A 1,153,433-nucleotide genomic window follows, 5' to 3' on the forward strand; every position below is an offset into this window, starting at 1 on the left:
CCCAAAGAGGGAATCACTGCTCTGGGTATCTTTTAGCCTGTAATGGAGTCCCTTGTGTGGCTGATACTCTATGCAGGGGTGTTCAACTTGTGGTCCAGAGGCTGCACACATCCCAGGGTGGCTATGGATGCAGCCCAACACAAAATCATAAATTTACTTAGAACACTATGAGATTTTTGTTGTGATTATGTGTCACAATGTATTTAATGTGTGGCCCAAGGCAACTCTTCTTCTAGCGTGGCCCAGACGCCAAAAGGTTGGAAACCCCTGCAAATCACTCTGGATGTTAACACATTCTTTCTCTTTTGACTTAAATTGTGCTTTCTTGAAAATTCTATTCCTTGTCCCTACTGAATAAACCCAAAATATAGGTCTACTTTGTCTTCTTTTCAACTATTTTTCAAATCTTTGAGGACAGCAGTGTTTAATGTTTTCATTTTCAACCTTAACACATTGAGTTTTTTCAACTTCTTCCCATGGCATGGATTCTGCTTGTGTTTTTGCATCAGACAGTCTTGAGTTTGAAAACCTTGGGCACATTACCAATCTCTCTGAGCCCATATTTCCTGCTTGGTAAAATGAGGAGAGAAATATTGTATTTATTATATATTATTCCAAATATCACAGGTTAAAAATATTTATTTAAGCTCATGATTCTTCTGGATGGTTCTTCTAGGTTAGGCTGGGTTAGCTAATCTCAGCTTGCACGTGTGTGAGGTTAGTTGACTGGTTGGCTGCATGCTGGCAGGTGCAGGGTGGCAGTCAGACCTGACAGTAAGACTGGGCCACATGTCTCCCAGGTTGGCCTTGTTAATATAGTGAGAATATTCTAAGAAGATGCAATAAACACACCTTTGTAAAGGCCCTGCTTGCATCCCATTTGCTAACATTCCATTCACCAATTAGGTGATATGATCAGCCAGGTTCAACGAGTGGAGAAGTGGACTCAGCTTCTTTACAAGAAGGGTGGAGAATTGTGGGGGTCTTTTAAAAAAATTAATTATTTTTTCAGTTATAGTTGACATTCAATATTACATTGTATTAATTTCAGGTGTACAGCTCAGTGGTTAGACAATCATATAATTTACAAAGTGTCCCCCCTGATATTTCCAGTACCCACCTTGCACCATACACACTTATTACAATATTATTGACTATATTCCCCATGCTGTACTTTACATCCCCATGACTATTTTGTAACTGCCAATTTGTACTTTTTTATCCCCTCACCTTTTTCACCCAGTTCCTCAAACCCCCTACGCTCTGGCAATGATCAAAATTCTCTCTTTATCTAACTTTGAACCTGTTTCTGTTTTGTTTGTTCATTTACCTGTAAGTGAGATCACCTGTAAGTGAGATCATACGGTATTTGTCTTTTTCTGACTGACTTATTTCACTTAGCATAATACCTTCTAGATCCATCCATGCTATTGTAAGTGGAAAGGTTTTGTTCTTTTTTATGTCCTAGTAATACTCATTGCATATATGTACTACTATTTACTTGTCTATTGATGCCACTCAGGTTGCTTCCATAGCTTGTTTTTGTAAATAATGCTGCAATGAATACAGGGATGCATATATTCTTTTGAATTAGTGTTTGGATTTCTTTGGATATATATTTAGAAGTAGAACCACTGGGTAATAAGGTAGTTCCATTTTGAAAATTTTGAGGAACCTCCATACTTCTTTCCATAGTGGTTATGCCAATCTGCATTCCCACCAACAGTACGCAAGTTTCCCTTTTCTCCGAGTCCTCATCAACACTTGTTGTTTGTTGATTTATTGATGACAGCAATTCTGACATGTGTGAGGTGAAATTTCTATGGTTTTTCCCTGGCCAGCTATCGCAGTGGTTAGACTGATATGCCAAGGTTGCAGGTTTGATCTTCAGCCAGGGCACATGCAAGAAGCAATGAATGAATGCATAAACCAGTGGAACAACAGATTGATGTTTCTCTCTCTTTCTAAAAATCAATAAAAAATTAAAACCTTTTACCTCACTGCAGTTTTAATTTGCATTTCTCTGATGATTTGTGACATTGAGTATTTTTTCCATAGGTCTCTTGGCCATCTATATTTTCTCTTTGGAGAATTGTCCATTTAGGTCATTTGCCCATTTTTTAAATTGGATTGTCTGGTTTTTCTTGGTTTGGGGTTGTATGAGTTCTTTTTTCCTATTTTCTTGTTTAGTTTAATCATGTTAAGTCTTATAAAGATGCTTGAAGAAATGTGAACACCTGTTTCTGCTATACTTAAGCAGAGAGTACAAAGCCTGTTTGAGTGAAACAAAACAAAAAAAGAGGATCTATTCAAGAACACTAAGACTGAAAGCGAACTGTCAAGTATTTGGAAGACAGATGTCCAGACGTGTTCTGAAGGCATTCTGCCTAGGTAGAATGCTCATCCCAATAAACACCTACGTCACTCCGGATACTCTGCAGCTTACTCTTGTGTGGCAATATGACAGCTGGTAAAGGAAGTATGGACAGTCCACATTCTAGATAAAGTTCCTTGTACAGAAGATCCACAGAAGCAAGTGCTGTCAGTCCACAGAAGCAAGCAAACCTCCCCCACTCCCCTCAATGATCACTACCAAGTTCCTTCTTAGGAAGACTTCATAGAATCTCAGGGGATTTCTAGGACATACTAAGATCAGATTGAGAGACTGGTTTACCTACTCAATCTGAATAATTTAGGCAGGAAAGACAACTTTTCTCAAGGGTTGAACTGATGTTTGTCTTCAGACATTGACTGTACCTTTCCTACATTGCCATCAATTAACACCGAAAGACTTTTGAAGAGAAAATTCCATTAATCGTTTTCTTTCTTGAGAGCTATTTTTTCTTTCCCTCCTTGTTTGGAAGGTTTCCAGTATTTTGCTTCCATCTGAGCCAGAAAAATTGTCTATTTCCTTTGGCCAATCCTTTTTTCTGTTCTGAATGACTGACTGAATTTATTTATCAGTTCTAATAGTTTTTTTTTAGTGGAATCTTTAAGGTTCTTTATGTACAGTATCACGTCATCTGCAAATAATGACAGTTTTACTTCTTCCTATCCAGTTTGGATGCTTTTTATTTCTTTGTCCCATCTGATCACTGTGGCTAGAACTTCTAGTACTATGTTGAATGTAGTGCTAGAAAGCGACATCTCTGTCTTGTTCCTGATCTTAAGGAAAATGCTTTTTCTCCATTAGTTTTTCTCCATTGAGTATGATGTTAGCTGTGGGTTTGTCATATATAACCTTTATTATGTTAAAGTATGTTTCCTCTATTCCTGCTTTTCTTTGCTGAGTGTTTTTATGATAAGTAGATGCTGGATTTAGTCAAGTGCTTTTTCTGCATCTATTGATATGACCATATGATTTTTATCCTTTATTTTTTTATGTGGCATATCATACCAATTGATTTGCAGATTTTACCAATCTTGCATCCCAGCAATAAATCCCATGTGATCATGATGTATGATATTTTTTAATGTATTGTCAAATTTGATTTGTTAATATTTTGTGAAAGATTTTTATATCTATGTTTGTCAGGGATATTGGCCTATGATTTTCTTTCTTTGCAGTGTCTTTATCTGGTTTTGGAATTAGGATAATTCTGACCTTGTAAATGAGCTTGGGAATCTTCCCTCCTCTTGAATTTTTGGGAATAATTTGAGGATAGTTGTTAATTCTTGTTAGAATGTTTGGTAAAATTTACCTGTGAAGTCATCTAGTCCAAAACTTTCGTTTGTTGGGAGGTTTTTTTTTTTTTATTACTGCTTTAATTTCATTAGTTGTAATGGATCTGTTCAGATTTCTGTTCTTGATTGAGTTCTAGGAGACTATGTTTCTAGTAATTTATTCATTTGTGGCTGTCTTTACAATCTATCCAAATCTCAACCATATAGAGATGGCACAATAATTAAATATGGGAAAAATGCAAAGGGCTGAGCAGAGAGCTTGGCACACAGTAGGTATGCAATAAGTCTTGGCCTTCCTCATCCATTACATTTTGTCACCTGATAAGTGGAGGACCCTGCTGACCCCAACTCCACAGGATCTTCCAGTCAGGGATGATGATGGGATTAGATTGAAAATTGCCTGGTAAAACTCTGTTAGTTTTAAAGAGATATGCAGGATATAAATTTAAGGTGTTGTGACATTATTATAGTTTCACAATTTTAGCTGGGACTACAAAATTAAAACTATCAAATATTATAGAGCCTTCATTGTGTTTTTCTTATTAAAGTACTGGATAGTACCTTAAATGGGAGATTTAAATTTACATGGGAGAGTCTGAAAGTAAGACGACCTGTACCAGTTGAGAATTCAGGTCTAAACTCTGAGAACTTTGTATCTTTTTGACAGGGAAAATGACTTAGCAGTTCAGATTCATGCATAAGGGTTTTTGCAATGGTGTTAAAAATAGTTTGTGGAAGTGATCCCTTCTTGGGAAACTTTATTGAATGAAATTTAATGGAGACCAGTCTTAGCTGAAATAGAATTGTTTTCCCTGCCTTTTTCCATTGTGTCTAAGTCTATATCTTTCTTTTTCTCATTTATTTTAGAACACGATTTTAAAATATTAAAGTAATATTTCCCTTTCCCTTTAAAGATACTTGTACCAAGAGGAGAATCTAAGTTTTTTTCCACCCAGCATTTAATCTGTAATTTTGTAGGTTATACTCATTTGTAGATTTTAGAAAGTGCCTTTTATTCTTCCCTAAGTGTTAAAGCAATTTAGATTAATGGGCCTTGGACTCTTTGATATCCATTTTTAAGGCATTTCAAAATGTGTGGAAGACAATACCCTTTCATATGTGAGAAGTAAAAATCTTGGCAGATGAAAGACTTTTTTCTTTTTGTTTTTGCACAAAAGAAATCTTTGGAGTTGCAGAAAAACTGCAAAACAGAGAGGAAAGACCTTCCTTATTATAATTTTCTCTCCCCTGCCCCCCTCTTGAGAACTGAGCTGCTCACAGGAAATGGGGAAGGGGGCAGTGTGCGGCTGGCTGGTTCCATGGAAAGCTGGACAAGAGGAGGGCTAGGCTGGTATTTCATCATGAGCTACCCCCAAGCTCTGAACCTTATGCTCATCACTTGTTCCTGAAACAACATGTTTGCAGAAGCTAATATTCCATGCATGCTCCTTATATCAGTGCATGACAACTCTATGAGGATCGATGTTCTCTAATAAAGACCATGGCCTAGGTCCCTGGAGGGTAAGCTGGTTGTTAGAATCCCTTAGTGGTGCTGATAGACTGAGGTGCAGGGCCTTGTCCCGCTGATCCATGCAGGGCAGAAGTGGTGCCAGCAGTTGTCAGTCACTCCCTTTTGAATAAAGACAGTTAGGCCCCAGGTTTCCACTGTACTTGAAGGGGGGTTTACAGAAGTCCTGATTGGATTGCTGGCACAGTGTGGGCCTGCTCTGCGTCTGAGTCCCTGTGCATGCATTTCTGTCCAGGTGACTGTCTGCTGGAAAGGACAGTTCAGGGTGAGGAGAAAAAGGCAAAGGAATCACACAATTGTTTACTGCACTTGTTCATAGACTCAACCTTTTTCTTTTCTTCAATGGAGAAAAATGCCAGAATGTAATGAGCTACAGTTTGGTGACTAGAAGCAGAAACACCCCACCCAAACCCCCAGGGAGGGCTGTAATCAGCAGAGCCTGGGGGTTGGGAGGGGAGGGCATCTAAGGGGATTTGCTTGCTCCCCTTAGTTCAGGGCCTGTGATATCCTTCACCAGCTTCACTGGGGTGTGATAAGAGTCATGGGGTTTTAGGCTCAGGAAAAGTCACTCTAGAGGTTCCTGATAGGAAAACCACCAGGGATACAGCTTACTGTTTTTCACTGCAAGGACATCACATTTTGAAAGATTGTGTTTATCAAAATGCAAAGAATTATTTCCAGCCAAGATGGAGGCATAGGTAGATATACTTTCCCTCCTCACATAACCAAAAGAAGGACAACAAATTTAAAAATAAAACATAACCAGAACTGCCAGAAAATTGAACTGTATGGAAGTCTGACAAGCAAGGAATTAAATGAGAAACATTCATCCTGACTGGTAGGAAGGGCAGAGATGGGAACCTGGGGTGGAAAGAACTCATGGCAAGGTGTCAGCTGGTAGACTGGGGTGCGCAAGGTGGTGGCTGGCAGAGCAAGTTGTTCCACATTTGCTTGCAGATAAACTGGGAGGAACAACTGGGGAGTGAGACAGAACACCCAACCCAGGGTTCCAGAGTGGGGAAATAAAGCCTCAAAACCTCAGGCTATAAAAACCTGTGGGGGTTGGGGCAACTCCCAATCTCACAGGAGAGTTTGTTGGTGAGACCCACAGAGTCCTAGAACATACACAAACCCACCCGCCTAGGAATAAGCACCAGAAGAGCCCAATTTGCTTGTGAGTAGTGGAGGAAGTAACTGAAAGCTGGCAGAAAGTCGAGTAAGCTTCATTGTTCCCTCTCTGATTCCTCCCCAACATACCATGCCACAACACAGTGACATCAGTTGCTGCCCTGGTGAGTACCTAAGGCTCTGCCTCTTACAAGGAACAGGCACTCCAAGACAAATAAATATTTCAGGAAAGAACAGATCAAAGCTCCAAAAATAGAACTAAATGATGAAGAGATGGCCAACCCAATGCAGAGTTCAAAACACTGGTAATCCAGATGCTCACAGAAATGGTTGAGTATGGTTTCAAAATGGAGGAAAAAGCGAAGGCTATGCAAGGTAAAATAAAGAAAAACACACAGGGAACCAACAGTGACAGGAAGGAAACTGGAATTCAAATCAATGGTTTGGAGAAGAAGGAAGAAATAAATTTTCAATCAGAACAGAATGAAGAAACAAGAATTCAAAAAAATGAGGAGAGGCTTAGGAACCTCTGGGGCAACATTAAATTCCTTAACATCTAAATCATTGGGGTACCAGAAGGAGCAGAGAAAGAGCAAGAAATTGAAAACTTATTTGAAAAACTAATGAAGGAAAAGTTTCTCAATCTGGTAAAGGAAATAGATATGCAAGTCCAGGAAGCTCAGAGAGTCCCAAAGATGTTGGACCCAAGGAGAAACACACCAAGGCACATCATAATCAAGTTACCCAAGATTAGTTATACAGAGAGAATCTTTAAAGCAGCAAAAGAAAAGAAGACAGTTGCCTACAAAGGAGTTCCCATAAGACAATCAGCTGATTTCTCTAAAGAAACTTTATAGGCAAGAAGGGGCTGGAAAAAAGTATTTGAAGTCATGAAAGGCAAGGACCTACATCCAAGATTACTGTATCCAGCAAAGCTATCATTTAGAAGGGAAGGGCAGATAAAGTGCTTCCCAGATAAGGTCAAGTTAAAGGAGTTTATCATCACCAAGCCCTTACTATATAAAATGTTAAAGGGACTTATTGAAGAAAAAGAAGGTGATCATAACTATGAACAGTAAAATGACAACAAACTCACAACTATCAACTGAACCTAAAAACCAAAACCAAAACCAAAACACACAAAGCAAACAACTATAACAGGAACAGAATCACAGAAATCAAGATCACATAGAGGGTTATCAGTGGGGAGGGGGGAGGGTGAGAATTGGGGAAAAGGTACAGGGAATAAGAAGCAATTGGTAGGTACAAAATAGACAGGGAGAGATTAAGAATGGTATAGGAAATGGAGAAGCCAAAGAACTTACCTGTATGACCCATGGACATGAACTGAGGCGGGTAATGGTGGAGTGAATGAGGGTACCTTGCACAAGGGGTTAAAGGAGTGAAAATGGGACAACTGTAATAGCATAATCAATAAAATATATTGAAAAAATCTAAAAAATAAAAAATATGTGATTTTTAAAAAATTCCCACAAGTGAGACAATAAAACCTGGAACTGTGAAAAGACCAGAGTTGGACCCAAAGAGGAGGCATCCCAACAGTTGAGGCAGTGAGACAAATTTCACTTTGCTACTCCAGAGAACTTGCAAGTTATTGTATATTTGTATTATTATTTTTCATTATTCTTACATCTTTTATTTTATTAGTATTTTTGTTTTCTCTTTTTTTCTGTTTAGTATTCTTCACCTGGCTGGTTAAATTGTATTGTTTGATTGATTTCCCTTGTTATTTCTTTCATAGTGTATTGTTAACTTACTGTTTTTCACTTCACTTGTGTTCATTAGCACACTGCTCAAGGTCCTATACTTCCTATTCTTGTTATCCAGGCCACATAGATTCTGTCATATGATTGTTGCTCTACTATTATTGTAAATAATAGCTGTTCCATACAATTGTAAATACTACACAGCACCTTTCCCAGATCTTAGCCCACTTCCTGCATTTTATTACTGTTGTGGTTAACTCTATTCTCTCACACACTACACCTATTTTATATACTTTTCTCTCACTTTACCTCAGAATCTGACCTCTCACGAACTCACTGCTTTCTAGATGCAACTCACAATCCTTCCCCCCGCAACAAGAGTCTTATCTTCTTTACATCCTTTCTAAAAAGTGGCTGGTTGGGTGAAATATCATGGTTAACACTATACATGTCTGAAGGATTTCCTATCTCTTCTCTATGGTGTGGTACTATAAATATCATAGAATACACTTCTGCTGTCTTAAACCATTTTGTTTTCACCCTCTAGTTGATCACAAAAAAGGGTATGTAGAAGCTGTGAACACCAGGATACCTGCTGGAAGAGGAAATGTACCAACAAAGGAACCACTAAAAGATAACAACAGAAGAAGGTGAAGGAGGGAGTGGAAGCCACAGTAACTCAACCCAGGACCTATCTGGAAATACAACTAAACAGTGGAGAAATTACTCAGAACAAACAACCGAACAAGAGCAAGAGCGAATCCTCAAAACCTTGTACACATGGAAGAATGATCTTCAACACAATCTGCGCACACCTACACAACAGAATACAAAAGGTGGTGGACAGAGTGACTCTCAGTTAACCAGCTAGTGGGAAGGACCCACCAAAGAAAGACCCAACAACAATCAAAACCCAAAGGCATACACAGAGCCAACATAAACGACAGCCCAAGATCAGTGAGCTTGGGAGATCAAGGAGATGGCACCACTGAATCTCACAGGTATGCTACTATAGAGGTTCACACCAGAAACCCAGGGAGTCAGAATATATCAATTTAAGAAGCAGAGGCTAACAAGAAGAGTCTCACAAACAAGGGGAAGACAAAGAAACAATCCCCAAATGAAAAGAAAAGAGGAAGTCTCAGAAAGAATGCTAAATGAAATAGAGGCAAGTCACCTATCAGGTATTGAGTTCAAAGCAATGGTTGTAAGGAAGCTCAATGAGCTCACAAAGAATTACCAAAAACTACAGGGACACTACAATGAACTCACTGAAAATTATATCATTATGAGAAAGGAAGTAGAAACTATTAACAAGGGCCAAGAGGAAATGAAAAATACAATTTCTGAACTGGAGAGACCACTAGAAGGAATCAAAAGCAGGCTCGATGAAGCAGAGGATCAGATCAGTGAGCTGGAGGACAAGGTATAAAAAAACACCCAGAATGAGCAAGAAAAGGAAAAGAGGCTCAGAAAGAATGAAGAAGGGTTAAGGGAAATGCAGGACAACATGAAACATAATAATATCTGTATAATAGGGATACCAGAAGGAGAATAGCAAAGGATAGAAAACCTGTTTGAAAAAGTAATGACGGAAAACTTCCCTAATTTGATGAGAGAAAAAGTCACACAAATCCAGGAAACACAGAGAGTCCCAATCAAGAGGAACCCAAAGAGGCCCACCTCAAGACACATCATAATTAAAATGGTAAAATTTCAAGACAAAGAGAGAATATTAAAGGCAGCAAAGGAGAAACAGGAAGTAACATACAAGAGAGCCCCAATAAGGGTAACAGCTGACTTCTCAATGGAAACACTCCAAGCCAGAAGAGAATGGCAAGAAATATTCCAAGTAATGAGAACTAGAGGTCTGCAACCAAGGCTACTTTATCCAGCAAGGCTCTTGATTAAAACAGAAGGCCAAATAAGGAGCTTCCTGGACAAAAGAAGCCTCAAAGAATATACCTCATCCAAACAAGCTCTGCAGGAGATGTTAAAGGGTTTGCTTTAAGAACAGAAAGAAAACAGTGAAAGAGAGGGGAACATAGGCATGAAAAATGGCAATGAATAAGTACCTATTAATAATAACCTTAAACATAAATGGATTAAATGCCCCAATCAAAAGACACAGAATACCAGAATGGATAAGAAAATGCCCCACACATATGCTGCATACAGGAGACCTACCTCAGGATAAAAGACCTACAGAGACTGAAAGTGAAGGGCTGGAAACAAATATTCCAAGCAAATGGACAGAAAAAAAAGCCAGGGCAGCAATACTGATATAGGACAAAATAGACTTCAAAAAAAGAGCCATAAAAAGAGACTCATTAGGTCACTTCAGAATACTCAAGGAAAGAATCCATCAAGAAGACATTAACATAGTAATTATATATGCACCCAACATAGGAGCACCCAAATACATAAAGAAAATCTTGGAGGACTTCAAGAAAGATATTGATAGCAACAAAATTATAGTAGAAGATTTTAACACCCCACTGTCAAAAATGGACAGATCCTCCAAACAAAATATCAACAAAGATATTGTGACATTGAACAATGCCCTGGATGAAATGGACTTAACTGATATATATAGAGCCTTTCATCCCAAAGAAGCTAAATACACATTATTTTCAAATGCACACAAAACATTTTCATAGATAGACCACATGATAGGACACAAAGCAAACCTCAAGAAATTCAAGAAAATTGAAATTATATCAAGCATTTTCTCAGACCACAAGAGACTGAAACTAGAAACCAACCGCAAGGAAAAAAACCCCAAACACTCAAAATCATGGAGATTGAATAGCATGCTATTAAACAATGAATGGGTCAAGAATGAGATTAGGGAAGAAATAAAAAATTTTCTGGAAATAAACAAAAATGAACTCACAACAAACCAAAACTTATGGAACACAGCCAAGGCAGTCCTAAGAGGGAAGTTCATAGTGATATAGGCCTACTTAAAAAAGAGAAACATTTCAAATAAACAACCTATGCCTACAAGACCTTGAGGAACAACAACAAAGATGGCCCAGAGCAAGTAGAAGGAAGGAAATAACCATGATCAAAAAAGAATTAAATGGCATAGAGAGTAAAAGCACAATTCTAAGGATTGGTGAATCCAGGAGCTAGCTCTTTGAAAAGATAAACAAAATCGACAAGCCTTTAAGCAGGCTCATCAAGAAAAAAGGAGAGAGGACCCAAATAAATATAATAAAAAATGAAAGAGGAGAGATTACAACTGATACCACAGAAATACAAAGGATTGTAAGAAATTACTATGAGAAGCTACATGCCAAGAAATTTGAAAACCTAGATGAAATGGACAAATTCCTAGAAAAATATAATCTTCCAAAACTCAATGAAGTAGAAGCAGAAAGCCTGAACAGACCAATAACACATGATGAAATTGAAACAGTATCAGCTCTTCTGACACACAAAAGCTCTGGATCAGACAGTTTCACAGGAGAATTTTACAAAGCATTTAAGGAAGAGCTAATCCCCATCCTCCACAGATTATTTCAAAAAATTAAAGAAGATGGAAGACTCTCAAACTCTTTTATGAAGCCAATATCACCCTAATCCCAAAAACAAATAAAGACATAACAAAGAAACAAGACTTCAGGCCATATTGCTGATGAACATAGATGCTAAAATCCTCAACAAAAGATGGGCAAACTCTATCCAGCAATACGTTAAAAAAAATCATTCACCATGACCAAGTGGGATTCATCCCAGGGATGCACGGATGGTACAATATTTGCAAATCAATAAACATAATACACCACATAAACAAAACAAAAGACAAAAATCATATGATCATATCAATAGATGTGGGAAAAGCATTTGATAAGGTACAGCACCCATTTATAATAAAAACCACTTGGCAAAGTGGGAGTAGAGGGAGCATTCCTCAACATAATAAAGGCCATATATGAGAAACCTACAGCCAACATCATACTCAATGGGCAAAAACTCAGAGTTTTCCCACTAAGATCAGGAACAAGAAAAGGATGCCCACTTTCACCACTCCTGTTCAACATAGCACTGGAAGTCCTAGCCACAGCAATCAGATAAGAAAAAGAAATAAAAGGCATCCAAATTGGAAAGGAGGAAACAAAACTGTCATTGTTTGCAGATGACATGATAGTGTACATAGAAAATCCTATAGACTCCACCAAAAAACTACTCAATCTAATAAATGAATTTGGTAAAACAGCTGGATACAAAGTCAATACTCAGAAATCAAAGGCATTTTTGTACACCAACAATGAAACATCAGAAACTGAAATCAGGAAAAAAAATCCCATTTGATATAGCAACAAAAAAAAATAAAGTACCTAGGAATAAACCTAACCAAGGAGGTAAAAGACCTATATTCAGAAAATTATACAACACTGAAGAAAGAAATTAAGGAAGACACAAACAAATGGAAGCATGTACCATGCTCATGGATTGGAAGAATTAACATCATCAAAATGGCCATACTACCCAAAGCAATTTACAGATTCAATGCAATTCTTATTCAAGTACCCATGACATATTTCACAGATATAGAACAAACATTTCAGAAATTTATATGGAACCATAAATGACCCTGAATAGTTGCAGCAATTTTGAGAAAGAAGAGCAAAGCAGGAGGGATCACAATACCTGATATCAAATTGTACTACAAGGCCACTGTAATCAAAACAGCCTGGTACTGCATAAAAACAGATACATAGACCAATGGAACAGAACAGAGAGCCCAGAAATAAACCCAGGTCTCTATGGTCAATTAATATTTGACAAAGGGTAAAGAAGCAAATATAGCCTCTTCAACAAATGGTGTTGGGACATCTGGACAGGTACATGCAAAAAAATGAATCTTGACCACAAACTTACACCATACGAAAAAATAAACTCAAGGTGAATAAAAGACAAATATAAGTCCTGACACCATAAAAGTACTACAGGAGAACATAGGCAGGAAAATCTCAGATATTCCATGCAGCAATATTTTCACCAATATGTCCCCTAGAGTAAGGGATATAACAGAAAGAATAAACAAATGGGATCTCATCAAAATGAAAAGCTTCTGCACAGCTAAAAAAAACATCAGCAAAATGAAAACAGAACCAACCATATGGGAACACATATTTGCCAATGATACCTCAGACAAGGGTTTAATCTCCAAAATATATAAAGAACTCACATGACTCTACTCCAGGAAGACAAAAAACCCAGTTAAAAAATGGGCAAAAGACTTGAACAGATACTTCTCCAAGGAGGACATACAGAGGGCCCCAGAGAGACATGAAAAAATGTTCAGCATCACTAGCCATCAGAGAGATGCAAAAAAACCCACAACGAGATACCACCTCACACCAGTCAGAATTGCCAACATAAATAAATCAACAAACAAGTGTTGGAGAAGATGTGGCGAAAAGGGAACCCTAGTGCACTGTTGGTGGGAATGCAGACTGGTGCAGCCACTATGGAAAACAGTATGGAATTTCCTCAGAAAACTAAAAATGGAACTGCCTTTTGACCTGGCAATTCCACCGCTAGGATTATATCCTAAGGACCCTGAAACACCAATCCAAGAGAACCTATGCACCCCAATGTTCATAGCAGCACATTTTACAATAGCCAAGTGCTGGAAGCAACCTAAGTGCCCATCAGCAAATGAGTGGATCAAAAAACTATGGTACATTTATACAATGGAATACTACTCAGCAGAAAGAAAGAAGGAGCTCCTACCCTTTGCAAAAGCATGGATGGAACTGGAGAGCATTATACTAAGTGAAATAAGCCAGGTGGTGAGGGACAAATACCATATGATCTCACCTTTGAACATAATCAGCAAAAGAAAAAAGCAAACAAAATATACCCAGAGTCATTGAAATTACAAACAATCTAATAATACCTAGAGGGGAGGAGAGAGGGGACTGTAGGGAGAATTTTCAGGAACTACTATAAAGGATACATGGACAAAACCAAGGGGGAGGGTGGAAGCAAGGGAGGGAAGTAGGTTTGGAGGGGGTGGGGAGAAAATGCAGACCAATGTAATTGAACAAAGATAAAAAAATTTAAATAAAAAAAAGAACCCCCCCCACCCCCCAAATAAAACAGAAAGAAATATCCTGGTTTTTTCTTTCTCTGTCAGCTTTGAGTATGAGCATTAATTGGCTTGCCAATGGACAACTGCCTTTAGATCACTGGACTTTTGTCAACAAATTTCACAAACACTTGGTGTTCCCTTTTCTATGAAACCTTGAGTTTACAATCTTTCACAAAACATGACTCATACTAAGTGGTCTTCTATTTTTCTTAAAGGACAAAAAAAAAAGAAAAATAATTGCATAGAATTGTTACAGAACAAACAAGGGGGGGGTGCCTCGGACAATATACTATTATTGAAAGAAGGCCCTGGGTCCGTTATGTCTGCCGCCAGAGGAAAGACGTCTCTCAATGCCAGAGATTCGTGAAAAGGAAAGGAAATGTTTATTTAATGCTATACTAACTTAAAGTAGTGACCTAATGTCTTTATCAAAAGATCCCCAAGTCCCCCAAAACACCCACAAACACACACAGTCCTTCCTTCCTTTCCCCCCTTTGCCCAGTCCAGAGTACCGTATCTCAGGAAAGGAAATAGAAGTCCATGGCTCAGGCAGTCCTCTGGTTCTTCCCAGTTAATACTCCATCTTGACTGGGAGACCTCCCTGGGTTCCCGGCACCCTCAGCTGAGTCGCCGGGATATCTGCTAAAACCAGGTGGTGGTTCCCCTTCTAAAGCTGTGGGGTCCCCGCTCTGTCCAGGCCTCGTGGTTCTCCCTCTCAGGGCTGCGGGAGTCTCCACTCTGTCAAGGCCGTGTGGTTCTCTCTCCTAAAGCAGCACGGTTCTGCCCCTCAGGGCTGCGCATGGCTCTCTTCCTCCTAAAGCAGCATGGTTCTCCCTCCTAAAGCAGCATGGTTCTCTCTCAATGGCCGCCAAGTCTGGGTTTTAAATCCCCGCGGCCAATCTTCCTCTGCAGCCTCATTTCCGACTCCTCCCACACTCGGCTTCACATGCCAGAACTCGTATCCTTCCAGGTTTACTGGGCTGCCTTCATGAGTCTGGGCAGGTGTGACCTCATGTCCTGGAGCCAATCTTCTCCAAGCTCCCAGGCAGGTGCTGTAGCTTGGGGGATCTGCCCCCAGTCATGTCTTGGTGGGGAAGTTACTTCCATTCCCCTGGCTCAGGGCATGGCCACAGCTATTTAACATATCTAAGCGACCAGCCAAAGGCTATAGATATGTTAAATGACCACACCAGAGGGTAGCTGCAAGGCTGTTGCTATGCAAAACAGCTCTCAATGGCCCTGCTCCATTTGTCCCTTCCCCCAACCCACACCGTGGGGGAGGGTGGAGACATCTTAAAATCTCCTGGACACCTTAAGTTCTGGACCCTATTTCAAATGCCCATTTGGGGTCCCCCCTCTTGGATGCACCTTGTAACAGAATTAGGTTAGAACTGAAGATATTCTCCAGAACCCCCTAAATTTGAAATTTATTATAATGCATCTCATTTTGCTGTTAGGTCTTTGAAATTTAAAAAATATCAAGTAAATGTGTTTCCTTTATGTAATCAAAACATATCAGTAACTCTCAGTAGATTAAACAATGACAGCTGCATAAATCTGGATCTCCCAACACATACTCCAAAGCTCAATGAAAACAACAGAAAGAACTAGTGCAATCACGCGTAGCCCCATCTCAGCAGTGCAGGAAGACAGAGAACCCTGAGCCTAAACCGCCAGCCAGCAGAAAAATAAATGCCAAACCTCAACAGGCTGTTTTTCATGTTCCCACGTCAAGATGGTGCAAAGAAGGGAAGCCTGGGAAAAACGGAATGAAAAAGAAGCAATAACGTTGTGGTAGGACTACAGTTGAGCTAAAAACCACTTAGAGGAAATCATGCCGATTGAGGGGGCATAACTGGAGCGGGCAGTCTTCAGTAGACATCACTTTGGGGGTGAGAAGCTATAAAGGAAGGAAGATGCACTCTCTTTGGAGATTGGGTATATGGAGGAAAGAAGCCGAAGAGAGAAGCTGTAGGGCTCTGTAGGGCAAGAGAAAAGCAAAAACATCATCCATGCTCCCTCTCCCTGCTCCCAATTCCAGCCATTATAGAAACCACACTTCCCTACAGTGAGGGAAGAGGTGCCCTGCAGGAGGCATCTTTAAGCCATTCAGTAAAATGAATGGGGAAACTACTAAAGATATACAAAACTCCTGTAACAAAGAGAACCCTTGAGCTGATAAAAATCTACTTTCCCCAATCACAAAGCAGAGCTAACTGTAACATAACACTCAGAACTGAAGCAAGCATTTTTTAAAAATTTTATTTTAATTGTTCATGTATAGTTTTCTGTCTTTTACTCCCATCCCAGCCCACCCCCCAGCCCACCCACATCCCTTCTGATAGGGGACTCAAGACTTGGAAAATTTTAGCTTAAGGTAAAAAGCTACAAGTCTAGCAAGTAGTGTGTATGTTAAGCTTTTGTTTCAGAAACTACAGATAAGGCCATCCTGGCTCCTGGGAAAAGCAGCCAACCTCCTGGGGCACTGGCTAGAGATTACTGCCTGGGGACAAGTTGGAGGTATCAGGGCCTTTTGTGTGACTCCCCGCACCTTGGGAACAGCTAACTGCTGAGAACAGGAATGCTGCAGCTCTGCTCACCTAATCCTCCCTGAATTTCAAAGCCCTCACTGCACCCTGTTTGCCCTCCCCCACCCCCTTATAACTGATCTGGCCCGGAAAGAGAAGGGAAGATGGTTTGTGAGGGTATGAACCCGCCATCTTCTCAGATCACCAGCCATCTGAATAAAGTGCCTATAAAAGATTCAATCACTGTCATTGCTTGTTGGATTTGGTAGTGACAGGCAGCCCAAACACCCATGTCTTTTCCGGTTACACTCCCATTTCCACCTCTCTAGTTTTTGTTCGTGTGTCCTTTATACCTGTTCCTGTAAACCCTTCCCCTTTTCCTCTGAAATTGAAGCAAGCATTTTAGGTTACAAAAATCCCACCTTGACTCAGAAATTCAAAAGTTAAACCTGTGACAGACAGAAAGGAGCACTGAAAAAAGGTAGGAAGATAGCTAAAAACTTAAGTGATATAAAGAAAGAATTTAAAAAATGGCTCAAAGAGAAAGTAATTGAAATGCATGAGAGGTCTTTTTCCTGTATGCAGGATGCTTTAAAGGTTCTGATTTAACAATTTATCACAAACTAATGCCAAACAAACAAAGATGTTTGTGACCTTCAAAAAAATGAAGGGAAAATTTCTTCAACATAAAAAACATATATGATTGTAAATCCATTACTATAATAAGTCAGAACTAGGGTGAAAGAATAATATTTTTTATGCTATATGTCATATGTTTTATATATTTTCACAAAAGAGAAATCAACCAACAGTGGGAGGAGAAGGGAACAGAAAAGAAGCAGAATAATCACACTGATTGTTTTATGTGTGATTAATAGGAGACATGGTAAAAGATAATGTTGGGAACAAGGAAATTAAGAACTAAATTTTAACCTTAATAGACAAGAACCACATTGTAGCTAAAAAGAAATGATAAAAGAGACAAAGTACAGTCAAAGCAAACATCCTGTGTCTAGCAGACGCTCTCCCCTGGGTAGGCTAGATAAGCAGTGCTTTGTAGTTTTTAATGAGAAAATAGAAAACTAGCTAGCTAGAGCCAGGAGATTACTAGGTTAATGAACAAACAGCCTGCCTTCCCGCCTTATGAAAGAATGCTTGGTTTGAAATTCCCGCGCGCAGTCTTTGTAAGCGAATTACTAACTGCCACGTCTGCTTCTGTATAACGCTTGCTTGCCCGCCCATATATAAGAGAACGTAGTTGTAAGTGCTCCGCGCGGCTCTCGTTTGCAGCTCCTTGTGGGCACTGTGTCGCTGGACACTATAAGAGTTCGCCCCTGCGCAGGTTAAACTTGGCCAATAAAGTAATATCTTTGATACTCTGAAAGTCTCCGATATTTGTCCTCGCGTTTGCTGAATGCTACAGATAACAGTAAAATAACTATAGACTAGTGACAGTTACCAGTAAAAGGTATGAGTATAAAGTTAATCACTACAATAAACTTTAATATTTATTGTATTTTTCCATTACCGTTTAGTCCCCTATATACCCCCCAAGCAGTTACCACATTGTTGTCCATGTCCATGAATCCTTTTTCCTTTTTACTCAATCCCTCCACCTCTTAAACTCCTTCCCCCAAATAGCTGTCATCCTGTTCTTTATGAGTCTGTCCCCATTTTTCTTGTTAGTTCAGTTTGTTCAATAGATTCCACATATGAGTGAAATCATATGGTGTCTGTCTTTCCCTCCCTGGCTTATTTCATTTAGCATAGTGTTCTCCAGGTCTATCCATACTGTTGCAAAGGGAAAAATTGTCTTCTTTTTACTGGCCAAGTAGTATTCCAGTGTGTAAATGTCCCATAGTTGTTTTATCCACTCATCTATTCTTGGACTGTTGAGCTGCTTCCATATATTGGTGACTGTAAATAATGCTGCAATGAACATAGGGGTGCTTATGTTCATTGCTGCAATGTTCATAGGGGTGCTAGTATTTTGGGTTCCATCAGATATATTCCCAGAAGTGGGATTGCTGAATCAAAATGCAGAACCATTTTTAATTTTTTGATTTAACTCCATACTCTTTATATAGTGGCTATACTAGTCTGCATTCCCAACAATAGTGCAAAAGGGTTCCCCTTTCTCCACATCCTCATCAGCATTTGTTTGCTGATTTATTGATGGTAGCTATTCTGACAGGTGTGAAATGGTATGTCACTGTGGTTTTAAACTTGCATTTCTCTAATGATTAGTGACATTGAGCATCTTTTCATGTCTGTTGATCAACTGTATGTCCTCTTTGGAGAAGTGGCTATTCAGGTCTTTTGCCCATTTTTAATTGGGTTGTTTGTTTTTTTGGTGTTGAGTTTTGTAAGTACTTTATAAATTTTGGATGTTAACTCCTTATAAGACGTATTGGTGAATATGTTCTCCAATTTTGTGGGTGGTCTTTTTATTTTATTACTGATTTCCTTTGCTGTGCAAACACTTTTTAGTTTGATATAGTCCCATTTGTTTATTTTTTTCCTTGCTTGAGGAGATAATATTCAATAAAAAATTGCTACAAGCAAGGTCTAAGATTTTTCTGCCTATGTTTTCTTCTAGGATTTTTATGGTTTTGAGTCTAACATTTAAGTCTTTGATCCATTTTGAATTTATTCTTGTGTGTGGTTTAAGAAGGTGGTGTAATTTTTCTTCATGTATTTGCCCAACTTTCCTAACACCATTTATTGAATAAATTATCTTTAGCCCATAGTATGTGCTTGCTTCTTCAGTAAAAATTAATTGACTATAAAAGTGTGGATTTATTTCTGGGCTCTCTATTATGTTCCATTAATTAATGTGTGTGTTTTCATGCCAATACCATACTGTTTCTACTACTATGGCCTTATAATATAGTTTTATATTAGGTGTGATTCCTTCAACTTTGTTCTTCTTTCTCAGGATCACTGTTGCTATGTGAGGCCTTTTGTGGTTCCATATAAACTTTTGAAATATTCTACTTCTGTGAAATACATCATTCGAATCTTGATAGGAATTGTGTTGAATCTATAGATTATTTTGGGTAGTATGGACATTTGGATAGTATTGGTAGTATGATGTTAAATATTCCTATTCATGAACACAATATGTATATCCACTTATTTATATCTTCTTCAATTTCTTTCTACAGTGTCTTATAATTTCCAGAGTATAGGTCTTTTACATTCTTGGTTAGGTTTATTCTTAGGTACTTTATTCTTTTTGTAGAAATAGTGAATGGGATTGTTTTCTTAATTTCCCTTTCTGTTAGCTCATTATTGGCATATAAAAATAAAACTGATTTTTGGGTATTGATTTTGTATCCTGCTACTTTGCTGAATTCATTTATCAGTTCCAGTAGTTTCTTGGTAAAATCTTTGGGTTTCCCAATGTACAGAATCATACCATCTGTGAATAAAGACAGATTTACTACTTCCTTTCCAATTTGGATGGCTTTTATTTCTTCTTCATGTCTGATTGCTGTGGCTAGGACTTCCAGTATTATGTTGAATAAGAGAGGTGAAAGCAGACATCCCTGTCTTGTTCCCAATGTTAAGGGGAACACTTGTAGTGTTTGCCCATTGAGTATGATGCTAACAGTGGGTTTGTCATATATGGCCTTGATTACACTGAGATATGTTCTCTCTACTCCCATTTTGATGAGAGTTTTTATCATAAATGGGTGATGGATTTTATCAAATGTTTCTTCTGCATCTATTGATATGATCAAGTGGTTTTCGTTCTTCCTTTTGTTTATGTGGTGAATCACATTTACTGATTTGAGAATGTTGTAGCAACCTTGCATTCCTGGGGTAAATCCCACTTGATCATGGTGTATGATCTTTCTATGAATTTCTGTACTTGGTTTGCGGACATTTTGTTGAAGATTTTAGCATCTTTGTTCATCAGGAATATTGGCCTATAATTTTTTCTTTGTAGTATCTTTGTCTGGTTTTGGAATTAGGATAATGCTGGCCTCATAAAATAAGTTTGGAGGCTTTCCTTCCCTTGAATTTTATGAAATAGTTTGAGGAGAGGGGTTAGCTTAGCTCTTCTCAGAATGTTTGGTAAAATTCACCTGTGAAGCCATCCAGTTCAGGGCTTTTATTTGTTTGGAGTTTTTGATTACTGCTTCAATTTCATTAGGTATAATCTGTCTATTCAGATTCTCTGATTCTTCTTGATTTATTTTTAGATAATTATATTTTTCCCAGAATTTATCCATTTCATGTAGGTTTTCAGTTAGTTGGCATATAGTTGTTCATAATATTTTCTTACAATCCTTTGCATTTCTTTGGGGTCAGTTATTTCTCCTCTTTCATTTCTGATTTTATTTATTTCGGTCTTTGACTTTTTCCTTGATGAGTTAGGTTAAAGTTTTGTCAAACTAGTTTATCTTTTCAAAGAATTGGCTCTTGTACTCATTGATCTTTTGTATAATTTTTGGACACTATTTCATTTATTTCTGCTTTGATCTTTACTTCCTTCCATCTACTCACTTTGGACTATTTTGTTGTTCTTTTTCAAGTTTCTTTAAGTGTAAAATTAGATTGTTTATTTGAACTTTTCCTTGTTTTTTGAGATAGGCCTGTAATGCTATGAATTTCCTTTTAAGGATTGCTTTCCCAGTGTTCCATAGATTTTTGGATTGTTATGTCCTCATTTTCACTGTATGAAGGTATCTTTCGATTCTTCCTTGATCTCACTGTTGACCCATTTATTGTTTAATAACATGTTATTTAACTTCCAAGTTTTTGTGTGTTCTTCTTGTGATTGATTTCTAGTTTCATAGCACTGTGGTCAGAGAAGATGCTTGAAATGACTTCAATCTTATTAAATTTACTGAGACTTGTTTTGTTTCTTAACATGTAGCCTATCCTAGAAAATGTTCTGCATGCACTTGAAAAGTATGTCTATTATTTTGCTTTGGGGTGAAATGGTCTGAAGATATCAATTAAATCCATTTTATCTAATGTGTCAATTAAGGCAGCTATCTCTTTGTTGATTTTCTCCCTGGAATATCTATCCATTGAAGTCAATGGAGTGTTAAAAATCCCTGACTATGACTGTATTTCTGTTGATATCTCCTTTTATGTCCATCAGGATTTGCTTTACATATTTAGGTGCTCCTATATTGGGTGTGTAAATGTTTATGCGGTAATATCCTCTTGTTGGATTGTTCCTTTTATCATTATGTAGTGTTCTTCTTTTTCTTTTACTATAGCCTTGGTTTGTCATATATAAGTTTGCTACATAGATGTGTATGTAGTGTCATTTTATTGTTAGATTGTTTTCTTCTGTTCTCCTCCTCCAACTAGTTCTTCTTCTTCTTCTTCTTCTTCTTCTTCTTCTCCTTCTCCTTCTCCTCCTCCTCCTCCTCCTTCTCCTTCTCCTTCTCCTTCTCCTCCTTCTCCTTCTCCTTCAAGCAAGCTCTTTAACATTTCTTGCAGTACTGGCTTAGTGTTAACAAACTCCTTTAGCTTTTTCTTGTCTGGGAAGCTCCTCATTTCTCCTTCAATTTTAAATGATAACTTTGTTGGGTAAAGTAGCCTTGGTTGTATGTCCTTGCTTTTCATAATATTGAATATTTCATGCCACCACCTCCTGGTCTGACCTGTTTCTGTTGAGTGATCAGATAGTCTAACTGATGCTCCCTTGTAGGTAAACTACCTTCTTTTCTATTGCAGCTTGTAGGATTCTCTCCTTGTCTTTAAGCCTTGTCATTTGAATTTTTATGTGACTTGGTATAGGCCTCTTTTAGTCCTAATTGTTTGGGACTTTGTGAGCTTCCTGGACTTGTGTTTTTTTTTTTCTTGACCAGACTAGGGAAGTTTCCAGTTATTATTTCTTTAAATAGGTTCTTGATCCCTTACTCATTCTCTTCTCCTTCTGGTATTCCCATGATGGTGATGTTATTACACTTCATGTTGTCCAATATGTTTCTTAAGCTCTCCTCATTTTTTAAGATTCCTTTTTCTTTTTGCTGATTTACTTGGGTGTTTTTTTTCTACTTTATTTTCCAAATGACTGATGTGATCCTCTGTGTCATCTAGCTTACTGTTTATCCCTTCTAGTATATTTATTTCAGATATTACATTCTTTGTTTCTAACTGGTCTTTTTTTATGGTTATTATGTCTTTTTTCACACTGTTCAGTATCTTTATAATCATTATTCTAAACTCTCTATCTGATAAATAGTTTGCCTCCTTTTCATCTAGTTCTACTCTTGGAGAATTCTCTTGTTCTTTTATGTGGAGTCTGTTTCTTTATCTTCCCATTTGGGCTGCTTCTTTGTGTGTTCCCTCTTAGCTGATAAAGTAATGAGCCATTAGACCACAGGTGGCAAACACAAGGCCCATGGCCCGAATCCAGTTTTATCTGGCCTGGCACCTTGTTTCTACCCAGCAGCAGCACCAAGCTCTTGCTTAACTGTTAAGAAGTAGTTACATTTATACAGTTCTAAAATTACATTTGGCCCTTTGAAGGCAACCATGAGGTTGATGTGACCCTTGGTAAAAATGAGTTTGCCACCCTTGTATTAGACAGATCAGTTGTTAAACTAATCAGTCTGTAATAAGCAGCCTGTCTTAAGTACCACAGGGTGGAGGAGAGTAATTCCTGTGGATGGGGCTCTTGCTTCCTCTCAGGCTGAGACCACTTGGAGAGGAGTGCTCTTCCTGAGGAAGATGGCTCCTGCATTATGGGAAATGACTCAGCACATGGATCCTGGTAGCTGTTCACTCAGATCTCTCCCCAGAGGCACCAACTCCAGACTCTCCTCAAGCACCTCTAGTTCATTCTGCCGTCTCTCTGCTGAAGTCCAGGGTAAGAAACTACAAATGAAATTTTGTGCCTTGGCCCTTTAAGAGTCTCTCTGAATATCCAGCAGACTGTGTTGCTTTTCACAAATGGATATTATCTGGGTTACTTCCTGTCTCTGATTCTGTAGTCTGAGGAGCCAAGCTTGGGGTTTAGATACCACACTTCTCAGGGGAACCCCACAGCCTCGGAAATACCCATCTTCCACTTCAGCTGCTGCCCTTGGGAACCCAGCCAGCCCTCTGGTGTCTCCACACTCCCTACCATTCATGTTGTGGTGAAGTGATTTTTTTCTGTCTGTCCATGGTTATAAGGCTTCTCTCCAGCTAGGTTCAGTTGGTTATTCAGGATGATCACTCTACAATTCAGTTTTAATTCCAGATTGGTCCTGGGAAGATGTTAGTGCAGGTTCCACTTCTTCCTCTGTCATCTCAGACCCTGATCTAGAATAATCTTTAAACTTTCCTAAAAACCAAAAGAAAATTAAAAACTAAAAGAACAAAGAAAACATCTTTTTTAAAAGTATATTTTATTGATTATGCTATTATAGTTGTTCCATTTTTTTCTCCCCTTTATCCCCCTCCACCCTGCATCCCCCCTCCCTCCAACCTTCCCCCTCCCTTAGTTCATGTCCATGGGTTGTGTAGGGAACTACTCTGCCTGGTTTCAGAAGCTGTAACCCCCCCCCCAAGGCTAAGGCTGAGTAAAAAGACCTTGGGACCATAAGCCACTAAGGAGAGAAAACTTATCCTCCTGTCAGGGGCACAGACTCTGCTCCACTTACTTCACCCTGTTTGGCCCCTGGAGGATGGCTGGATAGTCAACAATGGGTAAGGTTCCTCTAAGACAGGCACTGTCACAAAAGGGCCATCAGGGAAGGACTTAGGGGACTATAGAAAAAGGGGTGTTGGACCCTCACCTCTCAGCTTTGTCATAGCCTGAGTCTTCATTCTATCTGTGAAAAGTCTCCTAATCTCTTGGCTGCCCACATCCCCCACCTGATTCAGGCCTGAAACAATGCCAGAGGGTGGTGCAACACTGTGCTGGAATGGGCGGTTCCCAGAGGGGTGGAAGGGGGCGCTGATTAGGCCTAAGAAAGAATGCATAAAATCCTGTGAAACCTGCTTTGCTAAGAATACCCTCAATTTAAATGCTAAGGGTCCCAGCATAAAATGAGTTTGTTTCCCAAAATTTTATGGCCCTTTGGAGTCACTCTATATATCTGACCTGAACTCAGAAAAGGCCCGCATAGTTCTTTGAATGTTATTTATTATTTGATCATTGCTGCAGATAATGATTGATGAGCTTTGTGTATAAGCCCTGTATTCCTATGCAAACTAAACTAGATAAAAAGCCATTGAGAAACAGGTTCAAGGCCTTTCTCCTCTGAGAGACTGGTCAGTCTTTTCTCCCCAAGCAGATTATGTCTTGGTAGACTTATTCTGATCCACAATGGCCAGGGGAGTTTTGCTGAATGAAGCTCCCCCACAGGGTTGTATATATAAGTTCTTTGGCTTCTACATTTCCTATAATATTCTTAACTTCCCCATCTATTTTGTACCTACCATTTATGCTTTGCATTCTCTGAAGCTCCCCCTGCCATTCACCTCCCTGCCTCTCCTCACTGATAACCTTCCATGTGAACTCCATTTCTGTGATTCTCTTCTTATTCTAGTTGTTTATTTGGTTTGTTTTTGTTTTTATTTTTTATGTTCAGTTGTTGATAGTCGTGAGTTTGTTGTCATTTTACTGTTCATAGTTTGGATCTTCTTCTTTTTCTTCAGTAAGTCCCTTTAACATTTCATGTAATAAGGGCTTGGTGATGATAAACTCCTTTAACTTGACCTTATCTGAGAAGCACTTCATCTGCCCTTCCATTCTAAATTATAGCTTTGCTGGATAGAGTAATCTTGGATAGAGTATATCCTTGCCTTTCATGACTTGGAATACTTCTTTCCAGCCTCTTCTTGCCTGTAAGGTTTCTTTTGGCAGATAGTCTGATGGGAACTCCTTTGTAGGTAACTGTCTTCTTTTCTCTTGTTGCTTTTAAGATTCTCTCCCTAGCTTTAATCTTGAGTAATCGAATTATGATGTGCCTTGGTGTGTTTCTCCTTGGGTCCAACATCTTTGGGACTCTCTAAGGTTCCTGGACTTACATGTCTATTTCCTTTACTAAATTGGGAAAGTTTTCCTTCATTATTTTTTCAAATACATTTTCAATTTCTTGCTCTTTCTCTGTTTGTTCTGGTAGCCCAATGATTTGGACGTTGAAGAATTTAATGTTGCCCCAGAGGTTCCTAAGCCTCTCTTCATTTTTTTTTTTTTGAATTCTCATTTCTTCATTCTGTTCTGGTTGAATGTTTATTTCTTCCTTCTGTTCCAAACCATTGATTTGAGTCCTGGTTTCCTTCTCTTCACTGTTGGCTTCCTGTATATATATATATATATATATATATTTTATTTCACTTTGCATAGCCTTCATGTTTTCCTCTATTTTGCATTCATACTCAATCATTTTTGTGAGCAGCCTAATTACCAGTGTTTTGAATTCTGCATCAGATAGGTTGGCTATCTCCTCATCACTTAGTTCTTTTTCTGTAGTTTTAATCTGTTCTTTCATTTGGGCCATATTTCTTTGTCTCAGTGCTCCTGTTATGTTGTAAGTGGTGGAACCTTATGTATTCACCAGGGCAGGGCAACCCAGGTCACTTTGTTGTGGCGCTGTATGTGGGGGAAAGGTACGAGAGGGAACCATGCTTCTTGCTTGGCTCTCACTCTACTTTCAGTCACTTCCCCTGCTACCCCAAACAAATTGAGCCCTTCTGGTGCTTATTCCAGGGTGGGTGGGCTTGTATACATTCTAGACCCTGTGGGTCTCTTCAATGGACTCTTCTGTGAGGCTGGGAGTTTCTCCCACTGTCTCAACCCCCACAGGATTTTCCAGCCAGAGGTTTTGAGGCTTTATTTCCTGATGCTGGAAACCTGGGTTTCATGGTCTGTCTTGCTCCCCAGTTGTTCCTGGTTTATCCACTCACAAATGTAGGAACACTTGGTCCCCCAACCACCGCCTCACCTGCCCAGTCCACCAGCCACCACCTTTCTGCATGTCCCCTCCAACCCAGCTATCTGTCTCTGCCCTTCATACCAGTTTGGATAAATGTTTCTTCTTTAACTTCTTGGTTGTCAGACTTCCATAAAGTTCAATTTTTTTGAAAGTTCTTTTTTTGTTTGTTTGTTTTAATTGACTGTTGTCCTTCTTTTGGTTGTGTGATGAAGCAAGAGCATATCTACCTATGCCTCCATCTTGACCAGAAATCAGAAAACATATCTTAATATACAAAGAAATATAGTACCTTCAGCATAATGGGCTAATTTAAACATAAAAGACCTTGAAATACTTGAGACCAATCACAGACATTTAGCATCCAGAACAAAATTAAGACATCCTTGTTTTTGGATAGGACTACTCAGCAAGATAAAGATGTCAGTTATTTCTATTTTAATTTGTAAATTTAATGCAATATTAATAAAAATACCAGCAAACTTGTAAAACCCAGACAAGTTGATACTAAAATTTATATGGAAAAATAAGGAAGTTATGTAGCAATTACATTTTTAAAAATAAAAAGAACTAACCATTCAGACATTAAGACATGCTGTAAAACTTCTCTAATGAGAGCTGTTACACTGGTATATGAATAGACAAAAAATGCTGTGGAGTAGATGAGAAAGATCCGAAGTAGACTCAATGACATATGAAATTTTAGTATGTGATAAAGGTGGCATTTTAAATGGACTTCTTAGTAAGTAGTGGTTAACCATTTGGGAAAAGCTAAAAATTAGATCCACATCCACACCATACAAAAAAGGAATCTGTGTTGGGGACCCAATTGTAAAAATATTAAACTACACAATAACAATAAGAAACATAGATTAATTTGTCTATAAGCTATAACCTGGGTATAGAGGAAAGCTGTCTGTCACTCAAAATCTAAATGAAATAAAAGACGAATAAGTTTGACTGCATAAAAAAATAATTTTGCATATCAAAAGAAAATGGAGATCTGGGAGAAAATATTTGCAATATATATGAGTAACACACATCTAAATATATAAACATATATAAAAATAAAAAATAAAATATATATACAAAATGTACAAAAATGTTTCTTAAACATATGAAAAAATTTCAATATCACTCTTAATAAGAGGAACGCAAAGTGAAACTAAAATATACTGTTTTTCACCCATCAGATTGGCAACTTAAAAAGTGTATGCTATGATCTGAATGTGTTTCTCCAAAATTCACATGTTGAAACCTAATTTTCAAGGTGATAACCTTGGTGGGGGGAGGGGTTGCTTTGGGACGTGATTAAGCCATGAGAACAGAGCATTCTTGGATGAGATTAGTGCCTTTGTAAAAAAGACCTGAGAGACCCAAATAAATAACATCAGAAATGAAATAAAAGAAATAACAACCATAACGCCAAAAAAAAACACAAAACAAAACCAAAGGACTGTAAGAAAATATTATGAACAACTATATGCCAACAGATTGGACAATCCTGATGAAATGGATGAATTTGTAGAAACATACAACCTTCTAAAACTAAATCAGGAAGAGTCAGATAATTTGAATAGATTACACCTCGTGAAACTGAAGCAGTAATCAGAAAAAATCCCAACAAACAAAAGCACTTCACCTGATGGCTTTAGAGGTGAATTTTACCAAATGTTCCAAGAAGAACTAATAATGCCTATCCTTCTCAAAATTTTCCAAAAACTTCAAGAGGAGGGAAGACTCCTAAGCTCACTTTATGAGACTAGCACTATCATAATTCCAAAACCAGACACTACAAAGAAATACAATTATGGGCCAATATCCCTGATGAACATAGGTGCTAAAATCCTCAACCAAATATTAGCAAACTGAATCCATCATCACATTAAAAAAATCATACACCATGATCAAATGAGATTTATTCTGGGGATGCAGGGTGAGTACAATACATGCAAATCAATAAACGTGATACAACACATAAAAAATGAAAGATAAAAATCACATGATCATATCAATAGATGCAAAAAAAAGCATTTGATAAAATCCAGCACTGATTTATGATAAAAATTTTCAGTAAAGTGGGAATAGAGGAAACATACCTCAATGTAAAAAGAGCTGTACATGGCAAACTCACTGGCAACATCATACTCAATAGGCAAAAACTACAAGTGTTCCCCTTAAGGGGGGAACAAAACAGTGATTTCCGCTTTTACCACTCTTACTCAACATGGTACTGGAAGTCTTAGCCACAGCAATCAGACAAGAAGAAGAAATAAAGGCATCCAAATTGGAAAGGAAGAAGCAAAACTGTCTCATTTACAGATGACATGATACTCTATAGGAAACCATAAATATTCCACCAAAAAACTACTGGAACTGATAAATAAATTCAGTAAAATAAGAGGATACAAAATACATATCCAAAAATCAGTTGCATTTTTATACACCAATTATGAACTATCAGAAAAGGAAACTAAGAAAACAATCCCATTCATAATTACTTCAAAATGGATAAAATATTTAGGATAAATTTAACCAAAAAAGTAAAAGACCTGTGCTAGGAAAATTAGAAGACACAGAAGAAAGAAATTGAAAAAGATACAAATAAATGGAAACTTATGCCATGTTTATAGTTCAGAAGAATTAACATCATTAAAATGTTCATACTACCCAAAGCAATCTACACATTGAATACAATTCCTATTGAAACACCAATGGCAGATTTCACAGAAGTAGAACAAATATTCCAAAAATTTATATGGAACCACAAAAGACCCCAAGAAACAAGAACAAAGCTGGGAAATAAGAACAAAGTTGGAGGAACATGCTACTTGATATCAAACTATACCGCAAGGCTCTAATAATCAAAACAGCATGGTACTGGCATAAAAACAGATATATAGATCAATGGAACAGAATAGAGAGCCCAGAAATAAACACATTTTATAATAAATTAATATTTGACAAAGGAGGCAAAAACATACAATGGGAGAAAGACTGTTTACTCAATAATTGGTATTTGGAAAATTGGATAGATAAGTTCAAAAAATAAAACTTGACTACTTCTTATATCACACACAAGAATAAACTCAAAATGCCTTAAAGAATTAAATGCTAGACTGGAAACCATAAAAATCCTAGAAAACATGGTAATTAAATTTTCAGAGATTTCTCTTAGCAGTATTTTTTCTGATATATCTTTATGCATAAGGGAAACAAAAGTAAAAATAAACAAATGGGACTACATCAAACTAGAAAGTTTTTGCACAGCAAAATAAACCATCAACAAAATGAAAAGACTACCCACTGAATGGCAGACCATATTTGTTAATATATTTGATAAGGGGTTAATATCCAAAATTTATAAAGAACTTATAGAACTCAACACCACACACAAAAAAAATCTCCAAACAACCCAAAGAAAATTGGACAAAGGACCTGAATAGACATTTTTCCAAAGAGGACATACAGATGGCCAATAGACATATCAAAATATGCTCAATATCACTAATCATTAGAGAAATGCAAATTAAAACCACAATGAGACATCACCTCACACCTGTCAGAATGGTTACTATTAATAAATCAACAAACAAGTGCTGGCAATGATGTGGGGAAAGGGAAACCCTTGTGTAATGTCAGTGTGAATGCAGACTGGTACAGCCACTGTGGAAAGCAGTATGGAGTTAAATCAAAAAATTAAAAATAGAATTGCCTCAGAACCCAGCAATTCTACCTCTGGGAATTTATCTGAAGAAACCCAAAACACTAATTTGAAAGAACATAAGTACCCCTATGTTCATTGCAGTGTTAGTTACAATCACCAAGATATGGAAGGAGTCCAAGTGTCCATCAATGGATGAGTGGATAAAACAGGTTGCATGTTTACATAATGGAATACTATTTGGCTGTAAAAAACAAGAAAATTTTACCCTTTTTGACATTCTGGATGGACCTGGAAAGCATTATGTTAAGTGAAATAAGCCAGTCAGAGAAAGACAAATACCATATGATTTCATTCATAAGTGGAATGTAATGAACAAACTGAACTAGCAAGCAAAATATAGACTCACAGATAGGGAGCAGGCTGATAACTCTGGGGGCAATGCTGGGGAGTGGATGGATGGAACAAAAAAGAAAAAAAAGGAGAAAGAAAGCATGGACAATAGTCTGGCAATTGTGGGGAGGAGTGGGGTGGGTAGAATGGGGTTATGGAGAAAAATCAAATAAACAAATAAATATTTAGAAAATGGAGCCCTGGCTGGCAAAGCTTAGTGGATTGAGCATGGGCTGCGAACCAAAGTGTCGCAGGTTCGATTCCCAGTCAGGCCACATACCTGGGTTGCAGGCCACAGCTCCCAGCAAACACACATTGATGTTTCTATCTCTCTCTTTCTCCCTCTCTTCCCTCTCTAAAAATAAATAAATAAAATCTAAAAAAGAAAGAAAGAAAGAAAGAAAATGGCCTGAGAGAGCTCCCTCCCCTTCAACCCTGTAAGGATATGCCAAGAAATCTGCAACCTGAAAGAGCTTCACCTAGCCAGGCTGGTACCCTGATCTCAGACATCCTCCAGAATGCTGAGAAATCAATTTCTGTTGTTTATAAGCCATCCAGTCTGTGATGTTTTGTTATAACACTTCAAGTGGATTAAACAGTGTAATGACACATTCTGTTGGTAAGACCATGGGGTTGAAGGATTCGCTTCCTTTCTTCATGTGGCTGTCAGCAGACTTCTGTTCTGAGAAGCTACTAAACTAAGGTATATGAGACTTCTTTATTCTATTGTTGCAACTTTCCAGGAAGTGTGAAATTGTGTCAAAAAGGGTTTTTTTTTATTTAAAAAAATCATTACAGAGCTACACAAAATCTACCAAAGTACCAGTGAAAGCCTTCGATCCCTATTGATAAGCAGAGTGGCCACACGGGCTTCGTGTGTATCAGCACCCTGCTGACTTACTGCTCCTAAATGCATGGTTTCCTTATACCATGTTAAGATATTGAACAGTGGCTGATTTCAGGAGAGCTAGGGATCTCAGACTGTGAGCCATGATTAACCCCTTTGCTTTGCAGATGAAGACATCGAGCGGGTTTGCTGCTGTCCTAGAGACATAGGAGCAATAGCTTCCTGAGATATTGACAAACTGGCTAACACCACTGGGGTGGGAAGAGAGGTCGGTGCCAGGCTGGTGGGCACTGCTTTCACCACCTCCCCAGGAAGAAGCTCCCCTGCCATGTCTTCCCGTACCCCCACCTGCCCACTCTCAGTTTTACTGACATTTACAGCTTGAGGGGTTAAAATATAAGGTTTATCCTTTCCTATCCTGTGGTGGTCTCACCTTTTATTGGCCTAATTCTAATGTGTTGCATGAGGTCAAGGCTGCTATCAGATGCATAGCTTTCCTGAATGAAAAAAAAAACAATCGATTACAGTTGTTTCGTGGAGCTGCTTGACAGCACTGCCATGTCATTAGGGAGCACGCACAAATTTCTAATATCAGCAGTGATGGTCAGTATTCATGCATTCGTTTGTCTCTTGCTCTGAAGTTTCTCTCCTGGTCCCATGATATTTTACTCATCATCTTCTTTATATTTTCTTCTTTCTCCCTGAACTCTCTGCACAACAGAGGTGAAAAAAGAGTTGTTTACATCCATTTACCAAGAACCGGCAAAAAGCTCAATGAATGTGTTTGGATTAATCTCTTGCAAATATAACAGGCATTTTTATATTCAGAGTCTGGACTTTTCCCAGCTCCTTCTTCATCCTCCCACTGCTCCCCACAGGGAACTTCGAAGGTGCTGGAAAAGAGCCGAATCTTAAAGCTGCCTGGCCTGGTGCCCCTGTGGGCAGCCTGAGATCGGAATGCTCCTATACTAAGACAATCGTTCTGGAAAATAAGCCAGGGAAACCCAAAGCACCACCTTCCCCATTTTTAGAGAGCTGGTTCTGACATTTTTCCAGTTTGCAGAGATGGTGTTTGGAGAATGTTCATCAGTCACACAGGATTTGGAGTAGACTACCAGGGTCCAAATCTCAGTTTGCTGGGGAACTTGAGAACTTATGCAACTTTAGCTTGTTTATCTGTAAATAGGGCTAATTACATCTACTAGGGTAGTAGGGTTCCCCTAGTAGGGCTAGGGTAAATAGGGTAAGTAGGTAAATAGGGCTACTCACATCTGACTCAGAGTGGCAGTAGGATTAACTGAAGTAATGAATTCAGACAGTTCAGGGCCATAGCACATAAGGCAGCTTCTCCTCTCCTCACTCAAAATGTGTTTGGACCAGGCCCAGCCCACCACATGGGGAGCTGGGCTCCAGGAGCCTCCCTGCTGTGCTCCTTTTTTTTATACAACCTTTGCAGGGTGAGAGCACCAGACCTAGCCAGGATAGTGAGGGTCTTTGTGGCAATGAGGGTGCCCTTGTTGGAAGAGATGTTAGCTGTCTAAGGGAGCTATTGCCTGTCCTGACGGCCTCCAGAGACCCTGTGCTTGTGGAAAGTAGGGACCTCGTGCAGCCCCACCTGTCTTCTGTGGGGAGAGTGAGCCCTCACTCTCAGGTTAGTCTCCTCCCTACCAGGTGAAGTCAGCAGAATTCTAAAGAGGTCTCCCCAGGATTCCCATCCGTGATTAACCAACTGAACACTAATCTAGATACAGCTCTAACGAGGCTTTGCAGTTGTAATTAAATCAGCTGTCTTTAAAACAGGAAGGTTATCCAGGATTTTTCACTGGGTCCAATGTGATCACTTGGGCCCCTAAAAGCAGAGAAATTTCTCTGGCTGGAGTCCATGAGACACGGTGAAACAGGACAGGAGGAGAGATGAGGTGAGTGGGGAGGTCAATGAGATTCCAAGCTTCAAGAGACTCATTTGCCATTGCTGGCTTGAAAGGGGTCAGGAGCCAGGGAATGTGGTGGCCTCTGGAATCTGAGCATCAAGGCTGCAAGCATGGAAATGCCCCATGCCAGTGAAGAAACAGTCCTACATTACACAGAATAGAGTTCTGCCAACAGACTAAATGACCTTGGAAGCATGTCTTCCTCTAGCCCCTCTAGGAAAGGATCCCTGCCAGCCGACACCTTCACTTTGGCCTTCTGAGAGCATTGGGGCACCTACACCATGCCTGGCATGTGGTAGACAGTCAAAGGTCATCCTGAATGGCCTCACAGCCAGTCCATCTCTATTGTGGGTGGGGAACCCAGTTTTGGAGCTGGAGCTGGAGCTGGAACTGAAGCTGGAGCTGGGTGGAGACATCCAGCTCAGCCAAGTGGGAGAGTGACCACATGAGGTTTTGCTCACTGAAAGACCCCGTAAAGGCCCTGCTCCAGTCCCACAATCTGTGCTTACCTTCTATTCCACCCATCGCCCTACTGTGAGTGCACAAGCCAGATCAAGTTCGACCAGCCCTTTAGGAAGTAATAGCTCTGGGATTGAGTGTCCAGGTAAGATCACCAGGAAAGACAAAACAAGTGGAAGGAAAATCAGTGAAGAACAGCTGTCAATGTCAGAAAGGACAACAAGGAAAGAGTGAGAAGTAACAGAATGAGAGGAGATGAGGCGATAAGGAAGGGAGAGATGGGAGACCCGACAGGCAGCCAAGACAGCCTGAGCGGGGGAAAGAGACAGGGAGAACAGCAGAAGTCCGGAGCCCACATGTGGGACTGTGTGTTTTATCTCATTAGGAGCTGCCATCAGGCCCAGTTCTGTCCTGGGGGATGGGCCAAGTCTGTCCATTTTTCTTTGTTTCCTAGCTGGCAATGGTCGCTTCAGGGAGTTGTCGTTGGTCGTGGGCTCTGCCGCACCAGGGAGTGAGGTGTCTGTCTGTGCCTGCACTTGGGGAACCTGAAGCTCTGCTTTCCCTACTGAGCAGCATTTGGGAGAAAAAGGCTGGAAACAGGTTCTGGCCTTGTTTATGACACTTGGGACCGTGCGTGAAAAAGTATTTTCCTTGCCTCCTTCTTTCTTTTGTGCCCTTGAGATTATAATAAGAGAAAACGTGTAATGCCAGCCAAGGCTCCAAACTCGCTACACATGTTAGTACATTTAATCCTCTGCACAACCCTGTGAGGCAGCATGAGGCTATCCCCCTTCCGCAGAGGGGAAATGGGGGCCCAACGAGATGAAGCAACTGGTTAAGGTCACTCAGAAAGGGGCAGAGCTAGACTTCAAGCCTGCCACTGCCTCCTGTGCCTGGCCTACCTGGCACTCTGCTTGGAGGCATGGCACCTTCGGCTTGGTTATTGTTGTTCCGTTTACATTGTGTTAGCAGCTCATTTATTTTACACCATAATAAAGTGTGGCTACTTGATGAAGGAAGTGGAGTTTCTGTGCCTCTGCTGTTTGGGATGTTTACTAGTTTGATTGAGATTTAATGAGTAGAAATAAAAAATGCTTTCAGTCTATATACATTATCAGGTAATATATATTCAAAGCAGGATATTCAAAAATTAAACATCTGCTAAGACACATTAATTTGTGTGGGAATGTTAATGCCTCATTCTGATATACATTTCTTAAAAAAATCCATCAGTCTGTACTTTCAAATTTGCTTTCAAGTTCTGAGCAGGAGCCTCCCCCTGGATCAATGAAGTGTGTTACGTGGCGTCGGTAACCTAACATGCCGTTAACAACAAGGAAGATAGGAATTACAGCTGAGCCCTGGGAACAATGATAAGTTATGGGCGTGTTTTGTGATTGTTGATGGAAGAATTTATATAAGGCAATCCCGCCTTCATGGTTGCTCTAGTCAGTCAGGCTCCAGCTGTTGCTAGCTGAAGGTCCCACTCCACTGACTTCCCCCACCTTGAGGAATTGGATTTCAAGTCACACCAGTGACACTGTGACAAGTGGTGAACAGAGTGTACTGCTGTAATTCATCAAAACAGGCAATTTCATGACTGGGAAGGGGGCTACCCGTACATCACCCCAGTACAGGAGGCTGGGCCAGGAGGTGCCAGCTCCTGCCTTGGGAATGCTCCCCACACTCTGATTGGGGCCAGAGCACTCTGCTGCTGCAGCTTGGTTCAGCCTCCAAGAAGGGGGCATTAGCAGCCTGTGGGGAGTGAAAAGAAGAAGCTGAGGGCTCTTCCCTCTGTCTGCCAGGCCAGGCAGGGGCAGCTAGGTAAGTAGGTCCTGAACCTCCTGCTTGCCAGTGAGCATTCTTCCCTAGGAAGACAGACTTAAATTCTTCTGTTCTAGAACACCAACGCCAGGTGCCTGCTCAAGCAGCAAATGTGCAGGGTGTCCAGTTTTGAGTCTGTGAGGAGCCCTGGTGCCCTGGACTTTTGTGGAGGAGCAGAGAACTCCCTATTTCCTACATTTAATTCAGGGGAGAAACAAGGTTTGGAGTCAATTTTTTTATATTACTATCATATTACAACTTTGCCTCATTTAATGAGACACAATCAATTAGCGAAAAGATGCTGGGTGCTCATTATGTGCCTAGCATTCTGCAGGGCTTTATGGGAAATTGAAAATGAAGTCAATATGCCTCCAACTTTAAGGAGCCCCAAGACACACACATATGAACATTGAAGAAACAATGCCAGTGACGCACAGGAAACACACAGGGAAATATGGAAATATCTGCCCAGTGGCCAGTGGTGTAACTTGACAGGAGCAAGAAGTGATGGCCTGAGTGAGCTGAAGGACCTCCTGGAGGAGGTGGAACATAGCATGCCTTGCCTTGAGAGGTGGGCAGGCTCTGTGTTGGGGGGAGATCACTGCACAGGCCTTTTTTTCCTTCACCCCAATCTCATAGGAAAAGGGTTTGACTAAGTGACTGACTTTGAATGTGGAGATGAAGTGTTCTGGTTGGTGGAGTGGAGGCTAAGGGTTCCAGGCAGAATCCCAGAGCAGGGCACAGAGCCTTGTATGTTGCAACAGAACAGAAGGTGACTTTGAGTGACAGACATGTTGCTCCAGAAGAGTTAGGAGGGCAAAAGAGAGGGGTGGAGGACAGGATTTACGTGATCTATTTAATGTACAGGTTTTATATGATCTCATTTACATGCTTTTTTTAAAACACGTGAGTCGATAAGAGTAGCTACCATTTATTAAGTGCTTGTTAGGTGCTTCTCATACTAAATCAGAATGTTTTTGGTTGTAAGTGATGGAAAACACACTTGAAATTTTTAAGTAAAAGCAATTTTATGGGTCACATACTAAAATAGTGCAGTGACCAGATGTGGTTTGTTTGGGCTCTGGCTCAGTTTCTCTCAACTCTCTCCCCTCTGCCCTATTCCACAGCCAGCCCGCTCTTCAGCCTGGCTTCCTTGGTGGCCAACGGCTCACAGGGCACAGGAGCAAAATTTCTCCTCCCCAAATCTTCTAAGTCCTGAACTTCACTCTGAATGGACCAACTCAGATCACATGTCCTAGGTCACATGATTAAGATTAAGCCAGTCAAGCACTGATCTGGTCAGTCTCATTCAAACCCCAGGGCTGCCACATTTGGAAAGGATGCCAGGAAGGCAACTCTCATTGACAGGGTCTACAACATACATATTATTTCATTTAATTTTCCTAACAACCCCATGATACGGTCAATAGACTTTTATAGATGATGAGACTAAGGCTGACAGACAAAGTGATGTGCAAGATCACTTCTCTTATTAGTGAAGAGCTTGACTTGAATCCCTGTCTGCAACTTGCCAGCTCATACTTGAATCATTGTATCTCACTGCCTCCCACTTTAGAGATGGTTAAGGGCATGGATTGGAAACAGGCTATAATTATGCAGAAAAAGGCACTTACAAAAGGAAAAGTGGTAGAAGCAAGAATGAGGGCTTACCTCTGGGCACGGTAGCTGTAAGACCCTGCTGAGGAGGGGTGAGGTGAGAAGGGCCTGCGAGCAGAGGCTGACTTCGGGGGATCTCTGTGAACAGGAAAGGCCTGGGGAGAGGGTGCCTTTTGGAGTCCAGACGGGAACCACGGTATTGGAGTCCCAGTGGCTGTGCAATGGGCAGGTCAAACCCGAGAGCTAGGTGTTCATCCCTGGTAACAAAGTATCCTATTTCATGGAAATGAGGAAACCATTGACTCTAAGATGCACCCATTTTGTGAATCACTGAGTAAAAAAATTACTGCTAATAAGACTGTGCTTTTTAGCACTGCAAACTTTTCTTTATATTTTTGAATGAGCACTTTTGGATTTTATAGGCATGCATTTTTATCATATGTCACTCTTATGCTCACTTAAAAATTAAACAAATCTGTGAAACACATCAGCTAGGGCCTTTAAAAGAACTTCTCCCCATTCAGCACCTACATGAAACTATTAGGAATCTCCTTTGGGCTCGGGGCATGGGCCTGTGTTTCCCATGGTGCTGGGCCATGAAAAACTGCAGAGATGTGACATTTCCTATAAAGGCATTTGGGGTTTGGGAATTTTTTTTTGTCCTTTGGTGGCATTTCTAACAGGGACAGGCAGTTCTTCCTCACATATCACACTTAGAGGGGATCTGCTCTGTTAGATCACTTAGCTGTTGCTTTGCAAGAAAACATGAAGTTACAGCAAGAAGTATTTGCTTTGCTCACACCAAATTTGTGCCCTGTGGCTTTGTGTCCACCCTTATCCCAAACACAATATTTTTCATTTTAAGGCCTAATCATAGTGTAAAATTTTTGAGGATATTTTTAATTAGCAATTGTCCTGGCTGGGTGGCTCAGTTAGTTGGAGCATCATCCTGTACACGAAAAGGTTTGAGGTTCAATTCCTGGTTGGGGCACATGTAGGAGGCAACCAAGCAATGTTTCTCTCCCACATCGATGTTTCCCTCTCTCCTTTCCTCCCTCTCTAAAATCCATAAACGTATCCTCGGGTGAGGATTAAAAATAAATAAATAAATAAATAAATAAATAAATAACAATTAAACTCACTGAGTACAGTCAATAATGCCCACAACTGGATTAAAGTGATGACAACTATATGAAGTACTTTAATGGGGTAAGCACATGCACAGTTAATGACAGCCACAGCAGGCTGTCATACCTGTCACCTGCCTGGCAGTATTGTAAGAAGTGTCCCTATCTGATTCTTAAAATGTGCATCTTAGAATCTACTCAGCGTGACAGTTACTTAAGCGTGTAGGACCGGAGGCAGGAAAGGGCTCCACGGAGGTGGAAGTGGAAGAGCTGGGCGGTGAGTCCAGCCTGTACATTCAAATCACTGGGGCCTTTGACAATGACCCATGCGCAGACCACATTTCCAGAGATGTTTATGCAATCATGGGTCTGGAATGGGGGTTCCTGTGTCCAAATGGTGTAGAAGCTCTCCAGGTGATTTTAATACGTCAGTTTGCCATGAGGTTCCAAGGTTTCTAGGAACGGAGGAGAGTGGCTCCTACCAGGGCTGTCCCTGCTGTCTAGGTCCCCAAGAGCTGACTGAGTCCCTGCTCCAGTGCTGCCAAAGCATAGACCCTTTAGGGGCAGGTGTGGCTGTGGCCCCTCCGGATGGCCTGGTGTAGGGAGAAGACCGATAGTCCTTTTTTCTCGCTCTGAGGAGAGCAACAGGTGTGCCAGGACAAGATGTCTTTAGGTTTTGTTTTGTAGCCCTGCCTTCCATGGGGAACCAGACAGGAGACATTCTGAGGTTCTCATCTGTTCCCCCTTCCCATTTCTGTGTTAAGTTCAGTCAGACCTCATATTTCCTGCCCGGATGTGGCAGGTTTGCTGCAGACACTCCCCTCCTCGTTAGACAATGATACTGGCTGATCACAGTGCTCTACAGTGAAGCCACATAAGACCAGCAGCCAGGCCATCTGCGGGTACCGCCCAGCCCCACTGAAGCCCCTGTTGAGGTGGGGAGTGCTGATTCATGTGGGGCTAAGTTGGAAACCAGGCTCTCCAGCTCCCTAAGTGATTCCCTGGCCTGAGCAATTATTGATACTTAACAGGGTGTAGGGGTGAACCTGAGGCCAGAGCTTCCAGTGATCGGAAGGGAAGGAGGAGGCATGGGAAAGAGTGAAGAGTGTCTGCCTCTTGCCCTGGCAAGCTTTCCTCTCCGCCCCTTTCCCCTCTATTCCTTTTGTCTCGATCCCTTCTGCATCTGGGGCTCTTTCACGTCTCAGATGGGAACTGCGTGTTCTGCTCCTGACCTCCCAGATCCTCAACGCCCCAGGTTGTCTTCCTGCGCCTGCGTTCCATGCTGGGAAAGTTCCAGTCCAGACACTCAGCTTCCTATAATTGTCAAACCAGAGCATTTACCTGCTTTACTCATGTATTTCCACCATGTTTTATTTGGAAACCTTTCATTTACCGCTTTTGGGGAAGAAATTAATTATGTAGAGAAGAGATAACCCTAAGGACTAGAGATCGGCTTCAGGGTGTCCATGGAAACGGAAAGTGTAATGCTTGTGGGAGTGCACACATTTTTTTAAATGGGAGAGAGTTTGAACCTTTTTTAGATTCTCTAATGGGTTGGTGGTCCAAAAATGGCTAAGACCCCTTTTGTATTTGGAATTTTATGTTTCATGTTGATGTTAGAACTCATCATGTTGCTTTGGAAGTTTACCAGAATTTACTGAGGAGCCACGATGGAATTTAGTGTCAGTCACAGGGAGGCATGGATCAGCAGTGGATGAGGAAGAAAAAGGAAAACATGGGGACTGAAACATTAAGAGCCTTGAGGCTCTTGAGGCCAACATCAGCATTGTTTTCAATGGCCGAGAGGTGGAAACAACCCAAGTGTCCATCAATAGATGAACAAATAAATAAAATGTAGTAAATACATTCAATGGAATATCATTCAGCCTTAAAAGGGAAGGAAATTCTGACATAAGCCACAAATGAACGTTGAAGACAAAAATACTAAGTGAAATAAGCCATATACAGAAGGATAAATACTACAGGAGTCCACTTACGTGAGGCGCCTGGAGTGGGAGAGCCACAGAGACGAAAGGCAGATGTGGTCTCCGTGGGCCAGGGGCGGGGGCGGGGGTGGGGAAGTTAGTGTTTAATGGGCGCAGAGCTTCAGTTTGGGAAGAAGAAAACGTTCTGGAGATGGTGGTGGTGGTGGTGGTTGCTCAACAGTGTGAATGTGTTTAATGCCACTGAACTGTACACTTAAAAGGACTACAATGATAAATTTTATGTTATGTATATTTTACCACAATTAAAAAATGGAAAAACAATACAAAGACTTTTGAGGCCAGGGTCAAAATAGTAGCATCCTACATACCTGTTACCAGTGGATTACAAATTTGGCTCCAAGTGTTTCTGTAGCCGAGTCTCAAGCATTTTTCCTTGGAGAGTCAGGGGCTTACCTGACTTATGAAGCAAAACACTTTGTTATAATGGCCACTTAAGCACTGACAATTAAAACCAATACCTATTACACGGTCATTTAAACGTGTGACAATTTGCTAATGCTTTTATAAGCTAATGGGATAGGAAAAAGAAGGTGAATTATGTTTAAGCTGATCTATATAATTTAAAATGAGGGTAATATCCAACAAATTGGTGCTTTACAAAATAGATGGAGACACTGAGATGGTGTGAGGAAGAGGGGGAGACTTGGCCGCATGGACACAGACCCTTCATTAGCTCAGCAGGTTTGCTGGAAACCAAGCATACCGCCTTGGGTTGGGAGGGAGAGCTGGTCCTTGGGTCACACACACCCAAATCCAATACGTTTCCAGCACCAGGAAAATCTCCCTTCAGCCCGGTGAGGATGCCACTAGCTTCCCCCTTTAGTTAGCCATCCAGGAGCTATTAGGCTGATGCCCAGGATCTAACGATCCTGGAAGGATGCAAAAGCCCTAAGGCACAGCCCCTGAGCCTCACACTCTCTGCCAGGCTGCTGTAGATTCCCAGGCACCCACAGCTGCCCTTGCTGGCCTAAGCTGTCTGTGGCCTGGCCCCAGCACTGGGGTGCCTGGAGTGTGGGGTCCCCTGGGAGTCAGTAGTCCTATTGTCCTGGTCCCTGCTGACAGAGTTCTAGGTTTGTTTCTCCTGTTGCCAGCTCACAATCCTTAGAGGTGGCAAGTGGGCCCAAAAAGCCATCCTGAAGCAGTGGTCACCTGCTGTCCCAGCAAGGCCAGGGGGCTCCCTCCTGCCAGCTGCACTCTGGGCCTGGACTCTCAGGAAAGGACCCCCTGCATCTCTTCCAAGAGATCGCTCCCCACTCCCCATCTCTGTGCTGGGCACACTCTGGTTCAGTGCATGCTGGGGACCACTCTGTCACATAACCTATCTTCAGGTGCTGTGACCAAGGCCACAGGGCTGGGTTTCCCTGACTCACAGGTGCTGCATTCTGCTGGCCTGTGGATAGGGGAGCTCTTCCCTGGGTTTCCTCCTAGGGAAAAGGATGCACCCCAATGCCTTGACTCAGCAGTGGGGTAGGTGAGGGAGGAGGCCTTAGCCCCAGCACTCTCCACAGACCCCCACTTCTCCATCCTTCTGCAAGGTTAGTGGGGTGAGAGGATGTTGGGATGGCGGGGTGGGAGCTGAGGGTAGCTGGCCAGTGGGTATAGGAGTGGAGGTTGCCACTCAGCCTTCCAAGCCCAGGAGACCTCTGTATGCTGCAGTGCTGTGTCATAAGAGGACAGAGCTGGTGGCTCAGTGAAGCCTCCACGTTTCAATGCTCATTCCAGGTGGCCAGGGGCCCCGGGCAGAGAGGCTCAGGAGCATGTGGGGCCCAGTTGTGTGTCTGTCGTGTGTGTTGGGGACTGAGTTGGCCCTGAGAAGTCCAGAGCAGACATTGGCTCAGTGCCTACTCTGGGTGCCTCAGAGTCGTTGCATCAGGGGTGTTGGGATCCCATCGGGGAACCCCAGTCCTCTCAGCAGTTTTTGTCCAGCCTGTTTTCCAAGGCCACTCCGAGTGATGCTACAGCAAAGTGGTCTTCTGGCCTGCATCATGTGTTCACAGGCTCACTGACTGTCTGTGTTTCTTTTCATGCTATGAATTGTCCGAAAACCTTCTGTCTCCTGTGTGGGAGTGAGTGAAAGGAGACTCCTCAGTGGAACTGCCCCAGAGTAGGACTGCCAAGTCCAGACTAGTCAGAAGACAGAGGTTCATTTTCAGATTTTATCTACTTTTTTTTAGAGAGAGGGGAAAGAAGAGAGAAGGAGAGGGAGAGAAACATTGCAGTGTGAGAGAAACATCCATCAGAAACCACAGCCTAGGCATGTGCCCTGACGGAGAATTGAATCAGCAAACGTTTGGTTTGCAGGACGATGCCCCAGTCCACTGAGCCACACACCATTCAGGGCTTAGACAGCGGTTCATTTTCAATAAGGGAGAACAAAGAAAGGAAGAAAAGGACCCATGTATTTTCCAGAACTATGCCTGTTGTCAAAACGCACCTGACTGAGTTGTCCCTGCACAAAAATTAGGACAGGATTAGACAAATTGCCCAATATCCAACGGTGAGGGAACTGGTGGCTGTGGCGTGCACCCAGGAGGTTGGCTTCGAAGCCTGGATCCTCTAGCAAGGGCCTGAGGGGTTGTGGGCACAGATAGTTCTGAGGTCAAGTCCTGCAGACGCCTCTCTTCTCTGGTGCTTCCTCTGGGAAGCCACACCCCTACTAACCCCACCCCCATCAGTTTCTTTGCCTGAAAACTGGGGTTAATTAAACAGCCTCCTGGGATGGCTTTTTTGGAGGGGGGAAATGGTGCAGCTGGGGAGGACAAATGACTCCAAATTGTCTTTTCTACATCAGGAGGAAGGGGCAGCTGTCAGAATTGTTCTTAATTAAGTTAGCTGTGGTAATTACATTCTCACTTTATTATTTTTATTAACATACAGGGAAAAAGGGGCATCTTAATGTTGCTTTAATGAAACAAGAGACAGCCTCCACGGACTGCCAAGCTGAGCATCTGTGCCGGGTGGCGGCGTTATCTCTGTGTACGGCCCAGCGGGCTGCTCTCCAGGCTTGGAGCCTGGGGCCCATCTCGTTCATGAAAACAGCTGGAGGAGCCCGGAGTCCACACTGGCACTGCTGCCCAGACACAGCAGTGAAGAGTAGTTTCTTCCTATGTCTGCCCATTATAGTTATTTATACCAGTTAACATTTTATTTACCACAATTTTTACTTTATCCATGTGAAATCTATTTTGATAGATAGGATTCCTTATGGCTAAAACCCACAGTGGCTGCATTCTACATTTGTGTGGCTCTTAATGTCCACCATGCCTTTCTATTTCTTTTTGTCTTATCACATCTTTGTGGGAAACAGAGGGCAACCCCTGCCTGGTCAGCCGGTGAGGGAAGCAAGGACAGCAGGGGCTGGCCAGGCAGACCCCCTCACTGCTGTGGCTAGTTCAATTTTGCTTCCATCTGACAGGGGCACCAGGGCTTTGGAATGGTCTCTGCTCTGAAATGGAAAGAGAAAGTGGAGCGAATCTCTGTCCTGTTCTTTTTCCAAACACACTTGATGAACGTCCAATGCGGCCAAATTTGTCAGATCACCTGGGACTTGGAAGGTGCATTGAGACTTTCATAAGCAGAGAGGCCTGAGGGGCTGCACCAGTCCTCTCTCAGGAAAAAATGAGAGGGTTAGATGGCGGTGCTCCCCCGCCCCCATCACCAGCACATGATTAGGCAAAAAAGTGGCTCTGAAAAACTGTATCTTTACTGAGTGGGTTCCAACTCAGCACTAGCACAGAAAAAAGGAACAGGACGTTCAAGGTGGGGTCAGAGGCAGCGATCTGGTCCAGCCGTTGCCTTGCAGAAACTCCCTCAACCTTCCTAAAGAGAGGAGGCGTGAGACAGAAGGCCCCACAGAGATGGGAAGGGTTTTTCATAAGACCTATTACCCAGTCTACTCTGAGCTGACACTGCCATATACTGCCTGACATGTATGTTTCCTGAAGGACGAGATCCCACCGAGAGAGAGACGCAGTGAGGGGTGGGGGCGTGGGCAGAGGGTTGGGGGCTCTGTGCGCTGCATTGAGCTGGACGCATCCAGAGCTGGTCAGCATGGCTTTGAGGTTCACAAGCAAATGTTCTGTCATTGTTCTATGAGTCATCTGCCTTTGTCATTTCACGCTGCCAAGAAAAAATAAATACTCTGATTCCCACTTGAAATCTTACGAAGGTAAACCTGAAACCCGCAAGAGTTGCCTGTAGGGAAGGAATCCAAGGCCAGGGTTTTCTTCATTTCTTCCGTTCTTCCTCTCTAACTTTCTTTCTGGGCCAGGGTTTTCAAAGTGTTCTCCCAGCACACTCAGGTCCCTGCAGAGGCAAAGGCTGAGCCTGGCTCGGGGCTGGGGGACAGAGCAGAGGGCGAGGCTCGCCCTGTGCAGGAGGCCCCGTGCGCAGGTGCAGGCTCTGGTGGCTGGAAGATTTCTTCTTTATGCTGAGCCGTCTACTTCCCCTGAAAGGGAAGGAGAACAGTTTTTTGTTTTGTTTTGTATTATTGTGTTAAAATCTACATGACAAAAATTTACCATTTTAACCATTTTTTGCTTGGCTGATTTTTTTGGGCTTTTTAAAATTCAAATTTAAACCAATTTTAAAATGACACATAATGTGATATTAGTGTAGGTGTACAGACCATGGTACCATGTATGATGTGCTGCTATAGGGCCACCGTGGCATTTCTAGTCAATATTCCTCAACACACAAAGTTCCAAAAACTTTTTTCTTGTGTTGACAACTTTTATGATCTACTCTCTTAACAACTTTCAAATACGCAGCACAGTATAAACCTTATTCACCAGGCTATATTACATCCCCAGGACTTACTTATTTTGTAATGGGAGTTGGTACCTTTGACCCCCTTCCCTGACCCCATCCCTCCCCACAACTCCCCCATGGTGGTGATGGTTGCACAATGATGTGAATGTCCTAAATGCTGCTGAACCACATTTAAACATGATTAAAATGGTAGCTTTTATGTTATGTGTATCTTACCACCACCAAAAAAAAAAAAAGAGAACTGGTAAGCAATATGCACAAGGAAGCGAACCTTTCCTGGGTGCAGGGGAGGCAGTGGCATTAGAAATGATAAAGATAAATGAAAGCAAAGCTGTTGTGGAGCATGGTCCCTAGGGGGCCACATTCACTTCCTGGTAACTCCCTTACTCACGGGGGCCCAAGGTAACTCCCTGGAACAAAGTCAAGAAATCTCTGGATTAGCCCAACCTTCCCATTTTATAGTTGAGGAAATTTAAGTTAGCAATAAGGCTATTCTCGTTTCTTCCAAACTCCACTCCCACATTTAATTCTGATCAACCCACCATTCTTCTGGTTGAGATTCTGCCCTGATGACCAAAAGCAGAAAGCAGGTTTGAGGTCTGTGTGGTGATCCCGGGGCTATAAGGGACCAGACACCCTTTACATTTGGAGTGTTCCTGCCTCCAGCCTCCCACAGCCTCTGTTCTCAGTCACCTTGAGTGAAAGGCCAGGCTACAATGTCCATCAGGTCATGGCTAAGCTATGCTTCCTGGCAGGCCTATTGTTAGGGTGTCTTCTGGAACATATGGTTGAGCTGGGATCCCCAGGACCTGTGAATGTGGCCTTATTTAGAAATAGGGTCATTGCAGTTGTGATTAGCCAAGATGATGTCATACTGGAGTAGGGTGGCTCTTTAACCTAATATGAGTGGTGCCCCCATAGGAGAAGAGTCACAAAGACACATAGACACATTAGAGAAGACAGCCATGCAGTGACACATGCAGTAATTGAAGTCCTACAACTGCAAGCAAAGGACCCCAAAGGATGGTCTGCTACTGCCAGAAGCTGGAGGAGCCTGGATCCTTCCCTGTGGGTTAGTGAAGGAGCATGGCCCTGCCAACAACTTGATTTTGTACTTTGAGCTTCTGACACTGAGGTAATACGTTTCCGTTGCTTTAAGCCTCCCAGTCTATGGTGTTTTGTTTCAATGGGGCCAGGAACCTAATTCCCCTGTGGAGTTAGGGCAGCCTCACAGGTGGGCAGGCCAGTGGGCAAACTCAGAGGTTCACTCATTCACAGTCCACACTCAAGGTGTTTGCCATATCCCAGAACTGTAACTAACAATGTATTTTTAAATTGCCTCATTTTTAAATGTTAAATAAATATATTTTCAGAGGCAGCTGTGTGTCCCTGTAATACATCAACACTGGAGAGACAGTCATGTTGATGTGTAATACTTTTCTCTGATTAAGAGAAAAAGACAAAATTGGGGATTGAATGCATATTTTGGAGCAAGAAAAGAATGTCAGGATGGGTAATATGAAGAATAAAATAATAGAGTTATTCAAAGACAGGGTGGATTTAATAGACTTTCTCTCATCCTTGTTATTTGTGATAAAAGTGTTATATCTATGTTGTCTATGGACATCATGTCTCTTTGGTAAGCACTTACAGATACAGACCAGCGTAAGCAGGAAGGAGTGACTTGAAACTGGCAAGTCAGCTAAAACAAAAGAAACAGTTTAAAAAGAAATTGTGCCGTGAGTGAGACAGCGTAGATGGCCAGTGCACAGTGAAGCAGCCATCAGTGAATTTCAGTGGTGTCACACAGAAACCAATTAAGGGCAATCCGAACGTTTGTTCCCCAATAACAAATCAGTCAGATATCCTGAGAAGAAGACAGAGGAACTCCCAGACTAACTCCCTCTTTTCTCAAAATGAAACCCCTGAATGGCTCCACCCATGATAATGACATACTAATAAGACATATGTCCATGAGCTTCTGATATGCTTATAGACCAGACTAACCAATCATCAATATTGTTCAATAAGCAGAGGCCATATACAAATTCAGAAACCACTTTATTCCTGGAAAAGACTCCAACTCTCAGTCTACAACACTAAAGATAAGAACCTAAAATCCCATAATATAACAACTGCAGCTTCCTTGTGATAAAAAGAAACTCACTCTGATGACCATTGGCTCTGGTTTGAATCACCTTGGTCTGTCCAGCTATGTCCTGACCAAGAAGCAACGGAACCCAAGGCCTACCATCTCCCAGTGAGATCAAGGCAAATATTCTCTTACTTTGGAATCTAGTAAAATTCCTAAAATTCTAGAAAGGTGTAAAATATCAGTTATTTTATACATCTGAAATGCTATGACCATGTAAAATATGTGACAAGGGAAATGTGCAAGAATAAGAGTGAATATAAAAAATGAAAACACATTAAAGCCATAGTATCATTATCATTGTTACTTCACTTGGTATAAGGGCATTAATCAATTTTGTAGTTTTTATATTTTTGGTGTGACCATTTTGCATTTAAAGGATCTTAAAACATTGAAGGAAATTAGTAAGTTAGATCTGAGATTTTAATTAAATGCCTAAAAGTTCCTGGGATAAGTTTGTAATCTAGGTTTTTCATTGATTGGTAACATGTTTTGTTAAATCCATAATTTTTAATTTAGTAGTTGTAAGTATTTATAAATATTTAGAGCAGCATTGATTGCTCAACATCCAAAAGAATGCTACTTGTCAAATAGATCCTTAACCAAGGACACTGCCTAAACGGCAGCCAGCAGTGCGCATTGCTCTCCATGCACAGGTGCCCCTCAGACGCTGAAAAGTCTGTCAATACCAAAAGTGGAAAACCAGCACATTTCTTTTTTTAAAGTAATTTTTATTTTTTCAGTTATAGTTGACATGCAATACTATATTAGTTTCAGATGTAAAACCCAGTGATTAAACATTGTGTAACTCACTAAGCAATGATCCCTAAATCCCATACCCACCTGACACCATACATAGTTATTACAATATTATTGACTCTATCGCCTATGCTGTAACTTACATCCCCATGACTGTTCTTTAACTACCAATTTGTACCTCTTATTCCCTTCACCTTTTTTATCCATCCCCCAAGCCCTTCTTATCTGGCAACTGTCAAAATGTTCTCTGTGACTTCCAGCCAAGATGGAGGCATAGGTAGACACACTGTGCCTCCTGGCACAACCAAGATAGGGACAACAACAATTTAGAAACAGAATAACAACCAGAACTGATAGAAAACTGAACTGTATGGAAGTTGGACAACCAAGGAGTTAAAATAGACACATTCATCTAGACAGGAGTTGGGCAGCTGGGTGGAGAGGGGTCACAACACAAAAAGCATTGGGACCAGGTGCATAAGGAACCCCAAGCATGCAAGATCACAGTGGGCGGACCCTGGGCACATAGGCGGAGGCTGGCAGACCCTGAGCTCAGAGTGGCAACCAGCAGACCCAGCAAGGCGGCGATTGTGAGGCAAGGCACTGTGCGCAACTCAGGGTCCCAGCGCTGGGAAATAGAGCCTCAGGGCACTGATTGAAAACACCTGTGGGAGTTGAAGCACGGAGAGAGACTCCTAGTGTCACAGGAGAGTTCGCTGGAGAGACCCATGGGGTCCTAGAATGTGCACAAGCCCACCCACATGGGAATTAGCACCAGAAAGGCCCAGTTTGCTTGGGGGAAGCGGCAGAAAGGAATGAAGTCCAACAGAGAGTGGAGCAAGCGCCACTGTTCCCTCTAGGACCCCGCCCCCACATACAGCATCACAACCTAGCAACTGGGTTGCCCTGCCCTGGTGAACACCGAAGGCTCCACCCCTCATACATAACAGGGGCACAAAGAAAAAAAAAAGGCCCAAACAGAAGAACAGATCAAAGCTCCAAAGCAAATACAACTAAGCAACCAAGAGATAGCCAACCTATCAGATGCACAGTTCAAAGCACTGGTGATCAGGATGCTCACAGAATTGGTTGATTTTGGTAAAAAATTAGATGAAAAAATGAAGGCTATGCTAAGTAAAATGAAGGAAAATGCAAAGGGAACCAATAGTGATAGGAAGAAAACTGGGACTCAAATCAATGGAGTCGACAAGAAGGAAGAAAGAAACAATCAAACAGAAAAGAATGAAGAAATAAGAATTAAAAAAAATGAGGAGAGGCTTAGGAACCTCCAGGACATCTTTAAACATTCCAACATCTGAATTATAGGGGTACCAGAAGGGGAAGAGGAAGAGCAACAAGTGGAAAAGTTATTTGAACAAATAGTAAAGGAGAACTTCCCTAATCTGGCAAAGGAAATAGACTTCTAGGATGTCCAAGAAGCTCAGAGAGTCCCAAAGAAGTTGGACCCAAGGAGGAACACACCAAGGCACATCATAATTACATTAGCCAAGATAAAAATGAAAGAGAGAATCCTAGAAGCAGCAAGGGATAAGGAGATAGTCACCTACAAAGGAGTTCCCATTAGACTGTCAGCTGATTTCTCAAAAGAGATCTTACAGGCAAGAAGGGGCTGAAAAGAAATATTCCAAGTCATGAAAGGCAATGACCTACATCCCAGATTGCTCTATCTAGCAAAGCTTTTATTTAGAATGGAAGAGCAGATAAAGTGCTTCTCAGATAAGGTCAAGTTAAAGAAGTTCATCATCACCAAGCCCTTATATTATGAAATGTTAAAGGGACTTATCTAAGAAAATGAAGATAAAAAAAACATGTATAGTAAAATGACAGCAAACTCACAATTATTAACAACCACACCTAAAACAAAAACAAAAACAAACTGAGCAAAGAACTAGAATAGGAACAGAACCACAGAAATGGAGATCACATGGAGGATTAGCAACAGGGGAGTGGGAGGAGGAGAGAGGGGGAAAAGGTACAGAGAATAAGTAGCATAGATGGTTGGTAGAAAATAGACAGGGGGAATGCAAGAATAGTATGAGAAATGTAGAAACTAAAGAACTTATGACACATGGACATTAACTAAAGGGGGGTATTTGGGTGGGAGAGGGTGTGCAGGGTGGAGGGGAGTGAAGGGGATAATGGGACAAATGTAATAGCATAATTAATAAAATATATTTGAAAATAAAAAAATGTTCTCTGTATCTATGAGTTTGTTTTTGTTTTTCTTGTTTATTTTTTTAGATTCAGTTATTAATAGATATGTATTTTTTCCTGCTTTATTATTCATATTTTGACTTTTTTTCCTTTTTCTTAAAGAATACCCTTTAAGATTTTATGTAATACTGGTTTGATGAATGATGAACTCTTTTAGCTTCTCCTTATCTGGGAAACTATTTATATATCCTTTGATTCTAAATGATATCTTTGTTGGGTAGAGTTATTTTGGTTGTACGTCCCTGCTTTTCATGACTTTGGATATTTCTTGCCAATCCCTTATGTACTGCAAAGTTTCTGTTGAGAAATCAGCTGACAGTCTTATGGGAAGCTCCTTATAGGTAACTAAGTGCCTTTCTTTTGCTGCTTTTAAGATTCTATTTAACCTTTGGCATTTTAATTACGATGTGTCTTGGTGTGGTCCTCTTCACATCCATTTTGTTTGAGGCTCTCTGCACTTCTTGGACTTGTATGTCTCTTTCCTTCACCAGGTTAGGGAAGTTTTTTTGTCATATTTTTCAAATAGGTTTTCAATTTCTTGCTCTCTCTTCTCCTTCTAGCACTCCCATGATGCAAATGTTGGTACACTTGAAGTTGTCCAAGAGACTCCTTATAACATCCTCATTTTTTGAATTCTTTTTCTTTTTGCTTTTCTGTTAAGTGTGGTACCAGCTCATTCCACATCTCCATCCCTCCTACTAGTCTCCATGTTGCTTTTTTATATCCTTAGTTGTAGGACTTCTGTTCAGCTAAACTTCAGGCAGTTCTGAATGGTGGTTGTTCTGTAGTTTAGTTGTATTTTGATGTGTTTATGGAATCTAGTACCATATTTACCTATGCCATCATTTTGACTGGAAGCCAGCCCTTTTCTAATATATAGTAAAACAAATTAAAAAATGTTATACAAAATAAATGCTCATCTTTTACCAGTTGTAATAATTTTATGAATCATCTGTGGAATGCATGTAAACATTGGGAAATCACTCCTGGACAGAAGATTCCTGAACCTGAGGCATAATAAAAAGAATTGAACTATATCTTTACTATTATTATTATTATTATTATTATTATTATTATTATTATTTTATCCTCACTCAAGGACATGCTTATTGATTTTAGAAAGAGGAGAAGGGAGGGAGAGAGGGAGAGAAACATCAACATGAGAGACAATTGGTGATCTCTTATGTGGCCCAATGAGGATCAAACCTGCAACCTAGGTACATGCCCTGACTGGGAATTGAAGCCATGACCTTTCAGTTTCCAGGATGATGCAATCAACTGAGCCACACTGGCCAGGGCATTGACCTCTACCTTTAAATTTCTAGGCTTGCCCTGCCAGTGTGGCTCATTTGGTTAGTACATTATCCTGTAACCAAAAGGTTGTTGGTTTGATTCCCAGTCAGGGCACATCCCTAGGTTGTGGATTCAATCCCTGGCCTGAGTGCATATGGGAGGCAGCCAATTGATGTTTCTCTCTCACATTGATGTTTCTTTCTCTCCCTTCCTCTCTCTCTCTAAAAGCAATGAAAAAATGCCCTTGGGTAAGGATAAAAAATTTCTAGGCTAGAAGTTCCTTTTCTGGAAGTTCCTATATAAGGTACCATAAATAGAACCTAAGTCAGAAATGCAGGATTATTTTTAAAACCTAGCAGCTCAAAATAAATATTTATTATCTCCCATTGTTTCCAGAGGTCAGAAATCTGAGAGAAGTTTAGGCAGGTTGTTACAGCTTAGTTTCTCTCATGAAGTCAGAGTCAAGGTGTAGGCTGTGGTTTAGTCACTTGAAGGCTTACTTAGGGCCAGAAAATTCTCTTTCCAGCTTAGTCTAGTGACTGTTGGCTGAGGACTGAGTTCCTCACTGGCTGTTGGTCAGAGGCCTCAGATTTTTATCAGTTGGGCCTTTTCAAAGGGGTGTTCATCATGGCATCCGACTTACACCCAAATGAGTGGTCCATGAGAGAATGAGGCCCCCATGGTACCTTTTCATACATGACTTTACTTCTCCTCCATCCCATTTGTAAGAGGCAAGCCACTAATTGTAGCCTCTCTCAAGAACAGAAGAATTATCTTCCACTTCTTGCATGGAGACATATCAGAGAATCTGTGGACCTATTTTTAAAACTACCCTGGCATCCTCTAGGCATGAGCACTGGGGATGAAGGTAGGGTTGTTGTTCTGAATGTGGAACCCAATTGCCTGTGCAGATGTTGCTCCTACACCTAAGATTTCCTTTTAGAGTGTGTGTTACACAGAGCTGAGACATTCTGAATCAGCACAGTCATTTAAATACTGTTAGTTGGAAAAAACACAGAGTGAAATGATGGATTGTCTGCTAATTATCTGCACTTTTAACTTCTACTCCTTTAGAGCAGGTCCACTGATGTTGCTTTCTTTGTTTTGTTTTTTTTTTCTGTCTTTTAGGACCAAGGTCCTTTCCCAATTCCTTTCCTTCTAACACAGATGAGCTAGGCTTCCTAGCAGTTTCTCAAGTAAGAGCAAAAAGGTTTTTGGATGTTTCAGAATTTGTCAAGGCCAGAACAGAATATCCAAGTATGTGTGACTTACCTGTGCATCCCCCAGGTCATAACTAGTCATTTCTAGTCTTCAGGGCCAGGGAAGCTCTTTTAGAATGAGCAGAATATGTTTATGAGTTGGGGTTTCCTTCTGGTAGGTGACCATTTCCCTTTCCCCAATGGAAGCAGAAATGGAGGCTCCACTCACTGGCCTTGGAGGATCTTCATGGATGGGAAGAAGTTGCCTGAGACCCTTCCATTGAAACCATTATTTGTGCCCTGGGGTGGGGTGTAGGGTGTGCAGAGTATCTGAGAGAAGCAGCACAGAAGGAACAATGTCTCAGGACTGGGTGGGCAGAAATAGCTGTGGAATGTCGAAGAGAGAGTGGGGGAGCAGTGCACCACTCCATGGTTGCACCCCAAGGAGGTGGCAAGACTCCAGAGGAGATGGCTCTGCGGTGCCCCTGGAGCACAGGGCCCTCATCGCCTGGCTGCCTAGCCCTCCCATGTCCTGTGGTTCAGGCACGTGAGTGTGGTCTGTCCACCACGCGGGCTGGACAATATTTCCTGGCTATCACAGGGGCAGATGGTGGGGGTCTCCTAACTGCTTAAGATGTGGGATTCTACACAGTTTTAGGGGTGGGGTAGAGAAAAGCTTCCAGAAAGTTTGAGATCTAATTTCCTTCTAACCTGGCATGATAGGGTCTGGAGTCAGAGGTAAATTGATTTGAAGAAAATAGGATGAAGCTTCTTGCATGTCCTGAGTTTTTAGTCTGAGTTATTCTGCTTTATGGAGTGGAGACATTTAAAACAAAGCTGAGAGCTGAAGGACGGGCCCAGGAGGAGTCACAGGCTGTAGGAAGAGCACGTGACAGTGTTTTGACTTGAGATGTGGAAGTTGACTGTGGCCTAGATGACCAGAGAGGTTGGAGGGGAACGAGGTGACCAGGTCACAGGAGGCTGATTGAACAGCCAGGGCTTTGCCTGGAAAGCAATGTAATTGGGAGGCAGAAAGAATGAGATTGGGGTGGGGAGGAGGTGATAAGGTTACCTTTGGCTTTCTAAAAGATCGCTCTGGATGCAGCCTGGAGAGTGGGGGCAGGAACGTGATGGAACAGAGGAGAGCAGTTTGTGGTAGACAGCAGAGAAATGGCTTTTGGAAGAGTGTTGTTTTGGTAGGGGTGAAGAGACAAAAACGGATCTGAGAGATTTTTAAGAGACTGTCTGAAAATGCTCAGGTTTCCTGATTAAGCAACTGGGGAAATAGGATGTTGAATAAAGAAGCAATGAGAAAGATATGCAAGAAAAGAGAGAAAGCAAACCCACCTGTTTATTCCCTGATAAGGTCCTAAACCCCAGCCTCAGCCTCAGCAGTGGTTCCTGCCCTCAGGACTGGTCTCACGAAGTAGAATTTCTCTGAATTTAGTGAAAGCGAGGTGAGGATGGATGTGGAGATGAGGGTGTGTGAAATAGGAAATAGAACCATTGTTGCAGCATAGGTAGCTTGAATGTGAAAAGTCTTGGATTATTTGCCAGGACAAGTTGGAAATGTAAGGTGTTTCTCATGAATTTAGAGAAGCAATAATATGCTCACTTGTGTAATTTTTTTTCTAGCAGGTCTCAGCAGCTTAGGTGCATAAAAGAAAGCAGATGAATAGGATTATTTACTTGTTTATGTTCAGAGTAGTTTTCTTGTAAGCAATATATAGTTGGGTTTTATTTTTTATCCGGTCCAACAATCTCTGACTTTTAATTAGGACACTTAGCCTAATTACATTGTAATGTAATTATTGGTATAGTTGTGTTTAAATCTAACATCTTGCTCTTTGTTTTCTATTTTTCCCATCTGTTCTTGTTTTTTTCTCTTTATCTTCTTTTGGACTAATTGAGTCTTTTTTATTATTTCATTTTCATTTCCTTTATTGGCTCAGTAGCCATAACTCGTTGCTGTGTCATTTTGTACTTGCTGTGGTGGTTTACAGTATACATCTTTCGCTTTTTACTGTTTACCTTCAAGACTCTGCCTCTTCATGTGTACTAGAAGACTCTTACAGTAGTATACTTGCATCATCCCCCTGTGAATTTGTTATTGTTGTCATAGCTTTTCCTTCCACCCACATTATTTTAACTTTAAACAATCAATTATCTTTTACAGACATTTAAATATGAAGAAAAAGTCTTATATTAATCAGAGCAGTTACACTTTCCAGTGCTCTTCCTTCCTGTGCACAGATGCAGGTTTCCACTGGTTTCCAGACATCTCCTTTATTTCTTGTATTCAGGGCTCTTTTGGTGAGGAATTTTTCCAGCTTCTGCATGTCAAAAGTGGTTCTATTTTTATTTTAGTAAATGATCTTGGTAGGTACAGAATTCTAGCTTGACAGTTTCAATTTCATTCAGTACTTTATTTTTATTATTTACTATTTTTGTAATTATTTTATTGAGAGTGTAATTAACATATAATATTGTATTAGTTAACAGTGATTTGATATATGTATATATTGGGAAATAATTCAGAGTATGTTTAGTTAATATCCCTACCCACACATCATTAGAGTTATTTTCTTGTGATAAGAACTTTTAAGAACTACTTTCTTAGCATTCAACTATAGAGTATAGTATTGTTAAGAATACTCACCATACTGTGTATTACATCTCTAGGACTTATTAATCTTATAAATGGGAGTTTGTACCTTTTGACCACCTTTAGCAATTTTGCTCATCCCCCACTCCTCAGTTCTGGCAACCCCCAATCTATTCTTTGTATCTATGAGGGTTTTTTTTTTTTTGATACCACACATAATTGTCATATTTGTCTTTTTTTTTTTACAATTTATTGCACTTAGCATAAAGCCCACAAATTCCATCCATGCTGTTATAAATGGCAGAATTTCATTTGTTCATTTTATGACTGAATAATATTTCATTGTATATATCCACATGACATTTTCTTTTTTTTTTATTGTTCAAGTACAGTTGTCTCCATTTTCACCCCACCATGTCCCCTGCCCCCCCCATTCCCACCTCCCACCCTGGAACCTACCCCTTTTGGCTTTGTTCTTGTGTCCTTTATACATGTTCCTTGATGACCCTTTCCTATTTTCCCCTGTTACCTCTTCTCTGGCCACTGTCAGTTTGTTCTTAATTTCAGTGTCTCTGGTTGTATTCTGCTTGCTTGTTTGCTTTGTTGATTAGGTTCCAGTTAAAGGTGAGATCATATGGTATTTGTCCCTCACCACATGGCTTATTTCACTTAGCATAATGCTCTCCAGTTCCATCCATGCTGTCGCAAATGGTAGGAGCTCCTCCTTTCTCTCTGCTGCATAGTGTTCTGTTGTGCAAATGTACCACAGTTTTTTGATCCACTCATTTTCTGATGGGCACTTAGGTTGCTTTCAGTACTTGGCTATTGTAAACTGTGCTGCTATGAACATTGGGGTGCATAGGTTCTTTTGGATTGGTGTTTCAGGGTTCTTAGGATATAATCCTAGCAGTGGAATTGCTGGGTGAAAAGGCAGTTCCATTTTTAGTTTTCTCAGGAAATTCCATATTCTTTTCTACAGTGGATGCATCAGTCTGCATTCCCACCAACAGTGCACTAGGGTTCTCTTTTCTCTACAACCTTGCCAGCACTTGTTGGTTGATTTGTTTATGATGGCCATTTTCACCAGTGTGAAGTGGTATCTCATTGTAGTTTTAATTTGCATCTTTCTGATGGCTAGTGATACTGAGCATCTTTTCATATGTCTCTGGACCTTCTGTATGTCCTCCCTGGAGAAGTGTCTGCTCAAGTCCTTTGCCCATTTTTTAATTGGAGTTTCTGTCTTCCTGGAGTGGAGTCATGTGAGTTCTTCATAGATTTTGGAGATCAAACCCTTGTCTGTGGTATCATTTGCAAATATGTTTTCCCATAGAGTTGGTTCCCTTTTCATTTTAATGCTGTTTTCTTTAGCTGTGCAGAAGCTTTTTATTTTGATGAGGTCCCATTTGTTTATTCTTTCCTTTATGTCCCTTGCTCTGGGGGATGTATCAGTAAAAATATTGCTGCATGGAATATCTGAGATTTTCCTGCCTATGTTCTCCTCTAGGACTTTTATGGTTCACAGGACATTTTCTTTATCCATTCATCTGTCAATGGACAATTAGTTTACTTCTATGTCTTGACCATTGTAAATACAGTTCTGCAGTGAACATGGCAGTGCAAATATCTTTTGGAGATACTGCTTTCATTTCTTTCAGGTAAATACTCAGAAGGAGAATTGCTGTATCATAAACTAGTTCTATTTAAAAATTTTTGAGGAACCTCCATGCTGATTATGCAACTGAGGGGTTTACAGTTTATTTTATTTATTTATTTTAAAAATTTGAACAATGATTAAAATAAAATAAAATAAAAAAAGAACCAGAAATAAAAAAAATTAAATTACAGTTTATTTTTAATATTATTTTGTATTGGTTTCAGATTAATAGCATAGTAGTTAGACAATCATATACTTTACAAAGTGTTCCCCCTAATATATTCAGTACCCACCTGACACCTATATCGTTATCAGAATATTACTGACTATATACCCTATGCTGTACTTTACACCCCATGACTATTCTGTAACTACCAGTTTGTACTTCTTTGTCTTTCACATAGTCCCCCAACCTGCCTCCCCACTGGCAAACACATTTGCTCTCTGTGTCTATGAGTCTGTTTCAATTGTTTTTGTTCCTTAGATTCCACATATAAGTGAAATCATATGGTATTTGTCTTTCTCTGACTGATTTTATTTCACTTAGTATAATACCCTCTAGGTCCAGCTGTGCAGTGGCAAATGGTAAGACTTCATTCTTTTTTGTGGCCAAGTAATACTCACTGTGTATATGTACCACCACTTTTTATTAACTTATCTATTGATGGGAACTTGGGCTGCTTCCATATCTTGGCTATTGTAAATGGCTGCAATGAACATAGGGGTGCATATATTCTTTTGAATTGGTGTTATAGGTTTCTTCAGATAAATACCCAGAAGTGGAATCACTGGGTCATTTAGGAAGTTCCATTTTGAATTTTTAAGGAAACTCCATACTGTTTTCCACAATGTCTGCACCAATCTTCATTCTCACCAGCACTGCAAAACTGTTCCCCTTTCTCCACATCTTCACCAGCACTCATTATTTGTTGATTTATTGATGATAAGCCACTCTGAAGGTATAGATGGTATCTCATTTTGATTTTAATTTTGCATTTCTCTGATGACTAGTGATGTTAAGCATGTTTTCATATGTCTATTGGCCATCTGAATGTCCTCTTTGGAAAAGTGTCTATTCAGGTCCTCTGCCCATTTTTTTTAATTGGATTGTTTGTTGTTTTCATGTTGAGTAGCATGAGTTCTTCATAAATTTTAGATATTAATGCTTGATCAGATATATCTTTGGTGAATATGTTCTCCCATTTAGTAGGTTGTTTTAAATTCCATTTTTTAAAAAAATGGAATTTATCAAGTTGACATTGGCTAATAAAATTATATAGGTTTCAGGTGTGCCATCCTATAATGCATCATCTGTTTATTGTATTGTGTGTTCACTACCAGAAGTCAAATCTTTCGTTACCGTTGGGCTCCTCCATAGGGCATGAGCTCAACAATGTGGGTTGACAGGGGCTTGGGAGGGTGGGGCTAATGCTGTCTTATAGACTGATGCAGTTTGGAGGAGAGTGCTTGATCTAGAAAAGATGGTGTCTGTGAGTGGTGTGGGAGAAGGACTCAGCATAGGTACCCTGGTGGCTGTCCCTTCAGTGTGCTCCTTGGAGCTACACAACTCAATCTGTCCCTGCATGTCTCCAGTCCACTTCATTTGCATTCCCTCTGCTGTAGCCCAGGGTGAGTGGCTGGGAATGAGATTTTGTGTGCTGGCTTTTTAAAAGGGCACCTGGGTTTCTAGCAGACTTCCATCTCTCCATGGTAGAGAGAATCTCACTGATACAGCTAGATGTCATGTGGTTGCCTCTTCCCACTTCTGATTTTTTGGGCTGGGGATCCCAGCATGGAGTTGAGACCTCAAGTTTCTCAGGGGGGACATTTGGAGCTGGGATATCTGTTTGATTCTTAGCCACCCTTTCTGCATCTCTGTATTGATGTGGCTTCTTTTGTAAATCTTTGTTTATAAGACTTCTGTTCACCTAGTCTTTAGGTGGTTATGCAAATGGGTTGTTCTATAATTTAGCTGTAATACCCATCTGGACCTGGGAGGAGGTGAGTATAATGCCTCCTTCTTTGCCATCATCTTCTTTGAGTTGTCATTCAGTACTTTAAATTGTGGCTCTACCATCTTTTAGCTTGCATTGTGTTAAAAAAAGTCTGCTGTAATTCTTATATTTCTCTGCACACATGTGATTTTTCCTCTGCCTGCTTTTAAGATTCCCATGTGTTATTGGTTTTTAAGCAGTTCAGTTATGATGTATCTTGATGTAGTTTTCTTCATGATTCTGGTGCTTGAGGTTTATTTAGCTTCTTGAATCTGTAGATTTATAATTATAACAAGTTTCAAATATTTTTTTCCATCATTCCCCCCCCCCCTTTGGGGAGTCTTTAAAAGTTCATGGATGCTACATTCATTTTTGTTCAATCTTTTCTCTCTGTGTTATTTTTTAATGACTTCTATTAGTGTCTTCAAGTTCACTAATTTTTTTCTTCTGCAGTCTAATCTGCTGTTAACCCCATCGTGTGTGTGTGTGTGTGTGTGTGTGTGTGTGTGTCCGTGCATGCGTGTACCAAGCTTTGTAGTCTTCATCTCTTGAAGTTCTATTTGGGTATTTTAAAATATCTTTCATGTCTTTACTTAAAAATGCTAAATCTTTTCTGTAGCTTCTTTATCATTTGGCATACAGTTATAAAATAACTGTTTTAATGTGTTTGTGTACTGATTCTACCATCCATGTTATTTCAGGGTCAAATTCAATTGATTTATTTTTCTCCTTACTCTCTGTCATATTTCCTGCTTCTGTGTGTGAATTGGATGACAGACATTGTTAATTTTACTCTGTTGGGTGGCTGGTTATTTTTGTTATCCTATAAATGTTGAGTTTTGTTCTGTGATGCAAATTACTTGGAATTGGTTTGATTTTTTCAGTTACTGCTTTGTAAGGCCAAACCACAGCTGTATCTAGTTTAGAGATAATTTTGCCACTTACAGAGGCAAAATTTTTCAGGTTTCTCTATCCACTGAGAACAGGAACCGTTCTAGCCCCAGGTGAACTCCAAGTGCTGTTACCCTTAATCTTTTGGGGGGTTCTTTGGCATTGGGTAGTTAATCCTGATCGGCACTTAGCTGAAGACTTGAGTGGGACACTGCAGATCTTCAGAACTCCTTCTCTATGCAGCTCTCTGGTGTCTGCTACTCAGCTCTGCAAACCCCAGCCACCTTGGCTTTTTCAAATTCTCAGCTCAAAAAAAGGAACAGTCATTTCAAATCAGGAAGACCACTGAGCCTCAGCCGAATTTCCCCTCCCTGCACCCATGATCTAGAAGTCTCTACAGGCTGTAAAGCTGAGGCAGTTCTAGGGTTCACCTAATTTGTTTCCTGTTTCCTTCATTACTTGATGTTCAGTTTCTTTAAAATCATTTTAAAAATATTTCCCCCAGTTTTTTAGTTGATTCAGTTAGGAGGATAAATATGGTATTTATTAGTCTAGCTTGTCTGGGATTGTAACTCACTCAGAGAATGGACCAGACATTTTCATACATTTAAAGAACAAGGAAGGCAGGAATAAGGCATAGAGAATGCTAGCAGTTGAAGAGGCTGAGGTCAGAATTTGGCATATTTTTAAAAAAATATTTCAGAGGTGAAGGAGTTCAAGGTGATAGCTATAGGGTGTGATTATCAGTTAGCTCGAGTGGAATATGAAAGGCACTCGTTGGAATTGAGGAAGTATTTGGAATGTGAAAGAAGTAGTTTTCTCTGCTTGAGGGAATTTCAGAGGGGGCCATTTCCTTGGGTGTGGAGTAAAAAAAGCCTCATGTTAATCAAGGCTGTGGGGAAAGTTTATTTACAACTGATAAAGTTTCCTTAGGGCATAGTAAAAATGACTGGGGGTAATGTCAGCAGAAGCTGCTAGGACAAGAATCAATAGCAGTATGGAGAGGACAGCATAGGAGAGGAGTGAGCCTTGACTGACAGGTTGTTTCAGCTAACCAGTACCAGTCAATGTGGGAGGGCTGAAGCAAGATGGCAGGTGTAGCGAACCTCCCAAATGGCCTCCAGTGATCTTCCCACATGGGGATTTGTGCCCTCGTGTATTCTGTCACACATTGAATAGGAAAGACTTTTGTAGCCAATAAGATATTGTAGAAATGACAGAGTATGACCATGGCTAGGTCCTAAAAGAAATGATGGCTTCTGACTTGTTTCTTCTTGAGTCACTGGGAGAACCAGGTCATCATGCAGTGAGGACACTTGAACCCCCATGGCAAGCCCTCCTCAAGCTCTCAGATGACTGTACCCTGACCTAACATTTTGAGTCATTTTCAGTGACCTTCAACTCAGAATCATTTAGCTGAGCTGCTCCTGAATTTCTGACCCATAGTAACTACATGAGATAATAAATGTTTATTGGTGTTTTTAGCATTTAACTTTTGGGGCAATTTGCTATTCAGCAGTGAATAACTAATGCTGACTTGGCACGAGGAACTGGATGTCTCAACAAAACCTAAAACATGTCATAGATTTGCATCTAGACAGTGAGCAGAAGTTAGAAAGACTTTGAGGAGAGCACTGGTGGGCAGCTCATGCACATTGTTACTTACCTGCTGGTTCGCCTTGTTGGCATGGGAACAGCTGGGACTGTAGCTGCCCACCTCCTGAGTGGGAACACAATACAGCTGCCACTTTGCTCACCCTGTATATTTTCCATAAAATGACCACTGGGGCCTGATTAACTGGAAATAAATATCTGTAGAATGAAATTCTGGAAAATGTAGCTCAGTGACCCTAAATTGACATAATGCAAAGCCACCACTGCACCCAAATGGAATACTGTTAAGAAGTTATCCTTGTTCAAATGATGTTGGGAGATCTGGACAGCTACATGCAAAAAAATGAAATTCAATCACCAACTTGCACCATACACCAAAATAAATTCAAGGTGGATAAAAGACTTAAATATAAGTTGTGACACCATAAAAGTCCTAGAGAAAAACATTGGCAAGAAAACCTCAGACATTCTGCATAGCAATATTTTCACTGATATTCCCCTAAACCAAGGGACATAAAGGAAAGACTAAACAAATGGGACCTCATCGAAGTAAAAAGCTTCTGCACAGCTAAAGAAAACAGCATTAAAGTGAAAAGAAGACCAACTATTTGGGAAAACATATTTGCAAATGATACCTCAGACAAGGGTTTGATCTCCAAAATCTATGAAGAACTCACATGACTCTACTCCAGGGAAGACAAAAACCCAAGTTAAAAAATGGGCAAAGGACTTGAGCAGACACTTCTCCAGGGAGGACATACAGAAGGTCCAGAGACATATGAAAAGATGCTCAGTATCACTAGCCATCAGAAAGATGCAAATTAAAACTACAATGAGATACCACTTCACACTGGTGAGAATGGCCATCATAAACAAATCAACAAACAAGTGTTGGAGAGGTTGTGGAGAAAAGGGAACCCTAGTGCACTGTTGGTGGGAATGCAGACTGGTGCGGCCACTGTAGAAAAGAATATGGAATTTCCTGAGAAAACTAAAAATGGAACTGCCTTTTCACCCAGCAATTCCACTGCTGGGACTATATCGTAAGAACTCTGAAACACCAATCCAAAAGAACCTATGCACCCCAATGTTCATAGCAGCACAGTTTACAATAGCCAAGTACTGAAAGCAACCTAAGTGCCCATCAGGAAATGAGTGGATCAAAAAACTGTGGTACATTTGCACAACAGAATACTATGCAGCAGAGAGAAAGGAGGAGCTCCTACCATTTGCGACAGCATGGATGGAACTGGAGAGCATTATGCTAAGTGAAATAAGCCATGTGGTGAGGGACAAATACCATATGATCTCACCTTTTACTGGAACCTAATCAACAAAAGAAAAAAGCAAACAAAATATTCTCAGAGACACTGAAATTAAGAACAATCTGACAGTAACCAGAGGGGAGGTAGGAGGGGATAATAGGGTAAAGGGTTTTCAGGAACTACTATAAAGGACAAGTGGACAAAACCAAAGGGGAGGGTGGAAGCAAGGGAGGGAGGTGGGTTTGGCTGGGGTGGGGGGGAATGGAGGGGAGGAAATGCAGACCAATGTAATTGAACAACAATAAAATAATTTAAAAAATTATCATAAAAGTAAAAAAAAACCTTTTGATGGCTCTGATATGTGCACATATGCTTCAAACTCATTAACATAAAAAATGTTATCCTTGTTCAGGGCCATGTTGAAAAGTAGGGGCAGGATTATCTGGTTTTCACAGCAGTCACAGACATGGAAGTGTCTGGGAAGTTGAGGATGCCACAATGGAGAGGAGTTCAAAGTATGGAGAGAATACAGAGAAGGGACACTTAGGTGAGAGTTTAGCTTTTTTTGTTTGCAAGGGGTAGTAACTTACTCTGTGTATTGAAAGTAATGAGAATCTCACCCATGCTGCAAGGACTCATGGGAAATCCCCAAAAGCCACACAATGTCCCTTCTCTTCTATCATTATTTCTTCTAAGAAGTGGGACCAAGTGAAACAAAGAAAAAACCCCAAGCAATCCAAGTATAGAGGAAACTATTGGCTTCAATGTGAGCCGAGGTGGGGGCAGTGCGTTGGTTACAAGGGGGCGGCATTGACTAGAAATGGGTTGCACTGTCTGATTCAAAGCTGCTATGACAGTGTGCTAAAGTGGCTTCTCTTTCACCCCAGCTAAAGGAATGAAGACCAGAGCCATCTATGACCATGTAAGGCGAACTGAGGGCCACCACCCTTCCCTCATGTCAAGGCCCAGCTGGCATACAGTTTGTATGGCTTTCCATCCCTATGATGAGGTTCACAATAGCAGTTTTGAATCTTTTAGGAGCTTATCAGAGAGAACATGGTAAGAAGCCATTGTCCTAGATAAGCTTGAGCAGTGAGGCATTTAGCCCAGATTCAGCTCAGCAGCAGGCAACTCTTCCTGAGCACGTGTGGAGCTCCACCCACCTGGGGTCAGAGTGCGGGGCAGGGCAGCTGGGAAATTGACATCAGTCAGGGCGGTATGGACTCAGTGCAGTGAAGCTGTGCAGGCCTAAGATGCAGACGTTAGTTTCAGTCTCCTTGGTGGCCAACCTCTGCCCTTGGCATCTCTGCTCACCAAGATCCCCAGAGCAGGCTGGAACATCACCCTCAGGCCTCCACTTTCGAGAGTGAGGGGCTCATCTCCCTGTCACAGCAGGAGTGGGCTTTCCTACACCAGGTGCTGTAACAAGGGTGCCTGTGCCACTGCTGCTGTGCCTCTGCCTCCTCCCGCACTGGAGGCACCTGGCACCCATCACTCGGGATGACTTCGGACAGGTTGTTTGCTCTGCTGACTCGAGTTCCTCCAGCTGTGAGACTGCTCCGTGGCTGTACCCACATCATCCTGTGGCAGGGAGATCAGCTGCCACTTGGGGTAGCACTCTGCATAGTTTCAAGCACAGAACTGGCATTCAATAAAGATTTGACCCCATCATCTACCAGGCATCACTTATCATAGCCTGGAACTGTTTCAACTCATGTTGTAAATACACGGCGTAGTTTCTCCCTCCTTCGGAGTCAAGGCAGGGCCTTCCAGGAGAGCAGAGCAGGCTGCCCTGCAGGGGTTTCCCTCCCCAGGGTCTGCTTAGCTCTGTGTTCTGCCTAAATGCACTCTGATCCCAGACCCTTTAAAAAGTGTTCTCTCAGCAAGTTTTGAATGAGGCTTGGATAGGACAGATATTATCCCAGTTAATTGAGCTGAAACAGAGAAAGGAGAGAGGTGGCTTCCGGTCACAAAGTCACTGCCCTGGCGTCTGGCCCAATGCCCTCTGTCATTGCCTGTCCACCAGGTGAGTTCAGTGCCTGGGCAGACTCTGTGGCTCGTGTTTTGTCAGCACCAGGAGAGGCTCCCAGGACGGGCCTAGGCTTCTCACTGACAAAAGTTCTATCTCAAAAATTTCAACTCGGCTTGCTCTGGGCCAACAATTCCCAGGTAGTGACCAGGAGAGACTGGAGCTGCTTCCTCTGCCTGGGCGCTGGGACACTAGGAATACACCACAACTGGTCACCGGTCTTTATTTATTGAGTTGAGAATTCACACAAGTTAACATTACACAGTAAACCATTTCCTGGGCTTAATAAAAATGATTGTCACTCACTGTGCTTCACAAAAATTTCTTTTAATGAATAAATAATTTGATGAAATCAAAAATATTTACAATATAAACAGAAGGAACAGCTTTTGATCCATGGATCTCATCATTGAGATTTGCATTTTTGAACTGAACTCCTCCCAAGCTTTCCCCTTGGAAACAACAATACAAATCTGATAGAAACGACGACTCCTGCAACATATCTTTGTTCGTTATATGTTTGTCTGTTAGTCTTGGAAAGCTACATAAACTTATATTATGCAACATGTTAAAATACAAATATTAACTAAAATAATATATTATCATAATGCCAGGTAGCATTCTCCACAGAACAAAAATGTACACTCAGTTGTAACAATAACAAAGGTTCACGGGCCACAAAATAATACCCCAAAGGTACAAATTCCTTCATAAGAATATAATTGTGCTCTTGAGTCACCCAGGTGTCTCCGCTGCTCTGACCAGTCGATGCCGGAGCACAGCGCTGGACCACTGTGTGCCACGGCGTTTCTGTCGGGGAGCAGCATTGCTGGGAACTGGGCAGTGCAAGCAGTTTTATACATACTTTCCTGGGCTCTTAAAAAGAGCCAATTATGCAAAGCAAAATAAGCATATTGAGAAGTCTTGATCTCATCTACACAAACCCAGGGAACATCTTGACTTTGCGGGATGAAAGGGCTTGTTTGCGGAGAGTGGTGTCGTCAGCCAGAACTCAAGTATTCCAGGGCCACCTCGTAGCAGAACTTGTACTGATCCTGGAAAACAGAAGGGAGAAAATGTAAGCTCCACAATGTCTAGGCTGTTTCTAGTAAAGCAGTTATGCCTGATTGGGGGTTTAATTGGGAGAAATCAAACGGAGGAGAATTTGAATCAGAGATAAATAGAAAGTCATGGCTCTGAACTGTAAATGTTCATGGATATTCCCACAAAGCCCGATGGAAGGTGTTCTGATATCTCTGCTCACTAGAATTCCTGAAAGGTTCCTGACAACTGAAACACACGTATATGTTTGTCCTCACATACACGTTCACCTGCATATCAACACGCTGTGCACAAAGCATGGGCAAACCATGAGGCAGAAGGAAAGATAATGAATGCTGGAGGAAATGCCTTCCTGACTTGCTCATTGAGGGCCCTCAGTAAATATATGTGGCTTCACTCCTGGCCCAGCTTTACCTTCGATGTATGGTCATCAGGGCTCTTCCATTTTATGAGAATTTTTTAAAGCCTCTTTGACCTGGGCTCTGACTTTGAGAAGGCCATAGTCCAATGAGGAGGATGAGACAAGTGACCCATGACAATCCACAGGGCAGTGATAAACAGGGCCCATGGAGGGTCCTCCAACATGGGTGTGGTGGAAGAGACAGGGGGACTTCTTAGGGAAGGTCTGGAAAGAGGCAGGTAGGTAACAGGAGGGAGAGAATGAAGGCGTGGGGCTGGGGTGGGTGCTGTGTGCCGTGGTTTGCCCAGGACAGAACTGGTTTATGCTTGTCCCGGCATAAGCATCAGCAGCCTCTTCTTTACCCTCAAAAGTGCCCCAGTTTGAATGGTTGAGTATAGGGCCACCCTAACTGGCAGTAAAACAGGCACTTCAGGTAGAGGCTGCAGGACAAAGAGAGGCACAGAGAGGCAGTGTCTGACATGAGCTTCTGCTCAGGCAGTGGCTTCATTTACTTTGAGCACAGCTTTTTCGGATCTCAGACCTTGGTCTGATCAATCTCCGTGGGAGGTCCTGGGCCACACACCTAGGCTCTCAGGTGACAGGGGAGGGCATTCTGCCCCTGTGCTTGTGCACTGGGCTGGTGGATGCTCGTGGGTGTGGCCTCTGAACCAAGCAGAAGGACCCAGGGCCTGGGGATGCAGCAGCCCAGGGTCTGGGGCAGAGGGGCTCCAGCTCAGTAAGAGACGCACTTCTGTGAGTTGTGTGAGTCAGCACTGCCATCACCTCACCAATGCAATGGTCACAACCAAGCAACTGGGTCTTTTCTTTTTGGGTTTTCCAGATTAATTAGAAATAAATTTCTACTTTTTTTTTGATATGTCCCCTCTAATTAGTCACGGCAGTTTCCTTTTCTTCACCTGTTATCCATTCTCTAAATGCTCTGCTAGTCTAATCCATTTGTTTTCAGACCAAGGCCACAGCTTACCTGTCTGTGTATAACACACCTGTCTTTGCTGCAGAACCTGACCTACAGAGAGTCAAATGTTGGTCATATATGTAAGTGATGGCAAAAGGTTTAGCAGCATTTGATTCAACCCAACCAACATTAAAGGCTAGAGACTGGGATTTCAAGGGACAGTCACAGTCCTCAGGGAGACTGCAATCTATGGGTGAAGACGGAAGGTAGACAGTTCATTTCCATGCAGTGAAGGTGTCACAAGATCACACACCGGTGACAGTAACACCTACCAGGATGGCTAAAATAAAAAGAGACAGTAACAAGCGCTGGTGCAGATGTGGCAAAACCAGAGCCCTCACGCAATGCTGGTGGGCGTGTAAAAGCAGCAGGCACTTTGGAAAACAGCCAGGCAGCTCCCCAAAAGGTTAGACACAGACTTACTCTACAGTGTAGCACTTTCATTCCCAGGTATGTACCCAAGAGAACTGAAAATAATGTCCACACAAATACTTTGTGATTCACATTCCAGTATTTTTTATTTTAGGATTTGGTACTTGTATTTTCAGAAATCACTTGAGTTTCATGGAGCTGACCTGTTGGCTATGAAGCACTCCACTCATTTCTCCTGTTTTTATTATTATTATTTTTGTGTATCAGAGACAACAGTTTTTTTTTTTTAAATGGAAGCCTAAGAAATCTAATTCCTTATTGGATAAACATGACTGTACAAACCTAATTGTGCAACTAATCTCAGTGCCTGCTATGAGCCTGTCCCTTTGACGTATGAAGATGCTAAGATTTCATTTAGTGGGAGACGTGGCTGCTGGCCCCGGGCCCCAGTGCTGGGGGGAAGGGGTCCTGGCTTTGCTGAAGGGGCTGCTGTGCTGGTCACTGAGGTTGCCCTGTCATGGATGTGACTGTCATTTCCAAAATGAGTTCTCTCTCTCTCATCTCATCCCTCCTAAGTAAGCTGTCAGTCCCCACAGATTCTGATGACTGGTTTCTGAATCAGAAAAATAAAAGGAATAAGAAGGATGATAAGAAATTGTCATGTCCCCTCCCCCAAGCAACTCAGGAGATGCCCAGAATCTTCCTGCGTTGGAAACTGACGACATGGGATCACCTCACTTGTTTTTGCACTGAATAACGAAACCATGTGAGCTATCGCTGTGCTTCATGGAAAAAGATGTTTTTGTCTTGGTCCCAAACTCTCGCCATTCGGGCAGCATTAGCTGGCTTAGGGCATGAAGAAGTGAGGGGACCAGGGCCTCATCCTTGTGTAAGACGGTAACCAGGGGGACCAGCTAATCCTCTCCAAGACCTGACCCCCTTTCACTCTGGACCACACTTTCTGTTCCCACAAAGAGGGAGACAGTGAAATCTGAAAGGGCACCTAAAAGTGAGGTTACATTTCAAAAGCCCTCGCTTGCTCTGTGAGGTGGCTTTGGGAGCCTCCGGAAGGGCTCCCACTGAGCTTCTCAGCGCATACTGCCTGTGTCTGAGGGGCAGGGCCTCCCGGAAGCCTGGCACTTCAAACCCTAAGTCCCCACTGGAGATGATTCAAAGAGCAGAGTCTGCTGGCTCACCTGTGGCAAAGCTGCCCTCCCTGGTGCACCTGCTTTGTGAAACTAAGGCAAGGACACAGTTTCAGTTGGGTCCTGTGCTGACAGACTCTTCAGTGTGGGGAAGTTCCTGACTGATACCGCTGCCAGGAGGTTGAAGTGGTCCCCGCACTGGGTTCATGGTTTCCGGCCAGGTCAACTGGGCAATCAGTGCTGTGCCAGGAGACCCTTCGATAAGACAGCTGTGTGCCTCTGACAAGGAACAGATGGGTCATTACTCCTACCTATACCTTTAAAAACACAGCAAACCTTCTTCCCTCAAAGACCATGCAGTCTGTGCCCAGTTCCTGCTCATCCCTGTCAGCTGTAGACACAGCCTCCCCCAGGTTCCAGAGGGAAGCCAGGGGCAGCTCAGTAAAGACATGGGTCTCGGTGTAGAGAGGCAATGTCCAGTCGCTCAGCAAATATCTACTGGGCACCTCCTTGGAGCCAGAAGTTGGTGCTGAGTGGTTTTACCATCCCCTGCCTCAAGGAGATCAGAGTCTGGGGCAGAGAGAGGGCACTGGGCACAAACAGAGATCACCCCATTTGCTGCCCTGATATGTGGGAGGACCAACTGCAGGGGTCTTAATGGGAGTGTGTGGCTGGGGCTGCTCCTCTAGGGCTGTGAGCCCCAGGGGCCTGGTGGCAGTGGCAGGGCCAGGCCCAAGAGAAGTGGAATGCCACCTCAGATTGCCAGCCGCAGCTGGTGGGGCACAGCTCAGGGACCTGAGAGCACATCTCCGACTCCCCACTTGAGTCCTGTGCCCTCCACTTCAACATGCACGCCCATACCTACACACACACACACACCTACACACACACACATACACTCACACACACCTATACACACCCCATAGCCACACCCACTACTCACACCTACACATACACCTATATACACCCACATATATACCTACACATACACCTAAATGCACACTCACACCTAGATACGTATACCTACACACACACCTATATTTACACATACCCACACCTACACACACAGGCACACACCCATATCCTTACACACACATACCCCACATGGGGGGGGGCTGTAGCCCCACAGCATGTGCCATTTTGCACAGCTCATTGTATGTGTGACATGAGAGGAAAGTGGTGCTGAGTCTGGGTGGCCGGCTCTGCCTTATGGTGAGGAGATGCTGGCAGAGATCGGAGCACAGGGCCGGGAAGGTGGAGAGGTGGGCTTGGCAGGAAGGGGCGGCCTGTTGACCCTGCTGAGCCCTGATTCTTGCCTGCAGCCCTTTAGAATCACCGGGCCCAGGTCAACTAGATCAGGGTCTCTGCAGTGGGCCAAGGGATTGGAATTGTTTAAGGCTCCCATTAAAAAAAAACAAGAAACCACTACTGTCACAGAAACACAGACTAGAATGGTGATTGCCAGAAGCTGAGGGGAGGGCCAAATGGGGCAATGTTAGTCAAGCGTATACATTTCAGTTGTAAGAAGTGCGAGAATGTGACGAACAGCGTGGTGACCACGGTTAACAATGAAGGCTTACACACTCGAAATCGCTGGACTAGGTAGGTCTTCAGTCTTTTCACCTCACATGCGTGCACACACATCGACTATGTGTTAATGGCCTTGATCTTGGCCGACTTTGGCCAAAGTCCCCACCACATCCCAGGGGATAACACGTATCTCTAGGCAAGACCTGTCCCTGAAGACTGCCTCTCTGCTGAAACAGAGCACTTGAAACTTCAGAAGCCAAGTGCGGAGGACCAAGGTGAGAGGGGAGCTGTTGGTCGAGGCACCCGGTTTTCCCTTTTCCCACGACTCTCCCAGTTTCAAAGGTGCTCAGGCTCTCAGACTGCGGGTCCCGCCTGCCCCTGGGACCCGACCCTTTGATAAGGGCTTCAGGCTGGCTGAGGAGATGGATCACTTAGAAGCTGGGCTAAAACAGGTAAGGAAAAAGTACCCTGCCCCTGCTGGCTTAAAAACAAAAATCTAGTTTTGTGTTATAAATTATTTTGTTTCCTAGCAATCAAGAAATTGATTTGGCTTTTCTCCAGAGCCCCCAAAACTAAAAATTTGAAGAAATAAATCTGTTAGGGCTCTCTAGATCAGTCTTGAAAGTGCCATGCTTCAAAACGGATGGATGGATTTTCAAACTCAGAAGTCATTTAGAAATATCAGAGCCTGCAAGGGAGACAGAGATGGACCGCTCCCTGCACACTCATCCCACTGTGGCCGGGAGGGGCGGGGGTAGGCTTTTCCCATTCTGAATGGAGAGGACCACTGAGTGATTCAGCCTCTGCATGTGATACGTGGGCAGGTCCAGTGGGGCCGAAGCCAGGGCTCTCCCCACTGCATCCCACCTGGCTCCCCAGGCCAGCACAGAAGTGGACTCCACAGCTTTCTGGCACACACTTCAGTGTTCTGTGAAGATGCAGCTGAGAAGACTCAACACTCTGCACGTTTCAGCTGCTGGCACATCTTGTGCTCAGGAGGAATTCCAGCCTCAGATGGCCTTTTATGCCCCATAGAATTGCACCAGATTTTGTCACCCTGACTTGAACTAACCCCCTTTGGCAATATACACACATATGAGTACATGAGTACCAACTAAACAGAAACTGCACTTGAAGGCAAAAACCAAACAAGTGACAAGAATCCTTATTTAATTCAGGAAGCTTGGAGCTCACTGCAAAGGGCAGTGTGACATTTTTTTCTCTGGTCATCAGGTATTATCTCGCCAATATTCACTGTGACGAATTTACCAGACATTTTTCTCAGGAAATTGCAAAACTCTCCTACATTTATCAGCCCCTGACCTTACCCTAAAACTGGGGCTGACCCTCCGAGTTCTGGGCACCCAAGGATCCTGTTTTCTTTGGTTGAATTACACATAATGACAGAAGCTTCTAAGTACTGAGGTGGGATCAGAATCTCCCTTCTGGTCCAGCCAGCCAGGTCTCCATTCAGTTCACGGAGACTCATCCGGCCCACTGTTGGCGCCACTGACTGGGAAAGGCCACGTGGTTTCTGTCCACAAAAACTTGTGGAAGATGAAAGGTGCAGCTGGAACCCAAGAGGAAAGGGCTGCAAGGGTCTCTCCTAATTAATGATCTGTTTAATTTAGGCTGTGCTGAGAGGGAAATGACTTTTTTTTTTTTGGCAAGGTCAGCTTTGCTCAGGTACCAGCTGAAGTTTGGAAGCTACACCTCTGTCTGTGAATCAGGGAAACACCAAATGAAGTCACCGAATATTTTAATCTGCAAGTGTGCATTTGTTTTCATCCTCTGCCAGCCTTCTTCTCAGTCTTACTCTTGGGCCGCCGCTGACTGCCCTTTTATCAACAGCTCCCAGTCCCGGAGATGGAGAACACTTTAAAATTCATGGTGGGTCCTACTTCTGGGAGGGCTGGCTCCAGTGACCACAGACACTCTCATCAGCCTCTTGGCCATCCACGTGAGATCGGGGACATGTGAAGGCACTTGGAGCGGTGTCTGGCACACACTGAGCATCACGGACCTGCTGGCTGCTAGCTGCCACCCCCTGCTATAGGCCAGTGCTCGTGTATAACTACCTCACACGGGCTGCTGGCTGCCCGGTGCCCTGTGGACACCTACACTGTCAAGAACCAGCTTTCTCACCTTGGCAGTTTCCAAAACACCTTCACAGACATCATCACATGGGGTCACTACAATAAGCCAACACTACCCCTAGTTTACACAACTCAGACCCCCAGAGAGGTAAGTCCCTTGCCCAAGGAGACCTAAATTGACAAGTTAACTTGTCTGAGGCCACACTTGAGGTAGTAGCAGAGCTGACACTAGACTTTGGGTTTTCACCAGCTTCCCCCAGGGCAGGATGAGAGCAGAGCTGTCTGGGGAGCACAGTCCTTTCTCCGCAGAAGCTGATGTGGTAAGTGCTGATGGCTTCGAGAGTCCACACCTGGTGAAACAGGTGCCCCGGTACCATGCTCCCGGGCCAGCAACAAACTTCTTGGAATAGAGCAGCTCATCAGACACGAGGCACCCATCTTGGGAAAGCAGATGCTTCTGCGGAGTGACCTGGGTGTGCCCCAGAGTCAGTGTCGTCGGTCGCTGTCATCACTCAGCCCTGAGTACCACTGTAATAATGACTGGGGACCATGGCTACTTCCTCAACTGCTTCTTATAGCTCAACCCTCCTTACGATATTTTAAGCTGACCGCATGGCTGCAGTGTTGCGGCCCCGGAACAGGTTCTCCAACCTTGTTGGCGGTGCGACCTTCCTCACTCTCTGCCAGCCATTCTTCCCATTTGGAATTCCTCCCGTTTCCTTCAGATCCTTCATCCACTGACAGAGAAGTATGGAAACCTAATCTAAAAGCTTCCTCCTTTAAACCATTTGGCCATTCTTGAGTCAGTAGCTGGCATTTCAACAGCTCCACACACACAGAGAAGAGAGTTCATGAAACACTCTACGAAAATAACTGCAGAGAGTCCTTTGTTTCTCAACTGCTCTAATCCTTTTCTCAGCGGTGGCCACCATAATTAAGTGCAGTATTCTGGATGTCAAACTAAATTCACAGATTTTATAAATATTAGGTGATTAAGCTATTTATAAGATACGTAATTTGAAAATCTGGCATTGCGTGTGCTATGATTATTTCTTCTCTGTGAAGACTAAGTGCTTAGTCACGTGCAACAGAAACCAGTGAGATGTTCACTGTGAGTTTGGACTATTTCCACACTTTGAAGGCGCTGAGACAAAGTTTCCTTGTGACAGAGCAAAGGGTCGAAGACGGAGAGAAACCCTCAGCAGTGAAGTGATTACATTACCTTTTTGAAAATGAGCTTCTTCCTCTGTGAATCAGTTTCCCTGCCCAACTGCCATGTGGGGTCTTCCGAAAACTGGGACAAAGTCCGGTTCACGGGTTGGGGTAGGGGTCTGGGTGCGGGGGGCACCTACCAGCAGGTCCACCATGTTGGGCTTGTTGTTCCGCAGCGTCTTCACCGCGTGGAAGACGTCCACCGTCCGCTGGTGTCGCAGCATCTCGCACACGATGCTGAGGGCGCAGAAGGTCCCGCTGCGCCCGCCCCCGTTCCTGCCAGGAGAGGAGTCAGACGGTTGGACTGTGTCTGTCCTTACACTGCACACAACCTGCGGCTCCCGCCACCTAACCCTGAGGAGCCAGGCTGGCGAAGCCTCCCAGGCCAGGGGCCTGTCCGGGACCGCCACTGGGGCCTGTCCTTGTCATGAAGCAGATGGAGCGCATGAGCCTCAGTGCCGGCCCTGCGGTTCACCTGGCCGGAGGTGCGATCTGGCACATCTTGTGCCCCCAGCTTCACCCCAGCCCTAGATTATGTTAACTTAATACAGCACCTTATCAACTTTTACTGAGAGATCCTGCCTAGGAAAATTTTCAAGGACAAACACCTCATTTAGTATCTGCTAGGAAAACTGGTGGTAGGTGTGAGCTGTTCAAAGATGAACTTGGCCTTGAAAATATCCAAGTTTAGATATACAGAATCCTTGCAAAAATAGCACAGAGTTACCTTGCATCCATGCCCACCTTGCCCTGATGCGCACATCTTCCATCACCACAGTACGTCATCAAAGCCAGGAAGTTAGCACTACTGCAAAACTATCACCTACACCATGACCTTAGCCAATGTCAACAGTGTCCTTTTTCTGGCCCAGGATCCATTCCAGGATCCCACCTTGCACTCAGTTGTCTTCGTCTCCTTCACCTCCTCCAGTCGGTGCCAGGTCCTCAGTCTTTCTTTCTTTTTTGACCTTGACACTTTTGAAGAGTACTGGTCAGTTATCTTTTGGAATACAAAGTAGAATATAGATGTGGAAAGTAGCTATGATCCCTATCCATACTTCAAGAAATCATTACAAAATACAAATTGTAGAATGCCTCTTCAGTTGGGTCTGTCTGACATTTTCTCATGATGGGAAATGGGGTTCCACACTGGGGCACAGAAACCACAGGAGGGCTGTTGCATCCCTCAAGGGGTTCACGAGCTGTCTGTTGCTGGCAACGGTGATGTGAGTCACTTGTTTAGATGGTGGGTGCCTGCAGACGTTTTTCGCTGTGTAGATATTATGTTTCTCTTTGTAGTTAATAAACACCTTGAGATAGATACTTTGGGATTATGCAAATATCTTATTTCTCCTCAAAGTCTTACCTTCTAATTTTAGCATACATTGGTGGCACCCTAACCATCACTGTGGTTTTTGCCTAATTGACTTTCTACCTCCCTTTCTCCTTCAGCATTCTACTTTAAGAGAGAGCTGTCTCTTCTCCCCCATTTAAAATTTGTATTATTTATTTTTATATCACTTATGTCAGTTTAGACTTATATATATTTTATTTTATGAGCTGAAATCCAGGAGTGTAGATATTTATTTTGTTGCTGAGATTGTTCCAGCTCAGGCCACGAGGCACTCCACAGGCTGGTTCCTGTGTTCTTTGGAGAAGTCTCCCTCCTTTTCAGAGCATGCCCTTACTTTGTAGAACCACAAGATGTTCCAGGCCCATTCTGTATTGTCCCTATACCAGCTCTAGATTGAACGAATCTGATGATGTATATACTATCTGATGATATTATATATTCTAATGACAGAATATCATCAGCACACCTAAAATACATAAACATTACTGTTTAAGTACTTCTCTAGACAGTGTTCAAATTTCCCAGGTTGGTTCTTACATTTTCTTATGGTTGTCTATTTCCAATCCATATCCAAGCAAAGCCCATACATTGTATTTGGTTGAGATGCCTTGCAAGTTTATTTTAATCTGTAAATTCCTCTTTGCGCGCTCTCTCTCTTTTTCCCTTTTGGCAATTTATTTCTTGAGGAAATGAGGTCATTTTTCCTGTCAAGAGCTCCATATCGTTGTGTCTCTGAATAATTTAACATGTTGCTCTCTAAATCCTGTACTTCCTGAAAATTGGGAGTTAGCTCCAGAGCTTCATAAGATTTTTTTTTTTTTGGACAGGGATACCTTATAATCATACTGTCATTACAAAGCAGGTACAGATTTTGTGTGATGTTAAGGTTAATCATTGTGACCTTATTTCCTCAAGAAATCAAATGTCGGCTTGATCAGTTCCATTGTTAAATTCCAAATCAGTATTTTAAACAAAGTATAATATACCTACAATTAAGTCCACAAATGAAAAGTATATATCTCAGTTGTTACAAATGCATATGCCATGTAACTACCACTCAGATAAAAATACAGAGCCCTAGACCCCCTTCCTTGTCAGCACCATTGATACCCTGAAGATAATCTCTGTTCTCATGTCCAGCATTGCAAATTTCTTTTGTCTGTTTTGAGTTTTGTGTAAGTGGAATCATACACTACATGCTCCTCTGAGTCTTGCTTATTTCACTTAATATTATATGTGTGAGAATCATCCATTGTATCAATATTCTTTTATCTTGCTGAAAGTAATTCCATTGAATGGATATCTTACTGTATAATTTATTTCTCTAACAGATGATGAATGTTTGGGCTGTTTCTAGCTTTTGACATTAGGAGCAAATCTGCTATAAACACGTCTCGTGGTACATGAATGATTCATGTCTGTAGTCATATGCCTAGGAGTGGAAGAGCTCAGAGAATGGATTTACTTTTGGCTTTAGTAGATGCTGTTAACAGTTCCAAAGTGGCTGTAGGGTATTTACCTCCTGCCAGCAGTGTGTGGGAGTTCCAGGCACTCCACAGCTTCACCAGCACTTGGTATTACTACCATTTGCTTGTCTTGTACATTTCAGCCATTCTGGTGAGTACCACTGACATTGGATCCTGATTTCAATGTGTATCTTCCTGAAAACAAACTAATGGTACTGAGGACCTTTTCTAAGCTTATTAGCTACTTGGATATTCTTTCTTTCTTTTTTTTTAAATGAAGTTCTTGTCGAGTGTTATGCCCAAACATTTTGGCTGTCTATCTTTTTCCTAATGACTTGCAGTAATGCCTAGGTATTCTGGAGATGAGTCCTTTGTCAGATGTATGCATTGCAAAACTCTTCACGAGCTCTGTGTTTTGCTCTTTCACTCTGGTGTCTTTTGATGAACTGAAATACAGTTAACTTTAATTGGGTTTAATTTATCAATGTTTCCTTCATGGCTAGTGTTCTTTGTCCTGGGTATCAAACACATCCTTGGTTACTTCATGGCCATAAAGATTTTCTCCTAGAAACGTCATTGTTTTCTTTCTCACATTCTGGCCTCCAGTCCATCTAGAATGATTTCTGTGTGTAGTCTGAGAACGGACACCAGGCATGCGGGTGGTCTTTTCCCGCTGCCCTGCAGTAGGCGTGTTGCTGTGAGATCTTTGTTGTGAGCAGGTGGCCCTGAGGTGTGCTGAGTTCCTGGATTTTCTTTTCTGCCCCATCAGTCTATTTTCTGTCTTTGCACTGACACCCCACTGCTTTTCCTCCTTTAGCTTTTCACCGCATGCTTTCAGCAGCTGTCAGAGACCATTGTCTACATCCATCACTTCCATCAAGGATCACAAAAATGGTGATATCTTACATTTATTCTGGTTTTATTGGCTGAAAGATATGTATAAAAAAAATCCCGTTTGCTTATTGTGAGCTTATGTGGCTCAAGGAACCATTCGATTCACAGCACCTGGAGGTGTCTTGGGCCAGGACACTCTGCCCACAGCCATTAGGTGGTGCTACACTATGCTGAATAGATGTCCTTGCCTGAGATGACCAGCTGGGAGCTGCTGTGGTTCAATGCATTCCTTGCTGGCCTATACTGGAGGACACTGATTTTATCTAACTTGGTTCCCACAATTAAAAATCTTAGATTTAGATTTATAAACCTAAACAACAATAAACACTCTCACCAGGCCTGGGTCTCGTTGCCACTTGGATATCGAGAGAGCAAGAGGCAGCCGCATAGGGACCACAAGGACTTCATAATGGGAAAGAATGATTCTCAGAGAAAATCAATGTTTTCTCACCATAAGAAGGGGTGGAAACAACCGATGCCCACAACTTTCCACTACAGTTAAATCACAGCCCTCTGTTTGAAGTGGTGCCTTTGGGAAGGTGATGTGATTGTTTACTTCTAGGGCCACAGCTGTGTCCTGGAAGATTGTAGTTGGTGGTTGTCTATGAGGTAACATGATGTTAGGCATCCTTGTATATTCCCCTGAGGCTTGTCCTGGTGCCTCAGCTTCCTCCACTGTGACTTAGTCCTTTGGGTCACACCACTGGCCCCTGTAAGGAACCTATTAATCAAATGGGGTTCTATGCCTTATGCTTCTGGCTCTAGATGCTGGCGGACTCCAGATGTAGAAATGGGTATCTGCAAACCACTTTTAGTTTTTCAAAAAAACTTAGTAGATATACTACAAACTCTAACTAAAATGTTAATTTTCTTTGCTAGGATTGTATCAGCTCCCACTGGTGACCCTCTGATCTTATTCTGATCAGAGTTTACATCTGGACTTAAAATAAATAAAAATGGGGATGTCAGCTGTTAATCATTCCTTTCTGGCATCTTCTTGCTAGAGATGTTTTTAATGAACTGGGTCCAAGAAAAGGAAGGGGAAAGCAGTAAAGGGGGAGGGGTTTATAAACCAGCTTTTCAGGGGACAAAAATCTAGGACTTCTGGGGGAGGGTTAAATCTAGTAGGTTCATGAGATTCTTTCCAAGGGAATATCAGTTCCCTGCAGGATGACACGCCACGTTTTGACTTGTTGAGAGGCAGGGCAGGGTTCGAAGCTGCCAGGAAGGTCCCCCAGGGCCCCGAGTGGGGGTGGCACTGGTGAGATGCTGGCACTGGGTGGAGAGTAGCCCAGGCCCTCACCCAACTTGTCTTTTTAAGTAGGGTTAGTAGTCTCAGACTAAAACTTTATTTTCCCCTCAATTTGGGAGAGATCTCATTGTATACTTCTAATCACACTCCACTGAAAAGAGCCATAAGCTTAATACTTTAAGTTTCCACAAATTCTCTAAACATCTTCCCTAATTGCCATGACTTTCTAATTGCCTGCTCCATTAAGCCAATTCCAGCTGGCTGATTAGCTACATATCATCACCAATGAGGAAATGCAGGTGAAAGTGCTTTGAAAAACCTGGAAGTCTCTTTTCAGTGGCTCTTCATCTAGGCTGAATGTTGAAATTCCGTGGGAGTTTTAAAAAGCATTGACCTGAGGGCCCTATCCCTGGCAATTTTGATTTAATTGGGCTTGTGTGTGGCCAGGGCATAGATATTTTTGTTTTTAAACTTCCTGAATGACTCTCAGTGAGCAGCTAAGGCTGGGAGTCGCTGCTCCATAGCAGAGCCCCTCCCACTTTAGCTCCTGCTAAAACTGGTGGCTGGGAGGATACCTCCGGAGACAAAGGCTCAAAGTAAATCTTCCCAATATGTACATTTCCAGGCCCCAAACATAACAGAACAACAGAAAACTCTCTTTAATACCACAAAGGAAAAAGAGATAGTTCCTTTGAAGTTTCTGACACGATTTCCAATAGAATCACCCACTGTCGTGACGGTAAGCTAGCTTTGCTGGGTGGGAGGCAGCCCTGGTTTGTGGTGGTGGCTGATTTCTGTGATGTGAATACCCTTACTATGGATGGTTTCTGAAGCTACCAACAGTTTAGAAAGTTCAACCAGCTCAGAAAATTCCCCATGTTAACAACTGGCCTTCCAGAGCTGTTAGGAGCCCATGGAGCCCATGCGGGTGTTTCCTTTGGGAGGGAAAGGGTTCCTAATCACAAGGTCAGGGCTTGTTTTTATAGCAGTGACAGCCCATCCAAATGCAAAATGTGCCTATCTTGCTTTCTGCAAAGCGAATCCAACCCTCATCAAGTAGACTGACCACCTCCTTTCACTCACACCTACTTATTTCTTTCCCATTTATAGTGAAATGAGATAGTGAATGAGGAGGTAAGGAGGGGTGGCTGCTGCTTCTGTGACACAGAGCTCTCTCACACTTACAAGCAGTGCACGACCGTGCGGCCTTCCCCACCGTTGTACTCCTCCTGCCACTTGTCCACCTGGCGAATGAGCTTCAAGAAGGAGCGCTTGGACACCGGTGTGTCCCTGTACATCGGCCAGCCCAGGAACTGGAACTGCTGCACCATCCGGTATCCGTCCTGGGGCTGGGGAGAGTCAGGTGATAATCAGGGAGTGAAAGAAAATAGGCATTATTTACTGCACTGAATTCCCAAGGGCGGACCCCACCCGCTGGGTCCTCTCACTGGCAGAACGTTACTTCAGGGGAGGCTTGCCCATAAACAACAAAGGGCACTCCTGCTGGCCTGAGAGTTACAAGTTTTAATATTGAGCTGTTATAAAAAACCAGGTGTTTTAAATGACAGACTGGACAAATAAAAGTAAAGCACAGGTCTTACAATTTTGCGAAAGCCAAGCAAAAAATAACACACAATGCGAACACGGACCACATCGTGCAGTAACTGGTAACCTGTCTTTAGTCTAATTACAGGTAAATTAAAGACAATGGCTAAATTATAATCAGGAGATGTTTGTGAGCTTAGGGTGTTACAGACTGCACTTTTCCTGTGAGAATAATATGGTTTTTCTTATTGGGGTGCATCTTGCTAAGATATCAATAGTTAATTTATCTTTAGTCCCAGTTAAATGGAATTGCAGTATTCAAGAAAGTGTTAAAAAAGCAACAGGTTTAACCCTGCTCTGACTAAACCCTCTGCACAGGTGATCATGCTTTTCTTGTTGACACACTTTTTTTTTCTTATAAATAGACTTTATTTTTTTAAAATAGATTTTAGATTTACAGAAAAATTAAGAAAGTACAGAGAGTTCCTAGATGCAGTTTCTCCTTTCTTTTATTTTTTTATTATTTTTTAAAATTTTATTTTAATCATTGTTCAAGTACGGTTTTCTCCCATTTACTCCCATTCCAGCCCACCCACCCAACCCTCCCTACTTCCCTCCCTTTACCCCTCACCCCTAGTTTTTGTCCATGTGTCCTTTAAATTTGTTCCTGTAAACCCTACCCATTCCCCCCTGAAATTCCCTCTTCTCTTCCCTCTGGTCACTGTCAGTCTGTCCCCTATCTTGTTGACACACTTTCTTCACTGGCTGTTCCTTCTCCCTCTCCACTTTCTCCCCAACCTTGGCCTCCCCTTCTCCTAGACCTCTTGCTGATGGAAGCCCCAGGCTTAGTCCTTGGGTCTCTTTCTCTTTTGTCTCTCATTTGATGATTTCATGACTTTAAATATTCCAGTAAGTAATATTCACCAATTTATATTTCAGATCAGACCTCTGTCCTGAATTTCACCTTCATGGATTCAAATGCCGACTCAATATTTCCACGTAGGCATCTAATAGTCATGTCAAACCTAGTATGTTTCAAACACAACTCTTGACCCTCCTTCCATGTGTGACTGTCCTGCCATTGCCGTTTCTCCCCTGGAATGTTGTAGCAGCCTCCTGATGGGCCTCTCTTACAGTCTATTCTCAACGCAGAAGCCAGAGTGCTCCTTTTAAAAGGTAAATTATAACATGTGATTCTTCTACTCAAACACTGTACTGGCTCCTTATTTCCTCTGAGCAAAAGCCCAAATCCTTGCAGTGGCCTTGCAAGGCCCTGCATGATCTCTGCCACCCCCACCCCCTTTCCCTCTAGGTGACCTTAGCTCACTGTGTTCCAATCACATCAGCCTCTCCACTGTTGCCGGAACCCCACCCCCGGGCCTTTGCACTGGCCACTACTTCTGCCTTGAGATCTGACTCCACAGAACAGTGGACGGCTGTTCCCTCACTTCCATCAGGTCTCTGCTCACAATGCACACATACTTAAGGACAGCTTTGCTCTCCCTCCTGTCCATGCCCTAGCATGTTCTACCTCCCCACTTTTTTCCTATATCATTTATCAATTTTGAACATATCCCATTTTACCTGTTATATCTATTATTTATTGTCTGTCATCTCCCATTAGAATGCAAGTTCTATAAAATCAGGGAGCTTTGTTTTCTTTGCTGCTATATTCCATACTCCCAGAGTAGTGACTGACACCAAGTGAGAACACTAAACACTCAATGAATGACGAAATAGTGAAATGGCAATTTAAGTGTGATTGGCTGTAATTCTTACTCTGGATGCATTATAAATACGGAATATCCGGCTGATGATGTCTTCTTCCAAATCAGCAGAAACAAATTCTACTTGGATGGGGCCATGTCTGTGAACTCCATTCTCTGGCCAATACTGTGGACACAACTGAATTCAAAATGAAGAAACACGAGGTTATTTATAAGAATAAGTTTACTCTGAACAGTTTGGATAAGGTCACTATTGACATTCAGTACTTCTTACTACTTCCTTGATTGGCTTAGTTTTCTTTCCTTTCTCTTTTTTCTTTCAAGAAAGTAGACCTGAGGACTTTCTTATGGGCTAATTCCTCAGCTCCACCTGTTCTTCTAATACCCTTCCCTTCATTTTCTCAGAAAGCATTGTTAAGCCGTGAACAGGTCTGCTTTCCGAGGAGGTCACATGGATGCTGTTTTACACACCTATTGTGAGATCCCTTTTGCTGCTGGCAGGAACTCCTACCAGGCCCTGGGGAGATGTCAGTAGCTGCCATTACAAGAGCTAAGATACTTAAGATGGCACACGTACCTGCTAACACCCAAACCTCCCCCCTCCCCTGGGCTTGCACTGGCATGGTAATCCCTGTGGGGAACAGGGCTACTCTGTGACAAGATGCTGATAAGTGCTGGGTTGCATTTTCACGCTCTAGTCCAAATGCCCCCAGCTGTGATCTAGAAAACCTGCTGTAATAAGAGTAAATGCTTTACCTGAAGGTGGTTTTAATAAAAAACACAATTTCCTAGAGTCTTGCACTCCAAGTATTGGTGCTACTAGGTAATTAGAACTTTTGCACAAATGTAATTTGAAGCACAACCCGATGTGCAGTGGGGCAACGTGACTTATGATGCAGGCACTTTCATTTGCACCACCCCACTGACATACTGAATTCACAGACAGGTGAGAGAATGCCCCAGATCTTTTCTTCTCACCAATCTGTCCTAAACCCTAAGACCCAAAAAGGCATTTAAAGTTAGAAATTAAACTTCTTTTGGACTTGATATTCCAGGGACACCTTGGGGAGTATTGTTCACCTTTTTTTTTTAAATTTTATTTTAATCATTCTTCAAGTGCAGTTTTCTGTCCTTTACTCCCATCCCAGCCCACCCACCCATTCCTCCCCACCTCCCTCCCATTTTCAACCCCCACTAGTTTTTGACCATGTGTCCTTTAAATTTGTTCCTGTAAACCCTTCCCATTCTCCCCTGAAATTCCCTCCCCTCTCCCCTCTGGTCACTGTCAGCCTGTCCTCTATTTCAGTGTCTTTGACTATATTTTGCTTGTTTCTTTGTTTTGTTGTTTAGGTTCCTGTTAAAGGTGAGATCATATGGTATTTGTCTTTCACTGCCTGGCTCATTTCACTTAGCATAATGCACCTTTTATCTTTCTGATTTACCTGAGGGACAAATAGCTGAGCTGAGGAAAACAAGAAACTACTTCATTACTTTATAACTAGTTTCTGTTGGGCAAGAGCAGATGGAAAACATATCACCTCGTTTTAAGCACAATGATGAACCACAACAGAGTCCACTAACTGAATTTCCTTTTCTTGATGACTTTTATTTTTCAAAGGATCTAAAATCTCATTGGCAAAGGTGGATTTATATGCAAGACTGCAAGACAGTTTTCAGTTACCAGTAGGTCAACCTAAAAAGCAATCTTCCTCTTTCTATTATAAAGAAGTCGGAGACTTGGACTTTATGATCAAGAATGAAAGTAGGATAACTAAGGGTACTTTTTAAAAATAGTAGTTTAGAAATGACATTTATGTATTAAAAATTATATTAGTTTCAGGTGCACACCCCAATTAATTAGACATTTTATAACACACCAACTAATCATTGTGATAAACCATGTACCCATCTGATGCCATACATAGTTATTAGAATATTTTAAACAATATTCCCTAAGTGGTAATTTACATTCCTGTGACTATTCTGTCACTACAAATTTGTACTTCTTAAGACCTTCACCTTTTTTTCACCAAACCTTGCAACCCCCCTTTCACCTGGCAACCATCAAAATGTTCTCTTTATTTATGAGTCTGTTTCTGTTCTGTTTTTTAATTTATTTTTTAGATTCAATTATCAATATATATGTTTTTGTTGCCATTCTATTGTTCACGTCCCTAACCCTGGTTTTTTTCTTTCTCCTTTTCCTCCTCCTCCTTCTTCTTCCTCTTCTCTTTTTCTCTTCAACCTTTTTCTTCCTCTTCTTTCTTAAAGAAGACCCTTTAACATTTCATATGATACTGGTTTGGTAGTGATAAACTTCTTTAACTTTTTCTTGTCTGGGAAGTTCTGTGTCTGTCCTTCGATTCTAAATGACAGCTTTGCTGGGAAGAGTAATCTTGTTTGTAGGTTCTTGTTGTTCATCACTTTGAATATTTTTTGCCAGTCCTTTCTTGCCTGCAAAGTTTCTGTGGAGAAATCAGCTGACAGTCTTATGGGAGCTCCCTTGTAGGTAACCAATTGACCTTCTCTTGCTGCTTTTAAGAGTCTCTTTGTCTTTAACCTTTGGTATTTTAGTTATGATGTGTCTTGGAATGGGCCTTTTTGTATCCATCTTGTTTGGGACTCTGTGCTTCCTGGACTTGTATGTCTATTTCCTTCACCAGGCCAGGGAAGCTTTCTGTCATTCTTTTTAAAAATAGGTTTTCAATTTCTTGCTCTCTCTCTCTTCTCCTTCTGGCACCCTCATGATGTGAATGTCAGTATGCTTGAAGTTCCAGAGTCTCCTTATACTCTCCTCATTTTTTTTAAAATTCTTTTTTCTTTTTGCTGTTCCGATTGGGTGTTTCTTGCTTCCTTATATTTCGAAATTGCTGTTTTGATTCTCAGCTTCATGTACTCTACTGTTGATACCCTGTAAATTATTCATTTCAGTTAGTGTATCCTTCATTTCTGACTGGTTCTTTTTTTATAGTTTCCATGGTCTTTTTAATGCTGTTGCAGTTCTCTCTGAAGTTCATCTATTCTCTTAAGTTCCTTGAGCATCCTTAGAACCAGTGTTTTGAACTCTGTGTCCAGTAGATTGCTTCTCTCCATTTTGTTTAGTTTTTTTTTTTCCTGGAGTTTGTTCTGTTCTTTCACTTGAGACATGAATTTTTTTAATCCTCACCAGAGGACATGCTTATTGATTTTATAGACAGGGGAAAGGAGGGAGAGACAGAGGGAGAAACAATGATGAGAGAGAGAAACATTGATTGGGTGCCTCTCAGAAATGCCTTGACCAGGGACTGAACCCACAACCCAGGCATGTGCCCTGACTGGGAACTGAACCTGTGATCTTTTGGTTCACAGGACTAAACTCCAATGAACTGAGCCTCACTGGCCAGGGCAGGGGACATGCTTCTTTGTCTCCTCATTTTAGCTGCCTGCCTGTGTTTGTTTCTATGTACCAGGCAGAGCTGCCTTGTCTCCTGGTTTTGGAAGAGTGTCTTTATGTAGTAGTGTCTGGTAGGATCCAGAGGCACAGCCTTCCCATTCACCCAAGCTGGACACTCCAGGTATGCCCCCATCTCCCCTGTGGGTTGTGTACCCCTTTCTGTTGTAGTTGAGCTTTGATTGTTGGCATGTCAATGGGAGGGATTTACCCCTAGGACCACCGGTTGCAAGGACAGCTATGGCCACTGTGGAGGATCAGCTGTGTAGGGGCTCGCCCATGGAGCATAACGTACTTCAGTGGGGCTCTGGTGCCTGCTGAGTCTTCCCCTTGAGTGTTTCTCTTGTGGAGGTTACTAGGTGGTGCTTTATCATAGTCTGACACTGTCCACCCAGTTTTGCTGGCTCTGGGGCTCCCAGGCAGTGCTGGCCAAGGTCAGCAACTGCCTGTGTTCTGCCTAGGGCCACCCATCATGAGCTACAAAGTGATTTGCAGATGGTTGCTACTTGTGTTGGGCTTGGAGGTGCCCAGGAGAGGCCACACTGAGAACCAAGGCTAGCTTCAGCTAATGCCAGGCCTGGGGATACTCAGCGAGAGGTATGGGGCATGCTGAAGCCATATGACACTTGTTTGAGAGATTTTAGGAAAGCGTGAAGCATGAGCCAAGACAAACTGTATGAAAAAGCCACTGGAATCAGCTTGGGTGGACCCACAGGTTGGTGGGGCAAGACATCATAGAATCACTAGGGTGGGTCAAACAGTGTGTTCCAGGCTGATGGAGTCTCGTATATGTTGCCTGCCTGCTAACGCTGTTGTGGGAGGGCTAAGAAAAAGAGGTGGCATCTGCCATCACTTCTGTATGTGAAGAAGCTGCCTCTCTAGCACTTTCCCTGATGCCAGCCACTTCAGTTCCTCCCTGTATGTCTTTGGTGCTTTCAAGCTGCTGCCCCAGTCAGTGCTGGAGCTCAGAGTGACTGAGTCTGAGTAGGCCCATGCATGGGCCCTTTAAGAGAAACTGCCTGGGCTCTGGCTGGATGGCTCAGTTGTTTAGGGTGTTGTTCTGTACACCAAAAAGTTGTGGATTTGATCCACTGTTGGGGTCTGTATGGGCGGCAACTGATAGATGTGTCTCACTCACCTCTATGTTTCTCTCTCCCTTCCTCTCTCACTAAAATCAATAAAAATATATTCTCAAGTGAGGATTAAAAAAAAAAGAGGAACTTCCTAGGACTCCAGTAGCCCTTGGTCTCACTCAGCCACAATTCCCGCTGGTTTTTACAGCCAGAAGTCATGGGGACTTCTCTTCACAGCACTGGAACCCTGGGCTGGGTGGCCTTGTGTGGGGCTGGGACCCCTCGCTCCTCAGAAGGGACCTCTGCAGTTGAGGTATCCCTCCCAATTTTTATCTATAACATGTGGATTTGGGGCCAGCCAGTTCTGGTGTCTCTGCCCCCTTCCTACCAGTCTCCACGTATCTTCTTTATATCCTTAGTTGTATCTTTATATCCTTGCGTTGAGTTAAGGTGGTTGTGAATGAGGATTCTTCTGTAGTTTAGTTGTACTTTTGATGTGGTTGTGGGAGGAATCAAGTACTGTGTTTGCCCATGCCACTATCTTGACCAAACACTTATTTATTCTTAAATAACACTTTCATTAATTTTTTCCTTCCTCATCAGCACTTGCTGGTGACAAGTTATAAAACCAGCTTATCAAAACTATAGCATGCTAATGTTTATTTTCTTTTTGATATCCAAGTGTACCTACTGTTAAAATTAGGCATTGGGATGGGAAGCTGAGAAGGTAATAAAAGCCCTAACATGCACATTTGAACTTTTCTGCCCATTTGACTCCTGACTGAGCTAGCTTTGCTTTTTGCTTGCTCTCTCAGTTCAAGCACTGATCAAAAGCTTGTCACTTACACCAAAGAAATATGAATGGGCTTGGCTGGTGTTGGCTGTTGGCACAGTGCATTCTGCACTCTGCCCAAGTAAACCATGTAGAAAATGGCTTAAATGGTGCATAACACATCCATGAACTGGGCCTATAAATACTTAAAATAGTTGAGTGCTATTCTTGTACAATTGCAAAGCCTTTAAGTTCAAACGCTCAGTTTAATGTTCTCTAAAAGACTGACTCCCAGGAGCCTCTTTTCTCTCACTCTGAAAATCACTTTCACTGCTGAATGGAATTGCAGTTTCTTTGTTTCTCCTACCACTGGCCAGGCAAGGCTTGGTTTGAGTCCAGACAGTTTTGGTTTAGAATGCAGCTTTAGAATTCAAACACTGGTGTTCAAAAAGAACACACAGAAATCACGAACCTCTGTCTCACTCATATGAACAAAAGAGTATTATTATCAGTACATTTCAGAATTCACATTAGGGGAAAAAGAATGATTCTGAAGAGGCAACAAGTTCCTTATTCTGTAACTGTCTTTGACTAAGGAATCTTGAATTAGTGAAATTTAACTCAGGACATTGCAAGTTAGAAAACCAGGATTCTTGGTTTTATTTCAAGTTGTATCTTTGAAGCTCTCCGAGGTGTGGTATCTGCCTGTCTAGACATGGCTACAATCTATCCTCCAGAGAAGTTCAATGGGGAAGACTTCTAAAACATTTAAGCTTATTAAACAAAAAGGACTAGATAAGGACAAGGATTATCATTAATATTTCAATAACTTTCAGGCTAGAGCCTTAACAACATAATGTAGATGTCAAACATAATTAAAAACATTACAGAGTTGAAGTGAATGTTCACGTCATTTATGGTAGATTGATGGCAATACAGTAAATTTTAGGAAGAAAAAAATCTTATTCAGTTTGAAACTAAAATACACCAGACCTTTTTTTTAAAAAAAACCCCTAAGAACTTATTTTAATGAAAATTTAAAATGACATGTGTTTATAATTTTAGAAAAGTATTTTTAAAAAGTGGTAGCACTTAACACTGAAAAATTAAACTCATTTTTTAAATTAAAAATTAAAACTATAAGTGAATGAAGTAAAATAAAGCCATTTATATATTTTTTAGAACTTACTTAAAAATAATTTGTGTTTCTAGCAGATAGGAAATGAATTCCGCTCCTGAACAAGTTCATCTTAGCGTGTGCTGGGTTCAGAAGCAGCACAGTTGTCAAGACAGTTAAGCCTCTGACTGTACGGCGGAGCCCAAGAGCAGGAGGCTGAGCTCCTAAAGGGCCACATGCTAATGCTCACCTGACAAGTCTCTTTAAGAAAATGTTTTTTAACCCCATTACTAATATTGGGTCATTACCATCCACTCTATCTCTTCTGATGTTTAAGAAGAAGAGCTATGAAAAAACCCCATTTATCATTCTGAGCTTCTATTATCTTCAAGTCCCAGTTTTATTTCTTTTTAATATCTTTATGAGAGGGTCGACAAAACTAATTGCTGTCCCTTAAAATCGCCTTAGGCCTCCACTGTCGCTTCAGCAGGAGAATCTCCCTGATGGCACCAAGGGCTGGGTTATCTGCTGACGTCCTTCCTGTCTCTCTGGTTTGCTGGTCAGTGACTTTGACTTTGTGACGATGTCCATGTTTCTGTTCAGCTCCGACTCGGCCCATTACCTGTGTCTCCCTGCAGTCAGTATTTCCATCCTTTCTGACCCTGTCTTGCCCTCTTACTTCCACCATTTAAAACTCCAGCTTGTCATTATGGTTTCAGAAGATTTTCTGCCCCAATCCCTAGTTCCATCTGATTTTTAACATTTGTGTTTCTCTAGTTCTCCATCCTCGCCTGGCTTTTGTGACCTGGTATAGAAGGCCACACTTCTCAATGTGTAAGCAAACACAGATTTAACCCTGGGCAAGAGCTCTGGCTGTAATAACTCATGAGTCTCACCTGGGCTGGATCTACGTCATTTAGCATAACTACAGATGTGCAGTGGTAATCCAGGACCAGTCTCCAGAAGTCTTTCACTGTGTTGGGCAAAGGATGCTGCGTGACTATAAAAGCTGAAGGCTGTTTATAGCTCTGCAAACACACAAGAAAGATCCAAATATACCAGGAAATGTGACGGAAAGAAGCTAAGGTTATTCTGTATACATACAAATTTGTGACATAAAACACTGAACACATTTAACAATTGTTTAATGCTATCACCATTGTCAATGCCAAAATAGACTAAATATAAACTTCTCTGCAGAATGCTAACGATTTCACTCTGACACTAAGAAAACAACAGCATCTTATAAAATTTTTGCTATATCTGCTAGGAAAGCAACATTGGCCTTATACATAATTATTTTAAGAAAATTTAACTTTAATTTAAAAATGTGTACAATTAAAACGGTTTTGCTTTTCCTAACAATCTTCCCTACTCATTTATATGTGTGATGGTGTTACTTATTTTTGCATTAAAAGGATACACATGCTTTTTATAGCTCTGGAGGGCTTCAAACAAGTTTAAGTGCCCTGTTACTGATACCGCACCAATAGAATAAAATTTCCATATTAGCACTAAAAATATCCATTCACTTTTCCCATCAATTGAATAGCAAATGTTCATTCAATTAGGAGTAAATTGACTGACAGGAAGTAATGAGTTGTGTTCTATCTGTACTGACAGGCAATTTCCCCCCATGGTAATTACTGCCTAAATTAAGAGGAAAGGGGACTCAAGTAATGCTGCCAACCATATTACCCCACTTTACTGCCTTAGTGACCTAATAGCTGTCTCTTGCTCTCTGGCCAGCAGGTTAAAAATTTAAGTGTTCAGAGAGTAAACGGAACGTTATTCACTTTTCAGTACTTTGGGACTGGTGGTTTCCAAGAGACCAAACATGTTGGTGCTGGCACAAAAACACATGTGGAATATGAAATGCACTTTGCTGAAAAAATAGTTTCTGTCTTAAAAAAAATACAACCCCAAACCAAGGGCAGATGAGTCAATGAAGACCCAGGACACATTTGATCATCTTCCCAGTTGTTAACTCCTGAGAAAAATCTCCCCGTCTCCTTCCAAGGGAAGGTCAGTGGGCTTACGTCCATGAGGGCAGCATTGATGTAGTTGCTGCTCTCCCCGTCGATGGTGATGAGGAAAGGCAGGCAGCGGTCTGGGGGCAGAATGTCCATGCAGCGGTTTTTCTCATGGTTCCGGGGCAGGAGTGCAATGCTACAGTCTTCCACACGCAGTGTCGGCGTTACCATGTTCAGGGTCTATGTGACAGAGCACAGGCACATGGGGAAGGGAATGCTGGGTAGCGTGTTGTCTCAATTCAGGCTTCACATCCAAGTTTCTCGCAGTCTGAGTACAAAATGGTCCCTTCCCCCACCTTCCCCATAGCCGCACTCACACAGTTACATATTAATTTCCCTTTTCTCTCTTTGGATTTTGTCTACAGACAGTGCCCACTAGGGCTAGACACCTGGGCACTCAGGAGAAGGAGGTTGAGTAGGGTTTGGTCTAGGGCCAGGTACATTTAGACTGAATGTGAATATAAGGAACTCTTGCCGAGCAAGTGCTCTGAGTGTACCTTGCTTGGTTTGGCTACACCCACCTGGCATTGTGGGACTGCCTGGTGTCTGCTTTGAAAGTGGGGAAATAGCATTGCTAGAGCAGCAGTTCCCAACCAGGCAACTGACCCCGTGGGGCACTGGCAATGTCCACACACATTTTTGGTGGTAACAACTGATGTGGTGGAGGTCTTCTGGTGCCCAGTTGGTAGAGGCCAGGGATGCTGTGAGACATCCTGAAGGACAGTCCCCACAGTAAAGAATTATCAAGCCCCAAATATCAGTATTGCTGAGGTCGAGAAACCCTGCATTGCCTCAATGGTTTAAGATCTGCCTTAGATACATTTCTTGAGGAGCAAAGTCACAGGCACTTGCCTCTTCCGTTAGCATGACTTACCCGAAATTCCTCTTTAATCTGGCTTGAATTTGTCTGTGGATCCAGTTTGTTCATGTCATAATACAGAGACCTAACTTGGGAGGCAGGGATGGAGGTGTCTCCACAAAGACAGGCTTCTAGGATGGCATCATGGATAAACACATATTGTTCCTAGGGACACAGATGGGACAAGGTGGTCATAGAGAAGCCAAGGTAACTGAGAGATCCAGAGGAGGGAAGACAGCTCCTCATGGTCAAGGACATGGAGCAGTGCTCCGACAGAGAAATCAATTATGAGGGCCTGGCTGCTGGGAGGTGGTGCTCCCCACAAGGCACAGCCAGCATGCTACTGAGTGGGCATGTGTGACAGCTTAATGGAGGAAGAGACAAAAGGCATCCCCGCACAAGCACTGTGTGGGCTGGCTGAAACCGATTGGACACTGACAGATACTAGAGCAAGCACTGCAGTGCTAGAGCAACTGTGGCCAAAATGCTTTTGGAATTCGATCCCATGAGTTGAAAACTCAATATTTTAGATGAGGAGATGAGCAGAATCTTATCTATAATAATAAGAGAGTTGACCAACCAAATTAATAATGCAAAGAAGGTCCAGGCAAACTTGACATCACTGTAAAAAAACAGTCCTGAGCACTTAGAACTACTTATTTCGAAACATTAATTAATGTGATAATTACAAAAGTCCTTACAAGTCCAGAGAAGAGCTCTTGTTTGTACACACAGTAAGCCCACAGTTTAAAAGTGGGTCCTCTGATTTAGAAATGGCACTGATTTTCCCTACAATTAATTACTGAGGTTTTACCATAGGTATTAACTTTTAATTATGTGAGATGTGAAAGAGCCTCATTACTTTTTACTTTAATTTCTATAAATAACCAGGACTCTTCTCAAAAACATACCACTGCTATTAAACATCACCTCAAAGAAGGGGAGCAAGTGAGAAAGTGGATGAGGCAATGCTTGATTAACTGCAAAGTATATTAAAAATACATTAATATCATTATTATACTTAAAACAAAGAATTCCTATTCTAAAGCAAAAACCTCCCATGAAAGCAGCATTTATAGTTTCTGCTGTTTTCTTTATGTTAGCTAAAAAAAAAAAAAAGAAATTAGGTTTCTCAGTGGCTTGTGTGTACTGTATGCATAATCAAAATGCAATGGTTTCTTTCTGTTCTTCTACTTCATGAATCATACTTAAAACAATCAAATATTTGTAAGAACATGAATCTCCTAGGAGGAGGATGTAATACTTTTCCTCAAAAACTTAAATTCCTGATACACCTTGAATTCTAGATGATGGAAGTATTATATTAGCTGGCATACAGCGCTTCTACAAAGTGGGCGAGTTCACACGATGCTGGCCACTGGGTAGAGCTTCCAGGGGCCAGGAGAACAACAAACTGTATGGAGATTACCCTTTGGCCACTTGGCAAATGCCTGGCTATTCTCAGGAGTCGTCTTGCTCTGGTTACCTGCTAGTTTAAAGACATAATAAGAAGAAAGGGCATTGGACACTCAAAGCCTAAATATAGAGACTCCACTGGGCTCCTTGACACAGAAACATAGCAGATTGAGGCTCATGGCTGCAGATTCTGTTACTTGGGAGACTCATGGCCTTTCTGTTTGTTTAGGAAAAGAAAACAAAAGGAAGAAGGGAGGAAGGAAAGAGAGGCTGCCAGGAATATCACTTCTAGGCAATTCTGGAGAGAGAACCTCTAGTGTTCCTTTCCCCCTTGGCTCTGGGTCGCAGGGCGATGCAGAAGCCCCGTGGACCAGTCCAAGGACTGACGGGGGCTGGCGGGGAGCACAGTACCTCTGTCTGCACCATGTTCACTCTCCGTGACCGCAGCTCCCTGACACAGTTGTAGATGTCCACCACCCCTTCCCGTTCCGCCATGTCCAACATGATGTCAATAACGATGAAGCAGCCAGTCCTCCCGGCACCAGCACTAAATGGAGAGAGCTATTTGTTAGAGGAGGGAAAAGGACCCTTGTGCCACTGCTTAAAAAAAAAGTCTTATGATGGTGAAATCACACCACATAAAGCGAACCATTTCAAGTGTACAATTCAGTGGCATTTCACACATTCAGTGTTGTGCAATCATCACCTCTACTGGATTCCAAAACATTTTCACCACCCAAAGGAGACCTACACCCATTGCCCACTGTACTTCCCTTCAGAAGCCCTGGGTGCGCTACCTACCTGCAGTGCACCACCAATGGGCCTGCGTTGGGCGGGCTCTTGGATTTGACCTGCCGGACGAATCCCAGCAGTCCTGTGGCATGGTAAGGGACCCCATGATCCGGCCAGCCAGTGAAGTGAAACTGTCTGATCTCTCGGATTTCATGAACGCCCCTCTGCCATTATCGGTCAGCACGATGCAGGAAGAGAACAAAGGAAAATACGTGATGAGCAACCAGGAGAGCATCAAGTCCCCTCAGCAGTCAGTAAGCCTAGGGTTAGAACCCCAGTTGCTGGGAACAAGGTCATTCTTAGATTTCACACACACTTTGAAAGCCTTACAGTAGGCAGGAAGATATTTATGGGGCAATAGGGAAGGTGATATTTGGGGAAATGCTAATTGACAAGCATAATTCCAGCAAATGGATGGATCTCTTTGATTCTTTGAAATTCCTTCCAAAAAGTAGATTCAGTTAACAGTTTATGTATCACTTCGATCCTACTGAGTGAGGTGTGAGCTCACAGAGAAGGAGGCACAGACCAGGGACCTGAGGAATTAAATAGTATCTATGTGCTCAACAGATCAGCTCCTAAAACACAAGACCCTTGTTCCCTCCCTTCCACAGCCCGCTCCCTTCGGCCCAGGCCCATGAGCGGTGCGTGCCGTGGGCATGAAGATAATGCCGCCAGAAGAACGGACGAAGGCTACTTCCAACTGCGTATGTCAGAGAACTAATTTTCATTTGCAACTTGTTTTGTCAGATTTCTCTCTTTATTTATTTTTATTTTATTTTTACCAGTTCATTTTAATTATATTTTTTCTATAACCATTTATGCTCCTATATCCCCTTCCACCTCCACCCACCCTCTCCTCCCCACAACCACCATACTGTTGTCCGTGCCCAGGAGTTCTTTCTCTTTTTTTTCCACTCTATCCCTCCAACCCCCACATCTGCTCCCCAGAGCTGTCAGCCTGCTCTCTATCTGTGAATCTGTCTCTACTTTGCTTGTAAGTTCAGTCTGTTCATTAGATTCCACATGTGAGTGAACTCATATGGTACTTGTCTTCCTCTGACTTGCTTATTTCACTCAGCATAATGCTCTCCAGGTCCATCCATGTTGTCACAAAGGGTAAAATTTTTCTTCTTTTTTTAGTGCTGAGTAGTAGTCCATTGTGTAAATGTACCACACTGTTTTTCCTATGCATCTACTGATGGACATTTGGGCTGCTTCCAGATCTTGGCTATTGTAAATAATGTTGCAATGAACATAGGGGTGCATATAGTCTTTCAAATTAGTGTTTCAGATTTCTTCAGATAAATTCTAAGAAGTGGAATTATTAAATGTCCATACTACCCAAAGCAATCTATAGATTCAGTACAATTTCTATCAGAATACCAATGGTATATTTCAAAGAACTAGAACAAATATCCCCAAAATTTATATGGATAAAAGACCCTTGAATAACCACAGCAATTTTGAGAAAGAAGAACAAATTTGGAGGGATCATGCTACCTGATATCAAACTATACTACAAAGCCAAAGTAATCAAAATCACATGGTACTGGTGTAAAAACAGACACATAGACCAACGGAACAGGATACAGAGCCCAGAAGTAAACCCAGATCTCTATGGTCAATTAATATTTGATGGAGGAGGCAAAAACATACAGTGAGCTAAAGATAGTTTAGTCAATAAATGGTGTTGGAAAAATTGGACAGATACGTGCAGAAAAATAAAACTAGACCACCTTCTTATCACATACAAGAATAAATTCAAGATGGATTAAAGACGGAAGTGTTAGACTCAAAATCATAAAAACCCTAGAAGAAAACATAGGCAGTAAAATCTTGGACATTGCTTGTAGCAATATTTTTTCCGATATATCTCCTCAGGCAAACTGAAAAGGAAAAGGAAATAAGAAGAACTACATCAAACTGAAAAGCTTTTGCACAGCGAAGGAAACCACCAACAAAACAAAAAAAAGAACCCACTGAATGGAAGAACGTATTGGCCAATGATACATCTGGTAAGGCGGCGGTCCCCAACCTTTTTAACACAAGGGACTGGTTACATGGAACCCCCATGAACTGGGGTTGGGGGCAGAGGGGTGCTGGAGACAGGAGCGTGGAGCTCAGACGGTACAGTGAGTGAAGCTTCACCTGCTTGCCCACTGCTCACTTCCTGTTGTGCGGCCTGGTTCCTAACAGGCCATAGAACAGTACCAGTCCTTAGCCTGGGGTGGGGGACCCCTGTGATAAGGTGTTAATATCCAAAATTTAAAAATAACTTATAACTCAATACCAAAAAATCCAGTTAAAAAATGGGCAAAGGACCTGAATAGACACTTCTCCACAGAGGACATACGGGTGGCCAGAGACTTATGAAAAGATGCTCAATGTCACTGATCATCAGAGAGATGCGAATGAAAACCACAGTGAGATACCATCTCACACCTGTCTGAATGGCTATCATCAATAAGTCAACAAACAGAAAGGGGAGCCCTTCTGCACTCTTGGTGGGAATGTGGATTGATGCAGCCACTGTGGAAAGCAGTACGGAGTCACCTAAAAAAAACAGATTTCTCTTTTTAAATCAGGTAAACATTTAATCCATTGGCCAACCATCTAAGTGAGTGCGATGCTTCCTTCAAGTATGATGCCAGGTGCTAGGGCCACAGAAACAGTCAGACAGGGCCTCCAGTCTTCAAGAGGTTGTTGCAGCTGGCTTGTGGGGAACAGGCATGCAGACAAATGTACCGTATTTTCCAGACTAGAAGACACACTTCCCCCGACCCCCCAAATTTGGGAGGAATAATGGTGGTTAATGCTGCTGTTGAGTTCTGTTTACATTTACGTTGGTGAAATATTATGTTATTTATATTATTAAATATTTTACCACATTTTTTCCTTCAAAATTTTTTCCCCTATTTTCCTCCCCTAAAACCTAGGTGTGTCTTATGGTCCAAAAAATATGGTATAGCATGGAAATCAGATTTGGCTGGGATTCTATGGTGGATCAGTAGGTTGAAGTGGGAGAGCTGTCTGCCACTGAAGTGAAGGGGAGGCAGAGGAAAAAAGACTTTAAATTTTGTTTTTAAAAAATTTACTTTTTTTGAGAATAATGAAGTTGATTTATTTCCATCATTTTTTTTCTAGCTATAAGCCTATCTAATAAGACTGAGGCTTAAAGCCAAAGTCTGTTTTGAAAATAAAAATTACTTCCAGAATCAAGGCTGGATATAAATTTGAGACCAAATTAAATTTTCTCCCTTCTCTCATTTGATGAACATCATTTCTCTGTTAGGGCCTGGGTTTGGTTTTAGTTATTTTGACATTAAATATGCACTAACCTTATCACCTTTACCATCAGTCATTGTTCACACATACTTAGTGATCAGAGAAGAATTCAGAATGTTATGTGCTTTGAAAGACTGGGAGAGGCCAACAGTTACAGATGTTAAGACAAGGCTTGATTGCTGTTAAGTGTATTAATATATCTTAGTTTAATAAACCACAAGTGTGGAAGCTTTATTAGTCTTTGAAAATCACACACTTCTTTTTTTTTTAATCCTCACCAGAGGACATGCCCATTAGTTTCAGAGAGTGGGGAAGGGAGGGAGAAAGAGGGGGAGAGAAACATCGATGTGAGAAGGGAACATCAATCAGTTGCCTTTTATAGTCTGTATGTGGGATGATGCCCAAACAACTAAGCCACACCTGCTAGGGCAAAAACCATGCTATTCTTTAATAGAGTTTAAGCATTAAGGAATTAAGCCATCAAGTAGTCACAAATGAAAATCAACTGTTATCTGCTAAATATGTCCTGTGACCCCTGGGTAACATCGCAGGTAACATCGCAAAGTGGTTAGGAGCTCACATTTCTCTTTTTAAGTATATTTTATTGATTATGCTATTATAGTTGTCCCATTTTTTCTCCCCTTTATCCCCTTCTACCCTGCATCCCCTCTTCCTCCAGCATTTCCCCAACCTTAGTTCATGTCCATGGTTTGTACTTTTAAGTTCTTTGGCTTCTCCATTTCCTATACTGTTCTTAGCCTCCCCCTGTCTATTTTGTACCTACCAATAATGCTTCTTATTCCCTGTACCTTTCCCCCATTCTCCCCTCTCCTGCTCCCTGCTGATAACCCTCCATGTGATCCCCATTTCTGTGATTCTGTTTCTGTTCTAGTTGTTTGTGTAGTTTTTTGTTTTAGGTTCAGTAACCATGGCCACAATTGTCAATCCCAAAGTCTCCATCAGCAGACAAAGGGTTGAACTGAGTCATCCTCCTAATCCCTAGAGAGCTTCCTTGGTTTTATGTCTGATCACTGGGCCAATGGTGGTCCCACACAACCGGGAAGCCTATACATGCATCTTTATTCCAAAGACCACTAGTGGGCATTTCCCTGTCCCCCATACTGTTTGTTTTTTATTTTTATTTTTTTGAGAACTTTCTGTTCTAGCATTGCTAGATTTCAGTTCCAGCATCCTCAAGTCCCAAACTCCATCCATCATGAGATGGGCCCCCAAACAATCTCTTTAAGACTCACTTTCTGAGCAAGTTAAATGTCAGTTTCTGGGATATAGAAAACTTTTTCCCAAAATAAACCTTCACCCTCTTATATGTTCAAGATTAGCAAAGGAAATTGCTTCTGTGATTTGTGATCACAGCATAAATACTTCCCAATTTGGTATCATTATAGTTTTTATTTATTTTTCATTATACTAAGTATTAATGCAATATAAAAAGTTATATTCACTTCATCTTCCCATGTAATTTAATTGGAAAAAAGAATGGAAGACATACAATAGTGCGTAGCCAAAAGTGTGTACTTAGTAAAACCTGCAGAAAGAATGAATCACTAAGCGCACACATTATCTTTGAGACAGCAGGTTCATATTCCCACTGCCTTCTCTGAGTCCCAAACACCTTCTAGCTAGAGAGAATTCAGTAGCCATTGACAAACTTCCTTTCTTCCAGGATAGAAAGGGACAGATTCAGCAGACAGCCTAGATCCATGGTGGCTTTTGAGCTGTCTCCCCCTGACACAATGGACGCCATACCTTATTTAATATCTGGTTAACTTTGAGCCATCAGCAACGAGAAAGGAAGGATGAGAATCCAATGCAAAACAGGGCTTTGTGAGTTTCAAATTGCAACATGTCTGCTTGTTTTGCAGAGTGGAGCCCAATACATTTTTCACCGTAAGTCCCCTGATGCAACATACTCTCAAAACAGTCCATTGCAGAACTCTTAAAGTTTATGTTCAACTACTTTTCCCCCATTCTAATGAGAAAGTTTTGAATCTACAAGAAGTGCTCCATGGAAGTGCTAATGATTTGTTTTCCTTAAAGATTCTATTGCCCAGTTAGAAAATCACTAACTTGTCATTTTGATTTTCCCAAATGCCAGAAAAAGCTCCTTGTCCTTCCCCTTCACCACCTCTTCACTATTAGTCTGATGACTAAAATAACTGGGTATTTCTAAAACATTTCTGTGCAACTGGCAAGGTAAGAGAGTACAATAAGAAGTTAATAAAAACCCCAAAGAAACAAACAAACCCTTCCTTTAGCATCAGAGATGCATTTTCACCTTATTAGAAAACAGCTGACTACTGTTCAAAGAACTCCATGTTTAAGTGATGGCTTTGGATGATTTTTTTAAAAAGAAAAAATACCGAGGGTCTTTTATCACTCTCTGTTTTAATGCAGCTATTCATAAGTGCTCTTGCCAAGAGCCATACAGAAATCCTCCATATTTCCCCTTGCCCCAATCCTGCCTATAAAGGAAAAAACCTGACATCAAAGTGTGAGGTTCAGAACTTGAAGGATTGAGGCAACTAGAACTCCACATTCTTTGAAGTCCCCATGCCTCCTGCCTGCTTATTAAAAATGACAGGCTAAGAAAAAAAATAGTAGGAGAAACAGATTAAAATAAAGTCTTTTCAGCCTTGTGATTGTGTGACAAATATGGATTTGAAACCCAAGATAGGTAATTCAAAACATAAAGATAAATTAGCCAATAAGCAGATGCAATTACCTTGATTCCCTAAACTGGCCTTGCTCATCCAAAAAGTGCACTTCACTGCAGCGTGAATACAGAGTACAGGAGGTGGCCAAGAGCCAAGTGCCCAGCAGTCCCCTGAAACCCAAGTCCTCAAGGGAACCTGCTACAGTTAAATGAGTACAAGCTTTCATTGAACAAATTTGCAACAAAATTGCTATGTCAAGTGTAACAGTGCTGGCTCTTGTCTGGAGAATCAGCTCTTGATAGAAAAGTCTGTGGACCTCAGACACAAAATCATGTGTCCCCTTCACTGAAGGCAGGATGAGGACTGAAAGGCAGAGTTTCTTGGCCACATCACCTCCACTTTCCCCACAGCCTACCTGTGACACTTCTCTGGCTGGACTGCAGTTTGCTTCACTTCCGGCCCCTCCCTATGTCAGCAGAAAGAGGGGGAATAAGGAAATTCCCTGTTATGCCCTACAGTGCTTCCCAGAGAAGAAGCCCCATCCATGCACATGGGATGAGGCAGAGGAGAGCCAAAGCAGAGCATTCACGACCCGACACCAGCAAGTACAAAAGGCTGAAACCAGCATGGGAGTGAGTATGAATGAAGGCGCTGGTTCATGCAAGAGTATCTTATATTTCCAGATAAGTCAGTGCTACCTGGAAAACCCACCAGTTCATATGAAGCCAGAGGCCTGAAAAGCCTTAGAAGTAGAGGGATTCCAGGAGGAGTTAGGGCCTCAGTCTTAATACTGATACTAACTCACTGCTGGGAAACCCATAAGGACATACAACATGAAGACATTTATCAAACTGTGGACGAAGAGAGAGAGACGGCTGAACAATACCAACCAGGTTAAAAAGAAAAAGGAAATAGATAGGCATTATCTTTTGGTTTAGTTGCAAAATATAAACTCTTATGAAATGGGAATGATTTGTTTCAAAGATGAAACTGAGCTGTTATAGAATCACAGAGTGAGATGCAATCTTGAGAGTTACTGACAGAGCCTACCTGAATTCAGGTGTGACCATATACAAATTATCCTCGTAAGTTAATGAGGCTAGTACCACTGTCTGACCATGGCTTTTCAAAGTATGTAGTGTGAACACTTACCTTTTCAACAGCAAATGTTCTTATCACATATTCTGCCAGTAGTTCTGTTTCTATTAGGGTAACTTTAATGTCTTTATATATCTCTGTGTCGTCTGGCCAGTATTTGCAGCATTTGACCTTTAGAAAACACAAAGGAAATAAAGGGTTTAGGGTGTTTTTTTAGTTCCCCAGATGATGGGTCACAGTATGATTTACATGACAAAATTTGCACACAAAAACAGAATTTAAGCTGTATACCACAGAGCAAGGTTTATTTTTTTAGATCATGTATGCTTTTCTTCTCTCCCCAGAAAAAAACAAAATTTGAGTTATAGGAGGAGTAAAGCCTAGGAAAATAGTCTAAAGTTAACAAGTTGTATTTATACTGCAAATATCCCAGTTATAGTAACCATTCATTTCCTGTTTATCTCTACTCAGGGAATGGCCTGGAAAAATAAACTATGAAAGGTAGCTTGCAATATTTTATCTCCTTAGAATTTTAAGTTCCTTCTCATTTCAGGAATCGATTGAACATTTTTGAGAAGTGAGCAGGAAATCACAACCAACAGTAAGATTAGATTTTTTTTTCCTGAAAAAGGAAGGAGCTCTGTGGTTTTCCCAAGTTAGAATTACTGATCCATTTTAATCTAAGTAAAGTCAATATACAAAATTTGGTAAAAGATGAACACAGTCTTCCCATATTACTGGAAACCTCTAATCTAAGGAGTTTTCAGGTGGAAGAAATTTGTTAGACTCGGCCCCTCCTTGTATTTTTTTCCTTTTAGAGCAGCAGGAGGCCGGGCAGGGCCGTGGAGCTGTCCCAGGGTTCTGCCCTTAGCTTCTGCTGGTCTGTCTTGAATTCCTGCCACCGCTTCTCCATGGATTAACTTTTGTACCTCTGGCCCCATTTTTCCAAGTGCTGAGTTAGATTCTCACTTCTTTTGTGGGCATCGCCCTTGCAGGTCCTGCTAATTCTCTGTCCCACATCAACTGCTCTCCTTCTAATTCCCTGTGTTAATAATCCACCCCACGCCCCCCATTACCCAGGCACAAAATCAGTGGTTCTGTCTCCAAATCCTAACTAATTGCTAAGTGTAAGACATTTCTGAAATATCTCAAATATGCTTTCCAACTTTTCATTCCCTTTGCCACAATCTTAGCTCAGGCTCTGCATTTACATTCTATGCATGAGTACCAGAAAAACCCTTCCAAGGGGTAATGCCAATGGCATTTATTTGCTCTGTGCCATAAGCTTCTATTTCCACCTACTACTCATGAAATTAAATAGAAATTACACTTGGCCCAGCATGTAAGGATTTTTTTACTTCTCTAACTACCATTTTTACCCTTATCTTTTACTACTCTTGTTTCTATCCACTTATGTTCAAAGACAAGTGGTTTGCATGATCCCCAAACAGACCTCACGACCCAGGTTCCTACTCATGCCCTTCCTTCTGATTAGAATGTTCTCACACCCACACATTCACAGATGAAAATTTTACCCATTCATCAAAGTATATTTCAAAAGCCACACCCCTTCAAAGTCTTTCTTTTATAGATGGGAGCCATCTCTCTTTTTGATCCTTGGTGAAATGTGTATGTTCTGCTTGGATGCTTGATACCTGCCTATTACCTGCCAGTACGTAAGGGTCATTGCATTGCTTATTTCTGCATACCCGGCAACATCCACCATTGTGTCCCAGACACACTAGATGTGCAATAGTTACACGTAGAACTGAATTTCATGGAGAAAATCATAGGGTCAGTGTAGGAAGGAAAATCCCAGATTGGGAAAGTTTACAAAAAGAAATACCGACTGAAGTGACCTTTCTCAGAATGCTAAGTACCTTAGGACTCTAATGCTTCCAGTGTGGTACTGTCTGACCATCATCTTAGCTGCTTCTTTATGAATGTTTCTGGCAGCTGATTCAGCCAGGTTTTAGATCGGCCTCACTACCTCAACTAGGCAAGACGGATAAAAGCCAGACACAGAGGAGTTGCAGATACAGTGCAGCATAAGACAGAGATGGTGCCTAACCTCATTACATTTTTAGTTTCCGCTGGGAATCTTTTTTCCTTCTCATGAGAATAGTATCTGTGACTTTACAAAGTATAAATACTTATACATATTATGGTTCATCCATAATATTTCAAAGATTTACATCATGGATCTAAAAATATTCCAGAATAAGAGAGAGCTCTAATTTCTTCACTTCCTTTCCTATATGTGACGTGAATCTGAGAAAAGCATGCATATTTGTGGAGATATATAATTTTATAACAACCCTAATCTCATCTATAAAATGTCTAATTATTTTCACAATACTAATTAACAAAGATGCTTCTGTGGTCCTCTTTATTGGGGGACTTGTTTTTACCTTTTTGTGACTTCAATTATGGAAGCAAAAGATAGTGGATAGATATAAAAATTACAAATAGAGCATATATGTGCACTTCTAAAATTAATTCTCCATGGAATGAATATACAATTCAAAAACCTATATATTTCCCCCCAAATTCCGAGAACAAAACACACACAAACACACCTATGTTATACTAGGTGTGTCTTATATAATAGAAGTACCTTAGCAGGATGCAACTGATATAGGACATAAACAACTTCCTAATTTATCTCCTTTCCTCCCCACCCCCAATTCTCAATAAATATGCATGTGTGTGTGTAGGGGTACTTCAACATATTGGAGTCCAGGGAAAGCAAAAGCCCCTGTAATTCATCTAGGACTGAGTTCTTTTTGAGACCCTTCTTCCAATTCCCTTTGGCTAGAGCTCGGGTTCCCAGGGAAATCTGATATTACCACACCCTCCCCAGCCGGATGCGGCCAGATGCCCCCTCTCGTCAACAGCTGAAGTGGCCACGAGATCCAGAGGTTGCTAAAGGGCCAGCCAGGAACCTGTGGGGCAGGTGCCACACCGCTCTTTCAACGAAGCAGATGAACTATGAAAAGAACCTGGTCTGCTCTGAAATGCTAGGTCTAACTCCGCGCCACCCAGTTGCCTAAAATGAGCAGTAATTAAGCAAAAGGAAGCCTTGGGTTTACTTCCTTCCAGAACGTATTTATGGACAGAGACTTCTCCTGTGCAGAGCACCTGTGTAGGCGGGCCCAGAAGAGGCGGCGGAGCCATTTCCAATCCCGCCCTCCCCATCTCATCTCCCAGAATATCCTGAAATGGTTTGCCACATCTGTTTTCAGCTTACTAAAAACCTTTCTAAATTGGGTTCCTTTTAGTATCTTTTTAACTGCTTGGATTTGTGTCAAGTTATTATTTTACTTAAAAAAAAGAGAGAGAGAAATGAGCAGAAGGAGGAATGCATGATTCTGGATGCAGACATTCCATGCCCGGGGGTTTCAGGCTTGAGTTTCCTCCCCGATTCTAAGGTCTACATACAAAGATGTTAAGACCAGTGGTTTCATGGCACCTCTGATGGTGGCCAGGCTTGGCTGCCCTTCTGCAGCCCTGCACTACCTGTGCTACCTGCGCAACATCTAGGAGAGGCCGTGCCTCCCAACACATCCTGATCCTAAGGCAGCAGCCTTCAGCCCAGAAAGGGAGGCCCTAATCAGGTTCACTACCTGGGTGCCCCAGCACTGGTTCCATCGGGCCATCAACCAGGCAGCTGCTACTGAGCCTGTGTGCCACAACAGTGGAAGGCTGCAGGGTAGCATGATGTGGCCCCTGGCTCCAAAGGGGGATCATTGTTGGTTTTAAATTCATAAACATGAAACACCACGGAAAGCAGAATAACCCCAGGATTTCTAACTGCCTGAAAAATTCTTTGAGGTGGGCCATTTTGAACTGTAGCCCAGGTGACCCCCAGGTACTATAAAGTCAGAGGAGGGCTGGCTGGCTGGGGCTGCGGCTCCCAGGTTGGCAGCACATCACTGTGACTTGCAGAGAGGGCATCCCAGCATCCCTAGAGCTGTGGCTGTCAAATTCCAGCAGGCAGCAGGATCCCCTGCAGGGCTTGTTACAACAGCCCAGTGCCCCGCTCCAGGAGTTTCTGATGGGGTAGGTCTGAAGGTGCAGGGCCCCAGAGTCTGCACTTCAATCCAGCTGCCAGGCGATGCCGCTGGCCTGCGTGGCACACTTGCAGTAGCAGGGACTTAGCACGCCTGACTGCAGTCTGGTTCTCGTTAGGGCTGATGTGAGCTTGGCTAAGTGTCTCAAGTTTGCTTAAGGTTCTTCACCTGTAAAGAGGGAATGATTTTAGTTCCTATTTCAAAGTGATCTAAGATTAAGTTAGGGGTTACCAAATTTGCCCTTCAGAATCATTTTTGGGGGGTGGGGTATTAAATTCCAAAGCCCAGGACACACTCCAGGCCAAATGAATTATAATTTCTGGGGTGAGACACAGGTATTTGTAGTTTCTCATAGCTGCCCAGGTGACGCCCAATGACAGATGAGTTTGGGAACTACTGGATTAAGTGATATAATGCAGTGAAAACATCTGCCCCAGTGTGGGCTCATTGTAAGTGCTCACAAATTGGATGTTTTTATCTCTATTAAGTGATAATTTTGTGATCTGGACTGTAGGCAACCACAGAAATGTAGAGGGCAAGGGGGCCATTAAGGAGGGGGAGAGTTGAAGCAGAGTTTTCTGGAGAAGGAAGAAGGTAAACTGAGCATCACCAACTATGTGTGGTTTACGGTGGAGAAAAACACTGGCGAAAACAAAACAAAGGAAAACTCCAGCGCTTCCTTTAGTCCTCTTTCCTACAAACCTTATTCCAGGGACTGAGGAGACTTGAGAGAGCGGTCAGCAGTGTGCTCTCCCACTAGGGTGGTTTGATGAACACCCAGCAGAAATTAGGAAATGGTGTCTGTGATTTGTGGGGAGCAGATTAATATCAAATGAAGCTGTGAGGCATCACAGAGACTGCCAATTTCCAAACACTCATTTTCAAGATCATTACAGCTGCCGTACATAAGCCTTTCATGCCTGGATTTCTGTCTGGAATCGCTGCCTTCTCACATCTGGGCCTCATTTGGTGGCTTAGGGAGGGCAAGTGACTGGCCTGAGAGGAAAGCCAGCTCTGGCCAGGGCTGCTCACCATCCTCTCCATTCCTTTCACTTCCTCGCATCCACAAACGAAGAAACAAAAGACAGGCCCAGGGAGGACAAGTGACTTGCTTCAGGGAATAAGCTAGATGGTGTCGAAGGGGAGGCTGCTGATCTAGGCTTGGCTCCAAGCACAGGGCATTTTGGGAGGATGGAACTCAGGCCGTATCATCCTTTCTTCAGTCTTGCCAAGTCTGGCTTCAGGAACATGCCAAGTAGAAAGCCTTAAAATGACTTGAGCTTTTTTGCCTTTGTGTGGGTGAGAGACAGTATGTGGGATGGATGGGCAAGAAGAACAGAAGCACCCTCTGAGACCATCACTCATTTTTGTCACCGATCAGGAATTGCTGGTCCTGCTGGTGCCTCCCGCATCAACTGCACCAGTTGCAGGGAAGAGCTTGGGGCAGAACATGAAGGTCTGTTTATGTGCAGGGGTCCAAAGATTAAGAAACCCATGATTAAGAAGGATTAAGGAACTGCATATTAGCTCTTCAGTTGGGGCCACTATGGTGTGATCTAACAAACGCACTTTAAAGGGGCAGAGGGGAGAAAGAGGGGAATAAAAAGCGCTGGTAGGAATTTTGATACCCAGAGAAGGTTTCACAAATCTCAATCTCTCTCTCCTAAAAAGAGACATCCAAATGAGTGACTGCAGTTCTATTAATAGCTGTGTTCAGGGCCAGCTGAGTACAGCTTTGACAGCGATGGGGGATAGCAAGAGCAAAAAGCTGCTTGCTAGGAAGTGAAGTTACCAAAAGGAACCCCAGCCAAGAGCAGCTGCCAGAGGGGTTTCCAAGAGAACAGATTTATTGTATCCAAATTCCTTTTTTATTTACAGAGCTCTCACAGCAATAAAAACGTTCACTCATTTAAATATCCTGAAAATACAGATTACTTTGGTCTCTGTGTGATGAAGAAGATGGAAGTGTATTTGCTCTTTTATTTTATTTGCTAGCTGGTGACTTATACCCCTGAGCCTCACTTTTGCCATGTGTGGTAGGGGGTGATACCACTGAGTTATTTGGGAGGTTGCAGAGATTAAGTGAGACAGTATGTGAAAAGACTTGGTGTTAGTACCTGGCTTAGAACAGGTTTTCCACCATGTTCCTTCCAAACCTGTTTCATTTGGCCCTCCCGTGTCTCTTGGGCACCAACCTTCAAGCCAATTTCAAAACTGGTACAAAATCAAGAGCCTCCCTTTGGCTTAAAGAAAAAGAGTGACATGCAAAACAGTGTTTTCTGGGTAGTTTACAAACACACACAAAAAATCAAGAGCTTCTGAAAGTGTGGATGGCTTGAATTTGGGAAAATCACTGCATGGCCTGAGTAGGTCCAGCTTCCACACCATCGGGCTCCTGCCTGAAGTTCCTCCCCATGGTTTCCAGTTTCCTATCTGGTCTTCCAATTGCATCTATTAATTAATATTATTAATTGATGGACATATAATACTTGCAGTACACACAAAGTAACACCCATATCTATAATATTTGTTTTATCAGCTGTGAAGAACCATGTGGCCTGATGCCTCTTGTGGAATATTTTTTTAATTTTTAAAAATCTGTTTATTGATTTGAGAGAGAGAGAAAGAGGGAGAAGGAGAGAGAAACAGAAACATCCATTGGTTGCCTCCCATATGCACCCAACTGGGAACTGGGCCTGCAACCTGGGTTTGTGACCAGACATGGGTTGAACCCACAACATTTCGGTGAATGGGGTGACACTTCACCAACTGAGCCAGGCAATCCTGTGACATCCTGGGCAGTTAACTCATGTCGTTACTATGCTCATTGTTAGCTGTGTGACCAGTTCACTTCTGTAACCCAGCAGTACCCCCACCATTTTCTAATCATGTTACCCAAATGCTATTCCCTGATCCTCACTTTTACAGGATAAGGAAGCAATTTATGTGACATCTGCTTATCAGGTGTGAAGGGGGTTCTTTAACTGGATTTTTCATCAAAGAAGTATCCTGAGTTGCCCCACATTCTCATCATTAGAAACTTGGTCCCAGAGAAATGGGGCAGTGGCTTAAGCTATAAAATTCTGTCCTACTCTGGTCTTCAACATATGGCAGATGTTCAGAGAAAACATTCTGTGGCACTGAATTCTGTTGGTGTGTTAGCCTACTGCATTAAATTCTTTACTTAAATCCCTTGATTAACTAAACTAAAGTAGGGACACTGATGTCTTGCCGCTTGGCTAATCTGAACGGACGCGTATACAGACTACAAAACCACTCTGTGGATTACTTTGCCCCTATGGCCCTCTTCTCATGGGAAGCCCCCAGCATTTTCTCACATATTTATTTAACCAGATAACCTCAAGCCTTCAGGGAGAGGCAGAAGATGTAGTTAGCAGATTTGGAAAGTAGAGAAGGGAAAATAGAATTCTGCATTCAAGATAGGACAATATTTACTCTTTTCCAACAAATTATTCAAGAATAGGATATACCTGTAGTGTGCAAAGTGAAGGGAGAAAAACCCCAATCTTCAAGAGCTCATGTGAGCAGAACAAAGGAGGAGGGCTCCTGCAGCTTTCAACCATCCCTGGTGCATCCAGTCACACTTCAAGAAACTACAGACGTACACTGCCGGGCAGGTGCGAGTGTGACTGGGGCTGCGCTGTAAAAACTCTCAGCCTATTGCACATTTGTCCCAGGTGTGCTTGTCCATCTGCTACACATTCAGGCTCCCTACCCTCTTAAGCGCTTTAAAGTGTAGGGCAGGTGACCACCTCCATGCATCCCAAAGACAGTGGCAGGTAAAGCTAGAGGTGACGAGACAGCCAAGGATCCAAGCTCAGGCCAGTAAAATCGTGAATACATAGGAAGGCCACACACTGATGAACAAGAGAATTTTTCCAGAGCCAGACAACTGCAGCACAGTAGCAAGAGAGTCTGCTGAGGGCAAGCACCAGGGCTTGACAGTGGTGACCACACTATGGTGACCACAAGAGGGGGCACCCCAAAACAATCATCTCCCTGGGTTTAACTACAGAATGTTAAAGAGCTGAGCTGCATGCAGCTTGTAGTTACCTGGGACGCCAGGAGAGCGTGTTCCGAGAAACACCTGTTACTCAGACCTGCAGATGTGCTTCAACCCTGCACCACCCTGCCCCTGTGGCACTATTAGGGGTGGCTGGTGCGAAAGCATCAGATGACTTGTAGCACACAAAGAATGGTCTCCAAGCCTATTTAATAAGTCATAAATATCTGGTAAAAATGACGGCTTTTAAAGAAGGGACCTAGTGAAATGCCAAGAATGTAATACAAAAGAATGTGAACTGCCAAGAATGTAATAGCCTAGTGAACTGCCAGGCTAAATACAGAGAGATCCCTGTGACATCAAAGGAAGCTGCGGTGAACTTCACTCACAGCACAGTGACTGTGTTATGCATGCATGTGCACCCTTAGATCACAGTCTGTTCACCCAGTGCATGAGAGACCAGGGGCAGGCGAGTGGCGAACAGAAATGTCCTTGGTATGAAATAAGTCATTTTCCATAGCTTATATGTTCCTTTGTTATCATTCTCTAACTCCTCAAAAAACATTCACTGAATACTCTCTAATACTTTCTATGTGTCCCGCCATCTGGGACTCACAGATGAAATAACCTAGTCTTTACTCATAGAGGCCTATGGTGGGGGAAGGCAAAAAGGTACCCTCAAATGATTTTTTTGTTTTTTCTTTTTTTAAAATATATTTTATTGATTATGCTATTACAGCTGTCCCATTTCTCCCCTCTTTATTCCCCTCTGCCCTGTACCCTCCTCCCACCTACATTCCTCCCCCCCTCCATTTAGTTCATGTCCATGAGTCATACATATAGTTCTTTGGCTTCTACATTTCCCATACTATTCTGAACCTCCCCCTGTCTATTTTGTGCCTACCATTTATGCTACTTATTCCCTGTACCTTTTCCCCCATTCTCCCCACTTCTTCTCCCTGTTGATAACCCTCCACGTGATCTCCATTTCTGTGAATCTGTTCCTATTCTAGTTGTTTGCTTAGTTTGTGTTTTTTGTTTTTTTTTTTTTAGGTTTGGTTGTTGATAGTTGTGAGTTTGCTGCCATTCTACTGTTCATATTTTTTATCTTCTTTTTCTTAGATAAGTCCCTTTAACAGTTCATATAATAAGGGCTTGGCGATGATGAACTCCTTTAACTTGACTTTATCTGGGAAATACTTTCTCTGCCCTTCCATTCTAAATGAAAGCTTTGCTGGATAGAGTAATCTTGCATGTAGGTCCTTGTCTTTCACGACTTTGAATACTTCTTTCCAGACCCTTCTTGCCTGCAAGGTTTTCTTTTGAGAAATCAGTTGATAGTCCTATGGGAACTCCTTTGTAGGTAACTCTTTCCTTTTCTCTTGCTGCTTTTCAGATTCTCTGCTTATCTTTAACCTTGGCTAATGTAATTATGATATACCTTGGTGTGTGCTTCCTTTGGTCCAACTTCTTTGGGACTCTGAGTTTCCTGGACTTCTTGGGGAAGCTTCCCCAAAAAGCTTCCTTTGCCAGATTAGGGAAGTTCTCCTTCATTATTTGTTCAAATAAGTTTTCAATTTCTTGCCCTTCCTCTTCTCCTCTGGCACCCCTATGATTCAGATGTTGAAATGTTTAAAGTTGTTCCAGAGGTTCCTAAGCCTCTCTTCATTTTTTTGAATTCCTGTTTCTTCATTCTGTTCTGGCTGAATGTTTACTTCTTCCTTCTGCTCCAGATCATTGATTTGAATTCCGGTTTCCTTCCTTTCACTGTAGGTTCCCTGTATATTCTTCTTTATGTCACTGTACATAGCCTTCAATTTCCTCTATTTTGTGAACATACTCAACCATATCTGTGAGCATCCTGACTACCAGTGTTTTGAACTGTGCATCTGATAAGTTGACTATCTCTTCATCACTTAGTTGTATTTTTTTTCTGTAGCTTTCATCTGTTCTTTTATTTGGGCCATATTTTTTGTCTCAGCATGCCTGTTACTTGTAAGGGGCAGCCTTAGGTATTCATGGGGAAGGCAACTCACATCGCTGTGTTGTTGAGGAGGGGTAAGAGAAGGAACAATGGTACTTGCTCAGCTCTCAGTTGGCTTTCAGTTACCTCCCCTGCTACCCAAAAGCAAATTGGGCCCTTGTGGTGCTGATTCCCAGGTGGGTGAGCTTGTGTGTATTCTAGGACCCTGTGGGTCTCTCCAATGAACTCTCCTGTGAGGCTGGGAGTATCTCTTGCCACCAAAACCCCACAGGTTTTTCCAGTCAGAAGTTTTGAGGTGTTATTTCCCCACACTGGAATGCTGGGTTGCACAGTCTGTCTCACTCCCCAGTTGTTCTTCCTGGTTTTTCTGCACATAAATGTGGGGCCTCGCAGTCCACCAGCCACTGCCTTGCCAGGTCTTGTCCTCCAGCTTCTGCCTTGTCACTGGTCCTCTCCATCCCAGCTGCCCATCTCCACCCCTCCTACCAGTCTGGATGGATGTTTCTTTTTTAACTCGTTGGTTGTTGGACTTCCATGCAGTTCAACAGAACCATGGCAGTTCTGGTTGTTTTTGTTTTTAAATTTGTTGTTGTTCTTCTTTTGGTTGTGCAAGGAGGCAGAGTATATCTACCTATGCCTCCATCTTCCCCAAAAATGTTTTGATCCTTCTTGTACACAACTGTATGTCATATCTCTACATTTGGATTGTAAATATCTCAAAATCAGGGATCCTGGTTTCTGTTTTTCTGGCCTTCACTGATAAGAGGCCAAGAGGTCCTTTGGTAACTAGGTAACTAGCTTCATGAACCAGAAAATCCATAAGAGAGAAAACAGACTCCAAGGAGTTAAGGTCTCTGACACTGAAACAAGCAGAGAACAGGAGGAGTGAACAAAAGATATGAGGCTGACCCTGTCTCCCCCCAGGAGATTCTTTAATTCACTCTGACAACTTATGCAGAATTCAGAAGAGACAATGGTCTTCACTCAGAAAAAAATAGCAGTTTGCTGTTCCCAAAAAGGCAAAGAACATTTCTAAAACTGTGCAAGGATGTGTGAGCAAGGGAGTATGAGTGTGCATGTGTGTGATACATACATTTGGGAAGAACCTTTTTTCAGGTACAGGGGATGTGGATGTTGAAAGGGATCTAGTCAGGTTACCCATGTAAATAAATGTGAGCAAGGGGAATAACTAGCCTTAAAAATGCATGTATGTACACGTGCGCACACGCCACATTTATCTGCAGGGACAGTATTGGAATAAAGTTTACAGAAGTTGGGATTAGTATTAAAGGTACGAAATTTTATATTAGCAGCCTCATTATCTTAAGCTTTAAAGTAGAGTACATATTTACTAATTTGAAATACTTAATAAGCCTTCAGTAAGACTGAAGAACAAAGTTAGGTGGTTTTCTCCTTGCTTTATTCTGCGAGTATTTGTTTTCCTTTAGTTTCGCATTATTCAAAATTGGCACCCAACCAATCTGGCAGTCAGCAAAGTGTTTTCTAGTTAAATCAATTTGTTTCACAATTGTATTTGTTTTTCCATGTCCTTTTTACCACAGTTTACCTTTCAATTAGATTTGCTATCCAAATTGGATTGAGGGACAGTAAGTGATAATGAAGACTATTGATTTTTTGGGGGGGGAGTGGTAAAAGAACTATTTCTGTGCACAGCAGATCTTCTTCTAGAAGCAAAAGTCCCACGTGCCAAGTCCCATGTCCATGCCCACATGGACATGGGGGGTGTGCACAGACATCTTTATTAAACGACTGTAGGAGTTCTGCAGAGGAGCCGTGTCCTCCCTAAGGCCCCTCCCTGTGCTGGGAGGAAACAGCTGCGGCACTGCTGCTGATCATTGCTTTCAGAAACAGCATGTGCTTGGAAGGTAAGATTGCTTGATTGTGCTAGCTGCTAAACCAGTAAGCTGTCATGAGCAATTTTGAGAAATTTTGAAGAGAAGATATTTTCTCAAAATCATAATTTACTGTAGTCAGATTAGCTCATTTTCAAAGGAAGGTCTGTAAATTATAGACTGAGCATCTTTTACAGTCTGTATAAATTGAATATAGATAGCATACTCAATGAATTCATCCCATTGGTACCTAATCACACACTGCAATATTCTGTTCTAGATTTTCTACAAAATAGCACAGAAGAAATACAAATGGATGGCTCTCTCCCCAGGAAGGGGTAAAATGTCCTTTTTCTGACTCATTCCCTTTCAAAAATCCAGACTCCATACTCGTTTCCTCGGGTTGGTGTTCCGAGCAGACACAGTGAGAGCGGGAAGGGTCCGGCAGCCACGTGCAGGAAGACATGTCTGCGCTGCAGGTGCGCCTGTGACTTAAATGGATCTCTGAGCCAAAATGGAAATGATGAATAGAAAAATTCTTTGTATAAACATGGAATTTTAGGTTTCATTCACCCAATTTTGCTTCATTCTAGGGATGTCTAAACGAAGGCCGAGAGGTGAGAGTTCATCTAGAAATGCCACACTCGGCCCTAGTTGTGGTTACTTGTCCTATCAGTCAGTTCTGTGCGGACTCTGGCTACTGGTGGTCCCAGCACCCCCTGCACCCATGTCCTGCTGCCATCGACTGAGTGTCAATTACACCTTTCCCCAGTCTTCTCTTCTCTCTGAGAGTGGAGCAGACCAGCTCCTGCTCTGGGCTGACCCCTTCTCCTGTGTCCCTGACACCTCCCAGCTAGTGCCATTCCCCCAGGTCTCTCAGCCCTGACCTGGTTTTATCTTCACCAGGAAAACTGAGGTTGTAGGAGAGGGTGCCAGTGCACCTTTGTTGTGCATGGTTTGGTGACATTTATTTAACTGAACCCTCATCTGTCTCTGTTCTCCAGGCTCAGGAGAGAGGTCCCTCACAAGGCTGAGTTGCAGACCTGCACCCTGGATCCCTGCCCTGCTGCGTCCCTGGGACGCATGCCCCCTCAGCGGTCTGCTTTCTAATGCTATAATCCCTTCCTTGCTCCTGCTTCTTTCCATAACACATACAGCTTCTGAAGGTCTTCCACCTTTGAAATAGCCTTTGATTGCAAATGCTCCTGTTTATTCCTTTCTCAGCTAAGCTTCTGTTAAGTTTAAGCTCAGTCTATACATCCATGTTTTCTGCCCTTGCCTTGACCCTACAGACTGCCTTTAGTCCTCACCATTTATAGAGAATGTATGTTGTTTTTTGGTCACTCAACATTACTTCATTCATTCATCCTTCCTAGCATATACTTGACTTCCTTTCGGGGAATTACTTTTCCCCCACGGCGTGTGGCTTGTCAATTAGGGGCTCTGGACAGCAAGGGATGAGCACATGAACCGAGCTGGGGGAGTCAGATGCTCTGTCCTTGTTCTCTGAATCCTGAGCACAGTGAAAAGGCTTGAAAATTGTTGGTACTCAGCACCAGCACCAGCGCCAGTGCCAGGACCAGACTGTCTGGCCGTGAGGCCCCTCCACTCCCTGGCACTCTGGAGTCGGTGCCTTTTCCCCAGTCTGTTTCCGAGCCTTATTCTTCACATCAACACTCTGAGCTCCTAATTTCCTTCTAATAAATCTCCCTTTGGCTTAAATTAGCCCAAGTCAATTTCTGTTGCACACAAAGAACCCGGATAGGTCATTCCTCTCAAACTGCTCAGGCAAAAGCTTACCAATGACATTTTCCGAGTAAAATCCAATGACTGTTAAGATTAGACCAGATCTGCTGTTAGATTACAGACCCTCTCTCTGCACCATCTCCCCTGTGTCCCTTTTCCACGTCACTCCTCCACTCGGTCCTTCTGGGCCTCTCTGCTACAAGACGAAGCCCAATTCCTCACATGCCCATCTAGCCCTCCGTGACAAAGCCACAGTTTTCGCCACACTTCCTCCTCTCTCCATGTCCATTTTGAGCACATGCCCCTTTCTCTGCGGGTCCTGTGGTTGCCTCTGCCTGGAACAAACACCCTTTCCTCCCTTCCATGCTGATTAAATCCTATTTGTTCCTCCACACTGAGCCCATGCCTCACTCTCTCTGGGATGCATTCACTGACAAATGCCTCCAACCTCAACTCCCTTCTTTCATGAATCCATAGCACTCCATGAAACCTGATAAATTCTACTTATCATACAATTTAATCACCTGGTTTGATTTTCCATTCCTGTGGCAGAGATGTACTTAATTTTTCTCTGTGCCCCAGACCTTTGCACCTACACTCACTGACTTGTGCACTGACTTCTGTGTAGCATGTTCCTTAACTGAAGGAATGCCCTCCTGCCTTAGTGGTGATGTTCCTCTGTTACTTTCCCCCCTTCTCTTCTGTACTTTCCATCTCTGCTTCCAACTGCATCTTCTTTTCAGATTCCCAATTACGCTCACGTGTTCCCTAACAACACACACGTGCATGCACACATTGACCTCTATAATCACATCTTTGACCCTGCTTCCCTTCTGGGGCTGCTCCATCTCCTTCCTTTGACTCACTTCTCCAAGAACAAGCTACATCACTGTCTTTACCACACATGCAGCCCCTCAGGTTTGTTGTTCTATCACATCACTGAAACCTAGTATGTACCGAAGGCCTCTTGGTTGTCAGCAGGGAGGCACTGTGGGATTCTGGAGAGAGCACGGGCTTCGGAACTAGCCAGACCAAGATTTAAATTCTAGCTCTGTGCCCTTGGCCCAATTATTTAACCTCACTGACTGAGCCTTGCTTTCTTAATTTTTGAAAATAGGAATCTTTCTCTGTATCTTATTGGATAGCTGCGATAAGAGAAATATGGTTTGTTCAACCATTTATCAGAATGCCCGGCACAGAGCAGGGGCCCAGTGTATTTCCCCCGATCTTTCTCTCCTAAGTCCCGTGTGCCAGCCTCCGTGCAGCTGTTGTCACATTGCTTCCCTTCTGTTTCTAGTGGAGACTGTCTCCTCTTCTCACGGTCCTGGCACCTCACCCTATTTCTCATGCTCTTCTTTTTCACACTCCATTCCTAGCTGTGCCCTTACCTGCCCCTAGACATGTTGGGTTGGCCAAAAATCTGTATGTTCTTTTTCCATAAAATAAAAGATACCTTTTTCATTTTCACCAATAAATTTATGATTTGGATATTCTGAGCATGTCAGCTACCTCCTCTGTGGCATAACATTGATTGTTCTCAATTAACGTCTCTATTTGATTGCCATCAACCTCAACTGGTCTACCAGACCATGGAGCACCACCCAGTGAAAAGTCTCTAGCATGAAAGTTTGCAAAACACTTTTGACACATTTGATCAGTCATAGCACCTTCTGCATACACTGCACAAATATTTTTTGTGTTTCAGTTGCATTTTTACCTTTCTTGAATAATAAAGCATGACACACTGAAAATGTTGCATATTTTCTTCTATCTTCAATATTAAAATGACTATACAAAAATTCACCAATTTTGATAAGTTTTTTTAAATGCATGTTGATGTGACAGCTGTCAGAATACAATCTAATAAAATTGTTTTGAATGAAGTTAAAGACAACTAAGTGCTACTAGAACCACCTTATGGAAAAAACCAAATGAACTTTTTGGCCAACCCAGGAGATTCTCCCGTGCTCTGTCTTCAGTTCTCTCTGCCATGCTCCAGCTACTGTGATTATCACTGGTATAATGCATGTTTGTTTGCCTATCTTTCTGTGTCTTAGAATGTGCCAGGTCTTTTCACATTGCTATCTCCAGTCTAGTCCAAAGCCTAGCACACAGTAGGTGCTCAGTAAACAAAGGGATAATCTCAGATTTCGTAGTTTGTTCTTATGTCTTTACCTCATTATTCTTCCCAAGCTTTTTGGAAAGCTGCACATTATTGTTCATTCAGCATCTCATACTCAGCATGTCAAAAATTAATCATGTTGCCTTTTTCTGATGCCTGCTCTTCTTTTTGGGGGAGGTGGGGTGTGAGGGAAAGGATACTCATTCTTGGTTAATAGCCTTTACATCAATCCAAGTCACAGTGTAGAAACCTTGGTTCATGTTCAAGTTTTTTCCCCTTATCAGCCTCTTGCAATGACACCCAAATTATGTAGCCCCATAAGCCCCCAGAGTCACTGTACAAGTGTAGCCCACACCATCTCTCACCTAGAGTCTTGCTCTAACCTAACTTATCTCCATGTGCTCTGTAACTTTTATAGGTATATAAAAGTTAGTGGCCACTAGAAGAAAGGTATATAACTTTTAGCCACACTAATTAGAAAATATGATTCACTAGCTCAATGCCTTCTGTTACAGCAAACACGCACACCGTCTACTCCCTGCTTCTACCTTTGCTTACTCTGAGAAAGACTCCCACTGATAAGGTCTCAACATGCTTTGAGACACAGAGTACACTATGCTTCCCCATCAACTCTCCAACAGTCATGCCAGGCCACTCGCTCTTTCCCTGTCTTGCCATTTACTCGCTTTGCTCTGTTTTGTTTTTTTTTCCCTGAAGTGATTACTGTTGCATTCTTGCCGTTTAAAGCTTTCTCTTTTTAAGGTCCAGCTCCTCACCACATTCCCTGTGAGGTCCTCTGAGAGTCCCTCAAGCAGAGCTGGTCTCTTCCCTAGTGCTGCCATCATTCTGAGCTACACACACTGTAGTTAACTGTTTAAATGGCTACAGCCCATGTTCTTTAAGGGCAAGTGAATTATAAATATCTTTATAGTTCTTAGTGCCAGGGATATGGTAAGTACATCATTAAATGTTGGGTACATTGCACTAAAAAGGTATCAGAAAGCCTCCTTTGAGTTAATTTGTGAACGAGACAAATCAGGCTCTTTGGTTGATTTACTGACTTTTTACACAGGGAAACTGAGATCTTTGGGCAGGGAGAACCTCAAGGGTTGTCTCTTCTGGGAGAAGAGGCTGCAGTGGAGGGCTCTGTAGAGGGACCCTCTTCTGCCTATGACAGTGTGGTGAGTGCCTTGTTTCTTGGGTGAAACACTGTGGGGAGGTGACCTGAAGGGTGGCAGGGCCTGGGAGGGGGTTGCAGAGGGAGGCGAGGCTTGGGTCAGCTACATTACTATGCTCGCTGAAATGGTTGACAATAGATTGAAATGGAGAGGAATGTTTGTTGAACAAATATAAATTAATCAAATTTAGGACTATAATTAGTCAGATCACAAAATATACATCTGAAATACACAGTTCATTAAAAAAGATCAAGAAAGAAGAATTTCAGCAATGTGTATGAGAAGAATTTGTCTCTTCCCATTCATGGATGGGTTTGATATCTTGGAGCAACTTGAGAGATTTTGCAGCAAATATTATTATTATTTTGTACTGTTAGGCATTGCCTACATTATTCTTAAAGTTAAGCAGTACTTCCGCATTTTATAAAGGGGCAACCTTGCTTCTTTCTTGCTTCTTCCATTGATCCTGCATCCAGTGGCTTCTGCGGAAAAGCAGACATTCTTTGTGGTGTGCGAAAGGGGCACTGGAATCTGAAGATACTTCCCTTGCATGTGAATTAGCAAGTTAATTCTGATGTCTACTGTTCAACTTAAACTTTTCTTCCATTACTTTTAGTGATGAATGTTGTGAAAGTAATTATAGGTCGACCTCTGGGTGGGTGGTAATCTTTAGAGCATCCGCTCAGGTGGCTGCCTCCCATCCTCTGCATTGAGAGAGGTGCACCTTTGGGTCCCTACTTCTTTTAGTTCCCTAATCCTTTCTCACCTGTAATAAGGACTACTCAGAGCAACTCCACGATAATTTTTCTGTGTGACTATGAGGTCTCATTTGGATTTTTAATACACAGTCACATTCTAATGAGGTCTTCATAAAACTGACTAAATATGTTTAGATATCATTAGCTTAAATTACCAGTGCAAAATCTCCATTGGGAGTCCCACTGATTTTGTTATAAGACTTTTGACAGATGGATTAGTACAGCAACAGAACAGAGTTTGCAAATCTCCACACAAACGGTGTAAATGAGAATGCCTGGGAAACGGGCGACTGGATGTAAACTTAAATGTCCCTCAGGTGGGTTCATTAAAGAGGGAAAACAGTCACAACACATTCCAATGCAATTTAAATGCCAGGTGTGCAGCCGTCGGGCAGGTGCCAGGAAAACTGACAAGGGTCCCTTCCCAGAACACTCAGCTGAAAGAGGATGCTCAGTGGTGACAAGGAAGTCTTAGATAATGACAGGTCCTGGCAGATGTACCGGGGACCCCGCTGGAGGGAAGTGCAGCGTCTGTGTCTTTTGCACCAGGTGCTGCGGCAGGGAAGGGCTCCCAGTGGCTCCAACACTGGCAATTACAGCAGCCTGATGCAGAGTGCTTCGGGGCAAAAATCAGGGGAAAGCGGTTCCCAGCTCTGACTTAATGAATCGGCAGCCAGTCTGTGTAAACAAACCAGCATCCAGCTTGCTCATGCCTAATTCATGAAGGACACACCATGTGCAGCAAACATGTAAGTAGGTAGTTGTTGCCCTGAAAAACCGTGTCATTTTGATTTTTTCGGTGGTTCGTTGTTGCTGTTTTTAAGCACGGAAAATGGGGAAGTCATCTCTAGAAAAATGTGCAGCATTAATAATGGGAAACAGCCTGGAATAAGGTCACCACCTTGTCCTGAAGGGAATGTGACCTCTTGTCAAATGCCCCAAATCACACCAGACATTTCAAGGACAGATGCCATTAAACTCATTACTAATTGAAGACAGGCTCATCCAAGGGGCTGACGGTAACACCGTGAGAACTCTTCAGAGCTTACTATCATCCCCACAAACCTGGTAAGGATTTAGAATGATTAAAAAAAAAGCTTACCAGACCTAAAATTGTTGAGTTACTTTAAGCCTATGGGCTTCCATTCACAGGTAAACACAAAACCTAGTCACCCTCTGCCCTTCGCTGCACACTTTTAGCTGGAGTCTCCATGGTTATTGTCAGAAGGAATAGTTTCCATCCAAAAGTCAATAGTGACCACCCTGTGTGGGTCAGGGCCAAGTGCCTGATGGGAGGAATAGAGACCACCTCTGCGTGGCCTTCGTAGTTTTTACGTTTCTAAACCCAGAAATGAACTTGAAATGAAACCTGGCTCTCTGCAGAATGTGCTGTGCCCATGAGACAGTGAGGTTTAGTGTAGGAGGTTTTTAATTTTTATTTGTTTTATTGCACAATCTTCTTTTTACTTTTTAGCCAAGTAGTCTAGGCCGGACTACTATGCTGTCCTCATCTTTCCTTAAAGAAAAAAGGTTTATCATATAAAGATAGCTTCCCTCCTAAGACACTGATTCTGGAGATTGTATACTTTAGAATTTCAACTAAGCAATGAAAATACGTGTTTTTTTAAAAATCCAGTGGTTATTTTAAATGACTTTTTGCTTTGTAAAATAATTTACCTTGGGATTATTTTAAGTGAGCTCTCAGGCAAATATGTAACATGTTGAGTTGATTTTGAGTTGGTGACTAACTTTTGAGGAACGCAGTTATTCTGAAAGTGCAGTACTGAGGGAGCAGTCTCCAGGTGTCTTTTTCACCTTATCATACATGGGCAGTCAATAAATATTTGTGAAATGAATGACAGATTCGGAATTAATCATACATATCAGGGGAAGAAAGCCAAGAACATGAAAACAGATAAACTATTGAGCCTAGCTATTTCATAGCAAACTTAGCTTATGCTCTCCGACACAAAGTGGGATGAATTCTCATTCATTCATTTCCTTGGGCATTTACTGAGTGCCAAGAGGGAGACACCAAAAATTCATGAGCCTGTCTCTTTCCTTAAAGGAGCTTGCTTTTTGGTGGGGTTGATAATTTTTACTGCTGTCGTAGCCAAAGAAGGTGGATTTGGACTGGGAAAAAAATGATCAACACCACTGTAGGTCTCAGGTTTGTTGGGGGAAAGATGAGGGTTACATTAATACCTTATCAATACTATATTTATCAAGTCTTCAGAATGGGGCAGGAACTTTTCTAACCACCCAATATATGGAAATCACTTAGTTTTTACAAGAACGTTATAAAGCAGGTGCTGAGGTGACAGGTGGGTGGTAAAGAGGCTCGGCGACCTGCTGGGCCGCTGGCCGCCCTGCTCTCACTGTCTCCCAGCAGAGAGAGGGCTGACAGACATGAATGGTTTTTACACTTTTAGTACATAAAATATTGTTTTGTAAGTTTTTATACATTACATAATGGTCTCATAGAATCACCTCTCTTGTCACTTTATTTAAATCCTTTATCAAAGAGAGAATTTTATATTTTAACACAGTCAGATTTCCCCATCCTTTTTTTCCTTTTTATTAAATTTACGGGGGGGTGACATTGATTAATAGGATTATACAGGTTTCAAGTATAGATTAATACTTTGGTATTGTTGAGCCATTCTTAGAAAATTCATAAATATTTTTCCCCCCATATTTTTTCCTAAAATCTTTAAAGCTTGGTTATATTTTGGGTTTTATCTAGTATTCACTTTTGGGTGTTCTACGGAGATGGGTTTTTTTTTGTCCACGTGGATAACCAAATTGATTGAAAGGCTCATCCTGTACCAGTAATTACCTATTTTCCCACATTTGCCTGAAGTCAACACCCAGGCTCTCCGCTTTCCCTGTCGTCCCAGCAATCTCTCCCCAGTGTGCACTGCCCTTTCTTATGTCCTTGTCTGGTTTTCATATTGGGGTTGCATTAGCCTCTTAAAATAACATGGGGGAACAGTCTTTCTCTCCTCTATTGGAATAATTTTTATGAGATTTGAATTGTTCATTCCTTGAATATTTAGTAGAACATACATGTAAATATATTTGGGACTGGTGTTTTTCTGTGGGTTAATTTTTAACCATAATTCACTTTTAAAATAATTTTTTGTCTATTCAGAATTTCTGTTTCTTTTTGAGTCAGTTTTGGAAAATCATGTTTGTCAAGAAAACTGCCTAATGTATCTAAATTTTCAAATTTATTGTTAGTTATCCATATTACCTATTATGATAAAAAGTCTGAGCCCTGGCTGGCGTAGCTCAGTGGATTGAGCGTGGGCTGCGACCCAAAATGTCGCAGGGTTGATTCCCAGTCAGGGCACACGCCTGGGTTGCAGGCCATGACCCCCAGCAACTGCACATTGATGTTTCTCTCTCTCTCTCTACCTCCCTCCCCTCCTTCTCTAAAAAAAAAGGTCTTTGCCCTATTCATAATATTGGTTGTTTTTGGTTTTCTTTCTCTTCTGATTGACAGATGTTTGTTTACTTTATCAGTGTTTTCACAAAGCCTTTTGATTTTGTTGATTTTTATTATTTTTTGCTTGCTTTTTATTTAGTAATTTATGCTCTTCTGTTTATTTCCTCTTTTCCTTCTTTACTTGACTCTGTTCTTCATGTGTTTTCTTGAATTAGATGCTTAGTCTTCTAACAACAGCATCTAAGAACATATATATATCCTTTTAGGTACCACTTTATTTGCATCCTCCAAGTTTACTACATGGTACTTTATGATTTGCAGTTCTAAATATTTTCTGATTTATGTTACAGTGCTTTACTTTGGCCCATTAGTTAGTGGAAGTGCTTTCTCACTCAGATCCTAAGTGATGATCAGTTTGCCTCCTTGTTATTTCCTTGTTCTGGTGCCTGCTGCCTTCCTGTTTCTGCACTTGCTCCCCCATCCTGTCTGCCCTTTCTTTGCAGGCTTAGGTTTTATGTGGCAGCGTCAGTTCTAATTCTTAGCACTCCACAGCTCCAAGACAGTATCTCCCATTGAACATCAACTCCGAATCCCCCCTCTTCCCAGCTCTTGGCAATCACTACTGTGTCCTCTGCTTCTATGAATCTGACTACTCTAGGTAACTCACATAGGTGGAATCATGCAGTATTTGTCCTTCTGTGGCTAGCTTTTTTCATTTCGTATAATGTCCTTCAGGTTCATCCATGTTGTTGTAAATGGCAAGATTTTCTTCTTTTTTAAGGCTGATTAAGAATCTTAAGAAACAACACCTTTATGTTTTTTGCCCCAATATGTCAATTCTAAGCTGAATTCTAGGCTGCCTTTGCTGAGTGTAAATCTTACAACATCAACTTCTCTAAGAAGTAATGGGTTTTTGAGCTGGGCAGAACCACGGAATTGACCGTACTATAAAACAAAGGAAATGCCCTCTGTGCATTTTCTCATTGTTAAATTTCACTTTGAGAATAATCCTACAGCATGCCAGTCCCAGGATAAGAACCACTTAGTTTTCTGGTTAAACAAAAACAGCACTCATCAACAGTTGATTCCTTGGGGCAGATATGATCTCCATTTCCCAGGCTGGAAAGTGGAGGTGCAGGGAAGTAAAATCTAAGCAAGCAATGCTGGAATTCTAACCTAAGGATTGAATCCAGTGCTGCACACCATTATTTCTAGGGTCCATTTTCCTGAATTAGGGAATGCAGTTATGTGTAATGCGGCACCCATTGAGTTTTGACACCTGACAAACAGCATTCATGCTTAGAAGTGTTTTTATTTGCTCAATACAGCCAGCTGACAATGGCTTTTAAATCTTGAATGCCTTTCCTGTCTGTTGCTATCGCAACAAATGAAAGCAATTCAGACAATGTTTACTGATAATTTATAAGCAAGTGCAGCAAGCAGTAGGAGGAGCTGTAGTAATTAATGTTTTCTGGAGTACACAAAATACTACTTCAAAAGCTTGCTCTTGCCTTGCTTCGTGTTACCAGCTAAGCAAAGAACAGACAAACATGCAGGTGTCTTACTTACCCTCCCCACTTCCACAAGGTTGGTCACCATTACTATGCTTGCGGTGTTTTCGTGCCACACCATCCTCCAGAAGTCATAGATGGTCTCTTGCATTGGTCCTAGAGCAAAACAGAACAGAGACTTTTTTCCTTTGCAAATTTGCAACCGGAAAATGTCGGCTTGCAAACAAATCCCATGCAGTTCTCTCAATTTTATAGATGGACTTAGCTCTCCTTTCTAGTGTTGATGCAACAGGGTACTCTTTCTGAAAGAGCTCCTGCAGAATTACTGAATTTTTCACTTATAGCTGAATTTTCTCATGTTATCAAACATATCTGCATTTGAGCTCTTTCTACCCCTTTTAAACTACTGCCATTAAAGAAAGTTACTTTTTTCTCATTTAGCTATTTACTTCCATAATACACGGGAGTGAAATTTTAAAACATGGAAAACATTTCTCTTCCTGCTAACAATTGGCAGATATCCTAGGGAAATGGTATGTATATGAATGAAATAAGCCTCTATAGGTAAAATGTCCTTTTCTTGTTTCTAATATTTTTTTATTCTGTCAATCCAGTTTTTGGGGGGCCTGACTCCCTAAAGTGAGAGAGAAGTTAGAGTTTTAAGCAGTTGTACTTTCTGTCACTGAACATGATCAGCATCTCTTTTCTTAGCTGTTGGAAAACCTGAAAATTAAAAACTCCTTCTAATGGACTTGGATAAAAAAGTGAGAAAATATGTATTATGAAATACCTATGCTATATAGACTAGCAGGTATAGAAAGTTGAAATTTAAAATTTCTTTTAACCCATATTTTAGAAAACACCAAAATTCTATTTGATGATCACAAACATTTGTGGGCTTAAATGCACAATGTAAATCTTTATAAGAAAAGCAGAAATGCAAGGAAATGAGAGGAATCCACTTCGAGGCATGGAGGATCACATGCTACATGTGGCATCAGGGAAATATCCAGGCACAGGATGGGACTAGGACTCATTGAGCTGTAGCGTCTTGACATTACCGGCTCCTAGATTTGGAACTCAATATTTAAATTTGAGATTTGCCTCTGCCTTTTTAACTGACTGCATGATTTTGGCAAGTCACTTAGCCACTATGAACTTTAGATCTCCGTCTTTATCTACAGACTGATTTCAATAACACTTGTCAGGATTATTTTGAGAATTCATGGACTTAATTCACACTCAAGAATTTTATAAATAGCAAAGCACTAGAACTAAAACCAAGGTGCATTGAAAGATATTTATTAATGGTTATTCCTTAGCTGAGGCTTGGATATTGGGCAACAGTGGCACAATTAAGGGGTCTCTTCAGTCACCTTCCATTTCTCTTGATCAATTGTCAATTGGTTCTTGTGTAATTTCTTTCTTCTTCCTCACTGTCAAAGCCTCCTTTCTTTCCACAATACAAAACATTCCTCCTCGTGCTTCTGGCTACGCACTCTTACCCTGCCCAAACTGACACTACTTCCTGATATTGCTGTGTCTACTCCCTGTATGGATCCTTACGTACCACCTCCCAGGCAGCTGCACCTGCCATTTCTGCCCTGTTCCCTTGGCACGTGTATGCCATTCTCCTGATGTATTTAGGCTGAAGATTTCCGTGACTTAAATCTAAGGTCACAGAGGAGACAAGTAAATAATGGACCCATCAATCACTATATTTCTAGTTTGAAGAGAGGTACATCTATTGTGTACTTAACAGTTTGTTAGTTATCATGATATAAAATGCCCCAAGTCCATCTTTGGGCAGATAGTCTTCCCAATGTGACCCATGAAATAAAGGAGTGGCTCAGATACTTTCTGACCCATTCATTAGATACATGGGCCAATGCCACCTACTCTGAAACTTCCAGGAATAGTTTTGATGACAATGGCTACAGTGGATGCATCAGATGTTCCAGCATCATGGATGACAGTGTTGTGCTGTCAGGAAGAAAAGTTATGCCTCCCGTCAATGCTCAACAGGAGTCTTCCCAGAGACATTCTAGGCTATAGGGCCCAGAGTGCCCTGTAAGTGCAATTCACTTGCTCTTTCTTGGGTTTAGACTCCCTTGTGATTACTTTCAAGTTTCCCCCGGAGGGGAACATGGCTGTTGTTACTGCAGTTTTCTTATGGCACACCTGGCCCATAGCAGGAGCTCAATGAAAAAATTAATGAATGGATATGTTTGTGTGCATATACCTAAACTGTATTATTTTTATTAGAATGTTACACTAAATATATTTAAGAGTTAAATAATAGTATTAGTATATAATATTTGCATGGTTCCCTTTCTTGACTTATACTTCAGAGATTATCTGTAGAAGCTTAAAAGCATATCACCTTTATTCCTTTCCAACCCTTAAGAGGGAGGAGGGTATCTTCTGTAAGATCTAAGTGTCCCTGCCCTGAGGCTTTGCCTCCCAACTTAACTCAGTCCATTCCCTTAGGTCCCCAGAGTGCCATCCTAGCCTCCCAGTAACTGTTCTCCGCTGGGGGCAGTGGATCTCAATCCTGGCTGTATATGACAGTGACTGTGGAGCTTTTGAGAAATTCTGATGTCCTAATCCAAGAGACTCTAATTTAGTTGGCCTGGGTGTGCTTTCAAATCTCCCCTGGTGGAGAACCGCAGATCTGCAGCATTAGGGCATGTGACTCCACCTTCTGACTCAACCACCTGGCGGTCTCCTGGGAGGCATAACTGTGGAACACCAAGGATTCGTTTGTTTTGAATCTACTGAATAGCCAAACCCTAATACGAGGTCTTTGAATTTAGGAATCCCATTTCTTTCTGAATTAGAAGGAACTTCACTCCTAAAATGTCATCTAGGAACACAGCCGTACCACCTTGCTATTGGGCTGAGCATCAGGTAAGGTGATACAGGTTTTTTTTTTTTATACTTACAAAGCTAAATTTGGGTTAGCTTTAAGATAAAGGCTATTTATAAGCATTAGTGGCTCCTATAAGTGAAGACATATACCATAGTCTTTATGATTTTTACCCACTGACCTGGACTAAAAATATGATTAGGCTAGAAAAACGAATTAGGTTCTTTTCAATGCTAAAGTTAGGCACAGGTATCCAGAAAAACTACAATAGCTCAGGGTTAAAAATCTGACTATGAATTCAAACACAAAGCTTCTTCTTCTTTTTTTTTTCAAAGATTTTATTTATTTATTTTTAGAGAGGGAAGGGAGGGAGAAAGAGAGAGAGAGAGAAACATCAATGTGCGGTTGCTGGGGGTCATGGCCTGTAACCCAGGCATGTGCCCAGACTGGGAATCGAACCTGTAACACTTTGGTTCACAGCGTGCGCTCAATCCACTGAGCTACGCCAGCCAGGGCACAAAGCTTATTCTAAATTGATCCCAGAAAGGCAAGATAAGTGCCAGGAAAGGGGTCCCCCTATCCCCTGGTGCAGTTTGGCCTTTTTCTCCCCTGTCTCTCCTCTCCTTCACCCGTGGGGCCTGGTGTGCTGTCAACCTGTGAGAGGGCCCCCTTCTCCACACACAGGGCCTCGCCCTGACCGGCCACCGTGGCACTTCAGCAACAAAACTGCTCAGGCCTGGGCCTGATTTCTTTTCTCTTTGACATATTTCACATTATTTCCTGAGATCTGAATAAATTATATCTCAGAGATACATGTCTTCTGGCATCAAAAAGCACAATGCAGGTTGAGCAGGCAGACTTGACTGACATCAAGGCTTGCTGCATTTGATTTTAGCAACTCCCAGTGGGTCAGTCTGTGAGACTGGCCATGGGAGCCAACATGAGTTTGCTGCCGCATGCCTGGCACACAAGCTGGTTCCTGCCTGCACCCACGCCCTTGTGGGGCTGAGACTGGGGAGGCAGACCACAAGAGGGCCAGCTCTCCTCTGCCCCAATGTCCGTCTCCTAGGGATGATGTGGCAGGCACCCTCACTATGAGGAGAACAATCAATAGAGAGATCACAGGGGACTGCTCACAGAAAACAGACAACTAAACTCCCAAGACAAGGAATCCAAAACAGCAGGCAAAGGACTGAATGATCTCCCTCCCCCCAGGTGTGAACAGTTGCCATCCGCAGCCCCAGTATTTGATTTCTGCAGTTTCTGGCTGGGTGGGAGCCGCCACAATTGCTATGCCTGTGCGTTTACAGATGTTTGCACAGTAGGCAGGAAGGTTATTCTCAGCAGTCATTCCCCTATGGGACGGAAGCATTTCAAAGGTAAGGTCTTGAAATTTCAATAGTATCAGGCCAGTAATACATTCCATTTCCTTCACAATAGTTGGCACACACAGACCTCTGCTGAGAAGGAAATGTGTGGAGCGGCCGTTCTCACCGCCACCAAGGCCTGAAGGAACAAGAGCAGAAAAGGGCAGACAGAACCAGAGCACAATAAAGAAAAATTTAAAGGAATGAAAAGCATAAGTGAGAGATATTCAAGGATGGGCTCTATTGTGTAAGATGAATTCTCTAGTTCATGAGGAATGACATGTATTAAAAATTGTAATTTCAAACCTTGAACAGTTGACTTGTACCCCTTCTTTTCACATTCTGGTTTCTATGCAGTATGTTTTGTGTGTTAACTAGAGCCTCAGGGAAGTCAAGGTCCTTTAAGCTCACAGTGGCATATTAGAGATTTTTTAAAGGCAAGAAAGATAGCACAAATATGAACTGGTATTCAATCATAAATAGAATGGTTCCTAATTCCTTTTGTGCACTTATTATTTCCCAGATTCTGTTTGAAGCTCTTTCAATTTAAACACCATAGTCTTACGTAATAGGTGCTATTGTTTCCCCTATTTACCGAAAAGTCAGGGAAGTTATCCAAGGTCACAGGGCTGGTGAGCACGGAGCAGGGCCCTGAGGTCTGACCCCAGTGTCACCCTGCTTCTGTACTTGACAGGCCTGTGAGTATAGTCGTCATGTTCCCAGCAAGGATAAAATAAAAGAAAACCCATGTTAACCACTGAAAACAACCTCCTTAAAGGTGTTTTAGGATCATGACAGTTCCTTCCTTTAAACCTCTCAAGGTTCCACAGCTACAGAATAAAATGCACCTTCATGACCACAGCTGGCTCCCTGGTCCCCTCCTCTGCCCACTCTGCAGCCTCTCCACTCATCCAGAACACCGCGTGTTGAGCTGTCTCCAGAGGCCTAGCCCAAGCCACATAATCTCCTGCATTCCAGACGAGCCTCACAACCTGCCAGAGCTCATCTCTGAAAAACATTATTTTGCCACTTAAAGGTCTTCCAAGAGGTCCCCACTGCTCATAGAGTAAAACCTGCTTTCTTCACAAGGGTAAATGTGGCCCCACATGCTCTGTGCCTGGATTGGGTCTCCAGTCTTGGCTGTACCGTCCCATGGGCCACCCCTCCCTGGCCACTTTCCTGAGACCTCCTCCTACTTATGCTTTGGTTCAAGCCCACGTGTCCTGCTGGCCTCAGCTCTGCAGACTAAATGTCACTCCCTCAGGCAAGTTTTTCCAAGACCCAAGTTGTGACCCCTGTTTCTTCATAACATCTGATGCCTGTGTGTTTTTAATGCATGTTATCCTCGGTGGTCTATGAACGTGGATTTGTCCATCTGGTCACACAATTTCCCTGTGCCCTCTGGTCTCACACCTACCTGACTTTGCTCATTCAAATTCCCTTCTTTGGGCAGTAGGGATTCGAGTGTGCAGCCCATATTTACAGGTAAGCACTTGGCCTGCTCTGTGCCAGGATTCTGTGATGTATGGTGAGGGATACAAAGGTGAGTAATAGGAAAATAGTCCCTACTCTCAAGAAGCTTGTAGTTGTATAAAGTAGAGATAATAAAGGACATAACACACTCATATAAAGTGCAGTAAGATAAGCCTCTTAGGACACTTGAACTTCAAACTGAGACATGCACACCTCTAGAGACACATAGAGATTTTCCAAGGAGTACGAGTAGTTTTAAAAGTTTTCATTTTCAGATATGTCTACATAGATTCTGCCAAAATGGACCTCCCTGAGGAGCCCCCATGTACAGTGATCTTGCACTTGACAAAACCCATCTCAAATATTAACATGGGGTATGACCCAGGTGAAAAGAACCCACAATTCTGAAACTAAGAGATGGGTTGAAATATTGACTCCAGAAACTCAGAGCTCCCTGCATTTTCTGTTGAAACATATTTCTGTTAAGGGTAAAACCTGGGTGTTAGGAATGGGGTATTTGGTTCAGGATGGGATGCTCTGAATTCAGAACACTCAAAGTGGTGTAGGCTGGTAATGCTTCTGCTTTTAAATGGAATTGGAATTTTTTGCAGGATGCCAAATTTTATTGGATGAAACCCAGGGACATGGTTTCATGTATTTTATTTCATGCTTGATATACTTTAATCTGTAAGGTAGTTAAAATACATTTATCAAATGTTATAAAATATTTATTCTAAATATATCCATCCTCATTTTATCTCAGAAACATTTAGTATAGTCTATCTCCTATTAACAAATAAACTTATATAAACATATGATAAAAATTTTAGATAGCAACTTAAAAGTTTCAGTACATAATTTTTTCAAGCTTCTTTTGGGGATACACAAGCAAAACCTTTTGAAGAACACTGTCAGTAAGCAAGGTTTGAGTATACCTATGGTGGTCAAAGTCAGGGAGAGACTGTGTTTTGCTGGTGAGGAGGCAGGAGGAAAAGCATTGTTGAGGATGGGAACGTGCAATGGGCTCCAACGAGTGCATCTGACTGACAGGTAGGAACGAGGGTGGGAGGTGGGTTGGCAGGTCCTCCAGGCAGAATATCCAGCAGGAGTGACTCAGTGCTACCTGAGAAGGGAAGGGGACACATGTGGAGCCATCTTGTGAGAAAACGTGACATTTAAAAAAAATTGCGCGTTTGTATTTTATGAGTAGAAGAAAGTGATTAAGAACATAGCTAGGAAGAAATCTTTTCGATTGAGAGCTTGGGCAAGTCAGAGGAAGAAGGCAGAGGAAGAAGCATTTGGTGGTCTTCACAGGTGTGGGCTCATGTTTTACAGGTGTGCTGAGGTGTCTGCAGCCACAAGGAAGGAAGGAAGGAAGGAAGGACAGACGGGAGGAGGAGAAGAAGGAAAGGAGGGAGGGAAGGAGGCGAGGGAGAGGGAACTGGGCCCAGTATGCAGGAACGCTGAGCCCAGCTATCAAAAGGCCAAGTCAGAGGGAGACTGGGCTCTCCTGTAGGATGCAGATAGATATCAGTCTCCACAGTGGAAGGATCTACTCTAGTCATTGAACAAAAACTCCCAAGAAATAGAAATATGTTGAAAATGACAGTAAAGCGATCATGCTATATATTGATTGAGAGGTAAAAGTTTTACATATTTTACCCCAGATATATTTAAAAATGTTAAAATAGCCTATTCTGAGGATGGCTCCCCAGGCATCCAAATGGCCAGTGGAGACTAGCAGTGAAAATGTCCAGGCTGAGATGTCAGGAATCCCAACTGCAGTGGCTGTGGGCGCCCGAGTAGTGGGTCTGTTTGAGAGGCACAGGCAGCCTGGGGGTAGGCACTGGGCAGGGTGACAGGTCCCAGCTGGCCTCACACAGATGGCACACCCAAGGCTCCCCGAGGACAGGGATGAGGTTTAGGTGGGTCATGGACAGACTCACACTGAGTCTGACTGGGTAAGGAGCTGTCCTTGGCAGGCAGTTTTGAATGAAACCAAGCAGGATTCTTGCTGTCCCTAGTGTAAGACTGCTGCTTTATCAGCCAAGGCTCTGGGCTGGAAAGTAAGCGGGGCCCGAGAGGAGGAGTAACAAGGATGGTGGACAAATAAGGCACAATGTTGCTAAGTCCTACAGGCCAGATGTGTTTTACATGTATGGCCTCATTTACTCACCACTGTGTATGTTTCCATCTTCAGATGAGAAAGGTTTAGGAGACTAAGAAACTTTAATGCTGGGATTCCAACCCAGGTGCCTTTTTAAATTTCAGAATGACCTGAACAGACTGGGGGCCTTGTTTGTGCACATTGGTCCTCTAACACCAGATGTGACTGACTAGTCCTGTGAGTAGGGGGCATGACTGTACGCTGTGGGGTGCACGCTGAGTGCCGAAGTGCAGAGGGAAGGGGCCATGACCCTGTGGGTAAAGTAGCTGTGGAAAACTTCAAAGTCCTTGCGATGGGCACTGGCCTGCCTTGGGCTTGGTCAGGTCCTTTGGTATCCAGTTCACTCCATCAGCACTGAAGACCACTGAAGGTAGAATATGGATGTGGAAAAAGATGAGCCTAAGATTTATGAGTTTATTTTAAAGTTCTTGCTCATAAATAAAAATGACCTGGTGTATTTGATCTATTATTGTTGCTGTTGCTGCCGGCGATAATCTGGAACGAGTATTATGAAGTCAGTTACTCAGTATTCAGAGCATTAGATGTCTCTTCAGTGGTTTCTGAATAAGTTTTTATTAAAAAACTTTATGTGATTTATCAATATGATGCTTCCATAACACCTACGTCTATAATTTCACATTAAGTGGCTTTTCATTTTTGCAGGAGTGAAATCTACAAGGTAAAATAACGCCACCTTGCTTTACGGACTGAATCTGCCTGTGTGTCACAAAAGTGATAATGGTGACACAGAAAACAGTTGGCTTCTGCATTAATAATCCTTAACAACACGTACTTGATAGGAGTGTCTGCTCTCCCCTGAGGCTACTGATGTTAAAGTCATGGAATTTTTATGAATAATTTTTGGTTTCAGCTGCAGAAAAAGAAAAAACCCAAGTTGAGACTAGTGGGTACAGATGATGTGATTTGTTCATTTTCCTGAATTGCTAAGAATACCCCCCACTTTCCCCATTAAAGAAACAATAAAAATCAACTAATGAGTTAGATGCAAACACTGAGAATTGTTCTATGATGGAAAAAACTGTACTTAATACTAGGAATACTGTATTTAACCTAAATTCAGAAATACAACAGGCAGCATGTTAAAACAGCATTTTTCAAGATCTGCTCTCACGTGAAGCACCCTCCACATCTGGACTTCCTGGGTTAGAAATGTTCACCAGTCCACTGGAATTTTAATTTAGTGACAGTAAAATAGGAGAGAATAGGCAATGGAGGTATAATAAAATACATCATTTTAGAAGCAGTGTCAAAACGTGACTTAAATAATAATGTAAATAGTGTTTTCAGTTAATAAATTTCAGTGGTTCCCACACTGAATGATACCTCTATTCTTACTCTGGAGTCAGTTTTGCCACTGCATGAGCCTTCTCCCTTCACCTGGCTCGCTCCGGTGAGCAGCTCGTTGCTGATTACCCTGTTGCTCTCCTTACTGATTACCCTGTTTCGTCTAAATTGGCTCACAGTAGTGTGCTCTTCTTATAACCTAAAACTAGGCATACGCTTTCTGTTCTGTCCATGAATAGCATTTCCTCTCAAACACATAATCTGTGTGCCGATGTATATATTTCACTCATATAATTTCCTAAAATCCCCCTTTCAGGCTAAAATAAAAAGTGTCAATGTTAACTGCAAATATTCATGGCCTTCTCTAGGTAATAAGTTACATGGACTGTTGGTTTCCAGGTGCATTAAAGAACATATGAAATGCTGACTGGACATCAAAAGGTCATGTCAGTTTTAGTTAAAAGAAAATTGGGGCCCTGGCTGGCGTAGCTCAGTGGATTGAGCTCGGGCTGCGAACCAAAGCATCGCAGGTTCGATTCCCAGTCAGGGCACATGCCTGGGTTGTAGGCCGTGGCCCCCAGCAACCGCACATTGATGTTTCTCTCTCTCTTTCTCCCTCCCTTCCTTCTCTAAAAATAAATAAATAAAATCTTAAAAAAATAAAGCAGAAGTGATGCATGCTAAATTACATCCTTAAAAAAAAAAAAAAGAAAATTGGTATAAACCAAACACTAATGGACAGGGTGTATACAAATTCTAAAACAGCTTCAACAAATAAGTGTTGATGAGGATTTAGAGAAAATGAACTCTAGTACACTCTTGGTAAGAATGCAGACTGGTGCAGCCACTGTGGAAAGCAGTATGGAGTTACCTAAAAAAAATTGAAAATAGATCTGCCTTATGACCCAGTGATTCCACTTCTGGGAATATATTTAAAGAAATCAGAAACACGAATTCACTGCAGCATTATTCACAATAGCCAAGATTTGGAAGCAGCCCAAATGTCCATCAGTAGATGAGTGGATAAAAATTACACAGTGGAATACTATCTGGCCGTAAAAAAGAAGACATCTTACCCATTTCGACAGCATGGATAGACCTGGAGAGCATTATTCTAAGGGAAATAAGCCAGTCAGAGAAAGACAAGTACCATATGATTTCACTCATATGTGGAATCTAATGAACAAAATAAAATAACAAAGTAGAAACAGATTCAGAAAAAGAGCAGACTGACAGCTGTCAGAGGGGAGGCAGTTGTGGGGCTGGGTGAGAAAGATAAAGGGATTAAGCACAAAAAGAAAACCCCTCATAGACAACAGTATTGTGATTATCAGAGGGAAAGAGGGTTGGGGGAGGTTTAAGAGGGTATGGGGGGATAAATGGTTATGGAAGGACACTTGACTTGGGGTGGTGAACACCATATAATATACACATGATATATTATAGAATGTACACTTGAAACTTGTATAATTTTACTAATCAGTGTAACTCTAATAAATCCAATAAAAAAAAGAATAGCTCAGAAAACCACTTTCTATAGTATGTCATAACTCTTCATCCATTATATCTTTTTTGTTAATAATCTGATTTTCATCTTATTCACTTATTCACTTAAAATAATTATGAAATACTTAAAAACAAAAAATAAAGACTAACATAGTAGATATTATTTAATATGTCTTAATAAAGAAAAATTTAATCAGTAGCCATTTTCTTCCTAGGAAATACAAGAAACTTAGTATCTTTCAATTCTAATCTTCACTTTTCCAATTTTCATATCCATACTGTCTAGTATCTTAGTTCCAATGTGAGTCCATCCTATCTTGATTCTTTTCTGTTATAAATTTTATATACCTTCATAGTTTTGTGGTTTTTCTTTTTTAATTTTTAATTCTTTAACTTTAAATAATTTTTAATTTTTAAATTACAGTTGACATACATTGTATGTTAGTTTCAGGCATACAACCCAGTGATCAGACATTACATAACATACTAAGTGTACATCCTGATAAATCTCACACCCATCTGATACCATACACAGTTATTAGAATATTATTGACTATATTTCCTAAACTTTACTTTATATCCAAATGACTATTCTGTAACTACCAATCTGTACTTCTTATTTCTTCACCTCTTTCTCCCATACCCCTGACCCTCCTCCCACCTGGCAACATATTCTCTGTATCTATGAGTCTGTTTTCTGTCCTGCTTGTTCATTTGTTTTTTAGATTCAATTGCTGATAGGTATATATTTATTGCCATTTTGTTATCCATATTTCTGACCTTCTCCTTCTTTTTCTTCAAGACCCTTTAACATTTCATATAATACTGATGTGGTAGTGATGAACTCCTTTAGCTTTTTCTTTTCTGGGAAGTTCTTTATCTGTCCTTTGGTTCTACATACCAGTAATAGCTTTCCTGGGTAGTGTAGTTTTGGCTGTAGGTTCTTGGTTTTCATCACTTTTAATATTTGGTGCCAATACCTTCTGGCCTGTAAGTTTCTGTTGAGAAATCAGCTGACAGTCTTATGGGAGCTCCTTTGTAGGAGCTCCCACTGCTTTTCTCCTGCTGCTTTTAAGATTTTCTCTGTCTTTAACCTTTGGCATTTTAATTATGATGTGTCTTGGTGTGGGCCTCTCTGGGTTCAGCTTGTTTGGGACTCTCTGCAATTCCTAAATATGCATGTTCATTTCCTTCACCAAGTTAGGGGAGTTTTCTGTCATTTTTTTCACACACATTTTTAATAACTTGATTTCTCTCTTCTCCTTCTGGCATCCTCATAATGTAAATGTTGTATGCTTGAGGCTGTCACAGAGGCTCCTTACATTATCCTCATTTTTTTGTATTCTTTTTTCCTTTTTGTTCAGATTGGGTGTTTTCTGCTTCCTTTTCTTCCAAATCTTGACTTGATCCTCTGCTTCATCTACTCCTCTGTTGATTCCCTGTGATGTACCCTTCATTTCAGTCAGTGTATTCTTCATTTCTGACTGGGCTCTTTTATGTTTTCTATCTCCGTTTTTATGTTTCCTATCTCTTTGTTGAAGTTCTCACTAAGTTCATCTACTCTTCCCCTAGGTTTATTGAGCATCCTTAAGACCAGTGTTTTGAATTCTGAATTTAGGAGATTTGTTGTCTCCATTTTGTTTAGTTATTTTTCTGAAGTTTTGTTGTTCTTTCATTTGGGACATGTTTCTTTGTCTCCTCATTTTGGCAGCCTCCCTGTGTTTGTTCCTATGTATTAGGTAGAGCTGCTACATCTGCTGGGCTTGGTAAAGCAGCCCTATGTAGTAGGTGTCCTGTAGGGTCCAACGGCAGAGTCTTTACAACCACCCAAGCTGCACACTTGATGTGTGCCCTCCATATGGGCTGTGTATGCCCTCTACTTGTAGTTGAACCTTGACTGTTTTTGGCACATCAATGGGAGGGATTTACCCCCAGGCCAATTAGCTGCAAGGACTGGCTTTGACTATCGTGGAGGATCAGTTGTTCAGGATACAGCCCCCCCCAGAGCAGAACTTACTTCAGCAGAGCTCTGGTGTGTTCTGTCCCTTGGGTGTGTCCCTTGTGGAGGTGATTCAATGTGCTAAGTTTCTTCAATGTGGTCTAAAGCTCTCCACCAGATGTACTGGCTCTGGGGTCTCCTGGGAGGGGCAGGCTAAGGTTGGTTGCCATCTGTTCCCTCTTTGGGGACGTCTGACATGAGCTACAAAGTGATCTGTAGATAGCTGCTACTTGTGTTGGCTTTGGAGGTGACCAGGAGAGGCCAAGTTATGAAGCAAGTCTGGCTGCCACTAGTGCTGGGCCTGGGGCCACTTATGAGAGTTATGTGGCATGCCAAAGTCAGATGTTGTTTGAGAGATTTTAGGAAGTCTAAAGCATGATCCTAGACAGGCTGTCTGTATGGAGAAACCACCAGAAATGGCTTGGGTTGGGCCCACAAATTGGGTGGGGCCTCATGGAATCACCAGGGCTGGGCCTATTCAGGTTGACAGAGTCTCAAATATGATGCCCACCTGCTGGCTCTATAGGGGGAGGCTCAGAAAAGAAATAATGGCCTCTGTGAGCATTCCATCTGGGAGAAAACTGCCCTCCAGCTCTTGCTCTGATGCCAGACCACTCAGTTCCTCCCTGTATGTCCCTGGTGCCCCAGCACTGGAACTCCGAGCAAGTGAGTTATGATGACTTCTTTTCCTGCAATTGGAACCCTAAGCTTGAGGTCTGATGTGAGAACAGGACTCCTTGCTCCTCAGGGAGGATGTCTGTAGCCAAGATATCCCTCCTGATTTTTATGTTCCACATGTGGGCATGGGACTAGCTCATTCCATCTCTACCTCTCCTGCCAGACTCGATGTGGCTTCTTCTTTATAACCTTATGTAAGTTCAGCTAGACTTCAGGCAGTTCTGAATAATGGTTGTACTGTAGTTTAGTTATAATTTTGATGTAGTTGTGGGAGGGTTTACTTATGCTTTGACTGGAATCTTGTGGTTTTTCTTAATTTACTTTTTCTAGAATAAAGTTTATGCACTTCTACACCATTCTTAATTATGTCTCAAATCACAGCAAAAATGGATAAAGAAGCACATTAAAAAAATAAACTGAAAATAAAATAATCCAAGTATTCTGAGTGCTTTCTTACTTTCCCATACCTGGAGTTTTAAGATCTTTAAACAAGGAAATAAATGAAAATAGTGGCTTTGAGACATAAATTTCTCAAAATATTGTTATAACTTTTCTTTTTCTTAAACAGAAGTTACATGTGTTAAAATTAATTCAATTAAGCATTTCAAAATAAAGACCTACCCTTATCAAAATAAAAGATTACTCTTGGGAGACTTAAAGTATTTCTTATACACAAACAGATACATACTCCTAACCATTTAGATACACTTGTATATTAATAAAATCCCAAATGAAAAAATTTAAGAAGTCATTTAAAGGATAACTTTGGTTGCTGTCACACCACATATGCCATATGATGACTTAAATCACAATCATGGGTTTTGTAAAAAAAAAAACAACATATTTTTATCTATAAAAACACAGGCATACAGACTCAAAACTGTTTCTTGAAAGTGATGAAAATATTCTAAGTGATAAGAAAACTTAGAAAAAAATCTTCCTATTTGTAAAATAGAAGTAGAGTAAGATCGGTTTGATTGTATTGCTAGAAGATTTGTTTTGGAAATTTGTTAATAAATTATTGGTTATAATTCTTAATATACTTTTTACTTTCCCTCGTGTGAGTACTGAGGCTTTGGGAGTGGATCAAGGCGGGGGGGGTCATCTGAAAATATTTGAAGCCATGGGCATGATTACTCACAGTGCAGTGTATACGTTTTATCACCCGCATGTAAATACTTCACTGGGTATCTATTTTTAAGGACATAACCATGATGTTGTTATATCACTTTAAAAAGAATAATAATTGTTTGAAATCATTGTACACCCATCAATTATTATACTGTTGTCTTTTTCCTAAGCTGACATGCAGTGACTGGGGGACATCTGTATTTTCTGGGACTCCATTGTGTGAAACTGATCTCAGAAGTGGTCTGTATGAATTTCTTTCAAGTTACATGCACTCTATCTACTACCTCCTTGATACAGATCATGATCAGCAACTTTTAGGCATCTGGTCAACCACTAGCCAAGCAGAAGACCATGCCTGCCTAAGCAGCCTCGCCCAACACAAATTAGTTGCAGAAAAAGGCCAAGAGCAAACATCTTTCTCTTTACTTCCCTCTCTGCTCCTGTCATTATTATCCTCTTTTCCATAAAATAATTTCTCAGCCCCATTTAGTTCTCCAGTGGTTTCTTAGCCTTCCAAAGTTCCTCTCTAAAATGTCCTTCTGTGATTCTTATAAATTGATTACCAAGCCTCTTGGGAAGGACCTGTCTGGTCAGTGGAATTAAGCTGTTTCCATTTATGTGTAATCCAACTTTGTGCATTAGGAAAGCTCCAGACACATGCAAAGGCTGGTGTCCTGGGCTGCTATCATAGGTTCTCGATTTCTACAAGACTCTCAAAACTGAAGGAAAATATGCTTCTTCCAGTTTATAATATAGTTTATTGTCTTTCTAACCTATGTTTGATTTTTGTTGGAAAGTTTAGAACAATGATGACAATCTTTGTACTTTGGAGAAAGATGAAGTTTGTTGATAAAAACACAGTGGTTCCCTTTGATACATTTTTCTGGAAGGAAGCATAAACCTGTATAGAATGTATTAGCTTTTATGAAAGCTATAAGTATATACTATACTTAGGTTAAAGCCTGAACTGCCTATGTACTTTTGAAAGATGGGCCTTTTTTTTTTCCCTTTCCAGCCCCTTCTTGCTTCCAAGATTTCTTTTGAGAAATCAGCTGATAGTCTTATGGGAACTCCTTTGGGATAACTCTCTCCTTTTGTCTTGCTGCTTTTAGGATTCTCTCCTTATCTTTAATCTTGGGAAATGTAATTATGATATGCCTTGGTGTGTTCCTCCTTGGGTCCAACTTTTTTGGGACTCTCTGAGCTTCCTGGACTTCCTGGAAATCTATTTCCTTTGCCAGATTGGGGAAGTTCTCCTTCATTATTTGTTAAAATAAGTTTCCAATTTCTTGCTCTTCCTCTTCTTCTTCAGGTACCCCTATGATTTGGATGTTGAATGTTTAAAGTTGTCCCAGAGGTTCCTAAGCCTCTCCTCATTTTTTTTGAATTCTTGTTTCTTCATTCTGTTCTGGTTGAATGCTTACTTCTTCCTTCTGCTCCAGATCATTGATTTGAATCCCAGTTTCCTTCCCTTCACTGTTGGTTTCCTGTACATTTTCCTTTATTTCACTTTATATAGCCTTCATTTTTTCCTCAATTTTGTGACCATACTCAACCAGTGTTTTGAACTGTGCTTCTGATAGGTTGGCCATCTCTTTGTCATTTACTTGTGTTTTTTCTGGAGCTTTTATCTTTCCTTTCATTTGGTTATTTTATTTTGTCATGGCATGCCTGACAAAGTAGTAAGGGGTGGAGCCTTAGGTGTTCACCAGGGAAGGCAACCCACCTTACTGTGTTGTGGCACTGTATGTGGGAGAGGGGTCCAAGAGGGAACAGCACCTCTTGATCTGCTCTCTGCCAGCTTTCAGTTACTCCCACTGCTATCCACAAGCAAATTGGGCCCTTCTGGCACTGATTCCTGGGTGAGTAGACTTGTGTATGTTCTAGGACTCTGTGGGTCTTTCCAATGAACTCTTCTGTGAGGCTGGGTGTTTCTCCTGCCACCAGAACCCTCACATATTTTTTCAGTCAGAGGTTTGGCGGCTTTATTTCCCCATGCTAGAACTTCAGGTTGCGCAGTCTGTCTCGCCCCCCAGTTGTTTCTTCTGGTTTATCTGCACTGAAATATGGGACCAGAGAGATGGGCCTTTTGGAACCCATATAATCATAATGATAATAAAAATATAGCTAATATTTATTGAGAGGGTATTCAGAGCTGGTATATGAGCCTAGCCAGTCTAACTCTAGAGTGTACATTCCAATTAACCACACTGCTTTATTGCTTCTTGGAGGGAAAACATCTTATCATAGTTACTGACATAAAACATGTTTGTATATGGAAGGAAATTTTAGGGCCAAGTTTCAAAGAGTTTATTGTGACCATGTTGCATAAGCAAAGAAATATTTGTATATAAAAAACAATTATTGGGTGACTGACTCCTAGCAGGACTTGAAACTGAATGTCCCAAAGCATTTCTGGAAACACCATCTATCTGCAAGAACCATTATGTGGATTGCATTCTTTTTGGACTATATTCAGCCCTCCCTGGCAGTTAATAAACATTTCCTCCTTGCAGTGGTACCACTGTGAACAGCAATGCAAAAGCTGCTATTATGCCTGACTTGGAAAGCAGAATAATAAAGGCAGATAGATCAGACTGAGCTAGAGATTAGGCCTCTGAAGAGAAATCCTTACATAGTAAACAATGAAAGGGTTAGTAGGCATGTGTGGCAATAATCTGCTGTATGATGCAGACATAGAGACACCACTACCACAGGGACCTTTGGTACTCGATCCCTGAGATGGGTTGTACAGCAATATTGCATGAAGAGCTAGGAAGAGGCACACACGAAAGTGTTTGTAGCTTCGGAAGGGAGGAACATGACAGATGTTCACACCACAAGAGCCTCCTGCCGGCTGGGTCACAGAGCATTTATCAGGTCTGTCTCCAAAGAAAACCCTTATAAACCCATCCTGTGTACTTGTTGGTGCTGTAAAGAGGGGAACAGAGACAAGGCAACCAAGGAGAAAAAAAGTGGCAACCTTCAGAGTGGAGGGGTTTGCTTACCCAAAGGATCTGGTTGCCTTCTGTCAAGGAAAAGGAAAGCGAAGGGAAAAGCCTATATTCACATGCCTTGGGGACCACTGTCAGAGAAATAGAAGCTTTCATTAATCTCCATCTTCTTTAATTAAGATTTTCTCACTATACAAGTGGGATTGCTTTTATTTAAGAAAAGAGAGAATAAATCTAATAAATGAATAAAATAGAGATATGTTGACTCCCTAGATATAGCTCAGTGCATGCAACCTCCAATTTTTAATAGCAGTGAGGGGCATTACATCAGGAAACTTTCAGAAGCATCCTTTTGAGTGAGAAGGCAAGAAACAGAAGTAACTGCCTTGAAAACTTGTTCAAAACTGTGTCCACATGTCTTGAGATACGGGAAGAGTGGTTCTAGGTCTCATTAGGTTTCACTTTCTCACTTGCTAAATAGGGTAGGGATGGGGAGAGAAATGGCCTAAAGTAATTCCCAAAGATGGTGTTGAAGCAAAATCACACATTAATAAGAGCTGGGCTGAGAGCCTAGTAAGTGCCATTGTTCCCTCTCTGACCCCTCTCTCACATACAGTGCCACAACACAGCAAGGTGGGTTGCCCTGCCATGGCAAATACCTAAGGCTCTACCCTTTGCAATGTAACAAGCATGCTGAAACAAAAAAATATGGCCCAGATGAAAGAACAGATCAAGGCTACAAAAATAGAACTAAGCAATGAAGAGATAGCCAACCTATCAGATGCAGAGTTCAAAACACTGATAATCAGGATGCTCACAGAAATGGGTAAGTATACACAAACTAGAGGAAAAAGTGAAGGCAATATAAAGTGAAATAAAGGAAAATATACAGGAAACCAACAGTGAAGGGAAGGAAACCAGGATTCAAATCAATGATTTGGAGCAGAAGGAAGAAATAAACATTCAACCAGAACAGAATAAAGAAACAAGAATTCAAAAAAAAATGAGGGGAGGCTTAGGAACCTCTGGGACAACTTTAAACATTCAACATCCAAATCATAGGGGTACCTGAAGAAGAAGAGGAAGAGCAAGAAATTGAAAATTTATTTGAACAAATAATGAAGGAGAACTTCCCCGATCTGGCAAAGGAAATAGGCTTCCAGGAAGTCCAGGAAACCCAGAGAGTTCCAAAAACGTTGGACCCAAGGAAGCACACACCAAGGCATATCATAATTACATTTCCCAAGATTAAAGATAAGGAGAGAATCCTAAAAGCAGCAAGACAAAAGGAGAGAGTTATCCCAAAGGAGTTCCCATAAGACTATCAGCTGATTTCTCAAAAGAAATCTTGGAAGCAAGAAGGGGCTGGAAAGAGGTATTTGAAGTCATGAAAGGCAAGGACTTTCATCCAAGATTACTCTATCCAGAAAAGCTATCATTTAGAATGGAAGGACAGATAGAGTGCTTCCCAGGTAAGGTCAAGTTAAAGGAGTTCATCATCACCAAGCCCTTAGTGTATGAAATGTTAAAGGGACATATTGAAGAAAAAGAAGAAGATCAAAAATAGGGACAGTAAAATGACAACAAACTCACAACTATTAACAACCAAACATGAAAATAAAACAAACTAAGCAAACAACTAGAACAAGAACAGAATCACAGAAATGGAGATTGCATGGAGGGTTATCAGTGGCGGGGGGGAGGAAAATGGGGGAAAAGGTACAGAGAATAAGCATAATTGGTAACCACAAAATAGACAGGGGGAGGCTAAGAATAGTATAGGAAATGGAGATGCCAAAGAACTTATATGTACGACCCATGGACATGAAGGAAGAGGAGGCAATGCTGGTGGGAGAGGGGATGCAGGGTGGAGGGGAACAAAGGGGAGAAAGAAATAGGACAACTGAAATAGCATAATCAATAAAATATATTTAAAAGAAAGAGAGTTGGTTGTTCACATAGGCACCAGCACTGTGTAATTCATGAAGTCACTGCTGTATTCTCAGCCCCATACTGAGCCAGTCACTTGGTAGGTGCCTAGAAATGTTTGATTAATTTTGGATGAAGTAGGCCTAAAAGAAATGGCTTGCTTTGCAAGGGTCTGATGCAGGAGGCCTGGGAAGCCAGCACCAGGGAAACTACATGGGTACTTAGCTACAGCTCTATCCTTTCAAAGGGCTGAACCTGGAAGAAAGAAAGATGTGACCTCCTATATTTCCTCGCTCTTTAACAAAGGGCCCCCAAGGACACCAGAAACATGATGTTTCTCCTAAGTTGAACACTGCATACACTCTATTAAAATATAAATGTTAGTCCATACAGCTTACAAATACTTTTGTCTACATGACTCATCTGAACTTACATGAATGAAGATCACTTAAATAAATTTGTGCTTTGAATTTCTACTGTTTCAATTACAAAAGAGAAGAGTTGGGCTTTTGATTTTTGAAGTTTCTACCAGCACAAAAAGATTTTATACTTTTCTACTTCAAATGAGAAACACCTCTAAAATACTCTTAAAGATGTAAAAAGTATTTGTTTTAAGACAGTCTACAACCACGTAACCTCTTAACAGCAGGGCATCGTTCGTCTTCAAATTATTCTGCATTAGGTTACCTCCCAGGACACTGTGGACACGCATTCCTGCTACGGCGTCTATCACAACATATGTGGATGTTACTAATGTCATCTTTTTTTGGTTATATCTTTTGATTTGCAACCTGACTTTAAACATTCTCACTACTAATAAGCAAGTTTATTAAGAACACAGGGATGAGAGATGTCTATGATATGACCTTTTAGCAAATCAGCCAGTATCTTTTAAATTTAATTTGGTGAAAAGCAACTATTCTTTGAAAAGAAGTTTGTAGATAAGCTGTTGATTGCAATTGTTGATTTTTCCTTGGAAAAATAGAGATGGAGAGTGAAGTATGGGCTGGCCCTGCAGGGAGATCTTGGCCCCGTAATTTGGAATACTTAAGACCTCATGAGGGTCATTCTTTGCCTATGTATAAATCATACTCCCTCACAGCCTCCCTGTTTAAATTTGGACCCTAGAGAATACTCTACAAGTCAATACTTTTAAATCAATCTCAAATAGGATTGAGTAAGTAAATCCAAACATTCTCCACCACTCCTGACAATGTGGGGACAACTTAGCCAGAAAGAGCGAGTTCAGCTGACACAGAATTTGTACTTTCGGAGCGAGCTGCACTGGAGCTGGGAGGAGTAAAAACAAAAGGTGTTTATGGAAGGCTTAGCTTTTGATTTAAAACACTTTTTTCTTTCAATTCTACTGAGATATAATTTCAAGTGTTCACCCCTATTTGGAGACCAGAATGCAGGAGACAAAAGCTTCTTTATAGAATGTGGAAAACTTGCAGAGATGCTCTGAGGAGTCTTGGCTAGAGGCATGACTTGCTGAGGAAAGTTGTGTCTTATTCTAAGCACTGTTATTTATTGCTTCAGAGGCCTGAAGGGATTTTTGTGCTTCAAAAATATAAACCATATTTATCTTTCTGAAAATCCTCATTAAAAATGTTCATACCACAGAGATTATGTGGAAGAAGTGTGGAAGAAAAACAGATGAACAGCAAACAGAAGGAAATCACTGTAGGAAAGTTTCAACTCTTGTGTGGAGTTGAGGTTCTGGAGGTATTTCCACTATAAATCTTCACTCTCTGCATTTTTATTAGCTTCATATAAAAGTTTGCTCCTAGGTGAAGTTCTCTGGAGGAAATTTCTTTTAGGTTTTTCTTTTGCAGATTATCATTATGAACACATAGCACTGCTTATATGAGGTGTGTATGGGGTTAGGGTTTATGCACAAAGAGGTTGGTCAGTGTGGAGATAAGCATTTAGTTTAACAAGATGGAGTATCTTCAAAAACAGTGCCTTGATTACTGACTTGTCTAAAGAAAAGGTGTTAGTAAGAATAGGAGATGATTAACTCTTAATTTAGAAAAGAAATAGTCACAGGTACTTGAGATAACAATCCTCAAATTCACCCAGGTAAGTAGATGCTTTGTTGGGCCAACATGAGATATTCTTTTTGCCTAGTTGGACTACTCTATTGCTTAATTGGTGTCTGGCACACAGTAACTCATGATTCATTCATTCATTCTCTCTCTAATTCTTGTGTTCTCAGGGAGCATTTGCTCCTAGCTAGCTATCTACCAGGCAGTTGGTAGCTACTGGTTGAATCAATGGATGCGCTCTGGTGTTCTTCTGACATCAGGTTATGAGGCAACATGCTGCTGAGGGCAGTTCTCTCTGATGGACAGTGACATTTCTCATTGTAAATAACCATCTCGTATCTGGTTTTCTATATAGTTCCTGTGGTCAATGTTAGTGTGACTTGAAGTCCTGAAACATGACACTGAGTATCCAGAGGCTCTGAGCATCACAGTTGTAATTTTCACTGTACATTGTTAAAATTCACACGTTTTACTCTTCTTGAGTATAGGTGCTTCAGTGCCCACTTCATTTCTTTTGTCTGAACTGTGCTAACGTGACAGAGTTGGCTGCTGGACTGGAATTCTAAACTTAGCCTTGATCTCGCCAAATAGGGTCTCATTTTGTCACCATTAATGCTAGCTCTGTGCAGCACCCTTGTGGAGCCCTGGACTAGTGGGTGCCCACACAGGTGCTCGGATGCCTGTGTTAAGAACAAGGAGACTCTGGGTGCTTAGTGTCATGTTTGAGGACATCTAAGACAATTGTAATTAAGAGGTATTTTCAGATATGACTGTATCATTGAAGATTTGCCTTTTTCAAGAAGCATCATAACTTAGAAAGAAGGGGTTGCACCCTAGATTTCATGTTATCAAAGATTAACCATGTGATTTTGAGGGGTGTGCTTTGCAAAGCCCGTGAAAGAGGCAGCATGCAACACATGGACAGCAACGCAAGCCCGAGCCTCTTCTTTAGGGCAAGAATCACACGTTCTCATGCATTATGAGAGTCACCGTCCGCACACTGCAGGCACACAGATACACATCACTGCTGTTTTGAACCCTTGTTTCTCTCCTCAGGGGTCTCAATTCTTCTCCTTATGAAATAAGAGGAGTAAATACCAAAACAGCCAGAGGACAGAAAATTCATTAAATTGGTTATAGCACCAAGCCTAGTACATAATAGGCACATACTATTTACTGAATGAATAGACAAATAAAAATGTTGAGTTTCGGAAAGAAAAGTGTTACATCAACCCAAATTACTAATATGGAAAGAAAATATATATGTCACTTTTTATTAAATGAGAAGGAAGATTACTTAAAAATCAACATTTGGGGCACTATATTTAATATTAGAAAACATATTTTAGTCATATGTAACCTAGATTATTGAATAAAATAAAACCTACAACTGGCCCACTGCCATTATTGTTGTCTGCATTATTCATTTCTATCCCAGATTTTTCTGTGTTTACTCTCTATTATGTTTGTTAGTTTTCTCTCCAAGATAATTCCATGCTAATTAATCTACTTAAAGCACTGTTTTCACCACTATGTGGCTTAGAAACAGCCTTTCTCTCTCCCTGCCTTTCTGACTTTCTTTAAATAACACCCCTTATTCAAAGCCTTTGAACAAGTGTCCTCACTTTACCTCTCAGTTCTCTGTTCTCAGCCCCTCTAACACAGGGTTTTAACCTGGGTGTAGAGTTTTCTAGGCTGGGCTTTATGAAGTCTGTAAATGCCTGAACATCTATGTAAAAGATGTATGTGTGCATGTGAATTTCTTGAGAGAAGATCCATTTCAAGAAGTGATTAAGAAGACTCAAAATGCCACAGAGGTGAAGACCTTTCCCACCTCACACCCTCTGCAGGGGAGCGTGATCCTCCCCACCTTGGCAGTCCTCCCACTGGCCTGGCCTCTGACCAGGGAGCCCATGCTTCAAGGCTGGCTGAAGACATGCCCTGATTTCCTCACCTCCACCCCCCAGCCCCATGCCTTCTACCTCCTCCTCGCCTCCTGGAAATCCCAGCCAAGTGCTGGGTCTCTGCCACCTGACTGGGATGTGTCCTCCAGATTTCATGGGGCATGGCTGCTCCCCCTGAAGGAATTATAGGCAAGTTTCTCTGGCAGGATCTTCCAATATTTCTTTGTGCTCAACCCACAGATGAACTTGGAAGTGAGGAAGAGGGACTTGGTGCAGGGCAGGCCATGCTCATCACAGACTTACACAACAACCTGTCCTTCCACAATGAAGTTTCATCAACTTTCTTGAGTTCTCTAAAGAGGAAGTCAGTTTAAAAGATGAAACTAAGCAATAATAAAAAGAACACTTTTCCAGGGCCGCCTCATTTGCACACCATGTGGCTGGCAGGTGTTCTCCCAAGTCATTCTGGATGAGTGGTTCTAAATGTGTGTCTCCAGTTCGGGGCCCACACAGTCCCTGTGGGGTGTCTGGGTATCTTGCCATTGTGAAATAGGGTAAATTCTGGGCAATCCTACTGACCTGGGTACTCACTTGCCCTTCCCTGTGAACCATGCTTTTGAAATCCCAGCTCTGCCCTGGCTCTGAGAGTGGACATGGAGTAACAGACGTGCTTTCTCCCTTTTGATCCCTACTACACCAAATCATAAATCCTGAATGTTACAGTTGTATTAATGGCTGGCTAGGCAGATGTGATGAAGTGAATACTGGGTCATCAATGTATTAGCTGGCAGATGGAACACGATTCAATGGAAGGGACACAGGAAGAAAAAGCCACAGATCTGGCTTCAATGTAGTACCCTCAATTTGCAGAAACATTACCATCATTATCAAAGATAAAATCAATTCCTGCTAGAAAAATCAATAAAGTCGAGGGAAGGGGAGAGATTGAATAGATAAATTCATGACATGCCCTCTGTTCTGAAGGAACTTGGTGAAAATCTATGTATTTGAGGTCTTGGGAATGTAAGTGGCTGTCAGTAAATTGGACCATTCATATAGTATGGGTTTCTGCTGTGAATAGATTTTAAAGAATTATATCAGTGCAAAACAAAGGGAGAAGAAAGCAGAGATTTAAAAACCGCATTTATCTATTAGTTTTATCACCCACTTTGTTGGACTCTTACAATCAGGTGTTTGCATTTTTACTTTAATGAAGGCAATCCATGCCAATTACTGCAAAGGATCGGAAATCTTTACTTCTGGCAATCTGAGACCATCCGTTGTGTTAGGCTTGGAGCATGCCGTACCGGTACACCTCATTGTATTGTGCTTTGCTTTATCGTACTTTGCAGGTGGTGTGTTTCTTACACACTGAAAGTTTGTGGCAAGCCTTCATCAAGCAAGTCTGGTGGCCTCATTTTTCCAATGGCATTTACTCACTTTGTGTCTATGTCACATTTTGGTAATTTTCCCAATATTTTAAGCTTTTTCATTATTATATTCTTATGGTGAACTGTGATCAGTGATCTTTGATGTTACTATTTTAGTTGTTTTAGGGAGTTGTTATTATCATCATCATCACTATCATCAGTATCATCATCAGTGGAGCCTGAAGATGAGACTGAATTGCTTCAATCTCATGAAGACTTTAAAGAGTGAGGGGTTGCTTCTTATGATTAAGCCAAAAAAGTGTGTGTTTTTTTTAGATGAATCTACTGGTGAACATGCCATAAAGACTGTTAATATGACATCAAGGGATTTAGAATTTTACATGAATTTAGTTGATAAATCACAGCAGGGTTGTGAGTGATTCCAATTTTGAAAGAATTTCTACCATGGGTAAAATGCTATCTAACAGCATTGCATGCTACAGAGAAATTGTTCATGAAGGAAGAGTCAATCGATCTGGCAAACTTCATTGCTGTCTTATTTTAAGAAATTGCCACAGACTCCTCAGCCTTTAGCAACTAGCACCCTGATCTGTCAGCAGTCATCAACATCAAAGCAAAACCCTCCATCAGCAAAAAGATGACTCCCCGTAGGCTCAGATATTGGTTAGCATTTTTTAGTATGGATGTAAAAAACTAACAAAGGGTTTCTCCAAAGGCATCAATTGATTCAGTTTGGAGGTAGCAGAATATAAGAGAAGGCACCAGTGCTGGATTAGGCACATGTCTTTGTTGCATCTCAGATGTAAGAGCTTGAACCAGAAAAGCTTGTGACCCAAAGACCTCAGCAACTGCTATGAAAGGACCTGTTTCAAACTGGGTACTCTGCATGCCGCATTTCTTCAGGCTAGCAAAGCTACCTTGGAAGGAGCCATCGCTGACTTCATTTCAGAGGAGGAAATGCCTGGAGGTCAAGCAGGTTACCTAGATGCAGTTGTAGAGCCCATCAGTGGTGGCGTGTGACTGTGGACTCTACACTTGGTGTAGAGGGGTGTCCAACCTTTTGGTGCCTCTGGGCCACACTGGAAGAAGAGCTGTCTTGGGCCACACATTAAATACAAACACTAATGAAAACTGATGACCAAAAAAAAAAAAGGGTTTAAGTAAATGATAATTTTGTGTTACCTGCACTCATAGCCGTCCTGGGCCGCGGGTTGGACACCCTTGCTAGACTCTACACATGGTGCCACATGGGTGCTGGCTGAGGCTGTCAGGCTTAGGAGGATAAGGCTCCACAGTGGCCTTGTTTTAGCCACACTGAGAGTTTTCCACCCCATAGCTTTGCTGTACAGCATTACCAGTAGGGAATAGCCAAATGCATCTACTTAAATCAATATTAAAATTTACAATTCAGTTCCTCATTCATAGTAGATACTTTATGACTATCAGTAGCCACATATGACTAGTGGCTACCATATTGGGCAGCACAGAAAGAGACAATTTCTACCACTGCAGGAAGTTCTACTGGAATTCTGCTCTCTGGCTACAACTACCTCTTCTCCTATCTATGACTCTTTAACCGAACCTGGCCTCCTTCCCCTTCCTTGTGGTCCATCAGATACCTCTGACCCCTCTCCCACCAAACCTAGACATGCTGACCACAATTTTCTTGGTATCCTTGACTCCCTTGTTTCTTGACTTTCTGTGTACAGCCCCCTACTAATCCCTAGCCATCAGCAGGTCACATCCTTTTTATTTTCCTGCTCTGGTTTCTAAGATATAATGTATTACTGGAAACAGTGATAAAATAATAAAATGGAGAGAATGGGTGCCCTTTAACCCTAACTGGGTCCTCTCTGCTCCTCAGCACTTCTTTAATTCATCTTACATTGATTCACTAACTCCTCCTTTATGATGCCTTGTTCCTGAAAACCTCAGAATTCCCATGATCTTTATTCTCCATAGATGACTCACCTCATAGTTGGTGGGGAAGATGATACAAAAATAAGGCCATGAACTTCCTCAACATGTTCCTATAGCTTTATTTTGGTTTTCCTTTAGCCAAAGTGGTCCACCATCTGCTTTTCACTCAGGAGTAAATTTCCTGAACTCAGATCTTTGCTCATGGTGTCCCTGCCATTTAGAAGTTCTTCCAGTTTCACCTCTGCCACAAAGCTATTTTTGGATCATTGCATCTGATCCAAAATATATTTTCATCTCTAAGTTCCTCTAACATTTTCTCTGTACCTCTCACACAAGTGTTTAATTGGTATCATCCTTTCTAGTATATAGGTCATCTCACAACTTCCCCACTAAACCACAACGGGTGTGAGAAAGGCAGCTTGCTGATTCAGCTGCATCTCTGGCAGCAACCGATACTGGGCTTTGCATATAGGGTATTCAGTATGTATTTACTTAATAAATATATTTGTATATATTTTTGCAAATGTTAGATTAATTCCTAAGGTAGATAGATTTAATTCAATAATGAACTGATGAACACAATTCTTCTAACGATCTCAACATGAAGTTCTAGCTAAACCATTACATTACCAGAACTTCTGCTGATGAAACAGGGTGTATGTGATGGTGGCTAGAACTGCAATGAATGGTGCTATCACAGTATGCGGATGTCGTTCTGAGGGAGGGTGGAGATGATAGAGACCAGGCAGATAACCAAAGAAAGACATCAAAGCTGAAACAAACTTACCTTGGGTAGCAATATAATGATTGGGTCGATGATAGCCCTAAAAATAAATGAGAAAAAATATTTGACAAAATTAAAATCAATAAACAGCACAGAAGTCACATGCTAGGTTTGTCAAAATGAATGCACTCACAAACACTAACATTTGCATCACTTGAAAGTTAAATGATCAGACCAAGTACTACTGAGTTCCTCTTAAATAAGCGAAGGTGCATCAAATGTAACAGTTTTGATGCTTGCAGAGGGGGTGTGGGTAACTGAACTGCACACTGGCTGTGGGGTAATAGATGAGCAGTGAACACCAACAACTTATGGATTCTCCAAAGTAACATGACCATGACTATTATTAGAGTATAAACAGGCGAGGAATGTACAATAGAATTTCATTTATGTTTGTGTGTTACTGGTAATGTGCCAAGGTTTTAACACATATTCTGTTACATTGGTATAGGCAGTTCTATCAATAGTAATACTAAACATCATTCTTAAACACTGCTAATGCCACAACATGATGTTGTAGCAGTGGCCAGAAATTTAAAGAGGCAGAAATTCTATAAGACCCCTTCCTTTTATCATGACCCTATAAGAAGAGGGAAGATGAAAACCGAGACCACATAAAAAGGGCACAATGAACACTAGAATCAGCATCTGGGAAAGGGAGAGTCAATTTAGAGAGAATTACACACAGGTAACATATAATATCATCACGGACCTTAGTACTTTCCATTTCTGTCCCCTGAGATGACCCAAAACACTGTGCCCAAAGCCACATGGAAAACAGAATAAGGAAACTTAAAGAGGAAATAAAAATTTTTTAAAAGACAATTTAAATGCATATCTGTTAGACTTTTTTACTCTTAAAAACAATTTGAGAATAATGAACAAAAGCAAACATGTTCTTTAGTGCAACTGACTTGCTATAGGTCTCAAATACAGAATCATGATACATATGAAATAGGATAATTTAGATGATCCCTCATTTCTTGCTACAGCTGATAATATCCACACAGCAAGACCCTGGTTGACTCATTCACTCTCTATGTCAGTGCTAGCAAGGTGCTAGGGGATAGGGGGAACTCATTTGTTAAACTGAAATAATCCACACAGTCCATGAATGACCTATATTGTGAAACACAATGGCCATTTTGCAGTCCTCTCTACTTGACCCATCAGCAGCATGAACTCATTAATCCTCATGAAATACTCTTTTCATGGGCTTCCCGGATATAACACTCTCCTGGTCTTCTTTCTGCCTACTTCCCTGGCTACACTTGCTCGATCCTTTGTTGGTTCCTCCCCTTCACCTTGATGTTGATGTTGGAGCTCCCAGTTCTTGGACTCTTTCCTCTGTCTACACTTGATCTCATCTAGTCTCATGGCCTTCAATACTATCTGTACATGGGTGAGTCTGCATTCTTACTTCCAGTCTGGGCTTTTCCCCTTGAATCTTGAGGTGATATCAGTTGCCTACTTAACACCTCCACTTGGATGTCTAACATTTATTTAAAGCTTAACACATCTAAAACTGAACTCATTTCCTTCCTACCTTTCACCTGGATCAGCTCTCCTCCCTCAAGTCCTCTCAGATAATTGTAACTCCTTCTCTTGAAGGCATCCTGACCCTGCCCTTCCTCCTGCACTCCATGGCCAATCTGCCAGCAAATCCACTGTCTCTATTTTCAGCATAAATTCAGGGCCCCACCATTTCTCACCTGCCAGTGCCACCACTCAGCCAGGCCACCGTCATCTCTCTCTGCTTGCTTCCACAGCCACCTAGCAGGCCTCCTTGCTTCAACTCTCGCCCATTTACAGTTCATTCTCCTCTCAGCTGCCAGATCATGTCACTCCTCTGCTCAAATCCCTCTTATGCCTGCCCATCTCGCAGTAAAATCCAAAATCCTTAGGACTGTTTCCATTACCTGGCCCCACAGTGTCTCGCATCTAATCACCTATAACTCTCTCCCCCTTCACACTACTCCACCAACACTCGCCAGCTTGTCTTTCTTTAAATTCACCAGACACCCTCCACTCCAAGGCCTTTTCACAGCTGCCTCTCAGTCTGGAATGCTCTTCTCCCAGGTGTCTACATGGCTCAATCCTTCATCTTCTTTGCTCCAATGTACCTTCTCAGTGGAGCTGACTCCAGCCACTCTTCATGGCTTTTGTTTTTGACACAGCTCATACTCCTGTCAATATACCTTATAAAATTAACTGACTTATTTCATTTATTGTCTCTTTCTCTCGATTGGCTCATCAGCTCCATTAGGTCAGGGGCTTATTTTTTTGTTTTAACTATGAACTGTTCACAGTTATAACTCTAGGACTTAAAACAGTAACTGTCATATAATAGGTGCTCAATAAAATCATATTAACTAATAAACTAATTAACTTAATAAAGGCACCCTGAATATTGACTCTTTTTTGTTAAAATTAAAACTAATTAATCTGGTATTTTCATTACTTTCATGTCTTTCTTCCTCTGTTTTGCTACCCACTCATTTTTTTAAAGCTTAGTTCCAATTACTTTACTCTAATGCTTAATCTAATTACATATGCTTCTTCAGTCAGATTCATCAAACACTTCCTAAGTGCTTACAATATTTCGAGCATGTACCATGTGCAGGGAAATGAAGATGAGCAGGATATTGTCCCTGTGCTCAAAGGCCCAGTAGGGGTTGCAGGAGCTGACACTGGTGCATGAGGAAGATTCCCCTGGAATGTCCCAAAGCAGGGGTGCTATTACAAAGATGTTTCTTCATCTCTGAATTGTGAGGCCTTGGGGACAAGGTAACATGTCTTGCACACCTCTTAGTACTCATGTAAGATACTCACTAAACACTTACTGAATAAAAGAATAAGTGCAATGCACTTTACTCAAAAAATGTAACTTGCATTGAGTATGTTTTCGGTCATTATCAAAATGGTAGAGAGATCTTCATTTCAGGAATGAAATATGAATTATTCTGCAAATAATCTTCCAGGCCCCATACTCAAATCTAAAACCAAACTGTCAACCTCTTCCAAGTAACAGTAAAAATAAAAATCTTATTGCTATTTTTAGGTGAATCCTAGAGATTGTGATGCAAGGGCTTTTAGTGGCATCTGAGTAATACCCAACCAAGAAAAGAAAAGAAAAAAAAACATGTCCATGAAAGTATTGGTGGGTGAGGAAGTAGTGTGATGGCCAAGCAGACAATGGTTTGGGAACTGTAAGGAGGCTGAAATCTGTTTAATGTAAACACTTGGGCCATACAGTTAATAGCAACTTTCCCTTGATTTTTAGTCTACTTTTGATTTCATTTGTTCTTTCAACTGAAAACATGCTGTCTCCTCAAGAATTTATTCTAATGTAAGACATTAAGTTAAGATGATGCAGAATGAACAAAGAAGCAGTCTTCAATAATTAAACTGCCTGCATATTTAATGGCGTGTCTTGCGTGCATTAGAAGTCCTGGTTAACAGCTGCAGACTACTTTGAAGGCAACTTGAAAGTGCGGTGATGACAAGAGATGTCAAATCATTGAATTAGGAATTAGAGAGTTTTGTCCTATTAATATGCAAACAGATTTTTTAACATGTCGAATAATCAAAGTTGTTGACAAAAAATGGAAATAGCATTTTCTGAGTCCACATAGAAAGGGATGGCTAAAACGGCACTGAATGTTAGAGGAGTTACCAGTCAACAGGCTGGCGTGAGAAGAGTCACCATATCCTCCCCCTAAAGTTCCATGTGGTGTGTATGGGGCAATGTTAATGTGTTTGCTTCTGGTGCTAGACCGACATGTGTCCACCAGTCTTGTGGCAGACACACCATGTGGTAGGTGTCAGAACAGTGGGGCTTGCTGACAGTTTCTAGGTACATACATCGATATAATTTCCATTGATGTAGTCTGAGTTGGTGTCTCCTTCTATGGTCTGCAGCCTCACACGGGAATGGTCATCTGAAAAAGAAAACAAAAACGATGAACAAAAGCAACCTGTTGAGATGCTCAGAGTCCCAGAATATAAGCACATTACATGGAAATCATCCACATCCATTCTGCTTTAAAGATAAAGAATTAAATATTACACAGTTTCCACACTTCCTATTTTTCTATTAAGACTGAAGAAATATAATTCTTTTCATTTCACAGCAAATCTCATTCACTTATTCTTTGATCATCTACAGATGTATAAAGTTGGCAGAGGTTTGAAACTTCTACATAAGAGTCCTGTGAATCACAACAGAATTATTTCTTGGATTGAAAGTTTAGTACCTTCACTAAATCACATACAAGCCCTTAGATTTTGAAGGTTGCCTATGACATCCACCTTGACAAATGATGGTTATAAACCACAGGCCAGCCTTCTGGGAGGTGTGGATGTGGTTCTAACCTCAGTCATCATCTGTGATTTCTCTGAGCCCTCTCTCTGCACCTGAGGCCATAGGCAGGTAGAGCAAGGCTGTCTCTCATCAGTCATGGGAATACCTGCCACTCAATTATGCCAGCAAGCCTGAGCAACACATCTGGAGGAGGGACTGACCACACGTGCTGTTTTAAGGATGAAATGAAACACAGATTGTCAGGCACGCTGTCTGGCAGGCAGCAAGGACTGCACAGGGCTGCATCTGAAGTATTAGCTACCTTTACATTTTTTTCTGAGTGAAAAATTTTCTCCATAAATACCACTGAGATAGCTCAACTATTTCCTTGAAAATATATATTTAAAAACAAAAGTTCAGAAAATTCTATGAAGGCAGGGATTTTCCTGTTTTCTCATTGCTCTACTCCTGACCTCCTGGAATATAGTTGGTCCCTTTCCCCACCCCCAAAATTTTTGAAATGAATGAAAAAGTGAACCTTTAGGTTTTTGAAAAAATTATGTGATTTAAAAATTATTTTCCTAAATTAATGCTGTTTTTTAGCAGAGGAACACTTCCTTCCAATTAAAGCTTACACCCAAACTCAATATTTAGAAGAGATAAAAGCTAGCTGCTCTGAAAGGGGAGCACTTCAGGCTTCTGAGGAGCGGCATGAAAGAAAGTCTGCCAATCTCCACTTCCAGTGGTGCTGGGCCAGAGGAAGGCCCTGCCTCTCAGTCATTAACCCTTCTCAACAATTCACTTGGGTTATTGGGTGAGAAATTATACCCCAGCTGGAGGCAAGGGCCAGGAGGTTTGCAGGTGACAGACCATTTTATCCACAACCATTGGAGTAAAGGGTTGATTTGGACCTGTTCCTGGGCTTGAAATGTTAATGGGTACAAGGCAACATTTCATATTGGCCCCTCAAGTTCAACCCCTGTGGATGAATGTTCTGTTTGTTTTCAAGGAGGAAATTATGTGAAGTTTCTAACCTTTCCTCGTTGATGGAACTTTTCACTTCAGTTCATGATCGATAGTCATATTATGTCATGTCATTGCCTAATAATTAGTCAGGGCTCAATAAATTTACCTGGAATGTGGTGACAAAGTGGGTCAGACAAGGAGAAAAACCTGAAAGAAGCTATGTCTTCCTGCTCTGCTCAAAGGATAATATCAGGAGTGGTTACATGCATGAGCTCTGGGGTTGTTGTGCAGGCTAGAACCCCTCACTTGTGATTCTGCACGATTTCTTTAATCTCTGTCTTTCTGTGTGTTAGTTTCCTTATCTATAAAGCAAAGGTGAAAACTGCCTATCTCATGGGGTTATCGTGAGCATTGAAGTAAAACACAGACAGAGATTAGATAAAAGCCCGACATGTAGTAAGTGATGGATAAAGGTCAGTTGCTATTTTCATGTGCTGCAAAAGAAACACCACATTTTTCTTCTATCTTTATGGTTGGTGCCCAAACAGACAACAGTAATTCAGGAATGGACACATATGAGGTCAGAATTTTTCTCCTGTGACCTGCTTTAAGAACTAGTTTCCTAGAATATATTTTGCTTGAAACCTTAGGCTCCCTGTCCATATATTGCTTGAGTTGTGGGGGAGGTGAGTCACTGAGGCACAGGGTGAGTGTGGATTGTTATGGCTTTTGTATTTGTTAGGAGAGCCAGTGTGCACACACAGCTATTTCAGAGTGGAGCTATAAGCAATTCCACTGTTAAGGCCACTTGAGCTTCCTGCATGAAGGATGCTACAATAGAACTGAATCATGGCCATTCTACACAGACGAGGCTTTTAGTCAGCTCCTCTGGAGGGAGATTAGGTTTACCTCCCTGTACTCCTTGACTTTCCCTGGGCAGTTTTTTAAAAGGCAGGTGCCGCATTAGAGCCTCCCAATCTTTAGAAGCAGGGCTGTGTTAGGATCTATTGCACCTCCTTGTCAGAATCCCCTGTCACAGTTTATTTCTCTTAGACCTTCGGGATAAATGTTACCTATTCCCCATGATTTACCATCCTTGGGCTTCTCAAATTGTTCAGGAATGTTCTCATCAGGGACTTCAATCTCTCACAAGGCTGCTCTCTCATCTCCCATAAACAGCACTTTTGAAATAGAGTTTCCCCATCATCTCCTACCATTCATTCAGTTAACCCCTCAATTTTTTAAAACTCGGCTGCTACTTCTCCAGATTTAATTGCTCTACTCCCTTGATGATAGAGCCAGACACACATACAGCATATTTCTTGAGCAGACTAAGATTGTTTTTATTTTTCTTTATATGAAGAGCAGTATATTCTCTTTCTTTAAAGTTGATTCTACTAGCTTATAACCTATTGTGGTGAGAGACCACAGAGTGCCCATTCTCAGTTTCTGCAAGAGCACCTTTCACCAGGCCATAGAGCCCGATCCCAGCACAGCCCGCACTGCTATTCACAGGGGTCCTGCCTAACACACAGCGAATGAGCACAAAGTATGTTCCTCTTCCCGTGCTCTGAATAGGGCGTCCTGACAGCCACCAATCCAGCGTTAGAAGGGGCAAGTAGGGATCAGGTGAGTTTCACTGGGGCTTTCTAGGGTGTTGGCAAGGGTCCTGCTATGGACTTGATTAGTGGTTTTATGAGTGTTGCTTTACAACAATCTCTTAAACTGTATATGGTTGTTATGTACCCCTCTCTGTACCAATATTTCACTATTTAAAGATAAAAGAGCTCACACTGAGGACATTAGGCTAAATGAAGTAAGGGAGTCACAAAGGACAAGTATGGTAATATCCTTCAGATGAGATATCTAGAATAATGAGACAGGAAGCAGAATGGTGGGTGCCAAGCCTGGGAGGAGGGGGAACAGTGACTTGTTTAATGGGTGCAGAGTTTTAGTTTGGGGAGACAAAAAAGTTATGGAGATGGTGGTGGTGGTGGTTGTCCAACAATGCAGATGAACTTATAACACTGTACACCTAAAAATACTTACGATGGTTAAGTTTTATGTGTCATATATTTTATCACATTTTAAAAACATTAGGAGTCCACTCTCTCCCTTGAAGAACACCTCTTTGTGTTCCCCTCTAGCCTCAGATATCCTAGGAAAAGCCTCTTTTAAAGGTGGGAAGGGTGTCTCACAGACTTGCAGACTGAGAGCATCCCAGAGTTCCTCTGCTGGGCCGGTCCCCATTCCCTGATGAAATAAAGGCATAGGTGGCAATGGTCCTACAGTTGCTACAAGAGGACAACTGTCCTACATTATTCATGTGTACTTAGTAGATGTGTTTAAGAATTACTGAAATGAGGTTTATGGGGTATTTTTTCTTTCAGTGATAAAATTGTGGTGCTCGGTAAGAATTAAGTGAAAGTGAGCTGTCGCTTGTATCATTATTGCCAATGACTTCATTCAAGACCTGATAAAGTCTCAGGTCTCACCTGGACTGTTTCAGTCTTGCCTCTAGACACCTCCCTCTCTAGTGAATCTGTGCTGAGATCTTCTTTTCTGAAACAAAATGTATTCCATCCCCACCTTGTTTAAAGCATTCAATGATATCAACAGAGCACTGATCATCAGTGGTTTTACAAAACAAGGGTATGATATGGTCATTAAAAAGGATTACAAAGAATTACTCTGTAATTCTTTTTTTTTACCTGGAAGGATCCCAGTGACATATTGCAGAGTGAAGCAGGGCAGGTTACGGAGCAGCATGTCTCATGAGAATCTGTCCTGTGAAATGCCCTATGTATTTGTGTGTGTGTGTAGGAGTGTATTGTGGGTAACTGAAAGGGTAGGGTTTCTGCTGGTGGTAAGGTTTGCAGTGATATCTAACTTTTGTCCTTGTGATTATGTGTGCTACTTCCATTGTCTACACAGCTTATGCTAACTTTATAATCAGCAAGAAAACAAAAGACCTATCTTTATTAAAAAAATAAAGCCATCAACTTCAAAGCATAGAACAAAAAAGGGATTTGAAGGAAACAAAAGGAATTAGCAGGGTTTGAACTTGGTTGGTGAGGTTCTGGGCACTTTTTCATTAGTACACATTTTTCTTTAATGTGCATGAATTGCTTTTATAATTGTGAAAAAAGAAACCTATTTAGCCACGGATGAGTGGAATGTGATAAAAATCTGTGTTGCCATTCCTCACATTTCTTCCAATAATGCCTTTACAGCATGAAATAGGGCAAGATCATATTTTGGGGGGTAAGGAACAGGCACATAAAAACATGTTACAAAGCATAACCAACCACTACTCACTGTTGAAAAATTATAATCTGCCGGTGCTTCCCCCATGCATGTTTGCATCCATGTGTGCATGTGTTTATGATGCATGAGCGCATGCATGTTTGTATTTATGAGTGCATGCATGCATGTATTTTTGTGTATGCATGATTGTATGCTTGCTTCATACAATAGAAGTGGGGTAATTTGAGATTTAAAACAGGTCTCTATGCACTAAGCCCCTTTATTAAGCACATGTTACCTATGCCCTTTTCTTCAAGTAACATTATCTCTGAAATATCGTTAAGTAGCTTCAAATATTTTAAGATTTCCATATTAAACATAGCAGACATGGGTAACGGGCTGGCTTGCATGTGATTCAATGTTACTACAGCAGCAGAAGCGCGGTGTGTCATGGATAATCTTTCACCTCCTACCTATGCACTCTTTCTGTTACATGTAGATGACATATTTAAAGTAAATTGGAATCACAGTGATCTAAGTAACATTTGCCCACTAAGACAAGATTCAAAATTAATTTTCATTACAAACAATCTTCAAATAATGGTTTTGCTTTTCCTGTGGTTACATTCTTGCTGCTACACAGGTTTTGTTGTACAAGATGCAGAAAAACTGAGTGACCTTTGGGAGTGCCAGGTTTCTTACCCCTTGTTGACCCCTATGCCAGCCTGACATCCCTGTTTGTGCCCACCTGGTGCTCAGGCCATGAATGTTCTGAGTGTGAAGCAAATAAGGAACCTTTGAGTATAGTGGTGGGTAGTTCGTGGTAAGTGTTATTTTTGCTGTCAGGTTTAGGTGTTCCTAATTTAGTCTTGCCTTGTGTCTGCTTTTCACCTGATGCTCTATCAAAGATTCTTACTCATCATTCTTCAGAATCCTGGCAGAAACCCTGACTTTTGTTTTGCCTGGTTTTTCTAGATTTACTTTTTGCCTTTCTAAATGTTGTGTATCAATTTGTTTCTCCCTTACTCTCATGTGAATTTTAATGCCAAAAGCTCTCCCTGATGGTCTGTTCTTATGTAACTAAACTCTGGTCACCCTCCTTCCTGTCACCTGCCTTTATACCTAAGCTGGGTCATAATAGAAGTAGATTCCTGAAAAGCGAAACTGTAGGAGTCACTCAATTAGCAGAGAGAAGCATGCTGCTATTAAAACAAACTCCTGGAAATGTGTCTTCAGCAGGGGCTTCAAGGCTGGGTTATTGATTAAAAGTATCGGGTGGGGCTGAGCTTTCACTCTCCTCTTAGCTACCTCACAATTAGCCAAGGAGATGGAGTAGGAGGGCAGGAGGGACCCAATCAAGATGAAAACCAAAACTCAGAAGGTCCCTCTCTTCCCCTTAACAAAGCTGTCTATCCTCACTGTCTTCACTTGTTTGTCTTCTCACTCCTCACCTACTCCATTCAAAGCAGCTCTTGCTAAGTTTGTGAATGAGCCTCAGGTTGCTACATCATAGTCTTCTCTGCCCTAGTCTCCCAGGAGGGCAGTGACATGCCCTGTGCTCCATGGTGCAGTGCTCCTTTGTATGTGTTGGGTAGTTTTGTTTCAGTATTTCTCTCACTAAAGCCCCTCTAGACTCTTGATGCCCTCTACGTTCCCTGCACAGATAATCTCACCATGCCACTGGCTTCAACCACATCTAAATGCCCCAAATTCACTAATCTATATTTGGGTCCAGACTTTTCTCTTTTAGGTTCCAGAGCAGTCTATGTAACTGCCTGCTTGACATCTGATTTGCATGTTTCAAAGGCATCTCAGTGTCCTCAGATTCCCCTTAGAAGTCTTCCCTGCTACCACCAACCTCCTACCTACCTGTGAGCTCCCCTCCAAATATGGCTCCCTTCCAGGGTTACCCATCTGAGTAAACAGTCTGTCCATCCATCCATCTGTCCATCTAACCACCCACCCATCCATCCTCCTGCAAGTCAGAAACACCTTTGACTCTTGACTTCTTTACCCCACATCCTATCCATTCAGTTTGGCCAGTCTTGTCTCTTGAATCCATCTACTTCTTTTCTTTCTAGTCTGCATTATCATTGCTTCTCACCTGGGCTTCTGAATCTCTTAGCTAGTATCCCCTTCCAATTAGTATGTTTTACTTTATAGCTGGACTCAGTTTTCCAAAGGCAAATTTAATTAACAACCCTCATTTCTTCTCCTCAAAAATCCCTTTAATGAGGTTTTCCTTGTTCTTCTAATAAAGACTCAAATCCTTAATCCTCCCTAGAAGGCTCTGCAGGTCTGGCTTGGACTTTCTCCCTCTCTGGCCAATTGCCCTCGCCCACCCCTCCCAGCTCCAGCCTGGGTTTTCCTTCAGTTCTTCAAACTCAAGGGTTCCCTCATGTGAAAAGTGTGTTCACAGTGGACATGGTCCTCCATTTCATGTCCTCAGGGAAGCCTTCACACCCCCTGAATAAGTCAACTGCCGTTATGGGGTTTCACAGTCCCATGTACCTCTTTCTTTGTGGCTCTTAACTTTACTTCACTTATTTGTTTGGCCATTTAGTCCAATACAATCACTTAATTTTCGCCTTCCATCCACAGGGAATGTCAGTTTCCTGAGGGCAGGGAGTGTGTTTTGACTCACTGTGGTCACCTCAGCATCTGCACATTTCTCACCTCTCCCTTTGGTCACACTCATTCTGCTCCAGTGACATGGCTCCTTGGGACACCCCGCTGAGACAGGGCCATCCCTCAGGGCCTCTGCCTTCACCCAGCTCTCTTTCTCACTTGCATCAGGTACTGCTTGGATCTTATGCTCTCAGGGAGACCCACCTTGACCACAAATTTGAAAGCTGCAACCTTTGTGCCACCATTTCCCTTCCCTGCTGTGTTTTTGTTACACATGTCACTTCCTATTGTACACATTATACAGTTTACTTAGTGGTAGTTTCACTGTTGGCCCCACATGTATGTTCAGTGCTATGTGGGCCAAGAATTCTGTTTTGTGTCCTGCTTTGTCTTTGACACCTAGGATAGTGCCTGGCATGTAACAGGCACTCAATAAATATCTGTTGAAAGACTTCCTTCAACTTGGCATGGAGCCTGGCACATGTCAGACCCATATGTCTTTGCTGACTGGACCACAGAAAGGGGCAAGGGAGCCTGGGAAAGGCCTGCAGGTTCTGGCTATTATCTCTAATCATCTGCTCCTGGAGAAGAGGTCTCCCAATTTAAGGGGCTGCTGTTAGCTGGGAGATTTGGTGTATGTCTTAAGCTCCGAATTAATTATAATTAGAAACTGCTGAGAGTATCAGGAGGGCTATGTTTGTGTGTGTGGTGTGCTAATGGTGGACTGGGTATTAGTTTATACTTGGAAAGGGCTAGCTCAGCAAATTTATAGTATAAATAAGACGAAAGTTTAACTTACTTAAGAGCAAAAGCCAATGAACAGTTTTTAAGCACCACTGAAAGCATTTTATACTCAAACACTGTTGTAAAACAGTGAATGTGATCATTACTAGTTTCTCTTATGTTCTCTGAAAGCACTATCACGAATCTCTAAGATGTTGACTGAATCCCCCCATTGCTCATCCTAGTTAGTGATGTTATTCCCAAGGCCCAGATGCTATGGAGCTGGGCCTTGGGGATAAGGCCCAGTCAGTGAAATCTTCTTTCTATAATTGCATACTTTTTTAGGGGGCAGGGGAGATGGTGAGAGCACTCTTCTTCCCTATGACTTAAACAGCTGATGTGGGTATATACATAAGCATGATTAAGATAAGTACTTTCATTTTTAATTCCTCAACTCCTTCCACAACTCTAACAATACTGAGGATGTTTTTTCCACTGCCATAACTAAAAACACATAGACAATCTCAAAGGAACCAGTCCAAATGACGGTTCTCAGAGCAGTTCCAAGCACAGGAGGGGCTTCACCAGGGTCACCTGGGAAGCTCACACTGGACTGGGACCACTCTGTAGTGAAGTAACGCTCAGCCTGAGTGGTCTGATGTGAAGACTAGGCAAGGGAAGGCACCAGAGAGCTCTGGTATTAAGCCAACAGTAGTGGTATTTCTGCTACCCGTTTGTGGTATTAAACTCATCCTAGTTAGCTGGGGTGGATCAACAGTAATATCTAAGGATACCCTCTTTTAAAAGCAGAAATAATGGCTTGGGAGGTAGTCTGAGTGATACTTCAGTTTATGCCAGCATAGAGACTTACACAGATTCACATTAATAACCACAGGCAGCTCTAAAGGGACTCTGGAAAACAAACTAGAGGGAAAGAACCATTTGCAACAACATGAATAAACCTAGAAGGACTTATGCTAAGTGAAAGAAGACAGCCATAGGAAGGTAAAAGCGCACGATCTCACTTACATGTGGAATCTAAAAACAATAAAATATATAGAAGCAGAGAGTAGAACAATGGTTTTGCCAGGGGCTGGGGTATGGGAAATGGGAGATGCTGGTCACAGGGTACAAAGTTGCAGTTACATGGGGTGAATAAACCTCGAGATCTAATGTGCAGCTTGATGACTGTGGTGAATAAACCTGGAAATAGGCTGAGAGAGTAGATTTCAGGCACTCTCACCACACACACGGCAATTGCAACTACTGGTATGTGCAGAGAAGATATATTAATTAGCTCGACTGCAGTAATCATTTCACTATGCAAATTAAATCATCATGTTATGTGCCTTAAGATATACAGCTTTTATTTTTAAAATATGTGGAGAAAGAAAAGCACACATGTGCACAGGGAAAGGCATCAGGAGGCTATGGGAGTGGAGAGGTCTGATTGAGAGAATGGAAAGTGCAACAGGTAGAGAAGTCTGCCTCTACCTCCCTCTTTCGGGACATTATCCCCATAGAGGCACTGAAATGATGTGACCTGGTGGAGAAACACGGACTGAGCCCAGGAGGGTAGAAGGGAGAGCAGGTGAGAGCTGGAAAATCAGCCCCAGAGATCAGGAGCAGAGGCGACAGCCGGGCAAACCCCCCGGAAATGGAGCCTAGAGTCACAGCTACGAGGGGTCTGCCCTCCCCCTGTGAGCTCAAACCAGCCATTTGCTTGATGTGAAAATAAAGACTTATTGGAATGTAGAAAGTCCATTCATTCATGTACTACTGATGGAGGCTTTCGAAAGCAGGGCCGAGGAGCTGACCTGAGAGTGGGAGGTATGCGATGCCCACACTATTTATTATTCGGCCCTTCACAGAATGAGTGTGCCAGTGCTGCGCTTGGGTGTGCTGATAGGAGGGGTGCCCGATTGTATTCAGTCATCTTTCTGTCATGGTGCCTAGCATCACGTCTGGCAAACAGTAAGTGATCAATAGATATTTGTGGGATGAGGGGATGAATTATTGGATCTACTCTTGGTCCAGCTGTGAGGAGAAATAGGTAGAACAATGAGATTAAACATTTCCGTGGAAAACAGCTGTATGACCAGTCCCCAGAAGGCCCAGGTGGAGGGCAGGTGGGCAGAAGGTCTGGAGGCTGAACGGAACTTTGCAGCAGAGACCTGCCTGGAATGCCTCGGCGAGCTGGCAGACTCTCCGCAGAAAGGAAGCAATCCCTCTTTGCCTGGAGGGTGATGGCTCTACTTGAGTCTATAAAAACAAGCTTCTCTAAATAATTAAACCAGAAAATCATTTTCCAAGTCACAAAAGGACTCCTACCTATTCATGTGATCACAGGCAAGTCACGTCATCGCTCCATGCCTCAACTTGAAAATGAGGACAACACTTAGAGAGTTGAAGTAGTTTATATTTATATGGAATTTGTGGGTTTTAAATGTCTTCATGAGAAAAATACAGTATAAATTTTTATTACAATAGTGTTGGAGGTAGGTCAGGCCATGCATATGGCCTGGGCTCCCCTTCCTACCCAGCACTCCGGTGTGCTGGCTGTGCCCGCCGCCATCCCACAGAACCAGACCACCAGGCTGCAGGCCGTGCTGTCCTGTCGCTGCTGCCTTTCCCACACCTGGCCCGTTCCTAATGTCCTCTGACATCCTGGTCCCCTGAGCACCCATTCTGAGCTAGGTAACAATGAGTGATGATAGATGAACAATTATTACAGATTAGACACCGACCTCATTACCTTTCTTAGACAACAGACATCAAGGAAGAACTGTAGAAGGTTCCCCTGTAGCTATCAAATTTCTGTACAGGGGACATGAGGGTCAGTCTGGGGCTAGAGGGCTTAGCTTGAAGCTACCTTTTAACAGCGAGTGCAGTTTTTACCTCAGTTTGTATATTTATTTGGGTTAGTCTGGGGAGATGAAGGAAGGGAAGAGAGGGTGCTAAAGTTTCAAGTCATCTCTCATCACTGCCGCTGGCCTGTGAAGACGACCGCGGTGATGGCAAAAAGTTCAGGCAGTGTGGCAAGCTGGTGGGGACCAACTGTTAGTGGTTATAAAAGCTTCTCTTGGGTTCAAATCTTGTCTCTGTATCTTAACTGTGTAATCCTTTTACTTTCTTTATGCCTTAATTTCCTTGACTGTAAAATAGATACAATATCTCTTTCACAGTATTGTTATAGGGAGCAAGTAAGTTAATATGTGTAAAGTGCTTAGAGTGGTATCTAGCATATAGGAAATGCTCAGCAAATGGTAGCTTTTATTGTTTTCATTAATCATTCAAAAGTATTTCTCAAGTGTCTACCAAGTGCAGGCATTAAACTATGCCTCGGGAAGGAGCAGACTCAAAGCTATATTGGACGAGGCCAGCTGGATCTCTGAGCACACCTCAAATCACACCCCTCTGACACTGCCTCACGCTCAGCCTCAGGCTCACATCCAGGATATAGCAACCTCAGGGCAAAGGCTCATCCACATCCCCTTCCACCTGGAGTGTGAGCGGGGCCAGGGGCTGCTGTGAATTCCCCACTTCACCTCCATGAATCCCTTTAGAGTTTGTCACAGAACTGAGGGAACTCCTGGGAAAGCATTCTCTAAGCCACAGGTGGCAAACACAAGGCCCACGGGCCGTATCTGGCCCTCCACTGTGTTTTATCCAGCTAGGCACCTGTTTCTACTTGGTGGCAGCACCAAGCTCCTTGCCCCTAGTTAAGGAGTAGTTACATTTATACAGTCCTAGAATTGCATTCAGCCCTTTGAAGGCAACAGTGAGGCTGATGTGGCCCCTGGAGAAAATGAGTTTGATGTCCCTGCTCTAAGCCGTTACATCAAATCTGGATTTTTTTACCAGTGGAAACCTTCAGTGGGCTCCCAGAGAATATGAAGGAACTTGGAATATCTATACTGGTCAACTAATTCCTCCCATGATCACTCTTTGGCAAGAAATAACATTTTCCTTCACTGAGCCTTGGGAGCACTGTACACACAGTTCCAGCACAGAGCTGTGCTCTTCGAGTTGAACTAGAGTCACAGCATTCTTACAGCACAGTCTGCTCTGTCTTGGGAGCAGGGACTTCATCTCTATCACCTTGGAATCCTCAGTGTGGGCCAGTGTCTGGTGCTCCACAGTGTTGATTGAATTCACGGAGAGGTATTTAAGCCTTAGCTCTCAGGGAAGCATCTTCTATCTAAAAAGGATTCTCACATGACTAAATGAAGCATTCAGCTAACAAACAAAATACTCAAAGTTACACTTGTCATCTGCAAAACCAGTGGTCTGGATTTATGAATGGCCAAAGGGTATGCTCATGCTCAACTAGGATGGTTCACAAATATTGTGTGTAGACCCTGCTCCCTTTTTTTAAAAATAAAATATACAGATACACTGCAGATTTTCACTGTCCAATTTGGGAGTCACTAGACTCATGCACTGTTTAAATGCAAAATGACTAAATCAAACACAATTTAAAGCTCAGTTCCTAACTGGAAAAACTATAGATAGACCTACTACATGACCCAGCAATTCCAATCTGGGTATCTATCTGAAAAAAAAAATGAAAACAATAATTCGTAAAGATACCTGTACTCCTACATTCATTGCAGCATTATTCACAATGGACAAGACATGAAAGCAACATAGGCGTCATCAATAGACAAACGGATAAAGATGTGGTGCATGTTTGTATACACATGTATATACATATATATACACACACAATGGAATATTAGCCATGAAAAGAACAAAATCCTGTCATCTGCAACAATATGATGCACCTAGAGTGTTATTGTGCCAAGTGAAACAAGTGAGACAGAGGACAAATATCATATGATTTCACTTGTATGTGGAATCTGAAGAACAAAAGAAATTGAACAAAACAAAAAAGAAACAGACTCACAGATACAGAGAACAAAGCGATGGTTGCCAGATGGAAGGGGGTGGGGGGAGAGGTGAGCAAGGTGAAGGGGAGTAAGAGGTACAAACTTCCAGTTATAAAATCAGGAAGTCGTGGGGATGTAAGGTACAGCATAAGGAATACAGTCAGTAGTATAATAATTATGGAGTGATGGATGATTACTATATTTATCAGGGTGATCACTCTGTAAGGTAAAATGTTGAATAACTCTGTTGTGCACTTGCAAGTCACATAATATTGTATGTCAACTATACTTGAGTAAAAAAATAATAAACAGTACAGCTATGACAGGAATATTATTCAGTAGTAAAAAAGGAATGAATATGTGCAACAACCTGGATACATCTTTAGAGAATTTTGCTGAGTGAAAACTAGCCAATTCCAGAAGGCTACATAGTGTACAATTTATATAGCATGCTTGAAATGACAAATTTATAAGAATGAGGAAGAGATTAATGGTTTCTAGGGATTAAGGCAATGTGTGTGGTTATAAAAGAGCAGTATCAGGGATTCTTGGGATGGGAATGCACTGTACCTTGACTGTTATCAGTATTAGTACCCCAATTATTAACTACATGTTTTTTGCTATATATATAGTGTTACAAGGTGTTTTCATTGGGAGAAAGTGGGTAATGCATATACATTGTCTCTGTATTATTTTTACAACTACATATAGCTCTGCAGTTATCTCAAAATAAAAACCTTAATTAAAAATAAAAACCAAAACTCAGTTCCTTAGTTCCTCAGCCACACTCGAGTGCTCACCTGGTGAGTGGCTACTGTACTGGAGAGCACGGACACAGGCTGTCCCCCGCCACAGCGTCACCGTGCTGTGCTGCCACAGAATCCCCACAGCCCTCCTAGAAAATGTTACTCAGGCAAATAAAATTTAATTGCACTTTCACCATCCATAAAGCTAATACATTGCTCCCTTGGACTATCCAAACCTTTCAAGTTTGTTCTTTTGTAAGTAAGAAGACATGATAAGCTAGATCCTTTCTGTGCCCATTTCCACATTTTTTTTGTTTTAATTTACATATATTTAGAAATAGTATTAATTCTGTTAGTACCTTGTGAGTACTTGGTGCAGACCATGTGACTTAGAGCAATTTACCGCAGGGGATGGATGACTTCAGCCCTGGGAGCAGGAGGCTCATCAATCTACCACGTGTCTCAGTATCGTTATGGAACATTAATGAGGTTGGGCTCAATTTAAAAACCGTCCAAGGCATTATGGATTGGTAACATTCAGTTCCACAGGAACTGGGAATTTCTGAGATATAATCCTAGCTCTTTTGCTAATGAGTGTTGTGATGTGGGGACTATCATTTAACTTCTGCGTTCCAGTTTCCTGTCCTTAAAATGGGGCTATTACTGACCTACCTAACCCAAGTGTCTGGAGGATTAATGAGTTAATGTGTGCAGAGAACTCTGAGCTCCTTGCAGTAGGGCGTGCTGCATATCATTATTTCTATTTATTCCCATGTAGCAGCTGGGTAACTTTAGGATTGTTATGTTTACTCCTACAGTGCATTTTCTTTCTCAGCATTTTAACATTACCCATGTTAACCAAACCTTAAATCTACAAGTAAAACTAGCCCTAAAGAAGACACACTGACATAGTGGGGGTATTCAGGTAGTTTTTCCTTTCTTTAATATGAACATGACACCAGCTTTTCCAGCAGAACGAAGGCAGTAATTGCACTGTAAATTCTCACTGTGTGAAGCTGGTGGTCAATCTTAGCAGATGCGAAATAAAGCTATACCACAGCACAATTATACTGTCAATACTTACACGCAATGATATTCCCATATCTGTTCTTCATTCTGTTCTCATCTTTCTTAGCAGAGTCCCATGGTGCAGACTGCCCTTCAAAGAAGCTCTGGGAGAAGGAGAAAAGTGACAGGAAGAATTACAATTTGGTGCAGTAAACATAGACCTTAACAGTGGAGGATGGTCTTAAAAAATGTGCAGGGGTCATGAAGGAAAAAGAATGTTCACAAAATGATACTGATTGATTATTCAAGTATTTTATATTTTAAATATTTCATTCAGCTTTGTTTACTTTCAGGTAAATGCTGCAAATACACACGGGGCTGAAGAGTGGCCCCACAATTCATCGGCACAGTCCGTTAATATGGTCCATTAAAAATGGTGTGTGGCTCATTCCTACCCTACTTTAATACTTAACACAGAAAATGGAATATTTTTTCAATTTATGAATTATATTACCATTTTTCAATATTCTCCTAAGAGATATAAAAATATCATTTTTCTTTCCAATTGCTAAATGAAAGAAGGTTATTTTTGGTTAAAACTGTGAAAATAGGTAAGCTAAGACTTTATAACTTCAAGGCTAAAATATTTTAATAAATTCTGCTAGAGTTTTCTCTTCATTTTTAATGGAGCTTAGATGCCCATTTATTTAAGGATTTGGCATTATTATACCCTGGGCCTTTAATCTTCATGTTATTAGACAGATACGTATTTTTTTCTGTTGAAGTTATAATGAAAATGTCCCTCTGCTGGGACTTTTATTTCCACTTTAGTCCACAATCCATTTTACCTTCCTGTGGTCAACTACATAAGAAGGTAATGAGAAGAAGGATGGTACAAGAAGCATTTATTATGAAACTGATTTCTTGTCTTTGCCACAGCTACTCTCATACTTGTTGGCACCAAATGGGAAAGGAGAGAAGAGGAGGAAGGAGACATACAGATGCAGCAGATAAATGAGCACCATTCAGAAATGCTTAAAGGGCCAGGAACCCACATCCTCAAACATCCCCAGATGGCTTTCCAAATACTCGCTTTAGAAATGGAACTTTTTTTATCCCCCTAATCTCCATTCTGCCTATGGTGTTTGGCCATTGAGGTCATTTCCACCAATTACCAAAATTCGGTGATTAGTCTCTGGTTATTATTCCTTTTTTATGGGTCCCGTTATGCCTTATTAGTTAACTGCTCTCTGGTGCTGCTGCAGTAGGGAGGACTCACCTGTTCATGGACCCCTCGGGGAGCCCTGCCCACCCACACGTCACACAGACGTGACCAAACACACCCTGCTGTCTCCACACTCGACCGTGGCCTCCCTGAGCACAGCGACTGCATGTCGTTATTCTGTTCACACAAAGCCCATGCTTCACAGTAGGAATCGATCATTAGTTATTAAATGAATGAGCAACTTTGGTGTTTGGTGACAGTTTGCGTGGCTTTGATCTCAAAACAAAACCTTCCTTCTGTGGCTTAAGTGTGAGAGGGGTCTGAGTACTTGGAAAACCTATATATGCACAGTTTTCAGATTTCATTGCACCACAGTTTCAGCAGAGCCCAGCTGGAAAGGAGCAGTCCCACTGGAACCAGCACTTCCACCCAACAAAGCTGCAGGAGGACACGCCGTTTTATAATAACGCTGGAGTGAAAAAGCTAATACCACTCTTGGCTCAACATGACAGTTAGAGTTTTAAACTGTACATCTTAAAGTAAGGCACCTTGGTCATAATCACCATCACCATCTTATCAGAATAATGGTTTTTACATTGTATTTATCATTTAGAAAAAAGCATGGGGGCAGAATAGGATCCCACATACTATACACCTACAGCTATATTAATAGATCCACACCACACATTGCTAACTGAAGGGTAAAACACTACACAGGACAAATGCAAGTTAAAACATTTTCACATTATTAATACATTAAGTAAATAGAAATACTAGCATTAAAACACTAGTTAATTCCATCTAGAACAAGACCATTATATCATCAGGGGATTTATTGAAACATGTAACTTTGATTCTGCTATACAATATGCATTTAAAAATAGCTTTAGGGATTTAAAAATTATACTCTTTTTCTGAATAGTGTCTTTGTTATTCTATGAGTGACTATTTTATAGTTGAGTAATAACTATTATTTGACTTTCCTTATAACAATTTAATTCTACTTTGAGTTTGTCATGATGTAATTACCAATTTCATTTCCCTCAGTCTTTTCTATCCATCTAAAAATTTTTGAATTTGGTTTTTTGGTAGAAAGATGAAGAAGGTGAAAAGGAGACCAGTGTTAAACCTTCTTAAATACACATGGCTAACAATTGCTTTCCACACCTTGATCACATATCTCCTTGCTTCTATTCTTTTTTTTAATTTTTAGAAAAGATTTTGTTTATTTACTTTTAGGTAGAGAGGAAGGGTGGGAGAAAGAAAGGGAGAGAAACACTGATGTGAGAGATACATCGATCAGTTGCCCCTGGAATGCCCTGGGGCCCCCACCCAGGCCTGTGCCCTGACTGGGAATGGAACTAACTGGCGACCTGTCGGTTTGCAGGCTGGTAGTCAATCTGCTGACCAATGTCAGTGAGGGCTTCTCCTTGTTTCTAAATGAAGCTGTACAACAAAAGAATGTAAAAGATGTCAAGTAAACTTTGTTTAGCTGTTGCTTACTTCTACAAAATAGGAAAATTTCTTATCTCCTAAGATAACGTGCTCCTTAAGGGAAGCGACGGCAGGAGGTCCGGCAGAGGAGGAAGTTGTCACCACGTGCCTCTCTATCTTCCCACGCAGTTGTCATGTGAGTCACTTAAGTGGAAAGATGCATTTTTTTCTTAAACAAAAGCAAAACAAACCAACAGAAAGAGCTGCTCCAAGAAAAAGATCAGACGACTAGTGCTGTCATAGTCTCCTGGCCCCCTGTGGACATGGTGGCCGGGACTTCCACGTTCTGGAACAGCTCTGCTTCCAATTATACAGCCAGTCTCCCCAGAAACACGTTTGCATGATCAAGACCATATGCCTTTATTCTTGGCTTGGAAAATAAGTAAGATGCCCATGGGGAGCCCAAAAAGAGAAAAAATGAACTTCTGGATTGAGTAATTTGGCCTTTATTTCCTTTTGATATGGAGATTTAGACATTTTTTATTTTTAAGATGGACCCAGTTTTAAATGTTACTGATTTCTGTTAGCATATTGTAAAAATATCTAGCAAAATACCTTAGACTTTAGATTCCTTCTTGTGCCTGAAACAGTACAAAAGTTAACAGTGTGTATTTCTAGTCAGAAAACAAAACTTCATTTGCAGCTGTGGGGCCACTATGCATACAGAGAAGCTGTAACACGACATGTGGGTCTTTCACATTATGAGCCCCTGGTTGCTTTCCTGGCTTGGGAATTCTAAGCAAGAATAACAATCAGGGCAGGAACTCGGGTCATCAGTGCTATAGAACACGACTTCCTGTCTGGTCCCCTGTGAGGCCTGGGCAGGTGTGCCATGTCAGAGCGGCAGGGGTACGTCCACGCTTTGTCCTCCTGGGAGGCGGAAGAGACTGAGCCTTCTCTAACTACCCTGTGACCTACCTCCTTTCTTTTTTTGGCAGACCATAAGATAAACAGATAGTCACTAATAAACCTACAAGCAAAATATGCCTGAAAGAAAATTAGGTAATTTTGCTAAGCAATCATCCTACTATGTCCTATTTCACATCCTTTTTAGCTTTTAAATATCTTTTAATAAATTAAACAAATCAACACACATTTAAACAATTTTATCCTGGGCATCTTTTCTCTAGAAAAGAACAAAAGGTTCTTTAGCTATTCTTATTCTTTTCCTTTTTTAATTGAATTTATTGGTTAATAAAATTATATAGGTTTCAGGTGTACAATTCTGGAATACCTCATCTGTATATTATATTGTGTGTTCACCACCCAAGTCATGTCTCCTTCTGTCAGCATTCACCCCCGCTTTACTACCTCCTGCCTCCCCCTACTCCCCTTTCCCTCTGTTAATGACTTTGCTGTTATCTATGATGAATTTTTTTGCTTAATTCCTTCACATTTTTCACCCAGTCCCCCTACCCTCTTCCTTCTGACAGCTATGAGTCTATTTCTATTTTGTTAGTTTATTTTGTACATTAAATTCCACATAGAAGTGAGATCATAAGGTTTTTTTCCCTCTAATTGGCCTATTTCACTGAGCATAATACTCTCAGGTCCATCTATACTGTTGCAAAGAGTAAGATTTCCTTCTTTTTATGGCTGAATAGTATTCCATTGTGTGAACGTACCACAGGTTTTTTATCCATTCATCTACTGATGGTCACTTGGGCTGTTTAGCTATTTTATCTTCAAGAAAACTTAAAGTTGTATGTGTTCCTTTAAAACTATGTACATTGAATTTCTTAATGCTCTCCTTTTTGAAAACATTTCTCATCCAAGTATACATTCTTACTGATTTTAGAGAGAAAGAGACATTGATAGGTTGCCTCTCATGGGAGCCCCAAGTGGGGCTTGATCCTGAAACCTAGGTATGTGCCCTGGCCCCTAACCGGGAATCAAACCCACAACCTTTTGGTGTATGGGATGACACTTCAACTAAGCCACCTGGCCAGAGAGAATTTATGAATGCATTAAGAATTTTACTAAGAACCAATTTTCTTCAGAAACAAGCTAACTGCCACATATTTTATAAAGTATCTAGAGAAGAGCCGGTCCTATCACATTTGTTAGAAGTAAAGCCAATCAGGTTTTGAGTCCTTCTAGTGCTGGGAAGGAAAGAACTCTCTTCCTGGAAGGAGTCAGAAGACTGAGCCCCGAGCATGTGCCAATGACTGACTTCTGGCCACTGGGGATACTCTGCTCATCTGCTCCTTACCATCCCCCATGCCCGAAACAAACTTTTATGTTCAAGTTCAAGAACAATCTCTAACTCCTTAATTTTTCAGTTTTTGCTTGACAAAAGTATGACCAAGTTTACTAAAATCAAATTCAACCAGTGCACAGGTGTGGCTTTGAAAAAGAGGCCCCTGAAAGAGGAGACATGATGGAGAGAGGCACGGCTAACTGCACCATGCAGCAGCTGGTGGCTTCTCATCCTCGGGCCACACAGGGACAAGCTTGGGAGACAGACCATGGTGTCCCACACTCCCAGTGCACTTTTTATAGGAGGGGTTTTAAACATAATATGCACATTTAGTCAATATTTAGTGTTTAGGGCATATTTTTAATATGTAGATACAATTTAACACACCAACTATGGACTTTTTATTATTAAAAAACACTTAATGTATTTGGGGGATTTGAGTTAATGGTCTCACTGTACCTTCTGCTAGAATTTTCATAAATATACTTATGTTTGATTCTACTTAAAATGTAATTAAAGTGTTTCCTCTCACTACCTTAGCTCATACATACTGAGAAAAGGCTGCAAACCTGGGAACAACTCTGAAGGAGTAATAAGTCTCTGAAACAATAAAAATGAAACCAGGCAAGCTCCAGTGAATACCAATGACTCCTTCACTTGAGGAAGCTGCAGTCTCCATGGGCACAGAACAGAAGGAAATCGAACATCCTGCACACTGTCATTTTTTTCTGAATAGGAAACATGTTTCTGTGATTCAATAACCTCCTTCCCCACCCCTCATGCCACCGTCATTTTCCACAGCATATAATTATACATCTCAGTTCCCTGCCTCAAGAGAACCTTATTCCAAAATGATGTAGTCTATTAAAAATGCCACAGCTCTCAAATATTAAAATAGGAGGAAAAAATTCTATTCAACAGAAAAGCTGCCAGGAAGGAAAGGCTGCAGGTCAAGCCTCTACAACATGTGCCGTGTGCTTTGAGGCAGTGCAGGGTCAAGTTTTTCAGAAGCTTCTGAAATGGAATTTTTCCTCCCTTTCTCATATGACTAAAACTGTGCACACAAAACGACTAAAATCTTTATCCTGAAAGAAGGAAGATGAACTCACTGGGGCATGCAAAGCCTCTGAACTGTCTGTGTTTTGCTCATCCTTCTCTTCTGGTTCTTCTGAGCACTGCATTTTATTACGTCCATATAAACTATTTATTGCTGTTGTACTAAACAACTGAAGACACCTAAAATGGCCTGATGGGCCACAGAGTGGAGCGCCAAAGAGAAGGTGGTCCCAGAAGCTCAGGGCCAGTGGCAGTGGTGGTCACCAGTCACTGACGTCAGCCAGTGTCCAGGAAGGAAGCAGCCGACGACAGTGTGTGATGCTTCAAGGGTAAAAGAAGCAAAGACTGGGTGAAAACAAGACTCTAGATACACAAACCGTGTGCTGCTATAAAAATTAAAATCTAGCCCTGGCTGGCATAGCTCAGTGGATTGAGCGCGGGCTGCGAACCAAAGTGTTGCAGGTTCGATTCCCAGTCAGGCCACATACCTGGGTTGCAGGCCATGGCCCCCAGCAACCGCACATTGATGTTTCTCTCTCTCTCTTTCTCTCTCCCTTCCCTCTCTAAAAATAAATAAATAAAATCTTAAAAAAAATTAAAATCTAAATGTGAACATTCTGACATTTTTATATTTCTAAATCCTCACCTGAGGCTATTTAGAGAGGAAGGGAGGGGGGTGAGGGGGGAGAGAGAGAGGGGGAGAGAGAGAGAGAGAGAGACAGAGAGAGAGACAGAGAAACAGTGACTGATTGGCTGCTTCCTGTATGCACCCTGACCAGGGCTCAAACCTGCAACCTAGGTAAGTACCCTCCCTGACTGGGAATTGAACCCACAACCCTTTGGTGTATGGGATGACATTCCAACCAACAATGCAACCCAGCCAGGGCATGAACATTGTGATAGTTTTTAAAAGTTGCTATCCACCTCAGCACTTCAAATGGCCATGTTTTATTACAACTTAATCCAACTCCAAAGTGTGCAGAATTTTTCTATGTTGCAGGATCCAGGCAGGTGATGGCCTTGGCAGTAGTTGTCACACTGCCTTCCTTTACCTGACATCTCTTGCTCTTTTGATGACTGAACTGAGGTTTGCAGCCTAAAAAATTACCTGGTATTTTCATGCCCAGAAACATTACACCCCCCTTGATGTTTTGGCTAAGCTTTAGAACATGTTTTTTTTATTCTATTGACTATTACTGAGAATGAATGACTTTTCGCAGCAATATCATATTCTTCCTATTGAGTCATATATGCTTATGGGGTTTATGATGCTCTACCAAGTCAGGCTTTTTATTCCTATTACACAGATAAGGAACTTCAGGATCAAAGGCATACAGTGGCTTGCCTGAGATCATGCCAGCCATAAGCAGAGGAGCTGAGACCCTGAACCAAGGCCATCCAGTTCTCAACTTAGTGCTCCTCGAGCTGGGCCACAAAACTGGCCAAGGACACAAGGTTCTGTGTCCACTGTACTGCACTGTGCACATGTGGCATTCTGAAGTCACCCTTGCCATGGGTCACAGGCCATCAAGCATTTCTGGTTGCCAAATTTTATAGAATAAGCCTGCTCAATGACTGTCTGCACAGTGGTTTTCCAGGGAATGTGAAGCCATGTGCACTCTGGAGGGACCCTCCGTCCACCTGCTTTTCTTCAAGTTTGCCCAATTTCAAAGCCCCCCTTTTTTCTGCAGTGATAAAAAATGTATCGCTGCAGCAGTAAGCTCTGCTTATGATGTGACATGTCCCGTAAGTGCATCAAAGCAGACAATGTCTGCAAACCACTGATCAAGCGGCCAGAGAGAAAGAAGCCCTCCTTAACTGAGTGACAGAGGGAAAAGTGATGAGGACGGTCACTGAGGAGCACTGGCTATTGCTGCGCTTTCCCTGGACAAGGCCAATGTCCTGTTGAATTGTTGAGATGGATGTACAGCAAGTGGCTTTAAGAAGAGGGCTACTTTGACATAATTGGGGTGAGAGCTGGTCAAGCAGAGTAACTGTTCAGGGACAGTCAGCCCTTTCTGGCCGGCATTCCTCTTCCCTTTGTTCCCTGAAGAGAGCTTAATGATGAAGGGCCCCAGTTCCAGCAGTGCCAGCCTCCTTGTGTTTTGGATGCCTTCTCCGGGCCAGATACCTCTGTCTCCCTACACATGGTAAAGTTCCCACCCCCTGATGCTGCAGAGGCAGCTGAGAGTTTTGGGGAGTCCCTGGCTCCCTGGCACTTGCCCCTGAAGGGTGATTTCGAAGGGTGATCCATCACGAGAAGGATATTTCTCAGTTTGAAACTCAAAGGCTGCATTTGCAAACTCCTTCTTCTAGAAGATACTGATAGAGTCTCTGCTGCTTATTATGCATGAAGACTGGGGTAGTAAAGGGGCTGGATTGCAAAGATTTACAGCCACGTTAACATTCATTGTGTGAAACTTGGTCTAAGTTTACTTTTGGGTGTGGATGCTGCCTATCTCATGATCACGGTGTGTGTCACGAGATTAACCAGCTGTGTAAAGATGCAGGAATTTGGACTCGCCCTTCAACCTTGCATTACCCTGAAACTCCAAGGAGGCCACAGTAATTGGATGGGATATCAAAATAGTGATGTCAATAAGCAGCTTGTCACAAATGGTACCAAAAGAGAGCTGCTCTATTTAAAAGGTGGGTGAAAATATCTGAAATATTTCACTGCTTTGCAGTTTCTGTAAATCACTCTGGGTTGAGTCCTACCTCCAGGATTGCCACCCACATTTGAGAGAGAACGATTTTCATTTCCCCTCAGATACAGATATTGCCAGGGTTTGAGATGTTAATACCACTCAAGGACTGTAATTTCCTCCACCTCTGCACCTGCTTTGGAAGAGTGATTTGTCAGGGAGCTTGTGCTAAATGTGCCCAGATCTTTAGAGATGAACAAGAGCTTCTCCTTGGTAAAAAGCTTCCCTAAAACACCTACGGAACAAATGGGTGTTTTTGCAGACATGTTGCTGCTCCTTTCCTTCTGAGAGTGGCCAGAAAAGTTGGGTTCCTATTTATCATTATTGCAGTAGCTTCCTACCTGGTTGCTTTATCTCCCTCCAGTTTACAAACTTCTCCTGGAGTGAGCTTTTAAAAATATACCTGGGTACCTGGCACTTCCCTATTTGAAAACTTAGCAAGTGTCCTTGCTGACAACATGGCTGTCACAAGGACTGGGGGACTCAACTTGTGCAACATACCCCGTGCACACACAGTAAGTGTTCATCAGGACCAGCAATTACCATTCTTGTTCCAACACTGAAGCATGAGACTTTGATGACAGGAAATCCTATTGACTGGCTTGCCATTTTTGTTACTGTTTCCTTGACAATAGTCCTTTTCAATTTTTTCCTCTGTGGCTCTATATTTTTCCTCCACTGATTCTATACAATATTGAGAAGTGGGGTTATTGTTGTTTTGTTCTTGCCCCTCTCTTAAAAAAATCAAGCATTCTTTCAAAAGTATTTTTTGGAGAGCTGTAGTTTTAAAATGTCCTCACCTCAGAAATCACAGCCCATCAAATGTGACGGAAGAGCCAATGATACTTTTTTAGACATTACAGACTTAGAAATGAGTAAGTGTAGCAGAAAAAGATTTTAATGAGAGATTTGTGACTCTCTTTTTTGACACCGATTAATTTATAAAACCTATCAGCATAACTACCAAGCTTTTTCTACAGAATTAAGTCATGATGATTAAAGATAAAAATTTAGAAGGAATAAGTATTTTAACAGTTTAGTGAAGAATAATTGCATCTCAATTTATGGTGTCAGAAAGTTCAATTTCTACTCTTAAAAGCAAACATTTTTATTGAAAATTAGAACCAACAACAAAATTAGAGTCACAGCTGCTCTCCTTTATTGACTTATGTTTAGCCAAACATGTCTTATTGAAGGTTTTGGACACTGTCACTTTAGACCAGGGGTGTCAAACTCATTTTTACCAGGGGCCACATCAGCCTTGCAGCTGCCTTCAAAGGGCCAACTGTAATTTTAGGACTGTGTAAATGTAACTACTCCTTAACTAGGGGAGCTTGGCACTGCTGTTGGGTAGAAACAAGGTCCTGGGCCAGATAAAACAAGGTGGAGAGCTAGATTCAGCCAGTAGGCCTTCTGTTTGCCACCTGTGCTTTAGAGGTCCATAGGCTAATTCTTGTGAGGAAAGTCTTAGCTCTTAGCCTCAGCCTGTGGGCATGAGGAGGAGATTCTGAACAAAGTCAAAACCATGAGCCTGCACCAGGCACAGAGCAGAAACCCTGGCGTGGTGGAAGTTTGTAAGAGTTGCCAATCGCCCCTCCAGAGAGACAGAGCAACTCACAGCCTTTGTGCTGAGTCTTGAAAGAACTAATTTACCTCCCAAAACAGATCAAACATTAATGGTTAAAATCATCTTACGACAGACCTTGGGTGAAATGCCTTATTCACCCGAGGTGCTCCCTATAAACTGTCATCACCTTATTAAGATAACTTGAGACTGGGAAGTTGCAAGGAGGTGCAGGAAAAGACGAAACAAGAATCCCAAAGGCAGGTGATAAAGACTGAGGCCTCATCAGCCACACGTAAGTTCTTTCCAAATTTTATCACTTGTATACCATCTTCACCATTTTCCACAGGCCATTACTGTTTCTCTCTAATTTATCTAAGGATTTAAACTTAATTATTGTATATTTAAATACATTTAATTAGAAGACATTTCATATCATTGTAGTAAATTGAAAGCCAAAACACTTACCACAGGTAATGACAATAGAAAAGGTAAATAAAAACCAAAATAAAACAATGGGCTGTACTATTTATGTTCTGAGCCCGAGGCCTCTTCTGCTGGGTGAGCGAGCCAAACCAAGGCTCACTGATGAATGAAAAGACTGAAAGAACTAATTGGACAGGCAATCACTTTCTTGTGCCTGTAATTCAGTGCTGTTTATTATTCCTTGAGAGTGGACCTCCTAAAAAAATCACTTTGTACATGGTGAGTTGTTTACTTAGCACATGTGGGAAGAACTACGAATTCATCATCAGTCTTGGCTCACAACACAGGGTGTAGAAGCGGGAAGAAGAGCATGGGGGTATTAAGGACCAGAAGACTTGGGTTTAAATCCCAGCTCTGACTGATTCCCAGGTGAGTGGCCTCTGGTCAGTTACTGAATTTGTTTTTTAATGTATTCAATAGAAACATATAATAACTTAAATTATTTAATAGAATGGCCTTCAGTATTAAAAGCAATGGATGTCAGAAAAGAACATGTAAGGAAGTTACACATATAAAGTGCCACCCAACTGGTATGTTACCGGTATGATGCATAAAACCTGTAGAACCTCTATGGGAGCGCACACACATTCCAGCAGGAATGCCTGTCTCCTCCCCAACCACAAACAAGTCCTGCAGGGGAGGGGCGGAGCTTCCAGGCCTTCCCCGCCCCCCAGCATCTACCTGTCAGGTAGGGGGAGCTCTGTAAGTATTAGTGAATAAATTGATGACAATTATAAATCAGACGATCCTTAAATCATAAATGTACTTGAATTTTTGAGGTCTGGTTCTTAAAAAGGTTTCTAAAATTATATGATTATATATAGTTTTTAAATAAATTGCTGTCATGATTGAGAGAGTAATAACAAAAAGGCACATTTTACATGGAGTGCACTGTACTTAGAATTTAAAAAATGTCTCTAATGTTCTATAGTATAGTTTTTGTTTTTCACAGTCACAATTTGAAGGAAAGGATAACAATTAGTTTAAGTGAACTAAGGTCAGATGCTAAAAGGAAATGGCCAAAAGTTGTATCTAGAATCTGCTGATGCTTTAAAAAATGAAGAGTTGGCCCTAATTCAAGGAATCAGATATTAGATTAAAACTATGGGGGCACATAGTTCAATTTTTTATTTAGAATTACAAGGTTTGGGACTAAACTAAGATAAGATACTTCATGCTATTAGAAGCACTGCCTTAAAACATTTTAGACCAGGCAAGAGAGCTGAAATCAAACTTCAGGGTCAATTTTGAAATGCAAACAACAAAGCTCCAAGGCCCTGGGAGGCTCTTTGTCTCCATCTCCATCATAAACCAGAATGAACTTTGGCACACTATCCTGAGACCGTTGGTTCAGCAAAGAAGGTTCCTGAAAGAAGATTTGAATTTTTGCCAAGAAATGTAATAAGGAAAAAACTTTGGCTCAAAAGATTTTGGTTACCTAAGATTTATTTTTGTGAAATCACAATAAGCTATCAGTTCAGTAGTATTAATAAGAACAGATGATATTAATAATAGATGACATTATTAATAGCAGCAGGTAAGTGCAGCATACTTGCTTTTTTCTAAATATTACTCTATATACAGATTCCAAATAATATTCCAACTATACTAAATACAAATGCTAAATACTATTATACAGGGTTGTATATCTATTATTTATAACACTGATTGCATTGATGTTATAACAGACATGAATTCTTCAACTTTTTCTTTGTCATAGTTGTAACTTATGCCCATAAGTGATTCCAGCATATTTAAAGTATAGGTTAACCATATGATTATCATTATCATCATATAATCATCATTACCACATTGAGTTGAGAAATCATTATGTTGGTAAGCAATACATTTGAAATAAATTTTGAATTATGCCAAAGAATACCTAAAAAAACCTTGTTATTTGGAAACATTATAGGTTCACAGGAAGTTGCAAAGGCAGTGCAGAGAGATCCCAAGTACTCCTCAGTCTCCCCCAATGGCTACCAATGGTTACTACATAACTGTAGCACAGTATCAAAACCAGGAGACAGAAACTGGTCCAATGTGTTTAAGCAGTTCTATGCTCTTCTGTGGGAGGAGGGGTGGGCATTTTCATTTCTCTGGCATAAAAGTTGGGGGGTGGGATTGCTGTGGTGTATGGTAAGTACATATTTAGTTTTTTGAGAAACTGCCAACTATTTTTCAGAATGGCTCTACATTTTACCTTCTTACCAGCAACTTATGAGCGACCCAGTGTCCCCACATTCTCACCAGAACTTACTGCTGTCCCTGTGTTTTATTTTAGATGCTCAAATATTTGTGCAGTGAAATCTCATTTTGGTCTTAGTTTGCACTTTCTTAATGGTTAATCATGCTGAATATCTTTTCATGTGTTTATTTCCCCTCCCTACACCCTATCCTTTGTGGTGAAATGTCTTCCATGTCTTTATCCATTTTCTAATTCAATTATTTGTATTTTTACTGTTGTGTTTTAAGAGTTTTCATATTTTCTAGATATAAATCCTTTGTCAGATATGTGGGTTGCAAATATTTTTTCCCAGTTTAGAGCTTGTTTTTCTTCATCTTCTTAACACAATATTTTATAGAACACACATTTTTAATTTGATGAAGTCCAATTTCTTGATTTTTTTTTTATGGATCATGCTTTGGTGAGATGTCCAGAAAGTCTTCACTAAGCATTAGGTTCCCCCAAAGTAACTTTAACTTAAAACACTGTAAAAGTCTTCAGTGTCTTATAGTTAAATTAATAAATTGGAGAGTAATTCTAATTAAGTAATCAACACTGAATCAGTGACTGCAGTGTTACCATCAATATTTAACCCATTAGGAGACACATTCATAAACACATCTGTGGACCCCCATCAGACCAGCTTTCCAAGATGACTCTTAGGTGCTCTTCTTCCCTTACTCCACTTTTACCTTGGAATGAATTGGGAGATCACCCCAATTTCTAGGGTTACTGAATGTGTCATGTATCCTTGAGGGAAAGGATGGGGTTGCTGAAAAGGATGAGGCAAAAGAAGCTACTGACTCAGTTCATGGCTCATTCAAGCCCCCTAAGCTCCCTTGAGGTTTCATGGGGTTCCAGGCTGGATGCTCTCTTCCTCTCTCACCTCAGTCATAGTGAAAGTGCTCAGTGGCATATGTGGCTAGTGGCCATAGTATTAAATAGTGCAGACTGCTATCCTTAGAGGGGGGACCATGCTCAGTGGATCTGGCAGTCATGACAATAGTTCCTGCAGCGAGCATCCTACCCTAGGTTGAGGAACATAGAGCAGGAACCAAACAGTTTAGAGGCAGACAGTAGGATGAAGGAAATCTTTGTGGATCTTCCAGGATGCACAAGAGCCCAAGGTTGTACCAATGAGTGAATAAGAAAGGCTGAGTGAAAAAGGAGCATTTTCTTCTTCACTAAGAAGTAAAATGGAGAGAATGAAAGCATCAGTGTTAAGGTAAGTTCAAGATAAAGGTCATAATGACAGTTTTCTTCTGTGACTTTCTATGTCCAATGTTTGTGGGATGTGATGTTGCTCTAGCGGGATGGATGGCCCTTCCTTCCCTGGCATTGGTTTGCAAATTGATCTAACTATTGTAACTCAGCTCAAACCTATTTCTTTCATGTATTTTCTTCTCCAGTTTCCAATGATCATTTTTTTCCTTCAAAATTCTATTGTAGGTATATGTACATGCCACTTACATTTTCTTTACAGATTGGATATGTAACATTTTGTTATTTTTATGACCACAATTAAATTACATGCACTTGAAGAGAGGCCCACGTTCCCACATTACACCCATGCAGCAGAGAGCTGGGTACAAAGTGGGCGGCTACAGGATGCTCGTTTCAGGAACTACCTTAATGAGACAAAGCGGTTGAGCATGACCCTTCTAGAACATGAACACTAATGGCAATTCTATGATGATGGGCATGTTCTGCATCTGCACTATCCAGTACAATGGCCACTAGCCACTTGTGGCTACTGAGCACTTGAAATGAGGCTAGGTGGATGAACTGAATTTTTTCAAACTTTAAATTAAAATAATTTAGATTTAGATAGCTACATGTGGTTAGTAGCTGCCATACTGGACAGCTCAGGTTACGATTTACAGGGGACACACCCATGGGGATGATGGACAGGAGATGCTGGAGGGTTTGCCTAGCCTAACCCCACAGGGAAATCTTCTTGGTTGAGTCTCAAAGTGGAAGATCTCTCAGTCTTCTTAAATAAGAAATATTTTTTTCTCAGTGTTAGGGGCTGAATTCTCTCCCCTAACTGGGTAGGTTCATCCTCCCAGTCCCCACCCGCTGCCAAGTTCATATGTTGAAGCCTTAACCCCCAGCATCTCAGAATGTGGTCTGTGACTGTATTTGGAGACAGGGCTGTTGAAGGGTTAATTAAGTTAAATGAGATCATATGTGTTGGCCCTAATCCAACATGACTGGTGTCCTTCTATGAGGAGAATTGCCCAAAGGGATGACCATATGTAGCGGCATAAAGTGGGTGGCCATCTGCAAGCCAAGAAAAGAGTCCTCATGGGAAACCTACCCTCTGTGAGAAAATGTCTGTTATTAAAGCCATCTAGTCTGTGGTGTTTTGTCATGGCAGTCCTAGCAAACTAATACACTTAGCGCACACAGAGATGAACAGTTTCTGGTCATGAATGCACAAATATTAAACTGAAGTGACTGATGAGTAACTTCAGATACTAATACACTAATTTAAAATGGGGATATTTTCTTTCCAAGTGTTCACTATGCCCGTGGTGCAGTGTGCAGGGGCACTGCCAGAAAGCCAAGGCATTATGCTGATGCTAGCTGGTGGACACTGGGTTGTAGTAAGCTGAGGGGAATGTTTTGTGGGAGTGAGTCACCTAAGTGTGGAAACAGAAAACCAGGCTCTGGCAGACCCAGCTCTCCCTCTGCGGGCTGACACTCCGTGTTGGATGTACACATACAGTGCGTGCTCCTCTAAACACCTTTTCCATAGTGAACATTCATAGCCTTCATTTCTTGAGGTGTTATTAGGACTGAATTCTTAGTCCAGCCACAGTTCATGTAAGCAGGGAGACTTTCTGTCTCAATGCTGTAGTGCTGTGATGTGGTGATAAAAGACCCACTCACAGAGGCAGACAACCCCACTGCCAAAGCCTTCAAGACACAGCATCAGATGAAAGAAAATGTGGTTCCCAGGGCTTACTGTGGCCATTAACACACTCCTCAGGTAGGACTTATTTTGTAATGATTTAGTGTGGGCAACCCCAGCAGCCAGAATTAATTAAGAACTATACAGGGACGCTGAAGAGCCAGCAGCAATCTGCAGAGTCTTGGTAGTTAATTAAGGGTCAGAAAAGGGTCTTCTACTTTCTGCAGCTCTGCCTGCTCTGCTGGGCCTCAGAGCTATGAAGTCTTATGCACATACCGACTTCATGCCTTTTCCATTTCACATTCCTAGTGGTAGAAAACGACCTCCAGAGAGGTCATTATTGCATTGCCATCCTTCCCAAATGCTCATATTTAGATCATCCTTGACAGAAGAGAATATTTTCCAGGATATAAGGCCTTTGAAAAGAGGGATTTCACAAGGATCCTAGAGAGTCTGTCTATTTAGGCTTGCTTTTAAAGCAAGTTACAAAACCACTTTGCCTTTAAACCAGTTACAAAAACCACTGAAAAAAAGTAAAAGGTGCATGTTACCTAAATGAATATGTATCTGGGTGGAAAACCAGGTCAAGAAAAAGAGCGAACATTTCAATGGGCAGGAGAGTTTCAGGCTACGCAACACATGCAGAGTTAGACATCAGCCACAACGACGAATATACTCCTTCTCTCCTACCCCTCTCACACCTGAGGGTGATGTTCAGAGTTCACAAGGATGCCATTTGGCATGGCCCCTTTCTTAATTTTAGTAGCTACATGCAATTTTGCACATACCCAAGGACTTTAAGGAAACTGATAGGCAATTACATTTCCACTGAAGTGTATAATGTGATCAGGTCTTTCATTTATTTATTTTTTCATTTTGCCTCTGCTCTCACTTGACTACAGCAGCAATCCCTCAATCAGAAGTGAAGGTTGAGGTTTAATGACTTTATGTATAATTTAGTTTCTTACAGTATGCCTCTTCACTTTCTGTTTTACATAAGCTTAGGAAAGTATGCTAGTTTATCAGATCTACAAAAACACCAAAGATATATATTTCAGCTCTACCTTGTTATCCTACAACTTCATTTTTTAAAGTATATTTTATTATTATGCTATTACAGTTGTACCATTTTCTTCTCCCCTTTGTCACCCTCTGACCTGCACTGTCCCATCCTTCCAGCATTTCCACCCCCCAGCCCCACCCTTAGTTCATGTCCATGGCTCATACATACAAGTTCTTTGGTTTCTCCATTTCCCATACTATTCTTAACCTCTCCCTGTCTATTTTGTACCTACCATTTATGCTTCTTACTCCCTGTACCATTTCCCCCATTCTTCCTCCCTCCCCCTCCCTGTGATCTTTATTTTTGTGATTCTGTTCATGTTTTAGTAGTTTGCTTAGTTTTTTTTTTAGATTAAGTTGTTGATAGTTGTGAGTTTGTTGTCATTTTACTATTCATGGTTTTGATGTTCTTTTTCTTAGGCAAGTCCCTTTAACATCTCACATAATAAAGGCTTGTGATGATAAACTACTTTACCTTGACCTTACCTGGGATGCACTTTATCTGCCCTTCCATTCTAAATAATAGCTTTGCTGGATAGAGTAATCTTGGATGTAGGTCCTTGCCTTTCATGACTTTGAATACCTCTTTCCAGCCCCTTCTTGCCTACAAAATTTCTTTTGAGAAATCAGCTGATGGTCTTATGGGAACTTCTTTGCAGGCAACTGTCTCTTTTTTTCTTGCTGCTTTTAAGTTCTCTCCTTATCTTTAATATTGGGTAATGTAATTATGATGTGTCTCAGTGTGCTCCTCCTTCAGTCCAATTTCTTTGAGACTTGGTGAGCTTCCTGGACTTCCTGGAAGTCTATTTCCTTTGCCAGATTGGGTCCTGTACTGCTTATCTCTGTCCCCCACTACCAGCCCTGATGAATGTTTCTTCTTTAATTCCTTGGTTGTTGAACTTCCATACAGTTCAATTTTCTGGCAGTTCTGGTTGTTTTTTGTTTTTAAATTTGTTGTTGTCCTTCATTTGGTTGTGCAAGGAGGCAAAGTGTGTCTGCCTACGCCTCCATCTTGGCTGGCAGTGTTATTCTACAACTTCTTTCATCAGAACTATGCAATCAAGTTAAATTAGGTGCTGTAAAATATTACAAAAACTCAGACCAGGAGATAGCAGATGCTTTTGTGTTTTGTATTTCTCCCCAAATAAATTTTTTTTAGGAAACTTTGTCTGCTATAGAAATAATATCTTCACAAGGACTAGATCCATTATATTTTTCATTGGATCCATTATATTCAATACATTGATTTAGGTAATTTCTTAGTTTTATTGGGTGTTTTTATGGGGTATTAGGCAAAAAAAAAGAGACAAGGTAACAGTGTGTGCCACCCATTCAGAATACTAAAATAAAATATTATACATTAGGAAACCAAAATCCTACTGTGCAGACATGCTCATGTTTTTCCATAATTCCTTCTTCTATCCTACTTTGCTCTTACTTACATGAAGTTACAGACACACAGAATATATTGGCTCTTCCATTCAAATCATTATTATCTGAAGTCTTTAATAGCAGCTACCATCCTAGTAACAGAATTTGAAAGTGTGCTGCTCTTCTGGTAGCACACCTGTGAGAGTCAGTGGACTACTCTCTGGCTCACCATGCCTTACAGACACAAGGACATGTACACATAGAGACAGACACACAAAAAACAAGAAGCTTTTAAAAACCTGGATCATGTTAAGCTTTGTCTTTCCTATGGGGGATTTTAATTAGTTGGATTCTGAAAGTTTGTATAATTGGGAGACTGACTTTTTGAAACATGTTTATTTCTACATATTGAATACTGACAAATGATTTGTGTCTCTTTTCTACTGCTCCTTTACTTGACCACATGTACTGCACTTATTGTAAAAAAATTACATGTTTTAAGTGCAATATGGCATCCCATTGGTGCCAGCACCAAAGGACTATTGCATTTTGCTTTCTCTACCTCCTCCCACCATGCCTGTCCAGTGCTCTCTGCAACACATCTGCACTGACAACTGATTTGACACTTTGAAATAAAGTGGCAACTGTACACACAAAACACATAAAGTTTGTAAGATTAAAGTTCTTACATTAAAACAACATAATTATGTTATCCATAAACTTAATTTCCAACACTACTACCATTTCTTATTATTTTGGAAAATTGTGATCCATCATTCACAGTTAGAATTTGTCAAGCTTTTGGGGTATCTGATATACACGGAATCCCTTTTCTGATCATCTCATCTTTTCCAGTCCTTCAGATTTCATAGGGTCAAAGCACAGGGTAATGATGGGAAATATTCTCCTTCCTCCTTATACTCAGAAGGTGGCATGGGCCCTGGAGTCAAATGTCCTGGGTTCAAATCGCGGCACCCTTCATAAACTTTTTGACATGTGTAAGAGATTGAATTCTCTAAGCCTCAGTTTCCTCCTGCATATAATGGGGCGGGTGTGGTGAGCTTCAAAATGAGGTGACACGTGGAATTGTTTAGCCCAGTGCCTAGCCCATTGCCGAGGATCAACCAATTATTACTACCACCATGAAGAGGTCTGCCAGGTGGTTCTACTAATTTTCAAAACCATAAAATTATATTAATTGGTTGTTGAACTTCAGTGTCACTGTCCTTTGCTGACATATCATAAGACATCCAATAAAGAGTTTTGTGCCCAAAACAATCAACCACTATTCCTTCTAGTTGCTAAGCATAGTGCTGGACATTGTGGAGACTATAACAAAAAATAGAAGGCCTCTTTCTTGGAGGAGATACAATCCAGCTGTAACACTCACGAATCAGAAAGCAAACAGTAAAGAGCAGCACATAGAGGCTAAATCATGCAGCATGGACTCTCATGCGCTATAAAGGTTTGGAGAAAGGAGAGACCAGTGAGGGCTGAATGGGCAAATGGGGGAAGGCTTCATGGAGACAGGACTTGACCTGGTCCTTGAAGAACCAACTAAGAAAACCTGGAAAGGGAGTGGGAGACAGAAATGGGCTCCCAGCATAGGCAAATGATAACTGCCACAAAGACAAGGTGTGGAAACGAGGGGAGGGAAGGGGAGGAGGTGATTTGACCTGAGTGAAAACATTTTATGACAAAAGAAGGGGCCATAAGGAGAGGTGAGATGGAGCTCACCAATGTGGGTGGTGGTCATAACCACCCAGTGTTTTAGACACAGGGTTTGTTAACAAGGGAGTGAATAAGATTTCAGTGTGACTCAAAAAAGCCAAGCCTGGGGGTGGTAATAATAACTGATTTGATCAGAGATGTTGGCTTGATGTCTCTGGCAGTGATCCAGTAATAGAGAGACCAGTTCTGTAACAAAGTGAAAACATCTATTTATATATTTACACGTAGACATAGATATATATGCAGACTATCAGTCTCACAACAATCCTATGAAGCAGATACCAACCCCCTTTTCTAAAGGAGTTGGAGGGTCTCAGAGGTGCATCAGAAGGGGCATCCATAGCCAAGTACACCCTTATGTCAGGCAGTGCAAGGACACGGGAGATACCTCTTTTTAAATGTGTATGCCTCCTATTTCGTAACCACCATAGCAAAGTTGATTGAATGGGAAACTTGGATGACAAGGGGCCTGAAAAGAAGCAACAGGGGTCTTCTTTCAAATGTTTTGAGATTTTAAGACTTTCTGCCCACATTCATTTCATATAAACAACAGAACAATTCCTTTCCTTATCTGCTTTTATATTTGTTTTTCTGCAAAGGTCTAAATACAAGACAGTCTCCTGGAACCACTAAAGTTTTTACCTTTTCATTATCAGTCTTCTCATAAATCAAATAGACATATTTGAAAGAGGATGCTTTGCTTTTTATTATCCATTTAATCACAATTTTAAAATCTTGTACTAATTTTTTATGCAGTCACTTTCTGACAGCACCTACCAGTTGCAGGTTGCAGAGAAACATGTTTTCCACAATGACTACAGGCTGAAGGATAATCACATATGTCCCCAAAATTAAGGGAAGATCTCACTAGTGATCCTTCAACTTGCAATGCTGGAATGGTGTCTAATGTTAATCAAAATCCCAGTGAGCTTTCCTTGATTAATTATGTATGCAAGCTCTTGAGAATGACATGGCAGGAATATTCCTGTGGACAAATAACTCTGATTCTTATTTGCTTTTGCTCAAAATTTTCTTTCCTTAGAGGGTGCTCTGGCACTCACAGTGATGAACAGGATTTGTCCGTAAGGCTCTGAATGTCCAACAATACTTTTAGAGACCTTGTGGGAAAGTGTGTATAGGTCTAATTATTTAATAAATGCTTACAGGGATGGCATTCTGAAAAATGATCTTCCCAGAGCAATGCTAGCACAGCTCTAGCACTGATTAAATTGTTTTGACATAATTGCCAGTTCACAAGAATCATGACAGCCACAACTCAAACATTTTGGAGGCAGAAGTATTAGAAAGAGTCATATGGGACAAGCACTGAAAAAGCAATTATGAAGAGTCATTTATTTTACGGGAACACTGATGTCACCTATTGGCATTAAAAAAAAAGCATTAAAGTTATCTGACCAAAGCAGTAATCATGGCTGGAACTCAAACAAATAAATTAAAAACTTTATTTAGGGAAAAATATATCAGATTCCATGTTCTGCAGCCCACTCAATGTTCTTTAAAATGGGTTAGGGGTCAATAATATTAATGAGATCTGTGCCAAGCTATAAACAAAAAGTTGGACAAATTGGACATCAACATCCTCAACAAAGCCTAAGCCATGAAGACTTCATGACAGATTTACTCCCTACCAGCAAAGCCTGGAGCAGGACAACAATGAGCAATGCCAGCCAGCTCATCTACCAGAGCCACCCGGTGCTCTGAGCACAGTGCCATGGTTTCAAGTACACTGGGAGCTATAGGACTAGAAGGGAAACATTACAGGCCTGCACGCTCACAGTCAAAATTAACATTCAGAGGAATTATAAAAGGGCAGAGGAAAATGGGCTAACTATATGAGGTTTCTCAGCAAAGTACTTTTCTATCAGTTTTAAACTGCTTATCCAGCTCCATTTTCTCTTTCTTTCTGTTCATCAGACTTACAGGACAAGTTGCACTGTTTCTAAATACAGGCAGCCTTGAGCTACAAATATACTTATCAAAGACCCATATATATCAATTATTACCATTGTACCTGCTGATTCCCCCTACCACTGACACTGGAGATGATGTTCCCACTGGGACAATCTTATTTAAAAAATTAGAGCTTTTAGACAAAGATTCAAAGGCTCACCAGTGGAAGGAAGGGGAGAAGAAATGGGAGCTGCAATGAGAGATGTGTGGACCTATCTGAAGTCCAGGCTTTGAGGGAGTGACAAGAATGAGGAAGATGAGTGATGAGCCCAGAGAAGAATGAAAGAAGAGGGAAATGAGCACTGGAATATGGAATCCAATTTTTCAAAACCATTACAATTCATTGAAGAAAATCAAATTAGCAAGGGGCTCACATCAATGATCAAGACTAGAGAGATCCATGTAGTAAGGGAAATTAGACAGGAATGTCCATTCCATTTTATATGTATATCCTATGTGGAAATGCAAAAAGGCAAAAAACTGGAAGGCAAAGAAAGAAGTGAGTGGTCTGCTATTGGATTAGAGAAATGCAATGACTGGCTGCTGCAGAAAGCATCTCCAATAATGGAAGGATGGTGGCTGAGCATGACAACCGTGGTGGGTATCAAGAGCAAAGGGTAGCAGAGATCCATGTCACAACCATTGGGACTATGTGACAACCAGGTTGAAAGCATGGTTTTAGGATATAAGGAAGAGATGGAGACTTTGGTGGATTCCTAATTACTCCTGGAGGAGAAAATAAATAGAGGTGGCCTTAAGGACAGAAACCAAGTGCCCATAAACAAATTAATGGATCAAAAAACTATGGGACATTTATACAATGGAATACTATGCAGCAGAAAAAAGGAAGGAGCTCCTACCCTTTGCGACAGCATGGATAGAACTGGAGAGCATTATGCTAAGTGAAGTAAGCCAGGAGGTGAGGGACAAATACCATATGATCTCACCTATAAGAGGAACCTAATCACCAAAACAAACAAGCCAGCAAAATATAACCAGAGACGCTGAAATTAAGAATAATCTGACAGTAACCAGGGGTGGAAGCGGATAATGTAGGGGAAGGGGGGAAGGGTTTTCAGGAACAACTATAAAGGACACATGGACAAAGCCAAGGAGGGTGGAATCAGGGGAGGAAGGTGGGGATGGCTGGGGTGGAGGGTAAATGCATACAATTGTACTTGAACAACAATAAAACAATAATAAAAAAATAAATCCTAGAACCTACCACTGAGAGTCCTCAGTAAACATCTGCTGAATTGCATGAATGAGCAAATGAAATAAATACTACCTTGTAGATGCTATAAATTCTAGGGAAACTTTGTTATAAGGGAATCCCTTATGAGATATTTAGACAGGAAGAAAGATACTTACACAAAGAAGGTTATGTAATTAAATTATTTCTAGATTTTAAAATATGTGTGCTTATATTTCTATATTGACTAGTAAATCAGAGTGTCTAATTTCCTAATTAGTAGAGGAAAAATAGAATGAGACAAATAAAAATTCAATTAGTTAAAAATAGGCAAGAAAAGGTGGGTTTGGGAAAGAAGCATAAGAAAAAGTGAAACAGACAACTCACAAAATAAAGTTACATAAAAGAATTCAAATATACAAGTAAAAAAAAATTACAAATATACTAAGTACAGATTTAAAGGTAAAGGCTCTAAGACTTGATCGAAATAATAAAATCCAGCTACAAGTTTATTTACAAGAGACATAATTAAAATGAGGGGTTGAAAATACATTTCAGGAAAATATTAATAATTAGAAGCAATTTGGCATCGATAAATTAAAAGAAGACAAAATAAACTGTAAAGCAAAAATATTGCTAAAGCCAATGGTATCACTGCCTAATGATGAACTGTTCAATCCACTTGGAAGAGACGACAGTTCTAAACTTGTATCGCCTTAATAGCTCAACTTCAAAATATATGACCTCTTTTAACCTATCTCTTTCGGTAACTGATAGACAGACAAAAAGCTAGTAAGTATACAGAAAATCCGAACAACAAATTTTTTAAAAGTTTGATATAAAGAATACATAGAACAGTTCACTTGATGTTAAGAATATGTAAAATATTTAAGAAAATTGACCACATGTAACACTCTGAATAGTGCCTAGAAATTTCAATGAATTTTTTTTATCACAATGCAATTAAGTTAGAAATCATTAATAAAGGCCAACAAAAAATATTCCTGTGCACTGATAAATAAAACCAACACTCATGTGCTCATGTGCTCTAAACAGTTTATGGGTCAAAGAATAAACTGTAGTGAAAATTTAAAAATAATAGTGAATGATATTAGTGCTCAACTGTTAGAGGCAAAATTAATAGTTCAAAATAAATATTTATATTAAAAAGAAAGATAAAAAATTAATGTGTCTAACACCTACCCACTTAAGAATTAGAACAGAATAAGCTAAAAGAAAGTAGAAAGAAATTAATAAGGAACAGAAGTAGAAAAACTTTAAATGTAATATGAAAGATAAACAGTCAAAAGTTATTTTGTTGAAACAACTAATAAAACCAACAAACTGCTGGCAAGAATATTCAAGAAAAAAGAAAGCAGGCACAGGTAAATAATACTGATGATAAGGAAAAAACATGAGTACAAATTAAAAAGATAATATGCTTCTAAATTAAAAAATTCCTATGACTATATTAACTAAAAATTAACTTAAGAAAAACTAAATGTTCAGAATAGTCCTGTATCTATTAAAAATTAGTAATTAAAAATTTTATGAGGGAACTGCCCAACCTAGCCAGTTTTACAGGCAAGTTCCAAAGATAATTTAAGTTGTACATGAACTCTTTTGAGAGGTTAGAAAAACTACAAATGCTATTCATTCATTTTAAAAAGCAGATATACTTTTTGTTCTAAAATGAGAAAATGGAAATGTGAAGATAATTAAGGGACTAGTCACTCACACTCATAGGTGCAAAAATCATTAGTGAGCAGTATTCAGCAACATTTGATGTAGCATATCTATGTTAGGCTTATCTCAGGAATGAAGGGTTGGTTCAATATTATAATATTGATTACATTAATTAACTCACTATGCTAACATATTAAGAAGAGAAATCAAATCGTTAACTTGTATAACAATAAATACTGAAAAGTTACTCTATCACATTTATTATCTACCCATGGTAAATAATATTAATAACCTAGGAGTGAAAGAGAATATCCTTAACCTAACAAGTAATTGTTAATCATTAAAGCCCTTTCTCTAAAAATCAAGACCAAAACAATGATGCTTGCCACCCTAAGGTTTATTCAGTGTTGTCCTGAAGGTTCCAGTCAGCTTTATAAACAAGAAAAAATAAATTACATAAAGATTAAAAAGAAACAAAATAGTCATTAATGAGAATTGACATTATTGCTCCAGAGCAAATTCCAGAAAAATCTACAGAAAAATGGTTGAGCTAAAGACTGCCAAAACATGGTTCTGGACAGAGGGGCAATACATAAAAAATAATAGCGAGCATGTGAGTATACGTACTCTGTGCACTGCAATAAAAAGAAAATGTAACTTTAAAAGATACTATTGCCATAACAAAAAGGTACACATAACTAAAGGGTGTACAGGATTTTATGAGAACATTTTGAAACTTTATTGAAAAATATAAAAGTAGATGCAAATAAATGGAAGCAGAAACCATGAACAAATAGGAAGATCCAATATTACCAAGAAGTAATTCTCCCAAGTTTTATTAATGGATCCCATGCAATTCCAAACAAAATTAAACAGTTTTTCATGGACCTGACTGTATGGAATGTGCTCATTTTCTGTGTAAAAGGTGATTCTAAATTATGGAAGCAGAGAGCCTGAGGACAGTCAACATATTTCTAAAGAAAAGCAGGGCAGGCCTCAGAAGAGGTCATACAAGTCTACAAGAGACATTAATAACTAGTTAAAAAAAAAGAGGCAAAGCACATGAACAATTCAGAAAAGAAAATTTTCCCATGGTCAGTAAACATATGGAAACATGTCTAGTTTCAACTGAGATACTCTTTTTTCACCTATTAAACTAGCAAAGATTAAAAAAAAATAATGCTAATTTTAGTACGAGTGTGTTGAGATAAGCATTCTCAGGGAGGGAGTTGATGGCGAATGTGAATTGGTATCTTTCCGGAAAGCAACTGCTCAATATGCATAAAGAACCTTAGGCATCTTATACATTTTGAACCAGTAATTCCACCTCTTGAAATCCATCCATACAAAATAATGAATGTAAATTCAAAGAATTATTCTTAGCAGTGTCCACAGCAAAGACATAGAAAACACTTTGATATAATATTATGAAGATTCTAGTGCATTAATATACTGGATGGAAACTTACTGAAAATTGATAATAATCTGGATAGTAAAAATCACCCAAATCAATATGGGTGATTTTATCTTTCTTTATAGTTTGCTTAAAATTTTCAAATTTCTTTCAAAAATTATGTATTGCTTTTAAAGTAAAAAAAATAAATCAGGACTTGCAAACTTTAAAAAGAATATTTCATTATTCTCTATCCTTACAACTGTTTCTCATTATTAAAATGGAGAAAAAATAAAAGCAAGCATTCTCATTATGCAGATAAATTGTGTTAATTGCATTTATAGCATATTCTCTTCATGTTTTAAGAAGTAAGCTTAAAATATACTTAGTAATCAGCCAAGTAAAATATTTAGGACATAAAATTGGCAAAGAACTCAAATGCATAATTACCTAAAGCTTATAAATACAATACATATAAAAATATATGCTATGTATTTATAATTAACAATGAATACATTGCAATTATTCAATATCTCTTGTATAATTTCCCTGAAGTAAACAGATAAAAGGTTTTCCATGTGTCCCTAAAGGGTGACAATAGAAGATAAAAGGGATGAAGAAGTTTTTTAAATTGTTAAGATATTGAATAATACAGATGAATTCCACTATGGATATAAAACCACTTTTATTTCAGAAGATTCAATAGAAGAAACTGGAAAAGTCAGCATATTCTCTTTCTTTTCAATGACATGACAGGTCAAAAAGATTATGGGCTCAGATTCAATATTATTTTGGTCTGAATAATACATGTGACAATAATGTGAATTTATACCCTATAAAATATTAAATAAAGTAATTTGAAACATTTAACCCATATATTTCCTTATTATTCATGGTCTGTAAAAACTGGGATAGTGGGGACTAGAGAGGTAATAGAACTATGATCATAAACACACTTCAGACACTTGAGGGCTTGAAACAAATATGTATTAATTTCATTACCACATCTTCTCAACTCAGAGTCCCCAGTGTTTGGAGATGGGGTGTGGGTTAGAAGGGAGAGAGGGAATGGGCTGAAATGGGGAAGAGAGAGGAGGAAAAGATAAAAAGGATGACAAATGCTGAACAAACTCAAAACTGCAAGAGGAAGCCGGAGAACTGCCTGTTGGTCTCTCAGTGATGGTCACTACGTAGCAGTGATTGCCACCCACTGGAATGCATCCCATACAGGGAACCAGGTCAGCTAAACAGGGAGGCTGGCATCGCTGAGGTGACAGCACCACCAGTAGCAGAGACATTTAGTGAGCATGTGGTCTTCACGACTGATTGAGTTGCTTCAGTGAAGCTGAGTGATTTGCTCAAGGTCCAGTGTTAGGGTCTCAGCAGGGACTCTTCGGTGACATGACAGGTCAAAGACTTGGGATCCAAGTCTTCTGATTCGTCTGCTGTCCTTTCCACTATACAACACTATTGTTTGGGGAAAATAATCGACTTTTCAATTGGTTATTTTTTGTATCAGTTATTTGAAGTTTAAAGATATTACCTTGGCTTTGCCTGGAGGCCAGAAATCTAGTTAATGTGATACAATTAACAGAGGATATCCTGTTATCATAGGTAACAGAGATCCAGGTAACATAACAGTCACCATTCCAGAGTGATCTTTTAGAAAACCTGGGCCTTCACCCACAACTCAAACTTACACATTCATGTTTCTCCTCTCTCCTCCTTCTCTCCCTCTAGTGGGTTGGTTGACAGTAATAATCCAGGGAGGTGGCATGTAGAATCTATGCTCTCAAGAGCTGTAGCTTGATTTTAGCTTATAACTGGTCCTGGGGGGTTTTGACAAGCCAGGCTGGTGGATATCTGCAGAATGATTTTCCTCCATTTCTCAACAATGCAAAACCAGAGCTAGAGAGAAGCGATGTTGGAAAGACCTCGCTTTCGGAGCTGGGGACTGAGCGAGGTTAATGGACAGCATCTTCTGTGGCTGAGATGTTAAAACACACCAGAGCTGCCACTGTCAACGGGGCCACAAGGGCTGGGTGGGGCTTCTGCCAAAGGAGAGAACAATTCAAAGCCAACAAAACCACACTGAGGAAAAATAACACTCTCGCCATGAAATCACAAGTTAAATCAATAAAACATAAGATCAATTTCCATAGGTCTATATCCCTGTGGTGTTGTATAGGAAGTGACATGTGTTGGAAAGAACATGGACTTTAGAGTCAATATATTGTGAAATAAATTCTACTACTCTGTACAGGATGGCCTTGGACAAGTTACTTAAATTTGGAGTCATTTCCTCATGTGTAAAATGAATACAATGATAACGCAATAGCCTGTGGTTAGAAATACACCTCTGTGTGTGTGTGTCCCCTTGTCTAGTGCTGACAGGTTAGGTGTCAGACGAAGGAAGATGCCATCTATATAATCATTCTAGAAGCCAAGCAGGACTATGAAAAGTCTATTCCTCAACACCTTGCTTCCCACTAAAATATGTCTGTGATAACACAAATTCCTTTTCTGAGCCTTGAAACTGTACAATGATATACAGTCTCTCCTTTGGAATGATCAATCATGTTATGAACCACACTGAGTTTCACCTAAATAATTTTCTATTATTTTTATTAGCAGTTTCATAACAAATTTAAAGCAAACATGGATAACAAATATTTATCCTGAAATTTTTAAACATATGGTTGGCATTCAATGGGTAAAATGATCAGACAGAACCACATCCATTCTTGCTATTTTTAAATGATCAGTATCGGTGAGGTTCAAGTTGGTCAGCAGGGTTTTTTTCCTGCTTAGGTGCCACTAACTCACTTGAGCTCTCCTGATCATCTGTACCATTCCGAACATATATATATTTACTAGTTCTATCTATCTTTAACCTCATTTCCATTTCTAGGGGGTACATGTGTTTAAATACACAGAGATCAATTCAGGAAATATAAAGTAATTTAACAGTGTTTGTCCAATATCTATTGAGTCAGTTAATCAATATATATAGCCTACTATATTATCAGTTAATGTACTGCCTACTGTATTATAAATTAATACATTGCCCATTGTATTGTCAATTAATATATTGTCATTAATTGTTTTCTCAATTAATGTACTGTCCACTGTATCATCAATTAACATGTCTATAATATTATCATTAATATATTTATTGTCTACTATGTTGTCAATTAATATATTGCCTACTATGCTATTCAAACACAGAGCTATAAAACTGTGAAGGGAATGGTGGTTCCTAACTGGGAGATCAGGGAAGGCTTCAGGAGGTGGTGATATGTGAGTTGGATCTGAATGGACTTGGCAAGTGAAGGAGGAGCCAGAAGTCACCCTAGGCAGAGCCATAACATGAAGCACAGCTCACAGACAATAGGTGTTTGGAGTGTGAGAGATGGAGAGTAATTTAGAAGAGCTAGACCATAAGGCGCATGGTGGAAAGTAGCTGTAATTAAAACAAAAGCCCAGAATATAGGCTGAGCTCATGTCATGGAGGACTGAGTATGCCATGAATAAGAGTTTCTTATTTTTGGAAGGATCCACAGTAGGTATTTGAGCATGAGTCAAATGTGATAACATCTGAGCTTTACAGAGAAAATTGGTTGCAGAGTGGAGGACAGATTTGAAGAGGGAAACTAAATGGCGAGAGATCAGTTAGTCGAGGACTCTTACAATGGTACAGGCCAGAGACGAGGGTCAGGCGAGTGGGATCTGAGAGGAAGGGATGGAACTAAAAATGGAGGGTAGAGAAAGTGGTCAGGATTTGTGACCTGCTGATGTAGAGGTGAGGAAGAGGGAGGGGGAAATGCAACTGGGCCAAAACTTGCCAGACCACATTTGCGGGAGGTGACACCATCCAAGCGACCCCAGATACATATGAGGTTAGCAGGTGCTAGGACATCGGCACATGTACAGTCCCTTCTGGGCTGGGCCCTATGGCAGATGACATCTGACACTAAAAGCATGTGAACAAATGCAAAAAGTGCTTAACCCCCCAGCACAGGGAAAAATTCAAATACCCAGCTACAAAATAAAAACGAGACAGTTGACTGACTAGAAGTGTCTCGAACAAATTGGAAAATGTCTACCTCATCAGAACTATCATCATGAACTATCATCAGAATGAGGATGGAGAGTCATAGGAAATAGTAGTTTTTGATAAAATTTTCTGAAGTTTTGAGCTTATACATGATATTATCAGGGTCATGGGCAAAAGGAAATTGGATTTAAAAAAACCAGCTAACACTGAAGAGGTCCTGAAAGCTACCATGACAAAATGGAGCAAGTAACAAATTAAACAGACTCTCATATTTGTAGTTTAGAAAAATAATAAACCAAGCATTCATGGTATAATCAACCCTCTCTATTTCACTGTTTAAAAACATGCAGAAACTTTTATTTACAAGAAGGTATCACATACACTTGACTTGTCCCAAATAGCTTGAAGAAGCCTCAAAATATCAGGAGTTTTTATCATTTTGTTATGGACCTGGCTCTGCATCACCATAATAATTATAGGAAAAAACATGTCAAAACTCACTTGGCTGCTACAGCCATTGGAGGTGCAGCTGTTGTGATTCTTAATGCATTTACAGTGCTTGCCAGTGCTCCCCCCAACTCCCCATCTTTAGCTTCAGTGGTTTTGTTTTGTATCCTGTGGGACAGAAAATAACCTGCACTGATTGTGGCAATCGATTGACTCAGCTGGTGCCTGAGAATGTGAACTGGGAACCGAAAAGCACATCTGAAAAGTGTGTGGGCTGCAGGTGAGCTGAAGGGGGTCCCTCCGTCCCGGCTGTGTCAGGCAGGGTTCTGTCAGATATGAACCACAAAGTAACCTTCATTCTACATGCCCTGCCCTTCTTTCAAAACTCAACAAAGGAGCTGATGTGCTCTGCTTTTAAAACTTTTCCAAAAGTACATGCAATTCTCCCTCTGCCCACTAAACCCCCACAGAAGAGAGACAGGCGCCTAGGTCCTCTTCTTTGTGCTCTGCTGCCAGCGCCGCTAAGATTGGGCCCTATGTTCCCAGCCAAGACCTGTCCTGTCTGAGGGCATCTGAAAGGGGACTTGTTAAGTGCACCCTCCACAGAGAAGAGGTGGTTTTCAGGGAGTGGTTTTTTTTTTTTTAACGTTTCATTGGCTTCCTTGGAGTGGGAGGCAAGTAAATAAAAAACAGATTTTAGTGGCCAAGTGAGATGTTTTAGTGATAATTCCTTCTTAATTTCACACAACTTTGTCAAAAATATAGTAGTCCCTCCCTTATCCTCGGTTTACTTTCCACAGTTTCAGTTACCTGCGGTCAACCATGGTCCAAAAATATGAAATGGAAAATTATAGAAATAAACAATTCATAAGTTTTAAGCTGCACGCTGTTCTGAGTAGTGTGCTGAAATCACGCACATCCCGCCCCATCCCACCTGGGCGTGAATCACTCCTTCGTGCAGTGTCTCCACGCTGTGCATGCCCCTGCACACTAGTCGCTTGGTAGCTGTCCTGGTGATCACACGCAGTGCTGCAGCGCTGGTGTTCAAGTAACCCTTATTTTATTTCACAGTGGCCCCACAGACATTCATACAACTTTTATTACAGTATATTGTTATAACTGTTCTACTCTATTATTAGTTATTGTTGCTAATCCCTTACTGTGCCTAATTTATAAATTAAACTTTATCATGGGTATGATGTATAGGAAAAAAACATAGTATATAAAGTCTTTGGTACTATCCACAGTATCAGGCATCCACTGGGGTCTTGGAATGCATCCCTTGTGGAAGAGGAGGGGCTCCTGTAGACGAAGGCACTGTACTTGCATTTAACAAATCAGCTGTTTTACTTAGAAAACGGGGGAAAGGATGAGAAGGCAAAATATACGTACATCTCATACATTACAAAAAAGATCTACAAGGAGCTATGAGACATGTTTAAGAAAATCAGATTCCTTAGAAAAAATGCATAGTTGTACTTAAGCCTGAAGATTTTGGCATAATGTCTTCGATTCCTCAGCTTAACTAAGGAGTGAAAAAACAATCTCCACATTCAATTGCAAAGTTAATCACCACTGTGTGTACCCTGGAGATATACATAGGATAAAAATAGGTGGGGTAAAAAGATGATATTTTTCTAAATATACTTGTGTTATTTAGATAAACACATACATACTTTTTGAGAGTAGGATGCCAAAAGTTACTTAGGTTTATAAGTTTCAGCTCTAGTAATTGGAAAATGAATTTTTGTGCCCCAGAGCATTATTGATTATTAGCTAATGAAACAGTTACATCTGTGTTTTTCTGGATCCCTACCTGAGAGTAGTTTTAAATTGTTGTCCTTCCTTTACCTTAATTTTACGATAGCAAATGTATTCTTTCAGAATCATATGGCTATTTTTTGTGCTGAAGGTTAATCTCTTTCTGCTTGGATCCCTAGAAATGTAGGATGAATTAAAAAAGAAAAAAATCCAACAAAACCCAAAACTGAGGACCAACGAAGGCCTGAGGGGGACTACACAGGGTGAAAAACTCTCTCACCAACCCTGCAGGGTCACCAGGGAGGTGGGCCCCGTCCTGTCTCATCACCCACGGCAGCGTGGGGCATGCCAGCTCTAATGCTGCAGGAGCAGCGAGAAGTGCAGGCTCAGGACCCCCAGGACGGGCCTTGTGGGTTCAGGGCAGAGCTATAGCATCATGGCAATCTCCCTTTTCGATGTAGTCCCAGAAGTCTGTAGGGGAGGACGACTCAGTCGTGTGCAGTTCCTCTTGAGTGTAGCTGCCCCCTTTTTCATGTTGGTAAACCCACAGACTTCCCCCAAGGAGCTGGCACAGACCACTCAGCTTGCTGGGAGAAAGAACCAGCTCCTCTCATGCAGCAGACTTGCCCTTTCTGCTTGGTCTTTCTCCAGAGATCCCTGATCCACTCTCCACAGATGACATGCCATTTTCTATTCAACTCAGCATGTTTACTTTTTTATTGTGATTCATGTCTGAGTTTCTTTTGAATCAAATTACTGCATTTCCCTGGTGAGATGTGCCATATGACGATCTTGTTAGAACAAAATCAAATACAAAATATGCACTGAGTGCTGCTCTGTCTCATCCCCACCACATGTTTTCCCTTTTGTTTGGACACACTTCTGTCATCTACTTGAGCAGTAATAAATCCTCCCAGTGTTTAAGCCAACTTTCAGACATTTTTTCTTGAAAAAGATAAAGATGAATTGGTTGAAACACTGTCAACAGAGAAAAAGTCACTGTTTCAAAACTATTTTACAATTAGATGGCTGGTTTCCCCAGCATACCTGGATTGAAGAAAACCAGGGAGACCGATGGGATGATTACACTGAGTCACAGCAGTGACTGCAGACTTTCTCGACATGCAACCCCAGATAAGGTTCAGTCTTCAACCAGTGTCTAAGCCACGCACACCGTAGCTTTTTGAACAAGGACAGCGCAATGCAGTTCACAGTATACTTCCTCGGTAATACATTTTCCCTCTGCCCATTTATTGGGGGTATTGATAATTTTTTTCAATCAGTTAATTTCTATGTATCTTGTACAAATAATGTTTAAAAACTAAGCAGTTTGCACTAAACAGATCTGCATCCAAGTATAGGTACAAGACTCATGTTATCTGTGTCTTTCTTCCCTCCCTGTGGCTTCCAGAATGGCGTCCTAGCTCCTTGGTAAGACACACAGGACCCTTCGTGATGGAGTCCTGACATCTGCACCTGCCAGCCCCTCTTTAGGATTCAGGCTAATCTCCCAGTGCAACCTGTTCTCTTTTGTATCCACAAGAAATCTGCCCTCTTTCACACTCTGGTCAACTCCTGCTCATCCTTCAAGGAAAAAGTCATCCTTGCCCACTATTGCACCCCAGGCGGGCTCAGGTACCCTCAGAGGCCTTAATGGCACCACTGCAAAGTTCTCTTGTGGGGTTTAACCCGCTTCAGGCACTATGTGGCTGCTTCCTCCTTCAGAGTGAGCTTCCCGAGGGCAGGGCACCCAGCAGTGTCAGAGGCACAGCATGTGGTTAATGGTCTCTGGTGGTTAAGTACAACTTATTAAACTTTCCCCTAAAGCCTGCCTTGCTGAAAACACTAGTAGAACCTTTTCTTAAAAGAGTATTGTGTGGTCTCCAGTTATACCACTCCTTAGGACTTTTCTAACAGATATGAAAATAGTGTTAGCAATGAAAGGTAATAGCATGTATTTAAAAATACTTATTTTCTAAGATCTTAAACTTCACCCACAGAATCAAACCTATCTACTTACATAAGTTACTTTTTAGTGGGGACTTCTGATGACATATGATACGCAGTAAGAAAATTACCTAGCCCTAGAGCTAAAGTAAAAATGTACTTAGCCCCTTCCTCGGAGTGCTGAACACAAGAAACGAGAGATGTACTGAACCGCAGTGTGACAGTTTCCCTCTACAGAACACCCTGTGAACTTCTGTTCTCAGATCTTATACAGGTTGAGGCAAACACAGGTTTACAATTGTGAGTAGATAAAACACAGCTTATTATTGTATTAGTATTTATTGTTGTATTATTTTCCATACAAACAACTGTAAACCTACTTTTGTCCCACTCTGTTTTAGTATTTTTCTCTTTTACTAGTTAACATTTCAGCGGAATGTCAGATACAAGTCTAACACTTATCATGCATTAAGTGGGTTAATCCTCACAGGTTGATATCATAGTTATTCCATTTTACTGATGGCCCAGAGAGGTTAGATAACTTGCGCAAGGTCACACAGCTAGTGATAGGAAGCAGAGTTGAGATGCAACACAGGCAGTCTGGTGCCAGGGCCTGTGTCCACGCCACAGCTTCTCAGCATTTGCCCTGAGAGATTTGCACTGCTCCAGGGAGCATAGCACTCCTGACTCTCAGTGCAGGTTAGAGAGACAGACACATACCTTGTGATTCAAAGACGTACCTTTGGGTAGAATTCTAAAAGCCAAGTAGACTTAAAACAACTGTGTTATGGCTTCCCAGATTCACACCAGAATAAATATTCCCTGTGGTTAGAGAACATAGAGCACAGTAAATATAGCCAGGGATCTCTCAGTGCTCCTGTAATGCCCATCAGCTTGCTGTGCCTCTGCAAAAGATCTGGGCATGTAGTTCAGCGACACATGCAGGCAAGGATGCCGAAGGTATGGCCCAGGCTCGAGGCAACTCACAGCTTAATAGGCTCCCCTCCTCCCTGCAGCCACTGGGTGGTTTACCCACGTACCAGCGTCACTCCTCAGTACCATTCACTAGGTCCCATCATGGTCTTCCTGCCAACATCAGCACCCTACCCCCCAGGGAGCGGCATTTCATAATCTGAAAATTATTTAGTGCTATGATCATTATGAAGAAAATTTTCTATTTCATATTTCTTCCCATAGCACCTTCTTATTTGTTCGTACTTTCCTCTCTAGTATATGTTCTTTTTTTCATTCCTTCTTTTTCTTTTTTAAAAACTGATAAACAGCTTTGGTGTTTAAAAGTATTAACTTTTCCCCCAGCTTTATGAAGATATAATTGGTATATAACATGTAAGTTTAAGGTGTATAATATGATGATTTGATACACTTATATATATTTCTTTTAAGCAATCCTTTCTAATCCACTGAGCAGCTAGATGAGAAAAAGAGCATTTTGAAATGTAATTAACATTTTATTTCAGAGTATAACAACTCATTGAATCATCAATTATAATATGCTTAAAATGAATATAAATTGTTTCATTTTGCAACTACAAATCATATTTCTGCAGGATACCGTGAATAGGAAATATTTTTATGCACACTTTCAAATATGTATCATTTAGAGTGTGTTACAAGAAGTTCCAAGGTAGGTATTTTTAAATAATCCATGGAAAATTAGAATCAAGTTATTTTATGAATTGTTATTTAAGCCTATAACTAATCTTTCTGACATTAATATCTTTAATGAACATTTGAGCAATACCTGCATTCAGAATATTGGATAGAACTCAGACATCACCTCTCTTCACTAGGCTTATATTTTCTCAGTAACCTAATTTTGTCTTTCATAAGATATTAATGCTTTTGGAAGTCTTACTCTTAATCCTATTAATTCCTATGCTAGTTTTTACAAGTGCATGAGGAAATATGCAAAGGCAGTCAATTTGTGACTAAAGTGCTAAAGGTAAATCTAAAATAACTGCTACATAAGAATTTCAGGGTTGCTAAAATGCAGAACTTCATCTGAAAATATTTCCATGGACTTAAATCAAATCCTTGGGGGCTGGTAGGAGTTAGTTTCCTTGGCTTTGCTTTTCTGAAGAGAGGTCCATTGGCAACACAGGAGAATGCATATGTCGGAGAAGTGTGTGTAGTTGTCTGTGTTGGACCAAAGATCTAGTCCTACGAGAAGACTGGCCACTGCAGTGCGTGTCTCTTACTGCTGTACTGAATCTGGCCATTAAGCTCAGAAATGGAACTAAACCTAAGACAATGCAGCATCTGGGACCTAAAATGAAGTATTATGAGTATCCCCTAGGAAGAGAAAGAAGCAGTTTGAAAGTTGTAGGCTATGTAGATGGTAGGAACTAATTTCAAAAATACTCTCATCACAGACAAGATGTTTTCCAACTGTGAGCTAGTCAGGTGGATACACGACCAGAAATACATTCTAAGATTTTAAAAAACCCACATATCTATATAATCCTACTTTTACTATAGTCATACTACTTTATCTTCAGCAATGAATATAAACTAATTTTGATAAGGTAAAAAGAGATACCTACTCCTCCCACTCATACACTCAAGTCATACAAGCTTCTTTGAATCAGACTTCTTCAAATCAATTCATTCTTTTCAGTTCTTGAATGACTTTCCAGAAGAATTAGCTAATGACAGGAAGTGAAAGAGATGAGCCCTACATTTTGCAGAGGGTAAGAGAATATTGCTGTTCCTGGGATGCCCTGAAAGCTGTCCGCACGAGATCCCAGGATGCTGACATGCTCTCTGGTTCCGCAGGACACAGCAGCTGTCACATCTATGACACTAGCCGGTCCCTCTGATCTCCACCACATGGCATCACTGGTTGGGATATAATTGTTTTAAGTAGATAGTCTCTTCCTGAGAAAGCTACTACAAAATTATTAGGATTTAACATCATACTTAATCACAGGAAAAGCCAACAAAGTGATCAACAATGAGGAAGAGAGCCTGGTAGGGCTCTGTTTTCATTGCGTAGCATGCAGAATAAGGGAACAAGTGAAGTGGCTCTCCTTTTTCCGTTTAATATACATTAGCTTCCTGGTAATGGGTCTTACCTCCCAATGAAAATGGAGCCATGACTGAAATGCCTGGTCTCTTTCTGGTGGCCCCCGTGGGGCCCCACTGGCTGGCAGGGTCAGTTGTGAGTACAGTTCCTGGCATGATGCACAGGAAGGCCGAGAGGGGGCCCCGGCGCCAAGCCCACGCTCACCTCATACTCCTCCTTGAAGCCGTAGCCCTCAGCACACTTCATCTGCGTGATGTGTTGAAGCAGGTCTGCTACTCGGATGGCGGGGTGAAGCTGCCCAGTCTGGTAGGGCACGTCGGCTGGCTCACGTTTCTTGTACGTGTGGGACTGCACCAGGCTGCTGGTGTCGCTGGCCATCGTGTGGGTTTCGTCTAGGAAAAGAAGGCATGGAGAAAGTGAGGGCCAAACAGCAGGCTGTGTCGAGGTCACTGAGAATGCTAACACGTTGCTGCTGACATCCTCTCAACCTACAGCTGCAATAATCCCTATGATGGCTTAGCGAAAAAGAAGTTAAATGCTTAGAAATTTACATGGGATTGGCAATACTGATAGGAATGAGGCAGGAATCTTGGTTTTTACAAAGCAGTCCAAACGATATATTGCTTTCACAAAGTTGGTTGATAAGAATTCTTTAGCCTTTGGGTGCTAAAGTTCATAGAAGTTTCCGTTTGAAACTTCATCAAGGCCTGGTAGAAAACCAGTCTTGTATTTCTTCCAAAGATTAGTTAGCTAATTTTTATGATGAAGTGAAGAAACTGTACAAATGTTCTGTGAGCAAAATAAAAATGCACAAAATGGGTTGGCTTATATAGTTAGCAATGGGAATGTGGACTTGATACATGAAATCCAAGAAAAGCGGAAGAAGAAAAGGAAACTTGGTTTGATGAGTCACTTTGCATGCTCCAGTATCAGAAAGCTTGACAAAATATTGTGGACCAACACATCACGTATGGAATGTTCTACAGGAGCTAACATGCAGGCCAACACATAGCAGAGCCAGCTGGCTTCGTCGGGATCTACAGGTGAGACACACACTCCCACTCCCTCCACACCTTCTCCATGGGGTAATGGGGGAACTTACCATTTATTGGCACTTTTAAGAAGATACATATCAGGAGAAAAGAGGAGAAAAAGGAAACAGGGCATAAGCAATAATACTGTGTGAATAATTACAGGTAGTTTTTATTTTGTGCTTTAATTTTACGGTTAACTTTTCCATACAAAGGTGGTCAGAGGGCAAAGCCTCAATTTTCCCATCAGGTTAGGATGGAGGTGTTAAGTGCTCTATAACAAAAAGGAGGTTAAAATAGTATCATAGTTGTTTTTCACCCCTCATGAACCAAGTAATGACCAAATAAGTCTTATTTGTATTCGACACATCTTATTTGAATTTCTTGAACAAGTCAACCAAATTGTACTATAAAATTAATGTTAAAATTTGGTTCAATAAGCCTAAAGAGGCTGCCTTTTAATGGAAGACTACTAGTAAATTAGATTAATGAACTGCAGAAACTGTAGCTATTAAAAATGTCTTATGGAAGAAAGTGCTATTAGATTAAGAGTTCCACATTCTACAGCTTAACTCATTATAACGCTGAATCCCTTTAGCTGTTTTATGATTGAGGATGTGTCTCATCAGAATATAATTCAAAGTCACTTAAAATGAGGATATTAAATCAAAACTGATTTCAGGTATAAAGGATTAAAACCCATAAGGAAGGATTTGTTCAATTTTTTAAAAAAATTACCAGGTTGTTTATCAACAGGGGACTCAGCTCTGGGGTTTGTCTTTAAACTAAGAAGTTCAAGTCCAGAGGGAATTTAGCTCAAGGGCGCTTGGTTAGCTGTGCCTGGTTCTGAAACCTCACTTGTATCTGCATCGCAAAGCGCCTGGGGATGCATGGTATGAAAGGTGGTACACGAGTGTGTAGCTATGTTGCTGTTGCTGAAATGGCACCTGGATCACTACAAGGTGGCTAAAGACACAAAGACAAAATAAAAAGGGTGGTAAGTTGATTTTATGTTTTGTTTTTGTTTTTTCATTTGGAATTGCTTTGAAATTTAGAAATCCTTTGCTCCCGCTTTATTATAACAGTCACAAAGAAACTAGGGAATTTTCACATCAGCTGTGCTTGCTTGCAACTGCCACGCTCAGAAAGTGGGACACAGGATCGCCAGTGAAGAACTGAGTCTGGCGAGCTTGTGTCTACTACAGTAGGAAGTTCTGCTCTTTGTACTAAGATAAATGGAACATCAATTAGTTTCCCCCCTGTGCCTCTCTCGTTCCCTTAGTTCTGTACTGTTTGGGATGAACATAAGTAAATGCCCTCTATTGTGGACTGACTTTCTAAACTTCCCCTAAATGAAACATCTGGGCCTGTTACGTGGACATACTGGCACCCGAGCACACCCCAATACAGGGCTATGCATTCTTGGAAGTTTTAACAATGTGGAAGCTGCAACCACTGTCACCATTGTATGTATCATCGTCTGCTGCATGTGACACCTTGGCCTCATTACTAGTGTGGACGTGTCTTAAAGTATTCAAACACTACTTAGACTAAGAAAAGAGTACTATTATCCAGTACTTAGGTTATCAGACAGGGAATAGAAAGTTTCTTGTGCAGTATCTGTTATGAAATTGGGTCACCTTACTAGTAGAAATTCTTGATTCTATCCAAATTAGTAATTAGTTTTTTCTAATTTCTTAAAAAAGAATTATTACTGATAAAACATATTATTGTCATTAATTTCCTATATTTGTTAAAAATTACCCACCAACATTTTTGAATTAAAATTATGCATCAGAGGAAATCAGAAATAATGCTTCTCACTAAAAGTTCTGATAGTTTTCTAAGAACTGAAAATGAATTCTACCTATACTCTTTAATAAACTATCTTGACTTTTCAACAAGCCAACTAGAAACTCTTCAATTGAAATAAATGCCATGTTTCTAAGGCCAGGGAAGATCCATCCATCCATATATCTATATATCTATTTTTTGCAAGAATATAATGTAAAGCCATACTACAGCTTTGTACACTAGCACCTTAGCCTATGAGGATAGAGGTGGAGGGATTAGAGGATTTAATTGTGCCAAGCTCTGAGTCATACCAAACATTTCTTTTGTCTATAATTATAATAGCACTATTTTCAAAAAGTGCCAGAGTAGATGTACAGCTTATTTTCTTTCCAGGTTCAAGTAAACCTCACTAATCCTTAGTATACAATATATAGATTCACATTTGCACCAAATAATGTGGAAGGAACAGTTTCCAATCACTACCATTTGCTATGTTGGTACACGTATAATAAGACGTGATAACAGTTATTTGTTTATCTGGCTGACTTATTTTTCACGATGTACATCATTTTTGCTCCTTGAATTGTCTGTTCAAATGATTCTCTCTCAGTAAGGAAACCTAACCAACTTTAAAAGATGTCATTAGTGTTCATAATAACCAAGCAGCAACTTTAAAAAAAGGTATTTGTTTAATAAGCTTATCTAAATCCTGCTGTGAAACCTGAACATTTTGTTCCCTCTGACAATGCATGTCTTGGCCCTCTCCACTCATAGCTTCCCCAAGGTCAGAACATCTACTAGAGGAACCCGGGAATGAATGCCACCACACACAAAGAAACTGCAAATCCTTGCCTAGCAAGAGATTTTGCAAATGTCATCTGCATGTAGATTGCATTATTCAGGAGCCCAAAATTAGCCTGAGCCCCTCACTTATGAAAATAATAAAAATGCAGCCTTTTCTCCTTATAGTTAATATTAAAAGGAGAGCTTTAGTGGGTTTTGTTTGTTAGCCATCAAAATGGCACAAATTCAAAAACTTTGACTTATATCCATTCTTAAATTTCTGAGTTCATTTTTTCCTCAAGCAATGAATTTTCTTAAGCTCAGAAAATACAATAAGAAAAAAAATCACCCTCTACAACAATTGTAACAACTTAGAGAAAAGAGAAGCACAGGGGGAAAAATTATTTTGTGAAGATATAAACCCTTGTAAAGAGAATTAGAAGGCAGAAGTCATACAGCTGAGGATGGAGCTCTGGCTACAAGGAATTGTTATAGACCTAGAAGTCCTCTGTGTGAGGCTCCCTGTCAGTAAGGTTAGCGGCAGAAAGAGAACACAGCTGTGACACACTCAGGTCATATGTGCGTCTCAAATGCAACAGCAGCTCATGCTTGTTTGGTAATGCCATTCCTCCTCACCTTCTTATACTGGACAAACAGGATTTTTTTCTTTCACTCCCCACTGGGAACATTTAATACTTTCAATGCGTTCTGCCCCACATTTTATTTCTAACTTTTTATTTCATTTCTTGTGACATCTGACATATAATTCACCATGTTATTATAACGTGCCATCTTGTCATTTTGCTGTTGGAAACATCAGCTCCTTTGAGATTCTTCTGTGTCAATAGGCACTTTGGAATGTGGGGGGTGCCCTGAGTGTCTCCGAGGAGGGGTTAGGAGGCCAAAACTCCATTGTTATCATTTTTCTGCATAACATTAGGCATAATTAGAAAAATGCTATTTTTGAAAGTGAAGTTTTTAGTGCTTAGCAGTAAGTGAAAATAACAAGCTATTTTCACTTTTACTACTGACACATTGGACAAAATTCAGCTCTTGGAAGCACACAGCTGAGTGATTATATACTGTATTTTTTCCAGGGATGAGACCTGCCTTTAAATTTGGAACATAGAAAGGGAGAACACTGGAGCTGAGACTGTTCATTTGAACCTTTTGGTATCATTCCTGACATGCATGAGGCGAATCCTCCTATCAATGGAGACTGTTTGGAGAGAGTCTTTTTATTATCCATGCCCCCAATTTCTAATCCCCGTCCCAGGCCACCCACTCCCTCCACCCCATGTCCTGCTTGTAATCACTGAATCATACAAAATTAAAACCTCAGTCTCCTGCAGAGTGGCTACTGACTCTCTAAATTACTCCTGCAATAAACTATGATAAAGGGAAATGTTCTCACCTAAAATTGCAGTTGGCACAAATGGGTCTGTCATACATCATAAGCAGGTCAGTGCAGAGAAAGTAAAAAGAGAAAGAACAGTAAATGATTGATGAAAGCCCCCCAGTAGTCCCATAGAAAGCCATTGAAAGCATTGGGTTATAAGACGTCAAACACATTAAGCTCCTAAAGCATCATGGACAGCAAAGTGAGCACTGATTGAATCAGATTGCTAAGGCTTATAAAAAGGTGAAACAATGGAAAAACCTGTTACCTGGGTAATAGGAATTAGGCACTGACGTACTCAGTGTATTTGTTTTCATTGTAAAGGACGATGGCGAAGACACAGCTGCAAATGAGAGAAAGGCTAGTCAGTGGTTGTAGAGAGGCAACAGCACCTGCAGACACAGCACTCTGAGATCACTCCTAGGGACCCCATGCTGGGTAGACTTGACTGAAAAAACATCAGAGGTTTCCTGAAGTCTGCATGGTAAATAGTACCGTACCCACTGTCTCTGGGGAGCTACTGACCCTTTTGAAAATAAGCACTTTTTTATCAATTAAAAGATTTTCTTACCCCACAAATGAAGAAAAAAAACAATAATCACAGCTTCCATTTTGAATAAAGAAATTCATTAGACTCTATTTTGACTTCTAGCCTTTACTTGTGCATTCTAGTATCACATTGAACTGATTTTTCACAACCAAGAGTATGATAATGTGTCTACACATGCTTTCTGTAGTTTGCAAAATCCTCTTCTTCCTTATATTTTGGATATTCAGAGAATTTCCCACAATGCTATGACCTGGTTTATGAAAAATAAAGGTGATATTTCATGTATACTATATTAAGATGAAATCTGCATGTCTACATATTATTCTATTGTCTTTTCAATCCTTATCAACTGCTTTTTATTTGAACTATTCCTCTGAAAGACTCAAGATTTAACTATCACATCCTCTCTTCCTCTCTGTTATTTAGAAGAAAGTTAATCCCATTCAATTTATACAATTCCACTGCAAGTGGGTCTTTCCAATTTTTAAAGTAGTCTGTTGACTCTCTTCAACAGCTTAATTGATTAGTACTTTAAAAACACTTTAATTTCATTAAAGTGTACGAATAAATAATTTAAACATGCTCAGGCAGGTTTAATGTAAGCCTACATTTTAACTCCTATGGTGTAGGTACATGATTTATTAGATGTTGAGTTCCTGGCCCAGTTACATCACTGTATTATGGGAACCACTACCAAATCCCAATGGATATTGTATGTTCTCTTTATTCCGATGACATGTTAATATATTTAGCTCTCCTGGAGAAGTTCCTTTAGGACAGTGTTTTACCTGGGTTTATGTTTTTAGAGTGTAGAGTTAGTGAATAATAGAGCAAGAAACACAACCCAGGCTGCCTATTATTTATAAGCTGTTTTTCTAAAATACAAAAGTATCACATTTATAATACATATTTATGGTAAGCTGCCAGGAAAAAAGAGAGCAATTGATGAAAATAAGAACAAAAAACCTGAGTACCTATAAAATATGCCAAGATCAGCAAGAATACTACCCATTACCTGCAGACGTTTTTATGTGGTTGGTAAAAACGTGCAAAGCAGATACAAAATAACTATGTTTATTTTCACCTTTTAAAAAAAGGTATTTTAAATACTTGTTTTTTAGTATAAAAATTAAACCCATTCCCACTATTGATACCTATTTTCCCCTATTTTATGTACAACTCCCATTTGCTTTGATGAATAGATTCTACAGGCTTGTGCTTATATTTAAATTCTTTGACCTCATTTTTTGCTCTCTCATTTCTAAAACCTACTCACCTCCCAACTGCTAGCACTTTCTCCCAAACCTAAAAGGTCTCAAACATTCTCAGATTTGTAATAGTGTTGGGGCTGGAAGCTCGGTGGTCTAATGAACATTTTTCCTCCCTCAGGAATTGCTCTCTTATTTCAGAGGCATTAAGAAAGCATTATGATAAAGTTTACCACTGGGGCCACTGCTGATAGATGGGATTTGATGAGACCTCGTTGTTCAAAGAGTGGGAAGAAAAAGGAATGCCCAGTGTCTCCTGCACTGGCTGCACTGACGGGAGGCAGAAAGGAATGTCTAGTAGCAGAAGAGTCCGCTGGAAGCTGGCGCTGGCTGTGGCAGCAGTACACTCATTTTTAAAAAAAGTAACTGTCAAATGAAGCTTCCTGTCCAGAGGCAAGTATCTCCCTGTTGTTCAAACTTCAAAAGCCCAGATACTACTAATGTAGGTCTCTGCCCTTTGGGCAGGTAATTCCAAGCAAATTTATTTGTGAGGAATTTTATCATGAAATAGAAAATTTGGGACATTAGTGGGTTATCCTACAAAGTGAGAACATATCTGCATGGTCCTTTACATACTGCCTTTCAAGAAATAACTGCAACTACAAAAATTCTAACCTTGAGCGGGGTGGGAAGGACTTCTCCTATCCCAGCCCACAACGAATGCATCCTGAAGTAAAAAATATAATATGTAGTTTGTGGTGTCCTGAGGCACCACAGATTCTGTCACCTACACTGAAAGTGACAGGAAAGGGCTAAGAACAATGATCAAGGACGATGTGTGCTGGGCTGCCCACTGGGGCTGCGGCCGTGTCTGCTGAACTGCTGCTCCACCCGGCTAGTTATGCATGTGGAATAAATAGATGTAGCACTTCTAGTAGGAACAGGTGGACAACTGTAGACTTTATAAGCAGGAAGAAGTAGATAACTGAACTCTACGAAGCTTTGTGGAATGTAGGAGAAAGGCAAGGCACAGGAGAAGGCACGTGCAGTGACTACGTGGCAGCTGGAGAGAGGAGGAGTGGATGGGGAGAACCGCAGAACAGGCCAAAGGGGTGGTCAGGACACAAGCACACACTGTCCTCTCTGGTATCTGCCCTCTCCCCACAGAGATCAGATTTCTGTACTTCTCAGTCATGAGGTTCCTAGCCTTTACACTTTTTAAAAATCCTCACTTGAGGATATAGTTTATCGATTTTAGAGAGAGGAAAGGAGAGAGAAAGAGAAAGAAACATCAATGTGAGAGAGGAATATCAATCAGTTACCTCCAATCCATACACCAACCAGGGATCGAACCTCCAACCTAGGTATGTGCCTAGTGGGAATCGAACCCATGACTTTTGGTGTATGGGATGACACTCTAACCAGGGCACTCACATTTTCTATTGGTAACGGTGAGCATGAGCTTTTATGCCATCCCCATGCTGTCCTACATCCTCATTATGCAGCCAGGGTGGGCAGCCACCTGTGGCATGGATTTCACATGATAAAGAAACCTCTGACCTTGAACCCAGCTGGGCTGTGAACCACAGAGTCAGGCATACAGCATGGGATTTACTTCTGGTTTCTGGGAAGATCACCAGGGACAGAACAACTGCTCTTTTTGTATTTCATATAATCAGTGTAATTGTTAGCTTCCTAAAATTATGCCTTGTACCTGAATCACAGGTGGTAGTATGGGAAGGTATCAGCTGAACTCGGTTTACCCACATGGTGTGAAATATAAGACTTGTGAAGTGGAAGTACAGCTTAACTTATTAATTGCCATGGATAGCCCTGTAATAAAGGCAGAACCTGTCAGCTAAACAAATAAACAATTAGCTTGTTACTGCCATTTAGTGAACTGTTTTATAACAGGCTTCCTTGTGTAATTCCACACCTGGCTAGCTTACAAACAGGATCTAAACAACAAAGAGGATGATGAGAGGCAGGTGCCTTCTTGGAGAGGACAGAAGCCTTTGTGTCATTGCTAAGTGGTTCAGAAATGTAACTGCAGCTTCCTGTCTTCTCTGATCTGGCCCTATCACCTTCACAACATCATCTCATGGAAAAAACCCGTGGCATGTGCAGAAGTTTCCAGGACTGTATGAAGGGGCTGGAGAAACCAATGAGATGTAAGAATTCCTTAGGGAGTATTTTTGTTTTCACTCCCCCAGTACTATCTGGAATTCTGGAAAACCAGAGATGTATTAGCATCCAAGAAAACATGCACTTACATCTGCCATTCAGATTGTGTGTGTCCATGAATGAGAACGCCTCATCGCAGTTTGTGCCTTGCTCGGCATAGCTCTTGTCCATGGAGTTCACCATCACAGTCATCTCCTGCCGGGTGCTGCTCATTGTCTCCTTCCGCTTCTTGGCTAGTTTCCTTGGGACAAAGAGTTCATTATGTGGGCATGCATGTGCATAGAAAATTGGGCGTTGACATGTGTATTGACAAATAATCAGGAATAACTTCTAATGAATTAATCGTATTCATCCATAACATTGATTTAATGTGCCTTCTAGATATCAGCTGCAGAGAGACAGAGATGAAAATGATCCGCTGCCTATCCTCAAATATATCCACAGTGACACTAGGAATGTACAGCCTAAAACATTAGTTTCTGTTCTTGCTAGTATAAGCTAAATTAAAAAGGACAATGATCATTTTAATTTAATACAAATAGAATCATTTTCTATTTACTGATATGCTTCTAGTAACTAACCTTTTACTAAATTATTTTTATATCTCCATAATCAGTGGCAAAGAGTAGATCCCCCTAGTAAATATTTGCCAGACAAAACTTTCATACTCTAACGAAGAACCTAAGAGACACAGGCAGAACTAAAGAGCAAAGCGAGGTGAGCGGTGCATGAAGAGAGCAGGCTGTGAAACGGAGCCTGCGCGGGACAGGGGAGCTCTGGCCTCGGGAGCACGGGGTGGGGTGTGTCCTGAATTCTTCGACGGCTATGACATGGGACCAAATCCCAAATGAACCCAAATTAGTTCCCCATCAAGGTCTGTCCACAGAGCAGAAGATGAAAAAGAAACCTCAAGCAACTGGTTACTCTCGAAAGTTTAGAGAGGAGTAGGTCCCCTCGTTGGTCCCCTCAGTAGAAGAGGATGCAAAAGGCTGAGAAAGGCAGAGATTTCCAGTTCTTTTGGAGACATAGTCTAACACTGGCATCTGCATCCTTCTCACTGACCACCAAAAGCTCATAAATCAAAGTTACAGATACCTAGGCAAAAGCGATAAACCTAAGGGAAACTGACATTCAAATAAACAGATAAAACACATTTTTTATAGCTGTTGCTATGGAAGGTAGTTTTATGCATGCAAGACAGACAAGAATAGAATTAGAGATGCTTAAGTAGAAGGTATAAAGTAAGAAGGTTTAAGAGAACCATGACACCATAATGCCTAAAATACTTTGTCCTAAAATTCTAATTCTGCCTATTCACCTAGCAATATTTACAAAAGAAAATGGCAGGTATTTCAGATAAATCATCTTGGACACAGCAGAATTTAAAATAAACCACATAATCAAAATCACCCCCATATTAGGTGATAGCTAATGCAATGTAAGGCATTGACCATATTAGACCATATGGATAATCTTTATTATCATTTTCAAATGGCACATAATCCAAATGCTTACTTGCCTATAATTATAATACTCTTTTAATATCATGCTTTGAAGGCAGAGCTATTTTATTAATAAGTTGCCTTTTGTATTGCTGAAAGTTCCTGGAAAAAAGATACATTTTTTTAAATGGAACCACTTTGTTTATTTATCATTTTAAAAAATATTTTATTTATTTGTTTTTAGAGAGGGAAGAGAGGGAGAAAGAGAGAGAGAGAAAGAGAGAAACATCAATGTGGGGTTGCTGGGGGCCATGGCCTGCAACCCAGGCATGTGCCCTGACTGGGAATCGAACCTGCACATGCCTGGGTCGCAGCCCATGCTCAATCCACTGAGCTACGTCAGCCAGGGCAAAAAAAAAAAGATACATTTTTAAACAGAAAAATGAAAAGCATCTATAACTCCTATGACAGTGTTAAAGTTATAAAGATTTTGAAAAGTGAGCCAGTGTGACTGCTCTGGGTGCTGGCATTCTTCTCTCTCCAGTGTGCAGACCAAGGTCCTCTTCCCCAGAGCACCCCCTCTCATCTAGCCAACCATGCTAAGCTGAGAGGCTTAGATGTTCTCAACAGGTGTTCTGCACCAGGAAGCTGCACCAGGCTCAGGCTCTACAGCTGTGGTTACAATAACACATCCTCTCTCCACTCATGAATCTGCCAGCTCATTGGAAAAGCAGTCTTAGGCCAGGTCTCCCCAGGAACACTGAAGTGGAGGACTGAGATAATTAGCTCTATAATTCAGGCAAAATATCTTCATTTGCCTGGAATTTCTTTGATTTGCATTAGACTGATTTATGCTGATAATTGCCTCAATATTTTCTTTTGTTCTGCCTATAAAGAAAGGCATAGACAAGTTCATCTGACTTCCCTTTTGTCTTCTTGCTTGTATTCCTCTGATATTCACAGGTTAGGAAATAGCAGTGAACCTACCGGTGGTGGTGTTGGTGGGAGGTGGTAGTGGATAGGGGGATGTGTGCACCAAATAAGAGCTAAGCCTGTACTGGTAAAGCACTTTCTCCTTTTACATCCTCCATGTATGTGAACTAAATTCTGTGATGTCATACCACACACTTCATTGGTGAACCCCTTTTAAGGACAAAAGGAGCCTCTTAATGACTCAAGAGAAACCGTTCAAACAGAGGTGCAGTCTGAGACCTACAGCTTTTTCTCATGTCGATTAGGCACATGCTCTATGTCCACAAACCTTCTTTAAAGCCCAGCTCACAACGTGCTCAGCAAGCCTTCCCATGCTAATCTTACCGTCTCCCCATAGCTTTATTTGCATCAGATGTCACAAACACAGATATCTCACCAGGGCCAGGAAGGTCACATAAGTGAGTGAAGTACACGTAAGACAATAAAGGGCAGTGGAGACTGGAGAAATGGAAGGGGGAGAGAGCCACTCAGCTCCAAAAGACTGATGGCCCATGGGGGTCCCAGACATTGGAAGTTTCAGGAGAAACCAGAAATCCAGATTTTATGTGAACTTTCAAAAGTTCTAAGTGTTGTCAAATAATTCAAATAAAAAAAAATACTATGTGGTCCAAGCACAGCATGTTTGTGAATACTTCTGCTCGCTATTAGTAATGGCAGTTAGAAAATTGTATTGGAATGAAAGGCAGTGGAAATTAACCTATAGTGCACAACTACTGCATGATAGCACCCTATAAATGCTATCTCATTTAACCTTGGTAACCTGATAAGAGCTATTCTTACTTCCTGCTTACAGATGAAGGAACTGAGTCTCAGAGAGTTAGGTAACTTGTCGATATGGTGGAGCTAGAATTGCACCCCAGATCTCTCTGACCTCAAAGTATTCATTCTAGAACAATGTGCTCTATCTCTAGTAAAGTATTTCATTAATTTACATTTCCTTTCAAATTACATATAATTATCACCAAATTGCTTTCAAATATAAATACTCCATATCTAAATAATCCAATATCACTCCAAAATTACATACTAGGTTTTGAGAGGTTAGGATGAATTCACTAGCACCTAGCCAATACTTTATACAAAGCACGTGGTATCCAATATGCTTGTTAATTGAAGTAATTATTGTCATAACAAACCATTAGTAAGGAGAGTTGTTCTATTACCTACTTATCAAATGTACCTTGTCTGGTTGTGAAGGCTTGAAGTTATTGCTTCGGATTTCTGTATGTTCTTATACACAGCCATATGCATTAGTCCATAATTACAGGTGTCTGAGAAAGGATAGATTTGGAATTGGGGCTTGTGAATGACTCTGGATAAATTGAACTTTTTCTCTTTTGATCTGTTTCTCTTAGAGGCTTTCTGTTCCAGAGCTATGAAAAATTTTCATGTGAAAACTTTGAAAATTGTTAAGAAAACTTTGTGAACCTAATGAAATAAAGTATTTTGTGCAGGGAAACTCATAAAATGAAAGCAGTTTTCTTTACAATCTTATCTAAAAACACAAATAAATTTATTTTCCCTTTGATTTTTGCCAAATGGTTTGCCTGAAATATTTTAACCTCAAATCTTCAAACTTGAAGGGCATGAATCTCAAAAGCCCTTAGTAACAATAAGAAAAGTTCCTACTAATATTAAAAATGAATCATAAAGAATCAGAGAGAGAACTTTCAGTTTACAGTCAAGCATGCAAGAATCTTGGAAGTCATCAGTCCATCCTCACAACAAGTAAAAAGCTAAACAAACCAAAAATCAACAATTCTTATGAGAAGATTCATCAGATAATTGAGGTCACAAAACAAACCACTACCATCTAAATTACAGAGACAAACAGGTGGATCCAGAGTATCACAACTCACCACTTCAGAAATTCATGAGCAAAAATCTCTGTGAGAACCAGCAATGGGGTAGGAAACCTAAACAGTACTTGAAAAATTTCTGGAGATTTAGTGTGGACAAGTCTGAGACTTATAAATTCAAGAGGGGATCTCCATACTTTTGTTGGTCTTACTTCTGGGAGCCCTAACAGGAAAGACCAAAGAAAAAAATCCCCTAAAGCTTCTAGCAGAAGTAGGAAAATAATCCATTTTGAAATACAGGTCACCAAAAGATAGATTATGCTAGCAATAATCAAAAGAAATCAGGAGTACCTATATTATTTTCAGATGGAGCAGATGTCAGAACAAGAAAAGTTAGCACGGCAAACAAAGGCATTCCATAACGATAAGGGGGTCATTTCTCCAAGAATACTTAACAATCTTAAACATGTATGTGTACAACAATACAGCATCAAACTATTCAGTATGTGAGGCAAAAGCTGATAGTACTGCAAGGAGAAATAGATGAATCTGGTATAATACCTGGAGACTTCAACACTCCTCTATCAGTAATAGACAGATCCATAAGGCAGAAAAATCAGTAAGAACACAGTTGAACTCAACAACATCATCAATCAATTTGATATAACTGACAACTATGGAACACTTCATCTGACAATACTAGAATACACATTTTTCTCAAGTTTACAGAGAACATTCACAAAGATAGGCCACATTCTGGGCCATAAAACACAGTTTAAAATAAAAATAAGAACAGAAATCATGCAATGTATGCTGTCAGACCGGAATAGAATTAAACTACAAATTAGTAAGAAAAACATAGCAGGAAAACACCACAGTATTTGGAAATTAAACCATGTACTTCTTAACCCATGAGTCAAAAATAAATCTCAAGAGAAATTAAAAAACTTTTAAATTACTGGTACATGAAAATAAAAATATGACTTATTAAAATTTCAGAGATGCAGTAAAAACAGTGCTTAGAGGGAAATTTACAGTATTGAGTGCAAGTTTTAAAAAGGAATACATAACTAAAATGAAGCCCTGGCTGGTGTAGCTCAGTGGATTGAGTGTGGGCTGCCAACCAAAGGGTCACTGGTTTGATTCCCAGTCAGGGCACATGCCTGGGTTGTGGTCCCCATCCCTGGTAATGGGCACATGAAAGGCAACTACATATTGATATTTCTTTCCCTCTCTTTCTCCTTCCCTTCCCCTCTCTCTAAAAATAAATGGATAAAATCTTTTAAAAAAAGGAATACATAACTAAAATGAATAATAATTTCATATTATGTAGCATGGTTCCTCCAACTTTGTTAGTAATCAAAACAGCCTGGTACTGGCATAAAACAGACACAAAGATCAATGGAACAGAACAGAGAGCCCAGAAATAAACCCACACCTTAATATTCAATTAATATTTGAGCAAGGAAGCAAGCACATATAATGGGCTAATGACAGATTATTCAATACATGGTGTTGGAGAAATTGGACAGATACATGCAAAAGAAATGAAACCAGACCATCTTCTTATACCACACACAAGAACACATTCAAAATGGATCAAAAACTTAAACGTTACACCTGAAACCATAAAAATTCTTGAAGAAAACATAGGCAACAAAACCTCAGACATTTCTTACAGCAATATTTTTTTGGATATATTTCCCCAAGCAAAGGAAATAACAGAAAAAATAAACAAATGGGACCACATCAAACTAAAAAGATTTTGCACAGCAAAGGAAACCATGAATAAAATAAAAAGACAACCCACAGAATGAGAGAACATATTTGCGATACATCTGATAAGGGGTTAATATCCAAAATGTATAAAGAACTTAAAAACTCAACACCAAAAAAATGAACAACCAAATTAAAAAAAGGGCAAAAGACCTGAATAGACATTTCTCCAAACAGGACATTCAGATGGCCAATAGACATATAAAAAGGTGCTTGATGTCACTAATTGTCAGGGAAATGCCAATGGAAAGCACAATGAGATACCATCTAATACCTGTCAGAATGGCTATCATCAATAAATAAACAACAAGTGCTGGTGAGGATGTGGAGAAAGGGGAACCCTTTTGCACTGTTGGTAGGAATACAGGCTGGACCAGCCACTGTGGAAAGCAGTATGGAGATACCTCAAAAAAGTAAAAATGGATCTGCCTTTTGATCCAGTGATCCCACTTCTGGGAATATATCCAAAGGAACCCAAAACACTAATTTGAAAGAACATAAGCACCCCTATGTTCACTGTAGTGTTATTTATATCTCCAAGATATGGAAGCAGCTAAGCACCCATCAGTCGATGAGTGGCTAAAACAACTATGGGATATTTACACAATAGAATACTACTCTGCTGTAAAAGAGAAAATTTTACCCTTTGTGACAGTATGGATGGACCTAGAGAACATTGTGCTAAGTGAAATAAGCCAGTCAGAGAAAAAACAAATATATGAAAGACTGAGCAAGAAGTAAAAAGGATGCATGGACATAGACAAATAGTGTGGTGGGAGTTACAAGGGGGCTAAATGATAATGGAAAAAATATAATAAAAATTAAGTTAAAAAATAAAATCAATAATCTAAGTGTCCATCTAACAAAAAAGAGCAAACTAGATCCAAATTATACAGAATAAAAGAAATAAAAACATCAATGAAATTAAAAACAGGAAATCAACAAAGAAAATCAATGAAACCAAAAGCTGGTTCTTTAAAAAGATCAATAAAATTGATAAGCCTCTAGCCAGACTAAGAAAAGAGGGGAGAATACAAACATTACTAAAATCAGATATGGGAGAGAGGATATCACTACAGATCCCCTAGGCATCAAAAGAATAATAAAGAAATGTTATAGTGGAAGTCCTAACCACAACAATCAGACACGAAGAAGAAATAAAAGGCGACTAATGAGAAAGGAAGAAGTAGAACTGTCATTATTTGCAGATGACATGGTACTGTATACAGAGATCCTTAATGATTCCACCAAAAAACTACTAGAAGTGATAAATGAATTCAGCAAAGTAGCAGGAAGGAAAATAAATATCCAGAAATCAGTGGCATTCTTATACAACAATAATGAACTATCAGAAAGGGAAACTAAGAAAGCAATCCCATTCATAATTGCTTCAAAAACAATAAACTATCCAAGAATAAATTTAACTAAGAATGTAAAAGACCTGTACTCAGAAAATTATAAGACACCGAAGAAAGAAACTGAAAAAGATACAAATAAGTGGATGCATATACCATGTTCATGGAGAGGAAGAATTAACATCATTAAAATGTCCATACTACTCAAAGCAATCTACAGATTTAACGCAATTACTCTCAAGATACCAATGACATGCATTTCATAGAACTGCAACAAATATTTCAAAAATTTATATGGAACCACAAGAGACCCCAAATAGCAACAGCTATCTTGAGAAAGAAGAACAAAATTGAAGGAATCATGTTACCTAATATCAAACTATACTGCATGGTCATAGTAATCAAAATAGCATGGTACTGGCATAAAAACAGACATATAGATCAATGGAACAGAATAGAGAGCCTAGAAATAAACCCACACCATTATAGTCAATTAATATTTGACAAAGGAGATAAAAACATACAACAGGGTAAAGATAGTCTCTTCAGTAAATGGCATTGGGAAGATTGGACAGATCTGGATAGTGCAGGAAAAAAAAAAAAAAAAGGACCTAGACTACCTTCTTACACCACACACCAGAATAAACTAAAAAATGTATTAAAGACAAATTAGTCTTGAAAACACATTAATCCTAGAAGAAAAGTTAGGCAGTAAATCTTGGACATTTCTCTTTGCAACATTTTTTCCCTGACATATCTCCTTGGACAAAGGAAATAAAAGATAAATTAAACAAATGGAACAAGGCAGAGATGTCTCCTCTCACTATTTCTTTTCAACATTATACTGAAAGTCTTAGCTAACACAAGAAGACAAGAAAAGGAAATAAAAGGTGTATTGTTTGGGAAGAAAGAAAGAAAATTGTCTTCATAGATGACATGATTACCTATTAGTAAAATATGAAAGAACTGACAAAAAAGCTCCTCAAATTGACAGGTGATTAAAGCAAGGTTGCATAATTAAGAGTGCATAGGAAGGCTAATTTAAAAGTTAATCATTTTCCTATATACAAGCAATGATATGTAGGAGTAGAATTTTAAATAATAAACACAATACCATTTACATTAGTGCCCCAAAAGAACTACTCTGGTATAAATTTAACAAATACAGTGTGGGGCAATAGTAGGTTTACAGTTGTGAGTATGCAAGACAGAGCCTGTTCTTGTATTATTCCTTGCTATTTTCCTTAGGAACAACAGTAAACCTACTTTTGCCCTGCCATGTATATACAGGTCAATGTGAGGAAAATTACAAAACTCTGATGAAGAAAATCAAAGGAGAACTATAATGGAGAGATAATCAGTGTACATGGGTTGGAAGCCAATATTATCAGGATGTTAGTTCTTCCTAACTTGATCTATTGATTCAGTGCAATCTAAGTAAAAACTTCAGTGAGTTACTTTGTGCACATCAACAAACTTACTCTAAAGTTTATATGGAGAGACAAAGGACCCAGACTAGCCAACACAATTTTAATGGAGGAAAATATGGTTGGAGGCTCCATGAAGAACTGTGAATCTGACCACCAGACCTTACACCCTTTATAGAAAATAATTAAAAAAGAATAATATACCTAAATGTAAATCATGTTAAGTAGAAGATAACAAAGAAAAATATCTAGATGACCTGGTATTTGGCAATGACTAATTAGATAAAACATCAGTGCCATAAGTGAAATAATAAGTTATATTTTATTAAAATTTAAAAAATTCTGTTCTGCTTTTGTGAAAGACACAAAATAATGAGACTGTAAGTCACAGACTGAGTAAAAATACTGGCAAAAGACATACTTGATAAAGATTTGCTATCAAAAATATTTAAAAAATCCTTAAAACTCAACAATAAGAAAACAACCTGAATGAAAAATGTTATAGCTTTAAATTTCTAAACTAGAATACAAGTGGGAAAGGAGAGAAATGTGGAATAAATTCAAATTAAAGTATTGTCTTTCGTGTTTATTACACTCTAGTATTTCCCTTATATTTCTTTCCTAGTCTAGAAATTTTTAAAAAGCAGAAGTTGGGATGAGAAAAAGGAAGAAAGCTTTTTGTTAAGTTACCTAAGTGACAGATAGGAATTAGAATGGGTAAAGAAATAATGGTGAAGAAGAAGCTCTTCAGGAATGTGTCGTACAGGAGAGGGAGCTGCAGGACAAATGGCTGTCATTCGAGTGCAGTGTGGCTGGAAGGAAAATGAAGATAACTCCTCTCCTGCTTTTCCCTCTGAAACTAGAGTGGGTGGCAACCGTGTGAAGATCAGAGTAAAAGGGCCTGTTTGCTATGGGTACTGAGCAGATTCAAGGGGAAGGAATCTGAGGGTCAACCTCAGCACGGACCCCAGTCTTGACTCCTAGAATGAATGTGCCTGTTAAGGACTCCCGGTGGCTAACTGGGCTCAAATTTATAGACAGAGTTTAGTAGTCATTGTTAAACTTCTCATGCTTTCTGTGCTTGATGGTGAAGCGGCACTGAGCTAGCTGCATATTGTTCTGTGTTCCTGCCATCTAAGCTGACCCTTACAAAGGAGCTGCTAGGTGGCTTGGCTGGTGTGGCTCAGTTGGCTGGAGTATTGTCCCATAAATTCAAAGGTCAGAGGTTTGATTCTCAGTAAGGGCACATGGCTAGGTTGCAGGTTTTGTCCCCAGTTGGGGTATACACAAGAGGCAATAGATTGATGTTTCTCTCCCTCTTTTTCCCTCCCTCTAAAATCAATAAGCATATCCTCAGGTGAGGATTTTTTTTTTTTTAAAGGAGCTGCTAGTCTCATAAATCAACCAATGGGCTGAAGACTAGCTTGGGCCAATAGGTGTGGTGCAGCTATATCCTCATTTGCATCTTCACCAAGCAATCAGAGCAGCTCCATTCCAACGAATTAGGATGATGCTATTTGGACCAACTGAACTGTGAGGATTTTGAGTCCTCATTTGTATAGACATGGGCCAATCAGGGACTGGGGGACCAGGGACAGGTACTCTTCTCTGTATAAGCCAGCTTCATTTCTGCCTCCATGCAGTGCACTTCTAGTATCCTGTGAAGACTGAGTTTTCCTGGCTGGAGCTGTTAACTCCTGAACTGAGCTGCCTTGCCCCAGCCACTTTAGCTGAGCTGTCTCACAGTTGAGCTGTTCCACAGCCAAGCAGCTCCACAGTTGAGCTGTATCACAATTGAGCTGTTTTCAGCCTAGCTGTTCCACAGCCTAGCTGTTTGACCATTGTACTGTCTCCACTGAAGAAAGTCTGTCCCCACCTCACCACACCCCTAACTGGTTACTCCTGTTGGTGTTGAATTTGCAATGATGATCTTTGATTGACACTAATCACATTCCTGGTTTATCTGCACTCAGGGTTGTAGAATATGGTTCACCACAAAGCATTACTGCCCCCCCCCACCCCTATCAGAGTCCCTGCCACATTGGGTTATGTCAACAAAGGTTGTGTCTGAAAAATGACTTAATTGCACTGAACTAAAGGTCGGTTGTTGATCTCAGAAAAGGTGTCTTCATTTTTAAGTATGTCATTTAAAATTCTGCAGAGAGGGCAACACTTGAGGATTTGTGAATCACTTGTAGACATAAGTATAAAAAGGAAAATGGCTTTCTGGTCTTGGGTTCTAAAATTAAGTGTGTGATAAAGCTTAATTAAAGGACTGGAACAGATGCTGGAACCAGGAAAAGTATTTAATTTTTCTCACAGTAGGGGTAAAATAGATACTGGTTGTGTGGAAGAATTCATACATTATACCACATTGCCAAGATCCAACAGAATAAACCTGAAAGAATAAAGAAGGGGCTGTCACCTTAAAGATGGATCTGTGAGAATTACCAGGTAATGTTTTTTTTTCTTTTTCTTTTTTTTGGTAATGTTGTTTTTAAAGGTGGAATTTTAAAGGAAAAAACTCCCAGTGGTCTGACATTTAATTATTTCAATTCAAAAGAACTAGCACTATGAGTTGATAGAAAAACAATGACAATAATAATTACAAAAACTTATGTAGGCAGATTAGCCAGATACTATGTTCATGAACTCTCTTAATTCTTATGACAGCCCAGTGAGGAAATTACTATTATTTCCCCTGTCTTACAGAGAGAGAAACTGAGGCACAGTGGCATTAAGTTGCCTAAGGCCATGTGGCTAAAGAACTCTTGACATCTGGTGTTATTTCCCTGTGTTGAGATAAAAACATCTCCATGAAATGGTCACTGGCTTAACTGACCAAACTTTGGTTGCTTAAGTCTAGACACTGAAAATAAAGGCTACTCTGCTTTGTTGGCTCGGACTTTAGAGTTGCTGGCAGAGGCAAGAGTATTTTTCTAACATTGCTGGTAACTGTATCACCACTTAAGTAATCAATTCAACTAGCCTCTTACAGACACAGCACTACAGAGCATACTCATTACCTACCCAGCTGCTTTCTGGTTTTCACCGATTAGAAAACATTGACTAGTAAACACGGCATATGTTGATCACAAAGAATACAGTTTCATGTTAAGACATAAGGATTTTGATCTTTGTTGGTGTGATCTTTCTTAGCCACATGATGAGATAAAATGATAGGCTGATGTGGCCACAGGAAGACTGGGAGGAGGGCAACTGAGAGGTGGGGACAGATTTTATTAACATATAACTTCAGGTACAGCTTTATGTTGGTGACCTAGTGGCAAAGGTGCCCTTGAATATGCTTCATTGGTGACCTGGGTCTTTGCAAATGAACACACACCAGGGCAGAAGAAGTAAAGAACCATGTGGACCTCTTAGGCAATTAGCTGTTAGGCCGTCTCTGTACACATGTGCCCTCACATATGACTATGCACATTTCATGTTGAAAAGGCTAAAATAACAGTTATATTATGCAAATTTAATTGAAAAATAGTCTTTCTCAAGCCTAGAATATGAAAATAAGATCTTATTTTTGGGAAAAGGCTGACCTTCCTATAAAACAAGTTGAAACTATCTGTATTAGCACACAGAACCACTTCAACACCATGACATACGTCTTTTGTATAACCTCGATGGTACTTATTATTATTATGAGTTTCAATAAGTAAGGGGGTTGGAATTCTTATGTTATTTATTGCAACAAAGGTCATGGACTCATAGATTAAATGAACATGTGAGAAAAAAATACTTTCAATGTCCTTATATATTAAAACATATTTATTTTTTAAATTAAAATTAAAAATAGAGTCTGCATTTTTCTGAAGGGATCCCAATTATTTAAAGCCTTTTTTTAAAAAATATTTTATTTATTTATTTTTAGGGAGGGAAGGGAGGGAGTAGGAGAGAGAAAGAGAGAGAGAGAGAGAGAGAGAGAGAGAGAGAGAGATCAATGTGCGGTTGCTGGGGGTTATGGCCTGCAACCCAGGAATGTACCCTGGCTGGGAATCGAACCTGGGACACTTTGGTTCCCAGCCCACGCTCAATCCACTGAGCTACGCCAGCCAGGGCTGCATTTAAAGCTTTTTAATAGTACAATGTTAGATGAATTAAAAGGAAACTATTCCTCACTCTTGAATTTCAAAGGGGCTTTTGACTAGAATACCCACGTATGGTTTGAGAACCTCTGTTTATATTCTCAGCCAACAGGTATTGACTGTGCTGGGCAAGTGCTAGCATCTGCAGGACGAGGGCTGGGCCTCAGCCTCTCGTTTGACATGTGCCTTGTCCTAGAACTGTGTCAGGGGTGTAGTAGGCACTTAAATATTTCTATTTTTCCATTATTCTGATTAATCATAACACCCCTATTTCTGGTCACAGAAAATACTCAATGGACATTATTGTGTGAGAGAGACAGACAGACAGTGGCTCTGATGCACATCTACTGATTCTGAAGGTTGCTGAGTCTGTGCTTGGAGGAGAGGCACACTTCTCATGGCTTCATCCCATGGTATAAACTTCTCAATTTGTAGAAAGATTGAAAAAGATCCTGGCCATTGAAAACACATAACCTGTTCATGGGTATAGATATTCTGTCTCTGAATTTTTCTAATGGATGAAGAATTAAAAAAAAAGCCCACATAACTTTTTTTGTGTGTGTGTGTGACTTGAATTTAACATCATTCATGCAACAGCCCTGGAGAAAGCACTTTGGGATCAATCCTGAAATGCAGTTAGTTATATCATGCTCCTTCATTTCCACCCATGTGCTTGGGCACCTTCCCCACTTCCTTGGGTTACCTTTCCTACCAAGGAGAAATTCCTTGTGAGTCCCCCTTTTCCCATTCCCCCCCATTCCACATTTTGCCCATGTGCCCCAAGGGTGGGAGCCATGTCTTACAACATGTTTTAAGCTGCGCTCCTGCAAACACGTGCTGCAGAAAAAAACAAAGAAATGTACACACAGCCTGTTCTCCAAGATCCAGCTGCAGACAGAGCTGTCCCGACAAACACATCTTCCACTCAGGAATAACACACAGCTCACATTAGCTCCTAAGGTAATTTCCCAAACCAGCCAAAGATTTTTAAACACTAAAAAAAGTCAGCAGTAAAAATAATAGATGCAATATCTGTCATCCTTAGTGATATTTTGTTTAGTTTTATTTCTCACATCAGGGCAATATGAACCCAGAGGGACTGGAACCAGAGACTGCAGAAAAAATACAAAATGGATGTAATCCACAACTGAGCAAAATGGGAATAAAGTGACATTAGTGATAGCGGTTTCCCGCTCACAGTCAGCTTATGTTGCTGAATGCCGTGTGTGCACATTATCTTGAAATTTAATGGTTTCAAAAATGTCACTCTGCAGCAAGACTAAATCAGAGGTATACTGTTGATCCTCTATCAGACCATAAATACAAGTGAGAAAGGGAGGGCTTTTTAATGCATGTCATATTGAAGTAATATCTCCAGTTAAAAACTGGACTTTCTCCACCTAATCAAAACCCACTGGTGCAAATACACAGGCAGCACAATAAACCAGAAAACTGCATGTTCTGAATCCTAAGTTAAGCAGTGACATTATCATAAAATCCAGGTGACCCCTTGGATATGTAGAGCTGATTATCCAAAAATCTCATAAACATATAATATGAAAGTTAAAAAAATAATTCTATTCCAAGTTTAAAATATATCTGCTGATTAATTTATTCAGGAACAAATACAATCCATTTCTTTAGGGGCTCTAGCAACCTGCATGGAAACAGCAACCAAAAGAGATCGCTCTCCAAGCACTAGGGTTCTCCCAGGAAGGGATGCCCCTCTGTGCCTGGATGCAGATCTCATTCCCTAGGCAGAATGTCTGCCTGCTAATCTCAGATACTGAGAATATATGTTAGGTTACATGGCAAAGGGAATTAAGGCTACAGATGGAATGGATGCTGCTAATAAACTGATCTTAAAATAGGGAGATTATCCTAAATTATCAGGGTGGTCCAATGTAACCACTGGATATCTTAAATGGTAGAAGTGTAGGTCAGAAAAGGACTCAATCCACCCTTGCTGGCCTTGAAGGTGGAGGAGGGGGCTACATGCCAAAGTTTTAGGGCAGCCTCTAGAAGCTGAAAAAGTGAGAAAACAGATTCTCTACCAGACTCTCCAGAACGCAACGCAGCTCTCCCGACACCTTGATTTGAGCCCAGTGAGTCCTGTGCTGGACTTCAGGGTGTAAGAAAGTAACTTGCGGTATTTTAGTCACTAAACTTATAGAACTTGTTACAGCAGCAATAGGAAACTAATACAACTGCATTTAATCAGTGTCCAGAATTTTAATATTATAGCACTTAACAGGCATTCTTAATGTAATTTGATTGATCTTTCTAAAACAACTATTTATCTATCAACCATTCTCCCCAACAGAGGACTGACCATATTTTCTCATTAATTTATCCTAAATGTTTGTTACTTCATTGTCAAAAACAGCATTTTCTGTGGAAAAATGTAAAAATCACATTTTAAAAGACTTGACCTCTGATTTTGAATTTGTAAGTTTCCCTTTTTTCAGGTAAAGGTATCAAAACAAATGAGATTTATTTTAGTTCTTTGGTACACAGGCAGTAAAAGCATCTAACTTCTTAATAAAAATGTGAAAAGTGAGTAATTTGGCATTTACATGGTATTTATTTACTTGTTATATATGCGTGTGTGAGGGAGGATGATGGTAAACAGAGGGACCTTTTTTTCAAAAATCAAGTGAAATCTCAAAAATATCACCAAAGTTGTACTAAGCAAGTGTATTTAATCGGTGTGTTTTCCCACACACTCACCAACACTTGGGATTAGTCACAGAAATATTCGCCAATCTGCTGGGTGAAAGGTGGCATCTCACACTGTGTTGATTTGTATATACTTGATTATGTGTGAGGTTCAACAGCTTTTTAAATGTTACTTAGCCATACATTGCTATCTTATAAATTGCTTAGGTATATTTTATATCAACTTCTTGAGTTAGATTATTTATCTTGTTGCTGTCTAGATAATTTTTATATTTAGGCCACTGATACTTTGGCATATAAGTATTAGAAACATTTTAAGCTAATCTATAGCTTGTTTTAAAATTCTCTCTATGGTGTCTTTAGGTATACCAAAGTTTATAATTCTGATATGTTCAAATTTATCAGTTATATGTATTAAGATTTTAGGGAGTTGTCTACCTTGAGGCCATAAAAATATTTTCTTATATTGTTTATTATTATATAACAATGGCCTTTCTCTTCCCAGTGACAGAGGCAAAGGGGATGAGTTAGATGCTGGCTTGTCAGAAATGGCAGGAAGATAAGCAGACAATGGCGCTAAACACAGTGGTGAAGATAGTTGGGAAGGTCCAGACGCAGTGGCTGAGCTGGCTCAGCGATGACCCCTTGCAGCTACAATGTGATCTCTACATGCCATTTTCTCCTAAAAGAAACCAGAATTTCTTAGAGAAATGGTTAATTCTAGTCAAGGGGGAGACAGTGCATAAACTGAGCTGAGATAGCCTGTTGTATAAAAAATAGAAGAAATTTTCAGAGTTTTGCTAATTTATCCTGAAATTGTAAAGTACAGAAATAAAAATAAAAATAAAAATAAACCAAATGTTTATCTCTAGGTTCCAATATAAACTGTTTCAGGGTAACTGAACATTTGAGAAGAAAAGGGCATTTACTAAATACAGAAGAATGACGTCACCACTTTGAAACCCCCAATAAAATAACATATCTAGGCTATCATCATCAGTAGCTTAAAAAAGCCATTAAGTGACAGGCTGATGTGGAACATTATAATGGATGGATTGGGTTGGCAAAACGACCACCCACTGATCAGTGTGAGCATTATGTGCTTCCTGACACAAAGTAATAGGGAATACAAAGCATCACCTATGAATTATTCTTACCAAAGTAAGAAACCTAAATTTGATTAAGCTTCCAGTTCTTGTCCTAGTTCATGGGAAATACAGATAATGAAGGACACGGTAAATGACATTATAAGAATGCATCACCCAAGTTCAGAATGTGGGAAATTCTGTAGGATGTTTTACTCAATAAATAAATAAAATGTGGATAGAATTAATTATTCCATATTACGAATGAGGAATCATTTATGAAAGGTTAGGTTGTCACAGAATCAGAACAAAAACCCAGGTTTCCATGACTTTAATTCATTTTTTCCAGGACATTTTGACCAAACACTCTAGCTTGAGAAGCTGATAGGAAGAACTAACTTTCGCATGGGCAAGTTGGTTTTCCACATTCCGATGCAAACTCATGGCAAAATGAATTGAGATGCACATGCCCTATGAAGCCATTGAGAAGGCTATTCCAAATGCGTAGTTCAAAAAGCAACAATAGGGTAGATTTTCAAAATAAAAAATAATACCTTTCTTTTTAATTGAGCATTTCATACTAGAAAGGTTTTCTTTTCTTCATTGACTGTCTTTACCCTTTTCTTGTGATTAAAGAGTCACGTTATTTAATTTTTTATTTATTGATTGATTGTAGAGAGGGAGGGAGGGAGGGAGGAAGAGAGAGGGAGAGAGAGAGAGAGAGATTGATTTGTTGTTCCACTTATTGATGCATTCATTGGTTGATCTGTGTATGTGCCCTGACCAGGGATGGAGCTGCAACCTTCGTGTATCAGGATGATGCTCTAACCAGCTGAGCACCTTGCCAGGGCAAAGAGTCACATGATTTATGTTAAAAGAGAGAAACTGAGTCTGCTCAGCTGATAGGCCTGTGATTCTTAGGAGCAAATAACAGACATGAAAGACATTTCCTACAATGTATGACAGATTTTCAAATTACCTTTCTCAAACTAATTAGCATTTTAGAAGAGTTAGGTTTAGTCATTAAAGAAGCCACCTGCCTATCTGGGAGCTGTCTGGTGAACCGTGCTGGCAAATTTCAGGGGATATGCACCCAGCAGGTACTATATTTTCTTTTGATTTCTGGAGCAAAGAGACAGACACTACTATCCCCCTGCATACCGCCAACTAATTCAAACATAATGACCCATTTGTGTCATGCTATGGTGTCCTTCACTCACATCAAAGAGTTAAGGGGGAACAGACACTGGGTAGAAGGTACGTGAAAGCTCCCCATTTGCTGCATACAGTCATTTCTCAGTATCCAGGGAGGGTTAGTCTCAAGAATGCACACGGATACTGAAATGCCCAGATGCTCAGGCCCCTCATATAAAATGATGTAGTGTTTGCATATAACCTATGCACATCCTTCCATATACTTTAACTCATCTCTAGATTACTTTTAATACCTACTACAATGTGAATACTACAAAAATAGTTGTTACGCTATTTTGTTTAAGAAATAATAATAAGAACAAGATGTACAAACCTGTCTGTACAGGTTTAGTACAGACACAACTAATGTAGATATAACTACACAGTACATGGCAGCAACAGTAACAGTTATTTCCTGAACGTTTTTGATCTAAGGGTGCTCAAAACTGGGATGTGGGTCCCACAGATATCAGAGGACTGTATATACAGAGAAGATGCTTATGGCTTTGTTTAATTTCTAAAAAACTGTCTTTCTCCCCCACATTAAATGGCATGACAGCAGACATATATTGACATTTAACATAAACCACAACCTCTAGATTGTGTGAGGTGTTGCCTTGAGCAGCCTGAACAGTGAAGACTCCTGGGAGGCAAGGGGAACAGCAAAAGCAGGCCCAAATAATCCTCAATCACACGGAGATTTTTTTTCAATTCTGTAACTTTGGATTACTTTGGTGGCTGGGTGAGGGGATGTTCTACCGTGAAGGGTCTGTTCCCTGAATCACAAGGAGAATGCTCAGCACATCATTCCACTAATGACGTTTAGAACAAAAAAAAAATCATGTAAGAAATGTCTAATATGTGAGACTGTCTTATATTAAGATTAATAGAGTTGCAAGTCTTTCATTAAACTATGCATTGGGAAATAGGCTGACTTTCTATCTACCCACTCTAGGCCACTGACTTGAAGCCCACTTAACTTTCTATTCTGACTAGGTACAATAGTCAATTCTTACAATTACTATTATATGGCTATGCATTTCAGAGTTTGTTTATAATTAGTTAACCAACTTTTAGAAAAGCACATAAGGTATGAGCTGCCTATAGGGAAGCCCTGGTGTCTTTCTGTGGAAGGCTTTGGAGGTAAAACTGAAAAGTTTGGATGTAATGCTTAGATAAGAAGAGTTACACTGAGCAGTAAATAATATGATAGGGATTACATTTTAGGAAAACAAATTTTCCATTTTCTCTTATCTCCTTTTACTTCCATCAGCCCCTCCCTCCCTCTCCTCTGTTAGATGAATACTTCTTAGTTCAGGAGTAGGGAGCAGCAAGCAGAGTCCCCCCCCCCCCCCCACCCCAGTCAGCTCTTGCTTTGCATATGAAAGACAAAGAAACTCTCCTAAGTCTTGGTTTGCTATATATATAAAGTGGAGAGCAAATCACCAACTTCGTAGGATGATATGAGGATTAAATGAGATACAGGTAAAGCACACTTCCTGATATTTCATAATGACTCACTAGATAGGAGGGAAAAGTGAGACAGAACCCTTCTCTACTAGCTGAATGTTGCTTTAAACGACAGTGCTGCTTCATATTGGATATTTGGGCATCCATAAAATACGTCTTTTACTCTTTCAGTATTCGTTCTTTCAGCATTTCTTGAGTGCCCTCTGTGAGCCCAGCAACGTGCTAGAAGCTAGGGATCCAGATGAAGATGACACCCTTGCTTCTAAGAAACTCAGAGCTACTAGGATGGATGGGTGTGTAAAAGCAACTACAGCAGTAACAACAGAGTGTGTCATTACACAGGCTCTGTAAAGTACCAGGGAACATAGGCAAATGAGAAACGAAACTCGATTATCATTTGGATAATGCTTTTCTTCTTGTCTGTTTCTATCTTACACCTCTAATTATAGTTTGCAAAATAAACTCTCTCTCAAATCAGCTGGGGGAGGGGGATAAACAGAAGAGAAAGAATTCACGTTCAAGTTAAGCAAATTGCTTCTATTTTTCAAGGGCAATCACTTGACTATTATTTCACCTGATTATTATCACATTGTTCATTGGGATGTTATCTCCTAATGATTTTATGAAGTATTTAATGAGTAAATTGCCCTCACTCCATGGTTCTCACTAATAATTATAAAGGAGATGTGTTTAATAACATCCATCAGCACATAAAGGCTTACATTTAGTCCAAAGTAAAATCAGATATTAAAAAAAAATCAGTGATCTTTGGATAGGTAATTCAAGGGATGCGCAAAGAAAATACTCCTGTTATAAAGTCAATCAACAATTATAGTCATAAGTGTAGGAGGGTGCAGCCAGGAGTCACAGGTGGGCACAGGTAACCAGGTTCTTAGTGATCGGGACAAAGAATTGAACCGAACACCCAGAGTTCATAGAAGAGAACATGGGAGCAGGCCAACTCAAAGCAGAGATTGACCTCATGGGCTGGAGGGACTCGATTCTTATAGGGAGGATCCTTTCTGGCTAGCTTTGTTGGACTTTACTGAGTATATACAAGTAGTTGCATTACTTTAAAGCTACTACGCATGTGGTTTCCCATGATCCTCCCCGATTGGCCACCAGGGAAGAGGGTCCCACAACGCTATGGAATTAATCCCCGTTTCTCCTGGGGTCCCCCCTGTACTAGGTTCACCTTTCCCTAAGCCAGAGAATTATAGCTCTCCATGTTAGAGATTGGTGAAAAAGAAAAGAGTTATTTATTCAAGTTATACAGACTAAAAGTAATGACGTAATGTCTTTGTCAAAATCCCAAAGTCCCTTGAAACACCCACAAACACACACAGTCCTTCCTTCCCGCCTTTGCCCAGTCTGGGGTACTGTATCTCAGGAAAAGAAATAGAAGTCCGTGGCTTAGGCAGCTCTTGGTTTTTCCTAGTAATTTGTGCTCAGCTGGCAGGCTTTCCTTAGTTCCCAGCACCATTGGTTGTGTTGCCAGGATCTCCAGTGCCTTGTGGTGATTCTTCTCATGGCTGCGGGAGGGGGTGGGGGTGGGATGATCCCTCTTTCTGGGAGAGCAACGGCAGCAGCAGCAGCAGCACCAAGAGGTGCTGCTCGGAGCTCGTTGTGTCCTGGCCAGAGCAGGTGGCTGCAAGGCTGGCTGAGCCCGAGTGGTGAGAGCGCAGGAGCAGTGTGCGAGGCCTGGCGGTAGCTGTAGAGGCTTGGCGGTGACCCGGTTCTCCTGAGTCACTTACTGGTGGCCCCTTCTCAGCAGGGATCCGGCTGGGGCTCGGAGCCGGGCGGTAAAGAAGCCATAGGCAGCTGCATCATAGACAGTGTCTGCACGGCTGCAGGAGTCCCCACTCTGCTAAAGCCGCATGGCTCTCTCCTCAGTGGCTGTGGTCCTCCCTGCACTGCCACAGCTGCATGGTTCTCTCTCTTCAGTGACTGCAGTCCTCCCCACTCTGCTAAAGCCGCATGGTTCTCTCTTCAATGGCCACCAAGTCTGGGTTTAAATCCCCGTGCCAATCTTCCTCGGCAGCCCCATTTCTGACTCCTCCCACACTCGGCCTCACGTGTCAGAACTTATATCCTTCCAGCTTTACTGGGCTGCCATCCTGAGTCTGGGCAGGCAAGGCCCCCTGTCATAGAGCCAATCTTCTCTGAGCTCCCACGCAGGCGCTGTAACTTGGGGGACCTGCCCCCCAGTTACATCTTGGTGGGGAAGTTACTTCCATTCCCTGGCTCAGAGCTGGTCACAGCTATGCGAAACAGCTCTCAATGGCCCTGCTCCATGTGTCCCTTCCCCCAACCCACACCTGGAGTGGAGGGTGAGGACATCCTATATATTTTTCTAATATTTCCTGGACACCTTGAGTTCTGAACTCCATTATAAATCCTTCTTTTGGGGACCCTTTGGCTGCACCCTCCTACACAGGGGGCCCCCGAAAGAAGGATTTGTAATGGGGTCCAGAACTCAAGGTGTCCAGGAAATATTAGAAAGATATATAGGATGTCCTCACCCTCCACCATAGGTGTGAGTTGGAGGAAGGGACACATGGAGCAGGGCCACTGAGAGCTGTTTTGCATAGCAACTAATCTTTGCAGCTAACCTCTGGCATGGTCATTTAACACATCTACAACCTTTAACTGGTTGAATAAATATGTTAAATAGCTGTGGCCATGCTCTGAGCCAGGGGGATGGAAGGAACTTCCTCTCAAGATGTAACTGGGAGGCAACTCCCCCTAGTTACAGCACCTGCATGAGAGCTTGGAGATGATTAGCTCCATGTCCCTGCGCAGATTCACGGATGGCAGCCCAGTAAAACTGGAAGGATATTTAAACCCAGACTTGGAGGCCATTGAAGAGAGAACCATGCGGTTTTGGCTGAGTGGAGATTCCTACAGCTATGTAAGGAGAGGAACCATGTGGTTGTGGCAGTGAGGAGAACCACATGCTTTGGCCAGAGTGGTTCCAGCCATGAGAAGAATCACCACGCGGCTTTAGCAAGGAACCACCATGCGGCTTTAGCTGGAGATCCCAAGGGAGGCCTACCAGCTGAGCATGGATTACTGGGAAGAACCGGAAGCTGCCTGAGCCACAGACTTCTATTTATTTTCCTGAGATATGGTACCCTAGACTGGGCAAAAGGGGGAAGGAAGGACTGTGTGTATTTGTGGGTGTTTTAAGGGACTTTGGGATTTTGATGAAGACATTAAGTCATTACTCTTAAGTCTGTATAACTTGAATAAATAATTCCTTTCCTCTTTACCAATCTCTAACATGGAGAGCTATAATTCTCTGGCTTAGGGAAAGATGAACCTAGTACAGGGGGACCCCAGGAGAAACGGAGGTCAATTCAGTAGCATTGTGGGACTCTCTTCCCTGGCGGCCAATCAGGGAAAATCATGGGAGACCACATGTGTAGTAGCTTTAAAGTAATACAACTACTTGTACATGCGTGGTAAAAGACCACCAAAACTAGCCAGGAAGGATCTGCCCTATAACAATAAAGTCCCATGCCCATGGGGTCAATCTCTGCTTGGAGTTGGCTTGCTCCTATGTTCTCTGCTATAAACTCTGGGTGTTTGGTTCAATTCTTTGTCCCGATCACTAAGAACCTGGTTACCTGTGCCCACCTGTGACACAAGTGTTAAAAGAGATACCCAGATGCTTTATTAAGACTTGGCTCTTTTCCCCAGGGTCTCATTAAGAAGAAACTATAGCTTTCCCAACTCAAAATGATAATATGGATTTAGTGGATCCATCCATTACCCATTGTGGTTTTTCCTGATTCTCTCTTGACAATTGCTTCTAGTAAGGCAGGTTGACATGGGAAATGGTCCAGCCTGGCCAAAGAGAGCACTGAGCATAAATTTCTTAGCTTTTCTAAATGAGAGGAAAAAAAAAGAATCATTTTGTGTGTGTGGTGTGTAATGAAAAGCAGTATGCAATATTTTATGATTGCTTTGTGCTACCTAAAGGGATTCTGATAAATGGCTTGCACTATATAATGTCTGCATGTAACAGGGTACAGCCAGGACCCCCCAAAGAGGGGCTTGTAACGGGGTCCAGAACTTGGGATGCCCAGGATATATAAAAATATAAGATATCCCTACCCCCACAAATCTGCACTGGGGGATGGGACACATGGAGAAGGGCCATTGAGTTATTTTGCATATCAACAGTTGGCCAGCTTCACAACTGATATGCAAAAATGGTTATTTTACATATCTATAACAGCTGGCTAGCTTCATAGATACATTTAGTAGCTGAGGCCATACTTTAAGCCAGGGAGATGGGCGTGACTTTAACCCATTCTGTAACTGGGAGACAGTTCCCCCTGGTTATAGGATCTGCTTGAGAGCTTGGAGATGGGTCGCTCCACACCATGGGGCCACGCCTGCCCAGACTTACTATGGCAGCCCAGAAAGGCTGAAAACTGTGGGAATGCTGGCAGGTGTAGCCGATTGTGGAAAGAGTCAGAAATGGGGTTGCAGGGGAAGATTCATGCTGGGATTTAAACCCAGGTGTGGCAGCCATGTGGGTTTGAACCGCATAGTTTTGGGGGTTCAAACCACATGGCTTGGTAAGCAGGAAAGCAAGATGTACCAGCCAGGCAGAGCTTTCTCTTAGTGGTTTGGAGGAACTCAGGAGAGATATTGCAGAAAGGAAAGGGGTGAAAGGACTCTTGCTGGTGGGCCATGAGAAAATGCCATGTGGTTTCAGATTAAGAACTGGAGATTGTGGTGGCGACACAACTGATGGTGCTGGGAACTGCATGAGGCCTGCCAGCCAAGCTGGGATTATTGGGAAGAACCAGGAGCTGAGCCATAGACTTCTATTTTTTTTCCCCTTGAGAAATGGTACCTCTGACTTTCCTGACTGGGCAAAGGGTGGAAGAAAGGACTGTATGTGTTTGTGGGTGTTTTAAGGGACTTTGAGATTTTAAACAGTGATATTCCACCATTACTCTAAATCTGTATGACTTTATTTTTTTCAAAAGATTTTATTTATTTATTTTTAGAGAGGGAAGGGAGGGAGAAGGAGAGAGAGAGAAAGAAACATCAATGTGTGGTTGCTGGGGTTCATGGCCTGCAACCCAGGCATGTACCCTGACTGGGAATTGAACCTGCGACACTTTGGTTCACAGCCCGTGCTCAATCCACTGAGCTACGCCAGCCAGTAAATCTGTATAACTTAAATAAATAGTTCCTTTTCTTTTTACCAAACTCTGACATTGAGAGCCACAATACCTAAGGGTGATGGGCAAGGCAAACCCAGTACAGAGGGACCCCGGGAGAGGGGTGTCCATTTGGTAACAGTATTTTGTCTCCACCATGGGCCCGTTCTGTAACACGCATGCTCCTCAAAAAAGCAACTTGGTATGCATATTTGAAGGACATAAGTTCTGAACCACTAGAAATACTTGAAAGTTACAAAAATCATCACTCACAATTTCTACATTGTCTTGGTCTTGTTTTTCCCTGCCTCTCTAAAGTTTAATCTCCTGCTTCTATTTTTTTTTTAATATTTATTTTTTAAAGACTTTTATTTATTTACTTTTAAAGAGAGGGGAAGGGAGGGACAAAGAGAGGGAGAGGAATATCAATGTGTGGTTGCCTCTCACATGCCCCCTACGGAGGATGTGGCCTGCAATTCAGGCCTTGCCCTGACTAGGAATCAATCCAGCGACCCTGTGGTTTGTAGGCTGGTACTCAATCCATTCAGCCACACCAGCCAGGGCTCCCGCTTTTTCTTTAATTCTCAATATTTCTTTAATAATTTCATACTAAATTTAGCAGTTCTATTTGATAATAATCTAGTCATCTTTCTATGCAAGGCTTCCTCAATGCAGTACATGGTGAACATCAGAAGAGCAGAATTTGCATAAAAACTGAAATGAAAAATAATGCCTTCACTGGAAGAAAGAGTGACTTCAAAACTCCTTGTGAGGTTAATATTGCTGCCAATGAGGGAAGACACTCCACCACTCAGGACCCTTTCCATACTCTCAACAAAGGAAATCCTGGCTTTGATCATTTATGGAAAGTTTTTCTCTTCCTGAATCTTAAGAACCAAAAGTCAATTCTCTTCCCAAGGACAGATTCATGGTGATCTGAATTCTACTTATTCTGTTTAGAGCAGCACACCACTATTCCACCCAAGAACCGCCGGGAGAAATGCCAGGCTGTGTGCCACTCCTCGATGCTTTCCTTTACAGAAGGCTGATAACCATTAGCATTTCTTCAAGTACAAAATGTGAAAGTGGAAGATAGAAATGAGAATCAGAAAAATTTTCTTTCAATTCAGTGGCACACTGCCCCATTGCCATGGGCTTCCCACATCCCCCACCAAACCACAACAGTTAATCTGTTGTTTATTCAAAACCACCTACAGAAGTTAATAGACAGTTATAAACTAATTGAGTGTGGCTGTGATGGAGACTCCTCATTCATCTTGCTTATTCAATTTAACTCCCTTAGTCTTCCATAAGGCACAGAGTTCCTGCTGCTCAATCAAAACAGTTGCTTGCTACAAGAAAGGCCCTGGAACAACAGGAAACTAATAGTTTAACTGTTCCTCTAAATTTGTTTGACAAAACTGACATTTAGTGCATTATGTCACGTTGTCGGTAATCTGCAATTTACCCCTGGGCGTGCAGTGGATGTTCATTTTATTTACCTCTCATAGTTAAAAGCGTAATTAATATTCCACTCTGTAACAAAGATTAGAGATTTGACAAACATTGTAATTTAAATTCTCCATTATAGCAAACATTAAAATCAAACATCTTACACACGCCCCATTGCATAAAGGACACGTGAAGCTATAATTTAACTTTTTAGTTTTTAAAACCACAAACTAATTTCTGCTGTCAGTTTAATGAGCTGGAAAACACAAATCTTGCTGCTCTCTGTGTGGGCATGGTCTGTAAGAGATGAACCAAAGGGAGAGAGCACCAATTTTTTTTCAAAACATATTTCTGAATGCATGAAACAAACTGTATATGCATAATCTAGTAAATGCAACATGATACTACGGATCCCTGAAAACAATTAAAAGCTTTAAATACACAGCTGCAAAAATAAAACATTTCAAGAGAGAAACAAAAAAAATTACTCTGGTATTTTTTGAGGTAACAGTGTGTATGCATAAGGAATATATGAAATTATATGCAGATACTGACCACAAACAAAACAAGCCAACAACGAAACCACATTCCTGAATATTGAGCTGAGCAAGCGTTGTTTAGTGTTCCAGAACACTAAAGGCATAACAAGGTGGTCAGGACTGCTGAAGAAGTTCTCAAAGAAGCATTATCATTATTTTAATACATGCTAATTTTCACTAGAATCTCAGGTTCATAAATTTTATGTGACTGATTAAAATTATTGCATGTAGAATACCTTCAGGCAGCTAAAATGGCTCATTAAACAAGGAAGCTAGCTGGGAATTATCAGTAATGTAACCAATTTGTATACTAAGAATGTGATGTCTTTAGAAAGAACATAGGAGGAATATTTAAGTCTCCCTCCTCCACTGGAGCTGGGCTCAGGAGGGATGGGAAGAAACACCTTGATCTCAGAGCTGCTGGCTACTTCCGCTCTGCTCTTCCTGATATGCAGAAATCCACCAACTGGTAGACTTCTGTATGAGACTTCATTAGTCACTGTCAACTTCAATCTGTTTCAGTTATTTTACGTTCATATCCCAGGAGGAAACATGCTCTCTGCTGCAATTTTGGGTTAAACTAAAGATAAACTGATTCACTTTAGAAAACAACAAAGCAGCAAGTTACAACTTATGCTAATATCACACAACACAGAAAAGTGTGTGTAAATATCATTATCCTTGCCACAGTATGGAATGAAAAAGAAATATACATATTATCAAGGCAGAGGTTTCCAAAGACCCAAGAGTCAAGCATATATAAAGCTGTGTCCATAACCAACATAACTCTAGAGTTAAGCATATCCATTCCCTTTCACCTGGGTATATTAAAGAGCCGCTCAAGATCCATTTTCCAGAGAGAAGTCAGTTATTCTTCCAAGCAACCTGTCTCAGCAACACTGGAGGAGTTACCTGATGATCCTTGATGAACATCAATACTAAATTGGTTTCTAACATTAATTTATTTTTAAAATTTAATCTTTATTGTATTTTTCCAGTATCCGTTATCCCCTTATACTGGTCCCCCCCACCAGCAATCACACTGTTGACCACGTCCAAGAGTCCTTTTCTACTTTTCATCAGTCCCTCCACCCGTAACCTCCCACACCCCCACTAGCTGTCCTCTGCTCTCCATCTATGAGTCTGCCTTTGTTTTGCTTGTTAGTTCAATTTTTCATTAGGTTCCACATATGAGTGAAATCACATGGTATTTGTCTTTCTCTGGCTGGCTTATTTCACTTAGCATAACGTTATTCAGGTCCATCTGTACTGTTAAAAGGGTAAAGTTTTCTTCTTTTTTACAGCACAGTAGAATTCCATTGTGTAAATGTCCCATAGTTTTATGCACTCATCTACTGATGTACACTTGGGCTGCTTCCACATGTAAGTGATTGTAAATAATGCTGCAATGAACATAGGGGCACTTATGTTCTTTTGAATTAGTGTTTTGGGTTCCTTTGGATATATTTCCAGAAGTGGGGTCACTGAGTCAACAAGCAGATCCATTTTTAATCTTTTGAGGTATCTCCATACTGCTTTCTACCAACAGTGCAAAAGGGTTCCCCTTTCTCCACATCCTCACTGGCACTTGTTGTTTATTTATTGATGATAAGTATTCTGACAGGTGTGAGATGGTATCTCATTGTGGTTTTCATTTGCACTTCTCCAAAGATTAGTGACTCGAAGCATCTTTTTATATGTCTATTGGCCATTTGAATGTCCTGTTTGGAGAAGTGTCTATTCAGGTCCTTTGCCCATTTTTTAATTGGGTTGCTTTTTTTTGATTTGTTTGTTTTTTTTTAGTGGTGTTTTTAAGTTCTTTATAAATTTTGAATATTAACCCCTTATCAGATTATTGGCAAATATGTTCTCCCATTTCGTAGGCTGTCTTCTTATTTTGTTGATGTTTCTTTTGCTGTGCAAAAACATTTAAGTCTTTGATGCATTTTGAATTTATTCCTGTGTGTGGTGTAAGAAGGTGGTTTAATTTCATTTTTCTGCATGTATCTGTCTAATTCTCTCAACACCATTTATTGAACTGTCTTTAGCTCATTGTATGTGTTTGCTTCCTCAGTCAAATATTAATTGACTATAAAGGTATGGTTTATTTCTGGTCTCTCTATTCTGTTCTATTGATGTAGGTGTCTGTCTTAATGCCAGCACCATACTTTGATTACCACAGCTTTTTAGTATAGTTTGATATTAGGTAGCATGATTCATGCAACTTTGTTTTTCTTTCTCAGTATTGCTGTTGCAATGTGGGGTCTTTTCTGGTTTATATAATTTTTTGAAATTTTTGTTCTAGTTCTGTGAAATACATCATAGGAAACTTGATAGGAATTGCATTGAATCTATAGATTACTTTGGGTAGCATGGATATTTTAATGAAGTTATCTTTGTACCCATGAACATGGTATGTGCTTCCCCTTATTTGTTTCTTTAACTTTTTCTTGTTTTTTGAGATAGGCCTGTAATGCTATGAATTTTCTTCTTAGGATTGCTTTTCCAGTGTCCCACATACAATGCCTTGATCTTGTTGTTGACCCATTCATTGTTTAATAACATATTATTTAGCTTCCATGCCTTTGTGTGTTTTAAATGCTCTTTTTGTGATTGATTTCTAGTTTCATAGCATTATGGCCAGAGAGATGCTTGATATGATTTCCATCTTAAATTTATTACGACTTGTTTTATGTCCTAACATGTGGTCTATCCTAGGAAATGTTCCATGTGCACTTGAAAATTATGTAAATTCGCCCTGGTTGGTATAGCTCAGTGGACTGGGCACTGGCCTATGACTGAAATGTCGCTGGTTCAATTCCTGGTCAGGGCACATGCCTGGGTTAAGGGCCTGGTGGGTGCAAAGAGCAACCAATAGATGTCTCTCCCCTACATTGATGTTTGTCTCACTCTCTTTCCTGTTCCCTTCCCCTTTATCTAAAAATAATAAATAAAATCTTAAAAAAGAAAAGTATGTATATTCTGAGGCTTTGGGGTGAAATGCTTTGAAGATACCAATTAAATCCATTTGATCTAGTGTGCTGATTAAGGCAGCTCTCTCCTTGTTGATTTTCTCCCTGGATGATCTATCCAGTGAAGTCAATGGGGTGTTGAAGTCCCTGACTATGACTGCATTTCTGTTGACCTCTCCCTTTATGTCCATCAAGATTTGCTTTATATAGTTAGGTGCCTATGTTGGATGTATAAATGTTTACTAGGGTTATATCCTCTTGTTGGATTGTCCCATTTATTATTATGTAGTGTCCTTCTTTGTCTCTTACTATAGACTTGGTTATAAAGTCTGTTTTGCTTGATATAAGTACTGCTACCCCAGCTTTTTTCCTTTCCATTTGCATGAAATATCTTTTTCCATCCCTTTACTTTTAATCTGAATGTGTCTTTCAATCTGAGATGGGTCTCTTAGAGGAAACAAATATATGGGTCTTGTTATCTTATCCATTAAGCTACTCAATGTCTTTTTGTCAGAGTATTTAAACTATTTACATTTAAGGTGATTATTTATAGATGTATATGTAGTGCCATTTTATTGTTAAGACTCTTTCCCTCTGTTTTTTCTTTTCTTTCTTTTTTTCTTCTTCTGATTAAAGCAAGACCTCTAACATTTGTTGCAGTGCTGGTTTGGTGTAAACAAACTCCTTTAGCCTCTTCTTGTCTGGGAAGCTCCTTATTTCTCCTTCTATTTTAAATGATAGCCTTGCTAGGTAAAGTAGCCTTGGTTGTAGGTCCTTGCTCTTCATCACCTTGAATATTCCATGACATTCCTGAAAAGTTTCCATGACTTCTAGCCTGAAAAGTTTCTTTTGAGTAATCAGATGTCAGTCTAATTGGTGCTCCTTTGTAGGTTACTACCTGCTTTTCTCTTGCAGCTTTTAGGATTCTCTCCTTATCTTTAAGTCTTGTCATTTTAATTGTGATGTGTCTTGGTGTAGATTTCTTTGGGTCCAACTTGTTTGGTACTCTCTGAGCTTCTTGGGCTTGTTTGACTTTTTCCTTCACCAGATTAGGGAAGTTTTCAGTCATTATTTCTTCAAATACGTGCTTGATCCCTTGCTCACTCTCTTTTCCTGCTGGTATTCCCATGATACAGATGTTGTTACACTTCATATTGTTCAAAATGTTTCTTAAGCTCTCCTCATTTTTTAAAATTCTTTTTCTGCTGCTCTGCCTGTTTATTTACACCTTGTCTTCCAAAACACCAATTTGATCCTCTGCTTCATCTAACCTTCTGTTTTTTCCTTCCAGTGTATTATTTACCTCAGATCATGCATTGTTTATTTCTGACTGGTCCGTTTTTATGGTTTCTATGTCTTTTTTCATGCTGTTCAGTATCCTTATAATCATTGCTCTAAACTCTCTATATGATAAATTGCTTGCCTCCATTTCCTCTAGTCCTTCTTGAGAATTCTCTTGTTCTTTCATTTATTGTCTGTTTACTCTTCTTCCCATTTTGGTGCTTTGTATTTTCTGCCTAGCAGCTAAACTAATTAGCCATTAAACAGATCAGCTGTTAATCTAAGCAAGCTGTAATCAGCAGCTTGGTTTAAACACCACAGGGTGGGGCAGAGTAATTCCTCTGAGTGGGGCTCTTGCTTCCCCTCAGGCTGTTGCCACTGGAGAGGAGTTCTCTGACTGACAAAGATGGCTCCTGCAGTATAGGGAATGACTCAGTACATGGATCCTGGTGGCTCTTTCTTCAGATCTTTCCCCAGAGCCACCAACCTCAGACTCATCTCAAGCATCTCTAGTCTACTCCTTCCTCCCTCTGCCGGAGCCTAGGGTAAGTGGTTGCAAACGAAATTTTGTGCATTGGCCCATTTTTAAAGGCTCTCTGTGTCTATAGCTGTTTCTCCCTGGCATATAGAAACCCTGCTGCTTTTCACAGCTGGATGTTATCTGGGTTCCTTTCCAGCTCTGGTGCTGTAGGCTGGGGAGCCCAGCTTGGGGTTTAGATCCCACACTTCTTAGGGTAAATCCCCTGGCTGCTGACACATCCCTCCAGAACTACAAGTGCCACCCATGGAAGCCAGGCAGCCCTCTTGTGCCACCTTTGCACTGCCTACCAGTCTTGTGGTAAAGTGGTTTCTCCTGTCTGTCCTTGTTTATAAGGCTTCTCTCCAGCTAGTGTTCACTTGGTTATTCAGGATGATTTATCTACAATTTAGTTGTTAAGTCCAGGCTGGTCCTTGGGAGGAGGTTAGTGTAGCTTCCGCTTCCTCCTCCACCATCTTGGATCTCCTGTTTTTTAGCATTTAAAATAAAAATCTTTACCAGCTCTTTGTACAGAAGGCCATTCATTTCTTGAAATGCCTGTCATTTTCCACAGAATACTTAGGTATACTCCATAGAAATTCTATGTTACCATGTGACTCACAAATGTTTTGTTGGGCAGAAACTAGTTGGGCAAAAAGTTAAATCAAAACATATCTATAATTAAAAAGAAAATATCTGGAAAAGAGTGACCAAATTAGAGTTTTGGCCTTTCATAAAACATCCTTCCAAACTGCTCCCTCCCAAAAAAACAACAGGAAAAATTATTATAAGCATTAATAACAGGTTTTAGAAATCTGAACTGTTATTACTATAATTAGGATATGACTGTGGTTCTAGAAATAGCTTATTTATATATTGAAATCAATTGAAACAGGATATAATGGTCTCTTTTAATCACTAGTTCTGTTTATTCAAAATTTTAATGTACATGAATTTATATCTCCAAATATTCAAAGTCATCAGGAGAATTTCAGATACAGAAGATATGAATCACAGATAATCCTATTGGAAATAAGTAAAAAGAAAGAGACATGGGGTCTGAAATAGAAAACCAAAAGCTAAAAATGAAGCAGAAAAAGAGGTTTTTGCAATAAAACTTATCAACAGGAAGGAATAGCAGGGCCATAGAAATGCACTCTTAAGCACGAAGGCCTCTAGGCATGTGCTTTAGCTGAGGCTAAGTAAATGGCTATTGGGAGAGGGGAAGCAGTTATGTGAAATATGTTATGTTGGTCAAATAAAGGTAACTCCAAGCTTTTTAAATTCCAATCAGCCAAGTTTCTCTGTATCTCAGAGAAGTAGATAAAGAGGAAAGCTTAAGGAAAGTATGAAAGAGGAGAATAATTGAGTCTTAAAATCTGAAAGACTTTGAAGAATTGTCTGTAATGCCAGACACATGGGAAAATGCAAAATCTTAATATGTGTATTTCTAAGAATAAGGGGAAATGCATTTACAATACAAGCTATCTTCCTGAAATTTGGGGAATGGCAGGTCTTGAAAAGTTTTTACCAAGCAAAGATGGTAAATGACAATTATTGCATAATAATGGTTATTACTATTTTAAAATATATTTATGCAATTGACGGCCCATTTGTGTGGTGCTTCATCTTTACTGTGTTAGAGAACAGAGATAGAACTATTTTAGGGATGCCATAGTTCTTTTCTTCCCATTGCTTCACAATCTGTTCCTCAACCATGAATTTTCCTAAAACATGATTTTTCAGAAACTCAGTTCTGGAGGTAGGGAAGTTACTTTTAAAGAGTGTGACTTTCAAATTTCATCCTATTTGCTGGGTTTAACGAGGTGGTCAAAATGGTGCTAGCCAAAGAAAATCAAGCTTGATTTCACTGAAAATGTATCTATGTCATTAACAAGGATGTTCTGAATTTTATATGAAAAACACAAACCAACCACTGAAAACCCAATTAAAGTCTGGATTTAAAATGGAAAGAGACAGAGTCACTGTGGTTATGAATACATCTACTGATAAAGAAAATAGAGAATGCTAAAAAATATAAAATTATCACTTAATGCTGCCTGAATTTTGTTTGCCATCATGGGTAATAACCAAACTTCTCCATAACAGTTTAATAAATGAAATTGGAAACAATCACTGCTCAAATTTTTAAAGCTGTGGTTCAGAAACAGCTTCAGAAAATTATTGCTGACTAATGTCAGTGTCGTTACAAATATACCAAACCAAACAGAAGCACCCCCGTTATTATAGGTAACAAGGGTCATAATTTCATCTAGTGACATAGTAAGACCTGCTGCCTGCATTACTGAGAGTTTCTGTATGCCTTCACAAAGCTGTGCTCATAGTATCCTGGCTCTTGGTGTACCAACTGCCACGGCCGGAAGCCCTCTATTGGTGGTGCTGATATTCCAAATATGGCAGAATCCCAGGGGCTTTGGGGATTGTTTCAGTATCCAATATTTTTTTGGGTCTCAACTTATAGTATGATATGAGTAATTTTCACCTCAAATTTTAACCCAATTTAAAATTATATCAATTAATATCAATTAAAGTAATATCAATTAAAGTAATATCAATTTGGGTGAAAATATCTGAATCATAGAACTCTTTTGTTGATGACCTCTACCATCCATGCAGTATCAAAAGAATGATGAAATGAATCCATTTACTGATATCTCCTGCTGAAGGCCTGCCATAAAATGTGTGCTTTGTGAATACTAGGTGAATGTGAAACTGACTGTCCTGAATGTTTCATGTTGAAACAGCCTCATAGATATTAAGGCTTTTTTGAGGCCAAGAGTAATCAGCGAACACTCTCTATCCCATTAAAATTTTCTGCATAGCTACCTTATATTTCTTTTATACACTCATTTCTTTTAAGTTGTCTTCCCTTCATAGAAATGCAAATTTTCTATCTTGTTCGTTACTGTAGTCCTGGTCACTACAACAATGGAGGCATTCAATAAATAGTAGTTGAACAAATGAATGAATGAAAAACGTGTCACTTTGACAACCCTCTTCCAGTGTTTAATCTTGTCATATCCTTTACCACGGTCTTATCAATAGAGTCCTTCACACAATGGCTTAAAACATACCGCTATTGGAGAAAGTGCTCCAGTAGAGCACCTGCTCTCTTTGCTACTTCTCCTCCCACAAAATGCTTCTGCCCCAGTGACGTGTATGTGTTCGGCCTCCAGTTCCAATAAACCTTCTCTGGTCCATAGGACTTTTGTAAGTGGAGTTTCTTTAGGTTGGTAATTAGTGAGGACAACTGCTAACTGGGTACAGTATCTTTCCCATCCTGGCTGTGAGCACTGCAACCAGCATGCTGTGGGGTCATTGGAATTTGATTACATTCTGCAGCTGACTGAGTTTTACCATGCTGAAGTGCCACCATATTAAGTCATGTTATCACTGCTTAAGCATTTAAGAAAAATGTGTTTGAACTATCCTCACAGAAGATACCTGGCATAAGTGACCTCTGTTATCCTTGTGATTAAACAATCTACAACAAAACGCTTTAAGCCCCAGTTGAAATGTTTATGACTCACAGCCAAGGATGTCAAGTCCTATTAAGCTCTGTCATTGTTTTTAATATTGGTGTGTGTTATTTGCTGGGAACCCAAACAAAGCACACTAGAGCCTGAGTTTTGTATTTCAAATTGACCTTCTGGGATATTGACAGAGTAGCATGAAGACTAGAAATAAGGGGATTGGCCTAAAAGTGACTAGGAAGAATGTTCAGGACAGAGAAAGAAATTTAGAATAAAGGGGGCTGATGGGAACAGGGGAAAGTGAAGCAAGGTATTTTGTGTTATATTTACCAGATGTACATGTTAGTTAAAAATCTTATATACATTTTTATGTTACATAAAAAATATATAAACACACATACAAGTATACACGTACATATTGGTGAGTGACAAAGAAGCATTAAGTTTATAATTAAGAAATATGATAATTACTATTCATAATCCTAGATAGTGAAGATGGTAGTTTTTAGGTCTGTTAATAAAAACATTAAGTTGAGACCACACAGTCATTGTCATCCCTGAGGTTCACATTTCCATATGATGCTCTCTCTTCTCTTTGTATCTGCCCATTCCTTACATTCCCATCTGTCAACTTTCCATTCATTCTTCATAACTTTTTCTCTGAAGTCCCTGCCCCTGGATAGGCGACGCTTCCTTCTCTGGGAAGCCTCCTTCTGTCTCTTCTGCAGTCTTCTGTTGTAGTCCCGATCACTTTGCTTTTATGACTCTTTTCTTTGCTATACTGTGAATTGTGAAATGTTTCAGATGATAGTTTCTTTGTTTTTAATCTTTTCTGATTCACTTAATAAGATCTTTATATCTTCTCATGTACTCAGTTTTCTTCCTACCCAATGCCCACCCCATGGCCAGTCTTGACAATCACTCCTGTATAAAACAATCAACTCCCAAGCTCCTCTACCACAGCACAAAAACTTGCATTCAGTCCATTCACCACCTCTCTGGTTTGCATGCACACTGGTGGACATGACCCAAAAAGCATGCACAGCGATTCTGATGAGTTTGGTATTGCTAACCTCCAGCTAGCTCTTAAGGCCACTTGTCAATCACAGTGTGTCTCCCTGGACTGTTTGCTTTCTCTCTGTGCTATAAAACAATTTCTACCTCAGCCTTTCTCCTTGAATCTTCATCTTTCCATTTGTATTCTCTGCTGATGACTTTGCTTCCTAGTTCACTGAGAACAGTGAGGCAACCAAAAGAAACCTACGCCATGCACCTGTTCCTTTAATTTCTACCTTCCATCCTGTTTATAGAGGGATAAAATGTGCCTCTGAGGTGAACACTCCCTCTTGTGCATCATGTCCCATCCTTTCCTATTACTCAAGGACATTGCCTTGGCAATTCCCCCCTCTTCCTCTGCATGCCCGTATTCCTTCTGTCATTCATCTCATCTTTACTTTGCATCCCACTCCAGCTGCATCCTATTGCTCCACCTCCATTACAGTAAGGACTGTGCTCCTACGAGAAGCCATTAGTCAGTATTTTTGTAACCACCATGTTGCTAAATCGAATGGTCTTTTTTTTCAGTCCTCATCTTATATAACCTATCAGCAACTTTTGATCAAGATGATCAGTCCTTTCCCCTTGTTTACTTGGGAACTATCTTTTTCTGGTTTTCCTCCTAAAATATATAGAGAAAACACTTTCTATATATAGAAATTAGAATGTCACTCCTTTCCTCAAAATTAATAAAAGCCAGAGTCCTTATGACAGCTACTGGGCCCTACAGGATTTCTTTAGCTTTCCCACTGACTCTCAGACCTTGATTCCCAACATCCACCCTCTTGCTCATTCTGTTCCAGACACATGGGATTCTCCTTGTTCCTTCGCACACCAGGTGTGTTTTCTTACAAGTTCTACATTTGCTGTTCTCTTTGCCTGAAGTCTCTTTGTCCACCCCCCACCCCCATCAGGGCTCACTTCCTCTCTTCCTTTGATCATAAACTCAAAATTAAGGTCTTCACTGCCCACTCTATTTACAAGCCTAACTTCTTCCAAATTCTATCCCCTTTCCTTCATTCTCTATTTACTTCCACAGCTTGTTTCTTGATAGTACAAGTAAATTCCTAATTTCTTTATGGTCTATCTCATTGCATCAGAAAGCAGGCTCCACAGGAAAAGAAATTTTGTCAATTTTGCTCTCCAGGAAAAAAAAATTTTGTTCTCTGGAGCTCAGAACACTGGTTGGCTCCTAACAGCTGCTCATCTGGTATTTCTTAAGTGAATGAAGAAACATATTCAGCATCTCCATATGTACTAGCTTATGGGAGGGTGTTTGTTACAGGATTAAAACAACTCACCACTGTAAATGTATGAAGTAGCTGCACAATGGGCACACATGAGGCCCAGCCCAGTGTGAGTTCGAACAGCCCTTTGCCTGGGATGACGGTTGTTGACAGTGCCTATCATTTGTTGTTCCTGTAAGGTTTTAACTCTTCTCATTTCCTCTGGACTTGATACTTTCTGTTTTTCTTCCTATAGCTAGTGCTTGTGGATTTTAGGCATATTACCAAATATCTGACTGTTGGTCAAATATATTTCTCTCAAATTGCCAAATATTTTTAAAAAGGTTATTATATTCTCTATTATGGATTTCATTATTTGTTGTGAAAGCTTGCAAACCAAACAATGATACAGATATTAGAATTCCATTCTGCTATTCATTATTTTATTATTTATAAATATTTGCTAGAGCAAAATTATAAGGTGTATCCTAAAGTTATTACTTTTCTTTAGCTTTTATCTATCTGAGAGGTTTAAATTGTGTTTACACAGTTGATAACATTCACAGTAATCATTAATTAGGATCATTTTTTACTCCTTTATTATAAACATGCAGGTTTATTTAAAGTAACTGGCAGAATTTCAAACAAAAGAGCCCCCAAAGAGATTTTCACTCATCTAGGATTTTGCCAATGTTTGATAGTGCCTATTTAGAAGCAATCAATGTCTGAAACATAGCACAGATCTCTTTACTAGTCAGTGATGTTGTTACACTGATGAGAGGTGGTGCTGACATGTTCACAACTGGGCAGGTCAGGCCAAATATGGGGAGGCCACATCAACCCTGAAAAGGATACTTAGTTCTTAGGATTTACATTTATTTGAGAGTATTTTGTTTCTTATTATAATTCCTACCCTTACTTCACAAAATGGGTACCATTATACACCTTGCTATTCTATATTATGTTTTAGTTATTTTAAACAATGCTGGTTCTTGCTAATGGTGTATATTGATGCCCAGACTATTCTGACCCCGCACTAACATTTTTGGCCCAGGTGTGTAAGGGTGTCTCTTTAGCCCCAGACTGTGGGCAAATCCCAGGCTTTTCCCAACATAGGCTCCATTCAAACATTTTCCTTAGCCTTACGACATACCAGCATGCATGTGCATGCACACACATGCACATACCTTTTATTAAGCAACTTCATTTCATTAGCTGATCTGGGAAAAACACTGGCATTTATTGATTTATAAAACCTTCTCTTTGAGACTATTCCCTATCTTATTTGTCCTATTTCAATAAACTTTGTTAAAATAAATAAAAAGTTAATATATTTCTAAAAAAGAATTTATCTTCATTAAAGAAAATCTAAAAAATAGAAAGATAAAATAACTACTCATAATTTTACCACTTGGAATAATAATTGCCAACAGTTCACACTATTTTAATCCAGTCTTTTTCTTAACATACACATATTTTAAATAACATTTGGACTTTATGGTATCACTTATTTCCATGACTTCCACATGTCACTAAAACTTTATGAAAACATAGGTTTTTAATGACTAAACAATATTAATAAAATTATTATCTAATTTATTTAATTATTAGAATTATGGCACTATTGGCAATTTGAGTAACTTCCAGACTTTTTACTGTCATATGTAATCCCGTGATGACCATCCTCATGTGTAAATCTGAAAATTCCCCTAGAAGATATTCTAATCAGTATTGGATTAAGTGACATGTCCATTTAAATTAGCAATGTCCTAGCCAGGCAGCTCAACTGGTTGGAGCATTGTCCTGTACACCAAAGGTTGCAGATTTGATTCCTGGTCAGGGAACATTATGGTAAGCAATGGATCAATGTTTCTTTCTCTCTTTCCCTCCCTGTTTCTCTAATATCAATAAACATCCTTAGATGAGGGCTGGAGAAAAAAGGAGTTAGCAGTTTAAATAGAAGAAGACTAAATATAAAAACAAATTTAAATAAACACTAAAGAGAGTTAAACCAATACCAAACCAAAATAAATGTAGCTAAAATAGTAGGGATGCAAATTATAAATTGCTTTTATTTATTTTTTAGTTATCTTTTTATTTTTGCTAAGTGAAATAAGCCAATCACAGAAAGATAAGTACCATATAATTTCATTCATATGTGGAATCTAATGAACAAACTGAACTAACAAGCAAAATACAGACAGGTTCATAGACAGAGAATAGGCTGACAGCTCTAGGGGGAGGGACTGAGAGGGTGCAGGGACTGAGCAAAAAAGAAAACAAGAGAAAGTACTCATGGATATGAACAACAATGTGGTGATTGTGAGGGGTGGAGGGGTGAGTGGAGGTGAAAGAGGCTATGGGGGTATAAAGGATGATGGAAACAAATAAAAAAAAGTGGATGAAATGAATAAATTTGTAGAAACATACAATCTTCCAAAACTAAATTAGGAGGAATCAGACAATCTGAACAGATTACAACTAGTAAAATTGAAGTAGTAATCAAGAAACTCCAACAAATAAAAGCCCTGGATCTGATAGTTTCATAGGTGAATTTTACCAAACACTCAGAGATGAACTAATACCTCTCCTTCTCAAACTATTCCAAAAAGTTCAAGAGGAGGGAAGACTCCCAAGTTTATTTTATGAGGCAAGCATTACCCTAATTCTAAAACCGGGTAAGAGCATTACAAAGAAAGAAAATTATTGGCCAATATCCCTGATGAACACAGATGCTAAAGTTCTCAACAAAACATTAGGAAACTGAATCCAGTAATATTCAAAAGATCATATGGGATGATCAAGTGGGACTTATTCTGGGGATGAAAGGTTGGTAAAATATCTGTACATCAATAAATATGATTTACCACATCATTTTACCATTTACAAATGGTATCATTTTACCACAAACAAAATGAAGGATAAAAACCACATGATCATATCAATAGATCCAGAAAAAGCATTTGATAAAGTATTGCACTTGTTTATGATAAAAACTCTCAGCAAAGCAGGAACAGAGATAACACACCTCAATGTAATAAAAGCCACATATGATAAGCCCACAGCCAACATCATACTCAATGGGCAAAAACTAAACACGTTCCCCTTAAAATCAGGAACAAGATGGGGATGTCTGCTTTTACCACTCTTATTCAACACAGTACTGGGAATCCTAGTCACAGCAATCAGACAAGAAGAAGAAATAAAAGGTACCCAAAGTAGAAAGAAAGAAGTAAAACTGTCTTTGCAGATGACATGATACTGTATATAGAGAATCCTAAAGATTCCACCAAAACACTACTAGAACTGATTGATGAATTTGGTAAAGTAGCAGGATACAAAATAACTATACAGAAATGTTTCATTTTTATAGGTTTATAAACTGCTTTTAAAAATTTTGTTACCAATTTCTACTCTCATCAGAAAGTGCATGGGGATACCCTTCTCATTATACCCTAATGGATTTTAAAAGTAGTTGTTAATTTGATGTGAAAAATTAAGGGTATTTTACTTTTTAAATTTGCATTTCATTGCTTATTAATGAAATTGAAGAGCTTTTAATATACAATATTGATCATTTGCATTTCCCCTTCTATAAATTATCTGTTCATATCCTTTGTCCATTTTTCTACTAAAATCTTAGTGTGTCATTCATGGATTTGAATGGATTAAATTAAGAATATCAGCATAACATTTGTTACAAAATGTCAAACTTGGATATAAGCTTCTTGTTGCCTCTACTGTTCTCTCTCCATTATCTCATCCTGCCTTTGCCATTTTTTTCCCACCACAGCTACATCTTTTCCATCTTTCAAGGCTCAGTTCCTTGCTATATCCAACATTTTGGTCAACGGTTACCTCACTTTTCTCTGTACTCCAAAGCAATCATTATTCTCACCTAAGCCTGTCTTATTTAATTGTCTCTCAATACCTACAATGTCTTATGAGATCCAGGAGGTAGTAAACCATTTCTCACACTTTCTAGCCTTAGCATGCTGCCACAAAACAACAGTGATCCTAATCACGGGACACTCCAGATATACTGGAATGCCAAAAAAATTAGCAAGGATTTTAAAAATGTTTACAGTTTTCTTTTCACTGAAATGTATTTTCCTGAAGAAGAAAAGTGTCATGAAATATAAACAACTCTTAGATAACAGAAATTCATTATGTACCTAGACAAGATTATGTTATATTACATAGTACAAGCTGACAGTATGTCCTAAGATGAGTAAGTAATTATGTATGAAAACTAGTAGTGTTCAAATGGAAGTATTTTTGGCAGACATGCTATCCTCCGACCATAGTGAATGTGTCAAATTATTTTTATAACTCAAGCATATCATATTCCAAATATAACTATATATGAATCACAGCAACACAACATATTGCTATATTTTAAAATGCCAAAATATTGGAAGTTATAAAGTACATGACAAATTAAACATACAATAAATAATAAAGAAAGCAAATCCAAAGAACTTAGACTAGTCTATTCTTAGTAATGGAAACCATACGGATGTTGGGTAAACACTTCTAAAAATGATGTCACATAAACACAAGCTAAGGCTATACATGCATGTAAGAATAATAGGGGTATTTGAAGAACCCACAAGGCAGCCAATTGGAAATTTTTTTTTTAGCATTAAATCATTAAACTCGCTATGCAGGGTAGGGCAAAAGTAGGTTTAAAGTTCTGAGTATGCAAAATAAAGAATTTATTCTGGTACTACTATTTATTAATTATTGTATTATTTTCTATATGGACAAACGTAAACCTCCTTTTGTCCCACCCTGTATTTTCCTTCTGTAAATAAAATCAGTGAGAAATTATGGTTTCTTTGCATATTAAGTGCATTGTTCTTAAAACTTTCTACTACCTAAATGGTATAATACTTCATCTTTGAACTTTAGATCACATCCTTAATTTTTTATGATGAACATATTTTGTTCCCAATGCTAGAATGGTTGTCTAATTGTCAAGCAAATTATATAAATTGAAATCATTTAGCCATACAATATTTTTGCTAATGACAATGTAAGGGCAACTCTAAAAAAAACTAAGCACTTAGAAGCAAAGTGAAGTATCATTTTAAGTTTGCAAATGCATATAAAACAAATAGGATATGGTGCATGCTGATAAAGCAAAACTTTTCTGACCAGAAAAATAAAAAACTGATACATTTGAGAAATATTTTTTTCAAAAACTTCTCATTTTATAATAGGAAATATTTGGTATTGATTTCTCATTTTGCTTTGTTTTTAGTTCCCATATAAAGAAAATTGTGAAGAAGTGTTCTCAGTCCAGTCATTTTCTGTATCAAGTCCAAATGCAGCTTTGGACAACTGCCAAGTAAAGCAAAGTACAGGCAAAGTGGTCACACTACTTTCACGCTGGCACAGGGATGCTGCCCAGCCATGGAGGCTGTGGGGCATTTCCCTCACTTCCTCCCCAAAGCTGTCACTGCCATGAAGGCATAGGTTTCATACTTTTTTCCTTTCCTTTTTTTTGTATTTTCTACAATGGCATTGTGTTTTCAAAACCAATCTTCCTTCTATTTATGTATCAATAATAATAAAAAACCCAAAGTATTTCACTAACTACTAGAGGGGTTTAAAAATGAAAAGAAGCGTATTTTATTTCAAAATGTCAAGACTCAGTTCACGTCCCCACACAGTTCAACACACACATAAAGAAGAGGGTCAAATACATCTCTCAACCCCCACCCCCCAAAGTGGATAAATAAAAACTGTCACGTTTGGGCCTGGGGATGTTCTATTGTTGAAAGTGCAGGAAAAGAAGTGTACAACAATGACTGTGGTTTACCCCTCCCCCACCCCATTCTTCTCCCAAGAAAATCACATGCAAAATTTAGTAATCCTTTTGAGCTCATTTGACATCAAATGATTTAAATTTCTTGGGTTCATTCTTTCAAGAAATTCCCAAGAAAACCTCCTACAGTTAGCAGGTAGTTTGGTTCAATCCTGCATATACGAGCAGATGACTCCACAGAGAATACTCTTAGGGTGTGTCTTCCACCCCACACCCTGAAAGAAAAGGTCTCGGCTGTTCTGGCCTCTCCCCCTGCCCACATTCTTCAGTTTGCCTCACTGAGTATGAAGAAACATCTGTGATTACCAGTAGGAAGGTTAATGTAGTAGCTTTTACTCAGAAGAAATAAAGAGTGGAAAGAATGGATCTTTGCAACTTATATTTCTCTGTGTAAAGGTCTGTGTGCGAAGCATTTTGCTGAACCATTGGAAAGTTGGTTGAAGACATTATGACAATTTATCCTTAGCACCTATCACCTAAGAACAAGGAATTCTATATAACCCAGTAATAACATTATTATTACTACTAATTTACTTAAGAAATCTCATAAAAATACAAAAGTATAATCTAATATAATATATGCATATGCAAGTCTTCCAAGTTGTTCTAGTAATGTTCTCCACAGGATTTTGTTTGGTTCTGCTGAAGAATCAGTCATGGATGATACACCACATTTACTTATCAGGCTTCTTTAGTCTTTTTAACGTAGAACAGCGCTCTGAATTTTTTCCTTTCATGATATTGATCTTTTTGAGGAATACAGGCCAATTGTTTCATACAAACTTCCTGAAACCTATGTGTATTTTTTGAATACGACCTATACTGAGGAATTCACTTTGCAGTCATTTGTACCATGCTTCTCTGAGTTCCAGTTATTTTAAAGTACACAGGAATTCTATGAATATTAATATATATAATATCAGTTACATCATGTTACCTTCAAAACCTAAATGGTGCAGCACTAGGGGCTGTACCAAAAATTAAATTCAGATAGGAGTGCGGTCCTGCATTTCCCAAGAAGAGTATGAACTAGCATTACACAGATGCGCATTCAGTTTAGTTCACTGTATACAAATACATGTATTTTCTACTTGCAAATTAAAGTGCAAACTCACTTTTAGGGGTGATGACTGGGAAAGCAATCACAGCTGCGTGCTGTGTGAGCTGAGCAGAACAGGCCCTTCCCCCAGGAAGAGGAGTCCTGCAGTGGACTTGTGTCCAGGGAAGGAGATAAGCTGCTGAGCTACACCGGGAGGCTTTTTAGGTCTAGAGGAAGGCCTACTGGAATTATGTGCTGCCTTAATTTTATTTTATTAAGATAAGGCAATTGCCTAGAAGCAGTAGGAAAAGAAGGAGAATTGAGACAGAGTCAGGAAAAGTACTTAACAGAATAGCCGGATGGCCTTGATCTGTGAAGAAGTAAAACACTGTGACAGGACAAGGAAGTGAAATAGTAGGCATGGGTACAGGAAGCACAAGCAGCATGCTAATGGCAGGGAGCTTGGTGAAAAGCCTGCTGATTTATCATTTCCAAAAAATTATGAGGAGAACAAATAAAAGATGGAAGGAAGAATTATAAACTTGACTGAAGCCAGATATAGACATCTTAAAGGACAGGGTTATTCTAGATATATATAGATCTGTGTTTTTTTTTTCATACAAATTCTAGATATAAGCCAAAAAGTAGGCAAAAAAAAAGGGAGAGCAAGTAGAGGTGTTTAATTACTAAATGCACATTATTCAGTTTTCTTTGGGGCCAAATAGAATACAGAAAAAAACAGAATATGCTAAATATAATATAGCATGGAGAGGCACCTGCTCGTTCTAGGGTCACTTTAAAATGTGGCTATTTACTGTAAAATAGGACCACTCAGTATTACCATGGGAGGGTTGGGAAAATGAAATTACTGTTATTGTTAATTTTTCAAAGATTTTATTTACTTATTTTTAAAGAAGGGAAGGGAGAGAGAAAGAAAGGGAGAGAAACACCAATGTGTGGTTGTCTTTCACATGCTGCCTACTGGACCTGGCCTGCAACCCAGGCATGTGTCCTGACTAGGAATCGAACTGGTGACCCTTTGCTTCACAGTCCAGCACTCAATCCACTGAGCCACACCAGCCAGGGCAAATTACTCTTATTATTACATTAAAAAAATCAGAAGAGGATGGAGGTGGGTGTGGGAGATGAGGTGGCTGGGACTGGAGCAGGCGTGATTTGATCTTTACCTTGACACAGCCATACATCTGAAGAGGGTGGGGCTAGCATCTTATTCCTCCAGGTAGGCTCAGAGCCTCTGCTGCTGCCATCACTACACACCTCAATGGTATCAGTGATTTGGACAAGTCTACTCAACCAGCCCAGTCAAATACATCATTTAATGATCTGGAATCCAGCATTTTTAGGGAGTGTCAGCATTTCAACCTATCCAGCTGGGCAGATTTATGTTCAACAGAGATGATGAAAAGACTGTCTAAGTGGTTACAGCCCCAAGGGCCAGGCGGAAAACTGTTGTTTCACTATGCAGGACAACAGGTATAACACGTCAGACTACTTTATATTTAAATTGTTCCTCTCACCACTACTGAAGAAGCACTGAGCAGAGTGCCCGGCAAAAGCTGGTTGCTTAGTAAATACCTGTTGAAGGAATGATTATTGCAGCTGATTTGCTATAAACCTGGGGCATGTCTTTAAGAAGACATGAGTTCAATTTAAAATTATAATGCTGTTCCTAACAATCAATGGCAAAGTTTCACTTTAGTGAAATGCATGCACCTATCTGCCTAACTCAATCTAGCCAAAGGAACTGACCTCCCAACAGATAACCAGTCACAACAAATTCCATAAGCACAGGGTACATGTAGGAAAATGTGGCCAAAGAGTAGGGATGACCTTTTTCTACCCATCAGATTTGGAATGTTCTCATTCTAACAGGCTTCTTAGTGATTCCTTAGGGGTTGGAATTCCTGGAATGAGCTTCCAGCAATTGGTGAAGTCCTGCATGAAGTTTCAATGAGAATGTGTTTGGCAGCCAAATGCTGTGGCTTCCACTATTTTCCTACTGTACAGTTCAAGAACATTATCTTGTTCACCAACCATAACAGAAAAGCTAAACTTCATCTTTAATTATATCCGAACATTTGCCTGTTAGGACAGCTTACATACTGCTCTGTAAGGCCTTTTGTACGTGGTGTGGAAGAGAAAATGCTGATGTAACTGAGAACCGTATTAGTGAAACCACAGGACAGCATGTGGCCTGATTAATCATATGAACTCAGCATTAACATATTGCTGGAACATAATGCAGATTATAAATTTATGAATGTACAATACCAACTCCCAATAAACAGAAAAGCTCACTCCTAAGCAACTTCCTAATTCTATTTCTCTTAACCTTGTCATGAGAACAGAAACTAAAGTGCCAAGGTAGAGACTCATGAAATGACACAAAGTGATTGAAAGTAGCTTTTTTTAGTTTCCCCATTCTTTCATTGTAAATACATCTTTTCAACAATTTAAGTATTGATGGCTACATTATACATAATAGTCAATTGAATGACTATCAGTGATGCTCCATGGATGGTAGCCTATTAGTGACACAGCTTCTGTGTAACTTATTTTCCATGAGAACATACACTGGGTAAATAGAAACACAGTCACCTAAAATAATTCATGGTAAGAGCCTTGAAGGATTTGCCTCCTTACATAGATCACTGGCCTAAAGCTCATAAAGAAGACCACGACTGCAACATTATCCAATGCCTTGAAATTTACTCAAATATTCAACAGTTTTGAGCACTTACTACGTATACAAACTATTCTAGTTTCTCAAACCAGAATGGAATATTGTCCTTGCCTCAAAGTGCTTCAAATGTGTACTTATTTCACTTTCTACATAATATACTCCTTAATTAACCACTTCGAGATGATCAAAATTTAGAATTACTAATGACCCTTCAGTTTGCCTTTTTCCACACCCTCAGGTCAGACACTTGCCCAGGGTCTGATCCAGATACACAGAGTATTTTCATCCCACCAAGTACCTCATGCAATTCTGAATTTGTGAGTGCCCAGAGAATTCCCTGAGAGTTCGTTTAGTGGCATCATGGTTCAGAACAGTGGCTTTTAACCCAAGCTCATGGCGGGGAAGGCCAGGGCCAGTGGGAACATGGCCACATGGCATACCACTTGGGACATCAGTGCTGGGGTCCCCCCAACTGACAGATGTTTCTCCAAACTGCTTTTCAATGTTCATCTAAGTTCTCTCTTAACATAGCTTCTGTCAAATGTGAAAAATAGTATGAAAGCCAAGTACAGCAAGAACTTTCCTATCAACTCCCATACTGAGCACTAACCCTGAAGAGCTGAACGGTGCAGGCCAAGGCTGAAGCACACAAGATCATCTCTGGGGACTGCAGAACCAGGTGCCGATGCATGGTCTACCTGAACAACTCTCCCTGTGCAATACAGCACTGTCTTCTCGGAATCAAGCACTGCTTATCTTGTTCCTACTCCCGTCTCTCTACAGTGATAGCACCAAGGAGCAGAGGTATAAGACTTCATCGAAAAAAAGAAGATGGTATTTGACAGCTTTTATTGCCTTTGTCGCAAAAACCTTGACTGACCTAAGGTATCGTAAGGCAGGCTTACCTCCACACTGTAGAAAAGACTAATGGGAAAGACCATACCAGAGTTCTTGAGAGGTGCAAGGCAATCCTATCAGCCTCCCTGACCACCAGGTATATCCAACCCCAATTATGGCTCAAACTCTAGAAGGCAGCTATTGGAAGCAGAGACTCAGTAATTTTAGCTCTTAAAAACCTTCCTGGCATCTGCCACCAGCTGGTCAAGCTGCTTAACTGAAAGGGAATATTAACCTGTAATAAGAAATTATTCAAGTCTAGGTGAGGATTCAAATGGACACTTATTTTCTTCTTGTACATGTCAGATTGATTTTATATTTCTTTTTTACTGTCCCTTTGCCCACTCAAAATAGATAGTCTAGCCCTGACGGGTGTGAATCAGTTGGACGGACTGCTGTCCTGTAGACTGAAGGGTTAAGTGTTTGATACCCAGTCAGGGTACAAGCCAGGGTTGCGGGTTCAGTATCTAGTCATGGCACGTGTGAGAGGCAACTGGTCAGTGTTTCTCTCCTTCTCTCCCTAAAATTGGTAAGTATGTCTTCGGGTGAGCATAAAGAAATGGATGGTCTGGGGCAGTACTGGAAGTTCCAACTGCTGAGCTTTGTTAAAAGGTACTTATCACTTTACAACCTTATGCTGACTTCATGTGTGTTGGAACCACAAAGCAGATACATACTGAGTGAGGGAGCAGAATCTGCCAGTGGAGGCCATGTGAAAGGCCCCTGCTTTGGCTTTCTTGGAACATACAAAACGTTGAATTCGAAGAGTTCAGAATTTGACTCATTTCCACCCTGGCAATGTCTCAATACCCCTGGCCGATGTATGTGTAACAATTCTGCAGCTTCCGAGAGGTTTTTGTGCAGAAGGGTCAGTCAAGATGGACTATGTTCACAGGCTGAGTCCTGCCCTGGGGCGGCTGTGGTCTCAGGTGCCTGAAGGGCAGGTCCCAGGAGATCTCCGACTCCCAGAGGAAGGCTCAGTATGCCTGGTATTTCCAGTAATAAAAAGGACTCTGGCAGCTCTGATCTAACAGACCAGAGAAAGTAACCCACATCTTGGGCTGACTGACACTATTTCACTCTAAGTATGTGCATTCCAAACAGGAATGAACTTCAAAAGCAAGAAAAATAAAAAGGCAGCACAAAAATGTCATTGAGAAGTGGGTTTCTCCATTTCCTTTGGACAGACAGACTATGTTGGACGAATGCAGCTGTGGCTGCACTGGTTCCAGAGGCCCACACCACAGTCACTCTCATGCTGCAATCACAATAGTAAGGACCAATGAAGGCACACCCAGTGCTGCCACAGGTGAGTCCATCAAGGGACTGGTTTCTTTCTAATCTGGAGGCCAGTGTGCTCAGCTGTTGCTCATACAGGGCCTTGAGCAGTGTTCCTCTATGGATAACTTACCACAGAAGAACTTTCTAGAGACAGAACCTTGTTTTAATTTTTCTTATTTTTCATGTGATCTCTTTGTTTTGAACAACTTTCTCATGCTTCATCTTTCATTGATCTCAAAACTCTGCAGCTAAAACGACCTGGACACTTGGTTACCATAGGATATCACATGGACTATGCAACTGTTATGGATGCAACATGCTTTTAAATAGTAGAAACACATGTTTGGAAACATCTATTTTTGTTTGGTTTCAAAAAAGGCCTTTCATAATAAGGATTTTTATAGGACTATGACATTACAGAGAGTCATTAAAATATTCAATGTTACCACAAACCATTTGTACCATATCAATATAACCTGATGCTTTTCTAAATATGGCATGCATCTGACAATTCAAAATTTAAGACCCACGGTGTCTGAAACAATTTAAAAAACCCCACAGCACATTCATAAGATAGGCCAAGGTACAGAGAGTGGGCCACAGGCCAAAAGCCTTGTCCTTATGGCCTCTGATCTTGGAACAGTCACAGCTCAGTGCTTTCCCTTTAAACCTTGGCTGATGTGCAGCCCTGGTCTTTGACCTCCCTGCCATTCTGCATCTTAATCAAAGCAGAGGTGCTGCTCTCTGCCTCCCAGCTCCCCACATGCTGAGCCCTCCTGACAAGAACACCCTGAGTCTGCAGAAGAAGATGCTCTGGGGAGGGCGCCTGGCCGCAGGCTGCAGGATGGTAGCCTGGGCCGCTTACACTGCTCACAGCTGACCATTAACTCACTGGGGGCAGGAAACCCTTATCCTGTCATCTAATCATATTTTTTTAAAGAGCTTTGGGTGTTGCGAACATTTTGTTGATGCAACTTTTATACTGGAAAGTATAAAACTGGAAGGAAGAGTAAAAATAACATGAAATCCATTTATAAGCATCTGGAAGAGAAAATGCAGCTGTGTTACTGTGCTACTTAATAGCTTTCTTTCCCAACTTTTTGTCTTGAACTTCTCAAGTCTGCAGTAAAGGCAAAAGAATAGAACAATATACATCCAAATATCCTTCCCTTAGATTCAACGCTTGTGAGCATTTGTTTTTTCTTGCTCTCTTTTTCGGTGCCTTATAGATATCTATCTTACATGGTTTTTTCCCAGAAGAATATGATTGATTGTGAGTTTTAGATACTATTTTTATCCCTAAATACTACTTCAGCATGCATCTCCAACAATACTATTATCACAACTGAGAAAAATGATGATTCTATAATGTCACTGGGCGTGCACTCCACATTCACTCAATATTGCCAATACCCCCAATTGTTTGTTTCTTTGTTTGTTTACTCTGCATTCAGGTTCAAACATTGCTTCTGGTTATGTCGTATGTGTTTTTAGTCTCTTACAATCTACAATAGTCTACCTGCTTTTTGTTTTTAAACAACACTGACTTTTTGAAGAGCCCAGGCTAGCTGCATTGCAGAACGTCTCACATGCTACGTAGGTATCCAACTGTTCCTTAAATGCTTATTGTCACAACTACTACAGGCTGATTCTGTATCCTTCTAATTGGGCACATTAGGAGGCACATAGTGTTAACTTGTGAACTATTGGCTTTGCTAAAGTTGATGAGTAAGGCTTTTGACCACCAGATTCTTCCATTGTAAAGTCTCAGGGTGTGGTGGCAATTTCAGATCAAGTGAATATTCTGACTCTCAGACTAACTCTCACCCTGTCTTTTAACAAACATGGATGATTCTTATCTAAATCAATTATTACATTGGGTTTTGCAAATGGTGATTTTTCTAATCCTCTCAGTTCTACAGTTACTCATTGGGATTACTCTGTAAGGAAAAAATACCCTTCGTCCCCTTCTCTTTATTTCTTTAGAATTTTTTGATTTTTAAAATGTTACCACAGATGCATAAATTTAAAAAATTCAATGTGTTATAATCAATTACTGCCATTGGTCTTTTGGTTGATCAAATTGTCCCAAATTTGGCCTCTGACAGCCCCTTCAGGCTGGCTCCTGTGTCCTTTGATATTATCCCATTTGATGCTGGTAACGACCTCGCTTTCTGGCATAAGATGCCACAGGCTCACCTGGATTTCTTCCCTTGACTTAAATGTTCAATTAGTTATTTCTTCAAGAAGTTGCTAGTTTTTTTAATTGGGGAATAGCATTTGGGAAACAAAATCTTGGTGTTATGTATCTCACTGCAACTACAGTTTCATTAATTCTAGCTCATTTAAGTAAACAAAGCTTAGGAAATTTTATATGTATTATATATTATATAGAGGTGGGCAAAAGTAGGTTTACAGTTGTTTGGAGAGTAATACAATAATTAATAAATAATAATACAAGAATAAACTTTGAATAAACAAGAATAAATTTCACATTCTCACAACTGTAAACCTACTTTTGCTCACACCTGTACATATTTAAATCATGATTTACTTCATACTGATAGTTCCAATTCAAATTTAACATTACAAAAATATTCCTTTTTAAAAAATTATTTGCATTTATTCACTTAGAGTGAAAATTTTTGTCCCTATATTAATATATTGACTAATTTGCTTTATCCCACTATATATATTATATAAAATAAATTTATAATTATATGTATAATTTTAGAGTACCAATATTACTATAAAAATAAATCTACTAATAAAGTTTAAGTGTCATGTTAGTTCTTTTTGTCCTTAGAATATCTCCGACTAAGAATATGTAGTCAGAAACTTGTGTTCAAAAGTTACTTGAATTATTATTTTTTCTCTAGGTGGCAAGATTTTTAATTTGATAGATACTTAGATTAATTTGTTTCCACCTATATTCAACATTGGGATTAGCTTGCTTCATATTTTTAATTAATTTAATTCTTTGAATATGCAAAACATTTACAGGATCCCCTCCAAAATGGAATTATCTTCTGGAGGGCAGGCCCCTTGTAGCATAGACTTCCCCAGCTAGGTGAGTGTTCCAGGAACCCATCTGTATCAGTGTACCAGCTGGCATTGTTGTAAGAGGCTGTGTTAGGCTTCAGTGATTTTTTAAAGATTCTTCAGCCTGTTTGCCCATTTCATGATGGGCGATTTATGAATGCACCTGCCCACACCACACTGAGTGTTCAGCAGTTTTTGACAGAAAACAGCATGGCCCTCATGCCCCACCCTCCCTATTCACCCAATCTTGCCCAGAGCAACTTTTTTGTTTGTTTGTTTCCCTGGATGAAAAATGTCCTCAAAAGGAAAATTTTGCTGTTGTGGAAGCAGTGAAACAAAAAATGGCAGAAGCACTAAAAGGCATCAAAATCGATGAGTTCAAAAACTGCTTTGAGCAGTGGAAAAAGTCTCCAGAGGTGTACTGAATCACATGGAGAGTGCTTTGAAGGTGCCTGAAGTTTAAATATGCAAGAATAAATACACAATTTTTATAAAAAATATTTTGTGTCCCCCCTCATATAAAAGCTGCAAAATTATACTCAGATAAATCTTTTGCTCATCATCCTTTATTTCTTACCCCATTCCTACTTACCTATCCAGAAAGGTAACCATTTTCAGGTATTTTGGACTTGTCCTTTCTGGGTTCTTTTTGTAAAAATGTGTATGTGTGTGGTAACAGACAAACAAGCACATATATTTACTTAGTTCCCTTTCTATCTTACTCAAAAGTTATCACTACATTTATAATTATTTGCATATTTTATTGGCCTTTTCAAAATGGTGGCATTCTAACTCTACCACTCATTCCATATTTACTAGCTAGCATTCTTCCCTGAAGAAGAGATTTTCTTCTGCCTGTCTCCTCTGGAAACCACCCTACTCTGTTCAGAGGTGTCTCTGCCATCTCTTTTATAGCTGGGCAGTGCTCTGGCATGTGTTCCACAGTTTCTCATGGCTTTTTGATGGGCCATTCAGACGTGTCTCCTGTATTCTACCAACCTCTACCTTAACTCAGCCTCCAGACCCACTGGTTAAGTATCAAGTGACACAGCCTACAGTAACAGTAACAACCTGAACAGCCCTCTACCAAAGCTGAGATCACAGATGAACTCCAGGTGGCTACCTTCGCTGGCCAGGCGAAGCTATAAGCAGGCTTAGTCTCACTGTGGACTCACTTTCACCAATCCTGCAACTTCCCTGCAGGATTCTGCAGTAAGTACTGCAGAATTACTTCCCTGCAATAATTCTTTCCACAACAGATGCAGCCTTCTCCAGAGGCCTGCCCACTTTCCTACTTGTGCTCTTAGAAGGTTTCCACCTAATAAAATATTAAGTTATCTTTGCTATGCCAGCCTGTAGCAGTTAAGGTGTGACTTATCCCATGTAACATCTCCACCAACACAATTATTTTCATTAAGAGGAAATTTAGTTAAGTTATCTTGTCAGAAAAAATCTGTCATGACTAAGTAGTTTCCAATTTTTCCACATATATTCTCTGGAATTACAACTATCTGCACTTAATAAAGCAATCATCTTCTCTATTAGTTTTAACTCCTATGTATTTGAAAACTAATTTATCTGGTAGGTTAGCTTTGTATGAAACTACTACAATGAAATGGTAGAACATGAATTTATTATTTTCAAATAGGGTAGACTAAAATATAAGATATTCAAATAAAATGTATTTAGTTACTACTTCTTAAACACAATTATATTAGCTCTGCCTTTTTAAAAGCCAAAGAACTAGAACAACCACTAGAAAAAGCATGTTAGCAGCTGTAACTGGGCAACTGTGCATTCATTTCAGAAAAATGAGATAAAATAAACCCTGTCTTAGAGTTTTACTGTGTGTTGAAAATATGGCATTATTAACTTTAATTTTTAAGTAAATAATTAAAAGTAAAAAAGCATCTTCAAAGATAGGCATATTCCTAACAATTTATAACACAACCAATTTATATGCCAATAAAATAAACTTACTAACAATATCTTGTTGCATCTTAAAAGGTAATTCTTTAAAGTATTGGGGTGATGGGCAATACCCTGGTCACTCTGGGGTCAGGTCTCCAGGATGAAAATTTCCTCTTGACGTGCCCGGCCAGCTGAGGAGGTGACCTGCCGGTAGTGGCAAGCCCAAACTCTTCATGTAGTGGGTTATTGGTCCTTCCATCCCACACCAACAAAGATGCAAGTGAAGACCTCACATATTAGCTCTGAAGAATGCCAATCTCGGACAGATAAATAGCTCTCCAAAATCTGTTTGTCATTACCTCACTTTGGGCTGAGGATACATTAAGGAAATCAGCTTAGTTAGTAGCAGGAATGCTTTAGCTTTTATAAGGAGAAATGGGCTGACAAGTTACTGTCCATAGTGATGTCCTGCAGAGAAGGGTCACTGTGTCCTTGCCTTGACCACTTAGAAGTCACAGTGACCACCCGAGCTGATCTCTCTCGAAAACAGGGAATGCTTTCTCTATTTACCTTTCAACCCTGAGACCTCTGAATGAATTAAACAAAAATAATTTATACCTAGCAATCTTCAGAAAGGTGTTTTCTGAAAAATTGGTTGAATGTGGCTACTACTCTTACTTTATTAATCCAATGGCCTTTAGCTGGAAGTAGTGTAACTTTTTTTTTTTGTAATGTTATATACTTTTAAAGCAAACATATTTGTACCTCACCATTGGAGATACTTAATAGGTTTGAGGTGAAGTCTGAATCTCTGTATTAAAAAATAAAAAACGTCTCTAGGTTCTTATAATAGATACCTCTACATTTTAAGAAAATTATACTTTGTCCATTAAATTAGTTATAGTGAAACTAAGAAAATTTCATGGTAAAGACAATCAACTAAATGATCTTCACTGTTATGTCATTTGTTGCTTACCAAATTTAAACAAGTAGAGTCTTGCTTAGTGTCCTTTAAGGGCTGAACATAAACGATACATGTAAACCGTGATGGCCTGAGGATCCTTAAGAGACACTCTCTTTAACATTGTGGTAATGCACTGCCTGTTACATGCAGCAAGCATTTGGCACTCACTTCATTAGACAACAGCATTATTTACTTAAATCTTTCCTACAGTTTGCTGCAAAATTATGAATCGTTTCAGTGTTATAGCATGCAGAAAAATGTTGGCTGCCGCTATAATGAAGAACTGTAAAAATTCCAGCTGTGCATATCCTTTGTATAAGGATACACAGGCGGAACCTTGCTCTGACTACACAGTATTCAAATTTTATGCACAACTGTGGCTAGCTTTATGCTGAACTGCATGCCTTCTGGACTTATTTTTGTTTTGTTTTACCTCTTAAAAATGACACTCTGCTCAACATTTCCTTTCCACCTCTCCATCAATACCTGAACAATAATTAGTGTTAGCCGGTTTTATTTATTTTTTGGATTTAAGAACTTACACTTTCTGACAGAGTTTCTCCTATTAATGAAATGGAATATATTTTCAGCCCATGGGATGAAAATCTTGTATGTCTTTAAGAATGGATGAAAAGAAACCAAAAATATAATCTCAAATATAAGCCTCTAAAATTGCCATTTGCATGTAAATCTCCAAAAGGCAAATGGAGGAAAGCACGATGTGTTGTTCAGTGCACATGGGAGAGCTGCTTTTCAACGGTAAAGCAGTTCTCAGAGAAACACGTGAATATTACGACAGCGGCCTGAGTCCGCCACTCTCCCAATGGGCGCAGACTGCACACCTGGTGTTCCACTTCAGCACTGTATGTTGGCCAACTTGGGGAAGAGCGCCACCATGCCTCCGGCACATCTGCCTTGCCCTAACCCCCTAATATCCAAGCCCTGCTAATTTTACCTCATAAATCTGTCCACTTTTCTCCGTCTACTTATTGCCAACTGGTCTAGGCTTCCATTTTCTCTTGCAATTGCCTCCCTGCAGGTCTCTGGAAGCCAGGCTGGCCCCATTCCAAGCAGCTTTCCATATTCCCATCACATCATGCTCTTATTTAAAATATAATAATGGTTTCTAGTTCTCTTCCAATGAGATGAAAACTCTTTTCCTGACCGAGAAGGCACCCTGTGGTCTGGTTCTAGCTGTTTCTCCAGCCTCCTTGCTCACCAGGCTTTGCTTCCCAGCCTTCCTCTAGTCGCTCGCTCATACTGACTACATTCCCTCCTGCCACAAGGCCCCCTGCAGCTGTTGCTTCCACCACTCAGAATGCTCTACCTTCAACTTCATCTCATTAATGGAACTTCACCTCGTTAACTCCTTTCAACCTGTAGATCTCACTAGAGTCTCTTCCTAAGGGAAGCCTTTCTTGGACCATGCTGAGTTATTCGCTTATTACAGGTTTGTAGGTAGAACACCTTGTGCCCCACCTTCTGTTACACCTGCCACACAGCATTTGCATAGTCACCTTGTGATTATTTTATTAGTACTTATGAAAGGCCCATGAGGGCAGGCACAAAGCTGCCTTAGGGTTTTACTGTATTTCACCTAGTGCTGTGCTTGGCCCATTAAGTGTAACATGGTGGCTAAACAGACATTCTGGCTTCAGTGCAAATCTCAGCACCACCATTTGTTAAATGTGTGACTTTGGGAAGTTAATTAACGTCCTTGCACTGAAGTTTCTCCATTTATGAAGTGGAAAAAAAAAGAGTTGTCGTGAGGGTTAAATAGAGGGTTCAATGAAATAATTGCATGAAGGACCTAGAACGGTGCCTGCTCCATAGTCTTATATGTTTTGTTGTTACTGTTGCAGCTACCACTGCTCTACCACAGTTACTACTATTAAAGGCACTACAAATATTGAATGAATAAATTATTTTTTAGGGAATTCTGAAATACCACAGAATATATGTTGGTCCATATGCCTGCAGAGAGGGACAAACGTAACTGCTGTGGAGGTGGAGGGCAGAACTGACCCCAGAGAGCAGGTCTGAGGGCAGTTGTTGGCGTGCAAGCAGAGAGAAAGCAAACAGACATGCTAGAAGTCACCCGTGTTTACACTAACAAAGGAATGCTAAAATACTGAGCAACGGTTTAAAAGAATAATGTAGATCAATGTATCCTGCTTGATAAGAAGAGCCCTAAGACATATTAAACTAAATAAGAAGTCATATACTGTAAGCATGAGGTGGTTCAATTTATGATGAGTATAAAATAGTATACTACATTTTTCATGTTTAGGAACAAGATTCCTTTTCTGGGGAATAGGTCCGTGTATGCAGGGACAAAGAAGTAACTGAGGAGATGCTTTCTATTTTTTTACTTCATGCTTGTACTTGCTAATTACTTTAATTAAAATTGATTTAAATTATTATTATTACTACTTTAGAAATGAGCTCATATTTATAAATTAGCTATAATTTAGCTATTTTTTCATGTTAGTGTGATCTCAAGTAATTCTGTGCCTCATTTTCCTCAGCTAAGGAAAACCAAACCAAACCAAAAAACCAACAATCATTGAACTTCTTTAAAATGAATGAGATTCTTTAATATATTTACTAAATATAAATATATTCACACCCTTGTTCAATTTTGCCGTACAGTGAACGGCGTAAGGACTTTCCTTCTATGATGCAACCATGGTACATAAAAATAACTAAATTAGAATGAGAACTTAAAAATATCAAACGCAGCTCATAACGTGAGCCAGAGACCCAGTAAAATTAAAGCCCCAAACTAATGCTACTCATCTTTGTCCTAAAATTGAACCAAACAATTAAAGGAACAGACTCCCTTTGATCCCCAGTGTTTCTTTTTTAGATGTATTAAAAGGCTGAACTACTTTTAGGATGACCAACAACAGAGAAATTGCAGGTGGTGATGAAAGAAAATGGGTTCTAAATTATTAATCTGGGCAAAGCCTAACACAGGTTCACATTCCCTGAGAGGCCCTCAGTTTGTCTGATTCAACTGGATGTCAGGAGAAGCAGACAATGGAGCTATTTCATAGTAGAATTTGAGTCTTCAAAGACACACAGTGGCAGAAAGGAACATTAAGTCAGACATAAGTCCAGCTGCCCAGGGCAGTCACTTTTCTCGTATCAGGCTACTTGCCTTCTCCACTTAGCCAGGTTCAGCCTCATTTCCTTTCACTGCCCCAGTGCAGGCTTTCGTGCACTTGGGGAGGGCAAACGTGTTCCAATGGACAGCTCCTATCCTTTGTGAGGCCCCACGCCTCTCTGAGGCTCCAGGTCACACTGAGCCTATGTCTTGTCCACAGAGGTTGCTGCCTTCTTGCTTGGGCTGTGGAGGTGGACAAGCAGCACTGCTGGGAGGACCTGATGCTCCTTGCTTCCCCCCATTCCTGGGCTCCTTCTCAGGCCCACAGAAGCTCTGATGCATATTTGTCTCTAGCAACTTCACTTCCATGTCTCTTCTGGGCTAGTTTTAGCAGGCTGGTCATTTACTCACCATTAACAAAATGAAGAAGAATGGGGTACACTAGACCAAAGACACCAAAGAAAGCATGCCAGCTCTCACTTTTCCTCCTTGATTTCTGCTCACAGAGTAAAATTGCTGAGGTAATTTTTGCATGTCCAGAAAGGTCAAGATTTGTTTATTTTGTTCATTTGTATATTCACAATATCTAGAACAGGGTCTGGCGTGTGACAGGGGCTTAAAAACTTGTTGCATAAGTATATAAAGAGGCACAGAAAAATCTGTAAAAAATTACTAAAGAAACTACTTATTTTGTTGGGTGGATGATGAGCTGAGAAAGTATACACTGTGTAAGTCTAAGAAAAAGCTTCTCATACTTTCAAAAAGGCAAAACAGAACAGAGCAAACACTTAAAATCATGTAGCTTCTTCCAAAGACTATCAGTATTTGAGTGAGTAGGAACAAAACACAACTCCTTGGAAAGGCAGGAGAAAATGGAGTTGCTAGAAAAAATGTAAAAAGAAGGAAGTGAAAAATAATTAAGAAATGAGTGTATATACAAACAGAAGGCAAAAAAATGGAGGAGGAGAGAGGAAGGGCAAAAGCACAGAAAAGAAACAGATGCATTTCTGTTCAACCTGATCCACAAATAATTAGAAATGAAACTGTCAACGGGGCTGTCATGCCACAGTGAAGGGTATTATTAATCAATTCTGCCTGGGTTCGGAATGCTGATAGAGAGTGGCAGCCTTTGTTTATTATCGAGGTTGACTTCCCTTTCAGAAGGTTACTGGTCTTGATCTTTTCTCCCTGACTGGCTGTTGGTGTCTTGCTAATCAGAGCAAAACCCGTCTTAGGGAACAACTGGGTATCTTTGGAGCTAGTCTTCAGGATGACCTTTGCCTCAGCCTTTCATGCAACATTCATTTGGACGTTCCAAAGACATCACAAATTACCATCCTGTTGGTTGTGATGTGCACTTTGGTTCCCTTTATTAACAGAGATAGAACTTTGGGGTTAAGCTGAATAATTGACAACAATGTTCTTTAATGGGAGTTCTGAATTCTAGTTCTTTTTTTACAATGAAAATTGGAAGAAAGAAAATCACGTTGTCTGTATTTATATTTGTGTAAATAATCATGGGAATTACAAAGGTGGAAGGGACTTAAGAAGTCGCCAGTTCCAACTCCCTGCCTCCAGGCACATCACTATGAAATCTCTGAAGACAGATGGTTATCGGGCCTATTTTTAGAGACTGCAATGGATGGAGATTACATAGCCTCCCTTGTTAGCTAGTTTCCAAAAAGAACTTCTAGATTATGTCTAACTGTACTCTTTCTATTATACTGCCATACAATAAGCAATTCATTAGTAGCTCAAAATACTGGATGAATTTGCCCTCAGGAAACTATTAACCAAATAAGCTCATAAATTTTTTAATTTCCCAACTTGACCCTGGATGGACTAAATCTTTAATTTTTAATACTTCATGAATATTGCTTCTCTTAATTACCATGCAAAGTCCTTAACTCTTAAAAATGCTGCTTCCTCCATTTTTAGTCATAAGAAGAACACGTGCTTGTCCATTAGCATCACAGAAATGAGAAACAAGAAAACTTGGAGCAATAAGGGACAGAGAGCCCACAAATAAATCTGTGTGTGTGTGTGTTTTTTTTCAGGGAGAAAATGTAATTCTCTGCCTGTGAAACAATCTTCATGCTAAAGCATTTCAAAGTAGAAATCTCTGGAATTGTAATTCTAAACTATGTGCAATCAACAAAATTATCTTAAAGATACCTATTTGGCTCAGCATGCCTTTCCAGGCCACCCTTGCTTAAAACTATTGTTCACAAAAGCTGAATATATATATGAGCAGTCACAGGTCACTGGCTTTAAACGTTTGACTTAAGGTATTAATAGATGCAGACCTTAAAACAAGAAAATTACATACTGTCTAATTAAACTCCCAGTTGCAAAAGATGCAAGTTGATATGGGAAATGGGTATTTATAGATTGCTAGTGTGGTTATGCTCTAACACTGGCATAGTAAGAAAAACAGCACCTTCTGCAAAGCGAACAAAAATAAAAACAAAGGAAATATACATTAAAGCTTTTATAGGATTTTAAAGCCTTTTTTTGTCTAAAATTTCAAATGTATAGCTTTTATCTCTAATTTCCTCATGGGGAATATTTATTAACTCCAGTGTAGAAATCTGTCTTGAGCACAAACCATTTCTTCCCTACATTAAATTTTTGGAAGTCACTGGAATGTTAAAAATATTATAAATTAATTTTTCTTGATTATGGTATAAAAACCAAAACTAGCAGCAAATCCTTTTGCCCTATTTGCATGTGCTGAATTTTCCTTAATTGCCCCACAGTCTAATTATGAAGTTCCATCCAGAGAAGAACTTACAAAAGCCAGGGCTGCAGAGAGCAGAAGACCACTCAGTCCACCTTACGGATTTACTGCTTTGGAATCTGAGAGCAAACAGGTTGGAACAGACTCTATTTGTGAGGGCATTAACTTGTAAATAGCATCAGAGAGAAGACGCATGGCACCAACTGGCCATGCTAATGGAAAGTGATATTGAGTTTACTAATTCAGATAAGGGCGCACAGATTGCCTTTTTTCCAAAGCACAGGGGCTGTCAGAGAAACAAATGCGTGGCCCTTGTTGCAATTAATTTGATTCTTGTTCTTTTAAGGCTCTACTTGTAGATTTAATTAAAGCTTTCACACACTGGGCACATTCAGGAAGTACGTTGAGTTTAAGGCTTCTTTTGAATGAAAGCAGCAGTGAAAGTAATGACTCAAACAGTAGCAGGCAATCATAAGATATTTCTAATGAGAAAGTATGCTCATTTTTACTCATGCAGCAATTCACTTTTTATTTTAATAAGAGACAACAAATTGCACTTTTTCCATAGGTATTTTCCCCTAGCTTCTTACTGCTTTACTATTTTTGAGCTAACTATTTTTCTGTACTTCCTCAGTACTAGACTTCCACATTAGGATGATAATTTCTTTAATTAATCAAATTAACTATAGTATATTACCAATTCTTATGTTGTGAAGCTTCAAACTCATCTGTCTTTGCTTTGAATCTTAAGATTGCTTCCAAAATCACACTTATTTGGTTTGCTTTGTAAACAGACCAATATTCTTTGTTGAAAAGCAGTCTTTTTCTGAGCTGACCTATTTCTACGATTCAGGGCATACTGACATGAAATAAGTGAGCTAGGTGCTCTGTTAGAGCAAATGCCATGAAATATTATGAAAACAATAAATATCAATAATGATGATACTTCCTCCAAGACATATGCCAGCTGTTTTACCTTTTTTATATATCTGAAAATTTCAACATCATTGCCACCTCCTCCTTGAAGTTTTCCTGATTCCTCCAGCTGAAAGCAAGTTTTCCCTCTCAACTTGCATAGCCTTTACCCACACATCCTATGGTATTTTATCATTTTCAACTTAATATTGTCTTTATGAGCATGGCTTCTGTTTCCTACTAGATTATAATGCTCTTGAGATCCTTGGGCTAATCTACTATGTGTTGTTCCATGACACCTAGCTCAGTGCTGTGAATAAGCAGGCACTCAAGCAGTCACTGAACGAATCAATGTGTCACTGAGCCTCCTAACCCTTGAACTGAACATGATACTTTACTGAGAGTGATGGAATAAATACTTCATAAATTAAGGAAGAAGTATGTGTTTGTGTGTATACAGACATGCATGTACACACATACACAGAGCTTTGTTTTGTCTACCATTCCACTCTGGGAGCCGTTCAGGACTAGTTGATGCCAGACCCAAAGGTGCTAGCTATAGCATGGCCGGTCACACAGGACCAGCAGAAGCAGGACCACAGAATGTGGTTCCCATGAAATGTCCCTTTGTTCCAGTGGGTTATCCTGAGGTTAAGCATCTGGTTCTTGTGGTAATTAAGCCACCATTCTAAAGTTGAGAACATTCCTCACAATTAGGGTCCTGTCATATAGGAAGAATGTCAGTAGCTGGCCCAACCCTCTAGGGCAGTGGTTCTGAAAGTCAGCAAGGTTCACTCTATCACCTAAAAACTTGTTATACACATTCTCCCCCCACCACTATGCCTTGGGGTATGATTCACAAGCATTCACTATCATAAGCACCCAACGTGATTCTGAGGTAGCAGGTCCTTGGACTAAACATTGAGGAACACATTTCAGTGTTTTGAAGCAGCTCTGACCACACAACAATAAATTGCTCAGTGAGCTGAAGACTGAGCTACTAATTGGCTACACATAGCAGCAAGACTGTGAAACAAAGCTGGGGTGGTCTACACGTTGTGTTTAGTGTTGTGGGGAGTGGGTTTGTGTATAAAGAAAGGGTCGAACTTGAACTGTTACATAGAACAGCCAGGTTTATTTATACTGCTTGCTGTCTTTCGTCCAACATAAGAATCTGAGTGACATGAGTGAAAAAATCTGAAAGCATACTTGTAACCGTTTTTTATTTATTAATTCATGTTTCCCCTTTAAGCCAATGAAGTGATGTGTATGATGCTGGGCAACACCAAGTTCTCAAATGGAGTGGTTGAGGGTAAGATCATGTGCAGGGCAGAATACAATTAGTAAGTTTAAAATTTTATTTGTATTCATCACATGGAATAAATATAATAGGAAACAAGTTTCCCTATTTCAGGCTATAGGTCTGACAGAGGAGAGTGACTGTCACAGAAATAAATAAATCTAATAATTGGACAAGAGTTCTCACAGAAGCAATCTGGTTTTTAGTTTAGCCAATTTGTTTCTTTGTTGTAAAGCTCAGGCTGGTAATATCAGAATCAGATATCAGTGGTGCTAAGGAACCTTATGCATTATCTGGCAGTTCTTGAAATGATCAAACAAGTGGGGCCTGGAGAGGTCCCCGGACTGGCCCAAGGTCACAGACAGACTGAGTAGCCCTGCTGGGGCTATTATACAGGTTCCTGGACACAGCCAATGCCTCCTCTTCCAAACCAGAATAAGCTTAATCTTTTTCAGAATCATCTAAACATTTTTACTCTGCTAGGATTCCCCTGAATGGACTGCAAGAAGTAACGACGGTACTATAAAATGGGTACAGATCAATATGTACAGAGTCATCATGGTTTTCATAGGGAACTTGGCAAGAAGAGGTGTCTTCTTTCCTTTAGTTTTCAATCTCTTTTCTAGGATCAGTGACTAAGGATTGGCCTAGGACCAGACAGAATTACATAAGCAAGGATTCCAACTGAGCTGTCCACTTCTACCCAGAAGTATTTACAGAAAACTGATGACTTTCAGTTGTACACTGTTAAAAGCTAATCCAGGTTACACCAGACAGACATCTAGTTATTCAGACAGGGAATGTCTCCATGGACATGAATCTTTATGGACTTGACTATTTATCTTTAAATCCACATTTTTTTGCTTTATTGGCAAGCACATTTGCATGTTAGACATAGAACCAAGCAGGACACTTCTCATCAGATGCGGCCCTCTGCTGAGTGCTCTTAGGCACTGGTTTAGGCTGGACCATGCAGAAACAAGAAGGCTCTCTAAAGTAAGACAACTAGAAGTACATTTTAAATGCCAACTTTCAAAATCTTAAGCAAAATAAACAGGATGATGCAAAAAAATTTGTTTGAAGTTGAAGTAACTGCTTATAGAGAAGAGAAAATCTCTCTCAAATAATACTTGCCTTTTTTAAAGATAAAAGTCAAACTCTGAACTCACAAGTTGAATACTTTTTCTTTTTAACTGGAGGAATGACTTCTTGTCCTGAGGTTGGTAATAAACAAAGGGAATAGTTCTAAAATGTTAGGGAAAGTCTAATTGCCAGGACTCTCAAAATGACATATAAGAATTTCATTCTGAAGAGACTGTTTTCTTTGCAAAAAATCTTCTAGTTCAATGCTGATGTCAATTATCTAATCATATTGTTGAAACTAGAAGTACAGCAAAAGCGTGTCTGGTGGAATTATAGGGATGTTCAGAGGGTTAACACAGGACAACAATAATGACACAGAAAAAAACTCTGTCCCATTACTTACCTCCAGATTTAGACAATTTTGCTGATAATCAAAAGGACCTGGAGCTAGACAGAACCTCTTACTCTAAATGAGCACAGGACATCGATGCAAACACATTTAAACGAAACCTGCCAACGCTTCCTCCTGGCTGTGAGTCTCTGTCACCACGGCCCCACCGGTTTCCCCTCACAGAGGTCTGAGCTGTTTACCAAGCAACATTTCCTCATTTCTCACAGTCCCACGTCCATGCAGACCAGTGGCATCTGGTTCAATATTTCATTAAATCCTCCTGAAAACTAACAGTTCAATCTGTTAGAAAACTACGGTCCCTAAGCAACATAAATTACCCAGTGGGCTGTGGCCGTAGCACACCACATAGCCCATTTGCTGCAGACACTTGCAGCCGTAGACGTCCTGCACATTCTGGATGCAAGAAGCATAACCTTTCTACGCCTCCCTCAGATGGTAAACACTGAAACTTAAAAAAAAATTTTAGCAAGAAAAGTCTGTATAGGTCTAGAATGAATGATTTTTGTGTTTTGCCTTAATTATCCAAGAATTTAGTATGCAGTCTTTTCTTGGGAATATGATCCCCCCCCTCCCCACTTCTGTGGCATGAGAATTTTCCACTCCTTTTATTACCCTTAGCAAATGACTGGAAAGCATTCACGTGACGGCCCCATCGGAGGGCTTTGCTTAACAAAATTCAGAGCTAATTTATTTTGGCTGCAGGGCATCTACAAGTTATGTGACTCAGAAGTATGGATGAACAGTTTCATTCGGGACTAGTTTTGACAATCAATGGTCAATCCACACAAGCTTCAAATGCAGTTGTCACTTTAAAAGTGCCAGAAACTTGGGCACCTTTGATGGCTATCGGCGGGGATGGAAAGGTCTCCTTCAGTTACAATAATAATGCCAGAGGAGACAGAAGGTGCCTGGACTGGCCCAGAGATCGATTCTTTAGGAAAATTCCTGTAATTTGCTCCTTAACGAGTTTCTTCTCCTATCCCAGGCCATGAATCTAAACTTTTATTTGTAATAATCAACAGAAAAGTGGGCAAATCTTTCTACATTACTTTTAAGCCCTCTACCCCCCCAAAACTAGTTATAGATCAAAGGCTGCCTATATTTCATTTTCAGAACTGCTTTTTTTTCTTGAGTTTAATGTTAAATGTTTGTTGCATAGAGAAAACACTAAAATGAAGTTTTAATAACAACAAATGCTCAGCTCATTTACGGATTTACTGCTTGGTAGTTGGGGGAGCAAAGACTGTAACTGACTGTAATTGGGTGGCTGGCACAGCAATCAATCACACTGCACTGGGGCCTCTTCGGGCTGAGCACTTTTTCCAAGCATCTGGGAACTGTCATGGATTAAGACTTCTTGCTTAGTGGAGCTCACCTAGCTGTACTAGAAAAATACAGACGTTCTCAGATTAATCATGTGGTTCTTGCATTGTCAGTGACATGCTATGAAATTAGTATAGCTGACATCATTCAGTTAAGCAGTCACCAGAAAAGTCACATTAAAGCAATCTGTGCAGAAATCACAAATTGGGATTTGCAGCTGTGGGCTCCTCCTCCCGCCACCAAAGCATTTAACTTATCTGGGCTTCTGTTTTTTTTTTTTTTATCTATAAAATGAGAGGTTAGGACTAGATGAACTCCAAGGCTCCTTGCAGATCTTGAAATTCTATGCATCATTTAGTCTGAAGAATCTTATACATTAAATGCATTCCAAATGATAAGGGTGTAAAGTGAATACTTGCATACTAAAGCATCTTTCCAAATTACTTAGAATGTTGTTTCAGAAATATGTACCTACAGAAAACAAAAAAATGGACCCAACATAAAAAAATCACATTTCAAGGAAATTTTATCCATTTAATCTATTGAATATATACATGTTTTGCAGAATGAAAGAAGCCACGTTAGTAATTAACATGTGATTTCTCAAGACTAAATAGAAGCACACACACATACCACACTAAGTTCCTTCCTTGGGTAAAATTCTTACTAATCCTATCACATGGAATCTCATGATAGTTATAGATTAGACAGTTGTTTTCTTCTCAGCTATTGATAATGTTTTTATGTCTAAATCACGGCTATCTGAAAAAGCTGCATGGAGGTACACTTTATAAAGTGTTGAGAGAGTGCACTCATTGGTGGGGGAAGTACTTTTAAATAAATCTATTATTTTCACCTTTCCTTCACTCTCCCAAAAAAACAAGCAAAAAGTTTTTGTCTTATTAGTTTGATAAACAATATTTGCCTTATCCAACATGATATATTTGGAGATGTAACTTTTGGGGTAGCCATTGCTAACATGTATCTGTCATACATTGCAATCAGACTTTCTAAATTAACTCTTTTGGGGGGATGGGAAAGAAAATAATGAACATAAAATGTTAGGAGAAAATTGACATCTTGTCTTGTGTTCCTCACTGTGGCACATCAGTGACATTTATCCTTTCAGTCTTCATTTTCCTTCCATATATTCACAATAGTTCTTTAAGGAAATGACTTCTAATGGGGTTGACATAATATTTATAAAGAAATTTAATTCACAAGTCGAACAGGGATGCAATATACTTTATCTTCTTCCACTGAGTCTGGGCAGAACTTACATGTGCGTTAGAATGAATCTGGATTATGGAGCAGCAAATGCTCCCATTGATAACCAGTCTGTGGTGACAGGGCTCTGTGCTATAGTGAGGTTGTATGCAGAGCTGTAAGACCTACTGAGGGGATTCCAGTGTGATGATGTCTGTTGTTATGGAGATGTGCATTGGTTACATCCTGCTCCACGAAAGTTAATGTGAGGAGTAAGTGGTTCATGAACCAGCTTTGTTCCACAAAACTCAGCACTTTCCCCGATATAAACACTGTGATTACCTATTGTTTTATCTGGATTGTTCCTCTCTTCCATTAATACAAATAACTGATTGTTGATTCTTCTTATTAAAGGGAACTTTAGAAAACAGTTAATTTAAGAAAAATGAATATGAAACTAACTTATTTTTCTCACTGATAAAGAAAAAAAGTGTGCAAATTACCAAATTTAGCAAAATCGCTAGTGAGAAAAAAAAATGAAACAACAGTATGGTAGGTATTAAGTGTAGTCCATGCATTATTTCTGCTAAGTTTAATTTAATATATTTATGATGATATTTGTTTTGTAAGAATTACAGAAGATGTTATAAAGACCTTACCATAGTTTCCAATGACTTAGTCTTAGCCATAAAGTGGTCTGGGGCTGTCAGGTTTAATGTAAAAACCAAACCATTTGGCATAAAATTGAGATTAGGTGTGATCATAAATGAAACATATCTTTTGTCAGATTCATTTGAAAATATTTAATAGTTCTCAGGAACTACCTTCCAGATTAAGGCTAAAGATTAATACTGTAAAATAATGGTACAATGGATGAAAAAAGCATACAGATGCCACCAAACATTTTTAGCTGAGTGCTAGAAACATCCTCAGTGCTGTCTACAGCTGAGAGTGGAGACCATTTCTATGTAGCAGAAAATAATATGAATGGGAAATGCTTACAACTGGGAATGAGCCAGGAAGGGTGGAAAGCTGGTATGAAAAGCAGTCTACGGGCATAATGCCAGCCAGAATGGCAAGGTATAAGTCAGCTCATTTACTATTTAGTTATTTGTTTTTAGAGAGAGGGAAGGAAGAGAGAGAAAAACATGGATTTGCTTCATTGGTTTATCCATTCACTGGTTGATTCTCTGACCGGGGATCAAATCCACAACTTTGGCACATGGGGATGATGCTCCAAACAACTGAGCTACCCAGCCAGGGCCTGTATATCACTCTAAAGGCTTCATGTCCATTTCCCTACATTACTGGAAGGTAATATTTACCTCACTATAAGATGCCATACTATGTCAGCAAAGACAAAAGGAAACGACAGCTGCTGACCCACATTTCTTTCCCCCCAATCTTCCAGATACCACAACCACATGCCAAACCCTGTGCGTTTCTGAAGGAAGGGTTTGCAGGTCCCCCATTCAGAGCCTGTATCTTGTTGCTGAAGTCCAAATCACACACTGCATGGCATCTTTTCACTTTAGGCACTAGACTTCTCGCCTTTGAACCACACATGCTCACCCCAAAACAAGCAATCTCCACCTCCTCCTTCTTAGTCCCACTAAGGAGCAGCAACAATGAAACGCAGGGCATATGTTCCCATGCAAAGACTGGCAGGCTTACATTCTCCTCTTAGACTCTGACAAGTGAGTGTGGAAGAAATGAGAACACAGCTGGAGTTTCAAATTCTAGTCTTTTCTGTGTGTTGGAAACAGGGTATTAATTATGGACTTCTGAGTCACAAAGGTGAGCCCAGCTGATCAGGGCAATGTTGCGAAGCAGCAAGCCTGGCTTTGCAATAACAGGCTCTGTCTGTTGGAGTCAAGGGCCTAATACCATATGGTGTTAGGAGAGGAATGAAAATCAGGCATTCATTGCATTCTGGGTAAGAGAGGCTGCCAAACTAACTTGGTTTTTACAATGTGTGTACATACCATAGGGCTTGAAAATTATTTATGCATAAAGGTGGCCATTCATTAGAGATGCATGGTTTGTCAGACTTCTAAGGAGCCAAGTTGCCCTGGGGCCCTCTCTGTTTCCTGCCCTTGAGGGAGCAGAGCTGGTGTCCGGCAGCAGTGTGCAGACCGCCTGCCTGGTATGGCCGGGTTCCTCTTTCACACAGGGTACACTTTTTCTTCTTTCGTAAAATGTGTGAGGTGAAGTCTATGGGAATGCTGGTTACAATATAGGTCTTGGGGTTTTCTCGTGACTTCTTTCCAGCCAACGGGTAGATATTGTGTCTGTCTTTTTTCCCTATTTCTATTACATTTTAACTAAAGAACCATAATGGTCCAGAGTGGTAGCTCTGGAGGTAAGCTGGTTCACCTTGGTTGTCGCTTACTGACTGTGTTTTTTAAACAATTTACTTTTCTCTGTCTCAGATGCCTTGACTGTAAAAACAGGGTCTTAGTACATATGTCATAAAGTTGTTATAAGGCCTAACTGTGATAATACTTGTAAAAAATCTACAGCAGTCCCTAGTATGAGGCAAATGCTTATATACAGCTTATCATCATCATCATCGTCATCACTATTAAAAAATAAACAATACAAATGGAAAGACATTAGAAGACTCAATTCACATTCATTCATGGATGTTTAATTAGTCATTTATATTATTCAAGGTAAGTCTTGCTTTATTCTTTTTTAGTCATTATCATCCCTTTTGGTTAATAACCTTGTTTGGAGGAAAGATGGGCTCCGTAAGCTTCTTACAGATGCTATACATAATATATATAAACACACAATGCCTCAAATAGGATAGTGCAGCAAAGTTCTATTCATAGGATACTGTCCTCCACATGGTGACTCCAATTACAAGAAGCCTGCAGTTCAGGTGAAGAGGTTTGGCAAGAAGAGAAGGAAGCAAGAACAGGACTTGGTCCTTGCCTCAGTAATGACACGAAGCCAACTAGTCTGGGGTCAGCCAAGCCTCTCTCAGCAACTAAGGGGAAGAGCACAGGGACTCACATGTGGTAAGATGGGCTGTTTACTCATTCATTTACTCAATGATCCACAAACAGCCATCTAGTTTGGGTTAGAAATGTGAGGGACAAAGATGATTAAGCCATGGTTCCTGCCCTCAAAGACTTTCCAGTCAGCTCAGAGCCACCAAGTCTGCTCTGTATAGAAAGGCCACTCCAAAACAGGTAGCCCAGAGAATAACTCAGAATCCACTAATTGAAGCTGGGGTTTCTCTCATGTTGAAGCTCGTGTTCTCTCATGAGCTTCATGTTGAAGCTCAACATGAGAGAAACCCCGGCCCCAAGTTTTAGGGGACATATGCTGAATTCACTTTTTTTATTAAACAAACAAAAAAAATAAACCCATAAGACTGCAGCTGCATACCCTCTGAGGCCTGCATGTGGGAACATGTGGATTTCATTTGAAGCCTTGTGATGCTGGACACATTTGTGCTCCGTTTGCAGATGATCTGTGCCACAGTTACTGTTACTGGTAAAGAAAAGAAGAAACTAACAGCTGGGAAAGCCACTGGCTGCACACTACCTATGTTTCACTCACTGATGTGTAAAAAGAATACAGCAGAACACACTGTTTTCTTCACTTGAAGTGCATGCATCACTAGTAACCGTGAGCACACGTGCTTCACTGGTTCCTGGCAGATGGCCATCCTGCCTTGTTTCAGGGTATTATGGTAACGATTAAGAAGGAGCTTTTCGGAGTCAGTTTGGTTTTCCCACTGTCACCATTGTAGGTAACAATGCTGGAATACTTCAGACTGCAAGCTTTAAATGTGGCTTGATGTATGTGTTGGCCAAAAAGTTAGTTTGGTCTTTAAGTAAAAATAAAAGATATTTTTCATTTTCACCAATAACTTGATTGAAGTACATATTTGCTGTTTTGTTCCACTAACTTCTGCCATCTTTCAGACAACTTCATAATTCCATCTTCCCAAAACTTTTTATGCTTTAGAGCAAAGAACTGTTCCAGGTGCCTTTTGCAGTTTCCAGGGAATTGAAATATTTTCCAATGAGAGAATTTTGTAATAACTGATATAAATGGCAATCTGAAGGTGTGATGTCTGGTGAATACGGTGGATGAAACAGAACTTCCTGGCCAAGCTGTGAGGTTTTGCCTGGTCATCAAAGAAACATGTAGTCTTGCATTATCCTGATGGAAGATTATGCATTTTCTGTTGACTAATTCCCGACACTTTTTATCAAGTGCTGCTTTCAGTTGGTCTAATTGGGACAGTACTTATTGGAATTAATTGTTTGGTTTTCTGGAAGGAGCTCATAATGGAGGACTCCCTTCCAACCCCCCATATACACAACATCACCTTCTTTGGATGAAGAGCAGCATTTGCTGGGGTTGGTGGTAGTTCATTTTACTTGTCCCACAACCTCCTCAAAGCCACAATTTGCGAAGTATCCACTTTTTAATTTATCACCGGTCATAATTTATTTTAATAATGGAATGTTTTCACTATGTTTAAGAAGAGAAGTGCATGCAGAAATATGTTCAAGAAGGCTTTTTTTACCTAACTTATGTGGAACCCAAACATCAAAATGATGAACATGACCAGGCTGGTGCAAATGATTTTCAATGCCTGATTTGGATATTTTGAGTATATTAGCTACTCCTGCATGGTGTGATGTTGATAGTTCTCAATTAATGTCTCAGTGAGATTGGTATCAACTTTAACTGTCTACCAGACTGTGGAGCATCACCCAGCAAGAAATCTTCAGCATGAAACTTCTCAAACCACTTCTGACACATTTGAGCACTCACAGAACTTTCTTCATATACTGTACAAATCTTTCTTCTGTGTTTCAGATGTGTTTTGACCTTTCTTGAAATAATAGAGTACAATGCCAAAAGTGTTGCATCTTCCATCTTCAATATTAAAATGGCTACGCAAAAATTCACCAATTTCAATAAGTTTTTAAAAATGCACACTGATATGACAGCTGTCACAATACAACCTAACAAAATTGTTTTGAATGAAACTAAAGACAATTAAATGCTACTAGAGCCATTTTATGGACAAAATCAAATGAACCTTTAGGCCAACCCATATTTCTGTAGCCCTCAGAGCCTCAGCTAATGTCCCAATCTCATTAGCATTCCTTTGCTGTGAATTGGACAGAGTCACTCTCCCAGCCAGCCCAGGCCTAACGGTCTGAAAGACAGACACTCCGCTTTGAGGCAAGCCTACAATTATCACAGGCTGGTCCAGCGCTCTGGGGCTGACCACTGATTAGAATGATGAGGGTAGTAAGTGTTCACAACTTGTCTAAACATCATTCAGCCCACCAATATTAACACTTTTTAAAAAACTGTAACATATACATGATGAAATTTATTAACAACCATTTTTAGGTGTACGGTTCAGTGACAATGATTGCTACCATCCATCTCCAGAATCTGTCACGTTCCCAAACTCTGCCCATATTAAAAACTCCCATTCCAACAGTCCCCAGCATCTGGTGTTCACCATTCTACTTTCTGTATCGATGAATTTGACTACTCTAGGTCCCTTATACATAGTATTTGTCGTTTTGTGACCAGCTTATTTCCCATAGTATAATGTCCTCAAGGTTCATCCACGTTGTAGCATGTGTCAGAATTTCCTTCATTTTTAAGGCTAAATAGTGTTCCATTGCATATATAAACCCCATTTTGTTGATCCATTTTGTTGCCCCCAACTTTTGGTTATTGTGAGTGATGCTGCTATGAACACTGGTATATACAATATCTCTCCAAGACCCTGCTTTCGGTTCATTTGGGTAGATACTGAGAAAGACATTTATGTAAATAAAGACAGTAGTGCTGCATTTCTGGGTCCCAGTTTCACATGTTTTTCACTTCATAAACACCTAAGAAAGGTATTGCATGCTGCTGGAGAAATAAGTTAAACATATTGTGTTTGTCAAATCAGAAAAATTAACTAAGTAGGAGACTTCTGGACTAACTAAACCTCCTCTAGTGGGCTCCTTAAGATGTCACAATAAACAACAGTTTAAAAACCAAAAATCTACTTAATTAGTTTTCCTGTATTCTACTTAGTTTCTCTCTTAATTTATAGATCTTCCATGTGGTTATTTCAATTACCTTAGCTTAGCTTGTTTGTAATTTGTTCGGAACTCCAGTTTAATTGTTGTAACTTCTTTACTTATTATCACTAAAATTAGCAGTATAACATCTAAAAGAGAAATGACTGCTGAGTGCCTTCAATTTGAACTAAAAAATCACAAAGCTAATGTAGTGGACAGAATAGTAATTAAAACATATTTTGAGGACTCAAAATATTATAAGTCAGAACACACAGTGTTAAAATAATTATTGGTAATGTCCTTTAACTTTCTGGGTTAGGAAGAGGACGTGAACGTCCATAAAGAGTATTGCATTATACATAATCAGATCTACAATTTTGACCTTTGAAACTATGAACTTGTTAATGGTGCTCATTAATCAACAACATTTTTCCTAGAGTTGGTTTCTTCCCCACATAATGAATTACCATTTTACTTAATGACTTTTTAACTTCAGTTCAGTTGTGTTGCTGTTGTTCTTTACATCAGTGTCAATCATAAAAGTAATTAACCCCTTATCAGATATATTGGCAAATACATTCTCCCATTCTGTGAGCTATCTTTTTACTTTGTCAATGGTTTTCCTTTGCTGTGCAAACACTTTTCAGTTTGAGGTAGTCCCATGTGTTTATTTTTCTTTTGTTTCCCTTGCCTGAGGAGATGTATCAAATAAAATGTCCAAGCAATGCCTGAGATTTTACTACCTATGTTTTCTTCTAGGATCGTTATGGTTTTCAGGTTTAACATTTAAGTCTTAATCCATTTTGAATTTATTCTTCTGTGTAGTGTGAGAAGGTGGTATAATTTAACTTTTCTGCACGTATCCATCCAATTTCCCCAACCCCATTTACTGAATAAACTGTCTTTAGCCTGTTGTATGTGCTTGCTTCCTTGGTAGAATATTAACTGACTATAAAGATGTGGGTTTATTTCTGGGCTGTCTATTCTGTTCCACTGATCTATGTGTCTGTTTTTATGCCAGTACAATGTTATTTTGATTAATATGGCCTTACAGTATAGTTTCATATTAGGTTGTGTGATCCCTCCAACTTTGTTTTTCTTTCTCAGGATCACTGTTGCTATGTGGGGCCTTTTGTGGTTTTCAGATAAATTTTTCAAATATTTGTTCTAGTTTTGTGAAAATGCCATTGGTGTCTTGATGGAATTGCATTAAATCTAGAGATTGCTTTGGGTAGTATGGATATTTTAATGATGTTAATTCTTCCTATCCACGAACACAGTATGTGCTTTCACTTATTTGTATCTTATTCAATTTATTTCTTCAATGTCTTGTAATTTTATGAGTACAGGTCTTTTAAATCCTTGGTTAGATTTATTCCTAGGTATTTTATTCTTTTTGTAGCAATTATGAATGGGACTGTTTTCCTAATTTCCCTTTCTGATAGTTCATGATTGGCATATGAAAATGCAACTGATTTCTTGATATTAATTTTGTATCCTGCTACTTTGCTGAGTTCATTAATCAATTGTAGTAGTTTCTTGATGGAATCTTTAGGGATCTCTATATACAGTATTATGTAATCAGCAAATAAAGACAGTTTTACTTCTTCCTTTCCAATTTGGATGCCTTTTATTTCTTCTTCTTGTCTGACTGCTGTGTCTAGGACTTCCAGTACTATTGTTTCCAATCTTAAGGGATAAAGAACTTACAAAACTCAACACTAAAAAAACAAACAACCCAATTAAAAAATGGGTAAAGGACCTGAAGAGACACTTCCCCAGAGGACATACAGATGGCCAATAGATACATGAAAAGATGTTCAACATCACTAATCATCAGAAATGTAAATGAAAACCACAATGAGATACCATCTCACACCTGTCAGACTGGCTATCATCAGTAATTTAACAAACAACAAGTGCTGGCCAGAATGTGGAGAAAGGGGAACCTTTTGCATTGTTGATGGGAATGCAGACTGGTGCAGCCACTGTGGAAAGCAGTATGGAGATAACTCAAATGATTAAAAATGGATCTGTCTTTTGACTCAGCAATCTCACTCCTGAGAATATATCCAAAGGAATCAAAAACTCTGATTTGAAAGAATCGCCCCTATGTTCACTGCAGCATTATTTATAATCCCCAAAATATGGAAGCAGCCCAAATGTCCAGCAGTACATGAGTGGATAAGACAACTATGGGGCATTTACACGATGGAATACAACTCAACTATAAAAAGAAGAAATTTACCTTTTGTGACAGCATGGATAGACCTGGAGAACATTATGCTAAGTGAAATAAGTAAGTCAGAGAAAGAAAAATACCATATGATTTCACGCATATGTGGAATCTAATGAAAAACTGAACTAACAAGCAAATGTGAGACAGACTCATAGGCAGAGAGCAGGATGATAGCTACAGGGGGTTATCAGGGGGTGGAGGGTTTGAGCAAAAAGGACAAAGGACTCGTGGACATGGACAACAGTGTGGTGACTGCAGGGACAAGGGGGCAAAAGGGGGATAAATGGTAATGGAAAAAATAAAATTAAAAAAAGTAAAAAGGTACACAGAATAAAAGCCATTTACTTATGTTCTGTTCCTGGGCTCTGTGTTTGGCAGGTTTCCCTTGGGAGAATCACTAACACCCTGGGTATCAGCTCTGGACAGCAGAGGGGCACTCAGACTAAATATGGGGTGACAGTGCCTGGACCTTGCCATTGCAACACGGACGAGTGCGTAGCTACTTGAGGGAACATTCACTATGCTAGGCTGACTCTAGAGTTAGGCAAGGTGTAGAGAATCAGGCTAGCACCTCAAAGTTCTGGGTTATAGAAATATCCCACAATTTTAGAATTTAGGATGAGTTTTGGGACAAGAGTTACAAGCTATTTGAAGATCCAAATGGGTGTGTCATTTAAGTCTAGGCACCAGCCCAGCAACTAGGACAGCAGAAAATTAAATTGCTCTTGAAGGGAAGCCTGTGAAGCTCATGCACCTGAGCAATTTCCTGCCAAGGAATGTAAGTAGGTTGGCCTGGCCCTGGGGAGTGGGCTGCAGGGAGGCTTGGCAGTGGCTCCTGGGCTTCTGTGGGCCCCTAAGAAGATGCTAGATGTTGCTGAGAGGGTGGCAAGGCTGTGGTGTCTGGTCTGTTAGATGTGCTGATAGGGCTCCAGTATTCACTTCAGCAAAAGGGGCAGAACATTTTCATAACTGCCACTGATGTCAAGACCAAGTGAGGCCATCAGACCATGGATTAGACCCTGGGGCACTTCAGGAGATTGCTTAAATTTGAATTCTCATAAAGGTTTTGTGTATGTGTATGTGTGTGTGTATGTGTGTGTATGTGTATGTTAGAGCAGAGACTAAAGGATATATAGGGAAATATACTATCTGGTTATTCTCAGGTTACAGCAGATTGGTAAATTTTTCTCCTCAAAGCCAGCATACAGAAATCAACAGTTACTGTGTTAGCAAAGAGCCTGTTCTCACACTACCTCCGGGTTTCCTGGTTTTATGTCCTGTGCTGCATTAAGCAGCAGGAAAACCTGCAGTGCTCAGGGTTGTGACTTGGTCAACAGGGCAGCACCCATCAGCAAGTCACCTCAGGAAGGCTGGCCACACTGGTGTGGGCCAGCGTCCACCTAGAGCCCACCCCCAAAGATGAACATTGCCAGGGGGCAGACTAGTGCTCTCTCCTACAGTAGGGGAACTGTCTTAAAAGACTAGAAATATGATTAATGTGAATGGAATTTAAAAAATCTAATGTTAATCTTATGAGAAAAGCACTCTTATAGATGTCCTTACTATCTGAGGCTCATCTGGAGTTCAGAGATTCCAACTTGGATTAGGGAGAGATTCAGGAGTCAATAGTGATCATTGGCGTAGAAAGCAGGGATGGTCTCTACTTGCAGACGGGAGGAACACATAACCCAAACCACCTGGCAACACCAATACCAGGATAAGTGAAGCTTGGGTCGCCATGTATTTCCAAGTAGGAACTACCTATGCTTAAAATAACCTAAAGGCCAGTTTTGCTGGTTGATAGCATCATAGTACCAAGAACACCTGGGTATGAAGGAAGATTAGGCAAAGAAAGTCTATTGTCTTTTCTGGTATGAGACAATATTTATAGCCAGAAACATGTAGGTGATAAAAGAGTTTTAAACTGTCATAATTTACATGTCTTCTGCTTGGTTTATTTTAAACTAGAATCAGGAATCACAAATTGGTCACTAGATACCCATTTTGTGTGGCCAACACACCATTTAAAAACTGAGTAGTTGCCAATGATAAAAACTAGACAATTTAATAAAACAAATCAAGGTTCCTTGCTTTCCTGTGTGGGTGGGGACAGGGAGGACAGCGATGTTAGAGTATACCTGACTGAACCGGAACAACACATTTGGCTTCTCAAGACAGACTCTTCACCAGGGCTTCCCTTTGCTCAGCCGGATCATCTTTACTGGGATAGTAAAGAGTTCTGATTATGGCTCTTACGATGGCTTTTAGGGACAGAATTCTGAGTCAACCCTAGCCTGACAAATCAGGAAAGAAAAATTTTGACAATTGGGGCAACAAAACTATGCAATCCACAGACATAATTATGATAAAGCAATTCTCAGTAAGATACCCTCAGGCACTCTCAAGTTGCCCTAAGTGGGCAATACTGTTTCCCGATGACAGCCATTGATTTAAGAATTTCAGTTAACACTATGTCACTACTTCATTTTTAAGATCATGACATATTTCTGATATTTCCCCCCTCCCTTTGGTAAAGGGTAACGCTGTACCTGACGAGTAGGCACTAATAGCTGACCATTCTCTTTGAGGAATTGCCAATTTCTTCAGACTTACTGCTGACTCCAAACCCACAACCTGAAGGCTTTTTGACAAAGCAGGTAGAAAGACAAAGGATATTTCTGATAGCTCCCAATAACTATACACTTACACTAGGCTGTTCAGCATATAGCTTTTCCTGATTTTGTTTCTATTAATATTTTCTTTCTGACGAAAGAACAATGAACTAATGTTTATCATAAATTCTTATCGAACACACACACTCAACAGAAGAATTTCATGCGAGGAGGCAGGGAGAGACCTATTAGCGGTCTGGCCCAGAAATGAGAAGACCTGGATGAATTACAAAGAGCCCTGGAGCAGCCAGGCATCAGCCTGAACATTTCCACTGTAAAGCACCTGAATGCAAGAGCTGAAAAACTGGATGTTTTAATTTATTTAGGACCAATGCTCACAGCATAAAGAAAATTTCATTCTGAGCTATTCATTTTTTGAATATAACAATTTTATCGAAATTGATGTTGCTTGTGAAAAACACACAACAGAGTATATAAAAAAGATTCAAAGGAGTTTTAAAAATAAATGATAATTGAAGTTAATGATAGTTATAAGCATATTTTTCTTCTAACTAAGCTGTATCTGAATTTAACTCATTTAAGCTACTCTAATATTTCAACTCAAAAACCTAAGGAATACAAACTTTCAAAAATTATACTATTTGAAATAGAGAATCTGTCCACCAGAATTCCTGCACTTCAAAAAAATTAATATGATATCCTACAATATTATAAAATTCATATCTCAAAATAAACAGCCAAAGTAATTTGAAATGCAGTGGTCTAATGTTGCACTGAATGGCTTGTTTAAAGAAGTATCTTTTGTCTTTAGTTATTAAATATATTACACATCTACTCCCGGTAAAGCACTGTATTAGGTGTGGGAAGTTGGGAGTGAAAGATGATTAAAAAGAATCATGTTGCAGCCCTTAACATGCTATAATGTAACAGAAAATACAGGTGGTAGCCAGATAATTCAAGAGCCCGAATGCAAGGAGAGTGTACTGTGAGCTCTGCAATCAGGGGGTAAGTAAGGAAATACCGAATTTCTGGGTCCAAATTGGAATTCTGCTATTTAGACAGGTGCTGATTCATGTCACTTAAGAACATAATTAACTTCAAAAATGACATCCAGTAGGTCTGGTGAAGCATTATTGACTTTTGAAGGTACGCCCTGGGAGGACACTGGGCAAAAATGAGCCCTTCCTGTTCAGGTCAGTAAGTGATTTAATACAGTATTGCATCTTGTAATGCGGAGATCTACCAAAACAAAGTATTCCTCCCTTAGTTAACACAGTAGCTCCTGTCCCTTATTTTTAAAATTAATTTTATGTGATTTTCTATAAATGAACCTAAGTTAAAGATTGCCCATACAATTCCTTGTCTTGTTAAACAGAAATGTAGATTTGCTAGAAGGAAGATCATGATCCTTGCCTAGGGAAGTCAGGTACAAATTTGCACATACAGGGTCTGGCACATATAAGGCCCCCTATTTATCACAAAATCTTTTATTACAGAATCATGAGCATGTAATTCTGTAAATATCTCACTCAAGCACACCATCTGACATTTTATGTGAAATGTTCAAATTAAAACTAAATTATTACACCCATATTACTACCCTACCAATCACGCTCAAGCAGGTGTTACTTCTGCCGGAAACTATATTTTCCCCCTATAATCTATGTATTTTTCATTAATGTTTTACTCATAATACAAAGCAAAAGTAGTAAGAATTGAAGAAATTATACTGTTACATTTGAATTCCTGGATTCACCAAGTAAGATGACAGGTTTAGACAATGATCCCAAGTAAAACAACATTGCTAATTTTCAGGCCCTGGGCATTTCCCAGTCTACAAACTACAGGTGGGGCAAAAGGAGGTTTACAGTTGTTTGGATGGAAAAATAATACAATAATTAATAAATAATAATACAAGAATAGCCCTGGCTGGTGTTGCTGAGTGGACTGAGTGCTGACCTACAACCCAAAAGGTCACCAGTTTGATTCCCAGCCAGGGCACATCCCTGGGTTATGGGCCAGGTTCCCAGTAGGGGGCACGCTACAGGCAACCACACATTGATGTTTCACTCCTCTCTCTTTCTCCTTCCCTTCCCCTATCTAAAAATAAATAACTAAATAACTAAATAAATAATCTTTAAAATGTAAGTAATAGTACAAGAATAAACTCTGTTTTGTGTACTCACAACTGTAGGCTGACTGTGCCCTACCCTGTAGCACATAAAGCCATGTGAACATGAATAGAGATTTACCCCCTTTAGAGAACAGGAACAGTCCGGGTGGGGCTAAGCTGAGAATGTCGACACACACTATCCGCAGATGTCAAGTGTGGAGAACCACTGATTTCAGTGGTAGATATGCAACCCCCTTAACACCTTTGTACGTACTGTTAGACTCAAACTTCAGAGGTAAGAAACACCGAAAGAACATTTTAATAAATTATGCTAACAGATATAGGATAAAAATTAGCTGTGTTGGAAAGTTAAAGGGCATTAAAAACAGCAATCAGTAGGACAATTGTACTTTGAGTTGGCTGGTGACAGCCCAGCATATTCAGGGCTGGTGCCTGGTCATATGGCAATAGGGTCCATACTCCAGAGGCTCTGGAGGCCTCCTGGAGTTGGGATAGTTGGTGGAGCACAATCTCAGACAGGCTCAGGGAGTCCGTATAAATGCATGAGACTATTAAGCGCTCTGAAGAGAGGAATGCTGTCTTTTTGTTCTGACCCAGGAGTCAGACCACTTGCCCCTTACTGGCCTGGGTCTAATGGGTTTTGATACACTGAAGTATATATTTGAGGTGAATGCCAAGGCCATGCTCACTCAGAAAAATGGGGGCTTAGAGGAAGTCCCCAGGAATGGTAGAGGACTTTGGTTTACTTCTCCGCAGAGAATATTTTTCCATATTCCAGCCATCCCTGGCCTGAGGAGGAGCCGCTGCATCAGGAGCACTGCAGGGTGAGCGTGGCCAAAGAGCAGTTCTCCTTCATGCTTTCAGCTTTAGCACCTTCTCAAGGTATGGCTGCAAGTGATGGGGACAGTGAACTGTCTGACTCCAGGCACCTGTTCCTAGCTGATCTCATAATTACAGACCTCTGGTCTCCATGGGCAAGGAGAGGTGTACTCACTCTAGAGAAGAAGTTCCTTGTGCTTGCTCCTCTGAGTGTGGAAACAAAGATACTGAGGCATGCATGCAATGGCCACTGAAACTGCAGTCAGCTACAGATCATATATTAAAGTAACATATTATGGATATTAATAACAGAGTTAATATCTGTCAGGGTCAGCATTTCAATGGTAATAACTTGTTTTCATCTCCTAACACTTTTATAGGGTAAATACTATCATTATGCCCAGTACACTTGGGGAAAATGAGGGACACAAAACTAAGTACCTTGCCCAAAGTCACACAGCTAGTAAGTTACAGAGCCAGGGTGTGCATGCCAGCACTGGTCTCCAGGGTCCCCTCTCCTACCTCCATGGCTCCCAGACTATAGCATTTGTCTCTGAGGAGGAAGGGAGAGAGCAAAGCCTCCCTTGCCTTATAGTTCACTAGGAAATTTCACAAAGTTCTCTCATTCACTAAACCAGAGAAGAATAGAGTATCTTCACCACTGTAAATGATCAGAAATAAACTTATGAATCCAAACAATGCACAAAATATACATATTTGAAAGGGTTTTAAAAATACCTTTGTAAAGAAGGAAGTGGAAAAACTTTTATTTAGTTAATTCTCCAATGAAAGATCAAAAAGAAGATCAAAACATGCTGGCAGAGTTTCAAGTATTTGCAGACCTACAGCAATAGTAAACTGAGACAAGCTGATGACTACCTGGTGTTTCCTGCTAACGATTACACAGCACTTGAATGTTATGGAGCAACAGGCACCTCTGGGTTTTAAGGAGCGACTAGTGTAGCAAGGTGGTTAACAATCGGACATACGTGGATTTATCCTGGACTCTGCATATACTACCTCTGTCATCTTGAACTTCCCAACCCTCAATAATGCCCTTAAGCTATTATTTATCTAAGCACCCACTACGTATATGAGTTATCGCATTTAATTTTCCTGCTCCCCTCAGGAAGGACATATAATCATAACATTTCACATTTGCAAACTGAGTTCAGAGGGGTTAAGTAACTCATGTAGTGTAGAAGCTGGCATTCTAACCTGGATTGTAGAATTTCAAAGGCCAAGGGGCTTCCCCTTAGCATTCTCTAATATTTTTCTTCTATAAAATGAAAAAATTGAGGCCTATAGTCCACACTCTCCTTTTTTTTTAAGATAAAATCTTTCTTATAAAGAGTTTCCAAAAAACCCTTCATAAAACATAAATAACCCATTAGGTTGAATGCAGAAATGGTGGCTCATGCAGGAGCTAACAGGGTAGCCATATGAAGTCACAGGGGGCCTTAAAGAGGTCAGTTTGTTTCACTTACTGCTGTACAACAAACCCATCTTATCATCATCTAGGAAACTGAAAGGCATGAGCTGGTTCATAGATTAGGATGACATATCCACATCCATTTGTGTGTACAGATTTCCTGTCTCATTCATGGGTGCCAAAGCCTGAGCTAGACTAGAAAAGTCTCAGCATCTGGCTAATATGGACGCATAGTAAGTATACACAGTCTAAATGGTAAGGGGACTACAGTGAATGTCAACTTGCCTCCAGCCACATACTGCAGGCATCTCTTTGAAAACAGGGATTTCATCAGATTTTCTCTTTTATCCTTTTTGTTTCATGATGTCTTCAGAAATACTTCCTGTTTTCATTGAGATTTTTTTCTTGGAGGTATTAGTATTGTTTAAATATAATTGAATATTTAATGACATATGCTGCACTTGCATTTAATGACAAATGCACATCTGTTAAAATATCTTATAGAAAGGAGGTAGAGGTATAGTACTTCAGGACTGAAATAGTTATATTTACCTATAACAAGTGTTCATGCAGTCGAATAGCTAACATTTCTATTTTGATTAAGAATGTATATCTCTTTAATTATTTCCATATAGCTGTAACTTCTGTAATTCTGTTTAGCACAATGGCTGAGACAGGAATTTTTACTGTAATTAGTATAAATTTTCTCAAACTTCTAAAAGATCTATACAAATTTTAGAAACAATAGTAAATATAATTAATCAGGATAAAATTGATGGTGTTTGTATGTTAAAATCTGTCAAACAGATTATTGAGATAAATTATTATGAAAAATGTTGAAAATGCAGGTATTTTAAATTATACAATATATTTAACATTGTATAAAATATGTTAATTATACATGGATGAAACATGATAAATAGGTATCTCCCATTCAGTTTACATTAGTTTTGAGAAGATCTTGTCATGTCTGGAACTTCTCTTTTATAGTTCTCTCATCCCCTTTCTTTTTTTAAGAAATATATATTTTTAAGATTTTATTTATTTTAGAGAGATGGGGAAGGGAGGGAGAAAGAGAGGGAGTGAAACATCAATGTATGTTTGCCTCTAGCACACCCCATACTGGGGATATGGCCTGCAACCCAGGCGTGTGCCCTGACTGGGAATCAAACCGGTGACCCTTTCTTAACACTTGTGGCATCAAAACACTGCACCCTCAAAACAACGCATGTTTTCAGGAAAGAGAAAAATAATGAGAAATTGCTTTAATTAGAGAATAAAATAATGAATATAAAGGTTTTTAATAATTTTTAAGGAAAAGAAGATTTCAAATTAGCCCAGACAAGGCTCAAATCGATTAATGTTCATAAATAAATTGACAACTAGTCATTAACTTGTGACAGGTTTATAAAACATTCTAGCCAAATATAACTGATGGTCATTTCATTTTTTAGTCATTATTGCCTAGATGTAGAAGAATTCCATGAGTTAGTATGAGTTGAACAGATTTGCCATGTTCCACTACAGGTCTACATTCAGCAACTGTTTCCCACAGAAGACAATACAATCTTAGTTAAGCTGATAACTGAAAATGCCTCCCAATAAAATTTGCTGTTCCTCTTCCCAAGGTCTCAGTCCTGCCTGGCCTGCTGAGAAACACAGACAGTAACTACTGACTTTTCCTCAGCAGTACAGACTTCTGATTGTATTTCAAGAAATATTAATGAATTTGTTTCACCCACACTTTCTCTCGGGCCCAGTCTGTCTTTAAGACCAATGGCATATATTTGCACTGGCTGACTCCATGTTGTGGGAAGAAGAAATGAGCCCTTATAGAACAGGAATTAGAAGCTGGATTAGCATTAGGCTCTAACCAGCAAAATGACTAATACTGTTCTGAACCCACACCTGAGGTAAGTCTTTTCCTTCCCTCTATTTCTTTCCCTTTTTTCATTTCCCCATTGCTCCCCACTTTTAACTGAGTGCCTGCTATGTGGCAGTGGGAGAAGTGGCTAAGAGATAAACCACTCATCAACTGACATTCTAAACTTGAACTGACTGAACAAAGAAAGCTTTTGGAAGAGACACTGGGTATGCTTACATAATGAAATACAGAAATACACTGTACTTCTAGAATAGCAAATGTACAGTACTGTCACCATACCCTGCTACGTAATATTTTAAAACTGGGAGGAACTTCAGAGATCATCTAGTGCAAATCTCTCAGTTTGCAAATAAGAGAGATTTCAGAGATCACATAGTACAAATCTCTTGATTTACAAATAGGGAAACTGAGGCCCAGAGAAATTCAGAATCACAAAGCTAGTTAAAATACAGATCTAGGGATTCCCAGCCTCAATTCAGTGTTCTACTTGGGGGTTAGGGGGCAGCTAAAATGGGTGAAGGAGGTCAAAAGGTATAATCTTCTGGCTATGATAAGTCATGGGGATGAGATGTACAGCATGGCGACTTGGGGGAATAATATTGCACTGCATACCTGAAAATTGCTACAAGAATAGATCTTAGAAGTTCTCATGACCAGAAGAAATATTTTTGTAACTATGTAATTGGTGACATATTAACTAGATAATCATTTCCCACTGTATGCTTTATACCTGAAACTACAGAATGTTATGTCAATTATACCTCAATAATTATATATTCCATGTTCCTTGTAACCAAACAACATAGCTTGTTACATATCAAAAACACTCCAGAAACTTGTCCATGATTAGTATCATGTTTTAACTATTCTGTTTAAAAATAAAACTTTAAAATATATATTTAAATTTGGGGGGAAAACCCTGAAAAATTTTAAGTTTTAAGAATTTCCATTAAATACGACAGTTATACCACATTACTGTTCAGGTCTGAATCAAAAGTTTTTGTATTTATAGGCATAGTATATTGGCAAATTTGCCTTACGGACAGCATATTCTATATTCTGAAAAAACTAAATACGGAAGTGGCACATGCTGTGAGATTATTATCTAGTAAATAATCATGTAAATTTTATGAGTTATTGGTATTTAGTCTAAAGTTGTATTAAGGCCATATGGTACCGTAAACAATATCTTCAAATACATACTTTATCACATAGCCTCCATGGCTGCCTGAGAGACCCAGGTAGAACAACGAATTAACCCGGCAGAACAGACCCTTGGAGGATGAGGTAATGTTTAGCTGAGGTCACAGGGTAACTGACTGCCCGGTAACACAAAACTCCATTTATTCCCACAGCTTCAAGTAAATGTCTCCAAAATGTTCAGTTTTAGTATGCAGGCATGGGAGGGTCCAGTGATGCTTAGAATTTATATAGAATCGTACTAAAGAACAACCACAACAGTACAGACCACTGCTACTAAAGATATCTATATAAACATCAAGGTGGGAAGAGATGAAGTACATCCAGGAGAAAAATATATGAGAGGTGAGACAGAAGTAAAAATAGAAAATGAAAAACAAAGCTACATGGAGGGAGAAGGAAATAGAGATAAATAGCTAAAAAAGAAGAAAAAAGGGTAAAGAGGTATGGAGAAGTGAAACGGAAAGCAACAAAATTAAAAACAATAGCAATCAAATGATGGGTGATAGAGAGAGAGAAAGGAATAGAGGATGTACAACAAGTGGACAGGAGCACCTTCATTATCTTTGTTATCATGAGAAGGACGGCTTCTGTCTCGGATCACCAAGAACACCAAATGTATTAGCATGTCAGTAATAAGTCCTAAAAGTGTCCTGGTGAATAAAATGTTTTTAAAGATTCTGCAGAACTTTATGCACCGACTTGTGGAAAAACACCCAATTTTTGTTATCCTGGATGATTTGCTCTACATTTCATACAAAACAACAACCATTTACTCTTTTATCCCAAAACCTTGAGTGCCATATGATGAGAAAATGCCAACAGAGTCACAGATGTGTCCTGATCATCAAAGCCACTTCAATGATTGAATATTTTCACACACATGAAGCAACTTGGCAACAATGGGTAGAACCGCATCTTTGGCAATAGTGAGGAGCTCACCTTTTCTTCATTACCAACACAACTCCAAGAAATATGATAACGAACAGCAAGATGCCAGCAAGGACTCCAGCAATTTTAACTGTATGGTCTGTTTGTTTCTCAGGTTCTGGGACAGGTTTTGGAGTAGCAGCTCCTAAAGGTGAAAGAAAATGAAAAAGAAAATGGGTAAGAGAGAATAAAGATGTTACATTAAAATTTTTTTTGCTGCATGTAAGAGAGTAATAAGACTTATCAGAGCCCACAGACAGACAAGCTTTGACTCTTTCTACAGCTTTCATATGCACTGAAAGGAGTCTAATTGTTCACATTGTTCTTCAATATTTCACTAAATTATAACATGAGTTGGATAGCACACACATAACTGACCCTTTTATACGAGACTCTTTATTATCTCTATTGGCTCCCTGCTCTTCCTGCCATTTTAAAACTTGCTAACACAATAGCTATCCTAAGCTTTTATCCAAATTTGATTTGCTGGAACATTTTCCTCAATTATTTTTCATAAATGAAGCAGTAATTCCATAACATATTAACCCAAACACCTGGAAAAGTGAGATAAGCTCATTTACCATGCATTTTACCAGCAACTGTTTTTTAACACAAGAGATTTTTTTTCCCCCTGCCTTTGGAAATCTAAATCTAGGTCACATCTGGTAGGCAAAAAGACTCCTTGTAAGCAATTTATACAAAGTAGGAAGCAGCTGATGATCACACTACTGGCACCACATTTAATATCTGTTTAAATGAGATAACCAGAGCCTTAGAGGGGCTGCCGTCTCAGGTCTCTGGCTTTCCCGTTTCCAAAGCGCCGTTTGTCCTGTTTATGGTATAATGTGATGGAATGTCACATCAACGTCTGATGAAATATCCATTTCCTCTGCTAAATGAGCTCAAGATGAAAAATATTAGGAAGGTAGTGTTCAATTCACTAAGCAGAATCAATTTTTTAAAAGGTCTTCTACCTTTTTAATCAGAGTGAGATAGTGCTCAGCATCTGAGCCACCACGTCACTTAAAAGGAGGAAAACTGTATGTTTAAATTTCTCACTTTAAAATTTTCCTCTTGTTTTTTGTTGGCAAAAACATAATTAAAACTGAGTGTTGGTACCACCCCTTTCTACCCTTTCACGCTTCATCTGGTTCTTGAAAAGCTTCACCACCATCGTGTCTACAGGTTTATTCTACGATGAGCCATCTCAGAGAAACAGGGAGCATCAAGCTCTTAACTTTCATCTGTTTCCATTGGGAACAAACTAACAGTTTCTTTCCAAAGGCATTCATACTAAGACTGCACAGGTGACTCTGCAGCCTGGACACAGCTGTGGCCATCACACTGGAGAAGGAGGTCCCACAGAGGGCCTTGATCTCCTGCATGTTTCCTCTGTGTGCACATTCCAATCAAAGGGACAATTGCAATGGAAGCCATGACGTAAAAACCATACCTTATTAACACAAACCCTTTGGGATGACCCTTCACAGGTCATTTTTATTTCCGACAACTTCAGGAGGATGTGCTGCTATTTTGTTTGAATGAATATCCCTCACATCAGTGATATTGTCTAGATAAATCTTGAAAATGTTAATGTTTACTACTTTTATTGTAATGACATCTTAAGTATACTATTCCAATATGCCACTGGAACATACAACCAAGCGGTAGATTTGGAGGACATTGTCACATTAAATAAATTGCTAGGAAAATTTTAAAGATAAAGTGTATATGTTATAAAAAATGAATGAAAAGTTAAAAAAAGCAATCTATGTAAAAATAACATATTTCAAATTCACAAAACTGAAGAAAGGCCCAATGTTTCTAATTTTGATTTTTCTAATTAAAAAAATCTTGACTTCAAAAATAAAAATAAAATTGGCTTTATTTTTCTAAGTGTTGGCATATTGGGAGCAATTCCATATATTTCACTAGTTATAGGTTATAAATTCTCCAAATACATAAATGACACTAAGTTTTTCATAACTAAATTATGCCAGTAAATACAATACTTGGGAAAAAATTTTCGAAAACCTAGTTTAGCTTTAAAAACTTGAATATAAAACAAGAGCCCTGGCTGGCGGAGCTCAGTGGATTGAGTGCAGGCTGCGAACCAAAGCATCGCAGGTTCGATTCCCAGTCAGGGCACATGCCTGGGTTGCAGGCCACAGCCCCCAGCAACCGCACATTGATGCCTCTCTCCCTCTCTCTCTCTCTCTCTCTCTCTCTCTCTCTCCCTTGCTTTCTCCCTCCCTTCCCTGTCTAAAAATAAATAAATAAAATCTTAAAAAAAAAAAAAAAGAACATGGTCCGAACCCATGTACTGTAGACACCCAGTCAGAGTACGTCCTGATCATGGTCACATGACCAGCGTTTGCTTCTGTGTGTCAGACACCTAGTGATGCATTCCCTCAACCTTCCCTGTGCCGTGTGAGGACCAGTGAATGGCTCCGCACCTCTCTGGGTTAGGAAAAGGGATCACTCTCTCGGCCTTTCATTTCCCTTAGGAAGCAGGCAAGCACATTGCTATGCAGCCAATGTAACATCAGTATTATATTCTCTAGTACTTAACTTTTAACTCATTTCACATTGCAGGTCAAGAAAATGAAATGTTCTATCTCTGCAGGACACAGCTGCAATGTAATTAGGGTAGCAATCATACAAGATGGGGGGTCTCAAAAAGGGCTAGAAGGGCTGCTTGGCACTGTCTGTGAGCCACCCCACACTTGGCCTGCAACAGGGCCTGAAGAAGGGACTGATTCAGATGTCTGGGTTGAGTGCTACTCTGGGGAAGCATGAACCTGCAGGTACACGTGGGATGAAACAAATCATGGCCCTGAGATAACCTCAGGGAGGTGTGTGCCATTTATTTCAGGTTCACTCTAGACAAACATCATTCCTGTTCTTTGCCTGTTCTGCCCTCCGGCCCTTCCTGACATGGGTATCTTCATGTTCTCTTTCCATAGGATGCTCTTTTTTCCACTTTGTTTCTGTGGAAACATGTGCTTGTGAGCTGTCAGCCAGCCTCAGACAGAGGACGATCTAGTGACAGAATATGGTTGCAAGTGATAGTTTGTTCCCGACCCCTCCAAAAAAAAATCTCTCTAAATTTCACAGTATAATTTACAAATTGCTTGGCAAAAGAGTTGTTTTCATAATATTTCCCCCTCTGTCTTCTCATTTTCTTGCCAGGTTTCTAATGGCATGACTTTAATTCTTTTTTGGGGGATTATATATTGTAATTTCTCATGGAAAGGCATTTTTTCCTCTTCTGCTGTGCATTCTGTTTAGAGTTTTCTGCATATTAAGTCCATTTAAAGAAAATAAATTCAAATGTATACATTTAACAACAGGCATTATCTAGGTTTAAACATATTTATTAAAGTGATGAATAAACTAAATATCTCCACAAGATTGAGGATGCGTGGCTGCTAGAATTATGGAACATTATCTTCACAGATACCCACTCTACTCACTCATAGTAAAGCTCTGGGTTTTTTGTTTTGTTTTATTTTGATGCTAAGAAAATAAAAAAAAAAGAGTGGTATTCCAGTGAACCTGAATTATTTAAGGTTTCAAATATAACATCTACTGTGAAGAATCTCAAAAAAATCTGGTTATCCCATAAATATTTGGTTGGTTTTCAATTTGGCAGGAAACAGTCAGTCTTGGCCTTTTGTTCGATGTTAAATTAAATAACAGCAGCATGCCAGGCTGAGAACATGACAGGCTCAGCCAGTGGCTTGAGGTTTGAGTCCAATCTTGACTACTGAACTGTCTGCCCAAAATTTCCCAGAAGATGTAAGGGTGCAAGCCCAGAAGGCCATGAAGCCATCAGTGCAGCCTGGAGCTAGTGACCCTCCCGCCCACAGCATCAGGACAGTCTCACCTTGAGGAGACGGGAAACCTTCCTAAAGGGAAGGAAGAGGAAGATGAGGAAACATCAAGAAGACAGCTTGGGTGCTCAGACTCTCTGCTTAAGGGTGACTAGTGCAATGCTGTCCTTGGATATAGGGGAAAATCAGCAATATTCTTCATTTATTCAACAAGTGTTTATTGAATACCCAAGTATGTTCCATGAACTCTTTTAGCAATATGGCTAAAGTGTTGAACTCATGGGCAAAACAAAAACCTCCATCCTCACAGAAGTTACATTCTTGTGGGGAAAGACAGACTCAGATGTGAACAAATACTCTAGGCAGGATGCAAATGCGTGGTGGGTGCTACAGGGAAACGGATGCTAGGCGGTGGGGACTGTGAGGGCAGGCAGCTGCTACTATGATCTGAGATGGGGATCATTGAGACAACAGACTTGAGCAGAGACCTGAAAGAGGAGCGCGAGTGAAACACACTGATACTCAGGAAGGAGCACTCTAGACAGCAGGAAGAAAAAGTCAAAGGTATAAGATGAGACTGTGGAATACTGAGGTGCGACTGGAGTGGAGTAAGCTGGGGAAAGTGGTGGGAGAAGCGTCAGAGTGAGGGGTGCCTCCACAGATCACTAGAAAGACTTTGCTTTTTCTCTGTAGGAGATGGGAGCTGTGGGAAGACTCTGAGTGGAGGAGTGTGTGATCCAGCTTATGTTTTAACAGGATTGCACTGGCAGCAGTGTTCAGAACAGACTGGGTGCGGGGGTCAATAGCAGAAACAGGAATATCAGTTGTGAGGCTATTGCAATAATCCACACAAGAGATGAGGTGCTTTGGGATGAGACGGTGGCAGTGGAGGGGATAAGACACAAGATAGACCTGAGATACATTTGCCCATGAACTGGATATAGATATAATATCCAGGTTTCTAGCATGAATAACTAGAAAGATGGAGTTGCCTTTTACTGAAATGTAGAGAACTGAGAAGTAGGTAGGGAAATCAGGAATTTGGTTTGGGACAAGTTATTTTTGAGATATTAGACATTCACAGGAGATAGCAAATAGGCAGTTGGAAATAAAAGGGAAATATCAAAGTCCAAAGCATATGTTTTGGGGTTGTCAGCAAGAAGATGATATTTAAAGCCATGAGACTGCATGAGGGCCCTTTGGAAGTGAACAGAGAGAGAGAGAAAGAGAGAGAGAGACAGAGAGAGAGACAGAGAGAGAGACTGAGACTGACCTTCATGAGGAGGAGCCAGCAGATGAAAGAAGCTGCCAAATGAGGGAAATCAGCAAGGAGGAAGTCAGTGTGAAAACAAAGAGCATCAATATGGAGGCTCCAGAGAAGAATGTGGGGGTAAAAGAACTTCCTTCCTTCCCTCCTTTCTTCTTAAAGATGGAAGAAATTAGGGCATCTCTGAATGCTAATGCTTATGATTCAATAGAGGAGACAGCTGATGATGCAGGAAAGAAAGGAGATAACTGCTGGAACAATGTTCTTGAAGGGGCAGACAGGAATGGGCCCCGGCACAAAAGGATGGGGCTGGCTTCAGTCACAGGACAGATATTTTACCCAGAGGAACAGGAAGGACAAGCACATGGGCACAAAGGCTTGAGAGTGAGTAAATGTGGTGGTCTGGCAGAGGAACATTTGAATGATCTCTTTTGATTGATCCATTTTCCAGGAGATAAAGCGATCAAGATGTTTAGGTGTGACTGTGGATGAGGGAGGAAGTGTAGGAAACTTGGGGATCCACCCACTGCCCTTGCTCCATTGCTTCTTTGAGTGTTAATCACCACCCCCCAATATGCCCCGAACATGAGAGACACACTGCATGGTGCCTAGTGAGCTGTGGGTCTGCCTCGACTTAGATCTGACTTTTGCTTTTGTAAAGGATCTCAGATGTTATTTACTGTTCTTCAGAGTATAGCACATTCTCTGTTGGTCTATGCAAGGCCTCTCCTTTTCTTATTCTTTTCACTTTAATTTTCTTCCCTTTGTTCTTCAATCCTGCTGCCTGCACCCTTTCCACTCCCCAGTCTTTGTCCTGGGCCTGCACTCTATATTGGATATAGGTTCTGGAATATGTATGCATGCAGCCTTGTAAAATAAGTTTTGTATGCTTGTGTTTTTTAAATTACATAGATGACATTCTGTAATAAAGAAAAGAGGAGAAGTTTTGAAATAGCTGCTTAGGACAGTTGGAAAGTGAACCAATGAGGCTGCTGATGAATGGGATGTGCTGGTGACTGATCTTGAGTCCTAGAGGACGCATAAGAAGGGCTTTGAGAGGTGGAGAGAGGAAGGAGATAGGACTGTTCAGAGTGGTAGTGGGTCAAGGTCTAGGGGAAGAAGGAGAAAGGGGGCACAATGAGATGAACCCTAATGATCTCAAAGCAGATAGTGATGGTTAGATGTAAAGGACGGGGTAGGGACTGTGGGTCTATCCAGGAACATAGGGCTCTAGGGCCCTTTCCTCACTCCTCACAACCAGGCTGAAGAAGGAGAAGAGGAGGAAAAAAGGTGTAAAGAGATATTGCTCAGAGTTACAGCCTAAAGGTGAGTGGGGAGTGATCAGTGGTCAAATCAGTGATAGGAGCTTTCCTAGGAAGGACATCAGCTCCAGCAATCCTATTCACATGACACGGCTGGTCTTGGTTTTCAGCAGTCTTCAAATTAACAGCTTGTTACTGAGTAGTTTTTATGCTCAGGGCACTGTAACTAGGTTCCCCAAGAAAATATAAGGCAAGTGAGAAGACTTTACACCTCATTCTTCAGTACACAAGACAAGAAGCCACATGAAGTGCATGGAAGAGCTACAGAACCCAACTGGGAAGAGGGGAGAGTGAGACTAGGAAAGGCTCCTTGTCAGAGGTCACAACATGAATGCACTTAAAGGATGGTGAGGACTCCAATAGATGGGTGGGAAGGACGCTTCATGAGCCAAGAGAGGGTGGTAGGAAGCACGAAGAGATCTTTGTGATAATGTTCTCGTTTAGACTGGGGCAGGTGGGGAAGTAGTGGAGAGAGCTCGGGAAACTGAAGCTTTATGGGGTGATGGGCATTGCTTGCCAGTTAGAACAGCCTGTAGTAGATTTAAGAAATGAGATGCCACAGAAGATAATGGAACAGTGCCTCGAGAATAAATGGGAATACAAGCCAGGCTCACTGAAGAAAGGAAAGAAGGGACATTCAGAGAGCTATGGGAAGGCTACTGCTTCTTCTAGGCCAGGAGCCTCCAATGTCTCATCTAAGGGTGTGACAGGAACTGAAAGGACAAAAAGGACTCACAGAAGGCACCCCACTGGCTGCACAAAGGTGTGCTCAGGTCTCAGTGTGAGGGGCTGGGTGGATGTTGGTGCCATTTATGGAAATACATGGCCGCCTTCCTGCTGGGGGCAACGTGTTTTGGTTCAATGCTTGAACTGAATCAAAGCAACAAAATACTTCATATCACTGTGTGCAAAACACTTCAGGGGCAAAACAAATACCAAAATATCACTCCTGGTACATGGAGGGAAAGAGAGAAAAAAGTTGGGGACAGCAACCACGGGTCCTGCTGAAAAGAGAAACTGGGAGGTTCAAGAAAATGCAATGAGACATAAGAGTAAAGTCGAAAATTGGAAGCTGTGGAAATATATGAAAACGTTGTTCTTCCAAGTATGCCTCAAAGAGTACTATTCCCAAAAGAAACTGTAAAATTTGATTTAAGGAAGTCTTAGACACAGTGTGAATCTTAATGCAGTGGCGGGTCAAGGGGCGACTCTGAAGGTGAGAAAGGGGAGCCAGGGAAGCAGGGGACAGACAAAAAAACCGAGGCTTAGACACTCTGTAATAGCATTTTTATGACTTTATAGAATAGGGAATTTATTTTCATAGGTTTTTATTTTTATCTTTTCCAGAGGAAGATTTTTCTTTTTCTTAACAATAGAAACGCCCTGGTTTTAAACATTGCTGTGAGACAGTTCGTTCACGTCTTGATGCTTGGAGAATTTGAATTCTTTGCAGTCTGTTTAGGTTTTTCACTTGGACCTTAACATTATACATAATTGTGAAACATCTCCGAAATTTTTCATTTAAATTATGTATCATTGTTTTTCTTCCTGAGAATGCAAGTCAATCACTACTGCTGGAATAATCTACATTCACCCTTTGTATATTATTTGTAACCTGATTATGCTTTTGAATTTATAATTTTCCTTTGTCCCTAATTTCCACTGTAGGACACACATGACTTATAAGTAATAATCAGAAACATAATTTTTCACATAAAACTGAGGTACTGGATTGTTTGATATATATCATCTCTAAAAAATTAGTCTACTTTTTACTTTTTGTTCTAATTTCATGACACTTACTGCTCTCCTTTATGGATGTGGCCAACACCCTGTGGGGAAAAGTGATCTGTCCAAGCCTTATCACTAACTATCTGGGTGCTAAAAGTTTCAAGAGAATTACTAGTGCTGTTACTGTTCTGATGAAATAGCTTTATTTTTTCCATTTGCATTTCTTAAGTCATGGTCAAGTAATAGCATGAAGGAATAACTTGTCGGTAATAGGGTATCAACTGTGTTCACCTTTCATAGAAAGTGAATAATCGATAAAGGGAATGGGAGTACGTGCTTTTGAGGATGCACCAGTTAACAGTGGACATTTCTAACAGTTTGTCTGGACCTAAGTTGGAAGGCATTAAAATAAAAACTATTGCCCCTCAATTTTTCTTTCAAATTTTGTGCCTTTGGATCATAGTCTAGCTTATGTTTAGATCTTAAAAATCCTTCCTGTGGGAGAAAGAATCACCACAGCTTCCTGAACATAGTAGTAGCTGTTTGTAAAAAACCCTGGTGGCTTTGTCTGCAGCCTGAAATTTGTCATTCACTATCTTATCAAAAAGTAAGTACATATACCTAGTAAATTTTGTGCTTGCTAGAAGAATCAGTATTTCTGAGTTTCAAAAAAGTGTATTGTAGTCTAGCAAAATGCATGCAGAAGTGTGACGTGTCTCCCAGGCCAATGAGCTACATGCATAGAAGGTGGTCCTTGGAAATGTATAGAGGATTCCCAGGGTCTTAGGAGAGAGTGGGGCCATATGACCCACTGACTCTCACTTAGTAAACATATAATTTTTCTTCAATGAAATTCTTTAATAAACAAGACTTATGTTGATTGTGTCATTCTGTTCAATATATTCTAGAACAGAGGTTCTCCAATGAAAGAGACTTTAAGAATCATTTGGAGAGTTTTTGAAATAGCAGAGAGCTGGGTTTCCCACTGACCTCAGATCCAGGGTCTGAGGGAAGACCCAGGAATCTATGTATGACACCTTAGGTGATTCCCTATACATTGCAAAGAAAAATCCAACTCAAGAATGATTGCTCATATCAAAATTACAACTAAAATACAGAACCACCATCATTTAGAACTGCCTGAAATCGAACTGAATAGAAGTTCTACAATTAGGAAATTAAAAAAGAAGCCCCACTGATCCCTGGGTGAGTGGCTCAGCTGGTTGGAGTGTCATCCTGTACATCAGAAAGTAGCATATTTTATATCCAGTTATAGATAACCTGGCATATACCTAGGTTATGGATTTGATCCCCAGTTGGGGCACATACATTAAGCAACAAATTAATGTTTTTCTTTCACATTAATGTTTCTCTCTATCTTTCTCCCCCTTTCTCTCTCTTTAAAATAAAAAATTTAAAAATAAATAAATAAAAAAGAAGCCACATTGAGACTGGTAGGAGGGGTGGAGATGCTGAATGGTTCGGTCCCATATCCACATGATGTGGATAAAGATTGGGAGGGACGTCTTGGCTGCAGAGGTCACCCCTGAGGAGAGAAGGGTCCCAGGCCCGCCAGCCCAGGTCCAGTGCCATGTAGAGAAGTCCTCATAAGTTCTGGGTAAAACCCAGCAGGGATTGTGGCTGAATGAGACCTGGGGCTGCTAGAGACCCAGGCAGTTCCTCTTATAGGGCCTGAGCACTGACTTACTCAGACTCACTCCCTCTGAGTTCCAGCACTGGGACAGCAGCTTGAAAGGCACCTGAGACATATATGGAAGAACTGAATCATCTGGCACTAAGGTGAGAGCTTGGGGTGGGGCAGCTTTCTCCCAGACAGAAGTGCTGACAGAGGCCATTGTTTCTTTGATGAGCCCTCACCCAAAGAGCCAGAGCTAGAAGGCACCCATATCTGAGACTTCATCAACCTAGTTCATACTGTCTGCCCTGCCCTGATGATTCCCTGAGGCTCTGGCCTCACTCAGCTTCTGGGCCCATCCAAGCTGTTTTCAGTGGTTTTTCCATACTAATGGCCCATCTTGGATCATTTCTTAGATTTTCCTAAAATCTCTCACACAAGCAGTACCTATACCATGCCCTGTACCTCCCACTATGTGGCCACAGGCTCAGCACTAGCAGCAGCTGGCCTTGGTTCACAGCTTGGCCTCACCTGGGCACCTCTAAGCCCAGCACAAGTACCAGCCATCTGCAGATCACTTTGTAGCGCATGCCAGGTGGGCCTGGGCAGAGCACAGGTGATGGCTGACCTTGGCATGTACCTCCCAGAAGGCCCCAGAGCCAGCACTGGGCATCTTCCATGTCCAGCACCATCACCCAACCACCTCCACAAGCAATACACTCAAGGGGCAGACTCAGCAGGCACTATAGCCTTGTTGAAATAGATCCTGCTCTGTGGGGTAGGCCCCTGCACAGATGATCCTCCACAGTGGTTGGTGGTTGCAGCCAGTTGTTGCCACTGATAGGCTTGAGGGTAAATCCCTCCAACTGACACACCAACAGCAATCAGGGCTCAACTACAAGAGAAGGGTGTACATAGCCCATATGGGGTGGGTGCACCTCAAGTGTCCAGCTTGGGTCATAGGGGAGGATGTACCACTGGAGGCTTTAGGATATCTACTATATTAGGCCACTCTACCAAGCCTGAGAGACATAGCAACTGTACCTAATAGGGGAAAAAAAACACACACACACACAGAGGCTGCCAAAAGGTGAAAACAAACAAATATGGCCCAAATGAAAGAACAGAACAAATCCAAAGTAAGAACTAAATAAAATGGAGTCAAGCAATCTACTAGATGCAGAGTTCAAAAGCCTGGTTATAAGGATCTTAAGTGAACTTAGTAAGAACTTCAACAGCATAAAGAAGGACCAGTCAGAAATGAAGATATACTAACTGAAATAAAGAATGATTCCCATGGCATCAATAGTAGAGGAGATGAAGCTGAGAATCAAGTGAGCAATTTGGAATATAAGGAAGCAAAAACACTCAATCAAAACAGCAAAAAGAATAAAGAATCCAAAAGCAGCTTGGGCAATGGGCATGAGCAGTTTGACTCATGAAGATAGTATGAAAAGCCTCTGGAACAACTTCAAGTGTACCAACATTTGTGTCTTGAGGCTGCTGGAAGAAGAGAGACAGCAGGAAATTGAAAACCTATTTAAAAAATAATGACAGAAAACATCCTTAACTTGGTGAAGAAAACAGACATACAAGACCAGGAAGCACCGAGACTCAAACAAGATGAACCCAACAAGGCCCACACCAATACATATCGTAATTAAAATGCCAAGATTAAAGACAAAGAGAGAACTGTAAAAGTAGCAAGAGAAAAAGCAGTTAGTTATCTACAAGGGAGCCAACCATCAGCTGATTTCTCAACAGAAACTTTGCAGGTTAGAAGGGATTGGCAAGAAATATTCAAAGTGAGAAAAAGCAAGGACCTACAACCAAGATCACAGATAAAGAGATTCCCAGACAAGAAAAGCTAAAGGAATCGATCACCACCAAGCCAATAGTATATGAAATGTTAAAGTGTCCTCTTTAAGAAGAGGAAGAAAAAGGTAACGAATATGACCAATAAATGGCAATAAATACATATCTATCAACAATTAAACCTAAAAAACAAAATAAATGAACAAGTAGAACAGAAACAGACTCATAGACATAGAGAATGTTTTGATGGTTGCCAGATGGAAGGGGGTTTGTGAGGATGGGTGAAAAAGGTGAGGGGATTAAGAAGTACAAATTGGTTGTTATAGAGTAGTCCTGAGGATGTAAATTACAGAGTAGGGAATACAGTCAACAATATTCTAATAATAATGTATGGTGTCAGATGGGTATGAGATGATCACTTATTAAGTTACATAATGTCCATAATCACAGGGGTGTACACCTGGAACTAACATAACAATGTATGCCAACTGTAATTGAAAATTTAAAATGATTTAAAAAAGAACCATTGCTCCTAAAAATCTGTGAGAATTTTCTTTCCAGACGATGGCAAATGGAAAAATAATATTTAATTGGGTTCTTGTTTTTAAAACACATTTTGATATATTATTAGTTAGCTAATTTCTTTCACTGCACTATTTTAAAATATCCTTTTACACAAGTGGGAGGCAAACCTGGTAGAATAAAACCCTTGTTTTATAATCATCCACAATATGTAAAGATTGGAAGATTTATTTAATTGTAAAGGAATTTAAAGCATATTGACCCATTGCCCAGATACCACTAAGTTATATAATAACAAGGCCGACATTTTGAAAGACCTACTTTAGAAGACAGATATCTTACACAACTTTTTTATTTAACACCATTTTACAGATGAGGAGACTGAGGAAGCAGAAGCAGTCAGGATAAGCAGGTTCCCTTCTTGGTCAGTGAGAAGGAAAGTGAGGGACTTTTTGCACTCTGGGACTAGGAGTGTCTGTGAAGGCCACTCTTGTTTCAGTGTATCACAACTTTCTCCAGTACTTGGGTGATTACTGTTAAGACTTTGGAAGACCAGGCTCAAGTTTAAAATCATCTTGAACAGCTATAAAGAGGAGATCCTAACCAATCAACCAAACAGAAGTACAGAACAATGCAATATGGAAATTAAAATCCTGAAAGAAAAATAAGATAGGCATATGAAGACAAAGGACTTCCCGGGCCTAAGTGCAGAAAAGAAAGGCCCGGTGATACAGTCAATGTGATTTGGAAATGTACGAGAGGAATGACATGCATATAATAATCCTTCCAGCATATAAAAGGCTGCTCAAAGTAGAAATGCTAAAGGGAGTCAAAGAAAAGAAATACAAATGATCTAAGGGCAGAAAAAAAGAGCTATGGAAATAAAAAAGAAATTGAGGTCATTTATCTATCTAAGGAAAAGGCCAGCAGGTGCCCTGATACTGTTCCACTGGAGCTTTTCAAGAGTAAGGACTATTTCTTGTCCACCTTTGACATCTTGCAATTAACACAATGCTTTGACATAGTGGTGGCTCAGTAAATCTTTACTGAATGAATGTCTTAAGACATGTAGGAGGCATTTATAAAGAGGACAATTATCACGAGTGATCTGTGTATGAACTTGGAATATTTTTGAACATACTTAAATGAACAGGAGTTCAAGTTCTTATTGAGAAAAGCTGCATCTTTTCCCTGTCTCCATAGTACTCAGAATACATTAGGTATGCAATAAGAGCCAGAGCATTTAAATAAATTTTCTTGTACATAAAGGACATTTTGACCCTGAGCACATGAAAATGAAATATACTACAAAGGAGGTTTGCTTATTCTATCCTTGGGGTAAAGAGTAGTCACCTGACATTAGACAGATCAGTTCTCACCTCCCTGCCCAAACTCAAAAGTCAAAAAATGCTAGTCTTTCTTCATCCTTTCTCCATTCCCACTGCTGAGAGCCCGTTTATTTCTCTTCAGGACTTTTGTACTTGACTCTCAAGTAGACATCACATCCAGTCTCTTTTACATATTGCAGCCAGGCTGATCTTAAAGAATAGCTCTAATCAGGTCACTCTTTCACTTAAAACAAACAAACGACAGTTTTCTAATGCTTATTTCAAAAGGCCATGGAAGTCTTCCATGAGCTGGCTCCACCCCCTTTCCTCACTTTATGCTTGTCCTCTTTCTACTTTCCTTCATCTGCTATGTTTCAACCCAAGGGAAACGGTCAATTTTCCTCATATATCCAACAGTTCCCCGTCTCATGGCCTTTGCTCTCCCACTGCTCCTTCAGCATGGAAGTACTCCCCTACTCACTTTTTTTTGCAGATTTAAATACCACTCACTCTTCAAAGCGCACCTAGCTCAAACACTGTTCCTGATTGTTTTTTAGAAGCATTCTCTTTCCTTCTGGAGTGCTACAGCACCTTGTTTCACCCCTCTTGCACAGAACTTACTGTTTTCAGTCTTGAGTTCAGTCATTTTGGTAAATTCCTGATACCATATACTAACATAAGTCCCCCGGGAAAAAGCTGGCTTTACTTTTGACACTCACATGACCAACTTTGTATCTGATAATGTGTCCACAGGGTGTGCAGAAACATGTTTGCTGAATCAGATTTCTCACAATAAATCCCATTTAAGTTTTTCTGTCTTTCTCGTTTGCTTGCTTTACAGAGCCTAACTATTCATTGTCCATTGATGTTAAAGCTCTCAGACAGGGAAATGGGTATAAAGGGAAAGAAAAAGGAGAAGTGGAAAGTAAAGACAACAGGTTCTGTTTTGTGGTCTTTCCTCCACTGACCCCCAGTATACAGCAAGGGGGTTATTGAGAAGAGAGGCCCCTGTAGCTGTTTTTGAGTGACCTCACATGGGTAGCAAGACAACATGCTGAGGAAGGAGGACAACGTCTGAGCGCTGGCCCCACTGAACGCGGCATGAGACAGTGTACACAGGAGGGTTTTTCTCAGTACATTGAGGACACATAAAAGTCTTCCCCAACAAATTTACTGACCAAGCTTTCATCAATGGTAAAATGAGATTAATAGAAAGTAGGAACAAGGAAATAAATACTAGTGGTGAAATGTTGTTATATTTTCAGCACCAAGGCAGTGTAATACATATCTATCGATGACAGGAAAGTTACCTGGGCACGTATCAGAGAGACAGGAAATGAGTATCCATCAAGAATAAAGTGTTATGAACTCAATACCTATAATGATTAAGTGGCTAGAGACCAGCTTTCATGATCATATGTGGAATTTGCTTTAGAAGTCTCTAAACTAGCTAGAGTTTTTGCTGCAGAGTAATTACAGTGATCTGGGGCTTTTTAGAAAGCAAAAAGGAGAAACTTCTACTAAGATTATGCTAACAGGATTCAAATTATTTAGAATGATTTCATTTAATAAAATAATTACATCATTTCCAGGACCTGCTTAGAAATTATTCTCTAACTTCCTTGTTACTAACAGAATAAATAAGGTAGAAATCTGAAAAAGACCTTTATTAGCCCCTAAAGTAGCTAAAAGGGACATGTAACTCGCTCTGATGTGATCTTTACTCATGTGCATGCACATTTATACATAAATGTACACCATAGGTAAAGGAATTTTTCAAAAACATAGAAGAACCCACCACACTGGTTAATAATCTTGAGTAAATAAAATAGTGCCTAGGCAAATTCTCAAAAACTGGTCTGCTGAAATGTGTTTTTACTAGAGCTCCAACATGAAGAATACATTGTTATAATCAATAATAAACCATAATTAATAGTTGCATCATTAGCAATACCAATAAGTAAATTATACATATTAAACTGAACATCAATTACATGGCTGAAGTGATGAATTGCTTGGATCTTTACTAGAGTAGATGGGAAAGCTCATCCGAGATACTGATAGATGGGCCGAGCAGATGCCATTTATTTGGCCTGGCAGGTGCCAGGCTCATTTTCGAAGATTGTTTCTCAGAGATAGTTTTTACTCTTCCAAATGAAAACAACACGTTGAAGAAAACATGTGATGCTTCTCATTCTCTCACAAACCGCTCTGTATTTTCCAACTTTATAACTGGTGTCTGAAAAAGTTATTTAATGAGATAATGTATAATCTTTCTTAAAAGAGTTCTATTAAAGTGCATCCTCTTCAGTCCCCTTGTAAGTGATGTTACTGAAGGACCAACACAAAGAATGGTGTCCACATTTAAACCAGAGACAGCGAGGAACAAAGGAACCCCAAAGAGCCAGGACAACAAAGGGAGCCAGGCCTTTTATTCTGTGTCCTAGGCTACAGGAGGCACAGAATAGGTTATACACTGCTTCGAATAAGTAGTTGTCTTTGAAAATGCAGTAACTTTTTTCATCATTATCATCATCACCATCACTGCCAGTAGCAAGATAATAGCCTGGGTCATGCTGCTGCTGTTTATGTCCCAAAGACTGGCAAATGGAAAGTATTACCCGTGGGGGCCTCATTACAGGCTCTGACATATGATAGAATAACAATATTCCTCCAGGCTCCTGTGCTCCTGGAGACCATGCCCTCCACATTGTGTTCATGTAAATAACACCCTCTGTAGCTACCAGAAATCTATTCATTCTCCCAGAAGTTCAACACTGCACCTCTCTGGAGGGCTGTGGCATTCAAACTTGGGACTGGCGGTGGCCCACTATAAAGCAATCCTCCATTAGAATAACAACAACAAAACCACAAGAAAGTTACCAGCAACTGCCATTTCCAATTTCTGTCTTTACCCTGGGCTAGTTTTGTGTGAGTTCTCTCTCTCTCTCTCTCTCTCTCTCTCTCTCTCTCTCTCTCTCTCTCTCTCTATATATATATATATATATATATATATATATATTGCTGTATTCATTCTCCCACTGCCCACTATGACATTAATAAATACTATTTTCCCTATTTTATAGATATGGAAGCTGAACTTGAGAGTTGAAGACATTTTCCCAAGAGTCTGGACTTGAACTCATTACCTTCTATCTACAGTAAATGCTTTCTAAATTATGTGCACTGGGATCCAACATCCATGTAAACCACCCTATTAAAATTTAGTGCAGAGAATCCCTAGGCCCAGATTCCTGTCTGACATATTTGAAAATTGCCCTAGGAAGTGTGCCATGTGGTTCAGAAAATGATCTGGAGTATAAACTTTGCTTCCCCTAAGAGCTGGTCATGTGTCCCTCTAAGGGCAGAAGAGAGGCCACACCAATCTGATGTTTATCCCAAGTGGCCTACCACTAGATTGAAATTTCTTTTAAGTCTTTTGTTTGAGCTTTTAAAATAAAGCAGGCAAATGCTGTATTTTATTCCATATATATTGATTTTTAATAAAAATAATGTTTTCAACGATTTTCATCAAGGAAAGGGATACTCCCTTCTTGAAGGCCTGGATTCCAGTCTGACAAGCATAGGGATCGGGACAGCAGGGAAGACAAGCACAGAACAGGAAAGGCAGGGAGGAGCTGCAGTTTCACAACAAAGAGCCACCTCTCTCTTCCACTGGCCCTTAGGACCGCCCTCCCAGGGAGACAGAGGTCACTTGATGGAGAACAGGTAGCTGAGCTAGAAATGGCATGGCTTGTGAATGAAGCAGACATCAAAAGCCAAATCCCAAATATGCTCACATTAAAACCAGTGGTAATTCTTAAAGTATGTCTGTGAAGAAGCAGTGTGGCAAGGAAAGAGGTTATGTAATTTGAACAGGCTAGAATTTTAGTAGTCAGTCTTTTAAAAATCTTTGGGCCCTCCTCTCAGCACACTGGAGACACTGATGAAAAAGTCTGGACTCTGATACTGTCAGAAGGGCAAATAAAATGAGGTATTTTCATCAAAACGACTGTTTTTTCTCTTTTCACTCACTGGTCCCGACTTCCCCTTGATTCATTTATACTGTTAATAATGTATTTGAGATAAGAATTCTTTTTTTTCTAGGGGCGGGTGGAAATGGGAGGGAGGAGGGGAGGGCTGGCTGGGTGGGTTGGGATGGGAGTAAAAGATAGAAAATTGTACTGCAACAACAATTAAAATAAAATAAAAAATAAAAATAAATAAATAAAAAATAATTTTTTTTCAAAAAGGAATTTCGTTTACTTTAGATCTATCCTCGATATTTTCTTGATCTGCTCCTCTTCAACATCTGGCTGAGTTAAGATAATGAAGAAAATTCTGACTTCCTTTCCGTTTTGATTAAACATACTAGATCATGCCCATAAATACTTAAAAATAATTCTCACAAATACTAAGTATTTTGTAGTATTCTAAAAATACTTATTTACAAGGGAGACTAGTTCAGACTCAACCAAGTGTCACAAAGTACAACAGGGCCCTTTGCTTAAAAATTCACCTTATATCCTAAATTGTAGTAACAGTTTTTTAAAGCAAGTAAAGGGATAAAAACTAAAATATCATAATAGGTTGTCTATCAACAGTAGGGTAGAGTTTGAAACTAGCCACTGGGGTAAAGAGAAAGACCTAGTGAAATGATATTGTCACTCAGTTTTAATAAATATTTAAAAAATATCCATGTCTTTTCCATGCTTACTAATATTGAAAATGCAAAAATTTAATTTCATTATAATATTGAAATAATATATTGCCTTATAGAAAAGTTAGAGTGAGTAAACTCATTAGTATAAATTCTTTCATACAAAAATCTTAAGCTATTTTTTAGACTATAGTTACTTTCTTTTCCCAGTATTTTTCATCTTTTACTGAAATCTTGGTCTATTTTGAGCTCAGAACTTTAGCTTGAGCATTATTTTTGGATATGCACCAGATTATTAACAAAAAAGTTGGATTTCCTATAATATGAAATTTCAATCTATGCTTTGCAAGCCACAAAGCTCTATGCTTAGACACATCGTTTCATTTTCCTTTACCAAACTGCTGATAGAGAAAACACAAAAGAACATTGAAAAATCAAACTGTTGTCTTATACTGAAAATTGTTTACACAGAAATCCTAAAGTTTATGTATTAAAAATGGAAAACAATACCTTTTCAGTAGGTACACATCTTTTAAAATACATTATTTCTGAAACCAAATGCTTGACATTTGACTCAGTATTTCCTTCCAAAAAGTGACAACGAAAAAGGGACAGAATCTCCTGTGGCAGTCCTGTGTCCTCTCACCATTTTCTTGTAACTATACTGTTTTATAGATGAAACTGCCATAGCAAAATGACAAATATAACACATAAAAGAACAAAAAAGGGCAATAAATCACCAGTGACAGTACAGCCCATTAAAATGCATTCAGCTGGTGTTGCAGGAAGAATAAAAAATTCCCCTCACTTTACATTCTTTCTAGCTGAGAAGGAAACGTTAGAATCCTCAAGCAACCTTTATAAGAAATTACACCAAATTCTCCTCACACTAGCTTTCTATCAGGCCTACATGACCAAAATACATAGCGCTGATACCTTCCTGTTTACCACATAATAAGAAATGCCCATGTTGGGGCACAAGAATCATTAATTCTGTCTATATATAATACTGCATTTGAAAACACCAGGATACTTAGTTGGAAAATGGTAGTTCCAATTCAGCCACTATTTCCAATAAACTGATTATCAGCTTAAATGAAGAGTTGGCCATTATTACTTATAAGGAAGACTGAAGGAGGGATTTTCTTTCCTTATTTTTTACATAAAATTCTCTCAAAAAGTCAAATCAAAGCCCCTGACACTGAAAATGACTCTGGTGTTATATGGATGTGACATTTTAGGGTTCAGCTACATTCTTGGTAACTTCATTATGCACTTACTACAAATAGTTCAAGATACCAGTACATCTGAGAAGTAAAATATTTATTGAATTGTTCGTGTTGGTCTTAACAAAGATGACAGATATGCGTTCCTTGACAGCAAAGAGCACGAGTTATATTTCTTTGGATTTTTATCTCTTAACACAGCTGATAATTACAGACAGAGGTCTTCGAGGACACCAGAAAGTCTTCACACACAGGATGGCCAAGTGAACCCTGAACACTTCCCACCTACAGCAGGGACAACGAATCCTCGTGGAGCACTGTGGAGCATAGCTCCCTACAGCTAAATATTTCAAAGATTGGAAGGTAACTTGTATTTCTGTCAGAACTTGTCTTTCTGCTTCCCACCATAGGACCGCTGCACTTCCTAATGGTGTCCGATGGGTGGCGGATACCAGAGCTGGTGACACTGGGTCCTGCTGCGCCACCTGCAGTTCCACTCTTCTTGAAGGCTGTCACACTGGGAGCTCCTATGTGTTATTTTTTTAAAAAGTGGTGTGGAAATTAGTCCATACCTTTAAGGCAATTTTATCTTTTTACAAATGAATTCATTCTATTGGAAAATTATAGCTGGCCTCTGAGTACCTTTCAAGCACTAAGGGCTGAATGGCAGGTTGTAAAAGGTATAAAGACATGAAAAATATGACCCCTGTACTAGTAGATAAAATATTTCTACACTTATTTCATAGTAGACACAATTAACAATCTCTAATGCAAAACCTTATAGGTCTAGTAACTGAACTACTGAAAGGGCAAAATATAACTGCAGTTGAAGTGGTGAGATTTTATCTCAGTGCCCATATATTTAAGCAATATGGCTGAATTTTACCATTTATGTTCTTTGTCATTTTTGATTCATATGTCCATTCCAGGAAATAGCTTTCAAAATAAATGAAGTAGATATCTTAGGCAAGAAGTTTGAATGAAGTCATTTCATCTCTAAGATACTCAAAGTAGCCTTTGATATGCTGAACCTGTACCTTAAACTCCCTATCATGTGCTCTTCCATGCTGATTGTACATTATTGATAACCCAGGGCCAGTACTTCAACTGTATTAATTTCCTAGCATTCAGCCCTTCTATTCTTATCCATTCACTCTGGGGGACCATCCTCCATTTCTTAATTTTACTTCAGTCTTTTGGCCTCTTTCACCTCCCCTCCAATGCTTCTGGTACATCTGGAGTACACAGTGTATACGTGAACCTGTCTGCCACTCTTGAAAACCCCTCAACTGCTACCTGTTGCTCTTGGGATCAAGACTGATGTCCTTAATGTCAGACTCTTTCTGCTTGCACACCCTGACTGCTCCCCTCCATCCTTCTCGCCACAATGGCGTTCGTGTGGTTCTTTATTCTTGGGCATACTACTTCCCACTGCAGAATCTCTGCATTTGCTGTTCCCGCTACCAACTGAGCTAAAGTCCAGTGAACAATCCTACCATCTGCAAACTATATCCAGTTGTTTGAGCTAGTCATTGTGGCTAAGACCTGATTTAAGTTACGTGTTCATCTTACAAAGAGAGAGCCTGAGGCCCACAGAAGGACAAATATCACCTATCTGCATTTAGTCCTGTCACAGCTTGCTCACAGGGAGTCCCAAGGATCTGCTGACTGGGTTTGACAGGTGTAGGACGAGGGGTGGGCAGATACAGTCGGGAGTGGGAGCAGAACACAGATAAAGTTGGTGTAGGTGGGTAGGCCACTGTCTGGAACAATTACATTAAAATTAATCTCATCATAGCGATAAAAGCTATAAAATATCTAAGAATAAATTTAGCAAGAAAGATAATCAAATATTCATTATTCAGTAAACAATGCTGACTACCTGTTTGGTACCCAAGGGGCTACATTGGGAATAAGATAGACAACGCCCCGTTCCAACCACATTTGGGGTGGGACACATAAAGTCATCAGGGAACTTCAAAAAGAGGCAGAGTGGTGGGCTAGACAGTGGCTGGTGGGCTAAGTAGGCCTCTCTGAGAACATGACCTCTGTGCGAAATCCTGACTCTTGGGAAGGAGCAGGTCATGTGGAGTCTGGGGGAAGGAGGTTTTGGTCGGAGGAAACGGCAAAGGCAAGCATCTGGCACACAAGTTGGTGTGGTGATTTGGAGAGACAGTGAGATCAGCATTGAGAGTGAGAGAGTGATATGGGCTGAGGACTGAGTGCGAGAACAGGGGTGGTGCAGGCCCTTTCTGCTGTGATTGGAACTTTGGAATTCTAAGTGCAGTAGGAAGCTATGTGGGGGCATTAAGAAGAGGAGTGAGGGAACCAGACTTCAGTTTCAGAAAGTTCAATCCAGCTGCTCTTTGGCAAATGAATTAGTAGGGAGCTGTAAGAGTAAATGAGAAACCAGTTAAACTTTTTCTGCAGGGGTCTAGGCTGGGGTGGTGGCTGTGAGAGAGTGAGACATCATTGAACCTAGAATATGTTTTGAAGGGAGACCTGACAAGAGAGGCTTATATAAAAACTCTAACTTTGTATTAGAAGTCTTATGACAAGATAGGAATAAATGGAGAAATTTATCATGTTTTACACGGTTATGATAATGTATACATTTTATTATCTCAGGGGCATTTTTGGGACTTGACTGCCTACTGTACACCGACTGGGCTACCTTCTTGATGCCTAAACATATCATAACACAGCAGATGAAGATTTCTGCCCTCAGGAGGCATCTATTCTAGGAGGAGGAGAAAGACAGTAGCAAACATAACAAGTAAGCACAGAGGGTAAAAGTGCTATCAAAAGGGGGAAAGCAGCAGCGTAAGCGGACAGACTGTGTGGAAGGGACAGTGAGGTGTTGTGGCAGACTGCACGGCTGAGAAGGGTGAGTTCTCAAGGCAGACTTCACTAAGGAGGGAGATCTGAGCACAGACTGTGGGAGGAAGTCAGTCAAGTGCATGCCTTAGTTTGGAAGACGATTCCAAACTAAGCAAAAACAGGAGCCAAAGCTTGAGGTAGAAGCCTGGCAAATGTGTCTGAAGAACAGGGAGGTCAGGGCGACGGGTGTGGAATGAGGCAGAGGGAGAGGAGAGGACTTAAAAAGGTAATAGGGGTCCAGTCATTTAAGGCCACTATGAGGACTGATTAGGAGACCTGAAAACAGAAGTGGTGAGGAATTTTTGACAAACAATTAGGAGAGAATTCTAGTCTTATCATGCAAATCAGTGTAATCAGATTATGGTAATAGCCTAGGAATAGACAAAGAGGGCCATTCAGATTTAAATGTGAGAACTCAAATGTGATAATATGGCATTTTAATTGTATGAGAAAATAATTGTTTACTTAATAATTAGAGTGGCCTAACTTGTTTATCTGGAAGAAAGCTAGACCTCTCCTGGCAACACTCCATTTCATATCATTGGTAACTTTAGAAGGATTTAAGAGTGACAAACCAGGGTAATGGCTGAATAACCTGAAATATGTGAAGTACTTGTCCAATTAAAAACCTTGGAAAAAGAGAGGAAAGTGGGAACATATTTGATTATTTAAAAATGAAAATATCTTTATGTTAAAAGATAATGAAGTCAAGCCCTGGCTGGCGTAGCTCAGTGGATTGAGTGCGGGCTTCGAACCAAAGTGTCACAGGTTCGATTCCCAGTCAGGGTACATGCCTGGGTTGCAGGCCATGACCCCCAGCAACCGCACATTGATGTTTCTCTCTTTCTCTCTCTTTCTCCCTCCTTTCCCTCTCTAAAAATAAATAAATAAAAATCTTTAAAATAATAATAAAAAAGAAATTATAATAAGAATAAAAATAAATAAAAATAAATAAAAAAGATAAGGAAGTCAAAAGAATGGTGATTGGCAGGTATACCTATGAAAAGCTATAGAAGAAGAAATGTAAGTAGCTAATAAACACAGGCAAAGATCCTCACCTTCAGTAAAGGTCATTAGAGTACCCTTGTCACCCCTACAGGACACATCAGGCTGTAAACATCCTGGGCCGGCAGAGTTGTGGGAGAGGGACACTGAACAGACACCAGTGGGAGGGTGGACTGCTGCAGTTTCCCAGGAAGGTAATCTGCTCAGTTCCATAAACACACAAACTTGCCCTTTGACTCATATTTGGGAATAATTTAGAAATAAAAGTTATAATAGAAACAACACATACAGAAGGCTGTTTATTCCAGTCTGTATTGTTAGCAGGAAAAAAAAAACTGATGAAAACCTGAATGCCCATTAACAAAAGTCTGGGTAAACAGATCCTAATATGTATCCATACTTTACAGAGAAATAATAGTCAAGTATTACAATGAATACCTTAGAGTGGTATGTGTTGGTTTGAAGGAGAGTTCATGGCACGGTAAGTGAAAAATGTAAGTTGCATAGGTATATAAATGGTAGTGAAAAAATTGTATAAGTATATGTTTGTATATTTTTACATACAGCAAGAGAAAGCTGTGGCAGGTTCAGAACATGGATTAGGTTAGTGTGGATACAGGGTGAACGTTTTCAGTATTTCTGAGATGCTCCAAGAGCTGAGCACAGTGTCTAGCATACAGCAGGCACTCAGGTGGTATGTGCTTAGTCAATCAATGAAGAAACAAAAGAGTCTGCATTCTTCCCATAATTAAAAAATTATTAAGGTAAGAAACAATAATATCTAACATTTATTGAGGGCTTACTAGGTACTTTATTTGTTCATTTTATATTAACAACTTTTTGAGTGTGAAAATATAGTTCCCATTTCATAGATGAACAGACTGAGGTGTGGAGAGGCAAAATAACTTGCCTAAAGGCATTCTGCTGGTCAGTGGCACGGCTGGGATTTGAGTGAAAAATAGTTCCTGAGGCTTTTCCATGGAACCCCAGAGCACTGTTTGAGACCCACTGGACCAGTCACTGCATAGGATTTCCACTTCTGGTGGTCTGTATGACATGGCAACTGATGAATGAGCATTTGTGGAATGAAGGGTTTAGAGCTCTTGCCTTCCCAAATACTACCACCTCCTGCCCCACAGGGCTGAGACAGTACCTGGAGTGAGGGTGGGAGACAAAGCATGTCCTCAGTAGAATGAATCTGCCTGTTTCTGCCATTTCTCCAGAAGTGACTGGAAGTCTGGCAACAGGAGCTCAGAAAGCAGGTGATGGAGTTTTGTCAGGGCTGAGGATCAGCAGGATGTGTGGTGGAGGGCAAGGGGGCAGGAGCCAAGGGGTCCAGGTATTAGTGAGAATCTACCTGAAAGGGCAGCATAGGGTGTCAGGGCCAAGTGGGCCTGGACAGCCCAGGAGGAGGGAGGAGACACTGAGGGCAAAAAGGGGGATGGATGCTCACAGACACTGAGGTGGAAGGACTCTGGAGCTCAAGTAGCAAAGCCTGGAATCAAATTTCTATCTGTCGCTGAACTGAATACCAGACTTCTGGGCCTGTGGAGGTGTCGGTTCCTTTTCTCAGGGCAAGTGTCTCTCTCCAGTGGCTGATGTGAAGAGTGTGCGAGAGAACACACGTGGAAGTCTCTAGCATGGCACCTGGAACATGGAAGGGTTCTGCAAATACCGCAGTTGCTTGTTTTCCTCCTCAGTGGGATTTACTGCCGTGGCCTCTGTGTTTTATATTTTACACTAAAAAGCTCTATTATTTGCTTTAAGGGTCACATTAAAAAGAAAAAGACATTCCTTGGGATTTTTTTTCATAATAGCTTTTTTTCATGCTGACAAAGCTTCTTTTTGTGACCAAACTAGTCAGGCTCTTTGGAGCTCTTTCTGACACAAAAGAAAATGTGTGTCCTGAGGACAATGACAAGAAGTCGATCAAATATCCTCACTTCCTTTTTCAAATGTCATCAATCCAACAACTCACTGCTCTTCACAGGGGAAGGAGTGAGAAGTGGTGAAAATTCTCTCCTTGACCAAACTCTAGCCAGGTTCCTCTAAGCCTTCTCAAGTAGACCCCAACCTTGATCAGTGCAGACTTGAACAAACATTAACATCATTTCTAACAGCTCAATGTCTCATCCCTAGGTGACCCCAGTTTCCCTTACACTGTCTGCCTGAGAAAAGCCCTTGCTGCTCCAAGAACTGCCTGTTCCACGAAAAGGTCCCCTGTCTCCCAGCCTCTGTGGGAGGTGGGAGCCTGTCTTCAGTAAGGGCCAGTTCACAAACTCTGATGGATTTTACACACATCAACACACCCTTTTAGCGCTCTGTATATTTCACTTCCCTGACTCCATGCAGTCCCTATTTGCCACCCCTCTTCTCCATTCCCTAGTGAAAATGCCCAGTCACCTCTCTACAACTCAGACTGAAGCTCAGCGCCATCACCTACTGTCAGCAGTTAATGAATAAAATCTCTTTTTGCCACTTTAACCAACGTCCGGCTGTGTTTATCTCTGATGGTACAGACATGTGCTACTTGTATCTTTCTCCAAACTTGAAACTTTATATGGGAATAATAATTGGTTATTTATTCATTTTTTAAGTACTAATTATATCTAGCAAGTAATTCTACATGCTTTGATATATCTGATTTGTACTTGAATCCCAGGAATAACTTTGTTTATAAATACTCTGGGATACAGATTTTATCAGATTAGATGTATAGGTTAACCAAAACAGATGATAAGTTTGTTTAGGAAATCATTCTGCACAGCATCTCTGAGCTGGCTAAGTTATCAGATCATAAATAGAAATATCTTAATATAAAATAAATAGCCCAGACACATTTATAAAATTAACTAGAAATCTTAAAGAGAAATTTCTAGCATGTACACATTTTAATTTTCTTCCCAACACAGTTGTATATTATATGCAATTAATTACAAATAAAAGGAATGAAGTAGAAACCAGAGCATTTCCAGTTCCCAGAATTTTTGCTGTGTGCTCTTGAGTGAGATTTTTGAGGTAGACAGGACTTTTATGCCAATTATATATTTTGTTCCCCTTCATCATCCTCTAAATCTAGTGGTTTAGTAAGGCATTTTTTTTAAAACCTGGGTTATAACCGATTAGTGAGGAATGAATCAATTTAGTTGGTTGCTAGAATTTTTCTAAAGATGGATTAGAAAAAGATGTAACAAGACAGAACAAATCGGAGTTCATCTATTCAGCAAGTAGGTAGTATAGTATCTAAAGATTCTTCTTCAGCTAAATTTACCTGTGTGTATGTGTGAATTGGGTGCTGATGTGTTCTTACCATTGACTGAAGACAAAATAGTTTAAGTGGTCTTGTCATTACATTGCCTTCCCCAATGCAATGACAAGACCACTTAATCAAACATCCTAGCCTTCTGCAGTCTGAGCTGCATTCATTCAGTGAATTCGGCCGATATTTAGAACAATATATTTTTGTTGTGTCCAGCACAGTCCTGTGCTGGGGTCAGCTTACCAGGGTGCTTACTTTTGTTTGGCATTAGACAAGAAAGGGAGGTCCCATCTATAGCAAGGAGAATCTAACCAGCAGGCACCACAGCATTGTGAGACAAAGAAACTACAGAGGAGTCACTATCTTATCAAAGTTTCCTAGTTAAATAAGTATAGCCCCAAATAGCATTTGTCAGAGCGTGATGTCAGTACAATTTAAAAAATAAACAAACAAATTGCCAAAGGCACTTCTGAATATCTCATGTACCTCTCTTACTTGCTTCGGGAAGGGACACAAGTGTTCGATAGGTTATAGGTGTCAATACTCAGACCTGTCCCACTGACCATTTTTAAGCTGCTTGACACAATGAGAAAGGTTTTGAAATATATCCTTTTCCCCCATTAGCTGCATAACTGTTGTCTTTTCTTAATTGCTGAATGACAAGTATTATAAAAATTTTTCATTCATATGAGCATGTGTACGTGTAGGTTTTGATGTTTACAGACACAAATATGCTTGATGGCAAGAGTCTGGGCAACCACAAAGTGAAACTCTTTATCAGAGTTAGAAGACCTATACCAGGCACACAGAAGGTGCTCAATAAATGTCAAATCAGTGATTGAATGAATGAATTCTCAAGCTTGCAGTATGCCTCATAAATAAATCTATTAAAAAAGGCAGTGTTACTACTATCAAAGTTGATGGCTGATGCAAATGGAAAATGCAAAAGAAATATTACTTGAGTTTGAATTTATCTTGGTAAGATTAAACACCATTAAAACCAGTAGTAAATACCGAGAAAAGAACAAAAATAGTTTTTCCTTGGTTTTTGAGGCTTTTTCTGACACTTGATCATTTTAATTCCTAATAAACCAAAGTAAATGATGGAGCTCATCTGCAACCTTTAAAGGAATGACAGCCATCTACTTCAGCTATGTCCTTTATAGACTAGTTCCAAAATCACAACACACACTGAATCTGAAAGCCTTATGTAGGAGGCTAATTTATGAGGCATCTTCCTGACCATGCAAGTTTTAGAGAGCAAGCTATATTCAGAAGTTTCACTTACTTCATGTCTTATAAACAGCACGCTTAATCTGAAGGTAACAGATTAGAGGTAAGGCCTGAGAAAGGGGCTATTTAACTATATTTCCCACACATACTCATTTTATGATAGTGAGGGCAATCCATTTTTTAATGATTGCCTGGCAAAACTGGTGCTAGCTCAGACATATATGGGCTCAGACTTGCTGGAGGGTCACAGATTATCTTCAAGGTCGACACCTAACTCTACACAGTGCCAGGGGCCAGTCCTGAAATATAAAGGTTTTAAAGGGGAGGATTTATGTAAGAAAGACACTGTCCCTTAAGTACCTCTGTTGGGAAAAACATGTCAGAAGTTCCGGATAAGAAAGGACCTGTAACAAGCAGAACTTCAATCAGTAAAAGAAATATGCCTAAAAAAACTTGAAAGCTAGGGAATCAAAACTGTTAATAATACGTTTATAGCTTGTAGGCCTGAAACAGAGCTCTGGAAATATGTAGAGAACTGCAGCAGAGAAAGAAGTGGAATTAGCCTACATTTCTTTACCTTATAAAGATTAGTCTATAATTTTTCTGAGTCTCAGTTGCATTACTTTCCAAAATAAGCTCATGGAACAACCTAAACACTTATGAAATTTTGGTGTGAGTTAAGCTTTATTTTTTCCACCAAAATGTTGGAAAAAGGGTATGTTCCTTAACTTCATACATACAAAACAACTGGAGTAGTAGAAGTTTTATGGAAAGCAGTTCTGTGTTTATTACCTAGCTTTAATCATGCTTATACTACATGCAACAAAACTATGACATCAACGATCCTTTGGAAACCTGAATTTCCGTCATGCCCTTGTAATTATGTTAGAAATCTTGACAATGGCTTGCTTTTGTTGCAGGACAAAAGTTTGTCTTCTGGAGTTTTCTGACCACTCACCTTCAATCTGGAGTAATTTACTGGACTCTTTTCCTAGATGAGTTTATACAGATGGCCTTTAAGGGGAGTATGGACAAGCTACTTTCTCTTGGTATAAAGAAGCACACAGCTCAACTCCATGACTCTAAGACATTTGGATTTTTAAAAACTTCCCTAAATTATTCAGTGCATTTGACTTGCAGATGTGCCACTGCTTCGTATAAATACTTTGCTTTGAAACAAGGATCTAAAGGAATGCAATCAGCCCTGCTCCAGTTGTATGCACACAAAAAGCTATTAGAACAGCATCCCCCCAAACAGTGTTCAGTGGTTTCAATTTATAACATTGGCAGACAAACTCGTGTATTGCTAACTGTCCGCAAACTAGATCCTACAAGGTGAAAAATAAACCTCTCTCACCGTCAAGTCACAACACCTTTTTAGCTTAATTTGGATTACTGTGAATCCATCTTTATGGATTTTGTTGGAAATTCTGTTTGATGTCATTGCCATGGCAAATCCAGCAAATTTCATTTCTATATAACATTAGGCTAGAAAAGAGCACACCAACAGACAAACACACAATGGAAACATGCAGTGGAGTTGTGCTTATGCATGGGTATAAATGTGCAGAGAGAAGAGGCCAAGCACATCACTTCATTTAATGTGGGCACAGGTCTGTACCAAGAATCTGAAACATTTTAAACAAGTCTTAAGCAAAGGAGGAAATGTAGAGGGGAAAGGAAAAGCTGAGAAAAAATGAGCAGGAAATGGGCAAGATGACTCATCTATACTTGAACATCTGACCTGTCAGTTGGTCGTCGCCTGCGGCAGGGGCGATGCGAATGTAAGGTGTTGTAAGCTGAGTCACGATTATCGCAGCTATGGCAAAGGAAGATTCCCAGGTCAGCATGCATGAGGGAAGAAAAAGCCAGACTGAAGCTAGGCTAGCAAGAAGAATCTCGGTCAGTATATCACATTGTCTCAACTTTGTTCCAACAACAACAAAAAGAGAAGGAAAAAAAAAACCATAGCAAGGTGTTGAATTTTCTGAATTCTTTTTCCTTAAACAAGCTTTAGTCAGGCAGTTAGATTTCTAACTATGACACAGTTGTAAGCTTTAGCTGATTCTGGCTGGATCAACTGAAGAAAAAAGTGAAAACAAACACATTAGTCCTAGATAAGGCTCTAGACTGAACAATGTTTCCAGTAGCTATTGAGTATGATGTATAAAGATTCACTGCTAATTCTGATGATCAAAACTATAGGCTTTTAAAATTTATTCGGTTAGTTCAAATTCTGCTGCTCAAGTCACAATATTTTCTCTTCTTGCTAAAATTGTCTTTGTGAAGAACATTATCTTTTTTCACTAAAAATTTTTTATGTAGAGAAACCTCTCTGATAACTAAATTTCATGTAGAACATTTCTATTAGGAACCTCATTTTGTCTCATTAAGGGAATGAAAAAATGCATCTCAAAGCGTTGGTGAGAAAAATAAAAACTAACCACTGCCTTTGCTACAGTTGTCATGGTTAACATGTGGTGACAGACATAATTTAGATTCCTGAAGTGGACCAGCAGGGCTTCTCGTTTGCCTGTAGAGCTCAGTGGTTGTGTTTAAATGGTTAACATTTATGACACACAGATATTTAAAAAAATAGAAAATTAAAACATCAGTTCTAACATGATACAGCTGGGAAATGATGCAAAGAAAAATACTGAAAAATTAAGGACAGGCTTACATGAAAGATTACTAATTTACATGGAACAGCCTGGGTGCTATTAGAAATGTGGCAGCGAGTAAGGAAAATAGATCATCTACCATCTGCAGACAATTAAACCCAAAACTGCTGCTGCATAATATTTTGAAATATCCCCCTGTACCGTTCAAACAGTGCTGCTCCTTGTAACTAGACAACTGCAACAACTGTGTTTAAAAGTGGTATAATTGTCTTTCCCACATTATTAATGAAAACTTCCTAGTCTTGCTAAGTGAGATAAATAAGCTAACAGTTGGGTCAGAAAACAGAGAACTCCCAGAGTATTACAAAGATAATTTTCTTGATATGATATGGTATACAATTTTGCATGCTGATATAATAAATTGTGAACAGTAAAATGCTATTTCTCAGACTCATTACAAAGTTGGTACCAATTTCAAGTTTATACATGCATACAACGTTTGCTTGGTCATAGACTATTCAGCCAACATTCCTGTATGTTTTTTGTTTTAGGAAAATTGTATCTATCCTACTTTTAAAAACATTATATTGTCTTACACAAAAACAGAGCAACTATACAATACTGAAAAATGTAAAACAATATGAACAAAATGCTACTTGAAAATGGCTAAGATGGGCAGACGTGTATTCACAACTAAAAGGGAGGCTAACTGAAATCTGAGGCTCAAAACTCCCATGAATAAAAGCACAGTACAGATATCAGGAAGGGTTTCCATATGATGTTTATATTTTGCATTGTAAGGTGTTCAATTGTGATTACTATTTGTAGTTACAAGGAAAAAATGTGATTATGTTACAGATTACTTAAAAATAGCAGTCAGGTAGTCTATTGCCTGCTTTTGCAAATAAAGTTTTATTGGAACAGTTGTGCTTGTTTGTTTACACAGTGTCGATGGCTACTGCCACACAGCAATAGCAGAGCTGAGTAGTCATGAAAGAGACCATCTGGCTCACAAAGTCTAAAATATTTACAATGTTTACAATGTGCCTTTTACATAAAAATTATTTGCTGTCCTCTGCCTTAAAATATCAGTAGAAATGCATTAAAGAGAAATCACTAAATTTGGTAAAATAAAGTAAAAAATTCCAATCCTATGCTTTATCAACTTCGGGTCTCCCTTAGGAACAAAGGTATGCGTGGAAGAGTAATAAATGCATTCTGTGTACCAGACTTCCCAGGTGCCACCTGAGTTGCATGGAGTGGGATCTTCCAGAATTTGATGAACTAGTATTTGTTCAACTAAGTTTTACATGTGGTGTTCTTTTAAAAATGAATTTGGGTCAAATACATTTGGGCAATATGTAGGGCTGAAAAAGTTAAAAAAGGTCTTTTTTTTTTTTTTTTTTTTACTTAGGAGCTTCCCAGGGGCCCTAATGCACTATGACATACATTATAAAGACTATTTCAGATCAAGTAAAGAAAATATTGTTGCTATAAAATGCTGAATGACAAATCTATATCATAGGTGTTTCCATTTCTAAATCCATAGCTCAATGATGGCAGAGTAGCATATGTGAGTGGTCTCACTATATAATTTGTTTTGTCCTGCATTGAACATGAAAAACTAAAAGGAATCCTTAGTTAGTTTTATGTCAAGACATTCTTTTCAGTTGTTTTGTCAGAGTACTTTCATTCTGTAGCATTGTATCCTAGAAAGGATGTTATTTTTTAAAAAAACAAAATGGTGAACAGAAAAGAAGTTAGAGAAATTTCTCATAGAGCATGGTGATTAAAAAAAGAAACACTAAAATTTCTGAATATAGTTAGAAACTGTATCAGAGCAATGGGAATCCTTCAAAGTTTCCTGAAAATCTTCCAGTAAAGCATATGCACGTTCCGGTGCAAATGTAAGTTAAATAAAATACTAAATGTAAAAACGGTGAAATTTTGTACAGAAAATTCACCTTAAATATGCTGTTAGAATAATTAATTGTTTTTTGTTTAAGGTTTATGGTCTAACTACTATAACCCATTCAAAATGAATTTAGTTCATTTTGAACTAAAAATACAGTTTTCGTTTTGATTTCTAGCTACAATGATATGAGCCAAATTTTAGCAAGGAAAGGAACAGATTATATGATTCTAATCCCCATACATTAAAAACAAGTAAACAAACAAAACCCCCAAAAATCCTGAAAATCTTTATGGCCTAAAAACCTCCAAATTTAAAAGGTGATATATTTATGTATCTGTACTTGGAAATTTTATAGAACACACTGTGACTAACATTAATTTTTAAAGTAAATGTATAATAAGAAAACTCCCAAATGGCTATATTGTCAAGGAGAAACACAGCTGGCATCATGGTACAGAAAATATTATGATTATTGAAAAGTAAACATTTTAAACTGATTGTTATATTATTTAGAATGAATATATCTCATTTAATAAACAACATGGATTTTTAAGTGGACCCTGTCAGTTTAGAACTGATCAACAACAAGGTACTCCAAAACTAGCATAAAAAGCATTTCAACCCTACCAGTTACCATAAGGCAGCCCTGTCAGAGTTAAAGAAAACACATGTACTAATTGCCAAGACACAGTCGGACCAAATGTCTTGAAAAGAATCCAACTATAAAAATGTGAATGTAATTAAAAATAAAAAAAATTAGGAGAATTTAAGAATAGCTAGAAGTTACTATTTACTCTACTGTAGAGATAACAAAGAACCCTATGATTGGGAGGGTGACAGCCGAACATCACATCTGTGGCTATTGAATGGTGTCTTCATCTTTTACCTCAGGAGACAGAATTCTGTCCTGAGCTTGCCTACGTAAACAATAAAAATACTGCGACATACATCTATGAGGAAACTAGGTGTATAAAGTAAGGAGGACACATAAAAATACAGGTGATCCCCCACACTAACGATATGAAATGACATACCTTAGTTTTTTTCTGTGTCTATTTTTATGAGGCTTTATATTTGAGATGATTAGTGTCAAAATATACCCTTGGAATATGATTAAATAAGCAAAACATTAAATTTATAAATAATATGAAGTATATCTTTAAGAGACATACTTGGAATTACAAATTACTTCCTCATGAACAAAAATACCCACCTCCAAACATTTTATATAAAGATACTTGTCCACAGTTGTTTCATGAGAACATTGAAATCTTTATAAATTCAAAACACTGCTTAGGAAAATGGTTCAGTATCTGGAAATTCAATTAAGCCACTGCACTGTCAGCAATATGTGGCAAAAAAGTCAGGATGTTTGAACTCCTTTAAATTTCAGACCTCTGTACTATATGGCACCAATCAAGTTATCAGACCTGACTATTTCTCTGTTAAGATTAAGTAGTCAAGACAGAAACATTTCCCCCACTGCAGAAAGAAAGCTTAGTGTGAGTGAGGAAAAGTGTCGAGATTCTAAAGGTGGTAAAACATCCAACTGTGCTGCGAAGGGCGGTCGCTGCTTCTACACATGCAGAAACTAACAAAACAAAATAGTACGGAACAGTGTAGTTTCCTCCTGTATTAGGATTTTATGAATAGAAATTACCATGCCATGTAATGAATATTAAAATTTGTTCCCCTCTTATCCCTAAAGAGGTTATTTGGATAGAGTTTGTTGCTGTGTAAATGTTTGCAAATGACTCAGAAAATATGAGTGGGGAATAGTCAATCAGGTCATCTGATTGCTTAATCATCCTTTGGTGAATTAAAAAACAAATTACAATATTGATTAAATCTAGCTGCTGGAAGAAAATGATCCAAATCACTATCTAATTCATTCTATTGTGAAAACAGCAAACGTCAGATTTCCATATTTACTAGTGTGTTATTTATATTGTATAATTATTTGAGTATGTAAATGAACATGCTGACAGATATTTCACTGTTTTCAGAATAAACTGGGCAGTGACTTAATTCTAATGAAGAGGAAAACAGACACCTACACTGTGCAGTACTGTAACTGGAGAGAGCTTCCGCTGGGTGACAGCCATGAGTGACATACCCCAGGGAGGAATCTGAGCGCTCGAGGTCAAGCCTGGGCTCGCTGATTAGTAGCTGAGGGATCTTGGTAAGCCAGTCTGTCTCCTAAAATATGATTTTCCTCATCTTAAGAATAACAATAGCAATACCTGTCTCCTTTCTCACAGTAATGTCAAAGAAATAAATGAGAACACATGTATGAAAGTGATTTTCAGCTGTGATGTTAAACATAAGGCATTATAAATTAGGCACTCGGAACTGGATTTGCTTTTGAGACTTCAACAATATGCAGAATTCAATAAAGCAATCTGAGCAGGGGTGATGACCTGGAGGTCTAAGGACATCAATATCTCATTCAAGGGCCTCATAATACTGTAGTAATTAATAGTTGATAGCATATTACAGTTTACAAAACTCATCAATATCTTTAATTTCATTTATTATTAATTTATCCCTATAGATAAAAGCACTAATCAAGTATAATATATGAAAACTGAGTGTTTTAAAATCAACATAAGTTGATTCTTGGAAATAAAATTATGAGCCCATGAGAACAAAATACAAATGAGGTGAGTACCTCACACAATGACTGGCACATAACATGAAACCAAGAAATATTTGTCAAGCAATTTGAATACAAAGTTCATGTATCTTCATAAATAAGAATTCAATGAGAATTTTGAAAATGCAGATGGTCATCCATGATATATTCAAATCTTGTTGCCTGACAGTTAAATAATGAAAGCAAGGTATTTTTATTCAACAGATCCCATCAAGAGACTATTGCCTCTGACCTGATCAAATCTAGTGCCACAGACCCCATGATGCCTTTTTACCATAGCATCTAAATTAAATCACACAGAACTTGCTCAGTGTGCACACATGGTTACTCCCGTGTTTGAAGGAGGGTATTTAACTACAAGTGTTAATTTATAATGCCTTGTTTCAGTGCGGTATTTTACACTTCTGAAGACTTTCTCTCACACACTTCCACACGTGAGGATTGGAATCACACTGCAAGGCTGACAGGATGACATGACAGCTCGGCATGTACAGCGCACTTTCTTGTTTAGGGGCCACTGTGTGGTGAGCCGAAGGTGGTTTGCCCAGCCATTTCTACAGCTCACTCTCGAGCACATATTTTCGGGATTTGAACCAGGCCTGGGAAACAGGTTCCACAACAACATCACCTGATTACTGGGTTCAGAGACACACACACTGTCAGTTAAAAAACAAAACAAAACATGTGGACCATAGAACTACTTTGTATGTGAACACTCACTAGATACAGTAGTGCTGTGTGGTGCTATGGTTTAAAAAAATCTGTACTGAGATCACATAAAGTTTTATTTTAAAAGAATTTTAAAAAAGATAACCATTGAAAACTGCTTGGAACAGAGTAATATGACTTATTTTTAAAAGTATGTCAATGTTAATGTTAACTGCTGTTAGCTGCCATTAGATCCTGAGGCACATACATGCACACACATACACACTCACATCAACAAAGTTAATATTTCAACAAGTTTAAAATACCCTCTAAAGTCTTAAAGGACAAATTAGGAGAACATCCCACAGTTTCAACCTACCTTTTGTGGCCACTCGAACACAGTCTATTTTGGTTTCCTGTGTCAAATAAAGAGGGGGAAAATCACTATTCATGTTTTATTTAAAACAAAAGTATCTGCAGTTCTGTTTAAATACTGATAAGGGAAGGTCGCATTGCTCCAAATGTGGCATTAATCACAGGATGGCTACTCCTTGAACTAAGCTCAGATGCACCTTCCGGCTCCCGTACCGGTGGTGGTGGGCATTTCTGGAGCAGATTAGGAGTGAGGAGCTAAACAGAGAATGTGCCTGCACAGGTAGCAAGTAAGGGTCGGTAGAAGGAGGCCAGGGGCCACTTGGCAGACACATTTTGTTCCAGATTTCCTCCCTTTTCACTGGGAAAAGTTAAGTTACTGATGACACTCAGACCCATGCCATGAAGGAGGCAAACCACTGCTGTACCCAGAAAACCTGCCCTTCTAAGGATATGATGCTATCTTAGAGTTCTGGTTGGTCTGAACAGAAGAGGGGAAAAAAAATTTAGGAATGACTCAATAGTTTTTATTTTGTTACTATCTCATCTTTCTAAAGCTGTTTTCTCTTTGAAAAAAAAAAAGACAGCTAATTTAGCCACAGTTATAGGAAGCATAAACTCTGTGGAAACAAAGAAATGGGACAGAATATGCTGAAAAGACAGATGTTGTGAATCTCGCAGTATTTTAAATGAGCTGAATGTATGTGTTGTTGCTATACTGTTTTCCTGTAAAACGGTAAGCTAAGCAGAATAAGTAGCCAACTTTTGGTAACAATTAAAAACTGAAAATAAAAACCATCATATTAACAATATATTCTTTCTACCAAAACAAATATGAATATATTAGTTTCTTTCCATAAATTCCTCTAGGTGTATATAATTTTAAAAAGAGAAAAAAATACCACACTGTTTCAAGTAAAAAACACACAAAAGCATGACTGTTTCTTACTACTTTCTCATTTAATCTATATTCCCATTAATAACTCTAAATAGCCCAAGTACATAGCCATCTATATGACTTACCCCATTGGCTCTACTAGCAGCTTGAAAGTAAATTCTGTAGCTTTTATGAGGGAGAAGGGGAGAGTTCCAGTATCCACTGTATGTCTTGTTATCACCGATAGTAAAAGGCTGAGCAGCTTGAAGGCTGTTTGCTGGGAATTCGGCAGCAAAGTAGTACTGTGAGTTCAGGATGGAAGCATTCTGGAAATGTATTGGCACTGGGTAGCACTTCAAGATTTCTGTTGTCTTTTTTGTTCTTCGAGGACTTTCTTCCTCAACAACTATTTGGTAGACACTAGAAAAAAAGAATTACCAGTGATATTTTATGGTAACTGAGCTGATGCCCTTTGCCTCTAATTGCATGGACACAAAGGATATCCAAAACAAAGAATACACTGGATTAGTCAATAATAAGTGTTTAGTGACTCATGCGACACTTGCTCAATGAGAAAGGAACCTGTCACAGATCTCTCTCATCCCCCCAAAAACAATTTTTTGAGGAAATAATATTCACATAATTACAAAAGTTTTATATAACAATCTCTGCTGTTTATGGGAGCAAGACACTAAAATAATATTTTTCTCAAATGAAATTAAAGATGAATTTGTAGACAACAGTTTACCTAATAAATAAAATTATACTAATTATAAGGTTATTTTTAAAAGGCAATGTATTATTTTCTTCTATGACATTTGTATGAATGTATATAAAGCTTTAACAAGTCACAAAATACAATGAGTAATGACTCATGTTAACTAAGACTTGACTTCAATTTTTTTGATAAAATGAATTTTATTTTATTTTTTATTATTGTTTATGCTGTTACAGTTGTCCCATTTTTTTTTCTCCCTTTGCCCCCTTCCACCCAGTCCTCTTCTCTTCCATAGTCAATCCCCACACTATTGTCAATGTCCATGGGTCATTCTTACATGTTCTTTGACTATTATTCTCTTCATCCTCTTTCAAACAGTTCTCAATTCCCTCCTCCCCTCTTACCACTGTCAGTCTGTTCCATGATTCTATGCCTCTCGATTGATTTTGCTCATTTTTTTGTTTTGTTGATTAAGTTCCCCTTATAGGTGGGATCATATGGTATTTTTCTTTCACCAACTGCCTTATTTCACTTAGCATAATAGTCTCCAGTTTCAACCATGCTGTTGCAAAAGGTAGGAATTCCTTCTTTTTCCTGCCATGTAGTACTCCATAACTATAGCAGAGAGAAGGAAGGAGCTTATACCCTTTTGTGACAGCATGGATGGAACTGGAGAGCATTATGCTAAGTAAAAGAAGCTAGACGGTGAGGGACAAATACCATAAGATCTCACCTTTAACTGGAACATAATCAACAGAAGAAAAAAGCAAACAAAATATAACCAGAGTCATTGAAATTAAGAACAATCAAACAATAGCCAGAAGGAAGGAGGGAGGGGACAGTGGGGAGAAGGATTTTCAGGAACTACTATAAAGGATACATGGGCAAAACCAAGGGGGAGGGTGGAAGCAAGGGAGGGAGGTGGGTTTGGAGGGAGTAGGGGGAAGGGGGGGAGAAAATACAAACAACTGTAATTGAACAAGAATAAAATAATTTCAATTTAGAATAATTTAGAATTCCATTGTGTAAATGTATCACAGTTTTTTGACCCACTCATTTGCTGATGGGCACTTAAGTTGCTTCCAGCACTTGGCTATAGTAAATTGTGCTGCTCTGAACATTGGGGTGCATTGGTTCTTTTGGATTGGTGTTTCAGGGTTCTTAGGGTATAATTCCAGCAATGGAATTGCTGGGTCAAAAGGCAAATCCATTTTTAGTTTTCTGAGGAAATTCCATACTGTTTTCCATAGTGGTTGTACTAGTCTGCAATCCCACCAACAGTGTACTAGGGTTCCCTTTTCTCCACATCCTCTCAAACACTTGTTTGTTGATTTTTTATGATGGCCATTCTGACTGGTGTGAGGTGGTATCTCACTGTAGTTTTAATTTGCACCTCTCTGATGGCTAGTGATGCTGAGCATCTTTTCATATGTCTCTGGGCCCTCTGTATGTCCTCCTTGGAGAAGTGTCTGTTCAAGTCTTTTGCCCATTTTTTAATTGGGTTTTTTGTCTTCCTGGAGTGAAGTCATGTCATATATTTTGGAGATCAAACCCTTGTCTGAGGTATCATTGGAAAATATGTTTTCCCAAGTAGTTGGTTCTCTTTTCATTTTAATGCTGTTTTCTTTAGCCATGCAGAAGCTTTTTGATTTGATGAGGTCCCATTTGTTTATTCTTTCCTTTATGCCCCTTGCTTTACAGGACATTTCCATAAAGATGTTGCTGTGTGGAATGTCTGAGATTTTCCTGCCGATGTTTTCCTCTAGGACTTTTATGGCGTTACAACTTATATTTAAGTCTTTTATCCACCTTGAATTTATTTTTGTGTATGGCATAAGTTGGTGATAGAGTTTCATTTTCTTGTATGTAGCTGTCCATATCTCCCAACACCATTTGTTGAAGAGGCTATTTTTACTCCATTTTATGCTTCTTCCCCCTCTGTCAAATATTAATTGACTATAGAGACTTGGGTTTATTTGTGGGCTCTCTGTTCTGTTCCATTGGTCTGTCTGTATGTTTTTAGGCCAGTACCAGGCTGTTTTGATTACAGTGGTCTTGTAATACAATTTGATATTGGGTAATGTGATCCCTCCTGCTTTGTTCTTGTTTCTTAAAACTGCTGCAGCTATTGGGCATCGTATATGGTTCCATATAAATTTCTGAAATGTTTGTTCTATATCTGTGAAATATGTCATGAGTACTTTAATAGGGATTGCATTGAATCTATAAATTGCTTTGGGTAGTATGGACATTTTGATGATGTTAATTCTTCCAATCCATGAACATGGTACATACATCCATTGGTTTGTGTCTTCCTTGATTTCTTTATTCAGCTTTGTATAGTTTTCTGAGTATAGGTCTCTTACTTCCTTGGTTAGGTTTATTCCTAGGTACTGTCTTTTTCTTGTTGCTATATCAAATGGGATTTTTTTTTCCTGATTCTTGTTTCTGATGTTTCATTGTTGGTGTACAAAAATGCCTTTGATTTCTGGGTACTTACTTTGTATCCAGTTGTTTTGCCAAATTCATTTATTAGATTGAGTAGTTTTTTGGTAGAATCTATAGGATTTTATATGTATACTATCATGTCATCTGCAAACAATGACAGTTTTGTTTCCTCCTTTCAATTTGGATGCCTTTTATTTCTTTTTCTTGTCCGATTGCTGTGCTTTGCCCATTATTTAATTGGATTGTTTGTCTTCCTGGTGTTGTTTGAGTTCTTTATATATTTTGGAGATCAAACCCTTGTCCCATCTATCATTTGCAAATATGTTTTGCCACACACTTGGTTATCTTTTCATTTTGATAATGCTTTCTTTAGCCATGCAGAAGCTTTTTAATTTGATGTATTCCCATTTGTTTACTTCTTTCCTTTATTTTCCTTGTCCTAGGAGATATATCTCTAAAAATATTGCTATGTGGGATATCTGAAATTTTAGTGCCTATGTTTTCTGCTAAGACTTTTATAGTATTATGACTTATATTTAAGTCTTTTATCCACTTTGAGTTTCTTCTGGTGTATGGTATAAGTGGATGTTTTAGTTTCATTGTTTTGCATGTGCCAGTGCAGTTCTACCAACACCATTTATTGAAAAGGCTATTTTTACTCCATTGTATGCTCATTCCCCTTTTGTTAAATATTAATTGACCTTAGAGACATGGATTTATTTCTGGGCTCTCTATTCTGTCCCATTGATCTATGAGTCTGTTCTTATGCCAGTATCAAACTGTTTTGATTACAGTGACCCCATAGTATAGTTTGATATCATGAATTCGTTCTTCTTTCTCAAGATTGCTGAAGCTATTTGGGGTCTTTTTTGGTTCCATATAAATTTTTTGCAGTATTTGTTTTAGATCTGTGATATCTACCATTAGTATTTTAATAGGAATTACATTTAATTCATAGATTGCTTTGGGTAGTATGGACATTTTATTGATATTAATTCTCCCAATACATGAACATGGTATATTTGATATTTTCTTATACTCCTTTCCACTTCACCATATTCAGGCAGTGGAAAGAGATAGCATAAGAAAAGCAGAGAAACAAGGTTGGAATTTTGTTCAAAAGCTAAGGCCTTGAAGCTATTGAAAATTTCTAGGAGTAAATCTGGAACAATTCTAATTAAATTACATATAAAGGTAAGACTGGGAAATGATCATCCTTCAAAGATGCTGCAGGGAATGATGTCCCTATAGAGTGGATCTCCCACCTTCCCTCCCGCTCCTCCAATGTCTTTGAATTCTGAAGTAACCTGAGGAGAGTAAAAGGAACGTTAAAGGGACAGACTTTTTTTTTATTAAGATATATGCATTTGCTAGTGTGGTGACTATTTGTGTAGTTTTGTTAAAAAAATAGTTTCTAATATTGAGAAAAACTAAACCTTGATGACAGCTTTCAAAAACTGAATCCAGATTAGATTGAAAGTCCTGGCAAGGAAATGTATCTTTTTCTTACCATGTCAAAAAAGCACTGTTTCTCCTCTGAACAATGCTGTAATTCTAGAGTTGCTCAGTATTAAGTATTATGCCTGCCAGCCTGGGGAAGGCCTGGAGAAGTCCCTCTTAGGGCTTCCATCCATGTGTACTCTGAATTTGCACTCAGTGAAATCAGCTATTTCTAAAACTACAACCACTTAGTGCATTAGTGTAATGTAATACAGCTGCTGTTCAGTTTGTATTGATAATTCTGTCTAAACAAAAATCAATTGTTGTAGAACACTGAAATGACTGCTCAGCAGACAGGTAGTTCAGCAGGTTTATGGTGTAATGATAAAGAGAGCTCTGAGCAGTGATGTAAACTTAAAAAAAAAAAAGAAATACAACCTTACTTCCTAACACCAGAGATTTATGGTTATGTGAAAGGCTCTACCAAATCTGGTAGAGTTCTTAGTGTATGATAGAGCCAACATGAAAGGAAGATGATGGAGTAACATGGACATTGATTTCTAGCTCCCTTCTTCCTGACTTCTTACAGTGACAGTCAGGTGTAGCTATTTTAAAATATATCTGCAATATTCTTTGAAATTTCTCCCCTTAAGGATGAGGTTGGCCTACCTTAATAACTACATTCAGCCAACAAAATGTAATGGAGGAACAATGTGTAAATCTCAAGGGTTTGGTCACAGAAGGCCATGCATCTTCAGCCTGGTTCCCCAGGGAAGCTAGCTAGGGAAAAAAAAGCCTGAACCGGCCATGCTAGAGAGCCCACATGCATACATTCTTCTTGGTAGTCCTGAATAGCTCCCAGCCAACAGCCAACATCACTGACCAGGCATGCACAGGTGCCATCTTGGAAGGCTACACAGCTGAGCCTTCAGGTGATGGCAGCCATTGAAGACGCCAGGCAGAAACTTCCCAGCCAATCCTTTGCTGGCCCACAAAATCACGACAAAATAGAAAGGTTGTTTTAAGCTGCTAAATTATGGATATGCAGTAAATATTAACAAAGTATTGGGTCATAGAAGAGCATGAATACAGGGTCATGGTCAAAGCAAAAGACCATAGTACTACCACAGATGAGAGTTGACCCATGAAGACTTTTAATCAGTATGCCAGTGAACACAAACAACACTGAAGAAGTGTGACTGTTCTCTTGAAATGCCTTTAATTGGCGTGGGAGGCAGTGGGCGTGTACATCAATCTAGGCTCTAATCCTAATCCTTCAAAAAACAGAGGTTCTAAATGAATTTCTTTATTTTTTTCCTTTGAAATGAGAGAATTAGATAGATCTCTTCAGCACATTTTATATTTTTATTCATAGTTTTATTTAGCATGTAAGAACTACTATCACAAAAGAGATACAGCAAAGGAATAAACTGCCTTGCAAAGGGACTCTCCATTAAATGAAATAATTTTTAACATTAGCTTCCTCCTATCAGTCAGCTTTTTAAATTTATTTGCTATATGACATGATTTATGAAATTTCACTTTAAAAACAACATTTAGAAAATCCATAAACTAGACAAAGTGGAAATACATGGGAAAAATTGCAGGAATTACTATATATAGGAAAGCTAGGCCAGGTGCACATGCAGGTTTTATTTTTCCATTTTGCTGATGAGAAAACTGAGGTTCAGAGGTGATATGCTCATTCTATCTGGGGGACAAAGTTAATTAAGTAGCAGATGGCATCTCGACCATTAGCAAGACAGCACTATCATCACACGTTAAAAATTCCTGGTTAAGACATTCACGTGAAATGTCTGCACCATAGGCATCTTTACTTGCTAATGCAAATACAACCAACACACGAACAGGTCTCCATCTACTTCCCCATAATCAATTTATTTTGAGTATTGTGTAAAGATTCTTTCTCATTTATTGCATCGCAAGAGCTACAAATGGTAATTATATCTTTGACTTAAATTCTTTCTCCCATCTGTATTCATGTGCCATTAATGATTTCCAGTTAGGAAACTCCTGGATTCTGCTGTGACATTAGAAACTGGCTAGTGTCCTCTCCAACTCCTGATCCCTCCCAGAAGCCTCCTTACCAGTGGCATGGAGGACCCTGATCACCCACTTCTCAACCTGAAGGTGCTCCCTCTTGATTCTAACTCTGCTAGATAAAAGGTTAGTACAGCCACTTCTGGACTGTCCAACTACCAAGATCTTGGATTCGCTTACTAAAAACATCTTTTCCTTTATTACTTCACCTTGGCCTGGACTCTAGCTTGTTATTTAAATGCTGTCTCCCCAACACACCAAAATCTTTTGTCACTCTCAGCAGAAGACCTTACCTCATAAAAAAGGCTGAGACCCTCTCTCGGGGGCTTACAATCTGTTACCCACTTTTGATGTACTTTTGTTCTGCTCCAAACTCACAAAAATATGTGTTCTGTAAAGAGGAGGGCTATGATTTAGTAATTTCTTATGTTATGACACTTAGAATGAAGTGGCCATGAAGTACATATTTTTGAAAGCATAATATAATCCAGAAGTAATTTCTATTCTCTACATATTATATGTAGTAGTGGGGAGGAAATATACTAGTATTCACAAGTATATTTTGCTTTACTAAAATTTAACACTAAGTTTATTTCATATTCATTTCCTGAATACCTAATAACTAACAGAGGAAGAAATTACCATGAAAAAAGTTTTTGTGGTAAGAGGATGCTGGCATAGTTGTAAATTTATCCTAGATAACCTACAATTAGATAATGAACCTTGAGACCAATTAAAGCTGTGTATCTGCATTCTCCACTCTCTTTGCTCAACTCCATCTCTTACTTTCCATCCTGCTTTCCCCAGCTTCGCTGTTATGTGTGTCATGTTGTGTGTCCATTTACTAATTTATTACCTAAATATTTTTTGCGTACCTGTTATGTGCCAGGCACTGTCCTACTTTAACTAGAGCAATATGATATTTGACATTCTCTAATGAGAGAAAATTTTGTTTTGTAATTTAAATACCATTTGACTATGGATGAAAAATTAATTTTTCTAAACACCAGTTTCATGAGGATTAGATGAATATTTGAGAATTAAATGATCCTGCAGTGGGCCTCCATTTTAGCCAGCTGATATGTTATACTATATACTCTATTCCAGATACATTACTTTTTAAATGGCCACCATCTACTCATCCTCAGATATATTAAAGGAAAATCTAAGCTGACTAGAGCAATTTCAAACTCAAAATGTCTTTTCATCTTTGCTCCATGAGACAAATTAGATTTGCAAGCATCCAGACCTCAAATCTATTTGCTCTTTAATAATTTAAGCACTGAAAGGTCAAGCAGTTCTTTTCTATTCCCCTTTATCAAAGTCCAAGGTGCTAATGAAAAATAGCTAAATTCTACCTGCTGACCAATTGCTATACACTGCTGTCTTCTCAATGGAAATTAACACATTATTGGCACCTAGGTCAATGGTACCTTACCAGAACTATTATAGACATGTTTTTCATTTGTTCAAATAACATCATTTCACTAATGAATTTCATATTATCTTCCCAACCACAACTGTCATCTCAAAAGTAGCTTTGAAAATCTCACTGTTGGAATATTTTTTCTTAAAAATGATTTTTAAAAATCCTCAAGAATGGAAAATCAAGCAGACATTTCTACATTAGTGAGCTGAATTAAAATTCTATTATACTTTTAATGTATTATTTATTCTTCCATTGTTTATTAAAGTCACACCATTCTGAGCCTCGTTCCACTGTTCTGGAATTTAGAGCAACATAAAATCTTCCCAGGGCATTTGCAATAAGAAGGCACACTCCATAGTGAAGATGAATCTGCCAAAAATGTGACATCACTACATCATAACTTTCTTATGAAATGAAATTTAATTTAAAGTTTAATTTATGCCATGCTTTTCTCCAAAAATACTCTCAGGCTTTTTACATGGAGAAAAAGAAGCCTGCATTTATACAGAATAGCACATGAAGTATAACCTAGAAAAGAACGTCTTTCATGTACTTTGTTAAACTTGAAAGTTCAAATGTGATAAAATGTTTTGGTCTTTTCAAAGTTCGAAGACTTTGAGGTAAAGCCTGTGGCAGATTTGAAGCTAACTTTAACATTTTTGTCCTAGTTCATTTCCAAATTAAACCCTTAGTTGTACGTCCATTTTTTCTTATCTATTTATTCCACTTCTTATCAGCATAAACTATTGGATGGTTTCCCAACTGGATAGCAGAACAAGGAGAGGAATGAAAGAAAAGAATAATGATCATTTCACTGTTGCTTTTGCTAATCCTTTAACACTGGCACTTCTAATTATTTCAAATGCTTGGAATATTGTTTATTTCATGGTACTGAATAGTGACCATTATCTTGATTTGCAATTTTTGGTAGAAACCATGTATTCTAAATGTATAAAAACAGAGGTTAGTGTCAATATCTTAATTCTTGAAGATTAATATTCAGGGGCAAGAGAAAATGAAAGTATAAATTACATGAAAGCATGTAAAATACATATGCAATTAAAGTTTATTGCCATGGAACAATACAGAATTTATTTTCTTCTTGTTCTGTGTTCAGTCACATCCTTTTCCTAAACCTGTCAGCATTTACTGAAATGCCACCCTATTAGTACATAAAACCTGGACAACTGAACTAATTTTTAAAAGTTTTGTCACCAGTTTATAATTAGAAGAACAACAGTGTGGTGATTGTGTCATGGGGGAGGGAGTATAAGGGGACTAAACGGTAATGGAAAAATACAATAAAATTTTTGAAAAGGTTAGTTCAATATGTTCACACACTTCTCATTGCAACTAGGATTCCTTGGATCCTTCATGTAACACTGGCACTGACAGTTGCTGACCTAACACAGTCCTGCTCATTGAGTCATACACAAGGACTGATGACTAGTTTTAAACAGACCATGGGCACTGCACAGCATGCCCAGTATAAACAGGTCTGTGGGACTGCATATCCTATGTTTGCAACTGTAATTTCTCTTTGTCCTGCTTTGTTCTAACTAAGATTAGCCATTGATTGCTGAGGAATATTTGTAGGGCACCCCAAATATATTTTATGTTCTCTCAGCAATAATACATCACAAGGAGCTTGCCTAGCATCTGTAAATTACTACTGTTCTGTGTGTGTGTGTGCACATGCATGTGTGCATGTGAAGCATGCCTGAGAATGCAGGCCAACATCCTGCTGCTAGGCTAGTTGGTGTTAAAATCTGATACAATAAAGTATTAATTACAGCTGAAAGATTGGGTGAGAAATATGAATTCAATTACAGCTCTATTTTGTGAACAAAGGGCAGGAAGAAACAATCATTTACTTATGGAGGTTTGTGATAATAAAAGAACAAGGACATTAGACACAGGCTGAGAAACTCTGTAAAAGTCCACCTGCTATTAATCTTCACAACATGGACCAAATTTCTAGTAAATTAGTCCTAGATGAAACATCTTTAAGAGTGATTTCTTGACTTCCGGCCAAGATGGAGGCATAGGTAGACACACTGTGCCTCCTCGCACAACCAAATTAAGGACAACAAAATTTTAGAAATAAAAAAACCCCACCAGAACTGACAGAAAATTGAACTGTAGGGAAGTCTGACAACCAAGGAGTTAGACATATTTATCCAGTCTGGTAGGAGGGGTGGAGTTGGGCGACTGGGTGGAGTCAGGTGCTGGGTGAGAGGGAACGCAGCAAAAAAACAAACAAACAAACAAACAAACAAACAAACAAACAAACAAACAAACAAAATGGTGGCTTGCCCACCCTGCCCCGCAAGGCAGCGGCTGACAGACCCCGGGCGCAGGCGGCAGCTGTCAGACCCAGTGAGGCATGCAGGGCAGCTGGCTGACTGAGCGGTCCCACATTTGCACACAGACAAACCAGGCAAAACTGGGGAGGGAGACAAACCGCATAACCCAGGGCTCCAGTGCAGGGAAATAAAACCTGAAAACACCGATTGAAAACACCTGTGAGTGTTGAGGTGCTGGGCGAGACTCCCAGCCTCCCAGGAGAGTTCACTGGAGAGACCCACAGGGTCCCAGAACTTACACAAGCCCATCCACACGGGAATCAGCACCAGAAGGGCCCAATTTGCTTTTGGGAAGTGGCACAAGGAACTGAAATATGAGAGTGCAGAGCACGTGCCATTGTTGCCTCTCAGACCCCTCCCCCACAAACAGTATCACGGCCAAGTGACTGGGTTGCCCCACCCTGGTGAGAAACTAAGGCTCCACCCCTCATACAAAACAGGCATAACAGGACCAAAAAAAAATGGCTCAAATGGAAGAACAGATCAAAGCCCAAAAGCAAATACTTTTAAGCAATGAAGAGACAGCCAACCTATCAGACGCACAGTTCAAAGCACTGGTGATCAGGATGTTCACAGAATTAGTTGATTTTGGTCACAAATTAGATGAAAAAATGAAGGCTACACTAAGTGAAATGAAGGAAAATGCAAAGTGAACCAATAGTGATGGAAAGAAAACTGGGACTCAAATCAATGGAGTGGACCAGAAGGAAGAAAGAAACAACCAAATAGAAAAGAATGAAGAAATAAGAATTCAAAAAAATGAGGAGAGGTTTAGGAACCTCCAGGACACCCTTAAATGTTCCAACATCCAAATTATAGGGGTACCAGAAGGGAAAGAGGGAGAGCAACAAGTTATCTGAACAAATAATAAAGGAGAACTTCCTTAATCTGGCAAAGGAAATAGACTTCCAGGAAGTCCAGGGAGCTCAGAGAGTCCCAAAGAAGTTGGACCCAAGGAGGAACACACCAAAGCACATCATAATTACATTAGTCAAGATTAAAATGGAGAGAGTTCAAGAAGCAGCAAGAGATAAGGGGACAGTCACCTACAAAGGTATTCCCAGAAGACTGTCAGCTGATTTCTCAAGAGACCTTACAGGTAAGAAGGGGCTGGAAAGAAATATTCCATGTCATGAAAGGCAAACACCTACATCTAAGATTGCTCTATCCAGCAAAGTTTTCATTTAGAATGGAAGGGCAGATAAAGTGCTTCTCAGGTAAGGCCAAGTTAAAGGAGTTCATCATCACCAAGCCCTTATTTTATGAAATGTTACAGGGACTTATCTAAGAAAAAGAAGATAAAAAATATGAACAGTAAAATGACAGCAAACTCACAATTATTAACAACCACACCTAAAACAAAAACAAAAACAAACTAAGCAAACAACTAGAACAGGAGCAGAACCACAGAAATGGAGATCACATGGAGGGTTATCAACAGGGGAGTGGGAGGAGGAGAGAAGGGGAAAAGGTATGGAGAATAAATAGCATAGATGGTAGGTTGAAAATAGACAGGGGGACAGGAAGAATAGTATGGGAAATGTAGAAGCCAAAGAACTTATGACACATGGACATGAACTAAAGGCAGGGAATGTGGGTGGGAGGGGGTGTGCAGGGTGGAGGGGTATGAAGGGGGAAAAATAGGACAACTGTAATAGCATAATCAAGAAAATAAATAAAATAAAATAAATAAAATAAAAAATAAATAAAAAAGAAAAAAGAGTGATTTCTCCCCTTCTTAACAAATGAAGACATTTTTCTCTGCATATTTTATTTTACTCATTTATCATAACTTATTCATCACAATTTCATAACAAGCATGATTATAAAATTATAATTCAAGGTCAGCTACTATTATTAAAATATTTTCTGTTAAATAGCTCTTGTTATTGAAATAAAAAGAGAAATTGAATACTATGAAAGCCACATTAAGTATCTTAATTATTATATGTTTGTGTTATATTCAATTCAGAATCTTTCAGTTCCTACAGGTAGTGGTACTGCAGACAGGGTGAGCTAAAATACAAACGCCACCAACAAAGAGGCAGGTGCACCAGAGCAGGTGCCATGGACAGAACGCTGACCCAGGAGTCATGCACCACCGGCAACTGGTTCCAGCTTTGCCTCCAAATCATCAACTGACCTCTAAGGCCCTTTTCAGATCTAGTACTTTATAACCACTGGTATGAGATTAGGCAAGCTGTAAGATCAACAGATGAAAATTATTTCATTCATGTTTTCTCTATTATTCTATTCTACAGTAAGTATTTATCAGGTGTCAAGCCCTGTGCCAGTCTCAGGAGGAGAGTAAAAAGAAGAGTTAGGCCTAGATTATCCTTGTCCTTGAGGAGCCCAGCCTAAGGGAGTTAGAAACAGGTCATTCAAACAGAGAACTTCAATGATGGAGATCTGGTAAGGGATTGTACAAAGTGTAAGGGAACACAGGGGAGGAATGTCAATGTCTACTCAAAATCTCTTGTAGCATCTGCTTCTTTGAGGACATCTGTCCTGAACTTAGTGTCCATAGGACATTCCTCTGGCCAGTAACATCTGAAGGATGCTCCTGCACTGCCTACAGCCACCAATTGTCTCCTTAAATTAAAGACGTCTTTAGATTCCCAATGCAGCCTCTGCTGACTCCAATCAGTTGTGCAAACAAAACTCCACCCTAGTTCCCGCAAGTTTTTCCAGAGGACTCACTAAAATAGCTGAGCTTCTAAGAAGCCAGGAGGATACTTCATCAATAGAGAAGACTGAAGGTCATGGGCGGGGCCTCAGCTCAGGTACCTGAGGAAGTCTTGGCAGGTGGGCCAAGAGTCCACTCAGTGACTCTGAGAGGAACCCTAGACTTGCAAGGTTTTCCTCATGATTTCCCTACTGCCCCGCCCCTGGCAGAACTACAATGGAGGGCATGACAATGAGGGTGAGTTGTCTTGACTCCCACCACCGCCTATGAGCCTGAGGTGAGGAGCAAGAACAGAGGCCTTGATGTAGAGTCCTGGTCTCCATCCCCCTCTGTCTCTCGCCAAATCTGTCAGGTAAATTGAGAGCTATTCTTTCTACCTTCTGTGATCACTTCTCCATACAAAGATCCATAATTTCTCAATTGTAGCATTTCATTTGATACCCATTGTAATTATTAAGGTCAATTCAAAATATTGTAGATGTGTTTTGTTATTTTTTGGAAGTGGTGGAGGTGGTAGTGGTAGAATTTAGCCATTTCCTGCCTCCCCCACCCATGGGCAGCCTGGCTGCTCAGCTTTCTCCACAGACAGCTTGGCTGGCATCCCAAGTAGGGGTTTGTGCTCTCTGTGAACCTGCCCCGGAGGCCCTGGGAATGAACTGACACTCCAACCTTACGCATCGAATCCTTCAGAGGACACTAAGTTGAAAAAAACCTGTTGTTTTTTTTTTTTTTGAAAAATCAGGGCAGAAAAGATATGCACCATATTCTCATGCACAAAAGCAAGTTTGAAATAGAGTTTGAGGAATAGTTAAATTAAGTTTCATTGTATAAAAGCTCAAGTACATCTACCCTATTATTATTATCTTCCCCTGCCATTTTTAAAGCTTCTTTTGAAGGGTCTTGAAGAACAAACTTAGTTTCCAAAATGAAATTTCAAAGAGATGACTGACATTATCATCCTGGAAGTGACATTAATAAAAATGATCTTTGTTTCCTGGCAGTAAAGGAATCAGAGTATTATTTTTTAATGCAATAAAATTCACCTAAAATCAGGTGGGGGAAGAGTGGTAGTGGTGGTAATAAGAAATTGAGCACCGTTTGTTAATACACATTGCAGCAATTCAGCTACAATAAGTAATAAAAAACCCAAATCAATGTAGTAATGTAAAATTGAAGTCTCATGATGGAATGACATTTTGGTTTTTGTGATTATGTATACCCCAATAAAAAAGGAAAAATTTTAGGTTGGAAGTCAGATATTCAGAAATCCTTTCCTTAAACAATTTTAATCATGGGTTGAACCTTTCCTAATTGTCAAAGAACTGTGACAAAGGAATATTTAGCCTAAAAGATTTAAGAGGTTCCTACAGTTTGCATTCCTTCAAAAAGAGGGGAAAATTAAAAAGCTATTAAAAAGCATTTTAAAACAACTTGTTTTATCTTTCTTGACTGTCTGGAGACTGTTAAAAAGGGTGAAGCAAAACAGAACGTACATATAAAAAACAACAACAAAAAGACTGACTAATTTTAAAAACAATCCAATACACTAAAACAACTTTGTTTAATCCAAGTTCTTCAAGTACTCAAAATTTCACTCCTAAACATTAAGCAGACTCTGTAATGGAGTTGGACTACCAAAGAAAGTCTTAGTTTAAAAGTATTAATGAAGAAATAAGAAATAAACAATAACAAGAAAAAAATCTTCTCTAACTTCTAAGAACTAAGTAACGGGAATAAATCCCAATAATCTAAAAACAAAGGTGTAAACTGTTTTCCCAACACTAGAAGAGGCAATAAAGAAAGGATACTGATTTTCAGAATGGCCTATACCTGCAAAGAAAGGTGTAACTACCTTGGTTCCAAAGGGTCTGCAGCAGAGACATCTAAGGGCTGGGGGAGTGCGGGGGTGCCCCAGGAGGGCACCACCTAGTGTTGCACAGGAGAGCACAGTGGAGGGGTCAGAGCAGGTGTGTCTGTTTACTTACCAGACCTCAGCTCACTCCTCTGTGCACAGGGATCCTGGCATCTGACTAGGGGTCAAGTCTGCATGGCTACAAACCATTTCATAAAAAAACAAGCATGGGCCTGCCGGGCACATTATAGCTACTCAATCTAAGAAACAACAATTATTTTTTTTTATTATCATAGTTATTATTCCTCTGCACAAACTGCTCAGAAGATCATAACTGAGGTTCAGAAATACTGTAGTAGGATGTGGAAAATTTCTGCAGACATGGATGGAAGAAAAGAAACACCATGATATTACGTGTCATTGCCATCACCACAGGTCGGGATAATGTCAACAATAAATAAGAAAGGTTTTCCTACACTGGGTAGATAATGCCTGTGTTGGATGCTGTCCTGAGAGAGAGCTTTGCTTATACCTCATTGATTCTCCTGGCCACGCTCTGAGGTCGACATTAGTGTTACGCACATCTAATTGATTAGGAGAATGAGACTCAAAGAGTTACAAAACTTGTACAAGGTTACAGAGCGAGTAAGGGCCAGGATTTAAACCCAAGATTAACAAACTCCACATTGTGGCTGGTTGCATTTTTATGGCCTTAATATCTCTGTACCTTTCCAGAATAGAGCTATTATTTGTAATTACCCCAACCAACAATGGCTTCTCACCTCCAAGCTCTTCTGATGGAACAAAAGATCTTCTAAAACTTTGATGGTTTTACAGAATAAATATACAATATTAGTACCAAACACACCTTTCTTATAGCTTCCACAAAATTATTGTGAAAATGAGTTACTACTTAAGTGATGATCACAGCATATTGGCATAAGTTCAAGGGCAGTAATGATTAGACATTTTAAGCACATTACAAAAAGTGAGGAACAAAGGGAACAAAGACTGAATAGCAATCTGGTCAACATGTTTTGTTAAGCAAATTCCAGTATTAGTTTTGCCCTTTTTTTTTAAACACTTTAGTTTACAAAGAAATTTCACTTGCGCCAGTCTTCCTGACAGCACTGTGAGGCATGTGGACCGCACTCAGAACTCCCATTACAGAAATGAGGAAAGACTCAGAGTCCTCAGTGTGGCCCCATGTCACATAAGAGTCAACAACAGAGCCTAGATGCCCACCTGAGGCTTCTGGTCCATGCTCTGTGTTCTTTTAATCTGTGACACCAAAAAAGACTAAGTCTTGTGAATTATTTACATCATGGAGGTAAGATTCCACTCACTGGAAGTAAATTTCAGTCATTTGGAGAGAACTCAGAGAGAGCACCATAGAACTAACTACCTGTAAGCCCCTTCCCCATGAGGACCTGAGGGTTTTTGTGGGGCGCAGCCTCACAGTCCCCCCTTAATGACCCATTAACCTTCCATCTGGAAGCCACATGGGCCCATTCACTTCTTTCTTGTCCCTGTCCCAATGACTGACCTAAGATAAAAATCCATTCACTTCTTTGTCCCATTAAAAATCCTTTACCATCCAATTATTTCTTTAAAAACAAAGCGAAACATGAATCGATGGCTGTGCCCAGGACAGAACCAGGGTTGGAATATAGAGGTTCGAACACAGAGGGCAGTCCTTGCCCTAAAGGGGTTGGCAGTTTAGTGGGACAAGCCATTAGCACACAGAGAGGTGAGTAAGTCTGAGGTAGGCCAGAGGAGCAGCAAGGCCGGAGAAGGCTCTCCAAGGAATCTGGGCTACGCCTGGGAGGGTGACAATAAGTGAGAGAAGAGTGCATGTGTGTGTGTGTGTGTTGTGTGTGTTGGGGTGGGAGACAGGAAGAAAAGAGAAGACTGCATGCTAAGAAAACATTGAATGCAACCGGGTGTGTTCTCAGTACTCGGTATATATTTGCATGACCACAGCTGGCAGACGGCTTGGAGAGGCTGACCCAGGAAGTAACTAGACAGTGGACACCTCCATTACAGAGGAAACAGCCTGGATTTACCCTGAGGGCAAGAGTAAAACTGATAAATTATTAAGTAGAATGAAAGATCCTTGCTGCCCCAGTGTGGAACATGGACTGGAGTGCTCATACGGCAAAAGCATGAACTAAGGCTGCAATGGAGGTGAAGAGAATTAAAGGACAAAAAGGGGGGGTGGTTAGTGACCCACAGAGGTGAGGAGTGAGGCCCGTCTTCAAAGTAGTCAGTATAGGTGTGCCAAGTTCTAGTCACTTTCCTGGCGGAATCTGCATTTGTAGCAATGGCTTATTTGAAGAAGTCTTTCTGAATTTATCTTCTCACTTAACAAAACAGACAAAGGCAGGGTATCTTTTACACATATGCATTATATGGAAGGGTCAATGAATTTAACTTTTATTTAGGAATGAAAATATAAATTTAAAATCCTTCTTGTTCCTGATATTCTGACTAGTTAAAAGGCACTTACAGACCTTTAGCTTTTTATCTGTTAAAGTTTCCGTGATAATTATGTCGGCTAAGAAAATGAATAGGCTCAATTTAATAAACATGTATTGCACACTCAATTAGGTTTGAGGTACTGAGTGATAATCAGAGACTGAATTATAAAAATCATTTTGCTTTTACTATATTTATACACTTTACAAAATTATTAACCCAGAAAAAGCCTCAGTTTCAGCATTAAATGCATAAATCTAATTAACATTCTTGAGTGCTGGTCAAAACTCATTTATTACATATATGTTTTTTAATTATATTTACTAGGAGGACCACTGTTTACCTCTTCACTTTATTATCCTAGGCTTTTCTGTAGGTTGCTGCTTTCCTTGGTGGACCTACTCTGTCTTCCGGCTCCTTAGTGGCTACTTTCTACTTCTTTGGATTCCAGCTTAAATAGCACACCCTGATGCCCTTGTTGAGATTTCGCCCTTGTGTTGTATTCTGTTAGAGTACCTGGACTTTTCTACGTAGCACTGATCACCATCCTAGCACAGTGACTTGAACATAAAAACATTCAATAGATGTTAGGTGAATGAATGAAGAAGAATGAGTAATAGCCAAATGTCAACCCTAAAATTTCCTATAACATTTTTCAGTATTATAAAGGAAAGAATTTTAATGAGATGCTCATAACTGCATAGAGCTCTTACCACTTCTCATTGAGCAGGAAAACCACTGACTCTGGAGAGGAAAACACCTTTAGGTAAAAGTGGAGAAGTGAAAGAATTGGGACATAGAGAACAACTCAAAAGGGTTATGGTTACATGAAAAAAGCTGACATCCCCTCCTAACCTGTTTACTACTTACAGGTTGAAAGATAGAGTATTAATATAATTAAACAACTGAAAACTAGTACAGGTAACCTTCACATGGGTAATATAATAATCTATATTTATAATATAAACATAAATATATATAACACTTAATTTCTAATGAAACTTAAGGCCAATCAGCATTTCTGTGTTCTCATCATAAATAATTACATTGTACAAGGTCTGTCTGGAAAAAGTCTGGCCATTGTTAATATAAGGAGAATGGTTTGTGTGACATTGATGTAACCTGGCAGCCGAGGAGAGTGGACTAGAATGTCCATGCATGAACAATGACAACTTCACTGTACTAGTCAGTGGGGGCAGTAGATGCCATTGAAGGAGCATGTGTACTGTGTGGCCATTGCATTCAAAGTGACTGAGTGTGCAGAGTAATGAATCTGCATCAAATTTTGCAGTAAGCTTGAACATTCCTCCACAGAAACTATTTGGATGATTCAGACGGCTGCAGCTATGGGCAACTGGTGACTGGCAGCTTCATCATGACAATACGCCCGTTCATGCATCATGTCTCATGCAGAGATTTTTTTGGCAAAACATCCAGTCACCCAGATGACTCAGTCCCCATAGAGCCCAAATTTGGTGCCCTGCAACTTCTGACTTCCTGAAACTAAAACCACCTTTGAAAGGGAACAGTCAGACAGTTGATGAGATTCAGGAAAATATGACAGGGCAGCTGATGACAATCGAGAAAACTGTGAGGTCCCAAGGTGCCTATTTTGAAGGGAACTGAGGCGTTGATAAATGACTATTTTCATATTACATGGCTGGACCCTTTTGGACAAATCTCGAATGTATTTGTAAGTGCTGATTGAGAAAATGTTCTGCTGAAGAGAATGACATAAAACAAAGTTCATTATATGACTGTGCCCTCCACCCTAAACAGGATCAAGAAGCAGTGTAACCTGAGGCAAGTGGTCAGATCCTCTCCGAGTTGTTCCTTGGCTCTAAAAAGCTGTGCCTCTAAGCAGCACAGTAGGTTAGCTTTCACCACCTTCCCATAGGTGATTTCATTGGTCTCTTAGAATTTTTAATCTTTTCTTGTGTATATATGTGATTTTAACACTTTAAAAAAGTAAAATGATGTATCTATATAGTCAAACCAGTTAGTCTTTGTCAAAATTTCCAAGATCCTCTCTCCCAAAGGCTATCTAGAAACTAATCCCTTGAAGTCTCTGGAATTAATAATTGTGATTAGGAAGACCCAGCAGTTCCTGAGAGAAAATGGCAGAGCAGCTTTGAGAGTCATGAGGCCATACGTTGTTCAGTTCAAGGCATTTGCAACTTTTCGGTGCTCTGGGTTTAAAATGGAAACTACTTTGAAAGTATTCCACTATTAACTTTTACAGAGATACAGGGGTGGGGGCGGGAAGAGACAGCTTGTAACTTCCTCTGTTTTCAATGGGAAATTAAATCAACTTGTGCGCCACCCTCCCTGATGGGTGGCGTCTGGGCTGCTGGTCAGTGTGATGTGGGAATGCACAGCTCTACCTGCTTGACCTCTAGGGAGGCAGTTGTGCAGAATGGATGGCCACTACTGTAAATGACACTTCAGTGTCATTTTAGACATTTCTCTTTTCAGCAACAAGCATGGATTCCTTTGGGCATGGCAGGAATGAGAAATAGTATGACCAAAAATTTGGTTCTTCCCTGTTCCCAGTGAAGAATTAACCACAATCCTTCACTGAGTGTACTGTTGGCATTCCTTAAGGAGCTGAGAGAAGGATTTGCACTCTGGCCTTCAGTAAGTAAACACCCTGCCACATCCACTCAATAGGCATTGCTTACATACCCCAACACACAGATAATCATGACAAAAGTGACTGGCACAGGATCAAGGCAAAGCAGTGAGGGTAATGCAGTAAAAGAAAGATAGAGAGAAACAGAAAGAGAAAGATCCAGATGGTTCTTTTGAGCAAGAGGGACTAATAATGCCACATATTTACTGCAAATATTCATATAATATATGATTTTAAATAAATTATCAGAGCCATTGATAAGTAGATTTTCAATTTCTAGTGTTCTAGTATTTACTTTAACAGTACTTTACACAGTTAATATTGTCAGTCACTTTGATTAGTAAATACATCCTCTTTTTGTCTTCTAAAAAGAGTAAATGGTTTTGATTTCTCTAAATCCTGCTTCTAATGAAAATTAGCATTTGGAATTTATAAGGCCCTTCCCTTCAAGCCCTAAGAGTTAGCTATATCCTGACTGGGCCCAATGGAAAGGAAAGGAAGGAAGGAAACCTGCATGCTGTGCCTCCATTACCCTCCACCCCATGCCCTGCCCGCTCTGATCCATCCTTCACTGCTGCTACTGTGCTGAGCTTCCTCACATTGTTCCCTTACCTAGATCTTTGAAATGGCTTATTCACTGCCATAACAAGCTCCTCTGTATCCTCAGTGCTTAGACAGCACTTGGACCCTATTGAGTATCTAGTAAATGTAATCCCAGGAACTTCATTGCCATAATATGGTATTTTCCCTGCTTTGGAAAGATGAGGAACCTAAGGCACAGAGATCTTAGGAAATCTGAACCAGTCATCGGTCACACAGCAAATGGTTGAGAGAGCTGGAATTTGAAATAAGGTTTAACTTCAAAGAGAATGTTTCATTACTATATCATGAGGCTCATTTTAAAGTTAAGTCCGTGGGAGAGTCTGGATAAAAGAAGGTGGAGATATTAGCTAAAGAACATATACGCATGGCCCATGGACACAGACAACAATGGGGTAATGGGTGGTGGGGGGCAGGATGGAGGTGGGAAAAGGGGGACAATGGGGAACATCTTTACTAGTGTCAACAATAAAAATAAAATTAATCAATTAAAAAAATAAAGTTAGATTCACAAATTATGTTGCTTATTTTAATATTAAGTTTCCTCCTTAGAATATGCCAAATAGTGATTCTGCCTATCTAAAAGGTTACACGTGACACCTGACACTATCTCTTAATTTAGACCATAATGATCTTGGTTATTAATTATTGATAGATTCAGGAGTTTCTAATTAATTTAGAGAAGAGTACTGTTTAGATCTGGAAATTATACATCAGTTCTAATATATTTCATTTGGGACCTATTTCTTTGTCTCTGCATTTTGGCTGCCTCTGTGTTTCTATATATTAGATTAGAGCTGCTATGTCTCCAAGACTTGGTAGAGTGGCCTTGTGTAGTAGGTGTCCTGTAAGGCCCAGTGGTGCAACCTCACCAGTCACCTGAACTGGGTGTTCCAGGTGTAGCCCTCTGTGGGCAGTGCACACTGTCCAGTTGTTATTGAGCCTTGATTGCTATTGGTGTCACTAGGAGGGATTAACCCCTAAACCAATTAGCTGAGGGTGCCAGCTACAACTACAGCATAGGAGTGGCTGTGCTGGATTTGACCCTATAGAGCAGGACTTGCTTTGGTAGGGCTTTGGTGCTCACTGAGCCTGCCCCTGAGTGTGTGGCTTATGGTGGTGGTAGGGCTGTAATCTGGTGTGGTCTGAAGCTGTCCACCAGGTGCACTAGCCTGGGTCTCTGGAGATGCAAGGAGAGCTACTGTCTGTGTCCTGCCTGGGGCCACCTGACACCAGCTACAGAGAGATATGAAGATAACTGCTGTATCTGCTGGGCTTGAAGGTGTCCAAGAGAGGACAAGCTGCAAAACAAGGATGGCTACTGCTAGTGCAGGTCTGGGGCCACTTAGCAGGTGGTACGGGTTATGCAGAGACCAGATACTGATTGTCTGAAAGATTTTAGGAAAAGCCCTGAGAGATTTTAAAAAAGTCTGAAGCTTAAGCCGAGGCAGGCCTTTAGTAAGGAAAAGCCACTGGAAACACCTTGGGTGGGACTACAAGTTTGGTGGGGAGGGGTCTCAGAAAATCACCAGGGTGTAAACAATAATAGCCAGGTTGATGGAGACTCAGATATAATGCTTGCCTGCTGTTGGGGGAGGGCTCAGCAAAAGAACAATGGACTTTGCCAGCACTTCTGCCTAGGAGAAAGCTGCCTCCCCAGCTCTTGCCAATGCTAGACAATTCAGTTGCCCCCTGTGTGTCCTTGGTGCCTTTGGAGTTGCTATCTCAGTGCTGGAACTCATAGGAAGTGAATCAGAGTAAGTCCACATGTGGGTCCTTTAAGAGGAACTGCCTGGGGACTCCAGAAGCCCTCTATCTCACTCATCTTCAATTTCTCATGGTTTTTACAGCCAGAAGTCATGGGGACTTTTCTTCCCAGCACTGGAACCCTGGGCATGGGGGCCCCAGTGGGGCTGGGACCCCTTGATCCTTAGGAGGACTTCTGCAGCAGTGATAGCCCTCCTGATTCTCATCTGATACCCTCAGGCATGACACCAGCCCATTTTGTGTCTCTGCCCCTCCTACCAGCATCAACATGGCTTGCTTTTTATTGTTGTAATTCCCTAGGTGTAGGACTTCCATGCAGCCAGATTTCAGGAGATTCTGAATGATGGTTGTTCTGTAGTTTAGCTGTAATTCTGACAAGGTTGTGGGAGGATGCAAGTGCCATGTTTACCTATACTGCCATCTTGACCAGAGTCTACAACTAACTTTTTCAAAGAGTGTTTTACAGAATTGACGTATTGAGAAAGTTCATTACCTACTTATAATATCAGTTCCTAAAACCTTGAAAATGCATAAGTAAATGTACCCACATGAAATCAAAAATTAAAATGCACTGAAGATATCAGAATTTACAGGAATTCTGTTTATGATTTTATTGATAGAAAAAAATTTAAATAATTAATTTATTTTTCACAATATTTGATCTGAATAAAATAATAAAATGAAACACACAAAAGGGAAAAGTTAGGGGACCAGAGCTGGTCCTTTGAAAAGAAATGACATAAACCTACTGACATGGTCTGAAGAATGCTACAAAAGAAGAAACACTCATATAGTACTTAGTATGTGTGGAATGTGATTTAAAGTGTTTTTAAAAATATGATCTCATAAAATTTTCACAAGAACCCTATAATGATGACATAATCAGAGGCTTCTTGCACAAAACAGAAGAGAATGGGATGTTCAAGAAGGTGGTATTAATGGAGTGAACATGTTTTTCCTTGATCTTACAGGTGGTAGACCATATTAAAGATTGTTGCTGATTTAAGAAAAAAAATTGGTCCATACTTTATAACGTCAAACTTCCAAAACATATTCAATGATATGCCAAAAATTATAATTCCTAATATAGGAAGCTTCTTAAACCAAAATGTATGATTATCTCTACCTTTCATTAACAATAATGATCTCTTTCCTTGCTTTTATTGCAAAAGATTTGTTTCACTGTCCCATCTCAGGTGCAATACTTCACAGACACCCTGGTTCCCAGTCTCAAGCTGAGTCCTTTTAACAAAAACTGCGGTGTGAGAACCAGGTAGGTACATGAGTGCAGGCTGATGGCCCACAAGAAGGAAAAGTTTTACTTCCCATATAGCTCCAGGATCAAACAGTTTTAGGAAGTATAACAAATCATCTTAAAGTAAATACAATTTCTTTCCTTTTTTTAAAGATTTTATTTATCTATTTTTAAAGAGAGGGGAAAGGAGGAGGAAAGAGAGGGAGAGAAACATCAATGTGTGGTTGCCTCTCACACTCCCCCAACTGGGGACCTGGCCTGCAACCCAGGCACATGCCTTGACTGGGAATTGAACAGGCGACCATTTGCTTTGCAGGCTGGCACTCAGTCCACTAAGCCACACCACCCAGGGCTAAATACAATTTCTTTACTGCCTATTTATCTTAAGTGGAATGAAAATTTGTTCTTCACCTTGTTTTAAGAACACAACATTGGATTTTTCCAAGCACAAAGCACCTGATAATGAGAAAAAAACAGCATCCTTTAACTCACTTCTAATTTTCTAATTTGTTACAAAAATATTTGAGTAGTACTTTGAGTAAATCAGGTATTAGAATTTAACAATGAGGCTTTAATATGTGCTGACATTTTCCTAGTTAACTACACAAGGCAAAGCAGAATAAGGAAAAAAATGATATAGAAGGGTAAATGAAAATAGCAGACATTTGCAAAGTCTATCATGATAATGAATTTAAGGCAAAATCCATTTAATAAAATTCTGGACATACTATATAAAAATAATTCTTAATTTGTATATAAAACTGAATTTATTATAGGAGACAAGTCTTTTTTAAAATCAGAAGTGTTTTAGATGAATAAAATATTTTTGCTTGACATAATAGTAAATACCTCATCTGAAATCTTACTTAACTAGAACACAACCTTATAAAAGGTGAAATATTTCTTCCATACTTTATGTCCTCATTTCTTCCCTATTCATAATGTAGTAAGGTTCCTATTTGCTGTCCTGATTCTCAGCTACAAAACTATTCATAAATTGTTTTTGAAATATAACCACTAAGGGAGCAAGCATTCGGTTGTAAGGACAACCATAGTATAATAAGTTATCAATGACAATATAAGCACAATATTAAAATAATTGGGGCTACCGTTATCAGAAAAACAACAAAGTAGCTACCATAAATTAAGGTTATATTCCTGTGTTCAGCCATTGGTTTTAAAGTCTAGCTTGTTGATGTGACTGCTGCTCACATTCCATCCCCGGGGACAGACAACTGTAATAGATGCTTTCCCCATTTAATAATATCTCCTGAATGAATAAATCAAAAAAATAAGAACTTAATCTTTTAACATTTCACTGAAATAAATATCAGAATGTTTAATTAATCAACATATTCAAGCACTGAGTTTTAATTAAGAAGACATGTAGCTACAAAATATTTATGACCAAATTGAAGCAACAATGTTGGTAGATCTAAAATGAGAGTCATTTGAAAACACCATCACCTAAGGCTCAAAAATGTGATTAAGTCTCAAGCTTATAAACCAATAGAAGGTATAATACATTATTAATGAGATGTTGCAGACAGTAGAAAAAAATATATATACACCAAGAATAAATTCACAGAGAGAATTTTTGTTGGATAAAGTTTATGTAAAACTCATTCTTTATTTAAAGTTGCTCTTTTACTGGCAAATTACAAGGGTTTCACTGCTGTGTTGTGTCTGCATGTAATGAATAGTGGAAAGAAGAGAGAGAAAAGAGGTGATTCTAAGTGAGTAAAATAAAATTAAGCTTTTACCTGTCTTATTAAAGAAAAAAACTGATCCTATGAACACATATTAAAATTCTGTCCTAGGTGCTAGTTTACCAGCAGGGATGATGAAATTTGTGTTCTCTATGGCCATCTTAGAATTTAAATAATTTTATGTGACAGAGCTGATGTGTTGATCAATAAAAAGACAACCATCATTTATACTGTGAGTTTAGTATGATTTCAAGAATCTGCATTAACCAAGCTTTGAGCTTGTAGTGGAATCAATACACAACCACATTAGTGAAGTGCATACATGAAGTCTGACTGCATTTTCAACACCAATGAATATGTATTAAAGAAAAATAAAATCATTTGAAAGAATGGGTTTTGGAAATCACATGACGATATTTTTGAACATAAAAAACTGTAAAAGGAAAAGAATCCAAGAAAGCAAACAGATGTTCACTTCCATTTCCATTCTTTCTTCTAGCATTTATCTTATCATTCGGGAAAAGCTTTCTTGTATTGCAGTTTGATTACATGTGCATTTTGCAATCTTCCAGATGCATTCAAATGCTTTAATATACATTATGGCTTTATATTTTAGGTATCTATGATTCCCTAATCAGTGTTCTTATTTCTCTAAGCACCAAATGAAATAGAAAATTTTCATACATCTTATTTAGTTTGAGAGTATTATGAACTTTCTTTCCCCAAACTAGTCTTTCTAGATATATTGGTCTTCCATATACTCAACAGATAATCAGTCCCATTATGTTGTACTATAATCATTAATTCATTGAGGAGAATACAGGGTTGCAAAAGTAGGTTCACAGTTGTGAGTACATGGAACACAGAGTTATTAAAGCTACTGTAATAATCATAACCTATGTCTTTTTCCATACAAACAATTGTAAACCTACTTTTGCCCTACCCTGTATTTACTTTTCTGTAAAAAAAACATCTTTTGATAGATGAGATTGAAATAATTTACTCTCTCAAATTTGTGCACTAAAATTTACGTATTTAAAATAAACATCCTCGCCTTGGCTGGTGTGGCTAAGTGGACTAAGTGCTGGTATGTGAAGTAAATGGTCACTGGTTCAATTACCAGTCAGGGCACATGCTGGGTTGTGGGCCAGGTCCCCAGTAGGGGGTGTGTGAGAGGCAACCACACATTGATGTTTCTCTCCCTTTCTCCCTCCCTATGCCTCTAAAAATAAATAAATAAAATCTTTGAAAAAAAGACAAGCATCCTTCCAGTAAAGGTAGTGTTCATAGTGGATTTCCCTGTAATGCTTAGTGAATAGTGTCCCACAAGAAATGAAATTGATTCTAGTATTATGTATTTAGACAATGAACATAAATAGTCAATTTATTAACTTCAAGATGCAAACTTTGTGGATGAAAATATAAAGAGAGACAGACTGCAAAGTGACCCTGTCAAATTCAAGGAATGTTTAGCTAATAACACAATGATGTTTCATCAAAGCAGATCAGTGCTAACTTGAAACAGAGGGCACTATGATGACTGTGAAAGAAGACTTGACAACCTAAACTGAAATCTTAGCAGAGGTAGAGTATTGGGCTTGATTAAATGATGTAAGACCTGTGGTGAATGCTATGTAGTTTGGATACTCTGACAAGTGTCTGAATCTGTATTTTTATAGACATAATAGTAAGAAGTCTGAGAATACCTATAATTAATGAACTAGTAAGGCTTCAAAGTCACTGAAAACAGCTAGAAAGGTTTAAATAAAAACAGCAATAAAACCATGCTTTAGCAACACCTGTGGCAGAAAATATGAACAGTAGTTTGAAATGCAAGGGACAGTTTTAAGAAGACAAGGGAAAGAGGATTGGGGAGAGAGCTAATGTGGATTGTCCAAAGGAATATTATTAAAAAACGTAGACTTGGAATGATCTAAACAAAGACATTGATGGAAACGGACAGAAAAGCTTTGAAGAAACAATGCAACAAAAAGAGAAAAATGTGTAAAATGATTTTATGTAAGAATAAAGTAGAACAGGGAATAACTGTCCACTTGGAGGAACAGTTAGGATTTTGGCGTCTGTCACGGTGGAGGCACCGAACATTGAGCCACCTCTGCCTGTCATTCATCCTGGTGCTTCTACTGTAGAAAACTGACTCCTGTCCTAATGGCCCATTACTGCTGAGTCTGGGCAACTGTTAAATTGGTCAGAAAAGAATGATGTTTTTTCCCAAGGCCATGGTCAGAGCTTCAATTTTCATTTAACAATAACTGAGCCTTCTGGAGTAAGAAAAGAATGATCCACAGCTAGGCACACTTGGGCCTCGAATAGTCCTCTCTCTAGTGAGTGTCATTCGGAGCAGTGCAGCCACCCAACAGCACACACATCAGCCCAAGGTTCTGGGTGGTTTTCATAGCACCACTCTTCAAAAGAAGTAATATCTGAAACCTGGAACAGAGCTCTTACACGTTTCATTGTGTTTTCACAAACTGCACTCACAAATGGCAATCCTGAATCCTTTACATTGAGCGATCACATTCAGGAGTCAATGGAGTAAATTAAAAATTGTTTCATGTAATTTTGTAGATTTTTCAAGTATAAATTTCTGTGATTCCACCCTAATTTGACTTCACTGTCAACTAGTGCTATTCTGTTTTCACCCTGTGGACTAAACTTTGTGTACATCTTATCAGAGATACAGAAGTCTGGCTGAGGGCTGCAGGATATTGTAGTGAAAACATGATAAAAAAGAGCCAGGGTTCAAAAGGTTAATGAAACAAAAATCCACAAAAGAAATATGGAAACAAACCCTATATAGCCTTAATTGTGAATGTAAATGGTTCCCTTGAGTATGTTATTGAAAGTAATACATTATTTTGAAGGGAATCAATTCTGATGGCACACAATATCTAAGTCCCTCTGAAACAAGTAGAACTTTCATTTATATAGATTAATGAGCTTATGACAAGTTCATATTCAAGAGTTATTCAGGCATTCCTTTGCTCCTTCCTAGGAAGAATAAATTTATTTTATTCATTCACTGTAAAAGTTATACTTTGTAATTTCTTAGCTATATAAATCATCACAGAATAGGAAATGAGGCCTACATGCTAGCAATAAACTTAAATCTGTTCAAATAAAGACTTCACAATGCTCTTTCCAATCGTATATTGCAGTGATTTCAACCTTTTTTATCTCATGGCACTCATAAACTAATTACTAAAATTCTACAGCACATCAAGAAATTATATATTTTTGCCAATCTGACAAGAAATAGGTATAATTTTGATTCATTCACACTATGATGGCTACTGTTGTGTTGGCTGTTGTCATTTTTTAAAATGTGACAACCTAAGGGAAAAGAGGTCAGTGCCCCTGATGAAATAATAGTCATATACTGCAAGTTCTAAAAATTTTTGTGGCACAGCAGTTAAAAATCACTGGTCTATTTCTTTTTAAAAAAATATGCACCACATACTCAACTGAGAAATTAGGCAATTTACGAAAGTTAACCAAATTGAAACCCAAGGCACACAAACAAATGAACACAAGGCCCACTTAAAGAAGAGAGCTCAGGATACAAATATAAGGTGCCCCTGGGTAACTGAATTGTAGCAAGCCATTACCATGGAGAAGTAAAGCCACCTCAACACACTGGGGCTTTTGTTCCTTATCTTCAAAGATCAACCCACTTACATTCAGAATCAAACTCTACACAAAACTTGATCACCCCACATCAAAGCACTTTCCTTTTCCTTAATCTCTTCTTTTAATTAGAACTAATAAAGATATGGATTTACATGCTGACTGAGGTTTGTAGCAAATCCCTAGAAAACATAGTCAAGAAATTAACCAATTTGATTTTAGCTTTCATCTCTGTTGAGCCAGCCCACCCCGTCCCTGCTCAGTACCTGACAGGTGCGCCTCGGCTGTGTGCAGGCTTCAGCATGACTGTCACTGTATTGTCAGTTTGATTCAAAGGGGTCTCAAGTTCATAAGTCGGCATAGAGGGTGCTGGGGAAAAATGCATGAGATTGGAGACTCATTATTTCTGGTTTATCGTTTCAGTTTTCTGTCTACTTTCTTTTATAAAGAACATTAGGAACACAGTGCACTTCAATTAAATTGCAGATATCACCTGACCATGAACATCCTTTATGTACATACCCTACACAAAATATCAGAGACAACTGCTAAAACGAGTATATTTTGTCTTCTTTGATCTCAGAGATCAAAGTTGGGAGAGAGCAGGAGCAAATCTTGTGAGGTGTTAGTAATATTCAGTTTTTTGAGTTTTCTGTTTGGATTCTTGCTAAAGGGATGTAGTGAGCTTGTGAAAACTATTGAGTTGTACACTTATAATTTGTGTTCTTTTCCTCAAAAATATACTTTAAACATATATTTAAGAAATAATTAGCCAGATCAGAAAACTGAACTTTACAGTTCTTCTATCTAGGTCAGTGTTTGTGTGTGTGTGTAGCAAAGATCTGTTGGGGGATTTGAAGAGGATGCTGGAGCCAGAGAGGCTTATTGAAATCAGTGACCACTGGTGGGCTGTCATGAAAAGCACGGAGTGGGAAAGATATAGGAACTGAAATAAGAAAGTCATGGGTTTGACTTTTTGTTGTGCTGTGTTTCAACCAGCCTAAGAGCTTCAGCACATATCTGAGGAACTTTACTCATCTTTAAAATAGGAGAAATTATCCTCTATGGCTATTATAAAAATTCCAAACAATATATAAGGAGAGCCCAGCAAATATAATTCTATAAAGTGTTAGTTTTCTTTCCAGTGTGAATCCTATTTTCAAGGCCATTTCATGGCATTACTTGCTTTCTAGATTGTTAGCTCTTACTCTGAGAAGACAACAACAGAGCTCTCTGGTAATTCTGTCACCACCATGGATAAGAGAAATCATTTAATAAAGGCTGGGATATGAGAGGGCACATGGTCTCTTTATGACCCACAGGTTATAAGCACCTGATGAGAACACTAGAGATCTTTTTACAAATATAGTGTTTAAAAGTTCTGATATATAAAAAGATTTTATGTAAAAGACATGGGTTAGTTCTCAGTTCCACTTACTGGATTTTCTCAGTACTAAAAATTAACTCCAGTTCTATTAAAAATTAACAAATTCACAATACAGAATTACATTTTGTATAGAGAGTAGTTATCTGAGATCCATGAACATAGACAGTAGGGGCCCATTAATTGTAATTTTTTTTGAAAATTACACATTTATTCTTGATAAGCCTGTGTAGGCTAATTAAAATGTCAACTATCTTTGCTTTTGGATAGAGTTGTATACACTTGGTGGGCTCACAGTGCTCAGGCCTATATGAACCAGGATTTTTATTTAATAAAAATGGTAAAAATGAATTGTTTTTCTGAAAGAACACATCCTTTAAGATAGTAATATTTTGAAATATGGTAATCATAGGGGAAAATGACAAATAAAAGGGGGCTTGGAGGAGTAGACATTGATACACATTTCCTCTTTAAATCTCCACGATAAATCCTTGCACCAGATACTATCATCTTAATACATATTGGGGAGTAAATTTACCTGATCAAAGTCAGAGAGGAAGTACACAGGAAAACAGTAACTAGAACCTGTAGTTTCAGATTACAAGTCCAGTAGTGTCTCTAGCCACTCACTTGTACCCTCTGTCATTTTTCTAACCTCCCAAGGCCTTCTTCCTCTTTTCCAGCTCTCCATATTGTTCTTATAACCTAACACTGCATATTAAGTATCAGGTGTATATTAAACTTCAAGTCAAGTTTATGCTCATAAATCAAATCTTACACAATGAAAAAATTTCCTTTAAGTTATAATTGCTTAAAAACAAAATTCCAAGCCTTCCTAGTAGAGCAGCACTACTAGGAAGTAGTAGAGCACTTACATTACTTTAGTTTTATTTCCTTTCCTTCATTTCCAAACAAAACTTGTAAAACTAGGAATGAGGGACAATATATATAAAATCAGGCTAAATATTACATAGCTACCCCTGACTAAGTTACCTCCCTCATCTGCCTTCTGCTCATCTGCCCCCAACCAAAACAATTAAGTCCAAATTCAAGTACTTCCCCCACTCATACCCATGGGGGGACAAATGGAAAAAGAAAATGTCCATGGAATGTGTTTAGTGCTGTTACATATCCCATACCAGATGGCAACTCCATTTCCTCTAGTCTAAAGCACAAAGAAATTTTCTGCACAGTTGCATATGCCCAGAAATATTTCTCAAATTATATCTTTTGTTGGATGGTGTAATTGAGTCTGTACAAGCAAAAAGCTAGAGGCTGTAAGTGCCTGGTACAACTCTTCTATAGTCGCCTTTCTCTTTAGAACAGGAAACTACTAATGGTGAAGGTCCCAAAGAAGGCTGGCTGATCCTTCTGGCACTGAACTCTATATAATGCTGTCTTTCTGTTGTGCACTCACTCATTTATGAATCATTACAGAGATTTTTTTCAATAGCATTGCTCTGGTCATTGGGACTGTGAAGGGCATAACACTGAGCAGAACAGAACCTTCTGCTCATGTCCAAGTGCTCCAATGCAAACTGCTGAAATAGTGGCTACTTCTTAATGCGGAAGGGCCTTAAGCTCCCGAGTTATAAATATTTGTAATATTTCATTTAATTCTATAGTTCTTATATTCAGACATCCAAAAGTATTCATCTGAACATAACATATAAATTTGAGTGAGCTTTGCACACTTGACAATGGGAATGAAAAAGTACAAAATGCCACATCTGGGAAAAGACATAACTCTGATGAAATACCTGATATTTTGGTGGTGAACTGATTTGTTGCTGGCGGTCCAAACCCCTTCGCTGTGCTAGCTCGGATGGTAAAGGAGTATGTTGTCCCCGGGTACAGTCCAAAAAACAAAAAGTGGGTTTCATTTCCCAGTTTTGAAACTCTTCCACTTTGATTAGATAAGTCTATTTCTGGGTCAAAAGAACTGACTGCTTTGTAGGTGATCTGCAAGAGAATAAGAATGTGATTAAGTATCTGGAGCAGGTAGTTCAAGATTGCATCTTTATCCAATAAACCCTTCTGATGTATGCACTGTTACACACTTTATGGTAAGCTGTCATATTCACTTAGACTCTTCAAATCCTAGATCCAGTGAAGGGGCACAGGAACTCAGCCAAAACTGTTATGAGTTATTACTTTTACAGACAGAGAAACTTAAAGCCAGTAGATTAGAACCTAAAGGATGAGTTCAGGTTTAAGCTAATACCCTGAAGTTGTGTTTTTAAAATGTCATTTTGGAAAACCACATTACAGTTGGTTTCAAATAAAATAATAAAATATACAACAGACTCAAACAGATAAGAACTTGACAAGGGTAAGGCCTCACTTTTCATGTAGTGGCCACAGTTTGATTTAGCACTGAACAGATTACTGTCTCCTGGAAATGAGTGTACTTTTAACTGTTTTTACCAATGTGGCAAAGATATCTGCTCCAAAAATAAATCCTGGACAAGTATCAGTAGTTCTTGATGCTATGACTAGTCCTCATGTTGGGTCATATTTATATCTTTTATTTATAACTGTCCAATAGAACTTTTTGTCATGATAAATATGATCTGTTCTGCACTATTGAATATGGTAGCCACTAGCCACAAGTGGCTTGGTAGCATTCAAAATGTAGTTAGTGAGACTGAGGAACTTAAAATGTAATTTAATATAATTTAAATTAACTGAAATTTAAATTGCCACCTGTGAGTAGGAGCTGCCACTTTGAACAGCGAGACTCCAGAAACTTTCCTGGTATTTGCCACATGACAGGCGTTCAGAGCACGCTGAAGGGGTCTGGAATGTGTGAACATAAATATGATGTAGGTGCCTTTCAATTTTGCCCCTTCAAATAAATTTTAAAAGAATTTTACTATAAGTAGTTCATCAACTATTCAAGAGCATACAATTTTAGAAGTGATTACTAACTTCTACCAATTGTAATGACATAATTTTTAAATGTAGAATATTCAAAAGTTTTAAATTACAAAACTGAACACTTCCCTTGCTTTTAAATAGGCAAACTTACATATAATTTACATGCATGAGCACTAACACTGTTATATGAAGTGATAATTGAGATTCTTTCTTCTTTATTTATACCATATTATTATAATTAAGGAGACCTCTCTGAAAGAATATTTAAATTGAGTCAACTAAGCTTTGGCAAGAAAAGGTTTGCTATATATATTAATCCCTGCGATGACTGGCACTCTCAGAGCCAGGCAGTGTATCTGTTGTTAACCCTCTGGCATATTTCCCTCACGAGGTTACTCTGAGTCAAGAGACAAGACCACATCTACCACGCAGCTGCTGTGGCTGGAGCTTGAGTACTGTCCCTGCTGTGTGCTCAGTTCATTTACTCATTCGCTAACTGCATGCTTCCTATGCCCCAGGCACTGTGCTCTGAGCTGGGGTCTCATATGGTGATTCAGACATGATACCTGCCCTGGAGGAGGTAACAGTCTTGGAGGAAGGAGAGAAGCAATTCAACAATTATGGTACAGTGTAATTCAAATAAGGACTGGCACTGCCCACCAGGGCTAGGTTAATCTTCTTGCTCATTTTACTGCCTTGTTAAACACTTTAATAAGACACAAATGCACTTGTATTTCAGACAAAGTCCAAACTCCCCAACTTTGTGCTTAAGACCTGTCTACCTCTTCTCCAAATTTATTTCCGAATACTTGATATAATGACATTATATTACCTTCTGTCCTGGTTCCTCTGCTACAAACATGTACTGGGCTTTTCTGACTGCTTTGCTCATTAACTTTCGCCTGCCTGCTACACTTACAGGGTTATCTCTGTCCTGTTTCCTGCCACAGATCCATTCACTCCATTCACATATTGACTCACTCAGCACACATTCTGGGAGTGCTGTGGTCAGCAGGTGGACACAGGCCCTGCCCTCAGGTAACTAAGAATCTGGACTGGGGTGGGTGCAGATGGGTAGAAAGACAATAAGTAAATTAATAATTTTAAAACACCAAGTTCTATGGAAGAAACAGACAGAGGTGCTAAGCTAAAGAATATTGGGAGAGGCAGGTAACAGAAGAGTTTTTCTTCCTGCAGTTTCATTACCCAGGGTCAAGCATAGTCTGAAAATATTAAATAGAAAAATCCAGAAATAAAAAATTCATAAGTTTTAAATTACGTGCTGTTCTTAGGAGCATGGTGAAACATAAACTGTCCTGCTTCATCCCGCCTGGGGACATGAATCACCCCTTCGTGCAGGGTCTCCCCACTGTGCACACTCCCTACCGCTCAGTCCCTTAGCCATCCCGGTTATTGGATTGACTGTTGAGGGACTACAGTGCTTGTGTTCAAGGAACCCTTACAGAGCAAGAGTAGAGATACTGGCAATCAGGAGTGCCGGAGACGCCGTAAGGTGCTTCCTTTATGTGAAAAGGTGTGGATGTATAGGAAAAGGCACAGTATACGTAGGGTTTGGTGCTATCCATGCTTTCAGGCATCCACTGGGTGGGGGAGGGTTCGAAATGTATTCCTTGTAGATAAGGGGGGATTGCTGTATAAGTAAAAGCAGGATGCTGTGATAATTCTGAAGGCTTTTGGAGAAAAAAAAATCCCATAGACATGCTTATTAAATTCCAGGAGAAAAATAAGGGGAGCTGCAGTAATAAATATAAATTGGCATTAGATCACAGAAGGCCTTGAATACTACAATGAAACTTCTTAACACGGCCCCTAAATTGTACTTCTTTCCATGCTACTATCTATCTCAGTCAACAGTGATTAACTGAGCCCAGTTCCCCATGTGCTGGATCTTGAAGTGCCTTTCTTCAACTCTGGATCCATCAGCGCCCCACTCAGCTAAGTCCAGACAGACCTTTCCACTTTACTCTGCGCTCAGGCAACACTCCACTCTATACTCCACTCTATACTCTATACTATATTAGATTGATTTGCATTTAGCGCTAATTTCATTCTCTGTATAGTTGGTTGCTGTTAGAACTGTTACTTTTAGTAGAAAAGGGCAGTACTTTCTGTACTTTTATCTTCTTCCAACACCTTACACACACTAAATTAAAAAACAAACAAACTGGTTGATGTATTACTCCCATGACCAGGAGTTTGGCGTTTTCTCCCTAGTCAACCAAGAGCTGTGTAAATTTAATGAATTATAATGAAAATGGTTAGATATATATCCCTGTACATTTGGGAGTATTACTGACTGGTAAACTTCTAGGAATAGGCTTGATATGATATGCAATGTTCAAATTTTGATAAGATACTATATAAGAGGTTGCAAAATGTTATGTTCCCATTAACAGTTTATACAGACATACATTTCTCCAAGTCACTGCCTAATATTCGGTCTTTACAATTTAAACTTTTTGTAACACTTGTTTTATTTCATTTCTCAATCATTAGTAAGGTTGAGTAGATATATTTTCATATGCTTACATGACATTTGGATTTTTTCCTATGAGTTTCCTCCTCTTACTCTTTATTTTTTCTAATGAAATGTTTTGTCTATGGTTTCATTAATCTACATCAGGTGCATATATGATAGCCATTAGCCTGTTGTTAACTGCTATTAATGTTGAAAATAATTTCCCCAAGTCTTCTGTTTGTGTTTAGACTTTCTTCATGCTATCTTTCATTATTCAGAAGTTTAAATTCTTATGTAAACAAGTTTGTCAATCTTTTTTAAAGACTTAATGGGCTTTATGTCAAATGTAGGAAGATAGACAGTTGACCCTTGATAATGGGTTTGAACTGCATGGGTTCCTTACATGTGGATTTTTGTCAATAAATATATAGTTGGCCCACTGTATATCCAGGTTCCTCATCCATGGATTCAGTCAACCAAAGATTAAAAACAGTATTTTTGATCTGAGGTAGACTGAATCCACAGATGTAGAGGGCTAACTGTATATATTGTTTTACATCACTTTATATAAGGGACTTGAGCATCTGGGGATTTTGGTGTCCACAATGGTGCTAGAACCAATCCCCTGTGGCTACCAAGGGAACTTAAGTTTTGGGAGAGTCAAAACTTACATGTGGATTTCTGACTGTGTGGGGGTTAGTGCCTCAACCCTATACTGTTCAAGGTTCGAACAAATAGGGATGACAAAACTGTCATCCCTATTTTCTTACAGTTTAATTTTTGTGTTTAGATCATGAATCTATTTGACATTTATTTTTGTATGATGTGAGGTGGGGTTCTTATATAGCATATTATTCTTGTAATGAAATGCTGGTTTACTAACATTCATTAAATTTTATCCATCTGTATTTATAAATGAAAACTTGCACTATAATTTCTACCTTGTATAATTTTGTAAGAGCATACACTTGTTAACAGTAGTTACCTCTGAAAAGGGAAATTGGGAAGCAAGGATAATTTATTTGGAGTATCCTTTCAGAGAGCAATATTACACTTGTAATTTCACAGAAATAATTTTTTTGATAGCTATTGAGGAAGAATGTAATTATCAGTCCAGGTTTTAGAAAGATGACTGATAAAATTAAGTGGGGGATCAGGATGTAAAGTATGAGAGGGGTTGGAGGTAGAGGAAAGGCAAGGAGAAGGGAAAGGAAAGCCTAGTTTGAGATGCTGAAGGTAGACATCAGAGGAATGTAAAGGAGAGGACAAAGAATAAGACCAGAAGAATGCTTTAGTGCTGTTAATTGCTGTAACTCCTGGCAAAAATGACAATGCTAGCATTTTCCACTTACTAATGACTGGTAAGTAAAGACAGAACCTGAGAATAACCTAAATTTATAGCATATTCATTTATAACATCTATACCATTCAATCTGTTTTTCTTCTCCCCTTCAAACACCAAGTGGGCTCCCTGCCAAAGAAACACCTGTACCATTTATTGCTAAGTTTTTTTCCAACTACGATCATTTAGCTCTCCTTCCAGTTTTTACCTGTAGTCAAATGTGTTTCTATGACATAATACACTGTTCCTAAGTTCCCTGCTTCCCTTTGGGCAACTGTTCTATTTCCTTAACATGATGTCTGTCTCAGGGCACTGTAGCCATCCAGAGAGGGAACTGAGTCTGGTTCCACATCAGTGCTTGACTCCAGGAGGAAGGTATGTCTATCGCTGACTCTGGCACAGGCTGGGTGAATCACGGTAAGCAGGGCTTCTTTGCTAAAGAACAGCTCCCTCCTGAGACCCCATCTAAGGCCTACCTTGAGAAACCTGGAACTCCTTCCTACTTCTAAAAAACATGGGCAAAAGGGAGGGAAAAATGTGGTGGTCAGAAAACTTATATTTAATTACTTAAGCCTGGTACACATATTTGAAATTTTCTCTTTGGAGTCTAGAAAAATGAAACAACCTGCTTTACTAGCCTACATCTGATTTTGAAAACTCTGATTGATGACATTTCCTCACATCCCTCAATGCATTGAGGGAGCATTTAGATCAGTATTTAACTGGGAGATCCTGGTTGCTGAAGCCAGAGAAGTTAACAGGGTCTTCTTTTGAATTATTATTCCTATTGTTTCCACATTAAAGTTACTTTATTACACAAAGATATATTTCAGTGGGATCAGAAAGAAAGAATCTGGACATTACTTTCTGTCTGTCTAGATATCAACATGAGGCCCTTGGATAAATGAATTTATTTTTTGGAACTTCAGCTGATTTCAAAGACTATCTTTTCTGATAAAAAAAAATCTGTTATTCTTGATGGCAAGACTCCCCCAAACTGAGGCCAAAAAATGGCCATGGGCCAAAAATGTTAACTAAAAGATTCCGTTCACTGAGAAAAAAAGTACGAACTTGTTTAATTATAAAACTTAACTATATATAGTTAAGCCATGAATTTCCTAAACACTTGATTCTTTTAACATGACAGTTCTTTTATCTCTTACCTTACTTTGTTTAGCTTTCAATTAGCAATTTTTTTTGCATTTCAATACCAATTTTCAAAAGGTATGAGGCAACCTCAATGGGAGGCTATCTGGGTCAGGAAAGGGGGTTAGCAGTGATTACTGTCTGACAGCTAATCTGCTTTGGCTTTTGTCAGTAGTTCTGAAAGGTATTCAAGCAGAGATGCCATAGACATAGCAGTCATGAGTTTTAGAAACCTAACAACATATAATTTGTTGAATTTGCATTCAGATAAATTGTTGCTTTAAAAAATGCACCTGCTTGTTTCTATGACAATAGGCACTGTAAAATGATGCTCATACAGATGTGAGGATGACTGTCACCTAGTTATTGCTATTATTTTCTTCCTTGAACAATTCATCAAATTCTTCTGTTATCTATCATTCAATCATTTGATATGCCTTAGTAGACAAACTATGTCACAGATGTGTAACATATGTTTTCCTAATACTAAGAAACCAAAAGACATTATTCTATTGTTACTTCTGAGACAACATCTATTGACTTTGCTAATTGAATAATCAGCATTCTTCTATAATTCAGTAGTAAACTATTTTATACTCAGCAAGAATAGGATTCTACGGTTGCCTCCTAATCAATGTATACTTCAAAATACTTGTTGTTTTTAATACAGTTGATTCAAAAATATATTATCTTGTATCTTTATGTATAATATCTTTATATGTAATCTGTAAACATCCAAATCATTATAAATATACATCCTGAAAATATACACAATTCAAAAGCTCATTTTTATTTTTTTCTCCTATATAGTAACCATTATATCTGTTCAAAGCATTGCACTTCTTTTTTTTTTTAAGATTTTATTTATTTATTTTTAGGGAGGGAAGGGAGCGGGGGGGAGAGAGAGAGAGAGAGACAGAGAGAGAGGGAGAGAGACACAGAGAGAGAGAGAGAGAGAGGGAAAGAAACATCAATGTGTGGTTGCTGGGGGTTATGGCCTGCAACCCAGGAATATACCCTAGCTGGGAAAGCATTACACTTCCTAAAAGACATGATGCTATTATGAATTTTTAAGTATTAGATAGTCTAGCTGTCATAGAAATTATAACAAAAATTAAATGACTAACAAATGCATATACTACCTCATATAAAGTGATGACACCGTATGTTTGAATTGGTTCCCGCCACTGAAGAAATATCTTCTCTTCAAAGGTGCTTCCTTGAATGGATTCAGTAGGAACAGCACCTGGCACTAGAAGGGGAAAAAAGAAATCAATACGTGTTTAAGAAACAAAGCAAAAAAAAGATATATCTAGACTTGATAGGTTTTTAACTCTTTATTGAAGTAATTTTAATAATCCATAGATACACTCAATTTTCTTTTAAAAATCTAAAATTCAGAACCATTTTGACTACACTTTCCCTATAAAGAAACAAAATTTCTCTCATTTTTTCTTTAAAATTTGAATCAATTAGATGAAACTCAGTAATCAACTTTTAAATGAACTTTTTCATTCTTCAAAAAAACAAAGAAGGCTATAGAGCAATGAGAATTCCCACACATGCTAGTGAGAGCATAAATTGGTACAGCCATTTTAGAAAATAAGAGTTGTATTTAAGTATTTTTAAAGAAGCATGTATCATACAATCCAATAACTCAACCTCCAGGAATATTCTCTAGTAATATTCTTGTACATATGTTCCAGGAAACATATACTACTATGATGTCATCATAGCAGCATTTTAAAATAAAACTAATAAACTTGAGATAAACCAGTTTAATGAATTATTTCCTTTTCATGTTCACATAGTAAAATACAAAAATGATTGATGATAAATAACAACTGTAACAGTGAGTGACAAAAGCATGTCAAAGAATATAGATGAACTACTGTACTTATATGAATGTATCTATTAAATATACATTAACTAGAAGTTTTATAAATATTTGATATGGATATTTAAACTATTTATTTATTTTATTTATAATATAAGAGATATGGGAAAGTTTGATGTCATTTCTTTAAAACCTAACATTATAACACCTCTTATGTCTTATTATTTTGTAAGAAAATCTAATAGACATAAAGGCAAGATAGAAATTTACTTGCCAAGTTTCTAAAATATAACATTAATATTATTTAAAAATACTGTTTATGTCATCTTTATGACTTAATTCAGTTTTAAGTATGCTTTAATTATACACAATTCAGTATATTAGTGTTTTTACCCTATTTATAAACCAGTATAAAAGTACTACTTACAAATGTACATATATTTGGGGATCATGGTCAAAATTGTTTGTGATGGTGAGAGTAATGAAAAGTAGTTAGGGAATACTAACACTTCTGAATTTCAAAAGTTACTATAAAGCTACAGTATCAAGACATTGTGTTATTAGCCTAAGGACTGACTTATAGATCAGTGGAGTAGAATTGAAGGTACATAAATAAAACCCCACTTTGCAGTCAATTGATTTTTATCAAGGATGCCAGGAAAATTCAATGGGGAGAGAATAATGTTTCAACAAGTGGTTTTAACAATTGGATATCCACATGCACAAGCATGAAGTTGGATTCTTAACACATACCATGCATAAAAAACATACCAAAATTAAAGAGCTAAATGAAAGAGTTAAAACTACAAAACTCTTAGGAGAAAAACATAGGTATAAATCTTCATGATCTTGGATTATGCAATAGCTCATAAAGAGAATATGGTACCTTACAAGAATTTATAGGTCTATTACCTGTTTTAGAAATTCAAGGAATTCAGGATTTGGGATATTTGGTCTTACGATCTAAGTTTGTGGAATTGAGCCTTATTCTGCCTAGTGATACCCTAAATAGTAATAAAAATAAACTTATTCCATTAACTTTCTCATGAAATAAATACTACTTCAATAAAAATACTATACTACAATACAATTCACAATTTTGGATACTTCTGGCCAAGATGGAGGCATAGGTAGGTACACTTTTCCTCCTTGTACAACCAAAAGTAAGTCACCTACAAACTTAAAAACACAAAATAACCAGAACTGCCAGAAAATTGATCTGTATGGCAGTCCAACAATCAAGGAGTTAAAAAAGACACATTCATCCAGATTGGTAGGAGGGGTGGAGACAGGCAGCTGGGCCAGAGAGGACTCCCAGCAAGGTGGTAGCTGGCAGACCAGGTGAAGCAGTGGCTGGTGGACCAGAAGGTCCCACATTTGCATGCAGATAAACTAGGAGGAACAACTGGGGAGCAAGATGGATTGTGCAACTCAGGATTCCAGCACAGGGAAATAAAACCTCAAAACTTTTGACTGCAAAAAACTGTTGGGGTTGTGGTGGTGGGAGAAACCCCTAGACTCACAGGAGAGTTCACTGAAGAGACCCACAGGTTAGAGGTCTACATGGTTATAAGGTACACAAGCCCATCCACTCAGGAATCAGCACCAGAAGGGCCCAATTTGCGTGTGGGCAGTAGAGGAAGTGACTGAAGCCAGTTGAGAGCCCAGTAAGTGGCACTGTTCCCTCTCTGACCCCTCCCCCACATAAATCACCACAAAACAGCCAAGTGGGTTGCCCCGCTGTAGCGAATACCTAAGGCTCTGACCCTTATAACCTATCAGCTGTGCCAAGACAAAAAAAATATGGCCCAAAATGAAAGAATAGATCAAAGCTCCAAAAATAGAAATAAGCAATAAAGAGATAGTTAATCTATCAGATGTGGAGATCAAAACACTGGTAATCAGGATGCTCACAGAAATGGTTGAATATGGTTGCAAAATAGAGGAAGAAGTTAAGGCTATGCAAAGTGAAATAAAAGAAAATGTACAGGGAACCAACAGTGATGGGAAGGAAACCGGAACTCAAATCAACAATTTGAAGCAGAAGGAAGGAAGAAACAACCAAACAAAACAGAATGAAGAAATAAGAATTCAAAAAAAATGAGGAGAGGCTTAGGAACCATTGGGATAACTTTAAACATTCCAACATGTGAATGTCAGGGGTGTCAGGAGGAGAAAAGGAAGAGCAAGAAATTAAAAACTTATTTGATAACATAATGAAGGATAACTTCCCCAATCTGGTGAAGGAAATAGACTTCCAGGAAGTCCAGGAAGCTCAGAGTTCCAAAGAAGTTGGACCCAAGGAGGAACACACCAACGCACATCATAATTACATTAGCCAGGATTAAAATGGAGAGAATCTTGAAAGGGCAAAAGAAAAGGAGTTTCCTACAAAGAAATTCCCATAAGACTATTTGCTGACTTCTCAATAGAAATCTTATAGGCAACAAGGGGCTGGAAAGAAGTATTCAAAGTCATGAAAGGCCAGGACCTACATCCAAGATGACTCTATCCAGCAAAGCTCTCGTTTAGAATGGAAGGGCAGAAAAACTGCTTCCCAGATAAGTTCAAGTTAAAGGAGTTCATCATCACCTAACCCTTATTATATAAATGTTAAAGGGATTTATCTAAGAATAAGAAGAAGATCAAAAATAAGAACAGTAAAATGACAACAAACTCAGAACTATTAACAACTGAAGCTAAAACAAAAACAAAAAGAAAAATAAACTAAGCAAACAACTAGAACAGGAACATATTCACAGAAATGGAGATCACATGGAGGGTTATCTGCAGGGAGGGGGGGAGAATGGGAGAAAAGGTACAGGTAATAGGTAGCATAAATGGTAGGTAGAAAATAGACAGGAGGAGATTAAGAATAGTATGGGAAATGGAGAAGCCAAAGAACTTATATGTACAACCCATGGAAATGAACTAAGGTGGGGGAATGCTGGTGGGGGGAGTGCAGGGTATAAGGGAATAAAGGGGGGGAAATGGGACAATTGTAGTAGCATAATCAATAAAATGTATTAAAAATAAAAACAAAGAAAATAAAATTCAAAAATTCACAATGTTGGTAGACAAGTATTGACTCCACCATTCTTTTCTCTTCAGATATAGTATCATTGATAATTATTCTATTTACATTTTTCTTTTCTCTATATTTCTTGAAGTATTTTTGTTGTGGTTGTTGTTAGGAAACATAATTTGAAATAAAAGTTTTTCTATAGCCAGAGACACTGAAATAAAGAACAAACTGAGTGGAGTACTATGCAGCAGAAAGAAAGAAGGAGTTCCTACCTTTTCTGACAGCATGGAGAAAGCATTATGCTTTATGCTTTATGCTAAGCATTATGCTAAGTGAAATAAGCCAGGCTGAGAAAGCAAAACACCATATGATCTCATCTATAAGTGAAACCTAATCAACAAAATAAGCAAGCAAACATAACCAGAGAGACATTAAAATAAAGAACAAACTGACAGTAACCAGAGGGGAGGGGGGAGTGGATAGTGGGAGGGAGGAGAGAGGATGTGTCATCAAGGAACATGTATAAAGGACACATAGACAAAGCCAACGGGGTGGGAGATGGGGATGGCTGGGGTAGGGGGGAATGGTGGTGGGAAAATGGAGACAAGTGTATTTGAACAGCAATAAAAAAAGACAAAAGGGAGAAAAGAAAACAAAAGAACAAACACAGTAACCAGAGGGAGCGGGGAGGGAGATAACAGGGAATGAAAGAGAAGGGTAGTCAAGGAACATGTATAAAGGACACATGGACAAAGCCAATGGGGGTTGGGATTGATGGTGGGAGGTGGGGATGGGTGGAGTGGGGAGGAGTGGTGGGAGGAAGAACAACAATAAAAAAACTAAAAATAAAAAGTTTTTCTAATTAACAGGATGCCAATGTGCTATAACAATAATATATTTTTATTTGGCAAATAATACATGTCCTAACTTCAGAGACTAGCAAGATCATTTAAACAAACAAAAAATTAAGCCATTCGATTTCTAGCTCATGTCTCTTCTCAATTTGAAACCTAAACTTATTGAGTGGTTTCATGCTCCAGAAAGACATATCTCCTCATCTCTAGAAATGACTGCATATATAACCCTCATTCATTAAAACATTACTGTTGATTAAAATATAAATTAAATGATTATAAACAAACTTTATTGTTTTATTTAAAGACTAATAAAATAGTTTTGAGTGTTTATTACCTACTCAAAGTTATATATATTGTTATGAAAGAAAAACAGATGGCTTCTTCTCTTAGGTAGTTTATAGTTAAGGGAAAAATATTGTATATAACAAGGAGAGAACAAGGAAGGGATACGATTAGTTGCTTTGAATTACTACAACAATAAGTGTACTCACCTACTAACGAACCCTATCTGGCAGCTACAAATGGCTGTTTATGTAATTTCTTCCAACCCTAATATGCCTGATTATTTTAGTTATTGTCAACCTTCCAGATGAGGAAATTAAGGCTCAGAGATTTAAAGATCGAATCAAATGCAAAAAAGATCTGAAGGATGAGAGAAAAGTGGGGCTGGAAGAGTTGGAGACAGCTTTATGAAGGACTTGAAACTTGAGATCATTCAAGGGTAGTGGAGGAGATGGAACTGAAAGCCAGGCAGGTAGAAGGGCAGGTGGTGGATGACAACAGGAGATGAGGAAGAGCCAGGGATATAACAAGTGTGGCATAAAGGACAGATGCTGAGGTGACATTTTTGCAGAATGAGCTGCAATGAGAAAGTTATTAGTTTTAGAGTATAAGTCGAGAACACAGAAGACCTTTGAAGTCAAGAACTGGATAAAGAGTCATTGAAGATTCTTGTGGAGAGAGTGACATGATGCACATATGTTTTGGTGATTAGTTTAGTGAGTGAGCAAGGTGACATTAGAATGGGGAAAAGCTGGAACTGCAAAGAAAGGGTAGGAACTACTACAGAAATTTCTGTTTAAAATAATGAGAATCTGAGTATATGTTGTGGAAGTTGAGAGAAAAGAACAGTCTAATATGGAAGTAGCTATAACAAGAATCAGGATCAAATTAAACATTGAAACGCAAGGGAGAAAGGGTCGAGGGATAACCTGTTGACAATGCTGACACCTTCATTCTTATTTCCTGCAAGATGAGGAAGAGTTGGAAGAAATAGAAATAGGGCTTCCAGTCTCAGCCCTAACTACTACAAAACTAATACTCGTAACAAAAATAATTATAGTACAACAACTATTTGGCAGCAAACAACTATTTTAAGTATGGAAGGACTTTAAAGGGATATAAGGGATGGGAAGATGGCGGCTTTACTCTAGGCAGCATTTTTCTCGGCTTATGTGAAGAGGAGGGAAACTCGTGGATTGGTGGAGAAACAGAGCAAGTGGACTAGGTTACCGAATCACTTTTGAAAGCAGGACATCAAAAAATATTGTGATCAAGGAAAAGCCACACAGTAAGGAGACTTCTTCAGGATAAAAGGGGCCCAGGGATCGGCACGGGGACTAGGGGTGTGCAGTCCCCAGGTCCGGTGCCCGGGGCTCCCGGGAGATGGGAGTCGCTGTTCCCTCCCCCGAATACGGGGGTGAGCAACTCCAGGGGAGAACGTGTTGCTAGAAGGAACAGATTGGTCAGTTGGACTGGGAAAAAATCGCCCAGGGACTATGAACACCTGCCCAGAGACTTGGGAGAAGTGAGGGCCTGTAGCCGACAGGACCAGGGGCAGCCTGGAAGAGCGCCTGCACCCCTAGCTTGCACCCCTAGCCCGGAGGAAGTGCAGATCAGTGGAGAGCACAAAGTCGGAATGCACTCGGTTCTCGCCCCATAGGGAGGCCTGAATTGCGTACCATCGGAAAGACTGTCTCGCGCTTGCTGTGAACCCGGAACGGGCGCAGCGAGGCACTTAGGGTGATCCTAGACCCCGAATTTCAAAAGTTTGGGGGAAGGGCGTGCCCTTTTACGATTCCCAGGGAGGGCGCAGTGAATCCCAAAAAGTTGCGGGTGCCTCCTGAGATCATAGAGCTGGAATCCTGCAGGACCCTGGAGTCTGGAAAAACATGGAAGTGAGATCCAGAGAGCCAGTGTGCTCGAGAGCACCCAGGGTACAGCTAGTCTGTATTCTGACAGACTTGCTGAGATTTGGGCTGGGAGAGAGAGAAGCATTTCAAAGGTCCCTCAGCCAGCTGAAGCCAGCAAGATCAGAAAAACTGGTCTGGCCAGTTAGAAACAACAAGAGGTTTTTTTTTGTTTTGTTTTGTATTTTTTGTCTGTTTGTTTGTTTCTTTTTTTCCTTTTCTTTCTTTCTTTTTTACTTTTCTCTTTTTTTTTGTTTGATTTTGTTTGGTTTGGTTTTTGTGGCTGTTGTTAGTTGATTGATTTTATCTTGTGTTTTATGTGACATTTTACTTTTCAATTCTTATTATTTTTATCTCGCAATCCCTTATGTTTCTCTTCCATTCATCCTAATATTATTCTTTCCACTCCAAATTTATCTCTACTACACTACATCTTCTGCTTTTCTTTCCTTTTTCTTTTTTTTTATCTTGCAAGTTACTGAAAATTTGTATTATCTTTTTCTCACTTTTCCGACATTTTTTATTTTAATATTATTTTGGTATTCTTTTTCTTTCTGTATAATCTTCTTTGCTTGGCTGGTTATACTGTCATTTGATAGGTTCCCCCTGGTATCTCAGTTACAAGGTGTTGATAAGTTACTATCCCTCATCTGTGTTCCATTAATACACCTCTCAAGGTTCTATACTCTTTATTCTTGTCATCTAGACCTCATTGATTCTGCCACAAGACTGTCACTTTACTATTACTGTTAGTAAGACCTAGTCTATACAATTGTAAATACTTCTCAATACCCCTACCTGATCTCAGCCCACTTTGCAATTTTCTGAATTATACAATTGTGGGGGTTGTCTCTATTCTTTTACACACTACTCCTATTTACTAATCTTTATTCCAACCCTACTTTAGAATCAGACCTCCCACAGCCTCACAGCTTTCTAGATCCAACTAACAATCCTCTCGTCCCCAATAAGAGTCTTACCTTCTTTCCACCCTTTCTAAAATGTGGATAGTGGGGTGGAGGATCACGGTTAACACTATAAGGAGCCAAAGGATAACCCATCTCTTCTCTACTGGCTGCTAATGTAAATATCATAGTATACTGTCTTGCTGTCTTAAATCATTTTGCCTTATTCCTCCAACTGATCCCAAAAAAGAGTAGGGGGAAGCTGTGAACACCAGGATACACGAAGGAGACTGCACCACTGAATCCCACAAGTATTCTACCACAGAAGTTCACACCATAATTACAGGGAACCAGAACAGATCAATTTAAGAAACAGAGGCTAACAAGAAGAAACCCACGAACAATGAGAAAACAAAGAAAAAACCCCCAACTGAAGGGAAACGAGGAAGTTTCAGGAAAAATGCTAAATGAAATAGAGGCAACTCAACTATCAGACAGTGAGTTCAAAACAATGATTATCAGGAAGTTCAATGAACTCACAATGAGCTATCAGAAATTAGAGGGAAACTACATCAATCTCACTGCAAACTATATAAACATGAAAAAGGAAATAGAAACTCTCAACAAAGGTCAAGAGGAAATGAAGAATACAATTTCTGAACTGAAGAACTCAGTAGAAGGAATGAAAAGCAGGATCAATAAAGCAGAAGATTGGATTAGCGAGCTGGAGTACAAAGTAGAAAACAACATCCAGAAAGAGCAAGAAAAGGAAAAGAGGTTCAGAAAGAATGAAGAGGGATTAAGAGAAATGCAAGACAATATGAAACGTAGTAATATCCGTATAATAGGGATACCAGAAGGAGAAGAGCAAGGGATCAAAAACCTAGTTGAACAAGTAATGAAAGAGAACTTTCCTAATTTGATGAGAGAAAAAGTCACACAAATCCAGGAAATGCAGAGAGTCCCAATCAAGAGGAACCCAAAGAGGCCCACCTCAAGACACATCATAATTAAAATGGCAAAATTTCAAGACAAAGAGAGAATCTTAAAGGCAGCAAGGGAGAAAAAGGAAGTAACATACAAGGGAGCCCCAATAAGGCTAACAGCTGACTTCTCAATGGAAACACTTCAAGCCAGAAGAGAATGGCAAGAAATACTCCAGGTAATGAGAACCAGAGGTCTGCAACCAAGGCTGCTATATCCAGCAAGGCTCTCGATCAAGATGGAAGGCCAAATAAGAAGCTTCCCAGACAAAAGAAGTCTAAAAGAATACGCCTCGACCAAACCAGCTCTGCAAGAGATCCTAAAGGGACTGCTTTAAGGAAGGGAAGGAAAAGAGAGAGAGAGAGAGAGAGAGAGAGAGAGAGAGAGAGGGAGGGAGGGAGGAACACACGTACATAAAAGAAAATGAATAAATACCTATCAATAATAGCCTTAAACGTAAATGGATTAAATGCTCCAATCAAAAGAAATAGAATAGCTGAATGGATAAGAAAACATGACCCACATATCTGCTGACTACAAGAGACCCACCTCAGGATAAAAGACCTACACTGGCTGAAAGTGAAGGGCTGGAAACAAATCTTCGAAGCAAATGGACAGGAAAAAAAAAGCCGGGGTAGCAATACTCATATCAGACAAAATAGACTTCAAAAAAGGGTCCATAAAGAGAGACCCAGAAGGTCACTTCATAATACTCAAGGGAAGAATCCACCAATAAGACATAAATATTGTAAATATATATGCACCCAATATAGGAGCACCCAAATACATAAAGAAAATCTTAGAGGACTTCAAGAAAGATATGGACAGCAACACAATTATAGTGGGAGATTTTAACACCCCACTATCAAAAATGGACAGATCTTCCAAACAAAATATCAACAAAGATATTGTGGCATTGAACAATACCCTTGATGAAATGGGCTTTACTGATATATACAGAGCCCTCCATCCAAAAGAAGCTAAATATACATTCTTTTCAAATGTACACGAAACATTTTCAAAGATAGACCACATGATAGGACACAAAACAGCCTCCAGAATTTCAAGAAAATTGAAATCATACCAAGCATTTTCTCAGACCACAAGGGACTGAAGGTAGAAACCAACCCTAAGGAAAAAAAAACAAAAACACTCAAAATCATGGAGATTAAATAGCATGCTATTAAACAATGAATGGGTCAAGAATGATATTAGGGAAGAAATCAAAAGGTTTCTGGAAACAAATGAAAACGAACTCACAACAACCCAAAACTTATGGGACACAGCCAAGGCAGTCCTGAGAGGGAAGTTCATAGTGATACAGGCCCACCTAAAAAGGTTAGAAACATTCCAAACAAACAACCTAACCCTACGTCTACAAGAACTTGAGGAACAACAACAAAGACAGCCCAGAGCAAGCAGAAGGAAGGAAATAACCAAGATCAGAGCAGAATTAAATGACATAGAGACTAAAAGCACAATTCTAAGGATCAATGAATCCAAGAGCTGGTTCTTTGAAAAGATAAACAAAATCGACAAGCCCTTAAGCAGACTCATCAAGAAAAAAAAGAGAAGACCCAAATAAACACAATCAGAAATGAAAGAGGAGAGATTACAACAGATACCACAGAAATACAAAGGATTGTAAGAAATTACTACAAAGAACTGTATGCCAAGAAATTTGAAAACCTAGGTGAAATGGACAAATTTCTAGAAAAATATAATCTTCCAAAACTCAATGAAAAAGAAGCAGAAAGCCTGAACAGACCAATAACAACAAAAGAAATTGAAGCAGTAACCAAAAAACTCCCAACACACAAAAGCCCTGGACCAGATGGTTTCACAGGAGAATTCTACAAAGCATTTAAGGAAGAGCTAAACCCTATCCTTCACAGACTATTCCAAAACATTCAAAAAGATGGGAGTCTCCCAAACTCTTTTTATGAGGCCAATATCATCCTAATTCCAAAACCAGATAAAGACACAACAAAGAAAGAAAACTTCAGGCTAATATCCCTGATGAACATTGACGCTAAAATCCTCAACAAAATACTGGTAAACTGCATCCAACAATACATTAAAAAGATCATACACCATGACCAGGTGGGATTCATTCCAGGGATGCAAGGATGGTACAATATTCGCAAGTCAGTAAATGTAATACATCACATAAACAAAAGCAAAGACAAAAACCGCATGGTTATATCAATTGATGCAGAAAAAGCATTTGATAAGGTACAGCACCCATTCACAATAAAAACACTCGGCAAAGTGGGAATAGAGGGAACATTCCTCAACATAATAAAGGCCATATATGAGAGACCTACAGCCAGCATCATACTCAATGGGCAAAAATTAAAATCTTTTCCACTAAGATCAGGAACAAGGCAAGGCTGTCCACTTTCACCACTTCTGTTCAATATAGTACTGGAAGTTTTAGCCACAGCAATCAGACAAGAAAAAAAATAAAAGGCATCCAAATCGGAAAGGAGGAAACAAAACTGTCACTGTTTGCAGATGACATGATAGTATAGATAGAAAATCCTATAGATTCTACAAAAAAACTGCTTGACCTAATCAACGAATTTGGCAAAACAGCAGGATACAAAGTCAATATCCAGAAATCAAAGGCATTTCTGTATACCAACAATGAAACAGCAGAAGCAGAGATCAAGGAAAAAAAATCCCATTTGAAATAGCAAAAAGAAAAAATAAAATATCTAGGAATAAACCTAACCAAAGAGGTAAAAGACCTGTATTCAGAAAACTATATAACACTCAGGAAAGAAATCAAGGAAGACAAAATCAAATGGAAAATATACCGTGTTCATGGATTGGAAGAATTAATATCATCAAAATGTCCATACTACCCAAAGCAATTTACACATTCAATGCAATTCCTATTAAGGTACCAATGGCATATTTCAAAGACATAGAACAAACACTTCAAAAATTTATATGGAATTATAAACAACCCTGAATAGCTGCTGCAATTTTGAGAAAGAAGAGTAAAGTAGGAGGGATCACAATACCCGACACTAAACTATACTACAAGGCCACTGTAATCAAAATAGCCTGGTACTGGCATAAAAACAGGCACATAGAGCAATGAAACAGAACAGAGAGCCCAGAAGTAAACTCAAGTCTCTATGGTCAATTAATATTTGACAAAGGAGGCAGCAACATAAAATGGAGTAAAAATAGCCTCTTCAACAAATGGTGTTGGGAGAACTGGACAGCCACATGCAAAAAAATGAAACTGGAGCGCCAACTTACACCATATACAAAAATAAATTCAAGGTGGATAAAAGACTTAAATATAAAACGTGACACCATTAAAGTCCTAGAGGAGAAGGTAGGTAGGAAAATCTCAGATATTTCACGAAGAAACTTTTTTACTGACTTGTCCCCTAGGGCAAGGGACATAAAGGAAAGAATAAACAAATGGAATCTCATCAAAATAAAAAGCTTCTGCACAGCTAAAGAAAACAGTATCAAAATTAAAAAGAGAACCAACAGTATGGGAAAACATATTTGCCAATGATACCTCAGACAAGGGTTTAATCTCCAAAATATATAAAGAACTTACACAACTGCACTCTAAGAAGACAAGGAATCCAATTAAAAAAAGTGGGCAAAGGACTTGAACAGACACTTCTCCAAGGAGGACATACAGAAAATCCAAAGACACATGAAACGATGTTCAATATCGCTAGCTATCAGAGAGATGCAAATTAAAACCACAATGAGATACCACTTCACACCAGTCAGAATGCCCATCATAAACAAAGCAACAAACAAGTGTTGGAGAGGTTGTGGAGAAAAGGGATCCCTGGTGCACTGCTGGTGGGACTGCAGACTGGTACAACCACTATGGAAAGCAGTATGGAACTTCCTCAGAAAACTAAAAATGGATCTGCCTTTTGACCCAGCAATTCCACTGCTGGGACTCTATCCTAAGAATACTAAAACACCAATCCAAAAAGAACCTATGCATCCCAATGTTCATAGCAGCACAATTTACAATAGCTAGATGCTGGAAGCAACCAAGATGCCCATCAGTAAATGAATGGATCAAAAGAACTATGGTACATTTACACAATGGAATTCTATGCAGCAGAAAGAAAGAAGGAGCTCCTACCCTATGCAACAGCGTGGATGGAGCTGGAAGACATTATGCTAAGCGAAACAAGCCAGGCAGTGAAAGACAAATACCATATAATCTCACCTTTAACAGGAACCTAAATAACAAAACCAAGAAACAAACAAAATGTAACCAAAGACACTGAAATAGAGGCCAGGCTGACAGTGACCACAGGGGAGAGTAGAGGGAATTTAAGGGGACAGTGGGAAGGGTTCACACAACAAACTAAAAGGACACAGGGTCATAAACTAAGGGGAGGGTGGTAATGGGAGGGAAGTAGGGAGGGGTGGGAAGGGGCAATGGATTGGGAGTAAAAAGAGAAAACTGTATTTGAACAATGATGAAAAATAAATAAATAAATTTAAAAAAAATGGATATAAGAAAAACAAAAGAGAAGGATGTGGGGTGAGTCCCTCATTTACTTTGGCTATTTCCATGTTTTTCTTCTACAGCAATTACATGGTATTATATAGGCAATACAACAAATACTTAAAATAATTTGTTAGCTCTTTAAATGAAATAATAAAGTATTAGAAATATTTAGTTTGTTATAATAAATGATCCAATATCATAATCAGCTACATGAAGAAACAAAAAATTAAACATGTACATTTTTTCCCTAAGAATAAGTAAGTACATTTATTTTATGAGCTTTCCAAGTTCATTTGAGACTTACTCTGATGCCTGACAAATGAATTTTAGGTCAAATATATGATATACTACCACTGCATTTTACATGCTCTTAGAGCACATGATTGTACATCCCCTGTATAATCCATGTAAAAGTACATTTATATCCATGTTATTGGATTTGAGATTTAATTTCACTTTTTAAAATTATTTTAGAGATGAATTGCAATTGAGTATTTACTTTTATCAATGAGTCATGGTAACATATGTACTTTATTTGCTAAATTCTTGTCTATTAAGGTAATACCCAATTATAACACTGTTCCTATGGGAAAATATGGTCTATTTCGCAACTGCAAACCTAATGAAGTAATTTCTCAGCACTGCACTGAAAAGTAAGGGCAGCCTATATTTTCAGTTGAATTTTATCTGAACTATGAAAAATGTTTCAGATACTACTTTAAATATATTTAAAGAAGCATTTCATATAAATGATCTAGTACCCAAAATAGTAAGTCTTCAGTCCAACATGATAATAAAACTTGGACAAAAAACTATTTAGAGCAATATAGAATTGTTATACACAGAAAAGTAACTATATGACTCATAATATGAATTCAAATAAACTTCTACATCTTTATTCTCCATACTATTTTTAATCAGTGTCTACAAAAGCACAGACACATATTTCTATTTTATTAATCAATATACTAAACAGTTCTTCCTTCCAGTTTCATTATAAAGATCTCAACTTAAAAAGCTGCTTTTTTGAAAGGATATAGATTTCACATGAACATGTTTTCAGGGGGGAGGGAGCATAAGAGGATTAAATGGTAATGGAAAAAATACAATAAATTAAATAAAAAAGACATACAATCTGAAAATAACTTTTAAAAAAAGTACTCACGATCTTCATCCGTCTGTACTATGAGTTCTTGACTTTCCTTCCTCCCCTCAGGATTCATGAGGATAAGTTTCACACTAACGTTGGTATATGGTGAGAGGTTAGTGATCGTATGTTGAGGGTGTGAATTATCTGTATCCCAGCTTACTTCTTCTCGCACCTGTTCCTGTCCTCCAACTTGGTAACAGTAGTGGACTGTGAGATTGTAACTATGGCAACGAGTCACATTATAGCCAAATGGCTCCCAGCGGATAGTGATTTGTCGAGATTTGACTTCTACTACTTCCAGTTTTCTTGGCCCCCGCATGGGATCTATTTACAAAAGAAAAGAAGAAGAATGGAAACTTAAGAGAAAAGAATTTTAAAAGTGCTGGTAAAGCCCAGATATCACATTGTTTCCTACTTGTCCTTCATATCTAATATCCTCATCTTCTGGAATAATAAAATCTGTAAATTTTACCAGGACATAAGGCTACCCAGAATAAAGACTAAATAAAATTTGCAGGCTCTTCTGCAATGAACTGTGGCCATGTGCCTAAGTTCTGGTGAAGGACAGAAAAGGTGAGAAGTCAAGAACAGGTTCTGGGAGGTGTCCTTATAAAGAAGGGGTTCACCATCTTTGTTCTGTCTTCCTTCCTATCAGCTAAATTGAGGATAGGATATCTGTTGCTCGTGCAGTCATGATGAAACATGAGACTCTGACCATTAAGAATTCAAGGCAAAAATGAAGGAGCTATAGTTTCTGATATCTGAGTTGCCATACCAGCTTTGAATTGCTCACTTCTAAATTTTTCATTAGAGAGAAATAAAATGCTTTTATTTAAGCCTCTTTTCCTCTGGGTCCCTGATATAAGAAACTAATCTTTTTTTAAAATTAAATGTATTGGGGTGACATTGGTTAATCAAATTATATAGGTTTCAAGTATACAATTCTATGACACATCATCTGTATATTGCTTTGTGTGCCCACCACCCAATGCATATATTTGAACCCCTTTATCCTTTACTGTCTTCCACCCTTCTCCCCTCTTGTAACCACCATACTGTTATGTGTCTGTATATTTTTATTTGTTTCTTTTTATTATTTGTTCATTTGCTACTTTCAGTTTTACATCCCACATATGAGTGAGAAAACCAATTTTAGTGAGAAGATATATATCTTCTAAAATTAATTTATAATTATACTGTTGGAAAACATAAGAGTAAAAGCTTGAGAATCTGCCATGAAATAATATAGTGCATAAACTTCTGATGAAGAAGCATAAACTTTTGAGCAGAACTCCAGGTCTTTTGAGACTTCATTTGTATACAATTCCATACAATCAATGCTAAAATATTTCTTTTCTATCCCTCACAATGTCTTAGTATTATTATCCCTTAGCCTGAGCCCTAGATACAGAGTTTCAAGCTTAGAAACTTAATGACATTCAGGAAATATAAACATTTTGAATGGTTTAAAAGAAAGAACATATACAGAGAAAATTTAAACTTACTTATGCAATGATGATGAAAATATAATAATACTAAATACATAATATTTATTGAGCACTATATGCTACATACTTTTCTCAAAAGTTCACTTTTCCTGGGTTTTGGGAGAACCTAATCTAAAATGATCTGCTTTGGTACATTCATAAATACATTTGATCTATGCATTTTGGTTTTTCTTTCCCTGTACTGTGGTCATCATATATGAACTGGTAAGAGAAAATAAGCATGAAAACTTGAGAAATAATAACTACCATTTATTGTATGTGCACTTACAGAATATGTAAGTCCCTTTATATATATTCTCTATTCCTCAAAACAATCCTGAGGATTAAGTACTATTTTTCCCAATGTACAGATAAAAAAAGTTGTGGCCAACATTAGGTCAATAATTTGATGAGGATCAAGATTGGACTGTGGCACTGGAATTCATATCCGTCTGACAAGTAAACACATGCGGCCTCAACTCTACTGCACAGTATCTACCAAAAATGAACAACATAAGGTAAAAAAGAATTAGGATGTTAAAGACACCTAAAACATGATCACAGAATGTACTAAATATCCCCTGTATATTACTCTTGGGTCAAAAATGCTGGAAACAATCCTTCTCCTTTCTCCAAATTCCACAGAAGAGGGGTCCCCGGCCATGTTTCCCAGCTCAGGTTTCTCAGACAACCCTACCTATCTACATTTGGCAGTGACTGGAAATTTGTCCAGGCAATTATTGAAGTTCATTTCTTGATTTGCATTTGTGTACTATACATTACCTATTATCTCATCATTTAGGACCTAGAGAGAACTTAGAACCCTCCACTTTCCTTGTTTTCCAAAAAACGAAAACGTTCAAAGTGAAATAATGTTTTGGTGTTTTATATGCTAGTTGGGATTAATCAGTCAGATATGTGCTAAGAGCATAAAATGCAGTTAATAATGATTATTCATGCTACTCAATCTTGTAATAATTCTAGAAACCAAGGATGAGAGAGAGGAAAACATCCCTAGAGAAACTTGAGTGGCATTCTCATGGAATATTCCTTTTTATAAAATTAATTTTTTATACTTAAGTTACTAGTGTTAGGGAACATATCATAAATAAGTTATTTATAAATAGCATTGAAAGTTTTTTCCCCAGTCTATAGACTTCACACTGTAGAGGAAATGTCTAATTTTATATAATGCTTCATTAGTTTGTAAAAACTTTTAATAAGCTCCAGATCCCTAATACACAAACAGATTAGCATGCATCTCTTTGCCCCTTTCCTTATTAATCACAAATCCCCACAAGGACTGTTCTTAAGCATTTCCACAAGCTTTTCATCAATTTTACTTACTAATAAAGTGACAAAGTGCTTCAAATATTAGTTTAAACAAGCAATGCAGTTCTAACTTAATTTCAATAGAAAACTACTTTTCATTGTATAAATAAGCCTATATTATTGCAGTATTCCTTAGCCAAGAGAATATACACATGAATCAACCCCCGGATTTTTTAAAAAACAAAGGTTTTATCTGTCTACTTATTGTTTTCTTGAAAAGCCTATTCTCTTCTTCTCTATTATTACCTGTTGGAATTCCATCATGGTGAAATTATGTTTCAAACTTCCCATAAATTTGCTGAGTATAACATCTAAACTTAGCAAAAAACAACCATCTCTGTGACCAAGGCTCCAGAGTCCCTATTGCCATGAGTGGTAATTAACAGATTGAGGCAAAGGCTGTGTATATGAGGTTTACATCTCAGATGAAAAGAGGCTTGTGCTCACTGGCTTCTACTTTCTAAACAAAATAAACCATCTTACTGAAGCTTTCCCAAACAGAGTATTTCCTTTGTGGCCTTCATGGGCCTTTGTCTACAATATAGTTCTGTTCTATCTCCTGATATGTCAATATCAACATGGCAGGGGCAAATAAGCTCTACATTGACTCAGATTCCTAAACACTTCACCCATTAGTCAAATGCTTGACAGAGAACCAAGTACCTGTGATAACATCCATCTTTGGTGACAGCATTGACAGGTTAAGTCCAATGACTAAGGGAATGCAACAATCCTTTCAACTCATCCTTAGCAAATGGCCTGATTTCATTGCTTCTTTTTTTCCTTTCTTCTGTCATTGTACAAAATTGAGCTCTGATCCAGCAATGGTTTATAATAGTTACATCCTCAGTTAGTGTTGTACAGTACTTGTATCTTTAGTGTTTCTGCAAGAACCATTTCTATTAGTATGCTGCTAAATGTGAATGAGGCGTTCCACAGGGACATTTACTCTAGTGAGTTATACCATGATCACTGAAAACTTTGAGGGACATTGTTGTGGAAGTATATTGTACTACAGGAAATGAATGGCAACTTCATAATGAGAAATGGGTAATTTCAGTAGGCTGATTACAGCTCATACTGCATTTCTGGGAGTAGAATACATACTGCCAGGAAGATGGCAGCGATATAGGTGGGAGAGGAGTCCACTTCCCCCTGTGCATGGGTGAAACACCTAGCAGATCTTCTGAAGAGTAGAGTGAACAGCCAAAGGTATCCCAGCATATACGAAGATTGGAGATCAAAAATTATAGAAAACATTGAAAAATCAGACAGTCAGGAGAGTGCTTAAGGACAATAAGGTCCCTGGGACCAAGGCAGGGGACCAGGGTGGCTGCAACCCCAGACCCGGTGCACAGTGGGTCTCCTGCAAGATTCTTGGGAGAGAGCCAGACTGGGCTGTGTGAGAGGCCAGGTGCTTGTTTGGACTGGTGGGCTTGAATAGGAGGAATTTTTCAAAAAGAAAAAGAGAAAAAAGAGGCACTCGGTGGCTGTTAGGGGAATTCTCCGCAAGAGCTGCCCACCTCGTGTGTTCCTACCCTGCAGCCCCCAGGGACTGCACGCATCCCATCGGGGGCCAGCAGCTGCCCACCTGTGCCCACACCTGAAGCACCAGGGAAGGAGCACCCCCCACCCAGTCCCTGTGCCCAGAGCCCTGCAGGGCCCACTGGCTCTCTAGGAGGAAGGTGGAAATGCCCTGCAGAGGGCAGCTGCAGGGCTAGGGGAGTCAGCAGTCTTTGGAAAGATTTGACTCAGTGTGGGTGCTAAGCTACCCTGAAGGGGCACTGAGAGTCCCTAGCATCTAGGATAGCAAAGAGCAAGAAGGTGGTATGCAAGTTGCCCTTAATTGGTGCACCTCAAGGACAGCGCAGCTGGTGGAATCTTTATTTCCATGCCAGGCACTGGGGGCCTGGCAATGAACTGAGGGATTAGGCTGGAGGCTGGACAACAGCAAAGAGTATGGCTCAGGAAGGGAAAAAGAGAAACCAATTCCTACTCAGCCTGATGCAGCCAGAAAGACCAGCAGAACTGGCTTGACCAGTTTAAAGCAAGCAGAAGGCTTTATTTTTTTTTTCAAATTCATTCTTCCTTTCTTTCCTTCTTTCTTTTTTTATTCCTTTTGCCTTTCTTCATTCCTTCCCTTTTTTATTCCTTCTCCCTCCCTTCTTTTGTAATTTTAATTTTTTAAACTTCCTTCTTCCTTTCTTTCATTTTTATTCCTTCTTCCTTCCTTTCCCTTTTTATTCCTTCTTCCTTCTTTCTTTTTTTAATTTTAATTTTTTAAAAATTCCTTCTTCCATTCTTTCCTTCTAATTTTTTTATTCCTTCTTTCTTCCTTTCTTTTTTTTATTCTTTCTTCCTTTCTTTTTTAAAAATATCTTCTCCCTTTCTTTACTCCTTCTAAAGCCCTGGGCTGGATGGTTCACAGGAGAATTCTACAAAGCATTTAAGGGAGAGCTAACCCCCATCCTCCACAGATTATTCCAAGTAATTCAAAATGATGGAAGACTGCCAAACTGTTTTTATGAAGCCAGCACCATCCTAATCCCAAAACCAGATAAAGACACAACAAAGAAAGAAAACTTCAGGCCAATATCACTGATGAATATAGACGCTACAATTCTCAACAAAATATTGACAAACTTCATCCAGCAATACATTAAAAAGATCATACACCATGACCAAGTGGGATTCATCCAGGGATGCAAGGATGGTACAATATTTGCAAACCAATAAATGTAATACATCACATAAACAAAAGCAAAGACAAAAATCACATGATCATATCAATAGATACGGAAAAAGCATTTGATAAGGTCCAGAACTCCTTTATGATAAAAACACTCAGCAAAGTGGGAATAGAGAGAGCATTCCTCAACATAATAAAGGCCTTTTATGAGAGACCTACAGCCAACATCATACTCAATGGGCAAAAACTAAAATCTTTCCAACTAAGATCAGGAACAAGACAAGGTCGTCCACTTTCACCACTTGTATTCCACATAGTATTGGAAGTTTTAGCCACAATAATCAGACAAGAAGAAGAAATAAAAGGCATCCAGATCAGAAAGGAAGAAACAAAACTGTCATTGTTTGCAAATGACATGATAGTGTACATAGAAAATCCTATAGACTCCGCCAAAAACCTACTCGACCTAATAAATGAATTTGGCAAAACAGTGGGACACAGAATAAAAATGTCCAGAAATCAAAGACATTTTATATGCCAACAATGAAACATCAGAAGCAGAAATCAGAAAAAAAATTCCATTTGATATAGAATTAGAAAAATAAAATACCTAGGAATAAACCTAACAAAGGAGATAAAAGACCTATACTCAGAAAACTATCCAACAGTGAAGAAAGAAATCAAAGAAGAAACAAACAAATGGAAATATATACCGTGTTCATGGATCGGAAGAATTAACATCATCAAAATGTCCATACTACCCAAAGTGATTTATAGATTCAATGCAATACCTATTAAAGTACCAATAGCATATTTCACAGACATAGAACACTTCAAAAATGTATATGGAATCATAAATGACCCCGAATAGCTGCTGCAATTTTGAGAAAGAAGAGCAAAGTAGGAATCAGAATACCTGATACCAAACTTTGTTACAAGGCCACTATAATCAAAACAGCCTGGTACTGGCATAAAAACAGGCACATAGACCAATGGAACAGAACAGAGAGCTCGGAAATAAACCCAAGTCTCTACAGTCAACCAATTTTTGATAAAGGGGGAAGAAACATAAAATAGAGTGAAAAATAGCCTCTTCAACAAATGGTGCTACGAGAGCTGGACAGCTACATGCAAAAAAATGAAACTCAAGCACTAACTTACACCACACACAAAAATAAATTTAAGGTGGATAAAAGATTTAAATATAAGTTGTGATGCCATTTTCTCCTCTCCTAGAGGAGAAAATAGGCAGGAAAATCTCAGATATTTCATGTAGCAATATTTTCACTAACATGTCTCCTAGAGCAAGGGACATAAAGGAAAGAATAAACAAATGGGGTCTTATCAAAATAAAAAGCTTCTGCATGGCTAAAGAAAACAGTATTAAAATAAAAAGAGAACCAACCATACAGGAAAACATATTTGCCAATGATACCTCAGACAAGGGTTTAGTCTCCAAAATATATAAAGAACTCACATGATTCCATTCTAAGAAGACAAGCAACCCAATTAAAAAATGGACAAAGGACTTGAACAGACACTTCTCCAAGGAGGACATACAGAGGGCCCAGAGACATATGAAAAGATGCTCAGTATCACTAGCTATCAGACAGATGCAAATTAAAACCACAATGAGAAACCACTTTACACTGGTCAGAATGGCCACCATAAACAAAGCAACAAACAACAAGTTTTGGAAAGGTTGTTGGGGAAAGGGAACCCTAGTGCACTGTTGGTGGGAATGTAGACTGGTGCAGCCACTGTGGAAAACAGTATGGAATTTCCTCAGAAAAATAAAAATGGATTTGCCTTTTGACCCGGCAATTCCACTGCTAGGATTCCCTAAGAACCCTGAAACACCAATCCAAAAAACCTATGCACCCCAATGTTTATAGCAGCACAATTTATAATAGCCAAGTGCTGGAAGCAACCTAAGCACACCCATTAGTAAATAAATGGATCAAAAAACTATGGTACATTTACACAATGGAATTCCATGCAGCATAAGAAAGAAGGAGTTCCTACCCTTTGTGACAGCATGGATGGAACTGGAAAATATTATACTAAGCAAAATAAGCCAGGCAGTGAAAGAAAAATACCATATGATCTCACCTTTAACAGGAACCTAATCAACAAAACAAAGAAACAAGCAAATATAACCAAAGACACTGAAATTGAGAACAGGCTGATAGTGACCAGAGTGGAGAGGGGAAGGAATTTCAGAGGAAAAGGGTGAAGGGTTTGCAGGAACAAGTATAAAGGACACATGGACAATAAAGGGGGGTGGAAACAGGGGAGGAAGGTAGGGAGGCCTGGGGTGTTCTTCTAGGGTCAGGGGAAAAGGCAGAAAACTGTACTTGAACAATCAAAACAAAGAATATGTAGTGCCAAAAACCAACCAACCAAACAAACAAACAGCTTGGTATATTGTTACTACTATTCTGTGTGTGCAAAATAAATCTGTTTTGAGTTAGATAATAGGGTAATAAGTTATATTTACAGGACCACTACTTGTAGAATATTTGCTTCTCTTTCTTCACAATAGTAAACACGCTAAAAGGATGTGAGTCACACAATATTAAAGATGCTAAAAGGACCTGAGTTGATTCCAAGTTCATGTCTGTTCACACTCACACCCTGGGCCCACAGTGGAATGGGCATAGTGACAGGCCCCACCCGCTGGGCCCAATGATTCAGGATAAGAGACTAGAACATCCTTTCAAAGGAATACAAGGGCTGTTGCTCCCAAAGCTTCATCAGGGACTTCTTACTGATTCCCCTGCTGGCTGGCAGCATTTTTCATTCTATTCTCTTCCTGCCAGTTTGAGCCAGGTTTCAAGCAAAGAAATCTGACAGCTGCAGTCCTGACCTGAGGGACCAGCAAGCCGGGTTCTAGTCTCCAGCCCTTTAGCATCCTTTTAAATCAGTGATCCTGGCTCCTTCTACATTCACTCCTGTTTTTCTATGAATCCGAGAAGAAATTGACTGATAGGATCAATTTCCATTGCAGGTTCAATTCACAGCTCATTTCTCCGGAACTCTGAACCTTTACCTTCTATTACTACTAGAGTGCTTTTTTTCAGAAACTCAATTTTAGAACCTGTGAGATATTTGGGTATAATTTTAGGATCCTGTCATTGATAATCAAAAACACAGATTACAACCAATGCTTCTGCTAAGAGTTTTCTCTTTTCTCCATCTTCATGAATTATCTGGAGGTCTATTACAATAATAGGAATACCCACCAGAATGGTGAACCCCCTTTGGCACCTGCAGCTACTATATTTTTGCTTTTCCAGGTATGCAAAAGAAGGTGACAAAATAATAAAGTAATAGCTTAGTTTACTTCACAATTCCTTTAATTCAAAGCGAAGACCTGATTAACTATATTATATTAGCCTACCCAATAGTTCAATGTTCCTAAGCATCAAGGAATTAAATTCTAGGTACATGATGGCACTATTTTTAAGTAGTGCCGAAAAAAGTATAGTTTTTGAGTTAGTGAATTTATTCCAGGGTTTAAAAAGTGCCCTTTGTCAGTGAAGTTGAAAATTCTGAATATACCAATTCTTAATTTATGCTACCTTATAGGTATCTATATACCTGTGATATAATTGAATATATTAAAACTTGTCATAAAAATTATAGGAATTTGAATAGTCCCTTACACCAAAATACTTTGCACAGATACTGCATTAATAGTTTTTATATTGTATCATAATTAGAATAAAAAAGTACTTGAAGTCTCTTATCTCTTAATTATATCACACAATCCTATACCAAAGAATAATTTCTTCCTAAACAACAAACTGAATTTCAAAAGTAGTACTAGTTTAAAAGATGGAAAATGAAACTGAAGCAATGCCAAGCCTTATAGAGAATCAGACATTCTACATTATTTTCTTGAGTTAGGATAGACATATCCTTCACAATGTCTTTCATGTTTTACAAAAGGTGGTTTGAACTTGGTATAAGTTCAACTTGGTGTAGTAGGTAAATAACCTACTACCTCATGATTTTGGGAAATGGAATATACATAGGTCAATACTGACCTATTCAAATGAATAGGTCATCATTTGAATTTGATCACAGGAGAAGCTAGAATTCCTATTCACATTTTATGGGAAATGTAAAAGATTATTTTACATACCAAAATGTCTAAGATACACACTGTGGTGAGAACCGAGACCCTCTCAGGACAGAGGCTAAGGCTGCCTGTGCACTCTGAACCGGAGCAGCCAGTGACACCCTGCAGGAAGCAATCTGCAGCAGTGTTAGGTGACCCTGAAAGAGCAGTGTGTACAAAAGCTTTGTTTACTTTGGTCTGTACATTTTAAAAATATAACAAAAGAATACATTTTAGGCCTCAGGGTAGTCATCCAAGTTGCCTGGTTTCAGGATAAAGTCACCAAATCTTTTTTTTTTTTTTTAGATTCCACTGCTAGGTGAGGTCATATGGTATTTGTGTTTTACCACCTGGCTTATTTCACTTAGCAGAATGCTCTCCAGTTCCATCCCTGCTGTGGCAAAGGGTAGGAGCTCCTTTCTGCTGCATAGTATTCCATTGTGTAAATGTACCATAGTTTTTTGATCTACTCATTTGCTGATGGGCACTTAGGTTGCTTCCAGCACTTGGCTATTATAAATTGTGCTGCTATGAACATTGGGGTGCATGGGTTCTTTTGGATTGGTGTTTCAGGATTCTTAGGGTATAATCCCAGCAGTGGAATTGCCAGGTCAAAAGGCAGTTTCATTTTTATTTTTCTGAGGAAATTCCATACTGTTTTCCACAGTGGCTGTACCAGTCTGCATTCCCACCAACAATGCACTAGGGTTCCCTTTTCTCTGCATCCTCTCCAACACTTGTTTGTTGATTTGTTTATGATGGCCATTCTGACTGGTGTGAAGTAGTGTTTCATTGTGGTTTTAATTTGCATCTTTCTGATAGCTAGTGATGCTGAGCATTTTAATGCATATCTGGGCCCTCTGTATGTCCTCCTTGGAGAAGTGTCTGTTCAGGTCCTTTGTCCAATATTTAATTGGATTGTTTGTCTTGCTGGTGTGGAGTCATGTGAGTTCTTCATGTATTTCAGGATCAAACCCTTGTCTGAGATATCATTGGCATGTATGTTTTCCTATACAGTTGGTTCCCTTTTCATTTGGTTGATGTTTTCTCTAGCTATGGAGAAGCTTTTTTATTTGATGTAGTTCCATTTGTTTATTCTTTCTTTTATATTTCTTACCCTAGGGGAGGTATTGGTAAAAATATTGCTGTGTGGAATATGTGAAATTTTCCTGCCAATGTTCTCCTCTAGGATTTTTATGGTATCATGACTTACATTTAAGTCTTGTATTAACCTTGAGTTTATTTTTGTGTATGGTGTAAGATGGTGGTTGAGTTTCATTTTTTTTTGCATGTAGCTGTCCAGATCTCCATTTATTGAAGAGATGATGTGTACTCCATTTTATGTTCCTGCCCCCTTTGTCAAATATTAATTGACCATGGTGACATGGGTTTATTTCTGGGCTCTGTATTCTGTTCCATCTAGTTTAGATCAAGAGGGAGAGCATATCATTTTAACTGGTATATAGAATGCCATTAATAAATGAACCATAATTTACTTTTTCATTCCACTACTGAGAAAAAGATAGGGTGAGTCTACTTTTTCTCTATTAAAAATAGTATACAATGAGCATCTTTGTATACATCCTCTTTGCTACAGTTTCCCTTGGGTAAATACCAAAAGTAAGACTGCTGGCTTTTACAGTCTGTACATCTTTACGTGCTTTAGATAATAGTAGATTGCTCTCCAAAAAGAAAACAATGTTCAGGTGTTCCTTTTTCCCCAAAGAGATTTTATTTTGAGACTCTCAGCTAATATCAGTTTTTGAGAGCAGATCTCTTATTTTGGTAGTGGTTTCAGCAAAATGTAAATAAGCAAAGTCTACTGTGGTATCACTTTATGAATTGCATCATTTATTTGACATAACTTTTGAAGTAAAAATGTACTATGTACAAATCTATTTCTTTCCTCAGCCATAGCAACTCTATTTAACAAGTGTTTATGTTAACAATCTGCCCTGGCTGGTGTGGCTCAGTGGACTGAACGCCAGCCTATGAACCAAAGGGTCACTGGTTCACTTCCCAGTCAAGGGCAAATGGCTGGCTGTAGGCCAAGTCCCTAGTTGGGGGAGTGTGAGAGGCAACCACACATCAATGTTTGTCTCCCTCTTTTTCTCCCTCCCTTCCCCTAAAAAATAAATAAATAAAATCTTAAATAAAAAACAATCTCTGCCAGTAACCACTCATCATATTACATTATTACACATCATTATCAAAGCAAAATAAAATAGAAAATTCACTTATCAAAAAGAATTAGATAAATTAAGAAATTGATGGTTAATATATTTCTAGAATAATCATTAAGATTTCTGGTTACAACAAAATAGCATACATATCATTTACCATGAAGGACTGACTCTCCACTTCAAAAGAGCTAGCTTTGCCTACAATAATTGTTTTATCACACAAGATGGATATCTTCCCAGTGGGACCTTACACCTTATTCCTTGTCGAAAACAAAGTACAAGTTCAACTGACAGCTTTCCAGTTCAAACACTGACCTTTGAGTCAGGGGCAGCATGGGCAAGCTAACCTGATGTTCCCAGGTTAATACCAGATGTTGTACTTGATGTGTCTAAATATCCATAGTTAGTACTGTCCTTTTTCCTAGATGTCAGCAGACAAAAACACAAACCTCAAACAAAATCATTCCTAATTTAAGAGACCTGCTTTTAAAAATAAAGACCAACAAAATATAAACTCATTAGCAGAGATCACCCAAACCACCAGAAAACAAATTACCATGAATAAGAGTAAGCAGAAATATGAAAGAGCAGATTTAGATACTCAAATCATCAGCTGCAGAATATATAATTTAAAAATGTATCACAAAATGGTATATGCCAGTATGAAAAATAACCAGGTCTATTAAAAACTGAATTTAACCCGTAGAATTAAAAATTTTTAATGTAAAAAAACCATAATGGATGGATAAAGATGGCAAAATTAGACACAGCTTAGGAGAGAATGAATAAACTAGAAGATAGAATAGAGGAAATTATCTAGAATGCAGCACAGAGAACTAGAAAGAGCAAAGCAAAAAAGAAAAGAAAAGAAAAGAGAGTAGAGGATAGAATGTGAGGATCTAACTCATTTCTAATTGGCATTCCAGGAGTAGCACAAAGATAACAGAGGTGAGGCACTATCTGAAGACATAATGTCTGAGAAATTTCCAGAAGTGACAAAAGATATCAATTAATGATACAAAGGGTATAACATATACAAAAAAGGATAAGTAAAATTAAAGCCATACTTGGATATAGTGTGGCTAACAAGAGATAACAAAACCAAAGAGATATTATTAAAAGCATCTGGACAGAAAAGATGCATCACTGACAAAGTGATGGCAATTAGGTTAAAAGAAGGTTTCTCAGTAGCAACCATAGAATGCAGAAAACAGGGGAACGACATATTAAAAGTGCTGAGAAAAAACATGTATAATAAATAAGAATTGTATATCCAGAAAAACAATCTTTCAATAAATAAAGGTGAAAGAAAGTTGGTTTCAAGGAATTAAAACTGAGTGAGTTAACTATTAATAACCTACAGTAAAGGAGAAACTTCATAAAGAAAAAAGATATTTGAAGGAAGATCTCAGATACTAGGAGAAATGATAAGCAAAAAATATTTGTAAAATATTAATAATGTATAAATTGAGAGGTTTTTAAAATAATACAAAATTAAACTATGGACAATAAAAGCAATATAGGCAAAGTAGGCTATCCATGGAAAGTTGAAAGTAAAAGAATATAAAGAGAATAGACAAAAATTAACTAGAAGAAAAACAGAGTAGTTACATGAAGGAACACAGAATCATTAAATGATGATAAAATTTTCAATTTATCAAGAAGTTACAATAATTGTAAATTTTTATGCACCATTAACTTAGTGTTAGAAAAATAAAGCAATTTATATCTTAATACAAAGTAAAACAAAAATAATGTGTAAACAACATATTTCATTCACAAGCATTGATGAGTAAATTCCAAATAAAATAGTCAAATCCAGCCATGTATATACAAAAGTGATACCACTGCATGACCTAGTTAACTTAATTAGGATGGTTTAACATTAAAAAATATATAAATGTAATTCACATTAATAAATTAAAAAAGAAAAACATGATTGTTTCAATAGATGCAGAAAGAGCATTTGTTAAAATGTCCGTTCCTGATATAAAAACTTCTGGGAAATGAAGACTAGCATGAAATTTCACATACCTTATTGGCAAACACTGTTTTAATGGTGACACATTAAGAAGCAATACAAGCATGAGAACTATCACTGCATCTCCTAAGTATTTTCCTAGGGGTTCTAGCTAGTGTAGCAGGATATAAAACTTATAAGAAGCAAAAAGGAAGACAAAAACTCTAATTATACACAGACATTGTGAATGTCTTTGCGTACCTTCAGGATCTACAAATGATAAGAGGTGGTAAATGTTTAGCAAGGTGGTTGAGTATGAGATTGATATTAAAACCTTTGTATTTCTATACATATGAGTAACAAAGTAAAACACTAATTTCAAAAATACTGTTCACAACATGACCAAATGTATAAGGTTCTTAGGAATAAACCTTACAAGAGAATAAAAATTAAAATTCAAAAATTTGTTGAAAAGCATGAGTGAGGATGGATATAACTGGAGAGCTATACCATGGTCATGAATAGGAAGATTCAATATTGTGAAGGTATCAGTTCTCCCCAAGGTAATCTAGGGAATCAACACAATGTCAATCAAATCTAATTAAAATTTTGAAAAACATGGTAATTTGATTCTAAAATAAATAAAGAACAGAGGCTAGTTATGACACTCCTAAAGGACCCATGGACAAAGACAATGGGGTAGGGAGAGGACTGAATGTGGAAGGTGGGGGTGGGTAGGGGTGGGTAGGGCAGGGGAGGGTAACTGGGGGAAAATGGGGACAACTGTAATTGAACAACAATAAAAATATAAATATAAAAAAAGAAAAATGGAGTGCAGAAACTTGTCCTATCAGAAAGCAAGAGTTATCAAAAAACTATAGTAACTAAACTGCACAGTACTGTTGAAAAGAATAAACACAGAGCAGAAGAGAAAGCTAATATGTGACCAAAGTGGGAATTCTGATTCTGACTCCTAGGGAAAACACAAACGGTGAGGGGGCACTGTGCATTCAGATGGGAAAAGGAAAGGCAGGTGGATTTCGACTCTGTGCCTCACACAAAAATCAATTCCTATGGAATTAAAAATATAAACATGTAAAAACAAATTCAAAACTTTTACCAAAGCTTGTGGGGGATTATCTTTCTGATTTTAGGGTGAGGAAATATTTAAAAAATAAGAAACAAAAAGCACCAAGTATCAATGAAAAGCTTGATGATTTATACTACATTAAAATTAAGAATATACATTTATTAAGTTGTACCAGAAATAAAGTGAAAAGCTAAGACATAAGGTTATTTTTGGAAGGAAAAGCAAAGTAACCAAGTTGAATAAGGATACAGGATATAAATTGACATTTATTGAAAAGTAAAAAGGCAAGTGACAGGGCATGAGACACTAGCAACCATTTAACAAAGGAGAGGTATCTAGAATATACAAGAGGTCTGTCCTGGAAAAGTCCAGCCATTATTAATATAATGAGAACAGTTTTTGCGATCTTAATATAACTTGGCAGCCAAGGTAAGTGGACTGGGATGCACATGTGCGCACAATGACTTCACTGTACTAGTCAGAGTGGGTGGTAGATGCCATTGAGTGAGCATGTGCACTGTGTGGCCATCTCATTCAAAATGACTGAGCGAGAAGAGCAACAAATCTGCATCAAATTTTGCATTAAGCTTGAACATTACTCTGAATGTTCAGAGGAACTGGAAATTATTCAAATGATGGAGAAGCCTACATCTATGGGTAACTGATGATAGGCAGTTTCATCAGGACACACACCCGCTTATGCATCACGTCTCGTGCAGAGTTTTTGTTTGGAAACATCAAAGTGCTCAGGTGACTCAGCCCCCTTACAGCTCAGATTTGGTACCCTGTGATTCTGGCTTTTCCAAAACTAAAAATCTCTTCACCTTTGAAAGGGAAGTAATTTTGGACTGTCAATGAGATTTCAGGAAAATATGACACAGCAGCTGATGGTGATTGAGAGAACTGTGCGAGGTCCCACAGTGCCTACTTTGAAGGGGATTGAGGTGTCCTTGTCCTATGTACAATGTTTCTTGTATCTTGCATCTTCTTCAATAAGTGTCTCTTTTTCATAGTACATGGCTGGATGCCTTCTGGACAGACCTTGTATATACACTGTCTACAAATCACAAGAAAAAGATGAGAATTCAAAAGAAAAATGGGTGAAATCTAAGAACAGGCATTTCACAGAAGAGAAGAAATAGACACTAAATATATGAAAACATGCTTATGGTTAACATTAATGTTGGAAATGCAACTTAAGGTCACAGTTGGCTCCATTTTATACAAATAAAATTAGCAAAGTTAAGTAGTCTGATATACTATCTGTTGGCAAGATGTAGGTGAATGCAAAGTATTACATATATACTTCTCTGATGAGAGTATGAACTGGTACAGCCCCAAAAGGAAACATTTTGGTATCATCTTGTAAGGTAAACATTTGAATGCTCTACAACCCAGCAGTTATATATATCCTCGAACAGTACTTTCAAACTTTAATGATAACAGTAATCTGGAAGACTTTCTAAATATTAAGCTCCCTGGGCCTTTTCTGAAGAGATTTTGACTTGTTGGTTCTCTATTGATGCTACAGAATTGGCATTTTTAAGAAGCAATGCAAGTGATTCTTGCCACCAGAGAAGTCTGGGAGAGAAAGCCTAAAACCTGCTACTCAAAGCAAGGTTCTCTCTCACACCAGCAGCAGGGGCACTGCCTGGAAGCTCATTAGAAATGCAGAATTCCAGGTCCCATCTCTGATCTCCAATCAGATCTGCTTCAGCAGAATCTGCATTTGCATGCTAATGTTTGAGAAAATGACTCAGAGGAGTGTTTTTCCCCCCAGGGTGCAGACTGGGTCTTAGACTAGCATTGTTTCAAAGAAAAAGAATAGAAAGAAAATACTAGATGGCAATTTTAGGTCAAAAATGTGAAAATTATGTTGTGTTTTTTTTTTGTTTTAGGATACATAAATAGTCATAATTATGTCACAATATAAAATGTATTTCCTGCTGCAGTATAAGAGTTTGAAAACACCTTCCTAGAGAAATCTTCCCTGGGGACACATGGACATACAGAAGTGTTGTTAGCAGCACTGCTGACAAAAGAATAAGAAAGAAATGTGTGGAACCTACCCAAATATCTGCTGACCAGAAAATACAGTACAAAAATTATTCTATAATAATGAATGAATTATTCTATAATAATGAATGAATAAAAATGAATAAAGCAATAATGAATCTTAGAATCACAGAATTAAATGAAAAACTCAAGTCAAAGACTACTATGACACAATTTTAAAAACTGAGAACAAGCAAAAGGAAACTGTTTAAGAATATATACATATGTGATAAAACTATTTCAAGAACAAACTGAGAGAAGAGCAAAAGAAAAATTTAGATGAAAACTCAGGACACTGGTTACCTGTCCTAGAGAGAGAGGATTATAGGGTAAGAAGCATGTAGTTAGATGCAAAATTTTTAAGAATGTTCTATTTTTAAGCTGAGGAGTCAATTATTGTCATGCTGCACAATTTATGTATAATATATATAACCATATATTCTTGTTTAATGTAAATATTACACAATAACTTCAAAAAAGATTATTACAGGAAAGGCATGACTGTCCCAGAAACACTGTTGGTACTTTGCAATTTCCATCCTGAAGAACAGTGTACTTTCAGTTCCTATGAAAAACAATGTTCACTACCATCCAGACTTAAGGGAAACAAATAATATCTCATTAAAGACTTAATTGCCTGGATCTACACCCCTAGATGGGACCTCTAAAAGCATTAGATGGGACTTTAAAAAGCATTAGAAAGCCCTCTTTTCACCAGGTGTAATAGGCTTTACACCAGCAATGTTCTCATTCCTCAAACAGGAATCCACTGGGATCCTGAGGGCTGAGTCAGGGCTTGGTGCTCAGCCTGGCTCTGACACTCAGATACAGTTATTGCTCCCCCACCACAGCCCAAACTTCTGAACCTCATTTTCTTCCATTCTTGCATACCTACAGCAAGGTCCAAAATGGAACTCAGGGTAGTCATGCCAGGAGGGGAAGGGCATAAGCAAGACAATTGCCAAGGCCATGTCAAGCCCATGTGGTATCTTTATAATGTGGTTAGAAAGAGTGCCCCTTATTGTCTTTTGGAAAATGCCACAATACTAGTGAAAATCTTTGAGGCTTATTCTATGAATGGGCACTGTGGCACTATATGTGTCCACAATGCATGACCCAGGTAGATCAGGTAGAAAGTATATCATACACACACACACACACACACACACACACCAGGAATATACATAAGAGGGGACACAAAAAACCCCGGAATAGTTACAAAAAGTGGTGTATTTATTCTTACATGTTTAAACTTTAGTCACCTTCCAAGTACTCTCCATTTGATGCAATACACCTATCGAGGCATTTTTTTTCCTCTACTCAAAGCAGTTTTTGAACTCATCGATTTTGATACCTTATTGTGCTTCTGTCATTTTTTTGTTTCACCTCTTCCACATTGGCAAAACTTTTCTCTTTGAGGATTTTTTTCATCCATAGAAACAAAAAAAGTTGTTTGGGGTGAGATCAGGTGAATGGGGATGTAGGGCATGGGGGTCATGCCATTTTGGTCATAAACTGCTGAACACTTAGTGCAATGTGAGCAGGTGTGCTTGTAAATCACCCATCATGAAATAGGCAAATGTGTTGGAAGGCTCTTCCAAAAAATTTTACTGAAGCCAAATGAAACCTCTCACAACAATGCCAGCTGGGACACTGATACAGATGGGTTCCCAGAACACTCAGCTACTAGAGGGAGCCTGTACTACAAGGAGCCCACCTTCCAGAAGATAATTCTGCTTCTTGGGGCCCCTTCTCATATACATATCAGGTGGAAAGCTATATATATATTACATATAACATATAATAATTATATAATAACATAATGTATATATAATAATATATATGTTTACACACACTAAAAATTCTTAGGGAAGACATTTTTAATGAACAATTTCAAAACTTTGGATACATCAGTACAGAAGTAAATGTGCTGTGAGGTAAGCATGATGACAGAAGTAGACGGATTTTTTTAGCAACCTAATGCCGTTTACTCATTTACCAGACTTCAATATTCACACATACACGTAAAGTACTTAAACTGCATTTTCATGAAGGTGCTAATTCTAGTTACTCCTCCCTAATCTTATGAGTCCCTCATGCTGCTGCCAGAATGACTTTCTTATGTGACATTCATTTGAATCAAAGGACTTTTCATTGTTGCCTTTTTTTTAAAATTGTTGTCTCCTTATACAAACCAAATAAAAAATATTTCCATTAGTAAATCACAACTATCAAGCAGATCACAATCATTCTTACTTTCTGCCCCAGTCAGGTGACTCTATCTGCTGTGTTCCAAATATAGCTGGCCCTCCAAAATTAATCTCTCTGCTCTCACTAATCCATACACATGCAGAAATAGTCACCTTTCATCTGCCCAAAAGTACCCTTTAATTTCTGTTCATATGGGTTCAAAATCAATCTCTCTTATGAGTGTTTCTTCATAGTTAAAATGAAAACTCAGAGAGATTTCAATAGACCCACATGGTCAAAATTCTGATGCTCACATTTTGATTATGTTTCTATATGATTTATTGTGTCAGTAACAAGTTTTTTGAACAGCGATACCATACCTAATATGAATGCTTTAGAAGATGTCTACATCTGCTAATCAACACATTTACTAAAAGGATAGTAACACAGAATAATAAATATCAAGCATATAGCTCAATTCCTTTGTTCTCCTAAGTCAACTCAGGAAATACCTCATATTCTGCAGTGTTTACCCATTTTCTATGGAAAACATTTCCAAATTTTGTGTTGTGACTTGAATCTCTCTTACCTATCTCTTTAAAGAAGTCATACTATCAATGTGGCTTCCACTAACCACTGGAATGGTCCATTTTTGCTTGAGTTCCTTGGTGACATTTCCAAAGTGTAAAGGTCATCACTGTAGAAGGAACACTGCTACTATACAGCAAAATTAAAACCTTCAATTGTTTCAATGCACTGGGACGAACAAATTGCAATTCATCCTATATATGAACTTTACAAGAAAACTGTTGCATGAAATGAAAATGATTCTGTAGTAAAAGACTTCCTTGGTATTTATTTCAGATATAACATGGGAAGAGGCAAAACAATTTCCACAGAGTCATTCAGAAGTGTCAGAAATTGGATTGGAATGGGTTTTGACCTTTTCTAACCCTCATAGAGCTGTGATAGCCACACAAACCTTGGAAGTTTGGATCTGATATTTTACCCGGAGCAAGAGAGCATTCAAACCATTTACTCTTTGTTAGAGAAATCATGTGATCAGTGTTGGATAAAAGCAAACCAAATACAATTTAGTTTTACCTAGAGTAACCATTCTCTCTAATTAACAGTAAACAGAAAATCTTATTTAATATTTTTAGCTGTTTAGAGACTCCTATTTTGATATTTACAATCATCTTATTATTGCATAGTTTCTGTCTGAAGTTGACTACGAGTTTGGGCAAATGGTTTCATGTAAGATCACACTGAACTATGTTAGATTGATCACTACACTATAATTACTCTTCTGTGTTTTCATTAACAATTTGTTTTAAAAAGAGCTTTCCTTAATTTAAAATTGCACCTGATTGATAAGTTTGTATTTAAAAACCCACGTTTTCCATCTTTCATGTCTTCCAGGCAAGTGGAAGAATGAAAGGTTAGAAAATGCAGTTCTAGAAGGACAGAAAGCATGTTGCTAGAATCCCAGTGAGAATTTTAATATCAGGCGACAAATGGCTATTTTGAGCCAGTTTCTTAAATTTCAAAAAGATAAGGAAAAAAAGGTACTAACTAGATATTTTTTGTGTCCCCAAACAATAAGCAATTAAAAAAGAAAAGCTTGCTCTTTTGTCAAGAGTAGTTTACCTCACTATTGAATTATCTCCATGTTTTGCTATTAAATTAGTACTGGTTTAGAGTCAATTTACCCTAAAAATAGCTTTGTGTGGGATTAACTCCATTTTTACACCTTTCTGATTTTGCTATGTTACTTTTCTAACCTTCTCAAATATTAAGCCTAAGGTAATATGAGAATGCTCAATTTTCTGATTTAAAAAATGAAAGGGCAATATGAATTTTTTATTGTTTTCCTAGGCTCCAGAAAATCAACCAATTATTTACTGAAGATATACTGATTCACAGTCATTTTTATTTCCACAGTCTTGGAGGCCTATCATCTATCTGCTCCACACCCCTTGAAGAGTAGTTTATTATATTTATTTATGAATAACTACCCCAATCTTCTCTTTCAAATGAACTTTTATCTCCAGATTTCATATCATTCAATTGGCAAAAGTTCTAGACATCCTCATCTCTGCAGCCCACAAACATGTGGAGAGGGTGGGGCTACAAGCCCCCCAGGGAAACCCTGGCCATTTCATGCACTGACCTCATTGCTCCCACCTCTTTGGATCCTGACTATCAGCTATCTGTGGGGAAGGTGAGGGTTAGGGATCAGGGCAAAAAAGTTTTATAAAGCTCCCCAAGTGATCTGGAGACCACGCTCCTCCCAACTAGTAAAGATTCCTTGAATTACAAACATGTGCACAAACAGGCTATTAATTTACCACCTGGAAAAGTGCACTAAGTGATTAATATAATACAGCACACTTTTGTTTTTGGACATTTGGTACCAACTTTTGTTTTCAAACTTGCTATATTTTTCAAATATCACTTTCTTGAATAAAATAAGAGGACTATCACAAATAAGGATTATTATAACAGCTAACTACTTATTCAACTTATGAAAATAAATTGCAGTTCATTGATATACATTTCTTTCATTTTTCATTCTGTTTATTTGGCATAGAAACTTAAAAAAATTATTAACAACAACAAAAGGTGGTGGCTTTACTCTAGGCAGAGTGTTTCTCGGCTTCTGTGAAGAGGAGGGAAACTCGCGGATCAGTGGAGAAACAGAGCAAGTGGCCTAGGTTACCAAATCATTTTTGAAAGCAGGACATCAAAAATTATCACGATCATTGAAAAACCAGACGGTAAGGAGACTGCTTCAAGACAAAAGGGACGCAGGGATCAGCTCGGGGACCAGGGGGGTTGCAGTCCCCAGGCCCGGTGCTCCAGGCCTGCCTCAGGGCTCTCAGGAGAGGGGAGTTGCTGTTCCCTCCCCTGAATACGGGGGTTGAGCAACACCAGGGGAGAACTTGTTGCTTGAAGGCACAGAGAGGTCAGTTGGACTGGGGGGAAAAAATCACCCAGGGTCTGTGAACATCCACCCAGAGCTGTGGGAGAAGTGCAGGCCTTCAGCCCGCACGACCAGGGGCAGCCTGGAAGAGCGCCTGCACCCCTAGCCCAGTGGGAGTGTGGATCGGTGGAAAACCCAGAGAGAGCAGCCCCGATCCAGGAAAGGGCACGGGCGTTCTCAGGTTTCTGGAGCCTGCGGTGCTGAACTGTGGAAGTGTGCACCCCACTTGGGAATCCTGACTCTCGCGCTGTGAACCCGGAAGGGACGCGGTGCTTAGGGCATTCCTAGAGCCCAAAACTCAAAAATTTGGTGGAGGGGCGTGTCCTTTTATGATTCCCAGAGAGGGCACAGTGAATCTCAAAACGTTGTGGGTGCCTCCTGAGATCATAGAGCTGGAACCCTGCAGGGACCCCAGAGCCTGGAAGAACTCGGCAGTGAGCTCCAGAGAACGAGTGTGCTCAGGACCACCCAGGGTATCTGAGAGACTTACTAAGATCTGGCTGGGAAGAGTGATAAGCATTTCAAAGGTCCCTCAGCCAGCTGAAGCCAACAAGATCAGAAAAACTGGTCTGGCCAGTTACAAACCAACAAGAGGTTTCTTTTTTGTTTTGTTTTGTTTTGTTTTTGTGGCTGTTGTTTGTTGATTGATTTTATCTTGTGTTTTAAGTGACATTTTACTTTTCAATTCTTATTATTTTTATATCTCTTAATCCCTTATGTTTCTCTTCCATTCATCCTAGTATCATTCCTTCCACTCCAAATTTATCTCTCTTGCACTCCATCTTCTGCTTTTTTTTTTTGATCTTACAAGTTACTGTAAATTTGTATTATCTTTTTCTCACTTTTGTGACATTTTTTATTTTAATAGTATTTTGGTATTCTTTTTCTTTCTGTATAATCTTCTTTGCTTGGCTGGTTATACTGTCATTTGATAGGTTCCCCCTGGTATCTCAGGCACAGTGTGTTGATAATTTACTATCCTTCATCTGTGTTCCATTAATATACCCCTCAAGGTCCTATACTCTTTATTCTTGTTATCTAGATCTCATCGATTCTGCCACAAGACTGTCGCTTTACTATTACTGTTAATAAGACCTAGTTCATATAATTGTAAACACTACTCAATACCCCTACCTGATCTCAGCCCACTTTGCAATTTCCTGAACTATACTATTGTGGGGGTTGTCTCTATTCTTTTACACACTACTCCTATTTACTAATCTTTATTCCAACCCTATTTTAGAATCAGACCTCCCACAGCCTCACAGCTTTCTAGATCCAACTAACAATCCTCTCGTCCCCAATAAGAGTCTTACCTTCTTTCCACCCTTTCTAAAATGTGGATAGTGGGGTGGAGGATCACGGTTAACACTATAAGGAGCCAAAGGATAACCCATCTCTTCTCTACTGGCTGCTAATGTAAATATCATAGTATACTGTCTTGCTGTCTTAAATCATTTTGCCTTACTCCTCCAAATGATTACAAAAAAAGAGTAGGGGGAAGTTGTGAACACCAGGATACACGAAGGAGACTGCACCACTGAATCCCACAAGTATTCTACCACAGAAGTTCACACCATAATTACAGGGAACCAGAACAGATCAATTTAAGAAACAGAGGCTAACAAGAAGAAACCCACGAACAATGAGAAAACAAAGAAACAATCCCCAATTGAAGGGAAACGAGGAAGTTTCAGGAAAAATGCTAAATGAAATAGAGGCAAATCAACTATCAGACAGTGAGTTCAAAACAATGATTATCAGGAAGTTCAATGAACTCACAATGAGCTATCAGAAACTAGAGGGAAACTACAACAATCTCACTGCAAACTACATAAACATGAAAAAGGAAATAGAAACTCTCAACAAGGGCCAAGAGGAAATGAAGAATACAATTTCTGAACTGAAGAACTCAGTAGAAGGAATGAAAAACAGGATGGATGAAGCAGAAGATTGGATTAGCGAGCTAGAGGACAAAGTAGAAAACAACATCCAGAAAGAGCAAGAAAAGGAAAAGAGGTTCAGAAAGAATGAAGAGGGATTAAGAGAAATGCAAGACAAAATGAAATGTAGTAATATCCGTATAATAGGGATACCAGAAGGAGAAGAGCAAGGGATCAAAAACCTAGTTGAACAAGTAATGAAAGAGAACTTTCCTAATTTGATGAGAGAAAAAGTCACACAAATCCAGGATTGCAGAGAGTCCCAAAGAGGAACCCAAAGAGGCCCACCTCAAGACACATCATAATTAAAATGGCAAAATTTCAAGACAAAGAGAGAATCTTAAAGGCAGAAAGGGAGAAACAGGAAGTAACATACAAGGGAGCCCCAATAAGGCTAACAGCTGACTTCTCAATGGAAACACTTCAAACCAGAAGAGAATGGCAAGAAATACTCCAGGTAATGAGAACCAGAGGTCTGCAACAAAGGCTGCTACATCCAGCAAGGCTCTCAATCAAGATAGAAGGCCAAATAAGAAGCTTCCCAGACAAAAGAAGTCTAAAAGAATACACCTCCACCAAACCAGCTCTGCAAGAGATCCTAAAGGGACTACTTTAAGGAAGGGAAGGGAAAGAGAGAGAGAGGGAGGAACACATGTACATAAAAGACAATGAATAAGTACCTACCAATGATAACCTTAAACGTAAATGGATTAAATGCTCCATTCAAAAGACAGAGAGTAGCTGAATGGATAAGAAAAAATGACCCACATATATGCTGCTTACAAGAGACCCACCTCAGGATAAAAGACCTGCACAGGCTGAAAGTGAAGGGCTGGAAACAAATCTTCCAAGCAAATGGACAGGAAAAAAAAGCTGGGGTAGCAATACTTATATCAGACAAAATAGACTTCCAAAAAAGGTCCATAAAGAGAGACCCAGAAGGTCACTTCATAATACTCAAGGGAAGAATCCACCAAGAAGATATAAATATTGTAAATATATATGCAACCAACATAGGAGCACCCAAATACATAAAGAAAATCTTAAAGGACTTCAAGAAAGATATGGACAGCAACACAATTATAGTGGGGGATTTTAACACCCCACTATCAAAAATGGACAGATCTTCCAAACAAAATATCAACAAAGATATTGTGGCAATGAACAATACACTTGATGAAATGGCCTTTACTGATATATACAGAGCCCTCCATCCAAAAGAAGCTAAATATACATTCTTTTCAAATGTACACGGAACATTTTCAAAGATAGACCACATGATAGGACACAAAACAAGCCTCAAGAATTTCAAGAAAATTGAAATCATACCAAACATTTTCTCAGACCACAAGGGACTGAAGCTTGAAACCAACCCTAAGGAAAAAAACCCAAAACACTCAAAATCATGGAGATTAAATAGCATGCTATTAAACAATGAATGGGTCAAGAATGATATTAGGGAAGAAATCAAAAGGTTTCTGGAAACAAATGAAAACGAACTCACAACAACCCAAAACTTATGGGACACAGCCAAGGCAGTCCTGAGAGGGAAGTTCATAGTGATACAGGCCCACCTAAAAAGGTTAGAAACATTCCAAACAAACAACCTAACCCTACGTCTACAAGAACTTGAGGAACAACAACAAAGACAGCCCAGAGCAAGCAGAAGGAAGGAAATAACCAAGATCAGAGCAGAATTAAATGACATAGAGACTAAAAGCACAATTCTAAGGACCAATGAATCCAAGAGCTGGTTCTTTGAAAAGATAAACAAAATCGACAAGCCCTTAAGCAGACTCATCAAGAAAAAAAAGAGAAGACCCAAATAAACACAATCAGAAATGAAAGAGGAGAGATTACAACAGATACCACAGAAATACAAAGGATTGTAAGAAATTACTACAAAGAACTGTATGCCAAGAAATTTGAAAACCTAGGTGAAATGGACAAATTTCTAGAAAAACATAATCTTCCAAAACTCAATGAAAAAGCAGAAAGCCTGAACAGACCAATAACAACAAAAGAAATTGAAGCAGTAACCAAAAAACTCCCAACACACAAAAGCCCTGGACCAGATGGTTTCACAGGAGAATTCTACAAAGCATTTAAGGAACAGCTAACCCCTATCCTTCACAGACTATTCCAAAACATCCAAAAAGATGGGAGACTCCCAAACTCTTTTTGTGAGGCCAACATCATCCTAATTCCAAAACCAGATGAAGACACAACAAAGAAAGAAAACTTCAGGCTAATATCACTGATGAACATTGATGCTAAAATCCTCAACAAAATACTGGCAAACTGCATCCAACAATACATTAAAAAGATCACACACCATGACCAAGTGGGATTCATTCCAGGAATGCAAGGATGGTACAATATTCGCAAATCAGTAAATGTAATACATCACATAAACAAAAGGAAAGACAAAAATCACATGATCATATCAATAGATGCAGAAAAAGCATTTGATAAGGTACAGCACCCATTCATGATAAAAACACTTGGCAAAGTGGGAATAGAGGGAGCATTCCTCAACATAATAAAGGCCATATATGAGAGACCTACCGCCAACATCATACTCAATGGGCAAAAAGTAAAATCTTTTCCACCTAGATCAGGAACAAGGCAAGGCTGTCCACTTTTACCACTTCTATTCAATATAGTACTGGAAGTTTTAGCCACAGCAATCAGACAAGAATAAGAAATAAAAGGCATCCAAATCGGAAAGGAGGAAACAAAACTGTCACTGTTTGCAGATGACATGATAGTATACATAGAAAATCCTATAGACTCCACCAAAAAACTGCTTGACCTAATCAATGAATTTGGCAAAACAGCGGGATACAAAGTCAATATCCAGAAATCAAAGGCATTTCTGTACACCAACAATGAAACAGCAGAAGCAGAGATCAAGGAAAAAATCCCATTTGAAATAGCAAAAAGAAAAATAAAATATCGAGAAATAAACCTAACCAAAGAGGTAAAAGACCTGTGTTTAGAAAACTACATAACACTCAGGAAACAAATCAAGGAAGGCACAAACAAGTGGAAAATATACTGTGTTCATGGATTGGAAGAATTAATATCATCAAAATGTCCATACTACCCAAAGCAATTTACACATTCAATGCAATTCCTATTAAAGTACCAATGGCATATTTCACAGACATAGAACAAACACTTCAAAAATTTATATGGAGTCATAAACGACTCTGAATAGCTGCTGCAATTTTGAGAAAGAAGAGTAAAGTAGGAGGGATCACAATACCCAACACTAAACTATACTACAAGGCCACTGTAATCAAAATAGCCTGGTACTGGCATAAAAACAGGCACATAGAGCAATGAAACAGAACAGAGAGCCCAGAAATAAACTCAAGTCTCTATGGTCAATTAATATTTGACAAAAGAGACAGCAACATAAAATGGAGTAAAAATAGCCTCTTCAACAAATGGTGTTGGGAGAACTGGACAGCCACGTGCAAAAAAATGAAACTTGAGCACCAACTTACACCATATACAAAAATAAATTCAAGGTGGATAAAAGACTTAAATATAAAACGTGACACCATTAAAGACTTAGAAGAGAACGTAGGTAGGAAAATCTCAGATATTTCACGCAGCAGCATTTTTACTGACTTGTCCCCTAGAGCAAGGGACATAAAGGAAAGAATAAACAAATGGAACCTCATCAAAATTAAAAGCTTCTGCACAGCTAAAGGAAACAGTATCAAAGTTAAAAGAGAACCAACTGTATGGGAAAACATATTTGCCAATGATACCTCAGACAAGGGTTTAATCTCCAAAATATATAAAGAACTTACACAACTGCACTCTAAGAAGACAAGGAATCCAATTAAAAAATGGGCAAAGGACTTGAACAGACACTTCTCCAAGGAGGACATACAGAAAATCCAAAGACACATGAAACGATGTTCAATATCGCTAGCTATCAGAGAGATGCAAATTAAAACCACAATGAGATACCACTTCACACCAGTCAGAATGGCCATCATAAATAAAGCAACAAACAACAAGTTGGAGAGGTTGTGGAGAAAAGGGGTCCCTAGTGCACTGTTGGTGGGGCTGCAGAGTGGTACAACCACTATGGAAAGCAGTATGGAACTTCCTCAGAAAACTAAAAATGGATCTGCCTTTTGACCCAGCAATTCCACTGCTGGGACTCTATCCTAAGAATACTAAAACACCAATCCAAAAGAACCAATGCACCCCAATGTTCATAACAGAACAATTTACAATAGCTAGATGCTGGAAGCAACCAAGATGCCCATCAGTAAATGAATGGATCAAAGAACTATGGTACATTTACACAATGGAATTCTATGCAGCAGAAAGAAAGAAGGAGGTCCTACCCTTCGCAACAGCTTGGATGGAGCTGGAAAACATTATGCTAAGCGAAACAAGCCAGGCAGTGAAAGACAAATACCATATGATGTCACCTTTAACAGGAACCTAAATAACAAAACAAAGAAACAAGCTAAATATAACCAAAGACACTGAAATAGAGGCCAGGCTGACAGTGACCACAGGGGAGAGAAAAGGGGATTTCAGGGGACACTGGGAAGGGTTCACAGGAAGAAACTTAAAGGACACATGGACAAAAACTAGGGGGAGGGTGATAATGGGAGGGAAATGGGGAGGGTTGGTAGGGGGGCTGGATTGGGAGTAAAAGGGAGAAAACTGTACTTGAACAATGATTAAAATAAAATAAAAAAAGAATAAAGTTAGATTTTTATTTGAAGAAAAAAATTATTAACCAGTATACATCATTAAATATTGCTTAGAAATGGCTTAGAAACTATGGAATATATTGAATAATCTTAATAAGGTATATATATCCTTCATATGGCACCTAGAACTCAGTTCAGTTTAAAATACTCATAATTTGGACTTCCGGCCAAGATGGAGATGAAGGTAGACACACTTTGCCTACTTGCACAACTGAAAGAAGAAAACAAATTTAAAAACAAAAAACAACAAGAACTGCTAGAAAATCAAACTGCATCGAAGTCTGATGACCAAGGAGTTAAAGGAGAAACATTCATCCAGACCAGTAGGAGGGGTGGAGATGGGCAACCAGGGCAGAGAGGACTTGTGGCAACGTGGCAGCTGGAGGACCACAGCAAGCGAGGAGGAGGCTGGCAGAGCAGGTGGTCCCACATTCATGTGTAGATAAACTGGGAGAACAACTGGGGAGCAAAACAGACCACCCAGTCCTGGGTTTCAGTTCAGGGAAATAAAGCCTTAAAACCTCTGACTGAAAAAACCTGTGGGGGTTCAGGTGGCAGGAGAAACTCCCAGCCTCACAGGAGCATTTGTTGCAGAGACCCACAGGGTCCTAGAATGTACACAAAACTGCTCACTCCGGAATCAGCACCAGAGGGCCTGATTTGCTGTGTGTAGTGGAGGAAGTGACTGAAAACTGGCAGAGAGCTTAGCAAGCGGTATTGTTCCCTCTCTGACCCCTACCCCACAAACAGTGTCACAACACAGCCAGGTGGGTGCCCCGCCTTGGTGAATACCTAGGGCTCTGCCACCTACTATGTAACTGGTGCACTGACACAAAAAAGAATATGGCCCAAATGAAAGAATAGATCAAAGCTCCAGAAAAATATACAACTAAGCAATGAAGAGATAGCCAACCCATCAGATGCAGAGTTCAAAACACTGGTAAGCAGGAAGCTCACATAAATGGTGGAGTATGGTCACAAAACAGAGGAAAAAGTGAAGGCTATGAAAAGTGAAATAAGGGAAAATGTACAGGAAACCAGCAGTGACAGGAAAGAAACCAGAACTTAAATCAATGATTTAGAGCAGCAGGAAGAAATAAACAGGCAACCAGAACAGAATGAAGAAACAAGAACTCAAAAAAAAATGAGGAGAGGCTTAGGAGCCACTAAGACAACTTTAAACGTTCCAATATCCAAATAATAGGGGTGCCAGAAGGAGAAGAGAAAGACCAAGAAATTGGAAACTTATTTGAAAAAAATAACGAAGGAGAACTTCCCCAATCTGGAGAAGGAAATAGACTTCCAGGAAGTCCAGGAAGCTCAGAGAGTCCCAAAGAAGTTGGACCCAAGGAGGAACACACCAAGGCACATCATAATTACATTAGCCAAGATTAAACAGAAGGAGAAAATCTTGAAGGCAGAGAGAGGAAAGGAGACAGTTACCTACAAAGGAGTTCCCATAAGACTATCTGCTGATTTCTCAAAAGAAATCTTACAGGTAAGAAGGGAAAGAAGTATTTGAAGTCATGAAAGGCAAGGACCTAATCCAAGTTTACTCTATCCAGCAAAGCTATTATTTAGAATAGAAGGGCAGATAAAGTGCTTCCCAGATAAGATAAAGCTAAAGGGGTTCATCATTGCCAAGCCCTTGTAATATAAGAAATGCTAGAAGGATTTATCTAAGAAAGAGGAGATGATCAAAAATAAGAACAGTAAAATGACAACAAACTCACAACTATCAACAACTGAACCCAAAAAACAAAAGTGAACTAAGCAAACAACTGGAACAGGAACAGATTCACAGAAGTGGAGATTATATGGAGGGTTATCAGCAGGGAGAGAGAGTGGGGAGAATGGGGGAAAGGTACAGGGAATAAGAAGCATAAATGGTAGGTACAAAATAGAGAAGGGGAGGTTAAGAATAGTATGGGAAATGGAGAAGCCACAGAACTTACATGTATGACCCATGGACATGAACTAAGTTTGAGGAATGCTGGTGGGAGGGTGGTGCAGGGCAGAGGAGAATAAAGGGGAGAAAAAAAGGGACAACTATAATAGCATAATAAATAAAATATATTTTTGAAAAATGAAATACTCATAATTTATATATTTTAAAAATCAGACATTTTCATGAGTATCCACAGATAATTCTAATTTTTTTTATATAATAAACAGGAAAATATAGTTTTATCATCCTTTCTGAAGATGAATTCTTAGTGGAAAATTAAGTTTCTCAAAATTAAAAACAATCTGTCTTTCATTTGGTGCTCACTTTTGTGCATTTCCAGATACTTTTTCACTTCCTACTAGCCTGTAGCAGGAACACATGGTGGGTTGAGGTATCTGGACAGGGTAAGGAGGAGGTGATATTTAGCTCTGATGTGGCAGCCCAGGAAGCTCAATTTTGAGCACAGCTATTAATATTCTCACATCAAGGCTGTGACTGTAACAACTTGACAAAGTCAACTGACCTCACTGAAAATACTGGGAAGTTCTGGGTCTTAAAACTAGATCTCTTGGTGGGGTAGGTAAAAAAAAAATACAATAAATGATATCTATGGGAAAACATAGATTCAAGCAAGGAAACCACATCATGGAGGACCAACAGCTGCACAGATTGGGGGTCTTGGAGAAGGGTGGTAATAAATAATCACACTTTCCGACTGCTTCTGCTTCCCCCACACTGATTTGGGAGCCAAATTAAAAAAAAACAGTCTAGATACAAAGTGGATACAATAGAAAATACAGATGCAAGAGAGACAAAATTGAGATAAGGTATGAGATGAGGTATTCTCAGCTATACATAAATTTGTCTGAGGTTTTGGGAGGTCAGTACCTAACAGTCTGCCTTCCCTTTCCTGTTTTCAAATAAGACAGAGGAACCAGACAAGTAAAGATCATACTGTCAGGTTCATTACTAATAAAAATTACTGAAGAAAAAGAATTATAGCTGTGGCTTTCTATTGCATTCATTCTTAGTGTTCCTTATTTAAGCTCTTTTTTCAACATCCTTTTTTGAGCTCTAATTCATGTCACAAAATTTAACCATTTCAATTGTACAATTCAATGTTTTTAGTACATTCGCAGAGTTGTGCAACCACAATCTACATTTAAAAGATTTGCATTCCCCCTAACTGAGACTCCATGTGTTTCAACAGTTACTGCCTGTCAGTGACAAAGTCTCCAGCCTTGGGTGACCATTAATCTTCTCCTATCTATTGATTTGCCTATCCTGAACATTTCACATAACTGAAAATATACAATATGTGGTCTTTTTTTAAAAAAAGTTTTTATTTATTTATTTTTAGGGAGAGGGGAAGGGAGGGAGAAAGAAAGGAAGAGAAACATTGATCGGTTGCCTCATGCACATGCTGTGACCTAGCAGACTGAACCTGGAACCCAGGCATGTGCACTGATGGAGAATTGAACTGATGACCCTTTGCTTTGCAGAATGAAGCCCAAGCAACCGAGCCCCACCAGTCAGGGCAAGTATGTGGTCTTTTGTAACTGGTTTCCTCTTGCTTAGCACGATATTTCCAAAGCTAATCCAGGCAGCAGCATATATCAGTACTTTACTCCTTTTTATTGCCAAATAATATTTCATGGTATAGATATATCATTTTTTTTAAATAAACCTATTCATCAACTGATAGGAACAGTAGGAACTGTAGGCTGTTTCCACTATTTGGCTATTGTGAACAAAGCTTCCCTGAACACTCATGCACAAGTTTTTGTCTGTCTATCTAACTGAGGGGAAGGGAGGGAGAAACACAGGGAGAGAATCATTGATGTGAAAGAGAAATATTGATTGGTTGCCTCTCATAAGTGCCCTGACCTGGGACTGAACCTGCAACCTAAGTATGTCCCCTGGCCCAGGAATCGAACCAGGGACCTTTACCTTTGCAGGATGATGCCCAAACAACTGAGCCACACAGGTCAGGGTAGTTTAGATATATTCTTGGTTATAACACTAGGAGAGGGAATTACTGGGTCATTTGGTAACTCTATGTCTAACCATTTGAGAGCTGTGAGACTGTTTCCATGGTGTCTGCATCATTTTACATTCCCACTAGCAGTACAGGCTGGGGCAAGAGTGGTTGTACAGTTTATTTATTTATTTATTTTAACTCAATTTATTTTTCTATTATCACTTACTATTGTATTATTTTTCCATATGAACAACTGTAAACCTACTCTGCCTCACCATGTATATTAGGGATCTACTTTCTCTACATCCCTGTCAACACTTGTTAACTTCTTTGGATTTTAAAAACATTTTATTTTATCTTTTTGTTACAGCAATCCTAGTGGATGTGAAGTAGTATCACATTGTGGTTTGGTTTTCAGTTTTCTAATACCTAATGATGTTAAGCATCTTTTCCTGTGCTTATTAGTCATTAGTATACCTGCTTTAGAGAAATAGCTACTCAAATCCTTTGTCCATTTTAAACTGGATTATTTGCCTTTTCATTATTAAGTTGTAAGAGTTCTTTAAATATTCTAGATGCCAGTCCTTTATCAGATATATGATTTGAAAAAACTTTCTCCAATTCTGTGTGCTGTCTTTTCATTTTCTTAACAGTGTTCTTTGAAGCACAAATACCTTTAATTTAATTATGTTCAGTTTACCTGCTGTTTTTGCCTGTACTTTTAGTGTCATATCTAAAAACACCATTGACTAATCCAAAGTTACAAAGATTTATACCTACATTTTCTTCTGAGAGTTTTATAATTTTAGCTCTTACATTTAGGTATATTATCCAGTTCAAAGAAATTTTTTTGCAAATGATGTAATAGGAAAGGTGTACAACTTTATTCTCTTGCATGTGGATGTCCAGTTGCCCCAGCACCATATGTTGAAAACAGTATTCTTTTCCCATTGAATGGTTTTGGCACTCTTTAAACATCAACTGACCATAAACATAATAAAGGTTTATTTCTAAACTTTCTATTCCCTCGATATGCCTATCCTCATGCCAATACCACACCACCTTGATTACTGCAGTTGTGTAGCGAATTCATCCTTTATTTTTTTAAAAATATCCTATTTATTTTTAGAGAGAAAGGGAGGGAGAAAGAGAGGGAGAGAAACATCAATGTGTGGTTGCCTCTCGCACACCCCCTACTGGAGACCTGGCCCACAACCCAAGCATGTGCCCTGACTAGAAATCAAACTGGCAACCCTTTGCTTTGCAGTCTGGCGCTGTATCCACTGAGCCATACCAGCCAGGGCTGAATCCATTCTTTAAAAATTAAATTTACACTTCACCCTTTATTCACTGTGAGAATCCAAGCACTCTCCACCCTCACCTAGGGGAGGTCGACTTATCTGTAGTTGTAGAAAAGAACATTCATGCTCTGAGGACAATGACAAGAAGTCGATCAAATATCCTCACTTCCTTTTTCAAATATCATCAATCCAATAACTCACTGCTCTTCACAAGGGAAGGAGTGAGAAGTGGTGAAAATTCTCTCCTTGGCCAAACTCTAGTCAGGCCCTCTGAGCCCTTTCTCAACTAGACTTCAACCTTGATCCATACAGACTTGAACAAATATTAACATCATTTCTAACAGCTCAATATCTCATCCCTAGGTGACCCCAGTCTCCTTTAGAGTGTCTGCCTGTGAAAAGTCCTTGCTGCCCAAAGAACTGTTTCTTTCAGAGAACAGCACCCTTGTCTCGTAGCCTCTGTGGGAGGGGAGAAGCCTAAATTTGACAAGCACCAGTTGGCAACTTGGATTTCATTTGGACCAATACACCCTTCCAGTTTTCTGTAAGTTTCACCTCCCTGACTCTACTGAGCCTCCCACTTGCCCCTTCTTTACTCCCTTATTGTCCCTTTAGAATGCCCAGTCACCTCTATACAAATAAAAGTTGAGTTCAGTTTACACTGAATTCTTTTCCCTATTTCAATAATTACTACTGATTAAAATCTGACCTTGACACTGTAACTAGTGTCTGGCTTTGTTTAGCTTTGATAGAGGGCAACAGAAGATAGGGCTGGGGAGAAGGTCCTTTACTAGTCATGGAAGCATAAAGACCAGAGAAGTAGCATTCCCCCAACACAGATGATGTGAAAACAACTAAAAAAAAAACCCAACAACCCAAACTAAATATACAATAAAATATCAACATAACATTTCTAATGTAAACAAGTCTAGTAAGTATATATTATAAAAAAACATTGCCATGGAACCAAATAACAGAGATACAGGAGAGCTATTCCAGGAAGAGTGAACCAAACCAATGAAGTCACAATGTCAGGCAATCACACTGCATGTCTATTCAGCAGACTGAAACAGTGGTGTCAGGTTAGCATTAGGAAGTGCTATCAGCAACTAGCAAGGTCCTAGGCATTGAAAGGCACAATACTAGGCATATTAATAAGGAAAAGACCTAGTTGATTGGCATGGTATATAACTTGGCATTTAATCCTCTCAGTTATCAGTGGGGTAAAACAAAATTATTAGGCAGCCAGAAGCAAAGTGACTACATACTGAGTCTCATGCCCTCTTCAAATCTCCCCTGCATGAGGTCAGTAAAGGTTCTGGACACAGTATAGGATTAGGCATACACAGGGGCTCAAGTACCCCTAGCAATGCAGAGAGGAGATCTGATGAGCTGGTGAGTCAGACATGGGTGACCAATCTGTCAGCAGCAGGGGGACAGATGGGAAAGGAGAAAGCCTGGAGGAAAGGTCTCAGAGCCTCTTTAGAGTTTCTCACAGGATGACTGTGCTGGCAATGGCAAACTCAGCCTTTACCAGGAAAATGGCAATGTGAGAAATACCTTAGAAACACAAATTATGGGACGTGTTTGATTAGATGGTCAGTGGAGGGTAGGGCAAAGGACAGGAAAAGGATGAAAACATAACTCAAACTGAAGGCAGTCTTGCCAAGCCAGAGCAAAAGGGAAAAGAGCTTGGACAGAGACATATTGGACTATATGCTGCTTGTGCAATATCTGTAAAGGGATACCTGACATGCCACTTAAGATAAATCTGAAGCTCACGGTCAGGGTGGAAGATGTGGATGTTGTGTGACTGACTGTTCAGCCCACTGTTACAGATGGTGGTTTCAAGGAAAGGCATTTTAAAAGAAGAGAGGAATAATGAAAAAGACCACATTAGCTGAACTTCATTTACTTTGATTTTATGTGTTTTTTTTTTAAGATTCTTCAAGGCATCTGCCCTCCCATATGAAACTGACAGTAATAAGATATTAAGAGTTATAATTTTTAAGCCATTCATTCTTTGATATATGCCATTTTCAATACATTATTTTGTAATAGATTTTCCTTGAATTTTAAAAGAAGATAAATAAGTTTTTAGTCTAGTGAAGAATTTTCAGCTGTGAACAAGAACAGCCAACTGGTATTTGGATTTTTATATTTGATACATATTAATAGTTATACATTTTAAAGAATGCCTCATTTAAATTCTAATGTATTTTAATAAGGAATGAAAGAAAATATCATCCAGCATATTTTTTTTCTTAAATTACCCCTAGTGCTTGATTACTCCTCCACAATCAAAATCATGTCTTAAATATGAATGATACAAAACAAGACTGCAGCCTGGATGTCTAGGAGAGAGATTTTAGCTGCTTGTTTAAAATGACATACCTAGCTATTCAGTAATCACTTTATAATAACCCCTTTCATTTCCAAGTCTACTTCACCATCAGGCAGCAGTGAGGAAAAGCTGGCAGCAGTTTTTACAACTGCACATTAGTTTTGCATTTCATGACAAGCTAATTCTAGAGAGTTCTAACGAGAGACAAGCACGGGTTCTTGTGATTTTCTTTCCTTTGCGTGAAGGGAACATGTGTCTTGCTGTTAAATGAAAGATAAAAGAGTACAGACATATATTTTTCACTTCACCCTATGTCAGTGACACTTTGCCCCAAATGCACCCCAAGTGCTGTATTATGTATCTACGTCAACAAAAAGTAACTGGGCTGACAATACTCTTCAACCCAAGCCACAGAGCTGTAAGGCAGAGGTTCAGGATCCCAGCCACAATTGGACTTAAGGACAGTATGATGATGGGATCTTCATAAGAGGTTTTGGGTTCAAGTCCTGTGTAAACATAATGCAGAACTTCAGCTTACACATTCTGTAAGTCAGAAATATAAACACACTGTATCAGTAATGACAAATATGCTTGGCTATGTTGATTTGTTCACACAAAGGGCATTCTGACACAGACAAACTCAAGGTCATGACTTATGATGCCTGTTATTAAATGCAAAACCCTACCAAGTGTCAAATGTTTCTCTATATACACCAAAGAGCTGAAAGAGCAAACTGATTTTCAAGGCATTATTTAAGCCAATCCATGGTCCATACCTGAGCAATACTTTAATCTCTCAGTTTAAGCTTTCAAGGTTGCCACAAAAATCACCTGGTAAGATGATAAACCATGGTATAAATCTTCTCAGGTTTTAGCAGCTCTATCCTTTCCAGGAAAGCACAGGCACACATGTTGTTTATAATGCGTTACAAAAATAAATGGGGTCTGCTCTTTCACACATCAGTCTAAAGAAGATGTAGCAAGACATTCTTGCTACCACTACAGTCTATTGCTGCTAACAAACAGCATTAATTCTAAGTCATTATCCCCCAAAATGTTAGCTAAATCAAGAATTTAAGACAGGACTGAACCAAAGTGACAAGACTGCATGGCCATATAAATCTATGCTAAAGATGCCATCAATTAATAATACGTGGCTATAGAGCAGAGTTAATTTTTTTTCAAAACGGATACAGTCTGATACGTGTAATCAACCTGAACTAAGGAATGTAGAATGAAATTAACTTTGTAAAATTAACTCTTAAATGCAAACTGATAAATGAACAATATTCTCCAGATCAACTGGTGAAACAAACTTTGAACTGCTCAGTGCATTCTGGCCTAGAATGAACAGAAACAGCTCTCTCACCAAGTAGTTATGCATTAACTGTTTTAAATACATGGAAACAAGACAGAATAAAGGATGATGTGAAAATGGAGAAACTCGATATTAAAAGGTAACAAATGAAAAGAAATTTTCTTTTAATTTTTGACTGAATCATATTCTTTCTACATTTCCCTGTACAAATAATACATACCATTGTTTTCAAAAAGCCTGTGATTCTTCTACATCCTATCACCACCAATCACCTTGAACTACATCTTATTCCTTCAACTCCAAGTCAGCCTTTGGTTGACTTGCTATTTTAATAATGGCACACACACTGTTAGCCCAGTGCAGCCATAATACTTAATTGTACCCAACTACAATACAGTGTTCAGTAGTAGCTGGCTCTGGAACTATGGAATCACCCAAGTACAAAAATAATTCTGAATGGGAATGTTATTTGGGTGAGAATGAGGGCAGCAAGGTGCTGTCAGAGAAAGCATGCCAGCCAGCACCTGCCCACTTTTCATAAGCTGACACACACTGTCCTGAGTTATTGCTGACATCTGGAAGCTTGGATGGGTCATTCATGAGCCTGAAATTCAAAGAAGTGACAGCTGTGAGTAGCAAAGACATCACATTATCACTCATTAGGGCTCTTAGGGTGAGAGAACATTGAATTATGTTGGGGAGATGCGAAAGGTATCAGAGCCTGAGAAAGCTGTATGTGGGGGGAACGAGTGGTCAGGCTGGGGAGATGGATCCACAATGCATGCATCCAACTCTCAGCTTACAGGGAAATTTCCCACAGAAGGTTTCATTGTTTTTACCTCATGAAAATTTTTACTTCTTCTGTAAAGCTATGAATGGAAAAGATTTACATTACTAACCCTAATGTTCTATCAATTCATAACACATTCACTTTGAAGTCACCCAAGAAAGTTTTTCTTTAATTGAGGCCTTCAATGATTATTTTTGACTGGTGTGGGTATCCACACTACAGGAAAAGTGTTTTCAATCATCTCAAAGCCTCAAAATCTTCTTTAGCTTCATCTCAATTGCCTGCTCTTTCTGAATATCTTCTGTCCTGGAAAAAATAAATATGGATCTAACCATGTATCAAATAGCACATTTTAAATCATAACATTAAAGATAATAGCTTCCACTTTGCATACTTATGTTCAAGTAGTATTCTAAGTAAGTATACGTACATATTTTTAGCAAAATTATTAATTAACTATACAAGGAATGATTATAAAATTACACTTAAAACTGTGTGGAAATATAAGATTAAGATGAATTGTCCTTTAATTTAAATAAGGAAGCAACATTAAATAAGTATCAAATTATTGTGGAGAGAAATAGAGTAATCTAAAAGTTCCCACAACTTCTTAGGAGGCTTCAACTCCTCATGACGGTTTATATGCATACAAAATAATATACAAGATATAATGGGTATTTTAAACACTGACAACTGCATTTTATTAACTTCAAAGGCTGGCTTCTAGACAATAAATCTGGTATGTTCTAATAATGTAGGTATTAAAAATATTCTACTTACAGAGTTATGAATTTGGTAATTACTTCTGAGTTGTATGCAATCATAAAATGTATCAGGCTTTCTCTAACATAATTCTAGTAAAAAATAAACTTCAAAAAGTAGTTCCAGGTATTTATTAATAATAAGATCTTCTTACGATATTATAAAGACATGTTTTTAACCATGTATTATGTTCCTAGAAATAACTCTAGCAAATGCCCTAATTCTGGCTATGTGCTTAACTTTAGTCACTTTGCAGTTTCTGAGAACTCAAATTAGGGAGGAAGACTTGCCAGATAGAAGTCAGGAGGCTGTAAATGGCTACTGAAAACACTACCAACACTGTGACGATATTGTGATTAGAAATATGGCTACCTACTAAACATTCATGGAGCTAATGGCACAGGGGGAAAAAAGCAGAAAGCTACTGTATATTTTCAAAACCATTTGGGCTCCTTTCTCCCTTCTATCTACACAGTTGTTTCTCTCCTGCTAAAACCAATGAAAAATTGATTAATATGACATATTAAACTTATTTTAAATTCCAGAGATGTTATCAGATTCTGGTAGGAAACAGAGGTAGACATACCCCTCATTCTATTCTAAAGATTCCCAAGTGGTATTTGGGGGAAAATCTTCAGTCACTCAATGAATAGTGAATGAGCATGTATTGTATCATGGAATTATGAGGAATACAAGGAGCTCCGAGTCTATGACATCAGTCAGAACTGAGTAAGAACTTCAGAAGCAGAATCGTGCTCTTTCAATGGTGATACATAATAGGGGAAAAGAAAACCAAAAGTATTTACAGGCAAATGTCAGTGACCTCAAGCCAACAATGCAGTTCTGGCATCACGACCATCCCAGGCACTTCCGGGGGCTAGGCACTACTCCAGACGTCCTTCTCCTCAGACTAAAAGGGCACACTGCCAAGTTCACATCCAGCTTTTAAAAAGCCCTCCCCATAATGGACTAAAGAAAATATAGCCTATTTTAAAGTTTTATAAATCTGAATTGCATTGAGAAAAAAAAAGTAACCAGAGAATTAGAACCTAAACATATTTCTGAAACTATTATATTAGAGAAGGTGTACTTACAAGGGTGGAGGATTCAAACTGCTTTTTTCACATATACATTTAACTCATTTCTCAAAATAAGAAATTTAATACCTCAAGGGAATGGATATTTTTCAATAACTGCAGTTAACTAAATATAGGTCTCTCACACTTACAATGTTGAATCATCAGTAGAAAAATGACTGTATGCTGCTTCAGTAATTAAAGAGTAAAAACACACCTAAAATGTAAAGAAGAAATTTTCAAACACCTAAAGAAGCCACTATCTGAGGCACAAAACATTCTTCCTCATAAGTACCTTTGGAGAGCCTGGAAAATTAGTAAGGATGTAAGAAATTTGTTTTCTGTTAAGCAGATGAGACAGTAATTGTGGTGATTCTAACTAATGAAGGTACTGAGTGTGGGAGAGGCAGAAGCTACTGCGCACAAGAGCACAACAACTTCAATAAAACCTTTATTCTCAGAAGACAGCTCTAAAAATGGGACTTTTCCCTTATTCTAGGAGGGTTTTATTCAATTTCATTTTTTTTTTTTTTACTTATACTCAATGTCCATATTTTTTCAGATCACTTATCTGGCTGGAAGTCTCACTCTCTTTTGAAGGTATATGTTCTTTAATAAAACAAGGAGTTCACAATGCCAATTCAGAGAAGTATCATCAAGCACAAACCCCAGCACTGATTAACACCCCATAAAGGGCAACTTAACTTCCTCTGCATTATGGTGTTACAGCACTGCAGTCAGAGAAGACAAGGAGAACCACATTTACATTACCAGTTACAAATGTGGAAATCTTTGAAACGGGATAGTGCATATTCAATTTAGATATACCCATGAGAGCCCTGGCTGGCATAGCTCAGTGGATTGAGCACGGGCTAGGAACTAAAGTGTCCCAGGTTCGATTCCCAGCTAGGGTACATTCCTGGGTTGCAGGCCATAACCCCCAGCAACCGCACATCTCTCTCTCTCTCTCTCTCTCTCTCTCTCTCTCTCTCTCTCTCTCTCTCTCTCTCTCTCCCCCTTCCCTCCCTAAAAAATAAATAAATAAAATCTTAAAAAAATAAAATAAAAATAAAGTACTTTTTAAAAAATTAAAAAAAAATAGATATACCCATGCGAACACACACTCTGGTGAGCCACCCAAATGTCTCTTCAGTGTTGCTGAAGCTCAGGGAACAGTAGAAGAAATAAACAAAGGTCAGACAATGCCTGAGAAAAGTGCCTAATTCCTCCACGTGAACTCGTGTTCCATCTATCAACAGTTAATAATAACTCTGAGAAAGTGTAACATTTAATTTCTATATATTTGAGTGCCGACAAGCTACGTACATTCTGTCCATAAAAACTAATTGCATTAATCACTGAGAATAATAAAGTCACTTCGAAACTGTTTTTCTTTACCATATTCACAGCTTAGCTAGTTCCTCCATCCTATAGGCAAGTATAAAGTTAGAGAAGCTAGTTACAAAAGGATGTCTTCCACTTACAGCCTGGTTTCCCACTGTTTATCATTGAAAAGGAACTAGGGACAGTTTCATACAACTTCCTACCCAATGCATGAATGCCTCTTAAAAATCTTTGTGTCTCGGCATGCATTGGCTCAAGGCAGCTGATTTGTTGGGACAAATGTTAAGTATAGAATATTTTTTCTATTGTGTCACAAAGCCTCCTTGAATCAACCCGTTTTTTCCCTTTGAAGTCAGTGGAAAGAAGCAGACCCAGGGGTATCCTGCCATATGCAAAGGGCTATGAAGTCCTGCAAATCTTATTTTTAAAATTTGAAAGGACTGAAACTTTTGAGGATGTTAAGACAAATGGATTTTGCACCTGGGATGGCTGTGAATATTTTGGGACCAGGTGGTGTGTTGTGTTGGATTGAGTGGAAAGCCCTAAATATAAATGTCTATGTCCCCAAACCTGTGAATATGACCTAATTTGGAAAAAGTGTCTTTATGGATTATTTATAAATCGAAAACTGAAGAAATTACCCTGGATTTGTGGGCACACCCTAAATCCAATAATCAGTGTCTCTGTAGTAGATACCAGCAAAGATTCGGCAAACATACCAATCAGCTGGACACTTTTTCCAGTCCCTCTGATGGCAAGGCCACCTATTATTCCTTTGCCTACATTTTCTCTTGGTATTGGGGGCCACAGCCCTGCAAATGTGGCTCCATTTCAACTGCACCATGCTGTCTTTCTGTAATGCATTCACTTCAGATGCAAGAGGAAGACACATTTTTTGTCCTGACTTTCTTTGCAGAACTGGCTTGATGTCCAGACTGTTTTGTTTCTGGCATTTTCATTAATTCCACGCATATTGCATCTGACAGAATTACTGCTATGTTTGTTGACAGAACCCTCTGGTCTCCAAATATCAAACGCATGATGTTGCTATCAAACTTGACACCTGTTTTTCATTCCGAGGCATTGATTTTCCACTCACAGGCCAACATATTTCATAGAAAAAACTGTTAGCACTATCTGCAAAGTATTGATTGCAGTAACACCGAAATCCCTACCTGAAAATTTACAGCCTTATTTTTTAGCAGGTTATGTCAGTTATCTCCGAGTGGGTGAGGATTTAAGAATGTGATCAGAATGTATTAACTAAAATGTTAACTACTAAACAGCCTACACAACTTGCAACTTATGAGAAAATTTTAAGAGGAATAAATATTAATTGCTTGATCAAATTTCTCAAAGATCAGATGAAATGGCCACTGTTTTCCAAGGAAAGAATCCAAAGTAAAGAGATCCAAAACAGAAAGAAATTGCAAGTATTCCATGTTGCAATTTAGGAACAAAAGACTGGGTAGTTCACAGGTCATTTATTCAAAGCTTAAGGATAAAAATTATGTTGCAAAATGTTACAACACAGAATTTATCATTTTATGTATAAAACATATAGAGTGTCACCTAGATTTAATGATCTCATTCATCATTCAACAATAGTATATTGAGGAATTATGTGTTAGTTACTATATATTAAGAATTTCACTTGAGTCACCTCATATTGTCCTTACATTACTCATAAAGTCAGTACTAATATCCATACTTTTTGAGAAGGAAGATTTCACGCTGGAATTCACTCTGTTCTACACAGAAGAGACACAGAGAAAACATTTTTAGTAATGGAATTGAAAGATGTAATATTTCAAAATTTATTATATTAAAAGACAAGCTTTAAGAGAACCCCAGGGTCAACATGCTAACCTGTTACTCTAAGAATGTGCACTGTGGAAACATCACTAACATATATAAAGTATCCTATACATGTGGTTTTGAGTAATTCTCACTTTAAGGCAACATGACAAGGGAAGAATTATTGGGCACTTACTCAGAAGTACCTTTGGAAAGCTAGCGTACCAGGTTTTAGGCCCCCAAATATTTTCCATTCTATTTTCCTATAGAAGCAATTACTGATTACTCATACAATTAAGCTCAATACTGTGTTCTGTACTGCTGGGAATAAAACAAAAACTAAGATACAACACTTGACGCTCAAAAATTTTGTTATTTTTGTGGTGGCTATGAACCTAATGAAGATGGCACATAACAGCCACACTGTACTGTACGAAGCTGATACGATTTCTTCTCTGAGATTCTGAGAAGACACATCGCACAAGCTGATGTCAGCTATATACTTTTTGAATACGGTGGTAGCTGGGCTCTTCAAGCGAGAGATTGGTCTGAATCATTTAATAAGTGGGGAGAAAGAAGAAAGGCAATTGAGGCAAGGAGATGACATCATTAGCAAAAGCTTCATGTGGAATGAATGTGTCTGGGTCAACGCCAAGGCCATGTGGACAGGCTGGCTCAACAACAGGTAAGATCAGATCACCCAAGGCTGTAGCAGAATTTTAACTTCATCCCTGGGACATCAGGAAGACACAAAAAGAAAAATATTCAATTCAACAAATATTTACTGAGGGTCTACTGTGTGCCAGGGACTATATTGATGCTGGGGATACAAACTGAAGGAGAAATAATCCTTACACTCAAGAAGCTTACATTCAGTGTGAAGGCTTACATAGAAACTGATAAGAACTATAAAACAGTCTATAAGGATAATAATAAAAATATATTTAAAGTATGAGAGAACACAGGTAAGAAAAGAACAACTTCTTAATAAGGGCATGAGGAGATAGTGGTACGGGGTCAGTGCGAGGAAGGCTTCCCAAAGGAGGTGCTGGTGACACCAGAGCTAGGAGAAGAGTAGACAGATGACAGCCAGACATGCAAGGCTGAGATGGGCCCTCCAAGCAGGGCAAACATGTCAGGAAGGTAGAGGTGAACTTGAAGTGGAGGAAACTGTATGCATGGGACCAGATAAGAAGTTACTTCATATTCCACTTGGGAAATGCAGGCTAACCCTCTATATAATGAAGGCCCAGTCCAGGGCATTGGGGAAAAGAAGAAAAGAGGATTTCACTCTCACTTCCTGCAGGATTTAGCTGGATTACAATGTTCTACAACTAAAAATCAAAGATCATGGATTGAATTGTATTGACCTTGCCAGCATTTCAGATGTAACTGCCAAACCATTAAAAGATGTAATGGTGATGGGGGCTCATTTTCAGAGTACATTCATGATCTCTTTTGCACACATCATGTTCCTCTATCATAACCTCTTGGTAAATTTTACTGCCATTTAACCAGTTGAATATGTTAGAAATGGAGAAGTTATTTTTGATACCTTACTTGTGTCCCTCCTCCCTGCCCCTTGGAGGCAATACCTCATCAGGTTCTGTGTTTTACTTCCTAAATGTCTTTTGAATTAATCAATTTTTCACCATATCCATTTCCAATACCATAGACCAAGCTACCAACTTTCGCCTAGATTATTGCAATGACTCTTAACTCCAGCATTTGATATAAAAAGTTCTCAATAAATATTAGCTTAATTCAAGAATAATTTAGTGATTAAGGGAACTGCTAAGTAGGGTTGTAGGAGGTAGCATGGACAATAGTGTACGTATGGATTTTAGGGGCAAGTTCTGGACAGTAAGTCATACTGATCATGCCTATGAATTAAAAACAGGTTGAAGGTGCTACTTATAAGTATAAAATGCACATGTTGTAGCTACATTTATTTAATAAGTTTTCCTATAGTGATACTAAGGTCCAAGCATTATGCTGGGATCTATATGGTCCTCCTTAAGAAGAAAAAATAGGTTAACGGATGAGGGATCTACACATCTAAGAATGGTAGCCAGGATGGATAATGAGACTGCAAGGTGTTTAAAAAGAGAGAATGGCCTTGCCAAGCAGCATAAAGACAACCGACTACAGAGCTGTGGTAAAGATCAGAGGAGGGAGGGGTGGAAAGGGGAAGAGAAGAGACAACGGGGAGCGAGGTAAAAGGAGTGACAAACAGAGGGAAAGGAACCCAAAGATAGATGCCATTTTTTATTTGTAATTTTTAAAACCAGAAGGCTTGTTTTTGTGTCTAGCCAACAGTTCTAAAACTGGAGCAAACCTATCACTTTATCCTTGATTCTACTTTGTTGATTCTTCTATACTAATTCAAAATATGTTCCCCTTTTAAAATCAAACTTTCATAGGTTAAAGTCCTTCCTGTTTAGGTTGCTTTGATTTTGTTGTTGTTGTTTTGTTTTATTTTGCTAATTGGGAAATCTCTTCAGTGTTTGACTGATAAATAGATATTTTATACACATCTATTTGACTATGAAGTGTTAGCAGAAATGTGCAGAGTCCAATTAAATAGAAATTTCAAAATGATTTACAAAGGTAATTACCTCACAAGTTTACACATTTCCATACAAAATATATTCCAGAGGAATGTAAAATCTTAATAACTCTAATATGTCAAAGCTGCAGGGACTTCCATTTTCTGAAGAGATAAATTTTCTCATTCTAGAATATAAGAGAATTAATTATCAAGCCATCTCTCAAGTAAAAATTGATGTAACTAGGAACACAATATAATTGTCTAATTTATACTAAGATAATAAAAAGATGGAATTATGTGTCAGTCAAATATTTAAAGACTAATGCTTAAATGTGTAGATCAAAACTTAATCAACTTTAATAAGCTTTATAGTGGTTTGTTGGAAGTAAATTTTTTTTGGATGAAGAAATGAGTGTTAGCAAACTCAGGCAAAGGCTCTTTATTTCATACACACATTACAGAAGACTATAAATTGATTCAAATGAATATCTATTTCTGTACTAATAAGCAGCAATAATTTGGGGCCTTTGGTACCTATATTGTAAGGAGTTCCTTTGACAGGGGAAATAGCTTGTTTATGAATATGTTACCAGCATCAGGAGTTTAGTACCTTATGATATAAAACACTCAAGAAAGACTGTAAGTTGTATTTTTAAATGATATGCTTTGACTATAAGTATGCCCAAATTTGGAAATTTGAAATACTGGTTATATATACTACATATATTAGGAAGTTAGAATGAAATTAAGTAAACATAATTACTATTATTGTTCCTTTTACTTCTCTTGAGACTCTTAATGTATTAATTTGTATCCTGTTTTTTTATGTATTTAATATATTCGTATGTTACTACACTATACTCACAAGAGTTATTTTAATTCATATGCACCATTCAGTTTAGAGTTCTGACACACATCAAGTATTGGGAAAGGATTTGAGGCCTTGCATATGACTAAGCAAACAGAAAAAGAAGTCAGTGTTCCATAGCATCTGCACTGCCTTCTCTCTCCCCTACCCACGATGGCCATGCCATTCTCAGACTGTACCTACCATCCAAATGGACAAAAACATTGTATGAACCTGTCACTCAGAAGTGCGCTGAGATACCCTGCCTCTTCAATACCAAAGAAATTGTCTTCAACCCTGTGCCTTAGTCCGAGGGTGCCCTGTGTCTGTGGCTAGCAGTTTCTCTAAGAATTCTTGAGGAAGGAGTACTGTATTTTCTCTTCCTTTCAGCTCTGAGCTCTTGGTAAGTTCCTTCTGTTGATGAGTCTTATGGCTGTTTCCAAATGCACTAGTGCTACACAGCCATTCACTGAACAACACTTTTCTCCTTGTACTCCCTGGAAAATCTCTCTCACACAGGCATTTACATGTGCAGCAGCTCTTACTGACATTCTCAGAAAGTGAACAGGAAAGACTTGAGAACAGGTCCATGCAGTAGATATCTGAAGATTAAAAGAGGGTGTTTGAAGAAAAAAGGGTCTTTGGCCCTTTTTTACCCTGAAGCTATCCCTATCTTCTCTTACTCCTCTCATCTTCAAATTCCTGTCTTTATTTGGAATGGTTTAGCTATCTTTGTAGCTGAAAACCCATGGTCTTAGGTTCTATTGTCATACAAACCAGTTTTCTGAGGCATTTTATCAAACAAAGTGCCTTTCCTAAACTAGTACCAGTTGATGAAATAACTCATTGCCTTATGTTTATGTGATTGTAAAGTATTGCATATTATATGGAATACCAACATAGCAAACAAAAACACAAAATGTTTGTTAAATGAATATCCCCCTTTACTGAGTACATTAGCCTTAAACCTGCCACTTCTACCCTATAGTTTTATATGGAAAGTATAATACAGTTTTCCTGTTTTGAGAAGTACAAATGATCTGTCAAAACATGGACAGTTAAAGACTTTGCACAGGAAGATTATTATCTATAAGTAGAGTGCTCATATGCCCTGATTTACAACGGGTAGTCCTGGGAGTCAGCCTATTTTTCTGGCATTGTTATTATTCGCCAAACATACTAGGGTTTGGATGACAAAGTAGATGACTACCTTGCCTGCCAGCCGTGAAACTGCCACCATATTCTAGACTCACAGTCATCTTTGGCAGAAATGCCCACAGCCATGGGACAGTTAGAGTGATAGCCAAAACTGTGAACGATCGGATCAGGCCCCAGCTGAAACTAATCTGTGGGACCAACCAAAAGGTAAGACCGTCAGACATTTGACATTTAAATATTTCATTAAAATATTTACCTGAAATGAAAGGAAAAATCGGCAATGCTCAAATCAATGAATAAGATCACTTATGCTAAAGAGAGGCAGAATAAAAATAAAGAAATAAACAAAAACAGAGCTCATCTCCTATCAGATATGAAAAATCATTTCTGCCCTTAAAATATACAAGACCGCCATGAGATTTCCTAAGGGCAACGTATAGTCTCCCACATTTTTAAAAAATATGGATCCATAGTGTCAACATAAAGGCATGCATCTGGGCCAGCGATTTTTAACCATTTTCATTTTATGGCATGCACAAACCAATAACTAAAATTCTGAAGCATTTTGATTCATTCACACAGATGGTTATTGTTGTGTTTGCTGTTGTCCTTTTTTTTTCATTTGACAATGTAAGGGAAAAGAGGTCAGTGCTTCTGACTAAACAGTCAGGTAGTGCATATTTTAACAATTCTTGTAGCACACTGGTGTGCCTTTGGGGGTTGAAAGTCACTAATCTACCTCATTTACCAATAAACATGTAATAAGGTGAAGCAGTCGTATTGATGACTGATTTGGCTCTCAATCTCTTGATGAAAAAAGTCAGAAAACAGTTCACTTGTAGATGTGTACATGTGTGCATATGAATGTATGTATTCTGATAATTTACCATTATAAATTGGTAAACAACTAATTATCAATTATTCACTTTATTCATTATCCATTAAAATTTGTTAAATGCAGTGCCAATGACTAGGGGCAGGGCTGCTAGCTTGACTCCTTGCCTGGGTGGGTCAGACTTAGGATATACTTCATGACGGCTACACTGTATTGGCTTAGGATCCAAAGCAGGCAGCACTGAGCTGCCTAGCCAGATAAGGCCACCGATTCATCTCTGCAGGTGGGTATAGCCACTGGCTGGCATCTCTGCTCAGGTGCCACTGTAAGCAGGAATACAGTCTGCTAAGAACTGACTGCTGTTTGCTATTGCTCCAGTCCCCTTTCTCCAAGTCTGTCTGATACCCAGGGGTGAAGCTCTGCTGACTGCCCCAATGATCTCTGGAAGGTGAGACTCCAGTTGGTCTCCCAGAAAGCATTCCATCATACTGGGGAAGCTGGATGTCCACCCTGGTTCTGTTTATCCCAATGTAGAAACTAGTGCAGGGAGGGTCCTCTGGGTATGGCAGGTGCTGGCCTGGGAAGGTGTATCGCAGTAAGAGTGGAGTCACTCCCCTTAGCCTTCTCATGGGGTCCTCTGGGTCTCGCTTGCCCAGGGGTTGCCTCAGCCTCACCCCTGGGGTTGTGGGATTGGGATTTTCACAGTGGTGTCTTGTCTATGGATAGTGGCTAGTTGGTCTTTTTGTGAGGGGCACTGAACTTGGTAATGATCTATGTTGCTATCTTTATTATGTTATTTCTGTTGAGTTTCTCATTTAATTTAATAAGACTCCCCTCATATCACTTAGTTCAATTCTGAATGCTCTAAAACTACTCATTTATATACCAATTTACTGCAATCAACTATAAAAATATTTAGTAGTTTCTTAGAATAAAATCCTTTGTGTCAAATTGTGAATGCAAACTTATACACCAGCTTTATTTAAAATAAAACTACACCTATTATTATCTTTAGCTAAATATAGATAATAATACAGTCTGTGTTGTAGCAAATCAGAAGATACTCTATGTCTTTTACATTAGTGCATGATTTCAGCAATTCACACTCCTGAGTTCATATAGATACTTTGTTATTACCCAGAATTAATGTCCCTTCCAAACTGAAACTTGACAGAATCTTCAGTTTCTTCAATTTGTCCATTTCTCCCAGGCCATCTATCCCTTTCCTTTTTCACTTTTCCTTCCTTCACCCCTCAGCTGGGGTGTCCTGCCTCATCCCCACAGACAGTCTCATTTTCACGACACCTGGCCCTAGTCCTTCCATTACCTCACAGAGCAGACCCTGCATTCCTGTGTTAGACCTCATATTCTGAATCCTATTCCTTTGCCAAGGACTTTGTAAGTTGCTGGCTAACTCTGACTAAGAGGATAGTTCTATAAGAGATTGAAGGTGTCCAATCTTCCTGGGACAGACATTACTGGAAAACTTCCACTTATCTTCTGTCATCTCCCACTCCTTCCAGAATGTGTCAGTTTCTTTTCTGAATGTCTGCCAAACATTTTATACCCAAGTACTTACACAATACCCAGTAAACTATAGGCATTTAAATACCTTTAAGCAAATAACAGTAACTTCTTACATATTAAGAAATCTGAAGGTCACTCATATAACTAAAGGGCACAATTGATTTCATATTGCCCCAGAGAGAAAGTGCAGGCCTTGCGGGGAAGCTACAGAGAAATGAACTTAGAAAGAGCTGCCTAAGAAGTCCTGGCCAGGTGGCTCAGTTGGCTGGAACATTGTACCATATATCAATAGGTTGTGGGTTTGATTCCCAGTCTGAGCATATGCCTAAGTTGTGTGTTCGATCTCTGGTCAGGGTATGTATGGGAGGCAACTGAGCAATGTTTCTCTCTCACATGTCTCTCTCTCTCTCTCCCCACCTCACCCTTTTCTTCTTCCTCTCTCTAAAATTAACAAACATATCCTTGGGTGAGGATATAAAAAGTAAAAAAACAGTTGCCTAAGTGTTACTAACTTCATAAGGCATGAACTTCCTACTCCTACATACATGTCTTTCAGTAGTGGTGGGTGGACACTTATGGGTTTTGGCAGGTGGCTAAGATGAGAAGATGACCCTTAAAGATACCTTCAAGATTCAGATTCAAGAGATGTGTCATGAGCTGTGAAATGATAAGGATTATGTATGGAGAGCAATGAGCAAAAGTTAGTAGTAACAGAAAAGAATTCTATGCTTTCTCTGAATTTCTGCCCCAAATAGCTTAGTACTCAGCTCCTGCTTATGTTTAGTGGAAGTGGGGTGGAAGAATGAGAAATATGAGGAGCAACCTATCAGCACATGAGGATGTCTTTAGGAGTTTTTGCCCAAGTCACAATTAGTCTTTTTAACTGGTCCTTTCACCCACAAAAATCCCAGAAGTAATTTTACTTAAAACCTCCCTGTCCCTGGGAACACCACTTGGGATCTTGGGATAGCCTGTTAACCTTTCGCTAGACCCTCTGGGCAGGAGATGGTGGCTTTAGAGAGAGAGGAGGAAAAATGGAGATGGGAAGCACAAATGCAAGGCAGAGGGTTCTGGTTTACATTTCAGACAGGGTTACAGTCCTCCTTACCATGTCTGTAGTCTTACCATCTCTCTTTTATGCTTAAGCATGCATCACTTTGTTTCTGTCACCGAAACAAAGCAGCTTAACTATGATACCACAGCTCTGCTTGAAGCATTCTCCTCAAATCCACCACGGCCTAGGTCAGAAATGCTTAGCTGTCACCATGCACAGAAAGTAAGCGTTTCTTATTGCCCAATGCAATATTCCCACCAGCAGGTAGCAGGACGGTCACTACGTATTGCTTCTTGGGAAACTGCTGGCCTCTAACAACCTTCCTCTGAGACCTGTCGACAGGTGTTTCTGGCCAGGATCTCCATACATTTATTATCAGAATGTATCTAACTACAACCAAGTCCCATTACCGCACTGGAAATTAAAAGCTCAGAGAGTGCCACTGGAACTGTGCCCAGGAAGCTTTGGCAATCGCAAATGCCAGAGCTTTAAAAAAATCAGAGTCCTATGTAGAACTATTCCAAACAGCACTTTGTTGAGCACATTCAGATTTTGCGCTTATCTGCTGCACAGAAACAATATGCAAAATGGGTGTTTACTGTGTTGGCTGATTGTCATCTTTTTCTTTTAATACCACCACTACACAGAAAAGTCTAGCAAGAGTGGAGGAAAAAACTCTGACAGAATAGTGCACAGCATAGTATAAATATACCGTAATTGGGCTGCCAACACACCAAGTACTAGGAGACCAAGAATTCAGCTGATTAGGCAAAGACACCCAACACTGTGTAGCACAGAGAATGCTCCATGTTCTAAAATATTTTTAAAAATTCTCATGGGATCTGTAAATATTTTTGAAAGTATTTTCATCCTGCTAAAATGTCACTTTTTAAATAAAGCATAATGTGGAGCCCAGTGTAAGTCTTAGACTTCCCCCACTCAAATTTTGAATATTCACGGGACTGGGAAAATTCTTTTAATCACACGTATTAGCCTTGAGACTCCTAGTTTATAATAACACTGAGAAGACTCTCTCCTTTTTCATTCCATAAAGACATGTGAACCTTCAAACAATAAGAATCCCACATGTTTTTCAAATTAAGTGAAGGTTTTTTGGACGGGGGATTGGGATGACTTTGTCACATGCATGAAATAAAGGATGGGTGTGATGGGCTTTTATTAACTGGAGACTGATGAGCACAGACATATTGGGTACATTTTGCCACAGATGCTTCAATAAAAACAGCTAATGAGGATTAGTGTCAACATATATATTAAAATCTACCTTCAAGACTTTTTCTTGATCACTTTTTTTAAGGTATTAATTCTTGTTACCCTAGATTATTGGAATAAGGAATAATGCCTCCTTATAAAATAATCATCAAGTTTCTTAAGGTGATCTTCTCTTCAGTTACTCTGAGTGTCAGAGATTTAACTCATGAGAACAATCTCAATGGCTCAACATTTAGATATATAATGAACTTTAAGTCTATTTTACAAAAATAAGACATGACCTCTAATCCTCATTTAATTCCATTGACAATCAATAAGCAACAAGAAACAGGAGGTGGGACAAAAGGTGTTTTCTTTTTCACTGTCGCACAGTTTAAAAATATTGAATGACTAGAGATGGTGAAATTATTAGAAATTATGTTCAAATTAGAAATATGAGCAAAGCATCCTCTCATCTACTATTATATATACTAATATACTAATATACTATACTATACTATACTATACTACTATACTATACTACTATACTATACTACTATACTATACTATACTACTATACTATACTACTAATATACTATTATAGGGTAATAATGCTTTTTATTCTACATGGGCCAAAACTTAAGAGAGAAATTTAGACAGACTTTTCTGATTGTGAAGGCTACTAAACAGTATAATAAATCAACTCATTTAATTCTTACAAGTCTAAACAGTGTATGGAATCTCTAATTATAAAGCACGAAACAGACTCAGTCAAATTAAGTCACACAAATAATGAGCAGCAAAATCAATCCATTTTGCCTCCCATTGCACTTCTCCTGCTTCAGTAACTCATCTTTGCAAATGGGATTCACACTGTATAGCAGGGTTTACACATGCTTCTCCTGAGAAGAATGAAGAGAATTGATAACATGTTCTCTGGAAGCTTCTCCATGGTGTTTTTATTCAGTACTTTTCTAAGAAGCCTAAAGCCTGTCAATAGATATTACCTTATTCATCTTTACCATTTATCTGAGCACATTGGTTTTTGATGTTATTATTATTGTTATTATGGATGGGAAAATTAAAGTGAGCATTAGTGAGCACGAATGTCAGCAAGTGAGTGAGTGGCAGTTGGGACTAGAAGTCTTGCCACCTAATACATAATCCAGAGACCCAACCACTAAATCTTGCTTTTTGGGATATGGTAAAACACACAAGGCCACACTGCTATCAATCTTTAATAAAACCAAATGTCAACTATACTACTCTGAATCATCATTCAGTTTCTGGCCTAATATTTAGTACATATTCAATCTTAAGACCACACATTCATATATAAAGGTTGAAAGGAAATCCAATTTCCTTTTATAATTACACAAATTATTTTTTAACATGTCACAACAATTTTACATGAGAAAAAAAGTGAATTTCTCAATCAATTTATGCTCAAACATTTTTGCTCTCTTTAAGAAGTCAATCCCCTAATAATATAGGTTAATTATTTTTCCTTAAAGAATTCTTGAAAAACAATGTCATTCTGATAAATGTTTCCTTTCCTATTCATCAGCAGCAGATGTCTACTTCTGCCCAGAGGACAAGTCTAATGCTCTGTGACAACAGGGGAGCACAACAAAACCGTAAAACAAACTGCGTCTCTGGGTTTGAAATGCTGTTTCTTTCTTTTACAAATGTATAGCAAATACAAAAGCTGCCATTTAAAAAGGCACCTATAGATTTCTCAATAATCCCTAATATTATTAATTATCATCCTCCTATTTTAGTTTTATTTTCATCAAAAAGTTATTTTTAAACTGGTCTCTTAGCAAAAATAAAAATGACTTCAGAGACATACATACATGAAGGTCAGGCTGTAAACTCTCAGCACATGACACATCCATTTCACTTAACAGAGTCACCTGACCAGTTCAAAATCGAAATAAAATTTAAAAAGTGTGTTAACCCCTCTGTGTTTCCATGAACACCCTTTCTTCAGCCTCCACACTCTTCTGCTTTTCTCCTCTACCAAGATCAATCTTCGTTCTCTTTTAAGGCTTGACAAATGTATAACTTCTGAGGTCCACCTTTGCTGGCACACTTTGGGCTAGAACGTCGCCTCCTCTTGGGTTAAATAGCATTTTGGTGTTTCCTTTATTAATCTAGCATTTCCAATTTGCTACCTAAGAGGTTATATGCCCATTCTTTCTAAGGTTGTGAACTCCTTGAGAGGTGGGACCAGGCTTGCTTTAGCTCTGTACTTACCTTTGCACATTTCCATATTTATTTCTAATACCTGGGCCATGAATGTTTGGCCAATGTAGTGCAGAAACCCCTTGAGCTATAAAGTGTTTGGGCCTAGTCTTGAAAAGGTGATATCACTCACTTCAGGTACTTCATTATAAAATGGATCAATAACCCCTGTAGCTGGGAACCTGTTTTCCCTACCCTGGAACATAATTCAAAATATGCTTTGTAATTGTGTTTTGCTATATAAGTATGAAGTAGCATACCTATATGTGTATGTACTTTTGTAATATTAAATGGCATATACTATTTAAAACATTTGGAATACTGAATCATTGTCAATCTGATAACATACAGTCTCTCCAGAAAGTATCCAGCCATGTAATATGAGAAATAGAGACATCTATCGAAGATACAAGATACAAGAAACATTGTACTTAGGACAATGATGCCTCGGTCCCCTTCAAAGTAATGACCTCTTGAGGAAATCTGGGTTCATTGGTAGGAGGTTTGAATAGTGTTATTAGCAACTGCAGCACAATGTTCCTTCTGCTCTGGTATCAGAAGCCACAGAACAAACTTTGCCATGACATGTTTTGCGCCAAGATCCTGCATCAAAATCTCAGACACAGTAGTTTTTGGAATCCCCAGATCAACTTCTAGTTCTCCAACTGTCAGTCATCAATCTTTGTTGATTACAGCCTATTCACATTCAATATTCTCAGGTCTTTCGGGACTTCCAGAACATGGATCACTTTCAACAGATTCTTGACCATCTTTGAAGTGTTTGAGCCATACTTTTGTTTGTGCTGCACTCATTGCATTGTCCCTGAAAGCCTTCTGAATCATCCAAATAGTTTCCACGGAAGACAGTTCAAGCTTAACGCAAAATTTGATGCAGATTCATTTCTCTATTTGCTCATTTTGAATGTGACAGGCACACAGTACACATGCTCCCTCAACAGTGTCTACTGCCCCCGCTGACTAGTACAGTGAATTCATCCTTGTTCACAAATGCACGTTCCAATCCACTCTCCTTGACTGCCAGGTTACATGGCTATTGTGTAAACTGTTCTCACTATATTAACAATGGCTGGACTTTTCCTGGACAGATCTTAGTATTTGATTCATCTCAATTAAAAACATGCTTAAAGAGAGTACTCTAGAAATCAATAGGAAATAGAGCTACCCAACTGGTATCTAACTTAAAGATGAATGTAACAAAAACATCCGTATATATGAGTTTATGTAATGAACATCCAAGCACTTTACCACAACTACTATGGTGACTGCGTAAATGTTGGGTACAGAAAGTAACCACATCTACAAACACATGAATACTAGATAGCAACATAGAAGGAAGAAAATGAAGAGAGGCAGAATCATTACTTAAAGCTCTCACATACACTTTGTTTAAAATGTGTGATCATCTTCAGATTATTTATATGGACAGAAATATTCTTTTAAAAATGAGTGCACATTTCTAGTGATCAAACACTATCAACAACTATATTAATTACATGTTCTTTGTCTAAGTAACCTTGTTGTCAATTTTCTTCTTGTCCTCTAGCTTCTGTGACCACATCCTTAGTTTCTGTTTTACCCTATACCCACCAAAAGCAGAAATCAGTACCTTTTCAATGCACCAGAAAGAATTTGCTTATAGAAGGAATTGTTTTCTTTCATCCATCAGTATAGTTCTAGTTTTCTTTCCCTGTCTTCCCAGCCCCACCCCCCACAATTACTTCTTTTCCTAATAACGGTATTTCAGGACCATCTCAAGTTTACTTCAAAATCTCATTTCAGTGTTTAGACTACACACAAAAAAAGGGATCTCAGGGGGAGGGGTGGCATTTTCTATTATTCCAGTAACAATTACCCTAACAATTCAAATTCCAATTTGAAAGGCCTTAAATTCTTCTCAAGTCTATACTTATCTTTAAAATAATAGGTAATAACCCTTTCAGAGCTTAGAGACATAAGCTTTGTAAATTATCTATATAAAGATAATTTCCTTCTCTGTCACTTAATCATTTAAGCATTCTTGTCACAGATCCCATGGGAAAGTTTTGTTTGAAATTAATTTTAAAACTATCATACTAAATGAAGTAAACTACCAAACTAAGCTAGGTTGTCAATGACAGTAGTCAGAAGGCCAGAGATTTAAGTCCTACTGTGTTACTCAAAGGGTTAGGGACCTTTATCTGTTGAATCTGAAGTTATGCTTCATATTTTGAATTGAGTATGAAGAACTTTAAATGAGAAGAGGACTTCCTTAAAAATAGAGGTTTGAGAAGCATATTTGTTTTCTGTCATCTTTGAAATAAGAAGAAATAGCCTAACTGCAGAACTACTGTAAGAGCAACTTTTCATTTTGTCTTATACTTGTTCTTTGGAGAGAGCTTTCATGTTAGGGCAGACACTGGGGTCAGTGTTGGACAGTCTGTGACCCTTGTACTTGTCATCATTAGAGCTGGGAAGCACTTTTGTGCTAAGATTTAGTCAGTGATGGGCTCCCTTGACTACTTGCATAAGTGGACTCCATGAAAAGGACAATTTCTGAAATCCAGGGAGTTTATCAAGAATAACTTCAGCTGATAAGCCCCAATAACACTCCCAGACATCAAAGTGAGGGGCAGAGATGAGCAAGATCTCTTCTCTGAGGCACCATATAAACACTGGAGCAGGAAAAATAAAGTCTGTAATTGATAAACCTCCTCTGAGTTTTTAGTAATGCATTACTGAAATGTAACTGAAAGGAAGAGCTACTACAAAGAATAAATCCCTATTTTTCACCATAAATTTTGACACTATGTATAGACTTGTTTCAGTGTACTGTGTGTGTATATAGTAAGTCTTGTGTGTGTATGTATGTGATGTACATATACACACCTCTCCCTCTCACACAGAGGTATGTGTATATAGGTGTGTGTGTACATATTCTTCTTAACTTATTCTTGATGTACACCTATCTACAACTTTCCAGATAAAATGTAATTTCCCTTGTATTTAGATCTACTTTGTGCATTATTCTTTGGTTTAATATACAGTTTTACATTTCATTTAGCAGTAAACAACTGAAGAATAATGTACCCATAAAGGCGATTACCCTAACAATTCTAATTATCATGTAATGCTTGTTCTTTGTTCCTTAAGTGTGTGGATACACAAGTGTTTGTTTTCTTTAAGAAACAACACACACACACACACACACACACACACACACACACAAATGATGCTCTTTTTAACAGCTCACTAATCCAGGAGAATATCATCTCTTCAGAAAAAAAATCTTTGCTATGACAAAATATGAAAAATAAAATTTCTAGTCAAAAGATTGCTTAATTACCATAAATACTGAATCCCTGGACTTTTACATATTTTTAAAAAGCTTATCTAAATTCCTGATGACAGATAAGTTTTTTATTAAAAAAAAACAGCCCAATACTAATTTCTTACATTCTAACAAGAAAAAAAAATACCTAATTTCCTCAAAATCTAATTAAATAATCTATACCAAAATAAAGTCTCATTCTTACATTGTGTTAAAGAAGAAAAACTGAAAACGATACTGAAAACCTTAGTTTTTTTCCATTTTAACTTGAATTTGTTTATGATGAAATTTTGAATTTCAACACAGCATGTTTAGATATAATTTTCACTAATGGTAAAAGAACTCTGAGCCTAAAACATGTATTTGTACTCTTTTCTAGAAAGGCCTAAATTTTTAAAGCTAAGAAGTATAATATCCATACGTGGAGTGATATAACTCCTACAGTTTGATATCTTTGAAACTGTAGAAAAACTATTAGAAGCCCAAATGCATTTTCTCCTTCAAATGAATATATACCCATTTCATCTAGTCCATTATTCCTAAACTAACATCACTTGTCTGTCAAAGGGGCTGACAAAGAAAGGTGCTACAGAGGACAATATTTGCTAAACTAAAAGGGACTGAAATCTAGGATTATGGTTGCTACAAACCAAAGCATTCTATTATTTAATACTTCTTTAATACTGCTTTCTAAAGGTGTTCATGCTGTTGAAAACTGAACCAGTCCTTATAAACATAAACACAGTAAGAATGGAATGTATATCTTCACCCTCCCCATCCCTAAGGAGCAGCTGGAAGAATCCCCCATTCATCCTTGAGTGGTCCAGCTCTTTCATGTGTTCCCCACTCACCCACATGCTGGGCAAAACAAAAAAAAAAGTACTTTATTTGAGAGACACAACATTCAATGAATCATGATTCCCTCTGTTAACTGAGAGCATTTCCAAATATGACAGAGGTGCTCTTGCAAAGAACAAAGATGTAACTAGAAGGCTGAGGAATGCCAGAGGGACAACTAGTAGGAGCAAAGTAACCATTCTAGACACCAGTCAATCTATCACAGAAATGGATATCCTTTAGAGTTTCAGGAAACAAACAAACAAAAAAGTACTTCTAAAATAACTCTTAAGTTTGAAATAAAAGCAGATGTACTATTTCCCAGAGTTGTATGGAATCAATAAAGAAAACTATGTGTCTAAACAACTTCACTACTAGAGGTCTAATTGCTATTTTGAAGGAAGTGAGAATTCACCACAGTGCTGTAAATTGCACAGATTACTGTTACCTCACAGTCCTGTCTCCTCACCCAGGGCAACCATGATCTTACTAGACTGACCCACTACAGAGTAGCACAAATACAGAAAAGGAAACCAGAGCAACAATAAATCCCGATTTTCTTCTCTAAGGAAGGGAGGACTGAAATATAAGAAAGAAAAATGTAGCAGAAAACACTACATTTTATATCAATTCTTATACTTATAATTTGGTCATTTTACTACAAAAGCCTTTGAGTGCTAATAAATGTATATTCTTCCTTTTAAAAGTGTAGGAGGTAACCTTTTGAAAACCAACAGTTAATGTTAATTCTTAGTTGTGTTATGATATGGTACTTAAAAATTTGTAACTAATATTCCAGTTGAGATCATTAGCCACCAAAAATCCTGTCCATCACCTGTAATAATTTTTCTGATAGCTGAAGTTTGCATTTGAAAGTTCAGATGGAAGAACCATCTACCTTCCAATCTGAGCACACATGATCCGATCCATGATCTGCTCTCTTCTCTCTCTCCTGGAAAAATTTCAACCCAAATCAAGCCTGGACCTGCTCTACAGATCCCAACGTCCCCCTCGTCTTTTCTGGAAAGCCAGTTCTATCGAGAGCAGACATTCCTTTTATTTCAATCTGGATATTCCAAAATCAAAATACATTTTCCTCTTTCTAATATTCTGAAATATTGAAAAGCATCTCTGGTTGGGCTCTTCAAAGCCTCTTGTGGAGGGTTTTTTCTTTGTAAATACCATTTAATTTGAGAGACTATGGCCAAATTACCTCCATGGCATCCAAACATCTTCCCACAGCCTCACCTTTAGCTCACAGCATTCTTTGGTCCTTCACCTCCTATAGTCTGTAACACACGTGCTTGTATCTCTATGAGCCACATTAGGAGGTAATCTGGCTCTAAGAATCCCAAGCCCCTTTCTGCCCCTTCTTTTTGACCTTCCATTTCAGGGGCCATTTCAGCCTCAACATCTTCAATTTAGATCTTACCCCCTCTGGTCTCAGGCTCTCTGTCTTCGCTGAATCTTTAAGTTCCCTGAGCCTCTATGTTTGTCTGTCCTGTTCACATGCTGCCACTGACCTAATGAGGCTCATGATATAAACATGTTAGTATGTCTTCTCAGTTCCTGCTCTTACCATGGTGAGTCTGCTTTCTTGGGCTGAGTCTTTTGCAAAGCAGAGACCTTGGCTAGGCCGTGAGATGGCTGACAACAAAACTGGAATGGTATGAAAAAATGGGACATATCTGAGGTCTGTGAGTTAATTACACTAATAAATACAGAAATCCTATAAAGGAAAATAGTAAAAGATGACACTGAAAACAAAAGGTGAACCCAGACGAGAAAGACTAATACTTTTTTATTTAGCCTGGACAAAAGTCACTAAAGGCCTTTGAGCAGCTAATAACTTTACCAAAGAAAATTAATTTGGTAATAGGATAGAGAAAAAGAAAAAGAATACAAGTCATGAATGAAATAATGTAGTGACCCTAAAAAACCACTTAGTATGGAATGTCCTCCTGTCTCTGCATAACATGTTATTACAAATGTAACACCTGCCATAAAAGTAGACATTCTCTGATTTCCTACTTTCTTAGTTTCAGGATGGGACAGATACTTACATACAAGAAATACCCAGCCAACTCTAATCTACCTGTTCTTAAAATTTAACTCCCAAATAATATAGTATTTTACTATTAGTAGGAAGGTAAAGTAAGTTTGTATTCAAATGAAAATTACAGTTTAAATGAAAAAATGTAAATCAGAAAAGGAATTGGCAAAATGGTTTAATTCTATTATCTCCTGTACCAGTTTCCCTCACTTATTATAGCAAAGTAAATTTACTATATTTTGAAGTGAGAGTCACAGGATATATCATTTAGTTCAATTGACATACTTTACACGGAAGATGCTTTACACGGACTCAGGCTCTGGGTTTTAAAAATAAAAAAGGTAATACAATTGCTTTATTCATTATCTCCTAATACCTCATCTTTAAACCACCATTCTTCAAAGCAACAGTTAATATTTATTGCATACATTTCAGCATGAAATCTCATCTAGTGCACAAGATTGGTTTATGACTAAGGAAGGCTACTGTAGACATTTCTTGTTTGAAATACCCTTGCTTCATCCCCTCCATTTACCTTGTCCATACCTCTCCAAGTATTGCCTGCCTTTCACAATTCAGTCTAAGTTCCAAATCCTCTGGGAAGCTTTTTCCTGTAGCCGTTGCTAACCTAAGCATGTCCTGTGAAGGGTTGGTGCCCAAACCTGAATGTGGAACACCACCATTCATCCATTTGATGCAAACCCTCCTTCCATTCTTATTAAGCATTTAATTTTTACTCTTTGCTTTTCCTCTAGACTCTAAAGTCTGAGTGGGCAGGATTTAGCTCTTACATCTTCTCATATTCCCAGTGCCTGCTGAATAATATAAGCACAGAAACTACGGCAGGGAAGGGAGTGATGTCAGTGCAGATGTCCAACCATTTGCTCCTTTCTATGGAGTTGAGCGTGAAGAAGTGGCTTCTAGCAACAGCACTTCTCTGTGGAGCCTCCAAAACTTCAGAGGAAAGAAAAAACAGCATTCACATCCAAAGCTTTGGGGAGTTAAACAGAAAAATCCATTAGTTTTTTCTCTACCAACCAACCACATTATTAAACCCTAAAATACCCAAAATGCAATAAAGTAACATTAGTAGTTATTTAAGTTTTGAACCAAAGTATTCAAGTGCTAGGACAGAAAAGACTTTATTCTTTGACTTTTTAATAGTCTATTTCTAAAAACAATAAGTAAAGGCATTTTATTAAAAATACGAAAGAAAAAGGGGGGTTTTCTTTTAAGATTTTTAAGCTGAAAGATCTAATCTTTCACCAACCTTCCTTGTCAGCCTTTAATTTTCCCATAGTTAGTCTTGTCAGCTGCTATTTATTGATTTTCAGAAATTCATTCTGGGTAGTACAGATCTGAACTGCCGACCTCCCACTGTACACATCTGTTAGGCTGCAATTTCATGGGGTGGGGGTGCTGAGATTGGCTGGTAGCAGGGCAGCTGCATTAGCATGTGATTAGGCAGGCACTGTGTCTAACACAATGCCACTTCAGTTGATATTCCATTCTTCAAACAACAGTCCAACTGCAAATACTTCATATGTAGAGCAGGGATAATTTCCACCAAAATATTTCTTAGGTTTTAAATGGGCCCTAAAGAATAAACAAAATGTGCTGTCACTTTAAAAGTGAGGACAGCCACACAAGAGTAAGGCACCTGGCATCCCAGGCATTGAAGGCAGTTAGTTACCTAGAGGAATTCAAATGAATAAAAAGGATCAGGATCAATTATTCTCCTCGCACCTTGAACTATTAGATAAGAATCTACCACCAGAAATAATCACAATGTATAAAGTAATTTAATATATAGTTTTCCACTCAATGTTAACATTTCAATTTTTAGAACTAAGACTCTTAGTGGCCAAGGCAGATTTACTACTGAATCTCAAACACTGGGTCCACACCACTATTTTCTCCTGTTAGGTTGCTTCACCCTCCACAATAGTGGACCTCAACCATAGGGTCTCAAATATTTGACCATTTGCAGTTTTGTTCCTACTTGTTAAATCAGGATGAACACCGGTCAAGAAGCTCCCTTTGGAAGTTGTTCCTACCTGATGGCTTTCTGGGGGCACCCATAGGCAAGTTACTCAAACATGCTATGTTACTTTTTTGGATTTTTGTGCAGCCATTTCATGTTTTTAATATACTTTATTTATTATGCTATTACAGTGGTCCCGTTTTTTTCTCCCCTTCGTTCCCCCCTGCCCTGTACCCACCCTTCCACCAGCATTCCCCCATCTTAGTTCATATCCATGGGTCATACTTATAGGTTCTTTGGCTTCTCCATTTCCCATACTATTCTTAACCTCCCCCTGTCTATTTTCTACCTACTAATTATGTTACTTATTCCCTGTACCTTTTCCCCATCTCTCCCCCTTCTACTCCCATGCAGATAACCCTCCATGTGATCTCCATTCCTGTGTTTCTGTTCCTGTTCCAGTTGTTTATTTAGTTCATTTTTGTTTTTGTTTTTTTAGGTTCAGTTGTTGATAGTTCTGAGTTTGTTGTCATTTTACTGTCCATATTTTTCATCTTCTTTTTCTTAGATAAGTCCCTTAGATATAACAGGGGCTGGGTGATCATGAGCTCCTTTAACTTACCTTATCTGGGAAGCACTTTACCTGCCCTTCCATTCTAAATGAAAGCTTTGCTGGATAGAGCAATCTTGGATGTAGGTCCTTGCTTCTCATGACTTCAAATACTTCTTTCCAGCCTCTTCTTGCCTGTAAGATTTCTTTTGAGAAATCAGCTGATAGTCTTATGGGAACTCCTTTGTAGGTAACTGTCTCCTTTTCTGTTGCTGCTTTTAAGATTCTCTCCTTATCTTTCATCTTGGGTAATATTCTTTGGGACTTTTTGAGCTTCCTGGATTTCCTGGAAGTCTATTTCCTTTGCCAGATTGGAGAAGTTCTCCTTTATTATTTATTCAAATAAGTTTTCAATTTCTTGCTGGTCTGGATAAATGTTTCTTTGCTCCTTGGTTGTTGGGCTTCCATACAGTTCGATTTTCTGGCAGTTCCAGTTATTTTTTGTTTTTAAATTTGTTGCTGTCCTTTTGGTTGTGCGAGGAGGCAAAGTATATCTACCTATGCCTCTATCTTGGCCAGAAGTCTGAATTTGCTATTTTTTAATATCACTTGAAAAAGAGGTGGACTACCATATTTTGGCATGTATAATACACACTCACATTTTGGCCCAAACTTTCAGGAAGAAAGTCCTTCATTTTATGTTTTTAATTCAATTATTTATTTGTGTTTATTTAGATTCTTGTTCTTTGTATTATAAAGGAATTTTAGTATTTAGTTTTGAACATATTATGGTATAAGAAATTTTATACACCAAATAATTACAAAACGCAAGAACAGATACAAGGTATTTCAGGTGTTACCCATGTATAATGTGTATCCTTATTTTTCCCTCAAAACTTTGGGCAAAAAGTGTACATTAAAAGTGGCAAAATATGGTAATTATTTGAGTTATTCAAGATTATTCCAGTGTTAGAGACAAGTGCTATGAGAGGAATAAGTTAGTAGGTAAAATTGAAGGTATTATTTAGGTAACAAATGTTTGTTCAAGAAACAATTTCCATTATCCAAACCTGCCTCTTCATAAAGTTCACTCCCACTTGTGATCCTGTAGAGTCCTAGATCTGACCCCTGAGATTCAGAACACACAAGTCAGTATCTGACTAGGGTAACTGTAAAGGAGATAGACAGACAAATATGTTTTTTTTTCAGTTCATTGCATTGGGTCTTATGGAATTTAATACACAGTCATTCATTTGGAGTGATATTGTTTAATTTGGGGATGGAGAGATTAGCATCCACTTTGTGTAAAGTTGAAAAGTACCTGATAGAGAAGTGAAATGGAAAAAATTGTGTATATATATATGTACACTCACACATATTAGATATACTTGCATATATAATATATAAAACACTACCACTATTAAAATAGAATATATAATATGTAATATTATATATATATTTGTTATCTCAGGTGAGTTCCCCTTAATAGGACTTCAGGCAACCTCGAACAGAGTCAGATGATTTTTCAGAGAATATCTACATTAAAACCCACACTAAGAAGCAAGAACTGATACAAAAACCACTTTTTCCCAAGTACTATATCTGCCCCATCTCTTGAGAACATGACTGGGTGTTTGGGATGACAATAAGGAAGATCAAGAACCAGAACTGGGACACTGTTTGGGTGTGATTCAGGAGGCCTGGTACTTCCCTGCAGAGGACTTAGAACACCAGAGTGGTCCCAAAGACCCGACTTTGTCCATGGCTGCCATGATTTTAGGGGGAAAAATACCCTTTTAGATTTAGTTATCATCTTCTGAAAATAGGGCCAGAAAGATACCAGCTTCCATCCTCAGGAAGGATAACAGATGAGAGAAAAGTAGGAGGGAAATTGTCTTTGGACCTATATTTACAGTGATGTTTTTGATGCAAGGACTTTCCAAAATACTTTGTAATTAATCAAGTATAGGAAGGGCAGACAGGAAAACTCATAATGCAATATGCAAATATTTTCTGTTAAATATTTATTGTGCCAACAGGACCATGTGCTTCTTACTCATACAATCACTGATCCTGGCTGTAAGTTTCTGTTTTTGCATGACTTGTAAAACTATTATCCTTAAGATGAAGTTTGTAAGTAAGTTTAAACTTTCCTGATATCTCTTCAAAATATTTATAAATGTTTGTTTGAGACAAAGGACATGAGGTAGTAATTTACACAGTAGTAGTTATTAACCACGTAAAACTAGATTTTTCTAATTGGCAATCAAAATACACATACACCTATGCTGACTGGCAGCAGGCCTAGCAGGAGCTAGTTCAGATGATCTTCAGTTCATCTGGTCCCACAAACTGTTCCTGGGCCTTCAGCAGCCACAGGCAACCATCAGAAGATTGCAAATCCTTTTACTTCACATTCCTCTAAGTCACCCTAATACCAAATAAATTAGGTAAAGCTCCACAGATCCAGAATGATTCTGGAGACTCTCTGAAGAATATCCCCATCTCCAGTACAGGCTGATGCACTGTCACTCATAAAATAACTTTTAATAAGGAAAAAAGCCACTTATTCCGTAATTAGAACTTAAAAGGCTTAAAATACAAAAGACTGATTGAGGCAGTGTTTAAGTATAAATGAGTTTCAGCTGTAAAATAGCAATAACAATAGGATAATAATAATAATAAAATTATTGGGAACTGTAATCAGAAGGGAGGAAGGAAGAGAACATCATGGGAAGTACTAGTCTCCTGAAATGGGAGGGGCAACCCCTGAGGTGACTAAACAGCACTTGTCTACAGAGACAAATGCCAGTGGAGGAGGGGGCAGGAGTCTTGGATGCAAACATGTGTCCTGCTGTCCACTTGCTATAAAATTCCAGTTTTATCTTAAGTTTGCTGAACCATGGTTTCCCCATCTATAAAATGGAAATGATGTAACTTCAACCATTGCTCTGGGCATTAGATAGGATTACTTATGCAAAAGCATTTTGACATATTATAGCCATGTATCAAAGTAAAGTCATATTTGTGCATCAGAAGCATAAGGCCAGGAAAGAAAAACCTCCCAGAGACTCGACTTTGTCCAAAGTAAAACTGTTCCCTTTTTTAACAGGATAAAAACAAAGAGACACAGTATGTGAAGCTGTTCTGGTGACATAGCTATGAAATCACGTAGTTCTACTGGAGGATTTCTGAATTGTTTGTATTGTTTATAACACAACTGACTTGATTGTCAATGGGGATTCCTTGGTTGAGATATACCTTTTCAACAGCTATGTTTCCCTGACTTTAGGTATTATATTTCCATGCAACAGTTCACCAGCCACACCCAAAGGACCATTCTTTAAACAAGCTCAGGAATAAATTTAATACTCAGCTATACAAGCTACAAAAACACTTTTGGAAAATACACTATAGGGTATGCTTATCATTTACATAACCAGACAGTTGGAGTCTACAGAAATGCAAATTTTGTCATTACTTAAAGGCACTGAAAAATATTCTTCACTGAAATGCAAGGATGAGTGGGAACCATTTGAGAGAAAAGAGATATCAACAAATCCAAACCTTAAGTAAATAAAAAACAAATTCAACTTTTCTATAAAAGTAGAATGGGGACTGATTTTCTTTATATGTTTCTGTTTATTCTGACTTAAGCCCTAAGCCATGAGCTCTCCTTATGGTTCTTTCCAGTTTTGTGAATCCATGGTAATTAGCTGTCCGAGTGTCTTTTTTTTTCCTGGTGCTATAGGCTTTTGCTCGTTAAAACTTTTTTCTGTTGTGCCAGAGGTCAGCCATTTTCTAAACTGAATTGTCAGGGGCTGCAAAGGCTGCTAACTCATCTTATCTTTGCATCACTCAGTTCCAAGCCTGTTAAATTATCTTTTCTTTCTTTTCTTTCTTTAAAGTCCACCAGACAGGCAAACAGCCAGTCAAAATATGCTAACTAGTGCCAAATATTATCAATAAGAATGTCTAAGCAATTTTTCTATGCAATTCCCCACAAGATAGATTACTTAAATGGTAGGCACACACACACACACACACACACACACACACACACACAATTTACATAAAAACAGAAAAAAATCCACAAACTGAGAATTTACAGATTTCTGGATCTCTTTCACTATTTTAAAACAAGGGGCTTATCCAATATGCAACTTCTCAACCCTCACTCTAAATGAGGGTTGTTTTCAATTTAAAGCCCAAATCACTATTAGCCTTCAAATCAATCCTCAGTTCACCCTCAAAGCCAAAAATGATCTGGCTTAGAGAACTTGAGTGCACAGCTGAGATTTCCCTTCTGTCACTCTCTCCCTCAAGTCACAAGGGTTTCTGGAGGCTAACAGGTCAGTCCACAAAGAAAGAATTTCTATTTCTTTCAAGAAGTCTGCACCTTCTGTCCCGGCAACACCCAACCATCAGGAAAGTTAAAACAAGTGCTTCTCAAGGCTGGAAGAATTCACTCAGCTCCCATTTGCCAGACTATTACTAAACTCTTGGAGCGTCTTGCAGGAAATGAGTAACTGGACTTGATGCTCCTACAGAAAAGAAAAGGAAAGGGAATATTTCTCTTCCATCTCCTCTACATTTCCTTAAATAGAATGGTCACAGGCAGAAGGCCAGAGGCAGCACAGGAGAGCCTAATTAAGAAACGCCACCTCCTACGCAGTGCTGAATGAAGCGGTTAAACTAACAGTGCAATTATATAAAACAAAGAAATAAACAATCTCTTAAAATCTTTAATGTATATAATGTAATTAATTTCCAGAGTTTCAGTTTAGGGCTTTGGGCCACAGCTATACTGTTTTGCAAAGTTAAAAATCTTGCTTTGTCCCTGCAACTTCAAGATGGCATGAGGGAAGGGGCTGACCCTTTCTTCATTCAGCAGATATAAGAAGACTTGGAAAACATCCTCTGCAAGTGTGGAAACCATGTGCTTTGAGCAGCATCCTTCTCTTTTTGTAATCTGCAGAACATTCTGTCATCCAAACCTGAAATGGGATAACCACTTCGCCAACTCTCTCTCCCAACCATGGCAAACTGAGAAGGACTCTGGGTTATATAACACAAAAACAAACAGCAGACTGTTCTGTATATTTCATTTTATTTTTGGTCCTAAGAGAGAATGCTTAGAGGATTCTTTAATATTCCAGTTTTTCACAGAATAGAAAAATCTGGAATTTTAAAATAACTGCTTTTCAAGAAACTTTTAGTATCTTGAGTTGCATGTCATGTTGGTGAGCGGAGATGTATCAGCATTTCTAACCCCATCTTAGCCTGAGGACTGTGACCATGGGAAGACAGAAGAAAAACTCATTTTATGCCTTTTGGGAGATGATTAGTTATTGGCTTTGAAACTTTAAAACACATCAGAATCACCTAAGGGCTTGCTAAAACGTGATTGTTGGGTTCACTACCCAGAGTTTCTGATTCAACACACCTGAGCTGGGGCCTGAGAATTTGCATTCCCAGCAAGTTCTAGCACATTGCTGATGCTGCTGGTCTAGAGATCAGACTCTGAGGACCACTGACGTACAGCTGGTCCTCACAAGCACTGAGAAACGAGTATGTCTAGCTTCTCTTAGACTCACTGATCTTTCTTACCAGAATTTTTCACCCCACTCCAAGCATCCAATGATGATGTTGTGTATTTTCTGCCAGTGGCTCTGACTTCCCCTTAATCGATAGTGGGTGCTGATAGCTGCTAATGAGTTAGCATATGTTTAGGTCAAATCACAACTGGTAAGGAATTACTCACTGTGCTACCTAAATGTATCACCCTGAGAGCAGGATATTAATTCCTTTCTGAATATCTGCTTTTCAATGTTATCAAGGTTTTTAGAAACCAAGCTCAATTAAGAAGACAGAAACTATATATATACTCAGCATCCAGACACCAAAATGTCTATTAGCCACCTATTCCAGGTATGTGGTTTTTCTGCCTTGGGGTAGGGCTTCATAAATCTAAAAACAGTTTGAATGTGAGTAAATAGATTAGACTGCAATTCTTCTACTATCTCATCCCATTTGGTTTATTGATGGCCAAATAATCAGTAGCAATTCCAACATTTAACAATAACTGTTTAAATTCTGAATTTTAATGACATTAGCTGATGCAGAACTGCCCAAGGAAACCAAAGAAAAGCATCAATTATAAGGCGCAGGAGATGCTAACAGTAAACTTTATGCTAAAGTAAAGACATAAATATATGTCAACATCAGCAGAATATTATTTGATGAGAAAGGCTAGTCTTAAAGCCTTCTGCCTGCAGGGCCAAATGCCGGACAGGGCCACTTTACAGTGGCCAACTTCAGCAGGACGACCTGCTGTGGGAGCTCAGCAAGGAAGGGCAATCCACAGGGACACTGTCCACTTTTCAGTGCACAGAATGAATCATAAGTTTTCTTAAACAACATATAAGCATGATTTATTTAATTTTTTTCAATTATAGTTTACATTGAATGCTATCTGGTACTTGTGTTGGATGTACAGCATAGTGGTTAGACAATCTTATACTTTATAAAGTTTTCCCCCTGGTATTTCCAGTATCTGCCAGGCACCATATATAGTTATTACAGTATTACTGACTATATTTCCTATGTTGTGCTTTAAATCCCCATGACTATTTTGTAACTACCAATATGTACTTCTGAATCCCTTCATGTTTTTTATTGAGACCCACAAACCCCTTCCCCTCTGGCAACCATCAGTCAGTTCTCTATATCTATGAGTTTGTTTCTGTTTTGTTCATTTATACTATTATTTAGATTCCACATGTAAATGAGATATGAATTTGTCTTTCTCTGACTGACTTATTCCACTTAGCATAATACCCTCCAGGTCCAGAAGGGGTCATAAGGTTATGAGCAATGAGGAGTGGACTACTGGATTCTTGGAATCATTTTACAATTATTCCTCATCTTAGAATATATATCTGAGGACAGCCCTCTGAAGAAAGAAAAAGGTCAAGTGTGTATAAAACCTGGTAGAGAGGCAAATCAAAACCCACATCTTTCATCCAGACTTCTCACCAGAAAACTGTTAGCCTGAGTCCAGTGTCTCAGTAGCTCTTGTTCATCTCCAGCAGAACTTCCTGCAAACCTTTCAGAACACACACACACACACACACACACACACACACACACACACACACAATTTCATTGTGGTTTTGATCAATGATGAGGACCACTCAAAACTGAGAAGGTGGTAGAAGTTATTCAAGCAGTTTCAGCAGCAAAGGCACCAGCACCTGGAGGCATAAGCAGAGAGCTCCATGCAGGGGATTCTGAGAGGTCCACAACTGTATCCCCTAGTAGAGGACACAGGATGAAAAGTGCCAGCCCTGCTCAGCAGAAAGTTTTGATGATTCATCCACATACCAGTCCTGTCAAAGGTAGTGAGTGATGGGTATAACTCCCTGGTGGATTATTTCAAGCACGCGCTGGATCAAGTACATTAGTCTGCTCTCTTTCAAAGCTTCGGCTGCTCACGCTTCTGCCTCAGAACAGATATTTTCAGTTTGCTCTAAAATGCCATTTTTCACTAAATATTTTGGAAATGCTGTTCTTTTTCCTAGGTGCCCACAATGTTTCACCAATTTATCCCAACCACCATTTTTCATATGTCTTGAAGTCATTTGCTGTGTTCCAACTTGAATAGTTTATTCAAGTGCCTGCCACAACTGGAGAAGGTAAATAAGTCATTGGAAAAGCACAAAGAAACATTAACAACTGTGAAAGCCAACTCTGTTGACTTCCTATATGTGAACATCTAGCTTATACTGCCATGTGGAACTGATTGTTTTCTTCCCTCTTCTTGTGACTTCACAGTGCATGGATCACAATGGATGAGACAGGCTGTGTAAGAAACACCTCTATGTTTCTACTGAACTTGGTCTAAGATCCGCAATAGACTAATGTCCATAAACATGTGTGTTCATTCCTAAGGATCCTATTCCCAGCTCACTTATAAAGGGTGATCATGTTTTTGCTTCAAAAGGTTTTGCAAATTTTTGCATAAAAATGTGAAATGAGGTGAGGATCTCCCAAGAAATGAGAATTCTGTTAATCAAATATACTTGTAAAACTCTTCATTGTGTTATTTCTGAATGATACACAGTAAGACCATAATAAACCAAAGGCAGTGGTATAAACAAATGAACTTGATTAATAACATACATATGTCACTTTAATAAATACATTTGCTAGTAGTTTATCTCATGGACTTTTGTCAAAACACAGCACATTTTCAGCTATCTACAAATTAAATTTAAATTTCTGGCATTCACAATTATGATGTCTAATTTTTTAAAATTCTTACCTGAGGATATGTTTATTCATTTGAGAGAGATGAGAGAGACAGAGAAAGAGAGAAACACTGAGAGAGACATTGATTGGTTGCCTTTCTTATATGCCCCAACTGGCAATCAAACCTGCAACCTTTTGGTGTATGGGATGATGCTCCAACCAACTGATCCACCTGGCCAGGGCTTGTGATGGTTAATTTTGTTTCAAATTGACTGGGCCATAGGATGACCAGACATTTGGCCAAACATTATACTTGTAAAAGGAGATTATTATGCTAGGCAAAATAAGCCAGTCAGAGAAAGACCAATATCATATGATCTCACTTATATGTAGAATTTAAGGGACAAAATAAACTGATGAACAAAATAGAACCAGAAGCATGGATACATGGAACAGACTGATAGATCTCAAAGGGAAGGGACGGTGGGGGGCAGATGATAAGAGAAGGTGAAGAGATTAGCCAAAGAACAGGCGTACATAGCCCATGGACACAAACCATAGTTTGGTGCTAGCCTGGGGGTGGAGCTGGGATGGCAGCTGGGTGGAGGTGGGCTAACGGGGAAAACTGGGGACATCTGTAATGTCGTAGATAGGTAGATAGATAGATAAAAGTTGTTGATCCTGAGAATCTAAAACATCACCCATATATCCCACGGTGGATTCTTTCCTATTAACCCCTACAAGTTATGAACTTCCTACATACATCCCTTAAGTTAGGAGCCTTTTAACATTCACTGGTCATGTTTTTCTGGGAATCAGGAACCACAAGGGCTATTAACAAAATGTCAAAAACAGTTAACAGAAATAAGCTCTCCTAAATCAGGAATCTGATATTTTATTAGTTTAAGACTGAACCAAACCAAAGATGTTTCCATAAAGTTGAGAGAATGGGTTGCTACTAAAAAATATAGATCTGCCTTGTACAACTGATTTTTTTTCCTTTAAGGAAAATTATTTGCTTCAAAGATGTTAATGAAATTAAGGCCCTGGGATTCTATTATGTGCAATTGCCTTGCAAACAAATATTTCTGTTTTCCTTTAATAATTACTTGTGCGGTTTGCCTTACATTTGCCTCTATCCCTTCTTCCCTTCCTTGCTTCCTCCCATCATTCCCTTCCTCCCTCCCTCCCAGTCATGAGCCATTTTCCAGCCACAAAGCATAGTCATTCCATTAATATTACTGCCAATGTCACCACAATCCTCAGGTGGTTAAAAGCACTGTGTTACTGGAACAAAACCTACATCCTCTATTTTACATAATTTGTCACTTAAGAATGGTGACTACTGAACATGGTATTTAACTTGGAGTGGGTGACATGAGAAGGGGTTTTGAAGAGGATTTTAAAAAAATTCCCCAATGCTTTCATGATATTCTCCCTGAGGTCAGGGCATGAGTAGAAAAGTAAATTAGGACCCTCATTCATTCATTTTTTTTATTCTCAAGAACATATTGATATTAACTGTAAGAATATAAATTCACTGATTCCACTGAATTACACTCAATTATACTGGGCCAGTAAGCTTCAAGCAAACCAGAAGCTTAATCTTAATCATTTCCACAAGGCCTCCATTAGCTACAAAAATCATTCATGTAAGAAACCATTAAACACACCCTGTCACCTGTAAAACCTGGCACACTGAGACAAGCTTCCTGCAATCTATCTATCCCCCTGCCCCCAAGGTCCCACCATCATTTATATACATGGAACTGGGCTGACATGAACACAGAGCATATTCTTGAGGGGACAAACAACTTATAAAGAGGTGCTGTGAAGGGAGAAGGCACTCCTCTGTCTGGGTGATCAGTATAGTCTGTCTGCACGGGAGCCTCCTGTGCTTTTTCTTCAAGGACAGAAGGATAACATTTCATATCTGTTAATCAGTGCTAGTCAGCATTGTCAACCCTCTAGAAGAATTACTGAATCCTAAAAATAAATAACCCAACTGAAGCTTTTAACACTAAAACATTTTAGATGTATATTAAATATTTTATATTAATTTTAGTGATTATAGTTTATCACAAAAAATACCATCATTGAACCATTTACCAAACAGCAATCTATATGTGACATTATTGAAAGAAAATCAATATGTCCCCTCCTTATTAAGAGAGTATAATCTCCATTAAACTGGCTGCAAATAAATAGATCTAAAAAAAATCAACAAAACACATGTATCACACATAAAAGCACAAACATACACAATACTTCATAGTGTTAAAATGCAAAGGCACTGGTGCATTTGGAATGATGGTTAGTGTCAGGATAAATGTGAACAGTACATATTCAGAAAAGGTAAGATCAGAAGAAAATACAATCTTGAAAGTTAGAGGAGACTTAGAAGAGCTGCATGGAGGAAGAGAGAGTAGTGAGGCCTGTGGGAGGAAAAGTGAAGAGTAAGAGAGTAGAGAGTGGCAAGAATGTAACGTGGAAATGTAACATAGAAATGTAGCTTACATATTCAAGGCATAAAATATAACCTTATAGAAAGGTGAAAGTGAATGAACTCAACATTAAAATTGTAGAATGACATACAAATGACCAACGGATACATCAAAAGGCGTTCAACATCAATAATCATCAGGGAAATGCAAATCAAAATCACAGTGAGGTATCACCTTACTTGTGTTAGAATAGCCAGTATCAAAAAGATATGAGAAAGTGTTGGCATTATTGGTAGAAATGTAAATTGGTGCAGCCACAATGGAAAACAGTATGGAATTTCCTCAGAAAATTAGAAATAGAACTACCATTTGATCCAGCAATTCCGCTTCAGAGTATTTATTCAAGGAAATACAAATAGGAAGGATATCAAAGAGATAGCTGCACTCTTATGTGTACTGAAGCATCATTCACAACAGTCAAGATATGCAAACAACCTAAGTGTTCACCAACAAATTATTAGATAAAGAAGATGTGGTGTGTACATACACAATTAAATGTTATCAAGCCATTAGAGAGGCCATTCTCCCATGCAACAACGTGAGTGGGATTTGAGGGAATTATGCTAAGTGAAAAGAGCCAGACAGAGAGACAAATAATGTATGGTATCACTTACATGTGCATCTTAAAAAAAGAAAAGTCAAACTCATAGAAACAGAGAGTAAAAGAAGGGTTTCCATGGGATGGGGATGGGGAAGTCAGGGAGAAGCATACAAAAGTTCAGCTCTACGAGGATTCAGATCTGAGGGTCTAATGTAAAACATGGTGGCTATAGTTGATAACACTGCATTGAATAACTGAAATTTGCTAACAGTAAAATTGAAATGTTCTAACATTTAAAAAGGGAAAAAAGGTAAATTCATGAGGTAATGACTGTGTGAAATAACTAGGTGGGGGGAATCCTTTCACAATATATACACATAGCAAATTATCACAATGTATACTTTAAATATCTTACAATTTTTTATGTCAATTACACCTCAACAAACTGAAGTTTGAAAAAATTTTGACCAAGAAGAATTGAGTGAATATGGTGGAAGGCTAAAGTCCACAAGATGCTAGGGGATGACCCAGCAGGATGCAGTGAAGGGACACACATGCATCATGGGCGGAGAGAAGCCCTGCTCCTTCTCACAGGAGGCAGGATAGAAAAGTGCTTCTGAGTGCTTGAGGTCACGCATGAGGAGAGTGTTTTACTTATTAAACTTTAAGAAGTGAAAATTGATATGTATTGTAAAAATAAGATGGATCAAGATGGGTCCATTTAGGGAGAAGAGTAATAAGTAAGCAAGACAAGCGCAGATTCCAGTCGAGCCCACTGGCCTGTGGCATACTGCCCGCGGTCCAGCACAATCCTGCGGTTTACTAGAAGCATTCATGTCTTTTTTCTATCACTTTGCTTGCAATTAGGGTAAGTTAGCTACGTTAATCACATTGACCTCTCAAGTTTGTGTTAATAGTCACTGTATTAATAAACTAAAAAAACACAAAACAAAATTCCTCTCAGGGGTAGTAGCTGTGTGTCTGCTACGATCCAGACTATACCAGTGTTCTACATTCACCATCTGATCAGGCTTTGCAGGATCCCAATGGGGAGGAATTATTCTTAATTCCATTTGATGGATTAGGAAACTAAGGCCTAGACTGGTTTAACAACTTGTTCAAGGCCAGGGCTTGGCAAACTTTTTCTGCATATGGCCAGTGAGTAAATATTTTAGGCTTTGCAGGCTAGTCTCCATCTAAACAACTCTGCAAATGCAAACACAGTGAGACAATAAGTAAAGGAATGAGTGGGATTATGTTCTAACAAAGCTTCGTATATGAGAACTGAAGTTTATTTTATATAATTCCATGTGTCACAAAATATCATTTTCCTTTTGAAATTTTTTAACCATTATATGGTTCTTAGGCCTTATAGAATGAGGAGGCAGCCTGGCTTTGGCCCAAGAATCATCATTTACTGACCTTTGCTCAAGGTTGTCCATGAAGGTGAGGGGCAGAGCCAGAATCCAAAGCAGGTTTCTCAGTCCACAGAAACTCTGCCTCCTCCTTCATGTTTAAACATTTACTTCACTTGGTCTATGAGACCAATCACTTTACAAAATTCGCTCACCCAAACATTATCTACTGTTAAAATATGTAACAATAACTGATAAATAATATCAAGTTAACTTTCAACTTATTTAAATCTAAAAATATTTATTGAATATATATTAATATAATAGGTGAGGTATATATAAACATCTAAGAAAAGTAGCCATTTTCTCTAACGTTTAGGTATTAGCAATAGTTATTTCCTCTGTGGTTGATTTTTCCCATTCTTCCACTGAACTTCACCTCCAACCTATGATTTGGTGGGGCCCAAATGCAACTTGTATTGAAATCCCTTAAAATTTTAATGGATATTATATGAATGTTCATAGCAGCTTTGGAAATAGCTCAGATGTCTATCAACAGATGAATTAATAAATATGGTCTATATATACAATGAAATATTTAGCCATAAAAATGAATGAAATTTTGAAATATTCTACAACATGAATGAATTTTTAAACATTATGCTTAGTGAAATAAGTCAAATACAAAATGGCAAATATTGTATGGTTCCACTTATATGAAGTACCTAGAAGAGGCAAATTTATAGAGATAGAAAATATAGGGTCTAGTACAAATGATGACCCATTTTTATTACAAAGTCTTTTATTACAAAACCATAAGCAAGTAATTCTGTAACATAACAACATTACACTCAAGAACACCATTCCATTTTAGATGAAATGTTCAAATTAAAACTATAAATTATTACACTCATATTATGACCCTACCAATCACACTCAAGCATGCGTTATTCCTGCCCAACCCTGGAGAATGGAGGTTACCAGGGGTTGGGGTGGATGGGAGTTATTGTTTAACAGGTACATAATTTTATTTGGGGGGTGATGAAAATGTTTTCAGTATAGATAGTTGAGATGCTTATACAACATTGTGAGTATATATGACGACAATGAATTGTGTACTTATGAATGGTTCAAAATGATAACTATTGTTATGCATACTTAACACAATAAAAAATTTAAGACTTCACTAGGGACTCCTATTACTTTTCTTTTAATTAAAAATAAAAAGGTTCTATTCATTCTTTTCAAGTAATAAACTAATGAAAGGATTACATTTATTTTACTAATAATTTCAGATTGTTGTAAATCATTTTTATTTTATTTTCAAGTACTGATACATACTTGCTTTTTAAGGACATCAAGGAAAAGTGAAAAGTTTTTGTTTACTTAAAATTTCAAAATAAATCAATAAGCACTATGAACAAAAACAAATGCATCATAACAATGTTGACTCTGAAAATTTTGTTTTCAATATCTAACATGTTTTACAATTAGATAGCATGGTATTAATGAGAGCTTTAAATGTATCCACTTTTCATAGATTTTTATAAGACATGTAAATCAGAAATCAAAACTTCACGCTCCACCTGAACATGAGCCCTCACTGTGTCCTGGAGCCCAGGTCCCCACCGCTCCTTACCCTTTGCTCCCCAGAGAGTCGCTGGCAGCTTCTGGCTGTTGGTCTGCTCTCCACTCACTGCAAATCAGTTGTTACACAGTGGAAGGACTATTCTTCCCCAAACTCTGATTCTGACATCTATTATATGTAAGTATTCTGATGAGAGATAGTATGCTATTAATAGTTTAATAACAATTAGACAGTAAAGATTTCTCTACTTGTTCCTTTGCCAATGGCTAAGCCAGCTTCAACTTACATAAACTCAACTGAGTTAGTCTGCTTCTAATAATGTAAAAATAATCTCTATAAAATCATATTTGCACACAACCTAACAAGTGTTAATGTAAATTTTAACATGTTTCTCAAGAAATATACTGTGGGGAGTAGAGTAGAGGAATAAAGATAGATTTGGGGTACAGTCATAGCTTGAATAGCTGTGGTTAGTTGTCAATTGTATGTTGGCGTTAACAACTGCAGGATTAGTTTTCCAGGGCTGCCGAAGCAAAGTGCCACAGCCTGGGGGGCCTAAACAGCAGAGAGGCAGTAAAGTCTAAGATCATGGTAACAGCAGGGTTGGCTCCTCTTGAGACCTCTCTCCTTGGCTTGCAGAGGGCTGTCTTCCCTTGTGTCCTGACACTGACTTCTCTGTTTGTGTCCTCATATCCAATTTTTACAAGGGCATAAGTCATATTGGGTCAGGTCTCAACCTACTGGACTCATTTTACCTTAATTACTTCTTTCAAGACCCCATCTCCAAATACAGTCATTTTTGAGGACTGGTGGTTAGAATTTCAATATATGAGTTCTGGGAGAATAAAATTCTACCCCAAACACTAATTCAGAACACCACTACGAATTACTGTGTTTAAAGATATTTTCCAAGGTTAAAATGTTTGCTCAGTTTGGACTATCCCAGTATCCACTTACTAATGCTGAGTTAATTCCAGCATCTGCCCACTGCTCAATCTCTAACAAATCACAGCACCTTCATGCAGGGACCTTGGCTGGGGATGCGTGTCCACCGTTCCCAGTGTTGGGCCTGAACTTCCTACCTCCCCTGGAACAGTGCTCACTCTTTCTGGCACACGGAGGCGATGTGAAGCACTGCCCAGGGAATGGCTGGCCAATCACAGATTTGGGTAAGTGCTACTGTGTTTCTCTGTGTTCTAAGAATGGACATGAACCACAGACTAGAAAATATTCCTCAGCCACCAGGTACACATAAAAGTAAGAAATTTGTTTTTATCTTCCCTGAGAAAATGAAAACACATTTCAAAAGCCCTGCAAAAGTCTTTGATTTGTGTGTTTATTCCCTGTTAGAACTGAAGACTTGAACTACAGGGGACCTGTTATCACATTCATTTCAAATTCTGTTAAGCTCTCTAGAATTTAAAAAAAAATGCTCTTAGTTTATCTATTTGAGCACTAGGTCTTAGATAGCTTTCCTTTTATCTTTTCAGTTCAAAATATCTTGAAATAAAGGTTTTCTTTCTTGTGAATCTGAAAGGTTTATACTGTCAGGAACAATGGGTCTAAGGCTTTGGACATGCATCCCCACTCTGAAGGAACTTGCGTTTGCCTTCCACATCTTCCCCCTTAGATGTGGTCAGGACTACAACTATTTTGAGTCCATTCAGCCCCTGAACACATCATGAATTTACTCTTTGATTAGTAATTATGATGGTAGATTTTCGAAATATATTCTACATCTGTATCAGTTTGAATTGGTCCAAAAGCTGTATCACTTTTAGTTGCCTAGCAATGAAGTAACATGCCATAACAGAAGGAACTGGATTTGGAATCAGACACACGTGGAACTGTACCTCAGTTCTGTGTGACCTCTGAATATCCCTTAACCTCTCAGAACCTCACCTTCTTGATTTGGAAATTGAGGAAACTGTTATCTTTCTCCCATTTTGGAGATTAGGTGAGAAAATGAATGTGGCAGTACTTTATAAATTATATGTACTAATGATGGTGTCACTGGGGGCATCATTCATTTTTCCTGATTCTTCAGTGACTAATTGCTGGTCAGCAGTCATCACTGCCCTTTCTTTGTTTAAAAACACTAGGTGGCCATGTGGCCTGGAGTTATTTCATATCCAGACTTTATTTGGGAACCATTCCATGTGGAACACTGAAACACACTGCTTTTGAGACTACACTACATTCTAACAATGTAATTTTTATTCATCAAGTTAATATTTCAAGGCAAACTGACTGCCTACCAACCTTGATAATGCCAATTTACTATTATGGATGATAGTCTGAAATGTCTTTTTCTCTTTAGCATTAAATATTGAGTATGAGTGGAACTTTTATTGACAGTTTTATTACTTTATTTTACTACCACACGTTTTTATGTGACAGTAAAGCAGCTAAACACATATTAAATAAGTGCTGAGATAACTTGATAATGACCTTCCACACATTATTTTCTCCAAGAAGGCTGGTGGCAAAGATGTCTGGAAAACGTGTTAAAGGGAGAAAGTAGCCTGACCCAGACAGAACTGGGGGCAATTCTCTAAATGTCTAAAACATATCTGACCCTTAGCATGCGCCTGGCACTGGTGCACATGAAATGCAAAGTATCTTTGTTTTTGTTTCCTTATCTTATAGACTAATGATGGAGTCAGAGACAGAAACCATCTTTAGAGTATATAAGACAAACGCCATCAAAAAGGTCTGTTCAGAGTGATGGCAGGACAGGAGACAGGGCGTTAATTCTGTGTGGTGAATAACACAGAGCCTCACGGTTCCCTTACACACAGGAAGTGTTAAGTGTTTGACAAACAGAAAAGAGAAGGAAAGAAGATTTTGAGAAAGGGAACAGCATGTGAAAAGGCACAGAGGTATGACAGAGAATGCCAGAATAATGTGCTCAGGAAAATGGAAGAGGTCCCACGTGACTGAAATATAAACTGATGGAGCAGGAACTGGCCAGGAGTTTTGAGTCCTGAATGGCATGACACTAACAGGCCTTCCTAAAGCCCCCTGATTCTAACAACTCCCAGAGAGCTACCTGTATACTTAGTACTTATTTGTGCTTCAGTACTGCTCCATGACACTGCTCAGGAGCACGCCTGGAAGGTGGAGGCTTCCAGCTGGCCTATCAGGTGAGTGAGTCAAAGATTCTGGGAGGTACTTATTAGACTAACTATTCCATGATAACGCCTTTGAGGAAAAAAAAAACATCATTCACTGCTCATTGGACACTCATACAAACTCTGAGTGATGCTCATACAAACTCTGAATGGTTTCATTCACTAAATATTTGTCAAAAGCCCATATTGGGCAGACCCTCATGTACATCTATGAATGAGACAGACATGATTCCCGAAGACTTGAGGCTTCCAGTGTAGTAGAGAGATCTGACATTTAAAACTAACTACAAGGGAACACATGGTTCTCTTGTCTTGTGTTCAAGGAACAGCATATGAAAAGGCATGGAGGTGTGACAGAGAATGCCAGAATAGTGCACCTTGCATTCATGGTAGTTTAGCGAAACCTCCATGAGGAAGGGATATTTCAGCAGGGATATAAGGCAGAGGAATGCAGGGTCAAGAATGGGAGTGTGTAGTGGCAGGGAGACACCACCTTCAAGGTGTTTCTTAGTCAGGAAGAAGCTGGGGTTGGGGAGAGTGAAAGAAATGCAATAAAGTTGAAGCTAAGACTGCAAAGGCACCCGTGTGGAGAGCTAATGGAGAGGGAGGCCTTCCATGGCCCTGGCACTGCAAACAAGACAGACAAAAGCTCTTCCCTCCTGCAACTTGTGTTATACTGGAGTGAGACAGATTAAAATGCCCAGCTCACAACTGGTATGTCAGACTGTGAGAACAGTGGTGCTGGAAAGGGAAGCAGGGGAGGGGACAAGTGCCGAGGGCAACTGCATGGGAAGGCGTCTGTATTTTGTGGTCTTTTTGCTTGATTTTCATTTTAAAAAGATCTCTTTCTGTAGGATAGAGAAACTCTGGAAGGGAGCAAGAGGAGTTTGGGGGGATGAGCTAGAAGGATGCATAGTGAACCATGGTGGGTGGCTGAGGCTAGGGCACGGCATTGCAGATACACTCATTAAACACCAAGGCATCTGGGAAATGGAATGGGCAGGATTCAGTGACTGATTCGGTAGGGAGTACAGTAGTGGAAAGAGTCAAGGGTGAGTCATATGTTTCTGGCTGGAAGAACAGGGAAGTTTGTGGAAATATTTATTTAGCTAACGGACACTAGAAGACCAATGCTTTTCTTGGGGGCATGGGGCAGGGAAGGCTATCAGGGGAAGATGCTCAGTTGCCTTTTAGGGATGAAGAGTTAGAGATACCCAGGTAATCTAAATAAAGATGTCCAGGAGACAGCACGCTTAAGGCAGCAGTAGGCCTAGTAGATAACACCTGGAGCCCCCTCTGCACTGGGCTGAGGACAGGAGCGTGGAAAGGAAGAATACACCCTGGGAGTAGTCAGACCGGGGTGTGGTTGAGTCTGCTGCTTACCCCACAGTCCTCCTCAGTCAGAATAAGGAAATGGATCCAATGCTGCTTCAGTTGAAAGGCCAGTACAGCCCAACACAGCCTCTCCTGTGTGCCCTCCACACTGTCAGGAGACTTCTAGGTGACAAGGGGACATTAACCACAATACCAAGACACCATAGCCTATGGTTTCCCATTCTGATTTCTTAATTTATATTTCAATTCTGCTATTAACTATCAAAATACATGAGCTTCTGAGCATAAACTGCTGTATAAAGAAAAGTAATGTAAATATATTGTGTGCTCTATACTCTCTTTAGGAAAAGAAAGTTTAACTTAAATATTTTTAATATGGACTAATACATGCAACACATAACATGTTAGCAATGAGTCTCAACTGAAACATCTTAGATGTATAATCTGTCCAAAAAAACAGCTTCGGCCCACCTCCAAACCTATTTTTAAAATGTTTCCAAAGGTGCTCAACTGATGAACTTGTCAGGAGGAATTATACACTGCTAACTTGGAATTTCTGCTTCCTAAACCCTGAATACTTTTATATACATGCTAAACTACATTGCTGCTTTCTTTAAAAATTATCCTTAGAAATCCAGTAACTCTACCAGTAAACTCTTCCAGTAAATCTAGAATGGGATGCTTGTATGTTTTATTTACTTAGACAAGGTTAGACAAAGGTGGCCAGAAAAGGAACCTACATTGGAAGGTCAATGATTTCCTCTGTTGGCTGGATACAGATCATCTGTAGAAATCATTTCTCTGCCCTCACTTCCCTTTTCCCTTTGGCTGCAGTGAGAGCTTCAATAGCCACAATGAAATTAAAGGCCTGGCTTACAGATAGGTCACCTAGGTAACATTCAATTTTCTTTGACATGGGCGTATGGCTGAGTGAAAACACAGATGTGGAGGTAGAACCATGTTCTGTTAGTTTCCATGCCAAAGTGCTATTTTTCAAAAGTTGCTATAGGCAATTCTGAGGGTGAAAAGAAGTGTCTTTGTTTTAAAAAAAATTATGAAATATTACTGGAATTGATATGAGAGAATACTCTGTCACCTGCTCACAAACCTTTCATAACAGTTAATAACCAAACATTACTATTATTATATAAAACTTTTAAATAATTAAAGCTGATATGTGATCATTATGGTATATGTGGGTCAGATATAATATGGGTAAAATACAGAAGAGTTACAATTTCACATGGTCAAGATGGAGATATAGGTAAACACACTTTGCCTCCATGCACAGCTACAGCAAAAATTACAACTAGACTACAAAACAAATATCACCCAGATTCATCAGAATATTGAGCTATATGGAGGTTCAACAACCAAGGATTTAAAGAAGCCACATTTATCCACATGGGTAGGAGGGGCAGAGATTCAGAGAGACACAGAGAGGAGGCACAGAGAGGAGGTAGAACAGGAAGTCCCACATTCATGAGTGGTGGATTAAAATCAGGAGGGATACCTTGGGAGCCAGCAATCCCAGCCCCAAACCAGACCACCCAGCCAAGGGTTCCAGCTCCAGGAAGATATGTCCCCATATCTTCTGACTGTAAACACCAGTGGGAGGTGGGGTGCTGGAAGAAACTGTGGGATTCTCAAGAGACTCCTCTTAAAGGGCCACAATGGACTTAGGACTCATGCAGACCCACCCCCTCTGGGTTTAAGCTCCAGGAAAACAGCTGGAAGGCCACAAGTGGCATATGATGAGAAAGTAAGGTGACTGACAACAGGGCAAGTGATAGCCAGGAGGAAGGAAGCCAGGAGATAGCTTCCTCCAAGGCAATTTCCAGAGGCCAGGCCGCAGAACTGTCCACTCTCTGAGCCCTCATCCACACAGAGCCAAAAGCAGTGAAATGGGTTGCCCCACACTGCTGATTATGGAAGGCTCTGCCCACGTAAATTACAGGTGCCTTTTCTACAATAGGCCATACTACTAAGATAGGGATTCAAAGCAGCTCTACCTAATACACAGAAACAAACACAGGGAGGCTGCTAAATTGAGGAGACAAAGAAATACAGCCCAAATGAAAGAATGAAACAAAACTCCATATAAAAAACTGAATGAAATGGAGACAAGCAACTTATTTAGATGCAGAGTTCAAAACAATGGCTTTCAGGGTACTTAAAACCATCACTGGTTACTTCAACAAGCATAAAAAAGACCCAGGCAGAAATGAAAGTTGCATTAAGTAAAATAAAGTGTACAGGGAACCCACAAGGAAGAAAAAAACATTAAAAAAATACAAGAATAGAATAAGGAGCCTCTGGGACATCTCCAAACGTATCAACATCCAGATCATAGGGGTGCCAGAAGGAGAAAAGGAAGAGCAAGAAATTGAAAACCTATTTGAAAAACTAATGAAAGAAAATTTCCCTAATTTGGTGAAGGAAATAGACATACAAGTCCAGGAAACACAGAGAATCCCAAACAAGTTGGACTCAAAGAGGACAACACCAAGACACATCATAATTAAAATGCCGAATGTTAAAGATAAAAATAGAATCTTAAAAGCAGCAACAGAAAAACAGAGGGTTACCTACAAAGGATTCTTAGGCAAAGGATTCTTAGGATTCAAAGGGAGGCAAAGGGGGAAAAATTGGGACAACTAATAGCATAATCAATAAAATATATTTTTAAAAATAGTCCATAACAGATTTAAGAAGAGTTACAATTTCATAGTACTAAAAATTATTTTTTAAAGAGAAAAAGATATATGCTAGTGTGTCAAAACAAAAAAAATGTTACCAATGTACACCTAGTAAGTGAGCAGGATGGACTTGCTAATGTGAGAGCACAAACAAAACAAAGCAGTTAATGTGGCACCTTATTAAGTCTGAATATCCTTTTAGCTAGAGGCATATTAATATCTGGTGGTCAACTAGAGTTCCACTTTATGATTTAAATTGACACCTAGCCTCAGAATTGGAGCAATAAGCAAACATAAATCTAGAAATAATAGAGAAGGTGAACTAATCACACATTGTACTCAGTAAAGCTACAACTAAATAACTCTGGCAGACAATTATCTCTTATTCTTCCAAGTATCTCTTCAGGCTGATACAACCTCATCAGGTTATATCTGTACGTTATATACAACCTACTACCCCCTCAATTTATGTCAATTTTATCTGATTTTATCTTAAAATGAGAAGTTCTTATCCTTAACCACATCCTTAAATCAACTCTAAATCAAAGCTATAGGCTTTCCTCACAGAGAGAATTTTTGTAGTGAGGCAAAATGCAAAGTGCCCCGAGAAAGCGCTGGCTCCGAGAGCTGCTTCTGCAGCGATGGACTCGCTGTGCACTTATATACATGCAGACTTGCTATGCTCCCACACTCACGGGGCACTTGTGTAAGTACTCCATGCACTTGTGCAAACAGATTGGGTATACACTTGTGAAAATACCTGCTGTATGCTTGTGTAAATAGACTGGCTGTATGCTTGTACAAATATACTCCCTGTGCAAATATACCTGCTATGCAAATAGACTATCTGTGTGCTCTGTCAAAGACTGGCAGCACACTTGTGGAAATAGACTAGCACTGTAACTCACTCCAGTTATCGAGGTCTCAACTTCCCAGTCAACAAAATGTAGGAGTCAGGTGAAATGATAAAGAACTCAATTTCTTCCTTGTAAGTATATTCTGTCGAGAACTGCGAAGGGTCTGAGATTTTACCCAACTTTCAAATTAACAAGTTACCTGCTCTAGCTTCAAGAATATTGGCAGGAGACATGAGACTCATAGGTCAGAGACAAAGGACTTCAATACTAACAACACAGCAAGTAGCAAGAGCTTATGTTACTATTGGTTCCCTCTGCCTCTAAAGTCCCATGGGAGCAACACAGAGGATCCAACTCATGTGGCACATGGAGTAGATTTGTATCGCATATGAAGAACTGTGATTTAGGAAATCCAAATCTTTTACTATGGGTGTAAGCAAACCTGCCTGCCTTTTGCTCCAGAGAGAGATGTTATCTTTATTATACCACACCAAACTCTAAGACAGCTTGTCCTTTGCTCCAGTAGGAGGTACTATTCCTGTTTTCCAAGGGTGTTCACTATACAAGCGCTCTTGAAAAGACAGCCCAGAACCAAGGCCATCAGTGCCTGTGTGGGCAAGATGTGTTAAAGTATGAGAGGCCCATGGAGAACCGCATTACAGCATACTCTAACAATTCAGGCATTATATATTTCTCTCACTGTAACTGCATTCAAGGTTAGATCCATGCTGAATACGAAGAATGGATTTCCAATTAATCCCTATAGTAATTTTTTTCTAATACCTCTACTAAAATCAAGGTTTTTTAAAAATGAAAACTAAGGTTCTTTGCAGATCTCAGTTCTGACTCATAGTATATAAGTACTTAGTTGAGAACACATTTATTCAAAATTAGAAAGACTTTATCCAATTTCTCAATAATAATTTGAACACAAGTACTTCATTCAACTCATATCAACAGGAGAAACTATTAGTTCTTATCCAGCATTTATTCTCCACTCTTATTTCCCAGTAGCTCCCCAAATCCCTGATTTCATTCAGCTGTTTAGTTCTTCAGACCTTGTAGGTCAGAGGCAGCTGATCCCATCTGTATGCACAAGGGTACACTGTTTTTCAAAGATCAGGTTCAGGTTCACAGCAAAATTGAGCAGAAAGTACAAAGATTTCCTTTATACTCCTGTCCCCTCAAAAAATCCCCCCCATTATCGACATCCCCCACCAGAGTGGTACATGTGTTACAACTGAGGAATCTATACTGACACACCATCATCACCCAGAGTCCACAGTTTACACTAGGGTTCATTCCAGGTGATGTACAATCTATGGGTTTGCTTAAATGTATAAATGACAGGTATCCATCATTATATCATATAGACCATTTTCACTGCCCTAAAAATCCTGTGTTCTGCTTATTCATTCTTTCTTCCCTCCCCTGTAGCAACCACTGATCTTTTTCACTGCCTGTATAATTTTGCCTTTTCCAGAATCTCATATAGTTGGAGTTATATATACATTGCCTTTTCAGATTGATTTCTTTCACTTTTTAATATGTCAGGCTGTCTTGATAAGTGAATGTACTGTTTTGCATGCCTGTGGGCAATGAATAAAAGTCCCTGAGCTACACATACTCACCAGCAAGTAATGTTGTTAGTGTTATAGATTCTGGCCATTCTAATAGGTTTGTAGTGCAAGGCTGCATCATCATTACTCCAAATCAGGAATTTTTAATCAGCAGCATCAACATCACTTGGAAATTTTTTAGAAATATAAATTCCTGAGCCCAACCCCAAACCTATTAAATCATGAGCTCTGGGGTGGGACCCAGCAATCTATCGCTTAACAAGCTTCGCAGGTGATTCTGATGTAAACTGACATCACGGCGGTACAGTAAAGTTTGAGAATACAGGCACTAAGTCAATCAGTTCACAAACATTTCCCAATTATTATTACTGGTACTTAATTGACCTAACAAATTGAAAGAAAGGAGTTGCATTTTAGGATTGAGAAAATGTTTCTCTCTCCCATCTGTCAGGTTTGAGCAAAGCATGTTTTTCTAGTTGTTTCTAAAGGCCACCTTATGACTATGAAGAGGATCAGCCTTGAGGTAAAGCCAATGCATGTGAGATTTAGAAAGAACTCATGTCTCTGATAATATTATAGAGACACTAAAATGGATCAACAAACTGTAAATTATGACTTATCTGTGAACTTCCTGTTACTACAAGTAATAAATTTCCTTATTGTTTAGTCTGTATGAACTGGTTTTATATAGACTTGCAGTCTAAAACATACTGATTAAAACAATTTATTTGTAAAGGTTGCCCTAATATTTACGCTTACTTTTAAAACTTTCTCCCTTACATTCTTTTACAAAACTCTTCAAGCTTTGCTTCATGCACATAAGCACCGACATTGCAAAGCAATGGAGAAATATAAACTAGAACTCGATGTCCACGAGGCCAGGAAATTCATTTGTTTACTCACCACTGTATTCCCAAAGCCTAGGAGAGAAACTCTCAAATAGTAGAGTCTCAATAAATACTTGTTGACTAGATTAATAAATGAATAAGTAAATGAAGCAAGCCAAGATTAGGTGTGAAGGTATTTTAATTCAGTTATGTCTAATCAGCTCTTATACTGCTGTCCTTTTAAACGGCTTCCTTGTGGGCATGTGGCGCCTGCTGCACTCCTGGACACCACGCCACAAACCACCCCGCCCCGTAAAAGAGCTGAGAAAAAGCAATTTCTCTTTGTTCATCTTTCAAGAATGAACAAGGCCTTCCCAGAGGGCTTCCCAGCCCTGTAGACGCCCCACAAGACTGTTGGCCAAAATTTCACTGATTAAAGACCTAAGGGAAAAAAAAATCCTCTTTAAAAATATTCAAAGAAAATGTTGAAAAATACCTTCAAAAACAATACTGGAAAGTGAGAAGCCACAAGGAAGGACAAAGGTTTAATTAGCAAATGCTACTGCATGTCTGGCCATCTACCTAGAATAGACCAATTTAAATTCTAATGAAACTTTTATCATATATTAATATACATGAGTAGCCCTAAAGGATATGATTGATAGATTTAACTGTATGAAATGTAACCATTTCTTTTTAACAAAGTGTACCATGAATAAAGGCAAATGGTAAAATGAGGGAAAATATTTATAAAACATATGACAGACAAATAACCTTACTAATATAAACCACTCCTACAAATTGAAAAGGAAAAACTTGAAAAGGCATTCTAAGGATAGAAACATATAATCTAATGGTGAAAAAATATGAAAAGTTAATAAACACATAAAAAAAGTAAAATGAAAATTAAAAAAGTAACATAGCATTTCTAAACCAATAAACTGGAAACAATTTTAAACAAGCATTAATAAATGTGTAAATAAGTGAAACAACTAAATGATGTTTCTCTGTTTGCCTCTCCCTCTCTGCTCCCTGCTTTCTCTCTCTCCCTTTCTTCATCCCTCTCTAAAATCAATTCATTAAAATTTTTTAAAAATTAAAAATAACATGAAATGCACTTTCCTTTGGCTCACCAATTCTACCTCAAAACTATAACCTATAGAAGTAAACTACTTAAATATAAAGAGATATATTTATAGATATTTATTGATATGTTACTTTCAATAGAAAATAACAAGAACCTATGCATCAAAAAAAGGAGGGCTGAATAATTAGGGTATAGATACTCCAGAATAATAAACAGCTACTACTAAAAATGAGTTAAATCTGTGTATTTTGCATTACACTGTAGCACTGGAGAGATGTTCAGAGAATATCAACAGATGTAAAATAAATGTACAGAATAGTATATACAACATGATCTCATTTTGCTGTACTTAGTTAGGAACAGATCTGGGACATATACTGACAGTTATACATCTAAATGGGCATAGAGAGAGATGCAGAAGGATAAGTGCCTATGTATTATCTCCAGGAAAGAAACTGAAAGAAAGTAAGGGATCTTCTAATAAGTACTTCATCATATATTTCTTTACCTCATATAGCATCTATGATTTCAGTAATTAAAATGGATCATTAAGAAGAAATAAACATTAACAAATCAAATGTTGTTATGATAAATTCATGATTCAAATTAAGACCAATATATCCTATCTAAAGAACAGTGAAGTAACAATATACAATATTTAATGGAAATATATTTAACACCTGTGTGTTCTCTGCTGATCATTCATACTAGAAAGGGTTTTCAATTCCAATTACAGTATAAACATGGTTTACTGTTTCTTGTCTAGATCTATATGATAAAAATACTGCTATTTGGTCAATAGAAATATTTCACCTGAATAGTTATATTATTTATACTACTCATTCTACAAAGGTAGTAACATAGATGCTTCCATCTATGTTATGTAATTTTTGATCAGTAATTTTTGTATCAAACAGTGCTATTATCTTTCTTATTTTAATAATAGGAATAACCATACTTCAAAATAAAATTTCTTGTATTTATAGTTTTAATTTCATTTATATGCATGATTCATTTTTAAAGCTTCCTATTCATTGTAATTTATTCTAATCATTAATATAGTTACCAGTTCTTTATATTTTTAAAATTAATTTATAAAAAATATTCACAAAACAAGGAACATGGTTAACTTTTATAAACTAAAATTTTGACATATCAAGCTTTTATATTCTGTTGTTACTACTGTGGAGGTTTTAGCTTTCATCTATTTTACTTCTTATGAATTTAGTTTTAAGAACATGAGCAGCATTATCCTCACATATGAAGTAGGCAAGTTCTACTTGGAGGCCACATGTCACTAAATGTGTTCAGATGAGTTTTCTGTCCATGTAATGGGGACAAATAAGCTGAGAGAAGGTTTGATAACTGAATAAATCTAAGTATGCTTATGGAGCAATGGATAGAAGCACACAGGATGTGTGAAGTCAACTATAAAAATTCATCTACTTCCCAATTCATACAATTGGTTTTGGACATGCTGCATTTGAGATTCTAGGCACAAACAAATAGCATACCTTGTTGGTTAAGAGTGAGTGAATTTTTCCTAATATGTTCTAAAGACAAAGATCATTAAGAAACTAGGTCTTTTGCTCTTGGGTCAGGGGCACAGGAGCCTGCCTCAGAAACAGCCCTCATAGTGGAAGATTTTACCTGTGTATTTCAATTCCTTGGGTCTACAACATCACCACCTCACTATCCACCTCATGCAGTAAGAGTCTTCTGCCTTCTTGAGGTCTGTAGGTAAATGAGCAAAGGGAAAGGTGTGCCCCCAAGACATTTTGGTCTTATCCTATAGGCTGCCTTGCTGCTCATATCAAACTGTGGTTGTCAATCTTTGTATGTTCTGGACAGACTTAGAGGTGTTAGGGTCTGGGGCAGTACTCTTCACTCTTCAAAGCATTAAACTGTCAAAAATATTCACCAAGTTGCTAATAGCTGTAACATGTCCTCTGTCACAGAATAACAAGGGCTCACAGGTAAAGTACATATTCCCATTGTTTTCTTTGCCACCTACTTCTCCCACATTCTAAACTTGTAATCATTTTCTTGACATTAGCTCTATAAGATACATTTTTAAAAAGATTTTATTTATTTATTTTTAGAGGCGAAGGGAGGGAGAAAGAGAGAGAGAGAAACATCAATGTGTGGTTGCCTCATACGTGGTCCCCACTGGGGACGTGGCCGGAAACCCAGGCATGTGCCCTGACTGGGAACTGAACTTACGATGCTTTGGTTCAATTGATGCGCTCAATCCACTGAGCTATACCAGCCAGGGCAAGATACATCTCTTTTTTTAATTTTATTTTATGATTTAGGACAAACTGCAACTTGTGTGTGTGTCAGACAAAACCCAATCCATTCAGCTTAACAGTTCTATTGGGAGATTATGCCATAGTAATATCCTCAGTTGTAACAAGTTTATTAAATTTATAAATGAATCAGAATTTGCTAGCAAGCCTACTTAGAATTCAGTGTCCATCAGGCGAACAAAGTAGTCTGCTAACCATTTTTCATGGCTTAGCACATTTAATCCTCCCAGCAGTGCTGTAAAGAAGGTGCTAGTATTGGTAGAAAACTGATTAGAATTATTAGAAAACTTAGATTCAGGACATTTAAGTAATTTGTTGAGGTATTTTCTAGATATTAATGTTGGAACCAGCACTCAACCCAAGAGAATCAGACTTTGAAGTGAAGGAAGTTAGTCATTTGGCTTCTCCAAGTATGTCCAAAATATTCACAAAGGCCATGATAAAATTACAAACCTCTGATAATTTAGAATGGTCCATCATACTGCAAGTGTCCTCAAAAAACACAAGTATGCAGTACATACTGATTACACAGGGGATCCCAGGGTATTATAAATGCTTACATAGAGACCATAAAATACAACTTTATTACCTCATACATTTGATAAGGAATGAGGGCATTTGATCTAATAAAAATTAAACATTTTATTAATAATACTTGTTTTTGCTAATTATATGAAATTTGGGGGAAAATTTAGATCACTTGGGGTCTCTTTAAAAACTGCGAAGATGTAGTGGGTGTTGTCCTTTTTCTAGAAAACACTGCTGTGGGAGGCAGGGGCACCCCTAAGCATGCCAGTGGCCTTAGGACTGCACTAAACAGACTGTAGTTGGTTCTCAGTGAGGGACTAATGCTGATAAAAGTGATGTTTCACTGTGATAGAAACATACCCCTTTGACAGAGAGCAACAGAATCACAGCACTAGAACAAGGGATTTGCTCAAGCTCCCAACTGATAGACATACAGGGTGGGGCAAAAGTAGGTTTACAGTTGTGAGTACATAAAACACAGAGTTTATTTTTGTATTATTTATTAATTACTGTATTATTTTCCATATGAGCAACTGTAAACCTACTTTTGCCTCACACTGTATAAAATGTGGCCCAGAACAGTTTTGTGATTTTTTTGCCAGCATTAAATGACCCATCAGAGGCCACTGATAGTCTCTAGGTCTTGCTCTTAATTTTCTCAAACTCCTCGGCTTATTCATAGTTACACAGAAAGCTGCCTATGAGGGTTCAAAATCAGGACTAGAAGGACTGTTAGTATGCTTATTCTTCAAAGCCAAGGACCCTGCTTGACACCTTTCTGAGAACTATCTAGGCGCTCTAAGAGTCAATGGGCAACTCTAAAAGCAACCATGTCCATTTGTCTGGTCTTTTTTATTTTAGTTCCTTTACCTTCCATTGAATTTATTGGGGTTACACTGGTTCAGGCACTTCTAAGCCTCTCACACAGGATTTCTCCATGTGACCCAAGGGTTTGGACAGGGGAAGGTGCTGACCCAATGTTTAAAGGCAGCTGGATTTGAGGGTCAGGTATTACAAAGCCTCTGGGGCATGAGGAACATGTATTACAATGAAAAAAGTGCCACATTGCTACTATGTTCTTGTCCTCTGCCCAAATGTAATGCTACCCAATGGGATGTCTTTACCTCTGCAGTATAGTAGGGAAGATACTTTTCATGCCCTTCTAATGTTTATAGTTTAAAAAGGTTCTTAATGGTCTGATGTGTTGTAAATGCATTGAAACATACTGCACTTTGGCAGAGGTATTTTAGAATTAGGACACTTTAATTTTTTTCCCTGGTAAACAAAGTTGTATAAAAAATAAATTACCTTGTATTTTGCTGTGTATAATGCATGCATTTTTGCTCAAATCTTTGAGGAAAAAATAAGGGTGCACATTATACATGGGTAGTACCTGAAATACCTTGTATCTGTTTTTGTGTTCTGTAATTCATTACATAAAACTTCTTATACCCTAATATGTTAAAAAATAAATGCTAAAATTCTTTTATAATACAAAAACAAGTATCCAAATATAAATATTAAAAAATTGAATTCAAAATTAAAACTAAAGTTTTTTCCTGAAAGTTGGGGCCAACAATGCGGGTATGCATGATACACAGCAAAATACAGTACATTCCATTCAATGAGGTCCTCCATTCAGAATAATAGCCATTGTTAGATCTTAGACCAGTTTCCAACTGCCCAAATGCATATGGGTCAGCTGTGTAAGTCCAAATACATATTGTATTGCCGGTAGCAGATATGTCAAGAAAGGATACATCTAACTATCTTTGATTTAGGAAGAAAACAAATCTGGTTTTGGTAGTGAATAATTTCAGATCAGCCCCATTCCAACCAGACTGTTTCTTTTTTTTCCACAAGAGGGACTAAAAATAATAAATAGACAGACACAGGTCAGCTTTCAGTGGAATGCAGGCATCATGCAGTTTGGGCTCCATGTGAGGCCCCCTTGCCAAGAAACCTATTCACTACTCATTTCCCATATGTAACTCACAGTCAGGCGTATTTAAAACGAGTTACTCCAGTGTTAGATTTTGAAAACAGGGTGAATTAAAATTTAAAAATCAACATTAAACTAAATCTCATGAGATTTAGCCTGGACCTGGTAGGAAAGAGTATGCTGCTATATAAACTGTACTAAGGGGCATTAGCAGGGTATGTGGTAGGACAACAGAAAACTTTAGCCTTGTAGTTAGTAGAACCTTTCTACAGGCAAGGACGCTGGGCCCCTGCCCTGAAGGACCGCTGATCTGCTGATCCCCTGCCAATATATGCATGTGTTCATCAAAGTGCATGGCCAGGATGTAGGAGGGCTACACAGGTATATCTGTTCTAGCTAAACAGTACAACTACCATGTTGGATACAAGAACTGATGATACCTGAAAATATACATAACAGGTTGGCACAAACTCAGTCTCTCTCAGACCAAGGAGAATTGAAAGGTGGACTGATTGGAAGGAGATGAAAAATATGTCCCATCTCTTGTGTCACTGAAAGTACCACAGATAAAATGTCTATAACTGCATGTTATCAAAGCAACTGAGAATAAAAATGAATTTTAATATAATACACATTTGAAGTTTTTATTATAGTTCTGTAAAAGGTTCTAACTAGGCATATGTAAAAAAAATACATACCTCTGCAAATAGGCATTAAAGTCACTCACCCTTACTAGTTTAAAAGGATGGTATATTATTTACAAAATCCTACATAACTCTAATTTCTTACATCACTCTTTATTCTTGATGACTAGAAGCTGACCGTGGTGGGATGGCTATACACTCTGACACAGTGCTGCTAGGTATGTGCCTGCACTTCGGCTCTCTGGCAACACAGCAGTGCTGCCTGCCTTAGTAGGCGAGATTTCCATAAGTCATAAAGGTAAAGAATTTTTAAACTTTGAGAATCATTAATTTAATTGAAAGCTAAAGTTGGTGCTTAAAGTCTCAATATAGTTTACAAAGAAACCCATAAACCAAGTATATGTAACACAATTTTAAAAGTAATTAAAAAGGTGCAATCACACATGCTATAATATGAATAAATCTCAAGGACATAATGCTAACTAGAATATGCTTGACACAAAAGGACACCTTCTGTATGATCCGACTTATTTGTGGTACCTAGAGCAGCTACAGAGGCAGAAAACAGAGTGGTGATTGACAGAGCCCAGGGAAGGGAACATGGGGAGTTAGTACGGGTGCAGAGCTTCAGTTCTGCAAGATTAAAAAAAAAAGTGCTAGAGATCAGTTGAATGTACTTAACATTACTGAACTTAACACTTAGAAATAGCTAAGGCAGTACATTTTATTTTACTATAATTAAAAAATTTTAAATAATCTTGAAAAAGTGTCCTGCCTGCCCACTCTCCATCTCTCTAATTTTCTTCATAGCATAGATCACATTATACAATACCCATATGTACAGTCTTGTTTATTGCCTGTATATTTCCTCCCTCCAATACTCCCAAATTTATCAGTTCTGAATGCAGTATCTTGTCTTCTTGTTGTACCCTTAGGACCTGGAAATGTATCTTGCAAATATGGGTGTTCAATAAATATTTTATGAATAAATTTTAAAAAGGTACAATCATTCTTTTTTTCAAAGATTTTTGGTTATAGCAATTCTAAAAAGCACATTTCAGTTGAGATTTTTTTCACTCTCTCCAGTCTTAATCGTTAAGTCATTAGTTTATCATGATCCTTCTTTAACTCCTGGGGCCAGTTATTAGCAAACCACTTAACCACAGTTAAACAATAACTAGGATACATAAAAAGCAATATCCCAAAATAAAACACATAAAAAGTCCACTGTGAAAATTAATCTAACTGCACCTCCCGTTTCTCTTTTTCAAGTAGCTACCACTTAATGGCTTGTGATACACAGGCTGCACATAATTATAAAAATATAAGATATAATAGAAAATACAAACTAAATTGCATTTTGCTTAACTGAATACTGAAGTAATTCCAACTCTCTGAGATTACTCAACTATAGCTGAACTACAAAATTGGAAAATAACTGGATATGTGTTTAATTCCTGAAACTAGATCCTGACTATAAATCATTAAAAAATACCCCATATAGGCAGAGCACTTTTATAATTTGTAAAATACTTTTACAGATAATATCTAATCTAATCTTCAAAAATACTCTGACAGGGTAGTTGTCACTAACCTTATTTAAAGATGAGGAGGTAGAACAAGAAAAGCTAAGTGATTTGATCAAGGTTGAATGGGGGGAGCTTGTGCATATATTTGAAAATAATTTTCAGATGCATAAGAAGCAAGAACTCTGGAGGTATGCTACAATAAAATTCTTGAATGAAATCAGAGCAGGTAATGAGACTGAGTCTACTAACTATACATGAAAATCAATTCCACTGTACAGAGAAGAACAATAAATAGCGATTTTGCCATTTTAATGCAAAAAGTGAAATACATTTTCACTGGTGTCACTAAAAACATTATGGGACAGATCTCATTGGTTCAGCACAGAAATGAAAAGAAATCTTGTCAAAAACAAAAAAACCAAACAAACCAGATTTAATTTTAAAAGACCCACAAGAAAATAACGTCTGTCATGAATGGAATGCTTAATTGCTGGAAATTCTGTGAGCCCATATTATAAAACAGTGGTCCTCAGATTTGCAGACAGGTAATATTTCTAAAACATCTAGGGCAATGAAATCAGGTTGCCAACATCTAACTCTTTTGATTGAAAATGTTAAAGAATTTTTTAAAAATTTAAATGACAGTTAACTTGTATAGACCACTTGCTGTATCTAAGGTTCTCTTCAAGGCACCTTTTTTCCATCAGCTTATTAAAGTGTCATGGCCATACTACAAGACACATATTATTGTTACCACCCCTGTTTTATAGATAAGGTAACAGAAGTCCAGAAAAGGTGTTCAGTTTTCCCAGGCCACATACACAGCTCCAGCTGGGCCAGAACTCAGTCTGGGAACCCAGGTTCCAGAGCCTGTGTTCTCACCTGCTGACTCCGGTTCTAGTACTCAGACATCATCATTTCATAAAAGGATATTTTCACACAAATCCCAGACAGGATATCTCAGAATAAAAGTCATTTCTTAAAATTTAATCTATTGAGCAGTATTAAATACTCACTACTTTCCCCCATTTGCTCAGCTGATTTTAAACCTCCACTGGCCTGCAAAGCAGGAACTGACAAGCATGATTTTGAAGTACTTGGACAAAAATAACATGAATTGAAACTCAGAGTATCAGGGAAGAAACATATGATGGATCATCGCATTAGAAAGAGACCAACACATTAATCATAGAATCTTCATGCTGGGATTCTTCAGGTTCAACCAGCTCAATCCTGTGCTGAGTACAGAAATCCCCTTCTACACTGTTGAGCTCTGCTGGAAAGTCACTATTCACGATTCAGCTCTTGACAAATTTGCATAGACAATGCTCTTCTCCATTACCTTTCTCATTTCTTTCCATCACTGCTCACTGGTTGAGCAAGGTTCCAGAACCTTTGTTCTTCTGGGTCCTATCCCTTGAGCACAGTCTATTTTGTACTTTCTTAAAATGCAGGAATAGAAATAAATGCAATAGTTATAGGGAGGCTAACTAGCACTCATAGAATAAAACTATCACCTCCTTCAACATAAGCATTTTGCTTTTTTTAATGCAACCTAGGGTTATATTAGATTTTTTTCTGGGGGGGTGGGTGAGGCAATAACATTAAAGAATAATTAATACGATATAAATAATATTATAGATTCATATTCATTTAAGCAAGCCCTCAATCAGTTTTGTTAACATATGTTGTTGCTAGATTTTATTATTCTAATTCCATAAAATACTCTTAGCTTTTTAAACCATACCAGATGGATGTGGAATTATTCCTCCTACATATCACCCTAAGGTAGAGTCATCCATTGGTTCAAACTGGCCAAAGACATTTTCCATCAATTTTGCAAGAATGCTTCGAGTCCCTCCCAGCTTACGAAACCCATGACTTGCTCTTTATGAACTCTTAGGGCTCACAAACCATCTGGGACCACTGGCCAATATTTCAGTCTCCACTTTGCAGCAACTGTCTTCTTCCTTGTAACTGAGTCTGCTCCCCACAGTGTCCCACTGCTCACCAACAGCAGTCACCTGTCTTAGCCTTGCATTTTCTCAAAAGCCTCAGGTCAAGAGAGGGTGAAACTATATTTCTCCCAACAGTAAAAAGTCTTCTTTGACTTCACTTTCCTCACACACATACCATGATTCCTCCTTTTATTTCTTGCTTTGATTCACTTACCTAATATTCCCTAAGACTGACTTGTTCAACTACAGCGATTTCAAAAACACTTAATGCCAATGCATGACACACTGTCAAAGGCAGGTCGCAAATGGTAAGGGGAAGAGAATGCCTTACCCCTGGGCTCCTTGCTTAAGTGAGGTTTAATCCTTCAAGACACAGTGCTGGCATGCAAATATCAGTTCAGAATTGGTTTCAATGTTTAAAAAAAGACTATCAAGCTATTATAAAAGCACTGTCTCTTTGAGATTTATATATTTACACGTGATACAATAAAAGCAGAGGATTCTGGAAGACAAGAAATATATGCACTGTATTCAGGGAAAATGTATAGAGTAATTGCATCAACAGCTGAAATGTACAGGCAACAAACCAAGAGAAAAGAGAAAATAAATAAAAAGAACAGAACTAGAAACATAAAAGTAGGTGGGTTTGTTAGTGACTAGAATGAAACATTATGTGCTCTCTCCAGTTTACAAAATGGAATTCTAACCTTCTTTTGTGGGGAGAGAAAGAGAAAGAGAGAGAGAGAAAGCACCTGCTCACGCGTCTATATATTGGCAGACCCCAGACAGGATTCCTCAAAGTAACACTAAATTATTACTTAGTAAGATAATACTAAATGTGTTGCTTACAGAGCATGCTCAGAGAAGGACAGAGATCATACAGGCTTCCATCCCACCACAATCAGGGAATCACAATATCTGCCCTGGAGACTCCACAAGACAGTTATGGAATAAGTCACAGATTTGAAAGCAATCCCTAGATTGTAAAATGATATGTGCAGTGTGCCCCTTACCTATTGTTTGCATTACAACAGATGATAACATAAATTATTTCACAAAAAGGAAGAGAAATTCAGTCAACTAAAGAGAACAAGGAAATGACATGGTTTACAGAAGTGAGGAGGAGAAAGGTTGTCAAACTCCTTCCTCCTTGGAACCGCCAGTCGGGACTGTGGGGACCAGCCGTCTGAACAGCAGTCTGCATTCCAGAGGCCCTGCACGGACAGTGACCTCTGCACTGTGCATGCGAGTGTGGACACGGACAACACACGGACAACAGGCCAGCTAAAACAGGCCCGCCACGTGTCCCTAGAAGAAAATGCTACTTGTGCCCCTTTCTAACAAAAACTGTTTTTAAAAACCAAACTAAACAGATATTTCCCCATGAGTTTTGAACTAGTGAAAACAGTACACTCCCAATTATGAAGAAAAAAAATGAAACATCTTCAGCTTTTGATGTTTAATCATTTCTCCTACCTAACAGGGTCAGGCTTCACTCAGTACTTTTAAAACTTAAAAAAGAAACATATTGACATGTACCTTCTTAAATAATGCTATCTGAAGAATCAATTAACTCCATAAAAAGTTATGGAATCTCTTCACCTGAATCCACAATTCAATAAAGGAGTCTTTATTTAAATGATAAAAGAATACTTCAGTATCCCAATATACTATTCTTCTCTACTTCTGGCCAGAATGTAGCCATATAGAAACAACACTATACTCTCCAGTGGGAAGTAAGGTCAGGTTTTAATTTTCATGAGACTCACCATTTCTCTCCCTACTTTTATTTAAGCTGCAGAGTGAGTGCAGCACAGTCAATTAGAACTAAATAATCTAAACTTAAAGACTGCATGCAGTCCACAAATCACCCTTGCTTATTTTACAAATGGGCTCCATGTCATTGGCAAGCAGCCCTCCATTAAATATCCATCAATAGAAATACAGCTTTAAAGCTATCTCTTATATGAAATCCATTATTCCAAAGCTCCTCCAGGCTATAAGCACATTGACTGTGAACATAAAACAAAGGGACCAGGATGAAAGGATCTGACCTGTGAAGAGACATCATTAAAGCAGATCGTTCTGTCACATTTTGGGGTAATACCCACTTGAACTCTGTGATCCTCACAGGAAGGTGTAAATAAAGAATAGGGGAAAAAGGGGTGGGAGCTGCCTGAGAGACACCAAGCCTTGAGGTACCAAAGTACACAGGCTGTTGGGCTACTATTCATAGGCTAAGGGAATTAATTGCTCCTGTACAGGATGCGGCCAGAGCTGGGGGAGCATGTTAGCCACCTGATGAACACCAATGCTGCAGGTCAACGCCCAGAAAGACAATGACAAGTAGTCCCAAATTTCCCATACTCACCAGCACACTTTGTTCTTGTTCTGAGTGCTGGCCCAGGAGATCCAGTGCCACCCTCCCCTGGCCTGGTGAGGAGCACACTGATCTCATACTCCGTATCTGGGTCGAGGTGCCCGATCTTGTAACTTGTGGAATCCACTGGCTGCCGGTCATTCCAGCTCCCACTTGCTGTGCAGTATTCCACCTCTCGGGCGACAATGGGTCCGTCCCCATTGATGGAGTTGGCATTGAGTTGTATCCACAGATAGGTCGCCCCCACTGAGGCCAGCTGAGGTGGGGCAATTGGTACAGGTGGTTCTGAAAAGCAAACCCAAGAACCATCTGTCACTCTGGTCTTCAGTTTTGAAAGAGCTAAGTGCAAATCAATTATTAAAATATAGAAGACATTAACATTTCTGTAATAAATTGATGAGAATGGTTTTGTTTAGGTTATTAATAAAAATATACTGAGATACAGGCATTCACAATGTTCAAATGTGTGGAAGAGACCATTTAGAAAACCTAAGTTTACTCAAGTAGGTATACCTCCAATTTGTTTTAGAATACCACTCATTTTTCTTAGACAGCTACACAGACTTCATAGGACTTTTTTTTTTTCACTAAAAGTAACTTTTTAAAACTCTCTCAAGTGGTAGTGTTTAAGCTCTAGGAAGCATTCTATTGTCACTCTATTTATTGAAAAAATGTCTTTGAAATCATCAAAGGTGCTAGTTATCTATATCATTAAATTTAATTTCCTTATATTTATATCCCAAAGATATCATCACTTTAAAGACATGGCCAAAATTATGGCTTATCTAATTATAAATGCATATCCAGGAAGACTCATTTCCCAAAAAACTATCACAATGGACGCATTTAGCTTCAGGAGAAGCGAGCGGTCTGGATAATCAAGTTCACCACCGCTGCTGTTCAGGGCACTTCCATTAATGAGTCGTATTAAACTAGTAAATAGAAAGAAAATCTCTGAAGCAAAGCACAAGCTATGTCCAGCTTGATAAAACTCTAATTAATCAATAGCAAACACTCTTTACAACCCAAGAAAATCTCTTATTGTTTAAAACCTGAGACCAACTCTTTTTCCAGATCATTGGGAAGAGAAGGGAGAGATAGATAATCTTGTTTTAAATAGTATTCCCAATATACTTTTGAGGAGCTGGTTGAATGGCTCTTCAGGCAGCAAATGAAGCATTTCATATGCCAATGTCACTGTGAGTGGTACCACACATTATACCAGGAAAGGAGATAAGTGTACAAAATAACGTGGCTATCTTAATGAATCATCATCTGAAAAGAAAAGTAAGATACAATGAATTGTTTTCAAGACTATTTCTGTAGTGGTTTGTGACTATTTGTTGTTTATTTTTAAACTCCTCATTTAGCTCATGTGAATGCATGGAAAATAGAGCCTGCTATGTTCCACTATGCTTACATTGGCGTACATAATACAGTTTCTGTCAGTGGCACATGCAACTAATTGGTGATGGTCATGTTTCCTGCTGAACAGGACCTCAGGTCAGCCAGTACCATCTGACCCTGGCCCTGATAGCAGGTGATTCCCAGACTGGCTAAAATGCCAGCAACATCCTTTTGTTGGGGTGGGGGTGTCCTTGTTCTTTTTTCTATTCAAGGTAAGATAAGGCATACTGACAATCTAAAATAGCTTGGGAATCAAAATAAAACACTAAAGGATTAATTTTATTTAAGGGAATACAAATTTAGTGTAATTTACTAAAATATTGTTTCTATTGTTTATAAACTACAACTTTGTGCTGACTGTTAATTTTTAAAATACTTCTGACTCAACTCATAATGATTCAACATTAATTTATTTCAATAGGGTGATCCCTTGAACCAAGACATGAAATAGGCCTTTTATGGTGCATCCTAAGGCATTCATGCAGCTAGACTGAAAGAGCAGTTAATTACACAGAAGCTGCAAAATGCTAGCAAGGATTGCTAAACTGCCATTCAAAATACAACTCAGGGGCAAGGGCATAAAGGTTAGTGAGTACACCAGTTCATTTAGGATATTATTATCCATATCCTAAAATAGATATATCTTTAGTGCTTGTTTGTCCTGAGAATTAATTCCCTATTAAGAAAAGTACCATATATGTTCAATCAAGTCAGGGATTCAACTAGAACCTGGAAATAATTGAGACAGATATTCAAAAGAAATTGTGGGCTGCTAGAAGCACCAGTGAAAAATAAGTCAATATTTAAATTTAGATACATTTTCTCAAAAGGAAAGAAGGAAGGGAGGGAGAAAAATCTATACTAAGTGATAAAAAGAAATTTAAAATATGTAATTCAAGTGAAAGTAAAAGGACTTTGGGGGAGGTTAAAGAGGGTATGGGAGGGTAAATAGTGATGGAAGGGGACTTGACTTGGGGTATCGAACACACAATACAGTATACAGATGATGTGTTACAGAATGACACACCTGAAACATACACAATTTTATGTTACCCCAATACATTCAATTAAAAAGAAGGGAAAGAAAGCAATGGTAGACATCAGTAAGAGAAGAGTAAGAGTTAGAAAAATGACCTGGGTTTCATTTGGAAAGCCAGCACCAAATCAGTGTGTAGCTATAAGAAAGCTATAAACTTTATGGAGTTTATCTTTTCCCACTGAAAAAACTAGAACTCTAAATAATACATGCATATAACAAACTGTTAAATATATACAGGTGGCCTAAAAATGTCATTATATATTTTAAAGTAATCATCTCAAGGTAATTCTTTACTGAATGAGTAGAATCCAATATGTTATCTCATTTTAAAAATAAAATGTATGCAAAGTATGGCTTATAAAATTCTAAATGGAGGAAAAGTCAAGATTCACATTTGGGCTGTGACTTCAAGCCAACTGTCACTGGCTTTGGCAGTGTCCAGCGATGGAAAGAAGAGCCCAGATACTCGCATCACAATGAACCACAGTACTGCTACGCTGTCATAAGAAGGTAAAACATGTTGCATATGGGTGAATAAGAAACCACTAATTCTTGTGTTTATGCTTGTTCTATCAGAGAAGACATTCGTAATTCACTTATAACTCCCAACAAATTAACTTTTCCACAGAGGCAATTTTTAGAGAAATGACTTGACTTGCATGATACTGATCATGAAGCACGATGCCTCAAGAACTCAGGCACTGGCTGGTTACAGCGAAGCTAATGTAGCAAACATAAATCAGAAAAACCACAAGGAACAACACCAAGATGAAGATTATGTAATAACGATGATAATAAGGAACTCAGCGGTGGGACCACTGAGGCTGCTCTACCGGATTTGTTGGTAAATGGTGTCCACTTTCTACACAGATACTCCTCTCTTCTCAGAGAGCTTCAACAGGGTCTGCTGAGCACACCTATGAAAAGTTTCAGGTTCCTTATAGATATCAAACCTAAACTCAAACACTAGCTAGATAAGCTAAAGATTCACTAGAAAAATTCATATGGATCTGATATGGCAAATAGGTTTTCAATCAGGTAGTTCGACATGCACTTTCTAACACAGAACACCCTTGCACATGCCCGAATTACCTATAGATTTGATAACAGACTATGTCCTCCAAGCTTCTGATTCAATATGGGTGTGTGCCAGGTCTTCAGGGACCTCGGCGGGGCCTCAGGGTCCCTGAAGAATGCATGGCTAAGGCGAAGCGAATGAAGTGAGACACCCGGTGGGGTGCCGGAGGACAGTCAGGCTTTCTGGGTCCACCTGACTCACTGAGAAAAATCAATCTTTATTTTTATAGGGGAGGTTATACAACATTCAATGCATAGTGTGATTATTAAAACAGAAATGATTACCATAGAAATAATTTAGAAAAATACAGGTTTTACAGATCAATCATGTTAAACAAAGAAATAACCAAAAAGTACAGGAGGTGCCACATATCAACCATATTAAACAAAGGTTATTTTGACTAAGAGGGTCATTAATCAGATAGCCAACAAGCTATATGGGCATAAACTTTCAGGTGCCAATTAGTAACTAGGTGTCTATTAAGATTCTAGGGATTGGTCTAAATTAAAAGAGTGCAAGGGGTGATTTATAGGTTATATAGAAATTATCTATTGTCCATTGAGGTTAGATTTGTCTCGGTTAGGTAACTGGTTTTTTGCCTAGGTTTTTTGATTTATACATCTTGGGGGGGGGCATGTTTTGTACTCATTTCCATGTATTGAGATTATTATTTTTAACTAGAACTCCTTGCTTCTTTACACTCCTGTCCAGGGTATGGGAAGGGTAGTGGCTCTAATAAATCTTAGGCTTTTGAGTGGTGACTCCTTAAGAAACATTCCTAGCAACAGTTTCCTTCAGTGTTCTGGCAGTTGGTCTGCCCATAGTTTAATTTTATCCTTAACTTCCCAGGTTGGGGAAGTAGGCAGCATTAAGGTTGCTAGGGGTCTCAATTCTGTGGTCAGCAAATCATTTCGCACAGAATCAGAGGCATCATGCAGATTTTTTGTATAACACACAGGTATCTAAAAATCCAACCACCTATTGCTAGTAGGGACAGGCATACAGGAGGAAATAGACAGGAGATGGGGCCACAGTTGCCTCTGCAGTGCAGGTGTGTCTCATCCGACCTGACTGTGCCAAGGGTTGGCTGCTGGTCGGCTCCCAACAGGTGTGGTGGGGGAGGGGAGAATAGGCGGACAGGCATTCACATTTTTTAAAATTTGGAGAGGCTGTGCTGACATGCATTCTCAAATAAAGATCACTAATGTATTGCAGCAAAGAGTAGGAATCACCATGTCCACCCCTTCCTTCCCATCACAGCAGGAACAGGTGCTGGCTGTTTACTAGGTATACTGTTCAATGTGCTATTCATACACTTTTTGCATTTGATCCTCCTGATAGACCTATAGGATAGGTAATACTATTATTTCTACCTTATACATAGGGAAATAGAAGCACAGAGAGGGTAGTGGCCATACCCACAAAGCTAGTGCTGGGGTTTGAACCCTGCAGTATTTAAAACTACCTACATAGAAATTGGCTGACAAAAGAAATAGCTCATTTAAAAGAGATCACTTTTATGTCCCATATTTAGCAAATGCAAGGGAAAGAGTTAAAAAACTGGCATCATTCTGTTCTGCCAAGACAAAAGAGCAGTGGCCTGCCACAAGTTATCTAAAAATACCTCACAGTACATCTAAAAGTCCAAATTATTCTGTCTGGGACCGAGACTTGCTTTGGCAGTTTAATACGATAAACTACTCAGCTTACACACATAACCAATCCCCCCCCACAAAACACACACACAATAAAACAGGTAAGGAAAACCTACTTCCCCCTTTTTCCCCTATCCCCAACCTTTCTTAATATAATAGCTCAATTTTTCAGTCATGCCAAATCTAGTAATAGAACCTTAATCACAACATTACAAATATTTACTCAGAATTATTGATATGGCTTGTGTGATATGACTGAGTGCTTGTATACTGACAGTGCCTCATTTTATTAACCACCCTGCTACCATAAACACCCTGGCTGGTGAATATTTGCATTTTAAGTGATTTTCTATCAGTAAAAAATTTTCATTCCTTGAAAAAATTTATAGGTTGTAATCTCTGTATATATAGTTGGAAGAAGAACTTGCCAAGAGCACATTTGTTGCTTTGTATGCAACTAAACCAGCATAAACAAAATACATTTTTCAAAAATAATGCTCACATATGAAATTTGTACTTAAAATGCAATCCATCGATATAGACTGCCACCAAACTACTGTTCAGAAACAGACAAGGATAAGTTTGAGCTTTAAGCAAATAATGAACTCATAATCATGTAACATATCTATTTTAATAGACTAGTTTGGGGTATAAAAATACATTAAATACCTTTAACTACCAACTCTGCATAGTTTGATATTCCAACACCTCCTTCTGTGCGAATCATGCAGCGGTACTTCCCAGCATCTCGTTTTGTCGTGTTCACGACATTAAATGAAGCTATGAATCGCCGGGGACTAGTCACCTTTATTTCCTTCAGAGGAGCATCTCGTACATCAATACCCTGTATAAGTGGGAGTAGAGAAAACAAAAAAAAAACCGTATCAGCTGTCGCAGTGAAACAGTAAGACACCTAACAACATCTCATTAATATTACTTCCATACAGATCTTGGTTCAGTTGTTTATTACGCATGGGCAGTTGTTCCAGGAGAACAGCTGTCCAGGAAACTGAAATTCTGCTGTAATCCACAACTTCAAGATTGAGGGATGCAAAATTAAGTGTGCAGAAATGTCTTGTTTTTTTTTCCCTTCAAGATATTAATTATGCTGCATTAGCTTAACAGAAGAGAAAAAGCATATGGAAAAATTCTTTATTTTGCTCCCAAACTATCAACATATGATCTTTTCATAACACTTTCCTTGTTTTCATGCTTGACTAGGAAATAAAATGAACTCATACACTACCCTACTACTGACCTTATTTTATATATGAACAAATAAACAACTTATCAAGAATTACATTAAAAATGTAAGTAGGCATTAGCGTATTCCTTGCTGAGTAGGTTTGAAGGACAAATCCAAGCTTTATGATATTTCTCCTGAATATACGAGTTATAAAACCCAAGTAGAATATATCCTTAGCATTACATGGTACTGAAATGCAAGAAGAGCAGTCCCTGTCTCTATACCACAGTCCAGGGGCACATAAAGCAGGTTCCACAACTGGGGCAGCTTTGTTTTATATTGTCCCTGACACATGAAGTATTTAGTTTGCACACCTGGAAACTGATTCTATGCTTTCTGTAGTTTAAAGCCCAAAAAGAAGCTTACAGATTTGAGTTCTATGTTTTTTTTTACAAATATCAGGAACGAGGATATCTTTAAAATGTTATTTGCAAGTATTAACTAGAAAACAATGAGCAAAGATCTTAAGGCCAATGCACGGTGCCAAACAGAATATCCATATACTCACCTAGCAACCATTTTGGGGTGCCAACCCCAAGCTGTTACTGTGTTAGGACAAAAGGCTCACAACAGTGAACAAAAGAAAAGTGGTTGATATGCTCATGGGGCTTCATTTAGTGAGACATATAGGCCACAGATGCTGGCTAGAGTGGTGAATGGACAGATCAGGTGGCTGGCAGAAATCACAATGTACACCAACTTTAGAGATGGTGGCGATGTGAGGTCAGTTAGAGGAAGTGAGATTGGGAGTAAGATCTGAAAATCAGAAGCTAACCAGGTAAAGGGGGAAGGGTGGGAAAGGAGCATTCTAGTCAGAGGAAACAGGACAGGAAGCCCAAGTGTTAGGAAGAGCTGGATGCTTACGGCAGCTGGTGGAACTGAGGAGGGAGGAAAGCAAGCATTCATGGACTCGCAGGCTATATTACAATGCTTTTATTTATAGTTACTAAAATACTAGTCTACAAAACAATAAATATCATCTGTATTACTTGGTGATTTATATAATGCAAAACCATAAAGCTTTTATCTCTGGTTATTTTCTTTGATGGTTATGTCCTAATGGACACAAGTTTAGGAGTAAGAATGACCATGTGTCAAACCTAGCTTCAAAGTGATTTACCTTCCTACAACCTCCCTTTGCTCATCTGCAGTGAGAAAATGATACAACTCACTTTCAAGAACTTGGCTGTTGTGAGAACTTAAAGATGTATGCAAGGACACTGGCAAAATGACTGGCACCACACGAGTTTGAGGAAAAAGGCAGACTGACTGTCAAAATACCACCTTTTTTACTGATGCTACAGAATATGGCTGATGTGTAGTAATAATGTTTTGGCTAATACTGAAGCACAGAATTAAAAAGACTCACCTACACAGTCACAGGCCACACTAGAAAATCACAAGGCCTTCTGTATGTTGGGAGCTGCTGTAAAACTCACAGGATGGAGGAACAGGGTTTATATAGGGAGTTAGCTCCCAAAGAAGGGGTTGGGCTGTGCATGCTCAGAGCTTCCTTCCCAGGCAGCTCCTGCTTGGCAGAGAAAAGGCATCAGGAGTGCTGCACTAGTAAAGTTCCTGCCACAGGGAAGGAAACATAAGGAGTGGGGAAGAAGAGTTCCACTAACATCATCTTTAGTATTATCTGTCAAAACAGCTTTGTTAATAGCTTAAAAAGTCATAAATCAGAATCTGAAGTTATATATATTCCTTTTATATCTCATGTCTGTCCCCTAAATTTGGCTTGAAGAGGGCACCAAGAAATTAGAAAAACAAAACAATATCAATCTAGCATTGTTAATTACATCATTCCTTTCTGTATTCTATACATTCAGTCTCACATCCTCTCCCCCAGATAAATAAATATTTAATTCTACCAGTAGTGTAACAGAGAGGTCTGGCCAGAACACTGAGCACAGGGGAGGGACACCCAAGAGGCGTTGGGAAGTGCCTTAGGTGGCAAATGAAATTGTAACCTATACCATGTGACAGGCTTCCAAACTCCAGGGAAGGGTAAGCTCAAGACACAGCTTGCACAGAGCCTGCATGGGCTAAAAAGGTCACAACACACATGTACTATAAATGTGAGCATGGCAATGCTGTTCCCTGGGCAGAGACACTGTGCCCCTTACCAGCTCCTGGATTAAGGCAGCCAGAGGAGGGGCAAAGATGCTGTGCAGGCTTATGTCTGCAGTGGACACCAACCGAGATTGGCTGGGAATCTGGACACTTCTGTCTCATGCAGAATTTGGGGGTGAAAGATTTAAAATGTAAGGCACACAGAAACTTGACCCTTTTTGCATTCCCTTCATTCCACCCAGTTGGAAGCGGGTGACTGGGCCTTCACAGGACCCAGCAGATGCAGACCATGCTCACAGCTCTTGTCTTGCCCTTCTAGCATGGTCAGGAGCAGATCTGTGGGGGACATGCACCTCGCCAGTGGCAGCGCACATAAACTTAGCACCTCACCAGTGGGACCCCATGCTGCACAGTGCACGGATCCTGGGCTGCTCCCATTTTCTCACTGTGAGAGCAGCACACAGATACATGTGCCAGGAAATTTTGCTGGCCCTGGGGACACAGGCAGCTTGGATACTGGAGCCCCATGAACAGGGCCCCTACCATGACCCTCTGCAGTAATCTGGCAGTGTGCTCTGGCCCCAGGAGAGGCAGGAAGCTGCAGAGGGACAGTGGAGATGCTGGCCCCACAAGGGTGCACTCCAGAGGTAGATTGTGCCTGGAGCTGGAGAGATGGATACCACTTTGTGTAGCAGCCTCAGGCTCCAAAGGCAGGTAAGAGAGGAGGGAGTGTCTCTAGGCATGGATTTGAATGTCAGTGATTTTGGGAACATGGGGATTTCTGTGTTTTGCTGAAGAGAATGGCTTGGAGCTAGATAGTCCTTACTTCCCCAAAATTGAGCACCCTGTTAATAAAAACCTTTTTCCTTCCCCACCAATTATGGTGTTGTGCTCGTGTTCGCAGTAAGCAGCTGAATCCTACTTTGTTTGGTAACAGTAGAATTAATATTAGACCTACCACTCAAAAAAAATTAAATTTGTCTCTTTTCAAATTGGAAAAAAAAACTAATCTCCAGTTTTGAGGGAAAAAAATTAAGCCCTAAAGAATGGCAGATTTCATATCTGTGTTTTTCTGTTGATTAATGACAACAACAATAACAAAAAGGGCTATCTACTTATTGATTCACTTACTGGTGGCATGAATCTTATAAGAATATACTTCTATAGTAATTGTGTAATGTTTTTAATAGAATAAGCCTATCTAAAAATGCTTATTTAAAACAATTTTAAATTATATACTTATTAATCACTTACAAATATTTCAGGCTCTACTGAGGGCACTCAAGTTTAAGAAAACCTCCATTTTGAATTTATACATATGTTGAAAGGAGTATTACTTCATAGTTTTTATCTTTATGCCACAGGTTTCTCCTTTCAAATTAAAAAAAAACACTTCAGATTAAAAACTCTACACTATTCTAATAAGTCACATGAACTCTGAGGAATAATTTTTTTAAATGTCATGTATTTAATCACAGAGAAATTTAGATTCAGCTTCTTAAAGAGAAATTAGTATACATAGGAAGGAGCAACCAAGTGCTAACTAGCAATTATTTTAATTTAGGATCCATACCAACTCAAAAATCTTGCTCAAATCTGCAGGCCATTTTCTGTTAAATCATTCAGATGTACATGATCCAAGCACTCATTCAACCAACATTTAGTAAAATTTTCTTAAGAGCCACATAGTTGGTTACTGCACAAGGAGCATGGAGTGAAAGAATAATCCCTTACCTAACTGAATTTAGAGTCTTGTTAGAAAAACAGATGAGTAAGGCAATCATTAGAGCACACAGCAATGAGCTGCCTAACTCAGTAAACCCTGGAAAAGGGGGCCTTGCAGAAGGGGTATAAGGACTGGTTTTGCAAAAAAGCTACTTAGGCCAGACTTGAAGATTAACAGGGGATTCTCAGGCACTGACAGAGGAGAAATGAAGCCCAGTGAGAGAGAACTCTGCAACAGTCAAGAGCCAAGATAGCAAGGAACTATGGGGAAAGGACAATTTATTCCATGTGGCTAGAACAAAAACATTCCCAGGAATGGCAGATGATAAGGCTAGAAAGATAAGCACAATACAGACCACACCAAGTAATATGAAATATTGATCATAATCATTTATATTGATGCTAGGAAAGGAAGAATTTTAGGCAAAAGAGTGACATGAACACATCTATGGGTATGGTAATGGACTGAAGGAAAGAGTGTGGCAGCCCAAATGATATCAAGGGACATTGTTATATATTTTTCAGAAATCATAGTTAACAAATGACCAAAAGAGAGACAAGATAGGAGAAGGAAAGAGTTCTAGAGATATTAATAAAATGAAATCAACAAAAAATCAATATCTTTCTCTTCTAGCACACTATAACATCCATATGTCAAGAAACATAGCTTGCTCATTACATGGGTACACAAGAAATAGAACCCAGTAATTATTTGCTAAATCTAGGAATAATAGCCTCAGTGTAAAAAATGTTCCATAGGTAGGCTAGAAATACAAGGTTGTTAAATTAACAGATTTATACCCAAGACCCTAAAACTGGACAGCTAATCTTTATTTACAAGGGAGACCCATAGGAGGAAAAAGGGTATTTTATTTTGCTATGTTTAACAATGTTTTTATTTTTAATTATATGTTATTGATTATGCTATTACAGTTGTCCTGATTTTTCCCCTTTTGTCCCTCTCCTCCCTCAGGCAATTCCCTCATCATTGTTCATGTCCATGGGTCATACATACAAGTTTTTTGGCTACTCTGTTTCCTATACTGTACCTTACAACCCCATGGCTATTCTGTGTCTACCTATTTGTACTTCTTAATCCCCTTCCCTCTTCACCCATTCTCTCCCTGAGCCCTCCCATCTGGCAACCTTCCAGTAACTAACTTCTTTTCTCTTGCTTTTAAGAGTCTATCTTTATCTTATCCTTTGACCTTTTAATAATGACGTGTCTTGGAGTATGCCTTTTTGCATCCATCATAATTGGGACTTTATGCGCTTCCTGAACTTGCATGTCTATTTCCTTCACTAAATTAAGTAAGTTTTGTTTTTCATTATTTTTTTAGATAGATTTCCAATTTCTTATTCTTTCTCTTATCCTTCTGGCACCCCTACGAGGCTCTTAAATTTGTCCCAGAAGCTGTTTATAGTATCCTCATTGTTTTGGATTCTTTTACTTCTTGTTCTATGTGCCTGTTTTTTGGTTCCTTATGTTCCAAATTATTGATGTGATTCTTGGCTTCATCCATTCTACTGTTGTTTTCCTATAAATTGCTATTTTTTGTCAGTTTTTTAAAAATTTTATTGTTGTTCAATTACAGTTGTCCCTATTTCCCCCCCATTACTCCCCCTTGCCCTACTCAGTATAAATTATTTATTTTAATTAGTGTATCCTTCATTTCTGGCTGGGTCTTTTTTATAATGCTGAGGTCCTCACTAAGTTCTTCAAGTATCCTTATAAACAGTGTTTTGAACTCTGCATCTGACAGATTGCTTATCTCAGTTTCATTTAGCTCTTTTTCTGGAGTTTTGATCTATTTTTTCACCTGGGCCTAGACTCTTAGTCTCCTTGTTTTGGTAGCCTCCCTGTGTTTGTCTCTGTGTATTAGGTAGAGCTGCTTTAACTCTATGTCTTAGTAGTGTGTTCTGCAATTTCCAGCGGCACAGCCTTCCCTATCACCTAAGCTGGGTATTTGAGGTGTGTCCCTTTGTGTGGGCTGAGTACACCCTCCTGTTGTAGTTGAGCCTTGGATGCTATTGGGAGATCAATAGGAGGAATTTACCCAGGCCACCAGCTGCAAGGACTGGCTGTGACCATTGACCACCAACCTCCAACCTCTGTGGAGGATCAGCTGTGCAGGAGCAGGGTAATAGTTCTCTGATATGGTCTGTAGCTGTCCACTGGGTGCATCGGCCCTGGGGTTTCCCAGGTGGTGTAGGCCAAGGTCTGCCCTAAAAGGATATTTTGGAAGTTCTGTTGCATCCCTCAGTCAGCAACATTGCCCACTCACAGTGATTGCAGTAGGCAGAGTAATGGCCCTCAATGATGTCTGTTCCTTAGTTCCTGTAACCTGTGAATGTGTTCCCTTACACAGCAAAAGGGAGATCGTGGAGGTCATTAAAATAAAGATCTGGAGATGGGAAGACTAAGCTAGGTTAACCGTGGGGGGTCCAACATCATAATAATGTAAGATGAAGGTAGTAGGGTCAGATACAGAAGACACAGAAACAAAAGTTGGAGTGATCAGTTTGAAGACAGAGGAACAGACCCTGAGCCAAGTTATAAAGAGGATCTCTAGAAACTGTAAAAGTCTAGAACAGACTAAAATCTAGAATCTAGATTCTAGAATCTAGAGTCTAGCTGGAACAGATTCTCCTGCACATCTTCCAGAAGAAACCAGCCCCACCATCACCTTATTTTAGTACTTCTCACCTCTAGATCTGTAAGATAATAAAGTTACTAAGTTTGTGGTAATTTGTTATAGCAGCATTAGCACACCAATACAATGACCGTCAGATTAATGAAAAAGCCTGGGAATTTACAAATATATAAAATTAAGTGCATTAAGTGTATTACTTATAATAGCAGGGATACATTCTGAGAAATGCCTCACTAGGCAATTTCATCTTTGTGAGAACCCCCCTCACAAAGAGAGGACCCCCCAAAAAAACCCCAAAATTATCTTCTGAAGGGTGGGCCCCTTGTAGTACAGGCTTCCCCTGTTAGGTGAGTGTTCTAGGAACACATCTGTATCAGTGTATCAGCTAGTGTTGTGAGAGGCTGCATTTGGCTTTAGTGAAATTTTTTTGCAGACTCTTTCAAAGCATTTGCCCATTACATGTTGGGTGATTTACAAATGCACCTGCCCACACCACACTGAGTGTTCAGCAGTTTTTGACCAAAAATGGCATGACCCCCATGCCCCACCCTCCCTATTCACTAATCTCTCCCTGAGGGACTTTTTTGTTTCTTTGTTTCCCCAGGTGAAAAAAGTCTTCAAAAATAAACATTTTGCAGATGTAGAACAGGTGAGACAAAAATGGCAGAAGCACTAAAAGGCATCAAAATTGACACATTCAAAAAATATTTTGAGCAGTGGAAAAAATGTCTTAATAGGTGTATTGCATCAAATGGAGAGTACTTTGAAGGTGACTGAAATTTAAAAATGTAAGAATAAACAATTTTTTAATAAATAAATTTTGTTTTTTGGGTCCCCCCTCATACAGTGTACTTACACAAGCCTAGATGGTACTGTTTACTACACACCTAGGCTATACTTTACAGCCCATTGCTGCTACATACAAGCCTGCACAGCATGTTACTGTACTGAATGCTGTATGCTATTGTAGCACAATGATAATACTTGTATATCTAAATATAGAAAAGGCACAGTAAAAACATGGTGTAAAAGATAAAAAAAATAATATACTTATATAGGGCACTTTCCTTGAATGGAGCTGGCAGGACCAGAATTTGCCTTCGGTGAGTCAGTGAGCAATAAGTGAATGTGAAGGCCTGGGACATTACTGTGCACTATTGTGGACTTTATAAACACTTTACACTTAGGCTACTCTAAATTTATAAAACAACACGGGATTAAATTTGGCATAATTTTAAGAGTGATGCAACCAAGAGACACTGAAAACTCATGCTGTATGGGGCAGCTGTTGGTGTAACACCACATACCATTACACTGCACACTTTTTTTTAAGAGTAGAAAGAATACACTCTAAAATAATGATTAAAACATAGAATAGTAAATACATAAACCAGTAATATAGTCATTTATTGTCATTATCAAATGTATACTATACATTTGTATGTGCTATACTTTTAAAGACTGGCAGAGCAGAAGGTCCGTTTATACCAATACCACCACAAACACATGAGTAATGTATTATGCTACATAATACATTATGTATTATGATGGCTATGATGGCTATGACATCACTAAGTGATAAGAATTTTTCAGCTCCATGATAATTTCATCGAACCACTGTGTTATATGTAGTTTCTTTTTGACTAAAATGTCTTTCTGCAGTGTTGTAGTCACGTGTCTTGATTTGTCAGACTTACAGTGCAAACATTTAAGGCCAGTTTAGGTATTATTGGCTAGCAAGAGTTCTATTCCAAAGCTATCACGGTGGCCAAAACAGAAGTTGGAAGACTCACTTCTCAACTTCAAAACTTACTAGGAAGATACAGTAAACAAAAATATAGTGTGCTACTGGCAAAAGGACAGACATAGACCAATGTAACAGAATAAAAACCCCAAAACAAATCCCCCAGATATATGGTTAGTGGATTTCCAACAAGGGTGCCAAGGCCATTCAATGAAGAAATAGTAGGCTTTTCAACAAGTGGTGGTGGGAAAACAATATATCCACATGCAAAAGGATGAAGCTGGACCCTTATGTTTTACCACATACAAAAAGTAACTCAAAATTGATCAAATGCATTAAATTAACATCTAAAACTAAAACTAAAATTTCTTACAAGAAAATGGAGGGAAGAAATCTTCATGACCTTGAATTTTTAATTGATTTCTTAAATATAATACCAAAATCATAGGCAACAAAAGAAAAAAGATATAAACTAGACTCATCAAAATATAAAAAAAAGACCTCTGGCCAACATGGAGGTGTAGGTAGACACACTGTGCCTCCTCGCACAACCAAGATAGGGACAACAACAATTTAGAAATAGAATAACAACCAGAACTGACAGAAAATTGAACTGTATGGAAGTCAGACAACCAAGAAGTTAAAATAGACATGTTCATCCAGACCAGTAGGAGGGGCGGAGTTGGGCAGCTGGGCAGAGAGGAGTCGAGGCACAAAGAGCGATGGGACCAGGTGTGTAAGGCATCCCAGGAGCACAAGACTGCAGCAGACAGACCCTGGGCACACAGGCAGTGGCTGGCAGACCCCAGGCGTGAGGTGGCAACTGGCAGACCCAGAAAGGTGGCGATTGTGAAGCAAGCCACTGCACACAACCCAGGGTCCCAGCACTGGGAAATGGAGCCTCAGGGCACTCACTGAAAACACCTGTGGGGGTTGAGGCGCAGGGACAGACTCCCAGTCTCATAGGAGAGTTCACTGGAGAGACCCACTGGGTCCTAGAATGTGCACAAGCCCACCCACATGGGAATTAGCACCAGAAAGGCCCAGTTTGCTTGGGGGAAGCAGCAGAAGAGACTGAAGTCTCACAAGAACAGAGCAAGTGCCTTTGTTCCCTCTTGGACCTGCCCCCACATATAGTGTCACAACCCAGCAACTGGGTTGCCCCGCCCTGGTGAACACCTAAGGCTCCGCCTCTCATACAAAACAGGTGTGACAGGACAAAAAATATGGCCCAAACAGAAGAAGAGATCAAAGCTCTACAGCAAATACAACTAAGCGATGAAGAGATAGCCAACCTATCAGATACACAGTTCAAAGCAACTGGTGATCAGGATGCTCACACAATTGGTTCAATTTGGTCACAAATTAAATGAAAAAATGAAGGCTACACTAAGTGAAATAAAGGAAAATGCAAAGGGAACCAACAGTGATGGGAAGAAAACTGGGACTCAAATCAATGGAGTGGACCAGAAGGAAGAAATAAACAACCAAACAGAAAAGAATGAAGAAACAAGAATTTAAAAAAATGAGGAGAGGCTTAGGAACCTCCAGGACATCTTTAAATGTTCCAACATCTGAATCATAGGGGTACCAGAAGGAGAAGAGGAAGAGCAACAAGTGCAAAAGTTACTTGAACAAACAATAAAGGAGAACTTCCCCAATCTGGTGAAGGAAATAGATTACCAGGAAGTCCAGGAAGCTCAGAGAGTCCCAAAGAAGTTGGACCCAAGGAGGAACACACCAAGGCACATCATAATTACATAGCCAAGGTAAAAATGAAGGAGAGAATCCTAGAAGCAGCAAGGGATAAGGAGACAGTCACCTACAAAGGAGTTCCCATAAGACTGTCAACTGATTTCTCAAAAGAGACCTTAGAGGCAAGAAGGGGCTGGAAAGAAGTATTCCAAGTCATGAAAGACAAGGACCTACATCTAAGATTGCTCTATCCAGACAAACTTTCATTTAGAATGGAAGGGCAGATAAAGTGCTTCTCAGATAAGGCCAAGTTAAAGGAGTTCATCATCACTAAACCCTTATTATATGAAATGTTAAAGGGACTTATCTAAGAAAAAGATAAAAAACATGTATAGTAAAATGACAGCAAACTCACAATTATTAACAACCACACCTAAAACAAAAACAAGAACTAAGCAAACGACTAGAACAGGAACAGAACCACAGAAATGGAGATCACATGGAGGGTTAATCAACAGGGGAGTGGGAGGAGGAGAGAGGGGGAAAAGGTACAAAGAATAAGTAGCATAGATGGTAGGTCAAAAATAGACAGGGGAGGGTAAGAATACTATGGGAAACGTAGAAGCTAAAGAACTTATGACACATGGACATGAACTGAAGGGGGCGGAATGTGGGTGGGAGAGGGTGCGCAGGGTAGAGGGGAATGAAGGGGGTAATGGGACAACTGTAATAGCATAATCAATGAAATATACTTAAAAATATTAAAAAACTATTGTGCATCAAAGAACACTATTCAGAGAGTAACAAGACAACAGAGTAGGATACTTACAAATTATGTATCTGACAAAGGATTAATATCCTGAATACATAAACAAGTCTTACAACTCAATAATAATAAATACAAACAAAACCCCCCCCAAACATTCCAATTTTAAAATGGGCAAAAGACTTAAATAGACATTTCCCCTAAAGAAAGTAACAAATGACCAATAAGCACATGAAAAGATGCTCAACATCATTAATCAACAGGGAAATGCAAATGAAAATCACAGTAAGATATCACTTTATGTCCAGTAGGATGGCTATTATAAAAAAAATGAAAGAAAGAAAAGAAAAATAACAAGTGTTGGCAAAAATATATACAGCAATTGGAACCCTTGTGTGTTCCTGGTGGAGATATAAAATGATGCAGTTACTGTATGAAAAAGTTTAGCAATTCCTCAAAAAGTTAAACACAGAATTATATTAGCCAGTAATTTTACTCCTAGATATGACCCAAAAGAAAAACAGAGACTGAAACAGATTGTCGATGTTCACAGCAGTGTTACTCACAAGAGACAAAATGTGGTCAACACCCCAGTGCCCATGGAAGAATCAATGAGTAAACAAAATGTGGTTTATACATACAATGGAATATCATTTAGCCTTAAAAAGGAAGGATATCATGATATAGGCTACAACATGAATGAACCTTTACAATGTTAAGTGAAATAAACCAGTCACAAAAAGATAAATATGGTATGATTCTTCTTATATGAGGTATCTAGAATTGGCAACTTCATAGAGACAAGGAATAGAATGGTGGTTACCAGGGCCCAGGGAAGGGGTGGAAGGGGAGTTATTCCTTAATGGTTTCTGTTTCATATGATGAAAAATTTCATAAATAATAGTGAAAACAGTTATACAACTTTGTGAATGTACTTAATGCTACTGAACTACACACTTAAAAAGATCAAAATGGTAAATTTCATGTTATGTATATTAAAACAGTTCAACAGCACAAACCCAGCTTTTGCACCTACATTTGAAGACTACCCTAAAATAAACCGGAGTGCAGGAGAAAAATTTTGGAAAGAAGAGGTAAAATGTAGTTGGTGAGTTGAATGGAAAATCCCATGAGAGGCACAAAGCAAATGTGGTACGTCCAAGCAGGATCAAAAGCAAAACACAAGGGAGAAAGGCTCTAGTCAACCAGGTAGAGTAGAACAAATACAGAATCCACATGGCAGAGTGGTGCGGGCATCTACGAGACAACAGGTACACCTCACACAGTGAGAACATTCACAAAGTATATGCTACAGGAAAATAAAAAGAGTGACTTTTAAATTAAAATATTTATTATAGAAACTTGTTTTTTAAATACAGAAAATAAAAATGTGGACATGTAAAAAAACTACATAAGCTCATCATTCAGAAATAAAAACTTCAGGGTATTTTAGTTTCCTTTTTCTGTTACACATTATTTTTTTTAATATTTTATTTATTTATTTTCAGACAGAGGGGAGGGAGGGAGAGAAAGGGAGAGAAACATCAATGTGTGGTGGCCTCTCACATACCCCTTACTAGGGACCTGGCCTGAACCCTGGCATGTGCCCTGATTGAGAATTGAACTGGTGACCCTTTCGTTCACAGGCTGGCGCTCAATCCACTGAGCCACACCAGCCAGGGTTACATTATTTTACTTTAAATAAAACTTGAAACAGTGGTCCAAAATATACATGAGGTTTTATCTTCTTGTTTAAATTACTTGCGACATTTGTATAATTTTTCATAGCATGGAAAATATTTTTAAAAACATGCTTTTTTTAATGTTTCCTACTTTAGGGCTATAGCCATTATTTCTGTAACTATTTCCCTACTGCTATACATTTAAGTTATTTATATTTTCACTATTATAAATGATTTAGGACAATCCCTATTTCCTAAAATTATTAAGTGACAGAAAATAAATATGTTTAAGATTTTTTGATAATATAAAAGGTTCTATAGTGAGTTAGTAGCTATTTACAAGAATTATTTTTTAAGCTTTTAATTTTTTATTTTTAAAGTATATTTTATTGACTATGCTATTACAGTTGTTCTAATTCTTTTTTCCCCTTTATCCCCCTCTTCCCTGCACCACCCCCCAGCATCCCCCTCCTTAGTTCATGTACATGGTGGTACATATAAGTTTTTTGGCTTCTTCATTTCCTATACTATTCTTAACCACCCCCTGTCTATTTTTTGCCTACCTATTATGTTTCTTATTCCCTGTACCTTTCCTCCCGATTCTACCCATCCGCACAATGATAACTCTCATGTGATCTCCAGTTCTGTGATTATGTTCCTGTTCTAGTTGTTTACTTAGTTTTTGTTTTTATTTTTTAGGTTCAGTTATTGATAGTTCTGAGTTTGTTGTCATTTTACTGTTCATAGTTTTTGATCTTCTATTTCTTAGATAAGTTCTTTTAACATTTCATATAATAAGGGCTTGGTAATGATGTACTCCTTTAACTTGACCTTATCTGGGAAGCACTGATCTGTCCTTCCATTCTAAATGAAAGCTTTGCTGGATAGAGCAATCTTGGATGCAGCTCCTTGTGTTTCATGATTTCAAATATTTCTTTCCAGCCCCTTATTGCCTGTAAGGTTTCTTCTGAGAAATCAGCAGAAAGTCTAATGGGAACTGTGTTATAGGTAACTGTCTGCTTTTCTCTTGCTGCTTTTAAGATTATCTCCTTATCTTTAATCTTGGGCAGTGTAATTATGATGTGCCTTGGTGTGCTCCTCCTTGGGTCCAACTTCTTTGGGACCCTCTGAGCTTCCTGGACTTCCTGGTAGTCTATTTCCTTCACCAGATTGGGGAAATTTTCCTTCATCATTTGTTCAAACAAGTTTTCAATTTCTTGCTCTTCCTCTTCTCCTTCCCACATCCCCGTGATTCTGATGTTGGAAAGGTTAAAATTGTCCCAGAGGTTCCTAGGCCTCTCCTCATTTTTTTTTGCATTCTTGTTTCTTCATTCTGTTCTGGTTAGATGCTTATTTCTTCTTTTTGTTCCAAATCATTGATTTGAGTCCTGGTTTCCTTCCCTTCTCTGTTAGTTCCCTGTATATTTTCCTTTATTTCACTTTGTGTAGCCTTCATTTCTTCCTTCATTTTGTGACTGGGCTCAATTAATTCTGTGATCATCCTGATTACCACTGTTTTGAACTCTGCATCAAATAGGTTGCCTGTCTACTGGTCACTTAGCTCTTTTTCTGGAGTTTTGGTCTGTTCTTTCATTTGGGCCATAGTTCTTTGTCTAGGCACACCTGTTATGTGGTAAGGGGTGGAGCCTTAACTGTTCACCAGGGCGGGGCAATCCTCTTTGCTGTGTTATCAAACTGTCTTTGTGGAGGGGTCAGAGAAGGAACAATGCCTCTTGTTCCACTCTTGTCCCACTTCTATCACTTCCTTGGCTTCTGACAACTGGATTGTACCCTTTCAGGTGTTGATTTGCAGGTGGGTGGGTTTGAGTATGTTTTAGGACCCTGTGGACCTCTCCAACAAACTCTCCTGTGAGGCTGGAAGTTTTTCCTGCTGCCACAACTCCCACTGATTTTTTATAGCCAGGGTTTTGAGTCATTAGCTTCCCAAGCTGAAACCCTGGGGTTTGTGATCTGTCTCACTTCCCCATTGTTCTTTCCTGCTTATCTGCACCCCAAATGTGGATGTCCCCATGTTTTCCACTGCGTTGCCTTGTCGTGTGTTCTCTCTGCCCTGGCTGCCCATCTCTGCCCCTCCTACCAGTCTGGATGAATGTTTCTTCAACTCTTTGGTTGTTGGACATCCATGCAAATGATTTTCTGCCAGTTCTGTTTGTTCTTTGTTTTTAAATGGTTGTTATCCTTCTTTTGGTTGTGTGAGGAGGTGAAGCATTTCTGGCTACATGTCCATCTTGGCTGGAACCGAATTGTGTTTCTTAATGAGAGTTTCAGTAGTTCCTAAGATCAATTTATTTTCCAAATCTTTTAAAATATTACAAGCAGATCAAACAAGACAGAAAATTGGTCTAAATCACTGACTTTTTCTTACTAATATTTCCCAAACATTATATAATAGGAAGAAAAGACACCTTACCTTGGGTAAAAGATCAAATATTCAGAAGAATTTTTCTTTTTTGGTGGTACTGCATTGTTTCTACACTATAAAGGGGTCAGTTATTCTCTTATTATATCATGTTTTAAAATTAAATGAACTCATTTTTAACATTTTCAAGAATGGTAAATTCCCTATAATCTCAGATGCAGTCTACACTGACCTCTTTCCACAAGACAAGGATATTCTTTGAAATTCACATCTTCAATATCCATAAGTGAACATTTCTAAAAATGGAATATATAAACCAAACTAAGTAAGATTAAGTGTGCTGAGATAATTAACTGAAAAGCATATAGCACTACTAAATGTATACTTAGAATTAGGGACGCATGACAATATTTAAATATCTGTAAGATTAATCAATCTGATGCATATCATTTAAATTTGTGTCATTTCCAGCAATTTCAGACAAGTAGAGACTCCCACTTTGAAAATGAGATCTAGCATAGCTGCCGAAAGACTGGTAATCACTGAGGCTTCATGTAAGATGAATGAAATGAGCAGAGGACAAAGCGTGAAGGTATAAAAAAGCAGGGGAGCAGCAGGATAGTGGTTGGAAGAATGAAAGAATAAAAGGAAAAAGGAGAAGAAAGTGAAACATACAAAGTAGAAAAGAGGGGGAAAACAGTACAGAAACAAAGTTACAAAGGAATGGAGATGTGTTGGACAAGCCGTAGGAGAAAGGGGGAGCAGGGCAGAGTAGAGGTTCAAAGACAGAAGAGACACAGGTGGGGAGAGGCAAAGGAATGGGAGCAGACCAACAACTGAAACACTAGAGGAGACCTAAATCACACAAGGAGAGCCGGTCCTTAAACAATATTTATTCTTTTCCTTTGAAATCCTGACACTGATACTTTCAAAATAGTCCCCTTATTTCTTGATGGTGAAAAATGTGTCAGGTCCAAAAGTAACTTCATGTTCTATATCAGCTCAAATGTCATTATCAAATAACATGCATAATGAAGTAATCCATAGGTGGGTTAATGGAGGAGAAATAAGAGAATGTCCTCAGAGCACTGAGTGGAGAGAGAGATCTCACCCTTCACTTATTTAGTGTCAAATGCTATTTCTTGGCCATTTAGCAAAGGAGGAAGACATTGTATTTAGGACCGTTGGCAAGGCAACAGGCAGATCACTATGATATCATTGTGGGCGAGAGGAGAGCAATAGGGGACAAATGCCAGGCAAGTAAGGTGCACCAGAAGAAACCTGTGAACCACCTGATCACATGGCTGCTTGTCAGCGTCAGGCAGGAGTATGTTTCTGGATCTTAGGCACAGGTTATTTCCTTGATTCCTCCAACATATCTATCAATGCCTTGGACAAAGTTTTCGATGTGTTTGTGAAATGTACAGGTGACAATGAACCAGCCCATCAATGACTAAAACAGAATAAAAGAAAAAGACTTCAACAAAGCCTAACAATGAATTGAAATTAACAAGATAAACATCATCCTAAGAAAATGTAAATCAATCCTGTACTTCCTCCTTATAAAACCAGATTTTACAACTAGGTAACTGGAGAGGCGACTTAGAAGTACCTTCATCATGTAAACATATATGAAGAATGGAAAGTGGGTATTTTAAAAACCTAATTCAATTTTCAGTTTTATTAATAGAAATAAATTATCTAAAGAGGTGGTGCTAGGAGATAACCCCAGAATACAGCAGTATGTTCCTGGCACCCCACTTTCTAAGGAGCATTCGAGAAGAAGCCTTGCTCAGAGGAACATGAACAGGACACTGAAGCACTCATCTTCTCCACAGGTGAAGAGATGCTAAGAGCCTAGAAACAGCTGACTCAAGAGGGAGAGGATAGCTGTCTTCCAATATTAAAACGCCAGGAATGTAAAATGAGAACTGCATTTGAATGCCATGGCCAGGGGGCCCTATCACTTATCTGAAACTCTTGGGGTAAAATGTGGCTCAGAATTCAGGTATGTTTTTAATTTTTAAAAGTTATGTATTCTGTTTATTATGTGATTCCCTCAGGAGAGACTGAGTCAGCACCCTATTACCAGACATATTGATATTTCTGCATCAAAAGTTATGAATATTGACTACAAGGAGTAATAATCAAAGGTCATCAATAGCTTCACATCAGTTCATCTCATGATTTATCAATAAATAAATTATAAAATGGGTAGGTTTTGCTATAAATTAACATGGAAAATTTTCGGTTTTTAGCTGTGAGAATAAAAGAGTGACCTCCAAGAATGTACACAGCCAATCTCACCCAGCAGCAGACACCACCACTGTTTCCCACCCACACACACACTCCGACACCACTCTGCTGTGAGCCCCTCAACTCTTCTCCTTATCTCAGCTCCAGCCATACCCCACTCCTCTCTTTACCACCCAGGCATACTCCTCCTTAGGGTCCTCTGTCCTCCTCCTCCAGGAATATTCTCCATAATTTATCCCTACAGTTAACTCCTTTATCTCCTTCCAGTTAGTGAAGCCTACCCAGACCCCAGATTTAAAACTGAAACCTGCTCCTTCACGTTACTGCTCATCCCCTATCTCCAGAATAACTTCTTCTAAATGCAACTTGCTAACATTGAATACTATGTGCTTCCTTGTCATGGCCATTGTTTACTCCCCCTTACTAGAACAAGTCTCCCAAAGGCATGGATCGTTGCCAGGTTTTTTATCCCATTTCTCTAGCATGAAGACCATGCCTGGTACATCTTAGGAAGGGCTGGTCATAATATTAAAACAGATTTAGGCACTGAATGGATGACTGAACAAGATGATTTTTGAGATGCCTCTTGGTCCCCAGATACACTTCCTCAGGTCAGAATTAAACAGGGAAGTATGGGGAACAGTGACCAGCCAGTTTCTTCTGATGCAAGGAGGTATGAAAGACACATGGGTCTCTTTCCCTGTGTGCCTTTCCACATGACAGTGGTGACCAGAAAGGGCATGTGTTCAGAACCTCCAGTATACTCTTGAACATCTAGGAATCTACAGGGAAATGTTTTATTATTCTTGCAGAACAAAATGAGGAAGATGTACACTTAGGTAGAGAAAGCAAATTTGTCAACTAGTTTTCTCTCACTTTTTACAGAGTTAGAACAGTCCTGCCACAGACTGGAGCTCTATGTTCTTTTTTTAAAATAATATTTTATTTATTTACTTTTAGACAGAGGGGAAGGGAAGGAGAAAGAGAGGGAAGGAGACATTAACATGTGGTTGCCTCTTGCATGTCCGCTACTGGGGACCTGGCCTGCAATCCAGGCTGGTGTCCTACTGGGAATCGAACCAGCATCCCTTCAGTTCACAGCCTGGTGCTCAATCCACTCAACCACACAGCCAGGGCAAAGAGTTCTACGTTCTTAATGCCATTACAGTAGGACAATGAAAAATCTCCAAGGAGCGGCATTCCTGTTGTTCTTTACAATCTTAGTTCCCTGGAGAGAGCCTAAGACCCTCCAATTGTCAAGAAAAAAAAAACAAAAACATGTTCAATGAAGAACATGGCACTTGAATGGCCATAGTTGTTAAAAAAAATTGCTGATCCATCTTTTGTTAACTTAATGAAACCACCATAATGGCTATATCTGAGAGGAAATGACCTTGGTGGGTTAAATATAGCTTTTTATAAACAACAGTATCTTTAAACATGCATGTATTTTGATTTGAACAAGCTAGAAAAAATACTTAAAGTTATTTAACTCAGACTTAGAACCTTCTTTATGCAGTGGACTAATGCTAGGAATTCTAAATGAACAGTAATTTACTAGCAAAAAGATGCATATTAAGTCTTTCAGAAATAGTTTCACAATAATTAGAGCAATGATTGAAAAAAAATTGAGGTCTAGGTAGTTAGCAGCAATTGGAGCAAATTAATCAATTCCAGGCATTTTGTAGCCCTCCTGAGTGCACAAGCTTAGAGGAGGTATGGGCCAGTCACCCTTCCTTAGCCATACAGACAGGGATTAAACTGAGCTCTCATTTATTCAATAGGGAAAATAGCCTCTATTATCTCACTTTCAAATATGCTAATTTGTAAGATACTGATTGAAATTCTTAACACTGGGGTCACTAATAATATCAGCAGGGCCTGGAATAATTTTGTTTAAAACATTTGATGTAATCTAAATCCAATAATTATTGAATACCTCAACAAACCTATTTTCTGGAACCCATACATATTTATTTTAATAAAAAATAAGATAGTGCCAACCTTGGATTTCTAGACTATAGCCAAGCTAATGCAAATATTTATCAATTTGGAATACTAGAACCAGAAGTTCTTACTAATATTATCATATGCTATAAATATACAGGGTCTGACACAAATAACACCCCTATTTTAATACACAATCTTTTATTATAAAATCATAAGCATGTAATTCTGTAGCATAACAATATCACACTCAAGTACACCATATGTCATTTTAGGTGAAATGTTCAAATTAAAAACTGTAAGTTATACACCCAAATTATTACCCTACCAACCACACTCAAGCTGGTGTTACTTCTGCCGGACCCTGAATATTTACAAGTATACTTCAGTTAGCTAATGGATATATAACTAGCCAAGTAATCCAAAGTAATTGCAGCTACCCAAAATGATAAATTATTTGAACATATAATAGTCTTATAGGAATGTCTGAGTAAAAAATTTTGATTATAGAAATTCAGAACCTCATTCTGATATTTAGACATAGTTCATTTAATTATATATTTGTAATATTTGAATATTATTTAAGCAACTTATGTTTCAGTTTTATTTAGCAGTTAATCCAAAAATGTAGTGTATATACATAATAAATGTAGTCACTATAAATACCAATAAAATGAGAAGTTATTTAGTCTTAAAATCAAATATCCAACTGTTGACTGAATTAACCCACATCGAACTGAGGAGCCTAATACTGACATTTCCTTTTGGGCTAAAGGTTTGGGTGTGGAAGGCAAGGACTTGACCCTATTTATTTCAAAACTATAATCAAGGCACTCCAACATGTGGAAAAGGGTAGTGCCTGTGTAATCATTCATGATCTAAAAGACTAAGCTAGTCATAAACAAGGCCAGCTAAGAACATCATGTTTTCCCAGTCAACATGTCTTAAAATACATAATTCTTTCTGAAAACATAGTTGAAAAAGGATAAAGATGCAAGATAAAGAAGGCTAAAAGTCTCATAGTTCTGAATTTGTATTATAATTGTTAGAATGATCTTCAGACATACATTTTATTTTTAAATCTATGTGTGTGTACATATGTATATATCCTAGCTCTGTCTCATGGGAAGATCCAGAAACATTAAATAGTAATAAGTATCTCTGTGGTCAGACTGTGATTCCTGATTACCGGTTCCCACTTAAAAACAATCAAGACTCCATGAAGAGATGGCTGATTCTACATCATTAAGGTGGAAAATCTGAAAGCATAAACCTAGAATATATTGTCACACCAGAAAGCAAGAAAGCCATCTGAGATGGCCCAGAACAGAAGTCACCCACCCTGAGTAAGCCCCACTGCTTAGGGGCAGAAGATTTGAGCAGCAGTAAAGATTTTATGATGGATCAAAACACATCAAATATGTTTAAGTCTTCAACTTGATGATGATGACAATAAAAACAACAACACTAATACTAAAATAACCTTGGTCACTTTTAGGTGATGTTGGTGAACTATGTCATTATTTTGGAAACTTGCTAAAAAGACCTTTAAAGTATCAAGTATTTATGCCATCTTCTCTTTATGATTTATATGTCAGGGTACCAAACAGTTGATCTGAAAGAGATCTTCTTTAAAAGCACTCTAGGTACTGAGCAGAGAAGGACTGACATAATAGAGCCAGTCTGCAACCCAACCCTTAATGAATTAATACACCTAGGAATAATCATCAGTGGCTGACAAGATCACAGAAAGAAAAACAATTTGCTAGAAAAACAACCAAAAGAACACACTAAATGACACTACTAGAAGATAATGAGCAAAACTCAAGATATGCACAGGACAAACGCAGCTTCAGTCAAAAGAGCCACCAGAAATAGAGGGAAATGGGTGGAGAAACTAAGATAATAAGGACTTAGGGGCTCAGGGGTTTATACTTTGTAAAGCATAAACTTTATTGCAATGATAACTCAAACAATCTGCTAAAATAAATAAAGTTATAAGACAGTCAAGTAAATGTAAACACTGCCTGTTTTTTAGGGCTGACATAGTGACCATTACTATTATTTTAAGGGCTCTTATTTTTTAGAGCAGGGCCTGAGGCTAAATCTACCTCCCATCCCCATTTTATACAGCTTGCAAGCTAAGAACAATTTTTACATGTTTAACTAGTAGAAAGAATATTATCAAAAGAATAATAATATTTTGTGACAATCAAACCTATATGAAATTTGGACTTCGGAGTCCATAGATAAGGCTGTATTGAACACAGTCACACTCTATAGGCTGTCTGTGGTTTCTTTCCTGCTATGTGGAAGGATCGGATAGCTGAGACAAAGTCGAATGGCCTGCAAAATTTGCTATCTGGTCCTTTACAGAAAAAGTTTGCCAACCTGTGTTTTACAGAAACATTTACAAGTGAAATGATAAGATGAATGAGACTGTTCCAAAATAATCAGAGGGGAAGCAGGTGGAAATATAGATGAAGCAATTGGCCACATATTGTTAGTTGTTGAAGTTGGATGTTTAATATGTTAAGTTCATTATACTATTCTTCTACCTCAGAATAAATTTACAGTTTCTATAATAAACGTAAAAGGAAGCTTTTCTTCAAAGAAGCAATTAGAACATAATCTCTCATTTTTGTATTTTTGAATGACTATTCTAACCATGATGATTTCTCTAGGAAAAGAGATGGTTTTGCTGCTGGTTTGTATATAGTCCAGTGCTACATGAATCAAAGAACCATTTTTGTCAAGGTATTCACTTCCTGCAAAAGAATCAAGCCATTTATATGGTAAAGGTACCACCAGAGTAGAAGAGAAAATAGTTTGGCAAAGCAACCATATCCCAGAGGTAGCAGCCTTATTCTGCAGCAACATTTTTATAATAAGTAACAATCATGTACCCAGCATACAGAATATGTATGATATACATTTCTTGAAAGTAATAATCAGTTTTCAGATATTAACAATAAACAGAAACTATCAATTTGTCACTTTTCCTTTGTTCTTAGTGGATGTCACTTTGTATAACAGAGACAAACATAATTCTATTACACTTGGGCAACAGCCAATTTCCTTTCCTTGAATGAAGGGGATGGAGGATGGCACTTTTATAAACAGGGGAGATGCCGAAGAGAACAATGATCTGCTTCCCAATTTCAAAGTTCATCCACTGTGGAAATGTCCTGGCTGTCGCCGTGTGCCACACAGAGATGTCAATGACCCTGTTTCAAACTGGGACTAAAAGCAGCATGGCTTGTTTTCATTCTACTTGTACAGTCCTGAAGAAATTTTTGAAATTAAAACCCATTAAAAGTTGTCAAACTTTCTTTCCATATCAAGGAAGGACCTGAGTAAATTTGCCTCACTCTATTCTCAGTACATAATTCCAGATTAGCAGCAGAATGAAAATCTTCTAGGACTTTTCAACTGTACGTAAGACAGATACATAAATCTCCTAGCTAAAACATTTTCCATTTTTTCCCTCCTGTTCCAGAAAGAAGAGACAGAGGAAAAACCCGCAGATCCTAACGGTGCCCAAACTCTCCAGGACCCTTTCTGCAAGGCCTGGGGAACTGAAAGGAGATGGAACAGGCAGAGTGCTGGTATCTTCAGCCTCAATACAGAATTCTGAAGTACTGATTCCGTCCTCCTTTCTTAGGATAGAGCTGTGGATGCTTGGAAGCAAGAAAAACAAATGAATCTTTTGATAAAACAAGAAAAAAAAACCAGAATAAATGCTTTGGTGGTTCCTGGGTCCAAAGAAAGCAGCCCTTAAAACTAGTAGTTAATACTTTTCTCTTCTGCCCTCCAAACTGAATCATCCTGACCTGCAATTTTCCCAGAGAAACTCAGATTCCCATGGAGAAGTCCCACTGCTGCTCCAGCTGTACCTAGTGCATCCCACTCAAAACACCAGCTGCTTATATCTTTTTTGACTACATTAGGTAATACCACTAAGTAAGATATATTAATTTCCCCAAGAATCACCCTAGGCATGCCATACTGTTTCATCAATGTACAATAAATCTGTACCTTTAAATTTAGGTAATTCAAAATCATACCAAATTAAAATACATAATATATGCTTCAAGGCTTTTGATGGCATTAGTATGAATGTTCAATATTGTTTTATATATATATATATATAATACATATATATGTATTTAATAGACTAAAACAATAATGGATGCGATTTCAACAACTCAATTTTAAGGAGCAAATGGTTCCTATAGCAACTGTAGAGAGTCCTTTTTATGCATCTCTGATATTTTCTGTGATGGTAAGTGATGTTAAATTTATGCTTTAATATATATGGTGTAACATACCCAAGTTAAGCTTGCCCAGGGAACCATAATTTTACTCCTTTCCAAATCATTTTGTAGCTTTTATATATAATAGCAAAATTGTTCTCATATACAGTTGTGATTTTTTCCTCTCATTATCTACAAATGAAACTAAAAGTCACCAAGGCTGACTAAATGTACATATTCCTTAAAACAAAGCCAAGGAAAAATTCCACACATGTGAATATAACTTTAATTTTAAATTCTGACAAAAATTATCACATAAAGCAATACACGAGGTTTATGAATCCATGAGAAAATACCCGTGTCTTTGTACTATGCAAGAGGTGGTGTGGTTAAGAATGTAGATTCTGGACTTAATGGCCTGGTTCAAATCCCAGCTCTTGTTACTAGCAATGGTCTACTAGAAAAAAAAAATCACTGGAACCTCTTGAGCCTCGGTTTCTTCTCTAAATGGGCATATAAGAAAGAAGGTTCTCCTAAGGATCAGCTCGGGGAAAAAAACTGCTCCCTGGCTGCTGTGGTTCAGTGGACTGAGTGCCAGCCTGTGAACCCAAGGGTTGCTGGTTCGATTCCCAGTCGAGGGCACATGCCTGGGTTGCAGGCCAGGTCCCCAGTAAAGGGTGCATGAGAGGCAACCACACAGTGATGTTTCTCTCCCTCTCTCCCTCCCTTCCTCTCTCTCTAAAAATAAATAAATAAAGTGTTTATAAAAAAGCCTTAATTATAACATAGCCTAGTAGAGTACCTAGCACACACACACTAGTATCCAGAAAATGCAGTTGTTATTATTTTATTTCAAACACATCTGTTGAAGTCAGTAATGTAAATGATGTTTAAAAAATTTATAATTTATTCATTTATGTCCAATATTCTATGGGTCAGAAGACCTATTCTTACAAAAATTTTGTTACAGAAATATCAAGATTTTCCCTTTGCTTTCAAAAACAGCTCTAAGATTATCTGAGCTCAGAAAAAAAATATGAGAAATTTATTAGGCTGGTAAAAAATACTTTTTTTACAATTGGGTAACAATACCATTAAGTAGAATTATATTTCAAATTCTCAAAAGAAAAAATCTCTGAGCCAACAACTAAAAAGTTTTGATCCCAAGTGAATATTATTTTAAAAAAAAATGAAGCTTCCCATATTAAGAGCTCATACTGAATTACATGTCATACAAACAAAGTGAGTGGGGTGGGTTTTGTTCATTAATTGCTGCAATGTAGGTCTATTGTCACGGTGAGAACTCAAACGGATTATGCTTCATAGAGGTGTATTAACTGAGGTTCTATGGCAAGAAATTTTTTTGAAGGGGAAAATTAAAGAACAAAATTTTACAACAGAGAATGAAGGTGCCTAGGAAAGGGGTACATGAAACGAAGGCCTTGGAAAGACAGTATGTTGATTGCATTCTCTTCTAAGATTCCTTTAACTTTGAGGGAAATTTGCTATATATTCTGAAATAGCATGAGGTGCCACTAAGTTCTGTATGTCCTTCTTCTCCTCAAAGACCATCCCTCTGAAAATGAACCTAAAACAAGCCTCCCAGATAGACAGAGTTTGTGCCTGTTTTCCTCATCTAACATGGGCCTTTGAGATTCACCTGAAGGAGACACAGGATTTCTTCAATAAGTCAGTAGGCCAAGTGCCATGAACAGCCATTAACTGAGTGTGTGTTGTGTGGCAGGCAGTATTCTAGACGCTGTGTTGCAACCACTGTTTTTGATGGTACTTCACAGTAACGTCATCTGAGTCCCTTTTCTATTTCTACAAATTGATGCATGTTATGAAATCAACTCTGATGCCTAACTTCTAGTAAATACCAAGCTGTCTTCTAAAAGAGTATAACTCAAATACATTTTACTATGATGATTCTAAAGTTATCACATACTTTCACAGTAAATCTGAGAATATGTGACCCGAAGGCCAATTTTACTTGAAATACAAGGTTAATCAGTAGAAAAAAGGTTATCAGAAGAAAACTGTCCAAGGGACAAAATTTACTAATTTGTAAATAAGCAAAAAATTTTATACTTATAATTTATGTTCATTAGCAAATAAGTATCATGATAAATACAAAATATATGACTGTGTTAAAGTTCCCTATTTTTCCAGGCTCTGTCTTCTCATTAATAAAATGAGGAATTTAGTTTAAAGACTGTTCCAAACTCAGATGTTACATAATTTTGTGATTCTAAAAAGCAAGCCATTTAATAATAATAGGGCTTCATAATCAAGAAAAAAATCATTATTTTCCAGGTTTCCATCACCAGCTGCTATTCACCCAACATGCACATGTAAATCCCTGGCTTGACTGAAGATGCCATTCATACACTGTTAAAAAGGCATTTCCCCCTCCATTTTTCCCTTGCTTTCTGCCATTTGTCCTGGAGACTGACCCACTTTCATTTCTCATCCAGTTCTGAGTTGATGTTGTAGCTGAGGGCCACAGACCAAATATTTGTATTCCCTCCAAATTCATATAATGATGAACCCTAATGCCCAATACGATGGCACTGGAGGTCAGGCATTGGGAGATAATTAGGTTTAGATTAGAGTGGAGCTTTATCATGAAGGGATTAGTATACTTATATGGCATGACAAGTCTCTCTCTCTCTCTCCCTCTCTCTCTCTCTCTCTCTTTTCCTCTTTCTCTTCCCCCCTGCCACTCCCCCTCTGTAAGAATATAGCAAGAAATAAGGCTGCCTGAAAACCAGGGAGTGGCCCTCACCAAGCATCCTATCATGCATGCTAGCACCTTGATCTTGCACTTTCAGTCTCCAAAAGTGTGAGAAATAAATGTCTGTTTTTTAAATCGCCCAGTCTATCTATGGTAGTTTGTTATAGCAGCCCATGATGACTAAGACACTAAGAGTAATGAATGGAGGAGCCTCTGCAATGTATCAAAAATGAATTAAATGGTAGAAGTTAAAAAAACACCCCAAAGGTGCCTATGATCCCTGGAAAAGAATGTGCACAAGCCATCTTCAGATTTACAAACATCAACACTGCCTTTGGAGGTCATCTTTACTTATTCAAAGACTGAAAGAGGTATTATAAATATTAATTCTCAAGAAAAAAAAAAGTATGGGGAGGCCTGTCCAGTAAGTATGTAGCCATATGCTGTGAAACATAGAGACATTTGTTCAAGATATAAGATACAAGAAACATTGTACGCAGGAAAATGAAGCCTTAGTCTCCTTCAAAGTAGGCACCTTAGGATCTCACACAATTCTCCCAGTTGCCAGTAGCTGCCCTGTCATATTTTCCTGAATCTCATCAATGGTCTGAAACCTCTTCCCTTTCAAAGGTGATTTTAATTTTGGGGAAAGTCAGGAGTCACAGGGTGCCAAATCTGGGCTGTAGGAGGGCTAAGTCACCTGGATGATTTGCTGTTTCACCAAAAATCTCTGCATAAGAAGTGATGTATGAGCTGGTGTGTTGTCATGATGAAGCTGCCAATCACCAGTTGCCCATAACTATGGCCATTTTCATCCTATTGCATCTCTCAACCAAGGAAGAACATTGAGGTAGTAGTCTGTATTAATTGTTTGGACAGAAGGGGCATACTCTTGATGGACAATACCTTTCCAATCAAAAAACACAGTTAATATGGTTAACATAGTCTAGATCTTGCTGAGACTTTGCTGGGCCTTCTTCAGGCTTGGAGAATCAGATGACTTCCATTGGGATGACTAGGCCTTTGTTTCTGGATCATGGCTGTAAACCCACCACTCATCTCTGGTTATGACCTTCTTGAGTTAATCTTGTTCATCAGTAGTGGTTTGAACCAAGTCATTAGTGACTGCAGCACAATGTTCCTTCTGTTCTGGTAGCACAAGCCACAGAATGAATCTTGCCATGACATATTTCATGCCAAGATCCTGTATCAAAACCCCAGACACAGTTTTTGGAATCCCCATATCAGCTTCTAGTTCTTGCATGCTCAGATGCCTTTCTCTGTTGACTGCAGCCCATGCACATTCAACATTCTCAGGAGTTCTGCTTATTGCAGGCCTTCCAGAACGTGGGTCACTTTCAATAGATTCTCAATCATCTTTGAAGCTTTGTGGTACACTTTTATTTGTGCTGCACTCATTGATTCATCTGTGAAAGCCTTCTGAATCATCCAAATAGTTTCTGCAGAGGATTGTTCAAGCTTAATGCAAAATTTTATGCAGATTAATTCCTGTACTCGCTCAGTCATTTTGAATGTGACGACCACACAGTACACATGCTCACTCAGTAATGTCTGCCACCCTCACTGACTAGTACAGTGAAGTCATCATTATTCACACATGCACATTCCAGTCCACTCTCCTTTCCTGTTAAGTTACATTGATGTCACGTAAACCATTATGGTTATATTACCAATGGCCAGACTTTTTCTGGACAGATCTTGTATGTAGAAAAATAAAATTTAAATACTCTGTGAAGCCGTCACCTGCTGCAAATCTCCATTACTAGTGGAATTCCTGCCTCACATACAGGTTAACAGAAACCATTATTGCAAGTGAAGGACATTAGCCTTATTTCATCTTAAATTCCATTCTCAGTAATATATATACATACATCCATATATACTCTAAAACATTTTCAAAATATAAGCTCCACAAGTGGTAGAAAGTTGATATAATAAAAAGTATGGTTATGTTCTTGAATGAGTTTACAAATACACCTCATTTGACTATCTCCCCTGGTTACGTCAATGTTGTATGCATAGACTGCCGTATCTGATAGCATACAGCAAGGATCTTCAACAAACCCGTTTCACATCTGTTCTGTACAATAAAAAGTTTTGTAGATGCTGTTTTCTACTGCACATTGTCTGCAAGGTGCTTGAAGTACTTTGCAGCTATAATAATAGATGTCCATGAACTATGTTTTACTTTGTTGTCTGGAAAAACTGATTCTGCACTGGCAATAACCTGTGTGGCCATCGATGCAATGAAGAAAATGTAAGCAGGTGGGACACATCTGTTAATCATAAACATTTCTTCATTAGTGTCATCATCAGATTTATTTGTGTTATATTTCTGTGAAAGACTCTGACAGTGCTGACAGTGATCATACTTAATCTATATTTTAAAACAATCAAACCAGGCCCTGGACAGTTAGCACAGTTGGTTAGAATGCTGTTCTGACATGCCAAGGTGCAACACATACAAGAATCAACAAATGAATGCATAAGTAAATGGAATAGCAAATTGATGTTACTCTTTCTAATTAATAAATTTTTTAAAAATCAAACCATTGGCCATTCTCAGGTGTAGATCAATATGTACATGAAATACATATGGACTTTTTAAATTTTGTTCAGGACGGCTCCTTGGTGTTAATCATGTAATGTCAGTCACATCCAAATTTTTGTAACAGAGTGGCAAGTGTATATTGTCTACTCACTCAGCACTGGGGTATGAGAAGATGGCAAAGCAGAGTGGAATTAATCAGCAGTGAGGAAAAAGTGAAGACACAGAGGTGTACTATTACCAGCTATGCTATTCACCTTTGTGACCTTGGACAATACTGCCTGCCCCTCAACCTCCTCATCTATGAAAGAATTATGAGACCTTGCGATATACATATGAAACCCTATGCAAAATGCATATGGTAGGTAAAATTCAAAAGATAAAATTCAAAACACAACTAACACAAATTATTGCAAATGATAGTGCTCCAAATCATTGATATTCCCCAAATGAAGATGTATTAGTAGTTTCTAAATCTTCACTTACTATTGGGAAGATTCAAATTATAGAAAAATCTAAAAATTTTTTAAAATTCAATTTTCTTCCTGGATTTCAGAATTATTTTGAGGATCCAAATGAGTTTATATGCAAGAAAGAATTTTTGAAACTACTATAGCATTAGCATAATAAGGAAGAAATGTCCATAGTTATACCTCTAGACTAGACAGAACTGCCCCTTGATTCCAGGTTTGCTTCTCTCTACAACATATACAGAATAGCCTGAGGCAAAGGACTGGGCCATAGCACAAGAGGGGAGGGGGGCTCTGCGAAACCATCACCTGCTGCAAATCTTCATTACTATTGGAAGTCTCTCCACACATACAGGTTAATAGAAATAATTATTGCAAGTAAAGGATGCTAGTCTTATTTCATCAGCTACTAAAAAATATCTCTCCACAAAATGACTATCTAACCACAGGAAATACAACGTTTAACAGTAAAGTTATTTTAACCTCACAAAGATTCACAAACCAAATAGCATACTAAGTCTAAGACAAACCAAGTTTCACTCAGAATTTCAAAGTCACAACAGTTCTATCTTGTCATTCCGTTCTGGGCACAGCCATGTGGAAATCTGCAGGGCACTATGCAGTCAGTGATGGTAACAAGGGAAAAAATGGACTGGGTAACAGACAAGGAAGTACATTAATGAATGAATTGTAAAAAACAATTTACCAACCCTGGATGGTGTGGCTCAGTTGGTCCTTCATCCTATACACCAAAAGGACACAGGTTCCATTCCCAGTCAGGGCACGTATCTGGGTTGTAGGTTTGCTACCAGATGGGGGCACAGACAAGAGGCAACCAATCGATGTTTCTCTTTCACAATGATCTCTTTCTCTCTCTCTCTCTCTCTCCCCCTTCCTTCCTCTCTCTCTAAAATCAATGAGCATGTCCTTGGGTGAGGATAAAAAAATTACCAACACAGTAATCAAATTTGATAGAATGAAAGCAAGATAGACCCCATACATGAAAAATTCATAAGGAGGCTACTGAATACAGGTACCAGTTATTAACTTATGCCTGCCTTTTACCTTCCTAACTTGGAACATGTGTTGCACTTTGCTTCATACTAATGATTGTCAACCCTGGACACACACTAGAGTCACCTGGGAATCATTTAATGAAATATTGAAGGCAAGGCCCTAACCCAGACCAATTAAATCAGAATCCTGGTACAGACAGGACATTAAGAAATAAGCAACTCTCCATGTGGAGGAGGGGAGACAGGGTGGAGAACTCTTCACTTAGACCCCCTTTTTTCCCCAAAGTAGCAGCTTTCTCCCTATGATGTGAGAGACTTTCTTTAAAATAGTCTTCCACTTTGTAAGAGGAAATAAAGATCTACAACACCCAAGGAAATGCTCAGGTTTAAGCATGAGCATCCTAAGTCCAAAATATTTGCAAAAACAAAGAACAAATCGGATCCTCAACTTGTCTGTAAATTCTTGGAAATATCTAAGACTCTGCTGAGGAGAGAGCTTGGACTTAATATTGTATTTTTTCAAGTAATCTTAATACAAATTATCAGGAACAAAAAAAATTTTCCATGAAAAATTAAGATTTCTAGAGATAAATCAAAGATAACAAGGATAGTTTAATTTTTAAAAGGTCATTAATGCATTGTGAAAAATGCCAATTAAAATGTCTCATCAGTTATCATAGATAGCTAATCTTGATAGAATTTAATACCAAATAACCACAAAAGAAAATAATTCTCAATCACTAATATAAAAAATCTGAAATAATTGGAAAGTGGGATAAAAAGAAAAAAGTCAAATACTGAAGAACAGTCACACATAGTTTTCACATACTGCAAGAGCTTTTAAAGTAGCAATTATACAATTTTTAGAAAAAAGGGAATAGTAAAGATGAATTTGGTAGATACTATTTCAGTCCTCTGCATACATACATTCCTCCTTCCTGGCAAGGGGACATGCACAGGGACAGCAGGACATGAGGAAAGAGAGTAACATCAAAGTAGAAGGTGAGGAATTGTGCAGAGGCCCAATTCTGTTCAAGAAGCCTCTGCCAGAGTGTGTTCCCCATTGGCCCACATCTCACTGACTAATCTTGTACAGCACATTTGGCTATCTTCCTTTTTCTCTGGAAAAGGATGAGGTAAAATGGCCATTTATTTCAGTTGCAATGATGAAAAGAGATAAGGGATTTGAAAATTGTAGAGTGTCATGCCAATGTGACACCTCACGATCATTATTACACAGCAGAAGAAGAGGTACAGTAGAGGTTTGGAGAGGCGATGTGTAGAGGAAAAGTTAGCATGCAGGAAGTGGAAACTAAGGTGAAATGGTAAAGATACACTAAAGGGTTAAAACATGGGGCAGCTCAGTAGCAAACACAGTAAGTAAATAATTAACCAAACGAAAATAAAACCAACTATAGGACCTATAAGGAAAGAGGGGGAAAATCAACAATACTCAAGGTGAAAAATGAGCAGGCTGCAGATCAATGCTTAAAATGAAGAAACAAGAACGAAATTGGAGAATTCTGTGGGAGAGGAAATGAAACCTAGAATTTGGGTAAAGAAGTGGGCAGCACTCTGGTTAGAGGGCACAGGACACTCATTCTTTCAGAATTATTCAGACCATGGATCTAAGTGTGAAATTATTTGCCATGCAAAATACATATGGAGATATTTGAAAGATTGTAAAACACACAAATTATGATCACCCTAAGAACATCTATTTAACATTCTCAAAGGTAAAAGATGTATTATTAATTTTCTAAGGTTAGGCTTACTACTGTGTAAATTCAAATCACAAAAAGGCCTATAAGCATGTGTGTGTGTGAAAGAGAGAGAGAGAGTGAGAATCTTTGGACTTTTCTCTAAAAGAAGAGTAGGGGAAGGGTACTATTTTGTACTTTAATATATTGCTCTTAAAGTAATTTGACAATCAGCTCTTCAAAGCAAAATGGCTAAGCAGAAGTAAAGGAGGAAAAACCAAATTCAAACCAAGGTCTGTAACGAACAACAATGAGGTTATCTAAGAGCTCTTAGTAATCTGGCCCCTCAGTAAACAAGGAAAAGGACCAGGAAAACTACCCACAGCATCCACCTTCCAGTGACCCATGTCCCTGGGCTCCTCTCTGGGGGCATGCATTCTTTCCACTGGACTTTCAAACTGATGAAAACGAGTTATTGTACCTGCAGCCACAGCCTGTCCCCTGCCATAGTCCTGCCGATGGCGCTGCACTGGAAGGTGGCAAACTGGCCGGCATTCACTTCCACATTCTGAATTCGCAGGAAGTGGGGGGTTCTGGCTATATGGAGAAAAACAAAGAAAGATATTAAAAGTGGAGACCTCTACCTAATATGTGTCTTTTTGACTCTGTCTGTAATTTCGGGCCTTTCCATTTTGTTTACCTTTGAAGAAAATAATGTTTTTGCTTATTAGAGCTTTAAAGATTTCATTATGATTGTAAAAGAGATCACGGAAGGCTTTGGTGTTCTCTATAAAAGAAGAATAAAAAACCAAGTGTTCTGGGATGGAACCAAACAGAAAGAAGATATTTTATTGTTCCTGCTGTGCAAATTATCACAGCTCAGCAGTCTTCTTGTAATAATAGATCTGTATTAATAAAGATTATACTGAAGCCTAATTGATGTTTTGAACAAAAACATATTAGATATTTATACTAGCAACATGAAAAGAACAGTAAGAAGTTAAATGATGTTGTCAAGGAAACTTTTTAAGCCAAGTACAGAGCTGTGCAAAATATATATTTCAATACAACTAATTGGTATGCAGCATTACTGGTATAATATTTCCCAGCCACCAAAAATACTATCCCTATAGACAGACTCTGAAATTGTGCTGGGACTGCCATACCATGGCAGTTTTGCTGATTGTGTTTCCAGTTCAAGAAGAAAGAATGATTCCAAATGCTGAAGAGCATTAAGTCTCACACATATGTTGTCCACAGGGACAGCTGTTTAAATAAAAGTTAATTCTGAGAATCACAGACCAGTTTCTGAAGCACATTGAAAACATGCATCCAAGGACTAGAATAATAGGTCAGGAATTAAATTTTTTGGAAACTTCTACTTTTAAGAAAAAAGTTCTCTTATCACAGTGATGATAGCATGAAAGAGTAATAAGGGGTGGTGATAGGAAAGGTTAGGGAGTATAAAATGGAGGTAACAGGATGATAGTATTTTCTGGGAATTATGGATAAAGCTGGACAACAACTAGAATCAATATTTTTATGGCATGCCAGATTTCCCTCACAGCCAGCATGCCTTTAGGTCATGTGTAGACACTTTCAAAGAATGGTGCCCCATTACTGGGTACCCAAAGATGATAAACGAGCACTAATATAATAAGCCTGTGAAGAACATAATTAGGAATGGAAGTGGGTTACTAACTAAGAACAAAGAAAAAATGAAAAAATGAATTTTAATATGAACAACACACAGGAAACCCCCATTACTAATTTGGAGATTGCTGATAATTCAGACAATATATTCTTGATGCTTAGCATGCAAAATACCCCAAGGAACTTCTTAAAAAGTAGCATAACTATGGGCCATTGTTTGTAATACTAATATATTATTTTAAAACCTTTTGAACTACTTTTCACTAACTTAATCAAATTACCCTTGGGCAAGAATAACATGATTCTATGGTTTTTACAGATCTCTGTAAAAAGTCTCTAAACAAATTTCTTTTCTATTTTCTGTTCTCAAAAGCTAAAAGACCAATTGTTTTTAGAAAATGAGCATCTTTAAAAAATTTAATGTATATGCTATTTAAGTTATCCCATTTTTCTTCATTTACCACCCTCTACCCAGCCCACACTCGAATTCCAAAATCAGTCCCCTCACCATTATCCTTGTCCATGGGTCCTTCATATATGCTCTTTGACTGGTGCCTACATCTTCTTTCAGTCAGTCCCCACCTCCCCCCGTCCCCTCTGGCAGCTGTCAGTCTGTTCTATGGTTCTATGGCTCTGGTTCTGTTTTTCTCATTATTTTGTTCATTAAATTCTTCTTAGAAGTGAGATCATATGGTATTTGTCACTGACTAGCTTATTTCACTTAGCATAATAGGGTCCAGTTCCAACCATGCTGTCACAAAATGTAGGATTTCCTTCTTTCTGCTGTGTAGTGTTCCATTGTGTAAATGTACACAGTTTTTTCATCCACTCATCTACTGATGGGCACTTAGGCTATTTTCAAATCTTGGCTATTGTAAACAGCACTGCTATGAATATGGGGTATACAAATTCTTTTGAATTGGTGTTTCAGGATTCTTAGGGTATATTCCCAGCAGTGGAACCACTGGATCAGAATAGGTGTTTCTCCAAGGAGGACATAACACATACAGAGGGCCCATAGGCATATGAAGAGGTGCTCAGTGTTACTAGCCATCAGAGAGATGCAAACTAAAACCACAATGAGATATCACCTTACACCTGTCAGAATGGACATCATAAACAAATCAACAAACAACAAGTGTTGGAGAGGATGTGGAGAAAAGGGAACCCTCATGCACCGTTGGTGGGAATGAAGACTGGTGCAGCCACTGTAGAAAACAGTATGGCATTTCCTCAAAAACTAAAACTGGGACACTTTTGAGCATTTCTGTGCCAGACACTTTTCTTTGAATAGCCACAAGTGTCCTATGAGGTAGGTATTTTTTTCCATTTTACAGATGGGGACAGGGAACTTGGAGGTACTTGGCTAGTAAGTGTCAGAAACAGAGTGCAGACTCTGGCTCACCCAGTTCCACAGCCCGAGCATGGCCCCTGGAGCCACCCTGCCTCAGCAAGGCTTACTACCTTGGGTCAGCCATTCCCACACCCTTCAGTCCACTGCCAGGGTCTCCCTGTCTGGTGGCTGGGGTTTTAACTTCTTTCAAGGCCCTTTGCAAATGCTATTTCTTCATGAAGCCTCCATGGATTTTCGTACCTTATTGTTAGACCTTTCCAGTATCATATATCCTCTGTCTCATATACAGTAGTTTCTCCTCATCAGTGGATTCCTGACACCAGAGATACTACTGAATCATATGTATTCTATGTTTTTCTTATACATACCTACCTAGGATAAAGTTCAGTTTATAAGTTAGGCACAGTAAGAGATTAACAACAACCATAATAATAAAGGACAATTATAACAATATATTGTAATAAATAAAAGTTTTGTGAATATGGTCTTTCTCTCTCTCAAAATATCTGATAACTGACCTGATAACGAGTTGGCTGCTAAGTGACTAAAAAGTAATAGGATGTAAGGTGTGGTTACGATGAACACCCCAGGTGGGCCAGAATGGAACTGTGAGAGACTCTGTCATGCCGCTCAGAATGGCTCACAATTTAAAATTTATAAATTGTTTATTTCTGGAATTTTCCACTTAATATTTTTGGACCACAGTTGACCACAGGTAACTGAAACCACAGAGAATAAAACTGTGGATAAGGGGGGACTGCTGTATTACAGTTCCTGGGGTGACATCCCAGTTGGGGTAACTGGGGTGACACTCACTGCTGTTTCAATCACTTGTATGTGCAGTAAATAGCACTTGGTACTAATGCCTCCATATAGCTGACACTCGATATAGTAGTTCAATTGAATTCATATTATTTAACATTAATAAACTTATACATATATCCCTGAAAATTATTTATAGTTGACCCCTGAACACAGATTTAGGGGTGTTGACCCCTCACTCAGTCAAAAATCCATAGTTTTTTTAGTTGAAAATCCACTACAACTTTTTAAAAACTTTTATTTATTTATTTTTAGAGAGAGGAGAAGGGAAGGAGAAAGGAAGAGAGAGAAACACTGATGTAAGAGAGAAACACTGATCAATTGTCTTTCTCACAGGACTTGTCTGGGGACAGAACCCACAGCCTGACCTGGGCTTGTGTGCTGACTGGGAATCGAACTGGTGACCCTTTGCTCTGTGGAATGATGCCCAATCGAGTCATACTGATCAGAGCTTTTGATTCCCCCATGACTTAACTACTAATAGCCTACTGTTGACCGATAATGTAAACAGTGGATTAACACATATTTTGTATGTTATATGTATTATATATATATACTCTTACAGTAAAGCTACAGAATAGAAAATATTAAGAAAATCATGAGAAAATACCTTAATAATATTTATTGCATAAAATCTGTGTATAACTAGACCTGCACAGTTCAAAGCCCCACTGTTCAAGGGTCAACTGCACTTGCAATTTCAGTTTCTGTAGAATTCTACTCTCCTACATCACCTCTGGTGCAAAGGAGCAAACTTCGCTACACAAAAACTTGTGGCAGTTACTACTGTACAGTCACCTACACCACAGATTCACCAACATTGATTGAAATCATTAAGAATATGAGATTTGATTAAGTTAATAGGACTATATTGGAAGCTGAAAAGCTCTTTTCTTGTCCAGGAAATTTATACAAAATTGAGTATTCTTTCTCTTCTAATTCAACACAATATGATCATTATAGTACAAATATCATCAATTGGAAACTTTTTCAAATGTTTTTTCCCCATAATTCTAAGCACATTACTCCTAGCCACATGGATACTGAACTATAATATGTATACACCATTAGAAAAAAGAAAAAGAGAAATGATGGAAGTGGAAATTCCTGTGTTCACCAGTGCATTTGTACAAAGGTAGGTTTTAGCTATTTCATGTGAACTCTAAGGAGCTGACTGGAGTGGTGTATGCTCTGCAGTCTTTCAGGACACACACACACTACCTCTCATTGTGGACTCTTTAAGGAGCTGCTAGGTCCATTTCCTGCCAACCATCCTGAGCCACCAGTGGTCCGCTTCTTAAGGGATATCTACTTACTATCATAGCTTCCACTCCTCTATGAAAACTGCTCTCCTCATTTCTCATTTCCCAATGATGAGGCATGCTTTCAGCCACTCTGATCATTTTTCAAAACTTCCCCCCAAAACTTCTAAAATTTTCCTTTTCAAATCATTTTCCTGCAGCTTTTTCCTTTGTCCATTCTTCTTTGTGCTCCTCGTGTAAATGTGGATTTGTCCCAGAACTAGAACTTGGCTCATTTCCCTTTGTAGAGTACGTGCTCTCCCTGGCAGATGTCTTCTGTCTCCATAGAGTCAACAATCCAGGGCAGAGTAAGAACTCTCTAAGTCATATCCTCAGTGCTCTAGTAAAAACACAATGAAACAGAAAACATGTTTGAGGCTCCTAGAAACAAGGAACCTGTGAAAGTCTCAGTGGGCTACACTCCTGCCAGCAACAAGGTAAATTCTTGATAATTAGGAGTCTTGGAGCCACTGAAGGCAATTGTGTGGCCCTGCAAGGGCAGACAGGCCGCTCCAAAGTCAGACCTGACATCATGCTGCACTCCAGGCAAAGGGCAGCCAGACCAAGGAAAACAGTAGCCACTATAGCCCACATGGTCAGTTGTGTCCTAGAGCTATAGTCCACTGCTAAAGTCACCAAGATGAAAGCTGACAAGGACTTGTGGTCAGAGAGTGATAAATACTACAGGGCACTGTTGTCCTGTGAAGAGCAGGTTTTTTTTTTTTTTTAAAAAAGCAGAACTTTCTGTCTAATGAAGGAAAAACTGGGACACAGGGCAAGGGTAGGGGCGATTGGTAGGGTAGGGGAGAATGGGAGCTGACTTCCAATTTGTGAGATGGACACAGCATGCAGAAACTATGGAGAGGCATGTTCCCCTGGAGGTAAAGAAGGGTTTCCTACCACTCAGGCTAGCAGACATGGTATGAGCTGGCTAGTGAGGGAGCCTGCTCAATACTGTGGCTTAGATTATCCTGCATACTCAGCACAACATCTCACCCATGTTGCCCTCTCCTGTCCATCTCATAGTCTCCTAATTCTTCTTGCCTCCTGCTGCAGGTGAAGTTGCATCTCTAACACAGGTGTCTGGGTGTGTAGCCATTTTCATTATAACTTGGGTTAAAGGGATGTCACATCTGAGGCTGCTGTTCTGCAGTTTCATCACCATTTGGCTAAACCCAGGCTAAGCCTGTGCTGAAGGGTTGTTGAATATTTTCAGCATTGACTCTAGTACATCCCTCATAGTTAAGTTACTGAAAATTAAAAAATTAAAGTCTCTCCTAAAAATCCATTGCAAAATCCCCATGCGCTCTTCGTGTATGTTTTAGGCCTTGACTTCTTACCCTGGGCCCCACCTATGACTCCTTCTTCTTCCTCCTTACCCCCCACCTCAACTCTCAGGCTGCCATAATTCTCAAAATCCCTCTTGCCTTTCTTATGCATTACAAATGAGCTCTCTGAACTTTTCTCCACCAGAAGGATTACCAAGGTGCTGTGGAAACAACTGAACTCTGCACCCACCTCTTTTCCTATAGATGTAGACACACATCTATAGGATGTAGAAGGAAGGTTTTCTTTCCTGTAGTTACCCTTCCTTTCCTGCTAATTCAGATTTCTACCCCTTGAAAACCTTCCACACTTTCTCAGGGGCACATGGGAAAAGTTAAAATACACTTAGTTTGTAACATCTGGAGTAAGCTTCCCATGGACTAAAATCACTGAAAGAAAATGAATTAATTTCTTGAAAATCTTAAGTTCATTGCTTATCAAGTATGTCAGGAGACTTATTTTGGAAGAACAAAAGTGGACTACCCATATAGTTTCTTTTCCTTTAAAAATATTATATAGAATATTTCTGAACTATCTGAGAAATAATTTACTTGCCCCCCAAATCTGAATGACTTCCTGAAACAACTTACCTAGACTAATATATTAAAATCTGTCCCAAGGTATTTCAAATCGATTTAATTCTTTTTCCTAAGATTTGTGATTTAAATAATTTTTCTCTTTTAAATATTTTTAATAATAAACATTAAAAATAGACAAGTATCTAATTTTTTAAAATCTTCACTGAGGATATGTTCATTGATAAGAGAGAGAGAGAGAGAGAGAGAGAGAGAAGCATTATCAGTTGCCTCCCATATGTGCCCTGATCAGGGACTGAACCCACAACCTAGGTATGCTCCTGCTGACCAGGAATCAAACCCACAACTTTTGGCTATACAGGATGACAGTCCAAAGGACTGAGCCACCAGGCCAGGGTAAGAAGTACTTAATTTTTTAATCATATATAAATTTATTTCTAAGAAGCAACTTTTAAAATATGCATGTATTTCTGCACACTTAATTTTTTTTTTAATGGAAAGCATCCTGAACCTGTTAACCAGTTGAGAGGACATATAGCATGTTGACCTAAAGCTTGAGCCTCTTGAGGGAGGTTGGGAAATTAAAATTTGATGTGTCTAGGCTCAGAGTGAATTCATAAATACATATTACAATAAAATAATACATACTATTTATTTACACTAGGTAAGGAGGCACATAATAAGCCAAATCCCAAGAACAGCTGAAAATGGGGTAGGAATGGTGGGGGGCGGTGAACATGAAAATAATTGGAACCAAAAAAGACAGCTTCCCACACCTGGTAAAATCCTCTCATGTGGACTTACGGGTGGCTGTGTTATTCACAACTATTTTGAGAGATCTGATGGGAGTATCTGGCTTTGCAGAGAACCATCAGAGCAATCCTTTGCCATTAAAAAAACTTTACATCCTCTAAATTGGTCTATTGATATCTTTTTTACATTTTTGTGGCAACTACACACCTTTTTAAAAGATTTAACAAGATATTCAGTATTTTCCCTTGCTAAATATTCATTTAAAAATCTGCCTGATGTACATCAATGGTCCTCAGAGGCAATGTTGCCCCCCAGGGAACATTTGGCCATGTCTGGAGGCATTTTTGGTTGTCACAAGGGTGGGGAACGTACAGGCTCCACTGGTACCTAATGCCCAGAGGCTAGGGATGGTGTTAAACATCCTGCAAAGCACATGGAAGCACCCAGGAAAAGGAATTACCAGGCTCCAAATGTCAACAGTGTCAATGCTGAGAAATCCTGGTCTACATTATATGGACATTGAGAAGTTTACTAAAACATTCCTCCACTATTGAACACTGAGTTTCTTACACATAATGACAAGATAAAAGTTTTCATAATTAAATTGTTGTGTACACTTTGTTTTTTCCTTTGGACAAAATTTAGAAAACAAATTATTAAGACAAAAATATGTATTTTTAAAAGACTTTTGACACAAATTGCCAAACTGCTTTCCTTAAAGCATTTAACGATTTGCATTTTTACCAGTAGGGTATATAAGAGGCTCTTCTCACCACCCACTCAATAATGTTATGAATTAATTTTTGTAACTGTTTTATTTTTATTTTTATTTTTGTGACAGGAGGACAAACTTTATTGATCCCCCAGAACTAGTTCTCTTTTTCCTGAGTTTGGCCAAGAGACTGAAACCTTTTTTGATAAACTTATGATATATATACACTCTATCAGCTAAGCTAATAATAGAAGATAATCTGAATTTCAGGATTGTCGCTGGTTCTGCTGCCAGTCTGTTCACAGGCTGAAAGCCTGCCCTGGAGAGACTGCTCCCCAAAGGTCCTATTTCTAACAATGGCTACCTGGACCACAAGAGAAAGATGCAGCAGAACTCATTTATCAATGTAGTCTCCTAACACTTACTATCTTCAGGGGGTTGTGTTAGGATGTAACTAGCATTTTTAATTTGGAGTACAAAAATGTGATTGTGTTATCATCTTTCTGTATTCATCCCATTCTTAATAAAGACACTGCACAGAATGAAAGTTATCACTTTTCCTTTAGATCTTCAATATGGCGTTCTCAAAAAATGCAAATGCAGATTCCTTGTATGGTGAGGGTCACAGCCTGAGGAACTTTCATCTATGTCCAAATTGTGTTTTGGGGAGGGCCCTTTTGTGCAAATGACCAACTGTTTTGCTTTGGGAAATAGTGTTGCTTGGTTGCAAAAAAACTGCCGGAAAAAAATTATCTGGCTAAGATAAAAAAGCTCCACCTCAAATGGAAACCAGATGAAGGCATACAAACATATTAAGCATAAACACTTATATAATCAGATTATCCTTTTCAAATGAAAGTGTATTATTTGACCTGAATGGAAGCTGGTAACTTATCTACCAGGATGAATAAGACAAAGGAGCTGTAGGATTCTATTTTCCAGCTCAATTTCCTTCAACAATATGAAAGTCAGAATTTCTACTAATGGAATTTTAAGTTTTTTAAAAATAGATATTAAAGGCCTATATAATCTTCCCAGTTTTAGAATGCCTGGATCCTAATGGTCTAGTGCAATAAATCCTGCAATTGTTTTCAGTTGGGAAGCAGATTAAGACTGACAATACTTTAAATCTGGATTTTAACACATGTGTGTTCAAGATTCAATACTACCTCTGAATAAAAGCAAAAGTGCCTAAACCCACACATTAGTGAGTTTATAAAATTTGTAAAATAGCAATTCAAAAAGTACCTATTCAAAGAGTTGGGATAAAGATTACATAAGATGACGTGGGGAAGGCATATGCTATGCCTGGTACTTACCCTAAAAGATATTCATTACTATTTAAAAGAATTGATTTATCACTGGAAACTGGAAAAGATCCCAAGAAAATGAGCTCTACAGCCAGAAAAGTTTCAATGCCAGGCTGAGCTGTATGCTCTGAACCTTGCCCATCTACCTTAATTGTAACACCAGGTAGAGCACTGTTAAGAGTAGAAAATTTCCATCTATCCCATATTCAAAAAGAAAAAATGCTCTTTCCAAATTTATAGCCCCATTTGTCTCCTGGATACCCTTTCAAAATGCTATGACAGCTTTCTCCTAAAATCTGCAGGAGTTCTAAAAACTATCTTCCATGAATTTCAAATAGTTTTTTTAGTATACCTCTTCTACTTTCTCTTTTCTGACGTATTTTGTTGCTTGTCCCTAAGAAAACAGTTTTTCAAACAATAGATATTTTGAGGTATTAAGTGATCTCAAATCAGTCTTTGATCCCAAAGTCGGGAATTTTCATTGAACAAAATGCAAATCTTTTGCTAAATGTTTCATATTATTGATTCTTCAAAGCCTGCATCAAAATAACAACAACAAAAATCTGAGCCCTGGCCCAGCTGCCCAGCTGGTTAGAGTTGTCCGGATATGCCAACATTGTGGTTCCAATCCCCAGTCAGGGCACATACAAGAAACAACCAATGAATGCATAAATAAGTAGAACAACAAATCTCTCTCGATCACTCTCCACACCCCCCACTTCCTCTCTCTCTTTAAAATCAATTACAAAAATCAGAGAACAGTAATTTGTGAAATCAAAGTGCAAACTGATGTGAAACAAAAGAGGACTGTGTGCTAATGCCTTTTTATTTTTATTTACATTTTGATGTGATGGCATTGGTTGAAATGAACTGGAGATATGCCCAAATGCCAGAATAAACAGCCAATGTTTCTATTTGTGTAGCATATCATCACAAACAAGGAAAACAATGGCTGCCAAAAATCTTTTTAAAAAAAATTTTAAAATGGACACTTATAAGCTACTCCATTTAATAAATCAATCAATTTAGCTAAATTGATTATAAGTAGCTACTTAGGGTTACAATCTACAGGTGACTCATTCTAGTGGGCCTGTCCAGATAATAATAATAATAATAATAATAATAATAATAATAATTTCATAGAATGTATTAAGCAGTGCTCTAAATTCTTTATTATGCATTAATTCATTTAATCCCTACATTTACCATGTGAGGAAAGTATTATTATTATTATTATTTCATTATGTGAATAAGGTTAGGAAGCCAAAGTAATACAGATTTAAGTTTTGCTCTTAACATGTTTCAGGACAAAAAATATTATTTTTTCCTTCGAATTTAAAATGGATCTTAATAGAGTAATTCCTCAAGAGGAAAAATAGATTAAACATTCTTATCATAGAAAAATGAGTTAGTCGCTATATATGAACAAGTTTTATAAGTCACCTGTATATTAAAGAAGAATGATATTTCTTTGGAGAAAAATTCAGGTTTCTATATTTTTAAATGAATTGTCAGTTCTGAGTCCTATGCATCTCTCAACCAAAGCACATGGATTTATATTTATTCAACAGAACATAATTCATAAAACATTTCTAATTTTTGATTTGTCACTGTTTTTCTTATTTTAGTCACACTGCTTAATGCCTGTAACACAATCTAAATTTGGGAATAGGCAAGCAACATTTGGGCATGCAAACAAATCAATGAATAAAAAATTAATTTTGTTTTATAAAATAAAAATTATTTTGAACTACATTTTAACTCAGCATTTCTTAAATTTTAAAGAAACTGCTGACATTTCATATTGCAAACTAGCAATACAGAATAGTTTTGCATTTTGTACTCACTTTATACAATATGGCACAAAGGTTTTTTCCAATCCTTTTTATTATATTATGTTTTTAAATTTTTATTAAATTTATTGTGGTAACATTGGTTAATAAAATTATATAGGTTTCAGGTGTACATTCTATAATACATCATCTGTATATCATTTTGTGTGTTCACTACCTCAAGTCAAGTCTTCTTTCACCACCATTTTATATTATTATGTTTTTAAATTGGCAGAAAAATAGTAAAGTTTGATTCTGCATAATCTTTAGATTTTAGAATTCAAGCCATCATATATGCAAATAATTTTTATTTAGTGTGTTATATTATAGCATATAGAAAAATTATACACCATAACTAAGTGGGATTCATCCAAGGAATACTGGGTTGATCAAACATCCAAAAGTCAATCAATATAATACATCTCACCAATAGAATAAAAGACAAAACCACATGATAATCCAATAGATGATGGTATTCAGGACACACTACCCCAAAATATGGCACCTTGGTATGCTGAATATTTTAAGCTGAAGGTGTTTGAGTAAAACAGTAGAAGCAAGAGGGTCACTCTGACCTTCCCCTACCCTTCTCTCTTGAAACAAGACATAAAACTCTCAGTGGGAAAAGTGTTCTCCCTTATCTCCAAAGACAAAAGGACTAGAAAAAGAACCTAAATAAGCATGCCTTGCCAAGTTTCCTTCAGTTTACTACACTTACCTTATATTTTTTAACCTATCACATTTCTCCTCGACTCTCCACTTTTCATCAAATGTAGAATAAAAATACTCCGGTGTAATTGTCTCTTCAGGTCTTCATTCCATAGTAAAGCTCCAGAATCATGAAAATGGTATATTAAATAAAATTGCATGTTTCTTCTTCTGTTAATCTTTGTCAATTTAATTTTCATACCTAGCCAGGGACCCTAAGAGGGTTGAGGAAAAGTTTTTCCTCTCCTACATATGCAGTTTTGAGGGCACAAGCTGTGTGCTTTTTTGCTAAAGAAAAGAAGTTTTCTAAAATCCAACACTTTCTCATGATAAACAAAACAAAATAACAACAACAAAAACACTCAACAATGGAAGAAAAAAAAGAGAATGTCCTTCCTGATAATGAGCATCTACAAACAATCCAAACCCACAGCTAACAACACACTTAACAGTAAAAGACCGGAAGATTTCTTCCTAAGATCAAGAACAAGACAAGGATATTTATTCTTTCCACTTCTACTTAGAGATTCTAGCCATAGTAATTAGGCAAGAAAAAGAATAAAAAACATTTGGATTAAAAAATAGAATGTAAAACTATCTCTACTTGAAGATGAGAAAGTCTTATATATAGAAATTCCTAAGGATCCACAAAAAACAATTAGATTATGTAATAAATAAGTTCAACAACATCTCAGGATATACAATTAATATAAAAAATAAATTGTATTTCTATACATTTGGAATAAACAATCCAAAAATGAAATTAAGAAAACAGTTCCATTTATAATAGTGTCAAAGTAAACTACTTAGGAACAAATTTAAGAAAAAAGTACACAACTTGTACCCTGAAAACTAGATATCTTTAGAAGACCACAATAAAAGTAAAGACAGTCCATGTTCAAGGATAAGAACAGCTACTGTTTTTAATTCTGGACTCTATTCTGCCTCCATTGATCTATGTGTCTTTAATTATGCCAGGACCAGACTGTTTTGATTACTGTGAACTTATAATATAGTTTGATGGCACGCACTGTGATGCCTCCTACTTTGTTCTTCTTTCTCAAAATTGCTGCAGCTATTTGGGGTAATTTATAGCTCCATATAAATTTTTGAAATGTTTGTTCTATATCTGTGAAATATGTCACTGGTATTTTAATAGGGATAGTACAATGTTGTCAGGAATGCAGGCTGGTACAGCCACTATGGAAAATAGTATGGAATTTCCTCAAAAAAATAAAAATAGAACTGCCTTTTGACCCAGCAATTCCTCTACTAGGACTATGCCCTGAGAATCCTGAAACACTAATTCAGAAGAACATATGCACCCTAATGTTCATAGCAGCACAATTTATAATAGCCAAGTGCTGGAAGCAGCCTAGGTGCCTATCAGTAAATGAGTGGCTCAAAAAACTGTGGTACATCACTTCTCAGTCTTTTGGCTAAGACCAAGTGTAAAAAACTGTGGTACGTTAACACAATGGAGTACTACGCAGCAGAAAGGAAGAAGGAGCTCCTGCCCTTCATGACAGCATGGATGGAACTGGAGAGCATTATGCAAAGTGAAGTAAGCCAGGCGGTGAAAGACAAATACCATATGATCTCACCTATAGGTTGAACTTAATCAACAAAACAAACAAGCAAACAAAATAGAGACAAAGCAGAGACAATGAAATTAAGAACAAACTGACAGTAACCAGAGGGGAGTGGGAGAGAAATAACAGGGGAAAGAAGAGAAAGAGTCATCAAAGAACATGTATAAAGGACCCATGGACAAAGCCAAAGGAGGGTAGGACTGAGGGTGGAAGGTGGGGGTGGGTGGGGCAGGGGAAAGTAGTGGTGGGAAAATGGAGACAACTGTATTTGAACAATAAAAAAAAATAATATAAAAAAAACAGTTACTATTTTTAAGATGACATAACTCCTAGCCCTGGCTAGGTAGCTCAGGTGGATAGAGCATTGTCCTGGCACACTCAGGTTGCAAGTTCTGTCCCAGGTCAGTGCACATAAAGAAACAACCAATAAATGCATAAATAAGTGGAACAACAAATTGATGTCTATCTATCTCTTTCTGAAAAAAATCAATAAATAAAGATGATGTAGGCTCTGACTCAAAGTGAACTAGAGATTCAAGGCAATCACTGTCAGTATATTACCTAGATTTTTTGGCTGAAATTGACAAGTTAATACTAAGATATGTAAAAAAAAGCAAAAGATCTAGAAGAGACAAAACAATATTGAATAAAAATGAACCAAGTAGGAGGATTCACAGATCCCAATATCAAATTTACAATAAAGCTAAAATAATTAAGACAGAGTAATGCTAGCAGGACAAATAGATCAATGGAATAAAATGGGTGTCTAGAAATAAACCTTTATAATTTCATTAAGGTGATTTTCAACAAAGATGCCATACCAATTCAATGAGGAAAGAAGAGTCTTTTTACAAATGGTTCTCGAATAATTGGATATCTACATGCAAAAAGAATAAAGTTACACCATATCTTAATATTACATATAAACATTAACCCAAAATAGACTAGAGACTTATATGTAAGAGTTGAAACTATAAAACTCTTAGCATAAATTGTAGTAGTGAATCTTCATAATCTTTAATTAGGCAAAACATTCTTATTTATAATGAGAAATGACAGAAGTGGCCCAAGTGATAAAAGAAAAAAATAGAAAATTGGACTTTATCAAACTTAAAAACTCTGTGCTGCAAAGGCTGTCATAAAGAAAAAGTAAAGAAAATAAGCCACAGATTGGAGAAAATATCTTCAAATCATATATATCTGATAAGGAACTTATAACCAGATATATTATAAAAACTCTTAAAGCTCAATAACAATGCCCTGGCAGGTGTGGCTCAGTGGATTGAGCACTGGCTTATGAACCAAAAGATCACTGGTTCAGTTCCCAGTCAGGACACACGCCTGAGTTTTGGATCAGGTCCCCAGCTGGGGGTATGGGGAAGGCAACTGATAGACGTTTCTCTCTCACACTGATGTTTCTCTCCCTCTCTGTCTCCCTCCTTTCCCCTCTCTCTAAAAATAAATAAATAAAATCTCTTTAAACCTCCTCAATAATAAAAAGATAAATAACTCAATTAAAAATAGAAAAAGATATGAATAGTCATAAAAGGTATACAGGTGGCCAAAAAGCACATATAAAAAGATACTGAACATCGTTAGCAATTAGGGAGTCAAAACTACAAAACTACCACTTCAAATCCACTAGGATGGCTATGATAAACTTGGCAGATAATAACAAATGTTGGCAAGACTATGAAGAAACTGGAATCCTCATACTCTGCTCTTCAGAATGTAAAAGGGTACAGCAATATTTGAAAAGCAATATGCATTTCCTTAAAACGCTAAATGTAAAAGTTACCAGGTGATCTCTTTGTCACCCCCAACCCTTCCCCTCTAAGACCTGTCAGTCTGTTCCATATATTCATGTCTCTGGTTTTACTTTGCTCATGAGTTTATTTTGTTAATTAGATTCCATATATGAGTGAGATCATATGGTATTTGTCTTTTTTTGCCTGGCTTTTTTGGCTTAGTATAATAATCTCCAAGTATGCATATATGCATAGCCCATGGACACAGACAACAATGTGCTAAAAGCCAAGGTGGGGTGGGGGCAAAGTGGGAGGAAATAGGAGATATCTGTAATAGTGTCTACAGTAAAAAAAAGGGACTTGAAAGTATTTTTAAAGTTACCAGGTAACCCAGTAATTCTACTCCTAAGTATACAAAAGAGAACTAAAAACAAATGTCACGCAAAAGCCAGCACATAAATGTTTGTAGCAGCATTATTTATAATAGCAAAAAGCTGGGAACAACTGGAATGACGATCAATTCATAAATGAATAAATAAAAGCTGGTATATCATACAACAGAATATTGCCCGGCTTTGAGAAAGAATGATGTACTGACACACTCCATCACATGGATGAAACATGAATGTTATATAAATGAAAGAAGACAGACAAAGGGGCCGCATATTGTCTGACTGAACTTACATGAAATATGAAGACAGACAGAAGTAGATTGGTGGTTGGCTCGGGCTGGGGGTGGGGCCAGGGGAAAGGGAAAATGACTGTTAATGGGTATAGGGGTTCTTTCTGGGTGATGAGAATGTTCAAAAATTGATCATGGGATTGGTTACACAATTCTGCAAATATACTAAAAACCATTAAATAGATTACTTTAAATTGGTAAATTATATGATATATGAATTATACCTCAATAAACCTATTAAAATGCTGAATGGCTTGTAAGACATAAAAAATATATATCAGCACCACAAAGTAACAATAGAAATACCCATATATTTATAGTTTATAACCTACTTAAAAATAGGAAACAGCATTATGAAGCTGATAAAATGCTTCTTCAGTTTCTCCTACTAGGATTGTTGAACCAAATTCAAAATATATTTTTAGTGTGCATACCAAACACAAAAATTATCTATGTTCATTAGAAGTGGTCTAAAGCCAGAAAGCTACTGTCTGCACAGCCATTTCTACATTTCCAAGCTGATCCTGCATCTGTCACTAGACTAAAATCAATTTAATGAGCAATATATTCATAACAGAACAGCTATTTTTTTAAAAATGCTATAATGTTTACTCATAAACCTATATGAATTCAAACAGGAGTCCTTAGAGTGAAATAAAGTTCAGCAGTTTGTATCTTCTGAAAAGGAAAGTTTTAGATATCAAATAAGGATTATTATTTATAAACCTTGATAGGAAATCCCTTAAAATATTCCTGTAAAGTATTCCATTTAATGACCGAAGTATTGCCTTCTTTAAAATCTTTATTTGCACGTTTTTCCCATAAACTTAAGGATTGTAAAAAAAATAACTACAGAAGAGCTATCATGAAAGCCATTTAAAGCTTATAGTTCAAAATGCTATTGTATCATACTTCACCTTGGTACAGAGCCTGCTTTGCAATTCTGTCTCCTAACTGCAGTGTGCAAAGCCAGTTAGGTATTAGCACCAGTATCCTCCAAAAGAGAGAGCATAAACACCTTTATATGACCATAAGCAGCAGGGTTTGGAAGGAATGAACAAAACTGCAGGGGACGCATTTCAGGAAGGCTCTGACAGAAGGGCAGGGATTAAATCTCTTCATATGACTGAAGGGAGAGACTCAAAACCCTACGGAATTGGAGAGGCTACACTTAGGAGTTATTTTGTTGGCCAGTGGCCAGATGTAGAAGGAACTCAGGATACATTATCAAAAAGACCTGTGTAAAACTTGACCTTGGCTACTGCAACTGTACCCTGGGCAGTAATAACATCTACCTTGTGGCTAGATTTGCTCTGAGAAACAGGGAGCACTCAGCACATAGTAGGCATTCAGTATTACTGTCTCGGATTTTTACTACCTGTTAAGAAGTGAGTCAGAGGCAATGTTTTTGTACATTAGAACACCCCATGTGTGTTCTCTAAGCCCAAGGCTATTACTCCAAGGATTTGACCATCAACTAAAGTAATTATGAGCAACTAAATTTGCCCTGGTGTTTTAATTTGGTACAGAATTGTTTATTTTTCTAATTGTTTTTAAAAGGCAGGGAGGCAGAAATTCTTCTTGAACTCACTGGTCTTGGTGACACAAGAAAACGCAAATGTGATGTGCTACAAAAGTAATGTCTGCCGTAGCAACAAACAAGATGGTTTCTGTGCTTGAACTTCAGTGTTGTAACCAGGTAAAGGTCTCAGAGAGGGCAAAACCCCTGTGGATGGAATCAGATGACTATCATGATAGCCACACTAGATGACAATCACACAGGGCTCCTCAGAAACTAGTACAAGGAATGATCTCATGATCTAGTCAATCCATGCAATAAAAGCAGTGTTTGTATTTCTAACACCATTTAGATATAATTTTTCTTTTGTGAATTTGAGTTGGACCATCATCAGAGTTCCAGGGATGTATGAACTAGCCAGTTTCTCTTTAATGCCAGGAACCCTAAAAATAAAGTAAGCTTCCATCTCTCGGCTGGTCAAAGATTTAAAGTCTGACAGCACGAATTTTGGGCAAGGATATTGGGAAAATAAAGCTTCCATTCATTGCTGGCGAGACTATAACTGGCTCAGACACTTTTCTTAGCAATTTTGCAGCATCTAGTAAAACCAAAACTGTTTCTACCCTACACCCCAGCAATTCTGCTTCTAAGAACATACCCTGCTCTCACACACAGCACCCAGAGATGCGCACACAGATGTTCACTGCAGCAGTGTTTGTCATGGAGAAAAACTGGGGGGAAATAAATGCTTATAGAAGAATAAAAAAACAAAATGTAGTATATTCATATGATAGAATATTATAGATTAACCTAAAATATGTAATGCCAAATGGGGGAAAAGAATACAGAGTAATTTGTATAGTTGGATACCATTCATTGGAATTTACAAAAGGTAAACAGTACTTTCTTTCTTTTTATGAATATGTAGTGATTATGAGAGAGACGCAGTGCTCATACATGCACACACACACATGCACACATGCAACTTTGCTGGTTGCTCAGCTCTCAAACCTCTATTCTGGGACTGGGAAATTCCCACCTGTATATTTCTTGGTAAATTTGAGGCATGGCTCACATGATAGAAACTGTAAAAGCTATAGTTTCTTTTTCTAGATCACCATTTGGCTAGCAGGAGAATGAGCACGTGATTTAGCGTGTCTGCCCTGATAATCCTACTCAGGGTTTTGTGCCAAAGACTGAGGGCGCAAAGGCACAGAGACAGTGATAAATGTTCAGGCAGGTGGAAAGGGACATTCTCCAAAGGTCAGGGGGCCAGAGGAGCACACTGAAGCACCCCTGTCCTCATGGGTGGCTATCTGGCATATCAGTCACCACAGTTGTACCTGCAGAGCCTCCTTCCAGTTCCTGCCCATTATCTGATCATAGATCACCAATGTTCCCAGTGTTATTTTTGCCATCCAATTCCCTGTCAATGCAAAGCTTTTCTGCTAAAATCAGCTACCTGTTTCTGCTGCTTGTGGTCTAGAAACCTTCCAGACAGAGAGGGGCAGCAGCAAGCTCACCACTGTAGTGGCCCCTGGGGACGTGAGGGAGAAATGGGACTGGCAATCTGCAGTATTTTATTGATTTAAGGACAGAGTTCAGGTGCAAATATAACAAACTACTAATAGTTGCTCATTCGTATGGGGTGGTAAAAACAATAGTGTGTGTTATCACTCATTGGACTTTTTTTTTAAAGAACTAACTCATAAAAGATGAACAGGCCATTCATTGCTGGGGTCCCCAGGTGGTTTAGGTCGATTTCTTACATTCACCAGATTCCAGGATTGTTTGGGCTATATTGTTTGGAACTATGCCAGAATCACAGTAGAATTAGGACAAAAATGCACAGATTCTCAGTGCCCAAATTGTGCTACTATTCAAAAGGGAAATCCAAAAGTCTTCACAAGGATGTTTTAACATATCAAAGTATTCTAGTAGTCTGCATTCCTGATTTTCATTTTAAAAACACTGAGTTATATTTAATGACACTGCACATAGAATACACGTTTTTGGGCTTCTGGGCTGGCAAAGCAACACCCAGAGACTTGTCAGGGAACTCTCTCAGCAGGACTATTGCTCCCCAGGTTTCTGTGCCTTCGCTTAGTCTATAATGTAAGTATTCCCCCAACAATGTACCCAAATGTTTAAAAGTTAAGACAACTTACTACATGGATGTCCTAATACCTTCACTTCATCAATAGCAAGGTAGCCTTGATGTCCAGAAGTTATTACTTCAAAAATCACCTGGAAAATTAAGAAAAAAATTTACATTATTCACTTTGTCAGACTTTTACCAAATGTCTCCAAAAGAGAGGTAGGTAGTTTCACTCACTCATTCATTCATTCATTCATTCATGTTTCCAACAAACATTAAGGCAACACCTAATATCTTCTGGACAATGCTCTAGGTTCTAAGATTACCAAGACAAATAAGATCCACACCCAGTTTTCAGGGAGGTGAATGTGAATGGGTGGGTCAGATAGTACCCCACCTCAAGAACCCACCCAGTAAGGAAGGGATAGCATGGTTTAGAGCTGATCATTGGCAGACATAGGCTTAAAGTCATTATTGGAGGCTTTCAGATAACATACTTTCTGGCCGACTCCTTTGAGTGGACTCTATGACCAGACTGATCCATGTAGGACCTTAGGTTTTAAACAAGTAAAATTTAAAAACTACCATAAGTGCAATGGAAGAAAAGTACAGGATACTGTAAGAACATACACCAACAGGACCTCTCATGAGGAGGTAGCATTTGAGCTGAAGGTGGATGACTGTACAGTGTGAAGAGAGTAAGGCTCCTTCCAGGGTACATGCAGAACTCCAAGGTGAATATGACCATGGCTCTGAAGAGGAGAATGTGGACCTACAGCTATGAAGGTATGCTCTGACCAGGCTACAGAGGCTTTACTCACAGGGATGATTCCAAAAAGACATTGTTATTAATAATACAGAGAAAAGGCTATGCTGACTGAAGTTCAGATGGCAGAGGAGAATGATATAAAAATCTCTGCAGTGGTGAAATCAGGTGGGCTGTAGCAACTGCTTGATTGTGGGAAAAGTTGGACAAGAGAAGAGGGGCAACTATGTCTGGGGATCTTAGAATGAATGGCATTTTTGAGACAGTGGAGCATCTTCAGAGAAATTGAGGAGAAAGGAGAAAAAAGTAAGAAGCTTGGCAATTTTCTCAACATGACTGTCTAAAGGTGTCCATTGTCAGCCTATTAATAAAAAGAAGCCCATATGACATTATTTTAACCCCCATACACGCACAGAAGGAAACCATATCACTGGGAAGACCATGGCCTATGCAATATGAAGGTGGTAAATCTTAAAATATGACACAGCAATTGCACTCCTGGAGAAATGAAATTTTCATTCATATAAAACCTGCACACAGATGTTTACAGAAGTTTTATTCAAAGCAGTCCTAAACTGGAAACAGCCCAGATGTCACCCAAATGGCAAATGATTAAACAGTCTGTGGCACATCCATAGCATGGAACACTACTCAACAATGAAAGGAACTACTGACATACCCCAAAACTTGAATGAATCTCCAGAGAATTATGCTGAGTGAAAAAGCCAATCACAAAAGATTACATACTACATGATTCCATTTATGTAACATCATGCAACATCAACATTTTAGAAAGGAAGGATGGATTAGTGATGGTTAGAGGTGAGGGTGGAGGGAGAAAGTACAGGAGGGAGATGAGTATGGTTACAAAAGAACAAAATGGACAATCTTCATGATGTTGGAACCATTAAGATCTTCACTGTGGTGGTGGTTACACATCTACTCAGTAATAAGATTGTACAATTCATAGCAGCATGATTCACAACAGATAAAATATGGGAACAACCCAAGTGTCCATCAAAGGATGAATGAATAAGGAGAATATGGTGTATTAAAAATGGAATATTGTTCAGTCTTAAAAAAGAAGGAAATTCTAACACATGCTACAACATGAATGAATCTTGAGGACATCATGCTAAGTGAAATAAGCCAGTCACAAAAGGGCAATTACTACACGATCCCATTTATATGAGGGATCCGGAGTAGTCAAATTCATAAGGACAAAAATAGAATTGTGGGTGCCAGGAACTAAGGGAAAGGGGGATTAGGATGTTATCATTTTACAGTTTCAGTTTATAAGATGAAAAGAGTTTTGGAGATGGATGGTGGCAGCAGTTGCACAATATTATGTATGAATGTATTTAATACAACTTAAAAATAATTAATATATTTATGTTATGTGTATTTTACCACAATAAAGAAGTAAAAACAACTGTATAAAACTAAATACACACACAAAACCAAAAACTAAGTACTCATGCACAAATGCAGATAAAACTGGAGAAACTTGAAAAAGTTCTGTGGATTTCAACAATGTCAGCATTTCTGGTTGTGATAATGAATGCATTAAGTTAGCACATTGTTACCATTAGAGGGAAATGGGCAAAAGTATACACAGGGATCGATACCAGTGTACCGGACTCCAGGATTATCTCCATAAAAATTGCAATTTAAAAAGTAACTATAAGTTACTATTTACATAATATGTAATATACACCAAACAGATATCACGCCATTATTTTATTTATTAGTGCATGCAAAAATCCTTCAGGAATTAACTATTTCAAGAACAAAGAGATTTAAATACAAAGTAATTAACTATTCAAGAATATGCAGTGAGTGTATTGTAGATATAACTTTAAAACCCAATCTTTCTGATTTCAAATATCATGATGTTTTTGCTAGTACTCATTGCCTGAACAAACACGTCAATCCTAGCACTATTTGTTTGTGCAACAGAAGAATAATTAGTGAAAGCAATCAGCAGAGCCACATATGGAAGAGCTCCAGAGGCCTCCTAGATGAGAAGTCACCACAGATACACCTGTTAGACTGGATGACACCATGCCACATTGCATCCACACTGAGATACAAAATGCACTAGGAAGACGACCAATGGGAGAACAGAAATAAAACTTTGTCCTGTTCATAAATTTAATATATATTTTTTCACTGACGATACCCAGGAAGAAAGACATGCAGGAATATTCTTAAATGTGAGATATTTCTACAAATTTATTTAGTCTGTAAGAGGACAGTTGTGGGGACAAACAGCTGATGAACACTAAGTGCGGCAGAGAATAAAAAACTTCCTGAAAACAGGGGCCTCTGGAAAGAATCATAGGCTGCCTGGCTGGGGTCAGCAAGACGAGGCAGTGCAGGAACAGGCCCAGTTATGGTCAGAAGGGACACTTCACAGACTGATGTCCATGACTACCAGCTACCCAAGAACAGCATTGCCCTGATCATGAACAAGGTATTTTGAAAGCTGAACCTGGAAACATTTATCCATCATTCCTCTCATCTTTCCTCCTTTTATTCTTCCCACCCTCCCTCCCATTCATCCATTCAAACCATGGCTCCACCAAGTATCATTCCCATTCTAGGCACTAAAACAAGCACTTGGAACAGGTCATAAACAGAACAGATGAAGACCCCTTTCCCCATTAAAGTTGTCCTTCTTATAGAAAGTTATATTTTTACTTCATCAACTATAAGGGCTAAAGCTTCTCATAAAAATGGAATAATCTTTATAGCGTACATGTAACACATGCTCATGTGGATCTATTTTGGAAGCTGATATATGTACATTTAATGCACACTATTTTATTTAAATCAGCATGGGGCCATGGCCCTACCAAAGAAAAAGAGAGAGAAAGGAGGGAGGAAAACAAATTAGAGACCATGAAAAGCCAAGTTAAAATCTCTTTTTTCATCCATCACTAAATAATCAAAGATTCTGAGTCTTATCATCCAAATATTTATAGAATATTTACTATATACTCTAGGAAAATTCAAAATATTAGACAATTTTATGAAATTTAAGCTTTAATAGGTAAAACAATACAGAATACTTTAGTTGGTGAAAAAATGAAAGAACAGAAGAAGAAAACAATAGTGTAACAGGGTGCAGTCAAGAGAGGGGGGCCTAAATAGGGATTTGGAATGGGGGACAGAACTCAAGATGTTTAGGAAATATTAGGATGTCCTCACCACCCCGCACAGGTGTGAGTTGGGGGAAGGGACAAATGGAGTAGGGCCATTGAGAGCTGTTTGCATAGCAACAGCTTTGCAGCTAACCTTTGGTGTGGTCATTTAACATACCTATAACCTTTAACTGGTTACATAGGTATGTTAAATAGCTGTGGCTATGCTCTGAGTCAGAGGAATGGAAGTAACTTCCCCCCCAAGACATAACTGGGAAGCAGGTCCCCCGAGTTACAGTGCCTTTGTGGGAGCTTGGAGAAGATTGGCTCCATGACATGGGGCCACACCTGCAGGACCCATGATGGCAGCCCAGTAAAGCTGGAAGAATGTGAGATTGATGGCAAGTGTAGCTGAGTGTGGGAGGAGTCGGAAATGGGGTTGCAGAGGAAGGTTGGCGCAGGAATTTAAAACCCAGACATGGCAGCCCTTGGAGAGAAAACCCAGATGCGGCAGCCACTGGGGAGAGAACCACTTGGTCTTTACCAGAGTGGGGACTCCCACAGCCCTGTGAGAGAGAATCACCATGTGGCTTTAGCAGAGAATCGCCACTTGGCTTTGGCAGAGTGGCGATCCCCCTCCTTGCAGCCATTGAGCGGGGAGAACCACGTGGCTTTGGCTGAATGGGGACTCCCACAGCCCTTGTGCAGAGAGGACCATGCGGCTGGGGCAGTGGAGAGAGAACCACGTGGCTTTGCCAGAGTGGGGACCCCTGCAGCTTTAGAAGGGAAAACCACCACCCAGCTTTAGCAGAGATCCCGGCGACACAACTGAAGGTGCTGGGAATTGAGGGAGGCCTACCAGCCAAGATGGATTACTGATGGGAACCGGGGCTGCCTGAGCCACAGACTTCTATTTCTTTTCCTGAGATACGGTACCCCAGACTGGGCAAAGGGGGAAGGAAGGACTGTGTGTGTCTGTGGGTGTTTTAAGGGACTTTCTTTGGGATTTTGATAAAGACAATTAGGTCACTTCTTTAAGTTTATATACCATTAAATAAACATTTCCTTTCCTTTTCACGAATCTCTGGCATTGAGAGACATCTTTCCTATAGGTGGCGGACATAACAAACCTGAGGGTTCCTTTCGGTAATAGTATATCATCTCAGGGCCCCCCCGCTTTGCTCTGTAACAATAGCCAAATGACAGATGTGAACAATTAAAAACTCACATGACTATGCTCTCTTTCTATCACAGGACTGCACCCTTCCTCCTTACCAAATGAACCTGGAAGTCTATGACATACTCAATACAACCTTCAGCCCAAATTCCCAACCTGTTAGCATAAACTCATACATGCCCGAGCAAGGACTTACACAGTGTCCCTACTAGAGTAGAGAGAGACTTTGCAACAAGCACTCCAAATTTCCCAAAAAGATGCTCACCAATGAGGCCTCCTTGAAAGAATTAAACATATGTAGAACCTAGACCCCCCAATGTTCATAACAGCGTAATTTACAATAGGCAAGTGCTGAAAAGAGCCTAAGTGCCCATCAGTAAATGAGTGGATCAATAAAATGTGGTACTTTTACACAATGTAATACTATGCAGCAGAAAGAAAGAAAGAACTCCTACCCTTCATTACAGTATGGATGGAACTGGAGAGTATTCTGCTAAGTGAAATAAGCTAAGTGGTGAAAGACAAATACAATATGATCTTACATATAAGTGGAACCTAATCAACAAAACAAACAAGTGAGCAAAATAGAACCAGAGACATGGAAATAAAGAACAAACTAACAGTGGCCAGAGGGAAGGGCAGAGAGGGATAAAAGGGGAAAGAAGGGGAAGGGTCAAGTCAAGGAACACGTATAAAGGATCCATGGACAAGGACAATGCGGGTAGAGGGAGGATTGAAAGTAGAAGGCTGGAGGTGGGTAGGGCAGGGGAGAGCAATGGGGGAGAAATGGGGACAACTGTAATTGAACAACAATAAAAAAATTTTTTTAAAGAATTAAACAGGTGCTTATTTCTGAAACTGTTTTAGCTTCCCTTAGTCCTCCAACAGAAATACCAAGAAGCAAAGAAAGACAGCATCTGATTACAAATGCCCTAAGAGAATACCTGACTGTGCTTTTTAGTTCTTTAAAGTCTTTCAAATGCAAACTTCTGCAACTTGAGTAGCTAGCACTAACTTACAGCTAAATGTAGAAACTAAATAGGAAAATTATTTTTATAGACATGTTTATGTGTGTATGTCTATACACAAGCATGATGTATATATCTATATATAACATGTAATTTTATATGACATTTTTAGGTGTTTTTACATAAGGTTACAAGTTTGAAGCAATAATTTCAATATTTCTTTCAAAAAATTAAAGCAAGGTTTTCAAAAGACCATTTCCCAGCTCTTTCTTAGCAATTTCAGTTAGGGAATTATTAGTACAAGTTTTATTAGCTGCTTCATCAAGTTAATATATAAATGTCCCAACACATACTACAAAAAGTATCATTTGTACTGAAAAGTTTGCTATTTTGAAATAAAGATGATTAAATGAAGACAGATCTGAATTTAAGTGCTATAGAACATTCTTAGATTGACTACTAACTTGATTTTAACATCTTGCCATTAAGAAATTTACTTCGTTGTTTTCAACAAACATGAGGTTTAAAACATGCAGCTCAAAAGATGAGGCATATTTGAAGTAGGTAGGTTTCTTAAAAACAGATTTTAGCATCCCATAAAAAGGTTTCCTTGTCGTGAACTCTTGTTATATGGAATGGTTTCCATTTTGTACTTTTTTCTAGCCAGTGTACTTACCAAGAAAGCTTCAAAACCAAAAATATTTTTGTCTTGGGCCAAATAAGAGATTACTCTATTGAAAGTACAGGTATTGCTCTAGTGAAGTATATAACAAGTATATGCAGAACCCAGTGGGAGTCCTTGGAATGTCTGAAAATGCCAGTATCTAGGGCCAAAAAGATTGAGGTCAGAGGAAACTATAACACTAGAACACTGATGGAAAAAGAAAAAAGAAAGGTTTAACAAAGTGATTTGGGATGTGGCCATGCTTGTCAAACAGAACAGAATACGTTGAAAATCTGTATTAGAAGTGAGGCTTGGGTCTCCTGAGGGTGCCACACAAAGTATTTTCTTTTGAAAATATTCAATTCAAAAAACTTATATATATATTGTATACATCCATGTCCCAAATGTCTTTTGTATATATAATCTAATTTTTCCCAGTCAACCATATGGGGTAGTAATATAATTTCCTTTTAAGGATGAGTAGGCTGATTCAGAAAGGTTAAGTAATTTTTTTCTGAAGTCATACAATTAACACATTATAGTCAGGGTATAATTCTAGGTCTATTTTACTTCCAATCTGGACTTTTCATGTTACCAAAGTGTCTGACCTAGAAGGTATAAAAGGAGCTAGGTATGTAGAATATATATACCTACACACACACACACACACACACACACAAAATACACAACCATGCATATACACATATACATTCTTTAATGTATATACATGTGTGTGCATGTGTATATGTGTGTGTATATCCATATTCTAATTTTTTTACTCTCAGATTTCAGTAAGAAATGTAGTAGCCATCTGTATGACCTAGAAATGTAGATGCAAGGAATGGTTATATGACATGGTTTTAACAACATAAATTTTAAGACAAGGGTCAGTAAACTATAGCCAATGGGCCAAATCTCCCCCAGCTTCTGTTTTTTTATTACCCACAAACTAAAAATGGTTTTTATAGTTTTCAATTGGTAGGAGAACATCAAAACAAGAGGATAATACTTTGTGATACATGTGAATTTTATGAAATTCAAATTCCATGACCATAAATAAAGCTCTGTTGGAACACAGCCATGCTCATTCATTTACCCATTGTCGACGATGACACGCAAACAACAGTGGGGCTGAGGGCTGACACAGAGACCATGTGGCCCACAAAGCCTGAAATATTTACTGTTCAGATGCCTGCTTTAAGAGTAAGCTTTCCTGCTTGGCTCACCAACAAAGTGCCATTACTCTGGATAACAAGAAAGTATTTATCAATAGCAATAGTCCGTCACAGCCAAAAATAACATGCCTGTCACTACATGTGAGAATCATGTATCCAGCAATGGCAGAGAGAAGCAGCCCTGGCTTACATGACTTGTTTCAGCTGCATTACACAGGTCATATTTTAAATGCCCACTTAAGTATGCAGTATCAATTTTTTAAAAAGCATAATTGCAATATACCAAAACAAAACCATAGAAACAAATTATCTTATAAACCTCAAAACACTGTGTAAAATAAATTAAATATAAATAAAACAAAACCCACTCATTTAGCAGCCAAATCTTCTATAAAAACCTAGACTAAAAATTTATAATACTTCACTATTGAAACCTGATCTTGCTTAGATCTCATCTACACAATATTCTCTGGCATTAGTGAGATTCCAGTTAAATGGTTTTGTTTTAACTAAAATACAAACATTTTTGGAAAAAATGTCTCTGCTCTCTAGCCCAGCCTAACTTGTGATTACAATAGTCCCCCCCCCTCCTACGAGGGATATATTCCAAGACACCCAGTGGCTGCCTGAAACTGTGGATAATACCAAACACTCTATACCCTGTTCTCTATACATACACACCAATGATAACATTTAATTTATAAATTAGGCACAGAAAGTGGTTAACAATAATTAAAGACAAGAAAGTTGAATGTGGTCTCTCTCTCTGATAACCAATCTAACAACTGACACAGCTACTCAGTGACTAGCAGGGAGCATCTTTGCCGTGGACACACTGGACAGAGGGACGATTCATGTCCCAGGTGGGGCCAAGTGACACGTTTGCAGAGTTCATCACGCTACTCAGAAGTGTACACTATTTAAAACTTATAAATTGTTTGGTTCTGGAATATCCCATTTGGTATTTTCAGAACACAGTTTACCATGGGTAACTGAAGTCTTAGAAAGTGAAAATGCAGATAAGGGGGAGCTAACCTAATTCTACCAAGTTTGTAAAATTGAAAACTAAAGTAGTGGTTCCATATGACAGAATCACAAAGTCATCTCATCTTATTCTGGAATAAGTTTGCCACAACACAATATTCAATCTTACAAAACCTTTTTTTGCATCTGGCTTGATAGGAAATATAATTAATTCTCATTATTTGAAGATTTTGTATTTGTGAGTTTGACTACTAATATTTTGAAACTCCCAAATCAGCGCTTGTAAAGCTTTCATGGTTGTTTGTGAATGCATACACAGTGGCAAAGATTTGTGCTGTGCAACATACTCGTCCTAACTGAGGTTGAACAAGGCAATGCTCTGCCTTCTTGTTTCAGCTCTTGTAAACAAGTGTCCTTATTCCGGTCTATGTGATGCCACATTGCTCATATTGTCTGCCTTTTATGGGTCATGTTGCTGTTTACAATGGTCCCAAGTGCAATGTTGAAGTGCTATTCAGTGTTCCTAAGTGAAAGAATACTGTAATGTGCTTCATGGAGAAAATGTGTTAGATAAGCTTCATTCAGGCATGAGCCATGGTGTATTCAATGTTGAGAATCAACAATATATATTAATTAAATAAGATGTCTTTAGGAGAACCTCACATAAAGTAAGGTTATGTATTTATCAGTTGATGAAAATGTTTGACTGGAGGTTTGCAGGACTAGTCCCATATTTCCCACAGAAGCAACAATTTAGTATTCATTAGTCCAGTGGCTGCTGTGATACAGGGCATAACAACTGAGGGTAATGAGAACCTATAGTATAAGCATGTTTTAGTTCACTGAATCCCTGTTTCTATCAAAGCACTTGAGCATAGGAAGGACTCAATACTTATTTTTGCTAATGGTTCCCAGATAGTATTTGTAGCTATGGGATGTAAAGAAATGTAGAATTGAGAGGATCAACATTCATTCACTTACTCAACAGATAACATCTCAGGAGACAAGATGCTATATCTACATGGTGTTTGGGAAAAGCCATTTGCTCTCAGATAGGAAATGTGAATGAAAATGGGGCTATGTAATAAACCCAATAAGCCTGGGGAGACATGGCAGACCTGACAAGCTCAATGAGTAAAAGTAACCACACAGGACAGTCCGATCACAATTCCTAACTGGGCAGCCAACCCAGGGCTGCAGCTTCCTTAGCAATGTCCATCTTTACCTTCAGCGAGCCTTGTCCACTATTCTTATGCATTTAAAAAAAACATACCTTTGAAATACCAGAATACTTTTCTTTCCTAGACCTCTCAAAGGCACAACCACAGGCACACGAGCACAAGACCACAGAACCCCTTCTTTTAAGTTTGTTGCCTGCATTTAACACTTCTATGTGCTATAAATGTTAATTACTGTCCTGTACTCATGAATGTAAAAGAAGTATGTGTTTCTCCATTTCTCTTTTTATTCAGTCCTAGAGATTTTCCACTTTGCTTTCTCCTATCTCCTTGATCACCCACCAATGAACTTCAGGTACCCTCCTTACATTTTCTCCTTTAATTCAAATACATGAAAGAACCGCAAAAGTGTCATTTTCTAGAACACCCTCTCAATCCGTTGAGATCTTGTTTCCAGGCATATCCTTAAAATTTTGGCTCAGATAAAACTCTTATAAAGCTTTCTAAATGTTTGGACATTCTTTTGCAGACAGAAACAACCAGTTAACCACTGACTCATTGCTCAGGAGAAGCCATCCTGGATGCTGGCCCGTGAGGGCTTTGACATCAGGCTATCCTCAGATGCCTGCCCAACAGGAGACAGGAAGCCATTTAACACTGCAGCATCTCTGGTTGTCCCTGCTTCAGTGAAGAGTAAAATTAGCTTTCCTTGCTGCCACTTTCCCTTGCTATGTGTGAGCGAAGAAGTCTGCTTACCAACACAAGGACTCACCATGGAAAATGTGTTGGTGTAAGTCTTTTGTCAATTCCTTAGAACAAAGGAGATTAAATGGTATATATCTGTCCCCCCATACATAACCTAGTATATCCTTTCTGGTTTTGATTTAAATAAACAGTTAAGTAGATCATATCCATTTATAAAAACCAATGCTTTTTTTCCCAAATGAGTTAAATAAAAACCAAAAACATATACAGTAAAAGAAATGTTTCTATAGTGGTAAATAGCCAAAGCAAAACAACAAACTGTGTGACCTTAAAAAATCAAGAATAAAATATTGAATCAATGGTTTATACAGACATATTATCAAAGTAAAGTAAAAACCTATCACTTTCCCAAAGGTAAAGGCATTCTTTAATAACTTCATCTTTTTTTTTCCTTTTGACCAATAAACATGACTTTCTCACTTTTATTTTTTGTTTTCCCTTTGAATTTTGAAAAATGCTAATGTTCCTTTCAAGTTTTTCCAATCATAGCTTAACTACCCATTCTACAAAATGAAACATGGAATAAAATTAGGGTAAAGTGGGGAAAAAATAGCAAAAGTGCTGATAAGCCAGAAGTAACAAACTATAAAGAAGTGTACCAAGAAGACATACTTATCCTTGATCATCAAATAAGTACAAGCTGAGAATAAAACTTAGAGGTGAAGTTAAATTTTAAATGCATACGTTTTTAAAACTATTGCCTTCGAAGATGAAAAACCATCACGTGAATCATTCTACTTTCTAAATGCAGCTCTGGGTCCATGCTAATGGACAGCTTGCTGTGTCCCTGCTGAGTTTTTAAAATATACTGTTTATCTTTTTTTTAAGCACAAAAATGCAGAGCACAGGAGCAACTGCTTAGAATAGCTTTCCTGCTTGAGACAGAGTTATATTTCACTGCCACATCTAATTCTCCATGTCAGTCTTGAGGAAAGAGGGAATTCAATTGTCTTGCACTTGGAATAGGAGCCATAAGCTAAGAAATTTATGGAGTTGGGAAATGTTCTATTTTTCCATTTGTACATATCGGTATATCCCAAGTATACTCCAGGGAACAATGGACTCAAGAGATGCTCTGTAAAAGTCTAAATTGATGCCCAAAACTCTACCTGGGCACTTGTACTTGCCATTTGTCCCTTCTGGAGATTTGGAAACATACCCGACTCCAAAATGGCTTGCAGTACAGAGTAGGTTCAGCTTTGTTTAAATCAGTGCTTCTTTTCATTTTGTCAACTAACATGCTTCAACATTGCTTGGATTTGTGGAACACAATTTGGAAAACACTCACCTATTCAGATCTAAAACAGTCTCTGAGCGGCAAATGTGTGAGGAGCTACTTTCTGTCAGGGTGGCTTTGGTGATGCTTGGAAAAATAAGTGAGCTACAGGCAAACACAGCAAAGAAACCAAGGTGGTTTCAGGGAGTAAAGGTTGAAACTAAATGTGAAGAGATGGGTAAGATCAAGTCATTACTATTCCCTCAACTCCTCATTTACCAGGAAAGATGTCAGAATGTTAAAGGGTAAACCTGGCTTTAGCCTCCCCCAAAGGGCATGTCCTCCCTGCACAGAGAATTTGAGCAGGGCTCAGATGGAATGCAGTCCTCATCTTCTCCCAGGACCTTCAGTACATCTAAGAAATTAGTTTTAACAGAGAGGTTCTAGAGAAACAAGAAGACTCTCATCATTCCATGACTTAATCTTCACATTCCCTCTTGTCACTGACCACCCGCCCAAAGCCCAGCTCCTCTACTGAGAGGCATGTGGGAGGAGATTTCAAGGCCACCTATGCACTTTTCTCTCTGTAGAGCAGCCATTTTACATTAAAGGTCACTGCCTTCCTAGCCTGAGTGGATTCAGAATAACCACATCCCAAGGCAGAGAGAAAGACAGGGATTGTGGAATTCCATTAGCCTCTCCAGGTGCATTCAGGAATAGGAACCCAGACAAGCTGACAGGTGGCCGGCCTGGGAAACTTCTGGGGCCCAGAGTAAAGAAGAGAGGAAGAAGCAGCATCCTTTTTAAAAAAGTAAATGAACACAATTAAGTAAGAGGGTGCTTGTGAGAGTAAAATACTATTGTTAAAATGGTAGGAAGTCAATGCCTAAATCAAAGGAAGCAGGTGCTACAGCCCAGGTGCTCCTTGTAAGCAGGTAGCAGGTACTTCTCACTTCCCACTGCTGCTGTCCAACAGAGGGGCAGGTTGTAAGTAGCTATAATTAGGACAAACATTAATTAAGGAATTAAATGTGTTAATCACCAGGTAGTTGACAATTTATGTTTTAATGAATAGTAATTAACCTGCAATTAGCTGTATTCTGTGCAGGTTACCATTGTGATTTGTACCTGTAGAATGCTTTCCTATAAATAAGGAAAGCTACATAAAATGACGACTGTGCCAAGAACACTTTAAGAAATGTTTTGAAACTGTAAATGCATAATAAAGATAGCACTGGGGGGGAAAGACTACAAAATGCAGACATGCCCAAAACATACTACTAAGATTACTGCAAGTACACAGGGTGGTTGTGTCTAGTTTCATTGAAAGTGTTCCTAAATTGAACAACTACGAAACTCATATTCTGACCAAGATAAAAACCACTCAGTATTTAGTAACAAAACCCGAGAGAGAAATGGGTATTTTTGACAAAAACACAGGCATGTGAGGGACAGCAGAGAGGGAAGAACCCAGAACACAAATTCCCGTGTTCCCAGGAGCACTTGCTCCTCAAGGTCAAGTCAGAGTCCAGAGAGACTGACTCTGTGAACCCTCAGAAACCACGCCTCACGTTTTTGCATGATAGTACTTCTGGAAGGTTGTGGGGGAAAGAAACTTGGTCTACCTTACTCCACTCAGTGTTTCACTAAAGGATTTGTTCCTGACACTCTTTTGCATTGAACACCTTTTCTCATTCCAGGAAACAAAGGTGTGACATAGCAGGGATATGCCACTCAACTAATAGTTGATTCCTTTTTACTGTCTTCCACAAATCTTAGTCTCAATAAATGACCACCATTTATTGAGAGGTTAGCTTTTTCTTTCATCTTCACGTCCTGCACAGCTTTTATATTTAGTCCCATAATTAGGGAAGTCCCAGTAAGTTTATATCAGATGCCTGAGTTTATAAGCAAACAGGGCTGATATTCAAATCCAGGTCTGTCTGATCTCAAGCATATGTTCTTTTACTACACTATGATGCTGCCCATTTCCAAACAATATGAAATTCCTTTAAAACAGTTAATTCATCAATCATATCAAAACTACTTTAAAAAGTGCAAAACACGTTTTAGAAAAAATACTGTATGAGTATAAATTAACATACTAGTATTTCAAGTATCTGTTCATTTTATATTAACTTTTAGATCTCTATAATGTATATTACAGCCTAAATATTAATGTACAGGTGATGTCTGGATGAAGCTGAGTCCCTATGCAATGGGAGAAGGTTTCTCAAGGGTACTGCCTCCTTTAGATGTCCTGTCCTCAGACTTTGGGCTCCAAAGCAGCCTATCTATGTCCTGAAAATGTGCCATTTGGATATTAACTTTTATGAGCTGTGTTCATAAGGGAAAATGTCGCACACACACATGCACGTGAAACTAGAAAAATATATTTTTTATATTTTGCGATTAGAAATATAATAGTCACCTAAAAAAGACTTACTTCCTCAGGCTAGTGCAGAACTCCTTATAGAAAAATCCGTATGGGGAATGAATTCAAAAGCAGACAGACTCATGCAAGTTCACGCCTCAGTAAGGGTGCTCCAGCCCGACAGGCTAGGCCCGAGGGGTGTGTCAGGGGAGCCCCTCCCCAGGGCAGTACTTTTGAACACAGAAAACTTATGTTTCTAACTTTTTTAAAAGACTTTATTTATTTATTTATAGAGAAAGGGGAAGGGAGGGAAGGAGGGAGAGAGGGAGAGAGGGAGGGAGGGAGGGAGGGAGGGAGGGAGGGAGGGAGAAACATTGATGTATAAAAGATAGACATCAAATCATTTCCTCTCTGAGTGATACATTAGGCCAGGGGTGGAAATTGGATTTGGTAGGTGTTTTCCTTTTCCACCTCTGTTATTATAGCTTGTCTTTCTCATCCCAACTGGGAAACATCATTCAGGTCTCATATGGTGATTTTAAGACCTATTGCTCAGAGTTTGTAAGTTTCCTGCTGACATCTCCCTTTAATCATCTAGAGTGCCATTTACATTTACCTAACAGCTTACATTACTATTACAGTAATGACTTCAGTATGTTTACCACTCAGCAGATAAAGGGAAAATACAAGGTAAGTACTATCTTAACTATGCCTTTAAAACTTTAAAGGCTGCTTGGTTGAAGTGCTCAAGAATTAAATGAACAAGCACATTTTTAGTGGATCCAAACCTTTTTACAAATGTTGATCACCAGGTTCTTCAACACTTAGCAACACTATATAAAAGAGTCTGTACAAATCCACCTTTAAATTCAAAGCATGAAGCTATTTCTAATGAATCATCCACTGAAACAAAAATCTAAAATGAAAATTAAATTCTAGTTCAATATGATAAATCATGGGCTGATCAGTAGTGTGACAGAAGTCAGAGGGAAGTGGGAGGGCTTGCAGGTTAGGGTCACAGTTCACAATTAGGAGGCAGAACACTTTATTCAAAGGTCGTAACCTTTCATCCCAAAGAAGCAAAATACACATTCTTTTTAAATGCACATGGAACATTTTCAAAGACAGACTACATGATAGGACACAAAACAAGCCTCAACAAATTCAAGAAAATTGAAATCATATCGAGCAAGTTCTCAGACTCCAAGGGCTTAAACTAGAAAACAACCTCAAGGAAAACACTAAAAAATATTCAAATTCATGGAGACTGAATAGCATGCTATTAAACAATGAATGTATTTATAATGAAATCAAAGAAGAAATCAAAAAGTTTCTGGAAACAAATGAAAATAAACTCACAACAGTCCAAAACCTATGGTACACAGAGAAGGCAGTCCTGAGAGGGAAGTTCATAAGTGATACAGTCCTGCCAAAAAAAAGACAAAAAAAATTCAAATAAATAACCTAACCCTACAGCTGCAAGAACTGAAGAAACAAAAACAAAGACAGCCCAGAGTGAGTAGAAGGAACGAAATAATCAAGATCAGAGCAGAATTAAGACATAGGGACTAAAAGAGCAATTCAAAGGATCAAAAAATCCAGGAGCTAGTTCTTTGAAAAGATAAACAAAAATGACAAGCCTTTAACCAGACTCATCAAGAAAAAAAGAGAGAGGACCCAAGTAAATAAGATCAGAAATGAAAGAGGAGAAATTACAATTGATACCACAGAAATACAAAGGATTATAAGAAATTACTATGAACAATTATATGCCAAAAAATGTGAAAACCTGCAGAAAATGGACAAATTTCTAGAAATGTATAACCTTTTAAAACTGAATAAAGAAGCAGAAAGCCTGAACAGACTGGTAATAGCTAGTGAAATTGAAGCAGTAATCAAAAAACTCCTGGCACACAAAAGCCCTGGACTATATAGTTTCACAGGAGAATTTTACAAAACATTTTAGAAAGAGCTAACCCCTATCCTTCTCAAACTATTCCAAAAAATCCAAGAAGATGGAGGACTCAAAAACACTTTTTATGAGGACAGCATCATCCTAATCCCAAAACCAGATAAAGACACAACAAAGAATGAAAACTACAGGCCAGTATCTCTGATGAACATAGACAAAATTGTTCAACGAAATGTTCATAGACTAAAATCCTCAAAATATTGGAAAACTGCACCCAGCAATATATTAAAAAGGTCATACACCATGATCAAGTGGGACTCATACCAGGGATGCAAGGATGATATAATATTCCCAAATCAAGAAACATAATACATCACATAAACAAAAGGAAAGACAAAAATCACAAGATCATATCAACAGAAGCAGAAAAATCATCTGATAAGGTACTTCACCCATTTATGATACCAACACTCAGCAAAGTGGGAGTAGAGGAAGCATACCTCAACATAATAAAGGCCATTTACAAGACACCTACAGCCAACATCATACTCAATGGGCAAAAACTAAAAGCTTTCCCACTAAGATCAGGAATAAGACAAGGGTGTTTGCTTTCACCAATTCTATTCAATATAGAATTGCAAGTTCTAGCCACAGTGATCAGACAAAAAAACGAAATAAAAGGCATTCAAATTGGAAAGGAGGAACTAAAGGTGTCACTGTTTGCAGATGGCATGATAGTGTATATAGAAAATCCTAGACTCCACCACAAAACTACTCAACCTAATAAGTGAATCTGGCAAAATAGTGGAGTACAAAGTCAATATTCAGAAATTGAAGACATTTTTCTGCACTTGGAATGGAATATCAGTAACAGAAATCAGGAAAAAATTACATTTGCTATAGCAACAAGAAAAATAAAGTACCTAGGAATAAACCTAACCAAGAAAGTAAAAGAGCTATACTCAGAAAACTACACAACACTGAAGAAAGATATTAAGGAAGACAAACAAATGGAACAGTATACTGTGTTTATGGATTGGAAGAATTAATATCATCAAAATGTACATACTACCCAGAGAAATTTACAGATTCAACACAATTCCTTATTAAAATATCAATGACATATTCCACAGATATAGAACAAACATTTCAAAAATTTATATGGAACCATGTATGACCCTGAATAGCCTCAACAATTTTGACAAAGAAGAACAAAGTAGGAGGGATCACGATACCTGATATCAAATTGTATTACAAGGCCACTGTAATCAAAACAGCCTGGTACTGGCATAAGAACAGACACATAGATCAATGGAATGGAATAGAGAGCCCAGAAATAAACCCATTTCTCTGTGGTCAATTAATATCTGACAAAGGGGGAAAGAGCATAAAATGGAGTAAAAATAGCCTCTTCAACAATAGTGTTGGGAGCTCTGGACAGCTACATGCAAAAAAGTGAAACTCAACCACCAACTTATACTATACACAAAAATAAACTCAAGATGGATAAAAGGACTTAAATATAAATTGTGACAACATAAAAATCCTAGAGGAGAATATGGGTAGGAAAATCTCAGATATTCCATGCAAGAGCAAGTGATATAGAGGAAAGAATAAAGAAATGGGACTTCATCAAATTAAAAAGCTTCTGGACAGCTAAAGAAAACATCAGTAAAATGAAAAGAGAACCAACTGGATGGGAAATATATTTGTGAATAATACCTCAGGCAAGGGTTTGATCTCTAAAATATGTAAAGAACTCATACAACTCCACTTCAGGAAGACAAGCAACCCAATTAAAAATGGGCAAAGGACCTGAACAAACACTTCTCCAAGGAGGACATACACAGGGCCCAGAGACATATGTGAAAAGATGTTTAGCATCACTAGCCATCAGAGAGATGCAAATGAAAATCACAATGAAATACCACTTCACACCAGTCAGAATGGCCATCGTAAACAAATCAACAAACAACAAGCACTGGTGAGGTTATGGAGAAAAGGGAACCCTAGTCCACTGTCGGTGGGAATTCAGACTGGTGTAGCCACTGTGGAAAACAGTATAGAATTTCCTCAAATAAGTAAAAACAGAACTACCTTTTGACACAGTAATTCCACTGCTGCAATTATACCCTAAGAGTCCTGAAACACCAATTCAAAACAACCTATGCATCCCAATGTTCAAATCTCCATTCTTTACAATAGCCAAGTGCTAGAAGCAACCTAAGTGACCATCAGTAAATGAGTGGATCAATAAAATGTGGTACTTTTACACAATGGAATACTATGCAGCAGAAAGAAAGAACTCCTACCCTTCACGACAGTATGGATGGAACTAGAGAGTATTCTGCTAAGTGAAATAAGCTAGGTGGTGAAAGACAAATACAATATGATCTCACATATAAGTGGAACATAATCTACAAAACAAACAAGTGAGCAAAATAGAACCAGAGACACTGAAATAAGAACAAACTGACAGTGACCAGAGGGGAGGGGAGAGGAGGATAATGGGGGAAAGAAGGGGAAGGGTTAAGTCAGGAATGTGTATAAAGGACCCATGGACAAAGACAAAGTGGGGAGTACTGAATGTGGGAGGCAGAGGTTGGGTAGGGCAGGAGGGAGTAATAGGGGGAAATGGGGACAACTGTAATGACAAACAATAAAAAAGAGATCAATAAAAAAGAATTCATTGAAAATGACAGTGGTTTGCTATAATACAGTACTACCTTTCTTTTAATATAGTTGGATAATTCCTTTTAAAAGGCTAATCTAAGACTTTATAAATTAAATCATTCCTTTAATTTTGATGGTCTGAGTTAGGTGTATTAAAGGCTGCTATTGGACTGCATGTGGTAACCACCTCCCCAAATTTATGTGTTAAAACCATAAACCCCAATGTGATGGTGTTTTGAGATGGAGCTTTAGGAGGTAATTTAGTTTATATGAGGTCATGAACATGGAGCCCTCATAATGAGATTAGTGTATGTATAATAAGAGGAAGAGAGACCAGGGCACACTCTCTCTTTCCACATGTGGAGGAAAGACCATACGAGCACACAGGAGAAGATAAAGAAGTAGCCATCTATAAGCCAGAAAGAGGGCCCTCACCAAAAAGAAAGAGGAGCAAATCAGGGCAAGGCAAGCAGGACATACCCTCTGATATTGTCTAGAATTGTGTCCTACTGGCCTCTACCCAGCACAAGCCTAAGAAAGAGTTTCATGCAAGTTCCAGTGGGCCAGTGGTAGGGAATGCCACAGTACTATGCCTTATCTACTTTTGGAAAGTCTCGTCCAAAAGAAGTTTGTAAAAACATTCAGCTTCTTAGCCTCGCCAACCATACAAAAGCCCTTTGAAGCCTAGCCTCAGCAAACCCACTTCCCTGCTTCCATTTTAATCTATGAAAGATGAAACTTTCCCCCAGAGACCATATTTCTGAATTATACCACAGACATATAAAAATAAGGTTATTCATTAAACAGAATATTTTCCTCTGGGAGAAAAAATAGTTTTTACTCTTTTTTGTTTTATAAGTAAAAACAAGGCACATACACTAGGGAAATTTTAGAATACGGTAGACGCAAGAGAAAAATCAAATCACTAGCTGGGGAGATACCATTTTTAAATATATTTATTTTAGTATATGCTGTAGAATATATATATTTAATTTAAAGAATGGGATTTAACATATGGCTTTATACATATTCTTTTCACTTAACAACATAAGCTTAAATTCATCATTAAATGAATTTAAGCTTATTTATCATCTCCACAACATTATTCTTAACAGTTGCAAAATAAATTTCTTTATTGAGGTAGCATATATTAACTAATCATCTACTGTTAGAAATAGTACTGTTTCTAATTTTTGAATTTTTACAAATAAACTGCCCTGAATATCCTTGTAGTTACTTATTTGCAACCACTCTTCATTGTTTCCATAGGGTGAATTCCTAACAATAGATTACTAAACTTAGATATGTCTAAAATTTAGCACCTTTAAAATATATTGTCAAAGTATACTCTATTAAATAAAGATTTATAACAATTTACATGTGAATTACAGCTTTTACTACCCCTTCATTTCCACTTAAGAAACATTTATCTCTCATTAAATACCAGATGTTGTATAGGTAGGGTACAAAAATAAATAAAGCAAGGAATTTACAGCCCATTTACTCCCATTGATGTATCTTGCTAATAAACATCAAACCTGTAGAATGGCTTGCGGGGTGCCACTCACACCCTTCAGATGGCAAGCAGTCCTGAAGAAGACCCGCTTTTCCCTTCCCTGAGTCTAGCTGAGCATGTCAATTAAACATAAGAGGTAAGATGACTTTGGTTCAAAACATGTTCTATTTGGCTCCTGAATGAGCCAAAGGAATTAAAAGAAAGCAAACTATCACGATCCTCTTAATATGTCCTCTTAGCTAGAAACTGAGTTATTTTTAAAAATCACGTTTTTAAAGATGCTGTTGGACAAAAGAAGAAAGAGCACCAAATGTCACTGTCACAAATTTCTTACCTTTGACCCCAAGTTCGGATGCTTTTGCATTACAGGAACTTTCCCACAGTAAGGATGTGACAGGAAGATTTGTTTTGTACCACTGCTTAATTCTCTTGGACTTCCTCCTTTGTTACTTTAAATGAGAACTCAGAGTGGGCTGCGTGGGTCTCAAGAGAGCATTCCCAATGACAGCAGCAAGGACAGCAGCCCTCCCATGGAGAGAACTTGGCCTACACAGGGTATTTTCTTCCCATTGCTTATGTGGGGGAGCTGACTCCACAAGGGCTCACTTCTTAATGACTCATCTACTCCTGAGATCCACTGATGGAAGAAGGGGCTTTTTCTTTTAGAATTGAGTGCTAAGACTCCCTGGGTGAGATTTTGCTTACTTAATATAGAAAGTAAAATATCCTTGCAGATAGCACTTCCTGCCCTGCAGCAAGGTTACTGCTTTTTTTCTAATAACAATATACACATAAACAAGTTTGAATTGTGTCTTTTACTTCTTCTAAAGGTAATATTACAAAAAAAAGCCTAAATATACTTGCTTTCGAGTAGCATAAACTTTCCTTACATTGGTATAAAAAATACCAACACTTCTTACACATTCTGTTTATACAACAGAAAACTAGAGTTTTAGAAGTTAGAAGGTGCATCACAACATGAAATGAAAACAAAGAGCATACCTGATAGAAGTTGGGCCAAAAAGTACTAATGGCCAGTTCTGCCCTGTTCCATGTACGTGCTGGGTCTCCAGATATATTCCAGATAGGATTCCCCAAAGGCCCATTATTGACCTTCACGTAGACATTGAGTAACCCAGGAGCAGAATTACTCTTGCTGGATACAAAATAGTGAAAATCAATGCAGTGAGTATCATTTTCTTTAAGTTGAGGTAAGAGGAGTTGGGCTCTCTGCCCCTCAGATCTCCCAGATGTGTTCACCAACATGAAAGAACCTATGAAAAGAAAAAAGAAGTCACAATCCAAAACATAGCTTTCTGGTCACTTCTGAAAAGGCACCATCATTATATGGGTTGACCTTGAAATTCCACACATACTTAGGCTTTGAAAATCCCATTTCTTTCACACACTTTTACCTCCAAATATTCTCAAGATCAGTGAATGGGAAATTCCTTTAGTGTCACTGTGATTAGTGTCCTAATCAACAGAAATATGCATAACTGGCAGGCAAACACTGAACAATCTGGTAGTCACTAGCCAAAGGTGGCTATTTAAATTAAAATTAATTAAAATTCCATAACATTAAAAGTTTAGTTCCTCAGTCACACTAATCACATTTCAAGTATTCAATAGCCCCATGTGGCTAGTTGTCCATATTGGGCAGCAGAACTATCGAACCTTTCCATTATCTCATAAAGTTCTATTGAAGAGAACTATGTTATAATGGTACCACCATCTGCCAGTCAGATCCACTTTCAGATTCTCCCATGACCTAGAGAAAAATAACAGATTGGTCTGATCCTCGGAATCTTAGCAAGCTTTATTAGCCCTATGATGTTCCTCATAGTCAATATAATAAAATTCTTGCAGTTCAGCTCCCACCGCCACCTCCCCACTGCTATAACAGCTGACTTCTTGATAGTGGGGGTGTTTTCATGACTGGGCATACTGAAGAAACTTTGCTCCAACTGGAGGATGATTATTTTCAAAAGCATCCAGAAGCTTTTTCCTGACTTTATGTCATAACACTACCCCACCCATGGAAGTGTTTCCATGTGGAGTCAAGCTTATCAGATCCCCTGACATTAACTGTGCCCCTTGGGTCATCCGCAAGTTTAAGATCCACAGAAATGGAAACTAAAATAATTATATGAATTTTATATACCACGTAAAGAAAGATAAAATCAAAATGTTCTAAAATGAAAGGGAAAATATGTCATTATATGTCCTCTTTAGCAGAGAGAAAAATGTACTGACTCTCTGAGGTGGAACAGCTAAACCTGGAGTATAAAGATGACAAATAAAATACTACTCAGGTTGAATTAATGATTTCTAGTAGGTGAGGAGACTATTACCCTTGACAATTTCTTTTAAAACTCTTCTCTTGTGAACCATAATTTTCAAGGAGGTATATGTATGTATATTTGTGTGTGCGTGTGTGTATGCACATATATATAGTTTACATCAAGCATATGTATAAATATATATACACAATACTAGAAAAACTGTGGAATTTTTATCTTGTCTACAAGGTGTAATTTCCTAAACAACAAAATGAGAAGATTATCTTTCCCAGGGGATTATCAGTACTAAATAAGAAAACACACGTAATTTCTTTATAAATTAACAGGCTATTGTAAAGGGAGCAGTATTAGAAAATGTTTGCTTATGGCTGTTCCCTTCACAGTGCTCCTACATGAGGTGAGCTAGTGTTAACACCATTTAAGATAAATAGGATCTGTCTCACAGAATGATTAGGAAGCAGCTTGTCCAGACTTTAGGATGAGTTAGTGGCAAAACCAGAACTTCGAGCCTCTGAGTTTCAGCCCATTTCTCATCCTGCCACACTCCAACAACCCCGTCCTTCCTTGTGTGCTGTCTGACCATATATGAAAAAACAACCCCCTTCCCAATAGTAGAGGGAAATTACGGCAGCTATTTGAAAATGGAACAATTTTTCAAGAGATGAATGTTATGCACCTGTAATATGAAAGCCAAGCCACAAGGGAAGGGTTATCTATGGAACATTTATTCTAGTAATAAGGAAAAACTGAAATGCGATTTTAGAAAGATTTGGGGACAGAGAAATGGAACAAGTGGCAGGAGAGTTCCATTGAAATGACTGGGGTTAGCCAAATACTACAAAATGTAAAAAAAAAAGCTTCGAAATATACAGGGTTGACCAACTCCGTAAGAATACTAAAGCAGGTTTTTGGTGTTTATAACATTAGTTAAAACTGTATTTTACTGCTCTTAGTAAAACATAAGCAGCCCTTCCCCCATATTCAATCATTTGGGGCTCTGTTACCTACAGTATAGCTACCCTGTATACTGAGCCATGGCATGGCCTTCAGGCCAACTCTGAATCCCCAAGACCTGAATTTAGTATTGCCACACTGGCAACATCATTTCTTGCAGTGTTCCCATCAATAAAACTTGAGCAACCATAGATGGCAAACATGACAATATGTGAAGGATGGCAAAAGTCTGTGTTTCACAAGTCCTGTGAAGTCTAGTTTGGATACTTGGATGAAGCTGAAACAGATGAGTCCCTTTTCACAGATTGGTATAAACTTGGTAACTTCCTACCATACACTGTTCAGGAAATTACCAAAATTTCCTAAAATACTGTTTATCCTCTAATACTTCAATGCTCCATCCCAGCACAAAATGCTCTGTCAGCTTTTTGAGCTGTTAAAAATATATGTAATTCTTTTTAAAGAAAGATTTTATTTTTAGAGAGTGGTAAAAGAAGAAGACAGGGATAGAAACATCAGTGTGTGGTTGCCTCTTGCATGCCTTCAGCTGAGGACCTGGCCCACAACCCAGGCATGTGCCCTGACTGGGAATTGAACCAGTGACCCCTTGATTCACAAGTCAGTACTCAATCCACTGAGACACACCAGGTGGGGCAAAATACACAGAATTATTTATGTTGAGGTCAAGGAGACATTCTAAGTTACATATGCAAATGGTTCTAATTTTTATATTTCATTTTGCTTTTTTCCCCTTTTTGAGCCAGAACTCAGTCAGTTTTGTTACATGGCATGCATCTATAATACAGATTAGCTCAAACAGAATTAGCAAAATGGGAAGTGACATTCAGGTAACACAGTAGTCTCTTTGGCTCATGTATGATTTTATTTTTTTGGACATTAAAGTTTTAGAGTGATCAGGGGCAATTTTTTTCTTAAATAAAAGGCTATATGATAGCTATTAAACAAAGCTCAAGATCCTACAGAAGTGTCTTTGCTTAGTCTAAGAAGTGGCAAGAAGTTCAGTGTTTTCTAGAGCCATGCCTCTTTCTCCCCTTTTAAACTGTCTCGAAAACTGCAGGAACAGGTAAAGGAATTACGGAGCTTCTGCCCTGCTCCTGAGTGTAAAAGGAAAGAACATGGACTGATGAAGACAAGCCCCAGATCATGTTTTTAAGTTGGCAGAGAAAGTCGTCTCCATTAGAAGGGAATGACTTTGAGGACCTGTTAATGAGGAGCAGGAGGCTGGAGCCCTAGATTACAGGGCTAAAATGGATTCAAGGGGATTCTAAATGCCAGGTGGGAGTTATGGGGGTCAGTGTTTTGATTTGATTAGGGTTGTTACTGTTTTTATTGGTTCTCTGGTTGCAGAACTGCATAGACTGTGAGTGGTCTGCCCCAACCCCATTTTTCAAACAAGATCTATCATTGTGTGTGATTTTGTGAAATTAGTCAAAGATGTTCCAATTACATGTGTGTAGTATTGGTGGAAAGGTCTGCTCTACCTACACTGTCTTCCTCCTTCACTGGTTCTGGCCCCCAGAAAACAATCCATCTGGGCTGCCTCCACAGTCTCAGGTAAGTTATCCTTCCTCCCACTGTCCAGAAACCAATTCAGCATCACTCTGATGTCCACACATACAACTTTTTAGAGGAAAAGTCTCTCTTCACTGTAAATCCGTTCCTTGGGACATTCCCCTGAGAGATCCCCCTTTTTTATTCCTCCAGAGTCTCCCAATTGGTATTTCTATGCAGTTCCCACAATCAATGCTTATAAAGGTACCTGGACAATGTTTATCATGTACCATTAGCTCACATACCATTTGTGATTATCATTATGATTATTTTGTTTCTTCATATCTCCTAAGTGCACGACTTCTCTAAATTTTCTGCAATTCCTTAGCAGTTAGCTCAATAGATGGCCATCTATCCACTTCCCAGCCTTGTTGATCCTATCCCATTTCACCCAAGTGATACTTTTTAAGTTTTCTTTCTTGATAAGAGCAGACCACTGGTATTAAAGTATTACAAAACTGGATGAATTGAGTATTGGTCTCAATTTTGTCCCTACATTTAAGCTTTGGGAAGAGAAGCTTTTTTTCCATGTGACCTTGAGAATTTACTTCATGGTTTTAAAGTACAGGAGGTAACATTTCAGCCAACAGTATTTTCTGACATCAGTGCACATTCTCTTATAGTGAGTTTACAGAAGAAAGTGTGAATGTTTATGGTTAGCATAGTCTAGCAACCCAGAATCCTCGGGTAAATTCATAGTTATACATAAAGAATAGGAGGTGGAAGGGAAGAGATGTCTTTTAATTATTTGAATTTATCACCTATTTGCTATGAAAGTGAAGTCAACTCACCAGCTGGATGTTTTAAAAATTCAAAACATTTATATTCAATTTTAGACTAAGCCTGGCTTTTAAAATATCCCTATATGGCTGAATGTTTAATTTTCACCTTCTACTTCAATGTTTTGACTGTGAGGAAATGAATTCTCAAAGAGTAATTGGGTCTCCTTTGGTAAGTATTTCCTTACCTCAACTTTCCCCCCCCTACAAAAAAACATTCCAACTGGGCAAATAAAACAAATCAGAATTCAAATTACCACAGAAAGTCTGTTTGTGGTCTGTTTAGATAACAATTCTCTTCAACCACTAGTATGGAAGAAGAGAAGATAACATCTCGAGCAAATGAGAAAGGTCCACGTAATGGAGTGGGCTTCCAAAGGGGCAGTCTTTCCATGAAAACTAGGAAGGCTGTTAATAATTATTTTCATCTTTTTGAAAAGAAAAACTCTGCTATGAGAACATGCAATATTCGCAGTCTTGAATCTTTGGGTGAATTAAATTCAGCTTAATCATATCCACTGGCAAGTGCTTTTGATTAGACTACTTCTGTCACTGTTTGCAACAGCAGCAATAATTACGTAAAATTAGTTATTCCCGTCTACCCGCCATTGACGTTTGCACTGGTGTGGTAGAGGCTCTAGTTTTTTAAAGACTAAGGAAACTGTATGAATTCTCTTTCTACATTGGAGAAACTTTGTGGATATAACAACAAAGGGAGTATTTTCCATCCTCCAGCAGGAAGAGAGAATTGTGTGTGTTATTAAATACTTTGGCTGGCAGAGAAGCAGCATTTTATGAACTTTAAGGCCATTATAAAATTCACCTTTTAAGTCTCTTAGTTTTGATAAAAGCACACAGATCATTTCACTCCCTTTGGCTGTTTCATGTTCCTTTTTCCCTCTACGACCTTCACATTTATGAACTCAAGATCCAAAAGCTACATACAAAGTTTGCAAGTTCCCTCTTTGCTAGCAGATATCCTGACTCTAGTTTACATGTTCCTTTGTGCTTCTTACAACCCAGGAAAATACACCACTTGTATCTAGAGAGTGCTCCTCAAACAATCTATGATGAAGAAGCAGTTTTTTAAATTTCTGATGCATCTCAGACCAAGCTTATATTAAGCACAATAAACATAGATTTTTAGAAAAAGTAAATAGAAAACATGCACAATGCAAGCACAGATTTGTTATTAAATAAACATAAAATTATTCTGTCAAATTCCTCTAAAAATTTCTAAAGAGTTGCCTCAATTTCTGTACTGGTCATGGGCCACTTCTCATCTGCAGACCACACTGAGTGGCATAGCCTTAAAGTTACAGGGGTATGACATTCTTGGCACTCAAATACATATTTTTTTCTTAGCAGTATAAAAGAAACAGAGACAGGTCAATTGAAAGAAAAAAATGGAAAAAAAAAAGGAACTCTCTATTTCTTAACCAAACGTTAATGGCTATAAAGCCAAGCCCTCTGGCTGACAGAAAGTGGTAGAAGAAAGTGAAGATGAAGTATAGGAAGCTAGTGGACAAACAGAGAAGAGGCAACCTCAATCATGGTGAGTGAGTGCAATGACAGCATTGAGACTTTGAATTCAGTAAAGAACTGGCTTCCAGGCAAGGAGAAAAGGAAGAGAGCTCGGTAGGCTAGGGCACATGGAATCACAGCATAGCTTGGCTGTTTCTAAGGGGAAGGGGAAAACACAGGAAAGCAAATTGTGTCACCCAGTGCCTAGGCCAGGTGCTCCATATACTCCATCTCATTAACTCTCTCAAACAAGAATGACCTGAAGAAACACAGAGAAAAATTAACTCACCAAAGGGTCCCAATGACAGTATCTGATAAAGCAAAGGGAATTTGAATTTTTTACATATAAGCTCCAAATGCAATTCTCTGAAACCAATATTTTTCAAGTATTTTGTCCATATAATACCAAGTATATTGTACCTTGTAATTCAGTATACATGTATATGTGCATACGTAACACTTACACACATATTCAGACACAAAATTTTTTTAAATTTTATTTTAATCATTATTCAAATACAGTTTTCAACTTTTTGCTCCAGTCCAGCCCCCCCTCTCCCACCCCTCCCCACTTCCCTCCCATTACCAGCCTCCCCTTAGTTTTTGTCCATGTGTCCCCTTTAAGTTTCTTCCCTTGAACCCTTCCTCAATGTCCCCTGAAATTCCCTCTACTCTCCCCTGTGGTCACTGTCAGCCTATCCTCTATTTCAGTGTCTTTGGTTATATTTTGTTTGTTTCTTGGTTTTGTTGTTTAGGTTCCTGTTAAAGGTGAGATCATATGGTATTTGTCTTTCACTGCCTGGCTTGTTTCACTTAGCATAATGTTTTCCAGCTCCATCCATGCTGTTGCAAAGGGTAGGTGCTCCTTCTTTCTTTCTGTTGCATAGAATTCCATTGTGTAAATGTACCATAGTTTTTTGATCCATTCATTTACTGATGGACATCTTGGTTGCTTCTAGCATCTAGCTATTGTAAATTGTGCTGCTATGAACATTGGGGTGCGTTGGTTCTTTTGGATTGGTGTTTTAATGTTCTTAGGATAGAGTCCCAGCAGTGGAATTGCTGGGTCAAAAGGGAGATCCATTTTTAGTTTTCTGAGGAAGTTCCATACTGCTTTCCATAGTGGTTGTACCACTCTGCAGTCCCACCAACAGTGCACTGGGGACCCCTTTTCTCCACCACCTCTCCAACACTTGTTGTTTGTTGCTTTGTTTATGATGGCCATTCTGACTGGTGTGAAGTGGTATCTCATTGTGGTTTTAATTTGTATCTCTCTGATAGCTAGCGATATTGAACATCGTTTCATGTGTCTTTGGATTTTCTGTATGTCCTCCTTGGAGAAGTGTCTGTTCAAGTCCTTTGCCCATTTTTTAATTGGATTTCTTGTCTTTTTAGAGTGCAGTTGTGTAAGTCCTTTATATATTTTGGAGATTAAACCCTTGTCTGAGGTATCATTGGCAAATATGTTTTCCCATACAGTTGGCTCTCTTTTAATTTTGATACTGTTTTCTTCAGCTGGGCAGAAGCTTTTAATTTTGATGAGGTCCCATTTCTTTATTCTTTTCTTTATGTCCCTTGCTCTAGGGGACAAATCAGTAAAAATGTTGCTGCGTGAAATATCTGAGATTTTCCTACCTACGTTCTCTTCTAGGACTTTAATGGTGTCACGTTTTATATTTAAGTCTTTTATCCACCTTGAATTTATTTTTGTATATGGTGTCAGTTGGTGCTCGAGTTTCATTTTTTTGCACGTGGCTGTCCAGTTCTCCCAACACCATTTGTTGATGAGGCTATTTTTACTTCATTTTATGTTGCTGCCTCCTTTGTCAAATATTAATTGACCATAGAGGCTTGGGTTTATTTCTGGGTTCTCTGTTCTGTTCCATTGGTCTATGTGTCTGTTTTTATGCCAGTACCAGGCTGTTTTTGATTACAGTGGCCTTGTAGTATAGTTTAGTGTCAGGTATTGTGATCCCTCCTACTTTACTCTTCTTTCTCAAAATTGCAGCAGCTATTCAGGGTCGTTTATGACTCCATATAAATTTCTGAAGTGTTTGTTCTATGTCTGTGAAATATGCCATTGGTAATTTAATAGGAATTGCATTGAATGTGTAAATTGCTTTGGGTAGTATGGACATTTTGATGATATTAATTCTTCCAATCCATGAACACGGTATATGTTTCCATTTGTTTGTGTCTTCCTTGATTTCTTTCCTGAGTGTTATGTAGTTTTCTGAATACAGGTCTTTTACCTCTTTGGTTAGGTTTATTCCTAGATATTTTATTTTTCTTTTTGCTATTTCAAATGGGATTTTTTCCTTGATCTCTGCTTCTGCTGTTTCATCGTTGGTGTACAGAAATGCTTTTGATTTCTGGATATTGACTTTGTATCCTGCTGTTCTGCCAAATTCATTGATTAGGTCAAGCAGTTTTTTGGTGGAGTCTATAGGATTTTCTATGCACACTATCATGTCATCTGCAAACAGTGACAGTTTTTTGTTTCCTCCTTTCTGATTTGGATGCCTTTTATTTCTTTTTCTTGTCTGATTGCTGTGGCTAAAATTTCCAGTACTATATTGAACAGAAGTGGTGAAAGTGGACAGCCTTGCCTTGTTCCTGATCTTAGTGGAAAAGATTTTACTTTTTGCCCATTGAGTATGATGTTGGCTGTAGGTCTCTCATATATGGCCTTTATTATGTTGAGGAATGCTCCCTCTATTCCCACTTTGCCGAGTGTTTTTTATCATGAATGGGTGCTGTACCTTATCAAATGCTTTTTCTGCATCTATTGATATGATCATGTGGTTTTTGTCTTTGCTTTTGTTTATGTGATGTACTGCATTTACTGATTTGCGAATATTGTACCATCCTTGCATCCCTGGAATGAATCCCACTTGGTCATGGTGTGTGATCTTTTTAATGTATTGTTGGATGCGGTTTGCCAGTATTTTGTTGAGGATTTTAGCGTCAATGTTCATCAGTGATATTGGCCTGAAGTTTTCTTTCTTTGTCGTGTCTTTATCTGGTTTTGGAATTAGGATGATGTTGGCCTCATAAAAAGAGTTTGGGAGTCTCCCATCTTTTTGGACTTTTTGGAATAGTCTGTGAAGGATAGGGGTCAACTCTTCCTTAAATGCTTTTTAGAATTCTCCTGTGAAACCATCTGGACCAGGGCTTTTGTGTGTTGGGAATTTTTTGATTACTGCTTCAATTTCTTTTGTTGTTATTGGTCTGTTCAGGCTTTCTGCTTCTTTTTCATTGAGTTTTGGAAGATTATATTTTTCTAGAAATTTGTCCATTTCACCTAGGTTTTCAAATTTCTTGGCATACAGTTCTTTGTAGTAATTTCTTACAATCCTTTGTGTTTCTGTGGTATCTGTTGTAATCTCTCCTCTTTCATTTCTGATTGTGTTTATTTGGGTCTTCTCTTTTTTTTTCTTGATGAGTCTGCTTAAAGGCTTGTCAATTTTGTTTATCTTTTCAAAGAACCAGCTCTTGGATTCATTGGTCCTTAGAATTGTGCTTTTAGTTTCTATGTCATTTAATTCTCCTCTGATCTTGGTTATTTCCTTCCTTCTGCTTGCTCTGGGCTGTCTTTGTTGTTGTTCCTCGAGTTCTTGTAGATGTAGGGTTAGGTTGTTTGTTTGGAATGTTCTAACTTTTTTAGGTGGGCCTGTATCACTATGAACTTCCCTCTCAGGACTGCCTTGGCTGTGTCCCATAAGTTTTGGGTTGTTGTGAGTTCATTTTCATTTGTTTCCAGAAACCTTTTGATTTCTTCCCTAATATCATTCTTGACCCAGTCCTTGTTTAATAGTATGCTATTTAATCTCCATGATTTTTAGTGTTTTGGGTTTTTTCCCTGGGGTTAGTTTCTAGCTTCAGTCCCTTGTGGTCTGAGAAAATGCTTCGTATGATTTCAATTTTCTTGAAATTCTTGAGGCTTGTTTTGTGTCCTATCATGTGGTCTATCTTTGAAAATGTTCCGTGTACATTTGAAAAGAATGTATATTTAGCTTCTTTTGGATGGAGGGCTCTGTATATATCAGTAAAGCCCATTTCATCAAGGGTATTGTTCAATGCCACAATATCTTTGTTGATATTTTGTTTAGAAGATCTGTCCATTTTTGATAGTGGGGTGTTAAAATCTCCCACTACAATTGTGTTGCTGCCCATATCTTTCTTGAAGTCCTCTAAGATTTTCTTTATGTATTTGGGTGCTCCTATGTTGGGTGCATATATATTTACAATATTTATGTCTTCTTGGTGGATTCTTCCCTTGAGTATTATGAAGTGACCTTCTGGGTCTCTCTTTATGGACCTTTTTTGGAAGTCTATTTTGTCTGATATGAGTATTGCTACCCTGGCTTTTTTTTCCTGTCCATTTGCTTGGAAGATTTGTTTCCAGCCCTTCATTTTCAGCCTGTGTAGGTCAGACACAAACTTTCATGAAAAAATGTGTTACTGTACTTCTTATCATGTGCACCTGTATTATATTCACATTTCCTATTCTACCCTACCTCATTTTGCAACATCAATAAGTAAATGAATGCTGGGCACAACCCCCAATTGATTCCAAAGCCCACGAGTGCTTTAAGGCCATTCTACAACTCCTCCCCAATAACCCATACCAGTGAGATCTAAAGTGTGCTCTGCCTCCTTGGTAAGAAAGCTTTTTATTTTTAATTTGTAATTTCAAACTGATTTCATCCCTCAAATAACAAGATACCAGGTTTCATCCCTCCTCCTGCTCCCTCAGGCAGTAGTAACAATGGTCCTAAAAATATGTGTTTTCTGATGAAAGAACTCATGAAACAGGGAAGATGAAACCTGTGGAGAAATAAATGAATTCAGGCACCAAAACTCAAAGGGAACAAAGCCTCTGCAGGGAGGTGCCATCATCACCTTAAAAATACTCATTAGCACCCGTTTCAGCCTGAACAAACAGCTGTCTCCATAGCCACATTTACGTTCTTTGGACCAGATGTCATACATCCTTCCTAAGTTAATGCCTCTTCTGTGTCCCTTTCAAGAATTTCACCCTACTACAAACAATACTTATTTTGCAATCACTAGATAATAAAACTCTAATAAAAATTTTGTCTCTTCACCTAAATGTCCTACGTCTCTTTCTATTTTGCCCTATGGCTTCTTGTCTTTCTTGTGCATTCTCAATGATTACCAGGCAAGACCCTTTGTTAGCTGCACTAATTTCTGCCTTGTTCCTGCTATGCTCATGAAAATACAGTAGGAGGCCAAAGAAGGAACATCATTCTCTACCACTTTACTCCTAAAATGTCCAGCTGGGGCTCTCACTGGGAGAGAGTTGATGGGCTCATCTGACATATGACTTTTCACAGGTCATGCCAGTTAGTACGTAAACTCTGCTCTTCCGGAGGGAATTCTAATCAATTGAAGTGCTATAAAAGTATGAATAAGCACAGTTCATATACCTGGAATGTTCATAAAATACTTGCTGTAAGGCATCTACATTAAATAACTACTGTCAATTTAGTGACTCACAGCATAACTGAATGGGTATTTTCATTATTTATTACTCACAAAAATACTGAGCTGACCAAAATAGATTCATTTGCATTAACTAGTCACTTTTAGCCATGGCAGGACTCATCTGAGTGCCCACATGTGCTCTTTTGAGAACAAAGTAAAACTTGGACCAATTCCTCCAGCAAGAACCTCACACATTAGCTGGATTTCAAATATTCTGTATTCAGCACAGATAGAAAATATCACAAAATTAACAAATCAGATCCATTAAATTTAGCAACATTTACATAACTACAACCTGAAGTGTTGTAAAAGTTGTGATTTTACAACTGTGAACTAATAACTCTTCAAAAGAGTTTTGTGACACAATTATATGAGACAAAGAAGAAATGAAGAGATTCATGGAAAACTGAAGAAACCCTGGGGGCTCCATTGAGAAAAATTATGTGCTCTCCATTCATAAGAAAAGTGAAGCTTTAGTGAGAACTAACTATATTACAGTGTGTCATCTCAACAAACAGCTTCAGTGACTTAGCAGAAGAATACTAGGTGTGTGTTTTATAATTTATAAGAAAAGAGTAAACAGTGTAAAGCAAACACATTCTTTTAACTATCTGATGACACTAATGACTGTATCTTAGGAAATGAGCCACAAGTACAACAATGGAGAGTGACAGGTAGAATGTTTAAAACATTCTTAAGAGACTGATTAATTTCCTATGTCAGAATTTTTATTGCTTGGTATCTTTAGAAACTAGTTCGTTTTGTTCTAAATCTCAGAATGACACAAATCATCACAACATAAGCTTCCACTTAATTTTTTTCCTAAATTACTGTTGATTTAGAGATGATTTCCTCTTCACATATATAACTGGTGATAGTCTACCAGCTAAACTATGTCTTGCTTTGAAAAATTATATAGTTAGCTTCTATATAAAGTATAAACCAAACCTAAACATTTTAATAATGTATTATTTAGACATTTTTCAGTTTAGCAAAAACAAAACAGTGGTGCTTTGTTATGCTAACTGAAATAAGCCAGACAATGAGAGACAAATACCGTATGATCTCACCTATGAGTTGAACCTAATCAACAAAACAAACAAGCAAGAAAAATATAACCAGAGACATTGAAATTAAGAACTGACAGTAACCAGAGAGGAGGGTGGAAGGGATAATGAGGGGAAAGAAGGTGAAGGGTTGTCAAGGAACATGCATAAAGGACACATGGACAAAGCCAAAGGGGAGAAGGAGTGAGGGTGGGTGGGGGAAAGTAGTGGTGGGAAAATGGAAACAACTGTACTTGAACAACAATAAATAAAGAAAAGAGAAAAAACAAACCATAGTGGAAATAATAATCAATCAATCCATCAATCAATCAATCAATATAAATAAGTTCTTCTAAAAACTCCAAGGGTTCTGTTAATGTCCCTAATTGTGAGCTCCCCATATTCCTGAAGAAGAAATCACAAATTTTGCTTACAATGTTTCATTAGCCTGGCTGGGGTCAGAAGCAAGAGCCACACAGAGGATTCACTCCTGGCTCAAAATGCAGAAAGAAGGAATTATCAAAAATCAACTAAGTTATTTTGTTAATTTCTCTTCTTGATAGTTTGTTACTGGTATATAAAAATGCAACCAACTTCTGAGTATTAATTTTGTATCCTGCTACTTTACTGAATTCATTTTCAGTTCTCACAGTTTTTTGGTGGACTCTTTGGTGTTCTCCATATATTGTATCATGCCTTTCCAATTTGGATGCCTTTTATTTCATTTTCTTGTCAGACTGTGTGGCTAGGACTTCCAATTCTATATTGAACAGAAATGGTGAAAGTGAACATCCTTGTTTCGTTCCTGATATTAAGGAAACAATTTTTAGCTTTTCACCACTGCATATGGTGTTAGCTCTGGGTTTGTCACATTTCGTCTTATTATGTTGAGGTATGTTCCCTTTAGTTCCACTTTGCTGAGAATTGTAGTAATAAATGGATGCTTATCAATATTTTTAGGTGTGTCTCCTCGAGTAAGGAAAACAAACAAAAATACATAAATGGGACTAGATTAACCTAAAAAGCTTTTGCACAGAAAAGAAAACCATCAACAAAACAAAAAGACAATCAACTAAATGGGAGAAGATATTTGCCAATGACACATCCAGTAAGGGGTTAATACCCAAAATATATAAGAAACTTGCACAATGTAATACAAAAAGATGAATGACCTGATTAAAAAATGATGAGAGGACCAGAATAGACACTTCTCCAAAGAAGACATACAGATGGCCAACAGGCACAAGAAAAGATGCTCAATGTCACTAATTAGCAGAGAAATGCAAATAAAAAAAAACCACAGTGAGATATCAGCTCATACCTGCCAGAATGGCTACCATCAATAAATCAACAAACAACAAGTGTTGGAAAGGATGTGGAGGAAGGGGAACCCTCCTGCACTGTTGGAGGCAATGCAGTGGTGCAGCTACTGTGGAAAGCAGTATGGAGTTTTCTCACAAAATTAAAAATAAAATAGCCATATGACTTAACAATCCCAGTTTGGGGTCTTTATTTGAAGAAATTAAAAACACTAATTCATGCCCTGGCTGGCATAGCTCAGTGGATTGAGTTCGGGCTGCAAACCAGGCATCGCAGGTTTGATTCCTAGTCAGGGCACATGCCTAGGTTGCAGGCCATGCCCCCCAGCAACCGCACATTGATGTTTCTCTCTCTCTCTCTCTCTTTCTCTCCCTTCCCTCTGTAAAAATAGATAAATAAAATCTTTAAAAAAAGCAGAGTAGTTCTCTTTAAAAAAAACAACAAAACACTAATTCAAATATATATATGCACCCCATGCCCATTGTAGTATTATTCACAATAGCCAAGATATAGAAGTAACCAAAGCACCCACCAGGAGATGAGATGATTAAAAGAAAAAAGCTGTAATACATATATACAGTAGAATATTACCTGGCCATAAAAGAGAATGAAATCTTACCATCTGCAAAATGGATGGAACCAGAGGGCACTATGCTAAGTAAAATAAGTCAGAGAGAGAAAAACAAATATTATATAATTTCACTTATATGTGAAATCTAAAGAACAAAAAACACACAGAAACAGACTCATGGAGAGCAAACTGATGGTTGGCAGGTGAGCGGGAGGTTGGGCCTGGGTGATAAAGCTGAACAGATTAAGAATTACAAATTGGCAGTTACAAAATAGTCATGGGCAATAAAGTACAGCATAGGGAATATAATCAATAATATTGTAATAATTATATATGGTGTCAGCAGGGGTACTAGACTTATTGGGATCACTTCATAAATTATATAAGTGTCTAACCACTATGCTGTACACTTGAAACTAATATAATATTGAATGTCAATTGTAATTAAAAAATAAATAAAGTAAAATGACCAAGTTTTTATTTTACATAAAAAAAGTTTAATCGGTAAGGGAAACTAAACTGATCCCCACATTAAACTAATGATATAATACAGTATCAAATTTATTAATGTTCAAAGTAGTCTAGAATTTAAGGAATCTATTGGATTAATCAGGAAATGATTCAAGATACAAATAAATAATTAGCAAATGGTCTGAAAAGGCAATCTGTGTTAACGAGATTAATAAAGAGATTAGTAAAGAATAACGAGATTAGTAAAGAGATGTTTGGGAAAATATTCACCTTCACCACTAAATCAAGTCATTTAAATTAAAGCAAACATCAGGTATAGTTTTAAACATGAGTACATTTCTTAAATATCTAAAAATTTCAAAACCAAACATTTGTGAGCTTCTGGCAAATTCCTTCATGCATTCAGGAGGGAAGCATGACAACTTACTACAGCACTTAATAGTAAAGACCATAAAGAGAATCATGCTCTTTGCCACTCTACAAGTAGGCTAGGAGAGAAATCTTACCTGCAAAAATTACTTAGGCCATGACCTGACCAAAATCACTCTAAAGCTTTTCAACTCACCTATAAAATAATAAAAGAAGAATGCCTACTTTGAAAGATCTGAGGGCTACAAGGATGAGAGTGGGCAAGCACGCATCCTGGTAGGAGAGGACGCAGGCTCCTGGAACCCAGTGAGGAGGGCTGGGGCTCTGCTGCTAGGCAGCCTGTTTTTGCATCTTGACACAGATATTTATTGGAAGTGGGTATAAAACTGTACCCATTTCAAAGAGGCTACTGTAGAATGCTTCTTAGAAGACTGCCTGGTACACTGTGAGCATGTGTCAAAGTTAAGATTTAGCACTGGTTTTTATCCAAATGTATTTGGCTTTAGCTTTAGGAAGGTGAAATAGTTGAATGCCCATGTCTAGGTAATTTCTGGCATCCTGTAGTTATATGTATCAATAATAATGTGATTATGTAGGCTACTGATATCCATATCTATTCAGCATAACAAGGTCAGTAATCCAAACCAGAGATGTCATTTGCATTTATTTAAATATATAAAGACTAATTTTCAGATACTATACATAATTATTCTAGAGTCAACTAAGGGTGAAAAATCTAATGTGATTAAATGTTAAAAATTTACCAAGTCCATTGAATTATGAATGTACTTTTTTATAAGAGTAAAATGTTACAATAATTAATGGTGATTGTGAAAGCTGTTAATTATAGTTACAAAATTATTTAAAATTTTCAAGTAATTTAATAGATAAATATAGTGAGTATTACTATGAGGAACAATGCTACTTCTGGCCAAGATGGGGGTACATTAATGACAAATGGTCAGTGGTTCACACAAAGTGGCCCAGTGACTTCAGAAAATAGCAGATGGGGGACTATGCAAGTGGGGTTGAGCTCAGAGGAGGCTATCACTCAACCTTCTCTGCTCCAGGCATGGTCAACTGTTATGACTTCCTGTTCCTGTCATTACAACTGTTGCTGTCACTGCACATTTACTGACTATCTGCTATGTGCCACTCTCTATTAAGTGCTTCATATGTCTTCCTTTATTTGATCCCCCTCAAAACCCCACTGAGAAATGTATTGTGATCATTTCACAAAAGGGTTAAAAATCTTCCCCAAAGTCATACAGAAAACTAAAATTTTAATCCAATCAGCCTCATTCTAGGGTTAATGTTTTAACCCAACATAAAATCAAGATTTCATAATACATCACAAAGGCAGATAATCAAATATTTGTGGTAATACTCTCTGGAGAACATTAAAAATAGAGGAATGAAAAATACGCTAGAAGCTAATAGGGTAATCTTCAGCTTTGAACTACAACTTCTTAAAAAGTTAGTTTATTCTCAATCACAGAGCTATTCTCTTAAGAATAAAAAATTAAAACCCACCATGCTTAAGACAAGAGTGTGGAGCCAAAATTAGTTTTGTTATTTTATCTCAAGTAAACAAAAAAGTTAGTGACAACATACAAGATAACGAGATTAGAATAAATCTATTTCTTTAAAAATTACCAAGCTCACTGAAAAACATGAATTTTAAATGAGACATTTAATATAGTATAAACAGTTAGATCAACTCCTGGATCTCTTCAGAAGCCCAGAAGATACTGTTTATTCTTGTTGCTTATTAATGCTGTAAAATGATGTAACGCTCATGTGGCTTTTCTTTAAAAAATGCAGTTTAAGGTCGAATTATTAAAAAACAGATGTCCTATTTCCTTAGCTTACACAAGCCTAGAGAAGACAAACATCATCCTCTAAGTGCTAATGTAACCTGGGGGTTAGAAACATTTGTGATGAATTATAGAGGTACTCGATGATGCTAAGTACACTACATTTTCTTTCTCAACAAGGAGTACTTTCACATGTTTTTGTCAAGAGACACCACAAGAATCATTCCTGACATTCATTATTGTACAATTAAAACAATCATGGCTGCCAGTAATGAAATGGGAAAAAAGGTAGAAAAGATAAATACCGGTTATTGCAGGTATTTTTAACAAAGACTAATTTCTCTTTCATTTAACCAATATTTTTTGTGAATAACTCATACAAGGCATTGCTCTCAATCCTCACGGAGAAACAGACCATGCAGACAAAAACATACTGAATAGAATTACAAAGCAATATAAGTATAAATGCTAATCACATAATTTTTTATGTTAACACACAGGGGGAATATTAGGACTTGTAGGCTAATCTAGGGTAGTGATATTGGAGAAGGAAGGAAGGATAAAAGGGAGATGTCGAGTTACAACTGAATAATTTCATGTCTAAATAGATACTGAAAGGCTAGGAAGCTGATGATGTCCAACATGATTTTAAGCCCAAATGATGCAGAAGAACAGTGATTGCATATTATTCTGGCAACTGAACTCTACCTGACAAAAAAGCAACACAGTAAATATTGTACTTCTATATCCCCAATCGGGTGTGCTACTTAGCATATGGCAGGCACCCACTTAGCTGCTGAATAAAGTACCTGAATACATTAGAAACAAGAAATGGCAATGAATGTATTTTTAAATCACTTTATATATCTTACTGGTAGGGTTATTTTTTTCATTAATTCTTCTCTATCATTTATATAATTAACACATTAGGAAAAAAGAGCCACTGTATGTATTTTGAAAGTACCTCCATGATTCATTCCAAATTTCTGAGCAAAGCATTAAAGGTCTTATCAGCCTATAAGTACATCCTTATCTTCTTTCACACCTTAAATCTGTAAACATGTATGGAGTAACTACTGTGTGCCAGGGACTGCTGCAGGCACCACTGATTCAAAGTTGAATAAGACTCAAGCCCCATTCTTAATCCTAGTGAGGTAGGCCAGTAATTATACTGCAATGGTGTGAGCAGTGATAGAGCTATTCCAACAGTCATTTAGGGCATAGAGAAGGGGCTCTAAAGCTAGCTAAGGGAGATGGATGTTACTGATGACTCTTTGGAGGAAGTGATCTCTAGGCTAAGTCTCCCAGGATGAGTACTTACTTAGCCAGGCCAGCAGTGGAAGGAAAATGGAATAGGGGTTTATCAATTGTTTATTCAGAAAACATCTATGAGGTAAAAGACACATTGGGCATGAGGTAGATTGTTGTGAACCACCCTGTCTGCTTTCAGAAGCTGTAATCCTCCACAGCTAAGGCTGAGTGAGAGACCTTCAGACCCTAAGCCACTAAGGAGACAAAGCTTATCTCCCTGGCAGGGGCACTGCCTCTGCCCCATTTACTTCACTCTGCTTTGCCCCAAGTCTCACTTGTTAGCCAATGATGGGTAAGATTCCTCAAGGGAGGGATGACCTAAGACAAGGATGGTCATGGGGGGCCCTCAGGGAAAGACTTGGGGGGCTATAGCAAAAGGGAGTGATGGACCCTCACCTCTCAGCTGTGACATAGCTTGAGTCCTCATTCTGTCTGTGAGAAGTCTCCTAATCTCTTGGTTGCCTTACTTCCCTTGCCTGACGTAAGCCTGAAACAATGAGAGAGGGCAGTGTAGCCCTGTGCTGGAAAGGGTGGGTTCCCCAGGGCAATCAGGCCTATGAAAAAATGCATAAAATCCTGTGAAACCTGCTTTGCTAAGAATCCTCTCAATTTTCTGATAAGGGTTAGAACAGGAAATGAGTTTGTTTTCCAAAGTTTTATAGCCCTTTAGCTAGCAGATCCTGACTCAGAATAAGCTCTCATAGTTCTTTTTATGTTTGATCTTTACTGCCTGACAATGATTGATGAGCTTTACCTGTATTCCTATGCAAAATGAACCCAACAAAAGCCCATTGAGGAAAAGGCTCTTGGCCTTTCTCCTTTGAGAGATCGGCCACCTTTCCTCCCCAAGCAGATCATGTCTTAGTAGACTTATTCTCACCTGTGGCAGCTGGGGCGGGGGGTGCCCTGTGGTTGGAGCCCCCCCCCCCCCACCCCACAGTAGACAGGTTCATAGTCCTTCAGATGCTTCAAGTCTAACAGGGTAGGCACCACATAATCAAAAAATTAGAATACAAAGTTACAAAAGTATGTCAATTGCAAGAGATCTACAGAAGCACTAAGAGAAGCACTACAGAAAAGAGAAGCTAGTGCAAATTTAGCATTATTGTCAGCGTAAATTAAGAAATAAACCGGTCTGTCACTGAGAAATTTTAAAGCCCCACACAAATACAAGGATGGAGGAATACTTGTGCTTCGCTTTATTCACTGTGCAAGCTTTAGAAGGATTAACCAGTGCTCAATAACTGAAATCAAGATGTGATTTGACTGCACGAAGAGCAGCATTTCCACAGCTGCTTTAGGAATCACAGTATGTCTAGGAGAGCAACCGAGCTCTTCCAGAACTATTAAAATGCTTTATACTTTACAGCTTGATAATTTGCTTTTATAAAACTTCTTTCAAGAGCTGCACTGCTGTCATAAGTGGTCTTCCAGGGAGTTGAACTCCCACTTGGCACACAAACAGGTCAGATACTTTAAAACTAACCATAACTGTGAGGGGTTTGAAAGCTACTTTACCCCCATGAGAGTTAACTGCCAGAGAGGCAGTTCCTTCAGAGAGCATTTTAGAGAGCATCTTTAAACCTTTTCATTAGGCGGAACTACTTCCACACCCAGAGGAGAAAACTGAACTAGAGACAAAGAATACTTAAAAGTTGTTCAGAAAAAAACAACATTTTGTAGTATTTTTAAATAAAAATCACTCAGTTTGTTTAATACTTAGTTATCTATCAGACTGAATATTTGTTGGTAGACAGTGAAATAAAGAGATAAGATGATGGGGTACTATCTGTTTAGAATTCAGTTATTTATCAGCAACATGAAGAGTTAAGTCCTAGAGAATAAGCACACAGAAAAAAAACAAATAAACCAAAACCAAAACATAATGAACAAACAAAAATCCCCTGAACTGCCAAACAGAATTCCCCAAGTCCATTAACTTAGATGACTCAGATCCTGTATTTCGCATATACACAAAAATTAAGTTATCTGGTTTCTGAATCTTCAAAAATGTACAAGAAAGGAAGAGACTGCTAAAAGCAGACAACAGTGAGGAAACTGAGCTGCCAAAAGGTAAGACACTATAAAATATAAAAGACAGTTGAGACAAGTCAAGCACCACAGTTGTGAGTATATGTACACCACTACTCTGCAGCAGTACTATAAGAAAACCTTTGTAATTCTTCATGAGGACCTTCACTCACTACCAACACATCAGCTTATGCTCTGCAAAGCATAAGAGTTCAGAAAGATTGTCATCTAGTAGAGTTCAGGATGATTTTATCTATAAGTGGTCAAACAACTCCTGGTACTAAAGGAGTCCATTATCAGCCATCTTGAAAATTCAGCTCTTCAGACAATTTCATACTAAGGACAGCCATGCTGTATTATCATTTCAACTTCGGTTTCCCTTTCAATTTCAGGACATTAGCTTCCATGATGACATGGTAAAGATTAACCTGCACATGGCCCAATCTCTAGTCCATGGGAAGACAGTAGACCCTTAGCTTTTAGAATATTCCTGATGTTAGCTCTAACTAGGAGCTTATAGAACTACTGCACATGGTCAGACACCAAGTCAGCTGATACTCATGGGCCCATAGGTCCTCTAGCTGCTCAAGAGTCCTTTCAGTTCTTGGACTCACCCAAACAAACAACCTCACAAAGGTGTCCAGAAAGTTTCCTACTAAAAATTACCTTACTAAATAGAATATGGAGTATTTACTTGTCCCATCATGCTTTGAATAGCTCTAGACAAAAGGCTCAAAGTAAAAGTTTATTCTTCCTTCTAGATTACTGCAAGTCATCTGGTCCCAAGAGTTGCCTATAACTGCTCCATTACTGATACCAAAAGGCTGGAGGTTGCTAAAATCTGACATTTAAAAGTGTCCCAGGCACAGGGTGAAAACTGATGAAAAGCAACTTACTTCCCATCACCAAATTAAAGAATGCAAGACAGGGTGGCTGCTTAATTCTTTAAGGAGATAAAGTCATAAATCCAATCTTAAACTGGATTTACAGCATATATTACTTTTATTAAAAAAGAATGCCAAGAAATACCATTTGCTTTTTCCATCATAACTTGCGACTGGAAAGGTTTTATTGAAAGACTCTGCACATCTCATTTTGGAGTAATCTGTTAACCACTAACATATAAAATGCTAACATTTTTGTTGGCAAATGCACAGACAATCTTTGCACTGAGCATATAGACTGTTATAGAATGGCACCTATAGTTCATCATTGGTATGATAAAATAATATATGTGGTCTCTGTCTCTGGTTCCTGGTACAGGGCTTCAAAAACTCTTAGAATTTTCTGAATGACAGCAGTATATTTGTGATATTAATGGGTTGACTCAGGGAAGGACCCCTAGATAGGTTCTAGATGGAAGCTGGTCACCATAAAGATAAACCACCTGATTAAAGGGCTGATGTTTTCAAAGGGATTGGCAACTGAGTTCAATCTCACAGCCAATGGTTTAATCAGTCATTCTTATGTAACAAAACCTCCATTAAAAGCCTGGACACCAAAGCTCAGTGGAGCTTCCCGGGTGCTGAATACAGTGATGTGCTTGGAGGTGGCATGCTGGATCCTATAAGCATAGGGCATGGAAGCCCGCCACACTGCCCCCAAATGTTGCCCTTGCACTTTTTCATTTGGCTTTTCCTGAGTTATAGCTTTCATAATAAAACTAATTATAAGAACAAGTGTGTGTGTGTGTGTATGTGTGTTCTGTGAGTCATTTTAGGAATTACTGAATCTAAAGTGGGATCCTAGGAATCCTCAAATTTGTAGCCAAGTTGAACACAAATATAGGTGACCTGGAGACCCTACTTATAGCTAATGTCTGAGTTAAAAGCAGTCTTCTGGGGGGTGAGCTTATTTTTTTACTTGTGGGATCTGATGTTAAAACCATGGGTCACTGGTGTCAGAATCAAAGGATTTTGCTCCTAATTTGTGAGTCTGTGCTAGCTTGGAGAAGTCAGAGCCAGTGTGTATTATAGGACACTCAGCTGGTGTTAGAGAGTTGGTGTTAGTATGTAATCAGAAGGCCCTCCTTCCTAGCTCCTATTTTTCTGTGGCCATTCACTCTTCTCAAGATACAATACAAACCACTGCAGTATTCCCCAAGTGTCCTGCTCACACATGTCTATAAGATTTTGCACGTATCATTCTGGAACATTCTCCTTGTTCTACATGAGGAAAGCTCTTTTCCTTCAAAACACAGCTGAAGGGCCATAACATGTATTTCCATTTTATAGAGAAGTTATTTATGCTTGAGATGAATGAACAAAGACAAAAGAACCACCTTTGGTACAGTATTCTATTTTCCCAACCCAGCTCCAGCTTCTGCTAGTCCTCCTTTAAATGTTACGTCCCACCAACAAAAATTATTCGTCATTGCCTAATATGCTACACCTCCAAGGCCATGTGCATCTTGTTCCTTCTTCCAGGTCTACCCTAATCCTGCTGAAAAATGCCTATTTTTTCCTCACAGCACCCTCTGGATGATTCTCATGGAGTCTTATGGGTCATCTGTTCTTCCCACCTGGCACCACATAGTTCCCACAACAGCCCTCACTAGCACTTACTGCCTCACATTGCTTGTCTGTATGCCTTAAGGGCAGAAGACTTGTCTTTCACCATCTCTATTACATTGGCCACACTGCCAAGAATATAGTACAGGTGGAGAAATCACTGAACAAATGACACAGGAGTCTCTTAGCTTGTTACCTAGCCATTGGTAGTGCTAAAACAATAATTGGCTAAAACCCACAGCCCTCTGTTCCAGGGCCAGCTTGTCACAAAATTATCATACAACCCTGAACAAATCTGGGCCTGGATATTCGGATAATAATCTGAAGTCTCCCTTAAGTGTGTATGTATAGATATATACAACTAGTAGAGAAGAAGTCAAATAAGTATGACATAAGTAAATCAAGAGTTAGAAACAATCTCTTAAGTATCTGTGAGATTTTAAGTAAAAGAGTTCATAAAATCATAGCCATGAAATGTTACCAGTCATAGGATAATAAAAATACCAGCTGTACTTAAACCATAGAATGCATTCAATAAATATTTGCATGAGAACATGCTCAGAGAAATCAGAACTCCTAAAAAAGCCATTGGTTTAACAATTGCCCCATACTAGCCATTTTAGGAAGGAAATAATAATTTCTTACCTAGGGTAGCTTAAAAACGTAAAATAACATAAAGCCTCATTATATATCTACCCACATGAAACCATCTCAAACCCACAAGCACTTACATAAAAGGGTGGTGAATTCTGATGCCTAATGCTATTGACAAACTTTTCCCCATTACAAATTGAGTGACAAAAAGGTAAGTATGACTTAGGAAGCTGAACAGTTTCCATAGAAATCTCCCTGAATAGGCATGCATGTGTATGATTCATTTTTTCTGGCCACTTTCTACTTTGGCAGCCTTTGATAACTTAATATACTTAGAGAGGTCATAGGCCTCCCTAAGTCCCAGGTAATTTATCCAGGCCAGTTGTAAATCAAGGCCTGTGGCTAGGCATATTGTGATTCTATATTTAATGAAAGAGGAATCTTTTCCTCTTGTAGACAAATGAACGTGAAATTATTCAGAGACTTAGTCACATTTACTAAGTGCACTTAGCCTGTTCAATATCATAAGGACAGCATTAATAGTCTTAGCAGATCTAGACCTTGCACAAGTGCCAAGTTCATCTCACACAGACACATACACACACTAAACAGTCTCCAACCATCCTACCATCTCCTATATCGAAGAAGGGTGTGCAGGGTTGTAAGTAAAAGATAGAAGACCTTTATTTGTAGATTCTCTGTCCACTAGAAGAGGGGTCCCCACCCTCTGGGCCATGGACCAGGACCATTCTGGGCTTGTTAGGAACTGGGCCTCACAGCAGGTGTTGAGCTTGAATGTAATGTGCCCCAATCATCCCAAAACCATCCTCCCCCTACTTTGTCCATGGAAAAATTGCCTTCCATGAAAACAGTCCCTGATGCCAAAAAGGCTGGAGACTGCACCAGAGGATCTAGGTGTGTATGCCTCATCATGTCGTGACCTCACCAAAATGGACCATATCCTCAGAAGGAGAATCTAGTCTCTCCTCAACATATGAGTTAGTTTAGCAGAAGACTTCATAGTGTGATGGTTTTAGATTTGTTTTGTGGACATTTTGCAGAGTTTTTAGCCTCATTTCAATTTATCCAAAATAAGGTGTACAAAATGCTTATTAGGTACATGTATAAATATTTTAAAATATTACACTGTCACTTGCAAGCTCTGCTGCAATAACCCAGATTGTATTCAAATATTAAAGATGTGAAAATTCTCAGTGAATAATTGTTAATCTCACTAAGTTTTCATATTACTATAAATACTGAGTATGTTTCATTTTAGTCATTATTCTATTTACTTTATAAGCAGAAACTTAACAGCACAAAGCATAAAATTTTTAGAGGATTTACAAAACTGCAAACCTCCAGTTTAAAAAATTTGCAGGGAAGGCTGAAAGGCTAAGAAATCATACATTCAGTCACTCAGAAGGCATTTCTTAATGGTCTAGACAAAAAGCTAGGGACCTGGGCCTAAGTCTCATCCTATTAGGGAATGCAGGTGTGTTTAAGGCATAACTAAGACACCAGTGTGAACATGAACGTAAAATGCATAGGGAAGCACATAGGAGGGATCAATTAAGGAGGGATGTAATTGGAAGGTCAGGTCATAAATGGCTTCTTTCTCAGAGGAGATATTCATAAAGGATGTATTTGCCACCCGAGCCTGACATTAACAAGAAAAAAGATTCAAGTGGAACACAATTGAGAGCCCTGGTCAGCTTAATTCCTTTGACGTAGCAAGGGTAGGAACCAGAGATAGCCCATAAAATAAGGAATGGTCATTGAGATAGAGTAAAGAGTAGGCCTCTATCATGCTTGAGCACATCACAATCCATTTGGAAATTTGGTACAAATCACAGATTATTCCTCTATAGAATATTCCTCAGATAATTTCCCTGAATATTGGGTAAACCTTGTTTCTGCTAAAATACAAGTATTCCAGAGGGACAAAATGGACAACTGGATGAGGAAAGAGGCTGAACAGGTCTGATACTGGTCTGGACAGGCTCACAAGCTGTACAACTTCAGCAATTGGGTTTCCCAAGTCATGTATACTAGTACTTTGCCTAGAATGTCTGGATGAGGATGTCTAGAACATCTAGAATGTGAGGCTGGATGAGATAGACACTTCTTCTGCCCTCATTGAGCACTTAAAATCATCTGTGCACCTGAATCTGCTTTATCTCTTCCAAACTAAAAGAAAAAAACCTGCCCTGGCTGGTGTGGCTCAGTGGATTGAGTACAGGCCTGTGAAGCAAGAGGTCGCTGGTTTGATTCCCAGTCAGGGTACATGCCTGGGTTATGGGCCAGGTGGTGTGTCTCTCCCACTCTTTCTTCCTCCCTTCCCCTTTAAAAAAAATGAATAAATAAAATCTTTAAAAAAGAAGAAAACCTAAGATATATGGAAGAAATGCTCACAGTTCAACAAGAATGAGAAAATTCTCCATAAATTTCTCAAAGGTGAACCTCAATTCCACTAGTCCTCCACTTTGTCCAGGGTTCCCTCAAAAACAGGGCCTTAGAAAAAGCCTGAGGAAGCCAGGAAGGCTTCCATGTGAAGGGTAGTGAGAAGGCAGGCAGAAGGGAGAAAGGCAAGCGAGTGAGGGTGAAGAGAAGGGAGCTGTTGCTGACCTGAAAAGAGTTCTCCTGAGCACAGTGTATTGAGTAGCGGAGAGTCTGCCATGGAGTGCCACAGAGGAAGAATTCATTCATTAGCTCTTGTCTCCTCCAATGGGCAAGGTTTCCCTCACAGGCACCCCACTGTATTTCTGATTGGTCCTCAGCTTCCCTGCTGGCCCAGTCCCACCACAGGGGTGGCCAGGATCAAAGGTACCAGGAGTGTCTGGGGGTCCCAGGAGCACTGACTCTCAGCAACACAGGCAAGCCCTGCTGTGCGACATAAGAAAGCTGGTTCATGATCACAAGTGACATCAGAGTGTGGACAGGCATACTAGCAGACCTAGCTGGCTGAGCAGAGTCACCATAGTGACATGGCTGCCACCTTGAAGAATCATGGTAGAAACCTGTTCTGTATGTCTAGAGACTGCAGCAGGCACGAAGTAAAGCAAAAAAACTATGTATGGTCAGGAAGTTCCTGGAAGATGCATCAACTACTGGGTCCAGCACACTGTGCACATTAATGTATGTATCACATATATCTATGCATATATGTAGACCTAACAGATATTAAACGCTTTACTTCACCTTTATATGGAATTCATTTTCAAGGTTTACACAACAGAGAACTTAGTGGAAGTGTTCTATCTTGACTAACGTCATTAGAATTGTGAACTAAGTGAAACTGCTCAAACCTCATTTGAATACCTGGATTTCACATTTCCTATAGCTAAGGGGCAAGACTTCAGAATTCACTAACTGCTCAGGGATTCCCTTCTGTAAACTAGGATGTAGTATTTTTAAGTAGTCATATGATTAAACAAGTAAATTCAACCATGAATTGTTCCTCTCTTGACTGAAGATTGATTGGCCAGCTGTCCACTGGGATGTCAGCTCCAGGACTTGTTCATGGATATCCTCATCATCTTAACACACCATCTATCACCTCATAGGTGCTCAGAAACAATGTAATATTCTTTAGTGTGTGGCACACACGGGCTGACTGACAAGGATCATGTGATTCCCCTTTATTATAGCTATGGTTCTTATTCTTACTTCAAGATTTCTCTCCAAAAGATCTCCAGACATTGTGCTAAGTATTTTACACAGATATTACATTGGTAACTTCCATCACAATAAAAATAGATTTTGCTGCCAGAATTTAATTCTGTAGTTTCTAAGCGCTGCATTTCAAATTAGCATTGGTGATGGAATCCTGCACTTCTTCAAAATGTTACCTACCCTTAAAAATCACCTTTATTTAACATATTTGATAAGAAAAGTAAAGTCTACATCAAGATTTAAATTCTTAATATGATCTAAGATGAACTGAAGCTTAGTTGGCTTTGAATTGATTGCTGGAATACTTGGGGACAAGCAAAAGCAGCCTTATACCATGAAAAGTTAAAAAGATTCAAATGGAAGATTCATCTACTCTTCCTTTTCTAGTAGCAGTTAAAAGTTCCACTTTTGTGAGGGTCTCATCATCTGCTTCTCCATCTCTATCTGTAGCTCTAAGGAATGAACAGTATGAAGTAATCTTAGATTTATTCCAGCCCATGCCTTCAATGACTATATTGCAGGGCACTGTTCCAGTGCTATATTGGAACAGAAAAGCTAACTGTAGCATCAGCTACAAATAAGCCAAATATCAGTCCTACTACTGGAGAGATAATGTGATGAACACCCCAGAGGAGGGCGGGCAGGGAGGATGAGACAGAACTTTATGGTCAAAGGCCCCTTTTTCTAGCCAGAGGAACCTCAACCTGAAATGTAAGCACAGGTAGAGTCTCATTTCTCTTTCAGCGAATTAATCATGTATTTGTTGTACTCATTCTTTCTCATAATATTCAACTGTTACATGAAGATTTACTTCAGGCAAGATTCTTGAAGCTGACATCCCAGTTGTAAGTGTACCTGTTAGTATGATCATTAGGTCACAGTGCCTAGCAGATCCAGGCTACTATTTTAACAAAATTTTTAACTCAATTTTTAAAAATTCAATTTGTTTAGTTTACTTTGAGGTTTAAAAATCTAGTTTCCCAGTTGCTTACAGGATGGAGTTCAATGTGTTACACAGGACACAGGAGACCCTTCAAACTGGGCTTGGCCTGCCTATTAAGTGTTAGCATCTGTCGGCCATCCACCTCGGGTCTCGGGTCTTGACACTGCTCTGCAGCATGGAGACCTTTGTTGATCTCCCACAGCAGAGAGAAGCCAGCCACTAATTCTCTCAGCAGGAGTCAAGAAGGGTTTCCCAGAAAGAGATGGCACCTGAGCTTGAAAGGTGAGAAGGAAAGCACAGAGGAACTGTGAAAGTAATCTGAATCTACAGGTTCTCTAAAAAACAATATTAGTAGCAAAGACAAGGAAAGTCTGACTGGAGGTAATGCTATAATATATCTGTTTTGCAGAAGCTGAGAAATAATGAGTAACTTACTCTTATTCACCAAGGCCAGTAGTATCCAAACCCAGGTGCATCTGATTTTCAAGTCTGTACTTTTTCTACTGTGACCTACTCACTGTGGGGGTGCTGCTTTTGGCTACATTCCTAGATAATGTTAAATATTTGAAATGTCATTAATTCTCCTTACTATGATTTATGTTCCTAAATTACATAAATACCTCTCCCAGTAGTTAATCTCTTAGCCACACAAACCTAGTATTCAGATTGATGTTTATATTTTTTCATTGCAAAATAATAAATTGGAATCTAACTTTACATAAGTCTTTTGAGAGCTTGGTTACTAAGAAGGCTAATCTATTATCACTTTACTGACAAAAACTCACAGGAAAGTTCAAGGTGAGTTCAGTATTATTATTTCCATTTTATAAATGGTACAATGAGGAAGTATGTTGCCCCACGTTATTTGGCCACGAAAACGTGGATGTGGGATACAAAGGAAAGCCAGTTTCTGAGTCTCTGTGACTAGGACCGCATCATGGCCACCTTCCTTCCTTGTGTGGGTTTCACCTCACCCCCAAGTATGAAAGACACAACAGTAAAAGAGGCAAGGGGACCTTTGTAGGTAGAGAGTAATATAAAACAGAAGGGTGCTAAGTGGAGGTGTGGATGAGGCAGCATTTGCCAAGCCACTAGGCCTGAGCCCCATGCCTGCAGCGCTACAGGAGACCATGTCTCATTAATTATCATTTGCCAAGCGCGTCACATAATATCTAGAACATTGCTCAGTACAGTTGAACTTTAAGTGAGAACCTTAATGCACAGCATTCTGATACTTTAAGAGGCTATGTACACAGAGGCAAATAACCAAATCTTCTCCTTCTCCACTAAGAGAAGAAGGGGAACAAAATAGCTTTTATTATGGCACAAGAATACTGCAGAATATCCTCATATTGGACAACACTAAAAGTTCTCCCCTGAAAACTTTTCAGCATAAAATGCTGATCTGCCTAGGGCAGATGGTGGGTATACTTGTGCTTGAAGGCAAGGGATATTGCTATGTCACCTCCAAGGACATGTATGTAAAATGATTACTTATTAAAAATTATTTCCTTGGAAACAAATCTGTCAAACAAAGATCAAAAGTCTGGTCTGCTGAATGAAGCAATAAGAAATGATGCTTCTCCTCAATGCTCCTTATTTAATAATATAATGTTTACAAAGAAAATTTCTAGGTCATTAAAAAATCCCTTCTTAAAAATTACTTAACAGTGTAAAAAATTCTATCATTTCTGCCCTGGCTGGCGTAGCTCAGTGGATTGAGTGCGGGCTGTGAACCAAAGTGTTGCAGGTTCGATTCCCAGTCAGGGCACATGCCTGGGTTGCAGGTCATGACCCTCAGCAACCGCACATTGATGTTTCTCTCTCTCTCTCTTTCTCCTTCCCTTCCCTCTCTGAAAATAAATAAATAAAATCTTAAAAAAAATTCTATCATTTCCAATGTTTAAAGAATAAAAATGAAAAGTCTCTCACTCTTACAAACCTTTAACTCCATGTCTCAGAGGTAATCAAAGGCTAACAATCTCATATGTGCACTCCTAGATATTAGATTCATCTTTAAATAGTATTTTAAGGTTAGCAAGTGAATCAAAGATTATTTCTGTTCTAATAATACCTGCTGTTTCATGGAGTTACAAGTATCTTCTCCTACTAACTTTTCTTCTATAGTGCATTTCAAGTAAAATGAAATTAGGCTCCATTACAGTTTTCACACTAAGTTTTTTTTTTGACAAGTCCTGTCAAGATATTACATGGAAAATTCACTTGATTTTTACAAAAGTGAAGAAGAACCTTCGCTGAAGTATAAAGGGGTAACATACTAGATCCTCATTATTTCTACTTTAGCCAAGAGAGGAAAAAGGAAGCATGAGACCAGAATTGAAAGTTCATGGAATTCTTTCCCTAATATGCTCTTATTTCTCTTATATGTCAGCAATAAAAACCAGAGGTCACATAGTAACAGAAGAATGATAATTACTGAAAAATTGCAAACAACCATTTCGTTAAAAGCAACTACATGCATTACTTTCTTTAGCTAAAGGAATTATTTTTCTTCATTCTTTCATGGTACATAAAAATTAATATTGCTGCTGTTTATATTTTTGGTTTTGTGAAATGTCAGGGGAAAATCCTGAAATGCATCCTAATAAATAGCCAATTCAGCAGTCTAGGTCCAACAGATAGAGAGAGACAATTTTATGGCTCATTTTCTCTCCAACACCTGCTCTCATTAGCTAGGCTTCTTTGAATGAAAAGACAACCAGACTGAAAACATAATCCTACTGACTAACAATTTACAAAATCAGTTCTCATTGATGTTCAAAGCTGTAAACCTGATTAGAAAAAAACTGCTCCCTGATTGAAACTGTTTTGTCTTGGTGGACAACAGCAGTTCTAATGAGAACCATTTTGGTAAAGAATATTATTTTAATCTCTTTCAAGAATACTTGTTTTCAAGTTCTATTTTTCCCTTCCAAAGGCCATACATGTCACCATCATGTCTAGTAAAATGTTTCATTAGACAATGAATAACTGGAATATGGGAAACAAAATGAAGTAAAGATTCAGAAACCCAGTGCTACTTTCTTGACATATTTTAATGCGCTGTGTGAAATACCAAAGAAAGGAGTAAAGTGGGATTCTCACTCACCTTGGATGCTTTAGCTTTTTACTTCTAGACTCAATGTACTTCTGGTAAGACTTCCATTAAAGGCACAAAAGCAAACAATCTTACTACTAATTCTTGACTTTACCTGAAGCTCCCAGGTGTGTGTCACCCCAGCATCAACTTTAACCTCTGCGAAAGGCAGACCAAGTCTGTTCTCTCCCACTTACATGGATCCCCATGTTCCATTCCCTCAGCTACACAAGTGAGGTGACAGAACACATCACCCTCCTTTGAAAGGGAGTGTGGAAAGGAATTACACCAGTATAGGCTGAATTTGAAAGCTACAGAACCATGGATCAGTATCAATATTTTCCCAATGCCCTGACAGCTATCTATTCTGCCTTTGGCAAATTCTGTTCTTATCAGTCAAGCTGCCAGAGTATTAGGTAATATGCTGTCTTTTATGAATTTTGAAGTTATGCTTTTAGGTAGGTAACATTTAGAAGGGTACTATTTTCTTGTTATATGGAATCATTTAGCAGTATGAACTTCCCTATTGGTACCAATACTTCTTGCCTTAACTTTTTTGATTTCAGTTTAGTATGACAACTTTTCTTAGACTTAGGGGATGCAACTGTTTATCTTCACAGTTTCTTTATCTTTATATTTAAGATTCACAGCACTAAATAGGCTTTCCCTTCCCTGTCCTTTTTATCCAATCTGACAATCTCTGTCTTGGAAGTGAAGCTCTACTTTGTGGTGTATATATAGTATAATTATAGTTATATTTGGGCTTAAATGCTCTATCAAGCCACCTGTTCTTTGTTTCTTTTTCTCCCCTCTATTGTGCCCTCCTGGACTGTTTTTATTATTTGAATTTTCATGCTGATAACTTATTATGTACACATTTTTTTCTGTATTCTTTTCATGAGTATCCTAGAGGTTGTGATATGGCTCCCTGAATTACTGAAGTTCAAGATCAACTTGTACTTATACCACTTCCTAAAAACTCAAGAAACTTCAAACATTTTTAACTCCTGATTTTTGTGTCACTGCTGTCATGCATGTTAAATTTTTAGGTGAGACCCCAACAGCTACTACTATTTTTGTTTTCCACAGTCAGTTTTTATCTAGATTTATCCTTGTCATTATTCCTCATTGCTTCTTGCATCTTCATGCTTTATCTAGGATCATTTTTCTTTTGCCTAAAGTACTCCCTTTAGCATTCCTTTAGTGGAGTTGTGCTGGCAATTAATTTCCTAGGCCTTTTCTTGTTTAAAAATAATTTTGTTTTATCATTTTAAGTTGGTAAATATTTTCCATACTTTGAATATGTTAATCCACTGACTTTTAGCTTCTGTTCCTTTTAAAAATATTTTATTTATTTTTAGAAAGAGGAGAAGGGAGGGAGAAAGAGAAGGAGAGAAACATCAATGTGTGGTTGCCTTTTGTGTGCCTCTAATGGGGGACCTGGCTCACAACCCAGGCACGCACCCTGACTGGGAATTGAAACAGCAACTCTTTGGTTCACAAGTCAGCACTCAGTCCACTGAGCTGCACCAGCTAGGGCTAGCTTCTGTCACTGTTGTTGGGAAGCTGCTATCCATCATATTATTGTTCTTTTAAAGGTGACATGTCTTTCCTCTCTGGCTGCTTTTAAGACTTTTTCTTGTCTTTTTCATGTTCTCATTTGTAACTTAATGCTGTTTGTCAAGTTTGGACAAACTTCCATCATTAGCTCTTCAAATACTACACCTGCCCCCTTTATTTGTCTTTTTTCTGGAACTTCAATTAAATAAGCTAGACCTTACACTTCTTAAATCTTGTGTCTCCACCTTTTTTTCCTTTCTGAATTTCAGAATATATTAAAGTTCTTTGATTAACATCATATTAAAGTTAAAATACTCCAATGTCTAGATCACCTAAGGATTACTGTTGTTACGGTTTTTTATCCTATTGATTTTCAGTTAAATCCTGTGTTTTGGGAGTGCCTGGTTATTTTTAACTACATAACACTGTAAATGACAAATTACAGAGAAGATCTGAGGCTGCAATTGATGTTACTTTCCTCCAGAGAGGATCTGCTTTTGTTTCTGGGAGATGAATGGGTTAGGAAGAGATTATTCCAGGGTTTCAATCATTGTGAAAACTGGTCTCTTTCAGGTTCGCTCTTATTCCTTGTGTGTAACTCTTTGAGATCCCAATGGAAAGCTTGAGTTGTTTCCCAGGAATCCTCTTTTTTGGCAGGACCTGGAATCCAAAGTGTCATGGTCTTCTACAAGGTCCAGTTCACTGCTCAGGATCCTAGATAACACTTTTGACTTAGCAAATGCCTAAAGGCTGAGCTCCTCTTTTGGGGATGCCTTCTGTCTGGGATATTAACCCCACAAATTCATGCTGTCTTAGAAAGCTTAACGTTTTCAAACTGATATCCCTCGTCCCTTCTAGGCTGTCTAGTTGTTCTAAATGAACAATGATCCTAAACAAGCTTATTGGCCACTGCTGGAAATGGAATCCCTACACTTTTATTTAACAGCTCATGAACAAACCTCAGAATCTTACATTTCCATTTCATTTTCTCCCAAATTACATATAATTTTAAATGTATCTTAGAGCAAAGTTATTATAAATATGCATACATGCAAGTTCTTATTCAAGATGATACAAGGGTAGATGAACTATCCACATATGAAGGGTTCAAATCTCAACTGTTAGACCTTAGAAAGTAACTCAACCACAGTGGGCTACTTTCTATGGTTTCATAGTAACTCAACCAAGTGAAGTGCATCAATTTTGCTGTTTGTCAAATGGGGATAATTTTACTACTTATTCCATAGGTAGCCGTGAGGAAATAAATAAAAAGTACAATATTTAGGAGACTATATCCTACTATATGTGGTAAAACCTCAATAAGCTTTAGCAAACTTTTATGATTATGATTATGAAAATAAATATTAATGTTAGTAGTATTTTGCATACCATGTCCTCCTAAAGACAGTTCCATACGCTGGAAGTTTCTCTCTTGAGCCTATCACTTATTCTCACACTCTCTTTGGATCTTTGCCAAGTAAGGACACATTTCAATGCTGATTTCTGAAGCATGGCCAGTCTGTTCTTTTAAGTTATTTTTCCACAGTTTTCACTGGCACTTCAGTATCTTAAGGTGCTTTAAAAAGGTCTACATATCATCACCACAAAGAAATATAGTAAAAGACAACTCAATTCAATTCATTCCATTTATACCAAGACAGATTGAAAGCTCAAAAACCACCTTGTACTTGGTACCAGCATGCTCAGAATCATGAATCAGACAGCACAGACTTTTATTTCCTACTCAAGAGTAGGAGCTAGAGTATATTTATACTGAATCTGGATATTTCAACTACTTAGGTCTAAAACAGACAAATCTACGATTTACTCTCTTTGCTTAATAAAGACTGCAAGGGCAGACAGTGAGCATGGGAGTACATGAGGGAGTCAGGGAGAGAATTTCATTAAAACACACACCAGACTTATCTGTGAGAGAAGCACTTTCTTGATAACCCAAAACACTCTGCCTCCTTACTGAAATCTATGAGACTTTCTGTCTGCAATCATAGACATATGGTTTTCACCCAAAATGAAATAAGCAAACCATAACAATTGGCCATTAGAAGAAAATTCATTTCACAGAGGAAAAAAAAGAGAATGTAAAAATCATTCTGGGTGCAATATTTCCATAAAAAAATATATATATTAATGAGGCAGATGCCATCTCAGATCAAGCGAACCAGCCACATGTTCCCCTGTGGCACTGGAGAGGAAAAGAACTTTCAAATTTCTAAACCAGAATCAAGGCTGAACCATACTTGATAATTTATTTATTGAATATAAGGAAATCACCACATAAATAAATGAAAGTTATTTAACTTCCAGGAGTTAATGTGCTCCTTCACACAATAAATCACCACAGTTTTAAAAGAAAATGAAAATATTTCATTTTAGAAACAGTGTGTTTATTCCTATGGTATAGGGTAGGAACACTCTAAAGCAAATTTCATTTGTAAGCAATTCCTTATCATTCAGAACTTAATGAAAACAAAGATAGTAAACCACATCTTTTTTCCATATGCAGTATGATGGTTTGCTTTTTACTGTATGAGTAAGGTTTATCAGTAGCAAGATAGCCTGCCTGCACAGTTCAACTAAAAGCATTTTCATACTATTTCATCTGACTACAGAAAGACAAAATCTCTCAGAGATGTCTGGCCAATCTTACTTTGAAATATTCTACTTATTTAAGTAATAATGCAAATAAAACCCTTGATACTCTGGCTGCAGTTTACTCTAGCAGATCATTATGTAATGCCTTCTACAGGCTGGGCATGTTGCCAAGAGGAGAGGGAATGGAAGGAAACCAACTCACATGAAAGATAAATACAATATGACTATGAAGCAACCCTGTGTGAACATATTTAGAAAGTTAATGTATTTTGGGTGCAAATTCTGACTCATTAAGTCATTGATCTTATTGACCTGTGATGTGAAGCTTTTGTCTATTTTGTGCTTTGTCCATTTCTTTCTTGAATTATCTCTCTATACATGACTAGCCGCTCTACCTCTTCAGTGACACAGGATACTTGTGTTTGCCCAGTGTCCCCTCCTTTGAGGGGCCTTTCCATCTGCACAGAGTCTGGGTCAATCTGTCAGTCAAGGTGAGTAGAGGCCTGAGGCTGGCAACTGAGAATTCCCTATCCCCTAATGGTAATTAGCAGTGAGTGCATCATTTAGATTTGGGTACATGACCTTCCCATGAAATGTGTAATATGGATGCTGAAAGGGAGAAAGGAGGTCCTTCTTCCATTTCAATCTTGAGTTGTACAGAGCTAAATTGAGGTTTTCATTAGTCATCTCTCATGCTACAGGGAGCACCTTGCCTGAGAATGAAGCCACGGCACAGGGAGAAGTAAGCTGAGGTATTGAAAGGCAGACAAAGCCTGGCTAGCAGACCCTGGATCCAGCTGTCACCCTCTACCAACTATTCAAGCCAGTAAATTATCTTTTATGATTAAGCTAAATGTGAGTTTTGGAAACTACAATGAAGCTAGTAGATTAGAACACCCTTCTATGTCCCACCTTAAATAGCACTCTGTCAATCAAGAGGCAACTACTGGATAAGCAGCTACAAATTAAATTCTAAGGGGCCTTCCAAAGACTCATAATTTAGACCTGCTTCATTGTTCCATTCTAGAAAATAAAGTGATACTCTGAAATAGGTAGAGAGATTGAGTGGAGGTCAGGTTATCCAGAAAGTCCCTGAGGTCAGATAAAATATGGTAGAGATATGGAAAAATAAAAGTATTTGGAAGAGGGACCATTATCAGATACAGGTCCAGAAAGCCCAGTAAGATTAGGGACTAGATTTAGGAACAGACAACAACTACTCAGAATAGCTGAGTGGAGTCCCAAAGACAGAAGAAAGATAAAACTTTATCATAAGAAACAGCAGGCAGGAGTCAGTCACTAAGCATTTAGTGAGCGCCTTCTAGTACATCAAATTTTGCTATGCAAATAACATAAAATTAGTAAAATATGGTTCCAGCCTTATAGTCCATTGTGGGACAAAGACATAAAAACTAATAGCAGCCTATAAGAATAATGATCATACTGGGTACAGGTCACTGCGGCAGACTGCACAGACACATGGGGGAGGGCCCCAGTCTCAGACTGAAGCATGAGGGCAGTGGTTGCTACAAATGGTACACTCACTCCTATACAAAAACAGTTCTTACTAGTTTTAGAAAATATAGAAAAAACAGTCAGAAGCCTATCTAGTTATATATGATTCTTATGGAAAAGTCATTGTTTTATTCACTGCATAATGATACAAAACATTATTCCTTGATTTATTAATATAAATAAGTCAACCAGAAAGATCATGTGTTCTATTTCATGAGAGATCTACCACATCACATACGATTTGTCTTGTCTTCCTCCAACTTACGCCACTTTAGGTGTGTGCAGTGAATACTGTGATGTGCTACCCAGATCCCTTCCCACCTTTGGGACTGAAGGACAAAAGTGCCCCATTGCCCCAAATACTGCTGTCCATCAGCTGTCAGCCTCTAGAATTGCCTTGGATGAAGAGCTACCTCACGTAGGGTAAACCACATCCAATGACAGGTCAACACTGGGGTAAGAAGGCTGCCTCCTCACCCCAACTCTCGACAACTATGAAAGGCCATCAGATCATCAGATATTTCAGGAGGGATGGCAGAGGCTTCAGATGGAGTCAGATAAGGACTTTGTTGAGACTGTATCCTAGGACTGGACACAGAGAGAAATAAAACGGATCCCTCCTCTGACCACCCCTTCCCTTCCCCTCCCCTTCCCTTCCCCAGACTTTGACTCTAAGAGCACCCATAAGAGACATCCTGCATACTAATGTGGATCCCAGTAAACCCTACCAGCAACAGTGTGCTATATCTATGGATACTGGGAACCCCATAGGGAGTCCAGAAAGAAGAGAAAAAAATTGTTTCTAAATTTCCACTATTGGAAGATGAAAAGCAAAAACAAAAAGATATTTGTACATAACTATAAAATGGAGTATTCAACAGGAATAGAAAAATTGTTAATCAATTAAGCTGGTTTTATTTATCCCACAGATATCTAGGCTTCAGCATATTGAAAAATTTTCACAAAATAAAAACTTTAATCATAAGAAAATCCTGCAGGACCTGCATGGTCATGAAAAGGTAAGATGCTTTTCATGTGAGCAAGAAAATTGCTTGATAAAAAAGTGAACACCTAACCTAACTTCCATAAAGCATATAGGTCTGGATATTCTTCATATTTTCATAAAGTTCTCAGAAGTGTTGCTCCATCCACCTGAGACCTATCCAATGCAAGCTCATGAAATATATTTTGAACATGATTGATCATATTCTAATTGTTGTTTCAGAAAAAGTAATTTCAGAAGCTCATTTTTTTTTATTTTAACATTCTTCTAAGACAGATAGTAATAAATTCTACCCAGAAAACAACTTTTGGCAATGAAGACAGGGTACACTATAAAATCCTTTAATAAAATCTCAGAATGACATAAGCCAGTGCCTCAGAGAACTGTGCCATCAGACAAAATCCTAAGGATCTTAAGGACATATCTTATAGATCCTGTCTCTAAATATCTTAAGGGTGACATGCCATATATGTGGATATGACTGTTGTCTGAAGGAGTGGACCTCAATTAGATTCAGGTGAAAGCTACCAGGTTTTTCAGAGAGCTGGGCTGATAGAAACACTGCCAGCTCTGACCAAAATGGACAGGCAGTTTTAATGAGAGGAGACCTTTGAATTCCTGAACTACTACAAGAAGAAAACAGGCTGGGAAAACTACTCCATGAAATTGGCCATTTCTTAATGGAAGAGGAAGAAGGAGGCAGTATGAAGCCAAGAACAATGGAGAATCATTTCTAGGCAGTAAGACTGAGTGCTAATCAAGTAGTCACATCACGTGCAAGGCATGTTTCCGAGTTTCTATGCACCATTGAGTGACTCCTGCATGCCTCCCATTCCAGCCATTTCTGAATAGGAGGCTCTGTGTAACAGTTCTCCTATGCCTGTCCCACTACTGTATGTTGGGCAGTGATGGAGAGGTATATAACTTGTCTCTTTTGTTTACAACTTTTCAGTCTTACTTAAGCAGTCGTACAAAACCACACCAGAGGTGTCACTTCTGCACCTGAACTTTATGGAGATGGTGAAATCCTACACTTTGAGCTGATACTTTTATGAGATGAGCATTACAGTTCTTGAAGGAAAAGGTAAATGTATTTTGCATGTTGGAGGAATGTCAGAGGATGCTGGGCAGACTACATTTTCCAATGATGGCCATACCAATATATACTGTTTCACATGCTCTCCTAAAAAGTGATGGTGACATGCCTTCACCGAAAAATGGGATCTATGTTCCTTCCACTTGAACTTGGGCGGGCCCCTGCAACTGCAGTGGAAATCATGCTGTGTGACATTGCTGCTCAGTCATAAAATACAATGCAGCATCCAGCTCTCCATGCAAGATGCTTGTCTTGAAACCTGGTTGCCATGTTATGACAAATTTCAGGCCATGTGAAGACACCCTACATGGGTGCTACAGCCAGCAGGCCCATCAAGGTCCTCGTATTACAGCCAACATCAATTACTAGACTTGTGAGGGAACAATCTTCAGATGATTCCAAGCACTGACATTTAGGACTTCCAAATGAAGCCCCAGATGTTGTGGAGCAGAAATAAGCCACTCCCACCTTACCCTGTTCAAATTCGTGGCACATAGAAACTGACAGCAGTAATAACAATTGTTGTTTTGAGCCATGTATACTTATGTGCCTCAAAATATTAATCTTGATTACAAATTCCAGACGAATTTACCTCTCAGTGTAACACAAAAAATGAAAGTTTAAACGTTTGTTATGCTTTGTACAGTATTAAGTTCAGAAAATTACCTATTCCAGCAGGTTTGGGAAACACCAGTTCATTACATGTCCAAATTAGTGCTAATGATGACACTGATAATCCATTGGTAGGCTTAGAGTAGGTCTTCCCCTAAAACACCTATAATAAATTCTAAAAATGCACAGGAATATTTATTCCTATGCTCTGAAGAAACTTTGTATAAGGGAAATCAAAGAATGCACAGTCTCAACAAGAAGTATGTGTGATCCACTGTAATACCAATCATCAAAAAGGCTTTCCTAAGCTCAGTAACAGCAGAAACTGTCGGTGACAATGAAGAGACTTGGAAAAAGAGAAAGCCAGTGGAAACAAAAGTCATATTACAGTTTTTAATAATAATTATTATTGTTGTTTTTCACTTATTTTATTGTGTTTTTTCCATTACCATTGTTTGTTTTTAAGAGGCAAGAACGCTTAATATTAAAAAGCTTGAGCCCTAGAGTCTGAAAATCTAGGTTTTAATCTCATGGTTTTCATTTATGAACTGCGGTTGTATGAGTCAGAGTTCTCCAGAGAAGCAAAACCAGCACTATATATTGGTTTTATAATAATATATTTTGGAGAGAGATTTTAAGGAATTGTCTCATGCAACTGTGGGGACTGGCAAGCCCAAATCCCACAGGGCAGCAGGCTGGAAACTCAGGCAGGGCTTCTCTGTGGCAGTGGTGAGGAGAATTCCTCATTCAGGACAGCCCAGTTTTTTAAGGCCCTTAATTGATTAAATGAGGCCCACCATACTACGGAAACCTTTAACTCAAGGTCTACTGATTTAAATGGTAATCTTTATTGAAAGTCCCCTGATTTAAATGTTAACCACTTCTAAAATTATCTTCACAGCAGAATCTAGATTGGTGTTTGACCAAACAATTGGGCACTGCCACCCAGCCAAGCTGACATTAGCCAAGCTGACCTAGTATCAGGTCATTGTGTATCTTAAGTGAAGCAATGACCATAAGTGCTTAGCACAATGCTGGACTAAGAGCTTCATATATGCTAATTATTAAGTGTTAAACACTCATTATAGTGACTCCTTTCTCAGGTTCTAGAAAGCTTAAGTAGTATACACTTTGGTAACATTGGAAACAGTTTAAATTAACCTAGGATAGTAAAGGGGAAAAAACCAGTGCAAATGTCATCCTTCTATGTCCAAAGAATAGGAATTTCAAAGTGTAAGTTAAATAGATTTTTGGTCTACTCTTTTCTCAATTCCCACTCCTAAGTCAAGGGACTCATCTTACAAATGTTCTGAACCTACAGTTCAATTTCGCATCCTACAGAATTCTCAAGTCACCCAGCAAAAGCCATTCATAGCATCAACAGCATTAAGTCACTTCCCTTTCTAGGCAACTGGCTATTTTCATGATTATACTAATGCCAGAGTATTTTAAGCAACTCTAGTGCTAGACAATCTACAAATTGCTCTCTGAATAATCAAGTGCTGACCATGCCTTTCATTACACAATGATTTGAGCCCCAAATGCCCTACTCTGTCTGACCTAAAGTTAGAAATACACCCATTTTGTTCTTGTAATGAAGCATTAAGCAGAACAGAAGCTTCGAAATAGCCCCTATACCTCTTCTGAATTATACAATTTTGGTTACATTATGACCACTTAAAATTTGCCAGTAGCTTCAGTGTTGACAGAAATTTCTTCTCTATGAAAGAATTCAGCTCAAGGAACTTAATAATGCCATGTGACTATGAAATAATGAGCCTGACTTCTGCATGTAGCTTCTCCAATTACTTTCATTGTGATACATTACAAATTGCATCCTGTCCTTTCATCTCAGCTCAATTTGAAATGTAAAAAAGACATGAAAGCCTCTCTTATATGACAAAAGTCCCAATAAAATTTATATTAAATTCAACATGACAAACGTGTTGACCAAAGCATCTTGGACTTTCAAGGGTATGTCAAAGCCAAAGAGTAGTAGCTTCTGGAATTCAAAAAAAAAACAAATTCTGCAGCCAACTGTTGCACCATATGCTTCTAATGGCTTTCCTACTACATAAAGCCAATTTTTCGTTTGAACAAAACATAACATCACAGAAGTGTGTCACTAAAGGCACAGTTCTGGCCATTTGTCAATTTCTTGCCACAGCAAGATCTGAAGTTTGAACAGGAAGCTAAATCCTGCCTGAAAATAATGGACACATTGCCAGTGGCCTTTCTAGCACACAGCCCGCCCGACAGACAGTAATCTGGATTACTTTCCTTGAGAACTTTCAGAGAAAGATCTACACAGTGATTCTCATTGCCCCCAGGCATCTTCCCCAAGAGCTTCAAGATATGAAACCATCAAAGGAAGAATTTGCCTAATGACCATATGTGGATATGTGTCTTCTAATAAGAAATTTAATTTATTTCTTCAATCACATGTCTAATTTTTCCTTGCAAATTATCTAGAACAAAATTTAAAACAAAGCTTTTCTCTGTCAGCCAGTGATCCTGCCTGGACTGTAGATTAAAATGTTCAGAAAATAAATATAATTTTGTGATGGTATAAAACTAGTATGATAAGGAAAGTAGACTTGCTGTTCAAGGGGCTTTATTTCAAAGTAAAATACAAATAACCTTTGACAATAATTAAGAACATTGTTCACTTCCCAGTATAGATAATCAATAATTGACAACTGTAATCCAGTCCTTCTTGAAAATGAAAGGAATATGTATTTTCCTCAAAACAAAGTACAGTAACATTGAAGATTGTGATTATCCAGAACTTTCAAGAAACTTGAATTCTCCCCACCTTATATCACAAGTCTACCTACATGCTACTCTGGGACTTCATAAAATATATTCAAGCAAATTCTTTATAATTCCTATCACTGTACTTTAAAGTAGTGAAATGAGAAATTCAAAATAAACTCTAAAACCTATCTCACAAACAAACAAAATTCAGAGTCTATTCTGTTCCATAGTGAAAGAAAACTCAATTGAACTAGGCTAATCCAAAAGGGAAATACATTGGCTCATATAACTAAAAGATCCAGGATAAAAAATGCTCTCAGGCGCAGAGTGAAAGAAGGCCTCAGATGCTGCCTTGACTCAAATCTCTATCCATCAGCACTACCCTTCAATGCTGGCCTTTATCTCAGCCAGGAAAACTGGCAGCAGCAATGGGCCTGTATCCTGCCTACTCAAGGCCCATGGGAAACAGAGCATACCTCCTCCTAGCAACTATGACATAAGTCTCATGATACATAAGATTCCCTCATGATTCCCTCTGTCTCTAAATACATAATAATGGCCAAGGAGATGGGGCTACATGGACTTGCAATACCAAAGTCAGGTTCCCGCTCTGAACCAATCATTATGGCTAGGGCAAACTGAGGCTCTGTGCAGCCCGGTGTGACCTGTCCTACTCCTGCTGTCAGAATGGAGCCCCAACTGAAGCAAATGATCTGCAATAAGAAAGGTGGGGCCCGAGGGAAACGTGGGTTTTATTACTGAAAAAAAAAAGAGGAATGGACATGGGGGAGCAAAAGACAACATTTGCCACATTCTATTTAATTTAATAGAACAATAAAGTGTTTAGAACTATATTTGTGAGATTTAACTCACAACAGTCAAAAGAAAGGAGGTAGTCCATTTAGGTCAAAGTTAGGCAGAACATTTATTCTATAAAGTATAATAAATATAATATCTAATTAAATAATTTACCACCTGAACATAAAAAATGAAGATAATCAATACTCAATTATTAAAATCATCAATGCCAATATGAAGGGAAAAAAAGGTAAATAAGTAAATAAATATGTAGAAAGAAAAGGCAGAAAAGAAGGAAAATGCACATTTTAAGTTGGGGGAAGGACCCTGGTTAGGCAGTCCTGTCCCAAGAAGGAGCAGTCTGGTTTCCACTAAACACAGAAAACTTTTAGAAGTGCCACATGGAAGTTTTCATTCTTCCTTCCTGCAACCAAATGGGAGAGTCCCACTTCATGAGGCCCACAGGTACATCTGCTGAAGGGCCTTGCAAATGATCTTGCAGATTCTTTCTGATACTCTTGAGATTTACATGTCACAATCACTTGAGATATCTTTGAGAGTGATCTCATAGCCATGATTTTAAAATTTCAATAAAATAACACAAACACCTGTTTTGGTTACTTATACATATAATTATTCAATTGATATTCCACATATCTACAAACCTATGACATGAAAATGCCACTTTACATTAGCAATCTAGTTTCAGCCACCTATCTCTGGAATACAAATACCTTGGTTAGCTAAGGCAGAAAATACTACTATTTTCCTGGAAATGAAATATGTATCTATTGTTATCTTGAATGTGAAAAGAGTATCATCTTGAATTTTAAGGCAGGCAAATATATAATTATTATGTATTCAGGCTTTCAGATTTCCTGAAAATATTATGCACAAAAATAAATGTCTCTAACATTTATATATGTTATTTTGTTTGTTCCTCTCAGCATAGAAGTGATTTGAACCATACACATTGTCACAAAGATATCACTATTATTATCATCTATATTCAGGTTTTCATTATTTATGATAAAAATGGTACAGATAACCCAAATGGCAAACAATCGGAAAATCATTTCACTTTGGTTTCAAAATATAATTTGGCCTTCACAGTCACTGCACGTCTTTGCAGTGACTGTGAGATTCGGCAGCACTGCAGGAGTACTGCTGGGACTCACTGGAGGCCAGGCAACAAAGAGATGGAAAGTGTTTTTTTATGGAAATACTTAGAGAATGCCATTATCCATTTGTGTAACAACTTCTTCTTTTACAAATGTTTTTTACACCTATCACTTCATTTATCCTTTGAAAAATACTATGTAGAATTAGCACACATGTTATATCAACTGTAGTTAGCAGCAGGGCTGGTTCCACAATCCAGTTTCCCTATATGGCTTTCCAAACAGTTTCTCAATTATGTTGGAATAATCCCTCTCATTGCAGTCTTTCCAATTTCTTACTCAGTCTTAAAAAAACAGCATCCTTGCCAATAGATGTGTGGTGCGGAGCATTTCTGTCACTGTCAGCCCAGTTCAACAACAGTCATGAACCAAGGGCCTTTCCAGTGCAAGAAAGATAGGACCTAGACCAGACCCTGCGCTTCGTGGGAGGGTAAGACTTGGTCCTACTTTAAAGGCTTTACAGTTTTGTTGCTTTCAGGTTTCAATATCCCTTCTGACAAAATTTTCTTGCTGTCAAGAATTCTAACTCAGTAGTTGGTAAACCTGGTTACTATCAGAACCACACAAGAAGCTTTTAAAATTCCAGATTCCTACACACATTTGATTTTATTAAGTGTGAGGTGGGACCAAGTATACACATTATACACATGTGCACATATTTATACACACAGTATTTAAAAAAACTCCCAAATGATTTCAATCTTCCTGCAGGACATGCCAGCCACTAGCACTCTACTATATTATAAACTGCCGGTGGACATGGGCTCTGTCTGGCTGCTCTCTAAAACTCCTGAAGCATCTGGTAGAGCACCCTGTACAATACAAGCAGATATTTCTCCTGACTTTTTGACAAGTAATTGCAAATGTCCATAATCGGGAGAAAAACATGCTTCCTGACAATCTCAGGACACACATGTCCACTATGGATATGCGTACACTGATGTGGGCACGTGTTCATGGGGAAAATGAGAACTGCATCAGCACAACAATGCAGCAGGGCCCTGATAAAGAGGCACAAGCAGATTCCCTGAATGCTCTGTGGGGGGCGGGGAGGATCCCCCTTTATCTTGTTAAAGTTTTGGTGGTGCTTGGCACTCAGAGATTATGCCTGACCAAAACCGCTGATGCCATGGAGCAAGGTTCTAGCAGGAAGGAGCTGCAAACGTGTTGATCACTTGCTACTTTCCAAGGGTAAAAAGATGGACAGACCATCGTCCCTAACCTCAAAGAATCTTTTTCCAGAGAAGAGAGACTTGCAAACCAGAGCACAGCTGAGGGGAGTGCCACAGCAAAGGGGTAAAAATGCAATACATTTTCTTTTGCCTCTTCCATTAGGTGAGTTTTAATAAAAAAAATTCAGAAGGGCTATAAGACACAGCTATATTTAATGAAATCAGTTCCACAGCTGTGAGAAGAAAAGGGGGATGTATGGTTGCAGAGAAGTAATGGGTTTGTTTGCCTTTGAGATTAGGCAGATAATAATTTGCCTTTCTTCATACCTGTATTAATGGGGAATATATGTTTACTCTATTTTGCACTGAACAGTAACCAAAATGCCATGCACACAGGCAATGATCAATAGGGTTTTGCTGAAGAAATGGCAGTATATCTTTGCCCAGAAAAAGATAAAACACATATGCCAAAAAGTAAAGAGCTGTTTTCTTTGGATAATATGGTTAAATTTACTTTTATTTTGTTAAACAATTTTCTGTATTTTCCATGATGAGCAAGCATTACTGGGAAAGAGAATAACAATATAAGTTTTTCTATTAAGTAGAAATTTCACTTGATATAACCACCAACTATTCAACATCTTTAATTTCATGAATTTCTACTGACTTCTGCTTTGAAAGGAAACAACTGAGCCCAGCGGCAAATGGAGAGAGGCCATTTAATACGTCCAGGTTATATTTCTGAAGTCACAGCACTTGACTTCCCTGGACAGCACAGCTTGCAAGTTGAGCCCCTCTTCATTATAATAAGAAAAAGGCTTGGGTAGGACTGATATTTTTAATCCACCACAGTGTGTTGTGTTAAGAACAAGTCCTAGAAAGGCACATTAATAAGGGCCATGCCCATACAAAGGCTTAACATTTTGCTAATGGAGCTTCCACTAAGTCTGAAATAGAAATCTTACACATGGAGATGAGGATACATGCAGACAATGTAAAGTATGTAGTTTGCTGTGGGGTAATACAGACCAGGCTCTCATCACCCTATCAGAGCACCACCCAGTGAACCATGTGTCCGGATGAAGGGAGCTGTGTGTTATCTCAGTTCTAAATGCTGCTCTTATGCCTGGCTGATATCAAGTTGATGAGGATCTAGTGAGTGGGAGCAGCAAGGTGGTCTGAGAGTCACCATTATGTTAGATACACGTAGATGACAATAACAATTACACTTATGGAACAAGTTTTGTGAGGATTGAATGAATTAACAAAAGCAGAACTTTTGGAACCTGGCACATAGTGAGTACCAACTATAACCTACTTGATATTATTCCAGAAAAATATAAGGTTTAAGACACAAGGAACTTCCACCTGTTCTACTGCTATATCACCAGCTCCTGCACACAGGTGTTGTCAAATACATATTTGTGAATGAACAAATATTGGGGTAAGAACAAAGAGGCAAAATGCTCCATGGGTTGGGTTTAGGGTACTGGTGACTAGGAGGGGATAGGACATCAGGGCTTGCATGAAGCCCTGATAAAATGCAAGAAGTCTCCTGTTCAGAGTGCTGTAGGGATACGTGGCTACTAGCCAACCTGGGAGTCTTTCAGATTTGAGTCATTTTGGTCCAAATACCCAACTTCCAAATCTGCATTTTCTTATCTTTTCTTGCCTTCTTCCCTACCACTCCACCATCCCTCACAAACATCTAGTTCTAAAGGACACTAAAGAGCAGAAGCTCTCAAGCTCTCTCTAGTCATGGTACTCTCAGTGTTTCAGCGTTTCAGCCCTCCCAATGCCCATGGTATTTCTAGACCAAAATAATAGGTAACCATTCTGTTTAGTAAATAGCTAAGTCTAGACAACTTAGTTGTAGTTGTTTGCCTGGTGTCCAGCTGATACTGCTGTTTCCTTTGAAAATATGAACATCCCACCACACTCTGTAAGTCTGCTTCAGAGTGCTTTGGCACACAGTTTGGGAAGCAGGACTTTGACTTTCAACCTCTATTCTCTTCAGGATAAAATATTACTAAACTAGGAATTTCATTTAGTGAAGCACCCTGGCTCCTAGCCAATTTCTTCCTTTAATAGCTGGGCAGAGCCTCAGTCCCAGCAGTACTAACAGTCACTGCATGTGATATGACATCAAGCCTCACACCAAAGGAAGCAAGAGAAAGACCAATGTCATCATATCTTAAAAACAAGACAGACACTTTTACTAAAAAGCACAGTAGCGATCACATTTCACCCAGGAGATCCAGTAAGCAGCCAGAGCCATCTTGAACAGCTCAACCCTCCTCTGCAAGCTTCCACAGGGTCTGAGTCCACTCCCCTGACAGCGATTGCCTACCATGTTCTGAGATAGCTCAGAGAAAGCATTCTGGGCAGTGAGGTTCTTCTTTCACCACATCCCAACAGGCAGGGAGTATTGGAGGTTAAGTTTTGTTTTATTAGAAATGGCAAGGCAAAGCTTTTAACCTTAGTAATTGGACAGAAAAATAAAAAGTACAACTGTATTTTGAAATATACCTTCATGATAGGACTATTTTACCAGTTACAGAAAGAAAAAGATAAGATAAAAAGTAGAGGGCGAAGAGCAAAAGAAGAAAAGCCTGAAAGTTATGGAGAAAAATATGAGCAATAAGAGTGATTAAAAAGAATACACTAAAAAATCTCATCTCTCAAAGACAGAGAATGTTATTCAGCAAAATCAAAGCAAAACAACCATGACCACAAAAATACAACAGCTTCCAAATGCTCTTGGGCTGACTGGTGATGACCATTAAACCAACGTGGGGTTGCTCATATGCCTCCACCATGACTGGGAAGCAACTCTCCAAATGCCACTGCCATGTGGAACAGTCAGAATCCTGCTTCACCTATCGGGGAGTATAACCTATCAATGTCTCTGGGCCACACTGGAAGAAGAGTTGTCTTGGGCCACACATTAAACACATTGTAACACATAATCACACATAAAATACTTGCAACATTTTAAGTAAATTTATGATTTTGTGTTGGGCCACATTCACAGCCATCCTGGGCCACTGTGGGCGGCAGGTTAGAAACCCCTGCAAGAGCTTATTCTGACAACTGACAGTATACACACAAGGGCTCACAGGAAAGTGGGCCAGACCCTCAGTGGGGTCTAGGTAATGCTCAAAGAACAACTACAGCCCGGTCTCAGGGAAACAGAATGAGGAACCACATGAGGCCTGCACTGGAGATGGGAATTTGTCTAAAAGGTAAAGTGGAAGTGGCCCAGGAGTGGGGACAGAGGTTGCCAGAGAGGGAAGGACTTTATTGCTGTAGTTCTGGAGTGGCCCAGTGCCAGAGACGATACAAACTAATCCACCTAACAGGCTGGACTGGAGGGGCAAGGATTAGAGTCTCTTTGGTCCAGGTTTGAATTCACAACTGCCTGCTGGATACCACCCCATGAGTATCTGTCTCAAGCCACTATAACAAAAACACCACAGACTGGGTGGCTTAACCAACAAGCATTTATTTCTCACAGTTCTGAAGGCTCTGAAGTCCAAGATCAAGGTGCCAGCCAATTCAGTTCCTAATGAGACTCTTCCTGGTATGCAGGGGGACCAAAGACTTCTTGTTGCATCCTCACATGGCAGGAAAAGGGAAGGAGCCAGGGAGAGTGAAGGAGAGAGGGAGATAGGGAGAGAGGAGGAAAGAGAGACAGAGACAGAGAGAGAGACAGAGTACGAGAGCATACTCCTCAGTAAAGCTCTTCTCCTTTCATCTTACAGAGGCACAAATCCCTTCCTGGGGGCTCCAATTCAGGAACTCACCCGAAACTGTCTACCTTCTAGAGGTCCTACCTTCAAATACCATCAGATTGGTGCTTGGGCTTCAAAATATGAATTTTGGGAGAAGTTTCAGTCCAAGCGCCAATCTGACGACATTTGAAGGTAGGACCCGACAGGCTGTGTGATTTCCACGTTGCACTTCCCTCCACTGCAGCTGAACCTCTGGCAAAGGCAGATCGCAAACGTATCTCTGTGCTGCCAGAACTCAGCAGGAAGGGCCTGACTGACACTTGAGACTAAGGAGCCAAAGGGAAAGCACTTGCCCTTCCCCACAGGCCACAGTGGCCCTCACAGCAGAGGGTCATTGATGGCAGCTGCGCCCAAAGGACTAGCAGCCTGGCAATGTGAGGTGTCTGGAGTCTTCAGAGGGGAAACTCTCTGCATGGAGGTGGCAGGGCTCCCCAGGGAAGGAACTCTTAGACCTGGGGGATGCCTTAAAGGAGCCAGTTTCCACCAGGAAACCTGGGGACTCTGTCATCATAATCTCCTCTACATTTAATATCAGTGTCTGTTGCTGACAGTTTCTAAGTGTTCTTTCCTCAGGAATCACAAGAAAATACAAGCAAAGCACATTTAACTGTGTAGAGTGAGTGGCTTTTGGGTTACCATCTGAAGGAGCAGAGAAGCTGAATTCTCAGATAACTACCTTTGGTCTAGTTAGTGATACCATTTAAAGATGAGTAGGAGTGAGCAGGCACAGTTTAAATCCAGGTATTTCATTACCAGCCAGGCAGGCCTGCATCAGATGGGCACTGGCAGCACAGCAGAGAGCTCCCCCAGAGAGAGATAGCAGGGGGACACAGAGGGACACCTGGAGACACGCTGCCTGCCACAGGGCTCCAAGAGGTCTTCCTAGAGCAGAACACTTCCTGCTACTGTGCAGCACAGAGACTGGACGACCATGGGTGTGGCTAACGTTGTGGGTTTAGTGGGGCAGGCGAACATACCAGAGGATCCTATAGGAAACCTGCCAGTTCTCTTGCAGAAAAATCCTGAAGAGTTTCACCCTAATTTAAGGTAGAGTGGTAAGCATAAATTCACAATGTACTTCATCAAGAGAGATGGGTACTCATATGTTATTTGTTTTCACAAATCAATACTTGACTATGATCCTCTACTTTATAGAACCCTTCTGGGACTAGAGCCACTGCCTTTTGTGGAGGGGCTTCCCCCTTTAATCCCCTCTCCCAGCATTTGCAATCTCTGTCCCCTTCTCAATGTCACACCTCAGAAGCACTAAACCGCTTGAAATCCTTCAAACATACTATCTCTATTTACCTTGCTGTCTAGAAAACTTGGGTATTCTTTCCTCAGATCTCTGCCAGGCCTTGTCTCTCCTGAGACACTTCCTCAACCCTAACATTAAGATAAATTAGAGGGGGAAATGCAGACAACTGTACTTGAACAACAATAAAATAATTTAAAAAATAAAATAAATTAAACCTTTCACACCTGAATCTTCCTGAGTTCCTAATAGAAGCTTTCACCTTGCTGTACTTTTGCCACAAGTTTCCATGTGTCTCTCTACTAGAACATGACTTCCTTGTGGGCAAGAGGTCTGCTTACTTGCCTCACATTCTGGCACGATGACAGCAGCTGCACACGTGCACATTCCTGCAGTCACTCCGTCCGAAACAGTAGCAACGACAGTTAACGTTAATTAAGCATTCCTGGGCATGGGCACCAAGTAAGTACTTCAAATATATTTAATTTTGGCCACAATTCTGTGTGTAGAGTTTACTATTATTTCCATTTTGGGGTACGGAAACTCGGACCAGAGAGGCAGATAACTGCCTGCAAGATATCATAGCTACTAAGTATAAGCAAGCTTTCGGAAGAGCTTAGGACAACTCTTTATTCTCTCCCAGAATACACTGTGTGCCAGGTTCTGTGGTGAGGAATAGAACCCAGAGTCCAGTGGGTGAAGACAAGATGTGTAATGGTTCAATTAAGTGCCGTAGGGACTAGGACAAGGGACCCAACCCCTGGCCGTGGGCTGGTGCCCTGGCCTGTTAGGAACTGGGTGCACAGCAGCAGGTGAGCGGCGGGCAAGTAAGCGAAGCTTCTCGCCTTACTGCCTGAGCTCTGCCTCGTGTCTTCCCTCACCCACCCCATGTCCTTGGAAAAACTGTCTTCCACAAAACCAGTCCCTGTTGCCAGAAAGGTTGGGAACTGCTAGACTAGGATGTCATTCTGTGCTAGAAGGATAAGGGACAAAAATTTTATCTTAGGATGAAGTAAAAACTGCTCTTGAATGATTGGATAAAGTAGAAGTAGTGAAGGTGCTTAGGTGAATTTTAAAGCTTTCACCTGGAAGCAATAATACCCAGATCTAGTCAATTGATAATGCTTTTTTTACTCTTTCCTCTACTTTTCACCCTGTCTCTTAAAAAATATCTAAGTTATAAGAAACGCTGTTGTATGAAATCATACTCCCTGGAAATTAAGTTACATCTTTCCCTGACACCTTTAGTTAAAAGCTCCTTCCAAAGACAGTATTGACCAAGATAAAAGCAAACAAATTTCCCTCCAGGGGAAGGGGTGAATAACTTGTAAAATCCCTCAGCCTATTTGACTGGGCAGTGTGAGGTGAAGGACAGACAACATTTCTACACATACCACCTGCCTGGCAGAGCATTCCTTTCTGGCACGCAGCCTTTTTCATTCTTAAACTACTCAGATCTGTAGCCTCAGTCCCCCCTGGGTTCCTGGACACTCACTCCAAGTGAAAACCAGTGGTGTGACTAACATTGCACAGAGGAATGCAGGGCAGGCCACCCGGGACCTGAGCCCAAATTGCATGACTTCTGAGAATCACACAGTACAAGAACAAGTCCAGTTTTACAATGTGACCCCCACTATCCTACCAGGGATATTTCTATCCATTGTCCTGTTCTAGGACAAAGGAGTCGGCAGAGGGTATCCCTATGCAGGTATGTATGGTTTCACAGAGTAGATGTGAAAAAATAGCAGATAAATCATTTCATAAACTGAATCAATTAAAATCCTTCAAGAAGTATTTAGTATTCCTAAATACTTTTGTTATAATAAAAAACATATCTATATTTTACCCACTGTACATGTTCAGGCTCATTGTTAAAAATGAACAGAGGTAGTACAGACACAGTCCAAACTGGTACCTAATGCTCTGTTGTCTATCCGCCCCATGCAAGAAGTGCAGTTGCCTCTGAAATTCATAAAACTTCAAATAAATTAAGTACAGAAGTCAGATGTCATTATATTTACATAGTTATTTCACAAAATACATAACTTTTTTAGGCAGTACCACTGGCTGTTTCCTTAATGTCAAATTTACCTAGTGTTACCAATATGATCTATTCATCTGGTTTTATTCTATAAATAAATAATTATCACTCACAGGTAAATAGACTAACTAGAAAAAATAAAATACCCTCACTTCTCAAAGAGATGTATTTCAAATAAAATTTCAATCATTCTGCTGAAACATTATTTACCAGTCCTTTATATATTTATGTTGTTTGGACCCACCGTGCCCTACTGATAACTACAATGCTAATTCAATCCAGAAGAAATTGATTTTAAAATATGAGAAAACTTTTAAAGCATTAATTTAATTTATATGTTTATTTTAGATGTAGACAAATGTGTCACAGAAGCAAATACATGACATCAGAAACAAATTCAGTGAGGAAAGAAGAATGAAATTATGACACCAAGAAGAAAGAGGAATAATATAAAATTTCTAAATGTTAAAGAATAACTTCCTCATAACTTAAAATAAAAAATATGGGCCTCAAATTACTATGGTATTTAGATTCCAGATGATATATTTAGTGGAGTAATTATAACATGTCAGAATGTCGATATTTATAATTTACTGGAAATTAAATCTTTTATACATATTGCAACTTAATCGTGTGATAGAAAACGTTGCATGTTAGTTTATAACTGCATGAGAAGAGTACACTCAACTTTAAAGAATTCATCTAGTTGAAGACAATGAGACTAGAGGATCTCTGTCAACTCTCCATGCCATGCCAACTGTGATACCCCAGCTTCTAAGGACTACCACCACATCAGAGAAATACTCCTTAACTAACGGAACACAACTTTCTCTCTTACTACATTGGCGTTTTTGAAAGCCAGTACTAGTGCAATTAGACACTCTTTGGAAAAATGGCTCCATGTTCAAAATCTGAAAAACACTGCAAAGGGGCAGCTCTGCTTGCCACACTGATGGTGAAACAGCAGCCAGATTTGCCATTTCATGTGAAACAAACAAAATACAGACAAAATATACAAAATAACAGTTTACAAGACACTGGATCCTTAAAAGAGGGGAAACAAATGAGGTGAACCCTAAAATTACCCCAGCCTACTCACTTGAGAGAGTCCCCAGGCTGTGAACAAGTAGGGAAAAACTCAGGCACCTGAGCCCAGCAGAAACCCTGAGTTGAAGGGACTAAGCAGAAAAAGTTTAGAGGTGAATTGGCTACAGCTTGCAGGACAGAGTCCTGGAGAAGAGTGATCTGCAAAGACACAGAGCTCAGGAGATCCGCAGAGCTTTCCCCTCGAGTGTGACATACTCGTCAGCACAAGCATGTAGGAAAACTACGTAAGTCTGGAAAAGGAATTACCCAAAAAGATTAGAGACGACAATGTCTGCATGGAGCCAGGAATAGCACGTTTCCACCAGCCATTCTGAAAAAAACTCTTAGTGCACAGAGTATCACGAGTACTCAAGGGAGTCTTGCTTCCCTGGTGGGGAATAATTAGCCCTGGACTGTGCACTGCTCAGGTCTGCCTCACTAGACTTAAAAGCAAGATGTAAAAGGATGAACTGGTTTCGAAATAACACATCTAGACAACATCTGGCATCTGATCAAAAGTTACCAACCATACAAACAAACTAAAATAGAACCTATAATGAGGAGATAAATCAATCAATTCATGTGAACCCAGAACTTACATAGAAAATGGAACTAGTTGGCAAGGATATTAAAATAGTTATTATAACTATACATATTCAAAAAGTTAAGTAGAGACATGGAAGACATTTAAAGAAAACAAGAAGACCTTTTAGAGCTAAATCCCACAATGTGTGAGATGAAAACTACACTGGACTAGAATAATTACAACATAGACATTGCAGAATAAAAGATCAGTGAACTTGAAAACATAACCATAGACATTATCAGAAAAAAAACATAGCCAGAAAAGAGATTTAAAAAATTTAACAGAGCATCCATGACATGTAGAGCAACTTCAAGAGGCATATAAATATATACCTGGGGTCCCCAAGGACGAAGAGAAAGAGGGGCAGCCAGAAAATTTATTTCAAAAAATAATGCCAAAAGTTTTAAAATTTAATGAAAACTAAAAACTCAGAGACCCCAAAAAACTCATGAACCTCAAGCACGAGAAATCTGAAAAAAAGATAAAAACCATGCTAAGGTACATCATAATCAAGCTGCATCAAATAAGTGGTTAGCAGAAAAAATCTTAAAGACAGCCAGAGGAAAAGATCAGATAATACTTATTGAGGACTAAAGATAAAGATGAAAGCTGACTTTGCATCAAATACACTACAAGAGAGAAAACAGTAGAGCAGCATATTTAAAATACTGGAAAAAACCTGTCAAACTAGAATTCCACATGCAGCAAAAATAGTTTTCAAAAATAATGAAGGCAAAATAAAATACTTTCAGACATACAAAAGCTAAAAGTACTCATTACCCACAAATATGAACTCTGAAAAATAAAGTACTTTTGGCAGGAAAAAAAAATGATACCAGATGGAAAAATGAACCTTCATATAGGACAGAATAGCACCAGAAATGGTAACTATAAGAGTAAATATTAAATATTTTTTCCTATTATTTAAATCACTTTAAAAGAAAACTGCATAATACAAGTAATAACAATGTACTCTGGAGTTTACAAAAAGATGTAAAAGTAAAAGGTATGATGGTAACTATAAAGGGCTGTGGGTGGAGAAATGGAAGATCACCACTGAAGGTTCTATTTCTGTACTTAAATTGCTGTAATATCACTTGAAGGCAGCCTATAATAATTATGTATATCAATACTATGAGAGTTATGGCAAATTAGGCCAAAGAAGAATCATAAAAAAATACTCAATATAATAGAATGCAAAAAAAAGAGAAAGTCAACAAAAAATACATGGAACAAAGAAAAATCAACAACATGATAAATTTAAATCTAACCATATTGTTAATTACATTAAATGTAAATGGTCTAAATATATCCATTAAAAAACAGACAGTACCAGATTTGATTTTAAATGAAAGCAGTTCCCAGCTACATGATGCCTACAAGAAATGTACCTCAAATACAAAGATAGAAGTAGGTTAAAATAAAAGGGTGAAAAATATATAACTATATTAGTTATATTAGTATACAACTAATACTAATCAAAAGAAAGCTACAGTGGCTGTAAAACAAATTTCAGAGCATGAAATATTATTAGCAGGGATAAAGGAAGTTATTTTATAATGATAAAATGGACAACTCATCAAGAGAATATAGCAACCTTACACATTTTTGCACCCTGTAACAGAGCTTCCAAATACGTAAAGCAAAATCTGGTAGACCTACAAGGAGAAATACACAAATCCATATTAGCAATAGTAATTTTAATATCTCTTCCACAATAATTAACAAGTAGGCAGAAAATCAGTACTAAAAAGTAAGATTTTAAAAACATTATTAATCAACTTGACCTAATTGACATTTATAGGGCACTACACCCAATAACACCAAAATACATGTTCTTTCCAAGTACAAACAGAACATTTGCCAAAATAGCACATATTCCAGTTTATAAATAAGCCTAAATAAATTTAAAGAGGATTCAAAAATACCAAAGTATTTTCTGACCATCATGCAGTTAAATTTGCAATCAATAATATAAAGATACCTGGAAAATAATTAAATATTTGTATGTTTCTAACACACTAATACACTTCAAAATAACCTAGTGTTAAAAAAAATCAAAAGGGAAATTATAAAGTGTTTTGAACTGAGCAAAAATAAAAATACACATCAAAATTTGCAGGATGCCACTAAATGAGCAGTTCTTTGAGGGGGATGGAAACATTATATATATTCAGATGAATTAACTTTGGGAAATCCTAGAGTAAAGAAATTGTCAAACCATTTTGTCACAAAATGCTCTTGTTTTGATGAAGCTATTAAATCTTGCAGAACATAACTTGGGACCCAAAAATACATATCTCTCACTGTGCACTAGTCAATGTTAATGAAGTTTTCATTCAGGCATGTCTTATATCCCCTTTTAAGTTAGAACTCCTTCAAAAGAAGAGAACCTACCATACACTGACGTTCTTCAAACAGTGTAGCACCATCCACAAGCAGATGCTCCCTTATATCTAGGAGCGTTCTTTGGTTTTGTACAAAAACTTCATTTTACCTCTCTTCACTGATTTTCCCTCCAAGCATTAGGTCTATTCCCACACTTTAAACTATATAGTCTCTTCTGTACATACTACCTTTGCTCTAAAGTTTTTCTCAGATACTAGGCCTCTATTTCTAACCACACACTGGTCACCACTATGAAGAAAACTCACTATCAATAAGATAGAAATATGACCCCACCAAAGGTATTATTTTACCCCACAATCTATTTTCCTGTCTTCACAGAACAAAAGTATAATTTAGTAACTATTTCATTAATGACTGAAACAAGCATGGCAGAAATGGGAATAGAGAAAAGTGAATAGATGTGAAATATGTTTAGGAAGAAGAAAGTATAGGAACTGCTATCTGCCTGGATGAGGGGAGAGAAGAAGCTGGGAATACTCGCTGATTTCTGTCCAGTGATTAATTAGATAAATGGTGGTACGGTGTGAAGTAAGAAAGCTTCTCTGTGCTGGACATACATCTCAACTGATTTCATATGGCATCATCACCATTACATTGTTGTTGTTGTTGTTGTTGTTGTTGTTACCCCTCTCAGGCAAACTAGATGTTGTAGGTTTTGCTTCTGTCCATTTAGTTGCCGACATTTAAAATGCACTCCCTCATCATCCATTTTTTCAAGGCCTGTATCAGGATCCCCCAAAAGGCATCCCCTCGGTTTGATGTAATACAAAACCATAATTTCAATGTGGTACTTATTCTACTTGGGGCACATTTAAGGATGTGAAGCCCACCAGGCACACTGCATGCGCATGGCAGGTCTTAGCAAGTCTGCCACAGGAGGCTGCCCACACCCTGGAGGAACAGGGATCTGCACAGCAGCTACCAAATGCTCTTCCCAGGACTCATCCCCACAATCTCAGGAGAAAAGTAGCTGAAAACTAATATTGCTTTATGAATTGGGCAGTATCAAACTTCAAGTACAGAGATGCACAGAAACCCACAAATTATTAAACATTTGGAGAAAACAAACACCAAGATAGAGAAGCAGTAAACAAAAACAAAAAGAAGTAGCACTAAAAGAGTGCTAAATATTTTAAAAATATTTAAACAAATATTTTTGAAATAAAAACACAATATTTGATCCAAATAGGAAAAAGGTATACATCTGAAGACTATATTAGTAATCTATAAGACAGAGCCAAAGAATTATCCTATGAGCTACCATACTTTGCCCTATATAATGTGCTCTTGTGTACAGTACACACCCATGTTTTGGGTCTAAACTTTCAGGAAAAATACCTTCTGTTTTAATTTTTTAATTCAATTATTTATTTATATTTAGAAACAAATCCAATTATCATATTCCAGGATACTATTTTGCATACGGATATCATTACTGTTTTCTGTCTCTCTATCTCTCTCTCTGCCCTTACTCCCTGCTATTTTCATGCCATGCAAAGCCATGGGAAAATGGTTTTGGCATATGATTACTTTATGGGGAAGTCAAGTAAGAGACCCTCTTACAGGGAACTCTCACCAAAATAGGCATAATCTCCAATCACATGTAAGTCACAGGAGTTAATCCATCAGTATAATGTCTCATAGAAAGAGATGGCTAAAACATTTGTAGCTGTATTCTACATGAAGAGCACAAATAGGATCCATCAGGTTTTAGAAACACCCCTCTTTCTGCTTCAGTCCAACCTCAGGCTGACAAATTTTGCCATACACCTCTGTGCTCCTGCTGAGCTTTCGCATTTCACACCCCATTCACACTCTGTGCAGTGATACTTAAACTCACTCTTCAAAGAGCTAGACCATCTAGACCCAATTTCTCCTTTATAAGCAAGTGTACTTTGAACAAGTATCACTGTAAAAGGAAAAAAAATCCTTTTCAAGTCTCTGTTTTGAACATTCAGTAGTAAGTTGGTAACCGGATATTTCAAATTCTGAACAGATTACACAGCTCTCCCATACTGCTTTGCAGAGTTTCAGTTTCATACAGTGCCACGACAATCCATCGTGTTCTGTCCCCTAAGGGAAGAGGAAGAGCCCACCACTTTATAAATAGCTGCAGGAGATTCCTGGGGCAGATCATGCCTCTCTTGCATTAAACCCATGAAGTGTGAGATCTAACAGGCTCACTTCCCACTGTGAATGATCATTCTTCACCTTTGGTCCCACAAATATTAATGGGCCACCTCTAGCTACCTTAACTGGAAAGAGAAAAGATGGCTATAAGAAATGTTCCTGCTTATGGAAAAGGAGCAGTAAAAGAAAGAGCAACAACAGCACACAATGGACTGAACAGAACCTATAACCTCATTAAAATACTTTTTAAAAAGGTTAAAAGTCACTAGAAAAGCTGAAATAAGAAAAAAGCAAGCCTTAACGAATGTGAAAGGTGACCATAGCGGAGCTAGGACTGAAGAAATCTCAGTCACTCAACAGTGCCTCATTTATCTCATAATGTTATCACAGAGATAGGACTGTAATGAAAATACACTAAATTGAATCTGAATTTAATTCACTTTTTCTTGTTTAGGAATCAGTGAGCAAGGGCCTTGACGGACAAAAACAATCACACAAAAGCTGTAAGAATCAGGGTTGACATTTCCCCAAATGACTTACACAGGAACTTTATTTTATAAAAAGTAATCCCAGATATTACTCTATCTGGGGTCTCTCAGAAAAGAGACATAGCCATGTATGTACAAAAACCACTCAGAAGCCCTGGCTATAGGCACTCTTTCAAGTGTTCAAAATGCAGATCGTAACTGATGCACAGTACTTCCCACATGAAGTTCCACCATAGGCCTGGCTGGTGTAACAGCACCACAGAGAAGCCAGCCCCTTTGCCCCTGCCTTTGGCTTTGGGCCCCCATTTTGCAGCAGCGGCCTGTTCTGCAGCCAGGGCACAGACATCATGACTTTGAGTCTTCCCTGCATCCTCTGCAAAGCCAATGCAAAGCCCCTCTCTGAATATGCACAATTAGGGCCAATCACTCCTGCTGCAGGAGGATGGGATACCAGGGAGACATTTCTTGTGCTCTGAAAGAGGGTGGCCTTCATGGACACCATTACCTGGTTTGCTATCACTGTGTTGGATACTTTATCGAGTTATGCTTGCCTCTCCTCTGCTCCTTGCAAACACTGTTCAGGAAACCTCACTGATGTTTGCATACTTCATTTTCCTGATGATCATTACAGGACACACACTGGTTGCCTACACTGCAACATAACTTGTGGCAACCGGCCCAATACTGACTGAAAAAAATCACTGCACAAAATATACACTAGAGCAAGTAAGCATTCAATTTTTCAGGAAAAATATAAACCATGGGTAACTGTTGATTTTATTAATTTAAAATGAAGTTAAATTAGTATCAACTCAAAAAGCAGAAACTATTATAGGTATTGAAAAATGGAGTGTGGTTTGGTAAAAAACCTATACATTTTAAATTGGAAAAAAACTGCTAAATACAATAAACCCTCTAATTGAAGCCTAGTTCATGTAAGATAGGCTTGACAAGTACAATAAACTTTATTAAGGTATGAACTTTAGCAATTTTGCTAGTCAGTCCACAAATTTAATGCCCTTCACCAAACTCCAGAGACAGTACCTTCCCAAATGTGTGTTCAAATCACAATCTCTCCCTCATTCCCTCTGCCTCTTTCTCTCTTTCATACTTGTGTGCACACACACTATTAAATAGATGTCTTTCAGGCTAGTAAGTCACTTAGTTCACGCTATTTCCATTGCATCTCTAAAGCTTTTTGAGTCAAGTGCAACAAACCAGCTGTGCTCAAGAAATTTATTTGTAAGCAGGCTACCTAGAATCACAATGAATGTTCTTATGGAAACTGTGTACTTCAACTAATTTGCATCCCCAGGCTATTCATAATGAGTCAACATAGCATACTGTGTGTCCCTGGTTAGTGCTGTAACAAGCATACTACTGCACCTAACTCCTACAATAGGTTATGATTCCACCAGAGGAAATGCAGTTTGTCTTACATGTTGGAGACCTACCCACACCTCTACTCCAACTTTCCAAAGGGCAGTTTTTGAGGCCCAGAGGAATAGGGACCAGAGCCAAGGAAAGCCAGATGGGGTAAGAAAGAGTTTAAGTACGAGGTAGCTGTACATCTTTTGCTCCTACAGATCCTAAAGAACAGATATTTCTGATTCCAGCTGGTTTTCCAGTTACTCCAGACTCCACCTGCATTCTATAATTCCAAAGTCACCATGTCCAAAGCTCAGGACTACTGACTTTCTCTGGAAAACTTGCTGCCAAAAATGCACTGTCGCAGGTCTACACCTGAAGCCAGCCACAGCCTTAGAGTTTTCCTAGGAAATGCATGGCTAGTAGCCTTAGGCTGCTTCCCTCTTCTGTTCCAACCCTCATTCTTTCCTCTGCATGTGTCACTCCCCCCTCCCATCCTGAACTCTAAGGGAAAGACAGAAATCCTACCATCGGCTCTAGTAAAACTTATCTTCATTGCAAAACTAACATGCACTCATCTTTTCCAGAGTATTTAGTCACAAAAGGGATGGTTTATGGTGGGAAGAATGACAGGGATGGTGGAGAAGGGAAGAATTTAGAACAGGAGGCAAGGAACTGTGGACTGTGGGCACAGCACATGGGTGTGTAACAATGGAAGTAAAGTGGCTGCATCTAGAATAGAGGAGCTCCAGATAAAAACCTGCTTTTGTGTACCCTGCATCCTGCCTGACCCAGGAGTAGTGCCAGTGGGGCCAAGAGCCAGTGGGTGCTAGCAGCTGGCCACAGAAGAGAGTGTTTCCTAGGTGCCTGGTTACCTTTTACAGCTCATTTTGACTCAATGCACTCTAATTAAGAGGCAGGTACTGTTATGTAGAAATGGGAAATGAGCACAGAGAAGCTTAGTAACACGCCCGAGCACTGAGGCAGAAACTTGAATCCAGGCCTATTTGGGAAGGAGTTTGCTCTCTCACCCACCCCCATCTCACAGGTACCCCAGATAATACAGATGATTCCAGGAGGCTGAACTCAGAGAAAGTTAGAAGCCTTGCCATATGTTTGCCAGCTCTGTGGACTGAAGACTAGCGGTTCATCTCCTAAGTCCCAGGTTCCTTCACTGTCCATTAGTAGTCCATTAACTTGGTAATGATTACTAAGAAGTAAATGCAAGGGCAAAGCTTAACACCAGTCAGACTTAGAGCAGATATCCATAATTGGCAGCTATTATTGTTATTATTACTATTATTATTTAAATCTGGGAGTCTCAGTATTATTTCCATTTCTTCCAGTTAGGAAAATACTACAAATCAGAAGTGAATATCCTTATACTCAGTTTATATTCACTTTTAATATTATAGAATATTAGAGACTTACATTTTGAAGAAAACATAGGAGATAGTTACAACATAGTACTAGCAAAGCTAAAAAAATACCCTGTATTCAAAAAAATTCTCCTTTTTCATATTTTGAGTTTAATTGTATATCCTACTGATCGAAAACTTTAAGATTAGCTGAAATCTTCTGATACTACACATATAATTTCAATAATTCAGTCCTTTGTCAAACAGTAAGAATGAGCAGAGTAAGAAAAATATCTGAAGTACATTACCAAATTCAAGCTCATTTTCTACTATATGAATCCAAAGAAACATCACAAAGGTAGAGTTTCCGTGAGAGATGTAGGCTATATTTTCTACACGTGGTTAGATTTTTGTCCAGGAATCACTGCTCAAAATCTCCCAATGAATAAGATCTATTTCATCATTGACACTGTTCCTATAGTTACCTAATTATTAATATGGAGGGAGGCAAAGGGAGTTGGACATTATTGAACATAATCAATCAGGGAGCATAATTTTGTTTGCTTCACTAGGAAGCTACAGCTTCACACACCAGGGGACCACAGCATTGCCCTTCCAAGGATTAACCACCCCCTTCTCTCCCCGCACTGGTAATGGATTACTGTGGGGAGAGGTAAGTAGAAGTGCAACACAAGCTGAAATGGGGGCGTGGTGGCGCTTGACTGTGGAGGACTGTCAGTCTAACCAGTGGGCAGACCCATCAGAAGCCTGCAAAAGCTTGGGAAGTTGATTGGTTATTTTGAAAAAGCTCCTGGTTCTTGGTCCTTCCCAAAATAATATAATCCCAAGCAATAAAGAAGCTGTCTCTCTTGCTCTGTGACCAGCATTCACCCCTTGCATTCACCCCTTGCACTCATGCATTTTCTCTCTACAACAACACGGCCCTAGGGGATTCCAAATGCTGGCTCTAGGTGGGAGCCTGGATACTGCAGCACAGCAAAATAGTGCAGCCTGGAATATAAGCTAAGCAACTTGAATGGGGACTGAGACCATTCGGTAGCCACTTGTGGGCTCCAAAGATCTAAGCTTTAATATGACACAGAAATTCTGAACACCGGCCTTTGTTTTGGCCTTGCTGAAGATATGGTTGGACCTTTACCATGGATGGACAAATGGAGATGGGACACAGGGGCAGCCTTCCACCCAAATAAACCTCACCATATGACTATGCTTCCCATATGGGTCCCTGGGACACTTTCCCTGCAATCCTGTGAAAGAGCTCCACTTCCTCTCGAAGCAGTACCAAATCCCTTTCTGCAGTCAAGGGTGGTGGCCTCCCAGCCAGTGCACCTACTCTAGGCTTCTGTCTGTCTTCTGTTGTCTGCTTTTGAATTACTTCATCACACATCTCTAATTCTTTCAGGGAGTGTGAAAGACATAAAAAAGGATAATTAAATTCCACTCTGTCAATTTTATTTCTAGTTCACAAATTTAATGAAATAGAAATGAAGCAAGAAATATGAGCAAATATGAGATTTTGGAAATGCCTTTGCTCCAGCTCCTCCCAGGCCTCATGACAGACAGATTTCAGTATGTTATGAATATGCATGAGGTGCTGCAAAAGATGACAACACATCTTTTCCTGGGGTAGCTGGAAAGACTTAGTACTTTAATCTTTCTGTTTTATCTTTTTGAAATTTTTATTATTTATTATGGAGAAGCATACATAATACAAAAATTCCAATCTTAGCCATTTTCATTATGGTCAAGCATATTCACATTGTTGTGTAACCAATCTTTAAACTTACAAAAAATGCTAGAAATCTGAGATAAAAAAATGAAAGGCCATGCCGGTACCTCCGGTGTAATTATGGGAGACAAAACCTATACTGCCCATCTAACAAACAGTAAAACTGCATACACACACCACCCACATGGAGTCAAATGTAAAAATTAAGTCAAGAAATTACATACATTCAAATATTTATACCTATTTCCTTAAACATAAAACCACTAAAAATCAATGTTCAGAATCTCAGCAGATTATGCTTTGTTTTCATCTCTCACTGTAGTGGTGAACTTTTTGTTCACTCAGGCAGTTTCTTGTCTATTAAAATTACAAAAATAACTAGAATTACACTGAAAAAAAAACAAATGTAAGTAACTACTTTGCATGCACAGATGCCTTTTTTCCAGATGTCTTTTTAATATATAAATAATCACTGTAATCAGATATCCAGAAAATTTTGATGGTGGGATGAATAAAATGTGTGGGGAGATCAGATATGTGGGTAGGTAGCAAACAAGCATTTAAAAGCCTACAGTATTAGGGGTTTTTTGTTTGTTTGTTTAAGGTAAGAAAGTGTTAAAGGACTACCTAATATCCTGTGTTTTACTAAACTTTAGTTAACTTACAAAAGTTTAATTTTTCAGTTTCTTATTTTTGCTGCCAATGTTCCATAAGCTGCATAAAAGGAAACAATCTTTCCTAAAAAGATATGTCAGCAGATATTTTTTACAAAATCTACTCTTAGCACTACAAGAAAAATAATGAAACTGTCAACAATTTCTACTTTGAAAATTGGAAACTGGGAAGAGACAAACACCTGGTAGCAGACTTGAGTTTACCAAAGGAGAAAAAGTTGAGACTCCTGGAAGAAAAGTGTTGATCTCATGATGGGCATGCCTATCCAAGGCACTCCCAACTGGGGTACTGCCTAGGTACCGAAGATGAAGTAGATGCCACCTGCAGCTAGTGAAGGAGCAAAGACTTGGAAGGGCAGTAAACACCTGGAAAAGAATACTGCAGTCAAGGAAAAAGAAAAACATAATGGAAAAGAAAGTAACATTCAGTCCTCCAGAAAGCCCCTTGCTTCCCACCTCACCCTCCAGCACTGGAACCATTCTGGGTGTCACATCATCTTACCAACATGGTAGCCCTTGTTCCTTAGGAACAAGCTTTACAATTGCATCTCCATATCCCCAGGAAATAAAAATAATGTCACCTACATTTAAATGAAAAGGGTCAAAAAGAATCTATCTGAATCTTGCTCATCAAACAAATGCCTTAGGTCCTCTGAAAAGGGAGCAAATAAGTGAAGAATGAATACACCCTGAGCAGCACCATTTATCTACTGTGTAGCCCCTTCTCCGGGCACAGCCCAGTTCTGCACAGACCAACACTAATGCAGACTCAAATCGATCTTGAGATACACCAGTTCCCTCTTTACTGTGTTTAGTCTGCTCTTGAACCAAAATGTTAAATGTTTAAAAATTTATAATGGTTTTATTTTTGTTTCTAGATTCTCCTTCCCCAAATATTACTCTGTAATTTATTTCTAATGCCCTTCTTGTTCTTTGCAGATCATATTCTTTACTTTTTATTATCTCGGATTAGTTTGATCTTATTTGTTGTCTCTGTTGAGTATACCTCATGACTGGATTTTCAGATGTGTTCATAATATCCACCTGAGAGCTCATAATAATTCAGAATCTGTTTTTCCCTTGGAGGTCTCATAAGTGTCTTGGGGGTACGGAGGCATTAGTGGGTACACTAATTGGCAGACCAATGTTTATGCTAGTTTCTAACCTTGGAGCTTCTACACAATGAAATTTTGCTCATCAAACATGAAAGGGCAAGTTGGGAGTCCAACTTCCAACATGGATTGAGTGAAGAGTTTTTCCAGAGGGACTTCCCTGCCCAACTTAAGCCCATTTCCAGTGTGCCACTAGGCATGCAGCCTACAGCTTAAGGTTTAAACTCTAGACCCTAAATCAAGCATCTGCTTGAGTCATCCCCTGGTTTTTCTCTTCATGTGTGGCAAATCTTCACTTGAAGATTTCACTTACTTGGTTCTGAGCCTGAGTATGTACTTTTAAAATATTAAAGTTTTGACATTTTTTCTAGTATTTCCTTTGATTTAGGAGTGAAGGGGCTACTCACATCAACTGGTTCTGCCATCTTGGAGAAAAAACCAGTTTCTTACCTAACCTCAAAACTCTTATCATCCTCATATTAAATTTACTGAGCACCTACATTTTATAAAGATTAGCACTTGGTTCTGTACATACTTTGTACAGTAAACATAAGCCACACTTTCTTCTCACCAAGAACTTATAGTCCACCCTAAAAGAGAGAGTTGCTTAAAAGAAGAATGTGATTAAAAAAAAAAAAAAAAGAATGAGCCCTGGCTGGCATAGCTCACTGGACAGAGCACGGGCTGCGAACCAAAGTGTCGCAGGTTCAATTCCCAGCCAGGGTACATGCCTGGGTTGCAGGCCATAACCCCCAGCAACCGCACAATAATGTTTTTCTCTCTCTCTATCTCCCACTCTTCCCTCTCTAAAAAATAAATAAAATCTTTTAAAAAAAGAATGATTTTATTTAATTTTGATATGATGTCTAACTAAATATTTGTATTTTCAAAGTCAAGCAAATGATATTATCAAAAGCCTTTGTACTTATTTTTTCTATTTTTTTCTATTTTTTAATTTTAATCATTGTTCAAGTAGTTTTCTCCCTTTTACTCCCATTCCAGCCCACCCACCCAACCTTCCCCTCTTCCCTCCCATTACCACCCTCCCCCTAGTTTTTGTCCACATGTCCTTTAAATTTGTTCCTGTTCTTTATACTTATTTTAAATTATAATTTTGCAGAATATACATGTGCATTCTAAGACTACAAATCTGAGTCCATCTGTAGAGACCAGTCACAGACCAGCAATAACATGATGCATATAGAGTTCAGACAGAGTTCAGATCCATACTGATGATAATGTATAACAAAGAAATTTAGATTGGTCTGAGTAGTTTTAACTGAAATTTGGTTACAAAGCTCAGCCCAATTCTCATAACAAACTGTTATTTTCAGAAGCAAGTTTTCTAAATATCATTTCCTAAATACCAAATTACACAACTATTACTTTGGCCTGTCCAATTCATATATCACATGTCCTTGGCCACAAGGGCTGTTTCAGGAATGCAAATGGGATTCAATGGGGCTCAATCCTAGAACTTCTACTTGAACTCCTGGCCCTTCTTGGTGCTGAGGTGACCGATCAAGGGGGTTTACAGCCAAGAGTTCTAGTTGTGCTTGTTCCCTTATTGTCTGCACAATAAGGTAAGCCTACTTGGACAGATGATGAAGGCAACATGAAGAGAAGCAGGGCTGCCATTATTTGAACCCCTGATCCCAGCTATTTCTAAAGGATTACCCTTGGAAATTTCATTTAGGTAAATGAAAAAATCCTTCTGCTCCACCTGTGATAGGTATTCAAAAGATAGGAGAGTCCTAATTTAAATATTGATCAATATTCCTAATAGCCTGTCATGAAATTCTTTTTCAGAACTGCATTTTGTTGTTCTGCCTATTTTTAAAAATATTCATTTTTCCTCAATATTTCATAGTTCAAATTAAGTTGGTAATTCTAAATTAATAAAATTCAATTTGTAGTTAAAGTACACTGTGTTATCAGTTAAAGACTTCCAAGTGCAGGTAGAGGAAATTTTCAATAACTCACATCTAATTATTTCATTTTTAATGGTGCCCCCATTTCCTTATGATGAAATTCAATTACATTTTAATGGCCTAGCCTTCCAGTCCCTTATCTTGTATTGTTCCTCCATGTGCTATGCTTTTAGCCTTTCTGAATTTTAGCTCTTCAAATACACTATGTTCTTCCCTGTGGTAGGCAGAATAATGCCACCTTCATCCCCCAATTATGTCCATGACCTGTCCCAAGAACCCCAATCCCTCGACTGTGTGAATATGTTAAATTACATGGAAAAAAGGAATTAAGGTTGCAGATTGAGTTCAAGTTGATCAGCTGACCTTGAGACAGAAGATGACCCTAGATTATTTGGTGGGCCCAATGCCCTCATAAAAGCCCTTATGAGCAGCAGAGGAGGCAGGAGGCCACAGTTAGACATGTGAAGATGACAGTCTACTAGCTTTGAAGATGGAGGAAGAAACCACAAGCCAAAGAAAGAAATCAATCTCTAGAAGATGGGGAAAGCAAGGAAATGAATTCTCCTCTAGAGCCTCCGTAATTTATGCTGCCATGCTCACACTTTGACTTTATCCCAGTGAAGTCCATTTTGGGATTTCTCACCTCCACAACTATAAAATAAGTTTTCTTATTTTAAGCAACTACAGTAATTTACTATAGCGACAACAGGAAACTAATATATCTGTCTAAAATATTCTTCCTTCCCCCATCCTCTCACCCTGAATCCTAACCACCCTTCAGATCTCAGATTAGATATCATTCTCTCTCTCAAGCATTGTATGAGCACCCTACATTAGATATCCTTCATACCACCTTGTACTCCTGCTATCTGTTTTCCATAATTCTAACTGCTATTATACAATTGGAATTACCTCTATACTTGTCTACAAATTGTAACTTCCTTGAGGGTTTGTTTCTTCTTGAATATGCATTATGTAGCAGAGTGCCTGATACATAATAGTTTGTCAATAATTATTTGAGTGGCCCTGGCTGGTGTAGATCAGTAGATTGAGCATGGGCCTGCGAACCAAAAGGTTGCGGTTCAATTCCCAATCAGGGCACATGTCTGGGTTGCGGGTCATGTCCCCAGCATGGGGTATATGAGAGGCAACCACACATTGATGTTTCTCTCCCTCTCTCCTTCCCTTCCCCTCTCTCCTTTGCTTCCCTGCCCCTCCAAAAATAAATAAATAAAATCTTTAAAAAATAATTATTTGAGTGAATGAATGACATAATCAATGAATGAATCAATAAGGAGATGTAGTACTTTCTATAGAACTCAAATAGACTAGCTTTCTTATTGATAGGCAGAACTCAATTTACAAAGTGCCTGGGTTCAGAAATGACATCAATGGCAATCAAGGACTCAGATTAGTTTAGTCCTTACAATTGAAATAAAGATTAAATATTGTACATCTGTAATAATAGTAGTGGTCTGTCACATAGATAGATGTCAGAACACAAGCAGAAATGGGTAGCCAGGTTAGGCTGCGCATGGTGAGAGTCCTCAGGAGACAGGGGCCAACAAATGAAGTTTGGGAGAACTGAAAAAAGGTAGAAGAAACCATCATCCTGAAAGTCAAGGAGAAAGAACAGCTGTCAGACTTAAGAGAAGGAGAGAAAAAGAGTATTTCTAAATGTAGGTTCTCTATTACACTTTCAATACAGTAACCATTAGTCACTTCTAGCTATATACATTTAAACTTTAATGAATTAAAATAAAAAATTAGTTCCTCAGTTTTACTAGCTAGATTTCAAGTGCTTGGAAACCACATGTAGCTAGTGGCTACCACAGTCAACAGCATAGAGAGCAAACATTTCCACCATCACAGAAGGTTCTATTGGGTGGCACTGTAACAGGTTTGGTATATGCTTGTAGGCTATCCTGCCTATTGAATGTAACTACTAACAGCTAGGGATGGGGGGAATTTAATGTTTTAAATATTGGATTTAAACAGTTTATCATTATATTGATAATATGCACAATCGAAGAGCTTGAAGTCATTGGGACAATTTTATGAATTAGGATCTAGTTAGACTCGTATTTGTAAAATGTCCTGATCCAAATGCACCACACACTTATGATTTGGAGTTGGGTAGCCTTATCTCATATTCACAGACACTGCTGTGACCTGTTTCCTCATCACAGGTGAGCTGACCTCATGATCACTACTGACCTTAACAATGGTTAATGAAGATATGTTGCAACCTTCCCTTTTAAAATCATGAGCAAGACAAGGTTACTATGAATATAGAAAATATTTTTTTAAAAATACAGAAAAACTTTAGAATTTAATAAGTGAATTTAACAAGATAAGTGGAAACAAGGTCAACATATGAAAAGGAACATATTTCTATGTAGCAGAAAAAATTTAAAATGAATTTTTAAAATATAACATTGATAACAGCATTAAAAATATGAAGTACCTAGAACCACAGATGTTCAAGACTTGCTTCTCCAAGGTACAATATAAAATGTTACTGAGCAAAAATAGACAAGGTCTAAATAAGTGGAGGTATCATATAGTATTCAATGATTAAGAGACATGATATATTTAAGATTTTAAATACTTCCTAAACTGATCTATAGATTTAAAATAATCTTAATCAAAATCTCAACAGGTAATTTTTGTAGAACTTGACAAGCTGGCTTAAGAAATATGAATGGAAATGCCAATAATATCTAAGATACTCTTTAAGTACTTGGAAAAAGGACAAGGCAGGACTTGTAGCAAATACAAAAACGGACACATAATTGTGAGAGTCAAGACTGTCGTTACCAGTGCAGGGACAGACGGGCTGACCAATTAACACAATGGGGAGCCCAGATGTGTAACTACATGTGAGCATGGTTACATGCTGATACTGATTCATGGCAAAGGCAGCACTGCAGAACAGAGGGAAAAGAACAGTCTTTTAAATAACAGGGCATTCTAGAAGTTCCAGGAAGGAAAGAAGGAAAAGAGAAAAGAAGGGAGGCAGAGAGGAAGAAAGAAAGGGAGGGGGGAAATATCCTTTAACTCACATCAAGCACAAAAATAAAGCATAAGTAAACTAAACAACAAAATTGAGAGAAAAATATAAAAAGATTCTATAAGATCATATAGAATATCTACTAGACCTTGGTATATAGAAGGGTTTCTTAAGTAATATACAAAACATTTAACCATAAGAGAAAAAATTAATATTGGACTAAGGTAAGACTTCTATTCACTGAAAGACACCATGAAGAGAGTGAAAAACAAGCCACAAAATGATAATCAACACACAGCTAACAAAGGACTTATAGAAAACATTTAAAGAACTAGTATAAACCAATAAAAAAGGGAATCACAAAAAAGGAACTACGAATGGCTGTAAGCATCAAATTGCATTCAACTTAATAATAATAGAAATACAAATTTCAACCAAAATGAAATTCTATGGCACACCTATAATTTTTGTAATTTATGTTGACAATATTAATTGATAGTACCCAGCATTAAAAAGATGAGGCACTCCAGCAACTCTCATACATTGTTACTGGGAGCATAAATCAGTATAACCATCTTTAAAAATATTTGTTAGTGTCAATATAAGGTAGCAGTCACACATACTCAATACTCATTTCCAACCTTTACATGATATGTTCATGAGGATACCTACATAAGAATATCCACAAGCAGCATTGTTCCACGGCAAAATATAAACAAAAATAATCTAAATGTCCAGCAAGAATAAATGGATAAAGAAAATGAAGTGTATTCATACAGAAACATCACTAAGCAATGTAAATTAACTATAGTTAGTCACAATGTTCTTGAAACTTAAAACCATATTGAGAAAAAAAACTGATACTAGCTAATATAGGACTATGCTTCCAATAAAGTTGAAAAGTAGGCAAAACTAAAATTGACCACAGTGTATGCATAGGTATTAAAATTATTTTTACAAAAGCAATGAAGTTATTAATGTAAAAGTCAAAATACTGGTTACCTCTGGGGAGAGGAAGCCAGTTACAATTGGAAAAAGATAGCTGGGGTTTCTTCAATATGGGCAAGGTTCTCTTTCTTGACCTGGATGATGGCTAAAAAGAGATTAGCATCACAGTTATTTAATTGTATATTGATATTTTACTCATCTTATCCTAAGTATACTTCACAATATAAATGCCTTACAAAACCAAAACTTCCATGAATGGCATAAATATGTAGGCTCTGTTGGTGAGATCCTACACCAAGGAACCTTGGATAGTACATACTTTTCAAATATACCTAGAAATTTAAAATGGTTAAAATATGCATAAAATATTATTGAGTGATCATCAAGTGTGATCGTGGGCAGCACACGGCTACAAAGTAGCTGATGTGCCAGTCCCAGTAGGCAAACCAGGAACAGAATGTGAACATATGAAAAGCATGAAATATATTTGATCTTACTATCATCATTGCCAAATATTATATGGTGAAAATAATTCACATCAGAATGCAGCAGATTATCAATTTAAATTAGCCTTAGACAGGCACGGTTAATATTTATTCAATACTAAGATTGTCATGAATCTGAGAATATATATAATAAACTTAAAGACAGATAATGAACATAAGAAGTTCCAGACTAAAATGGATTTTTCATCTTAAATACATCTCCGAAAATATGTTGCATTTGCATTATGGCAACATAAAGGGAGCATTTAATAGTTTTGTAGACTACTTTTTCTTTTAATTTAATCATTTTTCGCAGGTTTATGAGCTATGGTATAAGGAATACATTTAGATGCCTTTTTATAGTCAGAAAAAATAGATAACATAAGCATTAAAATTACTATGTCATATCACTGCAGAATTAAAGATGTTTAAATATCTAATCCAACTCCCCTATTTTACTGCTTGGTTGAGTTGTCTGCCCTTTTCTAAGGATTGCATTATTCAAGTTAATCTATACATCAATTTTAAAAATATTTCCAAAAATTCAAACACTGATTTTGCTACCACTGCATTCTGCGAGGATAAACTGAGGAGGTTCAGTGCTAATGCACTTGCAATATTGTCATTCTCAAGCTTGTATGGGCAATGAAGTTTTGTGTAACATAATTAATTAGAAGAAAGTTAATAGACTTTCGTTAGATTTCTAAAATACCATGAAGTCTTACATTAATCATTTTAGTGATGATTAAAGCAAGAGATAAGTCTTTATTTCTCATTTAAGCAAATGTTTTCTCAAATCAGAAAACAGGGACCTATAAAAAGATCATAAAGAAAACTCAACTACCTTAACTATCTTTCTAGATACTGTCTATGCTCCTGTATTTTTGCAGAATGCAATTATACCATGTATTTTTATAATCTGATTTTGTAATCTGACCTTTCCCTTAGTTAATGTTATAAACAGTTTAAAAGTCAATAAAAAAAGCCCATTTAATGACTTCAGAGTCTTCTAAAATGCAGAGTATAACTAATCCAAGGTTGCTGGACATTAAGATTTTGTAAAAATATGACAACCACAAAAAAGGCACAAGTTTAACTGTCTAAAGACTAAATTTTGTTTTAAAAGTAATACTATTTATTTGTATGAAATGTACAAAATAGGCAAATCCATACACACAGAAAGGAGCTAGGGGTCGGGTAGGGAAGGGAAGAAGTGACTGCTTAACAAATACAAGGTTTCCATTTGGGGTGATAAGAATGTTCTGGTGATAAGAATGTTCTGGAAAAGTGGTGAGGACTGCACAACACTGTTAATATAATTTGCCCAATATAAAAGCAATACTAGAATTTAAACACAAGAAAAAATTTAAAAAACGACTATAAGAAAATATTTCCAAATGTTCTTATCCACATTCTTCAAATTTCATACATTGAAACCAAAAATGAATACTTGAAATATTAATTTTTAACTATTTTGTTGTCCTGAACCTCAGGTGTTTTCAGTCAATTTACTAGAAACTGGCAAAATCAAGACATGAACTTAAGTGCAATATTGAACATCTTGAGTTTTGATTATCTGTCTAGTTGGCTGCTAAAAATATGTCTGATTGCAAAAGGAAATACTTGTATAGTCTAAATACTTACAAGTGAAGACCAGAATCTTACTGGTGATAAAAGAACAATGAATAATATTTATGGAATATTACATTATCTATTACATTATCTCATAATTCCTTACTAATAAACTATCAACATTATTATGAGAAAATGGTAGAAAAATGAACTTTTAAAATGCATATTGATAGACCGGTTTTGGAGAATCATCTTTTAGCCCACTGAGATGATTAATAAACATGTTTCTGAATTCTAATTCATCACTAACCATCAGAAGCCTAGAAGAAACTTTGAGGCAATTTTTTAAAATGAACAAATTAAAATATAAAATTTACCATCTTAACCATTTTGAAGTGTACAGCCCAGTGGTGTTAAATATATCTACACTGTTGTGCAACCAACACCCATGATTTTTTTAACTACCAACCTTTATGGGTATTTTATTTCCCTTTGTATATATGCTAAGAGAGAACATCACAAACCCATACATTTCTTGTCACTCAAGGACGAGAGTTCTAACCCTAGGGTAAATATAAGCAGCAGATAACAGGACAACCTATTTATGAATCTAACTGGAGTCCTAAACAGAATGGGGGAGTACACACCTGCTTCAGTGAAAGCAGCATCAGACATCTGCAGGTAAGGCAGACAGCAATGTCAAAATCAAGCCCCCATTGCAATGCTAAGATTACTCAGTCAGAAGGAGTTCTTGTCAGTGGCAGCACTGACAGCCATGGCAACAGCAGGCATTGACCCTGCTGGAATTAGCACTTCCAAGACTTTGGTTAACAAACCCACTGGGCTGCCCAGAATATTGCAAGAGCCACTAGGTCCTTGCCAGGAAAAAAAAGCAGGCTTCTAGAGGCTTAAGTCCCAGGGATTCTGCTGAACTTAAGATGGCATGCGTTCACCTTGGTGGTGCTCCCTCAGATCTGGAGGCCAAAGGAAGTGAGGGTTATGCTCCATTAGGTACTTTCCAAGGTACCAGACAAGAGCCTAAAACCTACAGTAGTTCACATATATCGAAGACATAAGGTGGCTGATGAGCCACCATGGATGATCTTCATAATTAACTCTTCTCAAAGCTGTCATCTTCAGTTACAGAGGACCACTGTGTGTTAAACAAACAAAACTAAAGGCCAAAAGATGAGGCTTCTCTGAGTGGAAAGGCACCCTGGATCTTACGTAAAGACCACATCAGATGTGGGAACATTATAGACAACAAAGAAAGAAGGACAACACCATAGAAATCTCCAGAAGACGCGGCAGGAGCACAGAGCACACAGAGCAAATATCTATAGGCATCATGAGAAGAGAGGGAATTTCACATAGAGGTGTCTTGAGTAGCAAAGGTTTTGGAAACAGGTGAGGCCAGGTACATGCAAGCACTTTAGGCCAGCCAGGAGGGAGTGGAGGGATGAGGCCACCTGAAGTGCTTAAAGCCCAGCCTTGGACACTCAACACAAGTATGAGGCATGCTATATTCTTTTTAAAAACCTAAAACCCAGTGACTCAGGTTAGAAAAAGGTCAGGGAGATGAGTGATAGCACTTCTGTCCTTGACAGTTGGCCTCATGAAACACTGAACTCCATCTGGAGATCCCCAGTGAGTGGCCCACCAATGTGACCCATGGGTGATATGTCAATAGCAGAGGAAAGGGGGCTGAAGCCATTTATTTATGTACATTTCATATATCTGAAATAAAAGAATAATGATGTTGTTTACAGTTTATCCTGTTAGGACACTAGTAACTGTTTGGTTCCTGAAAGTAATATATGTGTTATGCAAGTACATCCAGAGGGGAATCACAGGAACATAGCCCTTGGGGGTGGCATTCTGAGGCTCAGTAACAACAATCCCTAGAGATGGTTACCAGGTGAGAAACCGTGGCCATTGTTTTATGGTAACACTGATGCGGGTCTGGATTTGGATATTCTGATCTGACTGGAAGGTGAAAACAGCATCCAGATATGTCTGGACACTGCTGAAATAAGAACAGCTGCACATATTAGCTCCACAATAGGCAGTGGCCTTTGGTCTGATCTCCTCTCCTGCAAATGGTCCAGGGCATCAGAGAAACTCCACTGGTAGGTGACACCACTGTCCTTGATAGGACTTCTTTTAAGAAGTGCAGTGAGCTCTTACTTCCCTTCACCCAGATTAGTCAGCTCCTACCCACCCTTTCTAAACTTGGTGGTCAAAGTACACATAGGCATGGATGACTTTGCTTAATCTGAAAGATTATGCATGAGCATGTTCTTCCTCCCTCTAAACTCAAAGGGACCTGTAATCTGATCTGCAGTCCTGCCTCAGACTTCAATGACTACCACATGTAGCTGCCACCCACAAGCACTATGCCCGATCATCTCTGCCAAGTTCAGCAAAGTCTGCAGTTCATATGTGCAATTACATTATCATCATGCTACTAATCACATCTGTTAAATCTATCATCTTTGTTACTATTGTATGGTAATTTAGACCAACTTGCAATAATGCATCCAAGGCTTCAAAAGTGTTTATTAAGACGAAAAGTAGTGACAAAAATAGTAACAAAATTTATAGTTGAAAATAGTAATATCTTGGTGAACAAAACCATAATGCAAATGTACAATGTAAGTTAGTATGTGCTGGTATAAGAACATCTAAAAGACTGATGGTTTTATACAATTTGTCAAAACAGATTAAACGCAGATAGGAAGAAATGATGATGAGTATCTGAAAGTCAGGTTTGACTTGTCCTATGTGCAATGTACTTACCTCTAGTTCCCAGGAGGTGAACTATCATCAAACTTTAACAGTAGCACAACAAAAACTTTGCAAAGTTTTCAAAGTGCCATCTCTGACTAATCTAATAGGTATTTCTAGAACAAGTACATTAATTTCTTCTATAAACCTAAAAAATGTTGTAATGAAAGAAAAAGAGGGCCCTCAGTCACAGAGGCATCATTCAAAATTGTTCTCCAAGGAAAAAACAATGTACAAATCACACTTTGAGACCCTCCTGAAGCCAGCAGCAAGGTTGATGAACCATATTAAGCACAGGAAGAATGAAGATTCTTCTGGAAGAATTCCTACATCAATGGCATTCTGGTCATCAATCTAATACCAAAATACAATGTCAATGGAAAACTGAGACCTATAATTTTATTAAACAATATCATCCCAATAAATTCAATAAAAAAGAAAAAAGAAAAAAGAAAATCAAAGTCATGTGATAGGGAATGAAATCTGCTTTCCACAATACCTGCCAGATAACCACTGAATGCAATCTGTGAATCAGCTCTTAGAACGGGGAGGGTTAGAAGGGAGAATTGCTCTACAGCTTTTGGTGTTTTGACAGAAACAGAGTATTTTCCTTAATGCATCTGAGGCGTGTTTAGAAGGCATGATGCAGACATGGAAAAGTGCTCTGAAGCTGTCTTACTGGCACCCTGGCCAGGCTTTCATCAAAGGAGTTCAGAGCTGCATCTGGCTACCACCCCACTCCCTGATTTACTCATGGGCAACAGTTGGCACAGGGCATGTCAGGATCAAACAGTTCAATGCCAATGCTATATTTGAGATCTCTGGCATTACATTATATGGCTACATTAAAAATGCAGAGATGCCAAGATATACTTTTTATATGGTATTATATTACATGTTTAACATATGAACAATACTATAGTATATTATAAAATATTATAATGCATTGTAGCTACATTATTCATAAGATAATAAAATAGATTAAATATACTAATATCTGATATACTATAAGCAGTGTGATCCAGCAATGAAAACATAAATTTGGCCATATGATGAACACATTCTACCTTTAATATTGTTCAGGTGTCTCTATGCCATAAAGTTTATTTTTTAAAGATAATATTGATAGTCCAAGTGTGAGGTAGGCTTGGGCCCATGGCCCTATAATCCCGCCACCCTCATCCCATGATATACTGTGCAGACTCAATATCATAAATCTCCTGATCTTGATTCACTGTTAAATAAAACAATGAGGATGGGGAAATTACCCAATTCTAGCTAAATTTTCAGTACACTGGGCATGGAGAAAAAGAACTGTTTACCATCATGAAATGTTCTGGCTGGCCAGAGATAATACCAGTAAAGACACTCTATGACTCCATGAGGCCATTTCAACTCATGCATTTCAGCAACATACTCAGTATGTCGAGGCACTTGTCACTCTACAACTGGGAAATAAAAATAAACCCACACAGGTGCCATGATAATTCAATCGGAAAAAGATGGTGTATTAGTTTGCTAGAAATGCCATTAAAAATACCATGAACTGGGAGGCTTCAACAACAGAAAAATATTTTCTTGCAGTCTGAGTCTGGAAGTCTGAGATGAAGGTGCCGGCAGCACTGCTTTATTGTGAGTCCTCTCTCTTTGGCGTGTAGATGACCCTCTTCTCACCATGTCTTCGTGTGGCCTTGCCTTTGTGCATGCACACTGCTGGTGTCCATCCCTCTCCTTTTGAAGATACCAGTCACACTGGACAACAGCCCACCCTAATGACCTCAGTGCTTAATTTAAGCACCTCCTTAAAGGCCTAATCTCCAAATACAGTTACAATCGGGGGTTCAGAGTTTAACATATGGATTTGTGAGTGGGCGAAATAATTCACTGCACACCAGGTGGTCTTTTCAACACAGGGGACTGGAACTTTTGGATATAAATGTGCAAAATGATAGTAATAGTAAACTTAGACCCTTACCTCAGGGTCTAAGTTTACGTAAACATATGTAATAGTTAACTTGAATGGATCTTGAACCTAAATGTCAGATAGTTAGGATAAAAACAAATGTAATACTTTTAGGAGGAAAACATTTGAAAAATCTTTCTAATCCTGAATCCACCACCAAAAACACACCCCAGAAAAGGAGACAGTAAGTAACTGAGCTCTGCATCAGACATTGTTATAAGTTCTGCACACATTCTCTCATTTAATTCTTACAACAACATTATGACACAAATAATATTCTCAACATTTTACAAATGAAGACACTGAGGCTCAGAGGGGTCAACGAACTTGAAAAAGGTCCCACAGGTAGGAGGTGCTGAAAGTAACTTCAGGAGGTAAAGAAAGTAAGAATACTTCCTTATTCTTAGTAAGTATGCCAACTGCTAACTTCCTATTGGACATACACTTAGAGCTCACATCCTATACTTCAGTAGAATAAAAAAGTGTTTTCTAAAGCTAAAGAATGCAACAAAGTTTTGGTTTGGGAATCTATTTAGTACTATCTCCAAGTTGAAATAAATAAGCTTCCAGCTTTCAAATGTGGGATGCTCCCTGATGTGCTCCTTGCACACACACTCTGCAGGAAGAAATCCCATGGGCCAGCTATATAGATATCTTCAGAGTAAAAATTTAAAAAATTCTTTCATGGTAAAGAAAACATTTTTATTTTTCATTGATTTCAAAAACAACCCTTCAAATTATACTTTAAAATATGTGATTGACCTTTTAAAAAATATATCATGTGTCAGTCATATAATCAGTGGGCACCAACAGTTCAAGAAATACAGGCCCATAGGATGAGAAGTAGGGGCCCCAAAAGTTGAGCACAGATGTTGTCAGAGGGATGGTAGACAGGAGGGCCACAAACTAAAGAGCACTGAACAGAAAACAAGAAGGCAAGAAAACAGAGTATCATGGGCTTGGCACCCTCTGGAGTTTTCTTCTATAGAAAGAGAAGCCGAAACAGTCTTTACATACCTCTGCAATAAACCACTCTACCAGACCCAAGGTTAAAACTGAAGTTGATACATCACATCAGACCATTATGGAGAATCATCTACAAAAATTATGATGAAGTCATTTGTAAAGATCTACTGGTATCAATAGCTTTAATTCATGGGTTGGCATATTGGTTTATCAGGAAGTTCCCTCAGTTGTATTAAAAATCTGTTTACTCTTAGTATTGATTTTTAAACAAATATATTATCCATGGAGGTTATATGCAGTGATTTCCCTGGAAAAGCTGACATTTATTCAATAATATTTACTTTACTACATTAAGTAGAAACATATACTCATATATCTCTGCTATATCTGGGAAATTATCTTCTCAGCATTAAGGTAAGATACTACCTATTTTATGGAAATATTAAGACACAATTTAATAATATAAAGCTTGAGACAGACTCTAGGTGTGTTAAGATTTATCAGCTATGGATTAATTCTTCACTGACTTTTATATCAAAATACCATTAAGTTAAAGTTAACTCTCAAAACTTATTTTAGTCAAATAACTGGACTTTTTAAAGATGGCACTCTTTAAGGAAAAAAAGTCATCATTGTATTCAATTTCAAGTATCCTTCTCTTACAATAATTTACCAGGGCTATGACCTAATCTTAAATATTCCTCTAAAGCCAAATGTGGCAGAGGCTACAAGCTAGTCGTGAAATGTTTTTATTCTTCTTCCTGGGCATCCAAGTAAACTACCCAGATGCCCTTGCAAGTTGCAGGGATCACATGACTTTGTTTTCTGCAAATCTGGCAGAAACCTCCCACACCATTCTCCACAGATTTTCTCCTTTACCGTATAGATGTCCACATGAGGACACTTGGAGAATGCATGCTATAGATGGAAGAGGTCTTTTCAAACTGGATGTCTGTGTGAAATGGGGTGCCAACCCCCAAACCTCCAACCCCTTTAGACCACTATATGAATAAAAAGAAAATGTCTACAGTGTTAAAACACTGAAATTTTGGAATCTGTCACCGTATTTAGTACATTTTTGTATTTTATAAATTCTTAGCAAAAGATAAAGAGTTTCATTTCCTTTAGAAAGCCCTTTAATCAAAAAGATCTAGATCACAGGACCTATTGAATGTGGATATATCCTATTCTCAAAATTCATTCAGCAGTTCAATAGACATTTGTGGAATAATCACTTCATTTGCTGTTACAAAGACTTACAAAGTAGGTGAAAATGCCTCCCATGAATGTAATTATTACAAAACAACCTATTTTTATATTGTATCTTCAAATGACAGAGAAAGCCTAATAATAAAAAATATGCTAAACTACCTTCTCAAAGAATAATTCCTTTGGCCAAAATTGTTTTTTAATGAATTTTATTGTATATTTTCCTATTACCATTTAGTCCTCTTACAGCACCCTCCTCCCAGAAATCACCACACTGTTGTCCATGTCCATGAGTCCTTTTTCCTTTTTGCTCAATTCCTCCATCCCCTAACATCCCCCCACCAATAGCTGTCACCCTGCTCTCTGTAAGTATGACTCTATTTTGCTTGTTAGTTCAGTTTGTTCATTAGATTCCATATATGAGTGAAATCATATGGTACTTTTCTTTCTCTGACTGGCTGATTTCACTTAACATAATGCTCTCCAGGTCTATCCATGCTGTTGCAAAGGGTAAAACTTTCTTCTTTTTTACAGCTGAGTAGTATTCCATTGTGTAAATGTCTCATGGTTGTTTTTATGTATTTGTTTGATTGGTGGGTTTTATTCTGTTTATTTTTGTTAACCAATTCTCATTTCAAAATTTTTTAAAGATTTTATTTATTTATTTTTAGAGAGGGAAGGGAGGGAGAAAGAGAGCGAGAGAGAGGGAAACATCAATGTGCGGTTGCTGGGGGCTGTGGCCTGCAACCCAGGCATGTGCCCTGACTGGGAATCGAACCTGAGATGCTTTGGTTTTCAGCCCGCACTCAATCCACTGAGCTACGCCAGCCAGGGCCCTTTCCAATTTTTAAGTGTTAGCAACTATTCCCATGAATTATACCTCAGGGAATTATCTTTCTTTTCTTTTTAATATATTAGAGAAAAGTTCATTAGCCTAGAAAGCACTGGGCTTAAAATTTTGAAAACCAATCATTTTCCCCCACTGACTAATAGAAATAGCAGGAAAGGCAAGAAATACAAATGTAATGCTTCTAAAGAGTTTCACAATTAACATTTTGAAAAAATTTTTTGAATTCAAAGGATGAAGTCTTGGAGCTCTCTTCTCTACCTCACTTGAACTGAATGGTATAAGTTAACCAAGGAAGAATAAAGTCACTTGTATCAGAAGGCATGTTGAAACTAAAACTTTTAAATTCTCCCTCTTTGGTTCATTGATAGGAAGAATTAACATCATTAAAATGTCCATACTACTTAAAGCAATCTATAGATTCAACACAATTCCTATCAAGATACTGACAGTGTATTTCACAGAAATAGAACAAACATTCCAAAAATTTATATGGAACCACAAAATACCCCAAATAGCCATAGCAATTTTGGTAAATAAGGACAGAATGGAGGAATCACGCTATCTGATATCAAACTATGCTACAAGGCCATACTAATCAAAACAGCATGGCACTGGCATAAAAACAGACATATAGATCACTGGAACAGAATAGACAGCCCAGAAATAAACCCATTCCTCTATGGTCAATTAATATTTGACAAAGGAGGCAACAATACATAATAGGGTAAAGACAGTGTATTCAATAAATAGTGCTAGAAAATTGGACATATATACCTGCAAAAAAATAAATTAGACCACTTTCTTGCACCATAAACAAGAATAAACTAAAAATGAATTAAAGACTTAAATGTTATACTCAAAACCATAAAATTATAGAAGAAAACATAGGCAGTAAAATCTCAGACATTTCTTCTAACAATATTTTTCTAATACATCTACTCAGGCAAAGAAAATAAAAGAAAAAATAAACAAATGGGACTATATCAAACTAAAAAGCTTTTGCACAGCAGAGGAAACCATCTACAAAATGAAAAGACAACCCACAGAATGGGAGAAGATTATTTACCAATGATATATCTGACAAGGCATTATTAACCAAAATTTATAAAGAACTTATACAACTCAACACCAAAAGAAACAAATAATCCAATTAAAAAATAGGCAAAGGGCATGAATAGACACTTGTCCAAAGAGGATATACAAATGGCTAATTGACATATGAAAAGATGCTCAATATTATTAAAGATCAGAGAAATGCAAATTAAAACCACAACAAGATTTCACCACACCTGTGAGAATGGCTATCATCAATAAATCAACAAACAACAACTGCTGGCAAGGATGTGGAGAAAAGGGAACCCTCCTGCACTGTGGTGGGAATGCAAACTGTGCAGCCACGTGGGAAACAGTATGGAGTTACCTCAAAAAAATTAAAAATGGAACTGCCTTATGAACCAGTGACTTCACTTCTGGAAATACATCCAAAGAAATCTGAAACACTAATTTGAAAGAATGTATGTATCCCTATGTCCACTGCAGCGTTACTTATAATAGCTATGGTTACTTAACAAGCTATGGAAGCAACCCAAGTTCCGATCAGCTGATGAGTGGATAAAAAAGCTGTGGTACATTTATTTATACAATGGAATACTACTCAGCTATAAAAAATAAAAAAGATGGAAATCTTACCTTTTGCAACAGCATGGGTAGACCTGGAGAACATTATACTAAGTGAACTAAGCCAGTTAGAGAAAAACAAATACCATATGATTTCACTCATATGTGGAATCTAATGAACAAAATAAACTAACAGACAAGATAGAAACAGACTCATAGGTACAGAGAATACATTGGCAGCTGTCAAAAAGGAGGGTGGTTGGGATAGAAAAAAAAGGTGAAGGGATTACGCAAAATAAGAAACCTCATAGACACAGACAACAGTATGGGGATTACCAGAAGGAAAGAAAAGTAGGGAAAGGAGAAGAGGGTAAAGAGTGATAAATGGTGATGGAAGGAGACTTAACATGAAGTTGTGAACACACAATGCAATGTACAGATGGTGTATTACAGAACTGTACACCTGAAACCTATATAGTTTTATTAGCCAATGTCACCCCAATAAATTAAGCTAAAGAAAAAGAAAAGAAAACTTCCTTCTTTTTGTGAGTGGACATGTAAACAGGCAAATGAGGATAGATAGCTTCTCTCTACTCCTTCCACTGACCTCAGAAAATCTGTGGCTGAAAAAGATCTGACCTCTGGGATTTACTCAGAATCAAAACACGGGCAGGTTGTGGCCTGTGAAATGATCATATTGGATTGAAATTGGATTGAAATCTGCCTGTGAAATGATCATATTGGAGCTCAGGAGGTTCTCTGCTCTTTGCTTTGTAGTGGGTATGTCATTAAAGAAAATATTGTTCTTCCCTACCAGGGAAGGTCACTAATGATAAAGACCTCATGAAATGCAAGAATAAATAAGAACCCTTAAACGGGCCACAAGGGAGGAGGAGGAGACTGCAGAAGGCGTATTTATTAGTTCATCTGCAACAACTTGACACTGCATCTTAACTAAAGTAGAGCAATGTCACCTGGGCCAAGAAGCCCACCATCCAATAGAACAGCAAATCTGAGGGACTGAAGGAATTACCCAAATTAGAAATTTAGCTTAATGCTTGTTAAAAATAATATTAAAGCCCTGGCTGGTGTGGCTCAGTGGATTGAGTGCCAGCCTACACACAAAAGGGTCACGGGTTCAATTCCTAGTCAGGGCACATGCCTGGGTTGCAGACCAGTTCCCCCATGCAGGGCATGCAAGAGGCAACCACACATTGATATTTAGTTCCCTCTCTGCCTCCCTTCCCTCTCTCTAAAAATAAAATAAATAAGACCTTAAATATATATATATATATATTTAAAAATAATATTAAAGATAAATTAAGAAAATACTATGTCATTTAAAGGAAATTTGGCCATACCAGTCACAACTATATACTTTTGTTACTTAAAAGTTGAAATAAACTTACATGTCATTTCTCTTTTCAGGGTCGGTGTAAAAATGTATGAACCAAGTAGAGATGTTTTATAAAGACATACTCTAAATGGTAATGGGGAAAAAACAATAAAGATTAAATCAATTTTTTAAAAAAGACATATTCTCTCCTTCCCTCCCTCTCTCTCTCCCTCTCCCTCTCTCAGTGAAGGCAGCCCCTAGCTCCATACAATTCTGCTTGAGAAAGGAAAAGGATGCATCTTAGGGAAGCTGTGGATGTCAACAACAGCCAATGGGCAGATGGCTACTTCAGACTCTTGATCACATCTATCAAATCTTCTTAGGAAGCTGAAGTGTTTTCAGCTAGCAGGGGTCTGCAAATAACATGGACTTTCTAAAGAGAGCCCCAGGCTTCAAAAGCCACCATAATGGATAGGCAATTAGTAGATGAAATTAAGCTTTAGTGAATCTGTCACTTCGTGAATTTCATTTTCTCTTTTTTCTTTCAGTGCATTATTCTATTTTAATGCTTGTTCTATCAAGCAAGCATCACCTCTTTGTACTTAGGTTGTCTGTGATGTTCTTTATCTCTCAGGATAAAAAACTGTGCCTTCACACAGCAGGTGCTTCATAAGTGTTTACTGAAAAAGGAGAAAAGTTCCTAATGCTAGAAAGAGCTAGAAAGGTCATATACTTCTTTCTTCTTCCTCAAGCTTAAGTATTAACTATCTATAATAGTTGGACAAATTTACAAAGATCACCAGATTTCCCTGGTAACCCTTTCCACGGCTATAGTGACATCAGACTCGGAAATTGTTTATCTAGTATGTCTTTCAAGTACTAGCAAACTCTGTTAGAACTCATATCTTTAGAAATAAATGTATCTCACATAATAGGGCTATTGAAGGAAGATAATGTGAATGGTAAGTTCACTTACAGGGTTTGTTATCACTTCATATGCAATTTCTATCAAGCACAATTTCCAAGTCTCCCTGAATAGGGTTCAGTCATCTTTATGTCATTTTGTCACCATACACTTCATAATAAAAGGGTCTGAAATTATTTTATCATGATAATATATATGACAATTCCACAGTTAAAAATCTCAGAAGCAACACTAGTGAATGAATTTATAAAGGCTCAACCATACATAAATAAGTTTAGATAATTTACTGTATCCAAACCCCTGCTGTCCAAAAAGCCTACACCCAAACAATTTCAAATATATGAATATTAATCCTACTTTCAATTTTTTCTGGAGCATGAGATTTAATAAACTCAACCCCCACAGAGTTAATAATATTCACAGTTATCTGAGTTTATACTAGCAACTTTATGCATATTATTTCATTTAAAATGGGTATTTATTAGTATAAAAAAGAAATAGCTTTCAATAATAGGAATGCATTATTTATATTATCTTTATGCAAAAATAAAAGTGAATTATAACACTCAGACATATCCTTTTTGCAGTATTTCCAAAATCTTTGTCCCTTATTTTTTTCTTGACTCCTCCAAGCTTTTAATTGTAAATCAACATAGACATATCATTTAAAAGGATCTAGGTCAGTGGTTTTCAAAGTGTCTTCTAAGAACCCCTGAAATGCCCAAGACTTTTCAGGGAGTGTACAAGGTCAAAACTATTTTCATGGTAACAGTATGGCATGATTTGACTTTATTATTCCCATTTCACTGTCAATTACTAATAGGTATATATCACTGCTCTGATGGCTAATGGAATGAATACTTATGTATTCTCTTCTCAAATTTTTGTTTTAGTTTTTAAATTTAATTAATTAATTAATTTTAAAATTTTAATTAATTCGTTAATCTTTACATTTTAATTAATTAATTAATTAATTGTTACTGTTGTTCAAGTACAGTTGTCTCCATTTTCCTGCCACTACTTTCCTCACCCCCCACCCCCATTTCCCACTGTCAATCATTTCCTCCTTTGGCTTTGTCCGTGGATCCTTTATACATGTTCCTTGATGACACATTTTAATTTCTAATCCACAATATCTAAATAGACATTACCCACATGAACAAAAATTCTTAGAATGTTTCAAAATATTGTTTCAAGAGTGTAACAGAATCCTAAGAACAAAGTACTTGAGAACCATTCACCAAACAACCCTCCACCTCAAACCTGGCATAACACAAAGAACTTTCTCACTCATTCAGGCACATACATGCCTTTTTAGTCAGCTGTGTGTGTGAGTTGTGTGTGTGTGTGTTGGAGGCAGGATCTAGAGAAGTAAGTTCAACTTTCCTCACTTGGGTAATTAGGCTTAAAAAGCATCTCAGTGCTTCCACAATTAAGGCAGGAAAAGGGGAAGAGAACCTGGGGATCCAGCCAGAGAAGCTGCTGCCTTACAGTGACACATGCTGCTTCTACTCACACTTAACCAGCCAGATCAGGAATGGTCACATCTCCATCAAAAGGGACAGAGACACACAATCCTCCCATGTTTCTGGAAGGTGAAAACTTAAGCATTTCCTTGCCACCACTGCTAACTACCACAAAGGCTATCTCCTTGGTCAGCTAATCTCTCCCAGCATCTTTTCCAAAAGTTATTCACCCTCATGACAATATATTCACGGGGCTTCACAATACACACTTTTGGAAACATGTGGAGAGATAGTATTTAAATATGACATGTACAAATTCACATATTTAAAATTTGTTTTCAAAACAAGACTAATCAAATATGAACAAAATATATTATGGTAAACTCTTGTCAAAGCTAGTATATAGCACTATTGTTCAAAATGTGCTTTTTTGTTTGACTGATGGGTAAAACCAATTATTTCTAATAATTTACAAATTATTAAATCACTTAACTTATAAATTAACTTAAATTATTAATTTGTTATTTATATATTTACAAATGTCCAATACCTTTTTATAAGAGTAAGACCCAGATCAACTCATATAAATTAACATTCCTGTCAGAACTGAGTCATCTAGCCCAAGTAGCAAATTCATGTGTCAATGATGGGCTGACTCCAATGACCTATCTGCTAAAAAATACAAACTGTATCATTTTGTTTTGCAAATAACAAGCATTGATCTCAGTATTAGAAAGGTCACTTGTCTTGAACTCAGTGTCTGACTTGCTTGCAAATCGCAGCCTGTCACTCCACAGAGCCAGGACCATCAGGAGGAACTAAGGCACGCTGTGTCTATAGAATACAACTGAGGAGGTGACACATTTTCATAAAATGTGTGTTTAACAGGACAGGTGTCACATTCCAGAGATGAAAAGAGTGAGCACCATGAAAAGGAATGACTAAAGAGAAATTTCATGATTTCCAGAATGACTACCAGAAGCCTCATTGATTGATATTTGCTTTAAATAGCAATGGATCAAACCCTGTCTCCAAGTCTTATGCCAAGGATTTCAATATTTAGTACATTTTCTATGGGTAACAGAATAAATACAAATGACATCTCAAGTTCTCTAAAAGGAACCAGAAAAAGCAAATTTAAAAACAACCCAGTATTAGACTACCTAATGTTTACAAAGAAGGACAGGTGAGCTGAAAAACAAACATTCAGTGACACCCTCTCTGAGAGTGCCACTAAATTCACACGCTACACTGCACATCTGATTCACACACTCACCTGCAACATGATCAGTTATCTCCATTTGTCTGCTCCCCACAGAGAGGCTTTATGATTGTCCAGCTGACAATTAATCAAATAGACATATTTATTTCTCTTTCAACTACTTAAGCTTTTAAATATCACTTTGAGAAATAATTTATCACAAATCTCCTAGAATAAAATACCAGTCTATGCATTAGAGGCCAATTATTTAAAATAACAATCTATACAATCATTTCATGCAGTTTGCCAAGAAAGTCTATATGATTTTTTTCTATATTCATTTACACTGAATACAAATGGATACAAGCATGGATCCAAATATAAAATTTAATAATTCCTTATGCATCTTATTATAAAGTTTCAGTTAGTCACCAAAATATCTATGAATAGATGTAGATCTTTATACTTGATACACCCACTGAGGCATAAGATCACAGTGTGAAGCATTTGTCCTATTTTAGAAAGCCCTAAAATTATATCCCTGAAGTTAGTCATTATAAATCGGTCCATTGGCTCCACTAAAGCTCTCCAGCAAAGACCAAAGAATCATCCCAATGTGCTCAGAAAGGAAAGACATGGGTCAACCAGGTTTTTAAAGGTAAATGTTTTCAATGTGATTTGACAGGATGGCATTTTGCCTAAAATGCACCCATAGATAAGAATCATAGTGGCATGGCATTTAGTTGGTGTACCTCAGTTACGTGTCTTTTGTTTTCCTACATACATAGCAAATTTTGCTTAGTGTCAAAACTATAGAGAAGTTGAAAAACTAGTTTAATTAATGTTATATATACTAACCTAGACTTAGCAACTGTTAACATCACATTTGTACACACATACTTTCTCTCAACAAACACACACTTTTTTCTGTACAATCATCCAGGCACTTACCTGTAAATAATTGAGCACTAATCTCCTAAGAACAAGGACATTCTCCTACATATTCATATGCTTTGTGGTATTTATTTACTAACCAAATTTCCTTGTATCTTTTTTCCTGAGACCCTTTTATGAGAAATTTTGAATTTTCCTTTATGCATACATAGTCAAATAATTCTTTTTTTTCCTCTCTTCGCCAGATTATCAACACATTACCTCCTGGCTTCACATCCTTCATCAGCTCCACAGGGCCTGGGGAGAGTCTCTCCTCCAGCTTGTCTCTCCGCCTCTACCCCTCCCCAGTCTGCAATGTTTGTAGTTCCTGATCTCAGCAGCTTCCTGAGCAGCCTTGTCAGACCATGCGCTCTACCACCCTCCACTCACTGCCTCAGAACACAGGAGGCTCCCTTCCTTCTTCCTGGCATGCCCACCTGCTCTGGCTCTATCCTCATACTCTCATGGGCCCTATCAGGAGCCTCCTTCTCCAAGAGGCCTTCCACTGGCCCTCACCCACTAGTCTCTGCCTGGGCAGCAGCCTGGCCCCACCAGAGCAATGGCCACACCATTTGCATGTCTCCTGGAAGACTGAATGCAGTTCACCACCACTCCGCCAGTGCCTGGAACACACATCTCCAGTGCCTCACAACAGCTGGAGCTCTCAAAAAGGACTTTGAGTTTTTCCCCGACTTAAGGTGAAAAAATAACCCAGAATTAACCATTTCTTATTTCAATTTATTCAGCTCTTCCATTTCTTGGAACATGGAAAGCCCTGAAAGTGCTTAAAGGGTAGCCTGGGCCTGTGGGGATTTGGCCTGACTCAAGCAGAAGGAGAATGGGGGAACAGGAGCCTGGGGCCACACAATATTTCCAAGGCCTCCCCTGTGTGGGTGTCTGTGCAAGGGTAACTTTAGTGCCCCCATTAATCTGCCAGTGGCCATGCAAGCTGGTATTATCAGTGGTCATCCAAAACTCATCTGGCCCCAGGATCCTGCCCTCCATAAAGACAGGCTACTACTGGGCAGCCCCAGACCCAAGTGGCAAGTCTTCTTCAGCCTTAGGCTCTGTGGTCTTTAAATAAATCATTATCAAATCATCCCACCCCAACTCCTCTGCAATCCAATGAGGAAGTTGTGCTTAGAAGACTACAGGACTGTTTCCAAGGTTTACATCAAAACCCAGTGTCCCCTCTCTCAACTTTTATTACCAAAGGAGGTTTCTCCATTCCAACAACTTAACCAGGTCCATGCAGTTCGAGGTGGCTTGCACTAGCGGAATAATAGACGGAATGCAGTGTACTAAATGCTGATCAACTCTGCTGTGCCATTTTCTCCAGCTCCCTATTATAACCACTATATCATCCCAGTGCCCTGGACCTTGCTTCTTGCACCTCTCACCTGCTCCTCAACTCAGATTCTGAGAGATTTGCAATGTTGGCATGACTGACCAGCCTGTTTATTCCATTCCTGGACCTCACATCACTCTTATGATGTCACCTTGTACAGTTCTATGGGAAATTAAGCAAGAAATAAACCCATTTTATATATACAGACTCATTTGTATACTTTTAAGCAAATATTTAAAAATAGCTAAGCCACTGTTCTTACTTTTTGTAACAGTTTTCAATCAGCCAAGACAGGAAATAACAACAAATTTAAAAGGGGAAGGGTTTACAGGAACAAGTATAAAGGACACATGGACAAAAACTAGGGGGGGTGTGGAAATGGGAGGGAGGTGGGGAGGGATGGGTGGGTGGGCTGGGATGGGAGTAAAAGACAGAAAACTGTACTGGAACAATCATTAAAATAAAATAAAATAAAATAAAATAAAATAAAATAAAATAAAATAAAATAAAAAGAGTATTTTTTGGACACTGAATATAAACTATTGAAATAAGTAGTCATACATAATATACTGGCCCCATTGAAACACTTAACTATTGAAAATCAAGATGCTTTAAAAAAATGCCCTGATCTTGAAAGTTTTTGCATGTAAAAACTGAATCACTGAAAACATGACAAGTGAAATAAGCCACATACAAAAGGATAAACACTGTATGAACCTACTTATATGGGGTACCTAGAGAGGTCACATTCAGAGACAGAAAGTAGAGTGGTGGTTACCAAAGGATGGTATAACATGGTAGGTCAGAGCATGGGTTCATGGAAAGCACGGGAACCCCGCCATCCCTCCTAAATCCTGCAAGAAGGCAGAGGCGGGCAGGGAAGGGTGCCCACAGAGCAGAAAGCAAAATGTTTGAGGCACACTGCATAACAAAGGAAGGTTAACAGCTGGTCTCAGTAAGATTAACTTCCTGAAGGGGAGAGCTACAGAAGAAGGCCACTGCCCAGGATAAATTGTGTATGTGACTGTGAGAAAGTGCTCTGGCAGAGTGACTCATAATATCGCCAGGGCGAAGCTCACACAGTGCCTTGTGCATGAGCTGTGGGGGCTGGATGCCCAACCTGGATGCTTGTGCATGGCTAGGAACCCTTGCCCTGACTAAAGATGGCAACAGAAAGAGGGTCAAAGACACTGGGGAGCTGACAAAAATGGGAGACGCTAACATACCATGGGAAGAGCCAGATGTTCGGCGGAGCAGGAAGTTCTGAGCCAAGCCTTTAAAACTGGAGCACACCAAAAAACACAAAGTCTGTCTTTGGGTCTGTCTGAAGGGCTGGAGGTCTTGGAGGCCCATTGGAAACATCCTCAGAACCCCTCCCACACAGAAGACAGTGACAGAATGGGCGGCTCTGCCAGGGACCTGCCTGGCCAAGCACACAGACTCACTGGTGAGCAGATGGCTGGAGTAAAGGCAGCTTCAGAGGAGGGAAACTGATGCTATGAGAAGGGCTCAGGCTGTGAGAGATGGTTGGAACTGAACTATGACCAGGAATGCTGAGCTGTGGACTTCTACATTTCTGAAGGACATTGCTGTCTTGGTGCAGGGTCTCTTGATACAGGAATTTGGAGCTTGGTGCAAGCTCTTTCCCTCTGGGCTTTTGGCATTTGGAAGTTCTGGGCCACTGGCCCTGCTCCCCACATGAATGGGAGGTACTTGTGAGACCAAGAGATGCAGGGCCTACCAGGGGCTTCCAGCCCACAGAGGATGGAAGCCTGGATGGAAGCCTACTCCTGGATGGAAGCCTACTCCTAGAAGCCCATACCCTGGATCATGATGTCTCAGATGCTGGACACCATGATCCAGCATAGCATGGCACATGGTTCCTGGACCACTACATGGAGAGGTTGATAACAGAGCACCCCAGATCCTGAAGGAGAAAGCTGCTCTGACAGGATGGTGACTCTGAAACCCACAAGTGTACATTCCAGAGAGCATGGAGATCTGTTTGTGTGACTGGCTTAAGGACGGATGAGGACATGGGGAATTTCTGGGACTGATTTTGGCTTGTAGCCTTTTGGGGAGCAAGAGAAGTTCTGGGTCTCATGGGAGAGAAAGTCTGTGAGCATGAGTGCCCTCAGTACCCCCAAGGTTGGAACCCTGTTAATAAAAACCTGTTTCCTTCAACACAAATCATTGATTCATATAAGATCATCTGTACCCATATAAGAGCACCAAGCAGCTGAAATCCAGTTTGCCAGGTTATAAAGGGAAAAATGGGGAATGGGGAATTAATATTTAATGGATACAGAGTTTCAGTTTGGGAAGATAAAAAGAGAAGTGCTGGAGATGGGTGGTAGAGATGGTTGCACAACAATATGAATGTACTGAATGTTACTGAACTGTACATTTAAACATGGTAAAAGAGGGTAAATTTTTTATGTTTTTACCTTTGAGTGGAACAAATTATTTACACTATGTTAAAATGAGGCTATCCAGAGCCATGTGCTGTTTAATTAAGAACTATCCTCACCCAAAATGGACCTTTTATTCTCATCTATAGTTATTTTTCTAAATTGTTTAACTTAGAAACTACTGACAGAATACAATTCCAGTTCAATTTCTTTCACTGTGTCTCAGAATCCACTGTTTAAAAGCTAACTGGAAACCCAGTCTAAGCCTCAGCAGAGTCACATAAGGAAGATGTAGTGAGGGAGAGCATCGTCAATGACCGTCTGATAGCTGCACGTCTGGCAGCACCTCACTATGGGACGCCTGAATGAGATACTCAAGGACAGTTAAACTGTTTTCCATTCCTGATTTCAGTGACTAGAAATACTGAAAATAAACTAAAATCATGCCAAATTCAATAACCCCCTTCAAATTTTAAGTGTTAGTTTTCATTATAAAGTTGTACTTTGTCATAAAAATATTTAAAATAGAAATGATACGACAGTTATCCCAAATCTTACTGGGATGACAAAAATTGTTGGTATTTTAATGGATTTCTTTCAGCTTGCTTTTTTAATCCATTTAAATATTATATGAAGATCTGTATCTTCTGTTTCTTATTTTGTATCATTTAAAAGAAAAAATAATTAGACCTCATAGAGAGTACAAATTAAGCTAAAAGATGAATTCATACTGAATTACTCTGTAAATTACTCAATAATAAAAGGAGGACATTTCCTGAACCCTGGGCCAGGTCCAAGGCTAAGTTGCTAAAGTACATTCTTTTGTCTCACCTGGTCACAACGCTATGAGGCAGGTTCTAACATCTTTCTACAGCTTTCACTGACCACCACCCCACTCCTTCAGGAGAGCTCATCCATACCTGTCTTTGCACCTACTCTTCCCTCCATCCCAATAATTCAGCCTCTATGGTCAACTTGTCCCTGGCTGGATTCCAGTCTCTGCTCAGAGAGCCTGTTCCTGCCTACCACTCCCATCACTTGTTAAGCCCTTATCCTGATTCAGGCTTTCTTCACAGCCCTTAGACTGTCCACAACTGCATTACATGTCTCTCTGCTTACTACCTGACTGCCTGTCTCCTCTACAGAACAGAATTGGCAGGCAGGCAGAGACTCTACTACTGCAGCTCCTTCACTCCACAAACAGATTACTAACACTACATACATTGATGGTTTGTGGATGAGGAGTCTGAGAAAGTAAGAGGTTCAGAGCTTGCAGCTCTGCTTTCTTGAAACAAGAGAGCAGGCATCTGACCTGGGCCGGGCCAGCAGCTCCCACTAGTGTTCCTGTGCATTTCAAGATCCAAAGAGTTGCCAACTGGGATGAAGACTAATCCCCTTCCCAGATGATGTGCTCACGTGGGAAGATTACTCTATGGCACTTAGAAGAGCAACAAATGGAAGCTATTTCTCTCACCTAGAAGCCTGAGACAAGTTTAATCCCTTTGACCTTCAGTCTTCTAAAGTATAAAAGAGAGGTAATGCCACCCAGTCTCTCACAGTCATCATGAGGATCAAATGATATACAGCAAAAAAGCAAATTCTGTCGACTGCTAGGAGCCATTTACATGTACCAGATTACTTTAGTTTAAAAAGGAGCATGATCATAATGTGCTACACTGTGCAATCTAGATGTTTTTGCTCTTTTTTTTAAAGGTAAAGCAGACAGGAAAGCTGAATTTGATGCTATAATGTACTGAGTCTGATGAACTAAATTTTGTATTACTTTTTAAGTATTCATTTCCAGAAAGTCATTAATAAATGATGGAAAACATAGTCTTAAATGATATATTTTTTTGTCAATCCAAGAACAATCTTACCATACTGAGAACATGCAGTGCACCAGGGAGGGGATCCTATCTGGTTCACTCAGTGATGAGTCCTAAGAATCTCTACCAGTGCCTATCACATAGCAGGTGTTTAATAAATATTTGTTGAATGTTGACAAAATTCTAAGAATGAATGAGATAATTAGACAACTGTCTGAATATTCTGTGCCAAAAATGTTACTCACTAGTTACACACTGATATTTAAGTAAAGAAACTATCTTTTCAAGCCTTTTTTATTAGTCTTTTCTTCAGTCACTAAGCCCTGTATAAGCCCCAAAGTATAAATAAGTAGGGAAATCTTCCCTAGAAAGAGGAACATGCATGAAGAATGGACCCAAAGAGAAAATTCCAATTCCTCTGTCTGTCAATCCATCATTTCCCCAAAAGTGAAACCGACTCTACACAAACACAGACAGTCATTTTTTTTCTATTTTCTGGGTCATCACACTAAGAATGCAGAGTGCTCTTCTATCCCCGCACTTCCCTCTATCTTTCATATGGCCTCCCAGAGAGATGATTCAATTTTTAGTCATACCATTTCCATAAGGATCAGAAACAACACCACTCCCAATTTCCAATATGTAAAGCTCAGATGTGGGAGGCTAAATGAGCTTCCCCTAGACACATGCTATACTAGCAGAAAAGCACTAAGCGTAATGTTTCATTTTCCCAGCACCAGGATCCAAATTCACTTAATTATAGCCTTTTTAGAGGCATGATATCTTAAGGGCACCATCTAGGCAGAAATAAATATCAATTTTATGGGTATCAAATGCTTCTGGCCATAAGCTATCTTTATATTTTTATATTATAAATAAAGTTGTTATTCATTTTTTAAATATAAAACAGGGTCACATATTCTTATACATAAGCCATGGGATTTGTAAAATATCCATTTTTTAGAACCAAACACTAGTTCACTACTATAGTTTAATAAAATATAAAAACATCAATCATATCATGACAAATAAGTGATAGCACCATAGTTTAATAAAATAGAAAAACATCAACTATATCATAACAAACTTATTATCTTATATTTCTATAGGTTCAAAGTCTAAAATGGGTCTCACTGGGCTAATAGCCATCTTTCTCACTAGACTGTAAGTTCCCTGGATGCAGGACCTGTGCACTTTCTGTCCTCATTCTGAAAACATACTAAGTTCTACAAATCGTGCTGTGTGTGTGTTGAGGATACAAAGATGCCCTTTGTACCAGACTATGAATTTCCTATAGTCTGGTACAAAATCAGATATATCAGTTCTTCTCAGTAAATGAACATTGAATTAAGTTATGTCAAAGGTTCAGGAATGTCAATACAACAGTAAAGTTTAGAATAATGTAATTTTGAATTCTATCTTCTTTTCCATACATCATGTAGAGTAAGGTGACAGGCCTTATCATTATAGAAAACTATTGATTTTATTACATTAGGTTTTGAATTTGGAAGTATCTATAATTTTGTAAGACAAAAATCTTTTAACTGATGTTAAGTAAATAACTTGAGAACATTAAAAAAATCAACTATTGTCAAAGTGTGTAAGTGTTTTTATATCATAAACCCTTCTTAATCTAATCTGATAATTAATATATATATATATTACAGTATATAAAGTGCCAGCATGAACCAGCGCTAACAAAATATACCTGGTTGTTAACTGGTTACTACATCAAGGGTTCTTGCGCACAAAGTGGCAATCCTTATGACTAAATTTGAGAAAGCTCCCCCCTGCTAATGGAGATCAATTAATTGTAAATTAACCATGTGTGGCATAGTTTCACCATCAGAAAAATTGTGTGATTCAAAGCCAGCTGCAAAAGTGTAACTATTGTAACATAAATGTTGACTTCAAATACAGAAATGTAAGTGGTTTGGTGTCTATCTGCCCTGCATATGCATTTCCAGAGCCAATGTCACAGCCTGAGTAGTTATCCAGTCAGCTTGTATAAAGCTCCAGACTGTAAATTTTTAAAATGTGGCTAAAACTAACCTCACACATGAAGAGAAAGAAAAACAAACCCTAAACACTGCAGTACCTATTTCAAAGTACACAGTAAAAGTAAAATTTTAATTAAATTTAGAAATTAGTATAAAAATTTTAGTCTCTCACTGTCATAATTTTTAAATTCATCTTGACAGATTATTTGATTCTTAGAATCACAATAGTTTCAACAAGAATTTTGTTACTAAAACAATAAAGAAAATCACAATTCTTTTAATAGACAGCAAGTTTATGCGAAAGAGAAAATCCTAATCATCATGTTTTTTCTTACTGATTTTAATAGTCCAATGTTTGCAAAACATACAACCTGAAAGTGAGGCAAAATGTGAAATAATGTTTGCATTTTAATAATCATAATATAAGCATAAAAAACAGTAACAATACAAATGAAGAGTCCAAAGCCACATATACGTGCTGATGCCAAAATGGTTTAAGACAGAGGTTAACAGTTTTCCTGCAGAGAGCCAGACAGAAAATACTCCGGCTTTGCAGGCACTGCCGCATCTGCTGCAACTACACATTCTGCTGTGGTAGCTTAACAACAGCTACAGACAATGTTTAACAAATGGGCATGATTGTGTGCCAATAAAATTTTGTTTATGGACACTGAAGTCTAAATTTAATGTATCACAAAATATTATCATTATTTAGATTTTTCAACCATTCAAAAATGTAAATACCATGCTTAATTTGCAAGCCATACATAAACTGGCAGCAGGCTGGATTTGCTCTGCAGGACACAGCTCGCCAACCCCTGGTCCAAGGCATCACAGAACCAGCCTACACATGTGAGACCAAGTACAAATACACATGCAAGAACAAATCCAATAATATTTTATATAAAGGTTTAAAATATTAACCTTAAAGAGTTAAGATGGCATCTGATTTTGCCACCTGTTTATCCTGAGAAATTCATAAAACTAGTTTCTGCCCAGGCTGGCATAGCTCAGTGGATTGAGCTCAGGCTGCGAACCAAAGTGTCGCACATTTGATTCCCAGTCAGGGTACATGCCTGGGTTGCAGGCCATGCCCCCCAGCAACCACACATTGATATCTCTCTCTCTCTCTCTCTCTCTCTCCCCCTCCCTCCCTTCCCTCTCTAAAAATAAATAAATAAAATCTTAAAAAAAAACAAAAAAAACTAGCTTCTGTTTTAATGTAAAAGGATCACCTTTGGAATGTTTTGGAAAAGAATAAATTATTTTATATACATTAGTATATTAATGGAAAGGAGGGAGGAAGAAGATAAGAGGAAAGAAGGAGAAGGAATAGGAGAAAGCCCTTGAACCTAAATATTAATTTAAAACTCAAAGCTATATACACATTTTGAAAACTCAGTTTAAAATTCATACCTTAGGATACCATATGCTAATTTGTAAGATGATAGTTACTTCTAACGATGATTATTTCACTGAGAATTTAACTTCTCATTTTAGGTGCACAGGTCAGCTGGGCACTAGTCCATATCCTTTATAGCATATTGGGCTTTTGGTGAGAAGACAGCTCTTAGAACACTCTCAGCCATATATAATATATATATAGTATGTATATATACTATATCACATATAAAATATATATAGTGTGTATATACAAAACTATATACCATTTAAGATTGCTCACTAATGGCATTTTTGTAACTTTCTTTTCCAAGTAGGTAAGTTCTGAGGAAGAAAGAATAATTTCTTATAACCCTTCGTCCTCCACCGTAATTAGCATCACGATTACCAAATACTAGGGCTCAAAAAAACTTTAATGTCTAAACTTTGTTTAATACATAGCAGGAAAAATACTAGCATTTGAAGTTCTATATTAAGGCAAAAATTTAATCGTATGGAATAATTATCAATGGAACGATTATCACATTTCAACTAAAACGTGTTTCATCTAGGCCACGCCCACAGGCATAGAGAGGTAGAGAAACTGGACGGCTCACCTTTCCCCATCTTCCTGCTGAGACCCAAACCACCTGAATGTTCCAACAATGACTTATAACCTATTCGGGAGTGGGGGCTGAAGGCACACCATTTGTAACTACCAGAAATCATATGGAACTGAAAAAGTGTTAGAATATGTAATATTCAGAGATATTAAGCTACAAAAGCCTAATATTCATCACCAAGTATTCTATTAGTCAACAGATAAGAGTAAATTCAAGTATAACATCTAAATACCCTTACTTCATTCTTTCACAAGCCAGAGAGCCTTCAAAAACCAGATATTTGGAAAGTTGCTTCCCCTCTGTTCCCCCAATTACCCAACTGATTGTTTCAGAATACAATTGGTTTTTGATCTTTAATACCATTTTTGTAATGGCCTCTGCTAGGGTCCCATCATTTCTGTATTTAAAACTTGGACACCTTGGTCTGAGATTGAATTATGGGACATCATAGGAAGAAAAGGGCAAGATGGTGACAAGAAGCAATTCTTCCCCTTTGTAAGGGGAATCTTGTAATTGTCTAACAAAAATAGAACCAGTGGAAGCTGAAGAAGATACTGCAATATGGGGGTACTGTGTAAAAGTCAATTTTTCCAAGTCGGGCTTCAATCTAAAGGACCACAATAATAAAATCAACTACCTAAGGTGAAAAATCACAAATTGTTCACCAAATTAAAATACAATAAAGAAAGCCTGTGTGAACTCTGGTGGAGAAATCCACGAGGACTAAATCTGAGTACCCTTCTCAGTAGCACAGCCTCATCCACCTCCAGCCTCTCTGGGCACAGGCTGCATCCCCCACAGAGAACAGCTGACACTGACCAAAAAGCCTTCAGGGTGAAAAGCCTGTTTGGAAAAGCAAAGCTCTGCAGGGGAGCACTGTTCTGCTCTTCTTTTTCTCTCTCCCCATAGCCATCAAGAACAAAGGCAGAAACCTGAGAAAAAACAACTGAACTACCACTGATTCAAACACAAGTCATATTCAAAAAGCACACATATGCACAAGAAGAAAAGAGGCAAAAAAAGGAGACTGTCAGCCATCAGTAGGTAACCAAGAGGTAGAATGGTTTTGGAGTTCAGTAAATCCATAAGGAGCTCAATGTCCCTCTCTTTGAAGTTTTAACGAACTGAATGTGGGAAAGAGATGGCAAGAAAACAGTGGGTATCATAACTGTTAGAGCTGAGTCAAGAACAACAATGGACTCTATTTCATGTTTAAAGATACCTTTACAAGATTACTGAATGTAATTATTGCTACATTTAGGTGAATTAATAAAGAACTTCACAGTCACTAAAAAGTACAAAAAATATTTTACCTGAAATCCAAATCAGAATAACATATTTTATAGTCTGAATCCACAATGGGGCACATTCTTCACCCCATCTATAAAATGAATCTGCAAATCTACAATTTAAAAAATGTCCAAGATCACATCCTGAACAGGGTGTCCATTAAAATGATCAGGTTCCAATGTGATTAGAAATCACTAACCATTGTCTTCTTATTCTTCCTTCTGAATATAAGGTAGAATCCTTGCTGGTCTTCAGTGGAACAAAATGTCTGTTATTCATCAGAAAATTTACTAAGCACTTATACAGGGGTAAGAGTATCCACATGTATATATTACCATTTTGTCTGCAGAATGCTTTCAAGATATCTGGCATCCTCTCAGATATGCCAGGTGCCAGGCGAGCCCCTGAGGACAGTTTAAGTTACCCACCAAGGTCTCCAATTTGTGACTGAGATTTTGTAATTTCAATTCCCCACCTAGAATTCCATTCACTAGACACATCTGCCAGAAGAGACATCAATCTAGTTCCCATATCTGCCCATTTGGGAAAGGATTACTTGGGAAATACCCATTAATCTAGCTCAGGTGTATCCAAATGTAAAGGGAAGTAAGCTTTAATTAGTTTCTAAAGAAAGAGAGACAAAGTAATCTTTGTAACTGGTCCTCTTTAATTGTAGTAGCATTTTCATTACTCTGCCCTTGACCACCACACTCAAAAACCAACACACTCATTCAACCAATACCTAGTGAATATTTACTGTGATCAAGACTCTTGTGAACCTCTGATCAAACAACAACAAAAACCTCAGAACTAAATGCAAACCTGATGGCATCCATGGATCAAAAGTTGGTTTGGTCAAGGTGTTCACCTGCTCCCAGTTGAAATCATCATCTTCAGCTTGATTATATCCACATGTGCTATATGGCTCATCAAAGAGGCAACCTCCTAAAATGTAACAGAATGAAAAGTAATGTAAATAACGCCAGATCTCTGAAAAATCTATGATGATTACAAGTTACCATAAACTTACTTGATGCTAACTAAATTTGATTTGACCTTTGTTCTGGAAAGTGGATCTTGAGCCTAGTGCACCCTTGCTAAGCACTAGCCCAGTATTAACCATGTCTTGACTAGTATATTATACTGTTCACCACAAAGAACCAATATTTGTAAAATCCAATTCAAAGTAAGACCTAAGCAAATTTATAATTCATATTTTCCAGATTCATGGGAATTTGAAATAATTGATCTTGTGTTCAAAACTTTAATAGAACCACCTAAAATGTTCAATGTATTTTCAATAAAAAAGCCATTATAATTTGTCCCCAAAAATTAAAAGTGAAATGTTTTCATCACAACCCTGCCATAACTGTAGGGAAACAAAATGCATAGAGACCATGGACATAAGTTGCAAAATATTTTACTAAGGATTATTCTAAGTCTAACTTAGAAACTGGTTTTACATTAATACTTTAGATATTTGAGGTCTCAAAATTAAAAGAGATTATAAATTTGCTTTGAGTCCACACTTTTTAAAGGCAAGAATAAATTATAAATTAAAAACTAAACATGTGGTAAATATCTGCTAAACTTTGGTGCTAGAAATGAGGCTACTTAATTTTTTTAAAAAAGGCTAAAACAACATGCAGCATATACAAAGAAATTCAGCTATTTCAGCATCCTGGGGCACTCTGATGACTTTGAGTCCCAATCTACATCCTTAAATGTCTCCTGTTTCCTTGAATTATTATAGTATTAAATATTTCCCCCAATGTTTCACATTTCAAAAATAAATTATTAAACTGACCATATCAATTACAGTATATTATGAAAAGTCTGCTATCCATTATGTAATGCTATTAATTGTATGAATTATAATTACTTGTCAATGGTAAAAATAAAGGGTTTTGGTAAAGAACACACAAAAATATGAGCATTATTACACTACCTCTGCAATGTACGCCCTGGCAGCAAGATAAGTGAAAGAGCAACTGTACAACCTCAGAGGTAAAACAGATGTTGGAGGTCACCTGGCCAACTGCCATCCAAATGCTTATGTCAGTTCTACAGCCTTCCAGACAGACAGACAGCTATGAACAGGTGAGGCACTTAGAATTTTAAAAAGCATCTCTACCATGTAGACCATCCCCCTTTATGAAGGCCCAAACTCTGCTTTTTAAAATGTCTACTCATTTGTCTTAGCTCTACCCTTTGAAAAAATAGTAAAAAAAAAAAACAAAACTCAGCTTACACAAGAAAGCTGATTATTTGGAAAGAGTGTCATGCTCTAAGTCTTCACTTCTCCAGGCAAAACATGCTTTGCTCCCCCCATTTCGTCCTACTGGAAGGTAGGAAGACATTCACCACCCTGGCAGGGGTTCTCTGAACACTCACAGGTTTATCAGCACTTTTCCTAAAGAAGGACTCCCAGAACTAAATTCACCTGGCTACTCCCCTAGACCACGTGCCCTTTCAGCAGTCTGAGGAGAGTACTGGTACCTTTTGAGTTTCTAGGGGCTTGAAACCCCCAATACGAGCCTAAAATTCCCATCACTGCCATTGAGCCACTTCTCCTCGCCTGTGTAGGTGACATTCTGAATGCAAACATAGGACACACATTTATCTTCACTAAACCCCATCTCCTGTTTTCAGTGCATCACTCCATCCTGTTGAGGATTTTTAGAATCCTGATTTTGTTATTCAGGTGTTAGCCATCCTTCCTAGGACTTGGGTCATCTGATAATTTGATAAGCATGCTTCCTGTATCTTCCTCCAAATCACTGATTAATGTTAAATAGGGCAGAGTCAAGGGACCTCGGACCTTTTAAAAGTCCTCTTCCAGCTTTCTAACTTTCTCTTAGTTGGAAGCTCCAGGCATGATGGTGAAATTAGCAGCTTTGGATACTGTCTTCTGTAACACACTTAACAGAACCGGTCAATTAAACAATCCACTGGGAACAGAAACACACTACAAAAATACAGCATCAACTCAATATTTCAGCTTGACAGTAAGTGGTAATTCAAACTTTCCTTTCATTCAGTTTTAACAAGTTCAAAGAACCATAGTGGATTTGTTTAAAGGACATAATACTAACAACTTTCCAATTTTGGGTAAGAAATGTTAGAAGACTATGTAAACATGTATGAAAAATATTTTCCCTTGGTTGCAAACCCTAAATTTCATGTAGAAAACAGCTTCTGTACTGTAGCAATAAATCCAAACAGCAGGTAACACTAATAATGTTCAAAAAAATGACCATGAATTTTGACAGAGAAGGAGCCCACTCAATGAAAACACAGATAACATGCTGATGGAAGTCCTGCAGTGAAATCCTCAACAGTAAGAAAGAGCTGTAGGCGCCCACAAAATAACTCAAGGCTGGTCAAAGATCTCGCTTATGAAGCAACTGTTGGCACTGCAGATATAACCAAATGTAAGGGGAAGAAAATGCACAGCTGACAGCAACTCCAAAGACTAAGCAGTGCTGGTGCAGGGATATAATTTTCCAATTACATACAGCTATTTTTATCACTTCAAAGGAAACATAAAAAGTACCATATTGTTCTTTCTGGACCCATGTATGATTATCAAACCACTAAAAAAATGGGATAGACTATGAATTTCCTATTGCCGTAAGCTATATCCCCCTGTATACCAATTTTCAGATCTACTGGCATTCATCCAACAGATGAGAGACCCTAAAATAGCAAAGGTGGTTTACTGAGCTAAATGAGATGAGATTAAGGTAAAAGATATCAGAATTGAAATAACCAATTTGAGAGTGAGCAAATTAAACTTTTGGGCTTTAAGGCAGCTCTGTGTGTGTGGTGGTGGAAGCGAATGGATTCCGGGGGCAAACGTTTGGCACGTCCCTGTCCTTCCTCTCCTAGCTTCGTGACTGCAGACAAATCACTTGGCACTCTGAACTCTGATTTCTCTACCTGTAAAATGAAGATAACATGTACCTCATGTGGTATCTCTAGCCATTCAGTTACACAGCAAATGTAAAGTTAGTGCAACACAGTGTCAAGCATATTTAACCATATCACTTATCATTAGTTCTTAAATCCTTATTACCATATATACCTCATGCAGAAATTACTCTCGAGTTCATTTCATTGCAAACAGTTGGAATATATAATTGAAAGTTTCAAAGTGTATTTCATACAAAGGTAAAGAGAGCCAAGCATTCCTGTAGGCACACTCCTGTGGGCTCCTCTGTGGAGCATGTGGGAACAAAGAACAGAGCGTTGGCCAGGTTTTTGTAAATGCTGTGGGGCCAGTGAGAACATGATAAGGAAGCAAAGTCTGCTGAAACTCACTGAAGTGAATGAGTATTTCCAAAAAGTAACTCTCCCTGGTTTTCAGAATAACACAGACAGTTTGCCATCATACATAGGAATGTATCAGCAGCAGGCTTGACAAGGTTTGCACAGAATTGTCTTACTTAGACTGATGCCCAACAGCTCATGGATGGACTATATTCCTTTGTCAAATTAAAGTAAATTATTTTTCTTTGTGGAGGGAAATCAAGCCTAAACCAAGTCATATATAAGGTGGAGAAAAGGTGATGAAAGAAGGGTAGGGCAGTGGCTACATCATTCATATTCTCTCTCTCACACACACACTCACACATGTGTATGTACTCACATGCCTCCATCAGTCCTTGAGCAAGAAAGGCTTTTCCTTAGCAAAATGTGAATGCAACACACTGCAATGTGATAAGTGAATACTGCATTGTTATGCAAAAGGAAGTATCAATGAATGTCAAATTCTCAGGCAGTCAACAACAATGGTGACTTCTGTACTGGAATGATGACTGCATAGCCTATTCCAGGACATTCTCTGCTACACAATGACATAAAATTAAATTAACAAATATGAAAACAAAGTTTAAGTTAAAAAGCAAGGAAGGTGAGCAAATAAAAAATAATGACATTATACCAGGAGTGCAGTGAGGACTCAACCATCACAACCAAGTAATAAAAAATGTCACCAGGTTCATTAACTGGAAGTTAGCCACAAATTTCACTTTGAGTTTGGGGTAGGGAGGGCGAAGAGAAAAATATGATTGATTACATAATTCACAGTATCTATGAGATAATAATATTAATATTAAAACTATTAGGGGATAATATTTACTGACGACTTGTTTAATCCCAATGTCAACCATAGAAGATAGATAGTATGATCTTCATTTTACAGATACAGAAACTCAGACAAATACAATGGAGCAAAAACAGTCTGTTCAATAAATGGTGTTGGGAAAATTGGACAGATATATACCCAAAAAATGAAACTAAACTACTGACTTACACCATACACAAGAATAAACTCAAAATGGATAAAAGATTGAAATGTAAGTTGCAAAACCATAAAAATCCTAGATGAGCCCTGGCTAGTGTGGCTTAGTGGATTGAGTGTCTGTGAACCATAGGGTTGCAGTTTGATTCCCAGTCAGGACATATGCCTGGGCTGCGGGCCAGGTCCCCAGTAGAGGGCACGTGAGAGGCAACCACACATTTATGTTTTCTCCTCCCTCCTGCCCCCTTTCTCTAAAAATAAACAAAATCTTTAAAAGAAAGTTTTTTTAAAATCCTAGAAGAAAATACAGACAATAAAACTTCAGGCAGTAAAATCTCAGACATCTCTTTTAGAAGTATTTTTGCTTATTTATCCCCTTGAGCAAGGGAAACAAAAGAAAAAATAAACAAATTGGACTACATAAAACTGAAAAGCTTTTGCACAGCAAAGGAAATCATCAACAAAATGAAAAGGGAACCCACTGAATGGAAAAACGTATTTGCCAGTGATATATCTAATAAGGAGTTACTCTTCAAAATGTATGAAGAACTTACAAAAGTCAACACCAGAAAGACAAACAATCCAATTAAGAAGTGGGCAAAGGACCTGAATAGACACTTGTCCAAAGAGGACATGCAGATAGCCAATAGAAATATGAAAAGATGCTCAATGTTACTAATCATCAGAGAGATGCAAATTAAAACCACAATGAGATGAGGTGTGACATCTCATACCTGTCAGAATGGCTATCATCAATAAATCAACAAACAACAAGTAATGGTGAGGATGTGGAGAAAAGGGAACCCTAGGGCATTATTAGTGGGAATGCTAACTGGTGCAGCCACTGTAGAAAACAGTATGGAATTTCCTGAAAAAATTCAAAATATAACTGCCTTATGACCCAGCAATCCCACTTCTGGAAATATATCCTAAGAACACCAAAATACTAATTCAAAAGAATATATGCACCCCTATGTTCACTGCAGGGTTATTTACAATAGCCAAGATTTGGTGACAGCCCAAGTGCCCATCATTAGATGAGTAGGTAAAAAACAGTGGTACATTTACACAATGGAATAACTTGGTCATAAAAATGAAGGAAATCTTACCCTTTGCAACAGCATGGATGAAACAGAAGATTATTATACTAAAAGAAATAAGCCAGTCAGAGAAAGACAAATACCATATGATCTCATTTATATGTGGAATCTAATGAACAAATAAACTGATGAACCAAATAGAAACAGAGGCATGGATATATGGAACAGACTGACAGCTGTCAAAGGAGACGGGGGAGAAGGGAATGGATAAAAGAAGGTGAAGGGGTTAGCAAAGAAAAAACATATATACATAACACATACACACATACACCAGTGTGGTGATAGCCAGAGGGAAAGAGGATCGGGGTAGGTGGAAGTCGGAAGATAGTGGGAAAATGGTGATGGAAAGCGACTTTGCTTGGGGCAATGGGCACCTAATGCAGTGTGCAGATGATGTTTTAATGAGTTGTCCAGTTGAAACCTGTATGGTTTGCAAACCACTGTCACCCCAATAAATTCCATCAATAAAATATATGATGAAGATACATCAAAAGAAGAAAAAAGGGGAGAAACCTGTTTGCAACAAAACATGACAATGATTCTACATGCCTTATAGTGAAAATGCCTATTTAATCTTGGGATTAAAGGTCCTCTTCTTCAGGAAAGTATCTTGATTGACCAGGCCTAAGCAGAAGAAATTTTGCTAAATTAACAAGATGTAAGGTTTTACTCTTGGTGGGTGAAGGACATAGGAGCTCTGGGGGCACCAGTGCTCTTAAAAGAACAAAACCTAGAATCAAAATGTCATTTGGACAAATGTCATTTGTCATAATGAGTATTTAATAAACACTATTTGAAGGAAGGAAGGAAGGGAGGGAGGGAGGGAGGGGAGGGCAGGGCAGGGCAGGGGAGGGGAGGGGAGGGAGGGGAGGGAGGGGGGAGGGAGGGAGGGAGGAAGGAAGGAAGGAAGGAAGGAAGGAAGGAAGGAAGGAAGGAAGGAAGGAAGGAAGGAAGGAATTAAAGAAAAGAAACTAAGGCACAGAGATTACACAGCTTATACAGGGTCTCAAAGCTAGAAGATAATAAGGAGAAATCGGAACCCAGGAATCCTGTTTTGAAAGCCTATATTCTTAACACTATGTGATAGTATGTTCCAAGCTGAAAGTCAAAAGACACAACCACCCTGGCCAGGGTGGCTCAGTTCATTGGAGCATTGTCCCATAACCAAACTGTTGGGGCTTCAATTCCAGTCAGGGTATGTATCTAGGTTGTGGGTTTGGTCCCCAGCCCAGGTATGCATGATCCCTGGTTGGGGTGCATGCGGGAGGCAACCAATCAATGTTTCTCTCATTCTCTTTCTGTCTCTCTGAAAGCAATGAAAAAAACTGTCCTCGGGTAAGGACAAAAAAAATAAGAAAGAAAAGAAACATAACTATTCCTAATCCAGAGAGAACTATCTTCCCAGGACTCTGGTAAGAAACAATCAACATAAGTTACTAAACAGAGCCCTCAACAGCATCCACCCGAACAGAGTAATAGCTTTTAGGGTCTATTTAGTAAAATGATATGATAGCATGCCATCCAAGTTTGATTCAATAAACTTGATTTTGTGAGAGCTCAGTGCATGCTAAGATTAAAACTGTAATATCCCTCAAAATGACATTATGAATATTGTTTCTCCCAACAAAGTCAGTGGGCTGCTATAGTTTGTGTATTTACTCCCCAACTAAAAATGCAACTGGTCTATGCTATTGCTGAAGCATAGAGCCATGTGCTTCTGAAAGTAGATGAAACAGTGGTAGGCCAGATATTTTTTCATGAAAACTGAAGAATTTTAAAAGAACAGGTATATGTAAACCTATAGGCAGCATAGGAATTCTGCTCAAAGGTAATTTTGATTATAACTAAGTCTTAGTCATTTTGGTATTCCCTAGCATTGGTGCATGGCAGGCCCCCAATAAATGCTTTTTAGAAAAATGAGTAATGAAGTCCCCAAAATTTTATGCAGAATTTGGCTGCAATAATTTGGCCTGAAAATTTCTAAAGAAATATAATGTGATATCCATCTAACAATGAAAACAATTTTAATACAGCCTCACAAAACATCCAGCCCTGCCTGCGTGTATTCCAAAACAAATCAGCTACAAATAAATGTGACTAAATCACTGAACATGTTAATTTTTTCTTGTGGTTGAAAAGTATAAGCCAGTTCAATGTTAATGAAGTCCTCACAAATTATAGCTTTTACTTTAGAAAAGTTGAACTCTTTTTTTTTCCCCTGGCAATAACTACATAGCAAGGCTAGTTGTCTATAAAGGTCATTCTTGATTTATGAAAATAAAATATTATCATTTGCATATTGGAGGGAATTTATCTTTCTTCTTGCTTTAGAGTAGCAGAGAATTATTCAGTAGATCCAAGAATAGTATGACATAATTAACATAGAAACTATAAAGGAGAGGATGGTCCACATTTTCCCCAAAGAAAACCTTTAAGATCTTTCTTATGACCATTTTATATCCTACTGAAGTCCCAGGCATGGAAAAAAGATAAAGAAAAATAAATAGAAGATTAGAGGCCACCACTTAGAGCAGTACTTAAAAATTTTTTTATTATAACCCACTGCCTTGACCCAGGAAATGCATATGTACATTTTACAAATCAAATTTATCTATACTGGCATAGCATACACTGATTTTTTTTTCATTTCTGTCTGATTGATGTTTGTAAAAGGAGGGTCTAGATTTACTCTGACTTCACAATCCTTCAAATACTGTTACCTGTGGTCTCTAAGATTTGTGGTTAGATCCATTACCTGGGACTATTTATTCAGCTTGAAGTTACCAACCAACAGTACTATGTGAGAGCCCTACGAAGGCAGTCAGAGTGCAATCTGTGATCTACAAGGTTCTCTGGCATTAACAGCTACCATTTCATGAACATCTGTCATGTGCCAGCCAGATTCTGATTAAGGCAATATACAGTAATTCTTTCATTTATTACTCACAACCAGTATGTCTGATTCAAAGAATGTGTTATATAACAAAAACCATGCAAATGTTTACATATATTATTTAATCTTAAAAACTCCAAAGGAAAAATCAATGTTCTGCCCTGGCTGGTGTGTGGCTCAGTGGATTGAGTGCTGACCTGTGAACCAAGGGTCACCAGTTCGATTCCCAGTCAGGGCACATGCTTGAGTTGCAGCCAGGTCCCCAGTAGGGGGCACACAAGAAGCAACCACACATTGATGTTTCTCTCACTCTCTTTCTCCCTCCCTTTCCCTCTCTCTTAAAATAAATAAACAAATAAAATCTTTTAAAAAATAATCAACATTGCTTGTGTCAGTTATCAACATATTCCCTCAGCTCTTCAAAGAAATTCATATTTCTTTGCTTGCTCTGCAAAAAATGTGTCCAGGCCCTCTAATTTTCCTGTCCTAGTCATTAAGATGTTAAGCTTTGACAGTAGACAGTTCTGGAAAGGCATTGCAGGGAGAAGTGGGCTGCCAGGCCTCCCCTGAAGTCTCCTCAGCACTCGAGACTTCTCCAGCACAGGGCTCTCAATGTGAAGGTCTTCCCAGTGCTCCGCTGCTCTAGTGTGTGCTGGCCAGCAGAAGGCAGTTTGCTCAGCACCCACTCAGTGGATGCTGTAGCACCTCCAAAGGATACCTTCCATGAACAGCTTTCCCAGCCACCCTAGAGGGCACATTGTTTTCAGTGTGCCCCCACAGTGACCCCTGTGTCACCCACTGAGCCACAGTCATAGCCGGGATCTCAGCTGTAGAAGGATCTCCTCCTTTGAGCTCTACTTCTGTGCTGAAGCAGTAGCTGCCCCTCATATCTGCTACTCCTTTATTCTTTAGAGCTCAAGTCACTTCATAATAGCCAATTTCTTATATTCTAATCCACTGTTAATTATTCTGTATAATAAACTTTTCCTGTTTAAATTAACATATGTTTTCTGTCTTCTAATTGGATCTTGATTGATACACCTATTTTTACAAATGGTCATTTGGAGTGGTCAAATACCTTGCCCAACATCATACAGAATTAGGTGTAGAGCCAGCAGTTGAACTGAGGTCTGTGTGCAAAGTTCGTACTCTTTCTAGCCCACACATTATCACCTTTAAGCCACCTTTATAAAGTAAGTAAACACCAACATGCACTATTTATGTACTAGTTATTACATGAATTGCATTGCAAATAAGGCCCTGATTCTAAAAAGCCAGTGGAGGACAATCAAATGTTAATTTCACAAACTTATTTATAAGATACAACGCATTTTGAGTTCCAACTTTAACAGGTTAAATTGACATACTCTAGCAATGGTTCTTGTTATAATTACAGTCCATTTAAGGCTATTTTGTAAAAAGACTGCAGTACTCCTTGAGGAGATTTCTGGAACATATTTCTCATTTGTTCTAAATACAGAATGACCCCATTTAAGACAGCCTTTATCAAATGCAGGAAGTATTAAATGTGTCTCTCTACAGACAGGGCAGATCAAAAACTAGTGTTAAAGTACCCCCCAAAAGAATTGATGTTATTATATGTCCCATTTTCCTAAAATACATGTAATCTCAGGTGGCCCTATCCATTTATTTCCATTTTAAAACAGTGAGATAAAAGGCAATAATCTACACATTTCAAAGGGTAAACAGAAAGTGAGCTATAATATACATTATTGTTTTAAGAGTTAAAAAATACAAACCAGCCCCAATATAGCAAAGCCACTGCTTTTTTCTTATAAATCAATCCCAGTGATATCTACATTTAATTGCCTGTCACACAATGGAAGTATATAATGCCTCTTAAACTTTGAGTACCCCAGTGATGGTTAGTGAATCAGACACTAAGCATTATAGAAATGCTCTTCTACATAATTTAATCTAGCGAGCAGTTTTTACATACTGCACAGGCATTTAAATGCCTAATGTTATGCACTATTGTAAAAGTGTCATTTGCCAGTACACATATTTTACATAATTCAAGGGAAATGAGTTGTCCTGTTCTTAAAGTTTCTGTGCCTTTTATACTTACTGGGTACTTCATTTCATATCAATCTATTGATTCCTGATTTTAAAAAAGACCTGATTGTAGCAAATAACCATATTTGCATTGACTTAAAATCTATTTTTAAGTGGATAATATTGTTACTTGTATTCCTAAACATTACATGGATATAGCAAAATGATTAGGGACCTGTCTCAGTTTTCCATGTACAAATAAGTACCTCATAGTGTTGCTACAGGATTGAATTAAACCACTCATGTATTCCCTTTTAGTTTGATCTGCTTGAACACCCACGCTCTTACCATCCACACCAATACTGAAAACTACAGTGTGAAAAACAGATGTTTGCTTCTATCATAAGAGGAGTAAAAACGGAAAACAAAAATGACAGAATATCTGCAAGAACTGTTGAGGGCAGTAGATGATCAAATCTAGATCAGTATTTATCAACTGATCTCACAGAGAGGCCTGTGTCCCGAGTCTCGCAATGGACTGGTGGCTCTCAAAGTGAACCAGCAGCATCACCTAGGAACATGCTAGAAATGCAAATTCTCAGTCCCCGGCCCTGAACTACTGAATCAGGAACTCTGGGGTGGTGTTCAGCAATCTAAGTTTTGACAAGCCAGACCTCCAGGTGATTCTGCAGTGCATACTAATGTTTGACAGGTATCATTCTAGACTGACCCATTTAACCAGAATCTTCTGGGAGCTGCCCTAGGAATCTGTGGTTTTAAAAAAGTTCCCAGAATAATCTAATTATTGACCTATTTTAGAAGTGCTCTAGATTGGTAGTTTCAAACATTTTAAAGAAAGAATCAAGTATTTTAAAAGGTACAACCACACTATGTTTAATTATTTATAAATTATATAATGTAGTACTCTACACATGCAGATAATTACAGATATACATAAAACTGACTTTTAAAAGGACAAACTAGAAAGTAAATATGAATTGATATTCATATATTTTTCCATACATCAACAGACTGTATTACACTCCTAAAAGGGTGTGGAAAAAGCCTTTGGAGACTATTGCTCTAAACCAGGGGTCCCCAACCTCCCAGCCCAGACCAGTGCTGGCCTCACAGCAGGAGGTGAGCTTGAAAGTAAAGCACTTAAATCATCTCTAAATCATCCCCCAACCCCAGGTCTGTGGAAAAATTGTCTTCCACAAAATTGGCTCCTGGTTCCAAAAAGGTTGGGGACCGCTGCTCTAAATAACTCTTTTTAGTCACAAACATCTCTCAGGTGAGTAAGGGCAACAGAATAATAGTTTGATCAGAGTGTTCCATGATGTAACTTCATTCTAAGAAACTCTCAAACTGTAATTTTTATCCAAGTGGAACTACTCAACAAGGAGAGATACCCTGGGTAGAAAACAATCCTGGTTGTGAGTCAGAATACCCCAAAATTAATTAAAAAATAGAATTTCATTTTATGCCCAGTAGCACACCCACCAGCTTGGTATGATTTACAAAAATCCATCTTTTGAAGATTTTATTAGCATAAAACCATTATCTCAGACAGCTGATAAAATAACTCCTGAGCCAACCAATATGCAGTAGGGCCAAGCCATGCTCTTCAGCTTATGACAGCCAGCCAACTGTTTGTTTTCACTGGGTGCTGATTAACCTAAACTCAGCTAAGTGCACTTCCCTCAGCGAACAATTTTTCTACATACCGCATTCATTGATAGAATCAAATTATAAAAAAATTAAATGTAATTTTCTGTATCCTCTTGGTAAAACATTCATTCTAATTTCCTGTCATTAGGAGTATTTATTCTACAACAAAAATTGATAACTTGTAAGGCTGACTGTACTTAATTGGAATCTGAGAACTAGGTACATTAAGTCCTAGATCTGTCAGCTAACTATTCTATCTTTGGATGAGTCACAGATTGTGAGTCTTGCTCCCTGTATGAACAGGGAATATGCATGTATCATATCATCAGTGCAATTAATATACATGATTTCAACAATGACAATGGAGGGTTATGATAGGGAAGTCTTTCATTTAGTCCAGGAGCCTAACAACCAAATGCCCCAATGAGCTGCAACTGAGAAACGAAAGGGACGAACTGGTACCTCCCACTCCAACTCGTCAATCACTGTTCCTTCTTCCTTCATGCCTCTTTTAGTGTGCACATCTCGTTGGGTTCAGCATGCTTCTCAAGTATAAAGATCTAAATTTTTTTGAGAAACAGTATGCTGGTATTCAGCACAATAGTTCCCTAAAGGATTTCCAGGGGGCAATTTTGAACAAAAGCAAATACCTGAGAATTAATGCCCTATAAAAGATATGACTCTTTTTGTAATGCTTATTACCTATTTCCCAGATTGGTGGTGATGGCTGAACTTGGTGATGAATGTAAAAGTGTACTCACTTTTTCAAGATGATGAACTTCAAATAGAGCTACACCTGTGTGTGGTGCATACTATCTGAAATAGGAAATTAAAGTGATAGGATCTGTTTATCAATGTTGCCTATATTGCTTGACAGCACCACAAACCAGAGGCTCAAGCCAAAAACCTGGAGTTCACCACCTTTCCATCCAACATCTTACTCCCCCCACCAACAACTTCCTAAATGGGTCTCCTATCAGTTTCCTATTCCCACCAATACCACAGTTTGAGTTGCACCAACCCATTGAACTTGACCCACCCCATCACTCTACGTTCTGCTCTCTCCAGTATATCCCACACACTAATAAAAACTGACATTTTACAAAACACACAACTGAAAATAGTTTCTCCCTACTTAAGACTATTCATCAGCTCCTCACTGCCCATGGGATAGTGTTCAAATATTATTCTGTGACATGAAGTTTTCCTGATTTGATACCTGTCTACCTCTTTAATTTCTTAGCACCACTGCTCTCTTATAGTATATTTTGGTACTTCCTGACCATCTGCAGATTCACCCAACGACCATGCTGCCCACATGCCACATGTCTGCCTCTGCCATCCCTGCACCCCCACCCCACAGTCTGGCTGGCAAATCCTGATCACTGTTTAGATCCCAGCTCACATGCCACCTCTCCTGGGTACCTGTTGCTGATTCCTTTCCACAGGAAAAGTCAATCACTACTTCCTTTGTACTATCACTGCAAAATACATAAGGCTTCTAGATGTTCTTATCACCTCAAACCTCACTATGAGTGTGGGCACGCTTGTCTTTTCTGCTGCACTGTGAGCTCCTGGGGCCTGGACAATGTTCCTTTCGCCTATCTACCTCCAGTCCTAGAAAGGTGCTGCTTCTCATTAGTACCTACTGTAAAGAGTTTTGTACAAAGATAATAACAAAAACAGTTTACCACTCTATCTTTGTTAGAAAAAAGCACTGAATAAAAAGGATTAAGGAACTCTATTCACTAACTACTCTGGCTATACCAAGGAAAGAAGAAATTCCGATTCTAGAGTAAATCTTGCCTTTTTCATCTGACTCACAGGCATCACCTTTCCTGCTTCCTTCTCATTTAGTGCCAGGCATTATGCCTGGCACTGAGGAGAAAGGCAGAGGGAGTCAGAGGAGACACAGAGGGGGAAAGGAAGGGGTTAAAAAGAAGAAATACGAAAAATGATGTAGGAACCAAGAAGAAAAAAAAAATCCTGAAGATCTGCCCCTAAATGGTCCAGATTAAAAACAAAACAAACAAACAAAAACCCAGAGTGTCAGCAACTAGAGGCAAGAATCTAAGATATCCATGGCCTGTTATTCTAAGAATCTGCATAATAAGGCTGTTATTTGGCAGACCTCAGCATAAGTCAACAAAAGCATACATATTTTCTGTGTATCACACTAGAACTCTGTTTTAATGTCTCAGTTATTTGTGTTTGATTTTATGTTCCAAATGTGAAAAGAATGTTCATGATTACATATTATAAATCTTTCAAATTTATGAAACATAAAAATGGTGAATACTTATCAATGTCAAACTTCAATTCTCAGGTCATAAAGAAAGTATACTTTGAGGATAAATAATTTATTATATGATATTTTGAATTAGGAAACTGGGTTCCATGCAAAATTCTACAAACTAAGAGCAATATTTATATAGCACAAAATTATTATAAATTGGCTTTCCTTCCAATCATCTTACACGACCAATTATTTATTAAAAGATAGGGAACTAAGAACATTAACCCTTCTCAAAGTCAATACAGCTAGAATGTCCTTCCTTTTCTAACTGAGTGTTTTCTCAGTTTTTCAGAAAGTACTGTGTTTCCACTTACTAAAGAGAGCATGTGGTCTGAGGGAACAACCCTGAGAAGCAGACGGTCTGGGTCCCAGTCCTGTCCCTTCCCATGTGTGGAATAGGGCAAGGCAGCCAGCTGACAATTGTGAAGATATGATGGAAAGAATGTACATTTGCCATCAAAAAGACCAACAGTGAGTCCCAACTCTATCAACTTAAAAGCATTCCTCATCCATTTATCTGTAAAACCATCTACCTTCTGGAATATTATAAGGATTAAAAACTTGCATGTGTGTGTTTATACATATACATATATGAAATATTAATATATTATACTAAATAGGTAAATGTTGGTGCCCTTTTCTTTCTGGTCTTCAGTTTCTGATATATGTAAAATAGCATGAATGAGTGAGATATATCATTGGTTTTTCAAACTGAGATGTTCAGAGTGATCCTTAGAACCCTCAGATACCCCCAGATTGTAAAGGTGAGCCCCCTGCCAGCCTTCCTAAAACCCTACTTCAATCTGATGTATTCAACTCTTATTTACGTTAAATGTTGGGGTTCCTCAGACAAAAAAAACTTGTACTACAAAAAGTTATTATTTAACAATGTTTGACAACTTCAGGTCTAGATGATCTCTAAGGTAATATTTCCATTCTAAGAATACATGTTCTGTTATATTTTCCTTCTCTTAAGTACAATACTTGTTTATAAGGAATATAATGAAGGTTAAAGTGTGTTAAGTATCAGATATACAGATTGGGGAAACTGATTATAATGTAAAACTTATAAAATAATGTTAAAATAAACAAAAATGATGGTTGAACTCAATGTTAAAGAGTGAAGAGAAGGGTTAGGAAGACATAGTAAGGAGGCAGAAGAAACCCTACTGACAGGAACACTGGCGCAACAACTCCTCGCCTAGGAGGAGCGAACAACACAAAACCACAAGACCAGGCACCCGCTATTATCAATCCTAGGTAAGTTGGGGCTGATTTGGGGCAATTGGTTCTAAGTCAATCCGATGTTACTTCAGATTTGCCAGAACACTCTTTTTAGAGCATCTAATATAATTTCAGAAGGACTCTTCTCACACCCACCACCTTCCTCAGCATCAGCTTACTAATATCAACAATCATTTGAATCAGTTTACATTTTTTAGTCTACACAAAGAGGATCAAAATATAAAACTCAAAAAAACTCTATATTAATATGGATCCATACAATCCTCTAGCCACTTCCACTCCAAAACATATTTTAGACCTATAATGTACAGACCCATGCAAGCAATCCACAAATACAAATAACTAGATGTGAGATAGTTCTTATTTTGATAAAAATAATTTAAAGACACCAAGAATAAGAAAGGTTGATGGGAAATAGTTTCAAAACAAGGAAACATCAAATTCAGTGATTTCATAATATGACTGGCATGAGCCTTATTTGCTTCAGAAGCAGTTCATTGAAGTATTTTAAATATAAAGCCAGGAGAGTAGACAGCATTGCTTCTCATGATGCTGTTTCTCCCCATATGGCTGACATTTTATAAGAAGCTGAGGTTACTGGGTTAATCGAAGTGTCACCATAAAGTTCATTTAAATCGTCTGAGTGTATTACTGTACACTTGATTATACAAGGCCTGGATCCGTCTTTCCTACAGAATGGTCCTTCAGTGAGCTTATTTTTGGCCCTTGGCCATGCTAGATACTTACTTTTAACAATATCTAACCTAGCACTGGGTAGCTGTGAATTGAGAATAAACCCTTGTAGATGAACATAATATTGACTAGGCTTAAGAAATAGTAACAATTCACAGGCCCAGAAATTTGTCTAGGGGAAACTTCATAGACCAGGTTAATTCTGTAATGTTTAAGCCAAAAAACAAATGTGAAACTCTGGGAGCCAAACCCCACTGTTGAACAAGCCATGGCTCCCAGAGGACTGCTCTGCCTCAGCCATGCTGGGAAACACATCTCTGATCAGTGCCCTCCTCCAGAGTTACTGCATCCCATTTGTGGTGCTGAGTTTGCCAGTATAAAAAATATGCTAACTTTTTCCTGGGTTTAGGGGAAAAAGAGGGAGCAGGCACCACTTTTCACCAGTATACTTGACTGACATGAAAGTTCTTGAGCTGGGAGTAAAAACCAAGTTGCAGCAATACCATTTTTTCCTCCATAAATTTCATAAAATATCTATCATAGAAATGCAGACATGGCCTTAACCACAGGAGAGCAAAATGTGACACCATTACTGATAATTCTCAATATAGATCTTCATTATACTGAACTTTTATATACTGCTAACTTCAAAATTAAAAAATGAAACCCAGGGGAAATCAGATTTAATTAGGTCAGAAAAAAAAAACTTGTTTAAAAAAAAACTATAGAAGATAAATTGTTAAATCTCTAGATCCACCAAACATTATAGTATCTTCTTTAAACATTGAGATATTAACACAAACATAAATCCTGATTCATAAACTGAATGGCAAGACTTCACTTTTCTAATGTGTTTACAACAGGGCTCCTGAAAACAACAACTTTCCCTTCATCACAAAATGGTTCTTTAAAGATTACTGTTCTCCAGTATTCCTGCCACAGCACTATCCTCCTTCTGTTTTACATACTTTTCTTCTACTCAGTGATTTATAAATTTTTGAGAATTTATGGATCCTTTTGAGACTCTGAACAGAGCATCCATGATGTGTCTCCCCAGGACAAATGGATAACATACACATTTTATAATTCCTTGGGTTTACAAAACTCTTAGGGATAATTCAGCATTTATTCAAAGGGCAGTTCAATGACCACCTGGGCCAGAATCACCCAGATGATTTCTTAAAGCAGACCCTGAGCCCTACTCAACACATATGGAATCAGAGTTATTGGAAATGAGGTTGTGGTTCTGAATTTTAGATTGCTTCCTGGTGTTTCTGCTGCTGAGCAGGTAAGATCCTCTGTTATGGCCATATTCCTATCCTTTCATGAAACAAATGCTCCTCTGGCACCCACTTCCCTGCTTCCCTCTCTCCTGAGGAAACCAAGCTCTCCAAGGTCACTTCCACATGATCAGAGGGCATCTCCACCTGCATTCTCACCTGCTCTGCACATGGGGTTCCAAACATCACAACTACTCCGGGCTCACCTGCACAGCAGGCTCTTGGACTCCTTCCTGCATTAACTGGAGGCATTTCCCACTCAACTCCCCAGCAAATTCTGGCTCACTCATCCATTAAGACCCATTTTCACAGAATGTACTCACTCTCCTCTTTTTTAGTACTTCCCTGAATGCCCGTAATTCTCACATGAATAAGATTATCTCTCTTCTGCCTCTGGGCAGTATGTGTTGGTGCACTGGTCTTCCTGACTACATGGTGAGAACCCAGATTTTATCACAGAAGCAATGCCTGGTACCTGGCTGCCCAGGGTGACCATTCTTTTACTGTTTCTAATAAGAGTGCATGGTAATCCAATTTGCATTTGTACATGGGAACAGAGATTACCCAAAGTAGTATGCAAGTTGAAAAACTGAGTCTAGGGCTTTTGCCTGATTGATCAAAGGCATGTCAGTCAGCATCCCATAACTCCGGATCTACACAAGGACAACCCAATCTACAGATCTACAGATCTACAGATCTACACAGATGCCAAAACATAGGATTTTAATCTAGTTAGTGATATAGGACACATATGTGACCAACTATAATTCAGTCTTGTGATGACAAGGTGATGTAGTACGAGAGATTACTAAGGGGCTACTGCATATTAGAAAGAACACCGGAGAATTCCTAGGGGAAAAGGACTTTAAGGTGTGGCTGGGGACACCGGTCAAGTCTCAAGGGGCAGATACAGAGATTCCAAAGAGCATAAACACAGAGGGGAGAGTGCACATTGTGAGACAACTACTATGTATGCACATCCAGGATGCAAAGGCAAGCCAGAGCAATATAATTCCAGGCTGGAGTCCACCCTGGGCAAGGGTGGGATTACCACACTACCACAGTCATGATTCCATATGGCCATCCAAAACAGCCTAGTGAAAAAGTAGGGCAAAAATGCCATTCCATCTTATAGACAAGGAGAACAGTCAAAAAACGGGTCAGAGTTGCTTACAGTACAGAGGCAGATGACAGCAGACATGGAACTTGACCCTAGGTTTCCTAACCCCTAGAAGGCATGCTTTCCTTACAATCTAATTGTTATACATAATTACAGTAGGATGACTATTCTGTAGATACTCGTTGCATGTCTATTACTTAAGTGAATTGCATCTTTACTAAATGGGCAAGTTAGAGGTCATCCTTGAAATTTATCCCCAAACAACATTGACATCTTAACACTACTGTGTAGAAAAGCACGAATATTAAATAAAGATTTGATGACAACAGAAATAATTTCTAAAAAGCCTGGATAAAATTTATTTTCTCAGATAGATACCAGAAAAAATTCACTCCTCGAATCAACTACTAATAATTCTGCCGAAGAAATCAATCCTTTACAAACGAAAGCATGCTAAGCAAAAGCGCTGAGAGAGGTAATACTGTGGTGGGCCTATGTACAGGAAAATACAAGGATGCAAAGAATTAACTGCTTGTTTGCTTTTCTATTTGCAGTAGAAACCTGACCTTACACTGAAAGCAGCCACAATGATTCATCAAGAAAATACAGACACTGTGGCAGGGTGCTGAGAGATCAAATTTCCTTTTAAAATTGAAAAGAAATGCTAATGCACTCCAGCTCAGAACCACTGTACTAGAAAGGAAATTAATATCTAAGCTGGAACAGCATCTACTGTTCCACCCAGTAAGATGAAAACGATGGTGTCTGGCCAAATAGTACAAGGAAATACAGGGGTCTGATAGGAACAGAGGAAATGAGGATAGCTCTTACAAAGAATCCAAAATGAACAAAATCCTGCAAAAGTGAAATTGGAGTGGGAGAGCAAGGTTTGCATAGAAAAGAATGTGACCACAATAGCCTCTCAGCTTAAAACTCAGTATTTTTTAAACCCTTACCTCAGTCTCCCACACAGAGGGTGGCAGATGATTGGAAAGAAACCAGTGCAAATTTTTTTAAAAAATGTATAAAGGAGCACAAATGTAATTATTGTATCCTATCACTTTTTGGAAGCAGGATTTCTATACGGAAGTCTTGGTCACACACTGGGCCAACAGTATTTAAGAAAAGAAACAAGGAGATGGAGGCAGATTATTTTCATCTCATTTTATTTTGAGTCAGTTGAAAAACCAAATGACACACACTGCACAGAATAAAATTCTTGCACTGTCCTCAAATCCTATTTTTGCTTTGGACCCAAATTCAATCAGCTACTAAGCAGTTCAATTACCCCTCTGCATGGACCATTCCTGCCCTTCTGGGCAGCAGCAGGAAGACCATCTTTAACTGTACTCTAAAAGGATGTGTTGCCCTTTTCCTCCTCCTCTTTTCACTTCTGGTCCTCCTCCTCACTAGGAAACATAGCCACGATGATTGCACATATCACAACATCCAACTCCTCAAAGGAAAAACCAAGCATGTTCTCTTCTTTGTATGTCCTCTAACTTCCAGCCCTGACCTTCCCTTCTCACCCTGAGTAGATCTACCTTGGCTCTTTCCCAGGCCAATCTCTGGTTTGTCTGTTTCTTTTTTCATTGATAATTCTCCCCCCTCCTGTAGAGGTGCATGTCCCTGCTACTAGTTGTTTGATTTGTCTGATTATCTTCAGATTTCTGGCTCCAAATATCATAGGGTGTGCGGTGGTGTATTTACATAGAAGAACAATTCATCAGGAGAGTAGCTAACAAGTGGTGGATGAGAAAACCATGTTCTGGCAGTGACCTAGAGAGGACAGACACAGACAGGGTGAGGCCACAGGAGCAGTCTGCTTAGGAACACTGGATGCTCTTGTCACCCTGCCCTCTGTCAAAGCCACACAGTGAATCATCTCTAACCCTACTGGTCATTCCCTCAAGGTTCACATTTCCAGCATTAAGCTTCTAGTTCTGGCTACTTGTAGTCACAGATCCACATTACAGCTGCCAGGAAGAGGACAGAGGGACTCCCCATCTCTCTTTGGCCTTCACAGAGAGAGTGAGGTCTCCTGCTTCCCACTTGCCCAAGATTCCCTGAACCATGTGCTGTCTACTCCTGCTGATTATTTCTCAAGAGAACAGACTGGAAAGAATAAAGCAACACTGCTGCAAAAATGTAATCACAGGTAGTGCAAGTGCCAGTCCAATGAAAGAACTCAGTTGTGTTGCCTCAGTTTCAAGTGGCACAACTGCCTAACAATTATTTCAGGCAGTGTGGAAAGGAGCCTGACCTTTTCAAAACTTAAAGAAAATGAAACAGTAAAGGGAGGTAACATCTTGAGAGCCAAAAGTCTAATCTATGATAAAGGATGCTCATGTCTACTTGTTTACTATTTATACTCTCTCATTCAAATATGTGCCTGGACTATGTGTCCATGTTTGTTTTAGATTCAAGCACCTAGAAATGATAAATTGTATTTTATAAAATTCTGCCTGAAATATGCACACCGAAGGTGGTGAGTGGTGGAGCAGGGGTGATTGCACAGGGTCTCTGTAAACTGATCGATGCAAGATCCAACACAGTGCTATACAAATTAGGACCCTTAATAGTCATTCATTGATCACAAAAACTATAAAGAGTATGATGAAAAGGATAAAGAAGAAATAGAAAACTAAACCACAACTACACAGCCCTCATTAAGATTTAAAATGTGAAATAATATATATCCAACAAGAAGTTCTAAAGCATTTTCACATATTTGAAATATAAGCTTGTAATTAAAAAAAATAAAAAAGAATACTGCACCATTAAAGACATATTGAGTGGACTTATAGCACACACATTAAGTTACGTTAGTAATGCCAAAACAAAATAGGAGGAAGTGGGCCAAAGAGAAGAAGGAAAAAATGGTTAGTAAAGCCAAAAATCCAACAGTGTAACGGGTCTCAAAATGAAACAGCAGGCATACAGCCAAAAAGAAAATAGAATTATAAATGAAGCCAGCAGAAAATGCTATGATTCTACCAAAAAATTAGCAAACACAGCCAAAACAAAATGACATGAACATGATAAAAATGGCATTTTATTTTTTTAATTATATTTTATTTTTTATGTTATTACAGTTGTCCCAGTCTGTCCCCATTTGCGTCCCCACTCGCTCAGGCAATCCCTGAACCACTGTCCATGTCCAGGGCTCATGCCTATATATTCCCTGGCTATTCTACTCCCTGTGTTACATTGCTCTGTTTTACATCCTCATGACTATTCTGTAACTACCAATTTGTACTTCTTAATCCCTTTACCATTTTTGCCTATTACCCAGTCCACCCCCAATCTGGTAACCATCGACACTTTCTATCTATGATTCTATTCCTGTTCTGTTTGTTTATTTTGTTTTTTAGAATCGATTGTTGATTGACATATATTTATTGGCATTTTATTGTTCATATTTTAGGTCGTCTTCTTCTTAAGGAAGAATCTTTAACATTTCCTATAATAGTGATTTGATGATGATGAACTCCTTTAGCTTTTTCTTGTCTGGGAAGCACTTTATCTGCCCTTTGATTCTAAATGACAGCTTTGCTGAGTACAATAATCTTGGCTATAGGTCCTTGATTTTCATCACTTAGAATATTTCTTGCCAATCCCTTCTAGCCTGCAAAGCTTCTTTTGAGAAATTGGCTGACAGTTTTATGGGAGCTACTTTGTAGGTAACTAACTGCTTTTCTCTTGCTGCTTTTAAGATTCTCTCTTAGTATTTAAACTTTGGCATTTTAATTATGATGTGTCTTGTTGTGGACCTCTTTTGGTTCATCTTGTTTGAGACTTTCTGCACTTTCTGGACTTGTCAGTCTATTTCCTTCACCAAGTTAGGGAAGTTTTCTGTCATTTTGTCAAATAGGTTTCCAATTTCTTGCTTTCTCTCTTCTTCTGGCACCCAACGATGCAAATGTTGGTACACTTGAAGTTGACCCAGAGACTCCTTACACTATCCTTATTTTTTTGGATTCTTTTTCCTTGTTGCTGTTCTGAATGGTTGGTTGTTTTCTGCTTCCTCATAATTCAGATTGCTGATTTTATTTTCAGCATTATCCATCTACTGTTTATTCCTTGTAAATTGTTCTTTATATCAATTTGTGTATCCTTTCTTTCTTGCTGGGTCTTTTTTAGGTATTGAGGTTCTCACTAAATTCACTGAGCATCCTTTTAACCAGTGTTTTGAACTCTGAATCCAGTAGATTGTTTTTCTCCATTTTGTTTAGTTCTTCTTCTGGAGTGTTGTTCTGTTCTTTCATTCAAGCGATGCTTCCTCATTTTGGCAGCATCCCTGTGTTTATTTGTATGTATTAGGTAGAGCTGCCATGTCTCCTAGGTTTGATAGAGTGGCCTAATGTAGTAGGTGTCCTGTAGGGTCCAGTGGCACAGCCTCCTCTATTACCCAAGCTGGGTAATCCAGGCATGCCCTTCATGTGGGTTGAGTACACCCTCCTTTTGTAGTTGAGCCTTGATTGCTGTTGGCACATCCAAAATCAGACACTGACTGTGTTCTGTCCTAGGTCACACAGCATAACTACAAAGTGGTCTGCTGGTGGCTGCTACTTGTGATGGGCTTGGAGGTACACAGGCAAGGCCAAGTTGCAAACAAAGGCTGGCTGCTGCTAGTGCCAGGCCTGGGGCAACTTAGTGAGAGGTATGGGCCTCACTGAAGCCAGATGCTGCTTGTTTGAAATGATTTAGGAAAATCTGAAGCATGGGCCAAGACAAGCCATTTGTATGGAAAAGCCACTGGAAACAGCTTAGGTGGGCCCAAAAGTTGGGTGGGGCCGAGCCTCAGGGAATCATCAGGGTGGGGCAAAAAGTGTGAGCCAGATTGATAGTATCATACATGGCACCCCCTTGCCAGCTCTGTGGCTGTATGTAGGGAGGGATTAGGAAAAAACCAGTGGCCTGTTCCTGACCCCAGCTCTCAACCTGATGCTAGACAATTCAATTCCTCCCTATATGTCTCTGGTGCCTTTCAATCTGCTGCCGCACACTGGAGCTCAGAGGGAGTGAGTCTGAGTAAGTCTGCACATGGGCCCTTTAATAGAAACTGCCTGAGACTCCAGTGGTTTTTGTCTTGCACAGCCTCAATCCCCGCTGGTTTTACAGTGAGAAGTTATGGGTACTTACCTTCCTGGTACTGTGACCCTGGGCTGGGGAACCTAGTGTGGGGCTGAGACCCCTCACTCCTGAGATATCCTTCCTGATTTCTATCTGACATATGTGGGTATGTGCAGACCCATTCTGTGTCTCAGCCCCTCCTACAAGTTCCTATGTAGTTTCTTCTTCAATTCTATAGTTGTAGGACTTCCAGTTACCTTGATTTCTGATTGTTTTGAATGATGATTGTTCTATAGTTTAGTTGCAATTTTGAATGGTGTGCAAAGAGGTGAGCCATGTTTACCTATGCCACTATCTTGACCAGAAATCCTCCCAAAATGGTATTTTTAAAGAGAAGCAAATTTAACCATTTGAATCTTCTTAAAGGCAGCATGGCAAATCTAGTCTGTTGTAGTATATGAACAGTTTGTTGATTTAAACTCTGGTTATATTACTTATAGAAAATGAGAAAGGAATTTGATTCTAATTAATCATCAGCTATGTAGCAGTTACTTAACATACCTCACTTAATACTCATACACAAAACCTGATCATGTAGGAAGTACTGTGCTCATTTAACTGATGAGCAAACCAAAGCTTGCAGAAATAAGTTCCTCAAGATTATAGAAGCAAGGTAATAACAGTAACTAGCACTCAAATTCAGGTGTGCCTGCTTTCAAAACACATCCACCTCAATAATTTTTTCCTTTCACAAATAATGGATAAGATACAGACAGAGATCACTGTCTACTTCTTAATGGATGTTTTACAAAATTACTAATTTTGTCAAACATGCTCAATCACACTTACACAGCTACAAAAAGATCTGTATCCCCTTCCAAACTGGCTTCAATAATCCACTAAACCAAAGATTGTAAGACTGCTCTCAATGTCTTGTCCACCATAAATAACCTTTCCAGATTCTACTCCTTCCCAATCATTAGACTCTGAAATGACTTTTTACTTTAAAGAGAGGTTAGACAGCTAAGGACACGTACAAAAATTAACATAATAGATTATAAACCAAGAGCATCAAAGTAATTAATAAACATATAAAATAAATTATTTGTCAAGTGGCCACAACTAAGAAGCTAAAGGACATCTGAGTGGAGTCTTCACTGAGTATCTTTTCCATGGCTCACAAGTCCATGTCTGGCATAAATAAAATCTAAAATTAACTATTACTGCCATGTTCTTACTTGCAGAAATCACAGAAATACTTAAAAAGAAAGTGCTCAAGGCCTATAATATGTACTTTGCTAAAATGTCATACAATCTAAGCATAAATTGCCAGAATTACAGTTTATAAGATCCAGAAAAAAACAGAAATGTATTCAGCATAATTCACCTTAATTTATTAATTCAGGCAGGAAACTTGGCTAATCCTCACAGGATGAGATTTTCAACATTAAGAGTTAAAAAAAATAACACATTTAATTCATTTCATTATAAATGTATATGTGTGAAAGCTGGAGGGGAGCAAGAAAGAGGAGAGTAATTTTTAAACAGGCTATCAGGCTTGGTGAATGCTAGGTGGAAAACTCATTCATTCAACAAATACGCGTGAACACCAAGTGTGTGAGGTCTCTGTATTGAGTGTTGGGATATGGTGGTAAACACAACGTGTGCCATCATGGAGCTCAATGGTTGATACCCAGACTCTACTACCTAGTTGACCGGAGTGGACTTCTCTCTAAATGTTGTAAATGAAGCACACTTTATCAGTCTCTATTTGAAAGGTTTATAATCTTGTGAAGAAACAAGATATGACAGAGATGTGGTGCCCTGTTCAAAGGATAATATATGACAAACGAGTTCAAAGAAGTGGGAGGACACCATCACTTCTGCAGACAACTGTACTTGGCTGTGATTTAATGTGTCAGCCTCACTGGATCTCAGGGTGCCCAGATATTTGGTTAACCACTCTTTGGGTGGCAACTATACTTGGCTGTAATGGTTAATTTAACATATTATCCTCACTGGATCACAGAGTGCCCAGATATTTGGCTAAACATTACCTATGGGTGCATCTATGAGTGTGTCTCTGGAAGAGACTAGCATTTGAATCACTAGACAGAGTAGAGAAGACATGAGTGGGCATCATCCAATCCACTGAGGGCCTGAATAGGACAACAAAGTAGAGGAACAAAGAATTTGCTGTCTGTGCCTTACTGTTGAGCTAGAACTTCAATCTTTTCCTGCCTACGGAATGCGACTTACACACTCCCTCCTGTTTTCAGAAATATACCAACAGTTTTCCTAGGTCACCAGCTTGCACATGGCAGATCATGGAGCCTGTCAGACTCTGTAATTATGTGGGGCAATTCCTTATAATAAATCTCTAGACAGACAGACAGACAGACAGATAGATTGGAGAACCATGACTAATACAGTGGCCTTTTGCTGTCCTAGCCTACATCACAATGTTACTCCAAGGGTTTGCACATTCCTTTGCGTGCCCCTCCTCCTCTAATACTCTTCAAATGTCTAATCACAGATCATATTCCTACAACCCTAAGGTCTCAGCTCAGACATCACCTCCTCAGTGATGGTGTCACTGATCAGCCCAGCCCACCCCAAGCAATTAAGTTTCCCCAATGCTCCCACTGAAACTATAATTCACATGGGTGGCACACAATAAACTTGTGATTATTTATTCAGTGTAAAAGTATAAAAAATTTAAGTAAAGGTGATTATTAGCTGGAGAGGCAGTTGTGAAGAAGTTCTTCACAGAGGAAGAATCATGTACTAGAGAGTGAAACAACCAGGTTAGAGGCTTTTGCAATAGTTGGTGTATCTACCAGAAGTGCCTTTGGCGTTTAGCACTGTGTAAGTCACACTGCAAACACAGATCTCATTTCATGTTCATAGCAACTCTATCAGAGGAAAAGTACATATGTACTTCACAAATGAAGAAACTGTGGTTTGGAACAAATACGTTTTCTACCCAAAGAACTTACAAATAAAAAGTTGTCTTTTCAGACACTGGTTTGATTGCAAAATTACATGTGAAAAAACTTGTTGTTGATTCCCTTTATTTTTAAATGAGAAAATCAAGACACCAGGCCATGAAATCACTTACCTGGAGTAGCAGAGCCAATAAGGACATATGATGGTAGTGGCAATGAATAGAAAGGAACAGAAGTGAGTATCAATGGGAATGAAAACCCCAACATGTTAAATCTAGGGCTGGAGGCATAATGAAAAGTCCAATGTGACTCTAACATTTCGGGCTATTTACAAGACTAAATGAGTCAGGAGAGGTGCTTGTGGAAAATAATGTTAGATACATCAAGCAGACAATTAGCAATGTTAGATCCATCTCAAAAGTGTAAGGACAAGTGTAAGCCAAGGAGCACAGACATTCTGGGGGTGTGCACATCAATTTGGAAAGGTACGCTGAAAACAAACTAATATTAGCCTTCAGTGCCAGGCATCCAGCCTTCCTCACCTCACATCACAGAACATACAGAAAACAAGTATCTATATATATCACTGGGGTCAAGGGTAACAAGCCCAGTCTCTGCCCTCCTGGGGGTAAAGTAACACCTGAAACCCACTTGGGCACACAGGCTGGTGAGTTCTGCTTCACCATAGTCACCAAGAAGAAACTATTTTTGTCTGTATTCTGAGGAGACTTGCTTCCATCTTATCATTTCAGGCCTTGGATGCTCAACCCTGGATATTTAAAGTCTCAGTGATGCCAGGAGTTCAGTTTTGCTAGAGACAAAGGCTTAGGGGAAGCAATTCTAAGTAAATACGTACTTGTCTAAAATGAAGAAATCAGATGAAATAAAGTGGTCATGAGATGGCACAATATCACCCTGATCTGTGCAGAAAAGATCTGTGTGAGACGTGACCAACAAGTGAGTATGAGTAGGATAATGTAGGGTGTGGCACAGGCGAGATAAGAATATGGGGCATTAGAGTGTCAGAGCATATGAGATGTCAAACAGAAAAAGTTTGATTTGCTATAAAGATCCATAAAGACCCATTCTGGAGTGAAAAACAGTATTAAATTTGCAGCTGCACAGTATGAACCAGAAGAAGAAAAAGACTAGCTATTACGAATGAACACATAGGAAGCTTCAAAATCAGGAGAAAGGGTTAAATCCATAAAGTAGTTTTGAGGAAAACTTGGCAAAATAAAAGATGTTATATTTAGCCATGGCTGGTGTGGCTCAGTGGACTGAGTGCCAGCCTGCAAACCAAAGGGTTGACAGTTCGATTCCCAGTCAGGGCACATGTATGGGGCACAGGTCCCCAGTATGGGGCATGTGAGAAGCAACCACACATTGATATTTCTTTCCCTCTCTCTCTCCTTCCCTTCCCCTCGGTCTAAAAATAAAATAAATATAATCTTTAAAAAAAGATGTTATGTTTAAAAATAGCCTGTAACAAGCAGGCTTAAAAATCATTTCAAAGTTCTATGAATGCATGAATGAATGAATGAATGAATGAGTAAATCAGAATGTAAAAGTGAACAAAAGATAAATTTAAATTTAGCTTCATCAGAACAAAACGTATGCTCATGGTATTTCCTTTTACAATTATTAAAATAATAACTGCGAAAAATATCCTTTAGTCACAAAACTATCCTGTAACTCCAATTTTCTTCGCATAACCTAGAAAGATATTATGTATTTGGGAATTTATATGGAAACCCTTATCAAGTAGAATACCAGGTCTTAAAACCTAAAGTGGATAAGGAATCTTGCTTAAGAAGTCAAAAAAGCAGCAGTTAACCGACATTAACTGTCATTTTAACACTAGATAGCAGGCTTCTTAAGCCATTTGCAAACACAGGCTTTTATCCAACTTGCTTTAAATGAATTTTTTAAATGCTTGACAAAGCAAAGAATATCTAGCCTTACAAAGCAAACAACTTCACTTAAAAACAGAACAGTTTAACCCTGGGGATTCCTGAAAATAGTTTTTTAAATATCTGGAACATGGGGATTGAGAATATATATCCATGCCTTACAAATGACAAAGTGCTTGATTCAGGTAAATCATCATTAAAGTCAGTGACTCTCCCAGCAAGCCCATCTTTCTGCCCATGACCCTGTAAGCACAAACCATATGCAACCTCATTAGGAGGGCTCAGGCTATTACAAGCAAATGGGGTCAGACTATAATTACATTTAATAGGGCTCCAAGCCTAACTGCGGCCATGCATTTTTCCCGCATGGTCCCAAAAAAGTTTATTTTATTTTTTATTTTATTTTATTTTATTTTATTTTATTTTATTTTATTTTATTTTATTTTATTTTATTTTTTAATTTCATTTCATTTTTATGTAACACCCATAGTCTCAATAAAAAATAAAAATGCATTGGTTTACATCTCTGGATATTCCAAAGTATACAAGGAGGCCAGGCAGGTTTTGGGTTGTAAGGAGAAATGCAATTAATGAGCAATTACTATTTAAAGACCAAATCCCTGTCAAAACAGCTTGACAAAAAAAATGGTGGTTTTTAACACACACAGCTTACAGCATTGCTGCCAACAGAAACAGTAGGTGGTAACTCTGCCACCTAAAATGGTGCTGCAGTGAGGGTAGAGTGAGGAGAACCACTCTGCTCCTCCCACAGACTCCCTTTCCAAAGCAGCAGACCACATCCCAATCCTGTTCCTGCAGAGTACCAAGGCCACTTGGGGGCCTATTGCAGGAAATAACTCCCCCCTCAAAAAAATACTGGAACGACTAACAGACTTCAAAGCATGTCACACTAAGTGAAATTGCTCCTCAAATGCAAGTGGTCTCATCCTAAGCAAATTTAGACCAACTGAGTCATTCTAAAATTAACCCAGAGAGAAACACTGGCAAATTGCCTCTGAACTTTTTACTGAAGAGACATTTCCAGGACATCTCATCAGTGATGAGGGTTGCTTCCAAGTGGGGGATGGAGAAAAAGGGCTTCCATCACGGCACTGTCTCCAATCACTGGACTAGGAAGCTGGGGCTCCCTAAGTCAAGAAGTCTGTCCCTGCTTGCAAAGTGGTTCATTTTAATGGTGACAGCAAGGATTTGGGTGCTAGTAAGTATTAATGTATCACCATCACTGATGATGCTGGCAAATTATATTTGGCTTTTGCCTCCTGTATTAATTAGGATTAAATTAGTCAAAAGGGGCAGGAAAACCCAAATGTCAGTGGGTTAAACAGGACATGGAGGTATTTCTTTCCCAAAAAATGAAGTTGGTATAAGTAGCCTGGGGCTCACATGGCAGCTGTATTCCACAACGTCCCCTGAGAACTCAAATCCCTCCAGCCCTTGGTTCCACAGTCCAAAGGGGTAGCCTTGATCTTCACTGTTAATATGGAGCTCCTTCCAGCATATTCAAATTACATACAGAAGAATGGAAGGGGGAGGTGAGTGTCCCTCCTCGGAAGACACTTGGTGAAAGTTGTGCACAGCGCTTACACACACAGCACATTGTCTAGATCCAGGCTGTTCAATTAAGCACTACTAATCACACAAGGCTATGTCAACTGAAGGCTCATGTCTGCCTTTAAGTGACCCTGGAGCCACAGAGGTCTTCATTATCTTCCCTCTCTACCTTGAGTATACATATACAGCCCCTAGTGCCTTTGTACCTCCTTCTATCCTCACTTGCTACAGTATGGCAATGCAAACAGTCCACACATTCACCAGAAAGCTGGTAAAAGAAATGTGGAAAGGGGATTTCATCCTACTGTCATGGTTATAATAGGGTGAAAAGGTAGAGGGAAGAGATGTTCTAGGTATACCAAATTGGAACTCTAAGCACATAAGTTTACAGAAAGATCACTATACAAAGGTGGTCAGGATCTACTGACTTAAACTATGGTTTTTTGGGTATTCTGTTGGGGGCTCTAAAAAATTTAGTAGGGTAATAAAATTGTAGATGTTGAAATATATCTGAATTATGTCTTCACAATCCTCACTGGATGTAGAATTCAAAATTGGCAGAATTCTTACAGAACTTCAAAATATCATGTCACTGTCTTCTGGATGCCATTGTTTTGGTTGAGAAATCAACTCAAAATTTTACTGCTGCTTCTCTGAATATCATATCATTTTTTTCTCTGACTGCTTCTAGCATTTTCCCTTTGTCTTTGACTTTCAGCAATTTGACCATGATGTGCATAAGTACAGTATCCTTTGAGTTTATCTTGTTGAGGTTTGTAATTTTCTCAAATCTCTGCCTGATATCTTTCACCAATTTTGGAAATTCTCAGGTACCATCTCTTCAGATATTTCTGGGCCTCTACATGGGTGGTAATTTATATATATGTACCCACCATGACCACATTTCTCTTTGGCTCTTTTCCATATTTTTTACCTTTTTTCTCTCTTAGCATTAGTCTGGACATTTTACACTATCTTCATTTCACTAAGTTTCTTTTCAGGTGTTTAAATCATCTATTGAGCTTTTAGTTTTAGCTATTGTACTGTTAAGCTTTAAAATTTCTAGTAACAAATATCAAAATTATCAAACTTGTCTTTTAATTCCTCTGACATATTAAATCATAGTTTTGTTTTTTTAAAGCACATAAATCTCAACTCCTTTTTCAAGATAACCTTATAGACAATTTTACTGTCTGTATTTCCCTTGGTTTTGGGTCATAGTTTTGCCATCTCTCCATAAGCCTGGTTATTTCTGATAGGTTTCTGACAAGCAGATGATCTTGGGATACTGGCAATTCCAGACTGCCTTAATCCAATCAGAGACTGAGGTGATCTGAGCTGGCCTACTTCCTATTTACCCTAACACCTAAGATGTAACTGCTTTGGTTCTGAAGCCTGGGGTATTTACTTTCTATTTGTCAGGCCCAGAGATCCAATATAGTTGTCTACCTCAAGCTCTGTAAGCTTATTGAAATTTCTGCTTTTGATATCTACCACCAATTATCAAAGCACAAGCTGGGGGCTGAGACAGTCTCACAGCTCTGGGCTTTCTGGATCATGCAACTACTCTTTAGCAGGTCTCTGATGACTTCGAATAGTTTTGTAACTGTTCTCAGCAAAAGGGTTGGCCTAAAACAACTTAGTTCTATTTTCATTGACTGGTGAACTACTAAACTTGACTAGTAAAACTAATATTAAGTTGGGATTTGAGCCCAATTTAATAGAATATCAGAGCTGAGTCTCTTCATCACTATTGATTATACTTTCTCTGATTTGATCCTTAATACAACCTAAATGATAGAGTGACAGAGAGATACAAAATAATGGCATGCTGGGGTACAGAGCTAGTATTCTGACTTCAAAATTCCATCATTCCAATGGTCTTTCTACTGGAATTTGGAATCAAAATACATTTAGCTTTTTTTTTCCTATGGGAAAATAAATAAATGTGAACTTCAAACAAATGACATTTGGAGATGCATTAACATCTCAATTAAAAATAAGATAATATCTATCATCATAATTATCCTTATAGTTGCCCTTGAAAAGTGTTGGGGGAGTGTCTAATATAGTACTCATTTTTTAGGCAAATAATCTGAAGACCATGAAGACAAAGACCCTAACTTTTGGTTCATTTAGTCACTCAAAAAATATTTATCTATTACCTACTACATGCCAAGTACTGTTCTAGGCACTTGAGATGTATTTTAATAGGTGAAAGAGAATATAAACATAAACATCATAAATAAACCAGTTACATAAGTCTAAGTTTTATGAAGGAAAACAGAACTGTAATGGGATATAGAGATTAACTCCCAGAATCCTTAATTAGGGGAATGGAAGTGTGCATGATACAGCATTCAAGATACACTGCACAATGGCAAGTTAATAGCTGTGTCTTCCTGAAGGGATGAGGGCTGCTGCCCAGGGCAAGCTGTGTACCTGACTGAAAATGTTCAGCAGCTGGTGACATAACCTTAGGAAAGCATGCCCAACCCAGATCCCATTGTATCACTGGGAATTTTTGCCTTGACTAAAGATGGCAGTCAAAAGAAGGTAAAAAACACTGGGGAACTGGCAAAAATGGTGGACACTAACACACTACAGGAAGGGCTGGATATGAAGTCATGCAGGAAGTTCTGGACTGAGCATTTAAATTAGGGCATGCTGAAGAGAAGACAGAAGAGCCATGAGGTCTGGAGTGAGAGAGAAGGTCCATCAGCAGGTCTGAAAGCCAAAGCAAGAGCCACCAGGTCTACAGTGAGAGAGAAGGTCTGTCTGGAGAAGATGGCAGTAGAGCTGATGGAGGAACAGGGACCTGCCCAGTCACCCAAATTCGTGAGAGGTGCTCGGAGCTGAACTGTGACCAGGAGTGCTAAGTTGAAGACTTCTGCTTCTCTGAAGGACATATGGAGAAGCCACTCTCTCGGGACGTGTGCCTCTCTGGACTTCATCACGATCCAGTGTAACATGGTACATATTTTCCTGAACCACTACATGGAGAATGAGAATAGGGCAACCCAGATCCTGAAGGAGAAAGCTACTGCAGAGGATGGCGACTCTGAAACCCACAAGTGCACATTCCAGAGAGGATGGAGATCTGTTTGTGTGACTGACTGATGGAAAGATAAGGACATGGGGAACTTCTGGGCATGGTTTTGGCCTGTAGCCTTTTGGGAAGCAAGGGAAGTTTTAGGTCTCATGGGAGAGTGGAAAAGGGGGGCTCTGAGCAGGAGTGCTCTCAGACTCCCACCCTCAAGGATGGAACCCCATTATTAAAAACCTGTTTCCTTCAAAACTAATTGTTGGGTCATATGTAAAGGCACTAGGTGGCTGAGCCCCAGTTTGCTCAGTCACAGAACTGTGTAAAAGCACTGGGAGGGCAGGGAATAAAGGGTAGGATGCACGATTTTACTTTTATGTTAAGATTTTCTAAAAAATATGTTTTGATAATGACTCCACCTCACACCTACTCAATTCATCGTAAAGACATGCTTCTTTACAGAATAACTGAACTTTCGTTTTCACCTGCCAATTCATTTTTCTATAAGCATTAAATGCGCTAGGACAAAAACCTTAGCATGCAATATTCATTCTGAATAACTATTATATCTTTATGTCTTAAAGAAAAACAAATACACTGATTACTCTTTTGCAACAGAATCTGGTATTCTCCACATTATGGCCTTTCTGAGCCCAAAACCTACAGACAAATAGGGTCTGATGTTTTCAAACATGATTTTACTTGTTTTTCACAAGACCTTTTAAAGAGGCTCTATTGAGTAATTCTTCAAAGCAGATAGTCTGGTTTAGGCTTTAAAATGGATTTTCCCAGTCAATCTCAATAACATAAATCCAAGAGTTATGCTTTCCCACTAATTGCAGAAAAAATCTAAGTCAGAGCCTGATTTCACAGTAATCATTGCCATTTGTCTGACGAGTTTTACAGTTATTTCAAAATACTCGCGAAGCTGCTCAGATAAGAACATACTAAGCCCAGAATAAGAGCTATTGAATAATGTATTCCTGCTTTTATATAAACAAAAGTATTATTAATTTTGATAGCTTCTATGGATATTCTTAACCTACAATTTATATGAACTAACTCACTAATCAGCACATATGTAAGGGATAATTTATACTACATATACATTCCCCCTTTTTTATCTTATGTCCAAAATATTCAAGGTAAAATTCATTGACACTAACAGGCTAAATACTTAGTCCTATAGTTATAAAGACCTACATCTACTTTTAAATATGGCAGGAATTCCATTTTTCTAGTTTGTTAAAATACCATGTTTTAGCCAGGCTTTCCCCTTTTTTTAAAGAATATAATATCATTCAAAATTTTCAAGCAATTGTCTCTATCTCTATCACTCTAGCATTCCACAGTAATCACCCTATAAACACTAAGGAACAAATTGACAACTCACTAACATAAGCTAGGACAAAAGAATGTCTTAGACTGTTCTGAAAGAGTCCATTTAAAAATGTGATAAAATAAGCGTAAGAATATTAACTTTCACTTACAGAGCATAAAACAATGCACCACATATTTTTACATGCATTCTTCTATGACATTTTCATATAGTGTATTAAATTTGATAAGACAGGTGTAACAATTCCCATCATTCTAAGTGATAAAATTAGGCAAAGAAAACTTAGGAGGCAATCAGTGGCCACACAAGGTGGTAATATAGAATCAGATATTTGGGCCCTTTACCTTTCTATTCAGAACAAGGTAAGGTTTAACTAAGCACTGGGCTCTAATAATTGCGACGTAGGTTTGAATGCTTATGGTTAGGTGACAGTTGGACACATTACTTACCATATGAGAAGTCTTTCCAGAAAAAGTCCAGCCATTGTTAATATAAAAACAGTTTGTGTGACATCGATGTAACCTGGCAACCAAGGAGAGTGGGCTGGAATGTGCATGTGTGAACAACGACTTCTTCGTACTAGTCAGTGGGAGCAGGAGACACTGTTAAGTGAGCATGTGTACTGTGTGGTCATTGTGTTCAAAATGACTGAGCGAGTTGAGCAACAGATCTGCATCCAATTTTGTGATAAGCTTGAACATTTCTTAGTGGAAATTATTAGGATAATTAAGAAGGCTGCAGCTATGGGCAAGGGTGACTGGCAGCTTCATCATGACTACTATTTGCTCATGCACCTTGGTCATATCTTGTGCAGAGTTTTTTGGCAAAACATCAAATCACCCATATTACTCAGCCCTCCTAGAGCCCAGATTTGAGGCACCCTGCAAATTCTGGCTTTTCCCAAAACTAAAATCACTTTGAAAGGGAAGAGATTTCAGACTGTCAATGAGATTCAGGAGAATATGATGGGGTAGCCAATGGCAATTGGGAGAACTGTGTGAGGTCCTAAGGTGCCTAATTTGAAGGAGACTGAAGCATCATTGTCCTATGTACAATGTTTCTCATATCTTGTATCTTATTTAATAAATGTCTGTTTTTCATAATACATGGCTGGATACCTTCTGGACAGAGCCAGTATTTGCACCCCCCTTGCTTATTAGTACAATGGGAATATGATCACTGGTTTTGTAATGGGGTGCAGAGTGAGGATCCCCTGAAAATAGAGAATATTCCCCACAAACCCGGATTGGGAAAAAGGGTAAGTGGACCATCCAGCATTTAAGATACTTTGCATAACCATGGCAAGTTAATAGCTGTGCTGCTGCCCGGGCAAAAGATATATGTGACTTTAAGGATGTATCATAACTTATGAGATAGCCAGGGGAGATGGATGCCCACCCTGGATGCCCACCCTGGATGGCCCTAAGTCACAGCAACTCTTGCCCTGACTAAAGATGGCAGCCAAAAGAAGGTAGAAGATACAGGGGAACTGGCAAAAGTAACATATTATAGGAAAGGCCAGATATGAGGTCACATAGGAAGTTCTGGGCCAAGCATTTATAATGAGAGTGGGCAGAGAGAGAAGAGGATTCCACCATGTGGCCTGGGGTAGTAAGGAGGAATTCTATCATGAGTGCTGAAAGAAAGGAGGAAGAAGCCACATAGGAGGAAAGGGTATGAGGAGAGAGCTGATAGAGCTATGCGGGGACCTGCCTAACCAAGCACAGATTAGTGAGACATGCTTGGAGCTGAACTGAACTGTGACCAGGAATGCTGAACTACAGACTTCTGCTCCTCTTAAGGACATACACAGAAGTCAGTGTCTTGGGACATGTGCCTCCCTGAACTCCAACATGATCCAGGGTAACAGAGCACATGTTTTCCTGAAACCAGATCCTGAAGCCTGAAGGAGAGAGCTGCTGCGAGAGGATGGTGACTCTGAAACCCACAAGTGCACATTCCAGAGGGGCCGGAGACCTGTTTGCACAGCCAGCTTGAGAACAGATAAGGAAATGGGGAACTTCAGGGTGTGGTTTTGGCTTATAGCCTGGTGGGGAGCAAGGGAAATGCTGGGTCTCTTGGGAGAGGGGAAGAAGAGGGCTCTGAGCAGAAGTGCTCCCAGCACCCCCTCCCAAGATTGGAACTCTATTAATAAAAAACTGTTTCTTTCAACACTAATTGTTGTGTCATGCATCAAGGCACTAAGTGGATGAGCCTCAGTTTGATTGGTTTCAGTTTCACCACATTTTTATCAGAGTTAAATCAAGAAAAGCATATAAAACCATTGTGGCTAGTGCCCATGTAATGGGCAAATATTCTTCTATATAAAACAATGCAGTTTGATTTCCAATTTTAAAGTTAAATTTCAAAATTCAGAAGAAATTAACAATTTTATAAATTTAGGCTCACTGTAATCTACTTCTGGCTATTTCCCAAGTCTCTCTTATAAAATTCAACTATGCTTCTGAGTCTTGTTAAGTGCCTCAACTGTGACCTGCTAGACAGAATCTCAGGGTTTCCTTCAAACCAAAAAGTTCTTTATAAAGACAGAACTACATTTCTGTAGAATGAGAACTACTCAAAATATGAATACATCTTCTTATCCATCTAATTTCTTAATACAGTACCTTAAGTATAAATGGTGAATAGACAGATGGAATGAAGGGAAAGCCTGATGAAGGGAAAGATGTATCACTGGAGAGAAAAATGCCTGATGAAGGGAAAGATGTATCACTGGAGAGGAAAAATACAGTGACTCGACTATTTTCCACAATTGGACTGAGAAAACTGCAGGAGCCTATGCACCATATAAGAAAAGGAACTAAAAGCCCACTTCTGCATCCATATATCCAAAATTCTGCCTGGGAACTTTTCCTTAAAGTTATTCAAAATAGCCAACATGATTTTCACTCACTTCAACTCAAAAGAAATTCTGCCTTAAATGTGTAAAGTGCCTTAAAAATGAGAAAATGAAAATTGTATGAAGGATTCCCTTAGTTTTAGATATTTAAAGATATCTACCCATTGCTTTCAAACTCTAGGAAACCTCAGTGGGGAACAATGTGTTAATGACATAGGTAATTAGGTTCTAAAAGATGTCATGATTTTTACAGAATGGGGAGGAATAGAAGGTAGTGCATCAGAATAACAATTGCTCTTGATAAATGGGTGTACAGTCATTCCTGTAAACAGGAACTTCCCTGCAGGAAAATCTTCCTCCCCTGGGATTGATAATTTGGCTGTTGCCTTAGAGAACTGAGGAAAGCAATTACAGGACAAAAAAAGCTGATTTCCCCTGCATCTATAGAGGCTAAGCCAAAGAGAAGGTTTCATTAGACTTAAGGAATTGTTGGTTACTTTCAGAATAGAACCCTGAAAGATGAAACCAATCTAATCAGAGGCACAGGCAATTTATGAGATGAAAACCCTTAAGATTTAGTTTCCTCAGCTTTAAAGGTCAAGCCACTTATTAAGAGTTATAACAGTTTTGTCAAAAATGCCCACCTTCAGTGCTTCACAGAAGCCATATGGGAAACATGAAGCTATTCCTGTGCATTTTCATTAACTGAAAATATTAGTGACTGACAAATATAACATTTCATTAAAAATCACAAGGGAAACTGGGCACAAGAAAATTAATTTCTTGCTGTGAATGTTTTAAAATGCTCCAGTCTGGGAGCCCTTTCTCAGTGGCAACAAAAAATATTTGCTATGCATACCTGAAGTTAGGTATGGCAGATGCAGAATGCCCTCCAATAAAACTGAGTGCCACCCTTGGGCTACAGACCCAGATGGCTGCCCACCTCCTTGAGCCAGCCTGAGTACAACCAAGGTGGGGAGGTGTGCCCTCTCAGAAGTGGTGCCCACTGAACACTTAGTGCATGCAAAGAACATTGACTAAATGCCACCAATATGCTGTGAACTTTTCATGAAACATCTCATTTTATACTCATAATACTATAGTGCATTATATATATTATGATTACTCCCATGTACTAATAAAGAACTGAGGCTAAGAGAGGTTGGTGCCTTGCACCAGTTCACAAAGCTAGGCAGCTAGACATGTACTTCTACCCCATCTTCTGCAGTCCCTCTAAATATAGGGATGGCTACAGACATGATACTTCATTCTTGGAGCTCAGGATGGGGTGGAGAAATCAGTCAAAGACTTCGCAGACCTCAGAGTAGCCCTGGTTTTATAGAACCTTCTCCAATGATGGAAATGTTCAGAGTTGTCCGATACATATTGACCAGTCACATGAGGCTATTAAACATAAGAAACATGTCTAGTGTGACAGAAGAACTAAATTTTTAACTTTACTTAATTTTTATTTGTTTAAACTTGAATAGCCAAATATATTAACTACTATATGAGAAAGTATAGCCTTCGTTTAAGAGAAAAAAGACTTTTTCTCATTTGTGTCAATAACAGGAGAGACAGTATAAAGTGGTAAATTCTCTGAAAGACCTTCAGATGGAGACTCTTCCTTTAGAAGTTCAGGGGAGAATGCTTTACCCATAGTTATAGAAAATCAATGTTGATTTGACCAGAGTAGCATACAGGTAGTAGAAGCAGGAAGAACTTTCTAAACAGAGGGAGCAACAGAAGCAAAGCCCAGGACACTGCAGGCAAGGACAGGAGAACTGTCACAAGCACCCTGTGGCCAAACTAGAAAGTATGGTAAGATCATAATGGGGAGGACGTAGGAAAATAACATACGAGACAAATGAGGAAAATCTAGTTAGTTGTTAAGATGGTAAGTTGTGCATGCTCCACTAATTCATAAGGATGGAGAGTGAGAAAGCAAAAGGAAAGTGGTCTACTAATCAATAGAAAGGCATCATTAATGCAAACAAACAAAAAAACAGAACTATGAGTCCAGGGAAAAGGATTATTTTAAGTAAAGGGCAAAATTCAGGGTCCGACAGAGGTAGCCTGCTTGAGTGTGGTTGGTAGGGTAATAATATGGGTATAATACTTTATAGTTTTAATTTGAACATTTCACCTAATGTGTCATATGGTATGCTTGAGTGTGATGGTGTTATGTTACAGAATTACATGCTTATGATTGTACGAAAAAGGGGGTGTTATTTGTGCCGGACTCCATATCTTGAGAGCAATTTTTAGAAGCATGCATTGAAGAAAGCAGAGTGGAACTCAAAATATTTTATGCACTGGTTACTGGGGACACTACAGTGCCTACGACTGGCCATAGCAGGGTCACACTGACATATGCCAATGGCCAGCCACAGCTATCGTCTGGGGCTGGGGGAGCAGAAGACCTATTGGGCACCAGATATTTGCCTTTTGATGAATCTGACCACCATCCCACTGGGAAAGCCATGTCCCTGTCAGGGTCTGGGTCCAAATTAACCAAAAGGGTACTCGGGATGGGGGATGGCAGAGAAGGGACTGGCACAGGCCCCAGTGTCAATTACACACAGGAGCACCAGAACCAGGCAGTGGCTGCTTATCAACAAATCCACAGGTATGTTAACATTTTAAAAAACAGGTGCATGCTGGCTGAATATGAGGTCTGGAGTCTTGTCTAATCTGTGGGGTCAAACAAAACTTTATAGCACAAGACAGAGAAACAGGAAACGGGGGGCCTAAAGGCCACATTCAATTTTCATTTTACTCACATAGTATTAAACAACCAATGATCTGTATTTTATTTCATTTGAATTATTGGCAGCATAAGGAGATTGGAAAACTTCTACTTAAGACTTCCAGACTTGGGGCTTTTATGAAAACACAGAAGATCTGGCAAAACTGGGACCACATTCCCACCTGAGCAGTAGTAGCCCCTCTTACACTTGGCCTGCTTCACTCCCTACTGTCACTTGTCCCTCACCCAAGAAGTCATTTGAGTTTGTGGCTCTTGTCATGAAACAGTAGGTGTCTATGCTACAAAGTGATATGCAGCTCAGACAGCCTGAGCCAAAGCAAAAATAAATACCCAGAAGAAGACAGGTAATTTTTGTCCTAATGAATTTGGAACCATCACACTTCAGAGAATTTTTTCCCAAGGATACCAATGGGGCTACCATAGACTAATTTCAATTGAACTTGAACAATGTCTTAATACCTCCTAGAACACTAATGCCAATAAGGCTTTTTCAAGTAGTAGTAAAATCCCATACCATCTCCTCTCCTTTTCTAATTAATACATTTGATAGATCTGTAGTCTATATCATTTCTTAAGAAAACTACAATTTCAATCAATTTTAAATATTATCTCTACAAGAATCCAGATTTGCCTGCCCTCTCCCCAAAATTTTTATCTGTTCACAGGATTATAGTGATACTCTTGACTTCGTATGTAGAACACTAGTAGTGACTTATAAAATTAAACACAAGTATATATAAAAATTACAATTATATAAACATATCACAGATTTATATACGATAAGCCAACACCTAATTAAAGCTGAAATATCACAGAACATGAGCAAATGCACTGCACTTATACTGGGACCTCATTTGCACACCCTGTTCCTACTTTCCTATGGAAGCCTTTCCAATCCCTTCCCCAAACCACACTGCCCCCGACACAACTGATTTGGGGGTACCCGCCATCTGTCCTTAATGGTACTTGTAATGAACACTAATCATTTATCCTCTGGGCCCATTTGCACAGATAGCTCATAGAAGACTTTGGTAGGATTAATACAAAGCTAAACTGGGCCTCATTTGACTTTGGATATTAGTATGAGACATAAGATTGAGAGTTTTGAGCCTTCCAAAGGTGTGAACTGTTTAGTGTAGAAAGCTTTTTTTCTTTTGGGGGGGGTGGCGGTTGGAGGTTTTATCTAACTCCTGGATTACAGCACTAGGACTCCTAAATGCAGCAGGAAACTGGCTGCCTGAGGAGCCCTGGAAAAGCTTGTTGGAAACCAGCCTACAAGATTTATACCCAGAGATTCTGATTCAGTGGTTCAGGTATGAGATACAAGAATCCATGCTGTGAATATGTTCCCAGGAGTTTCCAAGGATTAGGGAGATTAAAGAAGTAATGTTCTTTACTGGTTTGAGCTGCCCTGAACCACCTCTCTCAAGGATGCAGCTGGGTTAAGGCTACCACAGAGGCCAAAGGTATATTCAAAAGGCCGTGTCTGAAAAGAGGAAGAGGAAACAAGGGTCTGTTTGGGGAGAAGAGAAGCCTGAGGATACACTCTATAACAAACCAAAGCCTCAAAGCAAATCTTCCTTCACTCAACTGATAGCCCTGAATCTTGTGTACATAAGTCTATTTAGTAATGGGCTATGAGCAGAGAGCATAGACCTGGAAATTCTTCCCAAAGTGATTCTCACTGAATTCTACCATTCATTTCAAATAACAGACATTAAAGACAACTGCAAAATACAGGTGCTCAAAACACATATGCCCTTGATAGAAGGTTCTAGGGGCATTTGCTAAGTACTTTCATTCTGTAGGCTCATGTGAAAAAAAAGAGCGGTCAAGGAAGAATGCACTGATTACAGGCGTGGACTTTATAGAGAGAAGGTCAGATGGAGAGAGTGGTCAACAGTATGACCTGTAACAGAACCACGGCACACAAACAGCGACGTCTCCACAGGGCAGCCCGAACATACGCCAATATGAAAAGGGGCACACCTACATAATTTTTACCAATCTCACCACAATAAATTCAATCTAAAAATTTTTAAACCCCAAATATTAAAAAAGCACTACATTTATAAAAAGTTGTTTTCATGAGGTAGTAGGTGTGTATTTGTGTTATGTTATAAATAAAACAGGAATTTCTTTTCTAAAGAAAACCCCCATCTTAATTATTAAGCTGTCAGCTAGGTCTAGGATGAAGCTTCTACTAATTATAATTATTCTGGATACCACATATTTCTCTATATACAAGGGGGCCCCCAAAACACAGAATTATCTTCTAGAGGGTGGGACCCTTGTGGCACAGGCTTCCACTGCTAGGTGAGTGTTCTAGGAACCCATCTGTATCAGTGTACTAGCTGGTGGTGTTGTAAGAGGCTTCATTAGGTTTTAGTGATTTTTTTCTGAAAACTCTTTCAATGTGTTCGCTCATTTCAAGATGGGTGATTTACGAGTGTACCTACTCATACCACACTGAGTGCTCAGCAGTATTTTTTTACCAAAAACAGCATGACCCCCGTGCCCTACCCTCCCTATTCACCCAGTCTCACCTGAGAGACTTTTTTTTGTTTCCGCAGATGAAAAATGTTCTCAAAGGGAAACATTTTGCTGATGTAGAAGAGGTGAAACAAAAAACGGCAGAAGCACTACAAAGCATCAAAACCAATGAGTTCAAAAACTGTTTTGAACAGTGGAAAAAATGTCTTGAAGGTATATTGCATCAAGTGGAGAATACTTTGAAAGTGACTGAAATTTAAGCAATGGGCAAAAATGGGGCCACCTGTAATTGAACAATAATAAAAAATAGCAAAAAAGATAAAGGTGACTGAAATTTAAACATATAAGAATAAAAATACATTTTTATAAGTAAATTCCAGGGTTTTTGCACCCCCCCCCCATATATCAGTTCAAATTTAACAGTTTCTCCCTTATCCTGATTTGCTTACCAATTTTAATTGCCACGCCTATAATCACAGAGATGTATTTGGGAAGATTTTGTGTTCCACCTTAGATAAATAAATGCATTTCAACTTAAAAAAATGCCTTACTAAACCTTCAAATTCAAGTACTGCAATTTATCAAAATCAAATATAGCAATGCAATCTCAATTTAGTTGAACTCCTTGACACCTAGAATATAAACTACATTTTCCAAAATCAGTATACATTTTCCAGTCTTCCTTGCAGCAAGAAGTATTCTCATAACTAAATATTGAGCAATGAAAATGAAATATAAGTGAAAGTATTATGTGGTTGCTTCTAAAAAACACCTTATATGCCAGATCAAACAAGACATTTCTCCCTCTCCCTGCTGCTCTTCTTCACCACTTATTCCTTCATGCTAGCTGAAATTATAATGTGATGCCTGGATCTTGAACAGTCATATTTAACCTTGAGTTACCATGTTAGAATGATAGAGAAAAGAAAGGAAAAAAGAAAGAACAAACCCGCCACATTAGTTGTGATCTACTTATCTTTTCAGACATTTTATTTGAGAGAAACAAATAAAATTCTACTTACATTCATTCTTATTTTGTGTTTTCTATCACTGTGGGCTGAATCCAATCATAACTAATACATAACATTGTATAAAAACAATTTCCATGAAGATGTTATAAAACATTTTCTCACTGAATTTTCTTCTTCTTCAAAAAAGAAAACTGAAGTATTTAGTCTTTGCCTCTGCAGATGCAGAAATTATCCAAAATGACAAAGCACAGCAACTCTATTAGCAAAATTCATGGACGAATTTTTCATCAGCTTACAAGTATTGAGAAAGCTTAAGAGAAGCAAGAAAAGACAGTAATCTCTTTCCCTTACTTTACCCCACATACTTCCTCTCTTAACTCAAAATTGATGGCATCAAGTTCTAAGAGTCAGTTATATTATTCCTCTCACCATGATCATCCTTCCCCTTGCCCTTAATTCCCCGTACTGACGACTTGAGGTTCCAGAATCCAATCCATGTAGATTAGAATCAACATTCAAAGGTGTACCATGGGGATGGAAAGAAAAACTGTTTCTGGGAGTCAGGAAACCTGCATTCTCAAACTAGCATAACAATAGTCCCTGCTTATCCACAGGGGATATGTTGAAGACCCCAGCGGATGCCTGAAAGAGCATACCTTATATAATCTTCATTTTTTCTGAATACATGCATACTTATAATGAAGTTTAATTTATAAGTTAGGCATAGAGAATAACAATAATAAAATACAAGTATAACAATTTACTGTAATAAAAGTTATGTGGATATGGCCTCCCTCTCTCAAAACATCTTACAGTAAGCCTCCTTTACTTGCAATAAATGGCTTCACTTCACCAGTTCCAGGGGATTCCTTGCTGAAGTCTTCCTACAGGCTCAGTGTTTTCTGGCACGAGACAATACCCTCAATTAAAACACACTTTCTGTTCATATCTTCCACTTACGAATTTAATGCCTTTTTCATCTTAACTAAACACCTGCCAAGCACTGTTGCTGTAACTTTTACAGTTTGAAGTGCAACAACAAACCTAGTAAAAAACAAATTTCTTTTTCCTTTTTCACAATTTCAGATAGAAGATTCATTCTTACCTTAGATCTTAGCAGTCTCAGCATATGATTATTTTTCTTTCCATATTTAGCTGAGAATTTCACCCTTTCCCTTAAATGAAGTACTTTATGGCTTCTATTTGGTATATTCAAATCTCCAGCAATCACTAATCTTGTGCTTTGTGGCTATTACCATTATTATTATTATTATTAATATTAATATTATTACTATTACTATTTACTTGTTTTTATCTTCATCCAAGGATATTTTTACTAATTTTAGAGAGAGACAGGGTGAGAGGAGAGAGAGAGAAACATCAATCGGTTGCCTCCCATATGCACCCCTGCCAGGAATTGAATCAGCAATCTTTTGGTGAATGGGACAACACTGCAACCAACTAAGCCACCAGGGCAGGGTACTTTGGAGCCATTATTAAGTGAAATATGGATTACTTGAATGCAACACTAACATGTGATAACCAAGATGGCTACTAAGTGAGTAAGGAGCCGGGAGCATGTCCATTGCAGAGACACTGTACAAACGGAAGATTCATGTCCTGGGTGGAATGGGGCAATGGCACAGATTTCATCACACTACTCAGAATGCAACTGAAACTTACAAATTGTTTATTTCTGGAATTTTCTATTTAATATTTTTGTGAACAGAGGTAAATCACAGAAAGCGAAATCACAAATAAGGGGTACTACAGTATTGGAGAAAATCTAGATGTTTTTTCTGTGACAGTCAATTATCTCTTAGGGACTAGTTTTCTTAGTTTTCAGCTGTAAACCTTAGCAGCTTTTCTAACTCTAGGATTCCACAGTCCTAAAGCAATATCACATAAACTTCATTAAAAGGCTTCAAATTAATACTTTCAATGCCAACCAAGTTTATTTTAATTCAGAAAGTTTATACTTAAAAATAAGCTACTATTTTTATACCATTGTATCATAAGAATACATCTTCATGGTTAGTATACTGAGTTGATATTCATTGTTACTGTTAAAAAAATTGGGGGGATATTAAGGATCATAAAGACTTTGAAAAGAATTTATTAAATTTCAAATATTTTGAAACAAACTTCAAAATCTGAAATTGATAAACAGAAAGCAAAATCTTGATGGAGAAATGTTGTTACTCCATTTTAAAGTGTAAATCCTGTAAGATAAGAGTTGTTAAATACAATTTAATCCACTCTGGAGTACAGTAAAATAGATGCGATGGATGGCAGGTTGTCTCCAACTTTTCCATTTGTTAAATTATGATAGATGAGTGATGTTCATGGCTGAACTTCCAGGCAGACTGTGTGTCTGAACTCCCGTCTTTATCAAGAACTTCCAATCACAACTCTTCTAAACCTGCCTCCATCGGGCCAACGTGACACTCCACAATTATGAGAAAGGGGACTGCCAGAAACCTTACAGAGTAAGCCCCTCAGTGTTGTGTGTGACATGAAGCGCAACCAACATGCTGGTGAGGCAAAATTCTCTCAACAAGTTTGGGTTAATTGGGACTTTAAGTAAGCTTTCTAAGCAACCCTCTCCCCGCCCCACCCCAGGAAATGAATGCTTCTGGATCCACAATCATTTTCCTATTTGCTATGGCACACTGGTACAGTAATTTTACACACTTTGTTTCCTGAGTAATACAATCACAGGTAATTTAATTAACTGGTCTAAATGTGAATGAAGGGTGATACAAAACAGCTACACTGCAGGTAATCCAAAAATAATCATTTGGACTTTAGGTAACAAAGATTTTTGTTTAGTCTGTGTTTATATTTTTAATTATGTGTGGTTTAAGATAATATACATACCTGTTCACTTCCCCATGAAAATAAAAATTTATAACTTGGGAGGTAATGTAACTAACATAGAAACGACTGGCAGTTAAATACTCCAAAGGCTAAGGAAATAGCCTATGCATCACATTTCTGCGTAAATAGGTTGTAAACAAATGCTCAGAGGAGAACAAGTGGGCACAAGGAGGCACACTGTCAGCGTCAGCCATGTCACAGTGACACTCTCTCAATAACCTGGCAATAAAGTTTCTTTAAAGTTACATGTTTTGGCACATTAACTGGGAGTTCACATTTATTAAAGTCCATCTTGGTCTTTACAAAACAGGTCTTATTAAATAAGTGCCAAGCAGTTATAATAATGAGGCCCCCCACACCTGCACAACCTAAAGACAATGTCACAATAAGATTTCAGACATAATAAAGACTTAGGGTCAAAGCAGATTTTTTTCCTGCAAACTTGGAAGGTGTTTAATATAAGCATTAAAGTATATTTAGAGTATATATTTTTCACTAGTGGAGTACATACATTTCATTATGCATTAGAGAAAACTTCAACAACACAGAATGCTTATAAGCTTTATTTACAATCATTATGTTATCTCTAAGAGAAAATTGAGACTAGGATTTAAATTTACCTTAACTTTATATGGTTCTATAGGGTTAGAGGTTTTAAAAATCCTTGAAGTCAGTGGTGTTTAAGACATTGAAGCAACTAATAAGGATAATAACTTAAGTAATTTTCAAGTGTGTACTTTGGGATAATAAGGAAAAAACACCTAAGACCGGTTTTAAAACAGAGAGCATGAAAAGAAAAACTAAGAGTCCCACAACCATTATTGATTGCTTTAACTTCAGTGAATGCTACAACTTCCTTCTGACAAGAACTCTGTCTTGACTGTATTCTTTTGAATATCTTTTACATTTACTTTTTAAGATTTTATTTGTTTATTTTCAGAGAGAGGGTAAGGGAGAGAGGAAGAGAGGGAGAGGAACACTGATGTGAGAGAGAAACATTGATCAGTTACCCCTCACGTGTGCTCAGACCGGGGACCAAACCCACAACCCAGGCATACACCCTGACTGGGAATCAAACCGAGGACATTTAGCTTTGTGGAATAACACCTAACCAACTGAGCCACACTGATCAGGGCTACAGTTGTTTTTCTTTTAGATTTACTACAAAATAAATGCTGTTTTTTAAATACAATATAAGTTCTGCTTGGAGCAGAAAATTAAAGTATAAGGGGGAAATAGGCCCTGGCTGGGGTGGCTCAGTGAATTGAACATGGGCCTATGAACCAGAGAGTCCGTGGACAGATTCCCAGTCAAGGCCCAGGCCTGGGTTGCAGGCCAGGTCTCCAGTAGGGGGCATGTGAGAGGCAACCACACATTGACATTTGTCTCCCTCTCTTTCTCCCTCCTTTCCCCTCCCTCTAAAAACAAACAAACAAACGAACATAAAAACAATCTTGAAAAATAAAGTATAAAGGAAAAACAGGGAAAGAGATGATATTCCACCCAAGGACTAGCCTCAAGCATGATTCTATATTCTGCCCTGATGATCTTCACTTCATTCCTCATTCCTTGCCCTAGGGATCCACTAACAACCTTGCAAAATCCTCTAAAAACAAAAATTAAGCCGTAAGTGGGGAACATTTCTCAATTTCTCTGATGTACAACAAAAGTTAAAGCATTTCATTCAGGAATACCTCATAGAGAGAATGGGAGGTAAATCATTTTTCAAAGTGATTAAGGGTTTCTTGATGATCCTTCAGTTTGTGTTACTCTATGAATATATATTTAAATTCAGGTAGGGTTCACAAATAGTACAGGACAGAGGTGAATTATTCCTGTTTTTATCAACTAAAATACAGAAGTGCTGCTATTTTATACTTTAGCTAGCCATGAAAAAGCACAATAATTAAACATACTGAAATACTGTAGTATAAGTTGGAAATAATATTCTTAAATATCAAAATAACTGAATGCTAAGTAGCATCTCATATTACGGAATGAAATAATTGAAACTAAAAGGACTTGCAGACACCTTAAAAAGGAAGGCCTGAGGCTGAAGACAAGATTTGAGTTCTAGTCCCAAATTTATTATTCGTACTTAACTAATGTCTCTACCTTGACCAAAATCACATAAACTCTGATGCCCTTGATTTTAGTGCCTCTGATATAGAAATGATTGTAATACCCACAGTGCTATTTCGGGAATTAAGTGAGATAACATCTGTAAAACACCTGGCACACAAAAGATGATCCTAAGTAACATATTTTTCAACCACTTAACATAATTCTTTGGGGTTAAATTTCTCACATTTGGATTTGCTGCAAAATTGTAAATGTCTAACACAGCACACAGGAAAACCTATTTATCCATTCTGAAGTTATCTAGAACAAAAGCCAAATGCATACTTTCTTATATCCAAATTGGGGAGAAATAGTAATTTGGCTATTTATTTGGACTTCTATGACTGCAAAATAGCTTTCCAACAGAAACTCAAATATGACATGCCATAGGCTTGCAAAAAAACACCCAGCTACTTGGCTGTCTTTCAAAAGACTATACTAAATACAGCTGTGAAACTTAAAGACCAAAAAAAATGTGAGAATATACAACTAAGCAAAAATTTATCTGATTATACTCTTAAATTCATAAAGGACTAATACTAAAGACAGCATATTTTCCTTATACAGCACAATCATTAAGTAAGGAACACAAGCAATATTTTAAGGTTAAAAGCATCTGATTTAAAAAACTAAATTGAAAACACAATCTCAGAATACATGCAAACACGGAAAGAACTGATTTTTCTCATATGTATCTTTGGCATATAAAAGAATTAGAGGAGAAAGAGATTGATCTTAAGATTTACTCGGTCACTTACAGTTGAGAGTCCCTTCTCTCAAATCCCAGTGTTCATCTAGACTGTACTTGTATACTGTCAATGGTAAGGAAGTCAGTACTTTTCAAGTCACCCATTCCACTCTAACTGACAGGAAGCTTTTCATTAAAAATAAAACCATCAAATAGATGCATGAACCGTAGACATGGACAATGGTATAGGGATGGCCTAAGGGCAAGGCAGGAGGAGGGCAGGGCCTGGGTGGAGGTGGGCAAAGGGGGGAAAAATAGAGAGACAACTGAAACAACATAAACAATAAAAAATAAATAAAATAAAACCACCAAAAAACCCAAACAACAAATTCAAAACAAAGTGAAAAAATAAACCACTTTATCCTACTTGTGAAATATATATAATGAGGTAACTGAAAAGCTTAGGTCTTTTAATATGAACTGTAGTCAAGACTGATTTCCTGCTCTTCACTTGTGTACAGATTCTCCTTAAACTAAAGGCACAATTATTTCTTGCTTAGATCTACTAGTCTAAGATAGAATATTATAGTTCATTTATTTGAAAACAATAACAGAGTTGCTTCAAAGAGTCATGAAACCTTAGGCCAAACAAATAGAAAAGTAGTGTCAAGTTAAAGGAGGTGGTGGCCCCCGTGTGCCCACATCCAGGATGTTACATTAGATCCAGGTTAGAGCATCACTCTTCAGTAAGGCACAATGGCAAATCAGCAGACCTCCTGAGAAAGGCTGTCCCCACTCTTAGTGAGAGATTAACAGATGGCAGAATATAAGACTCAACTGAGAAATAAGATGTACTGACTATGATTGGCCAGCTGAGAATGCAGGTGAAGATACATAATTCATTTACTTACAAAACCTCTACTGTAGACCTTTTAGGTACCAGGCAAGTACCGGTATGTTCTAGACACTGTGCAAGTCACATATAGTAATCTTTAAATATTTGGGCTATGTGGGCTAAACAATTAAATTTATACGATACTCTCAACAACCCACAGAATAAAAATATTTTCATTCTGATGGGAGACTTACAACCACAATATATAAAGAACTCGTAAAACTCAGTAAGGAATAAATAACTCAAACTGGGCAAAATATCTAAAGAAAAAATCCTAGGAAGATAATAAATGGCCAAAAAACATACGTAAAATACTCAACATCGTTAGTCATTAGGGATATACAAGTCAAATCCATAGTAAGTGTCCTTTCACACCTGTTAGGGTGGACAATAACAAGAACTGTCAAGGGTGTGGAGAGAGTGGAACCCTTACCAATGCTAGTGGGAATGAAAATGACATAGCTTCTTTGGACAAGTCTGGCAGTTCATCAAAAACTTAAACGTAGAGTTACCATATGACCTAGGAATTCAACTCCTATGTATATAACTAAGAGAAATAAAAACATACATCCACACAAAATCTGGTACACAAATGTTTATATTATTCATAAATAGACAAAAAGAGGAAACAATCTAGATTTCCATTAATTGATGAATGGATATGTAAATGTGGTACATCCATGCAAAGGACTACTATAAAGCTATAAAAAGGACTGAAGTACTGACACATGCTACAACATGGATAAACCTTGAAAACATAGGCCACGTGAAAAAAATCCAGTCACAAAAGACCCTGTGATTCCATTGATATAAACTTTCCAGAATAAGCAAATCAAAAGACACAGAATAAAGATTAGTAATTGCCTAGGGCTAGAGTTAGGGATGGAAATGGGATTGCTTACTCATGGATTCAGAAATGGGTAATGAAAATACTCTAAAATTAGATTGTAATAATGGTTGTACGACGATGGGTATATAAAAACCACTGAATTGTACATTGTAAGTCAGTAAATTGTATCATGTGTGATTTAAATATCAATTAAGTTGTTAAAAAATAAGAAAAAAAAAACTGACACTATCATTTCAGAAGGCAGACCTAAACATCAATGCTTAAAAGAATGAGAGAGGTAAATCTGTGGGCAGAATAAAGTGTCACTATCCATCACTTAGATGAGGCTAATAACCAGAATGAGCTGTCTCACTGCTGAAAGACCGCAAGTTCAGGGAGAAGCTGAATAAGCTTCTGAACTAGGTGCCAATGCCATAGATGGAATGCCTATAGTAGAGATAAATCTTTGGATCTTTTGAAATCCAGGGTCAAACGCAACTCTAAAATACTACCAGTCTATGTAACTGGTAAGCATATGAAGAATAAGAACCTGCACATTTAACTCAATACTTGTTCTTCAATAGCAATACTATAATTATCTATAGTTTAAAATAAAAATTATATAAAGAGCCAGAGTCCCATCACCCTACAAATTTTAAAGTTTACTCCGAATATATGTATACACTGGGAGCATCCAACAAACTTTTATACTATTTTCTCAATCTTTGCTAATCTCCCTGTCTTTAATTGAATGCTAAACTGCCTTTGGTCTTACTATTAAGTTTATCTGAGTGTATATGCCTGATCACTGGAAATTATATGTGTCCTATGTATCCATAATGAAGATGAACAAATAATAAAATTTCACAGCTAGATTCTGAAATATCTTTGCAGTGAAGGTCAAGTAATTGATCCTTGTGGAAAATCATGTGGCAGAAAAACACAATGCAGGTCTACAGGTGTGATGGCAGTATAAATGATCAGTCTTCTTTTTATGATAGTCACTGCTTGTCAAGGGCCAGGTTCTTTACCAGTTTGATCTAATTTAAATCAGGTTTTACTGGGTCAATGTTGCTTTCAATTTTTTGTTTTAAAATTAGAAGTGGGAAAAATAGTTAAAGTCACTTTTCCAACAACAGAAACTGTCATGGTTATCTTTTTATCAGAAATTCCTACACCATGGATTAAGACTAAAACAGTAAATATATAAGAAGAAACCTTTCTAAATATCATACTACTGTGTAGAAGAATGAAGTAATAAAAAGCTGGAGAGTGTTACTACTTTCCATTCAGTAGACATGTACTGAGTAACAGCTATGTGGGTCACACTTTTTGCCTTTTGGAAATTTATAACACCCATTAGAATTTTTTTACTTAAAAAAGAGATTACTACAGTATAATAAATAGAGGATACATTAGAGTAAGTTTCACAAAAATAATCAGGCAATCAATAAAAATACTTCATTGATTTCACTGAAAATAAACAGGAAATATACAGGTAAATCAATGGGAATTCAGAAACAGATCACTTGGAGACGGGAGTAGAGCCTTGAGTCACAGAACATTACTTTCAATTTCGATCACTAGAAGGTATATATAAGGAAGCCCTAATGTACACTGCTTTAGACAATCCAAAATTCCTCAATATTTTCCAATACTTTCATATTATGCATTGATTTGATAATCTCAGAGTAGCTTTCTAACATACCACAACCTACCTATTCCACATTTTTATCTCCCCTGTCCTAAAGTGACAACCCTAGTTCTCAACAACATTGATGTAACTGCTCATTTACTCTAATAGCACACAAGCATAGTTCAGAATGTTTATATAAACACCAATAAGAAGAGTTCAAGATTCCTTAGCAGTTTTGAGGTGTATGAAGCCAAATAATTACCTGATTTAGCCTTTTATTCTGTGTATTTATGTTATCATCAGGTTCATTTCCTTGATTTCAATTTTCTGGTTTGTTTTTCTCATTCCTCTTCATTAAACTTTAAAGTTGAATGTTTAAAACATCAAAAATCAAAACTGTATAAATATTCCAATAGACCTTCTGTTCTGGAACACAGTTAAGTTACTTGGATAGTTTGTCCCTTTCAGATTTTGCGTGATTGATTTGTTAGGGGGTCTGAACTCCAGAGTGGCCTAGGATTAATGACTCCCCACTTCTGAGTCTGGCCGGTTTCTCAGTCTGGTTGATGGGCACTTCAGGCACTGTTCCCTCCAATGCTTCCTGCTGGTGCCTTTCCTGGGTTAGTTTTCTCACCTGCGTGTGCTGAACTGCTGCATATTCCAGGCACACTGTGCATCTCTAGGGTCCTCTTTCTGGGCAGCTCTTCCCTGTCCAGTGCACTGTGTAGAAGCTATATCACTTTACAGGTCCTCAGACTCTGTCTCTCAACTCAGGGACACCACCGTGCTCTGCCTAGGCTGCCCTTACTTGCACTGTGGTCTGGAAATTCTCCCCAGGAAGAAGCAGATGCAATCATAAGGCTTGTCTCTGTTTGCTCTCTCCCTCAGAGATCACTGTGCTTTGTTGCTATATGTCCATGTCTTGAAACCATTGTTTCATTCTGTTATTTGGGGCATTTTTGTATTATTTTTGTTGTACTTTTGTATTTTGTCTTTTTTGAGGGTAGGGGTGTTTCAAATAGAAGGGTAAATCCAGTTTCTGTTATTTCATCTTGGCCAGGAGCAGAAGATACACTAAGAGAAATCTGAATCCATTTTGATTCTTTCCACCTACCTTCCAAAGAATTATGCGTAATAATTAATGGTTTATCCTTCCAGTGTTTATATTAAAAAAAAGAATACAGATAGATATTTTCTCTTCCTTTGTCTTTCCTGCATACAAGGTAGAAAATATATATTCCCTTTAATAACTTTCTCTTTTCTCTTATCACTGTAATCTGGAAACCACACCATAGCAGTACGAAGAGACCTTTAGATTTACTTCTAACACCTACACAATATTCTGTTTTGTAGATACACCATGGTTTACTCAGCCAGTCTTCTAGGATTGGGCATTTAATTTGATCTCATTTTGTTGTTTCAAATAATGCTACAATGAGTAATCTTGAGTATATATACATTTTTTTATTTTGGGAGAGATGCATTTTTAGGGTAAAGTTTTAGACCCATGTGTCATGGTCTTAGTTTGGTTTCTTCAAATGGAGATGTTGTGACCAGGATGCAATTGCAAATGTTTACTTGAGAAATGCAGGGAGCACTGGTGACACAGGGAGAAAATCCAGGCAAGAAAGGATGCTATACCTAGCCTGATGCCCTAGTGGAGACAGGAGCTTAATGCTGAAGGGTAATGCTAAGCAATGGTGCAAAGAACAAGCCTTTGAGGAATTATACCAGTTATTCCATTTGAGGAATTATACCAGTGCTCAAGAGTCATTGGTTGAGAGCTTCACCCAGATAATGTTAATTCCCAGGTATTTCCAGCTTGCCATGATGGTGGGCAGAGGAAACCTCCAAGGTTTGAGGCAGGAAACTCCAGAGCACACTGGAAGATAAGCGGGAAGTGCAGGGTACAGACGGAGCCAGCTACGGTGATTCTCTTAAATTTTGCCAAGTCTCGCTCCACAAGACGGGGGTCACCTTGCACCCACCCACACCAGCAATGTATATGAGGGCCTGCTTTGCCTCAGCTATGCCAACAAAATGTGTCAAGATTTTGAATTCTTACCAATCTATCAGGTGATAAATGCTGCTTTGATATAGGTGCTGTTTTATTTGTATTTCTCTTACTCAAGAATGTCTTCCCATAGGTTCAAGAGCCATTTTTGTAACTATTTAAATGAACTATTTGTTCATATATTTTATCCATGTTTCTTCTGAATTCCTGCTCTTTAACTTCTAAGAATTCTTTAATATCAGGAAGCCTATACCTTTATTTCTGACATGTTGCAAGTATTTTTTCTCAGTGTGTCATTTCTCTTTTGATTTTGCTTATGGTATTTTTGCCATGTAAATTTCTTTTTCTAATCATTTATACTGTTTAAGACAAATTTATCTACCGTTTCTTTTATTCCATCTGTCTTCTGAGTCATAGAAAGGCTTTTTTTATGTGCAGTTGGTAAGTGAATTCACCCATGTTTTACTTAAGTTTTTGTCTGGCTTCATTTTTTTCCTTGATTTTTCTCCCCTGACCCCACCCAAAGTTAGCTCTCTGATACATCTGAAGTTTTTTCTGGTGTGTGGTGTGAGGTATGAATCCTATTTTATATTTTCCAAATGATTATGCAGCTGTGACACTACCACATACTAAAAGCTATCTCTTCCAATAAAAAGAAATGAACCATCAATCCCCCCCAAAAAGATGTGGAAAATATTAAATGCATACTAAGTGAAACAAACCACTTTGAAAAGGCTACGTACTGTATGTTTCCAACTATCTGACATTCCTATGACATTCTATATGACATTCTATTCTTTTTGGAAAGGCAGAAATATGAAAACAACAAAAAAACTCACCGGACACCCAGAGTTCAGAGGCAAGGGGAAAGGGAGGGATAAATAAATGGAGCACAAAAGATTTTTAGAGTGAAGAAACTATTATTCTATATGATACCATAATGGTGAATGCATCTTATACATTTGTCAAAACCAATAGAATACACACCATAAAAAGTGAATCCTAATGCAAACTATGAACTTATATGAATAGTAATCTGTCAATACTGGCTCATCAATTGTAATACATGCACCACACAAAATCAAGATGTTAAAAATAGGGGAAATGTGGGAGGAGAAAGAGTATATGGAGACTCTCTGTACTTTTTGCTTATTTTTTTATTTAATGCTTTCTTTTTTAAATATTTTACTTATTTTTTTTTAGAGAGGGAAGGGGGGGGAGAGGGGGGAGAGGGGAGAGAGAGAGAGAGAGAGAGAGAGAGAGAGAGAGAGAGAGAGAAAAAAAAAGAGAGAGAGAGAGAGAGACTGAGACATCAATGTGTGGTTGCTGGGGGCCATTAGTCGTAGTTCCTGCGACACTTTGGTTCACAGCCTGCACTCAATCCACTGAGTTATGCCAGCCAGGGCTTTGCTTATTTTTTTTTTATAAATATAAAACTCCTCAAAAAATAAGTTAAATTAAAACAGTGTGGAACTGGCATAAAGAGAGATATACAGGATAGAACAAATAGCACAGAAATAAACTCAAATCATCAAATAATTTGTCAATAGTGCCAAGACCATGCAATGGGGAAAGGACAGTCTTTTCAACAAATAATATTAGGAAAACCACACATGCTCATGCAAAAATGAATGAAACTTGACCTGTATTGTCAAACCTAAACATAAGAACTAAAATATGAAACTCCTAAAAGAAAACACAGGGGAAAAGCTTCATGATATTATATTTGGTAATGACTTCTTGGATAGTACATCAAAAGCATAGGAAACAAAAGAAAAAATAAATAAACTAGACTGCTTCAAGATTTAAAATTTCTGTGGATTAAGGCACAGTCAACAGAATGAAAAATCAACCCCCAAAATGAAAAAATATATTTTTAAATCATAAATCTAATAAGGGGCTAATATACAGGCTATATAAAGAATTCATAAAACAAAACAACTTGAATAGACATTTCCCCAGAGAAAATATACCAATAGCTAATAAGCACATGAAAAGATGCTAAACATCTCTAATTAGGGAAATGCAAGTCAAAACCACAATGAGATACCACCTCATGCCCATAAGGATGCCTACTCTTAAAAATTTAACAAGTACTGGTGATTAGGTAGATAAATCAAAACATTTGTCCATTGCTGGTAAAAACATAAAATGGCATGGCTACTGTGGAAAACAGTATGGTGGGTTCTAAAAAAATAAAAATAGAATTTACCATATGATTCAGCAATTCCATTTCTAGGCATATACCCTCAAAAATTGAAATCAAGTTCTCAAAGAGACATTTTTTTCATTCAGGTTCACTGCAGCATTACTCACAACAGCCAACAGGTAGAAGTGATCCAAGTTATGGATAAATGGATAAGCAAAATGTGGTATATAAATACAATAGAGTATTATTCAGCCTTAAAAAAGAAGGAAATTCTGATACATGCTACAACATGTATCATGAATGAAGCTTGGGCACATTATGCCAGGTGAAATAAGCCAGACACAGAAGAACAAATATTGCATGATTCCACTTTCATGAAGTACCCAGACTAGTCAAATTCATAGACAGAGAGTTGAATGGTAGGTGCCAGGGGTTGGGGGATGAATGGGAGGAATGGGGCATTGAAGTTTAATGATTACAGAGTCTCAGTTTTGCAAGATGAAAAGAGTTCTGGAGATTTGTTGTTGTTCAACAAGGTAAAAAGTACTTAACACTACTAAATTTATACTTAAAATGGTAAAATTTATGTTATAAATATTTTACCACTATTAAAAATAAAGTGTACTAATTTTTTGAAAGTCCCCTTTTATCATACTGAATTCTCATGTGTGTTTGGGTCTATTTGCAAATTATCTTTCCCCCAAAGGACAGCCAGTGTATTAGTCACATTATGTCATCACTGAGGTTCTAGAGTGTGAATATCAAAAAAATTAAGTACCCTATGAGGATTCTTCATTCAGGTTTTCCCAGACATTCTTGCATGTTTATTTTCTATATGAACATTAGAATGAAACTGTCAAGCTCAAAGTAAAAACTTGTCACTTTTACTGGTACATTAAATTAACTTGAGAATAAATGACATCTTTATGATGTTGAGTAATCCTATCCAAGAACAGGCTATCACTATCCATTTGTTCAAGTCTGCTTTCAGATTTTCCAGGAAAGGTTTAGAATTTTTGTTATACAGATTTGGTACATACACACCTAATTTTACTCCCAGGTATTTTATTTTCTTGTTGTTATTGTTGTTGCTGCCATAAACAGGATTTTTCATTCAATTTTATTTTGTTTGATTTTCTAAGTTAATTTTATATCCTAGTACTTTACTGAATTCTTTTATTGTTTGTTTTCTCAATGATTCTTTGAATTTTCCAGATATCACCTGCAAAGAGATTGTTTCACTTCCTCTTGCACAATTCTTATGTTTCTAATTATCTTTCCTTGTCTGATTTCATTGATGCACACCTCCAATATAAAGTTAAACAGAAGTGAGAATGGTGCCATCCCTGACTCATTTTGGGACTAGGGGAATCTTCTCATATTTCAGCATTAAGTAAAATGCTGACCTTATTTCTGTAGTCTAAATATTTCAGCTAATGTTAAAGAACTGTTCGCCAATTCCTGTTTTATTGGTTGTTGTTTTTTTAAAGTCAGGAATAGGTGCTAAATTTTGTTAAAGGCCTTCTGAGCATCTATAGAGAGAATTACAATAAAGGTCTGGATAATAATTCCATACACTCCATGAAGGCAAGAACCTTGGCCGCATTTTTCAACACTCTTATCTCCAGAATGTTAATACATAAAGTTTAGTATTATTTTTGATAAATCAATAAATGAGCAATTTTAAGTTACTAATTCTTCTACATAACAATGTTATTATATTGTTTTTTAGTGTTTATAACACATAATGGACATAAAAATGTGAATTTTACTTGCTCATCTAATAAGTGCTCCCAACAAATAAAGAAAAACTAGCAGTGAAAGACTATAGACTTCACCCGCACAGTTTAGCTTTAATTCATTTGGTAACCATTTTTTCTCTGTACTAAGGAACTTGTTTCTCTTTCTCTCTGGAGGTCAAAGCATCAATGGAGAGCTAATCTGAGTCTATTTTAAATAATCTATACAAGTTTCAACATTCATTATGCTCTCATTATAAAAATGTTCAGGTGAAAAGCTCAAGGCATCTAACAGCAAGTTGAAAGCTTTAATTCAGGAGAAGGGGACACCGTAAGCCAATAATAGAAAAGCCTGTTTTAACAAAGGATATTATTCTCTTAAAGTAGTAATCTATAGCAAATTACACAGAAAGAACTTGATTATAGTTTTCAGTCTTTTAGAAAGGGATAATTTAATATGAAGTTAAAAGCCAATTCATTTTTATAAGGGTTTTACTAGCTGTCAATTGTATTCTTTATGAATCATCTACTGAGTTGATGCATAGTTAAATACAGACTGGAAAACATTATTTGGTTATAAATAAGGCTCTCAATATGATACTTTTGAAGTTGGATATACTACCAAAAATATATATTCTTGATCCTCTGTTTAATTTATATTTCCTTATCCCAGATATTTACTTTATGTCAAAATCTTACTGTACAACTGTACTTTCTGAAAGTCAACTCAAGAGCTGAATAAAACAGTTGGATATAAATAATCAAAAATACTTTTAAACAGCATATTCTACAATATTTTAATGCTAAAGTAATTACTGGTAGAATACTGGAAAACTCAATAGATAGGGTATTAACTTTTGTGATCATAATGTCTGAACACACAAATAGAATATTGTAGTGGTAAGGACTCTGAAGTTCAACTACTAATAAATGCAACCCTCTCCCATAACAGAGAAAAACTGAACTCAAAAAGGTTAAGTGATTTTCTAAGCCACATGTCCAGTTGTTGCTAAAGACAGAAGTAGTTGTAGGTTTTCCACTCAAATACAAACTCCATTTTTCTTTAAACCAGAGGTAACACAGAGAATATGGGATGCATCTTATAAAGCACTACACAGTACATTTCTAGGTAGAAGCAGAAGCAGGAAAGACAGAATATAAACATATTTTCCATCAAAGTTCTACAGTTGATTGCTAAACATCAGCAAAGCAGGATATTCAGACAATTCAAAAGTCGTTTTATCCTCAGCCATTCCAGGCAACATGTTGTTGCAGCCACCTCACGTAACTAGCTACTTATGACTATGAAGGATATATCAAGTAACTAGTTCTTTTGTAAGGAATCCTAATGTTCTTTTACTAAAATCAAAGCAGCCACACAGAAAATGGGCAAAAGACATTAAAAATAAGAAATATAAATAAACAACAAAAGGTTAGATAATGCTCAAACTGTTAATGCAAAAACAAACAAACAAAAAACAAATAAACCCCCTTCCACAAACCTACTCCAAGAACAAACATTCAATGGTAGATACACTCTGATTTGGTGTTCTGATTTCCCTGGACACATTCCAACATTCCACAGTTATTGATCTGTATGTCCATAAATAGCCAATAAGTGAGCCTTCTGAAGTTCTCCTGCAAGTAGCATTGTTTCTGGTCAGACTTGATTGCTGACCCAGAGTCCTCTCAGCTATCATCTTACTAGGAGTCAACAGACAACATGCAGGATGGGGCAGACCACTGGCAGGGTCAAGTAGAGGAGAGAGAAGGGGAAGAGGGGGGAAGGCAAAGGAAAGAGCAGGAAGTACAAAAGGAAGGCAGAAAAGATGCCCATTGTTGGGTATTGCAAAATGCCCATAACTTCTTATGCCCCAATTACCATAGGTTTTAAATCTTGACTTCATTCCTCTTTAATTGTGCACTTCTATCTTCAGGGTGACACCTGGGGTCAGATGATCTTAGCAAACTTCTCCTGCTACAGAGTTACATGCCAAAAGCACGACAATCATTATGTACACTTTTACTGACTATAAACCTCTATATGCACACACATGCACATGTGTATGTGCATGGAAACCACTAAGGCACTGATGATTGATGCATTCTAAAACAGCAAAATAGAAATTCAAAAATAAAAAATCAAATAAGCCAAATACCCAAGAATGGGTAAAAAGCTTCAAATCAACACTGTTATATAACTGTTTTTTTTAAACCGCATGCATTTAAGACAGAGACTTATAATTTTTCACGGACACAACAGTGGCAAACCTCCCATGTCTCCCCTTCAGGGATAACCCATGACCCACTTTTCAATCTACTGGCAGGAAGTCTATTCTGCTAAAACACCTTTTTAAAAGTGAGGGATCTTACTAAATTTGTCTTATGGTGGATGCATATTCATCACTGATAAATCTTATTCCTCCTTCAAGAGCAAGTTCAATCAGCACCTCAACCACGTATTTACTCTACACACACTGTCTACAACATGTGAAGCAAATCCCTATCCTGAAGGAGCTCACAGAATACCATGGGAGGCAGACAGTACTAGAGACTATAAAGGAGGAGAATCTGTCACCTAGAAGCTAAAATGTGCAGCCCTGGCCTTCATTCTGAAGGCTAGCAAAAAATTCATTCACCAGACAAAGAGGAAGAGCCCTCCAGGTGAATGAATGAAAGGCTTCAGGCAAGTCACAGAAGGGTGAACATCAATGAATGGCCTGTTGTGAGACTGTGAAAGGAATGGCAGAAAGTCAACGGTCTTCCCCAGAAGCAGGTTTTCTGTACAGGGTGACATGGGCACTGCACACATGATAGCAGTATGGCAGACAGCCTGGAACGAGGGCAGACCAAACACAACAGACCAGTTAGAAATGACTACAAAGGCCCAGGCAGCAAGGGGGCGGCCTGACCTGCAGCTAGAAGGGAGGAGCCATGAGGAAATGAGAATGAGAGAGGCAGCAGGACTCCTGGTGGAAGTGAGACTTGTTCTGGGTTCTGACTTTGTAAAGGGAGCATCTGCACAGGTTGAAGGAACAACGGACTGCTTGGGGAGTTTGGGAGAGAGTTTGCTCCCCTTGTTCCAAGGGGAAATGTTGGGGTTTTGTAGTAGACAACTTAAATTTGTCCAACAAGCACATTAAGTCACACATCTTTTCCACAGAGGTCCCACTGTACCTGCATGTACCTCCACCACCCACCTCATGAACCATTTGCAAATATTATTTATTAACACAATCAGTCACCCACATTTCAACAGAACTAAAGGATAACGATGTTCTTTCTTATTTTGTCTTCAGCACCTGGCAGGGGGGACTGGCACAGAGAAGAAACCAGATGCACTTCTGGAGACCCCTTTTTTCTCCATTCCATCAAAGACTACCCAAGGATGATTTCTGAAGATCTACATCTTTGCCCCCTATTCCTATGTTTAGGATGCAGAAGGGCCTTCTACCTTCTACTCCTGCCTAAGGAGAACAACATGCCAGGGTGGGGCAGCTGTCTAGATTACTATATAAATAAACTGAATTGCAACTTTATTAGAATTACAGTATTCCTAAGAATAGAGACTCATATTTTATAAGGACCAATCTGCTGACTTAATATCCTCTATTCAACTGCAGAGCTGTCTGCTAAGGAAAACAGTGAACAGTAATTCAGTACTACTCCAAGAAATTTGAAAACTGCACCATAGTGTTCTTTTATCACCCTACTAGACATGATCCCTATTAAATTCAATTGTGTGTACCAAGCTTTCAACAAGATTGAGCACATAGTAGGCCCTCAGTATCTATTATCTTAACAACTGTCTTTTCATTTTTAGGATTTGGAGAACATTTAAAAAAACAACAAGAACTCAGCAGGAATTTAATGAAGGGATTTTAATTCTTGCAAGACCAAGTAACCATGTACCTTTCTACCTAGAAACCCTACAGATGGGTGAGTTCAGGATCTTGAAAATCTGTAGCAAACTGCTCCGTCAAGCTAAACAAAAATCAGCTCTGGAAAGATAATGTGTCAGTGGTGATCCTTTGCTAGACTGTATTCATTTCCCTTCATACTAATACACCCAACATTCAGTAGTGATAAAACAGCACATATGGATAATGCTGTTTGGTATATGCTAACAATCTTGGCAGGATTCCCTTTAATAAACCACTCCAGATGTTAGTCTCAGTAATTATGCCTGCCATCACTCAGCTTTACGAATGAAATACTGATGCTACATTCCTTGTTTGTGTTTCCGTGGATCATCTGCAAACATAAAGCCTGTTCAGTTAAGACAGCCCCATGAATAGTCATTGCATAGAAATGTGCATAAACAGAGACCCAGAAATAAGATGACCAGCATGAACTGGTAACTATGAAAACAGAGATGCTAATAGAACTTTTCAAATGATTCTTATATGGTGCATTTGTATCTCTACTGTTAATGAAACGTTTACACATTCCTATGCATTACTATTTCAAAACATGCCAGAAAAATGGCGGATCTTATTCAAATGACTACCTGTGGGCAAGATACAACAAACTCCCATGTATGCAAAGAAATCTATTCTGGAAACCTTTTTCTAGTAAAAGTATAAATGAGATGCTATGTGTTAAACTTTTAACAGTATTGTCAGAATCAGAAAAAAACATGTGAATGTTTTCATTTTCCAAAGACCTAATTTGCTAAAATACTTCTGTGTGATCCCATTAAGAAATAAAGTTAGTCATAACAGATCTATAACTGTCAGAACAAGTTATGACAATTTGATTTTAAGAAAAACCCTGAAAAGTCATAACTAATGATACAACTAATGTAATTTTCTTGACAATAAAATGAATCTATTTGGCGAGGAATAATCAACCCAATCTTTGAGAGTATTTAAATGATCATGCTAAAAAGCCAACGGTAACCAGTAAAATGCTTAAACTGATAGCAAATGATTGCTGACATCAGAATACTGAAAGTATAAGTCATGCTGTTGGTGTCATCATGGCACTGAGAAAGGACCTTTTATAAGAACTAGTTTTATATTAAGGAGCATAAGCAATATATTTACCTGCTCATCTTCAAACCATATGAAAGCAATGTCAATTTTCCTGTCAAAACCCATGTGCTCCACTGAAGGTATAAAATGAAGACTACACTTTGATGGGCGGTTGGCCACAAACTGTGGGTCAGACAACTTAATAAGCAGCATGCCATAATAAGCGCATGGCACTGACCCCACTATTCTATTAGCTTGCTAGAACCCAAATGTCAGAACAGCTAATTCTACATAAAAGTCCTCAGAAATAAATGAAATCTAACCACGAAATACCAAGTAAATAAAAAATAAAAATTATATATCAAAGACAGACAAGGGTTTAAAATTGCATGGTGATACACAGAAAGATCAAGTAAATTGCTGTAAACTTACTGAATAGCATGTGCTGCTGAATGCACTCCATGTTTGGAAACAACCACACGGCAGTGCAGCCAACCCAGCAGTGTCTGCACGCCCCACTCAAGCATAAAGAGCCACTGACTGGCACATGTTGCAACAGCACAAATGACTGAGTGGCAGCCCACCTCTGTGGGCTGAAGAAAATCCATGCCCCATGCTTCCTCGCACTCATGTAAACACAAAACCACCTGACACTAAAATTACATTTTTATGTCAGGAGTAACCAAAAAGACCCATGAATCCTTTTTGGTTTGTATGTCTTGCTCATGCATTTTACTGACATGATGAGCTCTGACTCCACACTGATAGAAGGGGAAGGTGAACAGAGCAGCAGCCTCTGGAGTGAGGCTGGCCTGGGTGCGAACCTCCACTCTGCCACCTGGTAGCTGTTACTTCACACTGGTGAAGTCACTCAAACAATCTAAGCCTCTGACTCCTCCCTCTGCAAAATGGAGATAATAACAACCCCTCAACTCAGGCAACTGTCAGGATTAACTGAGATGATACTTAGGAAAAACAGCACAAAAGCTGCTCTCAGTAAGCCTTCAATAAAGCTTTGTTGCTGCTTCCTTTAGGGGTTTATTTTTTAACCTCAATTTAAAAAACACTGTTGTAAACTTATTTATCCACATTCTGTAAAAGAACTGTAACCTTTCATGAATACATTCTTATATCCTATTCCTTCTCTTTATATTTAATATTATTGCTTTCAAAAAAAGGACTTCCCTGTGCTTGCTACTATTAACTATCCACACCTGATCAAAGTGTTTTCCAAAGCATTCTTTTTTTATAAGAGGAATCATTGTTACATATCACCAATAATTTCTCACAACATTTTACAGAATGGAAAATTATTTCAGAAACATGAGATAATGAAATTTGTTAAGACTAGAATGCACATACCCCACCCCCATGCTCTGGCGTACAAGAGTGCTTGAATTTTAGGGAAGCTGACAACACAAAGGACATTACGAGTCTCGGGAAGACCACACCTCCAGAATGCAAACTACCATGCTTCTGTGATCACTTGTCCTGTGCTTGACCACTAGATTGGTGCAGCAGAAACCAGACATGCCTAAAACATCTTAACCCCGAGGCTTTCTGTGACACCCCACTACCTAATGCTTTCTAAGACCTGGCCCCATCAAATCTCTCTCTATAACACGTTATTATTCAAACTACACTTCTCATTTTTAAAAACATCAATTCCATTTCTTCCTCCCCCTATATGTATTCATACTTGTCCCATCTCCTTAAGCCCAATCTCCATCCTCATCCCCACCCCCACCTAGACTTTGCATCTCTGACAGCCGTTGGGTCTTCCAGAGCCCAGTACAAATGCCACTTACTCTACGACTCCTTCCTACATGGTCCTTAGGTACAGTTACTTTCTTCTTTACAAAGCACCCATTTTCCATGTTGAATTAGAGATCATTACTGGTATTTTAAATTGCCTCTCTTATCCCCTACTCACTCCCTCAGCAAAAAGCCTCATGTGGGACTCATCCTTATATTTTCCATGAAGTATTTCACATAGTAGATAGTCAATATGTCTTTTTGGCAGGAATGAATTAAGTTAAATATTTTCAAATTTTAAAGCTACATATTTCTATTTCTGTTCATTGGCTTTTTAATATTTCTAACAGAAGGGCAATATAAAATAGTAGGAAGGTTAGTCTTTGGGACCAGACTGCCTAGTTTTCAATCCTAGTTCTGCCCCACATTAATAACTAGGAGTCTGTGGACAAGTTACCCCCCGAAAATGGGGTACATGTAATAGTGGATGGTAACAGCTCCCACCTTCACAGGGTCCACGGGACATGGAACAAGACCATGCATGTGGAGGGTACCCCCCAGTGTTAGCTATTAAAACTTTTATGAAAACACCTTCATGCAAGGCACTAGTTTCCCTCACATAAAAATAAAATAAGCAATGTCAAAGCAAGCTCATCTACAGCTCACCTCTGCCTGCCAGCATAGTCCTCCTAGCCTATGCTCATAGTGAGCATTCAAAGGATTCACACTAGTTCTAGAATTTATACTAGGCAATGTGTATCTGATAAGATGTTGGTAGGAACTCAATACTACAGAAAAACTAATCCCAAAATATAAGCAAACTAATTCCAGAAAATCTTTTTTTTTTTCAGATTGCTCTATAACTTTCAAGGTTTTGCCCTGTAACTCTCTTTCTTATTAGCAAGTTAATCAAGGAAGGATAACTGTAACTCCTTCCACCCAAATCTCTCATGTATGTGTACTATGCATAATGACATATCTGGAGTCACCGCATTCCCTTTCAATTATCCAGTAACCTGTGCATTTTGATGGGCACAGTGAGAGCCGTTTCTTGATATCATTAGAATACCAAAATGACTTGGTTTTAGTCAGCAAAAATAGAGGAAGATAGAGCTGATATAACTAGCTGCACCTATCCAGGAAACCCATGCATGAAACACAAGAATAAGTATGGTTGAACTCACAAATCACCTAAAAGTTTCTAATTACCCAACTGTTCCCACATTATCATTCAAAATGAAAATATTGGTGGTCTTGAACCCAGACCACCTTCTTACACCACACACAAGAATGAATTCAAAATGCATCAAAGATTTGATAACATGTATCAAAGATAAATGTTAGATGTAAAGCATTAAAAATCCTAGAAAAAAACATAAACAGCAAAATCTCAGACATAGCTAATAAAAAATTTTATTGGATTTATCTCCCCAGGCAAGGGAAATAAAAGAAAAAGTAAATAAATAGGACTACATCAAACTAAAGTTTCGCACAGCAAAAAAAATCATGAACAAAAGTAAAAGACAACCCACAGAATGGGAGAACATAGTCTTGGAAACATCTGAAAAGGGGTTAATATCTAAAATTTATCAAGTATTTACAAAACTCAACACCAAAAAAAACAAACCACCCAAATAAAAATGGACAAAGGACCTGAATAGGCACTTCTCCAAAGAGGACATTCAGATGACCAAAAGGCATATGAAAAGATGCTCAACGTCACTACTCATCAAAGAAATGAAAATTAAAACCACACTGAGAGACCATCTCATACCTGTCAGAATGGCTGTTATCAATAAATCAGCAAACGACAAGTGCTGGCAAGAACTTGGAAAACAGGGAACCCTTTTGCACTGTTGGAGGGTATATAGATTGGTGCAGCCACTGTGGAAAGCAGTATGGAGATACCTTGAAAAATTAAAAATGGATCTGCCTTTTGACCCAGTGATCCCACTTCTGAAAATATATCTGAAGGAACCCAAAACAGTAATTCGAAAGAAGAGAGCATAAACACCCCTATGTTCACTGCCACATTATATACAATTGCCAAAATATGGAAGCAACCCAAGTAGTCATCAATAGATGAGTGGATAAAACAACTATGGGACATTTACACAACAGAATTCTACTCAGCCATAAAAAAGAAGAAAATTTTACCCTTTGCAACAGTATGGATGGACCTAAATAACATCATGCTAAGTGAAATAAGCCAGTCAGAGAAGGAAAAATACCATGTGATTTCACTCCTATGTGGAATCTAATGAACTAACTGAACTAACAAGCAAATGTGAGACAGACTCATAGGCAGAGAGCAGGATGATAGCTACAGGGGGTTATCAGGGGGTGGAGGGTTTGAGCAAAAAGGAAAAAGGACACATGGACATGGACAATAGTATGGTGATTGCTGGGGGGAGGGCAATATAAGGGGACTACATGGTAATGGAACAAAACATAAAAAAAAAGAAAAAAGAAAGTGATGAGTTATATACTAAAAAATAATCTTAATAAAAAAATAAAATGCCATTACAGTGATAGATTCTCTGCTCTCATAATGTTCAGTCATTGACAATCTGATGTTTAAAAACTATGTAATACACTTCAAGCTTAATCAAAGGTACTATGATGGATTTTAATACAGGCACCCCTCATTTCACTGCACTTTGCCTTATTGTGCTCCAAAGACACTGTTTTTTGTGTGTGTTGTTTTTTTTTTTAACAAATTGAAGGTAAGATCCTCCACCACCAAAGGATTATAACTTGCAGAAGGTTCAGACGATAACTAGCATTTTTTAGCAATGAAAAATTCACTCAGTGAGTTAAATAATGTCTAATCACTGGGATGTACACCTAAAACTAGTATAATATTGTATGTCAACTGAAACTGAAAAAAAAATTCATTTAAAAATAATAAAAAAGACAAGCTTGTTTTTTTAGACCTAATTCTATCTCACTTATTAGACTATAGTGTAAACATAACTTTTATATGCACTGGGAACCAAAAAATTTGTGTGCCTGACTTCATTGCCATACTCACTTTATTGTGGTTGTCCAGAACTGAACCCACAATGTCTCTGAGCTATGCCTATATGGTTAGGACTGCATGAGGTACAGTATCCCAGAAAGAGATGGCAAAATTACTTAACATGGATGGTCTTTAACATGCATTAATCAACTTTTCATAATTCATTAATTCCACAAACATCATAGTTTGTATTATTGTATGTGCAAGGCTCTGTGAAAGTCACATGGGTTAAAAAAATTAAGATATGGTCTCTCCTTAAGGGGCTTGCAGTGCAGTCAAAGAGGCATCCAGTCTAACAGAGACCCAAATCTCTAAATATAAACATATAACACGATTCCAGTTTCTATTTATATTACTGCTCAAAAAGGTCCCCATATTGTTTCCCATATGTTCTACACAAACATTTTAGAACTTCTGCTTCCAATATGTCCAAACAGAAAAGTGCTCTGATTTTATATTTCCCCTATACAGAAGTTGGTGAAGTAATTAGAGGTCTTAAAAATACAAAAATATATAATGAAAACATTTACTGAACAATTTTCTTTTTTAAATGAATTAATCATGTTTAGCCTTAAAATAATAAAAAGTAAGACACAGAAAAATTGCATTTGTATAAACAATATTCAAAACACTTTATATTTTCTATAAAAATTTTGATGGTTATTCCTTAATGCCAATAACTATTTCTTTGTGTCTGAACCATCACTATACATTTTCCATAGTGTAAATGTTCCTTAAACAGAGGACAGAAATACATACTGGTGTGTCTAGAATGGTCCTATAGTCTGCTGGAATTATTAATCAAGTCCACTTTCTCAAATAGGGGAATTGCATAGAAAATTACAACCTGGGTATAGTTCTGATTTCTATTGTAAATATTTGTTAACATCACAAAATTAAGTGCTATCTAAATTGATGCAAGTGTTGAGAGCAACCTAGATGCCCATCAGTAAATGAATGGATCAAAAAACTATGGTACATTTACACAATGGAATTCTATGCAGCAGAAAGAAAGAAGGAGCTCCTACCCTTTGCAACAGCATGGATGGAACTGGAGAGCATTATGATAAGCAAAATAAGTCAGGCGGTGAAAGTCAAATACAATATGATCTCACCTTTAACAGGAACCTAAACAACAAAACAAAGAAACAAGCAAAATATAACCAAAGACACTGAAATAGAGTACAGACTGACAGAGTTCAGAGGGGAGAGGAAAGGGAATTTCAGGGGAATTTCAGGGGAAAAGGGTAATGATATACAAGAACAAGTATAAAGGACACATGGATAAAAACTAGGGGCAGGTGGAAATGGGAGGGAGGAGGGGACGGCTGGGTGGGTGGGTTGGGATGGGAATAAAAGACAGAAAATTATACTGCAAAAACAATTAAAATAAAATTTAAAAAATAAATAAAATAAATAAATGGATACAGATGATGTATTATGGAACTGTACACCGAAACAGATTATGTATTACAGAATTATATACCTGAAACTTATATTAACAAATGTTACCCTAATAATTTAATTTTAAAAATTAGAATTATGAAGTGTAATTAAAAATGAGAAAATAAGAAGTCAAGGAGTGTTGTGGAGGAAATTTCCAAATTAAACAAAAATATCACAGGTTTATGCCAATGATATATATTGTCTAAGTTAACTTTTTGTTGAATAAAAAATTTTTTAGACCAGTTTAAAATAAAATAAAATAATCAGTTGAGATGTGGCATCTAAAAAATATTTTTTTCCAAAGTAAAAAATGGGTAAATATTTTTCTGGGTCATAGGACTAGACCTTTGAGAGCCACTGTAATAGCATTATTCACATTCCATTAAAATTCCAGAAACAAAGAACTCGACATATAATAATAATTCAATTTCCCTCTGGATTAGAACAAAATTGTAGACTTGAAGAAGGCCTGTCCTGAAGCCCAGTACAAACACTTTATTTCTGATCATTATGCAGCTGAAGAAGTGACAGGCTTTTCTTAAAGGGTTTTACCAAGGCCAGAAGAATTAATGAAGTTTAGGTAAGAAACATAATTTTAAAATTCTGAGCTATATTGCTTGTTGACGTTCCTCAATTTACCTATGTCCTATTGCCAGGAATATTTTCTGACATCCAGACTTGGAATTCTGAATAGACTTCTCTCTTGAAAGCACTTAGACATGGAGTTCCCTAGAACCAATTAAAGCTTATACTTTTATTCACCAAAACAAAACAAAACCAAAAAAACCCACAAAACCTTGTACTAAATCACCTGTGCCCAAACAGGCTGGAGTGCTTCCAAAGACACAACATCCCTGTTCATAGGGAACTCTCAGCCTAGTAAGCAACACCAAAAAATAAAAGCAGGTATACTGTGATGTACAAAATATAGTAAGATGATAAAAGATAAGGCAGAGCAATAGAAGAATACACAGTGGTTTAATATGCGCTTTGGGAGCTGGCCTCAGAACCTAACCACAGTTTAAAACATGATTTTCTACATAAGACATTACAAACAACTAACAAACAAATTATTCACAAAAACACAGTCTTCTGTTTCACACTGAGGGCCGCCTGTGACCAGAAGGCCATTTAAATCTACGTGTACTTACACTGTGCTTTTCCAGACAGGAACAAGAGAGGTCTAGCCTCCGGCAGCTTTTGTCATTAGAGTCCATCTATCACAATTCAGGGTGTGCTACTGAGTGACATTAATTTCTATAGCTATTAATAAAAGATCTTTATCCATTTGGCACATGACTCCCTCCCTTTGATTTCTGCTGATATTTGACCAACAAAGTGTCAATGCAATAGTCTCTTTATATAGTGCACAAACCTAACATACCTGAATGCTAAAGATAATTAACAATTAGGTATTTGTTAAAGATATTTGACAATTATTTAACAGGGCTCTTTGCAGTGTAATGATTTACATCCTTCAAGGTAAAGAAACCCTCCTTACGAAGGCACATTTTTCAATAAAAATGCTAACTGAGTATACACCACCAATATGAACTAAAATATTACTTTAAAAATTAAAAGGTACTTAGTACTAATTAAAACTTTAATGAGTGCAATAAATAAGAATAAAGCCAGGGACATCAATTGATAAAGAAAGTAAATTCACACAGCAGGAATCACAGGTTGCTTGTTTCTGTTATTGGTCCATAAAAGGTTCTATAGATCATTAAATTTAAACTTCACATTTGTGCGGCTCACTCAGTTCCCTCAAGTGAGAATCGTGCACATCAACATTGCTGGTCTGTGTCAGCCCCCTTTGCTGCTTGCCACAAGGAAACAATGTGCAGAGTGCATTCTCAGAGTGCATGAAGAGGCACTAAGTTATATGCTTGCTGTGAGCGTGGGGTGCAGAGTAGGACCATCTGGGTCAAGTGCAGATTTCCCATACTTTTAAACCCAGGGCAAATTGTTTCCTTATCTATAAAACATGGGCTGCTATGAAGATTAGGTAAGTATATAAGCTATTTATTTGCTCAACTCAAAGCCTAGTGCCTACAAATGCAATTAAAGTATGCTTAAATTTCACCATTCCTGCTTCATAAGTTCTCTGTCATGACCTCTCAGGTTCTTGCACTTTTTAAAACATATTATATTAGTTTCATGTGTATACCCCAGGAATTAGATACTATATAACTAAGTGATCACCCCAATAAATCTCATATCCATATGACACCATACATAGTTATCAGAATACTGACTATATTTCCTATGCTGTACTTTATATCTCTATGACTATTCTTTAACTACCAATTTGTACTTTTTACTCCCTTCACCTTTTTCTCTCATCCCCTCAAACTCCTGCACTTTGTACAACTGCTGCTTAATCACTTGGTAATAATAAAAGATGGAAACTGGTCAGTGTCTAGTCAACAAACGTAGTAGTCTCTGAATCCCACTGAAAGTAGAACTGAATTCAGTCATGCTGGGTCCATCCGTGCAATGAATAGGGAAACAATTTTTTCCCTTTTAAAACTAAATTAATTTTCTTTTAATTTGCTGTTCTCTTTTTGGCATCTATCGTTTCTCCCTGAGCAGTACTCCCTTAAACTAAACATATACAGCAAAATTTAAATAAAATGAGGCAGATTAATTTAACAATAGATTAATTTAATAACACATTGGCTCACTGAAGCCTGATTCATGCAAACGTATTGAGTTGGCCAAAAAGTTAGTTTGTTTTTGCCCCCCATAATATGGCTCTAGGAGCACTTAGTTGTCTTTAACTTCATTGAAACAATTTTGTTAGATTGTGTTGTGACCCAGCTGTCACGTCAGTACAGCTGTCATATCAGTGTGCATTAAAAAAAAACTTCAAAATTGGTGAATTTTTGTGTAACCATTTTAATATTGGAGACTGAAGAAAATACACATTTTTGGCATATTATGCTTTATTATTTCAAGAAAGGTAAAACCACAACTGAAACACACACAAAAAAGATTTGTACAGTGCATGGAGAAGGTGCTGTGACTAATCAAACATGCCAGAAGTGGTTTGCAAAGTTTTGTGCTGGAAATTTCTTGCTGGATGATTCTCCAGGTCAGGTAGACCAGTTGAAGTTGATAGCAATCAAACTAAGACATTAACTAAGAACAATCAATGTTATACCACACAGGAGATAGCTGACATACTCAAACTGTCCAAATCAATAAAGTATTGATGAAAATGAAAAAAAATGTGTATTTTTTATGGGAAAAACTGAACAAACTTTTTGGCCAGCCCAATAACAGTTACATAAAAATCTATACCATGTCAATTGCTTACCTTTAAACAGGAAAGTTACTCTGATCATTTTATTTTATCCACACTGAGAATTATAAAATAGTGCTTTAGGCTTACAGAAGATGACAGCATGAACAATTAAAAGAGAGTTTGGTGTCATATTTTTCTCTGGAACGTTTTCCTGTTTTGTGATCTGTACTGTATGAATTAGATGACCACAATCCTCAGTGCACTGAACATGCACCCTCCATTCACCGGGACCTTCCAAGGCGAGTAAAACAGGCCCAAGATAACGAGACCCCTGCTATGTCTGCATGTTTAGATTTATCAAGAAGATTGTAGAAAAAGCAGTGAAAGTACAAGCACTATTACTGAACTTGCTTTGACTTTAGCTGGAAGCAGAAAATACTTCAACAAAATCATATTGGGCTTACTTTGTTAGAATATACACACACAGAGAATTTTTTAAAATAATTATTTACCAACTTATCTGACAATTACGCACAAGTTTGTATCCTTTGATATATTTTATGTACTTTTTTAGCAAAGGAAGATTAATAGACCTCAGATGTTATAAACACTTTATATTAAATCTACACAATGCAACAATTATTTCAGCTTCAAATTATCAGCATTTAAGAAGCTAAACATGTTTTCTGTTTTAAAATTTCTCTATTTAAATACCTGATGAGTACATATATTTTATTTAAGTTTAATTGAAGTCATATAACATTTTCTTTTTGGGATAAAGGTGACAAGTGGCTGCCTTCCTCTGTAACAGTCTTACTTACCCCTAAAACAAAGTAACTATTTTCATCATACCCTCCTGGAATCAGCATTTGCTGGATTCATTCCACTCGGAAGTATAAGGCTTTCCTCCATGATTCCTCACTAGCATTATTTTCTTTGTAATACATCATTAGGGTCATATTTCTATTACCATATATTTAAAAGATAAATTATTCAGGAATTATTCTGAATAACAAAAATGTTCTAGAACCTTAATACCATTCTATCATGTCCTCAGATGTTTCTAGAATACTTAACTTACCTAACAACATTTCTCCCTTGTGTTATATTGAGTATATTTTACATCTTGTTTCTTAAATTAAAAAAAAATGATTTGCTGTAGCACTTCAGAAATTTTAAGTAACCCATTATATTCTACTAATATACTAAAACTCTGAGTTAAAAGTGTGCCTATAAATACTAGAAGTAAAGAGGGGGAAAATCCCTATTATGAACAATCTATGAATAGACAAACTGAGTTGCTACACACAGAGTAAAGTTATAACCATCTTAAGCTTGGGTTCTGTGTCTCTGTCTCCATCTTCAGAGCTTCAGTTGTATATTCAAATGCCCCATGTTATGGTCCTGCTTTGTTTACAAGATCCCTTTGCATTTTAAAGTTTACCACGGCAAGTTTCTGGTACCTTTTGAAAGTACAATACAATGCCAAAAAGGGATGAAGAAAAGTTATTATAGCTCAATGTTTCCATAGCTACTTCATTCAGTAACCTTTCCTTTTCCCTACACAAAGGGGTTATAAATGGAATTCCACCCTTGTGTTGGATTCTGTATGTGGTCAGTATCCGTACCCCTCTCAAAGGGCTTTGGAGTGTGAGGAAAAACATCAGATGATAAATTCCTCTGATTATCTGGCTAGCCACATGCAAAAAAAAAATGAGAGATGAGATTAAGGTTTTATAAACTAAATATTATCTGTAAACTTCATGTATAATTCATCATGCTTTAAACTACTCACACAACATGGAATGATATGTAAATTTGTACACTTCAAACTTTTGTATGATATTCTCCACTGGCTACTCCAAATCCACTCTCCGCCTTTCTCCATGATGGGAAGGCCAAATTACAGGACTCTGCTTCTGGTTGAGTTCCATCAACAGGAGCACCAATGGGAAGTCAGAAGGGTCAAGAAAGGAGAGGTCTGGCATTTTAATCCACAGCCTCTGTTCCTGTCAATAAAGGCTGATTTGGCACCAACTGAATTCAACTATAAAAGTCACAGTTCCTGTGGGTGGCTCCCTTTAATGGCTGTTGCCAGTCCAAATGCATGCTTCACCATCCCCTATTAGGGCATCTTAACCCTGGCTCCACCCTTCTAATTAGTGCCTCTAATAAATTTTCTTCAATCACCCATTTAAGGGTACTTCTGTTTCCTGCAGAAAGCCTGGTTGTTATTGTTTTTTCCAACTCACCTCAGCCAGAAAAATAGCTCTTTTTCATTTAAATTCTACTGACTTTATATTCTATTTGCATTAACATTTATATTGAAGTTACCTAAATATTTTTTATATAACTATGATGTATTTGAGGACAAGAATATGACATATTACTGGTTTGAATCTTATTTAGACTATGGGTATGCAACAAATATTTAACAAATAACTCCTGAAATTACTTTATGCTGAAAGGTTGAGTAAGCTGATTTGTATTTAGTCACTGAGACCTCCCTCATGGTAACCAGAACTGAGGGGTTCTTCCTGTCCTGGACAAGCACGAAACACAATGGGCCTGCTAGGAGCACCATCTCCTTTTGTGGGATTTCTGCATCAGCAGCTCTCTCCGCACATATTTGCTCTGGTCTATAAAGTCAAGTTTCCAGAATAAATACTCTCTACCAACTTGGCCTCAATCAACCGGACTGGGTGCTCCAACAGAAGTAAAAACAACATGGTTAGGGATAGCTGAGGGATAGCTGTTATCACCCTAAAGCAAATCCCCATGACCTGGAAGTACCTGTGCTCTTTTCCCAAATTCATGAACCACCTACTGTTGACACCTTAGGCATGAAGTCTTACCAGTCTTCTTTCACAGCTCTTACAGCTCCAACACATGTTGGCCTTAGATTTTACTGAATGCTATCATCTGGGATATAGTTTTCCTCAACACCTATACTTTGCCCTCAACACTTGCAGGAAATAGAGGAAGAAGCTTATGTTCTACAATGATTAGCAGAGGATACTCAGTAAGCATCCTCAGAAGCTTGGGGTAATATTATCCCCAGAGACTTCTAGAAGGATTACCACTGGATTTCTACTCCCATCTTTCCTTTGAAGTTTTTCCATCATTTCCTCTCCTTTTTCCTAATGAGGGTACACCTGAGGATTTCTTTGGCATTTCCCCCCTGGGGAATAAAGCTCGCTGCAAAAAGCCACAGTCATAGGCAGGAAAGGGCTTATCCCTCATGTGTGAGGCTTGGATTCAGAAACACAACATCATGGATTCTCAGGAAAAAAACAATCCTGCCCATCTTCCCAGAAAAAAAGCCAAACAAAGCTCTTCCAGTGATACCGTGCTGGAGAAGTACCTCAATCCAGAGTATATGGAGAGCCAACAAAGTATGATATCAATCTCAGTTTGCCCCATGAAGGCACTTCTAGGGAATATTTTTATGTTTTAAATTCTTACATCTCCTTGTTTATACTATACACAAACACAGAAGGTACATGTAGTAAAAGTAATTTCAGTCCACCTTGATAACCATAAAATATGAAACATAGTATTGATGTCCATTAAGGAAATTATCATGCTACATGAACATGAACATCTTCTATTGCCAATACACATGTTATCATGTTTAGATGTGCGTTTTAAATGGGAAGTTAAATTATTCTAGGGAATAAAATTATCACTAGGAAAATCTCCTAAAGCAATTGCAGCAAATTTTTAAATTATCACCTAACAGGCAGCTGATATCAAATAAATCAGAGTAAATCAAAATAAAATTAAATGTGTAAATAATGTGTTTCTTTGATTCCACTATAGGTGCAAGTCATTACATGGTAAGGTTTGTATTTAAAATGGAGGACATTCACCAAAAGTATTATTTTTTATTTTCCCTGGTAGTTGTATGTCATTATTTTATTTCCTTGCCAAAATATAATTAAATCTTAGATTTTATCTAACTCACTCACAAACCTGCTTTTGCCTATATATCCATAAGAAATCTCATGTTTTAAGAATAAAAATTCTATGCTATCAAAAATAATGATTTGCTTTTGTCAAAATTATATCATTAATATTTAAGACACTTTTTATAACTAATTATAAAACTGGTCAGCATTATTTCCAATGCACACATTGAAACTTTATTACAAGATTAGTTGAGGTTAAAAATGACAAAAACTCATTTGAATAAGTCAGAAGCAATCATCTTATTTTATGCCAATTCTTTCAGAGCAGCTTATATTTGTTTTATAAAAATGGTCAAAATCTTTTAGAAACTACTACTTCTTTCAAGAGCTTTCTCTTTGATGTCATTAACTTTGGCCTCTTTTTTAATTTTTATTTTTATCTTCAATCTTAAATTAATTCCCAGGGAAGCATGTAGCTTGTTGGCTGATTGGAGGGATTAAATATAGGGGTTTATAAAGAAAAGCAGCTTTTGATACAATGCTATTACAACATGATCACTTACCCATAAATTTTCAGATACAGAGGGTTTTTCATGTTAGACACAAATGTTTGTTTTAAAAGCTATTTCGTGCAACAAATAAAATGGGGATTATTTTTGTAGTTTGTATTCATTTTACAAATAATCAGTTAACATAACTGCAGGACAACAAACAATGCTTTTTACTCCTGTGTTATTTGCTGGCAGATTTTTTTTTTTTGCCACAGGTTTCATTGTGATATGCTAATGGGCCCTTTTTATCCACCTAGTCAAAGGATTGCATTGATATTATGCAAATAAGGGGATATGCTTGAAATATCCCAACTTAACTTTCACACCTGGGGACTACTGGATTTCTACTATTTGAGCAACTATGTAACATAAAAAACTATTTTGTTTAAGGCAGAAGTGTGTTTTGCAAATCACCACCCAATACATTTCTTTAGAACAGATTTTAAGGAAGCATTGTAAGCAGATTCTAGGGTGAAGGTTTTAGGGTTTTCCCCAGTCTCAACTGCCTCCTTGCTTGGTAACTGCACCCTGAGTCCTTTGAAGGTATGAACGTATTCCTCTATCAGAGGGTACAGATTTGAGGTTCCTGCCTTTCTGGGGAAAGGTCCATGGGATGCTGTTTTCTGAGCTTTGAGTCTTGACTGATATGTTGCCAGAAAGAGAAAAGGATTCTGCCTTGCTCCTGCAGCACATCCTGAAAAGATGGGGCTATAGGTAATAAACCTTGCTCTCTGAAAGTATACCGGATCTCTCCTTATTTTTATCATGAGCCCAGCTTTCTGGCCTGCTGCTGGATTCTGTGTGCTTTCTGATGTCCTTACAATAAATTCCATTTCTGCTTTAAATTAACTTTATTCCAATTTTATTGCTTACATCCAAAGAATTCTAACTGATACAAGTGCCCTTTTGTGAGATTATCTCTATGATAAAATAATGAACATCAGGTCCTCTTCCCAGAAATGAATAATTACCTGACCTTGTCTGGTGGTCCTGAGGAATCCTTAGCAGGTAAACTTAAAAAATATCAATAGCCTTACGAGAATTACTTTTTGCTTTGATGTTGCTATGTCTCCCTAGCACTTGGTAACTGATCAACATAATAATGCTGTATTTGTCCATTAATATAAAAAACCTCCTAATTTATGACCTATAGTCACAATATTGGTAGAAACCCCAAGTGACCCAATTTCACAGACCCATTCCCATAATAAAATGATCAGTAAGACACATTAAGAGTCTAGATAAAAACAGTTCTAAAAACCCTGAACAATACTTTCTCTTTCTCTAATATGATTACTATAATCTTTAGGAACCCCTAACACCCTTCAAAGCATCAAGCTATGAAGATCACACTACAGCTAAAATTTCTGCCCACAAATTTCTTGAAATCAAATGAAATTAGCCTTCCCTACTAACGTAAGATATTTGCTGGGCCACTGAATAATAGTGCAGGCTCGGGCTTGTCTAGCAGGGTTCGGACAGAGCCAGGGATGCTTGGAGGCATTCTGGGATATCCCTCACGGTTGATGGAATTCTAAAAATGTATCACTCCTGTAATTATATTCATTATTATGCTTATTATTATATGCATAATTATGATAGAATGATTTTGCTACATTGGCAGAGCTGACCTTAAGAGTGGGGCATTCTAATTTCTGGATCCAGTATCTTTTAAGCTCTCAAAAGTAGAGAGCAGTTTCAGGCTGGTGGCAAAAGGGGAAGTCAGGGGAATTTGACTGAATGAGTCATTGCTGGCCCTGAAGATGGAGAAGCCAGAAGAAGGAATGCAGATAGCCTACAAGCAGCTGAGTGGGACCCCCTGCTGAACACCAGCAAGGACATGGGGAACTCAGAGGATAGCCACAAAAAATTGGGTTCTGCCAGCAACCAGAATGAGCCTGGAAGTGAATTCTTCCTGGGAAGCCTCCATATGAGTGCTCAGCCAAGGCACACCTTGATTTTGGCCTTGTGATCTTATCCCTGAACATAACAAGTCAACCCTGCCTTCTAACTTACAGAACTGAATGTTGTCTTAATCTGTTAAATCTGTGGTGACCAGTTAGGCAACAATAAAAAACAAATACATCCCTCAGTCAAGAAACTTAGCTAAAATTATTTCTCACACCAAGAAATCCACATCTCTTCCCATGGAAAAGAGGGTGTCTTTCAGACTTTATTCTCCAAGTTCCACAACCAACCTTGCCTGCCCAATAGGATCTTCTTAGTTGTCACTGAAGGGGAAGAAAGAGGAAGGGAAAGGACAGAAACAATTAATGAAGATTAGTGCCAGAGATGTCATCATGGTTTCCATTTAACATGCCGACAATCCTGGTGGCAAAGAAAGCACCCTCATTTCACAGAAGGAAAAATTAATCCCCACAGACATTAGGTTATATGGAAACTCAAAGTTACAAGCAGTAGGCAAAAGCAAATAAAGAACAACCAGTTGTCTCAACTGGGCTTTTACTGTTAAATTTATTCCAAATTACGGCATAGCCAAAAAATCCTGCACAGGCAGTCAGCACCAAGGATGCTAAAGAAATCCAGAGTAGGCTTGAGTCCCAGGGCACACTGGCCATGAAATGCACACCTCACAATGCCTGAGACAGGAGAAAAAGGTAGCTTGCAGTGCCATTTAAAATGAGATCCTAAACCACTTCCCCAGATCCGCTTAAGCAAGTTATGTGTGAACCTTAACAATTTGTGATTTCTTATCAATAAATAAATATATAATTGTAAGCTACATTTTAAGACTAACTTGAAGAAATCTATATTTCAGTTACCCTGCAATTACACCACAATGGGTCTTGTTGTTTTGGCATCTCTCTCAGCTCTTGGAATGCTTTCTACCAAGTGCAAACCAAGTGGATGCTGTGCCAATCATGTAACAGTTGGCTGTTAATCCTGAAAAGGTTAGAATAAATCAGACATAGACTAATACAAGTCAGGGAACAGAACTAGTGAAACTTAAGGCTATTCTTTTTTTAATACATTTTTTCCAAGAACATTTATAACCTTAATGGCATAGAACCCATAGTCAAATGATTCTAAATAAAATTGCCAGTTAATATGTTTTTAAATCCTAGTTTCTCAATCATGATGTTTCATATACCTTACCAGACACTCTCCCAAAATAGCACTAGCTGAGACACCCTCCAATCAGACTATTTAAATACACATGAACCAGAATAAGGTTAAAATCTAGCCTACAGATTACAAACTGGGACTCAAGAATCTGACCAACTGAATTGGAACCCCATCTCTGCCATTTATGAACTAGCTGGCCTAGAGAACCATACATAATCTCAGCTTCATCTTCTGGGCAATGCAGATCATAATACTAGTAACCACCTGGAGTGGTAGAGATGAAGTGATGAACACACATAATGCATTTCCATAATACTAACTAGGTGCCAGGCACAGTTATAAGTGCCACCTCTAACAAATATTTTGCTCTGTTATACTCACAAACTCCCCTGCACATCCATTATCAACGCATGTGGAACAACCAAGGGAGATTTCTGGGAGCTTCTCTTCCAGCTGCCCCACCCCTACACATCTGCCCAATTAAACCACAAATATACTCATCTTCAGCCACTGATATGAAAGGACCACTTTTTTAGTACATAAATGAAAATTTTAAAATACTGTAAAATAAATGTGAAATCTTCAGAGTTGTTATTAAGGGAAAAGTACCGGTAATCAAGAATCAAGTAGGTAACATGGCTACTAATGTGGCTGCAACTATCTAACAGGCAGTGCAAATTAGCAATATTTTAGTAGTTAAACCAGCAGAACGCAAATAAGGATTCTTCTTAGGAATGTAATAGTATTTTAATTTCAAAACACAGGAGTGAGAAAGTAGTGGGCAGAGATATGCATCAACAAACTGATACTAAAAACAAAATTGTAAGGAGATAACAATGGCATATGCCAGTGGGTTCCACATGCTCATTAACCAACAATTACAAATTTGCTCATTAAGAGAAACTGCTTTTAGCCAAGTCCTGTAAATGCAGACTTTATAGGCAGACAGACCCTCTACTTTCTAGCTATGCTTAACCTTGGCCAGCTACTTTAAACATACTAAATCTCAATTTCTTCAATAACAAAAAGGATAATATGAGTACCTCCTCATACTTATCTGAGGATTAAATGAGATGATGTACAACAGTTGATAAGAAAAGCTCTTTAAGTTTGTTCATTATTATTATTCAGACCATTCCGAGATTCACGTTAAAAAAAAAAAAAACCTATGTCACAAAAGTGGGAAGAATAAAAAACCCTCAAGCTAAATTACTTTTTCTACATAATAACTTCAAAAAAGTTAAGGGGTTTCTAAAGCACAGTGTCCAACCACTGCTCTGAGCTCAAAGATGACCTCTGCACTCCGCCCACACACATTCCCATTTGACTCCACCAAACCTCCCCTGGTGGATTCCAGGATCCAAGCATGCCTGCCTGCATCCCGCAGACAACAGGGGAAACAGTTACCTCCCCAGGGGCCAGGCAGATTCTGTTTGGACTGAGCCAGTCACCCAAGGCAGACTTGAAATCAAGGGTGGCTATTTTTAGGGGGTGGCAGATGAAAGAGTGATACCCTGCAGAGCACCCAGTGAGAGGAAGTTATGGTGAATGTAGGGTGTGAGGACCAAAGAGAATGATACATGTCCGTCCTTATTTTCAGATAGTACTTACACTATAAAGTTGTAAAAGAAATGGTATCTTCAGTATTCCCTATGCAAGCAAACATGGAAATTCCCCAGGGAAAGCAGTATGGAAACATCTGCCCCTTCATTAGTCCCTTGTCTATGCACATTTGGACCAAGTACACAACAGTTCTAACACATGGGAACATTTTTCCTACCTATACTTGAAAATATTATCTCTCGCAAACATGAGGTTCAGTAACACAATTCGCTACCAGACAACAATGTATTTTTATTTTGTGCTGCAACATTTTGAGCATCAGTCAATGAAGTTTCCACAATACGGGAAGACCCATGGAGGCGGAAGCCTGCCACCATCAATACCACACATTGCTGTAAGCAAGCTGCTATGTATATAGCTGCCTTTGGCAAAAGGGACAGAAATGCCACTGTCACAGCACAGAATCACACACGGCTGTAGTGCACCACTGCTCATTAATGTGCCTGTCTCCAACACATTTGCTCCATTCGGAGTTGAAATATTTAGAATTTACAGTTTCCACTGAATTATACTTCAACAGTGGGTAAAAAAAAGTCTAGTCCCAAAGTTAACTATTAACTTAAAAATTACATGATGAATTAATGGATCACAGTCTTCCATATTGTGTTTTTTAATCAAAGATTTTATTTCTTTAGAGCAGCTTTAGGTTTACAGCAAAATGAGAACAAGGTACAGAGGTTCCCATATATCCCCTGCCCTCACTGGTTCCTAGCCTGGCACATTATCGACATCCCCCACCAGAGCGGTGGCATGTGTCACAATTGAGGAGCCTACACTGACACACCGTCATCACCCAGAGTCCACAGTTTACATTAGGGTTCAATCCTGCTGTTGTACATTCTATGGGTTTGAACAAAAGTACAATAACATGTACCCATCATTATCTCATAGTCTCACAGTATCATTGTATCACAGAATAGTTTCACTGCCCTAAAATATCTCTGTGCTCTGCCTATTCATCCCTCCCTCCACCCACCCCTGGAAACCACTATAATTATTTCACTGACTTCATAGTTTTGCCTTTACCAAAATATCATATAGTTGAAGTCATATAGTATGTACCTTTTTCATATTGGCTTCTTTCATTAAGTAATATAAATTTAAGTTTCCTCTATGTCTCTTCATGTCTTGAAAACTCATTTCTTTTAAGCTCTGAGTAACAGCCCAGTGTCTGGATGGCAAAGTACCAGAGTCTATCCAGTCACCTACTGTCCACCTACTGAAGATATGATATCTTGGTTGCTTTCAAGTTTTGGCAAGTATGAGTAAAGCTGTTATAAATATATATGCATAGATTTTTTATTAAACATAAGCTTTCTACTCCTTTGAGTTTATACAAAGGAGCATTACTGCTAGATCATATGGTAAGAGTATGTTTAGGTTTGTAAGAAATCACACCATTTTGCTTTCCCATCACCAATCAGTGAGAGTTGCTGCTGCTCCACATCTTCATCAGCACTTGGTGTTGTCTGTGTTTTAGATTGTGTCCATTCTAACAGGGGTACAGTGGCAGTTCACAGTTTGTTTTTAATGTGCATTTCCCCCATGACAATATGATGTCAACAGTCTTTTCATATGCTTATTTTTCTTCTCTGTATCTTCTCTGATGAATTGTCTATTAAGGTCTTTGACCCTTTCATATCACTTTTAGGCACACAAAATCTCCCAGTTATAATTCACTATAAATCTCTGAATGCTAAAATTTTACATAGAGACTTCTGAGAAAATGAAAATAGTCATAATTATAAACCCTGATCTAAAAGTTCCTTATTAGCCATACTTACAAATCAAACCTGGAAGTATACAAAAATACCTTATGTATGAAACAAGTAACAGAAAATAGCACAGAAAGATGGAATCAATTTTTGAAAAGTTTGAACAGTACATATTCCTAACTGTCTGAATTTTATTGTGTGAATACCAGCAGTTAGTAAATGCTACATACGCTGGGGGTGCTGACTGCAACAAATACATGACAAAATACATACTCAAAAGTAAAGGGCAAAAGTAAAAGGAACCTCATTTTTTTACCTAAAGGATTAGAAAAATTTTGAACTGAGCATCCACTGCTGCAAAGGTCTGAGGAAACAGGCATGTCATGTACTGCCACAGGGAGGATGAGCTGTGTGTCCTTTGGGGAAAGTATCTGAGGATGACAATTAAAATTTAAAATGCACATACCCTTTGATTCAGCAATCCTGCTCTCAGGAGTCTGTTCCTCAGGGGGAAAAGGCATTGACATTTATGGGTTGATACATACAAATAATTTTTGTTTAAAAAATATTCATAATAGTAAAAAAAATGAGAATAGCATGGAAGTACTATGGGTGACCTGGCTGAATAGCTTATGGGATACCCAGCTATAAAATGTTACTCTGCAATTAAAAAAATGAAGGAGATCTATGTATTGACGAGCAAAGATGTTCTGAAGTGCCAAGTGAAAATGACCCATAATTATTGGGTATGACATAATACCATATCTGTAAAATAAAGCAAGAGAGGTGGACTTTATGTATGGGTACATATTTATATACTATTGCATAGGCTTAGAAAATATGTAGGAGTCATAAACCTCAAGTAGGCTAGGTTAAAAAAAAAGAAGTCTTAACTTTTCTAACAGCAAGCTTAAATTATTTTTGTAATAAAAATAAGGAGAACAGTTGAAAGCTATAGGATAAAGTTTAGATTGACTTACTATATTTATTACACATGATTATATACAGATATAATTTTTAGTTAAATATCATTAACTGCTGCCTGTAAAAAAATATGGTTCCTTTGATATTCTTTTTAAATATCTACTTGATATTAACTGTTCCTCAAACTCAGGATATACTCTTAGTCATATCTTCTTAGTTTCTTCACTTAGTGTCACAGCACCCTATCAGCAAGCCTACTACCACCATCAAATTACCTCAGGCCCCAGAGCTGAAGGTGGCAGGGCAGAGGCTTGAATGATGGAGTAAACTGAGGGAGTTGGTGGTGGGGGGCTTCCACGGGCCATGCAGACAGACTGGAATCTCCCCAGATCATTATCTTTCTTGAGTCACTATTGAGTCCACTTCAACAGGACCTGACAGACAGCACAATCACATTAACTGGCCTAGAACCACACACACTCAGTGGTTCTTTGAAGGACCATCCCACTCCCCTAAGGCCATGTCCAGTAAAGCATGTACCATGCTTGTGCCCCCAAAGTTGCTTCTCTCAGTGCTTCCCACTTTCAGGTCTCATACACAGAATTACATCACTGAATGCACTCAAATCTCTTAAGTAGGATAACCATACATTTTCACATATTTTATTATCCAACCAGGGAAAATTTTGAGAATGAAAGAGGACACTGCTAAATACTAGGCTGTGGAAAAAGGTGTATGCCGAGACTATCCCATGAAACAGATATAGAGTGACCCTATCCATGAGCATTGAGCCACAACTGGCTAACTGCCCCCTTTCCTCATGGTGGCCTCTTGTCAGGAATGAGTGTCTTCCTTTGTCCACTATAATCACCACCTGCTTTCTAAGGGACAGTGCCTTCCGTCATTCTACGTGCAGACACCACAAGTACCACATCCTCCCTAGGGCACCTCAGAAATACATCTGAGTATTTCTGCTCCTTCATTTACTCCTTCAGCTCCTAAGCAAGTGCCTGCCATACACTCAGGTGCCAGGGATACAGCAGCAAGGAGCAGAGACACCCTTTGTGGAGGTCACATTCTGATTGGGGTGAACAGAAAACAAATAAATAGATATGTAACAGGTTGAGTGATGAGTCCCACTGAAAAAAAAATAAGACAGGGTAGGGACATAGGAAGTGTGAGGCAAAGCATTCAGAGATCTAGGAGTAAGAAGCAGAATGTTTGGGGCAAGAGAAATGGCAGGAACCAACTCCAAGGGGAGAACGTGGCGCTCAAGGAGTGAGCATACGGGAAGCAGTGGGCCTGATCATCTAGGGGTGCACTTGGGGTTTGTTCCAAGAAATGGGCTAGGTGACACATGACAACAACTCTACCACACCAGAAACCAAGCAACCTCTGTCTTAATGGAATTAATGTCTAAGGGGCATAGTAAAACATTAATCAACCAGAGAAATAAAGGCCTTCTTGGGAAGACAGCTCTCATCAACTCACTTTGAAATTGTGGTCTGTCTGCTTCTCTTACTAAACATAAGGGTGAAAAAAACAAGTTCTGGTGGATTGCCAGCCCTACATACAGATATTGAAACTTACTGTTTGGCTATAGCTGCTGAAACATACAACTGTTGAACCAGTTATCACTTGTCATTTTTAGCTACAAATATCCAATATTACCACTGAAAAAGTAAAATAGTTCCCTTACACAATTCATTTATTAATTTCCAAACAGTTCTAAAAGCTCATGTTCAGAGAAGTGTCTGGTGGGATTTTATAAACTATAAGGAATGTGTAATCACCGGCTGCCTCAAAGCAACTCTAGAACCAACTGTAGGTTTTACACAACTGTTTTATCAGATTGGAAACAATATAATCTTAAGAGGAAAAGAGGGCATTTGGAATGAATAGGCTGTTAGACGTAGTCTGCCTAGAAAGTGTTGTTTATAATAAAATTAAGAGAAAGTGTCACTCTTTAAATCCCAAATTAAATTCCCAAATAATTTATATGGCTGGCCCTAAACATGGCTTATCAGTGACTTCATAGGCAAACCGTGCAAATCACAGAAAATTAGTATTAAAGACTTATCAGTGTCTCTCAAAGAACTAAAAAAGTACTTTTTAAAAAATATTTTCATAGTCTCAGGACTTAACAAAAATCATCTCTTTTACACTGTTCTAGCTTTTAAATAATCTGCCACATTCAAATCAGTAAATTGACTGTCAATGAGATCTGCACAGTAAAATTAGATTTTGGTGGTCTCTTAACACTAATCCTTCATATACTCTAGCTAGAATAATCACTTCCAGCTGATGGAAAACTTTCCCAGATGAGACATCAACCAACCGTTCTGGGACATGAAATTTTAGTGAGGGGGGAATGATAGTTTAGTTATAAAAATAAATAATACTGATTTTGGCTACATATTAATCCTTTACAGTTGACCTTTGTAAGCTAGATACAGTGTAAGCCAGGCTCAAGGACAAGGATGAGGTAGGAAGTTCAAGTTCAGCAAAGCATCTGAAACAGGGGACTACTTCACCACAGTTGAAAATGATCAGCAGTCACCAAACTTTTTCCTTAACGCCAGGTCTCCAAGTTGACCCAGAGGTTATCATTCTACTCACCTGTCACTGAAGAAGCTAATCAGGTGACTAAAGAATTTTTCCAACAATTGCAACACTAATTTCTGTTTGTTAATAGACAAGAATGCTATGGAAATACTGAAAAAAATCAAGAAAAATGTCTGCCACCCTGAGCTTATAAAATCTTAGAATATACTTCTTGAGAACAAGAGCCAAGTCTGAATTATGCCTTTATTCCTTGATGCCTACTAGCACAGTGCGACATGAATAGCAATTTCACATAAAAAATATGTTGAATGAAATAGTAAACAATACTTCCCCCAGCAGCTGCCAAGTTTCACATACCACTGACTAATCTGCAAAGGTTAGTGTGTGAACAAGGGTCAAACACAGGGTAAGTGGTGCCAGTAACTCTTCACCAAGTAAAAAGAGGGTCATGAAACAGTTCTGAAAACTTGTCCGAGCAGTCAGTGTTCATCCCATCAGTTTATTCCATCAGTGATGGAATAAAAGGAACTTCTGCCATTAGTAAACTTCCAGAGATGACTTACACTGGACACTTAGGATTTAATTTTTATGTACATTTTTGTTATCTCAATAGGCTCTTTCTGAATTTAAGCCCCGATGTTCTTCCAGAGTGCCCTCTGGGTGAGGTCCCTCACACACTGTTCAGTTTCCCCATAAAACATCACAATGCACTCGGCACTGAATTTAGCGTCCAGGAAGTTACGTGAGATGATTTAAAACACAAACTATCTGTGCAAATGAAATGGGGTTTTTAAAACACTAAAAGACACATGGACAAAAACTAGGGGAAGGATGGTAATGGGAGGGAAGTCGGGAGGGTTGGGTGGGTGGGCTGGAATGGGAGTAAAAGGGAGAAAACTGTACTTGAACAATGATTAAAATAAAATTTAAAAAATAAATATATAAATTAATAGAAAAAAAAAACCCAAAACACTAAAAGAAACAAGGCCCTGACCTATGATACATACCTCTAATCCAAGGACCCCACCAATAACACCCAGAAAGAAGAAACTTCTACTTCCAGTATTTACAAAATGAAATTATTTTATTATAAGTTGATTAAATTGTATTTCAAAATGCAAATTGAGCATGTACATTGTTTCAAGACTTAATGATAATCATGCCAACACACAACTCCCTTTACTGCAAACCCATACCAGGTCTAGAACAAATGCTTCACTTTAGGGCAGTGATTTTCAGCTGGTGAGTGCTACAAGAGGCACACCAGTGTGCCACAGGAATTTTTAAAACATTCACTACCCAACTATTTAGTCAGGGGCGCTGACCTCTTTTCTCTCAAACTGTCATATAAAAAATGGCAATAGCCAACAGAAAAAATAGCCATCCAGTGTGAATGAATCAAAATTGTACCTATTTTTGTCAGATCAGCAAAAATATATATATTTTTGGAGTGCCACAGAATTTTAGTAATTAGTTTATATGTGCCATGAGATGAAAAAAGGTTGAAAATTGCTGCTTTAGGGAGACAGCTAAGGCCTTTAGCACTTCCTAGTTGTGTTTGTAACTACTAAGACTACGAGTCATCTCTTTCCCACTTAACTAATCAAAATAACCATGTTTGGCTTCATTTCTCCATCTCCACAAAAAACAGAATGAAGAGTCTACTCAGCAGATATAGATAGAATTTAATCTAATGCATTGTTTTTATTTACTTATTTTACTTCTACTAGTGTCTGATTCTCTATGATGTATACAAGAACCTCACAAGTAACTAACTTCTCCCCTTTTACTGGAAAACTTCATATCCCCCTCATCCATACTGAGTAAGGAAAAGAACTGCCTCTATAAAATTAGGATCTCAAACCTCAGCCCCCTCAACACTGCCCAGCCTTCCTTTTGTTTCCTCCTCAGTGTTCTCTCTCCTTCTCCATGAAGAATGCCACACATTTGCTCTCTCCTCTCTGTGCCTTCCCATCTTCCTCCCAAACTCCCACACACGTTCCCACTTCCCGCCCCAGCACCAGAGAAACAGAAGCCACAGCAGGGAACCCTTCAGCTCCCATCTTTAAGTGTATGCCTTTCTCTACCATTTCCTCCAGCTTGGGATGATCCCTCTACCTGTGTTTGGCATCAAATTCCTTCCCATCTTCTTGGGATTTTGTTTCGACTTTTCTGTGATGCATGATAGACTTGAGACAGAGAGTCACTATCATTTCAGTGAAGCCATTTAATTTCCATAGGCCTGACCACCTGAAAAATCTGTATCCATCTCAACTTTGAGCAATGTGTACACTCTCAACATCTTCTCTCCTTTGGTCCCAAGATAACATTTGGCAGAAAGCCCTTATGGTTTGTGGTTTGAGGATGTAGCTATTTAACAGAAGGCAGCATTTTCTTCTTTGTTTTTCATTCTTTTTACTCCTTTTGGGGGCGTCAGGGCAGAAAAACTGAATGAAAATGCCTTTACTACACCATCTTTAAATAGGTCTTTGTTTAATTTTTAAACAGTTTAAACTAAGGCCAATAAACATTGTTTTTTGGTAAAGACCAAATACTAACTATCCCACTACTCTTACTAAGTTGATTAAACTATGAGAAAAACAGCTTACCCTTCAAGTTACCATTCTGAATATACCTGAAAACTGGACTCATATATAAAAGACAAATTATTATTTTTGTCTAGTTTCACTGTTGTCTGGTGCAAAAATCATAAATATGTATTTTGCTTTCTACTTATTAACAATTCCTGTAAGGAAGTGGTTTGCCCATCTTGGTAACCATGGAGTCTAACACTTGTTGAACTTGTGAACTGCCATTTAAAAAACAGACTCTTAACAGACATACCTGAAAAAAATTATAATTCTTACCAATGCTAAGGATTAATTTTCATTTAACTTAGTCCTGAATAAATTCAGGTTGAGTGCTTTAAGGAGGGAGGTTTTTCTCTGAGAAATTACATTAAAAAACTAACAATATTTATTATAGCTGACCACCTTCCTCTCTTAACTTTGCTAAGTGTGAATAAAGCTTTTATGAACTCTACCACTTGTGTGCCAGCCACAGAAGAGGTTACTATATAAAATTCTAATCTTGTCTCCATTTATGTATTTTTATTGTTGTTCAAGTACAGTTGTCTCCATTTTTCCCTCTCCAATCTCCATTTATGTTTTAAGTGTTTTATTTGCTTATTTCCTTTTCAAATCAAGGACAAAGAATTAAAACTGAAGCAAGGATATGAGCTTTTAAAAGCCTTGGCTAGTGTAGCTCAGTTCTTTGAGCATGGTCCCATGACCCAAGGGTCATGGGTTCAATTCCCAGTTAGTGCACATGCCTAGTGGGTTCAGTCCCCAGTCGGGGTACATGTGAAAGGCAACTGATTGATGTTTCTGTCCGCTCCCCTTCCCCTTCTCTAAAGTCAATGAGCATGTCCCCTGGTAGGGATAAAAAAATAACGATAAAAGAATTAAAAAGTCTAGCCTTCTCTTCCACCCCCACATCTCGTGCCCCTCTCCCCACCCCAGCTATTACAGTCTCAAATGCAAACCAAGATCAACTGTGGTGGCTAATTACACATTTCTGTGACTTACAAATAACAAATGATCACTGACTTTCTCCAATTCCATTTACTTTATTTTGAGAGAATATTTTAGAAGTGATCATTGTTTTATATTCCATATTATTATATGTTCCTTAACACAACAAATAAAAACACTCCTCTACTTTACAATGAACTTTCTTCATAAAAAAAAAACAGTTGTCTGGGAATAAAACAAATACAAATTTTAGTTAGGTTAAATTATATATGTTATTTTTTCTGAGAGTGGCAAAATGAACTGCTAGACTGTCAGCCGCCCAGAGCTGGAGGCCGTAGTCAGGAGGGAGGAGGAGAGGAGACGCAGGGCAAAGCCTCTCTCAGGACCACAGCACACATCCTGCTAACACAGGCTAGGCAGGAAATGCAACCTGACAAGTCGTCAGAGACTGCAGCAATGTTCCATCAAGTATTTTTAAATTCAGTTCCACACAAGTCAACTCAGTTTTGCCCTGAAGTGTTGCTAGGCATTTAACTGGTGTGTATATAATTACTTGTCTCTCTGAATTGGGATGGGGGCGTGGAAAACATCACAAGGGACAGCAAAGTGTTTACAGAAGAGAATGAACTAAAAGACCTGATGTTAAGGAGAGCTGAGCCTGGGAGGTTCATTCCATCATAAAAAAAGTTTTAATTTTAGTGTAACATCTTGAAGCAACATTTTTGTTTGTTTTAAATCTAAAGGTTGTTACCTTTGTTTTGCTTGAGAGTTTAGGAACAAAAATGTAATGCTACTTATTTCTGAGTTGAAGAGCTACCATCTTCATCTTATTAATCACTTCCAGTCATCTTTCATAATCAGTCAAGTTACCTGCCATATCACAAACATCCTTAGAATATTCTGAGTTTATTTGAGGTGGACAGTAGTTAAAATTCCTTGGAAGAGGTCCAAGATATATAACTACGTTGTATGAACCTTAGCTAAGTTGTGAAAAAAATAATATTGTGATATACATAAGAGCAACAGTACATAAATTCTTAAGCCAGACTAAGTCTCATGTAGCAAAAGCATCAATGTAAGAAACGTCCAAACCAGAAGAGAATTTTTATGTTTAATTGAAGCAAACTGGCAACAATTGCTGAGAAGCAAAATCTCAACAGACTGAAAAAATGCTCCAGAACATGGCGGTTTTGCAGCTTAATTTATACATTAGATTAGAATCAAAAGAGGAAACATAAGGAGGGTTACATGAAATCCATTGGTGGTAGATTAAGGGGCTGGAGAAAGCAAAGAGGGGAAATGTCTGGGACTGGATAAGAAATAAAACAGAGAGACACACATTTCTCTTACATTGGTAGGTACAGGACAGTTAATATTTAAAGTACACAGAGATATTATTTGAGGGAGCAAGATAACAGTGAGGGGCTCTGGGGCAATGGCCATGCCCTGGGGGGCTGGAAAAAGAGATTACTCTGACATTTCAAAGGCATGCATGGTGTCAGGTGAGTATGAGATTTACCAGGATGATGACTTAGTAAGTTATATGATATCTAGTCACTGCCATGTACACCTGAAACTAATATAATATCGTATGTCAACTGCACTTAAAAAATAAAAAGTTATTTAAAGCCAAAAACAAATAAATAAAAATGGTTTGGGAAAACAAGTTAGGTTAGGTACAAAAAGACAATAAACAGGCTCACTTAAAGACTGACCTTTGTCAAGAAAGCTACAGGCCTACAATGTAACTACTCATCATGGCCTGCTTTTAGTTATGCATTTTTTGTTCAGACCATCCTATGTGATTGCTTTAGGTCTCTGAGTTGGAAAGGCCCACCATGCAGGTCTCCATGAGTTTGTCAGGTTTAGTGTGTGGCCTCTTTTTCATCCACAATGGAAACTTTATCAGACCGCTACATGAATGTTTATATAGATCCCAGTTCTTTTCTTCTATTGCATATAACTTAGCTACTTGACTCACCAATTACTATGATAAAATATTATTGTCATAACTAATAACTATGTTCATGATCACTTTAGAGTAATACACATTGTCTGTGTTCCATAATCTGACTTTATAACATCAAGCATGCTACAACATAATTTATAGATTAAAAAATATACTTTGAATCAAAGTAAACTTTAACCGAAAGGAAAGGAGAAAGGGAAGGAGGGAGGGAGACAGTAAGTATAAGTTACATATACACAGTAAGCTTTTTATCATATCACCAACTTTTTATAAATTAGCTGCCCTGTCTAGTGCAGTAGCCACCAGACACGTATGGCTACTGAGCAATTGAAAGGTGGCTATTCCAAATTGAGACATAAGTGTAAAATACATAACAAATTTTGAAAGCATAGTTTTTAAAAAAATGTAAAAATATCTCAATAAATTTTATATTGATAACAGGTTGAATTAATACTATTTTGGATATTTAGGTTAAATAGAATACATTAAAATATGTAATTAAATTATATTAAAATGTTTTGCTTTTAAAATGTGGCTACTTGAAAGCCCTGGCTGGCGTAGCTCAGTGGATTGAGCGGGGGGCTGAGAACCAAAGTGCCGCAGGTTCAATTCCCAGTCAGGGTACATGCCTGGGTTGCAGGCCATGGCCCCCAGCAACCACACATTGATGTTTCTCTCTCTCTCTCTTTCTCCCTCCCTTCCCTCTCTAAAAATAAATAAATAAAATCTCTAAAAAAATACCTAAAAAACAAAAGAAAAGAAAAACAGTGAGCCCTTAAAGATTAAAAAAATGTGGCTACTTGAAAATGTTAAATTACAATTATGGCTCACATTGTATTTCCATTTGACAGTGTGGTGTTATAGACTAATGTTGATGGGATCTATGAGGCAATTCTGCCAGCCATTAGATTAAACAAAGACATAAGACAGTATGCATTCTCTCCCTAACTCTCTCCTGTGAGTGTGGCAGTGAGAGGGGACAGCAAAGCGTTCCATCAGGAAGGTTGTTGAAACAAAAGATTCAGCTCATTGCATTTAGCCTTATCTCTAACATTCAACTCTCAAAAATTTCTTCTACTTCACTGCTTCTCCCTGTGAAAAGTTTCCAAGCAAACCATGACCTGGTCTCTCAAGAAGCGATCACACACTTAGATCAGTTAAGCTGTGGCAATCACCACTGCTCTAGAAATTTCTGAGATCCAAACAGGTGTGTGAATAGACAGATACCTGTAGGAATTTACGAAACTCTTTCAGGTTAAACACACAGCAGGACTTCAACACAAATCAGGCTGCCCACATGTGTGCACTCCCTGTTAGCACTACCACCAGACAGAGGAATGGTCACCATTAAGAGGTTGGAGAATGGTTTGTTGAATGCTAGCCCTAAACCTACTAAAGCTCTCCACTGTTTCAATTGCTTCCCATCTCCCTGCCCTTGATTCCCTGGGTTTCAACGATAATTGAAAACTCGTGTTGGTCATTGAACATTCACAGCATGGCACATGGGCAATCTCTAACATACCTTGAGGAAAGCAGACATAACATTTTCTTGGAACAGTTTCAGGATACACAGACATTCATTCATACATTCAACACATATTTATAGAGCGCCTACTATGTGCCAGGTGTTGTTATAAGGTATTTGGCACACATTGTTGAACCAAAATCACAGAAAAAAAGATCCCTGTTCAAGCAGATAGACAGATAAAAAACAAGGAACATAACAGAAAGGTGAATCACAGTGTTCTCAAAGGTGGCAAGTGCTGAGCAAAGAAAAGCAGAGCCAGGAAAGGGAAGGGAAGGCCTGGGACTGAGGATGCACAGAGCAAGGAGTTATATGGGGCACCCAGTAGAGCCTCACTGAGAGGGCGGGGAGACCTTCTGGAATGAGGAAGTGGGCAGACCAGCATCCTGCAGCGGGGCTGGGGCAGCAAGGGCCTAGGGGAGGAGCATGGCTCGATGAGGGTAAACTGACAAGAGGACACAGAGGTAACAGGACCAGACCAGACCAGCCAGATCAAGGCCATTATGAGGACTTCAATTTTCACTCTGAGATGAGAACCTGATGAAAGATTTTAAGCAGAGGAATGATTTGCTCTGACATCTGCTTTGAAAGAATCACCCTGCCTCTTGTTGCAGACATTGTGGGGGTCAAGGGTAGAAGCAGGAACTATTTAACTAAAATGTGTTAAAAACTGTTGTAATTGGAAACAAAACAACAACAATGAAATTAAAAAAGAACAGGAATCGAGGTTTCTGATCTGGAGGGAGGGAGAGGTTACCAGCAGTGAAGTGGGAGAAGAGGGAAAGCACAGGTTGCCAGGACACGGAAAGGTGTTCTGACTGTTCACTCGAGGCCGAGGCCGGGTGTGGGGTCAGCGTCCGCACACATGCCTGTGGTGAGCTCCTCACTGCTCTCGTTCTTTGACAAAGGACCACTTTCATGAGAGTTTGGCTTTCCTTTTCACGTGAAAGAAATGCTTTCTCTAAAAGCAAACAAATTACAACAGAAAGAGAAAGAAATGAATAAAATTGACCCTGGAAATTCCAACGTGATTGAACATTTTGTGTGGATTACCTTTAGGTTGCCTTTGGGAAAATGTGAGTATGTAAAGGAAAAAAAGTAACAGTATAAATAAACATTAATACAGAACTAATTTTCTTAGTTCTCATTTCACTGAATAATTATACCTCTGGGCTACCATGAATAATTTATTAAGTAGCATCCAGTTTATATGTAGTCCTGCAACTTTTGCCCTCATTATGCAATTATTTGAAATCATTCCAGGGAAAACCATGGCTTAAAACGGACTTCCATGCAAACGTGCTTCCTATTAGTCTGTGGATAGTTAACCAAATGTCTCTCAGGTTAACAAGAGCTATTGAAAATGCTATGTAAAAATCTGCCTGAAAAATGTTCAATGATTCATTAAAGTTCTAAAATGCCAAAATTCCTTTTATTTTTAGATTATACATACTGATCCTTAACTCAAGCTTTTAAGGCATATAAAACCATATATTTGCTTCTTGATTTCTTCACAGTTGTCAGAAGTGGTCTATACTTCAACTAGAATCATTGTTACAATATTATCCTTTTAAAACAATTCAGTTTTGGTGGCTTGGGACTAACAGCCATAGAAGAGTTCCACTTCACATTAAAATTGTCTTCATTTTTAGCTGTTACAGTAAACCAACACACAAAGCAGCACCAATCCATCAATCCTTAGAGGCGACTTGTTTTGGTAAGTCTCACATGGAAAACCCTGATTGCACAGAATAAGTGGTCCTCCTCATTTTTCTTGCTGTTTCATGTTCTCTGTTACACTGCAAATCATTATAAAATGGCAATCTAATTACTACAACTATTAATTACGCTTGTGATTAATTTGAAATACCTGACAACATGTAAATGGTATGGTGAGAGACAACACATAGTCTTAATGAATCCTAACACCTGAAACTGTTTGGCATCATCATCAGTCAAGTAACTGTTCTTAATTTCCTCTTGGCTGTGCATATTAATAAGTTGGTCCCTAGTATTATGTACTGAAAATGTCTTCAATATGAAGTAATTAATGTGCACTTGAACTACGGCCTAGCACTGCAAACTAGGTTCCTCTGTCAGCCTCCCAGGCCAATCCTAAAATAAAACCGTTAGTCCCTGCATTTGGCTTCCCTTTAATACGTTCCTACCCACCCTTCCCAACACCCCAGTCCCCCTCAAAATGTCTGCTGATTGCCTTGGAACCTCAAAATACCGTAAGACTTGCAAGCCTTTTGTATACTGCTATGCAAATTGTTTATATTGAAATAGTGGGGAAGTTTGATGGGGGGATAAATAAAACAAGCATTCTTCACCAAAAACACCAGGGTTCTCATCTGAAGGCTGTGTTCCTCAGAAATGGGAGTGAGGCGTGGTGAGACCAGGACCAAACAACCTGGTGGGTTTCAGAAGACTCAGCCTACAACTACAGGGAGCGGAATTAGATCCGTATGATGGCCTGAGTATTGGCACAAAGTGTTGTGAAGATCCTTCGGTCACTGGAGCCCTTCCCTTCATTAAACTGAAATAGAGCAGATAACCAAAGCATAAGGCTGCCTAGTGTCTATCCTAGCCAAAGCACTCTGGTAACTCTGCTCTCTTCAGGTTTGATTACGGTAAAAGGTGAGACTGACACAGATGTGAGTGTTACTACTGATCTAGCTTGGGTTTTCCTTTCCATCTGCTTTTCATTTCCCCCCTTGCAAACAAGAATCCAGGTCGTTGCTCTGGAGGAGGAAGGGAAGAGAAGGTAAAGGAAGAGAAAGGAAGATAAGACTAAACAGAGAGATAAAGCATGTATGTAAGGGGTTAAGGGGAAAAGAGTAGAAGGGAGGGAAAGAAATGTTAAACCCAGGAATAAATGTTTTTTTAACCAAAACTTTCATTAATAGCTCTTTACCTCTTGTTTTTTCTTAATTAAAACATCATTTCATAAAATGTATTTTAATAATATGTCTTTAAAATATTTTGTGGCATGTCTTTCTCCTAAGATCAAAACACATCCTGTCATTTTGCCATAAATCAATATATCTCACTGTTTAAATCTAACAAAATATTTGCCACCTATGAGTCATAGAATATTAACAAAATTTAAATGCATCTATTCTATAAACCCTGATTCAAGCATCTGTAGGGTAAGCATACTGATCTGAGGAAATAGCTCCAAATACCTTAATTTAAGTACTCTTTTAGATCATGACACCTTCAGAAAGAGCAGATCACTGGAAGACAGCACAGGCATCATCTAGTCTCCTAATTCTGAAACACTGTCGAAACCAGAGTAGAGTTCTACTACAAAGTGCCTGAACACATATGCACATAAGTAAATAAAACACACATAAAGCATCCATTTAAATGAAAATCTGAACATCTTAAAAATACAGATAAGCTAAAATAAACCGTAAATTATACAGTATCTCAAAAACAGATCAAGCCTGAGATTTCTAGAAAGCAATACATACACTTACACTCCTTCAAAGGAAAATTGGTTGGCTGACTGATAGGGCTTGAGAAAATGTGATAATAACACCTACTTAACCTTCGGTCTAAATGTAAAGGAATATTCACCTCTGATGGCAAATTATACATGCGGGGACTCCTACCAGTAAATACATTCACTCTCTTATTAATGTCTTGGTGACAACTTCAAAATTTTTATCTCTGAGCTAGACCTCTTCCGGAGCCACCAGCCTACATATCCAATTTCAACCTTAACATCTTGATTCAGATATCTTTGTCACCTCAAACTTAGAATGTCCCAGACAAGCCTGAAATTCCTCATCGCACTCCATGTCTCAAACGTGTTCCTCCCACAGTCTTCAACATCTCTGCTAATGGCAACATCATCAATCCAGTTGCTCGTGTCAAAAACTTTGTAGTCAGTCTTGACCTGTCCCCTCCTAACTCAAATGTAACCTGTCACCAAATCCTACTGATTCTATCTTTAAAAAATATATCCAGGCCCTGGCTGGTGCAGCTCAGTGGATTGAGCACAGGCTGCAAACCAAAGCATCGCAGGTTTGATTCCCAATCAGGGCACATGCCTGGGTTGCAGGCCACGGCCCCCAGCAACCACACATTGATGTTTCACTCTCTCTCTCTCTTTCTCCCTCCCTTCCCTCTCTAAAAATAAATAAATAAAATCTTTAAATATATATATATATATTTATATATATATTTATATATATATATATCCAGAGACTGATTGGTCCTCATCACCTACCACCAGGTCCAAGCCAACTAAAACTCTTGCATTGAATATTTCAGTAACTTCCCAATGGGTCACCCTGCTTCTGCCTTGTCCTGGTACAGTCTAGTCCATAAAATGCAGTTAGAGTGATTTTTTAAAAAAGTGAGTCAGACCATATGACACTGTGGCTCAAAAACTTCCAATGGCTTCCCGCAGTTGAGTAAAAGCCTTCCAGTGCTCTACTAAACTTGAGCCCTGTTCCTTTTTGAGCCCTTCTCCCATGACTCTCCTTCACTCTCGCTTTGCTTTGTTCAGCAGCTCTGCTTTCACAACTCACTCTAGACAGGCTCACTCTCCTGCCTAGAACACTCTTTCCCCAACTATCTACATGGCTCTGTTTCTAACTTTCATCAAATGTCAGGAGGCATGACCTGACCACAGCATTTCATGTCTGAAACCATCTCATCTTTACCAATGTTCCATTTCTGCCTGTCTCTGCTTTATTTTTTTCCATAGCACTCGTCCCCATCTCTATACTAACTTATGGTGGCGGATTATGTTTTCTAAAAATACAGCTCTAGCAATATGTCCAGACCCACATGTTCCTCTAGAAACTTGCCACTCCCAAAACAAAAGGGGAGTCTATATGCTTTCCCCTTGAACCTGGGTGGGCCTTTGTGATCGCCTCTACTAATCAAGTACAGTGGAAGTGACTCCATGCAATTGCCAAAGCTAGAGCATGAAATGCAATGCAGCTTCTGCATGGCTCTCTAGGGACACTCCTTAGAATCAAGTCTCTATGCTACAGGGAAAGCCAGGCCACATGAAGAGGCCCATAGAGAGGAAAACCAATCCTTTCTTCACCCATCTTAATCTGGACTGAGCTCCCAACCCAGAGCCAGCATCAACCTGCTTGCAACAGGAGCGAGTCACCTGGAAGTACCTCCTCAAGCACAGGGCCATATATGTGGGGCCAGGGCAGCCACCTAAGGCCCTGTGCTCACAAAGGTTTAATTTGGGGTTTAGAGCTGTGGTCAAAGTCTTGAAATTCCTAACAATTTTACCTTTGAAGGTATATGTACCTGAAGCCTGATGAGACAATGGAACAGGCACCAGATACTTGGAGCCTTGGTTCCTATATGGTCCCACATCCTCAATGCCTAGCTTCCCTACCTGCCCTCACTTAGTTACCACTGCCTCCTCTGTCCCAGGCAGGAGCCTGGGTGCAAACACAGGGAGGGAATCCTGTGATGTTTTAGGGTACAATGTGGCTTTCCCCATCCTGAGCTAGCAGCAATGGCTCAAGGGACTCCATGTGGGTAAGCCCTCATCCATCCCAAATCCAGGTGCCAAGCATGTCCATCATGAAGGTTACTTTCCCTTGAGAGTTCACAGTCCACTGCAGATTGGGGTGGCAGGCCCAAGAGCACCCCAGTCCAGGGCACAGAGCGTCTGTCTTGGGGCTGACAGCTGGTGGGCTACTTGTGCAGAGTTACAAGGCAGGACCCCAGGTGCCAGTGATGATCTGCACTGCCCAGCAAATATCCCCCCAAGTCCAAGGGAACCCATCAATACAAAGCAAATAAAGACACTCGACATACTGAGAAAGAGACTGCAGAATGAAGAAAAAAATGTCCTGTATTTTAATACCTTCAACAGCACCTTCTCTACTTTTCAAACAAGAAGCCTCTTACTTTCACTGTGCATTGGGCCTGCTCCAGCCTTCACATGAACTGCCCCAGCTGGTGCCACATGAAACCAAGATGAGCCTTCCCCTCCTGAATCATATCCTAACTGCAGATTCCTGAGCAAAAGCAATAGTTAACTATGCTTTAATTTGCTCAGTTTGGGGTGGCTAGCTATTCAGCAAAAGATAACTAACACACTTACTTAGCTGTTTACCTTTTGACTCCTCCCCTTGCCATATACCCACATAAGAGCACAAGCATGACCTGTGAAGACAGTGATTTTGAGGGTGTTTTGCTCATAGCTGTATCCCCAGCACCTAGAATAGTATCTCACACATAATAGTTGTCCAATAAATATTGACTCAATGAACTGAAAGGTCCCATTCTGATGAAATGTTATCTTTAGTTGGGGCTACAAATAAGCAGTCACCACTACAGGAAAATTTTACTAGTTTAAAATACTGAGGGGTAGACCTGGTTGGTATGGCTCAGTTGGTTGGGCATCGAGCTGCAAACCGAAAGGTCACATGTCTGTTTCTGGGCCAGGGTACCTGCGTGGGTTGCAGGCTCTATGCTGGGTCCCTGTTGGGGTGCTCGCAGAAAACAATCAGTCAATGGTTCTCTCCCTCTCTTTCTCCCTCCCTTCCCCTCTCTCTAAAATACAATAGATTTTTAAAATAATAACAATAACAAAATACTGAGGGGTAAATAGTTGGAGAGTGTGCAGTGTAAACCTGCTGGCAGCCAGTGTGCTCTGGAAGGATGGGGTTTCCCCACATGGCCATTAGTGGTCTGGTCATTCTGGAAAGATAGCACCATGCAGACAGGACTGCCCTCCCCACGCTGATCAGCCAATTACCCCTCAGAAAACAATGTGGGGGCCTGTGACCACCACACTTACCACACAGGCCTGCTGTGAGAAGCAGAGGGCATAATGCACTTATTTTGCAAAGATGGACATAGTATCTACTAGATGCAAAGACATATTCCAGGTCATTAAAAGAGATGCAAATATGAACAAGACATGGCCCTTAGCATTAATATTTTATTAAGATTATATATATGAATGTGCTTGGCAAACTATCCTGCCACTTGCAAAGAAGACCATTCATGTTAGTAAAGATGACTATTCAGGCTCTTTCCATAGTGCCTCAGATGTCACTCAGCACTTACCCAATCAGGACAAAAAAGGTATAAACCAGGATTCTACTAGGAGTACCACATGCTGGTGGTGTACGTAGTAGGAGCTACAATTCTGTAGTTGAAACATGCTCACCTTTCTGCAGCATCACTGGATCTTTATGAACCACCCCACTTGTTTTAATCTGTGACTTCATTGTTATGAATGGTTGGGTGAAAGGTATTCTCCTGACCAAGTGTGGATTACATTTCCATTTACTAGCCTGGAGACTGGCTACAGACAGATTTCTTCTTTTCTTGGCACATTCATTGTCACTACCTTCTCAAAGACTCTTCCTAATTTTTCGCTACCGAGAACTCAGAGCCAAGATCTTTACAGCAGCAAACCCACTGGCAAGAATCCCACATGAGCAGCATAAATGGCCCACAGATGCAGCTGATGCAAGAGACAAAAACAACTGTCAATCTCAGGTTTTCTTTTCTCTTAGTGGAATTCAGAAATGGAACCACATCTGTATTGGGAGCTCCTGAAAGCCACATCGGTGCTGCATTAGCTGGTATTATGTATATTCTGGGTGTCAGAAAACTAAATGAAGATGGATGCTAAATGTCACTTCTCATGAAAAGAAAAATCACTTTTTAAAAATAAAATTTTGTTGTCAAGAATAGATGCTTTCTTAAAGAGATCTTTCACTTCACCTGTCCATCCCTCTGCCCTATGCAAAGACTCTCATTCTCCCATACACACTCCTCCTGCTGCCCAGTGACTCGTCCTGCCAGCAAGCAGACAGGAGCAAGTTACAAAGTGTGTCCAGTGGTGGTGTCAGAAAACCCGTGGGCACTCCTTGAGAGGAGGACAGAGCTGAGACTCTCCTCAAGTCCTGTCCCTGGTGAGGGCAGATCTCCAGGTATTTAGGGAAGCTGACCTAAGTGTTGTGCTTAAGAATTTTGCTTGTCCCTGCACAATCCTGCTGTTTACTGAGCAGCTACCTGCCAGGCATTGTTGTAGGTTCTGGAATGTCAGTTAAGTAAGGTAAACAAGACTTTTCCTCACTTGGAGCTTTCTTTTCACTCGGACCAAGGAGACAGGTGATAATTAAGGAAACAAATAAACTAATAAGATAACTTCAAATTGTAGTGAAGGGCTTATGCAGAAAATGAATATGGGTGGGGAAGGTTATGCTGTGGATAGGGTGCCAGAGATGGCCACCATATATTCACTTATTCAATAAGTTTTTATTAATTTCCCTAAACTCCACACATTGTTGTAGACACTGGGAATACAGAAGTGAATTCAGAGGAGAGAATATACATCAATAAGATTCATGAATTTATGGACTTACATTCTGGCAGGAGGCAAACAAACACACCAAAAAAATTAGTAAAATGGAGTAGATTCTGTTGAAAAAAGTAAAGCAGATGGATAGGAAGTGCAAAGACCCTGAGGCAGAAACAAGACTGGAAATGTCATCAGTGTGACTGAAGCATGGAGAATGAGGAGAAGGGAAAGAGATGAGGCCAGAGAGGAGACCAACACAAAAGCATTCCTGGAAGCCAAAGCAGGGCAGCCAATAGAGAAAGAAGATTCAGTGTCTGCTAATATTCACTATTCAGTCTATTTGATAGGAAAACTTCATATGACATAAACAGCAATTCCCATGCTGAATAATAAACTGAGCAAGTCCTGTTATATAAGTCATTGTGCAGAGCCCTTTCTCTGTAAGCCATGTCAGGGCTTCGTGTCTCAACTCCTATCCTACCAACAAAAACTCTTTGTAAGGAGCAGAAAGCAAGCATTCAAAATAGATTAAACAGCCTAAGTATGCAATTCCTAACGTAACTGGAGTTTACAAATGTGGAAACAGAAAGTAAAGAAGCCAGCTGATTCAAACTCAATCTGAAGGTGAAATCCTTAAAAAGTATTTGTATCAATCACTGAGCATTCTGCTACCCTCTGCACTTACTTTGTTCACTTAAGTAAATATACAGGGTGGGGAAAAAGTAGGATTACAGTTGTTCATATAGAAATAATACCAGAATAAACTGTGTTTCACATACAACTGTAAACCTACTTTTGCCCCACTTTGTCTTATGAAAGGAAGCTACATTTTTTAAGGTCTCAAGATTTTAAATAGATTCTGAGGACTCCTATGGATGGTTTTGGAGATAAAGAGGCAAAGTCTGTGTGGCTACATCTGAGTCGTCTCACAGCCCAGAGCAGCATTCAACAATGAACAGCAAACTTCAGGGTACCCTTCCCAAAGGGACTAAAAATCCTCGTTGTTCTTTTCTCAGGAAGAGGTTTCCTGATACACAGGGCAAGCCCAAGCCAGCCTGAGTAAATCATGAATGAAATACGTTTCATTTTGCCACTGCTTTTGAGCAGCAACTGCATGAAAATTTCAGTCCATCTCGAACAATGCCTGCACAGGGCCTGCACACAATTAAAATCCTAATGCCCCTCTCCTGGCTCAGCACGTGTAAAACCCACTGTGTAATCTGACTAGAATAGAGCATATGAAATGAATAATGGAGCTCATATGTGTAGTCTGTCATTTTGTATTACTGTGGTATAGAGAAAAAAAGATGCAAACAGTTAGTGATGAGCGAGGTGAAGGAGGGAAATGAAAATGTCAAGAGCGCAAGGAAACTGTTAAATGGCACCAAATGCCTGGACAGGGAGTTTGTCTGCCCATGTGCTGCTTGTCTCCCTCAATCTATCACCAGAAAGGACACGCTATCTCAGGAGGAATGAACGTCCTAAGTCAGGAGGAGGGAGAGGCCCGCAGTCCCTGACTGCCTGCGGCAATAGCGAGCCTGCCCTAAACTGTCAGTTTATGGGCTTCACTGGAATCTGGCTGCTGTCACCAGGAGATCCAGAAATAGCAGCACGCAGAACTCCTGGCCTCCACACCCTGCTCACGATTTGGCAAACACTAAAATCAGAGGGGAAGTATGATGATCTTAAGCAGTTTTTAAAGGACAAGTAGATAGATAGGGACATAGCTATCTCCCCTCAATCATTTGTTCAATTAAGAATCTAAATTTTAGCAAAAAGACTCACCCCACATTTGAAAATAGGTGGCTAACAAGAAGTGGAGGGATTCCCAAGGGAAATGGAAGAAAAATTGAGTTGTCTCTGCTTCCTACAGTCCACACCTGCCTTAGAGTAGTGAAAGCTAGAAAAAGCCAATGAAAAGCTCAAAACGTTCTACAACATAAATTTGTTGCTACTACAAGCTGACTACCCTTCAGGAGGACAAGTTTTAAGGTTTCAGAGAAGAGAAAACTATTAGCACAAATGAATCCCCTCCATGAACAAAGAAACAGGAAAACAAGAAAGTGTTTTCCTAGTTCTCTCAGAAGAAAAGAACTACAGAAGTGCCACCAATCACTCCTGGGTGGGGGTAGGGGGGAATGCAAGAGAGAGATGGGGCCCCCCAGATGAGCCTACCTCCAAAAACATTCTTAATGTAGAGTCATTAAGACGTTCTTAATGTAGAGTCACCAATATATGTTCATCAATATATGTCCCTGTTTAACACTTCAGCTAAAAACAGGGCCTTTGTCCTCTTTCCAGTGTGACGCTGAATTCTTTAATAGGGATGTATGTAGTGGTGGAGAAGGCGGTGTGAAGGGGAAGAGAGAATATTTATTAAGTATTAATGATTCAATTACCCCAGGTAGTTGATACTAGAGATACTACTTCCATCCCAATTGAAATACTGAGTTCTTTAGCCCCATATGTTTTGTCAGTGTTTGTTTGTTTGTTTGTTTTAACTAATAGACTTTATTTTTTAGTGCAGGTTTATGTCTACAGAAAAACTGAGCAGAAAGTACAGAGTTCTCACTGATGTCCTCTCCCTTCTTCCAAACTCAGTTTCCCTTATTATCAACACCAGGCATAGGTACAGCACATTTGTTACAAGGGATGAACTAATACCAACATCTTATTAACTAAGTCTATAGTTTACAATGAGGTTCACCTTTGTGTTGTACAGTTCTATGGGTTTTGTCAAATGTGTAATGTCATGCAATCACCCTTGGGCATCTTCAGTGCCCTGAATATCTACAGAGCTCCATCTATTCATCCCCCACCCCCAACCCCTAGCAACCACTGATCTTTTTATTCTCTTTCTTTAAACTGTGGTCAAATATACATAACATAACAGTTTTAATTGTGCAGTTCTGTAGTGTTGAGTACATTTACAATGTTATGCAACTAATCTCCAGAATGTGTTTGATCTTTCAAAACTGAAACTCTATAATCATTAAACACTAACTCCCCATTCCTCCCATCCTCCCCACAGCCCCTGGCAACCACCATTTTGTGTCTCAATGAAACCGACTACTTTGGGTACCTCATATAAGTGGTATCACATAGTATTTATTTTTTTGGATCTGGCTTATTAGTATAATGTTTTCAAGGTTCATTCACATTGTAGCACGTTAGAATTTCCTTCTATACATACACACACACGCACACATATACATATACACATACCATATTTTTATTTATCCATTCATCTATTATAAATATTGTTGCTATAAAAATGGGAGACAAATATCTCTTTGAGACCCTGATTTCTTTTTTTGTTAAATCATTTTTATTGTTATTCTATTAGAGTTATCCCAATTTCCCCTCTTTGTCCTCCTCCACCCACCCCACAGCCCCACCTCATTCCCACAGTCAATTCCTACATTGTTATCCATGTTCATGGGTCATTCATACACATTCTTTGCCTAGTCCCCTTCCCCATCTTTCCACATTATCCCCTTCTCCTCTCCCCTTTGGTCAATTTCAGTCTGTTCCATGTTTCCATGCCTGTAGTTCTATTTTGTTAGTTAGTTTATTTTGTTCATTAGATTCCTCTTGTAGGTGAGATCATGCAGTATTTGTTTTTCACCATCTGGCTTATTTCACTTACCATAATGTTCTCTAGTTCGATCCATGCGGTCACAAATGGCAGGAGTTCCTTCTTTCTTTCTGCTGTGTAGTATTCCACTGTGTAAAAGTACCAGAGTTTTTTGATCCATTCATTTATTGATGGGCATTTAGGCTGTTTCCAGCACCTGGCTATTATAAATAGCACTGCTATGAACATAGGGGTGCATAAGTTCTTTTGAATTGGTGATTTGGGATTCTCAGGGTATAGTCCCAGCAGCAAAATTTCTGGGTCAAAAGGCAGTTCCATTTTCAGTTTTTTAAGGACATTCTTCACTGTTTTCTGCAGTGGCTGAACCAGTCTGAATTCCGACCAACAGTGCACTAGGGTTCCCTTTTCTCCACATCCTCAGCAGCACTTGTTGTTTGTTGATTTATTATGATGGCCATTCTGACACATATGAGGTAATATTTCATTGTGGTTTTAATTTGCATCTCTCTGGTGGCTAGTAATGTTGAACAACTTTTCATACATCTATGGGCTATCTGTATGTCCTCCTTGGAGAAGTGTGTATTCACATCCTTTTCCCATTTTTTAATTGGATTGTTTATCTTCTTGGTGTTGAGTCGTATGAGTTCTTGATACATTTTGGAGATCAAACCTGAGTCCAATGTATCATTGGAAAATATGTTCTCCTATAGATTGGTTCCCTTTTCATTTTGATGATCATTTGTTTAGCTGTACAGGAGCTTTTTAGTTTGATGTAGACCAATTTGTTTATTTTTTCCTTTACTTCCCTTGCCCTAGGAGATATATCAGCAAAAATATTGCTGCATGGGACATCTGAAATTTTCCTGCCTATGTTTTCCTCTAGGACTTTTATGGTGTCACAACTTAATTCTTTTATCCATTTTGAGTTCATTCAGGTATATGGTATGAGCTGGTGGTCAAGTTTTATTTTCTTGCAATTCTCACAACACTATTTATTAAAGAAGCTATCTTTACTCCATTGTATGCTCATGCCCCCTTTGTCAAATATTAATTGACCACAGAGACTTGCATTTATTTCTGGGCTCGCTATTCCATTTCATTGATCTGTGTGTCTGTTCTTATGCCAGCACTAGACTGTTTTAATTACAATGGCCTTGTAATACAGTTTGATACTGCATATTATGATCCCTCCTACTTTGTTATTCTTTTTCAAGATTGCTGAGGCTATCTAAGGTCTTTCTCCATTCCATATAAATTTTTGAAATATTTGTTCTAGATCTGTGAAATATACCATTGGTATGGTATTTTACATGTACAGGGGGAAAAAAAGACCTTAACTGGGTACCCTCTATCCTTAAAATAAAATGGTATGATCTGGGGCTGGGTTTTTTCCACCCTGGAGTTATTCTTCCCTTATGGTGATAAGATTCTTCCCTTATGGTCAGAAAATGTGAAGAACTTCTAAGAGACTAGAATCACAAACTTTCTTTGAAAGTAGCCATAATGAACACTCATTCTTTTTTTCCAAAGGCCAAATTAGTTAACTTGTACCATATTTTTAGGACTATAAGACGTACCAGACAATAAAATGTGCCTAGGTTTTAGAGGAAAATAGCAAAAAAATTTTTGAAGCAAAAAATGTGGTAAAATATTAATAACCTGTGACCCTGCTCCACCACTGACACCCCACAGCAAGCCAGGTAAGCTACATTCAGATGCACCCCCATTTTCCTCCCAAATTTGGGGGGTGCATCTTACAGTCCAAAAAACATGGTATATTAAATTTTTAAAAGGTAACAGCATTAAGAAAGAAGTTTCCAAATATAAGGGGAGGAAAAGGCTTTTGATTACCCTTTCTGAATGAAAGGATGTTTTCAGAATTAGAACACAATCCTGTGCCATGCAAAGGGTAATTCTCCTCCGTTAATTTTCTCAGGAAATTTCCCTTGTATAAAAAGAGAAGGTCCTAAGTGAAATATTATCTTTATGTGCATCTGCACAAATACACTAGAAAGTCCACTGACTCTTCCTTCTTCTACTACTGCAGTGATGGTTTAAAGTGTCTGGTGAAATCAAAAGGCAAATGAGTAACAACTTCATTGTAGTCTTGTTTAGTTGATTTAAATCTTCATTTCAAAAATGAATCCCCACCCTGGCTGGTGTAGTTCAGTGGATTGACCATGGGTGACAAACCAAAGGGCCATCAGTTCGATTCCCAGTCAAAGCACATGCTTGGGTTGCAGGCCAGGTCCCCAGCAGGGGACATGCAACAGGCAACGACACATTGATATTTCTCTCCTTCTCTTTCTCCTTCCCTTCCCCTCTCTCTAAAAATAAATAAATAAAATCTTTAAAAAAAAAAAAAGGAATCCCCTTGCAAAACTTTATCTTTTGGTGGGGTGGGGGCAGGGCTTGAAGTTTCAAAGGAGGATTGAATGTCATTGCTGCAATGCTGTAAGCCTCAAAAAGTTCTACAGTAGACTTTCAGGTCAACTCTGGTTTGAGTGCTTCAGAGCCTTCCAAAAGGGCTCCAGCAATGAGGTGAGCTGCAAATCTCTGTTCTATGGGATGGAAATGTCACAGTAGTGCATGCAGTTCCCAAACAGCAGTGTTCTAAGTATTACAGTACTCAGGTTTGTCCAGCTCAGGAAGGAAAACCCCACTCCCCTGAGATTCTTTGTCAAGCAACAGATCTGTCTTGGGGAAAGTATGCATTAACATTCTGTTCGTTGCTAAAATGCCAATGCTTGAATTTGGAAGAACATGAAGAACAAGGGTACAGAGGTGCTTGATGAAGGCAAGGGCTCACTGATGAGAAACTTGCTTTCTGCACTTAGCATGACATCAAGGCACTGGAGCACAATCTCAACCCCCTACATTGGTAGCACCTGCATGTAACTTGAACAGTGTTTTGTAACATGTGTATAGAATTTCATTGGATCAATATTCAGAACATCACTCTGCCCAGAAAGAATATGAAAAGCAATCTGCACACAATGAAGACTTTCTTGATAGCTTAGGTTACCAGATTCAATGAGGTTATGTAGAACTACTAATAAATCATCAAAAAACTCCACATTTATAAGGCTAACAAACTTGACAAGACCTTCCAGAACTGCTGGCAGGATAGGTAACCTCTGAGTCTTCTTTAATATTCTGAATTAGGTTACAAACACAATATTTGAAGTCTCCATGTGCAATTTTTTTTCTCAGTACTTTCTGCAGCTTCTGCCTCCTGAAGCACTCACTCTAGTTTCTCTTCTGCTTTTTTCCACGTTCTCTGCATTCTTGACATTTTCTCTTTTCCTTGAAAAAGGAACTTTTTCATGTTTTTAGTGAACTTTTTTAGTTTATTAATGTCCTTTGTATCTTTTTTCATTTCTATTTCCTTGATACTTAGGCACAAGAATGTTTTTAATGTCTCTGGCCTAATGTCATAATTTCTGCCCTTCAAAAAACCAGAAATCAATTATTTCAAGGGATGCTTGGTCTAATTTATCTTGTTTAAAAAGTTTCTTTACTGCCTCACAGCACATGCCAGATACCAATTTTGACACATCATTCCACGAGAGGGACAGTCAGTACAATGATGTTGTTATGAAAGCTGAAATGAGGTAGTGCCATCAAGGGCTCACACAGGGGCTCTTCACAGCCACTTCTGCCAATCCTTTGTGTGCTTTTAAGGAAATTACATGACTTTTCTTCAGCTTTCCTTGCTTCCAGTCTTTAACCATTTGCTCCAGATTTTCCAAATAACGTTTATATTGGCTAAAACAGCCTTCTTCTAATTCTCTTAACTTTTGGGTTTCTTTGCAGAATTTGGTAGATTTTTCTGCTTCTGTTAGGGGTCAGATTTTATATGAAGTTGTAGTTTCTTTAAATAACTCCATCAGAGAAATTATCACCAGCTTTCAAACAGTAACAGCTACAATAGGATCCTGTTCCATCAGCATTGAATGTAATTCTTTCCATTTTTCTTTTTTCTCTCAATTAAATGTTCTTCTATAGTTTACTCTCAAACAGGATCTTCAATAATCTCTTCCTCAGGTTCCATCTCTTTTTGATCCTCTTCATCTTGGTTAGTGTCCGTAACTGGCTTTTCCCTGGTCTGTGGGATTATACCACTTTTATCTTTGATAGAAAGCAAGTGAATCAATTCCTTCTCGGGCAGTTTGCAGAGATCTTGGTATTTTTTCATATTTATCTATAATATGCTCATGTTTTCATTTTTGTTGACATGAACAGGCTCACTATAAGAAAGATCTCTCATTAGAAAAGATGTTCTTTGTCCTAAATCCTTCATTAACTGTAAATAACCTTCATCTGTCATAACTAAAGGAATTTCCTTTTCTTCCCTCTCAATCCTTTTGCCTGGTCGTTTCTCTTTAGGTCCTCTGGGAGAATGGGTTTCTCAGACACATCATCTTTTACAGCTTGCCTTAGTTTCCTCTGTTCTTTTAGGTACTTCTTGAGATTTCCTTGTTGTTTAAATTGTTTATTTTTAGCTTGTTTCCAAATTTTACTTTACTAGTTTTAAGCAACTTCCTAAACCTTGGGACCTGTGTTTTATTTCTTCTCACCTTCATCCTTAAACCTGAAGGAAACTCTGGCCCGAGAAGTTCACCAGGGGTAGGAATAGTCCATGAATCCTGATGGGAAGACACACATGTTGCAGCTGCAACACTGCCGAGACCCTGATTTCAATTCTTTTTAGTATGTAACCAGAAGTGGGATTGCTGCATTATATGGTAATTCTATATTTAGCTTTTTGAGGAACCACCATACTATTTCCCATAATGGCTATATCATTTAAATTCCCACTAACAGTGCACAGGAATTCCAATTTCTTTGCATCCTCACCAACACTTTTATTATTTTTTTTTAATTTGGATAGTAATTGTCTCAAAGGGTGTGAGACATTATTGATCTTTTTATTATCTCTATAGTTTTGCCTTTTCTAGAGTGTCATTAGTTGGAATCCTATAGTACATAGACTTTATAGATAGGCTTCTTTTACTTAGAAATGTGCATTTAAGGCTCCTCTGTGTCTTTCTGTGGCTGAAAAGCTCATTTCTTTTTATTGCTGAATAATATTCCACAGCACAGATGTATAACAGTTTGTTTATCCATCCATCTATTGCAGAGCATCTTGGTTGTTTCCAATTTGGGGCAATTATAAATAAAGCTGCTATAAACAATCATGTGCAAGTTTTATATGAACATAAGTTTTCAGCTCATACCAAGGAGCACAATTGGTGAACCATTTGAAAAGAATATGCTATGCTCTGTAGAAAACTGCCAGGCTGTCTTCCATAGTGGCTGTACCATTGTGCATTCCTACCAGCAATATGTGAGAGTTCCAGTTGCTCCATATCCTTGACAGCCTTCAGTGTTGTCAGTGTGTTGGATTTCAGCCATTTTGATATGTGTATGATGGTACTTTTGCTGTTTTAATTTGCCGTTCCCTAATTACATATTACATTGCTCAAACATCTTTTCATATGCTTATTTACCATCTGAATATATTCCATGGTGAGGCATCTCTCAAGATATTTTACCAACTTTTTAATAGGAGAGTTTGTTTTGTGTTGAGTTTTAAAAATTCTTTGTATACTTTGAATATTAGTTCTTTATCAAATACGTGTTTTGCAAAGATTTTCCCCTAGTCTGTGGCTTGTGTTTACATTCTTTTAAGAATTTTTTTGCTTATGAGAATAATTTTGGCAGAAGTTTTTTAAGTTTCGTGAAGTCCAACATCTCAATTTTTTTTCATGGATCATGCTTTTGGTGTTATATCTAAAAACATATCTCCAAACCCTCATGCTGCTGTAATTCCCAGAACTATCAGTATATTGCTGAGAGACTATGGTTAAGACAATGAGACAGTGAGAGACCCAAGGTCACCTAAATTTTATCCTATGGTATCTTCTAGGATATTTAATAGCTTTGTAATTTAGGTGTATGATTCATTTTTAGTTATTTTTCAAAAGCTATAAAGTTTGTGTCTACATTGATTTTTTGGCATGTAGATGTCCACTTGCTCCAAGACCTTTGTTGAAACCACCCATGTGTTGTTGTTTTTTTCATGTTCCTTCAACTTTTTCTGCTTCAAATAGTGAATGAATAAATAGGATGCTCAAAGGTGTTTCAGCCCAGCCTGGATCATTCATCTCTATAACACTGTGGTACTATATACAAAGAGTCTTCTTTCTAGTAATAAGAACATGTTAGTATGTCACAAATATGAATAAACTACTGCCACCCATTGCAGCTAATCTTTATTCCAAAAATTAATGTTTTTAAACTAAGATATCTGAGTTTCCTATTAATTTCTAAGTCTTGTCAAAAAACATAAAAAATTATTGCTTGGGGGAATTTGGAACTTTTATGCTGTTTCAGTAAGGGCCAGAATATACAAACAAGAAGTTTTTTTCATAACAAATTTCATCAACCAACATAATCATTAGTTCCAGACATAGATGATGATTTGGTTTAAGTACTTGTATACTTTTATTCATAAAGAAGTATAGGGCTAATTTAAGGAAATTAAAATCCATCTTTTATTCTTAGAATATCATAGAAAATCAGCTTATAAAAATTTCAACATACCTATCTATACCAATAGTTATCTAAGGACCAGCAAAATCAGTATGTCCTGAGAACCCACTAGAAAGGCAAATTACTAGGCATCACCCTAACTTTGGGAATGGGGCACAGCAATCTGTGTGGGGTTTTTTTCAAATGTTTTTTTGTTTTATTGTTGTTCAAGTACAGTTGTCTGCCTTTTCCCTCCACCACTCCTCTGCAATCTGTGTTTTAACAAGCTTTCCTAGTCATTCTTGTACACTCTAAAGCCTGAGAATGAATGATCTACGTGACCACCTCAACAACTCTTTGAAGTCAATGAAGCAAGTGTTTTTACACCATTTGCCAAATTCCAATCTATTAGGAGACAGGCTCAAACAGACAAGGCTAGAGGCACGGTCAGGACATATGAGGCAGCCTTATAAATTGAAGGCACTTCTGACTATACCATATGTGTTTACTAAGCTAAAATTAAAATGGAATCAAAATTTTAATATCATGCTCACCCTAAGCTGCTCACCTTTAATCTGCTCACCCTAAGGGAGAAGCCCAGAACTATCAGTATATTAGTGAGAGAAATGGTTAAAAATCTAACTCAAAATTTTTAACCCAGATTTTATTTCGACACATCAGAGATATAATCTAAATTTTCCCTGTAAGATTGTTTTTCAGTATCATTCTTGCATGTGGCAGGAAACTGCTGATTCACATTTTTTTAAGATTTTATTTATTTATTTTTAGACAGAGGGGAAGGGAGGAAGAAAGAGAGGGAAAGAAACATTGATGTGCAAGAAACACATCAACTGAGTGACTCTCACACAACCCCCAACTGAGGACCTGGCCTACAACCTAGGCACGTGCCTGACTGGAAACTGAACTGGCGACATTTCAGTTCACAGGCTGACGCACTCAATCCACTGAGCCACACCAGCCAGGGCTGCTGATTCACATTTCATCAAAGTTTGCTTGGCTGCTTTAAGGATAACTATTTACCCTCAATGTGCATCTTAAAATAACTTCTGAATTAAAAATTTTTCTGTTAATGCATAAGAAAATGGCACTCTAAATTTATTTTATCCATCCTTGGTATTGTCTCATACCCAAGTTGCTTAAGATAAAAAGGGCTTGCACTGGAGAGTAATGGGGACAACTATAATTGAACAACAATAAACAATTTTAAAAAAATAGAAAAGATCATTAAAAAAGAGAGAGGGCTTTCTGCGGTCCAGAAAGTGTTCACGATACAAATATAAGATAGTAAAGGACAAGAATTCTAGCAATTACATTTTCAAGGATGAACAGAAGCCTATTTCTCCTCCATCTGTGCCATTCTCCCCTTCAAGGATGTCCTCACTACTCCTAAGAACATACAAACAGAGAACTCAAAACATCCCAACTTAGAGAAAGCAAGGATGAAAAAACACAAGGCCACTCAGAAGGGCTCTCAATCCACCAAGGACATGCAAATAACTGCCACAGTATAATGAAGAGGCCAGTGCTAGCCTAGAATCACCAGCCATGCACTCTTAGCACAACACAGGAGAAGCTGTCAGTCCTGTTCAGGTGTAAGAGAAGATGACTTGGGGGCTGCCACCTAAAGGAAAAGTAAAGACTTAAGCACAGGGAGGGCAGAGGAAGGCACTCAGCTGAGAGTGGACGTAATGAAACACAAAGTCAGATAATGAAAAACAAACAAGCTAAAGTTTCCAGCCTCCTCTGGGAAGGGAAAGTCACTAGGGTGTGACAGACAAGTGCAGATGAAGTCAGAATCACAGAGAGGTGGTGTGACTAAAAAAGCCTTGAAAAGAGCAGAATACTTACATTTACCCCCAAACATTGCAGTGGACTTGTTTTAACACATAATGTTGTATAAGCTTTACAATGACCCTGGAAAATTTTGGAACTTCCCATTTTACAGATTAGAAAACTGATATTAATAAGCGGAAGCACTAATACATAACAATAAGTATGTTTAGATCCACATAAATGTTAAATACCACCTTTGGAAGGCTTCCAGCCAAAGAAAATGTGCCTTTATTTTCTGAGCAGTAAGAAGCCAGTGACATCTATAAATAAAGCAATACATGATCAGTTCTGTTTCAAGAGAGACTGGAAGATCAGGAGGATACCACAATTGGCAAGGAGAAGGTGAAGGCGAGCAGGACATAACCCTGCCATTAAGAGAAGGGAAGCCTGAGAACTGGGAGGTGTGGCAAATGAGGCTGCCACCTGCAAGTTGAAAACTTCACAGTTCACAAAGATAAAGTAACCTTTTAAAGAGATTCATCAAAGGAAAGACCATGTTGATCCACTGTTCTTACCCTGTTATCCATGGAGAGCCTCGAGGCAAACCCCAGAAATGCCCATCAAGGCCAAAAGACAAGGGTGATGCCCCAGCCCCAGTTGCACTTGGCCTGCAGGGGAACACAAATGTGTCCTACTCAAACAATGTATGCATGACGCCATTCTAACAAGGATTCCAGGTGCAACTAAAGCCATGTTTCCCCCTCCATCAAAAAGATTTTACTGTGGATTGACAAGGTAGCCCATCCAAAATCTACTTGCATAAAAAACTGATTTCATAGGGAGGCTGGAGAATGAAGAAATGCCAATGGCACCTTTATCGTTGGAACAGAGAAACAGTTCTCACTGCTGTGACATAACAGCTGAGACGTGCCTCTTGGTTCAATCTCCCACTCACTCATGGCCAAATTCTATGCAGAGAAAGTTCAAACCTGAAAACAAAGACCATGTCACTAACGACTCTGGCTACTGACATGTCTGTTTTGAAACCCCTCTAATACAAAGGGACATTAGAAGGACAGCAGCCCTCAGCTGGGCACATGGGCAGCCAATGAGGAAATGGAGCACCAAGCAGGCAAGGCAGGGCACAGGGACATCCAGGTAGGTAATGGACAATGGTTTGCCTCTCTAGCCCTGTCCACTCTCCCTCACTTCAGTCTCGGCACTGGCCTTCTCCCATCCTCAGAAATCTTCTCCTTACCTCAGGACCTCTACACACAGGGATCTCTCCCCTGCCCTGCTCTTTCCCCTCATTCCATGTGAGTAACCCCAATCTTTCTTCTGGTCTCCAATGGGTGTTAAGTCCTCAAGGATCCCAGACCTGATCTGATCCCCCATCTCATGCTCTTACAGAGCCTCAATGTGTGTCCAAGATCCATCTCCAAACTTCAAGCTCTATGAGGATAGGACTGGTGCCTGCAGCATTAATCGGTATGTAGAGGACACAGGCAGGGACAAGAATGCATCTCTGTTAATGCCCAAGTTTAAAATACATCTCTGTTAATAGCCTAAGTTTAAAACCTGGGCTTATTTTTACAAAAGAAACTGAAATCTTCCAGTATAATCCATCCTTGTTTCCAGGTCTATCAAGAACAGTGTGATTATAATGGGTTCTCCAAGAACTTGCCAACAATGAAAAGCTGTTCTGGCCAAAGGTTGCGGGCACCCAGTTCTTTTAAGTCTATCTTATTTTCTCATTGCAAATAGAATACCAATATGATTCTTATTTGGGAGAGACCCATTCCCGGTAAACTGACAAAACCGGACTTCCGCTTCTTCAAACCTAAGGCCAGATTCTGGATCTAGCAAATTCATAAAGGAGACACCACCCTCTTAGGATTATCTGAGTAGCTAAACTGTCTATTCCTCTACATTGACTAGATGTACTTTTCTTTCAATTTCCACAGGTGTTAACATCCAGAAGAGAATAGCACCATGGGTTGGTTATTATCTCTGTTGTACAGTAAATTATCATTGGTCTGGTGGCCAAAATAAGCAGCATTTCATAGTGACAGAAAAGACAGCTCTAGCAATCAGTGCCTTTGAGACTATATGGTTTATATTTAGCACTTGTGCTTATAATGCTTTGCAACAATGAAGAGGCATTTCCGTATTCTACCACTAAAAATGGCTTTATTTCTACATGATTTCTTAAAAACAAAACTCATTTTTTCAGGATTAGAAGTGGTCCAAACAAAAGAAAACCAAAGCTGACTATTTTGATAAAACAGGTGGGTCATGAGTCAATTTCATTTCTAAACAGGATTTTCCTGGAATTGTTAAAATGATTACACAAGTGGAACTGCAACATGGTTAAACCACAGGCACACAGATGCACCTGACACTGAACTGCTCCCCCAGTAAGTACTGTCAAATAGGTGGGCTTTTAAAATTAGGTTTTACATAATTAAGTTTAAAAATGGCTTTTATTTCAATTAAATATTTAATGTTTAATTAAATACTCATTGAGCTTTACCTAAAAGCATACTATTTATGCAGAAACACTCCCAAGTTTAACCCCACAAATTTTTAAAGAGTTTTAGGGACAAACAAAATCCTTTTTCTGTTTACTTTCACAGGACAGAAGATACATATCTGTTTGAAATAGCCGGTGAAAGTTTTACATGGACATCCACTATGTAAACTAAAATGAAATCTATGAAGCAAAATATATACTGAATATTTAACAATAATTACTAGAGTAGAAGGCTTCGTTCAACCTTAAGGAACAGTTTTCTGGTTAATTGAAAATAAGTTTCAAAATAAGAGTTAAAGAAAAATAAATAAATGAAATAATTTATTTTGAATGTAAGTGATATAAGTATGTATCATTCTCTAATCTAATGTTTAGCCAAAGTCTTTTCTCAGAATAATAGGTCTGCTGATTAGAGCTCTCACTCATCTGTCTTGAATAAACCTCAACCATTTTTGCTTTTGCTCAGCTTCCCAGTTTAAGGTTTCCTCTAATTCTTCTCTAATTTTTTTTCAGCTGACTTGCTTACCTTAGTGCAATAGCATTTTTTCCCCCATAGCAGCTCACCTTTAGTCTTTCCAAAGGATTCATCTAAGTTTTATAGGACAACTCTTTTATCCCCTACTTACTTTCATTAATTTTCTTGTAGGGTTATTTTTTTTAATTAATTAAAGTACACATACAATCAGAATAAACAGGGTTGAGGACATATACAACTGACTCTTCTAGGCATACAATTTTACTGTGTTTAGCATGGAGTAGACATTAATTAGCATTTTGTACAGAAGTAATGAAGAGTGCTAGTTGATCAACTGTGTCATTTAAAAATGTTTGCACATTTAATAAAGATTGTCTGATTTGACAATAAAATAAATGCAAGTGTCTTTCACACTAAGAAAGAATAATACAGTATACGACAAATAAGTTTATAAACATAAAGAAGAGTGCTTATTTTTAAAACTCACTCATTTTCCAAAAAAAAAATAATATCAGAAAAGCTTTAGTAAGTGGAAACTCTCAAAGTATTATGAAATATTACATTTATGGCATTTAAATTAATATGCTACTTTTAAGAGAAAAATATTCCTATTATAACACTAGTATACATGACATTATTTAAAACAAATTATAACAGAATTATGTTTCAATATGTACTGCCTGATTATTACAAGTTTTCTTGCCTTTTAACATCTTAATTGATTTCACTGGTATTAAATTGTTTTAATAGAATATTTTGAAATTAATCAATGGATTACCCATTCAAGAATTGTGTTTATATGTACCATGCAATAAAAGAAAAGATAACTGAGTAAAAATTAGCAATTTTTCTTTGTGCTGCTTTAAAATAAATGGTAAGGTTATTTTAAATTGCATATTTGCTTTACTATTTAAAGAATATAATTTCAATTTCACAGTCTAATGACATAACCTAAAAAACATGGATTCACACTAAAAATAAAGAAATGTAGCTTTGAGTCTTATTAAGGAACAAATTTCCAATAATGGCTTTTATTTCATGCCATGTCAGTATATAAAGTTCTATTTTATAAAGAATTACACTATGAGAAACAAAGCACAAGTCATTGAAAGCAGGAACCCAGCCAACACTCATGAGAAACACGTGTTTTCTGTCATGAGTGTCACCATCTCATAATTCCATAGAGGAATCTCACATCTTTGCTCTGGTGGCCTAGCATAAAGAGTAGCTATGTTAAAAAAAAACAAAAAACTAAATTTAAATTTTATAAAATACTATACTATATTCCTAAATATTGTGAAAGAATATTTCACAATATTTATATATGTAATATTATAATATTTATGTAATATTTATATTTACACATGTAATATTGTGAAATATTCTTTCACAATATTTAGGAACATAGTATAGTACTTCATAAAATTTAAATTTTACATATGTTACACATTATATTTTATGCATGTTACACATTATATTTTATGTGATATTTTATATTGCATATAATATGCACTATTTTATACATATTATATATTTATTTATTGCATTTATGTATTTATATTTATATAAATATGTTTATATATTTATTTATTATATGTTACATACTTTATATATGTCACATGCATAATATGTTACATATTTATATACGTTATGTAAAACCAATGAGTGAAGTTTATTCCCTAGATGCTATCAAGTTTCCAAATAGGGAAAATTTATTATGATTATCAGTATTAAAAGATAATACAAGGATTACAAATTTTTTTAAAGATATTGTTTATTTATTTTTAGAGAGGGAAGGGGAGGGGAGAGAGAGAGAGAGAGAGAGAGAGAGAGAGACATCAGTGTGTGGTTGCTGGGGGCTATGGCCTGCAACCTAGGCATATGCCCTGACTGGGAATCGAACCTGCGATGCCTGGTTCACAGCCTGAGCTCAATCCACTGAGCTACGCCAGCCAGGGTGGATTACAAATTTTTTAAGTAATAAAATAATAAGAGGCTGTTACTGAAGTCTCAGGCCCCTTTACCTTTTAAATGTTTTCAGGTTGATATAGCCTCAGGTAATTAAGCCAGAAGGGTAAAACTCACCCACAATTTTTGTGATAAATGTTCAAATAAACATTCCAGGTGACAATGTAAACATTATCACACCTTCTCTCCAAGAGAGTTATTAACACTCAAGCTTTCTGTATTCAGGACATGATTGAACTGGAAAAAGAAAAAAAAAAACAGAATAGGGGCTCACTGCAGTCTTTTATTTCCCACCCTGCAGAATGATTTTTTTTCCATTCCCAAGATGATTCAAGTTGACAAACCGGTTCTTCTGGTTACTTAGCTTCCTAACCTTGAAAGTTCATTTTCTAACTTTTGTCTCATCCAGCTGTGGACAGGCTAATGTCACCAACCAATGTAATAAAATCTGAAGGGATTAGGATTAGGGTAGGAAATCCTAATGAGAGAAAAATTAGACACAAGTCCACCAATGTTTAAGACCAGATTTCCAAAGGAGAACAAACAATTCTCTAAAGGGAAGTTAACGTACATTCTGTTCTTCCCAGGGAAAATGCTATGGAGCATTTCTTAGGGAAAAAGCTGGAAATTCTTCTTGCCTAAAACACTTCTTGAAAGTCGATAAAATTTAAGGGCACTTTCTATTTTGGTTCAATTTTTCTCAGAAATGAATGTTCAGTTTTCTTCACATAACTATGAGTCAACAGCCTAGCATAGCTATAACATTGTTTATCTGTGGGGATACATTCCAGGGTCCCCACTGAGTACCCGAAACCACAGATACTACCAAACCCTATATATACTGTATTTTTCCCTATACATACATACATACATACATATATTTTCACTTAAAGAAAACACTTTATGTCTTCTATTTGACATATCTGGATTGTCAGCACCGCTATTTTTGTGCTTTGGGTCCATTATCAAGTAAAATAAGGGTTACTTGAACACAAGCACTGCAATACCACCTCAGTTGATCTGATAACCTACAAGTTTAACTAAGTGATATATGGGCAGGGGATATATACAGGGTGGAGATGCTGGACAAAAGGATTATTTACAATCCAAGTTGCACGAGAAGGACAGTGCAAAATTTCATCATGCTACTCAGAAAGGTGCATGATTTAAAACTTATGAATTGTTTGTTTTTGAAATTTTCCATTTAATATTTTCAGGCCATAATTGACTGTAGGTAATTGAGACCATGGAAAGCAAAAGCATAGATAAGGGGGGCTACTGTACTTGTTTTCAGATCCTAAGATATCTGGAGTAGTGTCTACCATGGACACAGGCAGAATGGGTGGTGGGAAAAGCAGATGCCTGCCTTTCCATATGCACCTTATGTGGACACTGCTCCACGTCCCTCACAGTATCCAAAGGCATGGAGTCAGACCCAGACATGCCTTAGATTATTACTGACTTTTCAAAGGCTCAGTTTCCTCATCTATAAAGTAGAATATCTGCAACAACATTCACCTCATGTATGGAAGTAAAGATTAATGAGAATGCATATAAAGAATAGTGCTTGACCCAGAGTAAGTAGTAGACAAAATTTTCACCTATTCTTTACTGCTCTATTCTCTCCTAACAAATTCTGCCTATAAATAAAAGTCTTTCACTTTTAAATTACCTTTCATTAACCCCTGTGCTCTCAGTATCATATCAAATCCTGTAAGTAAGCTTACTGATTGTAGTTATCCATCAGATACGGAAATGCAGCTTTGCAATTACCCTCTTCTCAGGATTCAAGTTCTCCCTCTGTGTTTGTATATAGGGTATGATGAAAAGTATATATATTTGTATTGTTAACATCTGGAAGATCTGTGTATGTTATTTTTTATTTTTTATTTATTGATTTCAGAGAGAGGGAGAGAAAGGGAGAGAGAGAGAGAAAGAGAAACATCAGTTATTCCATGCATTTATTGGTTGCCTCTTGTATGTGTCCTGATGGGAGATTATACCTGCAACTTTGGCATATTGTGGATGACACTCTAACAAACTAAGCTACCCAGCCAGGGCTGTGTACATGTTATTAATTTAGAGAACTTAAACATTCTGTTGTTATGGGATAGCAATCATATCACGGTATACCCGTACAGAGTTTTTGGATTAACTAAGCCTTTCCTTATTTCTTCCTGTCTTTTCTGATACTGTAGGATATTTTTAATCACATTGATAACAAGTCACCAAGGATAATTAGTAAAAAATAAATGTCAAACCTAAATACACAGTCATACATGCATACACACACTAGTAATTAGACAAATTAAATGTACTGAGGTAAAACTCATACTTCAGGCAACCTCTCTCTTTCATAATACATACTTCATTGTGGGTTAAGCAGTGTAGGAATTTTGATATGATGAAGGAAATGAAGAACTAGTTAAATGTAATTGAGCCTACTGTAAGCCTTTGAATACAAAATATGCTTCTGAGAGCAAATAAAAAACACAATATTTGTAAGACTTCTAGTATACATTCACCACCTTACTTGAAAAAAAGGAGGAATACAGAAAAACTTAAGATGGCCCTGCTCTCAAGGAACTTAAAATCTAGTAAGGGAAATCTAGCATCTGCTAAAACAAACAGAAAGTGGTTCAGAAGACAACAAATGGTTCCTGGGAAGGAAAGCAAGAGTTGGCTGGAGTATTTGGGGATGTGTCCCATGAAAGGGCCAGGACTAGCAGCCCCATGGAGGATGCACAGGGCCAGGGCCAGGGCCAGGGCCAGCTCTGGGACAGGGAGGAAAAGGCTGAAGAGACCTTCATGTTGAACACATCACAATATACATGCTCTCAGGAGTTATTTCTGCTCTTAAAACACACACACAGACACACAGCCCTTCTAAGTTTTTTAGCAGGTTCATGCATTATTCTGGTTTATGTTTATCACATCTCCAACATGGATTCTGTTTCATAAAAGCCCTAATCTCCAAAAGACTGTAGCTGTAAGCTTCTACTGGTTTCAAGTCAAGGCCTTGTAACCCAAATTTCTGGGCACCCTAAGGTGAAAACATGTTCTCAACTAAGAGTAAGGCATCCTCCTAATCAATCTATCTCAGAATGTATTAAGATTTTTATGAAAATGACATTAGCTTGGGAGTCTAAAGGCCAGACTATACCAGCAATTAGACCACTATATTAGGAGAGTTGGCTTCATTTTTCTGCTTCTCCCCTTCCAGGTGGTCCTAGTGGAGATGCCATCACAACCTCAGAAATGAGAACAGGGCATACAACTGATACCCAACCCCCAGGCACAGCAATTGGCACGGAGATCTGCACATGACCCACAACAGGAAAATCAGGTTATTTCCTGATATTTTAAATATAGCCACAATATATAGGAGAAAGCTGACTCTTTTTTAATGAGATCACTGATCTGGAATAGGCTCAACTGCCATTATTGATAAAATTCATAATTGCCTCAGGGGCCTGGTGTAGGAAACACAGAGAAGATGAACAATTGCTATAGTGACATTTTCTTTTGAGCAAACACTGTAAGAGATGGAGAAACATGTCCCAGCAATACTTCAATACCTCTTTGTTTCTTTTTTAGGTTTGATTCAACTAGTTTCTCTTTTAATCTCTACATTAACTTTTTTTTCCAACTAGTTTCAATGGGGGGTTCTTTCAGTTGTGACTGAAAGCATCCTGACTCACACACAATGACCTGTGAAATGTAATGTTCCTTGTACCTCAATTTCCTCATTATCACAAAATTCCTCTCAATAAGATAATCTCTAAAGTTCTTCCAGATAATTATTTGTCTCAAACTATGTAACTATCAAATAATTTGGAATGCCATAATACTTTCTGCAGTGAATTCTGGTTTCCAAACTGTACTGGTACGGAAGAGAGATCCTAAATGTTAACCCTCAATATAAAAGTATATAATATAAAGTATATAATATTTTCCTTAACTTTCTAAGATATAGAAAACATAGTGTAAGTGCCATTCTCCTTTTTTAGATCAGTATCTGTCCCTGCCAATTATTTTTCCATTCTATCATTCATCTTTATCTATAGACTACCTACACCACCACTATTCTCACCAAATAGATTACCTGGAAAATACTATTCACTTCCTTTGAATGACTTAGGAATTTTTGTCTGGTTACAAGTAAAATAAAGCATGAAACAAAGTCTGTTTCCTATGTTACTAAGGCACTTATTAAGATATGGTAGCACTCTCTGGGTAATTTTCAAGCACAGATATAGTACAGTCTAACTGGAAAAGAAAACTAACATAAAGCCATTCTCTCTGTTCAAAGAAAGAATGAAACAGCAAGAAGCATACTCTACAACACAAGGACAGTATCTGCTCCCTCAACATGTATAAGAAATAAAAAGCATTTAGAGCAATATAAGCTAATCAAATCAGAAAAAAAAATGTTTTGAAAGTAGAAATGAGATACCTAATTTAAATGCATTACCTGGAAACCAAGAAAACTTATAAGATAAAATACTAGATTTATATAAACAAACATGGTTAAGTTTATTTAAGAGTAACAGCTTTTCCACAGTGAGAAAAGAGTTCATAATGATTATTGCCTAAGGAATAATTTAATATTTAATTAAATTTAAAAGTGCTATTAATGAGATGTCTTGTACCAAGTGATTAAATCAAGAGAAAGTCATTTTCTAAAAGACCATAAGCAATACATCTGCATTTTGAACTATAAAAATTAATGCTGAATCAAGAGAAAATTTAATAATGGGCAGACTATTATTAAAATACATCTGCTAATAAATCTAAAATTAACATAAGAATCAACCTAATAATACTCAAGTAACGAATGCATTAAAACTGAAATTCTCATTTAAATAACCTAACACTGTAACGTAGTACTTCATGATTTTGCCTCAGAAGACAGTCTACATAACAATCTCAACAAATAAAAATGAACTTAAAATCATTAAAAGGGTGGAGTAGACACGAAAGGTGGATGCTTGCAAAAGCCTGTAACTACATCAATGTTTAAAAAACATTATAAGCCATGGTGAAGTTTGTACAATGCAGGGAAGACAGAAACATTGATAGTTATTTTATAACAGAATTTGAAACTTTAATTATACTCTCACACTATCTTTCTCCATTTCCAAAAACTTGAACTCCAGACCACAATACGAAGAAGCATAAATTTTTAAATGAAACAAATTAGATTAATCACATAAAGTCAAAATTATTTACCTTCAACTTCTGTAATCCAAAAGACTTCCCTCTTATAGATATAATGCACTTCATTAGACATTTTATTCTGAATCTCTTTCTACTAATCTGGCTTTGCCAGATCACTCCAGGAAATGTGACTAATTGGTATTTCAGGATAGGGTAGAGAGGTTGCATATGCTACGACACTTTAACTAATTAATTGTTAGTTTCTGTTAGGTTCATAGAATGGATTTTTGCCTACCTTCAAATCAGAGAAAAGCTGATATAGGCTAAAGAAATTTTAGTATTAATGAATGTACAAAGAACTTTATTCTCCTGGCCAAAGTCAAGAAAAAAGTCTTTCACACTTAAATTACTACCAAAATCCAATTAGATAGTAAGGTCAGTCAAAATGCAAAATTAGATTTTTGAACACTGATCTGACTCACCTTTGGAATTATCTGTTAAAGTAGTAAAAAACACCAGGAAATTTTCAAAAGTACTAAATAGTAAACACAGTCTGTTCTAATGAAATACTGTGTTTTACATTTATACTCAAGTCCAAAACTGGAATGGCATTTCCAACAAGTTCATCTTGCTCATCAATATCCTAATTCCCTTCTGAGATTTTTCAGTCTGTACTCATTTGATGATTATTAACAACTTACTATATTCCCCAAAGGTATTTTTAAAAGAGGAGAAGAAATAAAAAGAACGTAAAGCATTCCATAAGTCACACAAGCACAATTTAAAGACATTAAACAGTGCCTGGCACATAGCAGGTACCTAACAAATACTGTTGAGTGAGTGAGTAAGGGGGCTCCAATGTCAATGGGAAAGAAGCAACACGTTATCATTACCAAGTAAATTTCAACTTCCCTATTTCAACCAGTAATGCTGTCCAATAAAACTTAAAGGAGAGTACAATATGTGATTATATTTTTTATTTTGATTATAAAGCATTCCACTACTTAAAACAAATAAAACAATAAAATAACAAGAAACTAAGCAAAATTTATTCTGAAATGTCATGTACTAGAAGGAGATAAAAGAAAAAATCAGACTTCTGGTCAAGACGAAGGTGTATGTAGACATACTTCACCTCTTCACCCAACCATAAAAAAGAAGTACAACTAAATCTCAAAACAACACCCTGAACTGTCAGAAAATCTAACTGTATGGAAGTCCAACAACCAAGGATTTAAAGCAGGCACATTCATCCAGATGGGTAGGAGGGGCAGAGTCACGGTAGGAGGACAGGCACAGAGACAAGTTGTGGCACAGAGAGGCAGCAGTGGCAGCGGAACATGCAAGACAGTCCCACATTCACATGTGGTGGATAAAGATCATGAGGGATACCTTGGGAACAAGCGATCCCAGCCCCAAGCCAGACTGCACAGTCCAGAGTTCCAGCACTGGGAGTATAAATCCCCATGACTTCTAGCTGTAAAAACCAATGGGGGTTCAGGCAGTGGAAGAAATTGACAGATTTTCAGAAAACTTTGCTTAAAGGGCCCACACAGTCTTAAAACTTACACAAACCCACCCACTCTGAAATTCAACCGCAGGGCAACAGCTGGAAGGGTGTCAGTTGCATACAGGTAGTGGGTGAAGTGACTGGAAATGGGTTGAGTGCCCAACAAATCCCTAGAAGCCAGGCAGTGGCAGAGTCCCCTCTCTGAGCCCTGCCCACACACAGAGCCACAAAGTGCTGAAGCAGGTTGCCCCACCGTGGCAATTACCTAAGGCTTTTACAGGGAGTCAAAGCAGCTCTACCTAATATACAGAAACACAGGGTGGCTGCCAAATTGAGAAGACAAAGAAATATGGCCCAAATGAAGGAACAGAACCAAACCCCAGAAAAAGAACTAAACAAAATGGAGATAGTCAACCTATTAGATGCAGAGTTTAAAACACTGGTCATCAGGATGTTCAAAGAACTCATTGAGTATAGCAACAACATGCAGTAAGAAATTAAGGTTATACTAAGTGAAATAAAGAAAAATCTACAGGGAACCAACAGTGAAGGGAAGGAAGTCAGGATTCAGATCAATGATTTGTAACATAAAGAAGAAATAAAAGGTCAACCAGAACAGAAAGAAGAAATGAAAATTCAAAAAAACGAGGACAGTATAAGAGGACTCTGGAACATCTCCAAATGTGCTAACATCTGAATCATAGGGATGCCAGAAGGAGAAGAGGAAGAGCAAGAAATGAAAACTTATTTGAAAAAATAATGGAAGAAAACTTCCCTAATTTGGTGAAGGAACTAGACGTACAAGTACAGGAAGCAAAGAGTCCCCAACAAGTTGGACCCAAAGAGGACCAACCACACAGACACACAATAATTAAAATGCCAAAGGTTAAAAATAAAGAGAGAGTCCTAAAAGCAGCAAGAGAAAAGCAGAGAGTTACCTACAAAGGAGTACCCATATGACTATCAGCTGATTTCTGAAAAGAAACTTTGCAGGCTAGAAGTATTCAAAGTGATGAAAAGCAAGGACCTACAACCTAGATTACTCTAGCTATAATTTCAAATGGAAGGATAGATAAAATCCTTCCCAGACAAGTTCTAAAGGAGTTCATCATCACAAAGCCATTATTACATGAAATGTTAAAGGGACTTACTTAAGAAAAAGAAGATCAAAACTATGAACATTAAAAAGGCAACAAATTCACAACTATCACAACTGAATCTAAAACAAACTAAGCAAACAACCAGAAGAGGAACAGAATCATAGGTATGGAGATCATCTGGAAGGTTACCAGTTGGGAGGGGGAAAGAGGGAAAGGTTCAGGGATTAAAAAGCATAATTGGTAGGTGTAAAATAGACAGGGAGATATTAAGAATAGTATAGGAAATGGAGAAGCCAAAGAACTTACACACACAAACCATAAACATGAACCTGGGGGCGGGATTTCTGGAGGGAAGCAGGGTACAGGCAAGAGGGGTGCAAAGGGGAAAAAGTGGGGCAACTGTAATAACATAATCAATAAAATATACAAAAAAAGATAAAAATCAAATTTGCCTCAAATTTGACAAAATGCATCATTTTACTTAGATACATACACATGTATGAATAAATTAAACTTTTAATTACAATAACTTCATTGAAATGGCTATGCAATTACTAATTACCATGAATGCTACTTTCTCTTATTGTAATGTCTTCACGAAATCTCCCACTAATCCATTTCTCTAAATCCAAACGAGTCTTCAAAGCCTTGTTCAAATGTAACTTCTTCTCTGAAGTCCTTTGGATTGCTCCAGTTATACACAAAACTTCCTTTCTCTTAAGTCTCTCAGCAAATGACAGGCCTTCCCGTCTCACTTCCTGCAAGGCTACAAGCACCTCCAGAAGATGTATGCATCTTATTTATCTGTTAGCTTCACATTGCCCAGTAGAGTTACTTACAATTCTGAGATACCAGGTCTGCTCAGAACGTATGCAGCCATGTGCTATGAAAGTACAAACATTTATTGAAGAAGATACAAGATACAAGAAACACTGTACAAAGGACAATGTCACCTCAGTTCCCTTCAAAGTGGGCACCTTGGGACCTCACACAGTTCTCCCAATTGCTATGGGTTGCCTCATAATATTTTCCTGAATCTCATCAATGGTCTGAAATCTCTTCCCTTTCAAAGATGATTTTACGTTTGGGAAAAGCCAGAAGTCACAGGGCACCAAATCTGGGCTGTAGAGGGGCTGAGTCACCAGAATGACTTGATGTTATACCAAAAAACCTCTCCACAAGGCATGATGCATGAGCATGAGTGTTGTCGTGATGATGCTGCCAATTACCAGCTACCTATAGCTTCAGCCTTCTGAATCATCTGAATAGTTTCTACAGAGAAATGTTCAAGTTTAATGCAAAATTTGATTCAGATTTGTTGTTCTACTTGCTTTTGAATGTGACAGTCACACAGTGACTGACAGTCATTTTGAATGTGACAGTCACACAGTACACATTCTCACTCAGCTGTCTACTGCCCCCAATAACTTGTACAGTGAAGTTGTTATTGTTCATTCATACACATTCTACTCTATTCTCCTTTGCTGCCAGGTTACATCAGTGTCATGCAAACCGTTGTCATTATATTAACAATGTTGGACTTTTTCTGGAGAGACCTCATAAAAGTATTTTACATAATTTTTAAAAAAAATTAAAAATAATAGGATCATGGCAGGGAGGATTGTAAATGAAATAACACAATGATAATGTAATGATCGATTCCACCCTTGATCTGAAAATTATTTAATGTCAGGCAAACACAGAGCCTTGGGAGAACCAAATGAGGTTTAGAATTGCATTATCTCCAACAACTAAGCTATTTCCTCTACTTGGAATACTGTTGCCTCCAGTTTGTCATCTAGCCCTCCAAGTATTCCTTGAGTGACTGCTATAAACTGGGTGCTTCAATGGTTAAGTGTTATGGACAAGGTCCCAGCTCTCAAAGATCAACTCTAATCTTAAATGTGAAGCACCCAAACACATGCTTTTAGAGAGGACTTCTTTCATGCAACTATAGTCAGAAAGCAGAAGCAGTTGTCTGCTGTGCAGTCTGTGACATTCTCTCCATTGCTTTCCTACCTATCTCTAATGAATGGAAGCCAAATGAGACATTAACCATAAATAAAATGAGTAACTAATCTTAACCAAACAGGTAACTCTATCAAATTTAGTTGAAGTGGGCATTCTGTGGGTTTTACAGTACCTTAGAGGTCTCTGAACACTATAATATATCCCCTGTTAATTTAGTCAAGCTGCCTTTGCCAGGAAGCTGTAGACAGGCCATGTGACTTCGGGTTAGTCTCCAGGGGCTCCTGCTGTCTCCAGTGGTTCCCCTGGGATCATTTAGGCATTAACTTGTCTGTGCTCAGGCGTTTCCACTATGTTTGGGCTCAGTGTTATGGAACATCAAATAATCAAAGCTACTTAAATTTTAAAAGAATGTTCACAAGTTCATTATTTATTCGGTGCATAAATAATTTATTAATCCTATGAAATGTACAAAATTTTCTACAATCTTAAAATACAGTGAGCTAGAAAAGATATATAAAAATAAGTATAACATAAGGCAATATATGATAAATGATAAGTCAAGAAGGAGTCTAAAAAGTGAAAGTCACTTCTTTATGAATAATAAAAATTAATATTTATTAAGTACTTACTATGTATTCAGCATAGAGTACTACACAAAATACTGTACATTAAATAATGAAGTACTATTTATCTGATGGGTGGATAAATAAAAGGAAAGTGAGATTTGGGCCCTGGATTATAAATTGCCTTAGCCATTAAAATTAGAAGAATTTTTAAATTGGGAATAGGAAATAAATCTTGATTTAAAAATGAACAGAAGTCAATTTTTTCTATGTTTCTATACTTTTATAAAAATATTTAAAATCCTAACATGCATGAAATATTCATTCCAAATACATTTGGAGAGTATGTTTCAAATACATGGCATAATTTTAGAAGACTCAATGCAAACTTAAGTGCTTTTCTTTTTAGTTAGTAATTTCTTTTTAAGTAAAAATATTCATTTCCTCAGAAATCCTAAAAACAATCTATTGAGATCAATTTAGTAACCAATTTATAAAACAAAAAGTGAAATAAGATGTATGCTTATTGCTATATTAATATTTCATTCTTTATTATCTTAGGGACATTTAATATTAGAATAACACATTCTGATTTATTATTGCATGTTATTTCTTGTTCATGTAAATAATTCATACAATTTCCACACTAAGATCATTTGAAATATGAACTTAAAGCTGTTTCTATCAGTAAGTTGGATAAACACAACTCAAGGTGATAACTAAGGATACAAAAATCAAAAATAAAGTAAAAATAAATCCATCATCAAGGAGTTTTCAAAGAAAAGGAAGAAAAAGATATTCACAAATAACATATGAGGCCAAATGTAATTAATGCTATATATAGTGGTAACACATTCACAATGGTGGTGGGTGGCAAATTGAGTTGGGGATTAAAGATAAGGAACAGGCATTCAACCAATAAAATGAGAGAATTTTCCTCACGTACTACCTTCACAGCCATGGTAACAAAGACACAGCCAAGGCAAACCTGAGGTCAAGTAAACACTTGGTGTAGCTAGGGTACTAATTCAATGGCCTACACTGTGGAGAAGATCAGATGTTATGGTAATATGTTTGAACTTTATTTCATAGGTATGCATTTCTCAAATTGCAGATAGGAGACAGGGAGAAGGGAAGAAGGAGATGGATGTAGCAGTGGACACAATGGAATTAAAATCCTGTTCTTTATGAGGTGAACATTCTTGTGGTGGTTACCAACAACTAAAAATTAAACATAAAAAAATAAAAATATGGTATTTTAAGTATAATGCAAAGGTAGGTTTTTTTCACTTGGGGTGACATTTGACCTGAAAGAACTGAGAGAAGCCATAAGAGATATTGGGATGTGTATTCCAGGCATGAGAAACAGCAAAAACAAGCCTTCAAGGAGGAAGAGAGTGATGTTTGTGAAGTACAGTAAGACCATGTGATAGGGAAAAGGATTAAGGGGAGAGCAGCAGGGGATGAAATCAGAGAAGTGTTTGAAGCAGATCAAGTAGCAACTGGAGGCCTTGACAAGGATCCTATATTTTGCCAAGTGAAAAGGTGAGCCATTGAAGGTTCCATAACCTGTCCATACATTCAAAGTATCTGAGTGGACCATCATGGGGCAATGTGGAAAGCAGGAAGGCCAGTTCATTATTCTAACGAAGACCCACATAATGACAAGGAAGGTGGTTGTAAATATTCTGAAGGTAGAATCAACAGGATTTGCTAACAGGTTGATAGTGCGCATGAAAGAAACAGAGAAAGCAAGGACAACACTACCTTGTTTAGCTTGAGAATTAGACAAAAGGCACTGTCCTTTACTGAGACAGGAAAGATACAGAAGGAGCATTTCGAAAGAAAGATGGGAGAATCAAGAGTTCCAGGAGAGTGGTGCCTGGTCACTCTGCCAGGGTGATATATAGAGCAGGTCAGATTTGAAACTGGATCTATCACACTCAATGCATATACAGTCCCCTGCAGCTTGGATAAAGGTGAGATACAGGAACAAATGGATGACAACATGAGAAATTCTGAGTGGAGCAAAGAGAAGGTGGAAGAATTGACAAGAATGGGAAAGTAAATAGAAGACAGAGTGCCAGGAACAGGAGGGGAAGGCATTTAGGGACTTGAAGTCACGACAAAAGATATGCAATAATTGCTGAGTGATTCTAAAACAGAACCAACAAAAGGTGAATTAATAGAAGAGCAAGAACATGTACACTTCTACTCAGATTAGGTGACATGGTCATGGAGTATGTAAAAGAAAGTCCATTTCAGCAAGCAATGCTTGCACAATCCGAACCCTCTGAATTTAGCAGCAATATTCCTCTTTCCAGGAGGCCCTTGGAATATCCTGTTTTTACAACAAGGTCTTATTTTTTTTTATTTTATTTATTTTTAGAGAGAAGGGAAGGGAGGAAGAGAGGGAGAGAAACATTAATGTATGGTTGCCTCTCATGCACCCCCTTATGGGGGACCTGGTCTGCAACCCAAGCATGTGCCCTGACCAGGAATCAAACCAGTGACCCTTTGGTTCGCAGTCCATCACTCAATCCACCGAGCCACACCAGCCAGGGCACAACAAGCTCTTATTAATCCAATAAGTACAAGACCCATTTACCCCCAAAGAGCATAAGAGCAGTATACAGACCACTGCTCAGTAATGTCCCCATGTCACATAGCACCCTGAACTGAATGAAGAAAAGGAACACACTGCCACTTTTAGAGCATTACTGCTCTGGCATTTTCTGCTTCTGTGTGCTATCTCAACACCACTGCTATAATGACATTCTGTAGTGTGATGCATGGGGGGCTAATCCTGAGGATTCTCTATTATCTCCTGCTTTAGGATGTGCAGCATCAGAAATCCAATGGATTAATGAAAGACTGTTAATGCTAATTGCTGACATAAGACTATTAAAGGCACTGAGGCAATCGCTGAATTTTTTGGATGTTTTCACAGCTTTCCAGAGCACTATACTAATCAGTCATGCTAATTCCAGCAGTAAACAGCACATAGCTTTGGTAAGAGACCATTAAAACCCCCCTTCATTTCATCTCTACAACTTCTTCCCAAATACCATCCGTAAATCCAGATGATTTGCCTTAGATCATTTATCAGCTGTGACGTTCACTCTACCAGACTCCAGGCACAGTGGACAACTAGAATTTTACAGGCCCTTGATTAGATGAGATGGGGCCCCAGTGGCAGCCAGGGAGCCTTTCTCAGCCAAGTGGACCAGATGCTCTGCCCATGGAAAGGCCATCTAATGCCGAAGCACTGAGGCTCCTTGCAGATGACTTGTACCACTGAAGACCTGTGAACCACCCAATCTTAATATATGGCACAGCGAGTAGACACACAGTCTTCAGAATTGACCATGAGCTTCCATTCTAATTCTGACCCTTATTATCTGTGGAACTTTTAGGCCAATTACACAACCTCTCTGAGCCTCACTTTCCTCATGTACAGAATGAGGATACCACTCCACGTCAGTGCTTATAAAATGCATACTAGAGCACTGCTAGAAAAATGGCACAGCCACTGATTCAGCAAGTATCATGGTCTTGTTTTTCCCACTAGTGTGTTGCTACAGTGGACATAGATACACTAATCCAACAACCTGATGGCAACTGGCCGTTGACATTATCCCCTTGTGCAGATTCCACAGGCAGCTAACTTACTAACTTGGCTTCCCCTTAAATTGTTTAGATCTGGGCACAATGTGTCCATTACAGGATATTATTTCACATTCTGGATGTAAACTTAAAAACTAGCATTTGCCACATGTGTTGTTTTCACATCTACACCTTGTGACTGTGTTGAACTTGAGTAAAATCAACACAGGATATACTGACAATCAAATTTCATTCACATCCAAAACCTGGAGGACATTATGTTGAGTGCAATAAGCCAGACACAAAAAGACAAATATTGCATGATCTCACTTACATATGGAATCTAAAAAAATCAAACTCATAGAAGCAGAAAGTAGAATAGTGGTTTTCAGGGGCTGGGGGCAGGGGAGATGGGGAGATGTTGGTAAAGGGTACTAAGTTACAGCTATACAGGATGGAGGTCTAATGTACAGCATGGTGACTATAGTTAATACTCAATTGTATACTTGAAATTTGCTAAGAATAAATCTTTAACATGCTCATCACAAAAAGTAACTATATGTGGTAATGGATTATGATAATCATTTTACAATGTATACATATATCAAGTGCACATGCATACTCGTATGTATACCTTAAATATATATAATTTTTATTTGTCAATTATACTTTAATATATCCACATATTTATTAAGACTCATAGCCAGTATTACTGCTTCATCTCTGATTGATATGTAGCACTAGAACAACTAAAAGGAAAAGCCCAGACTCAGGAGAAAGGGGCAGTATTAGGGAACCACCCATCTACACAGGAAATAGTTCTGTATCCCCAAAACATTTTCTAGCTCCCAAAATGGACTCTGCAATCCTCAGGAACACCCCAATGAATCCCCTGGTCTTTTATGAAAATAAAAAGTCAGCCTTCTGTTAGCTAACTTCCTCTCACTTTAAATACAAATATGTTATTACAGTCAAGCTAATGGGAATAAATATTTCTTATCACAGTTACTAAAGCTGAGAGTCTCTGCTGTAGAAAATCAAGTATATTGATTACCTGAGAAAGAAAGGGTAAAAAACAAAGAAGGAAATTAACATGAGTTTTGATGAGACTGGGTAATATTTTCTCAGTGGGATTCAGTTTCAATTTAAAGCTGAAAGGACTCTTTGAGCTTAAAGATATTGGGTGATTTGGTTAAAATTCCAGAGGATTGGATTTAAGATTACTTTGTAATCTCATGACTTTAAAGCCTTCTTAATTAAAGACTTACATTTGTTTTAAGTAAAGCAGGACATAGATCTGCAGACCAAAAAAGCAGATCAGTGTAAGAAAAAATGGCTCTGAACGTTAGTACCCAAGGCTCCTGAAATTAATGTGATAGTCAATTAAAGAGGAAAATTAGATCCTGGATGCAGGCTATCAATTTCACATGGCACGTAAAGTGAGCTGACCCCAGGTGCCCAGAACAAAACCACTGGCTCATATTAATACTACAATATCCATCTGGAACAATCCTCCCCTTCTTAAGTAACAAGGCAAAACATAGAATTAACGGTGTGTTTTCTTAAGGAGAGAAAAACAAAGCTTTGATCTCCCTTTACAAGGACTTGCTTCTGTCAGACACTGGCCATGAAATCCATCATCAAAGTGAAGATTTCCTCAAGTTCCTGATAAAAAAAATGTTTTAAAATAACAAATATGAAACTTTGAAAGCATTACTCCAACTTTTTCTTTATTTCTCTCACAAGCTAGTCTAAAATAAATCAGCAAGCAGGTTAAAAGTCTATTTCATTTTTAAAAAATGTTTCAAAACCTCCTCTTCACCTTTTTTTGGAGCAAATGTCCTACTTCTCTGCTCCTCATCATAACCCAGTTTCTCAGGACTGTTATCTGTAATTGCTCTCCCAGGCCCTAGCCCTCCAGCTGACTGCAGCCTTCACCACTACACTTAAATGCTCCCACTAAAGTCCCAGTGATCTCCAGGCCAGGGAATCAAAGGCCAGTCTTCTCAGGCTCACCTTTCCACCTGTCTTGGCAACTTCACTATCTTGAAATACTCTCTCTTCCCCTGACTTCCATGATGCCACCATCCTGGTTGCCCTCATCCACCAGGCATTCAATATCATCAGTCTCTGCACTCATCGTGGTCTTCTTCTAACACGTTTCTTGCTTCCTGACAATGTCATCTACCCCCTCGGCTTCCATTGCCTGACTTCTTTTTCTGAGCTCCCACTAGCCTTCTTAGAGTGGCTGTCTCAGAGCCTCTTGATCCCTGGATAAGTAAATGGCATCATCCTGCACCCTTTCCTTCACACATATTATCCAATCTATCATCAAATCCTGCTGACATTAGCTCCCAAACACCTCCTCATTTCCCATTGTCATTCACTTGGAATATTTCAGTAGTCTGTGGACCCACCTATCACGACCTACCTTACCCCTTTCCACCCACACTTTATATCCACTCTCTTCACAGCCTGAGGGATCCTTAAAAATATCGTGTGTGTGTGTATGTGTGTGTGTACACTATACAAATACTCATACACACATATATAATCTTGTTATTCTGTGTTGCTGTAGGCTAAAATTGTTACCAATTGCACTTAAAATCCTTCACATGGTTCAGCAAACTCTCACATTTCTGGTCCCAATCTCTATCTATGTTTTTCCTAATCAACTCTCCTTTTAGTCTCTGTGTACAGTTTTGAGAACATTCCATATACTCTTCTCAAAAGGGAGAGGGGGCTTTTGTATATCTGGGATCTCTGCTACACCACCCCCACTGCTACCCTGCAGACAGATCCCCTATTATGTTGATTAAACAGTATGGAGGATCCTCAAAAAATTAAAAATAGATGAATATCCAGCAATTCCACTTCTCAGAATATATCTAAATGAAACACTAAAACACTAACTCAAATAACTGATTATTTACAACAGCCAAAACATGGAAACAACCTAAGTGCCCATCAATGGATAAATGGATAATTAAGTTGTGATACAGACACACACTGGAACATGTATTATTCACCCACAAAAAGGAGGAAATTCTGCCATTTGCAACAACATGGATGGACCTTGAAGGAATTATGCTAAGAGAATAAGTCAGACAAAAACAAAAATTCTATGATCTCATTTATACCTGTATATGAAATAAAAATTAAATTAAATTTAAAAATTTTAAAAAACCCTCACAGAAAAACAGATCAGACTTCGCAGGCTTGTGGTTATCGGGAGAGGGGAATTGGAAAAAGGTTTTCAAAAGGTACAAACTTCAAATTATAAAATAAACAAGACTAGAGATGTAATGTACAACATGATGACTATAGTTAACACTGTTGTATGATATATATATGTATATATATATGAAAATTGTTAAGAGAGTAGATCCTAAGAGTTCTCATCACAGGAGAATATTTTTCCTCTTTTTCTTTTTTTCTTATTATTGTATTATTACAAAATGGATGTTAGCTAAACCAATTATGGTAAACCTTTCACAATATATGTAAATCAAACCATCATGCTGTATATCTTAACCTTATTCAGTAATGCATATCAATTATTTTTCAAAAAATGCAATAAGTCTATATGATCACTGATAAATACAATGGAATATTATCCATCCATAAAAAGGAAATCTTGCCATTTTTAACAAGAAGGGTATATACCTCAAGGGCAATATGCTAAATTAAATAAGTCAGACAGAGAAAGACAAATAATGAATGATCTATCTTGTGTGTGGAACTAAAAAAAAAGCTCATTGATATAGAGAGTAGATGGCAATTGCCAGAGGCAAGTGTTGGGGATGAGAGGAATGAGTGAAGGAGGTCAAAAAGTAAAAGTAATAAACTAATATCAAAAAATCATATGCTCAGTCTCCACCCTAATTACACCTAATATAAATCAAAACATCTCAGGATAGCAGAACTTCCTCACAAAAGAAGTATACATCCTTTCAACACATGGACAATTCATATGAGTAGGTGTGGGGACCTGATATAAACGATCGTCCATCTAAACACTTGAATTCTAACCCTCTTGACCACGTATATAAGCCCAAGATCTCCAGTCACCACTCATCACTAATGAGGCAATTTATTCCTCCTGTGGACAGGCTGGACAGCTCTACCTTATATTGACATGGAACCTGCCTCTGACAACCTTGTACCCATTGATCCTAGTTCAGTCATTCCTTTAAATCTTCCTCATAAGACATGGTTGGCATACCCACCATCTGAGCCCACTTCTATATGTCTGCACCAATTTTTTAAAAAGACTGATTTTTTAGTGGTTTTAAGGTTATAGCAAAATTGAGGGGAAGGTACAAAGACTTCCCATATACCTCTGCCTCCAAACACAGATAGCCTCCCCATATCAGCATTCACCACCAGAGGGTACATTTGTTACAACTGGCAAGCCTATATTGACACATCATTATTACCCACAGTCCTTAGTCTACTACCATTTTTATTAAGCAAAGTCCCTAATGACAAATTTAAATGGCTCTAGGCCAATTCCTCATTAAAGCTAATTCAATGGTTCAAAAGGACTCTTTCAACTGCACAGTGATCATAAGTCAGGATTGGGTTAAATGGAACTGGGCTGGAAACCTAGCCAGTCACTTATGAGGCCTGAGATTGCAAACCACACTGAAGCCTCAACTTCCTCATTGGTTAAATTTAGATAACAATGCCTTCCTATTTGGGCTGATATACAAATTAAAATACCTCATGTGAGGAAAGCTCACAGCCTGGCACTCAGTGTTTAGAAGTACACATAAGTAAAATGGGAGCTCTCTGACGGCATGGATAGTGCATGTCAATTTGTTTAGCACTGCCAGCATCTGGATCAGCGCCTGACACAGAGTGGCCTTCAGTTATTATTAAATGGCTGACTTAATAACATTCCTGGACAAAACCAGAATTTAAAATAAGAAAGTTTTATTTGAATATATTGAAAAAAACAGGAGCAAGACGAAAATAAATTCTAATTTAGTTTACCTTTTGGTTCAAATTGAAATGTATTCTTTAAATGACTTGAAATTCCAACACTAATGGTTTTGAAATCATACAGTGATTTAAATGTTTCCTTCTTTTAAACAAAATGAACTAAAATAAAAATGCCTGATCTAAAATCAAGTTTTGTACAATATTTACAATATTTAGAAAACTTCATTATCTTTTTCAACTCTCATTTCAAAGATAATAAGTACCATGTAATAATAGTACACTAGGGAATAGCAGAAATACATTAATTTTAAGTAGAATCATTAAGCTACATAACATTTTATTTCTAAGTTATTTTAATGTTTTGATATTAAAGTGAAAAACAGTGAATGCCTCAGACAAAAAATCCAGTCTGGTATACAACCTAATTAGTGGCTCATAGAATATGTACCCTGACACATACATTACTATGGAAATATATACTAAATATATTTAGTATACCTGTCATAAGACCATTTGAAAATTCTTCAAATTTTTTAGAAAAAAATAAGATGACTGTTTTTATTTTTCAAATAGACGTCCAAGGGGAGCTACACACAGCAGAAGTCCATTTTCTCGGGGCAGCTTATTTGGCATAAATGGAACTCTGCTCACTTTAGCATCCCAGAAACAACCTATTTCCTAATTAACCTGCATTGTCAGTTTCCTTACTGTTCCTTTTCGAGGAAAAATAACCGGGTTACATTTCAGTTCCATTCTCTACCACAAAAACTCCCCATCTAAAATGTTTAAGATGGCATTTAAGGTAAGCATTGTCCAAGCACTCAGTACCCAACCTCCTCTTCCTATTCCCTTAGAATCTAGCATGGAGCCCCTAGGAGAGACCAGGTATTTCCTAAATACCTGCTGGAATAAACTGAGCATTACCACAGTCCCCTGGTCAACCTATATCCCCAAAACTCCCTTCTATGGTACCCCAAGACCTGGAGTCCAGCCTTGAAACACTTGAATAAGACCTTCACCCACTGGGTGCACTGGGAGGGGCTGGTGCTGTGGGAAGGTAGGATCTCACTCCCAGGGCCCAGGCAACCAACAAGAGGAAGCAGGACACAATTATTAAAAAGTAAACTGCTTCCCTGACTGTATTCTGGGTTTAATCAGGCCCTCAAGGGAGGGAGCTATCACCCAAGGGAAAGGCCAGTGTCTGAGGCTCAAAAGGACTGTGATATTTGGTGTCCAAAAATTTTAAAGGAAAAAAAATGTCCTGCCCAGAATGAGGACAGAAGGGCTGATTGTTCAAGTCACTAGAGTCAGGAGATGAGAAACTGTGTGGGACGGGGTGGCAGCTTCCAGAAGGAATCCTAATCCCATCAATATTTAGTGTAGGTCAGCAAGAACCTTGAGAAGCAGAGGAAACCAGAGGAATCCCTCTGCAGAGAGGAAGAATACTAAGCCACCTGCATAGTGTGATAAGGCCTGGAGGCTGGTGTCCAAGTGAAGGGCAGCCAAGTACAATTAGTTCCAATGGTGATATAATCAGAGCAACAGACTATGTCAAGCACCTCACAACTATAATCCAAGCAACTCCTAACCTGGAGTAACAAAGGTTAGACTTAGATGCAGAGCAAGGGTACTGGGGCTGTACATATTACAACTTCATAACAAGCAGGCCTTTTATGTCCATGAACCCACTAGCTTAATTACAGGGTTGGGGCACAGCGAAAGGCTATGCTAGTAGAAGTTTTCAGTATGCTCCCTTTCATTCTACACACAGATTTATTCTTCCCCCTCCCACATGTTCTCGTCTTTCACCACCAGGTTGACAGCTGAGTTGACAGCAGTTTGTTTTCCCTATGTATGAGATTGAGGAATAAAAACTGTTTTCTCCACCTCAACTCTGTATATCAGGTATATACTATGTGAACCCAGCTGAAGTCCAGATTGTTAAGCCATTTTTAAGTGGGGAAGGGAACAATAACCTTTTACAAAGTGGAGTGCTGTCATATCACTTCATTGGATAGTGTAATCATACAGCCTAGTTCAAAAACAAACCTAAAGCATAGTCCTAGTTTGAAGAACTAAGTTCTGATGATCCATCTTCTTTCTCCATTGAATGTCATCATCATTGGAGGAAAAGGTGAGAAATCACCAGCGCCTTGCATTAGAGGCTTTTTCTTTTTTTAACTTGAATTTGAGATTTATCCTTTTTTTTCGCATTTTGTTATTGTTGTTCAAGTACAATTGTCTCCATTTTCCCCCACCACTCCACCCCATCCCAGCCATCCCCACTTCCCATCCTCGGTCCTACCCACCTTTGGCTTTGTCCACCTGTCCTTCATACATGTTCCTTTTTGTATGGCCCTTACTCCTTTTCCCCGTTATGCCCTCCCTTCTCCCCTCTGGCTACTGTCACTTTGTTCTTAATTTCAATGTCTCTGGTTATATTTTGCTTGCTTGTTTGTTTTGTTGATTAGGTTCCACAGGTGAGAGGCTTTCATGAACATTAAGTCATTCAATGCTCACAGAAGGAACTGTTATAATCTCTATTCTAGAGGAAAATGGAGCTGAGGGGCATGGGTGTGACCCATTTTGGGTCATTCAGCACGCTGTGGACCTGGGTTTCAAATCCATGCCTTTGACTGCCAATGTCACATACTGCCCACTATTACTAGTCTTACTATGACTTCACTGGTAACTGACAAAGACAGAATAAGTGCATCTTGATGACACTCCTTCCCCCTCCCCCGACCTTGGCTTTCTCCCAGTGTTTTCATGTAAGGAGTGGAGGAGTTCTAATGAAAACTTTCTTTTCTTTTCTCTTACCTTACAATATAAGTTCACCATAGGGCAAGAATTAGGCCATACTCCTTATTCATTTTTAAGCCAAAAATAGCAAACTGATTCAAATTGTGTGGGAAACTAGACTTTTAAAACGTCTATTTACATTCATTGTGATGAGAGCTGAAAAATTACTGTTAGGTGAAACCAAATCTGGAAATCGCTGACTTACTGATATGCTATTAGTTTGTGCTGTTTAGATTGTTTTTCAAAAACTTTCATATCAGAAAACAAAGGAAACACATTTGGAATGATATTCTAAATGCCTATTAAAAAGACATTTTAACTTGGAGTTTTCTTAGCCTTCTAAGAGCTTTTTTCTCACTTTTACTACTTTCTTTAAATATATACTCAATGACAGCTATCGGTGTATTTCAAGCACTTACAGAATTTCTATAAATTTTGTAAAAGGCAAAATATGATTTCTTTAAGGTTCCCAAAATTCTTAGCTGTAAGAAAGAAGTGGCAAAGGTATCATGGCTGGTTCCTTAGAGCAGCCACATACACACACAGTACTCACTACATGCCAAGCACTGTTCTAGGAGCCTTGCGTCTCGTACATTCACTCCTGTCATCTTCACAACAGCCCCATGTAGCAGGTACTGCTGTTTTCCCCATTTTACAGAAGAGGAAACTGAGACACAAAAACTTAATTAACTTGCGCAGGCCACACAGATAAGAAAAGGTAGAGCTGGGGTTCAAATCTAGCTGGTGTACAGTGCTGTCATCCTTGTACTTCAGGAGAGACTGACTGATTTGAAACCAGGTAACCTGGGGAGAATCCTCTTTATGGATGTAATTAGGACCTCCTATAGAGTCCAGTACAGTGGAAGGAAAAAGCACGGAAAACCAGATGTAGGGATTATGGTCCCACTCACAGGTATAAATAATTAAGTGTGTGGCCTTAGAGAAATCACTCTAGACTTTTTTTTTTACTTAAAATGTCAGAAGCTGGAAAAAGAGGGTTTGTATGACAGTTTCCAGTATATTCATGTCTGTTCTTACTTCAGATCCATCAGTATTAGGTTTTATTTAAATACAATAGCTGTTTCCCATACAATTTTCGTTCTTTAAATTTTATTTTATTTTAACTATTGTTCAAGTAAAATTTTCTATCTTTTACTCCCATCCCAGTCCACCCACTCAGCCCTCCCCACCTCCCTCCCATTTCCACCTGCCCCTAGGTTTTGTCCATGTGTCCTTTATACTTGGTAGTCCTTTCATAATTTGGCCTAGGCATTCTCCACATGTGACCAAGCCAGAGAGTGGTGCAGTGAAGAGCTGGGGCTTTACCCACGAAGTCCTGAGGTTAGGTCCCAGCTCCATGGCCTACCAGCTGTAAGCACCAGACTGGTTTGTCTGCTTCTGCAGGGGCAATTATGCCAGTCACCTTATGTTTGCTGTCAGGTTACACAAAGGGTCCAGTGCCAGTCATATGAAAGGTGCTTATGAATAGGAGTTATTTTTATTACTTTAGACCAGGAATTTTCAACTGGTGTGCCACAAGAATTTTTAAAGTATGCACTATGTGACTATTCAGTCAGGGGCACTGACCTCTTTTCCCTAAGGTTGTCAAATAAAAAATGACAACATCCAACATAATAGTTGTCCGGTGTGAATGAATCAAAATTATAACTATTTTCTGTAGGATCAGTAAAAATGCATTTTTTGGTGTGCTACAGAATTTTTGTAATCAGTTTATGTGTATCATAAGATGAAAAAGGTTGAAAATTGCGGCACTAGACCTTAATCATTTCTCACCTAAACTACTAAGCCTCATAAAAACATAGAAACAAAGACACTCAATGTGGCACTATTAATAGTGAGATGCTATTACAACCTAAATGCTCAACATTGCAAAAATATATATATAAAAATTATGGAGTAGTATTAAATCATATGCAGCTATTAACATATTTTCCAAGATTATTTCTCAGCACAGGAAAATAATGATCTTGATCACTGAAAAAGGCAAGCTGTAAAAGGTGTACATATAGCATGTTCACTGTCATACACAGAAGTACATGTGTGAAATGCATATATGAATACATGGAAGTCTGGAAAAAACACAACAAACTATTAGCAGTGCTTCTTTGAGTGATTAAGTTATTTTTTATTTTCTTGTTGATATTTTCTGGCATTTTCCAGTTTTTCCTACAATGATGATACAGAACTCATATAATCAGAAAAGGAATTAAAATATCAAGTAATTTTTGACAAAGAATGGATATATTTTTTCAACTAAAGGTAAGAGTCACACTAAAAGCAAAACCTTTTTTATGTAACTAAATTGTAAACTATTGCTTCCAAGTGAAAAAGAAATCACCATTCATCAAAACCAAAAATAGAAAAATAATGTTTTCCAGAAATTCAAATTGCATTAAAATAAGCAAGGTTTGGAACTAAATACTGAGGGTTTGAAACTAAAAAAGGTACAATAAAAATTTTACACAAGTGCCTGCCTAGAATCACAAAAAAATCAGAAATGGAAAGTCTTAGAAAGTGATTTTTCCTTATGCCTGGAAAAAATATCTTGGAAGAATTACAGGTTCAGCAGAGAACTTGGTCGAACTTTGGCTTGTTTCAACAACTCCATTTTTTTGTTCTCTTTATTTCTCCCTCAACACAGCTACATACACAAAGCCAGGCCTAGTCAAGTATTTAGCTGGGCTCTCAAATTAAGAGTTAAATTCCCCTCCCCCACCAGAGCCTCACCCACAGCAGAGAAGCTTTCTGTCCTCAGCACTGAAGCTGACACAGGTGGCCTGTTCTTTGTTCCTGTCCCCACCTCACTGACCATCTCCCAAACCGTCAGGAGGGTTGCAGACCCATCCTAAGGCATGCCTCTGGGTAACCATCCTATTAATCTGGAGCTTTGCCAGAGCATAGCACACAGGGGACCTGTCATCAGGTCTGCCTCTGCTGTTTTTATGCTCCCTAAGGTTCCATGTACAGCACCTTTGGAAAATGAACAAATCTCAGGCATAGTCCCCAGACAGTTCACTAGGTACTTCCCTCTAATTGTTTTCACCCTACAAAAAATACTCACAGCTTTTGACAACTTTTTTTTTGAAATGACAAAACCAATAAACTGAGGAACCTAGCAGAGACCTTAGGGAGTCCAGTATCACTTCCTTTCACAGGAGAGTCCTGACCCCTACCAGGTGGGTGCTGGTGGAAGCCTAAAAGATAAAGTAATAATGCATATATAACCTACATACTCAGAAAATGCAGGTCAAAAATTATACAATTTCAATTCAAGAATGCTTTTCTTCATTTTACAGTAAAATGTAGTTATTTAAACCAAGGATTCTAGAATCTGGCTTCAAATTCTAGTTCACCAGTTTTTAGCTATGTGACCTTGGGCAAATTTCACAACTTCTTTATTTGAAGTATTTGAACAGTGCACCATATAGTAAACACTATGTAACTTTTAGCCACTATGATTTTATTACTGTATTATTATTTTAATTATTAAAACTGGCATATATACATCTGGCCAAGATGGAGACATACGTAGACACACTGTGCCTCCTTGCACAACCAAAAGAAAGACAACAACAAATTTAAAAACAAAAACCAACCATAACTGATAGAAAATCAAACTGTATGGAAGTCCAACAACCAAAGAGTTAAAGAAAAAATATTCATCCAGACCGGTAGGAGGGGTGGAGATGCGCAGCCAGGCAGAGAGGACTTGGGGCAAGACGGCTAGTGGCAGAGGGAGTGGACCCACATTTGCGTGCAGATAAACTGGGAGGAATAACTAGGGAGCTAGACAGACCATGCAACCCGGGCTCACAGCATGGGGAAATAGAGCCTCAAAACCTCTAACTGAAAAAACCTGTGGGGATGGAGGCAGCAGGAGAAACTCCCAGCCTCACAGAGAAGTTTGTTGGAGAGACCCACAGAGCCCTAGAGTGTACACAAGCCCATCCACCCAGGAATCAGACCAGAGGGGCCCAATTTGCTTGTGCGTAGCAGGGGAACTGACTGAAAACTGGTGGAGAGCCGAACGAGCGGCACTGATCCCTTTTGGACACCTCCTCTGACATAGCACCACAATGCAGCAACCTCGGTTTGCCCCACCCCGGTGAATACCTAAGGCTCCACCCCTTATTACATAACAGGTATGCCAAGACAAAAAAAAAAAAGAGGCCCAAATGAAAGAACAGATCAAATCTCCCCCCCAAAACACAACTAGGCGACAAACAGATAGCCAACCAAACACATGCACAGTTTAAAACACTGGCAATGAGGATGCTCACAGAATTGGCTGAGTATGGTCACAAAATAGAAGAAAAAGTGAAGGCTATGAAAAGTGAAATAAAGGAAAATGTACATGGAACCAACACTGAAGGAAAGGAAACCACTCAAATCAATGATTTGGACCAGAGGAAGAAATAAACAACCAGAACAGAATGAAGAAACAATAATTCAAAAAAATGATGAGAGGCTTAGGAACCTCCAGGACAACTTTAAACGTTCCAACATCTGAATCATAGGAGTGCCAAACGGAGAACAGGAAGAGCAAAAAATTGAAAACTTATTTGAAAAAATAATGGAGAACTTCCCCACTCTGGCAAAGGATATAGACTTCCGAGAAGTCCAGGAAGTTCACAGAGTCCCAAACAAGTTAGACCCAAGGAAGCACACACCAAGGCACATCATAATTACATTAGCTAAGATGAAAGATAAGGAGAGAATCTTAAAAAAAGCAGAAAGAGAAAAGGAGACAGTTACCTACAAAGGAGTGCCCATACGACTATCAGCTGATTTCTCAAATCTTGCAGGCAAGAAGGGACTGGAAAGAAGTATTCGAAGTTATGAAAGGCAAGGACCTACATTCAAGATTGCTCTATCCAGCAAAGCTATCATTTAGAATAGAAGGGCAGGTAAGGTGCTTCCCAGATAGGGTCAAGTTAAAGGAGTTCATGATCACCCAGCCCCTATTATATCTAAGGGACTTATCTAAGAAAAGGAGATGAAAAATGTGAACAGTAAAATGACGACAAACTCACAGTTATTAACAACTGAACCTAAAAAAAAATGAACTAAGCAAACAACTGGAACAGGAACAGAATCACAAAAATGGAGATCACAGGGAGGGTTATCAGCATGGGAGTCAAAGGGGGAGAGAGGGGGAAAGGGTGCAAAGAATAAATAGCATAAATGGTAGGTAGAAAATAGACAGGTGGGGTTAAGAATAGTATAGGAAATGCAGAAGCCAAAGAACTTATATGTATGACCCATGGACATGAACTAAGAGGGGGCATGTGGGTGGGAGGGGGGAATGGGGCAACTATAATAGCATAATCAATAAAATATATTTAAAAATAAAATAAATAAAATAAAGCTGGCACATGGTTTCAATTCTGACTCTTTAAACTATGTCTATTTAATTATACTCAAAAGCCATGTGATAATACAGTAGAAAGAGGGTCTGTTTTGAAATCAGGATATTTTGAAGTTAGTTCAACTATATAATGGTCATGTATATGATCTAAGTACATTATCACCTTCTGTAAGTCTCAATTTCCCATCTATAAAATGTATAATATATCACCAAGCTCCCAGAATTTTATGAAGAGTAAAGAACTTTTGTTGAAAAGCAGATTTTTCATAAAGCGCTGAGATGTACCCTAATGAAAACAGGTCTAGAATGTCCCTCTGCCAACAGCTCTGGTTCTCGCTTTATATGTGACAGCAAATAATTCTCACCACTAGGCAATTATGGTGATCACTTTCATCAACTTTGAGACACAGTTTTTCCTCTTCTGTGGTCGATAAAAGGGTGCCTAGAATCCCATTGCTCAGGATTAGCTATCTAGAAGAGAGAAGTCGCTTTCTACTTCGGGGTTGGCATAGAATTTAAAATTCCTGCCAAGAAACCATCCAAAGGATAAAAAAAGAGAGAGGTAGAAACTTAATTGGAGGAGGGAAAAACAGAAAGAAAGTGTTAGAGGCAACCTATGAGATAAAAAGGAAAGAAACTAAAGAGAAAGGCCAATCCCCCCTAGATTAGGCGCCATGGGTTGTCCACCCCTCACTTAACTACTCACCATATTGGCACAGGAACTGCTCCACTCAGCCAAAAGAAAGAAAATACCAAGGCACCTCCTAAGCACAGTTCTTTACCTCAAGAAGAATCTGGCACCTTATTGGTACATCACTCAGGGTAGACCGTTATGCTGCAGTAACAATCACAAAGTATCAGGAAATAAATAATTTCTCATTCATACTCCATGCCTACTACAGGAAGCTGAGGCTCCCTTCCAAGTCACCCTCACATGGGAGCCAAATTATGGCAAGAGGCCATGGCAGGGGGCACAGAAGATAGTGAAACACACACTGGCTCTGAATGCTTCTGCCCAAAATTGACATATAATTGGCTAAAGATGTCATATGGCCACGTGTTCACATAAAAAAGAAGTACAGTCCTAGTCCATGCCAAGAGAGAGTCGGAAATTTTGTGGATATTCATGCATGGGTGGCTACCAAGACCTGCTTTCCCACCTACTCATTAGAGGATATTTGGCAAACATCTCCACCATGATTCAAACAGACTGACTAGAGAGTATGAAGCGGAAGCTTCAACCAGCTACCATCAGACAAACTGTGACTACTCCTCTCCCACCTCCTCAACAAGTGTTTTCTTAAAGCCCATTAAATAGCACAGAGCTTAAATGGTTACTTAAGACTCTAAGTAATCATCACTATCCTGTATTTTAAACATATACACACAGTCGTACATAAATAAGCAGTAATCGCCAACCATCTGGACTGAAAATAAAATATTATTTTTTTAATGAATAACACTTTTCCAGCATTGAAGTCATGAGTGAAAATTTCACAAAGCTCAGTCAATCTCAAGTGAAAATTCTTTCTTAAAAAATGTCATTCTCTGCACACGTTCCCCAGGGCCAAGCTCAAGAAGGCCCTCCCGAGTTTCCCCCAGAACTAAACCTGCTGTGTGTGAATCAAGCTTTTAGGTAGTCTCCACATGTCTGGCATCCAGACATTAGTACAACCCTGAATTATTTATTCACCTGTCTTTGCACAACTTCCTAAACACCAATGGAGACCAGGATGGTTTCAGCTATTTGATGTTCCATCTTCTCAAGTGGCTAAAGAGGCTATAAAGCACCCCACTGCTTAAGCCCGCCATCTCAGTTCCATTAGCAGTAAAGACCTCTCTATTCAAACTGCTAAGTAAATCCTCCTGAGAGCCCAGGGACTGTTTCATGCTTGAAAGCAACTGTTAAGAATTTGACAACAACCAAACTGTTCCTATTTAATCCTTCTCCCAAGGTAAAAAGAATTATAGGTAAACATATGCCTTCATTATTTGCTTTGCTGCATTTCAATACCCAATCTCACACAAAATTGCCAGCCAAGGATTTAATGCAATCACTTCTGTATTTCAGAGCTATTGCTTTTGCAAAATGGAAAAAGCTTAACAAGGGCTATGAAGCTGGTTAGCCAGCTACTACATTTTGTGTAGCATACATCTTAAATGTCACAGAGGTGAAATCTGATCATAGTGAGGCTTTTCACTAGTTTTTTTTAAGGTGATTCAAAATAACAGTCCCAGGTGTTCTTTTTTTTAAGCCGGAACTAAACATTTAAGTTTTGAACTCAAATCATAGGTTACACCAAAGTATGAAAAGAATGAACAGAAATTATTATTATTTGGTTTTGAAAGAGTGTAGACATGGGATCCTTTGGGATTTATTTTTTGGTTATTTTTTCTTTCAAGTTGTTTTGTTTTGTATTGTTTTTAGCCTTTAGTAATTTATATGCTTGTAAAATTTCGGAGAAGCAACCAGGGTTAGGCAGGCAACCTTCTCCAGTATAGGACTCCAGAAACCAGTGCATTAAGGCAATTTTTCCAACTGCTCTATGACCTCCAATACTTCCCCCACTATGACCATGACCCACCAATACACGTGCAAGCTGTCATCAAGACACCAATTCCTTCACAGGAAACCATGGAGCAATATTATCAAGTGAACCACCAATAATGACTATCCCAAGTTATGTTCCTACATTTTATGAACATGGCATTTCTTTACACACCTGCTAACCAGGCTCTTCTCTAACTCCTGAAGAGGCTATCTAGCCAGGTATCACACTCCATAAAAGCAGTTTCTGCTGTCAATAATTTTGAGGAAAGGCTTCTATGTTACTTCTATTGTGAAGTAAAAAAAAGTTGGTACCTACTGGGATCTTGACTTAAAAAACCATGATGACACATGGTCTATTTTAATAACACCTTCTCCTGTACACATCTCTCTAAATTAAAGAGTCATTGTATTTCCTATGACACTGGGACATTATTTTCCCAAATGTACACCCTCTATTCTATACTTGTATTTTTACTGGGTTAGAAATTAAGGCACACTCTAAAACCAACCACCAGTTGGAGAACATCCTTTATAAGTCCATACAGATCAATCTGAAAAGAGCATTTTCAAATCATAGCACAACAAGTACCATATATTTTGGACTATAAGATCTGCTTCCCACAAATTTGGGAGGAAAAGGGGAGTGCATCTTATAGTCCGAATGTGGCTTACTTGGCTCACTGTTGGGGGGGCAGTGGAGCCAGGTCACAGGTTATTAAATATTTTACCACATTTGTTGCTTCAAATTTTTTTCCTATTTTCCTCCTCTAAAACCTAGGTGCATCTTACGGCATAGTGTGTCTTATAGTCCTAAAAATATTGTACTTTTCCATCTTTTACTTCTAGGTATTCTATAGGTCAAAAATGAAGTATACATTACAATTTCCTTTTTCTTTGACAACATTTCACATTAGGTTTGCTCCTAATAATATAATATTTTATTACAGAAGGGCACTTTTTAGCTTTGTTATTATGTGCAGTTGAAAATACGACACTGAGTGCTTATCATACCTGACCAGAAGACTCAGAAGCACTGTAGTAAAGTATCTTGAAATTTTCTCAGTTATATCCAAACTATAAAGACTTCATATTTGATAAGGTCACCTCATTATCCAAGATATATATTTTAATCCTAATCTGTTTTCCCTGCTAATTTAAGACATATGGGGACTACTCTCTTATTCACCCATTTTAATTTGGCAAACTAATTTGCACAGTAGGCCAAACTGGAATAATTAAGAAGGTAAGCAAATTTCTAATGTCAAAGAGCCTTCTCTCAGCTAGCCAATCCCATCCTGTGCACTCTTTGCTGTCCAACATGCCACACAGAAGACAAAGGGTGAAGGTCTGGGTTCAGGCATGGTGCAGGGCACAGGTGCCAGTGAAGAGGGCTTGTTTTCAGGTATAAGATCTTGAGAAGTATAATCAAAAGTAAAAACCACACCAATTCTTTAGGCACCATACTTAGACAATTTGTTTGCTCAGTCTAACTGTTACAACCTAGAGTTATGACTCCTATTAAAGCTAATTTTATTAACAAACCAAACAGAAGTTCCAAGATGTGTTAAGTCAGAGTAAAAGTGAGAGGGAAAATATACTTTGAATAATGTAGTATTCGAGTAGAATAAATAATCAATAAATCAGAAAAAGAAGAGTAGCAGTAATGAAAAGAAGGAATGACAGAGGCATGAAAACATACTGGACTATGATGCCTTTATATATGTAAGCTTGTTAACCCACTTCATTTCCCTCAGGGATGGGAAGACAACATTTTCTTTATTGTAGTGTTTTAGTCAACTGTCTATGAAATGTGCACTACTAAGTAATCACTTCCAGAAAAGTTTCTGTGGGTTTTTTAGGGGGGCGCGGTTGTTTTGTTTCAGGATTTTGCAAGTTGTGTGTGAAAATAAAACATTCTTATCAACAGTGGAAGAATATTTCCAATATGGGGCTGTCATCAATGAGTCAGACACAAAGAAACATCTTAGGGAACAGATTCCAGTCCATTCACTTCTCATGATCCCAGGCCCTGAAACTTGTAATTCCAACAGCTACTTCTAACATTCCTCCTCCTCAGAGCCAATTCCCACAGAACCAAAAGTCCAGGGCAGCATTCCAGATCTTCCAGACTAAGAGTAGGTAAACCAAATTAAAACCAGAAATGTTCACAATTTATTCAACAATGTAGCATTCCCAAACCTCCCACTTCCCAGATACTCCACCACACTAAATCAGGTGGTTAACAATTACTGTCTTTGAAAGACTTTGAGTGAAAAAAATGTATACACATACACACACATATGTGTGTATATATACATACACACACACACCCCCATAGGAACAGGTGGGCAAAAGTAGGATTACAGTTGTGATTACACAAAACACAGTTTATTCTTGCATCATTAATTTATTGATTATTGTATTACTTTTTGAGCACTTAGGAGATTGTACGCGTGTACTTTGTCATTGTGACATTCTTTCAAGTTATTAAAGTTATTGTAATACTCATGACCTATATGTCTTCAAATTTTTCAATTAAAGCTTATGTTTTTTCAGTTAAGCAAATAACTTCTAAATTCACTCATGAAAACTACATTTTTACCTCAAACAGAAAGAGAAATACTATTTTATATACTTTAATTCAATTTAATAAATCTTTATTGAGTATATAATTTTGCTCCAAGGAAACAGACTAGAAAAGGAGAGGTTATGCCTTCAAAGATGTTACATATTGATAGATGAGAAAGTCATTTTGTAACTGGACAGGAACTTCATTTCTTTAACACAACTTTCTCCTCAACTCAAGCTGGCCTTGTCCAGTGTAACACTACCATGACTCACTTGCCTCCTTTCAACCAGATCCTTCCACCTTTGCATGTATTACATGTCCGCTCCCTTAATCCTTAAGCCCTTAGGACACTGGGTCTGTTCAGTGTCAAACTATCTTAATTCCCTGGCTGGTGTGGCTCAGTAGACTGAGTGCCGGTCTGTGAACTGAAAAGCTTCAGTTCAATTCTGGTCAGGGCATATACCTAGGTTGTGTGGCTAGGTCCCCAGCTGGACATGCACAAGAGGCAACCGATCAATGTCTCTCTCACAGAACAATGTTTCTCTCCCTCTTCTTTTCCCTCCCTTCCCCTCTGTCTAAAAATAAATAAATAAAAATCTTAAAAAAAAACTGTCTTAAGAATAAAGCCTCAGGTTCACTGACCATGAGAACCCAGTTTCAGCTAAACTAAAAATAACATCTTGACCTCACTTATGTTTCAACCCCAGACTCATGAGAGCAAATGACCCCACCAACCACAGCCTCATGCACCCAGACAGGACAACACCATGGCTGACATCAGGACCTGATGCAATGACTGACTACTGCCTGCCCCAGCTCTGACCAGTCAGTAAAGCCATGACCCGCACTCCCTTAGCTACCGTGTTTAATGACTTTTTTCACTATATAATCTCCCAGAGGCCATTAGGAAGACAGGTTTTAGAGCACTGGCTCACCTGTATCTCTGGGCTTGGCACCACCAAGTCCTTAAATAAAACATTACTTTCTTTGCTGCAAGGTCCTGTTCACATCTTATTGGGCTTTGATGCATGCAGGTAAAAAAAAAACAAAAACACTTTAGTTTGTTAACAGTTTACACAAATAACAGTAATTTCTTCAATGTATAATGGTCACATATTCTGGGAACTAGAAAATCATCAAATGGTAACATTACTTCTAGTCAAGCAGAATCTGGGGAGGCTTGAGAGAATAGGAGACAATGAAGCAAGGACTTAAAAGTTGAGGAAGACTTTGATTAGTCAACATACAAGTAAAAATGTCTGTCCTATCACTCCAAGTTCCCCAAGTCTCCCTTTCCCAACTCACCTTGAAACGATAAAATCCCCTCAGGAGATCCTGTTGTCAGAATCATGATGTCCACATATCCACTGGCACGCTTAGTTACCCTCATATGTGCCATACCGTGATGCGATATAAAGCCCTAGATATTTTGTACTGGAAAGAACCTCATTTGGTTGTGAACTCTATATTTCTAAGGCATCTACTCAAATATATTATTTTAAATATATATATTTAAATATATATTTAAATATATTATTTTAAATATTATTTATATTATTCCCTTTTGCTTTTAGTGAATGCATTTCCCTCCCTCTCTGCACTTCTTTTTATCAAAGAGGTAGTGATGGTGAGAACAATGTCAAATGACCCAACCACAGACAGACCAGCCGCTTACAGTGGAAACACTAAGGAACCCACATCTTGGACACGGACCAGGAAAGCAGGCCAGACAAATGAGACGCACCAGGATCAACTTGGCTTTGTGAATGGTACATATGGGCAGGTCTCCTTAAGTCTCCTGTAAATCCTCACCCTAGAGGCCACCAGCAGCTCTGCTCTCCTGGGAGGGCTGGCAGGAAGGGAAATAGGAGGAGACTCTGACCGCCATGTACTTTCAAGCACAAACTGGCTGTCGGCCCTTGGAGGAATCCTCTAGGAAGCCAGCACTGGGACAAGGGAAAAGGGGAAAGGAGGCCCAAAGAGGGAGGGAGGCACTGGAGCTGGCCACTCCTCCACTGCCTGGGCTGGAATCTGGTGAATGGATGCAAAACTCTGCAGAGCAACTCACAGGCTTTCTGAGAACCAGAGCCAAAGCAGCTAAATTCAGCTAAAGAGTCTCAACAACCAAAAGAAATTAACGAGTAATCCATATAGCTTTGGAGCTGCTACTTTGAGACAAGTCTACAGAATCTGGTATAAGCACAGGAATCCAGGTTTCATGAAGTCCTTTAAACGGAGAGGGGAAGGTTTCCTCAAGAGCACCTTGGGGGAGAGAACTGGCACAATCTCTCTCCTCCTCAGGGAAGAGAACTGGCACTACCACCTTCCTCCTCCTGCTGCTCCAGACCCAAAGCAGCAGGCAGAAGCCTTCTGCACTCTTTCCTGTCACCTCCGATGTGACACATATGGCTCCTCAGTCAAATGGAGCCTATACTTCTGCCAAGACTTCCCTTCACTGAGGTGGGAAGACACAATACCAATGTCGTGACTTCTGGCCGTGCTCAAAACTTTGCTACTCCTGGCTGGAGTAGCCCAGTGGATTGAGCTCGGGCTGCGAACCAAAGTATCGCAGGTTTGATTCCCAGTCAGGGCACATGCCTGGGTTGCAGGCCATGGCCCCCAGCAACCGCACATTGATGTTTCTCTCTCTCTCTCTCTTTCTCCCTCCCTTCCCTCTCTAAAAATAAATAAATAAAATCTTAAAAAAAAACTCTGCTACTTTTGATGACATAAAAGATTACATAAAATCTTTCTTCCTTTGTCTCCTGGTGTCATCAAAGCACATATCTGACTTTAGAAAGGGCCCTAGGCTCATCCCCCTCAGGCATTCAACACAAGAGCCCACCAGCCTGCCAGTGGCAGTACCTATTACTCTCCGAAGTGTGTCCCAAAGGGCCCCAACCACTCAAGTGGCTCCATTTAGGATATTCTGCAAACCATCGCAATCTTGGCCTTTAATAAAGAAACCTGTTTAGCTCTGTTAAACTCAAGTTCCAAAAACATCTTTAACAGTAAAAACCAATGGCTTTGTCATGTAAACCTATTACAATATCCCACCTAAGGTATTAGGGAAACAAGGCCACTCCACTGATGGAATATACTGCAAGAAAATCCCTTGCTGCCCTGAGCACAACCCCACCCCGTTCTCCCCTTGCCCTATGAAACCAACTGTCCCTCTAAAGCCACACAGAACAGACTCCCTCTCTTCAATGCATGCCTTGAAATTTCTAAAGGACAGCCACATCCCCTCTTAATTTTGGTTGTGATGAGGTGCTGCTGATGGTAGTTTGTAATGTGTTCTATATGTAATTTAAATAAACACAAGCTTCTCCAGGACAGAGACTTTTCTGGTATATTTATGTCAAGTCTTCCATGAACTGCACTTTTATAATGCTAGTGAAGTAAAGGGATGAGGGTTTAAGAATAAAGGTTGACTCTAAGAAGGCCAGGTCATCTGAAACTACATCCTACTCCCAAAATAAGCAACATGTGGAAAGTTTATTTATCAGGGAAGCATACAGATCTTTCAAAGAGAGGGCCCTATATCTTGGGGGAGGGGAACAATCAAAGCATTTTGGGAAAGCGCTCAACTGCAGCTGTGTTCTTCCTGGCTGCTGCCTGAAGGCACATCTGTCCTTGGTCTGCACTGCCCCATACCCTTCCCACAATCCTGTGTGCACCTTCTCTCACTGCATTCCCAAACCCTGCCCCAAAGAGATTCACATGCACCCTTAATCTTACAGTGGGCCTGTCCCCTCAGAGCCCCCATCCATGGCCTTTGGCAGTGGGACTTCACTGGAGTGCAAAGGAAAGAGGAACTTAGAGAAAGACACAAGGATCAGAAAACCTCCTTAGAATGCAAACATGAGAGGCCTGCCAGAGAGACACAAAATAACACATAGATATGATTTGAAAAATGAGGTCAGACCCTTTCTGAAAAAAATTAAGCCTTAGTTGAACACTTGGTATGATGGCGGGCTCTGCCAATATGCCAATTAGGTTATGTAGCTCCAAAGTTTTCACAGAAATCATATATACAGCAAATGTTAATATCCAGGTAGCTTTTTAGACATACAGTGATAAACCTTACAAGCTGAGATTATTTTATGCAAACAGAAATTTCTGAAGAGCACTGCCATAGGACATGCAATCTTTCAGAGCATCTGCTAAAAACAGTGATGATGTCTTAGGTGAGGGCCAACCATTCCCAGGATCCTGCATTGTTGCACCCTCATCTCTCAACATCAGAGGAAAGGGCTCTCTCTCCCACAGTCAGATCCTGACCCTAAACACCAAACAAGTCACCCCTGTGGAATATGTAAAATAGTCATAGATAACCCACAAGGCCAGGGTCATCTCTCTGTACTTGACATCCAGCTGTTGAGTGTTTTATAGCTACACTAAGAATTAATAAACCCACAGAGCAGAATATATAAAATAAAGCATGCTCCTAAAAACAATATGGAAATTTACAAATGATGGTAGTGATTTTATTTGTGATAAGATCATTAGTAATTTTCCCCCTTAGAGTTATCAAATTTTCTCTATTTTTTACATTAAAATTATAATTTAAAATAACTATTTAAATGAGGAGGCTTTTATTTTGTTTTTAACTTTTTTAAGTTAACAAAATCAAACCTGTTGCCTCCTCAAATTGAAAAATTATCAGAATAAAGCATCAAGGGATATTGAAGATCACCTTCCTTAAAACTGTCAATGTTAACCTCTTAGAACATCAACTTAAAATTGTTTAAAAAGTGAAAGAAGCTATTTGTTGAATCTTTGCATTCTGTTATGTGTGTTGGTGAGGGGAAAGACAAGTAGGGTCACAATTAAATTCTCAATTGCAGTCTCATCCTGATGTGTAAAACAGTTAAAAACTGATCATCCACTGAAAAATTTGATGACACTTCTAAAAATGGCTTTTACAACAAAGTTTACTAATATGTCCCCTGGAGAAGAAGACAACTCTTCAAGCCCATGCTCTAACCACTGTACAGATAAACACATGTCTGTGCTAAAGACTGATGGCAGTATGGACCCTGTGCCAAACTCATCTGTTTGTCAATAGCAGCGGATGATTTCTGAACTAGTATTTCACATTATGCAGGGAAAGCAAGAAAAATTCATCCATATAATTTGGCTAGAACTGATAAAAATCAGACTATTAACTGGATCAACTGCTTATAAGTGATTCAATTTTCTCTAAAGAAAAAAACTTCCCTTCAGAGTAACAGCAAACTGTTCTGTTCTTTTTTTAGAATCACCATTTACTCCCTAATTCTAAGTTTACAAGAAGCTCTAATCACCTCAAACAGGAACATTAGAACATTCCTTTGGTTTCTTAGCTTCCAAATGATCTTTGGTCACACAAAATCAAACTTCTGGCATCTTTTTTTGTTTCTGAAACTGGCATTTCAGATGGACTCTAACTACAACTTAAACACATCACAGGCTCATGGCCTGTGTGTACTTGACTACTATTGCAACACCAACTTGGCCTCATGTTTGTTCCATTCTATGCTGAGTTAGTGGTTTATTTAAATGTCCACGATAACCCTTAAATCATCTGCACAAATAGTAGGTTTGATTTGGATTCCATTTAACACATGTCCTCTGGTTCTGCTTCTTACCCTAAACTATTCTTTGGAAGATGGAAGTGTTTCTCCACAGTGACGCATTCACCACCAGTGCACCCTACTGCCTCAAGAAGCTGAAGCTATTAATCTCCCAGTAAAGCATCCATGTGTTGTCTTTTTGTTTTAGTAACTATCTCACAGCCCGAATAAAGTTATCAATGTTACCAAGGAAAATTCAAATTTCCATTCAACAGGGTCATTTCCATCTAAGCAATATTACAATTTACCTGGTCCGAATGAAAAGATTGTAAATTAGCCCTGTTGGTGCTGCCAATTATAATCTGCTGATCCCAGGAGATTAATCAAACAGAGTCACCTACCATCAACCAAGCATGTATGTCCTGATCAACAATGCAAAGGCAACGGGGTACCCACACTCAGGGAAATTTTCTTGGAAGAGACAAGGTAGATAGGTCAGCATCAGCTGCAAGCATTATTTATTGAGTGCCTACTTTATAAAACAAATGTGACTGAGGCAATATATACTAAAGAGTCAAACTGTGTTTAACACTTAAGTTAAGGGTCTATCTTAATTTAAAGGTTATCACATGGAGTTGTCATAGGGACCCAAATTTGAGAACTCCATAATTATCCTTAGAGGCCATTAGCAAGACTATCTTCTTATGGATATGAGTTGATGATAACTCCCTCAGAGAGGATAAATATTACAGTGAGAAAAGAGCAAAGTCACATATGGGACACTGGTTTCCTTAGCCAGGTAGGAAAGTAAGGTCCGTCACTCTCTAGGTCCTGTTCTCTGGAAGAGAGACATGGAGGCAGGCTGGGAGCCTTAGCAGAAAACACACTAAAGGGAACCCTCTCACTGGTGCTGAGTAAATTCCACTTTGCTGACCCAGTTATCTAGTTGCATGCTATTTTACGAAGCCTTGTTGAGGTGGCACAGCCTCATCTATACCATGCTGAAAGAATTAAGGTTCCCTGTGGTCAAAATGGAAGGGGCAATGGAAATGGGTGAGAACTCTAAGTGAAGAGTCATGTCAGTATCTCCTCCTCACATGTCCAATTTTGGAGGATTGTGACAGAATTTACAATTTCATTATAGCTTCAGTCCCACTCAATGAAGAATTATGATGTGCCACAAATATTAAGGTATAGCTGGGATTTAAATGGATGGAAGAGGAGACATTGTAAATAACATATTTAATATGAACCAAAGTTCCGAGACAGATAGAATCACTATGAATTTGAGAAGCAGATTTGACAAGCATGGTTAGGAGATTCTGGGAAAGTGGAAAGTGGAAAGGACTAGTAAATTGGAATCAGTCTAAGGAAAGCCCAGAACACAGACATAAAATATCCAATGCAGTTAAAAGGGAATCAGTGAAGATTCTCCAAGCAAAACAAGGATCACTTTTCCTTAAAGGTACCTGTAATGTGACCAGCACTTTCACTACACATTCCAAATACATTTTAGATATTTACTCAGAACAGTGAATGAAAGTAAATTATAGCATGGTAACAGCAGACTACTCTATGCCACACACACACACACACAATTTGCACATTAGTTCACTTTTTTCTCTTCTAAAAACAAAGAGACAAAGAAAGAAATATGTTATTCCAACAAATGTGAAAAAAATCCATCTGTGAAAATTAATCTGTGGTCATAGTTACCTCATATCCCCCTCCATGTCAGTGTTTCTCAAATTTGAATAAGATTCAGAAACCTTTAGAAGAAAATGGATTATCAAGGATGACCCAAAAGAACGTCTTACTAAAGGGTCAGAAAACTTGGCTTGAGAAACAGTGACTTAAACTAGAGAAATTTTAAGAAAGACTTTATAAGTGATAAAATACATCAAGATAAAGTTTATAAATTATGTGGAACACAGGCTGACTGAGAATTATTACAGGAACTCAAGTTTGATAACCCCATTTAAAACTATTGCGCGAAGCCCAGTGGTTTCTATTAAGCAAGCTGTTCTTGTCACCCTGCCCTAATTTCAAGGTTAGTATAAGAAACTTCCCAGTTCAGGAAGTCTTTAGGAGACATTTCTAAATGGCCATTCACCTTATCAGGTTTTCAAACTGCCCAATAGAGTTTATCTTGTGTCTCTTGCATCCTCTTATAACTATCCAATGGTTCTCCCTACTGATGTCTGTAATGTAATTACTCTTTCATTAAAATGTCTCCCAATCCCCAATACTAACTAACAGTTCAAATCATTTGTGTAGAGCCACCCCAGGGAAACAATAACTCTCATCACCAAAAACCTCACTCATTAGCAGTTATCATTAGTAAAATTCTCACCATCTGATGATGCCAGTTCCCCCTCAAACAGAAATCCACTGGAACTGCCTGAGTTCACTCTTAGGAAATATTTTGCTACTTAAGGCTAACAGCTACAAATGGGCAATAATCAGAAATCCCAGAGCTGACAGGGTTTGGGGGATTCTCTAGTTCCAGTAGATCAAAAAATTATTTTTTCCACAGTGGGGGTGGTGCCCACAAGGGGTCACAAAAGTAACCCAGGGGGAGGAGAAGTGGGGTGGTATTCAGTTCCATGATCTATACTGAGTTTCCACATAAAACTATTTGAGATAGGACTTCCCTGCTGTTGAAAAGGGACAGGGAAGTTTTGAGAATGCCATGATATTCATGATGATCTCCTTCTATGTTAAGATGATTCTGAGTCACTTTAAGGTGAGAGGATGTCCCAAGGCAACAGGCATCAGTGGAAACAGCTGGGGAAGAACAACTAGGCCTGTCCCGAAGCCAACTCTTCAGGACCTACCTGTGCACCTGTCCTTACACAGACTGGGGCTCTTTAATGAACTGACAACTCAGTCTCATCAGGAATCTCCCATCATTTATAGCAATGCAAAAAAAAAAGAAAAAAGAACGTGTGGGCAAATGCACTGTGACTTGAGATGACCAATATCTCAGAAGAAGAAAGAAAAGAGGGCTAGGCAGAAAAATCTCAGGAACTCTAAGGATTACAAAGTTGTTTTTAGTTTTAAATAATATTAGCTAGAAGTACACTAAGAAGGAATGAACTAGTATGGGTAATAGTTTAATAATAGCATAACTGTATCCTGGGGGAGAAAACAAGAATTACGAAAAGCATCCCAAACAGCTAACCTTGACATCTGCCTCCCCAGCCCCTGATCACCTGACCTTCTGGAGTGCATGGGGACTCTGTACTTCCAGAGTTTTCCAGATGTTCCTGCAATTGCTCTCTTCCTTTACTTCTTATATCTGTTCTCAGACTGCCCTCACCCGCACACCCCAACTCCAGTTCCCAAGAGAATTCTTCTGAAAGTTCTCTGAGCTATGTCAGAGCTTATAACACTACTACAATTTCTGAAGCACCATTTCACCCCCAAATCTGCAGGGCTCAAGAAGAGGACCCAAGAATAGAAATATCATTACATGATAAAATTCAGTGCCTTTACCCCAAAGCTCAAGGGGTTCAATGAAAAATCCAAAGAAAATTTGAATTCTGCAGATACCTACACACCAACTTCCATTACCTTCGCAGGGATGAAAAAGAGCCAAGTCCTTCCCATTCTCATTTTAGAGACCTCAAAAGCTCACCGACATTAATTCCAAAGATCAATGTGGACCTTCAGAGGAAATAAAGCCCTCAGAAAACCAATGTACTAGTTTCTTAATTTAATCTCACAAATCAACATGAATGTCTTTTACCTGGAACTCAGAGATTTTTCATTAAAATGGAACATAAAAAATTTGTAGGAACTTTTCTTATGTTGGCCACTGCTGTATTTAGATTGGTGTGATGTCAGAGTGTGCAGAAGCATGCTAGCCTGAAATAAAATCTGAATCGGGAAAAATGATTCTTCTTCTCTCAAGACTATGTTGGCCTCCCTTTCCATTTAATCTTAATATTCTCACAGCACGTCTATCCTGTCATCTCTAAAGGAGCGTGCTCAGAGCAAAGGGAATATCCTTCCTTTGATGTGAGTCCCAGTTGATGTGAGGCCTCTCCCAGGAGCTCTGACCCTTACAGACTCTTCTCTAACTAGGGGATAGAAAGTTTCGTGGTTTCAATCATTACTGAAACAGGTGGAAGTGAGATCCTGCAGCGCAAACCTAAAAGGCCAGCATGGGCAGCTGGTAAGGCTAGAATGGCAATAAGCCAGCTATAAGTTACTCCCCACCCCTTAGCCCCATGGTATTTGGGATTAAATATCAAACAATGGAACAGAAGTAAATCACTTTTCAAGGTGGGAGGGCTGCAGGGCCCACATGACTGATATATGTAGAGAGGAAGATCAGTTCTCTGAGGACAGCAGAGAGGAATGAGTAGCTTACCTATGGCATCCAGGATTCTTATTTTAGGAAAGTGACATCTTAGCATTCAGCAGGCAGTCAGCAACTTGAAACTTAACAGCCTAGAGCCTAACCTTATCTCCAAACAGATTAAGCTGGCTCATGCACCATGAACCTCTGCTCATTTTTTGGTTAAAAAATAAAACTATTAGAATCACACTCAAATAAGAACAGCAAAACACAGAGAGGTAGAATACTTTGCCCAAAGTCACACAAGTCATGAAGCCAGAAATCTGGTTCTAGAGTGTAAGCTCTGGTCTAAACCCTGCACTAGGCTGCCTCCCTCCGGTGAGAGATGCATATAGAGGTGAGAACTCGGCACAGCCAAGCTTACCACTGTGACCAGAATTCAACTACAGGCTTCTTCATATGCAATGAATGAGCAAAGAAGCATCGACTGGTTTCAGTGAGAATTTCTGTAGTAAATACAAGTAAGCTAGCTCCATTCCTTGCAGCTCTGAATCTCAGTTTCTGCATCATTTAAATGGTGAGAATGGCAGCATCACCCTTTAGAAGCAGGTGTGGACATTTAATGAAGCAATGCCTGCACAACACTGTGCCCAGGACCTGGCATGTACCCAGCTCCCTTCTCTACCTTTCAGAAGGCATTTGTAAAGTTTGAACAGAAGGCTTCAGGTGTGGGTTAGGAACCCTCAAGGCAAAATGTAAACAGCAGAAATGAAAGTCAATGACAGAACAAGCTGGATGAGCTGCTGGATTAGGGGCCTTCGGTAGAGCAGTTTCAATCAAAACAGGGTGGGGGAAGTACGCAGAAAAACCAAGGCCAAGAATGTCAGGAAAAACTGCTTTTGGGGGAATCCAGGGACCTTAAACTATCATGAGAGCTTCCCCCTGCATCTGTAAGGCAGACTAAAAATAGCAATAGACACTTCTTCCCGCCCATTCAACTAAAACCAGGGTGTGTATCTGGAGAAAAATCTTAGGAACTAGAAAGGTAATTAAAGGCAGAAAAGCCCAAACAGTCCCTTCATGCTTTAAGCCAATGTAAACTAGCTGAATAATATAGCACCACCTTGCTCAACTCCACAAAGCAGGAACTGTAAAATACCATCATACTCTGCTAGCACACGGCATGCATGACTATGTACATAGGGCATGCATAGGAATTGGAACCCTTGGGTTAGTTCAACAATTTAAAGTCAGCCATGAAAGAAAACATCAAAAATGATTTTTGCATTTTCTGAAGTTGATGTGTTCTCCAAAAGAGAAGGGTGTTGGGCACCAGAAGCAACCACAGAGTAGTTTCTGGAGTTGTGCAGACTCGAGGGGCCTCCTAAAGCACCTGTGTCCAGAGAACTCGGAGTAGTGATCACTTAATCCTCTGGCTTCAAAACCATTAGCCAGAGGGGCCACTAGATCCTCAGGAGTTTTGAAGATGACCTCATCTTCAGTTCAGAAAGAGGGCAGCTAGCAAGGTACAGGACAGCCACCTGCAATTCAGTGGTGGCAAGAGCTAAGGACCCTCCCCTCCCTGCCCTGCTCTATCCAGAGGACAGGTGAAGGGAATGGCTGCTCTGAGGGGGACCAGAAGAGCTTCTTGCTTTTCCCATTAGATCCTGCTCACACCCAGACATGTTTCCCCAAGTCCAAACTGCAGCCTCTCTCCATCTATTCTGTTCTGCAAAGGCTTATCCCAAGTTAGAACTAGACCCCCCCAACACACACACACACTCCACACAAGCCCATATTATCTGTCTGTATCCAAGTAGGCCCTGGAGAGCAACACTGGGCAGGCTGGGTTAGCAGCACAGCAGACTCCCCAGTTCATAACCACAGGCCTCAGGTGGCCTTTAACTAACAAGCTAAACAAAACTGAAGTTGTCTAGAAGAAGTAACATCAAAATAAGTTGTGTATGGCTAGCCTCAGACCATACAATCCATCTCTGCAAAGTAACCAACAGGCTAATCCTCAGAATAACCTAGATCTGGCTTGATCCACTGCAAGGTCTTGAAAAGACAAGTGATTTTCACCTTGCCTTCCTTATATTTCTACTGGAGAAAAGAATGTTGATGGATTAGGTAGGAGCAAGAATATTTTTTTATTCCTAAACTTTTTAGTATGAAGCATGCTACGAAAAAGGGAGGGGGGTATTTGTGACACTTCTGCTGATTTCTAAAAAAAAAAGATAAGTGATAAATGCAGCTTATTTCTAAGACTTTAACATTGAAATTTAATATAAGCACAACCTTTTTGCTACACAATACTTATTAATATTCGAGTAAAACTGATTTATTTGATCACATTAAGATTCACATTAAAAATTCATCTGTTGTTTACACTGAAAGTTTTTCTCAGCATTTCAAATTGTACCAAAGTGTCAGCACGAAAAGAGAAAAGACAAAACCCCATTTTGGGGTACTATGACGGCTTTAATGTAATGTAAAAGGAAAGCTACTGGGCAATACCACTGAGAAATACAAGAGTATTAGAAATGTTTCACCATTCCATTGGAAAGTAAACTGGAAGAACTATTCTCCTCTGACCACAGCTGAAGGAATCCTTGACTGGCTGCTGAGCTCTCTCCGGTGCTTCCAAGAAAATGAACGTAGCACTAGGTGAACAGGACACCTCCGGGGCATCTTTCAGGAACCAAACTCTATGCTTATATCTTTGTACAATTACTAGTAGATCATGCACTTCACAGACAGTAATGTCAAAATAAAACTTAAATTCCTTTTCATTCCTTCTCCTGAGTCCACACATTCCTTCGATATTCATACATTTGGCATCACTATCAACACCCTAACACTCCCAAAACAAACACCACTTGCAAACTTCCCCCAGCATCCTTTACAAAGCCTACTTCAGACTAATTTGAATTGCAGTTACAATGTCCAGGTGCCACCACTAGTGCTGGGAATACCACCATGAGATTTCCCATACCAGAGAATCTCGGTTTTCCAGATTTTTAGCATACATTCCACACGAATCAAGTTGGCATTTTTTGTTATGCTTTGTTGTTTTGTTCTGTTTTAACGGGTCAGCAGTTACGTCCAAACGCTGTCATGAAGCTCCAGCATTACCTCCTGGCATCTGGCATGTGGCCAGGCAGCCACTGTGTCTCACTCTTAACTCTCCAGATCCTAACACTGTCTCCTGAAGTACCAAATTTAGCATAGGGATTGACTCGGCATGAAAACAATTGGAACAATTCATTCAAAATATGGATCATTTTCAGTCTCCAAAGACAGAGATAATTTTAGTAAATCTCAGATAAAGGAATAAATGGATCAGGCTTCATTTGCAGCAACTATACCAATCAACTGAATTTGCAGCAACCAATACATCAACTGAAAATTTCTTGTATGAGAGGGAAAATCAGCACATCTGATGTAATCTGATGATTTCATAAATGATTGTGTATGCATCAAGTCTGTAAGGTGGAAGATCACCACTTTCTAAAGGGTGGAGATGAAGGGGAAGCATGCCCCTATTTTAACTATAAGAAAAACCAATGTGTCAGATCTAAACACCCACTATAATATGTTCTGACCAGAGCTCACGCTGAGCTGCATGAGCCCAGTGCCACTCAGCCACAAGGATCAATGCTCCATTGTGGACTCATGAGCTCAGCAGAAACTCAACAGGCTACTATGTGTTTCACAGCAAGATCCCTAAAAGCATAAAAATCACTAATTCTGAACCAGGGAACAGGAGGTCTGTCTATTTTTAAGCCAAATCTACCAACTGGCAGTAGAAAGAAACGAAGGTGGAACAACAAAGATAACAGGCAGGCCTCAAACAGACAGTCCTAGAGCAAAACAGAGGGGGAGAAGGAAATGGGAGGTTCTGTTACCCTCACGACCTGTCCACCAGACTCTGCTTGTGGCAGGCATCTGGCCTCGCATTGATTTCACAGACCTGAACTTGGTTACAAGAAAACTCTGTGCCATACAGGTAAAAGCCTAGCAGATAGATGTTAACATGCTTGATCCCTAATCAAAAGGTATCTTAACATCCAAACCAGACACAACCAGAAAGATTCAAAATTACTCTACTAAAATGGAGTTCCAAGAAGGTATTTTTGGAGTCTTGCAACAAAATCTCAATAAAACAAATTCTATAGTTAAGGAGAAAGCCAATTATTTCTTTATCATAAAGTTAAAGGATAGCATGAACAAAAATTATGAAAATGATTCTAAAAGTTATTCTTAGATGTTTTCACAATACCTTTTTCTCCTAATATTTTTAATGATTGCATCATTAAATATATGCATCAAATATTGATGCATATATTTAAAATCATTAAGGTATTAAAAGTATTTTTTAAAAAACCAGTAACGGGTTTATTTTTTTAATTTTTTTAAGATGTCATTTATTTATTTTTAGAGAGGGAAGGGAGGGAGAAAGAGAGAGAGAGAGAAACATCAATGTGCAGTTGCTGGGGGCCATTGCCTACAACCCAGGCATGTGCCCTGACTGGGAATCGAACCTGTGATGCTTTGGTTTGCAGCCTGAGCTCAATCCACTGAGCTATGCAAGCCAGGGCAACAGGTTTATTTTTAAGGACCATGGTCATACAGCACAAGGGCAAACAGGGCTAAATAATAGTATCATTTAACATTTGTATAGTACTTAACAGTTTACCCAAGTGCTTTTTTAAAAAGAGATTTTATTTATTTTTAGAGAGAAGGGAAGGTGGGGAAAAGAGAGGGAGAGAAACATCAATGTGTGGTTGCCTCTCAGGCACTCCCTACTGGGGACCTGGCCCACAACCCAGGCATGCGCCCTGACTAGGACTCGAACTGGCAACACTTTAGTTCGCAGGCCGGCACTCAATCAACTGAGACACACCAGCCAGGGCTATCCAGAGCTCTTTATAGAAGGATTGTGGTAATTAAATTTTCCAGATAACCCAAACACCTAACATTAAATTCAACCTAAGCCAACCTAACTGGTGTCTAAAGCTTCTCATTGGCTTTCTTTTGATTTTCCCTCCTTATTAATTCCCTATTCATAGTTCTTTTACTGGTAAGGCTGAAAATCAAGTTCATAGAGGTGGGCTAACTTGCCGATGGCCTTACCACCATGTTAATGGAACCTGGGACACCAAGATCCCAGCCTTGCCCTGATTTGCAGCCACCTCTTTGAAGTCCTGAGTCTTTAAAAGCACAGGCTCTGAAGGGGACCACCAGCAATGCATTGCTGACTCTGCCACCAACTCGCCAAGCAGACCTTGGCAAGTTACTGAAATGCTCCATGTTTCACAGTCATCTCATCAGAATAATGGGGTAACAGTAGCACCTTTGTCTCAGGGAAGCATGAGCTGGTACATGCTACAGTACTTGGCGTATACTAAGAGCTCAAAAATTATTTCTGTAGTTATTATTCTCTTTCCCTCAAATATGGAAAATTCCAGGCAGCAACCAGATTACCAAAGCTAATTTACACAACTAATTTATGAAACTCATATGCTGAAACAATATGACTGTGTAAGCTCTTATCACCCATATATATTAGGCTGAATAATGGCCATGCAAAGATATCAAATCCTAATCCCTGGGAAGTTGTAAATGTTATTGTACTTGAGAAAAGGGTCACTGCAAATATAGATGGTGAGATCATCCTGGATTACCCAGGTGGGCCCCAAATCCAAGAATAAGGATCCTTAAAACAAACACACAGAGAAGCACAGAGAAGGCGGCCACATGAAAACTAAGGCAGAGACTAGAGTGACGCAGCTGCAAACTGAGAACTGCCACTGCCACTTTGAACTGGGGGGCTGTCCCCCAGAGCCTCTGGAGGAAGGGCAGCCCTGCTGACTCCCTGAATTCAGACTCCTGGCCTCCAGAACTCAGAGATTAAATTTCTGTTGTTTTAAGTCACCAAGTTTGTGGTACTTAGTTATGGCAGCCCCAGGAACTAATACACCATGGAAAACAAACAGTGATTTACCAAGCAAGAATAAAAGAGGGGAGAGAAAATTCCACAGTGGAGATTATACTTCTTGCAGAAACTATTAAGAGGGAGAAAAATCTGTGTTTTGTTTTGTTTTTATAATTCAACTTGAATTTAAGATCTGTGAAACTGTTCTTAACAGTACAGTCTGGAGAAATGATCGCGTGGATACTTTGGTCAGTTTTCTGTCTTCTACAAGGTAGGAATGTAGGCATTTGTCCCCATGCAGGACAGAGCCATGGAACCTAGGAGTGGTGGCTCTACAAATACACAAGTGCATTCACAGGCTTGCTGCCTTTGAAGGACTGCTATCTTTTCCAAATGCGAAGTCAGCCTCTGTGTTTCCAAGGACAGGAGCTTGTTCCCAGGCAAGCAGTGCTCACTGTAAACAAGGGAGCAGTTTCCTCTGAGGCAGCACAAGGAGGTCCAGGAAGACCCAAGTGCAGCTCATGGAAGGTACAGGCATTTTGGGGGGATCACGAGGGATATCCTGGTACGGATGTCAACAGTCCACAGTGCACACAGCCAACACCACTACAGGTACTTCTTCCTGCAGCTTATGAGGACCTAGAGGAAGGGCAGAGCCAAGCATGGAGACTGCTTCAGAAGCAAAGAAAGTACAGTAGTCTCCCCTTATCTGCAGTGGATATTGTCCAAGACCCCCAGTACATGCCTAAAACCACAGATAGTACTGACAGCTGTACGTAATATGTTTTCCCTACATATACATACCTGTGATAAAGTTTAATTTTAAATAAGACACAGTAAGAGATTAACAATTATAATAATTAAATAGAACAATTATAGTATACTATAATAAAAGGTACATTATACGTGGTCTCTATCTCCCCCCAAATATTTTATTGTACTATACTCATCTTTTCACTTAAAGGAAGCACTTTACAACTTTGCTTTGGCATATCCGAACTGCCAGCATTGCTACTCTTGCACTCTGGGTCTATTATTAAGTAAAATACAGGTGACCTGAACACAAGCACTGTGGTACAGCCTTGGTTGACCTGACAATCTAGAGGGCTACTAACTGACTAACAGGTGCGAAGACAAAGGGACATCCAGAGTGGGATGGAGCCAGAAGGTTCCAGATTTCATCACGCTACTCAGAACAGCAGGCAATTTAAAATTTATAAATTATTTCTGGAATTTTCCATTTAATATTTTCATACCATGGGTTTGACTGTGGGTAACTGAAACCTCAGAAAGCAAAGCTGCAGATAAGGTCTGCACGTCTACTGCATGCATGTCTTTAGGGGAGGCTCTGAGGCAAGCGAGGCAGAGGTGTACTCTATAGACACAGACTTGTGTGAGGTCTGGCAACATCCAAGTCAGGAAACATATTTGCAACTAAGGTCAATTCCATTCAATCAACATTTGCAGGGCACTCTGGGGAGCAAGTGGTGTGCTGGTGTTGGAAATGGAAGGGAAAACGAGATTTCTACCCCCCAGGTGTCTGGATATCAGGAAGTTCTGCAGGATAATGATGAAAATGACAACATTAGGGATAATAAAGGCAAAGGCTGACCTTTGCTGCATGCTTACTACTTAACAGTCATTGTCCTAAATCCTATATATGTACTTTATCATTTCATTTGGTCTTTGCAACAGTGAGATAGTCACTATTCTCTCACTTTGAACATGAGGAACATGAGGCCCAGAGAGGTTAAGTAACTTATCCTTCATCAAACAGCTAGAAAGGAGGAACTAGGTTTCAAATCCAGTCAGCAGTGTGCTCCAGATTCCCACTCTTAACTGTAATAAGTGTGAAAAGGAATAAGAGGTTTGGGTAAAGCATAAAGAGAACATAGATAAAAGAGCAACTGACTTTATACCGAAGCAGGGTATGTTGTAGGAAAAAGTACAGTGAAGAGGTGACATGAAATTTAGACTACAAAAGATAAGAATATTGCCACAATGAAGGTGAGGGTGGACCTCACCTGGAACTTAGGTAAGATAACAAGGGTGAGAGGTGAAAGCCAACCCTGCTTCCAAAGCAGAATCGTCATCCGTTAGGGAACCCCCATGAAATGGACCAAGTACAATGGGAAAGGAGGACAAGATCAGCTTCTGACCATGAAAATGCCTTTGGTTTCTCCCAAGAGGACTTTACAATCACCCAAGTTGCTTTTTAAATTGCAGATTCTCCTAGGCCCCATTCCAGCCTTCTGAACAAAAATTATTTAGCATGTTCCAGGCAAAATAATGTGCTTTAGCAAGGATCCCTGATGATGGTGTGAACCCCAAGCTGGAGAAACTCTGATGCGGCAAATGGGACCACTGTAGCAATGGTCCAGGCAAAAGATGGGTCCTGATTAGACAGTGGAATTTTCATGTAGCACTTCTCATTAAACTTAAAATTGTACAGACAAATTGAAGAATCATTTGAAACTAATTAGACCTTCATTTAATTCTCATAATACAATCCACACACTAACTTTAGTAGTTTTGCTCTTAATTACAAATTCAATCTGTCTAGGAGTAGAGCCATTTTTTACTCAAGTTTGAACACTGCCCTATAGCAATTAAAAATATGTATTTTAGCTATATCTCAAAAAAAATAAAGCACAATGAGTATGTTATTTTCTAATCAAGACTTCAAAGTTCTTTCTTCTTTAACAGTGCTTAACAATAACATACTTAGAAAAGCTTAGCAGTGACTGAAGAATGATCTCTTCTCCATAATAGCTGAGTTGAACTCCTTTAAACCAGGTTGCAGCCAAGAAATTCTAAACATTTGATTAAACTACTCAAGCCACAAAAGCTCTCTGTGTTTTGGAATGGCAAAAATTAGAATGATACAGAATATTTTTATTTGTTCTAAAACTTGATAATAATGCTTTAATATGTACAGAGTTCTGACAACTCAAGGGTCCTTACAAGGAATATAGAGTTTATGTCCTTTAGGAATGAGACTTTCCTGCTAAATAAATGAGTATATATAATCTTAAGTTGGCTACTGTACCAAGATACACAGTTGTTTGATTATTCTGTTGCTTTAAAAAAAACAAAGGTTCAAAACTGAATTCTTAGTCCAAAGAGCCAGGAAAAATAACAAAACAAATGCTAAGATAACAGCAATATTTAGATGTTAAGCACAAAAAAAGTCTAACATGAGGCAAAAGTTGAATAAGCAAAAAACCTTCTTCTAAGAAAATGCTGACATCAACAACACTATTAATAGAGCAAAACTCAACTAAGGTTGGGAACCCTGTTATAAAAAGATGCCAGATTAGCACTATTTTATATTTGCCTAAAAAATAACTGTACTTAATTCTGGAAAATTCTCTGTAAGTACCTAACTTCTTCCTCCTCACCCCAAAGAACTAAGCACTGAATTAAGCATATAGTGGATGATCAATAAACACATGAAGACCTGATCAATAGAGTTTAATAAATACTAAACAGGTTTATCTTAACCCCAGAATTACATTTGTATTCACTTGTATACAGCATATACAACTTCAAACACAATTGTAAACACTTAATTCAGATCTCAGTTAGCTAAACACAGGACCATAATTTTGAACCACACTGTTTACCAAAAGATATTAATTACTTGTCTGTTGGCAACAAACATTTTGAGTTTTTGGAAACCAAAGACTTTCTTAGTAACTCTGAGCTCAGAAATAAGAATATCAACCCATTTTAATTAAGATTTTAAACAAAATTTCATTTTGTTTTTGCATTATATAAGTAGACTTTTTAAAAATGCAGGTCTTTGTTTAATTCAAGAACCTGATCTAATGTTATACCTAAAACTTCTCATTGATTTCAAAAGGGCTCTTCCTACACAGGCCATTTTTGTAAATGCAAAATGTCCCACTTTGGGAATCCATTGTTCCACATTTGAACATTTCAGTGTTCATTATGCTAATATGGGTTAATTATAAATGTTCTGACACTTGATTCTGAACTGCCCAGGTCAGGAGGGTTTTAGGCAAGACTCTCTTCACCTATCAGTTACATTTCTATTCTTTGCAAACTTGCATTCTCTTTTGAATCACATGGTTTCTGAAATCTTCACAGAAAGTCTAATGCTTTTTTTTGTACATCTAAATTAGCATTCTATATAAAATCTGTAATACAGGTTACTAATGGATACATTAATTCTGCATCATCCAGGTCCACTGGAGGCATCATAATCTACTATGAACCTCTGCTTCCAGCTTGACCAGTATGGTGTAGCAAAAAAAAAAAAAAAAGAGGGGAGGAATGCAGGGAGAAAGACAGAAACATCATCTGTACAAAACAGCTTTTTTAAAGACCTCAGTTGACTACAGGATTATGCCAGAAGCTAACCACCAGTATGTAATTTTACTCTACCTGCATCTTCCCACTAAAACACAGACATTCCCATATAAAAGATAGTAACAAGTAACTAGGTCAAATCAATAATCTGCCTTTTAAGGGAAAGAATTACTCTAATTACAACACTGACTGAATGAGTAAAGAAATGATTAGCATCCTAATCTAAGATAAAAAAGGGGCTGCTTCTACCCACTTAGCATCTCTCCATCAGTGATTCAACTCTTCTACTTCAAATCTGAAAATCAGTCACAAGTGTTTATACAAATAAACACACACAGTTAAGTTTCTGTATGTTAAGAAAATAGTATCAATTAAAAATAAATGAATTGAGAAAAATACTTTGAAGAGGATTAGTGACATTCCTAAAATGAATTTTATAAACAACAAATAAATGACAACTCCAATAGAAAAAAAGTATCAGACAAGTCAATAAATAAACACAATGGACAATAAACCTTACCAATATATTTCCAAAGAAAACCATCTCTCGTCAAACAATCTGGCAAAGACTAAAATACTTCTACTGTATTTTGGGGATATGAGTATATCTAAATGGATATACCCTTCTGGAGGACAGTTTTTTAGAAATTTTCTAACATACTTTTGGTGATTTGTCCTATGTAAATAATCAGAGATGTGCAAAAAGTTGATATATGTAAAAAATGCTAATTGTAGCACAACTTATCATGTAGCATAATAGCCATAGACTGGAAACAATATCCAGCCTAAGGGACAGTTGCATAAAAAACCCATGCTTCTGAACCTAAAAAAACTAAGCAAACAACTAGAACAGGAATGGAGTCACAGAAATGGAGATCACATGAACGGTTATCAGTGGGGAGGGGGAAGGGGAGAAAGGAGGAGAAAAGGTACAGGGAATAAGAAGCATAAATGGTAGATACAAAACAGACAGGGGAAGGTTAAGAATAGTATAGGAAATCGATAAGCCAAAGAACTTATACGTACAACCCATGGACATGAACTAAGGTGGGACAGGATGCTGGAGGATGGGGGTGGCACAAAGCAGAGAGGGGATAAAGGGGAGAAAAAGATTGGAACAACTGTAATTGCATAGTCAATGAAATATACTTTAAAAAAACCCTGTGCTTCTATAGCAGGGAGTATTATATAGCCAAGAAAACCATACTCTTCAATGGCTTCCTCAATTTTAAGAATATATGAAAAAATAGTTTAATATTATTTAAGGTTAATTTAATTTAATATAACCAAAGACACTGAAATAGGGAACAGGCTGACAGTGACCAGAGGGGAGAGGGGAGGGAATTTCAGAGGAAAGGGGGAAGGGTTTGAAGGAACAAGTATAAAGGTCACATGGACCAAAACTAGGGGCGGGGGGTTGGAAATGGGAAGGAGGTAGGGAGGGCTGGGGGGTGGGCTGAAATGGGAGTAAAAGACAGAAAACTGTACTTGAACAATAATTAAAATATAAAATAAAATTTAAAAAAGTAAAAACAAATAAAAAATAAAACACAAAAATGAGTCCATAAAAGAATCACAATTTCAGGTTAAGTTTAAAAGAGAAAATATAAAATTACATATGTATGGTTCTAATTTTTAAAAACACACACATAAATTGCAAACAAAGTGGAAGGAAATGTATTGAACTACAGTAATGACAATGAGTAGCAACATTATAAACTTTTTTTCTTTATATTTTCACTATTTTACAAACTTGTTCCATGGAAAAAATTACTTTTAACACAGAAATACAGTTAAAGGGGAAACTATAATGTATAAAAAGTAAATTAACTATAAAGAAATGTCTCTACTAAGATATTCCTAGATGATCTGAATTTAAAATACATATTCAAAACTAGTTTTACAAGGTTATCTACATAATGGAATTTCTGCTAGAGGTATTTTAGGGTAGAAGGCAAACTACACAATGCAATAATTTATGAAACTCATTCACTTATTGAAAAAAGTGAGTATCTAATAGGTGCCATACACCATTCTAGGCACCAGGAACACTGAGTGATCAATTTCAATTAAAAATAATTAATAGAAACAGGCACATGTGGCGAGAACCTTCATTGGGATGGTTGAGGAGCACCCTCCTATTTATTCGGGGAGGAGACATAACACTTTGGAAAAAGTATATGGATGGAAAGAAATAACAGAATAATCTAGTGGTTCCAAAGTAAGAATGAAAAGTTAGGTCATTTTCTAAAAATGGCAAATGGGGAGGGTGGGAAGTGGCTTTAACTGAGCAGCCTTTATCAGTTTTGGGGTTGTTGTTTTTTTTAACAAACTCACCCACCTTAAAGCAAGTTTATATATTTAGTCCCGATTTTGGGGTAAAATATTTAATGGAAAGTATTCAATAATTAAAAATCAAGAAAGAAAATACAATAAGATGTTTTTAAAAGTGACTCTGAAAATAACTTATTACATTTCAATATGCTTTACTTTTGGTTCTCAATTTCAATGTTTTCAATACTTTCAAAGTGAAATTGTTGAATTTGACATTTTAATATACAAGTATTTATTCTCCTAGTCTCTATCAAGAATACACATGGGGGAAATTTTTCTGTAATTTTTTTTCACATATTTTTCTTGTGATAACAAGAATGAGTGGTTCAAAAGTTACTTCTTCTGGAAAGCTGCCTCTGATTAGCTCAAGTCATCCCCCCTTACATGTGCTTCCAGTTCATGGTGTGCCCCCTTACATGTGCTTCCAGTTCATGGTGTGCCCTGTACACTGAGATGCAAGCCCATGAAGGCAGGGGCCAGGCCTGCTTGTTCATTCCTCAATCCCTAACACCTAGCATGGTATTAGCACTCACAGAGGTAAAAGCCACCATGGTCTTGGTGCAAGAAGATTCAGATATAGCTTATTAAAACATAAAGATGATTAGCTCCCAAGTTTTTCATGAGTTAGATTAACTTCAATTAAAGCAAAATATGTTGCTTTGCACCATTCAGGCAAGCTGGGAAAAGGGCATTAAAAATCACATATCCTATTGCACTGGGGTAGGGGAGACTGTGGAGCCATGGGAAAAACATCTAGTATGAACCCTGATAGTTAATGTTCACATGCTAGGCTCTCCTAGTTACTAGCCAAGCCAGGCCTAGGTATATTTCCCTATTTCTAAAATGTGAGTGCTATTACCAATGTGATGGGATTATTTTTTAAGACAAAATAAACTTTTTGAGAAAGAACAAAATAAAAACTGCAGAACTCTGTGAGTTCAACTTATCTTGACAGGTGAAAACTACTGCCTCAGCCTCAAGTGGCCTCACTCAGTACAGATATGCATCAAATTCAAATATTTCCAAACAAATAGCAGCAAAACAGGGCAGAGACTCAAGAATGAGGCCAGAACTATTCATTATACAGGGATGTGGCAAAATACAGTTGTTTGCATGGAAAATAATACAATAAATAAGTAAAATACAAGAATAAACTCTGTGTTTCACATAAAACTGTAAACCTACTTTTGTCCTACCCTGTATAATCAACAGGAGGATCTTCATCTACTACTGAAAATAAACATATTAAAAATGCAGACAGAGTAACATTATCCACCGTCTTCTTTGAATGCAATGACCTGAGACTTCACAGCAGACAAAATATATCTGACATGTTGAGCCTTCCTTGCAATGCTGCACCTCCTAGGATGACACTAGTGTGAACCAGTATTACCAAACAACCTCCACCTAATGATGGCCCCCACAAAAAGTGGCTGAACATAACTATGTCAGAACAAAAATCACTATATGACAGACATATGCTGCAATAAAAAAAAGCCATTGCGTAATCAGGTCAATCTGTTTCACTCCTAGAAAGGCTTTTTTGCAGCCCATTCCTCCTCAAGAGGCACATCCGGATGACACCAGTGTTGCTTAGGTTTTGATATTTCACTGGTTTCTTCCAAAGGTTTTCCTAGAGCCATGGTGATTTCCTGGGTACTACTGGCTCTGAAATACTCTGGGCAAAAACCATCTCAGCCGTCATCACCGCTGGAACTACTACCAAACTCTGTCTGAGCCTGAAGAGTACCCTGGCTCCTGCCCACAACCAGCCTGGCCAACATCACTGAATGAGCCATTCAGAGAGGCGTCAACTCCAAGGTACTGATAGAGTACTGCTGAGGTCACAACTGTCAAAACACTGCACAGAAGTGGGCATTGAACATGACAATTTAAGAAACGAGCCATTTTTTACTCAGGTAAGTAAGCTGATTCCTGGCCCTAAATCAAATCAGCTATACATAATCTTTGCCTCCCATAGAGTTGGCCGGACTGTTTTCAAATTATTACTTCAATTTGGAGGTCAGCTTTTAAAAAATAAGCTACTTGCATTCTGTTGCTACAACGACACCAAAACTGTTCATGAGAAGAACATCACTCATTGCATCACTCAACCTGCTATCTAAGAGCACTTGTTAGAAACAGCAACCAGGAAAAACTGTTTCTGTCTCTCGGGGAAAGACTTCCTGCATTTCCCTTTTCCCACCACTGTCAGGGAGCTTAAAACCAATATTTAATCTACCCCTTTAAATTTCACTCTCATGTTAATAATTTTCTTATTCCTCTGTGGCTCATTTCAAGTAAATTAAATGGAACTGACTACTATTTCTTCTATAAATTTGATTACTTTTTCTTTTGCTAAACAAAAATGTCTGTTGCTTGCCTAACACCTACAGGACTTAGAGTTGGGAAGGAGTTGGGCATGGTGGGTGTATATAGAGAAAAAATTAAGACGTAATTCTACCCTCAAAAAGCTCTCTAGGAAAAAGCATTTATGAAAAAGATCATTATAGCTGACTGAAGAGTTCTGGGTTCACATCCCAGCTCCACCACTAGGATACCAAGAAACCTTAGATAAGCCACGCAGGTTTTCTAAATCTTAGTCTCCACATTTGTAATCTGTGGGCATATGGCCTTCCTCACCAAACTGTTGAGATTCACAACTAGTGAAGTAGGTACTGGCAGGATATATTCTGTAAAGCATTATATCTAAGTAAGCTCTTTATGTTTTGAATACAGAGGTTCAAGGTTAAAGGCTTGCAAAGTAAAATTCCTGCAATGCTATTTCCTCTAGCTGGGAATGAGCAGGTAGAAAATGGGCTTAAGTGATTGCTAATGCATTAATGACTGACATGTGGTTGCAACAATGAGACACACAGATGCAATTTGACATTAATGGAAAGATTTGCCCGTGGTCATGTACATGGTGGGGGGGGCACACCCACCGCCTCTTGCCTTTAACTTGGGCATGAAATCAAACGTCAGCCAAGATTAATTAGAAGCCTGGAGTTTCATTCTCTGCTGTTGATAGGAAAAGTACATTTCCATAATGTGAGGAAACGTTTACGTGGGACAGAAATCTGGCTGACATTGAGGGAAGGGCTGCTGCATTGTGAATGCTGCCTGTGCAGTGCTTGTCAGGGCAATTACTTTCCACTCAAGTGGCCTGCTTTTTAACATTTTATTATCTTAACAACAAAAAACCCTGGAAGCAATAATTATTTATTATGTTAATTCTTTAGCTTTCTTCCTGAAATTTCAGTAAGACCATTAAAAACTAGCTGTGCCCTTGAAGCAAACCATGAGTTTATTAATACTCAACCAATTAAGGGGAAAAAAGCAAAGTAACAGAATGCTCTACACCAGCAATTATTAACTAAGCAGTCGGTTTGCACACTTTCCTTGCCACAGATTTTATTCCAGAAAGCATCTATATATTTAAGTGACTGGAGCACAATGTGAAATGTGTTTACATCATTAAGAGGACTTAAAAAATTTCAAGGGATGTCAAAAGAATGGAAGAAACCTGCTGGATGCGTCTAGAAAATGTTCAAATCCACATTGTAATGGAAGCCCTATTCCTCTTCCACCTCTCACAAAAATGGAAAGAACCTCCACTTTTTTTCAGCCCACTATGAAGGCCTCCAAAGCAAAGGGCAATTTTATCTTCTCAGTTCAATTCCCTTTCCCATCAACCAAGTGCACACACTGGCACACATCACCTTTGTATTTATTAAACCTAGCAATGTATCTCTGGAACTCTTTATCTATATGACATCTTTTTTAACACACACACGCCATCTTTTAACTCCCCAATTCTGGGACCCCACTGACTAAAAAGGCCAGGCCGATTCACTAAGAGCTCCAAAGCAGAGCCACTAAAGAAGCCACTTCCAATGCCACTGAGACAGCACAGGAAGCTGGGAGCAGTAACTGTGTGTCTGCTCCCCTCTTCAGGTGGGCAGTAGCCCACCAGCTCAAGAGCAGGAAAAGTCTGAAAGGTGTGGGACACAGCAGCCCACAAAGCCAAAAGACTGGTCCATGCTTATGGCAATAAGTGTCAGGGCCATGCTGTGGCACTAGGGGCAGAAGACCCTGACTGGTAGAGGAGACCTGGCCCGGTAGGTAAAACACATGATGATGAGCTAGGTGGAGCTCCCAGAGACCTGGGAAGGCAACATCGCTGACTCCTCTCCTTACTGTTCTCCCTGCCTTATTTTTACCTGCCAAGTCGGTGTCACTTGGCAAGCACAATTATATAAAACTTTAAAAGTTAATTATAACCTTTATTTTTCTGTTTTCCAGATAACTTTCAAAACCTATGGTATCATCCCACTTAAAACAATGACAACAAGAAAAATACTCAGTAAAATATAGTGGAACTATTAAGTAAGTAAAAATTCTGACTGCTTCTAGTTTTCCGTTTTCATCCTCAATGGTCCTTCAGTATTTCTTACTTGGAAAATGCTACAATACATAATACAAATAATCAAGAACTTTAAATCAAGCAACAGGCTGCTGAAAATTTTTATGCGTAAGCAATGAGACACATGGTCAGAACACCCAGAGGTCACACTGTTCACACTTCCATCCATTCTCCCTGACCCCACTTCTCCAAGGCAGGGTGGACATTCTCAGGGGCTGAATTCATCTCCCTCACTTACAGAAAGCAGCTGCCTACCACAGTTTTTAAATATCAGTTACTTGAGGCTATTATCTTTAGTTTTCAAAATAGATATGGTTCAGTTATACTTTCTGAAATTGTTTCTCTTTCTTTAAGCACAGAATACTTATCCTGTCATCTGGCATCTAAATATAAACACAGGCGACCAGAATTAAAAATCAACCACTTGAGATTCTGTTAATTCTTGTTCATTTCTCCCAAATAAAAGTAAATCCTAACAGATCTAAATAAAAAGAACGAACTACCTTTCATTCATATTCTCTCTCTCTCTCTCTCTCTCTCTCTCTCTGTAATGGTGCTTAAATATGAAAAAAAAAACAGCAAGGAAGCTGTTTCATGTCCTTTAGAAAACTTCTGAATTTTCAGCCATAGGGTTTTCAGTCTGTTTTGTTTTCTGTTGTGGGGCAGAAGGGGCTCAATGAGGGCACAGACTCACTTGTTAGCCTCATTCACCCTCCCTCACCAGCTCCCACCGTCCACCAGCAACTGCTCCCCCAACTCTGTGATCTAATTCTGCACAAATGCTTAATAAGGTAGTAGAGATTTAATACAATTAGGAGTGCTGCTCACAAATTAACCAATCCATTAACACTCTAGCAAAGAAACAATTCCAGAGGAGAAGCAGCCAAATGGGGATTAGAAGACAACTGGCTCTGAGTACAATCTGTTTAAAAACCCACATTGTGGAGCATTTTCACTCCCACATTTATGTTTTGTGTTTTACACATTTCAGAGCAAAGAAAAATGGAAGTAAATTGCATCGTCACCTGACAGTTTTCCTCTTTTCACTGTTGTTTCTAAAAGTGGGGGTGATCATCATCGGTCTTTTCCAATCCATCCCAAATCATCCCGGCTCTTTACCGAGTTAAATACTCATGGAGTCAGCTCTTATGCAGTCACTATTTGAAACAACTTTCCTCATAAGATGGATATATAAATGTTAATCTGGTAAGCAAAGGAAAGTTAAAAGAAAGCAAAAAATATCAATAAATCCACTTTCCTGAAATAACCACTATTAATATTTTGGCTTGCACTTCATACATTTCCACAGTTTTTTAAATAAACATTTTAAATTAAATAAAATTGGCATTGCTCTATACACATGATTCTGTCACTAATTTTTGTCCCACATCACTTGACTGTGCTCATCTCACATCCTTAAATATTCTTCTTTGTCATCACTCTCACTGGCTGCATGGCATTCATTCTATTATATGAATAACACCATGATTTAATAATCTGCTCTTTACTGTTGAATATTTAGGTTTCCCCAATTTTTTACTACTCTAAGTAATGTTTCAGTGAATATGCTTCCAGGTTATTCTTTGTATATTTCCACTCTTATTTCCTTGTCATGAATTTGTCATATTTGGATAAAGTCCCACTCTTTCTGCATCCCAATGCATCATCTTTCCAGGCTCCAGTGTGTACACTCACCTTCACAGAACTGAGCTTCAGAAGGTCTCTCCCTCTGGAAACAACCACTGGCCATGGGTGAGCTTGGATAATGCACCACCTTGCCATCTTTCTCAGTCTCCCTCAAAACACATTGTAAATATCATAAGTAGGAAAATTACTGAAATTCTTACTAGATGCTAGTGTTATATTTTCTGAAATTTAAAAGAGAAATTTGACTTAATATTAGTAAAGGGATAATGGGTCTCATCATCTTCCTAAGTAGTATGTTACAAAAGATTTGCTGCCTCCCTTTAGAATTCATATGAAACCTGAAACCTCGAGCTCTGGTTTTCTCTAGGGCCTGAACAAACCATTTAACTTTGTTTCCTGATCCATGTGATATATCCCACACACTTCCCATTAAAAAAATGTCAGTAATACTACAGGAACTGAAGGAGGAAATTTCAATTTATAAAGTGCCTTGGTGATGCAGAACCCATGTTACACACCCCTTTCGCTCCCTGTGCTTCTTGCTCCCTCAAGGTTCTGCTTCCTAGAAGAAGATGAGAATTCAAATGGACACTGTCAATTAACCAGAACATTTAGTTGCATATCCAGAAACTATTTTTTTTGCAAGATTCTTTCAGATCAAATGAGAAATTTACACCATTCTTTCGTTTTCACATAATTAATGATGATGCATAAGCTAAACTTGTAACATCAAAATTATTTTTAAGTCACAATGACATGCTTTGATTTCTGAAGGGGTAGCTGAGACAGAAAATATTTGCTAAAGTCACAGAGTAAGCCAAGACCAGAAATGAATTGAGTTTACCCACTTCTTTTTTTTTTAAGATTTTATTTTTATTTATTTTTGGAGAGGGAAGGGAAGGAGAAAGAGAGAGAGAGAGAAACATCAATGTGCAGTTGCTGGGGGCCATAGCCTGCAACCCAGGCATGTGCCCTGACTGGGAATCGAACCTGCGACACTTTGGTTCTCAGCCTGCGCTCAATCCACTGAGCTACGCCAAGCAGGGCTGAGTTTACCCACTTCTGCTTACTGGAGAGGGAAAATGAACAGGCTGAGTACAGAGGAGTTTTAGGACAATGAAAATACTCCATATGATCACATAGTGGTAGACACATCTTTATACTTTTGTCCAAATCCATACACTACAACAAGGAGAGAGTGCTCTCATTTAAACTTCGGACTTTGGGTGATAATGTGTCAATGTAGGTTTAGTCATTGTAACAAACACACCACTATATAATGGGGGAGGCTATGCAAGTGTGGAGGCAGGGGGTACATGGGAAATACCATTAACTTTGCTATGAACCTGAAACTGGCCTAACAATTAAATCTTTTTTACACAAATTAAGGTCTCTATCTGGAAAGATAAAGGCTACAGAGCCCCAGCCACAAGACCCTGATCCATCATTTTCAGGCGTTAGTGTGAAAATCTGAACAAAAACACAGAACAGAGGACTTCTACAGCTACAGGAAAATTAAGAGGAACACAGGACTGAAAGGGGAAAGACCATCAATTTCCATTCGTGCATCAGGTACATTCTCCTTTCCTGTCTGCCCTTCTCAACAGACCTCACACCCTACAAAGGAAGGCACAACTCTCACGTACAAAAACACCCATGGCATCAAAGAAACACTATGAGTTATTGCTCCCAAGAAAGCCTTCTTTAATGATTAATTGAACACCAGACACTCACTGTAGAGCTTCATACCTTTCCCTGTCATATCCATATGTCATTTAAGGGTAAAACAATGTTCTAGACATGGAGTATTTTAGCCCTGTGGAATGTTGTAAAATCAGATATATTATGCAATTTAATAACCATACATCATCATTCCCTTGACCATAAAGAATGCATTTCATAGAGTAAGAATTGGTGAAAATTTTGAAAAATGACATTAATATTAAATGCAAAAAATTACTTTTACATGCATCCAAATGTATTATTTTTAGCATATAACTATCACATCAAAAAATGACATTAGTTATAAAAAAAGGACTTTCAAATAACCAAAAGTATAGATGTCCCTGACACTGATTTTTAAAAATATAATCACAATGCTTTCCAATTTTTCAAATTATACAGGAAAAAATCATAAATAAAATATATGAGATTTCATTTTCACTGTGTGCATTTTTTACAGTAAGACAGTTAAAATCTACTTTATCAAACATTTATTTATGATGTAATTTTTCCCAATGAAAGTTAATCCTCATCTTATAAAACCTTTAATGTATTCTACCTCTTAACAAAAATATGCCATGCCAATTTACTATGTCAGTTTATTGTGAGTATTAATAAATACCTCTCTTTTATTAAATATATAGGAAAAGTTCAATACTGATATCTTTGGAAACTGATATAGTTATTTCTGAAAGTATGTCCATGATTTTTAAATTATTCCCAGAAGTCAAACACCAGAGTTCAGTACACACAGTCACAGACATTTATCAGAAAAACACTATGCTTTTTCATTGTAATTCTCACTTTACAATCCTCATAATTTAGATGCCCATTATATTATATTCCTATAAATTAATGAAAACCAGAATAGATTTGCTATGGTTTTATAACATTACAAAATATAATTAATTCTATTAAATCTACGTCATTTTAAACTTGAGTAAACTTTTAATAATATCATTTCTCTTTACTTGTTAAAAAACTTTTCCTCAAAATACAAATTAACACTTACTTGAAATTAAAAATTAAGTTAGAACTTTTCTGATAGAAAGTGTAGCTGACTTGACTGACAGCTTTGATAAGAACTGCTGTGCTAATCAGATCATATGATAAATATTTTTCATTCACTGATTAGCCTAAATCCCTGTCTCTAAGGTTTGACAGAACCTTATATATATGTATGTATATGTATGTATATATATAAATTTATATAGAATTTATATATACAAATTTACATTTATATAAAATTCATATAAATTTTGTATATATTATAACAAATGTGTATATGTTATATATATAAAGTGTATGCACTGGCTAAAGTATGTTAAAATAATGTTATTTTCATTTTATCAGCCATTCTGTTTATTTCTGGGATAAACAAGTGCCTTTAAATTAAAGAATAACAGGTATAATTAACAGTTATTCATGAAGCTTGGTTTACTTGGTCTACTTGGTTTATTTCCCAGCAAATGAGAAAGTACATGACTGGAAGACAAATCTTTAGAGATTAGATGTTTTCCAATTGTTGCTTTGAACAATTCTGAAAATGAAACTAATCAAACTCTCAGCTTAGAGCCATTAAAAAGAATTTCTGATGCTAGATCTCGATATAAATCCTGGCATGTAACTTGAAAACAATTCAAAGTTGCACTGCTACAAAAAATCCTCTACTCTTGTTTGGTTTTATAAACATGATTCTCATCACATATTTATGAAAATGAAAACAGAATTAGAGTTTTACCTGTTTAGTAGTAAGTTATTTCTATCCACAGAATCATGGACTAATTTTTTAAAGTCCAGTTCATTTGTGAATTACTTTCCCCATTAAATTTTAATAATGATTCAATGATACACTAATAATTTTACTGAGAATTCAATTAGATAAAATGTAGCACTTAGAGCTTTCTAGTCCCATAAAGACAGAACTAAAATTTCAATTTAGGCGTGTTTTATTGCACAGAAGTTTGATAAGCAATCAGTAAAAAACTTGCAAGCTTAAATATGAGGTAATGAGATTCTATGGAAAAATACAATGTAAACCAGTCAAAAGAGAAAAATTAAGGAAACAAAATTTCAACTGAATAAAAGCTTTTTCATGTAATTTTAAATGGACAAAGAAGGGTATCAAATCCCTTTGATATTTGAATTCTGTTTCTCATGGATGCTTTTAAAATAATTTTTTAAAAGTTTTATTTTAGCCCTGACTGGTGTGGCTCAGTGGGTTGGGCAACATCCTGCAAACCAAAAGGTCACCAGTTCATTTGGTTCCTGGCCAGGACACATACCTGGGTTGTGGGCCAGGTCCATGACTAGTCATGCAAGAGGCAAGCAATCAATGTTCTTATTTCTCTCTTACATCGATGTTTCTCTCCCTTTCTCCTGCCCTTCTCCTCTCTCTAAACATAAATAATCCTTTTTTAAAAAAAGTTTTATTTAAAAATGTAACATTTACCACACAGCATACATTTTTCCTCCTTCTCAACTACATAAGTATATGTTGCAATGTTTTGGATGTAAATATCAATATGCAAGAAAGTGTCCAATTTTAAAAAATTATTTAACTGGATACACAAGCATAAAAAACAACTATCTAGAGTCAATGCCTCAAATACCCTGGAATTTATCAGCATTAGCTCCTTGCTCAGGAAGACCAATTCACTGGACTAGAGCAAGATCTATCCCTTGTTAGATCTTCAACTGTTTTGTCCTTTAGCTTAACAGTTCTGACAGTTATGTCACAACATAGTCTCCAGAACGAGTAAACTCATCTGTTGACTCCATTTTGAAAATCTTCCTGCAATGTGAAAACACTAGCCCGGTAAGTGTCCTGAGACTCAGTGTTCTCCTTCATTCATTCTCCTCTCATCCCATTACTGAGGGGCCGATGCCCTTTACAACTGAACCATCTGTGCAACCCTTCCTGGACTGGAAGCTACCCAGTCAAAAGGATACATACACAAAGATCCAGAGTCTTGAAACAGAAGCAGGTTAAGTCCATGGTATGTGCAGAATGAGTCTAACTGTGTCTGATATAGACAAAGAACTGACAGGAACACTGTGTTAGTGGCTTCAGATTCAGGCTGGTCAAGTTCAAATCTCAGCTTTCCCCTTAGAACTTACCTGAGCTTCATCACTTTGCTTAACCTGGGAGCTTATTTCCAAGTGTGTAAAATAGGAATAATGTAGGTGGTTATCAGTATTAAATAAGGTAATGTATATTAAAAGGCACTTAGAGTAATGCCCAGACATTTTAAGTATCCAAAAAGCATTAGTGATCATCCTTTGGTTATATTGTAATACTTGGACCCTTAAATAGTCTGTGCTGATTAGAAATAAGGCAGATAAAGCACCAGCCAGTGTCCAACACAAACATGGCAATGGTTACACTTCACTTAGCATTTCTCTCCATTTGGACCATCACTCACTGTCCTGTCCACACCCTTCAGAGGAGAAACAGAATATCAAATAGCCTGTCCACTGATAATTCCATTGGAAGAGGAATGGTGATGGTCCAGTAGGATATAGATACCTGTTTGGTTCACCGCTTTGTTTTAAAACCCACTTACTGCTCAAGATGAAAATGCAGGAAGGGGAAGAATACAAGGAAAAAGAGAAAGTTTAGGACCATGATAGCAGTCATGAGAATAAAAAAGCCAAGATTTTGATTCCTGAATCTTCCCTAATCCTCCATACTTTTCCAGCTTCTGGCCATATTCCCCTCCGGCACAGTCATACTTAAATACAGCAGCAAAAACCAGCTACTGCAAGGACACAGAAGGGAAAGAAGCCAAGTCACTAACATGATCTTCCAATTAAATGAAAAAAAAAAAAACTATTAACTTTGTCCCTCTCTTCAGTTTCCCAGGCCTTTTCCCTTCTGAATCCACTCTAAGTAGATGACACTACCTTCAAAAACTAGCTTGCTTAGGAGGCATTCCATTTTTGGCAGGGGTTGGGGGAACAGTCAAAGGAAATATTATTTGGAGGTCTCTACTCTCCCTTCCCTCTGAATGGCACCTGGGTACTTCCCACATGCCTCATGGGCAGCTCCTAATTTCCACTGGCATGCTGCAACCCTACACCCTGCCACTGTGAGCTGACCCCTGCAGAGCCCTGCCTCGGGATCTTCATTCCTGCAGACTCAGCTTTAAGCTCTCTTACAAGGCCAGCCCTCAGCTTACCTGTGTGGCCCTCGAGATTTTCTGTGAGCTCTTGTGAGCAAACCCTCATGTTGGACAGCCTCATGTCCCGAGTAGCCAATGCAGCCTGGCCCCCATGGCCTCAACACAGAGCTCATCCAGGAGTCCTTCCCCACAGAAGGTGCAGCCACTTCCTAGGGCAGGAAGACTGTTCTGCCTCATTTCACTCTGGTCCTACATAATTATTTATGTTTGGAAAAGACTATCCCTTGCAAACAACACTTGACTATTATAATTATTCAGGATCCCTCACTGCTGTGTTCAATTTAGTCTATGGAACTGAGGCATGAAAGAAATCCTCGGGAACAAGGGGTGACTCAGAATAGAAAAAACAGTATGCATTCAGAAAGCATCCAAAGAGGAAAAAAAACGCCAACTTAATTCCCACTTATAAAGAGAGAGGAGTCACCAGGTAGCTAGCTGGTTGTTGTTTTCACTAAAAGCAGGCCTAGGAGGAGCGCAGCAGGTGCAGAACGAGGAGCACAGGTTAGCTCCACAGAATGTCCTGCTCAAACCGAAACCCTGAGAACAATGCCAAGACAGGGTGTGTGACAGCAACACAGCTCACATGTGGCAAGGACTTCATAGCTAAGACAGCAATTTTTCTAATTATTTAATCTGATACCCATAATTGTCTTAGGCACTCGATGTATTATAACATCTATTTTATTCTTCAGGCACTTGAGTCAAACTTGGAGGTGACCCAAATGACGTGCAAGATGGGAACAGAACCAAACATCAGAGCCCAGAGGTCCAGTTCTGGGATCCTTCTCACCCTTAACAACAAGCAAACCACCTTGTCTTATCTCCAGCTGCTCAGGAGTCTTTTCTTTTCTTTCTTTTCTTTTTTCTTTTCTTTCTTTCTTTCTTTTGACACCAAGAGGTTTATTTTTTTTTATTTTAATTGTTGTTCAAGTACAATTTTCTGCCTTTTACTCCCATTCCAGCCCACCCCCCCAACCCTCCCCATCTCCCTCCTGTTTCCACCCCCCTTTGTTTTTGTCCATGTGTCCTTTATACTTGTTCCTGCAAACCCTTCCCCTTTTCCTCTGAAATTCTCTCCCCTCTCCCCTCTGGTCACTGAAATAGAGAACAGGCTGACAGTGACCAGAAGAGTCTTTCCAAAATAAATTCTTATATATAAATTTGCATCTGTTAAGTGGCCATTATTTCACAAATTATTTTGGCAAAAGAATCTAAATCCATGTTTTAAAAATCACTCTGAAAGATACTAATATTCTCTTAATATTCACTTATTCTATTTTTCTTAATGCACAGTTTATTTTGGGATGAATCTCCCCAATAACATTGCAAAAGATATGATTTAAGTAATGAAATATATAACCTATGTACTATAAACTGTTATATACCAAATAGTTCTTTTCCATTGTGATTACAGTTAGACCCAACTCATTGGATTGTTTTAAATCCTCCAAATATGGTTCTAGATACTTTCTTTGCCTTTGTCCAACCTCAAAGGAAAAAGCAATTTGTTCTAAAAAAGGTGATTAACATCAATCTCCAAAGGCCTGCCTACTTCCACCTGAAGCAAGTCTTAAATTATCTGACCTTAGTAGCATTTTGCCCCTGAAATCACTAAGGCCCACAGATAAGAGATTTACAAAGGATTTTACACTTTTTACCTCAATCACATGCTAAGCACAAGAAATTATAAAAACAATTCTATCCAGGGGATTTGAAGTGAAACAGAAGACAATATTCTGCCCTCTTCTGCTCATGAAAAATATGGATAATGTCTCTAATCAATTAATTTCATTCAAGGTACTTAGAAGCCAAGTACTTTTCCTTTTAATTTACTATTTCAAAGGACTGTGAAATAGCAGTACTTACATTGCACTGCTGGGATTCACCAAATTGACAATATTTTTAACATCAAAATGAGAAACTGTACCAAATACTGAAGCATACTTGAAAGTTATTACATGTGCTTTGCACCCAACAAGCAGGGACAAGAACACAAGCTTTGGTCCCAAGAGATGCTGGAGGAAAGGAGCACTTTGGGGTTCATAAAGAGTTGTACCCACTATCTGTGTGACATCCAAAACTGTATTGGGGCCTCAGTTCCATAAAGCATAAAATGACAGTGCCACCATTTTCATGTTACAAAATTGCTTTGGTAGTAAATAATAGGTAAAGGACCCAACACGTACATGGCTATATTTCCTCTTCCCTTGCTCCTCGGAAACCAGAGGAAATTGACGTAAGTGTGTCAATAAGATTACAAATGGAAGAAAACCTGGGACTGGGGAACCACACCCTATGGAGTTTGAAGACATAAAACATACAAGGCAACACTCCAGGTTATTCCATGGTCAAAGTCAAAGGGCTCTAACAGTGACTGCAGCTATCACAGACCAGGCACTGTGTTTTCCATTGGATATCCAAGGAGCTGAACATCATCCCCTTTTCACAGATGAAGAAACTGGCCTCAGAGAGGCCATGTGACTTTCACAGCTGATAAGTGACACCGATAGGAGAAAAACTCAGTTAAGTCAGGCTGCAACCAACTTCAGAATATACATAGAGACACATGAGCTTATAAAATTTACTGATAGATTGATTAATTTTCAGTTATCTGTGTGACCTCTAAAGCAAACCCATGAATCAGAATATCACTGAATGACCCTATTTACAGATTAGGAACTGAGTTCACTGAAGTTAAACAACTTCCCTCTCAGATGACAGTAAGTGGCAGGGTGGACCCCTGAATGCAGTTCTTTCAACCCTAAATTCCTTTTTTTCATGCTGCCAGTGACTTTTCAACTGTGTTCTATAAAGCAGAGGCATCTCAGAGCACAGGCACTGGGTTCTGACCGACCCCTGTATGGGACCCAATTCCCCACCTCTCCTTGTATCATTTACAATGTGACCCTGCAGCCCCACATAGAAAGGAGTGAGGTCTACTTCCCCACCCTGATTGTAGGCTGGCCTTCTGACTGGCTTTGACCAGAAGAATAAAGTGGAACTAACAATGTGCCTTTCCCATGTGTAAGCCAAGAAACCTTGGTGCACTCCGCCCTCTCTCTGGAAACTCTACCTGCTAGATAATGAAGGACCACATGGAGGAGAGCCCGGCTGTCTCAGGAGAGGCCATCCTAGACCAACCTATAGCCAGTAAACCCCAAAATATCAAAAGAGCCTAGCCAAGATCAGCTGCACAGAGACTTATACATAAAGTACACCAAGCTCAGCTTAAAATCACAGACCACCCATGGGACATTAAAATAGTAAGTGGTGTTGTTTTAACCCACCAAGTTCTGTGAGGTCTGTTTCATAGCGATAGCTAACCATTATACATTGTTCCCCAATTTGGAGTGTCAATTTTTAAATCTGCCCACAAAAACTTTGTTTAACCAAAAGATATTTATGCTTTCTTACCTATATAAAATTTTGCTTAACCAAAAGGTTTTATGGCTTTAAAAAATAACTTGAGAACAACTGAACAAAACTATAATAGCCTCTAAACTCTCTTTCTACTCCTGTGACTACATTCCATGGTGCCACTAGAAAGTAAACAGAATGCACACACTCAAAAGTTACCTTTAGGACACTGGTAAGATTGGAAACTAATTTATTTTCTGTTACCACCATCCACTTCTGAAAAACCTTAATATGCTGATAATGATAATATAAAGTAAACAAATTAGAATGAGGTGAGAAAAGTCAAGAGGAGACTCAGAATCAAGCCAGGAAAAGGAACCAGAAGGGAGGTCCTACTTCACAGATTGTCGTTCTGGGTGTCTTGTGGTTTTTGTCCAGCCAGCATCCACTCTCTTCAGCTGGTAACAGGACCCGTTCGTCTGTGCAGAATGTTCATTTCCTCACGCTTACTCCATATGGTTAGGTGTGCTGACCACACCCCCATCCCACAGTGATTGGGCCAAGCAGAGGGTGAGGTTAAAGTAAAAGCAGGTGGTGTGAACTGATGCAGTGAGCCCAACAGTAGGAGTGATTTGTACTGTTGAAGGAAAGAATCTCTCTTTCCACTGGTCTTGGAGCTGGAGGATTCAGCCTATAGGTACTTCCAAACATCAGACAGAGGGAAAGATGCTTAGAGAGGAAGACTGAGAACCCTGATGACCGAGTTGAGTCCCTGGGACAGTCATGCCCACCCATAGCCTTTTCTGTTACTTACAAGAGCCAACAACTTTCCTGTTTTCATGAAAACAGGCTTTGAGTTGTTCTGTTCTATTCAGAACACACATTTGAATATGGCTTTCTAACAGCTAACATAAAGAGGAAAATTTAACGGGTTATACAATTCACTTTGTCCACAAGAAGAAACTAACTGCACAAGAGAATCATACCTTTTCCTAGAACTAAGACCCAGAAGGAAATCTTCTTCTCAGAAGGTCACTATAAAGATTCAGTATTGTATAATATAACACACCGCAGTATCTTTCCAACAGATACAACACTCTATTTGAAATACTTTCGCATAGGGTGCACCTCAACACAGGTGGAAGGCATCAGTAAAAGGCACTGTGCATCTGCATGTATGGGGAAGGCAGACATAACACAATGTGCACACCCCATGCTCAGAGGACCTGCCTTTGTTAGGAAGGGAGACAGCTTTGCCTCCCAAAGCTTCCATCGATTCTCTCAGGCATGCTTTTATAAGCTTCTGGGCAGCAATAAGTTTGAGAATATCACATCCTCTCAGCATTGTACCCAGCACATAATTAGTGCTCAACATAAGATTTTCACTTACTATCAACTATTGCAACTATCAATTCTAAGTTCCTGAAATAAGGCTTTTATCTATATTGCCAATATTACAGTAGAAAATCACAGCCTAAACAGTCTAGTTGCTGCAGAGCCTTTGGTGGCACCTGTGAATGGCAACTACATCCTCAAGTACATAGAAAAAGTTTCCTTTGTGAACACCTTCCTTTGTGCAGAGGCAGCCGATGCCAAGTGTGAGAAGCATCTAAAATGCTTCAGACATCCCTTCAACACCCACTACCTCTTAACAAGTAAATGCATGCTGTATCAGGCATGCTTTCAGATCTGACCCGGTGTTCTAGACATTTCTCCTGTCCTCATCTATCAAAAATGACCCACTGATCCAGGCCCCATTCTCTTACACCATGATATCTGACAAACCAATTTGAGCTAAGATATAGTAGATGACAAGCATCACGCTTTTTAAATGATTGGAGGAACCTCATAGATCTTTGAATTAAATGTCTTCATATCACGAATGAGAAATCTGACATCTAAGGATGTCAACTTACTGAGGTGACAGCTACTTGAGGATGTCATATTTAAGATGACTTAATAAGCCACCTCTCCCAGAAATGACATTTCAACAAGTACCTTTCTTTCTGGTCAAAATGATGAGCTAGTAGAAATTTCAAGTGCTTTAACAGACTGGTATACCCATTTTTAGGTTTGTGAGTATCTGAAGCATTACTACAATCAAAATGCCAAGTTTCTGGCCCGTGCTTGTAGGGTCCCTAAGGACAATAATGCTACAGTGCCCATATGTTTCAGCAAACATGAGATAAAGGAATAAGTGATGGAAAATAATCTTCCTAATATCATCTTGTCTCATAATCTTCTTTGAATGAGACATCTCGACATGCACCTCATATCTACAAATTCAAAGATCTAAGATCAAACAACTAGCTCAGTTGTTTGGAGCATCATCCTGTAAACCAAAAGGTTGTAGGTTTGATCCCAGGTCAGGGCACACACCTATGCTGCGGATTCAGTCCTTGGTTGGGATGCATACAAGAGGTGACCAATCAATGTTTCTCTCTCACATCCATGTTTCTCTCCCTCTTTCTCTCCCTCCCTTTCTCTCTCTCTAATCAACAAGTATGTCTTCAGATAAGTGTTAATAAAAGATCTAAAATCATCCGTGTTATTATTATTCTAAAATATCTCTATTCTTTCACTATAATATACTAAAAACTCCAGACTGATATCATACTTACTAAAGGCTACCAAGTTAAAGATGGGTATGCAGCAGATAAGTTCTTATAAAGTACCTTGTTTCATAATTCATTTTCTCTTCTGACACCAGAAAGCCTCTGCTTCATAAAAGAAATACTCTTCACTAAATTACATCTTGATATGTAAAATTTCATGTAATGATCCCCAGATGCTTTCTTAACAATAGTCAGAGAAGATGTAAAAAATTCTCCAAAGGCAGGGTTTGAGTCATTGCTAATTTCAGTAGTCTTTCAACTTTAATGAGCATCAGACCCATCTGAGGTGTTTCTTTACCAGTTTCTGTCACCTGGCTCCAGAAATTTTTGACTCAGTAGGTCTATGGGGCCAGGAATATGCATTTTTAACAAGAGCCTCAGGTGACTCCAATGCAGGTGCCCCACAATGCTTTCCATGGACTGACCAGTGTTGGTTTTCCATGGTGTCAAGTCTGAGATGATCATTTCATTATTTTCAGTTATTTTGCTCTTAAAACATAATATTGGCCATATATTAATGACAGATGTGTGTATATAACCGCATCTACACACACATCACCTATAAAACCTGCAGTTACAATTAATTATCAAAGCCTTAGACCAAGGAAGGGGATCTCTTAGTTTAAGTCATATGAAATTGCCAAAATTCAACCCCTTCTGACTTACACAAACAACAGACTCATGTGGTTAAACCTACAATGGACAGGGATGATGTCAGAACAGACCAATCCCCTCTTTTCCTCACCACTGAGCTAACATAACTCTGTCATCTCAAGAGGCCTCCTAACATCACGGCACTGGTTCTCTTGTTCAGTCTTTACTAGGAAACAACAAGGTGTGTTTCCAGAAAAGAAAACTGAGGCTCAAAAATTTTAAGTAATACATCCAAGGCCACTTGGTCAGTGGTAAAAACAGAATTCAAAATCCGGAATACCTGATCTGCACCAGGAGGTGAAAGTAAGGATGGCAGGGAACTCTGACCTTCTTTCCACACCCCAGGGACCCCACAGCTGACACCAGGGCCTTAACACCCTCCACTTGCCCAAGTCCCTCTGTGACCAGGCAGGACTTGGCTCCAAACCTTCCAAGAGTCAGTAACTCAGGACTGTCAACAAGCTGCCCACAGTGGCTCCCAGCCCACTGAGCAGCCCTGGAAAGAATGGGAGGGGCTTTGTGAAAAGCCACACACAAACCACAAATAGAATGAACATGGTAACAAACAGAAAATAGAGCAAGAACCCCAATAACATACACACATGACATGACGCCAGTAGGTAACAATTGTGAAGATTTACACCACATTCAGTGGTCCACATTTCAAAAGTGAAGGAAGTGAAGACCACAGTTCTTGCGATTGTTGTCAAAGTAGCCTCTTTTTATTAAGTTCCACCACCTGCAAGTATACCTCACTGGATAAAAAAGGAACAGGATGCCTACGGTACTCCAGACAAGCCAATGTTAACAGGAAGAAGTCTGAGCTCTGTGTAGGTATAATTAACTTCATTCTATATCAGATATAAAAATTGCAGAGATAATTCTATTATTCTCTGTCACAGCAACTTCTTACTAGCAAACCATGGTTCTTTTAATATATCAGTGACTAAATCAAATTCTCCCCAGAGTCATGATAAATCCACCACATAATAAATTTCTCTTTTGGTGATCAGTATAATATCAAAATTCTACTTTCTGGCAATAACTGAATTATAAATTTTTATTATATATGATAAGATTATAGGTTTACTCTTACATATTTAATTAATAAAAGATTACACTTTTCCCTTAAATTTAGCAACTGAATCTCTACAGTTATAAATTGCTAAGGATACCAAGCACAAAACCCACCACTTTAGCCTATTGTTAAGATTACAAACACTTTGAAAAGTCAAACTCAATAAAAAGAAAAGGAAGAAAGAAACAGCCATAAACATAAGTAGTTTGATATTTTTTTCTTCCCTACGGGAACTTCATTCATTCATTCATTCATTCATTCAACAAATATTACTAAGTGATTATTACATGCTAAGCATTGCCCAGTGACTTCATTTATACATTATCAGCATTTATTTTAAAAGGAATGCTTGAGGCTGCTTTATAATTTTGTATCTAGAGAGAAAGCAGTAAGTCAATTTCAATTCCTGTCATGTAGTTATGATAGGATTTAAAGTACCTCAAACTATCCCAACCAAGAAGAGAGATTGAGATAGGATCCATCAAAACTGGACTGCAAAACTGGTGTGGTCCAGTGAGTTCCCTTTCAGCAGCTGTCAAAAGCCCATGTTCAAACCTGTTCTGATTTTATCTCAGGAAGCAGGGGAGAAGTAATGGACCCTCAGTAACCCAAACTAAAACATATTCTTTTCATTGTATGCAATAAATCTGCTTTCTGCATACTGAATAGGAATGAGAGATTAAAACGAATAGTCACCCATCTGAAAACAAAGTGATGCTCTGTAAGCTTTTAGGTTTTGCAGCTCATAAAAAGTAAATGCTTTGCTTTCTGCTTAGGCTGCTGTGTTTTGAAATAAATCATTCTGTTAAACAGTGGCCTTTTCCTGTAAGGGAGATTCTAAAATCTTACCCATTTTAACAAGACTCTGACAACTCTTAACGCTCATTCACTCTCTCTTGTACACCCTGTAATCATTGATCTTTGGCCTTTCCCATTCACCCCAGTTCTTAAGGGAAGTGCCACAGCCTTCTTCTAGCATATCCTCCACCCTCCATTTTCTCCTTGCTTTCAGCCCAGAGCCCAGCACTTGTGTTTCATATAAAAAGTTTTTAATGACTCTTTAGTCTTCTGAGTTGTAAAGAGTCAAACTTACTGAATCAGATTTCCATGCAAATTTTAATGACTTCCTGATATTATATACATATATATAGATTATAATATATACTATATATTATATATCACATATGTGACTGATATACATATTAGTCATATATACTGTAGGTATATATATTATATAGATCAGTCAGATAAAAAATATTATACATATATCAGTCTCATATATACACTGTAGGGGTGTGTGTGTGTGTATATACCTACAGTGTTATAACAGTAATCTCTTGCAGCTGTAAGCACAGTATACAAGCTACTTCATATGAATGCTATGCACCTACACATGGCCATTCACTCCTATCTTTTCTGGTCTACTACTGAAAGGTCTGATGAAGAAGGCCCCAAAGGTTAACATGAAGTCTCACATAGTTGGCAGATATACACTACTACTTTTAATTTCACTGCTATATATAGTATAGCAGCAACATATCTTAAAGCAAAAAAATGAGAATTTCATCACAGATGAGTCTAAAGTTGTCTTAGGGGAGGTGTTTAAGCAACAACAAACTAAACTATTACAGTGGAACTACAACTTCCACTAAAGAATTTAATTCCACAATAAAGAGTCAGAGATACACATACAGGAAGATGAAGATCCATTAAATAGCGTGCCTTCCTTCAGCTGTGAGTCCAGAAAGCCTGCTACCAGGAAGGCTGGGCATTCTGACTCAGGCAGGTGGGGTTAGGGATGCAGCTACACCTAGTGATCAGCTGTGGATCGCAGCAGCAGGAGCAGACAGGAGGAGGCTAGGCTGCCATGTGAAAAGCACTCTGCGACTGATTGTCTCAAAGTCTGGTGACAACATTTTCGAGATAAATCTGTTAAATGACATCACAATCATTCTTATTTGCCTGGATGCTACATGACAGAGATGCAATGATTGTCTTTTGTGGATAACAGGAAAACAAGGCTCAACTTTAGGTTATACACTGTCAGTACTTTAAAGAGATGTATAATGAAAACCTTTCATTTTCCATTTGAAAGTTGAGTTCATTTCCAAAGGCAAAGTTTCACATTTCCACAATAGAATTCTGAAGTCTATTACATTAATGCCCAGTCCTCTACTAAGGAAGTCCTTGTTTCTCCCCATTTCAGGAGATTTTGAAACTTTTAATAGATCGATGACTTGTATGGTAAGTCTATCTTCCTTAACTTGCCTTAGCTCACTGCCATCCTAATGCTGCTCCCCCACCAAAAATGGGCCTACATACAGTAAGGGTTCAATAAATATTTACTTGAATTAATGGCATTATTTTAATTATTTTAAGGCACACAGAGCTCTGTGCTTATTTATAACAAGCAAACAAATATCTTCTATATATGATATCAACACACAAAAGTTTCCAATGGCTAATCATCACTGCAAAATTTAATTAAAACTCTATATTGTGGTAAGTAAAATTATAGAAAACTTTTTTTACAACTGGCTGGATCCAATATCTTCCCCAGATCAGACTATTATTTGAAATGTCACGCTGGCAGCTTCACCTAACAATCACATCAATCTGTTTATAATTTTGGCAGTGTTAATCAAGACGCTAATAAGTCCATGAATGTATATTATATTTTCACCCCCAGCTCTCTTTCAGCTCTTGTCAAGAAAGGCTAAAAAGGCAGAATGAGGATCTCAGCGCTTTTAGAACAGTAGTTGTCACACTTCAGCAAGTAGCAGAATCCCCTGGAGGGCTTGTTCCAACAGACTGCTGCCAGCCGCCCAGAGTTTCTGATGCAGTAGGTCTGGGCCTAGCCCCGAGTCTGCATGTTTAACAAGTTCCCAGATGCTGATGCTGCTGGTCCAAGGACAACACTTAAAGAACTACTCTTTTAGAACAACGTTTCTCAAAATGTGGCCACAAACCAGGATCACCTGGAGATGCAGTGGGCTACTCCAGGGCCCTTCCACTTCAGAATCACCATGGCCTCACTATAAAAATCAATGTTGGGAAGGACCACTCCAGGTGATCTTGGGCACACTAAGTTTTGAGAAGCATAGGTTTAAACACAGGTTGCTGTCTTCCCAGGCTCAACACCCACAGGCCTCCCCAAGGTCACGGAAGCTGCCCAGGTATAGGATGTACACTTGATCTACCTGCACATTTTGTCACTCTTGATTACCCTCCCTTCACTTTCCATATGTTCCACCCTTAAAGAGAGTGTAAGGGCAGTGACTCTTCCCTGCCAGGATCTCCAGTTGCTTACACCTGAGCACACATCTGTTTCCTTCTCATGCCTGTTTCCTTTTATTTTTTTCTCAAACAGTACCACCCTTAATTATGCCCTGGCCTTGCCAGCCGCCCCACCAATGGTGGTGAGGGTGGGGGGAAACTGCAGACTACCAAGGTTGATGACTAAGCCTTTCCTACTCCCCACCCAACACCAACCTTACTTATTTTCCTCTCTCTAGTTTTTTTGGAGCTGCAGTGTACACTCAGGCTTTCTGATGACTAAACTGAAAACCACGGCAGTGTCTTAGGAACCCAAGAAGCTAACTATTCCTATGGTAGGAAGTTTCTATTATTTTGTATCTTTCTAAAATTTTTCATTAGTTACTTTGAAAAACTTTAATAATTAAACTTTCTGTTAATTTATAAAATAAACTTATTAATATATTGATTTATAAAGATAATAAGCACACAAAGATAGGAAACTATACGGACATTTGTGGGAAAGTTGGATTTCAAAGACAAGAATCTTAGAATTAAACTTAAAAGCAAAATGGATACCACCCTTAGGAAAAATGTTATACTGTTGAAAAAGATGTAACTACTTATTCAAACTCCTGACCCTCTAACCAAAAACTATGTCTTAAGATACATCTATAGTAACACTCACTCTATAATGCTTAATAGAATCTAAAACAAAAGCTGAAGGGAAACTATACTTAACTCCACAGAGGTGGAGTTAAATGGGTATATACAGTTTACTGATTTCTAGAACGTATTACAATTGTTATGGAACTATGAAAAAATTAAATAAAGTCATCAGCCTTTATAGAACTGTCACAGAAATACATATTAAAACTTACTTTTCCCCAAACTAAAGATTATGCTTGAATCATATGGGATTTATATAATCTGAACACATAATACAAATTACTTGTTCACTGCGTTCATTTAGAATTATTCCAACCTAGCTTTATATATGTTCACTTATCCACACATAACTATATGTAACTTCTCTTCTGAAAACCTGTAAAATAACCCTTTGACAACATAAGAGACTAAATCCTTTAATTTTCCAGATCAGAGAAATTTATTGCACTCAAGCAATATTTCTTTACATTCACATAACACTAAAAATGTTTAGTAATTTCTTACGTATTTCTTTCATGCTCACTGATTTCAATTTGAAGCATTTTCATCATATCAATTATCAGTCTAGTAAAGCACCGTAAAAATGTAAACTGTCATGACTCTAGTCACCCAAAAAAGAAAAAGTCAAACTGCTAAACTAATCTAGCCCTGCTCTTTGTAAATCTAAATACTTTAAATTGTTGTCTCTTGAAATAATTTTAGACTTAAAAAAAAGTAGCAAAAAGCCATACAAGGATTTCAAGTACATTCTTCACCTGCCTTCCCCAAATGTGTACATTTGACCAAAACTAAGAAATTAAACATTGATACAACAGTACTAACTAAATTTGACTCTTTCCTCACATTTGTCCTTAAAAGAGTATTTTGAAAAATGAATTTCTCAATAAGAATCCTAAATTCACAGGGTTAAGGTTTAACCTATTCCAAATACTGTAGTGAAACAATGGCCTGATCTGTTTGCATTTCTGTTTATGCAGATCAAAAGCTTGCTTGACAGAACTTACACATCAGTCCCATTACAATGTAAAACTAAATACTTTGTTGTTTAGTATGTATTACACTTTGGCTTTTTGAGAAACTGAGTCAAAGAGAAATTACATGACAGCTGTTTGGCTTCTCACTATGGAAAAAAATTTCAAGCAAAAGTAAAATGATTTAACTTTCTTCTTCACAGCTTACTTGTATAAATTTTTTCAAAAAAAATTATTTTTAATGATCATTAAAAGCCTAGAAGACAGAAAGTCTTCAGTATTTTGCCAAACAAATATTATGATATTTAACCTATGTTTTTTGCCTAACAAATTAAATATTATAAAATGGATAGTATTTTTTAATGGAGTAATTACAGTAAATAAAGTTGTCATGGACAAAAAAATCTAATTCTTTTCTCTTTTTTCTCACAATAAGTAAAGCACTCTATTTCTGATGTCTGTCATTCAGATTACATGTAGTGCATTTCCAGAAATGATTAATTAACAATCATATAAATTCCAAACCCATTCCAAAAAAGGATATCAGAGTGAGGAGCACTGCAGAAGAGGAATAGCCAAGTACCTTGTGTATAAATCTTGGCTACATAAAAATCCCTCCACTGATTACATAAAACCTCCTGGTTTAGTCCACTGGGGGGCCTAAAGAGGACCCCTGAAAAAAGTTCATTTTAAATGAAGGAAAAATGCAAGCCAATTCTAATTTCTAAAATCACTTCTCTCCCTTTTGTGTCAGTAATTCACATACATTTTAAATGGTTGCAAATGATCAGGATTCACATTAGTAATTTATTCAACAAATAATGAATGCCTGATAGGTCTAAAGCTCTATGCTAAGTGTTTCATGGAGAACCAAGAGGGAAAAAATTGATTTTGCCCTCAAGAAGCTTACAATCTACCTTCTCTATCTTTAAAACTGATTCCTGTGTCAGGTGAAAAGTAGCCAATTAATACAGTTTCCAAAAGAATCATTAAAAAATGTATCAGTGTTGCTCATATCTCAACATACCAAAAAATCTGACTTTTCCAAACCATTGTCTCATACCTGTACTACCTAAAATGCAAAATAGAGAAGGGGGCTGGGGAAGGTGGGCTGCAACATAGCTGATCCTTGCACACACAAAATTTGCCAACTTCAAATTTTTTAAATTTCAACATTTCTGAGCAATCTCTCACATACTGTATTTCATTTCCCTCTTGTCCACAAATATACTAAGATAACTCTGGCTTTACAAATAAAAAGGAAGCACACTTCAAGTAATGGTGTGGTAGTTGAAACAGTGATATATTCCCTCCATCAATTTTAGTAAAAGGTCTCTTTTGGTTTGACTGATAGTTCAAATCAGCCTTAACAAAGACACAGATCAGTACTACCCAGGCTAAAATACTTCTTAATGACGAGGGACTAATTATGTAAATAGCCTATATAAATATTTGTTTCTACCCTCCTGCTCACAACTTAAAAATCCATCCAAATGCTATTTGACACAGCCTAACTTCAAACAAATCCCGGGCAGGGAATTATAGTTCTAAAGTCCTCACACTTACCTTCTAATACTAGTTGAGTGATAAAGCTCTAAAACTGGCAGTCTACTCCATATTTCACAAATAAGAAAGAACACAGGCCAAAATCTCCATCAATTTTTTATCATACAGAAGTGCATCCTTTTGTTAAATCCTCTAGAACAGGTGCAATTACCAGACAGTTAAGAAAATATTAAAGTTAGGAAAAGGGTATTTCTCTACTGAAATTGATAGTTTGGGTTTCACACCGCTGAGCCAATCAGCCAACTAATTACAGGCTCAACTTCATCTCTGCCGCCAACTGTTCAAGGGATCTGCAGCTCAGCAACACGGGAGACATCCTTTCGTGCCTGTATGACCCTTGGACTCCAAGAAGTAAAAATGTGTGTCTCCACAGGCCTAAGAGCCAAATGCCTTCAATGTTTAAAATATGCGTTTACTGCCAGTGAAAACTTGAAGGAAGGAAGGAAGGAAGGAAGGAAGGAAGGAAGGAAGGAAGGAAGGAAGGAAGGAAGGAAGGAAGGAAGGAGGGAAGGAAGGAAGGAAGGAAGGAAAAAAAAATATCCAACTTACTCATTCCTCCAGAATGGGCACCTACTTTACAACCCAAGTTTAAGGTTAAAAAGCGGGCTTTATACTGAAAGAAAAACAAGAAGCCCAGTGCCACCACTGTATCTGGCCCTTAATGAAACTAATACACATGAGAAAAAAAAAGTGTGCAAATGTGCAAGCGTTTGTTGTTTATCCACGAAAATGCTCCAGGTACTAACAGCGACATAGAGATGATTCCTGTAAATACAAGCGGGGATCCGCGGATAGACCCCTCTCCTGACCCCGGACTCCCCTCCACAGGTCTGTTCAGCCAGGGGTTCCTCCGGGCTCGGAACGCCCCTCGCGCGCAAGCTGGCACACAGGCTTCTAGACACACACACACACACACACACGCATACTCGCACTCATTGCCAGCCCCTTTTCTGCCCACCTGGGACCCCCGGGGCGGCGCGGCTGGGCTAAGAAAGTTGCCACTAGCCAGAGGCGCTCCGCTGGGGGTCGAGGATGTTTCGCGGGCGCAAGGCCACCGCGGCGCGAGGCCTGGGGTCCAGGCTACTCCCTCCCGGGCAGCCGCGTCCTCCAGCTGAGACCAACAAGAAACGCCCGTGTTGGCTTTCTGGAGCTGCCACGCGACCGCCGGGATGAGCCCCGGTCACCGGCGACCGGCCAGGGGCGGCGGGCAGGAAGGGCAGGGTGCAGAGCGACCGTCGCAGTCGCTGGAGCTGCTGCCGGATCGGGGCGATTGCCGCGGCCACAGCTGAGCACCGGCGAACCCTCCCGGCCACGGCTCCGGGTCCGAAGGACCACGCAGCGCCCACGCCAGGCGGCCGGGCGGCTGCAGCTCCGAACTTCAGGCAAAGTTTTCTGCTGTTCCTCTTGGAACCGGCCGGGGACTCGGAGTGGTGGCCGTCCGCCCCGAGCAGGAGCCCAGGCCGCGGAGGAGCGGGGGCCAAGATGGGGGCCTTGGCTCCAAGGTTGGTGCTCAAGCCTGGTCCGCAGCGCCAGCTCGAGTTCTAGGTGCCCACCTTCCCCACCGGCCGGTCACCCATCGCCGGCAAACAGGCAGGCGCGGTGCCCGGCCCGCCGCGCCCCCTCTCCGGACCGGCGGCCCGCCTTAGACTCTCCACCCGGGAAGTTGCCGGCGTCCCGGGCTCCCGCTCCAGCCCGCGTACCCCAGGCGACGGCAAAAGTGGCCCCGCTTACCTGAAAACGCTTCCCCTGCTGCAGTTAGTAAAAGTCCGACCAAAGTCACCAGGCAAGTCCCAAGCCTCCTCATGCTGCAGAGTGCGTGCCGGGCCGCTCCCCGGAGGCGGTGGGTGGGCGCGCGAAGGCGGACGGCGGACGGGAGCTTTGAGTTCAAGGCAGCTAGAAGAGAAGGGGAAACAGCCAAAAACAGAACCAGTACTCCAAAGTGCGAACAGTTGCAGAAGTCCGAACTCCAAAGGCTCCCGAGGCGAGGGGAGAGGGTTGTGGGTCCTCTTCCCCGGCCGCTGACCCCAGTCGGCGTCTGGCGCTGCTGCGAGGGAACAGAGGGCGCGTCGGCGGAGCCAAAATCCTCCCTCTATTCCGGCGGCTGCGCCCGCCACCTCTCTCCTTCCCCTGCTCGGGGGCTCGAGCCGTGCGTCCTGCCCGCTGCCTGTCCACCGGCAGCCCGGAGCCCAGCCCCCGGGAGGCGGCGCGCCAGTGGCCGAGCCCGCGCCGGCTCCGCGCGGGGCTCTTGCTCCCGGACTGACTGGCGGTGCCCCGCAGGCCGGCTGAAGGGAGAGCCCACGTCACGGCCGCCAGGTGCCACCGCGGTCCGCTAGAGGGCGTGAGCGTCCAGCCCCGCCGGCTCGCGTCCCTGAGCTGGGCGGCTGCGGCGCCTCTGGGAGGGAGCTCGGCTAGGGGCTGCCGCCGCTACTGTCGCCGCCGCAGATGCGGCGTCACCGGAGCTTAGAGGAACGGCGAGATGGCTTTCCACCCGTCCCCTTCCTGACCCCAGACTCAACTACCGGTTTGTGGCTGCCCCGGCAAGGAGCTGAGCCTCAGCCAGAAGTTTGTCCCGCGTCAGGAGCCTCTAGTAGTTCGCGAGAGCGGCGGGCGGGACTAGGGGCCTGAGGCTCTGCGAGAGCGGGGAGGCAGCTCCGTTCCCGGCCCCGGACTCCAGCGTTACCGAGCGGGGCCAGCTTCACGCCAGAGTCGCCAGAGTCGCAAGGTCCCCTGTCCCCGGTAGCTGCGCGAAAGGGGAGCTAGGTTAGGGAGGCTCCAAAGGTCCCCGGGCGAAACGAAGTTGGCGGACGCCAGGGGAAGGAGCGGGAGCCCTGAACGCCCCGAGGCGGCAGGGCTCCAGCTGGCTCTACGGCCCGGCGGATTGACAGGTCCCTGTCTCCGAGCCCCCGAACCCCCGAGGCAGGACGCGCTCTGCTGCTTCATTGTGCCTCCTCCGTCCCAAGTGGGCCGAAGAGGCCGTAGGTAGTGCACGCATGGGAAACGGCTTCACACCGAAATGAGTGTTTGGACAAAACCAGTGATTTCTGTATCTGGTGCAAAGTGTTGGGAAAGTGGAGAGAAGGAGGTGTGGGAAATGAATTGAATAATGTCTTGAAATTTACCATTTGGGGTATGGAATGACTATTTTATCAAGTGAGTAAAAAAGCTTCAAATGTTTCAGAAAAGAAACACTTTGTAAAATTGCCAAAAACAAACAACCCCCAAACCCTGTCTCTCTGAGGATATGCATAATGAGCAAGCACCGAATAGCTACAGAGCCAGGCCTAGCTAACTGAACACAATAGAAGGCCTGGGAAGAGATTAAATTAGACACCAAGAGTAACACGGTGTTCTAGCACAGGGAATGACCTGGGAGAGAAGGCAAATCCCTGATACAGGTGTGCCTCCCGGGTTCCTCTGCACTACTTTCTACTTTCACCTAGTGCTTATAAAGGTCTGTAAAGTACGTTGATCCCACACTCACCTCGTCCCTGTTTCCAATGGACTCCTCTTAGTTACTAGACAACTTTGCCTCTGATGTCTCAACAGGCATGCCCTTCCTTTCTTCAAGAATTCCACTTACTAGACCCAAATTTTCAGAAGTGCTCTTTAAAAGACTCTTTCTTAATCGTTTACTTCATAATATAACCTTACATCATCCTGTTACTTCCCCCAAATATGTACTTGTTGAGCATTATCTTTAACTAGAAAATGCACAGATGAAGTATCAGAGAGGAAGGGGAGTTGCACAACTGTATAGGATCAGCAAGTGAGGATGATCCAGTCTGTTATCTGGGTTTTCATTTTGTTGATGTTCTCTGTATACCATGAGGGAGACCAATTTTACCTTTTTTTTTTCAAGTGGTAATGTGTTTTCCATTGGAGCGTTCATGCTAGTAGATGTGTGGAGGATCCAGGAGATAGAAGTCAATCTAGTCACTTCTGAGTAACTTCTTTAAATTGCATGAAGAACTTAATATTAGGGTAGGATTTAATTTGAAAAGTATGTTCATTTGTTAGCTAATATCTATTAAGGCTATACTATATGCTAGGCACTGTGCTATGTGCTACAGGTTGTTTTAGACTGGGCTCTCCAGAAACAAACCTGAACACAATGATTTAATGGCAAGTGGGTTTTAGTGGGAAAGTAATGCCAGAAAGCAGTACAAGAGAAATGTGAAAGTGAGACAGAGGGGGAAAAGTCAATATAAGGTGTATTAATGAGCAGGTTACCACTGTGGAAAACTGGGTCTCAATCCCCTGGTGATCTCAGTGGAAAAGTATGGAAAAGCCTTAGAAATGGAGCACTCAGGACCATGGAAAAGTGGCTTGGTGGTGGGGTGGGAATCAGCTGTGTTCCTGCATCAGTGGAAAGAAAGCTCAGCAGGGACTCCAACTACTGCTACCTTGGTAACCTGAAGATACCCTTTCCCTTCCTTCTGTTACTTAAAGCTTAGTGGGAGGGAATGCATTTTCATCATCTCTGCTCTCTAACATTATGATGTTAAGCTAACTCTATCCTTATTAACCTGTAATTCACATTGCAAATAGAGGTGGGGTTTTGCCAGCAGCCCCTTCTCTTGCAAGTCATGACAACTACTGTTTCATTACTCCCTCTTAGAGCTAACTGGCCAAGGCAGTGTTGAACTCAAATGGAAGGCCTCTATTGAAAATAAATTGATTGGACTAACTCTAAATGAAAATGAATGTATTGGAATTCCTGTTGGAATTCTTTTAGTGGGACATTTGCTTTAACTTCTTTTTTCCAGGGTGGGGGGTTGTTTGGGTTTTTTAAAATTTTAGTCCAACATTGAGACACTTCTACCTCTCTAAGGACAATAGTAACATTACAGAGTGGCTGGTCAGAATTGGGGTACTGTCAGGCCAACCCCTGACGTTGGTGGGCTTGGAGTATTGGTACAAATGAGGACCAATCATATGTCTAAACATTACAAAGTTATTGATCATGCTACCAAGCTATTATATCTTCCTATCTTGACAAATGTAACAAAAATATTGAAAGATAAGAAAACCTGTAGTTTTTTTAATTTAAATTATTTTATTGTTGTTCAATTACAGTTGTCCATATTTCTCCCCCCCCCCACCCCCTCCAAACCCACCTGGCTCCCTTGCTTCCATCCTCCTTCTTGGTTTTGTCCATGTATCCTTTATAGTAGTTCCTGAAAACCCTTCATCCCACCGTCCCCTCCCCCCATCCCTCTGGCTATTGTTAGATTGTTCTTAATTTCAAAGTCTCTGGTTATATTTTGTTTGCTTTTTTCTTTTCTTGATGATGTTCCAGTTAAAGGTGATATCATATGCTATTTGTCCCTCACTGCCTGGCTTATTTCACTTAGCATAATGCTCTCCAGTTCCATCCATGCTGTCACAAAGGGCAGGGACTCCTTCTTTCTTTCTGCTACATAGAATTCCATTGTGTAAATGTACCATAGTTTTTTGATCCATTTATTTACTGATGGGCACTTAGGTTGCTTCCAGCACTTGGCTATTGTAAATTGTGCTGCTATGAACATTGGGGTGCATAGGTTCTTTTGGATTGGTGTTTCAGGACTCTTAGGCTATAATCCCAGCAGTGGAATTGGGTCAAAAGGCAGTTCCATTTTTAGTTTTCTGAGGAAATTCCATACTGTTTTACACAGTGGCTGCACCAGTCTGCATAGAAAACCTGTAGTTTTTACGTGACAAAAGTCAGCAAAATATCAAAGGCAACTGAATATATCATTTTGAGTGTCTGCATTTTCTGTTGGTAGTCTGTATGGATTAGGAATAAAATAAAGACATACATAATTCATTCATTACATATTTATTCCATAAAATTAATTTTCCCCTTATTTCACTAAAATCACTAACTATAATGAAGATTGTCACAAATTTGTGTTCCAGAGACAGCTGTGATCTGAAGCTGTGCTATTCTGTATGGCATACCTAGTCACATTTCATTTTTGTTTCTCAGCAGTGTCAGCTATATTGTGAATGCTCAATAGCCACATGTAGCCACAATAGCCACATAGCCACTGGATTAGATACTGTAAATATAGAACATTCCCATTATCATAGGAAGTTCTATTGGACAACACTGATAAAGGATTTGTGTATTCAAATTATTCCAAATTTGTGTATATATTTCCATCAAAAATGTAAGTTAAAATTTTAAAATCAGAAAATTTAGGAACTACTGGGCAAGATGGAGGCAGAGGTAGATACACTTTGCCTCCTCACACAACCAAAATAAAGTCTACAACAAATTTAAAAGCAAAAAACAACCAGAACTGCCAGAAAATTAAATTGTATATATGTCTGACAACCAAGAAGTTAAAGAAGAAACATTCATCCAGACCAGCAGGAGGATCAGAGATGGGCAGTTGAGGGGAAGAGGACTCCCAGCAAGGTGATGGCTAGAGGACCGAGCAGTCCCACGTTTGCATACGGATAAACTGGGAGGAACAACTGGGGGTCAAGACAGACCACGCAACCCAGGGTTCTAGCACAGGGAAATAAAGCCTCAAACCTCTGACATCAAAAACATGTGGGGGTTGCGGGAGTGGGAGAAACTCCCAGCCTCACAGGAGAGTTCATTGGACAGACCCACAGAGTCCTAGAATGTACACAAATCTACCCACCTGGGAATCAGCACCAGAAGGGCCCAATTTTCTTGTGGGTAGCAGGGGAAGTGACTGAAAACCAGCTGAGCAAGCAGCATTGTTCCCTCTCAGACCCCTCCACTGCATACAATGCCACAAGCCAGTGATGTGTCACCCTGGTGAATACCTAAGGCTCCACCCCTTACTGTGTAACAGGCACATGGAGACAAAAAATATGGCCTGAATGAAAGAACAGATCAAAGCTCCAAAAACAGAACTAAGCAATGAAGAGAGAGCCAACCTATCAGATGAAGAATTTAAAACACTGGCATTCAAGATGCTCACAGAAATGGTTGAATATGGTCACAAAATAGAGGAAGAAGTGAAGGCTATGCTAAGTGAAATAAAGGAAAATGTACAGGGAACCAACAGTGAAGGGAAGGAAACAGTGACTCAAATCAACAATTTGGAGTAGAAGGAAGAAAGAAACATTCAACCAGAACAGAATGAAGAAACAATTCAAAAAAGTGAGAAGAGGCTTAGGAATCTCCAGGACAACTTTAAAAATTACAACATCTAAATCGTAGGGGTGTCAGAAGGAGAAGAGAAAGAGCAAGAAATTGAAAACTTATTTGAAAAAAGAATGAAGAACTTCCCCAATCTGGCAAAGGAAATAGACTTCTAGGAAGTCCAGGAAGCTCACAGAGTCCCAAAGAAGTTGGACCCAAGGAAGCACACACCAAGGCATAATTACATTAGACAAGATGAAAGATAAGGAGAGAATCTTAAAAGCAGCAAGAGAAAAGGAGACAGTTACTTACAAAGGAGTTCCCATCAGACTATCACCTGATTTCTCAAAAGAAACCTTGCAGGCAAGAAGGGACTGGAAAGAAGTATTTGAAGTCATGAAAGGGAAGGACCTACATCCAAGATTATGCTATCCACCAAAGCTATCATTTAGAATGGAAGAGCAGATAAAGTGCTTCCCAGATAAGGTCAAGTTAAAGGAGTTCATCATCACCAAGCCCTTATTATATGAAATGTTAAAGGTACTTATCTAAGAAAAAGGAGATGAAAACTATGAACAGTAAAATGATAATACACTCACCACTATGAACAACTGAACCTAAAAAGAAATAAAAACTAAGCAAACAACTAGAACAAGAACAAAATCACAGAAATGGAGATCACATGGAGGGTTATCAGTGGGGAGGGTGAGAGGGGAGAATGGAGGAAAAGATACAGGGAATAAGAAGCATAAATGGTAGTAGGTACAAAATAGACAGGGGGAGGTTAAGAATAATATGGGAAATGGAGAAGCCAAATAACTTATATGTATGACCCATGGACATGAACTAAGTTGGGGGAATGCTGGTGGGAAGAGGGGTACAAGGTGGAGGGAAATAAAGGGGAGAGAAAGATTGGGACAATTGTAATAGCATAATCAATAAGAAAAAGAAAATTTAAATTATTTTCCAATAGTTGTTGAAAATTATTTTCTTCTAAATGATTCAGTTATCTATTAGAATTGAAATATAAAGTATAAATTATGATTATGAATATCAATATTTGAATAAAATTATTCATAAAAGTTAAAAATTTTATTATATGAAAATAAAAATTTAATTTTGCCTTAATTTTTAATAAAATGGAAGCCCACTGGCAAATCTAGCATTCAAAGTTTACCTGGTTGTCAATGTAAATAATCAGTATTATGTTTTATGCATGTTAAAATGAATACCTATTATTTTAACAGTAATATTAATTAAGTTTTCAAAATGTTCCTCAATCACCATGTTCAACTACATGTAAATACCATACTAATATGTTATTTCCAGTGGAACCATGGACTGAAAAGTGAAGAGAAGCAAGAAAATTGACTGTTGACACTACTAAAACCCTATTAATTTTTTAAGACTTTAATATTTTTGTTATCTGAAGGGAAGGATTTGATTTTTATATAATTTGACTCTTTTTTTAAACTAAGTTCTTCTGCCATTACATTCTCCACACACCGAGGAGTGCCCATGTGCCTTGTCAGCAGCACACCCCAGGAACATCCTCGGGGCCATTTCAAGGACAAACATTATGGTGAAGCATTTTTCTGGGGCCCAAACAGAGACAGTCTTCAGAGCAGGCATTTCGGGTTATGTTTTATGTGCTCTCAGCACTGAGCACCAGAACCCTCGTGACAGAGGTGACCATGTGTCCCTTAATAAATTTGTTTTTATATATGTGTGGGACTCAGGTTCCTGTTAAACACAGGGCCAGGGCAGGAGCCCACCTTGCCAGGTATGTGGACTGACTGTCCATATGCAGTTGATGGCATCTTTGGCAGCAGCTAGCTCTATGAAACTTGTCCAGAGTCCATAAAAGTTAAATGTAAATTAAATAGAAGAAAGCTGATCTGACCATAACCCATTCCTACATATTTAAAATATTATGTTGAATTTGGAGGTTAACCACATTCAGAAAGTTCCTAACTTGTCAAAGTATCACCACTATGCATCTGCCAAAAAGCGTAGATAACAAGACCCTTTAAACACCCGCCCCAAGATTGCTTAATTGGGACTTTCCTGATGGAGCAGAAAAGATTGTCATTATTTTGTTGCTCATGTTTTCTTCTCTAGGCCTTGCTGCAGTGATTATCTTCCATTTTTAGAGGCGCATTCAGATCTTGAAAGTGTATTTTGAGATAATAAATGTAAAATGTTAATAAGCACCCTTGTATAGGTATCCATAATGATATATATTCTCTTTAGGTGAGCAAAGATGTTCTTGCAAAGGAACAAAAAAGGAAGGAAGTGTGGCAAGAGGGAGAAAGAAGGAAGGAGAAAGAGGAGTTAGAGACAGCTAGCTAGGAGTTTGAAGTCCAACTTGACTAAGTCTCAACTGTGTAAGTTACATTAATTAATTTCCATTTCCTGGCTTTTAGAATAGTGTTACATGTGAGCTCTGTGTGAATTTGGAGGCACTGAGCAAACCTGGTTACCTATCGTATTACATTGATCTCTGATTAAGCAAAGCCCTGAGTGAGCAGTGCATTGTTTTCTTTACCTCAGAGATGTATGTGAGCCATGGGCAGCGGTGGGGGACTTGGACGCAATGGTATGCAGGTCCCTGCACTACACACACACTCACCATTGCAGTCTACTATACTGAGGTTCAGACACGAGAACTTTTCATCCAGGACTTCACTTCACATCTTCATTCACTTTTTGAAGCTGTATGCATCAAACCGGCTGAATGAAATGAAGATGAAAAACTCATCATTAGTTGTTAACAGAGGCCAGAAGAAACCAGGTCATTTCAAACTTTTACCAGTGAAGCCCTGTTCTCACAGCAACAGAAGAAAGAATTCAGAACAGGTGTGCTTTTTCTGTAGCTTTTCACATCTTATCTAAGGTCAGACCCTGTCACTGACAAAAGGCAAAGCTCATCCAGGCATAGTTCAAAGCTGCTTTTATATAAAGGCTTAAATCACTAGGATAAATTTTTAGGTGCCCCAGGAATTTCTTCTCATGGTATAATTAAAAAGGTTAGAGGTAATAGATTTTCGTTTTACTCCTTTGCTCATATTACCCTCAGAATATTAATTTGACTCCTAATATGTTGATACTAGGGTAATGCATTTGTATATTCTTTTTTAAAAATCCTAACCCTAACAGTGTTAGTCTGTGTGACATTGGCAACTCACTTAACCTCTGTTTTTCAGTTCCTTCTCTGTAAAGTGAAGGTAACAATTGTACCCACCTTACAGAGCTGTTATGAAAATTAAATGAGATAATTAATGTGAAGTGTTTAGAACAGTTTCTGGTGCAACTTACACATCATATAATAATATCTAAATTGTTGTTATTAACCACTGATTTTAAAATCAAATACTAAAGAGAGTCCACTTCTATGCACAAAGTTCTATGCTTAGGTTCTAAACAGGGGGAAGTGGGATAGAAATATCCAGTTGGGCCCAGTCACCATTTAGATGGGAAGACCTTCAACAGTTTCTGTCCTTTCTTATGAAACTTTTCTTTCAGTTACCAGACCCAACACCAGATGATATCCAGTAAAACCACTTGGTTTATCATGGCAGGCCCTCCTGTTTGCTCATCTGCAAGATGAGAATAATAATTTTTGTCCTGTCTATACCATTGCATTGTAAAAGAATAAATGACAGTGTGCATGAAAGTTCTTTATAATAGACCCTCACTAGACATTGAGTTCATTATGTAGCTCTTCTATTTTATGAGATAGGAGTAAAAGTTCACAACTTACTAATAGGTTGTATTTTAATAAAAACATTTTTTTCTGATTGGAACTTGTAGCTTTTTGCCATTTTAGGTAAAATCTTTATGGAGATTGACGCTCCAGGAAAAAAAAAATCTGTGTTTAGTCATGGGATCAGTTAGCAAGGTTCATCCTACGTGGCCATCTCAATATACTAGAAAATATCATTATTACCGCTATGTATGAACCTGTGTCCCTAGGAACAGTAATTATAGGAAGTGACCTGCTGGAAAGTTCCCAGCAATAGTCTGATCTCCAGAATGTCCATCTCCTCTGTGGGTTGTTATGTATGGTCTGCAGAGAAGGACACAGATCTTTGGGTGTCTTCCCTTCCCTGTGTGGGCAGGATACCAGGGCTGCTTCACACTCAGGGCCCTCTGGGGACACAGGCGATGCTGTACCTTTCCTTCCACTCCTGCATCCTGGACTAGGGGAAGCAACTGCAAACACAAAGGCACTTATCTGACCAGAATAGCCTATCTGCCCTGCTCCCCTGGGACAGGAGAGCCAGCAGCAAGCTTTTTCCTGTCTGAAGCAGAGCTCCATCTACATGACCAGCGGATGTGGCAACATTGTAGGCAGTCACCACCCTCCTACACACACATCAGTGGCAGTTTTCAGGCTGGATGACTGAATATGAAAAAAAAAAAGAAAAATAACTGATTTATGAAGATTTTATCAGAGCCCTCTGGTGGTCCATCACTTTATGGTCACTCCACTTCTTTTATTTGAGTCACTGAGAAGTCCTAGCAGACAATGCTTTCTGCAATCTCTTTGGAGCAGGGAGGCTTTAGAGATCTGCTGGCTCACTCATGGAGAGTATGAAATGGCACTTCACTGTCTGAATCATAGTCAGTTCAAAGGCATAGGCACCAGCTCACCAGCAGCAGCTACTTTCCACGTCGGGGTTCATTAAAGGAGAGAGTGACTGCCTTTGTGGTCCTCTTTCTTTCCCAGATGCTTTGAGCTAACCTTTTATATTAGTTCTTGTGCCTTTGTAGGAGACAACTTTTTCTCAGAACACAGTTTGCAGGTTACTCATATGTTCCAAAACTAGGGGTAGAAATCATCGTACTGTATCATGTTCCCATGGATACTTATTTCATTTAAAAAAAAATCCTTTGAAGTCAATAGGTGTGTTCTTTAAAGCTCTGCTTGACTAATACTATTAAGAAGCGTTACACTTACAATGTCAGTCAGTCCTACCTCAGATTAAATTATCATGACAGTGGTGTCCTAGGTCCTGTGATCTGTAGTAAGGCAGGGCTTCCACTAGAAGACCTAAATACTGGGCTTCCCATGCTTTGCTGTAACATCAAAGGAAAGGTTGTCTTCACTTTCCACCTTTCATATGTTAAAGTTCTCAAACACTGCATTCTGAATTGGCAATCTGCAGAAAATCATCACTGTCAACATGAGACAAGTGTAAAAGAAAACACTCAACCTCGTCTCAATCTGCCTCTTGTACTATCATTTACTGAAGTTTCACTATGAGCAAAGTCTTTTGGTAGGGCAGTAAAACTCTCAGAGACATGAATGATTACTATGCCCATTTTAGAGCTGAGGAAAATGAGGCTTAAAGACAGAATGATTTAAATCCCATAAAATATGGCAAAATATTAAGCCACAGTCACTCATCTAGCAGTAACTCTGGCAGAGCTGTGATTTGTAGGCAAATATTCTAATTTCGATAGCTCCTTTTCTTGATAACTGCTATGTTTTCTATCTTCATCTTTGTCTCATTTCTTACCATAAGTTTGTCAAATTGTGGTCTAACCTGACATTTTCTGTCCACACACTGTATTAATCTTTGCTTCTATGATAATCTAAAAGCTCTCATTTAAATTTTATTCACCCCTCAAGGATGTACTAGTTAGGATTGCAATCATGTGTGAGCAACAGAAAACCCAACAACACTGGCATATAGAACAGTGATTAGGAGCACAGGATCAGGTAGAACGATACCTGTGTTCAAAATCCAGCTTCCCCACTTACCACTAGCTAAGTGGCCTTTTCATGCCTCCACTTCCTCATCTAAAAATTGTGATAATAATGGTACTCACTTTGTAAAGACCTTCTGAGGATTAACTATGAATTCAAATGAACTGTCTAGAAAGTGCTAAAAATTAAGTTACCATTATATAGTTTCTCACTTGGAGGTAGGCAGCCACATTCCCATACCACTCAGTATCTAGGATGCTCCTGTCTCTGCTCATTCTCAGCGTTTAAAACCAAAGTGCTACTTTCTGCATTCCAGGCAGAAAAAAAGAGCAAGGGCAAGGACACAATGACTTCTTGTGGACTTTTGCCTTTTAGTTGGGAAGGGAAGGGAAAGCCCCCTAAAGGGCTTCTTCCTACACCTCAACAACAAAAATGGTGTCATATGGACAGGCCTCACTTCTATGGCGACCTGCAATTTTCTCCCTCTGCTTCCCAGCCTGTGTAGTGGAAGAAGGAAGGGAAGCATGTGGTTGGGAACCAGTTGAGTGAACCAACCTCTAGTACCACCTAAAAGACCCAGCTCATATGCCACATGTTTGTCTTTTCTAATTACAAAACTAAAGGACATGAACTATACTATTTCTTTGGAACTAATTTATGGTTCTGTCTGGGATCCATACTTTTGCATGTTTTTTTCCCCCTTCAAGTTCCAGTTTATTCCTTCTCCTTGGAAATGAATCTCTAACCACCCCGATGAATACAGGTCTCTCCTCCTATTCTCTGTTTTAGCACTCTATTTCCTTCATAAATCCTAATGTAGTTGGCAAGGTGAGAAGGGCAATATTTTTTATATTCCCAGTAAGCAAGGTTTTATTCCTGCCCTCGTTACACCACTATGTCCCTACTAAGAGAGGACAGAATGCTGTCACCTTGGGAAGGTGGAGGATATATTGTTAAGTTCATGTCAAAGAGAGCAAGAGGTGGACAGCTACTCCCTACATGCACTAGTGGAAAACTGGTGAGAAAAAGGAGATGAAAGCCAGACATCAAGGCAGCATTGGCCAAGAACACTGGGGTCAAAGGCCAGTCTCAGAGAATAGTCTGAAAGATGACACACCTCTCAGAGAAATCCCAGGTTTAACATGGCACTCATTGAGCCTGGTCAACCTCAATCACTCAACAGCTGCACAGGAAAGTAGCTGGATTTTTTTGAATAAATGAATGAATGAATGATTTTAAATGATATGTTTTGACAGGATGGAATATCCCATATTTTGATGGGATCTGAGATCTTGACTTCACTAAATTCGAGCTGTAATGTGATAGTTTGTTCCCTAAAAGAATGAAGACTTCTTAAGGACAGAGATTGCCTTTTTCTTCTTTACATCTCCTTCGGATCCTCCTTCTAAAATACTCCATGCATATTTGTTGATTAATTAAATAAGGTACTGAAGATAAAAATGACAGAATGAGGAAGAAACAAATGATTGTAAGTCCCAAGGTTACCTGTATTTTTCTTCAGAATGGGCCTTATAACTCAGTGGAAAAAATGGAATGACAAACACTGCTCACTTCTGTGTTTCAGTGTTACTTTAATACAGAAGAATGACCATGAAGATAATAACATTCCCAGAGGACATCTGAGATAAGATCAGTATTTAACCTTAAGAAATAGGGCTATTTGCTTCAATAATGACTTGTGTCATACACACCCTTACCTGGGAATCTAATTTGATGTCTGAAATCTTGATTGAATTTCCAGGTTTCATTCTGTTTTCCTAACCATAAATACACCTCATTTTTTAAAAAATGTTTGCTTGGTAGAAACTGGGATCTTTTATTCCTGCTAATACTTTCATTTTTGTCAAATTATGTAGACATTCAATCAGCTTCCAGAATCAACTGTAGTCCTTTCTTGTTCTCCTTGTCCTATGTTTGTTTAAATAGCTCCTTTAGGCCACATGGACAGAAAAGCACTTCAGTTCCAGTTCTACCCCTTGTTGACAGAGTGACCTCTGGGCACATGAACCTCTGTGATCCTCAGTTTCTGCTTAACAAACTAACAATACCTGCCCTGACTGACTTAGAAAAGTATCAGGAGGATGAAATGAGACCTGTGTGAAACACTTTGTAAAATGTAGAAGTGATGTATAGATGAAAGTTATTATATTTTATAAATAGTATCATAAACCTAAATTTCATTCTCCGTTTATAGGTAAACACACTGATAGCAGAAAAGCCAACAAATTTATCAGTGCTTTGGGTTAAAAGGCGTGTTGAATCACACTTTTGCCTTTGCCTCTGCCTCCTCCTGAAAGCCCAAAGTAATAATAACAAAGAGATAAGGCAAAAAAAATGGAATTAAGCCACAAAGACAATAAATGAAAGAGAAAACAACAGCAACAAATTTTGAAAGTGGAAAAGCAGAAAGAAGAGTGGCAATTTGCCCCACAGGACAACGAAAAACAAATCCTAAACTGGCTTTTGAGAAACCTGAGGAGCACTCAACCTGGAGCACTGAAGTCCCAAGGGCTTCAGGAAGGGACGTCTAAGTGGGCTGCAAACAGGAGGATCAGTTAAAACATTTGTTTAAATGTAGTTAACAACCCCCTGGCTAAGCCCTCCTTTTCCCACTTAGCCAAGGTGACTGCCAATCATTTCCTCTTGCTAAAGATTAAAAGTTAACTGTCTGGCAAAGTCGTGACATTCAGTGTCGGCACTGCTTGGGGACATCAGGCACAGCTGAGGTCGAGAACAGCATGTTGGAGATGGAGCTCAAGTGACAGTATAAATAATGATTTTTGAAACACCTCACCCCTCTTTTCCCACTCAGCTTCCAGAACATTAACTAGGCTTTCCCCCTTGAAATATTAGAAGATGGAAATTTTCTTCTCTGAGGAATATGACCAGCCCAAGACATAAGATATAGATTCTAACAATGGGATGCCTCCAATAAAATTATCCAGTAGCACCCTGACTGGGAGGCTCAGTTGGTTGGAGTATCATCCAGTACACCAAACAATTGCAGGTTCAGTCCCCAGTCAGGCACACGCCTAGGCTGTGGGTTTGATGTTAGGTGTGTGGGGGAGGCAATGGATCAATCTGTCTGTCTGTCTGTCTGTCTCTCTCTCTCTCTCTCTCATTCTCTCTCTCAATTTCACATGCCTCACCCATATGCTTGGAATTTACCATCAACTTCATAATGCCCCATTTTGCCCCTTTTATCTGTTTAGAGCTCTACTGAGGTATAATTTACAACCGTAAAAATAATGGCCCAATTTTAAATATGAATAAAGAACCAGAGACCATCAGAAAGCTGAGGAAAATCTTTAATATGAAACATATAAATAATAAAAAACAAGACTAGATATTGGACAGAGATATAAAAAATTCCAAAAAAATCTGTCAATAATATTCTTAGAACAGTGAGATAGAGGCTCTTTAAAATAAGAACAGGATGCTGTAGAAAAGGGATATTTGGAGGACAAAAATGAATTCTTAGAGATTAAAAGTATAATTGCAGAGATTGAAGATTAAATTATAAAAGATGAAAATAAAGTTGATGAATTTATTCATTAAAGTAGAATGACTTTAATTTTGCTTAAAGTTGAACAAAAAGGCAAGAAGATGAAATACAGGAGAGGAAAAAAATATGAGAATATCAGATTAGACCAGTAAAATTTATCATCCAGAAAATAAAGTCCAATGGGAAAGAAAAAAGAAAACAGTGGGAAAGAAATAATCAGGAAATAAACCAAGAAAATTTCCCATAAATGAAGGACATGAGTCTCCAGTTTGAAAGGGCCCTTTGAGTGATCAGCACAGTAGACAGAAATAGACACAGACTGTGGCATATCATTGTGAAATTTCAGAACAGTGGAATAACAACAACAACAAAAAAAGATAACCCAAACATGTAGAGAGGAAAAAATGTTTTCAGAAAATGTGAAGCAGAATGACTTTAGATTTCTCAACAGCACCCAGAAGGCTGAAAAATAATAGAACAAAGCTTCAACATTCTAAAAAAAATTTTATCTGGAATTGTATTCTCAGCCACACTATAATAAAATGTGAAGGTGAAAGAAAAACATGTTCAAATATACAGTTAAAGAAATATTAACTCTTTCTAAGTAAACTGCAGACAGATATGTTCCACCCAAATGAGAGAGTAAACCAGGAATTTAAAAGGCGTAGAACTTGAGACGTAAGTTTCAACACAGGAAAGACAGAGAGAACTCCTAGTATTAGAGCATAGGGAGGTCGTTTTATAGAATGAAGCTGCGCAGGAGACCCAGAGAAGACTGGGTTGAGTCAGAAGGTCCATGAGACATATCTTCAAGAAGATGAAATTAATAGAATACTTAATATGTTTAAACATACTGAGAGGATAATTTATATATTTGTAGACAGAGTTTGGAATGAATTTATGATAGAATTATATGAAACATAGATAAAAATTAACCTAAAATTAGATAGAAATTAACCCAGAACAACAAATTTAATACTAACTCCAAAAAGTTGTAAAGAAAATGTGATCATAGGGTACAATTTGTCTCAGCTGTGAACAGCAGTTGGTTGTTATAATAAAGTTAACAATGAATATTTATTTGACCAAATTGTGACATAACTGTATCCAGAAGATAGAAGCACAGAAGGGGGTTGCTTCTGCTGTGTGAGGGTAGAGGGGTGGTGGTGGAGAAGAGTGGTGGTAATAGAGAGCAGAATCTTCATCTTCCAGGGTGGGGACTCACTAGCAACATCTTACATTAGCGGTATATAAACATGGTGTTAAGAAATGCGAAGGTAAGTATCCAAAGGCATGGCCAGCAGATTCGATAGTGATTGTCCCTGAGAATAGGAAATGTGTATGTGTGTGTTTGGGCTGTTACAATGTGCTCATTGTGACAGGCTTTATGTCTCTGTAACTAACACAACTATTAAATAAATTTCTCAAAAAGTCAAACAATACAAACTATATTCTTGGCACAGGGGACAAAATTATAGTTTCTCATACCTAATTTTTTCTTTGTTCACTGGATTGTACAACTTGCTGCATTTGTAAGCCCTTGAGACACTGAACATACAGATGCAAAATGGCCGGATCGAATATAAAAATAGAACTCTGACCTGCAATCTACAGCAACTAGCCCAAGAAACCAACCCATTATCCATGATAACCAGCCCAGGAAACCAACCTGCTACAAGTCAGAGTTGTAAGTAATCAGTTGTAACAATCAGCCCCCAAATGGTCCGAATTTGATTAATAACTGACAGCTTCCCTAGTCTTCACCCTTGCTTCCAGCTTAGGACCAACCAGTGAAGAGCAAGTACAGATATTTAACCAATCATGTAAGATGCACCTGCTCTAGTTAGCTTGCTTACACCACCCTGGTGCCCCCATTCTACAAACAGGGTACACCTGAAGCTTTCTCTTTTTCTCACCATAGAGCTTTCCTCTGCCTGCCTTTCAGTCATGGCCAAATAAGTAATGGTGCCTAACTCCCTTTCTATAGCAAGCTCTTCATAAACGTCCTTTTCTTGTTCCTGTTTGGTCTTCATTTATTCCCACCCACTATTTTGAGGCATTGCAAATTTTCAAAGATAGAAAACCATTTGATTAGTCAAAAATTAAAATTAGCTAAATCAACAATCCAAGTTCAAGAGAAAATAATTTCTTGACAAGTCCTTATATTTATTCACTCACATATTGTTCGCTATTCCCACATGCCAAGCACTACACTGGGTGTTCTGGAAGACACAAAGATAAATTTGGTTAGTTGAGTATTTCATGTAATTGAATTTAATAATTTTAGAGTTTCTTAAATTCAGATGTTCAAACTTATCTTAAGTTTAGGTAACAATTAAAGCTATAGTCATACTTCTAAGAAAATGAACATAATTTTAAAAAGCCAGTTTCCAAAAAGAGAGATCAAGTTGGTATCATACTTTTATACTTTTTTATATTACAGTTTTCTCAAATTTCCCAGTTTAAATTTTCTTACTTAACTGTCTTGCATGTGTCTAAAATGTGCTTTTTCACTCCCTTGAAATCTTCTCTGATATTTACTACTGCAACTGTGAATTTTAAATGTATATTTTATTTATGCACATTTTGCTCTTTGTGCTTAGAACTGAATTGCAGATGTCTTATTAAGGGCCACATATGTGATTATGGAAAATTATTCTATTGAAAATAAGAGTAGTTTTTATAATGATGGAAATTGAAGAAAGAAGTTGAGGTTGGCAAAACAGATGTATTCATAAAAAAACTACTGTGTGCATGTGATGAACTAGTTTTCAGCAAGATTCAAATAATGCAATCAGTGGGGATTTAGCTAGTCCATGCAATTGTCAAAGGCATGTGGGATGTACGAATAATAGCTGGAAATTTGTTGTGGACATGAGGCTATTAAGCTTGTCTCCTGCTGCATTCAATGTGGTAGTAGAAACTATTATTAAATAACCGATTTTATAGCAACTGTTAAAATTATTAGGCCAAAGTATAAATTAAAGTTTACGACTGATGCAAATATATGTCTTAAAATGTATAATACTAATTTAAGTTCCTTTCCCATTTAAAAAATAGACGAAAGAATAGCGATTACCAAAATAACAGCAAATTTATAAGGCTGCAAGGAAGGCTTCACAAAAGTAAAGAACATTAAGTGTGACTTTGCTTTTCGAACACAGAATCTCACAGTTATCAGTGACCTCCTCCATAGCTGAGCCCCCACAGTCGGCGTGCACAGCGGTGAGGGTGGCACACACGAAACACTGAGGGCTGATGGAGGAGAACAAATGATGAATCTGATCTCCAGAGCCTTCTGGGGTACATGCAGATGTGGGGAGTGTCCGTTAACACCCACTTCATTTGGAATTTATTTCTCCCTGTATTGTTTCTTCACTCACAGTCCCTAAAATAAAACTTGTTGATTTATAAAAGGCAAAAATATTTTTTAGCAAATAGTGATTTGTTCAATGTATCATTGAAGCTTTTTAGGAACGGCAGTGTCCTAGGCTCTATTCTGTATTTACAACCTCTGAGTCTGGATGTTGGGGTGTGTTATTTCCAGAAGCTCCTCAAGTAATTAGGAGTTGGGGGGCTGGGCAAGGTTTGAGAGTTACTAGCGCTATTTTGTAATATTTGTTTTTTTAAATTTAATGTATATTTTACTGATTATGCTATTACAGTTTTCCCAGTTTTCCTCCTTAATCCCCCCTCTGCCCTGCACCCCCCAACCCTCCAGCACTCCCCCTCTTAGTTCATGTCCATGGGTTGTTCACATAAGTTCTTTGAATTCTCTGTTCCCTATACTATTTTTGACCTCTCCTCATCTATTTTATGCCTACCAATTATGCTTCTTCTTCCCTGTACCTTTCCCCACTATTCCTCCCCTCCCCCTCCCACTGAAAACTCTCCATGTGATGTCAATTTCTCTGATTCTGTTCCAGTTCTAGTTGTTTGCTCAGTTTTCATTTTCATTGTTTTTCTTTTTTTTAAGTTCGTTTGTTGATAGTTGTGAGTTAGTTGTCATTTTACTGTTCATAGTTTTTATCTTCTTTTTCTTAGGTAAGTCCCTTTAACATTTCATATAATAGGGGCTTAGTGAGGATGAACTCCTTTAACTTGACCTTATCTGGGAAGCACTTTATCTGCCCTTCCATTCTAGATAATAGTTTAGCTGGATAGAGTAATCTTGGATGTAGGTCCTTCCCTTTCATGACTTCAAATACTTCAAATATCATTTTCCAGCCCCTTCTTGCCTGTAAGGTTTCCTTTGAGAAATCAGGTAATAGTCTAATGGGAACTCCTTTGTAGGTAATTATCTCCTTTCCTCTTGCTGCTTTTAAGATTCTCTCTTTATCTTTAATCTGGGGTAACTTAATGATGATGTGCCTTGGTGTGTTCCTCTTTGGGTCCAACTTCTTTGGGACTCTGTGAGCTTCCTGGACTTCCTAGAAGTCTATTTCCTTTGCCAGATTGGGGAAGTTTTCCCTCATTATTTTTTCAAATAAGTTTTCAACTTCTTGCTCTTTCTCTTCTCCTTCTGGCACCCCTATGATTCAGATATTGGAACATTTCAAATTGTCCCAGAGGTTCCTAAGCCGTTCTTCATTTTTTTGAATTCTTGTTCTTCATTCTGTTCCAGTTGGATGATTATTTCTTCCTTTTGTTCCAAATCATTGATTTGAGTCCTGGCTTCCTTCCTGTGACTGTTAGTTCCCTGAATATTTTGCTTTATTTCTCTTTGGGTATCATTCATTTGTTCTTTCATTTTTCAACCAAGCTGAAACAGTGCTGTGACCATTTTGATTACCATGGCTTCGAACTCTCCAACAGATAGGTTGGCCATCTTCTTATCGCTTAGCTCTCTTTCTAAAGTTTTGCTCTGTTCTTTCATTTGGGCCATATTTCTTTGTTCAGGGCACCTGTTCAGTTGTAAGGGGGTGGGGCCTTAGGTATTCACCAGGGCAGGGCAACCCTACTTACTGCACTGTGGAGCTGCCTGTCGGGGAGGGGTCAGAGAAGGAACAATGCAGTTCACTTGCTGGGCTCTAGCCCCACTTTCCAACCAATGTGTGAGACTGGGAGTTTCTTCCCCAGTGGCAACCCCTGCTGTAGTCCACATTCAGCTCTGAGTTTCAGTTTCCCATCCAGCCAGCCCGGCCCTCATGGTCCACAGCCTTGCTAAGGGTTTTCTCCATCTGCCCATCTTACCAGTCTGGTTGGTCTGGTTGACTGTTTCTTTAACTCCTTGGTTGTTGGGATTCCATGCAGTTTGATTTTCTGGCACTTCTGGTTGTTTATTGATTTTAGATTGGTTGTTATCCTCATTTTGGTTGTGCAAGGAAGTGAAGGGTTTCTACCTACACCTCCATCTTGGCTGGAACTTACTCTGTAATATTTAACTTGGTATTTGACACAAACTGAATACCTAATACATATTTGAAGGTAGATCAATTTTCAAATGGATATTTTAAAAATATTTTAAAATAATGTATAATTTGGAAAGCAAAAAATCTTAGGACCATAAAATAAGTTGAAAGCTGCTCTAGAGGTTATTTAATCCAAGTTTTAAAAATTAATCTGTCTAATCATCACCTGAAGAGGTTTATAAATCCTCCTAAAGTTTCCTGCCTAACTATTGAATCTAAATTTCTAAAAATTTGGCCTGGGACTGTGCATGGTTTGAAATTTTGAAAACACATCCATGACTTAGGAAATATAACTTTTCTCACTAAGCATCTTTGTTTCTTTAGTACTTTCTCAGGTGGCATGGTTTCCTGCCAGTCATCACCTGATCACTGCTCTTTGCACCAAACTCAGTTCCCCTGCTTCTCACTGAAAGTACAATCACTGAGACAGAACTGAGAGGCATCATCTTTCACCCAGTTCTGAATTCTGTTGATCAGCTAGAGAACCAAAATTCAGTTAACATATTTTTGGCTCATGTCGACCTAGCAGTTAACAAAAAAAAAATTCAAAATTGCCATTAAGCCATAGGTCCCCCATCTTAGATTTGGGATGTTGAATATTAACCTAATATAGAGGCCACTTAAATTTGGTCTCCATATAGTTCAAGGTCCAGCTTGTCATACTCGTTTTGGGTACTATCATTCAATATGTTAATTTCTGTCTCTCCCAGCTCATGTCGCACTTGAATTTGATAAACATGCCATTTGTGGGCCTGATTATAGTTATTAATAAACAGATCAAATGAAACAAAGCCATTGCCAGATCTTCTAAAGACCTCCCTCTGAATAAACATTGGCTATCACCCCTTCAATCTGGTTTTCACCTGGCCACACACCTGCTACATGCCTAACTGTTAAGTCCAGGTTTCCCCATGTTGTTAATTAGAAACACCATAAGAAACTTAAAAAAAAACCCTTCTTTTTAAAAATATTTTATTTATTTATTTTCAGAGAGGGAAGGGAGGGAGAAAGAAAGAGAGAGAGAGAAACATCAATGTGCGGTTGCTGGGGGTCATGGCCTGCAACCCAGGCATGTACCCTGGCTGGGAATCGAACCTGCGACACTTTGGTTCCCAGCCCACGCTCAATCCACTGAGCTACGCTAGCCAGGGTTAAAAAAAAACCCCTTCTTAATAAATCTTGAAAACTACATTGTTTCACATTACCTCAAGTCTACATCTGCAACATATATTTTACTTTATATGCTCAGAATATTTCATATCAAAAACATTGTCAGTAAATACAGTGTCCATTTTACAAGTTAACTTTTAAAAAATTTTTCCTTCATAGGAAGAACTTTACCAATATGAAATTTCTCATGATTTTTTCTAAACTTCCACCAATATGCGCTGTATCCTCTCACAAGACTTTGGCTGGTCCAAAGGTTACGGTGTCTGACAGCAATTCACTGAGGCCCCACATTTCAATTGCTTTGGCACATTTCATTTAGGAGAGCTTTGAAGTGAGAAAGAAAAAGAAATAGAGTGAGAGTCAGTTGATGAGAAAAGAAAACAGTATGAAAGAAGATAAGAAATATCTCTGGACAGTGGAAAAAAGAAAAAACTAACAGGAATTCTCAGGAAAAACTTTACCTTTGTTTCAAAGTAAGATTCATAAATTGCACACATTAATATTCCAAATTACTGGCTTTAAGTAGAAAATTTCCAAACCCCTAAGATTATGAAACAGGCTTAATGTGAGATTCTTTTCCAGAAGATATACTCTAATAGTAGAGATACCTAGTCTTTCTCTAAACAAAAAAGAAAAAAAACCCTAGTTTTAAAAATAGGAAGTTTACTGGCTTAAATAATTTGTAATCGAGAGGCTGGTTCAGTTGTGGGTCTGGCTGAATCCTAAAAAGATGTCATGAGGGCACCATCTCTCTCTGGGTTCTGCTGGTCCCATGCTCAGGCAGGTATTCTCCTCTAGCTGGCAAGGTATCTGCAGGCTCACACACTCAAAGCCCAAATCCAGACAAAAAGTGATAATGTTTCCACTCATTAATTCAGGCCAGGTGTAGTAGGCTGAATAATGGCCACCCAAAGATATAAGATTCTAATTCCTGGAACCAATAAATGTTATAAAGAAAAAATGTCTTTGAAGATATGATTGCGTTAAGAATCTTGACATGAGAAGGTTATCCTGGATTTTCCAGATGTACCTCAAATGCAATCACAATATCCTTTTCTTAATTAAATTTATTGAGATGACATTGGTTAATAATATTATATAAGCTTCAAGTGTGCAATTCTATGACACATCATCAGTCAATCTTCTTTCATCACCATATACTTGACCCTCTTTATCCTTTACTACCCCCACCCACTTCCTTCTGATAACCACCATACTGTTGTCTGTGTCTATGAGTTCTTGTTTGTTTTTCTTATTTATCCATGTGTTGCTTTCAGTTTTATATTCCACATATGAGTGAAATTATATGGTTCTTAACTTTTTCTGTCTGATTTGTTTCCTTACTGTGATAGGCTCAAGATCCATCCATATTGTCACAAATGTCAGTATTTCATTCTTATTATGGCTGAGTAGTATTCCATTGTATATATGTACCATGTCTTCCTTATCCAATCATCTATCAAAGGACACTTTGGTTCACTCACATTCCCTCTTGGAGGCCATGAGCCATGTGGCTGACCTTAGCTGTCACATGGCCCAGGCCAGTGCATGGTCTGAGTGCAGGTCCTGAGCAGTGAATGATGGGCAAGTGAGAGTTTCATCATTTCCCTGGGTTTATATTAGTTTTGGGTGTGGGATGGACCAGCGGTTTCCTCTGAATGACCAATTACCTTCCCAACCTTCTGCATACTCTGGGTGGGTCCACCTCCTTACCTATCCCTTCTTTTCCCTAGGCTTGACTGACAGGCCCCTTTGTCCAGCACTTCCCCCTACCACTATTCTGATGACCTCTACAGGGCATGCGCCTACCCTCCCCCAGTCCCACCCTGCATCTGGTACCAAAAGAGGATAGGAGGGCTTTTCCCCATATCCAATTATCTTACTAGCCTTGCACATGCTCGATGGAAGATTCCTCCCCTGCTGCCCTCTTGCATGGAGATAGGGAAAATTCCTGTGGTACTCTATTATCTCTGTGCTCCCACACACCCTAGCTCCCACATGCAATGAGTTGCCTATACTTGGAGCCCACAGAGTAAAGGGACCCTGTAAGACCTGCCTGGCCTATCAGGAAGTGCCAAGAATGGCCTCTCAGGCAGCCCCAAGGGTAGCCTCAGTGGGAGGGGCAGGGGATCTGCTGCCAGAAGCAGGATACTCTGCACCTGGCAGAGCACTGGCAAGGCACTAGCTCAGTTCACTAAAGCCTCACAATCTCCCAGAAGTGCTGCAAAACTCAATGTCCTTGTCATGGCCCTGGGCAGTTCCCAAAGATATTGTCTGGATTCACACCATGCCCTTAGTGCCCTGAGGAGCATGACTCCATGCAGCAGAGGCTCCCAATTTCAATCCCATGGTCCAGCTCCATTTCCCCCCGCAGCCCTCAGCAGCCCTGAGTGCACTCAGCCTGCTCCCAGCAGTCTAGAGAGGCATTATCAGTATCAATGGCAGTGACATGGACACAAGCCTAAGAATGCAGGCAGCCACCAGAACCTGGGAGAGGTAAGGAACAGATTATCTCCTAGAGTCTCCATAGGGTGCAAGGCCCTGCTGACACCTTGATTTTGACTCAGTGAAACAGATTTTAGACTTTAGCCTCCAGAACACTGAGGAAATATGGTTCTGTTGTTTCAAGCTACCAAGTTGTGGTAATTTTGTTATGGTAACTACAGGAAACTAATACACAGGCAACACGGTTCACTCTGATTCGACCACCCTGTGTTACATGACCAACACATGACCAACTCTGAACTAACCAGGAAGCACTTTTTGTTTTTTAAAGATATTTAGAAAGAGGGGAAAGGTCGGAGAAAGAGGGAGAGAAATATCAATGTGTGGTTGCCTCTCACACACCCCCTACTGGGGACCTGGAGGCATGTGCCCTGACTGGGAATTGAACCGGCAACCATTTGGTTCACAGCCCACACTCAATGTACTGAGCTACACCAGCCAGGTCTGAGTTACTTGTTTTATTCTTGGAGCATGGGCAAACCTTTCATGAGGTAAACAAACTCCAAGTACCAGAGGTGGAGGTGCCCAAAAGCAAAGCGTAAACTGGAAATAGAAGCTGGTTGGGCAGAAGAGGCAAAAAACAGCAGATAACCCTTTCATGTTTGAAAAGAGAACACAAAGTTAACATTTATATGCCAAACTACATTAGTGCACTTGAACTTGTGTTGCTGTGGTGATGCTGTTAAGCACCATATTATAAGGCATATGCTGAGTTGAATAGACACCACTTGCTAAGAACATGTTTGCTTTTATTGCTGATCACAGCAACTTCTCCATCTCTGACACATCTCCTTTCTGAAAAATTGTACATTAAAGTTGTATATATTATTCCAAATAGAAATATATTATGATATTAAGATAAAAGTGTTTTGTATTTATTTTCTAATATATTTCTGATTATGTCTAAAATATAGTGTTTACAATATGTAGTAAGAGCTTGTGCCAGAGTCTGCAGTGTGATGTCTATCGTAATTTCTACATGTCTTCTTGAATTATAACTCCTAACTAACCTGTAAAGACTGTTCAAGGATGCTCTAGCTCTGCCTTTTATGAATTGTTACACTTTGGGTAAGTTACTAACCCCTTCCTACTATCAGTATCTTCATATGTAAAATGAGGATATATATTTTCACAGGATTTGTTTGAAGGATTATCTAAAAGAATTTGCGTGAAAGTTTATAGCAGGGTGCACAGCACAAAGATACCAATAATACTCCATGATGAACCTGTAATCCATCCAATAAGCACAGTTAAATCATCATGCCTATAATTATTCCTATAATTTGTTCTCTTTACCCATATTCAAGCTCTTCTAATGATACATATCAGCTTCAAAAGATCTACATGTGGTTTCCATTTGGCTTAGCATGTCGGTTCTCAGAAGAGTCTGATGTCAAGTACACATTCTCTCCCTTTTTAAAACTTAGTAAAATTTAAAATAAGATCAGTTTCAGTGCTAAAGCATGCAGAGCTGTACCTGCTTATTTATTTCTAAACTATTTTTGATGCTAACACAATTCCTTTGGTGGGGAAGACTATCACAGCCTAATTCTCCAAACTGAGATGGCTCATTTGCCTTTGTTTTGAAACTGTCAGATTTTATTTTGAAGTGTTAAATTAATTGTTTCTATTAGTTTTCCCTTAGCTTTTTCATTATTTACTCTCAAAAACTGTAGTAGATAAGCCAGGCATAATTTCCCTTTATGTACATTTTGCTAGAGGGAAGAGAAAAAACTGACACTGTTTGATCAGAGGGAAGTCCCCAGTTAGGGCACAGATTAGCCCCTGAGTGCCCATGCCTCTCCTAGTGAGCAGTGCCACAGCAGCTCTGAGTTCCTGGAGGCACTGGGAAACCTATGGCCAGGCTGAACAGGTTTAGGGGGTTTGTATTACTCCATCTTTGCCCAGGAAATTTTACAGTTGCAGGGCCCTCATAAGCATTTGACTGACAGCCTGTGTTATTTCATGAATATCTCCTTATACTCAGGATAGTTGTCATTCCAAACATAAGCCACATCTAAAAAACCTAAATTTTTCTAGGCTTCAGGGTCTTAGAGAGAGAGATGTAGAGATGAAATACAAAGAGATGACTTTTATAGATACAATTTAAGTGTTTGATAAAATTTAAATAATGGGAGCTTACTAATGAATGAGGACTTTTATCTACTTTGTATCTATAATTTATATCTTGTTGAATACCATAAAATTTCACCTGTGAATTCTGGAAATAGGTATGCCAGAACACCAAATCCTAAAAGTGGTGGGAATATGAGCAACTTTTAATTTTTTCTTTTTTCCTAGGTCCATTTCCTGGGAAAATAAAAATTTCTGTATTTAACAAATATCACATTCACAATATGAAATATTTTGATTCATATTTTTAAAAGAACTTTTTATTTTTAATTAAACTAATCAGAGTGGGTTGGTTAATAAGATTATGTACATTTCAAGTGTACAGTTCTATAACACATCATCTGTATATTGCACTGTGTGCCCACCAACCAAAGTCAAATTTTCTTCCATCACCATGTGTTTGACCCCCTTACTACTCTACAGCCTCTTTTCCTCTGTCAACCGTATACTGTTGTCTGTATGTATGAGTTTTCGTTTGATTCTTTGTTTTGTTTGTTCATGTATTGCTTTCAGTTTTATATCCCACATGAGTAAAATCATACGATTCTTAACTTTCTCTGTCTGACATATTTTGTTTCACATGAGATGTGGTACATATACACAATGGAATACTACCCAGCCATTTGCAACAACATGGATGGATCTTAGGAAACAACTTTTAAAAGAAACAACTTTATAAATATCCATCACAGTGTTAGTTTTACAAATTAAAGCTTTATATATATCTAATACCAGAAATTAATTAATAGTTTCATAATTATACAGTACAATGCAATTATTTCTTACTTAACAAACATTTATACTTTTGGGGAGGTATGTGAGAGACATGAACTGAAACATTTATACCCATTCCCCCAATTATCTATTATTTTCATTGTTTGGCCAACAAGCCCTCTCCCCCAACCCAATATCAGTCTTCACCAAGAACCATTGTATTCTAGCACCCAGATGGAAGGCTTATATCAGTGAGAAGTAAGAGAGGCAAGAATGACATTAATTAAAGGAACACTGATTTACATTTTCACTTGGATCTTCTGAAAGTCCAACTTACTACTAATGGCCAACTCAAGGCTGAGATGAAAGGGTCCTTTAAATAGTGAAGAACCAATAATATGGACATAGGGACATTTAGAATATAGACAAAAGTGTCTGGATTTCACAAATTAATGTAAATATGAGAGAGAATATTCGTAAGTATTTTATCTCTAAGGTTGGATAGTAAAATATGGTTCAAATTAAGAAAAAGAAAATCTCCCTTAGGATATAAAGTAATTGTAAAAATATTGTGGATGGTTGTAAAATATGGAACTCAGACTTCAGTGAAGAAATTCCAAGGGATAAATACATCTCTAGTGAATGAGGATACACTGATGTGGTTTCCAAGTAAGCAACCCAATTAGAAGGAGACTATCATTTTCATAGAGGGGGTCTCCTTATGCTGTTGCCCTCTTCACTGGGCAGATGAATCCCTGATCCTAGGGAAAAAAAGTGGTGTTTTCCAAGTGTCATTTCGTGTCATCCAACACCATGACTAGAGGGACAGGATCAGCCAGTTACAAGGCACAGACAAGGACCTATCCACAGTAATTAAAATTAACAAATAATACAGGCTTTGTCACTTGAAGGCAGAATAGGCCAAAGTGACAAATGTTTATATCCCATTTCTCTAAAGTCTTCAAATACTGTGCATAATAAGTGAGCAGAACCAAAAAGTTTCTGAGCATAGACATTCAAACAGAGTGGAATAGTTGTTTTCTATTTAGACCAGATGAGAAAAATAAATTTATATTAACTGTACTGTTGGCATAGTAGGCAGTTAGAAAGGCATGTGCAGAGTAGAACCAATAAGCCAGGTATGGAATGTCATCAGGGAGGAAAGCCCTGGATCCCTAGCAACAGACAACTGAAGGATAGGACCTCACCCTCAGTGTGAACTTTCCTTCCCTAGCATATGACTAGTCATGCAGTTTAGACCTCCTGACCTTTCATATCTCTGGTAATGTGGTTCAGACCTTCCCCCCGACCTTTCCTCCCCTGGAAAGTTGCAATCATGTGGTAGACCTCCTTAAAGGAGGAAAAGGGGGCTGGAGAGTAGCCTCATACAACCCCCATATAAGCTCTCACATGACCATTCCCTTAAGCATTAAGTCCTGGAGATACATCTAGGCCTTGATTGTGTTTCAGCTACTGGCCCAGAAAAGCAGCAAGGCCAGCTGAGGTGGTGCCTGGTTGACATCAGGACCACCTGCAGTAAATAATGACCCCTGCCCTGGCACTGACCACTTTAGTAGAGACCATGACCCTGAAAATACACATCTGAAAAGCTGATGAATATTCTACTGAGATCCTCCCCTGAACTAAAAACCCTCAACAAAGGACTCACTACTCACTGAAAGTCTCCTTTCTCTCCCTCTCCCCTCCCCTCCCCACCCCCGCCCTGCTCACACACCTGAGCGTTTCCTCCTCTTCTTTTTCCCAGGTGCTCATATCCTTGCTTTTTTTCCTTCTAAACTTCAAGGACCCTTCTTTTGCCTCTGTAACTTTTATTCCTGAGCCATGCAGCCTAGCTGGCTCACTTCTTCTACCTCTGCAACTTTCTAAATAAACTCTTGCTTGTATTTGAGTTGTGTCTCTAAATTCTTTCTTAGCCAGAACTCAAGTACCAAGGTTGCTGAATGGAGGAAACAGGCTGGTGCTGTTTCACTGCTAACAATGGCAGTCGAAATGTAATGATTGTAAACTTTATTTTGCCTTGGTATAAATATTTTTTTAATTTTCCCAAATTTTTCCCAATTTATACCAAGAAATTAGAGATAATGTATACATATTTATGCCATTATTTTTCACTGAGTTATATGTATAAAGAAAGATCATAATTAGATACATCCTGTTCTTGTTTTATCTTATAGTAGTTACATCTTACTCATGGGAGATATATTCCAAGACACCCAATGGATGTCTGAAACCAAGGATAGTAATGAACACTATATAAACTATGTTTTCTCCTGTGCATAATTACCTATGATAAAGCTTAATTTATAAATTAGGTGTAAGAGATTAATCATAATAAGTAATAATAAATTAGAATAATTATAAGTGTCCTGTACTAAATGTTATGTGAATGGCTTTGAGATCATTATTAAGGAAAATAAGAGTTACTTGAACACAAGCACTTTGGTATCATAACAAGGGATCTGATAACATAAAGGGATCTTAGTATGCAAGAAGGATACTAAGTGATTAAGGGGTGGGTAGTGCATATAATATGGACACATTGGGCAAAAGGATGATTCATGTCTCCAGTGAAACAGAGGGAGATGATGTAATAGTTCATCAGAATGGCATGCAACTTAAAACTTATTAACAATTTATTTCTGAAATTTTCAATTTGATATTTTCAGACGACAGTTAACCATGGGTAACTGAAGCTATGGCCAGCAAAACCACAAATGAGGGAGGACTACTGTATATGTAAAAAATCTAACCAGTGATCTGTGTAACCAAAGCCAGCCTTATCATTCACCCAAAGGGACATGGGTCACATAACAGAAATGGAGTATACTTAATACTTCTTGTTTTATCAGTTTGCTCTCTTAAGCCAACAAGCACCTTAGGAAGGGATCTAAGTAATTCCTTCTCTGTGATCTTTTTAATCAAAACTAAAAAACCCAGGCTTAAAGAGAATGGCACAGAATTTTTAATCCACTCTGGCTATTCCTTACATTGTTCTTCAACCTTTATAACCTAACTCAGAATCTGTTCCTCTCCACTTAATCATAGCTGCAAACCAGTAGAACTTGTATGTGAAATAAGAGTTCACTGTAGCATGGAGAAAAATTTCCAAGTGTGGTATGTTTCTAAAGAGAAGCTTTTATTTAGTTTAAACATTAAAAGAGATTAAACTTGGCTTCCACAACTACCACATCTATAAAAGACACATTTCTATTTTAAGTAATCTTTTGCAATTGCAAGTCATATTCTTCATTACTGAGATAGGCCCAGACTTAAATGATCAGACTGGGTGGGGAGTGGGGCGGGGGGGAGGCCGTACATGTATGTTTCTTCCTAGGAGCTGAGTTTGGGATCCTGTATTTGCTCTCAGCTACAGAATGATGTCTCCTTCAAGACAAGTACATTTTCAAGGCCTGTTTCAGGAATGGGTAACAGAAGACCACAAAGCCACCACTTCATATATATACTTATTCATACTTCTAGTTATTTTTCTAGTCTGCTGCCACAGTTCTTTATCATCTCCTTTTTTCTCTCCTCTTCCAAGTGGCTCTGGAGAACTTTCTACATAGTACGCATAACAAGATTCAGGCCTCATTTCCAGGAGTGTTTATAACCAACTCTACTATTGAATGTTCTTTTTTTTAATCATATGCTTTCTTCAGAGGGATAGACTTTTATCGTTTTAAAACTTTTGGAATCATCAAAAGAACCACAAGATAAAGTCAGAGAGGCCACTTCATACTTATTATTGAATGTTATTACTCTGTGAAGGTGATCATGTCTGGTTGATCACCTCCCTTTTAATTTTTTTAATTTTAATTTTTTAAATTTTATTTAAATTGTTGTTGCAGTACAATTTTCTATCTTTTACTCCCATCCCAACCCACCCACCCAACCCTCCCCTCCTCCCTCCCATTTCCACCCGCCCCTAGTTTTTATCCATGTGTCCTTTATACTCATTCCTGTAAACCCTTCCCCTTTTCCCCTGAAATTCCCTCTCCTCTCCCCTTTGAACTTTGTCAGTAATTTTTTGAATTTTTTAAATAGGAAAACTGTCTCCCTAGACTCTGTTCTTTTTTTAAAAAAAAAAAAGATTGTATTTATTTATCTTTTAAAGAGAGGGGAAGGAAGGGAAAAAGAGAATGAGAGAAACAGCAATGTGTGGTTATCTCTTGCTAGCCCCATACTGGGGACCTGGCCTGCAACCACAACCCAGGCATGTGCCCTGATTGGGAATCAAACTGGGTTCACAGGCTAGCACTCAATCCACTGAGCCACACCAGCCAGGGCTGATCACCTTACTTTTTAGTTTCTACTACAAACATGTGCAAAAGCTGGGCTTTCACATAAAAATGAACATTCTAGTGGAAGGCACATGCAAAGATATAAATAGTAGTAATTCAGAAAAGTGATATATGAGAAGCATGGACAAGCATTATTAAACAAAAAGGAGAAGTTAAAATTAGTGGAGAGATGACAGAATTGTTTAGAAACTAAATGGTGGCAATCAAGGAAGGCCTTAAGGAAAGGCTAGTGATATTTAAATAACTATTTATCTTTGTATTTATCTAATGTCAAAATTATATGTAAATGCCATATATATGTATATATGTGACAGGATATAAGTGGTCACATTTTAAATTTAAAAACTGAACTGTTCTATCTATTTTTTCTTCCTCTTTTTTTTCAAAAGTTGAAGAATGATATAGAAAATTTTCCATTCATGTCCTAGCAGATTAAAATTTTTCTGTCCTTAAAAAAGAGTAAGTTGTTTTAAAAATTGTCAGTGATTCAGGATAATTTGAGTCAACAAATATTTTGAGACAGCTCACCTGGGAAGGTTGGGTTAGAGGGAAATGCCTGTGCTCTAGAGAGGGAGGGTGGGGTGTCCCACAGAGTAGGAAAAATTATGCCCAGGGGTCATAAGAGGCAAGTGACCCTTATCTCCCAGTGACCCTCCTGAGGAGGTAATAGGATCCCAGAGAAGCTGTGTGATGCATTTTGGGAGGGATGACCATAGACTTTTATTTCTCAGTAGTGAGCTGGAAACTACAGAGAACATATTAACCATATCTTTTTGTTCTATATTTTAATACTTATACATTGTGGAGTATTGTTGACCCTGTTACGGACTGCCCCTCCCAGGGCTAACCAATTCCTAGAGATAGTAAACACTTACCTGGGAGCACATGTTTCATATGTAAACTAACAAACAGGCCTTACTCCAACCACTGCCTTTATCAGGTTTTTACATGTTAGGCCACAATTTTCTTGCATTATTCCTTACTCATCCCAGGGCCAGGCACCAGACAACTGGGGCAACCCCTATTCCCCAGAGCACTGATATTATTCAAACTAACCCAGCTTATGCTGCCTCACTTGTTCCTTTCAGGGAAATCTGGAAAGGTGCTTGATCATGTCTTTCCCTCAGTCTGTCTGCCTCCTAAACAATCCTGGTTTTTCTCATGTGGCCCTGCATGGCATGCTGTGCCTCCTGCTTCTAGGGGACAGCGAGTATAAACTTCTTCCTTTATGACAGACATTTTCATGCCTGTATGTTTTACTAAACCTGATTAAAGCAAATCTCAGGTGCCCTTAAAAGAAAGAGCCACAGGATCCAATGAGACCATGGGGAGGGAACTTCTGAAATGGTAGAGTGAGGACCTGCACATATCCACCCCTCCATTAATATAATACATACAAGGGAAAAACTTGTCCAAATCAACTTTTTCAGAATGCTGGAAATTCACCAAAGGCTTGCAATTATCTGAGGCTTGTTTTTTAAAGTAAATCTGCTGAACTATGTTAAGAACAGAAAAATTGGTGTTTTTTAAACTTGACCTACCTGCATTTGTCTCTATACTCTACAGTAGCCTTGAAAACTAGCTGTCTTACAGCCCCCAGAGGAAGCAGACAGGGTTAAAGTCCCTCAAAAAATCTCATTCCCATGGCTTTGTCATTATTTGACTTGTTTCAGCTCTCTAGAAAAGGCCCACTTACAGGCTATTGTCATTATTTGACCCAAATCAGGACCTAGAGAGTATTTTCCAAAAATAAACAGCAGCAATTTTTTAATATTACCTCTATCTGATGTTGTGACATCAGTTGGGGAAAACCAGAGATAGCCAAAAAGTTAAAAAGGGATTGAGAGGTTCACAAGAGACTTTGACAAGTTTTGCTATGTCCCTACAGACCATGAAGGCCACACACATGGGTGGGGCTGTGTGTATGTCCAGGAAGGATCTAAGAGAACTCTAATCTCTGACCTCTGGCTGACCTTGATGCCCTGCACAAGCAGAATATAAACTCTAAGGTGGAATTTTAAACTGCTTAAGTGTTGAAGCAATTCCCTGATATACACAGAGAGCTTCTCATGAAAAAACAAAAAAATTATTAGTTCAAGCTGCTTAAGAAAGTGTAGGACCAATATTAGCTGAGCACTAAACTAACCAAGCAGAAAGTTCCATGCTGTACCCTACAGGGAATAAAGACTTTACAAATCAGTCCAAGAAAGTCGCTAAACAAACAATACAAAAAGCAACAACCCAGGAATTGCAATAAACCTTTGGTGGTATCTTATTTCTAGAGTTACTACATTATATTATCTAAAATTTCCAGTTTTGAAAAAAATTACAAGACATGACAAAAACCAGGAAGGTTTGACCACACAGGAAATAAAGCAGTCAATAAAACTGTCTGTGAGAGGTCCTAGCTGTTGGCTTTACTAGACAAAGAATTTAAATCAGATATGGTGTGTACAAAGAACTAAAGAACACAATACCTAAATAATTAAAAGCATGACAACTGTGTGTCAATATTTAGAGAATATCAATAAAAAGGTAGAAATTATTTTTTAAAACTAAATACAAGTGCTAGAACTGGAAAGTATAATAAACAATGTGAAACATTTACTAATGGGGCTCAACAGCAAATTTAAACTGTCAAAAGAAAGAATAAGAAAACTTCAGGATAGGTCAATTGAACTGTATACTCTGAGGAACAGAGAGAAAAAAGAATAAAGAAAAGTAAACAGAACACAAAGACATGTGACATAGCAAGAACTGGTCCAAAAATGCATACTGGGAATTCCAGAAGGAGAACAGAGACAAAAAGGGGCTGAAAAAATATTTGACAAAGCAATGGCTGAAAACTTCCCAAATTTGATTTAAAAATTAATCATCACATCCATGAAACACAATGAATTCCAACTAGATAAGTTCAATAAGATACATGTATAAACACACTATAATCAAATGGTTGAAATAAAAGAATTTTGAAAGCAGTAAAGCAAAAAAAACTCATGGTATACAAAGGATCCTTGATGAAATTACATCTGCCTTCTCATGAGAAAAACATAATAATGATAATAAAATTAAATAAAGTTTTAAGTGCTGAAAGAAAAAGCCTATCAATTGTTAATTCTATATCCTTCAAAAATATCCATCAAAAATAAAAGAGAAATTAAGACATCCTCAAGCAATAGAAAAGTGAGAATTTGTTGCTAGCAAATTCCTGCTCTTCAAAAAATATTAAAGAAAATCATTCAAATTGAAAAGAAAGGGCACTAGACAGTTATTTTAATCTACATGAAGAAATGGAACATCAGTAAAGGTAACTGCATAGATAAATATAAAAGACAATATAAATGCACTTTTTGTAACTCTTTTCTTCTATCTGATTCAAAAGAAAACTGTATAAACAAAACTAGGCTGATGGACTTATAATGTGTAAAGAAGTAAGTTATATGGCAGTTACAGCACAAAGGAGGGGGAAAGGAATGTAGATATATTGAAGCAAGTTTCTGTATTCTACTGAAATTGAGTTAGTATTAAACCAGACTAAGTTGTTTTCAAATAGGATACTAATTGTAATCCCCTAAGCAACCACTATGAAAATAACTTAAAAAATGTATTGCAAAATAAATAGAAATGGAATAAAAATAGTACACTAAACAAATGCCTGCTTAATACAAAAGTAGGCATGATTGTGGTGATAGCTTCATTGGTACATGTATAAGTCCAAACTCATCAAATTATATACACAAAATATATACAATCTTTTGTACAGAAAATATACCTCAATAATCCGTTTTTTAAAAATGTAGCCAATTCGCCCTGGCTGGCGTAGCTCAGTGGATTGAGCTCGGGCTGTGAACCAAAGTGTCGCAGGTTCAATTCTCAGTCAGGGCACATGCCTGGGTTGCAGGTCATGACCCCCAGCAACCGCACATTGATGTTTCTCTCTCTCTCTCTTTCTCCCTCCCTTCCCTCTCTGAAAATAAATAAATAAACTCTTTAAAAAAATAAAAAATAAGCCCTGGCTGGTGTAGCTCAGTGGATTGAGCGCAGGCTGGGAACCAAAGTGTCCCAGGTTTGATTCCCAGCCAGGGTACATTCCTGGGTTGCAGGCCATAACCCCCAGCAACCACACATTAATGTTTCTCTCTCTCTCTCTCTCTCTCTCTCTCTCTCTCTCTCTCTCTCTCTCTCTCCCTTCCCTCCCTAAAAATAAATAAATAAAATCTTTAAAAAAAAATTAAAAAATTAAAAAATTAAAAATGTAGCCAATAGTAGAGAAATAAGAGAACAAAGACCTAAAAGACAATGATAAAACATTCCACTCAACTATAGCAAACTACATATTCTTCTCTAGTGCACATGTAATATTCTCCAGGGTAGATGATATGTTAGGCTGTAAAAGAAGCCTCATTACATTTTAAAATGTTGAAGTCATACAAAATGTGTTCTCCAATAATAGTAGGGTTATATCTAAAATTAATAACAGAAGGAAATCTTAAACATTTAAATATGTGAAAACTAAACAATATGTGTTAAGCAATGAGTAAAGGAAGAAATGACGTAGAATATTAGAAAATATTTTTAGATGGCAAAAACTAAATCACAACAACCAAAATTTATGGCATGCAGCTAAAACAGTGCTTAAAAGGAAATTTATAGCAGTAAATACCTATACTTAAAAATTTTCAAATCAATAAGCTGAATTTCTACCTTAAAAAACTAGAAAAAGAAAACTAAACCCAAAATGAGTGCATGGAAGAAAATAATAAACATTAGAGCAGATATGAGTGAACTAGAGAAAATCAACAAAGCCAAAATAGAAAAGTTAACAGAATTGACAAAAGACTCAAATTACTAAAGTTAAAATGAAAAATGGGGGAAATTACAATTCTTACTGAAATAAAAAGGACTCTAAGCAAATTCTGTGAAGAATCATATGCCAAAGGGACCATGGGGTGAGTAATGATGGATGCCCCTGTAGGAACTGATGTAAACAAACAACTGGTAGTAAAAGGGACCCTTCTCTCCCCACACACCCACACACAGCATAAGAATCAGAAGCTTGATTAAATGGAAGAGGGTGCTCAAGAGTAATTGAGGTAGAATTAATACCTTTCAGACATAGTGGGTAATTAGAGTCTGAATTAGACTTGGTAACAGAAATTAAATAATGGGAATATTTCTTCCACATTTGAGACACATAACTACTCCACCCTGACTGGTGTGAGTCAGTGGGTTGAGCAATGTCCTACAAACCAAAAGGCTGGCGGTTCGATTCCCAGTTAGGGCTCAATCCTAGGTTGTAGGCCAAGTCCCTAGTGGGGGGCATACGAGAGGCAACCGACTGATGTATCTCTTGCACATCAATGTTTCTCTCCCTTTCTTTCTCTCTCCCTTCCCCTCTCTCTAAATAAATAAAGAAATAAGATCTTTTTAAAAAAGAGACATACTCCATTATTTTAACAAATCAAAATTAAAGAAAATCTCAAAGAATTAAGCTAAGATCTCTCATAATGGTTAACACCTGGAGACATAGCTATTATTACTAATATGGAGTATCTACTTCCAATCCTTTCTCTATTCATGTTATATGTAGAAATCTCTACTATGTAAGAAATGTAATTTTGTTTTTTCCGTAATTCACCAAAACTTTTATTTCTAATTCTGAGTGTATTGGTAGCAGAAACTAATCTTGGTCAGTTCATGATTACCCCTGTCCTAGGGTTGCATCTAAAGATTCCAGGGAGCTTGCATAAATTTGCACTCCTATGTGCCAGGTCCTCAGTCACTAGTCCATGTAGGAGTCCTGACCGCTTGGTCTCTCCAGGTCTGGCTCTCTCTTACGAACTGTGGGCAGGTTGCTTGTGTTGTTCTGGAGTTACAGAAACTTCTTGTAGTCTAAGGTCTTTCTCCACATTTATGTTGCACCCAGGGACAGGGGAATTTAAGCTCCCTGCTCTATGCTGAGACTTGGCCTGGAATCACCATAAAGATGTTTCTTCTGTTCTTACATTTGTTTGGCATGGAAAAATCTGAGCCCTTTCTAGCTTTCCCAAGTTTGGCTCTGACTTGGGGACACTGATTTCCTATCAGGCAGCTCTCCAAGCCTGTCTAGAAGTTTTATCATAAAGTATTATATCATGGTATAAAAAAAGTATAATTTATTTAACTGTTTTCTTATTGTATATTCAGATTATATCAATCCTTTATTACCATATGTCATGCTGTATTAAATATATTTGTAGTGAAAGCTTTATCCACATCCATTATTATATCTTTAAAAGAAATTCCTAGAAGGGCAATGTGCGTATCAAAGAATACTCACATTTTAACACTTTTTCTATAAGTTGCCAAATCACCATCCAGAAATTTACCTCTTAGCAGGAGTGTGTGAGAATTCTCACTTCCCTGTGTGGTAGAAGATTCAGCAATAAGTTAGTTACACAGGTCATATCCTTGCTGTTCATTTGTGTTCATTTTCTATATGCTATTCATGATTTCATAATTTAAAAAATGCAGTTTTGATTATTTGTAAAGTAACCAGTAGAGAACCACTAATATAGTTAACATTGGAAATGATTTTTTTAAGACTAAAAAATGAGGTTATTCATGAAACATGTGACTAAGAGATTACTTCTTGGCAGGACTTCAAGAAGGTTAATGGCCAGCTTTTTTTTCCCCTTTCTATTTACTGAGTAAAGAATTTAATTAAAATTAAAAGTCTGTAATAACAATAATTATAGTTGGCTGTAGTACACAGAGTGGCCCACCAAAGAAGTGCATGCCAAGAAACCTGGATTCTGTGAATGTGTTATATTACATGGCAAAAGGGACTTTGTGGATAGAATGAAAGTTAATGGACCTTAAGAAAGTGTGGGCTTCGTCCTGAATTATTTTAATAATAGGAAGTCAGATTCCAAGTATAAAACATATTAATGTCTTGTTGTTGGCTTCTACATGTAGAAGCTCATATGCAAGGACCAGAGAGAGGCATCTAAGAGCTAAGGGCAGCCCCCAGCTGGCAGCCAAAATGGAAATGAGGACCTCATCTAATTATCTCTAAGGAACAAGATTCTGGCAACACCCCAAATGGGCTCACAAGTGGATGCATTTCTGAGCTTCTACATACTGGTCAAGCTGGCTGGTACACTGATTTTCACCTGTATCTCTGACCTATATAACTGTAAAATAATACATTTTTGTTGTATTGAGCTGCTAAATTTGTTGTATTGGTTAGCATAGAGGTAGGAAACTAATATGTTAGCTGAATAAATAGATAAATAAATAATGAATAAATATGAATGAATGAATGAATGAATCAAATGTGGTTTAAGAGTGAAAATTGTTATATACATATGTTTCCAAAAAAGTTGAAGAATCAGAGGTCCATTTTACTTTCAAAGTCCTTTGAAGCTTTCCTTCCACACTGCTGATCCATGTCAAAGCTATGTATCATTTTCAGCTCCAAGAAGACATAATTACATACTGAACCACCATCTCTGCTCTGCAGTGGTACAATTTATTATCATTTTTAGTGTGTACTAACTATTTTGTGCTTGTGATTCCTCAAAATTATTGCTTGAAGACTGGGAGCATTTTCCATCCAGTACACAAACTATTACTCTTCTATTCAGATTTAAGTAACTGCATCCATTTAGTATTTTTGCAACAGGTATTTACTAGAATTCTGTTCTGAGTTTAGTTTTCTGCTTGGCTTTGAAACTATGACAAAAAAATAAAGATAGTTTCCAAATTAAAAACTGATATATGTCCTAGAAGTTTATATCTAAGTTAGGTCTTTGTCACTCAGAATTCATTTGTATGTGAAAAAATATGAAAACATTGACTCTGTATCTAAACCAGCTCACCAAAGCCCATTTAACTAAAAAATTATTTGAATTAATCTTAAAAATTTTAACTGAATTTAAACACTATTTTTTTCTATGAAAAAACTCAGTTCTCCAATTTGTTATGTTAGAAGTTCAACTTCCTACCTAAAAGAACTGGCTCTTTCAGAAGTAATATTGGGATCACAGCCTTCTTTGAGTAATGGAGCATATAGTTCTGAATTTGTATGTGCTTGAACCATCTTATTTTGTTTTAGTCCTTTGTATCAGAAAAGCCAGTTACCCTTTTGTTGGATTATCTTGTTCTCTCTTTCATGTCCACTATCTTCTCTCTAGGTGTTTTTATTATATCCAGATTCTTTAATCACCATTAACTCTAAGTATCTGTGCATCTGTTACCTTATATATTTCATTTCCCAGAAACACTAAATAAGTGACAATTAGCTTCAGAGAGGAGTCAGTGCTCAGATCTACAATCTATTCCCTTAACTTTCCATATATTGCCATAAATAAAATTGGTGCTATTCAGTAAAAAATTATCTGTTCTCTTTAAGACATGCCACTCACATATACATGAACCATTCCAATAGGTAGGTCGATAGATAACATGTAAAGTAGTATATACAGAGAGATGATATGGTATAGCTATAGATATCAGTTACATACAAAAGAAAGTGGTAGAGATAACAAATAATTTAGGAGTTAAGAAAATGAACTCAATTTATGCTTGATTCAACAATTTAGCAATACCAAAAAGTATGGGTAATTCCCTTGCTCACAGTTTTATCTCTTTTAGAGTTCTCTTCCAGTGTCTTCTCCATGTCTGTATATCTAAATCTTCATGGTGCACTACATGTGCACACTTTCTACAAAGCCTTCCCTGACAGCCCCATCTGAGATAACCAGCCTTTCTCTCATTTCCCCTGTCAACTCTTCACTGTTTTTCTTATGACATAGTGGAATAAAAATGGATAGATGTATTTTGAAAACTACAAGCATGGATGTTAAAAACAATTTGTTAAGCAAATGACAGGTAAGTTGAGGTTTATATAAGAGAATGAAAAGAAGCAGGGAGAGCACTTCAGATACGGTGAAGGTGACTAGAGAAGTTGAACAAAGGCAGAGAAGCTGGAAGTCAGGAGGATGGCTCTCTAGAAGCAAAGGATTCCTATTGAAAATGGCAGAAGGTAAATGTTAAAAGGTAGCTGGGGAGCAGATGGTGTAGGGCCTTGCACAATGCTTCAGGGATGAAGAGTTTGGACTTTATCCTGAAAGCAACAGGAAACCATCAAATGCACTGTTAAAGTAGGTATTTAGGAAGATTAATTTGGCAGCAGTATGTAAGATAGATGCAGAAAGCTTATTAAAATATATATTTTAGTAAGATAAGAGTAGCAGGTATAAATTTTAAAAGTCCTACTCAAGTGTGTAACAACATTAACAAAACCTGTAACTGTTCTCATTTTCTACAGTGCACTTCAATTTCTGGTGCTAAGTCTCCATTCTATTTGCTGAAGAAAATTTATTCTAGTCACTTCCAGGTAAAATAAGTCCAATTCTGTGTTTTCTCATTGAACCTCCATCATATCAGGAGGGGATGGAAGGAATGAGAAGGTGGATGTAAGAGACATTCAGTTTAACCTTCCCCTCACTATGTTGGAGTCTATTCCCAACGTCACTTGTCTCATCTGTCCTCTCAGACAATGGGTGGATGGTCATTGGGAGCTCAATTTGTCCACATAGAGTTCCTCCTTATGAGAAGTCCCCTCATTCTGGCTGTGAAACCCCTTGCAGATGCCTCCCTTAGGTAACTCTAGGCTCCAGCATTGGAAGGCCACGAGAGAGCATTCAGACATTATCTACACCACTCCAGCCCATAAGGCACTAGGTGGATCATCTCCAGCTGTTATCCACCTTTGAGTCTCACCACCAGTTTGACCTTGCAGCTTGTTCTCAATGATGGCAAGACAGTGGGGTAGGAAAAGGGGATTTCTCTCCCAGGTATGCTGTCTTCTGTCTCTCAGCCCCACTGTCTATCCATCAGATTTCCAAACTTAACTAAGAGGATTTATTATGTCCTCTCTCAGGATTCATCACACTCATGTTTAACCTGTTTCTTTTTCTCTTCCAACCTCTCACCTCATTTCCTCCCTTTTTGGCTTGAGTCTTGTTTGTTTGCATTTTAGTTTTTTTCTTTTATTCTATGTATGGGAGTTGTATACATAAAGCTGAATCTTTGAGTATTACCTTAAGACCAAAGAATTTTGAATTTAAGAATCAAGCATTTTCTGTCTTTCCTGCCTTTTGTTTTTAACTGGTTCTTTGGTGAGTTCCACAGTGACCATGGTGTCTCCTGTCTAACTGATCTAGAAGGGGGCTCTTAGGGAAAAAATGAATGACAGGTGGGATTAGGATGGGCATGGGTAATCACACCAATTAGTACTTTAAAAATTTTGCCACCACATAATTATGATGTCCTGAAGGCCTAGACTGAGGTGGAAAAAATTATGAGAAAGAAAAATCCATTGGATATATTTAGTGTTAAAATATGATGTAGATTAAGGATTTTTAAAGAGTTTTAAGATTTTTGAGCCTGAGTGAATGGGAAATGAAAGAGGTTGAGGGAATTTAAAAAAGAATTACAGAGACAAACTAGTCATTTATACCCCATGTTTTGATATAACTGAACTTGAATGAAAGCAACACTTACAGAATGTACATTAATTTTGTTAGTTATCTGAAATAAACATGGTTCTAAAGGATCAATTCCCTTGATCCAACTCACTAAGAGTGGTTTGGAAATGAGCATATCATTCATTTATTTACCTTAGGAATTATATCTAATAATGTGATTATTAGTGGACATTTGTACATGATTACGTGACCACTGAGGTGGGAGTTGGTGCTTGGTGATCAGTTGGGTCAGCAGATGATTAGTAAACATAGAATAAGGATAGATAGACCTGGTAATAATTAGGGACTACCCAACTGCTGAACAAGATGAATAGCTCCTGTCAGTTCTAGGACTATTTCTGCCTGAGATGACCCCCAGTAATCTTTGATAGCATCATGTTTCCTTCCCTAGAAGTTGTGAGGACACACTGACAAATTCTACTATACTATTCATTTTCTATATTCTTTATCTGTCATTTAAAACCTCTATCATTTCCTTATGACAGTTTGCAATTTCTTAAATTACTACTAATCTTCTACCAGTTACATTTTAAATGGACAACTTCCCTTTTAGGGAAGCATACTAGACCCCTGGTGCGACTTAGAATGCACCCTCAAATTGCCAGCAACATATTCATGAATCATCTTTTGGGTGACTTATTTCCTGTGATGATTTTGCAGATGGCTAATCTTACCCACTTTATTTTGATTCCTGTCAGTGCTAACCTCTAAGCATTATAATATCTGACTCTGTCCTAATTTTAGCTTATGCTTTCCTTTTTTGTTATTCTTTAGCCTTCCTTCCTAAATTTCCATATTTCTTGCATTTGCCAACATTTGTAAAGGAAAATGGTCAGGAAGGACTGACTTTTGCTTAGGGTACACTGAAAATTCTACGTGTATTCCACATTGAGCTAATTAGAATAAGAATATATTAATTGTAGAGGTTTAAGCAGGTCAATACATAATGTTCTCTTTCCTTCCTGAACAAAGCATTAAGACCCAGGATTTGGGCAGACAGAAATAAAAATGATAGCCTTATTACTGTTTTCCCAGGTGCTTAGAAGAGTGACCGGAACACATAACTCCGTAAGTATTTGTACAAATGAATGAAAACAAGATTGAGAGCCATAGCTTAATGTACCACTGCACTGGCTTTGTAATACATTTCTGGATTAAAGTAGCCCATCCAGTTCCAGGAAGACCTGGACAACCCAAAACCTGTACTGAAGGGATGGAGGGGCTTCCTTCAATGGCAGGGTCTCCTCTAGGCAGGTTGTTATAAGACAGCAGGTGAGGGCTTGGTAGTAGGGCAAGTCACTTTCCTCTCAAGGAAAGGAAATAATGAGAAAGTGGGGAGAGGCCAGAATGTTATCTCAGGGGAAGTCTCTTCTTAGAACAAAAGACCATGAAGTGAAATTTCCTTTATAACATTTCCATCTTATGGCTCCTTTAAGTTATTGAAACTAACAGTTAAATATATGATCAGACAAAACCTGTCTAGCCCAGGGGAACATAAGCATAGGAATTAGAAGATATTTTTCTAATTTTTTTATTGTGGTAAAATACAGATAACATAAAATTTACTATATTAACCATTTTTAAGCATATAGTTCAGTGGTATTAAGTACGTAAGTGCATTCATTTTGTTGTGTATTCATCACCACTATCCATTTCCAGGACTTACTTCATCTTGCAAACCCGAAACTATACCCCTTAAGTAATAACTCTATCACCTCCCATCCCCCCAGGCCCTAGCAGCCACCATTCTACTCTCTGTCTCAATAAATTTGACTATGGCAGAAGGAGATTTTTAAAAAATCAGCATTAGCACAAACAAATGCTGGATTGGAAGATGACGCTTAGATTTGTGGGCATAATAAGTTTATTATTTAGAGGAAAGCCAAAGCTAGGAAAAGTTGGGAGGACAGCAGCCATTAGTTGAAAGTTACATCACCCTATCATCAAATCATGTTTATCCTCTAAAATTAAAAGTAAAAGAAACTGCTCTACACAGGTAGCTCAGTTGGTTAGAGCTTTGTCCTTATGCCAAGGTTGTGGGGTTCCTTCCCCAGGCAGGACATGCACAGGAATCCACCAATGAATGTACTAATAGGAGGAAAAACAAATTTGTGTTTCTCTCTTTCTCTCCTCCTCCTGTCTCTCTAAAGGAATCAATAAATTAAAATTTTTTAAGTAAAAGAAATCGACTATCTTAGAAGTTTTTACTGACTATATTCATATATGTCTTTTTCTGTTGATATTTTTTGTATTACGAAAAGAGTGAGTAACAATTCTACAATTACAGACTAAGATTGTTATCCTCAAGAGATCATTTTTTCAACCCAAAGTGAATCAGTGGCCTATATCAGCTGCTGTCTAGATAAGCTATGTTAAAACATTTGCAGAAAACAGAGCTGGAAGAGAGAGCGGAAATGAGCCAAGCAGGTTTTTCTTTCACTATTAGAGTTTGCAGGCACTCCTTGCCCAGCAAGAATGGTTCCTGTCTTGTCTCAAGAGTAATGGATACCTGAAATGCTTCCTAGCACATCCTTTCTCTCAAAGTTATTCAAAATTGTGGCTGAAGTTGAAGCCAACAAAAGGTCTCTAGTAAAGGGCACTCTGTGTGGGCTCTAACGAAGCAGGCATTTGCACTGCAAGGAGCATTGTACCTTTGCTCTAGAAAAACTCTGGTTGCTTCTTTTATCAATATACTGAGAAGAGCAGAAGAACAGGTAACCCAGGCATTTGGGTTTTGGTTCATATAACTGGTGGTGACTTTTTTATGAATGCTTTCAGGGTCTGAAAGATTTTTTATCCTTGCATAAGTTGGAATTGAGGGAGAGTCTAAAGTTGGAAATCTGACAAGCCAGAAGTTGAAGGATTGACTTTCCTGGGAAAATGCCAAATGACCCTAAATCTCTCAAGCAATACTTGTACAGGTATTTAATCAGCTCTCCTGAGGTTTTTCTCCCCTCTTCTCTGAAGATCATATTACATTCGGCATTCCAAGAATGTTAAGAATAGGTACCTTGCCGAGGCAGTGATCTGAAAAAACATATTTTGCATGTAAGGAAAGCTGCTCCCATGAAATCTGCTCTTGCAGGCCACCCATAGTGTCAAAAAAAGATTTGTCTTGCTGGTGGCCCTTAAATATAGTTCTTATACTCTTCTATAGAAAGATATGATATTCAAACAGAAATCAACTCTTTATACCTTGAACACTAATTAACCTGGGACAATAATAAAAGTGCTTGCCCAAGACCTACTGTAGCAAGATTCAAATGGAATTTAAACTTTCTTTGCTCTTAGATGCAGGTTCTCTTCCTGGAAGGTGATCTTCTGTCTGCCTTTTTGTTATTTCTCAGGATGAGGAAGGAGGAGAGAGCATAATAAGATAATGAAGGCTCCTCTGGGTTAGCTTCCTTCTGCTCACTACCTCTTTGACTTTCCCAGTCTTCGGACATGCTTATTGTTCTTTGACTTGTTCTTAGGAAAACTCTAGAAAGCTTCAAGGAAGCTGACTTGGTGGATCCTGCCAAGAGATGTGCATCACCAGAACTTCAGAAATCTCTGAAGACAAATTTCCTTAATAAGCATTTTATTTTCTATAAAAGTACTGACACGTTTTGTACAATTGCCCTCCTGAAAAAGATTATTTCACCATTAATGGACTTTTTAAGTTGATCTGCAATTCAGCTAAATAAATAAGTGGTAATAGAATGAAGGCTCAAAACACAATACTCTTGAATTAAATTAATGCATTGAAAAATTTGGCTTACAGAAGGGTGGCCCTTGCATTTTTGTGGTCTAAGCTAAGACCAAAAATCATAAATAAATTGAAGTAATGCATTGATAACATTGTTTCAACTGCAAAAGTATTTTCTAGACTTGGACCTACCTTCCTTTTGCATGTAGTTAAAAGTCTCCATTTAATATGAGTATTACACTCAACATGTCTGGGTAGGTGTGGACTACTTTCTGCTGACCTTTGTAGAGGCAGCTAACATTGAGCTCTGGTGAGGTGGAGTAAGTATGGGACTTCCAATAAAAAAAACAGCTTTTAAATTTTGTCAGTTTACATCATTTGGTTGAATATCAGTTTCTTTTTTTCTAAAGTGAGGTAAGTGATATCTACATCTCAGCAGGCATTTCAAGAATTAAATGGTACAATACATGAAAAAGCAGTTAGTTTACTACATAATCAAATCCAACAAATATTATATCTGACAGTGATTTGGGAATAAGTAATTCTGCTCTAGTGCCACCTCTGACACTTCCTCGGAACATGACACAGGAATAGCTACATTACAGATTTAATGTGTTAAGCTTCAGTTTCCTCACCTGCAAAATGGGAACATACAGATGAGATATTATTATATAAAATGTTTAGTTCTGTGTTAAGCCCATGACAGGTTTTTATTAAAAAGTAGCTTTATTGAAATATAATTTATATACCATACAATTTTCTCACTAAAGTGTAAACTTCAGTGATTTTTAGTATATTATAGATATGTGCAACCATCAGAATGGTCAATTTTAGAACATTTCCATCACCTCAAAAAGAAACCCTGTGTCCTTTAGTTATCACCCCTCAGTTTCCCTTTCATTAATCCCCAGTTCTAAGCAACCTGCAATCTACTTTGTATCTCTCTAGATTTTCCTGTTCTGGACATCTCATATAAGTAGAATCACATACAATGTGGTTGTTTGTGTCTGTGTGTTCTTCACTTCACATAATTTTTTCAAGATTCATCCATGTTATAGCATATATAAGTACTTTAATCTTTTTTTCGGGATGAATAACATTCCGTTGTCTGGGTATAGCACATATGTTCATCCATTCTCCATGTATCCATTCAAATGTTGATTGACATTTAGCTGTTTTGACCTTTTGGCTATGAGGAATACTACTACTATAAACATTCACATTTTGTGTGAACACTTCTTTATTTCTCTTGGGTATATACCTAGAAGTGGGAGGATGGTAACTGTATGTTTAACAGGTAAAATAACTCAGAATTTTTTCCAAAGAGGCTTCTTCATTTCACATTTTCATTGACAATGTTCAGGGGTTCCAATTTCTCCACATCCTTGCCATCAATTATTATCTGACTTTTTGATTTCAGTCATGCTAGTGGGTATAATGTGCTATCTCATTTTGTACTCTTAATTTGCATTTCCCTGATGATTAATGATAGTGAGCATCTTTTCATGTGCTTATTGGCCATTCTTCCCTGAGGAAATGTCTATTCAGATACTTTGTCCATTTAAAAAATTAGGTTCTTTGTCTTACTGTTATTGAATTGTAAGAGTTCTTTATGTATTCTGGCTACAAGTCTTTTATCAGATATATACTTTGTGAATATTTTCTTTCATGCTATTGAGTGTGTTTTTGCTTTCTTGATCATGACCTTGGAAGCACAAAATTTTTAATTTTAATAAAGCCCAGTTGATCTGTTTTTTACTTTGTTTCTCATGTTTTTGGTGTCATATGTAAGAATGCTTTGCCAAATCCAAGGTCATGTAGATGTTTCCCTATATTTTCTTCTAAGAGTTTTATATTTTTAGATCTTATACTTAGGGGGTTTATCTATTTTGATTTAATTTTTCTATACGGTATAATGCAAACGTCCAACTTTATTCTTTCCCATATGATTACCTGGTGTTTCTAGCATCATTGTTGAAAAGACTATGGTTTATTCATCAGATGATCTTCACATCCTTGTTGAAAATCAATTGATAATAGATGTATGAATTTATTTCTGGACACTAATCTCTACTCCATTAATCTACATGTGTACTCTTGTGTTAATACAACACTTGCTCAATTAATGTTGCTTTGAAGTGAGTTTTGAAATTGTGAAGTGTGAGTCCTTCTACTTTGTTCTTTTTTTTTAAAGATTGTTTTGCTATTCTGTGTCCCTAGTAATTCCATATGAATTTCAGAATCAACTTGTCAATTGTAGTCTACAAAGATGTAAATTGGGATTCTGATTGGAATTGTATTGGATCTTTAGATCAGTTTGAAGAATATTATCATCTTAACAATATTAAGTCTTCCAATCCATAAATACCAGATGTTTTCCGATTATTTATCTGTAATTTCTGTCAACAATATTTTGTAGTTTTCAGCATATAACCTTTGTATTTGTTTATTCATTTTGTTTTTAGGAAATTATTTTAAGTGGAATTGTTTTCTTAATTTAATTTTCAGATAGTTTATTTCAAGTGTTTAGAAATACAATTGATGTTTATAATAGATCCCATATCCTGAAACCTGCAGATTAGTGTAATAGTTTATTTTTAATAGATTCCTTAGGATATTATATATATAAGATCCTGTCAAATGCAAATATAGATAGTTGTATTTCTGCCTTTGAAATCTAAAGGTTTTTATTTCTTTTCCTTGCCTAATTGCCCTGGTAAGAGCCTCAAGTACAATGTTGAATAAAACTGGTGAGGAAAGACATCCTGGTCTTATTCCTGACATAGGCAGAAAATATCCAGTCTTTCACCATTAAGTGTGATGTTAGCTGTGGACTTTTGTGTGTGTTCTTTATTATGTTGAGAAAATTCCCTGTTATTTCTAGTTTATCAAGTACTTTTTTTTTTTTACCATGAAAGGATGTTTCCTTTTTCTGCACCTGTTGGAACAATCATGTGCTTTTAAAAATTCTATTGATATGATGTATCATGCCAATTAACTTTCAGATATTGAACCAACCTCATATCTTGAGTTAAATACCACTTGGTCATGGTGTGTAATTCTTCTTATATGATACTTATTCAGTTTGCTAGTATTTTGTTGAGGATATCTGTGTCCATATTCATAAAGTATATTGGTCCTTAGTTTTCTTTTCTTGTGATGTCTATGTCTGGTCTTGGTATCAGGATAATACTGACCTCATAAAATGTGTTGGAAAGTTTTCCTCTTCTACTTTTTGGAAGAGTTTGTGGACAACTGGTATTCATTATTTAAATGTTTGTTTGAATTCAGTAGTGGGACTATCTGGGCCTGAGGTTTTGATTGTGGGTTATTTGTGATTACCAATTTAGTCCCTTCATTTTGTAGATTTATTCAGATTGTCTTTTTTTGGCAGTTTTAGTAGTTTGTACTTTTCAGAAATATTGTCTGTTTCTCTTAGTTTATCTAAGTTATTGGTGTACAATTGTTTGTAGTGTTGTTTTATGATTCTCTAAAAAAATTCTGTAAGGGAAGTAGTAATGTCCTCTGTTTTATTTCTGATTCTAGTAACTTAGGGGTCTTTTTTCTTTTTTCCTTGGTTTATCTACCTAAAGGTTTGTCAATTATGTTGACCTTTTTAAAGAACCAGCTTTTGATCTCATTAATTTTCTCTATTATTGTTAATTTATGTTTTAATTAACAATTGCATTAGGTTTAATTAAAACCTGATTGCATTAGGTTTTATTTGTTCTTCCTTTTCCAATGTCTTAAGGTGAAAGTTAAGGTAATTGATTTGAGATATTTTTTAATATGTGCATTTACAATGAAAAATTTCTTTCTAAGCTCTGCGTTAGCTTTTGTCTTCACTTTCATTAATCTCAAAATGTTTTCTGTTTTTCCTGGTGATTTGTTTCTTTGACCCATTGGTTATTTGAGAGTATGTTGTTTAATTTCCATATATTTATGTTTATCAATTTTTTCATTGCTTTCTAATTTTATTTTGCTGTGGTTACAGAACATACTTGGTATTATTTTTATCCTTTAAATTTACTAGATCTGTTTTATGGCCTACCATATAGTCTATTTTGGAGAATGTCCTATGCGTACTTGAGAAGAATGTATAGAGTGTGGAGTTTTCCATAAATGTCCATTACATAAAGTTAGTATTGTTCAAGTCTTCTATTTCCTTGTTGATATTCTGCCTAGTTGTTCTATCCATTATTGAAAATAGATATTAATATCTCCAGATATTGTTGTTGTATTTCAATTTCTCCCTTCAGTCATGTCAGTTTTTTCTACATGGATTTTGGGTCTTTGTTTAAGATACATGAGTGAGGTCTGTCCAGAAGGTATCCAGGCATGTAATATGAAAAAGAGAGACATTTATTGAAGAAGACACAAGATACAAGAACCTTTGCACATAGGACAGTGATGCCTCAGTCCCCTTCAAAGTAAGCACATTGGGACCTCACACAGTTTTACCAGTTGCCATCAGCTGCCCAATCATATTTTCCTGAATCTCATTGAAGGTCTGAAATCTCTTGCTTTTCAAAGGTGATTTTGATTTTGGGAAAAGCCAGAATTTGTTGTATCTAGGCTGTAGGGGTCCTGAGTCACCAGAGTTATTTGATGTTTCACCAAAAAATTCTGCATGAGATGTGATGCATGAGTGGGTGTATTGTTGTGATGAAGCTGCTATTCAACAGTTGCCGAAAGCTATGGTCTTCTGAGTAATCCAAATAGTTTCCTTGGAGGAATATTGAAGCCTAATGCAAAATTTGATGCAGATTCATTACTCTACTTTCTCAGTCATTTTGAATGCGATGCCGCACAATACACATGCCCACTCAATGGCATCTACCGCCCCCACTGAATAGTACAGTGAAGTTGTCATTGTTTACACATTCACATTCTAGTCCACTCTTGTTGGCTGCCAGGTTACATCAATGTCATAGCAATGGTTCTTGTCATATCAACAATAGCTGAACTTTTACCAGGCATACCTCGTGTGTGTGTGTGTGTGTGTGTGTGTGTGTGTGTGATTGATGTATCTTCCTGATGTTCCTGTCATCATAAAATATCTGCATTTATCTCCAGAAATATTTTTCATTTTAAATTTTGTTTTATTTTCTATCAATAGAGCTCCTCCATCTTTCTTATGGTTGTTGTTTACATGATATATCTTTTCCATTCTTTTACTTTCGTTTGTATCTTTGAGTATAAAGTATATCTCCTGTAGACAATATACAGATTGATCTTAGTTGTTGAATTCTAGTAATTGATGATTTATTGCTCTAGTATTTTCAACAATGTTCTGAGGCATAATAATTTACCTAGCATCTTGAATCTCCTCTTAATTGCCTTTCATCATAATCTCTATTGTTCTTGAGAGCTTTTTAGGTTTAAATTTATCCATGCTTTTTTTGTCACTGAAGGCAATCTATTTGGCAAGAGACTGAGAGCTATGGGTTTTACAACTGCTTCTTCCCCCAGACAAAATTTCTAAGGTTAAGGAGCTGGAAGTGGTGTTAAAGGCAACTTTCTCTCTGATACTGCTGCTATAGGAGCTGAATGCTTGGTAAACTGTGAGGTGTGGGTAGAGGCAGCAGCCTGAGATTCTCTTGACTTATTTCTCCAAACACAAAAGCGTGAGGTGGGGCAAGGATGATCATGGCCCCAGTATTCTCAGTGAGCTATGCTGGAGGCAGAGACTCTACCCAATTAATCAGAGCTGTGAAGAGGAAAAGAGCTTCCACTTTTCAACCACTGGGGGCAGTGTGAGAAATGCTTCAGTCCTATTCTTTTTGGGGAAGAAACCCTTCTGTTGGGAGCTGGAGGAAATACCCCAGACCCTCAACTTTCTTACCAAATTTTCATAGATTTTATTGAATGAATGTTTTCTTTATTTGCTCTTTGCCTGTAAGACCATTTGAAGAGGCTTTAAGTGGTTGCCTTTTTAAGGTAAGTATTTAATAAATATCAGTTAGCCTTCTTTTTACCTCATAAAAGACCACCAAAATCTTGAAAGCCTGTTCTAGCCAATAATTTTTATTTTAGTGTTTTATAATCATTAATTGCCTTAAAGACTTCTTTAATTACACCCATTTTTTTATGATGCAATGAAGCATCAGCTTTTTATATACCAGGTAGAATCACAAAACACTATAATACATGAGGAGAAGGGATAATTTAATACCATCTCTTTCCCATGGTACAGAATCTTCACTATCCTCTTAGCTTTTATATTTTACTCAGTTCCTGAGGGTATTTCTAAATAAATAATAACTCAGTATTGCTCCTGGGTCCTCTCAAGAGCAATGTTGGCAAGTTATTATTCATAACTGCATATTTTCAAGAATCTTTGTGAACTGTAATAACATTCCATAGCACCTTTTGCCTACTCCAGTATCAGATTTTCTCCCAACATTATAATTAGTACAATGCCTTCCCCATGATTCCAGAATTCTGTTGACATTATAGAAACATATCAAAGTTTATACTTAGGCATATTCAAGCTCCTGACTTTCCTGCACTCAGGTTCAGTGGTTTTGAGTCCTCATATCTGCTTTCTGCATAAGCACATGGCCCTATTGTTACAGGATCAAGCCATAACTCTGAGCAACAGTATAGCACATATAAAGTCACGTCAGTGGCATTCTGTATTGAGAGCTTCTTCTGGTGTCTACAAGCACTTTAAAGTCTAGAAGAGTTCAAACTGCACTATTGTGATTACCACCTTTCTCGCTTCCATATCTGTGTTACTTTAGAATATTATGAAGACTAACTGGTTTATGGACTTGTGAAGCTTATTTCCCATAAGGTTACAATTCAAGGGTCCATTATGACTGAAAATGGGGAAAAATGTAGAAATTAGAATTATGTAACACTCATAGAGATGCAGTCTCAGAAAACAAATGTGATTCAGAGAATAAAAATGAGAAAAAAAGTTGTGCCAGAAGAAAGAAAATATTATATCAGCTAAAGAGTTACCGTTAAAAACAAAAAGCCTCCAAAATTTTATAATAAATTTTAAAATATTACAAAGCAATACTTCTTGCCAGATCAAGATAAAATCCCTTGTGATATTAAAGATGGTGGAGGAGAAAGTGGACGCTACACTAAACTTCTCCCAGGATCAATCTGGAATTACAACTAAACTGTAGATAAATCATCTTGAAAAACCAACTGAACACTACCTAGAGATAAACCTTATAACCATGGACAGACAATAGAAGCCACATTACCACAGTGTAACTGGTAGGGAATGCAGAGGAGGCATGAGAATGCTAAAGTGCTAGAAAGATATTTCAGTGGCTGGAGGCCCACCACCATGAGATGTATGGGGTCTAAACCCCAAGCTGGGCTCCCCAGCCTATAGCACCAGAGTCTAAAAGGTACCCAGATAATATCCAGCTGCAAAAAGCAGCAGGAATTCTGTCTGTCAGAGAGAAACAGCTGGAACTCAAAGAGCCTCTTAAAAGGCCAATGCACAAAACTTCATATGCAGCCAGTTACCCTGAGCTCTGGCAGATGGAGGGAAAAGTAGACTAGAAATGCTTTAGGAGAGCCTGGAGTTGGTGGCTCTGGTGAGTGAACTGAAGGAAGAGCTGTTAGTATCCTGAGCTGAGTCATCCCCCATACTGCAGAAGCCATCTTTCTCAGACAGAGCACTCCTCTCCAAGTTGCATTAGCCTAAGGGGAAGCAATAGCCCTGCCCAAAAGAATTATTCTTCCCCACCCTGTGAAGCTTAATCCCTGGTGCTGAGTATAGCCTAAAGCTATATCACTGATTAGCTTAATGATTAAAGCAGATGTCCAGGAACAAAGAGATTTCAGCTGACCCTCCCCTGGCCTGGTGCCGATAAAAGCCAGTCTTGCTGTGCAGCCTCATTCTTTCTGCTCACACCCAGGCCCAGCAGAAGAAGCCAAAAACTGTGGATCACTGATAGGTTCAGACATGTTGCCCAGGGCCATTCACAGCAGCATTTGACAAAGGCCTACACCAGAGTCTTTGCAGATCTACCTAAGACACAGAAACAAATACAAAGATGTAGCCAAAATTGGAAGACAAAGAAACAGACCCCAAATGAAAGAATAAGAGAATTTTCCCAGAGAAGTAGATGAAATGGAGGCAAGCTACGTATCAGAGATTTTAGAGTAATGATTATAAGGATACTCAACAGCATGAAAAAAGACATAGGGACTATAAAAAAGGACCAGTCAAGAATAAAGAATGCAATATCTTAAATAAATAATACACTGGAAGGAATAAACCATAGGTTAGATGAAGCAGAGGACTGAATCAATGATTTGAAAACAAGGTAGAAAAAAAAACACCCAAGCATAGCATCAAAAAAATTTTTTTAAATGAGGAGAGCTAAAGAAACATCTTGGAAAACATGAAACATAACAACATCCACATCATGGGAATACCACAAGGAGAAGAGAATGTGCAAAGGATCGAGAATCTATTTGAAGAAATAATGACCGAAAACTTTCCTAATCTGGTAAAAGAAAGACACACAAGCCAAGGAAGTCCAGAGAGTCCCAAACAAGTTGGACCCAAAGAGGCCTACACTGAAACACATCATAATTGAAAGGTCAAGGCTTACGGACAAGGAGAGAATCCTAAGAACTACAAGAGAAAAGCAGGTAGTTACCTACAATGGAGCACCCATCAGACTGTCATCTGATTTCTCAACAGAAACATTTCAGGCCAGAAGTGAGTAGCATGAAATATTCAAGGTGATGAAAAGCAAGGCCCTAAAACCAAGGCTACTTTACCCAGTAAGACTATCATTTAAAAATCAAAGAAGAAATAAGGAGCTTCCCAGACAAGAAAAAGTTAAAGGAGTTTGTTAACAACAAACCAGTACTGCAACAAATGTTAAAGGGCTTGCTTTAAGAAGAAGAAAAAAACAGAAAGAAATAGAGAAAATAGTCTAATAATAAAATGGCACTATATACACATATATCAATAATCACCTTAAATGTAAATGGTTTAAATGCTCCAACCAAAAGACAAAGGATAAGAAAACAAGACCCATATATATGCTGCCTCCAAGAGACCCACTCCAGATCAAAAGAAATACACAGATTAAAAGTAAAGGGATGGGAAAAGATATTTCATGCAAATGGAAAGGAAGGAAAAGCTGTGGTAGCAGTGCTTATATCTGACAAAATAGACTTTAAAACAAAGGCTATAGTAAGAGACAAAGAAGGACACTAGATAATAAAGGGAGCAATCCAACAAGAGGATATAACCCTAGTAAATATTTACGCACTCAACATAGGAACATGTGAACCAAATCTTGGTGGACATAAAGGGATAAATTGACAGAAATGCAGTCATATAGTCAGAAATTTTAACATCCCATTGACTTCATTGGATAGATCTTCCAGGCAGAAAATCAACAAGGAGAGAGCAGCCTTAAATGACACACTAGACCAAATGGATTTAATTGATATCTTCACAGCATTTCACCACAAAGCAGCAGAATAGACATACTTTTCAAGTGGACATGGAACGTTTTCTAGTATAGACCACATGTTAGGACACAAAAAAGTCTCAATAAATTTAAGAACACTAAAATCATATCAAAATGAAATCCCTTGTAATATATACTTTATAATTGCTGATCTTTGTTAATGACATTTATCTTTATGAATTGATTGAGTTTAATAGGGACAAAGGCTAAAACAGAGTCACCATTATCTTGCTTTTCTTCATGAAGAGAAATGTCAGTTTCAAAATAAAGATGAGGTATCATTTATAGATTTATAATCCCTTTACATTGTATTATGAATCATATGTTTTTAAAGATCAGCCTAGTTTTTTAAATGTCTTGATTAATAAAAGCATGAAGAATATATTCACTTTTTTTGAAAAATACTTAAAATTATTTCTATTTGTCTTTGGAAAAAATTTTGGACTCCAATGTTAATTTGGGTATGTTTATTATTTGGGAAATCCATGGCAAATAAAATACTGAGGCCATGTTGTAGGGATCCACTTAGGAGGAATTAATATCATCACCTTTTACCCCTAGTTCTCTGATCAGCCCTGGTCTTCAATTCCATAATTTTGGCAGTCGCTATCACCTTTAAGTCTTAGGCAAAGCGTATTTGCCTTTCTAAACTTGCTTGTCTGTCAAGCTCTCAGCTTTCCCTGGGGTTGGATGAGATAAAGAAGGTTTTTTTTTTGTGGTTGTTTTGTTTTTTAAAATACTTTTTCTGGTAGTTGAGAGCAAGCAAGAACCTGGAATATCTTTCCTTCCAGATTCTGCAAGCTACACATGTAATCAGGGAAGGTGACAAGTCAATAAAAGAGTTCAAAAGGGAACAGAGGACCTCTGGGAGAGATCTTAATGCTTTTCTAAGAATAAATAGTGGATCATTGTAGCCTGTAGTGGTTTGCAACATTTGTTAAGCTGCTATTATATGTAGGTTCAAATCCACATTTCTGGTTACATGTCCATTTCTGTTTATCCCATCTATGTTATAGATGCTTCTCATAACAATGAGAGAAAGAAACAAATAGATATAGACACTGTGACTTGCATAGAATAGCAGGATCTTTCACCTTGGGACTGACTTTCTAGAGGCTATGTTGCTGAAGTACCATTCTGACTTGAGGGAGCTGAATCTCTCATTGTTTGTTAGTGACCAAAAGATATGACCAAATATACTTTTCATTTGTGTGAGGAACACTCAAAATTAATGCATAAATCCAAAATTATTGTATCAAGGACACAGTCTAGTGTTCTGGGAAAGCTAAATATTGTTATAATATCAAAACAATGAGAATACCATTGTTTGGTTTGATTTTCCTGTGGATGGATAACTTACCAGGTTTTTTTTCAGGCTGTTTTTCACAAACATATGCTTTTCATTTGCATCAGAAGTTCCCTCATTAAGATGCTTATGTCCAGCATTTGCTCCAGCTGGTGTTGAGCAACAGACCCACTGACTAACTGCATGAATAAGGCTTTACTCAGGCAGAAAGACAGTTTCCTTTATTTTATTTTTTTGCTTTTGTGACTTAAAGAGGGAAACTGTGATATACAGCTTATGTTCCTGATGATTTGAAATTGAAGCACATAACACAGAGAGATGCTGAGTATGAGAACAGAGAGAAATGGCCTATAAAACATAAAAGGATCAAAGGAAAATGTCAGCATGAAGTAGACTGAGAAAAAAAGAAAAGAGGAGACAAGTAGGAAGAAGAAGAAGCTGTGAAGAAGAGAGAAAGCAACCTCCCTTTAGCAGCGGAGGGCAAAAATGGTGGGGGCAGTGGGTGGTGCGAGTAGGAGGGAGGCAGAGGACTTAGAGCAGTCAGGCAGAGACTTAGGGCAACAGGCCATTCTTCTATTTTAATGGCCCACTGAGCAAATAGTTCATTGAATTAGACTTTCAAAATGAACACCATATATCATATTATAATAAGGAAGAAAATATATTAAAACTAAGACTAGACCATGAGATGAAAGGAGAAATATTTGAGATTGTAAAGCTCTAGATAGCTCAGACAGACACAGCAAGAATCAATGTTTCCTGACTGTATCACTTTCAGAACTTGTCCACATGAAGTTAGGATGGTAAATGTGTTATTTCATAACAAATGTGGGGAAGTGATTTACCATCTTCAGTTCCTGAGAACAGATGGTCATAGATCATACAGCAGGCATTATAGGAACATAAACATAAGAGGTACCTGCATAGCTCAGTTTGAGGAACCTAAAGGGCACCTCACTTCAAAACACCAAATTACTTGAAGTCATTCCATTCTCAACACTTTGCTACTCTGGTGCATGACATATTTCCCTTTGCTGTAATCAGGAACTGGTGGGAAGACTATTAGAATAAAGTACTAAGTAGCACAGAAAGGGAGGGAGGAGAAAAGAGGAGGAAGCCACTTACAAAAGTGCACGAAGTTTCTTAGGACTTGGGAAGAGTTCCAGGTGTTGAACATTTTCCTTCTTTTCTTGGCCTGAATTAGATCATTGCCACTATCCTTTTCTTAATTTATATGATATAGGAAAACCGAGGAAGTTACTGCTCAAGTCTCAACCAAGGTTATCTCCTCTAACCCCTAAGGGATATTTGGCAATCTGAAAACGTTTTTTGATTGTCTCACTCAGACAGTGGTGCTACTAGCATCTATTGAGCAGAGGCCAGCGATGCAGCTAAACACCCAAAAATATACAGGATGGCCTCTACCACAAAGATTTATCTGGACTAAAATGTCAGAAGTGCCAAGGTTGAGAAGCACAGTCATAAAAATTTATACATCAGCACACATTCAGTGAGTGTGTTCGAGGCAGTGTGCCAGTTGCTAGGGTGTAAAGGTGAGAAGCTCACAATCCTTTCCTTTAAGAATTTGCCACTTTCAACAAGAATGACATCACATAGATATAAACATTCAGAGCAAAGAGATTATTCCCAGGTGTACTATAAGAGAAGGCTTTGGGAAATGTCAGTATTTAAAAGAACTGGTGGTAGACCTGAGAGGAGGAGGGGGACGTGCTCTCTGAAGGAAAGAAAGAAGCAACTAGGCAGAACAGGAAGCAAACCCATGGACAGGATCAAAAAATAAGTGGAGTAGAAAAAGGGAAAGACTGTTGGAAGGACAGTTGGGGTCAGACCTCATACACTGAGGCTGAGAAGGTTTTGTTGGTGCTTGTTCCTCTTTTTTGTTACTGCATCTTACAGAAATTGAATCCATTATAGTTTTTTTAATAGGACTGTGCCATAGTCAGAGATCTGAAATTGGAAGTTTTTCCTAGCAGAGGTGTATGAATGGTGACCTTTAAAAGCCACCATGTCTTCACTGCTCCCTGCACCAGTCTGTCACCTAGTGAAAGACTGAGTGCATGCTTTGCTCATGGCCTTGAATCTGACAGTCCTCCCTAACCTGTTCTGTAAACCCCTGGCTGCCTTTCCCAGACACTGATCTTGGGTTTATCTTCCATTTCCTTCCTTTCTTCACTGTTAGCACTTGATTTTTATTACTATTTTTTTGAGCCAAGACCCTAGGTTCTCTTAATGGCAGAATTTGTTTCAAGACCCCAGCTGTTCTCATGCATTAACATCAGATTCACTTGGGGATGGTGGTGGTGGGGAGAAAGAAGGAGGGATTACCAAGGGGTGACAAATATGTTGACTGTGGTGATAGTTTTATGGTGTGTGCTTGTGTCAGAATTTACCAAAGTGTACATTTTAAATAGATGCAATTTACTGTATGTCCATTATATTTCAACAAAACTGTTTAAAAGAAGAATCAAGTGGAGGGTTTGAGATTTTGCATTTCTAGCACTCTGAGAGAAGCACTGCTCTATACTGACCTTGGATAAACCAATTTCCTTCTCCTTTCTGAATGATTTCCAGATTTTTTTTGGTCAGGATCCCTCTTGAAGGGCTATTGGGCACATTCTGACCTTATTTCATCAAGTTCTATTTATCATTGCAGCCTGGCTTCTGTCTTCTACCACTCTAACAAAATTGCTTCTTCAAGGATCATAGATGATAACGATAATTGGCATTTATGTAGTTCTTATCTGCCAGCTTTGTTCTAAATAGTTTACATGTATATTAACTCATGAATCCTCAGAATGAGCCAATGAGATAGGTGCTATTATATTTTTCATTTTAAGTTGAGAAAAACTAAAATACAGGGAAGTTAACCAATGGGCCCAGGTCACATAGCTAGTTAGTGATGGAGTCAGGACTTGAATCCAAGCAGTCTGGCTCCAGGGTCATGTTTTTGGCCACTACTTGTCTTAATTACACTATCAAGGCCTCTTTTAACTTGCCACAGGGAAAGAAAAACGAGCAGGCCCTTACATTCTGAATGAACTGGCCTGGTTCTCATGGCTACGTCATGTTATTCTTCTATTAGACATAAACAGCTCCAGAGAACAACAACCTCAGCCAAGACTACCCTTAGATTATGGAAAATGAGCCAAAGTAAGGCCACTTCATAATTTTATCTAAGAATAGGCAAAAGCATGGTCTCTGTGTTACCAAACAAAAGTGGGGTCTAATACTCATGGTCAGACACAGGCATAAAACAAAGGTTCGTGGGGAAAGAAAAAGAGCTTTATTAAAATGTTGCACAATTGTGTGTGGGGGGATTCTCCAGCTCCAGGCTCTTTTCTTCTGCAAAACATAGACACACTCATTTGTTCCCAAAAAGACTGAAACCCAAATCCAAGCCCAGAGATCTCCCTCCATTCTTACCTGTCCAGCAGCTAAAAGCACAAGGCTGCTTAACAGATGGCTCTCCAGCTTCAGACTCCCTCCCTGGAGTGCACACTTGTGGGGCCAGAGCCTGCCAATGCCACACCATAGCTGCTTTCCACTTTGGGGGGCTGGGGCTGCTGCCAATCACTGCAATTCATTGTGCAGGGTCTCCATCTCTGGGTCCCAGTACCCAAGGCTGCCATAGCTCCCCCTGTGGGTGGCAACTGCTCTGGTCTGTGTGTCCTTATACTGATCTCAGAGGAAGAGGAGTGCAGTCTGGGACCATCTGTGCAGTGCAGAGCTGCAGCATCCCATAGGACTCTGCCAGGGCACACATCCCTTGGGAGTGGCCCAGTGCATGGGACAACCTCTATGTGAGCTGCCCTCCTAACTGAGCAAGCAAGAGGAAGGAGAAGAACCAAATTTCTGCCTTCCCTCCCTTTAAAAATCTGGGTCCAAAATTTCATGCACTCTGGAAGCATCCAGCTTCCCTAGTCACTAGACTGGCAAGTCTGCACCTTCCCCTGCTGCCATGTTCTGGAAGGGAGTAGGAGGATTTTTCCTCCATCAATCACCCTCACCATCATTGCACAAACTCCATGCAAAGTCTCCTCCTACCCTGTCTCCACCTGGGGTGGGAAATCTACCATCAAGCATGATGCCGACTTGGTGGCCAGGGCAATATGATGCTGCCACCCAAGTTGTTTACCCTTTACTTAGGAGAAGGGTAATCTATCATGCCCCAGGCTGCAGGTTCAGTCCTGCCACCTCTGGTGTTTTCTCCAACCCCTCCCTCAGTCCAGGGGAGCAGTCTCTCCCAAGTTGCCTCAGGGCACCTCCACTCTTCCCAGCAATTCACTCCTCCCAGCGATCCACTCCAGAATTCTCTGTCTCACCTGTGCCACCACAAAACACCAAGCACCCCCTTTCTCAGCCAAAATGAGTGGCTGCTTCTTTTTTTCCAGTTATAACTTTATTCTTTTCCCAATTCCTCCATTCATTGAGATACCCAGTCATAGAACTGTCCCTGCTCCCTGAGAGCCACTACTTAACAGTGAGCCTCTGCTTCCTTAGACTCCCCCAAAATCACTCAATCAAAGTCCAAGTTTTATTGTGGGTTTTAATGCTATCTTTTTTTCTTTTAAGTATATTTTATTGACCATGCTGTCACAGTTGTCCCAATTTTTATCCCCTTTATCCCTCTCCTTCCTGAACCCCACCAAACCTCTAGCATTCCCCACCGCCCACTTAGTTCATGTTCATGGGTTGTATATACAAGTTCTCTAGCTTCTCAATTTCCTATATGATTCTTAACCTCTCCCTGTCTATCGTGTGCTTACCTATTATGCTTCTAAATCCCTGTATCATTTCCTCCTACTCTCCCCCTACCCCTCCCCACTGACAATCCTCCATGTGATCTCCATTTCTGTGATTCTGTTCCTGTTATAGTTGTCTGTCCAGTTCCTGTTTTTGTTTTTTAGGTTCAGATGTTGATAGTTGTAAACCTGTTATCATTCTACTGTTCATATTTTTTATCATCTTCTATTTCCCAGACAAGTCTCTCTAACATTTCATATAATAAAGCCTTGGTGATGATAAACTCCTCTAACCTGACCCTATCTGGAAGGCACTCCATCCACCCCTCCATTCCAAATGATAGCTTTGCTGGATAGAATAATCCTGGATGTAGGTCCCTGCCTTTCATGACTTTGAATACTTCTGTCCAGCCCCCTGTAGCCGGTAAGATTTCCAAGAAATCAGCTGATAGCCTTATGGGCACTCCTTTGTAGGTAACTCTCTTCTTTTCTCTTGCTGCTTTTAGGATTCTCTTCTTATCTTTAATCTTGGGTAACTTAATTATGATGTGTCTTGGTGTGTTCCTCCCTGGGTCCAATTTCCTTGGGACCTTCTGGGCCTCCTGGATATCCTGGAAGTCTGTTTCCTTCACCAGATTGGAAGTTCTCCTTCATCATTTGTTCAAATAAATTTTAAATTTCTTGGTCTTGTTCTTCTCCTTCTAACACCCCTGTGATTCAGATGCCAGAATGTGTAAAGTTGTTCCAGAGCTTTCTCAGCCTCTCCTCATTTTTTTGAATTCTTGTTTCTTCATTCTGTTCTGGTTGGATGTTCATTTCTTCATCCTGTTTCAAATCCTTTGTTTCAGTCCCTCCCAGTTTCCTTCCCTTCACTTTTGGTTCCCTGTATATTTTCTTTTATTTCACTTTGTATAGCCTTCACTTCTTCCTTTATTGTTCGACTGAGCTCAATCATTTCTGTGAGCATCCTGATTACTAGTGTTTTTGAACAATGCATCAGATAAGTTGGCTATCTCCTTGTTGCTTAGTTCTTTTCCTGGAGTTTCGATCTGTTCTTTCATTTGGGCCGTATTTCTTTGTCTTGGTTCACCTGTTATGTTGTTAGGGGTGGTTAGGGGTTATTAGGGGTGGCAGGGCAACCCTTTTGCTGTGTTATTGAGTTGTCTGTCGGGGAGCAGTCAGAGAGGGAACAATGCCACTTGCTGGCTCTGCTCTAGCCCCACTTTCCGTCACTTCCCTCACTTCCCACAAGCGGATTGTGCCCTTTCAGATGTTGAGATATGGGTAGTTGGGTTTGTGTATGTTCTAGGACCCTGTGGGCCTTTCCACATACTCTCTTGTGAGTCTGAGAGTTTCTCCTACTACCACAACTCCAGGAGATTTTTACATCCAAAGATTCTGAGTCTTTAGTTCTCCACACTGAAACCCTGGGTTCTGCAGTCTGTCTTGCTTCCTATTGTCCTATCGACCTATCAGCCCACAAATGTGAGACTGACTGGTCCACCAGCCACCTCCTTGGCTGTGCGTCCTCTCTGCCCTGGCTGCCTGTCTCTGTCCCTAATACCAGTCTGGATGAATGTTTCTTTAATTCCTTGGTTGTCAGGCTTCCATGAAGTTTGAATTTCTGTCAGTTTTGGTCATTTCTTGTTTTTAAATTTTTTGTTGTCCTTCTTTTGGTTGTGCAAGGAAGTGAAGCATTTCTACCTATGCCTCCATCTTGGCTGGAACTCCTGGGCTTCTTTCTTCTTGAGTGTGGGCTGGACCTGATAACTTCCTTCAAATGAATAGAATATACCAAAAACAATAGGATGTCCCCTATGAGATTAGGTTACAGAAACTCTAGCTTTCATCTTGTTGGCCCTCTCTTGCTCTATCATTTGCTCACTCTGATGGAGCCAGTTGCTGTATTGTGAGCTGCTGTATGGAGAAGCCCACAGGAAGTGGGCTTCACATGGAGAAACCTAAATAAAAGTGTCAAGGAACTAAGGTAGGCCTGCAAGAAATAGCCAGTGAGGAACTGAGTCCTGCCAACAACACTTGAGTTGCTTTGGAACTGGATCCTTATCTAGTCAGCCTTGAGAGTACTGCCATCCTGGCTGACTCCTTGATTACAGCCTCAGAGAGACTTTAAAGAGAAGTATCTAGTTAAGTCATTCCTCACCCACAGACACTATAAGGTAGTAAATTTTTATTGTCTTTAAATTTTGGGATAATTTGTTATACAGCCATAGATAACTGTTATAGATTTCCATAATATAAAGATTAATTATTCTACAACATAGAACTTATGTCACTGGCATAGACTCCTATATGGTTGACCACTTCCTCTAGAAGAAAGGTTTCAAGTCCAACCAAAGCTTTGACATAACTTTTGCTTTAGTCACAATAAACTCCTCCTAGGTCCCAGGATACAGCAAGTGACTTTGTACTGTTTCCTTTACCCAAAGTGGTTTAGATAGTCTGTTAACTCTTCTTAAGAACACCCATATTAGAATTAATTTTTCTTTCTCTGGAGTCTCAAAGCCCAAAGAAACAGGTATGAATGGAGGCAGGAAAAGTAGAGAAAGCACATAGAAATGAGGAAGTAAAGAACAGTAAATACAATAACACCAGAGACAGAAGTTGGAAGAATGATAACATAAATTCATTGGCTCCAAAGAGAACGGACTCTTCACTGCAGCAAAATGCAGACTTGCTATGATGGAAGACATTCTTTGTAAGTGAATCAGTGTAATTCTTAGGTTGGGAGTTTCATTTGTAGCTATGGGGAATGATGGTTAGGTGAAAGCTTGCTGTTGCTATTTTTGGTCAATCAACATAAGCAGCCTGAGGCATAAGCAGATGCCTAGGGCTCTGCTGCTGTGGGTGCCCATCATGAAATAGCCTCTGGGTACATTTACAAATATTATTTTTAGATGTCACTTCTGGCTCTCAGAACTTTTGGTTATCAGAGTTACTTCACTCTCCACCCTTAAATTAGGTTTCTTCCCTGTGGAATGTCAGGGATTCTATGATGAAACAAGATCAACTTGGCTCAGAATTGCTATTAAATCTTTTGAGAATCTTGTTTTTATTTTCCCTGTTAGGGGTAGCCATTTGGTCTAAGAAAGTTTATAAGGAAAAACGTTTTCTAAAGGCAGCAAAGCTGAGAAATATTTAACAGTATGCAAATCTGGTAGGCAGCTTCCAGACTAAAAGAAAAGGGAGGGGGGCTGTCCTACTCTTATGAAAAGGATATGTATTAAAATGCATTTGTTAACTGGTGGAGTGTTCTAGAATTGGCAATTACCTACCAGAAATTTGGGTTAAGTTTCTCTGGGGGTATAACAAAGCTTTACATACTCATGGAAAGCCAGAAAAGAGAAGGATTTGAAGTAGAACATGGAACTTAGCCGAGTAGAGCTGAGATGGGAGAAGAAATACCTTCCCCTTTTCCATTCTGCTGGAAGGCGGGAAAGGGTGCTTGTGGCTGACACAAGCACCCTTTCTACTTGTGGCTGACACAAGTAGAAGTTGTTAACTGTGGGAAAGCAGTCCCACCAGGGCTAGCCAGTGGCCATGTGTTTCTTATTTACCCTGCTAGAGTTTTGACACAAGTTAAAAGTCTAAGTAAATTTAAAAGAAGCTCCTTAATCACTGTTTAGAGCTGTAGGTAGTTGATTAGAAAGAGAATAAATTGAAGGAGAATAAAATACAGAGTGTAGCTTGCTGTCACTGAACTATGGAGTTCTCAGGACCTGAGAGAGGACTCAGCACTGATAATAAAATTTCTTACTTTGATTGTCTAAGGTCATAAAAAGACTTGTTAATATGAAAATTAATATTCTATGTAGTTTATGATTTTCTAGAACTAATATATGTAACCCGGAGCTGTCATTTTAACTCTTGTTTATATAACTTGTCTGTTTGCCTTTCTCTCTTTCTTCTTCTTCCCTCCACTTCCTTTATATTCCAGGGACTTCTTCAGGAATCAGACAGTATATGAATTCAAGGAGCTGCCCAAGACCAGTTGCTGGCAAGACTAGTCTCCTGAGATATTAACTGCTGAATATCCCTGTGCATTAGCCAAGGGCAAACCAACCTTCCAAGATCTTTAGTTGCTGTAAGCTCTGCCAGCTACTTCAGCACTTCCACCCATGTGGAGCTCCCCCAACCTGGAGGGTCTAGCCCATTAAACTTTTCACCACCCAGGCTGCCTCACTCACCGTTAGAAGTCTAAGTCTCAAGACCACCATCATTTGCCAGGTTGTCCCAAATATGCCCTCATCTGATCTCATCATCCACCCTTTACAACCTCTCAAATTCCAAAAGGTCCCTTTGAAATTCATAGAGCATTATGAATAAAGTCCCAAGGTACCTTTAACCTCTTGCCTGAATATTTCATTTCTCCTTCTTACTACAAATCAGGAGTTGGCAAATATTTTGTGTGTAGGGATAAGAGTATATATTTTAGGCATTGTGGGCCATCTAGTCTCTGTTTGAGCTACTTAACTTTGCCATGCTAACACAAAAGTAGCAGCAGGAAGTATACAAACAAGTGAGCATGGCTAGTTGCAGTAAAACTTTATTCACATAATCAGGGGTCAGCTTGGCCCAGGAGTGGTAGTTTTCTAGCAGTTGCTGTAACAGAAAGCTGGCTGCCCCTATGGGGATTCACTTTCCTCAGGTTTCAGGTGAAGGATGTGTATTCCCTCTTCAACCTTCTAGGTCAAGTCTGTCAATTACCAATCTCTCTGTTATATTTTGCTAATCTCTCCTTATTCTTAGATGATTTGAACACCTGACTCACTTCACTCTCAATACTGTCATCATTCTTGGAGACTTCAGAATTTAATAAATGGTCCATCCAATACTTTGGCCTCTCAGTTACTTAATATTTTAGAGCCAGTAATCTCATATTCCACCTCACCTCATCCACCCATTCACAAGGCCATACCCCAACTCTTGTTATCTCCAAGCACATTTTCAAGATCTCAGTTTCAAATATCTCCTCTCCAACTTCTTATTCCCATCAACAGTGCACAAGTGTTCTTTTTTTTTTTTTCTACATCCTCACCAGCCCTTGTTTTTGGTGTTAGACAATCTAACAGATATGAGGTGGTAACTTGCATTTTTCATGTCCATTATTTCCCCTGATGATTAGTGATATTGTGCATCTTTTCACATACCTGTTGATCATCTGTATGTCTCTTTTGGAAAAGTGTTTAATTCCTCTGCCCATTTAAAAATAAAATTGTTTTTTATTTATTATTGAGTCATATTTATACATTTTGAATATTAACTGCTTATGAGATATTTGCAAGTATTTTCTTCCATTTATCAGGTTGCCTGTTCATTTTGTTTATGGTTCCTTTGCTGTGTCTTTTTGTTTTATGTAGCCATGCTTGCTTAGTTTTGCTTTTGTTTTCTTTGTTTCTGGCATCAAATCCAAAAAATCATTGCCAAGAGTAATGTTGAGGATATTACCACCTATGTTTCCCTCTAATAACTTTATGATTTTAGGTCTTATATTCAAGTTTTTAATACATTTTGAGTTCATTCTTGTGTATGGTATGAGATGGTCTAATTTCATTCTTTTGCATGTCACTATTCAGCTTTCCAAACATGATTTATTGAAGAGACTATTATTTTCCCATTGTATATTCCTGGCATTTCTGTCCTAAATTAACTAAACAGCCACCCCCCCACCCCCGTTTTGTTTGGTAGAGCTGAGCCTCAGATGCCCAGAGCAGTAACCAACTCAATAATGCACATTATAGTCACTTTTACTTCTCCCATCTCTCCAGCATCTCCTCCTTCACTTCTACTTCTGAGGGCCATCTCCAAAGTAAACTATTGTGCCCAAATCCAGTTTAAGACATTAGCCCCCAACAGTCCCCTACTAGCAATATGTGCTGTCCAGCTGATCCCTGTGGTGAGGAGCCTGTGCTATATGAATTTGCACTAAAGGAGGGAGGACTTCAGACCTTGGATCTGTAAGTACAGGCCAGATACCTCAAGGTACCTCAAGGGCAAATATCAGGCCTCTATAGGTGATAGCATGGGGCTCTGGCCTTCACTAAGTTCTAGACATGTCCTTGTTTCTAAGGGGCCTAAAAGTTTCTGGGATAACTTTAAATGTTCCAACATCTGAATCATAGGGGTGCTAGAAGAGTAAGAGCAAGAAACTGAAAAATTATTTTACAAAATAATGAAGGAAAACTTCCCCAATCTGGTGAAAGAAATAGACTTCCAGGAAGTCCATGAAGCCCAGAGAGTCCCAAAGAAATTGGACCAAAGGAGGAACACACCAAGACATATTATAATTAAGTTACCCAAGATTAAAGATAAAGAGAGAATCTTAAAAGCAACAAGAGGAAAGGAGAGAGTTACCTACAAAGGAGTGCCCATAAGGCTATCAGCTGATTTCTCAAGAAAAAACCTTACCAGCAAGAAGGGGCTAGAAAGAAGTATTCAAAGTCATGAAAGGCAAGTACCTACATCTAAGGTTACTCTTTTCAACAAAGCTATCATTTAGGACGGAGGGGCAGATAAAGTTCTTCCCACATAAAGTCAAAGGAGTTCATCATTACCAAGCCCTTATTATATGAAATGTTAAAGGGACTTACCTAAGATGTAGAAGAAGATAAAAAAACTATGAACAGTAAAGTGACAATAAACTTGTAAGTATCAACAACTGAGCCTAAAAAACAAAAACAAAAATTAAGCAAACTACTAGAACAGGAACAGAATCACAGAAATGGATATCACATAAAGGGTTATCACTGGGGATGAGAAGGGGGAGAATATGGGGAGGGGAGAAGGTACAGGGAACAAGAAGCATAATTGGTAGGTATAAAATAGGTAGGGGGAGGTTAAGAATAGTATAGGAAACAGAGAAGCCAAAGAACTCGTATGTACAACCATGGACATGAACTAAGGTGTGGGGGGGATTCTAAGGGGGGCGGGTGTTGCTGGGTAGAGGGGAATAAAGCAGAGAAAAAATGGGGCAACTATAACAGCATAATCAATAAAATATATTTAAAAATGAAAAAAAATGTCAACGATGACTCTTCTTCTCAGGTGGTCATTTCAAATTTAGCTGCTTGTTTTAGGCAACAGTTAGGAAAAATTGTGTACTGATTAGAAGAGTTTAAAACTTCTCCCTCCTCTACCATATGATCTTACTCAAATGTAGAATCAAGTGAACAAAATAAACTGATGAACAAAATAGAACCAGAGGCACATGTAACAGACTGACACATCTCAGAAAGGAGAGGTGAGGAGACTGCCTCCACCTAAATAACATATATATGCATAGCTCATGGACACAGACAACAATGTGGCAAAGGCAGTGAAGGGGTGAGGGTTGGGTGGAGGAGGGCAAAGAGGGGGAATGCGGGATATCTATAACAGTGTCAACAAAATAAAACCTCCCCTCTCCTGTCTAGAATTGAAACTGTATCCCCAGCCTCCCCAGTCCTATTCCAGATAGACTCTTTTTCATAATCTCTATCTTTAAATAATTTTGACTTGAATTTGATGTAAATAAGGCACTGCATATTCATGCATTGGTTTATTGCTTTCATGCTGAAGTTGCTGTTTCATTTACATGATTTCAACTTGAAATGGGAAGCTTCTGAAAGACAGGATAAGACTGTAAATTTATTTGATATGCAGTAGTTAGGTGTCATATATATGTGCACGTGTGTGTATGTGTGTATGTGTATATATATGTGTGTATGTATACACATGTATATAATTGTCCAGAAGGTATCTAGCCATGTAATATGAAAAATAGAGACATTTACTGAAGAAGATGCAAGAAACATTGTACATAGGACAATGATTCCTCAGGCCCCTTCAAAGTAGGCACGTTGGGACCTCACACAGTTCTCCCAGTTGCCATCACCTGCCACATCATATTTTTCTGAATTTAATCGATGATCTAAAATCTCTTTCCTTTCAAAGGTAATTTATTTTGGAGAAAAGCCAGAAGTCACAGGGTGTCAAATCTGGGCTGTAGGGGGTCAGAGTTACCTGAGTGATTTGATGTTTTGCCAAAAAACTGTGCATGAAATGTGATGCATGAGCAGATGTGTTGTTGTGATGAAGCTGCCAGTCACCAGTTGCTGATAGCTGTGGCCTTTTGAATCATCTGAGTAGTTTCCATGCAGGAATGTTCAAGCTTAATGCAAAATTTGATGCAGATTTGTTGCTCTACTTGCTCAGTCATTTTGAGTGCGATGGCCACACAGTACATATACATGCTCACTCAATGGCATCTACCATCCCCACTGACTAGTACAGTGAAGTTGTCATTGTTCACATATGTGCATTCCAGTCCACTCCCCTTGGCTGCCAGGTTACATCGATGTCATAGAAACTATTCTTGTAATATTAATAATGGCTGGACTTTTCCCGGATAGATATTATTTTGCTAATAGGAAGTGTTTCTTTCCTCTCTTGAGGATAAATGTTCCTTCCGCTCATTCAGTTATGACTATGCTTAGATATATCACACATGGAAAAGAAATATTTTAAAGTTCTATGTGACTTTTCTTACCTAAATCAGTTCAGAACTATCATTTGGAGAAATGTCCAAAAGTATTAACAGGCCTAATTTTCCAGAGGTCAAAATGTGGCAGAAAGAGGAATGACATGGGGGACATTTGGTTAGAGGCTTCCCAGGCTTTGGTGGGAAAATGGAGCACATCATATGTAGAGATGACAAAGAGGTGCCCATCTTTCTACACTTCATCTTAGCTCACATACTATAAAAGTGCCAACTTTTATTAGATTTCTAATGGATTGTTATTAGTTCGAGTAAGGGGGTGTGCCTTCTCATGATCTTTCTTTCAGAGAGTACATTTATTTTCTTCCTAAGTAATTGCACTTCCTTGTAAGAATGAAAGCAGTGGTTCACAGAGCAGTGTATCTCCTGACCAAGTGAAATCAGTAAAGAATCAGAATCCCCTAGTCATTCCAATAGCCTCCCCACCTAAAACAATCCCTTTTCATAACAGACAATGATTGTACAAATCACAAGCAGAAGCCTCTATTCTTGCTCTGAGCTTCTTCTCATGTCTTTGAGATGTTATGCTGAGTTGTGAGAAGTGAGAATAGCACTGGGCATCATATCCAGACGGTCCTTTTGTCCACTTACAAGCCCTGATTCTCTGAACTAAAAATGCTGTGCAGCTGTCAGGAATGTGTTTTCCTTATTATGCAACAGCCCGAATGGGATAATTAAAAGACAACTACGAAAAGTACTGTTTATGTGCCTACTTTTTTTCCTAATTTAATGATACAGATTTATTATTTAGCAGCTGTATACATATAATAAATATGAGATTAATTTATTAATCATATAAGAATGTGCTCTTGGGCTTTTCTTAGCTTTGGGTGCTACTTACATTTTTAAAACAATAGAGATTAAGTCAACAAAAAGGCACTATATGTTATTATTATAAATGTCAGATTAAACTAATGAAGTGAGTTTTTCTGACTGCACAAACGAGAATTTTATTGGAGATGAGAGGCTCTGTAGCCTTGCTGAGATTAGGTCATATTTGTGCTGGATAGAATGTCTCATATGCAGAGCTGGGGACTGGGAAAATAACAGGAATTCCATAGTAAATGTTTGAATGGATGAATGAATGAGGAAGGAATGAATGCATGAGAAAAACTGAGAAATGGTGACATAGTTTTGTAGTGATCTGGCCAATTTTAGGACTTTCTTGAGTTACCCTGGGAATAAATGGCTTAGAGGGCTCTGTGCTTTGAGGCCATTAGCAATTAGGAAGATACTACACAACAGATGCCTTATTGTCTTATTATTTTGTTAAAGGGACCTGCATTCACTATGCTGTTAAAATGAAATCCAAGTAATCATTAAAAGAAACAGACTATTTTTTTGCAATTTTCTAAATATGAACAATATGCATAATATTTTTCCTCTTGTATTCTTCATCATTTTAAAAGGATGAAATAAGATTCAAAAGAGCAAAAGTTCAGACATGAGCACTAACTTTTTCCAAAGCCATCACAGCACACTGCGAGATATTCAATGTGTGGTCCTGCCATTCTATAATGTGCAGTTTTAGTAAGGTTGGCTCATGAATTCAAAGTGTCTATTTTGGGGGAATCATATTGGTCTAAAAGTTCAGTCCTTTAAAGATTAGTTCCCAATCTCAAATTCAAATTCTTGTGCTCTCTTTTCTTGCCCTACTGAAATAAATTTGACCTAAAGTGCATACATTCTCCTAATTATATGTCAACATTTTAAATATATTTTATTAAAAATGAGAAAAAGATTTTCAGTAACTAAATATTAAATAAAACATTTACATAACAGTTATTAATAATAACCTCTGGAATTTTATTTATAAAAAAAATATGAATTTTTAACTTAGTCTTGGTATCTTTCATCCCTGGTGCTGGTTCCATTACCTCCAACACTCCTGATTAAAACATTAAGAGTTTAAAAGTTATCTATACACATTCATAGTGAATTTTACGTATTTTGAGGCTTGGTTATTTGGGGAGGAGCTTTAAGTATTCATATTATTATAATTGAAACTCATCTTGAAACACAGCACTTTGCTATATTACTCCTCCTTCTGTCAGGCCTCCTTGAGCTTCAGCCCTCACCTCCACTGTGCCTCAGGGAACCATGAGCTGTGGGCCATGGGCCAAGACTGGCTCACAGTCCGTTTCTGTGTGCCATGTGAGGTAAGAACAATTTTTACCTTTTTAAATGGCTTTAAAAAATCCAAAGAGTAATATTTTGTGAAGCACAGAACTTATATAAAAATCAAGTTTCAGTGTCCACAAATAAAGTTTTATTGGAACATAGCCATGCTCATCCATTTATATTAAATATATTGTCTATGGCTGCTTTCACATTGCAACAGCAGAGTTAAGTAATTACAACAGAGACTATATGACCCACAAAGCCTGAAATATTTATTATTTGGCCATGTCCAAAAGAAATTTGACCACTTCTGCTCTATTCTGTTTACTTGTTTCACATAGATAACCCTGCCCACTTCCCTTCATTTGCTATCTCCTAGCTGTAGTTACCTCTGGCCTGACCTGACTCCCAACACCCTGTGCAATTTGTGTTCATAGTAAAAGTCCACACTGAGCTTTCATTTCTTAACAATAAAAAAAGCCATCCTGAAACAGATAGGCTACAACATGGCACTTACAGGCACCAGCCCTCAGAGATGGTCCCAGGGATCCTGGATTTCACAACACTGTATGGTCTCCTGTCATGATATACTAGGGCTGGTGTGTGTGACCAGAAGAATATGGTGAAGGTGACAGATTGCCATTTCCAGGCTCTCATTAAGGACATTGTTTCATATTGATCTTTTTTACCCTCTAACTGTCAGATCTCTTGGCTTGGGAAAATCATGTTATAAGCAACTCTATGGAGAGCCAACATGGAGAGAAAGCCTCCTGCCATTGTCATGTAAGTGGACTTGGAAGTGGGTCCACCAGCCCTACTCAAGAATTCAGAAACTGTAGCCTTAGCCAACAGCTTGACTGCAACCTCATCAGAGACCCTGAGCCAGACCACCCAGCTAAGCCATTCCCATCTTCCTGACCCTTAGTAATTGTATGAGAAAATAAATACTTGTTGTTTTCAACAGCTAACTTTGGAATAATTTGTTATGCAGCAATAGATAACCAATATGAAACTCAAAAAGCTTTATATTGTTCAGCATAGCACTTCATTTCCCTCTTATATTTAGACTATTTATGGTCTTTTTTGAAATGTGATTCTCTTTCTCCTTTATGGCCATGCCTCATTGGTACAACTTGATTTTTGAAAAATAATTTCTTGACTTTGAATTTTTGCTTCTCTTCTCAAACTAGAATCTAGCCTCCCTCCTTGGCTGTTGTCCTCCCAGGGACTTTGTAGTTCAGTGCCTATTCCTTGGTTCCCTCGGATTACAGAGTGGGAATAATTTCTCAGCTGTTAATGTCAAGGTCCCTCAACCAACATTTTAAATAGGAAAATAAGGAGAAAAAATCCCCAGAAAAAAATACTTGCTAAGTCTTTTTTGAATATTTTTGTGAGGATGATCATCTTAACTTTAGCCTCTCATTTGAAGAAAATAAAAGATGTAAAAGAATTTAGAAGCAGGGAGAAAATTTAGAAATGGCATAATCTGATTACCTGATTTATATATAATAAAATGAGGCTCCTGAGGGTATGTAATGTTGTTCCCAAGGTCACTCAGCTAGTTATAGGTCCTTTAATGCCATGAAAGACCATTTAAAAGTAATAGGTCTGTGAAAGGTGATTGAAGCTAAATTGGGCTTTTGTGGGGAGATGGGGGTTGCTGAGTTTATCTGTCAAGTTCCCTGCCTGAGTGAGTCCTGGTTCAATTACCAGAGACTGGACGCTGAATACAGTGGACATCACTGTGACTCAAGGTGGGTGGGTCAGAAAGCAGCTGCTAGATCAGAGCATCCAGCTTGTAGAAGAGGACACAATGACCTTTTTTCCTATTGATTATTAATGCATTTAGATTCAATCAATCTGTACTTCTTCTTTTATGTAAACATAGAGAGTAAGTCCCAACTGAGTCTTGGGGGAAAATTAAGAGGCTGACAGAAGGGCTAGGAACTAACTGAAAGGGTAGGCAGTAAAAAGTTGGACATGAAATTTGTGGGGAGAGAGGTGAGAGAAAGTGCTAATGTTTTACTTTGCATACTCCCATGCTTTGAATCTTTTACAATAGGAATGTATTTGGCATTTCTTCTATAATTTTCACAAGGTTTTACACATTTTTACCAAAGAATGTAATCTGACTGGTCATAAAACTTCTAGAAATTGAGTTTGAACGTAGAATTTGAGATTGTGTTACATGTGCAAAACTCAACAGGTGCTTCTGTCAAACAACTAAGCACAAGTGGATTATAGGCAAGACAAAGCCAAAACGGCCTAGAAATAAAGACATATGCCTAGATAGAAATGAAAGTCACAGGCAATAGATTCAAACACAATTGATCCCATGAGAAGAAATGGGGTTAAGTTATGGCTTTAGAGATTTGAATTAACTGAAAGGAAGTGGTTCTTTATGGTAGAGCTATTCAGAGGAGGAAGGAAATTTAGTAGCAGATTATTCATGCAAACTGGGAATCTTTTCCTCTGGATATTTCACAAATGTAATTAAAAAGCACTTGTTTCTGACTGGTTAGGTGTAGTTCAGCTTGTGGGTTGAATTAGTCAACATCTCTATTTGTTAGCAGAGAAAAACACTCATAGCAACTTTCATAGTCACAGTCAACTTGCAATCATTTCTAAATAAAATAAAGGTGGTGATAAATCTGAGTGTTCTAAATACCCAACTAAATCTCAGAAAATCAACTCAAATCTAATTTTAGTATTTCTTATATTTCTTTATTATTCAACTATGGTTCAAGATCAGACCTTCAATTTTTGAACAATGTTAAGACAGCTATATTTCCTATTTTTTGTATAATAGACACATTTTTGTGTAATTGAAAATATATAAAAACTACAAAGAAAAAATGTGAATTCCTGGAAAACTTATTATAGTAAAACCCCACTATTTTGGACTTGTTATAAGAAGCATTTCCTTTTAAATGATTTTTAGTACATTAAGATCAATATTATGCATGATATAAACTAGGATAAAACAGCTTTTTAATAAATAAGAGTTATCTGACTCCAAGATACAGTATTTTAAACATTGTATCTTGATTAAGCTATTAATTTATACTAGCAGTGGGAGGAGACTGACTTGTTTGGAAAATCAGTTCCTGTCTACATTTAATCACAGTTTTCAAACAGAATCTGTGTCATTTTGTTGGTGGCAAAAAAGGCAGCAGGTGTTAGATTGGTGGAATCAGGTGGTACCTTGGTCCAGCCACCTCGGTATTTGAGTTCTGGCTAAGAAAAAAATTCAGTGCCAAGACTCAAACTGTAACAGAATATTTATTTGGAAAATCATACAAGTAGAATAAGTGAGCCATAGAAGAAATGGACTCAGGAAACAAGTTACAGAAGCAAAAGGAGGGCTCACTGAGCCTAGAAGAGAGAGTAAGGAAGATGTGCCCTGGGGGAGGTGGTGGAAGGCAGAGGGATGCTCCCTAGAGAGAGCAGCACTGGGTCCTCTGTCTTCAGGGTATTTATCCCGGAGGATGTCAATAGAATATTTGTCAGTTTTACAGGGGTGTCCTTTAGTGGTCATAGTCTCTACTGATTGGTTGGTGACAGGACAGGAGGTCATTAGTCAATGCAGCTGGTCCTGATGTCAGCCATGGCCCCCTCTCACTCCCCAACCTGCTTATCTGGTTTGCTGTTTTTCTGGGCCTGGAGCTGAAACACAAATGAGGCCTAGATGTATCTGATGTGGGTCAGAACCTCATTCTCCTGGGGACTTAATGCTTAAGGGTTATTCTCTGGCCTCCTTATTCATTCCCCCTTAAGGGGATCTGACCCACATGACTAGCAACATGCCTGGGGAGGAAAGGCCAGCTAAGGGTCCAAACCATACGACTAGCAATATGAAAGGTCAGAGCATCTAAACTGCATGACCATCAATACGCTCCTGGAGAAAATGTTACCCTGGAGGCAAGGTCCTTGTTTTCGCAGTTTTGCTTGTCACTGGGCACCAGGGGCTTTCTGCCCTGGTGACCTTCTGTACCTGGCCCGTTGTCCTTGCTCTGCTCATGTCTGCCTAGCTGCCTGCTGCAATTTTAGTTCCTTGTCTTCTTTCTCTCTGTGAAGTGACAATCTTAGTCTCAGATTGCTAAATGAAAACAGATCAACACAAAGGAGGGAACCAAGAGCAAACACTATGCGTAACTTTTGGAAATGAGAGCAGCGAACCAAAAAGCAAGCAATTAAATATTGAGACTAGTTTTTACACATGATAAATTATTTGGCATAACTGATTTGCTTTAAAATTTATCCCTTAAGGAGTATATTTATCACTCCCAAATGCTTATATCTTGGTCAAGAATAGATGAAGGGTAAGGGAGACTTAAGTTAATCCAAATATCATATAAAAATCCTGCTTATTAAGAAATGTTAGAAATTCTTAAAATAATGACTCTTTTAATTACAGACATTTTCAACACGTTTTTGTATTGTAATTTCTAGATGTGATAATAACTTTCCTGTTTAATTTGATTTCATTTATTTCCAATTATTAGCTTAGTAGTCATATTAATATTTGAGTATTAAACAATTATATAAATCACAGAATTACAATTATTTAAAATTTTATTTTTATCTGTAATACTTTTATATGTTTTCTGCCTTTTTATACTAGTGAGCATGTATTACTTTTACAGTAAGAAAGACACTCCACGTTATGAGTTAGTAAACAAACAATTCAGAACCTTGTATCTTTCCGAGGAGAGAGTTCACTAGCTGTGCCACTCTGAAATCCTGTCCGGAGAGTGATTTGGGGGAGGATTATGTGCAGTGATCTCCCCAAAATTACAAGGTCTGGGAAGACCCCAGGCTGGAGTGAGCCCCCCACCCCTTTTTAGGGTATGCCTGGAAAAGCCTGAGACCAGCCTGCATTTCTCAAAGACTCCATGAGCCAGAAAGAGGTAAGAACTGGTTACATATTGTGTTCCCCTCCCCCACCTTCTCCCTTCCTTTTCCCCTTTTCTTCCTTCTTAATAAGGAAATGAGTATAATTATTTTTTTCATTAGGAAAGTATTATAAGCAAAAAAGAGTATCTGTGTGTGTTTGTTCATTCATTCATTCATATTGATTGTTTTTGGAGAGGGGAACTTGGTGGTGGCTGGGGAGAAGAGAGAGACTTACTTTCCAGTGTATACCCTTTGGTACCTTTTGACTTTTCGTTAGTGTGTATGTAATACCTATTCAAAAACAAATTACCAAAGGAAAATTAGGTAGTCTATATATTCTTTTTCCTAAATGCTACTCCTAAGATATTCACATGGTTTGCTTCCCCACTTTATTCAGGTTCTGCTCAATTGCAGCCTTATCAGTGAAGCCTTCTGCCCAATTTCCCCAACCTCTGTCTTTCATTATCCCCGTACCCAGTCCTTTTTTCACCTGTTTGTTTACGGTCTGTCTTCCTGAGTAGCAGCTAAATTTCATGAGAACAGGAACTTCATTTCATTTGCTGCTGTATTCCAGGAGCCTAGGATAGCGTCTGGCATGTGGTGGGTATATAATATGTATTTGCTGATGAATGAATGAATGAATGAATGAATGACTTGATAGTAATCTCTCCCCTTTGCTTTCTGAGTCAGTCACTCAATCACTAATATCTTTAATTCCCTATAATGCCTTTCATGCTTTTCCTTTCCTTTTCTTTACTAGCACTTCAGTGTATCTTTTGTCTGGAGACAGACCTCCCAACTTCTACTCAGCCTGCTCCTCAAATCTACCCTGAACAATGATGTCACTTAATATTCCTAAAACCACTTTCACTTATAGCTGACATGTTTATACTTATTCAAATATATATATATATAGTATATATGTATACATATTCAGGCTAATATTAGAAAATCCAGGTTATTCTCTATTGCCTCTAATACATCAATAAGTACAAAATCCCTAGCTTGATTTTCAATGTACTTCACATCATGGTATTAAAATATTTTCAATCTTTAGTTCCAATTATTGTAAATGAATCTCTTTCCACTCTCTTTGGACTACTACAGGTCCATTCTTTTTAAAATATATTTTATTGATTATTCCATTACAGTTGTCCCATTTTCCCTTCTCCGCCCTGTATACCGTCTCCCACCCACATTCCCCCCCTTTAGTTCATGTTCATGGGTCATACATATAAATTCCTTGGTTTCTATATTTTCTATACTATTCTTAACCTCCCCCAGTCTACTTTCTACCTACCATTTATGCTATGTATTCTCTGTACATTTCTCCCCTCTATCCTCATCCCCCTCCCCTGCTGATTACCCTCCATGTGATCTCCATGTGATCCCATCTCTGGGATTCTGTTACTGTTCTAGTTGTTTTTTTTTTAATCTGGGTTTTTTTTTTAGGTTCAATTGTTAATAGTTGTGGGTTTGTTGTCATTTTACTGTTCTTATTTTTTATCTTCTTTTTCTTAGATAAGTCCCTTTAACATTTCATATAATAATGGCTTGGTGATGATGAACTCCTTTAACTTGACCTTATCTGGGAAGCACTTGATCTGCCCTTCCATTCTAAATGATAGCTTTGCTGGGTAGAGTAATCTTGGATGTGGGTCCTTGCCTGTCATGACTTCAAATACTTCTTTCCAACCTCTTCTTGCCTTAACATGTCTTTTGAGAAATCAGCTGATAGTCTAATGAGCACTCCTTTGTAGGTAACTGTCTCCTTTTCTATTGCTACTTTTAAGATTCTCTCCATATCTTTAATCTTGGGTAACTTAATGATGATGTGCCTTGGTGTGTTCCTCTTTGGGTCTAACTTCTTTGGGACTCTCTGAGCTTCCTGGACTTCCTGGAAGTCTGTTTCCTTTGCCAGATTGGGTAAGTTCTCCTTCATTATTTTTCAAATAAGTTTTCAATTTCTTGCTCTTGCTGTTCTCCTTCTGGCACTACTATGATTCAGATGTTGGAATGTTTAACATTGTCCTGGAGGTTCCTCAGCCTCTTCTCATCTTTTTGAATTCTTATTTCTTCATTCTGTTCTGTTTGAATGTTTCTTTCTTCCTTCTGGTTGAAACCATTTCCTTCCCTTCACTTCTGGTTCCCTGTACATTTTCCTTTATTTTAATTTTCATAGTCTTCATTTTTTCCCCTCTATTTTGCAACCGTACTCAAATGAATTCTGTGAGCTTCCTGATTACCAGTGTTTTGAACTGTGTATCTGATAGGTTGGCTATCTTTTCATTGCTTAGTTGTATTTTTTCTGGAGCTTTGATCTGTTCTTTCATTGGGCTTTTTTTTTCTCTTTGTCTGGGTGCACCTGTTACATAGTAAGGGGCAGAGCCTTAGGTATTCACCAGGGTGGGGCAACCCGTGCCTCCGTGTTCTGACACTGTATGTGGGGAAGGGGTCCAAGAGGGAACAGTGCCACTTGCTTCACTCTCTGCTGGCTTTCAGTCACTTCCCCCACTACCTGCAAGCAAATTGAGCCCTTCTGGTGCTGATTCTCAGGTGGGTAGGCTTGTGTACTTTCTAGGACCCAGTGGGTCTCTCCAATGAACTCTCCTGTGAGGCTGGGAGTTTCTCCCACTCCCGCCTTGACCCCCACAAGTTTTTTTAGTCAGAGGTTTTGAGGCTTTATTTCCTCGCACTGAAACCCTGAGTTGTGAGGTCTGTCTTGCTCCCCAGTTGTTCCTCACAATTTATCCACACACAAATGTGGGACTGCCTGCTCCTCCCACTGCCACCTTGCCTTCCCCAGTCCTCCAGCCGCCGCCTCACCTCAAGTCCTCTCCACCCAGCTGCCTGTCTCCACCCCTTCTATTGGTTTGTATGAATATTTTTTCTTTAACTCCTTGGTTGTTGGGCTTCCATACAGTTAGATTCTCTGTCAGTTCTGGTGGTTTTTTGTTTTTAAGTTTGTTTTTGTCCTTTGGTTGTGCTAGGAGGCACAGTGTGTCTACCTAAGCCTCCATCTTGGCTGGAAGTGGCAATGTCCAGGTCCATTCTTAATTACAGTTCCTTACATTCTTGCTCTAGCCTCTTTGAATTTGGCTTAAACCACAAGGATTTTGTTAACCTTTATTTCAGCCCCACAGTCTATATACCCCTGCTGAGTGTGAAGCATTTTCTTTCTGTATCACTTACTTTTCACCTAATTACATGATATATTCTCAAGAAATTTTTCCTCTGAGAGTTCCGGCCAAGATGGAGGCATAGGTAGAAACTCTTCACTTCCTCACACAACCAAAAGGAGGATAACAACCAATCAAAAATCAATAAACAATCAGAATGCCAGAAAATAAAACTGCATGGGACTCTGACAACCAAAGAATTAAAGAAAAAGTCAACCAGAACAACCAGACCAGTAAGAACCCACAGCAAGGCTGCATGTGGACCTTGAGCAAGGCTGGCTGAGAAAAACCGCAGCAAGGAGGTGAACCATGCAGGTAGGGCTAGCTGAAGGTGAAACTGAGACTCAGAGTTGACTGTGGCCTATGGCAGTTGCCGTGGTGGGAGGAACTCCCAATCTCACAGGAGAGTCCATTGAAAAGTGGGCCAGAGCCGAGCAGACAAACTGCATTGTTCCCTCTCTGACCCCTCCTCCAGAGGCTCATGGCAGCACAGCAAATAGGGTTGCCTTGCCCTAGTGACTACCTAGGGCTCCGCCCCCTTACAACTTAACAGGTGTGCCGAGACAAAGAAATAGGGCCCAAATGAAAGAACAGAGCAAAACTTCAGAGAGCTAAGCAATGAGGAGATTGCCAACCTTTCTGATGGAGAATTTAAAGCCCTGGTAATCAAAATGCTCACAGAACTGATTGAGCTTGGTTGAAACATGAAAAAACAAATGAAAGATACCCAAAATGAAATAAAGCAAAATATTCAGGGAACCAACAGTGACAGGTAGGAAAACAGGACTCAAAGCAATGATTTGGAACAAAAGGAAAAAATAAACATCCAACTGGAACAGAATGAAGAAATAAGAATTCAAAAAAGTGAACCTCTGGGTCAGCCTGAAACGTTCCAACATCTGAATCATAGGGGTGCCAGAAGGAGAACAGCAAGAGCAAGAAATTGAAAACTTATTTGAACAAATAATGAAGGAAAACTTCCCTGATCTGGCAAAGGAAATAGACTTTTAGGAAGTCTAGGAAGCCCAGAGTTCCCAAAGAAGTTAGACCCAAAGAGGAACACACCAACACACATCATCATTATGTTACCCAAGATGAAAGATAAGGAGAGAATCCTAAAAGCAGCAAGAGAAAAGGAGACAGTTACCTACAAAGGAGTGCCCATAAAACTGTCCGTTGATTTCTCAAAAGAAAGCTTATAGGCAAGAAGGGGATGGAAAGAACTATTTGAAGCCATGAAAGGCACAGATCTGCATCCAAGATTAATCTATCCAGCAAAGCTTTCATTTAGAATGGAAGGACAGATAAGGTGCTTCCCAGATAAGGTCAAGTTAAAAGAGTTCATTATCACCAAGTTATTATTATATGAAATATTAAAGGGACTTATCTAAGAAAAAGAAGATAAAAAATATGAACAGTAAAATGACAACAAACTCACAACTATCAACAAATGAAGCTAAAAGAAAAGAAACACAATGAAAACAAAAACTAAGCAAACAGCTAGAACAGGAACTGAATCAGAGAAATGATCATCACATGGAGGATTTCAGTGGGGAGGGAGAAGGGAGGAATAGCAGGGTAAAGGTGCAGGGAAGAAAAAGTATAATTAGTAGGCATAAAGTAATGGGGAGGGATAAAAATGGTGTAGGAAACAGAGAACTCAAAGAACTTATATGTACAACCCATGGACATAAACTAAGGAGGGATGCTGGAGGGTTGGGGGGTGCAGGGTGGAAGAGGGATAAAGGGGGAAAATTGGGAAAACTGTAATAGCATAATCAATAAAAATACTTAAAAAGGGAAATTTTTTTTTCTGTTTTTTAAATTGTTGGTTAACTTTCCAATGCTAGTTACGTTTAATTTTTTTGTTCTTTTCATCCCAGGATATGATGAATTAGGTTAATTAAGTCATTTGATATAAATGTTAGTCAGTGTAGATTAGGTTATGCTGCAGTAACTAAGTAGCCCTGAGATTTTAGTAGTTTAGTAGAGGTGTCTTTCTCATCCATGCAATTTACCCAGTGCAGGTCAGTGGGGAGCTGTCCATCAGAGGCTCTTAGAGACTCCAGCTGACAAACACTGCAACACCTCACAGATAAGCCCCATGGTCACTGCAGTGTGGGAGTTGAGAAGGTGGGGAACTTATCCCAGGTCTTAAGTTCCTCAGATCAAATGTGATACTCATCATTCCTTCTCACAGCCTCCTAACCAGAAATACTGATATGACCACCTAACTGCAAGAGGGCTGCAAAATGTAAGAGAGCACATAAATATTGAAGCAAAATATTTGTATCATGAATAACTAATCACAGATAGTTACACAAATTGGTTGACTTTACCTAGGATGGACAAGAGAGTAGATAAATTTTAAGAGAGTAGCTATTTCATACAGCTCAGGGATGTCATATAATTTATTTGCATATTGAAAATATGTACCTTATCACTATGATTTAATTTAACTTGAAAGTTCAACTAAGTACCAAACCATAACAAGCTTTATTTTATGCCTTGAAGTTAAGCATCTGTTGGTGTTGATTCTTGTGTACACAAAGCCACGATTTTTAAAACTTATTTGCTAAGTTTTTCAGGGGTGTCCAACTCACAGCCCATGGGCCACATGCAGTCCAGGATGACTATGAATGTGGTTCAACACAAAGTCATAAATTTACTTAAAACCTTATTTTTGCTCATCAGTTTTTGTTAGTATTTGTATATTTAATGTGTGGCCCAAGACAATTCTTTTTCTCCCAGCATAACCTAGAGATGCCCAAAGATTGGACACCCTTGTAGAATTTTCATATATCACAGGATGGTTATGGAAACCATCTTTCTTTAATATGTGGTGGATGCCTAGTGAGAAAGAAATGTCACTTCTCTTATTAGCATCTCATACTAGCAATTGGACGGGGAATTGTTACATTTGATGTGTCACTCAATCTCTACTGAAGGAATTTCAGGTCAGAAGTGCATTTCTCAGTTCCCTACTGAAGCGACAAGATCTATAATCAGTTAATGAAATGTTTTCATGAATCATGACTAGGGTATTTCATTCAAATGTAACTGAAATAACATAGTGTATTCTGTCTTGAAAAGATAAAGCAATGTGCAAACTTATTATGCAATCAAGATAGGTTCATGTTCATTACCTTCAAATCACACTTGGTAGACTTGCATTTGGATAAGTCAAAGTCAGAGTAATGACCAGGTTATTTTTTAAGATGTAGATTTTTGGGATATAAGGCAAGCTTTTGATAGGCACTGCTGAATTCCTAACAGCTACTCCTTACTCTGTATCAAATGATATTCCTGTTGCTTTTTAAAGCCAGATTTTCTAGTTACAACTTTGAAAATACTTGTTCTCATCATATGAAATAAGATTTTTAAAAGAATATTTATAATTCGCACGGTGGCAGATACCTGTAGTATCCAGCATTCCTTTTCTTCCCTCTTCCCTCCTTCTTTCTCTTCTTATCCTCCCCCCCCCCTCTTTCCCCCTCTCCCTTGGGTGCAGAGTGTTGACTTCAGCATTCATTAAGCATTAATGCTCATAGACATTATTGTCGTTGGTCCATTTAGGGCTTTTCTCTCATTTGTTACTGAGGGAGTGAGTTTAGCTGATTATGTATTTGGTCTCTTTTATCACCACACTTTACTACCCTTTCTTTCTCTTTGTCATAGGCAAATATGTTAATTTAATATGCATCTTTGTGTTTGCATGCCTTTTTGCAAAATGTATATTGTTTTTGGTAGGTATCTTTAGTTTATGTGAATGGTATTTTAAACCTCATTCTGGATATTACCATGTTTCTTAGGTCCATATAAGTTGATATGTGAACTTTCATTGTCTTAATTATTGCATAGTAAGCCACAAGTCACCTTCCCAGTAATGGGAGCCATATCACCTCCAAGCCCCTGGTACCACAAACAGTGCTTTGGTGAACATCCTCATGCATTTCTCCTGATGGGCATGCATCAGAATTCCCATGGCATTTATAGCAGAATTGAAAGGTTGGGTCATATGAGACTTAGCTGTGCCATATTACTCTTTGAAATGGGTGCCCAGCACTGTACTGTGAACTCCCCTCCCCACCCTCACAAATGCTGAGGTAGCTATTGTATTAGCACCATTAGATCGTGCTTTCTAGCCTCAGTTGGTTTGACCAGGGGTCAAAACTGACTTCATGCTGGGTCAATGAGTTCAATCCCAGGGTGTTGAAGCTCAGTTAAAGAGGGATTGATTCAGGGAAAGAAGGAAGTTAAGTGCATGTCAGGTCAATAAGATGAAAGCCCAGCTATCTTGAGAGAATAATCTTGTTGAAAATGCCAGGGAAGCTGAAATGTGATGGATGTGAGGGCGCCTAGGGCTCAGTGCATTCCTAGCTTCAGGGGCTGCAGACAGGCCACCCCACTCAGAATCCCCTTGTGCCTCAGCAGTTGGTGCCAGAGTCATGTGGCGAGCAATGATCCCATTTCAGCAAAACATCATCATCTCTCACATTAAATTAATGATGTTAATTTGAAAGTTATTGCTTTTGTAGGTCTGCTTGTAATTAATTTGTAAATTTGTTTTGGTTTTATAACTGTAAATGAGCCCTGATCATAAGGAGTTTATACTTAATTTTATGTTTCTTTATATATGAGTAGAAATGTGATGAAAAAAAAATTAAAATCAACCCTGAGGTGGTCCTTTTATTTTTTTAAGTGTCTGTATTTTCCAATTCAAACTGGGAAAGTGTTGCTCAAGTCTGATCCTGTGGAGTTGGCCTCTGGGCCCCAGTTCAGGCACATGCGCACGTGTGCACACACACAAACACACCCATGTTTGACCTCTTCTGTTAGGTTCCAGTCCTGACTATCTTTTTCATCTCAGTTCTGTCATTCAATGGATTGCCTCCCTGCCTGCTTCATGCCTTGGTAGATTTGAAAAGCATTCCACCAGTCAATGTTCTTAGTTGCGAGCAACCACATCACAACCTGGGGAAGTGGCTTGTAGGCTCTGGGGAAGGCCGCAGATCCATGGGCTGAGGCAGGGAAAGAGCAGTCTGAGCTGCAGGAAAGACACCATCACAAAGCAGTCTACAAATCCTGATTGTGAAGGATGTCATTGCCCTTTGTGCCTGGATGGCACAGCCTACCAGGCCTTTAGCCCTGGACCACAGACACAGGCCCTGTGGTGTGCCAGTACTGCCCAGACTCCCAGAGCTCTTGCCTTGGCCCCTCTCCTGCTGCCAGAGGGGTTTGCCCCAGTCATTTCTCTGAGGCCCCATCCTCTAGGTCAGAATTGGAGGTGTGTAAACCTGAGTGGCTGGGTCAAGGTAAACTACCCACACCTAAGCTACAAGGAAGGCTGGGAATGGATCTAGTGGTGGAGGTGAGCTCTGCCCATCCTCACAGCTTGTTTTGTCAGAAATTCTTTAAATACAAGAAGGTTTAGGTGCTAGGCATGTGTAAAAAGACAAATCATCCACACCCATACCTCCAAAGGTGTAGAACAAGACCAGGATGAGAATGGCTGGGGTTAGCAAGAGGCCTTCCTGCCACTCAAGCTGAGATGCTCTAGTTCCCGAGTGAGAAAGTATGAGGACAGATCTGCCTCTTCCTCTTTCCACCGCAACCAGTTCTATTCAACCTGGAAAGGGACGTGAGTGACCATGTGTTCATGGATAAACTAAGGCAAACTTCTAAGATGAAATGAACCACAATCTTTAAAGAGATGTCTTACCAGTTGTTAGTATTTAATTACATTTAGTTATTTGTGAATGTTCAAATGTTAGCCCTAAAATATGATTTCTTAATTATTTTACATAGAAACTGTATTTGGATTAGGCCTTTTAACATTAATAGAAGCTTCACTGGAAAATGCCTGGCCTTGTAAGCTGGATATAAAGGCAACTCAGTGTTCGTTTGTTGTACTCATCATTAAATAGTAAGGTACTTTGATAAGAAAGCTTTTTATCCATTCTGTTTAATGGAATTGGAAGCAGAGAGATAGGAGAGCTGAGCTCACTCAGGGTTACAACTATCTGGTATCCAAAAACTTGGATAATTAGAATGATTATTATTAAACACACTATAAGCAAATTAATCATGTGTAAGTGAAAACACATTTGTTATCTCTTCAGGGAGAAGCAAAATGAAAAAGCTTGACATTAGATGATAAGAAGCCAAGCCAGATTTTTTTCTCCTAGTTATTTGGGTAGCTGTCTGGCCTGGGTCTCTGTGGGTGCCTTTTGTTCATGCTCATTCATTCTGGTCAGTGGAGATGGAGCTCAGAAGGACCCTTCCAGTGCAGGGTTGGTGAGGCCTGCATCCCTCTCCCTGGGTTTTTCCTGAATTCTGCCTTGGGCTCACAGTCAGGTCGTTTTTCCTCTGCAGAGTTGTCCTGCCTCAGCAGTAGTCTCAGATTGGAGACCCATTTGTTACTAAGTGGCTGTGGACCCTGGAAAAGTTAGCTGTCAAGTTTTCTATTATAAGAACAGAAACAGTACCTACCCCATAGGGTGTTAATAAAAGAATCCATCTAGAGCACTGCTCAGAGTGTGGCACATACTAAATTCTGAATAATTCATTTTTATTAAATAATTCTCGTTGTGGCTTTTACTTGGCAAAATGATTGAGAAGACATAGGCATGTTAATAATCACTCATTTGTGTTACACATGACTCTCAGATGTTTGATAAAAGGAATATTCAATGATATTTTTTATGCCTCAATACAGGGATGAATAGCATATTCTCCTTGAAAGCAATACGTGCTTTATGATCACTACAGAACATGTATTCAGGATGGAACTTTGTGTTGCTTAGGAGACTCTTATGGGGGCTCTGTTACCTCATCTAAGCACAAATTCAGTAATTTCCAGATAATTCTTATGTATTACTCTAGTCTGGATCTTCAAATTTTGATTTCAAAACATTTATCTTTCCCTCTTTATTAAGTCTGGTACCATAACATTATAATTCTGAGTGGAAAGTTTTCTTATTTATAGTTTTACAAAATGCTTTTATTTTATTTGATAAGTATCCTTTTACCACAAAGGTACATTTTGACCATGATCAAAACAAAGAAAATAAGGATGACAGTGTTTTAAGGGGCAAGATCCTTTTATTTCTACCAACTTACTCCTCAATTTAGAGATCATTTTCAATTATAAAAATCATACTTAGTGTGGAAATGGTAAGGATTCAGTCAATGTTATGGTTTTAGGAACTTGCATTTTTTTAAAACAGTCACAACAACAACAGAACCTTCTGCTTAAAAACAAAATGATGTATTTCATTTTTCAGCTGTTAGGATACTATTTTAGTCTTTTAGTATACTCCAGAAATATGTGTCTACCAAATTTCCAAATCTAAGGGCAAGTCTGTCTAGCACAGATCTTTGCAGGGATATTGTCCCAAAAGATGGGCTCTCTTAGCATGGATTTTAGGTTGTACGTTTTCATGATGTATTCAGAATTTGAGTTCTGAGCATGTATTTCACCCAGTTAATAAAATAATTAATTCCAATTCCAATTCATTTCCCAAAAGTACTTTGGATGGCTTCTAAAAATCTTTTATTAGAGATACAATTAGGAAAGAGAAATGAATACCATAAGATCCAGTCTAACAGCTTCTAATGCTATTCATCTTAGCCTCCTTGCAGTGAAAACAAAGAGGAAAATAAAATTAGTTACAATATTCACATTGGTTTAAAACCTAAATGCCCACAATTTGTTTATGAGAAGCACATTTTGTCCTGGCCCTGAGGTCTGAATGAAATTTCTCCGGTTGAGTCTCATAAAGAGAAAACTATGTAATATAATTTTTTAATGTTCAAAAAAATCCCTAGAATGAATGTAATATTGGATTTTATTTTATTGTCCTTACATAAGAAGATGTGATGCAAAACCACAATTCAATAAAAACAATTTTATAAAAGGCCAAAATAGAGATGAGTAATCTGAGACCCATGGGCCACGTGGGGCCTGTCCTTCTTCCATTACAGACCAAAATCTGATTCCACGAAGCCCTCACAAGTGAAGGGATGACTTACCCCAGTCCACAGCAGATTGGCACCAAAGTCAGAATAAGACAGAGCTTTCTTCCATTCAGAATGGCCTAGTGGAACTCCTTGCCCTAAAACATCAGCTGCAAGAAATAGGACACTTTCTGGAGCAGCACTGGCCAGAGAACTTTCTGCAGTGACAAGGCCTATGCTCTGTGCCATCCAATGCAGTAGTCACTAGTGACTTGAGACCACTGAGTGTGCAAAATAGTGAAACTGAGGAATTTAGTTTTACATTTTATTTACACTTAATTACTTTACACTTGAAAAGCCGAGGGACTGGTGGCTGCTTTATCAGACAACATGGCTCTAAAGTGCCATGCAGTGGGCAGCAAAGTCAGCTCACCCCTGCTGTGACTCTGGGCCTGTGTCGCTGGAGCATTTCTCTTGGCCAGGTGGGGCAAAGAGAGGAAGACACAAACACTGCATTAGTCTGGAGGGTGGTTCTGAGCATGACATGACAATGGCCTCAGGCAGAGACAATGGGGAACAAGAGATGTCAGGGCATGTGGGTAAATTGCCCTACCTGACCCAAATGCCTGCAGTGGCCATTGGGTGCTAGAGCACTCATGGCCTTCAAAGCCTTCAAGAATAGCCAGCTACTCCCGCTGCACCCACCTTGATGGCTGCACCTGGGGAGAAATGATGTGGAGACTGGTCTGGGGCTGAGGGGCCTAACGAGAGCCAGGCTCAAGTCCAAAATGGTGGCTCTGGTGACTCATTCAGGCTCAGCTGTGCATCTGTGTCCCTGTACCCTTCTCAGGCAGCTGAGGAGCCATGGTGCAAATGAGTAATACTACTCTAACTCATTTCAGTTATGCTGCTTATAATACAATTCATAAGCTTAAAATATAAAAAAATTTTTAAAAGAATACAATGGTAAGAAGTAATAAGAAACAAACCTCATTTCACAATACAAGTCCACTTAAGAAAAGTAAAAATAAACTGGATTCCATAGTGTCTTACTCAACAACAAGATGTGTTTAAAGGGCAACATTATGACAAGTTGCTCCAGCATGTTACAGTACTTTCTGGCTTTTAACGTCCAAAAAGATATTCTTTGGTGATACAGAAATCATGAGATAATATTTTGGAACAATAGCAGATGTTGAATCCATTATTTGAAAATATATACATTTAAAATAAAAAAGAATAAAGCTTGTAACATTTTATTATTTTCTTCAGTTTTTTTTCTTGTGCAGGAAAAATTAGGACCTCTGAAATGGACTGGTATAATGCAGTGTGAATATAAAGTTTCCTATCCACTGGCTTAAACCAGGGTTTTCTCTAAATCTTATGATGTGTTTTTATATAGTGGTCATAAATATTAAGGTAAATGAAAAACCATTACTCTCTCTTTTGCACTAATATATTGTGTTAGCTATATAAAATGATTTTGGATTCAAGTCTAATTACTTCCCCTTCATATCTGCTATTTTTCTGTTCTCTTCATTGTTTTGTTGTCTGAGCTTTCAACCATTTCTTAAAAGATACAATATTTCTTTATCAAGTAGCAACAGAAAGGATGTAAATAAATAATTCCTTACAAATTAAATGAAACCAGCTATAATAGTAGTGTGAAAGAAATTATTGCTCTGTTTTGACAGCAAGCTCATGGGGTAAATAAAATGATGTGTTAAATAATAACATTTATACTCAGGCCTTTCTGACTAAGTCCTCCTACTGACGATCACCTTCTCACATGGAAAAAAATATTTTTAGGGCACTAGATTCCTCAAAGTGTCCAAACAGTTTGAGTCTATTTACATTTCTTACCACTCTCACTTTTGGTAAGAGTTATACAGGTTTGTCACAGAGTGTAAAGAGCCCTTCCTCTTATTTTTTTCTTATATCAAATGTAATTGATATATAACATTGTGTAAGGTTAAGGTGTGGGACGTGTTGCTTTGATACGTGTGTGTATTGTAATATGATTACCACCATAACATTAGCTAACACTCTATCACATCACTTAATGATCATTTCTGTTTCTGTGGTGGTAACAATTAAGATCTGGTCTCTTAGCAACTTTTAAGTTGCTAATGGACTATCATTGTAATCACTATCCTGTGTGTTGGCTCTCCAGGGCTTACAAATTGACCAGTTCCAAGTTTGTACCCTTAACACCTGCCCAATTCTCCCAACCTCTAGCCCCTGCATCTAATCACCACCCATCTGCCTCATCCATGACACTCACCATATTAAAGATTATATTCATGAAGTCACTTATTCATATTTTCTTTTCCAGATGGAAGGTTCTAATCTTTTTTGTACTAACTTGGGGAGAATACTTGGCTTTCTGATATTTCTTGAGAGGTTTGAACATTGGAGAAATAAAGATCTGGAAATTATTTTTGCATGATGAAGTTCTCAGTCCTAAGAGAAGGCCAGTAGGTACTGGGTGCCCAGTAGTTTGAGAGGTACCAGGTTAATATTTGTAAGGCCGTGTAGTGCAAGCCTTGCTCCTGGGCAGGTCTGGACCTGAGTTCTGGTCCTGTCGCTGTATACTCTGAGAAGTAGCTCAACTTCACTCTTCTTCTGATTTCTCACGTATAAAATGGGGCTATCAGTCTCATAAATGAAAGTGTGAGGTTTTCATTGGGTAGGACATGAAAAGCCTTGGTCCATAGCGATTGATCACTCACTAAATGACATCCCTGTGGCCCCAGGCTGAACTGATGTTGTGATCATTCTAGGCGAACAGAGTGGGCACACAGCCAACAATGTAGCCTCTCCTTCCAAAGTGCAGTTCTGAGCAGACTAGTTCAGAAAGTGGTGGCTGGACAGCTCTGGTTTCCTTGTTTTTTTTTTCATGATTGAGACAGTCCATTGCCTTTCTACGTGAAAAACAATGTGGCTTCTTATACAATGCTGGTGTCATGCTCTCTCCCTCAGAATGCCATAGACAGTGCCCACTATAACCTGGCACCAAGGACAGAAGACAAGTCAATGCTAGCCTGGTTTCTTGTCCCCCCCTTCCCCATAGTATATTTTCCCCAGAAAATATATGTAATATATTTTCTTCTTTTGCCTGTATCCCCATAGGATTCTGTTGCTGAAATTCAGGTCTGTGAATTTATCCAAGTGTGTCTTGGTGTTGACCATTCTCTATCACATAGATGTGTTGAATGAATTCATTCATACAACAAAAATCAGAAGGGGGACCAATAAAAACCTGAAATTATCTTCTGGAGGGTGGGCCCCTTATAGTACAAGCTTCCCTCTCTAGGTTAGTGTTTTAAGAACTCATCTGTATCAGTGTACCAGCTGGCATTGTTGTGAGAGGCTGTGTTCAAACTAAGTGAAGTCTTTATGAAGACCCAATGCATTTGCCCACTTCATGATGGGTGATTTATAAGCACACCTGCCCACACTGTGCTGAGTGTTTTGCAGTTTTTGACCAAAAATGGCATGACCCCTATGGCCCACCTCCCCTTTCATCTGATCTCACCCCAATGACTTTTTTTGTTTGTTTCCCCTGATGAAAAAAGTCCTCAAAGAGAAACATTTTGCTGATGTTGAAGAAGAGGTGAAACAAAAAATGGAAGAAGGACTAAAAGGCATCAGAATTATTGAGTTCAAGAACTGCTTTGAGCAGCAGGAACATCTCAGTAGGTGTACCGCATCAAATAGGAGTACTTCGAAGGTGACTGAAGTTTAAACATGCAAGTATAAGTACACAATTTTTAATAAATAAATTTGGACTTTTGGGGATTTCCCCTTGTATATATTAAGTACCTACCACGGTCCAGGCAGTATTCTGGATGTTGTGAATGTCAGTGAGCAAAATAAACAAAAGCCTTGCCCTTGCAGGGATTATACTCTCATGGAGGGAGAGGATCAGTAAACCGAATATAAAGAGTAAGTTATAAAATGCTTAGGAGATAGTCAGTGTTCTAGAATGGGGTACAGCACCTGCAGAATAGAGGTGGGTGCAATTTTCTCTCTTTGTTCTTTCTTTATTTTTACTCCTCACCTGAGGACATGCTTATTGATTTTAGAGAGAGAGGGAGTGAGGGAGAGAGAGACAGAGAGAAAGATCCATGGGAGAAAGAAACATCAGTCGGCTGCCTCTCATATGTTCCCTGACCAGGGACAAAACCAGCAACCTAAATATGTGCCTTGACCCCTGACCAGAATCAAGCCTGCAACCCTTTGGTTTAAGGGATGACCTTCCAACAGACTGAGCCATACCAGCCAGGGCGGAAGTTTAAATAGGTTGTTTTGGGTAGGTCTGAATTAGAAGCAACACAGAGCAAACTTGAAGGAACAGGAAGGGCTGAGGAAAAGCACAAGGAGGTGGGTGCAGTGGGGACCTGCACAGTGAGAGGGAAAGGAGGAGGAGAGGAAAATCAGGCAGGGCTGGGATTTGGGTCCTGCAGGACCCTGGAACCACGGGGGGCCTCTGTCTTCTCTCTGAGCAACATGGGAGCCACTACAGGGCTTGAAGCAGGGGAGAGATCTGATCTGACTTACACAGTAAAAGAAACATCCTGGCAGCTATATTCAGAATAGACTAAGGTGGGGAAAAGTCCCATCTTTTTCCCTCAGAAACACTTTAAAAATAAACAAGTAAGTCCATTATGTCTTTGGTTGTTTTTGTTGAATTTATCCTATTATTTTCTTCAAAAATAAGAATTACACACGTCTTGGGCCTCTTGGTCAGTACCTTACATGTTTCATCCATCATGTGGACAGATCTCTGCTTCCCCATTATTTTGGTAAGATTTCATCAAATGTGTTCTTTGTTTATTAATTCATTCAACAGATAGTTATTAAGTGTTTTTGAGTGTGTCAGTCATTGCTCCACAGTTGAAGGTGCAGAGGTGAGCAGGTGGGAAGGCCCCTCCTTCATAGACACTTAGTGGAGGAGACAGCACACCAATTACACCAATAAACACACATGATGATTTCGTATAGCAACAGTGCTATAAAGAATATAAAATGGGTCTGTTCTAGAAAGGGAGGGGGCAGAGAGCTAGATACTTGGGTCAAAGGAGGTCTCCCTGATGTGATCTCTGCACTGAGACCTAAGTGATGAAAAGAAGCCAGCCATGTTCCTGGACAGGCAGAGATCCATGTAGAGTGCAGGAAGTGCCAAGATGTGAGAGATGGGAATGAGCTGGGTGTGTTTGAGGAACAGAGGGAAGGCAGCATGGAGTGAGCGAGGCAGCGGTGTGGGCAGCAAGGTCAGAGAAGAAGGCTAGGAAGGAAATTGGATTTCATATTCAAGGCAGAGACAGTCATTTGAGGATTTTGAGCAGGACATGGATGTGGTCAGATTTACATTGCTGAAAGACAAGGTAGGGCAGGATTTCTTGAGTAAGACATAAAAAACAACCATAAAGGAGATTTATAAATCTTGTGTTAAAATTAAAAATTCTATTATTAAAAACATGATTTGAAGAGAAAAGCTACAATCATAAAACCAACCAATGATTGGTATCCATAAGATATATTTTTCTATAAATTGATAAGAAGGAAAAAAGTCAATAGAAAAAAATGAATTGTAAATATGAGTAGAAAAATAGAAGTCACACACGTAAAAAATGCTCATTATGACTGCTATTCAAATTTTAAAAGTTAGCAGATACCATTTCACATCCATCAGGTTAGTAAAAATTATTAGACTTACAATATAAAGTGTTGGAAAGTATGCAGAGCAATAGGAGCTCACACACTGCTGGGGGATGGCAAGCTGGCAAAAATAGTTTGGTGAATGTTTTGGTAATATCAAGAAAAGTTTAAGATGCTCGCTCTCGTCACCCAGAAACTCCACCACAGACTACATACCATAGACAAATTCTTGCACATGTATGCAAAGAAATTTCTCAAAACATTCATAGTAGTTGTCTCAGTCTGCTCTGCCTGCTATCACAAAGTACCGTAGACTACACGGCTTGTAAAGAATAGACATTAATTTCTCACAGTTCTGGAGGCTGGGAAACCAGAGAGCAGGGTGCCCCATGGTCAGATTCTGATGAGAGCCCTGTTCCAGGTTGCAGTCTGCTAACTTGTTGCTGTATCTTCACATAGCAGAAGGGCCAGGGGAGGTCTCTAGGGCCTTATTTATAAGAACATTAATCACATTCATGATGGCTCCATCCTCATGACTTAATCATGCCCCAAAGGTTACATCTCCAAATACAATCACGTTGAGGATTAGGTTTCAACACATGAATTTTATGAGGATATAAACATTCCATCAGTTGGAATAAGTAGCATTGCTTGTAATAACAAAGAAAAACAAACTGAATGTCAACAGGAAAATGAATAAATTCTTTATATTTGGAATATCATACAGCAGTAAAAATGAAGGAGGCAGAGTCATAGGTATCAAAGTGGATTAATCTCACAAACATGTGGAGTGAAAGACAATTGTAGAAAATATACTTAATATGATATTCATAAATAAATTTAAAAAGTACAAAAACCATGTATAGTTTAGAAAATTGAACAAAAGGATAGAATATATAGAAATGCATGTTAATGACAAACAAAATTCAATTTGATGTTTACCTTTGATGAGGAGGATAGGAGACATAATGAGGGAAGACTACCCAAGGGCTTTAAATAGTTTGTAATATTTTATTTCTTAAACTGTATAATGGGTACATAAGTATAGATTTGGGTGTTTTGGGTTGCTGTCATTTTTGACTTTACAAAATGTTATTATAAAATATTTAAGATACAGAAACAGGCATAAAGAAAAAAAAAGAACCCTTCATCTACTTATAGAAAATGATAAATAAAAATGAAAGCAGAGAGTTTGTTAACCCAGTGGAGGGTTAACAAATTCATTAATACAGACAAGAAATGGTAGAGTGGGGAAAAAGCATGGTAGTGTCAACCAGACTGGATGAAGAATTAATAGAGTGAGTTGAAAGAGGAATAAAGTATGACTCCTAGAAAACTGGCTTGAGGAGTGTAATGAATGTAGGACCACTTATGAGATGAAGAAGACCAGAAGATAGATGTGTTTGGGGGTGGGAAGGCATCATGAAATTTAGTTCAAAATGTATTAAATTTGAGATGCTTAGTAGATGTCTAAGTAAAAATGTGAAGTTGATAGATATGAGTAAATTGCTGAAGAAAAGAGATGTGAATTTAGGAGTCAATAACATGTAAATGGCATGAGAATACCTGGATAGGAAAGGTAGGTAAAATAGACAAAGACCAGGAATGACTGATGGACATTCTGCTATTGGCTGAGGACCTAAGACAGAAACCTCAAAAAGAGTTAAGTGACACCAGAAGTCAAGTGACAGAATAATACCAAGAAGAAGGGAGGGTTTAATCCTGCTGAAGTCAAGTAAAATGTGGGCAGAAGAGTATCAGTCCAGAAGTTGTTGGATATGATAAGAGATGTTTTAGTGTTGCGGTCAGGGCAAAATACAGATTTAGTGAGCTCAAGAGTAAATGGGAGGAAATAGGAATGAATTAATGAACCTTTAAAAATAGATATAATATTAATACAGTTGAGGTCCTTTAAAAAAAGATTTTGTTTATTTATTTATTTTTAGAGAAAGGGGAAGGAAGGGAGAAAGAGAAACACTGTCGTGGGAGATAAGACCTGATGGGTTGCGTCTCACACATGCCCCAACAGGGGATCGGGCCAACAACCCAGGCCTGTGCCCTGACAGGTAGCCATTCATTTTGTGGGATGACGCCCAACCAAGTGAGCCACACTGGCCACAGCAAAGCCCTTTTTTATACCCCTGACCTTTTTCATTTCCTTCCCATCTCAGAGTGAATCACAGTTTTGATGTTGGTGGACATACTTTCCACCACGTTTATATTTCCATTACTTATGTATATTTGCATATTTAAGTGTTTTATGTTTTTAAAGTTTGCACAAATGCTATCATATGTTATATGTCAATGGTTTCAGATTGACACAGGTGACAGAGCAAGAGATTTGAAACAGAGAAGAACAGAAACAGTAGGATGCAGAGTGTCGTCCATCTTCAAGGTGAAACAGGAAAGTCAATGGGATCAGGCAGGTCTGTGGAGAGAGGAGTCTTTGCCACTGCTGGGGCTCAGGAATGATTTAGAGACCCAGGTCTTAGAAGTGGAGATGGAAGGTAAACTGGAGCTCCTGAACTAAGAGGAGCTGAGACAGCTTACCAGGATCCCAATCCTAAATTTAAGAGTAGGAGGCATAGGGAAATCCCTGAGGCCTGGGCCAAGCTGGAACTCAGTATTAGAGCCAGAACACCCTGACAGTAGTGTGACTTGTGTGTAGCCCCCCAAAACTGACAGAACTTTTTCGGATTTGGACTGATCCTGGGAAGATGAGGGTGGCCTTTCCTGCAGGCAGGAATCAGCAGGGCACAGCTGTGTCCAGGAAGGGATGCTGTGGCTGACATGAGTCAAGTGATATAATGGAGAATGACCCAGTTCTAGGCCTCCCAGCTCTATATCCCAATCCTCTGTCCTGACATTGGAGTTGAGAGAAGCAGTAAAAGGAGAAAGATGTGAGTAAGAAGAGCAAATATGTTGGTAGATATAATTAAAGGTAGTTAAGTAGCTAATGTAGGAAGGCAAGTTATTTTTTAAAATAGTTTGCAATATTTATGTGTGCTGCTACATCTTGTGGTTGTTTTCCAAATATTGTGCTTTGACCAGTGGAGAGGAGATCTAAGTATGAATCATATGTTGAACTTCTTAAAATATAAAAAGAGAGACATTATGTAGGATCTGTTGACAACTGAGCCAATGTGGTGAAATTCTGACATTTCTTTGCTCATGTCAGCACACCATGCTGCCTTGTGTAGTTATTTCAAGAATTCAATTGACCTGAGAATAAACAAAATTGAAAGCACTTAAAAGAAAGAGAAAGCTTACTAATGAAATACTGTCTTTGGGTTGTATCAGTCACAGGCTTCTTAGAGATTTTGGCCTCTTCTTTTACCATCAACCCCCTAAAGGCTGGAACAGGTGCCATATCAAACAAGGAAGTGTTTGCTGGAGATTATAACAGGGCTTTTGGCATATGTGAGCTCTTTTGCTTCTTTCTGCAACTAAGGCATTTCAGTGACTTTAAATAATAATAGTAATTATAGTCTATGTCTAGACGGTAACTTTTCCCCTTTGTGTAATAATAGTTATGAAAGTCTTTTGGCTCAAAATTTTTCCAAAAATAAGAGGAATTATCCGTTGCCATGCAGAGGCTCTCATGTCCTTGGGGGGGGGGGGGATCGGCAGGAAGGCAGATTTTCACCCTGACTGTGCAGCTATGTTGGAGTCTTGAAGCTTGGTACCAGTGATATGTGGTGCTGCCCCTTTGCCAACACACCTCTTTGCATTTACAAAGCTGATGTATTTTATTAAACCTAAGATGCCATCAATCGTAGAATGCACCATTATTTTATGAATAACTAACTTTAAAAAGTTGCTGTAAGTTCTAATTGTAAAAAACTATCAATGCTAAGGCACACACTGCTTTCAGAAGTGTGACCATGTGAAAATAGGAAGAAGTGGAAATGCATCTCAGAGAAGATGAAAAATGGTACTTATGCTACTCTGTCAAGCGTCCTGGAAGAAAATGGTCAAGTGACCTTAGCACAGCTTGAACAATAAAAAAAGAATGCTGGAAAAGGTGCATTATGTACAAGCCCATAGGAACCCCAAGAATGAACCATCCAGGTAGGATGAAGAGGTCTGGTGAAGTGACCTAAGAAGGCTTGAGGGTCAGCTCAGGGGCCTGGTGCCTCCCAGTGCACACAGGGCAGATAAACCTGCATGAACTGAAAGGGATGCAGTGCTGGGACTGTGGGACATGACCAGAGTGCCATCGGCCTCTCTCCATGACATGCAAGAATGGCCTTCAAGAGGCTCTGTGGGGCGGAAGCTTGACCATATGCCTAGCCTGGTGGCACAGTTTGCCACTTCCTGGGCAGGGGTGAGAGGCCACATGTTTGAGAACCTGGGATTTATTTAGCTAGTGTTAGTCCCGACTGGGATTCTTGCTGCAGGCAGATACAGACTTGGCCATTTGAGCCCACATATAAAAAACCAGCCTTACATATGCTTACATGAGGTAAGGATGAAACCAAGCAGTCACATTCTGATAAAGGAGGGGCCAGATAAATATTGGAATAAACCAAAGTACATACACAATGATATTAGTAGCCGATTTGGGCAGAAGTGACAGTCTACCAGGACTCCAGTTGCTGAGACAGGGTGGTCTAGCTTCCCTCAGTGCCTTGCTCCAGGGTCTGGAACCCTGGTTAGCTGTAAATGCGCTTGCACTCATACTCGCATGGGGAGGGCAGAACTTTACAGACATGACAGTAATGACTGGTGGTTAGCACTGGGCCAGTGATGACTAGTGACTACTACTGGGATCTCTGGGTGGAGTACAAGAGGTACTGAGGGGAGAGGAAGAAGTCTGAAATACCTCTCAGTGGAACTCCAGAAGGAGTTAATGGATAAAATGGGGGAAAGGAAATATATAAAAAATCAATGATAGAAAAATTTCCAAATGTAATCAAGCTAAATAGAAATAAGAATGTATAATCTCCAAACTAATAGAAGAACTAAAATGAGAGGAAAGGAAGAATACCTTAAAACAATGCAAAAGGAGGCCAGAAAGGGAAAAAAGGCAATCTAGAAAGTTGAGAAAAACAGGATGTATACAATAAAATGGTAGCAATGCATCCAAATATAGAAATACTCACCATTAATGTGAATGTACTAAATTTCCGCCAGACTGAATTTTTAAAAATCCCCAGCTATAGGCTACTTGTAAGTCCATACCTGTAAGACAAGCTTTGAGAAAGATTAAATGAATGAGGGTGGTCAAAGTGCCGCAGGGATGCCAGTTTGTCTTGAGTCAACCTCATTATACTGGAATTATTTCCAGAAGACTTTTTTTTATTCTAGACGATGGCTTCAAATTTTTAGATACCCTATTTTTTTCTGTAGTCTGTGTTAATTTTCTCCACTAACTTAAATAGTAGCTGAGCAGCATGAGATCTCAGATTTCTAATTTCTAGATGGCATGGTGTTCTGTCTGAGATTTCTGCTCTCCAGGAAGGACTTGGGCAAGCAAGCACCCCTCAACCAAAGATATGCAGGGACAGGAAAAGATGTGCCACTTTCCCAAGGTCAAGCATGGAGTTTAAGGTGAATAGTACACATATTTCCTTCTAGCTTTTAGCCCAGGAGGGTGATGCTCAACGGCCAAGGGCTCCTTGGGTCACTGGTGCCACTGACAACCTTATTTTGGAAGTCTGTCTGTTTCATCTGTTTGGTCTCACGTGCTCATCTCCCCATGCAGCTCCTGCAGCTGGTACCCTAGCTTTCTCCTTTTATTTAGTCACCCTTGTTTTTCTCCCTCAAGTTTGAGCAATATGTGAACTGTCAAAGGGGTAAACTCCAAATAAATCGTAATTTTTTTAAGGAGACAATATTCCTCCAACTTTTAGAAAACGACAACTCAATAAATTTTGGTTGAAAATCTAGTATGTATAAAACATCATACCAGATATTGATAACTGAAAAATAAAGGAGACACTCTTGCCTCTGTTATTGAGGCCCTGGAGCCTAGAGGATGAGATAAACAAACAAATGCCTGATTTTGCTGTTATCCTGCCATCCTAACAGTAAAGCAGACACAGGCATCCCTGACTCAGCAGGGGTCAGGGAAGGTTTATGGAAGAAATACGCCTGAGAAGGATTCTGAAGGATGAGTGGGAATTAAATGAACACAAAGGGCATTTCACATAGATCTGAACAAAATACAGATGAGGAGAACAATGTGCATGGTTCAGGGAAGTGCATGCACTTTGGTATCACTTTGCATGAAATACAAAAGAGGTATCTGAGAACTGGTTTAGCAGCTCTTGAACTTTACCCTCTTCAGAGTGTGAAAAGTTCAGAGTAAAAATAACCAAGAGCTGGCAGGTGAAGGTTGATTCCCTTTTGAGAATGTGGAGATGTCCTGAGTCCTTAATACTCCCTTGGAAAGGACATGAGGTGCTTGCTCCTCACTTCAAACCCAGAGTACAATGCTTACTGAAATGCTCCAGAGAACTTATGAGTGATGGCAGAACTTGGGTATTTAGTGCATTGGTGTCTTACTCAGGCCTGAAAAACCTAAAGGATGAGAGGTTTTGGCTGGCCAGCTGCCATGATAGGTGAGCCAGGTGGGGTGAATTCACTGCCTATGTCCCCATGTAGCTGCAAGTCCAGGGTTTGGGGGTACCTGAAGTTTTCCTTGGATTAGATGTGGGGAGAAAAACAGAGAGAGAGAGAGAGAGAGAGAGAGAGAGAGAGAGAGAGAGAGAGAGAGAGAGAGAGAGAGGGAGAGGGAGAGAAACACTAAACTAGGTTTGACAGTTTCAGATTCCTAGAGAGGTGACGTTAGCCACCTTAACCAGTAAAGAAGCTGACGATGGTAGGGGTGCCTTGCTGCTGAGAGATACCCCAGCAATGCTGGGGGGCAGGTTTTCTCTAGAGAACCATGAAAATGCCCCATGAAAGAGAGTGAAGCCAGAACAGCAAGGATATTGACCCATCCTAGCAGTCATCAAGTAATATCTCTCTTGTCTCCTCACTTCTTTCTCCTTCTGCCTACTCTCTAATCCTAGGAGGGGAGCTGTGAACAAATTTTGGTTAGCTGCTGAGGGGAGGAGGGATGGAACGGCAGGGTGAGAAAGAGAGAAAAAGCCCACCAAGGCCCCCTCCTCACTGCAGGGGACCAGCCTGCAGCAGGTCCAAGTTGGCCTCAGGGAGAAACTCCCACAGATGCAGGTCCAGGATATTTGCATTACTGATACACATCGCTTCCTGTGTGTGACTACAGATAACTGAAGGATAGTCACACTGTAAGAATGAGCAGAGAAATCACAGAACCTGCTCTAGATTTTATCCAATAGGCAAAAAGAAACCCTTGCCTTTACCAAAGAGACTAGAATGGGCAATGGGGAGAAAGACTGCTGTTTTTGATCATGTTCATTTAAAGGTTGTATTTGCTTCTCACTACTAAAACTGCCTTACCTTACCACCGTGTTAGGTTATGGGGTCTCCAGTTGGATTCTATTTTATTAGTTCTTGCGCATACTTACAATGTGAACTTTGGCAAGTTACTTGATTCCTCTAAACCCAATTTTATGCATAAATTAAGATAAAATGAAGTTTTGTTTATAAAAGGCTTACATGTGGCTTTGCAGTACAGTAGCCATTCATCACATGTGGCTACTGAGCACTTGAACTGTGACTAGGCTGAACTGAGATGTGCTGTGATCATAAAACACACGTCCAATTTCAAAAACTTCGTATGCTGCAGGATAATGTTTTAGAGATACTGGGTTAAACAGAATATGTTATCAAAATTAATTTCACCTTTTTCCTTTTCCTTAACATGTCTGTTAGAAAACTAAAGTTACATACATGGCTTACATTGTATTTCAGCAGGAGACAGCAATGGTTTAGTAGACAATGCTTGACTCTTAAATGTTGGGTAAATGTTGTATCCGGTTATGTTTTAAGAAACTTCATGAAGGCAAGGAATGCATATCGTCTAGCATTGTATCCTAAGTAACTAGGAATGTCTGGCACACAGGAGGAGTTCAATAAGCTGGTTGGCTGATCAAATACAGAACTGATGGTAGGTGCCAGTCCTCACAGGACAGCTGCACTGCTTGTTTCTGCCCACTGTGTGCTCTGTTCTGTTGGCTAAGCCTATGCTGTACAGGTTCTTAAATATCCTCAATCTGCCCTGGCTGGTATGGCTCAGTGGATTGAATGCCTGACTGCAAGCCAAAGGGTCACCGGTTCAATTCCCAGTCAGGGCACATGGTTGGGTTGCAGGCCAGTAGGGGCTTTGTGAGAGGCAACCACACATTGATGTTTCTCTCTTTTTCTCCTCCCTTCCCCCTCTCTAAAAATAAATAAATAAAATCTTTGAGAGCATAAATAAATATCCTCAATCTTACTCTCAGCTGAATGAATCTTTCTGGTCCAGCTCAGGCCATGTTTCACTCTTTTCAGGAACCTATACCCAGTCCCTGTTCCCTGGTATCTCTTCAATCAGAAATTGTCTCTCCTTCTAATAAATTCAGACAATTTTGAAAAATATTTTGAAAAATGATTTCTGACAGCTTTTGGCTGCTTATATGTCTTATCTCTTCTGATGTATTATCTCACTCTGAGGTACCTCTGTCCTTATTGCTTTGCACAGAGCAGGGGCTCAATATGGGCTGGCTGAATTGAATTCATGTTTTCTTTGTGTCCTCCTTATATCCTGCTTTACTTAGCATCAGGCTGGCCACTAAAGAATCCAACAAATGAATAAACCAACAGGACTGACCTGAATAGGGAAGGAATGGGAAAACCTCTCTCAGTGTCAAGGGCAATATTAATGGTGACCTTGGGGATCTTCTTTCTCCAGGTCAGAGTCACCGGTTCTCTCAATCAAGGCCAGGAAGCAAAAAAGGGAGGTCTCTGCAGACTAGTGGAAAAGGTGGGGCCGTTCCAGTGTTCTAATCTCACCCTTAGGGAACTATCAAGTTACAGATCCTGTGTTTGTGCTCAAGCGATGAAACCTGTTGACCACCCCACACCCCCAGTGAAAAACCTCACATGCAAAACGTCATCTTAGCAGGTGACATTTTCTGATGTCTTCATGGCCTTTTCAGAACAGAGGCCATGTGCTCTCATCTGGCACCAAGCCCTGGCGATGGCTTACTACCAAGTCAAAGTAAAAATAAACATCAAACCTCCAACAACAAACCCCTCCCTCCACAATGAAAATCCTTGGCCTCTATCTCCATGGGGTCCCATTAGTTCTTTCTCAAGGAGACAGTGCTCTAAGTCTGGCAAATAGCTGTGTGAACTCCTGGCAAAAGAATGAAAAAGGGCAGTAGCTACAGAGAGCCAGGCAGGGGCCCAGTAGTTTGAGTACTGGTTTTAGAGTCAGACAGGCTTGGTTTTAGATATGAACTCTGCTACCTCCTGGCTGAGCAGTCCTAGGCCAGTGACTTTAATCCCTCTGAACCTCCATTTCCCCTACTGTAGTGATAAACTAGATAAGTTGTTCTGAGAGCTGACTGTGGCCAGGCCCTACACTACAAGGTAAATATCAGTATCATCATTGCTCTCATTCTACAGAGGAGGAACTGAGGCACAGAGAAAGTCAGAAACTACTCAAGTCACACTGCCTCCAGTATGTGCTTTGGAGGGTTATAGCATCTACCACATGAAATGGATACTAAAGTACCCAACACCTAGCAGGTACCTGAGAGAGGGTGGCTATGACCCTGTACCTAAAGCTGTCCCAACTCCCACCAGTAGCCAATCCCTCCTTTTGACTGATGGTATTTGAGGGAAATGAGGAGCTATGAATCTGTTAGCACTGATAACCAGAAGAGTTTCCTCTTATCTGTAATGAATCAAAGGCGTCATTGATTTATAGTACACAGTTTAGATTCCATTTACACTGCCAAGAAACTAAGCATTGTGAAGCTGTTCATAGTCATATTCTCTCTTGTATGGATAAAAAGTTATTAATTTCCTAATCCTGCCTGGTACTTCAAACACTGGATGTAGCTACTTTGGTCATATAGGAAGCAACTTTGGGAGACAGGTATTTCTGTCTTCTGATATAAGATGACACTCTATTTTGTCTTTAAAGATGATCTTCCTAGTGAGTAGCTCTTAAGAGTGTAATGTAAAATGAAGCCAGGAAGCAGTGAGACTGGCAGCCCAGATGTCTGTGGAGAATTAACTTGTCAAAATATAATCCCATTATTAGATGCACTCCTTGTTTTTCTCTTTTGTCTTTAAACCATTCCAAATTTAGGCTGAATCAGGAAACAAAGGGAGATGAGGGGTGTTATGAAGTCAGTAAATGAAACACTACCCTATCCATTGATGAACATTTGAAGCTCTTTTTTTTTTACTAAACCACTAAAATAAAACAGTCACTTTTATTTTGGGCATATGTTCTGTCACATGTGTGAGAACTAAACAAAATAATATGAGTACATAGAAAGCATATGACACCAGCTATATAATGGTGTTTATTCTTTGGGCTGCTTTGATAACACAAAAAGGGATATTACCTGAATTTTAAAAATCATAACAGACTATGTTAATATGATTATGTCTTCGAGCTGTGATATTAAGAACTTATTTTCTAAGGATTTTGTTTATTTATTTTTAGAGAGAAGGGAAGTGAAGGAGAAAGAGAGGGAGAGAAACAATGTGTGGTTGCCTCTTGTGCGCCCCATACCAGGGACATGTCCCACAACCCAGGAATGTGCCCTGACTGGGAATTGAACTAGCAACCCTTTGGTTCACTGCCCACGCTCAATCCACTGAGCCACACTAGCCAGGGCAGGTTAAGAACTTTTTTCATCAGCTTTCAGATGCTCATTCCTGTAAGTCAAACATCACTTACTCTTTACATATTTCTATCAATATATTCTGTTAAAATTTTTGTGGAGATATAATTGACATATAATGAAACTCTTTAAATTTTGCTGCAAATTGTGCATTGGACACCTCTGAGCCCCTCCTGCCTCCAGCCACCTGAAAGAGAGTCACTGTTAAGCAGGCAGAGCTGCCACCCATTCTCCACAGCCAGCTCTCATTTCTGAGCTCTGAGTGAGGAGTCCAGCTCACTGCCGGGGCCTCTGCTAAATGCACTGGGCTGGAGGGTCACCAGTGCTCAACTACATCACCATTGCTTGTGAATGACTGTGATTGCCCAAGCTAGGAACCCTGCAGTTTTTAAAAATCCTCACCCGAGGATATGTTTATTGATTCGAAAGAGAGAGAAAGAGAGAGAGAGACATTGATCGGTTGCCTCCTGTACAAACCCTGACCAGTGATCAAACCAGCAACTTTTTTTTTTTTTTTAGTGTATGCGGGCAATGCTGCAACCCACTGAGCACCGAGCCAGGATGAAATAATGCATTTTACTAAATTGCCTACACAAAATCACATTTATTTAAACACATGTCTTTCATCTGACCAAATATGTATTGCCAATTTCAGCTAATTACTTAATTATTAACCATTTGTTGAATTTGAAAATTTTAAAACCAGTCCTAAAAAATGATAGCATTCTCCAACACATTTTGTATTACTATTACATATATAGAAAAATTCTAAACATGGAATATGTTGTACTCATGGAGCTCATCACAACCACACAGTTTTAGAAATTGTGTTTGGGGTGTTTTGCTTTTTTATTCAAACCCTTTGTCCAAAATTTAAGTCCCTGATCTACTTCCTGGAGGCATGGATATGTATTTCCTCAGTGCTGCTTCCTTGGGAGTGTGAAAACTACTTAGTGTCCAAGCAAAATGTAAATGAGTAAGGGTTTCAGATAAAAAACAACATGGGCCAGCCAGCCTGGTTGTATGTTAAAGACGACAACCTTAAAGGCACTAACAGGAGGTACAGAGCACTGGAGAGCCCCTCCTCCTTGGCAAAGGTGCCTGCAAAAACCTTTACTTCTCAGTTCCCCCCCCAGAAAACAAATAAAAATTATTTTGCATAGCAAGGCTGACAAACAAGTATGCTCCAGAGAAGAAGGCTTCCTCTTGCAATCCAGTTTTTGCTTTGTCTTCCTCCCCGAGCATAGAATGGGAAACGGAATGTTTCAGCACACACCTCCCCAGGAAGAACATTCTCCCTCTTCACTGCCCCAGCACATTCCCGGGTATCACCTAGTTTTATTACAGCCTGTTAGGATGAAAGGTGCTCTGTTTCCACGTGGGAGAGACTCCATGCATGCTGCAGATGAATACCTGAGATTTCTTTGAGCAAATAGGTTCTTTCAAAGGAGACAGAGAAACGAGACTTAAACAGATTTGGGAGAACCACCCCCTTTTGTTCATGTGGGAGACTGATGGCCTGTTTACAACTGAAATTCGTGTGGAACATTTTTCATTATGGAACAAGCAGCTGACTTATGCTGCTGGTGTCTGCACAGTGAAACAAGCAGGTAACAAAGAAAGAGACTGTCACATCAGAGAGAAGATACCATCTTGCTCCCACTTTTTTCCCTTGGCAAAATGTACACATTCTATAAGCAGGGCAAAGTGCTGCTAAAAGCCTTCATGCTGTTTTAGAAACTCCGAATAATGGTATAGCTGGGGGTTTTGGTACCATTTTCTGTAGTTGAATCCAGCTTGAATTATCTTTCTATCCACTGAAAATACAAGTAAAAACTGACTTTGTAAAGATCTAACTTTCACCCCTGCAAAGTGTTCCAAAACTTGTATTTATTTCTCTCGTTTCTAAAACCCAGTTTGAATGTCTTTGTAGGAGCTTTAGTATTTGGGGTCTAGCTAAAGTAACATGAAATTGCATCGTGCTGGCTAGAGTTCAGCATTTAACATTTTAGAAAAAGTCTTTAGAGAGAGAACAGCTGAAACAGACAGGAATCTACATTCATATGGCCATCAAAGGAACAGAGCAAGCTGCCAGGCAGGGAGGGCCCCAGGGTGCTGCAGCAGGCCTCAGAAGAAATAAATACTGGTGATCCGCAGGAATATTGGCAGGGGCCAGGAAAAAGAAAAGCTTTCTTGGAGCTACTGGTCCTGAATTTTTCACCAGTATATAAAGGCACAAGAGAAGCTAGTCACCGACAGGGACATTGCTACATCAAATCCAGCTTCCGGAGGCTGCTGCTCCCTGTGGCCTGATTTACATGCAGTGTGGTAGGAGCGGAGCATGGAGATGGCTCCAGCCCAGACTCGGCCCTGCAGAACTGAAACAGAACAAGCAGTAGATAGATGTCTAGGGTCTCAGAAAGGAAAATTGTGCCTATGAGGTCTACGCCAGTGAAACTTCAGGATGGCCTGGTGCACATAAGAGAGCAGTGAAACAAACAGTGAAGGGCACTCTACCCAGCACCGCAGCTGCTGCAGGCTGTGAGGCCCTTTCGCCTGTTGCCTCTCCAGGAAAGGGCAGGTGGGTGAGCTCGTCAGCTCTGAGAAGGCTAACAAGGGGTGAACCTCCCTGCAGCTGTGCTCTCATGTCTCTCCCGGGCTTGCGGCTGCCACACTAAAGAAGGATGTGGAGGCTGCAGGCTGACTGACTACACGGGGAACTTCCAGCTCTCACATGCCTGGAAGGGGAGTCAGGTGAGGCTGCAGCACACACAGCCCACTGCCAAAAGAATGAAAACCAGGTCTGCAGGAAAGGGAAGACGCCCCTGTCTCTCCTGGGATGACACAGGACGGTTGCATCCTCACAGTAGATGAGAACATTTTTTTTTCCTGATGTGCTCAAGAAGAGATTTGACCATTCTTGGCGAGTAACTAAATATTAAAGAAAGTGCATTTAAATATCAATGACTTTAAAAGGTAAAATTAGCTGACCTCTTAAAAAATGAATTGAGATAGGAAGAAGCCTACCTATTTAGAGAATTTGCTAGAAAAGATTTCAAAGAGTTATTGTTGTGTTTTTGTTTCCAGTAATAACAGCTCTAGCGAAAGCAATGTAGAGCATGAATAGAAGTAATCATCATATGTAGTAATCCAGTTACAAGGAGAATGTTGAACGCTCATAGTCCCATTTCTTTTTTTGTGCAATTTTAGATTTCCCATAAAAGAGAAATAACAGGGATTGTGGTAAAAACTTTTTTCTCTCCTCTTTTTAAAAACATTTACTCGATAATTAAAATTTTTGATCCATGCTAATGAAGTGATATGGATGCAGGGATATTTGAAATTCACAGCTTATTCATAAATACTATCTTGCCAAAAATTTCCGCCTCTCCCCTAGTAAGCCTTTCTAAATAGAGCACTGGAAGTAAGCAAACCTTTTTGGGTTTGGGCGATGTAGCTTTTTGGTGCCTGATTTTGGGTGCACTGACACAGAGACAAAGTCAGCAGGGTCATAGCTGGAGGCAGACCCAGTTAGGGACTGTTCAGGTGTCCCAGACTTCAGTGGGCATTGCTAGAAGCTGAGGCCTAGTGCCAGCTGGGGAATCTGGGAGTGTGGAGCCGCAATCAAGTCCGCGGAGGTTGGCAACATCCTAATTCAATCTAGTAAGCGCCTATCTCCAAAGGAGGTTGTAGTCGAAGGTGTGGACAGGTGCACCCACTGAGTTTTCTTCTTTTCTCTCTTCTTTGTTGCTCTGGCATTTGGGGCCTTGCTCCTACAGGGGCTGCCTTTCCTGGGCAGACCCATTGTGAGAGAGAGTGAGCAACTTCCTGGCACACACACCTTTGCTTTGTAAACTAACTAATCCAGAGCCTGCATCCCCAGCTATCTTTTTTAAATCAGACTCTCACCAGTTCAATACTTCAAGCCAGTATTCTTCCTCCTTCCCTAAATCACTCCCCAGTCAAGTACAAGGAGGGACCACACTACAGCTCAGGACCCACCAAAATCATACCATTCAAACCTGGACTCACTCTGTGTACCTACCCTGTTTTGCCTTTTCTCCCAAGAAAACCCGTACACAGGCTCTGAGCCACGTTCCTTTTCCTCCTCTCCTGTCTCCTGATAGACCCTGGTGCTTTCCCATGTGGGCCTGGGGGCTTGATGTGTTTCCTGATTCTAGGGACCTGTGAGTACAAACATCTTTTTATTTTCCTGGCAATCATTTCAGGTCTGCTGTCTTACTGTATGTGATTAAAACAAATCCTAGTACATTTTTGACGCAACGGGGTTACCGACCATGCCAGACTGAGTAGTGAGTGGCTCATGACTTTCCTGTTCCTGAACAATATTTGTGGAGAGGGCCAGGTCTGCAGGCCCTTGAGTTGCAGCCCCAGGGATGGGGTTGGGGCAACCAGGAACCTGCATGTAATTCTGCGGCGGGAGTCTGGTGTCAGAGCTGACCAACGCAGACTAGGCACACCTCGCTATGGGAAGCAGAACTGGTAGAACCAGGGTAAGAAGAGAGCTCTTACTCTAAAATGCATTTACTTGTCGATGCAGCAGCTCCAAATCTGAAAATGAGTTACCAGAAAATAAGAAGGTATTCACAAATATCCTTGGAAATCTTTTTATATTGCACATTATTTATCACAAAAAAAGAAACACTCTAAGTAGGAACATTAGAAGATTTAAGTATGTAATGGCACACTCATATGGTACATCATTTAGCAGTCATGTCATGTAAAATAATAAGATATTAATTTAAGAATTAAAACAGCATTATTATATAAATAAAATTGACATGTACACAGAGATTAAAAACTGGGGTTATCTCTTGGTCATGTCATTACACTTGTTTTGTGTGTGTGCTTATTTTTCTGCATTTTCCAAATTCTGTACAGTGAACATGTATTCATCACTTAACTTGATTCTTCGGCACACAGCCTGGTTGCTCGTAGAGCAGGACAGAAAAACCCTGAGTAACCACGAGATTCCTGTGGAAAGTGAGTTACGCCTCCCACAAAGATTGCAAAAGTTCTACACCGAGGGCTTTGTAAACACTGAAGGTTCAATAAGCCCCTGTCAGTTTGGCCTTAGGACAAAACATGGGAGAAATTTATTTGCAAGCCCCAACTGCTAGTGTGTCAGAGGTCTTGATTCTGAGCTCCCTGACTCCCAGATGAGGCGTGGTGGCTCCAGGTGACAGGAGGCTCCCCAGCCACAGGGGTGTTATTAGACCTGGGCTGGGGCAGGTGATGCTGTGGTGATGCTCCAGTTGGTGTAGAGAACTCATAATTAGCAACAGCAGGGTTACAAAGCAAGGAGCCTGAAAAAGAAAGAAGGGGAGAAATAACCTACCAGCAAAGGGCAAGAATAATTCACTCATGAGATCATTAATCCCTTAATAACCAAGGGGTGATAGCAATTACATTAAATACACATAAAAAAGAATGAATACAAAGACTATGATAATAGTACAATAATGTGCAAAAAGGGTAAACGTAAGAACAAGCATATACTAGTTAATCCATCTACAAGGAAAGAAAATCCGTATCGGTCAATTCATTTCAAGATCTCTCTTTTTATTAGGAAACCATCATTTCTCAAATTTAAGGATGAGGGTAGCAGTGTCTGTCACTTTTCAACCTCTCAGGGATGCTCAGAGGACAAACAAAAGCTGGGAAACTCTCATGCATTTGAAATGAATGCTCAGAAAATACTTGTTGCATATAATTGAAATCACATAATATTTCTATAATTATAAAGAATTATTATTAAAATGCACATACCTCAAATTTTAAGCCTGCGATATTCACAAGGCAGCCTCTTTCTGACAAATAACCTGTGACAATTTCATAATATAGGGTTCAGAAACCTCATTAGACCACATGCGTGGTGCAGCTGAAGCACTCACCAGTTTCCAAGGGTTTGTCAAAATGTAATTAGGCAAACCACAGGCATCTGCAAATGTGGCACTTTTGCTCCAGACGGGTGGAATCTCAGGGTGCCCTAGAGCTTTCACAGGTACGACTTACTCTCAGTGTCAGTGACTCAAACACACACCTAAGATGATCTTTTTGTGCTTGCAGGAGAAAGTGTTGCCAAATGCATGTATTAAACGATGTATAACTTCCAAGCTTGGTTATATCCCTATGTGTGCTACCAAATGTCGATGGGAGAGGGGAGACTTTTTGAACTACAGAATGGGTGCATGGTCCTGGTCACTATATCATACAAGGGCCCTGAACCATGCACCCATTTGTAGCTGAAAAAGACATGTCTATAGAATTGGCTCCAGGTCCGAAGCAGAAAATACCACCTGTTCGTCATAGATCCAACTCCCACTGTTCCACCCTGTGTTTCCCCTCCCTGGAAGCAGTGAGTTGGCCTCTCTGACAGCATCCATAGTGAGCCCTTCAGTGGATGTTAGATCTACAAGCTGGTGAAGCAAATGGTGATGAGAGGAATCATGTGAGAGCTGCACGGTATTTAGGGAAGAAAAATGTCCCACCAAGGAAACCGCTGGAACAGGCTATGATGGAAAAACACAGGCTTCAGAATCTGGCAGATCAGGGTCCAGGCTCTGGACATCCCAGCTCCACTTTGTGATGCTTAACATACTGTTTATTAACAGTATTCCTAAGTCGCAGCTTTCTCTTCTGAAAAATTGGGGTAATGATATTTTTCTCATGGGGTTTTATTGAAAATTAAACAATATATGGCAAGATTATTTTTAGAAGTATTAGTTAATGTACCTCCAAATTCTCACAGACACATACCCCCTTAACTTTGTCCATCCTTTATGTGATCTGCTACCATTCGAGTCCCATAGCCTAAATGAAAATTGAACTAGGAGAAAATTGAAAATTAAAATCTTGTTTTTTACTGGAAACAAAACAACTGTAATTAAAGGAGTAAGACAGGAAAATTGGAGAATTCTTGTTCTGTCAGATCTGCCTCTCTCTCAGCCCTGACCCTGAACCCTCCCTGAACACTATACTGCCAAGGTAGAGAAGGCTTTGGAACATTTAGAAACTAAAGGAGGTCCACTGGTCCACTAAGAACCTAGGCTCAGGGGACAAAGTTTCCCTTCCCTCAGCTCAGACTCCGGGCAATAAGTATAAGAGTACATGCTCTTTTATTACTAGTTATTGTGAATAGTGCTGATGTAAACATGGGTATACAAATATCTCTTCGAGACCCTGCTCTCAATTCTTTGGAGCAGATACCTGTCAGTGGAATTGCTGGTTAGCATGGTGATTCTCGGTTTAACTTTTGGAGACAGCACCATATTGTTTCCCACAGCAGCTGCACCATTCTTACCAATGTCCTCACCATTCACATTCTTACCAAAAACACACGAGGGTTCCAACTTCTCAGCACAGTTGCCAACACTCTTTTTTTTTTCAGAAGTAGCCTTCCTAATGGGTGTTTCAGAAGTCTCTGAAAACTCCCCAGTTCATTCTGCTATTCAGTCAAGGCTGAGAGCCTCTGATTGAAGATCTGCCAGGCCTATCGGAGAGTTAGCTGAGCCGAGACTCTGCTGGTCATCCTGGTGTGAGGCAGGAGCCTGAAGCCAGCTGGAGAGGGTGCAATGTCAGCAAACACCCAGATCGCCTACCAGGCTGGGGGAGCAGTGAGAGAAACACAGCACCCTTGGTGCAATGATAAACATTGATAAAGGACATTTGTGATACTTTTTGGCAAGTATTGATTCATTTCCCTAACACGTACCTCCTACTAAAAATGCTGAATTTCACACTCTGGAGTGTGAGGCTCTGGAATGTGAGGTCTCCAGTGTCCATGGAGAGTGTGGCACTAGAGAACAACAAAGTCAAGTTCTCAACTTTTAAGTTAAAAACAAATTAATATCATGGGATAAAGACAGTTTTTAGAAAATTACTACAATACCTTCTCCTACCACCAGATAAAGCTCTGAAGCTATGTGTGTGGGGAGGTTGGAGAGGGGACAAGTGTCAGGAAAAAAACAAGATTAAATGTTGGGGTTGCATTGGTGAAAGCACTGATATAACATGGGTGGTGATGGGAATGGCAGAGCCTAAGGTTGCGCATCTATGGGCAGAAGGACCTTGGGCTCCTAGTAGAGACAGGCTGGAGAAAGCAATCAAGGCCCTCGTTCCCTCCACACCTTCCCTGTGTGGGTGTGTGTGCGAGGCAGGTGTGGAGGTTACATTGTGTCAGGGCGGTTCTGGGAGCAGAGGGCCCAGGGCAGGCTCCTGAGGCTTCTGTGTCCTAAGAAACAGAAACTCTGTGTAGAAAGTGGTGGGGGCTTGGAAGGACATATCAAAGAGGTTTTCAATGTGGAGGCATGTCTGTGGCCACATGGCCACATGCCACCCCAGAGGGAGAGGCAGACCGGGAGGAAATGTTTTGCCTGAGATGATGAAGAACAGCTGTAACTGCCTAGGACTACATTTTCTGCCATTATGTAGAATGGGGCTAGTTCCTTTTTAGTTGAGTTCTAAACTGAAACATGCTAGTAATGTCTTGCATACATGGATAAATGGCAAGAAGACACAAACCTTCCACATCTTAAGAGTGGATGGTGCTTAGTAGAACCTCAACAAATTGTGGCTTCTGTTGAAATGCAAACCAAATTACTATGGCACCAGCCCTATCTGTTTGATTGCTAAAAATTAGCTTCTCAAAGTGTTCCACAGGGATGTGAGGGGCCCCTGGGGCATGGACCAAGAACTGCCATTGACCTTCGGTGTCTACTGGCACTCTGTATACTGGTTGGCACGGGTGCCACTGACCCACAGGAGCTGTGCTTCAACCCAAACCTTTTTCTCTTCAGCTTCTCTTTGTGAACCATGGGACAGGGTCCTCCTCTTACCTTCTGCACAGCACAACACACACAAGAGAATGTAAGTTTCATAGTCACAAAGTAAAGTGTGTAAATCTGAAACTTTATTTTTCTTTAAATGAACTTAGTTCTTGAGCTCCCATTTCTGCTGAAAGCAGAGAACTTGTTATTGCCAATTTAATTATAAACTATGTTACTAAGTATTTCTTGCTTTATTTTGGATAAATAGTTCAGGATGTTTTCCTTTCCCTTCTCATTACCTGTCCCCATGGGTAATCTAAGATTCAACTAGGCATCTGTGGAAAGGAGCATCTATTTTTTCTATATGGCTAAGTTCAATATTATATATATGCCAATTTTCACTGAATTCAACCATCCTTTATTTGCTGCTTAATGGCCCATGTTCCTGCTGTGTTTTTGTCTTCTGGTCTACTGAGGTCACTCTGTGTCTCCTTAGCCTTTTCCATAACCATGACCTCTTCAAGGCCCCTGGCCCATCAGTCTTTCCCTGACTTTCTTGGGTTTGTAATGCTTTTGGATGGGCATTCTCTAATAGCACTTGACAACTGTTCCCCCAAATCTCAATGGCTTACAGTAATATAGGTTTAATCTCACATTACACATCAGGAGTGGTTTTGCTCTGTGTTCTCTTATTTTTGGGATCCAGAAAGAAGCGGCAGCTTCTGTGGGAGCAAATATTTTGAACAAATAATACAATCTACCATACTTACCATTCAGGAGTTGGAAGAGACTTGAAGCAGAGAAAAAGTAGGTGTTTAATTTCTCTCTGCTGAAAACACCCTACTCCCATTTCTACAAGCCACCACAATTTCTCGGCAGGTTGGTAGGTGGGTGGTCCTTAACTTTCAGACCAGCTGCCTTCTCAGGCTCTACCTCTGTGCTCCCCCTAATCCCCTTAGGGAGTGGTTCATTCTCTCTTCTGGAGCTTAGCCTGGAGGTTTCAGAGAGTAGGGACCTTCCCTAGGCACTCACAACCATATGTGCTCTGGTCATGCTTTCTCTAGAGTTTTTCTGTCCATTAGCTGCTTGAACTTTTTTTTCTTTTTGGTGAGAACACTGCAGAGATGTCATCATGCATTTTGCCACACTTATCCCAGCTTTTGGGGCTTAAAAACCCTTCTCAACTTAAAAAAAAAACCCTAATTCTTGCAATAGAATTCATCAGTTTTCAGCATCCCAGTTATCAGTTTGAAAAAATTCAATTGACACCTTTTTTGGTGTGTCTGCCCTTCCCTGAAGTGGTAGGCATCAGTGACATAATGGATAGAGGGTAAATACAACAGAAGATGAGGTGGGAAAACCAGTTCTTATTTTCTCAGGATGCGATCCTGCCCCAGCTTCTTTCAGTCTTTATTGAGGTTTCAAAAATAACAGAAGAAAATGTAATGCAAGAAGTAAGTTTACACCTGACTTCCACTTCCTCCCCACTTACCGCCCAGTCTTAATCCCCTGGCTTGCCTCCCCCACCCGAAGTGTCCACACTGCAGCTCACTTCATTGCAGTGTGAAATCACTACTGGCTCCAGAGGGATGAAGAGTTTTATCTTTTCCTTCTAGTCCCATGCTTACTTCTCTGGGTCACATTTCCTGCCCAGTATGGGACAGGCCCCCTTTTGGGGTGAATGACAACAGGACCATCAGTTCACTCCCCATGCCACCCTTCCCCTTCCACCCTGGGCTTGCTCTCCCTATGGTTCCAATGACACACTCACACTGATCTGATTGAGGGACTGGCACCAAAGTCTGGGCTGTTGTCTTAAATGAGTAGCAACGTATGAGAGACACCCACCACCCAGTCGACTGACCACACCAAGCTCAGACCAGTTCCTTTTAGTGTTTCTCCATCAGTGTTTCAGTAAGTCTCAGAGTCTAGCCTCACCTAGGGGTGTTTTGTCATTTTAATAAGCTTCATAGCCATCTCTGGACCAAGTTCTTCTACTGGCATTCATTGATCATCCCCCATCCAAAAGGTCTTGTCTTTTTAAAAATTATATTGTGGGTGTGGTGTGGTCTTGACTGATTTCTGTGTATGGTGAGATGACCCCTGTTGGGTGCCCTAGTCCTATGAACCCTCCTTTCTTGTGAAGGCCCCTAACCATTCTTCATAAAACCCTGGTTGAAAATATTTTTTCTTTTTCTGAGGAAAAAGAGTAACTACGAAATAATTAGTGAAAAATTAGCCAAGCAAGTGACCTCTGGGGCTGAACATAATTTTTCTGTCCTCATGTGCTCCAAAACAGAAGTTGAATGAGAATTATCCTAATTACCATTCCGGAGAGGCCATAGTGCTTGGATGAGGAATCAGAAGATGGTATCTGATGGCTGGACTGCTGCCAATGCCCTAGTGCCACTCACCCCCTCCACCCCCCAGTGAACCACAGACATGATTGCCTCTGATTCCCGCCCGAGGGTTTCATGAGGAATAACTGATCACCTTTATAATGGGGTGACTGTCACTGACTTGCTCATTTGCAAGTAGTTGATCCTCAACTGTCAGTTCCTTTTCCTTTACACCCATTTTACAGAGCTGTGTGGACCTTTGTTTTTGATCACAGCTGAGATGTCACTCATCTCTAATTCTTTACAGATTCTCATCAGAGCCTTTTTATTCTACTCAAATAATATCCTTGTTTTACTGAAAATCCAAGGAAGGTTTTGGAAAGGGACAAAAAATACTGTATTACTGTTACTGTTAGCTTATTTTATTTCTTCTTAGAATGACTTCTTTTTGGAACACAGAATGACTAGTTTTGAATATGCCAGCTCTACTGGACCGTATAAAAGAAAATTAATGTCAAGTATGACAGCCAATCTCTAGGCCATTTCAGGTTTTAATATTCTACAAGTGTAATCATTTTTCAAGATTATATTCATAAAGAAGATTTTAGAGTGCTGATGTCCATGTAACTCTTATAGACTAATGGATAATTTCCCGTTTAATAGTACCTTACATTTACACCGATGTGGGTAGTCTTTAGAGTGCCACTCAGCAGCCTCTCATGTCCTCCTCCAGCTTTCTGTGAAACAGGTAGAGCTACCCTTCCTGTCACACAGCTGAGTCACACAGAGCAGACTCGCAGACAATTTAAGTCTGATGAAGGGCCAGAACCCCAACCGGAACTCATGTGTTCAAATTATAGTCCACTTACTTTATCACACTTGCTGGAAAGAGCACTGGATTTGGTGTCAGGTTGGCTTTATACCTGGATTTATACATGTGGCTGCCAATTTCACTGGGTGGTTGTGCCACTAAGTGAGCAAACAAATGTACTAACGTCCCACAAATGTGGACTTCTGTTCCACTTGTGAGCCTAGACAGTCTGGCCACATGGGGGTGTGATAAAAACCTCCTTCCACATGGGAGATGATGTCATAAAGTTCCACTGTGGTGTCTCTACCCCAGTGGTTCCCAGCTGGGACAGGCAATGTCTGGAGGCACTGCTGGTTGTCACAAATGGTGAAGGTAAGTGTTACTGGCCTCTAGTGAGTAGAGGGCACGATGCAACTAAACATCCTGCATTTCACTGGACAGCTCGACAACACAGAGTTCTCCAGCCCCTCAGTCAGCAGTGCCAATTTTGAGAACCCCTGCTCTAGAATAGGGCTTCTTTTTAAATTTTAATAGTTGTTCAAGTACACTTTTCTGTCCTTTACTCCCATCCCAGCCCATCTACCCATTCCTCCCCATCTCCTTCCCATTTTCACACCCCTAGTTTTTGTCTATGTGTCCTTTATATTTGTTCCTGTAAACCCTTTCCATTCTCCCCTGAAATTCTCTCCCCTCTCCCCTCTGGTCACTGTCAGCCTGTTCTCTATTTCAGTGTCTTTGGCTGTATCTTGCTTGTTTGTTTGTTTTGTTGTTTAGGTTCCTGTTAAAGGTGAGATCATATGGTATTTGTCTTTCACTGCCTAGCTTATTTTGCTTAGCATAATGCCTTCCAGCTCCATGCATGCTGTTGCAAAGGGTAGGAGCTCCTTCTTTCTTTCTGCTGCATAGAATTCCATAGAGTAGGGCTTCTTAACCTGATGTTCATGGACTCACAGCTGAGCTGTGAGGATCCAGAACCCACTCTGGTCTATTTGTGGCAAGTATGCATATTTCTGGGAAGGGTTCATGGCTGTCAGTCAGTAGATTCTCACAGAGGTCTGTAGTTTCAGTGTGGCTATGATCTTTGTTCCTGCTGTGTCTTAACACCCAGTGAAACTGCTGCTCACACAAAGTTTTGAGTTGTCGAATCCTTTGGGGAGCATAAATAAATAAACTGTAATGTTGTATTAACCTCAAGTGAGTAATGAGTGAGACAAAGAAAAGGCACTGGAAGATCTAGTAGATGGTGGGCCATCAAAGCCGGGACCAGGCAGAGTATGGGCAGTGCTGGGAGGAGAACATCACTCCCACTCTCAGCTTCTTTGTGCTTTGTCTGGGGACAGTCAGAATGAGACTGGGAGATATCTCTGAGAGTGAACTGCCTATTGGGCAAAAGAAATAAACTTTTCTTTTGGGCAACAAAAAAAGAAATAAACTTTTCTAGGGCAACAAAGTTTACTTTTCAATACATTTTTTCTGTGTGCTTCACAATACTCCAAAAAGCTTACTTATGTTGCGTCATTTGAGATTATTTTATGCCCACAGTATGACTTATTCACCTCAGATCCAGGGCTGAGCCTCTTCCTAGAAGAAGTTGGAACTCTACTGGAATCTAAATGTCACATCCCGACATCCTGGCTAAGTGGCCACTGGGCAGGTGTTGTCACAGTGTGAAACGCATTGCTAGAGCAATGATGCATGACCAAATAAATTATAACTGTTGATATGAGTCTGTTGAAGCTATGAAGCCTCTCCATGGAAAACTACTCATTTGCCTCAAACACAACTGATACTGACTTTTTAAAGTGACAAGCGTTCATATTCCTTCTGATACACAAATGATTATTACATCCTGATTAGAGTTCACAAATACTTCTTTGTCCCTGTATCCTATAATATTTATTTTGTAAGTTCTTGAATCAACTTTAGTCCTCCTCTAGCTTAACTTTCTAAATACCCTCCTCAATTCTTTCTTGGTTGTGAGAAATAAGATAGAAAAGACTAGTTCAGTCTGACTTTCAGACAGAATACTTTATTTTAATGGCTATTAACTGTGAAATTGTAATACATTTTCCTTCTCTAATCTTTATGCATTGAACATGTCCAAAATACAAATAGTTATTACTGATATTATTGCCCAGCTCATGTTGCTTCCAGTGGGCATGAATTCTGTGGGTGAAAACAACCTGTTCATCTTTCTCTATATCTTGGCTATGATTCAGAAAAGTCCTGCCACTAGATTATAATCCTTACCTTCCATTTCGTTCCGGATTATTTTACTCTAAATCCAAACATCATTTCCAGAACGTAATGAAGTATACTGCAAATCAGTTAAATTTTTTTAAAGACAATCTTAATGTGAAGGTAATCCTTTAAGAAAAAAATGAAAAAGCTAATCATACTCTCAGATGGAAAATGGATAAAATCAAGAAACACTAATGGTTATAGAATTTATCACCTGGCTCACATGGTCTAATCCTATCATAGCTAAAAGTAATCACATTGTTTTATTGCCATTCTGCTGCCTGTATGGTCTCAGCCCGGCTCCTAATTCAAGTACCCATGTTATAAAGGCTATTGTGAACTGCCATTGGCTCAGGAGGGAGCAGTCACAGAAGCTGAGCTATTTTCCCTTTCTCTGAGTGAGCACTTCAGGGTAGGGTTTTGGCTCATTAGTTGTAACAGAGTATGGCTCAAGGCACACAGTCCCCTTGTAAGCATAAACTGAAGAAACTTGTTTCTCCAGAGGTTTTAATACAGCATCTATCTTTGGAGCCAAACTCATTCACAGGCTTGGGGAAAAAAGCAAGCCATCTTTCATTAGTATGAGTTGGTAATCCAGGCTTATGCTGGTTTCCCACAGCATGAAAAATATGACCATAGCCTGAAATCTATTGTTAGTTGCCTTTTACAGGCTAACTTCTTCATATTGATCAATTCAGACTTTGCTGGAGACTCAGACAAAGACAGTTAAAGAGCAGACAGAAAAGAACTGCCATTCTGAAAGGTAATTTTTCCAAAGGATCAAAGCATTTACAGTAGACATTCTAGAAGCAGTGAAACCAGTCTGGTCATGAACTATGTGGAAGAGAATAAGGTTTGTTATGTTTTAGTACCAAATGAGTATGAAGTATTGACTTTCTGAGATGAGAGTCAGTGTGCATACGATTATGCATACATACTCTGTAGACAGAGCACTAGGTTTTGAATTCTGAGCCTTTCACCTCTGGATGTGTGGTCTAGGGCAAATTACTTAACTTCTCTGTGACTAAGGTTCTCACCTGTACTCTGGTTTGTGCTCAGTATCTGTGTTGAAACTTCAGTGAAATAATACAGGGCCCAGCAGAAGTAAGGCCTATTTGGGTGTAGTTGGTAGAGTAATACTATGGGTGTAATAATTTATAGTTTTAATGTGAACATTTTACCTAAAATGTCATATGGTGTGCTTGAGGGTGATATTGTTAAATCACAGAATTACATGCTTATGATTTTGGAATAAAAGATTTTGTAATTAAAAAGGGGTATTATTTGTGTCATATCCTATATGTATGAAGTATTAGAACCTATGAAGAGTGTTTGAAATAATCAACCAGCAAATATTTACTGAGTGTGGGTTATGGGCCAGGTGCTGGTCTTGGCATTTGGCAAATGACAATGGACCAAAGAGACAGAAATTACACACACATGAACCCCACCCCTAAACTCATGGAAGTCACATTTTATAGCAAATACTGAGTAATTAGTTAGTGCTGTGAAAAGTTTAATGCATTGTTTTCATCATAAACGGAACATGCATTTCAGGAAGCCAAAACACTGTTTAACTAGGCACGTTGCTCAGAGGATGTGGCCATCTCAGGAGAATTTTCCTGGTTTTCTACTGAACCCTTTGTCCTCCTTGATATTTTTAATGCTGCTTAAAGTATGGCCTCAGCCATGGCCAAGGAACTGAGATTGTGCCTAGAGCTTCTGAGCTGTCCCTCTGGACACAGAGCCTGTCTCTATGGGGCCCTGCCAGCATCGCGATCTGCCCTGATCACTCTAGTTGTACCAGGTACAAGCTTTTGGCTTCAGTGTGACACTCTATCTCATCTGTGTTGATAGCCACAGCCCCCGTTAACCTTTAGCATGCCTTCACCCCTGCTTAGTGTGTGGAAGCCATGAATAAAGACATTGTTGGTGCAGCCGGCTGGTACCGACTCAGCCCATTGTCTGTCTCCAACAAATCACAGAGGTAAGAGGTGTTAAAGAGACCTGACACCTGAGACTTTGCCACCCTCGTCCCCTGGGTAATGCACCAACCAAAGCTGCTGACCTTTCTTTTGGTATGTTCCAATTCACTACTGTTAATCTCTTTCATATTTAAGAATGCATGCACAACTATGCAAATTAGCAGAGGTTTATAAGCTCAGGATCTGAAAGAAATTGAGCTGATTTAAAATGAATTGAGAGACAAATAAGAACATAGCTAAAAATTTAGAACACACTCCACAGCCCTGGAGGAATACTACTGCCTACCATCAGGTACAGCATTGTTAAACAAGGATAGATAGATGGATACCTAGATATGTACACACACATGAGATATACCTGTATCTAATATAAAAGATAGTTTTTAAGGTCCCTCTAAAGTGTAGCAAAATTATATTATAGTATACATTATATTATGTTATATCTGTATCTATATACACATATACATTATACATATATCTGTATACATGCACATACATATATATACATCCGTGTAAGTTACCAAAATGATATACAACTTTGCTACCTTTTATGAACCTCTTAAAATAAAATCCACATGGCTAGCTTTTGGGAATGATATATTCATGATAAATTTGAAATGAGATAATAAGTCAAATTATAGATTTGTAGATCTGGCATATAAATCATATAATTATCAGTTTGTTTCAGGTTCAGACATTATTGCCATGTTCCAAAATTATGTTAGAAAATATTCAACTTTGCAGTCCAAATATATTTTCTCATTGTCTTCGTTTGCTGAATGGGTAAAATTTTTTAAAAAGTCATACAGATTTGGTTTACATAGAGGTTCTGAAAAATTCATGTGACTTTTCTTGGTTCCATTACAAAATGTCAAAAATCCCCAAATTTCATTATAATGAAAAGACTCAAATGTTCTCCCATTACATATTTTATAATAGTAAGTTGTAAAAAGGACTTACTTGGTCTTCCCTTGCAGTGCCAGAGGGTAATCATAAAGAGGGGAAAGACAATGTAATCAAACACTGGGTCAGAAGCCCCCAAATGGCTGAACTGAATATTTCCAAGATTCAAGTCTCCAAAGTTAGGAGAATTATCTCTTTAAAAGCAGAGAAGTGCCTTTGGCTTACTTTTCTTCTGAATATTCTTCTTATTAAAAGAATGTAGATGGTCCTAGTTGGGCGGGTCAGTTGGTTGGAGTGTCATCCAGCACACCAAAAGGTATGGGTTCCCTCCCCAGTCAGGGCATGTACCTAGGTTGAGAGTTTGTCTTTTGTCAGGGTGCGTATGGGAAGCAACTGATTGATGTCTCTCTCTGTCTCTCTGTGTGTATGTGTGTCTCTCTCTCCCTCCCTCTTCTATAAAAAAAATCATTGAACATATCCTTAGGTGGGAATTTTTAAAAAGTAAATGTTACCTTAATTATAACTTCAATTATAACTCAACTTGAAATGATACTACAATGCCAGTATGGGTAATCTGTTTGGAATAAGATATTCAGAAAGGGCTTAGATTTCTTTCTACTTTTTTTTCTAGTTGCTACAGTAAGTGTTAGAAAATTACAATGTTTGTATTAATTGATTTCAAAAGACTTCTGAAATAAAAGTGACCCAGAAGCTGAGTTAAAATATTGCAGTCTTGAGGAAAAAGGAAACACAATTCTCCCTCCAGGAAAATACTATTTTTCTGTGAAGTTCAGAGACACTGATGTTGTTTACTTTTTATGTATTTTCTTCTTTATTCTCAAAGTAAGAGCACAAGATAGAATCATTAAAATGAAGGTTATAAACAGCCAAGAAAGACAATGAACTATTACTTCTGCCATACAATTAAGGTTATAGGGTCATTTCTGCAAGAGATATGGAATGTTATGAAATATTTCTTTTACATATTTTAGCTCTCTGTTTTCATTCCAATTGCCTAACTTGATTTATAACAATCCACAGTCACTTGTTTATGGTTCAACATGGATTTGCAGACCTTGACAAGTGTTTAGAGATCAGTTAGTCCTGCCTTCTCACTTTACTGGAGAAATAAGAGAGACTGGAAAAGAAGAATCACTTATCTGAAACCACACGGGTAGAAACCACCTGACTCAGCCCAGTGCTCTCCCCCTCCTGCCCAGTATGCACACTCACACTAACACTTTAGCTGTCAAATGTGCAGTGTCCAATGCACAAGAGAGGAGAGATTGGGTGTACCAGGTTTCCCCATCACACCTCTTTTTTCAACTGCTCAGAGCTATCTGTTTAACTTCAGCCCTTTCTGTCCCTACCTGGCATTAGGAAAACGAAAAGACAAGGAATGTCTTTTGTGAATTAGTACATGTGAATGACAATAGGTACTGAAAGGTCTTTCAAAAATGCTCCCAAAATTCTTTAACCCTGTGGCCATCTTTTACTCATCACCAAAACAGGAAACAGTCAAATTTCTGGCTTAAAAATTGTGAGGAAAACAGGTGAGTAAGTCACCTGTGGCTGTGGGAAGAGGGAGGGATGGATTATAGGCAGGATGAGTCTTGTGAGAGTGATGGAAATGTTCTGTATCTCAGTTGTGGTGGTGGTTTTCAGGTGTATATAACTGTCAAAGCTCATAGAATTGCACATTTTAAATGGATTCAGTTTTTGTACCTAAATTATTTCTCCATAAGGTTGACTTTAAAAAAACTGTGTTAGGAATCCAATGATTAAAATGTCTAAATTATTATTTCTTTTGATATCTAAGGAATCAAATAGACTTTATTTTTGTTTTATAAGAGTATAATAAGATAATCTGAAGAAAGCAAAACCACCTACCTATACAACATGGGAAGTCAAACATTTCTAAGTATCAAGACAGTTTAAAAGACAAGACTATGTAAGAAAGGTGACTTTCATCCAAGATTCTTCCCTTTCCTACCCAGGAAAGAACTGGAAACTGATCTTCTTGGATGTGAGAAGGAAGGAGCCCTTTCTTTAAGCCCTATTTTCTTTACCTCTTTGCTGACCAGAGTGTCCACCTCAGCTTACAGGCCAAGAAGAAACACCTTTTAAAAGCTTACTACTTGCCTTTACTTATTTTCCATTTGACCTGATAATCTAAAAATATTCAGGTTTGCAATTTGCTCCCTTTCTCCATCACAGCAGATAATTAATCTACAATTCTGGTCAACTATCTTAAGTCTGTCAATTAACTTCTATCTTTAAGCATGCCATTTCACATTGCCTCTCTCGGAGTCTCCAGGGAAAATGTCTAAATGTGGTGCCCTATTTTCATGCAACCTAATACTCTTAAACCTGATACTATCTCTTGGATCTTGAATTAGGGTTGGTGCAGAAGGCACAGAATTAAAGCAGCTGAAAAGGCCTAAATACTTCCCCATAATGCCATGGGAGGTGTATGGTGCTATCTCTGCTCCTGTGATACAAAGTGAAAGAACTAGAGGTGTAATGCATTAACTGGGTGAAATTTTGCACAGCAGGGAGTAAGACCCTTTGCCAATGCTGTTGTGTCTTTAAATAACAGGACAAAATGCTCTCTGGGGAAGATACTGTCTATATGCAGAGATAGCCCTGAAATGGGCAAGGAAGAGGGTCTCACTCCTCTGGCACACACTGACCAAGGTACTCTTCCCTTATGCCCTGTCTTCCTCAGCTCATCTGTTGGCCAGAGAGACCTTTCCTTCTGCTCCTGATCACTTTTCTTTTCTTGTAGAAACTCACATATTTATACAATAAATATGACTCATGAGAATTCAGGATGCTAAGTAATTTAATTATCAGAAATTAGAAAAACAAACTGGATATTTTTCTCTCTCTGAAGCCCTTTCCCTAAGGTTATTGATTTTTTTGTACAGTAGTTTTATTTTTTTTTCCTTTGATCTTGTATGTTTCCAATGGAGCTTGGAGTAAAAGACCTGATTATGGGGAAATGTCCCACTGCACTAGTGGGACGACACTGGAAAAGAGGTTTGCTGTTTTGTTTTTAATAATAAGGTTATATGTTGTTAATCCTTCTTGTAGAAAAACAGAATTTTGATGTAAAGGCTTGGTTTTTAAGAAACTACCAATGCCAAACTAAACAGTAACTGCTGTTTGCAATTCAGTGACACCTCAGCTGACAACAAATTTGAATTAGAAGCTAACATCTAAATGTGGACAAAGGGATGGAAATGTCATAGGAGGAACATCAGAGATTTCATCTGGAGAAAAAGAAAAAAAGTGGGAAAATGCACACCACTGAAAAAGAAAAGCAACACGTATGGGGCATTTGTAACAAAAGACTGTGTGTGAGTAAATAAGGTTCTGCAAGACAAGGAGCAAGGCACGTGGCCCACACAGGGCGGTGGTGAAGCCCAGAGCGCAGGGCCCAGGGTCACTGCTTGTGCAGTTCCCAAGTGGGGGACACGTTGGCTGAATGTTTGGGATTTAAATTTTGGCTTTATGATTGAAAACCTAAACCCCAACAATATTTAGTGGTTGTAAATAAGTCCCTGTGGACATGAAACAGATGAACAATGTAGAGATGTGGTGGAGAAACTCAGAAAACAGCCACTGAAGCTAACAAGTGTGGTTTTCCTCACTGAGCCTTTGTGTTCAGGGTTGTAGTTTTATGTTAACTGCATATAATATAGTCACATTTTTTGGTACAAGGATTATAGTAGTTACCATATGTGGAATGCTTACTATGTGCCCAGCACCGGGCTAAGTACTTTCTATGAAACCTCATTTAATCCTCATGAGCATCCAAAGATATACATACAAGTTTGATTCCCATTTCAGAGAGGAAAAGCTTGAATGACTGAGGTCAAGCAATGTGCACGAGTCACACAACTAGCAGCTACTTGGGGTGTGAGCTGGTGCCTCTCACTCTGAGGGCTGGGCTCTTCATTTCTCTCTGCCCAGCTCCTCACATCCAGCCTCCTCTAACTCACAGGACAGTTTTGGCAGAAGTGAAAGGAGGCATGTGAAAACACAATGTAAACAAACTGCCTGACCAACGTGCATCACAAGCTAACTGGTGCTAATTATATGCTAACTGAAATAATTTAAAACCTTTTTGGAGATTCAAACACATTATCATTTTTAAATATTAATTAAAATATGTTAATACATTTGTATGGCCCTAAGGTAGCTTATTTAAATAAAACAATTAACATTGATAAAGTGTGTACATTTACTAATGTGGATAAACCTCAAAGATATAATGGTGAGGGGGGAAAATGAGTTGTGGAATGCTGCATACTATTTTTTAAACATTTGTTCAAATTCTTGAAATATAAAGTGGTACTATGAATTATATATAGGTAAATACTCATTTGGTAAAATTATAAAATTGTGGGTTATGTTGAAAATCATATAACACCAGGTGCTCTAAAACATAAGCCCTGATATTTAATGATTTTAATGCAATAAATTCTTATTTATTCTCATTTACATCACAGTCTAATGTCAGTTCTTGGTTACATGGCCACTCAAGGAACCTGGCTATTTCCACCGTGTGGTCCTTGGTCCCCTTTCTCGTCAGGTGGCAGATGGGGAGAAGGACCACACACAAGGCATACCTTCAAGTCACTCCCTGGGCATAGAAGTGATATATGATCGCTTCCATTCCTGTTCCAGTGGCCAGAATTCGGTCACATACCCGCACATAAATGCTCAGAAATCTGGGAAGTGTAGTTTTACCTCGAGTCTGAGAAGAAAGAGACCTGATTTTGATGAATGGCTGCAGGTGGGAAGGGTGCACAATAACTTCTGGATAGTTGCTGTGTGTAGTTAGAAAAAGAGGAAAACTAAAGTAAGTATACAAAATTTAACCTTTTCATAGCCAGGTGACTGTGACTATTATATCATTCTCCATGCTTTTCTGTATGTTTAAATGTTTCACAGTTTTTCTAAGGATTTTATTTATTTATTTTTAGACAGAGGGGAGCGGAGGGAGAAAGAGAGGGAGAGAAACATTAGTGTGTGGTTGCCTCTCACACGCCCCCTACTGAGGACCTGGCCCACAACCCAGGGAGTGCCCTGACTGGGAATCAAACAGGCAACATTTTAGTTCACAGGCTGGTTCTCAATCTACTGAGCCACACCAGCTGGGGCTGTTTTACAGTTTTAAAAAGAATAAAAGTGGTGCAAATAAAAGTGGGAAACTCTTCTTAATGCTACTATTAAACTGTCTGTGATCTTTAATCAAAACAGAGTTGGTAAGCTAAGGCCCACAAGCCAAGTTTTCACATTTTTCAAGAAATGTAAAAATAAATAAATAAATAAATAAATAAAAAGGAGCACATATAACAGAGACTGTGTATGGCCCACAAAGCCTAAGTTACTTCCCATCTGGCCTGCTGCAAAAATGAAAAGAGGTGGTCAGTTCCTCTATTAGCACAAAATAAAATATGATTTACTGTCTAAAAAAATAACTTAAAACTCACATATGCCAGGCACTGTGCTCACACATGAATTTTAAATAAAAATTTTTTATAACAGTGTTATCAAGTAGGAAAATAGGAATTTGAAGTACAAAGAGGTGAAGTAACTTGCACAAAGCCGCACAGCTATTAAATGTAATCTCAAGGAATTGAAATCTTGGTGGTCTGATTTCAGAGCCCATGTCCTTCACTCCTGTACCATTCTTTCTTCCTAATTTACATTTTGATCTCTCATTTTCAATAGTATTCTCCATATCTTAATAAAGAAATGATGAAATTGCAGTTTAAAGTCATAGGTTTACATTTCCATTTTATTGGACATTTACACATATGTACACATGTAAACATATATGAGGAGGACCCCCCAAATCCCTGGAATTTATTTATAAAAAGTTGTTTAAAATTCAGTCACCTTCAAAGTACTCTCCATTTGATGCAATACACCTGTTGACGCTTTTTTCCCACTGCTCAAAACAGTTTTTGAACTTGTTGATTTTGACGCCTTTTAAGTGCTTCTGCCATTTTTTTCACCTCTTCCACAATGGCAAAATGTTTCCCTTTGAGGACTTTTTTCATCAAAAGAAACAATAAAAAAAGTCACTCAGGGTAGGATCAGGTGAATAGGGAGGGTGAAAGCTCGGGTTCATTCTGTTTTTGGACAAAAACTGCTGAACACTCAGTGCAGTATGGGCAGATGTCCTCATAAATCACCCACCACAAAATGGGCAAACACATTGAAAGAGTCTTCCAAAAGAATTCACCGAAGTTCAGTGCAGCCTCTCACACCAACACCAGCTGGTACACTGATACAGATGGGTTCCTAGAACACTAACTTGGTGGGGGGAAGCCTGTACTACAAGAGGCCCGCCCTCCAGAAGATAATTCTGGTTTATTTTGGGTCCCCCATTGTATAGTTTCAGTTTTCAGCAAATGAGACTTATGGAACCTCATTTGCTGAAATGAGTCATATTGTTCCACTTCAGGATAGTAACTAGGGCATTATGAAATACCTACTATGAAAGAGGTATCCATCTGCTGGTTTGGGAACCACTGCTGTGGAGTGGGGTAGAGAAGAACTGAGTTTGCCCTTCTAGGAAACACTAATAATTAAAGGATGGGAAACAGGAGGAGAATGTAGTGACAAGGAAATCAAGGAGCAGAGGTTTGCAAGGCACAAAGTATCCTGGTTGGTTCCCTAGAAACAGCCTGAGATGGAGATTCTTGAGCAGATAATTTATTGAGAAAGTGCTCTTAAGAAAAACCTATAAAGATGTGAGGGACAAAGGACTGAAATGGGAAAGAAGCTAAGTGAAGACGTGGTTTTAGTTGGCACCTGGCTTCAGCCTGACTCCGCAGGACACTCTGGAGCATAACAGCCCCAGAGCACTTGAGGCATCCTCATCAGCAAGGGGTCACCTGTGGGCTCCCATTAGCTGAGGGATGTTCTCTGGGAAGAGGTTGTGTTTCGAGCCCTTGGCAGCCAGTCCTTGAAGCATCTAGAAGCTGGGTGAATGGTGTGATGGAGGGAGTCTGGGAGGGGGTCTTGGAGGGGCTCGAACAAGATTACTGTGGCTTCTGCTGGAGCCCCAACAATTGGTAGGTAGGGGCTGCACACTGTTCACTGTGGCAATCAAACACAAGGCCATGCTGAGAATGGGCACAGCCAGAGCAGGTTCTCCGGGGGCTGACCAAACTGGGTTGAGGATGGAGGTGGGAGCAGCAAATTTAGACCTCTTGTTTGAAAAACTTAAATTGAAGAGAGAATCTGAAAAATAGTGTCAGCTAGAGGCAAATGTGAAGATAAATGTATTAAGTTCTAAATACCTCCCAAGCCACAGCCTCTTCTGAGCTATCATTTACCTGTAAGTCACCATATCCTATCCCACCACATATGAGTGGATCTGAAATGAGTTGTTGTCTATTCTATAAAAGCTGTCAATAACCTGGCAAAAGAGTTTTGCCAATGGCAAGGTGATGAATGGCCAAAGCAATCTGATCTATTCATTTAGGGAGCTGGAATGTGAGGCTGGCTTTGCAGGAGCAGACATGGGGCAGCTGAGTCATGAGCTGGCACCAGAGTTACTCCTGGGCCGTGAGCACCGTGTGGAATCATTAGAGCTCCTGCTGTTCACCAATGAGCCACAGCCTTCCAGTTCCACTGGCAGGGCACTGCTGAGACTGTTTGCTCTCTGTCTGTGGCAACTTAGACTCAATCTTGATTAACTAACATGTCCAAAGTGATCCTATTTTTCTGAGAGTCTCAAAGAGCCTACCCCAAGGCAGGTGGTTTGATGGGGGTAGGGGAAGGACAAAGAAGGACTTTGCCTTACACTGTGTCTGATCTAAGATGTCATCAGCTATAAGACATACGCCATTTTATGTTCCAAGAAGGAAGAGAAAAACATTCAGTAGAATTGTAAAGGGCCTTCATTGTAAGGCATCCTGATTTTAGAGATGTCAAATGTGAAAAATGTAAGTCTTAGAATTGATGAAAAGCAGTACATTCAGAAAGTGAGAGTTGGAGATGTTTATAGATTGAGTGGAAGGACCTATTCAGCAGACAGAAGATGAAAACACATCAGGAGGGAGAGTGGGATGATAATGGAGCAAGGTCCCTGCAGAGGCCAGAAGGACCAACTCAAGGACACGGCAGAAAGCTTCATCCTCATGAAATGTATGGTGGACCACACTCATGCAGATAAACATGCATATGTCAGTGAGAGAAGAGATGTTTAGAAAGCTCAGTCCTTGGGCCTCACTTTTCTTAGTTATTAGGTGGCAATTTTTCATTTCATTTTGGAATTATTTCAGGACTTTTCAAAATGAATTCTCTTGTAAGCTCAGACTTGTATTTCTGCATCTTAACAATGACTTTAAGAGTTGGCTGAGAACACAAGGAAGTAAAATTCAGTGTTTAATAAAAGGAAAAAAAGAGTGCTGCTTCTGTGATCACAATGGACTTCAGCAGAACTACAGACAATAAATTTCTTATGATATTATCAAAAGATGTAATCTCAGATTATGATGTTTATAGAAAATATGGCCAGCTTGAAAGTATAATGCTAGGAAAGCCTGAACACAGGAAAGGTATTTATTGTACAAAGGCTCATCCATGTTGATCTACAAAGGCCTGAAAGTTCAGGCGACATCCCTCTCCCGGAGTCACACAGTGTGTACAGCCAGGACTTCAGAGCTTCTCCACATGGATAAGGCAGGCTCCTCCCACTACTGCATCACTCACTGGGCAGTTTTATAAATCCTCTTTCCAGATTAAATATTTTCATTCATTATGGAACAAAGTTATGTGTGTTCACAGTTTGCTTTCCACAAAGCCAGCCATTTTACTAATATTCAACTCAAGATGAAGTGATTCTTGAGCTTGGGATTTGACATTCAGTGCTATGCTGATACATGATTTTTAGTTATTCTCATAGACATAAGCTCATCGAGGGCAGAGGTGGTTCTACGCAGCTCTTAACTGTGTTCTGTGTAGGGTCTTAACTCAGGGCCCCATCTGCACTGAGACCTCAACTTAGTGCTACTTTACACATGGCTGAACATTCAGGTATTCCACCACCTCAGGTGTGACCAGCCTTCCCAGCCCAACTTTGGAGGACCTCAGAATCAGCCTGGGATGGAGCTTGCAGCCATGTTCTCCACCGGCTGTACGGGAGTCCCAGGTTACTGTGATTGTGTGCTGTTACATCAACCTCTCTGTCTTTGTTGCTGCTAAACTCTCAGGAAGGAAGCATTGTTAACTGCCAACCTTTTCAAACGCATCTCCAGCCACGGAACCACTCAGTTCTTAGTGCCTGCAGTGTGCAGGTGCTGGGGTGGGCCTGGGTCTCCAGTGGTGCCCCAAAGTGACCTAGTCTTTACTGCCATAGGCTTCACAGTCCTGTGGGAGAGAAGTACACCAGACACAACACAATGATGGGTACATCATCACAAATAATAGAAATTGATTCTGTGAGATTGGACAGGAGGAGAACTGGCTTTAGATGGGTTGGTGGTCCGGAAAGGCTCTTCTCAGGAAGCAACATTCAGGATGAAATCTGAACACACTTTAAGCTCCACCAATATTGATATGTTCACCATTCCCAGAAAATACTGTGCTGTGTCCACCTGGGTCTTTCTGCTTGTGGTGTTTCCTTAATCTAGAAGCTTCTTATTCACCCATGCTACCCCCTTCTAGTGTTTCCTTCCTCCCCTGACCTGTTCCTACTATACTCCAACGCTCGATTTAGATGTCACCTCCTCAGAACAACTCCATGAGCCTCCCTCTCTCATCATTTGGGTCTGGTGCCTCCTGTGACCCAGAGCACCTTGTGGAAACCACTACTGCAGCACCTGTTACGTCGTGTTGACATCATCTGTCCAGCCACCATCTCCTCAGCTATGTTCTTCAAGGGTAGGGGCTAAATCACCCTTGTAGGCTCAGACTCTGGAACAGTATGTGGTACATAATAGGCCCTTTGCAAGTGTTCTTGAAGGTCCATAATTTTTTGTCCAAGTGTCTGAAGTGGACTGGAAAGTTATGGTTCTCATTTGTTGAAAATTACAACTATACAAGAACACATATTGTAGGTAGAACTTAGTTGATATCACATTTGTTTTAACTAATACTCATTTATTTGTGTTAAAGATTTCAAGACTCAGAAAACGTTTCTGAACTTGGGAAATCAGATGTGAACCAGGAAACAAATGATGTAGGAAGAAGGTCACCACTGTGTGGTCATATGGTCTCAGCTCAGAGTCTAGTTCCTGTCCTTTCCACCTGGGGCCCCTGCAAGCAGCTCCACTCCTCAGGGCCTCACAATCAGCATCTGTGGCACAGGAAATATATTAATACCTACCTTAGCCAGCTGTTTGAGGATTAGAGGAGACAGCATATGTAGTAGTTGTTTATCATGGTGATATTAATTAGAGTTGGATAAGGAAGTAATATTGCAAAGACTTGCAATATTATTTGCAATATTATTGAGGTGAAAATAAGTTTTCTCAAAAGCCATGAACACTCAGAATCTTTTTGTTTTACTTCCTCCAAGATACAAAGACTAAAAAGTGTTTGGTTTTTACTATCTGACTTGATTTTTGATAGCCATTAGGCAAATAACCAGCTGCATCAATCAAGCCTAGGTTATGTGTTTATGAGAAAACATTAGAGGGTTAGGCCATTCATTTAGACGTTTTCCTTTTTAAATGTTAATACATCTAAGAACTGTGTTTAATAACCAGAAAGTACTATTTAAATTTTTCACAGTGCAAAGACAGCTAGAAGGAACACTAGAGAGGACCTACCAAGGGGTTTTCAACCTAGTTCATTAGAGCCACAGTTCTGTGGCCACAACTCAGGGACTGTGGGGTGCAGGGATTTTGGTGTCATGGCTGTGGTCCCATTTAAGCTCTTCCATTTTTCTGGGTGCCGTAAGCACCTGAGGCCCTATAATAAACTAACTTGGGACTGGCCTCTTTCTTGTGTTAAAGCCCTCATGATTTATGTTTGCCTGTGCATTTCCTCAACATTCCAATGAATTTAATCAGGTGCCTGGCTTGAATATGCACTGTGAAATGTTGATTGCTTACTTAGTTATTAACCTCATCTATACCTGTCAGACTGCCTGGTTGTCTCTAGCCGGGGCCTGCTGTGCCCGCATTGTAGATATAGTGGTCTCTGCTGGATCAGAGTCCTGGAGGATTGGAAGACTTTTGAAACCCCACTTTGGGAAAGAGCCACTCCTGAACTGGAGTCTAAGCTGAACATGATCAGAGCACGGGTCCAGGGGCATCCACTGTGACTGCTTGGTACGGGGTGGTTCCCGTTAAACCACATCGCATCGCACCTTGTGTCCAGGAGGCCACAGGGAGATTTATGGCCATTGTTTTATCCACACAGTGAAAACATGGCTACATTTATTTTTCTAAAATTAATACAGCTGGATTGAGAGTTTTAGTAAATGTTAAGTATGTGTAATTAATGGCAAATATTTTGCTCAGAGACTTTCAACAGATCATTTGCAATTAATCAGTTGATTTTGAAGGTTAACCAAATAAAAGAGTTAGCCAAATTTTCCTAGACTACTATACCCTACACACACACACACACACACACACACACACACACACACACACGCTTGGGCACATGCTGTACCCCATTTCACATATTGTACCCCAAAGAGAATAATTGCTTCCCTAGTTTGCTACTGCATTTCTTGAAATCGCAGTTTATTTCCACTTTCTCCATTCCCTATTACCAAATTCCCATTTTCTACTCTTATCAGACATAAAATATCAATAAATTTGAAAATGCTGTTTTATGTTAGAAGTAGCTTTTACTTACAACTTGCACATTCCCTCACTCTGTGTCAGATCTCAGTGCAGAGAGATGTCTTTGGCCATGGCAGCTGTTGTTCGCTTCTAGGGTAAAAGCAGGTTGTGTGGGGGTCAAGAGGATGAAAACACCAACTGAACTCAAATATTTGGATGATCAAAATAATAGGATCCATTTTAAGCCAACTACTTTGGCTAATCCATGGATATGTCAATAAACTGACACCCCTGAAATTATTTTACAAATACATTAGGCTCAGAAACAAAAATGACAAACTTAGTCTTTTAATTTGAATTTTCCATGCTGAAGAAAGTTCATAAAAGTCCTTTATAAAAAGTAGCCTCATAAATTTTAGCAAGTGTGTGCTCTCCTATTGTAGGACACCTATAAAATAAAACAAAGTGGGGGCAAAACCTGAGCCTACTTGGGAGCTTTATAGACCTGAGGGAGAGCCTCAGAGGGCCCTCCCCTGAGAGGCTGGCAGGTCTGGGAAGGGCTGTCTTACAGCAGCAGTGTGGTAAACCTCGCTGGTCTCTTGCTTCCACCTCCAGCCTGGTCCCCACTGCAGCTCCTCCAAGTCATGTGCTGCTTGTAAGCTGAGTGGTCTCAGATGTCCAATTGTCTTTAAAGTTTCTGTAAAACTCCTTAGAGTTTGTGGCTGAATTAAAAAAGTACACTTTTAAAATAAGCAGAAAATAATTTTCTTTGAAGCTTTTAAATAACTTTGAAATCAAACAAATTCTTGGCTTTGAACTTAAATATCTATGACAAAAATGACAACTACAAAGCTCTTCATCCTTTTCTAATTGTCCTGGAAAATTTTTGAAGCATTGTCAACTATTTTTACCTTATATAATATCCTTTCAGTATAATTTAACCTCTTTTAATATTGGAGCCAAAATAAAAATCAGAATAGCAATAAAAATGCATAACTTCATGGTTAAAAGTAGGCTTTTTAATCCATTAAATAGTTGTCTACCTAACTTATGGATTCTTTGTAAGGATTCAATGAGATAATGGAGAGACAAATACTAGTGAATTATGAAACGGTACACAAATGTAAGGGACTAACTTCATTATAGTTATTTTATTATTATCCTAGCCAAGATAATAGTAAATAATATCTTGGCTTATTTTATTATATTTATCTTGGCTAGGAGCTTGGGGGGCCTGTAGTCAGAGAGAGAACTTCTTAAAAAATATTTTGCTTAATTTTTCAGTGCAGTTGATCTACAATATTATGTTAGTTTTAAGTGTATAGCATAGTGATTAGATATTTATATAACATACAAACTGATCACCCCAATAAGTCTAGAATCCATCTGACACCATACCAAATTATTACAATATCATTGACTATATTCCTCATGCTATACTTTACATCCCCATGACTGACAATTTACACATATTAATCCCTTCCTCTTTTTTAATCCCCTCCCATCTGGCAACAGCCAGAATGTCCTTGGTACCTAGGAGTTTGTTTCTGTTTCATTTGTTCATTTATTTTTATTTTTTTAGATTCTGCTTATAAGTGAAATCATATGATATTTCTCTTGTTCTGCCTGACTTATTTCCCTGAGCATAATACCCTCTATGTCCATGTCCATCTATGTTATTGCAAATTTCATTCTTTTTTTAACTTGAGGGGTTAAAGAAAAGAACTATATTTTCCTGAAATTGTAGATACTGGAAGTCCAAGGTCAAGGTAATGGCAGGGCTGGTTTCTCCTGAAGACTATCATTGGTTTCACATGGTCCCCCTCAGTGTACGTGCACCACAGTGTGTCTCTGTGTGTCCTCATCTCCTTTTCTTATAAGGACACCAGTCAGACTGGATTAGGACCCACACTAATAGGCTTATTTAACTTAATTACTTTTTTAACTTTTTCCTTTTTATTGAATTAACAAAATTATATAGGTTTCAGGTGCATGATTCTACAACACATCATCTGTACACTGTATTGTGTTTTCACCACCCAGAGTCAAGTCTCCCTCCAACACCATTTATCCCCTATCACCTCCTCTACCTCCCTGCTACTCAATCACCATGCTGTTGTTAGTGTCCATGGGTTTTGTCTCTTTGTTTTTCATTTTAGTCTATTCCTCACAACCCCTTACCCAGCCCCCACACCAATAGCTGTCAGCCTGCTCTCTGTCTATGTGTATGTCTCTATTTTGCTTGTTAGTGCATTTTGATCATTCGATTCCACGTATAAGTGAAATCACATGGTACTTGTCATTCTCTGACTGGCCTATTTCACTTAGCATAATGCTCTCCTGGTCCATTCATGCTGTTACAAAGGGTAACATTTCCTTTTTTTAACAGCTGAGTTGTATTCCATTGTGTAAATGTACCATAGCTTTTTTTATCCACTCATCTACCCTTGGACACATGGGCTGCTTCCAAATCTTGGTTATTATAAATAATGCTTCAATGAACATAAAGGTGCAAATATTCTTTTGAATTATTGTTTTGGGTTTCTTCAGAAAAATTCCCAGAAATGGAATCCCTGGTTTATAAGGTAGTTCAATTTTAATTTTTTAAATTTATTCATTCATTCATTCATTCATTCCTCACCCAAGGACATGCTCACTGATTTTAGAGAGAAGGGAAAGGAGGAAGAGAAGGAGGGAAAGAAACATGGATGTGATCTAGAAATATGGATAGGTTGCCTCTCTTTTGCCCCCTAGGAGGGGACTGAACTTGCAACCTAGACTTTAACCTGACCAAGATTGAACCCATGACTTTTAGGTTTACTGGATAATGTTCCAACCAACTGAGCCATACTAGCCAGGGCCTATTTTTAATTTTTTGAGGTAACTATACACTGCTTTCTACAGTAGCTGTACTAGTCTGCATTCTAATCAACAGTATGCAAGAGTTCCTTTTTCTCCACATCTTCACCAACACTTGTTTGTTGATTTATTGATGATGACCATTCTGGTGGGTGTGAGGTGATATCTCATTGTGGTTTTAATTGGCATTTCTCTGATGATTAATGACATTGAGCATCTTTTCATATGCCTATTGCCCATTTGTATGTTCTCTTTGGAGAAGTATCTATTCAGGTCTTTTGCCCATTTTTTAATTGGATTGTTTGGGTTTTTTGTGTTGAGTTTTATAAGTACTTGATAAATTTTGGATATTAACCCCTTATCAGATGTATTGGCGAATATGTTCTCCCATTCTGTAGGTCGTCTTTTTATTTCATTCATGATTTCCTTTGCTGAGCAAAAACTTTTTAGATTGATGTAGTTCTGTGTGTTTATTTATTTATTTTTTGTTTCCCTTGCTTGGAGAGATATATCCAATGAAAATTTCTATGAGCAATGTCTGAGGTTTTGCTGCCTAAGTTTTCTTCCAGGATTTTTATGATTTTGGGTCTAATTTAAGTCTTTGATCCATTTTGAATTTATTCTTTTGAATGGTGTAAGTTGGTGGTCTAGTTTTGTTTTGCATGTATCTGTCCAGTATTCTCAACAATGCTTATTGAATAGACTACCTTTAAACTGTTGTACATTATTGCTCCCTTTGTCAAATATTAATTGACCATAAAGGCCTGTGCCTATTTCCAGTCTCTCTGTTCTGTTGCATTGATCTATATGTCTGTTTTTTATGTCACTGCCATGCTGTTTTGATTACTATGGCCTTGTAGTATAGCTTGATATCACATAGCATGATTTCCCCAACTTCGTTCTTCTTTCTCAAGATCACTATTGCTATATGGGCTCTTTTGGATCCTATATAAATTGTTGAAATATTTGTTTTACTTCTGTGAAATATGCTATTTGTACCTTGATAAGAATTGTATTTAATCTATCGATTGCTTTGGGTAGTAATTGAGATAATTCATCCAATCCATTAACATGATATATGCTTCCAATTATTTGTACTTTCTTCAATTTCTTTCACATCCTTAGTTAAATTTATTCCCAGGTATTTTATTCTTTTTGAAGCAATTGTGAATGGGATTGTTTTCTTAGTTTCCATTTCTGAAAGTTCATTATTGGAATATAAAAATGTAACTGTTTTATGGATATTTGTATGTTGCTACCTTACTGAATTCATTTACCAATTTAGTAGATTTTTGGTGGAATCTTGAGGGTTCTCTGCACACAGTATCATGTCATCTGCAAATAATGACAGTTTTACTTCTTCCTTTCCAATGTGGATGCCTTTATTTCTTTTCTTTCTTTTTTGTCTTATTGATGTAGCTAGAACTTCCAGTACTATGTTGAATAAGAGTGGTGAAAGTGAATGGCCCTGTCTTGTTCCTGAACTGAAGGGAAATGTTTTAGTTTTTGCCTGTTGAGTATGATGTTGGCTGTGGGTTTGTCACACATGGCCTTTATTATGTTCAGGTATATTCCCTCTATTCCCACTTCGCTGAGAGACTTTTTTTTTAAATCATATATGGGTGCTCAATTTTATCAAATTATTTTTCTATATCTCTTGATATGATCATGTGATTTTTGTCCTTCATTTCAGTTATGTGGTATATCACATATTTTGATTGGTGGATATTGTACCAGCCCTGCATCTAAGGAATAAATTTCATTTGATTATGGTGTATGATCTTTTCAATGTATTGCTGGACCTGATTTGCTAATATTTTTTGAGAATGTTTGCATGTATGATCATCAGCCATATGGACTATAATTTTCTTTTTTTGTAGTGTCTTTATCTGATTTTAGAATTAGGATAATGCTGGCCTTGTAAAATGAGCTTGGGAGTCTTCCCTCCTCTTGGATTTTTTTGGATAGTTTGAGAAGGGTAGGTGTTAGTTCTTCTTTGAATGTTTGGTAAAATTCACCTGTGAAGCCATCTAATCCAGGACATGTGTTTGTTGGAAGGTTTTGATTACTGTTTCAGTTTCACTAGTTCACTTTCAGATTCTCTGATTCTTCCTGATTCAGTTTTGGAATATTGTTTATTTCTAGGAATTAATGCATTTCATCTAGATTGTCCAATTTGTTGACATAGAGTTGATTGCAATATTTTTTATGTGCCTTTATATTTCTGTGGAGCAGCCTTATGGGACCTCCTTCATAGGTAACTATCTTCCTCTTGAAGCTTTTAAGTCTCTCTTTGTTCTTAACCTTTGGCACTTTAATTATGATGTGTTACTTTTTATTTTTCATTTCTGATTTTGTTTATTTGGGTCCACTTTATTTTTTTCTTTATGAGTCTGCTTATAGGTTTGTCAATCTTTTTTATCTTTTCAAAGAACCACCCTCAGGTTCATTGATCATTGTATTCCTTATTAGAGTCTACTTTGTTTATTTCTGCTCTGATCCTTAGTATTTCCTTTATTCTACTCACTTTGGGCTTTGTTTATTGTTATTTTTCAAGTTCTTTTAAATGTAAAGTTAGATTGTTTATTTGAGATTTTTTTTGTCTCTTGAGATAGCCCTGTAATGCTGTGAATTTCCCTTGTAGGACTGCTTTTTCTGTGTCCCACAGATTTTGGGATATTGTGTTTCCATTTGCCTTTGTTTTAAGGTATCTTGATTTATTCCTTGATCTCATTGTTAACTCATTCATTGTTTAGTAACATGTGTTTTAGCCTCCAGGTACCTGTGTGTTTTTCAGTATTTTTCTTGTGACTGATTTCTAATTTCATAGCATTAAGGTCAGAGAAGATGCTTGATAGGATTTTAATATTCTTAAATTTACTGAGACTTGTTTTGTGTCCTAACATGTGGTCTATCCTAGAAAATGTTCCATGTGCTGGTTTGGTGTTAATAAAATCCTTTAGTATTTTTCTTTGTCTGGGAAACTATTTACTTCTCCTTCAATTTTAAATGATAGCCTTGCTGGGTAAAACAGTCTTGGTCGTAGGTCCTTGTTTTCCATAACTGCATAATTCATGCCAGTCCCTTCTGTCCTGAAATGTTTCTGTGGAGAAATCAGTGGACAGCCTTATGGGAACTTCCTTGTAGGTAACTAACTGTCTTTATCTTTCAGCCTTTAAGTCTCACTTTTTCTTTAACCTCCAGCATTTTAATTAAGATGTGTCTTGGCATGGGCCTGTTTGAGTCCATCTTGTTTGGGACTCTGCACTTCCTGGGCTTATGTTTCTTTTTTTCTTTCAGGAAATTTTCAGTCATTTCTTCAAATAGGTTCTCGATCCCTTGTTCTCTTTCTTCTCTTTCTGGAATCACTATGATACAAATATTGTTATGCTCCCATTGTCCCAAAGGTCCCTTAAAATATTCTCGTGTTTCTTATTTCTTTCTTCTTTTTTCTTCTTTGAGTGTTTTTTTCCTTGTCTTCCAAATCACTAATTCGATCCTCCGCTTCATCCAACCTACTGTTTTTTTCCTTTAGTGTATTCTTCATTTCAGATATTGTATTCTTCATTTATGACTGGTCCCTTTTTTATGGTTTTATGTCCTTTTACATGCTGTTGAGCATTTTTATAAACATTACTTTGAATTCTGTATTTGATAAATTGCTTGGCTCAATTTCATTTAGCTTTTTTCTGGAGATCCCTCCTGTTCTTTTATTTGGGGCCTGTTACTTGGTCTTGCAATTTTGTGTGCCTCTTTGTGTTTGATTCTGTGTATTATATTGATCTGCTATGACACCTAGTTTTCATGGGATGATCTTATATAGTAGGTGTCCTGTGGGGTCCAGTGGTGCAATCTTCTTGATCACCTGAGCTGTGTGCTCCAGGAATGCTCCTTGTGTAGGTTATGTGAGCCTTCCTGTTGTAATTGTTTTTGGCCTGTTCACATGTTAAATTGACCTCAGGCTACATGAGTGTGAAGCAACCTTACCAGGGCATGTGAGCTGCTGTGCAGATGCTGACCACATAAAGCAGAATTCACCTCAGCAGGCTTTGGTGTCTGCCAAGATCTCCCTTTAGAAATGCTGCTTGTGAAGTTTATTGGAACCTGCTTTGATGTTGTCTGAAGCTGGCCCCTGGGTGTGTTCTGAGCCTTTTGGGAGAGATCCTGTTCAGGCCAATGTAAGATGTTGCCCATGACTGGTTCTTAGGCATCTGTTTGGAGTTAGAAGCGATCCACAGTTTGTGGCTACCTCTGCTGGGTCTGGGTGCATGTGAGAAAGACCAAACTGCACACCAAGGCTGACTTTTACCAGTACCTGGCCTGGGGGCATGTCAGCAAAAATCCCAAGGCACCACAAGATCCATCTCTACTTGTTGGGAACCGCCCTGACTGGTATCAGAAGCTGAAACCCCCACCTAGGCTAAGGCTAAGGGAACGCCCTTGGAACCGTAAGCCAGCAAGGAGACAAAAGCTTATCTCCCTGCCAGGAATGCTGCTTCTGCTGCTTTATTCATGACTGAACCCCCAAAAGCTTGGTCGGTTAGCCAAAGACGGGTGAGATTCCCCACGGGGGGAACGACCTAAGACAGGCACGATCACTTTGGGAGGCCCCCCAAAAGAAGGACTTGGGGGGCTGCAGCAAAAGGGGGGTGATGGACCCTCGCTCCTCGGCTTTGACACAGCCTGAGTTCTCAGCATCTGGGAAAAAACCTCCTTGTCTCCCAGTTGCCTTAGTTCCCTTGCTCCACCTAAGCCTGAAACAATGACAGGGTGGTGCAGCTTGGTACTGAGAGTGAGAATTCCCCAGGGCGATCAGGCCTAAGAAAGAACATGTAAATTACTGTGAAACCTTCTTTGTTTAGAATGCTCTCAGTTGAATGAGAAGGGTCTTAGGAGGAAGTTATTTTGTTCCTCAGTCTTACAGCTCTTTGACCCCAACTCAATAGACCGGCAGAGTTCTTTGTTTTCTATGGTTTCTTACTTCCCCCTAATGAGTACTGTACTTTACCTGAATTATTATGCAAAATGAGCCCAATAAAAGCAGGTATGGATGGTAAATCAGCGCGCTCCCCACTGGGGGGGTGGCCATTCCGTCCCTACTTCCCCATAGAAACTAGTCTGTCTCTGTGCATGTGTGTTTTTTCTCGCGTGTTTATCGTCGTGACCACAGCGTTCCGTGGTCACTGCTGGCCGGTGACCCACGCAACATCTACTTGCATCCACCTGCTGGCTGCTCTTTAGATTCAGTCACTGAAAGAGCTTCTGATCATATTCCTCAGCAGGGCATAAGCAGCACAGGGTAGGGCAAGAGGAAGGTTAGGGGGTGAGGCTATTGCTTTCCCCCAGGCTGATGCCACATGGAGAGGACTGATACACCCAGAAAGGTGGTGTCTGTGGCATTGGAGAATGACTTGGCACAAGGATCCTGGTGGCTGACCCCTCAACTCTCTCCTCAGAGCCACATAACACATACTCTCCTCACATGAGTAGTATACTTCCTTTTCTTTCTGCTGGAGCCCAGGGTCAGTGGCTTCAAAAGAAATTTTGTGCATTGGCCTTTTAAGAGGATGACTGTGTCTCTAGTGGACTCCTGTCTCTTTTGGGGGAAGAGAAACCTAGCTGGTTCTCATAGCTAAGTGTTAGATGGGCATCTCTTCCTGGCTCTGGTGCTCTAGGGTGGGGAGCCTAGCTTGGAGTTTAGACCCCACACATCTCAGGGGGAACTCTGAGCACCTGAAATAGCCCTCCAGAACCTCAGCTGCTGCCTATGGGAGTGGAGCCACCCTTTTCCGCATCTCAACCCTTCTTACCAGTTTCAGTATGGCTTCTTCTGTAAATCATTGGTTGTAAGACTTCTCTTCAGCTAGACTTCAGTTAGTTATTCTTAATTATTTCTTTAAAAGCTGTATTTCCAAACACAATCACATTCCAAGGTACTGGGGGTCAAGACTTCAGCATATGAATGGGAGGGCACAATTCAGGCCATAAGTCCACAGTATCCAATTTGGGGTCAAACACTCATCTAGGTGTTGCTGTGAAGATTTACATTCAATTCTTTTTTGTGGTTGAGTAATATTCTATTGTATGTATTTACCACATCTTCTTTACCTGTTACTCTATTGATAGATACCTGAGTTGCTTTCATATATTGACTATAGTAAATAATGCTGCAATGAACATAGGGGTACATATGTCTTTTCAATTAATGTTTTGGGTTTCTTTAGATAAGTACCCAGCATTGGAATTTCTGGGCCGTTCCTTGTCTCTTCTTATAGCCTTTATTTTAAAGTCTATTTTGTCTGATATAAGCATTACTATCCCAGATTTTTTTTCCATTTGCATGAAACCTCTTTTTCCATCTCTTTACTTTTAGTTGTTGTGTGTCTTTCAATCTGAGTGGGTCTCCTATAGGCATAGTTATAAGAATATTTTTTTCTTTCCCATTTGGCATCTCTATGTTTTTTTATTGGAGCCTTTAATCCATTGGCATTTAAAGTAATTATTGATTAGATTGCAGTTATTATCATTTCATTATTCATATTTTATCTCATTTTTTCTTCTCTCCTTAACATTTCTTATAATATTGATTTTTGTGATGAACTCCTTTAGTTTTTTTTTCTCATCTAGGAAGCTCTTTATTTGTCCTTGGATCCACATAGCCTTGGATATAATAGCCTTGTGGGGCAGTGTAATCTTGGTGTGGGTTCTTGTCTTTTATGCCTGTGAATATTTCTTAATAATCCCTTCTGGTTTACAAACTTTCTTTTGACAAATCAGCTGACAGTCTTATGGGAACTTTCTACTAGGTAACTAACTGCTTTTCTTTTGTTGCTTTTAAGATTCCCTCATTATTTTTAACCTTTGGCATTTTAATTATTTTATGTCTTGGTGTGGGCCTATTTGGGTTTATCTGGTTTGGGAGCCTCTGCATTTCCTGGAATTGTATGTCTATTTCCTTTACCAGGTTGAGGAAGTCTTCTGTCATTATTTATTTAAATAGGTTCTCAATTTCTTTCTACAAGTAGACCTTTGGAAAGAAGACAATAGATGATCATCTATAATTAAATATGAAAACATCACCAATTTTCTTAATGCCTTTCTGAGTTTTCCTAGGCCCTGACTGTCAGACAACACTGTATTTTCATGAGTTTCATTTGGTTATTATAGTGCTTTATTTAAATCTTACCAGGCAGGGAGGCTTATGGCAGATATTGTTCAGCAATTCATTCAACAAATATACCTGGTGGCTTGGCTGGGTACTCAGATCTATGTGAACAAAAGAGACAAAAATCTTGACTCAAAAATCACTGTGACTCTTACAATAGTAGAGATAGACTATAATCAACACAGATTGAAACTAAGTGAATTAAGTGGTCAGAAAATGAAAGGTAGGTATAAAAAAAAAGACACAGAACAGGTTCCACAGGACTGGGAGAATGGTGGGGATGGCGGTGCATTGTCATTTAAAAAGGATTACCTAGATATGCTTAACTGAGCTGGTAGCACTTGATAAAAAACCCGGAAAGAGATGAGGAGGAAACCACACTGATTCCTAGCAAAGGCACAGCCAGTGCACGACCAGCACAAAGGGCCTGAGGTGATCACCTCCACAGAATGCTTTTAGAGCAGCAGGAAGGCCAATTTAGTTGGAATAAAAGAAGTGAGCATGTGAGTAGAAGGATATATAATGTTGTAGAGGCTAAGCTAGATTAGCTCAGGGTGGTTACCAAATAGTGAGGGCCTTATAAGCCATCATAGAGACTCATTTTTTTCTCTTGGTGAATTGGGATACTTCAGAGTATGGACAGCAGAAATATTGTAATCTAATTTCTCCTTTGAAAGTATCCACCTTGTCATAGTGCTTAAAATAAATACAGTTGTGAGTGTGTGCAAATTTGGAAACACAGTGAGCAACTAGATGGAAATGTATTGCAATAATCCAAGCAAGAAATAATGGTGTCTGGACCAGTGTGGTAGAGGAGGAGGTGGTGAGAAGTGGTAAGATTCTAAATAGAATTTGGAAGTTAGAACTGACTTTCAGATTGGCTGTTGCATGTTCTACAGGATTCAGGGACCACTCCAAGCTGATAATGGCAGTGTATTTTCACTATGTGCAACTTCTTAGGAAGTAAGATACAGTTATTGAACTCATGTGACTTCATTAAAGTGCCCCTTAGAAAATTGTATCAATTTCATTCTCAACTATTTTAATTTGTATTTCTTTAATTAGTATAAAGTTTAAACTTTTTTCATGATTTATTGAACATTGTTGTTTTTCTTTATTTTTTAATGAAATTTTCTCCTATCACAAATATCAACTTGGTAATATACTAAATTCCTACATCTCCTGGTTATTTCATATATTTTTCTCTCAGATAAAATATGGAATTGTTCTGTTCAGTAATGTCATCCTGTTTGAAATTATACAAAGAGTATTGAATTTAGAGATTAAATTAGGAACATTGACAGTTTTCGCTTCAAAATGTTATTTTTCAACTCTATTTTATAAGGGGTCACTTTATAAGTTTTCCTATTGTTCCTAATTTTTGTTCACTTGTTAATCTTGGGTTTTCAATATGTAAAAGTGTCATCAGAAAATAACAATAATTCTTCTTTCTTTCCTTTGTTAATACCTCTTATTCCATTTTTGTTGTCTAATTACATTTGCCAGCATGTCTGAAATTAACTTAAAAGAAACTTATGTTAAGTGAAACATAAACTGATTCTAACCATAATTCGAGGGACTGAATTTTGTATTTGTTTTCTGTTTTTTACCATTATGCTTGCTGTTTCCAATTTATGCATATATACATAGAACCGTAATGTTTCAGAAAATATAGAGAATTTAGAAGATGGCTTTTTGTCATTTGTTTAAGGTAATCATTTTTCTCTTTTGACTAACATGGTAAATTATTCTAGTATTTTTTCATTGTATTGAACATCTTTGTATTTCAGGACTTCAGGAAAGAATCCCACTTGGTTAATTATTAGTTTTAAAGTATAATTAATAACTTTTAATTAATGCTATAAGTCATTCACCAAACCATTGCAACAACACATGATTTTAGTATTGCTTCCAGTGCTCTCTGTTTGTTAAATTAATTATGAAAATGAACCACAGATAAAATGTAAGGGAGGATGTTCATAATATCATGGGCTAAGTTTAATTTTACATTTTGAATAATTCTGCAGGCATAAATCACAACTGGCAGAAAAAGCTTAATGTTTCAGTTTTATAATAAAAACTAAGAGACAAATGAAATCCACCTTGGGCGTTAGATGTAGTAGCAAATAATTGCAAAATTCCTGATAAAATTATGGAAATAAAGGCATTTTTCTAATTCCATATTAGAAAAGGCCAGCAACCAGAAACCTCTTGACATGCCTCCCCTTCCCAAATACACATTTAATCAGAAAATTCAACACACAAAATAGTGAGTTGTTTGGCACATGTTCCTTTATTTTTCAGTTTTCAAGGAAAAAGATCTTTGGGAGACATACTTCTGTAGGGTACAAACCAAATAAAATTTACTTTCTCTCGTTGTGTGAGTAATTCTATCAACTTTCAGACTCCAGTCTTGATTTAAAAAAAAAAAAAAAAAGCAAGGCTGGAACTGAGAGGTGGAAAAGCGGGATTTTTAGGGTAGTGTAAATACACTATATGATACCATAATGATGAATACAGATCAATATACATTTGCACAAACCTACAGAATGTATAACGCCGACATGGAACTCTAATGTAAACTATGGCTCTGGGTGACAGTGACATGTCAGTGAAGGTTGATTGTTTATAACACATGTATTACTCTGGTGGAGATGTTGATAACGGGGGAGGCTGTACACCAGGTGGTAGAGAGTATATGGGAAGTCTTATTTTGCTCTGAATCTAAAAATGCTCTTTAAAAAGTCTTAATAAAACAAAACAAAATAGGCAAAGCCAGTGTGCAGTTCATCTCCCTCCAGCCTGTTGGATTCTGACTTCTTCAGCCTGGCTCTCAGCTTTTTTTGGGCCAAATTCTCCCGTAGCATATGAAAGTGGCGTGCTCAAGTTTCCACCCTGTCCTTGTAAGATTCTCCAACCTTTAAACACACCTCCCTTTTCCTAGAAACTCTGTTTGTTTGTGCGTGCACGCGTGTACCCACTTTGGAACTTACTGACCTTCGTAGAAGAAACCAGGGCAGTACTTAATATAGAAACACACAGGCCAGCTGGAGATGAAGAAAGGGGAAAGGAGCTCTCAGAGCATTTTTAAAATGCTAAAAACTGCATTTTAATATTTATAAAGCAAGGAAATGAATTCAGTGTTTCAACTCTGAGTCCTACATACTGATCAAGACAAAGCGGAAGTGCGGCACGTGCGCTCTCGAGGCCTGCTCCTCTTGCACACACAGGCCTGTCGTCCATGGCAGGCCTTTTGGAAAGTGGGCTGCTATCCCACGATCACAGAGCATAGCAAATCAGTTTTACCAGAGAGCATAAAATTATTTCCCCTCAGAATATGTATTTGTTTTTCTTCTAGTTCTAAATAATCTTTGTGAAGGCTCCTGATTAGGGTTTCCTCAGCACTTTTTCATGTACAGCGAATCACTTCATCTCTAGGCTGCCTGACATTTTCTAATAAGAACTTCCCGTAGGCCTCAAAATGACTTTCCTGGTGAGTAGTCAAGATGTATCCATTCATCTTCTGTCTTCTCCGAGTCTCAGAGACACCAGACTTGCTGTAAAGGGGTGCATGTCTTATACTTCTGTCTCAACTAAAAATGATATGAGGAAAGAGCTTGGAAATGCCACCAGCACAATATAGTAGCTTCATCCTCGAGAGTTTACACGATGAAAGAGACAAACCTTTGTAAGCTTGTGGCCTCAGATGGGGAGTGTTTCCACAGTGGACACGTAAAAAAGGCGCTTTGCATGAAGTTTGGGTGATGTGATTCCCTGGGCACTCTTCCTAGAGATGAATGCTTTGTTTTCCTTTACTCTTTCCTTCTCTCCTCCCTCCCTCATGGCCATTCCCCTCACTCTCCCTTCTTCCTTCTCTTTCTTGGTACTTCCAAGATACTTCAGCAGATACTTCCAAAGTGCCTCCCCTGTGCCAGCCACTGTGCCAGGTCATTAGACTCAATGGTGAGTAAAACATCAAAATAAAAACTTTTGTACAGTGAAAAACCTTGTGAAGAAGATAAGAAGATAATTTATGGTCCTGAGAAAAACATTCAGAAACCATTATCTGGCAAAGGACTTGTAGACAGAATATATAAAGAACACTCAAAACTTTCCAGTAAAAAAGCAAGCAGTCCAGTTAGAAAGTGGGCAAAAGATATGAACATACACTATACCAAAGAGAATATCCAGATAGTAAAAAATCACATGAAAATATGTTCAACATCATTAATCACTAGGGAAATGCAAATTAAAACCAAAATAAGATACTAGAACAGCTAAAATAAAAATAGGGACAATCCCAAATGCTGGTGAGGATGCAGGGAAACTGGTTCTTCCATGCCTTGGTGGTGGGAATGTAAACTACTACTACCACTCTGAAAAGTAGTTTGGCATTTTCTTTAAAAACTAAACATGCAATATGAACCAGACATCAAATGCCTGAGACATTATCCCAGAGCAACAAAAATGTATGTTCAAAAAATGTATATATGAATATTCTCAGTACCTTTATTTATAATAAAGATTACAGATTTGGAAGGAACACACATGTCCTATAATGGGTGAATGGCAAATTAAACGGTGGCACAGTCACACCCATGGAATGCTACTCAACAATAAAAAGGAACAATTTGTAAACACAATTTGGATGGAACTCAAGGGAATTATGCCCAGTGATAAAAAGCCAGTCTCAAAGGCTACATGCTATTATTCCATGTATATAACATTCTTGAAATGATCACACTACAGAGATGGAAATAGAGAAATGATGTAGTGGTTACCAGGGGTGGGGGACATGGCTGGGGGTGGTGACTATCAAAATAGAGTATGTGAGATCTTTGTGGTAAAGAAATTGTTCTATAGTTAATTTTTATAGTGGTGATAAAACCACATAGAACTTGGCACACACACACACACACCCAAACAAGTGCTTGTGACACTGGAGAACTCTGAATAAGGTCTGTGAGTTGTACCAGTGTCAGTTTTCTGGTTTTGATAACTTACTACAATTATGTTCCTATTCGTAGTACCATTGGAGGAATAGTGTGAAGTGCACACAGACCTCTCTGTGCTATTTTGCATCTTCTTCTGAATTTAGAATTATTTCAAAACAAGAAATTAAAAAAAACTAAGATGCAAACAATTAAATAAAAGTATCTTATTCCCCAATACTATGCTGTCAATATAATTTAGTGTTTTATTTAATCACCTTCTGTGTGTGTGTGTGTGTGTGTGTGTGTAAAAATGAGTATATTTGCAAAAAGGGCTTATAATGTTTATACTTTGTTGTTACCATTTGTTAATTTAAAGACATGTCATAAATAGGTTTTCATGTTTTAACTTTTTCTATAACATTCTTTAATGTCTTATTGGTAGTAAGTAGATGAAAATAACTCAGTTTTTTGCAAACCCCTTTAAATAGCAGATGCTTCTTTCTGGGCTTATAGAGAAATAGACATGGAGCTGCTCCTTTTAGAGCATGAAGCAGGAGGCTCAGCAACATTCTGTGTGGCCTCCCCACTCCTTTACTGTATTATACTGACCCCTGACACATTTCCAGCAGATGTTAAGGCTCTGCAGGTGGAAAATTGTGTCTATAAAAACAATGACAAAAATGCTATACCAATATGCTCAATGCTAAATTTTTCATTGTACTCAACTCTGTCCCTACCTTTTATCAGATATGGTAGTTACCTTGACTTCATATGTTGACTTTATAAGGAAATGAAAAATATAAGTATTTGAGAGGTTCATGTTGGTGGTAAACAGAGTGAAGGGAATGGGCTACTTGACCTTTTGCATGTCTTCCAGAAATTTTCATTTAAAATTTCTACTTTTCTACTTGTCACTATAGACCCAAACCACCCATATTGACAGCTGGTATATCCGTATTTTATACAGTCATATATCTTCATCTGTAGGAATCAGTTATTGGCATAACACTCCTAGCAATGCTGAGTTTTTTTACTGAAATTGAAAATACATCAAGACCTTCAAAATCTTTCTGGCAGTAATTAACCTAAGCATGCCCTATATGGTTTTTGCTAATATAGATAATTTGTAAGTATGGCATGATGTCTTTAAAAGCGTAAGCATTTAATAAAATAGTCAACTATGATATATAAATTCAGCTACATAAAATGCCTCTTACAAAGGAACATATAAAATTATATTTACTCTGCAGCTTCCTAAGAAAACAATTAATGCTTTGCATTGAGTAACACATACTTCTGCTAAAATTGAATGAAAGGCAATGTTATCTCAGTGAGACACGCCTTTGGCAATTCACCCCATCTGCAAAAGTCTCAGGTGCCAAATTTGCTGCTAATCAGGTGTTCTCTCAGCTGACAGACCTGGTGGAGTGCCACGCTTTTATTTTCTTGTTCTATTTAATATTATGATTCGAGCTTCAGAGAAAGTGAGGTTTTCCCAGTCCCAGTGTACAATGTAAACAGACAAGGTTTTGATGTCCCCCATTTTCTGTGAAAAACAGTTATTGATACAAATCTTAATCTCTCCCAGAGGACCTTAACAATCAGGAAAATTTTAGGGTGATCACAGCAACCATCATCCTTCCTACATGAACTTATCAGAGCCCATAGTCATAGTGAGAAGCTCAATTACTTTGCTGCCTGCACTAAAGTGAAGTTCCTTGGGGGGCCCAGAGTTCCAAGATGGATGCAAAGGCATTTCAACCTCATTAATGTTTCTTGTGAATTTCCATTAATCATGTTCCATTTCAAGGGCCATCACTAATGCTTTCTGAAAAGCAGCCCAGTGACGTGATTAACAAAACTTAAGCTTTAACTCAACATATTTCTGTGAGATCTTGATTAGTGAAAATAAGTGAACTAGGAAAGGAGACTGAACAAAGAGAATAACAGCTGGGTTTTGCTGAATTTGCAGCTGATCTTGTTGCTTCTCAATGAAAATGATGCATTTATTTTTCTGTGAAGATGCTGGGAAACTGTACCCTTCTTTATGGAGTCAAAGTTTATTCATGTGATGTTGGAAGTTTACCTCATAATGCATAGGGACCTACTTCATTTCCCCATAAGGCAGACAGATAATGGAGCAATTCTTCATTTGTGAGATAAGGGTTCCTAGTGCATAGTTTGATTCATAAACAAGACTCATGACAAAGTGAAAGAGGGTCTGTGTGTTCTTAGTTAGATCAAGAAATGGATGTAGGTGTCTTTCTGGATAATCTGGATTGCACTATGATGCCCTGACCACCACGTTGGGAACTGCTTGTTGGGGTCAGGCCATATTATATGAATTTGATTCACATTATTGCCTCCTTCTTTTGAGCTCCCCATGATCTACAGCATATGGTTATCAATTTACAACCAGCACATCATGTATTCTGAGCAGTTCACACTGGCTGCAATGCAAAGCACATACTTATTAGTGACATAAATCAAGAGTTGCTGTTCCTGAATAAAGATTAATCTATAATCCACACCAGGAAATAGGAGAATTGGGAAACAGTGCTGGCTATCCCTGTGGTAAACATTAATGACTCCCTTCCCTGAACTCTGGTCATGGAGTGCGGATTCTCTTTCCATGGCAGGAAAGGGCAAACAGAAAAGTTGGCTGGGCTTAAATCAGGGCCTCAGAAGACTCTAGATATGGGAGCTTTTTTTTTTCTTAACTATCATATATTTTCATGATGGAGAAGGAGGCCTGAAAAAGAGTTGTGAAAAGCATAAAAGATAACACAGGGGCCTTCTCTACAAATAAAACCCTTCTGTCTGCCAGATATTTTCTGGTGATAGGACTAACTGTGACCAGTCTCCACAAGAGACAGGCATGACCCAGGTGAGAAAGTTTGGCTTGAAAATGCCTGCCTCCTGGACAGTCAATAGGTTAATTGGAAGTTAAATGACTTTTAAGGCCCAGGTGAGTGGACTAGGATTTGGGTACCAGGTGTTCACTCCAGGGAGGCAATAAATACTCTCAGGGCATCAGAAAAGCATGTAGGTTCTTGAAAATGGTGGGGAATTCATTCAGTGAGGGAATGAGTTGCCCGAGTTAATATGTGTAGACCCTGCATTGGGTGAGTTTTGGGTGTGTTCAGCCAGTTTTAATGAGGCCCTGGACCTCAGGAGATCCCCAGGACAATCCTCCAGCAGTACTGTGGTTCATGGCACCCAGGGTCTGCTTTTGGCCACAACTGAGCACTGGACGGGTAACCCTCAGAGATGATTTCTACCTGCAGTGGGAGCACATTATGACTTCTCATCAGGCTCAGAATCCCATCAGGTCTGGGAGGTCTACCCCACCCACTCTGCAGATTAAGTTAGGAACATGAAAAAAATATAGGTGTACTTGAGCCCTGCTTGACAGCTGATGAGTAAATCACCTTTATAAGAGAAGAATAGGGGACATGCCATTGTGACTGGCATATAACAACTGCAAGGTCAAAAGAATAATCTGCCTGAATAAAGGCATCACAGCCCCAGCAACATAATTCCCAAGATGGCAATCTGTCAGGGTTTGGAGAGGATAAGCCTGTTAAGTGTAGAGGGTGTGTATGCATGCACAAGTCTTTCTCCTAAACCACTTGCTTAAGGAACTCCCTTGGAGGCTATTAAGCCTTTCTCAGTGTAGTCAAATGCTGAATCCACAGTTCTCCCCACCTCCCTCTTTTACGTTTAGAATACTCTGGGAAGTAACTGACATTTTACTTATTGGAAGAAGCATTAAAATGTTTACTGTTATCATATTCAGTTCTTTTTCTTCTTCCTTACATTTGTTCACAAGATGGAATAAGGCATTTAATCAAGATCATACTCTTCTAGCTTATGTTTCTATATTTATAGATTTACATTTCTTTCTTCGAAGGAGATGGGGTAGCCTCTTTCACTTTCATATGAGTCAGATTGTTATCTCCCTTCCAGTTAAGTGTGTAAAATCAGCATCAGCTAAAAGAAAGCTTCAGGCTGATCACGATTGCACTGAAAGCAGAAGCTGAGGGAAGCACTCTCACCTACTGCCACCACATCTCCACAAGTGCGCCCATCACTCCTCCTGCCCATTACAACTGCTGAACACCCCAGGATCCTGGCTAAAGCTAAACCTTCCTCAGGGGCCATCTTGTTTCCTCATAGGCATCTCTCCAGGTTTTTCCTTCTCCTGTTCCTTTGATCACACACAGTTTTGCCTCCATCTTAAAAAAATAGAATCTCTATTTGAGGCAGGATAGAAAGAAGTTAGGGAAAGCTCCTGGCAAGCAGACTGAGGAAGTAGGATCAAACACCACCGGCTAATAAGCCATGGGGTCCTCTTACCAGAGCCCCCACCTCCATGCATGCTCGAAGGAGAACAGTTTATGGCAGGATATTCTGGTGGTGGTCACAGAAATCAACAACAAGAACTGGCTAAAGCCAGATAAATCCAAGATGGAAGAAAATTTAACTGAAAAAGACCCCAAAGCTCATTGTACCATCATCATGATGAAAACTGACAGCACAAGTAGAAGGGAAGCCCAGGGAAATGAATGCTGTGACACTTTGGGAACAGACAATATTAGGAACAAGATGCCCTCCCAACCAAAAGGCAGAGACAGTTTGGCACCACAAAGTCGAGGAACAACCCACCCTTGGAAACACATAAAACACCAAGAACTGACTGACTGTGGTGCACAACTCACTCGTCTTCACTTGCATCTGCTGGAACATGAACTTTGGCTTCTTTCACAGCTGCTCCCTGTGAGACTTTCAACCAGGGGAGCAGTAGGCAGCAGCAACTCTCTGGGGCTCACCCTGATCTTATCTCCAGGAACCGATGTCCTGGCCTCTTTTTATCTCCCAAAATAAAACTTGCTTTTGCTCTCACTCAGATTTGTTCTTGTGTATTCTTTCCTGCACAAAGTCAGGAACCCAGCAGTCCCAGAACATAGTGAAAACTCAGCTAGTTCAGCCTCCAGTAACATATTCACCCCACTCCAGGTACACTTTTATCTCCACACTCCCTTTACAGCAAAACACCTCAAAGGAGTGACTGCGACTTTGTCCCATGTCTCCCCTCCTATTCTCTCTTAAATCTCATTCATTTGAACTTTGGCCCCTAGCACAATACCAAAAATTACTCTTGCAAAGGTCACCAATGACCAAAATGTTGGCCTGTCAAGTTATATCTGGCACAGTTTTCCTCCTGGAAACCATTCACTTGACTTTTTGGATGATAACACGTTGTACCAGTTTGCCTTCAAATTCTCAGCTGGCTTTTTTTTTCCTTTTATCAGTTTTCTTTGTTGGTCCTTTCCATCTTGCTGACCTCTTGCTTAAAGTGCCCAGGGCTGCAACCCTTTGTGATCTCATCTATGCTCATGACTTTAAATATTTTTATAATAACTATGTCTTTTATTTTCTTCATGCTCATGCTTTGACATTTGGGGCTTTGCTGACCCTGGAGGGACTGCCTCTGCCAGGGCTAGATAATTCCTAGATAGCAAACAACTTGCCTGCCTGTGAGTGTGCCTTTCAAATGCAGACTAACCTCTTCAGAGCCACTTTGCACCTGCCCTCATCATCCTTAATCTGCCTGGTACAAGCTAAATAGATACAACACCTGGACCACCAGCTTGTTAAGATTATTCCAATTAGCCAGCACTTCAACTAGCCTGTTTACCCTGCCTTGCTCATTTCTTGCTAGGAAACCGCAATAAAGGTTCTTGCACACAATTTACCGCTTTCTGTATACTTGCCCATCTCACCTTGGCACTTCCCTATGTGGCCCTATATGCTATGACTCTTGTTTTTAGGGACTGTGAGTATAATAAACTTCTTTCTTCATGATAGCCATTTCCATGTCTGTGTGTCTTCCCAACCCTAATTAAAGCAAATCTTAATTACCCTTAAAACAACTATAGTCACACCACACACACACTCCAAATTTATGTATTTGCTCCAGACTTTCCTTGTAAACTCCTGACTCATATACCCACCTGCCTTCTGAACATCTCCATGAGATATCAAATAGTACCTCACATTTAACGTATCCGGACCCTAATCCACTATTCCTCTCAAATATGTCCTTCCCACAGTCTTGCTAATATCAGTGACAATTCAGTCCTTCCTGTTACTCAGACCAAAAACTGTAATGCCATTTTTTGCTCTTCTTTTTCTCTTGAATTTCATATGTAATCCATCAGCAAATTCTTTTGGCACTATCTGTAGGTGATATCTAGAACCTATTCCTCTTTTACAATCATACAAAAATAAAACCCACTGCAACTACAGGTCTTCAGGCCATAAAAAGTACCTGAAACACAGTATATGTTCAATAAATGTACTGAATGACTGTCACAGTAAGTGAATTATACTTATTTTTGATCTGATTAATTGATAAGTAATGCATGCCCTACATTGTTATGAATGGGATAATATAACACTTTATGTCAATCTTCTTAGTCCCTGAAAAAAGGTTAAAATGTATTGCCCCAATGTAGGCTGAGCCCTTGAGATCAAGAAGAGATTGCTTCAAGTCCAGTTTCATTCTCTGTAGAAGTTCAAACCCTTTCCAAAGGTTTCCACGGTTGTGAAGGAACTTGATTCTCATGATTGTCTATGACTCCGGCTTCCGTGGAAATGGGCAAATTTATGGATTGTCTTGCTATCCTATACCTTTGACTCTCCTACAGCATGGAAGTTGATACCTGACTTATTTTCCACTTTCACAATTGTGTCTCACAAAAGAGGGAATTGTATCTCAGCAACAGCAATTTCTGATTGAATGACACAAGGCACTGGTCACTTAACAACGGGGATTTTTTCACGGCCAGTTCACTCCACCCAGTCCTCAGTATCACACTTTTCCTCTCCCTGCCCCCTCCAGTTTATTCCTCCTGGACTGTTACTCTACCTTTCCTGTACTTTAAAATTCTTCTCATTATTTCCAGGAGTAGAAAACATAGGCCTTCCACATCACAACATCTTTCTCCTAAGATGATAGTTGTAGGATGGTTTGTTTATTTTTATTCCAAATTATTTTTTATTATGAGGCATTTTAGACATATAAAACATATAAAGAATAAGACAGTGAACATCCATATATCAGATATAATAGTTGTTAATATTTTGTCTTACTTGCTTAATCTATAGTTTTCACTGACCCATTATAAAATAATTTACAGATATTATGGCACTTTGTGCCTTTAGCCCAACCTGCAAAAATGAGGACATTCTCATACGTAACCACAATGCGCTATCACTCTAACACATGAGCAATATTCTTTAATAGCATCAACTGCCTAGTTCATTTTCAAATTTCCCCACTTGCTCCAAACAGTTGTGTTTTGAAAAAGCAATTTTATTTATTTAATTGTTTGTTCAGTCAAATCTGTATGTAAAACAGCATTCAATTGTTATGAAACATTTTAGTATTGTTGCATGCTTTTCTGAATACTTCTCTTTGTACAAAGTGGAGACAAATACCAGTAGCCAGATCTTTTTTATTAAATTACCTGTTAGAATGAACCCATACCATTAAAATGGGGTCTCCACTTTATGCAGCTGGTTAATGGTAGAAGATGTATGAACTCATTTGTTAAATTGGGATCTGTAAACAAAAACAAATGGGAGGAAGAGCAACAGAGACAATGAGTAATGAAAACAGTTTCCAGACTGCAGAAGCTGGGGCTTCAGTAGAAAATATGTGCAGCCAAAGGAAAGACTTTCTGGAGTACCTTTGTCTGTTACCTAGCAACAAACCCATCACACAGGGGCACACCAGAGTCCAGTTAACAGGTCTCAGGTAGAGCATGTAGTAAGAAGACCAAATTTCTTCTTCAATACTATGTTAATAACTCAGGTCTACAGCAGTCCCTGACAGGGGTGCATGCCTAAAGAAATCATCCCTGCATAATGCTTCCCCCACGTTAAATCCCTAAAGGAAGAAAATGGCTTTAGCGTAATTTACTGTGCACATGTCATTACTTATTTGTCCATATATCCATCAGATCAGAGGTAAATATACTATATGAAAAAGAAAATCACCCAAATTCAAATTATTTTTGACTCATAGCATAGTATAAGGCTCCAAGACCCATCCACATTCATTCGTAGTGGCAAATGATTTCTATGTCACAGATTTACTATCATTATTTTTATTATTTTTTGCTTTTAAATAAATTACTGCATTTTTCAGGTTTGCCCTTTCTTCTATTAGAGTGTTAATATGAGCTGATAGGAGAGCTTCTCTGTCATCTGTTTTTGCCCAAAATTGGTCAGGGAAAATGTTTGTTTCATAGTATAGTATTTTAATAATGTAATTATGCCAGCAGTCATTAATAAGAATACCATCCTTATAAAAAATGCCCATAGCACTAATTTTCATTTATCTTTCTGGTAAGTCAAGCTAAGACATACATTAACCAATCTTAGGACAGAAACCCAATCTACTGTTCCCTGCTGCAGCTTTATGCCAGTTAAACCATTTTTAAATTTTGTTTATGTATGTTTTTAAGTTTTTAAATTGTGGTGAAATATGCATAACATAACACATGCCACTGTCTTAAGTGTACAATTCAATGGGGTTATGTACATTCACAAATTGTACACTCACATACTGTATAACCAATGTCTGGAGTTTTTTCATATTCCCAAACTGAAACTCTGAACCCATTGAAAAACAACATCCCATTCCCTCCTCCTCCTAGCCCCTGATAATCACCATTCTACTTTCTGACTCTATGAAATTGACTACTCTAAGTACCTCATATACGTGTAATGACACAGTATTCATCTTTTTGTAATTGGCTTATTTCACTTAGCATAATGTCCTCTAGTTGTATTTATGTTGTAGCATGTGTTAGCCTTTTTAAGGCTGGGGAACATTCCATTGTATATACAAACCACATTTTGTTTATTCATTCACTAACCAATGGACTGACCAACTGGTTGCTTCCACTTTTTCAGTAATGTGAATCATTCATTATTCAATGAACACACATGTATAAATATCTCTTCAAGACCATTTCCAATTCTTTTGAGTATATACCCAGAATTGAAATTGCTGGATCATATGATAATTTTGTTTAATTTTTTTAGGAACCACCCTACTGTTTTCTGCAGTGGCTATACCATTTCACATTCCCACGAGCAGTGCAAAAGGGTTTCAATTTCTCCACGTCCATGCCAGCACTTGCTACTCTCTGTTTTTCTTTATTTGTTTGTTTATAGTGGCCTCTCCAATGTGTATAAGGTGACATTTCATGGTGGTTTTGATTTGTATTTCCTTGATGATTAGTGATGTTGAGCATTTTTTCATGTACTTATTGGCTATACATGTATCTTATTCAGAGAAACGTCTATTCAAGTTCTTTGCCTGTTTATGAATCATGTTGTTTATTTTTGTTGTTGGATTGTAGGAGTTCTTTATATATTCTGGATATTACTCACAAATATTTTCTGCCAGTGTGTGGGTTGCCTTTTCACTCTGTTTATTGTTTCCTTTGATACACAGAAGTTTCTAATTTTGATGTAGTCCAATTATCTTTTTAGTTTGGTTGACTGTGCCTTTGGTGTCATATCCAAGATATCTGTGAAATCCAGTGTCATAGAAGTTTTCTCCTATACTTTCTCCTAAGAGATTTATAGTTTTAGTTCTTTGATTTATTTGGAGTTAATTTTTGTATATGTTATAACATAAGGGTTCAATTTTATTCTTTTACATGTGGATATCCAGCTTTCCCAGCATTAGTTGTTGAAAAGACTATCATTTCTCCATTTGACCATGTACTTAAGAATTTATGTCATTGGTCTCTATGTCTGTCTTTATACCAGTACCACACTGTTTTGATTACTGTAGCTTTATAAAAAATTTTAAAATTCAGAAATGTGAGACTTTCAACATTGTTCTTCTTCAAGATGGCTTCAGCTATTCAAGTCCCATAAAGTTTCATATTAATCTTAGGATAAATGTTTCTTTTTGTAAAATATATTTTATTGATTATGCTATTACAGTTGTCCCAATTTTTCTCCTTTTACATTCCTCCACCCAGTACCCACCATTCCCTCTGGCAATCCCTGCTCCCACTTTAGTTCATGTGCATGGGTCATGTATATAAGTTCTTTGGCTACTCCATTTCCTATACTGTTCTTAACATCCCCCTACCTATTCTGTACCTACCAGTTTTTATTTAATCCCTGTACCTTTTCCTCCATTTGTCCCTCTGTCTCACAACTGGTAACCATCCAAATGAGCTCCATATCTATAATTCTATTTCTATTCTGCTTGTTTGCTTAGTTTGTTTTTTAGATTCAATTGTTAATAGCTGTGAATTTATTGCCATGTTAATGTTCATAGTTTTGATCTTCTTTTTCTTAAATATGTCACTTTAACATTTCATATAATAAGGGCTTAGTGATGACGAACTCCTTTAGTTTTACCTTGCCTGGGAACCACTTTATCTGCCCTTCCATTCTAAATGGTAGCTTTGCTGGATAGAGTGACTTAGGTTGTAGGTCCTTGCTTTTCATCATTTTGGATACTTCTTGCTAGTCCCTTCTTGCCTGTGCAAAGTTTCATTTGAGAAATCAGCTGACAGTCTTATGGGAACTCTTTTGTAGGTAACTATCTGCTTTCTTCTTGCTGCTTTTCAGATCCTTTCTTAATCTTTAACCTTTGGCATTTTAATTATGTGTGCCTTGATGTGGTCCTCTGTGTCCATCTTGTCTGGGACTCTCTGTGCTTCTTGGATTTGTATATCTATTTTCTTCACACCAAATTAGGGAAGTTTTCTTTCATTATTTTTTTCAAATAAGTTTTCTCTTTCTTTTCTCCTTCCAGCACCCCTATAATTTGAATGGTGGTATGTTTGAAGTTGTCCCAGAGGCTCCTTATTCTATCTTTATTTTGGGGGTATTCTTTTTTCTTCTTGCTGTTGATTGACTTTTTTTCCTTTCTTGTGTTCCAAATCATTGATTTTATTTTTGCTTCATCCATTCCACTGTTGATTACCTATAAACTTTATTTCACCTAGTGTAACCTTTATTTCTGCCTGGGTCTTTCTGAAAAACTTGTTGAAGTGCCCAATGAGTTCCTTGGGCATCCTAATAACCAATTATTTAAACTTTGCATATGACAGATTGTTCATCTCTATTTTGTTTAGTTCTCTTTCTGGAGTTTTGTTCTGTTCTTTCATATGAGTCATATTTCTTTGTCTCCTCATTTTGGCAGCCTCCCAATGTTTGTTTCTATGTATTAGGTAGAGCTGCTTTGACTCCCTGTCTTAGTAGTATGGCCTAATGTAGAAAAGCTCACCCATACCTTGGATGGGGCAGAGCCTTAGGTAATCACCAGGGTGGGGCAACCCATGTGAACTAGGTTGATAGTCTCGGATATAGTGCAGTTGCTCTGTGGTCCTGTGTGGGAGTGTTCAGAAAAGTGACAATGGCTGCTGCCTGGTCTCTGGAGTTTTGTACAGGAGGAAGCTGTCCCCCATCACTTGTCCTGATTCCAGACACTTCAGTTTCTCCCCATATGCCACTGATGCTCTTCAAGCTGCTGTCCTGGTGTTGGAGCCCAGAGGGAGTGAAGCTGAATAAGTCCTAAGTCTACTGCAGACCCTTTAAGAGGAGAAGCCTGAGAATCCTACAGTTTTTTCCACTGCCCCAACCCTCATTTGTTTTTACAGCCAGAAGTTATGGAAATTTATCCTCCTGGCAGTGGAACCCTAGGCTGCGTGGTCTGGTGTGGGGCTGGGATGCCTTACTCCCCAGATATCGCTCCCATTTTTATCTACCACATGTGGGCGTGGAACTGTGTGTTCCATGTCTCTACATCTCTGCATCTTGGTGCTCCTAGCTGTCTGAATGAATACAAGTTCTTGAATTCCTTGGTTGTCGGATTTCCATACAACTTGATTTTCTGACAATTGTGGGTGATGGTTCTGTAGCTTAGTTATAGTTTTTGCTGTGGTGTGCAAGGAGGTGAGCCATATTTACCTATGCCTGCATCTTGAGAGAAGTCCAGGATAAATTTTCATATTTTTCAAAAATCATCATTCAAATTTTGGCAGGGATTTCATTTAAAAAACTTTTGAAGCTGCAGAAACTCATTTGCAAAGCATTATGTTTTGAAATCTTAAAGTCCTGCAGACAATGAAGGTGAGACTTAGAATTTACTTAAAAGGCAATGGCTATACTTTTGCTTTTGGGAAAAATAATTCTCCTTGATGTTCAGGAGACTCTGAGATTCCATGATAACAGTAAACTTTTGTGTAAAGCATATTAGTCTCTAGGCACTGCTCTAAATGCTTTAGCTTTAAATTTATTAAATCATTTAGTCCTCACAATGGTCTTGTGGAATAGATACTATTGTAAACCCCATTTTATAGGTGGAGAAACTAATGCAGAAAATTGTAGGAGGCCATTCTGTGTGGCATGGGCCCAGCTCCCACTCAGAGAGGCACAGGACCCATGCCCACAGATAGGTTCTCCCATGGGGAATCAGGCCTGCAATGTGCCAAGGCTGCTTTGAGTCTTGCTCTTGCTAAAAAACTCCCTCACCATGAATTGAGGACATTTACTGCAAAGTAACTTCCTAAAATCCATGCTAAACTTTCCAAGGATGAGTGTAATTGGTTCAACCACCTTTGCCTTTTCATTTGGAAATATGTCTCTTATGTGATGTGATTAGCAGCATTGGCTCCTCTTTTTTCTGTAAAAGGTAACCACCTAAAGTGAACCTGTGCATGGTAAATGAGGCCCATCATGTAATGTGCTGAGAAACCCAATAAAGGCCAGTCATGGCAAAGGCCAAAGCTTTAGCTCCCCTTGAGAGAAAAGCCACGCTGTCCCTTTTCCTCCACCAGACTAAGTAGTCTGTATGAATGTCTCATTTCATCCATAATGATGCAGACATTGCAAGGCAGAGTCTGCATCAGAAAATGTTTAGGTAACTTGCTCCAAGTCACAAAGCTAGTAAAGGGCAGAGTTGGAATTTGAAGCCAAGCAACATAACTCCCAAGTCTATGCTGTCAGCAATTACACAATCCTGTCTCTTTACATTGGTTGTTTATTCATTTGTTCATTCATTCATCCAATAAAACTTGTTACAATGCCCTGGAATTTCAATGGTGAGCAAGATAGACATTGTCCTTCCACTCAGGCTTGTCCTTATGACTGATAGATGCAATAGCCAAATGCTTATGGTTGTTGCTGTCCTGTGTCACTTTGGTTATACTGACTTATCATAAACCTCCAGGTAAGTTACTGCCAAGTTGTCAAAGACTAGACTTTTTTCTACAGAGATATGACTAATTATCCTTTCATTGATTCACTTATCCAACATTTATTGAGTACACTGACTATGTGCCAAATGCTGGGTCAAAGTATGTATGTAGAGAAAACAGGGATGCACAAGATGGTGCCAGTGTGTTAAAGACTGACATTAAAAAAAGAATGCTCAGGGAATTTGGGGAACATAGAGAATGGTCCTGCTGGTGGTTTATGGAGGAGGGCTGCTGTAAGGAAAGACCCTGATTCTCCTCTACTTCTCTGACTATGTAGGAATATGTATGCATTTCGTATATGACTTTTCCATTTTCTTCAGGACCAATAGGAATACTGCATAGGAATACTTTTACTCAAAGTTCCTCTCAAGTGAGGATCTCCCCTCCATGGAACACTCAACTACTAAATCTTTTGAATCTTTAGTACTGCCCATCTACAAAACTCCAGGCCACCATTTGCAATTATTACTAACCAGAGAGCTATGAGACTCTAAATTTCATTGAATATATATTTTCTTTTTTTATTAAATTTATTGGTGGGGCACTGGTAACAAAATTATACAGGTTTCAGGTGCAAAATTCCACAACACATCATCTGTATACTGTATTGTGTATTCACCACTCCAAGTCAAGTCCCCTTCTATCACCATTTATCCCCCACTGAACCATCTTCTACCTCCCCCCCACATTTCTCCCCTTGGCAGCCACCACACTGTTGTCCAAGTCCATGAGTATTTTTTTTCTTTTCTTTCTTTTATGCTTAGTCCCTTCACACACCCCCCCCAACCCCCCCCCCAAACCCCTCCACAACAGCTGTCAGCTTGCTCTCTTTTGTAATATAGAAACTGGAAGCCATGAGGAGCCATCACAGGCTGTGGCAGGGCTGTTGGCTCCCTTCTCATACCCATGGCCCTCCCCACTCTGGTACACCAGATTTCCAGCTGCCAGCCTCTCCATTTATTTTTCCTAAAGAATTTCACTGGCCTCCAGAGTGAATTTTGTCTGCCCACGATAGAAGTCAGCATGCCATGGGATCCATGGCAGGACAGAGGGCCAGGCATCTGTCATGGGAACTACCTTGACCTTTCTTGGCTACCGTTCTTTTTCTTTCTGGCTCACTGTCTTTTAAGTGCTTCCGAGATGTCATCCTGAGTAAATGAATTCACTTGAATCTTTGTCCTGGAGACTGGTTCTGTTGTACCCAAGCTAAGACAGAGTACAGTCTGGGAACTCTTCTCCTAGAGGCTGGTCAGGGTCCTGGCACTGTTTCCATCAGGCCGTACTCATCCACATGTGCGTTGTCGATAAAAGGTCTTCATGCAGAAAGTATCATGTCTTCTTTAAGCAGAGATCAAGAATCTCAAATGGATATAGATTTACCTTTTAGATGCTTTTATTTGGAATTACTCTTGCCAGTACTTGGCCATCTTATTTATTTTGTAACTCATTTCTTTCTGGCTGCATTGTCTTCAGAGTCCAGTGTGTGCTAGTCATGAAGGTAGGTGCCCAGTGGATCTGCTTTCAGTGCCTCTGGTCTTCAGGCAATAAAGACTTGGGAGGCAAGGCTGCTTATAGTGTCATTAATTTGAGATTTTATGATAATAAAATCTGTGCTTCCAGTTACCTTCCTGGGGTTGCCAGGGATCTGGGGATGCCTTTCCCCTGTATGTCTCCATATCTTGTTCTAGGTTTGCGGAGTGACATCATAATATTCCAGGACACACTGAAATATGTTTTTTAGCCAGAAATACATCAGTTTAGAGAAGAACTGATATGCATTTTGTTCATAATTGAGGAAAAAAGCAAACAGCTAAATATAGAAATGATCGAAAGGCTATGAGAGAGGCAAAGTTTACAGAGAGTAAAAGGGAAATTGGCAAAAGTAAGGGGAAGGACCAAGACAGGGAGGCATGAGACCAAAAAAAAAAAATACAAACATGATTTCTGTCTGCCTTGCTGCTCTACATTTGACCTCTCTGCCTGGAAACCAAAAGAGGAAGAAGAAAAAACACAGACACTCAAATAGCTCTAATGCCTCAGTGGTTGGCAGTCCTGGTCCCCTCACAGGGTATTCTGAATCATTCCTGCAGCACTTCAAATCCTCCAAAATGTACTGCTTAATAATCACACTCTGATTTTTGTTTCTCATCACATTTCACACAAACTGACAGTGTCACAGTCAGAGTGTATTTTAAACTCTGGATTTACTAAGCGGCTTTTTGAAGTTTTCTTAGGAAATGGAAGGTCGTCAAGGTCAGCATTTCAGCTTTATCTTACAATTGCATTGTGTTCTATATTATGCTACTACCCCATTCTCCACACCCACCCCGATGCTCCCTGGGCTGAAAGATGACAAAAATGAGTTTCATCCCTGTACCTCTTCGAATACTATTTAACCAGTGAATTGCAGCAAAGCAAAATGCTTTTCTGTTTTCAAATTTGCAGGTATCATACCATCAAGGGAAGTCGATTTTATCACGCTGATAGGAAAGCATGGTGTCCTTTTTAAATGGAATCATCCCCTCTGAAACCAAAGTTCTGCCGAAGTGTATTACCAATGGCCCTGACACTGGAATAACCATGAGGATCCTATCTTGTGTTTCTGCTGCCCCTGGTTGACACACACAAACAGCAAAGTGCTTGATCTGCTTCTCATCCAAGTCTTTTCAGGGGTGGGAGAATAACAGCCAGGAACACAAATAATGGGCAGCACCTGCGAATCTGTGAGAGGAGTATCCAGCCCAGGGACTGAGATAAACTTTGCTCTGTGGAAATTGCTCTGGGTTATTAAATATCCACAAAGAGCAGATGGAAGATCTGCTTCTCAGAGGTCTTATTCCACAGGTCTCTCCACACACAGAAGCTGGAGATTAGTCCCGACTCCACCTTCCCAGAGCTCAGGGAAGGTGGAGAGGCTGAATTGATGTGGCTTCTGTTCCAGTCTGAGGTTTTGACTTATACTCCATGGTGGAAGGAGGGAAGCAGCCTGGGTGGAGAAAAGGCCCTATTCATAGTTCTTCTGCTGGGTGGGCAGCTCCTGTCCTGTGCTGGGCCTCTCTCCCCATCTGTGAAATGGGGCAAGGAGGCTGACCTCTAATGAATGTGTGAGATTTATGTGGGTAGGGCTTTGAAATCAAGAACAAAAGGTGTAATTTGAACATAAAGCATTGTTATTATTTCTCCCCCACTCTACCAGGTCTCCGTTGTTTCTCTTAAGAAACTGTAGCTGGTTATCTGAAAACGCCCACACTACCAAACCTCTGGCTGCCCTTCCAGCAGGGTGACAGCCTTGCTGGCACCTCTGACTTTTTTGCTCATCAATTAAATGAAAACTTTAAAATACATGCAAAGATGATGATTTCCTACAAACAGTGGGAAACTTTCTGCTTTAAATGAAAGCAAAAACCTCTTTCACCTTCTGTCCCAACACAATGTACCCACATTGATCATTTCACATTTCTTTAAGAAACCGAAGTCAAGGAGGAGGAGCAGGAGGTGCCTGGAGTTTGTGAGGATGGAAGGTTGCTGTTATGCAGCACCACAGAGCTCAGGGATTGCTGAGGGGATGGGGGTTCCTTTACTATTACCTCTCATGCATTGCTTCCATGAATATTTTCTTTTTTATTATTATTTTTGTTGTTTTTAGACTTAATTCGTGGATGCAATTAATGCTATATCTGAATGTTAAAGGTATTACTGTCCTTGTTAAAATTCTGGCCACTTGGAGAAATTGTCTTTGGCTTTTTTTCCCCCATGCACTAAACACATCTGGTGAATGGCAAGGGGTTTTGTTTTTTCTTGGACTCCCTGGTGTGTGTTTGGTGGGAGTGAGTTTTAAGTCCCAAAGAGAACATTCCCTCAAATACTGAACATGCTTTAGTGTTGGCCGAGGAAGGCGATCATCTTGTTCGTAGTCATTGGGGAAAGCACGAGAGCCCTGTGTGCAGCAGCCAGGCTGAGTCTGATGGAAGAGCAGCAAAGACAAACGGACAGGGGGCTGGTCACAGTGGGGTGCACACACTGTCAGAGCACATCACCTGCTGAGCACTAGCTATGTTCCCATCCTGGCCCAGAGGGGTAGGCCTCTGCTGGGAAGGGTGACTGCCTGTGGGGTGAGAGATTACTAACTGTATACACTGGGTCAGTGTGTGGGGTAAGGTGAGGGGATCAAAAACTGGAGACCTGAGGCTGATCCAATCCTTTAGATTATTGGTCATCTTGAAAAGATGCTTTGGAAAGGGGAGATTTTTACTCAGAATCAAAATCGCAGTTGACTGCTCTCCATGCCCTTGCAAATAACAATATTTCGTAGAGGCATGTGAACAGAGCCAGGTGTGTGTGTGTGTGTGTGTGTGTGTGTGTGTGTGTGTGTGTGATTTCTCAACCAGGACTCTTTCCTGCACTTCTGAACCATGTATCTAATGCCCTACAGTTTGTCTCTACTTGGCTGTCCATCAGCACCTGTAGTGCAACACCTTCACAACCCGTCCCATGTTGTTTCCCTCCGAACCCATTCTTTCTCTTTCCTTATTTTAGAAAACCATCTGCTCATCTGCCAGACCAGAAACATTGATGTTCACCTTACCTCTTTTCTTTTCCTTTGCCCCAGTTCAGATCCATTCAATTGCCAAATCATTTTGATTCTGACTTATAAATATTTTTTCAAATCTCTCTGCTGTTCTCTATTACAATTGCCATCATTGTGTCTCAGGCTACCATTCTCTGCTAATCTGGACGACTCCAACAAGCCTCCAGCTGGCCCACTCAACCCATTCTCCTAGTGCAATAAAGAGTGGCATTTAAGTGCCATACCACCTTCACTGGCTCCCTATCACCTCCAAATGAGGGTTAGGCTGCATAACATAACTCAGAAGAGCCTTTGCAATCTGATTCCTCTCACCATCCCCTGGCAGCTCCAGTGCCCTGGCCATATTAAATTAAATACCCAAATCACACTAGTCTCTTAGTGGGCCTTTGTATGTTTTTCTTCCTACCCAGAGCAATCTTTCCCTCTTCACACCTAATTCTAATTTTGCCTTCAGTTCTTCACTTGGATAGTTACTTCTTTTGAGAAGCTCTTTCTGTTTAAAGATTGGGTCTAATACCCTGGCAATATATTGCATGTATAATGCTCACACAGCACTCCTGAACCAGAGATAAAGCCAATCAGAACAATAATGGATAGAGGGCAAGACCTCCTACAAGTGAACACTTTTCTGACCACAGCCAATCCCCCATCCTGAAAGGACCCAGGAAGCTTTTATTCACAAGCTAGCACCTCATACTTTCCACCACATACCAGCAAAGCTGTGTTGTGCTATATTGGAATGTCCTGTTCAGCCATGAGTGCCCTAGACAAGGTGATGAGCTCCCCATTTTACTAATTTTTTATTCCTGGCATAAAGTATAGTTTCAAGCACCTATTCAGCATTTACATATTTGTTCTATTAAAAAATTCTTTTACACCCACTTAATAGTTTTCAACTATATGATGGTTTCCTTTCTGTAATTTTTTCTTTTTTAAACTTTACATTTGGCTGTCCAAGTCAATACATCTACACAGACCTACTGTTTTGTGCTCTATGCAAAACTATGGTTCATCTCCCCCAGCTGGAAAATAGGGTGATAGGGGTAGACAACACTTACTCAGCACTTGCTATATGCTGGGCACTGTCCTGAGCTTACATTTCTTATTTTACTTAATTATCACCAGAACCTTAAGGCAGGGTATTATTATTGTACTCATTCCAAAAATAATGTAACCAAGGTATAAAGGAGTAAATTTTATTTAATAATTTTAAAAAGTAGTAGAGTCAGGATACAAACACAGGCAGGCAAATTTAAAATTCAGCCTTAAATATGTGTAAACTATGCACTAAAGAGTTGAAATTGAGTTAAAATGTGATATTGTGAATGTTTACTCCTTGGAGTTTTTTCCCATTAGAATTAAATAGTCCCGCTGGATATATATTAATAATACATAAGAGTGACTGAATTTTAGGGATTCTTTCCCTTCAGGGAAATTGTCCCTTTCATCTGATGATCTGGAACTGGAGAAGCAGTTGTGTCTTGTGAGCAAAGACTTCTCGGGTCCTTTTAGGATGGAGGCCGATAGCATGGTGGGAAGGGCCAAAGAAAAGTCCTCACTTACAGGAGATCCCTCTCTTTTTCCAGCTATAACTCTCAGTTTTCTCTCTGGAGTACTGTGTAAGCATTATAAGTATAGACTGTTGAGTGATTAGAAGCACCTTAGAGAACTTTACCTCTGTTTACTATTGAACAGTTGGCAGAGCAAGGCATTAGCTCATGATGTTAAGCATAAGCTGGGGCCTGAGACAGTGCTTAGAGGCAACTAACTGCCTGTAACATTCAGGACAAGTACTGCCAGAATGGATGGAGTGACCATGTGGAAAGAAGGAGAAGTCATAACATTAGTACAGTCTTCTGCATGCCATTGTCCTCATCACACTCATATCCATTTGAGTGTAGGGAGGGTCTGAGAAGGCCACTCCAAGGTGGAGCTGCTCCAGTATGGCTTCCACCCAGGGACTGATGAGTCCTGCTGCCTGCCCTTCCTCGAATGGGTTTAAAGCCTTACTCAGAGATGCCCTGCCTCCTATAACAATTCCTTCCTTCACCAATTTCAAGCCACCTGGTTGCTAATGAGCTGCTTCTGTCTCTTCTCCCCTCTTTCTACCTTTCCTTAGTTCTCAAAGGCAAAAGATGTTAGGAAAAGGAGATGTAATATGGTTTCTTAAGGAAGCCACGATCTTCACTCTGTGCTCAATGTTCAGACTTATCAACTAGAGTAACAACGCCAACTGCTATGAAGGAAAGATTAAAAGCCTTGATTAGAGCATCAAGATTTTTACTGGTAGATCAGACTCGAACAGGAATTAATAGGCTTATTTCTGGTACTTTAAATGCCAAATTGTTGAGCCAACATTTCTACTAGAGAAAGACGGCTTCCAGATGAGGCATTCAAACTCCCATGAGCATATGTGTTTACTGTGTCTGGATAAGTCAACATATTTATTGGGAACCTGCCCTGTGCCCAGAACTGGACTGAATCAACTCTCTGTTTGGCAGCAGCAATGCACATGTTTGCCTTTAGCCTAGTGAGAACAGAATGACAGAAGGGAAGAGAAGGCAGTCATTATGGGAAGTGTGGGTCCTGAAAATTTCTTCCACTGTGTACATTGGTCTCACTCATTGGTATACTTTCTTCCTTCAGTAAATCTTTAGTTGAAAAATCTTATTTCTACCTCCTCTATAGATTAGCCAGATGAGCCTAATAGAACAATGCAAATGCGTAACATGAAGCTTGGTATAACAGGAGGTAAAAACTAGGCAGGCCCTGGACATGTGGCTGGCAGAAATTTACTTATTTATTTTTCAATTGTCAATACACATAGTTCTTATCATGTGTCCAGTCTCTGTTAAACACTAAATGTATACTGATATAGCCCATAACAGCCCTGTGAAGTTGTATTATTATTATCCCCATTTGATTGATAAGAAAATGGGGGCAGAGAGAGGGTAAGCAACTGCTCAAGGTTACACAGATGTGGATTTTATTAGTTCAACAACATGAGCCAACTTCACTTACGAATACTTAAAAACTGGGAGATGTTGCACAAAAATATTCAGATCTGTGGTGTTTCTCTCTAAACTGGAAGATCTGATGACACTGGACCTTATAGGCAAGCAGAATTAAGATATAAAATTTCAACATTTATTAGAAATATGCATAAAATGTCATATCTGTTTAATAAATGCTGAGAAGTCCCCACTCCTATCTCTGTAGGTAATCTAAAAACAATATTTCTGAAAGGCTTACTCTGAGACAAAAATGAGACAGTGTTCTGATGGAAGATTCTACTCTCCTTCTGTGAGATTAGGCAATATTATCATTTAATAAATTGTAAGACAAAAGACCAGAGTTCCAGACCAGAGGTGCCACTGCCAAGATGTTGGGCTTATAAATTCTCAAACCTCATTTATGCAAGAATGGAAGTGTATGAATAAAATGCACTCATTACACCTATGTGAAATTATTTTTTGAGAACAATTATGATCAAGATAACTATATAATCTACTGTCTGAACCAGGACACTTATAAATACAAAAGTGGTTGTTCCATGTCTCAGTTTATTGCATCACATCTCCAAATCTATCCTCCATTGCCTGCTCTGCTATAACACAGATGAAACCCATGAATATTTTGCCTTGGCCAACTGGAGTGTGGTGATCCTTTGTCCTCACAGAACACTGGAGGGACATTGCGGGAGGTGGGGTTTCCCTTCCTGATTCTGGCATGCTCCTCTCCAGGACTTCCCAACACCTGGGCCTGGCAGCACCTGGTGGCCAGCCATGCCAAATAGCCAGCTGCTTCCCCTAGAACCTTCTTGAACAGCTTTGCAGCCCTGTGCCACCAGGGAGGCACTTCTCTTTTCATGGCTTCCTTGGAATCTCCTCATGACTTGATAGTAAAGTTCTGAGGCACACCACCTCCTAGAGTATAGCCTCCCCCGAGTCCTCTAGAAGGCAGAATTATGGTAAGTTCTGCCTGCGTGACACTACAATGACTGATTTCCCCAGTAAACCACAGTCATGTCTTTTCCATGGAGGCCTAGAACTCAAGCCTTGCAGGGGAAAGAGTATGTCCCTTCCATGGGTTTTATATCCTGGACTTAGGGACAAGACTGTCCCTTACATCTGCACTTCTTTAATTTAGAATTCTCTTCAACTCTCATCAGTCTGTTCCTCATATCCCACTCTCCTGTAATAAACCCTTTATATTAAACTTTCCCTGTACAAATTACTGTGTGTTGCCTGTTCTCTGATTAAACACATTAGAGTGTACCACTTTGTGTACCCAGGAGATAGACTTACAAAAGACACGTTTGGGGATTGGTTTGGGTGCTACCTTTGGTTTGAGCACAATGCTGAGCTCATTAACAATAGGAGATGGGATACTAGTATGCCATGGCACAAGTAACATCACCACTAATCAAGTTATTACCTATGGTGGATTGTAATGAAATGCCTTGCGAATCTGAGTGACTGGTGCACTTGGCTGTTATTAACAGTTACTAAAGGTCTGTGACATGGGATGGATCCTTTTGAGTGAACTGGAGCATGTACAGAAGGAAAATGACAAACTCAGGCGGTTTTACTCTCAGTTTAAGTCATGAGAACCAGGAGCTTCCATGACAGTCCTAAAAGAATTTCTTCCTTTCTTTTTAAAATATATTTTATTTATCTATTTTTAGAGAGAGAGGAAAGGAAGGAGAGAAACAATGATGTGTGGTTGCCTCTCACTCACCCCCCACTAGGGACCTGGCCTGCAATCCAGGCATGTGTCCCAACTGGGAATTGAACTGGCAACCCTTTGGTTCACAGGCTGGCTACTGAGCCACACCAGCCAGGGCAGAATTCCTTATATCTTGTTGCCATAGGGCTCACATTGCTGAAAACTGAACACAGAATTTAATTGTATTTGTTGATTATGATGGATTCATAATATCACCAAGTTTCTCATGTAAAGGCCAGCACACTGAATGGAAGATAATAGACTCCTGAAACTTAGAATGGGAACACCTGGTTGGATGGATTGCCACCTAAAACTGACATCTGAGTCTCACCTACCAGAAGTGGCTAGCCATCCCAGTGCTGGGGAGACTAGACGTGCTTGCTTGAGAACCCTGCGATTACCTCACCCCAGTGGGCCCGATGCCCATTCTCCTCAACACCATTCAGAAACACCCCATGGTGACACTAACCCATAACTTAGCTCAAATCTCAGTATGCTCCAGGGATACAGGCAGTCACTATTGCCCAGGGAGAAATAGGCTGCAAGGACACCAAAAGAACTGCAAGACTTTTCAAATATAAATCCATAGAAACCTGAGGACCACACGTAGGGGTTGAAGTCTAAGGGTGATAGATGAGGGAGGAATATAATAGTGGATAGGATCACATTCCTTGACATCAATGTGTTTATTAGTTTTTGGATTTCGTGTGTCAGCTCCTGCCATTGGAGGTGGCTCTGACAATAAACTTGTTTGGTTAACTGAAGCTGTGACTCAACAGTGGCCTACATATAATGAAGCTGAGATGCCAGAGTATCCCTCACATAATGTAGAGGAAGAAATCCAAAGACTTAGGAAGAAAGAAATTTAACACAGTGTTCATCATGTGTGACCTATACATCTACCCACCCCCATGACTACCACAGGAAGCACTGAAAAATGTATTAATGAGAGGGCACTGACATCCCCAAAAAGCTCTGGAGTCACTTTCTTTTGTAGGCCTGGTATGACTGTAGGGAACTGATTATTCAAATGGGCTCCATGATTTCAGTGAAGCCAATGGGATCCTGGAGTGGCAGAGGGCAAGGTGGGCTTATACTGTGTGTACTTATGCTTGAACAACATGTGTAAACCAGTGACACTAAGATAGTCACCCTTCTTAAGATTATTTATGAACCGTTCAGTGCAGATTTAGATAGCAATATTTGAAGTGTTTGTGTCTTAAATGTAGACCTTTGACTAGGTTTTCTAGAATAGTAACTAACCACCCTGGAGTGTGGGTTTCTAATTTGGAGGGAACTTCAACTGTTAACTGCACCTAGGGCACAGATTAAAATTAAATGGTATATACCTATGTATGACACTGAATGTGCTGGAGTATTTTAAAATGAATTATAGTCAATATAATCAATAGTGTTCCTCACGTGATAATAATCAGCTTCAGCTGAGTGCCAGCCCCTCTGTTCAATGGGCCGTGCATGCCCCGGTTCTCCCAGTGTGTAAGTCCCTGCTACTCCCTAGAATCTCCTTGTGATAACATGAGCTCCAGTTAGTCATCACATTTGCATTGTCATTTTTTTTCAGGAAAGTGTTAAAAGGAAATTAGAATTTTTATTGTACTATGCCTCCATCAAAAGCAGGAAAATAAGAAATAGACCTGGGAGGGCTGTGTATGTCAAGAAAAACAGGAGAAAGTGTGGGTATTATTTACAAAGAGAATGTCTATATGCAATTACTGTGCAAAGCAAAGTGAATCCATTTGGAAAGAATGTTTTTCCAAAGATGGCGATGGCATCGTCTCCCATCTCATGTTTTCCTGTAATGTGACTGGCTGCCCCCAACAACAGCTAAGGTTTACAGATGAGGAAACACAGGTGCAGCATCATGTTCTGAGTTTGTCTGCAGTACAGCCAGGTCCCAGGTCCAGTTCTCCTGACTCCCAGAACGGTGCTCATGGAAAAGTAAAGATTAGTTGAATAACAGGGAGTCCTGGATTGGCTCGGTTTTTAAAATGAGGTGACTGCTGGGTGAATTAACTTTGGAGAGAAAGGGAGAGAGAGAGTTGGAGATAAAGGTGACAAGGTCACATGCAAGAATATAGAGAGTAAGAAACAGACTTGAATCTGGGCTAACAATGATTTGCTTGACTGATAAAATGTGAAGTAACATGCTAGGACTTCTGAAGCTGTGTCCACCCATGGAAACATAAACAATAATAACAAACTGTTGTTTTAGGCTTTAAGTGTGAGCATGGTTGTTAGACAGCAATAACCCAAATAGATGCCTGATGAAATCATCTTGTTTTGTACTTAAACTTTTCTGCCTGGACCTTGTAGACATGTAAGTTGAGACCTTCCATTTTAGAGTTTTGTCATTGTTGGAGGCTGATGTCAAACACCTATGTCAACTAGCATTTACCCATCATGAATATTCATGGTGCATAAACACATATTTGGCTGGCTTCCATTGAACAAATGTTCTCCCCACCCTGCAGGGTGAAAGAAGGAGAATCTCCAGCCCTTCCTGATAATGTTCCACCTCAGAGATAGGTTCCTGTTTTGGGGCCATATAGATGCCCCTCACATGGGTATACAATTTACACTTAGAAATAATAATTAATTTGTTTTTCACTTTAACAACAAGGTTTTCTTTATTTCTCCAAAAGACTTTAAAGACATATAAACAATGCTGTTTTGTGGTAAGGTATAGTGGCTTCACAATGGCCACACTGTAGTAGAGTAGAATATAAGCCTTGACACTGTGACCTTGGGTGATTGACTCTGAGTCATCATGCTGCTAGAACCTTCTCCCAGCCCTGCACCCTCTCTGACATCTCCTGGCTTTGTTCTTTACTCTACATATTCTTGCATTTGACCTTTCTGTCCTCTTCTCCAACCTGCCCTCTTTAATTTAACCATCAATTCAGGCTTGCCTGCTTTTCTTCTTTCTTTCTTTCTTTCCTTCTTTCTTTCCTTCTTTCTTTCTTTCTTTCTTTCTTTCTTTCTTTCTTTCTTTCTTTCTTTCTTTCTTTCTTTCTTTCTTTCTTCTTTCCTTCTTTCCCTCTTTCCTCCCTCCCTCCCACCCTCCCTTTTCTCTCTCTCTCTCCCTCTTTCTCTCCAAGATTGTCCTCACCCCCCAGGCACCTTCCTGAGAACACAGTGAGTCCCCAGAAGCCCCTGTTGCTTATTCCTAGTTTTCCATGAGCACTGTACTTGGAGTCATAAAACTGGGCCTGGGGTGTTATTATGGCTGAATAACGTTTGTTTGGCCTCCAAGCAAAACACTTCACCCCTGTTTCCTCATCTGGAAAACATGAAGGAGTGAGCTCCTTCTAGCTCCATGTTCTTACTCTCATATTCAAATTCCCAGTCAACTTTTGGCCTTTCTAAAGAGGCAAAATGTTTCTCTTTTAAACATTTGCAGGGTATTTGAACACTTCCTTAAGTATAGGGCTGGGGTGTGACCACTAATATATTTTATCCCTCTTTCTTTAATATATTATTTTACACTTTGCCCTTAACTGTTTTAGAAACCCCAATGAATATCTGTGAGATTAAATCCAAACTTATTGTGATTTTTGTATTTCAGAAAAGCAATTGCATCATCCATCATTTAGCTCCGCTACACAATAATCAGATTGAGATCACATAATAACATTTTTCATAATGCAACAAAAACAGTTGAGTTCAAATAACGCCTTTACCAAGACCCTAATCTATTGTTCCAAACAATTAAACAGCATTCTTATCAGAGAGGCCATCTTTTTCCTGCTCAGGCCAGTGGCCCCTACTTGGGAAAGATACACATAGACAGGAAACCCCTCCTCTTCCCCTTCCTCCACCTGGCCTCAATGCCAGGACCTGGCTCCAGAAAAGGCCCTGGTGGTCCCAGCTGCTCTGGCCCCTCTACTCAGAGGGACCTTGGGGCAGCTTGAAGCTGCGGGTGTCATCCGAGGTCTGGCCTGTGCACAGGGTCCGGTCACTGAAATGGACCTCCCACTCAGGCCATTATCTCATTCTGTTTCCTGAGACCCAGCACAGCCAGCACAGCCCACACATGCTATCAGCATTCTGCTCCTTCCCCTGCAGATATGCTTGGGAACAGCTTCTGCATATAAAAACGTTAAACAATGAACAGCATTTTAGATAGAATTAGGACTAAGTTCTGAGCAAACAGCTGGATGAAATATGTCTTTATCTGTGACTGTCTCTAATTTAAACAACCCATAAGATGTTTGTTCAAAACACTGGCCATATCTGGCTGTGCTGCCTTTATGAGTTCCACCCTCTACCCTCCCTCTTCTTCAACTTCTGGGAGAAAATGACATCTTTTCCTGAAAGTTGATTACTTTTCCCTCCTCTCAGGATGCACTCCCATCGGAGTCAGCACTGGGTTGGTTTCTGAGGATAGTTGTGTGCCTTGCTCAAGGTTGCCGTGGCAGCTGATCCTGGGCTGGCACTCACGGGCCAGCACTCTTGGGCTGGCATGGTGTGGGGAATGCTGCTTCCCCCCATCAAGAGTACTTGGCATTCAGCTGCCTGTCTGCCCAGCCCTTTCTGATCTACAGTTCAATTTTTATTGAATCCTTTGCAAAATATGCCAGGGAACAAACAAATTACATGGAGAAAGTCATCAGTGTGAAATATACACGTTATTAAGGAGGTGAGTGAGGGATGCTGGTGGAAAGCCCTAGAAGGAGAGGCCAAGAGGAGGGTAGCACTGTTACACAGACAAGGGCTGGGGAGCAGCCCTGGGCAGGTGTGCACTTGACCTTCAGGTTTACATCTGCAGTGGGTTCCACACCCTGCTGAGGAGGGTGATGGCTCTTGGATGCTTCCTGTTGACCCCTCCCCTTTTTGTCTCACCTTACCCTCAGTATCAGGAGATTCTTAGAGCTCTCTGACCAACCTTCATTTCCTTGCATCTCCCAGATAAAAGTATAAGCTGAGTTTGTCGGTCAGCATGTGTGTACCTGTTGGCCTCATGGCCTCCCTTTAGGAACCCAGATCCATGTGTCTCTAGGAAGGTGCACTCACAGTCTCTGTCCACACTGTCTGGCCCTAGTAGATTCCACTCCCAAGAACTATCTGTAAACTCCACCCCAGCAACCAAAGAAAAACAAGTGCTGATGAGCCCTTCAAGCCAGGGGTGACTCAAGCAAGTGAGTGGTGACTGGCAGGCATCTTTTTCCACTAACTCTAGTTGTCTTGTTCTCACATCCCCCCTTCTGTAAGGCTAGTGTGTAAGGAGTCCTGACTTGGACACTCCTCTGGCCTCCTCACACTGGGAGGTAAGAGGAGTGCAAACTTTTCTGGGGCTTTCTTTCACCAGAAAAGCACCTAGCTGTGCTTCAGCTTCTTCTCTTTTTACCCCAGCTTCCAAAATATTTTAGGGAAATGGATTTTGCCAGGTGGTGCAGAATAACAAGTGCATAAATTAAAGAGACCTAAGATAGGGTATTAGGAATACGCCAAATTTCCTTTCATGCCATGACTTACGGGCCTTCCTGCCTGCCTGTCCCAGTGGCTCCACTACACTTTATGAGCAAGCTGGGCAGGACGCCTCTTTTGCTTTCCTAATAGGAATAAATGCTTGACTCTGTATAATCAGCTGTAATTATCAGGTGCCAGATCACAATACAGCAGTGCAGCACACATATTCACGTTCCGTTCACAGCACCCTGAAAAATCATCACATCACTAACTATAAATGTGGCTGCCAAGACCCCAGCTTCCTTCTATTCTTCTTACATCCTGCAGATGGCCAAACTTAGGAACTAATCATCAGAGTCCCCTGGAATGGCAGCTGGTGGCTTGATAAGGCAGTGTTGGGGGTTTGAGCTGTGGCAGAATCTGGGACAGACTACATTTCTATCACAATGTGCATTCCATCTCTAAGGGGTCAGGAGTCCACGAGAGCACAGCCCTGTGCCTTGGCTTGGAGCCCACAATGGAACACTCAAGGTGGGTACACATGCTGCCTTCTTGATCCCTGGGCAACCCTAGCTCAGCTCTAGTTTTGTCCTAAGGACCTGCCCTCCTTAGGGTGGCGTGGAAAGCGTATCATTTCATCAGCCCAGAGGCAGGATTAGACATAGTATGTAGATTGCTCTACAACAACCTTTTTTAAAAGCAGAGCTTGGGATCACTTTCAAGAGATACAGTGTTTGCCTCCATCTACTACACACAGTGACAACTCCATCTCTCCCCTCCTCGCTGGGTACAGAGCACTGTCATTATGTCCATCTAGCTCTGAGGCTCATACATGGTTAGTGATTCTGGTTTTTTTCTTCTTTATTATTTTTATATGGCTATAATTGGCGTAGTTGTGTATATGCAACAGAATCAATGAGAAAATGTGTACTGCTACCAGTCCAGGTTTCTGAGAGCAGTGGAGAGATCAAAGGGCTTGGAGTCAAAGTCCTGCTGAATTAAAAGTGCCTCAACTCCTCCCTGGCTGTGTGACCTTGGGCAGGTCACTTAATCTCTTTGGGCTCCAGCTCTTTATTCCTGTAAAATGAAAGATGTACTAGGAACTTTTCCAATTGCTGCTATTAAATATTAAACCATTTAACATCTATTGGTCATTCCCTTGTGCTAGGCAATGTGCTGGATGTTGGAAACCAGGTCTCTGCCCTGGAGAGGCTCTCCCTACACACTGGGATACAAACAGGACCAGAACAAGCGGCACCATTCCACAGTGCGGCAGACCTAGAGGTTGCCATCAGATCTCCATGTAGGGGAGACCTTACTGCCCAGTGACAGAGAGCCTTGAGCCCAAGGTCATGCACTTCCTAAGCAGTCAGGGCAATCCAGTGATGCAGAGAGGCCAGGGGACAAACGCCCAACACAGGACAAGTTAGTGCCGTGCTTGCTCCATGGGCCAAAGCTTTGTAGGACCTGAGTTGCATTTGACTTCCTGTTCCAGATCCTGCTTTGCCTTTCTTTTCACAGATGCCCATCTCTGATCCACATCCTGTCCTCCAAACTCCATCTCAGCATCAGCTTCCATAGAACAGGCCCCAGTACATCCAGAAGGTGGTTCAGGGTCATTGAGATGACTGAGAGGGTAGAAGAGCACAGGGAGAGGCTCAGAGCCTGTTCTTGTTATTTTCCCCTTGCTTTCATTGCTGTGAGAGGGATGCACCCTGAATACCTCCTGTCTTAGTTTCGTTTCCCCAAAATTAGAGCCTGAGACAAGGCCTTGGGTGTAGGGGCCCGTGAGGTGACAGCAGGAAGCAGAAGTAAGAAGTGAGGAATGTAAGGTAGAGGATGAGGGAAAGCCACATGGTGGGCACTGTTGAGATGCCTAACCCCGGGGATAATTGGGCTCAGTTCTTCTGGAGACTCTAAGGAATATATAAAATGTGATTCAGAATTTCCTCCTATTCACTGACTTTCAGTCTTGCTGGTTGAAGGATGTCTGTCCTTCCACACCCTTCTTCAAGCTGCCAGGCTGCCTTGTCCTTGGACTGAATGAGCTCCAAAAGCTTTGAACAAAGACCCAAGGCTGAAAAGAAGAAAGACACAGTAGGCACGTGAAGTGGCCTACTGGCAGAATCACAAAGACCATCTCACACAGCAGCAACTGAAACAAGGTGGCCAAGGGGTGGCATGGGGCCCTGAGGTCATCACAGCCCATTCACTAAGGCCCCTATATTGTGTGGCTGCCATTCCCTCCCTGAGAGTCACCCTAATCTTCCCATGGGCCGCAAATGGGAGACTGAGGCCAAGCTGGTCCATAAACAGATTGTTTTGACTTGGCATAGGGAGCAGCAGCAGTGCCAGGACTCAGTCCCTGGGTCTTACAGCACAGAGCTGAGGGTCTGTGCTTGGGCTCAGCAGCCAAATGACATGGGCTTTGTCACTTAGGAGCTGTGAGAGTTTATGTAAGCTTTGTACTGTTTCCTCCTTATCTGTGAAGCAGGATCATCGAAGTGCTTGCCCAGGAGTAAGGATGGTCTCAAGGCCCACATACACGGAGCCCAGCACAGAGACTAAGGTCAATACTTATTAGTGGTCAGTGTTACTAGATCTTTAACTGAGTGTCTTTCTTGCAACAAGAGTTGAACACTGCTTTCTCAAACCATGGTGCAGCTGCAGGATATTGCTCTATTGTCCATTATAATAACACCCACAATTGCAAGCACAGGAATGCAGACACTTTTCCCCAGTCATGTGAGAAGTATCCCTAGAAGGATTTCCTTCTCTTCTAGTGTGCAAATGAGCAAAAAAAGCACTGTTGACATAAAGAATAGACTTCGTTCCTTCCCCACCTCAAGCATCTTGGCCAAGGTCTGTTGCTAACTCAGAGCTTCTTTGAGGGTCACTTACATCTATAACTGCTTCAGGATAGCTATTTTAATGCTTGAACCCGAATCACCTTTTATGCTTCATGAAACAAACTGCTTTAAAGTCATTTTTCAGCAGCTTTGTTTTGTGTTGACTAAATTCTTTATTCTACAATAAACCTGATGAGATGCATGCTTCATTATTCTTGAGTTCTACCCCAGCAGAAATATAATAATCATGAATTCAAGTGCTTCTGGTTTATTTGTGTTTCATTCATTCTTTAATTCCTTCCCTCCCTCTCAGCATCTTGTGGACACTGGCACACCCCGTCCTGCTGTGACTGTGGTCAATTTATGAAGAGGGGAGCCCTCCCTGGTCTCAATGGCTTTCATCAATCCTCTGAAGGATATACAATCAAGACAATAGAAGAGCAAATAGTAGCACAAGGGCTCTGAACTCTGGCTAAGGTTCCAGGACTGACTCTGCCACTTGGGAATGAATGTCTTTGTGGTTAATAATATCCACCCAACCATGTAAAACACTTAGCACAATGCTTGGCACATATGAAGCTGGAGACAAGTTCTGTTTGTACCATAGCATGGCATATTGGAACTAACAAAGGTTTTGAATTTGGATGCATATGGTTAAAATCCTGGATGGAACTTATCTAGCATGCCTTAGGTTTGAATTTCAAAACCCTAATTAAAGCTTTTAAACTTTTCTTTATAACAAATATGTTTTCCCTAAGGAATTTAAAGGTAAATCTGAACATGATCAAAGGCCTATTAAAATACTTGTAAATATTTATTATTATAATTATGCATTACTATGTCCAGGCACAACAAGGAAGGGAAAAAGAGAACTGTGTATATTGGATTGGGGGTGGGGGGATTGGGAAGGAGGAAGGGCCCACAGCCTCTCTGCTGGCCCTGGCTCAGTGTGATCATGAAATGAACCTCCCCCAGGAGGGAGGACACTCTGGGCAGTCCTCTGAGCCCACACCATGTATCTACATGGAGATGCTCCTCACAAACAGAGCAAAACACTCAAGCAAAAAACAAGTTTGGAAGTAGCTTGTGAAGAGTCTTCATCTTAGAGTGGGTTGCTCAAAGAGGGTGTCCGCTTAGTTGTGCTTAATCATTATCAATTAAGTAAATGCCAGAAGTGTGGAGAACTGATCCTGGGTGTTGGTCCCTAGGCCTTGATGGTGTCTCCATGCTCCGCATTTAATCATGGACCCTCCTGGCCTTACTTCTCTGTATGTGGGGCCTGCTGCCTTGACATAATTCTTACTTGTCTTATTATTTAGGGTAGACAAGGCTACACTGTATGGGTCAGGTGATTTTCAAGGACAGCAATCCTCCAAGTTTCTCCTTAAATGTAACTCAGGAATTGGGTTCCTGTCACTATAGTCTCCATAATCATTGAGTCCTTTGCTCTTAGCCTTACAAATGGGAAAGAGAGGGAAAGGCAAGGAAGATCATGTGGGTATTTTATAACTAGGCCAGAAGGCAAGGATACCATTCTGCACATACCCCTCAGCCTTCTTCAGGCATGCTGGGAAATGTAGGTTTCTTCAGTGCTGGGGCATGTAAATGGTACCAGTGAGCATCCAGCTGGTCCCTGACACCATGGACACTATTTCAGGTGATCACTTCCACTAATAGTTAGCTAATACTCTTCTCTGCAATGATCTTATGCAGTTTGCAAAAATGAATTTTGGTCTAGAGGAGTTAAGTAAAATGTTCAAGTTCAAAGTTCATTGAAATGGTAAAATTACCTGGTTTTTCAACACCAAATTGCATTAGTTAGGATAGGTTAGGTAATGCTGCAGTCAGTAACAACCTCTGATAAGATTGTCTGTCATGAAACCTTGCATTTGTGTTAAAATGTGATGCCCCTTTAGATTTTAAGTCAGGGCAGCCTTCCATTTCTATAGGACTATGAACAAAAAGGAAAGGGTCTTAAGCTGACAAGAGCCCCTTTCCTGATTCCTGTCTGTGCCAGGAAAGGATAAAAACAATGGGAAAAAGAGAGCAAAGGTAAGTTAGACAGTTAGACATACATACACACACATACAAGGTGGGTGTGGGTGGTGTGTTCTGATGACATGTTTGGGGCCAGGATCCACCCATATCTGACCCAGCTTACTCTTGGCCATGGGGGAGGGGAGGCAATGAGACAGCTAACAGGTTTTTTTTTAGTATTTATTCTCTCTAGGTGCTTCTTCTGCATATGTAATATGTTTAATCCTATGTAATCCTGAAAAAAGTTTACTTTTTAAATGAGAGTGTGCAGGCTGAGAGAGGGTAATTTGCACTGTCTCATAGCCAGCATGTAGCAAAGCTGGGTTGGGAGCAAGCTTTCTCTCATTCCAGCAGCCATGTACTTCCAGGGACCAGTGTTGCCAGGGCAGGCCCCCCACCCCTTTGACCTCCACTCCGCTTTGCAGATACCTGAAGTTCTATGATAGAAACACAAATACTAAAGGCTTTCATTTGCAATAAAAAGCAAAATTCCATTAGATTTGGAATGAAAGAAAGAGTCCAAAAATCAGGAAGCCTTGTGTTTCAGGTGACATGTTTCCTCATTTCATAACTTTGTGGCTGGTGGCAGCAAGTCATGGGGTCAAGGGCCGGGTATCAGTGCTGCTGAAGCGGGAGTGAAGTACTAGCCAGCCCAGGGATGCCGCAGCCCTTCTGGGAAGTGAACAATGGACTGTGTACAAATGAGGGTCCCTGATAAGAGTCAGGGCTTGCAGAAAAAACAGGTTCCATTTCATTTCTACTTGTATGTATACAATGATAGAAAATGAAGAAGAAAGGACAGCAGATGAAACAAAAGGGTAATATAATAGCAACAAACAAACAAGAACTAAACAATACTTTGTCAAGTTAACATTGGAGAAGGTATTTACTCTCTTGACATGTTCTGGAATTATAGGGGTGGAAATGAGTGGGAGATACTGAATATCTCCTGGCTTGTGGAAAATAAATGTGAGAGATAAATTTCAAGTGATGGGAAATCATCCAATGGGATACTATGCAACACTGCAAATTCATTAGCTAGAGCTACAAGTAGCCACAAGGGTAAATCTCAAAAACATAATGTTGAATAAAGGTTACATGTTGTATTGTGAGGCTGTATTGTTTACATAAGCTTTAAAAGCAGGCAAATTAGTTAGTTCTATATATTGTTTAAGCACAAATGCACATCTAAGCAAGTACAGTCATGGATGGGATTGATAAATACTAAATCCAGAATGGCAGTTACTCTGAGTGGGGAGGAAGCTGGATATTTGGGATAAGGAACAATATAGGAAGTGCCCATGGTTTTGGTGATGTTAACTGGTTAAGATGAATAACAACAAATTAATATATGATAAATTAGTTTCTGCATGTTTTTGATGTGTGAAATATGTCCTAGTAAATAAGAGAGAACTAGGTGACAAAGATTAATTTAGCAGAGGAAAATAAAGGGCAAGAGGACCCTATGGCTGGGGAATGATTCTAAGACACCCTCAGAAAGGTATGAACAAATGTAGGGTCCTATTGTTTTACATGTTTGGCTAACTGTAAAAGACAGCTTAAATGTGACATTTGGAAATTGTTTTTACTTATGAATCAAACACTTCATATATCCTAACCTCTCACTGTATGTAAATATTATGCCAGGTACACAGTAGAAAAGTCTATTGTGGGTGATTCATTATAGGAAACTGATGTTTTTTTATGGTCTTCTTATGCTGGACAAATTTTAAATATTTTATTTTATTTATTTTTATTATTATTTTAAATATATTTTATTTATTATGCTATTACAGTTGTTCCATTCCCCCCCCCTTCACTCTCCTCCACCCTGCACATCCCCTCCCAACCACATTCCTCCCTTCAGTTCGTGTCCATGTGTCATACTTGTAAGTTCTTTGGCTTCTACATTTCCCATACTATTCTTACCCTCCCTCTGTCTATTTTCTACCTACCATCTATGCTACTTATTCTCTGTACCTTTTCCCCCTCTCTCCTCCTCCCACTCCCCTGTTGCTAACCTTCCATGTGATCTCCTTTTCTGTGGCTCTGTTCCTGTTCTAGTTGTTTGCTTAGTTTGCTTTTGTTTTGTTTTGTTTTAGGTGTGGTTGTTAATGATTGTGAGTTTGATGTCATTTTACTGCTCATACTTTCTATCTTTTTTTTCTTAGATAAATCTCTTTAACATTTCATATAATAAGGGCTTGATGATGATGAACTCCTTTAACTTGACCTTATCTGGGAAACATTTTCTCTGCCCTTCCATTCTAAATGAAAGCTTTGCTGAATAGAGCAATCTTGGATGTAGGCCCTTGCCTTGCATGACTTGGAATACTTCTTTCCAGCCCTTTCATGCCTGCAAGGATTTGAGAAATCAGCTGATAGTCTGATGGGAACCCCTTTGTAGGTAACTGTCTCCTTTTCTCTTGCTGCTTCTAGGATTCTCTCCTTCATTTTAATCTTGGGTAATGTAATTATGATATGCGTTGGTGTGTTCCTCCTTGGGTCCAACTTCTTTGGGACTCTCTGAGCTTTCTGGACTTCCTGGAAGTCTATTTTCTTTGCCAGATTGGGGAAGTTCTCCTTTATTATTGGTTCAAATAACTTTCCCACTCGTTGTTCTTCCTCTTCCCCTTCCAGTACCCCTATAATTTGGCTGTTGGAATGTTTAAAGATGTCCTGGAGGTTTCTAGGCCTCTCTTCATTTTTTGAATTCTTGTTTCTTCTTTTTTTCTGGTTGGATGTTTCTTTCTTCCTTCTGGTCCACACTGTTGATTTGAGTCCCAGTTTCCTTCCCATCACTGTTGATTCCCTGCACATTTTCCTTTATTTCACTTAGCATAGCCTTCATTTTTTATCCAATTTTTGACCAAATTTAACCAATTCTGTGAGCATCCTGATTACCAGTGTTTTGAACTATGCATCTGATAGGTTGGTGATCTCTTTATTGCTTAGTTGTATTTTTTCTGGAGCTTTGATCGATTCTTTCATTTGGGCCATTTTTTTTGTCTTGACATGCCTGTTATGTAGTGTGGGGTGGAGTCTTAGGTGTTCACCAGAGTGGAGCAACCCACATTGCTTTTTTGTGATGCTGTATGCAGGGAGGGGGTCTGAGAGGGAACAAAGGCTCTTGCTCTATTCTCTGGCAGACTTCAGTCACTTCCTCCACTTTCCACCAGCAAATCAGGCCCTTCTGGTGCTGATTCCAGGGTGTGTAGGTTTGTGTACATTCCAGGACCCTGTGGGTCTCTCCAACGAACTCTCCTGTGATGCTGGGAGTTTCTCCTGCTGTTGCCTCAACCCCCACAGATGTTTTTAGTCAGTGATTTGAGGCTTTATTTCCCTGTGCTGGGGCCCTGGCTTGCATAGTCCATCCCGCTCCCAAGTTGTTTTTCTTGGCTTATGTGTGTGCAAATGTGGGACTGCCTGCTTCACCAGCCTTCGCCTTGCTGGCCAGTTGCAGCCTTCCCCAGCCTGTTCCACAATCTGCCACCTCGCTGGGTCCTCTAGCCACCTCCTTGCCAAGAGTCCATCTCTGCCCCTCCTAGCAGTTCGGACGAGTGTGTCTTCTTTAACTCCTTAGTTGTTGTACTTCCATACAGTTCAGCTTTCTGTCAATTCTGGTTGTTTTTTGTTTTTAAATTGTTGTTGTCCTTTTGGTTGTGCAAGGAGGTGCGGTGTTTTAAATATTTTAAATGTCCAAAATGAGAAAGAACAATGCCATGTGCTGTCCTTTGGAGGTGAGATAGCCAATGAAACAATAGAAGACAGCATTCAGGATGAACAGAGGTATCCCATTTAGTTGTAGCCAATCTCCATTCCTGCAAATGTATAAAATCAGAAACTTGAGCTATTATAAAAGAAAAAAATGAAACCCCTTTTATTTATATTTTGGACTTTTGTTGATTAAAATATCATAATAACTTTTACCATATGAAGAGCTTTTATAAATCTAAAGGAAGGCAAACGCTTTTTAAAAAGTAGAAAAGGGATACAAAAAGACAATTTATAGAAATAAACATAGATGACCAAAGACATAAAAATTTTCTATTCCATTACAACTCAAAAATAAGCAAGGTAAAATATTGAGGTTTCATTTCCATTTTTAACCTGTCAAATTGCAAAATACTAGAAAAATCGAAAATACCACCTTCTTATCATGAGTTTGGTTCAGTGACATGCTATGGATATTGTTTTTATTAGGATAAGAACCAGTTCTATGTAGGGAGGGAAATATGTCTGCTTCTGAATTGCCATTGTAATATGACTTAAAGTATACTAAAAAGTCTATTCAAAATATCTCAAAATTAGCTTAGTATAGGTAATTTAATATATTTTCCTGATCAATCTTTAGATAGGATGCCCAAGGAGTTTATTAAAATGAAACATATTGTAGTTTTGAGCAAAAAATGCAATTGCAACAGCAAAATTCATGGTACATATACAATAAACTATGCCAAGCATGTTTATATGCACAGATACTTATATATTTATATCATACATATATAATGCAACAGTGTAGAAATTTATTAACTTTGGGTCTTTCTCCATAATAAATACTCCTTTGTTTTCTTTTGTAATGAAGTAAAACTTGTAAGTTAATTTGGCATTTTCAAATTTGTGTGCTATGCTGTAGTTAAGCATAAGTCATGGAAAGCCCATTAAAAAGAAAATAAACATCAAAATTTTAGTTTTGTGCTTTCTTATTTTACAAGTTTCAAGTATCTACAATCAGAATCAAGTTAACATTATTTTTAATGGAATTAGTCATAGAATATCTGCCCTTCGTACATATTATATCATTTGTTCTTGTTAGGAAAAGCAGGTTTTCAACAAGGCATCCCAACCCTACCAATTCCCTGACTTCTTACAAAGGCCTGGAAGCAGGTACTTAACATGACCAGGTGTCTCAGGTATGGAGCAGCTTGATATGAAAGTAACCTTGGCATACACAGTTGTAAATTGTAGACTTAGGGGTGAGAGGGAAGATCTAATTAAGAACTGGTGGCATGAAGAAAGAGGACTGCAGGGAGAAGAGAGGCTGAATCCTCCAAAGTAATGAATGTTGATAGGTATGAAAGATGGGGCACAACAAACTAAGAAAGGGGAGAAAAAGATGGACTATCAGAAGTATCCTCTTATTCCTGCTGACTTGGCATTGAAAGGCATCCTAGAAAGCCCAAAACATGTTTATAGGTAAGCCTTAGACCTTAACCAGATTTTCTTCAGCTTCAGCAAAGGCAAATATAGAATTAAACATGTAAGTAAATGAAAGAATATACAGTTTATGAGAACATCACAAAGCTGAACTACAGCTCATGCATGGTGATATGTCCAGTGGAGAGTGGGAGGAGGGTGTATGGCAGTGGGAGAGGTGGTCAAGAAGGAGCAAGGTCCTTCAGAGACACCCAGATTCCATTTCAAACACAAAGCTGTGATAAACAAAATTATTTTTAAATATACATCAGCTTACTTTTAAAGACTCAGTTAAAATAAACCCAGTACTCAAGAAGCAACATAATCATTTACATGGACCAGAAATAAAATGGGAACACAGAATGGTGAAGAGGAACCAAGCCTCAGGCCTGCTGGAAACCTGGAGCAATGATAGGCTGGGGTGGCTAAGAGTTTTACTCCAAAGAAAACAAAGGGATAGAAAAACTCCTCCTGAACAACCAGGTGTGATGATCTGGGGCTCCCTAAAAAGGAACATTGGCTGAAATGAGTTATAACTACTACCTAGGGCTGTGGTAGAAAGTTAGCTTCCTTCTAACTCTACAAATAGCTCTTCAATATCAAATTAGGTCTAACTATAGTGGTAAAAAATTGGGGTTGTATGTAAGGACTCATGCTGTCCACATAAAGCTTGATTATAACTAGGGATGGTATAATACTGGGGGTGGCAATCTCAAAAAGAAAAGACATGAAAGTTGGATTTGAAGACAGTAGATGAAGGACAAAGAACTCACACTCAAAATCTCAAAACACGTGAGAAAATTTAAAGCTATAAAAGGTAGCCAAAATACTCAACAACTGGAGAATCCATTCCTGAAGAAACGAAAATAATAATCCCCAATTGAGTAAAAGAAGGATAAACTTTATTTAAAAATACAAAGACTGACAGATATTAAACATGAACAGGTAGATTTTTTTAAAAAAGTATGATAGGAGCCTGGACATGAAAATCATAGTTATTGAAATTAAAAAACAATCTCAACAGATGTGATCAAATCTGTGTACAAGATCTGTCTGGGAAAAGTCCAGCCATTGTTAATATAATGAGACCACGGCCAAGATAGAGGCGTGGGTAGATACACTTTACCTCCTTGGACAACAAAAAGAGGACAATAATGAATTTAAAAACGAAAAACAACCAGAACTGCCAGAAATTCAAATTGTATAGAAATCTAACAACCAAAGAGTCAATGAAGAAATATTCATCCAGAGTGATAGGAGGGGTGGAGACCAGCAGCCAGGGCTGAGAAGACACATGGCAAGGCAGTGGCTGGAGGACTGGGTGAGTGAGGTGTCAGCTGGCAGACTGGGCAGTCCCACACTTGCCTGCAGATAAACCAGGAAGAACAATGGGGGAGCAAGACAGACCATACAAACCAGGGTCCCAGCAATGGAAAAGAAAGCCTCAGAACCTTTTTAAAAACCTGTGGGGGTTGCAGTGCTGTGAGAAACTCCCAGCACCACAGGAAAGTTTGTTGGAGAGGCCCATAGGGTTGTAGAATGTACACAAACTCCCCACCTGGGAATCAGCACCAGAAGGGTCCAGTTTGCTTATGGGTAGTGACTGAAAACCAGCTGAGAGCTGAGCAAGCCACATTATTCTCTCTCTGACACCTCCCCCACAGGTAGCACCACAATGCGGCTGGGCTACCCAGCTCCTCCCTGGTGAATACCTAAGGCTCTGTCCCTTACAACATCACAGGTACCCCAAGAAAAAGAAATATGGCCCAAATGAAAGAACAGATCAAAGCTCAAAAAAACAGAACTAAGAGATGAAGAGATAGCCAACCTATCAGATGCACAGTTCAAAACACTGGCAGTGAGGATGTTGACAGAAATGGTTGAGTATGGTCACAAAATAGAGGAAGAAGTGAAGGCTATGAAAAGTCAAATAAAGGAAAATATACAGGAAACCAATAGTGATGGGAAGGAAACTGGAACTCAAATCAATGGTGTGGGCCAGAAGGAAGAAAGAAACATCCAGCCAGAAAAAAAAAAAGAAGAAACAAGAATTCAAAAACATGAGGAGAGGCTTAGAAACCTCTGGAACAACTTTAAGTGTTCCAACATCCAGATCATAGGGGTACCAGAAGGAGAAGAGGAAGAGCAAGAAATTGAAAACATATTTGAAAAAATAATGGAGAACTTCCCCAAATCTGGCAAAGGAAATAGACTTCCAAGAAGTCCAGAAAGCTCAGAGAGTCCCAAAGAAGTTGGACCCAAGGAAGTACACACCAAGGCACATCATAATTACATTGCCCAAGATGAAAGATATGGAGAGAATTTAAAAGCAGCAAGAGAAAAGTAGACATTACCTGCAAAGGAGTTTCAGTAAGACTATCAGCTGATTTCTCCAAAGAGACCTTACAGGCAAGAAGGGGCTGGAAAGTATTCCAAGTCATGAAAGGCAAGGACCTATATCCAAGATGACTCTATCCAGCAAAGCTATCATTTAGAATGGAAGGGAAGAAAATGGCTTCCCAGATAAGGTCAAGTTAAAGGACTTCATTATTACCAAGCCATTATTATATGACATGTTAAAAGAACTTATTGAAGAAAAAGATGATCAAAAATATGAACAGTAAAATGACAACATACAACTATCAAGTGAACTAAAAAATAAATGAAAACAAAAATAAACTAAGCAAACAACTAGAATAGGAAGAGAATCACAGAAATGGGGTTCACATAGAGGGTTATAAGTGGGGAGGGATAGGGGAAGAATAGGGGAAAAAGTACAGTGAAGTACAAGAAGCATAAATGGTAGGTACAAAATAGACAGGAGGAGGTTAAGAATAGTATAGGAAATTGAGAAGCCAAAAAGCTTACATGTATGACCCATGGGCATGAACTAAGACAGTGTGGGGGGGAATACTGGTGGGAAAGTGGGTGCAGGGAGGAGGGAAATAAAGGGGAGAAAAAAATGGGACAACTGTAGTAGCATAATCAATAAAATATACTTAAAAATATAATGAAAACAGTTTGCAGGACATCAATGTGACCTGGCAGCAAAGGAGAGTAGACTGGAATGCACTTGTGTGAACAATGATGACTTCACTATACTAGTCAATGGGGACAGTAGATGTCATTGAGTGAGCATGTGTACTGTGTGGCTGTTGCATTCCAATGACTGAGTTGCATTCCAAATGACTGAGATTCATTAAAGCAATGAATCTGCATCACATTTTGTGTTAAACTTGAATATCTCTCCATAGAAACTATTGGGATGATTTAGAAGGCCATGGCTACGGGCAACTGGTAGTTTACAGCTTCATCATGACAAAGTGCCTGTTACAGGGAGCAGCCAGAGGGGGGACCCCAAATGGGTATTTGAAATGGGGTCCAGAACTCAAGGTATCCAGGAGATTTTAGGATGTCCTCACCACCCCCTCCCCCAAGGTGTGGGTTGGGGGAAGGGACAAATGGAGCAGGGCCATTGAGAGCTGTTTTGCATAGCAACAGCCTTACAGCTACCCTCTGGCATGGTCATTTAACATATCTATAACCTTTGACTGGTTACATAGATATGTTAAATAGCTGTGACCATGCTCTGAGCCAGGGGAATGGACGTAACTTCCCCACCAAGACGTAACTGGGGAGCAGGTCCCCTGAGTTACAGCGCCTGCATGGGAGCTTGAAGAAGATTGGCTCCATGACATGGGGCCACGCCTCCCCAGACTCATGATGGCAGTCCAGTAAAGCTGGAAGGGTATGAGTGCTGGCATGTGAGGCAGATTGTAGGAGGAGTCGGAAATGGGGCTGCAGAGGAAGATTGGCACGGGGATTTAAACCCAGACATGGCAGCCATTGAGAGAACCACTCAGCTTTGGCAGAGTGGCGACCCCCCTCCTCCTTGCAGTCATTGAGGAGAAAACCACGCGGTTTTGGCTATGTGGGGACTCCTTTGGCCCTGAGAGAGAGGACCATGTGGCTGGAGCAGAGATCCTGGTGACACAGCTGATGGTGCTGAGAACCGAGGGAGGCCTCCCAGCTGAGACAGATTACTGGGAAGAACAGGGGCTGCCTGAGCCTTGGACTTCTATTTCTTTTCCTGAGATAAAGTACCCCAGAATGGGCAAAGGGGGAAGGAAGAACTGTGTGTGTTTGTGGGTGTTTTAAGGGACTTTGGGATTTTGAGGAAGACATTAGGTCACTACTTTAAATCTGTATAGCATTAAATAAACATTTCCTTTCCTTTTCATGAATCTCTGGCATTGAGAGACATCTTTCCTATAGATGGTGGACATAAAGGGCCTGGGGGTTCCTTTTGGTAATAGTATATCATCCCAGGCCTCCCCCCCCTTGTTGCTCTGTAACATGCCCACTGATGCATTATGTCTACTGCTGAGTTTTTTGGTGAAACATCAAATCACCCTGGTGAATCAGCCCCACCAAAGATCAGATTTGGTGCCCTGTAACTTCTAGCTTTTCCTAAAACTAAAATCACCTTTGAAAAGGAAGAGATTTCAGATTGCCAATGAGATTCAGAAAATAATGACAGAGCAGCCAATGGTGATTGAGAGAACTGTGTGAGGTTCCAATGCGCCAACACTGAAGGGAACTGAGGCATTATTGTCCCATGTACAATGTTTCTTTTATCTTGTATTATCTTCAATAAATGTCTCCATTTTCATAGTACATGGCTGGATACTTTTTGAACAGACTTCATAAGACACAGCCAAAGAGAAGATGCAGTGAACTGCATTAAGTATTGAGGGATTCCCTCAGAATACAACACAGGAGATCACAAAATGAAAGAGATCTGTGTAATGTGGTATGTTAAAGAGAGAGGCATCATCATACATGTATTCATATTCCAGAAGGAGAGGAAATGGTGATGAAAAAATATTCAAAGAGATAATGGCTGAGAATTTTCAGAGTAGATAAATATATAAGTCTTCCAATGGAAAGAACACAGAATTTTGAAAACACAGATTAACTCTAGATCATCAAGAAAGAGAATTTAAGATACCAGAAAGGGGAAAATTCCTAAACCCAGATTATCCACAAAAGATAACAATTGGATTGAGAGCATACGTTCATCAGGAGTTTTAGGGATTAGAAGATCATGGAGAAATATCACCCATGGGTAGAAGAAAAACATGGTCAGCCCAGAATTCCTCAGAGAGCTAAATTATCATTCAAGAATGAGGGCACAATAATTTCAAAGCTACAAAGATAAAAAATGTACCTCATCAAAAATATAAGTAGATCCATAAGGAAGCAGTAAGATGCACTAAGCAATGGTCACTATAAATAATGCGACAAAGACCAAACTCTGACATTGACAATGCCAATATGCCAGGAAAATGCTCAACGTGTGACACAGTTCACTGGGATTACATTAGACATTAGAAACATGGGAACTAAAAGCAAAATACATCTTCTGATTAAGCAAATTTCATTTCTCTATAAAGAAAGAAGGGAAGCAGAAAGAAATAAGGAGAAGGAAATAAAAAGACAGGGAGTGAGGAAGGAAGGGAGGAAGTTTGTTCTCCTGTTTCTAGATTTCTCAAGGAGGAGAAATGCTATGCTCCTAGAGAGATGCAATTGGAAATGTCAGTAGAAGGGAGTTTAAGCCTCTGCCCCTGGGGTATTGGGGATGGGGGGTTGGGGACACACAGAAAGTGTGAGCCCAAGCTTTTCTGACCAGTGGGCAGGTGTCCACTCCCCTTGACAAGAACTCTACCCAGAGAGGACAGCAGGCAGTAGGGCTCTATGGAAAGGGCAGCCTGTAGTGCAGGGCAGCACCCACCAGGTTGAAGGTCAGGCAGAGATTTCCTAGAACAGAAGGAGAGCATAAGTCACAGGCTCCTGTTCTGTATCAAGCCAGGCTGCATGAAGCACATCCCTTAGGCTTGGTGAGAATGTCAAAGGCAGCTCTCTGTCCCCACCACTGTTAAAAACTTGAGAAGCCAATTGAGGTAACTCCTGGGTTATATAATCAGTGGAGCTCTGGGGAGATAATATGGTAAAGAAGACTTTTAACAAGTTTGCTCAAATTTATGAGTGAAATTCCTTCTTGGTCCCTTTTGAAAATGTATTAAGATTTTAAAATTGCTTTTAATTGCCTCTTTTGTTATCTGACTGGCATTTCTTTTATGCGATGCTATACTAAAACCTTGGAGGTTCAGTTTTATTTGGGTTACATACATCAAAAGTAATTTCTAACCCTCTGGTAGAGGAGGAATAAACCAGACTTTCTTCTTGCCTCTTGGTTCTGATCTGCCCAGGGAAAGACTAAAAGTTGCCCAGTATGATTGAGCTTGGAGAGTCAGGTGCTGGGCCAACCCTGACCACAGAACTTTTACAGTGACTCAAAATTTCATGTGTTCTAGACTTTCTTCTCAGCAGGTCCAGCATGGCCTTTCCTGTACATGGGCCTTTCCTCTGTGGGGCCACATCCCTCAGTGGGCAAGAGTAAAGGATGCTGACAAATTACATCAGAGGCTTGGCCTCACATGTCATGTGGCACTAAAAGTCACTTCCTATACCTGGAATCATGCCTAAGTATTTGTTGAATGAAATGACTTTTATGGTGGGTATCCCTTAGTATGACCAGCTTTCATATTGGCTCTTTTATAAATACCTTTTAGAATGTGCATTGTATCATAACAGAGACCAAGCAAAAGCTGGTGTTGAATATCATGTAGGATCAACTAGGCCAGGAAAACATGGTTTAGAGAATAGACAGGCTCCTGAGTGCATTGTAAGTGGAGGGAAAAAGAAATACATGCTGTCTTCTACCTGAGAGATTTAGTATAAGAAATATTGCTATGCTATGAAATTAATTGCTATCAAAACAGAAAGCTCCAGTGATTTAAAATTATACTGCATATATCTATGTAGTATATTATAGTACATTAAGTAACTTAAAGTAAATTAAAAGCTCTAAAACAATCCACATATTATTTCAAGATCCCAGTGGCATATTAATTATGCCTTCTGCTCTATTCATTTTGTCTCTTTTGTAAATATAGGCAGTCTCAGTATTAAACCACTTTAATAAAAGGCCCTTGCATAGAAACATCCATTGATCCTCTTTCCTCTTATAATTTCACAGAGACTGCAGCTGCCAAAGTTCCTGGCTACCACTGACCCAATCAATGCCCTAGAGGTATTGCTCATGGAGGTCCCAGGTGCTAATTTCCATTCCAACTGCTCTTTATGCCTTAAGGCTTCCTATATTCTGTTCTTTTTTCGTGTGTTTCAAGAGTGACATTCTTTTTTATTTTTTACTATTTTAATTTTTATTGTTGTTCTATTACAGTTGTCCTAATGTTTCCCCTGTTGTTCTCCCCTGCCCCACCCACCCCCACCCCCACAGTCAATCCCCACCCTGCTATCCATGTCCTTTTGGGGTACCCTGAGCAGTATTCCAACTGTGTTGATTCCACCTGTGATGAATTAGGCTGTGGGGGCTAGCCTGAGACTTTCGCCACCACTGAGAACATTTGGGTCAATTGTGAGTCCTTATAAAAATAATTATCAAGAATGTACTTCTGGAGTGTTCAGACCTCTTGTTTCAGTTTCCAGGCTCTGATGTTTGTTAAAGATGGAGACTTTAACATTTTGGCTGCTCTTTGCCTTGTTTTTTTCATCTATAAAATGAGAACAATAATTATAACTGAGCTTATAGGTCCTATTATAGGCTGACTGTGACTATATTTGGAAATAGAGCCTTTAATAGGGTAGTTGAGTCAAAATGAGATCCCATGGGTAAGCCCTTTTGCAATATGATTGGTGTCTGTATAAGAAAAGGGAATTAGGACACAGACGTGCACAGAGGGAGGACCCCATGATGACACAGGGAGAAGAGGCCACCTGTAAGCCAATGAGACAGGTCTCAGAAGAAAATAACCCTGCTGACACCTTGATATTGGACTTCTAGCACCTAGGATTGTGTGAAATAAATGCCTGTTGTTCAAGCCACCCAGACTGTGCTACATTGTTGTGGTAGACCTGGCAAACTAATACAGGTGTGTTTGAGGATACTGAGGGACAATGCATGAGTGGCATGCTTAGAAAAGTGCCTTACATAGTAAGCATGTAATAAATGTCAGCTGCCATTATTCTGTAGGCAAATATGTTGCTAATTCTAAATAACTGTCTTAAGAATTAAGATTTACATCACAACCTATAAATGTTGTGAGTATTATTACATATTAAAATTATCTTGAAAATTGTCTTTTCTTACATTAAACATCCATTTGTTCATTTGGTCATAAAATAAACATGTATTCACTGACAATTTTGGTTTAGGAACTATGTTTGGTGTCAGCAGTGCAAGATGGATAGGACACAGCTCATGACCCTTCCTTGAGGAGCTTATGGCATCTGGCAATGGTCCAACATGGTGCTTAGCGTCATTAGAGTGATAGAGTGGTGGCTGGAGGCCAGTAAGGTTGAACATAGCGATAAAGGAGAACAATTGCCTGTCTGCAGGGCAGGCAGAAGAGGGGGTCTCTGGACCAGTTGAAAACCAATGCAGCTCTATAATGCTGTGGGTTTTCTCAGGAAGTTCCGTAGTCACTTGGTGCTGACCTTCCACATGCAGAGAAAGATGGCTCAGTCTGAGTGAAGTTTTCATTCTGGACTGGAGGTTAAAAGATTGCAAACAGAGGTCAGTTCTACAGGTGCAATTGTAGTCAGGGTACAAGTGCATAGCAGATGCTTAATCTAATGGAGAAAAAATACTGATGCTACCCCCTCTATCTGCTACACTTTCTGGAAGACTGGACTAACTATTTTATTCCTTAGGGAGGCTGCTTACGTCAATAAGATCAGATTTCTCTGAAACTATAATGTCACTAATGAGTTTCACCATTTGTTTATCTTAAACCACTTTATTCAGGTATAGTTGACACACACTCAAATGCATACATTTAAATTGTAATATTTGATGTTTTGACATATAGATATGCCTGTGGAAAATTTGCCATGATCAAGATAGTAAACATATCCATCACCTCCCAAAGTCCCCTGCTGCCCCTTAGTGATCCTGCCTCCTCACTCCTCCTCTCTCCCTGCCTGCAGGCAACCACTGATACACTTTCTTCACTATAAATTAGCTGGTTATTTCCTTAATATTATGTAACTAGAATCAGACAGTCTATACTCTTTTCATATGTTTCTTCTCATCCAGCACAATTATTTTGAGATTTGCCAGTGTCGTTGGTATGTAGCAGTAGTTCCTTCCTTTCTTGTTGCTAAGTAGTATTTCATTGTTAGAATATGCTGCATTTTTGTTTATCCATATACCTGATGAGGAACATGTGGGTTTTTTTTTCCTAGTTTGGGCTTTTGCAAATAAAGCTACTGTGGATATTTGTGTACAAGTCTTTTGTGTGGATATATCTTTTCTCTTGGGTGAATATAGAGGAGTGGAATGGTTGTATCATGTGCTAGGTGTATGAATACCTTTTAGAGAAACTGAAAACTGTTTTCTAAAGTGTTTGTATTATTTTATATTTCCACCATCAGTGAATTAGATTTCTAGTTCCTCCATATCCTCCTTAATATGTTCAGTTTTTGCTTAGGTTTGCAGTCTATAAACAGTGTTATTTGAAAAATTGACTTTTATTTTAATGAAGTCTAATTAATCAATTTGTTTTTTATGGTTCATGCTTTAGGTGTCACATGTAGAAAATCTTTGCCTCATGCAAATTTAGTTTTTCTCCTATTTTCTCTTCTAGAAACAGTATAGTTTTAGGTTTTACATATAGACATATGATCTATTTTGAATCAATATCAACTAAGTCAAGTCGGTTCATAAATGTGTTTGAGTCTTCTATATCCTTACTGGTTTTTTCTCTAACTGTTCTATCAATTACTGATAGAGGGAGCCTGAAGAATGTGACTATAATTGTTAACTTGTTTGTTTTTCCCTGTACTTCTACCAGTTGTTGCTTCATAAATTTGAAACTCTAATATTAGGTGCATATTGAAGATTACTATGTCTTATTGATGAATTGATCTCTCTATCCTTATGAAATGAACTTCTTTATCCTGGTAATATTCTCTGCTCTGAAATCTACTTTGCCCAAAATTAATTTAGGTACTACAACTTTCTTTTGATCAATGTTAGCATGTAATATATATTTTTTATTTTTCATCTCTCTGTGTCTTTATATTTAAATTGGGTTCTTTGTAGACAGCATACAACTGTATTGCTTCTTTATATAATGACAATTTTAGCCTTTTAATTGAAACATTTAGACCATTAATGTTTACTATGAATATGGATATGTTCAGTTTTATATTTACTATATTACTGTTTATTTTATACTTTATTCAATTTTTCTTCTTGTTCTCATTTTTGAACTAATTAAAATATATTTATTATTCCATTTTATTCCCATTGGTGGCTTATCAACTCTAATTGCTCATTTTGATATTTGACTGGTTCCTTTAGGGTTTAACATCTAAACCCTAAACATCAATAACTTATCCTAGCTGACCTGCTAGAGATATTACACCACCTCATATTTTGTCATAGGTGTTTTGGGCTATTATAACAGAATACCATAGGCTAAAGGGCTGAACAGCACACATTAATTTCTTATAGTTCTGGAGCCATTTTCCTGTGAAGGCCAAGATCAAGGTGCTAACAGATTCATTGCCTGATGAAGACCCATTTCCTTATTTGTAAATGGCCTTCATGTCGTGTCCTCACATGATGGACAGGAGAGACCAAGAACAAACTCTCCTGTGCCTTCTTATAAGGCATAAATCCCATTCATGAGGATGAAACCTCATTACCTAATTACCTCTCAAAGGCTTATCTCCTAATATAACATATGAATTCAGGGAAGGACATGACATTCAGTCCATAAAATATAAAAAGGTCATACAACAGTATATTTATTTCTTCATGCCAACCTGTGTGCTATTGTTGTCATATATTTTACCTCTTTTTGTTATAAAACCTACACTACATTGTTATTATGTTTATATAAATAATTATCTTTAAAAAATATTTAAATTATAAGAAAAATCAATAATTTAGTTAATCATTCGTTACCTTTTATAGTGGTCCTCATTTCTGCGTGGATCCAGATTTTCATTTGGCATCATCTTCCTTCTACCTGGACTTCTTTTTAACATTTTTTACAGCATGCATGGGTCTCCTGGGGTGATGAATTTGTTCAGCTTTGTATGTCTAAAAGTATCGTTATTTTGCCTTTACTTTTGAAAGATATTCTGTGGGGCATAGAATTTAGTTGACTTTTTCCCTTTAAATATGTTTCTCCACTGTTTTCGCTTTTACATTGCCCCCAACAAAAAATCCGCTGTCACCCTATGTGCCTCTGTATGTATACCTGTTTTCTCTGGCTTATTTTAAAATCCTTTTTATTACTGGTTTTGAACAATTTTAGTTTGATTTGCACTGGTGTAGTTTTATTCATGTTTATTGTGCTTAGATTTCATTGAATTTCTTGGGGTTTTAGATTTATAGTTTACAACAGTTTTGAAAAATTGCTGAATATTCATTCTTTATTTTTATTAAATCATTCTTATTGTTATTCTATTACAGTTGTCCCAATTTTTCCACTTTACCCACCTCTGCCCATCCCACCACCCACTCCCACAGTCAATTCCCACATCATTGTCCATGTCTGTGAGTCATTCTTTGACTATTGTTCTTTGACTATTCCCTTCCCCTTCTTTCTAGTATTATCCTACTCCACCATCCCCTCCAATCACTTTCAGTCTGCTCCATGTTTCCATATCTGTGGTTGTATTTTGTTCACTAGTTTATTTTGGAACTAAAGAATATTATGCTAAGGGAAACAAGCCATGTGATAAAAGACAAATACCATATGATCTCACCTATAACAGGAATCTAATGAACAAAAAAAATGAACATTCCTTAAATATATTTTCTCCTTTGTTTTTTCTCCTTTGGAAACTCCAGTGTCTTCTGTTTTAAGGTGCTTGAAGTGTCTCAAATCTTACTGATGTTCTTTTCATTTTTAAAAAATACTTGTTTCTGTGCTTGTGTGAATAATTTCTGTTATACCTTCAAGTTCATTGACATTTTCTTGTGCAATAGCTAACCTGCCACTAATTCCATTCCATGTATTTTCATCACAGACATTTTAGTCTTCATCTCTAGAAGTTATATCTAGTTTTTATATCTTGTAAGACTACTTAATTCTTTGAACTAAGGAAATATATTTAATAATAACTGATTGTCCTTGCCTGCTAATTATAACACTCGCTTCAATCTGGGTCAGGTTTGATTGAGTATTTTTATATCCATTATGAGTCCTTGCTTTTTTGCATGCTTTGTATTTTTTATTGGATGCCAGAAATTGTGAATTTTATGTTTGGTAGGTATTGGATAGTTTTGTATTACTAACAGTATTTTCTTGAGCTTTGTTCTTATATAATTAAGTTACTTGAAAATATTTTTGTCCTTTCAATTCTTGCATTTAAGGTTTGTTGTGTGGGACCAAAGCAGTGCCAACTATCATTTACTATCAGACCTTTGTGAATGATTTATACAGTGCTCTGTGAATTATAAAATTTTCCAATCCTTATAATTGGGAGCAGGCACTGTTCTGGTTCTGAGTGAATGTCAAGTACTTTTCCTTGTTATCCTTTAAGATAAGAGAGTATGGTTCTTTCACCATACTTGGGGTTTTTTTCCTCCCCTACAGGTACTGATTAGTTCTCAGCTAACACTCAAGGCTGGCCTTCTGCAGATCTCTGGAGTTCTCTCTCCATTCTAATATTCTGTACTGCAAACTCCAGCCACCTTCTTTTCCTTACATTCTCAGCTATGTATCCTCAACTCAGTGAGTCTGCTCCTCCTCATCTCTCCCTTCCTGTGCTGTGCCCTGGAAACTCTCTCAAAGAAATAAAATCAGGAAGTTATAGGGCTCACATCATTTGCTTTCCACCTTTCAGCAATTACTGCCCTCCATCACTGATGTTCAATATATTGAAAACCAGGGTGTCATATATTTCAGTCACAGAAAGTACAAGGTCTATGACCTAGCCCAGAACTTACACTTCATCATTTCCACAATATCCTGCTGGTTAGAGAAAGTATTCCTTTCAAATATATGTGTGTTTGGGATAGGGGAATGGAGAGACTACACCAAGCATGAATATTTGGAGTCAAGTTTTACTGAAGGCTGGTTACTACTCACAGAGAGTGAATATGCTAACTTGGGGAGTAGGAAAATTAAATTAGGTGAGCTGGTTGAAGCCAGATGATAGTACATCAGAACAAGTTGATATCCATCAGAAAGGTTGTTGACAGAAATAATTCCTTTCTACTATTTATTCTATAAAAAACACTGTCTCAACTGAGCTTTCATCACACTGTTTCACTATTATTTAAGTACCAGTCTCCTCTACTAAATTGAGAGTTCCTAGAAGTCAGAGACTTTCTCTTATTCATATTTAATCCCCAAGATCCTAGTGTTATGCCTGGATTATAGTAGGAGCTCAAGTATGGCTTCTTCAATGGAATCTAGTTGAATGGACTGGGACAACAAGTTCACCAATATCTATGACATGGCTCTAAACTTTGAGATATGATAAGCTGGAAAATAGTATAATGAAAATGATCCTCTAGAGAAGCTGTTTAGAACCAAGAGGTTAGGGTCAGAGGCCAAGAAGGTCTATTCCAAGGCTGATGCAGCAATTCAGGCATAAAACAGTAAGACTTAAAATAGATGAAAGTAAGAAATAGCAATAAAGTAGAAGGCTTGAACCCCAGGGCCAAATGAAGAAAATAATAGATAAAATTTCCTGACAGTTGAGATTGAAGTGAAGAAAGGGCCAAGATGATTCTAGGGTGTCAAGCCAAGGACACATGAAAATTGTGATGTCTCCAACAAATTAAGAAAATGCTCAGACTGGATGCAGTGCTCTCTTTCCAAAATTGTTTTTTTTTTCTTTTTTTTTTCCTATCTGAGTGACCTAAGCTAGAAACCTTGGAATTGTTCTTGACTTTTCCCCTTTTCTTACCTATGAATCAAATTACAGCTTGAATTCCCTAGAAAGCAGACTCAGATGGAGATTAATGTATAGAATGTTTATTAGAGTGTGCTCCTGTGATCAGCCCTGTGGAAGGGGGAAGAAAAAAAGCAGGAGTGGATAGAGGGAGATGTCCAGCAGTACACAATCTTATGTCATTCTACAGGGAGCAATGGAGCTAGAAAAACCCTTCAGGGTGGCCCCAAATTAGACCAGTTGGCTAAGCCTTCATACCTTCACATCACGTAGTCATTGGACCATACTGAGAAGGGAAGTGATCTCAGGTGAAGAACTCTATGCGGCTCCAGCAATCCCTGGAGGCATTGGCAGCTGAATATGGTCTGCTCACTGTGTTCCCAACAACTAGGGAAGCAAGTGTTTTATTGATGGGGCATTTGGGTGACACATCACAGTGTCCAAATCATTACCACCCAAGCCTTCATTTCCATCTTTACATGTTAGTTATTTGGGGTTCCCATCAGTTTTTTCCTGAATTGTTGTAACAAAGTCCTAGTTTCTCTCTCTCTGCTTATTGTCTTCACCTCTCTCCAGCCCATTTTCCACACAGATATAATCATGCTGTTCTTTATTCTAAAGCCATTCATTGCCTTCTCATCACCTGTACCTCCAGCCAAGTGGTACTCTAGCCCTGACAAGGCTTTTCATGTGTTTTCTGGTTCTTTTTTTGCCAGATATCTTCCTCCTCTGACCTGATTTTTTTGCTTAGCTAACTCCTGCCTTGTCCTTCAGGACTCACCTACTTTAGTACCCTCCATGGCTTTTCAAGCCTTGGTTCAGTGTCATTTCAGTATGTTGTTATAGCCCTCATTATTTGCCTTTGGACTATTTATTACATGATACTCCAATTGTTTGTTTCAAGATTTTCATCTCATTGAGAGCATAAATGACTTGATATTTAAAAAGAAAAGATTTTATTTATTTATTTTTAGACAGAGGTGAAGGGATGGAGAAGGAGAGGGAAACATTAATATATGGTTGCCTCTCACATGCCCTCTACTGAGGACCTGGTCCACAACCCAGGCATGTGCCCTGAATGGGAATTGAGCCAATGACCCTTTGGTTCACAGGCCAGTGCTTAATCCACTGAGTGACAACAGCTAGGACATGGCTTGTGTTCTTTAACTCAGCAACTAGCACATGGCCTGGCATTATAGGGGACCTTCAAATTTTTGAGTAAGTGAATTAATCAGAGAATATTTTTAAGAATACACTTATACTCCTGATTACTGACCATGCTCTTTTGAACATCTGGGACAGTTTTTAAAAGCAGGAATCAATCTATAAACTGAGGCTTACTATTGATCAGCTCTGAACTTCCCAGTAAAAACACTATAGTCTATGAAGTTTAACCAAGGGGCTACTTCAGTTCATTGTTAAAGATCTTCCCTGTGGAAGTTTAGTAAGCTATTGTAGGGAAGGAAATTGCTAACTGCTCTAATCCCACTCTCTAACTTTTCCTTTACTTTCTTCTCATAACCCATGGAGTAAACCCAGGAATAGAAGAAGGAGAGATGGTGTCCCTCCCTTCTTCAGAGGATGCAGAGTTGTGTCGATGTCTTCTTTTGCCTCTGGTTTCTTGTTTCCAGCCTCTCTAGACTGGATGAGACAAGATGGTGACTCTTGAAGAATCCCTCCTACCCCATCCCCAGTTTGGTGTTGTTTAGATCCCCCCTTTCACTCCTACCCTTCCCTGAAGTGAGAGAAAATCTTGAATTCTGCAAGCCAGTCATTGTTAACAGACATCTGGTGACTGTGTTAACTTACATATCACTGAGCTTTAGGTGAGATTTACACTGTTGAACAGAGGCAATCCTGTTCTCATGGAATCTTCTAGTTTTCCCAAGAGACCTACATGCAGGATGCTTAAAGATGGTTGTATGGATGACAGCGATGTTTCAACAAATTCTCATACCTTATTCATTTGTATTAGTTTAAGATTATTTCTAAAAGAACCTTTACACAAAACCCCATGTTTTTTCAGATAACATTAGCTTTTTGGGGAATCACAGAGACACTTTGAGAAACTTTTAATTTATTTTACAAAGCCATGCCCTGTCCTGGAAGGTTTTCATGTTGAATTCTATTAACAGCTTTTGTCTCTTGTTATACTGCATATATTAACAATTAAAATCATTTAAAATAATTGATTAAATTCACTAATGCCAACAAATTAATTAACTGATGCATAATTGATCATAACAGCAAGGCATCCCTTCTTAAGGGTCCAGATAGGGAAGCTGTGATCTGAGTATTCATGAACAGAGTAGATAACAGGCAGCTGTGCCCTTGAACCAGATACTAACACAATCAGGGTCATAATTTAAGAGCCAAAGGCTGTTCAGACCACAGGAGGAGCACTTGGCCCTTGGCTGCCTCTCAGCATGAAGTAGTACTCTATGCTTAGGTTGGGTCTTGAGATAGACACAGGACCTTGGATATCAGAGCAAGGAGCACCCTTGTCCATTGCTCAACACATGCAGTACATTCATATTGCATTCTGAGGAAAGTACTCATATGCAATTTGTTTCAGGTCCATGAAGAGATGAGTCCGGAAATTGAGAGTAAGCATTTAGGAATTGGACAGTCATTATATATCTGCTGAATCAAATCCTAATTTCAGGCTTATACTTTTATGTCATTTTCATCTAGTTTTCTAATAATTAATTTTTATTGTATTTAAAATAAATATTAGTATGTAATAGATTATAAATTGTAAAAAATGAAACCAAAAACAAAAACCCAAAATGGTCCTTTCATACAAATATTTCTAAAACCACTGCTTTGGATCATTCCAGCGATCCTTAAATCCAAACCTTGCAAAATACTGTTTGGCCTAAATATGTTCTAGGGAAGATAACTTGAGCTCTAATATCCCTTTGCAACTGAGTTGAAAAACGGGATTTGAGATGTTTGCGTTTGTCTCTCTGGAGGGGCTCCTGTACTCTGAAAAGCCAGAGAAAGAGATGAACAAAGATGAATCAAAGCCATGGAAGCTGTAAATAATATAGCTGTACTGATATTCATTTTGAACATGTGCCTACTGAGAGGGTAACGAGTTAACTGTGAGGAGTAATATTACTGTACAATCACTAGCCACAGCTGAGTATTGGTGTACATCACAGTGAAATAATGGTCCCACCTCCCATAACAAGGGTGCTAGGAACTGAGGGCCTGCCTCGTGGCGAGTTTAGTAAGTAAATACTAGAAAAGAAACCGAAGAGTTGTCCTTTGGGAGAGCGAGATTTAAATGGACTGGTTAGAAGAGAGGTAGTTAGCCATTCTCAGAGTTTACTAATAGGAGTAAAATGAGTATAGCCACTTACTGAAGTGCAACGGATACTTTCTGGGGCCTAAGTTGCCCTTGGGTGCGGTAATGAGAACACCTTCTAGGAAGCTTGTCTGAAGACTTTGTGTGTGTGTGTGTTGAAGAAACTATAATAGCTTTTGTAGCCCCTTGGGTAAGATTCCAGGTGGGCCTGTCTTGGTACTTTACGGGCTGTTGTATATACACATACAGAGCACAGGGCATGACTCCCCACAAACCCATGTGTCAGTCTCTCGTCTTGAACTCCTACCATAAATAAGAACTCTGACCTGGAAATGAAGGGGGGTTGTGGTTTGGCATATGTGCATTAGTCATCTTGGAAATATAATCTTAAGATTTTAAAAACTGAAATTGCTATTCTGAAAATAAAAGTTGTTTATTGTAAGACAACTACCATATAACCTTATCTTATAGGAAAGTCCCTCAGCTGAGTTTATATGTGGGACCTGTTTATTCAAATGAATGGAAATAAATATAACGTACTGAGTCAGGAACATATGCTTCTGGAACCAGTGGTGCATTCAGTGTGATGTACCTCATACTTTTGGTGTCATCTAAATAGCAATGGAGAATACCAGTAGTGAAGAAAATGAGTCAGATCTAAATTTAAATCCTAACATCTCTGCTTTCTAGAGATATAATTTTGAATACTTTACTTAACCTCTCTGAGCCTTAAGCTCCAAATTTTAAATGGGAGACAGTGAAACCCACCTGAAAAGCTGACACTTACAGAATACTTCTTGCATGCTAGTTTCCGTACTAAGTAGTTCCCTATATTTTTTCACTTATCCTCATAGCATATCTTTAAAGTCACATGCTATGATAACCTAATACCCAAATCCGAACACTCAATGATCACAGCTTCAGAAATAAAGTCTCTAAAGGACTGAGCATAGTGCCTGGCACATTGTAGGTACTGAATGTTCAAGTCATTAGTCTATTACTATTGCTGCAACTGTCCGGAAGACAAAGGCAGCACAAGCAATGAAAATGCTCACTGGTGCTTGCTCTAAATTCTCTCCTCCCCTCTGCTCTGCTCTGATGGTGCTGGGAGGTGGCCAGGCTCCAGGTTTCTCAGGCCCCAGCCACATCAGTAAGGAAAGCAGGTTTGCCTCAGGGCAAGCATTAGGCAGAATATAATTTTAGGAACAACTGAAGGCTCCATGACCTACCAAGTCTCTCCCTTAAGGCCTGGATGTTGCCCAAAACTCACTTAAGGGAAGTTACACCATTCATTCTGCTGGAATACCAAGAAAGCTCAAATATGCAAATACCCAGGAGAGGTTGCACAAAAGTGTGAATAAGTTTCTGGCAAACAGTATAAAATGACATCAGGTCTTAATAGCTGTGATAGAAGAAAATACAAAATGCAATGGTCACCTGGCATGGGTTGGAAGGAGATGTTATGGGGAAAAAAGGGAGGTCAGAAACAACTATGAGAGTATCTCAGTTTTGTATCTGGTTTTTCCTGCTTATCCTCATTTGAGTGAAGACAAACTGTATATTGTGAGCAAAGGGAAGAAACTTCTGGAAGAAGTGTGCTTGCACTTCAGTGCACCTCTCTGAAGAAACTACACTGGCCACTTTGGTCTGGGTATGTGTTGTTATAAAACTTCTGCTACATCCTCTCCTCCTCAAGTTTGTACACATATGACATAGTGGTTATTAAAATTAGGTTGCCTGGGTTCAAATCCCAACTCCCCACTTATCTAATGTTGGACAAGTACTTAATCCCTGTGAACAGGTAGGTCATGACAGTGCATGAGCATAAAATGAGACACTGAGCTAAAGTGCTCTGTTCTGTGCTTGGTATGTGGTAAGCAACTCCCTCATTCCACTTTGTGACCCAAAGGAAGTGACCAGTCAGTCAGGCATGTGTCAGGCCACCCAGTCTTCTCAAACCAACTACACCATTGGCAGCTGCACACATTTTACTACATGAGAAAATTATTTGTTTACAGAAATTATAGTTTTGAAATGTTTCCTTTTTGCATCACAAGGTACAAACCAATGACTCATCTTTTGTACGTGAATGTAAATCTTTAAAGATACAACCATCTAGGGCAGGAGATAAGAGTTCTATCACATATTCTCTGTGGCACCAGTGGGAGAGATGGGAAAGTTGCCTCAACTCACTTCTCAGTGTTGTGACTTCCCCTGAGGTAAAAGGAGAGGGTGGCTGAGACAACTGTCAGCAATAACTCTATCTGGGTGTTGTTGATCAGGACTGTTTTGTAAAGCCATTTTGTATTTCCCGAGCCTCAATTTGCCTATCTGCACACCCAAATTGCCACTGCCTATGATAGTTTACTTAACATAAATATTTTTAAAATTTTCATTTATTGATTTGAGAGAGAGAGAGATTTGTTGTTCCACTCATTTATGCATTCATTGGTTGATTCTTGTATGTGCCCTGACTGGGAATGGAACCCACAACCTTGGCATGTTGGGATGACTCTAACCAACTGAGCTATCTGGCCAGGGCAAATATTAATGAGCTTCAAATTTCCTTCCCAGCTCTTTCTAAGCATCCCTCATGCCATGTTCCTCCCACACCACCCCCCACACATAAAATAAGAGCTTTAGCTAGCTTCTGAGAACTGCACATTGGCTAAAACCATCTAAAGACAACACCATTAGGGAAATTTATTAATATACTTCCATATGCAGTTAGTTAAAAATATTCAAAAGAAGGGTCACAAGATGGCAGTGGAGTAGGACCTTTCTCACACCTCCTCCTAGAACCAAATGAAATAAAACTAAATAGGGGAACAGTCACCTGGATTTACCAGCCTAGACTACCTGAAGAGGAAATGTCCAAGAATGGGAAGAAACTAGCTTAAGACCAGGAGGAAGGGCAAGGCCGTGAAAGAGTCTGGCCCCACTCCCATGGGCAGCAAGCCAAGGTTGGAGAGGATAGCATGGCTTTGGGAGCTTCCCTCTGAGAGGAGTGAAGCCTAAACCCCAGGCTGGGCTCCCCAGCATGATTGCCAGAGCCAGGATCAGCTGTCCATGTAGCATCCATTTGTGAAAGGCAGCAAGGTTTTTGTCCACCGGGGAGAGACAGAGCCCACTGGAGACAAACGCATGTTCTTTTAAAGGGCCAAAGCACAAGATTTTTCCTTTGCAGCGAATCACCTGGGGCTCCTACAAAGGGAAGGCAGTGAAGACTGGAGTTACCTGAGAAGAGTCTGGAGTGGGAGGCATTGGGGAGAGATGTGGGGGAGCAGTTCTCGGGATCCCTGTGCAGGGTCATCCCCTGATACCACAGCAGCAATTTTTCTTGAGAAGAGCAAGCCCCTCCTAGGGGAATCTGCCTATAATCCTCCTCACCCCACCCTGCATGATTTTTTTTCTTCACCCTGCATCTTAACCCCTGCTGAGGAGAGAGCAACACAGGCAGGCTCAGGGGGTGTCAGAGAGTGGCTCTGGGAATTGGACTGGTACTTCCTCAACACAGGAGAGCTGATACCCACACAACAGAAACACCCTCCTGATTTCCAGCAGACCCAAACTCTAGGCACCAAAGGCCTCACCTTCCTGCCTACTACGGGCTCTGCCCTGCTGAGTTCAGGGGAATAATCTGGGACAGACTGAGACATGTGGTTCTAGGATGGGAGAACACATCCACAATCTTCCCTAAGTCTGAATGGCACCTCTCCCTGATGATGGATTCAGAGGCCCCATCCTTCTGATTCTACCAGGAGGCCTTTCAGAAACAGTTGATTCAGAGTGTAAGACTGACAGCAGACTGGCAGACAGAGCAGGCAGAGGCAGATCCTATGGTGCCTTGGTACATTTGCTGATTTATTCCTGGGCCCTGTGCTGGTAAAAGCTGTCCTTACAGTGCAGCTTGGCCCCTCCCATGCACAGCCAAGCCCGGTGGAAGCAGCCACAAAGCATGGATCATTTGTAGCATCAAACAGGCTGCTAAGAGCCAGACACAGATGACATCTGACATTGGCTTATACTAGTTCAGACAACATTGGAACAGTACTGAAAGAAAGATCCCAGCAGGCAGTCACTAAACTCTGCTCAGAGGAATTCCACTTTTTGTTTTTTCATTAGTTTTGTTATTTTTTCTTTTAAATAGCCTTTTTATTATTTTTTTCTATTGTCTTTTTTCTCTATTTTTTTCTTTCATAACTCTTATTTTATGCTTTCCTTTATTTATTTTTTATCCTTTCCTCTTGCATTGTTTTTTTTTACATTTAGCTCTCTCTTATTCTTATTTTCCTCTTCTTTTCCCCCTCTCATAGCTCTTTGCCTTTCATTTCCTCTTCTCTTATTCTTTGTTTTCTTATGCTATCCTTTTTCTCTTTTCCTATGCTTTATGTTTTGTTGTTTTTGCTGTTGTTGGATTTTTGCTTGTTTTCTGTTTTGTTTTTCCGTGTTGTGTTGTGTTGTTTTGTTTTGTTTTGTCAGTACCTGTACAATAGCTTGCAAGATGTGGTTGGGTTTAAGCCTCTCAGTCAGCCAGCTGGAGTGGAGATCTCACCAACAAGTGGGCCAATAGCAATCAAGACCCAATTACAACAGGAAGGCCCATATAACCCACACAAGGGACATTCCTAGAGCATCCAGTCTAGGAGATCAATAAGACTGCACCACTGGGTCCCACAGGATGCCTGCCATGTAAGGCCAGACCACGAAGACTGAGAGTGAAAGCAGATCTATCTAATACATAGAAACAAGCACAAAGGGACAACTAGAATGGGTGACAAAAAAACAACTCCAAAATTAAAAACAAGGAAGAATCTCCAGAAAAAGAGCTAAATGAAATTGAGGCTAGCAATTTATCAGACATATAATTCAAAATAATGGTTATAAGGATGCTCAAGGAACTTAGTGAGAAATACAGGAACTTTATGGGAACTTTAGGAACTCAGTAAGAACTACATTAGCATGAAAGAGAACATAGAAACCTATGAATAAGAACCATAGAAATCTATGAATAAGAACCAGCAAGAAATTAATAACACCCTAGAAGGAATATCCTAAAAGCAGGCTAGATGAAGCGGAGGATTGAATCAGTTAGTTGGAAGATGAAGTAGAAAAATACCCAATTAGACAACCAAAAAGAAAAGGACTCAAAAAGAAAAGCATAGTTTAAAGGAGCTTTGGGACAACATGAAACATAACAATACCTGCATCGTGGGAATACCAGAAAAAGAAGAAAGTGAGAAAAGGATAGAAAACCTGTTTGAAGAAATAATGACGGAAAATTCCCCTAACCTGATTAAGAAAAAAGTCACACCAATTCAGGAAGCAGAGTCCTAATTAAGATGAACCCAAAGAGACCTACACCAAGTCACATCATAATTAAAATAGCAAAGCTTAAAGACAAAGAAAGAATCTTTTTAAGATCTTAAAAAATATTCTCTCCAAGAAAGAAATAACTAGTTGCCTACAAGGGAGCTCCCATAAGGCTCTCAGCTGATTTCTCAAAAGAAACACTTCAGGCCAGAAGGGATTGGCAGGAAGTATTCAAAGTAATGAAAAGCAAGGAAGGGCAACCAATCCTACTCTATGCAGCAAGGACAGCTTTTAAAATTAAAGGCAAAATAAAGAGCTTTCCAGACCAAAAAATGAAAGCTAAAAGAGTAACTTCCACCAAACCAGTATTGCAAGAGATGTTAAAGGAACTACCTTAAGGAGAAGAAGAAATATAGAGAGGAACATAGGTATAAAGAAAAAATGGCAATTAATAACTATCTTTCAATAATAACAATAAGCACTGGCTGGTGTAGCTCAGTGGCTTGCATGCAGATTTTGGAACCAAAGGGTTGTAGGTTTGATTACTAGTCAGGACATATGCTTGGGTTGAAGGCCAGAGCCTCCCTAGGGGGCACATGAGAGGCAGCCACACATTGATATTTCTCCCCCTCTCTTTCTTCTTCCCTTCCACCCCTCTAAAAATAAATAAATGAAATCTTTCCAATCAAAAGATATAGGTAGCTGAATGGATAAGAAACATGAGCCATGGCCCTGGCTGGTGTAGCTCAGCGGATTGAGCACTGGCCTGTGAGCCAAAGGGTTAATGGTTCAGTTCCCAGTAAGGGCAAATGCCTGAACTGTAGGCCAGGTCCTCAGTAGGGGGTGCATGAGAGGCAACCACACATTGATGTTTCTCTCCCTCTCTTTCTCCTTCCCTTTCCCTCTCTGTAAACATAAATAAATAAAATCTTAAAAAAGAAGAAAACATGCCCTATAGATGTGCTATCTACAAAAGACCTACCTTACAACAAAAGATTTACACAAGCTGCAAGTAAAGGGATGGAAAAATTATTCCATGCAAATGGAGACAAAAAAAGCTGGGGTAGCAATACTTATATCTAACAAAACAGACTTGAAAACAAAGCCCATAGCAGGAGACAAGAATGATCACTACATGATAATAAAGGGATCAGTCCAACAAGAGGTTATAATCTTTGTACATGTATATGCACTCAATATAGAAGCACCTACATATATAAAGAAAATCTTGAAGGGATTTTAAGGAAGAGATTGACAACAATAGTCACTGTAGGGGATTTTAACACTTCACTGTCACCAATGAATATATCATCCAGATACAAATATATCAACAAAAAAAACAGCAACCTTAAATGACACTGTAGATCAAATGAACCTAATAGATATGTGCAGAACATTTAATCCCACAACAACAGAATATACATTCTTCTTTAATGCACATGGATCATTCTCAAAGACAAACCACATAGTAGGACACAAAATAAGTCTTAAATTCAAGAAGACAAATCATATCAAGCATTTTCTTCTACCACAATGTCATGAAATTAGAAATCTGCCTCAATTAAAAAAAAACTCAAATTATTCAAAAAGATGGAGGCTAAATAGCATATTATTAAATAACAAATGAGTTATCAATGAGATCAAGAAAGAAATCAAAAAGTACCTGGAAACGGATGAAAATGAATACACAACAACCCCAAACCTATGGGAAGCAACAAGAAACAGCGCTGAGAGGGAGGTTTAATGAATTATAGGCCTACCTCAAGACACAAGAAAAATCTCAATCATACAATCTAAACTTACATGTAAAAGAACTAGAAAACAACAACAAATGAAGCCCAGATTGAGTAGAAGGAAGGAAATAGTCAAGATCAGAGTGGAAATAAATGACATAGAGACTAAAAACACAATCCAAAAGTTCTATGAATCCAGAAGGTGATTCTTTAAAAAGATAAACAAAATTTACAAACCTTTAACCAGACTCATTAAGAAAAAAAGAGAAAGGACCCAAATAAATAATGTCAGAAATGTAAGAGAAGAAATAACTGATATTACAGAAATATTAATACAAATATTTGTAAAAAAAATACTATGAACAACTACATGCCAAGAAATTGGACAGCCTAGTAAAATGGATAAATTTCTAGAATATGCAGTCTTCCAAAACTGAATCAGGAAGAAGAAAAAAACCTGAATAGACCAATAGCAACTAATAAAATTGAAGCAGTAATGAAAAAAAACCTCAAACTCCCAGCAAACAAAAGTCCTGGGCCAAATGGCTTCACAGGCAAACTTTACCAATCATTCAAAGAAGAATTAACATCTGTACTTCTCAAAATATTCAAAAAAAAATTCAAGAGGAGGGAAAACTTCCAAGCTCTTTTTCACAAGGCTGGTATCCTAATTCCAAAACCAGATAAAGACTCTACATCAGGAAGACAAAAATTCCAATTAAAAAACGGGAAAAGGACCTAAACAGACACATTTCCAAGGAGGACAATAGACAGATACAATAGACATATGAAAAAATGCTCAATATCTCTAATCATCAGAGAAGTGCAAAATAAAACCACAATGAGCTATCACTTCACACCTGCCAAAATGGTTATTATTAATAAATCAATAAATAAGTGCTGGCAGGATTAGAGAAAAAGCTACCTTAGTGTACTGTTGATGGGATTGCACACTGGTGCAGCCACTGTGGAAAAGAGTATGGAGTTTTTAAAAAATTAAAAATGGAACTGCTTTTTAACCCAACAATTCTAGTGCTTGGAATATATCCTAAGAATTCCAAAACATCAATTCAAGAGAATATATACACCCCCATATTCACAGCAGCATTATTTGCAATAGTCAAGATCTGGAAATAACCTAAGTGTCCATTAGAAGATGAGTGCATAACAAAGCTGCGATACATTTACACAATGGACTACTATGCAACAGGAAAAAAAAGAAGGAACTCTTACCTTTTGCAACAGTGTGGATGGAACTGGAGACTATTATTCTAAGTCAAATAAGCCAGTCAGTGAAAGACAAATATCATATGATGTCACTTATATGTGGAATTTAATAAACAAAATGTACTAATGAACAAAATAGAATCAGAGGCATAGAATCACAGAATAGACTGACAGCTGTAAGAGGGGAGGAGAGAGGTGGTGACTTATTGAAAGAAGGTGAAGGGATTAACCAAAGAACATAAATGCATTGTAAGTGGACAAGGACAATGGTATGAGGATTGCCTGAGGGAGTGGTGGGGCTGGGTGGAGGGGGTAAAGGGGAAATAATCAGGACAATCGTAATAATATAAACAATAAAATACCTGGCTGGTGTAGCTCAGTGGATTGAGCGCGGGCTGTGAACCAAAGTGTCACAGGTTCGATTCCCAGCCAGGGTACATGCCTGGGTTGTAGGCCGTGACCCCAGCAACCACACATTGATGTCTCTCTCTCTCTCTCTATCTCCATCCCTTCCCTCTCTAAAAATAAAATTAAAAATTAAAAAAAACACAATAAAATATAATTTAAAAATAAAATAAATAAAAGGCAAGGATATTTAAAAGAGCCTATGGAAGTGTCACATAGTCAACAAATATCTCCTGAATATCTACCAAGTGCTAAAACTTAAGTTCCTTGGATAAATTATTGAATTCACATCCTTATTCTGAAGGAATTTATAGTATGTTATGGGATAATAAATGCATGAATCCAAGTAACTAGTTTTAGGTTCGAGAGGATGAGAGCCACAATTTAAATAGGATACGAGTTCAAGGGAGGAAACGTTACAGTTAGGAAGTCAGGCCCCCTTACACTCTAAATGCTTTTAGGAAGGGTTTGTGGAAAGAGTCGGGGAGATGAGCTCTGAGGGTAGGTAGGATGTGGATCTATGAGGACAGGATGGGAATAAGAGTTCTTGAGGAAAAGGAGAAAAAAGAACATTCTAGAGCAAAGGCATGGAGGAGGAAGGTGAAGTCCAGGATGAATCTGTGGGCAGTTAGTGGTGCATTCAATTGGCCTGGTTCTGATCAATGAATGTTATAAATGTTGTCTGAGATTGTCGAAAACCTAGAACTTTGGATAAATAATTTATTACCTATTCCCTAATTAGGAAACTGAAAGTTTTGCTGCGGGGAGATAAATATAGGTAAAACAGAAGGGGAAAGGTAGGGGAGAGGGAGTTCTACAAGGAGAATGGGGCACTCTCCTTAGAGGTGATGGGGTCAGATGAGAGCCTGCCCCATTAGTGAAAGGAAGAGAAGAGGTTTAAAGGCAGAAGGACCACATATCCCTCCAGTTTGCCAGGGACTCTTGTGGCTTCAGCTTGCTCTGGTGTAATGATTATTACCATTCTCTTCACAAGTACACCCACTTGGACAATAAATTTTATGATCACATTAGTTAAAAGTGATGTTGAGCTGAGTAACTAGAAGAGTGACACAATGAAAAAGAAACAGATTTTGGAGGAAGGTGAGTATGATTGTGGACATAAGTTTGAGGTAATTTTTGGGCTGCTAAGTGAAAAATATATAGCAATAATAATAATAATAATAATAGCCAACATTTCTTGAACGCTGATTCTATGTCAAGCAGAGTATTACCTCATTTACTCTTCACAATAACATTATGAAATAGATACTACTATTATCCTCATTTTATAGGTGATGAAACTGGACACAGAGAGTTATATGACTGTAAATTTTGAAAACTTCAGGCTATGACCTCAGAAGAGAATTTGGAATAGAGACAAGCATCTGGTGGAGAAGGCCAAGAGGTCCAGGTGAGTTGCCAAAATATAGACTGAAGCAAAGGATGAGGGGAAAGAATAAATATAGAAATGGCAGGAGGAAGAGAAGGTCAGGAAAACCCAAAAGGAGCAATCTGTTATTAGAGAGGTAAAGAAACCAAAATGGCAGCCTCACAGGAACTATGGCAAGAGTCGAGTGACCAGCCCAATAGTGCCAAATGCTATAGAGAAATGGGGAAGAGGAGGAATGGGGAAGTATGTTGTGTTGGTGACTTCTGACCCAACAACTATGCTAATTTCTTCATTGTCAAAAATGTTTCACTTGTACCAGATGGTTGTGCAAATACCCAAGGACAGATGTCAAGCTCCTCCTCATGTTCTGTATGGTGTGGAGATTGCCTCATGTTCTCGGGGGCAGGAAGCCCATTTGGACACCACTGTAGTCTTTGGGAGGCAGGATGGCAGAAGTAAGGAGTGAAGAAGACTGGGCATGTATGTCAAAGGTCATTTCTGCCTGAAGCCACCAGTAAAACAGGCTTTTTAAAAGAAAAGTGATTAAGCAATTCCCTTAGAACAGGAGCAATATATAAAAGTAGAGGAGAAAAAGTTGTAAGGCTTGTATTGCCCTTGTCTATTGAAAGAAGTTCACTAACTTCCGAGGATAGAATTTCACTAATCTGTAAGCCTATCTTGGCCTGAATCTCACCAGACTTTATGTGGGAGGTGTTAGTTATGCATGCCAGGTGGTAATGAAATAAAATCTTAGTGTTTTTGCTGTATTGTGCGGCTGTTAGTATTCTGAGTGTTTGCTTTGTGTACTATTGGAAGTAGGATGCAATTAGCTTGACGTTCTTTTTCTCTGGGTGTTAGGTATCATAAATTACCATGCTAAAACTACTGGTACTTCAAAATCTGTAGTAGACTAGAATTTATTTTCTCTCTGCTTCAATTTATATTCTTTCTCCATCTGTACCACCTTCCCTCCCTGAGGAATTTTGTCCTTTTATGATGAACATATTTTTTTAATCAGGAGAGAAATTAAAGGTTTCTTAACCTTGGCACTATTGACATTAGGAACTGGAAAATTCTTTGCTGTGGAAGTCCAACCTGTGCATTGTTCATTGTCCAACAGCCTTCCTGGGCTCTTCCCACTAGGTGCCAGTGGCTACCAACCCCCCTTCCCAAGCTGTGACAGTAAAAAATTTCTCCAGACATTGCCAAATACCCTCGAGGAGCAAAATCTTCCACTTTTGAGACCTACTGTGATAAGATCACTCATACTAAGATTTTAGTGACTTAAGATGTTATTTCTCCAAGGAATATTTCCATTTTGTAAGTGGTATTAAGGAGAAGCAACTCAGATGAGTAGAAATGTCAATTTCTCTTTTTCTGTATCCCAATTAATCTCTAATTTAAGCTTCATGATGGCAGAAATACAATTCATGTAATGGATAGACTTGATCATCTTCAGGATTTGATTCAAGCCGTTTCATTCAGGGTTTTTCACTCAGTCCTGGGGTGTTTTACGTAGCACTGCAATGTTAGGAAGGATGAGCATTAGATGCTGAGGCTTGGCCTGCCTTGTGCTGGCACTTGCGGCATCATGCAAGCATCCTCTCCGATTCTCTGGTGGAGTCATTCCTGCTGCAGGCACTGGAGTTCTGCCAGCACTTCAAATAGGCTGTCTCCACCTGTGTCCTCCTTGTCCTGAACACAGACTCCTCTAGGACCCGGGAAACTTGGGAAAGCTCTCCCTGACTTCTCTGAGGTTGAGGCAGACTCTCTCTGCCCCAGACCCATCTTGCTATATTCCTTTTTCTTTGCTATCAATAAGTGCTGGTGTGATTTCCTTTTGTCACTGGATACTCAGCTGTTTGGGCTTCTACTCCTTTTTACCACCCTGAACACAACTAGAGGTGGGGACAGCCACCAGCATCCATCTTTTGTTTGGGGGAGGGAGGGGGACAAGAGAAGGCTCTTGAACTTAAAAGCCAAGAATTTATTGCCTCTGTTTGATTCTGCAAAGGTGACTTCCCCCTAAGACAGTGATGAATCATTGCTAGCTGCTGGAGCTAGAGGGAGGTCCCTGGGGCCTGTGAAGAAATTGACTGGAAAGAGAACACATGGCTTAATATCCTTCCTACTCTCCTCACTTGGCAATCCTCTGTCTATAGGCACTGCAGCTCTGGATGTACATACAAGTCAGCGTTTTCCAGGCACGTCCTCCATGCACTGCAAGACATTTTATGGGAAGACTTAATTTGTCTAATTCCACCAGGCTTTTTGATGGGCAACTATGGGATGGAGGTATGAACCCATTTCTCATCTTTAGTCATCAAAACTACATTAAAGTACACATTATAAAGCAGTGAGTGTCTCCTTAACATCTCATAGACCTGAGAATTACAATGGGAAGTCTGGGAGGATGTCAATAGGAATACATATATTACTAAGTGTGTGCATTTGACCAATAGAAAATAATAATACCCTTTATACAGGGGACACATAAGACAGTGAGAAATAGCATTACCTTCCCACATTTACAGTTAAGAATAAACAGCATCAAGCATTTGTCCAGAACTGAAGAACATCTCACATAGTCTTACAACTAACCTACCATGACAACTATCTCACCTATTCTTTTTCTTTAAGTTCCATCACCTTTTGTCCTAGCCTTACTCTGAACAATTCACTTGCTTCCGATTTCACTGAGGAAACAGAAGCAGAGGGGAGGCAACTTGTTTATGCTTCATCCTCTTGCACCTGCGTCCATGTTGTCTGTCTCCCTCCTGCCCCTCCGGGCAAGGCCCACTCCTCTACTTCTCTAGACCCTAAAAATTCCTTTATACAATTAATACCCCTGGCTCTTTTCTGTCTTGTCAAAGCATACTTTTCTACTCTTTTATTTCTGGGTAGCTAACCCCCCAAATCTGAAAATACTTATTCATAAAGGTATATATACCTCTATGTCCATTGCAACATTTGTCACAGTAGCCAAGACATAGAAACAACCTAACTGTCCCCCAGAGGATGATTGGATAAAGAAGATGTGGTATATATGTACAATGGAATACTACTCAGCCTAAAAATATGAAATATAGCCATTTGTGACAACATGGATGGATGTGGACAGTATCATGCTAAGTGAAATAAGCCAGATGGAAAAAAACAAAAGCCACATAATTTCACTCATATGTGAGATATAAAACAAAAATCAACAAATAAGCAAGTAAAATAAGCATATAAACATAAAAAACAAATTCACAGACTCAGACAACTGAATGACAGTTACCAGAGGAGAAGGGGTTGAGGGGAGGACAGAGAGGGTAAAGGAGGTCAAACATATGGTGATGGAAGGAGGCTGGACTTCAGCTGGTGAACAGACAGTGGAGTGTACAGATGTTGTCTTATAAGTTGTATGCCTGAAATTTATATAATGTTATTAATCAATGGTACCCTAGTAAATTTAGTAAAAATTAAAAAACAAGAATAAAAATCCTTTCTCCCTTCTCTATCAAAGGAAGAGACTAAATTAAATATGCCCTCTGAGCTTTGCTCTCCCTCCACTAACACTTGGTTTCTCTCCTTCCTATTACAGCAAACCTTTGCACTTCCAATCTCCATGGCCCAGAATACTCTTCTTGTGTCTTTATGGATCATTCCCTCATCTCCTTCAGGATTTCACTCAAGTGTCATCTTTTCAGAAATAGCTGCCTCTCTAAAGCTGTAGCACTGTCCCCTATCTCACTGCTCCTCCAATACTCCCTATCATTATCTCCCACTTTATTTTTTTCTTTAACATTCATATCCATTTAAATTACTACTTATTTTACCATTTATTTTTGTTTAACTCCTCTCCTCTACCACTAACCACAGTCTATAATTGTTTATGACCATAAAAATAGGAAATACTCTAAGTATCTAACAATGAAGCATAAGATAAATAAATGATGTTACATCTCATGTATGTGTCCCCACTTAAATGCAGGCAAGGATTTTGGTTGTTCTGTTCATTGCAGTATTCTCAGCAACTAGGGCAGTCTATTGTAGGCAGTCAATAGGATTTCAAGAATTAATGAAATGATTGAGCAAATAAATGAATGAATAACCCTGTGATGTAGGCATTATTACATCTAAGTTCCAGTTGAGGAAACAGAAACTTAGTGAGGGTGAGACTTTCTCTGAGTCATGGACTTAGTGAATAATGAATAATGAGCCTTGAATAATACAGGTCAGCTAACTATAAAGCCTATGCTCTTTCAATCACACAACCCCAAATGCTGATGAAGGTGTGTTATGTGATCACAGTCAGGTTCGAGTCAACCTGGAGGTATAGGTGTTCTGATCAACTATGCCTTCTTCACTAGAATAGTGGAACCCAATGTCTTCCTTGCACAGGTGAGGACAGTAGGTCCAGAAATGTGACATGACTTTCCTGGAGTCCTAGGTCCCTGAACAAGAATTAGAAACCTGTATGGTACTCCACCAAGGAAATGCAAGTCGTGGATGACCCAGTATCACCACCTATAGTTTGGTTAAACAATGTACACTTGGAGATATTCATAGCTAACTTTCCCACTTGTCTTGGATTATGTCAAAGTTATAACTGACTATCTGGTATGGCTCTGTGATAGAGATAAGCAATAGAGTATTCATTTTCAGGCCTCTGTGACAAGTCAGGACACATACTAATGCTGCAGAGCCACCTTCCTAAGGTCAAACCTTGGCTGCTGAACTCAGGTGCCTGAAGTCTCTGCTTGACCTGTGTTCCTAAGGGCAGGAGATTAACATGGACCATGTGTTTTCCCCTCTGTGCCAGGCACCATGTTTTGGTGCTTTGCCTACATTCATTATCTCATTCACCTCCCAGCACAGCCTTATGAGCTAGATAGTATTGTTATTCCAACTCTACGACTCAGAAAGGCTAAGTAATTTGATTAAATTCAGAAAGCCAGTGACTGAGAAAAGAGCAGAACATATATCTTTCAGATTACAATTCTTGCCACTGTTACCTTATAAGATAGGTGTACCACAAGCCTGACACTCTAACTTCATAGGAAAAGCAGGGAGATAGGGCATGGCCTCCCCCCACCCTGATCCAGGGACCCTCAGAGAGGCTGGAGTGAGGTAGAGGAGAGGACATAAGTCTTATTTGATGGTCTTTCTTATGGTTTTCCTCTCCTATAGAAAGAATATAGAAAGTATCAGATTTGTTTTAAAATATTCTAGAATAAAAGCTGTGTGTGTAAATATGTGTGTGTATGTGTTGGGAAGAGGAGATAAGTAAAAGAAGATTTATAAAATATTGATAATTTTGAAGTTAAGTGATAAAGATGTGGGGTTTCATTATATTATTGCCTTTATTTTGTGTGTGTTGAAATTTTCTGAAGTAAAAAGGGAAGATTCAGCTAAAAGAATGCTCATCTTATAATAGCTTTTGATGGTAAAATACAGAAAATATTCTATTTTCTAACAATAATGCATTAAATAAATGCTGTTATGTCTTATCTACACACATTTACAATGATGTAGACATAAGTTGTTGATGTGGAATACATTCATAATGTGCTAAATAAAATAATTTCCAGAAAACAATGTATATTCAATTTTTATTTTGATTTTTAAGTATGTATTTATATTTTAATGCTTGTGTTTGCATCTGTATTGAAAATAATCTAGAAATACTCTTTGAAGGTTTACCGTTGCATACTTAAGTAATATGTAAACTTTCAAAATAAAGAGGTAGCACCATGGCAATTAAAGTCTTTCACATTTTTGAAAAGCAGGTCATAAAGCAACACATATAATAAGATCATATTTTCTCTAAAAGGAAAGGAAGTAAAAAGGAAAGACAGAGAAGCAGAACCTAGATGTGGAACACCGACTATTTCAAATTACAGGACCAGAGCTAAGCAGCTGGAGGGTGCGTTTGGGAGCGAATCATGGACCAGACACACTGAAGGTGGCACAGAACACAAACACTCTCTCCCCACAAGTGCCTAGTGCAATACAGGCCTCAGCCAACACTCACTAAACTTCAAAAGCTCCTCTCTGCTTTGCTCTGGGAATGTGCTTTCCCTGGACAGAGAGAGAGAATTGAGTTCATTATTCTTTAGATTGGAAAGTTCTGATGAAAGAAAGTCCCCTTTGAAGAAAGAAAGGCAGCAATGAACAGAATAGCAGGGGAGGTGCTCCTGAGAGTATCGCTGGCATCTGTCTGGTGACAACTCTGCCAAGACACAAGGTGCAGCGCCTTCCAGGGGTGAGGAAGTGGGCCATGCAGTGTGAACTCCAAGGAAAATTCGGAGGATAGAGTAAACAAGTGCGTAAGAATGCTGCGGGTGCTCAAAGGGGCTGTAATTGTAGCAGCAGATTCACATTGTCTGGCTAAGTAGAAAATCCATAATGCAGATCATGCATTAGGCAGCTGGGTTTGTTGCTTTAGATAACATAAATCTAAGGTCAGAAATCTCACCCTGGATGTGCTACAGTGCAAGACACTCATCCGTATCCTTTAGCCATCGAGTACAAAGATAAGCTAATATGTCAATGCAATACTAATGGGACTCCATGGATTCTATTACTCATGTATCTCCAATCAATTAGAGGTTTTAACTTAGTCATCCCAATATAAATAACCTTTAATGCTAATTAAGGCCACTGTTCATCATCATGATGGCTTTCTCATGGTATGCGGGTGTTTTCCTTTCTTTCTTTCTTTCATCTTTTTTTTTTTGCTGCTGAAATTTTTAACAGGGAAGAAGACAAGACACTGGGGACTGAGTAGATTTCCTAGCCCCCTTGACCCATACTGGTGTCAGGGAATAAAGTTAACCCCATATGCAATAGGTGTTCCATGTTCAAGTACTCCTTGACCTCAGGGGAGGGCAGGCATTCAATGGAACACATATTTTTCAACAGTGTATATTGAGTGAGAAACTCTGTTAAAGACTTTATTTGTCATGACAGATAAATAAATACATTGAAGCCCATCACCTTCTGACAAGATTTGCAGAGTTAAACAATGTCTGTAAATATCTAAAGGCTAAAGAAATGTTCATTAGTATTAAACATTACCACCTCTATTTAGGATTGAATTGCATTTATAGCAAATAGAAAAAACAATTCTATAATCATTTTCATGTTGTTTCTACTGCCTCACCCCTTTCTCATCTTCCTCATATAAAAATCTACAGTAGGGGGCCTTTTCTCTTCTAATTGCCCTCCCATGGTGTAATCTTGTCACATGAACCATTATAATCAATAAAATGATCTGGAGAATAAAATGTTTTTAAGCATCTTGTACTGCATTATGTCATAAAATTTCTCTAAAAATTATCCCCAATTTTTAACCTCAGGCTTTTAGGGCTGTGTTGTTGCAGCTTTAGGAGGTTCTCAGAGTACCCAACACCCATGCAAGGACCCCTGTTGGAGTAAGTATGAGCGAGCACTGTCCGCCTTTCCATCTCTCGACCCAACCACCTACTTGTTCATCTTTGAAGTTTATGTTTACCCATCTTAAGAAGAGAAAACTACCCTGAGACTGGGAAGAATCATTAGCAAATCACAGCTGACATCGTATATGTACTTAAATATTTACTAATACTCATTCAGAAGTTATATACAACTCAGATGCTATATAGAAATAGTCAGATCAACACTTTCCAAACATTTCTATTGTACCCCTCTCTACAACAAATTTTAAACATTTTCAATATATTCATATATATTCTACATATTTGCATGTATCATTGTGCTAATGTGTTACATGCATTATAAAGTATACATAAAATAGAAATTATAAAAGCTAACATTAAATTTAACATAAGTTCCGATAATTTCTTCCCTCACCCAGTGATCTCATTGTATGGTTGTGTGTACATATTCCACCTTAGAGGCACTGGGGTAGAAGTTGCTTTGTGTCACCTGCTTGCATGAGTGGAAATTCTATATTCCATCTACACTTGAGCAGATATAAGAAATAAACACTGGCAGTTCTATTTTCTCATGGAATCTTTTTTGGGGAAGTAATGTTTCCTTTGTCTTTTCTTATAAGCCAAAAGATTTCTTAAAAGTTATGGGCATGGTCTACCTCTTTTTCTTCATACGTTTAGTTTGATAGGAACTGGGGCTATCACGATCAATAGCAGGGCACTGTCCGGCACCCCTGGGCTCAGATGCTTCTCCCAAGGCAGACGTAGGACTGGGTCACTACTGCCGTGTGCTCTGGGACACAGAGGAAGGTGCTACAGGCCTGCCACCACTGTCCTTCCCCAAGACCGCTGACAAGATCCGAGACCACCCTAGACATTCAGTCAACATGCCTGTATGAACTGTCGCTTCTTCATAAACCTCAGTTAAGTCACAAATTAGGCTTCAACACCAGAACTCCCATGTTGCATTCTTCGACCATCGTGAGAGAAAAACAGTTATAAACACAGAATGACACATCCACTGAGCTATATCCCTATATTTCTTCTATGGATTCATTGTATTTTCACCATTACTAATGTTATAATCAACAGCTCACCTCTTTCCACCATGGATGGTGGCAGCTCCATACCATTATATCAATCAAACAGAGAAAGGAACAGAGACACTGGTGACTTGTGATAAAGCAAGCAGTGGACAGAGCTGTTATCTCTGAGGATATACACTCATTTATTTCACCTCACCTGGCACAGCACCTGGGGCATAATGGTATTTCTACAAATGTTGAATGAAGGCACACAGACATTGGCAGAGCTCCTGGATGTAAATTAGCTTGTGGGACAGTAGCAAAAAATTTGGTTGGGGACATCCAGAGACTGTGATTCAGCTTGGCATGCCATACTTCTGAATGAAGGCCTGGCAATGATGGTAAATTTTTGAAGCCAAAATGGGAAATATGAAAATTGCTTTTGAGAAAAATAATAATGGCAATGTTATCACCTATCTCTACTGAATGTTTACCATGCCCCAAGCACTGTCTAAAGGCTTCATCTTGAGCTCTCACCCCTCTCACCTGTACTCGCACCCTCTCCATGGGCTGCAACCAAGTGTCCCAGGGCCACATGGGCCATGGCACCACTGCTCCTCGCATGGGGTGTGCTGCTGTCTGGCGGCCACACCTGGAAGCTCACCTTCCTGCACACCAATGATGCACACAGCTGGCTGGAGCAGACCAGTGAGGACTCAAACAAATGTGTGCATGCCAGCTACTGAGTGGACAGCATGGCCAGGCTCTACCCCACGTGCTGCTGCTCCATGTCCTCTTGTTCACCCTATACAAGGGAGCTGAGGTGGTGCACTTCAAGAACACCCTGAGCTACCATGTCATGGCACTGGGAAATTATGAATTTTATAATGGTGCCAAAGGTTTGATTGATCCATTCCTCAAACAGGCCAAATTTCCAATTCTGAGTGCAAACATTAAGGTGAAGGGGCCACAAGCATCTCAAATAGCAAATCTTCATTTGCCATATAAAAACCTTTCTGTTGGTGGTGAAATTGTGAGAATTATTGTATACACCTGGAAAGAAACTCCTATTCTCTCAAATCCAAGGAAACAGGGAAACTTGGAGCTATAGCAGAAACAAGGATTTTTGTTAACAATTAACTATACTTACACCTGTCAGAATGGCTATCATCAATAAATCAACAAACAACAAGGTGCCAGTGAGGATGTGGAGAAGGGGGAACCCTCATGCACTATTGGTGGGTATGCAGACTTTCCACCCACGGTGGAAAGCAGTATGGAGCTACTTCAAAAAAATAAAAATGGAACTGTCTTATGACCCAGAGGTTCCAATTCTATGAATACATCTGAAGAAACACAAAACTAATTTCAAAGACTATTGCACCCCTAAGTTCATTGCAGTATTATTTACAATAGCCAAGATTTAGAAGCAGCCCAAGTACCCATCAGTAGAAGAGTGGATGAAAAAGCTGTGGTACATTTACACAATGGAATACTACTCAGCTGTGAAAAAAGAAGGAAATTTTACCTTTTAAAACAGCATGGATAGACCTGTAGAGTATTACACAAATGAAATAAGCCAGAGATAGACAAACACCATCTGATTTTTCTTATATGTGGAATCTAATGAACAAATAAACTAACAAAAAAAATAGGAACAGATACAGAGAACAGACTGACAGCTGTCAGAAGCAAGGGGAGTTGGAAGGCTGGGAGAAAAAGATGAAGGGATTAAGCAAAATAAAAAAAAACAACCCTCATAAACACAGACAATAGTAGGGTGATCACCGGAGAGAAGAGGAGGGGTAGGGGAAGATTGGAGAGGGCACAGGGGGATAAATGGTGATGAAATGAGACTTGATTTGTGGTGGTGAACACACATTAGAACATATAGATGATGTATTATAGAACTGTACACCTGAAACTTAAATAATTTTATTAACCAATGGTAGCCCAATAAATTTAATAAAAATAAAATTTAAAAAGAAAATAAAGGCTTCATCTTGATTAGCTTAATCCATCTTCACAGCATCCTTGTTAAGTGGTTATTTCATTTTCATTACTTTATAGATGGGGAAACTGAGGCACAAAGAGCATGAGCAACTTAGACACTAATGTAGGGGCAGAGCAGTCTTCTGCACCAGTTCCCAAAACCTGCTTGTCACATTAACCACCATATCTGGGATGGGGGAAGTCAAGGAAGAGTTAAAGTTTCAGGGAATTTTGAACAAACATGAGAGAGAGCCACGAGCTCCCGAGTTATTATGATGGCAAGGATTAAAGAATGCTGGGAGGGAAGTGGTGAGAAAACTACAAAAGAGACAAATAACTTCCCTTTGTGCCTGAGACCATCTTTGCTGTCTGCTTAAGCAGCCTTGTGCAGATTTTCCTGGATTGTCTATACACATCATCAGGAAGTGAGGATTACATAAGCACACAGCAAATTCCCCTCCACTCAGCATGCACGCCAAGTACACCTGCATATCCAGGCCCACTGCATTTCCATACAATGCGTCAGCCACAGGGGAGAGAGCAATGTTTCTTCTGAAGGTATTTTGAATACAAAATGATTTGTATGTATCTGAATATGTTTTATCCAATTTGACCTTTGCAATGCTCAATGGTAGAAATATCTGTGGCTGTTAAATGACAGGGCAATCAGCTTGCTTAGGGAGCAAGCCAATCATTTCTTCTCTGACTTTATTCTCCTTCAATTTTTCTGGAGTGGATCAGCATGGATTTTTATAGCTGCTGATGGATTGATTTGTGACTGCCTTTGAATGTCAATTTAAACACAACTGGTGACTTTTTTTATTTTTGAGAAAATGAAAACAACCTCAATCTGCTTTCCTCCTTTTCATGGGCTCTTAGGTCCAAAACCAAGCTTCTTTTTGTTTTATTTCTTTACTTCATATTCCTAGGGTCTGATGCATAAGTGACCATTTCAGATAGCTGAGCCTTATCATCTATCCTTGGGGAATGGTGTTCACCACACCTGAAAACAATCAACACTGGGGCCACTGCAGCACTTCAATACCTTTCTCAAGTCCACGGGAGCCCCAGTGCACACTGCTTAGAGAAAGGCTTAGCAGGCACTTTGAAAGAACCAGGCAGGGCTAGCCCCCTCTTGTAATGCATGTTATTTGAGACCCTGGGTGCTGGCAGATTCTTCTTTCCCACAATTGTTCCCTATCCTCATCCCTCCTCTCCCCTCCAATGTGCCTCAGGTCGTTTTATTCACCAGTTCTACAGGATAGGAAATTTTTCCTGCAGAACTAATGTGACTTGGTGGGACAGAAGCAAACACTGGGAGTTGTCGCCAGAGAGTCAGAACACCATGGTGTTGAGAGCAGAGGCTGTGGACAAAGACTCAGTCCCAGTCTCAGCTCTGACTGTATCCGTGTTACCTCTCTGGACTTCATCTGTAAAATCAGAATCATACCAGCTCTTTGAAATTGTCCGGTCCTCTTCTGTTGCAGGGGACAGGGACTCATTCAAATATGCTTAAGCAGAAGTGGGGTACTGGCTCACACACTAGAGGGCAGAGGGGTAGCTGAGGACACATGGACTCTGATTTGAATCTTTGTCCTTTCTGTCCTCTTCATGATCTTGTTCTCTGATGGGGCCTTACACACTGCAGGGCCAAGGCCAAGGAAAGCTCCATATCCTACCAGTTCTAGGCCTGGGCCACAGAATGGTCTTCTGCCAGTACCAGACACAAGTGCCCAGGGCAAGGCTCTGACTGGGCTAGCTTGGGCCCCAAGTGCACCCCTAGACCAAGCACTGGTTGGGACTGTGACATAATTTTATGTCATATGGTGTCCACCATGGGCCCCCTGCTCTGGCTGGGCAGCCATGGGAGGGAGGTATGCTGGGTCACCAGACCCAAGTGCCACCATATTATGTCACTGGATCCTGATGATGCAGAATGGCAGATGTGCAGAAAGCACTGGGCATATTATCCTGGAACAGAGCAATCACTTGGGGTTGATCATTGTGATTAAAGGGGAAGGTGCAGGCTTAAGGCTGCTGCTGCTGAGGAGTGCTGGGAGGCAGGGGAGGGGATTTTAGCTGGTGAGAGTAGGCCAAGAGCTTAGGTGAGCTCAAGCTCTGCCTGAGGCTTTCCAGACCTGTGCTGAAATCCTACCTGACCCCACTCACACACTCAAACTTACACACACTCACATGCTGGCACATAAGCATTCACATGCACACACAGTCACACACATGCTCACACTCATGTACACAACCTGCACACACTCACACTCAGCACTTCCTGGTCCTGCACTGGGTTGCTGAGACAGGGAAATTGTCTCCTAGGAGCAAGGAGCATCCTCCTGAAGCATCTCAGAATATAGGTGAGAGCCTGCCAGCATTTTGCCAGGAGAGCGGCAGTGCACTCTGACCAACAGGATTCATCATGATTATGCAAATTACAATGGTGGGACCCAATCTAGGGAAACCAAAGAGAGGTGCTAGAGCTCCAGGGATAGTAACAGCAGAGCAGTGGCCATCCTACACCCAAAGCACACAGGAGGGTGTGGGTTCCCAGCTGCAGGAATGGGTTGGCAGACAGGAAATGCATCTTCAGTAAAAGAATCAAGAAATAAGGCCCCCTTGTTCTCACTTCCTTCCACCCACTGATCTCTTATCATTGCCACCCATTGGTTCAAACCAGTTGGCAGCCAGTTTGGGTACCCCTCACAGGTCAGCCACAGAGCCCAGAGCAGGTGGGGAAAGTGAAGAAGGATCCAAAGGGAGAGGGGACCCTAGCCAGCACCAGACCTACGGAGAGCACTTCAGAGAATGGAGCTTCTCCCTACAAGTCCAGATCAGATGGACAACCAACCTGATGCCAGCTGAATTCTGAAGACCTCAGATGTGTGGCTCCCTCATGAGACTGCTCAGCACCATCACCTCTGAAGCTGGGTCAGGGGTCAGGGCACATCCTGTCTCCATCCATCTAGAAGGCAGCAGTTAAAGCTTAGACTTGAGACCAACTGAGCTAGAATCCTCCTTTTTTGTGTGCCTTTGGGCAAGCCAACTAACCTGAAGGAGCCTCATTGTCTTCTCCATGCAATGGGATGCCCTACATCACAGGATTATTGTAAAGATTTAGACAACACAGGTAAGGCTCCTATGACAGTGCTGGTAAATGTGCACCATACTGTAGCCATTATTAATTAGGTTTAAAGGGAAGAGTTACTTGGCTGGTAAACCCAGTTGAACATTTTTATGACTCCAAAGGTACACAAGGAACCTTCCTCTGCAGCATAATATACATGAATTTTCACTTAACATGTTAACTAAAGAGTTAGTGGCTTGCTAGGGCACTAACTTTTCCTTGTACCTAACAGGGAAAATACCCAGCTAACTTTATTCCTTTCTGTGTCCCCAATAGGCATGAAACTCTTTGGTGTTTTTGTATTCTAATGTGGAGCCTTAACTGGTAGTTCATCGCAGATATAATAATGTAGCAATTTCTACCTCTATAGAGAATCACATGGTCATAGAATTGAGAGCTGGAAGGAATGCTAGATATCATTGTCTGTCTTCCAATTTGTGAAGGACGGACAGGCTAACAGGAGTAAAAGGGAAGCGCAGAGAGTGCAGCGAGGCCCCTTGTTCTCTCCAGCCCTTCACGCTCATCGTCTCCCTTGCCAGACCTCTTCTTGGCTACAGCTCCTCTGAAATGTCCTTCATGTTGCAAGGACTTTCATACCTGACTGACTGTTGGAATCACCTTGGGAACCTTGTTAAGTTGGGGTCCCTGGGCCCCCCTGTGAATATCCAGATTCTCTAGGTCTGGGATCCAGCCCAGGAAGCTGGATTTTGGACAATCACCCTGTGTGTTTCTAAAGTGCTTGTGACCACCATAACATAATGATGCACATTTAGGACATAGAAGGACTATGTCAACATGGTCTAATAGAATGGATACTCATATTCTCATTGATTCAGAGCAGAGGGAGTCACTGGTATTTCAGATGGCTTTATGTTTTATCATCTTTTCTTGCTCCAAAATGAGGGCATTTTGGTTCACTCTCTTGTGTGCATCCATCATCTCCCAGCATTCTTTGGTTTGACTTTTGGCCTTCTCTAGGACAATGTCCTGGGCCAGCTGACCATGAATAATAATTGTGGTGACATGACTGACATTAAACTACTCTGCATTAAACTAAACATTAAGTTACTCTGCATTGTGGCCTTATGGTTACCTTAGAAACTAAAGGTTACCTAACTTAGGAAATTATGTTACCATCCTTTATCTCAGTAGTTCCACCCTCTTTGGAGAAGTTGGGAGGTTTTCCCCTATTTGTGGTATATATTAATCCACTCTTTTCCTTGCACCTGACAGGGAAATGTCACATGTGCATCTGATCCTGGTCTCTACCTTCTCCTTGGCCTCCAGGCTGCGCTCTTGATGCAGCTTGGGGAGTGTGTTGAGTAACCACTTTTTAAAATGAAAATTAGAATCTATGGCTCCACTGTCTAAACCCTGGGATATCTCTCCCTACAGGTTTCTATGTGATTTGTCCTATACATTCACCACCCCTGCCCTGTCCTCTCACTCAATGGGCCCTTTTCAGCTCCTTGAACTTGCCAAGTGTGCTCCTGCCTAGAGCAGAGAGTTCATAGATTCCCCAACCCCCATTTCTACGGGGTTATTCCAGGACATTAACAGTGTTTCTACTCTTGTTGTCAGGCATTGGCTCAGGAATGGACAAGCTAAACCAAAGTTGGCTAATGAGAAGGAAGGGGAATTCAGCAGCGGAGCATCCTCACTACTAGGAGCTGAGGAGAGATGGGCATGGATAAAGCTGCTGGCAGCACTTATAAAGTCTTGTAGGACAGCAGGCTTCTGATGAAGTGGCCAAGTAGAGAGAAAAGACTTCTTCATATGGTTGAACTGATGAATCAACCAAGCCTCATTTGAGGCATATTTCTGGACTTCTTATGTGAGAGGATGAATTTCCTTATTATTTAAGGCTTATTTTTTTCTGAGCAGAGATTTTTGCTTATAACCAAAAGTGTCCTAAGTGTCTGATAATATTCTCTCTACCTTGGATCTTCCCATCACTCATTTATTATCATGATCCAAACTCTCTTTCTAAGTCAGGTCATCTCCATTGGCCTTATTTAAAATAGCAGCTCCCACCTGGCACAGGAATTACTCTGTGACTTCTCTTTGTGCACTTCAGGGCACCTAGTGCCATCTTAAATTACATTATTTATTGTTTACTGAGTGTTTGTTTCACCCAGATATAAACCTCATAAAGATTGATACTTTCTTCTATGTACCACTAAAACAGTGACTGGCACCTAGTAGGTGCTCAATAAATATTTGTTGAATGCTTTCAAAATAAACAGCATTCTGCCCCATGCTCCACTGTAGGCCAGGGCAAGAAGAAATTCAGAAAGTATAGGAGGTAGTTCTTTTAAATTTTGGAGGGTATTCAGAAGACTGAATGTTTAATACATATTTGTGAAAAAGAAATAAAAATCTAGAGCAGTGCACTGTAAAATGTTGTCAATGTATATATTAATTAGTGTTTCTCAAACTTCAATACCATGCTTTCTTTAATTAAAATACAAACCTCCCAGCACTACCCGCTCTGGGAAACATCTGGCACACATACCCCTGGAGTAGGGATGTGAGGGGTGGTCATCAAGTGTTTGGGCCCTTCCTGGGAATCTCTGTCTTCTGCACATTCAGCCAGGAAGCAGGAAGAGTTAGTTGAGGTTTGCTTTTGTTGTCTGTATTCTGAATCTAATAGAGGTTCCTTTCTCTCTCTTTCCTTCCTCTGCTCTAAATACATAACTGGAGAATCACGGTTTTACAAGCAAGCCAAGGTTTGGGTGCATTTGGGAGAATATGGCTTCCCCGTTTGGATCAGGACCAAGACTGCCTTTGCCTTGCAGGAAACATTGTCATCAGGGGCTAGAATGACAAAGATCCTCTGTGGACTGTTTACAAAGTTCTTGGCTCTGTAGCTGCTTGATCTGATTTCACCCTTTTATGAATCAAATGAGATAGGTAGTAATATTCTAGATGTGGATGAATGTCAGGCTCAGACAGACACTAACTAAATTAGCCAAGGCCAGGCCTGCCCCAGTCCTGAACCCACACTCTGAGCCATTTCTCTGTTGCTCAGCAGAGCCCAAGTGGCCTCAGTGTCCACTGGGGCAGAGCAGAAGCACTCCCTGGAGGGGCGGAGTGACTGAGGCTTTGGCTCTCCATCTCACACCTGACACCGGGCCCATCTCAGGAGGCAGCTGCAGCGGGCAGAGCAGCCTTGCAAGGGGAGGTCTCCAGGGATCCTCCTGCAGGCCCACTCTGAGAGTGACGGCAGTGTCGTTGAGATAAGAAATAATGCAATTCTCCAGGAGAACTGCTGTCTCCCAGCCCATATAAATGATTCCTTTAGTAATTTTTCCAAGGATTATGTGTTATGTGTGCTTGGGGAACCAGCACAGCCTCAGAATCTGTCAATATTTCTAAAGAATGGTGTGTGTAATCAGTCAAGCATTCTGGAAAAAATGTAGTTGATTTTAAATAGCAAGTGATTTTAAAAGCAAGTGGTTTTGAATGAAAAGATTCAACTATAGTTTTTAATTTTGTTTTCTTTTTCCCCAAGAATCACCCTGAGCAATTTCTTAAAGAATTAAAATTAAATGTTTCTGGGGTAACAAATCATTCAGTCTTATGGCTTGGAGCTTTACTACTTGCCAGCTAATGGGTCTGAAGAGAGATTTCAGAAGATACTTTGTCTGCCATTGAGACCTTGCAGCCAGAAGCAAACAGAGGGAACTGTTGCCAGGACATAATTGTCTGTGTATCTCTTTATAATGTCCTGGGAGCAACAAGGAGAAGGGGCCTGCAGGGAAGGGGCAGTATAGACGGAGGCCTCCCAGGGGGCTCCATGAGTGGGGGCTCCATGAGTAGGGGCTAGTGTGGCGGGCGCTCTGTTCAGGTCATTCACTAATCTCTCCCTCAGTTACACATCTAGATCTGGTTTGGTTTATATAATGGCTGTCTCAGTATTGGGCCATTTGTCATTTTGTGAAGAACCAAAAGTGGATATCAGTCCTGGAAGTGACATTTTCTTTGAAGAAGTGGGTATAATGATTTATAACCAGGTTATGTATTGCAGAGACTGGCTCAAATTTGCAGTCCTGCAGGAAATATTACTGACAGGTAGAGCCTTACTGGTTTCTGAAAAGTATCTACTAATGCCTTTGTGAAGGGAATTATCTTTGAGGGGAAAAAAAGGGTAACCAAAGTCTAAGAACAGGGCCAAATGACAACCTCTGGGGCTGAGATGAAGTTATTGAAAGGAGAGAAGAAGGGGCTGTGATCTTAACTGAACCATCTTAGGCATCCCTGAGAAAGTAACCCACTGTGATCCCTGCTAGGAGTGGTTTCTGGTTTCCGCAGCTTCTCAATAACTGTATCTATTCTCCATTTATCACGAAACCAGTGGGCAGGTCCAAGTTCTAGTCCTCCCGCAGCGTCTGGGCCTTCACCCACTAAACGTGCAGACTCCTCTGTGTCATTGACCCACCACTCCCCCAGCTTTCTAGCTCTTTCTGGGTCTGTCTTCCTTTTCTCTCCAGTCTAGACCCCATAGCTGATTATACAACTACTCTCTCATCGTTAGAACCCTGCACCCCTCATACTCTGTCCTGCAGAGCTCCAGTCCTGGAGCAGTCCCACAATCTGTTTTCCCTCCTGAATCAATTGAGATTGTATTGGGTTGTATGTGATGAAACCTAACATCAGTGGCTTAATCAAATAGAGGTTCCCCCCATTTAAAAAAGCTACAGGGCTGTGTGTACATGTACAATGTTCACAACGGGCTCTTCCTCTCTCCTCATTCAGTCATGTTAGCCTGTGGTTTTTGTACTGGTGTTTATTGTCTTATGGTCCAAACATGACTGCTTGACTTCCAGTGTTCCGTCTGCATTCCAGGAAGGAAAAGGGCCAAAGGGTCAAGGGCATATGCCAGCTGAATGTACCCATAAACAAACAAATAATTACAAACAAAACAAACAAAAAACACCTTCCTGAAAGGACTCCTTGAGAACTTTGGCTTTTATCTCATTGGCCATTCACAGGCCAACCCTGGATACAAGGGAGGCTGATAGGCATGTTTTCACTGTCACGTTGCCTCTCTAAACAGAATAGGGCTCTGTTTGTAGGGAAAGTGGGGAGTAGATGGGAACTCAACAATCAGCTCTCCCTGCGGTCCTCCACCCCCACGCCTCAAACACATGATCTCCTGCTCAATGTGTCCCTCTGTCTTCAGAGGCTGTCCCATGCCTCCTACTGTCCACAGTCCCTCTGCCCAAGCCCATGCAACTTATTGTCCTCTTTTCACATGGACATGCCACCCATCAGGCAAGTCCTCATAAGTGCAAGTGCACTGACATCTTTCTTAAGTCTCGGCAGATGAGTTGTCCTTGCCACCCCCTCTGTCTGTGCTTCTGTGTTCTACCACCTTGTTGACTGCCCCACTCATGATCCACTGCCACTCAGATCTTCAACTTCTTCTCAGCCTCTCAACATGATAGCACATTCTATATCTTCTTGAGATGACCACCTGAGTTATAGGTGCAAAGTACCTAGAATGGTGGCTGACTTATAGAAATAGTTCTACAAAAATTAGTTGTTATGATGATTATTTCAAAAGAACAGGAAAAACAATACAAAAACCCTTTTACTCATTATATATTCATCTGTTTATGGAACCCACTTACTTAGGTACTACAGATATACCAGCTTCAACATGTTCCAAACAAAGATCATCTTTCTCCTCAGCCTTCTTCAATGTCTCAGTGAATGAGACAAACTTCCAGTTACTTAAACATATCCCAGGGGCTGTCTTCAGTTCTCCCCTCTCCCACTTTGTCCCAATCACAGAAATCATGAACAGTTAAGCACGCCTCCCAAATATTTTTGCACCTTCCTCTCCATCCTATGTTCACAGCCTAGGTCAACCAGCAGTGTCATAATCAATCTCCCTGGGTTTGGGTCATAGTCCCCTCGAAGCTGTCCTCCACATCACCCACTACGTACCACATAAAATGCAGGCTTGCTCTTGGCACTCTGCAAAGCAGTGCTGACAGCTCAGAGTAGCAGGGCTCATGAGCATTTCTTATAAAATCTTACTTTCATGCAGTTAAGAATAATTTCAGTAAGAATTTTGTTTTTAAATATTGCTTGTGTTCATGGAGAAATGAAAATAGAACATAGCTCCCATATAGTTCTAAGGGCTGAGTCTAGTTCTAAAATGCCTGGTCTGATTGGGGTAAGAGATGGTATTCATCTGGGAAGTGGTTCTAAAGTTACTTCCCCTCTCTGTCCTTTCTACCATTTGCCACAGTTGGCCTGTCCCTCATCTAGACTAAAGTCACGATGATAATAAGCATTCTTGCCCCTCTGGATTGTCAGCACAGAGCTATGGAGTCCAGTGCTATGGCTCATGATAAGTAAAAACCTTTGTTAAGCCATAAATCATCCTTGCAGGAACGATGAGAGAGTCTTGACTTTAAATGGGAATGTTTTGACAAAGAGCTTAAAGCATTCTGATCCCAAACCACTTTTCTAAAGTTTGTGCTAGATCAGAAAGGGGCCAAGATCATCATGGCCATCTGACGACAAGAGCAGGGGCTGAAATACCAGACAGAGAAGTTAGCAGCAAGAGCTCACAGTGGTGGATGAGACGAGTTTGAGCTGGATCTTGGCTGTATTTGATCTCCACACAATGTTCTCTTCATAGCTCACACTTCTCAGGCAAAATGCAATTTGTCATAAATCTGTAGGTTTGCATTTTTTTGGTGTTGGAGGGTGAAGAGTGAAAGTGGAGAGTGTCGAAGTAAGAGTGTCATGCTGTCAAATTAAGAAGGTTTTTAGAACTAGCAGGGAAAAAATAAAAGGAGAAGTCAGCTCATTTCAGTTCTGAAGCGCTGTCTGATAACTCCCTATCTTTCTGGGGTCTTGTTTGTTTGTTTATTGATTTGAGAAAGAGAGAGGAAGAAGAGAGAGAGAGAAACATGGAAGAGAAACATCAATTGGTTGCCTCCCATATGCACCCTGTCCAAGGATTGAACCCACAACCTTTTGGTTTATGGGATAATGCTCTAACCAACTGAGCTACCTGGCCAGGGTCTTATCTTTCTGTTTTTCAGATTATGAGACTGAAGGGTTACCTGCTGCACTACAGAGTACCTTCTTATCTTTCTGTAACATCTTTACGTTTACCCTGAGAAAGCACACACTGGTTTTAGGCAGAAATGGCATTCTGAGCCTAGGACTAAGTGTTATATTCCTTTAGTGGTCAGGACAGGGCTGTGTGGCCCAGGCCTATGTGGTGCTCCCTTGACCCTGGGGAGGAGAAAAGAGAGAGCAGGTGGCAGATTGTGGTGAACAAAGCCCAAGAACTGGGGAGCAGTCAGGCAATGAAGACAAATGACTAACAAAGAGAGTAATTATTTTATAGCCACAATTTTCCCCATTATGATATAAAAAACAGAATTTTAAAAGCCAGATAGAAATAATCTGCATATAAGGCCACTTACAGTTTAGTCACTGCTTAAATTCTCATTCTCATCTTTCCAATTCTTTCCCAAGGGAAACCTGTTTTCACCACAACAAGCTACCCTTCATGGACCATACTCTCTTATGCTTCTGACCTCTATGCAGCTATCCCAGTTCCTGGAACACTCTTCAGCTACCTTCTCCACATGCTTGACTTCTACTTGCATTGAAAGATTCTATTTTCAAGACAGTGGAGTAAAAGCTTCTGTAAATCCATTTCTCCATAATAGCAATGAGAACACTAGCAAGAGCTGTCAAATTCAACTTTATCACAATTCTGGAAACTCAGTAGACACTTGCAGGAGTCTGAGGAAAGTTTATTAAAGAAAACTGAATTTTGGTGAGAATAAGATTTGTACCATTTTTACATGCTCTAATCCCACCTCCTCTCATCAGGTCCATGGTAATCTTAAAAACCAACAGCCTCACTGTCATAGCTAAAAAACCAGCATCCCAGCATCTACTGAAGGAGACGGAATGGATTTGGAGCTCCCTGTAAACACCATCCTCAGAGAACTATTGCTGTTTGACCTGTCTGGTCAATCACTGAAAAGTGGCATTTTTAAAACTTGACTGTATTTCACCTGATGCAGAAATTCTACCTGTATGAACTACAATGTTAAACAAGTACTGGAAACAATCAGCACTTGTTTAATACTATAGTTTCCTGTGACAGTGTTAGCAGTTGGGGCTAATAAGTAGCTGACAAGATGTTTAAAAACAAAACTAGGTATGGGGCAACTATAATAGGCTTTGAAAAGTTCCAGCATATTCCTGGGAATCTAAAGGCAATGCACATGTGCAGGGCTGGGTGCCTGCCCTTAAATACAGAAGATCCTAAACTCTCACCTCTGGATGACCTTGTGGCTCTACATGAGCAGTAAATAAAGGCTAAGACATAGTTGTAAACACTATATCATTGCACATGGAGTTCCTCAGAAAAAGCTGTGGGAACATATTAGTTCAAGGTACCCTAAGAAAGCCTCTCTCCAATCAGGTGAAGAGTAAGATAACCAAGCAGAATTCAGTAGCCACACATAACAAAGAGTACAAACTTTACAGAATTAGTCCAGAAAAAAACACCAGGCAAACAAAAAGCAACAGCAACAACAAAACCTGGGGAAGGAAGAAGGATCTGATTTCCAGAGTTGCCACATGATAGTATTTAAAATGGTTATTTTTCAACAATAACTATAACAAAAATGAGATAGGAAAAGAAATAGGACTCTATGGCCCATAAGGAAAGTAAAAAAAAAAAAAGAAAAAAGCAGTCAATACAAACTTTCCCCAAGGAAGCCCAAAGCAACAGTTACTAGAAAAAAACTTTAAATCCACTGCCATAAATGTTTTAAAAACAGAGAAAACTATGTTTAAATAATTAAATTGATGAGTATGATGTCTCACCAAATACAGAATATCAATAAAGAGAAAGAAATTATTGAAAAATGAGCCATTTAGAAATTCTGGAGTTAAAAATAAAATAATTGAAATGAAAAATCCACCATTGCATTCAATGTTATGTTTGAACTAGCAGAAAAAAAATCAGTGCACTTAAAAACAAATCCATTGAGATTACCAGTCTGAGGAGGGAAAAAGAAAAAAGAATGAAAAAAAATGAACAGTCCCAGAGACCTGTAGTATACCATTGCATATACCAGCAATTTTTAAACAGTGTGCCACAAGAATTTTTAAAACAAGCAAACCTGACTTTTTAGTCAGGAGCACTGACCTTTTTCCCTTGGATAGTCAAATAAAAAAAAATTGACAACATCCAATACAACAATAGCATCTGGTGTGAATGATTAAATCATACCTATTTTTTTGTGAGATCAGAAAAAAATATATACTTTTAGTGAGCAACAGAATTTTAGTAATTAGTTTCTGTACACCATCAGATGAAAGGATGAAAATTGCTGGCATATACCAACAGATTATAACAAAATTCCTGGAAGGAGAAGATAGAAAAGGGGCAGAAAGAATATTTGAATAATTATTGAAAACTTCCCAAATTTAATGAAAAACATTAATCTACACATTCAGGAAATATAATGAACTCCAAAGAAGATAAGTCCAAAGAGTTCCTCACCTGATCAAATCATAGTCAAACTTTCAAAGCCAAGGAAGGACATCAATGTTCATATCAGCACCATTAACAATAAACATGAGATGTAAACAAACCAAATGTCCATTGACAGATAGATGGATAAACACAATGAGGTGTGCACATACAATGAACAATACTTTAGCATTAAAAGTAATAACATTCTGACACATATTGTGGCATGGATGAACCTTGAAGACATTATGCTAAAGAAATAAGACATACACAAAATGATAAATGTTATATGATTCCATTATTGTATATATGAGGTGTATGTAATAGTCATATTTGTAGAGAAAGACAGAAGTAGGATGGTGGTTTCCGGGGGAATGGGTAAATGGTGAATTATTATTTAATAGTACAGATTTTCAGTTTAGGAAGATGAAAAAGTTCTGGAGATGGATAGTGGTTATTGCTGCACAACAGTGTGAATGTACTTAATGCCACAGAACTGTACTCTTAAAAATTGTTAAAATGATAAATCCTATGTTGTGTATATTTTATAACAATTGTAAAAAAAGACAAAGAGAACATCTTGAATGCAGCAAGAGAGACAAACATGTGATGTTTGTCTCTCTTGAACAAACATGTTCATGACAAACATGTGATTTTAAAGTTTAAAAGCTGACTTTTCATCAGAAAACATGGAAACCAAAAGTCAATAGAATAATATACTCAAGTACTAAAAGAAAAGGAAAACTGTCAACAAAGAATTCAATATCCAGCAAAACTATTCTTTTAAAACAAATGATAAATTAAGACGGTCCTGAAAACAAAAGCAGAGAACTTGTTACTAGACAAAGGAATTCTCTGGGCTAGATTGAAAGAACACTAGAAAGAAACTTGAATCTACACAAAGGGAAAAAAAATCACTGGTAAAGATAAATGAAAAATATATATCTAAATATACATGAAACTATAAATGCATTTTTGTTTATAACACTTTTTCTCCTATCTGATATAAAAGACAACTACTTAAAGCAATAATTATAAAAATGTCTGAGTAGGCTATAAAGCATAAGCATGTAATTTGTATGACAATAACAAAAAGCAGTGGGAAAGGGAATGGAGTTATATTAGAGCAAATTTTGTATAATATTGAAATTTAAGTTGGTATTAGTTCCAAGTAGACTGTTGTAAGTGAATATAGATGCAAAAGTCCCCACCAAAATTAGTAGATTTGATCTAGTGACATATAAAATGATTATGTACCTTAACCAAAAGGAATTTATCCTGGGAATGCAGGCTGATTCAACATATAAAAATCAGTAAGTGGGAGATAGACGCTTTTGGCCAAGATGGAGGTATAGGTAGGCACACTGTGCCTCCTCGCACAACCAAAAGGACAACAATTTAAAAATAAAAAACGTCCAGAACTGACAGAAAACCAAACTGTATGGAAGTCTGCCAACCAAGTGGTTAAAAAAGACATATTCATCCAGACCAGTAGAAGGGGCAGAGACCAGCAGCTGGTTGGAGAGGGCTCAAGGCAAAGCAGTGGCTGGCAGACCCTGGGTACTCAAGGCATCAGTGGGTGGACCCAGTGAGGCAGGATATTGTAGAGGGGCCAGGTAGCAAGGCCGCTGGCAGGCTGGGTGGTCCCACATTCATGTGCAGATAAATCACACAAAACTGGGTAGTGGGATGGACCGAGCAACCCAGGGTCCCAGCACACGGAAATAAAGCCTCAAAACACTGATTGAAAACACCTGTGGGAGTTGAAGTGCCAGGAGAGATTCCCAGCTTCACAGGAGAATTCACTGGAGAGACCCACAGGGGCCTAGAATGTACATAAGCCCACTCACCCTGGAATCAGCACCAGAAGGGCTCAACTTGCTTATAGGAAGCCGGGGGAAGTGACTGAAATCTGGCAGAGAGCAGAGCAAAGCCATCATTTCTTCTAGGACCCCTCCCTGCATACAGCATCACAATGCAGTGTTGTGGGTAGCCCTGCCCTGGTGAACACATAAGGCTCCGCCCCTCACTACATAACAGGCATGTCAAGACAAAAAAAAATGGCCCAAATGAAAGAACAGATCAAAGCTCCAGAGGAAATAAAACTAAGTGATGAAGAGATCGCCAACCTATCAGATGCATAGTTCAAAACACTGGTAATCAGGATGCTCACAGAATTGGTTGAATTTGGTCGCAAATTAGATGAAAAATGAAGGCTATGCTAAATGAAGTAAAGGAAAATGTACAGGGAATCAATAGCGATGGGAAGGAAACTGGGACTCAAATCAACAGTGTGGACCAGAAGGAAGAAAGAAACATCCAACCAGAAAAGAATGAAGAAACAAGAATTCAAAAAAATGAGAAGAGGCTTAGGAACCTCCAGGACATCTTTAAAAGTTCCAGCATTCACATTATAAGGGTACCAGAATGAGAAGAGGAAGAGCAATGAGTGGGAAAGTTTTCTGAACCAATAATAAAGGAGAAACTTCCCCATTCTGGCAAAGGAAATAGACTTCCAGGAAGTCCAGGAAGCTCAGAGAGTCCCAAAGAAGTTGGACCCAAGGAGGAACACACCAAGGCACATCATAATTACATTACCCAAGGTAAAAATGAAGGAGAGAATCCTAGAAGCAGCAAGAGAAAAGGAGACAGTTTTTACAAAGAAGTTCCCAGCAGACTGTCAGCTGATTTCTCAAAAGAGACCTTGCAGGCATGAAAGGGCTGGAAGGAAGTATTCCAAGTCATGAAAGGCAAGGACCTACATCCAAGATTGCTCTATCTAGCAAAGCTTTCATTTAGAATGGAAGGACAGAGTGCTTCCCAGATAAGGTCAAGTTAAAGGAGTTCATCATCACCAAGCCCTTATTATGTGAAATGTTAAAGGGATTTACCTAAGAAAAAGAAGATGAAAAACATGTACAGTAAAATGATAGCAAACTTACAATCATTAACAACCACACCTAAAACAAAAACAAAAGCAAACTAATCAAACAACTAGAACAGGAACAGAATCACAGAAATGGAGATCACATGGAGGGTTAGCAACAGGGGAGTGGGAGGGGGAGGGGAGGAAGGTACAGAGAATAAGTAGCATAGATGGTCAGTAGAAAATAGAGGGAGGGTAAGAACAGTATGGGAAATGTAGAAGCCAAAGAACTTATTTGTATGACACATGGGCATGAACTAAAGGGGGGAAATGTGGGTGGGAGGGAGTATGCATGGTGGAGGGGAGTGAAGAGGGAAAATGAGACAACTGTAATAGCATAATCAACAAAATATATTTTAAAAATAAGTGTAATGCACCATATTAATAGAATAAAAGGCAATAAAATACATGATTATTTTAATAGATGCTAAAGAAGCATTTTTTGAAATCCAGTACCCTTTCACATTAAAAACTTCATCCAATTAAGAATATAAAATAACTTCCTCAATCTGATAAAACCCATAACTAATATAATTATGAAATCACAATCATAGTGACTATACTGAATGCTTCCCCCAAGATTAGGAAAAAGTTGTGATTGTCCACTCTTGTCCCTCCTATTCAACATTGTACTTCAGGCTCTAGACAGGGACAGTAGTAAGTGAGAACAAGAAACAAACATCAAGATTGGACAGGAAAAAGTAAAACTATCTTTATTCACTAATGACATAATCTTATATAGAGAAAATCCTAAAGAATCCACACACACAAAAAAAAACTGTTAAAACTAGTAAATACATTTAGCAAGATTGCAGGATATAAGATGAATAGACAAAAATCAACTGTATTTCTAGACACTAGCAATGAGCAATTCAAAAGTGAAATTAAGAAAATTGCCTTTTGATCCACTGTTTCTGCTGCTGGAATTGTACCCTTAGAATCCAGAAACACCAATTCAAAAGAACTTATGCACCCCTATGTTCATAGCAGCATTATTTACAATAGCCAAGTGCTGGAAACAGCCTAAGGGCCCATCAGTAAATGAATGGATCAAAAAACTGTGGTATATTTACACAATGAAATACTATGAAGCAGAAAGAAAGTAGGAACTCCTACCCTTCCTGACAGTATAGCTGGAACTAGAGAGTATCATGCTAATTAAAATAAACCAGGAGGTGAAAGACAAATACCATATGATCTCACCTATATATAGAACCTAATCAACAACAACAACAAAAAATGAGCAAAATAGAACCAGAGACGTTGAAATAAAGAGCAAACTGACAGTGACCAGAGGGGAAGGGGGAGAGGGATAATGGGGTAAAGAAAGAGAAGGGGGAAGTCAAGGAACATGTGTAGAGGACCCATAGGCACGGACAGTGGGGTGGCGATTGACTTTGGGAGCAGAGGGGGGAGGGGTTGGGCAGGGCAGGGTAGAGCAACACGAAAAATGTGGGATAACTGTATCGAATAATAAAAAAAATTTAATAAAATAAAAAAATTTTAATAAAATTAAAAAAAATCTCATTTACCATAGTGTCAAAAAGAATACATTTAACTAAAGAAGTGCAAGGCTTCTGCATACATTGAAAATTACAAAATATCATTTAAAGAAATTTAATAATATCTAAGTATTTAGAAAGAATCCCTTGTTTTTGAATTAGAAAATAATATTAAGAAGATAACAACACTCCCCTAAGTGACCTACAGATTCAAGCAATCCTCATCAAAATTCCAACCACCTTCTTACAGAAATTGACAAATTTAATTTGTAATTCTTGTGTAAATGCAAGGAACTCAGAATTATCAAAAAAATCTGGAAAAAAATCAAAGTTGGAGGACTCACACTTCTCAATTTCAACCTTATAAGTTACAGTAATCAAGACATGTGGTATTGACACAATGACAGACCTGTAGACAAATGGATGGAATGGGAGTCCAGAAATAAACCCACATGTTCATGGTCAATTGATTTTTGATGAGGTTTAGGAGAATACAAAAGAATGAAGTTGGATCACTACTTTATACCATATATGAAATTTGATTTAAAATGAATCATCAACCAAAATTTAATAGCTAAAACTGTAAAACTCTTAGAAGAAAACATAGGCATAAATCACTGTGACCTTGCATTAGGCAATGGTTTCTTAGACATGACACTGAAAGCATAAGCAACAAGAGAAATGTAGATAAATTGGACATCAGAAAAATTTAAAACTTTTAGCTTCAAAGCATACTATCGAGAAAGTGAAAAGACAACCCATAAAATGAGAAAAAAATACTTAAAGTCATATATCTGATAAGGGAATTACATATATTTTTAAAAAATACCTCACAAATATAAAAAGATAGCCCAAGTTAAAAATGAGCAAAGGATTTGAATAGCCATTTTCATGAAGATATAAAATAGCAAATAACCACATGAAAGATGCTAAACAGCATTAGTCTATAGGGAAATGCAAATTAAAGTCATAATGAGATACTATTTATACCCACTAGGATGGCTGTAATCAAAAAGTTAGACAATACCAAATACTGACAAGGATGTGGAAATATTGAAACACAGACATTGCTGCTGGAAACGTAAAATGATGCAGCAGCAGTGGAACACAATTTCGTAGTTCCTCAGAAAGTTCAAAGTGATATCGTATGACTCAGCAATTCCACTCCCAGGTGGTTTGAAAACATATCCACACAAAAACACCAGTGTTTATAGAAGCATCACTCATAATAGTCAAAAAGTATAAACAATCCAAGTGAATACTGGATAATGGATAAACAAAACATGGTAGATCCATACAATTGGGTAAAAGGAATGAAATACTGATGTATTCTACAACATAAATGAATCTTGAAAACATTATGCTGAGTGAAAGCCAAATACAAAGGGCCACATATTGTAGGATTATATTTATATGAACTGTCCAGAAAAGGCAGACACAGAGAGGAAAATAGATAAGTGGTTGAGGACCATGCAGAAAGGAAGGTGTCAGTTCATGGGCAGGCATTTCCTTTTAGGGTGACAAAATTGTTCTGGGGCTAAAGAGTGATGATGGTTATTCAACTTTGTGAATATACTAAACATACTATTATATCCACATTTTTTAAAAGAGTCCATTTCAACCTCATCTCCTTCTAACTCTCATTCACAGCTGACCCAGGCCTAATCATTTATCTTCCCTCCTGCATGGTCCTGTGCTCTATCTTTTCTTCCCTTTTCCGACAAGTTGTAATTAAGTCACTTCCCTGCCTTTCTAAGTCACCAACACTTAGTACCATGACTAACACAGCAAACAGAAATTTGGGGACATGTGAGTGACCTTTACACTACTCAGTGCTCAGATTGTATCCAGGGTGAGAGAACCAGCTCTGCCAGTATCTGGGGAAACTAAGGAACACCTCGCAGGCTCTTTGAGCAGAAATTACTTTATCTGTAAACTAATAATAATAATAATGTCCACTCTGGTTGTCTATCCCTCCCACCCACACTGGAGAAGTTGGGTCCTGGGATCATGGGTTTGAGTTGGGATTTGAGCATCTGGGCTGGCTGAAGAAGCAAGGGTGACTCCCTCCAGGATCGAAGAGTATGCTACACGCAGCAGCCAGAGGTGAAACCAGAACAGAAGCTCCCCAGGCAGGCTGGGCAGAGACACAGAATGCCCAGACTGGCAACAGAGTGTGTGTAGCATCGAGTCCCAGACCAAGAAGGGCAAGAAGGTTGAGTCAAAGGCAAGAAGTGGCACCCAGAGAGACTTCCTGAGCTGCTGAATGTCATCTGGAGGACTGAAATATCAGCTGGGAAGGGGGAAGAAACCATCAAGGGCTCAGATCTAGCTGAATTATGGATGTCTTAAAGGCCAGCAAACCCCTCATGAGTGAGAAGTGGGAGGGTAGTCTTCAAGTAATGGCCATTGCACCTGTAGGAAATAAGGTTAAAAAACTGAAGGAGTAGCCATGTTGACTGCTGAAGGCCAGGAAAGACTAGAGTGGGAAGCAATGGTAGGCAAGAGATGCAGGTTTAAGCATCGCTGTTTCATGGGAGGAGGAACCTAGAGGGATAATGATGGATGATGTGAGCATGCTGGCATGGGTCTGGCTGATGTTAGACATGTTCCTGGATTCTTCATTTAATTCCCATAACCCTATAAAACAGGTACAATTATATTACCACTTTAGAAATGAGAAAATTGAGGCGGAGAAAAGTTGCTTACCCTAGTTCACTCAACTATCGGGCACAGGCAAGTGCTGCTCAAGGAGGAAGGAGTCTGCAGGGCAGTCTGCGGCAGAGGCGCCCTCTCCTGACCTGAGAGGCACAGGTGTGGATGTAGGCTGCACATAAACAACCACAGCACTAGGCATCTTTCTGGGTCTTTATTAGTTTAGATTTTGAGTCTCAGTCTTGTATTTCCAAACACAAGCTCTGGATTTGGTAGGGGCACAGGGAAAACAGGAGTGGGTGTTTCACCAAATCCACATTTCATTTCACCGTGATTGAGGACAGAAAAACAATAGCCTGTAAGAAGTCTGTTTTAAAAACTCAAAGTGCTTGCCCATGTAGAAACACTGAGCTTTAAAATCCAAAATGAGATGAATGAAATGTGTTTTAGAACCAAAATGGAGGAAATCAATACACTACATATTGTATTACATACCAAGGCACCTGCGGTGTGAAAAGGAAGTGTAAGAGCCCACAGACAGAATTAACCCTACAATTCCTATGATTCTGATAGATGTATCTAAAAGGAATTATTTGCGATCTGTTTTGCCTTTTTTGTGGAGAGGGGAAGAGAGAGAAAGAGAGAGAGTCAGATAGAGGCCATAGTCATAAACATGTCAAAAACTCTTTGGGATGATGGGAGTTGGGGGTCCATTTTCCTTGTGCTCTGTTTATGTCTCCCCAGAGCCTATGTGGATGATGTGGCAGGGGCTGCGGGGGATCTGTGATGCTTAAGTGACTTCTTTATAATCTTTCCCAAAGCACATATCAGTGTTCATGATATCAAACTAAAAGCAGGTAATCCATTCTACATTGATATCTATATTAAAGATAGCACAGTATGGGAAAAATGTGAACAGAATACATAATTTGATGATTAAATGACACAAATTTCACAGTGGAGAATTTATTTTCAGATTCTAATTAGAATCAAAATAAGCTCTGCGGATTCTTGTTAACTCACATGGATTACCTTTTACATTATAATATTAATAAAACTCTTTCCTCATGTCATTTCTAAAGGAGTTAAGCAGCCAAAGTGGACAATCAGAGAAAAAGGCTGTCATCTATGAGTGTAGTTCTGAGGCCTGCAGACAGGCCTGTGTGTGATTTAAACAATGAACACTCACCAGTGGTCACCAGAGGTGCCCACAGGATGCTGGGGATCAGCCCTCAGCCAGGAACTGGAGAGATGAGCTTGAATTGCTTTATGGTTGGTCCGTGAGCCTATTGTTCTTGAGGAGTTTATTTTGTGACCCTCCTCCCAGGGCAACTCCCTGCTTCACAAGGAGAGAAGAGAGACGACTTGCTGTTTCTGCTGAAAGAGAGGATCTCTTCCTGGCATTGAAAATGTTCAATCATCAGAATTGCTATTTGCTTAGGTAATCTTCAGCCCAGCTTTGGGGATTTTCTGGCTTAACATTCATACAATTTTATTTAAGTTCTTAGAAAAAGTACCCCTGTGCTAAAACAAACCAGAGCCTTAGCTAATTGAGTGTGCAGATTTAATCAATTTACCTGAGTCATTAGCACTAACCAGTCTCAGTTCCTCTTAGGCACCTGCTTATGAGGAAGAAAGAGACTTCCTTGGCTGTGCGTATGAATCAGAAAGATGGGTTGGCCTCATCCACCTGACTCTTGGTCTTCACTTCAGTCAGGGAAAGAAGAAGAGAGAAGTAGTAGTTATTTTTGTTGTTGTTGTTGACTAGCTAAGCCCTACATCTCTTGTATGTATGTGCTCTCGTTTAGCTCTTATGAAATACTGAAAGGTGAGCATTGCCATCTTCATTTTACAAATGAAAAAACTAAGCCCAGAGCAGTTAAGTAACAGGACCACGATTGCACAGCTCCAATTCAGAGCTGATTTAGAGAATGGGACCTCTATTTTGTATAGCTCTTTAGAAAAGTGATGCAGCTCTCTGCAGTCATCATCTTCTCACATCTCTCCTGAGGAAAGCAGCTCCCCGAGTTCCGAAAGAGCAGGCTCTTCACACTGTGCTGTAGAAAGAAGCTCCAGCTAAAGGCACCAGTCATGGTCAACCCAAAACAAGAAAACTGGCAAGCCTGTAATGCGGACCTTCCAGTTTCCCCTGCCCTCCCCACCCCCTTCCCCATCTTCACCCACCTCATCTAGGTGTAAATAAATAATTTAGGAAACAAACATGCCTGCTGAAGTTTGCTTAATTTCCTGTCTCTGCAGATTATGAGAGAATGTGCACTTTTCCTCTCTGCTGAAGATAGTATTCATATAAATAAGGGATTCAGTGTGACTCTTTTCACCAATGTTAAAATTCCATTTAAAAGTAAATTGACTTCGTGAAATATATGTATTGGCAACAGTGTCCACCACAGCTGGTGTTACATTTTACATTTAACATAGTGCTGTTTGCCTTGATAGATACTATATTTTTTATACATGAATCAATAGAGTGATGTTTGAAGAGCTCAAATCTTTCATCATTCCCCCAACTCCAATTCTGCCTTGAAAACCATAAAGAAGTAACTTTCCAGAAGTTGTCATTTAGTTGGAGAGTATTATTTACAGCATTTGAATAGAACACCATCACTGTAAACTCAAACAGGAAATGCTAGGAGGGACAGCCAAGATTTTGCTTCTAAAAAGAAGCATTCTGATAATTTTTTAAATCCTCACCTAAGGATAAATATAAGGATAAAACATATCCTCACCTAAGGATATGTTTTTATTAGTTTGAGAGAGAGGGAAAGGGAAAATGAGGGAGAGAAAGAGATCAACATAAGAGAGAAACATTGACCAGTTGCCTCCCATATGTGCCCCAATGGAGGATCAAACCTGTAACCTAGGTATGTGCCCTGATGGGGGATCAAATCTGCAAACTTTTGATGCATAAGATAATGCTCCAACCAGCTGAGCCACCCAGCTCAGATAGTTTTTTAAAAATTCATATATGTGTGTACAGGTGTAATGTGTGTGTGCATACAACTGTGTGAGTATATGGGGGTATGTATATACATGTTTTGTGTGTTGTATGATCAATTACACATACATATATGCATATGTGCACATATACGTGTGTGTGTGTGTGTGTGTATTCATGATCTGACCTGGTGGACGTGGTATGGTATGGGAAGGGACAGCCATCTGAAGCAAGAACCATTAGACTGAGGGGCTGGGAGAAGCAGCGAATGAGCAGTTGTGAGAAGTTGGTGGGTGGGTAGAAGTCAGAGTACATGTGAGTTTGCCTTTGTTTGTTGAGCTGCACATTTTGAGATTATTAACATTAGGCCTTAAAAAGGCAGAAAGCCACTTAAGCCTCTAACCTCTACCTCAGCTCCTTCAATCAACCCTCAAGAGGGTTGATCAGATAATCACATTTTATGTTTCAGATTTGGTTTCTTTTCCAGAGGGTAAGAGCTTAGAACTACTATACAGAAGCTCTGCAGACAAGTAAAAAGTCTCACTGGCTCTTTTTTCTTTCTTTCTTTTGTTTTGAATGTAGCAGGAATGTAGAGCTTTGGCTAGAATTCCCACCCTCCACTTTTAAGACAAGTAGACCCATAACTTGTTGTTACCATAGAATGACAGAACTCAGCTTATTTTCAGTAATTGATTGATCAATTTAAAACAAAGAATACATCAACAGCTCTCTGGGATCTTTCACTATTGTCCATTTTGGACAAAGCCACAGGTGCTGAGTCATGATGGTGGTAGATGAGGCTCTAAGTGCAAGTGAAGGTAGGAAGGGTATAGAGTTGGCATTTCAAGCCAGGAGCTGACTCAGCTGTCCATATTGGGATGGCCCAAAGTGTTCATGTAGGCAACTAGGAGTTAACAAAAGGAAAGTCAAGAAAAGACCTAGGCCTGATTGATTCTGGAAGTTACACTTAATCAGACTTAAGCCTGGAAATTACAGCTTCAGACACCCCAGGAGAGAGTCCAGTCCCTGCCAAGGGGATTAACACCCCTCCGTCCACTGTGTTGAGGAGGAAGGACCAGCTTTCCAATATCCCCGGTGTACAATCCAGGTCCACTGGCTCTGACTCTGGAGGGGACGAAAAAGCACTGAAGGGAAAATTCCTCCCCTAGACGCATACACAATAGAAACGAAGATGGAACAGGGGGAGGTAAGGACATGCGCAATAGAAACTAGACGACAGTGGCAAAACTTTTGAACATGCCCAGTAGGAGCCAAAATGGATGCCACAAAGGGAAGGAGTCTAATCTGGGAAAAGAGTCCGATTGGATAAGGGCATGGCACTCCGGGCCACCCAGGAAGGGGATTGGTTGTGGGGAGAGCCCAGCACAAGCCCAGGAAAACCCAGTAAGTAGTTTGAATAGTTTGCAAGCAAGCCGGCTTATTCCTCAAAACCAAGAAAGTACATGATTGATTATCAAGAATCATCAGGCAGCTGTTAGAGCCTCTGCATCCCCAAAGTGCATTATTTTCCTTCGCCACTACACTTAAACTTCTCCCACATGGGTGCCTTTTGAAATCCCTTTCTCACTACACTGCTCTTGCAAAGGGGCGCCAGGTATGAAGCTGCTGTAATAATTCTGATATATCAGGAACAATGGAGATTCTTTTCCTCCCCAACTTACTTTTGAAAAAAAAGTTTTTAATTTTATTTTAATCTGAAATACTCTGATTGTTTATATATATATAAGCACTGATATATATATATATAAAATATTTTACCTCCTTCTCTGGTCTTTATAGCTCCTAGATTTTCACATCATTTATTCTTTCAATATTTATTAGAAAAAGAATCATACACAATTTAAGTTTTATTCCTTTGCCAGCCCAATGTAGTCTGATTTGGGGGTCAGAAATAAAGATCACTCTTGTGAGTCCCTAGGAGGGAGTTGTGTCTGTCCTCTTGACTCCACTGTCAAAGAAGAGACCAGCTGGCCCACCTGGTAAGATCACCTTTTCAGGTAAGTTGAGCTTGATGATAGCCATAAGCTTTTAATAGGAAATGAGAACACTGTTCTAGTTCTTTTCAGTCAAGACTTCATACATTGGACCTTTCTTTATGGAACAGTCTAATCTGAAATTTAGGTTTGAGCAGAGAGAAAAGTGGCCACTTGGGCCTCAGTCCTGGATGAGTGAGTTTGGCCAGGACCAAGCCCAGTCTATTGGAGTTCTGCAGTGGGATTTGAGTCAAACTAATAAGCAACACAAACATTTCTTAACTTTTGATTTGCTAATCATTGTCCTAGATCCTCAGAGACTCAGGAGGAAACTGTGATCAAGGGTGAGTTTTAATATTCCTGTCTCCTTGAGCGAGTGCTCTTAAAATACCATGGAGTATTTTCCAATCTCACCATATAACAACTCTACAAATAGATCCTATGATACTGGTAGTTGGGGAATAAAGAGAATCCAGTTAACCAAGACTCATGACTAATAACTAGGTTAGGAGAACATCAGTGGCCCATTTAGAATCAGTGGCCAGAAGATCCTGACAGAAGCAATCTGGTGAAGGCAGAAGAAACTAAACCAGTCTATTCACTGTCCCTTTGATTCTCTAGCTATTTTCTGTAATGGAGCTTGGATGGGAGTGGATAAGCAACCAGCTGGCACCAGGTCTCAGATGTATTTTCCCATCAGAGCACTTCACTCTTCTCTCTCCTAGGGGAGTGTAGAACCCCTACCACCACTGCCCAGATTTTACCCATTCCTCAAGATACAGTTCAAGTCCAAAGTTTCCCCTATGGTGCCAGGCCAGAGTGATCCTTCCAGAATCATTTGGAACATAATAGAGGATGGGGCAAAAGATGGTTTACAGTTGTGAGTATGTGAAACACAGAGTTTATTCTTGTATTATGATTTATTAATTTTGATATTTTCCATATGAACAACTAGAAACCTACTTTTCCCACACCATGTATAATGGCTTTCTCTGTTAAATTTTTATTTTATATTATTTCTTCTCTCAACTAAGTTATAAACATCTTAGGACTTGTTACAAGCATTCCTTTTTTTTAAAGATTTTATTTATTTATTTTTAGAGAGGGAAAGGAGGGAGATAGAGAGAGAGAGAGAGAGAGAGAGAGAGAGAGAGAGAGAGAGAGAGAAACATCAATGTGCGGTTGCTAGGGGTTCTGGCCTGCAACCCAGGAATGTACCCTGGCTGGGAATCGAACCTGGGACACTTTGGTTCCCAGCCCGTGCTCAATCCACTGAGCTACGCCAGCCAGGGCACAAGCATTCCTTTTTATCTGTACTCTCCACAGAGCCACACACACCAATTTGTATGTAGTATGTTCCCATACACAATTAGTGGAGTTTTGAATGGATAGTTTAAAGGGCCCAGAAATGGGAAAAATCTGCTTGGATGTTTAGTAAAATAGAAAAACTACTTTTTGGATCTTTACCTGCAAGGCTACTCCTGAAATGAAATGAGAGATTCCTTTGATACCTTCTTGACATATGATCATTCTTACCTACTCATTTTAAACTGCAGTTAAATTAGAGAATAATCTAATTTTGGAAAGAATATATATGCTGTATTCCATCAATTCTACAAGGCACATTTTTTTTTTCATTTTTAACACTGATGGCTCTTAAAATTGGCAGTACTTTTTCCTTTCTTCATGTTATATAAAATAATACTGTTTCTCATAATGGATGATGACTTACAGCTAATGGAATACTGTGTTTTTGTATCTATCATTTGTCACATATCTATCTAGTAATTCATCTATAACTCCATGCAGTGACCTTTACTTGATAGATGCATGTGCAAGGAGTCCATAACTTACATCAAAATGTGACAGTCTCCTACCCAGTTCTTTTCCCCTTCTGCTGTTGTCATAAATGTTCTCAGGTGTCCCCTTAGAGCTTGTAGGGTATCAGTGGACTGAAAATTAAGGAAAGAGAAGGTTGCATAAGTAGGAATAGTAAGGAAGGTGTATCTAGAGAAAGGCACTTACACATAGCCAGACCCAGGTACATCTGGTTTGCTTGACATCATTATTTCCATTTCATTCTTCCTTTATTATTTCTTTATGTTTATGCAGCCTGAAATTTCACTGGCCTGTGTTTTATGAGGATATTGGGGTAGAAATAATCATCTACTTTAAAATACAAATACCTGAGTTAGTGACTTATCAACTTTAGTGTGTCTAGCTTTTATCTAGCTGCTTCTTCCTTGTCAGCTGAGGACAGCAGCACCAATGGGGGTTGCAGAAATGGATGATATGAAGAATTCAGGGGAAATGAATGGTTGTTCTTTTTTATTGATTTGAGGAGTAGGGGGGGGAGAGAGAGAGAGAAACATCTATTTGTTGTTTCACTTATTTATGAATTCATTGGTAGCTTCTTGTATGTGCCCTGACTAGAGATCAAATCCGCAACCTTGATGTATGGGGACAAGCTCTAACCAACTAAGCTTCCCAGCCAGCGCTGGGTTATTCTTTTGATGTGGACTACTTTAACCTCAGTAAAAGCCTGGGTGTACTGATAAGAGGGATCTACTGAGGATAGATAAAGTTGAAGATTTTTAAAAAATATTTTATTTTATTTTATTTTTTTCACTCTGAAGATTACATATTTATTTTTCATTTGCTTATGCCATATATAATTGTGGTATATATAAACAACAAATTTAGGCTAGGAAATTAATAAAAAATTAAATGATAGAATCTCATGCGTTGTTCTGTTGTATAGGGGAACTATTTATTACCTTGGTCTCTCCCCTTCTATTGTCTCCAATGTCAGTTAACTTTCTGAAACACAAATCTGATTGTCTATTTAACTGTCTAGAAAGAACAAACTCCTTAAAGTGACACTCACAGCTCATCAGTATTTACCTTTTGCTTCATGCCATTTTATTCTTTTTTATTTTTTTATTTTAATCATTGTTCAAATACAGTTTTCTCCTTTTTACTCCCAATCCAGTCCCCCCTCCCACACCTCCCCACTTCTCTCCCATTACCACCCTCCCCTTAGTTTATGACCATGTGTCCTTTAAGTTTGTTCCTGTGAACCCTTCCCACTGTCCCCTTAAATTCCATCTACTCTCTTCTGTGGGCACTGTCAGCCTGGTCTCTATTTCAGTGTCTTTGGTTATATTTTGCTTGTTTCTTTGTTTTGTTGTTTAGGTTCCTGTTAAAGGTGAGATCATATGGTATTTGTCTTTCACTGCCTGGCTTGTTTCACTTAGCATAATGTTTTCCAGCTCCATCCATGCTGTTGCAAAGGGTAGGAGCTCCTTCTTTCTTTCTTCTGCATAGAGTTCCATTGTGTAAATGTACCATAGTTTTTTGATCCATTCATTTCCTGATGGGCATCTTGGTTGCTTCCAGCATCTAGCTATTGTAAATTGTGCTGCTATGAACATTGGGGTGCATAGGTTCTTTTGAATTGGTGTTTCAGTATTCTAGGGATAGAGTCCCAGCAGTGGAATTGCAGGGTCAAAAGGCAGATCCATTTTTAATTTTCTGAGGAAGTTCCATACTGCTTTCCATAGTGGTTGCACCAGTCTGCAGTCCCACCAGCAGTGCACTAGGGATCCCTTTTCTCCACATCCTCTCCAACACTTGTTGTTTGTTGCCTTGTTTATGATGGCCATTCTGTCTGGTGTGAAGTGGTATCTCATTGTGGTTTTAATTTGCATCTCTCTGATAGCTACCGATATTGAACATCGTTTCATGTGTCTTTGGATTTTCTATATGTCCTCCTTGGAGAAGTGTCTGTTCAAGTCCTTTGCCCACTTTTTAATTGGATTCCTTGTCTTCTTAGAGTGCAGTCGTGTAAGTTCTCTATATATTTTGGAGATTAAACCCTTGTCTGAGGTGTCATTGGCAAATATGTTTTCCCATACAGTTGGTTCTCTTTTAATTTTGATACTGTTTTCTTTAGCTATGCAGAGGCTTTTGATTCTGGTGTACAGAAATGCCTTTGATTTCTGGATATTGACTTTGTATCCCGCTGTTTTGCCAAATTCATTTATTAGGTCAAGCAGTTTTTTGGTAGAGTCTATAGGATTTTCTATGTACACTATCATGTCATCTGCAAACAGTGACAGTTTTGTTTCCTCCTTTCCGATTTGGATGCCTTTTATTTCTTTTTCTTGTCTGATTGCTGTGGCTAAAACTTCCAGTACTATATTGAATAGAAGTGGTGAAAGTGGACAGCCTTGTCTTGTTCTTGATCTTAGTGCAAAAGATTATACTTTTTGCCCATTGAGTATGATGCTGACTGTAGGTCTCTCATATATGGCCTTTATTATAGTGAGGAATGCTCCCTCTATTCCCACTTTGCCGAGTGTTTTTATCATGAATGGGTGCTGTACCTTATCAAATGCTTTTTCTGCATCTATTGATATGATCATGTGGTTTTTGTCTTTGCTTTTGTTTATGTGATGTATTACATTCACTGACTTGCAAATATTGAACCATCTTTGCATCCCTGGAATGAATCCCACTTGGTCATGGTGTATGATCTTTTTAATGTATTGTTGGATGTGGTTTGCCAGTATTTTGTTGAGGATTTTAGCATCAATGTTCATCAGTGATATTGGCCTGAAGTTTTCTTTCTTTGTTGTGTCTTTATCTGGTTTTTGAATTAGGATGATGTTGGCCTCATAAAAAGAGTTTGGGAGACTCCCATCTTTTTGGATTTTTTGGAATAGTCTGTGAAGGATAGGGGTTAGCTCTTCCTTAAATGCTTTGTAGAATTCTCCTGTGAAACCATCTGGCCCAGGGCTTTTGTGTGTTGGGAGTTTTTTGATTACTGCTTCAATTTCTTTTGTTGTTATTGGTCTGTTTAGGCTTTCTGCTTCTTTTTCATTGAGTTTTGGAAGATTATATTTTTCTAGAAATTTGTCCATTTCACCTAGGTTTTCAAATTTCTTGGTATACAGTTCTTTGTAGTAATTTCTTACAATCCTTTGTATTTCTGTGGTATCTGTTGTAATCTCTCCTCTTTCATTTCTGATTGTGTTTAATTGGGTCTTCTCTCTTTTTTTCTTGATGAGTCTGCTTAAAGGCTTGTCGATTTTGTTTATCTTTTCAAAGAACCAGCTCTTGGATTCATTGATCCTTAGAATTGTGCTTTTAGTCTCTATGTCATTTAATTCTGCTCTGGTCTTGGTTATTTCCTTCCTTCTGCTTGCTCTTCGCTGCCTTTGTTGTTGTTCCTCGAGTTCTTGTAGACATGGGGTTAGGTTGTTTGTTTGGAATGTTTCTAACCTTTTTAGGTGGGCCTGCATTGCTATGAACTTCCCTCTCAGGACTGCCTTGGCTGTGTCCCATAAGTTTTGGGTTGTTATGAGTTCGTTTTCATTTGTTTCCAGAAACCTTTTGATTTCTTCCCTAATATCATTCTTGACCCATTCCTTGTTTAATAGCATGCTATTTAATCTCCATGATTTTGAGTGTTTTTGGTTTTTTTCCTTGGGGGTGGTTTCTAGCTTCAGTCCCTTGTGGTCTGAGAAAATGCTTGGTATGATTTCAATTTTCTTGAAATTCTTGAAGCTTATTTTGTGTCCTATCATGTGGTCTATCTTTGAAAATGTTCCGTGTACATTTGAAAAGAATGTATATTTAGCTTCTTTTGGATGGAGGGCTCTGTATATATCAGTAAAGCCCATTTCATCAAGGGTATTGTTCAATGCCACAATATCTTTGTTGATATTTTGTTTGGAAGATCTGTCCATTTTTGATAGTGGGGTGTTAAAATCTCCCACTATAATTGTGTTGCTGTCCATATCTTTCTTGAAGTCCTCTAAGATTTTCTTTATGTATTTCGGTGCTCCTATGTTGGGTGCATATATATTTACAATATTTATGTCTTCTTGATGGATTCTTCCCTTGAGTATTATGAAGTGACCTTCTGGGTCTCTCTTTATGGACCTTTTTTGGAAGTCTATTTTGTCTGATATGAGTATTGCTACCCCGGCTTTTTTTTCCAGTCCATTTGCTTGGAAGATTTGTTTCCAGGCCTTCACTTTCAGCCTGTGCAGATCTTTTATCCTGAGGTGGGTGTCTTGTAGACAGCAGATATGTGGGTCATTTTTTCTTATCCATTCAGCTATTCTATGTCTTTTGATTGGAGCATTTAATCCATTTACGTTTAAGGTTATTATTGATAGGTACTTATTCATTGTCTTTTATGTACATGTGTTCCTCTCTCTCTCTCTCTCTCTCTCTTTTCCTTCCTTTCCTTAAAGCAGTCCTTTTAGAATCTCTTGCAGAGCTGGTTTGGTCGAGGTGTATTCTTTTAGACTTCTTTTGTCTGAGAAGCTTCTTATTTGGCCTTCTATCATGATTTAGAGCCTTGCTGGATATAGCAGCCTTGGTTGCAGACCTCTGGTTCTCATTACCTGGAGTATTTCTTGCCATTCTCTTCTGGCTTGAAGTGTTTCCATTGAGAAGTCAGCTGTTAGCCTTATTGGGGGCTGCCTTGTATGTTACTTCCTTTTTCTCCCTTGCTGCCTTTAAGATTCTCTCTTTGTCTTGAAATTTTGCCATTTTAATTATGATGTGTCTTGAGGTGGGCCTCTTTGTGTTCCTCTTGATTGGGACTCTCTGTGTTTCCTGTATTTGTGTGACTTTTTCTCTCGTCAAATTAGGGAAGTTCTCCTTCGTTACTTGTTCAACTAGGTTTTTGATCCCTTGCTCTTCTTCTTCTCCTTCTGGTATCTTTATTTTACGGATATTATTACGTTTCATATTGTCTTGCATTTCTCTTAATCCCTCTTCATTCTTTCTGAGCCTCTTTTCCTTTTCTTACTCTTTCTGGATGTTGTTTTCTACTTTGTCCTCCAGCTCGCTAATCCGATCTTCTGCTTCATTGATCCTGCTTTTCATTCCTTCTACTGTGTTCTTCAGTTCAGAAATTGTATTCTTCATTTCCTCTTGACCTTTGTAGAGTTTCTATTTCCTTTTTCATGTTTATATAGTTTGCAGTGAGATTGATGTAGTTTCCCTCTAATTTCTGAAAGCTCATTGTGAGTTCATTGAACTTCCTGGTAATCATTGTTGTGAACTCACTCTCTGATAGTTGAGTTGCCTCTATTTCATTTAGCATTTTTCCCGAGGCTTCCTCGTTTCCCTTCAGTTGGGGGTTGTTTCTTTGTTTTCTCATTGTTCGTGGGTTTCTTCTTTTTTCTTCTTGTTTGTTAATTTGATCTGTTCTGATTCCCTGTAATTATGGTGTGAATTTCTGTGGTAGAATATTTGTGAGATTCAGTGGTGCAATATCCTTCGTGTATCCTGGTGTTCACAGCTTACCCTTACTCTTTTTTGTGATCAGTTGGAGGAGTAAGGCAAAATGGTTTAAAACAGCAAGACAGTGTACTATGATATTTACATTAGCAGCCAGTAGAGAAGAGATGGGTTATCCTTTGGCTCCTTATATTGTTAACCGTGATCCTCCACCCCACTATCCACGTTTTAGAAAGGATGGAAAGAAGGTAAGACTCTTATTTGGGACCAGAGGATTGTTAGTTGGATCTAGAAGGCTGTGAGGCTATGAGGCTGTGAGGTCAGATTCTAAGGTAGGGTTGGTTTAAAGATTAGTATATAGGAGTAGTGTGTAAAAGAATAGAGACAACCCCCACAATAGTATAGTTCAGAAAATTGCAAAGTGGGCTGAGATCAGGTAGGGGTATTGAGTAGTATTTACAATTGTATAGACTAGGTCTTACTAGCAGTAATAGTAAAGTGACAGTCTTGTGGCAGAATCAATGAGGTCTAGATAACAAGAATAAAGAGTATAGAACCTTGAGAGGTGTGTTAATGGAACACAGATAAAGGATAGTAACTTATCAACACCTTGTGACTGAGATACCAGGGGGAACCTATCAAATGACAGTATAACCAGCCAAGCAAAGAAGATTATACCGAAAGAAAAAGAATACCAAAATATTAAAATAAAAAATGTCAGAAAAGTGAGAAAAAGATAATACAAATTTACAGTAACTTGCAAGATTAAAAAAAATTAAAAAATTTTAAAAAATTAAAAAAGGAAAGAAAAGCAGAAGATGTAGTGCAGGAGAGATAAATTTGGAGTGGAAAGAATAATATTAGGGTGAATGGAAGAGAAACATAAGAGATTGCGAGATAAAAATAATAAGAATTGAAAAATAAAATGTGACATAAAACACAAGATAAAATCAATCAACCAACAATAGCCACAAAAACAACACAAAACCAAACAAACAAACAAAAAACAAACAAAACAACAACAAACAAAAACCTCTTGTTGGTTTCTAACTGGCCAGACCAGTTTTTCTGATCTTGCTGGCTTCAGCTGGGTGAGAGACCTTTGAAATGCTTCTCTCTCTCCCAGCCAGATCTCAGCAAGTCTTTCAGGTACCCTGGGCGCTCCCGAGCACACTGGCTCTCTGGATCTCACTTCCACGTTCTTCCAGACTCCGGGGTCCTGCAGGGTTCCAGCTCTATGATCTCAGGAGGCACCCGCGACATTTTGGGATTCACTGCGCCCTCCCTGGGAATTGTAAAAGGGCGCACCCCTCCCCCAAACTTTTGAGATTCAGGGTCTAGAATCGCCCTAAGCGCTTTGCTGCGACCCTTCCGGGTTCACAGCAAGCGTGAGACAGTCTTCCCAATGGTGCAAGAGCCGAGCCCTTTCCAGCTCTGTGTTCCCCGCCGAACCGCACTCCGACCGGGTGTTGGCGCTTTTCCCGGCTCCCCCGGTCGGGCTGGCTGGAAATTTCTGAGCCACTACTGTAGGAACGCACCAAGTGCCAAGTCCCTCCCGGTATCATGGCGCGTGATTCATGCCTCCCTATGGGGTGCGAACCGAGCACGGCCCGGCTCTGTGCTCTCCACCGATCTGCACTTCCACCAGGCTAGGGGTGCGGGCGCTCTTCCAGGCTGCCCCTGGTCCTGTCGGCTAGAGGCCCTCACTTCTCCCAGGTCTCTGGGCGGATGTTCATAGTCCCTGGGCGATTTTTTCCCAGTCCAACTGGCCAATCTGTTCCTTCTAGCAACACGTTCTCCCCTGGAGTTGCTCAACTCCCGTATTCAGGGGAGGGAGCAGCGACTCCCCTCTCCCGGGAGCCCTGAGGCAGACCCGGGAGCACCGGGCCTGGGGGCTGCACACCCCTAGACCCTGCGCTGATCCCTGGGCCCCTTTTGTCCTGAAGCAGTCTCCTTACTGTCTGGTTTTTCTGGGAATCCAATAATTTTTGATGTCCTGCTTTCAAAAGTGATTTGGTAACCTAGTCCACTTGCTCTGTTCCTCCACCGATCTGCGAGTTTCCCTCCTCTTCACAGAAGCCGAGATAAACGCTGCCTAGAGTAAAGCCGCCATCTTCCGTCCCCAAAATATTTTATTTATTTATTTTTTAGAGAGGGATGAGAGGGAGAAAGAGAGAAAGAAACATCAATGTGCAGTTGCTGGGGGCCGTGGCCTGTAACCCAGGCATGTGCCCTAACTAGGAATCGAACCTGCGACACTTTGGTTCACAGCCCACGCTCAATCCACTGAGCTATGCCAGCTAGGGCTAAAGTTGAAGATTTTTAACCTGATCTTGTACAAGGAGCTGGAAAGAAGATACTTCTTCTTCTTGCTTCTTTCTGTATCACACGTGTAGTGAATAGGGTGCTGGGTTTGGTTATCCAGCATTCTCCCTTCATTTTCCTTTTTCATTCAGTTATTGGTCCTTTCACCTTCCAGCCCAGGAGTTTCAAGGAGACCTTACATCACTCCTACCCTCAAATGGGTAAAGTCAGTGAACACATATTATTCCAGAGAAAGTGTTTAAAAATGGACATATGATCCAGTTTGAGGCAATGAATATTTCTTCCCTCTGCTTCTGAGAAGGCTAGTAAAAGAAACACTTTCACTTGCTTTGCACAGGGTGGTATAAGGCTGTGGTGTCCCACTCTCTTTTTTTATTTTTAAAATGTTTATTGATTTATTAAGTCTAGAGAGGAGAAGGGAGGGGAAAAAGAGAAAAGAAACATAGATGTGAGAGAGAAAATCAATCAGTTGCCTCTCCTACATGCCCCGATCGGGGACCTAACCTGTAACCCAGGCGTGTGCCCCAACCAAGAATCGAACCAGCAACCTTTCACTCTGTGGAATGACGCCCAGCCATCTGAGCCATACTGGTTAGGGCCCCATTCTCTTTAGAGTCAACTATTAAAAAGTTATAAACATTTTTGTTTATAACAGTTTACCTGGAAACCTGTATATAATCTTTGTGATAGAAAATTCCTATCTTGGGAAAAATAGTTGACTTTAAACATTTGGAAACCAACCTGTTCATTAATTCAAGAGTAACAGTGGAAATTTTTGAATAATAAGAGTCATTGATATGTATCAAGGAAGTGAAGAATCTTTTCTATAATATGTCAAAAGTTTTAGAATGATATTGTGTCCTGAAGTAATACATTAGATTAGAAGGGAATATAACAACCTGATATAAAAATGCAAGAAACCAAAGTAATTTACGAAGTGTTAGCAGCTAGCTTCATGTGAACTCTCACTGTGTGAGCACTAAATTACTCTGGATGCTGGGGTAAGTTGTTTCAGTGCATCATGCTGTGAAAGTACCAGGATCAAGGTGGGAAGCTCTTGGAAAAAGGGGTCTTCCCAGCATATTGAAGAATAGGTCTATTTCAGCCCAATCTGGTCCATGGAGGGGGGCCCAGAACATCTAAAGGTTGAGATCCATTTGGATCCAAGGTGGTTCTGAAGGGTCTGCTTTATTAGCGGGTAATCTTCACACTCATAATAAATAAATACAATAATAATAACAACAGACAATGATTTTAGAAGATTTTCCAGTTTGCAAAATGTTTTCACAGTCATATCTCAGCTGTGTGCAAGGAAGGTAGCTTTTCTGACTTAGCAGTAAGCAGGTAAAGAAAGGAGTGCTTAGGGCCCCACAGCAGAGCTGGGGCTCCAATGGCTTTTCTGACTCCCAAACATTAAACTCAAGTTTAGTAACTAATCCAGATGTTTCTGCTTCATCTTGCCTCAAGCTTTACCAAGAAAATTGAGACCACCAGGTGTGAGTTTCCTTGTTTCCCATCTACATTTTAATGTATCTTTGCAATTATCTGCACTCTCTCCATTTTGTCTTGTCTTAACTAAAAGATTACCCTTTTCATATCTAGAAGAAATTGCTTTGCCAGAGTTAAGCCCTCCTCTGTGCTTCCCTGAATCATCTTTGGTTTCTGTCTTTGCCTCCTTCCCCTTTGTCTCTAGATGTGTGGGACTCCACTCTATACAAAAAATAAAGCTTTTATCTGTGATTACTATATTTATTATTTTTCTTCCTTCCCTTTCATCCCTTACCTTTTATGAATAGCAACCTTTGTCTACAGCCTTACCTGACATCCTTCTCCCTTCACCACACATCCAGTCTTTCACCACAAGTTGTTCCAAGAACTCCAGTGTTTGTATGAAACCATGGATAGTATCAAACCCTGTATAAACTATATTTGTTCTATGCATACATATTTTTTCACTTAAAGGAAGTGCTTTATGGCTTCTCATTGGCCTATCCAAATCATCAGTGTCACTGCTCTTCAACTTGGGACCATAGTTAAATAAATTAAGGGGTAATTAAACACAAGCATTGTGATATCATCACAATTGATCTGCTCATCTAGCTGGCTACTAAGTTCTGAAAGGCAAAAAGCACATACAGTGTGGAGAAGCTGAACAAAGGGATGTTTCCCATTCCAGGTGGGATGGGGCAGGATGACACGAGATTTCATCGTGCTACTCAGAACAGCATGCAATTTAAAACTTAAGAATTGCTTCTGGAATTTTCCATTAAATATTATCAGACTGTTTGGCCTCAGGTAACTGAAATCACAAAAAGCAAAACTACAGATGAGGAGGGGCCATTGTCCTACAGAATGTAACATTATTTGGAGACAGAGCCTTTACAGGGGTAATTAGAGTAAAACAAAGTCTTATGTGTGGGCCCTAATCCTATATGACTGGTGGTGGTGTAAGAAGACACATAAGGAAAGACCATGCGAGACAGAGAGAAAAGATATCCAACTACAAGCCAATGAGAGAAGCCTCAGATGAAACCAGCCCCATTGACCCCTTAATCTCAGGTTTCTAGTCTTTAAAACTGAACATAAACGTCTGTTGTCAGAGCCGCCCAGTTTGTGATAACTTTGTTATGGGAGTCCTAACAGACTGAAGCAACCCTCAAGTTCTAATCTGCTTACCCATTTCCGTGTTCCTAGTTTCTCTGCTTCCAATGACTGTCCTTCTGCATGACAAAGGACAAGAAAGCTTCCCTAAATCACCAGGTTCACTAGTGCATTCCCCTTCTCAAAAAATTCCAACAGCCTCCTTCTACCAGCAAAGTAAGTTTGAAAAGCTTTGTTCTAGCACTTAAAGCTCCCACAATTATGTTACCATCTCCTTTTCTAGCTGCCTTAACTTCCTACCTGAACTTTTGATTCTTTCATGCTCAAGTATTTGCCACACCCCACCATGCTTTTCCAGTGCACATCCTCCCCAGTACCTCTTAGCATCCCCGCATATGGAATCCCACATTTCAAGGCCAAAGACAAATGGCCCCTCCAAAAGGTTTTGCTGTAATTTCTCCTTTCTTCTAAATTTCAGAAGAAAATAGAATGCATTCTATTCGTTGGACACATTACCCACCTCACCTAGTTTTATAGTTTTGTGTGAACTGGATGTAACTTAACTCCCCAACTAGGCTCTAATCTCCTGGAAGGCAACAATCAGTGTTTTATGCTTTGTTTGGTATTCTCTGTATTCTATCAAGAATGTCTTACACATAGCAAGTGATCAGCAACTATTAGTAATAAATTAATAAAGTAGAGGTTAAAGTGAGTATTTATTGTTTCCTCATTCTTAGGTAAAATATTTAATATTTTGAGGGATATAGAAGTGTGAGACCTAGCTTAATGTTCAAAGGTGAAACTTATTTATTTTTGCATATTGATTGTCTTCTTTTTATTTATCTTTCTCTTGTGTCTTTCCTGTGGATTTTTTTTTTAAATCTGGTTATGAAGAAGTGTTGGTATAGAATACAGCTCTACTTCACTTGAGTTCTCACTTAATTACTTTTGTAATGTATTCATTGCATTACTTGAAGTGAGCAGCTCCCCTACAACCTCCATGATTGAATGTATTCATTTCATGAAGATTAAAAATGGATAGCAAACCATTTTTATTACCATACATGTGTTATTAAGGAAAGTATGCAATTGCTTTGTAACTTTTGATTCAGAGAGAATTTCCTTTTGTTTACTGTGTTACTGAATAATTCCCCTGCTCCCCACCCAGAATAGCTCTGGCTTTGGCAGTGCTTGCTAGCTAGACAAATATATCACTGCGATTGGAAAAATATCACAAGAGGGACAGTTCCAGGTTTGAAAATAGGGCAATTAGCTCTCAGCAGGAAAAGGTGTGTCAGATGTTCCTGAAACTGAGTGACAGATAATGTTGGCTTGAGCCAGGCATAATACCCAGAAAGGCCATGCCGGATGCCTCCCTGTGTATTTCTGTCAGAGAAGATGCCTTCTGAACTGAATTCTACTGCTCACCCGAAGAGAACTTGCCAGTGGGTACTTGTGCCAGGGTGTATATATGCAGGGTCAAATATTCATTTTCCTCATTGTCTTCTTTATTAGAAGGAGGAATTCACTGCACAAATGATATACTGACTCTTCAAAAAAGTCACCATAGTGGACATCAATGTGGGTATGACAGCTGCCATTTTGGGAGGGGGAGAGCTGCTTTTCCTCAGCTCTATTTGGTTCCTGATGGCCTGCTGGAGATTGATAGCAGCAGCCCCGTACTCACTGACAGGTCACAGCAGTGAGTGTGGCCCCCTTGCTGTGAGAGTAAGAGACCTTCTCTGGGAATCCTATACACTGAAGCAGAAGGGGGAGGTCCCCTTCCTCTGGGGTTGCTTCCCAGATGTGACGTACCCTGGGTTTAGCAGTGCCCTTTGACCGGTGAGTGTAATCTGTTTCAATTAGAAGGGAAAGAAGAACCCAACTGACCAAGATAAGCAAAGACAAGCTGGAGAGAGAGAAAAAGGAAGAGAGAGAATGATGACATTATTTGCATCACTGTATCCATCCTTCCCTGAGGCCATTTCTCTACTGTCTTCCCAATTCCATGAGTTCACAATCCTCTCTTATTCATGCATGTACTAGGCTGAAGAGCCAGCTCCTGGAGAAGAGAGTGGTTATAAAAATGTGGGACTCTGCCCTACTGGGAGGATTGCCTCTTTGCCTTCCCGGAGCAGGAGTTGTGCTTGGATGTGCCAGGAAAGGCTGCCAGGGTATCTGCATAGTGTCCTGGGTCAACCTCATGTGAGCTGGGCTGCCCTGTAGGCTAGCCACAGCACTGTGTGTAGCTCTCCAGCACATAGTTTTTGTCCAGACTTTTTCAATCTAGTCAACAGATAAGACAAGATACTGAGAGAAATAGAGAACCATCTGGGGCACCCTATGTCAGCCCGCCAACATTCATGGTGTGTTCACTGGGGCTGTAGGGCTGTGAAGATGGGGCTTGTAGGGTCTCTGAGGAGTCTTGGTGGCTGTGGTCCTTGACCAACGGCTTGGAAGGCCGGCTAGAGATCGCAGTAAAATAGAATCCCAGCTCTTTGAGTGACAGGATAAAATTACTCTCTTCACCCTGTAGGGTTTTAGAATAGTTTGAATGGTTTGATTTCTGCTTTTCTTGAAATTTTTAGATTTTTCTTTCTGTCTTACTCTCTAATTGGTCCAAGGATTACCAGGACCATGCCAAAATTGGAGGGCAGACTCTTCACTAATTCTGTCTTGGCCACACCAGGGCATCAAGCTCTCATGGCTGTAAAGTGTGTCTCTTCCCAGTGTGGTCAGATGGGAGCATGCTACTGCTTGTTGCACCCTCTTTGCAGCACCACTGTGACCAACCCATAGGACAATCCTTGTGATAACACTTATTAAAGCAAATACTAAGTATTATCAACCAATGTCTCTCAGCTCTGCCACTAAATATATTACCCTAATGAACAGACCATAGTGTTGCAGAGTTGGTCTGCGTAGTTCAGCATGGTCCCTTCTCCAAAATGCCATGACCAGAGGGCCTGGGTAGTTCCATTGAGATTGCTCTTCTGGCCAATGAACGATCCTTTTACTTTTCAGTATTTCCAAGGAAAGAACTTATTCAAGAAATTATGAGTGAGAAATAATTATAAAGTGTTTATTTAACCACCTACAATTTATAATATTTTTATAATTATACATTCATAAGATAATACATACTTAAGACAGATTTTTTAAAAGGTAAAGAGTGGGAACTACAGCAAAACCAAAAAGTATATTTGGGACCAGTACTGTTCAAAAGAATTTAGTTTCAGGGACTAAATTCTGTTCCTGCAGATCAAGAACCCCTGGGAAGCAGAATTGATGTGGCTTCTCAATGCTTCCCACGTGAGTGCTAACACCCGGTGAGATGGTGAGCAGCTTTTAAAGAGATGAATCTTCATTCCAGGGATGAATATTAAATTTCACATTTTATAAAGGACTTGAGTCAGATGCACTGCATGAAAAGTGACTCTTGGTTAATGTTGTCTCCAGGAAGGAGAGCCCCCTCTCCTTGCTTCTGATTCGGATCGCCTAGCTCAGACGGGCAAACAAGAGTAGTCATTTCCTCAGCTGTCCCTTGAATATTAAAGATACTGTAAGGATATTTTAATTCAGGATGGAAGTCAAGAGATTTTTTAATCTCCCAGGATCTGTCCAAATCTAAGTTTGGTTGTCAAGATATGCAGAGAATAAAATCTCTTGAGCTTCTTAGAACTCGTCTAGCTGGTAAACATGGTGGAGTAAGACTCACTTATCAGAGAAAATGACTTTGTGATGGAATGTGCCTTTTTGAGCTGACACCCCCTCCCCCTACATACCTCTGAATCAGTGCGGATTTGCTCAGGAAAGAAAAGACCTCTCTTAGCAGGTCAAGCAGGAAGGGATTGGACAGAGGTATTGAGGTGCTTATAAAACCACTGGAAGCCTGAAGAAGGGAAAACCTTAACTTTGGGGTTTGCTGTTTTGAAGGTGAGGAGATGCGTTGCTCCGAGTCAGGAACCTGCAGACAATCGCTGCAGGTCTCACAGAAGGTCCTCTGTAAGCTGGAGACAAACAAGACATCGGCTTAGGCTGCTGGATAAGGCCTGTCAGCACAGCCACACCGTGCACCCCAGAGGAGGAAACAAAATGGCTCCTGTCTCCATTTCCCTCGCCAGACATCACGTGAACTCAGTCATTGATGGGATTTAAAGTGTGTGCAGAACATGCCTGTCAAGGGAGAAGGAGAAATGTAGTTTCCAAGTTTCAGGCCTGTGAAACATGAGAAAAAACACAGAAGGAGATATATTGCCAACAGATAGCCCCCAGCACACCCTCCCTCAGTATTTCTAGTTCGGTGTCTTTCGTTACTTGCAGCCGTGCACAGTTCTGACTGGTGTGTGCCCACTCTGCTGCTTGCCCCAGGTAACTGCACTTCCTAAATAAAGAGCAAGGACCAAGCGGTCCTCAAAATAACTCTCTCTTCACATCTGTTTTCTCTCCTTTGAATCCAAGCCTCCCTGATCTCTTCCACTTCCACTTTTCTTGATTTTTTTTTAAAGCACACGCCAACATCCTAACAAAGAATGGAACACCAATATGTGTCAAATTTATTAGGCCTGACAAGAGGTGTTAGCATCATAATGAAAGCTATTGAAAATGTTGTCGCTCTGTCTAGTTTGAAAGTGCATTAATTCAATTCACCTTGTCCATCTGCATTTAACAAAAGACATGGGGTGACATTTTGATATACTTTTCCTCCTCTTGGATCTGATTTGTGTGAAAAGTAAGCCCATGCTAAGAAAATACGAGGATGTAATGGGGGAGGGTGAAAAGATAAAATGAGAAAATTTTATTTGCAAACCAAAAAAAGAGGAAATAAGTTCTACTACTTTGAATGAAATTTTAAGTCACATTGAAGCAATAAAAGGAAATGAATGAGTCAAATGACCACATTCTCCCTTCTAGACTAGGAGCTACATAGCATAAGAAAGGACCAGTCCTCCAGTCCCAGGGCCTGTGGTCCCAGGTTGAAGTCCGTGGGGATGGGGAAGTTCTGTGAGTGTGTCGCTGGTGACTCATCTATTGTCTCCACACCCTGCCCTGCAAAACCTTCACTGGCACTGTAAGCCACATCACTGCTGTGCACCTAGCACTCCTCAGGCTTTGTCAGTGGGAGGCATTAGAGGGAGGAGGAAGGAGGAACTTGATCTTCCTGTTGGCTCCCTATTTCTCTGAGTGTCCCCTTAGCCACAGTTCTTCATCCCAACACGGCAATTCCTCTCCAAAGCAGCAGCCAAATGCAGTTTGCAGTTTTTCTAACATCCACAGAAGCACCCTCATCCCATAGGCTCAGAGACCAGCACTGGCTGAATAGAGCCACCTTCTCAGAGACCCAGACCCACCACCAGGTACTCTGGAGCTTCAGGAAAGGTACCCCAGACTCAGGGTGGCAACTTCTTCTCCTGTCACCACCCCTGGATACTTTGTTTTTGCCCTTTTGTCTATTTAGTTACCTAGTTAACAACTTTAGGCATAGTTTACAATTCTTTATATTAAATTCTCTCTCTTAAAATAACTAGTGTGGTCTCTGTCTCCTGACTGACACCACTAGAAAAGAGCACTTTTGGCATGTAGGAGGCCTCACTTTGCTGAAATGGGTGATTGAATGGGTGAACCAATGCTCACAGTGCTGTTGGTAGCTGCCCAAGGGCCATGCTCATTGCATACTCAGCGGTTGTGAACAACAACGCTTGCTGGGGGGCCAGCAAGGATGAACCCCAGGACACTCCCTCACCGGTCATGCAGACCACCACACAGCTTCCTAGGCAAGCCCTTTTCTGACTGCCTCCCCTGGGCTCCCCTCCCTTGGACAGGGAAGGGCAGCTCACAGTCTCCACACCCAGGGTGGACATGCCCACTGCCAAGTGGGTGTCTGCATGAGACCACTTGGAGTTGTGGGAGGGACAGCCAGCCCTGCATGTAAATACAGCATTTCTGTTGTCTGCCTGCTCTGCATTTACAACTGAGGCCCAAACTCGGCAAATCTAAAACCTCATACCGGGCTCCAGAAAAGAACATAGCCAGGGGAGAAGCCGGGCTGACTATTACCCAATTGAAGTAACACAGTAGGAAGCAAATGAACCTGATTAGAGAAAATGGAGCACATTTTCGACTTGGCAGACAAAATATATATACATAAATAAAGTTTTAAATGCACCTGAAATTTTCCCTTGTTATTGCCTTACTTCAGGGCTGGAATCATAAGACGACAGTGCCACCTGCTGTCCATTTTCAGACCTGAAAGTCGTAGCTACTTCAAAGTTGATGCTCCAATTGGTACAATTGTGAAAAAACGTTCTGTGTTAACTTTGTGTGAAGGCTTACAGGCATGCTGACCCAAGTCGTTCTGTTCCCACAAGATGTTTGGCCCTGCCCAGAGTTGCCTGCACACATTCAGAGCTATTCCAGGCAGGCATGCTCTCAAAAATCTAGCTCTCTGAAAAGGTAATGCATCCGAAGATTGGAGGTATGCCACAATTTCTGGCAAAATTCTTGGCAGATGAAACCAAAACTGAACTGTTAATGTATGTATGTATGGAAAGTTGAAACTGTGGATTAGATAAAATAATAAGTTTACAGGAAACTGTTCCGTGGAATCAGTGAACCATAGGATGTTAAAGCTAGAGGGGTCTTTGAATATTTTTCACCAGAGCCAGAGCAAGCAATGGAAGAGGTGAAGGGGTGGACAGATTGCAGATGGCTTTTTAGGGTGTTAGGATGGTGCCCATGGAAGCGATTTGAAGGTATAAGAGTGGTGGTAATGATGATGGTGATAAATATCTGTTAACCCACTCCCCAGATGCATGGGGGAGTCTAACTTTCCCAATCACTGTATGAAACTGTAAGAAGAGACACAGCTCTTCTAGATAAAATTAAAAATGAAAATTAAAAGTCAAATGCCATGAAAAAGAAAAAAAACAAACTCACTTATGTTGCTTCAAAACGTGAAGGGTTTTAAATTATTAATAAACTCTTTCTGGAAACAAATTTGGGAGTGGGCTGGGGACAAAATAATCCAAAACAGACTGACGATGGCAACCAAGACCAGGAGCAGCAGGGAGCAGCAGAGACAAGCAGCCTCAGACCGCACAGCTCATGAGGGTGTGATCGGGACAGGCGATCTTAGATAGGCATAGCCCAAAGGGGAGGCACCCCTCTTCCTCTTCTGGCCAGTGCCACCCCTGCACCCACAGCCTGGGCAGGTGTGGGGCAGGTGCCTGATGGCTGCCAGCCCACTCACAAAGCCAACACTATGCACAACCTCCAGGACAGCTTGATACTATGTCTCCAATGTGAGAGGGTATAATTTTCTCTTTTCAACTTTTTACTACTTCATTTTTATTCCTGTGGAACTTATTTCACAGCTTTGTGAGAGATCTGTGATTTAGCCCCTGTCCTACCACCAATAAAATTTCCCATTAGGGTCTGAATGTATTCGCGCCATCTCCATCTGCTACCTACCCTACAATTCCTCGTGAATCAATGACAGTCACAGGAGACACCACAAGACCTTAAGGTGCGTCTCTAAATCATCAATGATTGCATTATGTTCAGTGAAATTTTAGTGTCAAGTATATTCTTCTGTGACCCAGTTTCCTAAAATTGAACATCAACGTTGCTAAATGCGACATCTGGTGACTCACCATTAACTGGGATGTGATTGACCAGACTTTTCTTCCAAGTGCGCACACACATCATTTGCAATAGAAGCCAATAAAGTCAAATTAGTTTCTATGATGATACATTTTCATTTCAATGATAATTGAGGGCTTCCTGGGCAAGGGAAAAATATCTTCAAATAAATCTCAAAAAATTAGTAAAGAATATCAAGTCATGCCAGTCATATTAGATACTTTCATGCTATCGATAGCATTGACTCAGTAAAATGTTGGGATAGCCTACAGTGCCTCAGGCTCTGTCCTCTGCATGGGGTGGGGAGGGGGAGGAAGAGTGAGGAAGATACACTCCCCTGACTTCTCTGAATGTTCATTTAGAACTTACCTCCTCTGCAACACCTCCACCCCATTTTACTACCTATACTGTTAACCTAATTTTTTTCTCCATAGCAATTAACACTATGTGAAATAATATCTGATGGTTACAAGGCAAAATGATGTAATGAACTCTCAGGAACACATCGCTGATATGCAATTTCCATGTTGGTTTTCTCCCTCTCCCAGGAGAAGTTAAGACCATGAGGAAAGAGATTTTTGTCTCACTCACTAATGAATCCTCAGTGACTAGAAGCACAAAGTGTTTGATATTTTAATTATCTGTGGATCCAGAAGTGATGGTTGAACAAATCTATGTCAGTATATATATTTTTTCTACTGGCTCATTTTTTACATTTTATATAAACTCATATGTTTTTGGTTTATGCCAAATCATTATTGAATTTTAGTAGGTGATTTAATAGCTGTGCATGATACATTTATAAACATGAACATTTTTAAGCTAAGTATGTCTTCCCAGCTCATTAATTTCCTACCAAATTTTGAGTCTCGCATTATTAAACACATCCTTTGGACAAGCGTTGTACTTTCTAGTCATTATAGTCTTTCCCATTGAACTAGACAAACCCCAGGAATATCACCAACCCAAAACAGGTCAGGGCCCCGGCATTATTATAATTGATCTGCTGTGCAGCCATTTATTGAGTGACACTGTTTTCCAGAGAAGTGCCAGCACTTTGCATTTCTTTCCTATCAACTACATGAAAACTCTAAAAATAAATATTACCCCCATTTAGCAGATAGGAAACTGAGACTCAGGCTAGTTAAGTAAAACCCATAAGGTTTAATATCTATTAGGTCTTAGACCCTGGGTCAAACTCTCCTGACTCCAAAATCCACTGCCACTCACGTGCGTACTCTGTTCTGTGTACGGCAGTGTAAAGTACAATAAAAAGTGTTAAGGATGTGAGGGCGATCTGGCTGTGACATCTGTCGCCCCATGGATCGCCAGGGTTGACTCAGCTGGTCTGGCCGGACAGGCGAGTGTCCCCTTCCTCCCTCGCTGTTCTGTGTGCGTCCCTCCCGAAGCTGCGCGCTCCGCTGGCCGAAGAGGACCCCAACTAGAGCAGAGGGCCGGTCTTCGGTCAAGGGTATAGGAGTAGCTGTGCTCCCCTGCTGGAACCTCCAAACAAGCTCTCAAGGCTCACTTGCAGGAGAACGTAGAGTAGTCAAGCTTCCAGGACTCCAGACACATCCAAATGAGGCGCTGCACGGAGCAGTCTACCTTTCTTTAAAAAAGAAAAGGGGGGAAAAAAGAAATGAAAAAAGTATATAAATCTTTTCTCACATAAAAATAGAACACAAACATTGTATAGATCAGTAACACCAATTTGCCAGTAAATGTGACATTTTCTGCCATTGATTAGGTATTTGAATAATAACTTATGACAGGAGCTGCCTCATAAGCTACGGTGATTCAGGCAGGACAGGATACAGCAGGGCGCTGCAAGTCAGGGGTGAAACAATTGTGTGGGTGCTGTGAGATGAGCATGGTGCTCTAGGGGTGCAATGAGCTCAAGGATGCCATGAACTCAGATGTGCTAGGAGTTTAGGGGGCCATGAGCTCAGAGGGGATGAGTTCAGAGGTGTTATGAGATCAGAAGCTCTGATTTATGGGCCTATGACTTCAAGGTTGCTGAGAGCCGAGAGGCTCCTTGAGCGCCGGACGCTCTGGGTCCAGTGGTCTGTGAGCTGAGAGGTGCTATCGGTTCAGGGGTACGATGTGCTCAGTGCGCTATGAATGCAGGGCAGACTGCGTTGTGACTTTCACGAACCCCAGGCATTCTTGCCTCCACAATCCTCTTCCATAGAAAAGATGAAGATTTTATATTGTACGACTCTGTTGGTATTAAGACAAATATAATACAGGCTGAATTCATTATTTTATGGTATTGTATTCAGTTTTTCTTCTGATTTTAAAATAATTCACAATTCAATCATTTTAATGGGCCCCTAAAGCCGTCGTGGGCCTGGGCACTGTGCTGCTGTGCCACGTGGACAAGTCGGTCCTGGCTCAGAAGGTTAAGCAACATGCCCCTCACCCAGTGTATTTCTTCTGCTTCTTGAATTCCCACCATCACAAAGTTATTTATTTAAATCATATACCTACTGAGGTATAATTGTCATTGGAAGAGTTGATGTTAAGTAACACCTTATGTACATTTTAAATGAACAAGAGGAAACACCTGAGTCCGTGTTCTCTGATGAAATGCTAGGATTGGAAGAGGTCGTGCTCAGCGGAGAGCCTGCTGAGGGAATTCTCGGGGCAGACCCCACACTCCCCAGCTTCCTGCAGCCCACCAAGGGCTTGGCCCAGTGATGTCCTGGGTGGCTGTCTGCATATCGGGGGTGCTGTTGTGTGGTTGTCACACTGCTTGCTTTCTCTGAATATAAAAGCAACACATTTTATAGAAGCCAACATTGACTGGCTTATTTGGGAGTCTGTTTTTCTAACCTCCCTGCTCACATGCACGAACACACACATTATATTTTGAATCATATTGTGTATACAAATTGTTCTGCATATTGTCTTTTGTCATTAAAATTTTACTGTTTTTTATGGCTCTTCACTAAGGCTGTATTTTAAGTTTTTTTGTTAAAATACTAGGTTTTGACTGCTTATATCTTTTCCAAAGATTTGGAAGTAATATCCTATTTTAAATCTGTAAAGTCTTAAGCTATAAAAATAGAACTTCACATATATTTCCCTAACTGCCAGAGGCAGACCATGACATGGTAGGTTTTGTGCACCCACATAAGAGGAGGCATTTAGCATTGCTTTCATTTAACATCACCTCCTATATCTTGAACTTTACTAACAAAATCTAGGGCTTGACACCAATTTACTCTTGTTAATTATTTTTTTATCGTATATAATTTGACATCAAATTTGAAATTTTCAGTATGCTTTCAAGTTAAATTTGTAACAAATGTATAGGTTTTACACTATAATTTAAGCAGATTTCATTGTCCGGCATCAGTCCTTTTATATCTTAATTATGCACTCCCTAATAGTGGTTAATTTCTTGGTTGGTCCAAGGAATAGCACATTAATTTTTACTAGAACCAGTTGTTGTGATAATAACCTGCTTTGTAGAAATCAATAGGATTTTATTGCCAGGTTCAGCAATGTCTGCTGAACTTCTGGACACTTAAAGCCAAATACCATGGCCTGTCCAGTCGACCTTAGCCCCTGCCTGACCACTTCCTTTTTCCCTTGCTGGGTTGGAGCTTCCCTGGGGACATCCTGTCCCTGTGGGCTGTCATCTCAGCTCTTTCTTGTCTATCTGAGGGGTGTGACGCAACCCCTCCTGGACCAGCTGCCAGACTGAACGCCAGCAAACACTTCTAATAAGCTGACTTGAAACCCCAGTGATGACCAAATTCTCTTTCACTGTGCCCTGTGCCTTTGGGGCCTGGATTCTAGACATGCAGGGCCTCAGACACTGGAAAGACAGATGCTGGGAGCAGTCCTGAATTAAAATCTTTGTTCTGGCATTTACTCATAACCCGCAAGGGAGATCATCACTGTCAGCCTCCATTTCCTCATCTAAAAGTTAGGGTCATTGTGACAACTTAGTGAAAAAATATAAAGTGTCCATTAGCCTGGCACAGAACAGAAATGCCAGCTTTACTGTTTTGCCCTCTCTGCTCATCTTTTGACCTAAGAACTAGGTCTCCAATCAACAAAATAGGAAAGTGGATAGAAAGGATGACTACATTCTTTCTCTACCCAAAAAAATCTTCTGCCATAACCCCACCACCCCCCAAAAAAAGCTATCAAACATAGTCACCAATCACAGCCACCTGGACACTTTACTCCCCTCATGTCTTTGGTGATGGGGGGAGGTAGGGGGTGCTTGAAAGATAATATCATTGTGCCTTTGAGAGGTCTCCTTTCCCAAATAGCATGGTGAGCAGGCCACTGCTAGCCTGTGTGGGTGACTCTGGTTAATAAAGGGCTTTAGAGTTGTCTCGGGACTCTAGATATGGTGGCAATTTTATCTGTGTGGCCTGTTGGAGCAAGGCAAGGATGCCACTTCACCTCCCTGCCTCTCACCTCACCTCTGTGGACCAGCCTCCCAGCCTCCCAGAGGAAGAACCCACTGGTCCTTTACCTGTGGGACACACAGTCCTCTCAAAAATCAAGGGCTCCATCCCTCTGAATCCAGAAAGATGAATATTTACTGACTCTTTTTTCAGCCAGTAGTATGTTATTATATAGAAATATTTCAAAGTTTTCATTTTTCCTATTAGAATTTTCCTTGATTATTTTCTATATATTTTTGAGATGTGGTTGAGATAAGATCAAATACTGGATAACCTGGTGGGTGTAGCTCAGTGAATTGAGCATGGGCCTGCAAACCAAGGTGTCTCTGGTTTGATTGCCAGTCAGGGCACATGCCTGGGTTTAGGGCTAGTTCCCCAGTTTGGGGCATGTGAGAAGCAACCACACATTGATGTTTCTTTCCCTCTCTTTCTCCCTCCCTTCCTCTCTCTCTAAAAGTAAATAAAATCTTAAAAAAAAAGATCAAATACTGGAGGAGATATAAGGATGGAAAGAAGATATCTACCAGGAGGATGCCTGGTGGTTTAACTGGATTCAAATTTAAAAAAAGGGGGTGGGGGAGCTAGCACCCATTTCTACACAGGGGCCTCTTATGCAAACCATACTTCAGGGAGAAGCCTGCACTAAGCTTCCTGCCTCTGGCACTGAGCTGCTTGCCTGCACTATGTCACTGCCATCGGAGGCAACCCTTATAAAGGAGCTCCTGGAATTGTATTTCAACCAATAGGACTGAGGTTTTCCCCATCCAATTGGAGCTGTACTGTTATGTCCCCATCGGCAATTTTTTACTGACCAATCAGAGCAGCTCCATTGTGCCTATTCAGGGCAGTGCATGTTGGACCAAACTGTGAGGATGTAAAGCGCTTATTTGCACCAGGAGAGACCAATCAGGGAACAGGGGTGGGCACTTCTGACTGTGTAAGTTAGCTCCCCTCCCTTTTGGCTCAGACAACACACTTTCTCTTTTCATCAAAGATTGAAGATTGTGTTCCCTCAGTTGGAGCTGAAACATCGAAGATGAAACACCAAAGATGTCTTGCCTGATCAAAGCAGACCAGGACAGGAGCAGAGAGAAGCAGATGGGTGCTGGGCAAAGTGGAGTGGACTAGGGCAGGTGGAGAAGACCAGAGCAAAGCCTACTGTCTAGCCAGAGAGGTGCCTCGCCCCAAGACCAGCTTGCCCCAAGGCTGCCTCACATCCCTGCTGCCCCACAGCTGTCTGCTTCAAAGTGGAACAGCAACACTACTGAGTTGCCGCACAGCTGTGCTGTCCCCACAGCCATGCTGCATCACAATGGAGCTGTTGGCACTTTCCTCATCACACACCAAATTGGGGATTCCTGCTGGTGTCAAATTGAGGCTAACAGGCATCAGTTGACAAGGGGAACCGCTAGAAGGAGGTGGTGAATAGGCAATAAGGCTTCTGGGGAGACTGGGGGTTCAGAAATAGGGTGGGGTGACATGCTACAGGAAGGAGCCAATAGTGAGAAAAATTGAGAGATTAAGAGAAATCCGAGCAAAACAAGCAGGAGAACGGGGGCCGCTCCGTGGGGTCAGGAGCACTGCCCTTCATACCCAGGGGGACACTAGAGGTCGGGTACTGGAATCGGGGGGTGAATTAGGCATTAGAAATAAAGATGCTCCAGAAATCTGTGTGTAATAGCTCAGACTCTCCCTAAGATACATGTTACCAATAAACCATTTATATTTTGTTTGAGGATCTTGAAACAAACCAACAAACACAAACAAAAAATGAAGTGTCCGAGTGGATACCTGTGCACACATGGACTTGCTTTACAACTTTCCCAGTTCTGGAATGCCCTGGGGGCCCAGGAGCAACAAGGCAGTTGGTAGTTTGCAATCATCTGCCATTCCAGAAAAACATCTTAAAACAGCTGTTTTAGCCACTTAGGCAAAGTAAGGGAATATAGTTCTTACCAGTTTCTTGTCAAAACAGAAACATTTCAGTGATGCAGCCAGTGAAATTGTTAGCTTTTAACCTCTGGAGGCTGTGATAAAACCCTGTGTTGTTTGCAAATATCAGAGCTGACTATTTTCCAGCCTTTGGTAGATATTTGGCCAATGCCCCAAACATAATTGGCATCTCCTATTTCTATCAACCAGAAATACCTCAGATGAAGCTCTGGAACTACCACATGGGGAGATATATGCTAGCTGGGCCTGGTTAATTAAATCATTTTATAACCTAAATGCATTGACCAATAACCCCAAATTTCATCACAGGCTTGAAAGAACTGATCAATGAGTTATTTGTGCCAAGAGCCATTTCTCTGGCCTCCCATTTGGCTTCCAGCTTTCTCTGACAAGTGGGAGGCATATTTGGTGAGTTCAGAGGGGTGGGGGGAGCCGGCAGAGGTGCCCAAGAGTGGCTGGTAGGCGGCAGGAGCCATGCCCCCCCACGTCACATACAGGAATCAGGCCTTCAGTGAGTCTGCTGTTGCACTATGGAAGCACTGATGAGCCAGCGAAGGGTCACTGACATAAGTGACAATTCAATCATCTTTATCTCCCTTAGAGGTAGTACTGTTTAATTATTGACTGAAAATAATCTAGAAATGGATACTGATCACTTACTACATAAATTAATAACAGTGCTGTGAGTTGATTATCTTAACAGTTTGGTCTTGAAATAACAACTCTATTTTATGTGAGCCTGGGAATCCTGAATAAAGGCTTATTTTTTTTTTCCTTTTATACCTCTAAATAGAGACCTGAAAGTTGGCAAAGCAGCTGATCCCAGTTTTGTGAACAAGTAAACCAACCACTGGGCTGAGAAATGTCTGTTGTGTCTCCTCCGTTCAGATACCAACTTCCAGGGTGGAAGGTGAACAGAGGGGCTTTCCCAACCCTTTCCACCCGAGCAGGGAGCGTGCAGGAGGCATGTGCGGATTCTGTCCATGGGGGAGACAGTGAGCGAGTGCTTTACTAGGCATCCTTAAACTCATTATTTTTTGATTAGAGGAAAACGTTCTGGGTTGAGAGGTAAATCCCACCACCCTGAGAAGACCAGGAAAGAGGATCTCCCTTTCCTGATTCCAGGGGATGCCATGATTTAGAGAGAAGCCTTCCAGCATGTTCAGCCATTCAGCCATCTCATCAGGAAGTGCTTTAGACTAATAAATGCAAGCATTCTAACATTACTGGTAGGATTATTACATCATGTTAAGTATTTTATTTATCTGACATCACCCTACTAACTCATTTCTATAATTTATTAAGTTTGCCTCCTAGTAACACAGTTTGATCATTTTTCACTGCAGGGCTCAAATTTAATGTCCTCTCTGCCATACTTGCAAACACACTTCCTCCCTTCTGCTTCCATCTGGTTCCTATTTTCCATGAGTGGCATGTGAGAGGAGGTGAATCCTGGCTACATGAGTGCCGTGGGCGGACAGGCTGAGAAGTCAATGAGAAGGGAGCAAAGGGAGGTGGGAGACATCAAAGCTGGTATAGATGGGCATCTGGTCAGCCTCTTAGACAGAGTTAGGAATCAGGCAATAAGCATAGAAACAAGGGGCCACCACGAAGTCCGGATGCCTGAGGTTGCAGCAGGCAGAGAAGTGATAACGTCTGTCCTTGGAGTAGTTAGAACACCAATCTGAAATCATCAGAAAGGTTGGTCCCACTGAAAGCTTGTTGATAGGACAGCAGTGCATCTGCCTCTCTCTTCCAAGACTGATTTATTCTGTGCCAGGTTAATTTACCCATTCATTCAGGGACTATTTGTAGGATAACTATTATGTGATAGCTATTTAAAAGCAATGATCATCACGGAATGGTGCTAGAAATCATGGACTTACAAAGTCACGTGTAATCACTGACTTTTACCTTGTTCCAGGTGCATGAGAGACATCATTTTCAATCTCTCCAGCAACCTTGCAATGATAGGTATTATCATCTCTATGTTATAGATGAGATGTTAAATACCCCTTGTGAGTGCACACAGCCAGGAACTTACCGATCGACCATCTAGACTCAGGTCTTTGTGACACCAAAGCCTGTGTTTTTTGTAATAAAGAGAGATCCTACTCATCCTAAATAAGGAGTCAAAGGGTATGCACATCTGCATAGGGCTTTTTGTTGAGTGAGATTTTAAAATATCACTTTATTTTCTGGTTTATCGAGGTCTAACAGGAGGGGTTAAAAGTTTTCTTGCCTTGTTGACATCTGTGTCCTTAGGTTCTTTTGTTGGAATCCTCTTTCACTGTGTTCCGCATCCCTTACAAATTCACAAACTGGGTCTCCTCCAAGCTTTAGCGGAGAGGAAGGTATGTTTATGGACCACATATTTCAAATCATTTGGAGATTTTTGTCCTTTTTCGGAGATTTTAATAGCTTGGACATAAAGTCCCCATCTACCACAGGGAACCAACGTGGGCATGGTCAGGCCTTTGCATGGGGTGGGAGATGGGTACAATTCTATCCCTGCCTCAGGGATGAGCCCACAGACGTCTGAACTAATGTGCAACTTTGTAATTGTACTTGGATTTTTCTATCGAAGCACTTTTATTTGTAAAATACAAATGATCCTTTCAATCCCAATCCTAATTTTATTATATGCCCCCTTTTTGTTAAATGGAGCCCAAGCATGGCCTGCAGCAGCATTTTAATGATGGCAACGTCGTTGCTGCACAGTCTTAATCTTTTATAGCTAGACACATTACCAGCCCTCACCTAGTGGCACTGTTTCTCCAATTACTACTCCCTCGTGGTTTTCTGAGTGAATTATTTTGATTATATCTAGCAGGACAGATTACACTGAGGAATGTAGACTATCTTACAAGAAGTTAACTTATCTGCTCTGACCTCAGAATAGAAAGGGAGAGAAATAATGCTATCCTGAATTTACATCTCAAAAAAGAATGATCATCTTCCAATAAAGTAAATCTATTTAAAGCAACGTGTTCTGAACTATTTAAAAATGGGATAGCATACCAAAACCTGGATGAAAGTAGATAAAATATGAGTAGTGATTTCTTCTGGATGGTGGGAGTAGGGGTAATATCACTTTCTTATTGATATTTTTCTGTTGCATTTAGTGTCTGTAGTGAGCATGTAATAATATTATAATCAGAACAAACACCATAAACATTGTGTTAAAGCTTAATTTATGAAATTTTACCAAAAAAAATCCCCATTTAAATGTATTCTATGCCCACATGAAGTTACTTAAAAGCTAAATAGAGATGCAGATTGATATTCTCACAAAATCTCAATTCCAGGCCTTTATCTCTAGCATGATCTCACACAAGAACAATTCTGGGTATCATATTTTTAAAAAGTATTTTAGACACATGCAGCAGTAAC

The 1,153,433-nt window shown here is 39.0% G+C and overlaps 1 protein-coding gene and 1 pseudogene across 3 annotated transcripts; both read right to left on the reverse strand.

Moving 5' to 3' along the window:
• Positions 1–65,239: 65,239 nt before the first annotated feature.
• Positions 65,240–876,359, reverse strand: PTPRM (protein tyrosine phosphatase receptor type M). 3 transcript variants are annotated; one of them, XM_045849820.1, is made up of 33 exons: positions 875,591–876,359; positions 673,273–673,395; positions 572,617–572,888; positions 551,171–551,249; positions 531,636–531,751; positions 498,905–499,079; positions 493,048–493,341; positions 392,383–392,691; positions 378,047–378,156; positions 370,818–371,019; positions 367,940–368,042; positions 338,731–339,004; positions 337,715–337,751; positions 301,788–301,920; positions 215,726–215,877; positions 211,963–212,037; positions 211,710–211,736; positions 207,790–207,801; positions 206,892–207,079; positions 169,226–169,313; positions 154,502–154,578; positions 150,641–150,677; positions 123,271–123,368; positions 100,567–100,683; positions 93,461–93,615; positions 93,071–93,206; positions 91,259–91,408; positions 90,391–90,564; positions 89,248–89,379; positions 82,012–82,137; positions 79,873–80,036; positions 73,862–73,997; positions 65,240–65,983 (listed from the first exon to the last, which is right to left on the reverse strand). In XM_045849820.1, exons 1-33 carry the CDS (start codon positions 875,661–875,663, stop codon positions 65,930–65,932), a joined length of 4,398 nt encoding a protein of 1,465 aa, XP_045705776.1. In that variant the 5' UTR covers positions 875,664–876,359; the 3' UTR covers positions 65,240–65,929. The 3 variants fall into 3 exon arrangements, with proteins under 3 accessions (XP_045705776.1, XP_045705777.1, XP_045705778.1); XM_045849821.1 differs by lacking the exons at positions 207,790–207,801; positions 211,710–211,736 and having other exon boundaries at positions 875,591–876,358; XM_045849822.1 differs by lacking the exons at positions 207,790–207,801; positions 211,710–211,736; positions 211,963–212,037.
• Positions 781,808–784,355, reverse strand: LOC123826050 (annotated as a pseudogene).
• Positions 876,360–1,153,433: the final 277,074 nt, after the last annotated feature.

This window comes from Phyllostomus hastatus, unplaced genomic scaffold, assembly GCF_019186645.2.
Source record: "Phyllostomus hastatus isolate PE091 unplaced genomic scaffold, TTU_PhHast_1.1 phas_contig_80, whole genome shotgun sequence".
Lineage (NCBI taxonomy): Eukaryota > Metazoa > Chordata > Mammalia > Chiroptera > Phyllostomidae > Phyllostomus > Phyllostomus hastatus.

Coding starts and splice junctions, on each gene's coding strand:
- PTPRM (XM_045849820.1), bottom strand. CDS start 875,663: ATGAGGAGGCTTGGGACTTGCCTGGTGACTTTGGTCGGACTTTTACTA. Junction 100,684..123,270: donor ACCTTGTGGAAGTGGGGAGG/GTAAGTAAGACA, acceptor TGTTTTCTAAAG/GTCAAATGCTGCAAATACTG. Junction 93,207..93,460: donor CCATTGGTGGTGCACTGCAG/GTAGGTAGCGCA, acceptor CTCTCCATTTAG/TGCTGGTGCCGGGAGGACTG.